General features: G+C 39.2%; 8 protein-coding genes across 11 annotated transcripts; 5 read left to right on the top strand and 3 right to left on the bottom strand.

Annotated features, from left to right (window-relative positions):
• The first annotated feature begins 50,665 nt into the window (after window positions 1–50,665).
• MAN2B2 (mannosidase alpha class 2B member 2) lies at window positions 50,666–79,844 on the top strand. Of its 2 annotated transcripts, none has more exons than XM_084285966.1 (19): window positions 50,666–50,982; window positions 53,594–53,740; window positions 57,607–57,712; window positions 60,103–60,275; window positions 61,139–61,254; window positions 62,250–62,427; window positions 65,131–65,329; window positions 68,194–68,384; window positions 69,266–69,452; window positions 70,354–70,487; window positions 72,604–72,860; window positions 74,658–74,849; window positions 75,795–76,047; window positions 76,154–76,264; window positions 76,364–76,556; window positions 77,208–77,360; window positions 77,714–77,820; window positions 78,703–78,820; window positions 79,651–79,844. In XM_084285966.1, exons 1-19 carry the CDS (start codon window positions 50,755–50,757, stop codon window positions 79,743–79,745), a joined length of 3,138 nt encoding a protein of 1,045 aa, XP_084142092.1. In that variant the 5' UTR covers window positions 50,666–50,754; the 3' UTR covers window positions 79,746–79,844. The 2 variants fall into 2 exon arrangements, with proteins under 2 accessions (XP_084142092.1, XP_084142093.1); XM_084285967.1 differs by having other exon boundaries at window positions 77,211–77,360.
• Window positions 79,845–143,338: 63,494 nt separating this feature from the next.
• Window positions 143,339–210,960, top strand: KIAA0232. The gene is made up of 9 exons (XM_084286232.1): window positions 143,339–143,468; window positions 160,178–160,681; window positions 175,188–175,325; window positions 188,054–188,120; window positions 189,424–189,505; window positions 190,837–194,134; window positions 205,223–205,304; window positions 207,236–207,333; window positions 208,321–210,960. Exons 2-9 carry the CDS (start codon window positions 160,451–160,453, stop codon window positions 208,498–208,500), a joined length of 4,176 nt encoding a protein of 1,391 aa, XP_084142358.1. The 5' UTR covers window positions 143,339–143,468; window positions 160,178–160,450; the 3' UTR covers window positions 208,501–210,960.
• A 7,494-nt stretch (window positions 210,961–218,454) lies between these two features.
• On the top strand, window positions 218,455–283,070 carry TBC1D14 (TBC1 domain family member 14). Of its 2 annotated transcripts, XM_084285885.1 has the most exons (14): window positions 218,455–218,680; window positions 223,667–224,402; window positions 239,337–239,457; window positions 254,968–255,086; window positions 257,103–257,185; window positions 258,882–258,999; window positions 260,572–260,678; window positions 261,602–261,682; window positions 262,948–263,042; window positions 264,066–264,137; window positions 265,521–265,649; window positions 268,671–268,780; window positions 276,648–276,906; window positions 279,830–283,070. In XM_084285885.1, exons 1-14 carry the CDS (start codon window positions 218,638–218,640, stop codon window positions 279,893–279,895), a joined length of 2,139 nt encoding a protein of 712 aa, XP_084142011.1. In that variant the 5' UTR covers window positions 218,455–218,637; the 3' UTR covers window positions 279,896–283,070. The 2 variants fall into 2 exon arrangements, with proteins under 2 accessions (XP_084142011.1, XP_084142012.1); XM_084285886.1 differs by lacking the exons at window positions 218,455–218,680; window positions 223,667–224,402; window positions 239,337–239,457 and adding an exon at window positions 251,264–251,335.
• A 3,103-nt stretch (window positions 283,071–286,173) lies between these two features.
• On the bottom strand, window positions 286,174–287,727 carry CFAP184 (cilia and flagella associated protein 184; the record flags this gene model as incomplete). The annotated part of the gene is made up of 2 exons (XM_084286539.1): window positions 286,174–286,719; window positions 286,957–287,727. 2 exons carry the CDS (start codon window positions 287,725–287,727, stop codon window positions 286,174–286,176), a joined length of 1,317 nt encoding a protein of 438 aa, XP_084142665.1.
• A 359-nt stretch (window positions 287,728–288,086) lies between these two features.
• On the top strand, window positions 288,087–290,654 carry TADA2B (transcriptional adaptor 2B). The gene is made up of 2 exons (XM_084286471.1): window positions 288,087–288,365; window positions 289,183–290,654. The coding sequence occupies exons 1-2, from the start codon at window positions 288,096–288,098 to the stop codon at window positions 290,173–290,175; spliced, it is 1,263 nt and encodes a 420-aa protein (XP_084142597.1). The 5' UTR covers window positions 288,087–288,095; the 3' UTR covers window positions 290,176–290,654.
• Window positions 290,655–295,660: 5,006 nt separating this feature from the next.
• Window positions 295,661–301,052, bottom strand: GRPEL1 (GrpE like 1, mitochondrial). Its single transcript, XM_084286472.1, has 4 exons — window positions 300,921–301,052; window positions 300,363–300,531; window positions 298,721–298,802; window positions 295,661–296,439 (listed from the first exon to the last, which is right to left on the bottom strand). Exons 1-4 carry the CDS (start codon window positions 300,983–300,985, stop codon window positions 296,093–296,095), a joined length of 663 nt encoding a protein of 220 aa, XP_084142598.1. The 5' UTR covers window positions 300,986–301,052; the 3' UTR covers window positions 295,661–296,092.
• A 45,925-nt stretch (window positions 301,053–346,977) lies between these two features.
• SORCS2 (sortilin related VPS10 domain containing receptor 2) lies at window positions 346,978–890,470 on the top strand (the record flags this gene model as incomplete). Its single annotated transcript, XM_084286795.1, has 28 exons — window positions 346,978–347,334; window positions 522,676–522,743; window positions 658,835–658,934; window positions 784,246–784,410; window positions 789,282–789,355; window positions 798,840–798,904; window positions 801,121–801,239; window positions 805,288–805,377; window positions 816,660–816,839; window positions 822,481–822,627; window positions 823,528–823,630; window positions 834,937–835,013; window positions 842,285–842,376; window positions 843,459–843,566; window positions 854,449–854,569; window positions 856,043–856,176; window positions 856,768–856,896; window positions 858,991–859,162; window positions 862,739–862,925; window positions 867,832–867,965; window positions 869,330–869,453; window positions 871,391–871,503; window positions 873,113–873,238; window positions 878,133–878,232; window positions 879,766–879,868; window positions 887,670–887,827; window positions 890,036–890,115; window positions 890,447–890,470. The coding sequence occupies 28 exons, from the start codon at window positions 346,978–346,980 to the stop codon at window positions 890,468–890,470; spliced, it is 3,450 nt and encodes a 1,149-aa protein (XP_084142921.1).
• An 18,433-nt stretch (window positions 890,471–908,903) lies between these two features.
• On the bottom strand, window positions 908,904–971,046 carry AFAP1 (actin filament associated protein 1; the record flags this gene model as incomplete). Of its 2 annotated transcripts, XM_084286174.1 has the most annotated exons (17): window positions 908,904–909,633; window positions 914,194–914,355; window positions 915,053–915,243; window positions 915,839–916,003; window positions 917,810–917,924; window positions 919,423–919,680; window positions 921,226–921,343; window positions 924,959–925,104; window positions 926,907–927,118; window positions 930,391–930,540; window positions 933,416–933,500; window positions 934,469–934,561; window positions 946,610–946,789; window positions 949,706–949,917; window positions 953,827–953,935; window positions 966,075–966,172; window positions 970,920–971,046. In XM_084286174.1, the coding sequence occupies 17 exons, from the start codon at window positions 971,044–971,046 to the stop codon at window positions 909,607–909,609; spliced, it is 2,448 nt and encodes an 815-aa protein (XP_084142300.1). In that variant the 3' UTR covers window positions 908,904–909,606. The 2 variants fall into 2 exon arrangements, with proteins under 2 accessions (XP_084142300.1, XP_084142301.1); XM_084286175.1 differs by lacking the exon at window positions 919,423–919,680.
• Between the last annotated feature and the right edge of the window lie 38,850 nt (window positions 971,047–1,009,896).

Genomic DNA, 1,009,896 nt, shown 5'->3' on the forward strand with positions numbered 1-1,009,896 from the left:
TACTTTCTTTGTCTAACAAAACTTCATATACAGATCATTCTGTAGTTCATTTCCTAAAACACGATGACTTTAAATCAAATGGAACTGAATTTTGAATTAGCATTGAACTTCAAACTAATGGTTTTTGAAGAACAAGAGATTCAAAGTACTGTGAGGTTAAAAATCCTTAGAAGTTACAGATTGTAACAAAAGCAGGCTATCTTCTTACTTTAATGTTTGTGTAGTCACCTGAGTCTTTTGACATAATTTGCTTCTAACCATATCCTAACATCTGCAAATTGTATGAATCAGTACCAACTTTCTTTTCTTGTCTGGAAATGGAACAGGATAACATACACGATCAGTCAGCTACAGAAAAATACAATAAAATACTTAGCTAACCCTTTAAGTTTATATTTCATTGCAATTGAATTTGTTCACCAACAGAGGATGTTTATGAGCCAGATGCTCTCTTCCCTGTACGCATATCTAGTTTATGTACCGAGATATAAAAAGCTCAGCTACTGACCTCTCCAATTAGGCCATTGGCATATTAGCTTGGCTTTTTATATATTTATTTTTAATGCCCAGGAAAATAAGATTATATAGTGCAGTCATAGTCCTGTTCAGAAATACTGGAGCTCATTGTCTCCCACTCATCTGAAGGAGAAAACAAGGAATTATCCTGTGATAGAAAGCTCCTCCCCTGGTCTTCCTCCAGCCTTGCTCAGCACAGCAGAGGGACTCAGAGCTCTCAGCCAGGGAAAAGCATTTTGTGGGATAGCAAATACACTCAATCTGGGTTTGAGTAGTTTTACTTCTCACTGTTTGAGAATAATAACTTTAAAATGGTGTTTTTCTCTGCTGTCTAATTCTCCTTTAGTACTTCCATCCAGAATGGACATTCACTCCAGATCATACCCTTCCCTACGTGAGACAAGACCTACCCTGCAAGTAGCAGTGGGAATACCCAGGCTCACTTTGAACAAGTTAGACCTTAGAAACCCTCTAGCCCTGACAGCACAGACCTCTGCACGAGCTGTACGCCTTGGATGGAAGTTACCCCAACGTGATTAAAGTAGCAATGGTACAAACATATTTCCACCTTCCCTCATTTCAAAGACGTTTGAGTACATCTCATTACACGATGCCCAATCAGCAAAGAAATTAATCTAATTGCTTTGGTAGAGCAATGAGTGTACCATAAATGATCCTGATAAGAGTTTGCATTAAAAATAAAAATCTGTACGCCCATATATTTCCGAATAGCCCTCTTTATATTTCTTGTCTAACAAAGACAAATATAAGACACAGAACTATTATATGATTTCAATCTTAATTCTTTGACAGCTTAAACAAAAACAAATAGTTACTGCCAAAAGTTAACATATAAAAAGTAATAAAAGAAAAATTGTATCAATCATAACCCTCAAGTAAAAAGTAAATCATCGTCTTACGCTAGCAGCTCTGTAGTAACTGTTCAGAATCTTTAAATTTATAGCCTTTCATTTACATTTCAGTATACACTCTTTGGTTACTGTATGTTGAATTGAATATTTAATATTGAAAATGATGAAGTAGCCCAACAATTTTGGAAAACCTAACAGCTACTATCACAACTGGAAACTACCCTATTATTCACAAAGGGGCAGCTTCTTTAACATGCTACCTTTTGCCGTGTTAAACCTGAAAATAACACCACCCCAGAAGAAATCATTTATTTTTAGCCAATATACTCTAAACACAGAATAAAACTGATGACTCCCAGCAGCTGGCAATTTTAGAAAGCAAGTAATTAAAAATTACCACCAAGCAATTTAAATAACAGAGCCAGTCTTCCCTGAACATCCTTCACCCTGCCTGTTCCTGTGAAGGTGGTGTCAGGATCACCATTTTAAGGCGTGCAGAGAGGCAGAGCACAGGGTGATCCCAATCCACCCCACGCAGATGGTTTTCCACACAGCAGTCAGCAGTTTTGCTCTTCTCTTTTGCAGGGGGCGGTGGTGATGGCAGAACTAACCAGCACTTGCCTGATTTAACGATCTTTTCCACAGCCGAGAGAATGCAGCCAGGCTATTTGTGTGTAGTGGTTCCTGCAAGGAGTGCCCTTGAGGCTGAGCCAGGATGGGTGCCCTTCACTGTGACATCTCTGTGCCCCCAGGATGCGGTCCCCTGTGACACCAGCTTCCCTCTAGGGCCTATGTCTCAGGTCAGTGGGGAAGGGGTAGGTTCTCCCATCCTGTCCCAGCAGCCACACACACCACATCCCTCTCCAAGCTCCGTAATGTCACATTAATCCAGTCTGGCAACCCTGCACTGGGCACTGCATGCAGGGGTTTCCCTCAGTGAAACGAAGAAAATGGAAAACTGAACAGTTTCTTGTCTACTGGCTTAAGGCTGCTGTTGCTGCAAGCCAACAGTGGAAGAGCAGGAGCTACCAAGCAAAAATCACAGTAATGTCTGGCAAGGGGGAAATGTGCCCAGAATCCCAAATCTGGTGAGCTCACAGCCATGGACAGCACCAAAATACTGTATTAGAGACAACAGCCATATCTCTGCACCAGTCTTCTGTGGTTTAAAATCACATCTAAGCCAAATCCTGCAGTTTATCAGCCGAGGAGTGCCAGGAACAGGTCAACAAGGGCACAGAGAAATTACCGTCAACACTACTGGAGTGAGCTGTGCGTACTCTAGGGGCAAAGTTTTCATTTGGCAGATTTCAGAATACCATAACAGTCTCCAGCAGGGTCTAGGTTTCACTGGAGAGATGAAAAGCAAAGATGCAAAATTACAGAGGAAGGGAAAGTAGAAAGAACTGGCAATATGCCAAACAGAGAAGCTGGACATTCTCCCAAAACTTACTAATTTGGAGATGAAGCCTATTAAGTGACCAGAGCAGGAACGGGAAGAGTGGTCCAAGGGAAAGAGCACAGGACTGGGAATCAGAGACCAAGATTTTCAACAGTGGTTACTGTGCCCCCAAAAGCATCTCAAATGGAAACACAAATATATACATACATATAAATAAATATATCTTCCATAAGAGAAGCAATATATTGGGGTTGATATGAAGCATATTATACATTTTGAAATTTGAGTTTAATTTTATAAATACCTTATACCAACATTCATTGATTTATGTACTTAGAGCATCACTTGCCTGCTGCCTCATGAGGCAGCATGCACCCTGCTGCACTGCCCGGTGTGTATTGGACACTTCCTTTCTAAAGTGATGCCTGTGACAGCATCTTCTCTCCAAATTACCCTACAACAGCAATTCACTGCCATGTTCTGCTGTTGTGAAGGGGAGAAAAATTGCTGAGAAGTATGCTTCTCCATGCAATCCTACGTATTCGCGATATATGCATTTTATTCAAGCTACCATTGTTTTTTTCATGCTTTTATCCACACAGAAAGCAGGAAATCTGACCACACCACTTACAACTGATTAACCTGCAAAGCAGGAGTAAGTCCTAAGAAAGACAGGTCCTGCTGGAAGGGGCTAGAAATCATGAAGGGAAGAAGTTTCAGCAACTGCTCATGATCACAAGGACAGATGACAGGCAGCGCAGCACAGCGTTGGAGGTTGCTGACGGGTGCTGTCACAGTGGTGGAGCCTCAGGAGCTGAAGTGCACATGCCTCCACAGTGCTTCACACAGCACACGGCCAGAAGGGCTCCAAGGGGAGACCTTCCACTCCACAGCCAGCCAGGCCAGCAATTACAAAACCAACTTCATACTCTAAGATCTACATACAGAATAACTTCAAAACTGCCAGGCTCTGGACTAGGGCGTGAAAAGAGGCAAACGGAGAACCTGTAAATATGCACATGGTGTGAATATATATGAAATTGCCACTCAGAGGCTGAAGAGATGGTCCTGAAAAACACAGAACAGAAAGTGGCGTGAAAAAGGATTTTACAGCAGAAGAACCAGTACTGACAGAACTAAGACACTGTGTGCATATTTGTGTGAGAAAAAAATGGGAGGAGAGGGAGGAAGTGTGGTAAGAGCAGGATGCAAACCCACACTGCTGGTCACGTTCGTGCTTCCTGACTGGCAATGGATTCCCAAAACATTGGGAAAGGAAAGCAGTCTCTAAAAGAGCTTCCCAAAGCAGCACTCTGAAAGGATTCAGAGTTCAGAGGAGGGCTATGAACATGATTAGGGGACTGGAGCACCTGTTGTACGAGGACAGGCAGAGAGAGCTGGGCCTGTTTAGCCTGGAAAAGAGAAGACTGAGGGGAGACCTCATCAATGTGTATAAACATCTGAGGAGAGGGTGCTGAGAAGATGGAGCTGGTCTCTTTTCAGTTGTGCCCAGCGACAGGACAAGAGGCAACGAGCACAAACTGAAGCACAGGAGGTTCAGTCTCAATATGACGGGACATCACTGTGAGGGTGACAGAGCACTGGGATGGGTTGCCCAGAGAGGTTGTGGGGTCTCCTTCTCTGGAGATATTCAAACCCCACCTGGATGCCATCCTGTGCAACGTGCTCTGGGTGATCCCGCTCACCAGGGGGGTTAAACCAGATGATCTTCAGAGGTCCTTTCCAACCTCAGCTATCCTATGATTCAGCTGGTAAAATACAGAAATCCTGGACAGATGGAGCTTGAACAATTTCAACAGCAAAAATTAAGAGACATTAAAACAGACATAACGAGACAAACTTTTTACACAAGATCAGGAGAGGAAACAGAAGAAATTCTTTTAAATATTATGACCTGTCAAAAAATACCAGAAGTTGCCTGAGAGTTTGTAAAAATATCAAAACTATTTTAGAGACTTAAGCAAATAATTAAGAATCAAATCAACATATTGTGTTGGCTTTCACATTAAAAAGCAAACCACAGCCACTCTTAACATTTTGCTAATTCAAAACTGGAAATATTTCTGGAAATAATAATTCAGGAACACTTCCAGCACATGACAAGTCTATTAAACAAGATCAGCATTGAGGATCATTTATTACTGTCTTTGCATTCTACACACAATCACACTAAGATGACAACTTTGAAGGGAGCTTAGCCCAAAAGACTGTGCTCTTCACAGGGCTGGAGAGAAATGACATGACATGTGACACGACATTCCCCCTGCCTCCTCCTTTTCACCTATGGCTTTAATTAATTCATATAGCAAAAGCGCAAAGAGCTTTTCCTCCAGAATTTCTTCATACCACAAAGAGTAGTTACCTGTTTCTCTGTTCTGCAACTGAGGAGCACAGGAATCTGGCCATTTTGGGGTGCCTGCATACCCCAGCCATGCTTGGCCTGTGAGAAGGAGCTGCTGTAGAACAAGAAGGCTCTTCTACAAAGCAATACAGCACTATATTTTTTTCTGATATACTTGTTTTCAGGTAAAATTTACTGTAATACTGTTGGTACAGCCTGAAGAGAGATGCAATCTCTCAAATTTAAAAAACAACAACAAATTGCATCAATATAAGCAATGATTTTGTTATTAGACTCTCTTCCAGATCATCCAAATATTTAAGCTACATTAGCATCGGAAGCACCTGCTGCAGGAGCTGCAGTCTCTGAAATAATATTCACCTGGTAAAACAACAGCTAAAAATAAATTTAAGCTATTAAATGCACAACAAAAACAAATAAAATACAACTATCAGATATTTAAAAAAATTACATAAGCATTCCATGCACTAATAAAAAAATAAAATTAAAAAAAAAAAAAACCACTTTTGTAGGCATAAATGTAAAAATAAAGCTAGCACTGAATGGAATTAGAAGTTTGTGAGGCATGCTTAAACTGGAATTTTGAGGGCATTTCACATAATGAAACTCTAAACTACAATGCAGTAAGCAACAAATGCACCTATATGTCATGTTTCACTTCTGGCCATCCTTATACCCACAGCAGGAATCAAATTCAGAAAAAGAACAAATCACAGAGGTGATTTGGCATTGGAAATTGATAATTACAAGCTAAAGGATGGCTGCAGACAGCTCCTTATAGGAGTAAGTTGGAAGGAATGTAAGCACAACTGTCCAAAGGAATTATTTGTATTGCACACAGTGAGTGCAAATTAAATAAAGGAAACTACCCATTGCTTATTTTGAACAATACTTGAAAGGGTGGGTATAGCTGGAAAGCTATTAATTGATTTTGCAACCTAATAGAAGGACTAAGCACCTGCAAATTAAGTGTTGCAATGAAAACTGAAGAGATGCCTGGCCCCAAGGAGGATCTGGAAATGCCAGCGAAGTGCTTTGCCTACCCAGCATGAAAACTGCCAGCTGAGGAAGGGGCTCACTGGGATCAGCCGGCTGAAAACACTGAACACAAAGATGTTCCTTTCCAGAGCTTCAAGGTCTCAGATAAGGTCACAAAGGACACATGCTTGTTGATGTAAGATCTTGGTGCCACCAAATATTCCCTAAAAAACTGGGAGACAGTCTCACCTTAGCATACAATAGCACGGTAACAACTTGTATGGGAAATGCAATATCATTTCATTTCATTTGAGAGAATTACATTCTAGGTATATTCTGCAACTTCACCTCCTGCTGAAGTTGAATCAAGTGTCAACAACAACAAAAAGTTGTATTTGTGGAACTGGAAATAATCCCAACTAAAAAGAACAAAAATCTGTGTTTTAGTGATTGAGATGCTCCCCTTGTGCAAGGGAAATTTTGGGCTTTACAGTGCTTTATAAGAGAAGGAAAGAACAAGAGCCCTCACCAGTCTAAAGGCCTTTGGGAGGTCAGCTAAGCTGACACAAGTCCTACCGTTTCACAGAATCATAGAATCATTAAGGTTGGAAAAGATCTTCAAGATCATCTGGTCCAACCATACCCATATGTCACCAGCCACTCCAAAAAAAAAGGAGAGGAGTGGTGGCTCCTTAACCATACAATTTTTGCTGATCTCTACAAAACTGTTTTTAAGGTTACTTACAGCCAGATAGGGACTAACCCAGTCACTGTGCAAGCAGAACTGCTAGACCTTAAAATATCCTCAGACTGTGACAGAATGAACTAATTTTAACTAAAGAATTGCTGAGCCAGAACATGGCTCAAAGAACAGAACATGGGCAAAGTAATGCAATAACGGTATGGTTATGACAATTATAAATCAAAGGAAAGAGAATGATGTCTCCATGTTTCAAGGAACAGCTCCCTGTGGAGGGTCAAGGAAGACCATCTGCAAGACAGAGACACCATGCCCAAGGGCACAGTGACCAGCGATCTGATCGCATTGTGACCTACCTCTGTGCCTGCCTGCTGCCCTTCCTTGCTCTGATTATCCCACTGCTGCAGACCACCAAGTCTTAGCTGTGCTGCTGATTGTCCAGAAATTCTGCCAACCAGTACAAGCTGTTAAAAACCATATCTACCTCCTCATATAACCAAACTCCGTTCTTGCCAAATAACACTGTCACACAGCCACTCCACAGAAGTTAACCCATATTAAACAGGTGTTAAAAACAAAACAAAAAGAAAATACCATTGCATTTTCTGTTGGGCTAATGGTATGCATGCAAGAAATGCTCTAAGCCTGGGCTGAGCTTCCAGGAAAACTCACTGCTTAGTTTCAGAAACTGTGTGGTGCTTTTGTACAGCCTCACCATCTAGCAGCTCAGGCCATGCTGTTCCAGGCTTCTGCCCACCAAAAATGCTAAGTGTTTAGCAATTTCTCAGATCTCAATGGGAGCAATCCAGTAAATTCAGCCATTTCAGCAAGTATGCAGGCAACAAACTGGATGCCGTATATTTGTATTTAAACGCATACCTAAGTCCTATTCAGGACTTTATATCCAACTATAAATCTCATTCTCACACCAGTTAAGCACTTGTAAAAAAGTTTAAATAGAAGAAATTAGATTATAGAAGAGCCTTTAGAATAAGATGTGACACACAGCTCTGGTAGTATGTATATTGCACAGTTCTATTTAAAGAAGCTTAATCTAAAAATTTTCTTGGTAACACACTTAGTAGTTTAACTTCTATGACTCCTTTAGGCAGTAATTAAGAGTGGCTTCTTGATTATTCAACTTATCTATAATAAAGCAGGAAGATTTATCTTCGATTCGTGCCAATGTGACCAACGGAAACAAGCATTCTACATTCAACAGAAAACACATGAATAAAACAGTAATTTAACACAGTATTATTTCAGAAGCACAGTAAAGTATCTATCTATACATATTGGTAAGTACAAAAAGCCATTTAATCTGAAAGTTTAATTGAAGATCTTTAGGAACACTGTAGCCAAGAGAACCCCTTTCTACAGGCATGCCATTCACCAGCTACCTGCGTATGGTGATGGAGAGGCTGAGACACAGAGGTTCAATCCCTGCTTACTACTTCTGAAACAACACTTCAGAACTGCCATCTTACTCATCTCCATTAGCTGAACTGGGGTTTCACCTTAGAGCTTGTGGGGCGAAATACCCCGAACAGGATGAAGCAATGGTTGTAGCCCCACAGCTCAAGGATCTGAGGGTGCCTCACCAGCACCTTGCCCAGCTGCACCCCCTCGGGCACAGGAACCCCACTCAGTCCCTGCATTGTGCTCAAACAGTTTTAAATGTTGAGATTTCAACATTTCCTCCATGTTGTCTTTTCCTTGTAGCACAATACCAAAATCACTCACTTGCTAAAGGCCCAATACTTGCTAAAGGCCTGATAAAAGTCCCAGACCTACTACCAGCAGGCACTGGGAGCTCTCTGAGCTCAACTCCTTCACCCTCCCTTTGGCAGCACAACTCTGACCACCAGACACTCTCTGTAACAGGGATTTATTAACTAACACCTCACTTTACTGCAAGTCATTTCCTCTAGCCAAGCCTCCTAAGTGTCATATTTTTGAAAGCCTACCAATTTTTTTGGACCTTTTACATGAAGCAAGGTTCTCTAAAACAACTCTGTATTCTGAGAAGAAAAAAAAAAAAAAAAACCTTTTCAATTCACCATTTTGAAATTCAGTTCTGACGGCATGCAAATCAGAGTGAAACACACAAGCTGTAATGTAGTATTTCCATATTTCACCATGTTATGCTAATTTTACAAAAGGGAAATAATCCAGAATCAACAGGGAAGGCAGGTTTAAACACGATTAAAATATCAATTGTGCTTCAGAGTGTGGAAAGTTTTATAAAATGGCAACTCACCTTTGAGGTGACAGCAATTAGAAAGAGAAAGAAGCAAGTAAAGAAACCCAAACCCGCTGTAAGCAATCAAAGCTGTGAGTTTGTCCATTCACAGCTTCCAACACCGGGAATGACGAAATGAGTACAACCAAAAAGCACAGACTGATAGTACAGTGCCTGATTAGAGACAAAATCAACCCAGCCCTTGGCAATAACTGCTGTTACCACTGTAAATATATCAGAAAGAAGCAATACAGGCAAAGAACTGTTAATGGGAGATTTTGTATCTGATGCTATGAAAGTCCTCAATAGTGTTCTTTAACTTTTCTGCAGCATAGCCAGACTTCTATGCAATTGCTGAGAAAAATGCAATCAGGACTAGTATCTACCTTACATTTCACAGATACCTCATTAAGATTTTACATTTACACTTGAAAGTCTTATTTCTGAGATCTGACTATACCAGCCATTGCTCCTGCTTAAAATACTGCAAGTCTATGAGGTCTTTAAGGCTTTACAATGGCGTCATTAATACTGTGATCTGAATTCATGAAATGGTGATGACATTCAGTTGTAACCATAACCAAATGAAGGGAAGAGTTTATAATACTAAATAAGAAAAGAGTTCCGAGAAGCAGTGTTTGTCCTTGAAATAAAACAGAGAGCAGAAGTGGAGAAAAAATGGTATTTTCAAGTCATGGGATGATGATCCGTGATTTCTTCTGCTCTTAGAAATGTGCCTTACCTTCCAGCATCACCATTCCCCAAAGCCAAAACTTTGTAGCTGTGGGAGAAGGTGCATGGCCCAGCCCCCAGTTACTCACTGTAATAACTGGAATTTGTCTGATAACTCTAAGAACACCTTCTTACAGGCAAAGTTCAAGAAGAAAAGAACGAGTAAACATATGATGGCAGTATTTGACATAGTAACAAAAGGATGAAAGGGGAACAAAAGAAACACAATTCTATATTTCATTTAACAATCAGATTCCCCCAGAGTCACTTCACCACCACATACAACTTGTGAAGATGGCAAATTTGTCCCAACCTCTTCTCTGCAACTGGGCTGTCCTAAAGCTTGTGCAGACAAGCAAGCATCAGCTGCATCCTCTAAGAAAGCTCTGGCCAGCATAGGTGGCAGGGCTTATTCAGGGCTTTGGGACCAGCTGGCCCCTCCCTGGCTTTGAGGACAGCCGGGCGTGTTACACGAGCTACCAGAGGATGCACACTGTCCTCCCTTCTCTTCCCTGGCTTTGGGGGCTCTCCCCTCCTCCCCACCTTTTCTTACCTGCCATTTCTGTTGCTCCTGAATTAGCACATTCCTTCCACTTCAAGATCTGCTGGCTTGTTTCTCTCTCTCCTTCACACACACGCACATTAATATGAAAACTCTTGAAAACCTTTGAAGTCACATATCATGAGAAATAGTTGTTCTAACATAGATTCTGCTAAATTAGGTTGCTGCCACCACAGCAGAGTCTCAGCCATTCAGGAGTCTCACTCGCTCCCACTTCTTTCTATGGTGAAGAGCTGTTACTAGTGTATTTACTGCACAGAACCTGTTTGGGAATAAAAATAATAATCCAATTAGAGATGGATTTGCAACAAGCTAGAGTTTGACCCTTAGTTTTGACTTTGCCTGTCTTTTGTTTGTTTGTGAGGCCCTGTAATTGTTTATATTCAATATAAATTGAATCTGCAGCATGCAAAACCTGGACTCTGCAGACTCTGTAGGTAACCTAGGGTTAGAGGTTAAAAAACATTGACATCATGACAAATTGCTGTAATTTGAAGAATAATCTGAAATCCTGCTGGGACACAATTGAGTCTGTGAGCCTAGTTGTTAATGATAATAAAAACTGACATAGTAAAAATGATAAAATTAAAGAGAACACCCAGTAATATAAGTGCCTCCAGCATATGACATTGACGATCCAGTTAAGAGGGCTGGTAAACGTCTCGCTGGCAAGTATCTTACTGCTCCACTTCCAGTTTCAGAAAGCTCCACTTGTTTGGGGAAACACAACGACTGGGGGCTTTTGTCTTTTCTTGCTTACATGCTATCTGTTTGTCATCACTTTCAAAACATGCAGTTTACATAAGGACTTCAGTAATGCAAGGTCGTAATTCTACTTTCTGATTAGTTTATATCTATGTAGCAATAGATAAAACCTGTATTTGTAATGTATTACACCCATGATACCTTTCTCCGTGTCTTTGACATATCATAAACCAGCTGGCAACATAAAATATAAATTGGCTAGCAATAAGAACAGATGAATCATTAATTACTCTGTACCAAAATGAGAAAGATCAGTTTTACAGTATTAAATGGCACGTGTAGCTGGTAATTAAAAAATATATTTAAATAAAAATCTCAATATGCATTACTTAGAACACTATTACATATTTTTACTTTAAAATATTAATATTTCTCAGGCAGAATTTTAAAATCTGAGCTACTGAAACTTGCTCTGGCTTTGCTTCTTTATTTCTTACTCTCGACCAATAGCTAGATATTATGGATTACTGCATATCTTTTTAATAAAAATCTTACATTGTTTATAATTTCACACTGAATTGTATTTTTCACAGGCTTCACACTTCAGCTTATTATTCTCAGCTTTGCAGGATCGGGGGTAATGTCTTTTGACAAAGACAATTTAGAAGACAAGTAAACCATATGCTGCTAATGGTAAAAACAAAACAAAAATAAAGCTTCCCAAACTGAAGCAAAGAGAACTCTGACATCTCTTCTTCTGATGGTATGGTCAAATGGGGTGGGAGGCTGTCACATGAAGAATTGCCTGTACAATTGGAAAATGAATACAAGAGAATAGATAGATCAGCTAAACCCAAGAAACCACTTAGATTTGCTTCAGAAGTGCAGGAAGACTCAGATCCATCCTTTGGACCGGATGCTGTGATGAAGTCTACAGCAGTAACACCACCAACACTGGCTTGCTTCCAAACCTTTTCCAGCTTAATCCCTAAAATAAGCACTCAAAATTGAAGATTGCAAGGTTAAAAAATGCTATGTCTTTATTCATAATTAGCAGCCAACTGCTACTGCTACCCTATCTTATCGTATAGAAAATGAATGCAATTGATCTCTGCCTTTGAATGGTAAATCACATTTGCAATTATTTCCAGGGTGTTTTTTTTTTTTTTTTTTTTTTAAACATGAATGAAAGCTGTGCATGGGGATCAAAAGCTGCACACTCAGCCTGTTATCTTCATCCAGAGGATTCTGAAGGCACTGACTGGTACACAAAAATCCAGTATCCTTTGACACACTTCTACGTTGCACAACATGTAGGTGTCATTTTTGAATACTATTCAATCAAAGAAGATCTTGTATTTCTCCTTATTCTCTTATACATTTAGCTTATTCTCATCTTCTAGGTAGCTTGTTCTCATCAGCTAATTTCTCCTAAGATCTTTTCTTCCCTCTCCTCTTTCCACATCCAGCAGCTTCTTACTGACACCTGCCAAAGTAAGCATCCAGGCTGAGCCGATCGATTTTCTTCTTGTGAAAGTAGGATTTTTTATTTGTTTTTTCTTTAGATGAAGTAGGAGCCAAAAAGGAAATGGCTTCCAACTGTCCATCTCCTGAACAAAGACGGGAAATGCTGTCCAAACCAAAATATTTGAAAATCACGTTTTCCTTCAGGGCACACAATCCAACCATATCACAGCAGCTATGGAAAAGCAGCAGGAAGCCCTTCACTGGTGTGAGGCACGTTGAAGAAACAGTTCAAAGGCAACTTCATGAAAGCCACGAGTCCCCAGGATAAGCTGAATGCTCATTTCTTCACCCAAAGTGCTATCATTGATCATGGGGCTGCCCAATTGGTGTCTTTGAAGTGCTGCAGACTCTTCACAGAGATATTAAATTTCCTCCACTCAAAATGTTTCAGAGTTCCAGGTTCAAATTTAAAAGTAATGTTTCAAGAGGACTATTTCCAATCTAGAAATTGGAAAAAATGTCAGAAAAATGTATGCAGTCATGTGTTGTGAGTTGTATTCAAGCACACAATTAGTTACAAGGAATACTGCTCCCACTCTGAACACCATAGGATATGGGAAGCAGACCTAGTTATTTGGTTTGTCAAGAGAAGGTGAATCACATTACTCGATTTTAATTTTCACTAACAATGAAGTATTCTAAATGCAAACTTATTTTATACCACAATATAGCAATCCTAATTATACAACGTTCATATGTGCTTTGTCCTACCTTGTACATCAGATTTTTGCAACAACCAGATTTTAACTGGTTTTCTGTCACTAAAAAGCAGCACTATGCAAACAAATAAACTGAGGCTCCACACTGATCCCAGTCCTTATTTCCCATGGACTGTCACAGACTTCACAAAGGAGTCCCTCGTAAAGCAGGCTGATTTTGTAGGAACTTTTGCACAGATCAGATTATGCAAGGCTGGGGCCCTGCTTGCTTTGTTCTTGTACGAATGAGCATCTGCTTTGGCACACTTGGCACTAAGCCCGCATTTCTAAAATAAAAGTGTTTTTCTGGGCACATCCCCAGGCCCTTGAAGAAAAACAAAGATGGAAAAACTGTAGAAGAGTGACATAGTTTCTTACTTCATTGGTATCACTGCTTTTTGAAAAATATCATAGGTTCTTAGATAAAATGTAAAATTTATAGATTTACTCCTCCCAAACCCATCAAAAACCACAACCAACTCTGAAACACAAATTATGCTCAATTCATTAAAGGAGAATATCCAGCACATAAATGAAAAAAATTTTACAAAGACATTTTAAGAACCAAATCATAATGTCTGATGAAAGATAGAAAATAAATTCTAGCAAGTTGTATTGTATTTCCACAGAAACTAGGTACAAGTCTAAAAAATGGAGCTAAAAACAGACGCCGCAAACAGAAAACATGAGGTCTCGTGAGTATTTTTGCAGACTTGGCATTAAGACATTAGGGCATCTAAGGAAGCAGCTAATCTTTACTACACCAGGAGATTCCCTCTAATCTTGCCTTTCTGACTTTCATATCTTGTTCTACATACTAGCAATTAGAGAAAGATATATATTGAAGAAAATATGTAATTACACTAATGTAAGTATATAATAATATAAAATATATTAATAAAGAAAAAATAGATTTAATTTTTAATGATTTTTGAAAAGTTGAACAAGAAATAGCTGAATATGTCTGATATTTTCCAAAGAAGATTCAGAAAAAATGAGCCATAGAAGCATTACTCTTGCTTAATAAGAGTGCTTAGGTATTCCAGCATTCATTGCAAATCCATAAAACACACAATAAATTTAGATTTTCTAACCATCTCAATGACACACATGTACCTGGATTTACAGTTCCCACTGGGAACTTAAAGAATGGAAAAAAAAAAAAAAAAAAAAGCCAAAGCAAACCATGACATTGCTTTTTCATGACACGCCAGCACATCTATGAAATATTAAACAGCTCAACAAAACAACTCAAAAGTTATTTTCCATTCTCAATGCAAACACCACAGTTTTAGAAAGTGGCTGCCTCCAGGTTTCAAAGTGCACCTGACAACTTACAGCCTGGGGGTCAGGCTCGGCTTTTATTAATCCAAGGAATGCCTCTTACTCCAAATCAGCTGCACTTTCAGAAGGTTAAGGAGAAATCTTTTGAGCAACACCACGGATATTTAACACCATATGGAATTTTATCTTCATATTAAAACTGGGCATATAAAACTGCACACGGGAGGTAAATGGGCATTATTTCATATTGTAGAATAATCTGAGATCTTTGCTACATGCATACACTTGGAAGTTAGCTTTTATAGTTTCTAAATTAAACAGTGGCTTGTAAAATGACTGGAAAATGCAGAAGCTTTGGGATAAATTGGGAAGGAACAGCTCTCAACTGTCATGACTAAAAATAGATTTCAACAATTTGTGAACAGAAAACGTGGCTGTAGGTGGATTTATCAATTTCATATCATATTAGCGAGGCTTTCATCTCTCATTTTTAAAAATATGCTGAACTTCAAGTAAACTTTAGTCAGGATTTCAGGACATGACCCATTTTTAGGATGCACCTGACTTTATACCGAAGACGTGCATTATCTAACACAACACAAATGGGTCAGTGCTTCTGTTCTAGTTCTTTTTGTTATAACTAAAATCAGCACAGACTAAAATTAATACACAGAGCAGATAAAGAAAATAGAAGTTATTACCATAGCAATACTCAAGAGAGACAACCAGGTCACACAAACTGGAAAAAAAGCACAAGAGTCACTTAGAGATATGATCCGTTTAGTGACTGCAAAAACAACCATGCATTGAGCAAATAACCACTATGTAATGAAGGGAAAAGATGTTTAGCAAACATGTTCAAAAATACAAATTCAGTAACACATGCTACCACAGTACTACTAAAGCATATTGCAATGTACCTGAAAGCCTCTGATTGACCTTATCCATGATCTGATCATTGTAAGCAAAAAATTAATAACTTATTCATAAAACTTCATTAACAGAAAGGTAAGGGACTGCCAGTATCAATTTAAGTCTACAAACCAAAGCTGTTCATGTTTAAGCCCACAAATGTAAGTCAAATGCCATTTTCTTCTAAAATTACAATATGCTTAGTAAGGCATGAAGAACTGAAGTGGTTTTCATCATATATATGATGTAGCTCAAGTTAAGGAATGAAGTTTAGCCACGATTCTCAATTTTCTTGTAATCATAGCTGATGGTCAAAGACAAAAAAAATAAAAATGTGAAACTGATTTGTGTTGCAACTACAAGCTTATGAATGTTGCTGTTAGTGGCAGCATGTGGATGGTGATACCAACAAGATGCCCTTTACGTTCTTGATGGAAACAGCTTATGGAATTCCTGCGGCAGCTTCTTCTGCCTTCCCTCTCCCACTTCCTTCATAGTTTTCTCCCTTCTCTTATAATGGCCAATTTACCAAGTTATAAATTAAAATTATAAAAACTCTAGATTCGTTTAAAAATAAAAATAAAAAAAGAGGCCTACACCACTACTTCTATATATCCAAACTGTGCCAGCTCTTTAATATGCTTCTTGTCCAGTATGCTACATTCTCATTCCCCAGTCACCTTCTGTTTGTATCTTTCAAAAGATCAGCCCTAAGGGATACAGATACAACATCTGCATGCTTTGCGGTAACATTCATGCACCATCATTCTCTTACATAATACTGCTGTGGTATGACAAAGTTTCTAGCTCTGTAAAGTACAATGTCAACAAAAAGCACATGAGGAATTTACTCTTCATGAGGAATTTACTCTTCATGTGCAACAGTTTCTTTTTTAAACAGCTCTTATTCCCTTCACTAAAATGGGACTGAATATGGTTGAGCATGAAGAAGATAAAAAGTCCAACACTTACAACAGCAGGTATTATTGGGATCTGTGAATAAGAACAAGCAAATTAATGCCTCACACAGAAACATGATGCGACCACCCATATACAGGATTCACATCCATGGAGCAGACACAGGCAGCCTTGTCCCCTGCTCTAGCAAGAGCCGTTTGTGTCCGCGTGGCTGTGGCCTTTCTGATCGGCTGGGTTCATGCTCGCGCTGTGAAGCTCTTGGCTCCTCGGGGCTACATGAGGTGGCCTTGTGACACAGTGTTTAGTCTTTTCAGGTCAAAGCACTTGAAAAGCTGTGGAAGTTGTGCTGCACCACACCAGAGCATGATGCAAAAGGCATGGGCGCAGCGGTAGGTCAGGCTGGGGCACGCAAAAATGACAGGGACAGCACTGAAGCACTGCCAAGAAGAAGAGAAGCAAACTTGCCACGGTCCGTGGGTTTGCTCTGCCCTGCTCACTGCGCCCAAGTTTCCTCCTGAAGGGAAGAACTAAATTGCCACATCAAGGGAGCAAAGCACGGAGTCAAGCCAAACCAGCACTGTGGATGCACAGCAGCTTTGTCCACCACGCTAACCACAGAGCAAGAGCGTGAGGCTGGATGATGCACAGCACTTGGGTGCTGCTAAGCTGTTAGCACTATTCCTGCCATGGTTTTTGTCTTGGACAGCAGGTGTGCTCCTACAAAACATCCAGAAATGGTGCAGGGGCAGCATAGGCCCTCAGGGACCGTTCCCAGTGGGCAGTCTAGATGTGCCATTCAGCTTTGCTCAGAAGGGTAGAAGAATTTATGTACACTTCTTTCTATGTCCCTTGGCTGTAGAAGCAAAGGAGAAATCCTGGTCCTTTTTATTTACTTTTTACATTGCTTCTTTTTATAGGAAGAATCCTATAAAATGCTGTTTTCCCTCACTCTAAACTCCTAATAACAAAAGACTGCATCTCTCAAACTCAGAACACATCTTATTGTACATAAAATAGGCAATGAGTAAAAAAAGGTTATCAAATACTGAAAGGGCAACAGACTGAGGCACGTAAACTGTACAGACCTCACATAGTCCAGATTGAAAAGATTTAAGGGGAATCATACTGGAGATGCATTCACCCAGCTCACTTTTCCCAGTTTAGTTATTTCTGTTCATTTCTCCCATCCGTGTTATTCCATATTTCTTCACGCAACAACAATTTGTATTGCAGTGCAGTGTTCACTTTTATGCTTGCAGTTTTCTTGTTGCACCATCAGATGGTGACTCAAGCTGATTATCAAACAACATGCTTGTTAAACCTTGTCATTAATCCCTACAATGAAATTCTTGAATTACTATCAGACAATGTGAGACCCACTGTTGAGAATCATGACCATTAGAGCTCATAAAGCAAATGGGATGACAAGCATGCCTCCAGAGCCACTTTGGAGCTGGCTAGGTAGCTTCACAGAGCTCTTTGCTGAAATCTGTTGCAATTTACAAAAGGATTCTCCACAAAGGCTTTGTGTTGCCATTCTCATGTCTTCTGATTTTCAGGGTACATTGGGGTAAGGCATTTTCCAGAATTATTTTCCCCACTGTAGCCTATAGGCTGAGGGATTAGAAAAGCAACTGATAGCTGTGATGATCTGCAAAAACCCATTCAACATAGAAAGATCTTGGTCAAAACAGCAGTGAACAAGCCAGAAGAATATGTGCTACGGTTCTTTAACAAGATGAAAATCCCCTCTGCTAGTACAGAAATGGAACAAAATCAATAGCTATACAAGAAGTCCCCAGAGCTGTCTTGCTTTGCAGCTTATGTGAGACGAGAGACTACTACCTTTGCCGTAAGTACTTTTTCATGACAACTACAAAACTTACAGCATTGTACTGCAGTTGTTTTACACATACAGATACATTTGGTGATGTTTTAATTTCAACCATTTAAAAAAAGCAGAGATCATTAACAAATACTTTCCTGAAAATTTTCCTTTTTCTGTACCAGGTATTGTGAAGATGGACTTAACCAGATATCCACTGTGTAATTTTTTAAACTATTGCATGGTCTCGTGAACTGGAAGGGCTGTGGGGAGTTGCTAGAGGAAGAAAGGCAGGCTTAATGTTAAGAAAAGAGATGAAGACATAAAGGTCCTGAAAAAGCAGAAAAATTGTCATAAAAGCTCATACAGATAAACAAAGATTTATATGCATTTGACCAAAAGCAAATGCTACATCTTGGTTCCACAAGTACACAAATGTCACAGGTGGAATGAAATGAATCACTTCAGCTTCCTGGAGTCAAATTAAAAGGTTAAGTACATGTACTTAAAAAGGAAAAAAAAAAAAAAAAAAAAAAGGGGGGGGGGGGGGAGGACAGGGGCTAATATTTAAAAATTTGGAAAACTCTATTTCCTCTAATGCTCCCTGTCTGTGTCCACTACAAAGAGCAAGAACATGCCAAATATGCATGCCTGTTGTCTCAGTTTGTCTGCAGGGGCTGGTAAAAACGACGTGGCAAGAAATTGTTTTGGTCCTCTTCAGCCTGGACTCACCATTAGGCATTGATGTTTCCGTGCCCAGGCTGCATAATCAACATTTATTTCCAATCAGGATTCTCAGCTCTTCAGGTTCAGGCTTGTCTTTGGCAATCTCACTGTTCACCTCCTCTCCCACCAGCACTACTCATTATGGCTGATAGCATAATTTGCTATGCTAATGCCTACTGTAAAAGCAGTAAACATGGCTTTGTTCCAAAAGACAAGAAGGAAGATTATAAAGTCATAATTCCTGATCTTCTCATAAAATAGCTGTCCAGGCACTCTGTTCTCCATCTGCTCTGTGGTTATCAATCTGTGATGCACCACCTCATAGCAAGGGCTCAAGCTGTGAAGGAGGTGCCATGTCAGATGAAAACAGAAACACAGAATTCCTACCTGTTCAGTTTTATAAGGCTGGAACAGTGTTGATCATGGCTTTGTAAACCTCTTCAAACAGGGACAATTATATTTAAGTAAGGACACAAATTATTAAGCAATTTCAGTTACCTAAAATAACTTCAGAATATTTAAGTTGGAGCTGTATTCCTTACAAGCTTAACCTAAATTATGGTAGACTACTTAATTTTTCTGATTAAATCTCCACTCAACAGTATAGTTGAAACCAGATCCTATCACATTAGCTCTCACTGTTTTACATTGCTCCCAGCTTCCAACATGGTGAATACCAACATTTTTCTTTTAAAAAGACTTTTTTTCTGTGACTCAGTACATCTCATGTTGCCTTGGTTAAATGGCAATGCTTCTGTTTCAGCTGACACAGTAAATACATAGCTGCTGTTTGTTCCATTAAACAGGCTGAAGCCTCGCAGTCTGGGCTTTTGTTTTGTAATCACTCAGACAGGAGAATGAGAGGACAGATTTCATTATAAATATTAGGAAAATACTTTAATTCACGCTTTCAAAGTTAAATAGGCCATAAAAAATAAAGACCCCAGTTATTCCCCATTCCCTCTCTAGAACCTTCTAATTAATTTTCCATAATAAAAGGAAGGTTAAAGATAGGGTAATTGGCAAAAAACTTTACTGCTGAAAGACAGAGTGGTCTATTATGCCCCCAGAAAACACACCTTGCATGACCTCTTTTCAAGCAAGAAAGATGTATGAACTCCTGATTCCATTTTAATTGATGCTCTCTATGCAGTACTGCCCTGCTCATCTTACTTTTGTGTTCGTAAGCTTCTGCACATAGCAAGCTTTCTCATAAGCAATACCAGTCAGCATTTCTCTGAGCTCTAAAAGTCAGTATTCACAGCCAGTCATTGCAGCTCATTCACTGAGACATTCATGGTGATGCTAATTTCTTTTTTTTTTCCCCCCAGAGATTCAAAACTAAACTCTCAGATAAAGTCTAAATAACAGCTTTAAGAATATATATAAAAAAATAAAATCAGAAAATCTTGAACAAATGGATTCCAGAAACTAACTGGACTTGACGTTTCCAGTATCTGTTACCTGTATACACATGTGGAATGCATCCACTTCCAGGGCTCCCAAAAAAGCTGTGAGACAGTGGGAATCATGGCTATTTCTTATCCATTTAGTGGTGTTACTACTTAGCGCAGTTATTCTTTTGATTCTATGAAGATCAATAGAAGATTCAGACTGATGGGTTTCAGTGATACCAAGATTCATAAGCAAGCCCCAGGGTGACTTGGCCTGACCTTCTGAACACACTGTGCAATTTTTAGCAAAGTAAACTAGATTGGGCAGGGCAGTAGGCTAACGCATCCGTTCAGCTTCCAGTGCCTTCGCATTACTCTGGGTAGCTCTACCTCTCACATTCGTTCTTGCTAACATGCTGATTTTTCATCAGTCACTTACCTGAAGAGACACACCATCCATCATCCACTTACCGGTTACAAAATAACATTTTTTTGTTTGGCCATTAAAACTGTTATAGATCAGCTATGGTTTTGTATTCGGTTTACGTGACAAGGGTTTGATAGCGGGGGGCTGCAGGGGTGGCCTCTGTGAGCAGAGCCCAGCAGCTGCCCCATGTCAGAGCAGAGCCAGCTCCAGCTGCTCCAAAGGGACTTGCTGCTGGCCAGAGCCAAGCCAGTGAGCGATGCTGGTTGGGCCTAAGAAAGAGCAGATTGTAGAAAGCGGGAAAAAAAATAAATGCTGTGCAACAGCACTGGGAGAGGGAGGAGCAAGGGAACTTGAGAGAACCAGCCCTGCAGCCTCAAGGACAGTGTAGCAGGAGGTGCTCCAGGCATGCAGCACAAGTTCCCCTGCAGCCTGGTGGAGCAGGTGGAGCAGGCTGTCCCCCTGCAGCCCATGGGTCCCACATGGAGCAGATCTCCACGCTGCAGCCTGTGGAGGAGCCCCCAGTGGAGCAGGTGGATGTGGCCTGGAGAAGGCTGTGGCCCATGGAGAGCCCCTGCAGAAGCAGGCCCCAGGCCGGAGCTGCAGCCCGTGGACAGGAGCCGGGGGTCTGGGGGGACCCGCTGCCCATGGGGGACCCGTGCTGGAGCAGTTTGCTCCTGGAGGACGCACCCCGTGGTATGGAGCCGTGTGGGAGCAGTTCTTGAAGAGCTGCTGCCTGTGGGCAGCCCCCGCAAGATCAGTTTGGGAAGGGGCAGAGAGTGACTGAGAAGGAGCAGTGGAGACAACATGCTATGGACACACCACAGCCCCCATCCCCTGTTCCCCTGCACCACTCGGGGGAAGGAGGTAGAAGAAGGTGTATGGGGGGGAAGGTGTCTTTAGTTTGTTTTTAGTTCTCACCACTCCAGTTTGTTACTAATTGGCAATAAATTACATTAATCTTCCCTATGCCTAATTTGTTTTGCCAATGACAGGAATTGGTGAACAATTGGTGAGCCTGACTTTATCTCAACCCATGAGCTTTTTGCCCCATCAAGTTTTTCTCCTTTTGTTCTGTTGAGGTAGGGGAATGAGAGAAGAGCTGTGTGATGCTTAGTTGCACATTGGTGTTAAACCACAACTTTTTGACCCATTTCCATCATCTCTGTGTCAGCATATTCACACAGTTCTACTTCAGCTACTCAAGAGGGATTTTATTATTATTGTCTCTATGATTACATTTAGCTCCTTTTTTCAAAACTAACACATTTCATCAACAACACTAATTTCAAGATTTTTTCTTTCTTTGCTTTTTTCTTTTTAAAGGAACTGTGGCTGATTCTATCATATTTAATCATTCCACTTCTTCAAGCTAAAATTTCCATCTGCTAAAATTTATCCTCAAAATTAACTGTTTTAATTCCAGAAATTATGAAAATTATTTTCAGATAAACATTTTTTTTTAAATTATTGAAAAATATGATTGTGCTACCTTCATTTTCAAGGTCACAAGTTAAGTGGCAGTTCTGTTACTACCTTGAGTTATTTTATTGCCTTGCAAGTAGTCTCAAAAAGTCCTTCATACACAGAATAATAAGATTATGCAAGCTGTCTTCAACAGAATTGAAGAATTCATGATATTGTCCCACCTGTGTGGGAAAACGGCTTAAAGAAGGTAGGGATAAATCTGGTTACATCTTCTTATTGGCACAGGCTTTCTAGTTTTCTTTAAAGTGCAGGCGGAGGCTGCATGCTGCCATGGAATCAGATGAAGCTCACCAAATTCTGTGTTGCTATAACATATTTAAAGAAGCTGCCAGGATGAACTTCCGATTTATAAAGAGCAAAACATCATTAGATCTGAATGCAAAATGCCATCCCTGAATTCTAAAGTCAGCACTCTCCTACTACGCAAAGGTAGTTCTGAACATCTACAAGAGGCCTCCAGGGCACTGCTGAGCGTAACAGTGAAAAAAGTGAAAGCTGAAGCACCTGAAATCTGTACTGTGCAATGGTGGCTTTTAGCATTTGTACTTTACTGGTGCCTAGATTCCTGTGACAGACCAGAGCCCTTCACAACATTAGGCACCACACAGAAAAAAAAAAGAAAAAAAAAAAAAAAACTGTAAATCGTCTAGGAATTACATCTCAAACTCATTAGAACAATATTTCAGTGCAGTCACTATTGCCACTTAAAGCTTAAAATGTAAATAGGGTTTTCCACTCTGACAAATAAATATGCAGATTCTGCGTGCTACTACCTGTCAGCAGACCCAAAAGAAAACTAGTAATTTCACAGAAGACATAGCCAGAAGATAACTGGAAAAGAGACAGTAAGAGCTTAGGATCAGTTCCACAGGACAAATTCAAAAAAGGAAACCAGAAGGAAGATGTATACAGATAACGAATCAGTCTCCATTATGCAGAAGATCAGATTAGGGCATATTTCACCCACATTACAATGCTCTGCAGAGACAAACTAGCTTAGATGCCGCAAGCAGGACAGAGCAGTGTTCAACCTGTTCTAACAAGCACAACTGTGGAAAAGGAAAACAAACCCAAAAGAGTGCAGCAGGCTAAAATGACTCTTCATTTATGGGATTATAGCTTGGATCTCCCTGCAGATCACAGTTCTGCACCATGGAGCCAAATCCATGATGTCCCCCCAAGCTGCCTTACATGCTTTGAATTCTTATCAGACAAAGGGCCCAAGTAGGAGCAAATACATCTGCAGACCGTCACCAGACTGCAGAGTTGGTGTTGCCAGCAAGGATTTGGCTTCCTCAACCACAGCATCTTGTCTGCAGCAAAGAACAAGAACCACTGCTGGCGAGAGACAGAACCAATTGACCAGGAAGAACGTCTCTGTAAGCAGGCTCACTACCCAGATGAGGTGGCTTTAAACAATTTTTTTTTCCAGGGAACAGGGACCAAGGCCCTGAGGCATGAGCAGAAGAGTTCTACTGTTGTGGGCAGGGGTCTGTTGCAGGTTTCCTGATGAAGCAGAGGGCTTCTAACCACCTGCATATCTGCTGAGACACCACAGCACTGCACTGGCAGGCCAAGTTCTTGCCCTCCACTGGTGACAATTTCCTCATACAAATGCTTCAGCTGCTTGCTAGCAGTAACACTGCATAAATTGATGCTCACATAGAAGAGAGAACTGGCAAAGGAACCTTGTCCAGCAGCTTGGGCCACATGGACCTCAAGAGGAGTGAGTTGAGGATGTAGAAAAACACTGCAAAGGTGGGCAGAAAATCAGGAAGGATTTCAGAAGAGCTCATTTTAAATTGTTCAAGGGAGCTGTAGGATAAAATCCCAGGAGAGCTCCCTGTTTTTTAAAGAAACTTCATTGAGTTCAGGAAGGAATGAAGCCCTTGTGCTGGAAAACCAGGAGTGTTGGCACAATGCCCTCTTAGCTTAAAAAGAAGCTTTTTGATTAACTAAAAAAGATGAAAACATGGACAGGCAAAAAAGAAAGAGTATGAAAACAGTGCTCAAGAGCCCAGGGTCAAAACTGGGGAGCCTGGAGCTCACCTGATGACAGAGCTAAGGAGGAGAACTTCAGGTAGCACACGGGGAAGCCATGGGCCTTCTAGCTGCAAAAGAGAATTCAGAGAATGTGTGGGTGACAACCAGGGGAGAGACCCTAGTGACAGACATTGAGAGAAAGATGCAATGTCTCTTTTGTCTTGATCTTTACAAGAAAAGTGTCTGTAGATACTGAAGCATGCTTCACGTGGAAGGCTGGTCTAAGTAACAAGCAAGTCTTTTCAAACCAACACTTCTGGGACTAAACCAGCAAGCCAAGTAATGAAATCTTTCAATAACATAACTGAAGCACAGTAAAGGACTTCTTTTGTAATCACTGTGTACTCCCTAGTTTTTCTTTTACTGACTCTCCATACTCAAAGCTAGACACATCCTTTAAAGTAATATTCTTGGGTGATTTGACGTATAATTTACTTGCTCCAATTACAGTTGTGCATCAGCATGAGCAAGCCATTTTGAAATAAAGTTCTGAGTCTGTTATGCTCTGCAAATTACAATCAGAGATACAGACTGTCTCATCAATCAAGGCAAGTCTGAAGAACTATGTTGACAGTAGACTTTAACTGCTCATAAGCAATGATAATTTTACCCTGTTGCATTGCTTAGCTCCCTGTAACACCACTGTAAAGGACAAGCAAGCTAGAGCTCCAGCCAGAAGAGATGGGGGAAGCAGGAGAAAAGCACTGCTCCTGTAATGTAAAGAGGTCTTTTACTACTCTCTCCATCAGGGCATGTGAAATGCTTCCCTTCAGAACCTTTCTAGAGCCTCTGTCATGCCAGGTGATGCTTGCTCTCCTTTGCTTTTCCCCTGGGTATGCAATGGTACAGGAGAAGGTGGTTTTGATTTTAGCACTTATGCAGTTGTCTGTAGCTGGAAAACATAAAATGCATTCTTTATGCAAGGAAAACCAAGCAATGCTGCTTTTACTGTGTTTAGAGGGAATGTTTTTGCCTTTTTCTTTTCGCTCTGAGAACTCACAAAACATACTCATGCTACAGAAAGAGCAAAACACGAGATGATTGCCTAAAACTATCTTTTTAACTTCTTACACTTGCCAAGATCTAATTATATTGTTGAAATCGCTGATTTTAAGATAATTTAATTTTAAAATATCACGTGTAAGAACTTACCTACAAAATACTTACTTGTCTCTGTTCTCACCTAACCTGAACTCTAGAGGAAGCCCCATCCCTTCCCCCAGAGCAGTCCAGCAACAGTTGTTTCACACCATCTTGAACAGAATGGCAAGCACCACAGCTGATAGCACTGTTCCTTTAGCTTAACAGTTACTTTCTAAAATTAACCTTTCCTATTTAGTTACTTAATCTTCCTACAGTTCAATTATGAAGGCATTTCTTATTGAGCACAGTATTAACTTATAAATATTAATGAAATCATAAGCCTTGTCTATTGAGCATGATATTGACCTGCTATTCTCCTGATTATCATTTAAATCTATGTAAAGAAAATTAAATTTCTCAATTAAACAGACAAAATACTGGAAAAAAAAATACCTATTTTATAAATTAGAGAACATAATTAAGAAAAATAAGTAATATTGAGTTATAATCTTTTTTCTTTTTTTTTTTTTTTTTTTTTTTTTAACTTTCAAGGAAAGATATATCTGCAATAGCTTAGAATCAAATTCTGTGAAGAAAGAATCATTCTGGAGACAAAACCTATTTTTCACTTGGATTTAGACTTCGATTTGGTATTATCCACTTAGAAACTACTTTGTATTTTTCTAAATGACTGAACTGGATCAATTTTTTGACACTGTAATAGTTATTGATACATTTTGAGTTTCTTAAAGGAATATTTATGTTTTAAAAGTCACATTGGATTGAATCAATAAAAGCAAATTAATATCATTTCTTCTGTGAGGCAATCAAACACGGACAGTAGTAAAAACATCTGCTTCCAAATATTCATACTAACTTAATACTCAAAAGAAAGATGAGATTTCTGCTTCTATCAACGGTATATGAACTCCAAGGCAGCTGTCAATAACACCCCCACAGAAACGTACATAAAAATCTGTTTATCAACAGACCTTTTCCCCCCAAAGGTGGGAGGAAAAAAAAAAAATGAACCAACCCTCTATCCTCTATGATACACAAACCGAGTTTTAATGGAATAGTTCATGCTAGTGAACCTCAGCTTTCATCAGGCAGACAGATCCTGAAGATACAAGGAGTTCCCCTGGACTTAAACACCATAAACTGCCAAACACGTGTTGTAAAATAATGAAAATCATATCCTAAAAATCACACCAAAATAACATACTAATATGAACTTCTGATATCTTAGTACTAAGGGTTATAATTCTTAAAGGTTTTTTTTACGAAAAAAAAAAAAAAATACTGAGATTGTTAGGTCGTTCAGGTGCTTCAAAATAACCCATCTCATTAGACTTGAATTCCCAATGAAATCACAAAGATAGCTTTTAGGAACTCAAGCATGACTGCAGCAAAAGAGAGTTTGGATCAGAGCACAGACATAGATCATAGACGAGAGAAGGTCAGAGGAGTCTCCTACTCTGAGAGCCCATCCCAAAGCATCTCACCACTGTGGTGGAGCAGCTTTAGAGACCTAGGTAACAGTTCCAAGCTTTGACTCACTTGACAGCAGCGAGAGCCGACGCAGAAACCCTTGATGCTGCACCTCAATTTAGATTCCCCTGGTGGAAGAAGGCTTCATAACCCCAAAGATCTGATCAAAGACGGTTCAGATCCAGGGAGAAGCCACTGTGGCACATTTTCCTCAAGCTTCATCTCTCTCATCCGTTGAATTATCCTTCACTTGCACTGATGCTTAACAACCGTAAGGCTTTTAGTGCAGTGAAACAGAAGGGGCGGCCAAACAGAGTGGCCAGGCAGGAGGCAGACAAGGGCTCCACGGTCACCGAAGGGAACAAAACCAGCCACCACTCTGATGACTGGAAGCACAGCTACACCAAGCTGTGCAAAACGATAGCATTTTGTCAGAGCAAATTAGAAAATATCCAGCACCTTCAGCTGTGTGCATTGTGTCCTTAATACACACCCACAAAGGGACGGAGACAAAGCGTCTTTGCTGTGTGTGCAGTTTGGGACAGAAGGGAATGGGGAAGATCACTCAGATCACCGCCTCATGGACAGGGCAGCATCAGCTTCCCCCAGCCCAGGGGAAATGGGAGGAGCACTTACCTTACAGTGCCTAGCCACAAGAGTCCCAGACAAATTCATCAGCAGCAAAGTTCCTGGGGCCATCAACTCCCAGACCCAGCATAAAAATATCTTCTAAAGGTATCCAGAGTGCAATACCAACCCTCTGAAATCAATTACGGTGCCTCCCTCCACAAAGAGCAATTCAAGTTCTTACCTAATTGGGTTTAAAGTGTACCTTGTTAGGGCATCACTCATCAACAAATTGTTTGTGCTATTTCTTTGATTGCTAGAAGCCACTGGAAAAGTTATGGCTTTCTCCTCCTTCCTAGCTCTAAATCCTCGTTCTTTCAAAAGCAATCGTGATAATATTTCATTTTGATTACATTAAGAGTTCCTACACACTGAAGAATTACTGATTATATTTAAATGATGTATACAGCTGAACAGAAGAGTACCAAATAACCTAATTAAAAAGCATATTTGAATTTACTTCAGTAGCATGTTAGCAAGTAAATCAAATTTTATTTATAGCCTCCAGCCTTTGAGAATTAACAGAATTGTAACCCTAATACTATCAGCTGCCAAACTAAAATAGAAACCTCCCTGGTATCACAACCTGCCAGGCCACAATATGGCATCTTCCAAATACTGAATAGTCCCTTTTCTTTTACTTGAGGAAAAAATAAATTAATGAGTTTGCCATGATTGTTTCTAAGCCTGTTCTTTTTTGTTCAAGCCCATGAGCACAGTATCTCTACCACAAGGAGTTCCCAATAGGTCCTCTAAAAGCTTTAAATGCACTACCAAAAAATGCAGAATCTGTCAAGCAGACATAGCCAGAAAGTGAGGTTGCATGTCATCTACAGCAAGTTTCACTTATGAAAAGTTATTAAACAAAATTAATAACAATATTTTATACATGAATCATCTGAATAAACCAGTAATTAGTTACCATATGTGGTGCATATAGATTATCTCATTTTCGTTCATAAATAGCTCTTAGGGAAATCAATTTGCAGGGTCACCATCTAAGTCCTGAAACAATAAAACACAGGCAAAATGCCAAAATGCTTGCTCCTTACATGAAAGAAATGACCAACACAACCATCTCCTAATGTGAAACAAGCACACTACCTCTCTAATATCACTTTTACCAGTGAGTAATTGGAACTTTCCTGAGTCTCCATGAAGTGAGTGCTGTACCACACACACATTTTGGCTTTGGACAATGATCTTGAGAATTCGGTGATACTGTGGCCCTGGACTGGAGATCTGCATGTGAGCCTGAGTTTAATGTTTTTGTATAATAGTTATTCTGAGGGAGTATCTCACAGTTTCAGCTTGATAATTGAGCTAGGCACTGCAGAAACATACCTGAAGACATAAACCTTCTCCAAAGGGATCATGGTACAAGTTAATTTTAAACTTACCTAAAAGCTAGTGTCAGGTATAAAATTAGAGGTTCAGAAAAAAGCAAAGATGCTTAAAGTATTGTATCAATGCACTTACCAGGAGTCTAAATCCTGCTCTGTATTTAAATAGCATTTGAATACTTAGCTAAATGGAAAGCACTCAAATTATGAGCTACAGCTGTAAAAATAACAGCTGTTCTACTTATTCTTCCTTGAGGATCTGGCTAGATCAACACACATGTAACTCTTATGATTTATTCATTGGTTTCTGAGTAGAAACATAAAGTAGTTAGACTGAACTATAAAAAACAGGTTAGTATAATTTCTCCTTTTAACACACTTAAGAAATAGCAATGTGCTCCCTCTCAGCTTGTACAGGGCTTTTCTTCTCATTTTAGAAAAACTATTTTATTTTACATGATTCAGTTTTCATCACACCAGTGACAGATTAGGACAGGAAAATACGGTCTGCAGCATTTTAAGAATGTCTTGATTCTCAGCTCCTAAATTCAAGTACTGTAAAATCCAAATACAAACTGAAGAAGTTATACCATCATCTGGACAGAAAGCTTTGGGCTTCCCTAAGCATGCATTCTTTTAAGTTGTTAATTTAAAAATTAATAATGAAATTATTCAGGAGTCTATTGATGCACTGAAGTGGTTACCGTAAGGAACTAGAAGTGCAGTTCTTCCTTAATGCCCTCTTGGCCCATATGGATAAGCCTGAAAGCATCACATGCCTTTAATATCAGCTAGACTAGCAAGACTTTGATAAACACTGACAGACATTGCATTTATGTGACATTTCTCAGTTTTTTTACACTCATGCTTACAATTGGAAGCAGAGGTTCTGGGCTTCTTTAGCAGAGATGAGACTGAAAAAGATGTTTTCCATGAAAAAAGTACCCGTCCTTCTAAGCTGCTTTAAGGCAGGTGCAAACGGCTTCAGTGTGCAGCAATTAAATCTCTCTTTCATTTGATTTCTGAAGTTCATTTGGCAACAAAAAAGTAAAATCAGCATTTCTCGAAGAGCTCTGATCCATTCTCTTGTCAGGTTGTGGGCAAGAGTTCTATGATCTCCCTGGCAAAGGCATGATGATTTTGGCTGATACTCAGAGGTATCTGGCAAAGGCACCAAGGTTATTTCGTTTTTTTCTTGGAAGAAAATGATTTGCAGCTCCTCATTCTATTGTTTGAGTTCATACAGGATCTCCAAATAAATATGTACTATCTACGAACTGGATTATTTACAGATTGGCCTCTAACAAATTCTAAAATCACATGCAATTTTCCCACAGTCTTTTACATGAAGCTGCATGTGTTCCCAATTTCAAAACAATCCCTATGGAAGTAAACATTTTTTATTAGGTTTTCCTAGAACAACATTTCAAATAAATCTCAAGTTCACACCACAGTTGTTTGAGTTAACCATGTACCTTTCTAAACACTTTTGAGGGCTTTTCTTTTTTTTTAATTGGAAAAAGACAACTAGGTAATCATAATGCAAGTTAGGCTGTGTCTACAAAGAGGTGATGTGCAAGATGTAAAACAGACTGCAGGATATGGGGGACTGCCCATCACCGGTTATGCTATCAGCTGGCATTACAGGAGAAGAAAGTTTTAAGAATGGATTTTAAAATACTGGGAGGAAGCACAGAACTGCATTATGGATGAAAACTGTTCATTCAGGGGACCACTCAGTGTGAGCAGTGGTTGTTGAATCAGCCCCAATTAAGCATGAGAATGTACAATTATAGTGAACAGGTGTACATGGAATAAATTAAAATATAATATTTTAAAAAAAAAAAAAGAGAAATACCACAAAGCATCATAATACACTAAAAATGATGTGTATACATGTAGGTCTTTAAAGTAAAGAGCCAAATCCTTCCAGTTTTCCCTGAAACAAATTCCCAGTAAAGCCAAGGACAGCTTGCTCGTTCAGGCCCTTTGTTCTATACCTTGCAGCTTCCAGGACTGCTGCTCCCCACAAGGACTGCCCATAAAGCCAAGATCTCTCATACTGAAAGCAGCATGAATATTCCATATGTATACAGGTTGTCTTTATGGAAGCAATTATTCCCTCACCCTGTCACAAATTACTATTTTAACACTCCATCACTGTGCCAGGGAACAGGATGGCCAACCCTGTTGAAGTCACCTCCCTTTCCTCAGCCACAATCCGAAAGCTTGCTAGTAGGATATCAAAGCAACAGGTGACAGCTTTCCCCAGCAGGAGCTTTAATAATGCAATTGCACTGAGCACAATGTTTCCTACACTTTAATTTTGTAAGCAACTCCCCTAGATAATAACAATGCTTTTCTAACTTTTATAGATGAAATTACACTAAAGCACAACTGCAAGCTCTCTATCTAGTCTGTTCATCCTCTACATTTGATCTACAACTGAAAAGCTTTTTAGAATAGAACAGAACAGATCAGTTCAGCTGGCAGGGACCCACAAAGATCCCCCAGACCAACTGCCTGACCACTTCAGGGCTAACCAAAAGTCTGTATGACTATATTATATAAAAGGACTGAAAAAAAGAGAATCAAAAAAAGAGTTTTACAGATTAACGTAAAATTTCAATAACAGGTAGAATTATAAGAACTGCTATAAAGACTGTTCCTGAGTGGAGCTTGTTTGTTTTTTATGTGAAAACAAGTGTACAGCTCCCCAAAGGGCTGCTTTTTATTGCAAACACCTTCACCTGCCTGATCTCTGATGCTGGACATTTTGGTACCAAGGATCAAGTGCTGTGGTACCCCAGTGGCTGTGCCAAATAAGCAGGCATAAATGGCTCTGAGTTAGACATGGCTAGAATTTTCTGTAAAGAATAAACACTTTGCATTCTTACAATAATGTTACCTACATTTGTTATATAGGGCTTTATTTATCTGCCTGTAAAAAAAATATATATATATATATGTCTTCAAGAAATGTTTAAATATTTTATAGTCAGTTAAAATGTGCAATAGTTGTGGCCTTAGGTCTGCAGTTTACATTTTCTGCACGTATCACAAATATAAGTCTGCAGTAGCCTACACCATCAAAATTGTGCTTTCACAGGACTAACAATAATGAAAAGGAAGCACGCTGACTGTTACGTAGAAGTATCACTGTGATGGACTCATGAAAAGATAACATCCCTTACATGCCACCAGGGAAAAATGAAGGGGCTACCTGAAATAACAGACACAGTTCTAATAGCAAATAAAAAATGAAAAAGACTGAAGAACAGGGAAGAATAGGGAATATTCTAAACATTTATTTATGTAATTCAGAAGAAAAAAAAATGACTCAAGGAAAACAAACATCTAACAATAGATAAGAACAAAGAGAAAATGCAGTATCAAAAGATCTTTGTAGATCAAGCTTAGTTTATTACAATTCTTTCTTTGAGTGTCTTACTCAAGACAGTGTTAAAAATAAGAGTTTATTAATCTATGTGTACTTAAAGCACTAGAATGATAACCAGCTTAAATCCTGCACATCTGTTGCTTTATTTTCCCAGTCTCTGAAGGACACTGAGCTTAAACTTTGCCATCCATTCACCTCCCGCCAGCCAGATTCTCCTTCTATAGGTGATGGACTGTTACTTTGTCAAAAGCCAGGGCATTGCACCTGACCTAGGAAAATTGGAGAGGAAAACCTCCCATCAGCTGCCCCAGCACAGCCTGGCAAAGGGCCGCAGAGATAAAAGCAAGCCCGTCCCAAACAGCACATGGCTGTCATCCCAGCTCCTTCTATCAGCGCCCCTAATAATTAAATACGCAACATGCCTGTCACGTTGTAAGTCATCTGAGCTGTAGCAATCACAATTCCTGTTTGAAAAACGTAAATCATGGTAATGCAACCTCGGGCCCCGCTGTACAGTCAGCAGCACAAACAGTCACTCCGCTGCACTCCAATGGTGACCTCCGAGACTTCAGGCAGAGCTGACTGCCCACTGACAAGTCTGGAAATATGGCATGACAGAGTCGACCATAAAAACACAACAAATAGCTCTCCTGCTTTTATTATGTGTCATCTACTACCCGTATAAAAAATACCTGAAGCAATTCTCCTCTGGGAGGATTTGAAGAGCCGTGATTTAACAGACATTTCCTTGCTTTCAGAAAAGCAACTGTCTAGGCTCTGTGTCCCCAAATCCCACCCCAAAGAGGGGAACAAAGACAGCAGCTACCACTTCATGGTTTCAAGCAATACTTTATAACTGTTCCCTACAGAAATACAGCTATCACCTCATCAGCAAGAATTGATAAGAAAAGCCAGGTTTCTGCTCCTAATGAAGTCCATGAAAGTTTTACTATAGCATTCAGTAGGTTCTAAATTGACTCCCATTGGGATAGAAGTCATTTTTGAAGGATCTGTTCCTTTAAAAAAAAAGAAAAAAAAAAAAAAAAGAAAAAAAAAAGAAAAAGGAAAGGAAATAAAAAAGTGAAATAAGTATGCATTTCTGAAATATTAATTATCAGCCACCTTCAAGTACAACAGAACCTTGCTACTTCATAATAATGACAGATACACCCATGGAGTAATACAGAATTTTGCAAATTAGCAATTGAGTGAGAAAAATAAAAATAAAAATAAGAAAGCAACACTAATTTAATAATTTAGTTTAAATTATGCTACTAACACAATGTATCAGTGGATGTGCTATGTTGTATCTCAGTAATAGCAAGTCTTCAGAACCATCACCCACATTCCTGTATTATCTATTACCTATTCTCCATTGCCGAATGGAGGGAGAGCTGTAAAGGACAGCAGACCATCCTCCCAAACCCAATTATAAGATTTTATTTCTTACCTAAGTCCAAAGACTCATATTTATCTTGCATTCAACTAGAAATGAGCCCAAAGCCTTAAGGCTGGAACAGAAGCTTGATTTTCACAAATGGAGACTGAGTTCAGATTTCCTATATTTTAGACATTATTAGTCTGCTCCAAACCATGATACAAGAATTTGCATTTCTCATGGTTATCACCACCAGTTCAATACCACATAAAATTATGACATAACATCATTACAGCTAAATAGATCTGTGAAAATTCTCTCTCTTTAATTTTTGTCTTTTATCACAATTTGTAAGTATTTTGTCAAGACCTCCTGTACTTTTCATTTTACTTCTGCACACAACTGTTTTTCTGTATTTGTACAGAACTTCCAAGTTGCCTAAGCCAACTGGAGGGAAGGAAAAAAAAAAAAAAAGTGAAGATGAAAGAATCCAAACTTGTTTTAGTTAGCAAGACACTACATGGGAAGATGACTATTTCAACTTATTTCTTTAATATATCCCTTTTAAGGCTAAATATTTTTCAAAAGCCAAGCCATTCATCAAAAATACACTGAATTTTGATGGACTTAATTATGTAAAGTGCCTCTCTTCCTTCCTTATACACACAATTCTTAAGAAGTCATTTACCATTTCAAGTGCAAACAGCCAGAAATTAAGAAATGCCAAAATACGCATACCTCTGTCATCGGTACATACACTGTACCATCTGAAACTTTTTACCTTAATTTATTCAACATTTGAGATGGACCTAGCTCACTTAATGCCATACCTGCAGCTGTCTTCTCCACATTATTCAGCATGTGGCCCAATCCCTTAAGGTTATTACATTGTTTATACCCTTCTGTAAGGATAGATTTCCACTGACTTTAGTAGTAAGACAACTTACTCAGCAATTCAGCATCTCCATCTAGTCAAAACGTGTGATTACAGGCAACACATTTAAAAACGTACTGACTCCTACCTTACATAGAAACCTCACTACAAGAGCAGTGATGAATTCCAGGTCTCAAAATGGTGATCAACATCTTTACTGACAACATGTTCTCCAAGTTCTGCAGAAGAGCCTGCTTCATTTCACTGCTCTGATTCATCTGCTCAACGGGGTGAAAACTAAAACTGCACTCATCAGATAATTATTATACTACAATGCATACACACAGGGCATTTAAATTAGGCTGCACAGGCAATTGCATGCTTGATGTGGCAATTCTGAAGTTTTGCTTAAAAGGTTTACAAAGGTATACAATTTTTAAGTTCTTTAAAAAGGAAACACAATTCCAATTAGTTATTATTAGCCTGAATGGTTAGGAGGTGGTCAAATTTGAAAACTGAAATATTACCCTGCAAAAGAAAGTACCTGCTTCAATAACAGAGCACACTGCAGACTCCTCTATAAAACTCATATCAGTTAAAAAGTGTAATTCAAACATCTTCCTGGCTGACAGCATAAATGATTACAGATAGATGTAAAATACTCGAAATTCTCAAAATTTAAACTGAAAACTTGCAAAAACTTTTCATTCTTTTTTCCCCAGCTAATGGTAATTGACAAAAATATGTATTTTCAAGAGAAGAGAAATGACAAAAATCCCTAACAGATGGGACACGGTATACTCTGTACGAGCAACAACCAGAAAGCCCTCCCTGCCATTTACTAATGGCTACTAACAAGTGAAAGTCAAATCGTATCTCACACCTAACAGCCCATGACGCAAGCAGATGGTTTTAGTCCCACTGCGGAAGATTTTCTTCTCCGCTGAGAACACCGAGGTGACACGGCCATCCACTCTCATCAAAGTCCTCCGTTCCATTAGGAAATCCGCATCTCTGGGGCCGCACGTGTGCACTGGAAGATACATGCTTGAGGAAAAACACATGCATTAGGAGAGTTGCACTGACAAGATCTGTCTAAGGAAAATGAGGTTCTGAGTTCCCTGGTGCTCCCGGGCAGTATCAACAGAGCATTTCACTTCCTTGGGCTTAAAGGCAGAGCAACCTTGCATAAAGTAACAATTCATCACTGCCCCCAGTTGTCCAGCAGCACTGTTATTATCCACTTGTAATGAAACTAATGCAAACTTGGTGTTTCCTAGCCCCTCTCCCTATGTATATGTCACCATTTCCTAGGAATAGCTCGGTGTCAGGTGGATGCCTTGCTGTTTGCTATTACCACTAATCGTCCCAGGACATTTCTTAGCTTCCACTGAAGTTTGCTCTTATTTTAGTTCAGATATAATCCCCACAGTTACTAGGGGTAAGACAATAACCAGAAAAAAAATAAAGCCATCCTTGCAACTCTTCACACTTTACAAATGCCCAAAACCATTACACTGGAGCAAGAAATGTCAGGATGTTGGTGCAAGCTTATGACCCCACCTCTTGACCACATGGTAGCCAGAATGTACATAATTTTTCTGCATGTATCTATCAACAATTTGTTGAGCCATTGGGAACATTTTGCTTATAATTTTCAGATGGAGTTCAAACTTCAGTACATAAGCTCTCACACAAGCAAACCTGCATCTCCTATCAACGAATAATTTTATTTTAAACAAGCCTGTGTACAAAAATACCCCTGCTGTTCATAACCAGCTTTTGAGCAGAAAAATAAAAGCTTTGGGAAGGTTGTGGAGTGCAGAGTGAATTCCCCTACCCCTGCCTTTGAGGTAGACTGTGACGGTCCCCGTAGGACCCTGCCTAGCAGAGATAACAGACGCTGTCAAAACAGGTTTCCTGGAGCAGATTGCCTAACTATCCGGGCAGGGCAGATCCAAGGATTTCCCAAGGAGAGCATTTTCACATCCAATCAGCCTTTCAGCTCTGTCCAGACCATCCATAAAAGGGCTCATGTTGGAGGCGAAGATGTGTCGGAGGGCTGAGAAAAATCAGTTTGGTAAAACTAGATGGTGTCCAAAATCATTATTTTGTACCCTACTGAAGAAAAAATCTTACTATTAATCTCTTTTATCCTATGTCACTTCCTATGTGTTGCTTTTTGTTTTTTGTTTTTTAATGATCAGTGGGATGCAGTTACATTGTGATGGATTTTATAAATAAATTAGAAGCTATTAGCACATGCCTTAGTCAAAGGGGATGTGGTTGATTAAAAATGATAATAATAATAATAATAATAATAATAATAATAATAATAATAATAATAATAATAATAATAATAATAATAATAATAATAATAAAAGTTCAGCCCAACCTACAGACAACGAGAATGGGACTTAATACACCAAATTCAAACATCACAGTCTGTCTCTACTGGCCAGATCCTAAAGGTTCAAGTAAAGTCTATCATGGTTATATTTCAGCCAAACAACTTCTGGAAACACTGGACTTACTTTTTATAAAATACTTTCAGTGCCAAGTATCTACAATACTTGAAATATTTACATACTTCTAATTTCAAAACAAGGACATGTCCACCTCTTCACTAACTGCTAATATATGTCCAACACGACCAAATCAAGAAACTGGCAGACCTAGCTGAGAAACAAAGTCCGAATAAACGTTGAAAAGAAACACATTCCATATGCCTTGAGATATTTTACAATGGAGCTTTATACCATGGATGTGGTTGAATAACAGGATGCAGGACTACATGTGGACAAATATCTGGCTTCTATTATCCTTGGTAGGTAAATGAATATACCTCATTAGCTGCCATTCAGGAATAGGGCTAAATGAAGAGGAAAAAATAGGATCAGATAAGGAAGCAGGCCAGAGTATATGTCACGTTCAATATTACTTACTTTGAAATAAAGGAAAACTCTACAAAAAGGCAGAGACAGGAATATAATCAATGCATTATTATGCATTGCAAAAAAGATACAATAATGCAACTGGCCTCTTTTCCTCAGTTTTTCATTACCGCACCGTTTCCATAAAATACAAATAATTATAGATACAAACTGTGAATCCAAAAAACCTCTGGAAATTAAAATTTATGGCTCTCCTAGCAACTGTATCTCACACACTTGCACACATGCAGTATTCTGTATGGTATTTGGTGTGGGCTTTTGTGCTTTCACAGCAATGAGGTTGAATTATGGTTGCTGTGGGAACTATATCTTTGAATTTCTTGACTCGCGCTACCATCTCAACTAAATGTTACATTAACATAGGTAAGCATGTGTTTTGTTTTGTTTTGTTTTGTTTTTTCCAGAAAAAAAGGAACCTATATGGATGGTTACATATTTAACTGTTCTTCCCCAAGAAACAACACACGGCTGTGTCTGTCAAAGTACAGAGCTCTAATTGTGCTCACACTGCATACACAAGAAGTAAAACAGAGCCACATAAAACCTGTGAGTCAAATGTGGCAGAAAATAGCAGAAAAGTGATAATGTCACTAAAGCTTGTTTTTGCAATCTTCCTAAATTTGTTCGACTTTTTAATTTCAGAGTTTGGGTACATGCTTTCTTCCAGGGCTCTAGCAGAAGATATATATACCTTTGTCATCTTCCTCACAAGTGAGCACGAGTGTGACAGGGCTGTCACAGCCAGCATTGCCGGCCCCAGTCAGCACAGGCATTGCTCTGGGTACTCTGAACATACAGGAAAAGGCAGTGATTTCTGCCATAAGAGTATTGAGGACTGACATTTGATGTGCAATATAGGTCACAAGCTGCTGCAGCGGCGCACATCAGCATAGGAGGAGAGACAGCCTCTCGCTGCCACTGGAGATGTTCTTTAGCAGAGGTGATCTGTCCCGTGGCAGGACCAAGAAACTCAAACTTCAAAGCCAGTTTCTTTGATCCAAAATGTTCTTGTTGCTATTTCCCAACCAGTACATTTTGTCTTTTGACACCACCAGGAAAAAGGGAGCGAGTCTGACACACCTCTTCTTATTTTGGAATTGTCACTCAACAATAATGCCTCTAAAATCATCAGATTAGACATCACATATACAAGTTATTACTACAGCATTTTAAAATTGGAGTAAATTTTATTTCACAGTTGCTACTTCCAGAAAAGTCAACGTCGGTATTACTCTTAACTATGATTTTTATTTACCTTGGAGGAGCCTGGGGAGAGGGGGGAAATCAAGAAGGAAAACAACGTCACAAAGCTGCAGAGACACAGTGGCACTCTTCTGAAGAGCACACAGCAATGCTCAACTGCTCTGCCAAGAAACTCAACAGACCAGCAAGGTCTCAGGAGATTCCACTTACAAGAGGAAAGGTGAATGTCCCACTAGGGCATGTGGGAGCAAAATATCAAAGAAATCCAGGGAAAACAGTAAAACACAGCTGGGATCTCCTGGTTTGGAATAGAGGTGACAGTGCACTTGAAAGTAACATCCTAGGAAACTTAAGAAAGTATCTGTTCACGTGGAAAATTTCAAGTTAAAAAATAAAATCACAATTTTGCATATTTTAAGTGCATGAAAAATAAGAATTTAGCTTAAAATGTGAGTTCACAATTATCTTAAACTGCCTTTGCATGGCATTATAAAGGACTCCGAGTGAGGGCTTCTTTCAAATAAAATCTGAAGCACTGGGTATTTCCAGAGTAAATATTCAATTTCCAAGCAGTTTATAATGTTAATGCAAGAGATTATCAGAGAACCTTCAAAAATAAGAGTGATCTGATCAATAAAAACACAGCCTTGATATTAAAACTTTCAAAGATCTAGAAGATTACTCAATATGACAGGCCTAACAAGAAACTATTAAGTGTCACAAGAATAACACTTCTACTAGTAGACTTGCACCTTTAAAGATGCAGCTATTTAAGTCTAGTCATAACACCAGAAATTAGTCTGGCTACAAAGAGAAAGAAGATTACTATACTTTGCGTCTGCCAGCGAAATTGTGGATAATTTTAGTTTCAGGGTTCTAAGACGACTATTAAATACAGTAATTAAGGTAGTTGGGTGAAATGGAAAGGCACGTCACTAACAATACAACTGTGTTAGATAGTTTTACAAGTCACTTTTGAATGACACGTGCCCTCTCTAAGTACAAAAGGCAAGGCACTGGCCCCTCTTAGCATCAAGACTTAATTGTCTCTGAACCGAACACATTGTCTTCAACTGCAATACCAAAATGGTTTCAACTGAAATAATGGAGCTGTCTCTTGCATCATACTTTTGAATATTTTCTGAAAATTACTTAATGCAATGGATGGAGAAAGATTTATGAGGTTAACATTTTACATATTCCTGCAATCATCCCAACTGTCAATGCTGTTCACTGTGACATGAGCCTCTATAAAACGGGCTTGTAAATAAACATAGCCAGAACACCTGGGAATGTATGTTTCTGGAAAGAGACTGTATGTTATGAAAGACTTAAAAACATATAAATAGGTCATCAGTATTAAGAACATTAAAAACAGGTCAATTTTTTCCATATTGCTAAATCCTTTTTATTTGAACCATTACAAACATACATACTGTGTAAAACACTATGTGTGTCAAATAAATAGTATTTATTCTAAAAATTCCTGGAGGAGGAAAAAGTCAAACACATATACATTGATCTAATTTAACTTTCTTTGATTTTTATATAAATCTCACATGAAGATAAGAAAGTATGCATGTACATGCATTTGTGCGGCTATTAAAAAAAAATTCTCAAAGTATTTTACAATATAATGAAAAATAAGCCACAGAGTTCTTCATTTTGGTACATTTATGTTTTGGAATACTGTACACAACTTCTTAATGTAACGTCTAAATACTCTGGCAGTGCAGCTTGCATACTTAACCTGAAGGGCACATGACGATACCACAGAAAGGTATGAAAGGAATCCAGCAGTACTCTCCTGAAAGCAGCCGTATTTCAACACTTACTAAAAGGAAACATGAGGCCAGCCAACAGCAGGACACTACCACATCCAGGAGTAGTCAATGCTGCTAACAAGAGAAATACTTCATTCTCACTCTCCAGTGGCACTGCAAGGACATTTACCAGCTTGTATTTCTCTCCAGGAAACAAAGGCTCCAATGGCACCTCAAAACTTCCATGAAATTTATCAAGGTGATTGCCCACAAGAAGCACAGTGCTGTATTTACTCTTCTTGATGAAGATCAAAGATGAATTTCATACTACTGAGAGCATCTCCCATAGCTCTTAAGGACAAAACAGAGAACTCAGGTGGAAGGAGACTCACCTGTTTCCCAGAACTCTACGCATAAAATGCAGAAATGAAGTGCCACCACTGCATCAGTTCTTAATGGAAAATGCCCATCAATGAACCTGGAGGCATGACAACTTTGACAAGATACGTTGTCATTATCACTTGTAGCAATCTAGAGCTCCACCAACCAATGACTACCAAGACTGAGGGACAGCATACATGAGTTTTGCTATTTTATTTACATATTGCCATTTTCAAATTCTTTCTGCATCTGCTTACTGGAACAAACCAAAGAAACAGCCCTTAAACAGAAAACAAAGCCCAAACCTAAGTACAATGCCCCATAAGCCTCCAACATCTCAAGCAGAGTTGTACAGAGGAAGTCCAGCCACCACAAAGTTCTCCCTGCATGCTACAGAAAACACCTGTAAACATCCACAGCATACTAGGCAGAAAATTGATGTTTAGAAAGGACTCAGCACATTAAATAGAAGGAACCACAGTCATTATATCAACTAAAGGTTTTATGGCTTTATATTAATGCAGTATTTAAAGACAAACACAGAACTGATACTTGAAAACTGAAAGAAACCAAAGAGCTAAGCCTATATGAAAATCCTTAGAAATAAGCAAGCGATGAACTGAGTGACAAAATAAGGTGTCACATGAGATCTTTGGATTTTGTCTTCCAAAAATAATAATCCATGACTTTGTTCAAAAAGGATGGAACATTATGAAGTAGCTCCCTCTTCTGGTTTACCAAACAACAGCAATCCAACGTTAATGTCAAGAAGCAGAATTCAGCCTGTAAACAATACATTTCACTGTTTTTTGGCTTCGGTCCTATATCATCAAGTGATCACACAGAGGATTAGGAAAATGTGAGCTGCTGCCCATTATTTTGAATAAGGAGTTTGTAGTAGAGGACAGAAAGGCTCTGCTTAAACATGCTGAGACAGGAAGGTCCAACCTTCACACACAGTACAACTGAAAGCTGGTTGAATCCCCCGAATAGCTTGGTATCTTTGCATTTTTTTTATCAGACAGCAGAAATACATAGAAGAAAAGAAATTCATTTCTGTTTTAAAACTCTCAGCATATTAGTGAAAAAAAAATGCATTTCACTGCATTTTGCAAAAAAAGAACAGATAAATAACAATATTAAGAACAGTTCACTTTCCTACCTATATGGTCTACAATATGACTTCTGGATTCATATTTTCACAAATTCATTTGCAGCTTCTGGGTTGCGATTTTTGAAACGGAACAATTTTATTTATTAATCGGAATTTCTTTCTGCTGTGACATCTTCATACAGATCAACACAAACTGCCCAGTGGTTTCTGACTTGACTTACAGTGCTAGAGGAAGCTTGATGAAGAGCTGGTGATTTTTCAGCATCCCAGCTGGAGCCACAGGCAATCCTATACCCTTCAAACTGTTCATCACTATGGAAGCTGAATGTTTGACTAAATACGAAAACTAGTGTAAATGGCAAAGATGTGGCACCACTGAAATCAGTTTCCTTCATCAGTGTTGTTATTTATAACAAAATCATGGCATAAATTAAATTATTGTGTATTTCATACAAAAGAGGGAGCATAAAAGATGTCCCTGTTGAATTCTGTACTAGATAACTTGAAAGCTTCATGTTTGACTTGCTAATACCTGCATAATCAGGCACACAACAGTGTGATTTCATCTTTCATGATATGTATACCAAGTGCATCTTAGAGGATGCAGCCAACTGAAACACCCAAGGAAATTCTGATCATTCAACCACAGATAAAACCAAAATTGCCAGGAGTTATTTGGATGGAATTGAAAGGATCATATAAAATGGTAGGCCTTGGAGACCTGGAAATAGTGAGAGACAGAGGGAAAAGAGCTAAGATTTGCTCTGCGGGCACCTGCTGCAAATGGCAGACTTCCAGTGACACAGAGGGGAGACCCCTCTGCCAGACTCTGCAACAGTCAATGGGCTGAGACCCCCCACAACCCTCTTGGCAGAGAGAAGAGTTAAAGGGACAAAGAGAAAGTGAAACAAAAGCTGAGGAAAATGACAGAAACTAGAAAATGTGACCGAGTAAGTGGAAATATTAAAATGGGGCAGACTGTAAGGCAAGTTTGTTACTAAGAGTTCTTAACTCTTAGTAGAAAACATACTCTAGCACCCATATCAAGTTCCAATAGAAACACTGTGAGAACAGAGATTTTATAAATCAGTTCAATTCAATCTTCTTCATGTATTAAATTAATTTATTACATAAAAATTAAACCAATTCTTATTTAAAATGCAAAATTAGGAAACAGCAAATGAGAAGTGTAAATAAGCCATCCACCTTTTTCTTTTTTATAACGAGTGTATACACAAATATATTTTAGTATTTTATTGTCATTCAAGAAGTATTTTGTGTAGTAATCTACAGAATATTTGAATGAAAGACTATTACAAAACCCATGTCACATAAACAAAGACTTCAAAAACAATGAATGAAAATATCACGAAATGGACTGTTGTTGTAGATAAGTATCTTTATTAGCAAAGCTATCATATGAATAAACAGAGCCTCAATGTACCTCAAGCCTTTAGTCTATAAAGAGGAACTTTGCATATTGAAGCTAAGCATCTGATTCTGCAGCAACAAATAAATACCCACTTTTTCTTGTAAAGAACTATTTGCTGGGTCTGGTCTTACACAGCCACTTAGGACATCATAACAAGAGCAAATGATGGTAGCACTTTTCAGAAAGTGTGCAAACTGACAGTATCCTAACCATAATTTGGGGTGAGACAACGGGTGTCCCTCCCAGAACTGTGGGGCACAGAAGAGGCATGGTTCAGATATGTGCAAAGAAATGTTGGCTAACTGTTAAGAACTGCTACCGTGCCTTTTTATAAGAAACAAATGAAAATCGGTTGTTTGGTTCAGCCAAAAGAGGACTGAAAGGCCAAAGCATCTACAGATGGAGACTTCCTATTTAATTGCACCTGAGTAATGAAGACGTGACTTGCAAGGACATTACTTCAGTTGCAAGCTGGAGCAATTACATTGTCTTACATGGAATTCACATAATACTGGAAAAGACAATATTGAACCAAACCCAGACTTATTGGCTATGACTGAAAACTACAGGAAGCAATAAATTATCACATGTAAACCCAACAATGATTAAATTCAAATTCATCACTTCCCAAGGCTTTGAGCTCCTTCAAATAGTACATTATTCAAATGTATTCTTACAATAAAAATACTGTTTTATCCATGTTATCTACTCAATGCTTCTCTCCAAATTACTCAGGAAAAAAAGAACAGTAGAACAGTCTAAGGCAAGTAACAGGAAAGTTTGTATCACATGATTCATAAGGCACTAATGTTGTGGCCTTCAGTCACTCAAGAGCATGAACTTACGAAACAGATTAAAAGAAAATTTACACTGCAAATCAGTTTCAACTTACCAATCTCTGATGTGTTATCTTTAAGACTGAAAACTAAAAATATGAATTTTGACTTAATCTTTTCATGAACCATATAGTCATTAGTAAATATAATGCTATCTATAACTTGTATAAGAACTGACAGTTTGGACTTCACCTCTCAGAATATCTAAAACACTCTTTAACTTACACAAAGTTCTCAAGAAGTTGGTATGAATCGTAATTCAAAACAAAGGGTCTGGAATAAGCGATCCTGCCATCAGTCCACTAGACAGTATGGACAAACAGCACAAGATCTGGCTTTTCAGAATTTCAAAGTACTAACTGCTCAATAGTGGAAGTTTAGCTCCTACCAAATAAATCACATCCTTAATTCAATATTTCATTTTGCTAGCCTGTAGGTGGATACTCTAATACTGTTCCTCATGTAGCTTTTGTGAGGCTGCACTTAATGTGAGCAAAGTGCTTTGAGATCTTTAGCATGAATAAAATATATTTTGCATTTAGATGTTAATTATAGAAGTAGCAATATTTGAAATAGGGTTTTGTTTCAAAGCAGCAAGACTAAATCAAACATGAATATCTTGGCTTTGATTGTTATGTTTTACTTACTATGCTCTATTTTTCCTTGCATTTGAAATATGCAATTTTGCATTTCTCTTATGTAAATGAATGTTTTTCATCTAACATCTATTTTTGGAAAAAGAATCATTTTCTTCCCTAGTCTAAGACAGAAGTGTTGCTGAGCACAATTCTGGAGACTAACTGACAGAGTCCTGCAAGGCCATTGCATGCATTCAGTAACAAAAGCAGCAAGAGGTGCCCAGAGGACCCACTTGGACTATTAATATATATGTGGTTATCTATTCAGATATATATCTCATTAAACACATAATTATATTTAATATAGATTAATTGGTCCATCTATCCATTGGTTAGGTGGCCCGAACCAATGCAGCTGCAGTCACAGTTCTTGTGGCCTTTCTGTACAGTAAAAGGAAGTAGGATAAGCACTGAAGAACAATCTGCATTGAAAGTCCTAAGAACAATCAATTATAAGCTAAAGGTTCCTTTTGCCTCTGTGTAATTTAAGCTATTTTAGAGGCAAACTTCAAGAAAATACAAGGCCTAGACTTTATCCAAAATTATCATGCAAGAGGTCAAGCCACCTATCGTGGTACTTCCTTTTATATGTTAAATGTGTTGTTTTTCACTTCTGCAAAGTGTGCCAATTATATTGCTGTACGTGTCCCTAGATATCAGTGGCACTTAGTAGATAATGTATCCTGGAAAATGGAAAAGAAGTACAAAATGCATGCCATATATAAGCCTATTAACATAAATGGGGTTTACTACCTGCAGAGGATTTTGATTCTGTGGTTTGTGTGACCAAATTATGGTGTTTCTGCCTGTTGCTTGTTCTCTGAAATTCATGTATTTCCTGGCTGAGTAATGAAGAGAAAGCATTTAAGATTTTCATTCAAGTCATGGAGTAAATTTGGGCATCCATAAATTGCCAGTGTTAAAGAAAACTGAAGTTAGGGTTAGCAAACCAATTTAAAAAATTGTGGTTGATTCTGTCATGTGGCAAAAGGCAGCCCAATAAATCAAAGGAATACAACACCTGTTTAGAAGCAAACATTATACTCTCAAAGCAGTGCTGAAACACTGATATTTACCCAGACGAGTAAGGTTAAGAAGCATATCCCACTCACTCAAATCTTTAAATAAAATTAAATGCCAACCTAAAGCTTGTTTTCAACATTCTATGATGCCTGAGAAATGCTGTCACTCACTTATTACACTCCCTCACATGGATGTAATTTCCACCCCCACCTACTGTCATCACATCTGGTTTGGCATGCAGTTTCAGACAAAAAAAAAAATATAACCTAGGCACCAAATCACAACATATTTTGAGAAATATTTCAGTATACGTGTGCGTAATTATAGACAGCATTAAGTACATCTTCAAATATAAACCATCATCAAATCTTTTTGGGAAAAAAAATAGCCTAAAGCCCTAATAGAACTGTAGCTTATTAGTAGTACATTTATTAGTAGTTCACTAAATAGCAAAACACAAGACAACCCAAAACTTTGCATCCCACAGAATCACAGATAGCATGGCTGAAGATGACCTCAAACCATTAGTCTATCTACCAGCCCCACAGCAAGAGCTGCAGCTTTATCACCTCAACCAATGTTTGTGAAATAGACTTTAAATATCTGAAGTGAGTGAGATTTTGCTGTCTACCCACCCCACCTATTCCAGTGTTTCATCACTGGAAAGTTTTTCCTAACCTGACCCCAATCTATTACAGCCTTTCACTTTCCTCCCTACTAAAAAGCTTTTTAGTCTAGCTTGAACTTGTAATGCTCATCTACGCCCTTTCAAGCCGTAAGGCACTCCCCTCAGAAGCACATGGTAACAACAAACAAAAAAACTTTGAGACAAGGTCCTGGCTCCACTTAACTCACTGGAAACAAAACCAGCAGAGACACTGAAATATGCTCTCTGGCATTTGCAACACTACATATAGGACATACTAGAAACTACAGGTTGACACTTAAGTTTGAAGCACACTGGATATTCAAAACCACACATGGTTCAGTCCCAGAAGGGAAGGGTTTTTGCCCTGGCACTCAAAGGCTGCTCCTTCTGTTTTCACAGAATATTCAAAAAGAAAACTTTCCAGGTTACCTCTTCAAAGTCAAGAAAACAAAAAGAAGGCAAGAAAACTTTCCACGTGTACTACACAGCCTCCCTCGCACCAGCAGCTGCCATCATCAAGGCAAAGAAGCCTGATGCCACCTAGGCCATGAGCGACAAACCTGAGCATCTCCCAGCAGAAGACAACCAGCATGGACACTTTACACGAGGCTGGGGCACACAAACCTCCAGCGGCCCCACTGCAATCCCCTCCTGCTCTGACAGCATCTCCACCACCCAAAGCCATCCCTGCTGGCTGCAATGTTGTGCCATAGCCAGCCTCAAGCCTGCCAGCCACCCACAGGTGACGGGACATGATGGTGGCCACGGGGTTGAACCGCAGCACCCCGCACTCACCTTCTGAGACCTCAAACTCGGCTGCTCCATTGAGCTGGTAGAGGCACCAGTCAACCGCGCTGTTGTCGCCTGGGGGGCCGCCAACTGTAAGAGAAGGAAGAGGATCAAAGGCATGGTCAGGCTGGGGCACCCAGCACCCACAAGGAAGAGAGAATGGGGCCATGGGGAGAAGGTTGAGGAAGGGACAAGGGGCAGTGGGGTGGAGGAGAGAGGACAAGCCGCAGCAGTGGGGTGGAGGGCAAGGAGAGATGGAGAGGGCAGAGAAGGGAACAGAGGGATGAGAGGGGGCTACAGCGAGGCGGGAGGAGGGGGAACGTTAACGAAATACCCTGCTTTTGGGACATGTGTACCGCCCTGCGGAAGGTGCCCAGTGCTCTGAACTGTTATTTTGCTTTGCTCCCAGCGCCGGTAGCTAGCTCGGGGCGCCTCCTCCTCCTCCTCCTCCCAGCGGAGCGGGCGGCGCAGGCAGCCGGCGCTGCCTCGGGGCGCTGAGGGAGCCGGGGGAGGGAGGACGGGCGGCGGGGAAGGCTCCGCCCGGAGCTCCGGGGGAAGGCGGCGCAGCCTCGCCAGGACCCGCCGCGGCCCCAACAGGTGCCAGAGGGCCCGGCTGGCCTGTGGGGAGCCCCCCTCAGCACGGCCGGCTGCTGTGCTGCCGCCCGCCCGCCTTCCTTCATCCCTCCTCTGCGCTCCCCTTTCAGCCTCAGTCCCCGAGTTCCCCTTCAGGGCGTCCCGCCGTGCCACGCTTCACTTCACTTCACTTCGCTTCTTACCTGCCTTGGGCTGTGCAGCCTGTCAGGGATGGAGGCTGCACATGCCAGCTGATTTCTCAGGTTTTACGCACGCTAAAATCACTGCGAGGCTAGAGAGCGTTTCTCATCTTCGGGACCAAGGATCCGCAGGCTGTCTTCACAGCATGCATGAAAGGTAACTAAGAAAGCAAACCTTTCATCAAGTAAAGCGAAGTGCTCTGTGGAGTGACGCTTGCCTCGGCTGGAAATTTGTTAGGGGAGCAGAAAATTTTAAAGTGCTGAAACAGTCAGTTATAGCAAGCATACTTTATAAACGTCTTTATTCTCGCAGACATCCACCCTAAAAACACCACAGGAGGGAAATCTAAAGGTATGTTAATTGTTCTGTACACCAGGTGGCTTTCTTGGCATTTTGTTTAACACAAAGATTGTGACTTTTTAGCTTACAGCTGGCAGCACTGTGCCTAGATCTGTCTTTTTGAGGCGACAATGTCAGAGGCCCACATATACCATAGCTCATGTCAAAAAAAAAAGCAAGCACACTTTGTACGGGCAAATGAGAAAAGCTTAAGAAACAGTACAGGAAGGCCATAATCAAGCCATGGTAAGAGATTAGGAGCACTAGAGAAGAAAACATCAATATAGGCAGCTCTCATGGCCCAATTACACTGGATCCTCCATTATTTTTGCCATAAATTCAATGTGATATGCCAACCTTCATTCTGTTTTGTAGCACATGAAGACCCTCCTGATGCCTTTAGATTTGTGTGTGCTTTCATAAGCTGTAGGTAGTTTGATCTGATTTTTACTAATGTAAGTATTCTGTTCAAACAGGTATGTTCTTCTCTACTCTGTACAAGACAGGGTAATACTGTAACCTGTGTGAAAGAGTGAGGACAATTACATGTTCTGATGGAAATAGGTTTAAAATGGGAGTAACAGTCTGCAAACATTCTCAGCTACTTTAGCAGCAGAGCAAAATGCCAACGCTTAAGCTTTCCTGGGAACTTCACCTAAATTACAAGACCATAATGCCTTCTGAGGTAAAAGAACATCACTTCATTTAGACTGTGTATATATATTTATCTCTAAGCCATATGTTTGCTGGATGTGTGCTCGCTTTCTTGGAACTGAAAAGATTTAAGCTGATGATTTGGGGAAAAACAGATATCACAGAGCTGTATTAAAGCTTCATCCAGCTGCTTAAAGATACTAACTCTCTCATTAAAGTACCTACAGACCTTGATTGCTCTCCACGAAGTATTAAGTAAAACTAACCTTAACATCCCAGTACAAGCCTCTTCTTTTTGGAGAAAATTATAGTTTCCCATATTAATAAGCAAACAAGGGCCCAGCTGTAGGAGAATTCATTCATATTAGCCATATTTTTATAAAACATAGTGATTTTATGCTCTTCAGCATTACTGAATTACATACTGTTTTTCGTTATGGACTTTCATTATGGACTTCATTATGGACTTCAAAAATTTACTCACTTTGTATGTTAAAAAAAATCAGCTTGGCATGTAAGGCAGTATGTTATATATTTCTGTTTCTTTCTAAAATGGTAGGATAGATACAGATCTTACTTAGAGTGTGATCTGTTTCTATATGTACCTTAAATATTGAGATGGGTTAACGTGCACTCAAGGGATAGGAAGTTCAGCATGAATTTGTCTTTTATCAGTGCAAGTCTGTAGAGGGATACTGTAAAACTATTTGTGATGGTTTTATCACAAATAGCGATGTGACTGCTTGAACTAAATCTAGTTAACCTATGAATTCTAAATCAACAGACAAACTTGAAGGTACGAGCAGATACTACTTTCAGCCGGCTTCCTTTATTTTTGAATTGTTGGAAATGAGTTTGGTGTGATACTTTTTATCATTTCAGGATTGTAACATTGTTAAAAGCACATAATTTACTCAAACTTGAATTTAAGCTGGGTAGCCAGAAGTATACTACCGTGTACTTCAAAGAGTGAATCAACAAAAGAACTATTTGGGCTTTTAATATAGTATTATATTGGACAGAAACAGAAACTGCAGACCAAATTTCTGGGGAGACTGGGCTGCCTTACCTATATAACATTTTTTAAATTATGGACGTTGTCCCTTTTCACAAGGGTTATCAGCAGACCTAGGAGTATGACTGTTTTAGTTTCAGCACAGCAGCCAGCGCTCACTAACGGTAAGAAAGCAAGTGAGAAAACCAATTTAAATGGGATCAGAAGGTCAACCCCATAAAATAAAATTTAATCTTGCTACAACTTCAAAACACAAAGACAATAATCTGTATTGCAGTACCAGGCCCAGAAGTAAAGAATTCCATTCCAAATAGAATTTCCACCAAAAGAAATCACTGGGATTTCTAGTCGGCCAGGATGAAGAACTGAACACCTCCCTGAGCAATATGGTTTTATAGAAAGAAAAAATAAATAAATAAATAAAACAGCTCCAGGAGCAGCACTAACAGCTACCTCCCGGGGGTCCGTGGTTTTCACGGGGTCCTGCACCCTGCTGCAAGGACCCCACGTACCAGCAGCACCTCGGGGCTGCCAGCCACCCCCTGGGGCCAATTCCCCTCCTCATATCCTCCGATTTAACCAAAAAGTGCTTTAAAGGGAAAAAAAAAGAAAAAAAAAGCAGCGCCTTCTGGCGAGCAGGCCCGCGGCTCCCGCTCCCTCAAGATGGTGGAGGCCCGGCCGGGAGGCGGCGCCGGAGCGGGGGGCGGCCGGGGGCGGGACGCGGCGAGGAAAACCCCGGCTTCGGCCCCGGCCCTGGCCGGCTGTGGAGCAGCCATGGGGCCCCTGCTGCTCCTCTTCAGCCTCATCCTGCCGGCTGCTGGCCGCGAGCAGCTGCGGGCCTTCGTGGTCGCCCACAGCCACATGGACGTCGGCTGGGTTTACACGGTGCAGGTGGGGCCCGCTGAGGAGGGAGGGAGGCAGGCAGGCAGGCAGGCCGGGGAGGGGGGGCGGCGGGGCTGAGCCTCCCTGCTTTTCCTCGGCCCGGTGCTGCGTTAAAAAATAAGAAAAAATAAGGCGTAAATCGCTGAGAGGAGAGCCCCCCGGTCTGTCCCGCAGTGCGGCTGGTCGCCCGGTTTTGTGGGATCACCTTGACGGGGGAAGGCAGGGCTGGCTTAGGGGCTGCGGGCGTCGCTTGGGGTTTCCTGCTGCCAGCGTTCAGTGGGATGCTCGCGGTGGGTTTTGGTGCTGTTTTTAAAAAGGAAAACTTTCCAGCTGTCAAAGGGTGCTTTAGCTGCTTGGCAGGCTTTGTTGGGCTTTCAGAGTATCCTCTTACTAATGCAAAAACTGAAGGAAATTCTCAGTCCTCAGAGACACCCTACTGGCCAAGCCATAGTCGGTGCCTAGGGCCATGGAAGTGTGGCAGCAAAATGTCTGCTCAGTGAGTGAGTTGCAGAGCAAAAATAAATCAGGTGGGGTATTCATGCCCTTTGTATTTGTTAGTCTAAATCCTGCATCCTTTTTTTTTCATTACAATGAATTTCTTTAGATGATGCGGAAGATGCTGCAGATACTCTATTTGCTAGAGCGATACAACATCGCGTGCTTAAGAATAACTATAATAAAAAAGATAATGTCTTACCAAGAAAAAAATTACTGTTGCTTGCAAGTAGCCTGGCTTGTAAGAACAACAATTTTCAATTCCAACCCAGACCATTGGGCTTTATAAACTTTGCAGGAGTTCTGGTGTAGCTGAAGTTTGTGTCATGATGTGGACTGGCTCGCTTTAATCTCCAAAATACATCAAGAAAATATTTTCAATAGGTTACCACACAGAATAAGTTAGTAGTGTATCATGTTTGAGGAGTCCTTGATCAACTCTTAAAATATATTGTACTCCACTACACTATTCAGAATTAAAATTGAGCACGATGTTGTAATCCTTGTAAATATACTTGGATTTTAGGTTATATTGTTTGCAGCCAATTGTGAGACAAATGAAAGCTTAGCAGGCATTTGAGCATGTCACTATTGAGTAATAGTAAAATTTGAAGGCTATTCCCTTAGTTAAAATTTCACTTTGTGTAACAATAAGTGTCTAATCATAATCTTGATTATAAAAAGTCCTTTAGAAATGATTGATAAGTAATTGAACAAGCAATTATTTAGATAAGCTCTGAAGTATTTTAAGCCATTCCTCCTACACTGAAAATTTTTTGCTTTTCTAGTGGCAGTTAGCAAAGATAGCTGGATTTCAGTTGTGGAAAGCAAGGGGATAGGAAAAGTTAGTTTCTGATTTGGCTCACATCATCCTGTTCTTATTTCAGAGTGTGCTTTTCTTTCTTACAGAAAAATTGCCCAAATGGATTCATATGTTATGTATCATGCCCAGTAGTTGTAGTTGGATGAGGGATCTGTTGATCAGTTTCAGGTGCATGTTTGTGTTGTGGTGCTTATTTTCAAGCATGTATCATTAGCTTCAAGTAGAAAAGCAATGTTGTTGATGTTAAAATAACTATGCTATTAGATACACACAGAAACTGTTTCAAGAAAGCACAGGCACTGCAGGAAATTCTGGGATCTCCGCTGTTGCCTTTAGGTGTTGTATATCACTTTGATGTTAAGTAAGGGGTGAAACACTGCATATGGCCAAGCAGAAGTTTTTCTGGCAAGGAAAAGTGTACCCAAGATATCATCATTTGCACAACTTTAAATGAATATGATGTTGTTTGTTTGATACCATATGATAGGATATAACTGCATGATGGGTCTCAGAATTACAGAATTGGAGGGGTTGGAAGGGACCTCAAGAACCCCCTTATTTGATGAATATAGCTCCTATATTTGCATTCCAATAAAATCCATAGGCCTTCTGGAATCGAAGGTGCTTTAGGAGCAGGAGACACAGGGAGTAGATGCTCTGATTCTCACGCTGGATGATTCTATGTCAACAGTCAGATTTGTTCTGAGTCCTTTGCCTCTGTACTAAATCATCAAGCAGAGTGGATTTATTTTTCATGACTAAAACTTCTAGGGTCATAGTAGAATAATTTACAGTTTAAGTATAACTGTATTATACCAGTAACACACACCCACAGCACAGTCATACTCACTCTACAAAAACAATTCTGATAATTCAGGATGCCAGCAGTAGAGCAGAAATGGAAGGGTAAAGCAGACGTGTGGATTTCTTTCCGACTACATTGGTGGAAAGGCTTACCATGCCTGGTACTGATGGTGGGTGGAAGGAAGCAGTGAGGGATAGGGTGAGCTGTTCCCAGTAGATCAAAAAGAAAACTTTTATTGATGTCTGCTGATCTTGTGGGAAGCTACAGCATGATCTGGTCAGGTCCTCAATCAGAGAATGGTTTTTGGAACCAAAGGCACACAGGGTGTATACAACCAGAGAGACCTCAGCCTTTCTGAGAGTACAAAAGAAGTTTGCAACAAACTTGACATTTTCATCTCTTTCATATTGAGCCCCATGAGTGTTCAAAACAGCCCCTTCAATGTAGGCCAAGCACCACTTTCCAAAATGCAGTTTCTTTTCTGTGTTATTTTGCAGGAGAGTATGCATGCTTATGCAGCAAACGTCTACACATCTGTTGTAGAAGAGCTAATGAAAGGAAAGCAACGCAAATTTATTGCTGTGGAGCAGGAATTCTTTCGACTCTGGTGGGATGCAGTAGCCACGGATAAACACAAGCAGCAGGTAAGTTGTACTAGAGCCAAATGTACTGCTAACAAGGAATCCATGCTTTTTTCGGAGGGCAAGGAGGGGGCAAAGTATTTCAGCATTTGCTTTTTACCCATATCTTCTGCAATCTGTCTGGGAATCTAGCACTTCTTATGAAAGGACTTTACCTCTAAAGGTAGTTTCAAGAGGTTAGAACCCCAGATATAGATCAGAGCGGTAGGAGGTAGTAACCTTTGCACTAAGACTCTTTACACTTTGCAATTCTTGTTTCATCAGTGACTTTTTTTATTTGGGGGCATGCTAGTATAAGATCTGGGTGATTCTGAAAGAGGTTGCACCAATATCTGTCAAACATCTGAAGCTTACAAACTGGTAATGCTGCTCACAGGAAGGAACTTCTTTCTTTCCAGTTAAGTGTTGCTCAAAAAAAAAGGTTTCTAAACAAGGCTAGTGCAGCAAAAAGAAAAATGTAGGATTCAACAACAATAGCTGTTTCTTGGGTTTGTTTATTTATGAACTGTGATCCTTTTCAGTCTTAAGAGTTTTAACTCAAGGATTTATTTTTTTTTCCTAGTAAGGACATATTGAAGTTATTTTTATTATTTCTTTTTTATGCCAGAGGAAAGAAGCATGCTGAAATCAAAGACTGGGCTGGTAGCCCACTGCAATGCGTGACGTTTAAACTTCAGACCCTAACACTAGTGGATACGCAGGTGCAGCTCCCCATAGGTACTTCTGCTGAACTCCAGGCAATGACAACATATTACTTGCAGTACACTAAATTTACACGTGGAGTACATTAAATTTCATCAAACATGTGGTTTGATTTTTGGCTGGTCCTGTGAAGAGCCAGGAGTTGGACTCGATGATCCTTGTGGGTCCCTTCAAACTCAGGATAGTCAGTGGTTCTATAAAAGTGCTAGATGCGTAAAGCGTCATATGAAAAAGTCACCTCCGGTCTGTTTTTTGTTTAAACCTAGTCCTTCACTAAATTCTGAATTGTCTGTAATGTTTCATATTTAAATAATAGGTTGCTACCTGTGTGTGGCTGACCTTTGTAAATAGGTTTTGCTGTGGTGGCAGTGCTTTGCCCGTACCTGCCCCTTGCAGCACAGATCTCTTCTCTATTCTTAATTAGAAAATTGCATTGCAAATCCAGGGTGGAGAAATTAAAGAAAATAGCATAGGAACTGCTTTGTGTAGGACAGGAGAGTACTCTTTCTAATGGACGTTGTTCTTATTTGAAGGATGTTGTGTGGCAGTAAGCCAAGCTGTAAGGAAAAGGCCTATAATTCCCTGTAGTTCCCTTTCTGTGATATCTAAAAGAGTAAATGTTTAGCATGTTTGACCTCAGCAGCACAAAACTAGTACTTAGGATTCAGCCCTTAATTTTCTTGTCTAGATTCTTGTGGCTTTTCTGCATTTTAGTCAGTTCTGTATTAACTTTTCAAGAAACTATTATAAAAGTAAAATGATTAAAAGCAAATTTCTGTGAAACCTGTTTGTCAAACATTGAATCTCTAGAAGCTACGAAGCTTGTTGATAAGTGATGTGTTTTTCACATTAGCAAGTTGCAAATATTGGGCCTTGAAATTAGGTCTCTGTGGTTATTGTCCTGCTTTTTCCGCTTGACCTCTAGCATTAACTGTTTTCTGTGGTACAGCCCACAGGTTTTAATTTAGTATTTTGCTTGAAATACAGGATTTAATTCTAGTTTCTTTTGGAAAATCTGCTTTGGATTAGTAGTATCAGCATTAAAAATGAGTAAAAACCACAGCCTGAGCACTGAGGCTGGTTTTACAGTTCAGACAAGAGCTGAATAGGAGTGAATAGGAGCATAGGAGTGAAGTGGGCTGCAGCAGTACGCAGCCAGATGTGAACCTCTTAGTTCTCTGTGCAGGTTGTTCCCACGTGATGTCTGGGTGTTTTAACTAGGGGAAAGAAAAGATATGTAGCCACTTGTAGCTGGGATGTACGAATGGGTTGACGTAAGGGTAGTACGAGTTGTCCCAAGGTCTATGGATATGTCCTACTGCTGTAACAGCCTGCTGCTTGTAGAACTGTTGTCTCTTTCCTAGGTTCCTATTGCCTTTTTCTAATTCAGGTCAGTGCAAGGGCATGTCCTTACAGATTTCTCTGGTTTCTGGGGTTGGATATCATTTAAATTACTTGAATTGTTGTTATTTTCAGTATTTTCAACCTCACTATGATTCCATGAAACTTAAAATAAAGTTTCCATGGCCTAAAGTCTGGTTCAAAGGTATCCTTTTTGGACATCCATCCACATGGGGAATAATAGCTACAGATGCTTTTCATGTAGGTCAGGACCAGTTCTGTGCTGACACCAGATATCAGTTATCTGGTCTCCCAGCATGCTAATCAGTCACCACAGTCAGCTGGAACTAATTTATGAATGCTGAGCCCTGAAGCATTTTCACAACATTGTGAATGAGAGAAATGATTATAATCAAAATTGACAATCTGGCATCGTATCTGAGCAGACACAGGGGCATTCACTGAAGGTTCCTGGGGAAATAAGCATAATAGGTCTGGAACTAGCATCCTGCATGACAGATTTAAAAAGAAAAAAATAATTAAAAAAAACTGGTGAGGAATAAAATATGTATTTAGAATTTCTGCTGGAAGTTTGAGGCATGTGTCTTTGAAGTTTGAGGTAGCAAAGTAACTATGATAAAAGCAGAAGCCTCTAAGACTTTTAGAAAGGGTCACAGATTATTACCCCTTTCCTACACACCCACATCCAGCAAGTTTGCTAACAGTTGCATTTAGTGGCATGCTTGCTGTTTCTGGGGGTTGAAGTTAAATAAAATCTTGTACAGGTCATAATATGTTGTCAGGTTTTAAACTAGGAAAAAGAATAGTAAAGAAGGTCAGCAGCATGTTTAATCATATGGGCAAACCCACTACATGTGAAATATCTATTTATTGATAAAACATAGGAAGAGAAGCTTTCTCAAGAAAAAAAAAATCTGGAAACTTTCCCTTTATTTTATTCTAGGAAGAGTTGCTATCCTTCAGGGTTTTTTTGTTGGTTTCTTTTTTTCAATTGGCTGTTGTTTTTTTTTGTTTGTTTTGTTTTCTGGGGGGGACACACTTCTTATTTGTTTTTTGTTTGTTTGAAACTAGTGTTTGTAGTTCAGAGTTATTTGAAATAACCTTGATTGTACTCCTATGTCCAACCTCTGAAGGCAAGGTCGATGCTTACAGTATTGAAGAGATGTGAGCATAGCCACAGCACTCTGTCTTCTTCCTGGATCCCACCAGGTTTGGTCTCCAATCTGTTACTGAGGTCAGGGACTAGAGGAAGCCCCAGGAGCCTGGCCATCGCTGCTTGCATGGAGTTGCACGTTGGTTGCTCATCTGGCTTCCTAATGCTGTTTCAAAGCCAGGATGCAGCAGGAGGAAGACTTTGAGAGAAGCAAGAGCATCTTTTTTCTTAATCCTCCAGCTCTAGCTGCCTTGAGGCAGGATTCTAGGCTGATGCAAGTGTGTAGGGACAGGAGTGATGCTTAGATAGTATCAAATCATAATGAGGAATACTTAATCATGATCAAAATCTCTACTGATGAGTACCAGGTCAGTGTGGAGGTACATCTTCCATGCCTATTACCTGGTTTCAGGGTAAGCTGGGTGAATTGGTACACTGTGCAGCGTATTTGTTTGCTTCCCCTCCCATCACCCTGCCCTTCTCTTTTTGGTAGCACTCAATACAGACAGCATGTTATCCCACTTTTGTCATGGATGCCTTCTTGACAAGTGTTGTGTCTGGGTAATAAGCTGTGATCTGAAATGAATTTGCAGCCTTTTTGGATAAGACTGAGATGAAATTTATGTCCCATGTCTTAATTTCTATATCATAGGTCCATCAGTTGCTTCAGGAGGGACAACTGGAATTTGTCATTGGAGGGCAAGTGATGCACGATGAAGCTGTGACACTAATTGATGATCAGATTTTACAGCTGTCAGGTATGTGTATTTGCATTTAGCTTTTGTTTATCATTGTGATGGCCTTGGGGGTGGTTGCTTTTTCATTTCTCCACCCCAATTTTGCTATTATTTTTTTTTCTATTCTTTAGGAACTGATTAAAATATTTCTTTTTATTTGCTGATGGGTCATCTGTATAAAAAAATCCTTGCATTTAGAAGAAAAAAGAACTACTGGCTTGTAGTTAAGTCTATGTCAACTATAAACTCTTTTGAAACAGAGGCCTTTTTAGTTTGTGAAACTGAGGGTTTGAGAAACTCTGGAAGAAAATACCTGATAACGATTCAGACTGTGAGGGGGTTGTATTGCTTAGGCAAAGTCTTCTGCAGAACATGGACCACAGAATATCAACAAGGTCATCTTAACTTAGCTGAAAATCTTGCTTGATGAAGAAATCCCTCATTATAATCATTAACTAAAGACTCTGCTAGAAATTGACATGTATTTCCAAGAGATGCACTATCTCCCATTTAGATTTTCTAGCATCTGTTTCCAGCTATTTGTATGTTATGTCTCTCCATCAGATAGTATAAAGGGTCTTTTAGTATTTTGGCTTATCTCCGTTTGGTTAAAGAAAAAAATTAAAAGGAAACTTTATGCCACCATCATGCTGTAGATGTCTACAATATGTCATGAGGGAATGGTGTGGTTTTGGAGGGTAAAATGATATATTAGCACCAGCTGTCCATCGTGGCTGATACAAACCCTGCCTGTTTCAGGGCTATACTCTGGACAGCTTTTTACAGGAGAGTAATGCAGTTCAGACAGCAGCATTTCCATTTGCTGAACCTGACTGCACACTAACACTGGCAGTGTTCCCTGCTTGTCAGTGTTTATCAGGAGCACAAGGAGAGCAGCTGAGTTGCTTCTCAGTGAGTCACTGCGTCGCACTCTGGCCACAAGGAGGAGGGAGAATGAATATCTATTTTCAGCTGACTTCTGTATTTATAGGTGGTTCTGAAGGCTTTGTACATCCAAGCCAGGATTTTTCCAAAGATAATACTTATATTGACTGTTGAGTCCATTTCTTAAACACTAATATAGCTTCTTATTTCATTGGAGTCTGTTGCACAAATCATTATTTCTAATCCAAAATTCCATTCTGTGTGTAAACCTAAATTTTGTTTAAAAGAAGATTAAAATTTACAAGTTAATTTAGCAAGAACAGAAATATTAATATATTTTAATATACCCATTAGTTTTTCCTGAAAACTCTCAGCTCAGTTTACACTGTTAGGAGGACCTGCTAGCATGGTCTGAACTTTTGGTTAGACCTGTGCGGTGTCAAGAGTTGGACTTGATGATCCTTAAGGGTCCCTTCCAACTCAGGATAATCTATGATTCTAGCAAAAGGTGTATCCTTGCACTGTGTGATGAGTACACCTTGAAAAGAGAAAGCCAGTGCAGATATTTGGGGTCTACTTCTCCTATCTTCTCCTAGCTGTGTTTAGGAAGGGTCTAGCAAACTGTGTCGAAAGTGTGCTTCAGTGAGAAGAATTGAAATAAACTCAATCTTTGAGAAAGTTTTCACTAAAAAAGATATCAGTTGTGGAAAAGATGAAGTGAAAGGAGAATGCCTTGCAACCTCAGCTATTTGAGTGTGGTCTTTGGAATGGAAGTAATACAAAATGAGAAGTGGTTTTATGTTCAAGTAGTTATGTGCACAATTCCAGAAGTATAAAATTAACATCTGCTTTTCTCTCTCTTTTTTTTTTTTTTTTTTTTGACTATAAGAATCCTAGTGCAATATACTAAAGTTTATTCCTAAAAGCAACTGCTTATCTGGTTGGTATACTTCTATTTAAATGGTTTGTCTGAGTTGATCCTGTTGGTTGATCTTTCTGTTTTTTGTGGTTGTGTTTATTAATTGAAACTCAATTTAATACTATATTAATAACATTAGTTGTAAATAACATCTAACAAGATTGCTGTTAACCTTTTGATTTTTTCTATTTTTTATGATCTTCAGTCACATTCATGTTAGTTTTGTTCACTTGTTCGTTTGCCATTCACGCGAGACTGAAATTTCCTGAGACTTGTCTGATTTTTAGCAAACACAAACTCGGACTTCAACCCATTAGCCTTAACGTAATCTTTCTCTAAGTAGTTTCCCAGGCCTGTATCTAATCATAATTCCTGTTTGTCGTTCATCTTTTATGATGTTAATAAGTTATACTTGGCAGAGTAAAATAAATATTGCCAATGTGGAAGTTTCTGCTGTGAATCATTAAATTCCTGAAACTTTAGATGCTTTGGAAAACATCAACGAAGAGCTATCCTTTAAGTGCTTATCTGTAATACTACATGCATATTACATTGATAAGATGAACTTGTAGGAGTATTCCTAATGTAAACAAATTTTGCTTTGCAGAGGGCCATGGGTTTTTATATGAAACTTTTGGGATCAGGCCTCAGTTTTCTTGGCACGTTGATCCTTTTGGAGCTTCAGCTACAACACCAACTGTTTTTGCTCTGGCTGGTTTTAATGCTCATCTTATCTCTCGAATTGACTATGATCTGAAGGCTGACATGCAGAAAAACAAGGTAAAAAATACCCAAGGACTGAAATTCATGTCCTTATAATAATGTAAACTATTGCAATAAGAAAGGCATACCAGATTTGTGCAAGAAAATGTAGGTATTTTTCTAAAAGTAACATGCCAATTGCATGTTGGTAATATTAAAATACATTGTGTCTGTCAGTAATGTCTTTGGCTTCTGGTCAAGAACTAAATGTAGTCTAGACTGAAAAAGACACAAAATATGGGCAGGTGGGCAAAGAATAAGCGGGCCTGGAATCAGGACTGTTAGAATTGGAGGCTTTTAGAATGGGTTTCAATTCTGCCTCAGAAAACCTTAGATATCTTGTTTTTATGAACAGCTTTAAAGTACAGTGTGTGTTTGGGGCTGGTGGCTGTCATGTTTGGAACGTTTATTTGTGACTGTATAAGTGATAATAGTCAGATGCAGCTAAACATTATTTTGCTGCATTTGATTTCTATTTCAAGTTCTGCCTTCTCTAGCGTAAAGTTTATTTGCAGATGCAGTAAAGATTTTTATTTTCATAACACAATGTTGGATCCTGGTTTGTCAATTGTATGCCTTAAATTATGTGCTAATAAAGGGATTTCACTGGTATGAGTTGGGCATTAGGCAAAAATTTTATGAATGTTGCATGAAACTCAAGCGTCCCTGAAGAAAACAGGATTCCTGTTGAATCCAATGAAGCCAGGACCTACCACCCTAAGCTCGCAGTGTATCGTGATTCTTCCTTTCTACTTCTATGAGCTTCTGATAATCTTTTCCCATCTAAATGTTTTCAGGTAGCTGACGGTCTGGAGGCTTCCAAAATAGTACTTTTGTGCTTGTCATTGGGGTAATGGTTTCTTATTCTTCTTGTTTTCCAGAGACTTCAGTTCGTATGGCAGGGCTCTCCTTCTTTATCTGAAAGTCAGCAGATCTTCACCCATGTCATGGATCAGTACAGCTACTGTACCCCATCACAACTACCTTTTTCAAACAGGTCTGAAGATTTCTGAAATAGGCAGAAATATTGATTGCTTCTGAGAGTTTCTATGGTCAGAGCTTAAGCGCTTTCTTTGCCTGTTTTCTTTCAATAGTATTCTTCTGCGTTGCTTCACAGATGTGCGGTAGGTCAAGGAGGTGTCTAGACTCTGTAGATCTGAGTCAGGGTTATTAAGCACCCTTCCACTACCTACTGTAATACGTAAAGTTTGTTCATTACCTAACAATTGAATCCTCAGAAGTAACACTTTCTACTGACAGGCATTAGAAATGCTTCAAAATATTCTCAGACTTTAATATTTTCTACCACCAGGAGGCTTAGAACATGGGTATAACTTTCATCTACATATATATTGTGTCAGTTCCTATCAAAAAATGAATAAAAATGTGAAACAAATCAGTTACTATAAACAGAAAATATCCAAAGCAGAACTGGGATTTTTGTTTCTCTGCCTGAAAAGTTGAGATTTAAAAACTCCAGGAAGCTCAGCAGGGACTTGGCTATTGCTAATTGATTGTCTATGGGAGATTTTCAGCATTATATTGGGCTGAGATTGTGTACATCATCAGTGTATAAACTGAAGAGGCTCAGATTTTCCATTTACTATGTGCAAAAACTCTGAGAGCTGTGAACTAAAAACTTTATTTCTTTCTCTGTCTTATCCAGTAATCCACACCATGTAAACAAAGTCTACTTGGGGTGGCATCTTCATTGTTACAGAGCTTGCTGGTTTCTTCTGTGATTTCTTTGTTCTGTGCCAGTAAGCAGCAGGGACTTAGGAAGATGAATGGTGCAAAAATAAAATGGACAGCCTTCCCCCTACCAGACTGCCAAATGAACACTAAAACATGAACATTGGCAATGAATAGAAACTGAATTTCTTCCTTTTATTTCCTGTGTGTCTGCATTTTATCCCAGCACCTTTCAATGTGTTTCTCCCAGTTAGTTGAATAAATCCTGTTTATAGCCTATTGCTTTCTTTTTCTACTTAGATCAGGGTTTTATTGGAATGGATTTGCAGTATTCCCAGATCCACCAAAAGACGGTGTTTATCCAAACATGAGTCTCCCTGTTACAGATACCAACATCCACCCTTATGCACAGGCCATGGTGGCAAACATTAAGGAGAGAGCAGCCTGGTTCCGAACAAGTGATGTTTTGTGGCCATGGGTAAGTGTATCATCATCCGTGTTTGCTCAAGAAATGCCAAGTACACCTGCAGAATGACCAGTAGGTAGTTGCTTCTTTGCTACACTGCCCAAATGCAAGTTTAAACCACATGACTGTAAAGTATTTTTCTAATAAGTGGGGCCTAGATGTCTGACTAGTGAATATTTTTTGAAAACTGGAGCTTTCTCGTACAGTCTGCCAATTGTCTAGCAAGTCTTCCACCCTATATATAGAAAGAGATGTAACAGAATTGTAAAGATATCCTCTTGCCAAGCTACATAATACAATACTGCATCCTCTTTCCCTACCTTGTATTGTCAATTTCAATGATATGTTTACATTACTGCTTAGCACAACATAATTCTGTGTTAACAAATATGTTTGTGTGACTGGAAAACGTACTAAGTATTAGGTAGACAAAGTATCTTTGAAACGATATGTTGGTTTTTTTTGTTTTGTTTTTTTGTTTTTTTTTTTTTGTGTGTGTTTTTTTTTTTTTTTCATACAATCTTTGTATTTTAGTTAAAAACAGAAGCATTTGGATGACCCAGCTGGGTCATCCAAATGTTTTTTTCAGCAATCTGCTATGTTAATTACATTCTCCATGTACAAACCACACTGGCATGTTTTAAGCTAGCTTTAAGTCGTTAGAAAAGAAAAACTTTGCCCAAACTGAATATACAGCCTGTTTTTGAATTTTGTTAGATGCTCTAGGTCTCATAATTACAATTAAAATGCATGTTCTCAAGGCAGCTATTTTACCAGAATATCTGTTGTCACAAAGAGCAAACGTTTTCTGATGAATGTGGTTTTCTGAGTCATTGTTGTTTCTCTCCTGTATCTGTGACACTGTTACTTGTATTGTGCTGGATTTTTGTTATTTTCTGGTTTCGTTGTTGTAGGTTGGGGGTGTGGGAGGGGAAGAGAAGTGGGCTATAACACTCTGGAGCAGTGGTGCAGGGACAGTTATGCTAGAATGGGAAGGAGGGAGTCTGGAATGGTGCATTTAAATTCCAGTTGTCCTAGTCCAAACCTGCAGTTTTGCAATAATGTAAGAAAATTTCAGTCTCTGATTTCCTGACTTGCATTGCTTTGTGATTATTACTCTGTTTAAAGCTTATTAAAGTTTGCTACCCATTCAGAGCGATTTGTGAGAAAGTGTAAAGAAATAGACATTTGGATACCTCTGTAGCTAAGCTTATTTTTTTTCATACTTACAGTTTGAAGTACTTGGATGTGGATTTTTTGTTTGTTTTTTTCCTCCAGTTAAGAATTAGAGGCACCTTCCCATTTCAGGTCAGACCTCACATCTAGACTATTGGCAGTTTTGTGATGATGATATGGACAAACAAGTGTGTGTTTGTGATCTGAAGAGCATGTTTGTGCAGGAGGTGCCACTGGGCTGTGGTGCAGTGTAAACTTTCAAACCTGCCTCTCTAGAGACTATAGAAAGATGTAGGTGGGGGGGAAGGAGTTGTCTTAAGGACTGGAACTGATTCTTGAGATCCCATTTGGCCCTTGTGTTTAAACTAGTAGTACAGTAATGCATAGCATTCCTATGTAAAGCCTTGCTCACGTAATGAGTGGATGCGATGACCAAATGCAGCAGGTTCTCCTGGATTTCCTTGTTCTGCAAGGCTGTTCCATTAAGCAAAATTCATTAATGAGTTAAGTCACCAGGTTAAAGTTACTGAGCTTGTTTAGGTAAAAGTTTGGGGTAAAAGATGGGATTGCAGGGAAAATAGAGACTCCTTGGACATCTTCTTTCAAACAGCTTCTCATTTTTGAAGACAAATCACTGAGAGCATCTTTATTTTGAAAATGAGATCAGATTGTTTTGTAGCACAAAGAGTTGACCTCTTGTGCAACATTTCTGTCTGAAACACAGAGACATGAAGATGAGGATGCATGAAGCTGATGTCAGTTAAGCTCCTGTTAAGCCCTTTTTTGGAGGGGAGAGGAGGGTTTCTTAATGTGTCACTGTGCTTCAGATAGATGCCTTTACTGGAACACGGATATTCAAGAACATCCATGCCATGGCTGAGTAACTCATTTTCCTGTTCAGGTGTACATGCAGATCTATGTATTGAGATTCCTTCTATAGAAGGCAGAGGTTGCGCAAGCATACTCACAAATGAGGCTTTACTACATACACAGTATATTACATCACATAAAAATAGGATGAACATCAGAGGCACTGTAGTTAATCGCTGAGACAGGGGATCAGCAACACAGCGTGATGTTTGTACTGCAAGGTTCACTTTCCACAGAGTTTTGTTTTACATTATCTCCATACCACTTCCTAAAGCTTATTTTCGACTTTTAAGAACGCTAATAGAACTTCCTTGTTTTCTGGTGTTAGAAATGTAGTGTAAAAAGAAGCAAAGGCCTCTTTTCTATGCATATATGCATGCATTTCCCAATTGCTGCCACAAAATTTTACGTTCTTGCACAATGTGGTGCATCAACACACTTCTCCCTATCTGGAGGGAGCTGGTCAGCTGGTTATCAGCTGATCTGTGCAAGTGACCCTACCCCTGCGTGATGTTTTTGTAACAAAAAAAAAAATAAAATAAACTTCTATATGGGCAGTAAAGATAGAAGAAATACCACTTCAGCATATACTGTTTAAAAAAAAAAAAAAAAATCCTTCCAGATTACATGACCTGAAGTTATTTTACTGTTCTGTTTTCTGAATTTCAGGGCTGTGACAAACAGTTCTTTAATGCATCTGTTCAGTACTCCAACATGGACCTGTTGCTGGATTACATTAACAAGCATTCTGACGAGTTTGGAGTGACCGTCCAGTATGCCACTGTCAGTGATTACTTCCAAGCAGTTCATAGCAAAAATCTCACATGGGAAATCAGGGATTCTCAAGATTTTCTTCCATATTCAACAGGTAATTAAGTTATAAACTACGTAATACCTGTCCCAAGTGTATATAATTAATAAAGGGCAATTGAAAAAATGAGAGCGAGAAGAGCAAAAATACATTCTTATACTTATTTACACTATCAGATCCAATAAAATTGATCCAAACAATTGATCCAAAAATTGATCCAATGTTAGTGGTACAAGAAAGATGGTAGGGCACTGGTTGGAATATTTCTTTGGGATAGCTAGAAGAAATGGCTGGAGGAAGAGAATTTTTTTGAAGAGATTTTTTTTTTGAGTAATTTGGCTAATGTTTAGACGTAAAACTTGGAAATAAAACTTGTTTTCTCTTCTTCCCACACATCAGCATGCACAAATACCTGTAGTCTCCTAGGCATTCTGCAGTATTAAATGTGTGTTAGACCTCTCCGCCTCTTTCCCTGAGGTGATCTGTGATAGCACACAGAGGTGTTTCAGGATCCAGGGAACTGAAAGGAAACCAATAAACCAAAAGATACCTTGAAACAGTTGGCTGCGTGACCAAACAGAGCAATGGCCTATTATTACTGTTTTAAAAAACTGGTTTGTGCACAAATTAGAGCAGAGATCAGAGCAGTGACACAGAGTAATCTGTGAATGTCTGAAGGAGAAGTGAGTCGGGTAAGGAAGGGAGAAGCAAGGTAATCTGAACCAGGAAATCTGAAATTCCTGGTTCCTTCTGTGTTTGTGTAGTGTAATATGGGTGGATCAAAGTGAAACAGTTGATGCGGAGGACTCCATGCATTTCCAGGAAAACTATATGGAATCTGGTCACATGGACTAAGTGTCTATTAATGCTTGGCACATACCTTTGGGTTTATTATAACATGAAAGGAATACAGTCTTTGAGCTCAAAAAAATTTTTTTATTATTATTTTTGATATCAAGTAAAGCATAATAGGTTAGAGTGACCAGTGGATTCATCTAAAAGCATGTTACTGGACAAAGCAAAACACTATGGTAGATGTCGTCCCGTCCCCCGTCCCCCCGTCCCCCCCCCAAGTTGTCTTATCTCTAAGAGAAAGTCTTTTTCATTAAAGAAAACTGATTTAAGTTCTGGAAGAAAATGCATTTTAAGTGAAGCCTCAAAAAGGAAAAATATACACTGTGTTTCTGAAGTCCACTAGTACAATGCAGCTTATTCATTGAAGTTTCTTGTTGCTTGCTTGTTGCTTACTGCACTGTATCAGCTCTTCAGACAGAGCTGGGAGTATATGAAGGCAGGCATGCCATACCCAACATCCCTTCAATCGCTTTCTCCGTAAACTTACCCTTGAATCTTTTTTGGTTTAGACCTCACATATCAAAGTATGCAGAGAGAAGACAACAGCAGCTTCTCAGTTTTGAAACTCATTAGTTTGTTTCATTGCAGGGATAAAGTTATCATTAAAATACCTTTTTATATAACCGTAGCTAGCACTGTTTTATCACATTCTTGACACTGGATGTATATCTTGGACTATTATGACCTAAATTTAGCGTATATATCCAATATTCTGTAGGAAGTCTAACTTTTAGGTGAATAAAAATAACCATTGCTTCCTATGAATCACTGCATGGACTGATCCCTGACTCACTCGCCTCCCCCCAGGGATCATGTCATGTCTAACAATTTGCCGATAAATGCGTTGCCAGCTCTAACTGCTAATATCCTTTCACGTCTGGGCTCTTACCTGTATCTTTTGGCATAACATAGAGGCAGTAGTCACTTGTCGCTAGCTTGCATAACAGCAGCACCCATCATGTTCCAGGTGGGTGCCCACACATAGATGCAATCTCTTCCCCAAACATTTTACTGTGTCTTGCAATTGCAGGATAGATTTGAGTGCACTTTCTCCCACATACTGTTTTGCTTCTTGATGATTAATCCTCTCTCATTCTTTCTATGCCATTTATTATGAGTCACTTATTGGGCTCAGTGTCACTTCTGAAATATTCCTTGGAAACTCAAGTTTTAAGTCCCAGAGAAGTGTTTCCTTTTTATACTCTTCATTGTACCATGCTGCTGCGCATGTGCAACACTTGCTTGTAACCTTGAAAACTCCTTCAATTCCTTACATTTTTTCAGGCCCAAAAGAATGTCCTACAGTTTTTGACCAAAAGGTCCTATTTTCTAATTGTTGCTTTTAATTATGGGGTGATGGCAGACTGTTAGTTGTATGTATTCACTTTAGAAAGCACTGTCTGCAACTTCTTTCTGGAAAAACAATTCAGCAGTGGTTTATCCATTAAAAAAATGACTAAGATTTGGAGGGTTTAAAAACGTATATCTTGTTTTTCTAGTTTACTCTATGGGATACTGGAACACGTTAGCAGAAATGAACCACTGAAATACTTCCCACTGACCACTTGAGGGCATATTTTGGTGTAGTTTGAAGCACTGTAGTAGTAGGCGGTCATACTGTCACATCACTGCATCGCTGTTTCTAGTCCATTTTGAGGATGTTAAATTTAAGATCAGCCCTTTCATCTGACTAAAGTTGGGAGTATAGAGGATTTATTTCAAGCAATAACCAAAGATTATAATCTACTTTCTTTATTAACTAATAACATAAAGTGCTTCAGTGAAACTTAAAAGGTGTTTTGTGCAGGTCCACGAAGAAGAAAATTTCTGCAGAAAGTTAATGTAGTTATGTAATGAGGTTATGAGGATAATGGCTTTGTATCAACAGTCATGTTGCTAGGCCTGTAGGAAAGGCTGTACTCTTCCAAAGGGGGAAGACTATTCCCTTTGGTGGCTGATGTGTATAATTCACAGCAGTTTTTAAGTAAGAAGCTGTATGGTACTAGTCTAACAAGCAATAACTGAAATGCTTTTTTTGGCATGTATTGGGTCTCTTCAACTCTTAGAGCCATTTCAAGCATGGACTGGGTTTTATACTTCTCGAAGCACGTTAAAAGGAGTTGCAAGGAGAGCAAGTTCACTACTTTATGCTGGAGAGTCCTTTTTCACACAGTATGTCCGGCAACACCCAGAAAGTTCTATTTGCAAATGTGGAGCCCTAAAGCAACTTCAGAGTCTGAGATGGGCAGTTTCAGAGGTAAAGTTTGATTATTTTTTTATATTTTTAATAAAAACTATTTTTTTGTCTAAAGGCAAAACTTTTCTTTTGCATTCCAGTTGGAGTCTCTCCATGTTGCTTTTATATTTTTAGCAATAATTTTCCTTTGTAGCAATTTGTGATTTAGCAAACAACTATGATGAAATGAGACTTCAGCCCCTTAGCCACAAATTCAAGATACAGTTGCTGGCAAATGTTTTCTTCTACTGGGGGAAGGGTACATGATTCCGAACTTTAAGCATATGAGAGTCCTTTTCTCAGTTCTATTGTTTAAAAAGTGGTTACAATAAAAACCTGAACCCACTCAAAGTTGCTAATAATCTCTGTTTGTGCAAATTAGAAGAGAAAAGACAGATTTATTCCTTCAAGTTAAGCAGTTAAGTGATCAGCCTCATGCCATTAAGCATTTACAGACCATAGTCATTTTGCTGGTAATAAATATTTTGTCAGTTAACTTATTGACCAGATATTAGTAGCAAATGAAAAACCTGTCTTTCTATGGTATTTATGCTGTATAGTTGGTTTTTATTTTTTAATTTGCATTTTTTCCTCTAAATACGTAGCTTAGAAATTTATAAATATTAAAAAACAAGCATGTGTAGATGGAAATCTGTGTGTCTTGTCTTTGGCCATCTAAGGCCATTTAATTCTGATAGCAATATATTGCAAATAGCAATTTGGAATAGGCAAAAAGTGAATGGGTGAATATGGCTGCAATACCTTTTTTTAAATGAAATGACTGTTACTGGATTGTGCTTTTTTTTTTTTTTTTTTTTTTTTTTTTAATAAAAATATAAGGAAGGTTGGGGGGGAGGCAACCCAGTCGCATTGTAACCTTTGAAACTACTCTTAAATGTAAGGTCCAGCACCATGATGGCATAACAGGCACAGAGTCTCCCAAGGTGAAGAACATGTACATGGATAATTTAATGTACGGAATGTTCAATGTAAAGAAGCTAATGGCTTCCCTAATCTTTGACATGAACAACGCTAAGAAAAATGGAGACGTCTATTCTTCTGTTTACAGTAAAGACTCAGGAAAACCAGGTACTTTTAACCCAGCTTTTCCAGTTTCCAGGGTACCTTATGAAAGTTAACGTGCTCTCCTTGGAGAGAGTCAACATGCTGTTCACCACTGAACCAGTGCTGGAAAATCCTGCTTGCCTTATGAGAACTGCTGGGCCTGAGGAAACTCACGTGAATTTTTGAGCTCTCAGATCTCAAGTAACTGAAAACAGGACCTTTTAGCTGTTTGGCACTGGGTCTGAGCTCTGCGTATATCAAACCTGGCTCCTAGATTCAGACCTCAGCCATATAACAGAGGGGTGAAAGAGGGGCTGATCAGTCTGATTATTAAACAAAGCTTATTGCACAGCATAATCCTATGCAGTAAAAATCAATCACAGCTAAAGGTTCTTGCTATGGCATGCTGTCAGCAAGTGTAAAAATGTAGAAGAATTTTCAGGAGTCTTCTAAAGACTGTATTGCTTCTTTTTTTTCCCTGATTTCAGAATTTTTTTAAATTGTCAAATGTGAACAGTGCTATAGGCTGCACAGCAGACTAATTTGTTTTTTTGCAGGGTTGTTTTTAGATTACACTTCTCATTTGATCTTCTGTATAACTCATAAAGTTAATACTGCATGACATTGAGTTGTGGTAAGCCACTTGTTTTCACTAAATGCTTTTACATTCAACTCAAGTGTCATTGGCTGAACACAGGGTATCTTTTATTGGGTAAATAATAGGGAGGAAAAAAGCAGAAGTTTTTTTATGAAGTACTGTAAGATGTATTACTACTTTCAATCATAAAGTTTTACTGCAGGGTTTTACACTAAAATGTTGTAAGATGGTTGTAGTTAGATCTCTTAACTATATATTTCTAAAATGTGATGTTGAAAAGTAGCTGTAGTGACTGATAGCTCTTCTTGTTCCTTTGTGTACCCAAAGGTACTACGGATATTGACCAGTATATTATTGTCTATAATCCACTGGCATGGAACATCACCACCTTTGTCACTGTCTCTGTCAGCCACTCATCAATGAATGTATATGATGAACTGGGAAACTTTGTACCAGCACAGGTACTTCACAATTTTTTTTCTTTCTGTTGCTTTTCTCTCACTTGCCAGTTCTCACTGACTTGATGCTATATGGTAACATATAATATTACAGTGAAAACAAGGATTACTTCCAGTTGGGATTTCCTAGGCATCCTTTAAATGTTGTTTTTTTTCTTGCCTGCGCTCTCAACTAGAGTTCTTTTACCCTTAACGTCCAACAGGGCTTCCTGCTATTCTTGTCAGTTTGGTTTGTCCTTTGCATGTTTACTGTCTACCACGCTGCACTTCTCTTTGCTTTTTATTTAAAAAAAAAAAAAAAAAAAAAAAAAGATTCCAATAAAGCCCTTTTGGTGTAAGCCCCGACCCTGCCCTCCAATTGACAGGTGTGTTTATACAACTAGCCTGGGGAAGGAGGAAAGATTTTAAAAGTGTAAGTCTTAGAAGCCAAAAAGGAACGGGACGATTAGCTGCCAAGGAGACCCACCTCAGTCTATATCAAAGTCAAGCTCCAAGACAAGGCCAGTTGTTCCCCAGGAGGGAAGAAGATGACCTCAAAGTGAAAGCTAGCACTAGGCTTTCTCAGGAGTATCTCTTTGGAGAGCACGTCACCATCAATGGCTTGATAAACCTGTAGGAATGCCTCCTGCACATAAAGGCCTGAAGAGGCTGCACACACTTCTAGATGCTCCCCTGTGTCCCCAAGATGCCTGGTAGCTCAGCAACTTCTGCTGGCTGGACAGAGTTGACAGAGTTGCGAATATTAATGCCATGGCTTATTACTACCCACATTCGCCAAGGCACGCTGTCATCAGGTGGTGATACACAACAGCTGTCTGGTGTTTCTGCATATGCACATAGTGATGGTATAAGACATCAGCCTCTTGGGTTAGTGCATGGTCATGCTTACCTTTCAGCCACTTAACCTCCTGGAATTCCTGTCATCTTAATTATTTTAGCCTTGTAACATACAAGTGGGAGACAGAAATGTATTTTAAAGCATTTATTTCAGGATTTAGGATGCCCTGAAGTCAAGCTGCCATTTTTATTTGAAAGTTTTCTGTTCCAGAGTTGGTCTATGTTCTTTTTTTGCTAGAAGTTACATATATGTGCACATGGATGGTCACTTAAGGCTAAATGAAATCTATTTACCAGTAAAGAGAAGGGGGTTTGGGATCTTTTTCTTCTAGTATGTGCTGCTCACGTGTTCACTGACATCACATATTCCTTTCCCTTGGGAGAGAAATCTTTAGCTTAGAACCTTGATACAAGTATAGATTGAGGGAAACGAGGCTTGGCAAATACTCTGCCCCTTCTGTACCACACACAGGAGCTGTGTAGGGAAGGCAGAGAATAGGAGGTAGGCCCTCTTGGTACTAAGGACAGGAGGTCTGCGGTATGAGTAAGTGGCCATAGGCCAATCTGCAGTGTGAAGATAAAGACAACTTTAATTTCTGGTTAGTGGTAACTAACCCAGGTGTCTATGTAATCTGTACAGTATTTATGGAGTTCACTTTCTTTCACCAAATAGATAGTAACAAATTATATAATATTAATGGGAAGGATATGTGTAATTTAAAAAGTGATTTTATTAAATTGTATAAGGTATTCTGATATTCAATAGCACTGGTGTTCTCTTTACACGAAAGTATGGCACGTGCTTCCACCTCCCTCTCTTTACGTCTTGCTTAAGGTGAGGGTGTGCCTGGTTGCTTTGTTCTCTTGCCACCAATTTTCTCGCATTCACAAGTGTCACTTCCTTTATGTTTCAGTCTATTATGTCACTTAACTGATTAGATTTACTTGTGGTTATTTCTGCTTCTATATGCATTTTGCAATGGGATCTTAAATCAAGATCTGTGACCCCATGTTCCCATTAAAATAAGATCCAACTTGGACTTCGCTTAGCAACCCTCTTCCCTTCAGTACTATGGCAAAGCTTAATCTGAGGTCACTTAACTCCTAATTAAAAGAAGCATGGATCTGCATTGTAATTAGGAAGTGTAAGACTGACATGTTTAGAAATGTATTTTTCTAGCACTAGTTAATTTTCATAATTTAGGGCTTACAACATGTGGGGTCAGTTGCCTTGCTAATTAATTTTCTGTAATGGAGCATTGTTGTGTTTGTTAACTTCCAGATTCAAAGTTCAGCAGAGTCCCATTCTACCTATAACCTGTATATTCTAGTTGAAATAAGTGGTTTGAGCTACAAAAAATATATTGTTAAGCCCTCAAATGGCAAACGATCTGTATTTATTGGAAAATCGGTTAAATACCAGCGGAAAGATTCAACACGTGGGGTTCAACAAAGCCCAGATCTGCTTCCTGTGGTTAACGACTGCTACCAGATCATGTTTGACCGAAGCAATAATCTAATGCATAGCATTACAGACAGGTGAGATTGCCTGCTTTTTTAATAACATTTCAGATTCTGTAAAACCTTTTTGTAAAAAAAGAAGTCGAAGTACTCTATCATGTGCATTAATTCTGAGACTTCACTAACAAAGGGTTCGTTATAATTATTTTTTTTCTCTGCAGTTCACATTTTCTGTAGAAAGGAGGACACTATCGTGGACATGATTCCATACTGTTTTTTGTGATGTTGTTGCCCTGTTTAACCATGCAGTCAGCATGAGATAGTGTGATAGATCACACTTAACTAGTAGATCAGAAGAATCTCATTTACTTTTAAACTAAAGAGAGGTATGACTGAATAATAAAGATAAGTAATCACATACACACCACTTGCCCAATGAGCAGATGAGTGATAGAGCAAGAGCTTACTACTCATTAGTGTCTTGCAAGCCCTGTATCACCGTTTCTATGACAGGAAGCTACAAAAATTTTTTGAAAGGAAGTATTTTGGCAAATTCTACTTAATTAGGCAAATAATATGGAAGAGCAATCAAGATGGAGGTGAGATATGCATTTTGCAGCTTGTCTTTCTTAGCTAATGTGAATTGACTCATTTCTTGAGCTTCAGTGGGGCTCTGCTGCTTTTTGCCTCCTCAGGATTCAGATTCTCAGCTATGTAGTGCTGGAAGATCTGACCTCTTGACTGCAAGACCTCTTTCACCTTTGTGGTATTGTTAGTAACTCTGCCTCCTGTGAGTGAGAAATCGTTGTCTAGTATAGTTAGAAATCAGCTCTAAAAAACATAGATGGGCATGAGCCAAGAGCCCTGAAGTATTTTCTATATCTGTCTCCAGATCTCTTGAGGAATCCTTAAGGAATATAATAAAGGCGAACAAAAATCTGAATTCAAATTCCATTTTTCTTCACCCTGTTCTGGCAGGCAGCAAGAGCTGGAATTCAGCATGTAGGAGAAATGGGGTATTCATTTTCATTATACAGCTTCAGGCAAGCCCAGAATGTTTGGGTTTCAGCGAGTTTGTTTTGGAGTAGTAGAAAAGAGTGGAGCATTAGAGCTGGAAGTGCCCCCAGGAGTAATAGGAAAACTTGGATGTGTTTTGATCCTCAATTATTACAGTTCATAGGTTGCTATATTAACACTAGCTAAAACTGTTGGCAGTTTACATTTGTATGCCAGACCAAGTGATTTTTTTCTGTTTTGCCAGCAAGGCTCCAATAGAGGAGCAAAGCTGATGGCAGTAGCATCTTAAATTACCTACATGTGACTTTTCAAAGAGTGTTAAATGAGGTCCTAAATAATTTAACTGTAGGCTTCGGGGGAGAAAAATGAGACAAAGTATGTACCAAGTGTGTGACTTTTACCCTGTTGCCTGTGTGTTCTTGTTACCATTGCTAAATACTGAAATCATTGTTAAATATGGTTCTGTATAGCTACAAAATCAGACAAAATAATCTCATTATTCATTATTATGTCATGCTGTACATTATTGTTATAGAATGGGTCATTTTTGATCTTGTAGCAACTCTCCTTTGTACTTCAAAATATGAGGTAATGTAAGCATTGTTTCTCTTTTAACATGCTTCTGTTTTACAGAAGTATAAAATGGATGAAGCTCATTTTATTTACACACTGACAGCTGTCTTAGCAGGGAGCACTTTAGTTCTCTGCTGTTCTCATTTCGTAAGTTTTGTCAAATCTGTTACTTTGAGGAAACAGATTTTTATCTTTTTACATTCCAAACCTCATTCCAGCTTTGCATCTGTTATGTACAAAATGTGCTTATAGGTAATACAACTTTTTTCCTCTGTGGATTCGCAGGGAGACTAACCAGACTGTCCAGCTGACCCAGGAGTTCCTTGAGTACCACGTGAATGGAGATGTGATGAAAGGACCCATTTCAGATAACTACTTATTTGCCCCAAATTCTTCTGCTGTTCCAGTATCAAAAGCAGTGGAAATGGAAATAGTTTTTGGCAACTTAGTGACAGAGATACGGCAATATTTCTACAGGTGCAGCACCATTACAGATTCATTTTGCTTGAATGTTTAATCATCTGTAGGTGCATGTGAGAGTAGCTCTGTGTAATTCCTCCTGAACAGTGGAGTCTGTGTTCTGTGAAAGCTTTAGGTAACAGAGCTATGCTTAGCAGATACATGCTAATGCTGAGAAAGTGCTTCCTTTAGATAAATCATATTACTGGGGGGAGGAAGGGGAAGATTGCTCAGTTACGTTTGCAGTTTGTTTCATAATGTAGTTCCTGCTGGAATCCTGTTTTCATTCAGTGCAATGAAATTCGCAGCTTATGTCTTCTATAAGAGTGGAATTTGGACATAATGGTTCATTTTCCTACCTGTAGAAATCTTTTTTATAAGGAAATTTAAGACAAAGAGAGTCCTACACAAGGACACTCAGGCTCCTTAATGAGCTAGTGACTTTTCTGTGTTAAAGTCATACCCATCTATAACGTCCTCACCTTCTTTTAAATCTGGTTATTTGATTAAAGCCTTTTGCTTTAAGTTACATTGTACAAGGAATGTAGCTGAGAAACACTGCTTGAAAACAGGATTTTTTCCATCAAAATGAATGTTGTGGGATTGAAAAAAAATACATAGGTAGAACTATGAGTATTCTTGTAGTATGTGTGTTGCTTAGGGAGTCAATTGTTTCTAAACTTAATTGTTCATGTTGAAGAAATACAGAGCTTTTCTAGTCAAATTAACAGTTCTTTTTATACTTGCAACACTAAAGAAAATTGTCAAGTAATCATTTATTTCAGCTGAATATCTGTATATTTGAAAACTAAACTGAAAATAATTTCAATAATTACATAGGTTGAAGACAGGCAACAAAGTTGTTCTGTGTGTGAGATAACATCATGAAAGATTTGTAAGTCTTGACACTGGTCTAGTGCTCCACTTGATAAACTGTGCATATCCTTTTTCTCCTTCTTACAGTAACATTACTGCCCAGTATTATATATATGCCATGTATACCAGGCTGTATTTGGTACCAGAAGGCTATGATGGGAAGCTGCTTTGCCATAGGATAGAGCAAGAATACAGTGTTGGGCCTTTGGAAGTAAATCGTGAGGCAATTCTAAGAACCAGCACAAATTTGAGCACTGGACAGCTACTCTACACTGATGACAATGGATATCAGATTCAGAAAAGACCATTCAAGACATATGTGAATAACACAGCAGCTCGGGTAAGTGACAAGGCATAATCCAAACTCAATCCAGTTTTTATCTTCATTCTCCATTACTTTTACCTAGGTTAATATCAACACTGTGTGACTTGCTATGTGTTTTCAGAACTATTATCCTATGGTCCAGACTGCCTACATCGAAGACAATGCTACAAGGCTGACTCTGCTTGCAGAACGAGCTCATGGTGTCTCAAGTCAAGGGAATGGACAAATGGAGGTAACAAATAGGCATGTGTGTTGGTTGGTGTTTTTTTTTTTTTCTCCCAAGGAGAAAAAATGGCTGGTAACTGTTGTGATACTTACCTTATCAATACAGGTGATGCTTCACAGGAGATTGTGGAACAACCTTCAGTGGGACCTGAATTTCAACCTCACTTTGAATGACTCTTCAGTGGTTCATCCTGTGTTTTGGCTTATTTTAGGAACCAAATCTGCCACTACTGTTTTGTATCGGACAAGCCAGCAGGCTTTAGAACACAGGCCAATTGTAATGTTTGGACAATTTTCAGGTAACTCCTTCCATCCTCTGTGCTATCTTTAGCCTCTGAATGACTTACTTGTTTTGCTTTGATTTGTGCTGTTAAGTTTGTAAATGCAGACTTCAAGCCTCCTGTGTGATGAAGTTAGTATACAGTGAGTTAGAAGGCAGATTGAGAGACTGTTAATTACATTGCATTAATTTCAAATATGGATGTTGTCCAAATCTATGAAATGTTTCTCATTATGTAATTATCTCTTACTCCTGGAGGAGAATAAATTTTAAAGCATCTAATGAGAACAAAACGTCCACACAGGGAATTAGTGCAAAATAGGTAGTAGATCATACATCAGCTTCCTGAATGCTGAGTCTTTAATGACCTTTTTCAAGTCATTCTTTTAAAAATATTTGTTTGACTTGTTAACTAAAACTAAAGCCTGGTAGTGGAATAGCAACTTCAGGGTGCAGTGAAATCTGCTTTGTTGGAAGCTTCCCCAGCAGTTAAAATCATTCTGCTTTCTGCTTTGTATCTCAGAAGGCCTCAGAGGAGAAAGTCTAGCATCTGCTTTGGATCTGCCTTGGCAGAAAAAGCAAAAATCTCTTTACCCTTGCACAGTACTGTAGCCAGCCGTGTGTGTGTGATGGATGTTTGACGTCCTTTTTTGTTTCTTTTTGCATGGAGGAGATAAACCAGAGCTACCCAGACAACTTCAGCAGAAATCAGTCCACAGTTCTCCTGTAACTGTCCCACCCAATCTTCATGTCCAGACCCTGAGCATTCCAGGGTGGAGATACAGCTCTAATCATGCAGAGCAGGTCCGCAGCATTCGCATGGGTAGGTCCAAAATAGTAGCTGGATGTTATATTTCAAAAAGCTGGCTTTCTGTTTTTCTGTCTTCTGTGAATAATATATTTATTTATTCAAAGTGTTAAAATCCTTTATCAAGACAGTTAATTATGCCCTATGATTGCTCTACTCAATTACGAAAATACGTCTCCTGTATGAGTTAGTGTTATGTTCTGTTAACGATGGGAATGAACTGAGTACTTCTTGTTGTTAATGCTCTAGCTAATCTTTCAAAATGTGAATTAAGTTCAACCCCTGAGAGTGTAAAACTCAAAAAATGCTTGAAAACTGTTTTTATTTTTCAATATAAGAAAATGCTTGTATTTTGTTTTCTCTTAAAGGTAAACAAGATGATGCAGACTTCAGTCGTGTCCTGCTAAGAATTAGGCACCTGTATGAAGTTGGAGAGGATCCTGTGCTGTCTCAACCTGTAACAGTGAATTTGAAGGTAAATCTAATCCTTCTGGGTTGAACAACACTGAAGGTGGTTTTGTTCCAGAGAGAACAGGTTGTACCATGAAATGTCCTGGGTGCTACAGACACCATGAAAGGTGGATATGATACTGTATGATCTGTATGAAAGGTTGAGATGATACAGTTACTACTGTAAATGTAGCCTCAGAGGAAAGCAGGTCTTATTTTTAATCAGCTTTGCACCATAGAAGCTCTTACTTCATATGAAATTGCCATAGGTACAGTATGATCTGCATAAATGTCTGTAGGACTGGTTCCATTGAGCTCTTGGCTGTATAACACTTCCTTAGCAGAGGGTGAGTCTATTTGGCTGTTTCTTTGGTTATGGCAAGTTGTACTTACAGTTAAATAAATGTGGACAGAATTAAAGAAAGCAAATATTTTTCCTCTATATTTTATTTCTGCGGGTTAATGAAACTTTCATCACTTCTGTCATACTGTGTATTTTGAGTTTCTTGTTTGTCCAGTCTTTCATGTAGAGGTAGATTGGTTTATAATACATGGCAGGTGTATGTTTTAAAACATGAAATTGATTTTGATGACAATAACAGGTGGAACAAGGTGTAGTGTTCTCCATTTTGTTTTTAAAAGTTCAGTAAGAATTTCAGTTCTTGAGCGTTTAGTAAACTCGGAACTCTGCTACAACGCAGAGGAGGTTCTCAGCATCTCAGCTTCTTAGTTGCAGCCTGGTGAGTCTGTAGTTGCCTTTGTGTTGTGGGACCTAGCAGACTTTTGAAGTCTCTACTGCTCTCCTTGGCAGATTAGTGCTATAGATGAAGTTCTGCTCTGGACTAACTGTGTACTAGACCATTGGGTGTTAAGCTAGTCTCAGCAAATTGTGTTTCTTTACTCGCAGTCTTTGCTGAAGGGATTAGGATCAGTGAAGTCAGTGGAAGAGCGATCACTCACTGGCACCTGGGACATAAACACTTTGAAGCGGTGGAAGTGGAAGACTGCACAAAATCCAAGCAAAGGTAGGTGAAGCAAGGTGGTTGGTGTCTGTATTACTGTTGAAGCTTGATAAGTTGTCTGATTGAAAATATTTCTGTATTTGCAAGATTAAAGATCTCTTCATCTGTATGACAAAGTGCCTGCAAGCAGTAGCATTTAGCAAAGACTCCCTGCAATCACTGATGGCTTGTTTTGCCTGGAAATGTCAACTCCAGAAAATTTCAGGCTTTTATCTGTCCAGATACAAGTGGCTACTCTGTGAAATCATATTTGTGACACCTTGACTTTGTTAGATGCTGATGAGTTGTGTTAACTTAAGTTTAAGCCTATGCTCTGGAAAAACAGACAGCTGGAATTAAAAACCCACCGGTGTAATCAGCTTGAAGGACTGTGTGTGGATAGGATTCAAGTTAGGGCTGACACTCCGGTTAAGTTCTGTGAGTGACTTCATTTCTCATTCCAGTTAGTTGCTTGGACATTCTCCTTACTATCGCTTACCACCATATATGTGCCTTGTAAAAAGCTTGCAGACATTTTGGCCTGGGCTAGCTGGAAGTTCAGAGCTCTACTTGACTTGCAGCTAGGAACTTGCTTGCTATTTAATCACGATGAAGAAAAATGCATGACTGTGGAGTTGCTTGCATGGTATAAGTCAATATGCAAAAAGCAAATGTATATTTTAATAATATGCATAAGTGCATCTTAGGTCCCATGCTACTTATGCCTTAAGAAGAACCTGCTCAGACACTAGCTTTTATGTGACAGATGAGTTAAAACTTTTAAGATAGAGTAATATGTACATTTGAGTAAAGCTGCTGCTTGAATAAATTACCACCTTTTCTGTGTCTTACAGGATTCTCCAACAGTAGAAACATATCACGAGAATACATAGTGACTGTTCACCCAAAGGAAATAAGAACTTTCTTTGTATACTTTCAAGATCAATAAAGTTTGATGTTATATTTCAGGACTGAATATGTAATAGCTTCCAGCTTCTGTTTAAAGACATGCGTGATGGTCTTGGAAAACATTCTACTGCTGTTAATGAAAGGAATAGCCATTTTGGAATAAACTCTAAATTTAATTAAACTGTTGGCCTGTGTTGTGGGTATTTTTGTTGGTTAATCACTTACAACGCGTGTTTTCTGAAATGTATTCAATTTGAAAATACAAAAATGACCTTAATGTTTCAGTGCAAGCATTCTTGAACACTTTCATATTTGCTGTGGGCAGTTTAAAAGTGACTGTTTCTATCATGTTTCATTGTGGATACTGTCAAAATTGTATTAGTCCACTAGTCTGGAGTTTTCTTTCTTACTGTGGGAGTTTCAAGAGTCTTTTCTCAGGGTTTTTATTGTTAGAGGAGATGACTTCCAAGTCACAAAGCAGACATTTGCCGAATGTCAGTCTGTTCTATATGACTGTCATGTTTTTGAGCTACTTTGTCTTTCGGGCAACAACTACAAAGCTTCTGCTTCCCTGTAAACTGGAGTTGAATATTCCTCTGCACTAAGGTCATTAAAATTGACTAGGTTTGCTTCATGCTCTCCCATCAGTCTTGTGTTCTGGGTAAACTGGAACTAGTCTGGGGACAGAAGATGAATTGCCACATGGCTCCTAACTAATTCATTACGTACCCTGCAGCAGGAGCACTGTTTTTATGGCACTGTGAACTTTCATACTTCTCAGGATCAAAGAACATGCACAGTAGTAACAGGAAATGTTACACTAGCATCAAGTTCTAGTTAGTTATGAAGGGCTGTGTTTAGAGAGAAACTGGCAGGAACTGTAAATTCTGAGCAGGTCTGACCGAGCAGCAGCTAAAGGAAACACAGACAGTGGCTGGCTTTCCTAATAGCTGTTATGGTTTCGGGTTCAAAAGAAAAGTTGCATTTTTCTTAGCTCTAAACGACGTGAAGCTGTAGAGTCTGATTCTGTTCACGTGCCACTGGGTATCTCCACTTATTTTACTTGTTCACTATGAAAATGCATGTGGCTGAGGTGAGAATCAAGTCGGTGACTTTACTGAAGTGATAGAGATGAATTATCCTTGGTACGTATAATGCTGAACAAAACTAGTTCTGACCAGCAGACGTGAAACTAGACGTGAAACTGAAAGAGAAAATACAGAGGATATAAAGGGGAAAAAAAAAAGGTGCCTTTTAGTCAATTAATAATTCCAGATCTAGAATCATGTAAAAATTATGTTCTGCTCTGGTAATTCTGATGTAACTCAGCTGTTCAGCAATAATTTCCTCCATGTGGAGACACAGCTCAAGAACAAAGGAGACTGTAAAGTACAGCTGTTGTGAAATAGCTCTGCTGGAAGAGCTGCACTGGTGGTCAGCTTTTCCACAGAGACAGCCTGTTTATGCTAACTGATGGCATCTCATTAAAACCACCACAAAAACTGCCACTTTTCAGTTCCTGGGTGAAGAGAGGCTTTGTCATATTTTCTATTGGTTATTCTTCACACCTGGCTATAAATATTTTGTGATACACCAGTTTAACCTGCCCTGCTGCAGGGAAAGGCATTTTTCTGCAACATTAAGCCCCTAGGGCAGGTACACTATAACTAGGATGCAGTAAAGCATGATGGCAGCTATTTTCATTTTGTTTTGTATATGTACCTGGAAAATGAAATATGTTTGGCTGAGTCACTTTGCTTGGTAATCTTTTCTCGATCCCTACGTTGAGTAACTGTGTATTACAATGGGTGTACTGTGTAGGTCACACAGCAGTATGATTTCATATTTTTGTGGCTGGAATGGTGTTGACTAATGCACGTGCTGGTAACAGCAACCCGTGCAGGTAGATTATAAAAATTGAGCTGTTTCTTCCATGGACAAGGGAAATCCTGCCCAAAAAGTACCTGCTCTGCAAGAAGTATAGGATGCTACAACTGCTAGCTCTGGGCACTGCTTTCCCAGGTTTTTATATTTCTAGGAGGCTCTGTTAAAACAAATCCTGCAAAAACTTTAAAAAGAATACCTCATCACCAGCTAATTTATCGGTTTTGTTTGTTTGTTAACTTCAATTTGTACCGACTATCTGGTTTAATGGGGGGAGGAGGCAGGCATGGGACAACATTGGAATATTTTATCTGGAGTTATTTGAGTGCAATTAGCCATCAGGGAATAATTTGCCAGAGTAGAATCCTGTATTCCACTGGAGACATCCAGGAAGGTGGTCTGTTAAAAGCATGGCGTTCCTCCAGAAGATGTTGCTGCATATTTGATACATTCTTCTTCATAAGAAATCTCAGCTCGAATGGAAGCCTGCAGCCATTCAAATCTCTGTAGAGGGACCATAAACCAAATGATCCAACTATTCATCCTTTTTCTTTCCTCACATGCATCAGGACAGGGAGGGGAGATATCGCAGTGCTACATCAAAACTAAGTAGAAATCAAAGCATTCAGTGCTCACCTAGCACTTCAAACCATAGATAGGAAGGAAAAGAGGGTGAATATAATATCACAAGCAGAGGAAAAAGTGCATGCAAGCAGCATGTTTGTGCTGTGGTAAGTAATCTTTGTTTTAATTCCAGGTGGAGTTAGGGAAGTAGCAGTCACAGAGTGGAAGAGTTCAGAGGGCATAGCAAGGTACCTGGATGTTGAGAAAGGAGAACACGTGAAGAATGAGACTCATATGACAAGTCTGAAGTCTAGCATCTTCTGAAAACACATTGTCTTGGTCGCAGCTCCTGGCTGCAAAGTCTGCAGGATGCTTCTGTTCTGGATCTTGTGAGAGACCAGTTTATTCAGTCTGGGAAGGCAACTGTATTTGTTCCATCATTTTGTGCAATTTTGAGGGGTAGGAGCCTGAACGTGCTTCTGAGGTGCTACAGTTCTACTTTGGGAATAAAGAGTGACCCTCAGTAAACCCTGTTTTAGCCCCTCTCCCAGTGCATGAGGCTGCCTTTTCATGTCTCCAGGCTTTAGCATTGCTCAGCATCCGATATGGCTCAGGCAGCAAAAACACAACTGTCACATAGAAGTAGAAGAAAACTACTTCCAAATGTCAAAGATGTCGGGTTTTGCCTGTTTGCCAGCACGTGATCAAGTTTGTTAAATTGTGTTTTTCTTCCCATTGCCCTGTTCTATCTCAAATAATTGCAGTTACATCCACTAAAGTACATACTGGTTACGTGGGCTCACAAGAGAAATGCCTCTTTGTTAGTTTTTTATTTCCTAGGAAAAGTCCATTTATAGACCTTACTTTACATTAAGCCAGACGCAAACCTAAATTAAAGCTAAATGAAATGGTTCCTCTTTCAAGATAGCATTTACATTGCTTGAGAAGGTATTCTTCATGAATGTGTTGATACCACTACCCTGAGCAATTTTTTGTTGTGTAAGAATTATACTCTTTTAAGGGAAATGATTGCAGATCACTTCTCTAATCATGAGGTCAGGCAAAAGAATGACTTTCACTCTAAAATTTATTTGAAAATTAATTGTGGTATGCACGATTGGCATATTTGTTTTGTTGGTCTGTGTGTGCTGTGGAGCCGTTTTTCTACTCAGATGTAATTTATTAGTCTTTGTTGAAAAACAGACTGGGTGGGCTTTATTTCTATGCTAATAAATGCTTAAAGAAAAACCCTAGAGATTATATCAAATTAAGTTTGATTTTTTCTTTTGTTTGGGTCATAGCTGGACAAAATTAATATTGTGGATGTATCGTATAAAGCTCTGCTGACTGTCATGAGAAGGTATGAGGTCTGTTTTGCTGAAGTTGGGTACTGAATAAAAAGACCAAGTGCTTTGCATGGTGTGCTTGAGTTAGAGGAGGAATCATGAGTTAGGAATAATAAAAGACACTTTACCATTTTCAGAACTTTCTTTTGGCACATCTGCAACTTTCAAAAGCATTATGATTTGAAGAAGAGGCTGAAAGGGCAAATGTGAATTTGAACATTTTTTTAAACGTTTTTAATGAAGCATGTTTAACTTAGTACCTCATAGCTTTGTTTCAAGTATCAAAATTTCAAGTTAAGTTTCCATAACAAATGAATGTGAATGGGTTTTGCTCCATCTTCTTTTTCTACTGCAGCAGGCCTACAGACCTTGAGTTTCACACACAATCTCCTCGAAGCTGCTGCAGTTTAATAAAGTTTCCTAGCGATACCTGAAAGTGCTGCTGACATCAATACTCATTGCAAGATTTCTAACAAATGAGATGTGTAAGTAAGGGAGAGGGGGCTTAGATCCTCCTTAGATTCAGACAGTTTAAATGTCTTTTCATTATGCTTCCACTGGTGTTCTCTGAACACCGTGGGTTAAAGTTTTGGGGAGATGGATTTGCACAAAGTATGAGGAAGAGACCGGCTGTAACTGTCCCTGCCTCCCCGAGAATGCAGTGTCTCTGTGCTGAGCAAACATTCCCAGCACACCAGGAAGCTACACATTTACAGAGTCCAAATGTGTGGATGCATTTTCAAAGGTTTAGCAAGTTTCAGATGAAGAAAGCAAGCTGCAAATAATCTTTCTATAGTAGATATCTTCCTGACCCACACAATCATTTGATGCAATGCACTTCCCTGGCAGCCCAGCTGGCTTAAGAAATTTTCTCACCATATTTTGCTACCCACTCAGTAGTACCACAATAAGAGTTTTTGCAGTTGTGTTGTAAACTGGTACAGTGAACTAACCCGGGCTAAAAATAAACTTGTTTCCCAATCCCTTTTTCTGTGTGCTAGTTCATTTCATCTCTGACAGTAGATGCTTTAGATTAGAACTAGAGCATCTTTCAGAGTAAATATAAACCGCTATCAGTGCTGCTAGGAAAGTTTCACCTGGTCTCTAGACAAAGTATTCTGCCTGCTAGAGCTGCCAAGCTCTGTACCTCAACACTAAATGGAGAAATGTACATATTTATATACAATAAAAGCTAACTTCTCCTGTGGGTTTACGTGTGTACTTGACTTAGTCTATGCTAAAGATAATGTGAATGTCAATACTAATACAGATAATGGAATTAAATAATGTCTTTAAGTACAATTTATTTAATATATCCTTTAAATCACTTCAATTTAAAGATACTTATTTTGCCCTCACTAGGGTAGCCAGCTGGATAGCATCAGATGGGGATAGCCTACAGCAAAGTCCTAAAATTCACTGTCTTTGTGGCATGTTTATCTTTGCTGTTATCTTGGGGGTGGTTTTGTGTTTAACCTGGCAATGTACATGACACTGGAAACTACTTCAGTAAGGCAGATGCTGGGAAGCAGGCAGACATGCATCATGTTTTGTTGCTGACAAATGAGAACAGTGCTTCAGGCTTTAAATGTGGCTGTGTCTTCATTACAAATTGGAGTTCTGCTGTTCTGGACACGTGCCTGCTGCTGCTAAAGCCAGATGTTAGCACTAGAACTTTTCGTGGGTAAGACAGGTTTGTGTCAAGTCCTTAATTTAACCAATTCATGTTCTATTTTAGTCATCTTTTTTTAAAACTTCTGTCACTGCAATTTTGATGTAATACAACTGAACATGTTTGTGGAACAATTTTGTGTGGCCTGCTATTTATGCATTTGCAACATCTTCTGTCAAGGGAATAAGACTGGATATGTTTTGCCTTCCCCATTTCTAGCCAGACTGTATAAATGATTCTGAATTGGAGACAAAAATCAGTGCTGGAAAACATTAAGCACCATACAGGTATCTGTATTTAAAGATTTTATTTTTAATAATTGGAGGGAGATGAGTTTCATCAGCATGGTCGTTAACTTAATGACATAACTGTACCTTATTTTATATAACCAATCTTCCCCAGCCAGGCCTTAGGTAATATACATGACACTGATAATGCATTAAGGCAGCAGCACCGCAGTGCTAATAGTAGGGCATGTGGCATGCAGAGTGTAGAGTCCTACATCATCTCCTGCTGGTGGTGTGTGGTGTTGGGCCCATTGCGAGCGCGGTATCTGAAGTCAGCCTTCTTCCAATGCTCCCCACAATGGGGCTATGCTGCTGTAAAGATAACAGGAAGGAAAAATAGGCAAGATTTCAGCAACATGACAACAAAACATGTAATAAAGAAATACAGGAGTAATACTTGGTATCAATGTAACGTATGTATAAACATGGTTTCTTTGGCTTTGGATAAAATTACTCTATTTGGATGGAAGAGGCTAACAAGCATGGGAACAGAGTACCTAAAGAAGCTTAATCTTCATAAAATGAAGGGTTGCAGAAGTGCCATGCTAAACTGAAATGGAATTGCTCAGGTATTGAAAATCAGCTCTGCGTGTCATACAATAAAGAAATAAATAAATGAGAGAGAGAGAGAGAGAGACTGCCCGTGAGGAAAGGTAACCAGTTATGGCATGAGGGGATCTTCTAGAAGAAATGTTCTGATTTCAGATGGGATAACTGGGCTGTGAAGCAGAGGCAGCTATGACTGCAATCTCAAGAAAGAGTGTAGGGAAAAACTGGGTTGTGTGTAGGTCTCTGTCGTCACCATGGGAGGGAAGAGGAAGCTGGGTTACAAATCTGACACGCTTTCATTTGTTGTTTTGCTGATCTTCGACAAAGACAACCTGATGCAAGTACTAATAATCCTGCGTGATGATCATAATTTCACTGAAACTTCTTTTGACAATGTGTTTTGGCTCCTTAGGTAAGTGCTGTATATTGTTTTCCTTTTTTTATAGTTAATCACTTGTAATACTTGAGCTAGATTTAGAAAAAGGAGAAGAAAAATGTTCTCAAAGTATATAAGCCTCAGACTTGTGTGTGTGTGTATGAGGCAAGGAAAATGTAACGTATATTATCATAATGTAGAAATCAAAGTGTGGGGGTAATCAAAAAGCATTTTTACCAAGAAATTGTTGTGGAAAAAGTGTAGAGGAACAAATCTTAAACACCCAAAATGATGCTAGGTTAATGCAAGCGCTGTTTTTGTTAGACCTTTGCACTTGAATAGTTACCGTAGCAAACACCAATTGTAGAATTTTAAAATGTTGAGGCTTTCTTCTAGAACATGCAGGTACCAAAATCTGAAGCAGGTCAGGTTTCATTTTTCTTCAATACAAATTGCATTGGATAATGCTGAATGCTTGTAGTATAACCTTAAAAAAATAAGAGGGAAAGAAACAGAGAAAATAAGAAGTGAAACAACAACAAAAAGATATTTTTAGTGGTGAGGTTTTTATAAAGACATTAAAGCAACAAGACCAATGTAACAAAGCCTGTAACACAACTGTGTTTTAAATGAAAAAACAAGTGAGCAGAAGAACTGAAATTAATGATCAGTTCTTTGAACAGCTTCTAAGTTGTTGTTTATACACTACAATTCTTTCCCTAATTTTTCTGCTGTTTATTACGCCTATACTGCCCATGTTGTTCTCTGCTTTTAATTTATGCAGACTGTTTTAGTCTACATTTTAATGCAAAGTAGTGCTGTTATCCACAAACTGACAACAATAAATATACTGCCTTCTTATTTGGAAGGAGCCTACACGGCAAGTGAAAAAAGGTTGGCTTTTAACATGAAGTACTCATAGCTCATGATAGAAATTCAAACTGCTTTTGTAAGCCTCTGCTCCTGTTGTTTGTTTGTTTTTTTCCATCTATGTCCAACACGAGTTTTTTAAGTGATCTCTGTGTGAGGTGGTCAGGGTTCTTCATAGTGCAGCTGGGGGCATTGGGGTGGTTGAAATGGAGCTGTTGTTGAGCACTGCGCAGTGGAAAAAATAGAGGTGCTGAAATTCATTAGGTATGATGAATATTTGCCTTCTTCTAAGAGCAAAGGAAAAACATAATTTGTGTAATTCTGATAAAACTTGACATTTTAGGACTAGATAAGGGCCAAATCATTGCATTCCTTATATATTGTTGTAAAGTGAATCTCAATTACAGGATAAAAACTGGAAGAAAATCATGCAGGTTATGCTCACTATGTTCCTTACTTCATAGTAAGGAACTTCATAGTTTTTCTAGCACGTACACATGCGAGAAGAAAAACAATTCTTCATGCAGCATAATAATCATAAAAATCATAGAAATTAATGGTCTCAGCAGTCTGAGAATACTTTTTTTTATAGCACTGGCATATTTGTTATGAGCATCAGTGTCATTAGAATTGAGGGGGGGGGGGAAGTTATCTGATAACCATGGAGTAATCTCACATCAGAAGAACATTTTGTATATTGTTGCACTGTACTTCATGTAGATAATCTTGCATCTTGGTGGCAGGTAATGAAGAGATTCAAAGCAAGAAAGGTTTGCTTTCCGCTGACACTGTGCGAGTCACACTGAGCTAAAAGTTTTGCCACAGACCTGATGAAATTATTGTGGTCTGAGTGGAATACTAAACCACTTCTGCAGCAGCAGCTTAAAATGAAAGACATTTAAAAAAAAAAGTACAGAACTCAAAACAAAAATGCTGTAATTCTTGTCACTAATTAGAAGCAGGGCAGGACAAGGACTCCCACATCGTGACAAAAAATTGTAGTGGGTTTTTCATTCATTTTGATAAGTATTTCATTATTGATGAATCATTCTGGATGATTCCTTTTGGTCATTCTTTATCTGGCAGACAAAAACAGAGTGGTTTAAAAAGTTTCAAACTCAACTCTTACAAAGCTTTTTATTTAGAAGAAAAAAAATGCTTATCAGCAAGTACAAAGAAAAACTTCGTGTTACGCACAAACAATGATGGAGGGATTTAATGCACTGACTAAAATTTCCTTTAGCTGTAATGTAATTGCCAGTATTTAAGACAGAAGTGCATAGTAACTAATCTTTAAAAATTAATGTCATAATTATTTTATAGTGTTAGCATTTATAGTATTAGCATTATTTTAAATACTATGATTGTAGATGTTACAGGTGTTATGTCATCTTCTTGCCTCTTTCATTTTAAATGTATGTGTATTTCTCCCACTAGCTACAGGTCCCAATAATTTAACAGTCATCCAAACACCAACAAAAATACATCTGTCAATTGGAGACTCCACTGAAATTGCCTGTATTTGGGAAAAATCAATTATAAGATATAGAATAAGCTGGTATCTTGTTACTAAAGAGAATGTAACAAAAACTATATCATCAAGCCTTCTCTATTTACCCAACGTCACCCATGACAACAAGGATGTGCTAGTGCTAAAAACTGTCAATGTAAATGACACTGGATTTTACTACTGTGAGATAATTATTGAAATACCTTTCTGTAAAAAACTCTGTGGAAGTGGAACAACTTTGATCGTTGAAGAGAAAGGTAAGCTAGCATGAGCATGTGCATGCCTCTTAGATTGTCATCGTAGTCTTCAGTCTGAACTGCTACATATTTCCTCTCTCTCCCACATACTTCTTTCAACACTAAACATCTCAAAATGAGTGATATGAACAGAGGGAGGACTTGACTGACTCCTTATGACAATCACTTTATGGTCTCTGCCTTAACATCCCCAGTGTGAGACATTTGTTTTATTCTCTAAGGGTTTTTTTTTTTAAAGTAGAATTAGTACTGTTAGGGTTCACAAAGTCTGTGTATCAGCAGCATATTTCATAAAATCCCTTCTTTAGAGGTATCCAGTAAGGTGTAGACATGAGACGATGAATTTATCTGTTGTGTGTTGTGGATCTGCTGAAATAATCACATGGTCACTCTGTCCAGTAATATGCACTTTATCTTTTTTTTTTTTTTTTTTTTTTTTTTTAACATGTTCTTAATAATAAAAAATGGGGAGGAATGAAACCAATATGGGAGATGTATAATGTCTATGAGAATTTTTGTCCATTAAGTTCTGACAAATTCTTTTCTTGTGGTGGTTGTCTTTAAAGGTTAGTATGTGACATTAACAGAGGGGAACAATTTAAGGTCCCAGTTCTGAATTAAGCATTGAGAACCATTAATACAATGCGTATTCATTCACAATTAAACTTTTAGACAGTGAGGATGAGATATGCTTTACCTAACATTAGAGCGTGTGTCATACCTGGAAATCACTTTATCTGATTTCTGTTACACACCTGTCTCAAAATACTATGCATCACTTCTTGAAAATGCTGATCTTTCTTTTTCAACCTCTCAGTTATAGAGAAAGACTAGGTGATTAGTTCTGAACAGACCTTTAACATTATCACGTATCTGATATTAGCTGCTTGAGTCATGGGAATTGACCTTTCTGCTCATTCAGCACAGCCCAGTTTTGGATACTAATTTACACTTCTGACCAACTGATTGTCCAAATGGAGGCAGAAAACTGACAAAAAATTTAGGGAAAAAAAAAAAAAAGTGAATGAAAGTGTTTTCCTTAAGAGAATTAAATGATACCATCTATCATTTGGTCAAGTATTAGTAGGTTTAGAGCGGAGCAGAAAAGATTCATATTCACTTAGTGGGGGGGAGAATGATTTTCATTACTGTAGGAATAGTGAGCTATAGGAGGGATTGATGTTAATGATCATCATGTAGGCATCCATCAGGAATGAAGAAGTATGAATGACCTTGCACATGGGTAGGGAGGATAGACTAATTAGATCCCAAAGTTCTTTCAGTTCTTTTGTTTTATTTCATTGTGATGCTTTTCTGCGATTGTGTCTTTGAGTTGTGTATAACTTTACCTTAAAAATGTAATTGCAGCAGCTCAGTCATCGGAGAAGAAAGTTTTGGCAGTTTGGGCCATCATTCCTTTCTTAGTGGCAGTGGGAAGCTTGTATTGCTGCTACAAAAAGAAACGGAACTCAAACCTTTCTGGTGAGTGGCAATATTTCCATTAACACATAGTTTCTAAGCCAAATGCTTATTTTGAGGTGGCTGAACAGGTGCACTTGAGGCATCACTGAGAAGAATTTCAAAGTATAACTTTTGCTCACCTACTCTTGACCTTCAACAGGCGCCCCGAGCTGAGCAACTTGAGAGGAGGGATCAGAAGGCACTGCTCACTGAATGTTCACTGTTCAAGTGAGCATTCTTGCAGCCTCTTGCCTCTGTTATTTCTCTTTACAGAAAGAGTGATTACTTAAAAAGCAACCTCCAGAATAACCAGATCTCCATCGCATAAGGTGTGCTGAGAAACCTGGAGGTAGCTGATTTCATCTGCAAGCTGAATAGTGCTCTAGCACCTGTCATTGACTAGTCATACACGAGCTCTTCACTCTTCATTTCAGTGCTCTATACATCTCTTTACATTTACTCTGGTAAACAGAATCACAGAATCACAGAATTTCTAGGTTGGAAGAGACCTCAAGGTCACTGAGTCCAACCTCTGACCTAAACTTACCAGTGTGAATCTGGAAATGGACAATAAGCAAGAAGTGACCATAACTTTCCTTTTGCTAAGGTTCTGCCCCACTTCCTATGCCAGAAGGAGGGCGTCAGGAGGAGCAGACCCTTGAGGCAGCAGAACTTTGTGGGAGAAATGAATCTACCAGTGAAGAAGCTGAATGGGTAAGTGGTTTATAAAAAGACTTTCTCTTGGTTTAAAAAAAAAAAAAAAAGAAAAAAAAAAAAAATCTTATAAACGCCAATGCTCTGAAATAAGGAAAAAGATGCTACATACTAGGAAAGTATTGGACAATGCTTTTATGTTTATATTTAATGACTCTCTTGAGTCTGAAAAGGAAGGCAGCAAAAAGTGAACATCAACAACATAAAGACAATGTGGAAGAAATGTTGAAGTCAAAAATGGCAATAATGTCACTTGTGTGTGTCTCTCTCTCAGGAGATTCATCCCATGTTTATTGAGCTGAGATGCTCAGGGAGTTTCCCCAGTGGTTCTGCCAGTTGCAAGGGAATCTGTCCCTTGAGGAAATTCTTGAAGCAGCTGATGATTTTTTCCACTGCTAAATTTTTCAGGTTCCAGCTTAAATCTAAAGTTTGCTGTAGCTTTAATGCAAACTCCAAATCCCATGGAAGCACACAAAACCCACTCTCCTGAGGGCCTCTGACTGTGCAAAAATGAGTGGAAGCATGGTCCGCATGAGTTACCCGTGCTTCCTCTTTGATATTCAGTCAGCAGGTCTCTCTTGGTGATCTGAACATATGTTATTAAAGCAAAAGCAGTAAACCTCCATAATGAAGCGATGGCTTTTTGTCTTCATGCTTTTACAACATCCACCTTTTCACTGTTTTACAGTCAGGGTTTTTTTTTATTTTTTTTGACACGTCTGTGAGCACAGACCTGTGTGCACATTTCAAAGAGATCACTATTTTTCAGGTTTTGCTAAAGAACTTACCTGAAGATCCAGAATTCTACATGTGCTTAGAAAATGAAAATAGGGTGATTTTTGCACAGTCCAGGATCTGAAGTTGTACTTGGATACTACGGCAGAATTTGCCTTTACAGACCTTACCTTTCAGTGTTAGTAATGAGTCACTCTTTCCCTTTGAAATTATATATCCATGGTTCTGTGACGTGTCTTGAGTATAAGTTCCTTTAAATAGACTTTACTGGAAAAAGTTTTGACTGAAGTTTTCCTTGCTTTTTAAGGCTGTGTCTACACTTTATGAATCACTTGATTCTTTTTACAATGAATCAAAATAAAAGATGACAAATCCACCGTCACTACTGTATCCAGTGCAAGAGATGAGCAAATCCCACAACAAGGGCAGCTGCAAAGTGTAGAACAAGAGCGAGGTGAGGATCTGCCATCTACTTTGACATTCAAAACTAAAGAACCATGTAATAAATACAATATGGTTAAACATTTTATGAAACTGAAAACATTATAACAATATGCTGCTGAAAAATGGATTACATGAGTTTCCTGCGAGAAGTATGCAAGAGGGACGATATACAAGAAAAAAGGTTGGTTTGAAAGAATTTTGAATGTTTTGTCACTAACTTTATTGTAAGGAGTCTGAATTTTGAGAGTATGTAAGTTTAGAAGACTGTCTTCAACTCTTTCCCCCCGTATCCAGAGTGCAGGAATAATAAAGGATGTATTATAGTTTGAAAAATCTTCTGGACTGAACAACTTTTTCCAACAAAAGCTTTTATTTAGCAGAAGGTAATGAAAGACTGCACATCATGGTCATCGCTTGAATAAACAGACAATACTACAAATAGGATGAAGTCCAGTCTCTGAGAAGATCATCCATGCTGACCACAGCATAGCAAAAGTGGTGTGCCAGGAGGCTTTATGTTGCTGTGGAAGCGTACATCTTCTATTCATTCACAGTGCTGTGAGAAGTATTCCAGAGAAGGTAGTCTCTTATATACAAAGAAATACTTGGTTTAAATTAAGTTGTATATAACATAGTTATGTATAATTATTGACTGCTCAAGGGAATTTGCCTGGAACAGATGTAAATGTTAACGCTTTTTCCCCTTTTGCCAGCTCTAAAACTTCATAAAATCACTGAAGAACTAAATCAAAACTGAAAATGTAAGTAAAACCTGGCTTCCAGGGTCTGATTAGAGGTGAAAAGCGTTGAGAGCAGAGCAACTGGCAGTTGTCCAAGGACTGCCAACTACAAAGAACAGATATTGGAAATGTGAATGTATTTATGTGACAGGTTTGTTTTGTCCTCTGAAGGATTTTCAGAGCTTAGCTGGAGGTGAGACCATCTTGCCGATGATGTAGGGAGAAACATCTCCACTGCTCTTCCAGAAGTTTGTTACAACCTGGGCAATGCAGTAGGCACAGACCAGCTTCCCCAGAGGCCCTGAAAGCAGTTGGCACTATCTAAATGTGTGACTGCCTTGCTGTTCAGCATCCTGCAATGAAATCTTTGGGACTGTACAGCACAGCTTGTGCTCTGTTTCTTCCTGTGCTATAGTGACTACAGTTTGCAAAGCTAGTTCTTGAAGCGCTGTAGCTCAGTTCTGGCTCCCTGCTTGGTGTGTGTCCTGGAATGTCCTGTAACCTGCCCTGAGGCATTCTGGAGAGTGTGCTGTTGTTCAAAATACTCTAATCGCTGCTTTGTGAACATATGCCGTATGAGAGAAACAGTTTCTTATACTGCGTCTTATACTACAATTTATGTATAAATTAAATAAAGCAAGAGGATTTTCTTTTCCTCCTTCCGAACTTCAGTCATTTTAAAATCTTATTAATTTTTGTCCTGAAACTCATTACAGATGTTTCCTATACTGCATGGTGAATCACTACCCTGTGCCATATTCTTTTGAGCTTCACAAACATGACTCTGCTATATTTCTGCAAGTCCTGTAACTTTGTCCCCTACACAAGAAAGTCAAAATTGGTAAAAGGGCTGATGACCTTCATACCAGGTCAAGAAAGTTATGCATCAGAGCTGTGAGTGAGTGTGGTAAATTTTGGTCACTCCATATATGTTACTGGTTATTTCTATATTTAAGCACTGTCAGAAAATGTATGATATTCGGAGAATTTTTCAAGGAAAACTACTAGATGTGGGTTGGTGGCAATCTCTTAGTCTGTAAATCATATTTTCATTAAAACACCAGAAACAAAATGTTGATTAAATGTGGTTCCTACCAGCAGAGTGTCACCTTTCTAACAGCTGCTCCTGTTTTGTATGTTAACATGGTAATTTCCAACATTTGGCATTTGAAGATTACCCCCAATTTATCATAACCTATGAGCCAGAAGGCTGTTTTCAGAGCTCCAGCTGGTGGCCCAACTCAGTCAAAAGGACTTTGACACCTGTGCATCATGTGTATCACCTTTCTCTGCTTCTGCACCACTTGTAAGTGACAAACCCTGCCCCAGGCAGGCAGACTTGTCAGGCAGAGTTTACCTTCTTCATTGTTATTTTGCTAGATTTAAAAGAAAAAGAGCTCTTGAAGAGAATCCTGGGCATTTATTTTTTGCCAGTTTTGGTGGTCATCATCTCTTGGACAGGCTGGTGCAAAGTGGTGTGTCCAACAGTTTGAGATTTAAAGTCTTACTTTAAGCACAGGCCAAAACACACTGACTTAAGAGCAAGACTGCCACAACATATTCTAAAGCCTTGTATGTCTTCTGCTGTGCTTTCAATGTCTCAGCAAAGTACTGGGCTTAGACACAGGCCCACAGCTGAGGCTCCCTCTCTGTTTTCGTCACACTCAGGGCACTGGTTTAGAGCACTGGACTTCTCAGTCTCTTCTATTCAACTTGAGACTGCTGCCCTCAGCTCTTTCTCTTCCTGCTCCATTGCACAAATTCAAGCTTGATTAATCTACCTGGCTCTTGGGCAGCCAGTCTTAGCAGCTGGTACTGGTTGTCTCAGTCAAACCATGCTTACTTTCCAAAGTAGTCCTTCATAGCATCTGTAGAAGAGGAGTCTGGAGCAGCATTTCTCCCTGCATAATGTCAGGCACCCTTGGTAGCAGGCAGGATGAGGCAGAGCCCCAACCACCATTCTGGCAAAATCGTTGTGTTTGTGTATGTGATGCTATGACTAATGTTTTTGTGTCTGATAATGGTGCTTTCAGAACGGCAGTGACATTAACTTGGTTGACTAAAATTCATTTGAAACCTGGTTTTATCTAAAGTGATTTCTCTGTACTGCTGACATCAAGAACTATTGCAAAGCTGCCAGCGTTCACAAAAACACAACACCTACAGCCTGGGCTTAAATTGACTTAAGGAAGCCTGTGTGCATTAGTTAAGAACACTCTCAGTTAAAAAACACTCCTCCGTTAGGCAGCTGTACCTCTGGATCCAGGCTACGTATATGGAGAAAAGCCAATCTACGCAAACAGGAAGGGTCTTATTTGAATGGTAATTCTTGCCTAGTTCTTAGCGTTGCTTAGGAAATAAAAATTGAAATCAATACTTTGAGATAAGACGTTTTGCTTGGTTTTCTATTAAAGACTATGACCCTCAACTACATCACCAATTTAAGGAAAAATACTGCTCTTACAAGAAGCACCTAAGGAGGAACTGGTGTATGTCATGGGGTCCATATGGTCTGTGTTTCCACTGACCTAAGGGCTTCTTATCTTATTTTTATTCTAGGTCTTCAAACATAAAGGCAATAGTGTGTGCTGCATTTATTTCAGTCAGACTCCAAACCAATGTCTATTGCCACATCCTCTGTAAATAACAGCAGAAACAAACCAGAGTAAATCTATGATATGATCAGAATTTATTTTTGCTACTATGCTTGTATTGGGTGGTTACTCTGAGGACAGCCATAAGCACTTTTATATTTTTTTAATGTCATCTTGTATCACTCTTTTTGGAACAGGAAACAGAAAATACAACTGAAAATTAGATATGAAGATCAAAAGAACATCAACCAATGTCTTTGAACATGAGAAAGGGCAGATGATAATATATTAACACTTCTCATTTTCTGTGTAGTATAATGGAAATTTTGTGATAAAGCAGCACTTTCTAATAACAGGGCTTTGGTTGTGTTGGGCTCATGCTGTGGGCTGGTAGGCTTTGGCCACTGAGAAGGGACACCAGTTCAATTCCTCATCCTTGTTCCTCTGGCCAGAGCAGAGCCAGGTGGCGGGACTCAGCAAAGCCCTGCAGTCATGTTAAATGGAGAGCATCAGTCATAGCTGGGGGACCTGGTGCCTGAGTGGGAGCTGAGACCATGGCCTGCATGGGTTGCTGGTGTTGTTCTGAGGGTGGATAGGGGGTGGACACCATCAGAGAGACCGGGCAGAAACATCGTACATGGCTAGAGCTGCTCTTATTGAAGTTACTTGAGAACTCTATCTCGGTAAAGTATCAGATTTACAAGGGTAGAGAAATATAGAAAGGATAGGGCAGAGACAGCAAGTGCAGCACCTGTGTTCAGCATTGTTACTGCAGTACAGACAGAAGATAGAGAAGTTACGCAAGGTAAGGGTTCAAGATACTAATGAAAAATTGGGTCTGCCGCCTACATCTGCCCTGAAATGCTCCATGCTCTGTTATCTGCTCATGTGCTTGTCTTGTCCTAAATGTCAGGCTCCTTGATCTGGGGTGAGCTATCTGCACACTGCCTGCCGCAGCGGGATTGCAGTCCATGGTTAGGGCTTCTGAAACTGTGTGAAAATAAATCATGAAAGGAAGTGATAGGTATTGTGCTCTGTTACTTTATAGCCTTTAACTCTGTAAAGAAAAAGAAAAAAAAAAAAGTATCTCTAATGAACACAGCAGAAAGGTATGTGGTGGTAAGGGGACAGACACAACAAAAATAGCCCAGGCCTGACTGGGTTTGCTCAGGCAGAGTGGCTCTCCTTTCTCGTGTTAGCAGCTGTATGATATTAAATACAGTTGGTCCTTTTAAGTTTGCTTTTTACATGCGACCTGACCTTAACCTAAACAGTCTAGAGCTAAACTACATTGGGCATGCTATTGAGCAAGAAAGGAAATGGAAAAAGCAGCTCCCATGTCATTGAAGCCCTGCGCGGGGGGAAAGTGAGCCGAGAGGCTGGTGGCTGGTTTCATGGCTCGCCCTCACGCTGCAGCATGGTGGGCACTGGGCCTGGGCTGAGCGCAGGCACCACAGATGGGCCGAGGATGTCTCCAGGGGGCCATAACCTCCCTTCTGGCCTCAGTTGGTGTTACTCTGCACCAGCATAGCCAAGAGCAGTGTGTTTGTCGCTCATTGTTTCTGCTCTGAAGCCATGTAATATTTTAACAGAGAACCGTCGTGCTTCATTTTGGTGGTGTTTCACCTCTGCTGTGGTGTCAATGCTGGAAGTTCACCTCATGACCTATGTTAAAACGACTCCCATTGAGCGTCCCCAACCCAGGGATGTTTCACTATCGAGCTTTAGTTAACTGGCAGAGGGTAGGCCCAACAGGGTGCTAAGGGGACCAGGGCTTAGGGCAGGTCTGGAAAGCAGTGGGGACCAGTCTCCTGCAATGAGGTCCATCACAGCCAGGCAGCTCCCAGTCCCATGGGCAGGAGAAGGAAGGAGGGCAAAGCAACATGCCGGCAGGGCATGAATCCAGGGAGGCGACAGCAGAGAGCGTGGAGATCGTGGTACCCAAGACAAGGGATGGATGGGAATGGAGCAGGACACAGGTTACAACAGCAACTGGAAACTAATGTTCATTTTGGTGTCTGCTTCAGTGACCGAGGCTGAGTGGTGCACACCTGGCACAGCTCTGTGCAAGCTGAAGTGAGCCCTTGAAACCGAATGTGCTTTGAGTTGCAAGTAACTGCCAGCCCATAGCACAGGCCTCCTCCTCTCCTTTTGAGGCATTTTTGAGCTTGTGAGATTTTAAACAGAGATGTCAGGTGTGTCCTACTGGAAGGTGGCTCATTCAACTTAAGAATACACAGGAACATACAGCTCTTGGTGCTCGTGTATTTATCCTGTTTAGAAATGAATGCAAAGTAAAACCTAGGATTTTATAAGCATTAAGGTACGGCAACTCACGATTGAACTGCCTGTGTGAGAGTAGCTAAGGAATCATGGTTCATAGAAATCATGACTGAAGCACTTGAGTGGACAGCTTCAGTTACCTCAGGGAGCGACCTCTCCTTCTGTCATTACAATAGGAACACAAAGATAGTCATGGAAGCCTTAATACGAACCTTAAACCTGAATATAGAAATCCTGTAAAGAGCATCCAGGAAATTATTCAATCATGGACTGAAAACTAGACAGAAGTATTTACACTGTAAATATTAATTTACTGGCTGTAGTATATTCATTGATTTTACAATCAAATATGGGTAAATCTAGTGCACTAGTAAATGTGTTTAAGACGAGTCAATATACAATGGTAAAATACGTTTCCCATGCTTCAGCTTTGCCTGATGGCAGTAATCTAACTCTCAATTCAGAAATTCACAGCCAATTAATTGACCTTGGTCTTCATGATTTTACCTGTCTTTAAACTTCATTTAAATAGTATGGGACTTTAATAATTGGATTTGTGAAATAAATGTTAAGGGTATTTTGAGAAGTAAATGATAATAAAATGGTAAAGACCAACGCATTTGGAAGAACCCTCAAAATAGCTAACAGAACTGATTCATCGTGTCACCAAGCACCACATGTGCTGGTAAGACCTTCTTCCTGTTTACACATTGCCATTGCCTGTTTAGTTTAATCACTTTGTGTTTTGTAGAATGATGTAGTAGCTGCATCATTTAGACATACGTAAATTTGCCGTGCATTGTGGAAACAGAATGACCTTTAAAAATCATTACCTAGACTTACAGCAAGTTTTCACAATCAGTGCAAAGGAAAACCCCACTCTTCAGTAAATAAAGTGTGTTGGTAAGCTAAATTCAACAGAATATCCAGGACACTGGAAAATATACTTTTTTAAAAATAATTTTGTCTTAGTGTGGAATATGCAATGCTTGTTTTTGAGTAAAATGCTACCCCCACACCAAGAGAAAAATAAAGTGCTTTTTAGTACTGCTGCTGAGATGGAACATATGAAAAACAGTAGATTCGTCATTTAAATTGTGCTTTCTTCCCCCTGTGCTTCTTATGTACTAATACATAACAGATTTGTGAAAATTGTCAAAAGGTTGTTCTCCTGTAACTTCCTGAACCTTTTGGAATAAATGTTAAGGGATGATAAGCTCTAATAGAAGTTTAACTTTTCAGCTGTCCCAGCAGTGACTGTGACACAAATGGTTCTTCAGAGCTGGTAAATGCATTTATTCAGACTTTTCCAAAACAGAAGCTGCTGCGAAAAGTATAAGATAAAATTTATTCTCAAAGAGAAAATCATCACAAAATCACATAAATCTCATGTAAGCCTGAATGTCTGGCCAAGTACCATGAAATTTACGCATCTGGATGTTTTTTGGAACTGACTTGACTCTGCACATTAGTATCTTATAAATAATTTAAATTTTTGGCCCAAGTCAGGGACAGCAAGACCTAATTCTGGATAAACCCTCAGTAACACCTCACCCAAGCTGTTGTCTATACCATTTCTTGAAGAAAGAAACCTGAGAGAAGCAACCAATGGCAATTATTTACATTAAAATAATAATATAAAATTTAACCAAACCCACAGGAAATGGATTATCTCACAGGGTAGCTGGACAGGCATCAAAACACTTCTTTCTCTCCCACAAATACCTCCTATTTGTACTCTGCTTTGTTTCTGTGTTTTGTTCCTATTTTGCAAACAGTTGTAATAGTCTGTTCCATGCCGTGTGCTCCAAGCTGCTATTTTTAATGAAAAACAAATTAGAAGAAAATATTTAACTAATGCAAAAAGTGTGAATTGAAAAGTCTGAGCAGCACTGATGTGTGTGCATGCACATGAATACAAATATGCCATGTTAAAAAGAAAAAAAGATAAAAAAAACAGATGTTATGAGAATGGTGACCTTTCCATTTGTAGAAATTCAAGTCCTGTGGTTTATTTTGTGTTTTTGCACTTTCAGAGGCACCGCCTCAAAAACTGCGTCACCTTTGTTTGCACAGAAAAGTGGGTCAAGAATGAGGAGATCTTTTCTGCCAGGTTATGTGATAAAGGTGTGGCCATAAAGACCAATATCCTATTGACTGAAGCTAATGTTCTCCCCCTCTCCGTCTTTTTAGGTGTTTTTTTTTTTTTTTTTTCTCTTCCTCTGCGTTACTAGCATGAATGAAAATGATTCAAAGTCGTGAGAATTAGTGAAGTAGACACCTTATTTTGCTGGGATTTCTTCCAGAGGGAGGAACTGATTTCTCTCCAATGGCCATGTTTAACGATGTTACGGATGTGTGTCAAACAACAACAAGTTCACGGCCCTCAAAGCATCAGTGACTGGCACTGTGTGCATGCAAACACCAGACCATGCTCATTGCTGGCAAGGCCTCATTGTTTGCTTTCTTCTTCTTCTGAGGAAAACCACAGGTTTCAACAGGCACTTTAATGTAAAAACCTTCAAACTTTACCGAAAACCATTACCCATTTAATGCAAATCAATTGCAACTATGTCATAAGGCTGAAGCCATGGGAACAAACAGCTTTTGCAAACTGTTTGAATGAAGCATGCAGCTTGAGACATTGCAGTGGCTTTCCAGGAGATACCAAATCAGTTACTGGGGAATGTAAGAAGGAAAATCATGCTGTTGTTTCTTTCAAGGAGGTACTAGATTTACGTATACTTGTGATGTATTGTCTTGCTCTGAGGCATCATAAATGTCACGGGACACATTTTGTCTTACGAACAAGTGGCTACGGCTGTCTGTCAGTAGAGTTAATTTTTAAAATTCTTCTCACTTCAAAACAAATTTTGGCTAACTATTTTGTAGCATGACACAGCTGGAAACTTACCTTCACGTAGTCAGAGGTACGCCCAAAGACATCCAAACTCAGCCTTAATTTTGGGAAGCTGTAATCAGGGTCTTCTACAGAGAATGTTTCACCATAGGATGCATCATGCTCTTCATGCAGAGTGCTCTAGTTTTGAGAGGTTCCCCCAAATCATTTTCTCACACTTGCTCCTAGAATAGATGTAAGGCACCTTAAATGAGCTCCTGCATGTTTAGTGTAGCTGCCTGGCATTCAACAGAGTGACTCTGCTGCTTGGACAGAAGTTTTAACCTGTTCCCTGTTGAGTGTAGCTATAGCTGGTCACCTTCTGCCACCTGAGCTGCCACTTCCATGAAATGTCTTCTGCTGTGTGTAGGCAGCAGCTGGAGATTGAGCAATGTGGGTTCAGTGCATTTTGTGCCAGCCACACGGCACGATAACGCTGGAGCTGTGAATAGCTGTCAGTACTGAGGTGTGCAGTACCCCAAGCGGCACTCGGTATGGGTATTTGCTGACTGATAAGTGTCCCTCTGCTGAGCAACCACTGGGTGGGACAGGAGCATAAAGCACCTCCAATAAGGCCCACCTCCACCCTTCAAAAGAGACCCGAGGCTGTTCCCGCTGAGGAGAAAGCCAGACCCCAGCAGTGGTGTGTCCCAGATGGAAACCATTGCTATCTTTGACAAGTATGCAAAGACAGCAGACAACACACAAACCCTCACCAAAGCAGAACTAAAGTCCGTCCCGGAAAAAGAGCTTCCAAACTTTCTCTCAAAAACAGCACGGCTTAATTTCTGTATTATGGCAAGGGCCGCAGGCTCTATACATTACAGGGGAAGTTGCATCCAGAAACATGCAGTGGTTTGTAGAAACTTTTCTAAGTACACCACTTGAATAAAACTGGAGTAAATGTAAAACTGATTCTGATAGTCAGAGGTATTCTCCATTTACCAAGTTCATCACTCAATTTGTCAGGACCACAGCTTTGAAATAGGTTGGTTTTTGTCTTCAGAATTAATCTACTTTTTATTCCCAGATTTATAATTTTATGTGATGTCACCGCTGCTGGGAAGGTCTTGACTAGAGATGCAGAACCTCTCTACATATTTCTACACTTACTTTCCCTAGGTATTTATATCTACATACTTAGTATGCACATCAAAAGGATGCATAAACACAAAGAGCAACAGATGAATGCAGATCAAACTGTTTAGCACCTGCCTTTAATAGTAAAAGAAATGCCTGAAAAAGGTTTGCATGTATGCCTCATGTACATTTAAATAGTTTATATATGTATATTTACACATATAAATAAAATATCTCTACGTAGGTATTCAAAATTCTTAATACATTATAGCAAAAGCTTTAGTTGCCTGGGAAACCAAATGCTTTTGCTTTTCAATTGTTTTTTATTTGCTTCTCTTTGCTAAAAAATCTATAAAATGCTTTTTAAAATCTTGCTCTTTGCACAGAGTACTAACATTTATTTGTACATCCAATTATTCTTCTTAAATGCAAAAATCTAGGATGAAATGTTCCAAATGTGGCTACCATTTTTTGTATCCTGTATAATTCAATTTTTTAACAACTACTTCAGGGCACTGCAGACGGTACTTGACATGAGTTAGTCTCTTTACAAGCAAGCTTCATGAAATCATGGTATGAAATCCATGCCCGCTGGATTTATGACTCACAAATTAAATACAGATGCAACATTAAGAATAAAAATCTGGATGGCTCTGCAAGAATAGAAGAAAATGTCTCTGAAATTATTTTAGATCAGTGGTTGTGACCCAAAAGAGTCATAGTAAGCTGTTCATGGTCATGGACTTGTATTTAGTCAAAGTGTCTCCACATGAAGAAAATCAAAAACAAAACACAACAAACAAGCAACAACAACAAAACATAATTATAAAGGGGTACGAAATCCCCCCAAAACATGATATTTGACGTTTGGCCTATGAAGAGCTGAGGAGCCCCAATGACAGCTGAATGTGATGATGCTCAGGGCCAGCCCTGGATATGTTTGCTGGCAGGGCACCAGCTGCTTCAGTTGTATGCAACTGCTCCTCCAGTCCTAACTACTTCCTGCCTGAAATCACTGGAAATAGACCAGCATTTTCCAGGAGGGTAATTAGCTAAATGTGCTGTCATCTTCTAGTCTCCATACCCATTTCCCATCTTTACTTATTCTAGAGAAAAAGGAAAAAAAAAAAAAAAAGAGAGAGAGAGAGAGAAGAGAGAGAGAGAAGAGAAAGAAAAGGAAAAAGAGAAAGAGAAAGAGAAAGAGAAAGAGAAAGAAAAAGAAAAAGAAAAAGAAAAAGAAAAAGAAAAAGAAAAAGAAAAAGAAAAAGAAAAAGAAAAAGAAAAAGAAAAAGAAAAAAAGGAATGGGAAGGGAAGGGGAAAGGGAAAGGGGAAAGAAATAAAAAGGGAAAGGAAAAGAAAAAGGAAAAGAAAAAAGAAAAGGAAAAAAAAAAGTATGCCAGTATTAGAAAAAAATACTTTTTTTTTTTAAGAAATTTGAAACAACGATGCCTTGTTTTGCAAACTAATAACTGCAAGAAAGCAATGGAGAATATAAATCTGATTTTAGGGGAAAAAAAAAAAAAAGTTACTGTTTTACCTGCATTTTACTAACTTTTTATTATTTTTTTTTTTTCAAGAATGTTCTGAGAAATAGGGTCCTTTAAATACACCTGGTTTATATCAATATTTCTGGTTTTAGGACTAGTTACAGCTAGCAGAGCTCACAACTGCCTGGAAAGATCTTGAGTCAATCAGAAGCAAAAGTAAATCCATGTCATAAGACTGAAAGGTTGGACTAGGTTATAAAGAGTTTGAAAAATAAATAATTCCCACATCAGAAGTAAAATTCAGAAGTAAAAACCAGTTCATGTGCTTCACTAAATAGTTTTAAATATGCATTTATATATTTAAAATTGATGATTGAAAAGAAATAGAATTTTCCAGACACATTCATCAATCAATTCTGGGCAATTGTTTCAACTTTTAGGGATCTCAAGGTGCACATTTTTTAAAGTGAAACATGAAATTACAGAATGAAATATTTAACCAGACCGTGATCAAGCAGCGCCTCCAGGCACTTCCTTGAACATTTCCAAAAGTTTTTTTATTTTCTTTCGATTATAATAGCAGATTTTGGGTTGTTTAGCTTCAACAAAAGTCCCGCGGTAGTTTCCTGTGTTCCATGGGTCTCTACTGCCATCCCCTGTTTATTTTTCAAACTGCGTTTTTCCTAAAATTGGAGTTGATCAGTGCCGGGACTCAAGCCAAAATAGACCTCCTGTGAGTTTTCTAGAAAATTTATTTATTTATTTGTCAAAATGTATCCATATATACATATATATCTTTTTATTTGGCCATTGTCTTGCTTACTACCATCCTCACGATGGACTGGACTGGTGAAGCAGGCGGAAAGATGCCAAGTTGGAAAGAATAAAGTTTATTTTCTAACACTTTTGCCTGTGGTACCTGCAGCCCGGGCCCAGGGAGCACCCTGGTACTGCTTAGGCTGTTCACATCCTTGCCGGGATGGCAGTGCTTGAAGCTTACATCCAACATTTACCCCAAGGAAAACATCATTTTGGCTTTTTCTGGGCTGCAAAGCACATGAGCTCAGGCAGAGCCCTTCAGGGGAGGGTTTGGGGAATGCACGGGGTTGAACTCAGCTGTGTAATGTCCTTGGGGCTGTGGACGACACAGCTTTAACCATGTTTTAAATGTGGTTTAAACGGCTGTTTTAAAGGTAGAAAACATGCCTCTCCGTGCTGCTGCACGACCACGGCTCCCAGGTGCAATAAAGCCAGGAGCATGCCTTTAGCGGGAGGCAATGCGCTTACTGCTGCCTTTAGCACCCTCCCCATGGGGATGCCAGCAGCACACACACAAACTTGTCCCCAGTGCCACCTGAAGCCCCTGACCTCTGTGTGCTCCCTGTGATACTTCTGGGCTTTGTGCAGCCCCCCCACTGCAGCCCACTCCTTTACTTTTGCAGACGGGGAAGAACAAGGATGCTACTGATGAAATCTTCAGGAATCTGAATGAAAATGGTGATTCCCAAGTGGACTTCAAAGAATTTGTCATCTTTGTGGCAGCTCTGACTTGCTGCTGTCATAAATATTTTGAGCAGAAAGCAGCCAAATAGTTGTCGAAATGCTCGCAAGACACTGTCTTTGCCTGTGCTCCATATGTTAATGCTATGGATCCTGTCATCCCTTCCATGTACTGCACTGCAGTTTACAAGCAAGCTGGGCTGTAAAAATAAATCCTCTTGTGCTTACATCCCTGTCTGGAATGCTAAAATCTACTCCTTTGTGGAAGGGCCTGGGCTTAATGGGTCCCACTAACAAGTACGGAGCAGTTTCTCTCTTTCTCTGCTTTTTGAAATGTTGTTCTTAGCCAAAAGGCTCAATATCGTCCCCAGGGCAGGGCAGTAATATTCCTCTCCAAGCTCGTACGGATTTATTTCCTATTACAAGATAAGGCCCTATGAACCAGTACAGTGATATTGCCGTGCAGTTGCAAGGTAGATGGGGTTGCACACTGCAACCATAGAATCACAGAAGGGTTTGGGTTGGAAAGGACCTTAAAGACAACCTAATTAAACCCCCTGCCATGGGCAGGGACACCTCCCACCAGACCAGGCTGCCCAAAGCCCCATCCAACCATGAAATAATGCTGAGTAAGGCTGAAGCTAAGCCACAGGTTCGACCCATTCATAACCACGTGGAGGTGGGCATATGTTGAAGTGTATTCATCCTTTTGGGAACCCGCTGAGAAAAATTTGGGCCTATTGGATTACTTTGTGCTGTTTTAGGCTGTCCTTTTGCCTAGCCACCTTTCATGCCTCAGTTGGCTCTACAAACTAAACAGTGCAAGCACCACCTAAAACTTCATTCCTAACACCTCAGGCATAGGATCCCAATGCATATTACTGGATGTGACAGCCAGCTGCTTCAGGAAAGGGGCTGCCCTTCTCTTCCCCATCACTGTGTGGGATGAAGTAACCACCTTCCAAGGGCCGGGATTCCCCTTGGTCCCCACCAGCTGCTGGCAGGACCCCGAGCCCCTTGCCCCCCTCATACCCTTTGCCACATGCGTCTGGTGTTCACCCCAGCACCACACCAGGCACAGCGGACACCCGCAGTGGGTGCAGGGGTGGTCCTCAAGTGCCCATCCCCTGCCCCAGGGACCACAAGAATGTGTCTCCACTCCAGCACTGCTACGGACAGAGCTCACGCAACACAACATTTAGAGCAAGGGCCCGACGCCTGTCCCCACATCATTTTGGTCATGCTGGATGACACTCAGGGAGGTGCTGAGGTCCCAGAGACAAGTACATCACCCACTCTACACCTACAGGAGTACCATTGCTTGCTTTGTTGGCAGTGGTCATTTCTCTACACTACCCAAGCAAGACAACTACTAAATATGAAAAGGCACAAAATTCTCGCCAAGCCAGGGATTCCAAATCAGCCTTTTCTCCTTATCTTTTCATTTGTTTGAGGCATCTTCACAGCTCTAATCCAGTATGACCACACCTGATGACTGCTGTGCAGCTCAGCCCTTGCCAGGCTGGCAGAGCCTGGGATCCCCTCACTCACTGGTTCGTCAGGGCTCACCTGAGAAAAACACTTTCCTCCTTGTGAAGGCAGCTGATTATCATTTATGAATTATACAAATGTTACATATTCAGAGGTATTTACAGAGGAAAATTTCATGCATAGCATGGCTGGGTAGCTAGCTATATAAACCATCCTCAGCTGAGGAAATTCAGTTGTCACCGACTGATTGGTGTTCGTTACCTTATTTTAAAAAATGTATTTATCCTTTTATTATTTAGCATTAGTATCTAAAAGGTTTCCTCTGCATTGCTTCACATCCATCCTCACAGAAATTATGATTTTTTACCACTGTGTGGCACTACATGCAGCCTTTTCAGTGCCTGCTGAGTCCAAAACTCTACATCATAACTGAGGCAGAATTTGAACTGGTGGTAAAACTCAAAAAAAACCACAGGTGTGCTTTGCACCGTGGCAATCTCCTCTCTGAATCATCGCTGTATGTCCCATGGAGAGCAGGACAATTTGCCCACAGTGGGCATTTCACCGAGCCCTGTGGAGACTGCATCTCCTGGGCATCGCTGTACCCTGCAGCCACCCAAGGAGTGCTGCCCCTTGCTTGCCAGTCTCAGGTCTCTGGGGAAATCACCGCAGCACAGTTCAAAACACCACTGTGATCCCCTTTCAAATGCATCTTTTAAAGAGCACACAGGTGAAAAGCTGTCCTGTCAGCCAAGAGATTCACCTTATTACTCCATTTTATCTCTAATTTCAAAGAACGCACTGTTCGGTGGTGAAAGCTGTATCCCATTATGAGCAGTACTGTAATTTATCCCAAATTGCACTCTTATTTCCTACACTCCCTGCTTCTGGTGTCTGCTAGCCTCACAACTGCACTCACTCTCTAATTCCATTTTGCCCCTTTTCCTGATTTTGTGAGGTTTTACCTGTGCTTGTAAGACATTTGAAGGCCTGCTTTACTCCACTTGGCCACAGTACAAAGCTAAACCCTTTCTGACCCGTCACACCCACAGACTCCGAAACACCCTAAATGCTAGCACTGTGCTGAGCTAAAGCATGCTGCCTTTTGTGGGGGAGTACCTGAGCTTTCTCTCTTGCCACCAACTTAAGCATGCTAGGAAGAGAGTGGGATATCATTTTTTTCATTGTTCCTGCAGCCCACAATCCTGTAAACCCTTTGTGTTTAACTCCCATCAGGTCCCAAGGTCCCACCAGCGGTACCTGTGGGGATACCTGGAGAGCTACAGGAGCACCCCTGGGATTGCAGAGCCCTGCTCGCTCCAGGGCCATGGGCTGATTGGAGAACAAGAGGGAGCCTCCCATGTTCACTGCTGCAGAGAGGGGGACAAAAAGGATTTATGTGGGTTTTTTTGGTGTTTTGTTGTGTGTATTTTTTTTTGTTGTTTGTTTTTTGTTTGTTTTTTTTTGTTTGTTTGTTTTTGTTTTTCCCTGCAGATCTTTCAAAAGCTCTAACTCTGTGATGAATATTCATTTCAATGTAGCACTGAAAATTCAACTGATGACACCTCAAAGAGAAAATGATCCAGGAATAAAAGAAATTAACATATAGCTCCCACCTTAGCCTAGAACAAAAGTGACTTTTCAGAATATATTATTCAGCCTAAAAGCATTTCAGTAGAGATACTTTAATATCTTTCAATCCACTGATTTTCTTCCCCAGTACTATTAATTTCCTCCAAATCTACCCAGAATGTGCCATGCATTTCCTTCCCTGGATAAACTTTTATAATTCAGAGTTTGAGTTGCAGAGATGCTAGACCTGTTTTTGTGCCTACAGGTTAATCTTAGCTCTTAGGCCCGAGTATTATGCGGGACGAGATCATTTAAGAAACAGTATAAGGCAGCTTCAAGGGAAAGAAAATGACAAGATAAATAGCAGCTCAGCAAATATGAGCTAACAGTTGCTGGCAGCAAACATTTGATTTAGTTTTGTTAACAGAGAATAAAAGATTTGGGAGAAAAATTATTACAAACAAAGATTTGGGAAATCATCCATGGTGAGTTTCAAATTAGGCAAGGCTTATAAAGGCAAGACTACCAAATAGGTAGTTTTATTACCTTCCACAGAACAATATACATTTACATTAACAGAAGATACCTTCAAGAGATTAAGATACTCCGGTATAGATAGTTGCTGTTTTGACATTTGGTGGGGTTCTGTTAAGCCTTTTCAGTTTTACAAATGAGTGTATATACAGAAGATACACAATCGGCATAATGCCACCTAACCCTGAAGACACTTACCTTGTGGTTTTGCCTGTGAAGATTCCTCATTATTTTACCATCAAAATAATCATGGAGAAAAATAAGGATTCATGGAAAAAAAAAAAAAAAAAAGCATCACCCAGGCAAGCACTGTGTCTTCCCAGTAAGCCCAGTTTGGGACTGGAAAACAGATACTTCTTTCCCCCTGCATATCTACAAATGCCACACTGGCAATATGGACCTTCAACACCTGACCCAGATTGCCAAGATCAAGCCCTTTACAAAATGCACTTTAGCTCCCTGTTTCCATATAAAAACTGAGTAGAGAAGGAGGAGGGGGCGGAGGAGGAGGAGATGTTACCTGTCTTTTATGCAATAGTCTCATGGTAAAACACTCTTGTAAGAGCTGGGAAATTGCATTCAAGTCTTTCCTCAAGTGAAACCCACACGTGTCAGCTGAGTGCACTACATTGCAGGATCAGGGCTAGCATCGGGGTACCTGCCACCTGCTCCCCCCATTGCACAAGAGACAGGTAATGCCTGAACTAGGGCAGGCGAGAGGCAGCACGTCTCTGTAGCCTGGCAGATCGAGTATTTTGCCAGCAGTGCATGGGTCTGCATAGTTTGTAGGGTCAGACTTTATATTTTAATTGATACCTACTTAAAACAAACATCTGGCATAATTAAAAGTTCTTGTCAGGTGAGTTCTCAAGCCACTGATGGGCTGAGCTATACACCAGCTCCATCCCTCTCTCTAGATCCCATGCAGCAGGCTGGAAGGGTCTCAGCAGAGCAGGAGACACCTTCTCCTCCTCCTCCTCCTCCTCCTCCTTCAGCTCAGAGTAGATGGCCACCCCTGTAAGGTGGTGTAATGTGGTGGGTGATGCTTGACTCAGCAAAGTCCTGCCAGCACATCTCCATCCCTGGGTGTGTGCAGTGCTCCAGGAAGCTCTTAAATACTGTGTGTAAATACAGTGCTCCAGGAAGCTGACTCCTGCTCAGATAGCTGGAAGGAAGGATCAAGATCTCTCTTTTACTGAAGAAGTTTCATGTTTTCAGTGTCCTCTGAGACCTTACCCACCATCTGGTGCTGCCTGCATGGTCCCTGATGGACATACTCATGCCTGGGGGCCCATTTCTGGGACACCTTTCCACTGTGCTGGGAGCAGAGCCTTGGTGCTTAGCACAGGTTTCTGCAGCCTGCTCTCCGAGCCACCCACCTGGAAATTAGTCATTACAGCACCTAATTGACTGTGCTTTTATACGGCTTTTTCAGGCCATTTTCTTCCCTAGACTCATTCCTTTTTTTTTCCCCTAGTCAACATTTTTATTTTCATTCCTGTACCTGAAAACCTCTGAAAACCTGGAGAAAGAAAACTTGTTTTTATGGGTGCAGCTCTTCTGCTCTCCAGCAGGTGATAAATAGTTGCATACATCACATAATGCTTCAGGACGAGGCAAGAGAATAGACTATAAATAGGCTTAATTTTGCCTAGTAAACATTTCCATTACATCCAAATAAATGCATAGAACTTTTTTCCTCGTGATTTTATAGCTTCCCACTTTGACACAATTGCCAATAACAATTTCTTTTGTTTTATGACAGGCAGAAGTAGGTCTCCAAAGCATTAGGTAGCTATTGACTGTTGCGGGGAGGAGAAATAAAAGGTTCCTGAAAAGAATTGAGTAAGAGAGCTGAGCAGAGATGTCCTGGGAGCACCAGAAGCCTCCTCCCCAGGATGTAAGTGCCAGCATAGAGCGGCTGCAGCCTGCAGCTCACTGCACTGCTTTAGCCTTGCTACCTAAAGGTGTTTAAGTCTGATGAAGGCTGGAAATCCTAGGATTGTGGGTTTGCTTTGGAAACATTTTCATGTTTAAAAAATTGTTGTCTCTTAATGCCTCTAAATCATGATTACAGTGATTATAGTTCCCTTTTTTCTCCTCATTTCCAAACCCTGGTCTGTAATTCAAGTCTGCTCTGCTTTGACCAAGTAGTTTCACCTCTAGATCTTTTGGAAGCATCACAGAAGTTATTTTTATGTTTCTGAATTAATATCCTCACCTGTACTGACCTCAGCTGGTTCAGTCTCCCCATACACTCCACGGGATCTTGTATCTGTCAGTATAAGTTAACAGGTTTAAAAAGCTGAGCAGTAAAACCCATAGAAGAGGTAAAAGGCCAGAGACCCTGTGCCCTCAGCTCCTCTTCCTGGAGGGACTAAGAAGGCCAGGCTGAAATGCATATTTGGTCTCCCATGACAGAAACAGCTTCTTCTTCCCCATCACCTACTTCCCAAATGAAACAGCTAGAGAAAGAGAAAGCCCAGGCCTGCAGCTGGAGGGGAGGTGGAGAGAATCTGACGTAAATCCTAAATCCCATGTAAACCAGGAGTGATGTCAGGTTTGTCCCCTGAGGGATCTGTAGTCGGGGGAAAGACAGATGCCTTGCCTGGGGTCGGGGCTGGGAGCAAGGGAAGGTGCAGAACTGGTCTGGTCCCTCTCCTGCTGAGTGCTCGGTTAAACGTGGAGCTGGGTCCCCACCAATGCCACCTCCTGCTCCCACATCAAAGGCATTGGGGCTGAAAGCTGTGCACTGGTACCATTCCCAGCTGTAATGTCAACAGCAGAAGGATTATAGCCTGTTTTTTTGGCAGGGATGAGCCCCAGCATACGAGGGACTGCTGCTTGGTGGTTTGTGTTGTAAATAACAAACTGAAGCATTTCTCTCCTGCTAAGCCCCCCAAAACCAAGCAAAAGAGCTGTCCTCCTCCTGATATAGCAGGCTGCAATTTAGACTTGCAGTTCAGCAGTATGATTTGTCAGCTCCATCTTCCAGTCCTCAGAGAAGGAGCACGTTAGTAGCTGAATATAAGCAACATTTGCTTCCAATTTGCTCAAGCTATGCCCAATTACTTTATTAATGGACCGGTTTGCATCATGGTTCAGATAAAGCTGTGCTTTAGGATTGCTTTTGCAAGTCCTCCCAGTTTTACAGCAATAAAGATGAAGCAATGTTAACTTTCATTCTGTGGGATATCTTCTACAGAAATATAAGCAAAAGATCTCTCTGCAGGCAGCCTCTGTTCTGCAGAGCTCAACGTTAATGAAAGCAGGACAAACCATCCTATTTTCCTGATATGTTTGATTAGGGAAGGATGGCTCTTCAAGAGTCAATTCAATAGCTTTAATGATCTATTTAAGTTATCTGTTTAATATTTTTAATAATTAATGTAATAATCCATTTAATAATTATCTGGGGATAATGAGTGTGGTGCTGCCCTCCACCAAGCCAGTCCATGATCCTTTTGGGTCTCCACCTACAATCCCACTTCAGGGCTGCGATTCTCCTCCCCAGGAGTTTCAGGTCTCCAAAAAGTTGCTTTGAACTGGCCCCAAGCTGGGACAGAGACCCGGCTGTGCTGTGTGCTCCCCACCCCCAGACCTAAGGAGGTCACCTTTAAACCAAAGGTTTTAGTGGTTGCTACCAGCGGCTGGGATGTGTAACCTGGGCTATGACCTCTGCCACTTTTTAAAATCTCTCTGTTCTTTGAAAGGATAATCTTTAAATAAATAAGATTCAAATCATACTTAGGATATTTACTGTTCTGTAGTGCCTATCACTGTATTTCTTTTATTTTTTAAAGGTTTGGGCTTCATGTAGCATTGAAAAAAATAAATCAGAAATTAGATGTTTTACAATAAATATATACCTCCTTTTGATTTTTTTCTTTTAATCTTTGTCAAAGTACTTTGTACTGAAACACTCCTAGAAAAGAATATAAGAAGGAAAGGAGAAAGTACAGATCTGGCAAGTGTCCCGCTTTGTAACCCCACGGCCTCTTCTCTCAGCACCAAATGTCAGCTCTAACTGGGGATCAGAGGTGCTGGCCCTCCTTCTCACAGCCTGCAGGAAAGCTGGTGTATCATCATCAAGCAAGGCACAGGCCTTGACAGAAAGATGTGGGGATTAAGATTCTTGCTGGGAAAAAGCTCTGAAAGCAATTTGGAAAAAGTGCTGGGTCCCCAGTCCCAACTGATAGCAAAGAGCAGTAGATTTTGCAACTTGTCAACACTGTGGGATGATGGAAGAGAGTCGCAATAACAAACAAAAGAGCTATAGAGGCTTTGTTATAGGATATCATTTGTTCTCGATTTACATATTGTCTTTGTTTCAAAGTACAAATGAAGGATAACATCAGTGAAACGGGAAGCAGTAACTGACAATGAAAGCAAACAAGCCATCAGCTCAGGATCTCAAGTGAGAACAATGCATTGGGATTACAAAGGAAAAGACAAGATCAAGACAGTGGGAGAAGAATAAAAGAAATAAGATAGGTTCCTATGGTTTTATTTAGAGTTAAGATTGTGAATGCTAAGGAAGTACTTTTTTGCTGCATCATCGTGAGGAAATAGGCAGAGACCATGAATAGACCCTTCCTCATGTGCTCCCTTGAAGGTGATGGAGCCTCAGCGAAATAACCTATTGCTAAGGCTGATGCAAGTTTTAAATCACCCACAGAATATGCCTACATTGCACTGATGCCTCTGACCTTCTCAGAAGCACTACAGGACTATCAGCAAAGCCAGTTTAGCTTTGCTTTTGCCTCTCAAACATCTGAATCACCCACGCCTCATCCCCAAAGAGGTTTTGCCTTAGCTTTGTCATCATCTACCAGGCACTCTGTCTGCACTCAGGAGGGGTCTGGGACAGACTCTTGAACAGAGACAGCGGGTATAATTTCTGTCTAGGATCAAATCCTTTTATTGTTGTCCAGATACAAAAAGCGTATTCATTTTCACAGGCCATAGGCAAAGAAGTGCTACGAAGAGCCAGCAGCTGAAGGACAGAGGTGGTGTCCTTGGTGTCCTGCAGTCAACTCTACCCTGACGCATGGGGCAAGACAGGACTTTGTCTTCCTGGTCCTCCCTGGAAAATTCTGAAAAGAGATGCTTCAGGACATGCAAAGTAGGACAAGGCCCCAAAATAAGTGAGAAACTCTGCCCAAGACGAGCAGTTTTAGAAGACATTGACTACAGCCTTCTAAAAGCCCAGGAATTACAATTATAATTAACAGCTGTGCCAACAGGTTTGGGCTCCACTTAACAAAACCCCTCCAACAAAGTATCTGAGCCTTCATTTTCTTTCCAGACCAGCTTCAGCTGCAAGATCAAGGGCTATTTTCTCCACCAGGCTGGCCACTGACCTACATAAAGCAGCAAAGCTAAATGAAATAAAGGGCAAAGCTGAACTTTCTTTTTAAAAATACTCTAAGTTTAGAAACAATTTAGATGCCGGTAGAGCCATGTGACTGCAGAAGCTGCAGAACCTAAAGCTGGTGGGTATCTGGCTCTTGGCAAACCACAAGCTGCTGCTGATTTTGCACCTAAAAGTCACTGTTCAGGGTGTTATTAATTCTAATTGGCAGAGTCATAGAGGCAGGCACAAGGAATACATATTTCTTAATATGTATCAGTCTCTAAACATAATATTTTGTATTAATTTAAAGAAGTCCGCCCTAGTTTATGCATAATGCCTAGCCCCAAGGAGGTTTAGATTCCTAACTTAAGGCTCCAGGCTTTATGGCATGATAAGTAAAGAATGTTAATAGTATCGTTATGTGTCTCTAGATGCGTATGTGTCCTTTAACACTTCTCATGGCTGGGATTTTGAGAACTACTCCATGCTGGTCTAACTCTGACCTTATTGCTCCCAGTGGCTGAAGTATTTATTCAAAATAGATCCCAATATGAATATATCATTTAGGACACAGAAGTAATTATTTTTTTTCTAAACTTATGGAGTTATATTTTATTTCCTTGTTAGATTACATTAACTCAATCTTATGCCAGCCCTGAAATAATTTGCCCTGGTAGATCCCATATTCATCTTGCTGTTATTGAAAGTGGTTTACGTTTGACGATCCAAGCACATAGTCAATCTTCTAAGTTCTTAATTTGTATCAAGAGATTTTCAAAGTTCAACTTATGTCATATCTAAGCAAAAACCCATTACATGTGAGAAATTACTGGCCGTCCATTTTGTGATCGAACGCATACAGCAAGATTAGTGATCATCTGTAGCTCAGCTGTTATTTTTACTGGGTTATCAAAGCCCTGGGGAGGATTTTGTAAAGCTATTTAGCCTGAAGGAAGGGATTAAAGAGGTTTCTCCCCATGAAACATCTGTTGCAAATGTACTTTCTAATATTCAGAGCAGAATGTTAAAATTAATCAAAAAGGGGAAGACTTTCTTTACTGTTCAGCAGCCACCCCATGATTCAAACCACTGCTTTTTTCCTTCCATCAAACAGAAACTGTCCCCCCCGTGACATTGAAAGAAGTCCTCTTCTTTCAAACAAAAAAGTCCTCTTCTTTAAATGTCACGTCCCTCAAAACTTTGATGGGATACTTCAAGTTTTTCCTTCAGTTCCCTTCCCTTTTGTCAACTAATGGGAAACCAGGACTTGAAGTGACTGTTATGGTCAGAAAGGCCAACCATCCGTGATTTCCTTCCCTTCTTTCCCTAATTCCCAGACTCTACATGTGCTCATGCTTTTGTGGTATATGCATGTGAACAGACATTTTTTTCAGTCAGGTACCTAAAGGAATAGTGCATAATCATGCCTACTTTGAGCAATGGAATCTGGTTATTTTCCCAAACAGAGCCCATTATCTACAATCCTCTTATTTGTGTGATTTTAAAAAAATGCTCACATGAAAGGAAAAGAAAGGAAAAGAAAAGAAGAATGGAGCATTAAACGAACTTGGGTACTGGCAGTTGTAATACTGATATGGCCCAAGATTTTTCCTGTACCCTTTCCCTTCCTTCTCAGTGCTCTCTCAAGCCCACATATCCCAATCCCAATATAAAGCTAGGGGCAAAGATAACCTCTTTTCCATGGGTCTGTGTTGCACTATGCTTTCACTGCTTACAGTATTGCTTTCTATAATATTTGAGGGAAGAGATACCCAATAATAATGAGCACATTCGCTACAGAGCAATATACACTGTGCAAACTTAAGTGCTAAAAGAAGTTGGATGAAAACAAACTCTCGGTTTATTCCCCTGGTTCATGCACAGGAGATTTGCAGAGAAGTTGAGGAAAGCAGACTTGATGTGCTCTCTTACTCTCTGTGCTCTTTCTTCTTCTTTTTTTTTTTTTTTTCTGAGACAGATTTTTTTTTTTTTTATGCAAAAGGAAATGTAATTTAATTCTTTTCCTCTATATAAGAGGAGGAAGAATTACAGGCACATGTTTATGCACGTTAGGCTCAGTGAACTGAAGCTTCAGAAGGGTGAGAGAACAGCTTCCTGGTAGCATCCCTAAGTTTCATCAATTATACTGCATTACTGTGTTCAGTTCTGCCATGGACAGGTGACTGAATGTCTTTTTAAAACATATTATTATTGCTGATGATGATATTCTGTCAAACACAAGAAGAGGGACAGCATGACCGGGGGCTGCTGAAGGCTTAGCAGAACATACTTACCCTTGTTGTGCCATGCTCAGAGGGACTGAAGCATCCCGTTCCCCCTGTGCCATGTTTCCCTGCCCCAGGTGAGCTGCAGCCAGCAGGTGTGAATGCAGAAGATGCTGGTGAGGCAATGATGCTATGCATGTGTTATGGAATAAAGAAGCAAGGATACTAAGGGGAGAAACTCCTAAAGAAGGATACTTGGGAAGCTCCTGGGGGAGCCTGGCATTTGCACCCTGTGGTCATCCAGGAATAGGGGACCCTTCTTCTTGCAAAGCCAGATTGTAGTAACAGAAAGTAGAACAAAAAATTTTGTAAAGACTGTTTCAGGCTGACATACGGAAGAGTTAGAGATGCAATTTCTAGTGCTGAGTATGAGGATAAGGATCATAAATAAGAAGGCAGACAATAAAACAACAGCAACTGCCTGCACCGACTGGAATAAATTGCATCTCAAAGATTAACTGGTATGGTTATACAACTCAAGCTTTTCTACTTTGGCATGGGCTTTAAAAAGTCCTTAGGCACTTCACCTGGTTGAGGTTGCACCAGAAGCCCTGGCAATATGGCCTGAAACATGAAAATGGATATGGTGGCCAAACAACCAGGACTGCCGGGCAGTGAGGAAGGGGATGTCAGGTTTATCCCATCACCAGCAACATGGGCTATGCTGTGGTAATTCAGGAGTCTGCTTTTGGTACATTTTCAGAGTATCTGAGTGAGAATAACAAAATGGTGAAACGCATGAGTTCTTGTCCACCAGAAATCAAAATATATCCAGAGTAAATATATCCAGAGTCACATCAGGGGGGTCATAAAACAACCTGTAAGTAACTGTTGAAAACCTGTGCTATATTAAAACTGGTGATATGTGATTAAAAAACAGCTGTCACTGCCCTCAGCCACTGCCCACACCCAGGTGACACGCTGTCCCCTCCTCAGGGATGGCTGGGAAGCAGCAGTTGACTTGGCAACTGCTGCGGTAATAAGATATTTTTCCTCAGAAAGTATTAAAAACATACTGACAAAATGCACCCTGCATTTTTCTCATGTAATAAATCTGCTTTTATATTTAAAGACCATACTTCTTCCCATGGCAGGGATACAATGTGCCAGCCCAGTCTCTGGAGGGCCTGTAAAGGGGTGATGCAGGAGTGCAAAAGAGGAGCTTTGTGCAGGTTGTTGTGGTGGAGGCATGGGAGATGTTCAAGGGACGTCTGTGGGCTTTGCCAGAGATACTGCAGGGAGCAAACCATGATACAGCTCTCAGCCTCAGCTGGTTAATGCAGGACGGAGGTCTGCCAAACCCCTCCCTACCGTGTGGAAAGGAATGCCACTCAGTCATGGCAAAAATGTCCTGCATTCCCCATAGTGCAAAGGATCCCACTCCAACTTGCTCCTGAGCACGGCCCAAGGCAGGTCAGAGCATTTACTCACACTGTAAGACCCATACGGAGTCTGTACAGGCCATTGTGATCTATTTTGACGAGAGCTGTTCAGGTTGTGTCTCCTGCTGAGGGGTGGATGTATGAGAAGGAAGCTCAGACAGCCCCCAGGTAGGGTACAGCCTGCCTTCAGGGGCTGCTGCCTGGCTGTAGAGGGCACGGGGCTGTACCCTTGAAGGGGTAGCTAAAAATATCTGCGGCCTTACGTGACATCTGCGGCCATCCCAAACAGATGACAAATATCTTGCCTTGAATATAATCTTGGCTATTCTGTTTGAAAAGGGTACATATAAAGTAAGTGGTGCACAGCGGTTATAGTGCACTCCCAAGCACAGCAGAACCAGGACTTGTAGTGTGAGCGGTAGCTGCTGCTTTTTCTTACATTTTTGCAGAATAACTCTGGGGAGACACGCAGAGAAGCAAAGCCTCTGAAATGCATTTAATTAGATAAGCTGAATCTGCAATGTAGCATTTGGAAACCATCCAGGTTCAGGATGGGTAATTCAGTAATCTGGCTGGGCAATAGCAGATTCTGCTGATTTATGTGTGAGCCGACTGCTGCTCTTCTGGGTTTCCTTCCCCTCTCCAGACCAGCAGTTCATTCGGCCACTCCTTCTCCCAGCTAAAGCTGCTGTGGTTTTTCACGTCACAACCTCTCTGCCCTGCAGCCCACATGGACTCACTTTTTGAGGACCGGTTTTGCAGGGGTGGAGGCACAGAGGTGGACAGATGAGAGGGACCATTGCACTCAGGGGGTGCTGGAGCCCTGGGGGAATGTGGCTTCTCCGGGTCCTTGCTCCTGCAGGATTGCTGCTATATCCTTTTCTTAATCAACAAGCTCCCACTGCAAGGGGAGAAAATAAGGCTCTCTGTGTCTCCTGCTGCAGGCCTCACTGATTTTTATCTCCCTGGAAGCAGCCTGTAGAAATAGTGAAACCAAAGGGACGAGACTACGACTTGCACGAGGACTGAGGAGCTTCCTGAAGTAACTCCAGGGCCAATTACAGTTGCTGAGCTGTCATGAATTAGCAGCACCGTGTGGGTGTTGAAGGACACCCAGATGAAGAAACATGGATTATCCTTCACATTGACGAAGTAATATCTGGGACAAGCTTGCACAACATTATAATCTAGAACTCAAGGTGTCCATGGCCAGGTATCTGCACCTAGACCAGTGACTACTCACTGCTTGAGGTTTGTTCACCAGAGCTGCAGCCACGACCTTTTAATTTTGTCTGAAAAGTGCTGTAACCATCACATTGCCTGCATGCTCATACCTGGGGTCAGATCCAAGACCCGAGCTGCTCTGTCAGAGCTGGGCCAGCAGGGCAGGCAGAGCTTGCAGTGGGCAACATGGGCTCCCCCTCTACTCTGCCCTGGTCAGGCCTCACCTGGAGTACTGTGTCCACGTCTGGGCTCCCCGGTACAAAAGAGACAGGGATCTCCTGGGAAGAGTCCAGCAGAGGGCCACAAAGACGATACAGGGCCTGGAGCATCTGCCCTGTGAGGAAAGGCTGAGAGACCTGGGTCTGTTTGGCCTGAGAAGAGAAGACTGAGAGATCTTACAAAAGTGTACAAAAACCTTAAGTGTGGGAGACAGGGATTTGGCCAACCACTTTTCAGTGGTTTGTGGAAACAGGACAAGGGACAATGGCCACAAAATGAAGCCCAGAAAGTTCAGCACCAACATGCAAAGGAACTTCTTCACAGTGAGGGTGATGGAGCACTGGAACAGGCTGCCTACGGAGGTTGTGGAGTCTCCTCTGGGGACTTCAAGATTATTCAAGGCCTGTCTGGATGCCCACCTGGGCAGCCTGCTCTGAGGAACCTGTATGGCAGGGCGGTTGGACCCGGTGACCTCTTGAGGTCCCTCCCAACCCCTACAATTCTGTGATTATTATTTTGTTTGTAAAAAGAGGCAGGCACAGGCTAAAGCACTTCCTGCAGCCCTCCCTTCCCTCATGTAAGCTCTCCGGTTCTTGGTCATGTATTTAGTGTCCTAGTGTCTTCTGTCTTTCCATGACGGGTGCTCATTTCTTCTGTCCTCCCACCTAAGTTTGGCAAACCTGTGAAAACAGACCATGTTTGAGATTTCTAACATTCAATTCATTTTGGTTGAAAAGTTTGGTTTTTGCTTGGGGAAAACAGTTGTGGTGCAACTCCATTGGAGGAGGACACGTAGAAAAACTGATGTCTGATGTCAATCCAATTCATCACACTTGCCAAAATATTTATTAAATATGCCAGAGCTCAACAAAAGTGCAAGTCACACACATGGAATATATATTACCCAGTCAACTCTAATATCATTCGAGCTTTATGAAATTCCTTTGCTGGTACCTGGGCCCATCAGCTCAAAAAGTTCTGCATAAATCTAGTCTCCTCAAGTCAGAGCTGAGTCCATTTTTTGTGACAGAGTGGGGAAGGGAGGCTGCATTTCACTATTTTTAACAAAAGAACAAGAAGCAGACTTTGCTGTTCTCAAGACTCTCCAGTGGGTATTTTTCACAAGTAATATATTTTCTTATTTCACCATAAATATGTTGCTCTCTTGTTGGTTGAAACACGAAGACAAGAGATCTATATTAATCTCATCACTTTAAGCTGAAAAAAAAAGCACCTGTACTCTAAGAAGCTAACAAGAACAGATAGCTGACCAGCATCGAGTTTTCTACCGTGGTTTGACACATTGCATGCCTGCTGTCCAGACATTTCTTTGAATACAAAGGCTAGAGCAAAAATGTTGCCTTTTATACTGTATACATGTATATCAGCTCAAGCAAATTTAGCCACAGACATATCTTGACTCCGTTTCTCCTAACAAACTTCTCACTGCCCCTCTCACCAACGCATACTAGCACCTTTCATACAGAACAGTGACTACTGCTGCTGCTTTTGCAAGTGATATATACATGTGTGCACCCCAGAAGCTGCAAGATAAACCAAATGGTGCAAACCCCAGGTATCATATGAATATAGCGAGACTGGAACAAAGTAATTCACAGTTAACAACCCAATTTTCCATGGGAGCAAGAGGCCTGGCCACAGCCACACTAGAAACTTTTATCCTTTCTAAGAAATTCATTGCCACCTGAGTCATGCAATTACTAGAGCTATTGTCCCACAAGCTGCAGAGACAATCAAGTCTGGTTCATATAGATTCGGTTATATAGTCTGGTTCATATCGATTTTGGTAGTTTGGTTTCATATAGATTTGTGCCCTACATCTTTACATGTCTTTCCCTCTTTTCCCCTCTATCAGACCTCCTCATGTCTTCTCTGAGATCCCTCACATCACCTAGCCTTACTCTGTGGTGCACACACCTTCATCCCATGTGTGGTAACTCCCAGCTTGAGCAAGAGGCGGTATAGCCGTGTCTGGTTCTGAAATATATGTATTTAAATATACATCTGGTTTGTGTACACGTACTGGGTTGGCTGCCCACAGCACATGTAACAATTTGCTAGCAGCAGATCAGATACTGCTGAGCACACAGTCAAAGCTTTCTCCTAGTGGATGCCCTTCTCCCACAAGCCTTACAGGAATTTGTTGTGAGACTTTCACCTACCTGGCTAATTTCAATCAAATCTGATAAACAGGTCCAGAAAATTACTGGTGTGAGTGACAAGAGAGGTGAACAAGCAGACAGAAGGATTCTTACAAAACCAGAACAAAAATAAATGTATCCAGGGACTGTTCGGCTTAAAAAACATATACCCACTCATACACAAATTTGGAAAATGAAATTTTCAAAAAAGTGCAGGGACATCAGATGCCTGAGGCTTGACTCTGGACACTTCACTGCTTTGAGATCCCCATGAAAATGCCTGATTGTACTGGAGGACAGTCAGAGAAAACTGCATGGGATGTGCTACAGATGGTTTTTATGGCTCACTTAGAGAGTGTGAATTATATAAAGAAAACAGTTATTCTGTTTACTAATTGTAAAAGGGGAGCATTAAAGACAAACAAAATACTGAGAATCAAGTAGTATTATTATATTGAACAGTCTTTTACAGTGCCTAAATCTGTCCTACACTCTCTTTTGCATCAAGACCAGTCTAGCAGTGTAAGGCCCAAAATGCATTTCCCATGAAGTCCAGAGGAAAATCCTTATGTCACACCTAATGCAAATGTGAACACTGGGGTAATGTGTTGTGCTAGATATTTTCAGGCACAATGTCTCATTTACTCTAAGTTACCACTTCATGTCTCGAGGCTGAACCATGAGTAGTGGCATATCCACTGGAGTTGATTTAGTATAATTTTCTAAAGTATGATATAAATTTTACCCTGATATCATGAATAAAAGGCTATTAATAAGTTCAAAAGTTCCCTATTAAGAACTACAAAGTTCTCATAGTTCCCAATCTACTACATGTTAATAGTATTTGGATGGTTCCTATGTGCTTCTACAAGATAAAATGATGTAGAAAACTTTCCAGCACTATTCATTGATGTATTAGAATGTTTTTAGATGGAATAATTTGTTATAAAAAGCATACCATGGAGAGACAAGGCTGCAAGGAAAGGTGTCAGAAAGCCCTGTGTGACACTTTCTTTGGGTACCCCACCAGCATCACCTTGAGATTACAGCCTTTCTTCCCAGATTAAAGATGGACTGATGGGCTGTCAGATTAGCCCTCCCCCTGAGCAGATTTGCCTTTCCCTTTTATCTCCCAGCTTTCACTGCCTGCTGCCCTTCTCCACCTGTTTACATGAACTATCAAAGCATACTTCTGGGATGAGCAGAGAACCCCATCCCAGTGCAGCAGGGATGGATTTGCAGAACCTAATCTTGGTTTTGGTCAGCCTTTTGATGAACCAAGGAGACAAAGCCTATTAGTGCATGCAGCAAGTCCAGCAGCTCTGCTGGGTGTCTCCTGCAGCCAGGGCTGGAGCCAAGCCAAGCAACCTCGGTGGAGTTTACCAGCTTGGGATCTGCTAGCGACAGGTCCTGGCCCCCACCTCTGCTGCGCGAGGCATTGCAGAACCTCAATGTCACCCAAAGGCACCAGGGACCTGCAGCACAGTTCCCTTCTGCTGCACACCACCGCGACAGGAGCCTCCAAACAAATTACTATGTCTACATATCACCACAATCAAAAATAGTAGCTTCAGTCTGGAAGCTGGTATGAGCATGGTGCTGCACCCAGATTAATGACCGCATGCACTCTTGGCAGGGTCAGTCAGCTGGGGCAGGCTGCTAGGTCAATTCAGTTCCAGAGCCGTCCTGTTTCCTAGTTCCAGAGCAACCTTGTTTGCCTCTCACTGGGGTCTCTTCACATGTTGCCACACTGCATCTTGAGACCTCACAGCATCTGTGCCGCTTCTGAAATGCAACGTAGCCATTTCATTCCCATAAGCCCTGTCAGGCTCAGCAGAGCTGTACATAAATCTGTTTTAGGTATCTGAGCGCTAGTGGGCTTCTCAAGTGGATCGGGAACCCTGCCTACGCAGCACTTCAATGCCAACTTGAGAGTGGCTGATTGCTATTTATTTCACGCAAAACCTGGCCTGATGCATTATTTGATATATTCATCACAAAAGTAAATCAAATTGCAATATATAACACAGAAGTTAAATGAAAATACTAGTGATCTCCCATTCTACTGTTTTGCAGGAATAAGAGACAAGCAGGATGGATACCTAAACATCTGGAAATCCACTGGAAAATATAAATTCAGTGGCAAGCCTTGAGAACGGCTTGCATTTATTTAAAGAAAAAAAAAATAGCCAGGAGAAAACACACCTTACCCATTACCCACTGTACCTGCAACAATCTGAATTATTGTACCATAGCCATACTTCAGTATTACCCAGTCATCAAGGTTGAAATACCCTGTTATTGCTATAATTCTCCAAGAAGCAATTGTACTACTGCAGATATTATGAAAAAAAAGAGGACATTTTCTGATTAGTATGAATGATGCAGCAGGGCAAAGCTTATATCATTTTATTCAGTATCTTTGAGGAACAGACAGAACCAAATTTCTGAAAAATAGCCTATTTCATCCCTCAGAAAATTGAGCCTGTAATTATATTTTAGATCTTGATACAGACAGTATTTATATCATTGCTATGCACTTGTTCTTTATAGGTATGTTAACATGCTATTTTTTAAGTTTACCTAATTTTTATGTATAGATGATTCATTTTTTAGCAGAAGTAAAGGAACTTTGAAAACTTTAATCTTTTTTCCACACATTTTTTTGCAAAAATCCAGGCACAGCTTCCCATAGAGGAGCTCATAATGGAGCATTTGCAGCCTCTATATTTACAGAAGGCCATCTGACATGATACAAAGCAGCCAGAGAAAGCTGAATTCTTCCTCAGGGGAGCAAAGGGGTGAGGAAATACTAAAAACACAATCCCATGAGGGATAACCTCGCCAGGCTGCACATGCAGCAGCTCCCGGCGGTGCGAGCAGGGCTTGGTAGGGCGCATGGGGGAGGCAGGCAGGTGGGGAGCTGCGATTAGCTGGGGCCTCAGCGGGGACGGACGGGGTTATCGGCAGTGGGATGCCTGCCAGGTCACGTGCAGATATTTCTCTGAAGCGGACGATTGGCAGGAGTTTAGCAATAATAAAATGGGATAAAGCGTGTTTGCGTAAACACGGAGAGGAGGCAGGCTCACGCCGTGAAAACAGCTGCAAAAACTGATGGTGTTTTGGGGTCGGCTGCTTTCAGGTTTAACTGTAAAGATATTTAATTCTTTGTAGAGTATTTAAACTAGAAACAGTGTTTGTAAATAGAAATTAAAAGTGAGGAAACAAACAAACAAAAAAAAAAAAGGTATTTTCAAGGGCATACAGTGTTTGGGGATTTGCTTTTACAAAGTAAAGTAAAAACAGGGAATTGGGGAGGGGGAGAAGGAAGTGATCTTTTTTTATCTGCCTGCCTTGTTTTCCCACAGAGTGATCGGTGAGACCAAAAGTTGTACAAATCTCCGGTTTAGGGAAGTACGTGAATATCACAGTGGAAGTTTCAGAATTAAAAGCTGGTCTCTTTCAGCCCCAGCTGCTGCACAGAGAAGCCAGAACAGAAATCTTGAGCTGGGCTGGCAGCTCCAAGATTGTCTCCGTAGCTGCAGAGCCCCGCTCACCTTACACTCATCGTGGGGTGGTTATTTTCCTCCGCAGCTGTAATGCTGCTGCATGGCGATAACTCAGGATGAAAGTGCGTGGGGCTCCTCTGGGTGCTTTCATCTCCACTCCCATGCTGGGCTGATCTTTCAGACCGAGCCACACCAGCTGCACTGCTGGGGCTCTGGTATATGGGGCTCTCTCCCCATGCTATATGGCATGTATTTTATTTATTTATTTTTTTTTAGAAACAAGAGTTTTCTCTCTGTCTGCATTACAATATCTCTCTATTTCACGCTATGTTGATGCCTTCTTTTTTGCTTATAAAAAGGTTTCCCTTTTTAATGCCTTAATTCCTGTTTGAGTTGTAGGGATTTGCCAAAAGATATTAAAAAAAAAAGTGCGTAGGCATCTAAATGTTCAACATAACTCCGTGTCTATTATGAGATGCCTTCGGCCTCCCTCATGTACCCTTGCAGGGATCAGGGATCAGGAAGCTCGTACTCACAGATCCCTCACAGGACTAGGACCACACATCATGAGCTAAGAGCAGCTCTCCACGCTCAGCCGTCTTTGGCTTTGGCATGTTGCATATGACAAGGCCAGCTGTACTTGTAGGGCTCTGGACGTCTAATCGACTAGAAAGAGCAAGCAGCTATCTCTGGTGTCCTCCCCCGTCCCCCAGCAGAGCACATTTTTCTAGGGTCACTGATACCCTCGCAGCCAGCAGCTGATTTATGACCGGTGCCTTTCGGAGCCACTGCGCTGCACATCATTAATGTGGTAGCAACAGCAGCACGGGCTGAGAACATTTGCAGGGGATCTTTCTGCAAATGCCATCGGACAAAAAGTTGAGTTCCTAATTTACACCTGTTCAAGTACATTAAGCAATTAGCAGCACTGTCTTGGGAATTAACTTCTGTATACCCTGCTGGAGGGGTCGGTGTCCTCACTTTGCTAGAGGTGCTCACTGCCGAGCTGCTGCAGGGGCTGAACCTGCAGACCCCTGCCATTTGCTGCAAAACGGTCTGCACGCAGCAGCAGGGTCTCTCCTAGTAATGGAAATATTTGCAGATGAGTGTTTTTAAGCTCTGGACACGATTTGTTTGATGCAAGGCAATATACCAAGGGGAAATGCCAGCGTGCAGGGCCATCCCCGTGACCACAGCGCCGTGCCCCGCAGCAGCACGCAGTGGCCGCGTGGGCTTTTTGTGCCCAGGATTAGCGGGGATTGGGAATGATGCAGAAGCAGCGTGCTGAGTCCAGAAGGGGAAATTGCTTTGCAGGGCAATTTCTCTGGGAAGATTCAAAACTGGTGATGATTTCCAAGTAGAAACAAACATGTTAATATCCTATATTCACAATTTGTTTAATCTGCTGCTTATTTTTTTTACTGCAAGTGGTGCAACTCAGAGTTTGTAGTTCTGATGAGTTGGCTGCTGCATTTCGTGTCAGAAAGGTTTGCCTCCAAGTGACACAACGATCAGAAATGTTGCGAGAAGTGAATGCAAAGAAGTTTGTTAAACTTTGACAGCAAATGAGAAAAAAAAAAGAGAACTTGTTTTCAGTCAGAGACATCTGTGTCATGCCCTGCTTCCCGTATCAGGAAAGGCAATGAAGCGTTTCTGCTTATGCCAAACTTACTCTTGTAGCTGTGGACATAATTAGTTTCAAATATGCATTATCTTTAAAAATCTTTACCTCCTAACTCCATACTGAACTGTGATTAAAAAAAAAAAAAAAAAAAAAAGATTCTCTGGGTCCATGCTCAGTTAGATGTTCCTCTATGTTTATTCACACTTATTTTTTTTCTCCCCTAATGTTTGTTGGAGCCTTTTTAAGGATACTGTGCCAAGGAAAGTGAAACTTTTTTTTTTTTTTTTTTTTTTTTTTTGCAAATGCTTTCCCATGTGAAAGCAGCATGCTTCTTTTCCTAATCATCTTTGATCCTCTGTCCCTTCAGTCCATTTCTTCTCCATAGTCTTCATGCATCATAAAAGCCAAGCTCTCTTTTCCATAGGTTTCTAATAATTACCTCTTGTTTCTACAGCCTTGTTCCTATTCCCTTTAAGAAAATTGCCAGCCCCCTACAAACTGCATAATGAATAATAATGAATTATTTTATTGCACACTTAGCTGTAAGCACACTTGTTAATTATCCACGTTGCATTGTGAATGAAGATTTACACTTAACCTTGCTCCAGAAATGTAGGTGCATTAAGAATATTTGTAATATCTGTGGCAGACAGAAATGTCTCCAAGTTTCTGTAACAACGGAGACAATCATGTCTTTATTTGCTTTTCAGCAGTCTCAATAATATGTCTGTGGAATAAAAGTATTTTTTCTCTTAGCTGAAAGACAGAGCTACATAGGTCACTGTGGCAAGCTAATATATTTATGGTCCAAAGGGCTCTCCTCACCCCCAGACTTGAGGCTTACAGAGGAATCCAAGGTATGTAATGATGATGTGAACACGATACGCTTTACTGTAACCTGTGCTGCAGGCAGCTGTTAATGCCAGTCTAACTTCTGCAGTATGCAGCCAAAGGAAAGCTGTCTGCAGCATATGTATAGCTTCAGTCTGCAGCATACTTACTGTGAAGTCAATGGCATGCTGAAGTGGATGCCGCAGAAGCAGAGAGACATTTGCTAAAATTCAAGTCTCAGATGTTAATATATATTTGGGATAATTTCTCTGCCTGTGAAAGAAATTCATTTCCTCCCTGCTAAATTACTACTGCAGTAGCTTCTACGGTGTCGTACAAGGATCCAGAGACGCATTGTGCTAAACGCTGGGGAAACACAGTGAAAGATCGGCAGGCTCCAAAGAGATAAAAGTCAAAGGTGGCAAAAAGGTCAAAATACATAAAGGAGAAAACAAGAAGTACAGTGGGAAGGGAAAGAGAGAGAAACACTGACCTTAACACTACTGCTGAGTGGGTCAATAACAGAAGGATTTGCATTCAGTCTCTTGGCTCCTTGTCTAATCTCCTATTGTACGCTGCTGCCTCTGACAATCTTGGCCAGGAGAGAGATGCCTCGTTACTTCAGCATTGCCCCAATATAATCTCTTTCTAAGTTGCTCTTGCTATGGAGACCCTTAAATTTTCAGCCCCAGTTTATGCAAGGTCCGTGCTGCTTTGTGAACAGGGCAGTCATTGTATTTTTCACAAAGTGTAAATACTTTCGGTGGCATGTAAGTCAGTAATATCTCACTCTCTGCTTACTTTATGACATCCAACACTTACACATATCATCTAGATCCAAAAATGTGCACAGTAAATTTCTCTGCAACATCTCAGTTTGTGGTTCTGGTCCTGATGATCAAGGGAAGGCAATGAGTCCCGTTGCTCTTCCTCGGATTCTTGGTCTCATTGAACTACAAAACCAGACACAATTAATTTTTAAGTTCAGACCTCTAACATGGTGAGTAGTGTGGAAGGATTGTTTGGTTTTACTTAAATGAAACACTCATCTAAATACCACCTCATAGGATATTTGCTTTTGTGCAGCAATATGTTGTTGACTCATCTGTGCCTTTTTTCTTCTATAATCTTCAAATACTTTTTTACCAAAGTGCTGCTAGTAAGCAGTTCCCATTTTTAAATTATTAATGTTACTTTATTAACATTAAATGATGTTTATTGGTAGTATATCTCAGCAGTGAAAACACCAAGTACTAACCTCATCATATATACATACAGTTTCTCCCTGTACTCTTATTTATGTGCATACATTAGTGAGAGCAAAGGCAACATGTATTGATTGTACTGTGGATTTAGATTTTCATTATTACAGTTTGTAAATAAAGACATAATTAGGTTCATGTAATTTACAGGTGCTGTAGGATAACTCTACCTTCTTCACAACATTTTCTAGAAAGCTGTGACTCTGTTTTTAATCACACTGCCAAAATGTAAAATTGTGTTCAGAACCCAGGTGCTACACACCAAGTACATCTTCAGCGTGGAGGTCTCAGCATGTTTTTGGAGTGCATGGGCATCACCCATGCTTACGGAGAGGTGGAGCTCAGGTATGGGCCCAGCTATCACATGTGTCTGAATATCTCACCTACACAGCCAGCCATCAGGTGCCTGACTGAATTTACAGGTGCACACTGAGAGACAGGCTTAGTGGATGACAGAAGGTAAGAAGGAGATGCAAGATTTGCAGCAGATCAATTTGGACAGCACAGACATACCACTTGTCTTCCTGGAGCTCCTTGGAAAGGGCTTGAGATACCTTCAAGGGCTCTCCCTCTTACAAGGAGGAAGCTGAGCACCTTTGTGGCTAAATTTTGTAGTGATCTATTACAGTTTAAGCATTAGGGGGAAACATCAAGAGCCAAAGTCCTGACACTGATTTTTGGCAGAGGGGAGCACTCAACAAACCACACAGATTTTGTAGTAACAGGCAAAACTGAATCTTCGGATTTAGCACTGTACAGATGTGTTAAAAGGGTATAGAGACAGGAAAAAATGACAGCAAGACAACAGGGCAAAAACAGAGTAGGAACAGGCCACATGTTAAGAGGAGAGGAGTAAAACAGTCAAAAAAAAATATTTGTGTCAATTTTCTTTCCATAAAACCCTTATTTTCTACTTATTTTTTTTTCCATTTTACCTTAGCATTTGACGTCAGTGAATGGTATCTGTTCATTCTAGCAATCAATCCAACCTCCAGTTTCCAGATCCCACTATTCAACAAGATTTTGGAACAATGTCATTTATTATTTGCACTTTTATATCTGATTATTTGCACATTCCTATTGACGCATTTGCCTGTGCGATATACTGACTACTATATCCATCACAAAACACCGTGATACACCTTGGAGTAAGTGCAACAGTGGGTTTTGCTTGCCTGAGCTTTTTAAAAATTGAAATGCAATGCACTTCCAAAAGAGGAGCTAACCTGCATGTGGAGAATCATGAGACTAGCTTAGCATCCTGCAAACATGTTTGGAGAGGACAAAATTAAACATTTAAGCATGCTGATTAAGGCATTGATTCTGCAAATACTTACTACCAGGCATAATCCCTTTGAAATCAGGGGGACTATTCATGGTCATAAAAGCTGTGCCTGTGAGTAAACATTTGCCTGGTTGAGCCCTTGAAAGCAATTGCAGACAATACATTTCTTCTAGATGGACAGTGCTTACTTGCCGGCAGCCCATAGCTCTGAAATTACGTATATTGTAATTGTGGCTGTGTGGTGAGGCGAGGAGTGCCTCATCACCCTGCGAGAGGCCTACAGGAAATGCCTAGATGGGCTGTTGTAATTAGACACATATCATTATTATTTATTAAAACACAACTAGTTACACTGGTTGTGCATATTCTGTAGGCAGACCTTTTGAAAAAGTGAGCAATCTAGCCTTGGCTGTGCAATATAGGCCTTGTTTACGATAGAAAGTCGTGCTGACCTGACTATTTCTACAGCTAAAGCTGTACTTCTCCAGTTTAGGTGGCACTGTGTCATTACGTATTCTCCTATGAAGAAAGGTTGAGAGAGTTGGGGCTATTCACCCTGAGGAAGAGAAGGCTCTGGGGTGACCTTATTGCAGCTTTTCAGTACTTAAAGAGGGCTTATAAAAAAAGATGGAGAGCAACTTTTTGCTCAGACAGACAGTGACAGGACAAGGGGGAATGGTTTTAAACTAAGGGGGGAGATTTAGATTAGAATTTAGGAGGAAATTCTTCACTCAGAGGGTGGTGAGACACTGTAACATGTTGCCCAGAGAAGCTGCAGATGCCCCGTCCCGGGAGGTATTCAAGGCCAGGCTGGATGGGGACCTGGGCAACCTGGTCTGGTGGGAGGTGTCCCTGCCCATGGCAGGGGGTTGGAGCTGGGTGGTCTTTAATGTCCTTTCCAACCCGAGCTGTTCTATGGTTCTATGATTCCATGACTGTAGCTCATATTTTCCTTAGCAGAAGGAAAAACAGTGACAGTGTAAAACACCTTCATACCAGTATAACCACACATCAATTTAAACAGTACAATTAAATGTGTTGTAAAAGCTTACTCAGCTCAGATAGTTAAATTGCTGCATGACTTATGAAGAGATCAGATTCCCTGTTCCACAAATAAATGATAATAAGTGAATCTTACCCCTCTCACACACAGGAAGGAGGAGGAGAAAAGAGAAGCGAACATGTCCCTTGTTTAAGATACAGCTTTTCATGTCTGAGCATCTTGTGACTTAACCAGCATTTGCAGCTCAGTGAAATGCAATGTATTCGTCTGGCTGCTGCCTGTGAAAGTGCTTGAATCAGTCTCAACTGATTCTTTGAACAGGCACAAAGAGGGAATCACAAAGACTGCAGGGAAAGAAGCTGCTCATTTAAAGAAAACAGGGAAAGGTCACAGAGGGATAAACGTTCCTGCCAGCACTAATTTTACTACAATGCTCCAGTTTCTCATCTTGAAAATTGAAGGGATTTTTTTTTTTCCTTGTTCTTCCAGTCTGAGAAAGCAAGGGAATACACATGTATACGAAGGAGAAACACACTGCGTGACAGCGGTAGGTGATGCACACTGTCTAGAGAAGGATTTTATCTGCTTATGGTGACCAGCAAGCACCAGGGTACCAGCAGACCAGGCCACAGGACTAGGCTGAGAAAGCATGGGTACTGCCTCCAGCCTGCTCCGAGGCCTCCAGGAAACCACCTTATCTCTCTGCGCCTCTTTCTTCCTCCATAAAACGAGAGAAGGCCAATTTGTAGAGCACTCTGGGGAGTAACATGACAAACAAGTGTTACATATTAGCTGGGGAATTGCTATTAGCTCCAATACCTTTTTCTTTGCTTGTGCAATAGCCACCATTAAAGGAAGAAGTTGCAGCTCTGATTGTTAGGTAATTTCCTAATTTTGGCTCCAAATCAGAATCCAGAATTCTGATGAAATTCAAAGCTCCAAATTCTTGAATGCAATTTTTCAGTTTGAGGTATTAATTTCTGTTAAAATTTCCTGTTAAAGAAAACACAAATTTTCATACAGATTACCTCAATAAAACAATTTTTTTTTTTCTTTTCTTTTCTTTTTTTTTACTCTCTCAAATACCCAAATGGACACAACTGATCTGCTCGGCAGAATTACCTCTTTTTGAAGTTTCCCCTCATTATGTATTTATAGAGAGATGGCTGCGAGTAACTCCATTACCAGTTGCGACCAGTAATTCTATTAGGCTGAATCACCGAGTAACCTTGTTTCTGACACTGTAACCAGGTGTGTCCTGTGAAGCAGTGAACTGAATGCATCACGCACTGACTGGCAGCTGGGATGGACATACAGCACATTTGGAAATGAGAAAACAGTACACAGATGTGGGATCTAACAAACTGAGCCAGGATTTGGAGCCCATTGTTCCTTGCTGTCCTGTAATAATAATTTTAATACAATTAAACTGGGGGGGGGAAAAAAAAAAAAAAGTTTTTATTTGGATAATTATCTGGCATGTGGCACATCTTTTATGTAAATTCTCAAATACAGAAAAAAAAAAAAATCATATGGGAAAATATTTTCAGGATTGGAATTGTCAAGTGTTCCCATATGTAAGTTCCAGGCAGCCTGTTGTGCCACTGCAAGGTCACATTTTGCCTCAGTTGTACTGCTTTTGTTCTGTAAGGGATCAAATGTAAGCAGCGCTAAAGTGGAATAAAGGAAACGAAAGCTAGTCCTAGATTTTTGCATGGTATTTGTGGGCGACTAGCTACACTTGCTTACTTGAAATTGCTTCTATTTCTCTTTTACAATTGCTTCTGTTTTATATATACTGGCTAAAGTTGCACATATTAGTAATACTCTTCAAATATTTGAAATGTTTATATACTATTTTTATTGGAATAGCCCAGAAAAGAATCTAAAGGATGCATGTGTTTTTGTTTTCAAGTTTTTTAAAGTGTTTCATAATGGACTGCTCCTTTCCCTGTTTGTATTTTCCATACTCTTGGTATATGTAAGAAATTCTCTTAAATGGCACCGAATCTTTGAATTGTAATAACACATTATTTTCTATAAAATAGAAACTTACTTAGGTATGGAAAATGTTCATTCTGCAAGTCCAGGTAAATCCTTCCAATATTTAAGGTATAGTCTTGAATACTGATAACCATGCTCCATTGGCTTTATCGGTGTCAATTCTACTAAGCTGTTTGCCAGGATGCATGTCATTAAATACATGAATAGCTTTTGTTTTATTAATTGGCTTTTGGATATCATTCCAGCATCTTCTGGCCATTCCAAATCATGTTTGCTGTAGAGATAGGTTTGAATTAATTCTCCAAATTCAATGACTTCTAAGTTCAGATGCAGGCTCTGATGTACTCCTTTCTCTCTTTTACAGATTTCTTGCCTGTATCCCTTAATCATGTCCTGTGCTATTATCTGAAAACCCTATGCAAATTATGAACTCCTTTTAAACTGCTCTAATTTTGTCCAGATTTACATGAAAACTATATTTTCAACATGTATATATGGATGACAAGAGCAGCCTAAGACCTTAACTGTCTCTGTTCCTCCTTCTCAATTAGTTATAAATTGTTTATTTTTTCCAGCCCGTATTCAAGAAACTGCTTTAACCTGTGATTAAGTCCCAGAGAAATCAAGGACACCTCAGCACATATTTAAGTCTCAGTATACACTTCAGTTTTCAAAAGAGCAGCTTAACAACATGTACTCCTGAAGCAGTATTTATCATTGTAAACCAGCATTTCACTATGACTGGGGCACAGTCTTCAGACATTGTAAACCGGTATTTCACTATGACTGGGCACAGTCTTCAGACAATCCACCAAAAGAGATCTAAGAGATCATGAGATGCTGAAAAATGTATTAAATGACACAGAGACAACTTAAATATTCAACTGCTGTGAGGTCTGACATATTAAATTTAGTAGCTCCACCCTTTTCATACCCTGCAGGTGACTCTCTGCATTATCTTAGTGCTCCACAACCCGCACTCCCTTATCATTCACCTTCAAGAATTCAGTCAATCTCTTGAAACACGCATGGAAATGATGTACGTGTATACTGAGAAATGCCCAGACATACCATTCAACATATCTGAAAATACCAGCATAATTTCTAGACATGTATGTATACTAACATATTAATGTACATTTATGTATATATGCTTTTATTTTTATGGACTTTGCAACAAACTTTGCAACCAGTATTTTCTTCTTCCCAGGGGAGTAAGAGATTTTTTTTTTTTTATTAACCATAGATTCACCTCATTATAACTTCATCTCTAACATTTTGCTGCATTGAAAATGTGGCTGTATCACTGTTATTCTGTGCTTTCTAGAAGCCCACAACCTAAATGGCAGAATTGTGGAGGTGGGAAACATATATATACTATAGGCTCAGAAAGAGCTCGTATGGTCCTTCCCTCAGAGCCCTTCCAGGCATTGAGACTTACAGTGTATGTTCTCTTCTGCAAAACTAAATGCAGACCATATTTTTCACTTATCTTCAGAGCAGGTTTTTCAGTGCAAGTTTTTCAATACAATATAAGCATTCTGTTATGATTTCTTGTGGACTCCCTCACATTGTAGCATACACATTGTTTTTTTCATTATATGTTGGAAAAAAGGACTGAAAGCAAAACAACCCTTAGGCAGGAAGAAAACAGCATTTATAGCAGTATGTGGTAAAACTTTCCCAACGAGATAACTTAAATTATGAAGCTTACTTCTTTTGTTGGCGTTATGTTCATCTCTTCCTGAGACATTTAGCCACTGAAAACAGTAACTGATACTGTCTGCAAATATGATACACTACCGTGGGTGTTGTGCAAGCCAAATACAGCCCACAGGACAATTCCTCTCGTACCATCATTACCATCTTGTACAAGCTTGGAGTGGAGATGAAAGGAAATGACTAATTCAGAAGGTGCATGAATCTTAGCAGAAGTTGCTGCTTCCACATGAAGGAGTGGTTTGCCATCACTTGGCAAGCAGAGACTGGTGTATGTATTTGTCCTCCAGCATTAAAAAAGTGGAGAATGCAGGTGCATGAACCTCCGATGAACCCTCCCAGCTCCTTCTGAGGACAGGTTGCTGCTGCAATAGTATTAGCACAAGAGCTTGTCTGTAGAGAGTTCTGCTTCTGTCGTGAGTGCAGAAACTTGTTGGTACAGCCCTCTCTATTCAGCCCTGAGGAACTGAGAGCCTGGTGAGACCGTCGGAGACACAGAGCCTCCCTCTACTTAGTGGAGCAGTCCCATACTGCCCACTGTGCCTATGACGAAGCACACTTGGCAGGTGATGAATCACGGTAACCTCCCTAGCTGCCGTAATGTTTCCATTGCAGTTGTATCTACATCTCTATTTATTGTGATGTTTTATCTTGCAGATTTTAAATATGATGTATTAAAACACAGTGCCGTGTAATCCAAATGCAATGAGGCAAGTAACTGTAAAAGCCAAAATTAGGATACAGAGAACAATGTATTTCAAATTAAGTGGGAACAAGATTACTTGTTAGCTGAAAATAATGAGCACCTTCAGTGCCTTATGTGCATGCAAATGATAGGTGTGCCAAAGGAATATAATATCAGCTGACATTACAAAACCTACCACCACAGAAAATAAGAGAAGTGCATTGGAGAACATAATCATTACAGAATTAAAACGAAATTCCTCCAAAATCAACATGACAAGCAAAGAAGTACACTGATTTAACCTGCCACTGCATGAACTGAAAACCCGGCTACCCTCTATGAGACGTGTGTCAAGTGAACACCTGAAATGGGATGGTGAGCCAGAAAAAAGTGTGCAGATAAAATGTTCTCTGCATCTATGGGTAAAAATATAAATAAATAAAATAAATGTAACAAATCGTGGAGGTTTGTTATCATCTCATGTAACAAGAGCAAGTAGAACAGTTGACAAAAAATCATGCACTCAAAATTTGAGAACAATCTAAGCACTGATCTTGACTTTGGATGAGACTGCTAACGCCAGTGAAATCAGGTACTTGTTAAATTTCAGCTTAGCTATTGCTAATTTAATTAGCTATATATATTAGGTTTTCTTTGTAAAACAAATGGGACAGTTCATTCTGTCACTAGCTCATGTAAGTTTTCAAAACTCCCTTGTCACAAGTAATGACAAGCAGTGACTGTCTAGAAAAGTCAGTTAATGAGTATGCTGAAAAGAAATCAGAGCTGAATGTCTTATTTTCACTGCACATGACATTATTAGTGCTAAATCTAACAAACAAGGAACATGAAGCCTACTATACTATATATGGTTAACCTCATTCACAGAAGAAATAGTGCGTGTAGGCACAGCAAATCTATCAAATATCTTAAAAGATGTGAATCCGAACTATAGGAATTTACCCCCTCACTCAAACAGTTGAGTAACAGTGTTGCCTTCCACACTTTCCCAAATGTGCATGTCTTTATAAAGAGAGGGCAAATAACATGTTTCATTTATAAAATCCTATCTCTGCTCAGTGGTCTTCCTAATAGCTCTTTCCTACTAGCTCTGGTCTGCATGGTGCCTAAATCCAAGAGAGCTAGTCAGGTCACCTATTACCCAAGGAAGAGCTTGAAACTTACTAGAATTTCCACATTGGACTAGAAAATCTACAGCGACTCTCACACTTAGATACTTACATGTATCCCAAAATGAACTCTTAAAGATGTAATTGGGAAAGAAGTGTCTAAACTCATCCCCGGAGAGCCCATTCCCATGAATAGCACTGAATTTAGCTCAAAATCCATTTAGTGCTCCCACTTGACATTAGTAGTCTTATCCTGCCTGTGGAGAGAGCTCTTCCAGAAGACTGCTCTAACCAGCAGCTGCGAGAACAGCTTAGGATGAAGTCCACATCTGCCCTCCTGGTAACTCACAGTAACTTCTGAGATAGGGATAATATTTACATTTTCCATTATGGAGTTGAATAAACTGCATATATATAACTGGCAATAGAGTTTGCTTTCCAAAATGTCTCATTTCAAAGGAGTATTTTCAGCAGCATGAGATAGGGAGTTTGGGCCTGTTTTGATATTCTTTGACATTCTACTTACTCCTAAAAACTTCTTAGTGGTCAAAGACACTCCTGGCAAGGCCAAATCTGCTGACTCTTCAGATGATTTCAGTGCCATTTTCCATTGATGAGCTCCAAGTTGATCTTCACTTTAGCATAGGAGACTCCTGAATCAGCTGGTGGTCCAACGCACTTGGGGCAGAGATGCCAGTGCCTCATACAGGTGCACTGAATTCCTTTTTACAAGGGCCTACAGTTTTTCATTGAGTGTGAAAGAAATCTTTTCATAGTATTTTTGGCACTGCGGTGTTTCATGACCAGATACAGAAATAACTTTAATGCACAACAGTGATGCATGGGCTTTTCAGCTTGTTTCTTAAGGAAGGATTTCATTTCCTCCCTGAAAAAAACATTGCGGTGAAATGCCATTCACTGTGCAGAAGTACATGCCTCTGTGAAAGTATGCTCCCAGGAAGAAAAATCTCAAAAATCAAAGTATTGCAACAAGCCAAACAGTACTCTTGACTGCCAATTCATATTCACCCCTCTGAATATTGACATTGACATTTAGGGAGAAAATACTTGTTATAAGAAAGAAGCCGTTTTCTTACTTAATGATACTGTGTTCCCTATACCCCTTTGATAAATAAAATCTAAGCAATCATTCTTGTAGGAGTATATTCCTATCTGTGATTTGTAGTTCTGGCCCAAATCAGGCATCTAATATTCTCCTCTGGTACACCTCCACTGTGTTAGCTTAGACTATAGTGCCTCCTCCTTGTGCTACCTGATCAGTCAGCCTCAAAGGAAAAATTAAAAATAAAACGTTCCTATGTTAGGTGAAAAGACTGCCATCTTCCCTATGCCTGGGGAGGCTGGCTGGGTCTAGACATTTAACCATTCCTTTATTTCACAACCTCTTCAACTGCCAAAATGTGTGTTGTTGTTTTTTTTTTCACATCAAGACAGAATTTTCAATCAGCCAGTTAAAGCTATTCCTGTTTTTTCTCCCTCGAGAGTGGATATTAAAATAGTATCAAACTCAAAAGACACACCAATTTCAACATCAAATCCAGAAAACAGCAGTTTTTGTCTCAACAGAGAGAGCTTTCTTGGGAGAAAACACTTTTATAATGTAAATACCAAATCCAAAATAGCCTTGGAAAGTCAGATAGTTTTGCTCCTTTTGACAAGTGCCATCAACTAAACCTTCAAATGAGCCTCTAAATATAATTCAGTTAGAATTACAAAGCAAATTATCACAAAAGAAATTTTAGAGGGGTATCAATATAGTTGAAAAGCATCAAAATATGTTACTTCTTGACAGAAAAACATCCTTTCCTTCTCTCCTGCTGCTCAGTTCTTTCTGTTTCAGCCTGACAGCCCTGCAGTCAATCACATGAGCTAGAAAACTCCCCTTGGTGTAGTTACAGTATTGGAAATTCAGGTATTACATCTCAGCATGTATTTTGAAATGTTTTTTTTTCCAAGATTAAAATAGTAAATGATTTTTGGTTGGGATTCACTACCCCTTTTTAAAACACTGCTTTTGTCAAAGTTGACTTTTTTTTTCCCCTGTTCTATATGAAATCTTTATAATGGTTGCTGGCATCGATCAGCCACTCTTAATGCTTCTCCAACATATGTGAAATTAGTTATTTTAATGGCAGCACTTTTCAGATTATCAGTCAAATCTATGACCATTCTCCCTCCTGCTTCTGCACCGATAAAACAGTTAGCTCAAACAAAGAAATACACAGAATAAGTTTATTACAGCCTATAAATCATGCATACAGATTCACTTACCTGCCACAGATTTCAAAATATGGATTTCATTTTTGCAAGTATCTGAAAACAAGCAGTATTTTTGTTTTGCAGTTTTTTACCATAGAATAAGAAAGCTTTTTTTGATCAGCTGAAACATAATGTCAAAGTACCACAAGAATAAGCCTTTAACAAAGGATCTTTGCTTTTACCAGGGTATGTGACAGAATACCATGTTAAAAAAATACCAATGTTTTGTATACAAATAATATCTTCAGTGCTTTAAGAACTTGATATATTTTCATGTGTTTATTTCACTTTTCATTTTATGTAAATCATTAATAGAGACTGAATAACTCTCTTAGTATAGTCCTCTTTTTAAAGTCTTCATTTGAAAATGTATGGCCAGATCGGCAACTAGTATCATGCAACCAACTCTGTTCTCAGCATTTTCTCTGGCTGAAAATATGGCCAATATCTGAAAAAAATGCTCGGTGAAATTACTGTGGAACAATAATTATATTTCTGACGAGTAAAGCAAGGATTGGATGCTGATGCTGCAGGCTACTCAAGGATGGTTAATTGTATTCATGAACTATTTGTAAGACAGCAAGCTGCCAAAACCTCAGACATTTCCAACATGGTAATTCTGGAATGCTGTAGTAAATAGGAAAAAACAGATGTCATAATGTGTTTCATCTAGTTTAAAACTTAACATGTAATTAACTTAATGGCTTGACAATAGCTGATGTAGCAACAAATATAATGCAATTGAATTAGTACCTCATTACGACTTCAAGTTTTTCTACATATGCATTACAGAAAAAAGATCAGATTTTGAGACATTGGTTTATTTTATAGTGAATGTCCTTGAATTGCAATCACATGTAATACTTGCTTTGTATTTCACCACTCGTGGAAATTGTTTCACTTTTATAACACTGTACTTTCTGTACCATGTTCATTACATCACTAGCAAAAGCTGATCCTTGCTTTAATTGTTTCAAATACTTATACCTAGGCACTTGGACTTTTACCCTCATTATGTGGTATAAAGGTTTCATTTTCTTTATCTTTTGTACTGCTTGGCTGTTTGTCCAAAGTGTAGGCGATTATCACAGTGCTTTCACATCTGTTCTTATGGTAGACTTCAGGTGGTCTGTTTTAGACGCAAAGCAGCATGTTGTGACAGAGGCCTGTGCATGTATTATTTTGGACTTCCCAAAGGCTTCTCAAGGTATTATTAGGGTTTCCCACCTGCTAGTGCTGCAGGATGAAAAACGGCAAGAGTACACCAAAGCAGGATGTTTAAAAAATAAAGAAAGAAAGAAAGAAATACCAACACCAAACCCAGGCTTTCTTTTTCATTACAGAACCCAACCTAATTGCCTACCCTGCAATTCCTGAGGCAGTTTCCTACGGGCAGTTTTTGTTCAGAAAAAGTAAAAGTACATTTTGAGGTTAGAGCAATGTAGTCGAATTAAATAGGAAAAAAAATATCAACTTTGAATTAGGAAACTGATTTTTCAAGTGACTCACCTGAAACCTGTTACAGCAAAGTGTAGAAGGAAAAAGGCCTAACTGGCCTAACGCAGATCCTACTGAAATTTAGCACTACTTTCCATTCATGTGTATGAGCTCCTTAATGCTAGCAAGAAAGCGAGCTTGGTTCCAGTGGCCCTCTGCTGCTGCAGGTATCTACAGCTTGCTTTTCCACCGTGCAGTGAAAGAGGGATCAGTAAAAAGGAATCTGAAACCTGATCTAGTGCCGAGGAATGCCTTTTGAATGTGTCATTTGTACCTAGTAATTACTTCTGGGAGGTGTGAACGTTTTGCATGAGTCTTCACTCAAAACCTGAAACTGACCGTGAAGAGTAGTAAAAAAGTTATGCAAGCCTTCATGCAATTAAGCAAAGTAATTTCAAAAAGATAATTATATACTTCTTAAGCTGTGTATCATGATATCCAATAAAACGCCTCGCGTATCTGTTGGCCAATCCTTGGACCTTACATTAAGGTTTGTCCATTTTCCGGATTTTAAAGTTATCTACACATTTCTGTATATATTTGGATTTAGATCTTGCAAACTTGGGTGATCTTTTTTGTTCTTGGACTACATTTATTCCCTTATGGATGTTGCTCTGTCTTCATTTCTAAAATGCTGAATGGGCAGACTGTTTCTATCAAGCATTTTACGAAAAGTTTATGAAGTGTGAACAATAGGGTACTGATTGGTTTTCATGAATTTCAAAGTTAACAGATACAGAACCCCTGCTCAGGGAAAATCAGCTTTTTATTGCACCTAGCAGGAAATTTTAGAGAATATTATAAACTGACCAATTTCAAGGAAGTAAGATCTGATGGTAAAACGCGTACAAGCCACGATTATTGTAATGCTGAATTGATGTGAACTCCTCCTTTAGTACACTCCTGAATATGAAAAAAATACTTCATGGTGAACCTTATATACATTTAAAAATATATATAAAATTCATTGGAGACCCTTTCCAGCAGGGGTCAGAATGAAAAGGGGAAACAGTGGCACTTGCTGAGGCTGACGACTAAAGGCAAAAATCTGTCAGTCATTCAGCCTGTTCAACATTCTTTTCAACACAAATCATTTCGTCTTGATTTTCCAAACAAATGTTGTTACCTACAGTACACACCCAACTAGTTAGTGTAGATTGTCACAGAGGGGCAACACAAAACGTTCCCTTAGAGAACTTCCACCTTTGATAGCAGTTCTGAACGGAAAGGCCACCGACTGGAGTTAGCATACTCTATCCTTACAGCTTTTCAGAGAAAAAGTTCATTAGCTGCTTCACATGCCAAGGGACCAGCTGTCCTTGGAGCAGGTCTGATTGACCAGGAGGACAAGTGGGAAATAAGCTCACAGCAGTGCCAGCATGGCATATGGTCATGTACCAGCTGTTTCTGAAATGCTTGCCAAAGGGAGACCAGAATCTGGTTGGCTGTTAGGAAAATAAAAACCCACAAAACCCAACAAGCAAACAAACAAACAAACAAAAAATCCACTATCAGTATTCCTTAGATCTGACCACAAAGCCAGGACTTGATTTGAAATGTCACACGGCAACTACGTGAATATTCAGAATAACCTGTCATGTGTTTGCATGCGCTGACTTCCCCCATTAGGAGGACCCTGATATTCGGAGCATCTGGCCCTTCCACAGAGTTTTTGGCAGAAGAAAACTACAGAAATTGTTAAATAAGGGAAGTGGATTTGTACTGGTGATATACATCACTAATACACTGACAATACATCCAGGAGACCACATGGAAATTGATTTAAACTGGAGCCAATTTTTACTATAGACAAATCCCAGGTGTCCCACATTTTACTATTTTATTTCTACCTTCAAAAGGGGAATTCAGATTCTCAGCTCACAAACAAAAGCTTTGATTTGGATTGGCGCGAGTCGTATTACATTGTTGGTGAAATGCTTTTGATAAACCAGTGGAGTGACTCAGCAGAAAACACCCAGCAGGATTTTTCCCCCAAGCTTTTCCGTTTTCAGTTTCAGCTTTTCTTAACAAGAAAATAACTTAAACAGTAACTAAATAGCTCAGAGAATGACTCTGCCCTTCTAGCACGGGGTTTAAAGTACTGCTTTCTCTTTTGAGCTTTCCCTGAATACTCGCACAAGGTTCGGAGGGAACTGCGCTGATCAGCTCCACGTTCATATGACATCAATTACTGCCTCGGCAGCCCTTAGGAGAACGTCAGTAGCTGATGTAGCCACATAATCCTGCCTATTTAACTTTAAAAAACTTAGGCTAGCCAAATTTACAACTAAATTAGGTGCTTGGTAAGGGACGTTTATAAAAAGATGAAGCCTAGCTTAAAAAAAAAAAAAAAAAAAAAAAAAAAAAAAGGAAAACTACTAAGAGTAATGCTGCTCTTGTGTCACGAACAGAGGCTGGGAGGCAGTGGCTACTACCTTGGCTTGCATGCATGGTTAATGAGACATAGTTTTATGTACAGGCTTAACCCATTGAAAGGCCTGCATCCGGGGCGCGGGCACCAATCTTCCAAAGTGAGCTTGGCTCCAGCGGCTGAAGGAAGGCTCTGCTCGCACAAAAGGCGCGGTGTTGGCCAGTTTCGATGACATACCTCGCTGGGGATCTCTGAGAACCACACGTTCAGCCGCGAATAAAAGGAAAGCAAGCCCCGGGATTACGCACGGACAGAGGCCTTACTTTGACATCTTACGTAATGTTGACTTTCCTCTGACCTGGACGTGCTCATACACCCCAGAAACGCACAGACCTACCGCACACCCTAAAAGGGCGTTATTATTTTCCTAACTAACCCGCGTTAACTAGCACTCGGGTGCGCCTTTTGTCGTATTTTCGGTCCTACGGTGGCCCACTTCTGCCACCATACCATACTAAAACCCTCCTCACTCCCCGGCGGCGCCTACAGCCCCGACCCGGGCGGCATTTTATCGCAGAGAACCAAAGTTTCACGGCTCCCTCACGAAACCCAGCCCACAGCAGCACCCTCCCTCCCCGGGCGGGCTTCCCTTCAGCCCCACCCTCCCCCGCCAACCCCTCCCAGCAAGCCGTGTCACGACAAACTATCGCAATCCCCCGATTCCCTCCGTGCCCCCACACAGCACACCCCCTCTCCCTTTCCCCTCCATCCCTCCTCTACACCAGCCCGCCGGCGGCGGGATCCGCACCGCCCCGCGGGCGGAAGGATACAGGGAGGAGCCCGCGGCGCGGTCCGCCGGGGCGCTGCGGCTTGTTGCCTAGCGACGGAGCGGCCGCCCCCCCTCCCCCCCCCTCCCCGCCCGTACCGCCTCACGGGGCAGGGCCCGGCCCCGGCCCGCCCGCCTCGCTCGGGGACGGCAGCAGCGGGACGGAGCCCGCCGCCGCCTCCTCCTCCTCCCTCTCCTCCTCCTCCTTCTTCTCCGCCTGCCACAGGCCCCGGGGCCCCGCTCTGCGCCGCCACGGCAGGTAACGAGCCGCTGAGGAGGGCAGGAGGGAGCGCCGGGGCCCGGCCCCGGTGTGGGGAGGGGGGGGGGGGAGGAGGAGCTGTGGGGCCGGGGAGGGGAACGGGGGGGGGGAAAGAGGGGGGAAAGGGGAGCAAAAAAGGGGCCGGGGAGCGGCGGCGAGGCGGGGCCGGGGGTGCCCCGCTGCGAGCGGAGCCCTGAGGGCGGCCGGCGGCAGGGGCAGGTGAGCGTGGGCCGGGAGCGGGAGGAGGAGGAGGATGAGGAGGGTGAGGATGAGGAGAGGCAGAGGAAGGCGGCTCCGGAGCCCGCCGGGGGGACACGGGGGTGGCCGGGTTTGGGGGGGAGCCCCGCGGCCGTGCCCTGCCCGGGGGCCGCTCCCCGCCGGGTGACCGCTCCCCCCCTGGCCCCCCCCTCCCCTCACCCGGTCCCTTTCCCACCCCCCCCAGCATTGTCCTTTAGGGGCCTACGGAAGGCAAAAGGCGGCCAGAAAGGCTCGGGCTGCCTCCGGAGGAGGAGGAGGAGGAGGAGGAGCCGCGCTGACGGGCGACTGATGGCAGCCGCATCCTATGGCCGCGCCGAGCTGCGCAGCCGGGGCGGGCCCGGCGGGGCCGCAGCCGCTCAGCGGCAGCGGGCGGGGCGGGGGGGGCCAAGGTTTGGCGAAGGTTACAGCTCCTCGCAGGGCTGCCACGGCCCCGAGACCCCTGCCCGCAGCCCCCCGGCCGCCTCCTCCTCCTGGGGATGGCTATTAAAGGGGTGGCGGACGGCCCGGGCGTCCTCGGAAAGTTTGGGAGAAGTGGGAGCCCGCCGCCGCTCTGCCTTTGTGTTAATTGCGCGCTGCAGTACCCGGGGCTCAGCTGAAGGGTGACAGCGGTACGGGTTGCTTGTCCTTTTAGGAGAAGACATTGCCGTGGTTCCAGTGTTTTCTGTCCGGGCGTAATTTCGGGTGTAGCTAGGAGGTCCAGGACCTGAGGACACTGTGTCACGGGCGGTTGATTTTTTTCCCCGTGTAAACCATCTAAACGTTTTGCTTTCTGCCCTTCCGTCGCACGCCGTCTATTACTTCTCTGTCCCTGCGATGAAGTGGAGATTGCCGATCAAATTTGGTGTCTTGGCTGTCAAAAGTGAGCTCGCGATGATTCAGTAGAGAATTGTGTAAAACAAACTACTCCACTGCAGTGTTTAACACCCAAGTATTGCAGGCTGCTCGCAATCCGTGGCGGTCTGAAACGGCCTTCTTAAAAAATTTATTGTTCGGGACCAAAATATTCCCTATAAAAGTAAATGACATGTAACTTGATTGTTACTTGACATGTAACTCTACAGATTTTATTTTGTACTAATCCTCCATCTGCTGTTTCTTGTCAGTATGGATATGCTAAAATGGTAGCGTGCAACCCCTCCCTTCCAATCAATACAGCACATTGTGCGTGTATCAGAACCCTCAGTCCCCAACACCGAGACGTAAGAGGGCACGTAGGTAACAGATAAGATGAGTAGCACGGTGGCTGTTTGTAGTGCTCTCTGTTCAAAGGCTAAGGATTTTAGGGGACATCCTGATTTGTACGCTCCATTGAAAGCATCTGCAGTTTACGTCCCCACCATGTTCTGCCTAGCAGGTATTCCCGTACACTCCTGGAACTTTATCTCGGATCATTTGTTTTGTGCTCCATTGGCAGCAGTGATCATTTCAGACCACAGATTCTGCACCTTTGCATTAGGTACCTGACCCTGTAGCCCTTCTGCTTATCAGCAGGTGAATCAGAAGGAGGGGAAGGGGCAAACAGATTTATATGTGACCCAAGAGGAAAAATAGGAGGCCTTGAACATCTGCTACCTTAATTTGCTGATTTCACAGCCTGCACTTCCCATTGCTTTCCTTCTTGTTGCTATTCATTATTCTTCCAAGTAAGAGAAATTCCATAGGGGTAAAATGATGTCAGCATTTTGCTTTGCTAGCTTGCTGGGCGTTCTAGCAGGAACAGGGACAGAGGAAGATCTAGATACTGCTCATAACTTCGCATCAACTCCATTTGTCCTTCTTGAGCATCTCGTTTCTAGGTGAATAGGGGCAACGAAGGAAGCCAAGAGGTTGGTTTTATAATTAGCACGGGTGAATTTTCTGTGGAATTTTCCTAGTTCTTAGGAATAGTGCTATGGAGTCAGAGTGGACTTTTTCTATCTATTTAGCTAATTCCCAGCAAAATCATATGTTGGTTTAGACTCTGCTTAAAGAAGCATACAAAATGCATAGTGGTGGATGTTGAAAGTGGTACGTGCTAAATATTTCCTTAAAATCCATCTAAATGTTAATATATTCAAAGAATGTATGTATAGATGTATTTAAATCCAGGGGTATCTGCGGATTGTGAGAGAAAAAGACCCTTATTTCCTGCTATCCTTTTCTCTCCCTTAAGACATGCATTGATAGTGTATGTTTCATACATGTCCGATGGAATGATTGTGTGGAGCCCCTAAAATTGGCTAATGGTAATGACAACTAATGGCTAGTAACTGCAGGTAATAACTTCCTACCGTAAGATGATGAGTAACAACGTCTGGTGAGGCAGAATGTGATGAGGGCAGCAAGACCTGGGATTCCTGTAGGCTAAGAGAAGTAGCAGGGGCTGTTCTAGTTATCTGTGCTGCTCGTGGAGCCTGGAATGCAGATCTTCTTCTGGAAGCTCTTTAACGTGCCCTGTTTCTTGGGGTGCTTTGTATTGGGGGACAGAGGTTGGAGTTCTTCGCTTCAGTCCAAGACCAACGACAGGCTGCGCAGGTCATTTGGAAATGTGATTACTGAAATGAGTTGTCTTCTGTTTGCCTTGCTCTGTGTGTTTGTTTTTTTTTTTTTTTTCCCAAGAAATTTTCTCAGTAAAGTTAATTTCGTGATGCAAAATAAAAATGTTCAAATGAATATTTGAATGCTCGGTTGCATTTGAGTACATAGATAAAACGAAAATTGGCTGTTATGAGGGAAAAGCATGTTTTCTTTTTAATTTGGAAACCATTTACCAGATTTTTCTAGGCAGAAATATCAGCTAACTGCAGGACTTCTCAAATGCTTTAGTAGAAAGAGATCTATACCAGCCAGTTACAACATTTTTACTGTAAGGGATCTTGGACTTTCCCCAGCAGCTGCTTGGGTGCATTTATAATGGTTGTTGAGGGATCCAATGTGCATTTTGTTGGCCATGACGGTTTTTTGTTCTTTGAACATTCAGTAAAAAAGATTCTCCTTTCACAAGCTTCTTACTAAAAGTTCTTTCTCTAGCTATAGTGGAAGCTACTGAGAATTTTGAATTTTTAATGTGCTATTTCCTTTTTAATTTCACATGCAAGTATCTGGATTTACCCCCATCAAACTATTCCTTGGTTATTTAGATTCTGCTTATAACCTAGTATCTGTATTTCCACTTGGGCACCCGTCCTTCCAAGAGCTTTATTTCCAAGGAAGCAGCGTGGACGCTCAATTATAGATTTAATTTTTAACTTTTTTTTTTGTTGAGTGTAAATTAATTTAAATTCATTTTACTGTTGTGATATTATATACAGTAGATTTAATTATATCCTGCTGAGTTTATGCATAGTCTGTATGCAGGCTTGCTGTAAAAATTTTCATTTTTAATGTAATTTGGGAATGTTTAAATTTCTCATTTCAGTGATTTAGTGCATCAAGGAGGAGGTTTCAAACATACAGTCAACGCGAGCTTTACTCATGGCTGTAACTTTCTAGGTCTTATTCGAGAAAGGATTGCAGGTGAAAACTTATTCTCTGTGCCAAAGGAGGAAAAAAAAAAAAAACACATTTAGAAATAAAATTAAATTGTAGTAGGGATAAAATCTGAACATTGTTTTTTGTACTTCCTGTAACTTAAAGAAAAATCTTCCCCATGCTGTTATTAAGTTAATGTAAGAGTACCGAGGCAACAAGGCGTGCTCGGTGGGCTGGGCTGGGCTGGGCTGGACGAGACTGGCATTTTCCTATCAGCTGTGTGACGGAGTGAATCGAAGCACGTTGTTGCATCTTAACGTGCCCGTGGTTGAGATGCTGGATGGAAAGGAGGAGCTGTTCAGCCATTCATATGTTATTAAATCGGGTGTGGGTTGGGTTTTCACTGCTGTTTTGGAGACTCTGTTAGATGAGCTAGCCGGGTTTAGGAGAGCTGTGTAGTCGTGCTGCAGGAGGGGCTTTGCGTCCTGTTAAAGAAAGTGCAGAGATAAGAGAGTAAGAGATTAGGGGCTAGCTGAAGGCCGGAGAAAATAAAGCCGTTTTCGTAAGATTGTGTAGTTTTCCCATCAGAACAGCGGGGCTGAGTTGCAAGGTATGCTCTGCAAGGTTATCCCAGGTAATGTTAGCTTAGTCAAGATTTGGATTGAGATAATCTTTAACAGTAAAGTGGCAAAACACGCTCAAACATACACAGAGTGATTAAAGAAATTATTTTGGTCATTTAGGATGTGTCATATATGCTTTTTAAGAAAATCCAGTGTTTTATTAGCCTAAAGGAAAAAGGCTGCTCGAAGCATCGCTAATGAAGAAATCAGGAATGCATATTGCTGCCACTGAATGAGTAATTAATTCTCACTAAATCCTTGTGACACCGTAATCTGTTATTACAAACTTGAAACAAATTTGAAGACTGTGGCTGAGTGGGAGTGCAACCTTAAAACAGGACAGGGAATTTGGGGTGCTGGAGCGTCCTGAAAGGAACAGAGCTGGCTTCCAGCGGTTTGTCGGAGCGGTGACTTTCCTTAGGAAGTTGAAGAAATAGCTTCTGCTTTTTCATGGTGGTTTAATTCAGCTGGCTGAAGGTTTTGAGCTAATGATTGTTGCTAATTAGCTAAAGGTTGCTGTTGAGTGACTTTCATTCTGGTGCTGTCTTCTGGGGTAGAAGTTCACTCTGCTGCTTCCCTGGCCGCTGCACTCAGCGAGGGCACAGAACAACCCAGGGGGCTTCTTGCCTTAAGTCTCCTATTGAAGTCTTTGGAACTGCTTTGCTGGAGGTCACGTTGAGTTGTGTGGGGTGACATGAGTTATAAAATGATTCTGGAGGCCCAGCTGTTAGTTTAATTTTCACATTTATGTAGATGTGCTTTTTTTCACCAGCTACTCTGAACAGGATATCTCATCGGCTTGAGAAAAACCTCAGAGTTCCAGTTTTTAGTAACTTTGAACTTGAGTTGTGAAAGAAATACCTTGGTTAACAGCACAGTAACTTCCTTGAAGAGAAGTAATATAATGCTGAGCCGGTGTTTTTGTAAGAGATTTTCTGCGGTGATGGTTAAATATTCTGTGTTTCAGTAAAAATACATTTTCCAGCTGTCCTTTGAAGTAGCAAATGCTTAGTTTTGTTTTAAAAGCAACGCTAACCTGTCCTACCTGCTTAGTCTGTAAACTTTTTTTGAATAATCAGTAATATTTTTAAGGAATGTATCTAATCATATAGGTGAGATAGAATATGACAACAAATGGCAGCACCATTTTTAAGGAAGAAGAAGAATTTTTTTTCCCCCAAGGGTGTGACAGTATAAACTGAACAAAATACATATTAACATGCAGTTGAATGCCAAAATATATATTAATTCTTTCCTTAATTGTTACTCTGTTGAAAATTGTTGAGTCTCCTGCTTCTATGCTCAATTTGATAAATATATGGCATTTTATTTACTAATACTTCAGATTAAAAATCAGAGGTGATAAGGGTGCAGGGGAAAAGCCAGTGCGACAATTTCCTTTGTAGCTCTGCCATATTTTCTTCACTGCAAAGTCAATATCTTCTCTGTTGGTTAATTCATAGAGCTCGGAAATTCAGCTTTTCAGAGCTCTTCATTAGCATCGAGCTTCTTGTGCCTGAGATATTAGACATTTTTGCACAACTATTAATGAAAACCTTCTCTATATGTAGCTCCCAACTGAATTTGTGATACCATTTTTTAATGGAAAGAGATACTGAAAATATTCAGGCAAGAATATTTGTTTTTAAAACCCTTCGTGGGGCTCTTTTTAAGCTTTTCAAAAAGACAGTAACGAGTGCTTTGAATCACAGACCAAGTACAGAAAGCCTCAACCAAATATAGAGGACTTCAATAGTAAGCATTCAGAGAAGAACCACATGCAAGTTAATGAAATAAAGTAAAACGTATAGCGTGGTCATTGCTGGGTACGGCTGGGTTATTGACTCTGAAGGTATAAATAGCTGGAGAAATACCTCTGCCTTTAAATGGACAGGAGCTATTGCATGTCTGGAATTCATAATTCATTCTCCTTTTCCCTCCCCAGCTGAAAGATGCAAAGTATGCCTCAGACTAAATTTCATTTTAACTGAATTAAATGCTATATAGTTGCATGAAAAGGGTGGCTATGGGGCAGTGAAGAGCACCCGATGCTTTATTGGGGTGGCACCACTGCCACTGGGGGGTGATGCCCCATGAGTCAGTGTAGGGCAGCCGGGTAGGGCACACGGGTGGCTGTGTCCATGCTTGGAGAGGCTCTGAAGCTGGAGGCAGGTCTGCTGCAATGGACGCCTGCAGGTGTTTGTTCTTCAGGCCATTACTGCCTGCCTGGGAATGGGGTTCAGGCTCCAGCAGAGAGCTGCTCACAGGAGGTGGCTCGAACCGCTCCAGGAGTTGGACAAGGCATCAAGAAGGCAGGAAGCAGAGGGGTCAAAACAGTAGAGAGCATTTGTCTGATCTTTCCATGATACGGCTGCATCCTTCTCGGTGGCGTTGGAAAGCCCCCATGTGTTGTACGTGGCAGAAAAATTAGTAGGTCTATTGAGATGGGAATGGTAGGAAGCTTACAGGTTTTACGTGCCAAAAGTCCTGAAGATAAGTGTCTCGGTGGGTTTAAAACGTGCCTCCTTGGTGATCTTAGTTATATATTTGGATTTGTTTTTTATTAGCTCTGTTTCTTTTCTTAAACCTGAGAGAATTATCAAAGAGTGATGATAGTAATCAGTAATGTGCAGTCTGCTGCTTTTGTACATGCACGTAGGAAAAGATAGAGCTTTTGATAAATATGTCCTTGTAAAAAATTCTCAGGGGTCTGAACAAAAAAGACTAGCTGTCTCCTCCTTGAAGTTACAGCTAGACAGGGACTTCTCTCCGGCCCTGCAGCAGTCCATCCAAGCCTTCCCTGGGTGTTACAGACGTGAGGTGTGCTGCTGAGACCTGCAGTTTGAAATTGAAATGCTTAAATCATGCTGATACCCTTCACTGGGAAAAAGAAACACAGCAGAACTGTCGGAAAGCTGGTGTTGGCGTGGCACTTCGGAGGTGCGTGTATGCCTTCCTCTGAACCAGCACCCAGTGTTCCTCTTGCATTCTCCACACCTTGGTGATCTGCAATATTGCAGGCTAGCTGCAGTGCTAGAGTTAACCTCTCTGTCACCAGAACCTGCAGCAGCAGTACTGTGACATCTCCAGCTGCTGTTGCAGAGGGATTCTGCTTGTTTGAAGGCTGAATCTGCTGAGTTACACAAAGGCGGCAGTGCCACTTCCTCTCTTACACCTGATGGAGAAATTCTGTGGCAACAAGAGTTGACCGCTTACTTCTGCTTGCCACCTGCCCACCAGAAATGATTTTTCTCCCATGTACAACAAACCGCTCTCAATTCATCCGTGCAGCCACGCAGTGGATAGGTTTTGTACAGGGCCAAACTGCTGAGAATCTCCTTTCCCGTTCCTTCCAGGCAAATGCTGGGACATCCTCTCACGGTAGCAGTGCACAGCTGAGGTGCCGTTTACCCTGCCTGGCTTTTGTGTCAGCAGGTTTCCCCATGAAGGTGCTGCTGCTGGTGTCGTTCTTCTCTTGAAAGTGTGTTACCGCTAGGATAAAAGCCCTCGCTTCTAGTTTTCACAAACTGGCACTGGTGCTGGTAGTAATAGTAATTGCTTCCAACTTTGTCAGTTACCTGTAGTTTCCTAAGTTCACTTTTAAAGTAGAAAATGCTTAAATTCCTTGTCTATAGATTCCAATTTGTATTTTTAAGCTTATTAAAAATTCGTATTTCTAAATTAGGGGATGTGAGTACATGTTGCTTTTTACAGATAGGATTTTAAAAAGGCTGTAGTCTTGTTTAAACAAGTAAAACTTAGTTCAAGCACCACTTCTAAATTTAGTTCAAAAGCTTCAACTTTAGTTCAAAATTCAGTTTAGGACAGTAACAAACTAAACTGGAAAAAAGGCTTTCTCATGGCAGTATACCTACATTTTTTTTTTTTTGCGAAGAGAATTATTAGGATTGTATTGATAGATGGCTAACCTCGTTTGGACAAATTCTAATTGAAATGATGGAAATGGTGCCAATGTTAATGACAGCTGGCCAGTGAGGCAGTATTTCACTCCTGTAGTTTCATACATCTACAAACATCTTTTAGTTTATTAAAGCTGATCAATATTTGAAGGTGTTCTTAATAGTCAAAAGGCATTTTTATAACAAATACAGAAACTTTTGGAGATGTGGTAGTTTTGGCAGGGACGAGGGGAGCAGTTTACAAGTTCGCTGCCCTTAAACTTGTCTGGTACGGCCACACAACGGATGTGTGGTACCAGAAATTGCTTCATTTATCAGCTGTGTGAGCTCTGTCAGAACTGCTCCAGACTCCCTGAAGTTAATGGGAATGGATGTACTGGTTATGTGCTGTAAAATGAAGTTACTGCTTTTGGATTTTTTTTTAATACATCTTTGATAGTGAGCCTTGATCTCCTGAAAGTTTCCTGAGCGATGCTCTGAGACCACCATACTCTGTCTTGAAGATAGAATTTGCTCAGTAAAATATTAAGACACTGTTAAAAGAGGTTCTGCAAAACTTGCCGACTGATAGGGCTCATGAGTTGCATCCCTACGTCCTGTTAGTGGAGAGCCACTTCCTATGTATTCACCATGTAAAGGCGCTTCTAAGAAGTGTGCTGTACATAATAGGAACCCTTTCAAAAGAGTCAGCCTGTGAAGCCACTTCCAGATCTTGTCATTCTGGAAAGTAAAGAAGTTTTGATATGCGATGGACATAGTGTGCTGTGACTGTTTGCAGCGTCCGTAGGTTTTGCTGCTCGGTTGTGCTTTTCCCTCTATCTTGCCTCTTTTAAACTAACAAATTGTACATCTCCCAGTTTATTTTACACATTTTAAGGAAGCAGACTACATCCAGCTCACCAAGAATATCGGCATCTCAGCTGTGCAGCTGAACCTTGTGCAGGCGCCTCACCGGCTGACTCGGCAGGCCTCCGTGACTGTTCCCCCCAGCTCCGTTAGCGCTCTGCTCTCCGGCAGGATTGATGTTCTGACATCTTGTCACAAAGTTCGTGTGTGTTAATGTGCAGCTCTGCGAGTGGATCAGCTAATTGAACTCCTCCAGCTCCTTTTCTTTGGAGTGGTGTTCTTGTATTATGGTGAACATGAATGTTTTATGAGAACAACTGTACTGGTGCAGACAAAGGCTTTGTCAAATCCCGTACTTGTCTGCAGCAGCATCTGTAAGTGAGGTGTTGCAGAAGAAAAATGAACAGGGGGAATATTTGGGATACCTCTCCCGAACAGTACCTCTGCCCCGCACTGTTCTCAGTCTTAAAGGGATTTCCTGAGCCCGATGTGGTTTGCCTAGTTGGAAACTTTTGAGGGACCTCTCCTCAATTTTGTTTGGAGCTCATCTAAATATGTATGTTTTGTGTCCTCAGAATCTGACAAGGAATTCTTCATAGTTCTTGTGTGAAGTTTTGTATGTAGTTCTTGCAGTCAGTCCCTATCCAGGGAGGGCAAGGCTGTTTTGCTATCACAGGACCGAGGCTCTGTGAGCTGCTGTGGGTTAGCTGACACCGCACAGCCACTTGCTCGCTTTTTCCCAGCAGGATGGGGAAGAGGATCAGAAGGGTAAAAGGGAGAGAACTTGTGGGCTGAGATAAGGCAATTCAATGGGTAAAGCAAAAGAAAGAATGAACTCGCTGCTTCCCCCTGAAGGCAGATGTTTTGCCATTGCCAGGAAAGCAGGGTTCCTTCATGCGTAATGGGTACGTGGGAGCACAGATGCCCCAACTCCCAACATCTTTGTGTTGTTCCCCCATCACCACGTCTTTTCCCCAGTTTTTACTGCTGAGTGCAACACCACACGGCATGGGACATCCCTTCGGCCACCCGGGTCGGCTGTCAAGGGTCTGCCCCCTCCCAGCCCAGCCTCCTTGCTGGCCGTGCAGCCTGAGAGCCAGAGAAGGCCTTGACACTGTGTGAGCGCCACCCTGAATAGCTCCAGCACCCCAGTTATCAAGGCTGGTTTGGTCACAAAGCCAAAACATAGCAGGATATGAGCTGCCGTAAAGAAAATTAATTCTAGCCCAGGCCAAGCCAGTGCAATCTCTACCCCATGCTCCTCACTGTTCATGTATGTGTGTGTTAAGCACGGGTTGGGATAATTTAAAGGTGCATCCATCGCAGCAGTGTACAGTGAGTGGGCAAAACGTGAATGTGGTGCCAGAGATGGCTTTGGTTTTGTAATGTGGTTTGGTCTTTCGACTGCTGCTGGCTCCTCGTTTCTGGTTTCATGAAGTTTCCAACATACTACTTAGGAGCTTGTTTCTGCGGTGAGCAGTGAGCTCAAAGCTCACTGTTTTGTATAAGGAGCTTATTAGTAGTAGCACGAGGGTTTTATTCCTGCCTGGTCTCCCTTCAAGTTTATCTACATGGAATTTTGTTTGATTTTTATTGCCGAGTTGCTCAGTTTCATAAAGTCCTGCAGTTTTTCAGTTGCTCTGTGCTCACAGTCCCTGCTAGCTTGCTGTAACTTGCTAAATTCTTCTCTATGTCACTTACCCCATCTTCCAGGTCATTTATGAATTTATTAACCAACACAGGTCCCAGTGCAAAATCCTACAGAACTGTGCTCATGCCTTCCTTTGTGTCATCTTGGTTATATCTGTGTTCTTTCTCTTCGCTAAGAAAATGAGGCTTATGTGGTAACTCATGAATTCTTTGAGTAATTCCATTAAGCATTTACACAGGATTAGTAGCTTCAGATTTTCATTTGGATAAGCGTTATGAAAATAGGTGAGCAGATTATTCAAGGAAAAAAAATCCTGCAGTGACAGCCACTCACTGGTTTCTGTCCCGTGTGTGCTTCTCTGATTTGACTGAGGTACTCTAGAACCTATATCCGTTGTGAAAACAAAATTGTACCACGCTTGCATTTCTCAGTAATACTTTATTTATTTATTTATTTATTAAAAAAAAAAAAAAAGGAATTCAGTGTATATATAAAAGTTAATCCTAAATATCTAAAAGAGCTGTGTGTATGTCTGCGACTACTTTAGCACTCCTTGCTTTGATTCCACTTGGGTGTTTTAATCTGTGCTTGTTTTGACACAAGGCTACTGAAGCTTTGTGGCAGAAATTGTCTGAAATGGGATGGAGGGAGAGATTAGTTTCCAGCACAAGCATTATCAATTTTTTTGGTTTACGATAGTGTTTCAGAGCCTTAGTCATGAATCGAGTCCCTGCTCTATTTGTTGTACAATAACATCAACCGTCGCCAACACACAAAAAGGCTGTCCTTGCTCTGAAGACAACACAGCCAAATTTCTTAGATTCACAAAGAATGTGATTAAAAAATAACAGCTTCTTCTGGATTCACATGTCTTTTAAATGCCATGTGAAATTCATTAAGGACACAGATTCCATTGTTCACTGGATTTTTAAATAGGCTTTGTTTCTGGGCTTTGACAGTGCTTTCCCCTGTGTGTGACTGTTTGGTTTGCATATTAAGGATTTGTTGAGATTTTTCACTGAAAGAAACAAAACAAATGATGGTAAAATTGATGATTCCTCCATAATGCATCAGAGAAAATGTGGACTTCTGTTACCATCATATGATGGGACGGTACTTTTGATTATCAGTCTTTTAGAGGGGGACTGAAAGTTACTTAGGTGAATTCATAACTTTTAATGTGTTACTGACCACACATGATAAAATTTTCACTTTTGATTTATAGTAATTAGGATTTGCAGATTTACCCATGTGTAGTTGTCGGGGAGAGGAAGGATTGTTTGCTGGCTTTTAATAAAACTATTCTGGGGAAAAGTACTGCTAAAATTTATGTTCAAGTTAACAAGAGTGGACTTTGATATTCACATTTAAAGAAAGAACTCTGCAATAGCTTTTTCGTTCCTTGAAAAATTATCATACGTTGTCAGAGATGGAAGCAAAGAAAACCCAACTTTCAAAAACGAGAGCTTTTAATTGTAAACTATGTCATGTGCTGGCACATTTCACCAATTATTAGAGGAAATTTTGTGTAAACAACGCTTAGGACAACTACTGTGTGACAAGGTTTAGTCTAATTGTGAACATCGAGAATGAAGCTCTGGAGGCCCAGGTGTGATGGTTATCCCTCCTGGGAATGGAGGGAGGGAGGAAGGTGGCATCTGTAGCTTTATCTAAGAGGCTGACTTCTCTGTAGAAGGTGCACAGCAGTGTGTAAGAAAGCTTTGTTGCCTGAGAGTCTTTATTTGCAGATTATGCAAAGAAATAGATCCTATTGTAGATCCTATTATTTTTTTCCAGTTGGGTATGGACCCTGGTATTGTGAACTTAACTCTGCAAATGGTTTGCCTCATTTTAAGTTATATTTTTATGATCTACAAGAAGCAGTCTTGTACTTTAGTTTACTGAAAGGACAGTAATAAGGCACTTTTTTTTTTTTTCTTTTCCAATATTTTCTGCTCCTTTAAGTCTTGATATTAGGTATATCTTTAGGAAAGCTTGTTAAAGCATGAAGTCTATTTACTTTTTTCATTTAAAGGTGTTTGTTCAGAACCTTGCCATATAAATGAAATTTTCAGGGGCCTCTTGGTGCTGATAAAATACAGATGAGGCAACCTTAGATTAATTCAGTGGGTTTTGTGGTTTGGCTTTGTTCACTGTTTTCCAAGATTAGAAACGATTGGGGGGGGAAAAAGAACCAACTTTCCCTCTTAAGTTCTGTAAAATAACTGCTTTTTGTACAAAAGGGAATGATGGAGAAAAAAGTTGGTGAAGGTGTGGAAATGTCTCACCTGGCGTGATTTTGTAGAGTTTGCTCTTTCTGTTGGGATGCTAGCACTTTCTGGGTGGGCCTGCGTCAGTTTAAATGAAAAGTGATTTAATTACATCTTTATTTTATTGTACTCTTTAGTAATCTTAGTGTAATTTTGCAGAATAAAACTTATATGTAGACACAACTGTCACAAAGGTATTTTTGTGGCTCAAGATGCTCTGAATTATTTTTATGAATTTGTCACAACAATAGCTACATCCCATTTTGCTTACAAGGAAGACTAAGATTTTATCTTCAAAAAAGACTATTTACCATAAAAGACAGCATCATAGGGACTGGCGTGGAGCGTTCAGCTTCAATTTCCATACCATTGGTCCTCCTCCTGTGTTTTTTTTTTTCCTACAGAACACTTAGAGCTGTTGCCTTTGCTGTAACTACGTGTAAGCATACTAAAACTGAGTGACTGTCTACAGCTGTTTGTTTTTTGGGTTCAAGGAACGTTTAGTGGTTATCACACTGAGTCTAGTTTTGAGGAAGAGAATCTATTCTAAAGTAGTCGAAGTGGTGAAGTCAGTGTTTATTTACACAATATTGCAGTCTCTTTCCTGCACAGGACACTATAGGCTGGCTGTCAGTGACCTTGTGAAGGTCATTGATTGGTGTTACAAAAACTGAAGGCTACTTAAAAGGAGGATGTGCTAGTTAGTGGGGTAAGGGGAAACTCTTTCGAAATAATTTCATCGTGTATTTTTGACTTTGGCATTTGTAAGTAATCAATACAGTTTTCACAAACAATTGGTAGATATGTGTAGATTTTTATTTAGTAATTGTCATTACAAGGCATGCCCCTCCATCATATTTTACAGCTGGAAACAGGGAATTCTTTCCAAGTTGGTAGTTAATGTAACAAGCTCTGCACTAGTTCCTAAAGCTGCATTGTCATGTCTGTGTTCAGGTTAGCTGTGACCATCGTGAGGATGGAGGCTGTATTAACGAGACAGTGTGAAAGAGATCAGAAAGGGATGCTGACTTATTTCTCAGATAATGTTACCTGTGAAGTTGAGCTTCGCATCTGTTAGCAGAAATGTTTGCTATTTGATAGACAAGTGTTGATTTGATATGAAAAACCTCTGTCTAGTGCTGGGTTGGGAAAATGTTTCCCAGTTTGCACAGAATTTTGTTCTGAAACATAATGGGAATAGGTGCTTAGCACTTCTTGTAAAGCAAAGTACTCGAGACAGTTGTAACACGAGAACTCTCAAAGACTATTTCAATTTTTTTTCAATTTCCAGTTTTTATATTTGTTTTTTTTTTTTTTTAAACATAATAAAATAATGTTAAAAAGAGGACTTGAAATGTGATATTCAAAAAAGCTTGACCAGTACTTGAACGTCATAGAAATTTTATTGTCTGTTTCTCAACTCCAGCGATGATCTCTGGCTCTCTTGCTGCCTCTCCCCACCCATCTAAGAAAGCCAGGCGTACTGCAGCTGGTCAGCCAAAGCGATGCTTTATCACAATAGATCTCAGCAGCTGAAGTCCTCAAATGCCTCGTGTAAATACATGTCAAGATAGGAAAGAGAGGCTGTGTTTTCACCTTATTCAGGGAAAAGCTGAAGCATGAACTGAGTCCTTACAAGATGCTAAATATGTAGCCATGTGTCTGAGTAACTCTGGGTTGAAACGACTCATTTTCCAGAAGCCCTTTGCTATGCTGTGTGTCAGGTAGTCAAAGCATTCAGTGGAAAATGTCACCACCTTAAGCAAGCCCTCCCCATGTTCTCCCCTGGACTCGTTTTGATGGTGTCTTTGCAAACCACTGACAGCTTCAGATGTGTCTTCTGCCCCCCATCCACTCTCTGCGTGCTGTAAGAGAAAAGATGAGAGGTAGATGAGAGACCTACAGGATTAGAAGCAACACGTTTCTTGGTTACTATCTCCCCCTTGCCTTTTTTTTTTTTCCTGTTTGTTTCCCTCTTTTCATAATTGCACTCCCCATTGGAACTTTCTACCAGCTCTGCCCAAACAGTGCTGATTTCCTGAACGTTCAGCTAGTGCTGCTCCCTGCCCCAAAAAAGACAGCGCAGGAGGGCAGTTTCCCCAGATCTTTAAAATGTAATGTCTGGGGAGCATTGAGCATGGCAGTGTTCATCGCATGAAGAGATCCACATCTCTTCTTGTGCCAGTGGGAAAAGGAAAGAAAAAAAAAAAAAACAAACAACTTTGCAAGGTGTTTCACTGTACTGTTATTTATGCTTGCCTGTGAGAGTCTGACCAATACAGAGATGTTACTGACACAGCCTGAATACTGTTGTGTTACCTCCTTACTCAAACAGAGATCTCCATCGGAGCCATAAGGTGGCTTTAATTGTAGGGTAGGCTTTTGTCAGCTCTGTAGCAACTGATCATAGAGCTTTTTTTGCCTTTTTTTTTTTTTTTTTTTTTTCCCTGGTGCTGTCACAGTTGATTCAGTAAAGCTCTGGAATATGCAGCTGTACTGGGGCAGTGATGCAAAGAAAAACCTGTAACTCCTAAAAACTGTGATCTTTTGTTTTGTAGACATAGGTGTCAGCTGTAAAGGCACCTTTTAGTTTTTGTTTGGCCCCCAAACGTGTGCTACCTGCACCCTATTGTTCAGTTGCCTTAGGTGATGGCTGTTGTGAGCAAGTTGCTCCCAGCATCTTGCAGGGGGTTGAAGCAAAGCAGGAGGTACTGCTTAGATGCTTCAGGCTTCTTGTTTCCTTTCCTTCAGGCTTTGTTTCCTGCAGGACCTGCCTTCCTCAGGGTTAGAGGAGAGAACGCCTCCACATGTGGGGCTTGCACGTTCTGCCCCTCACTTGGCCAGAATTGATTTGGGGTTACAGGTGTTCTCACTCTTAGGCTGGATTTTCTATCTTAAAATATGGGTTAGAGTGTAAGTGTGCTAAGGCAAGGCTGGGGTATTCAGTTACATATTGAAGGTTGAATGTTAATTCTTACATGTATCAATTCTGCTCAAATTTTTTGAAGTTATTTCAGAAATTCATATATTTATGTGGACAGGTTTTGCATGATGAAATGCTCTGTTGGCCTGAGGCAAAGAAAATACTGAAACTTTAAAAAAAAAAAAAAAGAAAGAAAAAAAAAAAAAAAGAAAAACCCCAAACCCAACGATAGCAACTATTTAGTGATAGGGTGTGAGAAACAGTTCTGTTGGTCTGATGAAACTCCTGGCCAGATGAATTTCATAATTTCAGTGTTTTATAAGCATGATGCTTGTTTTTTGTTTGTTTCATAAACGGTTATCACATCAAAACAGTAGGATTATATTGTTTTGTAGTGATGCAAAAGATGTAGTTTGATATCAACTGAAGTGAATTTCTTTGTTCAAAGCGTCTCTTTTCAGCTGATAAAGTAGTAAAACCTCAACTTGCTTGTAAAGCTGGGCCAAACATATTTCAATCAATGCATTAGTTGTGAAGCGTTTGATGAAGGAGCCTGTCTTTCTGCATTAGAAAGTGCCTTTTCTGAAGTCACCTTTAAACTTGGAATAATGCCTGTTACTCTTGGAAAGGATGCTGAGCAGCTGTACTGCATAGGTGGAGTCAGCAGTATCTAAATGACTACTTTTGACTTTGTTTATTTTTCTCTGTTTAATATTATTCGTGTATGGATATCTAATATCACAACTTCTCATTTTTTCCTCTTTATAGGTCCTGCTGGGGACTTGCATCTGGCCTCAATGTGAAATTAAGGTAGAAAAACACATCTACATATGTGTTTGCTATTAGGATTTAGTTTATTCACTGGTCATGCCTGAAGAGTGATGTTCGTCTCTAGACGGCTAACTGCCAGGAAATATAAATGATTGTCCTAGAAGTCAAGCCTCTCTCCTATTTACTGGAGTGAAAATCACCTCCAGATACCGACGGAATATCAACTACAGAAAATGCTTCACGTTATAAGGATGCCAACCACCTAGATTCATGCGCCCTATCTGTACAGTTGTTGTGGATGGTTTGCCATCTGAAAGCTCCTCAAGCTCTTATCCAGGCCCTGTATCTGTTTCTGAAATGTCTCTGCTACATGCTTTGGGTCCAGTGCAGACCTGGCTGGGACAAGAGCTAGAGAAGTGTGGCATTGATGCCATGATTTATACTCGGTATGTCCTCAGTCTTCTGCTGCATGATAGCTATGACTACGACCTGCAGGAACAGGTATTTACATATTTTAGATGTTGTCCAGTGAAAGTGAGTTTTTGTATCAGTTCTGTTTTGTGTATTGTACTTGGGCATGGCTCCCGTGGTGGGGGGTGGTTGTCTTTCAGTGTGTGGGTGGAAGGGGGGTATAAACCCACGGGGATCAAATTCAGTGGGTGAGCTGAGGTTGGTGTAGTGAGTTTGCTTTATCAGCAATCACACTGAACAAAATTTCAGCATTACTGCAATCAATAGTAGAGTTATTAATACTGGAATGTCATGTGTCATAAACATAGACCTTCAGTACTCATGCCTTTAAGACATATTTAATATTGGAACATGAGTAAACTTGTGTAATTTTTGTAAGCTGTGTGTCAAACTAGGCTGCTTCACAGTAGCCTGTAGACTTCCCATCACTTCTCCTTACAGATTTAATTTCATGCAATTTTCAGTAAAGAATAAAAAGGAATACGTATTTTACTATCCAAGGATCTAAAATATTTTATTGCAAATAGAGTGTTTATCTTCTAAAAGAATGTTAATGCTGAGTTCTGACAAAAGGCATGCAAAAGAGTTGTGGAACAGCGAGTTGCGATACATGGCCCTGGTTCAAAACGGGTTGGGGAGCAAAAGTGAAGCCATACAACAAACAACTCAGTTACAGTTCCCATGTGCCTTTATTGCTAAAGATTTTGTGTGTCCCAAGAATATTCTCTTTGCTCCTAATTTCATCTCCTTTTTTATTATTTTTAGGTGTGTATGTGTTTGTTTTTTTCTTCATTTCTCTGTATCATGAATCTATATTAAAATACTGTTAATAGAGGATTTTTTTTTTTTTTTTGGATGGAGAACTTGAAGTTCCAGCATTTTCAAGAAGTGAGGGTGCTGCCTGGACTTCTTTATAAGGTGGTTGCAATTAATGTGAAAGGGGGAAGGAAGGAAAGTGTATACCACTTATTTGGTGGCTTCATTATTAGTTCTTTTTTCTTGCTGTTGTTTTGGTGATACTTTGAATATTGCAACCTAAGTCCTTCAGATTTATTTTTGTCTACCTTTTTAAAAATTGAGTAAGAGCAATGCAGGATATTGTGGAACAGATGTGAAAATAGCTGAAACGAGGAAAAAAAGTCATATACTGCTAGTTTCTGAACTCTTAGCAACTGTTACTGTGCATGAAAGCCCTCCATGTTTCTGTTGTGCAAAACAGAAAACTTCATGTGCAAAAGTAATTTATGTGCGAAAGGTCATCTGACAACAGTGGAAGCCACCAGGAACAACCTCATGATTTATAATAATAATAAAGATAAAACAAAAAACAAAAATGCTGTAAGCACTATTCAGAAGATCTCTAAACAGTGAACTTATTTAGGTCTTGGTCAGATGTGAATGACTGCTTTTTGGAAAGTGGAGAGAATAAAGTTCTACAACCCATTAGAAAGGAGGGCTTAGGGGGAGGAGAGAAAAACGAATCAAGTGAAACCCACCAGAATTTTAGAAGGTTTAAAAATAACCCTGTGGCTAGACTTCTCAGTCCATTTTGGAGCATAGTCGTAACTGTAAATCACTACTGTGATAAACTAATTTTGGCACTTCAGTCATTTTAAATTTCTTTTTATCACGCTTTGCAAGAAGCCGAATAACTGCATTACGAAAACCTCATTCATTTTATTTCTCATCTCAACGTCTTAGCTGGGTGCTTTGTGTAGTGATAGCAGAGCTTTAAGGAATGTTCCTGTTCTTTTTCCAAGTTGATTATCTGAACTTAACGAGCCAAAGAGAAGAGTAGCACATGCTGACAGCATAGCCCAAATGTGTGTTGCTGCACTGGTGCTGTAAGACATATAGAGAATGTCTTTCGAATGGCATTTAGATATTAAGCTTGAAAGTTTTTCTACCTCCTCCAATTTGATCCTTGCTTATAACACACTTATCATATTTGTTCACGTTATTCCAATAACCATTCTCGAAGGTTTGAGGTCTAGTATCAATTGTATCAATTTGGTTTTGTGATGGCACTCTGTAAAAGTGATTGGATGCATATGTTACCAAACGTGCTATCTAATTTCTTTTTTTGAACAGCTTAAGTCTTTGAAAACTGAAAATATATAGGAAGAACTGAGGAAATTTAAAACATGCTCCTCTGTATTTTTTTTTTTATTATGACCTTGCATTTTAAAAAGAATTTTGGTTTAGTTAAGTCATTCAGAAACAAGAGTCTAGTTCTGAAAAACAAGTTTGCATTGAAGCAGTTTCAGTTCAATTTTGATGATAGGTACAATATTAAGACAGACAGAGGAAGAGCAAATACCAGCACTGTTTACAGGTAGGCATCAGGGAAAAGTGCAGCAATTAAATATCTAAAGGAGAGAAATATTTTACGAGTAAAATATTGAGAGATGCTGAGCTTCTGATTAATTCCAGGGGAAGAATTGGTTCTTGGCATCTCAGGAATTTTTCCCCCATGCAATTCTTTTGATTCTTGAGAAATAAGACAATTTCCAGGGGAAGAAATATCCTCAATAGTGGATTTATTTAAATTATTTTTCTTTTCTTTCTGTGGGGGCATGATTAGCCATCATTTCTTTCCAAAAACACAGCAGTGATGTCTATTTTGAACAGGTTAAAGGGAATCTCTAAGCACTGCACAGAATAACAAATAATACTGGAATCCATTCTGATGCTTGGGGTAGGAGAGTGCCGCAGGGGACAAACTATTTAGGAAATACTAATCTTAAGGATAGTGTATAATCATCTTCATTAGAGATGTTGTAAACTGTAGTTTAGATAGTCATTAAGATCTTTCCTCCTCAGGATGTTGATGACATCATTAGCACTGTTTTAATTGCTTTAGGAAGCCTCCTTCCTTGCTTTTTTTATGGTGTTTTGGTGTCATCAACTGCAGCAGGGAAAATTGATGCATGAAGTCGTGGACTGAGTTTTCATCAGGTAAGTACAGAAAGATTTAAAATTAAAAAATGAAGCAAAAAGCATCCACAACCTTACTGTGTGAACCCAGCTATTTAAGATGTCAATGTTACTGTGTTAGCAGTTGCTTCTGTTTACAGTGACAAAATAACTATTTCAGGAGGATATGGGAGTCTTAATTGACTAGCTCTTCAGGGTTTAGTGTTGAGAATAAGCAAGATGTTCCCTTCTGTTTTGTTAGTAATACATGATACGTGGTTCCCATTCTTGATTATGCTGCTGACTTCTATGCCTCTTATCACTTGATCACTTTTCCTCCAATATTACCCAGTTCTGTACAATGAGGTAGTTTGATATATGGATAGAAGATATAATGTGGTTAAGGGTTTGGGATGTGTGTTTTTTTGGTTGGTTGGTTGCTTTTTCTTATTTTTTGTTTTGTTTTCACTGTTCATTCCATGGCTTGCCCAATTAGAGTGGTTTCTGTTGGGTGTAGTTACATTTTAGCAGGTTTAATATTGCTGAATGCTAGATAAGTAAGCAGTGAGTTCTTAGAGACTTAATATTGCCTTTTTTCAAGGCTTGTGTGTAGAAGACATAGTGTTTTCTGTACAGAAATGGTAGATGAAAGTGAAACCCTAATACGCTGCAACCAAGTTTTGCTGGAATGTTTGCATTTTTTGTTCTGACTCACTGGCTTGAATCTAAAAATATTGGGAAAATGGATAAGAAGGTATGTTTTGCCCAGCTGTATTCCCAAATCCTAGAGAGCCTTTAAGGAGGGGATCTCATTCATGCTGAATTGCACAGTGCCCCCAGAGCTGTTAGACATTGCATGCTGCAGTTATGCGTGTATTAGACATAGCTATCAAGTATTTCTGTAACACCTTCTAAACATACGCACTGTAAATGTTATAAAGAAAAATAAATACTGAAGTTAACTTGATTATCATTGATACTTATAACATAATTTTTATTCAAGCCAGTTGTATCTGTGAACACTTGCTGCCTTTAGAAATCCAAAAACTTGAGATTTGAAAGATCTTAAGCAGTCCTTAATTCCTAGTGCTTTTGGTCTGTAAAGGAAAACCTTAGAAAAATTGGTATGGATTTAAGCAATAGACTATGATGGAAACTTAAATGCAGAATGTTTATTTTAAGTGTATAAGCTTTACCATTTGTATTTTATTTTTGTTTGTTTAGAAATAAATGATAAATAAAAGTTAAAACCCCATGGAATTGCTGAGGAATCTTTAAGTTTGGGGGACCCAAGAAATGCTGCTGGGGGATAGCTGAAAATTCAGAGGCACCCTTTTGACTGCAAATTAGACTGCCTCAAACCAGAATGCCTTGATCTTAATGTTTCCTGATATTCAACTAACTAGGTGCTTTTAAGATTTCTGACTGTAGTTTAAATGCTAATTAAAAGTATATTTATAGATACATGTGCTCTCAAACCAGTTTGTGATACAGAAATACTGCACTAAGATAGCATAGTTTGTGCAGCACTAAGCATTGCCCTAAAATATATTGTGTGAAATTGTATTTCACTGGTCTTCATTTGCTCTGTATTAGAGTCAGTGTTCTCTGCTATCTTTTATATCCTAGTTGTAAGCACAGCTCTTTCAGAATATAACAGGTTCATCTTTTTTTTTTTTTTTGCCTGCGGACAGTTCTTCCTTTGGAAGGAAACAAAACAAACAAACCAACACCCCAACACAGAAGCAAACTAACCCCCAACAGCTAGACACTGCGAGATAAAGGCTTTGTTTGTAAGCCTCTGGTCATGCAGCAGGAAGGCCTAAATGCATTTGTTATGCATCCTTTCCATATCAAGTGCTGTCTGTTTTTTTTTTTTTATCTCCTTCTTTTCACTTTTTTTTTTTTTTGAAGTTGACCTTTTTTCTGACCCTCAAAAGTAAAAATCCTAGAGAATTTTTTTTAGAAAGATAACGCTTTCCGAAATCTTGGAATTAAGTAGCTGTTGTACTGCAAACCGTGCTCTTCTGTGACTGCCATGAGATTACCTCTTGATTTTGAAGTTTGGGGGAGATGGCAGGAGGCCTTTCTTGAAGATTTATTATTTACAGACTCATTTGAAATAGTTTTGTTCAGGTGATCTTTTACATATGGGGATAGAAACAGTCTTCAGAGTAACAGCTACACTTCTGCTGGATCTGATCATAGCTTCTAGTCTTACTTTTCATCATTAGCATATACTCAGAGCCCCAAAATGCAATTTCCTCCTTTATATAAAGGGAAGAACAGGGTGGTGGAAAAGAGGCCTCAGCCCACACATGATAAACTTTAGCTCCGTGCCCTGTGGCTGGATCTCCACAGCTGCTTTTGGCCTAGCTTTGTGCAATGGGCTGGGGATGCTGCCGCCAGCCGCCCTGCACTTGGTGATGTGCTGGTGACAAGAGACACTTCTTGCTGGCAGCACTGGGCCACCAGCCCAGGTTATAGGATCCAGCCCAACGTGTGGCATTGCTCTGCCAGCCATCCCATGGGAACCCAGCAGAGGGACCCGATGAGTGGATTCGTGTCAGAGTAATGGCCATTTAGGGGTTAAGGATTTATTTTAGGGAGATAGAGGTTGTGTTTTGCTGTGGTTGTTTTGTTTTGAAGTGACAACCACATCTGCAACGTAAAGGTGTAAGGGGAAAGGAGGGTTTGGTCCTCTCTACTAACTTAAGCCTGTATTAAACATTAACTGGCTAGTGTGCCTTTCTAGCAGAACACGACAATGAGGATTGCAATTGCTCTTTTGTCATCCCTAAGAAACAACTGGGTCATTGAGAAATGATTTGTTAATGAATTAAAATATGCAGAGTACAGTTCCGTTACCGTAGGGCAGCGCCTGTGACTGTTATGTGTAAGTGTTATTAAGTTTCAGAGTTCACCAGCAATTTATAAATTTGAGGTCCTTAGAGTAATCCCGTGTGTGTGTTTGCAAGATTGGAAATAAAGCTTTTTCTCATACATAAACATAGAAAGTGAAGAAAGAGCAAATCCATCGGGTATGGCAAACAGTCCTCAAGTTAATATGCCAGTATGGCTTATTTATTAATAGGAAATCATTTAACTTTTATAAACTATCACATAAGTAATTTTAAGAGTTTGTAGAGGAAAACTTAGCTGTGCATTTTGTTCAAGGGAGACTAGCTGAGGACTATCAAAGTGTCAGTCTTACTTAATCTTTTGAAAATAAGTCCTTTGTATGTACAGAACTTGGTGAGAAGCTGCTGGCAGTTTGAGCACTGCAGCTCAGGTTCTTACGGGTGCAGTGCCTCTAAGGGACTCAGCCCCCCCTCCCATTACTTGACACTTGTCCTGTTAATTCAGACATGATTGCTTTGTCCCATATTTCTGTCTTGGTGACTGCTAGACAAGGGCTAGAGCTGGTGCACCGTGGATGGTGCATTTGTGTTCTTACTGTTTTAAGGGCAGGAATTGTGATGGCAGGGACTGGAGCTCACCAGCAGGCTCCTCAGGTCAGTGTCTTGTGCAGACAAGGTGTCGGGGTGGTCTGCTTCAGCTGATACCTTAGTGCAAAAGGCTGTGGGAGCTACTGGAAAGCATTTGTTCTCAGCAAGTGCGGTTACCAGGTATTTTTTATTCATGTAGTCTCTTGTCTTTGTACTCGTGTGTGCAATCAAGTTTAAGTACTGATGCCTTTGCAAGTATGTCTGTTCCATGGTGCGAAACATCATTTCAGGACATCAGAGTTACCTGGGCTCTTTGGTGCCTCTTGGGTGTGCTAGCCTGCTGGAGTAGGTGCATCTGTCATCTAGTTAATGATATCATCAGCTTCTCTTCTGAGTAATCAAAGCAATCTTGGAAACATGTACCATGTTACCTTTTTGTGACTTTCTAAATAGCATCTAATGCTTAGTTATCCTGTATCTCTCACTCAGTCACCTAAGAATAATGGAATCACTTCTGTGTTGTTACCACTGCTGATCTTTTCTTACAAAGGCTTACAGAATGTAGAGCAGAGGTACAAAATCAACTGCCAGGCTGGTTATTCTTCCTGCGGGTCAGGATTTATTAGCAGCCATCTCTGCACTGATATGTGTCCTGGTTCTGACTGTGGGGTTGGCTGAGATACCTCGTTAGTGCTCTTCATACTGCAGACCAGTGTATAGCAGTACACTCACCATGTCTCCAAGCACAGGTGTGCACTACCTAAATTCTGTGAAATCAGATGATTACAGTAGTCTATGATGCTTGCCACACAATTTAATTCCTAAGTTCAAGAGAGCAACGATAACATGCTGTGAAATAACTTCCCAAGTCATAACATGTCCCTGTCAGACATCTGGACCATGTAGCAGCAGTTTCTGTTGAATTTCTGTCTTTATCTGCCATGCAGGTAAGGCATGTAAGCAACGTGATTTCTTAGTAGCCCTGGCTATAGCCTTACTACGTTTTCTTTTCTACGTTTACTTTAATTGGAAAACTCAAGGCAGCCTGCTCTTCAAACAGGATTTCAACAGATGCAGCATTTGCATGTTCTCTAGCTCTTGGGAGTGGGTGTGATCAAATTTCTTTTGCTTGGTTTCAGCCGAGAGTGAACAACACGTAGACTGCTCTTTCAAGTTTGTAGGATTATAAGCAAGAGTTTGTAATTGACACACACTCAATTTACAGTATTTTATACCCAGTTTGATTGGCTTTGATATGTCCAGTTCTTCCCTGCCTGCAAATTGTGGACTCATTGGTTCTGAATGCCTTGAGGACCTTGAAGTCATAGCAGCGCATGCTGTGGTCTCATGTACTGTCAGTGCTTCTCTTACAATTCAGCCACGTAGGATTGTCGTGCTCCGCTTGGAGCAGCTGGGAACGAGGTGACTGCAGTGGCTTTGCAGGTACTTTGCTATACCCAGAGCTTATCATGTGGTTCTCTGCTTCTTCACAAAAAGTCCAAGGTGAATTCTTCCACTGGTAAGAATTAGATTTGGAATAATGATCTAACAATAAAGAATGCTTTTTGGTCTCCTCCATTCTTTGGCCAGCATGGCTTCCGGCACGGAGAAAGCTTGTGCTGCTCTTGCTGAGTGTCTTTTGGAGAATGTAAGCTGAGCTGGTGCCCCTGTTTTCATGTATGTATTCTGAATTCTAGCATATGCATTAACTCATTATCTTTGTTGCAGTCTGAGGCAAGGCTCAGTCGGGAATGTCAGAGCCAGTCCCCATCCATTAGACCTTTAACTTTCATTGTAATGAGATGCAGTTCTCTTAAGCTTGTCACAAAAGCCATGATGAATAGATAGATATCTAAGCAAATTCTGAAAGTTTTGTCCTCACTCTGTTTAGGGGAAGTATTTTATTTTTTTTCCAGGAAAGATCACTTAAGCTGTTCATGCAGTCTGCTTCTTGAATAATTTTAAAGATGCAGTTTTCCCTTTACTCTGCGCTATGAGATCCTCCTACAGGTAGTAAAGACCTAATCCATTTTTTATATCATTCGTGGCTATTTTCTTCCATTCCTTTGCCTATCCCAACATCTCGGAGTTGACTTAGAGTTTTTTGATGAAATTTTTGGAAAAGCTTTCTTGCAGTGCACAGTAGTTCATACCCAAATATCTGAATATTGTATTTGATTATTAACTGTGAAATTAACTTAACTTTGCTGCCAGAAGAAGCCAGGATGCTGTACCCCCTAGATTTTCATTAGGTCAGATTGCATAGCCTGGGCTTTTTTATGTTTATTCTTCCCTTACAAGTCTTGATAGCTGACACTGCCTTAAAATAAACTGTTGATAGACTTAAGCAGAGAAGTTTTTATGGACAACATGTTAATAATCAAATTATTTTGGGTGTGTTTGCAGAGAAGAAACATGAGTGCCTTTGGAGAACACTGCTGCCTTGAGTTTAGGCTATTCCATCTCATAGGCAGAGTAAAGATTTGCAAATTTGGGGTTTGTAATGCCATATACAATTCATGACCTCAATGTTGCAGTTGTTTTGGGTGCTCTGTCTTTTCCTGCTTTTGGGTTTCTTTCTAAGGAAGCAAGGCTCATGCATTCATCATTCTCCATATGAGCATCTACTGTAATTTTTTTCCCTTTGGCGTCTCCAGTAAATTGATAATGTATTTTGTTTGCATTTGGACGTTTCAAGTTTTGTAAGAGAGGTTTCTTCTGCAGCTTCGTAGAGGCTAATGCCCTGCTTTGGAACAAGCAGACAAACCTTAGTTGTTCTATATGGCACTTGATAGGAACTGGCCCTTCATTCATTCAGCAGGCATACAACTCCAAACTATTTATGGCAGAAATATCTGTCAGCTGTCCTATTGAATCTTCGGCAAATGTTTGTCCCTCATTAAAACTGTGTGGTTATTTATTTTCCTTTAGTTGTCTCTCAATGTGTTTTCTGAGAGTTACAAGAAGGGAAAATTGTTCATAGGTGTTTTATGTAGTCTTGCAGGACTCTGCCTACCTTAAACGTCATGGGCATTTTTTTTCACATTAAAAATTAGATAAGCGACTTTGATATTCTTTGAGTTGGAATCTTAAAGGGAGAGACTCTATATTTATTTCATATATGAGAAATTATAGAATCATAGAATCTTTTAGGTTGGAAAAGACCTCTAAGATCATCACATCGAACCATTACCCGAGCACTGCCAGCTCTACCACTGAACCATGTCCCTGTGCGCCATACTTACATGGCTTTTGAAGCCATGAACCACGCCATGCCCATTAGCCAAAGAGCCACAAGGGATTGAATCCTTCTTATTTTTTGTATGAACTTATTACCTGAGCTTGCCTGTTGAAGCAATGCTATTTGGCTGGCCAGCAGTGACATTTAGGAGAGCAAAAAAAATGCTAAACCCATAATATGCTCAAATCACAAGTGGTTGGTACTGAAATTAAAATGCTGCAAAAAGAGGAGTGTTTCAGAGTTCCCTGTGTCAGCATGTTTTAACTCGGTACATTCTTCTGTCCTCTAAGACAATTATGTTTATAGCCTTAAAATCTCTTTATTCATAATTCAAAATAGGAATGTTGACCAAGTAGGTAATTGCAGTTATTCAATTCATTATGTAAAAAGCAGAAAAAGTTTGCATTTGATCATCATCTTACAGTGTGTCTAATTTAATCTGTAGTATATGCAGAGAGAATCTTAGGGAACTGGGTTCTCTGAACTTCCTTTAAGAAGAAAATTCTGATTTCTTAAACGTGGTTTTCTGCTGATTTGATTTCCCCATTTTGGGAGTATGTCGATCAGCTTACTTGCTTGTGTGTTCTGCTGATAAGGCAAAATTGAAGCTTGTTTGCTTACCTGAGTATAAACTCAAGGTCCCAGTGTTTCTGCATCCCTGATCTTGACTCCAGCTTTTATGGGTAGTTTCAGCAGGATTCTTGAGATAAGTTTTAACACTGTTTTTCCCTGTTATGCAGACCATGACTTTCAAAACAATTTTCATTCAGACTAATCACAAGGTGTCACCTTTGTTCTCTTACTGGTAGTAGTATTTCTCTACTGTCTTCAAACCAAATGAGACCAAGTAGAATCACTGCTGAAGTTGCTTTTCTTTTGCTTCCCCAAATTTTTGGTGAGTATGGAGAGAAGTGGGGGAACCGCTGCAGTTGCATAGTTGAGCAGGAGAAACAATTTAGAAAGCTATTTCTAAAATTTGCATCTGTATATTAATTTAGTATTGAGTTAAGCACCAGATTTCTTGTGGCAGCATTAGCAGAAAGAGTACAGGTACTTCACTAGGACTCCTTTAGCCATCTTTATGATTCTTAAATTATTCTCAAAGTAAGATTTTGCACGTATTATGTCTTTGCAAATTAAAAATCTCTACTGTGAACTCACCTAGTTATGTGGTAGGTAAAGTAGGACTCTAAAGAATGGATAATTAAATAGCAGTTTTGATATTTTTCCAATATCCAGATGGCTTTCTACTTCTGTTGATATATATTTAATATTGGGCAGCTTAGCAATATTGGGCAGTTTGTTTTAAATGTTAGGATTTTATAAGCCAGACTTCTGTTTGGTTGTAGGTTTTTTGTTTTGTTTTGTTTTTTCTTTTGTGTGCACACACTTTTTGAACCCATCAGATCGGAGTGGAGTTGCTTTTATGAAATGTTCAGAAACCACTGAACAGAATTGTGAAAATGCAAAGTTACTGTAAAGTTCTTGCACTAAAATGAGCCTTATAATGAGACCTCTAGCTCTGTTAGGAAGCAAAGGTAACTGAAGGCATCCAGCTGCTGAAGAGAACAGAAGTCCCTAGTGATTCTTTCCACGTGAAGTAACTCGTTTATTCTGCTTCGTGCATACAGCATGTTTTGTTGAGCTGCTTTCTTTACCGTTTGTCACAGAGTTAACATTTCCCAGTCTAAAGAGTAAACCTACTAACAGGCTTCTTGCAATGGAAACTTGAAAAAAAAAATGGAAAAGGTTAATTTAAAATATTTGAAACTTTTGGATTGCCTTTTTATCAGTTTGGTCAGCATGACAGCAGAATACCACTTACTTTGCGTGGCACCTCGAGTTCTAAAACGTCACTGTAAGAGTACGTGATGTTTTCTAGTTCTTTTTCCTTTTCCTCCTCCTTCCTTTTAAATTATTTCGGAGAGGTTCCAGGGCATTATAAGACAAGAACGACATGTAAGGAATTTATTTCCTGCACTGTTTGGTAGTGTTTTATGGGTATTTGAATTCTGTGCAGTAAGTGTAAGGTACTTGATAAATACTGGCTGCATCTGCTGATAAATGGTGTAACTTATCTGAGGATTTGAAACTGTAATTTATGGTGTTTTGCTAATTTTGTAAAATGTGAGGCTTAAAAAAAGGGGGGAAAAATGACAGAAAAAAAAAGTCAAAACCTCAGGTTTTCAGTATTTTTTTTCCTATAAAAATTAAAAGGCTGATGTGGAGCACTGAGAACCCTGTGTTCAGAAACAAAGTTTTCTGTGCATTGCCTAGAGAGGTAGAAAGGAGAGAAGATTCTGCCAGAGCGCTGTCCGCAGTTGCTGCACCCTACAGGATGGGTCATGTTGGTCCCAGAGTGCCCGAACGAAGTGCTTGCTCCAAAAGGAAGGATGAGGTGGTGCAAGTCCAGCTCAGGGCTGGATGCTTAAGAGAAAATTCCACTCAGCCCCCCTCTCCCCATTAGAAAGGGATATTTTTATTGCTAAGAGTAAATATTTAAAATAGCAAAATAACAGAAGTAGTACAGACTTGTCAGGTGCCTTTCAAAATTACCCATGTGGAGAACTGAATTGAATGCTTTATGGCAATTCTTAAGCCCTGCTGACAGACCCCTAGCACGTGCGGTGAGTAACACGGCCCTTCACAGAATTGTAGGGGTTGGGAGGGACCTCAAGATGTCATTGGGTCCAATCCCCCTGCCAAAGCAGGTTCCCTATAGCAGGCTGCCCAGTTAGGCATCTAGACGGGCCTTGAATATCTCCAGAGAAGGAGACTCTACAACCTTCCTTGGCAGCCTGTTCCAGTGCTCCATCACCCTCATCATGAAGAAGTTCTTTCACATGTTGGTGCGGATCTTCCTCTGTTCCATCTTGTGGCCATTGCCCCTTGTCCTGTCCCCACAAACCACTGAAAAGAGGTTGGCCAAATCCCTCTGTCTCCCACACTTAGGGTACTTATAAACATTAATAAGATCCTCTTTGTCTTATTTTCTCCAGGCTGACCAGACCCAGGTCTCTCAGCCTTTCCCCACAGGGGAGATGCTCCAAGCCCCATATCAGGCTCTTGCTGAGACCAGCGGGGCTGCGCTTGGACAAAGCTAAGCTGCAGTATAGATAGAGCAAAGCATGCTCGTGTAAGACATTGTCTTAATCACCTTTCCACCTAAAAGCAGAATAAATGAAGTCACCTAATGCACATTTGCTTGCATGCCTGGATTTTCATTTTAAAGAACCTTTTGCAAGTGGATATATGATTTTTTTTAGTAATTGTGCCTGCATGTGGATGAGCAGGACAGGCTTTGGAATCTGGTGGGGGTAATTGGGTCTCCCCAGTGTGCGTGCTTCCATGTGAACGTTGAGTTAGTTAACCTCCTCATCGTGGATGAAGAGACATATCAATGCAATTCTGGAAAACATTTATTTATTTATTTTTAAGTTGAAGTGTAGAGATGCATAGTCTATTGAACCTATTTTGTGATATTTTAAGTGAGGGTAGGCTTTAGGCCGGGTTTCATTAGGAGCAGATGAGAGGTATGTTGAGAAGCATTGGGTTTTTGTGAATCCCTCTGAAGATGGTGATTTTGACCAGCATGCATTGAAAGGCATAAAGATGATCTTCCTGGTAGTCAAAGTATTTCTTTGATCAGATGAACACGGGAAATCATATGTATAGATCTGAACGGACAGCGAGGAATAAGCAAGTCTAATATATTTCAGGAACGAGATGAGTGTTTGCCTGAATGTGGACGAGAGAGTAGGGGAGACAGGCAGAAGGGTTGGAAGTGGACTGTGATTGCTGCTGGTATGATTTGGCTTTTGAAAAGTGATGTAAAACAGATGCTACGTATCTTGAGATGATTACATATGATACAACAGCATTTTTCTTTATTTTTCTTAATGCAAATTCTCCCTACCCACAAGTGCCTGATTTTCTTTAAAATTAGTTTAGGTTTAATGGAAGATAGACACTATTATCTTTAGTCAAGACTCAGTTGAAGGCTTTCAGATCTAACATTGCAATTTCTTCTTTTGGCTTATTTCACTTAAGTTTGATCCTAATGCTGAACATCTTGCTTTTCATCCTTATTTCAGAGATCAGTGCAACTCTAGCACATTTTGTGTAAATTAAATGCAGTGATGCATTCAACTGTAAGCTGGCCCTAAAATGATCCTTATGGTTATCATAGAATCATAGAAAGACTTGGGTTGGTAGGGACCTTAAAGATCATCCCATTCCATCCCCCTTGCCTTAGGTAGGGACACCTCCTACCAGTCCAGGCTGCCAAAAGCCCCATCCAACCTGATCTTGAACACCTCCAGGCATGGGGCATCCACAGCTTCTCTGGGCAACCTGTTCCAGTGCCTCACCACTCTCATAGTAAAGAATTTCATCCTAATATCTAATCAAAATCTCCCCTCTTTTAGTTTAAAACCATTTCCCTGTGTCCAGGTCCCTCTGGATGGCAGCCCTTCCTTCTGGTCTATCGACTGCACCACTCAGCTTGGAGTCACCTGCAGACTTGCTGAGGGTGCACTCGATCCCATTGGCTATGTCATTCATAAAGATATTAAACAGCACCAGTCCCAAGAACCATTGTGGGACACCACTCATCACTGGCCTCCACCTGGACACAGAGCCATTGACTGTAGCTCTCTGGCTGCCTTGCAATTGGAAAACAGCGGCATTAAAGTGTGAGTAGCCTCCATGTCCAGAGAGAGTACATGCACTTTTCCAAGTAGTAAGTGTCTTGTAAATACTAGGGTCTTCTGTAGCCATTGGTTTTAATCAAACTACGTTTTAATTTGTCAAACAGCAGTTTTTAGTGGATAGGGTGAGTTTGTTTTTCTTTTGAACACTATGTTGTTTGTAGCCTTGTGGTCTGTTTACATATCTTAAATAATGTAATTTTCTTTATTTTGATTTTTAGGAGAATGACATCTTCCTGGGCTGGGAAAAGGGAGCTTACAAAAAATGGGGAAAGAGTAAGAAAAAGTGCTCCGATCTAACACTAGAGGAAATGAAAAAACAGGCTGCTGTCCAGTGTCTTCGCTCTGCTTCTGATGAAGTAAGTTGGGATTCTTTAACGGATTCTTAAGACTTTATGCCATTCTTTGAGTTAGATATATTTAACTTGTGATGGTTGATCATCTAGTCTGTGGCTTCTTAAAATACAGTATCCCCAAGAGATCTCTCAAGTGTTCTTGTTTCTCTTTAGGAAATTATGAAACCTTTATGTGGCAGCAGGATTTCACAAAAGATTCTGTACCATGTAGTGTCATGCCTTCCTTTCTGCAAGCCCTCACCTATTATTGTTGAGGACAGTTGCAATGCACCAGTTTGTGCTGAAATTACCACAAAGCTTTGCATAAGGGTAGTTGTTAAAACTCTGGATTTACTTTGTGTTGAACTCTGAGCAGCAAGGAGTAGAGTATTTGGGCGGAAAGTCATCTTGCTTTGTGCATGGTGTATGTGCAATCCAGAATTGCTAAATAAGATGCAGTATAAGTACCAAACATTAATTTTCTACATTGCGTCATTAAGTGGGAGTGGAGTTGAAGCATGCTGACTGGAGAAGGTAAGGAGAGGTGAAGGCAGCAATGGGAAAGTGGTGAAAGGGAGGCTGTAGAAGGAATTGTTTTTAAAAAAAGTCTGTGGCATAGCTCAATGAAAGCTCTTCAGAGAGATTTTTCAGACAACAGAAATCAGAAAGTCTCTATCTTTTAGTTACAAAACTACAAATACTTTTATCTGTCACCACTGAGGTGAAACTCTGCTCCCGTCTATGCAGCTTGGTTGCGTTATTGCTCCATACAACTTCCTGGTCACGTCTGTGATTGCACAAGCATTTGTGTGGTTGTGTGGAGAGCAGGATTGGGAAAGAGAATCAGTATCCTGAGATTAACCTGGTTGGGGCGGAGGAAATGTTAACCTAGAGAAGTTTCCCGGTCAGATTTGTATAGAGACTTGCCCCAGCAAGAAAGAGGAAGGTATGCAACTAAGAATAGTGGAGGATGTTGTATTGATTTATGTGGTTATTTCCTGCACCACCATCTTCAACAGCATTCCTATCATATATTGGCTTATTTTTATGAAGCTACTTGGGCAGAGTTACTAAAGTGTTAACTGACTAATTGGGGAGTTTTCTGAACTCCCTTTTTCCCTTTACTTACAATCTGAGCAAAGTGATGCAAAATGTAATTTTGTTGGGAATTTACTGTGCTCTTGTAGTTGCAGAGTGTTGAGGTCAGCACTCTGACTACTGTAAAACTAAAAGTAAATATGAAGCAAGTATGAAGAAATAATTGCAAGAGGTAATGCCTTTCTGATGGTATGACTGTCTTTGTGTACTTGTTTTATAAACAGCAAAACAGTAGTCTCATACATAGACTACAGGAATATTGATTGATTTTTAGCTTTAGGAATGATGCATCATCACATAAATGACAATGAAGGAGCATCACTCAGAGCTAAATTTATGTTTAGAAAAACAGTTGAAAAGAAAAAAGGAAAGAGATTGATTTATTACCAATCCCTGCTCTGCTTCCCCTTGAATGTTTGTTTAATCTAAAACAGAGTAAGAAGGGAGGAAGCCCTTCAAGTAGGCTTTTAAAAGAATGAAAAGATGCATGATCTGAAACTCTGAACAAGTAACTTCCTCTGACTCCTGCCACATTGTCAGATTTTATTGTTCAATGGGAAACTATAATCTGTAACCTGTAGACTCCTGTTGTTATATCGGGCTATTTTGACATCTGCTACGTGCCCAGATACTTAAGCTTGCACATTTGGTGTCTTTAACGAAACTGTAGGTTATGTTCTTTTTTTCTCCCATTTTCAAACACAGAGTGGAACCTTTAAACCTCTGTCAGGGTTTGAACATTGTTGCTTAATGCTTTTTTGTAGGTAATTTAATGTGTATTGTAGAAGAGACAAGCATTTGCTAAACTCTAGAGTTGAGGGAGGGAGGTGATCCTGCTTTGATATGAGAGATACCTTAAAATAACTTTTAGGGAATCTTTTCTTCCTGCTTTTCAAACACACTTCCTATGTTGGCTCGTGTCTGTATGTATTTTTGTGTGCTGATTCAACAGGAGTACTTGGTTGTTCTTGTACTTCGAAACAGTATTGTAATGCCATTCAGGCTGCTCTATGCAGTGTTCATGACTTAATTGCAAGATAAAAATACTCCAAGTGGTGTGTGACAAGTGTTCTTATAAACTGCTAAAATACAAATAAACAACTCTTTCCAATACCACTTGAAATTTTAACTGTTTCCTGAATCGTCTGAGAATGTTTACCTTTTTGTCAAAGCAAAAGAAAAAGTATCTAATAGGAAGAAGTTGCATGTGTTTGTTACATCTTCATAAATACACTAAGTAGCAGCTTCTAAAATTTGGTCTTGGACTACTAGGCTTACTCCTCGCAATTAGGTAGGATGACAGTGTAAATCACCCTCCCTGTACGTGCTAGTTTTCCTGTTTCTTTTAATTTCAGTTATGAGTCTTACTGTAATCTGAAAGAGTACTGAAAAATACTTTTTTTGTTTTTTCTTTCTCTGTGGTCCCTTTCCAAAGTAAGTGGATAGAGAAATCAGCATCCTCACCCATACATGTAACTCTTCCAGCGTAACCTCTTCTTACAACCTTAGCACTGGAGCAGAGCAACCAAGGTTGGGGTAGTTCTGTTATTCAGAACAATATAAAGAAGTTTAAGTGCACTTAAACTGAAGTGTATTTAATTACTATTGTATTTAAGTGAAAATGCCTAGATTTGATCTGTGTGTGTCTGTAGAGAAAGTATACAGACGTGTACATGCAACCAAAGTTTTGTTTTGTTTTAAAAAAAGAAGACAAATGAAAACATGAGGATTCTGAAACTTGATTTTTTTTTTTAGGGGTGCAAAAGCATGCAGAGAATGAAAGCATGTTGAGGGTTACTAATAACTTTTCTAACTCTTATAAGCAATGCAAGAGATCCAAATACCATGCTTTTGATCTTCATACTATGTTATTTAAACTAATAATGCATTGAGAAATTGCCGAGTATTTGCCTCCTCCCATTCAACAGTAATCAAAAGCCTGAAAGTTGAGTGATTGCTACAAGAAGATCTTGTCTGATGTGTGGTAGGGAGAGGAAATCATAAAATAGATGAAAATTCCCTTGATAAGAGTAAATGCTGTTTTGTCAGTCTTTCGTGTAAAGGCTGAAATAAATGTTCTGAAAATTTCTGTGGATTTTCATTCTTAGGGAGCGTTTTGTTTGGTAGCTTATTTGTGTTCCTTTTAAAATTCAGTACTGTGTCTCGTTAAAAAAAAATGAGACACAGTAACAACTAATGCTGTAAAACATTAGAGACAGAAATCCAAGATTCTGGTTATAAATTTTTTATTAAATTTATAGTGCAGAAAACAAGCATTTGACTTCAAAAAGCCTAAGTTTCTTTCTGAACCATTTCCTAAGTTATGCAGTATAACAAGCTAGGGAGGCTGACCACTTAGCATCACTTATGTCTCACCGTGGCTGAGTATGTTGTGCACTAAGTACTTTTGTGAGAGAAGACCTGGTTTTGACGAGTACTCTCTGGGACACATAAGAATGTAAACAGTTTACATATGCATATTTTGAGGACAGTATTTTTTGTGTGACAAGCATTTTGATGTCTCAAGGTGTTGATTTTTCAAGTGCTGCAGACACTCTTGATGCAGTTAGAAGCAGAAAAGATGCAAATACGTTGCAACTTACCCAAAAATGAAGACAGAAGGACGATGAGAAGAACCTTCAAGACAAGTACTTCTGTGCGGTACTTGCAAACCAGTTGCTATTTTTACTGCCAGTTCTATTTTTTTTCCAAAACACTTGAATGGAATATAAAGAACACTTCAAAGAGATGTGCTGAAGAATTGTTCAAATTCTAAAATGCCCATTAATTATTGACTTTGCTTAGAAATCTTATTCTCTTATCCTTCTGAAATATAGAAGTAATTTAAAAATGATGGTTTGTAATTAACTGGCAGAGTAAGGGTATCCATTCTAATGGAATGCTGGGTTGAAAAAACAACTGCTTAGGACTGAGGAATATTTATGTAAAATTCCTTATTTTTGTCAAAGGACTTTTATCATTAAAGTACTGCCTCAAAAATTGAGTAAAAACAGCAGTTGCTGTCATTAAATGACTTTCTGTTGTTGTTCTGTCTGGTACACCTGAAACTGAGAAGGTCAGTTTGTTCATGTATAGTTTCTGAGATGCTTTTACTTTTTAAGCCTCTTAATTCTGAAAGTCAGTAAATTGCTTTGGATTTGAATAATGAAACTTCTTAGCAAGAGGACAGAACGCAGGATCTCTGGTACCCTGAAGTTTAGCAAGGTGGGTACTGTCTGAGCAAGGCTGGAATTCTAGGTTACTTTTTGGAAACTGATACGTGTAAGGCTTTTCAGTAGGTGCATTTCCTACTCATAATGTTGAAAACTACTTACATGTATGTTACATGTCCCTTGGTCACAAATCCAGGCCTGATTGCCTTTTAACTGACTGCTCAATAGAGTGAGCAGGTTAGTTATTGAAGTTCCTGTGTACTTCACTCACTGAACATGTGTACTGTGACATGTGAAAGTCTACCCCAAGATGGTGCTAGAGCTTTAATTAAAGTAATCAGTGTATCGTTATTCTGCTGAACTGTGTGAGGACATCTTAAGGTGTGGGCATGCTGCAGTTTGGAGCGTTGGCTTTGCTTGCTCTCAACTATGAGCGAGGATCACCCTTCTGATGGCTGTTATCGTATGGGAGTGCTTAGGGGACCAAGTCCTTTCCTGGACAAGTTATACCTGGATTGCTGTTTCTTGATGTATCCCCTGGTTTGAATTTCTTAACTCTCAGTTTTCTTTGGTTTTACATGCCGACATGCAAAATGTTTGTCCTTCTTCCTGCTGTATTCTAAATGGTTAAGTAGTAAACATTTCTGTGTGTCTGACAAGGATGATTGCTGGAATCTTTTTCCAGGAAATTCATAAACACTTCACAACATCAGAGCATGTAATCTTCCTTCTGGGTCATGTAGTTGGCCTTCTGGAAAGGCATATGCTATCTGTCTTTAGAACATGTAGCATTATTTAGGAAAGGATTTTAAAATTAGTCAAGGTGCTAAGAAGGATTTTTAATGAGATGTATGTTTTGAAATTTAAAACTGAGCTAGAACTGGTATCACTTTTTTTTTTTCCCCTGTGAGAAAGTGCCATAGGGTTTTATTATATCCAACCAGTCATTGTTTCTGTACACTAATTTCGTTTGTATTGGTTTAAGAGAATTTGCATTGGCTCTGTATTAACCAAATCTGTTGGCTTACAAAATTTATCTAATCTGTGTTGTACTGAATTTGACAAACTGTTAAACTGTATTTTATAACTTCGGGTACTATATAGAAAACTGAAGTGAATTTGTCTTGACAAGGTAATCATCACAGAAAAAAATAGTTGCAATAAATCAATTCCTTTCTCCTTATCACTTTTGCTGTCCAGTAACATTCATGGTAACGTGTATCTGCTTTGTCAGGTTACTGAAACTGCTACCCTGAGAATAATAGTAATTTTCAATGAAGTTGACAAAGTTTTAATTATTCCAATGTTTATACCAGTTTTCTTGATACAGAATAAGTATATATTGAACTGGAAAAGTTCTTCGCAGGAGCTAAGTCTATATGGAAGTTATATTTAAAAGTTACTTCATTTCACGTGTGCTCCCAACAATAACGGGAGCACAGGGGGGCAAGGGGATTCTTTTGCCAGCATCTTCTCTGAGAAATCTGGGACAGAAAGAAGTTTGTATATCCATGTGAGGAGAGAAGATGGTACGCTGTTTCAGACACACAGCCATGGCTGTGAGAATGGTAGAGAGGTCAGTTATGGAATATGAACTTGGGTTTCATCATAAAATCTACTAGACTAATTTTCCTTAGTGTAGGAAACCACCATTTTCCATAAATCCATAATTGGAGCCCATTATGAATTCTTATCTTAAGAAGAAGCAGACTTCAGTGTACCTAACAGGGAATTTCCAGGTGTCCCTTCTTTAGTTTGCCCTATGCAAAAAATCACTTTTGCATGACTGTTGAAAAGCTTTTAAGAGTTTCTCCCATTTCATTGGGATACATACAGGTAAGAATAGTTCAGCATCTTAGAGCTGAAGTAGTGTGATTAAACAGTAAGCACTGCTTACAAGGATACTAAATCTGTTCTGGCTTCGAAGTCAGCATGTTTCTTAACAAACGATTAATAATATTCAAGAGTATTTTTTATTTATTTTTTTTCAGAGAGAAATTATCCTTTCTTTAAGAAAGAACTTGAATCTCAATGTAGCTCACTTTAGGATTAGGAATCTATAGCGGCTAGAATGAAGTCACTGTAGAATTAAGTTATTTAACTCCTGTTTAACAGTTCAGCTGGTTTGGTAACCCACATTTAGGGATAGTGTGTTCATGTTAAGTCAGTTTGAGTTTAGAACATGGTGTGTAAAGTGGAGAGTAAAATCTCTGGAACCTGAGCCTGATTCTAGATACGTGATTTACCTTTCCTAATGCTGTCTTAGTAAAGAAGACGGGACTAAGAGAGTTGCAAGGAAGTAGTTTTATCCTCTTGTTGGAGAGCTGTTGCTTAAATATTGCTTGAAGTTGGATGTTTTTTTACACTGTCTGTTTGTCTGCTAAAAGAAATCAGACATTCCAAGATCGTACATCTGTTGAAGATTATTCAGAAATAATCACTTACTCATAGCCCCAATAGAGAAGTTAATAATTGTATTTTTTTTTTTCTGATTGTACCAATATCTTTGGTGTAAATCATTGTGTATTCAAGTAAAAAGATAAAGATTTGCATTCTTGCTACTGAAGGGACCAACAGTGTTGTTCAAATACGTTCTCTGTCATCTATCTTACTATATTGGAAGAAAATAGCAAAATGCAAACTGGAGCATTCTTTTATTCCTTAGAGCTCTACATGGATTGAGCCCTCCAGGAGGGATGTTGTTTTGGTGGATTTATTTATATATTTAGTGGTGATCTTGGGGGTGTGGATTTCTTTAGTCCTTTCTATCTCTTGAGTACCTCTTTTGAGACTATTGGCAGAGATTCTTGGATTTGATTAGAAATTAGATACCTTTTCCAACAAGATTAAGTATAACAGTTACCATTTTCTATGCAACTTCAAATAATAAATTTCCTGCTGAGCCTTAAAACCAGGTCCAGGTAACAGTGACAAGGCTGGCCAGCGATCAGCTTGCTTTTGCAAGACAGCACTAAATTGACCTGATCATCTAATCTTGATATTTATGAACATAAAGATAATGCTTTTTGCTTGTTTTTCACTTGTTTTGGTTTCAGACTTTGCAAAACTACTCACCACACTATATAGAACTCAGCTTAATTTGGGTGCCTGTATTTACAGGACTGTCCTGCTTCCCCACACAGGTGTGTTGTTCTGAAGATCGATAAAAGCTGATGCAGGACATTAAGCACAAACAAAAGGAATACATGGCTGAATTTACCTGGGAATTGTTTCTTGAGCAATAGATTTACAGATACAGCTTAAAGTGGAAATAAATGGAGCATTCCTCATATAGATGAATAGCAGATCCAGGAATTTTAACTGGAAATTCCTCCATGCTGTTAGCAAGGGAAACAGTAAGTTATTTGTCATGTATGCTTAATAAAATTTGTAACCTCAAGAAAACTTACGTACTATGGCAGTAACTGCAGGAAACTGAAGAAAATTTCAGGAGTTTGGGAAGCAGTGAAGATGGTTGTTTTTTGTTAGCTTGTGTGCTCCTGCCCCCTTGACCATTGATTGGCAAGTTACAGTCTGCTCTCATCCTGGAAGCAGTCTGAGGTGCTTATTGCAGATTCTTAAATTGATGTTCAATAAAAAGTAAGATGACCTTGTGACTCTTCTTTTAGACTTCTACAGAAAATAAAATTGTGGTACTTATACCTATAACTAGATACACTGTACTGCATCAGAATTTTAGAAAATGAAACTTAGACTTCTATCTAGCTCTCTTTATCCTACAAAATATAGAAATAGATGTGTGGTTGCAATGAATCATGTCTTGTCTTATTCAGTTCACGTGGCTAAACAGCTGATTCATATGGAATAGCTACCTAATCCTTCACTTGGTGACAGGCTGCATGCCAAGAAAACAGTCCTGATGCACTACAATCAAAGTACATCTTGGTCTGGAGAGCCTGATGACCTGTTAAAAGAATGATTTGAAACTATGGATATATTGATTAACCTTAATTTCTAGATCGTTTCAACTCTTTCTGTGAAAGAAGCATCAGAATTCTGCTCCAGATGACCCTGCATGAGCAGGGTTTTGGACCAGATGAACTCCGCAGGTACTTTCAAACCTACACAATCCAGTGAGTCTGTGAAATGTGATGAAAACAGGAAAGTGAAGTGAGGACTTACTTCTAGCTTATACTTTTGAAACAACTTTTTTTTTTTTTTTTTTAAAAGGGAAAGAAAAAAAGAAAGAAAACTTTTTTTTGTTGTTATACTGAAGCATAATGCTTCTCTTCAAAAAGCTTAAAAAGGAACAAGGAACTTCCCTCATAACTTACAGACCTCAAGTAACAGGCCATGTTTAGTAAATAATCCAGGGTACACAGTTCAAAGCTTCTGAAGGAAGGTATTAATTTAGGTTAAGCTAGAAGGGGGGGGGGAACAATGCCACAACCTTTGCCTCATGAGTTGTGTAACCTGATGGAATTTTTCTGTTTCTGCAGATAAGTTCTGGTACATCAGATTTGGAAAGCTCATTCAAAATGAACTCTTTTTTTTTTTTTTTTTTTTTTTTTCCCCTTGCCATGTTTTCTCCTTTTTTGTCCAGAATTTTTGGCTATTCCTTGTTTACAAATCTGCAGAACAATGTATGTACATGTATTTGCCCAGCATTTTTTGGATGGAAGTGTGCAAGCCATAACTAGATGACATTACTTGGGCTGCAGAGCCAGTGGAAGAGCAAAATTCTGTTATGTATGCTATCCTCAGTTCTGTAGAATGACTACATGAAATAATAGTGGTGTTCGAACATTTCTGATCAAATTCGGGGGAAAATAAAGGCATTAAATCTTTTGGACAGTGACCGTGTGGTGCTTGTTTGCAGCCTTCAGAAGTAATCTGCTAGCGGAGATAAAGGTCAGCAAGAATTAAAGTGGTAGGGCCTAATGTTTGACTGCTTCATCCTAAAAACTCTCAGAGCATTAGAAGCCAGTGGCCACTGCTACGTAGGCAACAGTTTTTAGTGGACTCTCATATTGTGCACATAATTATAGTTTGTTTCCATGGTTCACAATTAATTAAATTGATTACTTTAAATTTATAAAAGGATTTCTGCAATAAATTTACAGATCTAGTAGTACCTTCTGGGAATGTTTTCTGCAGTTTTACAGGGGTGCAAACATGTTCAAAAGCAATTTAGTTGCTGGAAGCTTGTGGTCTCTGACTGCTCCACTTGAAAAGCAGAGCATGTTAAAAAGATCTTGAAGTTTTGTCATTCCCTCTGCATACTTTTGGATGCGTGTGTCTATACATATGTTTGTATGCAATACTGTATTGCAGTGTTACATGCAGTATGTCTAAATACTTTTATATTTACTTCTAAACAGTGAGCTTTGCTTTTTTTTTTTTTTTTTTTCCACTGCTCTCATTCCTCATTATGCAGAACTACATTAATTTGCCTCTGAATGTTAGTCTGTAAGCAAGACTATTAGAGAGCGTCCTATAACTGTAGCAGTCAGATTGACTGTTCTTTTCATGCTGGGTGAGTTCAGAAGCTTAATTTATCTATTAGCACAGTCGTTCCTGTGCCAGTAATATAACACCTCTCCTTTATGTAAGCCTTCCCTTGCCTCAGCCAGCTGATGAAAAGCCAAAAAGCACAGCTTTTGGTGGAACTGGATGTAAGTTAAAGCAGAGGAAAGAAATAGGATGTTTGAAAAAGTAGAATAGAATAAAAATGTGTGGAGGAGGATTTGAGCAAAATGTAAGTATGAATTAAAAAAAAAAAAAAAAAGACGCTGCCTTCTGTAGCTGGAATGAGAGCAAAGGGTTAGTGGAAATCTGGGTCAATAGTTTAAATAATCTCACAGGTGATCAGGAGATTTAAGCTTTTCATGTTGGAATTACAAATGCAATCCTAATTAAGTGCTAAGACTTCCACATTGAAAAGTACTTTCAAGATACTCTAGTATTTGTCCTGTTTGGGGACTGTCTTTTAATTTAAACCTAAGCAAAGCACTCTAGGCAGATCACCTAATTTTGTGAAGGCAGCGCCTGAAATATCCTGCTTTCTGGCACTGGGGTTGCTGCAACTACAATGCATTAACTTAAACAACGAAAAATTACATTTAATAAATCACATATTCAGCCAAGAACATGGTCATATATAGAATAGTTGCTGTGGCATTTGCTTCATTGTCTGCAGCCTGTTTTACATACTGCAGCAAGAGGTTGAGTAAGTGGTCTCCAGAGACTTGGCATTCTGCACAGTGCCTTCTTTTTTTTTTTTTCCCTTTTAACCTAGCACTAGCTACATAGGAGTGCTATGCAGGACAGCATGCAGCGTGTCAGCTGACTCAAGTATTAGTTTCATGGTACGGGAGGAAATGAAGTGTTTGATTTGAAAAGTTTTCCCTTCTTCAGTGTAATGGTGAGCATATCGTTGCTGTTTTGGGTGGATTTCTTGATTTGACATGATGGTGTAGATGCGATTCCTTAACTTATTTATATTGCTTAGGTTTTGAGCATTTGCTACAAGTGTCTGCTCAGTTAGAGGCTTCTGAGAGCTAGGCGAAAACAAGGCCAGCTCCTCCTCTGCTGCCCTTTTGCGGGGAGGAAGGGGGAGTCAGAAGCGATAAAGGTATAAACTGACAATTATTACAGCTACATAGGCTTGTCCATTTTACTGTGCTGCTTAGCTCTTTCTGAATAATATGATTTCTGCTAGTAAATTTACTGATCTAGAAGATACCTTCTAATGCTTAATATTGCTAAGTCATCCTCAGTTAAGTACGTGGCATAAAGTTTTATATTTAAGGCTTCAGTGCAGCAATGCTGATGCAAAAAGAAAATTGCTTTCTCACTTGACTGCAAATAATTAAAATTTAGAGGTTAGCATTAAGTCAATGATTCAGTATATGATTTTTCAAGTGTGTGTTTCTGACAGATTTAAACAAGCTGGTTTCACTGTATAATTTAGTATTCCCTTTTCTATAAAATTTACTTGTGCTTTAAAGTCATATTTTCACATTTCTTAGCAATTTCTAGCCAGTGGGCTGGAGAAAGAAGGAACTCTGAGATCTTGGAAAAACAAATCTGCCACAACAGTGACACAGCAAATCTCAAACTTCTTTTTATGCATTTCTTTACCTTTACATGTTATTCATGTTACTTTTGGAGAGTGTGCAAATTCCCTGACTATGTGCACACAAGATCGTGCTAAATTCAAGTGAGGTAGTTCTGTAGGAGGGTTTGTAGCAGTCTCAGTCTCCAGGTGGGATGGGGACAAGATACTGGAGCTGTTATTTGGAAAAACTGTGTATAAGGTACAAGAAGCTGCCCAAGTCTCTGTAGTTAGCGCTCCCAGCTGTGAGGTAAGTGAAGGGGGCTTCCCACATCCTCTTCACCTGTTTCAGATTGCCTTTTTGCTGTGATTCCAGCCTTCTGTTTACACTGCACTTTGCCAACTGCAATCTCCAAATGTGGCCCCTGCATATTGAAATAATAGCACAGTACTCACCTCACCTGGTTTTCCTTCCGAGAGGAATTAACATTCCAGGCTGTAGGTTGGTATTCAGTGTTTCGCTGACTGGCATGTAAGTTTAATTCTATTAGAATAGCGTGGTGTTTTCTCCAGTGGGACAGTTGGCAGCCCACTGTCCTGCTTTATGCAACCGCTTATCTTTCAGTGTTTTGCTGCTCTGGTACTGCTGCTTTATCTAGAACTGCTCACAAGTCTAGGCAGATGGTAAAAGCAGAAAAATGCATGTGCAAATAGCATTGAAATTGGATTTAAAAGGAAACTTGAGGGTAAAGGCTTATGTGTGGGAATAAAGGAGGAAAACAGAAGCTGATAAGGGAAGATGAATAAGCTATTTTTCCCTCTGTTCTCCTAAGCAAACAACACTATGTTTTAAAATAAGAAAAATTAAAAAATTGGGCATTGCAAACTGACAGAGCAACGGGATATGTTTTGCATGAAGATGCTTCGGGAACTTTTCCTCTCCGTCCTTGCTAAATACCTTTTCATAGTGTTCTACTTTTCACCTTCACTCCTGATTTTGTGTCCTTTTTAACAGTCCCTTTCTCGCAGGTATAAATTGTGCAGCAAAAAGGGTCAGGCTTAGCTTTTTGAAATGTGTCTCAGTGATGAGCTGATTCTGGGACTTTTATCCTGAGGCACTCAGCTAAACCAAGTGATACAGGGCAGTAAATGTGACTATCTAGTTTGTAAAACCTTGGATATACGGTAATTTGTGACTTGCAGTTTGAATGTATTCAGTTCTTTTGTGGAATCATTTTTATCTCTGATTAATGTATTTACAGGAATGGATTTATATTTAGGAATATTTTTTCTTGCTTTTTAATGCATAATTACCATGCAAAAATACACTGCTGCCAAGATAGGTTTACTTTATCGATGTCTTTGTATAAAATGAATATTCTTTTATTTTTGGTAAGCTATATTTTCTGTTTTTTCTTTTTTTTTTTTTTTTTTTCGTGGTTTTGTTTTTTGTTATTGTGCAGAGCTCTGGGATTGAAACTTTAGTGGAGGAGCTTTGCTCCAGACTGAAAGACCTTCAGAGTAAGCAAGGTAAGGAATAAATCTTGAAACTTTTGAGGCTGTATATTGTATTTACTAACCCTTCTGATATTTGGGAGAAGAGGGGATGGGCTGTTATTTCAGTAGCTCTTCCTTTTAGGCCATGCAATTTAAAAATATGCTTGAATAATTTAATTCAAATAGTTCAAACAATTGTATGCTAGTATGCTTTATTTACCTAAGAAATAGCCATTCGCAAATGGAATTCTTGTGAAAAGAAGTAACTGCCCAGCCAGGCATGCTTTTTTAGTAAATATTCCATATTCAGCATTGTCTCTTCCTGCCAAAAGAAATTAAAATGCAGTGGGCTTGATTCTTTTCCTTTTGTATATCGATATTTACAAAAAATAGCTATTCTTGTGAAAATCATCTGAGTAGCTGTCACAGAGGTGTGCTTAAAATCCCTGGTCTTTAGGGAAGTGGTAATTGAGGATATTATGTTCCCAAGTGTATGGCAGGGAGCATAATATAAAATTACGTCTCCAATGGAAGTTCATTGCACTTAAATGTTTGTTCAGGCACAAAGCAGCAGCCTTTGACACCTTACAGTAAACATAATATGGGTCCGGCGTAGTATAAATAGCAATGAAGGGTAAGTATTTGCCTGCTCAAAGCATAATTTTAACTGTTTCAATTCCCTTCTTCTGTTTTTAAGCAGTAATCACTAGTCTCTCACTATTTCATAGTGCTGTGATACTTTCTTATTGAGCTGAGGTGATGCAGACCATTTATTTAGAAAAAAGTGGAATTTGTCTGCATCTTGCAGCATTTTTTATTTTTGTACTTTCACATTTTAATAGAAAGAATTAAAAATCAGTAGAGTCACCTCTCGCATAGGAAAGATGCTTTTATATCCACACAAAACACAGCAATTACTGCCAGGGTACTTTCTTTTGGTGAAATATTTAAGAAATTAGGTGTAACTATCCATAAAAATGCTTAGTTAAAGATTTTTTTTCTTTGTTATATGTAGCAATGTAAGGAGGGGATAAGGATTTAAAAACCTCCATAGGAAGTCTCCTAGTGGGGGCATTGTTAACCACAAAAAGGCCTGCTGCTGCTTGCCTGACATGTTTGGTGAAATTTGTGGGGTTTAGCAATACAACTGTGGGAAACTTGAATCTTTGTTGATTTCTTGAGACTTCTGTATGCATAATATTCAGGCCATGCTTTGTTCTGTTTATAGTGTTTTATGAAAAATAGCTGCACATCCTGGTGGTTTTTGTTAAAGACTGTTATAAAATGAATTGGATTTTTGAATTTGTTAAGCATTTGGAATTTTCTTCCAAAACAGAGGAGAAGATTCACAAAAAGTTAGAAGGCTCTTTGTCTCCTGAGACTGATTTATCTCCCACAGCAAAGGATCAAGTAGAAATGTATGTTGTTGTTGTTATTATCTTAGACCTTTCTCTCTTCTCTCCTTTTACACCCATATTTTAAAACAGTGAAGTTAACTTAGTGGTAAATCTGGAGCTTTTTGGATATTAGGCAATATTTTTTTTCCTGCCATCTTCTTTTGTTCATCTTACATATTTAAACACAAGCATTTAATGCCATGGGCTAGCTTAATTTCTGGCAAGTCCTGACTACATTTTGCTGCATTCTTTTTGGCTATATGCAGAACTCAAACCAGATTGTATTTTGGTTTGCTTGAGACCAAGTCAGCTAGACAAATTAAAAACCCTTGAAATGGTATTAATTGAGATGTTTCAGGGGGAGAATCAGTTTTCTGTCTTCAGAACTCTGTCTTCTGTTGCAGAAATGGGAAACTGCAACTCTTTATAACCAAAGTGGTCTCCTGGTTACCAAGGACCTGAAAATGGTGTTCTCGTACCCAGGAGCTTTCTTGTTGTCTTTTCTTGGAGATACGACTCTGCCTGTATCTTTTACTAATGACTATTGCTAGCAACAGTCTAGTCCAAGTGTTGCTACATGGATGCTACTTCTTCAGGGAGCTGATTGTGCTGGTACTTAACTTGACTGATTTCTTGTTTTTAAAAACAACATTGAAACACATGAGAATTGGTACAAATCTCTTTATTGTTAAATACATGCTGCTTTCATGTGGCAGAAAAACACTTTTAAGTCTTCTTCCTGTTGGACAAAGCTGTGATGCATCTTAAACTACTGTATACCTATACTTTTTTGCAATAACTAAGACTTTTTAAAAATTGGAGCTTACTGTTTGTCTATGCAAAACCATGATTGATTTCTGCAGTAACTTTAATAACTGGAAGAACAAGCTATGTAGAAGCTAACAGTTCTTGTTTTACAAAGGAGAATTAACTAGCCGCTGAAATTCAGAACTGAATTGACTGAGAATCAGAACTTCCTCATTTACACTTTAAACCAAACACACGTAAGACTGGTATAGTAAATTGCTACATTATCTAATAAATTTGGAGTCAGGCCTTCACTGTTTTAAGCATTCACAATTTCTGTCTACAGTGAAATTTAATACTTCCTAGAACTGGGATTGTTTTACTTTGCTGTGTGTTTTTTAATAATTTATAAGTACTTTTAAAGCTATCTTAATCTCCCCTTTGTTGTCATTCAAATAAACAGTGCTAAGAGTGGAATGTGTGTAAGTAGAACAAACTAGATTTTTTGACAATCGGATTGGTAGTGATTTGATGTTTTACTTTCTGGTTTTAATGCCTGTCTGAAGTTCAAAGATACGAATGTCACCTTTTTGTATTGCTTTCAGGTACTATGAAGCGTTTCCTCCTCTTTCTGAAAAGCCAGTTTGCCTGCAGGAAATTATGACTGTATGGAATAAATCCAAAGTATGCTCTTACTCTAGCTCCTCATCTTCATCCACTGCTCCACCAACTAGCACAGATACATCTTCTCCAAAGGACTGCAATAGTGAAAGTGAAGTAACTAAAGATAAAAGTAATAAAGTACCTGCCACTGTACAAGAAAGAACCCAGCAGAAGAAAAGTAAAAACGAGAAAGAAAACAAGTTTAGTAACAATGCTGTTGAAGATAAGCCTGTTTTGTACAAAAAACAAGTCCGACATAAGGCTGAGGGAAAGATGCGTCCTCGCTCCTGGTCTTCTGGGTCCAGTGAGGCTGGCTCAAGTTCTAGTGGTAATCAAGGTGAATACAAGGCATCGATGAAATGTATAAAAGTAAGACATAAAACAAGAGAGGTTCGAAACAAAAAGGGGCGTAACGGGCAAAGCAGGCTTGCAGTGAAATCTGGTGAAAAGGCTGATAGAAAAGTCCACAGCGGAAGCAGTAGCAGCAGTAGCAGCGGGTCCATCAAACAGCTGTGCAAAAGAGGTAAAAGGCCATTAAAAGAAATTGGAAGAAAAGAAGCTGGCGGTAACGATGGAAAAGATTTGTATTTAGACAGCAGAAATGAAAAGGAATATAAAGAAGAACCCTTGTGGTATACTGAGCCGATCACAGAGTACTTTGTTCCTCTTAGCAGAAAAAGCAAGCTGGAGACTACGTACCGCAACCGAGAAGATATATGTGGCGTAACATCAGAGGCTGTAGAAGAGTTGTCTGAATCAGTGCATGGTCTTTGTATTAGCAACAATAATATTCATAAAACATACCTCGCAGCAGGTACTTTCATCGATGGTCACTTTGTAGAAATGCCTGCAGTTCTAAATGAGGATATTGACCTCGCTGGGACCTCAATTTGTTCTCAACCGGAGGACGACAAATATTTAGATGATGTTCATCTATCAGAACTAACGCACTTCTATGAAGTGGATATTGATCAATCCATGTTGGATCCTGGTGCCTCAGATACGATGCAAGGGGAGAGTCGGATTTTAAATATGATTCGACAAAAGAGTAAAGAAAAAACTGATTTTGAGGCAGAATGTTGCATAGTGTTAGATGGAATGGAGTTGCAAGGGGAAAGTGCAATATGGACAGATTCGACCAGCTCTGTTGGTGCTGAAGGGTGGTTCTTGCAAGACCTTAGTAATTTAGCTCAATTTTGGGAGTGCTGTTCATCTTCTAGTTCTGGTGATGCGGATGGGGAAAGTTTCGGAGGAGATTCTCCTATCAGATTCTCCCCCATCTTAGACAGCACAATGCTTAATTCACACATGCTTGCTGGCAATCAAGAGCTCTTTTCAGATATTAATGAAGGGTCTGGTATAAACTCTTGTTTTTCAGTGTTTGAAGTGCAATGCAGTAACTCTGTTTTACCATTTTCTTTTGAAACACTCAACTTGGGAAATGAAAATGCAGATTCTAGTAGCACTGCTAATATTCTTGGGAAAACACAGTCTAGATTGCTAATATGGACCAAAAATAGTGCCTTTGATGAAAATGAACACTGTTCCAATCTTTCAACAAGAACTTGTAGTCCATGGTCACACTCTGAAGAAACACGTTCAGACAATGAGACTTTAAATATTCCGTATGAAGAATCCACGCAATTTAATGCAGAAGATATTAATTATGTAGTTCCTAGAGTGTCTTCAAGTTATGTAGATGAAGAAATTCTAGACTTTTTGCCAGAAGAAACCTGCCAGCAACAAGCTAGAACTTTAGGAGAAATGCCCACTTTGATTTTCAAAAAAAAATCTAAGCTAGAATCTGTCTGTGGTATTCAGCTAGAACAAAAAGCAGAAAGTAAAGACTATGAAACTACACAAGGGTGTAGTGAAAGCAGTCCACATGGAGATGGCTACAGCTCAGGGGTTATTAAAGATATTTGGACAAATATGACAGACAGAAATTCTGCAGCAATGGTAGAAATAGAAGGAATAGAAGATGAATTGTTTTCAACTGATGTAAATAACTATTGCTGCTGTTTGGATACAGAAGCAAAAGTTGAAACCCTCCAGGAGCCCAATAAAGCAGTGCAGAGATCAGAGTATCACCTTTGGGAAGGTCAAAAAGAGAATTTAGAGAAGAGAGCCTTTGTCTCGAATGATTTATCAAAAGTAGATGGTGGTGACTATACTACACCATCGAAACCTTGGGATGTTAATCAAGATAAAGAAAACTCGTTTATACTTGGCGGTGTGTACGGGGAGCTGAAAACATTTAACAGTGATGGAGAATGGGCGGTGGTGCCACCTAGTCACTCAAAAGGGAGCTTATTACAATGTGCAGCTTCTGATGTGGTGACAATAGCTGGTACAGATGTTTTTATGACTCCAGGTAACAGCTTTGCTCCTGGTCATAGGCAATTATGGAGGCCATTTGTATCATTTGAACAGAATGAGCAATCGAAGAGTGGAGATAATGGATTAAATAAGGGTTTCTCTTTTATCTTCCATGAAGACTTATTGGGAGCTTGTGGTAACTTTCAAGTTGATGAACCAGGGCTTGAGTACTCGTTCTCTTCCTTTGACCTGAACAATCCATTTTCTCAAGTTCTTCATGTAGAGTGTTCGTTTGAGCCAGAAGGAATTGCATCTTTCAGCCCTAGTTTTAAACCTAAGTCAATTCTGTGCTCTGATTCAGACAGTGAGGTTTTACACCCCAGGATATGTGGTGTTGATCGAACGCAGTACAGGGCTATACGGATTTCTCCGAGGACTCACTTTCGCCCAATTTCTGCATCTGAACTTTCTCCAGGTGGTGGAAGTGAGTCAGAATTTGAGTCAGAAAAAGATGAGGGAAGTATTGCTGTCCCTTCTCAAGTAGATGTGTTTGAGGATCCACAAGCCGATCTCAAACCTCTGGAAGAAGATGCAGAAAAGGAAGGGCATTATTATGGAAAATCAGAGCTTGAATCTGGAAAATTCCTTCCCAGATTAAAAAAGTCTGGAATGGAGAAGAGTGCACAAACATCATTGGATTCCCAAGAAGAATCGGCTGGGATGTTGCCAGTAGGAAACCAAGATCCGTGTTTAGAATGCAGTATGAAAGAATCCCTAGATGGGAGGGCGATGGAGAGCTCTAAAGTAAACTGCAGAATAGTGGAGCCACGTGAGGAGACTAGCAGGTTTTGCAGTTGTAAAGCAGGGTGCCATTTCCCCACATACGAGGATAATCCTGTTTCTTCAGGAGAGCTTGAAGAGGTATGTGGATGTGTAAAATTATGGAATTTGCAGCTAACAGCTGATAACCAGCAGTTCACCATGTGACAGTTCAATTTAAATGATTGTCATTATATAGCTCTCTAGAAAAATGTAGTTCTATAGAAACACGGGAGGTTCTGCCTGAACATCAGGAAACACTTTTTTGCCGTGAGGGTGACCAAGCAATGGCACGGGTTGCCCAGAGAGGTGGTGGAGTCACCCTCCTCGGAGGTACTCGGAAGCCGTCTGGACATGGTCCTGGTCAACCTCCTCTTGGTGGCCCTGCTTCAGCAGGGGGGTTGGACACGATGGCCTCCAGAGGTCCCTTTGAACCTTGGTCATTCTGTGGTTCTGTGAAAAAAATTAAGCATCTTCAGGCGTTACAGTGTCATCTTGCATAGCTTTAGAAATATATGCATGTGTACACTCGTGTGACTTTACAATCTGTTTACCTGAAGTTTTTAGTTTTTTTCTGATTTACATATGTTGAAATGTACATAAATTTTGAATAGTGAGATATTACTGAATTTGATTCAAGCCTATTTTAAAACACTGAAGAGGAAAATATGAAGTCAGTCTTTTCAATATGAATTTCAACATGAATTGTGATTACTTCCAAGTAGAAGACTATGGAGTTGAATTACTGCATGTAAACTTAAGCAAAGGAGGGTTTCTAGAAAGCTTTAATTAATCTGAAAAATAGTGTTCTCCTGTTGATGTTAGACACAAAAATAAATAAAACGTGGATGCAAAATGTACATTGCTACTGCAGCACTGTAAGGAGGCCTCAGTCTAAGACTTAAGCCCAGAATTTTGTTTCAGGTCATAGTAGTCATAGGTTAAGTAATAATCAAGAGCAAAAACTCTTCCAGACATAAATAAATAGCCAAGTCTGTCTTGCTGATCGTTCCCTTTGCTCTTGAGAGGGGAAAAAAAAAATAAAAAAAATTGACCTGCAAAATCATTTCATTGAGTGGCCAGCGCAGAGAAATTGTCTGGCTAGTTAGCAGTTGGATCTTACATTCTCTTTTTCCTCTTCAGTCTCTTCTTACGCATACTTGGCAGTTGTAGCACCTCCATTGGGAAGGCATTCTTCATGCTTTTAACTGGAGAGTTGTGCCTTGTGTTGTGCTGACTGTATGCTCCTCAATTGCAAGTTCAAATTGCTAATTCATATATGGGAAAGCTAACCATTTTCTCGCTAAAACTAAAGCTAACCTTTCAGTTGAATGAAAATTGAGTTCCTTATTTTGCTTCTTGCCCATTTGTTTCTCCTCTCATTCACCTTTAAATTGATTACTATTCCTGCTTCTCTTACCAGTGTCAGTAAGTTGTTTTCTGCTGCTTGTACAAGAAAATCAAATAATTGTGGTTCCTGTTTCCCTGGAGTTCGGGGATTTTGTTTGTTTGTGCCAGGCCTTGCAATAAAAGTCACCAAAAAAACATGAGCAAACTTAGGCTGTAAGTCAGAAGAGATTCTGGAAATTACCTTTTACCAGGCAAACAGAATCTAGCTTTATCGTACAGCAGGAGGTAATAAATGAATAAATGGTATAATGCACTTATCTGTGATAGTGAGAGACTGAAGTTCCTTCCAGCCTCTTTACAGATCTCCTTTCTGGTTGCTTAGTGATCCACAAGGACGCTCATTCTTGTCTTTTTTTCAACTACTTACCAATACAAGAAAGTAGTACGTTTCTGGTATAGGATAAGAAGTTTACAGTGGTTACAGAGTTTATAGTAGTTATGAGGCTTGAAAAAAACTTACTTACTGAGTACTGAATTTCCAGTATTCTGTGTTCCTTAAGCTCCGTACAACAAGAAGCAAGCCAACTGCTTCCCGTGTTCAGGTCAAGTAATTTTATAGAAATTTTCATAGCTTCAAAACTAAAAGCTACTATTAAGTGCAAAGGGCCAACAACTATCTTGGCAGTTTGTACTCCAGTTTGGTTTGAAATTAAGCTCTTCCTAGGGGGCTTGAGGAGCTTCATTACAACTGAAACTCAGAAAGACTGGGTTAACCAGACATCCTATATCTAGTGTGTCTCAAGAGGATGCATACGTACGCTGAGCTTTTCCAAGAGCCATTAGTGTGCATCTGAAGTTAATTGGCTTTTTGGCTTGAGAACGGAGTTACATCTATTTGTAAAAGAGAAATTTTATAAGCATTAAAACAATACATTCTAGTGTGTTGGTTATAAAGTAAACTTTAGTCAGTAAAGATTATGGTTATTTTGTGCCCAGGAATGGGTGTCACACAATTAGATCTTCTACATGTGAACTTTGTGTAAAAGTGGCAGTATTTTCCTGGGCGTTGAATTCAATATAAAATATGTAGAATCAGAACAGTTTAGGAGGGGCATTCCTCCTTGACACCCCATACGTATATGCACGGGAAAAAGAGTTTTACCTTGATCAGATGCTTGAAGAGAATTGACTGATTAGTAGAGATGAATATTTGTAAAGTATTTTTAAATGAGGCTTTCATGCTTTGTTCTATTGACTTCTGATAACATCTAAATGTGTTGTTTTAACTCGCTGTTACCCAACAAAAGTTTGAGTCGTGTTCTGAGATACAGGTTTCTCCAACGTTTTGCATAAGTAATGGACTTGAAAATACTAATGTAGACCATGGTGTAATAGTGGATTGAATATGTTTTGTGTCACACTAACTTGAATTCTATACATGCTGTGCAAATACACATCCTGGAATACCTTCCATTTATAAGAATGTACGAGAATCTTATTGAGTTGCCTCCCTCATACCTTCTTTAGTAGAGTACTTCTTCAGGATTATAGCATGTTTTGCTGCAGGAATTTGGTGATAGATCCTGAAGAAGTTATTCAAAATCAAATTATATTTCTATACCTAGCCCTAAGATTAAACTTTTTTTTTTTAAAAAAAAAGGGGGGGGGGGAGAGTGTTGGGGGACGCTGAGGTACAATCCTTTTTCTTCCAAGTAAATGCTCTTACCACTTAGCTCTGGAGCAGTGGGTAAGTATGCACTGTGGTCCGGTTGATGGCCTGTAACTAATAACGCTGAAACTCTTACCAATAAATGTTGTATGGACTCTGATCTAGTAGGTGTGCCTAAGAATGCTTATATGCTTATACTGCTGAGTCCTTGACATAGATAAAGGAAATTGTGGGTTCTGTTGGGATCGTTAACAAATTTCTGAGGTCTGAATATGCCAACAGTGCCTGTGGGGCTAGGAAATTTGATTGGCAAAGGCACGTAAGTGTTTATGGATCTTGTGACTAAATTGGCGTGTTAGATTTGGTGAGGTGCTGTGTTTGACTGGAGTAATGCAATGCCAGTATCTAACTTCTGTAGGAAGGACCGGTGGCAGAGGAAGGGAGGAGGGGTGCCTTGCATGTATTGGTTCTGAGAATAGTGTATGGGGTAACCTGCTCTAAGCCACTAGGGAGGTTCGCAGGAGAATCAGGTGGAAAAGCGCAGAGTCGTGCATATACAAAGCAGAGTACTCCTTTGTAAAAGGGATAGTAATTATGGGGCTACCTCAGAAAGGATTGGTCCGGATAGTTCTGATATGTGCAGATCATGGCAGATGATGAAAACAGCTACAGAGACTCCAGGCTCTAACTTTCTGATTAATAAGACCGAATTTGTTGAGATTTTGAAAGATGGAAGCCTCTTATAGGAGAGGGACCTTAAAAAGACGGAGTTCACCGTGTTGGTATAAAAGTCATGATAAAATAATAAGTATGAAGTAAGCCAAAAAGGTAAAGATTGGGTCTGCCTCTAAGTCCTAGAAGTAAATCAGGTGCAGAAAATTTCTGAAGAAGGATTTTTTTTTGAGACACACAGTGCACGAGCTTGGAAAACTATGAAATGGTAATGACAAAAGGGTGCTGTTTCATGCTTTTTCTGGTCCTTGTTTGAATTCTTGATGAAAAGACAGTTGACCAAGCAAAAGAGAAATACAGGTTATAAATTCCACTGGTTTTGCCAGTCATAGGAATATTCAGCTAAGTATCCCAAGGAGCAGCAACTGATACGAAAACAGTCTAGAAGAATACTTGTCTGAGAACACACAGAAGGTAGAAGATGCAGAAAAAGCAAGCACATTTCTATCTCTTGAAAAAAAGGAAAATGGAACAAGGGTATTGCCAATGACTCTTAAGTTACCTGAATAAATGTTTTAACCAGCAAATGGCCTGGATGTGCCATTAAGTGTAGAAGTTTTTAAGTATTGGCTTGACAAAAAGAGATTGTGCACTCAAAGTAACTGTCGCTGGCTTACTGTTATTCTGAAAGTATTTCTAGTGGACAAGGGAGATCATTAATTTTGTGGTTTGGGGAGTAAAAAACATGTTTATGAAGATCCCTGATGATATCAAACTTGGAAAGCCTACAGTTATCCTGGAAGACAGGATTAGAATCAAAAGGCTGTTAAAATGGAGAAATGATCTGAAAAATAAAATGCAATCCAGCATGGGCACATGTGAACTTCTGAAGAAAAAATAATCCCTTTCACAAACACAGCATGAGGAGTGACAGGCAAGGAAATGATGCCAAACAGAAAAGCACCTTCAAGTGTATCATGAGCTGAGCGTAAATCAGCAGCGACACACTTTGCAGAAGACAGCAGCAACATTGTGATCTATAAATAGGGATGCCCTTCTGTAAGAGGGGAAGTAATTGCTGCTCTGTAGCTGGAACTAGCAAGCCCTCTGCTGGAGTCCCGTGCTCGGTTTTGATTATCTTCTTTCAAGAAAGATATCCTGAAGAGAGCAGCACAAAGATCACTGCTGCTGGAAACAGGGTGAAGGAGCCGAGGTGGTTGTATCTCAAAGAAGAGAAACTTGAAAGAGTACCCAGGAGTCTTGCAGAAGCCATTCTCACAGTCACAGAAGACAAGGCAAAAGCTGTGCTTGTCCTGTAAGCGCTGGCAGACACGGAGGAGGTGGATGGGATGGCCTTAAAGCACAGCAAGGGAGACTGCAGGACAAGAATTGTAACAAGAAAATGAGCTCCCTGTAAGGCTTAGTTGTTTTTAGGGAAGCAGTGGTAATGCTGTCTTGAAGAGACTTAGAGTGTAGGCAGGTATCTGCTGGGCATAGTGCATTGCAGTTGATTCTGGCTTTGTGCAAGAGTGGGTGGCCTCCTGGCTTCCCTTGCAGATGTGTTTTTAGTGAAATTCCAAAACAAGGTGACTGCCAGATAGGCTTTAAGGATATGAAGTTTAGATCCTTTGACTGGCTTCTAGAGCCAGATGTGTATTCCCTATCTGCTGCACTAAAATTCGGATCTGATCTTTGGAGTAGCACTCAGTAGGTTCACTGCTGCTGTGACTTCTAAATTATGCGTTTGTGTTCCCCCCAGTTGTAATGGCAAGCAGAGCAGCGTCAAGGAGATTTGCACTTAAGGATTTTTTCTGTACAGTTACTTACAGACTTTAATTTTTCTGTTGTTGGTTATGAAACTGACAGTCATAACACCTCCAATAACGCTCAAATAATAATGAGGTTTCAGCATTTTGTTCTGTTCAGATTCTGCACCACTCTTGTCACTGCCTTGATCCTTGTCAGCTTGCCTTCTGAAACGGCAGAAACGTGTCATGCTGGTGTTGTCAAATCAGTATCTAAAGAAAGTGCTATCAGTCTTGAGGTGTTTAGATGAGAGTTGGAAAGAAAGGGATTTTAAATTTGGGTAGCAAAGTTTTGCCAAAAGACAAAGATTAGTGGAAAAGCTTAAGCCTTTTTTTTTTTTTTTTTTTTAATCCTCTGTGTATTGATTTTGTTGTCCCAATTATTGAAGCAACTTAAATAATCTCAATTGTCCTATTTTGGCACTGTGTAAACGAGGGTCTGTGTTCAGGGTCTGCTATTTCAGAGTTTAGTCTAGTGATAAAGTATCAGTTCTGTGTACAAATTGAAAACATTTTGTGTATAGTGAGCTGTATAATGTTGATTAAAGCTACTGAAAAGATAATTTTCTTTAATGCACTGTTTTCATGTTTGGCATCTGTGCTTGTAAAATAATGCAAGCATCACAAATGGTGGCAGCTTAGATTCTTCTAAAAAAAATAAAAAATGCCATCGATATCTTGCAGAACTCTGCAGAAATAGTCAGCTAACTTGTTTCAGAGTCTACCCTTTAACATGCTGTATATGTTCATATAACTTAGTATACATATTTACATATATGAAAGTCTTAAACAGGACAATTCATGAGCTTGGATTTCACAGTTGCTCAAATCTTCATTGCGTAGAAGTCTTAAAGAAAGAGGGTGGAAAATAGAATCAATGTAGAGGGTTGTGCTTTTGCATTGATAAATACAAACATTTGTTTACTTTGTGAAGTAGATGAGTAAAACTGCAGGGAGGGATGCAAAAATAGAGCTCAAAGGCACACAATGTTTATGTTCAGATTTGTAACAGCGGGGTGAATTATGTTTACTTACATATTTGTAGAAAAGTAAAAATCTAGCTAAGGAAATCTTAGCTACCTGAACCTTTCCCTCTTCTTTTACATTGGTTTTACAAAAAGAACTTGAGTTCCTTTGCAGCAATGTTTCTGTACTTGAGCAAAACATTTTATTTGCATGCAGCCAAACACTGAGATTTGGGGTTAGAATTGTTTTACTAACTGCAATTACAGCCTTTAACCAGCAATATGGAAACAGAATTAAATGTATACGGTGCTTGGAAAGGGCAAAGTCACACAAAAATCAAGTGTGTTCTGTCTCACCTTAGTCTCAGTCTTCCTATTTGATTTGGGAAGGCACTATATGTGCTGTTTCCTCCATTCGTAAATGGAAGAGATGGAGGAAGCAACTTTATGTGGAGAGTTGGCACTGCAGGAGAGAAATATCTCTTGAGGTAAAGGAGTGAGAGTTTTGACAGTTGTTTAAGGCTGCCAGAAACAAAGATAGAAGGGACTGAAAAATGTATCTTGTATAGAGGAAAAAAAAATAAAAAAAATAGATGGACGAAACGATCTAGCAAAGCTTCTCTTTTTAAAAGCCGTGAAGCTTAAAGTGCCATTGAAGAGTAAGACAAGGCAGCTTGCCTTTGTTTCAAGGGCTTGAGCCAGATGGTCCTTTAAACTGCAAACCCCAGCTCTGAGATCAGGTTTTGATGTACAAAAAAAGGAAGGAAAAAAAAAAAAAAGCCCGGAAGAGTGGAACAGCAAAAGATTGATGGAAAGGCAGGTGTGGGTGGGCAGAGGGATTATTTGATGCTTTGCATAAATTTCACTCAAAGACTAAAGTTCTGTCCGTGCAGCTTCTCTAGCTAGCAGCTGACTAATCTGCCACGTGGACTTGCCAGGGAGCTTTGCCCCTAACTATAGGGAAGAGCTTGTGATGGAAGCAAGAAAATCCACACAAATTATTGCTACTTCTCGTACAAAATGAAGTGTTCAATATTTTTTTTTTCTGTTTCTTAACTAACATTTCCCCTCCTACAGGCTGTTGGTAAGGTTTAAGTTGTTAAGCAAATCCTCAGCCAGTCCTTGGTGGAGAATGAAATGTTTCACACTCATAAATGCTAAGAAACTGGAGAAGTTGCAAAACAAAACATTTTGTATCTGTTCCTTATTCCTGGCAGAAGAATAACAAAGTAAATTCCTAATGAGCTGCTTGCATGAGCAATCAAGCTCTTACCTGAGGAGAAATATTTTGGGAAATAAAAAAGAAAAGGTGTGGGGGGGATGTATTTGGGGCTTGGTGGTTGTCTTTTAAATTTGCAACACGAACTTTTTTTGTACTTGTATGTATAAAGAGGGGGGGGAAATCCCCAACCCACGTGCCCTGGGGTTTCTCCTACACTTTGCTCCTCACCCTTTCCATCTGTACGTTTATTGTTCGTGTAGTCAGACCTCATACAGCAGGTGTGATGGAACCAGGTTTGTGGATGGACTGTCGTAGGAATGGGTCAGCTTCCTTGAATTCTGCTTTCATACTTTTACACCTAGGCTTTCTCAGCTTTGGTAGTCACTGTAGTGACACTGTAGGGAGTCATACACCTAAGTGCCCCTGTCAGAGGTATCCTAAAAAGGTGGGTGTAGTGTCCTGTAGGGAGAAGAGTTTGATGCCATCAGTGTCAGCATGCCAACAACACCACTCGAACGTGCTGCTTATCAGGCTGCCTGGCAGTCACTGCTTGAAAAATTCAGCGTTGGATAATGCAGTTGCTTCCTGTAATGGATATAGAACAAACTATACAAGCAAAACAAGTAGCATAAGAAAATGCTTCTCCTGGGATTTGTTCTGGTAGGCTCAGCTTGGCCAACAGAAGTGGTAACGGTACCAGAGTGGCTTGGCCTTCTCGCCAGGTGGATGTAAGGTGGTGTGTGGCTGTGTGCTCGCAGGGCAGCTTCATCCCCTGAGGAACTGGTTACTGCTCCCCGTGGCAGTCCTGCAAAGAAAGCAGCAGCACACTAAAGCTGTGCAGAATCTTCCTCAGCTGCCTTATTTCAAGCACATATGTGAGTGGGAGAGGTGAGGAAAAACCGCATCTGCTATAGGAAACGCCACTGATGGGGCAGGAAACAATCATTTCTCTGCCTGTTTTCCCCTTTATTCACTTGTATCCGTAGCAGAACATTCAATTGCTATTCCATCACAATGCTAATGATCAAATAACCTGCTTAAAACAGTCATCATCCACTAAAATTAATAAAATCTCTCTTTCATGTTAGCAGCTTTAGGCTGGCTAGGTTAGAGTTGCTTCACTGTAATCAGGTCTTTGAACAGCACTGGCATTCTTAGCTGAAAAAAAATAAAATAAAATAAAACTGATTCGTGCCTTTATTGCTTTAGAAAGTAAATGTTGGATGTTTGCAATAAATAATACTTTTTTGTATACAGGAGATTTCATTTGAAATCTTAGCTGAAAGACCTTAGTGGATAGCCCTGCTGTTGTATGAAGTTCTTAGGAAGATTTATTTGAGACAGATGCAAAATGATATTGGGAGGAACAAACGTGAGCTGGTAGCTAATGAAAGGCGTGTAAATACTGGTTAAAGTTTTGAGGGCATTTTACTTGTCTTGCAAATTCTTGTATAAATGATAGCAAATATTAAAATGATTTTGTTCTGCTGATGGTTTAACTGTGTGTGGAGAAGGGGACAGAAACAAATACAGGCAATGAAAGAAAAGGATTGAAGTTTGAGTTTCCATGTGTAACTGCAATTCTGACCTCATTACTGAAAATCAATAGTAAATGTGGCCAAAATTAACCAGAATTCAGAGGCAAGAGAAGCTTGCGTAACTATAACAGAGGGTAGTTTGGGCAATTCTGAAGTCCTCAAGTGATTTTACATGTCCTTAACCAGAGGCTCTAAGCAAAGCCTCAGCCCATGTCCAGCTGTAACCCACGGGTAACCCACCCGTCAGCCTTCTCTCAGACCTACAGCAAGACCGGGAGTGAGACGGTCGTTGCAGTTGGTTTGGCCTTGTTGTCTTTGAGCTCTGGGTAAGAGAAAAGTAAAATAAGTATGAACAGTTGTAGAGAGGAAAGAGTGCAACTTGCAGTTGGTAATACTGGTAAAATTTGAGAACAGCTGTTTAGATGGGTAGCTGGAAAACTTAAAACGTTTCATAAAACACTGGAGGTGTATGTGTGAGAGGAAGGAGGCATACGTTGAAAATGCAGTTTTAACAGAGAACGCCAAATTGGTATTTCGTACTTACTAGTTAAGGGTGCTTCAGATCACAGAAATGTTGGTGATGACAGCTGAGCAATTGTAGTAAACATCTCAGCAGCAGTAGGGAAAAATGGTGTTCTTCAGTGATCATATAGAGTAGACGGCAGCTCCTGCCCCCTGTCCCCTCCCAAACAAAAAGGGTTTGGTATTGGCTTTCTTTTTGTCTATGGTTTAATTTCCTGGGAAATTTTTCTCTCTGGAGCTAGGGTTTGAGCTTTTGGATGGTGGTTCCAAACGGAGAGTATCACGGTAGGAAACCAGCATGGCGATATTCCTTATAGAAGAATTTCATGGGGAAAAAAGCTACATCTGGCAGGTATTTCTGAATACAGCACTCTGGAGTTGCTCGTTTGGTTTGAGAGGGACATCTGTCTGTTAAAAATGTGTAAGCTCAGGTTCTGTAGGTTCATAGTTCTGCGGTAGCTTAAAGGGGAGCAAAAGGAGGCTCCTCGGTTTCCCGTGCTTAAATGTCCATGGTTTTACAGAGGAGGAAGCTGGGTAGAGAGAGACTGTGTTGAAACTCCTTTGTCAACACTTCAGAGTAGCTAGTAGCAGTGTAGTTTGTATGAATTGTTCCACCTAGCATCTGTAGGGGATGCCACAAGCTGGCATAATCTTTTGAAGGTCAATGGGGTTACCCCAGATGCAGTCAGAAAACCAGGGACGTGTCTATTGCAACGAGACCAGTATTTTAGCTATGTCCATTAATTTCACAAGGAAAAGGATCTGGTAAACTTAAATTAGCATTAAAATACAGCATGGGGAGACTACTTAGGCATAAAAATATAGATTAAAATAGATAAAAATGTGAGATGAAAATGTAAATAATTGTAAATAAAAGTGTGAGCAGATTGAGACAATGTTTTAGTATAAATACAGATCATCAACTAGTTTTTCCTCATGTTGCCATATTAATTCTCTAGACGAAACTTTTCTTATTGCTTATGGTGATGGTACGGCTAATTCACCCTTCCAGAATGTAAGCTTTAAGTTTTGCTGCTTTCTGTTTACTTCCTTCCCTGTGTTGTTTTACACTGAACTATTTCTCATGTTGGCTAATGCTGTTTCATTATGTCACTGTAATTTTCACCTCTTGGTACCTGTGTGTTCTCACTAAGATTATAAAGCGTAGTGCTGGAAATCACGTTTTTGTTCTGGGTTTGTACAACCCTGTATCGGGACAGTACGAGCCCTTGAGTGGGATTCATACTGGCAGTAATAGTTCAGGTAATGGCTGTAGCCTGACAGTCCTTTCCCATTAGTGTTAGAAATTGAACAGTGTGACCTATGCTACCTAGCAAATTGGTTGTAACACCAGAGTTCCCTCCTTTACGTGTAAGTATATTATTTATGGCATAATGAAGCATGATTATTGTCTAAACCGTTTCCTATATTGAATACTGATCTGCAGAGAATGAGTGGCAGCCAGGAAAAGCAATGCTGGTGGGAAAAGGCGCTCTATTCTCCCCTTTTTCCTGCATCGCAGTGTGAAGGTAAGAAGCTGTGCATGTTCAAACTAACTTGCTCTTGCAACCATGCTAGAATTTGTTAGTGGTCTTTGTTATGGGTTCGAATTGTTGCAGATGAATTAGAACTGTCATTTGTATTAATAAATAAATAAATAAATTTTAATAGTAATCTGAGAGAGAGCTGGGATGCTTAATTTGCATTTGTCATCTCTAACATGCTTTAAATAGTTCTTGAATGAACGTGCTTTTAAAATGGCCTTACCATTTTTGCAAATTCACTCAATTCCAGAGCTTGGCTTTGGGCAGGACATTAACCTCTGACTCTGAAAATACTTCATTGCATTTTTGAGTATCTTTCAACCTGTGTAACATTTTTTAGGCAGCTAATTTTACCAGAATGTGGAAATATGATAACTGTGTTTCCTGGGTTCGCATGAACACCATGCCAGCTATTCAGTGAATGCGTGGAATTTCTCTCAAGCCGGGAAGCAGGGGGATCTGCCTCGTGGCCACTCCTTTCCAGTGACAGTCTGGGAGCCTTTCTGTCCTGTCTTGGTAGGCAGGCTGCTTGTAAGCAAAAGCAGGTGTGCTTCCAGCACTCTCTGTTGCCTCCCAAGAATTTGTAGCATCTGACAGTTGGCCCAAGGCCAGTTTTTTCTGTGGACACAGGCAAGAATCCAGCGCTTTTTTTTTTTTTTTTCCTCTGGGTTTTGCTGCATAACAATTTGTCTGTTCGGGGGAGAAGGCAAGAAGATAAACAAAAGCGTTCTGCATGCTGAATTGATGGATATCTGGTGGCTACTGTTTGGCAGAGGCTCAGTGCAAGAAGCTTTTGATCAGAGACCTGGTTCTGTAATAATTTGGAAGCAGATTAGCAAGCAGCTACTGCTGAATTATTTTTAAAGTGCAGCCAGCTTTGTGAGTGCCCTCACTTTGGTGTTCAGGGCAGTGTAGGTTACTTTCAAGACCATCTTTGTTTACTGAGCTCCCAGCCATAGAGATGTTTGCTCTGTGAAAGGGATCATGCCTACACGACTTTGATTTGCCTCCTGGCCTCCCATATTAGAAAAATACTTGGTAACTTGGAGTAAAATTATTTGGTGTCCTCTGAAAGCTTGTTTTCCACGTCGGTAATTGCAGAGATGCCATTGGTGTAATAGCAAATGCAGTGACTCGCAACCTTGAGTATGCATTTTATGCAGAGTAATCCTTTAATTTCTGTCAGTGACTTGTGTCATCTTTTTGCTGACATCTACTGGTGAATTTGCAAACTATCTAGTGTTTCCCCACCTTACTTCAGCAGGGGAAAACAATATATATAGTGAAGTCCAGAACTTGTTTAATATGGTCACAGAATTCCTGTGAAGCTGAGGAATTCCAGGATTTCATCTTTTAGACAAAGTTGACCAAAGCTAATGTTGTTCTTCCATAAATTTTTAGTTTTCTGTTTGGACAGTTTTATATATGGGCATTGCATGTGACCCATATATATTGATACAATACGTGCCGTTATGCATGGAAGTTTACTCTGGTAAATAGAAACTACAGCCATTTACACCAAATGTTTGTTTGGTTTTGAGTTTTTTTGGTATCAGGCTGCACTATACTTTGTGTGGGTATAGAAATGTGATCTAAAACACCATGCAGTATCAGAACTGAAAAATGTACGGAACCATTTATGATAAATTCATCTTTGTTCGTTATTATTTAAAGTATTTTCTTTAAATAGCTTGTTCTGTTTTTATTTGCTTACTCAGGTAAGGCTTGATGAAGTCTCAGTAAGTTATTCTGCTTAGCTCCTTAAGGAATTCCAGCTAGAATCCCCCCACAAGCACAGAGTTTAAATGACAGTGTAAATTTAAAGCGTACTTCTGTAGGTGCATTTATTTTGGCTAAATGTAAATAAGTGTTCCTCAAATCTGTTTTTTCTTCCTCTTTTCCTCACGCACTGTAAGAATGTTATACAAATGCCAAGGGAGAGAATGGTGTAGGAGAATTTGCAGATGTAAAGGAAATATCCAATGATGATGAACATCTTTTAGATTTTAATATGGTAAGTTTGCCATTGGTTTGGGGGACGTATATTTGATTTTATAAGGATGTGCCACTGTGTCTTTCTGTTCAGAGTTCTCAGTCTGATCTCAAGTGAAATTCCTACAAAAACTTTCAAAAGCTTTTCTACCCTTACTTTGTTTTTTAATCTCTTCTGTGTCTTAAGCTTTCTTCTGAAAACTCTACAGAGTGCTGAGCATTGTACTTCTAATAATTCAGCATATTCAGTTTTCTTTGGGAACACTTGGCTTCTGTGATCTCTGTGTGCTAAACGTACGAGTCTTTTTCCTCAACTTCAAATTTCACCAACCATGGGCTGGCTGATATGTGCTATGAAGCCAGAAGGGACCAGTAATTAAAGGAGTAAGCATGATGTATGCTGAATTCTGTCCTCCTTAAAAGCAAAAACTGATGCACTTTAGTCATTTTTGCTGTAGGGAAAAATCTTCATGTACACATGCGCTTACTGATGTACTTTCCAACTGATGTGCTTTCAAACTTGATAGTGATGATAGCAGTTAAATTTAATACTGTGACATGCTTGCTGTAACTTCACTGATTCAGATGAAAATATACTGCCTTTGCTTGAAATACAGTTGGATTTATGCTGTTTTTGTGATACTTGATACTTAGTACCAAAATTTGGAGACAGCACTTACAGCAATTTTCTGTTTTAAAAAAAAAAGTGTCAATGACACACTGAGTTCACTTTTGATTCTCTTGCTGTTCTGTGCAAGTCCTAAAGCTAAAGGGCCCTAAAATACTAAGGCCCTACAATTAAAAAATAAAAATCTCACCTTTTTTTCCTGCTGCTCTGTAATCCTTTGTACATAATGGACAAGAGGACGTACATAATAGAAAGAGGATAATTTGCCCATGATTATGCGTTTTTTCTTGACCATGTATAGAACAATACAACTGACCAGCCTAGAAAAAAGCAAGCATGTTTTTATTGTTCCCCATCAACACTGTCAGTTTAAATCCTTAGGTTTCTTCTGTTTATGAAGCAAGATGTGCAGATGATATAGATGCTGAGGCAAAACCAAATGGCTTCAGGAAGAAGATCTACTCCAGTGATAGCTCCAGCTCTGAAGACACCGCTTCAGAAGGTGGAAGTGAATGGGCAGATCCGTGTGAGGAGGAGCTTTTTTCTCGAACTCAACTCTAAAAACTGCAGAGTAGAACAGATGGTTTAAAAGTAACATGAGATGGAAAACTATCCTTCCTGAGGGTCTGTAGCTCTAAAACAACAACTTGAGTTTCCTCTTCAGTTAATGGATTCAGATGTGTATTTATCTTTCTCTTCTTGCTTATTTTATAGATGGGGACACAGCTGTCCTGTTGAAGATTTTTTTTTCACCCCCAAACTGTTAAATTCTTGGCTATTTGAACTAGACTAGATTGTGTTGTCAAATCAAGAATGGATGTGCATGTGCTTGTCTTAGTAGTACCACTGCTTCTTTGCATCTTAATTGCAGTTATTTTCATTCGTAACTGTAGCCCTACCACTATGACTATCTTCTTAGCATCGCAGTGTCTACAACTACTTCTGCTATTCAGAGACTTTAGCTTTTGGCACATTAGGCTTTGTTCTTTAAGAACTGGGAGATAAATACTTAACACTGTAATCTATCAGTGCCTTTCTGAATGCAGGAGAAAAGCATGAATGACTTGTCCAGTCTTCATTCAGTAAATCTCATAACTTTGAAGTAGGAACAACAGGGTTGTGCTTTAGAGACTTACAGAAACTGTGTTTTCTATCCTATGATTCCCCCTCTCTCCCCTTCCCGCAAACCAACACTGAGGATACCATGGTTTGTATTTTTGCTAACTGGAGAAGCCAAGGATTTTTTGTAGGTATGGAGGCAATGTGGATTTTTTTTTCTTTTTTTCTTTTTTTTTGTCCTTTTTAGCAACTTGCCAACGTAGGGCAAGACTTGAAAGAGAAGTAACACCAAAAATAATAAACCACTGGGGTGATGTGTGGATTGTTGTGAATTCTGTAACAAGTAATGAGAATGTTGTCTTGTTGCAAATGATGGCATTCGTGTAAGCTGCAGAAGCATCCGTTACTGAATTTGAGCCTGAATGACTGAAATTATCTAAAATGCTCAGAGTGTTCGATGTTTTAAATGCGAAGGGTCAGTGCTTCACTTGAAAGAAATCCTGTGGCTGCTGCAGTTAGCTGCTGTTGTGGCTGTAATTTAGTAAATCTCGTAGTTCATTTTGTGTTTCTGAGAGAATGTGTGGGGCAAGCTATGTGTGTGGTGGGTGGGGGTCGGGAAAGTGATGACTTCAAACATACATGTGTGATTGCAGTAGTGATTGTTGCTTTATGTGACTTGCTTTTAAATTTTATTTTGTTAACTTAGAAAGTCAATACATTGTCAAGTTGCATCTGTACAAGACTATCAACTCCTTGTGCTTTTAACACATTATGCAAAACGTATAAGCCAGGAGGAGCAATATTTGCAAAACTAAACGTTCTAAGTTTTTACCAACTCATAGTTTAAAGAACAACAAACAACTAATTATACAGTAGCAGCATGTCTATAACATCAGGAAGTGCAGAAAGTCCAATACTGACTTGAAAAGCTTAACCATTAATTTTGACAGGCAATAAACCTCATGAGAACTAGAGCTGTTTGAAATGTGAGCTGAACTGGCTTTGAAATATGTTCTGTGCGAGAAGGGTTTTTTGAATAACTGGGTTTGGTTGCCTTTATTCAAATGATAGTTTAAGAATTGAAAGATGTGGTTAGAGAACCATGCCATTCTTTGTGCAACATCTTTGTTGAGATCTTTACCTAAAATTGGCTTGGTTTGTCCTTACCCAGGGACTTTCTTTTGGTCCTCCTATTGAACTATGCTTTAGGGTTTGTATTCATACAACGAGTCTTTTGACACTTTACAGTTTCTTTTCTTAATTTATTTGCAGACTTTGGGTAGATTTTTATATATTTTACTTTCTTCTGGAGCTTCCTTGAGAGGTTGTTTAGCACCTGCACTGAGAACTAGTTAACTGTAACATGAAAGTAAAAAAGAACTTTATACATAAATTCTTCAAATCACTACATTGAAGAACGGAAAAAGAACTTCATTCAAGAACAAGAAATGACCAAATGGACATATTTCAAACACAAACTTCAGCTCAGTTAATTTTGGCTAGAGCTGCTTTTTTGGTAAGAAAGGGCTCAAAAAGAACAAAGGTGTTGCTTATAGTTACATTGGGGCATGTAATAATTCCAGCACCTTTGGGGAAAATAAAATCGTATTTTGAGCTTGGGCAATAACAAATTGTCTTTATTTGTTTTCATAGTTTAATGGCTAAAGCTCTAAAGCTTTCAGTGAGAGTTGAAGTGTGGTTTTTAGTTTTTCTGTATGGATAGAAACACAAACGAAACAACAACAAAAGCATTAAAGGTTGGCATACGCTGAACCGCACTGTGGTATGAAGCGCATTGCATATCCATAGCACTGAAGTATCAGTTTTCCATTCCTGGGCTGAAATTTGTTTCTACTTTTTGCTTCAAGTGGTTGTATTGTTCTGATTTCACGTACACCAGAGTAACTGATTTTGTTTTCTTGTGGAGTTACTTAACACCAAATAAAAAATATAAAAGGACAATTGGATGGTGTGTGCGTGTCTTCATTTTCTTTGGCTGCTGTATATAACTTAGATACAACATGCCACTTAGGAATTAAATGTTCTGAAGAGAGAGCTTGAGGTATCTAATCTGGGAGTCCTTCTCACTGCAGTATTTTTTCCTGTTTTGTATTGGAAAAAGCATTAAAAAAATACTGTATGTGTATTTTTAAACAAAAGAACACATAAGACAGCCAAAGCGAATCTAACAAGTTTAGCCCCCCCTTTTATTTCTGTAGAAAATGTCATGATCTCAGTCCAGAAATCAATTTGTAATGACAACTTCGTGTTTGGACCGTTATAAGACCGGGTTTTATATAGCATGTACTAGGAGACGTGGACTAGCAGACTTCCTGCTTTGAACTTGTGCTCAGCCATCAACTGGTCTGTGGCTGACTTCTGCTTTTAGAAAAACTGTTTGTGGCACGCAGCTCCGTAGCTGGACATATGTGAGAGCAATACAAACATACGTATTTGAGAAAATAGGGGGAAATAGTTGCTCTGAAAGGAACTTGGGTGAATACTTTCATTCACATGTGTGTGCCAAGCTTTGCCTTCTTTAAACTTCACAATTGGAATATTCAAACTCATCTTGATAACAAATTATTTTGAATTCTTTTAAGTAGTACAGCGAAAGGAGTTTCATTGTGTTCATTGATGATTGATGAAAGAGTTAAATATGATCAACGAGGCCTATAAGTTTTTGTATCTAACTTAGCATTAACTCTGCCTATCTTAACGAATTTGTTTCCAATATAAATAATGCTTCTATCATGCCAACAACACTGAATATTGTAGGCAGCAGTTGCTGCTGTCCATGGCAGGGCAGGCTTTAAATGCATGAGCTGTGCCTGCAGAGGAGCGCAGGTGCTGTCCGCAGTGCAGATGGAAAGGTCCCGTGCCTCCCAGAGAGCCGGTCTTGCCAGGATTCCTCATCAGTAACTCACTCTTTTCCTGCTAGCAGCTGCATATTTAAATATCACCAATGAATTCATCATCATGTTTAGCATCTCCATTTTTCTCATGACCCATGAAACCAGCAGCAACAAAATGGTAAGGTTTTGGGTAAATTAAACTTACCTGATAGCTGCAGCTTCATACAAAAAGATCCCCTTTCCAGCGTTCAAATTGCTCTCAATACGTATGTTAATATGCAAGTGCTAATAAACTTTTAAGCTACCTATAGGCTCAATACGATTGTAATAGGACTTAAAGGAAAGATAAAGCTGTCAGAGTTGGCTGTGGAGATAAAGTGAGTGGCAAAACTTTGGTTTCCCTGCCCTACTTCATCATTCCCTCCCTATAGCATCACCTGCAAAGAACGCGCTGTGGACGTGGACTGAGAGCAGAGACTTCCATGCACGCTGCCTTTTCCTACCTGACAGCTTTCTTGCAGAAGTGTTTCTGGAAGACCTCTACCTCTTGCTGTCATTTCTTTGCTACTGTAGAACCCGGTCAATCCTAGACCATGAGGAGGTGTGAAAGCTGTAGAAAGCCTCTTTAATTGTCACCAGGCAGCAGGGTCACTTTTATTAACATTAGCAATGTCTGTGTAATATTGCAACGATTCATATTCACATAAAGGTTTTAGGAATCATCATAGTTGTTAATGAAGAAGGCTTCTCTGCCCATCATTTCTGCGTAGACATTTTTCCCACTACAAGAAAGCAGAGACACAGCGACATGTAGCTGCTTCCCTTACTGCACAGAACTGAGTATTCTCCAAATCCTATTTTTCTGAAATCCTATTTTTCTGCTTTCTTCTATACTCGATCTAAACAATTAAGCATGCTAAAAAGTAGAGGTGATAATGTTTTCATTTCATCTCAGTGCTTTTCTTTATTGTAGACAAGGAAACACTCTGGCAAATGGCACTACAGTGTAGTCAGGGTACTGAGAGCAAGTACATAAGCACTGGAATAGACTGCCTAAAAAATTAGCACTACCTCCCCCATTAGAGACTTTTAGGAACAGGTTAGACAAATGTGTCAGAAATTTTGCAGGTATGTATGCATACATCTTGCCTTAGGGGAAAAAGGAGGAACAAAATGAGCTCTAGAGCTCTGTGAATCCTCTTTCCATAGACACAGCTTATATCCAGAGGAGCTTTTAAATTGACTCATAAAGAAACAAACAAACAAACAAACCCACACATTAGATTGTCTGTGGGACATTAAATCTTGTGCAGTTTTTCCTTTATTCATCCCAGTAGCTTGCATTTGAAAAAAGTACAACTTGTGTTTAAAACCCAACTTCCAAGGAATAACTTGCCTCATAATCCCTACTATGGTAGGCTACCCTGATCCCTTCTACATGCAGGACAGAAATAAGTGAACATCTGAACATCTCCTTTATTGGTATTGCATGTTTCTTTTTCACTCCTAGTGCTCATCAGTAGGATTTTACTCTTTCTCTCTTACACTTTTTTTTTCTGTTCTGTAACTTCCGATTTCTGTACTGATGTTTGGCTTATAACTGTCTTCACTTTGAGATGGGATTTTAGCCCTTACTCTATTGATTCTGGAACCTTTATCTATTTGACAACAAAGTCATCTTCTCATTCATGCTGTTAAAATATTTTTCTTCCCTTTTCCCTACAATCCTATTCAAGACAGAAATATCAAGTCTTTTGAAGCACTACAGTTCCATAGAGGATATTAATTGGATCTATCTGCCTAAATTGAGTATTACTTTATTGCATTCAACATTACTAACCCTAGACAACAACTGATTTTTGTTCAGTACTCGCTTCTTTCCTAGCAAGTTCCAATAGAAAGTTACCATACGCTGGGTGCAATGCCTTTTGTGTTACAGAATTAATCTATTTGCTTTTAGAAACACAATTTAAATTGTGCTGAGAAACTTAATACAAGAAGCAGCATTTTTAGTATGTATAGTCTTCTTCCTTCACACCTTTTTACTCATTTTGTCTTTCCTAAATAGCTTGTTGACAACATGCTATTCATATTCATCACGTACACATGATTTCAGTAATATCAATCCAAAAGTGCTGCAAAGTCTCACAGTACCTTCTCCTAGTTTTCTTTTTCTTGTTGTCTCATGGATGGGAGCTTTAAACCATAAAAGTCTGTTTTTACCCAGTGGTAACAAAAGGATGAACGTTAATGGCAGTTACAGACCTGGTTTCACTTTCCTCATCCTTTTGCATTTATCAGAGTTAAATTCCTATAGAAGGAGTCATCCTTTGGGGAGAATAACACGGCAGCTTCTCAAGCTGTTCCCAACTCATCCCAAACCTATTGAACTGTTTTGGTGGACAGACTTGCCTCTGCTAGTAGGAAAGCCCATACAGGTGGTGGCTGTGCTGGAAATGGACTGCTGCCAAGCACAGATGTACAAAAACCAGGCAAATATTAGTTTGGTGAGAGCAAAATTAATTTGTGATGACTTTGAAGAACAGCATAATTATTCTCCATTTGTCAAAAACATCACCATTTGCTTGTCAGGTGATAATTTTTGATCAAATCATCTTAGCTACAAGTCAGTGTAGGAAACGTGAATTCACTGTTCCCTTTTCCTGTGCCACAAAACAGGCATTAGTTACTTACCCATACGTACAAGCAATTCTGTAAAGCAAGGAGGAAAAAGATCAATGTCTCATTTTCCGTTCTGACACTCACCTTCAAGAGTGACCTTCTCTGTCTCTGTGCCCGATGGACCGTATGTATCAGAGATTATCCATCTCTTGTTATACTCAGCACGCTTGCTCTCTTGCTTGCATGAGCTAAAAAAAAACTACGTTAAATGACAGTGATGGGAAATCCAGGCAGGGGTTGCTGATCAGCTGGTACACAATGCTGTGTGAATGCTGGATCTTCACAACATGTAAACCTTTGGTTAACTGGAGAAGAAATATTATGGTGAGATTTCTACTAGTTTATGACAGAGAATTGCTGACCTCATGCTCATGACCATGAAGCTCAGTTTAGCTGTCTGAAACCCGCTTGCATCATACTTGGCTTGCAATGAATGAAAATACAATCTTGACAGTTCCCCCTACTTCTTTAAAAGTTTTCTCAATTGCAAAATTGTTGAAGCTTCAAAACAGAACTGAAAGAGTAAGCAGAGAATGATTTCCCACCATCTATAGGCTAAAGAAGCACGAGGGGAGCTTGCACTTCCGTTCCTTAACTCTAAAAAAACAAGGTAAGGACTGTTACTTTGCATACTTTTTCCATAGCCATGTATATTTTGGAGAAATTGTTGAGACAGAACAGAGCACACGAAACCCTTCCTGCTTTCTTGCAGAGTAACCATAAAACTGGTGCATCTAACTGATGGTCTGGATATGGCAGGGCTTTTGAAACACGTTTTCTAGAAATTAAATTCTAAATTCTAGCACTAAGCTATTATTAGACCACTTCGATGTTTTTTGCCTGCTAGGTGAACATCAGTTACCAGTCCCAGGCTGCTCTGTCCAGTGCTTCATTTCTACCCAGCAGCTGCAGGCAAAACACTCTTGAACTTTAAAACATTTTGTCCCAGAATTTTTACAAACCTAAATATTTATTTTACAGGCTTACCTGACTCTAAGTCAATGCCAGAGCACTGATGATAACCATCGTGACTGGTCAGTGTGAATGCTTCTCAGGGATTTTTTATTTTTGCCCTTCTCAGTGTGCCAGGCCACTCAAAATTATGGTGAAGGCTGAACATATTTGTACTTGGGTTTATGTTTCAGTTCACATTTCACTGTTTTAAGAAGTATTTAGTAGGTTCCAAATAATTCAGGAAGGATACAGCTCATCTAGTACCAAAAAACCTCAAGCTACTGCAAACATTTTTCCTGTATCCTCTGTGGTCATGTCACTTTATGCAAATTTCTGTTTTTCAAACTACTTAAGCAGTCGAGCAGGTTTAGACACAAAAAACACTAACAAGCACATGACATGTTAGCAAAAAATACAGCACCAAAGCTGACTTTTTTATCATGCTTTTGGGGGTTTACTTACAGTCCAACTAAAAAAATGAACAGGCCATTTCTCAGCCTGCCCTTCAAGATGAAGTCCTTTAAATGTTGCACAGCAGAAAAACAAAGGTTGCTAAAGCACTCCTTTGATCTTAGTTATGCATTTATGCTTCCTGTACCTGGTAGTACCTGTTCAGCTTCCTTTTAGCAATTAGGACACCCCACACTTCCATGAAGGCTAACAAAGCTGTATTTAGTCACATAATTTCAGCCCTTCATCCATACAGAATAATAATACACAATACTTGCAGAGAGAAACTACATTACCTCTGATGGGGGCAGCCTTAACAGAACTAATGCTAACTGTTGCTGGAAAAAGTAGACTTTTGCTAGTAGCTCACAACAACCAAAATGCTGCTACTCATTTCAACTCAGTATATGGTCATTCACAAGTACTAAAGAGTATATATTTTACACTGACTAGGCTGTGGTTTTCTGCAAGCATTTTAAGGCTGACCCTGGTATTTTTATGCTGCCTAGCAGAGTGGGATCCTGGTTGTTCTAACACGTGTCTTCAGTGCAGAGAACAATATGATTTTTGTTGTGAGTAGGTGTCAAGAAGTACACCAGCTGAACAGGAGGAGTCATCAGTGGGTTGGAAATGGAAAAATTCACTAAAATAAATCAGTTTAAAATGGGCATTTCAAGGCAAGATTTCAAGGCATTATGACTGTTAGGGCACAACTCTGCTCTTAAGTACTGACACTGAAAGACTTTACGTACCTTGGTTACTTTCAGCTACTGCTGAAAGATTTCTTATGGCAGACTTTTTTAAAGTTTCTTCATCCTAAATAAAATTGCAAAGATAGGAGTGTAAGTAATTAGTGCCTTTGGAGACACTTCACAGATACAGAATTCATGACTACGTACTCTCATTCTGTTATTTACTGTAGGACCTAACAACTTTGACCAAAGATAGATGATACCATGGTGACGGTACGATCTTCTAGCTGCTACAAAAAGAGAGATTGATTTCCATTCTCAAAAACAAAAGGAAAATATTAATACTGAAAAAGGAATTGGTTTATCTTCCAACATAGTATCTCTTGCATAAACTATATACATATAACGTTATACTATAACTCTATATTATAGTGTTTCAAAGGAGTTTTTCTTTTATTTACTCTGTTATAAAGGTAATACAAAAGCTGTCTTACAGAGGTTGGTATGATTTTCTAAGATAAGGAAAAATGTGACATTTTAATTGTTTCATATTCTTTCTGATATTCATCTTACAAATCCAGCAGAACAGAGCCTCAAATTTATCTCTCTCTGAACCATGCAGAAGTATAATTTTTGGTTGTTGATGATAAGTGCCTTCTTCTCATCTTGATAATGTGCTAATTCTCATCTTGATACCATGGGATTGCTGTCAATGGGGTCACAGTGGCAAGTACTTCAGTACAAGTTCACCTCAGACTGACAATTTATTCAGGTGTAACTTGCCCACATCAAAGCTCAAATAATTGTGGCTTTGCTCTTCTTGTTATTTAACTAATTACATTAATACAAGTTCAGATATTCCTGCGTTTGCTCCATTCAAACTTCCAGCTTTATGGTAGACTCAACACGTGTGAGTGAGATTATGAGAAGTTCGTATTTACATACGCTCTTAAGGTGGATGACTGCTTTGCTACCTTAATGTATCTTAACATAATCTATAGACATGATCACCTAGAACCTTTTTTTCTGGGGAAAAAAAAAAAAAAAAGGATGCATTTCAAACATGAGAAGGAAACATGAGCTCTACTCCTGTGAGGTACTGAGTGCTTCTGACCCCTTTGATTCAGTGTGTGGGTGCACTGAGAGTCGTGTTGGTGATGCAAACATCTGAGCACTTTGAGATGGGTTAAAGAAGGCAAATAAAGCTAAGAGAATGGAAACATAAATATACACATGCTGGAATACCATCCATCATCCTAGAGCCTCAACTTCTGGCATTATGGCCCGGTTCCACAGAAATACGGATGCACTCCCAGACCGACACTTCCCACAGTACCAAACTAGTGTAAAACACCAAATTTTGTTTCCCTCTGAAATCCAGCCCGCTGGCATCTTCTCCCCGGGGGCCATCCCACCACCACCTCACAGCCCCCTGCCTCGGGGAAGCCTTCGGTACAAGAGAACCCTCCCAGGGGAACCCTCTCCAGGGGAACCCCTCCTCGTTGCCCCCTCAGGTCGACCCCACAACCCGGCGCGGCCGGGGCTGCGCCTGAGGCGAGCCCCCGCCATGCCTCCCCGGGTCCCCCCCTTCCCCATGGCTGGAGGCGCCTCAAAATGGCGGCCAGCGGCCGCCTCCCCCGGGTGCCAGCCCGCCTCCCACCGCGCAGGCGTTCCCTCGGCCGGCGGGCGGTGCTGGGGCTGGAGGAGGAGGAGGAGGAGGAGGAGGAGGAGGAGGAGGAAGAAGCGAAGGAGGAGGAGGAGGAGGCAGGGAGAGCGGGGAGTCCCGTCAGGAGCTCGGCACCTGTCCCGCCGGCGCAGCCAGGTGCCGTGCCCGCCGCGGGGGCGGGCGCCATGGGAGGCTCGGCGCTGCCCGCGGAGGGGACCCGGCGGGCGAGGGCTGCGCCGCTTCCCCTCCGCTGAAGCCGCCGCTCCTCCTCGGGGGCCGGCGAGGGGCGATGGAGCAGCCGCCGGCCGCCTCCTAGTGCCGCAGCGGGGAAGGGGCGGGCATGGCCCAGCAGGAGCAGAGCGACGGAGGGCAGCGCCGCACCGGTGAGGCGTCCAAGTTTCTGCGCGGCTCTGCCCGGGGCTGGCGTGAGGCAGGGCACGGAGCGGGGACGGCTGCGGGGACGAGGGGACGTGGGGGGGGTCCCAATGGGGGACGGGGTCCCTGTGGCACCTGGCCCCGGGTGACCGGGCCGGGGTCTCCGGGGCGGCTTCTCGGGCCCTTAAAAAGTTGGAGGAGCTGCACAGCCCTGTGGGGTGGGCTGGAGGCCTTAGGGGAAAGGCGGAGGTTGGTTGGCTGGTGCTGTGTTTTTTTTTTTTTTCTTACCTTTTTTTTTTTTTTCATTATTATTATTTCATCAAGGCCACCGGCTAGGAGCCGTTCGCAGCGCCGAGGCAGACCTAAGGCTTGTGGAAAGGGAACAACTTTCATCTCTCCAACCCAAGCCTCTTAGGCGATTCCCGGAGACCAAACACTGAGGGACCTCGCAGCGGGGCTTGAAGTTCTTGCTGCCAACTTAACGCTGGCCTCGCATTTTTGACTAATACTGGGGGTGTTAAAAAAAAAAAAAAAAGGCCCTGTAAACTGCTTCTGGAGCGGAGGCTTCAGTAAAACACTGTGACTCAGTTGTGCTGCCTGCCTGCTGCAGCAGCAAGGTGGGAAAGCCCTCAGCAGTTTGCCTCTGAGGTGCTCTGCTCAGCAGCACAGCTCGCCCTTCCTGAGGGGAGCCGGCTGGGAGAGGGATAAACACCCGCTCAGTGCAAAACCCCAAGTCGTTTCTTGTCTTTTTGCCGTCACGGTCTTGGCAGCGATCGCGTGTGTAGCTGTAATCGCTGTCTGTCCTGGCGGTGTGGGAAGCCGAGCTGTTTTGTAGCCTCAGGAGTGCTTCGCTGCTGGCAGCGCTGGGGCTGCTAACGTGTGAGCACAGCCTGAGCCGGGGAGAGCTCCAGCAAGCACGGCTGGGGCTGGTGCTCCCCAGCCCTTGGTAGCAGTCATGTACAGCCTGTTTCTTTTTGATACATCAAGAAATGCTGCATGAAGAGTTTAAACCTTTCACTTAAAAAAAAAAAATCATTTTAAGAAGAAAAAAGCAGTTGTGAGTTTCTGCAATTGAGGAAGTTCCTCACCCTAAAAATTAAAAAAAAAAAAAAAAAAAAACTGGCAGAGAGATGTGCTGAGGAGACGAGGTGATAAAAATGTTAACCCTTTTATAACTGAGCGGTATACGTAAACCATTCTTCTTCTTCCTGCGAGGCAAGGAGATACAAAGGCAGGTTCTTGGGCTGCTGTCATACCGTACCTTCTAAACAAGTTCTTTGTCGAAGGCACGTTGCAAGTCCCTGCAAGTTTAAAAGAACTTGACTTGTGTTGGCTTCTTTCTGAGCTTTGCATTATTCTAACAGTTTGATGGTGTTAACATTTTTATTAAGAATTTACAATAAAACAGGTCAAAAAAACTATGGTATGTGTTTTAGAAGTTACAATCAATTGTGACTTCCTCCTGCAGCATGGCTGGGTGACGTGGAAAGTCACAATCCGTTGCAGAGCTCTGCTGTTGTCAGGACATGCTTTCTTACGTGCCTTGAGCAGAATCTCAGTGACGTAGGGCCATATGGACAGCCTTACAGGCTTGGACCAAAACCCACCTACCAGACAGAAAAAGTTACCTGTGAGAGAAGCCAGTAAGCAGGGCTAATGTTTAATGATGTTTTCCTGAGGCCCTGACACTTGCAGTTCAAGGATTTCCTGAGCTTCTTTGCATGTAGGAATCTTTAGTGATTTTTTTTTTCTTTTGTGAACTTACATGTAAACTCCTAGGATCAGACAGGGTGCTGTGGCAAGGAGTTGTGCAGCTCACGTACCCATTGCAAGAATCCTGATCTTAATTCTGGGCTTGGCTACAACTCTGACTTTCTTTGGTGCCCCATAGCTCTTAATGCAGGAGAAGTTAATGTGTAAACGACCCCTACCTACTTTGTCCTTGCTACTTGTGGCCTCTGTTGTGTTCTTTTATCTCCCTTTCTCTCATTATCTGCCTTCTGGGAGGTTAACACTAATGAGATCATGGCTCCTGTAAGATACAGGATGTTAAGGAAGACTTTACATACATTAATTTTATGCAGATATATTACCACCTAAATAAGTCATGGGGATTGTGGATGTTGTGCAGATGAAATGGCTTATTGTTTTTCAGTAATTTATTATACTAATAATACTTCATGACCGTGTTTATCATGGTAATAATGTTACAATAATGTGACAGTACAAGATGATTCACGGCAAGAAGTTAGTACTGGAGCACGCAACACTCCGAATGTTTGGCATCAGTTGTCAATTTTCGCGCTTGCCAGCGGAGCAGCTAAAATAAGGAATATAAATACCGCTACATCCTTAAAAGCGATCCTACAACAGCCTAGTGCAAAATGAATCAGGGAGTCCTCATGTATGTCTCTGCCAGCTGATCGCATCTCAAGTTTTCAGTCAGAGCCCTTGATGAGTACTTCAAAGCTTCTCACGGTTTCGCTGAACAGTGTAAAATCTTTGTAGCTTGTTGCATAATTTGCTCCAGCGAGCTACGGCTGTTATGTACTTCTGCATTTGCTGTTTGCCTGTTTAAAGAATCTCTTCCTGTTAAATTTCCTCCTTAAAAAATTATCAAGCCAAGTCAAAACAGCTTCAGCACCCCGCATGGGAGTTTATTTTCACTTCCCTTTGAACTCTCGTTTCCAGAGTTGTTCTGCCTCTTGAGCTGCTGCATGTCCCAGCTCTTGCCAAGGCTGCTGGAATGCTTACGGTTTGTAAGCTTAGTCAAGAAGAGCCGTGCAAATAAACGAAGGACTGGCGCCTGCTTATGCAAGTTACTGAGCAGAAGTGAAGGCAGTCAGTGGAGGAATTTGTTATGGGAACGTGTTTGTACCATTTACCCAAACGTCGTCAGTGTTGTTCCTGGCTCATTGCATTCCTTAACTTTATTTTCTGGATGTGTTAATGAGTTGTGGGAAAGCAAACGTCTGCATCCCTGCTTGTCAAATTCTGTCTGTGTGTGCAGAAGTGCCGGGCTGGGTGAGCTCTTGGTTTAAAGAGCCGTGTAATGTCTCTGAAGGGATGGGTGAGCACGGGGAAGAGAAAACAGTCAAGTGAACTTTAGAAAAATAAGTGAACCCAAGCAGGAAGGTCTAAGAGCAGAAGATTCAAGTGTATGCAATAGTAATTGTATCTAATTTATGTCATATTTGTATGCTTTCAATACCACAGTTGACTTCAAGAGAGAGAATGGTTGGCCTGCTGTATTCAGGAATTGTTATTTAAGGTTTTTGTTTGCTGACCCTTGCAATTTTAACTTACTGACCAGAGAGGTTCATAATGTATGCATCTTTATGCTAGCTAGCTGAAGGCATTACTTCTTAAAATTGCAGAGGATGTAAACTTCTCCAACTGTGGAAATGTGAAAAAATAAAAGTTGCTATAGCAACTCTATCAGCAAAGTGTACATCTGCCCAAGCTTTTCAGTCAAAACAGTAAGTTTGAAACCTTGCTTATCCAAAAGCTTAGATGATTGCTGCAGTAATTGATTTGCATGGATGGTACGTAGTTGGCTGTTAGAAAGTTCTGGAAATGCCCAAAAGATGGGATAACCAGAGGGGTTTTTACTTGGCTTCTTCCTTAATTTTAGGAGTGAATGGAGTGATGGATCCTGTGGTGAACAGTGTCTGGAGCTCAGTTAAGGAGTTGGTATAACCTGAGAGTTAGGTTTGGATTCACAAACTTTTAATGTGGCTAAGTGCTGAGGGGAAAATCTTTACAGTTTGTAGAAATGGAATATGTTTGAGAAGTGATCCTGCTCACTGCCTGCCTGCAGCACAACTCCAGAGTGCCTCGCTGGGCTCAGATCTAAGGCCAAACGATGCCTCAGACCCTGGCGTTTGGCAGGGCTGAGGGGCTGCGAGCCAAAGGTTGGGAACTGCTCGGAGGAAGCAGTTTTCCTGAATGAGTTATTTGTTGAACGGGGGGAACCTCCTAGAGGACAACTGGCACCTTTAATTAAGTGCTGTGCTTCGGAGAGAACAGAGACCTGCAGCAGGAGGCCCGGCTTCAGGAGCTGGAGAAAAATCTGCTTAGAAAGAGCCGTTTGCAGGATGGGAGGGAGGAGTGTTCACTGCTTCACACCTCGCACAGAAAGTGTTTCGGAGGGAAGAAACTGCAGCAATATGTGCACACTTCTTCTGCCAGCTGATGTAATTACCTTGCAAACTTCGGCAGTGCTGGACATAGTTTAGCTGTTTGTACAGAACCACGTGTGTGATGCCATTGTCACAACCACCTGGTGTGTTAAAGGGTCAGTAGTGGTGCAGATGGGGAGTGCAGCGGTCCCTGTGTGCAGTAAATACAATAGATGTACAAGTGTCAGTTCGACTGTACGTGCACTGATGAAGTGCATCATGTGCGTTGTCAAAACGTTGCCTGCATGAATAACTTCATAGCTGTTCAGGTTCTGCATCTTTTGCTTAGTGCAGAGCTTGTATAGTATGGGTTCTGTTTGAGTGACAAATCTATTGGAAGTTTTATGGTTTCCAGAAGAAAGCTGAGAAATTCTGTTTAAATGCACACTTTGTAATTTTAGTCTAAGTTGTAAAGTGTGTGAAAAAAATGTTTATAGGTCCTACACATCAGTAAATATGCATTTCTGACTATGTAAAAACCAATCTCCAATTTCTGAATTAATATTGACGTGGAACATTCAAGTACTGCAATTTTCGTAGCGTGTAATTTCACTCTCAGGAGATGGATGTGGAGCGATCACTGGCACACAACTGTTGAAGAAAAGCTTTTCATGCTTGACATTTTCTAGGAGCCTAAATTAAGTTGCCATTGTCCTGCTTGTTCAGGCAGGGGGAAGGGACATTAATTATCTGCAGCAGATGAATAACTTTTAATTACAGAGCCTAATCTATGACAGGACTGAGTGTAATTAAAAAAAAAAAAAAAATCTCCCTGCAAACTCATAATCTTGTCTTTTCTTCCTTTTTAACCAGTTACAACTTGGCCCAAGACAAGTGACGTAAATTTATCCAACTCCTTAAATGGTTTGAGCTTGATGGGAATTCTGGACGCAAAAGTTGGCAGCGGTATCCAGGGTCTTCAAAGCTTGAATTCAAGGGCCCCAAGATCTCTCTCGTTGCCTGAGTACGGACCTGGTCAGCCCTCCAGTGCTTTAGAAGATTGCCATAGCCTTAAATCCGTGGATTCCGGCATTCCAACTCTAGAAATCGGAAATCCAGAGCCCGTTCACTGCAGTGTGTTAAATGTGAAGAGAAAGCAGTCAGAACCTGAGATTGTGCCTGACAGAGCTTTTCAGAGCGCGTGCACGCTGCCGTCTTATGTGCCTCCACCTTCTCTGACTGCTGAACATGATCACGCTGTGCGAAAATCCTCTACTTTTCCAAGAACTGGGTATGACACCGTCAAACTTTACAGCCCAACTTCAAAAACTCTGAATCGAAGCGATGATATCTCTGTCTGCAGCGTTTCCAGTCTTAGCACAGAACTGTCAACGACTTTATCTGTTAGCAACGAAGACATTTTGGACTTCGTGGTCACAAGCAGTTCAAGTGCGATTGTGACTCTTGAGACTGACGAGGCGCACTTCTCGGATGTTACCCTGAGCTCCACGAAGGAGAGCAACGATCAGAGTCAGCAGGAGTGCTGCCAAGAGACAGACGGGGACAGTAAGCGAAAAATACTGGGCCCTTTCACTAACTTCTTCGCCAGGTAATGCTTCTGTAAAATACATTTCTCTGAACAATGAGAGTAAACGAGACCATAGGAGGAATGTCTGGGATATTTTACTCTGTCAGAGAAAACAGCTTGCTATTTTACTGTAAAATGGCATTATGAACATAATCGGTATGGTCTGAATAAGTAGGCCAATATTGCTTACTAAGGCTTTGAATCCTGCTCAGTATTACCTTTAGGATATACAGAGGCATTTTAAATCTTCCTAAAAGATTCCTTCTGTGTTACAGGAAAAGGAGATCTCAAAAAGGGTTTTCTTCCAGGCTTCTCCAGTGATGCCTTCAGAGTTTTGGCCAAGGTCCTTAACCTCATGTTCCATAAATAGATAAATATAGGTAGGATACATACCTGTATGGAAGAGCTCTGACATCTGGGGATTTATAGGTGGTCTGGTCGTGGTGGAGCGTTTTACTGACCGGTGCATGAAGTTTAAAACACAAATGCTCGTCAAACATCCTGACTGCTGTGATTCTTCCCAACCTCAGTGGCAGTTTTGTTAATACCTTGTTTCCTTTGGTCTGGTGTGGAGTGGGAACACCTGATGGGGAATTCTGGCACTCAGTTGTTGAAATGAGATCACTGACCGCTCAAAGCAGGTACGTGACCTGCTAAACATGGCTTTAGTATGAATGATAGCGTGTTAAATGCAGATGCTCCTTAGGTAAGTCAAAATGGTGATTGAGGAAAAGGACTGTTCTGCTTTTGTTTGTTTGTTTAAGGCCTTGCAAATGCCTCTTATTTTTAGGACATAACATCTGAAGTATGTTATATTTCAGAGGAATGATTCCAGAAGTAAACCGAAGACATTAAGCAGTGTTGACTGTGTCTAACCTGTTTTGAACACATTTTCCTCAGTTAATCTCTTTTTCCTCAAACTTGTGTTTTGCATGAGACGAAGAGGCGATAAAATGCTTACAGAATTGGCAAACGTCACTCTTTGAAAGGCTGCCTTAATTGCAAAGCTCAAGAGAAGCAGTTCCTGTAGATTCACTAAAACTGGCTGAAGCTGTCATTGATTTTCGTGCTTAGGTTGAAGTTACAGTAGAAAACCCTGCAGCAAGCTCCACTTATCAGTCCTGTTTGAGGTGTTAAAGCTCTTGCGGACCTCTGTCTGTGTGTTGCCATGGGACCAGACTCAATTCTGAAGCAAGAGGTTTCTTGGCACTTCAAAGTGTGAACTTTTGTTACCCGTTCTGGTAGCACAGCTGCTAACTCTAACAAATGCTGTCCTTCAGCCTGGAGGGAGCGCCATGGAACAGCAACACTTAGGCCCTGCATGAAGGAGGGCATTTAACCGCTCCCCAACTCTTCCCATCCAAGAAACTAAAACCATCTGTCCAAATTCTGTTCTGCTGTGCTCTCCAGTGGTGTTACAGAAGCAGTGGCACTCAACTAGACAGCTTTTTAACCTGAATGTTTTCAGGTGCATTGAATTCCAGAGAACAAAGGACATCCTTATTACCTTATAAATGGGGGACAGGTCATCTTGGCCACCAGGTGATGTCAGCAGGAGAATATGAGGCTTAAATTCAAACTAGGTTATCAGCTTTGAAGTTCCAGCTGCTCTCTGTGTAACCTGACCTTTAATATCCATCCCTTTAACACCTGCTTTCTGCTCTGTTTTCAAAACAGGGCTGCTCGCTGTCTGTACTTGTACTCTGCATACCTGGATACTGTGCATCTGTTATCTTAGGTGATGCAAACTGGTGGTGTTTCACAGGTGTTGAACACACAGGGGACTCCTGAGTGTCCTCCTGCCCCACAGGGAATACTAAATACAGCTTATGTTGCCTACATAGTTAAGGACTAAAGCGTGCTGTTGCTAGTTTTTCTGGTATTTGCAACCTGCCGTCCCCGTGGTTCTACTTGCACCCTCTAATGATCTTTGCAGGATTTGGAGTGGTGTCTGGAACGAGTGCTTTGCTGAGAAAGGAGCTGCTTGGAGTAGTTCGTTAAAATAAATAAATAAATAAAATAAAATAAATGCTGAGGTGACCAGTATAAACCAAGTCCCTGAGAGGAGCATGGTTTCAGCACCTGGCTTTGTGCTGAAAGGACAAAGTGAGTGTTAAACATCTAAGCCTTCCCTTTCAGAAACCAAGGATGAACTTATGGCAGGAGAAAGCCAGACTTTTGGCCTTGCTCAGTGCACACTTGTGTGCAGGGTGGATGAACGGGCACCAGGGGCTCAGATGCAGCCTTTCCACCTTCCAGCAGCCTGATGGCAGGGCACAAGGGAGGCATTTTTAGCCTTCCTTGGGTCTCTGGAGGTTTTCCTGCACGATGGGATGTGGATTTCAACTGCTGTGGGCTGCGATGAGTCAGCTGAGGTTTTGCCCAAGTTGTTGACATTTGGTAAAAGGAGCAACCTCGCTTCTTGAAGCAGCAGCTGTGCTTGTGTTGAGCCCTGTCTGTCAGCGGAGCACGTGTTAGGTTCTCCGAACTTGTCGAGACTGAAGTTGTGCTGGATATGTCAGTTAAGATTTGCTGCTGCCAGTAGACATAATAGTGACAAAAAAGAGAGTCCTCCAGTGCTTGGTCACATGTATGGAAGGAGCTTAGATATCACTGAAGGTAAATCTTCCACAGGGTCAAGAAAATGCATAGGGGAGCATCTGCTTTAGGATGTAATGTTCTCTCTTAGCACTCCGTAGATCTGTTTTTCCCTGTATATGTGTGTTTGCACATGCAGTGCATGTGAGGTGGTGTGCTCCCTGTCAGCTGGGGCAGTATGGGTCCTGTTAGCAAGCTGAGGCAGTGATAGGAACTAAGTTAGAGTGGAGATGGAGGCCAGGAGAGCCCCGCTGGCTGCCCATCAGTCCTGGCACTGGGGATGGAGCTCACCTGCCCTACCTTAAGCACTGCGATGGAGAAAGTTTCCTGGACTTCTGATCCTCAATGCTGTCTCTTCAGCAGCTGGAGACTTTGACAGGTCTGGCGGTTTCCTCGGGTTGTTACATGCCTCCTTGGGTGGGGCAGGGAGGTGCAATGAAAGAGAGGCCGCGTTCCTGCGTGTCCACACACAGCCCTCCCGAGAGAGCCTACGGCATCCCAGGTACCAGCTGGGCGCGCTGGTAGCGGCTGTCATTAGGCTCCAGGTTAGTACGTGAGGAAGCATTACAGCAGCTTTCCGAAGCAATAATCCTGCCTGCTGACAGAGAAACCTGACGTCTTGGTGGTTTTCAGGTCATGGGTGCTTGGATCAGCCCTGTAAGGCCAGGGGTCCTTTGCATAAAGCATGAGTTTGAATTCATTTCCTACCTACATTCAAATTAAGGAACCTGGTTTGAGAAACAGCGTTAAGAAATAATTGGCTGGGGGACTGAGGAGTCAGTGCCTTGTCTGTGCCTTTGCCCAGGTGACCCCCGGGAGCACGGGTTAATGAATTCCACCTTTGGACTTGGCTGCGGTACAGTACTGCTGAAACGGGCTTTTAAGAGGCTCGCTTTTAAAGCAGCTTTGAGTCAGGACCATTGTGATTGTACTGCACAAGCTGTGTGTTTCATTCCTCATTTTGGACAGCGAGGGTGAGGCTCTTTATAGTTACACACGGAGTTTTTCTAGGACTCTGGTTAACTGACAAGCCATGCAGCTCCTTTTTAACAGAATACAGGAATCCTAAACACTGTGCTTAGTCCGCTGCTGTGAATATTCTCTGTGATTCCTGGAACCTGGATCCTCTTTCAGGCTGCTCCTAGAAGTTTTTGATCCAAACATTCCAAGAAGCAAGATCTCAGGAAACTTTTTGCAGAGAACAGGGGCTATACAAAATAGAAAGCTTTGAGGAATATTATGTTTTACTGTTTTCAAAGAATTTCTGTGAGAGAATTTCTGAAGCAGTATTGGCATTATATCCCATACACAGAAGCATAAACTTGTGGCCTTACTTGTAGTCTGCGATGAAAAAGGGCTTAAGTTTCAAAAGAGTAAGTACTGGTTTCAGCATTAAGTCTAAAGTCATGTGAATTTTATACATCTCATACGCACACGTGTTTTGAGGTGGCTGGTCATGTAATTGGGAGCTCTAAACCTGAGGAACTGGGTCTGTCAATACCAGTCCCTTGTGTTAATGAGTAGGACCCTTTCGTAATGCCTTTTAATGAGAGCACAGCATATGGTACAGCTCTAATTTCAATGTTAAAAGGAAGGTAGAACAACAAGGACCATCATAGTGGTGGTTACCCGCTTTCATCTTTCCAAAAAAAAAAATTCACTGACCACAGAAGGTAAGAGAAAGTATGAAAATGATTCTGATTGAGTAATCTGAACTTGTAAACTTTATATGTGGTGTTGTCTCCTCTTCTGGACATGTTTTGTGTTAAATGAAGACTATTAGACTAGAGGCTGCTCAGGAGGAGACCATCTGAGGAGCAGGACTGAAGTGCGTAGGAGGAGGAACAGAAGGAGCTGGCGGGGAAGGGTGTGTGTACACAGCTTTTAAATACAAATGCACAGAAAATCGCTGAGCTGCAGGTAGAGCTGTCCAGAAGTTGCAAGGAAAAGCTGCAGAAACCTGGCTCGGGATGGAGGGAGCCTGCGTGGGCAGGCTGGGGCTCACTGGTGCTGAGATCTGCCTGGCCCTGGGGGCTTGCCCTTCTGCTGGAGGCAGCAGAGGACTTTGGTGGCAGTTCTGTCCCTCCCCACTGCTTTATCTGGGTGCCTTCTGAGCTAACTGGTGTCAGCAATGGGCATCTGAAAAGGTTGAGTTGTGATTGTCCGGGGAGAGGTGTCAGCCTTCACAATTGGTGTTGGGTGCCCTTACTTGGAAGCTGCTTTGTCTGCATGACACAAAATGATAGTGGTCGACCCCTAGCCTGCATTTACTGTTGTATCTCTGTAGGACAAGCAAGTTACAGAATTGTCCTGAAATAAACACCCTTAAAGTGAATCTTTTGTAGGTGCGAAGTTGGAGTTCTGCAACAGTGACCTTTATTTCTGATAAAGAAAGATGAATGTTGTTAAAAACTGTGGTATAGTTTTCAGAGCTCCTGTCCTCTAATGCAGTGCATGCAGTAAGGAGCTTTGTCATGTGGCCTGTTTTCCACAAGGCGTTGAACTGTCCACATTAATTTTAATCCCTTTTTTCCCTCTTTATGCATGCAATAACGTAACTTCCATTTAGACTTGCTGTTCTGTTACTCCTCCTTTAAACTTTGCATTAAACCTGACCTGAGGGGCTGTTCTTCAGAATAAATGCAAGTTGCTTTTGGAGATAACATCTTCTTTATTTGAACTCCTGGTTGTGGGAAAGAGTTTTCAGATACTCAGCAGCAAAGCTAAGAGGCTTGCTGGTGCTCTTTGTTCATTATGGAAGTTAAATGAAAATTTGCACAGCGGTCCTTTGGGTTGTTGTTCGTATTTCTCACTAATGGCACAATAAGCGAGGACTTAATGCGATCCAATTATTATTTAAGATAAAGTCAAATGTAGATATTTCTTTTTTAGTGACTGGTGGGAAGAATTGCACAAATCTCACACAGGCTAGCGATTTGTAGCACGTGGGAGTGTTTCATGTCGCTTGTAGTGTTCAGCTATAATGTTTTTTACTCCTTATCCTCTGTGTAAGGCTGCCTTTCTGAACGCTTCCAGTTGTACAACTCTACACGTTTGTTTTTGAACAGAAAGAGTGAGAATTAAGTTGATTTTGATAGGTGTATACAAGACCTCAGGAACATACTCAGATGGATGGAATAAGCCTGCTTTCATTTTGATTCTTTGTCTATGGGAATGGTTTGTGAATTAGTGGGTTGGGCAGACTTTGTATCCTCAAGCTGCTCTGCATGAGCTTTCGTCATGTTTCGCGGTGTTAAAGGAGCTGCAAGGACTGGAAGTGACGCTTCGGGGAAGAAGGAGACTATCAGCACAGTCACTGCCATGTGACGCTCCCAGCTATCTAATCAAAACAACGTTTAATGTTCAGCTGACTTTTTGTTTCCTCACTTCCTTATCGGTAATGTCAACTGTTGTAAGTTACCACAAATTTAGAAATCATTAAAGAAAAAACAAACAGCAACATTACCCTGAACTTAAGGAGTACTTAATTTAGGGACAACATTGCAAGGGAATGTTACAAGTATGCTCAGGGATTCTGAAAAATGCGGTAAGTGAGGTAAAATTAGATGGAATAGGTGTCTGCTGAGAACTTTCCTCTCAAAATAGTTAAGGAGGGATAATTGAGTAACTAGTTTTTGAATACAGTTTCCCTTCCATTACCAGGGCTATATATTCTGTGGGAAACTTGGAGTTGGCATTTGCTTTTAAACATCTCAAAGTTCAAACAAGAAATGGTCTTTTAACAAAATTCTGTGGATGGATGGAGGCTTTTTTTTGACAGAAATAGTATATGGAGACTGTGGGCTTTCTGGAGCAGGGGTAGGTGGTGTTATGGCTCGCTCTGGGTAGTCTGAGTTCTGTTAAATACTGAGTTTGCTGACATGGCAAGCCAAGAAAAAAAAATAAATTCTTATTTGTGAACTGTCGTTCTCAATTCAGGCATTATTACATTGATGCTTTATGGAGGTATCTGTACTAAGCATCTTTCCATTGTTATTAAGGAAAGTACCTCAAAAGTTTTCAAGCCATGCTGTAAGAATACTATTTAAAAAATACAGTAGATAAATTGTAATTCACACCTTGCCCTGACAGCTGGCAGGATAAATGCAAGACCTGGTACCAACTGTGAGGTAAGACAGTGTATTTACATAGTGCTCAGACTTCCCTTCCTGAGCTGTAGCATTTCCAAAACAATCACAGAGCAGTTTAGGTCCGAAGGGACTTCTGGAGCCCTCTGGTGTAACCTCCTGCTCAGCACAGGGCTGACTTCTGCAGCAGCTCGTGCTGCTCAGAGCCTTGTCCTGTCAGCTCTGAGTACATTCAACCCTCAAGTTACCACAGCCTGTTGGAATATGTGGGCCAGGATTTAGCCACTACAGCGGTGCTTTTTCCTTCCTTTTATCCAGATGGAGTTGACCTTGCAGTGTCTTGCTACGTTGCCTGTGTGCATCTCAGAGAAGGGTCATCCAGGCTGAACCTCTCAGCATCCCTGTAGCCTTCATCACTCAGCCACCAAAGTGGTCATCTGCTAGACTTTCTCCAGATATTGATCTGTATTTTAGTCCAGGCCCCCAAACTGGATGCGAATAACAAGCAGAGCTTTTAAATCATTTTTCTTCTTGATCTGCTAGCAGAACCTGGTCTGTGCTCAGTCTTTGCTGCTGAGAGGTCTTACTGCTGACTCAGGTTCAGTTCTTGCTCAGGGTGGCATTTCATGCATTCACTCAGGTTTTGATTTGTGTGCTAATAGTACTTCAGCTCAGTGATGCAATCTGCTTTCAGTCTCAGGGAATAGAAGTTTGGGTTGTTCTGATAACACTGGAATACCTGGGAATTTTGCCAACTAGAAAAGAACCATTATGCAGAGTTGATTGAATCGAATGGTTTGAACTTGGACCCAAATGTTGCTTCTGTATGGCAGTCCCAACTTGCAGGAGCTCCTGTTTCTGAAAAGTCCCCAGAATTTGCCTGGTAAACCAGAGCTGCACATCATCCACGTGCAAAATAGTTCTTGGTTTGCTCCAGCCGGTCTTTACTGCTAAACACTCAGGATTGGCCTCACCTATCTTTTCTTGTCTTCGACGCTTGAGTACGGGCAGCTCTGCTGTGTGTTCTTCTGAACTGAGGGTACCCTCTAAGATAAAAAGATAAACGTAGGGCATTGTAGTCCTCTAGATAAATAGTTTAAACCCTGCTTTTTCTTTTTCCCCTGGAAATCTAATGAGAGATTTCCAAATTACCCCGTTGCAAGCTTTCAGCTCTCCTGTAGTGCAAACTTGAATTGTATTAGTGTCTCCCTCAATTTTTTTTTCAGACCTGCAGGTATCTGTTGCCTTATGAAAGGTGAAGTGCTGTTATTCTTGGTTCTTACAGAACAGACCAAGTGTGCTAGAGGGTTGATGGTTGGAAAATTTCATTTATAAAACTTGATAGGGATTTATAAAAACATTTGTCAGGGAGGCCTACTTCTAGACTGCTTGGCTCTACTTCTGTTGGGTTGGTTTTATCCATAAACCAAGCATTGTTCTTCCTTCACCTTGACCTTTGGTATCTCTGAGGTAAATTTCTTCAAATCTGGCTTTTTTTATGTGATTTTGGAATCTTACACAAGGCCTGACTTTTAACTTGTCAGAGATTCTTTGCTGTAGCCAAAATACTGGGATATTTTGGGATGATGCTTTATTTTTTGAATAGTTCAGGTTTGCAAAACCTACCATGATGGAGAGGCGATCTGTGGTGGGGAAGGTTGAATGTGAGAGCCAACAGTGACTGCCTCGAGTGAAGTATTTCCAGAAACCAGTGTTACCTGGTCATGGGTACCAGCTGTTGACATACATGCTCCTAAGAAAATAGATTTAGGGTCACTTAGGGCCTTTTGAGTAGTTTCTTTATAAGATCTTTTTCTCCTGTCCTTCAGTTCCCTAATCGTCATGAGCTATGTGTGTAAGAGTCTTGTTCCTTGCTGACCAGGTAACCAAAATTGTGATTACAATGTGTTGCTGATTTTTCAGAGTAGTTTTTTTATTTTCTCTGCCTCTGGAAGCTATTGAAGTGGCTAGAATGCGAACTTCTAGAGGTGAGAATCTTTTTTTCTCCAATTAATTGAGGGTGAATTACGTAGGATATAAGTGCAAGAATACAAAAGTTTACTGAGAGATGAGAAGAAAACAAATATTAATCCTATTGCCTGAATTCCGTAATGGTGTGAGTGTTTCCCAAACAGCATTAATTGAGTTTGTGCCGTGCCTGGAAAGATGGCTGAGCACTTTTCCTCACTCTGCAACAAATAGTTAAAATTTCTGTTAATATACTTTTTGCTTCATAGGTGCTGTGCATTACTTAAAATGCCCTGTTTCAATGTAGGTTTCTGGATGCCTTGCGGAATAACCTCTCTGGAGACATCTCTTTTTACACTGTGCTTATGTGCTCAACATGTGGGTTTACCTAGCTCTCAGGACCTGTATCTCCTTACTGCCCAGCTCTTTAGAAAGCCCGTTACGCGCTCCGGTTTGACTGCCTTTGCATAGACCGAGGGGCTCAAGTTATCAGGAAATTTCAGGATCTTCCTCCAAAATAAGCTGAAGGAACTCTGGTTTGCCTCTGTTTCTTTCCTGCCTCTTAAGAATCCGTGCAAGCCCGATACTGATTTGAAATTGTTTTTGAAGATAATTTTGTCCTACAAAGTCTGAACCTTCTGAACTGTCTTCACTGCCCTTATCTCTCATCTGCTCTCCTGGAGAGGCTGGTAAGTTCTTCCAGTTGTTCATTCACATGGCTACTCTAATTGCTTTGTCTTCTGAAAATAACCTTCTTAATGGGAAGACTAATTGACATCTGAATGCGAGCATGTTTTGTGAGAGCAGGAAATGCTGTATGCTTTTTTAACACTCATAACAAGAAGTTACTTGCTATTACAATCATTTTGGGTAAAAGCTGGTAATAAATAGCATCGGGGTGTGCGTGGGTTGGGACAGTGTCTGCCTCTAGGTGATTCTCAGGCTGGTTTCTTTGCAGCATCAGTCTTATTAAGAGTAAGCAACCCATTAAAACACAAGTATACATGCAAAAGTAACTGCTGTCCTAGGTCAGTGTTCAAGAAATCTGCCACGGAGCAGCACATGCCATCTTCCTTTCCTTTTGCTCCTATCGTTCTGTGCTGTGTGCCAGTGCTTCACCTAGTGTGGTCTTTAAAAGTTTGTCTGAGGAGCCATGTGAAAATATCACCAGCAAAACAGTTAAAAATGATCAATGCTAGATTTCCTGGAGACCCCAAATACTCTAATCAGGAAACTCCTAAGCCCTAAGTTCCTCTACCCTTTTATTTCAGGCAACTGGTGTGTCTTGGAGATCTGGGGAAAACACCTGTGTGTGTGCCTGGCAGGTGGCAGTGGGTTTCTGTGCCCACCTTGCTGGCTGCCCTCTGACTGCTGCCGTGCGGGAGCCCAGCCCTTTCTCCTGTTGTTTCAGTGATCAGAGAATCACTAAGGTTGGAAAATACCTCCAAGGTCATTGGGTCCAGCCATCCCCCTCCCACCAGTATCACCCACTGAACCATTTCCCTAAGCACCACATCCAACAGTTCCTTGACTCTGGCAGCACTGAACCTCAGAGGTATTTCAGGGGGCCCAGTGCAGAGTTTGCCTGGCTAGAGAGGACTTCATGGAGGAGGCTTACAGCAGAGTCTGAGATCTGGACCAGATCAGGAGCACAAACCATGACAGCACTGTCTGTGCTCCTCTTGGTGGATAAATTCAGGGGGAGAGGTGGGGAGGGATGAATTTTTGGGAGGAGACTTGATATACATGTAAGTTACTTCTGACTTTGAGAGGGACGAACCACGGCTGAAACGGAGAAAATGGAAGACCTGAAGGCTTGTGAAACAGTGCTATGGACTCTTCGTGAGGCAGTAGCTGCTGGCAGGTATATGTGCAGACCTTGCAGACCTCCTGTCTTTTTAGAAAGAATTGGACAGAAATAGATAAACTTTGTGCTTTGGTAGTGATGTTTAGAAACATAAACTTTAAAAAGCCTTAATAGGCCATTAAGTAACTTTATTTCAACGGTGCTTATAGAACCCAAGTGAAGTGGTTCTCAGGTTTTACTCAAAAGTAAGGTTTTTGTGACACTGCTGAACGCAGCTATAAGTATCGCCTTCCACCCTTCCCCATGAAAGAAGCAGCTGGGCAGGTCAGTCAGTACACAGCAGCGGTGCAGTCTGGTCACAGGGAAGAATTTTCTGTCTCTCTTGTATCACAGGATGCTCCTTGTAGGTATATAAACACTTACTCAGAAGTTAGAATTAAAATCTCCCGTCATCTCAGCAGAGCTCAATTAAAACAAGGTTAAACACTTATTTGGTGCCAAATGGTGCTTTTAAGGGAATGGTGCAAAAGTAATTTTGTATTTGAAACGTGACCTGTGCTTGGCTTTCCTAAAGTAAGCAGCTGCAGACACTTAGTGTAAAATAGTTCACACGTTGAATGGGAATGCAAATGAAACCCATGGCTCCACGCTAACCATGCGGCAGATGTGATGCATCCTGTCAGATATTCCTGTTAATGTCCCAGCTGTAAATCAGGACGGGGTGCTCTAGTGGTTGTGAAGAAGACAGCGAGGCTGAGATAATCATCAGCATGTGATATTCTTTCCAGGCATGTCAACCCTTTGTACATTTAAGATAGCTAAGTAATTTGTGTCTTAGAACAATTGCAATTAGTTTTTGAGATGTAAGAACACTGGGATTTCTGATTTTTTTTTTTTTTTCTTTGGAGTGAAAATGGGGTTTCTATTTTTACTAATAAAGCATTTTTGTGACTTTGTCAATCTGCATTTTCCATTAGCTAGAATCTCATTACACATATTACCTTTGGAGCTGAAGTTTTTGGTGAGTTATATTTGTTCAGGGTTGAGGCTGCTTGGGACTTCAAAATCTTAGGAAGCTAAGCACAGGAGGAAAAAAAATCCTTTTTGTGTTACAGTAGCAGACAAATGAAAGTTTTTGCTGTGAAATATTTGTGCCAATATGTATGGCAAAAATCCCTTCCTTGCACTCAGGGTCGTGATAAAACCACTGCTTATGGTGGTGTTCTGCATACACTGGACTAAAGAACATTTTACATTATTTCTTTTTTCTCTAAGTCTTCTAAAATGATCTGCAAACGGGGCAGCATCCCTTCTGCTCCTCTCACCCCAGCTCAGACGCATTGTGGCTTACCTTTACCTTGTTCTTGTTTGGGACAGATCAGGGTTTACCAATGCTGGGTGTGCTCCGTCAAAAGAAGAACGGGTTGTAGGTTACAGTTCTACATCTGATTGGGACAGTTTGCTGCTCCTGATAATGCTCTGTTTTTTGGAAGTTTGGGTGCTGCTTGGAGCGTGTGGAGAGTGCATGAAGAGCATGGACACCAGCAAAACATCAGGACTTAGGTGTAGGCAGACAGAAGGAAAAGACAAAAAGGTGGAGTAAAGTGTGAGTTGCTCTGTTCAGAGTGGGGAATGTCTGTTGACCGTGCACGGTCCTTTAATTTCAATTTTTAAAAATTAAAACAACAACTGGAAATCACTGATGGTGCAAAGAGAGGAGGAGATGCCTGGTGCCCTGGAAATCATGCAGACAGAGGGAACAGTGAGCTGAACAAGCACCGTGCCATCTGCTAGATAAGCAGGAGAAGAGATTACTTAGTAAGATGCTCCCTCTAAAGGGAAGAGAGATTGTATTAATGAATTGATTCAAAGCAAGGATGTGAGATCAACTCAGGCTTAGAGCAGCACTTCCAGCTGAGGGTATTGTATTGTGGCTTGCTGCCCTTCTTAAAATCCTTCAAAGGAGAATGGGAGGATTGGTGCCTGCATAGACATTTGCTAGAAACCTCTAGTGTGAGTAGATAGGGAAAGAAAGTTGCCTCCTAGTCTTCTAATTGTCTTCTTTTTGCACTTCTAATGAGCTGTGCTGAAAGCCTTTTCCTTGCAAAAGGGCATTTAAATGTGCACAGAGCTGGCACACAGGTGTGGCTCTCAGCTGTGCCCGGTGCTGGAAGTTCGAGTTCTCTCTGCAGATGGGTTGTAGGGTTGTAGTCCTGCATTTAGTTTGTTTGCTTTGTAAGTAGTGACAACCTCTCAGCAAGAGCAACCAACCTGTCTTGTGTTGCCTATCATTTCTTGCCTGCAGTGGTTTTGGTGATGTTATTTGTCATGTTTTCCTTCAAAACCTTTTAAATTTCAGATATATTTTAGAACTTGCTTGAAATTTCTTCATTTGAAGTTAAAAGAAACAAAAAATATGCACAACCTTGTATCTGTCTCTTCTTACACTTTATTTCTGTGGCAGCTGTCTCAAACGATCCTGTAAGGTCATCATCTCAGGCTGTCACATATGAACTTGGGGTGGGATGAGGAGAGAGCTTTCTTTCAAGCTGTTGTTATGCCAGTCTCTTTTTCCCAGCACTGACACTTGTAGCAGTAGCAGTGTAGCTGAATTTGCTGATTAACGCTTTAATTAGCTTATAAATCCTTAAGTAGCATTAGAACTTCAGCAATGAACTGGAGAGCTTCATAACTGTATTGGAGTGAGTGAGTTGTGGAGACAAAGCAAATCTTTGGTGTTGATCCAGTAATTTACCCCACAGAATTATGATTTCTTGCTTTGGGGAAAAAAAAAAAAAAAAAAGAGGGTGGGATGTCAGTAGGTTTGTGTTTCCCTTCCTGTTTCCCCTACATCTTTATCTGATTTTATTTTATGTCACAGGGTGGGGGAAGATACATTGGGTTTGTAGAAGTGTAGTTACTCTTACTCCTTAGCTTTGACATCAGCTGTTACTGCATTGTGTGATTTCTGTACCTAAACACCTTGGTCTTATCTTTTAATATGATAATCTGTTCCTGCTGTGGGTTTCAAGGTAACCGTACCCTTGTGATATTGAAGCACGTGATAACTTGTGTAAATACAGGCGTACTGAAGGATGGCAGCGCACCCTACCAGCTTTATAAAATACATTCCAGTACACTCTTGATGCTTGTGCCTCGATTGCTTTCCTCCTATTAAACATTTCTCCTGTATTCCCAACTACATTATATCTGGTGGGGTATTTATGATACTGTTCATGTTAGCTGATCCAAGGTGGCCAAGAAAAATAACTTTTTGTGTCTGTATCTTTCCTATTGCAGACTTGTGTTCAGCCCATTTACAACATGATGTTCAATACAGTTTTATTTCCCAAACTGCCACACTTTATGAATAAGAAACAATCTGTACTCGCAGGGGTCAGCCCATTGGGCATCAAGGTGGTAATTGGAAGCGAGGAGAAACAACAGTGCTAGACTGGAAGCATCTGTGCTAGGAAGGTGCTGTAGCTGCGTGCGGATGGGGAAAAAAAAAGAAAGCTTTTGTCTCATCAGAATAGTTTTATTTTCTGTTTAAATGGAGGAATGAAAGCCTACACAGATTGTCCGGGGGAAAAAAAACCTCCCACACCTTCTGGTACTAAACTTAACTAGCCTGGACATCACTGAATATTCACTGGACTAGCTGGTGGGACAAAAGGGAATGCTTTTAATAACCCCGTGGGTGTGCAGTGCCTGCTGTGCTCCTGGGGGAGCCAGGAGGGCTGCTCCCCACCAGCTGCCCTGTTTTGGAAGAATATAGCCACAGTGAGGAGACACCAGTTTGGCACATCGACATCGCTTTGTGATTTAAGAACTAACAGCCTTAATAAAAACAAGTTAACTTGCAGTGGCTTCTCGTTTTGTTTCATCTAAAACCTAGCCAATTTCCCTTTGCTCATTTGCGTCAGCAGTTCGTGCTGTCTGGCTTTAAGACGGTACGTACGGTGCAGAAGAGCTCTCAGACATTTCAGAGAGACTTCAGAATTAATGTGTTTTGATAGCTGCTTTTAATTTTATTCAGGAAAAACAATGTGAGCAGTCTTTTATAAGAGCAGATCAAATACAGTAACAGGCTGCTATGTTTGCAACCTTTTTTGTGATTTTTGGGTAATAATCTGTTGTAACAGGTGGGTAGAGAATGTTTACACAGCAAGAGATTTAGCTGCTTAGTCTTACTTTAAAACACTGAGGTTGAATGATGTAGAGGGAGGCTAAACAAGAAGACTGCTTTCAGAAAGTTACAAATAAACTTATTTATCTACTAAAAATTCTTATTTAACCAAGTCGGTTGCCATATGGTGGCAATGCTTTATAATGTATCCCTTGGGGATAAGAATCATTCCCTGCCACCACTAACACAAGAGGAGCTTGTGTGGTTGGGATAAATGAGGTTGGCAAATCATATGTCCTTCTGTTTGTTGTAATTAATCAAACCTTTTTCTTAATCAAACTTTTTTTTTTTTTTTTTTTTTGTAGGAATTTGTTTACCAGAAAGCAAAGTGCAAGACTTGAAAAACAAAATGATGTGGGATGGAAGTTGTTTGGAAAAGTACCCATCAGAGAAACCTCACAGAAAGATCCCAAAAAAATGCAAAAGGTATTTGTTTCACTCTATGTTAGGATTAGCAGTGAATGTAGAATCCAGCTAAGTTCATGGTGTGTGTATGACTGTGAAGCCTGTTTGCTCAAGGAGTTGCACCTAATTTATAGTAATCTGACAATATAAAAGATGGATTTTGTTAGATTTTTTAAAAATTTCCATGGTAACACAGAGTGCCATTCAAGAGAATATGTTCTGCATAGTTTAAAAATTCATTACCCCGTGTAAATCATGCTATTTTGGTATAAAACATTTCATGTGAAGATTATAATCAAACTTGGTAGGTATTTTGAATATCTTTTGGTTTTCCTTACCTTGTTCAAGTTTTCACTGGTTTGTAGCCTTTGTGTCATACACCTGTCTATATATAACACGGTGTTTGGAGAGAAATTGTGTTTTGTTGATAAGCCTTGGCTTATTTGTGCTTAAAATCTAATTAAAATTCATGAACTCAGGGTAGTGTCATTGTGGTTGAGTGCCAGAAAAGTCCCGTTGGAATGCTAGTTTCACCCATTGCTTTCTGGAGTGTTTGCTATTTACAGTTGAAACTTTGTATGTATGGGCTTTACTGAAAACCCAGTTACTGACTTAAAATGCTGCAGTTCAGGAGAAATGAGTGGAATAAAACTTTCTTTCCTAGCACAGTATAGTTCAGAAGAACACGTGTATTGAAATTGTTTATTGAAGTGATTCCTTGGAGAGAGAAGTCTTTAAAAGCTTCAGAAACCCCCAAAAATTCATTTTTTTTGTTATCTTCGTTGCTGCTTAACTAGTTGTAGCATTGATTTGTATGTGTACGTGAAGCTTGTGTTTGCCAGCAGTAAGTTTTTAGATCAATCTTTTGTCTAATTTTAGACAGATGTGGGTGGAGTCGAGAGATTAAAAAAATAATAATCTTTTCAGGTCATCCTTAGCGAATGAAAAATAGTGAAAGCCCTTTTCTCCTTCTTGGCATATTCCTTTTAAGCTACAGTAATGTTTTTGAAAATATAACAACGCATAAGAGGATTGGTTTGACTGCAGATAATGCAGGCACATAGAAAATCAACCAACCTGCCTTCCCTGTGGGGAAGGATCTGATGAAATCCAGCAGTGTGGCCCATAGTTCATGAGCTGCTCCTTCTGTAAGAAGAAAATAACCTCCTTTTATCTTTCTTGCTTCATCTGGGATTTTCAGAGTGCATGTAGGTTAATATTGTATGTGCTTGGGTGTTTTTTTTTTTTTTTTTTTTTTTTTTATTTCATAGGTATTGGAAGCTTCCTGTTCTCACTTGTTCAGACCACTGAGGCAATGAGGAGGTTTACACAGAGACCGTGTAGCTAGAACTTCAAAACCAGCTGCTGTGTATGAAAAGAGAGTGCTTATTTCAATGACTGTGCTGCTTAATTTAGGATGAAGTGCTCTGGAAATCTGGAAGTCTCATGTGACTGTTGTTAGCTGTGTTTAGGCTTTTAGTTGAAGTGAAACAATAGCATGTTTTTGAAGGTTTCACTGTGATCAACCATTCTGACCTTGTCTACAGACTGTCCTGATGCAATTAGCAGTTCCAGAGCATTCACCAGAGGTTTTTGATGACACCTATAAGAGCTGTACTCCGACAGTAACTGCAGTACTCTAACACTGAGGTGTCCTCAAGTTTGGGAAGGGTGCCATGTGCCTTTTTCTCCTTCCTGTTCCAGTTCTCACCTCTGTTGGACATTAACAGGGTACTTGAAATACTCGTTTATTGAGTAAAAGCCTTCTGTTCTTTGGCCGCTCCGACTTGACTTACTGATTTGTTTAAGGAAAAAAAAGTAAATATTAATTTTTACTTTTTCATCTTTACTTGAAGACTCATATGAGTCTTCCTGCATGTTGTTTGCTCAGTGATGTTACTGTCTAGGTGGTGAAATACTTGTTAACCCACAGATTTGGGGCTCAATCTGTGCAGCTATGGAGGCTATTGACTAGAGTTCCTATTAGCAAAATCTTGGTCTAAGGGAATTCTGAAAGGCAACATAAAGGAAAAGTGATATGTTCTTCATTCTTCACTGTGATTTTCCCATCTCAAAACAAAAAACCAAACCCTCAAGTTGTATGTAACCCTAAACTATTGAAAGTCCTTTGATTATTTAAGATGCCACAAAATTGCCTGACTGTAGTAGTAACTAGCTATCAATGTACAGTTACCGGTCCTCAAATGTAACGTATCTAGGGAAATCAATCTGATCACACTTGCTTGGTATGAAGCTCTTTGTGCACAGGACCCAAGGTGACTGAGTCATCGAGCAGCAGTTTCTCAAGTCAGCTTCTTCTGCTTCTGGACAGGCATCAAAGAAACCCTTTGTGCCAGGTCAGCTGGTCAGAGCCCTGTGACTTCGCTGCTATGGTTGTGGTTCCATCCTTTCATACCTTTACTATATGGATGAAATGTGATTTTTTTTTTTCTCCCAGAGTGAGATGACTGAAGTTAACTGCAAAGGTAATCTTCTGAAAAATAGCATGGTCCATTTATGTGTACATTTTTTGAACTTACACATGAAGGGAGCAAGCTCTAAAAACACTCGTACATTTTTTTCCTGATATTTTCCCCATAATCTCACCTGGGAGTGAAAGAAACTTGCAAGGATTTCCATGAAGCACTTAAACATTGTTGATAGAATTACCAGGTCTCATTGCCTTCTATTTGCAAAATAATTGGTGACAACTCCAGACCCTCAAACTTGCAGTTCCCAAGTTGGATGTTGTTATCCTACAACTACAGGAGGCTGTACGCCTATGGCTGAGCTATGAACCACTTCTAAGAAGTAACATTCTTTCTCTGTGACCAAGAGAACGGTCAGACAGGTTTTGAGCACACAAAGCTTTTCTTCAGTCCTATAAAAACTCCTCTAACAGCACTCGCTTGTTCAACTAGTGCATGTAAGGCACAGGATCACTCTCCGTTTTGATGATAGGAGAATGAAAATCAGTCCAGCAATGTTGGTGTTTGCCCTACTTTTGACTGCAGACAACAAACACGAATGTTACTGTTTGGGTACAGAACCTTTCTGGTGGTAGGCTAAGGCTGGCTTCCTTTGCATTCTCACTGAGAAGCGTTCTACGTTTTTTACCCAGGTAAATGTTTTAAAGCTTAAAAACTGTCTGAACAAGTAGTAGCATCTGAGAAGCTGTAAATGCATTTACAGTGGAGGCTTGCATGATTAATTTTTTGTATCAATTAGCTTCAGGAATCCTGCCCGAGCAGAACTGGTTAAGCCAGTTGCATTTATAAGAGATGCGTCAAAAGGCCCGGGAAGTCAGATGACAGTACTTCACTGAGAGCAGTAACCGAAGGCAAATCATCTTCCCAGCTATACGGACCGTAAGGCTGACCTTGGCTTTGTGGCCATTGCTCGAAAGGAGCACTTCTCAGGGTTGGTGCATAAAGCAGATGTAAACACCCTGTGTTTGCAACTTTTTTTTTTTTTCATTTCTCAAGATGGTTCACTCTCAAACTCTTTTAAAAAACTTGACATAAGGAAAGATTGCATCTTCTTTAAGTATCCTTGTCTCCTCTTGTGATCAGTCTTCAGCTGGTCACTCAAAACCTTGCCTATTAAGACTAATGCACACAGAGGAGTCAGCCCCATTGTAGCTGTATCCTAAGATGCATTGCAGTTGTCTTGCCCAAGGAGGAGCCTGAATTAAATTATTTATCTCTGTTGTGTCTCATCCTTTGTCTCAAAACCCATTTTTGAATCAGTGTGTAACCTTTTTCCCCCTTTCAAATGTGCTGGGTGCATCAATGGAAACAGTTCAATTTAACTTTAACCATATCAATTCCCCTAAGAGCTCAATGGAATTTCGGCATTTTCTTTGAGTACCAATACCACTTAAATCCAGCACATAACAACATGTGAGGCCTTTCAGTTAACAATCTTCACTCACAAATGCAGCTATAAATATTTCTTGAACTCACTTGATGCCCATAAGTGTTCTGTATTCGGATTTCTAATGGTAGTTCCTTAACATTAAAAAGTAGCTATAGATATTAACCTAGGGATCATCATCTTTCCAAACTTACAAGAGTTTCTGTTCTGAAAGCTATAGTACTTCTTTTCATGGGGAGGGGAGGCTTTTTTTCCTCCCATATGTGTAAGGATTCAAATAAATGAATACTGGGGAGTGACTCTTGCTGTGACACCACCGATGATGAAAACTGTGCCTGCCTTAGACACAGTGGAAAACTACAGTGGTTCATGGATATAAATGTGCGGATAACAAGTTTGTCTGTGCAAAGCTTGAAGAGGAGATTGCAGCTGTGCTGTAGGTACAGCGGCAGCATAAGAGCTTTACAGCCAGGCCTTTCAGCACACTTCATTTGTTTTGCCCTTCCTGCTCCAACAAAGTCATTTGAGTCGGGTTCTTCAGCCATGATGATCACATCATTCCTATCGTACAGGTTGGTGTCGGCACATTTCCACCGCCTCCTACCAAAATGTGTTTTTTTTTGTTGTTTTGGTCACTTTTTTTTTTTCCTTGTGGGGGTGGGGAATAGGTCTTTTTTGGTACCAGTAATGAAATTTCCCAACTGGGGACACAACAACTTTCTTTTAAGAGTGATGTACTAAAAGAGAGCAAATTGACATGATTTACCAGCTGTGTTTGCCTTTAATTAGATTGTGACTCTAAGTGGGATCAATATTCCTGTCAATCAAAATCAGTTGTACTTAAGAGGCTCACTATGCAGTATATGATAAAGTGAAAATAATCTGGTGAAACAGCTAAATACAGTGCTTGCTGTGTAGGTGATTATATATATGTGTTGATTGGACCAATAGTTAAGCTTGTAACAGTACTGGACAAAAATCTCTTATAAACTGATTTGGGTCAGGTGTCATTTAAGTCGATTTTGTTTTGCTTTTTTTTTTTTTTTTTAAACTGATCTTAACTTTCCTGAATCATTTTTTTGGCTTTAATTTATTAGGTGGAAAAGAGTTGCAGAGCAATGGCACCTAGCAGGAATTACTGAAAGGAATTACTGCAACCTATTCTTGAGCCAGCCAGAGCTCCTGCTGAGAGTAGCATGCTTTATCCAGACAAAACAAAAGAAAGAAAGAAACAAAACAAACAAACCCACCAGAGAAGTGTGCAGAGAGCACTGACTCGTGATATGTGTGGGTTCTTGTGCAGCTCTCGTGCAGGAGCTTTCCAGATGCGTGCAGTGCCATCACGTGCCCAGCTTCCTCTTGCCCTCTGCTGATGGGTGACAGTTGTCTAAAAATACTGAACTTTTCTGAATGTTTATCTTAACTTCTTTTCCCTGTGCTCAGATGGTTTGTTTGAGGCCTTTTGAACAGGAAGTGGTTGGCTCAAGCTGGCTGCTGATTCCTGCAGGAGCTAGATCACAGCTTTGGATAGAGCATTGCCTTCGGCTCACACTGAGTTTGTCTGGGAAGGGATCACTGGAGAAATCACTGGGACTGATGCCTACAGCTGCTAGTGGTGCAGGGCTTGCATTTAGACCTGATTCACACTTTAAAGTGCTCTTTTCTACAAACTGTCTACTGCATTTTTTCCTGTTCCATGGTAGAAGTCCGGGAGTGTGAGTGAGTCACTTCCTGTGCTCTCCTCCTCTGGGCTCGTTCCTACTTGTCAGCTGTCAGAAAGGCAGGATTTAGATCTGTCACGATGTGACTGAGTTCCTTGTTTTTTTTTTTTTTTTTTTTTTTTTTTTTTTTTTTTTTTTTTTTTAGACAAGGAAACAAATGCAATTGTATTGGAAGAAGGCATAGCTCTCCTTGTTAGTCTGAAACTAACCTATGCTCCTCTTGTTGCAGTCTCTAGAAATAAAGGTGTAACCCTAATTTTCCTGCTAAAGGATTATACCCCAAAACTTGCATGCTGTCTTTAACGCAGTGCTATTTTATGTTTTTCTTTCTCATCTAGTTCAAAACATTGTTTGTATTGTAATCATATGTAAAGGGAATCTAGTTTTTGTGGAATTAAATAAAAATAAGTAAAGGGAGCCCTTGGCCATGTTGCTGTATACAGAGCGTGTTGTTGCTCTTGTCCTGACTTGAAAATTACCTGCCTCAAACAAATCTAATATTAAACAGAGTAATAGCTTCCATCCATAGTAAATGAAAGGGTAATTTAATCCTACAGAAGAATGATTGTTCCAGAGTATTTTAATAATAAAAGAATGTAACATGACCTACCCTAGCATCATAATCTAGCAAACAGTCTAGCTGCCAAAGTGCTGCTTTTGATGCTCCTGGAACCTCCTCCCTTATGTTGTGGAAACGTGAAAGGACAGAAAAATTGTTAAGATCATGAGGCTAATAGAAAATAATAGGCCTTGAGAAACAGTTGAACAGTTATGACAAGGTCCAAAGTGTTTTTTGAAAGGAAGTGAGTTTTTATTTTTTTTCCCTTTGCAGTTTTAAAACCTTTGTTTTAGTTTTATCAGTATTTAGAGTTCCTTAGAAACTGTATTGGTCAAAAGCCCAGGAAGCTTGAGAGATCCTAAATAAGTGTAACATGGTCTGTGAGGATAGATATTGGAATAAAGATACTAAATAGATAGAAATACAAGCTTTGTTGGTTATTGCAGTGGAAATGCCCACTGCTAGTCTCTACCAAAAGGTCTATTTTAACTCTAGCGTTGAGTTTTAAGGGAAATATAGTAAGCTTTAAATTGGCCTGTGAGATCATAAAATGTGTCTGTCTTAATTGAAACAGTTATTTTGTAGCCCAAATTGATGCTTAGCAGTAGATGGAATAAATTCACATGGCACAAGATTATTTTTAAATATAAGAAGCATTTCGTGGAAAAATGTCTGCGTTTTGAAGACGAAGTACGTAGCTCTTCGTACCTTCCAGAAAGTCTGTTACATAGGTGGAAGTTCATTCTCCTTTGTTACTAAATAAGAATCCAACATGTAGCTGGCATCTGTGAGTCTGATAGAGCTTAAACACATGTAACCACTAAGGTTTTTTTCAGCATAGTAACCCTGGAACAAAAGCAGAGTTATGTAAAGGAAGAGCCTGGAAATACTGGCACGTTTTTGAACATTGCATCAGAGATGCATTTGGCAAGACATGACTGTGAAGCAAAGTTGGAGATAAATCCTTAAAAGCAGGTGTGTTAGCCTCTCAATATTGTGGGAAAACTGTCTGTCCTAACAGGAGACTGGAACTTGCATTGCTAAAATGTAAAATTAATTGGGAAAGCTTTAGTAGACTTCAATATGTTTTTTCTCTGTTAAACAGAAGCAAGCTCCCAAGAAACCTAATCCAAAGGCTTTCTTTGTTTCTGTTCCCATTTACACACTTAAAGCTTCATCTAAAATTAAAGAATGGGGGTGGGGAGAGATGAAGGTTTTGAAAAGTTTAAGTCTTTCCATGCTCACTAGCAAAAACAAATAAAGCTGATGTTCTCTGGCTGTGCAAAGTGAATGGAGATACTGTATGGATGTTACTGGAAACCTGGAAGGTACACGTCAGGATTTAAAAACAAAACAACAAAAAAGTACTTTTTCCTTAATTGTCTTTCTGAAGGAAGGTTGGGAGAATATTTCCTCAAATTTTACATTCTTATTCCCCCTCTCTCTCTGAGGACACTTACCTAATTTTATTTTTATCTATCTGATTCTATTTTTTTCTATGTGGTTCCTTTACATGTATTTTGTACCTCTTAGTAACTTCCACATCAGATTTTTTTTTTTTTTTCTGTATTGTGAAGCTCTCTTTAGCATGACAAGGTTCAGTGGAAATAGTCATGAATACTGAAGACTGCAAATAGCCAATGATTTAAGATAGGTTAGAAAGTATGTTGCCTTCCTTCATGTACCTTATTTATACTAGGGGTATACTCTTAAAAATCTCTTCTCATCAAAACTAAACCTTAAGTTATAAACAAACAACAAAGAGGAAAATTTACATGTTAATATTTTCTGTAGAGTTAAATGAAGAAGGTGTAGTAGTCTTCCAATCCAAATGGATGATGAAAGATATTATGAAGCATGCAATCAATGTGAGTGCAAAAGAAGTTTTTATTAAGCATGTAAGAAATTGGCACCAGGAACTGCTTCCAGGGTAGTTTCAGGGATTAGATAGCAAGGATGTACAAAAACCACCTGAAGTGGCTTTAGTGCCTTCCTTTTCTGCCCTTTCTTAAGGACAGGCAAGTATAAAACTCAAAAAGATCAGAGATCCCTTTAGAGATGCACAAATCCTGATGAGGAAGCAGAATAGAAATTAGTGAGAGGATTTGAAAAGAGGGGCAGGGGGCGGAGTATGGTTAAAAGTATAAAGTGAAGTGCCATTTTTCACACTAATTTGGTGTATATACTAAAGTCATACACTGAACTAGGACCTGCACATACTCAGCTGCATAGACAGCTGGCTGTGAGGATAAATAGTAATTGCATGCTGATGTGGATATTAGAACAGCATAGCAATGTGAGTTGCTGTGCATCACGAAGTAGATTGCATTCTTGGGTCACTTTTATGCTGCCTTGAAAACTGCAAGTATTTGAGGCCATATTAAAGAACTTGAAAAATGTCATGCTCCTCTGTCTCCTTTCCTGCATTCTAGAGTTAACCTGGTGCTTTGGCCATTTCAGAATTGTCAGCATAACAATGACACAGGTTGAAGAATACCTCTTTTTTTTTTCCCTGTTTTGTTCAGATAGTTCCTAAATAGTCACTCTGAAGAGCGTGTAATTTGAAACGAGATAGGAAAGATAAATTTTCTTCTGCAACACCAGCACATCAGCACTAATGTGAAATGTCAGAGGAAAAAGTTGCTGACGGATGACTGGCAAGGGCATGGTGCTGAGGCTATACAGAAAATTGAGCTGGAGAGATTAGTGAGCAGATACAGTTTATGTAAAATTATGGTTTTACATAAATTCCATATTCAGTGTAATCCCAATCCCTAGAAGTGAAATTTAAGGGATATACTAAAAAGATGTTGGTAGGGTTTTATTTTGGCAGCTGTTCATCCAGGGAAAAAAAAACTAACCCAAAAACACTTAGCTTGTGTGCTCTTGCTCAAGCATTTATCAGATGCTTGCACTGCTGGAAGACCTTCTAGGAGATGTTTCCACTTGTTTAGTACTGTAGGGTATCAGATGGTATCAGTATGCAGGGAAACTGTGCACGTTTGTATATGCAAATTGAATTACATCCTTTTCGATGTTCTAAGTACTAGGGGTTTTTTGGTTACTGTGACTCATAGGAGTCGCTTGTAAGAGTGTGCCTCACAATCTGATTACAGATACCACATTTGACAACAAGGAGCTGTTGTTAAACCACATGGTTTGTCAGTATGCTTTGTCTCTTCTAGATAGTCCTTCACATATAGGTAACTGTTCTAGATTCCTTCCCCATTTTTTATTACAAGGCATGTGACTCTGTATGATCAAAAAAGTACTTATTCACATTTAGCACAAATGAAATGTGAACCCTGAGGGTGAAAACCATCTGATACGTATAGCGTGTTGCATGATTAGAGGTGACAGACTCCAAAACAGTGAACTGTTATTCTTTCTTGGAAGACCTAAATTGGCCTGTCTAGACTTAAATGTTCTTTAACCCAACGCGTCTGTTGCTCAAAATATGATACTATAAAAATACATATACATAAAAATTGTAGAAGTGGTCCAGTGGATGGAGCATGGGACTGCAGTGTGGGGCACATAGCTTCTAGTAGAGTGAAACTCTCTTTACTGTTAACCTGTTGGAAGATGTGTGCGTTACTTCATTCATTTTACTTCAGTGTGATTTTTGTGGGACTAAAGCTGCAAGCCCAAATTCCCTATCATCTGTAGTAAGTAGAGAGAAGCTTTTCCAGGGGATAAGGGGGTAATTTCAGAGCACTTAAAATGATGCCTAAAAATAGGTAGTGTGAGTGTCTCCTCATGTAAACTGGCTGTAGTCTCTTACCCTTACTTCACTTAAGCATTCCTAATGTGTTAAGTATAGAAGAGGAAAATACTGTGGTACTGAAGATGAGAAGGATACCCTGGTAGAAAATCAATGCTTTTTCAGTTAAGCTCCATCATATTGTTATCTTCTGCTCCGGTATTCTTTCTATAACTTAAGAGAATTAAAAATGTGTACAGATAGGTAAAGCAAGTAGACCTGATGGCGCTTGAACCATTAATGAATTGTTCAACTTGCCAGATCACTTTGGTAAAATCTAATAAACTGATTGCATTTCAAACCAGTTCTGTACTCTTTTGGAGTTATATAATAATCTCTGAGATTATATATATATATATATATATATATATATATAATTATATAACATATTATATATATATTATATCCTTTAAATATTAAACTTTCAAATAATTCCTTGATCTCAACAATCTGTATTCCTTCTCTTGAATTCTGAAGGATATTCTCAATCAGATCTTTGCCTGAGGTGTTGGTGTCCTTAAGATCCCTTTGATTCCTGGAGTTGTATTACCTACATAGGGGCCTCCATTAAAATAGACGTTTTATGGTTTAGTATCATGTCAAGAATCTAATCTTAGTTTCCGGCCCCAAGATTGTCGCAGGTTTCATGATCTGCTACTTTCAGCTGATCTTCTGAAAGAGGTCCTGTTGCTCGCTCCTCTTCCTGGACAAGGTTTCTGTTTGTGCCAGTACGCACAGTCACGTTGCCCCGCAGCAACAAAGACCCAGAATTTACCAGAGTAGCCAAACTAATCCAGCAAAAGATGAGTTTTTAGCAGTGTAATTTCCCTAAGTTAATTTAGTGTGCAGTCACACATCTGCCTACAGTGACACAAAGAGATGGTGAGAGAGGCCAGAAGGGCAGGGAGGGCAGTTATGTGCTGTGCGTGTACCATCTTAGATCGATCTGGTAAACCACGCTGTAAGTAACAGGCAAGAGATTGCAGATGGACCTGCAGTAGAAAGCTGTGAAGCAACAGATGGGGAGCGCTGAAGTGGTATTTTGGTACCAATCAGACTTGAAAGCCAGGAAAAAACAATTTTCTGTTTGCTTGTGCAATCCTGGTCTGGTTCCTATCATGTCAACTGAAAGAGGCAGAAATTCCAGTGGAAAACACATGTAATTAAAGCTTGTGCATAAGTTGTCTGAGTAGCCTCAGGGACTCTTTTAATGGTGGCACCCTAAAAATAAAGACTGCTCCCGAACATCAGTGTCATCTGTGGTAACTGATTGGAGTTACGGTGTACTTTGTTTTCCACCATACAGAAGTGCCTTCCAATCTCACCAGGCTTCACTTTCTCCCTATATATATTTTTTATTTTATTTTATTTTAATTTTTTTTTTTGGAAGCAGAGCTGTTGGAGCTCCTGTTTGTGGACTGACAGATGGCTCTTCCCTTGGTCTAGGAGATGTGTGGTATTGATCCATTTTCAGCATGTGCGAAGAGAAGGATTTACCACAGGAATAGTGTTGGTAGTACGTTACGGTACTTCTCACGGTCTGAAGTTGTTTCTCGTTTAATAGTTTTAACTTTACACAAATGCCTTCTGATAGGGGTGACGAGCTAGCTTGGGACAAAAAGCATGAGGATTGGGGCTGTGGTGCTTGGTGCTCCGCCACCCTTGTGGCACTGACGCAAATGCCTGGGGCAGGAACGAAGCCGAGGTTCCTCGCTCGGGCGGGGCGTTCCTGGGGCAGCATTAGGGCATCATTCCTGCTGAATAACACCCTAATGAATTAGAGGACGAGGCTTCTCCCCGTCCCCGCGCCGCAGGCCTGGCCGGGCGAGGCGGAGCGAAGCGCCGGGGCTCGGGGCGGAGCGGGGCGGCCCACGGGGCCGTGCGGGCCCGGGCGGCGCCGCGGCGGGGAGCCAGGGCCCGCCGAGCTCCCCGGGCATGGGGCTGCGGCGGCGCTGCCGGTGAAGGAGGGCGGCTTTCATGGTGAGCGGGGCCGGGGGGCTGCGGTCGGGCAACGCGCGGCTGCCGGCGCCGGGGAACCGCCTGGTGGAGGCGGCGAGCCCCGGAGCCGGGCTGCGCCCCTCCGGCCTCGGCTTCCCCGCTCGCCCCCTGCCCCGCGGCCAAAAGGCGGCCACGGAACCGGGGGGACCCGCGGCCGAACAGGCCCAGCGCGGCCCGGCGGGGGCCGCCCGGGGACCCGCGGCGGGCAGCGAAATGGCGGGGCCGACGTCCCGGCTGCTCGGGGCCGAGCCGCGGGGGCGGTCGCTGGGTTTGTGCTCGTAGCGGGGCTTCTGCCCGCCGGGAGAGCCCCCGGAGCCCGGCTGGGGAGGAGCAGGCCTGGCAGGCAAGCCCCGGTGAGCCCGGAGGTAAGGATGTGCTCCGCATCGGAGGTGTGAGCGCTGCTTCCTGAAGGGAGCCTGAAGTTAATGTAGGTAAGCGAGCCCTAGCTGTAGTTTAGGATGTAAATATCTGCTGTGTTATTTATCATCGTAGGGGATTCGAGTCTGGTTTAAAGACAAAAAGCTTCAAATGAGCTATTGTGTGCCCATTGCGGTATGCTGAGCCGTGCAAATAGTTCTGTGTGCTCCATCAGCAGATACTTGCGAGTTTGGGGAGGCTTCAGTCCCTTTCAGAGCTGTAGCACACAATGCGATGCTCAAATTGGCATTCCCTTCCTACCGAAATAAGATCATTTTGAAGTGCTTTTGTTCCCTCTGAGTCTTTTCTTTTTTTTTTTCCCCTTCCTAATTCATACACAGCCTTGTCACCGATCTGTCACCAAAGGACATTTTTATTACGTTTAGCTACTACTGAAAATACTACAAAGGACTCATATGGCTAATCTGATCGAAGTGCCACTCCCATTTTGTGTGCCGGTCTGGCTGCTTTGCTGTAGGGTGATGCTGAGTAAAGCGCATCAGTGAATGCTTGCTGAAACGTGGGATTGGCTTCTGCTACTTTAAGAGCTCTGAATAACTGCACTAATACCTCACTGTTGTAACTGGCCGCCCATGCTCTGAAATATTCTAAAATAAAACATTCTTTGGTCAAGAAATTCCTGAAGGGATGATATTCGTAGTGCTGGGCTGGAAAAGTTTGTGCCTAGGCGAATGAGATTTCCAAATTCTACTGAATGAAATGAAATCCCCATTGCAGTTTTTTTGCACCTTCCAAAAGCAGTTCTGCTCTGTAGTTGGCTTTCAGCGAAATAGGACCCTGAAAATAATTTTCTTAAGCAAAAATCAAGCAGCTTTTGTGGAACTTCTGTAATAAGCGTTGGGTGCTTGCGCTTTAATGTCAAGCTCTGTGATGCTCTGTGGTGATCAATATGGGATGATTTCTGCGTAGTTGCAGTTTCTTGTGGATGTCAGCTGGTTTTTCTGTCACTAGTAGCGTCTCAAAGGAGTAAAACCATTAGATTTGAGAACAAGGTTCACCTCGTGTCGGGAAGCAGTAATGTAGGTTAATATTTGACTAGGTTAATTCGTGAAAAATAGCTACATCCTAATAGAAACTAGGAGAAAAATAGGCATTTGCTTCATTGCCCTAAGTGCAGTGGATGTGCTCTGTGGTTCGTGGGGCAGCAGAGGCACGTAATGAGGGTACACTCATGAGCTGGTCACCATCAGCTGCCTTCAAGGAGCTATTAAAGCAGGGACAGTGCCTTAGCGTTCGGAATATGCTGTCACAAAACCTTTTCTGCTATATCTCTTCGCTTATTTTCTCAATAGATTTTTTAATAGCTTCATCAGTATGAGCTCTCTCCCTTTAATGGTCAAAGCTAAGCGCTATTCGGTAGTTTAAATACATTTTTCTTGGTTCTTTTCCTGGTTTTCAAGCTGATGTCATGCATTACCTGGTATTAACGAGCGAGGCATTCCAAATTCATGACAGTGTTTCCCGTCACAGCAATGCAGGCATCACGGGATTGATTGCTGGGACAGAACCCTGGTAGCAAACAAGGGAAAAGTGTTTCTGTGTCCCAGGAGCTTCACACAACTGCTCCTTTGAATCCCTCAGAACTAGCTAGATCAGGAATTGAATGGGGCGGCATTACCATGGAATAACTTGAGTGGCTCTGTGTTCATGTGTGTGTTTTTTGTGTGTCCTTTAAGGAGGAGAAGGCCTTTATGTTAGTGGTAGGCATCCTGTTTTGGTTTGAGTAATCCAGGCTGTTCTGGTTTTTGTTAGCGGGTTGGATCTTTTGCCCAAAGATTTTTTTAAATTATTTTTTACATCTTTGGTAGGCTAGGTTGACAAAGAAATCAGTACTGTTTGAGGAACTGTTTGCGCTAACAGGAAAAAGGGGAGGAAGAGACCGTGTTCGGGACACTGTGCATAGTGCTCAGTTGCAGTGCTGAGTTTTCAGAGTATTGTGCATGTGTTTTCTTTTTTATGTAATATGGTATAAACAAGCTGTACAGCAAAGCAGGCATTTTTTGGAAGTGACAGAACTAATGATAAAGTTTAAAGTATCTATGATACACATTTTATTTTTCTGTAGGACTCTTTGGCCATCTTTGTTCCTGTACTTAGTGCTTGCTGTAGTGTTTCACACTTTGGGATAGAAGGGAGCTGTGTAAAGGTTGTTTCATTCCATTAGATCGTGGGTTTTCTGCATTTTCTTCCAAAACGGTGTTTGCAGGAAAAAATTGTATGGTATGTGTTCCCCTAGTCCTCAAATGTTGATTGCAGTGACATTGATTCAGGGTGGAGGGACCTCTTGGAGGTCTGAGGCCCCTCTCAGACCAGAGCCTGCTTAGATCAGGACCCCAGGGCCCTCATCCACCTGAATCTTGAATGCCTTCTAGGTTGGAGGTTCTACCTCATTTCTGGGAACTTGTAGCAGTTGTCTTCATGTTGTAAATCCAAACACCTCAGAGACCTTGTAACATCTTTACCACCCTGCTGTTTCTGCCTGGAAATCCCTGTGAAGAAGGGATTTCCAGGCAGAAACTCTGAAGGCTGCACAAGACCAGTTCCTTCAGCTTCAATTCAGGTGTTGTCCTAGCATCAGGGTGCCTCTTTGCTGGACTTGCTGTGGTGTGCCAGTGTCTGTATTATAAACACAAGTTAGTGTTATGCTCTGTTATGATTTAGGGTTGTCATACTTCAGGGCATTATAAGAGGGCTCTTTTTGACCATAATTTTAACCCTTTTTTGCTGTCACCGACCTTTTGCATCTGAAAATAGCGTGGGTAGGAGAAATCTTACAATGAGACTTTAAAACTCCGGCAGTTTTGGCTTCAATTTCAAAACCATGTAAATAAAAATATTTTAGATAGGTCTTATTTTATACCTCAGATGGTTCGTGCTATTTCAAAAGCTCATACTTAGTAGTATTTTATTAGTGCAGGCTTCCAGCCAGAGGAATGTGAGATGCTTGTATGAGTAGAAGTAATGAAAGAAAACATGGAAACTCATTCCTGCACTTAAATTTTACCATTGTTTTTAGTTCTGAGGTGATGCTAGCTGAAAAGCTTAAAAGGGACTGCAGTTGGGCAGAAATTTGAAAGCAATATCTTGATGACTCTTACAGACCCTGTGTAAAATCTCCTGTGCCTCACTGTGGTGTCCTCCACTCTTGTAACTTGTCTCCTCTTTTGCTTCTATAGGAATATGAAGAAAAAACTGGTCGAGCTCACAGACCACTCTCTCCTAAGCAGAATGTGAGGAAGAATCTTGATTTTGAACCACTCTCCACTACAGCACTTATTTTAGAGGACAGACCAGCGTAAGTTTTGGGAAGCACCTCAGTGAGGGTCCCTTTAAAATGAGGCTAGCAAAGCTTTTCTTACTGTATTTGATCACTTTAATTCACACAAGTGATTTTAATTTTAAAAACATTTTTTTTCAGGCTAGTGTATGTGCAAGTGGAGTAATTATGAGGAAAATTATTCAAACAAAAGTAGTGTTATTTTGTAGTAAAAGCTGTGCCATTTAGTGGAAGATGATAATTAGGAGAGCAGAGCTTTAGTTTTGAGTAATTCTAGCTTCCGAACATGAGTAAGGGATTTTTCTTTTCCCTGAGAGAACATAAAGATAAAAATGAAGCTGGTATATGCTAAAGAAATTTAGAAGGAAGGATATGGTGTCCTGTTTGCACAGAGAAAGACCAAACCCGCATAAATAATGAAAGAATATAATGATTGTTCTGCAGTGGGATCAGCATCATGTTATAAAGGTTGTCAAGTACCTGAGAAGTTGTTTGCTGCTGTTACTGCAAAGAGATTCTTGTCTTTGCAGACCAAACCCCAGAAGATTAGTTTACCATGGTTTACTAAATTTCACAAGTTCAGTCATATTTAGACAATTCATGAACGATACACATTTTTCCAGACATGTTGTCTGCATTTTTAACATTGCTGTGCATTGTTAGAAAGAACTGTGCTATGCCAGTTTTTTGTACCAATTTTTGCTTTCATCAACAAATGTGTATGAAGAATGCTCATATCAAACTAGTTTAGTGTAGGGTCATTTAAGACCTTTTTTGGCTGGTAGGCTACATGCCAAGACTTCTTGGAACATCTAGAACAACCTAAGTGATTATTTGTTATAGCAGGTTTTCTTGTGTACAGCTGGAAACAATATGTACTAGCTTACTTGTTTTATTTAAAACCTGTCTCTTAAAATCATTCTCTATGTGCGATGCTTTGAGACATACAGCGTTCAGCTAGACTGAATTAATGCTACGTGACAGGACAGCATTCAGATTCTGTGTTTTTTCCCTAGTGTTGTTAAGCTGAGGAGCTTCTAGCAAAAAAGTTTTAAAAGATTCTAGACAGTTGAATCATCGTTCTTTTGTCTAGTGGGGGAAACTGTTCTGAGCAACAGTCATGTCCTCTAATGAATCTGTCTAAAAAAAAAAATAATAAATTATCTTTCTGAATTGTTTGCTTAGTTTATGTTTTTTTTTATTATTTTTTTCAAACCTGTTAGGATTAAGTAATTTATTGTTGATCTTCTGCAACAAAAGAAAACTTAAGATTTCCAAAAGAAATGCAGCAAGATATTTTGCAAAATAGCTGCTCCTGGTTTCCTACTCACCTGTAGGGTTTAGGTAAAACTTCCAGGGAAAAAATCGGTTAATATTATATGGTCTCTCTAGCTTTAACTGGAAAAGGTTGCATCTTAACGGAATCTTAACAGATACATCATCTCACATATATGACAATGTCATTAAGAAATGGAGATTATATGGAATGACTCCAGCTCCGCTTACTGCTGTACAAGTGAGGGCGAGGAGCTAAACCTTCCGGAAAAAAAATGGGGTCTCTGAGATCAGGGAGGAAAAGGAAGCTGGTGTGGCAATTGATTACTGCATGAGTAAAGAAAATTATGGATGTAGTTCTTAAGCGAGGTACACAGTGAGTGAATAAAGTTTTCTGCTTTTATCTGTAGAGATCAATTTAAAAATAAAACCACCAGCTTGATACGACTGTTTTCCCTTTATTTATGAAGATTAGTCTGTGGGCTCAGTTGGTTTAATAATAAAAATGCTGAAATTACCAAACAAAAGGAAATTAGTCAGCATATTTTGTGTATAAAAGGAGTCAGTCATAGCTGGTCAGTGTTCTTTCCTTTTCTTCTGCTGACTCTGGCAAAAAAGATATTTCCAAGAATCTGTTGGACTACTTTTTGATCAAATATTTTGACATGAGGCAGCATTATGCCTTTCTATTAGAAGTGTCTAGAATTATCTTTAGACAGGCATGCCAACTTTAAATGCTGTTTTTTTTATTAATTTAAGGAACCTCCCAGCAAAACCAGCAGAAGAAGCTCAGAAACACAGACAACAGTACGAAGAAATGGTGGTTCAAGCAAAAAAAAGAGGTGATGGAATTTCTTGTCTTCAGAGGAGAACAATGAAGTTGAGGGGTTTTTCTAAACCTGAAATACACTTGTGTCATTCAGTTTTTCTGTAACATGAGAGAAAATCAATCCAGGGAAGAGGGAAGGATAAAAGTAGTTTCATCAAAAAGCCCCTCCTTCATCTGAAAAACATTCCAAGAACCTACCAGGAAAGAATTATTTTTTTTAAGAATTTCTAACTGAAATAATTGCGTAGCATCTGTCTTTAGGTTTAAAAAAATACTAATATATTGAATTAGCCTATCAGTCAAATTAAGAGTAGATTTTTTTAGAGAACTAAAAATCTTTGATAGTTTCGTGTCAGGAACAGTTTGTTGAGGCTGTAGTATGTAATTACATACATTTTGCAGATAGGAAATGTCTTTATTTTATTTGATATTCTGTCTCCCACTTCAGATTTACAACCTTCCTAAGGTTCTTATCTGTCATTGTTTACAGAAGTGTCTAAGTAACATTGTACTGTGCACATCAGGTGGAGCTGACAGTAGTGGTTTCCTGCAGGTATTTTTGACCATCTGAGTTTTCTAATAAAACCAAGCATTGCAATAATGGGAAATTGGAACTCCTGGAAGTTGTGTGTCCAGGGAGAGCTTCTGGAAATATTTTTTTTGCAGCCGGCCAAACCCCTGAGCCATATGAAACGGAGGGAAGATGATAGGAACTTAAAACTTCCTTGCTTTCTGCAGTTGACATTTTAATAAAAATAGGCCATTTGAACATCATAGATCTACCAGGGAAATTCATCCTCTTCTGTTGTGTGACTCCCATGTCAGTATATCCATATAATGGTTAGTAGCCCAAAGGAGATTATCTGTTCTTTTGTTGCATATATGATAGATGATTTGGAAAAAAAAATGGAGTAATGCTCAGGTTAGGCATTGGGCCAAGCCTCTGTGCTGTCTTTACTGGATGGGAGTACGTCATTCTGCCCATATAAATACCCAGTAAAACATTTTCCCTATGGCCACTCCTCAGATGAACAACTTGGCAGAGTGATGTGTTGTGTAGAGGTCAGCAAATCAAAGTGTGGAAGCGTTGTTCTCATACAGAGAAAAATGCAAGCCCCCATTTAGACAGACTTAAAAAGAGCTGGTATCAAAGCTGAACGTACTGGGAGACGGTTAGCGTGGTCCAGGCACAGCTTCTGTTGGGCTTTAAAGTGGACCCATCGGGTTGTATGTGTTTTTTCTAAAGACCTTGGTACATGGTGTTCTTCCGTTAGTTTTCCTTGCCACGTCAGTACTTTCCCATATTGTTGATGGTGTGTGCACGTGCACACATTCTGTATTTCCACTGTGATGCTATAAAGAGCGCCTGCCTGCATTTGTTAAATTGCTTGTCTAACAAATTTGCTTGTGGGAAAAAAACAGTAACTGATGATTCAGGAAGAAATACTGAATGGGAATAGAAAAATATAAAATGCATTTAAACTGAACATGAAAAATGTACGGTCTTATTCTGAAAGTTTCCAGTATGTAGATCTGTGATGTAGGACACCAAGATAAACCATATGTTAAAGTTTTAGAATCAGAACAGTCTGCTGTAAATTTGCGTGTATATCAGGTGATTGTACATGGCAATGTAGTCCCGTGTAGCTAACTCTGAATTATTTGTTTCCTGGCTTTATTAAATTGAAAAGGAAATTGTTTTCCCGCAGAGCTTAAAGAAGCCCAGAAGAGAAAGAAACAACTGGAGGAGCGCTGTAAGCTGGAGGACAGCATAGGCAATGCTGTTTTAACTTGGAACAATGAAATCTTGCCCAACTGGGAAACTATGTAAGACAGTATGTTATACTGAGTTTTAATTAAAGCTGTCAAGTCTGTGTCGTGGAAAGAAGTTGTATAATTGTAAATAGAGTCGGAAGCTTTTGTTTGAAAGTCACCTTTGGGCAACTACAAAGAAAATGAACAACATCAGCTGCCTTATTTTGATAAGGTGGCTAAAAGCAATGCAGTTCTAATTAATTGCAATTACTTGTCTTTAATGGAGGTTGAGAGTATTCAGAAACTGACACACTGAGAAGTGGTCTGTGGTAGAAAATGTAAGAGCAGAAAGTGTAATGCTTAAACGCCATGGGTTTATCAGAAATGAGCTTTCCTTGACTACTTGAGCTTGATGTTTCAGTATCAGATGTGGATTGAAGTATGTGTACGGTACTATTAAGCCTCTAATTAGTGGCATACCTACAGAGATAATCAAGTGATGGAAAAGAAGAGTAGTGAAAAAGTTACTGAAAAAAATTGATTACTGAAAGATTTTCTACTAAGACACAGCACATGCAATTGGAAAGTTACCTTCACTCCCCAGGTTTTTCATGGATTTTGCTATTTTGCTAGTCATTTCAAAAAAAAAAAAAAAAAAAAAGAAAAGACAAAAGCAACAACAACCCCCCCCCATCCCACGTGAGAAAAACCAGCCTAACAACTGAAAACTCCGTGTCTTTTATAACTGCAGTTTGCTTGATCGTGGGATTCAGTTGTCCTGAGAACGTGTTAAAAGTATTGATGGAAATCATTGGAAAATTCAATCGAACTGAAACAGTAGATTCCCTGTAAGGAAACTGTAGATTAAAAGCCCATCTATTTGCTGTTTGAAGATGCTTGTTTTTATTGTAAAACTAAGCACACCTTTTCCTGTTACCAGTTTACAAATACAGAAATTTCCCAGTGTATTCCACACTTTACCTTTTAATTCAGAGTCTGCATTTAGGTAAAAGGGTTACTGTGTTCTTTGTCACTCCCAGAAACTTTAATTGGTACTTCAGTGATAACCTTTTCCTCCTTTGACCTTCTCAGATTGGAAAATGTCAGCCCTAGCCTGTGTTCTGCTAAAATGCCTCTCATGCTCCCTCCTACTGTTGCATCTTGTTATGTTTTGCTGGCGGGTTAAAGCTGCACAGCCAGATAGAAAACTGCATGTCTCATTTGCACAAGGGTGTGATGAGTGAGGGGAGAGGATAGACCTCTGTAACTTGTTTCTGTATTTACCTTTACATGGAGCTTTAGGCCTCTCCAGACTTAAGGCTATGCAGTGGCAGAGGTGTGGATACCTTTTTCGCTCATTTCTGTCCCTTCTGATTCTGGCTTGATCGTGTTGGTGGCAGATTGCAGTTACTGTGGCTGTAGTGCTCCTGTCAAAATAAGTCATTGACTTGGAAGGAATGAAGCTTTCCTTTACAGTTCAAAGCAAAATAGTCCTAAAGAATCGATACACGAGGATCTTGTTTGACTTTTTGGCCCACTGATGTTCATTTTGGTCTGTATCCCTTCAGCCATGCTAGGAGGGCGCATTGATGATTCATCTGACAATGAAATATTTCTTAGAAGTATATGTTTTCTTTTAAACAGGTGTTGTTCCCGTAAAGTTCGAGAGTTGTGGTGGCAGGGCATTCCACCGAGCGTGAGAGGCAAAGTCTGGAGCTTGGCAATTGGCAACGAGTTAAACATCACCCATGGTGAGACTGTTGTTTTGACCACTTTGTGCTGTCAAGGGAAATAACAAGGGGATAGTCTTGTATTTACTATGAGGTATCAGAACGTGATTTCTGAGCATGAGGTATTAGTTAATTAGGTTTTATTGGTGGTGCTTTTACATGGTTTGTTCAAAAATACTGTATCTTTTAATCTCCTAGTTGTCATAGGGCTGCTGCTGTGAATTGCTTATGATCATTACCATCTCTGTGTTTTGCTTTGATGTTAGGTGGAGATGGTTGGAATTAATGACTCAAGATTTTTTTTTCCTAATTTAGGATTGCTGTTCATTTTGTAATGGCTATGACTATGCATTCTCTTGAATTAGATCAAGATGTTAGGCTTGTGTGAGATTAAAAAACCTCTGGGAAAATCTGTGCTTTTGTTCATGTGTATGTTTGTGAAAACAAATAGCGTGCTGCTTTGGACTACAGGAAAACAGGTCTGAAAGAGCAATTAATTCCATTTGCTTCCAATTAATTATAATATGGAAATGCTGTGGACTGCCTGTCCTCTTGCTGTATTGTGCTGCTTTTCTGTGTTTGTTTTAGTTACCGTAGCTTTAGTTCCTGCATTGAATTTGCTAGGCTTATCCTAGTTATCCATTCAGACTGTAACTTTGAATGTCAGAGCTCTGTAAGTGCTTGAACACAGAACGTAATTGGTGCCTAGATTGCCTTTACTTTCCTCTAGCTCGTAAATTACAGGTCAGTGGAACAAGTCTTTCAGAACCATAATCTACTTAAAAATTCAATTAGTGTGTTAGAGGTACTGCTGGTTGTAATGACTGCAGCAACATTGCTCGTATGGTTACATATGGTACCACGTATGGTAAGTGGTTAGAACCCAACAGTGGGCATGCATGTATGCAAATAGCAGCTTTGGTTTTCTGGTTTTCTTTTTCCAGAACTGTATGATATTTGCCTGGCTCGTGCCAAAGAAAAATGGCGATCACTTAGCACAGGAACGGCTGAAGTAGAATGTGAAGGTATGTTTTTCGTTTTAATAATTTAATAATTTATGCTGTGTTACAAAATACAAGACTTGGTAAAATTGTTCCGTAAATAACAGATTTTAAACAACAAAAAAATTCATCTATAAAGATGAGTCTGGAAAAAAAAAAATAAAAGAAAGCTTTTTGTGGAAGCAAAATGAGCTGTATTCTTAATACATCAAACTTGTTCATTTTTCTTTAAAAACTATCTCCAGATACAGTTCTGGTATTACAGATATTAATTTGTAGGAAAACTAGGAAGGTTTGGGGGCTTATAAATTGGATTGCAACACTAAAATATTTTGCTGCATCTGCAGTTTTGGAATTGAAACTCAAATAGCAGTGGAAAGTTACAGTTTGGTCCCATAGTGCATCTTGGAGTCTGTCTCTGGGGCATGTTTCAGAGAGCAGCAATTTATTTTTGCACATGAAGTGGTTTGAGATTTACTAATTGATTAAAAGAGTTGTATTTTTTGAGTGAGTGTTAAACTGTATATGTAGATGCTTGAAATTTGCCTTTGGTGAGTAATTACACTCTGAGCAGAAAAAGGAGAACTGGTATTTATCAACAGAAAAAAAATGTTTTTAATTGGAACCCCCCTGCTTTGTTCTCTTGAGATTTGGTTTCCTGCATCTTAAGTGCAACAACATCTAGTACATTTCCAGCTTTATCTTGCACTTTATTTTCTGGGATGTATATCCTCATTGTTATCCTGATTGTTATATGCTAATACTATTTGCAAGTAACAATTGTTTGTTTTTTTGATTCTTCATTGTGTAGCAGTAGGTAGCTCCTTAACATATTTAACCAGGACAGCCAAAGTAGAAATGAAACTTTTGGATCTCTAATGCTTTAGAAATTTACTTTGTGTGAGATCCATTTCAGTTAGAGTGTATTGTGGTGACATTAACTTTAACAACACATACGAAGAGTAAATAAACGTGATTTTGGAAAGAGAGCTGATAGTAATAAAGATAGCTGACATCCATCCTATAGATCCCTGTAGATCTTCTGCCCATCATGACCTACCCACAGAGGCATCTACTTCAGGAAGCATTAGGAAGCCTCTTTGAAGGCTAAGGGTCGTAGGTCAACAGGCTTGCATATGTCTTTTGATATGTCAAAGGATACAAGTGACATCCCTGGCATGTATTGCCTTGTCTCTTTCTCTTTTCCCTCCTTGCTTTATAATATGGTGTGGGGGGAGAATAGCGTGCAGTGACCTATGTAATAAATGCTGTAATTTTGGCTTTTGTAGATGCTGGATTTTCTGCAGCTGACAGAGAAGCAAGTTTGGAGTTAATAAAACTGGATATCTCAAGAACGTTTCCTAATCTCTGTATATTCCAGCAGGTAAGTAATGTTAACTTTTATCATGAATACTCAGAGAAATTAAGTTTACAAAATCTTGTTCATCCCTGGGTTGAAACAGCCCACTGTGATCAAATCTGAAGGAACAGACCTCTTGAGAGAACAAGTTCCTAGAGCTTTTGGAAGTTTAGAAGAGACTAACTCTAAGGTACTCATTGGGAGGAAGGAAAAAGCAATCTGCTGGCTTATCATTATGTCTTGATTCATCTAATTAAGTTCACACTGGTTTCTGTCTAGGTGATACAGGTTAGTATTTCCTAGTCAGTGAACCAACACTGTTAGGTTGCAAATAAATGGTAAGCGAGAGAGAACACAGCTCAAGCAAGCAAAATTTGGTCACCCTTTTTTTGCTGTTGTTCCATGAAAGGCCAATGTAATTTGTGTGTTTTTGGTGTGCTTTAATTACGCATTTTAAGCAAATATTTTGTCTTTCTATACACAAATTTCAGCATGCTTATTAAAAAGTTTAGATTTTGATGAATCAGCATTTTTGGGTTGAAAACTTCTCCCTTTGGAAATTCTCAGCCAGTTATCATACTTCGTGTAAGATATGGCAGCTGTTAATAGTCTACAACATAAAATTATTTCTGGCTATAGATGTCATGCTGGATACAATCTGTGTGTGTATGTTAGAGCATATTGTTGTTTTCACCATTCTCTTCATGATTGCATTCTGCCTCTAGTCTAATAGACAATGAAGTAGTTCTCATTAGTGCTCTGCCTTCTTGGCACAATTGTCAAAAAGCTACTAAGCTATACTGAGTCTCTTAGGCTTACATGCCTCTTGTAGAAGAATATAATGCGTAACTGATGGATTGAATGAACTGTATGCATCTGTAACGTAAAGCTAAAGATTTTTTTTGAAGGAGATGGGGGTGTTCAGAGCTCTAGAGGGAAACAGCGCATCTTTAATTGAAAGTAATAGATACTGTCTGTAGCACTGAAGGGTTTTGAACATGTTTGTTACATACTTAGACATATTGTCTTGTTTTTGTTTAATTACAGGGGGGTCCTTACCATGACACGTTGCACAGTATTTTAGGAGCCTATACTTGTTACAGACCTGATGTAGGCTATGTAAGTGAATCATTTTTTCATGTGGGGTGAGGAGGGAGAACAAGGAGGAGGGAAGAGTGTGTTAATCAGCTGTAGACCAGCATTAAATTATTCTGTGAATAATTATGGGGTTTCTGTGTGCTTATATGCCAATACATGCTTGGGAGGTGTGTGTCATATATAATGGTTCTGCTGCTAAATTTAAACTTTTTAATAGGTTAAGTCATTGGAAAGCTCAAAAGTACATATCTTTAGTGCTTGAAAATTGGTGTTGAAAGAGAAGATGTAGTTAAATTGGTCCTTTGAAGTACACACTGTTCTTAATGGCAGTGTTACTGAGGCTGTTCTGTTGAATTGTGTTTCTTACTCCTCTTGATACGCATTTCTGTGCCTTAGGGTTATGAGCTTCTGGAACTGTCTGTAAAGCAGCATCCATCACAGCCACACGAGCTTCCTCAAAGTATTCAAAGTAGTGATTATGAAAGGACCAAGTGGATTTCAGATACTTTATTTAGTCTGGGGGAGAAAAAAACAAAACAACAACAACAGAAAACTACAGAGCAGGGATGTGTTTAAGAGCTCGTTTATTTGGGAGCTATTGTTTTATAGAAGGCAAATGTAGAAAAATACCATTCCTGTTCTGTGAGTAGCACTGGCTACTTGGCAACATCTGAACGTGACTGCCTGGAAACTAGAAGAAGAGCAGATGAGGTGGTGTGCTTCATTTGGCGTGGAACCTGTTGTTGTGTTAGGAAGGAGCTCGTTCCTCAGGTTTGCAGGAAGGACTGTCACACCTCGGTCCATGTGACCCGGTGATGGCAGCACTACACCCTTAGGGTGGGTGAGTTTTGCCTCGGTTCTGTGCCAATTCCATAATAAGCTTGTGGAAAAATGTAACAATATCATGAGTTTATGGTAAATGAAACACACACTTAATTTAAAATGCTGCTGGTTGTCAAATGAGCCATTGCAGCTCTCCAAATCTACCAGGTTACTGATTGAAAAAGAAACATGGGTAGTCTCTAGTGTCCTAGTACAGCTTTTCAGAGATCAAGACATATATGCCCCATTCCTATGAGAAGAGGGACCAGAAAAAAAAATCTTCATTCAGATCTTCAGAAAGGGCTTCATTCTGCATAGTTGAGAGTGATGTCATCCTGGCCTTTTTTAGGAATTTTACTTGGAGTCTCTGAAAGGAGGCAACGCGGGGATCGTTAGCTTCAGTGCTCTCAGCATTCAATACCAAGTGGTTATGCAGGTTAAAAATTCCTCCCTTTCTGAAAGTTTTGAAAATTCAATAGCTCAGTGAGTGTGTTAAACAGTAGTGATTGCAACGACAAAATGGGGCAGTGTTCTTGAAAGAATACAGTTCTTGTTGAATTGTGATGCTTTTTCTTTCTTCAGGTACAGGGCATGTCATTCATAGCAGCAGTATTGATCTTGAACTTGGATACTGCAGATGCCTTCATTGCTTTTTCTAACCTTTTAAATAAACCCTGTCAGATGGCATTTTTCCGTGTGGACCATGGCCTTGTAAGTATGCAATAAAACTGTAGTCTACATACTGTGGATATGTTGAAAAACAAAACAAAACAAAACATGAGCTCAGTAGCCTGGAAAATGTCTGAATTTATTTTAAGGCAACATGCTTGATCATTTTTTGTTTTTTAAATAGCAGAGGCACACATATACCCCCTCCTCAACAAACAAACAAACCAAACTGGAATTAAAAACTCCCCACCAAGCTTTTGAACAGGCAGGTGAATGAAGTTGTTCAGCTGCTGAGTATTTTATGATGCTCAGAGAATAGTCATGAGAATATTGTTGTAGGTGTTCTTGAATTTGAGCACTGTAGATGAAAGCCGAAAACAGCTTAATAGTTTTAACAGTGGTTTGAAGGTGCTTTTTATCCCAAACTAACACATTGCTTAAATAGGCTCCCAAAAGAGCTGGATTTTCCATCTCTTTACTCTGTAGCAGTTATGTTTTCTAGATGGCATGGGGGAAATCAGATGAGCAGACAGCCCTGTCCTCCCCAGTTTTTAGTGAAAGTTGGGTGCCTCATTCACACTCTGTTGTCTGAAATTCTTTGTTAGCATGCATACTGGGCTACTTGTGTACCACAGCAAAGTAAGACTCATCTCCTGAAATACATTTTTAATTTATTTTTGAAGTGTTTTTCAAAAAAATTATGCCATTCTGTATTTCCTTTTCACTTAGTCACCCATTAATGCTATAAAAATAGGGTCAGCTTTCTCAAGGGTTTAAATGGGAGAAATAAAGCAGGAGAATGGATAACATCAACAGTGATCACTTGCATTGGTTAAACAGTGGGACACTAGAGATCCTATTGTAATTTTCTGCTGGAAAAACACGTGTAATTCCTTGTTACAGCTTCTGGGTCTCATCAGTTGTAAATGCCTGTGGGAGATGTACAACAGCTCAGACAGCACTGCTACAAGCTGTATCAATCATCTCCATAACTACTGTTTGAAAAAGGAGGACATGCTCACTCATGCAGTGTGTAAATGCAGATCTTTTGAAGCTGGTTTCAGAATTAAATTTTCTAGAATAAGATGTTTATTAGCTGTAATGGTGTTTCTAGTTTCCCCTTGGATAGTGCCCTTTGGTTTTGTTAGCTTAGGCAAGCAGAGGCTACGTGATAGAAGAATGCTTGCAGAACAGGAGAGGTGGTGCTACACGGAGGAGTATTAACATACTGTGAAATTGCAAAGCCATGATTCACACCCCAAGGAAAACTTTGTACCTAGTGGTGAGACAAAGTGAGATGTTTTTGTCTTCCTGTGGTTAATCTTCAGATCTGTTGTGTATGCTGAACTTTTTTGTCAGTTTTACAGTTTAATACTCAAATGCTAATTTGTCTTATGTTGGTTTTACTTTTTCTATTTTATTTAAGAGGTGCTTTTGGAAATCACAGAAATTTATTCTGATTTTACTTGATTTATTTTCTTGGTTAAATTTTTATTCCAACTGGATTTTTTTAATTACTACTAAGTAAATGTCTTATTGTATGTTGATTTGATCAAGATAAATACCTGAACCTTTACTGCATTTCTAATTGAGCTGCCTTCATTTCTATCAACAGATGTGATTGTGGCAGTTACGTGTAAAAATCCCTGCTTTAATGTACTTCTGATATCCTTTAGTAGGACTTCTTTTTACTGTGGTGTTGGCTTGTAAACAGAACATTTTGGAAGTAGGACTGTCTTGCATTACCTGCTTCCTTATTTATGCCTACGAATCTCACATGATGCTTGGACTTCGTGTATTTAAAAATACATATTGGGAAGTTTTCAGTTGTAGAGTTCTCTAAAGTGGATTTCTAGGTTTCTATTTTCCTGTTTACTGTGAAACTTTTTCTGGCTAACAGGTGGTTTAGAGATTTTACCTAACTTGGTACAGCTATTTCCGTAGCCTGCCCATCTCAGATTGGCTTGAGAGTCATTTTTTTATGTGCTGCTATTAACGAAGGTAGTCTAGAATTTGTCACTACATTCAGATGAAACAGGAAAACATTTCTGTAAGGCTATCAAAAAGCAGGTAAGCATCTGTCATCCTTTTAAAGGGTTTCACACAAAAGGCTTCCCTTTTACTGTCATGGTGTGTTGGGGAAAAGCATGCTGGTACAACTTGTACTTCAAAGATACCACAACCATTCTTTATTGCATTCTTTATTTACAAGAGATTGTAATTAAAAATACTGAGTCATTCAAGGACTTTGTTAAACTTTTCTTCCTGCAATAGTAAGAGGATTAGGGTGGAAAAGTTAAAAAAGACTTTTGTTTTTAATTCTTAGTTGGATAGGATAGGAAAGCTTTTTTTTTTTTTTTTTTCCATGCCCTCTTTTTATCTCTATTTTATCCAAATATTCAAATATTAAAAATAACATTCTAGTTTTCATGCTAAAACCAGTACAGTTAAGGGGATAAGGTATCAGATGGGGGTTGGAGTCTGTTTCTCTTGCATAAGTGCTTTGTCCTGATCTTCAGCTTTTCTGTGTGAACTTTCTCTGTCTCTTTACAGTAAAAATAACTATTATCTCATTTTTAAAACGTGTTATACAATTGAAGCTTTGGTATTAGAATATGATTTATGATTGGAGCCAAATGGACTCATCACTCTTGCTATGGGCTATTACATTATTTCAGTTTTGTATTTAATTTTGTAATCCATTGGGTCTTGGATGTTATTCAGTGTAACATTAGGTTACTGCCACAAACATAAAGCACCATTCTGTTATCATAATTATTTTGAGTAATCAGCAAATAACTTCTCTCCTGATGCTATTTTTCTTTCCAAAGGAAGCTGGCCAAGACCCACAACAATAATGATATTGTTTAATGTGAGAACAAAATATAGAATGGATGTTAAACTGTGTGTTTGCAGATGCTGTCTGTTGCGCAAATGTTTAGCTCTGTATTCCATCATGTAATTCACATGATTTTTCTTTTGAAGAACATGAATCCAACAACAGATAATATATTGAAGTCTATTAATTATAGAGCTAACTGTTTTTTCTCCCTGTTTTTGCAGATGTTGACTTACTTTGCTGCATTTGAGGTATTCTTTGAAGAAAATCTGCCAAAGCTATTTGCTCACTTCAAAAAAAATAACTTAACTCCAGATATCTATCTTATTGACTGGTAAGACATTGACAGTATAATTACTAATATGCATACTAGCTTATAGCTCCATGTCTTATTCTTGACATAAGCTGGCGTGGTTTGGGCTGTTGCAGTATTCTGTTGTTAAGATAAAAGCTTTAGCTTGTGTTCAGAATTTGTCAATCCACATCATTCCCACAGACTTACAGAATCATAGAATCAGAGAATGGTTTGGGTTGGAAGGGACCTTAAAGCCCACCCAATTTCATCCCCCTGCCGTGGGCAGGGACACCTCCCAGGGCTGTAAGTTGCAAAGAAAACAAGCACCTAGGCTTTTGGAAGGATCAGCAATGACTCTTGGGAAGCATTCTACTTGTATGTTCAGTGGTCTCACATCCTCTTTAGAGGGTCCCAGCACAGATTGGTTTTAATTACTACAGCTATTCCACTCAGTAGACAAGGAATTTGGTGAAATTCCTCTTCTTTTTAGCTCTATTGTAATTACAGCCTTACAGATGAAAAAGACACAGGTCTTATTTGCAGACCTGTCAAATTTCATCGTGATATTAGGTACTCCAAATTGAGTATTTGCATTTGTGCCTATCAGGCTTGGGTTTGGAGGCAGCTAAAATGTCTCTTCTCAGCAAGCAATAGTTTGTTGTCAATTTCAGGAAGATATGAAATCTTTTTTTGTGCAAACTGGCTTGCCTTTAAATTGTTGACAGCTTCTTCTGTTGTCAAGTGTTTGACTAAATACTTTCAGTAAAAGACAAAATTCCCAGTAGCAGCAGTTTTTTTTTTTTTTTCTGAGATTGATAAGTTGATATTTCAGAAAATGTTTTTGACTGTTAATCCATTTCTGTCAGAACCAAGCTCTCAATGTCCCTGTGATCTTTCAGAGCTTGTTGTTAGCACTGATCATGTTTCTGATCCATTGAACAGAAATCCCTTTGGAGTTGTTCTGTCCAGTTGCACAGCTCGAAGTTTCACTAGGTGAGCTTTCTCAGTATCGTGGAGTGCCTGAGATCACCTGGTCCGAACCCAGTGCTGAAAGCAGCGTCAGCTATAGGAGGTTACTCAGGACCTTGGCTACTAGGGTTTTGAATATATTCAAGGATGGAGACTCGGGCAACCTGTTCCAGTGTTAACCACTGTCACAGTGAAGTTTTTCTTTTCTCATGTTTAAATAGAACTTCCTTGGTCTCAATTTGTGCCTATTGGCTCTTGCCCTTTAACAGGATGTGACTGTGAAGAGTCTGTCTCAATCTTCTTTACTCCCTCCTGTTGAATATTTTTACACCTTGCAAGCCATCTCCCTTCACGGCTGAACAGACCCAGCTCTCTCAGCCTCTCCCCGTTTATCAGATGCTCCGAGCCTTTAATGACATTTGTGGCAAGCTGGACTTGTGCCAGCGTGTCTGTGTCCCTTGTGTTGAGAAGCCTTGAGCTGGCCTCACCAGTGCTGACAAGAGAGGAGAGGTCGCCTGCGTTGGCCTGCTGGCAGTGCTGTTCCTGCTGCAGCCCCGGGGGTTGGCATTGTGTGTCCCCAAGGCACGTTACCAGCTCATGCTTAACTTCTTGTCCGCCAGGATCTCCAGGTCCTTTTCTTCAAAGCTGCTTTGCAGCCTGTTGGCTTCACATGCATTTTAGTGCCTGGGCTTTTTTTTTTTTTTTTTTTCCTGCCCAGCTGCAAGATTTGGCATTTCCCTTTGTCAAACTTCACAAAACTCATTTCTCATTTCATGAGACTCAGCTCATTTCTCTCATTTCTCCAGTGTGTTCCTCTAGAGCAGTGGATTAACCACCATTCCCAGTTTTGTACCACCTGCAAACTTGCTGAGCGTGGAGTCTGACCCATCATCTATGTCTGTAATTAAATTACGTGAAAGTATTGGCTGAGTATCAAACCCCGGAGTACTGTAGCAGTGTTCTGGCTTGAAATTTTAGTTTGTGCCACTGATTAATAACTTTCTGAGCTTGGCAGTTCAGCCAATTTTGAGTCCATCTCACTCTTCATTTACCTAGTCCATACTTCATCAGTTCATCAGTCAGGATTTTATGGGAGACAGTGGTGAAAATCATGCTAGAATCGAGATGAACAGTATCCACTCCTCATCTACCAAGCCAGTCATCTCATCATAGAAGCCTGTCAGGTTTTTCAGGCAGTATTTTGCCTTCAGAAATCCATACTGACTTCTCCCAATCATCTTTTTGCCCTTGATAAGGTCGCCTAGTCCTCAGGAACCTCTCCAAGTCACCGTGATCTTTTTAAGTATCATTGAGGGCGGCCTCACAATGACACCAGACAGCTTCCTTGGCACTCACGGATTTCTCACCAGGGCCCATGTGTGTGCCCAGTTTGTTTAAGTGTTCTAAACCGAACCCCCTCTGCCCAGGGTAGAGTTTCCTTGCTCCAGACTTTCCCACTGCTCTGAAGGACCCGGGATTCCTGAAGGCAAGTCTTCTCAGTAGAGACTGAGGTGAAGGCAGCCTTCTGCATGTCCCACTTCACCAGCTTCCCTGTCCTGTTAGCAGCAGGCCCGTGTTTTCCCTAATCTTTTTTTCAGCTGATGTACCTGTATAGAGCCCTTCTAGTTGTCCTTAACAGCCACAGCCAGGTTTAACTCCAGCTGGGCTTTGGTCTTCCTAATCTCTTCTGTGCGTGCTCAGACAGTGTCTCTGTATTCCTCCGGCGACATCTTCCCCTCCTTATTCTTTTTGTATGCTTTTGTCAGGAGCTCCTTGTTCATCCATACAGGCTTCCTGCTGCCTTTGAGTTCCTTTCATGTGCACATGCCTCTTGCACAGAGCGTACTGTTGCATGGGTTTTGTTTGACTTTGCTGTTACACTGGGATTACATTTTAATGCAACGTGAGTAGGGGAGTGAGGAGGAGTGTGATGGATAGGCTCATTTCTCCCAGCATCTATAAATGCTATCAGAACGTTTTCTATGACTGAAGGCTGAGAATATAAACTGAACTGGATTTCTTTACTGCACAGCAGGAAAATGCCAGAAAAATGCTGGAATAGGATAGAAGGAAAGGAAGAGGGCAGGGGTTGGTATATCCAATGACAAGAGGAAAGATGTTGAAACAATATTAAACCTCAGGAATGAGGACTACTTAGAGTAGTCCTGTCCAGTCCTATACTAAATTTCTGCACATTTGTCTTGAGCTAGTCAGCTTGTCCAACCATGTCTTTAGTCTTGTTAGGCAGTGGGGTTGGTGTTCAGCTGTGTGAGATTTTGGTATGATATTTAAATGCATGTGTGTATGTGTATGTATGTATTTATACCTATAAATATGTCTGAATATATATACCCTATCCTTTGAAAATCCTTTGATCCCATAGGAAGCAGATTTAGATCTTTTTAATAGCTGCTGGAAATTAATGAGAATTGGAATTTATCTCTGCTGTCCCTCCATTATAGTTAGTAGGGAACTAGCCAGGAAGTAATATAGGAAAGATGTAAGGGAAAATGGGGAAAATGGTCACTGTCTTTGCAAGTGAGTAAGTATTAAAGCAAAGGACTTTTTAAAATTTTGCTTCTAATGTTGCCTGTGGCTCCTGAGTGACTGCCGGTTTGACAGGGAATTTGCTGTAATATTGATAGTACTCTGTGAAAAACAAAGCTGTTTGTGGAAAGAAAGAAATTTCAGTTATGTTTCATTCGAGGAAGAATACGGGGAAGCCTTGCTTGTGCAACTCCACGCCCAGTGAATTCTCCCAGACAGACAGACCTCCTGGTTGTGGGTAAAAATCTCAGAGAAGCAGCCTTGCCCTGACAACATCACTTTTATTTAAATGCATGTTTGCTCTGAGCTCCAGAGGGACGCCTGCGGCTATTCCGGTGGCTGGCATGGTTACTGTGCAGGCATGTGTGCAGCAAATCTCAGCTGGTGCCAGCTCTGGGGGGACTCCAGTAGCCAGCGCCGCGCAGCCCAGTTGCTGGGAAACCTCCTGCGATTGCAGTGGGATCGACTGGGCTCCTTTGTGCTCCTCCGCGTAGCCGGTGCCGCAGGGAACGGCGCTGAAATTGTTATGCCCAAATCATTTGTTGGAGGGATACGTGCCAAGGAAAAAGCAACACTACGCAAGTGATGTAATGCTGCTTTGGGCTTTCTTGGGGCTGGCAGGGGATTTAGGGAGTGCAGCTCCCCTGCCAGTTCACTGCCTTCTATGACAGCAGGACGTCAAGGGCATAAGAATTTAATTAAAAGGTACAGCAGAATGATTATCAGCGGCTACCTGCCACAAGTAAGGCATCTCTTTCAAAAAGGACCCATGTGCTTTGGGCTCAAATTCCAACTGCTGTTTCTCCTAGTCAAAATTCAAAAGCTAGACTTGCTTTTACTTTTTTTTTTGAAGAATATAAAGAGAATCGAGTATGCAAGGGCTGTAAAGAGCAACGTGCAGTCAGGTTCACACAAAACAGAGAGGAAATAGTGTGTGAATAGCCCGGTTTTGGCCACTCAGCTGATAGACCACAGGCTCTTCTGAGCAGAGCAGAATGTGGCTTTACAAAGGACACACATGGTCTATTTATGGCTTGCTGCTAATATACAAATACCTCTTCATTCCCACTCAGAAAAATGATTTGGGCAATAATTACAGCCCAGGGCTTTGTTTGTACCGCTGGCTAACCCAGTGGTTCTTTAATATTGCATTGACTGTGATTGTGCTCTGCGAACACGAACTTTCTGTTGACACCCTGTACTTGCTATGATAAAGGTCCCAGCCGTTTTGTTTGTGTGGATGTTTGTAGTGAGCACGTCCAGTGAAATATTTATAGGCTTGCTGTCTGTCACAACAGGAAAAACGTAATCTGTGTCATGCCAGTAACAGCTCACCCCCAAAAAGTAAAGCTCAAGATTACAGTTTAAGTGCATGCTTCCTTTTCAAAGAAAAAATGGATCAGAAGCCTTGAAAATTCTGTCCAAAGGTTTCTCGTGACCTCCTAATTTCTTGATTTGGGGTTGTTACAGACTCCAAAAAATTAGTCTTCAGCAGAATTTACAGTGCGCTGATCCTCATGTCATCACTGCGGGTTAGAGTGAAGTCAGGTGAAGCTCTGCATTGCCGTGTAGCACACCTAGGCAAGAGAACAGGGCTTTTTGGGTGCTTCTGACTTGGTGAAATTGCCCAGAAACTAGCACAGTATTTGTACTGATGCATTTTAGAATGGAATCAAATTTATGAAGTTGCTCTGTTGCAGTCAGTTCAGCATGGTACGTAATGGTGACCTTTTCCTTACCCCTAAAAGGGGCAAAGTAAATGCTTCTGATTTCTTCAACTTCAGTAATTTTAAAATTGTACTAAATCAACTTAACACTCTTACTCCAGTAACTCTAAAGATGCTAACGAGAACGGTTCTCGTTATATAATAGTAGATGTCTATAATGCCACTGTGCAACGAAGGAAAGCACCAACTCTTAGGAAGCTGTAGTCTTTGTCTAGCAGATGTAGGGGAAATAGATAAAAAGGTAACAGGTAAAAAGTGGTGTGCCAGGATAAAGCAGAGAGGATCCAAGAGTAAATTTAAAAGCTGAATTAGTTTGGCAGTTTCCACAAATGGACTCAGAAGTTGAAGAAGTATTTTTGTGCTGTTGAAGATGAGCACAGCAATGTGCAGGATGAGAATATATTGGATCTGGTTTTCACTGGTGGTGTTGTGCCTGATTTGTCAATCCAAAATCTGGCACACCTGCCTTCAGCACTCTTGCTAACAGTATCTCATGAAGACTTTTTAATTTAAAAAAAAAAAGGGGGGAGAGGGGCTTAAAATAGAGCCTATGATGATCATGGTAACAATGCTTTCTTGGTAAGATGATGGTCATGTGCTTTCCCTGCGAGCAGCACACTAGCCAGGATTTCATGTGTCTACCTCAAAGTATGCATTCATCATAAGCAAGGCCGGGAGCAGCAGGAGCATCTATTCAGTACTCATTTTTTCCCTCTTCCATACAGATAGCAGCCAGAACCCTGCGTTTATGTTTCTTTGACACTGGCCATCTCCGTGCTTGTTAACTGCGTTGTCTGCATCTTGGACTTCAGCGAGTTGAAAGAGAGCAGCAGGCAGAAAATCACCCTGCAGTCCGTGCAGGCGCATCATGTGCAAGCGGTGTGCTAGCGCTGCTGAGAGCTGCTGCAGCTGCTTTATTGCTGCAATAAATTTCAGCTGGCTTTCAGAGCGGTAGCTCGGATGTCTAATAAAAATGTCTTTCTGGAGGAAATGTTTTAAGGGAGCAAATCCTGGATCCGTTCTTAGCAGGAATGATTCCTGCTGTTGTGTCGTTGCTTATTCTAGGGGGCCCAATCTCCATCCGCAGGGCTTGCTGCATTTAATTCCACGATGGTATTAATGAAAGTTAATTGCTTTATGAATTTCTTGCAAATTGCACTTCCGTGCAAATTATGAAGAGATCAGCGTCAAACACCTTATTTGACATGACAGCTTTTTTATGTGGGTAAATCTTTTCCTACAAAAAGCGGTGTTCTAATAAATAGATGTGACTATTTCTTCTGACAGTTAATTTTCTGCATAGTTGCGGATTTAATACACATGGGTTATTCAGGTTAGGTGTGAATCATGACAGAATAATAGCTTTTGTGAATAAAAACGGAGCAAAAATAGAGGCATTGTTGGCTTATGTTGAGGCAGAGCTAGCTGCTAGCTGAGTGTTTGCCTACCACTTGGTGACCAGGAAAGTATTCAGCTGAATTGCTTCCTATTGCACTGGTCTTTTTAAATGGAAAACCTATTGCTGTTTCCTGTGCGCCTGGGTGTATAGACGAAAAGTTGTTATTCTGCTGTGCAAGTATTCTGCAGCGAGACATTTTTATATGGGTTGTGACTGTACAAAGATGCTGAAAGTATAGACAAAGTCTGTAAGTCAGCATGTGCTCAGCCAATAACCCAGAGAAGCTGTTACCGTGCTATTCTTCTACATTCAAATGTTTGTATGTGTGTATATATACATGTTCATATATATATGTGTGCGTGTGTGTATATATATGAGTAATTGGTGGTTGTGGTTTTTTTCAGTCTAGACTCTACCACTTTCTTAATTCAGCTTTTTTGGAGAACAGAATTTTCACGATTTCCATTTGATATAAAAAAATATTGCTATGAAATGTAAAAACAGAATGAAGTGAAACAGTGCAGGATGCTAAACCTTCAATGTACCTGTCACCTGAATTTGTGCAAATGGCTTACTCTCTTATTGCTGCTTGTAAAATACAAAATTTTTCTATTTTCCTAAAGTGTGCCGATTCAGAGAAGCGTTATACTTGATGGGACATCATTCAAATAATCTGACGTAGTAAAAAGCAAATATTGCAGAAAACCTTTGATGATTAGAATTTGCTCGGAAAATTAATTGATTTATATTGTGTGTGTGTGTGTGCGTGTGAGTCTTACATCTCCATTCCATTGTATTTTTTATTTAAACCAGAATTTCTTAAATAAAAAAGGAGAGGATGGGTACGTGTATGTGAAATCTTAAGCACAAGAGAAGTACTGTTAGATTGAGCGTACCTGAAAATAAATTTTGTGTTAAAAGGTAAGGGAAGGTTGTATTTATAGCTGAGGTTTTGCTGACCTCTGCTGGAGAAGGAATTATTTGCAGTTTTAGAGAGTGCAGCAAAATGTTCTGCAGTGCATATGTGGAGAAAAATGCGGCCTGGAAACCCAGGTGATGGTGATATGCTGTAACTGTTGTGTAGTGCAATTTTGTATTGTTTCATGTGTTGCTATGCAGCAACTAATAGAAGTAATTCTGAAATACAAAGGGGATATTCATGTTTGAGAAGCGTCAAACTTGCTAGTGAGCAGTCTGTACTTTTCTGAGCATCTGAGACGTTTTTCTTGTCCAGTAACTGTGAAAATTTTGCTCTGTTTTTCAGGATATTCACGTTGTACAGCAAATCTTTGCCACTAGACTTGGCTTGTCGTGTCTGGGACGTGTTCTGCCGCGATGGAGAAGAGTTCTTATTTCGTACAGCCCTGGGAATATTAAAACTTTTTGAAGATATTTTGACCAAAATGGACTTCATTCATATAGCTCAGTTTTTAACAAAGCTACCAGAGGACTTACCTTCAGAAGAATTCTTTACATCTATTGCTGCCATTCAGATGCAAAGTAGAAACAAAAAGTGGGCTCAGGTAAAGAGGATGTTGTCTTGGATTGTCAGATGAATGTATGGTGCTCATGAAGAACATTTTACACCTAGTGTTTGATTTTGTGGGTAGGTGGGACTGCATAGCTTGCTCTGTGTGTTTAGTGTGTGTTCAGGTGAGTGGATTGCCTGAGGTTTTTGTTCCTGGTTCAGATGGTTCATTTTCTTTGAACATGTCCTGTGTGGATGACCATCACATACCAAATAAATTCTCAGCCTACTGCTGCTTCAGATCTTTGCAGAGATGGGGAGATAGGAGTCTTATTCTGCCAAATACCCCCAGGTAACCAGCTTTCAGCTGTTTTCTGCCAGTGCTTTTCAGTCTGTGATAACTAAAGGTTTAGTGGTGATCATCACAACAGGACAAAGACTTCAGAAATAATTTAGCCCTAGCAAGCCCTCAGTCTTCTTATCAGCTTCATTCTGACTACACTGGAATTTACCAGATTGTTTTTGCTTGCTGTGGCAAACTGAAGAAAAACTGCTGCTGAACTGTGGAGCAAATAGATGTCAAAGTGAACTGGCTCACTGTAGGGTCGGTATTGGCTGACATCTTACCTACCTTGTTGACTCCTGCACCAGCTGCCTTTCTTCACCAGCTAATTCCATTAATGAGCAATTTTCTATCAGGAAAGCCTCTTCACTCTCTAGCCATCGTTTTCCAAGCCAGAAGTGGGTAGGAGCTGACTGGGATGGCCTTTTACCTTTTTTCGGTCTTAAGAGTTCACCCGGATGAGTTTGGACTCAGAAGCCTGAACTTTGCTTTTCTAGGACAGGCTTTTGGTAGGGTGTGACTTGGCTGCAGAGGTGGACTCGGAGCAGTAGTGTGGGGCAGTGCTGGGGCCTGTGGCAACACACACCCACCCGGGGTGTTGGAGAGGTGAGGCTGCAGTTGCTGTGCTCCCTGGTTAGGTAATTATTTTTGATTACACGTATTTTGGTAGAAGTTAAATACTTTGCTGTAGTACCCATTTGTGGTTTCTGTTTTTTTGTTTTGTTTTGTTTTGTTGTTTTTTTAGGGAAATAACTTTTCAAATTAGCAAAACGAATGTCGAATGTGATGGATGTTGTACTTCAGGGTTAAACTCTAGGCAGACTGACTGACCAGGGGCACTAGTTTGCAGAGGATGCCAAATGTTCTTTGAGCTTAAAAAAGTGGGGTTGCCCCATCTCAGCATCATCTCGTTTGGTTACAGTAACTGTCCTGCATAAACAAGCAGCGTAACTTGAGCTGCTGCTGCTTTGTTAGGAGTGTATTTGAGTGTGTAGAGCTAGGAAGTCAAATTCAGACTCAGGTCTCAGCAGTAGGTATACTTGAACCTCAAAAAAGCACTGAACCATGCACCTTGCTGTACTCCGGTTATTCTGGTGTTGGTATCCTGCGTGTCACGTTCTGGGATGATGCTGTCCAGAGATTACATTTGTAGGACCTCATCTGAAATGTTTCAGGCTGCTTATTAATCCTGCTTCCCTTGTCAGACAGGCTGGTGGTGTTTTCCATCTCACTCCATTTTCTTTTGGTCATTCTAACAGCGTGATCAGGAAACTAAAGACTGAAGGAGACCGGCTGAATGATGACCAGGGCATGTCTGGTAACAAGGAGTGTGGGTGTTAACAGGAAGCCTGCAAGTTCTGGTTTTCTTCTGGAGTTGCAACAAGGATCTCCAGGTTCTTGTGCCAGTACAGCCTTAGTCTGAACTGTGAGCAGCAGTCATACTCGTGGCTTTGGCATCAGGTGTGGAGAAACAGCTTAGGCTATTGGCTTAGTGTTTCTGGAATTTGTGCTTTGATTTTAGCTCCATCAAGTTTTCCAAATAACTAAGGAATCCGAGCTTTCTGTCAGCTGGCTTAAGGTCTATGTAAAATGCTTTTCTGGATCAGTATTTTGGTTTCACTCTCAGACTCCTTAAAAAGTTTTGTTTTTTTTTCCATGAAGAACATTGTTCCTATGGCACTTCGAAGTCTCAGTAAGCTCATTTGATGGAGTAGCTGTTGATTTATTCAGAATATCTTTGAGCAGGACCTTGCTGAAATCTCTCCAGTTCTGGAAGCTGTCAAACAGCCCGCCAGCAGCAGCTCCGTTCGTGCCTCTGTTGAACACCTGTTGCAGCAGCTCGGATGCTTTTGCTTTGAAATGCAGGCAGTGTTATGGAATTGCTCTGAGTGATTTACACCTACTTGCTGTTAATTCTGACGATGCAGAAGTTTGTTTGAAATTGGTCAGAGTTGCTTGCCTGTAGCTGCAGTTCTTTGAGAGGAAATGTCCTGAAGTACATCGGTTCCCGGGCAGATCCTGGGGCTGCCGCTGTGCTGCAGGGGGGAGTAACCAGAGGGCAGGGAGCTCATGCTGCTTGAGCAGCACGAGGAACTGGTGGCAGTGTGCTGTTTGCAAGTCATGAGGGCTAACAAAATTGTGCATCGGCTAATAGGAAATAAAAGTTTTCGATCTGAATGCAAATGGTGATTTTTTGCTTCAGAAAATCACAGAAGCAGACGTGGGGACAGCAACGTGCTCTAGGCGAGCACCAGTCAGTGCTATGGGAATTCCAAACAGGCTGCCCAGTTGCTGTGGTTTCAGACAGTTCATTTATCCTGAGAATTTATAAATTCCCCTCAGGCAGCTTCTTTTGGTAGTGGTACACTTGTGTAGTCTGGGTAAAAATCCCACATCCAGGCTTCAAGAGTGTGTGTGTGTGTTGGGGAGAGATTGAACCATCATTAAATCCATTCATATTTCCCATGGCACAAGGATGGTCTTCAGCAGAGAGGTTCTCAGCTTTGAGAACCTGTAACTAGATTTAACAGCTAAAATAGTATTGCTCAGGGGTAATGAAATCAGAAAGTCTTTGGACAGGGATTTATTTGTAAACCTAATACATTTTTTCTCTCTCATTCCCTGAAATGTCTAGATACTGGCTGCTCTGCAGAAGGATAACCGGGAAATGGAAAAAGGAAGCCCTTCACTCAAACGTTAACTCCGGCTGCCTCCAGGAACTCAGAGGAAAAGATGGAAAGTGGCAAAAGTATTGCATAGTGTTTTGACACGTGTGAGCCTGCAAATCAAAGTGTTACTTCAGTTCTTTTTCAGTAGTAGGATAGCCTTAAAGGGGAGAGAGGAAGAGAGGAGAGAAAAAAAAAAGGAGGTGGGAGGTTAAAACCTTTGTAAGTGAAACCTAGGCTTAGCCTTAAACTTTTAGCAGAGTGAGCGTTTGCAGTGGACAGCGATACACATCAGGTGTCTGATGAGGGCAGTAAAACTAAGCACCATTAAGGTTTCTTTCCTTTTTTTCACTGATATTTTAAAATACCGGGCATTCAGCACTGTCGGTTGCTTTGAAAGCTGTTCCCTAGTTTTGTTGTTAGGCAGGATGTTTCCCATACCCCTCACAGGAGCTGGATCTGGGTTTTAAATAACTGGTGCTGGAATTTATACTTAAACGATGTAAGGACCATTTCTTTAGAAATGCTTCTGTTTTTATAGGCTGTAGGTCCCATTTACCAAAGAGATCGTGTAGACATAGAACTACATTCCATTCTTTAAGGAAAAACGTTAAGTTAACTTGGAAAAGAAGTCATGCTAGCAGTGTAAAACCAATTATTCTTCAAGATGCCTTGGAAATCCGTGTTCCAATCTGGATGCACATGGAAAACGTTCCATTTTTCCAGCTAGATCCCAAACTCACCAGGTGTGGGTCTAGCATGGAGCTGGCATTATTTCCCAATTGTACTGTCTTGCCTCTGTTGAAACATGAGGGCACATACTAGTAACTGTATGCTTCCATGTCTCCCTCCTCTGGGCAGTGCTGCTCCAGGGTGTTCCTGCCTACCAGCTACTTACTCCTGTGCCATTTGGCCAACTGATAAAACCGTGGGCTGGGCAGATGAGAGGTAGTTGAAAGGAATTTTTATGGGTACTTGAAACCCAGCTCTGCTCGCTGGCAAAACCGAAAAGGAAGGGCACAGGGGAGGAGTTCGATAAGCCAACACTGCTGCTGAAAAGAAAAGCTTACAGGGAATCTCTTGAGGTTGCTGCTGCCGTAGTGGAAAAGCGTAAATGGAGCTGAACTTGATGTGGTAATGAGTAGAAATTTATTGGGGAACGTGTCAGACAAATGCTGTTGGGACAGGTACAGGCTGTCATTTCCTAGCGTTGAAGCCAGCCTCGAGTAGAAGTGAGCAAGTCACAGAGAGCCAACAGCAGATGCTCAGTTGTTACTCCGCTTGGGTTCCCTCTGCATTTAGATGAATGTTGAACTGTAAATCATGAGTGCCTCTGATTTACAAGAATGTTTATAGTGTAAAATCTGTTTTATAAATAATGGCTACTATTGAAAAGGGAAACTAACCGAAGCAATATTTGTGTTAACTGTCACCGGGAATTACTAGCTCCTCCAGCTACGTGGCCATAGGCTTCCCAGTGCTTTTCAGTCTGTTTTATGCCGAGCATTTTGGCATTGTCTGAATAAAAACATGAGAATAATAGTTGCACACTGCTCAAATCAACCTAGACTGTAAGGGATGCAATCAAAAGACTCTCCTTTAGTACAACATTCTTTCTGTGAGTGGTACTTTGACTGTAACGTTAAAAAAGAGCGAAAGCAAGGTTTCTTGGTTAACTGTTTGAAGACTCCTATCACTTTGGAATACATGTAATGCAAGTGCAGCTTGCAAGTCTGTTACCTCATTGGCCTTTTTTCCTGTCCACTTCGTGTACCTGGTGTAATAGACGTGTGTATTTTTTGTTGGCCATCTGAATTTCTCCAAAAGGCTTCTTCTGGGCCATCGCTTACTGAAAACCGACATCAGGATGTTGATATGAAAGCCCGTTAATTCTCCCACAATTTGTGTAGCTCTGATCCTTTAATGAGCGGTACTTGTATGGTACATTGCTTTGACGTGCAATAGAAAGCTGGAAGGTCAGTAAGTGGTTTTATTGCTACTTTTACTACAACAAATACACCTTTTCACAAAGGGTATGAGAGGCCTAACATCCCCAACATTTGCACTATGCTTTTAAATGATTTATTAAACACAGAGACAACTCTTTCCGCAGCATACGTTTTTTAGGTGGTACTGTAACTGGCTTTGTGATTTAAGTCCTCCCTGTAACTAGGTGTGTATTTCCGTTTAAACCAAGTCTCGAAGGATGGCTCGCTTGTCTGATTAGAATATATTCTGGAGCCAGTAGGTCTGTTTTAGCCATCTGCAGCCTGTTCTCGTTTTTTTCTTCTCAGTAACATGTTGAATGTAAGAGTGGAAATGGGCATAGTTGTGGGAAAAGGCCTGCTGCAACACCTGTGCACTGTTTGTTACTTGCAAACGTAATTATTTTGTTCAGTGATTTGATCTTTCTGTTTTTAGAAGATGTATATATTTTCTAAATGATTTCTTTGTGTATATAAGGTATGTTCTTTAATGAAGAAAAGCAATGCAATAAGGAGCTTTGCACAGTTTGTTTTCAAACAAAATGCATTTGAAAAAAAAAAACCACCTGCCTGAAGATGCAATTGTTTCAACTTGTCAGTACCTTGATTTGAAAATAATGCTTGAATTTTGATAAAAACAGAGTTGAGTTGTAATGGCTTAGAATTACTTGCCACTGAGCTTTTTAAATTTCTTGCAGCATACCAAATCTCTTGATTATTAAGGAGGGTTTCTGTAATAAATTCAGGGATTGCATAAAAGATTTTGACAACTTAATTTTATTGTTTGGATGCCTGAGGGCATCTGTAACGTGATGCATGAGATTTTCTCCCATTGAACAGGTGTCCCCATCAAAGCAAACTGTTTTATGTTCTTCATGGGTTTAAGGAAAAATAAAAATGCTGCAATACATCAGAAGGCTGCAACTGTCACTGCACATGCAGCAGGTGAGAGAAAACAAACAAAACTTCAACCAGGTTAGGAATTCTGTACAACCTGCACTTTATTGTAAAGCCGTTCCACAACTCCAATCCGCAATCAATCCATTAACGTATTTCGTTCAGTACAGACTTTTATTTGGAGAGGTACCTTATAACAGCTTCTTTTGAATGTTTCAAAAACTAGAGTGACATGTAGAGAACTGTTGATACATCCCCTGTACATCATGTTCAGATTGTTTTTATGTAGTTACATGTTTTGTTTAGATACGTGTATCAAACTGGAACTTTTTCAACTGTAAATATATGGTTTTATTAAATAAAGTCATGTAAAGTTATCTTAAATCACCTGTTGTCAGCGTAATTCAGAAATTAAAACTTTCTTTGTTTTAAAAGAAGAAAACATGGTTTATTTTGTTCCATAATCACTGGGTGTCTTTGTGCTCAACTTACGGCGGTTTTGCTTTAATTCTTGCGTAAACCTAACTTCAGATATTTGAGTGGAGAAGCTTCCCATCCCTTAATTATCTGGAAAGGGGTTAAAACACCAGATAAAAATAGAACTTAGACACGAGCTGGGGAGAAACTACCTGTGCAACAAGACTGCAGGGGAACATAGTCAAAGACTTGGCTGCCACTGTTAGAGTTTCCTCTGGGAAACGCCTCTTGCTGCCTCGTACTGAAGTATCTTCCCGTTGGATTTGCTGGATTAGAACATGACATCAAAATTGCCTTATGTGAGCCTATACCAACTTGAAACTGGTAGACATTTATATTAGATACATTACAGGAACTGCATAAAATTGTTTAAAGCTAGATTTTCTTACTTGTTTTCCCAGTGCTAATTCCAATCTGCCTGAAGACAGGTAATACTGGGATTAGTAGATAAAATCTACTAATTATCTTGGCTACTTCCTCAACAGATTGTCTTCCTATGTTTTCAGGAGGAAAATGGAGAAATCTTTGATCCTTATACCTTTGGGGTGCTTTGGAAGGCCAGCATAGCAGCAGGTTATCTCTGCAGCGCAGGACTAAGAAAAAACCCTGGAGGCAGTGTGAGGATCAATGTCTTAATAGTATGTTTCAGTAGAAACCCCATCTCAGGGACATGGAATATGCTGCCAACTTCATTCGCACCTTAAATTCTTGTCTTTTCCAGATCTCAAACGTGCAGCAATGAAAAGCACCCGAGATGTACTTTCCTGCTCCTCACTCCCTTTACCTGTGTATGCTTGTTGCTTAATCTTTAGGAAGTTAAGAGAAGGTTTCCTTCCATCTCTTAAGCCAAAAGCAGGAAGAAGTTCAAGAATTTCCCTGGCAGGAATTTGTAAGTAATAAGATAAGAGTTACTTCTCTTAGAGACATGACTGCTAATCATCCACTAGTATTTATGGAAGCTGTTTCACGGAACATTAAGAGGCGACTCAACCTGGGCAATAACCAGTCTTTTCAGCAGGAGAAAAGTCCCATTACCAAACATGAGGTTATGGTGAGGGGTCATGATTTCTAATGTCTTTTTTTTCTTGATAAATGGCTGGCAGTTGCACTTGTGTCCTTTTACTATCCAGCAACAGATAGATACGCTGGCATTTTGTGAAAAGTTCCTAGTTGTGTATAGTCTGTCTTCATAAACAGGTTGTGAGCTACTAAGTTAGAGAGTACTTGACTTCTCTCTGTTTATGGAATAGTTCAGCAAAACTGTTAGGACTGTAGAAGAATATAACCAGATTGCTCGGCGTGACTGCACAAAGTAAGAAACCACTGATCTCTTTGAAGACTGCCATTTCTCTATGACAAAAAAAAGAACAAAAAAAAAGTAAGTTTCAATAGCGTAATAACCAATTATGTTCTGGCCTTTAACTAACTAGAAAGTTCAGAAAACCTAGTTCATTTAAAAGAGAAAGGAATAAGTTGTTGGGAATGTCTTCACGTGCTTATCTACTTTTATCCCCTTGCAAGTGTATTCAGTGCCCTGTGTGCTTTGTGTAAACACGTACGCAACTTCAGGACTGGGACCCGCAGCTCAAGTACAGTTTAGCAATGCTGGTCCCACAGGGTGTGATGCCAGCCTGTGGTGGGAGACCAAAAGACTCCGCTCCTCCTCTTTCCCACTGGGATGTAGCTGCTTTGCTGCAGAATTCACAGCCTTTGAAGACTTGTGTCTGGGCCTTCCATACCTAATTCTGACTAAAAAGATCTGGTCTGTCTAAGCAACGTAGAAATGGATGGAAATGAGCAATTCGCTAGGTTCAAGAATCAGGCAATAATTGGGCTGCCCATCGGCTGGTTGGTTGCAGCTCTTTCAGGAAGGAGAACGTACTCATCGCAACCCTTATATTTTACTGGCCCAAGATGTTTCTGTATTCTCTACATCATCCCCTGCCTTAGTGAAAAACGATGCTGCCCTCGCAGCAGCAAGAGCTGCAGGATGTAGCTAAGTCTTGTAGATGCTGTTTTTCATGTGTCTTGTGGGAATTTTAGGAATACGCCATTTTGAAAACAGAAGCTGCTTCCTGGAACTACAGCTGTGTGAGCTGTATACACATACATGCGTGAACATTTCTCTTCCCCTCTTTTTTCTTCAGTCTTCTGGAATTCTGACACTACAGTTGAACAGTGGAGAGGGGACAAAAATGGTGGTGGGTTCATGCTGCTCCGTATCTTGTCCCACACCATGACATGTCACACACAAGGCTGAGGGTCCATAAAAGCTGAAAGACCAAGTAAAACAAATAATAATAAAAAAAAAACACCAGAACTCTAGTTCTGAATAAGATTGATGTATATTTTTAAAGTAGTAAAAATTTCTTCTTGTACACCACCAAGACAAACTTTGCAGCCAACTGTATTTACAGAATGGGTGAGGGATTTGGTGCTTCTGCAGTGTGTTGGCTGTATGCGAGGCATGCTGGGTTTCCACAGTATGCTTCTCTGTTCAGTGCGTGGCCACATCTATGAAAAGGAACCCTTATAATTAATTATTTTTAATCCAGGACCTGCCTAGAAGGCAGGTAGGTTTAGCTTACAGATGAAGTTCATACTAAAGTGTAAGAACCATAGTGGGGGGTGGTAGAAGCAAGGTTTGAATCAGAGTGCGGTGAGTGCTCTGCTTAAACAATATTGCCATGGCCTTACAGGACCAAGCACAGGTGATTTCCCAGAAGTGTAGGCTTTGGACTGGTTTTCTTTTTAAAAAATAAGTGAATCGGTATATGGTTTCATTCAGAAATGAGTACTATAATCACTTACTACCAAGTATTGATGTCGTTCAGAAAAGTCTTTTTCAGGAGTACGTGTGTAATATCTTCCCTAGGATTTACCAAAAAGAAGTATGTTAAAAATGAGAACTACAGAGAACTCCTTGGCGTATATCTTTGCCATGCTTTCTTTGCCTAAAAAGGTAGAACTGAATTGGCTTCCCTGACTTTTTTCCTAATTTCCCTACGTGTAAGGATCAGGCCAGTGTGGTGACATTTCAGGGTTTCCAGCTGCTGACGTAACAACTCCAGGGTGTCCACCTTCTCCTCAAAGTCCCGAAGCAGCACCTCATTTCCAACCAGCCCACGTTTCTGCTGCAGTTTCAGGGTGTTTGCCCGCAGCCTGTCCCTGGCCTGTTTCTTTCTGGTGAGGAAGTCTCTCTTCTGTGACAAGAGGATGTCAATGTCCATCAGTTCAGCTTCTCTGACCTGGTTCTCAGCCTCCACAAACCGTAGTTTCTCCCTGTAATGGCTGAGAATGTGCACTGCCGTGGATACCTGTGCTTTGAGCTTCAGAATTTCACCACAGAGGTCATCAAACTTTTCAACGAGCTTCTGATTCTCTTTCTTCATGTATGCCAAGTCTGCGAAACTCTGGCCTTTTAACAGCTCTCCTTGGGCTTTCAAGACCGCTTCAAGGCTTTGGATTTCAAGCTTCACCTTGACGTTTTCCACGCGGACCTGGAGGGGCAGAAATGAAAGAATGATTTAATTTAATCCTTGTCTTGCTTGTGGTAGAAGTGCTTGGGGTTAAAGTCGGTAGTGACAAGAGGAAAGCTTCAAGGCAAGATTTTATGATTCTGTGGTGCCAATGGAAGTCAGCGCCCTAGGCGGAAGAGGACAACCCCGTCCTTTTCGGAAACTTGAGCAACCCAGGGGTGCCCAGAGGTACCCAAACTCTGGGTAAACTCTCCTCACCTCCCTCACGGCTCTCTCCTTGACCTGCTCCTTGACCAGCACGCCATCCACCACCTGCACGGCCGCCGCCCGGCCGCCCAGCCTGTTGCCGAGGGCTCGGAGGGCCAGGGCCTTTTTGCGGTGCTGGAAAGCCTCCCACTGCTCCTCGGCCCGGGCCTCGCTCTGCCGGCACGTCCCGCTGCGGGCTCTCACCCGCTGCTCGCAGGCGGCCTGGGCCCGCTGCCGCTCCTCCCGCAGCTCCCTCAGCTCCCGCAGCCTCTCCCCGTAGGCCGGCGCCTGCCGCCCGCCTCCCCCCGCCGCCGCCGGCCTCTCTCCCTTCCTGAGCCTCAGCAGCTCTCCCAGCCGCAGCTGCAGCAGGGCGCCCGCCGGCCGCAGCCGCTCCCGCTCGCTCGCCAGCCCGCGGTGCTCCTCCAGCAGCGCCGCCCGCTCCCGCTGCTCCTCCGCCGGGTCGCCGCCTTCCTCCTCCTCCTCCTCCTCCTCCGAGGGTCCCGGTGCGGCCCCGCTGGCTCCGGGGGCGGGCGGCTCTGCGGCCGCAGCGGGACCTGAGGGCTCCGCCGGCACCTCGGGGGTGCCGGGGGCGGGCTCCGGGACCGGCCCCGGCGGCTCCTCGGGTCCCGGCTCCGGCGGCTCCGTGGGTCCTGGCTCTTCGGGTCCCGGCCCCTTTAGCCCCGGCCCCGGTGATTCCTCCGGCCCCGGCTCCTCGGGCACCGGCTCCTCCGCTCCCGGCCCCTCCACCCCCGGCGTGTCCCCGTGCCCCATCCCCGCCGCCATGCCGGCCTCCCCCTGGCTTCCCCCGTCGCTATGGCAACGCCTCAGAGCCCCTCCCTTCACCCCTTACCCCCCGAAGCCCCGCCCCTTTCCTTTACCAACCACTCAGCAGTGGGGTCGCTCGGCGCCCCCTCTCCGATTGGCCTCCGCGCGGGCGGTCGCCTTCCCCTCCGCCAATCGGCGCCTGCCTCTCTCCTTACCCCCGCGGCCCTTAGCGGTGGGAGAGCTCCTCCGCGATTGGCTGCGGCGCGGCGGGGAGGGGGGGGGGGAGGAAGGCGGGCGGGGCGAGGCGCGCGCGCGGCTGGGCGGGGGGAAGAGGAGGAGGAGGAGGAGGAGGAGGAGGAGGAAGGCGGGGGGGAGGGGGGGGTAAGATGGCGGAGCTGGGCAAGAAGTACTGCGTGTACTGCCTGGCCGAGGTGAGCTCCCTGCGCTTCCGCTGCACCGAGTGCGCCGACATCGAGCTGTGCCCCGAGTGCTTCGCCGCCGGCGCCGAGATCGGGCCGCACCGGCGATGGCACGGCTACCAGCTGGTGGACGGCGGCCGCTTCACGCTGTGGGGCGCCGAGGCGGAGGGCGGCTGGAGCAGCCGCGAGGAGCAGCTGCTGCTGGACGCCATCGAGCAGTTCGGCTTCGGCAACTGGGTAAGGGCACGGCCGGCCCCGGGCAGGCCGCGCTCGGCCCCGCGCCCGCCTCAGGGGGTGGCTGGGGGCGGGTAACGGGCAGAGGGGGCGGCCTCGGGGGGAGCGGGTGGGCGCTGGGTGGGTTGTGCGGGGGGTGGGGGGGCACCGGCCCGGGGGGTGTTCGGGGAGGGGTTGGATGTGGTGCCTGGGGACACGGTGGTGCTGGGGGTGGACCAGGTGGTCCTGGAGGGTGTTTGCAACCTTCACCATTCCATAACTTCGTGATTCTGTGACGCTTTTTGAAACTCCTAAGGGCTATGATAACTGGCTCATGTAATAACAAACTAACTAGAAAAATGCCATGTTTCTTATTTCTATATTGCTTTGAAAGTACTCTGGGCGCGCTATAAACGAACAGCCCCCAACGAGGCAGTGGGCTCAGCACTCACTGGTACCTTGCAGGCACTGCACGGTGGCAGCAAGGCGACTTCCCAGGAGAGCAGCGGATGCCCAGCAGTTACCACACGGATCCAGTGCCCGGGCAGTGCTCCTCTAACCAGAGGCAGACCCGAGGCAGCTTCCCGTGCTGATGTTCGTTGTGGCCTCGCACATTCCTGATGCTTGTGTCATGGCTTGCATCCCTTGTGCACTTGTAAATGCTTTCCTGGACCTAAAGTACTCACCTGGACCTAAACACGTGGCAGCGTGTCTCATTTCAGTACTGCCACAACAGTCAGGGTATTGAGGGTTGGTTTTTGAGGGAGGGGGAAGAAGGAGTGCGTGTTATACCTGGGGTGTAACAGGTATCACATCACTGCTCCTCCTCGTCTCCCTGCAGGAGGACATGGCTGCGCACGTGGGAGCCTCCCGCACGCCGCAGGAGGTGATGGAACACTACGTCAGCATGTACATCCACGGCAACCTGGGCAAGGCCTGCATCCCCGACACCATCCCCAACCGAGTGACAGACCACACGTGCCCGAGCGGCGGCCCGCTTTCTCCGAGCTTGACCACGCCGCTCCCGCCGCTGGATATTTCGGTGGCCGAGCAGCAGCAGCTGGGCTACATGCCGCTTCGGGACGACTACGAGATCGAGTACGATCAGGATGCCGAGACTCTGATCAGCGGCCTCTCGGTGAACTATGACGACGACGACGTGGAAATAGAGCTCAAACGAGCCCACGTAGACATGTACGTGAGGAAACTCAAGGAGAGGCAGCGGCGGAAGAACATTGCACGAGACTATAACTTGGTGCCCGCCTTCCTGGGGAAGGATAAAAAGGACAAGGAGAAAACGCCCAAACGAAAGATCACAAAAGAAGAGAAGGAGCTGAGGCTGAAGCTGAGGCCCCTGTACCAGTTTATGTCCTGTAAGGAGTTTGAGGACTTCTTTGAGAACATGCACAAGGAGAGAATACTTCGAGCGAAGATTCGGGAACTGCAGCGGTATCGCCGCAATGGAATCACCAAAATGGAGGAGTCGGCAGAGTACGAGGCAGCCAGGCACAAACGGGAAAAGAGGAAGGAGAACAAAAACATAGCCAGTTCCAAGAGGGGGAAGGAAGACGGTAAAGAAGGTGAATTTGCTGCCATTGAAAACCTGCCTGGCTTTGAACTCTTATCGGACAGGGAAAAAGTGCTCTGCAGCTCTCTAAACTTGAGTCCTGCGCGTTACGTGACTGTGAAAACCATCATCATTAAAGACCATCTTCAAAAAAGACAAGGAATCCCTTCAAAGAGCCGCCTTCCCAGTTACTTAGATAAGGTACTGAAGAAAAGGATTTTAAACTTTCTAACAGAAAGCGGGTGGATATCCCGAGATGCTTCATGAAACTCTTCCGAGAAATCGCGTCAGAGGCCCCGTTGCAGCCTCAAGGACTCCGTTATTTTTTTCCTGCCCTCCCCAAAGATACAGAAATTTTCTCATTCAAAACAGGCAAAAAAAAAAAAAAAAAAAAAAGGCAAAAAAATCCATAATGTTCATGGTCCATTGTTGAAGTAGACTTTTGCTTTGGATCATGAGAAATGCTTACTCGTGACACTTCTCAGTTAGATTTCGTTACTCGTTAGAGTGCTTTGCTTTGGGTACATCGTTAGAACAGATCTCTTCCATGGGAGCTCACTCAAGTCCGATGGTCCCAGGGTAGACCTGTTACTGTTGGACAAACGAGTGTCAGTGTAGTCCTTGCTTTTTTATTTTTTTTGAAGGTGGGAGATGGTTTCCAGCAAATGAAATTGTTTTCTCCACATTGTTTTTGGCATAATGCTGGCAAAGCGGAACTTAGGAAAGTCCTAGGCTCTCAGGCACGGTGAGCAGGGATCTGTGTGACTGCTGTGAAGCTGTCAGAGCGTTCTCCTTAGTAACTACACTGGGGTGGTGGGACGGGGGGCGAGAGGCTCTGCAGGGAATAGGGCAGGGATGAGCCATGCTGGGGGGCGGGAAGGAAGGACGGCGGTAGGTGAGGTGCCTTCGGGTGCTTGTGCTGTGGGAAGGGTTGCGGGAGAGCTGCCTTTGCGCCCAGCTGCTCTGGCTGTAGGTTTGGCGTGAATTGTTGCCGAAACACCCCACGGAAAGCTTCAGTGCTACGTGGCAAAGCTGCAGGAGTGCGAGGCAGCTGTGGTGGTGCTCTGCTCTGGGGTCAGCACCGCTGCAAAGTGTTGGGTTCTGGCCAGAAAGGTGGTGCAGGTGAGCATGCAGGTAACTGGCTCACAGCTTTTGGGATCCTCGGGCAGCAAAAATCACTGTTAGCTCCTGCTGGGGGAGCCTCCTCCTTTGGTGCCTGGGGTTTCTGAGCACAGGTGGGCTGAGGATGCGTAGCTGCCTCCTGGGTTTGGTCAGGAGCTACCTTCTCAAGCTCCTAGTGACCCCCAAGATTGGTTTTTAGAAACAAAACTAAGTGATTTAGATCAAAACACACAGCTGCTGTGCTCCTGAAGCACAGAAGTGTAACTCGAGCCATTCCAGGCCTCTCATTGCACACACTGTGAAATGCACTGGGCTAAACGTGCTGAGGTTAAAAGCGTCGATGTGCGGCTGGCAGAGCGGTGGTGTCAGCGTGCCGCAGAGGTAGCGGTGCGCTCGGCAGGGCGCTGTGAGCTGTCAGAGGGCTGCAGAGCGAGCCGGGTGCCGGCAGCAGGCGCGAACTTGCAGCGTAGCAGAGCGCAGGGCGGCACCGCCTGAGCCGCAGCAGTATATCAGCAATATGTGCCGAGTAAAGGAGCGGTGTTGAAGGACGACTAGGAAAGGATTCTTAGCCTCACTTCATTCTTAAGGTCCTGTGCTGGCATTTACCCAAATGAATAATTAAAAAAAAAAAAAAACACACAAGTTGATGCTGTCCAGAGCAGGAAGCGGTGACGGAGAGGCCAGCTGGGCAGCTCTTCTGGAGTGCGATGTGCCAAAAAATGGAACCTGACAGAGTTCAGAACAAATGCACACACTGGAAATGCAATCTTGTGTGGCTACCTTGGGCTGTAGTCAGTGAGGATATCGTGAAACCTTAGAACCGGTATTAATGCTGCACCTTGCCAGAGGCGCGCTGACCAGAAGGGGTCTTCAGTTAGCAGAGCCAGCAGCGTGAAGGCAGCGTTAGCAGGCGGTTCAGAACAGAGGGTACAGATACAAAGCCAGCATTTCCAAGGAGAAACACAAAACCAAACTCTAGTGCCTTTTTCTTTTGAGCTTGTGATATTCTGTCCCTTGGAAAAGGAAAGGGCTATGTCCTCTCTGATGTCACTTCTTGTTTGGCTCACCTGTGGGCTCCCTGAGGCAGACCCGTGGCAGGGGTGTAACTGCCCGCGCGTGCCGAGCAGCTTCACCAACACGCGCGTACAAAGAGCACACAAGCCAAGTTCAGAAGGTGTAAACCAGGATTTCCTCTGGCCTACTCCCGTGGAAAGGAAGGAATCCTTTCTAGGACTGTAGTTATGCAATGTGGTTCTTCCCGCACCCCGTTTCCCAGCTGGTGGTGGTCGGGAGCCTCAGCTCTGTGTGGCTGGGAGCTTAAAAGAATTGTGGGTCTTCTGATTTTTTTTTCTCAAATATAACTTTTATATTTCTATAGTGCTTCGGCACACCTAAGTCTAACTGAAGCAATAGCCTGATGCCAATCTGAACAATAACTTAAAAAACAAAAAACCTAGGCACCAATGAGTCATTTAAATGCTGTAGAAATTAATTCTGTGCTTACACTTTGCTTAATTCCTCAGCCCCTCCAAAATGTTTCTTTGGTGCTAGACGTAACTTATTGAACATCAAAATGAATGTAAAATAAAAGTATTTTTAATGTATGAAATATGGATATCAATATTTATTTTATACTTGCAAGCAAATTCAAGGTGGTAAATGTTTGCTTTAGCAAATGCTGCTCCCTTGGAAAGGGCTTCCCTAGAAGCAATGTCTCAGTGTCAGCTGTGCTTTTAATTTTAAAGGTGACTTGCACTAGAGGATGCTGCTGTTCCATATTTTCACGTGGAACCGATTTAGCCTAAGCATTCCTTCGTTATGAGCTGCTGTTTTGTTTTCTTCAGTTGAGATGCAGTTATCTTAATCCAGCAATTGACTCGAGCTCTGCTGCTTCTCTTGTGTGGTGAAGGGGCTGAGAACAACCACGGCAAACGCTCTTCAGCTTGTCTCTTGTGTTTATCAGGAAGCCTTTCCTGTAGTGTACAAATACTCCAGGCTTCATGTGGCTAATGAAAAGGTGTTTGATATGCTTACCTCTTGACTATTTTCCTGACTAAAAAATTTCCTAATGCTAGTACCTGCCTAACAGCATCGATGTAAGGCTATGAAGAAGTGCCAGTCCATCAGCTGTTCAGAACAGCAGTCCTCTGCTACTGGTCGAGGCAGCAGTAATTGTTTGGCTGCTGGTCACTTACTTCCATCAGTCCAGTGATGCTTTACAGCACTATTTGCTCACTAATAAAGGAGCAGTAACCTCTGTGCTCTGTGTGCGACCCAGCCCAAAGGGCTCGTTAGGCAGCGTGCTGGATGCAGACCTCCTGCCCTATGTCCTGCCCGGTCCCAGCAAGCACTAAGAACTCCACAAGTGGGTTTGCACCAGTCTTGGACCACAAACAGCCTCGTTAATCACACAACCTAAGCACTCTGCCATTATTCTCTTGTGTGGTGGCTGCATCAAATTTCTTTGCGACTGTAACTGACTTCCTTAGCCTTTTGGTTTCCTATCCTTTCTTGCAAAATGTTTTTTGCATGTGCCCCGGTTGCTCTTAAGCGATGATGAATTAAAATACTGTGAAGGAAGGCACCTGGTGAGCACTTTAAGTTCATCAGCTGCTTCCTTAAAGGGAATGTTGCACTCATTTGAGTGGTGTACTGGTGTCGCTGTGCCAGACACACAAATGCCTGTGCTGAAATCATGTAAAACCTAACTGATGTTGTGCGCACTCAGCATTTTACTAGGTTTTTGCATTGTATATTGGTAAATAAACTTGTATTAAAATTTCTTTCCATCATTGATTTCATCGCAATGTAGCTTGTATTGCAATGATGAAAATCACTAAAACTCCCAGTTGTAAATAGCGACGCTTTTAGCTAAATGGTGGTGGGCAGAGAAATGATCTTGCTCAGTCAGCTGAGCCAAAGGCACTGGCAGCTTTGTGAACTGCTCTTATGCTTAAGCTTCAGAGCCACCTGGGCTTTGGTTCCTTCCGTGCCTCCAACCTGTACACTGCTGTACAGCGGTGGTCTCTCTTGCTAAAGGTTCTCCTTATTGACAGCCTCTCGGAAGGGGCAGGCTGAGGGAAAGGAACAAGTCAGCTCAGCTGCTATTAAAGATACGAGTTTGAGTCTTGTGCTCAACCTTTACCAGTAAGTTGTGTTCAACTATACCTTGAATTAAGTAACGTAGGCAAAAAAAGACACTATGAGGTGCTGGAGCTCATTGACAAGATCTTGATTTGCTGGGGAAGAACCTGGTCCTCTGCCTTAGTTGTCCTGCTGGAAGAATCTGCACTGATGAAGTTAAATTTAGTTTAGGTAAGAGTGGGTTTTGTTTGCTTTTAAAAAGGTACAGAAGTTAATGCTGGTCCCTTAAGGGCATGTCACAGCTGAACACAGGTTCCAGCCTCCATCCCACTTCACACAGCCACAGCTGGGAGGAAGTTACTACCAAATTCACTTCAGCTGTATGGAATCCCTTTCTCCTGTAGTTTTATACTCAATCCTTGCCTTTTCATCTCTGTTCTTGATTAGTTTAAGAAGTTAACACTCAAGCTGTCTTCACAGTCACCAAAAATTATTCTCCCTCCCCTATCCAGTCAAAGCATTGATTTTGTTAGTTGAGAAAGGCTAAATGAATCCCCAAGTGTGATTAACCCCAAAACAGCCATATGCACTTTGGCTGTTCCTAGTTGCCTGTCTGGTTCTCACGAGGCAAACCAGCATTGGAAAAAATCTTAAATAATCACTTCTCACTATGAATAGGTGTAGTGTTCAGTCAACTGTTGGCAACTCTGCACCTGAATTTAAAAAAATAAAAATACTAGAGCCTTAAACTAAGAAGCTCCTTAATCCGAGACAGCCAGAAGTGAAGGTGAAAAATTCAGAAGTACTTACTGTTTGTTTACCAGGTCCTAAATAAGGCGCATAACTTTGATGTTTGTCTTGTGTGTTAAACACCTGGGCTTTGAAGCTCTAAGAGGATGGACACTTTGTCAGCTCTGTGATTTGCCAAGTCCCATCCACTCCGATCCAGGTGAGCAGACAGATGCAGAACAAAGCGCTCTGTTAATCACTGTATTGTATTTTAGGCTGATTCTGCACAACTGGGAGCAGCAGGTGGAATTAAATGTGACAAGAGCTGCATGTGGGCAAAGTTCTGTTGCAGCCTAAGACCCAAGATGAATAAATGAAAGAAATGGAGATGAAACCATTCACATTTGTGTTTGAGCCACTTACATGCAATTATTTATGTAATTCTAAAATATAGTAGGTACCAAACTCTTGGCTATTCACTTCTATAGGTATTCTATATAGGTATATTTCAGCAGGGTTTTACCTACAGTTTGCATAACAAACTGATTGTAGAGCTTGGAAGTTACAGGACTATCAAAATTGTTTAAACCAATTTATACAATATTAAATTAAAAATCCAGAGATAGGATAAGTTCCATTGGTTCTTCAATGCCATACAAGTATTAGATGGTTTTCGTGAGTCAACTTTACTGGAGAACTAATAGGGTGGAACAGTTACAAAGCATGTCTGCTCTCCACTGCCTTTTATTTACAGGACAGAAGTCACAAAGGTTTCAGTTTCAGATGTTGAGACTATTTCTGAATAGGCATACTTAAAAAAAACAAAAAAACATATCCATCAGCATGCAAAAGCTGATGGATACTTGCAGAGAACTGGTCTTCTGTTTTACCTCACCTGCTTCTGCAATGTTAGGTTCTAAAAACCAAAAGGAACTCTTTGAACCATTGTGTGGACTTTCAATCTATGCGGTGATAAAAAGGTTCTTGTGAGCATTTGCTTCCTTTCAGTGTAATGCACTGTCAGAAGCCACGGCTGTAGTAAATATTATTCAAAGAGAGCTTAAAGAACACCCATGTTGAAGGCCACTAAGCAACAGAAATTCATTGTTTGCTTCACTTTGACTGGGAGACCTCAACGGATTCATTGAAACCTCTTGTGGGACAGGGGAATAAGGAAAGCATGATGTAAGAGAAAAACCATCCAGCTGTTTAATAATTGTATGGCATTGTCAATTCTCTGATTAAGCAGCTAAGCGTCTTTCACAACACCCACCAAGGCCGGCCGCAGCGTACGCCCGTGCAGCTTATAGCCAATCTTGGATACTAGTGCGATAGTGCCCGGCTCCTTCCCCTCCATGGGAGCGTGGAACAGCGCCTCGTGTTCGTAGGGATCGAACTTGGCTCCGACAGGATTCAGTCTGAGCAGGCCGTGTTTTTTGAACACTTTCTGAATCTGTACTTCTGTCATGACAAGACCCTCATACAAGCTCTTCAGGTGAGGATTTTCATCCTTAATTTCTTCTTTTGGAACACTTTCTGTTGCTTTCTCCAAAATGTCTGCAACTTCTAGTAAGTCCTTACAGAAGCTCTGAATCCCTAAAAAGAAACAGAAGGGGCAGAAATGGGATTAGTCTGGTGAGGGAAGCAAGCATTAGAAAACCAAACAACAAAACCAAGTAAGCACAAACCAAACACTACGCACTAACCTGTAACCTTTTAGGTTTTTGAGAAGGCGTAACATAGTAAACATTTGGGATTAAGAAGTCCTTCCTGGTTTTGCCTGATGACACAGAACTATTACAGATGCAATAAAATTCACACCCCACTTCTAGTTATAAGTAGAAAGTATCTCAACTCATACTTCGAAAAGCTGAAGCTGGTGAGCTGACTTTAACAGTTAGCTGTTAATTAATATTAACAGAAGTTACCAAAACCTTCAGATGGCTTCGAGGCATCCCTCGTGTTAAGGAACGTATCTTTTGTCTCTTCCATTGTGGGATTCACCTCAAGTCCAAAGCATTACATTGCCCTACTCCTCCCCTTTAATCTGATGCACTAAAAATATCTGCAGAAGAAAAAGCTTGTAGTCAGACTGATGAGGGCTCTGAAGAGTTGAACAGGCATTCTTCAATAAAGGAACTCCCATCTCTTCCCTCCCACTACAAGCCACTTTTACGGCGAGTCAGAAGCTGAGCTTCACAAGGAGTAATTCCTCAACTAACAGCAGCCCATGTCCTGAAGCTGATATCTGGCTCACTCTAGAGGAATCCGGATTAATCTCCCTTCAGGTAAATTGTCTCAAGCAATCACAAAAGACCAACACAACTTAATTGAATAACATTTCTATACAGAGGTAAGACAATGACAAAGTACACTGCATTCTGGTAGCCTTGATCATTTAGTGTTTTTATCACTCAGCCTTTTTTATTCTTCCTCCCCACCCCTTACCAAGAAGGAATTGCAGCATTACCAGAGAACAAGTCTTTGGTTTAAACAAAACGAACTACAGAAGCACCTTGCAAGATCTACAGGGATCAACTAGTTCTCAGGAAAAAGTCACTTTAATAACTGCACAACTCTTTAGAGAGCTGTAACTACAAGCATCCAATTAGTTCCAAAAATATTAACACATGAATCAAAACTTTAAATTTAGCCTGAAACTATGGTTAGGGCTTAAGTGTCTAAAGCACCTATTAACAAGTTGCCTAGTGATCTGGATCAAACCTAACCAGACTCTTCAAGAAGTTTCTTGTTTTGTTGTTTGTTTAAATGATCTCTCTAGGTATCTGTGACTGCATCTCTGTGGATTTACGCAAGTCTCAGGAGTTTCTCTTCCCTAACAGAAAGAGCAATCCTGTATGAATGATGAAACTTATAATCACGCAGATTATCTTTAATTTACTTTTCATGAGTTGTATTTGAATATTATTTCTATGATAGCATCTCTGGGCTCAGCTATGACTCAACGCCCTTCTGCAATACACAGCTCATCAGTGAAACAGTGCTTACTGAAAAAGAATTTCAGGATGAAGCATTCAAACATCCATAAAAATTGTACAATGCCATGCAACTGAGTGATTTTTTTTTTAAACATGCACATTAACTAAAAATCCTGTATGCAGAAATTGAAACTTTTGCATTCAGAGTAAAACTATACAGCTGGCAAAGGAGGGTAACTAATTTTTCAAGTTGGAGTGACAGTCAAACACTGAGATGATATAGCACTCTTCTACAGCTTTCACACAGCTCTGTAAAACAGAAATTGTTTTGGAATGTCAAAAAGCTCTCTCAGATGTCAGCAGCTCTCGAAGAAAGGTGCATTTCTAGCACGCCTAAAAAACAGCGATTGGAGATTCCTAGCAGTGTACTACTTCTACCTGAAAGCTGTGGCCTTCAACAGAACAGGAATGTTATTCATATATAAAAGGTAAAATAAATAAACAAGAACAACGATAACAACAAAACAAGGGAAAAGATAAAAGCAAGCTAGTATTCCATGCTCTTGGTTGTTTTTTTGCACTCTGTTTTGAGACCAAGCATGTGAAAAAGGCAAACGTCAGGCTGCAAACCTTACTAAAGAAAAATGTGCCAATGCAATACGGGTAGGAAATCACGTCAAATTTAAAGAAAAATTCAAATTGTTGACTACAGCTTGCTCAGTCCTGCCCTTGTCTAGAGTAAGATGATTACAATTCTGATACAAAACAAGGAACCATTTAAACCTCTGTCCCTCTAATACATCTTTTTTAAACCCAGTGTCCAGAATAACTGGAAAGTAGAACTTGTCAAAACTTCTGGACAGTCAACTCAATTATTCAGGCTTTGCACTTTATCTTGTTATTCCTGTGTCTTATACACAAAAAGAGCCTCCACTGACCGTATAACTTCGCCTCTTCTACTAGTTTCTGGCTTCTTTGCCTCACATTTTCTGCATCTGCCAAGGCGCGCTTGTACTTGTCCTGAAGAAGAAAAACAAGTTAGAGAAGAGGTTTCATTCCAAGCGGTCGAGTAGTTGTCAATGATTCAAAACTGCAAAGTCAGTATAAAACAACTGTTTTTTTTAAAAAACAGTTACATTGCCTGAATCCTCTGTCTAAAGAGTCATCTGAAGACAATATGGCAATTATCACAGCATCCCTCTTACAAAGGTAAATGTTTGCTTCACATCAGTACAGACAGAAGTGAGGGAGAGAAAGTAAGACTTCCAGACTCAGTGTCTGTTAACAGCTTAGCTGGAAAAACAAACAAACAAACAAAAACGCTATGAAGTATTAAGACATGAAATTTTCTGAATTGAAGACTTCTGGTTTTTTTTGGTAAGCGTTCACAGAAAGCCTTCATAAGCCATAAGGTATTCTGACACTGTAGCAAACAAGATTCAACCCAAGCATTACTTTCAAACCATCTCTTCGCTCTATATACGTACCACAGGGTGTCCTCCAAGTTTTTGAAACCTTACCAACTACAAACCCTAACTCTGCTTATCAGGTTAAGCTTAGGTGTGTTCCTAGCAAGATGTCCATGCAGTAAATGTATTTATAACTAAATTCTATTTGAGGTGGGGTGCTCCATGATCTAAACCAGAACTCCACACTGGGCTTTCACACTCAGGAAGCTTGACTTTCACATGCATGTGAAGAATTACAAAACTGATTAAAAACAGTCAACAAGTTGACTGAAGAGACACCTTAGGTAGCCAATAGCAAATACTGTCAACAGAAGCATTAAAGGATGTCTCTGTCCTTCAGTGCTTTGGTAAGGGCAGCAGAAAGGAATCTCAGTCCACTTATGATGTATAGGCACTGCTTCCACAGAAGCTTCTGGACTACCTCTTTAAGTCCCACATGCTCTAGAAAGCCATTTTACACAAAGCACTCATCCAGAAAAGCAATGCCTTTATTTAACCCACATCTGCCACCTCTCAGGGCATTCTTCACTCTCTGCTAAGTCATGCACGAGCTCGAATGCAAGATGCTTTAGGCCAGAGAGAAGGAACATGACACGCTAGTCTTGTGTTTAACGATATCTCTAGAAGAGATGGGTTGAAACTCTCACTTCAAAAGCATGTAATAAGTACAGTATTGTAGAAAAACTAAGAATCATTAACTTTAACCTTTGGAAAAGTCAGCAGCTGTTTTCAGAAAGGCTAGCAGAATACACACCTCAAAAGCATTCTAGCCCTTAAATGAACTTCCAAAAATTATTTTTCCACCGAGCAAAAATCTCAGTGTAATGAAATCAGTGAAACCCAGTAACAAATTTCCAGCCTAGCGAAGGTCCAGTTATATCCAGAAATCAGCATGAAACTGCCCACAGTCATTTTGGACCAGAAGGGCTGCACATAAGGTCTCGCAGCGTATCTAAGCTTACATTTAAGGAACTCACTGAATTACAGCTTCATTACATCAGCTGCACCGCAGTCACGTTACCGCGAGCAGACTGAGCACTGAGAACCTGCCACCAAGATGTGAGGTGTGCAGTTTGGGAGGGCGGCAAAGCGACCACCACAGGGCACTCACGGTGACTTCTTTCAGCTGCTCCTCCAGCCTGGCCTTCTCCTCGCCCAACATCTTCTCGGCGGGGCTGGCTTCGGCCTTCTGCTCGCCGGGGCTCTGGCTCTGCTCCTCCTCCACATTCTGCCCGGGGTTTTTCTGCTGCGTCGCCACACAGAGCAGTCGCGGAGACGTCCTGGGGTAGAGAAAGAGGAGAATAACGTCAATGGGGTGCCTTTTTTTATAAGAGATCAGCGCTTTTTGGACATTTCACCTCACCAGCGGGGCATTTCTCCTCACAAACCGACCCCCCCGTGGCCCTCACGTTATGGCCCGCACCCACACGCCGATTCCCGGCCTGTGGCGTTCCCCTGCGGCCCGTTCCGCCGCCGCCCCGCTCCCCACAGGCTTTGGGATTTTTCCCCTCCCCACCGCATCCCACACGCCAGGCCGGCCCCGGGGCGCTGGCTCAGGGCTCGCTGTCGCTTCCCAGCCTCGTTTAACCCGGCCCGGGGCTGGGGGAGCCCGGCCTGGCCCCGCCGTCCCGGCTCGGCCCCGATCGCGGCCCCGGCCCCGCTCCCTCACCTCAGCGCCCAGCCCAGCAGCGGGGAGCGCGAGCGCAACGCGCCCCGGGCCGCCACCGCCGCCATGGCTCCTGCCTTGCCCGGCCGCCGCCAATCAGCGAGCTGAGGGGACGTGAGGGACGCGGCCAACAGCCAATCCGCGGGGGGGATGAGGGCGTCAGGCCATAAGGAGCGGGAGGGAAGGAGGGCAGGGGGCGGGACTTGCAGCTCTTCCGGGCAGCCTGTGGTGGGAGGCGGGGGGCGGCGGCCATTTTGTGTGGGGAGGGAGGCGGGGGCGGACAGGAGGGGGCGGCTCTGCGGCGGGCGGGCAGGGCTCTCCTCACCCCGCTGCGGGGCTGTAAGTGACAGGAGAGACAGCTGGCCGAGGTCAGGAAGGGGTCTCCTGTCAGAGCTGGTTAGGCTGAGAACGAGGAGATTGGGTAGCCGCAGGTGGTGCGGTCTGTGTACCTGAGCCTGCCCTGTGGGAGCTGGGACTGACAGGGGGCTGAGGCTCAGCTTCTGGAACTGCCCTCGTTACGAGTAATAAATACCTGCTTGGGGCGCTGGGCTGTGGGAAAAGCCCTTTTTCCTTACTGCAGCTGGCTGTGGTTGGTTTTCAAACTTCCACTTGGAGCTTGTCATCATATACATGTATACACATCCACTGTAACTGGTCTGTAACATGCTGTTTGGACAACAAACACCATCTAAAATTTGATTTTTTTGGTCAAAAAGGGTAATGTTGTTAACACTGTTAAACACGGCTGCCTGCTTGTGCTGCTCATTTCTACCAGTGCCCTGTGTAACTGGAGGCCACAGAAATCCACCTTGGTGATACCCCAATGGCTTCTTAACCTCATCAGTCCTGTCAGTTGTTTTGTGATCATCATTTTGAAGAGGAAAAAAGCCACACACAAGTATTGCATGGTCCTAAAGTGAGAGCTAGATGACTCACAGGTGCCTGAACACCAGCTGTTCACCTGATTTCTGCAGGCATTTCTGCACTTTCCAAAATCAGTCTGAAGGATAACGAAGATGCAGATACCATAATGCAAGTTCGTAAATGATACATTCAAGAGTATGATTAAAGTATTATTAAAAAGAAGCTGCAGAAGAAATTCTAGCTTGCTACATGAGAATCCTGCAAAATCTAGCACCTTGCTAAGTTAAAATGTGGCAGACTGCACTAAGTTTTCAGCACAGCCTTTATTTGGGACGGTTTGCTCATCTATGACGTGCCACGTCATGGCCTCTGCAGAAAGGAGGATAAATGATGTAATGGGGCCAGTGGCCTTTTATCACTGTAATTGTTATATTCCAGAGACTTGTCACTTACAGTTACCTTGTGGTGCATTTCTGCTCCTGAGGGACAGTTTGGAAGAGCCAGAAGCACACCATTAACACTCCTGGGTGACAACAGGCAGCATCTCTGAGAGCAGAATTAAACAAATAGTTTAATTCTGATGGTCAGTAGTCTGATGGTCATTGTTGTGAGATGTGACACTGATGCAGCCGAACAGCTTGCCTATACAGGACAAAGCAGAGGAAGAGCATGTATGCCATGGGCTGGTGTGGCTTTAGAATCGTCATAGAAGCATTACGGTTGGAAAAGACCTCCACGATCATCTGGTCCAACCATTAGTGCCGGACCAATCTTAAGTGCTGTTGGTGTCTGCTTCCTGCTGTCTGGCAAGTAGATATGCAACAAATCCCAAGCTTCATCCTCATAATAAAGATGCAGTTGAGGAAATCTGTTGAAGATGCCGATAATGCTGTGCAGTAGATTTGAGAGAGCAAGCTGAAAGATGGGAATAACCATAAAGAAGGTTACCCACAGAAAGCTGTGAAGAAACGAGACAGAAAAGGTAAGTGGGCCTTTAGGTCTGAAGTTTCTAAAACTGTTTCCTGGAAAGATTACTGGTTCCTTACAATGCCTAGAGAACTAGTCTGCCTGTCTTATCTTCATTTTCTGTTGGATTTTCCTGAAACCCTTAGCATGTGGCTTCCTGTGCCAGCCTTTCTCTGTTCTCAGCTGCCTACCATCTCTGGGAGTTGTGCTTGATCAGTAAATGGCAGAATTGATAAAAGAAGGGTGGAAAGAGCCCATTGTCTGTATGTCTTATTAATAGTTGAGTAAAATATATTGGGTTCAAGACTTCTGAAATGAGTTAATTCCTGTATTAGGAGCCATTTACCCAAAATGATAGTTCATAGGCCTTTTGTAAACGAATTTTCAAGATAATCTACAGTGAAAGTGAATTTTGGGTCAAGACTGAGGAGCATGAGCAGTACAAAACAAGAGCGTGCATGATCACCCAGAGCTTGTTTGCATCATGACTGATGGTGGCTGTAAGTACCGTCCCACTTTGGAAGACTCTTTGACCAAAAAACAAAACAACAAACAAACAAGCAAACAAAAAAAACCCACAAACAAACAAACAAAAAAGACTTTCCCCTGCTTTGTTCTGATTTACACCGTTGTAGTCTGTTTTGTTTTAATTGTAGTGCCACCTAGTGGGTTGTGTTGTTTTTTTTTTATATTTTTTTTATTTTTTTTTAATACTCTACTAATTAGTATTCAGCATCTGTTGCTTGACGTGGTTGGCAGTCCTAGATGTTGGATAACAAGCATCGTTTTGTTCCAGAGTAGTCATCTCTATATCACACGGTCCTTTACTCTTTCCATAAATGCTGGTTTTGAGTATTATCTGATGATAAGTAATGCTTATCCTGAATTTTAAAACATTAAGATTAGGCAGTTGTTGCTTTCGGCTTGGTGGGGCTAGAAGTGACTCCTACCCCTGATTTGTGTGAACCAGGTAGTCTGGAGGTAATTCCTGGTTCTTCTAGTGATTCACTTTGTAGCCTTGTGCAGTTACTTAACCTAATTTCCACACGACTACAAATCAAGGGCAGTAAACTTTCAATACCTTGCAAGAAAGTTGGTCAGACTGCACAAGGGAATTTCTGTGATATTTTGGAAATGCAAAATGTCAAAGGAATGCTAAGGCTCTTTTTCTGTAATCAACTTTACCCGTGTAGGAAAGAGACTTGTAGTCTTTTGAGATGAAAAATGCCATCAATGCAAGATTTGTGCTCAAAAAATTAAATGAAAAACTAAGGCATTTCTATTTCTATGAAAACAAGTACCAGTCCTGTCTCCTAATGCTAAGGCATTATCTACTGATATGCAACCCGTAAACAGAATGTCATTACCCTTGTATTGCAAATATGAATTTCATTATTAATGTTTTGAGGCTAACGCAAAAGGGTATCATATCCTCCCCGATCTGATATGTTATATGTCAGCCTAATCAGAGCCAAATATTGAACAACGGTGGGAGCAAGTGGAATGAAAAAAATCTCTTTGTAAATATTCTAGCAGTGACCTTTCAAGCCGGTTATCAGGAAATAGCGAAATCAAATTTAAAAATGTTAATTTAGCTGTTAGACGGTTACTGAACTATTCAGTGGCGAAAACAAACTTGTTATTCATACCTGTGCCCTTTAGAAAAGATCTCAGAAAAGAACACTTACCTGTAGTATCCTATAGGCTGTCCCAGGAAGATCTCTGGTGTAAAGTTAAGGACAGATTCTTGCGTGCAGAATAGTAATAAAAAATAAATAATCTCCGTGAAGATCAGCTATGCCCTGGAAACATTTCAGACAGGACAATGAAGATTAAATCATGACTCGAATCCAGAAACTCTAAGTCCCATGTAGACACGGGTGGGGTGGGGAGGGTGTAGCTGTCCTTCCTTTTAATGAGAGCACTATGAAAATAATTAATCTGTATGTTCAAAATTCATAAGTTTTAGTGCAGACATTTAAAGAAATCTCTCCCAAGAGAGCATGTGTATTACCCACTTTCTGCCGAGTTTCTCCGTAGGCTGAAAATACAGAATCATCCATCTCATTCTGGTTACAGAGTACCCTCCGAGTTCACAGAGCTTTTTGCTAACTAATTTGAAAGGTACATTTTGTAACTATCTTGTTGCCTGGAGAAGGCTGTCGCTGTGTTGGAAATCTAATAGCTATAGCCACGGGGCTCTGAGGAGAGCTAATTAGAGCAATTTAGAATAACAAAAATTCTGTTCCTAGGAGGACGCAGAAGAGATCCTACCCCAAAGCAGCGTGCAACAATTTCACAGGAAATTTATTGTAATATTCGAGCGTAAGTCATCTGGTATCCCAAGGATTTGCAAATGGCTATCTATTACGGGTTGTTCTTTTAGCCCTCGTTATCAGGGACACTCGTATATGTCTTGTAACATTCCTGGCAATATAGAAATGGAAAAGCTCTGTCAATCAAGCTTTGTCTGTCTGTCTTCTTCAGTAAGCAACTAGTTACCAGCCAGAAGCAAGCTGTTCACGTGTACTGAAACAATCTTTTATCACCCTGATGTGACTTTATGCCTTGAGACAAAATTACTGGGCTTTGGGAAGAGGGTTTTCAAATCAATCGTGATTCTCATAGACTCTTCGTGTGGTGCCATTGATTTTCTTAATATTTTTCTTCAAAATAAATTGTTCTCTTTCAGCTTCTCAGAACACGTTGACAGAAGAAGAGGTCAGCTGTGTTAGCCTGTGCTCTCCCCTCTCCTGTTACATTCAGGTTTTGCCAGGAAGGCAGAAGTCGGTGTCTGTTTCTGCACGGAGGCAGAAATGCTCTTATTGGAATGGTATTTGGACATGCAGATCTACATTTTTCTTTCTTAATTTTTCTGTAAGATTTGATGAATTAGCTGCTGTGGGCTCATTCCTGCTGCCCTTGTGTGCAAGTGATTTGTATTAGTCAAAGGGAACGCTGCATGGTGAAGGACTGCCAAGCCAGGTGCTAGGCAAATAGGCTGCCAGTAGTGCTGTAAGAGCCCGAGGCCTGGCTATTTATTGCTCAAGTGTGACTTGTGCAAATGTTTCTCTCTTGCTTTTTACATTTATTTTTTTTTTCTGATGACTGACAAGAGGTTGAACTGCATGCTTGGTTGGGCCAGTGCACGGGGCTCTGTTTGGGCACGGTGTTTCAGCGCTCTAATTCACAGCTCATGCCACGGGCAGGCTGCTCCTCCTGCATCGGGCCACCTAACAAAGGAGAAATGCTCCTGCTGCTGCTCTGCAAGTCTGTTGAGGAGCTATGAAGACATGAAGCACAAAGCAAAAATTGAAAAAGGTTATTGTCTGCTTTTATCCTGCTCCTCTAGGAAGCTTTTAATTGTGTTTCTGTGCATGGTTAATGAGGGGGTGAACGCTCTGGGGTGACCATGGGTATTCTGCCTTCAGCCCTGATCTAGCTAGGTGCGTCTTGCCAGAAAAGGGACAAAAAGTTCAGCTAAAAATAGCTGGAGTTGGGAGGGAATAAAATTTTATTTGTGATTTCCACAGAAATAAAATCTACCAGATGCCCTTTTGGTGCTTTTTGCAGAGGCCACAATTTCCAAAGCTGCATTTAAACCTGTCTCCAAATGAGGGCTCACACGTTGTTTCCTTTCCACTAGCATAGGTGAACACACAACTTCAAACCTGTTGTAAGAGCTCATATCAACATTAGACTGGTGAAATTTAAGGTGTGGTGGTGGTAGATTTTCTTTGAAATCTCTTGAGTTCTGTCACGTGTATTTGTGATATAACTCTCTGTATTTGTTATCTGTAGTATATTGGAATTTACTTGAGTGTAAAACCTGTGCCAGGCAGGTACAGACAGGAGTGAGTGAAAACCCTTGTTTGACACCCCCAGGACTTGCAGCTTGTTCAGAAAGCAGCCGTGTGGCTGCTTTAAGCTTTGCAAGAGTCGTCCCCCAAAGTATTTCCACTGCTGCTCTAAAGGTCACCTCAGATTTATGAATCACCTCAGGTTAATGTGTTATTAATCAATCAGAAACCAGAAAATTAATGGTTCAGCACCACGAATGCTGTTGTGATAGATGTTTATAAAATAAAATACCAGGAAAGGAATCTGTACGTCTGTGCGTTAAGTGGAATTCTGCTGCTGCAGCTTCAAGCACGTCGTCTTCCCCTCGGCACCCACGACCAGCTCCCACTGCCTGTCTCTGCACTGACCTGTCTGGAGAAGCTGCTGCTCGTTCCCTATAAAACCCATCGCTGGTCCTTTGATTTTGGCTTTTCTGGTCTTTCTCCTTCTTCCTCTCTTACCTCCTTCTCTGCACTTTCTATTGCCATGTCTGCTTTCTTTGGAGTGGAAAAACCTCTTTACCATGCAGCTTCCCTCTCTGCTCACTCACTCATTCTTGGGTTGTGCTCAGGCTGTCCTTACTGAAGATCTTATTGTTATCTGTGGTCAAGAACACCACCTTTGTGATTTAACATCTTGCTTCAACTGCACCATGTTCATTTCTGAAGCATTAAGGTGGAGAACCACTATTTCATCTTTAGTACTGAACAAAGCAGCCTCATCTATTTCAAAGAGCTTAACCCTTTTTAAAAATTATTTTCTTTCCTGACTAGTGCTGTCCTGTAGTTTTCTGCTTTCTTAATTAGTATTTTAAGTCTATTTTTAAAATGATATTTCTATCGTGTCTTTTAAAATATGTGTTTATTACTGTTCTACGGCTTCCCAAGTGCCTTGGCTGGCAAAGTCTTAACGAATAAAATTACTGTTGGGTTACAGCTATAAAAATCCACTCCTTCCTTGGAATGAGGCATGCAAGTTTGAAAGAGCTGAGGCAAATGAGAAATGCAGTTATCCTGCAGTTATTTTAAGTAAAATGGGACAAATACGTAGGAAAAATATTTGTAAGAATCTGTTGCAATTACGAACTGTTAATGCGTTAATCTTCCTAATTTGGTGTAATGCACAGAAACCAAAGGGTCTGTCTGTACTGTTACTACAGTGATGCGTGCTCTGTAGGACAGAGCCACTTAGGCCAGCTTTGTGGGAGTCACACAAAGCCTGGAAGTAGCAAAGGATTCTGTCTTTGCCACAAACCCCTGCACAGTAAGTCACGCTGATTAGCCCTGAGCGGGCTGCACTTCTGTAAGGCAACTGGTGTCTGAGGCAGCTTGTGTCAGACAGCTCCAAACTGTTCTGCAGACACATCACTGACTGTCTACACGTAGATTCAACAGCTTTTCTGTTATTTTGAACAGAGGGAGATGTTTCGGACTGTTGCTTCTTGTCTTTCAATAACACTTGTTAATACCAGTTGAATTAAAAGATGAACTAACAAGAATTTGAGCCTTTAGAGATAGAGAGTTGTAAATGTACTCCCTGTACTTCTCTGCATTGCGAGTGCTTGTTTCAGAGCCAGCATTTCAGTAAACTCCAGCTCTACCATGGAGATCATCGGCCAGCACACCGACAGGCAAGGTCAGGCAAGAGCATAGCACAGGAAAGAGTTGGGCATTAAAGGCAGTATCCTTATTGCTGCTCCTGCTTTGGGATGAATACATTGCCAGGTGGGAGCAAATTCACCCAGCTCTTTGCTTCTCAGATTTTGCCTGCCTTTATTAAGGGCTCTGCAGATCCCTAAGTAAGTGGAAAGTGCTGATGGAAGGTAGATGATGGCTTAAGGCAGCGTCACCCTTCAGGCAGAGCCTCTAAATGGGAGAGACAGCACACATTTATCTTGCTCTGTTTGCACAACGTGATGGGTTGACCCTAGCCAGCAACTAAGCGCCAACCAGCTGCTTGCTTGCTTTCCCCTGCAGCAGGACGGGGAGAGAATGAGAAGGGCAAAACCAAGAAAAACTCCTGGGCTGAGATAAACACAACTTAGGAAGTGAAGGAAAGACCAAAACCACAAGTGATGGAAAGGCAATCACCGCCTCCCAGCAGACTGATGCCCAGTCTGTCTCTGCGAAGAGACTCCCTTGGAAAGACACCCCCAGGTTTATTGCTGCTCGTGGTGTTTGGCGTGTCAGCCTGGGCTAGCAGTCCCAGCCGTGTCCTTTCCCTAGCTGCTGGGGGGCAGGATGAAAAATGGGGAAGGCCTTGCTGCTGCTCAGTGACAGCTAAAACATCGGCGTGTTAACAGCACTGCGTTAGTTACAAAGGTAAAACAGCCCCATGCAGGCTGCTGGGAAAAAAGAGCTCCATCCCAGGCAGACACTTACACCCCAAACAGATAGGGCTGGCCCCAGAGGGGTAAATGCTACACAAGCTGTAAATTCACTCTGACTCTATTTGCATCTTCCCCTATTTTCTTTAGTTAATATTAATGACGTGTACCAAGCTGACATAGAGAAATGCCAGTATTTTAACCTCCAAATAAATTTTATGAAAGCTATGAGCAAAAAAGAAAAATTAAAATGCACCGGCTGAAATCCTGCATCTAATCTCTGTGTGTGCACATAAATATTTTGGTCTTCACATATGTTCTCCTCTTGCAGCTCCAGAAAATTTGTGGCAGTCTGATCACTCTCAGCCTGCATACACCAGGAGTTGGATATTCATCGTGTTATGATGTATTTTCCTTGTATGTTTTGGTGAATTTTTAGTTTAGAGAAGTCTGTATATATAAATATAAATCTGTGGTTTAGAGAAACTCATTCCCGTAGAATCAATTGTGTTTCCTTCTAGAAAATTCAGTGCTCTACGGTGAGATCTCAGTCCGTTTAGGGACTTTCTGGACCATCGTTTGCAGCATTCCCCCATTGCCATGTAAGTGCCCTTTATTTGAACTCCTGCATTTACGTGAAATACAGCTCACTGCTTTCTGGAAGAAAAGATCATTTGGAGCAGAGGAGCCGAGCTGACAAGCAATGTATTAGTCTGGAAGCAGTGACATGTTATTAAAACCAAGCAGAGTTTTGACTTCCAAAGTGTCAAGGCATAACCTGAGTGTCAGGCTTTGTTTTGTTCTACCAGCACTGCTGCTGTGGAGCTTTTGTATCCATTGGTAGGGCTGGCAGCAGATTTCTGTTTTTTTCCACCACACAAGTCACAAAATGAGCAGTTCAGGTGCCAAGAGTGTGTAGCCCCTCTGTAGACACCCCACATATCCCACCTGGCCTCTGGTGGCTGCTCCAGAAAGGGCACAAGTCTTGGGAAGTCCTGTGTTGTTTCCACCAACCCCATGCTGATGTCTCATTTAAAATGTTTCGAGATACCTGCCTTTAGGCACCTGAATCGCTTTTCTTATGTCGGTTGTAGCAAATATATTTTGAAAGCTCAGGGTTCTCCTTAAAAGCCTCCTTCTGCAGCTTCTTTGAATAATTAGTTAAATGAATAAGGAGGAAAATTGAATGCTTGGGATGAGTGAAAAAGATTTCTGTCCTTAGGAAGAACTTTATAATTGTTTGCAAAATCTGAGTTGGCTATGTCCATCTTGGTTCTTCTTCAGCAACATTTGTGACGTGCCACAGTACTCACTGCTTATCCTTGATGTTTCTTGTTCTCTCTAACTCTGTTGGTGCCAGGGCTCATGTCCTAGTTTTTCTCTCTTTTCAGTCACGTCAAAGTTGGTGTGTTTGTTCCTACTCATTAAAAAAGGATAAGGTTGATTTATCTGATTTAATCATAAATGTTTACCCAGTGCTTGGGCCATATTGAAAATAAAACCCATCGTGTTTATAATGAAATGCTGCTGCCTCATATGGCACACAGAAGTGCTGGCCGGCATAAAGCAGTTAGAAAGATCTTAAATTACTTTTCTGAAGTTCTGAGGTAAAAGGAACATACCCGTGAAAACATTTCAGTAATATTTTCTTCTTATACGTTAGCTTGTGTTCTGGAAGTGCCTCTGAAAATCAATAAAATCAAATTTTCTCTCACTCATTGTGTTTGCGAGGACAGCAAGCCTTTTCCTCAAATTTATTCATATTTGGAAAAAAGTCATTGCAGGTAAAAATCCTCTATTGAAAACGGCAATTTGTGGTGTTTTAATATCTTTTCTTTCCTTTAGCTAAGGAGGAGTAGGAGGTGTAGGAGTAATTGTTTTTTACTGCTATGAAAGTATTCTGTTTTTTGACACTGACTGGCATCAAGAATAAAAACAAATAAATGTAAGTCATACCGAGAATGCATCCCCTGATGTTTTTCTGCTGCTCAGAGAGGGTGCAGACAATTTTTCAGCTGCAGTACAGTTCTCATCTTCATTAAGCAGCGCTAAATTTATCCTCACTGTTAGTTTTCTGATATCAGCGGCGCTCCCCTGCTAGGCACGGGACTGACCTGCTCCTGTTGTGCTGCTCTTTAGGACAGACGATGCTTGGGTGGGTTTTTTCCCCTCTGCTGAATACACCCATGCGGGCAAATTGTGTTTACCTCTGCGACTGCTTGTATGAGGGTAGGCAGCACAGATAGAAGGGCACAGTAACTCAAATCTGTGCCTTTCAGGTGGATTAGAGAAGCCTGTGTTGCCTCAGAGAAAGGATGCTGGTTCATGTCCTGTAGCTTAGCCTGCAAGTCTCCCCCACACACCTGATGAGGCAGAAGCCCTCCGTAGAAACAAATGAGGGTCGGTGCCTGTGAGCTGTTCGGGTTTGATATTGCCTACAGAGTATCCGGAAACCACAGTGGGGGAGAGGCTTTGATTTTTTAGATAATTATAATATCACAATCTGTTGTGGTTATAAAAAGAAAAAAAAAAAGGAGTAATATAAAAGCAAATAGGATGATGGGAGTTTTTCCAAAGCTTCTGTTTTAATGAAACAAGCGTGTCAGAAAGAAATAGTGGGGAATAAGATTTGCACAGAAGTAGGTCTAAACTGAGATTTACCATCTAGTCCTTATTTTGAAATTATCAGATGTCTCCCTGTTAGGCTGCACAGCCCCCAGTTGAGCAATTTCTCTGTAAACAGAAGATTCATATTTCACCCCCAGCATTTAATGTTCTGGTCTCCCTTGTATTGACATGAAAATCTGAATTTTTAGTAGAGCTGCTTCATTTTTTTCTCCTTCCTTGGAAATATCATGTGTCTAGAAATGTTTATCGTTCCTTTTTTTCTGCCTGCTGATTTTTATTTATTTTTAATGAATTCTTTTACTCTCATCATTAGCATGCGAATAATACAGATTGCCGTAGTAAGTATGAATTTTTTATGAATATTGTAAATATTAATTTAAAAAATGAGAGGCTGATAACTGAAATGTTAACTCTGCTTTGGAAATCTGCCTGCTCCTGAGGTGACACAAATTATAGACGGGGTTAAGGTTGGGAAAGCAACGTGTCTTGGGAAAGATGTGCTGCAGTGATAATACAGCAGCCCAAGAACATGGGAATGTGGGATGTTTAGGTTGCGAAGCGAAGATGGTAAAAGGCACAAGCTGTCACCTTCAGGACTGGGAGGGGCACAGGGCCGGTCCCCACAAGTTTCCTTTATTGCTTTACTCCTCACGTGCCATGCTAAGCAAATCAGTGTCGGTAGATTTTTAAAACTCCCACGTACACAGCTTTCACGGAGCTTCTTGAGAGTTCCCTGCCGGGAAGTCCTTGAAAATTCACCTTTTTAGCCTTAGCATCTCTCTGCAACGCGTGTCCTTCAGCCTCGGCTGGGTTATTTGTGAAATAAGACTGGTGCCTCTTCCTCGGAGATGAAGAATCCTAGAATCTTTTAGGATGGAAAAGACCTTCGCAGAAGTATTTCTGGGGAGGTTTGAAGCTGAAAGAGCTTTTAGTTTTGTCCAATGGAAAAATTGTCTCTGCATTACTTGCAAGTCCTGATGAATTTCTATTCATCCGTGAAGTCCCTGGCCATGGCAGAGCATTAATTGCCGCTGTGGACTCACTTTTGAAGCAGAAAGTTATGAGGCTGTTTGTAGTTTTGCCCCAGGACTTTGATTCTTATTTGGCGCTGTCACTGAAGAATGATTTTAGAAGCAGCTACGCGATGAGAGGTACTATCTTTCAGCTGATATGTTAAATTGAGGTCGCTTCTGCCAATAGCCCTCTTAAAAATCCCCTCCGTGTCTTGTCAAACATTTCATTTCCCAGTGAAATTAATTCTGAAAATCAAGGACTGTGTATGAGATATTACCGAGCCCATAATGGTGGCTCTGTTTGCCCTGTGTTCATTGCACGAGTGGTATTTCACGTACAGTTTTTGTCAGCACTTACATTATAAAACTCAATTTTACTCCGTTCTATATCACGAAGCAGCAGATGTCACGCTAACTCCGCTGAGGAGGGTGAGATTACTACGTGAAATCTCCTATCAGCTGGTGATATATACACACCCCAGCTTACTCAGAGAATAACTTGTCACCACTGCAGACACTTCATGGTTGCAGGAAAAACCACTCCATGCTGAAGGTCACATGGACACGTACGCTGATTTAACAGCTCTATTCAGCCTCTGCTAGAGCAGGGCTGCTAGAAGGATGGCGGGGGACTACGAAAGCTTCATATGTTCAAGGCAAGCTTTCTGAGCCCTTTGCTTTAAAGAACTGCAGTTCCCTGTTTTAAAATGGAGTAAAACTCTGTAACTGTGCTGTTGTGTGGAAATAAAAGCACTCTCAACTCCTTTTGACCTCAAACTCTATTAGGACTCCCCAAGGGTCACAAATGGATGGCAGCGCGAGTTTTGACACTTTCAGGTTGTTGATTCCTTGGTTTAAATCCTGTTAAGGATATCTTTTTTCCTTCATTTTTTTGAGCACAGATTCACAGTTCATGTAGTTCAATGTCTCTGGGTCTTTCAGCTGAGATTTTAGAAAGCATAAATTCTCCGTCTTGACTGCAGCATTATAATACATTCACAAGAACAGGAGTCGGAAAGCTGGGCTGGGTGCGTATCACTCCTCTGTACTCCTGTTGCTTTTCTCCTTGGTGCATTTCAGTAGCGATTTGGAAAGCAAGGAGGCTTCCTTCCTGCTGCTCCCATGAAAATCTCCTCAGATTTCGTTGGTTGGGAATCTATGGAAATATCACCTTTACTGTTAGTGTCCTGGTAGAGGCGGCTCCTGGAAGCCCATGTCTTTATGTTGGTTCTGTGCCTTTCCACCCGAGATCGTTAATGTTGCAGACTCACCTTTTATGCCTTCTGACTCGCTGCATATCCCGAATTAAAGTTTGCTTTGGTTATGTGATGCTGATTGATTTCTTGTCTGAAAATGTCTCACAAAACCAGTGAGTTTCTTTTATTTCTGTGGGGTGTATTTGGTAAGAAACCACAGCACTCTGCTCTTCTTTTGTCAGTATGCAAAATTTATGTCCTGAGTGGGCTAGCTTTTAGCAGAGCCACATTCCCTGTTTCACAAGGGTCTGATCTGGCTGTGTTAATTGATCCCTGTAATGGTTCCAGTGATATCTTGCCGTAGAAGAATGTCGGATGCAACCCAGTTGTGTTGTGCTGTTTGGAGTTCACAAATCAATAAGTGCGCTAAAAAAAATAAACTCTAACAACATTAATTATAGATAATGGCAAAGATCAAATCTGGCTCTGTCAAATTTCTCTCCCTATCCTATTTCTAAAGATTTTTCTTAAATAACAAACCAAACCAAACCAGCATGCAGTTTATGAAGTCTACTGGTAATGTTTATTTTTGTATATAAATGCGACCCCAGAGCTCCATTTGAAAATAAAACGGAAAAAAATCCAGCGAGCAGAGTTCCTTACCCACTTAATAAAATTGGCAGTCTCTCCTAGTGGAGACAAACAGACAAACAAAATCCAGAAACGCTGCTGTGCATGATGTTAGGATCGACTCAAGCCATTACTTCTTGATTGGAAAATGCCTGCAGAGTCTATTAGCGCTTTCACGGTAACCAAGCCGGAGCCTCTATTTGTATTCTACCAGTTTCATTTAAATTCGAGCAATTATATAAAATAAATAGATGGACACCTTTTGATAGTTTTGCAGGCAGTGAATGTTGAATTAAAATGTGGAGCTTCCTAATTAAGTCACATGCTGTCATGAAGAGTTCACTTGAAAGCAATTCAGGCATTGCAGGGAAGGGTTTGACTTAGTAAGCTTATTATTTCTTTCACTGTTAACTTGAGTTCTAACGTGAAATTGCTTTAATAGCGTTGTTGCTGTTTTAAATGTTTTACAGGCTTTTCTTCTCCACACAAATTTTAATCACCAAGTTTAATTTAGGAATCTTTGCTTAATGAGAAGCTCAGCTTTGTACAGATGCTTTTGAACCTTTGTCCCGGCAAAGAGACTGCCAGCTTTGCACAGAAGGAAAGGAGAGGCATTTACTTGTTTCCTCTCCCAACAAAGGTTTGGAGATGAGGGATGGTGACAGCCACTGTAAATTAATAATACCTATGCTAGCACACTTTCTTGCAACATGAATGTGAATCGTGGCCTGAACTTATCCTTGAGTCTAATTTTGGAATAGAAGACCGACTTCTAGCATTATGAATATGCTCATTTTTTTCTGTATCTTTGAGATTGGGGTTGTGGTGCTGGTTGCATGTGAATACAAAAGACTTCTGTTATGAGTTACTAACAGTGAACACTTCAGCCTTGTTTTAAATTGCTGGATTGCAGAGCTATGGGTCTTTGGGATCTTTCCCAATAGTTAAAGGGATTTTGCTATCCGTATGATAACTACCACGTGAAACCTAATGGTTTTATGGTGTGTACGCAGGCAGATTTTCTGTAGTAGACATCCTTTGATTTGTTCTTAAGGTAGCATTTACCAGCAATTAGCACAATGCTTTCTGAGGTGTTAGCCTCTGCAGAAAACAGCCCTGCCTGCTTTGTCAGTTTGGATTCACAGCTGACCCAGTGCCTTTAAATCAGGCCGTGTAGACACTGAGATGTGGACAGACATGCTGCATAGAAGGTGGCCAAAGCGACAAACCCGTTGTTCAGCTGGGGGCTAGCACACCAGCTGCAGGGAGTCAGGCTGGGCATGGTGCAGTGCAGTGCAAAATCAGCCAGCGTAGCGCCAGCCACCACCGGCATGCTTCAAGGCTTTGACCTTGCCCTGGAGCAAATGAGGAGGCCTCCCACATTCTGGCTTGTTGGCTTTGACGCAAGAGGAGCATCTTCCTTCCTCCCAACCTCCAGCCAGGAGATGGCAACAAGCAGCTTTTAGGGCAGTAACACCTTAAGCTGCTCCAGACAGCTGCTGAAAATCAAGTTGTGTTTGCTGGTCTGTGTCGGTTTTGTACCACAACAATGTTGGTATAAAGTCTCATAAATCAAAGAAGCAGATGCAAACTGCACAGGTCTAAGCCAGATTAGATGTAAGGCAAGAATGTCATAATCATGCCTAATACTTCAAAATATCATTCACTAAGCCCATGCAAGGCACAGAGAGATTTGGAGGGGAAGAAACTGTACTACATTACAAAAATTACTAAGTTCCACTTTCTAAATCAACTGAGGTATTAGGAAGAATAAATGTCATGGAAAGTCAATAAGAGTTGGCTCCTGGGTAACCCGTGTTGTTTTAAATGTCATGCTCTGGACTAAATATTGACTGATTTTATACATGTTACTGAATCTTCCTGGGAAATTATCTAGATTAAGCTAACGCCTGTGAAAGGAGCAGTCACTCCCAGGCCATCCATTTCTGATTTTCTTTTATTTCTTCTTCTTTAAATATTGATACCTTAGAAAGGCGTCTAAGAGAGAAAACGGCTGCTAAACTAGAGGTGACCAGAACGCCTAGGAAAGATCTATGGCAAAGAAAGTAAGGGTGTCAAACGCTGTATGAGCTCTGAGAAGGGAATGTTACCTACACAGACAGACACTCCTCCAGCTCTTAAGCATAGTTCAACTCATATGTACTTACAAATTTTCCAAGAAATATTCCACTGAAGTTGTATTAATGCTAAAATGAACACCTTGTTTGATTTATTGAGTTGAATGCTGTAGTGTCTTCCAGTTTTTCTCTCTGCAGACTCTGTCTGAGTGTTCTCAGAGTAATACAGATGGGTTTGGTTGTAAATATATACCTATTAACTTTACATTTCATAATGTTTTCTAGAGGAAAGTTGTTTTTATTGTTCTATCAGAACCAGCAACACCAGATTGTAATGCTAATTTTATACTCACCGGTCTTGACTCTTTCGTGTTGGTTGTGCACTCAGCTAACAGACTGAAAGCAGGAGGAGACACTATTAGCTAACAGGAGCTGGACTTCTCAAAGGAAAAGAAAATTGTCATGAGATGAGAATCTGGCATTCAGTTTCCTTTCTACATTTAAGTATCTTTCCTGATTTTCTTTGCAAACCTCAGGTTTTACAGAGAAGTATCTTCCAGTCTACAGCAGGAGTGGAAGGAGCAGAAATATTTCCTTGTTTCAGTTCTATCCAGATACCTGCTTGGTTGTAGTGTTCTGTGTGACACCACAGGAAAGATCTGGCAGTTAATAACTCTGTTTCCAATGCTGTGTACTTTGGCTGTTAATAGCATTCCAGGTGGAAAATTGGCACGGCAGGTGTCAGCTCAGGATACTCTTTCTCCCCCGCTACCAAATAAAGCAAAGGAAACACTGTAAGGACTTTGTGGTTTCATGTTCCACTGGGCTGCTTCTTGTTCTCATTACTCAAATTTTCCTTCCCATCCAGCCTCCCACAAGTTTCTTAAATGAATGAGGGTCTACAGAAACGCAAGGAGGAGGACTCTCTGGCTGCTCTTGGCTTGGACTGGCGCACGCTTCGCTGGGTTAGAAACTGGCTGGATAGCCGGGCCCAAAGAGTCGTGGTGAATGGAGCCAAGTCCAGTTGGAGGCCAGTCACTAGTGGCGTCCCCCAGGGCTCGGTGCTGGGGCCGGTCCTCTTTAATATCTTCATCGATGATCTGGACGAGGGCATCGAGTGCACCCTCAGTAAGTTCGCAGATGACACCAAGTTAGGTGCGTGTGTCGATCTGCTCGAGGGTAGGAAAGCTCTGCAGGAGGATCTGGATAGGCTGCACCGATGGGCTGAGGTCAACTGCATGAAGTTCAACAAGGCCAAGTGCCGGGTCCTGCACCTGGGGCGCAATAACCCCAAGCAGAGCTACAGACTGGGAGAGGAATGGTTGGAGAGCTGCCAGGCAGAGAAGGACCTGGGAGTGATGGTGGATAGTCAGCTGAATATGAGCCAGCAGTGTGCTCAGGTGGCCAAGAAGGCCAACGGCATCCTGGCTTGTATCAGGAACAGCGTGACCAGCAGGGCGAGGGAGGTGATCATCCCCCTGTACTCAGCTCTGGTGAGGCCGCACCTCGAGTACTGTGTTCAGTTTTGGGCCCCTCGCTACAAGAAGGACATCGAGGTGCTTGAGCGGGTGCAGAGAAGGGCGACGAAGCTGGTGAGGGGCCTGGAGAACAAGTCCTACGAGGAGCGGCTGAGGGAGCTGGGCTTGTTCAGCCTGGAGAAGAGGAGGCTCAGGGGTGACCTTATCGCTCTTTTTAGGTACCTCAAGGGAGGCTGTAGCGAGGTGGGGGTTGGCCTGTTCTCCCATGTGCCTGGTGACAGGACGAGAGGGAATGGGCTTAAGTTGAGCCAGGGGAGTTTTAGGTTAGATGTTAGGAAGAACTTCTTCACTGAAAGGGTTGTGAGGCACTGGAACAGGCTGCCCAGGGAAGTGGTGGAGTCACCATCCCTGGAAGTCTTCAAAAGACGTTTAGATGTAGAGCTTAGGGATATGGTTTAGTGGAGGGCTGTTAGCGTTAGGTTGGAGGTTGGACTCGATGACCTTGAGGTCTCTTCCAACCTAGAAATTCTGTGACTCCATGAACTGCAGGCTGGGCGGCATCACCTCAGTCCCTGAAGAGCTTATGGAGCACGTCATGTTGGAAGCGACTTCCCAGGCATCCAAAGAGCAAGAAGATAATTGAGAACGGCACAAACTGAGCAGGACAAGTGATTCCTGACCAATTCATTATCTCCTAGAATTAAGTGACATCTCTGTGGATGAAGCAATAGCAGTGGGTGTTGTTTACGGTGCCAAGGCTTCTGACATGATCTCCAAAGCAATCTTTGTCCAAAGCTAAACTGTGGGGATGTGTATGGGATAGCGGATGGAAGACTGGACTGTTGACTCAAGGAATGATGATGAATGGTTTGATGAATGGTTTGGAGTCAAACTGGCAGGCAGCTTCAGTCAATCAGCACTGGGGCTGATTCTGTTGAACATCTTCATCAGGATGAAGGGGCAACATGTCCCCTCAGCAAGTTCATGGATGAAACCGAATTGTGGGGTGAGGAGCAGTTGCTGCTTGGATTGGAGCAGATCTTCACTTCAGAAGAACATCAATGAGGTTCACAAGGCAAAGGCACTGTTTTGCCAACATGAATTAGTACAGGCTGGGGGCCAACTGGCTAAAAGCATAAGGAAAAGTTGAGAGAGCCATGCTTGTTTACCCAGGACAACTGACGGCTAAAAGAGGATCCACTTGCAGTCTTCCACTACCTCAAGGAGGGATATAGAGAGAGGGATGAAACCTGAAAACAGGACAAGGTGCAATGGGTACAATGTGAGGTAATTTTATTTCACAGTGAAGATGCCTAAAACTGGAGTGGGTTGCCCAGAGAGGCTGTGAAGTCTCTGTCCTTGCAGGTACTGTAACTTGGTCAGTCCCTGAGCAAACTGATTTCACTTTGGGATGTGCCCTGTTTTGAGGAGGAGCTCGAGCTTGGTGATCACTTCCAACCTAAATTATTCTGTAATTAACCTATTCCATAATATACCTCAATCTGTGGATGTGGCATCCTTCTGAGGTGTAGGAGAGATGGAGGAGATGGGAAAGAAGCTTGAGATTTGGAAGTCATTACATGGGCTTTTGTGGGAGATTCTTGGTTAGCCCTTGCATCAGCTCTCCTGATCTACATGGGTGCACTGATCCTTCAGAGGTATCGCAGAGCTCTGCTGATGCCTCAGTAACAGCATACAGGACATAAGACTGACACTCTCAGCTGCATTCTGGACTTGACCATGCTGCTGATCTGCTAATCCACAAGTCCCTGGTGTTTGTTTCACCCTCCCATTCCTTCCCTATTTAGACTGCAAACTTTTAGGATCATGAAGTATCTTCTCACTAGTTGTTCTGCATACAGCACGCCCTGGCCTCATACTGGGTATGGCTGTAAGTGCTGTTTTTTTGTAAAATGCCATCTGAGATGAACAGTGCTGTTAAAACGTGAAGTAAACAGCTGGAATTTCACTCAGACTCCATTAGTCATGTAAGACAGAGAGAAAATTAAAGTCCTCGATGCTGTACTGCTCCCACTAAGAGGCTTAAATGAACTTGTACTGGGTATCAAAATGTTGGCAGCTGTGGCTGGAGACTGGCATTGAATTAGAGTAATCTGGGAGGAGAGAGGCTGAAGAGCCTTGTTGCAGTTAATGGAACAAGATGAAGCAGAAGATCTGCATTTGCTCATAAAATTCCGCTTGTCCCAAAATAAAAACAAAGTTTTGAGGCTTTTTGTGGGGCTGAAATGCTTATGCATCGTGGTGGAAGGCTTTGTGCTGATCCGGTAGCGTTAATTCCTGCGGGGTACTGTGAACCCCTGACTTCCAATTAATGTTGATGTAAAGTGCTTACAGGATTTATGAGCTGGAATTAAGAAAAATAACCAATGTGGACTGCTGCCACAGGCTCTGGAGATTCTCTTTTAGCCAACTTTGCTGCCATTAGAATTGCTTCTGGCAAAGTCCTGCGGCTTGCTTTCTTTCCTTTTCCAAAATGGAAGGAAATGCCAGATCGATCACTCTGTAGGCATGTGCTTCTGGCAGCTCCTTACAGAGGCAACCGGGGCAGCTTGAAGAGTTCAGAGACCCAGCAAAGTGTTCTCATTGCATTGCCACCTCTGAGGCAATGGGTGAGCAGCCCTAAAGCCTGGTCCGTGGCCGGGGCACTTTAGCTCACTGATGGAAGAGACTGTCCAGGTGCTCCACAGGTGATGGAGTAGCCCTGTGTCATTCCCTGCTCCTGGGCTGTGTGACTGGGGGTATGACTGGGGTGTGATACGGGTGCCTCAGCCCCCCGAGGGGGTTTGCTCCCACACGCAGCAGCCACCAGGCTGATTTCTGGGGATCAGACAAGGGAACCCTGAGCTGTGCTCGCTGCTTTCTTTACCCTTCACAAACTGTACGAAGCCTAGATCCGATGGTGATGTGGCTTTTCAAAATATATTCATTTGGCTCAGGAATTTTTGTTCAGAATTCCCCAAGGATTCTCACCTACTGAGGGTATAAAGCTGTGATTGAAATTATTCTGGGAATGGTAGGTATCAAATAGATGCTAGTCTTAGGTTTGTATTAACTTGTCCTTTGCTCAGCTTTGCTCAGATAGGGCTACTGTGAACATACTGCGGGTGACTCAGGTGGCTTTGAATTTCATTTTGCTACCTCTTGTCTGATTATTCCTTACGGGAGGTGTTTGTAAAGTGCTTCAAAATCTACGTATGAATGGTGTCATAAAAGTGAAAGTCTGCTCCTTGGCAATGCCAGGAAAAGCAGGCATTGCTGTGAATGGGGCCTGTGGAGTCATCCTCGGCAGCTCCCTTAGCATTACTTGGCTTTATGAAAAAATAAATAAAACAATGGGGTATGACTGGGCTCATTAAAAACCTATTTCGTTATTAAGCATCCTATAAAGAACAGACTGTAATATCAATTACTGGCTTCAGCAGTCTGGGGAGATAGGAGTGCCAAAGTACATGAAAGCCAATATGCACCGATGGTATCATCATTGATTTTCATAGGACAACGGGAGGCAAGGATGGGAATTGATATTGCAGCGATGTCCTGGGTAATTGGCCGTTTCAGTGATTCGGTAGTAGTCCTGTAGGTGAGGGGAGAGGTGCCCCTCTTTGTGCCTCTTCCATACTAATGAGTTTAGTCCTTTGTCTTTTCTGCTTGTTTCTTTTGTAGGAAAGCTCTAAGTACCTGGTCTTGGCTCGAGAGCACTTGGCATCTCGCAGGATCAGGAGCTGTGCCTGCTGAAGCTTGCTGCGTTTAATTTAATTGTATCACTTTATTCACTGTTACTGACTCCATATATCCCAAGGGGAACGCGGTGAAAGGAAAAGGGGGGAGCACCAGTAAACTGGAATAGCAGGAAGAAGGAACTAATTGTAAACTGCTTTGAAACGTGCCTTCTGTAAGCAAAGCTGTCCTCCCAGGTGGCCAAGAGCTTAACTATTGGAAAGCCCTGCAGTAAACTTCGGTTTTCTTTCGGTGGCATAACCGAGTGTATTGATAATGCTTAATTACAAGCACTGACTACAATGGGTTTTCTAATCAGGGAAGATTGTCAAGTGGATAGGACCGAAACCCAGGAATCGTTGTGATTGGAATTTATAGTGAGGGTCATACAGAGGGTTAATAAAAGACTTAATAGATATTTGAGTAAAAGGCAAATCAGCAATTACAGTCCAATAGGTTGCTTCTAATCATTGCCTTTAACTGTCCATTAAACCTTCTAATGATACCGTCAGCTCCAACACGTAAATCTTACAACTACACCATCTTTCTAGCACGTTATAGTCATTTAACCTTTATAAAATATTTATCAGTGGAACCTTTTTGTAACTGGAGCCCATATTTTGTGTCTGTGGTTTCCCCTCTGCATGCTGCTTATCGTGCAGATCAATAGTGTCTCACTGCTTCCTTGCACACCCCCATCTGCCTGCGTGTAAGAAAGGAGAATTTTCTTAAGATCAGCACCCCCGTGCTACTGTGGAGTTCTGCATTTAATTACATGCACGAATATTTTGAATGGCTTCCAAAAGATTTGTTCAGGAAATGCCAGAATGAACGTCCCAAAAGAGGCAGGTGCAACGCAGATACCAAGGGCTCCCACCTCACAGCACGTGAAACTGGGAGGTTGGACTCCGTGTGGTGCTGTAATTAAAGCCGTGTTCCTCCTCTTCCTCTCCATGCCCTGTGGCAGGACCCACACGCTGGTGCAGGTGGGAGGAAGGCCCAGTGATGTGTCATTTGGTGGATTCGCTGACAGCCCGTTGTGAAGCAGGAGGGTGTTTCTGAAGCAGATCTCCCAGCTGGCATCACTTACTGCACATTTATTTGCATCACAGAGCAGCTGTGAATTAGATGAACTAGATTGCTTTCAGAGGAAACTAAACCAGATCATCTGCTGTAGGTATCTACCAAATGTGCCCCAGTCCCTAGTACTGGGGACTACTGAAGCTATGAATTGCCCTCAGTACCATGAAGTTCCCAAGCATGAAGCAGACACACGCCAAGAAAGGGCTCGTGAATTTTTGGGAGCTTGTGCAGCACTCTGAATGTGCTTCCAGGGCTATACAAAAGCCCACGTGGCAGGTATGCATTGATGTTTGCTGTTGTTGACCACCCCTCAGCTCTTTCAAATTTGCTCCTTTTTTGTTTTCTGGGACAGCTCTTACCTTAATATTCTTTTCTTTCTTTATCAGCCCTGTTTTGTGGTACAGTCCCTGTTTGCTGAGCCTAGTTCTGAGCAGAGCCCTGCTTTCTTCCCCTGTCTCTCTGTTTCCCCCCCTCTTATTATTTCACGCACACCTCACTGCTCTCTTTCCAGATGGACTGTCTGCTGCTTCTGCCTCCCAGAGGATCCAACAAGGTACATGCTGCAGCCCCAGGAATCTAGTTGTGTTTATTATCTTGTACTGTGAGAAAGCTGAAAACTTCTCCGGGGGCAGAAGAACCAGTGGCTGTACCAAGAGCTTGCTAACAACAGGATAGCTTCGAGGTGCAAGGGGCTGGCAGGCAGTGTTGTACAAAGCACAGCAGGATGAAGCTTCTCTTGATAACAACTGCACTTTGGCAGGGGAGGCGCAGTGAATGCATAATCTGCGAAGTAGATTTGAACTTCTGTTCAGGTGGGAGCACGCCTCTCGGGCTGCCATCTGCCTGCATGCTTGCACCCTGGGTCCTGGGATCCTCGTGCAGTTAGGCATGGAACTGAACTCATTGATGCCACCCCAGGGAAAGCTGAATCCCACAGATGACTCCAGAGAAAAGTCGTCAACATCAAGGGACGTTTCTTTTGTGTTAGTGTTTCCATTCTGGGTAAGCGTTTGTCTGCACAGCAACACTAAGGAGCCCACCTCCACCCCACAAAAGCAACAAGGACAAGTGCAAGCTGGGCTTGTTTCAGAAATCAAGCCAAGGGTTTAACTTGTTCTGCTGATACTTTTGAAAACTACAAAGTTTTCTGTCTCCGTTAATGTTCTACCCTTAATTTCATTGTCAATCTGATAAAAGCAAACCATGAGAACAATACTGACTAGCCAAAATTAAGACTTTTAAAAATATTTGTTTCTTCCTCCCTCTTTCTTGGCCTGTATGATAATGAACAATAATTCAGATGATATGCTTATTAAACTTAATGGTAAGCAGAATAAAAAGCAGGTGATTCAAAATTATTTTAAAAATTGCAATTAAACATTTTCTTTTGAAAATGCATATTAAAAAAAATCCTTAAAATACGAGTGTACACTAAACCCTTAGCTCAGTGAAAAAAAATACTTTTAGTTCTTTTAAACACTGAGTTTATTAATCTGCTGTCAATATCTTCAAGACTGAAACCACTGACGTCACTGTGTGTTTGAAATCATAGGTCACTGAGGCTCTAATCTAGGATTAGTGTTTTTCTGCAAGCACACACACAAAAAATCCCTTATTTTGGCCTTTTCAAACAGTTCAATTCAGTAATATTTAAGTCTAAGCTGAGAAACTGACCTGTACTGAAAAAGCAGAAAATCTTGCTTTTCTCTCCCAGATTTGATTAGGAGGATCAGACTAATTAAAAACTTGGAGACAGCAGCTGAAAGAGACAGTCGGGTTGGTTTGCTGCTTTTAGATGAGAACAGTTCTTTATCAACTAGACGTTTTTGAACAGAGAATTGGAGTTGACAAAAATTTCTCTTCAGGTATACAGCAGGTTGAAAATTTTTCTTTAACTTGTAAAATAACTTCAAATGCTGTGTTGTGCATTTGGGGTGAATTAGGATTTTTGATCTAATTCCATTTGAGAGAAATTACACATGCACATCTGGTAAACACGAAAAATGCTCTTCACAGGAGTCCAGCTCCAAGAACCTGAAGACTCAAAATCATCGTATACTACTCAAATAAAGGCTTAATTAGTGTATTTGGATAACAAAGAGAAAATAAGGGTGTATACCACCAACAAAAATATACTAATTAATGAAATTACAAAATAAGAGTAACAAGTATTTAAAGTTTTCTACTTGGTAATTCAAATAATCGGTAAAATCTGTGACTACCGGCATAGCTCCAGAACCTGAGAATGGCTTATCAGGAATTCAAAGCTGGTGGCTTAACTTTCTTTACCCTTCAGACAATCTCAATATTCAAGATAGAAACTTCTGCGGCAAGACAGGCAATAGAAGAAAGGTTCTGGAGGAGACTGGTGATTGTGGTTGCAGTAATTCCTCTGTGGTACAACGCTTATTCGGCAGTCGAAGCTGAGTTGAAATGGTCTTACGTTTACTGAAATACTGACTTACTCCACAGGAGCTCGCATTTATTTCAATGTCTTGTGCAGTGATATGGTGTTTAGGTAGTCTAAGACTACTAATGGTCTTGTGCAGTTTTAGTTTCTTCATTCTTATGCCTGGAAACACTTTTCTCTGTACTTGTAGCTATGAGTAAATAAAAATAAAATGACCACCATAAGGGAATTGAGCCAGCGAAAGCAGTTTGCCTTCGGATATGGATTTAAAGTGGAAACAGCAACAACAAAAACTCTCAGAAGCCCATTAATTGGGAAAGGCTGAGCTCTATATTTAATTGTGACACTTTTAAATAAGTCTGTGTTGTTTCTTCAGGTTGTTTCTCAATGGATTTCAATAGTTTGTGATGAATAAAATATTGATTGGTGGTTTTGGATGACAGGTGCTTCTAAATCTGAACAAACATAACTAATATGAAATTCAAATTCTGATCAAACAAAAAATTAATATGAATTTCATATTTTGTTGCTTTTAATAAGCACAGCTGTCTTGCCAGTGGCTTAGACTCTGTCAAGCATCACTGCATCATTTTTTTTTTTTCTGGGCTCAGATTTAAAGGTGTGGAGTTCCTTCTGTATTTGTGCTTTGCATGCAGAATCAAAGTGGTTGATATTCAGGCATAGCTGATGTGGATTTTCTTGAATGGTGATCATGGTTCTGATGTAGAAATCTAAACACTCTTTCCTCTTCCAGTACCACATGTGGTTAGTAATTCAGGACCAGAAGGGTCCTAGCTCACCAGTGAATCGTGTCCCATCTTCTTGTAGGCAACTTAATCACATAATCCCTGTAACAGACTTACGCAGCTCTGTACCTCCTCCTACTTACCAGTGGGTAAGAAAGATAAAATTGCTGATACTGTGTTAACTTCTACCATGTTACTGAAGATAGATAATGCCCTAGCCAAAATGAACTAGCACTAGTGTCTAGTCCAGTATCCTAGGTTAGGCAATGTGTTGTACCAGAGCAAGGTTTAAGCAGCTCTTTTCTGAATCATCACATGGTAACATTTCTCTGGGGGGAGGCATTTTTGCAATGGCTGTCAGTGGGTAGCTCACCCGAGTATGAAGTTTAGTGTTCCCCCTGAAGGAAATGTGGTGGTGTTGTTGTTTATTTCTTCTGTGGAACTTGGGTGTTCTTCCTGTTCATAGAAACATTTAAGTTTTGCTCTTAATGCCTTCTAGTGATGAGCTTCAGAGGATAACCTGACGGTTTTATTACTTTAAATATTTCTGCCTTTTACCTTTTCTACTTCACTGAACGAAGGTATACCAGACCCTTGGCTGACTGTGGCTATACCACTGATTATTTTCTGTATCTTCATCATATGTCTTCATGTTGGCATCTTGCTGAAGCACTTAGTTTCTTCCATTATCTTTGAAAATAAGATGCCCAGAGCTAAATGCACTATTTCATCTGAAGGCATACTAATGACTATAATAAAAAGGCATGCTAGCATTATTTTTATTCTTTTCTGTATCATTTCACTACAGAAAATAAGGCTGAGAGTCTCAAGAAATCATCTTTTCCCCTCCTTCTCCCATAATCCTAACATTATTTGCCTCTTTATTTGCAGTTGTGTGTTGATCTGAAGCTTTTGTATTTGATCTGTTTACAGCAGAGCTCTTGTCTCCTTCCTAAAAGGTTCTAATTAATTTAGACTTCAGCACTGTAAGCAATTCAAACCGGATTAATGTATAGCGAGCTCTGAATTAAAATCCTTGTGTCTAGGGCTGCTGAGGGGGCTGGTGAAAGCACGCAATGCCTTTCAGTTCCAGGGCACTTATTTGATACAGTAGGGACCCTGAGTTGTCACTGATGTGAATGGAGTTTGTGGTGGTATCATCTTGGCTCTTACTAGAAAAAAGCCACTTCTGTCATGACTGGTATGTTTGTAGGCAATCTTCACCAGGAGGTGTCTCTGGTGGCAGAGTGACAACGCTGACATTGCTGCTTGCTCTGTGTTATTCATTCAAAAATAAGCCCTGGGGAAGTATTTTTGGTTTATGTCAGTGCATCTTAAGTGATATTTCTCCCTTTTCCAAAGTGGTTTTCTGAGCTGCACAACCATGTTATTACCATGCCTTTAATATCCTAACCAACCTCACTCTAAAGGTGTGGTGCCTGTGGCATGGCCAAAGTATCCTACAGTAATAATACATTAACAGTAATTAGCATCAATATGCAACAAGCTGGAATATGCCCAAGAGTGCAGGATGAGAAAATTCTGAAGAAAGTTACCATTTACATCCCATCACCTCAAAATATTTAAAATGAACGATATCTACATGTCTGTACAGCAGCAACACAGTGTACAGCCTAGTATAGAGATGTATATACTGATATGGAAAATAACACACTGATGGAAATCTCACTTCATGGCAAGAATGTAGACAGTATTCAAGGAGCGAAGCAGACACAACCCACTGAATACATGAAATAACAATGTATGAGAAGTGACCTAGAATTTTAAACTGTGCTGATAGACTTGTGGTAGATTGATATGTCTAATGTTTCTGTGTATATTTTAGACGCCAGAACAGCAACAAAAAGTCTTTGCCTAGAATATATCTGAAATCTTATTAATTGCACAAACTTTGTCTTGACAGCACTATGTCTGATGAAATACGAATTTATTCCTCTAGAAATTTCAAGTGCAAAATGGTGAAAAATCTGTGCGTTTATGGCATATTTTCTATGTTTATAAAAGAATAGCATGAGCCAGCCTCTCATGGCATTCTGTACTACATTGTCCAATATTACTTAAAAGTTAGCATTTATCCTTACAGTCCATGCAAGACTCATGCTAGACAGATGACATTAGATAGACATTGTTCTGTCTCGGTCCTGAAGTTGTTCAGAACTCTGTCCCTGATTGCCATTACTAACAATATCTGCCTCTTTTGGAGCACCTGAAGAAGACCAGGACTGTTCTGTGTTTAATGCTGAATCAGACAGGTAGGAAATGTGTCTGAAGGCTGAAGTTGCCAAGGAAGAAGTGCAGAAGCATTTAAGTACTCAAAACAAACAGCCATTATATGTGTAGAATATCCACATGTATGTACCAGGGCACGTTTTAGCAAGCGTGAGAGTAGAAACCCACCATTTAATTAAATGTTAGCTCTATTCTTCTAGGTATCATGGCACAGGTAAGGATTAAAAAAAAAAAGGGATAATCAATTTGCTACTGCTCTGACCTGGAAAGAATTTAATTCTCTGTGGCTGACTGATTCTGGAAGAGTAAAAAACTTACACTGAAGCAGACCTCCAGAAGTGATCGGTTTCATTCCCTTGCCCCAGTCTTCTCTTGGTTTGAATCCACGGAGCGGCCTGGTTATATTGGCAGTCATCACACAGGCTGAGACTCCTTCTTTTATTTTTCTTAACTTCACATACTCTGTCCATCCTAATTATACAAAGCATAAGTGCCCGAACGGGTGGTTTTTCTTGATGCTGAAAACCTGATTTAGCATACTGGGTAGCAAAATGTAGCACTCATTCAGCATTCCTCCTATTCCTTGCATGGTTCATGTAGCTTGCGTGATATCAACCAGCTATTACAGTTTTGTTTGTCTTGGCTTTTATGAGTTCATCTTTAGATTGGCTCACTGTGCTGCAAATGCCATAGCCACAGTTTCTAGTGATATATTTAAAAATTCTAATTCCGTCGTGTTGCTGCTCGGTGTGTCTGCATCCTGTCAAACTGATCACAGCGTTCTCAGTGCTCAGCGATCTCTGCGTAAGGCCAACATCTTGCAGCACTCGAGCAGCTTTCATCTCTTCCAACTACTTGCTCCTGCTTATAAACATTCTGCATGGAACTCAGGATTTATCAGTATTTTAAAGAAGAAAATAAAATCTCAAGAGAAATTTGTTTTTATTTATGTTTATTAAGTCTTCTGCTCTGACTGTGAAATATAGAATCTCCTATTCCTTAAATTAAGCAACTGGTATTTTTTAAAATAATGTTCATCTCAAGTTTATAGAAGAGCCTTTGGATTTTTCCATTTTAAATGCATTTTGCGTTTTCCTGTGGGATATGAGTTATTTATTGCCTTTCTCTCTTCTTTATCATGGGATGTGAGGCAAAGATTATCCTTCTGTTCTCAAGGTATTATAGAGCTGTATTTCTACTTCCTTTTTTTCCTACACAGACCTAGTGTACCTCTAATAATGTTGCTTTTGATTTTAGTAGGTATCATTTAGAGAAGAATCATCTTTCTGATTTTAAAACTGCTTAAAGCTATTTGCCTTTATTCTGTGATTTGAAAGGACAAGAGAATGCTACAGACATAAAGTCAGCTCCAGGTGCAACCAATATGGAAGAAGTGATGTTGTTGCATGACTCCTTCATATCTTCTGAGCACTGTCATGTGTGAGACTGAGTGGCTTCACTGCTTTCCCCATACCCACAGGAATGGATTTGCTGTTGTGAAGCCGTGTCCTGACCATCCTCTACAACCAGCCTCCCAATGACAAGAAGCTCCTTCCTTTAGGGTCAGATGCTGAGCCACCAGGAACACCACTTTCACCCCTCTTTCTGCAGCTATGTCTATTCTGTTTATCTAGAGGGTGATGTGTTTTGGCAGGAGCATGTACCACTCGTACTTCAAGCTTCCTTTGCCCTCAGGGCAGCATTAAGAAATTTGTTAGAGTTGTTTTGTGACAATAAATAATAACATCTTGCTTTCTTAGGGAAATGACAGAGCCATGTCTGGTTTTGTACAACAGACGTGTTTAAATCACCTGAGTTTGAAAGGGAGTAGAGGTATCAGAAGTATTACATGCCTGTGAGCTCTGTGAGAAGGGGTTGGTTAGTGAAGGCTTAGCCTTTTACATTTGCGTTAATGTCAATCCATAGTGAGTAGGAGGTTTACTTAATTCTAGTAATTGTAGAAGCACTTGATTTTAAGCAGGGGGGCTCTCTAGATGGCCGTTCACCATTGGAAGGCTGTGTCTGGGGTTAAGTGGCTTTTCTGTCCCTTTTTCTTTAGTTTCCTCTTTCTAAATTGGATAGCTTTTGAATACAGCTTCTATATATGGCACAAGAACTAATTGCTGCAATTGTAAAGGACCCGTTTTTCAGAAAACAGGTATATCATGGTGCTTTCAGAATGTAAATATTTAATGCAGACTTCTTCCAGGAGATGGAACCACATCGATCCTGTCTTCCTAATCTTTACAACTTTATGGTTTGTCTGGCTGCAATTGGAAAGCTTTCCTTTGTGGGCTTTGGAGTGTTCTTTCTATGTATGCTGAATGACCTTACTACTAACTGTAACTTACTAATCAGTCTTTCACCAGGTAAACTAAGGGTATAGGCATGAAGGAAGGGAAAAATTTGGAACTTTGTACACAGGAGTTATAATTCAAGCAACAAAGCCAATATTTTTCAGAACATTTATTAGTCGTTAAACAGAGTAAAATCAAAGCCTCCAACACTTTTTTTTTGTGTTGAGGTTTTGAGTTAAGATAACAAAATCTTCAGTAAAGAGGATCAATTAAATGAAGTCATATGCAGGCCGTAAGTAATAGCACATTCACCACTGCAATGGAAGTACACTTGATTTTAGTAGAATGTGCTTTCTTTCTATGAAATGAATTATACATGTTTTTCAGGTTTTTGATCTCTGATTTTTAATGAGTACAACTACATCTTCTATTCAGGTGGGTATTCATTATTTGGCAGAGACTATAATTTCTGATATTATCAGTTGGTGACTAGACTGCCCAAATCTGTCTGGAGCAGACTTTGCACCTCATTATAAAGCAGAGGAGGAGGTAGGGGCCGTGTGATGCTTTGGAGCAGTATGTGCTATAAAGAAGATGGGTGCATAGCAAAAACTCCGAGCTGTCACCCTCTGAGGGGCCCGAAGTGATCGTTCAGAAAGTTAATGGTTTGCAGGTCCCTCTCCTTGGTGAGGGTTACTAGAAGTTTACCATCACCATGCACTGGGGTTGATTCATTTGAACCCAAATTGTTGCTGAAAATATCCCGTAGCGAACGGTAATCTATCCAGCAGATACAGCCTCCCGTTCAGCAGTCCTGTTTATGCCATTATGTCTGTAATCCTATTTGTCCAGAACACATACTCCAGTCCACCCTCGCAATTTCTGAGGCACTGAATCATTTCATTTCCCTAAATCCCTCTGTGACTAGATGATGGATTCTTTCAACTCAGTAATCTTGCACCATCGCTGACATAACATAGTAACGGGGAGCCTTAAACTAAGCTCAGTGCTTTTACACCAAATCTGGGGGACCCTTATGTTTCTGTGGCTGCCTTGCTGAATGTCTTCAAAAGTAAATCCCGTTTCATGAAATGAATGGGACGAGAGCACAGTTCTGGTAGTGGTCTGGCTAGTTTGATAATGCCATCTGGAAGTAGTGCAAAATGGCATGTAAGTAATTGAATTTCACATGCCTGTGTTGTTATTTTGTTAATACTGCTCCATATCTGAATGTAGCTTCATAGAGATAGAGAAGTGTGCTTGCTACTGCTCTCTCCTTTTCTAGTTAAACATCTTTGTATTTAAAAAGTGTAAATGGTGGTACAGGCACAGCAAGGAGGTATAAATAGAGTACTGTCTCACAATCTCCAGTAACAGATGTTTAGGGGAAAATAAAAGAAACAGGGCAAATGCAGAATAATCTTTCCCCGGTGCTATCCAACCTTTCTATAAATGGCAACTTGGGGCCTTTCAGACCTGGATGTTTCATTTATACCATGATGCTCAAAAGCCTTGATGCGCCATTACCTCTCTCTAGTGTCTCTTTACACTTCTGGCTTCCACAGCATCTCCTGTGGAATTTAATTATGTTAAGAAGTGTTTCATTTTCTGTTTTAGACCTGCTCCATGCTGAATTCATGAGCTACTTTGTCCCTATCAATTATTTCCAAGAACTATACTCTTCAGTTATCCCTCTTCCAAGCCCAAGGGTCTGACAAGCCTTTTCTCATGCAGATGTCGCTCGTGCTTCAATCATCGTTGCCCGTTCTTTCTTCTGGTTCCGTTGCATCCTTTCTGAGGGGAGGATCAGCACTCCATGCACTATTTAAAGTGTACGCACACCATAGTTTTGTGCAATGACGAAAACTGCCTTTGCATCTGTTTTCAATTTATTTTCTGTAAATGTTAGAGAATGTCTGAGTGCCTTCTCATGCCATTTACAAGGTCAAAAGCCGTGCTTCAGTGGCTTTAATCAGTTGTGCAATTCATCCAGGAAGACGAGACCTTACCCCTTTGATGTCTTTTAATACACCCTCTCTTGATCTTTAAGAGTTTCAGTGCTCCCAAAGGGCCACGTTCTCTCCAGTGGGTGCCTGGCCCTGGAGCAGGTAACTTCTTTCACCAGTACTTCTTTTAGTGCTTTCCCTTCATTGCCTCACAAGCAGCTACTGCTGTTTGCTTGCTTGCTGTAACTGCTACTCCCCGGGTTCTGTATGCAAAGGTGCTTCCCAGCTGTCACATGCCAGTCGGCTCTCCTCTGCTGTGTTTAGCCAGCTCCTCTGACTGCTTTCACATTCCTGGAGCACCATGTTCTTCCTTCAGTCCCTGTTCCCCTGTCAGGGTCTTCCACTTCTGCATTACTTTGCTTTTTTTTTCTCCATTTTTTTTTTTTTTTTTTTAAATCAACGGTAGTGTTTAAGCGATGGGAGATTGGAGGTCTGCGACTCATTTCATCAAGCAGCATACAAATGTGTCAGAAAAGGTAATCCTCATTCCTAAGAGCTTACCAGATAACTTAAAGGTAATGGGCAGCTCTGACAAGGGAAATGGAGCAGAGCAGTGAATCGTGAAAACCGGAGGCGGTCACAATGGCACCGAGAGCAGACAGATCTGAGGCTGAACCTGAGACCTGTAGTATGGAAACACGGTACGGAAGGCATGGGCCTTGTGTTTAGGTCAGGCAGAATCAAAAGTTTGATGTGGACACCACTGAGCACTATGGCGAGAGAGTGTTAAAAATTGAGATGTTTTCCTTGTGCCTCAGCCCCATGTTTAAGTGAAGACTTTAAAAAAAAAAAAAAATCTCTGATTGCAGCTACGGTAATAAAAATACCAAATAAAAACACTAAATACACTGTAAGGCTAATAACAAGCACACCTTGTCATAGTGATGTGTTCATGGTTTTATCCAGAGGAAGTCGTACATACCTATAACATGATAAAAAGTTGTTATGGATAGAAGAATCATTTGCTTAAAAAAAAACCAAACAAACACAAACCTACAAGATATTCCACTACTAACAAACATTTATCTGAGCTCCACTTTTATTCTAGTACTTTTTTATAGCATCTTAACATAAGGTGTTATCTTAGACCTGTAAGTACAATACATAAGGGCTTGGGAGAAGAATAAATGAAAGTTGCTGTAGAAATAATACAGGAGTGCTTAAGAATGACTTTTAAATGGTTCGGTGAAGTAGATACGGCAACAGCAATCTAAATTCTATCAGACAAGGTAATGGAGGGTAAAGGAGCTGGCAAGCAGAGTGACTGGAAATCTAAGTGATAACATAAGCCTAAACCATAGAAGAGCTTTGAAAAAATCTGTGCAAATTAGCCAGGAACTAATGTATGCATAATGGTTTGTAACTTGAAAGGAGGAAAAGGAAAATCTGACTGAAAAGGGTCAAGGAAGAGCTGTGAGCCCCAGGTTTTACATGGGTTTTTGCTCTGGGTGGATGGAAGCTATACTGCTGAGGGCTAAATTCCCATTTGTGGTGTTGTGACATGAAATAGGACCGTACAAAATAAGTCTGGTAATGGTTATGTGGAGAACCTCTTGGCTCCAAACCAGAATCAGCCGTACCTAAACCTTCCTTGGCAAAGCCTTGTTCTGCTGGTCCTTAAAAACTTGCCTGGGGACCTGCAGTCACCAGGGGCATTCCCTTCCAAATGCCAGCACTTCAGCTTAGGGAACTTGTCCTGGTAGCTCACCTTTGTATTTCTTCCCATACTTTTGACCCTTTACTTCCATCCACATCCTCAGCTAATGAGGATGAGACCTTGCTGCCGTACTAGCTTGAATGTCAAGGTTTCTTTCCCTGCTTCCACAATCATCCCTAATATCAGCAGTTATCCCTAATATCAGAGCCCTTGGGCTCTGGTCTGGAGTGAGCTGCTCACCTCTGTGGACAGGGAGCTTGGGTCAGTGGCAAAATGGTGCAGGTGCCATATTTCTGTCTAGTTTTTTTAATTTATTTTATTTTACACAACAATGTTTGCACACCAGCCTGATAGCTACTAGTAGCTACTATTTTGGCTGATACCCTGATATCTAGGAGCCATTCACAACTGTCCGACTCTCCATATTAAGCCTGGAAGAAAATCCTGGCTTGAGAAAGAGAAATGAGTGGGAATACAACTTGGTGCAGGGGGGAACGTTTGTAGCTGGTGAACTCCAGACTGAAAGTGTTGAGTCTGAAGTGTCCTGACAGCGGAGTTCTTACTGACAGTTATTTAAGAAATACATCATAAAATAGAGGAGAGGCAATTTCGGTCCTCATGGAACAATCAGTGAGAGCTGTTCTCAGAGCTTTTCAAGAAGTAGGTGAGTGCTCACAGGTTCCTTAATAAAAAGTGCTTTAAAAAGAAAGCTTAGCACAGCGATCCTGCTGTCCGACAGCATCCTGAGCGAGTCGGCATGTCACGGGTACCACAAGGGAATCCCAGGGGGGTGACAGATTTTGGGCGTGTGGATGGTCTGGCTGCCAGTGGACACAATCAAACAGCAGATGCTGTGTTGAAATTTTGATTGAGGAGAAGACTGTTTTTAAGTACATCATCCAGCATGGTTCCTTGAGGATTTAGAAGGAAGGATGTTCAGACAACGCAGCAGATAAATGCCTCGTCTGTCCTGGTCAGTGCTGGAGCTCTGCTTGGTCTATCACCAAAGCCTGAGCTTCCCAGCACATGTGGTATTTGGAGAACTAACTGCTGACTTCATAAGGGATACGAATTTGATGTAACGGGCTATATTTTTAGCCACTTGGATGGTGCCACGCGTTATTCAGTTTTGATTAGCTCAGTCAGTGCACAGGGCTAGTAAATGTTAAACATTAATATTAATCACGCCGCGGTGCCTCTCTCAGCATTCTGGTCCTCAGCCAGCAGTGCAGGTGTGCAAATGAGGAATGTGTGGGTATTAAGAGCCAAACTTCCCTGCCTCTCACACCTGCACATGTTTGGGAAATAAATACATCCAACAAAAGCTCTTCTAAACCATTATTGTCCAAGTATTCCCTACCCAAACACTCATGAGGTATGCACACGTATATAAAAGAAGCAGATTTTATTCTGAGAAGCGTAGAGCAAATGTATTACACAGACGTTGATGTGATCTTGTGCTTATCAGGACAGCAGCTTGTAGGAGGTATTTGATTACCTGCAAAGTTTGGCCTTGTCTCAGTAGACCGCTATATGATTATCTACAAAGCCTCATTGTGCTCACGCTAAAGTCAATGACAATGTTCTCGTCTCCTTGTCTTTAATGGGCTGTGTCCCAGCAATATTTCATTAGATTGCTGTTCACGAACATGAACTTGCAGTTATATTTGCAAATATCTCCTTGTTTGGTTGTCTGTTTAAGGAAGGCATTTAAATATTTTCACTTGCCTCTTTTCTGCGTTGTTTTTGTTATCTTACTGTAGGGTCATAATTTTTTTTTTTTTTAACACTCAAAAATGCAGGGTCAAAATAACTACAGGAGTAAGTGGTATGTTACTCTACAGATTTCAGTGATGTTACAGACATTTAATTTTTAATCCATAGGACTTTGTTTCTTCAAATGCAAAATCTGGCATTAATGATGTTTGTTTGTTTTTTTTTTGTAAGAAAACCTACTTTGAACACTGTTTGCTGCACTGTATTTTTGAAGATACTAGTCCAGAATAAAATAGGAATTTGGTAAAGTGTTCTTGCAAAAAGAATCAATCGCACAGGGGATAACATTTCCTGAAAGTTGCACAGACCCTGCTGAAAGCTCAGCTGCCAAGAAGCAAGGTCTTTTTGTAGCACAGGATATACAGACACCTAATATGTGACTTCCAGGGGTCAAGGAGGAGATAAGAAGATCACAAGTGGTCCACAGCATCTATAACCCATAAGCCTTTGACCAAGCAGAGTCCCATCCTGACTTGCCCTACCCAGGGAGCTCCCTAAGGAAAATGTAAGTGCTGGTGAATCCCTTCCTGACATCCTGTGAGACGAGGGATTTAGGAAGGATCTAACGTGGTTACTGTTAGAGCTTCAGCTGCCTAAGCAAGCATGCTTGCAGCATGGTGGTGGCACAGCTGGACTGCTTCAGAGCTGCTTTGATTTTCCCTTTTAGCAGCAGAGGTGAATCTGGTTTAATGGGTAAGCCCTGGTGAACCCACGCTTACAAGATGATGATGGGGAGCATCAGCAGATATTTGAGGTGAATAAACAGCACGAATGAAACTATTCAGAGACTGAAAGGATATCTAACTGTCTGGAAAAAATGTAACTGAGACACAGAAAAACGGTTAGGAAAAGCATCTTATTTGCATTGTGGCGCTAGTGGAGCCACATTTGCTTACGCTAGAGCTCATTTAAGTCATACATCCACCTAAAAAGATCACTGCAGGCTTGGTTTGTCTGCATGGCAGTAAATGTATTGAAGGTTCAGAAACAACCATTTGTAGCAGGAGAAGGACCAAGTGAATGGCAGTAGCTGTTAAGACATGATTAAATGTGATGTATGTCAGCAGCGGTTAACTTCTGAATGGCTGGAGGCTACTTCTATTCCCCGGTAGCTGTTTGGTGACCAGAAGCAGCAGCTTTCTTTCTGTGGCATTGCGTGACCTGTCCTTGATTAGCGCCCTCTGTAACCCTCCCCTTTCAGCTCTGCCCTTTAATTTGGTGGGCCTGTTGACCTGATGACAGTCCTAGAATCCAGGTGCCTCTAAGATTTCAGCAAGACCTACAACCCACAGAGCTTCAGCCCTCAGATTGCGAACTGGCCACTCCTTTTAACTGTGGCTTTCCAACCTAGGTTAGGGGTCAGAGCATGGCTGAGTCTTTAGGGCAAGCTGGAAATAAAACGTCCAAATGACAAATCCAACAGCCTGCATGGGCACATCATTAGTACGGGAAATACGGGAGGAGTCAGCTCTCCTCCCTGGAAATGCTAATGCGTAGTGAATGCTCTGGACAGGAAGTCAGGAGGTTTTCCACATTTATCTCTTTCAAAAAATTCACAAAAATATTTTGTTTTGAGGGATGCGAAGGAAGATTCCTAGTGAAGTCTGTGGCTCCGCTTGCATGATTTAAGTGAAACGGCCGCGTAAGGTCTCTGCTGATTTGTGGGCCTTGGCTGAGAACCTTCCTTTATTGCTCTTCTTTGTCACTGCAGAGTCAGTAATGTATTCAACATATTTTCCATAATTTATAACCCTACAGAGACGGGCAGTGTATCAAGTGCTGCTGTAGGAACCAGTGACTGATCGAACTAATGAAGTCCAGGGCCCACGTGCCGTGTTGCAGAGATTCACAGAGTTAGCCCGTGTTCTTGGAGATGGGGGAGACTCAGTTAACCAATATTAAAAAATAAAAAAGGTGAAATACGCATCTGATACACGGTAACACTCGTATCCCTAGGAATAGCTGCTAATACAGCTAGAATGGAGAACCTAGAAAATGAAGGTGCTTTGAAGATAGACCTGTAGAAATAAATTAAGGATCAGACAAATTCTGCATCAAGCTAGCTACAATGGAGCATCTTCGCTAATATTTTTTTTCTGCTGACAACAGAGACCCCATGAGAAGTCTTTTATTTTTTTTCTTCCCAAAACAGAAGATTTGTGTCCTGCGATGCAGTTCTGCACAGGCTAAAGCTACAAGAGAGCTGCTGGAAAATTGCAGGAACAATGATTTATTCCTGGGCTGAGAGCTGAACAAGGGGAAACACATAAACACTGCACTATAGGCACAAAAGGTGATTATTTTTGCCACATGAAACTGCTTTAAAATTCATGGGGAAAAGTAATTTTTGATAGTACGGTGTAGGTGTTTTAGTCCTTATAAAAATAGCTACGGAAGGAATGTTTGTTTGTCAGAGACTCAATCTTTGCTTTACCACTCAGGTATTTTTAATGACTTTCCTTGAATAAGACTGAGCGTGGTTATGTTTATTGATGGATGAATTTGGATGATTACAGCAGACTAAAATTGCAGAATCATTATGATAGCAAAAACAAATCTGTGGCTTTACTGTATTTTTCCTGAGCAAGTTTTCTTGGGAGAAAAGCTGTGATCATTCTATTTGATTGGATTTTTTTCTGGTTATATGTAAATATTTTGGTGGATAAATGTACTGCTTTTCTGGGTGCTAGACTCTGAATCATACATGAAATTAGAGTAAAGTAGGAGTAGTTTTGCCACTAAAATGTATATAAAAGTAATTGTCTGTTTCTTTGTCAATGTTTACAATTTATATAATTCAGATTTGGTATGATCTTCATGACCCCTAAGCAGAATTGTTTTGCCAGATGTTTGTTTTTAATTCTCCATATACCCCAAACTTCTGGTCCAATCTTCTGTAGATCAGGGTACAGTATTATTAATGAAAGATTAAAAAAAAAAAATAATAATAAAAATCCCAGTTAAAGTATCTTTTCATTTTTTCTTAAAAATTATTTCCACAATATCATTTCAAAACCAGAAGAAATGAGCTCAGATCCTGTATGCAGTAACCACCAGAAGCTTTTTTGAGTTTAGTCAGACAGGAGAAGGAAGATGTTGAGAAAACCACGCCAAACCTCTTAGCCTTAGCACTGCCAGAGAAAACCTGTAAGGTTGAAAAATCATGAGATTGTCTTAAGGACTGTAACATTCAAGTGAAATCCTCAACTCCACCTTCTTTGGCTTCTGATTCCCTGCTTCTAGAGGATTTATTTGCTCCGTGTCTTCTATCTTTGAAAACACGAAAGCTTGCGAACTCTTAGATGCCAACACTGAGATTTTTATGCAGTCTCCTGATTCCAGCAGCTGGAGCTCTAAGAAAAGTCTTGCAAGTCTGTCAGCTGCTGTATAAGCAGAAAGCTGTATGTATTGTTTCCTAGAGATACACATTTGCTCTTATTTACCTCTCACACAATGCTTATTTGCGGTTTTCAGGTGAATCATATAGCAGGCATGTGGAAAAACATACACGTTTCCCAGGCTTCCCTGCTTTTTGATAATTCCAGCACAAATTGCAACAGCCACTTGTGCCAGATTTCAAAAGGCAAATTCATTTTCTAAAGCATTTGAGCTCTTAGCTCCCCATTGATCTTTGTGCAAGGTAGGAGCCAAGTGCATTGCAAATGCCTACCTGCATCTTCACAGATTTAGGCTATTGCAAAACTGCATCAAAGGGACCTTCAGGCGAGGCTGCGGTTCTTTGGGATTGGAGAGAAACTACTGCGCTGGGAAGAAAAAAGGAAAGGGAAATACTTTCTTTTGTGTATTTTTTCGTTATGTGTGATTAGAGGTACTGACAGTAATTTGTATAGGACTGTTCAAAACATCATGGTATTTATGCACTTGTTTGTTTTTATCGAGGTAGGTTATCCTCTATTCATAGGACAGCGCTGCCTATTCTCTGGAAGAACTGGTATGCTGTCTTGGTGTATGTACTCTTGCTTGATGCATAAAACAAGATTTTAAGATGTTGTGAAGTATATATACATGTTCTGCTTTACAAGCTCAAAAGCAGAACAAGAGTGATTTAAAGGAAAGCAACGTTTAAATATAGAAATCGATTTGATAAGGGGAGCCTTGGAAAATGTGAAGTTCTTTGTATTTCTCCAGCTCATGATTCCAAAGCCCCCCAGCCTTTTGCTTATGCAAAACATCTGCCTTCAGCTGTTCCATTTTTCAGGAAAAATAGCTTGTAGGAGAGGCGCCAGTTGTCTTTTATGTTTCTATTACTTTAATTTTTACTCTTACCCATATGGCTTTTTTGGAAAATGGTCTTCTCCATAACGTGTGATAGTCAGGGTGTCTGGCATCTAACAATACACATTTCTGCAGTGCTACGTTGCTTCCAGTTACTTGTTTTTTCATTGGGAAAATAAAAGATCCATCTTTATCCATTTCCCTAGACCACACAAATGGAGAACACAAACAAATGAGGAAAAAAAAAAAACAAACACATAGAAAAGAATAATCGATCTCAGAAAAAAGTACCACCTAAACAAAATGAGCGTACTTCTGTGGTCATTATTTAAACCAGCTGCTCCTGAAGGTTGTTACTGCTATAAGTGAATCTATCTCATGGATTGAAGGTAGTGTGGACTTCTGTGATATTCTAGCTGAAAACGTCTTACACAAAAACCCCTTCTTGCTGGTTTGGCCTTGAACCAGCCACTGCTAGCATCTGGAGACCTCAGACACGAGACGAAAATTAGCAACCTGCCTGGAAAACTTGGAGCGAAAGCCTTCCCTGCATCCAGCAGGCACGTGGTCAGCACCCAGTCCCACACCAACTGAAGCCTGCTTGCTGACAACATTTGGGATTTGCTCTGGGGGTCCAAGCCTCTTACCCATGGGTTGGAGCCTGCTCCCATTTCCACGAAGACCCTGAGAGGATTGTGCTAGGCCAGGACATGGAACAGGTAAGGGCTGGGAAGATCTCCTGTTAGAACAGTGGTGTCTTCGGGGTCTTTTGCCAAAGACCATAAGACTGACTCAGAACGGATTGGTTTTGATTGGGTTTAATGTTTATTCCTTTTTCTGATATCATTTACTCAGAAATGCAGCCATATCAGCAGTTGACACAGGTAAAAATCCTGTAGATTTGAAGAGCATGTAAGTGGTTGGTAAGGCGCTAACAGTACTTTCAAGACAAAAGGAATTGTGTATCTGTATGTACATGAAGCTGAACGTAAACCTGAGTGTTACCTCCTTCACAACACAGTTTTCTTACCTAACTACTCCATTTTTTTTTCCAGCTTTCCATGTTTTCTCAAATTAGCTTCATGAAATCTTGGGAATGAAAGAGCACAATGATTGCGGAGCTATTCCATGAGAAAATTCCCACACATGAAAGAAAAAGCTCTGCTTGTTCTGTTGTGAACTCTTAAGGTATAGACAATGAATCCGACCCTCTCATGTTTTGAGACCTCTCCTCGTTAATTGTCAGTGAGAAATTACAAAGGCTGCAGACAGATAATCTTACAACAGGTACCACAGGGCATTTTTCACCGTGTTTTCAGTTCAGACTAAACCACTACTTCAGGGTCTGTGGCATAACAAATTGATGCAGGTTAGGTTGGTTGCTTTGAAAAAAAAAAAAAAAAAAAAGATTTTTAGGGGCTCAAGGCAGCTTGTGTTCATTCTTAGTCTGTTTTGTAAGTGATGGAAATTTGACAACTTCAGTTTATGAGCTAGAGACAATTACAGTGTGCGTTTTTTACCTACTTGTTAGGGAAAATCCTGCAAGGTGCTGAGCTGTTCATACTAAATACCAGTTACTTTAATTGAACTAGATGAGAGCTGAAGATGCTCAAAGAATTAGGTTCCTCTTCTGCCTCACTGACTTCTTGTTGACGGGCTACCAGCCCTTATAAAGGCGGCTGGTTGTGTCCGTTTTTCGGCATGCACACTGCCTGGCAGTTTAATGCTGCTAAAATGAAAAGCTAGTTAGCTTTCCCCCAAATCCCATGCAGCTCTTCCAAGTTTTTTCTCATGTGCATATGTCAGCACGCTCAGACTTGAACACAGCACTCAGTAATACTCACAGATAACACATTATACTGAAATTTTCTCTGGTTTATATCATTCAAATGTGAATAGGATAATTGGGAGTGTACTTTATAGCTTAGTCAGATCCTCACAGAACAAATGCAGCCACTCACATTATTTTTTATTTTTTAACTTCAGAACTGCCCACAGAAGTAAAGTTTTTTTGTTTTTTTTTTTTTTTTTTTTTTTTTTTTTTCTTGTGATGAGTATTTCTTGCTATTAATTAGGTTTTCTTCTGTGGGCATCCGAGCTAGCAGCTGAGGGCAACACAGCAATGAGTGGATGCGAACAAATCAGCCTGACAGCAGCTTGGGTTTTTCACTCTGCCAAATGGAGCCATTGTTGGGAAAAGTGCTAGGAAAGACACCTAGATTTTTTTGAATCTAGAAAGAGCACTATTCTATTCTATTTATTTATTTATTTTCGTAATTGTAACAATACAAACAGAAATTATTTTGGATCCTGAGAGGCCATGCTAAATGAAAACTGCTGTTTGGCATTAGGGCAATTAGGGTACGGCAATATGCGTAGTAATTTACATATAATAGAGAAGGAAGCATTTGTTTTTTGTTAATTGGGTTACAAGGCAGTAAAGCTTTGCCATTTATTAATTTGTTGGCTGGCAAGGTGGTGGGAGCAAGCAGGCTGCTTTGACACAACCCGTGTGAGATGATGGCGCTCTCACGCGTGAGCAGTTTGTCGGAAACCCTGCAGGTCACTGGGTGCTGAACGATGGCGTTAACATAAACACGATGTAAATGGCAATCATTTTGTATCTCATCTATATAATAAAAGTGTCCTAAGCGTATCTTGATACATTAATTTAAATCGACCTTTAATTAGGTAAACGATCCATAAAGAGCATGCTTGCATGGGTGATTCTCTTGTGACTTTCTACAGCATTGTGCCTCTGTGGTCATCTTGCTCTACTGTGCTAAGAAGCCTGTGAGCTTGAAATATAGAACAAATTTATCGATATTTTTATTTGCAAGAGTTCTTCTTGCAGCCGATAACAGGAGGAGTATTAGTGTTGCGTCTTGGTTTCGGCCCAAGCAGACTGGCGACTTTCTGTAATGCTTCTCCGTGTCTGATCAGAAATGAACCTGCTAAAAATCAAGCGGTTAACTGAAGCCTTCTTAATCTTAATCTGATCTGACAGTCAATAAAAATGTGAGCAGACTTTATTAGTATAGCAGTAATAATTCTGCCATTAACAGGAAGAAACTTGTCTTGGATTTACAAGGCACTAACTCTTTTTCAAGCTTTTTCTATTTCCATTCTGGGACTAGAGGAGCTCAGAGGTGTCTGATACTAGGTTATTTTTCTTCTTGTGTGTCTGAGTGTATTTGCTGGGCCAGAGTTTATGGGAGAGATAAAAGGTGGCAGAAATTTAGGAAAGCCTTTTTGTTTTAGGAATCCTTAAACATGGACTGAAAGAATAAATGGTGAGAGGTGATTTAGTTACAGGACTTTGAAAGAAATTCATGGGAGAAACTTCTTTTTCAGTTTTGCTGCAAGCTCTTAGACTTCTCTCCCATTCTGGTAGATACTTGTATTTTGAGCCATACTCATATTTTGTGCACACAGCAGTGATATAGGGCAACCGGTATTGTTGCTGCCGTATCCCTAGCCTAGAGTTACAGCACTGTGTTATTGTGAATTACGGATATATTAAATGTGCATTATTTATTAGATTGGAAGGTTCTGTGAGTGTGCATTAATCTGGCTGCTGTAAAAATGGCTTTAAAGCCATTGAAGTGGACGGGTAAAAGCCTTTTACCTAGTGGCTGAAGTTTTTTCTGTACTTATCCTGAGAACGTGCTGCATAGACACAGATGGTGCAGGTATCTTCATAATATGTTCTGTGTTGTCAGGGAGCAGTCAGACGATCACTTTCTCTCCATCCACCTCGGTCAGCATCTTCTCAACCCTTCTCGATTCCAACTAAATTGGCAAAAGGGGGAGGTCACGGAAATAAACGGCAAGTGCTATGAAGGGAAAATTTCGGGGCAGACAGGGAGGACTTCACTGGTGGATTCGTTATGATCCTCTGAGATTTATGTGAAAGACAGTCTGATGGGGGAAAACGTCTGCAGACCTTGCAGTTACCCACGATGCACAAAGCTGGAGGAAACCAGGAGTCATTAGTTCTAGAGCAACTGATTGTTTTTAGGTTTTGCTTTTCAGTTTCATTTTGGAAACGTTGGTTCCTGCCAGGTGTAAGGAGCTGGCCCCTTGGGAACTTGGGTGTTATCTTCTCCTCTCTTCCCTGCTGCTCACTGGGAGCCCTGTCTGTCCAACACTGAGGTGAATGCAAAATGGGCAAGCACAGCCCAACTTCAGCTGAATGTGGCATTCAGCTGAAGCACTGGTTCTTGTCTGCAAGTTTAAATCTGCAGGGGCTCAGGCCTTTCCTTCTACTCAGTGTATTTTTAGGTTATTATACAAATGTTGAGCAATCTTCACAATTTCATAGGAGACATCTGGGAGTGCTGGATGGCTGTCATGCCAGGATGAAAATTACTCAATAATTGAGAAATCACCCTTTGTATTGGTTAATATGACTGCGGTTGGGCAGTGTTTCCTTATTTTTTTTTTTCCCTTTAGAGGTTGAAGTGCAAGATGGAAGGTGATATGGTCGATACACAAGCAGTGCCCAGCAGGAATGACTTCCCACTGTCACTTGTGTGTTTTCTGGGAGCTTCTGGATCACTGCCTAATTGCTGCACCCTTAAACAACACGTCCACACAGTAAAAATTCAAACAAGTGTTTTACCACCTCCTGTCACTGATGCCAGTTTGCAAGAGCCAAGGGGTTTTGCCTGGAAAGCTGACTTTCTGTCCACTGAGGCCAGGTGCTTCTCCTCTTACAAAGGTTGGTGGTTTAGAGGAATAAGGTAACATGAGGAAACTGCATGCAAGGGTCGTTCTTGTCTCACACTTGTCTTTAACTTCATTACATGGCTTCCTACAGCCACAGAGGCCTTTTAAGGATGTTATCATCTCCTCTCTTCCCTGCTGCTCCAATGTTGTCTCCAGAAATCAAGATTTTTATTATTTTTTTTCTTAACGATCAGTCTGCTTTATATACAAGACACAAAGTGTTTGAGGAATGAATTTAATATGCAGCCTCCTAAAGGGCCCCAGAGGCAGCTTCTGGTGACGTGGGCCTGCCTGTGGCCTGGTGACAGGGTCAGCAGCGCTGCTGCTGGGGTCCCCGAGTGCAGGCTCCTTATTCCCTTAACTCAGAATCGGTGGAGGAGCGAGGAGGAGGAGGAGGGCTGCTTTGAGGCTGGGGGGCTGTGCTTGGGACTATGAGTTGTATTTTTACAGGGATGAGCAGGGTACTCTAGGTCACTGTGGTAGAAATCCCAGCCCTGTAAGTGGTATGGTTATACCAGTGGATACTATTTTTTCTACTCATCCTCCAAGAAATGCCTTTGTAATCTGAATTCTGTAGGCCATTAGGGTAAGGGAAGATTACAACCAAAACTGTTTGACTGACTCCCCTCACCTTGGTTTTGCCCAGCCCTGACCTCTGCTGTTATGTGTCACCTAACGCGCCGACCGGTAGCTGCCATCCTTACTTCCCTTGCTGGCCTTTCAGACATTGGCTGGGACATTGGGGCTGAGCAATCCCACCTTACCCTAAAGCTGGATCCAGCATCAGGGCTGGTGCTGGGCTGCATGGCAGGTCAGACCCTCCAGAGGTCCCTGCCAGCCTGAATTTGCTGCTAATTCCACCTTGTCCCTTGTCACAGCACCAGAAAGCTTCCCCAGCATGAATTTGTTCACAGTTACACCTCATGCCTGTAAATCCCAGGTCCCTGAAGCAGGCAGTGCTGGATGAGCGAGCGTCCCTGGGAAATGCTGGTGATGAGCCTGCTGCCTGCTAGGAGCTGTGGGGCAGAAGAAGGGATGCGTTCCTGCTCTCCGCCAAAGTGTTCCTTATCTTAATTGCAAAAATTGCAATTTTGCAACTGCTTCATTCATTCCTCTGCTTCCAGCTTCTGACAGAGCCCTTCTGGCTTTTCCGCTGCACCTCTCCGGGCCTCACGGCCAAACCCCGTGCTGCGAGAGGCCAGGCTTGCCCGCTCCACAGTCAGCAGGTAGCACGTCCACACCGAGGGGCTGCGTGAGGGTGGCTGGGGGCGCTCTGGCTCTGTCTTTCCCTGCAGCGCCACGGGACAGCCCGCAGGCAGCCGGTGCTGCAGCGGGGCTGCAGGAGCACGGTCAGAACCAGCAGCCCAAAGTGTGTCCCCATTGGGGTACGGGCGGCTGGGAGCATGTGGCTGCGGCCCCCTGGGTGACCTGGTTGCTGTCCCCGAGTGTGACCTGGTCGGTGACCCAGAGTGTGACCCAGGGTGTGACCCAATGTGTAGTCCTGTGGGTGACCCGGAGTGTGACCTGGTGGGTGACCTGGTGGGTGACCAGGTAGGTGACCTAGTGTGCAGCACCGTGGGTGACCCAGAGCATGACCCGGTGGTTGACTTGCTGGGTGGTCCCATGGGTAACCTGCTGGGTGGCCCTGGGGGTGACCCGATGTGTGGCCACGGAGGTGACCAGCGTGTAGCACTGCGGGTGACCTCGAGGATGACCCCATGAGTGACCCGCTGGGTGACCTGGTCGCTGTCCCTAAGTGTGACCCGGTGGGTGACCTGGCTGGTGACCCAGTGGGCGACCCGCTGGGTGACCCTCTCCCTGACCCTCTGCCCCCACCCTGTGCGCGCCCCCACGCGTGCCCCGCGGAGCATCCACCCCTGGGGGCTCCCCGTGCGCCCCCTCCCGCGCCTCCCCCGGTCCCGGCGGGGCCGCCCCGGGCTCTCCCCCGGTGCCGGCGTTTCGCTGCGGGCCAGCAGATGGCGGCGCCGCCCCGGCCGGGCGCTCAGCCCCGCTCCGGCTCCGGCTCCGACCCTCCCCAGCCCCCGCCCTCCGCGGCGGTGTCTCCCTCGCCGCCACCTCCCCGCCTGTCACTGCCACTCCGGAGAGCCACCATGGCGCACGGCGGGCCACGCGTGTCCCTCGCAGCCACCGCCACCGCCGTGGCCTCCCGCCTGCCTCCTCCTCCGCTGCTGCTGCTGCTGCTTCTGCTGCTGGGCTCCGCCGCCGCTCTGCGCTGCGCCGAGCCCTGCGGCCCCCCCGGTCCCGCAGCGGCCGCCCGGGGGGCGCGGAGCACGGCCGGGGGGCGGCGGAGCACGGCCGGGGAGGCGGCGGGGGGCGGCCGCTCCGGGAGAGCATCTCCCCCGGCTGGCGGCCGGGAGCGGGTGGCCCTGCTCAGCACCTCCTTCGTGCTCAAAGGGGACGCGGCTCACAACCAGGCGATGGTGCACTGGACGGGAGAGAACAGCAGCGTGAGTACCGGGGGGGAAAAACCAAAAGGGAGCCTGGGAGGGGGGCTCCGTGCCGGCCGCCGGGGGTGCCGGCGCTCCGCCGGGCTCGTCTCGCCCCGTGCCCGGTGGCCCGTGGGATCCCCGCGGGCGAGCAGCGCCCCGACGGGCGGCGAGGTGCCGCTTCCCGAAAGTTTGGAAAGTTTGGAAAGCGGAGGGGCAGGGTGCCGCGGGGAGGAGGGTGGCTGACGGCGAGGAAGAGGAGGATGAGGAGGAGGAAGGCTCGGTCCCGGAGCGGCGAGGCGCGCACCCCCGGCTGAAGGAGAGGCGCTGCCCTCCGCGGGGAGGGGACCCCTGCAGGGATCTCCTTCTCTAAGGTCTGCACGGTTACCTCGCGGCGCCCCCTCGGCTCCTTCATCCCCTCGGGACACCCACGGGATGCTGCCTGCCGCTCCCCGGGGGCTTCTCCCCGACCAGCTCCCCCCTCCTCGCCCCCCGGCACCCTCCCGGTTGTGTCCCAGTCCCGGCGATGCCCGAGACCCCAGCGCCCGGAGCGGGGCTCGCCCCGCAGCACCAGCGCTCCCAGCGTCCCGCTGCTCTTCACCCGGAGCGCTTCGAGCCCCGAAGTTTCGTGGCGAGCCCGGTTTCGTTTGCCTCCAGCCCTCCCCTCTTCGTGTGCCGACCCCGATGGCTGCGTGTTTGCACGGGCGGTCTCAGGGCTTGGCTTTGCTGCCCGTGGCTTCTCCCGCACGCAGGCGGCAGCTCGTCCCCGTGCGCGTCCCAGGCAGGCGATCCCCGGCACCTTGCGCTGCCCGCACAACTTCCCAGGCAGGGAAATGGTAGGAAGGCTCGAGATCAACTTTCCCCTAGAGGATTTTAGCGTTTCGGGAAACCCCTCGGGTGTTTTTACTGCGGTTCAGTCGAGCTCCTCCCCTGCTTGAACTTTGTGAGTTTAGCATAAAGTTTACTTAAACTTGGCTCGGTTCAGAGCGCTGCTGTTGTGGTGCTCGCAAATCCGCGAGCTGTCATCCTTCCCGTGGGGGGCCGGGTCCTGTTTTCCACCTGTCTGGTTGGGGATCCACCCGGGATGTGTGGCGGCCGCGGCTCGGCGGGTGGGGAAGCAGCGGTTCCCCGGAGCACGCCGGCTGCTCTTGTGGCATCACGCGTTTTCGTGTGCCAGAGGTGGAGGCAACACCGCAAAGCTTGGCGCTTTCAGAGCCGGTTTCTCGTTTGCTCGGGAAGGAAGGGTGAGAGGATGGAGGATGGCCATTTTCTGTTCACAGAACGCGTTGCAAACCAGCGGCACCAGCTCTTGTGACTCTGCCCTTCCTCCCCGGTAGGCTGCTGCCGTTCCCTGCCTGGGGACGGTGCTTGCAGGCTGCTAGGGTTGCCTCCTTGAAGAATTCAGTAACCAAAAGTTGGCAGAAGTTCGTTTTTTGACATAAAAGGCAAGATACCGCCTTCATGCAAAGCGCTCGGCACTCTGAAATGAATACAGCAGAGCCTCGCTAATCCACCTTTCTGGCTGGTGGTCTCTCCTCACCTCCATGCAAAGATTTAATACCAGATGCTGCAGCGAAGGCTTGTGTTGCTAAAACGTTATGAGTTTTTCACAGTGTGCTACAGTTCACTTGCTAGCGTAGTATGAAGTAGGCTGCTTGAGAGCAAAGATAAATGGCAACTGTCAGAAGAAATGAAAGAAGTGTGGTCTTTGATGCAACTTGTTAGCTCTTTTTTGTTTGCTTGTTTGCTATCTACTAATTCAGCACTGCCGGGCGGCACTCTCGTCCTGAATGCCTGCAGATATTCTCGGCGGTATTTACACGTTCAATAAGAAATGCTTTTTGCAGAGTTACTTAAAAAGTGTGCTGCTTGCCGTGCCTGCCATCAGGTGATTACTGCCAAGCAAGACTGGGTTTGAAGGAGTGACCTGGGAATGAAAAGCTTTGCTGTCCTAGCCCAGGCAGAGCAGGCAGACTTTTTGCACTGGGTGTTTTAAAGGCTGGCTGTCAGCAATTCTTTTTGTGCCTTCTGTTCTTGTTAGCTTTGTTTTATTGCACGTTTCCAGTAGAAGAGCTGATTTTAACAAAGGCTTCCTGAGAAAAATGATTTGTAAAGAGATTGTTTTTTTTTTTTTCCTCCTTGGAAAGAAAACAGAAGAAGCGAATGAAGCCCAATGGAAGCAGGATGGGCTTATGGGGTTCGGAAGGAATCCTGCTGCCTCTGTGTATGTGAGATTAACACGTTTGAAACTAAATACCCAATCCAAAACGTATTTAAGGTAATAGTGAATGTTTGTTTGTTTATTTTGCCCTGGGTTGGGTGTTTGGAAGTAGCAATGCTAATATCCATCTCTTCTTGAGCCTGGCACCTTATCTTGTAAGTCTCAAGCCTAGGAGAGCTCCCCTTGCCGTGGAGGTACAGGCTTGAAAAGTGAAGTGCTGTTCCGTCCCAGGCGTGCTGCTGTCGATGGAAGGACCGTCGTTCATAACCAAGGGCTGGATCAGGCCCCGTGAACCTCGTGCGGCACTAAGCAATCTTCAAGTGTCACCACAGACATTTGGCACCTCGTTGGAGGTACTCAGCACTTTGTAAACCATGGAGCTAAATTAGTTCCTTTCCCCTTTACAGCTGCGTGGCTGAAAATTTGACAGTGATGAGCTCCAGATGACCGTATATCCTTTTAAACACCTCACCTAGTGAAATAAATGAAGAAGAAATACGCAGTGGGATTATTCCTTTGAGCTCCGTGATGGGGAGACAAATAACCGTAAAAGCTGAGGGGGCAGCTGCTTCTCTGGGGAATGATCACCTGCACAAATAGTGCATCGGGAGCACCTCAAGTGTGGATCGAGGGCAAATAAATAACTTTGAGGGGGGCAGAGGTTAGGCTGATGTGCACATGGAGCTTTTAAAAAATATATGTACGTCTTGTAAGTCCTCCTGCGCTTCCATAACAGGAGCATGTGATTTTGGGTTGCATGTGATGCCTTGAAAGAAACAAGGGAGGCTATACATTAAATTGTTCCTCTCTCCTCCCCCTTCTTTTCTGTAGCGTAGAAGCCTGATGTCCTCTCATAACGCCACTCATTTTGTGAATTAGGGAAATTGCTGGGTTTGATAGCACAGCAGAGTACATGGTTGAGCTGATGGCAAAGTGAGCTTGAGTAACTGGGAAGATCGCGGTGTGCTCCCTGGCTTTGTCACCAGAGAGCTGCGTGGGGAGCTATGCTAATTGCTTCCTGTTTTCTGTCCACATTGCTTTTATTTTGCAGTCTGATAATAAATTATTTATGGATTCCGTACAGGGTAAGCCTCTCCCTGACCTTTCTTGACAGTGGGCTGCATAACTAAAACTGCCACTAGTGATGCACGCCTTGCAGACCCAGTCCTTTAACACCAAGGGTGTATCTTGGTGAGTTCCTACAATTAGCGCTGCTGTTCTCTGTCCCTACGTCCACAGGAATCTGTTGTGCGCTGTTACTTTCAAGCAAAGGTTCACACAAGTGGAACTGATTCCCTTTCTCGTCGTCAATAATCATAAGCTGAAGATAGACGTGGCAGGTGGGTGGTGTGGCACACGCTCAGGTCAGGGCTCGTGACTGATGTTTGTGAACTGGTGAGGAACGGGGAGCTGTGCACGCTTACAGAGCAGCCTCTTACTGCGTTAAATCGAGTATGTGTGCTCCTGGCTTTACTCAAAGTACACTGCCCACTTGGATTTAGGGAAGACAGGCACTTGATAGACGAAACTTTTAGCATTTTCTTTAGGAAACCTTACAGTCATCCCAGAAGCTTTTTTTTGTTTGTTTTTGTGCTGGGTGAACAACTTGCTTTGCAAAACTGTGTTTTTTTTGACCCTCCTGGAGAACTCCCATTGTGCATTAATACCAATTGATTAAAAAAAATAATCAAAGCCAGAACAGAAATAGGGGAAGAACGAGACTCGTATTCACAGTAGATTTTGGTTCCTAGGATGCTCTGCATGCTCTGTTCAGGCTGCTAAAGTGCCGTGAACAGGATGTCGGCCAATTAGTTCTGAGGCTGCAGCTTCACGGTGCCAGTATTCCCTCGTTTTGTTTGCTGTCGCAATATAAAGTCCCATGCAGGCACTTATTTGTCCAGCAAGTTGATGTCATGATCTCTCCTAAATGAGTAGCTCTTTGTTGTGGGAAATAAACATACAAATGCACACAACCTTTTCAAGACTCAATATTTAGCAGCAGCTTACCAGAGGGGAAGATTTATTGCACATCCACAGAAATTGTTACATGCAAACTTCAGCTGGTCCAGACTTCTTTGTATTTGATGCCCAGACATCAAATATTTCTTTAATTTAAAAAATATTATTCTTTGTAATACAGTTTCACTGTATATCATTGGTAGGGTTGAGTGATCACTAAATGTATTCTTCTGCAAGATATTTTATTTAATTGGTTTTCTGTTTTGTTCAGTTTGCAATAAATTGAGCTGAGGGTATCTATAAAAACCATTGACTTCAATATTACCATTGCACTATCTGTAACGGTAAATGTAATTATCTACCCAAACTGGGCAAAAGCCCATTTGTGGCAAGGTTTTGGTGCTGTTCCTCAAGAGTAGCGAGGCTACTTTTAAGGAACTAAAAGGAGCACGGGGTCAAAAATCCCGATGGCTCAGACCTTTGATAAATGGCAGATATATCATCAAGTGGAAGGCAGATTTTCCACAGGGAGGATTTTTTTTTTTTTTAATTCCTTGAGATGATGGCATGATAAAAAGCACAGAAACCAAACCCAGTAATCATATTTGAATGGCAGAGCGGAATCCCTCACTGGAAGCCAACTGATTTTAAGCTGACTGAAGGAAATGAGGAGTTTAACATCATATATATATTTCATCATGGTGTGAATTTTGTGGCTAGCTTCATTTATTTGTTTCTCTCAGCCTCCGTTTTCCCCCTCTTGCAGCCCTACAGCCTGCTGCTCGTGTCGCTGCCTGCTGAGCTCTCTCACATTTCAGCAAATTCCACCTGATGAAAAGAGGGAGCACCTCTTGTCCCCTGGGTAGACACGGAGAATTGATACATAATTTAATTACAAACCTCCTGTTTTAAACATGCCTCAGAGTCCTCCTCTGGGAGCACCCCTCCACACCTGCAGTCTTAGCTGGTTTTAGCTGGTTTTGCTGGTTTAACTGGTGTTACCCGCTTTGCCTAGGAGCAAGCTACAAGCAGCCTTAGCGTGAGCAGGCACTGCTGTGCAGATGTTGGGGGGTGCTCCCAGAGTTTGGATCCGGGAGGGAAATTTAGCAGTAAACACCACGGGCACACACAAGATTGAAACCATATTTCTGATGCTGATGATATATTACAAGTGCACGATGAGCCAAATCTGGCTTAATAACAACCATTAAATACGTGTTTGCTTTTGGTAGCAGGGTCACGTATCACAGGGGGAACTTCATGTTGCAGGTGTGTACAGATTTATGAATTAAAAGCATGAAACTGCCCAGATTGTGGAGTTGTTTCATGCCAAGCCCTTTGTATGCCCAAATAAAACATTCCGTGGTTGTGTCCGTTAAGACCAAGGGGTGCTGGCACAAGGTGCAGCACAACACAGGTGGGATCCCTCTCGTTCCTGGAAGCAGAAATCCAAGTATACAAAAGCTGAAAGTATAGATTGGAAGTAGTCTGCAATACATGGCTGCTTGCAGTAGCTCAGGACAAAACTTGATGACCTGCAACATTCCTTCGGCATTTTTATTCTCGTAGCCTCACATTCTTTACCAACCATTCCCATCCCCAGCCCCTTGCCCCAGCAATAATAACTTAAAGCCCTGATGAATCGCCGATGACAAAAATGCTTGAAAGAAGTAATGGATGAGATCCTTTGTCATGCCCAACCTCAGCCTGCACATCTAAGCTTGGGCTTCTGCAGTGGGAAGGAGGCAGAGATGGTCCTTGGGCTGATCTTGTTGATGATAATTGTAATGTACATGCCTGAGGAAGATGGGGTGAGTTGTCCCAGGAGAATGTGCACCTATCTCTCTCTGCTTATTTTAGAGGGGTCTGGGTGACTGACTTAGGTGAAACACAGGATTTGGTTAAAGTTATCCCTAACCTGAATAACTGATGGTTGTGGCTGCTGCAGTTCCTTCTGCACGGCTGGTAGAGTTTGAGTTACGGACTCAGGCTCTGGTGTGGCAGGCATTGCTCAACCCCAGTGCGAAAATGCAGTCACAGCTTTGAAGAGTCTGTGCTTGCAGTTTTACCTACGTCCATCCTTGAGAAACAGAACTGTGTGCTTAAAGGATGTTCATTGACAGAGATCACACAAAGGTCTGTTTTAGTCCAAGGGCTGCTCCTGCAGCTAGGTATTTTTTTCTAACGACGTGGAATACTCATACATAAGCAGTGTTTGGAGCAAGGCCTGATATTTCCCTCCAAGAAGCTGCGTTTCAAAGGGAGTTGTTCCATGCACCATATCCCGTGTTGTGCGTGTGCAGCACCGCTTCTGTTGGACTCGCTGGCTTGGGTAAGCGGAGAAGCGCCACGTTTATGGATCCTACTGGATTTTGTCAGCCCTGGGTGAAGCTGGTGTGCAAAGAAGAGAGATGCTCTGACGCTGCTCTTCTTGCAACCTGCGGTGATGCTTGGTGAGCCCCACTGCCCTGATACAGAGATAGGTCAGGGGAAGTGTGAGGCTGGGCTGGAGGTAGAACACGAGGTGCCCAGTGAACAACTTTTGGGTTAAATTGCAGCTGGACAGGAGTATTGAGGAACTTTACTCTTCACCAGTTTCCTCTGAAATACCGTTTGTGGCACATAGGTCATTTTGTGCCTCAGTTTCCTACCTGTGATGTGACAATGGTGGTACTTCCCTAGGATCGAGGATTGCTGTCCTTCTTGATAAACCAGGCACTTTGATATGAAAGTACTGTTTACCACCCAAACACCTAAAAGAGGCAGGATGATAGAAGATGATGTGTGGTTTCTTGGCTGCTTTGGCCACTTCGCAGTACAGGCTGGAGAAGAAAAGGCACTCCTTGTCGGTCCTGCTTGTTCCGGTGTTCATTTTCATCAGGATTTGATCAGGATTTGATTTAATGTGTAGCCCAGTTTAATTTAAATGCCTAGACTTTGGTACTTCAGTGGTCAGACCATTGAATAGACTTCAGAGTGTCTGACTGCAAACATTTCCAGTGCAATTTAACCTGTATTTAACTGGTTCCCTCCCCTCATTTACCGGTATACTGAAATAACTCTGCTTCTTGCTCACTGTTTGTACCTTTCTGCTTTTGCAGACTAGTTATTATTTCTCTGAATAACTTCTATTTTAGCCTTTTAAATTTTCTTTCTTCCCAACTCACTTCTGCTAGCTCTTTAATCGCGCCATCCGAATAGGACAGTATCTCTATGGAGCTGTATTCACCTGCCGCGTGTTTGACGGGCATGTTCTTACCAATGTACATGCACCCAGGGATGGTTGTTCATTTCTGGGTTCCCTCTAGTCTCTCCAATGTCCCTGTGATAATCTGTGTGCTCTAAAAAGAACATTGTAGGACAGCAAGTAGGGTTTTGTTTGTTTTTAAGCGGTAAGTCATAAAACCACTCAAACAATGTGGTCATTAGGCAACATCTAATTGCTGTGGTTTCTCTGCAGTAACACTGTTAAAAGTTTGTACTAGTAGATGGAGTAGTTGCAATTAATGTTTAGCCTTTCCCCGTTTGCTTCATGAAATTTCTCTCTTCCACGGTGCCTGGAAGCTCATCAGGGAGCGGTGTGGCAGCAGCGGATTTGCAAGCCCCAGCTACCAGGATGCGTCCTCGTTCCTTCTGAGCAGTGAGCCCCTGTTTACTGGCCAGCACGTTCACTTTTAGCAGATGGCAAGCTGCAGTCTGTGAAAACACATTTTTTATTACTGTTGCTGTCTCTTCTCTGCTCCCAGACTGTCAGTGCCCCAAGGGAAAGAGCAGTCTTCCCCCAGCACACGCACGAGCGAGCTGTGCTGCACCGGGGCTCTGCTCCGAGTCGGTAGCATTTAGGTGCCTCTGTGATACCAGCAAATAATGCCAGTGCTGGCTGAGGATTGAGCTCTGCCACCTGGAAATTGTAGCAGTGCCTCACTGAGCCTCCCAAACTGAGCCAGGCTGGAGAAAAGTTGCTTTTCTTGGGTACTGAAGAACAACCTATTTATGGTTAATGTATTTCCACGCCTGCCTCCAAGAGCAGCTGTCACTGCAAGGCAGATGCCCAAGGGGCTGGAGCTGGGAGGTTACAGGAGCGTGTTGGAATCCCTCTTTGAGCTTTGGGCAGTGTTTCACAATGTTAAATGTGACTGAATCTGAAGAAATAGTTGTTTCTTCATTGGAAACACAATTGTATCAAGGGATGGTAGGTTGCCATGAAATCCTCCTGGGTCTAAGTTCAATAAGATATTTTCCCTGTGTTTGCTACTGGAAAATACCTTGTAACTTGCTCTTTTCAGAGGATTGAAACTGCCTGTGAGTGCAAGGCATCTAAATCTGCAGCAGTACTTGTTAAATCTAACATTTATGGAAAACTGAATATTTTGTTCTTGGTTTTTCCTTTTGTGCTCTTAGGTATTGTGTTGAGGGTTCAGCATAAGTAGGGATCAGCACTAGCATAGGTGGAGGTAAGAAAATAATTCCCTGGGGGAACTCCTGAACCCCTTTTGTCCAGGCAGCTCTTTTTCTTGGTGGGCTCCATGAATGAGGCACCAAACTAGAAATAAAACAAACTAAACCAAAGAGATGCCAGGGACAGGTTGATTCCTTGGTGCAGAGATACCATCACACATCAGTTATGTTCAAGGGTCATCGGGGACCCATCGGGACACAGTGCACACATACCCTGTGCCTCATACATCGAGCCTAACCTCGATGGGTCTTAACTGAACCCCAGCATCCCAGGCCACAGCAGGTTGGTGTTGATGTATCCAAGTTCTCATCTGTTTTTTAGGGTGATCCCACTCTTCTTTCTCAGCACTTTATGGGGCACCGTTGAGGTTAGTAGGGTTAAAATTAGATTTGGCTGCCACATCTTGATTCGTGGATACGCTACATGAGCATCATTCCTTCTGACCGCTCTCATTTTAGTCCTGTAAACCACACAAGTGTAATTGGTATGCATGGGACTCTGGAGCCGTGGGTATTGTCGTATTCATGTGGTTAGAGCAAAGAAGCAAGCAGGCACACGAACTAAAAAGCTTTCCCCTCCCATGGGCACTAGGATTTCATCAGAGTCGCAGGTTTTGATTTAGAGGGAAATTTCTTATTTTGTTAGTTTGTCTTTTAATCAGTGGTTTCCCATGTTTTCCTGCCCGTTATCCAACCACATAATGGAGAGCATATTCAGAGATCTCAGCTGTCTTGAAAGGGGTCTTAAAACATGTTCTTTGCCCTAAGAAGTGAAAAATGAACAGAAAACTTCGATGTCAGGAGTACAGTGGCTTCGGAGTGAGAGCTGTGTCCTGCACAGCAGTGATGGACCACTGGGGAGTGGCACTGAACTCCTTCTTGTTCTTGGCTGGGTTGGTGCAGGGGGTAGAGAATTGGGAAGCTGTTCCTGCTGACGGTTCCGAGCTTTGCTTCCCCAAAGCAAAGGCAGGGAGACCAGTATTGACAAAGCCAGCTGAGACCTGGTCCTCTTCTTTTTGAGGTTTCCCAGCCTGGTAGGAAAAGCAAACATGAGAGAATCCAGAGTGATTTTTCCCTCTCTTGTATGTGACAGCCACTGAGGTGCTGCTGAGCACATGCAGCAGGGAGGGTGATGTGTAGATGGGGCAAAAGTGCCCAGTGTTTTTGAGCAAGTGGCCCATTATCAATGGTTTAAGTTTCTCTTGGGTCTCAGCTATTGTTATTAATCTCTAAAACAACTGTAAAGAAGAGAAGCAAGAAAGCGAGTTGCACATCAGCTGTACAGCATTTTTGTAGCTCTGTGAAGCCCAGCTGGGATTCACTGCCCAGACTGCTGGCACTCACCAGCTCCTGCCAAGGAAGACATAGAAGGAATGCATTCCCCTGCAGTTTGGCTGAATCGGACGCCTCAGCTTACAAATGGCAAGGTGCAGCTCAGCAAACACATTTTCAGTTCCTAATGAAATACCTGTGGTCTCCTTCATGCAGCATCTCTCAAGGGCTACTGTGCAGAGCACTGAGGGCCACAAGATCTTCTTTTCCTTCCTTCCTTCCTTCCTTCCTTCCTTCCTTCCTTCCTTCCTTCCTTCCTTCCTTCCTTCCTTCCTTCCTTCCTTCCTTCCTTCCTTCCTTCCTTCCTTCCTTCCTTCCTTCCATTGATCCTGGAGAACTGTAAGAGACAGCATTTTTTGAATTCACCCCTTGTGCCCCGTGTTCTGTTGGTTTATTTAAAAGCTCTAGAGAGGAGCAGGGAAAGGCCTTACCCACCGTGGGAGATTGATATCAGGCCACTGCACATAATCAGTGCAAGAGCTGGGTTGTTAGCTGCTAAATTATCAATACAAAAGTGTGTTTTAGCTTAGTTTAGCTTACTTCACATAACTGCTCCTTAAACATGCACAAACTGGCACAACGTAAGACCTGAATGAAAGCCAAGCTTCTTCATCTGCTGGTGGCCTTGGTTCGGCTTGGTCGGTCTGCTGGTGCCCAGGAATGTTTGAGCTGCTTTTGTGTGTGCTGGGGAGGCCGGAGATGTTTTACCAGCACCAGAGCTGCACAGGAAGAAGTTTGAATTGACATCTATATTGTTGTGAGCCATTACATCTTGTCTCTAACGTTGGTGACTCCAAAGAGACTGTTCCCGAAGATGGGAAGGTAGAGTTAGAGAAGGAAATCACCTTGTTAGCAGAAGCTGCCAGCAGGCCTGCTCACTGTCTTGCTGAATTTGGCGAAGTATGTCGAGGCTCCCGAAGGGAGCAGGACTCAGCCCAGGGTGATGTTTCGCAGGGGTCGGTAGCTCAGAAGTCAAGCCCGTTGAGATAAGAGCACTGAAATTCCCATTTAGACGTAGATTGTGCGCCAGGAAATAATATCAAGAGTTCCTAGTCTTTGATCCACAGCCTGTTGTGCGTGGAGGGTTCACACAAAATATGCAAGCTTTTTATTTTTGTGCTGCAGCTAAATAGACTTGTATTTATTAACTGAGCCCGACTGTCACAATCGCTGTCACTCAGCGAGAAACCCGTCTCCCCTTTAGGCAACTTTTACATCTGTCCTTTGTTTCCCTTACTTTTCTGTCTGCTTGTTTGTACGGCTCTCATTCCTCCCCCCTCCTTTCTCTGTCTCTGAGTCTCCTTTGTTATTCTGCCTTCATTTCTTCCCTGCATTAAATCACCTTTCTCACCCCTGAGGCTTAAATAGCATCATCTTCCCCATTCCATCTGCAAAAAAGGATCTTCAAAGACGTAGTCAGTAATGACACCGACGTGGCATCAGTGCAGGAGCTGCTATCCCGGCGAGCAGAGATGTTCACACTCGGTCACACGTTGTCTGCGGGCTTGGGCAGACACAGGGGCATTGCTTCAGGAAAGCTTGTGTTCATGGCACTATCTGTAGCTCTGGAAGACAGCAATAAGACATGTTTAAAAAAAAAAGTCCCCAGAATATCATCTAAATTGCCAGTGGCCCAGGAGCAGTGTGTTTCACCTCGTGCCCCTAGCCTAAAGCTGCGGAGTGATCTCTTAAACTCATCGAGGGAAGACTGGGGAGAGCAAGTGAAATACACTGCTGCTGTGTCAAGCTTCTGGGTGAGTTGAAATGATCATAATTAGAAATGAAAGACTCAAAATCCCATTTCCAGTCATCCAGTTCTATAATCTGCACATACCATCTAATAAGAATTTGTATATTGCCCATCACTGGAATTACTCTGCTGCTCATCTAAGTTTAATTGAAAAATAATCATAATCTATTCAGTGTTAGATTTAATGCATAAATGAGGGATTGTGAGCAAAACACAACTTCTGAAATGTCTATTACCGTGGGCTTTATTATGCAGGCTTAGTTCAGATATTAGTGCTTGTCATTCTGGTATTTGGGTGATGTCACTGATGTGGGACTTTGCCAAGCACGCCTCATTATTCCTTTTTGCAACCTACAGGCAGCGAATTCTTTTTGCCTTAAAAGAAATGAAATATTTACAAGCAGTCACTTATTGCAAGAATTTAAATGAATGAAGCATCTTCTGAAAACAAATGCAAGCTGAGGGAACCAGAGACAGCATGAACACGAAGCTGTCATGAAAGGGAAGCTGTGCAGTTCATACAGGCAAGCTCGGCGGCTTTGGCTGAGCCTTGAAAACACAGGAGTCAAGAGCAGGGAGTGCTAGGTCTTGGTTTCTGGCATAGCCCCTTGCCCTGATGTAAGTGCACTTGCTGAGCAGTCATGGACTCGAAGGTGAACAGCCTTAGACTGCTTTTATCTAACATGAAATTGATACTCTGCTATGGGAGTGACTCAGGAGAAGAACACAAGAAGGTCTGTGCAGGGCTAGATCTGAGGATGTCTACCGGAGAGCACCAGGCTCAGCTGACTGGTTTGGGATCCTTCACCAGACAGCTTTTCTGGCCAGCAGCGCTTTGTGGCTCGGGGGTTACAGGAAAGCTTTTCAGGTGCAAGAAACACACCTTTTTATAAACATGAAAACGAGAGGGAAGATGAGCTTACATACTTCAATGCAGCAGTTAGCCAAAATTGCTGGGGCTGAATCTCTGTTGACCACCATCCTTTCTCCAAATCTAAATGAGTCTGTTTTCTGGGTTTGATCTCTGAGTAACCTAAATTGTGTGTTCTGTAGCTACATTGTAGAATTTCAAAGCAGTTTCTAAGTGTATCAATTTAAATAATATTTAAATTCCAGAAAATTACAGAAGATAAGGAGTAGACCTATCAGTGCATAATTGACAGAGTACTTTTTTTTTACTGTGAGTTTCTCATCGGTTTGGAAAATCTAAAGGATCCTATTTCACTGAAGTGAATGCCATTTCTGCAAAGAAGGATGCATGGCAAAAGTAGTTTTTAGGTGGCTTTTTGTTTTCATACAATTTATTGAAGCATCTTTCCAGGAGTGTTGGATGATGGCACTATCAGCTGAAAAAAGTTTGAAGTATGCTGAATGTTTTCTTTCATTATTTAGAGTGGAATTAATGTTCCTTTAATGGACGACCTCATCTGAGCCAGGTTTAATTTTGTTTCCAAGCAATTATTCTCTTGGTATTTAACCAATACAGTATATGTTCTTATCAACAATTGAGTCTAATTTTTAATTTATGAAAGTTTACCTCAGAGTATTGAAATGTTTCACCCTCTGTAAGTACGAAAAACATGCCTTTGATGTCTTAGTGTTTGACTTTAAACAGCTGATTTGTGTGAGGAAGTTGTTTTGATATTTACAAGATTTGCTCCTTGTTCGATGCAAGTTTGCATGGCAAAAATAAGCTTTTTTTTTTTTTTATGCAAAAATGGATGATCCTGTTAAAGCAAAAATAAGTCCTTTTCTCTTAAGTTACTCTAAGGCCAGTTATTAAAACATCACGGTCCTGATTCTTAGATTTTAAGAAGTGCTGAAGGTGAATTTTGAGAATTTTCTTGCTCATTTAAAAATATGTCATGATTTTTAAAGACTTCTAGTGCTCTCTTAATTTTTACTATTGGATTGGAGGTTATCAGAAAAAACATTCAATTATAGTGGGCTGTCTGCAGGCTCCATGGGAACCCAAGCATTGGTTAGGTTTCTCACAAGTATACAGTGGCACTATTCCTCTGACTTAAATTTCTCCCCTTATGGAAGGATTCGTAGCTTTCATTTGTCTCACAGTTACTGGAGTCTACACAGTAATAGAAAAGAAGAGGTTCAGAAGCCTACAAAATGGGGAAAAGTAAACAGAAACCAGGTAATACCTCAAGAATTATATTTCAGATGTTGAATTCCACATTGTTCTGTTTTTACTCTTTTTCCTCTTTATGATTTTCTCCTTAAACATTGATATGTTATTGAATTTACCTAGAGAAAGCAAGCTTCTTAACTCCAGCAGAGGTCTGTATTTTGTTGTCCTTGTCTTCTCCCTCTCTCTCAGTCCTCTCCCTTACTTTCTATGGTTGGGTTAATTTAAGCCTTCTAGCTGCTGCCTTGGCTTGTTGGGCATCACCAGGGGCAGCATGGTACAGATGGAAGGCACGTCAGCTGAAGGGAACTAATATCCTGACCAACTTACCATCCCTGCAGATAGTGGGAAGCCAGCTGGGGTGGGCGAATTGATTTTTGCATCAATCTCCATGCACAGGCAATCAGTTTAACGGAGAGAAACAGAGTGGAAGCCTCATCGCTGCCCTGCTGTAGAAGGCTCCCTAAACTGGAGTCTCGTTCTTCATCACTTAGCAATGCTACTTAGTGCTTTTAAAATCAAACCACCCGATATTCCTGAACCCAAAGCCCCTAAATAGCAGCAGCAGGCTTCACTGTGTTTTGGATCAGGTCCTTGAGCTAATAATTCAACATTTTGGCTGCCTAGTCAGCCACCATACTAGTCACCATGCTAGTTAAGAGGTATTTAAGCGACAAAAACATTAGAAGGAATCTGTCATAGCTAACAGCATGAGGCTCATCTTGATGACAAAGCAGGGCCAATTCTATTCATAATTTTTAGTATATCCAGCTGCTTTTTGTAGTTTCTGTACCGCATGCACACTAATAATTATGAGGAATGACATACTGTTTTAGTAGGCATCATTATTATATTCAGCGTGAGGCAAAAACATGGTGGTTTTGCTGCTCTCTCACTTTTTTTGGTGAAGGAACAGGAGTGCAGAAAAGCAGATCTGTTCTTTAATGAAAATTTTCAGGTCGCTGCGCTGTGTAACTCAGGTAATGGCTTAAATAGCCAAAGAGAAAGCAATTAGAAGGCTAATTTGGATTCACCTTTCCCCGTTAGTACTTAAAGGTGTTGAACATTGACTTCTGTTACTGCTCCATGTGTGTCAGACTGCTCTCGTCCAGGTGTGAGGTGGGGTTTTTGTGTCGCTGGCTCGCAGCACGTAGCACTTGAGGCTTTTCTGATACCACAGATTTAGAAGCAAATAAGCCGACACACCAGCTTACGGACTTGCTCCGTGTTGGTCCCAAAGGTGTCATTGATTCTCTTTATATTACATGGTCAAATATTTGTATGTGGTATCACTGAGGCTAACAAAAGGTTGGCATAGGGCAGCAGTTATGTCACGAGTTGTGACATTTTCCTGTTGATGGGTAGTGTAATGTCAGCGCGCTGTGGTGCAAATGTCATCATTTTGTAACGTGACAAATTGTCCCTAGGGACAGCCCTTTTAAAAGACCTTAACTGACGTTGGGAAAATGAATTGGTTTTGACTGATTTTATTTGTGTCATATTTAGGAACAATCAGAAGTTTAGAAAGCAAAGCTTGCAGCAATTTGTCTCACTTTTCATTCTTGAAGGGTCTTTGCTAATGTCACAAACTCTAGCCATTATATACATGACACTGTTAGCAGACAAATCCGTTGACTCATCATGCTTAAGGGCAGCTCCAGAGTAGGCAATTCTTCAGTAGCTAACGTGTTTAATTGGACTGATCTCCATTTGTAACACGCCGGATTTTCCTGTTTTAACCACAAAACAGTAAGGTAATTTGGCATGCTTCCAGTTTTTCAAAATGCAAATGAGGTGGGAAATAAGATAACTGTGTTTCTGTTTGCTCTGTCCTTCATTCACCACTTCGCAGAGGCAGCTGCGGAGCGCACTGAGCAGTGCTGCTCGAGCCGGACCTGCAGGGCTAATTCTGCAGGGAACCTGGCTGAACCCAGCCAGAAGTGCATTTGGTATTACAATGTCTTCCTGGGAAGTTCCACATACCCGCCTGACACACGCTCTAATGAGTAGAAGTAGAAGGTGCTCAGTAGTTTCCAGACGACATTTTTAATAAACTTCAGACGTGTAACTTGCAGTAAAATCAGTCCCTTGGAGAATGCTGATCAGGCTTCTTAAACCATAAAGGAGATAGGATCACAGAATAGAACCACAGAATCATTTTGGTTGGCAAAGACTCTTAAGATCATCGAGTCCCACCATCATATAACACTACCAAGACCACCACTAGGCTGTGTCCCTAGGTGCCACATCCACACATCTCTTCAACGCCTCTGGTGCTGGTGACTCCACCACTTCCCTGGGCATCTGAGAGAGCTGAAGGCTGCAGAAATAGAGAAAGATTTCTCTTTCTGTTCAAATAGACATGATGGAAAATGTGTTTGTCCAATCACAGAATAATTAAATCATAGATTTGCTCCTCAGGTAAGGTGGTTTGGGATTTAATGGTGATGTTTGGTCTCAGACTGGCCCAGTTTTCTCCCAGAGGGTGGCTGCATGCAGGTTTATTTTGCCCAGCGCCGGTCAGAAGAGCAGCATGGAACAGCATTAGCCAGCAGGGTCCTGGCCCCTGTTCCTGAAGCTCCATGTGTTTGGTGTAAGCTGAACACCATTAGCAATTCTGCACGGAGCTACTTTTCAGTAGGTCTGGGAAAAATCTGGATGAAGTTTATGCTTTCCAAGTCTGTATTCTCTCAACGTTGTGTTTGCACAGAAGGTATTGCACGTTTTGTGTATGTGCTGCAGATGAAATTATATATGCAAATGTTCAGCGCTTTTTCTATGTAGTTTGTAGATTTAATGCTGATTTGAAGTGCTGTTCTTTGAAAAGACAAAGAGCAGAAGTTGTAATCTTAATACAGCGTGTTCTCTTGTAAGGTTTGCTAAACGTGGCTGGGTTGGGTAGTCCTGGATCAGCCCCCCAAGGAGCTGGTATCTGGGCATTGGTATTTTTTTTTTTTTCAAACTGTTTGGTCTGTAATTGATCCAAAGCCTTCTTCTGAGTGAATTCCTGCTATATGATGTTTTGGCTCAGATTGCCAACAGCATAAACCTCCATTTCTGTGATTTCCATGTCAGTTCAAAGGCCGACTCCGGGTGAGCTGTGCTTCCTCTGCAGAGGACTCGCCAGTGGTGGCAACATGATGGCAGCTCCTGCAGAAACACCAGACAGAGGGTCTAGTTGTTTTTGCATTAATTTGGGCTTCAGAAAAAAAACACTTTGGGTTCATTGGGCTGCCAGAGGCTTTCTGCTCAACCTCAAGCTGGTAACTTGAAGCTTTTTGTATCTGAATTCAACACACACATGTCTTGTTCTGCCTCTCTGGTTATAAGGGCAACATCAAAGATCATGAAGTGTTTGGATACTTTGGAAATTTGTGTGATCGTGTTACCCTGGGTAAACAGAAGGGTAAAGAGAGGCAAGCTACACAGGAAAGTGATTTTTCTTAAGTTAATCTGATATAAGGGAATCTCATTTTACAGTTTCTTATCCAAAGCTTTCATGTGGCTTTACATCATACATGGTATTGCTTTTCAAATACCGTCCTGCAAAAACAGGAGAAAAGTATGAATGATTTTTCATTTATGTACATTTTTAATGCCTGACGCTTGCGTTGGTGAGCTGGTCTTCTTACCAAGCCACTTTTTATTTTGAAGTATTTGATTTTCTTTCATAATAACATCTACTTCAAAAATCATTAGGAAATTTTACCTTCCAAGAAAGATTGGGATTTTTTCGTTCTTTTAGTCAACTATATGCTGTTTAAATTTTAATTTGGTAAGAGTTGTAAATTTCTTAGAAGACTCATTGCATACACAATAATTTGAAATGTGTCTGGCATTAGTTCTGCAAAAACAATCTGGATGTTCTCTGATCTGGATCTACAGAGCCATAAAACATATATGGCACTGTATTAAGTTTTATAATGCTCATTACTTCAGCGTTGTACCTGTTGGGTAGAAAATCACTGAAGCGAATGAAGAGTATTGCTCTTTGAGCAGCAAAATTATTAGAAGTGCTTTCACATGGCCCCTTCTAGATACGAGTTTCACTGCAGGGTTCAGCAAAGAAATAATTAGTATTTAAACTGTTTGCTAAGGAATATGACTATTCCTCCAGAGCAGAAGAATTACAAATCACTGAAGTGCTGCAGAATTTTTCTTTGGGCTAAACTAATTGCCGTATGAGGTCTTGAAGATGTAATGAGGGATATCTGTGGTTTAGTAAAACAAGCTTAAAACTTGATATAGGGGGACCCTTTTTTAATTCCCGAATCTTTCACAGAACCATCGCTGTAATTTTGGGCAATGCTCTCTGTTCCCGTTCTGGCTGTTAGAGCTGTATTAGCAGCTTAATCTGTGTGCCTTTAAAATTAACCGTGCCTTTATATTTAGTTACTTTCGGGGTCAATTCCTAAGCTACTTAGGCAACAAATTTAATCTACCTACTTTGTAATCACTGTAATCAGTACTCAGGAAGGCCTGGGACCAACATGTGTGTTGGACAACATAGATCATTTGAGTGCTGCAGTAAGCTCTGAAGGGTTAAATATTTAGATAGCTTAGTATTAGGTAACTTTCTGTTTAACACTGTAGCCCTAATAAATGTTGATATTCATCTTGATATCTTTCAATTGTTGAAAGGGATTTTTTTATGATCTGTAGAAAATGCGTTTATTTAATAGGTGTTGCATTAGCGTTGCTAATAGTTGTGATGCCTTACGTTTCAAAGGGTATCGTGAAATTCCCTGCAGCATGGTGGAAGTGCCACCATTCACTTGGGAGCGTCTAGGAGAAAGTCATGCAGATGTTTTAGGTTTAGGATATTTCATCTTACCACTCAATTGCCATCACCAAAGCGCTGTTTATTCAGTCTCAGTAGCAGCGTACAGGATACGAGGTATTTTCTCTGAAACAGTCCTGTAAGTATCATGGTACAAATCCATAAGAAAGATTAGAAGTTTTTGCTGGTTAAATAACCCCCAGCTCTGTTTCACGTGGAGAGAATTTCTTGTCCATTTTTTGGATGTACACAACTCCTGAGTGCAAAAAGCAGTATGCATACCCAATTTGTGGGAGCGACTCAGGTTCACCTGTCTGTTGCGTGGCTTTGAGGCTTTGTGGTGTGCTGATTTTGCATTCTCCCAGCTTATGGCTCCTTGAAACAAGCCCTCCAAAAGCAGAGTTATGCTGAAGTTGGCTCATTTCACTGTCCTGGCATACTGTGCCACAGCACTGGCACAACTGAAAGGGCATCGGGCGCTGACAAAGGGCTGAGAACAAGGGCCCAGAGCGGCTGAGAAATGGGAACTGTGGAAAGTACACTGCTGAATCAGCGTGTTGTGTGCTAGGTTCCTTAAAACATAGCCGGCTGCTCTCTCTGGGTAGCAGTGCTGTCTTAAGCAACTACAGAATATTTCCAGGCCTGTGCAGACCCTCTCAGCTGGTGTTAGTGCAGTTGTTGATGGAGCTGGGTGCGGAGCTGAACTGGAGAATTGATCCTGGAAGATGACTGGGTTAGATTGTTTTCTTTAACGTCTGATTTAAGCCTGCTTTGCTTCAATTTACTTCTTTCCCTATCCACTATGAGTGTGGAGAAAAGTTTATTCCCCGTCTCTTTTCATCACACTTTAATATATCTGAAAGCCTTTATTATGCTTCTCCTATGTCTTATATTCTTCAGATTTAATAGCCTCAACTTCTTCATCCTTCCCTTCTCGCTCACTAGGCTTTTCTAGACCTCTCGTCATTTTTATTGCATTCTTCCAGGCTCTCTCCAATTACTCCACGTTAGTCCTGCGGTGCTGTGGCTTGAACGCTCTTCCACCTGAGGGCTTCAGGCCAGAGTGGAAGTTTTCTTTGGGTCTCACCATCTGCATGTGTCTTGCAGCCTCTCTGCCCATTACCTGATGATGCCACGCTGCTACGAAAAAGACAGACATTATTGTCTCATGATTCATTAACATTCAGAGCTCTTCCGCTGAGTGTACTTTGCTCTTGCCTATTCTGATTATATGCACTTTAGTATTTAATGCTCATTGAGTGTCATCATTCTTGCTGAACGGCACCCAGTCATTTTTGATCATTTTGCCAATTTGTGAAGATCACTTTGAATTCTAATCGTGTCCCTCCAGTACATCTTTCAGCTTGGTGTCATACGCTGATTTAATAAGCGTAGCTGCTTCACGCAGATGTCAAATAATACCAGGCTAAGGACGTGATCATTTGTTTGCCTTTCTGTTAGCCCTAAGGCCTGTTACTCTATGAAAGGAGGGAATTAGATCATTTTGATAGTATTTGCTTTTGAGAATTTCAAATTGGATGCCACTCATTGCTTGCACACAGATTATTTGGTGCTAGTTTCTAGAATTGTTCAGGGAGTTGAGAGCACCCTGACTAGTTGGTAACTTCCAGACTCCTTCTGACCCTTCTCTTTTTATAAAAATAGGTTCAATATCTGTTCTTTTCTGGTCAACTGGTAGGCACCCCATTTTATGTGAACTCTTTAAGGAGTGAAACAACCTCAAAACTTCTAACAGTTCAAGAATCTGAGGATGATGTTCATCTCCACCTTATCTATGCCGCTCTTGCTTTGTTCTTTATGAAAATACTTCCAAAGTCCTTCTTTCGTCCTTCTCTATCTCCAGCCACTGGTTACTTTCCAATTTCCCTGAGCTTTGGCACCACTACTCTTCATGCAGCCTTGTGGTGAAGCACATCAGGGAACTGCTTTGATAAAATGACTAAACAATTTTCCAGTTTCTTCAACTAGTATGAACTTCAAAAAACATTTATGGATTATAGACATTTGTAGGTAAGTTCTATATGACTAAAATGAGCAACTAGGAAAAATAATTTCTACTGAAGTCTGTGAAGGACCAGAAACTCTGTGTGCATGTATACCTATACCTATACCTATACATGTACATATTTATATCTCACTTGAAATACTTCGTAGGTTAACCTCTCATTTCTCTTCCAAGAAGATCACTGAAATGTTAACAAATGATGACCTCAGTTGCCTTGGTTCTATGTTTAATTTTATGTCTCCGTCCATGTGGCCAATGTGAAATCTATACTGCTCAAACAGTAGCTTACCTGTCACTTCGTATGGCTTGGATTTTGGTCTTAGAGCAGGGCATAGAGGTGCTATGGTAAAGCAGGTAATAATAGCCAACAGATGATAATGCGTTAAACAGAGCAGAAGTTCAGGGGCAGGCTTCTCACTTTTACTATTATTGTGACACAGCTTTTAAGCGTCCCTTTGTCTTCCTAGACAGATATCTGGAGTTTATCGAGTGGAGTAGATTCCTTCTGGGTGTTTACAGGAAGATGTGACAAATGTGAGTTGATAACATTGACAGCTACACAACCCCCTTCCTGCTGTGAATCTCAAACAGCTTTTGTGAGCAATATGAAATTAAGTTATGGCCAAGCCCAGCCACCGTGAGTTACAGTAAAACCAAGCTTTTGATTAAAGCCACGGAGCTGAGGAATTTCTTAACAGAAACATTCAGACAATGGCGGGAGAAAATCAGAATGTTGATGAGCTTCATGTCTGAAACAATTAAGCTGATTTTTTAGATAAGCAGAAGCACATCGCTTGCTGAGCACAATGAAGGAGAAGCCTTGCTGGTGCTCATACCAAGCCATCACTACAGCCAGCTGGATTCTGCCCTGCTACAATCCAAAGACTTCTCCAGGTGTTGTGGGCTGTGCGAGGCCAGTGGTCTCTAAGAAAGTGCTGAAGGGAGGCCTAGCATGCCAGAAGAGAGAGGGTCTGGGTCTTCAGAAGAAATCCTGAAATAATTGGCTGTAGGTATTTTCACTGAATATTAAAGAGGGCTCTGAATTTCACGTTGTTACTGCTTGAATTGTTTTTTAATATGGTCATTGAGTTGTTGGAGCTCATGCTGTTCTTGCTGGAGGAAGAAACAAAGGTGAAATACGTCACTACATAGCAAAGGCTACCAAAATAATTTGGGAGACTTTTGGAAACAAAGAACAGAGGAGACTGTGCCAATGGGAGTTACCATTGTGATTGTAAATCTCCCTCCTCTCTGAGACCAGAGGAGCTGAGCTCTGAAATGTGGGTCCAGCATTAGTCGTGCTGGAAATGTGAACGTGTTTGGAGAGGTGGGGAGTTTTGTGATGGGAAAAGTGATGGTGTGTCATGGGCCATAAGGCTCAGTTTTTTGCTTTGGCTTTATTAGAGCTAGATTTGATTTTTGAAGAAGTCATGTAATCAATCTCTTTCTTGACCTTGATAATCTAGCTTTTATTTTATTTTTATTTATTTATTTATTTATTTATTTTTATCTATTTAGATAAAACCTCAGGGAAAAGGCTCACTCTTACCATGCATTTGTGTAGCACAAAGCAGAGAGAAAGCCCACATTTAAGCATCATTTTGATGTTCTACAGCGCAGAGAGTTCACCAAAAGTAGAGTTGGTGCAAATTATTTTGCCTACTGAGCTGCAGCAGAGCTGAAGAAAAAGTTTGCAGAGAGAGCGTTGGCTCCCCTTTTCTAATAATCTGTGCTTCAGCAGTTTGTGATTCTGCACATGTTCTGCTTCAGGCTGGATAATTAATGTTGCTCGTGGTTATCACTTCCAGTGTAATAACTCCTATCTGTCCTCGACTAGAGGATGATAAGCTTTTGTTCCATCTAAGGGCTGCTGTGCATCCTCATTGTGCCATGTATATACTGCTGTTAATGAGTAATAATCACTTTCTGAACTTCCTTGCTCGGGCTGCTCTGTGGCAGCGAGCATTTTTCAGGGTTTGACAGAGGGGGCGAGCGGGCGATACCCTTCACTGGGGAGCGAGGGCTGTTAAGGGAAGGCCATGTAACATCATGCTGCGGTATTTCTTGGTCTTTAACTCAAGCAGGCAGGAATTCCTGTCATTTAGGGAGCATATTTTAAACTTCTAGGTGGGAAAACATGCCTGTGCCTTCACTTGCTGAGTTAGAGTGGGGGATGGAGCACGTAGAGCTTAACAGGACTACATAGCTGTTGCTCCGTATCAGCACCCAGGACATCAGCCTGTAGGGTTTTGGGTGCTTGCAGAAGACTTCCCTTAAGCTGGTGCACTCTGCACCGGGGTGACAGCAGTGGCTCGCAGTGGGCACAGATGGCTCCATGCTCCCAGTTCTCTTGGGAGAAAGATTTATTGTCACAGCATCCCATTGTGACTAACCGAGGAGCTGAGGGTAAAAGTGGGACGGAGGAGGCATTCGTCATAACTGCTAATTGTAAATACTCCTTCAGCTTGTCTTTGCTTTATTCTGATTCTGAGTCACTGGGGAATAAGCATGACAAATAAGCAGAAGTTATGAGTAAGACGTACAGAGTAACCGAGCCCCAAAATGTTTATAAGATCACACTTTGATTTTTAAACAATTGCTTAAACAAATAGATTGTTGATAGAAGGACATTTCTTTGAGTTGGAATGTGATGTATGATTTGTACAGTAATTGAAGTGGCAGTTGCTTCATCACACTTAAGTTTATTGATTCCATTTGTACACTGACCTCCTTTCTGCTGAACCACCAGTCTGGATGTCCGTGCTGTGTGGGATAAATTACAAGGAAAAGATGCCATTTTCCTAACTACGCAGGATCCAGTTTTCTGCAATAAACAAAGAAATGAAAGCAAACAAAGTGGTGGACAAAAAATCCCAGGAGAAATGATGCTTTGAATATCTTTAGATTTGATGGATTTTTCAAAGAAGCTGTGAAACCAGAGAATGCCTTTTCTGCAGGTCAGTGATGGATATGGAGATTGCTTGCTTAGCTAAAGTGGCTGGCATCCATATTCCAGCAGTTCAAGTAAGCAGAAATCCAGAAGAATATGAAAATTATCATACGAATGGGAGAACAAGGCCAGCTGGAAAGTCAGTTTGTATATTCTACATATTAAATAATAGTTTCCACATTTTTATTTCCCCCCAGAAAGATGGCTCATAGTTGGGCAATGTTCAAAGCTGCAAAATAAAAACGTGGAGCATTGGCACGTGAACTCGGTGGGAGCTGGGAGCCGCTGCCTTGCAGAAAGGCAGAAGCATCTCTGCTCATGTATTCTGCAGGGCAGCAGCTCCCTTCTCTAGCTGCTTTGGAGCAAGCTGCCTCCTGCTGCAGGCTTGCTCAGCCTTATCTCCCCTTTGGGAAGGAAGACGGACTTCTGCACCAAACAGCACCTGTACGAGCAGGGGCTGGGAGCAAGCAGTCCTCAGTCTCTGGCTGCTCTCTGCACTCCTGGCATCCCTCTGCCTGCAGCAAAACCCCGGGACAGGGTGTTGTAAAAGCTGGTGGTCTGCCATGACACGGGGTGAGTGCTCTTCCAGCCTGAGCACGGCACTGAGGGATGAATATTTTGGCTTTGCTGCCTATCCCTCAGATTTGATAGGTTTTCTGCTTCCTCCCCTTATTCACTGATGAAAGTCAGCCAGCCTGAAAGGACGTGTTTTGCTCTTTGTAGCTGGGAAACAGAACAAAACAAAGTGAAGAGTTGGCCCTTGGGATAGCTGAAGTGAGAATAGCCCATCTTTCTGTGTCTGGTAGAAGGATAGTTGGTATTTTGAGCGTTAATGCTATCTGCTGGGCTAATGGATGTAAAGCCCCCAAAGTAGGTATTCTGACCATTTTACCATCAAATTCTGAGAAAGCTATTGACATAAAGGACTTTGGTTACAACCAAGGCTCAATATAACTCTATGGAGCAAACATTCAAGGTCTCTCAGCAGTACTTAGATGCTGGTAGAAGAGGTGTTTAGTAAAGTCATCCTGGGAGCACCATATTTTTAACAGCAAGATTTGTGCCTGGATTACCACTAAGTGAGTTTTGACGCGGTTCCAAGAGCACCTTTTCATGGGACTTGGCCCAGGCATGCTGTGCTTTCACTGAAGTGAGCCTGGGCCAGCTGAATGGGACAAATAGAGATCAGGAATGGTCATGCTTTTTCCGAAAGGTTTTTCAAACAGATTTGTTTTCTTCCTATTGCAAGATGGAAACTTTTGGATGCAGAGCCTGATTCAGAGACCAAAGGGATAGAATAGTCCTGCATTTATTAAATTGCACCGCGAGTTGGGCCATATGGCACGGAAGAGAACAGGGATATTGTGAAGGTTTTTCTCCAGGGATCCAGCTCTCTTTCTGTGACTTCACTGGAGCTATTACCATTTTATTGTGCAGACATGCTCAGATGCTCTATTTAGAAGTGCCATATAGTAATCGGAACTGAACAGAGTTCATTGCGCTCTTCTACATGACAACAAATTCTCTGGCCACATTACGAGGTTGGCCTCCTCATCTTTTTTTGATTGTGTTGCTCTAAATTTGGACCATCTGCATGGGGTTATATTAGTGTTGTTGCTCAGAAGTTTACAAGCTTTCTGACAGCCAAGTGGAAAGGGCATTTCTCGTTATTGTACCAATGGCTGAGACACTGAGTGCTTGCCATTATGTTCACAAATGAGTGTGTGTTTTTTTGGCAAAAATGAAGAAGTCAGATTTGCTCATGCAGATTAAGGTCTTATTACAGTATGTCCAGGGGAGCCATACACACCCAGGTCGAACCACTGGGTCTTTCATGAGAAACAAGGGGCAGGTTTTAGATAAATGATAGAATTGGCATAATGTTTTATCAGCACCTTTCTATTATTTTTTTCATTGACCTGATTAGAGAAGAAAACAGGATCTAATTTAATTTCCTTTCCTCCTCCCTGTAAAAATCTGTTTTACTGGCAAATTAGAGTGATGAGAATTTCTGAAAATTTTATCAAGCAAATACTTTCCATCTGACAAGGCTGAAACTCCAAAGTTGCCAGGAAACCAGAAAGCTAGTGTGATGTTAATTAGAGGAGATGGTCTGGCTCTTGCCATCTAACTCCATTTTGCTATCCTTGCATCGTTTCACAGAGAAATTCCAATAACTATTCTAGGTTGAATAGCCAGCTGATTGTCTTGTCTTTTATATTGCATAACATGAATAAAAAAGAGTTTATTCGCACAAGCACCATGAAATCTTTGCCTGTGCTATCTATGAAAATACAGTAAACTTTTCAGACTTTATGGGGCCTAAGATTAAAGGGGAAGAAGAGGTATGGGGACCAAAAATGTAGCCGAGTTCATAAAAGCTGCAAGAAATACCTTCTACAAGCTCTCTGTTATTGTTTTATTTAAATGATGATTAGGAACCAGTGTGAATACTTGGAATAGAGAAGAAGGTTATGCTTCCCACCTCCTGATTTAAGGAGATGCATAGGGATTAAATTAAAATAAATATACCTGTAATTTACTGTATTGAGTGCATTCAGCATACTCACTCTTTGACAAGTACCCAGCTCCTTTCTGTGCCAGCTACTCCCTGATCAACAGTAGGTGAGACTGGAAGGGGTCTGCTCAGCATCCCCTGGTTGAGTTTTTGCTGCTGGGTAAAAAGGAGCAGAAGGCTTAATGGGGCCGGATGCAGGACAAGCAGGAGGAGGCAGGATGCTATGGGAACACATCTGCTTGCTGTACAGTTTGTTTATACCTTTTCCTTAAAGAATCATTGGCTAAAGTGTGTAAGTGGTCATTAAAGCAGTGTCTTTAGCTGTGGTATCAATAATTGTCTCAAATGAAGCAATCACTGACTCCCTGATTAAGGACTGTAGCACAGAATTTTTAGAAGTGGTTATTTCGAGTGCATCCATGTTGGCTGTGTTGCCAGCCTGAATATAAATTACTTTTTTGGTCATTTAGCTGTCATTGATGTGGACTCCAGCCTTGGGTGGTTATGAACACCTGCTGTCAAATAAACAAATGGGTCCAACATTAAGAAGTAGGTTTGAATTTAAGCTCAAGCTTATGTTTAGTCTTGGGATCACAGGCAGGGACTACATTCATTGATCCACAGTGTGTGGTATCCACTTGGTTTTGGAATATAGATCTGGATAGGTGTATTAGGACTGCATCTTCTCCATGGAGAATTAAATGAAGTGCTGGGGCTGAGTCTAACCATACTGTAGAACCTGTGCAGAAACATCTAAGTTTAGACAGAGGCATAAGTAGCATGTATCCATTTTTTTTGTACATAGAATTTCTTGAGAATTTAGTTAGAAGCTTGGCTTACAGAGTCCTTTCAGTTGTAGCAACAGTAATCCTTTGAGTTTGAAGGTGGCTATCATGGTTTTAGATCAACATAAGCCAAATGGAGCTGGCTGGTCTCTGGGATCTTGACCTTCTGCTCTGAATCTATACAATGGAAATAACGATAGCTCCTTACATTCATATTGTTATCCTGAGAATTAATTCATCAAAATTAAATCATGAAAATAGGTTGTGATATTTTTGAGAATTTCTAGAGTTTGGTGCTGTGGGCTACACAGAGCTATGGTCAGAAGTGGAACTGAAGTTCTTGTTTTAATTCAAGGCTATCATTTGGCGTGCCTCTTCCTTTGCAACCCGAGAATTTGTCCTTTTTACTCTAATATAAAACAAAAGGGAAGTAATTTCTTTCATTGTTTCCCAGCAGGCATTGACCATGCATTGGACATGTGCCTGTGCCTTGATTACATTTTAAAAAGCCCATGATGGCAATAGCTCTGCTTTGTGTTAAAGAGCTTGGTCCTGCAGTGTGCTGGGCACTCTTGCCAGTTCTCAGTGCCCTTGCCATGGATCAGATGCTGAATGCATCCCACAGGACTCTGTATCCATGCTGAAATATATCACAGTGCTCAGAATTTAAGTTTCATTATATGTTCTTTTCTTTCCCTCTCTCTTTTTTCTTTTAACTGTTCTCTCCATATGGCTTTGAGCTCAGGCCTGTAACTGATTCGAGGTTGTTAGCGAAGTTTTCCACTACCTGTCTACTGTTCCCTAATGAGAACCGTTCTCTGTAAGAGTAGAAACTTTCAATCTGTGAAGATTTGGTTGGCCAACAAGACTTTTTGCAGCCAAATATTTTTTAATGGCACATTGATTTGGTTTCTTGTAGCCTCTATGCCTAACCCTTGTCCCATCCCTAATGCCTTTCCCTTTAGCATCCACTCTTTATGCATTCATTTATTTAGATTTATTTATTTAGATTTATTTATTTAGATTTATTTATTTAGATTTATTTATTTATTTAGATTTAGGACCAGATGCAGACATTGCTGGTGTGCCATTGCGCTGCCCTTCTACCTGCTGACCTGCTCCAAAGCAGAGGCAGTTTGAAGAAAGAGCCATACCTGTCCTAACTTTTAAATTTAGTGTGGAATAAAATAAACTGGGACATGGGTTCTGTGTTTCAAGCAGGTTTACAGGACACAGGGATTGCAGGATTTGGGATCCTGGTGCTGGCCGTCCTGCTGAGCTACTGATGTCATCTCCTGGTTGTGTTGCTGCACCATCTATGCACTGTGGTAGGGAGCTGAACCTCCTTGCTCCAAGTGCTGTGTACACATCACAACACAGAGGTTGGGGAGCACTTTGCAAACTTTTATCAATAAAGTTAATTTTCTAAAATTGATACTCAAGAATTTAAACGCACTTGGCTGCTTTTTCTCAGAAGTGCTGGGCTGCTCTTTACCCTTACAAAGACCAAGGGCCTAGCTCTTGTGGAAATGAGCTAAGGTATCAAAGCAAAGAATTTTAAAAGCAATTAATTATTAAATGTATTTATAGCTGTTGAATTATGTAAGGTTTTTGGAAACCCATTTTGAGCTTTTTCTTTTTAAAAAGGGTCATTTGAGAGGGCCAAGAACACAGAACTTTCTGAAAATTAGGTCTAGTTAAGGTTGCCGAAAATGGAGATGAGCATGGGGCAGCTCACTAGTCACTTTTGAAAATCTGTGCCTGTCTGATGTTGAGGACCCCGATTTGAGGTCCTTGTTTAGAAACCCTGATACTTTTTTATTTTCCTACCTTCATTTAATCTCTCTGTAGAGGGGACTGAAAGAGATAGACCTCATCATGCTGCTGTCAGAGTTAATATTTTGAAAGACTGAGTGCTTTACAAATTGTACCCCTAAAGTATTAATTTATTTATTATTGTGGCCGCAGGTGGAAACATACTTTGCCTTTCTATGTCTGTATCTCTCTAAAATGAGCACAGTAGCATTATTTGGTATTAATCTAGATTTTCCCTGTTGAGGATTGGAAACCAGTTAATGGAGGTAGGAAAATCCGGCACTTCTACAACCCTTTCCTGGTTTTGTAGCTTAAGAGTTCCCTCTGTCACGTTGCTGTCCCATTAATCTGAAATTTGAAGCTGTTTCCATCTCCTGTTTGGATGCCTGCTTTGTAGAGTATTTCTCTTGACATCACATTTGTGTTCCGCATCGTATCTGGTGCTGCCGCGTAGCTGAGAGGTGCAGGCATTCCAACCCCGAGCGAGTCTGGGGCTTGTATTCATATTCAAATTTTGGTATCATCTATCTATGAAATTATTCATCAGATTCATGTGTGAATGCTTTTAATGGTTTAATGTGTTCAGCTGATAACAAAGTGCATGCTCAAACGTAGCATTGCTCTTTTTAGCCTTGATTAGACTCTCTCCTTGATTGTGATTTAATGGCTGTTCACAAGCTTGTTCGCTCTTGCTGTTGCATATTAAGTACCGAAGTATCCAGCCAGGTCTGCCAAAGTCTTTCAAGGGACCATGGGTTCTCAAGGGAGATGAAAAGCCCTAAGTAGGCTAGCGGTTTGATTCAGGACTCGGATTGTGTTTGATTGTTCTTGATCATCAAAGATTTTGTCCGTAAATCCCTCTGGAAATGTTTAAGTGCTCAAAGACCTGTCTCAGTGCTGGATTTTACTCTCCTAAAATGCTATTTAAACAGTCAAACAAAATCCTTTTTAAAGCAATTAGCACAAGCAATAGCAGTCAAAACAGTTCCACATATAAGTTTTATTCACATTTTCCTTTTCATTTCTCAAATGCTTATCTGAGCCACTGTGCCAGAAAAAGCAACGTCTGATTAGAAGTCAGCTATTTTCCACATACTTTGTGTACCATCTCTAACATGGGCACTTACATGGCCCCAATTACCCTAATCTCTGCTCTTTAGCATACAGTATTTTTCAGTGTGCCCTTACAGAAGTACTGATGACCTGACCTCACAAACAGGAGGATATGGGTGAGGTTAATGGGGCTGCTGGGGATTTCCACAAGAAGTCTATGGAGCAAGGGCTTGATCTGAAGTCTTAGGCTAATGCCATTGCCAAAGAGTCACTTTTTCCATAACTATCCTGCCTTCTCTGTTTAAACTATGAGAGGATTAATGAATTTTGATAGAGATACACTAATTAGGAGACTGTTTAAGCTAAACTTGACATTATGCCATAGGCTTGAACGTCATGGTAATGAATGAAATGTCCTCAGTAGTCTTCTGGACAAGGACTCAGATGAGGGAGGACACACTGCTGAGAATACCCCACCAGGAATGGCACAGTGAAGTTTTGTATCAGCGCTGATTTCCACAGCTTGCCATGATTGTCGCTTTTCTAAAGCTTTTTGCCAGTGCCTCCATCTTTTCCTTCCTCATGTCTGGCCGTGGTTAAATAATGTGCCATAAGGTTGCTGCAACTTTCATTTTAGCTGCAATATGAATATCACCTGATGCTTCTGAACTGCATTTTATTCACTTATTAAAATAAAATACGTTGATTAGGAGAAGGGAGAAGAGAAGAGAAGAGAAGAGAAGAGAAGAGAAGAGAAGAGAAGAGAAGAGAAGAGAAGAGAAGAGAAGAGAAGAGAAGAGAAGAGAAGAGAAGAGAAGAGAAGAGAAGAGAAGAGAAGAGAAGAGAAGAGAAGAGAAGAGAAGAGAAGAGAAGAGAAGAGAAGAGAAGCAACTTATCACCTGTGCTTAGGAAAAATACCCAACTCCCTAGCCTTTTATTAGCACCAAGTGCAGAAAGCTGTAAATGAAGGCATGGTTTTGCTGCGATAAGTAGCCTGGTAAATGCCAGCTATCAGGGAAAAGCCCTAAAAGAGATGCAATTTCGACTCCTGGTGAGGAGGTGCAATTGGCTTGTTTTGAAAGCAGTCCTACACGCCGACAGGTTCTTGTACCTTGCTTTAACACACACCTCCACGGGCCTGGGCCAGGCCAAGTGGAACCCCATGCCTTCATCCCTGCCAGCTAAAAGTCCTTCATTTTTCCATGGGGAAATAATCACCTGCTCAAGTGGATCAAGAAATACCTCTATGTGGATCATTCTCAGCAACAAGTTTAATTATAACCGAAGTGGCAAATATTCCCCTTGTGACACATCCTCCCTTTATTGGCATCAGAAGAAACATTTAGCAGTGGAGGAACTCTGAACTTCCCGGAGAATATTCTGCTGTTTTACTGCTCTGGCCAGGTGACTCTTACGTTAGCCCAGCTGCCCCTTTCATCTTCCTTTCAGGAGAGGAAGAATATATATCTTGTGATTTAATGCATACCCAGCACAAGGGCTTTCTTTTAAAATCTGCAAAATATTCAGCAAGCTTAAGTTGCATGATAATATTTTATTAAGGCAGCAACTCTGGATTTTGTTAAGATTTAATGTAGACATTTTTATTACTTATTAATCAAATACCAGATACGTCAGGAGCATGATTTAATTTCTACTTAATAATCCCCTAAATGCAAATATTGGAACTTCTTAAAACAAGCTAAACATTTTTTTCACTTGAGCTTGATGAAGCTGATTAAGAATTACCTGCAATAAGGGGTTTTAGCTACAATGTAGACTGTCTGTTTAAGAAAATAAATCACCACCTCATGGGAGTGTGAAGAGAAACACCGAACACACCAAGAGTGAGATTTCCAGAAGCACTTCTCAGTGCCTCAGCTCTGCTCCTTGTGACTTTTCCTCTTCACTGCAAATGGATCAAGGTGAGGGAAACACCCAGTGTCCATCTGGGATAAATTCTGCATGGAGAATGCAGAAATATTTTTTCATTATGTTCTCTCCAAAATGTTTGTGCAGCATTGCTGTGAAATCCTAGTCATCTTGCTAAAATCAAGTCTTACAAAAACCAACAAGGACAGGTTAAACTAAGTGAGCTGAAAACCAGCTGTTAGATTCACTGGCAGGACTTTATTGTCTGTGTCTTGTTAGCTTTTTGTTGGATTTGGCTCTGTTCCTTGAGAAACAATCCCATCTCCTGAAGAAATAAACCTCATGTTACCACCTTAACATAATATGAAAAGTCCTCGGTTCCTCTTGCTACATTCCTCCCACTTTCTTCTCTCATTGAGCTGCGTTTGGCCACTTTTCTGTCGGACCCTTTCTGTACTGAACCCAATACCTGCAGTATTTCTCATTGCTTTATCCCTTAAAAGCTCAAGTGTATCGCAATGTTTGCCAGGAGTCATTCAAGCAAAACATCACTAGTTTATGAAATATCTTTAATCAATATGCATCTACTTCTAAGAAATAGGAGATGTTAAAGATTGTTAAGCCAAACTAAGCATTGTGCCCTTGTTTTTATCCCCAAATCTCCCCTCTTTTGTTTGCCTGGATCTCTGTGAAATCACAAAGGGAAGCTATGAGTCCTTCGGAGGGGTAGATCTGCTTTGCCAGGGACCCCCCCTACTTTCTGGAGCCTGGGAAGTGATCAACATGCAGGTGAAGCAATGTGGAGCCAACTGGAAGTCAGAGAAGCGAGGTCGTTGTGTGGCACATCAGAAGTACGTGGCTTTTCACCCGCTGTCTCACGCCTGGCTCTTGCCAATGTCCCTGAAAGCACAGAGATCAAATACAACCTGCAACACGTCCGACCTCAGCTAAGCAACATGGTGCGGGGGCAGGCATGATTCTAGCAATAAATCTGAATTTTCCGCAGTTTTGTCGTAGTCAGAACATAACTCGGTGTTGATGTAGAGACACAAGTGCATGGTATGTGCAATGGGAGGGAAGGCACCAGGGCTTTCTCCATGTCCCACGTGGCTCCAGCAGCCACCCAGAGACCAGGGCAGGGCTGTGGGCAGTGGCACATGCAAGCTCATGCTACAGGGGCTCTTCTTGGCCCAGAGCAGCCAGAACCCAGCTCACAGAATGATTTGTTATTACTTGTCCTTCTGGATGCTGATAAAATAGAGTGAGGAACAGACAGTAACTTGTTTCTTTTTCTTTTTTTTTTTTTTTTGGGTGCTGGAGTTGAGTGCATCTCCTAATGGAAGTTGCAAGTTGCGGCAGCTCAGAGTGAGTGGTGTCCTCTGGAAATTCATTGCTAGAGAGACTGAATGCAATTCCTTGGGGAAGAGGGCATATTCGTTTCCGGACCTTGTGTATTAAGCCCCTTTAGGGAAGGAAAGAGAGTTTTCCATGCATAGTGCCTTTCATGTAGATCGGAAACCTCTTCCACAGCTGTCTCTCTTTTCTCTTAGCTTTGTGCAAGGGTCACAGACATGCAGTGCAAGCCGTGCATGTGCCTGCTGGGAGGGCTCTGATTAGGCAGAGGCACCATAGGGGAGCTCTTCTGGCTTCATGTCCTGTCCTTAACCCCAAGTGTCTTTGCAGCCCTAAATAAGTTACTTAGGCCAACATTCCTCAACGTGGATGTCTGCAGTTAGACATCCAAATCTGCAGTTAAGCAACTAAGTAGGGCTGCTCTGATTTTTATAGGCACCGACTCCCACGGCGTCTTTATGTGCTATGTTGTGTGGGGGTTTGCAGCATTGCTGACAACTAAATGCGAACTTAAGAGCAGAACGTAGGACATCCGAGTTTGGGAATGTCAGCCTTGACCTACACACCTTTCATTTTTTGCCCCTCTGTAAAGCCAGCGTGGTGCTGCTTGCCTGCCTGAAGGGGATGCCAGCAGGACCGATGGGCTGTGAGTTTTCTTACTACAGCAGTGTTCTGATCAAGCAGTAGCTGCTATGTTCCAGTTTCTGAATAAAGACACTTATTGTTGCTACATAAAGGAGGAGATTTCTTCAGACCCGTTGCCCATGGTGCAGCTGACATGTGCGAATGGAGCTGGCCAATAGATTTCTAAATGTCAAGATCGGGCTGTTAAACACAGCCTGGTTTGATCCACCCTCCACCAAACGGATGAATCGCAGTTTCTCAACAAGAGGTTAGATGGCTTCTCCGAGACATGTGCAGCATCAGGCTGAGGAGATAAGGGCTCCTTTGTGGTGCTCCGCAGTCATAAATATGCTGGCTGCACGGGCTGGGGCAGCCTGTTGGAGCATTTTATTAAAAAGTAAATAATCCACTCTTTTGGTAAAGTTTTGGGGGCACATTTTGATCTCATTTTTCATCCCATATCTCTGGTATGGGGAACAGAGGAGCTTAGAACTGCACTGGAAGGAAACTCAACTTCCTTTTCATCGAGTGGGGACCAAAATACAGCATTCTCCATTTAAAATTCCTCTTGTCTCCATGTAAAATTCCTCTTGTTCTGGTTTACAGTGGCAAGGGTACTTTATTACTACTTCATAACAGGGAGTGGGTTCAGTGGCATACTTTGAAGGCCTAGATGTGACGGTAGGAAGCAGTCGCAGCTTTCAGCTCGCTGCAGGATTAAGCCCCAGAGGCTCCCGGTCGATGTCATTCTGCTCGCAGGCGGAGGCGCCTCGACTCCAGGATCCCTCTGTCCCCCGGCTGGTGGCTGCTGTGCCAGCCCTGCCCCTCCTGGGGACAGACCAAAGTCTGCCACAGCTTTATACAGAGCACGTATCAAAGCCTACTTTTGTCTTGATGAATTCAATGGGAATTTTGTCTTTAAATGGAGCGGCAGCCCCGCTGGATTCCTTCCCTTAGAATTTCTTCTTTCAGGAGTTTGTGTCCAGAAGTGCTGCCTGCCTCTTGCCTCCCGTGACTCAAACATCAGCCGGCTGCTCCCAGCTCACCCTGGACGATGGGGTTCCTCACTGCAGAAGGTTCCAGCTTAGACAGACAGTCATAATTGTTCAGAAGCAATTTTTCCCTTGGCTCCTGATGAGCCTGTCTGAAGTCAGGTTTGGTTTTCGTGCTCTGATACGGAGGTGTGACAGTGCTTTTCACGTAATTGGGTTACCACTGCAAGCGTTGTCTATTTTCATTAACACGTTGCAGGTTTTCTTTAACAGGTAGGGAAGTGGTACAGGCACAGAATCCTTCTGACTACCAGGAAAATGTTCTTCAAGCAAATGGGTTTATTGCATACTTGATCAATCTTTCAAAACCCAGCTGTTGAACAGAATCAACTTAATCAATTGTGCTCTCTGCATTAGTAAATAATGTATCAGAAAGGATCCCGGCTTTTAAGAAATGTACTGCCTGTGTTGTTTTCTCGCTCCAGAGCCTTGAAGCTGCTTTGCTCCAGTTTGGATTCAGGAGCCTTATGCAGCACAGCGCCGTGTGCGGTACACAACTGCTGGAATTGTTTCTTTTTTTAACGAAGAGATTGGCAGCCACTTGGATGAGTCACAATCATGAGCCTAATTTTAGCTGGTATGTATGTACTGGGAGAATTTACCAGAGCAAGTTGCATCTCAGGGGTTCAGAGAGGTGAAGTGAATTTATTTTTTGGCATCTTAGAAACTACCTTTTGGGTCTGAATTCTGTTTCTTCTCCCGTGGGTTTGTACAGCCTGACCAGAAATGCAGCGTTACGGCCTTGCTGTCAGAATTAACCAAACTCCTTCACCTTCAAAGAGATTATCAGAAGGAGACAATCTAGATTGACAACATCAATACTATGATTAATGCTTGCTCGCTATGTGTCTGACTTGCCTTTGCCTGTGTTTTGAACATAATGAAGTCCAGAGCTGAAGCTGTCTGTAGTGTCCCGGTGCATCTTTTAATTCACCCACACACAGCCTCTGCTAGCGTCCTCTAGCTGCCATGGGAAATAGCATGGTGTGGTAGGGTGCCACTTAAGAGTTTAATTCCTACAGTCAGAGCCCTCCAGTCATAATAGGCTACATAATTTGGTTACCAGCATGCATGCTACTGTTTTTTTTTAAGCCAGTAGGGATATTCAGTTGAATACTCCATTTTGCTGTGTTGGCCTACCTGTATCAAAGCAACACATCCTCTGGCACGAGCCAGCTCCTATTTCCGGCAGCCTGTTAAGAAGGCAAATGTGGGACAGTGGTGCTTGGGTTTTGAGTGCTGTGTACACAAGAAGGAAAAGACATGCTTTTTATGGCATCTTGCGGTTCCCTCATGCATTATTCCTGTCTCCTGTGAGGCGGAGGTGTCAGACTGGATTGCTGAGGGAGGTGGAGGTGAGCTGTCATTTGGTGCTGGTGCTCAGCAAGAGGCTGTTAGGAGGACCCAAATCCCTCCCCTGCTTTGTGCTGTGATGCTCCTGCTCAGCCTCTTGCATGCACCTCGGTAGTAAACTACCATATGCTGTTTATAGAGGCTGCAAAGGCAGTGTATCATTTTCCACTTAATCAGGATGTTCCTAATTGGGGAAATTGCCCAGAGAACTAATTAAAGCCAAATGTAGTCAATAACTACTGTTTAAGAGACACTTTAATTCGGCTTAGCAGGAACATCCCCAGGTGATTTACAGGTACCCGGGCCACGTCCCATTTTTAAGCTGAACGTGGCCTGGTTTCTCCCGGGAGAGCTCTTCCTTCTGTCTGCGTTACGGTGCAGGGAACGTCTGTGCAAGCGACTTTGTCACTGTCTGATCTGTTCTGAAGCTGTATCCTTATCTTTATGAGACCAGACAGGCGGAGAGCCCTCCCAGTCCCTGCTGGGGCAGGGTAGCGAGCTCTGCTCCCGCTGCACCCCGAGCTGCTTTTCCTGTTGCTCCAAGGAGTGGCAGGCTGGGTGCTGGTGCCGGTGACAGTGCTGCTCACGCTCAGCACAAACACCTCCTGGGCCCGGACACGTGGGCCTGATTTGGGCTGCCTCTCATGCTGTCCTGGCAAAGCGTTTGTTCAGCTGGGCAGCTGTATCAGGATACCGGTCTAGCTGAAAAATAACCCAGAGAAAGGGGAAGAAATAAGAAAAAGAAGAGGGCTGTCTCACCGAGATGGGTTTTCTAGCCTGGTTGGCCGTGCGGCTGTGCAACCAGCTGTACAAGCACAGAGGAGGGAGTGGTGGGAAGCGCTGGGTGAGGTCAGGGAGAAGGGAGGCTAAGCCAGCGCTGCTGCCAAAATGTTCCTTGCCAGATTACTTCTCAGCTTCTCTGCTTTCTTGAACATTTCCTCACATCTGCTCTGTCACACTGAACTCTTCTGGATGCTAGCACTCCTGCATAATAACATCTGTGCCGGGGCAGACAAAGCCTTATCTCACCCAATATCCTGTCTCCAGTGGTGGCCATAATGAGCAGTCCCAGGGGGTAAGAACGGGACAAGCATGTACGAGACTGCCACAGCTGTTCTCTCAGCCTCAAACCACTTTTTAGCTCAGGGGATTTCTTGAACCCGCTGTGATTCATTTATACAGTAACTCTCAGTGGGTCTCTCGAGTCCTTCTTGAAGCTGAATGCTCCCCGGCAGGCCAGGTAAGATCCTGGTGTTCATAACGTGTTTTGGCAGAGTCCCACGGTTTTTCTTGGGGTAATCAAGAAGCCCACAGCCAGGACAGACACACGCTACCATCCTGGGACCATGTGCCATGGAGGGGGACATCTGTGGGAGCCTGCCACCCACCCCTAACCTGCTACACCTCACCTTCAAACCATGGTAGCCCCACCTGCTGCTCCTGCTGGCCATGGTCCCTGACCCCGTGGCTCTTGGGCCATATCTGGTGGCTGAGCCCTGGCACAGGCGATTGGGAGCGGGGCCACTCCACAGCTGGCAGCACAGATGGGAGAGCTCTGGTGCTCGGGGCTGGTCCCTGGCACTGTTGTGTTTTTGGAAGGAGTTACAGCTGTGATGCCTACAGCATGTCAGGACTGAGGTCATCGGGGTATTCCTAGATCAGCATTTTTAACCTCTGAGGATTTCAGGAAGGTGGTGATTTCCTAGAGGAGATGATAATGCTTATTGATAGTGCTTATTTAGTATGCTTAAACTGATAATTCCCTTGAGTCAGGTTTAATACCCAGTCCAGTCACCTGTGACCTACTGTCATGATTTTTATGAATGCATAACTTTACATAATGTTGGCTTGCTTGTGCAATGCATAAAAATATTGGGGAAAAGGCTTTCTTAAAGAACTGGAAGTATCATGAAGCTGGTAACACCCGCTAGCTACTGCTCAGCGGAGACAAAATGTTTTGCTGTCTCAGTCCAGTACCTGAAAGAAGGATGCCAAAGGACAGTGTCCAGTGAGCGAAACTGGAGTACTTGGCTAAAAAGTCCAGGGAGGTGCAGTTGGGATGCACAGTATGTGTTCTTCTCGAAGGCAGACAGGTTTCGTGTCTGAAAGCACGCCAGCCAGTGGAAAAGCTTGCAGGCTCTATCAGTTCTGTGCACAAAGGAAGTTTCTTTCCTAGTGCTTGTCTAATTTCACCAGGATTCATGCCAGACCGTAAACTGGATAACTCGGGATAGCACCATTCCCTGTGCACAGCTGTGCTCTGATCGAGTCGGTGGGTTGCAGAGCTGTTCAAGAAAAGTGAACCTGATGAGGTGAGGCTGCGTTAACAAACCAGGGCAAAATTAAAATGTTCCTTTAGTGGTGTGTTAGAGGCAGAGTAGGATTGTTGCTAGAATATGCATACCTTGTGTGCTGTGATGAGAGGGAGAACTCCATCTCTTTTCACCTGATGCTCATCGTGTTTCCCATGGTAATGTAGAGGCTGGTGAGGCAGCCCTGCCCAGCGTGACTGCCTGAGCTACTGGAGGGGCCTTAGCAGTGAGGAGCACATGGGTAGCCTCATGGCAGAGAACAAAATTGCCCGGTATTTGCACATCACAAGCTTTTTATGAGTAGGTTGTGCACTGCTTTTGCCCACCCTCTTGGCATGTGGATCCCCCTTTGTAAGATATTCTCACTTCATGTAAATGATTGTGATTGCCCAAACTAATCAAACCAAGGACGAAAGCAATCACAGGCTCTCATCTAGCATCCAGTTTCCCGACTCCACTTCAGCCCCCACATTAGTGTCTCCTTCATTAAAATATATATGACCCAATTCAAGAGCTAATTTGGGTGAAACCATTAGGCTTCTGTCCTCATCGCTGGTGGAAGTTTGAAGTTCATTTTCACACACGAGCGAGCAGTTGCGGCTTTAAGATGCATGAAGGTTATTGCTGTGTGCGCGCGTGTGAGAGAGAGGGAGAGGGAAGGTGGCAGACACTGATCTGGTAGGACGTGCTCTTATTTCTACAACAGCATCATTTTATAAGGTCTTATTTGTGCTCTGCCTAGGGAATGCGGGGCAGGAGGTGAAAATGTTTGGATCAGTGAAGCACACGAAGGGCAAGTTGAGCCTCTGAGAGCAGAGTGGCAGGATGCTTGTGCAGCCTTGTAACTGCTGGTGGCTAATCCAGCGGCTGGTGCGGGGCTCAGCAGAGGCCCTAGTGGAAGATGTCTGGTTGGATCTCCAAAGGTGTTGGGGCCAAGCTCAGAGAACATCTACAAAGTCTGAAAAGTTGCTTGTTTGCTTGTTTTTCCCTGTTGGATAGCTGTTTAAAATCCCTTAACTTCAAAAAATTCTCTTACCAGGCAGAGTTTGCAAAAATAAGCAGAAGATGCCCAGATTGAGGATCTCAAGGTATGTTTTAATCCAGCAAACCCGAGTAGTTTATCCCAGTAACTTCCCAATGACGGGCAGGATGCTGCGACTAAATCGTGTCAATAATATCTCCCGGCATGCGTGGCTGGCGGGGGTTTCTTCCCTGGAGCTTCCACGTGGGGTATGAAGTTATCTGCGGCCTGATGGATGAGCGGCTGGGATCTCTGGTTTGTTTGCGCGGTGTATCAGCGATCATCAGGCAGCCGTCAGCGTGATTGACTAACTCAGCGCCAAGTGTCAGGCAGAGGTAACTGGAGTGAAGGAACGCAAGTGACAGCTGAAGAATAAGCAACAATCTGTCTTTTCAAATGAGTTGTTCTGCTGGCAATTTGACAAATGGCGCGGTGTAACTCAACGTTGGAGTTAATGCGCTGCGTTGCTTTATTTCCAAATATTCTATTATGAATCGCTTGCATTTAAATTCCGCGAGATAGAGTGCTTAATGAGAGCGGCACAAATACAATAAAATTGACATAAAAATGCTGAGACAGTACAAGTCGTCCAAGATTTATTCCTAAATATACTTGCAAAGTCCTGTTTCAGCATTTTTAAAAATAATTTGACGTTTTTGTTTTGTACAAAATAGAATGTAATAGGGGAGTTCTCGATATAAATGGACAAGAAGGAGAAATGGTGGGATTGGAAACAATTTGTTTGCCTGTAGAAAATGTCCTGTAAACTTCCACTCAGCAGATTTATTTGGGTGCCATACCAACTGATTGATCTAATTTGCCTGCCTTACATTGGTAACTCAAGCTTTTCCCATCCTAAGAAAACTTGACTTGATGTTTGAGTTTGATCAAAATGACTCTGGGTCCACGATATTAGGGTGAGTATTTGCTGGGAGATGTAAAGAAGGAGTATCTCCATAAGCGCCCATTTTGTGCACAGAGGTATGCCAGGAATGTGGGAAGACCTTTCCTCCAAACTTTTGTTTTTCTTGGCTGGTTAATGCCTTTGGGGAGCTCACAGCTCTTGTAATCAAAAGTATTTCCCCATGTTTTTTATAAAATTACCGTCAGTCTGTAAGAAAATGTGAATCACGGTTTCTTGAGGAATGGCTATACTAATTTATTGTAACTGTATTTCAAGGTGTTATAATTTGTTTCTCACAATCTGGGCACTCAGTGGCTTGTACATGGCAAGCTAATGATACAGCCTGTAAGAAGCTCTACTGGAAAAATTAAAGTGTGATATTAAACAGTTGCAGTTTTACTGGTGTACCTCCCTGGGGGGATATCCTTAGTTTGCAATAAGCAACTTTTTCCTTTTTTTTTTTTCCTGAACTGACAAATCAAATTTGTAACTAAATTGAAATATTCTGCTGTGATTCCAGAGGAAGCGTACCCAGATGAAGAGCTATTTGCAAGCAATCAAATGGCCCCATTTAAAAGACTTGCTGTGAAGGTGAAGTGTCCTTGTTTCATATCGTGCCGCATGGACTAGGAGGATACGTTGTACCGTGCGGGTGCCAAGTCAATCCCATGTTCATTAAAAACATACTCCGGCCATTAAATTGCTAACACTGCACCTTCAGCTAAGATTGCTCGGATGATTGCAGCAGCTTTTGGTATCTGGGTGCTCTAGGTCTCCTGGCACGCTTGTTAGTGTGAAGGAACTCTCTTTATGTTGGCAGGTAGGGATGGTACATTAAGCACTGCTTCCACAGCAGCACTTCTGTTTGTCTTCAGCACTGCCATGGTGCAGATTTGTCCATGAGTCTCCACGAGGTCAAGAACAGACATCAGGAACAAATTTTCAGTTATCCCTTCTTTTAGGAGACCTTGCAAATGGAAAAGTTTAAGCGCCACTGGCATCAAGACATGCCACTCTTCTGCTGTAGCTGATGGGACTGAGTTTGGTTCTCTGAAAGGGCTGAAACTGGAGCTCAGACAGGGGCTAGGTGGTTGCAGCTTACCGCAGATGGGAAGGAGGAGAGGTCATTTAAATAGATTGCCAGCAAGTCGCGGCAGAGAATGTAACTTCTGCTTGCCCTGAAGATATTTACCTGTACTTTAACAGCTGAATTTGCAATGACATCTTAGTGCCTGTGGCAAGTAGCACCGTAAGAACTTTTTCTTTCAGATGCAGGCTTTGTGTCTAAGCCTTTAAAAGGCTGCAGGACCTGCAGCAGGTATTGTATGCATGACAGAACCAGCGAGACAGAGCAATGCTGAGCAGACCCTACGGCAGCTGCATTCCCTCACCTGCACTACCTGCTCTGCCGTGGGGCAGGCAGTTTTGGAGGCCTTGAACTCCTCTCTCCTCTATCCTCCAGTTAGCCCATTCCTGTGTGGGGTCCTCCATCGATGAGAAGCTGGTGGATGCATGCAGGCTGCAGTTGTTCCAGAAGGCACTTGACATGGCAGCGCTTTGGACGTTAGGGGTGGAGAGCTGTGGGTGGAATTGCTTACCAAGACCTTAGAAAGGAGAAAAAGGTGATTGCAATAACCCCGTTTCTCCTCCCCACAGACTCTCAGAAGGTTGAGGTTGGAAGGGACCTCTGGAGGTCACCTGGTCCAACCCCCCTATAAAACAGCTTGGATGTTGGCATCTTTTCTTCTGTTTTCAGACAGATGAGCACTAGTCCAGAGGTGTGGATGATAACAGTTGATGGGTTTACTTCTGTTATGGAGTGAGTGATGTATTATCCTTTTATTCTGTGATTTATGGTTAAAAATAAAACTTCCGACAGTTCTGAGAATGCAGAAGAGACATTTCAAACACGCATATTGAAATAAAAAAATAATTAGATGGAAAAATTTACATTCCTTATCAGTAAGTGTGTTTATTTCAGGTTATTTTTTGTAAGGCAGATACGAAAATTTCGTTATCTAAGTTCATATAATTATGTTTACAATATTTTCTTACTTTGTTGGCTACTCCCTTCTTTACTCTATATCCCCAGACTTTTGAAGCACAGAGATCAGCTACTTAAAGAATCCCATTGTGGGCTTAGATTGCAAATTAGCTCCTTGAAATATCAGCTGTACTTACTTTGCATTTAATAAATTAATTTATTAAGGAAGCAAGAAATTGATTATTCAATTACTGTGGATCAGGCACCAGCCATCCTAGTATGTTAGATGAAGCATGAAGCTGATCAATAAAAACACATTTCATCAGGATTTCTTAGCAGTGAACTAGCAGCTCAGAAAGGAACAGAAGTGCACACATGCAAACCCCTCTCTGCTGTAAGTGTTTTCAGATGATGTGAAATGTCCTGTGCAATGAATTTGTGTATGTCAGGAAATTTGTATTGTGTTTGAAATGCAATTTGCATTTCATTCCTTCAAACCAGTTCTACATGTTTGTTTATATTGTGTATGTTTGAATGAGGTATAGGGATCCCGTGAATCAGAGATGTTATAAAATCCATACACAGAAAAAAAATGTTGGGTTGTAACTTTAAAGCTGTGCTGAACACTGGCAACCATGGGGAATCAAAACTGCTGTGGTCTGTATGTGTCTCCCTGTTTTCTTCTTAAAGATCCTTTAAATCTGTGCCTGGGAGCAGCCTGTCCCAGACAGTTTACTGAGGGTGCTGCCAAGTTCTTCTCATAGCGGACATCTTACAGGGCAGGCAAAGCAAAACAAGTGTTTTCACTGGGAATTTATGTGCGGAGTGGTTGTTGAACACTTTGCCTATTTACTTTTTTTCAGGTCTCAAAAATGTTCCTGTTGTAGCTGCTGGAATAGGTGATGACTTCCTGTGTTTTGCATAAGAATAGCAGCATAGATCAGTTCTGGGACGTGGGCAATAGAATATCGTGACCCTTAATAACATTCACTGTTTTAATGTTGCCGTGTTTGGATTCTAAGTCTGCAAGCATCAAACTGTTGCTTGCCATTGTAACTGCCTACAAAACACTGATTGTGCTGGGCAGTAGCGTAAGTACTGCATTACTTCTGATCCCGTATTTGTTTAAGAATCTCAGATTTGGATTCTGCAGGCCAGACAGTTCTGCACTCTTTGAGATAAGTCTAAAACCTTTGATCTCTGACAAACACTGAAAGTTGTTTGCATACTCATTTGAGATTAAGGAGATGACAATGCCTTTACTCAAGAGGCTTCAGTGGAGTTCTTTTCCACTTACACCTGAATAACTGAGATCAGAGTCAGGTCATTGCTTTTGGAGCCCTGTTTTTCTTCTTTCTTTACTAGAATCCCTCTAATGATATTCAGCTGCCCGAAGAATGTCAAGAGATCCAAAGTAAGCATTGCCGGGTGGTTCAGGAGGCTGTTCTGCATTTGAACAGTTTTGTTTTGAAAATAAAATTGTACAAGCTAATTTTAGCGCATTTTGCAAGACTCGGGTTGTGATCTATGGTTTGTGTTACCGGTACATTCTTGTTCAGCCTCACAACTCCCGGCCAGTCCTGGGAGATGTCGTAGCAGAAGAAAAATCTTTATCCCTCTGTCTATAAACCCATAAAGCTGCTACCACAAATCTACACAGATGAAAGAAGCAAAACAAGTTAAACTCCAGGTAGATTTATGGCTGTCACCAGCCAAGCAAGCACTTCAGCATGCAGTCAACTATGGACATGGGTTGAATCCACTTTTAGTCAACAGGTTACTGAAGTGCATGACTAAGTCCCACTGCATTACCAGAAGTGGGTGTGGGTTTACATGCCTTGCTGACTTGGAGCCTGTTCCCCATGAAGGCGCGAGAGTCTCCTCGTGTCGTGTGTGTGACGTTTGTGCCACGGCAGCTGAGTACAAAGCTGCGGACTGACGGTGAGTCATCGACATCACCACAGCAACGCATTTCTTCTTAATTCTCAAAACCTTTGTCTCTGGTGAGACAAACCTCTCTTGCTATACCTCCTTCGTAGAGTGGTACGAGGATTATTAAATGTTGGAATGAACGAGCAGGAGGCTTGCACACATTGAAGATCAACCATCGGCCCTGCTTTGCATTGCCCAAGGGATCTTACTTTGGACTTTTTGCCCTGTGCTTGCCTCTTGGATGCTGCCATGGTGCTCTCATACACCTGGAAAGGCTGTGGCCGTCCCTGGGCAGGTACACATGAGAGGAGATGGGCACCGAGTGCTCTGCTGCTTCCTGGCACCTGTCTGCAACCCAGGGAGGAGCAGATCTTATTAAACCCACAAATGTTTGTGTATCAGCAGCAGCTACATCCAACTGCATCATGTAGGGCCATCCATGAAATTAAATTATTTGATATACCAGATTCTCAATTGGTGAAATTCAGAACCTGAATTAATTACAACGATATAAAGCAGCCAAGGGGAGGACCCGTTGTCTTCTGTGTGTTTTCTGAGAGTTTGCTCACTGAAGCAGACATCTGAAGTACTTTTTTTGTACGGTAACATAAGATGATTATTTTGAGAGAATGCAAATGTTCAGAATGAGCCATTTTTTAACCTATTTTGAGATTTGAATTACTCTTCCAGAGACAGCTGGTATCTCTTCAATTCTCCAGCAGGGCAGGGAACTTTCCAGGATGAATTTTGTGTTGTCCTGTTCTCTTCATTAGCACAGGTACAGATGTTTCTGTGAGGACTTCAAAACGAAAAGATGTGTTCTGAGTCTTTGAATAGTGATTTCCAGTCAGATTGAGACTCCTTATGGGATACCGTTCATCAAACACCTGTCAGTCACTTAATGTTCTCTGCTTTGTTGAATTCTCAAAAAAGGCATAGACGTCTGTTTTCAGCTTGATTCTTTAAAATAATTTAATAACCATGTGAAGTCAATTTTTTTTAAGATGCTTTTTGGCTTGTGTATGCTTTTCTTGATATGGATGAAGGCACTTGAAGCTGAAGCCAGACCAAGGGTCAGAAGAGAGGTTACACTGAGACAACCATCATGGGAGTCCTTTTCTCCCAACTAGAATTATTTTTGATAATGGAGCTGTTGATGATGGCAGAAAAGAGATTTGGGGACCCCTGTGGGCAGGAAGGCCTCGCAGACACAGCGGGGTCGGGTGCCTGTATGGAACAGTTAGCCGATATTCCTGCAATTGGTAGGATAATTACACTTTGAGGTTTTTTCTGTATCTGAGAATCAGCAGGAGAAAGGTAAACTCAGCATTATACACTGCACTAAGACACCACAATGATTGTACCTCAGCTGCTGCCTCTTACAACTGCGTGCCTCATTGTGTTTTGCCCCAAAAGGTTTGTTCTGAGGAATTAGAAATGTTTCTAAATTTAAAAAAAAATACTGCAAGATTTTGTTGTTGAACTGGGGCAGAGAGAAGACAAATGTCCAGGGAGCTGACTTTGCTTAATGACACTCTTTGTCCTGGCAGTTATCTTGTGGATCTGACTGGGCTCATTTCCCAAAATTTATATCCATCTGTAATCGGAAGTTAATGCCGTAGAGTAATTCCAGTTTGGAGCCTGTGCTCACTCTCTTAATTAAATTACTTAAGACAGTTTAGGGTGAATAGAGGCAGGACTATGCAAAAGTTGTAGCCTCCCTTCCATCTTGCAGAAGTCAGTGCTGTTTCGTGGGTGTCACCAACAAGAATAAGAAGCTTCCTTTCCACGTGAATGCCATTCACTTTAATGGTTTATTTTTACATCAATTTAGAACATGCAGATGTGTTAAACTTACTCTGAGAGTATGTGCCAGAAGAATAGCAGGTAATATTGAGAAGCCTTACCCAAATGCTTTGCCTAACTTTTCCAGACATCGTTTTTAATAAAATATATAAGAATTTACTGATTGAACAGGCTCAGCTGGCTTTGACCAATTGGTAAGTGGTAAGCACATATCAACTCTAGTTCCTAGAAAGACGTTCTCTCCAACTTGCAAATTCTTAGTATTTGCCTACTGACTATATTTAAAGCTGATATTTTGAAATTTTTAAGTCCTTGGTGTGCTATGTAATGTGTTTGCCCTTCATAGCTAAATATTTGTAAAACTTGCTATCTGTCATAGCTATTTTTTGAATCAGTTGAAATAAAAAAGAGCACTTTCATTCCTGAGGACATTCCTCTGTGTTAATGGATGTGAAATAAAGAGAGGGAAAATCTGTATTGTACAAATCTGGTAAAACAAAAGCACAGGAGAATTAGAGAACATACACGAGGACATTTTCCCCAGGTAATATGGCCTATAGCTTGCTATTCTGCAAAGCAGACGATGTGTTAACCATTCAGCTCAAGAGAAGCACTCCATTTAGAGTTTTTTATCGTTTGAACCAGTCAAGACCCTTGTGACTGCTGGATCTTGGAGAAATATGTGACTTTTTTTGTCTTGAATTAGCCATTACATTTGTAGTTCTGCAATATTTAAATACTGCATAAACTCTCTCTGTAATTCCACTTTTGATGTACACATTAGAATCATTTTTTGAAAGAGGTTACAACACAGGGGTTGCTGAACAGTTCCTGTTTTACTCCTGAAATTTACATGCCCAGGTATACTCCTGGAGCTGAAGCAAGTGCAATAGAACAGTATGATTTTCTTTTCAGTCCACATGATTAATTTTTTCTCATGATATGGATACAGCCTAAGATTTATCAGTTTCAATTTATCAGGTCAATAATGGCCTTCTCTCCAGATGTAATATATTGAGTTCAACAGACAGCAGCCTTTTAACATTTCTGTCTTCTAAATTGCTATTTACGGGGAGAAGACGAGTCAGTGGAATCAGCTGGATTCAGATTTTCCCAGCTCTTCAGAATGGGAGACACTAGAGTAAAATAAACTTCTAAGTGCCTTCTGGGTCTAACCAGCTGAGGTGGGTTATTCTCTGTCTACTCTAATACATCATAAGATATTCTTTGCTGTCCAGAAGCTAATAAATTGTACTGTGTGCTATCAAGGAAGTATAAAATATGACCTAAGAATTTGATATCCTTTTATATTGAGGGCTAGATAAGACATGGCTTCTTTATTTACTGTGAGGATTCAGAAGTAGTTTCATACTTAATGGCAGCTATTGATTTACTAGTTTTCTTATTACATGCTGCGGGGGTTGAAAGAGGAGTGCTTCTGTTCATGCATAAAGTAGCAGCAAACAAAATTTTTGAATCCAGGCTAAATCTGAAGGTACATCAGCGTAATCACATTGGTAGTCCTGGGCTATTTCTACTGCATCCTCCCTCCCCCCCCTTTTTTTTTCTCTCTGATTTATATTGGTGATAAGCACCTGCAGACCCTGATGACTCCTGAGTTTCATGGTGTTCATCATTTGGAAACAAGATACTTAGAGAAATGTGGATTTAATTTTCCAGCTTTAGGATGAAACATTCAGAATCTTAGCCTTTATTTCAGTGACTTGTCGTAGACATCATTGCAGTTTTCTGGAATAGTTTTATGGATGTATAATCTCTTTAGCCACTATTATCTTCTCTCCCTCCTCCCTTCCATCTCATCTATGATCTCCTGAGCAACCACAGCTGCTGATCTTGCACTCTTCTGAGTTACCATGTTGAATATTGCAGAATGAAGACCTAGCTATGATTCTCCCCAGCCTCGATGCTTGTTATCTAGAAGCTGCCTTGGAGAGCAGGGCTGAACATCAGCATGTAGGTGAGGTTGGCAGCATGCATCCTTGTCTTCTGGACTTGCAGCAGCTCCGTGCTGTTGTGCATCTGCCCCTGTTTAGAGGCATTGTCCTTTATGTTTGTGTAGTGGCAATTCTTAAGTTTCAGAATCCAGTGATCTCTTGGCTGTATGCTTTTGCTCCTTACCATGCGTGTGACTTGCATTAATAATGGTCCTTTTGGTACTGTGGGGAGTTTGGTTTGTGAGGACAACTCTTTCCATAGACAATCTAGACGGTCTTTTAAGGACCAAAAGTTACGCTTTTAAGCATAAGTTTTTTGTATATAAATTTCCTAATGCAACACATTTGTTGTACAAGTGATAGCACAGGACTGGCCTTACTCAGAGAAGTAAAAGATTTCTCATGTTCTTTCTATGTACTGATGCTGAATGGGGCTTGCTTCCATACCTAGTCATAGGTAACTCTTTCCTAAATGATTGTATGATCTGACTTTGTCTGTGTTATGATTACCAGGAAAAAAAAAAAAAAAAGAATAGCAAAAATATGTTTATCAAATTGTATAGGAACATCACAAAACAAATGGTTGAATTTTTTCCACTGAATGTTGATGGTTTTCTCCATCCTCACTTAACTTGTTGAAGGGATCTGCCTTGGAAGGTACCTGAACTCTGCAAGCCTCACTGGGAACATGGTCCATTGATGGGCGACACTTTTAATGCATTAGGCAGCCTGGTGATTTCTTAAAAAGAGAACTTAACTTCAGTATGCCTGTGAAAGATTTGATATGCATTGAGTTAGTAAGTGACTTGTGTACTGCAGAAGAATAGGAACTGATTTATCTTGTGAACAATTGCCTATACAAAAAGTTGTAGTATATTAACAAGACTGGGATATAGCTGCTAGCACATATTGAAGGAAAGCCCAGCTCTGTTCCTGTGTGGCTTCAATTCTGGTAAGTAATTATTGATTATTTCAATGAAATTATTTGGTTTATGTAATTCCATAGTGCCTTGATAGTGCAGAAACTTGTGGTGCACAACTGCATTGTCAAATTCCTGTGATAGTTACTGTTTGGGAGGAAGATAAAAAATAATAGAATAAAAAAATCATAGAAGATAAATTTGCCTGTTTCCAGTGGTTACACTAGGAGTTTTACAGTGTGCTTCTTCTCTAATACATGCCTGCATTTGAAATATCACCACCCCCGAATAAACACATTAACATTTTGGATGAATAAATGATCCATTTCTACCAAAAGAGCTTTCCGGGATATCTCATGTTGCTTGATCTCATAACGAGAGGGTTGGCTGCGCTTGAGACAAGCCCGCAGCTGTTCCCCACACCGTTTCAGGTCTGTGGTTTGTGGCATTTGGGATCTGGTACCATCCAAATGCAAAGGCACGTGGCCCAGGAGGAAGACAGAGTTATAAGATACCAATTTCAGAGCATGAGCCATTGTTATCTCTTCTTTTTCTTTAGTAACATTGAGGTCTTTCTGTGCTGCCTGTTCTTTGAAAATAACCTTTTCTTCTTCAAGGAGGAGAATTATGCAGTTGCCATAATGCTCCTGCTGGGCTTGCTAACAGGGCACTGCCGTATCTGTAATTACGGGTTGCAGTTGGAAATGCTTCTTCTCTGTCTTAGGCAGAGAAGGAAGAAATTAGTCTTTTTGGTGGAGATAACTGCATAGCAGGTCAAAACATTATTTTTAAGGGGGGAATTTTCTAGTGAAACAGATTTTAATGTGGGTACCAATTTATTTTTTTTCCTGTCTCTCTCTACTAATTTTCTGATAGGGCACCAACCAGCCAGAAGGCTAGGCTGTTGCTTTCTAAGAGACTTTCATTGTTGAAGTCTAGAGATAAAGCTTCACTCCGTAGGGTGATCAGTTTTCTACATGTGAGGGGAGCGTGGTGTATGTAAGCATCACTGGAGCTTGTTGAAGCCATTAGAAAAATGACGGCATCAGCCTTTTTATTACAGCAGTTGGGTTAGGGCTTCGGCTTGCGATGTTATCTCAGAGGCAGCAGATGAAGCAGCTGTTGGGGAAGCTTTGCGTGTTCCCATTTACAAGGAGCTCGCAGCTGTACTTGTTTGTTTTTCAGGGGGTGGGGAAGAGGCTGAGGGAGCAAAGCCATGAAGTGGCCAGAAACGATACCAATCCATTGCGGTTTTCATGGTTCATATTTTTTTACTGTGCTGTGAATGGTTACTCTGAGCCACCCATGGAAACACACATAAAACATGTGCCTCCTGTGCTGTAGTGGATCGTGCCGTTTGTCTTCATCTTTCCTGGGTGATGTATTGATCCTGAGCCCATCGCTTTCCCTCATACCAACAGGACTTCCCTGTGTGCAGCCCTGCCTCAACAGGAGCCATTCTGGAAGGCCGGTTTTGTGTGAGGATGAACGTGCAGAACTGGGCTGTGATTTCTCTTTTATCTTCCAAGGTGCAAGGATTTCTGCTGCTTATTGATCACAGGCAGGAGAAATTAAATATACGCGTGTCCGGATTAAAACATGCAACCACCAAGCAGCTCTTCCTTTCTTCAGGCATATATGATTTGAAGGGTAGATTTTCAAGTTTGTTTGGTTTTGGTTTTCTTCATTATTATTATTAGTTTTTTAAACTTACCTTCCTAAATCCTCTCTGGGCCTTGGAAGATAGGGAGTTTCATTTTCAAAGGCACTGAATAGTGATCCCATGACATCAGACACTTAGTACTTTCAATGATTTATAGACAGAGATTTAGAAATCCAATTTATTTTCCAACAAGGTATGAAACTCAAGATGTTTGTTAAGCTTTATTTAAAAAAAAAGAATACCAATATGTATTCCCATCAAGATCTATCTTTGTTTGCATTTACAAGCATATGACTGAAAAGTTCCTTTTCCAACTTGTGATGATTTTTATTGAAGCTTCACCTAGAAAAAGTTTTCCCCAAAACTTAGCTTGTGTTTGGAGTTAAGCAGAAGGCTTCGTCAAATTTCTTTTGACAAGAATTTTCGTATTTGGCACCCAGCCATTGAAAATACACAGTCCTTGCTGCTTCTCTCAAAGCTGCATTGTTCCTCGCGAGGAGAGCTATCTTGCAGGATCACAGAAAATGAGAGGATTGTAGAGACAGCTTGGTTAAAGGCTTTGTGAATTTAAGATAAGGCTTCAAAATATTTTTGAAATTAAAAAGAAGCACTCATGCTGACGAGATGTGTTTGTGCAGACTCTTGCTGTGCATGTCTTCATAGTCAGGGACCTCACGCTAGACAGATAGGGCTGCAGCAGATCGGTACGGGAACAATAGTCCACTGTCAAATTTGCTTGAACAGAAATGCCCAGTGTCTGGCATCATTAATTAAAACTAGGAGGTTGCTTTTAACGGTTCTGGGACTTTGAGGAAGAAGGGTAATCTTAAAAATAGCTTAGACCTAACTAATCCATATAAAGAATTTCATAGCTCAGCGTCTACATCTTGAACTGTCCTGGGGTTAACAGAAAACAGGTCTCAGAAATTATTAGGACATGTTCCTTATGGATAGCTGCTTTCTCCTTTTGCCTGCAACTCCATGTACAGCTGCTCCATGTAAAAGTCAATTCAGTAATCCAGTCTGCAGGTCCTAAGGTGTAGCAACCGTGGAAATTATGCTTTGACAATAGACTTCTAAAGTGTGTGCTGTGGCTTCAATACGGTGAATACCTTAAAATATGCTGCCAGTTCTCTGAGGCTCAGGCGATCTGGGCTGAGCTAGAGCAGAGATTGTAAATCAAGGCAGCAGCTCCCTCTGAGCAGCCCAAGCAAGTGGGGCTCAGCACAGCAGCCAGTGCGGTGATGAAAATGTTGCACCTATGGCTCTGTGTAGCACAGCTCTGGATACCACAAAGGTTGCTTTCAGACCAGACAGTGGATTAGGATTAGTTTAAGGGGGGCAGAGCAGATGGTAACAGCAAATTAGCTGCTCTGTATTTCAGGGAACAGGAAGGGTTTCGGATTAATTTGTGCTGCCTTTGTTGCAACGTGTGGCCACCAATAAAGAAAATTGTGTTTTGTATGGACGAGGCGTCTAGCTTGCACGTGTATCTGAGATGCAGAAGATATTTAAGCCATTAAAGAGATGAAAACATAATGGTAGAAATAAACCCTTACAGATATGGTGTTATTGTATTTGGTCTTTTGCCAGGCGCAGCCCTCAGAGCTACGGTATTTTGCTGTCTTTATTACTGAGATGTGGCCGCCGCGACAGTCGGTCAGGGTTGGAAGTTACTTAAATCAGAATGCAATATTGCCTGCTGAGACTTGCAGTCTGACGGGACTTCAGCTTCATCGAGCAGATGAAGATGGATGGCTCTGAAAGTGGATCTCCGGCCTTGCTGAGCTGCACACGAGTGCGAGGGGTCCGGGCAGAGGATTTACGCTCTGGTTCAGCCATCCTGCTGCAACTTGGCCCCAGGGCTGCTACCGCCATCCCAGAGGGCTTTCTTTTGGCCAAAACCTTGCTGCTTCACCCTTAAAGAATTTAAGATAAAGGAATGCATGTTCTAGTCTGAAAATAATAATAATAAAAATTTTTCTAGCTGTCAGTATTATTTGTATAGCAAGCCTTTTCTGCTATAAGTTAGCTTCAGATTCGTGTGGCGATTGCAAAAGGTCAGTCTCTTGCAAAGTAACCGACAAGAAGGCGCTTGGTCGCTCAGCCAGCCCTCTTTCTCTCAAGTGTAATCCGTCAATCATTTCCCAGCTCCTCTCTCTGCTGTCATGAGATGATAGCAAATTAATTGTAGGTCTGTACATCAAACGTTTAAGCGCGTGTGTGTACTTCTCTGCAAAAACAGGTTTCAAATGGCTTGGAAATAACAATCCTGGTGAACACCCTCCCTCACCCATAACACTCTGCGACTTCATAAAGTCATGAATAAGAATTAAACGTGGGTTTAAAAACTAATAGCTGTTAGCAGAGATGGTTGCCTACACAAAATGCAGAACCCCAAACTGTCCATGCTGACCTCTTCATGCCTGCGTTTCTCTACCAAGCTCTTCTTATTGAAGGGAAGAAAGTCTCCGTGGAACTGATGCACTCAGTGATGAGCAGGGCATCCAGAGCAAGCCAAAATGCTGTTTCTTGCTATTTCTGAACAGCCAAAAGGCTTCTGTGATGCTGTGTATCTTGGTGTAGCTCTTGCTGCAGCAAGTGGGGATCTTGGCTGCCCACTGCAGGTGCTGTCGGATTGACCTGCAGAGCCCCATAAATGTGCAGGGTTGTAGTTTCCCAGCAAAGAGAGCCTTAAAAATCCCATTCTTTATGGCTCAAACTGATTCAAAGACCAGCACCTTTAGTAGAGCTTTCTGTTAATCTGGTTCTGTAAAGAAAAGTATCTAGGTCAGAAGCTAGAGCTGGTGTCACTTGCTTTTTTTTTTTTTTTTTTTTTTTTTTTAGCTGTAGTATGATTGGAAAGTCTTTGATAAAGTTGGATTGCCATAAGGTATCCAGTTGATTTGTGAAGCACTCGCTGAATTTAACCTGTCAAACTTGACTGCAGGTTAACTGAGGCTTGGCAGCCGGTGGTTGCTCTTCATTTCAGACTGACGTGAATATTTTGAGAAAAAAGCATGGAAAAAAAAAATCTGTGTTCTCTTTCTCCTATTCGCATGCCTTTGGAGCTCTTCTCACTTGTTTTCCTTCCTTCCTTGTGCTGCAAAGCAGAGCCTTACTGTCTGTCATTCAGTAGTGCAGGGTGCCTGGCCTCATCCTGCTGCCATCGAGGGCAGTGGCTGCGGTGCTGAGGAGGCTGTGGCTGCTGGGGCACTGCCTGCCTTCTGCTTCACCACTGTGTCCTGCAGAGCTGGAGCCTCCGGTAGCAAGACAGGGAGCCCAAGGGGCACGGTCAGAAGTGAGGCTATCCTTGTGGAGCATAACCCTCTTGGGGTCATGCAGAAACGAGACTCAGAATGGACCCTGGTTAGAGCACAAACCCTGCCCCCCCTAGGAGAGGCACCATGAGTGGAAGGACTAGTTCTAGTTCTCATTGAAATGTTTTTTCTCTGACTTCAAAATAAAATAAAAAAAAAAAAAAAAAGAAAGCTTTTAAAGGGTGTGTAAGCAATTAAAAATTCAGTTAGAGGCCTTGTGAAACTTTAAAGAAGAACCTGTCCTTAGCCTGCAGTTACTACAAGTACCTAAATGCCTTTAAAATCTTCCCTGTGGCTTCTCTACTTTAGATTTTCCTTCGGTGAAATGAAAAAAAAATAACCACAATTAATTCTCTAATGCAAAAATGTATGGCAGTTGGGCAATGTCCTGAGGACAAAAAGTATTTTCCATTCTGAATCCAAGAAGCACAAAATTCTCATAATGCCTTCAGAAGACCAATATGAACTCCGTTGGTCTGGCATGGTGGAGGTGGCAACGAACAAGTGGTGTTCCCACTGCCACCAAAGAAACAACATCCCCCAGACTGCCAGAACTCTGGGGTCCTTCTTGGCAGAAAGCAGACTGACAGCATTTGTAGGTTAAATGAAACGAATTAGCAAACAAGTAATTATATTTGCATGTAACCTTGTTAAGATAATATCCTGTCCATCTTAAACCTGTCACGTTAGACATATTTAATCTTTGTGACGCATGGAACAGTATATTATGTTTGACAGCTTCTAAAGGAAGAAGGACGAGGGGCTGTAATTGGAATGCTGGCATTGGATAATAATGATGAGCACTTCTCATCTTCAAAGCATTTTCAGGCTCACTAGCTAATCCACACGTCCGCTGAGTGGGGAAGGTAAGTTTTATCCCTCTTTTACTGCTGGGGTAACTGAGAGGGAAGAACCATCTCTGGATTAGAACTAGAAGTGCCTAGATGCCAATTTTGCAGTGTGAAAACAAAATTAATGTAATTTTCTCATTCTAAACAAAGTAACTGCATGGTTTAGAGTCAGATTACGTACATCTCATCAATCATCCCGGTATCTGACCCTTCAAACATAAAGTCAGTCTCGTGTATTACCGATGTAACAAGCGTTCTCTAGTAATCGCCTTACTGTTGTGTTCAATACTCTTGGAAAGTAAAATGTGAAGAGTTTCTCAGTGTTCACTCTCAGAAGGGATGATCTGATCCTGAAAGCCTTCAGAAGCCATCCCCTCCTTTTTATTAGAAGTGATTTGTTTTGGGTGTTAGACATACTAAAGGTGTTTAAAAATAACATTTTCATTTGATTTTCATTTATTGTAAGTCTGTGAAATTATCAAGTTGGAAAATGATTTAAAAAATCAGCTTACTCAAATCTTACTGTACTTTTTTACTGTGCTGACCCACACTGGTGGGTCAACTACTACACGGTGCTTGTCCCTTTGTATGATTCTGTTGTCCTAAGGCTGGTGAGTTGCAAATATGCATTAGAGATTTTCACAAAAAGTCTGTTTTTCATGAATAAATAAATACTATATTATTTTCCCCTCATCTTAAATTTGGGAAAGCTTCCCCATTGTCACCAAATTTTAATGTACAGAGGCATAAACTGAGCTATTCTGTAATCCCCCTGTGGAACTCAGTGGAACCCAGAACATTTTGCAGCTGGTGAGCAGACAGAAAAATACACTGACTGGTGACACGTATAATTACTCTCTGGAGAATGCTTCATATATGCAAAAAAAAAAAAAAAAAAATCGACATTTAAAAACCTTAATAGTAATAATAAAGAAATATTCCCTTTTCCTTTTCACTGGTTTTCTGCTCCCTTCACTTATTTTTACGTTCCAGACTGCCCAGTAATTTTGAGGGGAGACATCCCTTTTGTTTTATTTCCCCTTTTTTTTTGGGGGGGTGGAAATTCCTACATGCATTTGTCAGTTCCCCGATAAAAGAAAACATTTTCGCTTTGTCTTTACCTGACTTCTATTGGCTGAAATGACAATGCCATTAAAAATCAATGTGCAGAAAGCCAGATCATTACCGAGGTTCTCCGTTGAACAGTTCATATAGACAGCGCGCTCAGGAAAACAGCCTGGGTAAACTGAATCGTGATTGATTTCAGGTACATCTGATGGGGCATAATTGTCTACCCATTTGTTTCTTTCCATTCTCTTCTCTGCATGCTTCTTCTTTTGGGATCAAATAATCAGCAGCAATAATCACAAGCAGCAAGAATAATAAGAAAAAAAGAAGATACCTATAAATGATCCCCCCTCAGTTTTGGTTTCCAAAGCAAGTAGCAGTAACTTTATATTTCATACTGGTGAATTCTGATACCCCACTATAATACCAGCAGAATCTTTGGGAAAGCCCTGACTGCACTTGATGCTAACTTAATAAAAAATATACACTTTAGTTTATATTGATTGCTTTACTGTTAGTGGCATTGAAACTGAATTTTCATGTGTCTCAACATCATCGCCAATATCTTCTTCCACTTAACATCCTTTAAAATGTGGCAAGAGAATCAATACTGTGAGATATTAGTATTCAAATGGTTCTGGGTTTTTTAATTGATGTTTATAGCACTCAAAATGGAGACCCTCTGCAGATTAGAAATACAACTCTAAATGGCCTTTTGGGAGACAGAGCATTAATTGGGGAATGGGGGCTGATATCTTACTTGACATAAATTCAGACTACTTAATTTATATTAATAAACTTCATTGAATAAGGATCCTAATTAAAAGAAATCCAGATTTTGTTCATATTCCTTACCTTATAAACTTACATCAGAACAAATTCTGCTGCAATAGTTTGCAACTATATGAGAATAAATTGTTCTTCCATATCTGCCACAGGCCATAAGTCTGTTTTATAAAATTATTCACTGCTTAAGATATTATTCTAAAAATTACTTAAGAAATTAGTATTTTGGGTATCAGGCACAAACTTGTATCTTAACACTGCCTAAGCAAATGGTTTGAAATGATTAAAAATGTGTATAATAACACTTTTGTCTTACCTGTGTCTAGCAATGACATGCTGTGTATTGTTCTTATTGCACTGAAAGAAACTGTTGTCATGAATGAGGACTTTTTTTGTTTTGTTTTATTGACATGCTCTATGCTCTAAACTACTTTTATACCATTGATGATGTCATCAGAGCACTGTGATTTTGGGTGAATGCTGGCTCTAACATAATGGGTTTTGTTTAGTTATAAATTCAGATCTCAAATAATATTTGTCAACACATCCTGGCATTCCATACCTATAACTTCTCAGTGTTTTAAGTATCAAAAGTACTGGTGAATACCTTTTGCCTTTTTTTTTTTTTTTTTTTTCCCTGCAAACCCATAAACTCAGTTTGAAATGTGAGAATGAAGCTCTGTGTCATTCATTGACTGTCATCAGAAAAAAATGATCCACTTGTTCAGATGATGCTTTTAGTGACTTCACCCACTGAAGGTAGTGGGACCGTGCAGCGAGAACAAGGCTATGAGGAACGAAAACAGTAATATTTCATTTTCTTCAGATATGTCTCTGCAAAGAGCAGATGCCATGGAAAGAATGTGTCACTTCATGTAGAAGCTCTTCAGAACAGAACAATACTCTTGCATATCTGATAAGTCATGTCTGCTGTCATTTATATAGGAAGATCATTAGACAAAGCTTAGCTATTCAAACTCATTCTCCTTTTCCTCTCAAGTTTAGGTGTACTAAATTCTTTCCTTCTTTCCCTTCTACTTTTCACACAGTTAATCAACAACTGCATTTTCCTTCTTTCCTTCATTTCAACCCTCAACCTTTCTTTTTCATTTCACTGTAGGCAAGTCATTCCAGCCCTGGTCATTTTTTTTTTTGTTACCCCCTGCAAACACTGTCCAGTTGATATACACCTCTCAAATAATGATATGCATTGAAGTGTTGGTTTGCCAACTGCATCTGTGCTAATACGGCCAAGAAAAGTGATTTAAATGTTTTCAGTTGTGTTAATATGTTAATACAAGTAAATATGATTAACAGTATATTGGCAAATACAGTTCAGTATTACATGGACTTTCAAATATGCTTTTCCTATTTCAGCTTTGTCTTCAAGGAGTGCTATTTACTTCTGCCATTCTAGATGAATTTATGGTTGAGAAGGCCCTATCTTGCATCTTCTAAATCATTAGAAACCTTGCTATTGTCTCAAATGGAATAAGATAGCACGAAAGACATGATTTCTGTGTCAGGCACTACACAGAAATATGTGTCGCTCAATCATTTTTAATGAACAGCAAAGTGGATATAAGATGAACTGTCAATCACTTCTTAAGAAGTGTTGTTGACAAAAATACTGTTTTGTTTTTTTTTTTTTTAAATAGTAGTATCACTTTAAAATGAGAGTTACCTGAGACAGATTATTATTATTATTTTTTTTCCTGAAACAACTGATTTGAATGAAGTGAATGGGAGAGTCAGATAAAGATGTACAGTGTCAACATCAAGACCTTTGCAGATACTGAAGTTTTATGGGAAACAACCATGAATTAACTTCTGATGAGAATTATATTGCATTAATTTATTACTTTTTTTTTTTTTTTTTAATACAAATTAATACTGTGATACTGTGGTCTTTTAATTGCCTTAAAACACATTTTCATTAATTAAGCAAGATAGTGTGTGACATAACTCGTATCTGATTTAAAATAAAAGAAAACATTTGAGTTTGATGTGTGGACCTGAGAGCAATGTCTACATCCTCCTTGTAGTCCTTCTGTTCTTGTATATCAGGGAAGTTCAGCTGTTTGGTATAGTCCAAGAAACTGTAAAGCAAGGAAAAACTGTGGAATTTGACTCTGAATCCAAGATAAAGTTCCAGATGCAATTCTATCCCTATACTTAAATCCACACTCGTACTTGCGGCTTATTTTTTCTTATATTTTTACTATTAATTAAAATGTTTCTACAAATAAGTCTTCTGAGATTTACTCTTCACTCCTCCTTTCCCCCCCCCCCCCTTTTTTTCCCCTGACATTGGAGAATCTCAGGATTTTAAGCCATGATAAAACCTTTTTAGTTATTATCCATAATCAAATATCCAGTTAAATTCCCGGGAGAAAGACTCTGACAATGCAGCATCAGCTGTTACATGTACAGTGTGTGACTAACTCACAGGTCGGTTCCAATTGTGCGTTAAGGCACAGGAGGACGTATTTGTGATTTCATCTGCTTCCAAGCACAAAATTACATGTTGTTCCTCATTAATAATGTTCTTTTAAAGATGGTGCAGGGATGAAGAGGAAATCTGGCCAACCTCGCATAATGATACCCTGGAGCATTAGAGACACTATGAGCTTCTGATCTTGGTGTGAAAATAGTGAGCAAATGGAAAATGTCTGCGTACCAAAAAGGCAGTGAGGCCTTCCTCAACACTCTTGTGCACATTCCTTTGTTTTGGTAGGTTTGGGGCTATCCCGCTGTGTTTTTATGACAACCTATCATACATTAGTTTCTAATTACACTACTCTTCAAGCTGGTGTAGATCTCCAGGCTGTTTTCAGAGGTGATAGCTTCACCTATCACCTCTAAACACAGATATCAACACAGAATATCAATCACAGTAGTTGTTTGTTGCTGCACATACAGAATCTGTGCTGTTCATAGGAATTCCTTTCTACCTGATGTCTAAGAAACTTGAGGGAGTGAGACTCAGTTTTCTACAGGTTTTCTGTGCCACCATAGGCAAATTTTTTAGGGTCATAAGAGAATTTTGGTCCTAGCACTTTTTGTGCTGTTTATTTTCCTCTCCCCTATCCTTTACTTTTTTTTTTTTTTTTTTTTTTTTAATTGTAAAATACCCAAATAGTCCCTTACATTTGCACTAAAAGTGTTGGAGAAATTGTATAGTCCACTGTTACTAATGACCTGGTGGTTAGAGGACCTTCTACAAAATCAAGAGATGCAGGTTTGACTATAGGACCAGTATTTACAGGATAAATGTTTTCTCCTTTGTATTACACAGTATTGGGAGTAATTAAGAGGAATGAATGACATTAAAAAAGTTGAGAATAATGAATGTAAGTGTATAACTGAATTCAGAATTAACAACTCTGCCAGGAAGCCTTTCATTTTCCTTGTTGCTTTCAGATATTTGAATTCACCAAATGAAACTTGCTCTGTACACTACTAGTGAAAACAGGAAGAGAAACTGGTTTGAATCTGAGCCTTTGCCATTGACATGAAGTGCTCTCCTTAGAGTCCTTGGGAAAATTCTTTAGGGAAATCTACTTATTGATAGAGCCAGAAAGAAACCATAGAGGGGTCATAATGACAGCAGTAATGCTAGAAGCAAACAGAAAGACATTTTTGGAAGGTAATGCAGGAAGTGTCAGATGCTCAGGCAACCTGTCAGCAGAATTGTTCTCTTGCTGCCATGCTAGTCGTACATAGTAGACTAAAGGGCTAAAAGTGATGGATCTGCGATGAAGACACAAAAGCCTAAATCAGGCAGAGCCAGATTTATAGTTCATAGTTGGTATTTCTAAATTTGGATGTGAAGGCAATGTCATAGCAATGTAAGGTGGGAGGAGGCTCGGTATGTGTGGCAATCGGCCACTGTGCTGCTTTGCAGTGACAGAGCAGAGATGTCTCCGGGAAACATTCCTGCTCCCAATCCACCAGGTTGTGCCTACAGCCAGCCTTTGTCAATCGAAGCGGGGTCCTCAGACAGTAGGTTAATTCCCAGCTGCAGTCGAGGAGCAGCTGGGAGCAGCTTTCCCTGTTCGCAGGTGTGTTTGTGCACCTGAGCCTCCTGGGCTTGTCAGCTGCAAATAGCGCGGAGCTGTCAGAGGGGGAACTAGTAGGACGACAGATCTTTGTAGAGGAAATCTGTGTGCTTTTTGTGCTTGGAGAACTACTGCATGAAAACCGCCTTCAAAAAAAGAGACAGCCCTACTACAAAGCTACAATTGTCACCTGTTTTAAAAGCTCCAGTCATAACTCCCAAATTTCCTCTTCAGTTGCCTTTGAGGTGCTTTGACATTTCGCCCTTCAGTGCCAAGGTTGTTTTGTTGCTGTACACGGCTTGTAGGCGATTTAGTCTCACTAAGGGGCCTGTGCTGAAAAAGGCCCAATAATGGGAGATGCTCTGTTCTTGTTACTGCAGTTGACATCTGTGGGGAGAGAATTCTGCATGGGTAGCTCAGGGTGTGAATTGAAAAAAATGGGGAGGTGATGAATAAGTCGAAAATGCTGTGAACGTGAGCAGAGAAACTGGATTGTTGAATGTTTCTTGTCCTGCAGCATAAAATAATTACTGATGAAAGTTTTAGTCTGCAGAAATTCTGTTTTGAATTTGGTGTACATGAGCTTTTCTGTTTGGCATGCAGATTTAAATGATGAGAATTGCAGTCTCTTTTAGGATGCAGCCACTGATGGTGATGGCATTAACCTGGAATCTGTTTCTGTTTCCTGTGAGTTTGGCAGGACAGCCTAGGAAAGCACTGAGCATCCTTTACAGTTCTCATGATGAAGAGGACTCATCTTCTGCACTGTGCTTTGGATTCCTCAGACTCCACAGAATAGATTATCCGGTGCTTTTTTCAGGAAGAAGTTACAATAATTGTATTGATTGTCTTTCATTTGACTCTTGACTGAGAGGAATAAAAAGCTTCAGGATTATTGATTTAGTTCTGCAGTCAAGTATTTTACTTTTGTTTTTACTTCCCTTAGGACCTAATCCCAAGGCCATTTAGGCAGTTTTGTAAGGCCTTAATGCAGTAGAGATAATGCAGTGCTGCTCGTCAGGAGCCTGAATCTGCAGAGAGCCCGTGTGTCTATCTCCCTGCTGTCATCTGGGAATAATCCTGAAATGAATTAAGAGAAGTTTAAACAAATGGATGTTTATTCTGCCTTCTGAGGAACTATTCTGCACCAGATACAGTGTACCCAGCAGGACCAGGGAAGTAACTGTCCCCTTGTATGTGGCACTGGTGAAACTGCACCTCAGATGTGCAGGCTGTTGGGCTCCTCGTTATAAGAAAGATTACGAGTTAGTTAAGCATGTGCAGAAAAGAGCAACGAAGATGGTAAAGAGTCTAAAAAACAAGACTCATGAGGAGTAACTGAGGGAATTGGGGTTGTTTAGTCTGGAGAAACGGAGTCTGAGGTGAGACCTTATTATTCTCTACAGCTACCTGAAAGGAGGCTGCAATGAGGGTGGTGTTGGTTTCTTTTCTCAGATGACAAATGATATAGGACATGAGGAAACAGTCTCAAGATGCACCGAGGAGGTTTAGATTGGACATGAAGAAGAATTTCTTCATGGAGAAGGGTGGTCAAGCATTGAAACAGGCTGCCCAGGGAGGTGGGGGAGTCCCCATCTCTGGTGGTATTGCAGAAGTGTGGATGTGGCACTGAGGGACATGGTTTAGTGATGGAACTTGGTAGGTCAGCTTGATGGTTGGACTCGATGATCTTGGAGGTCTTTTCCAACCTAAACGATTCTAGGATTTTATGATTCTATTCTTTTCTCTCATGCACCCAAATGACTTCTAGGTAGACCTTGCTGTATCTATCCCTGTCAGTGACCTTGGGGGAAGCGAGAGAGGCCATTCTCAGCTTAAACTTGAACTAAAGGGATAGAGATTTAGGGCTACAGATCTTCTGAAGTTTCAAGCATATCCTGATCCTCTTGCTACTGAAATGTCATAGTAGAAATGCTCAGTGTGCTGTGCTTTGGAACACCCGTGAGTAGGCGTAAGGCCATGTGTTCGTAGTCAGCGCTTACTTACACTGTAGCATTTAAATTTGATTATCTTTTCCTCACACCCTGTTCTTCCCCACACAAACTGGAGTAGCAATAATACAGATCCAAGCACTTCTAGAGGAAGGCCCATTGAAATCCCATGCTAACTGCAGAAGGGATGCCCACCCAGCTCAGTGACTGGAATTGAGAGTCCTTTTCTTCAGCCTCTCTGTGCTTCAGACAATGTGAAAAACAGTCTCTGTTAAATGTGCTGGATTTTATGTTTAATACTGACTTCTCCAATTCCTTTACTTAATAAATAAATGAATAAGCCCCAGATATAAACAAAGGTCAGGTGGGCAGAAACGCTTAGGCATAAATACAGGAAAGCAAACTTACTACAAGGTAGACACAGAAATATGCCATTAAATACAAGAGAAAATTATTTCATGGATTAGGGTCTGTTGTCTGTAAAGATCTTGTGGTTCAAAGACCCCAAATGGGCTCAACAAAACTTCTCTCTCCAGCAGTGTATGCACAATGCCTGTTTATGTAGTGCTAGTGTGTACAGGGGGAAAGGAGCAGGACATGTGAATTGATCATTTTTATAACACAATTACAAATTCCAGTTCCTTTGTTTTGTGTACCATTGTGAAAATCACACGATGCTGCAATAATGTAAGTTCATCTTAGAGTTCATGGCCACAGTTCTTTCATCACTTTCAGATATTTTCTACACCCCTCCATCACCTTGTTTTCTTGATGTAAAGTGTATTAAAACCTAGGAAATTCTTTGGAACAGACGTGCATTTAAAATTATTTTACTATATTAAATTCATTTTTCACTCCCCTCTAAAATAGTGATTTATGCATGGCAGGGTAGGAAGAAATTTAGGAAGGCAATTAAATACCTTTAAATTAAAAATCCGGGTCAAGTTTGTTCTCTTAGACAAAGGTGTTTTTTTTTTTTTTTTTTTTTTTTTTTTTTTTTTTTTTTTCCTGTTAGGATGGTTAATCATAGAAAATCCTGAGTTGGAAGGGTCCCATGAGGATCATCGAGTCCGACTCCTGGCTCTGCACAAGACCACCCAAAAATCAGACCATGTGGCCAAGAGCGTTGTCCAAACACTTCTTGAGCTCCATCAGGCTCGGTGCCACGTCCCTGGGGAGCCTGTCCGAGTGCCCGACCTCCCTTTGGGTACAGAACCTTTCCCTAACCCCCAGCCTGACCCTCCCCTGTCCCAGCTCCATGCCGTTCCCTCGGGTCCGATCGTTGTCCCCAGAGAGCAGAGCTCAGCGCCTGCCCCTCCGCTCCCCTCGTGAGGGAGCTGCAGGCCGCCATGAGGCCTCCCCTTGGCCTGTTCTGCTCTGGGCTGAGCAAACCAAGGGACCTCAGCTGCTCCTCATACATCATCCCCTCTAGCCCCTTCCCCATCTTTGTAGCCCTCCTTTGGACACTCTAATAATTTTATGTCCTTCTGATGCTGTGATGCCCCAAACTGCACACAGTACTCGAGGTGAGGTAGCACCAGCACAGAGCAGAGCAGGCCAATCCCTCCCCTCAGCTAGCCGTGCTGGGCCTGATGCCCCCAGGGTTCAGCCGGCCCTCCTGGCTGCCAGGGCACACTGCTGGCTCACGTTCAACTTGCTGTCAACCAAACCCTTCAGATCCCTTTCTGTGGGGCTGCTCTCCAGCCTCTCATCCCCCAGTCTGTATGTACAACATCACGGGTGCAGAATCTGGCACTTGTTAAACTTCATGCAGTTGGTAGCTAACCCAAGTCTGGTGCTCTAGTAGTGATGGCTTTGACTTACCAGATGACCTTGACAAATCTTTTCTGTTGCTTGTTGTCCTCATTTGTAAGATACAGATAAGGAGGCAGAGATCCATTGCACAATACTGTGACATTGCCTGATGAAAAATGCCGTGACATTTCCACGTATTTGTTATCATCCAAGAAGTGCATTTATTAGCGTACTGTTTCCTTGAGCGCATTAAGCACTTCTCTAACCTCTTCCTTTTCTTCTCCAAAAATGTATGTGTTTACCTAACATCGAGGAACCTACTCGCACTTCATAAAGATCAGGGGATAATGCTATCTCTATTTTACAGATGTAGCAACTGAGAATCTGTACTAAGATCCTTCCTGAAGGTTATACATCTTGCTCAGTGGTCAGGTTCCCATCTCCCAGCAGCTTTCATCACTAGACAACTTTGCTACCCTTTGTAACAGAGAGGCTGATGAAAAAGCCATCTGCTGCTGTGGCTGCCAGGGAGTCACATGCTGCCCTCAGGTTAGGCTGATCCACTTTCTCTCCCATTTATGTGTTAGTAACACTGCTTTACCAATGTTGACTTTGCTTTTTCTTTTTTTCCCCTCTCCCTCCCTGCAGTATGGCGACTGGACAATTCAAGGTGGACTGCATGGATTTCAGTGCGTAACCTCTTCATAGGTACATGCAGGAAGGGAGAGTAAGTGTAGGTTTAGGAAGCATTGCTCTGCTACTTGTTTGTTCTCTGAGGCTTCCAACATGAATAAGAAAACTGCTTTTAGTGAAGAACGCACACACCCGAGACATGGGCAGAATACTGAGGTTGCTATAAAACTGTTCATCGTGGCTCTGTGGGGAGTTTCCAACTGTATTAGCATTTTTAGGTCCTCTTATCAGCTCTTCAAAGATAAAGTGGAGCAAGATGAACACTTCCCCCTTAGTGTGCCAGGTCTTACATACACCGTGCACCCAAAATAGGCAGGGAAGTCTAAAAGGGGATTTGCAAGCATTTTAAAAACATGGTGAATGATTTTTCCTACAGTTTTTAATTATGATTTGTCAGATGGCTTCTCTTAGGAACATAATCACATAGCAGATAATCAGTGATGGTTTCGTTAAAGAGAAAAGGAGAGAAGCCAGGGTAGGGTTTTTGCAAGGTGCTGCTTGTGGGGGCTCTGTGTCTCTGTCGCGTTTCTCTCTCAGCTCCCTGTCGTCATGGAAGCTTGGAGCCAACTGGGAGACCTTGCTCTGCACGGGACTGGATTACTGACCCTAATGCATGGAAAATTGAATGTATTAAGCAGCAGCTGCATTTTCAACCCTAAGGACTTCACAAGGAATTTGAAACAAAAGGCCAGAGCCCTCTGAGGAGATTTTCATCACGGGGGGGAGTCTCATTTTTAAAAAAACAAATTAGCATCACCATAGAGAAGCAACTTCCACTGACCAAAAATTAGATTACAAAATGAAAGATTTTTCGTTCTTCTTGGTGCTGCTTTCCATCTCTTTTTTTTTTTTTTTTTTTTCCCCAGTCAGAGGAGTGCTCTTGTCTTAGATATAGCTGAGGTGAGCTAAGCTCTGACCTCAATGCAGTCGGTTGCACTCACATTGGAAGTGGGAAAACCAGAGACATCTGAATGTCATGCCAGTCTGTGGGTGAAAGATAAAAGAGTCTCATTCTTTTATAGAGGGTTAACAACAGCGGTCTCTTGATTTATATGTATATAAATTCTGTAAAGAAGGAATCTACAGGAGTTAATCTAGCAGGGACAGATAAGTTTTTTTTTTCTTTTCTTTTTTTTTTTTTTCCTGATGTCAAATAAGGTATTTTGCAGACTTCTAATAAAAGATAGTCAAAACTCCAAAAAGATCAGCAAAAGAAACCAAAGAAACTTCATGTGCTATAAAAACCTGGCTTCCATGTACACGCATGTGGAAAATGTGCATGCAGTGTCCCTCAGCTGACACCCAGGAGCTGCAGGGAGAAGGGCTGAAAGCTTTGTGTTTGGAAACGTGATGGATGGAATTATGAGAGGTGAGAGCACGGCCCACCTCCGTGTCTCTGCTGAACTCTGGTTTGCTGCCTCATCTTGCAGATGTGGCCCAGCAGCTGGGTGTTGATGAGTTTCAGGGTGAGGTTAATAACAGCCGTGTGCCTGGGCAGGAGGGAGGCAGGGCACAGGCTGATCTCAGTAGGCTCAGTGTGCCTACAGCCAGGATGCAGCAGAACCACATGCTAACCATGCCCCCGGGGCAGTCACAGAATAGCTGCGTGCTCCAGCTCCTGCCAGGGAAGTCTGGGGGGGACTGGATGCTGAATAAATGCACGGTGAGTTTCACCCACCTTTCCCGACAATGGATCCTGTCTTCTGAGTTCAGCATGTTGTTTGAACTCCCTGTTTAAGCCTTGTAGCAAACAGTTTTATAAGCTAACAAGCTTATATTGATGAGTGTTTTCTCCTTAAGCCTGGCTATCCAAATGCAATAATACACTACAGATTTTCCCCTCAAGGGTGCCTGCGTAGCCTGTCACTTTGGAGGATATGCACTACGACTGAAACAACACTTCATTATAAAGAATAAGCAGATTTTAACGATAGCTGTTGTCGTAGGAGATTTTGCAAGTGAAGCATGCATTTTTGATGCAAGCAAACCAAGGGCAGACCCAACAATGCTCCCGTTGCTTTTTGGCTTTGTATGTAGAAAGATCCATATTTTTGTCTGCAAAACACTTTGTAATTATTAAATAACCACTCATCACAAAATACATACTCAAACCCAAACGTGTCCCAAGGTCTCTCTTTGCCCATCAGATTATTTCTTAATTTCACTCATCCTGAGTTGATTAAGAAATAATTTCATGCACTGCTCCATGTTGATTTGTTTGTGATGGTAAAGTACCTTAAGAATTTGTAGCATAAGAATGAAATAGGTACCTACGTATTTTATTTTAAAAGATTCAAAGTATGTGCCTATATAATTAACAAGACTGACACAGCAGTTTCACCATGTACAGCTCTATGGCTTTGGACTCGCTGTACACAGAACATAGCAGGGATCTTTCATTGTAAAGGTGGTGGCAAAATAACCTCTTTGTGCTGTCCACTGAGCATTTAAAGGTCACGCTTGTCGGTAACTGTGACTTTATTTTTGCAGCACAAGCGAGGTGTTTTGTCCTGGTTTATGCATTTTACTCTAAGGTGCGAGCTGTGGTGCTTGCGATGTGACTTCACACCATTTCAAATGGGCGAACGCTGCGTGACATATACCATAGGAAACAGGATCAGGCAGAGAGGAACAAAACATCTTGGCGTGATTTTGTTCAACAAAGATGCTGAATCACTGTCTGTCCTGAAGACATCTCCAGCAACATAGTAAAATTAAAAGACAGTAACTTTTCAGCTATTTAAGTGTCTCCTAACTTAGGCATACGTTTCTGGTGAAAATGGGGATATCTGAAAGACTGCATCCAGTTAGATAACAGTGGTAAATCATGACAGGAGGGAGAACAAAAGAGAGCTTTTCTCCAGTGCCAAAGTTATAAGGGAGCAAGGGAAAATAAATAAATAATGAACACCCCACATCGCCAAGCAGTGAAGGGAATGCCGTGATTACCCTGGCAGAGAAGCAGAGATGCTGGCACTGCCGTACATGAGTCAGGAGAAGGCAGCAATGACAAATGGACGCGCAACAGCCCGCCAGCCATTCGCAGCTGATTAGAAGTGCCACAGACAAGCAGCTGTCACACCAATGAAATATTATGGAATTGAAATGAACTTACAGCTGGTTGGGGTGCCACCCCTCGTGCTTCACTTTTATCACTGCTACTCCAGGCTCCTGCTTTTTACCTAGTCACCGAGTCCCTATCTCCCCGCATGCATCCCATTTAATTAGCTTCGCTTCAAATCAAAACAGGCTGCTGCTCCTGCAAGCCTCTGTTTTATAGGGTGGTGAGGTATGGGGCAGGCTCAAAGGGTTCTCCCCAAGCACAGCCAATACTGGGTTGGTTATCAATGGTACAGCTGAGATCCTGAACAGCTGCAAAAGTTAGGAGATCAGGTCCTTTCCAAAAAATCTCTCTGTTTTCTGCTCTTCACTTGTCTCACTCTTTTTCTCTGTTCTTTTTTCCTCTAGTCCTCTATAGAAAACTTGTTAGCATTTTGTTCAGCTACTGGCTAGGAGAAGAAATTTGCAAGTAAGGGAGCTGCTTTTCCTGAAGTAGCAATATACTTAAATTATATACCTGTACGCTTAAAATGCTGCACCTTAGTATAACACATGTAAAGTATATTTGCAGGTTATTTGGCTCCAGCCACGGTGTGAAAGGTAATTCTAGTTGACTGCTGGGAAATAGGAAATGTAGCCTCTCATTTTCTGCTTTCAGTGCTGAGCTATTCATGGAATCTGCAACTTTTTTTTTTAGGTCTCTATTATTTTCCATTATTCTCTAGATTTAGCTGCTTTTAAATCCACAGCAATACTCTGGATTTAAAATATTGCCTCCAGGAGCTAAAAGTCCGTTTTCCTTTAGGATGGATGTTTTGCTCTTGAGTCTATTAATTATGGCCTTTTCTTTCAACGGGAATAATTGTGTTATTAATAGTCTTTTCATGAACAGAAGAAAGGCCTCTTTGGAAGGAGAATGCTCTTGCTTCACAAAAGGTTTCTGATAGCCTTAAGGTGGATTTATCTGGTGGAGCCTTGGCTAACCTTCATATTAAACAGACAGAAGCAGTTTAGGGAATTTGGGGATGTGAAGCAAATTAGAAAATAAATTAAAAGCATTATAGCTCAATAGTATAAATTAATGCAGCTGCCGTAAGCTTCATCCTGAGAGAGTTGTCAATATCTGCAAAGCTCCTGCTATGGGGAAGAAAATTAATGTGTACTCCAACATTTGTGTTTTGCCCCACAAGAAGCAATTTGAAAGAGTCCCCTGTAGCTTTGATGGCTTTTCCTTATCTTAACTCCTTCCACACCACTGCCCTGGGTGTTCCCTGGGGACTGCAGAGCGCAAGAGCTAAAACCCATCCCCAGCAAAGCACATGGCGAGCAAAAGCTGTGCAAAGCAGATGCTGATGACAACGGCGATGCCCAGACTTCCCTCTGCAGCTGCTTCTCGCTGCTACTGGCTGTGTGCGTTACGGCAGGCTTTGTCCAGCGATTTCTCCGTCTTGCAGATGGGGATGGCTTGGATGGGAGAGAGGCATCAGCTGAGCCTGTGCCTGCAGAACAAAAGTCTTCTCTGTTCTGCTAGGGGTTTTGTTAGTGTTGGCGGGAGAAGAGTACTAACCTCCCTCCGCCTCCAGGATCCCAGCCCTGCTGGGATAGCCAATTCGCTCTGCTGCGGCTATTTGTCTGCTCTTGTCAGCTAAGATTTTAGCATTGTCTCTCCCCTCCCTGACACCAAGACATCAGAGAAGGCAGTGGCATGTCGCTTTTTTGCTTATGGAACAAGCAGAGGAGTGGTGATCATCCTAAACAGACATGTAAGGCAAACCTCCTGAAGCAGAAAAGGCTAAGATAACAAGAGCTCTGTCTTTAGCATGGACTGAGTCACTCAGAGTGGTTACATGGGAATCTAGGATAATAGAAAAAATATGTTCAGTTGCTGATTAAAAAGAAGACTCCATGGCATTTATGCTTCTCTAATATAAACAGGAATTGGGAACTGTTGTTGCTGTTGTGTTTATATTCTAGTTGCACTGAGCATTTGTGGTCCATGGTGTTCTGAGAGCTGTGCAAACACACAACGAATGAGAAGTTATGTCCCTGTGAGTTTGTGATCTTGATTGAAATAAGATGTTTTAAAGTATATGAAGGAATGCAAAGGAATTCAAAGAGGGTAAATGACTATTGGAGGTTGCCATTACTGGACCATACTGGAGTGAGACAAGTAGTGAAAGCATAGGGTGTGCTAATGTTGCTGCAGGGGACAAGGCACATATCCTTGAGTGAGAGCTAATAGGTGTTATCAGTAAGAATGGTGTGCCAGGGCACAGGTCCTTGTGGAGATGAGTTGGGTGCTACAAAAATGACAAAATACACACTGGGTAGTACCATGAAGAGGATGCAACGTGTGGCAGAACATAGCAGCAGAAGACCCGGAGAAAATTTAACTGGTTTGCTGTCATCTATGAGGAAATAGCCTAGAGGTGTTATTCCATGGTTCTAGATGAGCTGCGAGATACTTTGCTAAATTTCAGCTTGCTAGCTGGTTTTAAAGGTTTTTATCTGTCGTAATTTTTAATAAAAAGAATTACTTGCTTTCTTTAACACTGCTTTTTAAACATGAATTCTAATCCTATCGCTGTGTAATAGGTTATGGCATGCTTCTCACAGAGCATGATTTGCCTCTAGAACAAACAAGGGAATTTATAATCTTGAAAATTTGACCTTTGCTTAATTTATTCTTGTTCTTAGTATTCTTGTTCTTGTTCCTATAGACTCTTCTTTATTTAAATCATGAGAGAACAGGAACGCTACATTCATCTAAAGAAGGTCTTTCCGCCTTCTTTAAGGTGCTCAGCGTACTTTGGGTGTCGTACAATTCGCTGCATAAGGGCAAAGAGATGGGAGGGAAGGATGAGGAGTTAAGGGACGTGGAGAAAGATGGAACAGAGCAGCTAGATAGAGGTTGGAGGGAAAAATTCTGATCAAATGATAGCTTGCACAATGCTGCATCTGGCAGGTAACCTAAACTCCTTGCAGCCTCTGCCAGAAGACTAGAAACATATTGTCTAGGCAATGTGTCTGAGCCCCAGTCATTACAAATGGAGTAAGGAGGCCTAACGTGTGCCAGTGGGTGCTAATATCTCTATTCAGCTGCACCTGAGACCCTGACATTTCACTTCTAGTGCTGCTGAAAATGCAGGTCAATTAATAGGAGCAGAGTTCTCATTTTTGATCCTGTATTTAATTCCCTGAAGCTATTATCGCCTTGAGGGAGTGGGGGAAAACTGAAGAAGATAATTAGACTTGACCTTGTGCTATGGACTTGTGCAAACTGTTGGATTAGCAATGAACACTGTCAAAGCTTGGTTAGCAAGCAGGGCGGGGGGCAGGGAGCATTGTAAAGCACATTGCTGAATATGCAAGAGAATAAAAATTGAAATGGGAAGCTGAAAACAAATACTGAAGCCAACTCTGCAAGTGTGATGCTGTCAGGAGTTAATATGTCTTTTTCTTTTTTGTTGTCAGAACATCAGCGATAATCAGGCAAAATGGTACTTACTGCAGAGAAACAATTAAGTTGGGCCTTCACAGACTGCATGATTAAAAAAGAGGAAAAATGGAATTACACTAAGGGTATGTGTTATAATGAAACTTGTGATGGCTAAGAGGCAGCCGTACATCAAATAGATGGAGCAGAGCAACTGATTCTGATCAGCTTTGTTTTTCTTCCCCATTTCTCTCCCTGAATGCTATCTCACACTATCCTACTATTAGCATTACTGGCTTCCATTTTGGTGTGGATTACAATGGCTTGAATAACTCTTTTTTTGGAAACCATCTGGCCTTAGACATCAAAGAACAGCTGTAGATAGAGCTGGCTTTTAATGTAGCTGAAGTTCACATCTCTGTGTAAAATAAAATGGAGCGGTGCACGCATTGATGCTGACATGGTGACACCGAGCCTTGGGGAATTCAATTTCTCATTTTCAGTTTCTTTGCCTTTGGTCTCTGCCCCCATCGGGGATTCTGGGCCAAATTCTGTTCACCTGACCCATGAGAAAAGAGTTTTTAATGTCTCTTCTTCTCTAGCACCTTCAAAACACGCAGCCTATGTTCTAAATATAGGTGTTGTTCAGCAAGTCGGGCTGAAAAGGAGAGAAGGAGATATGAAACCCAAGATAGTAAGAAATTTTGTCACGATTTAAATTTTGATAAAGGCCATTTCTGTTTGTCTGAGTCCTTGGGGCACTGGAAATCCAAACTGAAAAGCACTTCAGCAAAAAGAAACAGCAGAAAAACATAAAAAGGTGAAACCATAGGGCTGGATTCTGCTCTCATTTCCACCGGTGTAAATCTAGAGCGATGTGGACAGCTTCCAGATGTACATAGCTGTCACAAACAACTGCATTGAACCTAGAAAATGAAACTGCTCATTGTTTTCATGACCAGGCTGTGTGCAGGAGGGAGAACTTGAAAACTTGACATGATTTATGCAAACATATTAATTTTCTGAATTCCTATGACTTAGCGGTAACATTACGGCTCAGCTGGAGCTGTAACGTGGAGTTACAAAATTTCAGAGGCAGCATTAACAGACAGACCGATTCCAAAAAGCAGCGTGGGGTTGTTGCATGGTGACCTGTACGCGGGTCTGTGTAAAGGGGAGCAATGCAATGATCCCCTTCCCTCCCCTTCTCTCCCTCCCTTTCCCTTCTCTCTTCTGGCTTTTGAGGATCCCGATAGAAGCTGGGTAACCTGGCTCACTGATCCTCCTTTTCTGTTTCAATTTCTGTAAATAAAACTACCTGCGGCCCCTGTGTCCGGTGAAGCAAAGAGGAGTGTGTGTGTTAGTAACATGCTGCCCTGTCAAAACAGAGCAAACAGGGAGTGAGCAATGAGAGGGGAAACTAATCCCCTGTTTATACCAAATCATCTTGCATAGCTGTCTCTGACAGGAACAAAGAGAAAAGCGAAGGCAAAGGAAGAGGCTGCTGCAAAAACATGTTTCAATTACTTTATGAAGAAGTAACTGTAAATGTACCTCTTTAAAATTTGCTAAGCTTCATTGATTTAACATTGCACTCAACATGGGAATTTTCCTCCTGAGCTGCTAGGTTGTATTACACCTGACCTCTTCCCAGCTCCTTCTTTTATTTTTCAAGAGTGACTTTTTAATAATGGTTGGCAAAACAAAATTAGATTTGCTTTTATAAGCTCTCTCTCTACTTTCCTGTACTTTTTGGCCATTGGAAGTAATTGCTTGGAGACAAATACGCTAATGCTGTGAAAAAAAAAATCTATAAATACAGTGTATCCCAATGCCTTATTCTGAGCAGATTTAGTTTTAAGATAAAGTGCCCTTGCATACAGTCTCATGTTTAACAAAATGCTGTGACCCGTAAATATTTCAGTGAATATTAAATGAAAGAGGTATTGGGCTGGATGAGTTCTCCTATTTTGTACTTCCTCCGTAGAGTCTCAGAAAGTTAATCCAAAGCCTGCTTCCCTTGGGCTGCCAAAGAGATAGGGAGTGGAAAAAAAAAAAAAAAAAAAGAAGAAAAAAGTTGCCCTGAAGTTTGCTGTGGAATGGATGATTACAGGAGGGAACAGAATACCAGACAGATAGGTTAAAATCACTGCCCAGCTGTACTGGAGGTTTATACTGGGATTATATAATGAAAGCTCAAGGAGAGGAGTATATGTGAAATACATATATATATACATGTATATATATATATATATATTTAGTCTTTTCTGTTTGAATTGTTCTGATGTGTTTGAAGCAGGGGCTGCCTGAAGGGGTGGCTTTCCCTGGGCTCCTGCCTGTGAGTGACACTGGTACCATGACGTCTCTGCGTTTCGCTGTCAGTGGCCCTGTGTTTAGATAGCAGTCATCGGTATTAAAGGAGAATTCATGAGCTAACTCAGTCCCGAGGGGCTGGATTTTATAGTTGTCCACCTCTTTCAGGAAGAAATAGGCTCAGATTATGAACTGCCTTCTGGAGGCTTCACCGTCTGCAGATGCGTGGCGTTGGCAGGCCCCCCTAGGCTGCGGTGTGCTTTGTGGGGGTCTCCAAGGAGCCCTGCCTCTGAAGGCGAGGGAAGGATTCAAGGCCCTTCTGCTGATATTTAACTGATACCTTTCCAGATTTGGGCTTTCTGGGAACTGTCTTATTTTTCCTTGCACCGTAGTCCTTCGGTGTAGTCAGCACTCAAACTCACCATAGGTATTGTTGCTTCACCAGTTACTGTAAATCAGCCATGCTCTGGTAACTTTCTGTGAGTGCTTGATCATGAGCCTCAGCCCTTAAGTGGGTCCTAATTGCTTCACAGAGATCTTGAGTCCGATCTCCGTGATTTAACTGACTGCACAAGCTGGCTGTCTGCGCTCTTTGTTTTTCAATGATGCATTAGTTACTCCAAAGTCAGAGATATGCTTGAAGTTTTAAATCAGTTGCCAGTCCCAGAGAAAGCTTATTTTTTGTTCATCTGAAGATTCAGTTTACTTTTTTTTTTTTTTTTTGAACTTGTTTTTTTAAATCCAAATGTATATTACTCGATAATTTGATCAGCACTGCAGCAACAAAGGGCAGCCAGTGCCTCATTGCCTGTTGTACCCTTTGGTTTGAATAGTAACTGCACATTTTCATGCTGAGTTTAGATGAATTGGCTCCTGCCTGTGTGTGCCGGGTAATGTCCTTTCATATTCTTGGCATTGGGAATGAATAGGATTTTGAACACAGCTTGCAGATGTTAAGGCTTATTGTAGGAAAAACCCTCACAAAAACTTTAAGCTTCTAATATGTGCCTAAAAGCCAAAGAGGGTATCGGAATTACAGCACTATTTCAGTTGCTATTGGGTGCTTGCTGAATCTCTAATTGCCTGTGCTGCACGCACTTAAATGCATTTGGTGATAGGTGACTTAAATCTATAGTTCCCAGACTTTTTTCCTGTGTTCTTTTGTAATGCCGTAAGACAACTTTGGCAACCTGATTGCTCGTAGACCTATGTTCAGCTACAAAATCCCAAATACCTTATTTGACATGAGTGGTGCCCTTGCATCTCAATTAAGATAAAAGTTTGACTTTTTTTTCCCCCCTAAAGTAGCAAAATAGCTCTGTTATGATATCATAAGCTACTATAGGTAGGAATTAAAGAAAAAAAAATGAGAAAAAAGATCCCAAACTCAACTAAAATGTCTGTTGTCTGAAGAAAATTAGTGTATTTGCCACCTTGTGATTTATTACTTGCTTGCAAAACCAGAAACTGAGAAAACCTTTGCAGTGTCAAAGCTGTCAACTTCTTACTCTGACAGGATGTTTTTCTGAATAGTAACACAAAGCATAAACAACTAACAAATCTCCTTTTTTTTTTTTTTTTTTTTTTTAAGGAATTACTGTGATTTGCTGATCCTATTTGATTTTACAGCAGAGGGTAATGCTATTGAAAAGCCGGATTTAACACAGATAGTTAAGAGGGATTCTGTTTTTTTTTTATATTATTTTATTTTTTCGTTTTGTGAGACGGATGTTTATTTCAGCTGTGGATTTAATCCTTTCTTCAAAGAGAACTGGGGGATAAAGTGAATGCTAGAGCGGTGCTGCGGGTCTCTACTGTACTTTTGCTTTTTGTTGCTGCAGTGTTGTCCAAGGTTCTGTTAATGTGGTTGTGCAGGTGAAAATGCTGGGACTTCATTAACAGGCCTGGTGATGATGTGTGAACCAGAAAAAAGTCCCATTCCTCCTCTGTTAGCTGTTAGATTTGCAAGACTAACAGAAGTAGAAAGTAGCATGCCCTGCTTGTGTTATTCCACTGAGCTGATTTCACTCAGGCTCTACATGGGCAGTAGAGTGAAAAGAAAAATAGCAGTAAAAATGTGAAATCTTTATGCAGTCACATTGCTGAGCAAAACCAAACATCTGAAACCTTCAAAGTGAGGCTTCACAGGCAAACTACAATGGGTCATCTGTGCTATAGCCAAAACCTACGGAGAAAAAACAACCTGAGAATGACACATTAACAAGGAAAAAGTAAGGAAATGAACACATCATTTTACTGTGCAGCCCATGAAATTCGGCACAGTGTTGGAGACTGGAGGCAGACTCCTACACGGTCGCGTGTGGCTGTACTGGTGCCTCGGTTACCACCTCCCTAGCTCCAGCATGAATAAGATCGATGGTTGTGTGCCCAAAGACCTAGTCTAGGTCTTATGAGTAAATCTGAATGAATAATGATTTTTCCAATTCTAGGCTAAAGTGAATTAAAACAAAACAAAACACACACACACATCAAAAAAAAAAAAAGTGGAAAAATGAAATGTTTTAAACCAGGTTAGAGCCACTTGTTTTTTCTGCCCCTTGGTCCCTACTCTCATGTGAGAGTAAACTCAGTGATGCTTGGGTACTGTCACAGTGGAGTTGTGTGAACAGACAGGATAGTCCGTTTGATTAAAAAGTATCCAGCCCACTTAATAATTTCTTTATTGCTAAAGAAGAAGCTGTTTTTGTTCTGCCTTTTATAAACTCTGTTAGATCTCTTTTCTAAGCTGTGTTTTTTTGCATAAAATAATTTAACTTATACTGAAAAGAGTGCTTCAACATGTGTTTTAAGAGAGATGAACAAACAAAGCCTTTTGCAGCAGCAGGAAGTACATCCAACACTTCATTCTTCTTAAGCATTGCAAAGCACAAGAAAATAAAAAATAGAATAAAAAAACACTCAGGTGAAGGTGGTAACAACAGAAGAGTTCTTTAAAAGCCAGTGTATCTTGTCTCTCGGTAAAGCAATCAATATGTTCTCTAAAAGCTTTAAGGCAGTATGAATTTCTCTAAATAGTGATGTAGTTTTGAAATTCCCTTTCATACCTAGGTAGAGCAACATTAAAACAAGAGATAGCATCATCAGACTTGCTTTGACTGATGAAAGGAAAGGGGTGGTTGTCTGAGCAGTCTTTCTGTTCAAGATATCTTGCTAGATGCAAATCACTCTAGACCAAAATCACATTTTGGTCTCATGTTACGTTCCTAGAGAAATCTTTGCAGACACTGAGCAGCAGTTTCCCTAGCAGTCACCAAAGTCATTATTTTTTTTTACTCAGTCTTATATACTGGATATTTTACTTATTTCCCAGGGCACTTCACAGACATGAAGCATAAAACACAGGTCACGGGCACCTGTGGTAATTAAAGCCCCATGGTATGTATGTTCTAGGCTGTTAACTTGGGTATCTTGGCAAAGTTCCAGCGTGGGTAATTATGTGCTGTCTACCTGAATTCTGTCTGCAGCTTCTGCTGGATAAGGTATTGCACTCGAGTCTTATCCTACATTAGTACATAATTTTAGTTGCTTGGTCTCCTGGGCCTGAGATCCTAGGAGCTGTTCACTGATTTATCTTTTGGAAAATCACTAATGATTTTGGATATCTATCTTGTTGCCCCATAAAAAGCTGCAGTTCTGAGGGAGCATATCCTCAACACTTTGTGAAAGTCAAGTCCTTTCAATATTTCTTGTTACGTTAGGCATGTGAAATCACCAGCTATTTTGGAAAATTTAAGCTTTCAGCAGAAATTCAGCAGTTCCAGGGTGGGTATTGTTCACTGGTAAATGCCTAGTGGAAAAATAATTCTCAACTGGAGCTGCAATGCATTTACAAATAGAAATGACTCCCTTTCAGACAGAACAAAACAACCCCTCCCACCCCACATACACCCCTAATAATCCCAAATTTGCCTGAGAATATGTATATCTTTCTGTCAGAGACGAATCAAGGCAGAACAGATAACTAAGAGGACTGCAGTTCATGCTGAATCTTTACCGGAAAGGAATCGATTAGCAGGAGAGAATTCTCGTTGCTATTATCTTAATGTATTCATATATTCATAAATATTGACACTGTTCCACTGTTTTGTCTGAGAGTTAGTCAAAATCTTTTGAATATGTAAGTCATTAATACTGTAACGTCTTGTAGGTCAAAGAAAATGATGCTATACTTTCTATACCGTCAGCCACTTTGTGAGAACTGGTTTTGGCCATATGCGTGCTCTGTTGTGTGGTACTGCTCAGCACCAAATTCCCGAAGACATCGGAGGTATGGTTCTGACAGTGCCTGAAGCTGCTCAGTTAGAACAGAGGACTAAATTTAACTCCGGTCATTTTTGTTTTAAAAATGGAGATTTATAGTAAGAAGACACTCCAGTAAAGTATCCCAGGGGACTACCGTGATGAAGTTAATATAGCAGAGATTGTATGTCTTACAACATCACCTGCAGCAAACTGTGTAGTCACAAAAACCATCCTGCCTGTGTGGAAATAACCTCCTCAGGCACAATGTCTGCGGTGTCTCGAATAACAGGAGTGGTACCTCAGGATGGAAATTACCCAAACCATAAATGTACGTAGGATAGATATTAATGGGGTTAAATGTACATATCGTGCCTCTGAGAAGGAGATACTTAAGGGCTGCTTCGCCATCTGTAATTCTGATGCTGGTGTTATTGACTGCTTGCACAGACTTTGCTTCCTGGTGTTGGGAAGAATCACAGCAATTAACGTCATAGATTCTGAAATGCCAAACAAGCAGTTTTCTTTCTCTTTTCCAGCTGCATTTTTTCATTTTTTTTTTTTTTTTCTGTCAAAGAGGAAAAAAAGAGCAGAGAATACAGAATGTCATTAGGCCTCAGGAAGCCTGTCTGGGTGGGAATAGCAGTGGTTCAGGGACATTCTTAATCCTTTTTGCTGCTAACAAGAGGATAAAAATGCTGTATAAGGTCATGTCAATGCTTTGTCTAGTACAGTGGTTTGTCCCAGGCAGTGGCAACAGGAGACACTAGTCAGCACTAGCCACATTCCTTCACCCTTGTTCATGTACTCCAACATCTACGATGATTAAGTGAAGGGTGCTAGAGGATGGATCCCCATCTATTCCTCTTAATACTTGATTATGGACCTGCTGATGCCAAATTTTATAATCCCTTTTTGAACTTCCCGATTCTGTCTCCACAACCTAACTGCTGTATAAAGAAATACTTCCTGATGTAAAACCTGATGTAATACTTCCTGATTTTAAACCCATCTTCTACTCGTTTCCTTGGGTGCACCTCTCAGAAGTAGCCAGAGTTGAGGAGCAGCGTTACCCTGTCCATTACTTTTGCATTGAGAAACACATCCCCTTTTGGCCTTCTCTCCAAATTTTTAGCCTTTCCAGGTATGGCAGGAGTGATCTTTTCCAACAATATTTGAAAGGTGTGCTGGGTCAGCCTCTTGGACTTCACCTAGACACAAGTTGAAACGAGGGCAAATCCCATTAGATATTAGGAAAAACTTTTTCAACCATGAGAACCATCGGTGGTTAAGCAATAGAACGGGTGCCCAGATGAGTTGTGGAATCCCCACCCTTGGAGATATTCAACCTTTGGCTGGCTACAACCATCAGCAGCCAGCTTCACCCTGGAAGTTGACACATCTTTGAGCAAGGTACTGGACCAGATGACCTCCAGAGATCTTTTCTGCTTTATTCCATGATTCTGAATGCACATCCAGATATTTGGAGATGAATTTATCACTTGTGTTATTCCACCAGAACTGTCCTCATGCTATTCAAGCAGGTGGAGTTGTTCATTTTGACTTCAGTTGGAATTAGGACAACTTCTTAGTGTCTGTAGTCCTGTTCCAGTGCCCGTTAAATCAGACATTTCATGACTGCAATTTATTTCTCTAATTTCTCTAATCCATTTATACGTGTGACATCTCTAACCGTGTGTGGGAGTCAGTTCTTCAGTATCATTGTATGAAAAAACATTCTTCTGTAGCCTAAAAGTTTATCTACTTTTTTATTTGCATTCTTCCCCATTGCCTTCCCTCTCTGGTTTGGTATGAGTTTGTCAGACCATTTATAGGAAGCAGATTAGTGGGGGGAAACAGTAAAAAAAAATCTTGAATAAAAGAGCTTAATACGTAACACTGAATTGGGAACTGTCAACCATGACAGAAGATGAAAGTGTTGAAATTCAAATAAGCACACTGGGCAGCGTATTTCTACCTCACCCTCAACATTAATATGCCTTGGTAGTGATAGCAGGGCATTGTGCATGCAGAAGTTGAAGGCTGCTCTAAGAGGAGGACTGGGGTGAGATGGATTATTTCTCCAAAATTGCTGACTAGCAGCAAGTCCTCAGCTGGTTTAGGAAAACCCTTTTACCCCAGCTGAGCATCCTGCCTGATGGTGTCATTGCTCCTGCGAGGAGCTGGAGCTGGGCCAGTGACCCGGAGGTGAAAAGCTCTGTATCCCATTAGCCAGTCTCTGGGGATATTTGGGCTTTCCAATTTTAACTGTTTGAGATTCACGTGCTTTCTGTGGCGGCTGCATTTGGCAGAGGCAGACCGCTGATAAGCAACACGCTCAGGCCATTCCCCTGAGGTTTCCTCCGTCACCCTCTCCATTTGTAACTTGACAGTTTGCATAGCAAAGAAATCAGTTATTTACTAACATTTTCCAGTCATTGAGCAGAAAAATGTCACAACATCTCTGTAATACCATCTTTAGCTCCAAATCACGCTTTGAAATGGGTAGAAATATGCATGACTCTGCAGCAAGCAGAAGAATTGTAGCCGATAACTTTGCAACCAAATCGAGATGACACAGATGTGCTGTGTATGAATATCCCCTGCTGTTTGCACCTCTTCTGTCTGAGACCAGATTCTTGTAGGTTTTATAGCATGGGGAAGAAAATCTGGCCACTTCTCTTTATCCTTTGCAGTTCTCAGTGTTTTACAGCCTCTGGTTCTGGAGCCCTTTTGATTACCCCAAGGTGCTGCTGCCGAGTTTGTTAGCACAGAGTTCAGAGGCACTAACTTCTGAATGGGCTGTAACAGCTCGAAATCTGATCAATTATAAGGAGTGCGGTAATTCTCCTTATCTTAGTGCCTTCTCCTCTGAGATGGTGCTTGGTTGTGTTATCAGTGCATTGCTAAAGGCTTCCTGGGAGCTGCCTTTAAACCCAACGGTGTGGGCAGTACCAGCAGTGAGCTGGCATGTGGAAGCCTGGGTCTTCTCTGAGTACATCTTCAAGAGCCTTTGGTTTGCCAGCCACTTCCCACACTGCTCTTCTGAGCCACACGTGTCTGACATAGGGTCTCCCCAGGAGATGGGAGAGTGCAGCATCTCATCAGTCCACGCAAGAGACTCTTTGTTTCAATAAACATAATGCTGGCTGTAATAAGCAGGTGGTGGACTTCCCCGTGAAGCTCTCTCTTTTTCCCAGAGGCGGTACAGTATAAAAAATTACTTTTATTCCATCCATTTCTGCCTTGAATGATGAGTGAGAACGGGCGATTCTCCTTAAAAGAGCATGAGACAAAAAGTGATCAGTGATATTAATATATATATTTTTTTATTTTTAACAAACCAGCAGAATTAATTCCCTTCAGGTGGCCACATTCAGCAGCCTGTTAGAAGGAAACCAAGCAAGATATCTCTTCCTATGTATGCAAAATCGATTTGAACTGATAGGCTGGGATGTGGGAGCCTGTCACTCCGGCCGCGATGCCACCAGTGGAGCCTGATGGCATTCCTTGCGGAGCCCGACAGGACGCCTCCGTGCGCGATTGCTGTGCCAGCTGTCTCTCTTCCATGGAGTGTAGCAAAGTCCATTTAGATTCAATTTTGTTTTTATTCTTTGATGAGTGTTTAATAACCATTTCCAAATCTCTGCACAGTTGGAAAGTGACATTGTCAAGAACAGGTGCAGCCAGCTGAAATTATATGGTAATGCCCGTTGTAACAGCACTGGGAAGAAGCAAAGCGGAAAAGTTTTATTGCCTTGAGGGCAGAGTTGGCTAAATGGAGTTGAGATATCCTGGGATAAAATAATTACCCTCTTGTTTTTGGTTCACTTTCCATTGTGAGAGAAACAAAATGGCATTTGGGGCTTGGAATAAAAAGCCACGTATTCCAATCCCAGCCTTGATATCAACTTGCTGGATGACATCTGAAAAATCACATGGAGAAAATATTAAATTTACTTGTTCTGCAACTAGCTGCTTACGTAAGCCACCTAGTTTCTTGAGGTAACCCACAGCTTTGTTATTCCTGCTGGACACCCAGCACTGCCAGCACTTGCTGTTTGGGTAATTAGCTGTTTATTGATACAGGCACTTGGGACTGAATGTTTCAGCTTTATTTTTGCTGTAGGAACTCTCCGGGTTGCAAGGAAAATTAGTGGAACCTGGAGGCTCACAGCATCTTCTGAAATTACTTCTTCTGTTTCTTAGTTTCTTCCTGGCTAAATTGGAGGGAGTAATTCATAGCTCATCAAGTTGTTTGGAGGGTTTTAATCAATCGGAGGCTGGTACTGCAAGGTATTGAACATGGTGAGCTCTGATGGATATTAATAGATGGACATGCAGAACACGTGGTGGAAGCAAGGATATTAATGTTTGTGATTGCTTTGGGATCTTTGCTTTGAGGTGCTGTTGAAGTGCTAAGGATTATTAAGTGCTGTCTTAATGGCAGCAACCCCATGCACCGTCAGTGGGAACGAGCTGTTTGTGGCAATGCTCATTTACTCATGATGTTGTGCTGCTTTTTCTCTGGTATTTTCTACTGACTGCTTCATATGAATGTTTTAATGATCTCTGTGAGTGCCCCAAAGCCTCCCCTTTTCTTGCAGATCTCTACCACCCTCTCCTCTGATTTATTTTTCTGATATTTTGCCTTTTCCCTTTCATTCCTCAGTGTAGCAAAATAGCAGACACAGCAGTCTCTGTCCTTCAGAGCAAAAGGATTTACAGGGGTTAGATGGTGTGAAAGTGTACATTGGATGAATAATTCCCATTAGAAAATCTGTTTGTGGACTGTGGGAAAGAAGCTAGGGAGGGAGGGAAGAGAAGAAAATGACTTACTTAAAATTGTTCTCATGGGTCCCTGTTGAATCCTTGTTAGCATGGATAGCTGATATCAATGGAAACTCTCTAACCTCCTTTCCTTAACCATTAACTTCCTCTTCATTGTTTTAGCTCCTTTTTTTTTTTTTGCTAATAGAGGGGTTAACTCAGTAGATGGCAGTCTCTTTCCTCCGAGTCAATGCAGAGGCAGAGCCGGAGCTGCGCGGTGGTTCTGCAGGTGCCCTCTTTTGGAGAAGATACAAAGCCCATGCCCTGATCCACTGGCATCAGCCGGGATCGCTGCAGATTTCGTGGCAGTGGATGTCTTCCACCTGAGTGGGCCATAACTCTCATGATTGCATTTCATCTTTCCTAGTTAACAGTTTCTATTTTTATTATACCGCAAAGTTTGCAGGAAACAATGCTGCCGTGAGGTCCAAGGCTTGTCGCACTAAAGCTGGCTGCACAGGGCTGTTGAGCAGAGAAGCTGCTGCTTCTCATTTGTGTGTGGATGGGGAATCTATCCTGACATCTAATGTTTAGCATGGTATTTGTTCAAAAACATGAGAAAGGGACCATGAAGATAAGTAGTATGCGTAAAACCTTAATGGTGAATAAAATGAGTAGGTTGGCTGCTCCTCACATGGAGATTGAGTGCCTCATGGAAGAGAAGTTAATTTTTTTTTTTTTCACTTACATAGTCATTGTTGCAGCAAGAACCTGTAATATTCACTATAATACTAAATTTACTTTGTATTTTGTTGCTAACTAGTATTTAATTAATTGTTTAATATTTTATTAAAATTTTAGGAAGAAATTAAATTTATGTCCTACTAGATTCCTTGTTACAATATTGAAAAAAATCAGTCTTAAATCCACGAATCAGGCTTAAAAATCAAAATCAAGCATGAAACTTAAAGAGGAACCAAAATGTATATAGAAGTTTATTATTATTATTATTATTATTATTGATTCCTGTGTGAGGTTCTGCATGATTTGACTAACTCCAAGGGAAACCAGCAGCACTTATAAGCACTGCTTTGGGTTGTCTGCATGTTGACTTGAGGAGGAATCAACTTCCAGCCCCAGACAACATCCCATGGTTGCAGAAACTCACTAGTGTGGTTTCCAGCTGAGGGCAACTGCCAAATAGTTGGGTAATTTGAAGATCAGAACTTTGCTTTTTTTCTAACCTTTTTTTTAATTTATTTTTTGACTGTTTTCTCATCAGCCAGTACAGTGAGCAGAGCGGTGATGAAGACCATGCATTTTCTACTAATTGGACAGCAGCTGCCTGTTACTCCAGCTGGAGTTGGTTTAGACCTCCAGCTTTCAGTCCCACGTAGTCAGGCTTGGAGGTCATGTATGTGGATGACCCCGTCTCTCTCCCATTAGCAAGGAAGAACATCCAGCCCTGGATGGATTAGTTGTAGGATTCACTCCAAAATGCCCTTGCCTGTTCTTATTTTTGCCCCCTCCAAAACAAAAAGGATTCAGTTATTAACACCTCTAAGGCTGGAGACTCTGAATGAATTTTTAAGTGTTTTGCACCCTGCATTTTGACGTCCTGTACACAGTATTACTTCAACACCTGCTTTGAATTCTTCTCTCTCCTACCTGTCAGTGCATCATTTCATGCTCCACTAAGTGGTGTGAATAGCAAAACCATCTGTTCATTACTCATGTAGCCATTGTGTGAAATATGAATGAAACATCTCATGGCTGAAAGAGTCGTTGTCAACTGAATCCAGCTGGTAGGGCTGTGGTGTGCCCAGAGCCAGAGTCCAGTTGCTTCCTTCAGTTGCTGTGCTTAGTCTCGGTGCAGTACTCGTTCAAGCAAATGTTTAATATATGATTCAAAATCTTCTGTTTACACACTTGTTCTCCCCCTTTAAGCATACTTTAGGGCTGAGATCCTTGCTAGGGTATTAAAAGTGGCAAGAGGCCATTCTTTGGCTTTCTTTGTAGGCACAGATAAGTGAATAATGTATGCAAGTATACCGACAACTGAGGGAAAGAGATTAATCTGTTATGTATGACAGGAAGGTAATGAATGTTTTAGAGAACTCATTTTTTTTTTTTTCCCCACACTGCCTTTGCTGAAATAACTTCCATCAAAAGTTTTCTCCAGCAGGTCTAGAGTTCCACCTCCATCAGAGCTATTTGTACGATTCTTTCTCTTGGCAGAAAGAATTGTTCCTTTGGAAGCCATCATTGTCAGTGCTGCACAGATCAGATGGCAATGGCTTCTAAAATAGCAGGTTAATATCCCTGTCTGACAGGATTAAATGCTTAACAGTGATTCTTGCTTTTACAGCTATCAGGGTAAGTGATGCCATATGCAATGATAAAGATGTGACATTGTTCAGCATGCCTTTTGGAGAATGATTAAATGACATGCTTAAATCCTTTGTGGCCTCACAAATTTGATGGTACTGAATGGTGCAGTGGAGCAGAACAGCTATACCTTAAGTGAGGAACAATGGCTAAGTCACATTTCTGAAATTTAGTTTATACCTACAAGTTGCAGGCAGGAGGAACAGCAGGTACTTCTTTCATCTGTAACTAACAAATAGATATATTTTAAAATCTGTCTCTGGTGTAAGCTCTGCCACATTCCTAATAAAGGAGGAATTATCCCTTTGGAGTGGAAAAGACAGGATGACAGAAACATTCAGCAAAACCTGCGCCTCCATCATCTCTTTAGAATTTGGGGTAAGATTCTGTTTGTGAATTTAAATATCTAAGTAGAGCTGTCTACATGTGAAGCAGGAGTCTAAGCTTGTGCAGTCGATGAAGATCTCATTGTAGGAGTGTAAAGCCATCCAGGTTCTGAAGCAAGGCAGACTAGAGCTGTTCAACTAACCAAATCGAAGTGCCTGCTTTAGGATGAGCTGAGCAGCTGACTTGGACTCCGTTGAGCGCTCAGGTGAGTTATTTACATGTGAACATCTGTGTGCGACACCTATATTTAGGTATCCATCTGTAAGCTGAATCCAAGCCCCCCTTTTTACAGTTTACAGCAAGATGAATATGGCATCACAGAATGAACTGGACCATTGCAGCACAGCAGGTGAGAAGGGTCTGGCTTGTTGCGATGGACCTGTGAGCATCTCAGCAACCCAGGGCCAAAGCTGCCTTGTTTTCTGTGTACTGACTTGTGCATCTGTGCACCTGTGGGACTGAAGGAGCAGCTGAGCTGTAGGATTTGAGGCTATCTTAGAGCCTTGATGATAAATGTAGGTAGTGAAGCAGAGGTTGGTGTCTGAATATAGACAGTTTGGGCCTTGGCATTGTGCAATGGTTGCTGACATAGCTAAAACCAGCATTTGGAGATGCACTTTAGTCCATTTCCATGTTTTTTATTGCTAAGCATCTGATTTAATAGTTGTGTTGTACAATATTAATCATCGATACCAGGATACTGCAGAAGACAGTGCTGGGAGAGCTCTCAAGTGCCTAAATGGGCATCCTGTCCCCAAAGTCAGGATGAGGAGTGGCAATATATTTGGAGAAGTCCTGAAAGGGTGGAGCCTGACTGGTAGGTGCTTGGGGATCTCACTCGCTGGTAACACTGACAGCCCCACCGATCTGAGTCCTGCTACAGGTGTTGTAGGAGCTTCTCTTCATGCACAAGTTTCCCTCCAGCATGGAGGTAGGAAAAGAGTGCTTACTTCATTGTTTTCAGTCTTTTTTTCTTCTGTTGAGAATGATGTAGTATTTCACACACAGAAATGACTTCATTAGCCAACATAAGAATTGTTTGACTAGACATTAATATCAGACCACATATTTCTTTTAAAATGAGAATTTGTAGCTGTCTGGCATAAACCTTTTACCATCAAGAGCAAAAAAACTGTTTCATTGCTCTGTGTTTCTAGCTCTAAGAGATCCCTGTAAAGGAAAATTAACCCTTCTATAATCAGGTGCCTAACATTTTACAGTAGGATAAAATACAACCGGTAGGTTTGCATTATGTGTGGTTTCCAGGCTCTTAGGATGTGAGCAGGTTTGGGTCAACCCTAATGCTACAAAATGACTCAAAGTTCAAAAATCTGGAAAGCTGATGGTGTTTGCTTTGCTTAATAAAGCAAACTGTAAGTCAAACATTTAATCACAGCATTCTGGTAACAGGGGGCCTGTTTTAATACAGCTCTTTTATTGGCCTCTTTGTAGTGCAGCAATAATAAAGGTGATCCTGGTGGATAAGGTGTTTTCAATGCAAGCCTCCTGTGGAACCTTTATTTTCAGACGCAGGCCTTGTATAACAATATGAATCACCAACACGAGAGCTGTGCTGATCTATGGTGGATTTTCCAGTAGGGAAATAACCTGCTGAGTTTATTAATGTTTGTCTAATTTACATCATTAGGGTCATTTTTTAAATAGCCTTGTCTGTTTGCTTTATTGCTGGAGTGAGTGTTGGGAGGAGGGACGCCAGAGCGGGCTGGAAAGCCGAGCTGGGCATCCTCACAGGCACTCCCTGAGCAGGAGAGAAAAGCTCTGAGGCTTCAGGCTCTCAGGGCCTGTGCTTGCATACGCAGGTGTACATTTTTTAGTGGTTTTTATTTTATTTTACTTTTTTGTGGCTCTTCAGAAGAGCATTGTGACAGCAGGAGGGCAGGGAGCTGGCAGAGAGTGTAATGCACCTTTTTGGGATATTAAAGAGGAGTCGGTTCCAATCCCTGTTCTTATGGGTCTGGTACATCTCCTTTGCTGAAGGGGATTTTTGCAGCTCTTTGTCTGCGTGTTGACCATTTGGCAGTGCTGGCAGAATTTGGTGGGACCATCTTTGTGTTGTTTCTTACTGGGAGAAAACATAGCAGTGGCAGTGGGGACTGCTGCAGGCTGTTGTCACAAAATGATTCGTGTGGCGTATTTCTGAAAGACTTGTTCATCTCCTCTGAAGCAGCCCCTCCTCCAAGGGGTTCAAGATTTTTATTTAGATCAGACTGAAATTCATTTTTTTTCCATTCTCAAAGGGAAATAAATGAAAGAACAAGATAATATTACAATTTATATCCAGCAGACCAAGTTTTGATCTTTGTCATCCAGTGAAAATCTGCAATATCTCTTTGGTTTGCTCTTTACTTTGGGTTTATATTATTATTTACATTAGAATCTGATCGAGCTGCTATTTTTTTTTTTTTTGGTGAACTGTATATAATTGATATCTATCTATCTACACATATATAGGTGATATGAGGACAGTTGCCTGTAAATTACGTGGACTAAAATTGCACTTCATTGTTGTGGTGGCAGAGCTAATTTGGTTCCATAGTTTCCACAATTAAGGCCTTTTTACTTGAGTGAGGACACTTGAAGGAGTTGCCCAGTCTGAGCCATTGTGCCTGTTGAGTTTGCCAGCATGAAGAATTGAGGTACTCTTTCCCATGGTGCATCCAGCCAGGCAGGTAAAGCACATATATTATTTTCTTCTCAATATATAGCAGAATTTAAGTTTTTGAGGTGATTTGGGTTTTGGATAAAAAAAGTGCTCTGAAAGAGCTGTTCGCTGTGGCACACTGACTGTGGTTCTGTATTAAACTGTAAGGAAGCAGTTACAGGCAATGTATTCTTTCTTTTTCCTGGGCAGGGATTTTTTTTATGCTCTTTGTGTGGACAGCTGCTCAGCTTCAGGTAAAAAAAAATGTTATAGTTTATGGGACTGCCAGCTGGAGCCAATTAAAATCTAATGGACCAGAGTTAGCACTAAAATATCATTTTCTGCCCTAGCAAAGTTGAGATTTTGTTCTGCTGCTTATACATGTTTTAAGAGGTTTACAGTGTTGTTAAGAAACAAATTTACTTACCATTCTGCAAACCAAGACGTGTTTGAATTTAAAACCTTGCACGGAAAGATTACAGCTTGGGTCCTTTAATGAAGTTATTGTTCCACTGAGCATGAAGAGTTGTGGTGCAGGGATGTTACCTGCCTGATGATGTTCTGCCCTAAGTACATGAGACAGCAGCAGAGAGCTAAATGACTTGCTTTGGTCACACCAAGGCCCTCCTGTATCCCTAGGAGAAAAATACAAGCCCTAAGACAGGCGATCTGTCTTTTTGTTCTGCCTGCCTCAAGCGAAAGAAACCGAGGACAAGACGAGGAGCCTGAGTTACAGCATTTGTGGAGTGAAAATCGTTATTATTGAGAGTAACATGGGCAGAGGGAGACTTGGCTGAGGTGTGCTAGATGGATAGAACAGAGCAAAAGCTCAGCAAAAAGAATTGATTTTCTGAAGAAGAATTCGGTTCATTTGAACTGGAATGAGATGTTTGTTCTTGAGAGAGAGAAATCAGGCTAGTCTTCTGTGCAAACTCAAAGGCTTAAAAGACATTTTTGGCATTTCCAAAATGAAGTATTTTCAAACATCCAATTGAGACTTTTTGACTTAGTTATGAAGTCAAGATGATCTTTATTTTTATTTTCTTTTTTTTTCAAAATGCAAATTTCACCAACACTGTATGACACAGGGTTGGTATAGGCAATATTTCTTCTAGGAAACCTTTCTATTTCTTTACTTTGTGGTAGTTTAAATGCATTTTGCTTCATGTTTTCAGTGAGAACACTTGATTAGTCAGTGACCAGGGTTTGTCTGATAAACAGGAACTCAATTGCTTTGTGCTTGTTTCTCTGCATTCTTGAAGATGGCTCAGGGCATAAAAGATACCCTGATGGCAGGTACAAAAGTAATTCTAGAGATACATGAAAAAGGAAAGAGATGATTCTTAAGGCATAAACCTGAAGCATATTGTCCTGTGGTTTCCCCAAACAAGTAGGCCATGCACTTGTAAGAATTAGAAATGGCTATGTTGTGATTAACAGGCATTCAATGCATGACAAATTTAGGCCCAATTTCTCTATTTTGCTATTCTTGAGGCAGATCTAATCTGCTTTCAAGCATTCTGTCATTGATTCAAAGATTCATGCATTCAAAGATTGGCCAACATGGCAGATATTAGTCCCGAACTGACCAGTTGCGACCCAGAGATGGGTTATTCCATGTTCATGACTTTGAAGGGTGGTCAGGTTGCCCTAGAAAGCAGGAAGAAAAGAGGATTGGAAAGACAATAAAAGAGTGTAAGAAGTAATTGAGTTTAGAGTTACTCATATGGAGAAGGTCATGCTGAACCCGAGAAACTTGTTTATTTTGTGAGGTGCTTCAGAAACAAAACCTGGGGTGCATCTAATACAATGGTAACTGCAAACAGTTAACGTGTGTCCTGGTTTGACTTGGCACAGTGCTTCTCTGGTTCCTGAATGACTTTCTTCCCACTGCTGTTGGGCTGTCTGCATTCACGTGCTGTTTTGTCTGAATGCCAGCCCCAGATCTGCCTGTGTTGAGCAGCATTTACTATTAGGTTATTCCAAGGTGAAGATGCAGAGCTCAGAAGACTGTCCTCAGGGGAATGAGAAGAAGAGCCTGGTCCCTTAAAATTGATTCAGCCCTAATATTATTTTTGTTCATGCTTTTCTTTTTCTAAGCCTTTGTGACCCATTTCTATCTGGTTTTGTGACAATAAATTAATGAAATTACCTGTAGTTTCAGAGTTGAAACTACGTAGTTCTCCTTATGGTATATTCAGCTCCCCTCAACGCTGAAACCAAGATTCAAACAGAAGTGGAGATCATACAGCCTCAGGGTGCTCCTCAGGCACACGACTGAGCTGGGCTCTCAGGAAACCCTTGGAAATGCTGCGTAGGTGTTGCTGTGCCTGTATCACAGCCAGAGGACTTCCTCCTCTGAACTTGTCAACGTGTCACTTCTAATAGGCATTAAATTTAATATCTGGAGAGGCACACAGCTTCATAACATTAATAACAGCTTCCTAATGTTAAAGACAAAGATATAACCTAATTGGAGAATGAATGTGGACTTCTTTGGCTACTGTTCAGAAAGGAGATTTGTTAGAAGCCCTGTAGTGCTCTAATTCCTAATCCATCTCCTTTCCCCCAGTTTACAATAAGTTACTCCATTTGCCGTTCTTTATATAGACTACCCCTGAAATGGCTTTTTATTCATTTATTTGTTTATTTTTAAAGTTCCTGTGTTTTAGAGAACATCATGGAGGAAAAGGAAAAAGAAGCCAGTCCAAAACTGAATACGGATGATTCATAGTGAGAACTGTTGAGGTTGTAAAAAACACTGGTAGGGATTCTGACGAGTTGGCACATCTCCTTCCACATCTATAAATTTGTCGCTGGTGAAAGTATTTATTCCTTCACAGTGTTATGATTTATATTGGACCATTGATACTGCGTATGTGGACCTCTAGCTCATCCTCAAATGGTAGAAGATGAACTCTGACTAATAGATTTCAGTGCCTATCCTGCAATTCTTGCAGGATTAGTATTTTTTAAAGGGTAGTGTGCATGATTTAAGTAAGGTTTGAGTACATAGCCATGGTTTGTCCTTTGCTGTCAGCAAAGCCATCCTAAGTTCATTTCTTTAAAGAAGCTCCAGGCCAAATGTCAGGAAAAATTAAATCAAGCAGTGATGTAGTCCCGTAGGGAAAATGTATTTCAATTGTGAGGTATTCATGGATATAATATGTCATCCTGTAGTCTGTGGCTGTTGGGTGCACTTACAAGCAACGTGGCTTAGTAATTGCTACTTGTTAAGAAATTTGGCTATAATAAAAAATGACCTGCCAGGGAGAGAGTCAGTTTTGTTAATTTTATTTATGAGACTTTCATCTAAGTTGGAAGGATGTGTGTACGTGGCAGCAAATCCTCCATGACACAGCATCTTTAGAAGGACATTGCTTTTGTCTTCCAGCAAGGAGGTACCACAATCTTTTAGAGCTTTGGCTTCTGGACGCTGAGGAACAAGTTGGACACAAGAGCCTTATTTTTGCTCAGCCACCAATATTTTGCTGCCTTCCTGATGCCAGGTGCAAGCAAATTTTCTGTCTGTCCACCAGCTGTGGGACAAGGTTAAGCTTGTTAGATCTGCCTGGATCCAAAGCTGGCAAGAATTAACTCCACCTTCTGTAAGTGTTTTTTCATGATGAGTTTCTTTTTCTGGTGTGGTCTAAATAAATCAGCCCAGAGCCTTACAGGGCAGAATATTCTTTAGTCTGGCTGCCTGACCCAGGAGGAGAAGGTGGACATCCTAGCCAGAGGCCTGGCAAACCTAGATGGAGCCACAGACTGCCTTTCCATGAGATACCTCCCCCTGCATTTTGTTCCTGTTTGTTTTTATTCTCCATGCTTTCCTGAGGCCATCGGGTCTTGCAGTGTTTGTTGTTGTAGTTATTAATAGTTTTTAATTACAGATGTGTTAGCTTTGGGATATCCACAACCATCAGCATCAGCAGCATTCGGGCTGCCATGTCGTTCTCTGCCCTCTTATTTGATTATTGTGAAACACTACATGGTGAGCACACATTTAATTTAGAAAGGGTATCTCTTCAGATCCAAATAGATGTTTTAATCCTCGTAAGAAGTCGATGCACATTTGATAGCAACATCCTTCCAGAATGAACAGATTTATCACCTATTGAATCATTACGGAACAAGAGACCTGCTCCCTCAGCTGGTCAAAATCATTGTAGTGCTTTGGACTCCAGTGACCCTGTGACATTAATGATCTAACCCGATATTGTTCCTGTATCTGAGGAAGAGAGTAATGAAGCCACATCTCAGGGATTTATTTTAAGCTTATGGGAAATGGAAAGGGCCAGATTCTGCTTCAGCTTGTACCATGCTAAGTCCAGAAGAGATGAATTAAAAACCTTGAGTAATTTTGGTGGACTTGATGATCGATTTTGGTTTGAGTTGGTGAGCCTTGTGGGTCCCTTCTGCTTTTTTAAGCAGAGCATTTATATTTTTCCATAGTAACATTTCCCTAGCCAAAGCTTAAAACGAAAAACAGAAAACAATTAAATCTTAAAAATTTCTGAGTAGTGTCACTGTGTGCTAGCACAATGCATGAGATGTTCTGTGTAAGGAAATGGGTTGCACAGGCTTTTAAATAGGCAAAGCCCTCATACAGTTGACCCTTTAGACTCTGCAGATATAGGGCAGTGTTACAGCAGCCCCAGGCAGGAAAACCAAGGATGAGCTGTCACCAGACAGGGGCATCTTGCATGCCTGACAAGCCAGTCATTTCAGGGAGGGTTTTATTGTTACTGGTCCATCTGCAAAATGCTTTTTTTTTTCTTTTTTTTCCCCACATCAGATTCAGCTTTGTTTGTCACTTTTTGTGTGCAGATATGTTGAATTAAAAGACCACTTTTAAGGAAGACAAAGTTTTTGTTGTATCCTTTAGTATTCATTCTTTCATGTCTTATAAGAATCATGAATTACTTTGGGTCTGTTGGGACTAATGTGTTCTGGGAGACTCTTAAACAATGCCTCTTCATTGGAACAGAGGTTGGGTGACAGATCAAAGTGCGTCTTTCCCATAATACCAAACACAAGGTTTTTGTGTTAAGCAAAGCGAAGAGCATTCTGCAAACATTACACGGGGCAATCTTCACCGAAGAAGATTGCAGACAGGGAGGTTTTTGGCAGTTGTGGTTCCTGTCCACTCTTTGGCAAAGCAATTCCTGTAGATGTTACCCAATAGCCCTCTCCCAGAGGTGAACTAGCCTTGTGGAGTCACGGAGCTCCTTGTAAGGAGGCATCTCCTCCTGGCCTGGGTTTGCAGGTGGGAGCCTGGGTCAAGGAGACCTGGTTGGCCATGGCTGCAACTTCCAGCTCCTTTGCATTTATCCCGTGAGAGGTACAATTTAAATTTTCAGACTTGTTAATGTGGTTTGGTGCATAATGATAAATTAGGAGCAAATACACTTTTGTACAGCAGCCATTTGGAGCACAGTGGTAACGTTGCACTTTTATTTCTAAAGACCTGGGGGATTCTTTCCGGGCCATATGACTCACAACTTTGAAGTCACTGAGCAAAGGGTCAAGCCCTTCTTCACTCAATAGATGCTTTCAGCTCCACGTGCTACTGGTACATTCAGGGCTAGAATCTTGGCTATTGAAACAGCTGTAGCTTCAAAATGTCGTGACGCTGCATTAACGCTTCATTTCCTGCACTGAATCATTTTGCTTGTGAAAGTATAAGAGCAAGGGACATTTGGAAAAAAAAAGGGAGAGAGAAATAGAAAGAAATAAACCTTCTGTCCTCTGGAATGGGTCTTTTTCTTTTTTTTTTCTTGTCTTTTTTTTTTTTTTTCCTGTTGGATAACTTTTTCCCATCTCAGCAGTAAAAGGCAATGATATGGAATAATTATGTGTTCCTAAGCCTTTCCAGTTGATACACTGTTGTGAAAATATATTCAGTAAATTCACCTGAGTGACTTTGGAGATTGAAACACAAGGACGTTATGAATAAAAGAAACTGATACTCGACAGATACAATGGCGTGTTGTGACCACATTGACATCATTGTCAACCTCTATTCTGGATTAGGGTAGGTCTGTTGTCAGAAAAATGGGCGTGTGGTTAGGAAGGTGACTGTGAAAATGACTTGAGGGAGCTTTGTATTTATTCCCTCCCTCTACTTTCAGGTCTTAAAAATGTAATTCTGCATTGGAAAATCAAGGTTTTTTTTTTTGTTGTTGTTTGTTTGTTTTTTTGTCTGTTTTTTTCTTCTTGCTATTGTTAGTAGAAAGGTGACTTATTTATTTATTTGTTTATTTTCCCTGAGGGAAACCAAATGGCAGTTTTGCTGGGTGAGTAAACAGGAAAAAAATAAAGCCTAGCTGTCTTGATTGGCTTTCTGGTATGACCCATATTAAATATATAATTTTTAATATGAAAAAAAATTGAAAATTGAGTGCATTCAGATTTAAGGGAGTAGATACTTGGGCAAAGAAGGTGCCATTATTACTGATTTTCTTCTATCAGTAGGTGCATTTTGAAACAACACTCTTCTTCCCCAGGCTGTATTAGCATTGTGAACAATGAAAACAGAAAAATGCAATGTCATAGATAAAAAACATACCCATTATCATTCCCCTATTTTCCTGCAAGTATTCATCTTCTGCATTTGTCAGCCATGCTTTAAAATATGAAGTAAAAATTGTTTAAATGTTTGTCAGATGGGGATGTAGGAGTTAGGAAATCCCGTGATGAGAAGTTATTTCAATACATGAGATAATATATATTCTATCTAATGTACATGGTTTGATGTTATGAAGACATTATTGCGGAATTAACAGATTTCAAAAAGCCACTATGTACCAGCCAACTAATGTGACATATTGCAAATAAGGTCATCTCGTTGTACAGCTAGAAGTAATAAATTTATATGGCTCGTGATTGTGATTCTATATACATTTATCCTTCCGTGGCATTTGAATATTTTTTCTTTGTGTCTCACAACAACAAAAGAACTTATTGTAAAGGCTCATAAACAAAAATAGAAGGAAAAAAATCTAAGAAAAGGCAGAAGAGTCCAAGAGCATTGCAGAGGATGGTTAGCAGCTGAGAAAAACCCTTCAGAAATGTATTTTTAATTCAAGAATGTAATTTTAATGGGAGACCAAGATACAAAGTTGCCTAAACCTTAGAATGATTACAAAAAGGAAATTATTTTGTCAAAGGTTGTTAAAAAAACATCTCCAAACCTCTCTTCTGATATATTTTTTTTTTCATATTTTTATTTATGAAGTGTTTTTTTTTTGTCTACAAACTTCTACTTAAAATAAATAGACTACTTCTATTTTTTAAATGATTATGGTAGAACTGAGAACATGTAGCATGTTCCTGAATGGCGTGACAACTATAATTACCCACACAGGGAATAATTTTTGAGAGAAGAGGTCTTCAATCCAGGTGTCGGAGACAGAGCAAGATCAAGTGGCAGGAATCTGAAGCCAGACAAATTCAAAGAGAAAGGAAAAGCACACATTTTTAACCAGGTGCAGGGGGCTGTTATTCATAGGAACGTCTCTGCGGGGAATGCTGCTCTATCTCCATCGCTTGATGTCTCACCTTGGTGGGATGGCTTTCTGAAAGATGTACTGGAAGGGACTGAACAATTTCAGGGATTTATGTGCTTCATTCTGTCAGAGGAGAAGTCAGATGAGATATCACAGCAGTCCTTCTGGTCTTAAAGTCAGAAGCTAAAACATTTTTGGTAAGCTTTGTGAGTCTCGTCTATGGCTGTGGGATTCATCCTACATGCTGAGCCTGAGGAGCCAGTAAGAGAGTGGCTTATCTGCCCGCTTCAAGGGGATGGTTCAGAAGACCCGCATAATCCAGTACAGCATGTGGCACAGCCAGGGCTGCCATATCATCTTTTGTGCCCCCTCGACAGCTGTGTGTGTTGGCTTGTACATGCGTATGACTGGGGCAGCCTCAGCACATCTCTGCATGCACTTCTCTTTCCTATTCCAACCCCCACCTGCTCCCCAGCCACCGAGTGAATGCACAGCAGCGAGTTGATGTCCCACCGGCACTTGAAGGACATGCTGCTGCAGCCCACTTCTTGAAGAAACCTTCATTTAGGAAAAGAAATTTTTGCTCTCCAACCTCTCTCTTGTTGCTTTTTACAAGGATGCTGGTTGTCAAGCCAGGGAGAGGAGGAGGAGGGTCATGGTTGCAGGTGGGCAGCTCTTTGCTGATGAGTAAAGGGTGTCCTGCTGAGAGCCGAGGTCAGGCGCAGGAGGAGGGATGTTTTTCATCTGGTTTTAATGTTGCAGGGAGTTAAATGTGGTGTTGCTAGCACTTCCGTCCCCACTGAACTGTGCTACATGGGACACATCCTGTAATTTCAGGCAGAGGATAGGTGAAACATTCAGACAGGAGGCTGCCCCCATTAGTTACTCAGTGGTTAGCACCATGAAAATACAGATAGTGCAGAGGCTAAACAGCACCTGAGGGAAAGAGGCTATTGTGTGTGAGCAGAAAGGTTTTACTTTATTCATACAAAGATTTGAAATTACAACTGAAATATAGCTGAGCTTTTCTCAGGCTGTCATTTGGCTGAGAGAGGAGCCTGTCTTATTTACGGGCCAGCTACAGGTTGCTGTGGCTCCTGGTCTGCCTGAACATGTGCCTGGGTGGTGGAACAGCCCGATGACATGCAGTCTGGCAGGGTGCAGGTCTTCCCAAGGGAGAAGTCTGAGACATGGCTTTGTGGCTCAAGGCTCCCCCGTGAGCCAGGAAACCTTTTAGTGGCTGATTTTTTGTTATCCCAGTGGACAGAGAAAGGAGCATCATGCTAAATTCCATGCTTAGAAATGATTCCATAATTAAATCTCGATATACCAGAGGGTTTGTGTGGGATTAATCAGCATTAATACTGGGCCATTAGGAGTTAAATCATTCTCCCAGAGTCTTCAAAAGGAGCAGAATCAGAGCCAAGATTTGGAGCCAGAATTTGAAGCCAGGTCCTGTGGTTGGACAATGAGGCTCGGCTCTTTTTTCATGGGGTACAGAGCAGCTGGAGAGAAATGTCTGTTATTTGCAATATACGTATTCAGAATATCTGCACAATTAAATTGCAGTCTTGATCCTTCAGCAGTTGCATTTGAAACCTCTGTTGACTGGAGGATGCAAACCTTAGTGGATTTAATGTTTCCTAAATTGATTTTGTAATTATGTTTTCGATATTTCCATTTTTTCCCCCTGAAATACAGGCACTTGATATACTTTCTCCATCTGTCTCTGTCCAAATTCAAATGGTTTGTGAGGTAAATTTAATCTCTCCATTGCATCGTTAGATTCAACAGCTTGTCAGTATTTCCATTCCGAGCTGTGTTATGGAGGCCTTTGTAACTCATCTCGATCCTAGTGAAATTTGGGCTTAAATGACTAAGATGTGAGTGGTTCCCCCCTGTTGCTTATGGGTAATTAAAATAAATTGGTACGGAATGCATTTTTAAGTTTGAGGAAGAGCTAATGTTTAGACAGGGAATAGTTTAGGAGGTGGTTTGTTGTCGCTTGCACTTGGAGAAAGCCTGCATCATTAGTACAGTTTGCAGTTACTGTTAATTGGTCCATGCAAACAAAACAGACAAATTGTTTGCCTAATTCTCTTCTAAATCTCACCTTTTTTAAAGTGGTGCTCTTCCAGCATTGCTGATAGAATGACTGTAGATTTACACCTAATGACTAGCGTGACGTTGTGCACAGTGCTCTCCAACACAGACGTGTTCCTTGCTTGGTAAAATCTGACCTCTGCCATCTTCAGGTACATTGAGTGGTGTCTGCAGTCAAAAAATGGGACAGCTCATTGCCTGAGAGTACATTGGGCACCTCTGTTTTTTTTCCAGGTATTTACTGCTGGAAGCACTGTAAGCCCAGAGGGTCCAGATTTACATAGATGGGCCCTCTTCCATGCACTTAATTTAAAATATTAGCTGCATATTAGCTGAGTGTTGACTCAGGGAAGCAAAGCCTTGACCCAAGGCTCAGGGCAGGAAGAGGTTTGAACTTGGCACTTGCACCTGACTCAAGACATCCTAATTTAGAATAATTTTCAGGTTTTGTTATGATTGACCGTATTTGTGCCATCTCATTCCTCTTCTGAAAATTTAAAATGCGCAGTGTGCATGTTAAGGCAATTAAATCAGCAGTGCAGGCCACAATTTACAAACCCTGCCTTATGTGTGTAGGTCCATGCATATCCAAAGAACCAGCTACGTGGTTAATTGGCATGAGATTAATTCCCCAGGAATGAGTAGGGCCCACGTAAAGGTTCTGAGGATAGACAAGTGAATATAGTCACTCAACATATTTTAAAATTAATTTCTATGTGCACTAAGTATGTCCCAGAGAGATCTGTGATGTACTGAGATGGGCAGAGCCTTGTTGTCTTGATACCTTGCTCTGGGGTTGCTTTAGTTATTAGGTGTTGGAAGATGAAGGCTAATAAGGGACCTCAGGAGGCTGATTTTCGGTGATCACATTATGAAAATGAATTTCATTACATGCTTTGTGGTGTTCCTTCCTTATGTTTGCTTACAGAATGAATCTTGCATATTCAGTGTCAAGTAGGTGAATACTCATCTGAAATGATGAGAGTCAGCATTTCACTGCAGATCTTTCTGGTACTCGTGCTTTCTTCTGCTCCGGAGAGGATTGGTGACAGTTCCCAGTCTCTGTATGGGACCTCAAGATGATTTCGCCCTTTCCACTCCAGTTCCATGGTACATTTAATCAAGAATAATTTTAATCTTGTCTTAAATGTTTACTGCATAGTGTTTGTCTTACTGAAGCATAAATAATGCTTTGTTTTCAGTTGTCAGGGTCAGCTGCATGCACATAGAGCAATCGAGTATTCAGAAGAGTAGGAAACCTCTCCAAAGCTTTTGGCTTTTCAAGAATTGTAAGCTTTGAAAGTTAACTACAGTTTTGGCAAAAGTCTAGTATGAAGGGTCTTAATAGAATATAACAATTTCTGCATGTGTGCTATCATTGTTTTTGTGTTTGTTCATTGTTAGTTTGGCAGTAAGTAATGTGCTGGGATTATTTTTTTTGTTAATGTTTATTTTATTACATTGTGGTACACAGAACAATTGCAAAAGTACACTTGTTTGTTTTAATTGTCAGTGGAGAGATTCTTGCTTTATTGGTAAGATGGGATACATGTCAAAATAAGGAACTACAGATGTGAATAGGCTGCGGCCATGAGCCCAGTCCTTATCACAGCACTCAAAGCACTGGATCAGCAGCTTTCCACTAGGGTCCAAAGCTGGTGTGTTGTTGCAGAAAAAGGGCTTCTAATGCTCTTCTAATCTGTTCTGCTTCATTTATTAGCATCATGTTACATTTATTTTGGATTTGATATGATCGAGGAACCATTTTCAGCATTTTAAAAGACATTGTTCAGCTTTCTGTAGGCATCTTATATATACTGTATGTCCTGTATAGTATCTAGAAGGTACTAAATGTATATTTCCTTTCCATGACAAACACTGAGAGTTGACAGCCTAAAGGGAGTTCTGTAAAGACAAGAGTTTGCCCTTAGCATGGAGAAAGGATCAATAATACCTTTGATAATTCCATTTTTATAAATGGTTCAACACAGATGAAGCAGATGAAGGTGACTGAAGCATGCTAAAGCCATGTGGTCACTGCGCACGGAAGATCAGTATAGAAATGCAAGACAGACAAGAAAGGCCATGAATAACCTTGTTGCTTCAATACTTTTTTTTTTTCTTTTTTTTCCAAATAGGTGGCTTTTAGGGATTGATGGATGAACGTAATTTTAGTGGCCTCATGTGGGAGCTTAAACTCAAGCAATAAAATGCTATCTAATCATTTTTCTCTAGTGAAGGTCCAGCAAGGTTAGCTGTCCTAGCAAGTAGCAGCTGTGGTCTCACCAAGGCTGCTATACTCCTAGCTCCTCGGTGGTGGGAAGATAGGAGCGTAGATTGAATTCACCATTTTCAGTTCTTTTTGACCCTCCCTATTAGATTTCTTTTGTGCTTAGTGGTCTGTGAACACCCTCCTTGCCATTTATTCACTGTGCATATGTGGTTGAGTGATGCTGAGAGATGAAAATGAACTGTACCATCCTCCCACCCACACCTTCTTCTCTCTCTCTCTCCTTTCTTTCTCATCTATTTTACTTTAATTAATTAATCTATTTCAATGTTAGTTCTGCTTTCATTGTTACACATGACACCAGTACATTGAAGGGTTTGGGGATTTTGGATTAAGAGATAGAGTCTGACGTAGTGAATGTGCAGGCAGAAAACGTGTGTGTGGCAGACGATCTTTTCATTTGCTGGTGAGCCGGCTCATGAACTTTGTGTGTATCTGAAACCCAAACTCAGATCTAACTTGGCAAAGCGCCCCTAACTCTGGAGTAGTCTGACTTAAAACCTCTGGGCACTTTGAAATGGAAATGAGTTAGTATTGATTTGTGTGTGTCTGAACGTGCACATACCTACGTCCTTCCCTTCCCCACCACCCACGCATTTTAGAATCCTCTTTTTTTGTAATTTTCCTTTTCTCCTATTTCATCCAAGGCCTTTTTGCCATTTCCAACATACGTAGGATACTATGAAATGCAAGTCCACACGGAGGTATGCACGTTAAACCAGCAGTCTGTTCTTCAGACAGACAGAGGGACATTTTGAAGGCACTCTACTTTGAGGAGAAAGCCAGCTTCAGTGTAAAAACAGTGTTTGAGAAATGAAAGTCATGCTCTTAAGGGCTAGGGCAGAGGTTGGATGCCATTAAAATTTTACTTAAGCTTATTATTTGTGAAATTTCCAAATTTTAGGTCAAAACCATGTTTCTTCCAGAACTCCAGCTATTTCAAAGTCATTTTGTCTGTGAAACTTTCACAGCTTGGGCTGAAGTTACTGATATGATGCAAAGCACTGTGAGCTTTGAGATCTCGTGGGGTGTTCTACCAAAAAGGCTCTCCTTTGGTAAAAATCGAAGTGAAGAGTTAAAAGCAAGCCGTGGAAAAGAGTGTGTAATGATTTTTAAAAGCCTAAGCATTTCATGCTCCCTAAATTTTTAAAATTAGGGCTTTTTTTTTTTTTTTTTTTTTTTTTTTTTTTTTTTTTTTTCCAGTGTTCAAAAATGCCATGCAGCATTCAGAAGAACCTATTTTACTATTTGTGTCCATAGTTATTTTTATGGTGGTGGCATCTACCTGTTCTGCCAGAAATTAGTACCTTGTTCTGTTCCAGAAAACCACTGAGAAGCTGTTGTGATTGAATAGGTTTGCAGCCTAAATACACAAGCATTAAAAGTTGGTGAAGAATATATTAGTATCTCCCTTTTCAAATGGGCGATATAAGCATGGAGGAATTCAGTGCTTTGGACTTGTTTGTTCTGTGCCTGCTCATGGCAGGAACAGAGCCCACATTTTGTGAAATCTCTGAAAATATGAATAGTTTTTATCTGACTGTGTCTTCTGGTGAACAGGTCAGAATTATTTAAAAATAATGCAGAAGGTATTATTAAAATAATGCAGAAGAATTATTGAAATAATGCAGAAGCATCTCCCCGTATACCTGCGATGTGATATGTATTCTAACCTACGTTTTAGTGAAGGATAGCTGACACAGAAGTGAATCAAGCTTTTTATGTCATTCCCAAACCAGACATCCCAGAGAGGGATTATAAGGCTAACATAGGAATTCTCTTGCTTTTGCAGTAATTCCCTTCTCAGCTTTCACCACAGAGATGCGATCAGAATCACTGTCTACCGCATCAGATACAGCTGCTTAGTTCGAAGGCAGGTTTATGAAACTCTGCAAGCTGCTCTGTAGTTACACATAATCAGAGCAGCTATGAAATTCCATCACTATCCTGAATAAACCAAGAAGTTTTATATGTTTTTGTGGAGTTTGTCCAGGTTCCACTGAAAAACAGTGGAGTTTGGGTCCTACATGGCCTTCAAACTAAAGCACATAGTATGGTAGTCTGATAAATTTTATTATATTTTTAATTATACTTTCTCTTTTTGTTTAGTTCTGTTTGTATTTATTCATATCTATACCCAAGAATCAGTGTTTTATATACCATTGGCTTAATTAATACTTTAATTAATCTCAAAGTCAGATTTTAATACAATAGCTTCTGCTCCTTAATATTTCACTGAGTTGGTTTTAAGGTGCATGAAATACACCTGTTTGAAAGCAATTTCCATTTTTAGTTAATCGTCTTTGAATGTATACCGGGAATCATCTGAATGTTGCTTCTTGCACTAAACTTTTATTTTATTTCTTTCCTTGTAATAAACCACTTTCTGTAACAGTATTGCCATTTATTTTGATGGTACAAAAATATTCAGTATCATTATCAAAGTAACCAGCTGGAGTGCTGTAAGTAATGCATACACATGGAACAAAACTCTGCTTTTTATTACGGATTTCTGAATGCAGTGTAGCCGTGTACCAATTTAAAATAATTGTTGACTTCAGTAGAGTTGCTCAAGATTTATACTTGTGTAATTGAGAGCAAAATGTAGCTTCATGTATACATCTTCTAATAATGCAGCAATATTGCATGAGCAGTAAATCTGAACTTTATTGCTGTCTAATACATTATCTGGTAAGCACTGTAATTAAACTACAAACCAGTTCATTAGATGCTAAGCAGTAGTCCTAGATTGAATCTAATATAAACTAGGTAGTTGCAGAGTGAGAGTGGCTGATTGTGAATATTATTGCTGTGACAGCAACAATTAATTCAAATAACGATGGAACTTTAATAGATGAGATTATGTGACAGAATTAGCAAAAGCAGAATTGCTGAATAATTGATTCTTTCGTGGTACAGTAAGTCATTGATTTCTATTCTCTTCCTTCTCCTCTCACGGTTGTAATCATCAATCTGATCATATGTGTGTAACGCCCTGAGACTTTAACTGGAGCCGTAGCAAAATCCAGTGCCTGTCAGAAGAGAGCGAGATTGGCAGATGAAACACCACACCAAGTACATCACCGAGCCAGGCGTGCAGTCCGGAGGTACAGGCTGTGAAACAGGGAGAGGAAATGCATTCATCTGGGGGTAACAACCAGCTGCCCCCAAGTCCGAGAGCTTGGACAACCCCAGGGTTATGCCATAACTCTGCTGAGCTGCTCTGCCTGCTCCTATTTTATTTTATTTTTTTCCCCAAACGAAGTTTTTGCCTAATGCAGTGCTTTCGAAGTGTAAATAACTGTGTTTATACTGCAGGTTTTATGTAGTTGTTCTTTTCTTCACTCACTTTTCCTTGACCTGATCTGTTAGAAAATGACCAGTCGAGCTGCTTCGCTTGCGGATCAGACAGTTTCATGCTGTCCTTTGCTCTCACAGCGTGAAGAGTAGTGCATTTTTATACCTGAGCCACTGCAAAGTGTGTGCATGCATATGAGCTCATGAATGGATATGTCTGTGGGAACACACATAAATCTTTTGCTACTCTGTTTTGGAAGCTATAACACCAGAGGTTGTCGGCAAATGCGTTCAGGGTGTGTAGCCTGCTCGAGTACACAAGCCAGTGCAATGTTTTGTTTTAATAGCACCAGGCTGTGGATTGTGCTGCCAGTTTCAAATTGATGGTAGCTGTTGTAAAACCATTCTGAGGAGAAGTGAAAGACGTGAACGCTGGAGACAACTGGTTAAAATGTGGCTCAATAGGCGAGTGTCCAAGGATCACTTGTAGCTCCAGACTCTGCATTAGGATAAATCAATTTTCTTACACAGTAACATTTCTCAGAAAGTTTGGAGTTGGAGCTACATTTAGTACCCCGGGGGCCCTGCTTTGATTTTATTTTTGCATACTGAAAGCCTTGATTGGACCCGCATGTCAACTTGCCATCGCTTCAAGGAAGTGTTACATAGATTCATCAATACTCATTTTCCTGTGCCATGACTGCCTGGCTTGTTCTGCAGCAGATGAGGTGAGTAACAGCTCCCCGCTGTTCCAGCCACTGCAGGCTCTGCACTTCTCTCACATACAGCTTCTGGTCTTTAATGCCATGTAACCGCATTTAGGAGTGCAGTAATTTGGGACATGTTTCTTTTTGCAAACTCTCACAGTGCTGAAACAAGACTCCAGAATAATTCTTAAAAATAACATTTTTCCTAGGTTTCCACACACTGAGGGGAAAGACTGTGCAGGTATAGAGAAAACTTGTTTTTCTACATGCTCTGCATCATGTCCTTGCAGTTATTATATTGTATGGATTCATGCATGATTTAACCCAGATTCCAGAATTCCTCTGATTTTGAGTTAACCTTTTTGGATTCTAATTTCCTAGAATAATGAAGTATGAACCAAATCATGAACTTAAATGACCACAGAGTTCAGGGAGAGATGGAAACGATTCAGATAATATACATATATTTTTCATTCCTCCTTTACTAGCATGAAGTTGTTTACTGGATTGTGGAGAAAGTCAGGCTTTTTCAGCTGCAGACTCTAGGATTCTTGCAAATAGTTTTATATTCCAAGAGCTCCGGACTGATCTTCTGCCAAAATTCAGGAGACATTTGCCTGCTTTTTCTGATAAAGTAGGCAGTCTTTGCTTGGTATCACATCAACCAGAATCTAGACTAGCATAATGAAATATGTGCTGCTCTCTTATAATCTTTAGTGATTTAGTAATTTTCAGTGATAAGCTCGATTGCAGTTCAACATTTTTGTCTTTGTGTTATAGGCAGACACGATTAGGTACAACAGATTAACAGCTCAAAACCTTATTTAAATACTATAAAATCTGATTATTTTATAAATCTGCTTTGATTCTGAAAAGAATTTGGTATATATTCTGTTTTGTGCAGTCCTCTATCATTCTTCTTTCCCAATTGAGGAAGTTAGTCAAATCCAACCGGAGTGAATGTTTTAAAGTGATAATGATGTGTTGTTTTGTAATAGTTTCTAGTATACTACTACAGTCTGATATTTATCCTTGGATGCCAGTAGATAAATTCAACTTTGACTGTGGACATTTTTCTTGCTAGATAATCAATTGTTGTTTACATGGGTGCTAAATAAATAGCAAATATTTCCTTTCCAGCTTCTCCCTTACAGAACTTCCCTTACCAGACTTGACTGCAACATAAAATGGACAAATGCTGCCATACTGTGCCACTGGCACAGTATTTTGATAGTTTATGTGAAAATGTTCGTGTTCTTGGTTCCAAATTCTCTTCAGTTCTGCAGCTGAGAAGAGCAGTTCTAGTAAAGTGTAGATCTTCAATTTTCTTGTGAAAATCACAGATTTGGCTATGTTTTCTCTAGTTTTAAGCTTTTCATTCTGGAATGATAACAATTATAAATTTAGAAAAGTAGGTCTGGCACCAGTCATTTTCTACTGTATTGTCAGTATTTGTGGACAGGAAGTATAGAGACTCTCAAAACGAATATGTAGTTTTCCTGGTTTATTTGCAGGTACACTAATTTAAAATTGTAGATTTGCTGCTTTACTATTGAAATAGTAGAACAGTGTGTTATATACAAACCTTACAGTAAGTCACTAACAGACAGTTCCTAAAGGATTTTTAAATTTAATTCAACTTTTCCTTAATGGATTAGCTTTCAAAGATGTTAATACAATGAGGGTTCCCCTATAAAGTTTTATATAAATTCATATGATTTAAAGAATAATGTGGATAATTGTTCTTTTACTCTTTGATAATTATTATGGTTGTTAATCCTTAACGATCCAAGTAGATATATGAAATTAATTGGGTATTTTTTGAGCTCTGCTATGCTTATCTACCAATTTAAATACTTATAAATTTAGTTTGAAGTCTATTTTTATTTAAGAATGGATAAAAAGAAGCTGATTGGATTCACATTCTTCCATGCACAACTATATATTGTTTTAAAAATAGTTACATTGATTTAATTTGCATTTGAATATTTACTTACGGAAATTAAATGAGTCAGTTTTGCTTTTTAAGGGCAACCCTATAGGGTTTGATAACGCAGTTTGAAATTATATTGTTTTTGTTATGGACACAACTAAGTATGGAATGACTCAGTGCAAGGTAAAGCAAATCAATTTAAGCCGCCTGTGGTGAGGCTCAATATAAGCTCCCACACAGCACAGCTGGGAAGTGGTAACTTCTTAAGTGCTTGTAGCTCTGTGACTTCTGAAGAAGTGCTCATATCTTTGGGACAAATCTAGGGCTCAGGCTTGTAATCAGTTTAGTAAAGCTTAATCAGTTACTCTGCACCATCTGAGGTGCAGTAACAAATGCTCAACGACATAATCTACCTTAAATCTCAGTGTAAGAGGTTTGAGTTTATGTGGTTTATTTATTTATTTAGAAGTTTGAATTACATACCTTGGTATCTTTCAGAAGAGTTGAATTTTCTGGGGCTTTACCCATTTCACTCAAATCATTGGAAGTTGCTAATTGTTGAGCACTTCTCAAAAACAAGCCACATGTTTGTGCTCTTAATACAATGTGAGGCTAGTTTTAGCATCTTCAGGGCATGGTCCAAAGTATATTACATTCATAATATGCCTTCCAGTTATCTTAAAGATAGTAACTTAATCTGTAATTGATTCTTAGCTATTAATACATATTTTAAGATATCTTTTCTTAAAATACCTCATACTGCAATAGAAGAGCTTTGGAACAGGTATTCACGTACAGTGATCACCTCTGTGTACTTGTACAAAGCAAAACACTGACACAGGTTAGAAAGAATTGTTCAGGGACTGAAGTCTGTACAATACGGGTCAGGAGGTGGCAATTCAAACCCTCTGTAATTGGTGGTGTTTCTGTTACTTACCGATGTAATGTCTCCTCTGAATTCTTCAAGGAGATTGAAATGTTGAAAACCAATATTCTGACTTGGGCTTTGTGAGGTGAAATGGTGCTCCCAGCTCACGTTCTAGTTTACAGCACTGTCTCAAAAAGTTGCACATAGTATGTGCCCATAGTGCTTAATTGGAAAGAGAAATCTGGAAGCCAGGACTACAGCCATTCCCCGCTGACTTGCACCCGGTCATCTCAGTTAGACACAGCTCAGTTGCTGTAAGTATTGTTATTTTTTCCCAGTTGCTTGGATTGTATGAAGTAGGTTTTAAGATCTTTGTCTGTTTCTTCCTGCACACACTATAAATATTACCTTCCAAAGCCATGACAATCTGATGGTGCTGCCTGCAGGAGTCAAACCAAACTGTGTCCTGCTGGAGCACAAACACCCTTTGGGTGAGCTCTGAGTCTGTGTCTCCAACAGAGCACACCAGAGTCACGCCGCTGATAACCTGAGGATGGCAGACTTCATGCTGTCACTCCATCCTATCTTTCCATCTGGTTCTTTGTTTTCCAGCTTGCCAGTGTGTAGGGGGAAGCAAGTCCGTAGAAATCTAGAGTATGCTTCTGAGACTTCAACAGTGTAGAGCAATGCCCAGGTTTCCTATTTCAGTGATTAAACTTCTTTTCAAATTCAAGTGTTCGGTGTTTAAAATTAAGATGTATAAAATCAAGATGAAGAAATAAGCTGTAATAATATTTTTTTTTTAGGAAATTAACCAAGATAGGATCCTTAATATTGTGTAGCAGAATTTTTTTTTATTAATGCATTCAAATAGTCAAACTAAGATATGATCATACAATTAATGAGGTTAATGAGGTTACATTTGATGAAAATTTCAACTCTTTATTACTGTCATTGTGTTCATAGACTCCATAATAATGTCTGTGTATGAAACTTACTCAAAAGAACAGCTCTGCTGGGGAATGCATTAAACAAGCATGTGGCATGAGGAAGTATCTGGAAATGAGTCAGAATTGTGTATTTAATACTGAAAGATTTCTGTGGTACTGTAGTGATCAGTAAATCTTAAGACTGAAACAGTAGCTAATTAAGGCAATTCTCTCGGTCTTATGAACAATAGTTTAGATAACACAGCTGGATTCCCTTTTGTCTGCATCCTCTTTCTTTCCGGATTACATTTATTTCCACTAATTCTTGAGCAGAAATACCGGACTGACCAAGCTTCATAATAAGTTTTTTAAGAGGTGGAATTTCATCTTAGGAAAAAACAAACAAACAAACAAAAAACAACCATGAACTATGTAACACTTTTTTATTTTTTATTTTGTGTATTGTGAGATTAATAAGGAAGAGATATGGGACTTGATGATCATAGAGGCCTTTTCCAACCTAAATGATTTTATGATTAAAGAACTAACAATTTCTAACCAATCCTTTACATAAGTTTTCTCTTACAAAAATAAGTTAAACTTGAGGAGCCTCTGTATGCATTCCCATGTCAGATCTTCTCTGGCCACAGACAGAACTGTGCATGCATTTTCTTTTTGACATCATCTGTTTTCCTCTTCTTCCCAGGGCTACTTTTTGTATTAGCATTGCAATCTATAGGAGAAAGGGTCCAAGACCTGAAAGCACAATTTTGAGAATGTGCTGCAATTGCCATTATGTGGTTCTGTTTAGTGGATGGTCTCTGTGATCTTCCCAAAAGGCATTTTGATATTATTTGAAACCAAATTAAAGGAAAGAGAATGGTTGTAGAGAGGGAAGCACTTGAGGACTAGAACTGAAAATGTAGAGGAGCACTTTCAGGCTGGCTTCTGTGAATAATGGTGTCAGAAAAGTAAAAGTAAATAGGAATAGGACTGCACCTGACTTGTTTCCTTTCACCATTTCTGCCCCACTTTCTCAGCAGCAAGCTTGAGGCTGGAAGCCTCTCTGTGGCACAGTATTGTGCTGCTGCTCTCCTGGCAGGTCTGTTCCAAAGCTATCTGGGATAAAAAGCCTTTGACACCTTTCATAGACGTGGATGACAGTGACTTTTTCTGGTCATTCTTTTCCATGTTTTCCTATTCAGAAAGGGTGACAACTGCCCCTTTCCTAGAATCTGAGATCTGAAATTGAGTACCTTTAGTAGCTGTCTTTCATCATCCTGCTAGGAGGATGAGGTCAGGCCACTTATAGATGATGAAGACCGATGTGTCACAGACAGGGTCAGAAACAGAATTTGCTTCATTCTCATAGAATTGTGTTAACTCTTGAAGAGCTGAGTTTCACTTTGGATTCTGCTCAGTAGGCAGTATTTTCAGCTGACTGTTCTGTTCACAGAAAGTGTCTACTGTCAAGCAGAATACATCACCTTAATCACTGATTACATAAATCTGTTTTTCCCGCTTATCATCACTTCATGAACAACTATCTTATGTTGCCCTTCTTCAGAGATTTAGTTTTCTCTTCAGGTCATTTTAGTTACTGAATTGCATAAAAGACTTTCTACCAGCCAAAGGAGGAATTATCTTAAAATTCCAGTGCACAAACTTTCCTACGGTCCCTCACTTGTCTGTTGATTTCAGCAACTTCAGCTGTGTGTGGACTATGGCATGGGGTCTGTTCTGAAAGCTTTGTAGTCAGGTTTGTCAAGAGCCCCTTCTCATGCAAATCCATAGTAGTGAGAGCAGTTCGGTAGATCAAGTTGTAATAGTGACCATGGACCAAATGCTTGGCTGAACACAGTATGCCAGGAATTGTCAAAGCTTCAAAAGGTGGCTGCCAACCTATAACTGAGCAGTGACGTATCCTATCACCTAGTGTTTGCATGTCAAGTCTTTTAAGACAGTGACTTGGAAAGGTGTGTCCTGTAATGTTCATATGCAAGCCAAGGCTGAGACATCGCTGCTCTGGTGTAGAAAGATTCACATTGCTACAGCCCTTTCTGTACCAATTCCACCATTGGAATTGTTATTGTTTCCAGAATGTTGAAGCACTATTGGACTTTAATGCCTTTAATGTGCCATGTTTAATGAAAGAAACTACTTCTGTTCCGGTTTAATACCTTGACCCAGATATGACAATCGCTCTGAATCGTCTCTCATTCAGGACATCTCCTCCTGTTGGCTGGTTCTGCACCTTTGTTCCAGATGGACTCACTCTTTCCTCTGATGTAAATGTACAGCCACTTCCCTGATAATATCTCTATCCTATAAAAAAGATTTATTAGTTCTAGCAGTCCCTTTCCAGATTTAATTAGTGACTCTTCTTACCTATTTGTACTGGCAGTATTTTTCTTATCCATTTCATCCTAAAAAGGCTCATAAACTAAGAGCATAATTGACAGTGAATGCATAGAAAGATGAGTCGATGCTGTTCCATGGCAGTTGAAGGTCTTAATAGTGGTCCTTAGTTATAAAGGCTTTGTTGCTCTTGAAATTCAGTAAATCACACTGGATCTTTCAAACTAAATGAGGCTTCTACCTAGAACAGTTTAATCCTTTGCTTTCTATCACATGATAGGGAAATAATACAGAAAGCTAACATTTTTCATGTTCATATTCCGTGGTTCAGAGTGAAGCATTGTGCGGCAAATTTTGAGATTCCATTTGAGGTGGGAATTTTTATGACTTCAGGTCATGTTTGTATTAGAGATTCTGTTTTCAGCATAAGGAAATTATTTGCTGTTAATCTCTATATATGTAAGATGGAATTTTCAAAAATGTAGAGTACTGTCTGCTTTCATTGGGGCATCAAAGGTAATTTTCCTTCTGACTTCAGTAGGAATTGAATTGCATGCCAACTCTGCATGCTTCTTAACAATCCAGTTCCCTAATTATTTTAAATTTGGATACGCTTATTCCTGGCAAAGGTGCTTTGCTTAATAAAGTTCCTTCTAGACTTGGTTCTTGACCATATCCCATGACCAATATAACCTTACTAATCAGGAATTATAATCTTGTGATTTCATCTGACCTAACTTTCCATGGCAGTGCCTTTCTACTCTCACTATTACGCTTTGATAACATCTTTTCCTTACTTGAGTAAAGACTCTTAAATCATTTCAAGTCTTACAGGAAACTCAGCTTTAAGAGATTTGGAAAAAGTTTCTTCTTGCACACTCCATTGATGAAAGAATGCATAGAGGGAGCAGTAATGGTAACGTGAGGCTTCACATAAGGGTAATCGAAGGAAGACAGTATTTTAATTGCAAGATTTATGCTATATCAAAGACTTCACTGAGTATCATCTAGGTGAGATCACCATTTAGGCAGTCACAGAAATGACTGGACATATCTGTCTCTCTCCTTGTTATTCTCTCCTTCGTTCCCTTTCTTTTCCTCTAGGTCTTCCTATTTAAATTCACTGCAGAACAGCTGCCCTAGGCCAGCTCCTGCTGAGCCAGAATGATGTGAGTGCAGGTTTTTGTTGCTTTTCTGTAGTATGTTGTGGGTGGATGTTGGACATAATGAACTCAAACAAAAAAAATAATAAAAAAAAAAGTACTAAAAACAAAACAGAGGCTGAACGCTTTGGGGAGGGTGGGATGGTGTTCTGGGAAAATGCATTTGCTGTGTATTCCATCTGTGCTGAGATCCGAGAGGAGCGGTTATTAGAGCAGGACCCAGCGCATCACACCTGCAGTCCAGTCTCTGTGGGATTAGTAATTACGTGTTAATTAACAAGTCTGGAATGAGTGAGAGTTTGCATGTCAGCAGATAATCTGTATGGTGACTAATAAGCTGCAGAATGTTTTCAATTAGCAGGCTTGAAAAGGAAATCCCAGTGAGTGTTTTGCTTGGTTGGGAAAGGACTGAGTGAATGTGCTCTGTTGTTAGGACTCTCAAAATAGGAAAGTGGCAAATGTAAAAACTATGTTGTAAAGGTTAAGATCCGTGAAACACCTACACATAAGTTACTTGCTACTGCTGTGCATTGATGAAATCATACAGAATAAACATCAGTGAAATTAAATTTTTCACTTGATTAAATAAGAGCAAACATGGAAAAGTTCCACTCTTGCACAGATTCATTAAGCCATTTTAGTAGTCTAAAATGTATTTTTATTACGAGTTTTTTTACTGGACTGAAGTAGGGACAACTCAAGAATTTGTTGACTCAGAGCTCTTTCTTTGACACAGCTTCTGGGAATCGTTGGCTATACTCAACCCCTGTTAAGCTTTTCACTGTGATCTCCACATGTTAGATTCTCTCCACTATGTTTACTTAGTAATGTAAGGAGAATGGTTATTTCCCCGTAACCTGGCTTGCCTAGTTTGACTTAGCTTTATTTCTTTTCTGTCCACCTCTGCACTCAGGGGCGACATTTGGAGATGTAATTTCCAGAAGCATTTGTGCAATTTCATCATTTGTTTTTTCTAGGCTGGTATTAAAAGGGCAATCAGTTTGGGACCCCGTTTTTTTTAACTGCTACAAACAAGGAGGACTTATACAAGGGAAGAATGATTAAAATTGTTTGGGATGTTGCACCATATAAAAGTGGGCTATAAAACTTTTCCATTAGACTGGACAATTTAAGAGCTTTGAGATATATAGTGCAGAATTTTGAACGTCTTTCAAGCACTGCAGATGGATCAAAACTGGCCAAATTAACATATGGGCATGGTTTTCAAGTTAATTCTTATTAAGTAAGCTATTTGAAAAGTTACATTCAGACAGAGGATACATGCTGTGATGGCCTCGGTGTACTGAGAATTGTCGTTATGGAGAACCACTCAAAATACAAGTGAGTTTTCAGTGAGTTTTGTAACTGTCTGGAACTATCTGGCTCTCTTTGCATGTTGTGCAGCTGCTCTTATTGTTTCCTCATGGTGAAGATGCTTTTTTTGGGAAGGAAAAGCTGATCCAGACCTAGTTTGTCCATCCTTCAACCTGCCATGACTCATCTTCAGTTCCTTCCAAACATCTTCTATCTCTGGTAATTAACATTTTACAGCGAGTTTTTATTATGATCTTGTTCCAAGTGCAGCTTAGATATGATTAATAGCATCAGTTGTGACTTTTCTTAATAACTGTTGGTCTTCAGGTTGGCAGTGAGCTATTGGCATGTCTAAAGTGCAGAACACAGATTTCTTCCTTTTCATTCAGGTAGGTACATCTTACCCACTGCACTACATTTATACTGGTCAGGGCTTGAGTAGACCTTCTGTGAGCTTCCGAGGTGCTGATATATATCATACATCAATCATATATATATATATATATATATATGTCCTCCTGTCCCTTATATTGTTGTGGGAATGTTTAGGGAAGCAAGGAGAAGGCACCTGAGGAGGTGCTAGGTCAGGACCACATGGTGAGATGTAGCAGAAGGGGACTGCTCACTTTAAAGCTCCAGATGCTGTAAAAAGCCATTCCCAATTTCTCTTCTGTGTTTTCCTGCATGTCCTTTCTTGGCTGCTCCACTGACTGGCATTAGGTCTAAGAGATATCGGTACTATTTATTGGTACTAATTACTACTTGGTACTAATTATCTCGTAATTAATTTGCAAGTTTCTCAGTGGTACCCGTTAGGAAACTGAATTGGATGTACAGATTTGGCCAAGATCCTTCTAGAGCAGGCAGGCATTCTGCCATTGCAGATAAACTGTGCAGATAAACTGCTTGACTTCAAACCTTTCTAATTCTCATGGAGCTTGTTATTGCTCACCTCCATCAATTGCATACTGGCAGATTATTTTTAATTACATTAATCTTGTTCAAGATATTCCTCTTCTCCACCAGTTTCTGAAGGAAACGTGAGCTTGTATCTTGCTTGGATCAGCTTGCAGGTGTTTCAGCCTTCTCTTGTCACGTTAAAAACAGGATTGGTTGAAGCCTAGCAAAGAGCATGCATTTTTCACTCTGAAGACTACACGCATCTAGAATTGTGTCCTCAGGTAACCAAAGTTGTGGCTGTTGTACTAGCCACCTCTTTTCACTCTGTCAGGGAAGGGAGGCACCATGGAAGACCACTGGCTTCTCAAGCCAATAGTCAGTGCTTCTGACACATGTAGACCATTATCTGTGTAAATATGAAGTGTTGGAAACGTGTTAGAGCAATTGTACATTGGTTGACAGCAGAGGTTTCTTTGGATAGCAAATACCATTATGGCCATATCTCCTGTTAATCCTTCTGCTTTTCCATCAGCCTGACAGCTTATTGTTGAGAATGTTTGTAAAGTGATGACAATTCGTATTATTCCTCCCTTACGTGTCTTGTTCCAGATTTAATTAATCTAATACAATTATTTTTAAAGTAATTTTCCCTCCTACTTTTGGGTACATGTAGAAATCATTTAATTACTTGCAATTCTTCTTCTAAAGTGCTGCATACGTTTCTGCCTCCCCTGCAATTTGACAGGTTATGCTATACAAAATGTGAAGATAAAAATGCCAGTGAAACAATAGCAGCAGTTCCCAGCACATTGTGCCTGACACTGCTGCACCACAGAACGAGCCGTACAGAACTTTTAAATTACTATAAAATAAAAACACATGGAAGTGAAGTGTAAAGGACTTGATCTAGACTTTCAGATGTTCAACCGACCTCATGGAAGCCATTTCACTTATCTGTAACTGTTGCTATTTGACATCACCTGCATGATTTACAGTTTCTAGAAATTTCTCTCACAAATGTCTCTTAAATACTGTGACACACCTGGATGCCAGAGTACGATAATTATAAGCAAATTCTCTTCCAGTTCTTAGAGCAGTCATATTGCTGTCTGAAACGGGGTGATAGCTATAGATGTAAAACCAGGGTCTCATACTCTGGGATCTCAAAAAGTTCTCATAGTTCTTAAAAAGCTAACGCTCTTCCACATGTTTATAAAAGCAGGTAATCCCAAATAAAAGCTGAAGTCCTTAATTCATTTTACAGTAATTTCTGCAGTATCAATGCCTCTGTCCTGGAGGTGCAGCTTGGCAATGAATTCACATGGTTGAAGTGGTGTATCGATTACTGAGTTGAAGTGGTTGGACAAAATCTCATCCTGCTCTCTGTATTTTGTGAGTGAATTATCCCAGGAAGGGTGGTGTGGCACGCTAAACCTGGTGTTTTTTAACTAGGTATGGAGTCAGACACTTACTGTTGATCATAGAGTTTGGGCTATTTAATTATTTATTAGCCATAAGAATCTGAGGATTCATGAACCAGCTCTTTTGAGGAATGCAATGATTTCCTCAGATAAATGTTTAAAGCAGAGCTGAGATAGTAGCCAACCATAGTAGAAAAATATTTTTTCCTTTGAGATAACCTCTTAAATATATACATATTTAAAACCATTTTATCTTCCCTGTCTAATTCTAAGCACCCCTTCTGTCAGCATCAGACAGAATTAAAAAGAAATAACCTTCAGTGGATGCCTTTATTTTTTTTTCCTGAAATGTGTCAGATAAGCAAAATGTAACTGGGTATTTATTCTACTTTTCATGTGCCCTGCAAACTGTGGAAGGCAGCAAGAGATAGATAGAGCAGCAACAGTCTGATAAGCATGGCTGTTCCTTTTTGCCTGCTTTCTGTTTATCCAGCCTTTGAGCGAATATTGGGCTGGGGACCAAATGTCTTTACTCATCTGGGAAATTTCAGAGCTCCTGGGAATAAACTGGAGCAGAAAGCATCTCCTTGATTACAAGATCTGTAGGTAAATGTTACCCTTCCAGTACTCAATGTTTTCTCTTCCATCTTCACCACAGTACATTTTGTAACATCCTAACAATGCCTAACAACAATAATAGCAAAAATAAGGAGTATATTTTACACTGGTTATTTGCTCTCTCCTTGCTGAAAAGGACACATAATGGAATGAATCTGGCTTCCCGTCTGTTGCTAGGTGCAATTCAAAGTGGCAGTTTTGACCTATAAAGATTTGACTGGTTTGCGTCACACTTACCCTAGAGACAGCCTCTCCCCTTTAATTTCTCTGTGTCTCCATTTTCCATCTGTGAAAAATCAGGATAACACTACTTTTCTACTTCATAGGGATATTACAAGGACACATTTATTAACAGGGACAAAGTATAGGCTCTGTGTTAGACATCACATGAATATCTATGTCTAAAAACTCGCTGCCACCCTCAGTCCCACAAAACCCAAGTTGGTTGACCTTCATTATGGGATAGAAGGTGATTCACTGTCCTAGGTTGTATTATGGACTGCCAGACCCTAATCTTGCAATTTTTAAACACATGCATAAAGCGATCCTTGCAAGTCATCCAGCTGAATTTTGCATTTCATGTTAAATTGATTGGGACAGCCCATGAGTATAAAGTTAGAAGTGTATTTCCACATCTCAGTTTTGGGTCCCAAATAAAATCAGAGGCTGTGGGGACCACAAGCTGTTTTATGCTGTTTGGGTTGGAGAAGGTGTATGTAAAGTACTTGTTTACTTGAGAATGGTTTCTCCAGAGCACATGTTTCTAGAGTTATGGTTGTCTAGAATATTAGAAGTATAATAGTCCTTCAGTTAGCTTCACCAATCAGTAGTTCCCACGTGTATTTTTGCAGTCATGTGAGGTTCATGTTTATGAAGGTCAAGAGAAAAAAAGATCTGGGCACATTAGCAGATAAGGCAATATTTTAGAATTGTACTAGACTATGGACTCAGTCCTGCAAGAGTCCAGAGGGCATGGAAAGGAACCTTGACTTTACAGCAGCCCTTCAGTCCGAACTTAGGGCATTTCATATCTGTCCTTCATTACTGTTGGAATCACAGAGCTCAATGGTAGGAGCTCTGCAACTGAACAGTGGACAGGGCAGCTGCATTTCTTGTGAATTATTTCAAGGTATGGTTCATCAAGCCAGATGGATCAACTTTCTCACTGAGGTGGGTCTCATCTTGGAAAGGGTGGGGTCCATCCCTACTTGACCTTTACAATCGCTGGTAAAATCTCAGTCTTCATTCCTTGCTGTGCTAAGAATGGTCATAGCGTGTACATACTGCCATGATGCTAGTGGGGATCCCTTAGTGGGGATTTTGATGGTGATTCACAAGCTCACAGAGACTGGCAAGAGTCTGTGCCAAGATAGCATGCAGGGAAAATGCTACGAGTTTTTTTAAAAGGTCATTGGCATGTTTTATGTTTTCCAGCATATTAAAACCAATTATTCTATTTCCCCCCCCCACAATACTATTTTCATAAGAGTAATGAATATTGATCTTGTATTGTATGATAATGTTCTCTTACATCTTTATTGTGTTACGTGTGTGTATACATATGCATACTCCTTCCTCAAAATCTTCCACAGAGATCTCTACCAGCTTAAAAATAAATAAATAAATCAAGAGCTGCAGCTCTTCCTAGCTGAATAAATGCTCTAAACTCTGTTCTTTGTGTGTTTAGTAAGTTTAGGGATTTGCCCTTTCCAGGTCCAGTTACCCTCCAAGAATCTTGTTGAAAGAATTAAAGAATGAAATAAAGTTCAGCAGGCTTTTTTTTTTTTTTTTTTTTTTTTTTTTTTTCCTCCAACCTTTGCTTAGGAACATGTTAACAAAATGCAAATAAGTAGCAAATTAAAATTTATCTTACTGTGTATTAATTTTAGTTAACTAAACAAAATCCACAGCCCCCTTCATTTGAACATAAATGATGTGGTAGCTGCAGTTCAGAGGTTTGGCAGGAAAGCAGCCAGCCTTTGAGAACTGGAAATAAGAGTACCGGGGGAAGATAAGAGACAGGGCCTCATCCTGCGAGGTTTTACACATCTGAATAGCTCTTCTTATTTTCCTACGGTATATTTGCCTGTAGCACCACATTCCAGTGGAACATCTCTTAATTTTGCTCCAAATGCACCAGAGTCAAAGAGATTACAGGGGGTCAGAAGGAGGTCATTTCTCCCGATGCACGCCTGAGCGCATCCCGGGGCAGGTTGGGCTGCCCTGCACCTCCTGCTCATCCCCAGCAGCAGTGCTTCGGGCTGGCCGTGGGAGCTGTCTCTGGACACCTCATTAGCATAGGATGATGGCTTTATTGGGGAGCGAGTCATAAAAAAGCTTCCTTTGGTTAAAAACGAGCAGTTTAATTTTAGCGTGCTGACAGCCCGATACCGAGGATTACATTTGCATTGCTGTTAGTTGTGTGTCTGCGTGCAGGCAGGAGGAGAGGACCACGGACATACACACATAGAAGGCAGCCTCTGTGGGGGCAGGGGGATCAAAAGAAAGAAAACCTGATGTGGCATGTGTGTGTGTGTTTAACTTCTCAGGTTTTCAATCGATATGCACTCCTTTCAGCTCAATGTGCATCTGTTTCAGTAGCAAAACCCTTGCTCAGAATTCCTGCCCCTGAAGCTTTTCTTTAGTTAAAAGCAGTGATTGTTTGCAACTATGGATTAGTAAAGAACCAAGGAAGAAGGTATAAGTTTTTTTTAATTATTTTTTATTTTTTTCCTGCTAAACATAAAGCAAACATCAAATTAATGTATTGAACAGTCCTGTCATCATGGAAACACTGTCTATAAAAGTTTCTATCTCACCTGTTCTAGTGAAAAAAATAATGTGGGAAAACATTAAAAAAAAGAAAAAAAAAAACAAAAAAACAAACAACAGAATACAACAAACAAAAACTAAAATGAAACAGAAACAACAGCAAAAAATAAAACAACCCTAATGGAACACCAGTATTTAAAAATCTAGGTTCACCTTTCACATGAACACCCCAGAGTGCTTTTCAGATAGGAGAACTGGAACACAGGTTAATAACGTGATATTTTTGGCTACCTATTACAATATACCTACTTCCTCTTTCTTTTGTATCATCACCTAGGAAAGCCAAGCTTGTTTTCTGTTATGGCTCGTACCGTAGTAGTGCCCAGCCCAGAGGTCTCTGGATGCTACAGCAGTGTAAGGAATGCACAGCAGCCGATCACCTGGTGAGATAGCGGCAGGGGGAACAGAAACCAGGCTCCAGGGCATATTTTCCTGGCCACTAGACCGTACTGCCTCTCTATTGCTGGTTTTCATCATTGATGTTGTATTGATTTCCAACAAAAATGCCATGATGCAGACATGCGTTTGCTGAAACACAGGGACAGCCTATAATAATGTTAGGTCTAGAAGAACAGTGCATGCGTATCACCCCCAAAAACCCATGGTTATCTGTGGTCAATCATGGGCTAATATATCTGCCACCAGTTAACCACAGATATGTGTCATGAATAGTGTCTAAATTATTCAATACTAAAATCGAATTGACAGCCTTCTGCCCGACAAGTCACATAAAATAATAAGCATGAGGAGAGGTCTGACGCAACCTTTTTATTAATTGTTTTTTAGTTTTTGTGATAACAGCCAGTAGAGGGCACTGGTACATATCTGTATAGTACGGAGCTGTGCATTCAAATTCCGTAAGAGCCCAAATAAACCCACAGACTTGGTGTGACTTGTTGCCAGGAATACGTTGCGTTTGTCTCCAAAGTGCTTTATTCACCAACAGTATAAGCCTGCTTGAACTACCGGCAAGTGGATTTAGTTCTTCAGCACGTATTGTGGACCTATTGCTTTAGGTCAGGAGGTCTTAATCTAGCTCGGTTGACAGCCAGATGATAGTTCTTGTGATAGAGGACTTCCTGCTGAAACAGCAGGTAATATTTTCAGACAGTGCACTGAGATCGCCGTGCATTTATAATTGGAATGTCTATACGGGATATCCATATTTAGAGATTAGGTGGAGATGGGGAAAAAGTATTACACATTTTACATAGTTTAGCCACCTTAATTGGAAGTGGACGTAACTGGAGATAATAGACTTCTCTCCTCACTGATGAAGTTTTCTAGGTGCAGCTGTGACATCCCCACTTGCCTGCACAGTGTCATGTACATCTAACATGCAGACACACTACTTGCAAAGGACGAGGTAACTTAAAGGAGGTATTTGGTGTTTTGGGCAGGTCAGGCCCTGACCCATTCTCTGCTATCTGTGTATTTCATACATTTTTGTGTGATGGCTCCATTTCTGTCCTAGTATTTGTAAAAATAACCAGCACAGAGGTACTCAGGTTCTACTCGGAGCCACTAGGCATTATCATGTTATCCACCTTTAAAGCCCGTAACAACCTCCTCATGTTCTTCTGTGACATACCTGCCTTTTAAATGGTGGTCATCATTACTCTTCCTGAGGAAAGGAGGAGGAACATTGAGTTGCCACTAAGAATATAGAAGCTTAGAGCAAACAGATTGGTTATGGCAATTTTGGGTGTTTTGGAGCCTTTATATTCTTCAGGTGAAAGTGCTGTTTATTCCTAGTGCTGTTGACCTGCTTTTAATCCTAGCTAATGCCTTACAGCCATTGAATGGAATATATTGAGTAGAAAAATAAATTCAGCCTTACAGAATGATGCTATAAGAGCGGTTTAAAAAGGTCAAAGATGGAATTTATTTTCTCTGTGTTACTGGAACTTCTATGTTTGAGTGTTTAGAAATTTGATATGCCTTTATAGCAGTTCCTGAACACTTCACTGAGTAGCTTCTCCTTGGAGGTAAATCAGTGCGAGGTAAAAGGTGTTGAATGTCTTCAGCCATCTGAGGACGTAGAACAGATCGGAACAGAGTGGAATAGAATCCATCCATGAAATAAGTCAACACAAATGGTTTTCAGTCAATGCACAGTTTTTGCACATACTAGAATAATAAAGAATGAGGGTGGCCATATCAGAGGTCATAAGAAAAAACTGAACTGTGTTAAATGTTCGCATCTGTCAATCTTGGTCTTTTTGGAGTAAATGGAAAATAGCTGTAGAAATCATGATGTGTGTCCCAAGTGACTCTATGCATGATCTGGGAAGTCTGCAGGGATGGTATTTGATTCTGAATACGCACTATTTTTTCTTGTCAGTCATCAAATTGGCATTGCACACTGTTATTAAGCAATTACCCAGCTTTTGTAAAATGCACAGAATCATCGCAACAAGATAAAGCCCTAAGTGAAAGCCACAGTGGCTTGCAACATATGTGTGCTGAACAAAGCAAAGTTCATACTGCTGTCTTCATACTACTGATGATCATGGTCAGGGGCATGTCCATTTAATACACTAATGTATCAGCAGCCTGTCATCAAAGCGTGAGTAATAGAGAGTCTAAAGACATGAAAGGGTATTATGAAACCTACTAATGAAAGTGAGGATTTTGTTCACTGAACCAGTAAGATTTGTCGGCCACTTCCATGTGATTCTTTTAAATTGATCAGCACATCTGGAGCACAGCAGAAGGGAAGTGGCTTCCTAGTTGATGTAATACAGTTTGTTAAAAGGATAATTGGTGATTATATTCTTTTTTTTTTTTTTTTTTTTTTTTTTGACAAATGCTTTCCAAAGCACCAATTCACTTCTGGATTTAAACAAAATGATGATGACTGATAAGTACTGTATTGTTTCAGGGACCTTGAGGACTGTAGATTTACCATAATTTGACTATTCCTTCTATTGACTTTGGTAGGTTGGGCCCAGAAAATGTTTCCCTATTTTAGGGGGAAAATATTTTTCTTTTTCTCTGGTGCTTATAGTATTTATTACTAAAAATACTTTTGCTTTTCACTTTTTAAATGTGTATTGTTTGTCTTATGCTGTTTTTCCCTCAAACCAAATGGACTTTCAGTTTTATCCACTGCACTCTCAGTTCCTTTTTCTCAGGGAAGTGCTTTGTTTTGAATATGGTATTTTGCACAGAATCTTCAAGAAGTATTCAAAATAGCTAGTTTACTTATTTTGTTTAGAAAATATTTGTTCTTTATTTCTTAAATGCTACATGCACATTTCAGATTTATAGCACCCATTACTTTTGAAAATGGGAAATGTAGACAAGGAAGACAGAGAGATTCCAAATATTCCAAGTATTCATTTAGTTTCTACATTGAAAGATGTAAAAGACTTTTTTTTTGGCATTCAATTTTCTGCAGATGGATGAGAGCATATATTAAACTATGGTAGGGGCATGTGTACATAAACATAATCAACCTTATAATCTGTACAGTGTTAAAAGAAAGACCAAATTCTCTTCCTTGTTATTCAACAGAAAAGACTTGTTTGTAACAGGAGAGCAGCAATCCTAGAAGAACTTTACCAGATGTTTAGTAATTCCTTTGTTTTGTTTGGGAAGGTGACTGTTTTAAAATGACTTTTCTAATTCAGGATATTTTGATATTCAATAAATGATTTGAAAGAGTCTGGATTAGGATGAATGCCTTTAATAAATGTATTTTAAATTAAATAGGATTGAAATATTCATTTTTTTTCCCTCCAAGTTGCCCATCAAGTAATATATTTTTTTTGCTAGCTCCAAATTCTTCCCTAGTGTAAAGTCACCAGGGTTATTGGAGTTAATCCATGCAAATGCTTTTGCGCAATGTCATTTTTGGTAACTTAATTTATGCTTAATTGTTCATTTCAATCACAAAGAGTACTTCAGTGTTAGTTTATGAGAAATAGTCTCAATGAACCATTGCTAACACCATGGTTCCCTAAATGAAATGTTCCATCACAGTCTGCTAGTTCTAGCAGCAGTTTTTTTGGTAAGTAAATAAGAGATGACATGAATAGATTCAGTGCTGAGCTCAACCTACAAAAACAAATAATTTTCCCCCATACCAACTTGAGCTTTTTTGCTCCTTATATCATTGCCCTATACCAAGTCTAATGGTGCTTTGTATAAGCCATCTGCACAGTAGGAAGACTGCTTAGTGAAATAAGCTATTAGTTGTTTCCTCCTGTTGAGCGTCCTTGGACTGTGGATGGACTGGAAAAATGAGACAGCACTGGCCACTTATGTTAAAGACAGCAGGCTCTCCATAAAGTTCAACTCTTGGACCTTGCAGGGCTCTTCCAACTCAACATATTCTATGATTCAATGTAATTAAAGGTTGTATTTTTCTAGTGTGTGTGTTGCATCATACAGCTTCCCCTTGCGTCTTGCACAACCAGCATGTATTACAAAAGACTGAGCTTACTTAAATTCATGTTGCAGCTCAAAATACTAAGGAGAATGACACCAGCAGATGTGGAGCTTTATAAAGTGACCTTCATGCTATTGTTAAAAATAACAAAACAAAATATAAACCTGACACTGAATCCTAATGAATGAGATCTTTGCAGTAATTCAGAGACTGTAATAGGATTTGGTAGGCCTTCTCAGGTGCCTAGAGTAAGGTTCTACTGCAGCTGTGAAAGGAAGCGTACAATTATGGGTATAATAATCCTTTCCTCAAATACTGAATATGCAGTCAGTTCCTTGATCAATGTCATTGTAGCTCCGTTGCCATGCAGAGTAAAAGGTATGAAAAAAACACTAAAAATACTGGTATGTAAATAACATAATAGCATATATTAATATCAAAATAACTGGAATTGTTCAGACCTGCTCTGTAGCTTATTGGGAGATACAACTGTCTATTGAGATGCAAACCTGCAGTAGATTTGTATTCTCTTGTCTTCAGACGGTAACGATATTTTCATTTATTTCTCTGTATTGCACACAGACTTTTGAGCTTCCTATCAAGCTATTTCACAAAATATTTGATCTACTTAATCTTGTGTAAATACTAGCAATCTAGGGTAGGATTCTCATCTATTTTCATTTGCCAAAGTCTAGAGTAACTGTGCTCAGCTGAATTAGCTAGCCTTGTGTTGTAAAGGAGGTTATGGTCTGGTCCATAACAGCAAACGTGAATTGCAAGTCTCGCTTTTGATTCATGTGCATTGTTCTCATTATCCTTAATGGATGTTGCACACATATATTAGAAGAATAGACCCTATTAGGAACTGTCTAAGAAGTGAAATGAAAATGATAATCACTTTGTCTTGGATGAGGTATTGTATTTATTCTATGGGATTTTAAAGGATATTCTAGTGTTTAAATTATCTGGTGCATTAGAGAATGGTTTAGATAGGCTTTGGTTGATTGACAGCAGTGGGTATATTTTAGAAAATTATTATACTCACTGGGACTTTAATTTTGCTGTGAATTATATACATATATTTTTGGAGATGTAAATTGCTGTCTCTCCCCGGAGACAGAAATAGCATGCTGCTTATTTGATTTTAGCAATAATTAAAATGTGTTGAATCAAGCTCAGGTAGTGTCATGAAGCAGGGCCCTTCTACTTGTGTGGCTGAGCACAGAGACCTTGATGAAGCTGGGCATTTGTGTAGTAAAATAAACCAGGTACCCCTTCCTTCTTATCCTAGGAGCCCCCATTCCCCATTTGTAGAGTGCTGATACCTGTACGAAGGCCAAGTGGCCTGGCAGGGAGACAAAGCAGCAGAGCCTTTCACTGAGATTAAGGGTGGGTGCTCTCCAAATGAGAATTACGCTAATTGAAGAACAGATGAGTGGACTCAAGCTATTGCCCTGCATTACACTTAGCTGACACTGAAGACTGTAATTTGGAGTGCTGTCGATCCTTTAATTTTAATCCATTGCCGTTCAAATCAGGTAAGGCTGTGACTGAAGTAGTAAGTGCATGAGGGCTTCAAGGGAGAATTTTCCATCAGCTGAATAATGTCGAGATCTGCAGGTTATGTCTCACTTCTCAGATCACCAGGCTTTGTGAAAGGGCTACGGGAGGGAATAAGGTTAAAGGAAAGATCATTGGGTCTCTCTGTTGTTTGGACTTTGTGGCTTCCTACCAGCAGTCCCAATTTAGTTCGGGTTGTTATTTTCTCCCCTAGAGAAGAGAAATCACGGGAAAAGTAAAGTGACGTTTGTTACAGCTGGTGGGAAGCAAATTGAGTGCAGTGGAGTAGCTGATCTTTATTGAGGACTGGGTGGCGATGTCACACATCACCCTGTGCACGGAACCCGGCAAGTGTAAAGATCCTCTTGCCTCTTTTCCTTCCCCATAGCAGGCGAAGGCTGTCATGCTGGATGGATGGCGTGAATGTGAGAGGACTTGGGGATTTCTTATGCCTGTAATTGAGGAGAATCAGAGAAAACCTGTTAATCTCCAAGGGACAGCAAAGAAAGTTCTGTCAGCCAGTCAGTCAGTCGGTTGACAGCTTGGTTCAGAGAAAGAAAAAGACTTCAGTGCAGGTACTCTCAGATCAGAGTAAGTTCTTTCTAAACAGGGGTGGGTGTGCCTGTACGTGCACATCCTTAAGTGCTTAAAGCACAAAATATTTGTCTGAAGCACAGGAGAGGGATTTGGAATAGCGTTCAAATCCTTTTTATAAATTGTAGCAAAGATGAATATAAATTTACCATAGCAAGGAACTACAAAATTAAGACACAGTTTGTTTCTGTTGCACTACATTGCGTGCAGTGTCTCCTTTGTATGTTGTAAAAAATGGAAGTGCTTTGCAATTTAATCATGTTACTTCCTACTGAGGTCATCCAGTACTTTGAGAACACTTAGCATGCAAGCACTGGAAGGAGCATCAAGACTGGATTCCTACCACTGATTTTGAATTCCTTTTTGTTTTTGTTGTGGGCATTACAGGTATGATCTTAACTCAAGAGACTTGTATTTAACTTTAGTTACAAATTGGGTATTTATTTATTTAATCCTGTAGGTGACAACGCATAATCTTGATGCTGGAATTCAACAGTCATAGGAAACTAGAGTCTGTGGGGCCTCCAATTATAACTTATTTGGAACATGGGCTCTTATTATGATATGTTTTCACCTACATATGTAGGGAACAGCAGGGAACTGAGTTGAATTGAATTGGCTCCCAAAGGTTTCCATAGTATCAAGAAATGATATCAGAATAGGTACTTGCAGAGTTATATATTAACCATAAACCTCAGTGCTTTAGGTGTGTATACAAAAGTTAGCAATGAGGTAATCAAATTCTGTGCAATTAGAGACCACTCTCCTAGGCATCTATATAGGCAAAACTCTGAATACAACTGGAAGCCAAACATGGACACGTGAAAAACCTGCAATGCTGCATCAAAACAACTGTGTGATTACTATAGCTCCTATTGTCAGCCAGTACTCGAATTTTCCGAAGGCAGGGATATAACATGGCCAGTAATGGGTGACTGCCACATAAACACGAATTTCGACATTACTGAGAATTATCGTATGCAAAATGAGAAAAGCAGAATAGTCTTCTCTCTAAAATGTTATTTATAACAGTAGCTGGTGTATTGATCAGATATGCTCTGAACCAGTGTTTTTATTGACTTTGTGTTCTTAGCTGTTCATCATAGTATTTATTCCTTTTCTTTTTTTAGATTTTGAGGCAAAAATATCACTTCATCTCAATAACGATAGGACTTAATGATTTTCACATTCATTAAAAAAAAAAAAAAAAAAAAAAAAAAAAGCCTGCAAGGTTCCCCAAATCCTCCACATTCTTGATTTGTATTTCTCTTTATCACTTTCCCCAGTATCTTCTGCTTGCATCCTGATGATCACTTCCTTGTCAAATCAGAAACTCTTCCTGGTCTCAGAGAAGTTCCTCATCTCTAGCTTCTGTTATTTTGAATAAATTATTTGTGTATCTCCATCTTATCAGCTCACCTTAGTGACTGTCCAGTGTACTTCACATTTTGTCTAATAATCTATCTTTCTACTTTGTCTCCATTTCTTTGTCATTCTGCTCTGTCTTGATATTATTATCACTAACTATGTAACTTCAAACTGAAAAACAATCGGGGCACAATGTATCTGAAAAGCTCAATATGATATGAAATTGTCTAATATTTCTTTTATTCTGTTAATTCCTCAGGATGCTTCCCTCCCTGCAAAAACAAGGCTCAGTTTCTGGAAATGTTCCATATCAACTCCCAGCTCTGTTGTGCGCTACTGCATCTTGAGGTTGGCTTGTCTTTGTTGGTTACATGCATGGTTATGAGAAACAGAAAGTGAGCAGGCTTAGTTTTCCATTATTTCTCCAAAACCAAATGAGAATCACTCCCTATCAAAAATGTAAGCAAGTCTGATGCTGCCACCCACACTTTGTAAAGAAAAGCCATCACAGAAAAAGATCTTGATAAGGAAATATTGATAGTATTTTTCTGGAGGTGAAAATTTAATATGGCTTGTTACTGATGTCTCTTGCACCAAAATAGTGCTGTTGACTCCAGTTTCACTTCAGTTCCTCTGAAGTCTTCAGAAATACTTCCAGCATGGAATGTAAGCAGAATGGATTTTGGTGTTTCCTGGGATCATTCTCTGTTTTCACAGTAAAAAATAATTATGTATGTGAACTGTGAGCGTGATCAGGTGGATGGGACACTTACACCCGCTGTGGACAGCTGTTGGTGACCACTGTCAGTGCCTACTCAGGCAGGGTCTGCACAACAAAGTGCTGCTGGGCAGAGGTGAGATTCGCAGGTCAGGTTGCTGTGCCAGTGACAATCAGGATGAAGAGCTCATGGCAAAGGGTGCTTTTGCCAAAAGAGCCGACATAAAGCTGAGGGAACACTTGAGCTGGAATAGCTCCTGATGACAAAAATCACCAGTTTGTCCCCATGAACCACATCTTCACAGTGAGCGATTTTTTTGCTGTAATATAGTAGTATAGCTGTAGGGGTGAAACTTGCCTTACACAGAAGTGGCTGAAGAGGTCAGGGTCTGTCGCAACCCTCCATAAGCTCGCTAGCATCTCTCTCACCTAGTTGTTCTGTAAACAAGAGCATTACTTTTCTGTCACTTGAAATGGGCTCGTGTTAAGGAATTGTGCTGTCGTGTGGGCAGGCTGCCTTTCAGACAGCGTCTTGGCACTGAGAAGCTGTCTGGTCTTGGAGAGTGATGTTTTCCTCTGCTTTTGAGTGTATCATATGTTTTTCGCAAATGAATTCCTTAGTCTGAATGCGATGCTGTGGTGCGTGGATCAATACTGTTCCTCTGTGGCAAGGTGCACAGAATGCCAAATGCATTCGGCAGTCTGTTATTATAAGGCTACTTAGCAGAGCCAAGAAGCCTGCAACCACCACTTTCATTAACAATAATTATCCTTGAGCAGCTGTGATAGGAGCAGGAGCCTGAATGGTAATTAGCCCCAATTGTTAGGAGATGCATTTGCAGGTTCCTATACCATTTTTCTGTCTGTTTAAAGAACAGACTGAGGGAAGTGTGATAAATCGCGAGTCCTTGCTGTTGGAGAGGAGCTAGCTGCCTGCTGATCAGTTCAAATTAGGATGTTCTTAGCATGTCCGTGTTCTCTTGCTGCAGTCAGAAATCATTCTGCATTTACACGGTTTGGGTCTTTGCAGCAACATTAACATTTTCCTATCTGTCTTCTGAACAGATGCATTGCTTTATTGTTGAGTTTTATGTTGTAATAAATTCAAGTGACAACTAATGCAGACCTGTTTCAATTCAGTTTTGTTATATAGGTAGAGAGGTGGATGTCTGTCACCAATGAGCAGAATTACAAGGCTGGTGGAAGTACCAAAGATACAATGTCAGTCATAGATGAAATTGATGTTTCTATCCATCAACGATATATATTGTCAGTGGAAGTTTGGTGTAAGATTTAAATGGAAAAATAACTTTATTTTTTAAACTTTTTTTTTTTTTTCCCCAGAACCTTCCTTGCCATTATGTTTCTGTAACAGTAAATAGCATTTGGTGAGCTTGAAAAGTATTATGTCCTTGCCCCAACATCTTTTCATGAAACAAGACTGAGCCCAAAAGAATTCGTAAAGCTCTTACTGTGCAGCACAAAGCTGCTAGATACTTGTTCGTCCTTGGAACATAACAGCTATCCTTATCTAGTAATGTTCATCTTCAAAACTTTTACAAGCATTAGTTAATGAATTCTTGGAACACTGCTTAACCTTTGAAAAAGGGTGCATGAGTAAAGATGTTATGTAGCACATACTTTTCTGTATTACATTTCTGTGTAGGAAACACTTGTTTTGGGGGAAAGAGTGAATGTTGAAGACTTGCTCCTGTGCTTTGGTAAGGAACCTTAAGGAATTATGTCAGAACCAAAGTCATTCAGTATTTCTGTGCTAGATGCTGGACCCCCTGGTGGGATTTATCTTGGATGTCTCTTCAGGTTGCTAAGTTGTTTTCTATGACTGGAATTTATAGTGTACTATATAGAATAGTTATTGACTTCTTTTCAAATTGCATGTGAAAGTGTATGATAAAAATCTCTGTAAAGCAGGAGTAAATTTCATAGTATTACAGATTTGACTGTAAATATCAGTATTTCCTTAAAGTGCCTTTTCTTTCCCTGCTACTTCAGATTTTATTTTATTTTTTATTTTTTTCCTCCTAGTTAAGGTTTTTCTGCTTTCTGTTGGAGGTCTAAAACAATGGTTTCCCTCGTCTAGTTCTAGCAGAATTTCATGGATGCTATTTGGTGTTAATAAATAGCATTTGATAAGCTTGATAGTCATTGCCACAGCATCTTTTCACAAAATGAGACTGAGCCCAAAAGAATTAGTAAAGCTCCTACCATGCAGCAAAAATCTGCTAGGTCAGTGCTGAGAAACACTGAGGCATTGCATAGATGGGAGTGGAGAGGACTCCAGGCACAGGGCTGATTTATGACCATGTGCTAGCTGGATGCCTTGGGGTGAGTTTTTCAGCTTTCCAGCAGTCTTCTTGGAAGTCTCCACCAATCTCTGGAGCTAAGGCTGTGCTGATGTAACTCTTAAAAGCAGAAGTTTTCAATATTTACATTTTTGACACCTTTCCTCTGCATAACTCAAAGTCCAGGGGTTTATGTTCTGTTGTAAGGGTGCTTTGTTGATGCTAGTATTGTTTTGTCTGCCTGCTTCTCTGTATAGAAAAGAAGGCCATATGAAGGCATGCTTATAGCAAAGTCTAACAGAGAAGAGCTCAGCAGCTGAACCAGACATGTCATGAGCTTAAAATAATTGTCCATATATAAGTTACAGCATCTATCCAAATATTCCTTTGCAGTACCTCTTGTCCCTAACTTCTTCTCTCGCTCTCTCTCCTTTTTTTTTTTTTTTTGGCTGATCTTCCTGTTCAGCAGCTATTTGCTTATAGGTTGTGTTAAGTTACAACTTAATTGAAATTTCCCCATTTGTTGGCTACGTGTAGGCCCCCTGGTGCCTTGTTAAGTGCTCTGTTACCAGTGAATGTTCTTAATTATGTTCTGGAAGACGTTGTTCAAGTCACAAGTCATTTACTCAAGGTTTGGGCCCAGCAGGTAAACATTTTCAAATTAATTTAGGTTGCTAAACAGAAATTGCTTAGATTGCGTGAATGCTGATAACTTGCACTTCTTACCGAATTCAGGGGGAGAGGAGATTATTTACTGCAGTTTGAAATCAGTCTGATTGCTGTCTAAATGACAGAATAGGAGGGTTACTATTCTCCTAGTTTGAAATATATTGACTGTAATTCTCCAACTGTACATGCTTAATTATAATCCTGAATCATCACAGCATCTTCTCATACTGGGCAACTAAAGGGTAATGATGTGGATGTACAGAGTGCTGTCTACAAAGTGTCTAACTTGAACATTTAGATGGGACATCGCGTGTGTGCTGATGAAAACTGTCGCTTCTAAATTGCTGGTAACAACATCTGACTGCAGATGGCTAAACATGAAGATTCATTGTTCTGCATCTTAGCAGTTTCATATAAAGTAAAACAAGAAAGCTGGCTAAAAATCGCTTATTCCTTTGTGCGTACAGTTATGTATTATAGCAAATGCTCTAAATATTTTAGATATTGAAGGTGTGTCTATAGGGAAATGATCTGTTATTCGCTTATTAAGGACATATCTTTTGTTTTGTGGGTCTTCACTTTATTTTTTTTAACCTTTCATTGAAAGCCATATATAGAATCTTTCTAATTTCTTAGCTGTCATTATCATCATCATCATCTTTGTCCCAGTGCCCTTACTAATGAATGACAGCCATTTAAAAATCCACCATCAGCAAAACTAACACAGGACAGTATCCAACATGAAGGGCAGAGCACTGAGGGCTGCACTGCTGATGGACACAGACTTTTACAACTGCAAACATATCTTGACTGAAACCAGACAAATTATGGGGAAAGTGTTTCCTCCCCTCTGTATCCAGTTGTAAATCAACCAATAAATAAAGCTAGCAAAAAAAGCAAACTAAAAATCTCTGAACACATATAAATCTCCTTGAGCTTAACTTAAACAGTTCCACTAAATTTTGTTGAGAAGAGTGTGCCTATTCCTGCTGAGCAATAAAGAAATAGAAATTTGTGAGTCTGACATAAACACAGCCTCAGTTTCTGATGCAAACCCTCTTACGATGATAACTGTAGTTCCAGAAAATTAACTTCAGCAGGGTCTATTGGCATGGACAAGAGTAGCACAAGAGTGGTCATGGTGGTTTATGCAGCAAACTTTAACGCGGGCATGTATTTGTGCAGCTGGAAATGGGGACTGCTGCTGTTGTAACTTGAAGTGCATACAGTTTTGCTTTGTATTCCCTCCTACTGTTGATAACCTGTCTACCTCTGGAAAACTATGTTAGCTGTTTTAATCTGAGGTAACAGTACTGAATATCAATACTTTTTAGTGCAATACTTTGGTTAGCATCTGTGATTTTGTTAGTATAGAACTTCTGACTTCAACATAGCAGTCTTAATCATAAAAAACATTGAGCTTGTGGAAAAACTGTCAACACCAGAATTCAATTTTATAAATAGCTATAATGCTATACTTGTTAAGACTTCCTTGTGAAAACATCACTCCAACACACTTGCTCCCACCAAAAAAAAAAGTAAAAAAAGACTTAGCTAGGTAAAGCCAAAAAAGTTACTGTCACATGTCATGCAGGTTGTTCTGTCAGGGTTTATGAATTAAAATCTCTCTCTGTGTAGTTGAATTTACAATAAAAATCCAGATTTTCATCAATCAATCTTGTTCAAAATGTTATATGTGTAGGGGAGGGACTGGATGCATCAGGTACCATGGAAGTATACAAGAAATATGACCCATGACTGTCATCTTCTGCAAGTAGGTGACTCTCTGAGGCAACTGATAGTAAATCTGGATGTGGATGGAGTTCTTACAGTCACCAGGAAAGTGGATTTGTGAGACTGTTTGTTACAATTGAGATCATACAGGTTGTACGGATACTTAACAACTGGGTGTTAGCAGAATCCGAGCAGTTCCCATTAGAAAAAGATGTAAATAATGGGGATTTGGGCTACTTTGGATAGGAAAACAGGTGAGTGCTTAGGAAAAATGGTACTGGGTTCTTAATGGGAGTGTGGTACAACTGGATTTGGAAGAACTGAGAGTGAGACTGCTAAGTTGGCACAGAAGACCCTCAACCTGATGGTGGTGCTTCCACGCCCTTGTGGCCTTTGCCAGCAGCCATTAGGCAGCTGGAGGGGTGGTTCCCAACTGCTCTTTCTGCAGTGGTGACAAGGACTTCAAGTTTAGATGTCACACTTGATGCTTTACTGACACTTCTTTTCATGCATGGTGGCAACTAGTGCTCAGTTATACTTCGAGATATTGGTCAGAACTGGTCTGGGGTGAGAAGTGGTGAAGAACCTCTGTTCTGGCAAGTGAACAGCACACCAGGCCTCTCCAGTTGGTAGGCCATAAAAGCATGGGCCTGGTTAAGTACCAGGAAGAATGTGGATACGTGGTGAATGTGGAAAAATTATCAGTAGAAGCTGGCAAGAAAGACAAAAGCTGCAGACATTGTGGTTGGTTGAAACAGTCAGCAAAGTGGAAGCTGGTTGTTCTGTTCCCCGGAAGCCCTGTTTACTTCTGAATGGCCGTGATGCAACGCCTCCCCTGTGTGCCAGATGACTTCCTCAGTTCCTTCCAGGCCCCCGAACAAATTCCACTCTTTCCCCTTATGTGCTTGAGAGGTAAGGATGTGCCTCTACATTTCCTGAGCAACCTAGATCAAAAGGGACTGAGTTGGCAAGAGCTGGGATGGCTTCCTGTTCAGCCTATTCATCATACTTGACTGCTGATCTCCACATGCTTTCCGTTCTGGTATTATAATACAAACCTCTTTTGCCACTCATTTTAGTCATTTCGATGGGAATGTTTCCTGTAATATTCACATGTCGATATCAAAGAGCTTATTGGAATTCAAGAAGTAGCAATTGTTGATATGTATCAGCAGTAATTAACATTCTTCAAATTCTTGATCCTTGTCCATAACAATATAGCACCAAAGACCCGAAGGTAAAGGGGTAGCACTATCTAATGGTGCAGAGACTGCTTTCACCAGGTCGTATATCTGTTTTAATAAAAATCTGAAAGCAAACCTAGAAGTTTTTTCCTCGTAGGAATCCAAATACTTTAGTCTTTCACGTATATAGGAGGGGAATATACCTGCCCACAAGTATCAGAAAGAGCAAAGAGACCATAGTTAGGCAGTAAAAAAGCTTTTTGAAGACTTCAGTGAGTTGAGGGTCTGGGTTTATTCTGCCACTTCTTCAAAACTAATTACCCACTGCTGTGTATTGAAGCATGCTGGGGTGTTGCCATACTTTCTTCCTTACATCCCTGAGGAATAGTTCATCTTCCACTTCCTTTCAGAGAATCCAGAGTTATGTTCTGATGTATGAACTAGGGACAGAACTATGTGAAAGCCTTAGCCACCCTGCATAACCCTCCCCCCCCCAAAAAAGAAGGGAAGGGAAGGGAAGGGAAGGGAAGGGAAGGGAAGGGAAGGGAAGGGAAGGGAAGGGAAGGGAAGGGAAGGGAAGGGAAGGGAAGGGAAGGGAAGGGAAGGGAAGGGAAGGGAAGGGAAGGGAAGGGAAGGGAAGGGAAGGGAAGGGAAGGGAAGAAATATATTCCACTTTTTTCCCCCTGGTTCCTTTTTCAGTCGCAGGGCCTCTTCCGTAGTAAGGCATGCATATTCTTTTTTATTTATTTATTTGCTTAAAAATTTTTATCTAACATCCCTAGTTTTTTGTGTTCAGAAGTGCTGTCCCTAAACCACAAGGCACTGTTACATTATTCACCTGTGAGCAGGAAGGCACTTTTCCACCCATGTTGTCTGAATAGTTTAATCACAGTGGAATTTATATTTAGAGAGGACAAAAATATTCAGAGGAAAAGGGGCAGGTTGTTCTGTACTGGCTGGTGCCTGGAAGAGATGGACAAAGCCCCCATGGTCACATCTTGTTGATATCATTCAAAACAATGCCTGGAATAAATAGTTTATTGCTTCCTATCCCAAACTAGTGTACAGAGGGCAGTTCTACTCCCAATGCTGGTTATTTAATAGAATAGTTCAGCTTGAAGGGACCTACAAAGTCCAAGTCCAACTGCCTGTCCACTTCAGGGCTAATGAAAAGAGAAGGCATATTAATGAGGGCATTCTCAAAGGCCTTTTGAACACTGCCAGGCATGGAGCATGCACCACCTCCTTAGGAAGCCTGTTCCAGTGTTTGACCACCCTCACAGTAAAGAAATGTTTTTTACTCTCCACTCCAGACCTCCCCTGGCTCAGCTTGTTGCTGTTGCCTCCTGTTCTGTCATAAGGTGCCAGGGGGCAGAGACTGGCACCTCCCTTCCTAGGAAGTTGTGGAGAGCAGTGGGGTCTCCTCCAAGCCGCCTTTTCTCCAGACCAGACAACCCAAGCATCCTCCCTTCCCACCCTTTTGCCAGCTTTGTTGCCCTCCTCTGGATGCTTTCATGGACCTCAACATCCTTTTTGCATTGTGGAGCCCAGAGCTGCACACAATAGTCAAGGTGAGACTTCACCAGCAGTGGAAGAACAGCCACACCTCTTAAATGAGTTCAAATTCCTCTGCATTTATTTTATGAAGCCTAGTGGGCTACTCTGAAGTATTATATGATTCATTGCTGTATCTGTAATTGCTTCTGCGCCTTTATTTTTATGCAGATGTTCAATTGCATACTCGGAGAAGATAGCAGGCTTTCAAACCAGCTTGTCTGAGCTAATAGAACCTCAGAAAAGGTGTTTTTCTTAAAGAAACACAGCTAAATAGCTGTGAATACTAAGATTTACACTGAATATCTCCCCCCCAAAAAAACAACAACAACAATAACAACAACAAAAACTGCACACACACATACAAATACCTGTTGTGTTATGGAAGCTTCCCAGTACTGTTTTAAGTGACCTTACTGAGAGCACCATCCAAAAAACCTGCACACAGAAGCAAATTGTTAACTAGATCAGTAGACTGAATTGCTTATGTACTACTCCACTCTCAGCAGTCATGGATTCCTCTGGTAGATATATCGATGACCAACACTAATTCCTCAAGCTGTTTATGCTTCATGTTGTCAGAAGACCAATCTAATGCTTTTTCTCTCCTTTCAGCAGGCTGAGAGAATACTAAACTACATTTCTCTTTCCAGGCTAGTAGTGTACTGAAAAACATGTATTCAGGTAGTTTCAGGTACTGTCCTAGGGTGTGGACTCACCCCCAGCAGTACCTAGTGATGACTTGCACAAGTCTTCTTCAGCCAGTCTTTATCTATGTCCACCTGGCATCAAGAATTGGTAGAAACAGCAGTCTCAGATGGAGATTTTTAGTTGAAAAACCCCTCTTCCAGCATTGTTGCAACAATATCCTTAGGAACATGACTTGATTACACTAGTAATATTATAATCTACTATTACGTAGCGTAATCTAAACTACCAATGAGCAATTGATCACTTGGTAAGAATACTAAAATGTCTGAGAAGCAAAGAGGACCGCTTTGGTGGGGGTTTCCTTGTATTCAGATTTGGTGAGAACACCTTAACCATTTTCCAGTAGCAAATTTGTTCTGTTAATATGCTAGGAATTCTTATGATGGATGATCTTATTTTGGTACAGCAAAAATTTATTTTTAAAAATCGTTATACGTACAGCAAGCAGAAACTTCTTATTCTGCTGGAACCAAGTTTTTCCTCTCCATTGCAGGGGCCGGTGATGAGTGGTCACTATTCTTTAACTCTTGGAAAAAGTAAAGGAAGAAAAATCTCCATTCATTGCTAGTTGAGGAGGTTTTACATATGTATACTTCAGGGCTTTTTTATTTTTATTGCCCTTGATGTCTCCCTGTCTAGTAACAGTTTTTTTGGGGCAACTTTTCCTGGAGGCTGCTCTATTAGTTGTGGCTGGTTACCCTTTGCACCAGCCACTTCGTGCCTTGATGCTGCAGCTCGGTCTCCGTGTCCTGACTTCACATTCTCTCTAAATGTCAGCTAGTTGGGGACTTGCCTTGTAAGTGATCTTTCTCATCTGGTCCTCAGGATACCACTGAATAGCTTGCACGTGGACCTCTTCCAGCGTGTTTATCCACATCCCTAGCAGTTAGTCCTTAACTTGTTACAGCTGCTGTGAAGTAGTTGCCCTGAGGCAGAGAGTGAGAGCTGGTATCTTTAAGAAAAGCCTGGTTTCTGCTTCTGCTTTATGACTCTGCATACAGCTTGGCCTGTAGCTTTGTGCAGTGGGTTTGCACTGTCCACCAGTGCACTGGGGCTCCCTTGCTGATTGCTTGCAAGCTGACTTTTCACAGATGATCTCTTATGTCGTGCATCTGGGCACGGAGCTCTGTCTGGGCTGCCCTTGCTAGAGCTGGCACAGCTGGCTTCATTTCCCTTGAGCTCTCTCTTAAGACAACTGGCACGAGCAGGAGGAAAACTGCATGGAAGTGTTTGCAGTGCATATAAATAGGCATCCAGAATACTCCTCCTGCCTGCCTGCTGGCTTGCCATGCTTTTCAGTGTTTCTGAAAGATGGTCTTGCCTGAATCCTGCCCTGCTTGGAAGTGCTGTAAGTCTGAATCACCATCTCTAAGATCCTCCCTGGGAAACCACTTGCAATTGCTGATAATTCTGATAGGTGCAATGCAGCTTTCCCTTTACTCCTTTTGTATCCAGAAAATAACAAGTCTAAAATTCAAATACAGAGATGCTTGGTTTAAGCAGCATGATTGGTAAACTTCATCTCAAGTGGAAATGCTTTTTTTTTTTTTTTTTTTTTTTTTTAATCATCTGAAACTGCTGCCAGCACTTGTAATCATTATTTTCAAAGACCACTGTTTTGGAGCATAAGAAAATTGTAGTTTCAACATACAGAGGTAGGATGCAACTACTTTTTTGCCATTCTTGTTATCCAGCTTCAATGCTAAGATATAGACCCACTTTTTTTTTGTTTGTTTTTGTTTTTGTTTTTGTTTTGGCCTTGGGTAGGTATGTGTTTTTTTTGGGGGGACAAATGCAGCCAGCTTGCTCTTTCACTTCACCCAAAAGTGACATAGCAAATTGCACTGACAAACAGGCAATATGATATGCAAAAAGTGAAGCATTTCAGGTTGTAAAAAGAGTAAAAAGGAAGAAGACTGACTTCTAAGGAATGTTGCTGTTTACTTGAAAATGTTGTTTGTGCTTTGTGTTGCTAAGGTCAAAAGGAAAAGGGCCAAATCAGCTTGGGGCTCTTATTAGTATAGCTCTGTGGCAGAGCATCAATATTTACCCCTTAAATGAAGTAATCACAACCAAGTTGCATCCTTATTATGTTAGACACATATAACTGTACAGCCTTGGAAACTTGCTCTTTAGAAAACCGGATTTAGCAGATGAGTGAAATAACAAGCCAGGAAAGGTGAGGACAAATCAGGGTGGTGGTGGTAATTGCATCATTAGCAGTAATTGCAATTGCCCAGGCATTAGGAAAACATCCTTGTGGCAGGCAGTTGAGATGCATAAAGCGGTTTTGTAATGACAGAGAGCACCTTTTGCACTCCTAAAAATGAGCTAGCCAAGATGTAGCAGTCTGGGAAAATGGCACCATATGCTTGTGGGTTGTACTGAACTCCGCTATGGAAAACCTGAAAGCCGGACAGGTTTCTAAGCCTCTTCAAAGGCAGAGTAGGTGTCTGAAGGTAACACCATCACTGTAATGTTCTGCCAGGCACCATCCTACCGTGGCTGGGAGCCAAGCCTGAGTAAGCTCCTGGCCCTATATCCCTGCCCATAGCTGTGTTCCCTGCTGCTTAAGGACCCAGCTTGCCTGCAGATCCTGCCAGCAACTCCTCTCTGCTACGGGGGCAGAGGCTTCCCCTCATGCTGGAGAGGAGCAGGGGGCTGCAGCCAGCCTCATCACTGCTGTTGTCTTGGCAAGCAGCATATTCTGGGATGGGAAGGCAGTGCAGGTGCTGGGGGAGGCTGTGGGTAAAGGCAGGCATCGACAGTCAGAGAGCCTGGGGGGTTCCTCTGCCAGTATGGCAAAACTCCATTTAGCCTGTGCCTCTGAGAAGCTGAAATGTAACCCAGCTCCTCTGCAGCAGCTTAGCTGGGAAAGGCTCTGCGTCCTGTCCCCATCGCTCAGCTTCAGAGAGCAGGAGGTGGTCTGGGATATGCTGCTGGCACAGGTGGCCTTGGACTTAGTTCCTCTGTTGGAGAGAGAGATGCTGTGTAGGGCTTATAATATACAGTAGTGAAAATCAGACACAAATAGGCACATGCTTTCACCACTGGACATCTCAGTGACTTTCCTCTTCTAAGCTTTAGAAATTAGCTTCTTTGTAGGATGGGCAGCAGGAACTGGTCAAGCCCCATAGCTGTCACACAAACCAAACTCCTCCAACTTAGGTATGAAAAGTTCTCTCTTTGACAGAACTAATATTTGAGTGGGTTTTAGTGCATGCAGAGGCTGGTGACTTGAGTCTGTCATGAAGTATAGGAGCACAGGGCTGTGTTCTGAAGACCCTGATCATTTACAGATTGAAAGGTGCTGTTTAGTGTTGTTTTTGTTTTTTTTCTTGTTTTTTTTTTTTTTTTTTTTCCCCTTATCGCATGTTATAAGCTCTAATTTTATTTTTATTCATTTAAAAAACACACATTTCTTAATATTGTATTGCCTGAAGCTGTTAGGTAGTATTATGGAACAATTGGGTAGTTAAAACACTGCTTAAGAGTGTGTAGAAATTGAAAGAATTAGTATTATTTGTTAGGCTTTATTATTTTATATACCACTGAAAGAAAAAGAAAAAGCAAAACAAAACATGACAGAGAAAGAAATTCCACTAAGGAACATAAGCTAACATGTAAGAAATAGTGAAGTGTCTGGCTTAATCTTTTAAAAAAAAAAAAAAAAAAAAAAGGCAAAAAAAGAAAAGTTAAGGCTGAAAAGTCTTGTTGACAATCTGCCCTGTTGTTTATTTAGATAGTAAGAAGAGTGGAGGCTGAATGTGTTGTCAACCTGGATTTTCAGCTGTAGCTCAAAATCTAATTCAGATACTCTATTGTTTAAGAATAAATTCAGGTTCTTATAAATTACCTTTCCTTTTAATAATGTATTGTACTTTCTATAGAGAGAAAGGAGAAGGTCTTAAAGTCATTCTTGCAAGTCAGCTCCAGCCTGACATGCTAAAATGCAGGCATAAGTGTGTCTTTCAACAGCAGTTCACATGGAGTACAACGGGATCAGCCTGTTGGTAGAGAAGTGGTGTGAAAGCAGAGAGGTGGTAGTATTCTGCAAACTGCAGGTGATCAAAAATGAGGAATTCAGATCATTTAGAACTTGGCAAGCATCTTACTGAGTGCTTAATATATATGAGTGTATATATTATACTGATAACATATCAAATATATAGTTAGTGTAACTATAAACATATAGCGTATATGATATCTCTATCAGTGCTTACTTGCTGGCCTTTGAATGGCTCGAGTAGGCATGCCTACTTTTTTAAACTTTTCTTTCAGCTGAATTGCTATGACAGAAGCAGTTAGAATTTAAAACATAATCAAGAAAAGATAAGCAGTTGTTCCAGAAAATGGTTTAATTGCAATAAAATCCTGAAAGTTAAAAATGCTAGTTAAAAATCATTGATGCCGAATTCCTTTTGATTTTGAAAGGTCACTTAAAACTTCTCTCTGATTTGCATTTTATTGATGTGGACCTGTAATACTCACAAGATCTTAGATGAAATGGGAGGCAGAGAAAACTCACTTTTTTTTTTTTTTTTTTTTTTGGAAGTCTAAAGAGAACTCGCTGTTCTGTCTTGCTGTTTGGCTGAACAGTGTTTCCTGCAGATGCAGTGAAACCTCCTCCTACTGTTTCATTTCATTGTAGGCATTGAGTGTACTCAGCGTCTACGCAGCGGATGAAAATCTCTAACCCTTTGAATGAAAAGTGCTCAAAATCATCGCTGTACAAAACAGCCAGCACACATCGATCACTCATCTCGTCCCAAGTGGCCGTGATCAAACCCCTTTCCCCAGGAGGGACAGCATTTCCTATAGTGCTCTAGGGCTTTCCGTGTAAGCTGTGAAAGAAGATGCTGTGATAGGAAATCTTTAACTCGAGTTCCTCTCTAGTCCTCATTGACTGGAGTCAAGGTTATTGGCATCCACTGTCTTTGAGATGGAAAATAGATCTCATGATCTAGAACTCAAAGAAAATGTTCCTTCAAATTCCCTAGAGAGCACTAGTCTCTATTTTTAATTGGGAGACAAAGTTTAAAAATGGATTTTATTAGGCCTCCTGTTACATGCAGTAAAAGAGGAATTTGCACAGCAGCAGCATTGTGTTCTGGTAGCATTGAAATAAATGCTCGAAATGGGCTTGAAGTTGGAGATGCATTTTATGTGCTTTAAACGTCTCTTAAGAAAATGTTGCTGACATGATCTGAGTTTTTTTTTTTTTTTTTTTTTTTTTTTTTTTTGTCTTAATGTACACATCCCTCTAAAGAAAGAACAGGCTATTAAAAAGAAATAAAAGTCTACTAGATAAATCACTGTGAGGGCTATTACCTGTTGCTTGTTTCTTCTAATTTTTATTTAAAGCCATAGAGCTTCCCTATTCTGAGTGTGTCTTGGGAAATTGCCATGCAGTTCAGAGTAATTTCAGGATGTGTGGAGTTTAAATTCACTCTCTGCTCAAGCATATCTTCTGACAAACAATGCTAATATGTTTCATTGGTAGAGAAACGTCAGAAATGTCGCCTTTTCTATTGAACTTGGCGTCCCTGTGTGATGCTATAAACAGTGATATCCACAATTCTCTTGTGGCACTAAGTTGTCTCAAATCAGGTCTGTCTCAACCCCACTTGCAACTTATGCTTTATAGCCCTGGAGATCTGCACAGCTGGCGTGAGCTGGGTTCAGGCAGGCTGTGCGGCGACCACAGCCCTGCTCTGATTTATTTTTATGTAGAAGACACATGCCTCTTTAGGGTTTTTGTGGGGAAGGAAGTTCAGCTGCTGGAAAATGCAGGATAGTCGTGTCAGGGACAAACCGAAGTAGGTTTGTCATCCTGCAGCTTTTATTTGCAGAGGAAAGTACTGTGTTGTGGTTTTGGTTAGTCTGGGTCTGGGCTGGAAGTTTGGCTTGAACTTTTCAGAGCCCCTGTTGTGAATCCTGCTAAGACTTGCTTTTTTTCCCCTCTAATTTTCCATTTAAATTCATTCTCAGTGAATTCTTAAGCTTGGAGCTTGCAGTGCTTCTGGCAGACTTGTTACATGGGTGGTGAACTTTCAGCTGTGAAATTCTGAATGAAGGGTGTAGCAGGGACACAACAAACTGAGCTAATTTCCCCTTATTTTTCTCCTCCTCCTGGAGAAAAAAAAAAGCATGAAAGGCTTTTCTTTCAGCATCTCCACTGGCAGTTGTTTGGATTCTCCATTGCCCTCTGCACCCCGCGACACAGACTGAGCATTCAGGACTGATTTTACATTAACAGGAAATATCTGTGTTTCAGAGGGGAGGAGAATCCCAAATTTCCTTAAATTCCTTAGCAGCTCCGAGTAATCTGAGCCATCATTCATCCCATGTAGATCTGATAGCTGAGCCACGTATCAGAGAAACACAGTTAAATGTAATAAAGGGTGGGTTTGAATCATGGTTTGGCCTGAACGTAACCCTGAATTAAATGTCTTATATTAATATTTACAATTGATATTAATCATTGCAATTAGTAATAGCACTAATCAGAAGCAAAATAGTAACCTTATTAAAATTCTCATTTCAGTAATGTAACATGACTCAGATGTTTGAAGTGAAATGGGATGCAAATTCCTTACATATGAAAAATGATTTTTAGGACTTTTTTTTAAACCTGCTTATAGCTTGATTTCTAACCAAGGTTTACAGCTACTACTTCTAGTGGAAATGCAGAATCCAGTTAAATGGAGATCAGAGGAATGGAAAATCTAGTCTTGTGGCAGACTCCTGCTGGAGCAGGCTTGGTTATCATTTATCTCTGGGGTTATGTGTCTTGCAATTTAAATATCATGTTGCATAAACTGGAATCATTAGGGATTAAGGATATTTATGGTAACCATAAAATGTGTGATGATACTATCAGGTGTAATATTCATAGCGTCGCATGTGGTAAATATATAGTGATCAAAATACTGAATTTTCAGGTACTTCCCCCTACTTTTCTAATCAAAACAGTGCTATAAAATAGAAGCACTTAATTTCCTACTGCTGATATGATCTTTCTGCTAACTCCACCAGTAAAAGAGTACAAATACTTCTCACCGCATCTTAGCCAAGAAACACACATTTAAAAGCAGGTTCTGAGCAGTTTCTATAACATTCTGTATTCTCCTGCCAGAAATTTTCTGTTCTGCTCCTGATTATGTTCAAGTTGCAATCATGTAAACCATAATGATAATGAAAGATATTCGGTATTCTAGGAAAACATTATAAGCAGGAGAGTAGAAAATAGTTCCAGTGCTTTCTTGGGCTTTGTAAGACTAACAACATGACCCGTCTCATGACTGAAATATTTGCAAAAACACTTTGTCTCAAAAAGCCTTTCCCAGCTTTTCATCTTAGGAGAGTCTCTCCATCTTCTTTTTTCTCTCCATTTCAGGCTGCCTTAATTGCTACAAGTCCTAGCACAAAAGTCTCATCTGAATGCATCATGCGCAATCTTCCTGGCTGTAGCAGAAACGTCTGCCTGTTTTTTTTTCTTTTCCATTCTTGTTTTCTGTTTGTTTTAAAGCCCTATTGCAGTCAAAGAAACTACACAGCTTCTGTCTGTTAGCTGTAAACCTGTCTTTTCAAAACATAAAACCATATTTTTTTGTGGCTGAGAATACTGCAGTTGCCTTATCCTGTAAACTGCATTTGGTGAGTGTGGAAAAGTACAACCACAAAATTCTAGGTAAACTGCCAATTTTGCCATTGGTTCTTTGCTGTTAGAAATCTCCATTACCACTTGGTTTTGGAGAAATTTCCCATCCAGCTCCCTGTCTTGGTGTTTACAGTTTTTTGGTGTCCTCAGTTTTATAGGACTGTTAGTATTATTTATTTATTTATCCCCCCCCCCCCAGAAGTGATGCACTCGCTTTGGCTATTCAAAGCCTACTGAACACTGTTTTTCCATCTCAGCACTAGGCACAACCTTGATGTTACTCTTTCAAAGGTGTGCTTCATTTTGCTCCAGCAGTTAACAAACAGACATAATTCCTCATGGAATGAGGAGATATGTTCTCAGTCTTTGGGGGTGTGCAGCTTCTGACTTATTTTTTCCAGCCAGATCTGTATAGGTAGAGGCATTTTCCTCCAAGAACATGAATGATGTCCCTCATCCTCCATGTGGATTTACAGATTCATGTGCTTCTCTGGGCCCATGGAGACCACTGATATGAGCTGCTTTTCCATGGGTACCTATTTCATGGTCTTTATGGAAAGGTTGACTTGGCTTTTCAGCTGGAAAGGTTGCTGTGTCTGGAAGCACATCTTTTGACTAAGCAAGGACTGAGCAATTCAATTATTTCCATCCATCCAATTTTGGGTAGACCTGTGCAGTGCCAGGAATTGAACTTGATGATCCTTACAGGTCCCTTCCAACTTGGGATATTCTATGATTCTATGATTCATGTGAAATGAATTTCCTCTTCCCTTGTCTCCATGTCTCCTCAGCTCATGGGACAGGCAGAAGGGCTTTATGGCCCTGCATATTGTTAGATATGCTGCGTGTATGTTACATATAGGTTATCTGGACTTGTAAGTTCTTTGGGGCCTGCAACTTTGGCTGGGTCTGTGTTCATTTACTGTGTAGTGCAGTGGGGCATGACCTTTAAATGGAGACCGAATGTAGGGCATAATCATGAAAGCCAATGGTTTGTCAAAATTCAGGGACAACTTAAAAACAAACATACACAGAAAAAACAACCAAACCAAACCAAACCAGGTCTCTCTTCACCTATCTTTAGAAGGTTCACTGTCTTCTCATAAAATCTTTGTATTTAAATAGCTCCAGATAAATCAAAAGATCAATTACAGAGGAGACTCGTGGCTCCATAGTACTCCCCAGACTAACCATCTTGACTGTCCTCCCTGCCATTCCCATTTGTTTTCACATGCTTTCGCACTACTTTCATCTTTCCCCATCAATTTGAAAATCAGTTATTTCTTTCCCCTTCAGAACACTTCTAAACTCCCAACCCATTGTCATGGGCACATCATTGTTTTCTTGGCTTCAGAACAATTTTTCCTTACCCTTGATTGGACTTTCATCACTAACAGGAAATTTGATTGACAGGGGAAATTGTAATCATTTTCTTGCCTCTCTTGCCAGTCGTTTGGAAGAGAAATTTCCAACCCATTGGGCAAGGCTGCTATCTGTGGGAACCTCATAGTGTGCTTCCATACAAATTTAGTCTCATTACTGCAAGCTTTCATTTCCCGATAGCTCCTGCAAGTCGTTCCTTCACAGAAGATGTTTTGGTACCTTAAATTTTATTTACATCTGGATATTGTGCCTGCAGACTTACCGAAGAAAGATGCTGACTGATTAAAGTAGTCTTTTTGTATTCCAACTGAAAAATTCACCATCTGGGATCTGTAATTAGAATTCTCACTAATTAGATATAATAAATCAGCATAATGCCAACAGTTTGAGGAAAATTTATTAAAAATATGATGTAATATATGGCTGATTATTTTTTTTATTGCTTAACTGCAAGTAAAATGTTCCTCTCATGTCCTGAGCATCCACGGTTTCCTACCCCATAGGTTAAAATTCTTTTCAGTCATTCATGACAGTACTTTGGTTGCTATAGTGATATCAATTTCCTGTCTCAAATTATTGTACTTCAGAGGTACATGAGGCCTTTTAATCTTTTTTTTTTTTTTTTTTTTTTTTCTTTCCAATTCAGTCTTTGATTTTACAGAGGCTCTTACTCAAGGACTGGAATTCCTATATTGCCAGTTTATTTGTTCCATTATCTGATGGAAAACAGAATAAATATATACCTTTCCCCACAGGATTAATGAAGATTCCTGCTGTTTTACTGTTACCCTTCCTGAACATTGCTTCATATCAAAGCCTTACAAAAGTTGTTTGATTTTGTTACGTGTCACTTTGCTAGAGAAGCACAGCCTGATCACCTCGGCCAGATCAAGAGCAGCTGCACCCAACCAAGTGGAATAAACATACCTATGAAGAGCAGCTTGTCAGTCACAACAGATGTTAGGTTGGGTGAGATGCTATTCAAATCCAGTACCAGAAGTCCAGTTGGGTCACACCTCTATAACACAACTGAATGAGGATTCAGCCGGGCTGAGACAGTTGGCTGTTTCTGTGATGTATGCAATAGGCAGAGATCACAGCACAGTATTCCTTTTGTTTTTCTGTGCATCACAAAGTTCGTGTGGTATTTGAATTTGCTGTGTGTATCAGGATCTTCTTGTGGGGTTGTCACCGTGCTGGGCTTCATGAGGTTCATAAGAAAGATGTAGAGGGACTTTTTACCAGGGCCTGTGATGACAGGACAATGATTTTAATCTAAGAGTAAATTTAGATTAAACATTAGGAAGCAGTTGTTTACTCAGAGGGTGGTGAGGCACTGGAACAGGTTGCCCAGAGAAGCTGTGGATGCCCCATCCCTGGAGGTGTTCAAGGCCAGGTTGGATGGGGCTCTGGGCAACCTGATCTGGCAGGTGGCATCCCTGCCTATGGCAGAGGAGCTGGAACTAGATGATATTTAAGGTGCCTTCTAACCTAAACCATTCTGTGATACTTTGAGGGCAGCTCTGATCAGTGATATGCCTGTTAGTCTTCTGAAGGAATACCGCAGTTGATTTATGCCTTCTAATTCACTCTTTATTTTGTTCTCCTTCATGTTGGTGCTCTATGTTATTGGCACTTTAACTTTGATCATCAGAATATGTGGAGCCTCGTATATGTTTTGTGACATGTGCAGATATAAGCTGAACTAGCCTGAGTTCAAAGGTCCCTGTTGCTAAATGCTTTTCTGTTCAGGATGCATTCATACAGGTAAATGATACTGTTTCTCATACACATCACACCCTGAAAACTCTGTGGATTCAGATAGACTGATGGAGTTTCTACACAGTAAAAAAAAAAATAATAATAAGATAAGGTTACTGAATAAAGTAAAAACAAAACCTAATAAGGTAAAAAGAGAATAATTATAAGTGGGATTACTGAATTCTCAAATGGGCAAAAACTACGCGAGGGAAGGGGCATATAGAAAACATTCAAGGAAGTCAGGAAAAGAAAGGGATCTGCGTGGCTGGAAAAAGCAATGAGTTTGTATTCTAGCATGTGATGCATGCTAAAACTAAAGGAGAATGGGAACTGAAAAAGACAGATTTATATGGAAGCCGAGATAAATTCGTATCCTGTGGAATGATACCAGAATTAAGCACAGTGGCAATAGTGTTTGTGTAACTCTGAAGGAACATACAATATGTTTTTCTTTATTAATGTCTGTCTCATCTATATTATATCTTACCCAATTTTCTTTCTAATTTAGGCTGTCTTTTGATTTTTTTTTCCCCATCTCTTGAGTGGGGTCTAGCATGGTGGATTTTATGTTGTTTGTTCAGCAACATTCTTGCTTTTCTGAATTCTGTCCCACATGTGTTTAGCATCATTTTCCTTTCCACTTTCACTTGTTGGCTGGTTGTTTAGCTTTCCCTCCCAGGCCACCAGGCTGTATTTTGTTGCGGGGAAAAAATTCTTTCTGTGATATGAGTAATTAAGTCTCCCATGCTAAAATCATATTCTCCAGGGTACTTTGGATTTGATCTAGGCTCATTCCCATTAAATCCATATGTATTGCCACGGATTGTCGATAGGAAAAAAAAAAAGTCTTTTTATGCTCCTGTTCCAGACAATGAAAGTTGCTAGGGATGAAGTGGTTGGCAGCAGTTGGGTCCCATAGCAGTACCTGCAGCACACCATCAGCAGCTACGTGCTTTGCCTGCCAGAATCTTACCCTATGGTGTTGTCCTCTTTATTTATACTACTGTTCTCAGGTAGCAGATCCTTGCTTCACTCTGTTTTTAGCTGACTGCATGTGGGCATGAAACCCGTGCAAGGATTGCTCTGCTGTGGTTGTAATAGCAGAAAATATATGTATTTTCATCTCTCACTTGATTCTTCAGATCTTTTCAAACAGAAGTGAACTGCGATTGTGCAGGGTGAAAAGGGTCTTGTGCTTTTTAACTTCTATATGATGACACAAGGGACAACTGCATTTCTTTCTTCTTTTTCTGTTCTTTTTATTGAACCTGGGAATTTAAGGCTTGTCTAGCTCAGGGGAATCCACAGGATTTATCTTGTTTTCTTTCTATTTTACTTGACTTCATAGCAATGATTGGTTTAGAAGTATTTTTTTTTTTTTTTATCCCTTTAACATTTGTTGAATTCCGGTGCTTTGTCTCCATCTCAGCTGCCAGTAAATGCTTCAACCACATCTCAGAACCCTGAAGAGTATTGCAGAGTAAGCTAGGAAGAACTGGTAAACCAGTGTCTGAATATTTTAAAACTTTGGCTTGCTTGCTTTTTAACTTTTATGTGGATATAACAAACCTAGTTTAAAAATAATGCAAAATGAAGGATTTCCTAGCTGCAGGCAAGGTAACAAGTCAGGTCCAAGGTCAGCCCAGGAGATCCAAGCAACAGTTCAGGAACATCAGAGATGAGGAATGGGAACAAGAAGACCTGTGACTCAGGCTAGGAGCATGTGCCTGAGCTGAAATTGAGGTCCTGGTGTTATGGACTGAGTGTGTAGGCTGGGTACAAGGTGAGGCTGCCCAGGGAAGATAAAACTTACTGGTGCTCTCAGGACTCTGAAAAATTCCCCTTTCTAAAAGTTTTTACTGGGAAGATCTTATGGCCAAAGTGATTGTGACAAGTTAGAAGTGAAGGGTAGAGCTAAAGGGTAAGTGATGCTGACTGTGGTAAGAATGAGCATGAAGAACATGGGGTAAGTGAATGCTGGTGTTCAGACTGAGCAATTAGCAGGAAAATGTTGAGGAGATGATATCATTCCAACAGTGGGCTGGATGAAGAAATGGATAATGACCTATGATTCAAATTCATGCCCTCTTTGTACACTAGAGGAGACTGGTAAGGGAGAGAGGAAAGAATATGTCTCAGAACAGCTAATAAAAGATGGTTAATTGTAACTGAATTATTCCAAAAATAATCAATAGACTTACATCACACTTGCCTAGAAAGCCTGGCATTCCAAAATCTGGTCCTTTACTTTGTGCTTTTGATCTGTTAAAGTAACTGCAGGTGATATTCAGTTCATATTCATGTCAAAATACCCATTTTCTGTCACAGATCAAGTACTTAAAATAATAACTGATTGCACCTGTATGTTTTACGGAAATGACAATAGCAGGAAAAGGAGACGACAATGAAGAACCAAGGTCAAAAATCAGGTTCTTAGACTATCTGACTAATAATAAAAATATTTCGTTTCCTGAGTCATTTGTTTTCCAAGTAGAATACTCTTTTGGTAGGGTTATTTTTTACACAATGCAATTGGCCTTCTGCCAACAGATGAGAGCTCCAGATTGATACTAATGAAAGAAATATTAATGCACCGTAGCATGTCAATTATCTTGAAAAGGTCTCCAGCAACCATTTATCACTTAAATTTCACGTCTTATAGCCAAGGACCAAATTGTGTTACATGTTAGAATAGTTCTGCCAAATTTGATCCATCATTAACTTTCATTTGTTGATAATTTGAACGTGAATTTTTATTTAAGTTGTGCGTCTTTGTCAACTTGATGGAAAGGTCCTGGACTGTTGTATTGTCATAAATGAGTGATGCTGCTTCCTTGTTGAGACACAACTGTGTTCTGAAAAGCCTTAAAGGATATGTTCCCCAGGAAAAATGTGAGACCAGGGACTTTGTTTCATTTAAAGAAAAAACAAAACACCAAAAAAAAAAAAAAACCACACAACAAACACCACCAACAAAAAAAGGTCTTTTGTGACCCAAATTTGATTCTGTATTGCCAAATGATGCATTAAAAACTACTTACTTGGTTTTTGTTTGTTAGTTTTTCCACCTCATTGGTATGATGGTTTTCACTGGTAGGGCAACCATGCTTCCAAGAAAAACAGAGATGGTTATAAAGAGGAAAGGTTACAGTAAATTGTATTTATATGCTAGACAGACGGGTTTTTGTGGGTTAGATGACATATGTCAGGTGCAAGAAGGCAAAAAAATCCCTTGTAGAGAATGTGATGCAGTCACAAGTCTCAACACTAAGAATCACAGAATCACAGAATTTTCTAGGTTGGAAGAGACCTCAAGGTCATCGAGTCCAACCTCTGACCTAACGCTAACAGTCCCCACTAAACCATTTCCCTAAGCTCTACATCTAAACGTCTTTTGAAGACTTCCAGGGATAAGGAATATTAATGATCATTACTTCAGATTTCAGATAAAGGCAACCCCCCAGAGAGGTTGGACCATGGAGGATCAACTCAGAAGCAAACCCAATCACGAGACTGGTGAAATCTTTTGGCTAAAGGAGTTGGTTGGACTTTGGAGTGTGGAATGTGATGGCTGCTCCTACTGACTAGTAAGGGGTAACACATGTAGGCTGTGGAAGTACATATATTTCTAGGTAAAGCTGGACCACCACAAAGCTCCTCAACTTCTTTTCCCTGTGCAAGGCATACATTTTTTCTTGCCTTTAAAAACAAACAAACAAAAAAACCCACAGCAGCTTATACAGGCATTATCTTTTAAAATTCTAAAATAAAATCCCTTGTGGCATGCAGAATTTTGGCCTGAAAAGGCTGTAGGAAGGCTCATACCTAGCAGGCTTCAATCACAGTGTCATATACTTCTGCAGTGTGCTCAGGTAATGTCTTCAGGACTGCGGTATGAGAAGCCAGTGTTGAATAAACAGAATAGGAATAAAATGAAATGTACTTAAGCAGCCAGCAGATAATTTAGGTAGCTCAGGTGACACCCTCAGTTAATATTAATTAAAACCAGCGCAGAGGAGATGACAAAGGGTAGACACTGCTTGTAGCTGTATGAAGTGCCTTGGAAATGGAAGTGAAGCCTTGGTTTTGGGAAGACCCGCATTTGTTTTCTTTTGGATTATTTTAAGCTATGTCTGGTCAGCATTCTCACCCATGCTTAAATGGACAGTGCAAATGAATTTGTCATGCAAAGCTCAGAATTGCTGTGTACATTGTATTTCTTCCTGTATTTGATTTAGTTTATTATTCCAAAGACCCGTAGCACTATGAAAAGCCCCATATGGCCTTACGTATCCTTTCTCATCTTTGGGTAGAGAAATTAGACCTTTGCATTATAAGTTAAGAGATCATGGTCGTAGTCATTTCTCCATTATCCAGGGCGTTAGGCGGTTGGCACAGGCTTTTGGTAACGCACCTAATACAGGAGGTGCTTGGAGTGCAATTCACTTGGAGTGCTGAGCTCCCCAGGTTCCTGGAAAGGCTAATTAGCTCCGGTTGTGAACATAAAACACCTCTGCTCCGCTTCTAGATAAAACCTGGGCAAGAAGCGGCAAAAAATGAGTTGTTTCTGCAACCTGAGCTCATAAACCTTAGTGTGCTCAGCAAAGAGCTATATCCATAACCCTGTGCGATTAGTTGGCAGCTTGAATAATTGGACCACAGCGTTGCCAGCATTTTGCTCCACTGTTTTACTCTCCCTGCCTTGTGATGGCCAGTAGTTGTCGCTGTCTTTCTGAATTGTGCTCACCCTTCTGCAATGGCTCTTGTGCTTAGGGTTTTCTCTTGCCACTGTGTTTCCAGTTGTGGTGTCTGGCTAAGGCCCTCCTTGCTCTGGGTGCCAAGTGGAGAGTTGTGTTTCTCAAGGACCGCACTAATCTAAAACCTGTGTGTTTGTGTGGTTTTGTGATGGTACCTCTTCTGTCACACACAGTACTTCAGGAGGGGAGTTCTTTTAAAAGAGCACCATTGCTTTTAAAACAGGGGGGCAGAGATATTATGGAAAGCTGCTTTTAGAGAGAGTGCTGCTGAGATGGAGACTCAGTTATGGTGCTGTCACAAATGCGAAATGTCAAGTCGCCCACGCTACCTGGTATAAACATCCGTGGATACTTAATGCATCTGTTCCTAATTTTATGTAGCTTTAAAAGCACCGTGATTCATTAGTGGTACATGAAGAAAACCACAGCAAGTAATATCTCAATTTGCTTGTTTTGCTGCAAGTAATATCTCAATTTGCTTGTTTTGCAGCAAGTTGAGTAATGCTCTCTGACAATGGACATGTGAGCATCTCTTTTATATCTAATGGGAGTATAAAGACTGCTGATATGTGCTTCTTAATTAAAAAAAAAAAGCAAAACCTTTCAAGTTTTCCAAATACTTCTTAAATTATTATTTTCTGGGCTGTATCTAAATGATTCTAGATCTTACTGTTTTTATTTGTTTTATACATGTTTTGTGCATCATTTTGTATCTTTTGATATTTAAAGTCTGTATTACTTTTTAATTTTACTATCTCATCTTCTTAATCACCGCTAGAATTTACATACATGCTTCATGTTTGTCAGATAAACAAACGTGGGTCATTTTAAAGAAGTTAAAAATCTTTTCTGTCACCTTTTTGCAAGAATTAAAAAAATGTAAACATCAGACATTGTGTGTGGCAGGGCCCTGTAATAGTGTACGGCTCATGGCACTCTTTTTGTATGGTATAGAGAATGGAAATGCTCATTTAGCTCAGTATGGCTTTGAAACGGGGAATTTGAGTCTAGCAGTTGCTGCTTAAGGGAGAATTTTATGATTTTTTTTTTTTTTTCTAATGATGATGTATGTGTTTCATTTAGAGTAACTTTGGAAGGTTTTGGTGAAGCTTGCTTACTTATTAGCAAAAACTACATGATGCTAATATGAAAAATTCAATAGTAGAGTAAGATAATATTAATATACTGATTATCCTTCCACCAGTTTGACTGACACGACTCAGTTGCCTTCATTCTTGCTGTACCATGAAAACTAGCTGGGTACAGAAACTTCTGGTTTTGGAGGACTCTTCATGCTCAGTCCCCTTAGCTGTGAGGCTTAGGGAAAATAAATTTTGCAATGGAAGTTGGTCTTGGGGAAAGTAAGAGTTATAACAAACATCATTGCACTGAATGTGTTTGTGCCGATGTACGCTGCCCTGGCTTTGTGGTGCTGTTAGGATAAATTCAACATAAGCAGAACTGTCCTAGCAATCAACCTGTGAGCTGGCAGAAACAGCGACCATTGCCTTCTGTCTGCCCTGTTGGGGTTGTGCTCCATCTCCTTACACGTACTCGTGGTCCACAAAAGTTTGTTATCTACTCATGGAGTATTGCCATTTCTGTCTTGGGAGCTTTTTGGGAGAAAGGAAATTTAAATTCCAAGGATCTTTATCATCAGCTCATAACATCATTAAATTGCATCCAGTAACGGGGTCTTGGACTGACAGCATGCTTCAACTCTTTCCACCACATAATCTGGGTGGCATCTGCAAAGTATCCAGGCAAACGGCCTGGATAGCATCTGCAATACTTGGCTGGATTTTTCTGACACCACATGATCCAGCCTGTGGTCTGCTCAAAACTACATCTCTGTGACTCTTCTCAATGGATGATGACTGGAGAGCAAACTCGCTTGTGTGCCTGGCCCAGCAGCACTGGTGGATTGTGGCTGGAAGGCCGTGCCAGTGCTGGGTCAGAGAAATGTGACTGCTGGAGCTGAACGGTGCTGAAGTGGCCTCTGACCGCCTTCCCATATCTGTGCATGGGGTCACCTCCCTCCACAGGCCCAAGGGAAGGCTCTTCAGTGCGGGCTCAGGCCACAGCCCCTTCTCTCCTTCATCCTGCGGCTTTTCCTGTGGGTAAGGAGCGTTTTGGCCAGCACGCTGCTGCTCTGTCCGCTTGCAAGCCTGTTGCTTCTCCCCGCTTGGTGCAAATTAGCAATGAGAGTCCGGCTGCTGGATCATTAATCCCAGACCAGGCGCCACTTCATCATCCAGCAGCCCAAGTGTGATGCGGAGCAGCGCTGTCAAATTAGCCAGGCAGCGCGGTGTGAAATCCCCGCTGGCTCCGTGCCTGCTGCCGGGAGACAGATGTTACCTGAGCCACGAGAGCCATCGGAGCGACGCGGACGGGTGAAACCTGAAGCAACACGCAGCTCAACAGTACGAAATTAACTTCTCAGGGTTTGTTCCTCAGATTCAAACTGTCAGGGGGAGGTGATGCTGAAGCGGTCCACTGGTGGTTTTAGGAGCCCCAGGGGTAGCTGTGCTGTGGTATCAACCCACAGCCTAACTCGGCTTCAGCAGCTGTTTATGTAAAGCTAGTGGTGGAACCCTGCAAGAAAACGAGTGCTTAAATCTCCTTGACTGCTTTAGCAACCTCACTCGCTGTGAGAGATTTGCACTCGGTGAGCTCTGTAGCTCTTCCCAGCCAGCAGCTGGGCTCAGCCCGTGGAGTTAAAGCAAGCAGTAGGGGCCTGCCTAATGAGGTGCCACCCAGATGCAGCTCCATCAGATGAAACCAACTGGAAAGGAAGCACTACCAGGCACACTATTGAATGCCTTATTTTTTTCTTTCTCAGCTTTAAATTGCTTAGGAAATGTTGCTGTTACCATTTTGAGCTTGCTCCTTTTTTTCCCTTTATCCATAATGGGAAGAGACTTATCACAATGAGGTTCTCCTTCATGTTATCAACAACATTTTAAGGGCAACATTCATAATTTTCCAGTGGGTTAGCTGTGCTCGTGAAAGAGTGCTTGGAAGTATGGTTTTCTGAGGAAAAAAAAAAAAGAATAGCAGAAGAGTGCATCATACTGACTTTTGTGAGAAAATCTAGTTGAAAATTGGTGTGAAGTACATACAATTTACGTAATTTTGTGGTATTTTACAGTTAGCTAATACTTCGCAGCTGATCAGGATTTGAAAGTGACAATGTTTGACCAGATTATTGTTTTGCAGACTGCTGAAGAGGTTGCTAGAAAATCATCTCTGCAGGGTAGATATCCATAGCAGGATCTCACTGTTGCAAATGTTTTGTAAATTTTAAGACTTATTCTTTACAAAAGTAGTTTATTTTTCTAGGCTGAAACTACAATGATGCTCAGACCATTGTCTTAAGGATATGAACTCCCTTTCATGGTGCAATGCTATTGCAAAATTAGAAGCATTATGGGGAGACTTCTTCCTTTAAAATGTCCTTTTGGAAACTGACTATCTTTAGCTTTTTCTAGTGTGACTTTAAGGACTTTGCAGTAACCAGATGTTAGAATAGTAGAATATATAAAGTAATTGGAAATTCTTTTAAAACATAATCTACATGTATGCTGCCTGGCTTGCAGACAGATGACATTTTAAATAGTATTTTTTTCAAGCCACCAATGCTTTCTTTAAAAATTAAATTATCTGGTTTAGAAAAGGAGAAGCAGCTTTAACAAGATACAGTGACCTTTTTTTTTTTTTTTAAATATACTTGTAGGATCTAATGGTACTTGTTCTGATGCCTCACAATGGACTATGTAGGTGATCACATTCATGTAGCTGGAGATAGTCACATAACACTGAGTCTATAGAGAGGGAAAGAAAAAAGAATCAGCTCAGCCAATTTTGGTTTTGTGGGAAGAATTTTATCCTAACTACATCTCCTAGTCTACTTCTTTCACAGTGAAACTTTTTAAAAGCAGAAAAAGTGATGAACTTACAGTCATCATCGTGGGGGTGAGAAATAGATTCTGAAATAAAACACCTTTTTTAAAAAAAACAAACAGCAAAAAGACTTGCCCGTGACACCTCTGATATTTACAGAAGCATGACAGAAACAACCTCAAAGCTTACCCAGTTATATTTTAATACCATAAATAGATTTGAACTATTGGGTACTTCCAAGGAGCTGGAGGTATGTAGGAAATCATTCACAAAATGCTTGTGTGTATTACAATACAAATCTTGGTTGAGCATCAATTCAATGGCACTCTTCTTACTGCAGTAAAAATCTGTCCTGTTTGAAGCATTGCCTCTTGCAGTAGCAATATCAGAGATAAGAAATGAACTAATAAAAAGACACTTTTGCGGTGCATTTTTTGTTTAATTTTAAATTGCAGCTGATGAATGACATTTGGTAGCCTGTGATATGGATGATATAAAAGTTGGTTTGGAGCTATTTGCTGCTGTATAGCTTAGCAACTCAGTTGTCCTCTAGACAGTGAGCTTTAGGACTTGAGCTTTTAGGCCCTAATTCAATAAATACTTTGCATGTGGCTAAGTGCTTTGCTGAATCATGGTTTCTGTGGAAGTACAGGGCTGATTCCTGCCAGTTCCTCCCTGTTGGGCTGTTATGGAGCGTTGGCTGGAGGGGATTTAGATTCTGGCAATCCGGAATGCTTGGACTGAGCTTTTTTGTTGAGAGATGTGTTGTGCAGTGGGGGAACTGTGTGAACTTGACTGTCCCTTCTGTGGCACAACTAATACATTAGACTGCTTTTGTGAAAAAGAAGCCTGTGTTTCCGTGCTTCCCAAAGGTCATGATTTTGTCCCCCTCTGAGCACCCTGCACAGGGTGGTGCGGAAGAGTCATTTTAAGTTTATGATGAGCATTGGAGAAAGTCACCATTCAACCTCGGAACATGTTGCTCTCACAGATGAACAAGTCCATGTTTGTTGCAGTGAGCTGGGGCTACTTGCTGCAGCTGTGTTGCTTTTCCTTTTTTTTTTTTTTTTTCTTCCCCCCCACCCTTAAGCTGTTGGTCCCCTTTTGCTCTGAAATATTCTGGTGTCTTCTCTGTGTGTTTTTGTTCACTTTAACAATAAAAATACTTTCAGTGGCCTTTTTTTTTTTTTTTTTTTTTTAATTTTCTGATTAGCAATGTTGATTAGGACAGTGATTCATGAAAATCTGAGCCATCAGTCTGCATTGTGCTTTTCACAATAAACCATTATTTCCTTCCTTCTTCATGGAGGGCTACTAGCCCAGACTCCTAGCACATCCACTGCAGTAGCAGGATTGATTTAACTCAGATCTCCTTCTTGGCTCGAAAATAAGTGACTCATCTCCCCTTGCTCATCCACTCAGATGTACATCCTAATAAAAATGTTTGCTTCATCATTTTGTTGCAGACAGATCTAAGTTGCATTAAGTGAGTGTAGGGTATAGATTCAGGCGTGTCGTTGCAGCATGATATATTTTCATGCAAGCTCATGCACAGAGGCCAGAAGGGCTCAGCACTCCCTTGCCCTGTCCTGGTGGCTCGGCAGCCGGCTCTGGCTGCTCCACCTCACACGGCAGGAGATGGGAAAGGCATTGCTTGCAGCTCTAGCCCCTGGTCACTCGGGGAAACCAGGCACCCTATCTAAAAATATTCTCTTCTAAGTTAGCAGCTCTGCTTGTGGATGCATGGGAGAAGCCGATTGGGATAACGAGAGATTCCTGTGGCAGACAGGGAAACTGGGCTATCTGGGAGGAGACAGGCAAAAGGTGCTGATGACAGAGATGTCATGTCTTTCATTCTAGCACTACTGCTCTGTGGAGTGCTTGATGTGGCATCCTTTAAGTTTGCTTACAACTTTGTATTGCCTTAAGGTCTCAGTCAAGGTCAGAATTTCATCCCACTAAATGCTTTATACGCATATGTGAGAAAGCATTTGTCTGAAAGACCCTAAAGTTTTAGCAGGCCATGTGAGGGAAGACAAAGGATTACTGTATCCTTGCTCTGCTCATGGGGAGGTAAGGTGAAGGAGGCTTCCTTAAGAGGCTGAAAATTTACAATTGGAGGAACTCGATCCCAATTCTCTGAGCTCAGGATGTGACCTGCAGACCAGTTCCTCTCTTCTCCATACCCCCTGTGACCTGGCTTCTTCTCTGTCCCTCTGCAAAGCTCTCTGTAATCCTCCTGCTTTTCATTTGTGCAACTGAACCGAACTAATCCTGCTACCAAGGGGAATGCCTCGGCTGGGGGGTGATGCTCTGCTCCAAAGTGTTTGATTTTTCTGGTGGAGCTGGCAGCTAAGGGAGACTTTCAGCAAGATCATCCATGTTGCAAGGAGGGAAATAAAGATGGGGTTGGGAAATGCGATAGATAAAGGCTTAAGTGGTCAGAATTTAAATCTTAAATTGCCAATTGCATGGCGGGCGAGAAAAAGGAAATGTGGGAAGAAAAAGGAGGCAGTAAACATGATGATTAAGTGGATCTTACTCAGAGTAAATTATAGCATTCCTGAATGAAAGTCTTCTCTTTAACTGAGAAATCATTAAATGTTAAACTCACACTATTATTTGCGTTTCATTGGGTAGACTTGCATGCGCAGAAATATCCATTTTAATTAGTGTTGAAAAGAAGTCTCGTGTACAGAGCAGTGCCTGGTAGGTATTTTTATATTCTCTCTCAGTGAACTCATTTTATATGACGATGATTTCTTCTAATTTTTAATTAACATGTCTAAGTTAGAGTTGGGAAAAATGATCAGTGATTCATTAACTGCCTCGCACTTGGAGATCTATGCAAACCTAATTGATATGGTTGCTACAGGGTACTTTGTTAAAATGAACACTCCTGCCACTACCTAGCTTCCCTTACTTCTTATTTATGTGTTTGAATGAAAGGCATACTGCGACAGCATATAGTTTTACCTCTAAAGTGACAGCATGTGATATGGCACTATATTTCAGTGCAGTGTTTCATCCAGAATATTTTAAAAACATTTTTATAGACTGTGTTTTGGAAGATCATTTGTTTATCACTAGTATATAGTGTGCTGTTATATATATGTGTGTGTGTGTGTGTATATATATATATATATGTGTATATATATTATCAGTAGTATATAGGGAGGAAGGAGCTACTACTCATCAGATGCAGTAGTAAATAAGTATATGCATGCTAAATGTTTTTTGAGGGGTCTAGGTTAAGCTATAGTTATTTTAGCTATAGGGTTTCTGTTGAAGTACTGTGATAATGAGCAAGGATATGAAAACAGCAAATAAAGAGAGAGAGAGATGAAACGTAGCAATATACTTGGTGCTCTGCCTACAAATTATGCCATGAAACTGAATTAGGGATTGTAAAGTCTGAGTAGAAATGCTATTCTCCAAACTTGCTTTATCTCAGGAAAAACATGGCCTTTACTGTCTGCTTATCATACTGAGGAGAGCTAACTGCAATTGCAGTAGTAGAGTTGATACGTTATAAATTATTTAAATATGTTTGTGTGAAGCCATTATGAAAAGATTAAAAAACTTTTTCTTTACAAAGTGGTGAAAACAGTTATGATGATAAAAAATATACTTGGTTTCCTCCAAAGCTTTGCACTTAGGACATGAGATTTCTTGATCAAGATTCTAAAACATGATATTAACGCACAGGAGATAAATTTAAAAGCAGTTCATGTGCCAGAATTGCTGAATAATTAAAGTGGGAAGGGACATCTGAAGATCTGGTCCAGCTGCCTGCTTAGATTAGGGCTTGTATCAAAAGTGAGATGAAGTTTTTTAAGGGCCTGGTCCAAACACATTTTGAGATCCCCAAGAATAGAGAGTCCTCAGTTTTGCTGGACAACCCATCCTATAGAATTGTTAAAGCATGAATGGTAGGTCCTCACTGCTACCTGGATGCAAGGGGACTTGGTTTATATGCCAAACTTGCCAGCTAATGTGAGAATCTGAATGCAACCTGGAAGCATGAATCGTGTAAAATTTTGTCTTTGAACCTTGTATTTCGGTTCTGAGAATAAAAGGAGTAGGAGAAACACTCAGTCTGAAATATGAGAAGAAGGCAGCAAGTGGTCACTTGTAATGGCCATAGAGGAAGGCAGCAAGTGATCAGTTATAATGGCAATATTAAGTACAAATCCTAAAGTTTCATTTTCCTGGAGAGGTAATGAAGAAGTGAGTTATAGAGAGATGAGTAAGAGCCTGTCTTTTTTGACTGGAGCAAGCACATTGCAAGCTTTCAAGTTAAGTGAAACACCAGAGCCACTTTAGAGTTACAAATGATTTAATACTATGAACACTTTATTTAACCATTTCCAGTTCTGCAATTAGGAATGTAACCCATTGCTTTATGAAAATAAAATTTATTTTTCCTGGTAGGAAAAATAAGCGTTGGGTAAATATGACAGTTGCAGTACATGTTGTTTCCTTAAAAACTGTGAGTTCAAATTTCAATTTTAGGTTGGATATTAGAAAGAACTTCTTTACTGAAAGGGTTGTTGGAATTGGGGAACACGACACAGGGAAGTGGTTGAGTTGCCATTCCTGGAGGTCTTTAAAAGACGTTTAGATGTAGAGCTTAGTGATATGGTTAAGTGGATTACTTGTTAGTTTTAGGTCAGAGGTTGGACTAGGTGATCTTGGAGGTCTCTTCCAACCTAGATGATTCTGTGGAATGATTACATTGTGTTGAAAAAAACATCTTAGGTGTTTACAATCCAAGGCAGGTCTGAAGTAGGGTAATGCTTTCCACCCACTCATATAGTCTGGGGTAAGTGCCAGGAAAAAACAACAAATATCTCACAAGTACATAATTCACAATTTTGAGAAAACTCATTACCTTAGTTTCTAGGCTTTAGTTCTGGATCCAATGCTAGTCAGTAATTCTGTATTTTTAATCACTGATAAGGATACTGACATGAATTTTTCTGTTAAGTTTGTAAATGGCATGAAGATTTCTAAAATAATGATGGCTGTTGAAAGGATAATCTGTAATGGCTGATTAGACGATGAAGTTACAGCAAAATTCATTTTGATACAGCCAGATGCAGAGCAGTGCATCAAGACTTAAGAAAAATGGACCTATGACTCTTAGGGTAGAATGCTGATTTGGAAGAACTGGATAATTCAGAAGTCATTGTAAATTAATTGGGGATAACTTGTTCAACATGTCCTTTATCTGAATTGGTATGGCAAAGAGAGCTCATGAAGCTTGTTTTTCATGCCAAAAATTCTATCTGTATTCGTGAATGGAATTTGGAAGACTGTTCTATTTCCTTTTTCCATTTTTTTTTCTTGTCTTGTCTCTGACTCTCTGACTGCAGACTTTTTCTTGACAAACTTGTTCTTTCTTCTGCAGAAAGTCTGTTGGATTCTACTGGCAATTAGCCCAGGGAAGCAGAGGCTAGTTACAATAATTATTACTGCAGGCGTAGACGGAGATCTATAAAGCCTAAGGCTAAACAAGAGGAGTCTGATTAGAAACAGCTCTTTGGAGTCTGAGAGATGAATTACGTCTGAGTTTGGAATGTTCTTGGATTCTTGGGGAGAACCTGGTGGTGTGGATGAAAAACTGTTGATTATTTTTGTATGTATCTGCACTGGTTCAATCCCCAATCTGCATGCACTAATTTTGTAAGGCGTGCTTGCCAAGTGGTCATTCCATTTTAGGGAGAGAAGAACAAAATGTTTTATGCAGCGCTCCAAAGGAAGCAGTGTGCTGGATTATCCCAGAATCCCTAATCATGGAAACCTGCAATGAGGCTCCTCTAAGCTGTTTGTGGGCTGTCTGTAAATGGTACAGTACAAGTTAGAAAATGAACTTGTATCTGCCTCTGACTTTGGTGCCCTCACCTTACTCTGAAGACCACTCAGAAGATCTGGTGGCCTCAATTCACTTCTAGAGAACACGCTCTGAAGATAAAGGGTGCAGAGAGGACCCACAAAAGATGCTGGAAAATAAGCTTTATGAAATGAGCTATAGGGAGGTCAGTCATTAACCTTATCAAAGAGAAAAGATCAAAAGATGATATGATTGCTATATGTAATTACTTATGTGTGGAGAATATATTCATCAGTAAGGGCCTTCTAGTCTTGTATAAAAGGACACAGCAAGATCTCATATCTAAAGCTTTAAGTTGGACAAATTTAGTCTAGAAAAAATGATATAGGGAGTAAAATGAAATGATCTGATGGCATTTTCTTGCTAAAAGTCAGTGTACACACATCCCTCCCCAGTAAAAGTAGAATATGAAATTAAACACAGAATAAATCAAAATATCATTTCTATTTCTGATGCCTAAATTTCAGGAACAATCATAGGATCCCACACAAAACATAAATAATGTTACGATAAGTCATACTACAGATATGTCTTAAGAATTCAAACCTGCATTTTAGTGATTCTAAAGGCTAAACTACAAAACGCCTTACAAGCTGTCTGAGATGCCTACATACAGAAATCATTCACTTCACACCAAAATGGAACCACTGCTGGGAAGCAAAATATTATATTTCTATAATAACGTATTACTGTTCCTTTCCCTTTTCCTTCCTTTCCCTTCAATTTCTTTTTACCAAGAATTACATTTTCTACCGGCCTAGTAAGCATTTACCTCACAGTCTTTATCCACTTGGGTTTATTATGAATTTAGGCAGAAAACATTTAGCTGTTGTGATCATTATCTGCCATTACCTGCTATGTGGATTTTTATACTTTACTACATTGAACATTACTGGAATTAAGGTTTTAGTTGCAATTCTTTCAAGAAATATCTATTTCCATGGATTTTCAGCTCAGTTCTAAGCATTCAGAATAGGAAGCATTTAGCTACAGGCAGTTATTTAATTTTTATTTATGTCTTTTTCCTTTGGTGTTGAAAATAAAATTTTAAACAGTATCATCTTCTGAAACTATCAAATTAACAGCTTGTCTTGGAGGCTTACTGATTTCTTCTACCTTCTTTTTTCCGTTCTCCCCATTCCCCTTGTAGCTGAAGTGAGATGGACTTTAGTCTGCCACTGTGAAATAACCACGAGAGTCACTGCAAAGCTGAATGGTAATTAATAATTAAAGGTGGAACCAGAGGAATGTATCTATAATGCATTGATTTGTGGGGGGAGGAGTGTGTGAAATTCTTTTTCTTTTTTTTTCTCCTTTTTTTTTCTTTTAATTTTTTGTAAGAAGAAGTCAGTAGCTATTCTTGATTTTAGACTGAAGTTTCCAAAATGTGTTTCTGAGCTTCTTATAAGACAGAATGCCATTTCTCAATGTAATGAATCAGGTATTCAGTTTGCAGATCTCACAGTTCTTGGTCATATTAGCCAGTCAGGCACAGCCACAAACTGTTAGCATTCTTTGCTCTGAGATTTTTTTTTTTTTTTTTCCTTTTGAAGGAACGATAACCCTAGGTACCAGGATACTAAACACAAACAAACAAAAGAGTTTTTGAAACAGTGATCACAGACCCTATGCTATTTCCCTAAGCTATTTCTCTTAAGCCTCTGAGGAGTGAATATTTCATAGGGACTGACTGTTCTTCAAATACCTTACTTAGTCCCTTGAGAAATCCACTACTTGAATGGAACAGGAACCAGAGAACTCAGTTTTGGAGTATGTCCCCCTCCTGCTTGATGTGTTTCACTTGTAACAGACTTACTGCCTTTCTTATTTTATTCATAGGAAATACATGTTCTTTCCAGGTATTTTCCTGATTTTTTTTTTGTAGTTCTCCAATCTCCTTTATATCCATGCTGTGCTTGTGCTGTGATTTGGGAAAGAGAAGGAGAGGCTACAAAAATACCACGTTAGATAAATTGCTACTTGTTGTCACAGAGATTAAAGGATGCTTTCACCTTCTGTGGAGCAGGAAATATGGAGGGGACTTGATTTCTTTTTGGTCTGATAGGGAATCAGCATCCCTGAAATTACACAGATTTCTGTCAATGTCTCTGAACTAGGTAGTTTGTGAAAATAGATAAGAACTATTGGGTTACCATCCACATGTTTGGCTGTCAGATTTTGGCTGAAATAAACTTTAACATTTTTTTTATTTATTTAAATGCCGCTCTTGAAGAAATGTCATTCTTCTCTCATTGGAAGAGAGTTCATTGAAGAATTGTCAGGAAAGTAGGAACAATAACACTGTAACACAATACGAAGTAGGAAAGTAGGAACAATAACACAATATCAACAACAACAAGTTCATTAGCTTTTGACATGCTTCTGTCTTCAGGAGGTGGCAGAACAGTCTTGAATAGAAATTTTTTTCATTGTATTATGTCCACAAAATAAACTTTTGCAAGCTAGTTCATGGGCTGCATTGAAAGCATCTTGTCCCTTCTCTTTGCTGTTGAAAATCATAGGTGTGCTGCTCTATTTAAGATAATGAAATTAGGAGAGGTTGGAATATTATTTCTGTGCTGAGGAAATATTATTTTGGGGGAATAAAAAAAAAAATAAATAATCTCAAACTGTGGGGAAAAAATTACCAGGAGTGAGGAAATTAAAGGAGTCAAATGTTGGTTTTAGATGTATGGGATACTTTTCCTGTGGCCTTTTTAGTTGTATGGGATATTTTTCATTTGGTCTGTAATCTTGCAAAATACAATTGTATTTTCAGTAGTTATTTCAAGTAGTCTACCTCTGCTCACTTTCTCTCACACGTTGCAAATGCACTTGAAGAAATGTTTATTTAAGAAAGAGCTTCTGACATGTTAGTTTCCACTACAGGATGAAAAAAATTAAAATAAATAAATAAAAATTGCATTATTAACTGTAACCCTAGCTGTCCTACTTGGGTAATGTCATGTCCCTTATAATTTGACATTTAAAGCCATAACTTTCTGAACCTACATTCATTTTGTGGAAAATATGGCACATATTTTCATTGTTTTTCCTGTGTATAGAATGTATGAGACTTCTAGAAATACTGGTTTTATCAAAATTGAATCCTTCCCTTCGTGAAAGAAAATTCAAGATCAGATTTTATTTTAATCTGTTTAGAATGGGCTTAATCCAGATTCCCATTGATTTAAGTAGATTTTGGATTGGACTCAAAAGTAAATGCATGGGTATGTAAGGGTGAGGAAGGAGGAAGAAAAACATCCAGTTGGTAACAAGATCAAGCTGAAAAGTTGCCATTGGGTTTGGGCTATATCCTGTGTGCTCTGAGTATTAATGCCTTTCTGTCACGGCATTAAATCCCAGACTCCAAACTAAAGAAAAACAATTTGCAAGAATTTGAGCGTTCAGCATTTTTTTTCTTTGTTTTAGGATAAAGTAATTTCCACAAGAAAAGGACTATTGACTTGTAAACAGAGGATGCTATGCTGCAAGTTTTGGAAATAGAATATAAATAGAGACAGGCATTTATAATACAAATATAGAACAAACTCATTAGGAAAAAAGATTGGAAAATAAATAGCAGTTGCAGAGAAACGCTTAGTATAACGAAGGACAACAGTAAATGTCATGTACACTGTATAGAATTTTTAACTGTTTAATACTATTAAGTTCTGTAATACAGTACCATGCTACAAACCACATCAGAGTTATATATGCCATTTTCAATAAATTGAATATGTTCGTGGTAGTTACAAAACGTATTCTGCACCTTCTGAAATAAAATATAATTGCATGAGTATCTTTTAACTCCTCAGATTTCCATTTTTTTTCCTTGTCAGGAAATTGAATTTTTCCAATAATGAAAATTTTGACTTCTTGGCATAGTTTATATTACACATCAGTTAGGAGATCTGTGGTACAAAAGCACATTACTGTACTTCAGGCCTCCTAGGCCTGCAAAATCTGGCATTGTTGTAAGTCACAAGTCCAAAGTTACAGTAAGCGGTCTTGAATCGGTCTTGCATGAATTGGGTCCGGGAGCACCAAGTATTACAAAAGAAAATCATTAAAGTTCATGGCACACATAATTTGTTGTCTGCTTCTCAGTTTGTTCCCTTTTTACATGTTGTTTTCAGCTCAGTGTAGACTTCTTCCACAACTCACTTAAGCGTGGATTCATCCAGTTTTACTGAGAGCCTCAAGCTAAAAGTATAGGTTCTTGGGATCAGTAGTCAATAGGAAACAAACACTTCCAAAGGGCTGTTCAGATCCAGATGGGCAAAACTGGTCTCCAGAGGTCTCTGTCTGCCTGTAGATGCTGGTTCATATTAAAGTTAGGTGGGATAGATATATCTGTGCCTCCATTTCCCAACTGTAAAATAGATAGTGTTACTACCTTAAGTTAAGGGGATGTTAAAAGCCTTTAATTGGTGCGTTTCTAGAGAAAAGAGTCATGAGAGGATATAAGTGTTAGAGATAATTGTTCAGAAGTGTTCTAGGAATGAATTAAAAATATTTTCCTTCCAAGTCTTCTGCGGCTAAACTTGTGCATCTATCTGTGAAGATTGAAAAGAGTAGATCTCATAACACAGACAAAAAGTTATTAACATTTTAAAAACAATCTAGGAACACAGAGGGAGAGACCAAGCATGAAAAATATCAGTCTCTGAGGGGAAAATCTCCCTTTAAGTGTTTGTTACTGAAACTTTTTTGCAGCTCTAACTGTAGCCAGATAAATGCTGACATACAAAAACTGTCTCCAAAGAATCTGTTGAATGCCCACTTCTTTGCTAGAGTAAAATAAAGAAATATAGATCTCATTTATCAGGGCCTACAATCTTTTCCTGCTTGTATCTACTTGATCTGAGGGTCATTTAAAATATATTAGAGGTTTAAGATTGGAATGCGAAGCTAATTTGAAACCTGGCTCTGAGATGACCGATTGTGTTAATATTCGTGCTGGTTAAAAGTGCTGTGTCTGTGACAGGACAAAATTAGCTAGGGATCAAAAATGACATGGCACTGCCTGGTGAAATAGTCATTTCTTTTCACAGATAATTCTGCATAATTCCACTTAGTTTTGATGGCCCCATGGCGCCTAAAGTAATGAACACACAGGACAAAGCTGGGTGAGGAGTCGTCTGAGGAAACACAGAAAGCTGGCAAAAACTCTGTGCTCACAGCTTGGAAACCTTCTGGTTTTGGCTTTGGACCGAATGTAGAGAACTCTCCAGCGCTCCCCCAGCCCCTTCCAATGTTTTCTCTGACATATTTGGCCTTTGACCAATTTTCCTAACAGCTCCCAAGCCCTTTCTAATAGTCTCCTAACCCAGTTGGATGTTCCTGCTGGTCCTTCACGCCCTTTCCATTGGCACACATACGAATTTCTGCTGCTTCACAAATAATGTCTAAGATAAATGTACTTTCATGCTCCTTCGTCTCAAAGGGGACCATTCCCATTATTTTGCAGTAGGCGAATTCTATTAATATCATTTGAGGTGGTATTAATTTATTTTGAATTTAACCACAGGGAGTAGACAGCTTTGGAAGTTGAGTAGTAAGGGGTTCCCTTCCGTGCCGTATTGGGGACAGCATGGCAGTACTTCTGCTAAAATTATTATTAGTATTATTATTAACAAGGAAAGTAGGAAAGAAACAGTTAATAGGAAAGACAGACACAGAGAGACAAACTCACTCAGTAAAAGAACAAGGAGGGGTAGCGTTGGGCCTGGTCTGTCCCTGTGTGAAGCTGTAGAGCAAACAGTCCTTGATGTGAGAGGCATCTGGGCCTACCCCATGTGTAGGGTGATAGCACTGGGGTACTGGAGGATGTATTTTAGACAGCACTTGAAGTAACAGCCCAAGATGTGTTTATTATTATTCCTGTTTTACTAGGCAACCCCGTTTGTTTTCCACTCTGGTTCTGTGTCATTGTCTAGGCATGATTTTATCTTTGGACTATGGAGTGTTGAAGCACCCCTGAGTATGCTGATGATTTCCAAAGCAACACATACATTCCACGTCACAAAAAAAAAATCAAATGGAGCTTTACATTTGCTTTTCCTGTGTCTCCAGTCTTGTCCTGGTTTCAGTTAGCACAGAATTAATTTTCTTCCTAGTAGCTGGTGGAATGCTGTGTTTTGGCTTAGAATGAGAAGAGTGCTGATAACACCCCGATGCTTTAATTGTTGCAGAGCAGTGCTTATACTAAGCCAAGGACATCTCAGCCTTTGCTCTGTCCTGCCAACGGGCAGGCTGGGGGGTGCAGTAAGAGCTGGGAGGGGACAGACCCAGGACAGGTGACCCAAACTAGCCAAAGGGGTATTCCATACCATCTGACGTCATGCTAAACAATATATAGGGGTGGCTAGCCGGGGGGAGGGGGCCGGACTGCTCGGGGTTAGGCTGGGCATCGGTCAGCGGGTGGTGAGCAATTGCATTGTGCATCACTTGTTTGTACATACTATTATTACTTTCGTATTATCCCCATTGTATCATCATTATTATTATTGTTATTATTATTTTTGTTATTTTTTTTTCCTGTCTTATTAAACTGTCTTTATCTCAACTCACGGGCTTCACTTTCCATTTCTCTCCCCCGTCCCAGAGAGGGAGGGGGGAGGGTGAGCGAACGGCTGCGTGGTGTTTAGCTGCCGGTCGGGTTAAACCACGACAAGTCTTCTGGATAAAATTTTAATCAGCATAACCCTATCACCATAATATAACCACCATATTCTTTAGCATATTTGTCCTTGCAGTATGCCTTTCAGGTAGGAGTGTGTTGTTGGTCCCCTTCTGTACATCATATGACCATCTTTAACTTTCTAATTTATAATGAACAAATTCAGGTATATACAACATCCAGGAAATATCAAGTCCAGTCCTCATTCATGATAAGAAGGATATTAAACATTGTGACTCCCTGGCTCATCTTGTTGCAGCATCAAAGACCTTGTTCCCATATGCAGTCTTATAAAGCCCCTTTATGATAGGCAGTTAGGTCTTACTTGAACACCATAAGTCATTCTCAGAGATAATTAATTGTAATATTGAGGTCAATGTAGGTTGATACAACCTCTGGTACATAAGATGTTATCTGGTACAATGATATTTAATCCTGTGGTTCTGGTGAAGACAGAGCAGCAGTGAGGGAGAGTAACCAATACGAACAGATCTGCCAACATCCCTGCGTCAAATGAACAGCCTTCCTAGCTTGTGGTATCCTCTACAGATGTTTCCATATGTCTTGCATAATAAATTCTTTTTTTGAAATAAAGAGCTTAATTACTTTTATATGGTAATGTAAGAAAATAGCTTTGGCTTTGGAAAATGATTTAGCTAAGTGGATTGGAAGTTCACTTTCAATTTTTATATTTTATTCTTAGGCAATAACATTGCATGACAGCCTGGAAATATTTCCCAAACAGCATTTAAAATTTGATCTTTCTTCTCTGGTGGTGAATAGTTACATAACACTGATGACCAAGGTGAATTGTTTACCCATAATACTGGATTCCTGAAATATCCAGAGGACAGCAAAAATGTTTCACATATGTCTTCTGTGGGTGTCAGCTCTGCTTCCTCTTGAATTTTCATAGGAATGAAAAAGAATATTCAGACAATAGGTTTGCTTCTGCAGGATTGTTAATTCAATTTAGAATACATTATTAGAGGAGATATGTAAAACTAGTCTATAATTCAAGATTTTTTACAATTAGGAGTCAAGCCAGACTGTTAAAAACTGGGAAAAAATATTCTTGCTTCATTCTTTGGAAATTTTTTCTTTTGGCATGTTCATGGATATGGTTTTAAGAGCTTACAAAATGCAATGTCAAATATTTAAACCTTAAAAAAAATGCAATGCTAGAAAAAGGCAACGGCAAAGAACTGGAGATTTTTGTGTCAGAGGTGACTTTGTTTTGGGCTCTTTGAAAACAGTTGGGAAGTGCAGTGAAACAACTAGTCAAAACATTAGGCATTGTTTTCTAAATTTCATGTGTAATCTGCATTTTTGGTTCCTGTTACTATGTGGCCTTTAAGTTGAGTTCCCATTTGCTTGAGTGAGTAGCAGACCGACTGCCTGAGTTGCAGTTATTATTTGCCTTCTTTTCCACAAGGACACTTTGCTTGCTCATCTTCTACTTGGTGTCCACCAGGACCCCCAGGTCCTTTTCTGCCATGTTGCTTTCCTACTGGGCACCTCCTGGCTGGAAAGGCTCCCCACCCAGTGCTGAGAAAGGATTCACAGAGAGTCACTTCGCTTCATGTTCAAAGATGGGCTATGAAACTGGTGAAGGGTCTAGAGAATAAGTCTTATGAGGAGTGGCTAACGGAGGTGGGATTGTTCAGCTTGGAGAAAAGAGCCAAGTGATAAGACGAGGGAAAGGGCCTCAAGTTGCACCAGGGGAAATTTAGGTTGGATATTAGGAGAAATTTATTTACTGTAAGAGTGGTGTGGCATTGGAATAGGCTGCCCAGAGAAGCAGTTGAGTCACCATCCCTGGAGGTCTTCAAGAAACGTGTAGATATAGAATTTTATAGCATGATTTAGTGGTGGACTTGTCAGTACTACATTAGAAGTTGGACCAGATAATCTTAGAGTTTTTTTCCAACCTAAGTGATTCTATGATTCATTGTTCTTTTCAATACTTCCTTAAGATTTTCCTTTGTAATGACACCTCTAACCAATTAGTTCTTTGAGTAGTACTTCTTAGGAAGCTGTTTCCTTTGCTCTTTCCTTGATTTTCAGATGGGGTACAAGCTTTGGCTGAAACACTTGCTGCATTTGAACATTCATAATTTTGTCTCATTGCAGCTTTCCCTTAGTGGTATTGTTCATTTGAACCAACAGCCAGTTCTTACAGACTTCTTTGAGCCCAGGATCTCTGTCAAATATGATTGAAATCAGTGAATTTAGAGTTATAAAGTAGAGACTGCATACACATGCAGTGCCATCATGTAAGCATAATTTTCTTAGGAGCTTGCGCTGAAAATCTGAGATAAGTTGTTGATGTGAAGACCTATTTTCTGAAATTGGATTATAGGTTCCTGATGGCAATGGGTTGTCTTTTTGTTCTATGTTTATACAGTCATTGTGAACACCATATAATATGGTTCTGTAGTAGGCTGCGTATTACATATCGTAAAGTTACGCTTTTGCATAAGTGTTTGCAGGGTCAATGTGTAAAGTACTAAATTTCACATGGTTTTTGAATCCGGAAGTAATCATAGCCACTGCTTTCAATAATATGCACTTATTCAGCTCCTGTGGTAAGAAATACCTTTTAGAGAAAAGGAATTGACCCATTATTGTGTCTTGCTTTGAATTATGAATAAATTCACTGTACAGAATTATTACTAATGCTTAAGACATAAGTGCACTGGTCCGGTCATTGACTTCATACACAGCAAGTTCTCTCTTCTCCCAATACAATTTAGTTGGAAGAACTATAAATCTAATCTCCTTAAGTCTTTCATGTTAAATCATGGGTTGCTTCTATGAACTTTATTAACAGAGAGGAGTAGAAGCTTATACAGTGAATTCTTAATAGCTTTAGTAATGGTCTAAACGTCTCCTATTTCACCTTTCATCACAATGCTGCAACAGAGTAAACCTAAATGCTCTTTTCCCACTTATAGTTCTTCCAGCATAATCAAATTATTATAAAGTTGTTAATAGTACTATGGGACCTGGACCATGTAATATACCCGTGGTAATATATTTCGTATTAATAACCTTTTGTTTTTTTACTTTTCTTGCAAGTGTCTTTTTTAATTAATAAATGTATAATCTAATGTCAGCCTTAACGTGATGAGCAAAGAACCTGCCTGCTGCAAAAGTAGAATTGGCTTCAGGGACTGGAGCTGTAGGTGGTTACCTATAATTTGTTTTGGAATTTTTTGATTATCAGCTGTCAAGAAAGTTCTGGAAGTACAGGAGGTGATGGTGATGAATTAATAGGCTGTGCCTAGAACATCTTGAACTCCCTGAAATAGTTACAATTTACGGTGAAAAAGTTATAGTTTAATAGCTAAAAAGATGAATTAAGCTATATTTGTGAACAAAATAGCAACTTACGTTCCAGTCATGCAGAGTATTAAGTGCCTCTTTAAGTGACTCTCATAAACACTTCTGCTGATTTCAGTGGGTTCATTCGCATGAATTAAATTAAGCAGATGCTAAAAAGTTTCCAGAAACTTGAGTCTGTCTGAGAAGTAATTTTCCTGGTATTTGCAGTGTGCTCTCACCTTCTAATAAACTTGGGAAAACACCAAAACTTGCAGTCATACCTGCAAGTATACATTTGAAAGTATGAGTGTTTCTCTATTAAATTTCTGAATAGATGCCAAAATTAAATAAATCTACAAAATCAAAAATTTCAGGGGTCAAATAAAGAATAACCCACAAAGATCTTCATGTAGATAGAAAAAGATAACATGGAAAGTGATTGACCTCTCTCTATATATTTTTCCTTTCTCACCATCCTAGGTGACATGGTCATGAAAAGAGAGGATTAAAATGGGCTTATTTAAAGGCAAAAATTTATTAGGAACTGATTAAAGCATATTGTAATCTCTTAAAGGGAAGGTTTACTCATTTTGGTCCACCATTGCTGCAATGTATTTTCAGAAGAGAACGAGAAAAAAGGAGATAATTCTAACTTTAATTATTCATGGATTATATCTGTGGAATATTCCTTTTGTTTTTGCTGTCTATCATTCACTGAAAACCCATTGCACTCATGAAGGTGGGCCTATGTCCAGAAAGGATTTTGGGGATGGAAGCTGCTACAGCACCTCTGGAGAACAGCTCTGAGCTGTAGCTACTTTAACAGTAAGAATCTATCAAGACAGATTAGGGAAGCAGGAGAATGGCGTGGGAGATCTCTGGCAATTCACAGTTCTCTCTGTTTCTAGAGTAATTTCTGAATTTCCACAGAAAACTTGCTTTGAACGCACATTGCATATAACTTCCTAAGGAATCCTAAGGAATTTATCCTCTGTACTTCAGCCCACACGGAGAAATACTGGCCAACTCTGGCTTTATGGAGGGTTAAAGGGGTAAAGTAAAGAGGGAGATAATAGAGCACTGTTTTTGTGATATAAGCTGAAGGTTTTAAATTTCCTTTTCCTCTTTTTCTGTTTTAAATCTTTACTGTGTCACATAGTTGGTGTATGCCTGTCATGCAGTATGACTTGAAAGAAAGAGGTGAAAATATTGTCTTCTGAATTCTTTGCAGGGAACCTGGCAGGAAACTGGAAATGTGATGCTTGTTTATTCTAATGTTCTCCAATGGTCTGGAACAGTGCTGTAAAGGGGGCAGAAGGAGCTAGTTTCTGAGCAAGCAGTAGAGATGTAATCAGAAACCTGTAAGGTACAGTAAGGACTGCACCTAAGAGATGGGTGCAATGCTTAAATACCGGGCCAGAAAGCTGCACCGGGCATTCATGTCTTTATCTTGGGCCAAAATATGTGTTTACTTTTATTTGTATTTACTTAACACTCCTTCCCTCCTCTACCCTCCCCCCCCCAAACCAACCAACCAAAAACAAACAAAAAGAAAACAAACAAGCAATGAAAACAAAATTCCCGTCTTAGAGCTTCATTAAAGTTTTCCTCCTTTAGGGATTTGAGGTAGAATAGCCCTGGCGTTGTTACTGGTAACAAACACTTTCTGAGGAATCTGGGAAGAAGGAATGCTGAGGGATTTCTGTTTCAGGCAATGAAAGAAGGGATACATTTCTTAGGTATTCTTGGCCAGAAGCACCATCAGCTGTGGTGACGCTAGATTCCTAGCACACAAGGGCAAATTATTGTCGCCACCTCCATTGACATGCTCTGGCAATTAACTCAAAGAAATGTGGGTGAATTTAAGATGAAATAGTTCAAATAGTCCCCGTAAAACAGGAGGTGGGATGGACTAGGAGATCTCTAGGTAACTTTATAGATCTATCTTTAAATACAGAATCTGCTGAATTTAATTCTCCTCTGTTGCCGTTCTTTTTAGCTGTCCTCGCTGATGATAGCAGGAGCTGGTTCTCAATCCCACCCTTGATCATTGCTCAGTTACTGTTGTGCTTTGAGCCTCTCTCCATTTACAGGCAATCCAAACACTTTCACTAGGGCAGCAGCGTATATGAGCTACTGGCTACCATCCAAGCTGTAAAAATGCTCTCAGTTGCAGAGTTGCACTGAAATGAAATTGGTGAAACAAGACTCTGCTCTTACAAATGATGCAGAGAATCTAGAGATCCAAAAGACCTTCACTTTTTTTTTTTTTTTTTTTTTTTTTTTTGTGAAATTATTCCTTCTGCTCTTTGGATCTGTTTATTAATTGAGGGAAAATACCAACCTGTTTAACAGTATCACTGTTTAGCCTGAAAAGATGCACACAGTCCAAATGACAGTTCTTTAAAAATCTGTAAAGCAGACGATCTGTATTTTTTTCAGATGCTGGGATAAAATCCACTGGCATAACTGAAAAAGTGATCAACCTCTGCCTCATATGCCACAGGTTGCAACAGTTTAAGAATTCAAAGACGGCTGGTTATCACTTTGTTTTTCCTTCGTTAATATTTAGGACGGATGCTGAGCAACAGAAATGGCTCATTTGGATTGTACTGTGTTGATCTTTTGGTAGAGGTTAAGTTCAAAGCACGTGGATCTATAGGGATCTTCAGTGTGTGGTAGTTATCAGCTTGCCCTGTGGTAGAGGGGCTCCAATGTACATTGTTGAAAATCATCTAAATAACAAAAGTTATGCTTACAGGATGCACAAGAATGAAAAAACATTGGCCTACTAAATCCAGGATTCAGTCTCTTGTTCTGCATGAATTTAAGGAAAAAAGAGTACTCTCATGTATCTTTTGATATATATTTTTTTTCAATACCAAATATACATTCTTGTATCTCTTAAGGGAATCTCCTAGGTCAACTCTTGTGGCCTAAGGAGAATTTCAGTTGTTCAAAAAAGCAAGGTCTGAAACTTCTTCCTTAATAATTAGAGCCAATTGATGCTCCCAGTAGTGAAGTTTCTTTCTTTTCCTCCTTAATTGCAAGCACCAGCAGAAAGCTGTAGTTAGAACGCTGACAATAGAATAAATAGCTGACCTGATGGAGCGTGCTTGGGCTGTAGCCAGGAATCTCATCAGTAGATACTCTGTCCTTTGGGAAATGTTTCTTTCTTCTGTGTTTGTAAGTCTTATAGTAATCTATTTAAAAGTAAGAGATTTTTTTTTTCTTGTTTGCTTGCTTTATTTTAAACCAAGACTCTATTTTTATAATGCCTTCTCATCAAATTCCAATAAAGTGATCTGGTAGATTTTGATTCTTTTGAGAATAGGAGAGATTAATATAATTTGTGAACTAAAGGATCGATTCTGAGTTTATTTATATCAATATATATCCAGTGATACTTTCTTTTGTTATTTGTTAGGCTTCAATCACCCTGAGCATGGCTACTATTATAGCTCAGTTTTGCAATATGTTATTTCCATGACACCACGTACATAACACCCATGGTCTGGGATTCTGCTCTCTCATAATCTCCAGCGTACAGAGACCCGAGCACTGATCTGTTGCATAAATGTAACATCAGCATATGAATTATCTGGATAATCAAAGTGGACGTCTACAGTTGCTGTTTGCTAGGGATTTCACCTGATGGTCATGAACAGAGGAAGTGCCGGTTCAATAACAGCATGCTCCAGGCTGCTGGGGACTGATGTTGACCCTGCATTAAAGAAAACTAACAGCTGTGCAAGGAACCAGAGGTTCTCCCAACTCTACCTCAGTGGGGTTGCTATGGTAACTTGGGGATAAGAAGCACTAATATGGACTGCCAGTGAGTGAGGGAGATCTGTTTTAGGTGATCTACATATAAAATATAGCTTTCAGATTGATTAGTCATGGACTAATGCTTTATGTTTCTTGACCAGTGAATTTGTCAGATGTTGAATGAATGGGATGTGATTCCTACTGGCTTTTTGGGTAAGCCGAAGATGTTTCATGGATGAAATTTGTTAATATGTATTTGGATGACTTCTGGTAATCCAGATGAATAATTTACAGAGTGGAGAGCTGTTCTTGAAGGAAGAAAAATGAGTGATACTTCTAGTAACAAAAAATCACAGACACGAATTTCTCATTTCTGATCTTGTAGAGAAGACCAAAGCTCATTTTCTGTCTGAATTTATCTGGATAATCAGGGTCAATTGACATTGTTTACCACCCTGTGTTAAAAAAAAAAATAAATAATAATAGTCATGTCATAGATGTCAAAGACAACTGCCTCCTAAATTTAAATTAGCAATCAAATCAGTTCTTCCTGCTGAGAAAGTCATTCAAATTGCTTGGGGGCTGTCATGGAGTAGGGGGATTTATGTGACTACTCCAACTCCACTGTTCATGTGAAACAGGCAATCTTTCACAAAGTCACTGGGTTTGCAGAAAACTTTGAGTGCTGAAATCACTCTCCCCAGGAAAAGGAAGAAAACCCACCCGATCAATCTAAAAATAAAACTGGTAAGAAGTGAAAAATAAAATGAAACAGTTCAGATTTTCAGCAGCCTGACCTTCACATTCACCAGAATAACTGCCCATGATCTACTTCTATTTCTTTTATCAGTGAACTTAAATATGTTTGTTTTTCATTGTCTTTTTAGGTGATCCTGATTCTTACCAAGTATTACCATACCGACATGGGAAAAGTCCTGGAGAGCTCTTTGTGGAGGTAAGTTCTTTGCTTTTCCTGTAACATTTCCCCCTTTTCTATGAGTAGATTTGTCTCTCTTCCCATTAGAAATTGCTGCTGAATTGATCTTGGTGTTAATATAGCGGTATTACCCAGAGTCTCAATAGTGCTTACTCCTTTTCTTCCTTAAATGAGCTGCAGTTCAGTAAGAAAGAGCTTGAAATGAATTTTAACAGTAGAAGCAAACAATGACAGAGTATAAGGTACCTTTCTCATGTCACTCTTCAAGATGCCATTTCTCTTCCTTTTCTTAGAAATTTTACCTCTAAGTTACCTGAAGTCTTTGAGTTGCTTCTTGTGTTGATGTCCCTGATGGGAGTTTTTGCTGTTCTTTCGTACTGTATTGTGGTTAGTGAGTAATCCTGATTTGGAAGGAGTCATGATTGTCTGGATGTGAAATATAATACTAGAGCTGGTTTTGTTGTGACTTATGATGACTGGAAAAATGTAGTAGTTCAACTAAGATTTATAAATTGATTGTCACTTCCTTAACATCTGTGAATTAAGATATCAATATGCTTATTGCCTGTGCACACACAAATTGCATCACTGGATGTTTATGAGCACAAAAACAGGGCTAGGGTAAGCCTATGCTACACTAGTTCAACATCATAGATCAAGATCAGTACTTTCCTATTCCATTGTCTTTTTTCACAAACATACCTGTTTTCAGCTTGCCAATATGAGATAAATTGCTACAATACGCTGTATTTTTTGCATGTTGAGATGATTTGTTTTTTCAAGGTAAATGGTTAACAGGCACCTAGTTTGCGGAGATGTGTGCATCTGAACGATTATAGAATAAAAAGTGTGAACCTATTTGAAGTTATTTAAGTGCATCAGTACTGAATGATAACTCCTACACCAGACACCTGAAATCTGGTTGCCTTCTGATACGTTCATTTTATTTTGCTCTGTAGGCTTTGTGTGCTCTGTGTAATTTTCTGTTTATCTCTATAAATCTTCTACCACAGATTTTCAATACCCATTATGTACACTTCAAAATTGAAAATATTTTGCAGTTATCAATAAATATAAAATGGCTCCAGTGTTTGCAATGCTAGTTTTCCTGAGTTATCTGTAGTGCTAGAAGTATTCTTGAAATACTCTGCCTGGATATCTAAATAGTTGTTAGAAATGACAGGAGACTTACTTCAGAAGTCTGTGTGAATTTCTTACGTTGCCAATAAGCATCAGGTCTAGAAACAAATGGGTGATGTAATACCTTGTGGCATAGGTACATGTAAACATCATACTTTCCCCAAAGCTATATTTTTCACAGAGCCAGTCCAAGAAAAGGAGTGGGTCACAGAATAGGGAGTGAGAGAAGTCTGTGACCAGGACATGGTGCATAGCAGTCTTGGTACTTTTTTTGAAGGAGGCTGCGTTGTTTTAATCTTGTGAGATTTCTCATGGCAGCAGCAGACCTTTGCAATACCTTGTTTTAATACTGCTGGTAGTCAAGTCTAGCCAAGTGCAGGGCTCCATGCAACACAAGGGTGTTTTCAAGTAGAAAATAACACTTGTAGTCACTGAAAAGGTGTCTGCAGGAAAGAGAGTAAGATCGAATGGAGAACGCTTAGTATTGGCTAAGAATTGACCTTTTTAGGGCTACGATGGTTCATTTGTAATTATCCTTTAAACTTACAAGATGGGAATTTAATTGCATATTTTTTTCTGTTTTATTTTTCGTCCAACATCTTGTGCAAAGACAACCAAATGGAAATTTGTATGCTATCATAGCTGCGTAAGCACACGCTGCTTTCCTGTTGCATGACCCTGACCGATGCAGCATGTACAATGTGTTTCAAGTTTTGCTATTCACGCCTCAGTACAATCTATCATGGAAGTCTTTTAAACTTATCCAGTCAGACTCTTCAAAATAAACTCTCTGCTCTTTCAAAATAAACATAAAACAGGCTTCAGATAATGTTTCTTTCTTTAGAGAACATAAACATTTTAAACAGAGTTGTTCAGCCCTTGCTGACAGCTGGTGTGAAGAAGATCTGGTGTGAACTGCATTTGAATAGCATTGATGCTAGATTGCGTTATAGGAAAATCAGGTCCTTTTCCTCACGAGGAATGGATTTGCCACATGCTTTGGTTGTTTATAAAAGTAGGATGGAAAAGCTGAAAGGAAACAAGTGCTTAAGAATAGCATTTGGGCCAGAGGGAGTAGCTGATCCATCCTGGCTGTGGTCTGCTCTGGGTTCACCTCCTGCTTCTGTCTCTGCCCGTTGGGTTGTGAGAGCTGCACACGCAGTTGTCAGGCTGGGACTTAAGAAGTGGCTGTATTTAGAAACGCACAGCCAAGGCTAGCATGCAAAAATATTGAATGTGCCTGGCTCTGTTGAGATGTAGCTCAATATATGTAGTAAACGAAATAAAAATAAATACTGAACAAAGCAGACTGTAAAGTCAGGGAAGTTCTGTATTTTTTTCCTATGTTAAGAGTTTGGGTGTAAATTGGTGAAGCTGCATGTTTCACCATGGTCTTGTACTCATGCTGGCAGTCTGCCCAGCATGCACAAAGCATATGTATTTTTTTAAGCTTTTGGGTTTGTTTCTCTTCTGCACTCCTCTCATTTGCATCAGAACAAATATACAGTAAAATGGGTGTGAAAAATGTTGTAGATTTTTTTTTGTCAGTGGATAAAATCCATTAATCTTGGTGAAGTTTCTGTGCCCCAGTAGGAATGGATGCTATTCTGTTATTTTCTGATTCAGTCCAGTGTTCTTCTTCTTCCTGTCTTGCCCAGCTACATCATACCAGGCAGTTAATATTCCCTAAGTGAACATAAACCTGGTTTATAACCCAATCAGTCCCCACCAAGTTAATTTTTTAACATTGTTTATCTCCCACTTTTATCTTGCTGATCTCTATAAATATTATCACAACTTGGCATTTATCAGTCCCTTTATTTCCTGAAAATACATCCTTATTTTCTTCCTCTAAAACATATTTCCTCTTCACCTCTCTCTCTCTTTTTTCATCCTTCACTCAAAATAATTGTTTTTCCCTGCAATCACTTTGTGGAACAGGGAGTGAGAAGGGAAGGGTGACTTGGTGGTCCAGTGCTGGTTAGTTGTTCTCAGTCACCATGGCATTGCAGGCAGACTTTCAAGTGTAATGCAAATGATGGAGGCAAAAAAGAAAACAGTTTGAGGTATGTTCTGGTGGAGGTGTGGGGAGCTGCATACAAGGAAAACAGATTTTTGGAAATGGTTCTCGGTGGCAAATTTCTGCACGTTTGCAGACCTTTGTTAATTTACACAGGTGACTTATGCCTGCCCCTATGGGTCAGGTTACATGACTGGGATGTCTAAATTTTAATTGCCTTGGAATCTTATCATTGTCTAATAAACAGTGAAAATGGTGCTGGAGAATAAAAGTCTTTTGACTAGTAGCAGTTGCTTCTGCTTACACTGGCCAGGTGAAGGCATAAATATCAGCGGAAGCGTGCTGTTAGAGAGCACCCGTGTGTGGTTCTCTGTAGTCAGCTAGTTCTGATGCTTTGTTTATTCGCTTATTAAATAATTATTAAGGTAGGGTTAAATTGAATAGTTATTTGATTCAAAATAAGGTAAGGAAATAAACTGAGATGGCATTGGTTGCCTCTTGAATATAAAGTAAGCAACTTTCTGAGAAGGAACAGAAGATTGTTTCCAGAATTATTTTAAGAGTTTCTAAACTGTAGTATATCTTGGGAACACAAGTTGGTTGTCATTTCAGGCCTCATTAACTTAATGAAAAAACTGATATTCCAGAGTAAAACTTCAAATTCAAGTACTAAAGCTATGTTCGCATATTGTGCATATAGTGTGGATATATGCATATAGTGCTATTTATATCAGAGTCTGCATGTAGCTTTAGACAGCATGCTTAGCATATGAAGGACTTGAATTCAACAGAGCGTTTAGGAAAACAGATACTTGATCATGTGTTTCCTTGTGCTTTATGGACATGTTTGTACCTAAATACATAGGGGCACATGTTTTACAGCCTCAGGTGCCTGCATGCAAAAACTGCATGCGTGCAACTTTAGGTGTATGTACTTGAATCTTAAAATGAAATATTTTAGCTTTAAATTGGTAGCCACTAAGAAACTAATACTAATAATTATCTGCAGATCTTAGTTAATTAATTATGGTGATATCTCTTGGAAATGGACATATATTATTATCTCCATTCTATAAATGGGGCAACTGAGATGTTACCTGAGATGTAACCTGCAGGTTATCCAGTGACTCAGCACCGAGTGGCCATGAGGTTGACTTCCAGCCCTGTGCTCAGACTGTCTCTGACTCCTGTTTCTGATATGTATGCAGCCTTTCCTTCTTAACTTGTTCTACGCAATGAATAATAGATGCTGATGATGATTGCTAATAAAGTTTTGATTGCATATTATCAAGCGTAATGATAGGGTAGCGCTAACTCGACTTGCTGTGTAATTGCCATTGTTCCCAATGGCATCCCCGTGTTGTTATTGTTTCACCACAGCAAAACAAGCTGCATTGTTGGGTATTAGCTGCACTGTTACCTCCCAGTACTCCACCCTGAACCCTGATTAGGCCGGTTGACAAGATGTTTGTTGGGATATTTTGCCCAATGTTGTCAATAATGAACTGAATGAAGCAACAGACCTCTCAGCCCACATAGACGTGGCCAAACGTACTGGGACTCCCTGCTCCAAAGGCAGCTTGAAGAGGGAGTGAGGTTGCAGTTCTGGGAGCAAAGCTGTGAGGGTCCAGGTCAGCAGCTGGGCATGAGAGCAAATATCTGAGCCTCACAGACAGCATGACACTTGGCAAAACTCAGGGAGTCAGAAAAATCCTTCTCTTTGATGGCACAAATGTTTTATCTGCACCCGCAGGTAAAAGCCATGTGTTCTGGGAAGACCCAGTCATGCAATTCCACTGTACATCATTAATGCTCAATGCACAGTGACCACACAGTGCTTTGGGCATTTACACAAAGGTGTATGTCTACACCAAGGTTAAAATCCAGACTACAAAGAGCAGGAGAGTCTTTTAAGGTAGATGCAGTGAACAAAATACCACTCAGAAAAGTACAATTTCTGGACTCTGTGTGGCTCACGGGGTGTGAGAATGAGTATAGGCAGTTGTCTCCAAGCTCTTCGCACTTGTAGGTGAAATTAATTTAAAAAGAAAACCAAAACAGAACGGACAACAATATAGGATCTGATGCCCCAGTCAAATTTGGTTTTGGTGTGAAATGCTGCTTACTATGTGAGCAACCATATTCTGCAGCAGTGTGCCTTTCCAGATGGTCTTATATTGTGGTTCTGCTTTGAAAAGTGACTTTGTAGAAATGGCCCCAAGGGACTGAGTTATTGAGCCTGTGATTTCCATATCAAATTTGCTCTTTTTCCAAGTAAAAACAAAAAAAGAAATGGCTTTCTAATTATTAGCCCAGCAAACTCAGCTTGGGATCTAATGTCTAGCTGTGCTTACTCTGGCTAATGCATCATCCTGAGTAATGCAGATTCTGCAATCAAACTAGATTGCCCTCAATTATTCTGCAACTCTTTTTGCCCTCCTATTATATCCTTGTTTACACTTCTTCCACCATGAAAAGGTTTTGGGCAATATGGTTGAAAAGGCAGCCCTACAATTAGAATTCTGTTTTCATTATTGAACAACAGATTTCTATACTCTCTTTGATCATATTTCCATATTTGCCTAATACCATTACTAAGACTTCCATTATCTTTGCTGCAATTTCTGTCTTGCTAATACTCTGCAGTGTGTCATTATGAGTTGAATTGTGCAGGCGAGTTTCTATTTTAAATTTATTTTGGGCATTTAATACAGGCTGTAAAACCAGAGTTAGAAACTGAATGTAGTAGATTTCAGTCTATGAGCAATGTTTTAATATGGTCGTCAGGTAAGGAAAATACATAAAAGACAAAGTGAAAGGAATCCATCTCGACAGCCTTTGAACATGCAGGATGTTGAAGAGATGATTATTGATGTTTGTAACAGGCAGTTGTATTGATTTAGATACTTAGAGGATGCCAATGTTGAAATGTGCTTTTGTGATGTGTACTCCAGCGGACACATGGCCTACTGTATTTGTTCCTATGACAGAGACCCAGCATGCTGGCAATAACCTTGATGTCACCTTGATGCTGCACTCATCCTGACATATGTTTTAGCCATAGCTTTTGGCCATTTATTAAAGGAATGAACTTTGGTTGCAGATGTTGCAAAACACTATGTGAGACGATCATGATCCAATATTCTGTAGACACCTCTGAATGCGATGTCTTTAAATAGGCACTGGACGTAAGGAAGTCCTTCTGTGTCCTCTGTTACTGCAATGGCAGCTTTTGTATATTTTGATGTCTAGGATCTTTGAAAGTCTGAACTGTTAAAAATAAATCCCTCAAGTAAATTAAAGCTACCAGAGATCTCTATCCAGAATTCTTTACTAAAGATCTGTTGTTCACAGATGACAGTGCTGTGTCATAACTATTTTTTCAAGCCTTCAACTTGGAGTGATGATGATGATTTCAAATGTTTATATGTTTCTAAACTAGTTTGTGAATACACAAAGAATATATGACATATGGATTAAGATCCACTTGGAAAGCTGTGATTTATGTAGTTAGGAAAAGGCTTTTGCTTGCAGGGTGCTTGCGTCTCTTCAAGCTGGTTGCAGCACGGCTGCTGAGCATGTTCAATTTATCTTGGAGGATGGGGATGTTTCTACTTTACAGGCTGGTTTTGATCTCTCTCTTTTTTTCAGATTGTTCTCTCTTATTTATTTTATTTATTTTTTTAATCTACTCTAACTTCTGGAAAAGGAGTGTGAGATTTATCTCAATGAGTGAGTCAATTTATTCAGAAAGAATAATCATTTACCTAAAATGGTGTATGAATCCTTTACCATTGTTTAGTAACTTGATCCTATGTGATAGAATTTCTGATTGCTATGAGTGGAACTGGAACAGTCTTAAAACCTGGTATTTTATGGGTGCAGGCTGTGTGCGAATTGTCCCATAAAATACGTGTTTGTGCCTTAAGTGAGTTGCATTTAGCTGGGGTTGATGTTAATGGAATAAGCAAAATAAGCATTTTTTCTACTCCAAATCCATCCAACTCAGTAGTAGTAGTAAGTTCAGAAAGGCCACTTCACTGGCTTCTGCTCAGATCTGTCATAGTATCTATTGCACAAGCCTCCATTAAAAAAATTATGGTCTTTCTTGCTAGCTTCAGCAGGCAGGTCTAAGATAAGGAGAGGAGAAACAATGCCCTTCTGTGCATTAGCCATCTGTGGGGTTTCTAATTTTTTTTTTTTTGTGTGTGTGTTGCTGTCATCCTCCCTGCCAGCGTGCTCAGAATAAAGAAGGAAGCTTGCATTGGCGCTGCCCACGGTCTACTTGTATGTGATCAAACTGAGAACTGCAGTCTCAGAGCTTTTATTGTGACATGATTCCTCTGTACTAAATTCATATAAATAGTTGAGCCATCATTTTTTTTAGCTAATCAGAAGTACTTTGCTGCATTGTCATCCATTAACTCCCACTGTCAGCAGGCCAGCGCAGCGGGGAGGTGTGGAGCCCATAACCTAGGGGCAGATGGAATGACACCATATATATATTAAGCAATGTTTCCTTTGCCACTCCGCAAAATGGAATAAATAAGAAACCACAATGAAAGCAGCCGTTTCCATTGCTCATCACATTTTTATGATGATGAATGAGGTATAAAAACCTGAAGAGGATAAGTTTTTAAGAAATAAAAAAGGACAAAGTCACGGCTTAGAGGAGCATATGGGAAAGTAGATATGGCAATGCACTCAAACTAGTCATGCTACTGGTTCCACCTTCAGCCTACTGTGTGACCTTGTTTGAAGAACTGACTGTACCTGTGTTTTCCTCCTCTTGGTCTTTGCCTGATTTGTTTCTTTGGAGTAGAAATAATTTGGAGAACTGCTTGTACAAGCACAGTCAGTGTTGGGGCTGTAATGCTGTGTTAATACAAATAATGTGAAGGAGCTGTAAAACTTAAGGACATTTTGTGTTCCATCTCCCCAGAGTTTTGGGGTTGAGCCTGAGAAAGATGGGGGGCCATCATAGAGCACTGATGTACAATGAGAGCCACCTGAAAACACTTATCTGTAGTCTCACAACAAGGCAGCTAATGGCTGCACAAGCAGCAACAGTTGTTTTTTTCTTTTCTTTTTCTTTTATTTTTTTCTTCTCTCTCGGCCCCTATTTTGAAAATAGGGGTTTTGCAAACCCCCATCGCTTCTCTTGGTGTTGGGTACCTTGTGTTACTGATGTGGGATGTGGCATGTGAGCAGCCTTACTTACTTCTCTAGGATGTGCAGTCTGCTCTAGTGCATCCCCTGCTAACTGATTGCAAATTAATTTGGTTGTTGGGGCTGAATGAATGAACGGCTGCATAGTTAATTATGCAGAATGGTATAGAAAAATGTAGTGTTAATGTTTTATACTCTCATTATCCCTGCAGTACGGGATATATTTTTCAACGTGAGAATAACTCAGGTGGTATTTCCCGCATAACGTATTTATTAGGAACTTTGTAATGTTAGGCAGCTTCCTCTGTTATACTTCAGTAGGGATAGGGAAAATTAAAAATTCCATACAAACTAGGTTTTAAAATGTAAGTATAATCCTGTGTGCTGAGGAATTTGGGGGGGTGGGTAGTTTACAAAATGAAATTAATCTTACAGCAAGGTTTAAATGTCTTGATTCTTTTTGATTTTCTGAGTTATGGAAGGTGAGAGGAGGGTTGTTCCTTTCTATCCCTGCCACGTCTTACTGTTCAGATGATTGATAATTAATCAAACATTTGACGCTCTGTTCCATCTTTTTTTTCCTTCTCTCTCTTTTTTCCCCCCACGTAGTGTTTGGTTTTCTCCCTTCCATTTTACCTCCTGTTCCCTCTCTTCCCACTTCAGCATCATTTCCTCCTATTGCATATAGAGGGGGTTAGTAACTTACTAACTGTAACTTCAACATATAGCAATTTTTGAGCTAAACTTTAGGAAATGTATGTTGCTTTCTCACCTAGTTCTTCCTTGCTAGTTATTGTCCTCCCTCTTTCATTGGGCTGGATTTCTGTCTCTTTCAGGCCTGACTTTTCCAGTCCAGACTGGAGAAACTGCTTTTTGGATGGGGTGCTAAGTGCCTACAAGAAGTTTTTGCATTTTTGCCTAACATGTCAGCTCCAGTGCTGCCTTTTGAAGATGTTCCAAAGCTGATGTTCTTCTGATGGCAGTGCTTTTCCCCTTTAGTTGCTTTGGCAGATTGTAGATTTTTCCATGACCTGTGAGCACATTTGATCCAAGTTTTCTATCACAGGATCTGAAATTGTGATTTCAATCTGAGGGGGGAGAAAAACCCCCGTTATCACCTATTTGTTGAAAAGCACCTGTCAGCATGAGTTTATTTATTTATTTTGATTCTGGTATGTACTTCCTTTGCCAAATGGATATCATTTTTCTTCAAGAGGGTGCATGGAGTTCGAATTATGCCCCTTGATAAAAAGACATTTCATTATCAGTGAAATACAGCCACCTCTGGGCAAAAGCCAAGGGAACATGTAAAGCAGTCATGCAACAAAGTGTGCTTTCTTAATATCAAAAGGACTAACAGTTCAGTCAGTCTCAAAAGAATCTCCATAGTTCAACCTTTTGATATCCAGTCTTTCAAGCTTTCCTTTCTGGCAGGAAGAGGAAGTTTGCTCGTGCTTTCTGTACAATTCAGATAGTTTTCTGTAACGCTGAGCTGTCCGTAGGATTGTGGCTGTGCTGAATACTTCAACTTAAAATGTTAACACATGGGAGAGAAAATGATTTTAAAAATTTACTCTCTTCCAAGAATTTGAAGACTTATCACTGTTTTATCTTAATTGTTACCATGTGCTGTCCATTCCTTAATTTTGTAATGTCTCTTTGGGATATGGTGTATATGGAAAAATGTGATTGAAAAGTACAGTTTTATTGTTCTGAAGTACAGTCTCAATTTTGAGATTTCTCTCCCTCTCACCTACCCCTAGGCAGTGTCTGTGCCAAACCGTGGTCTCTCATGTTTCACAAATTTGCTTTTTCTTTAGCCTGATGCTGAAAAATAGAGAAAAAAAAATAGTATTTTACTTTTTATCCTCATTTTTAAACAATCAGAAGCAAAAATATATAGAGAGGTGTTACACACCTGAACTCATCACATATGTAACACTTGAATTCTTGGTGCTATTTTGGTACAATTTGCATCTTGGTTCAGACCACAGCTTGCTGTCTGTTCTGCTCTGTGCTAGTGGGAGGTACACGCTGGTAAAAAATACTCTTCTGCACTATGAGAGTGCAGTGCTTTCTGGCAGGCGTAGGAGCTCAGGGTGAAAAATCTCATGCCTTGGCTTCCCATGTGGCCTCTGGTGAGTCTATGAAGTTGTCCGTGTTCCAGAATGGAAAGCATCCAAGGAGCAAATTTAAATAAAATTAAAGAAGGTAAGAAAGTTAATTATTTAAAGATCAGAAAAGTATGTTGCAAGTGTGGTGTATAAAACACCCTTCCTTTGTTCCTATCACAGTGTTATCTTAATAGGTCAAAATTAGAGGAGACCTTGACTCCTTGCTTTAATATTTTTCTGATACTACATCTCTGTGTACTGATACATGACTTTTAGAGTTGGGTCCCCCAAAACTTTACAGTGTTAACTGGACTTAGCTTCTCAAAAGGCACGTTAACATTTGTGAAGTACTTTAATAAGTAAGTGTAAGTAACCAGTTTTCTCCTCACTCCCATGTTAACTGCAGTCTTGGTCTTGGTACTTCCAAATACTTAAGTTTTTATGAGAATTTGTTGAGATTTCGTCTTGGGAATGGATAAACATTGATGTTGTTATAAAAAACATTTTCTGTTTTTCTTGAGCACATTGTGTAGGGCTGGGAATAGGATGTGAGTTTTCTGATTTGCAGCAATCACTGCTGTGACTGCCTTACTGAGATGTTTCCTCTGTATTGCAATGGTTCTGGTTGCAAGAGGGCTCTGGTGGTCACCTCATACAGCTTGCTGCTCTAAGCAGGGCTCACTGCAGCAGTCAATCAGGACACTCAGTGCCTTGTCCTGTCTGGTTCTGAAAACATCCCAGGACAAAGATCCCACAGCTTTGCTAGGCAAGCTCTGTCTGTGCTTTGTTGCTCTCATGAAGGGTTATGTCAACTGGAACTTCCCATCTTGTGCCTGCCATCTGTCATCTCCTCACTGTGTACCCTGGTCCTCTCTTATTTCTAACCTCCCTTCAGATATGGGAAGATTGGGATCAGATCCCCTGTTAGCGTCTCTTCCCTGACTAAACAAAACCCAGCTCCCTCAGGCTTTCCTTGCATGCTGTGTGCTCCAGCTCCCTTGCCATGTTAGTGACTCTCCACTGGACTTGCTCCAGGCTGCTGAGCTCCCAATTTTATGAAGCAACACGAAACTAAACACAGGTATTTTATTCTATTTGTAGAAGTGGGACAATCTGCCCTCCAGAGGTCCCTCTGTTTCTATCTCCACACAAATAGGCTATGCTTGGGTGAATAGTTTAGAATAGTTATCTGATTATGAAAATAAGTGAGAAAAATCTCTAAATCTCAAAATCATTAAAAATGTAAATTCAACTCTTTAGAAACTGTTTGGATACCCAAGTCACTTCATTACCTCTTGAAAAAAAGATAACGTTGGTCTTGTTGCACTGAACCTCCAAGTGTGGAAGATTGGGATGCCAGCATTAACTTTGTGTCCTCACTTTCGTTGTGCAGTGTGAATTCTTGATGGGTTTTGATTTACTTGCTGGTACATTATTTATGACGTCTCTTGGCTGCAGCTGCTGTAATCCACTAACCAACACAAAGCCTATTGTTTCTAGTCATAGAATTGTAGTTCGCTATGGAGCCACTCCCAGGTAATTAGGCAGTATATGCTGTAATCTGTTTTAACACGGTCTCTTCTAAATAAAACATTAATCAGACTGTTTGACAGGTTAAAGTTTTTTTTTTTTTTTTTTTTTTTTTTCTTGAAGATGTCTGCCACAGGTAAGCATTATTGTGTCTACAAACATTAGAAAGCTTAATTTTGCCATGAAAAGAAGGAGAATTACATGATTTTTTATGGTCCTTCAACTAGAAGAGAGTTTTTCTAAGTTGGAATATTGAAACATCCAAAGCAGAGTTTTTGAAGGCAAGAATTCACATACTAATTCCAGGATGTGGCTAAGGCTGAAGTCTTATTTGGGGAGGGGGCTTCATACATCAGTCTTCACTGCTATTGGATTTACAAAGTTTTGAACAATTTGGGGTCATCTTTAGCTTGGTCTTTACTTTTGTACATATGTAGTCTTGATTGATGACGTTTCAAGGGCCATATGTAGACACCAGAAATTGCTGGAGTAGAAACTGCTGATTGCTTTAATATGTGATTATGAGCTAAGCATAAATTATAAGAGACACAGCACTCATTGGTAAATTTCTTGTGTCTTGACATCTTCAAATCACAGATGAATTCTTTTGCAGAGTGTGTGGTAGGTACAAGTTAACCTGGAAACAGCACGAAAGAAGTAGGATGATATATAGCATTAGCCCTGAAAATCAGAATATACAGTAGCCACCCCAAAGCTAATGGATTTGCTTCTGTTCTCACTGTAAGTTACAAAAACATTTTAGCCACAAGAATGTTCAGGACTGGGTGTGGGAAACAAAAATGAGTAAAATCACGTTTGTTCCATTCAAGGTTGTTCCCTTAAAGGTGTTATTTTTTCCATAATGTTTTATTAAGGGAAAAATAAAGAATGAAGCACCAAATTTTTTATCCTTTATGACTGTCCAGCTTTAAATCAGTATATTCATATTGGCTAATTGGAAATGGGGTTTGTGGAGAGGCTCCAGTCTACTCTCTCAAAGTGAATTACTATGTGTTGCACACCCCAGAGCAGGTGTTTGGATGACAGTAAGTCAGAGCCTGGACCAGATGGGGATTCTTCCATTTTTCATTTTGCTCTACTGAGTGCTGCATAGTCAATATTTAATTTTCCTTTGCACCTTCTCTGTGAAGTTCACATGAAAAGTACTGTATGTTGTCACTGTCTTGCTCCCAGTGAGGTAGATTTTCCTGTCTGCAAGTCACAAAGATGTTTAACTGGGAGAAAATAGTCCCTCCAGAGGAACTCAACTGGCTGTTGTGACCCTTGGGGAAATGCAAACCTACATGGCCCTCTCCTCGGAAATAAACTATATTTTAGGGCACAAATATATGTGGTACTGGGGAGGGGAAAACAAATTGGCTGTGTTGCTGTAAATAGTGCTAGTTCTTTTGGAGATAGCAGGGCTGCAATGATTTGCAGAGGTTACAAGTCAGGTCCAATAGTTAGCAATAGCCTTCAACTACCGTTCATACCCTTTGTGGATTTTTCAGAAGAAACATTTGTGGAGTACAATGCTATTTGTTATGGAAGTTGGAAGTGATGGTCATCTATTTGCATTCTTTTTTTCACTCTGCTTGGTAGTCTCAAAGGAGGCATTTCTTTCATTACTGGAGTGTCTGTCCAACAGATGAAGTCTTCCAATAGAAAAGGGGTTAAATCTGAGCCCATCAGGAATTTTCTCATCTTGAGAGTTTGCATTTTTTTTTTTTTTTTTTTAACACAAAGCATCTTAATCTAGGCAGAAATTGCGTGATCTTAAATGGGATGGGAGGAAGGGGAGGTTAGTTGTGTACAGGTTTGATTATTATGATTAAAAATTGTTGCTTGAAAGCCTTGGGCATTCCGCCATGCATCTTATAATGATTGTGTTTAGACATCATTGTGGAGAGAATTGATGTGTCAGGACTAAGACTCCTCATACATTCATTCTCAGCTTTCTGACCTATTCTTTGCTTTGTCTCAAGCAAAGATCTTTGGACTCATTCCTTACCATTCATTTTGTCACTTAGTGTGAAGGGCAGAAGATTTCAAGGAGGCACACTGGAGGCAAAGTGGCTCTGGAGTATATGCTTGGCTCTTGATTTCCTTCTGCATCTGATAGCAAATGGCAGGAATCCCAGTGCTGAACCAAGTCCTTCTCCCCCAGCCAGGCTTAACTCAGTCCTGGCCACGCAGCAAGACTGCTGGTTGCATAAAGGCAATCACTTTGTCACAGTTTGCTTGCAACACCTGGCTTAGCTCCATCCTGAAAACAAACAAATGGATCAATCTCTCCTTTGTTTAAATATATGAATATTAAAATGTAAGTGTAAGAGATCAGATTGCCTTCAGCCTTGGGGACACTGCTCAGAATTTGATCAGTGGTAGGGTGCACACTTGGCATGGCATCTGGTTGTCTCATGTTTTATTTTAAAATCAGTGCATGACTCACCCAGGCTAAGCAATTGTTGAAATTAGACCATGGTGTAAGGCTCACTGAAGCCATTATCTGTGCACCCTTTGATATAAATGTGCCGTAACCTGGTCAGTGTACTTGTTCACGTACTAAATAAATTAACCCAATATTTCCATAAATGACAAGTAATTACAGATAACCAACTCAATTTCAGAGGTTGGATGTTCAGTACTTTGTAGTTACCACGAATGCCTTAAAGCTCTTCCAGCTGAATACTCAGAATGGGAGTTACCCAAAAGTATGATCTTTGAAATTAAATGGGGAGATGTCCATGAAAAAGCACAGTTGATAAACAGTGAGAATTTACTGTTCACCAAGTTTGTGCTTTACTATCAACTGTTCTGTTTATGCAATTAAATAAGAAGTATCAAGGAAATAAAAGCTGATCTGGTTTGCTTGATTTCCACTATGTTTTTCCACACCTTTGCTAAAACTCTCCCTAAGCTTTTTTCTTTCAAAATTAGACTGGGAGTTTTTGAATTTAAATATTCCCACTGATTCTTTCCTGTATCATGTTCTGAGTTTACTGCCTTTTAAAACTGAAACTTCCTGATATTCACTCTCTATTTGGAAAACCAATCAGCCACCACCACCAATAAAACACTGAACAGCCCTGTGCAATGTCAGTAAGTCAGGGGTAAATATATTAAGAACTGGTTAATTCACAGAACTTAAAAATAAATAAATTAATATTGAGTGAGTAATCCCAACTGTCTGGAGTTAGTAAAGATCAGTATCAGCCTTGCTTCTAGTGAATATGTTAACCACTTGTTTGGCAGTAAATAGAAATTATTACAGTTATAGGTGACAAAAAGTAATTAACAGTTATGAGGACTGGACTGGCAGAAAAGCTTTAAGTTGGCACGTTAAATCTGAGTTCAGCTTAATGGAATGCTATTTATCTGGGAACAAGAAATGTGGGATATGATGTACAAAATGTGTTGGCAAATGGTAGGAAATTGTGACTGTAAAAAGGCTCAGGGGATCAGAGTGTGGTTGTGGTTGTGTTATGGGTAAATGGCCCCTTAGGAACTTCTTGTAAATTGCAGTCCTGAACAGGGCGAAGAGCACTAACTTGCTTTCTGACCGTGCCATTGCAAAAGTGATGGTGAATTACCTGCCTAGGCCTCCTGCCCATACATTCAAAAGCATATAGAAAAACTGAAAACAGTCACAAGGAACGTTTGAAATCTGGTGTAAATGGCCTGCTGTGAGAGATGTGCAGAGTTCAGTCTTTTTGCTTAATGGAAACGAGCTCTTTAATTTAATGGTTACACTTATAGTAGGACTTGACTTTTGCTCTGCCTGGTCCTAGGTGACTGCTGTAGCCAGTAGGCTGCTGGGAAATTAGGGCTGTTTCTATACATTTTTGTTATTGTTTCTTGTTTGTTTATTTATTTATTTATTTCTGTTAATCCCCATTTTATCTGTTTTGACCAAAAATACATTTCTGCCTCTTTGGTCCCTAGCCCAACAGGCTTATTTGTGAACTACTTTTTAGTAATTTTCCTTAAAAAGAAAGGTGGGGAGTATTTGTGAAATATGCTCTCCTCCTTGGATGTGGACAACTCAGCCCAGAGATTTGGTCCTTAGCAGGATGCTTGCTTCTCTTCTCGTCTGTGCTTATCTTCTTTTGTCTGCTTAGTTTCATCAACAGTGCATTTTGAAACTGTGAAACCTCATTAGCTGATTCTTTTAAGACTATGTGAAGTAAGAAAGTCTCATCACCTCTGTGCAACAAAGAGACAGCAAAGAATCCAGACTCAAGCAAGGGTGATAGAGATTTGCTTACTGGGAACATGTACAGCACATTTCTCTCTGCCTTAAGGATGCCTAGTAAACTCAGAGACTTTGGGATTTGATTCTGAGAGCAGAGGCAAAGATGATATTCCTATTTTGCTTGCTTCTTATCCACATACTCTGTCCCTTCAATGTTTTCTCAAGAGAGTCTTAATTAAAAGGAAACCAGATATTTTAAATGGAAAGGATATCAGCAAATGCTGTTTAAATGAAAACGATAAAGGAATGAATCTCCCTCCTGTGCCTCCTGTGTCACTGCTGTTTATAGAAAGAATCGCAATATAGAGATAAAACATGCAATGGCTTAGGTTTGTATCATTTAACAATTTGAAATACTCTAATTTCAGTAACTTACTAGGTACTTTTTAGGAAGTAAGTATTAGGATAAGGGGTTGGTATTTGAAAGGAGAACAAATGACTTATGTGATTCAGAAACACTATACTAAACACTAGTAAATATGCGTTTTTTGTTTAGGTTGAAATAGAGACTTTACAAAATGATGTTGGACAGCTTGTAGGTGTAGCATTTACCTGAGCGGAGATTGTTTGGTAGATTTCGATGGTCAATTTGAGTAGCATCTATGCTGGGGATGCAGTTCATGTTTTACTTCTCTATTATTCATTATTAGTTTTCTATTATTCTATTATTAGTTTTGAATAATTATTCAAGGTTTGTTCAGTTTTAAAATAAACGGGCTGGAAGAAGAAAAATAAATCAAGATTAATTCTCTTTTGGAGGATATGATTTTGAAAACCCTTACTATAAATACCCTTCAAAACACCTTGAATATGCAGAGACAACTTTTGGGGAGATTACTTTTCTTGGAAAATTTTCTTTTCGATTTTTCCCTTTTTATTTATTTATTTTTCCTACCAGATGAGGAGTGAGGAAAGGTGAGAATAAATGCATTGAGTATGGTGAGAGTCAGAGTACAAAGTAATATGAGAGTCCTTCTCAGGTGTGCATTCATTATTTTCAATCCTGTATTCTCTGAGTTGGGATTAGAAGCGATTGGGTCTTTATGAGCCAGCTCTGAACAGCTTCTTCTCTAGAAAGAAGATAAAAAAGAAAAATAGATTCTTCAAGTAACATAAACTCCATTTAAATCCTGGAGAAGTTTCATGAAAAGGAGAATCACTCCCTGGAAAGCTTTTGCAATGTGAGAATTGAATTTAAGAGGCTAAGTGTTCCGTGATAATAATTGCATAGCTAAGGATGATGCAAATTTAATGGCTTTAATCAGATGAGGTGAAAGAAAGCAAACATTAGGTTTATGCTTTAATTTGTGATTTGCTCTACAGTTGATTCTTCTGTGCAGGAAGAAAGGTGGATTGTGTGGTGTTCTTTTTCTTTTTCCCCCTTTTCTTTTTCTTTTTTTTTTTTTTTTTTCTTTTTTGAACCTAGAAAGCTTTGAAAATATTAATCAAAGTGAGAAAGTAATCTGCATTAAGATAATCTGATTCCAGCTAAAAATATGCATTTTACTGAATTTAAAGTAAAATAGTTTACTGTAAGTTATCCTATAGAAAACAAAAATGACCATAGAAGATCCCAATGAAGGACTACCCAGCTCAGTATTCTGTCTCTGACAGTGAGTGATATGAAATAATTCTGAACACTATGAAAAGTGAATAAGTCTGTAGTAGAGTGAGTTGTCCAACCCTTGTTCAGCTTCACGAGATTCCTATTTGCCTGCTTCTCGATCCTGTTGAGGTCCCTCTGAGTGGCAAAACAACCACCCAATGTATCAGTCAATCCTCTGTTTTGTATCACCTGCAAAATTGCTGAGGTTAGTCTGTGCCGTCATCTGGATCATTAATGAAGATGTTAAACAGTATTGGCCCCAGTACCAATCCATGGGGTGCACTGCTAGTTCCTCATCTCCAGAAGGAGTTACTGATGATGGTCACAACCTGCTGACATGCTGAGCCCAGGAGTTCAACCAGTTTTCAGCTCATCTCACTATCCGTTTATCTACCCCCATATTTAATCAGTTTGTCAGTTAGGATGTTAGAGTTAGGAAAGAGTGTCAAAGGCCTTGTTAAAGTCCAGACGAACAATGCCTACTGCTCTCCCTTCGTCCTCTAAGGTAGTTATCATAGAATGTTATCAGGTTGGCCAAGCATGGTTTTTCCCTTCATAAATCTATGCTGACTTCTCCCAAACCTTCTTCCTTTATGTTAAAGTAGTTTGAGGATTATTTTCTCCATCATTCCCAGGGATGAAGGTGAGGTGGACATGCCTGTAATTTTTTTTTTTTTATGGACACTGCATTTTTTGGTTCTTGAAGAGATGTCATTTCATACCTTACCATCGTCTGTTCTCTATGTGTTTCTTGTGCTTCATTTCTGTCCTGGTTGAGGTAAGTAGAGCAGTATTGAACAGTGTTAAGGTAAGGGAACAATGAAAGGGCTAATACAGTGTGATCTTGATATTTTCTATTATGTTCTGAATTACCTTCCCCAATAAATCAGAATTGATTTATGTTTTGAATTGCTGTTGAACAGCAAATTGATGTTTTCATGGAACTGTGTATCATACCACTCTGGTGCCTTTACTGCATGATAGTAGTTTGTGCAGAACCCCTCATTTTGTATTTCATAGTAGAATTGTTCCCTGTGAATATCTCTTTACATTTATCTACTATGAATTTCTTTTGCCATTTTAATCACCAGTCTCTCAGTGTCTCAGTGTCACAATGTTCTTCTGCAGATTTGCTCATTCAGCCTTTTTTTTTCTTTCTTCCCTGCTTGAGTACTGTAATGTTATCAGCAGACTTTTGTCACTGTCTTCCCCTATTTCTTTAATTATGAATACTTTAAATAGCATTGCCCATATTCCTTCTCTGGACTCCCTTCCTGACTTTTCGTGGTAACCAAAAATGAATCAAACCTTACGTTTCCCATTTTTACAATAGTTACTCTTCCAAATGAAGACCTGTCCTCTTATCCTCTTATTCTCTTGTGATTTAGTTTCTTGAGCACATTTTGTGGGAGATCTTTCTAAAAGATTTTTAGCGTAGGCTATTCAGTTGAATGTTCCTTTTCACATATTCATATATTCTGTCAAAAAACCCTAGGAAGTTAATGAGTCATGCATTCCCTCTCCAAAGTCATGTAGATTGTTGTTCAGTACATTTTCTTTCTATGTGTGTCAAATTACAGAATTGGAATAATTTTTACTAATTTTCCTAGTGCTGTCATCAAACTTTACTGCCCTGCACCTCTCTAAATTGCTCTCAGCGACCTTTAAAAATTGGAATCTGTATTTGCAATATCCATTTCTCTAATACAAACGTTATTTTAAATGAGAAGACAATCTTTGCAATTAATGGCTTAGTAATTTCATCCTTGAGTTCCTTCAGAACATTTGGATGACTACCATCTGGTTTGGGCAGATGAGTAGTGTTGATTTGTGTTAAATGTCTTTCACTGACACTTTAATATGAGACATATCTTAATGCAGCCACAGCAAAGAAGAGCTCTGACGTGGGAACCTTTCAGAGCAGCTCCAGAGTGAATGACACAAAACATTAGCTTGGCTTCTCTGCTGTGGCCTCATCTCTGGATGCTCTTTTCTCACCCTGCTCGTGCATTGGCTCTACAGGTTTCTGTGTCTGGCTCCTCGACTTTTGGTAGATTGACAGAAGATTCATTATTACAATGTAAACTTTTACAAGTTGTTTTTCAAAGGTTTTTGTTTTGGCTTATTTCATTCTAGCTTTATCCTTCTAAGGATTTTTTTTTCCCCTGTTACCTTCAGCTGGACAAAAATTCATCTTGTTAAAGTTTTGTTTTTCTTCAAGTAGCCATTTTTTTTAGTGATGCTCTTTTATTGCCTATGTTTGATCCATTCCATGTAATTATGCATTTGCTCTGAACTTCAGTATCTTGTCTTTAAAAAGACATTTCAGATGTTTTACTTGAACCAGGGCTTCTTTTTGCTTTTCGTTTTTAAACAAGTTTCCTCACTTTTGGGCAAGAATCCTGTTGAATCCACTCCCGCTGTGGATATTTTGGCTTCCTTGCTTATGCACAGCTGTTGCATCTACGTCGGCAATGATCGCTATTATGGAGTGACTCACTGACAGCCCTGCCGAGACACAGTGAAGAGTTGCTTCCCCTCGAAGTTTCCTGGCTAGCTGCTTGTGAAGCAGTGCCTGAAAATTTACTCTTGGCACCATGCCCCAATATAACATTTAACCCATCTGCGTAGGGTCATTGAAATCTCCCGTTGCCGGTATGTTTCCTCATCTTTCAGCCTTGAAGTTCACAAAGGGAATCCTAGTCACTGCTCCCATCCAAGCCAGCCCATCGGTGGCGTGCTAAATACTAAATGCTGCACTTCCAGCCCTGAGTGGGACTGAAGTCCTAATCCACAGGGATTGTGTGCTACTTCATACAGTTAGCATATTTATCTGATTTAACTTTTAGCTCTTCCTGATGGATAGCACCCTTGATAGCTACTCTGTTTTTTTTTTTCCTCCCTTCCTCCCTTCCTCCCTTCCTCCCTTCCTCCCTTCCTCCCTTCCTCCCCTCCTCCCTTCCTCCCTTTTTTTTTCCCCTGGTACTTGAACAATCTGCTCATTTCTTAGAAATTTAGCATTTATATAGAAGGGCATTTGTTCACTTTATCTTCTGGTCTTATTTTTATTATTTCCTGCTTGCTTATGTGACTTCTTTTAATCATCTGCCATTTCAGAATTGCCAACGCCTCTTCTGTTCTTTGCCTAAACATGGTGTTTGACTCCTTTCCTAACAAGATGTATTGTCCTGCATGTCCTTCTGCACCTTTCAGCATTCTTTATTATACATTTTCTTAACTTGTTTTCTCATGATGTGACTATCAAAATTATTGACTTCAAACCTACTAGTAAGAAGAATGCTGACAGCAAGAAATCGGCATTATTTTTCCTCTGTGGAAAAGAAAAAAAAAAGCCAGTGATGCTAAATATTATAACATACTAAAATATCTTACTATATTCTGGGGATTTCTTTTCTTTTATTTTCTGTTTTTCCTATGATTGCGAGTTTGCACAATGGAAGCGTAAAGAATGGGGCAGCAAAATCTTTCTAGGGAGGAGGGTCCTCAGCTCAAAAGCATTCCTGCCTTTCTCCCTCAGTCCAGCAGCTTCCCTGGGAAAATTCTTGCTAAGAGCAAGAAAGCCTTTATAAAATCCTTTGCCATGTGTTTTCTGTATATTTGTCATCTAGTCTTCTTTCTTTTTGTTCTTTTTTTTTTTTTTTTTTTTTTTTTAAATTTAAATTTTCTATTTTTCTTTAAGTTACACATATTTGCTATAAAAGCAAGTTAAAACTAAGCAGAATTTGGAGTCTTTGACTTCTGGTGAAAAGCAAAGATAGTGCACATGAATAAAACAGACTTTGCATGTCTGCAGCAGCTTCCCACATTCGTTCCATGTAGCAGCCAACACTTTCAGTTGGCGTTTCAATTAAAGCTGCATGCATAGGCATGAATTTGCATCATTTAAAACCAAACTGCTGTTTAGTGCCTCACACACATTAACTCCAGAATATTATTATTCGTTCATTTTTATACCTAGAAACAGCTTAGTCATCTGGATTGTAGTTTATCTTACTGCTATTTGTGCTTGTAGTAGATTCTCTGTCATCTTCCTTTCTATACATTTGTCTGTATTTGATTTGTGAAGCAGTGTCTGGTGGTCCTTTCCTCCCCACCTGTACCTCTGCTGCTCCTGGCTCCTCCTTTTTAGAAAGACATCTCTTATGTTCCTTCACCTGAGAGGAGGCTTCTCCATCTTGTCTTTCCTCAGGGTGTTTCAGAATATAAGTAGAAATATTAATAACAGGAGATCATTATTTCTAAGAATAAATACAATTCATGGTTGTTTCCAGGAGGGAAATCGTGGATGAAATTTCCTGGAAATTTCTTAAAGTTTCCATGTATTTCCAAATATGATTTCATATTATTTTTTAAAGAATATTGCTTTTATTTGTTTGTTTTTGCAGTAGTTAAACTCTGCCCATGACTTTCCTGTAAGAAGAGACTGAAGCACTTTCTTGCTTAAGGAGTCCAGTGCAAGGACAGAGCTTTGTATCAGACCTGTCAGGGGAAGAAAGAAAAAAAAAAAATGCATTTCCCACACCCCTGCATATTCTGTATCTGGGGTGAGAGAAGAGGATGATAGAAGTGAAAACTGTTGAGAAAAGATAAGTGGGAGAAATTCCTAAGAGACTATTTCACAGCTTTTATCTGCAGAAAATGCAAATGTACAATATAGAAATACTGTTTGCCAGCTAAACCACATATTAAAGTTTATGTAGTCATTAGATTGTTAGCTTGTGTATGTCAACTCAACTGTGTGTATTGAGGGGTATATGGTTGCAGTAGAGGGCTACTTGAATGTGAATGTGGAGTGCTTTGTAAGCAAGGACTGATTGTCCTTCCTTTGGGATTTTGCACTATTCCTCGTAATCAGGACCAAAACGAGATCTAAGCACCAAGGAGTGCCTTTAAATTGGCTTTTACAACCAATGTCAGCAGTTTAGGATGTGCCAGGTATGTACAGAAATGAACTTGTCTGCTGTGAGCTGGAAATCCGTTCTGTCATTCAGCTGTGGAGCTGTAATCACTTCAAGCTGTGATCTTGTCAGATCCCATAACCTAGTGAGCAGGGTAAGGCAGCCTTCTCCACTTCTGTTTCAAACTTGGAGCTAAGTGCTGAGCGTAGTGTGGAGGAGAGGTGGCCACTGTGCCACTGACGCTCCTCTGAGTGACCAGTGCTGTCTCTTTGATAACATGCAAATGAAATAATTATCTTTAGTTATTGGCAACCCAGTTTTTATGAAAGGAGGATACATTTAACTGCTAGATGCACATTTTTCAGTTCTTGCAGAGGTGTTTATCTCAGGTAATAATGATGTTATGCTCTCTGTGCTTGCCTGTACACATTCATTTTTTTATTCACTAATATAAATCATTTGGAAGAGATTCATTGTACCCTCAAAGAGAGGAAATACTGCGTACTGAGAAGGCCTAGACTCCAATAGAAAAAGGCACGAAAAGAAGCAATGGCTAGGAACTGAAGCAAGACAACATTAAATTAGAAATCAGGTACACATTTTTATAATGCATAATTATGTGCTGAAACAAACCAACTAAAGACAGTGACAGATTCCTCTAGTCAAGGCTAGGCAGCTTCTGGAAAGACAGGCACTGCTCAGATGAGTTGGTGTGCTCTTACTGAGCTGCACTTGGGTGAAATGCTCTGGCTGGTTCTGTGCAGCAGGCTAGATGAGCTAATGATTCCTTCCAAATTAAAATTAAGTGAATCTGAATGCTAGCAGCATTGCTATTTGACAGATGTTTCTCAAACTGGAAAACAGCAACCTTGTTAAAATGTAAAGGGGCAAGTGTTAGTCTGTGTGAGTTTAAATCTCTGGTCTAAAACTCGCCATTTTTTGTGCTGTTTATTTTTGTTTGTTTGTTTTTTTTTTTTTTTCATGGCATTTATTTTAACCTGTGTTGGCAATAAATAAATAAATAAATACAAGAATCAATGTACAACAGCTGTACAAGGGGGGATCCAAGTGTATTTCTTAATGTACGTTTATAATTTGTTGGATTAAGGGGAACTATGATGCTGTCATTTTCCACATAGGAGTAGGGAGCAACAATTTCAAATAGAATTTCTGTTCCTTTTTGGTTTTGGCTCATTTGGTCCTTTTTACATGTGCCTCCATGAATATTTTTCTCAGTGTTGGTTTTTTTTTTTTTTTTTGACTGTGTTGTGGGGGTTGTATCCTTCTGTTTGTCATTAGATTGTGTCTCCTTTTACTATCCAATGGAGTAGAATAGAAAATTGGACAATGCATAAGAGAAATTTCCAGTGGTCCTACACTGGAGGAGGCAGGTTATCCATCTCCTACTCTGGCTGCTCTGTCAGCCTTATGTCAGAACAAAGAAGCAGCGTGTCAGCAAAGTTGAGATGGGGAATGCTGGAAAAGCTCAACTGTGCTGGCCTTAGAACAGTCTTGTTAAGACTGTTCTTGTATGCTAGCAAACTCTGACACAGTGAGAATTAGTATCTCTAGTGCTGGTTGGGTCTCTTCAGGGATGGAAGGAAATCAAGCTTTGAACAGGCATTTTGAACATTTTTTTCTGTTCCTTCTTGTATAATACTCGCTATTCTGCCTGACAGTACATTGGCATCCAGGGACTACTGGCATCCCCTGGATGGGGAGGAGGAATCATCCCTGGAGATTACATGGACGCAATCAACTTCCAGCAGTTGTAGGATTTCAGCCACCCAAAGCCGCTACTGCCATCCATCATATTTATTTCAATAATTTGCTTTTGAATACATTTTCTTAAAGCTACAGCAAAATATCACATTGGTGTTAGTACAAAAATGTGGAAGACTTTATATACACGGTACTCTGGGAGACCATGCAATGTACCGGATCTCTGTTTGTGTGTGTTTCTCTCTCTTTCTCTCTCTGGCAGTAGACAAATTACACAGGAAATAGAAATCTCTTTCCAGCTGTTTTCCTAAATTTTATATAGATTTGGAAGCTTCCTATGAAGTCATCAGTCACCTAGTTACTGCACATAAATGTGTTCCTAAATGAAACAGGTTTCAGATTTCTGGGTAAATTCCTCTTTGCCTGTGTCAGAAAAGCCCCACAAACTGCAGACAGCTGGAGCTAAACAGAAGAAATCATTCTGTGGAAGCGCCTTTACTGTGCATGGCAAATGAACCACAGTTACTCAACTGCTTTTTAGCTTGCTCTGTTTGTGTATTTTCCTGAAGACTGTACATAATACTAAGGATGTTATAAATTTTAAATTGTCGCTTTTGCTACTTTTCTTACCGTCAAAGAGTAATTTGGACTTGGGGAACTTATTAATAAGGCCTTGAATCCATTTGTTCTGCCTAGCAGAAACTGTTTAAAATATTTAGAAGTGCTACTAGAGGAAAGCAAGGAAAATAAAGATACTTAATGCTTAATGAACAAAATTGTAATTAACTCAATTTCCCTATTCCGCTCTCCATATAGTTTTTATTCTTTGAAGGAAGACTCTCCTCTAAATGAACCAAATGACTGTGAGCCCCAGACATTCCTATTAACTTAAATGCCTAAATTAGACATGTAGTTGCTTGAGGTCACATGTATTGCTACTAGAAATGAGTAGAGGTCTCCAGAGGATGATTCGGGAGTGCTGAGCTGACCATTGCAGTTGCCTTTCTGTGCCCACTAATTCCCACAAGGATAATGTTAAGAGGGATGGATCTGGATCCTAAGAGTCCCAATGGGAGAGGAGAAAGGAGGAATCAGTAGATACCAGCTCTCCAGTTCTGTTGTTTTGGAGTCAGAGCTGAGGATCTGAGATAAATTTAAAAGGAGGAGGAAAACCAACCAAACAATATAGAACAACTTAGGTTGGATATTAGGAGAAATTTCTTTCAACTGAAGGGGTTGTGCAGCACTGGAATAGGCTGCCCAAGGAAGTGGTTGAGTCACCATCCCTGCCGGTCTTTGAGAAATGTATAGCTGTAGAAGCTAGTAGCTTGGTTTAGTGGTGGACTTTAGTACTAGGTTAAAGGTTGGACTAGATGATCTTAAAAGTCTCTCCCAACCTGAATTATTCTGTGATTCTATGAACTCTAGGGAAATCTGCTTGAGGGTAGGAAAGCTCTGCAGGAGGATCTGGATAGGCTGCACCGATGGGCTGAGGTCAACTGCATGAAGTTCAACAAGGCCAAGTGCCGGGTCCTGCACCTGGGGCGCAATAACCCCAAGCAGAGCTACAGGTTGGGAGAGGAATGGTTGGAGAGCTGCCAGGCAGAGAAGGACCTGGGAGTGATGGTGGATAGTCGGCTGAATATGAGCCAGCAGTGTGCTCAGGTAGCCAAGAAGGCCAACGGCATCCTGGCTTGTATCAGGAACAGCGTGACCAGCAGGGCTAGGGAGGTGATCGTCCCCTTGTACTCAGCTCTGGTGAGGCCGCACCTCGAGTACTGTGTTCAGTTTTGGGCCCCTCGCTACAAGAAGGACATCGAGGTGCTTGAGCGGGTGCAGAGAAGGGCGACGAAGCTGGTGAGGGGCCTGGAGAACAAGTCCTACAAGGAGCGGCTGAGGGAGCTGGGCTTGTTCAGCCTGGAGAAGAGGAGGCTCAGGGGTGACCTTATCGCTCTTTTTAGGTACCTCAAGGGAGGCTGTAGCGAGGTGGGGGTTGGCCTGTTCTCCCACGTGCCTGGTGACAGGACGAGGGGGAATGGGCTTAAGTTGAGCCAGGGGAGTTTTAGGTTAGATGTTAGGAAGAACTTCTTCACTGAAAGGGTTGTGAGGCACTGGAACAGGCTGCCCAGGGAAGTGGTGGAGTCACCATCCCTGGAAGTCTTCAAAAGACGTTTAGATGTAGAGCTTAGGGATATGGTTTAGTGGGGACTGTTAGCGTTAGGTTGGAGGTTGGACTCGATGACCTTGAGGTCTCTTCCAACCTAGAAAATTCTGTGATTCTGTGAAATGGGATGGGTGATGTTCATCTTAGGGCCTGCTGGGCAAGGTGTAAAGAAGGTGGGAGATGTGATAGGAGAATGACACAGAGTGAGAAAAACAGTAGCAGACCAAATTAATCTTGTCAAAATACCTTTTGGATGATGTTCATGTCTGGTTTACTCCTATCTTCCAGTGCATGTAGAATGTTTCTGGAGCAGGGAAAGATTTGCTAATTGTATATTGTGTCCTCAGAGGTTTTGCTATGTAGGTTATAGTAACCATGACCGTAGTGCTTTTTGATGCAACAGGGATGTTATTGCCATCCCTTCCTGCCTTGTTCAGTGAGTTGTTAGATTTCCCCTTCAAAGAAGTATCCAACAGAAAAGGATACTGCAATTCCTCCTAACAAATTTCTCATTGTCTGGGTAGGGACAATTCTTGTTCTTAAGGAAAGAAACAGCTTGGTGTGCCACCTCCATCTGCTGGTTGAGCAGATTGGCAACACAAATATTTTAGGAGAGATTATTAATGCATAGGGAAAGATGGGTAGGAAAGTAGAAAGCATGATACACGCTTCAACCCTTGCTGGGAAATGGCATGTAATCAACAAAAAATAAAAAATTGTGTCCTTCCCCTGGATAACTTAACCCTGTCATGAAAATGTAGAAGAATACTTATAATTGCATATTGTAAGATTAATTGCATATGATATTACTGTGGAATATAACTTTACTGATATAGGTATACCAGTATGCCTAATAGCGTATTGAAAATGTGCTAAAAAGATTTTTACTTTTTTTTTTTTTTTTTTTCTTGGAGAAGGTATCATGGTTTGTTTTCAAAATTCAACTATGTATACATTCAATAAATTGTGTACTTCACAGACTGTTTTTGTTTCTGACAATGTACTTGGTAATTTCATTGTTATTCTTAGGGTGTAAAATTGCTTAATTGCTAATGAAAATGTTCAGCCCACCTGAAAAATGTATTACCTAAGTGCTCATATCAAGTGTTTTCTCTACTGTATGGAACAAAGGAAGTTCTCGTTTTCTAACTGGTTGTCACTGAAGTATTCACTTATTGTTGCTATGCTTCATGATTTGAAATCTATTTAGAGGAGGAACCTAGGAAATGTATTTTCCTTTTCAGATTGTAGTACATAAAATAGTCTGAGTGGCATGCTGATAACCTTTGGGGTGAAGGGATTTCTTCTGTGCCTGAATAATGGAGATGTACATTCAAGGCTTTCCTGAAGCAAATTTTAGAAATTTTAAAAAGGGTAGAGGTGAGCTCTACCAGCTGGCAAGTTTGCTTGGCAGGTTGAGTTTGCTAAAATAGTACACTAGGTAAGTTGTGACCTGTAATTTTGTAGTTCAGTCAGATAAAATTGTGTATTTACATATTTTTAAATTTGTGTGTGTGTATTTATATGGGTGTGTGTATTGCAAGTGTGTTCCTGAAGTTTAGCAAACTAAGCTTACCAATGTGTTTTCCCTGCTGTTTGAATTTATATTCAAAGCAAAGAATGGTAAAAATTCTGTAAGCCCTACCCTTTCCTAATTTCTAGAAGATACTATTTCCTTGGTATTGACCTATTCTGTTATTTATTTATTTAAATATATATAGATTTATCTGCATAGAGAGGTAGAGAGAGAAGCATTAGTTTCTCAGCTGCATATTTCAATGAATACAAAACCAAAGTGATGCAAGAGTGATTACTGTCATCTTCTGGCTTAGGGTCAAGGGTTTGCATCTGAGTATCATAGTGACTTTTTGATGAAAAACTGTGTGGTTTCATCTTTACTTAATCCATTTATTTGAAAACTGAAAGAGTCCATCAGGTTCCAAGAACAGGCAACATATACAGACAGCACAATTGAGGACAGAATTAATGTAATTATTTTATTTTTTTGACTAGAAGATTAAAAAGAAAAAAATCAAACCAGAACAGAGTAAGTAGTTTAGTATTTTGGAAGGGGTTGGAGGTATGGGCCAACTAGTTATTGATTGTAGTATGGAGCAAAATAAAAAGTTACTGTGATAGTTATACATTGACAATAGACCCGGTGCTTTGCTTTGCATTTCTCCTCTCCTGGAGTAGCAGCACTTACAGTTTGGTATAACTAGAATTCAAAAACTTCATGCAGTAAGGAAATGTTAAGTATCTCGACTTGAAATCACTGATGCTTAGTTCTTGGTATACTATCTCTTAGTAATTATACTATCTCTTAGTAATTCTTCCAAAAGCAGCAGGATATGGGAGGGACCTGGTGTAAACCTGATCTGCTGTTTATTCCTTAAGAGTTAGTTGGCATTAGGTAAAATTCATCTGTCCAATCTTTGCCAGTTTGTAAAGTGTGATTGGCAAGAATATATATCTAGTTTCAAAAATAATTGCACTATTCATGAAGTCTATTGTCTGATGTACATTCTTATATCCCATGTGAGTTTTCCTTCCATGAAAGAAGAACAGGTTTGTCTTCATGACAAATATTATTTTCTTTTAGTAAGCACACCTTTGATTAAGAGATGATTTCCATCTTAGAAAAATTCACCCCAAATAGGGTTTGAATAACCACCAGCAGCTGAACAATAGTTCCATTTCATCCTATTAGAATATGCAGTGTGTACTCTAGTACTGCAAGCAGAGAACAGAATACGTAAATACACTTTGAAGAGTAGTAAGAGTCAACCCTTTCACATAATAGTTGATTGTGTATTCCCTGATAACGTATCACTACTAAGAATGTCAGAGCCTGTTATTTGTTGCTGCCTGAATTGGTGGAAAACTTTTAATAATGATAAAGCCTGTGAATGTTACTTTGAGGCTAGGTCAATGGGACTATTAGTGGGGCTTTGTGCTAGCTCCCACTTCAGAGGCATTCACTGAGATTCCTTCTTCAACCTTGCCTACGGGAAACTTGATTAAAAAAAATGAGAACTTGTTTTATTCCTCCAAGATTTCAAATCCAAAGAGGAGAAAATATACTCAAAGGGATCAGAGAGGATATGCTGTTATGTCTGCCACAGACATGTCTGATTTTGATGTCTTCCCTGGAAAACAAAATTTGTTCCTGTGCTACCCCTCAGGCTTCTGAACTCTTAAGCCATTTTTCAGTTGTAGATTATTTGAACAAATGACCCGTATCTTGCTAGCGGGTCCTTCCTGCAAGGTTGATAGCACCGCAGAATTTCCTTCCCCCACTTTTTCTTGGGATTATTTCAAGTGAGGATGTAGAGTTCTGGTGATGTCTAAAGGAGACTAACCATTTCATACACCAAAGAAGGGGACCTTTCTTATGAGCTCTGAAGGGGATAGTCTTATGTATGAGACTGTACCCCAAATCAGGATCACAGCTGGAGTTACCCAGTTGTGCAATGTCTGGTCAAGTCTTGGAGGAACTAGTTAAAGGCAGGATTCCCACCTTTGGAAATGGACGCTAGAGGGAAACTTCATCTCTGTTAATGAGAAATCACCACAGGATAACTGTGTCACATAGCTGAACTGTGGAGTTGACATAAATAGAGGGGTGGCAGGGAAGAAAAGGGGTAAACCCAAGTGTCCTGCTTGCTGCTGATTTTCTGTCTTCATTCAGTGCCAGAACAAAGTGCAAAAAGCTCAGGTTTCTCTTTTCATTGCTCTTTCCTTGGAAGTGGTATGTTTGAAATTGCTGCCATTATTTCTTTACCCTGGGGTTGTCGGGAACCTGGACCTCCTAGCAGGTGAGAGAGACTTCTGTGTTCCCATGCCACAGAGTGCAACAAAGGCAGCAAGTGTCCGGATGAATCCAGGCTAAAAGCATTTCCAAGGATGTCTCCAAATTTCCTGTGGTCCAGAGATGGTGGTTTAAGGAGAGATGGCACAGAGATCATTCAGGAAGTCTCTTGATGGAAGAACACAAGCTCCCTTTGTTTGTGTGTGGTCTAGTCTCTGAGACTTTATTAATTATGGTTTAAACTCACAGGAAGGGGTAAGTGAGCTGTAAAAGCAAGATCACAGAATCACAGGCATGTTGGCTGGAAGTGACTTATGGAGGTTATGTAGTGCAGCCTCCTGAGATCTGTGCATTGGGTAATTTCACCGTCAGCAGCTGTTCAACAGAGGTGAACCATTATTACTGTTGTATCTGTGAGGCTGGATATTGAGGTTATTCATATGCCTATGTTTTAGTGTTTTCTTATTTTCATACAATTTCTTTTCCTTGCAATAAAAGTACCTTTTTAACCAGGCTTGTGAAAAGGATTGAGCTACTGAGGCGTAATCAGATACATAAGATCCCTTGGATGTCTGCATCCTTCCACTTCTGTCATTTACAACATTATTCCGACCAGGATTTGGGTAGGTTTGTTTGTTTGTTCTGGAAGGGACAATGGCAATATTTGACCAGCATGTGTTAGGTGAAGACAGACTGGTTTTAGTAACAAAAGGAAAGAAGAAAAAAAGGAAGTGCACATATGAAGTTATATGGGATACTGTATGGAGGTGGAAAACAAGCTTCTATACTTGGAGGACACTCCAGGTTTTATAATGTATTATGTATTTATCCTTTAATGTTACTTTGAAGGCGGACGGTGTCTGGGAACTCCCTCTTGCACTGTTTCCTAAATACCTTAAATATTTTCCTTCAGATACTGTAAGAAAAACCCAAGTGGTTTTGAAATATGAGAGAATCATAGTGTTGGGAAGTGAAAACCTCTTTCTTTTATGTGCAGATCCAGTTCAGCAAAGGTCATGATAGGAACCGTTTCCCAGCTTGACCCTGTCCAGTGGCACCACCTCTAGCAGAGGGAGGGTGTGGGCTCTGTTGCTGTTGCCTGTTGAACCGTTGACATCTTGCCTGTGAGATTGCCAACAAGGCTGTCAATTAGTACTAATTGTGGTGGTAGATTTTGTGAGTCTAATTGCTTTTTCAAGTCATTCACATTGCTTTCTTTGGCCTTGCTAGTTGACTTAATGTTACTCGTAGTCTGGGAGAAAATATTTATGCTTATGTTGCATCGTTGCCAAATTAGATGGTTTAATGCGGATAACTAGTTGCAAACTGATGCATGTAGCCTAGGAGCACATGGAGGGAAATAAACACTAACAGCATCTAGGAATGATTTTTTTTTCTCATTTTGATTTGTGGGCTCTTGCACAGACAATGCTTGCAGGTGTTAATAAACTCATCTGCTCTCCCAGTTGTTTGCCCACCAACTCAAGTAAGTAAATAGCGTAATAAGCAACTGGAGATAGATGATGAGCTGTATGTTTGAAGGTGTAAGTGAGCTTGGCTTCATTAATTGTGATGAGCTTTACTTTAATTTCCATTATTTAAGGATATGTCTGTGAGGGACCCTATTTCTGTACATACTGAAGTAATGACTAGGGCTGAGAATTTTCAGGATATAAAGTGAGATCTTGGGATGGGGGGAAAACCTAGTCTCCTTCTTAATATAATACAAGGTATTGGAAGAATTACCACTTTGACAGGAGTGCTTACCTGAGTGCACTGGCATACTGCCATTCACTAACCTTCATTTGAGTCTAATCTGTGAAGTAATACTAATTCTTCAGATAATTTTTTTTTAAAGCTCCAGGATGTTCCCACAAATTTTGAAAGAAAACCCACGTGATCAACTGTTTTCATCTCCATCCTGCTGCAGGAGGGGAGATTATTTCTAACTCCTTCTTTCAAAAAATATGCATATTTTCAACAGTACCTGTTGTCCCAACCCACACAGTAACCTTAGCTACAAAACATAGGAACTGCTCATGGCATTTCATAAGCAGAACAAAATGTTTCCTACACTTTATGTGACCATACAATGATGGATGGAAAGAAAAACGTGATATTGATTTAGGAAGTGGTGAACCTTTATGCTCCATAGACTAACTTGCTGTGTATTCAGAACTTGATATATTCTTTCTCTCTGTACTTTATAGAACTTTGTATGGAAGGAGAATTTGATACTAAGTTACCATCATTTTTATAGTAAGAGGCAAAAAGCCTGTTAAGTTGATCTTTGAGGAGAAGTATTGTAGAAATATAAATACTTGTCTAAGCTTTACTTACGCACAATTTAAAAATGAATAGAGGAGCTAGAAAGCATATGAAGTTTCTTGCTTGAACATGTTCTCTAGATGAACTAGAAGTTCCTGTTACAGTTATTCTAACCTGTGATAAAAAGTTTAGCCCTGGATCTAAATGCGGATTGTGAGCATCCCTTCTTATTGCTGAAAGCCAGGGGTTTGGTATTGAGTCGATACTAGTAGTGTTTCAGGACTGAGGGGACATTCACAATGGGGGCTCGAGTTCAGAGACCTGTCTCCTCTATTATCAGATTTAAAAACGCTTAAAAATTCTGGGTTTTTGCCTTGGTCTCAGCAGCTTATCTTGGGTTTATTTTGTAAAAATGAGTCAACTGGGGAAAATTTTCCTTTTTTTTTTCCTTTTTTTTTTTTTTTTTTTTCTATTTATGATTACTCCTGCTGTCAGGGCACAAGAGAGTTTCTTTAAGGAAATTTATTGCTGAAATAAAGGAAGAAAATGAAATTCTGCTGGCTGCTGCTTAAGACTTATGGACAAAAGAACACACAGACAAAAATTACTTTTACTGGAAAATATAAAAGCTTTTGCTATTAGCTAAACTGCCTTTAAAGAAGGCATGTGCATGGCCGGCACAATTACTTTGTGTGTGTCCCTGTGTAATTCTCTGGAGGTTTTTCAGTTCGTGTCTACGTTCACAAAGCTGTTCATTTCTTTCCTCTTTTTGAAGAACTTCTAATGCCTGTTTGGACACAGAGAATGCACACTGTAATACAGAGTTCTACTGCAAAATTTGTTTATTTGTTTATAGTGTTTAATTATAATACTGCATGGAGGTCTTTGATAACTACGTAAGTATGTGGGCATCTGACTTGCACTTGGAGCCTGTGTCTTAATATAATTAGTTCTTACTTTGCAATGAATTTTCTGGTAAATTGCAGTTCATCTGCTCTTTTTGGGTATAATATTTCCCAGAGATGAAATTTAAGGAAGGAAATGGGGAAAAGCTAGACTCAGGCTTTGCTTTCTGGATAGCTCCTCTCTGGAGGATCAGAACAAATCCCTGAATTTAATGATGCACTTGAAAGTAATGAAAATTTGGATATTAATCATCAGTAGGAACTCATGTTCTGTCCTCATTAAATAGCAAATTTTGTTGAGTGCTCCCCATTCCCTTACGAGAGAGTGTTGTTCCTCCAGAACAGCAGGAAAGCACCTAGCAACGTCAGGTTACAATGAAATTTTTTTGTTGAGGCAGAATAGTGCATATTGCATTACTTTTCATTGAAACCTCAGATTCTGCTTATCCTGATGCAGCTTTAATATAATAAATATGCAGAATGGCTTTATTATATGCAATATCAGATTCCCATCAGTTCTCTTAGTGAATGCCTGGACTATTTAGAAAGACCAGTTGTTTTAATCTACATATGAATTAAATTGAAAAAGAGATTTCAACTGAGATGAATAATAATTCAAGTCACTTTAGAAATACATGACTCCTCAAATATTTCCTGGCTTCCTAGGGAAGTATATCTTCATGAATTAATTATATTTGTATACAGGGATGCCACATAACCTTAATCTTTGGGGTCATACAAGACTCTCAGCAGCATTCTCAGTCCCGTGCATTCAGAAGTCAGAAACAAGCTTAGCTTAATCAATTATGAATTATTGTTGCTTGTCCTCTGGCATTTTTGCCTTTAGGATCTGATTTTCTCTTACAGTGATTTTAAACTTAAAAAAAGAGGGAAAAAGCTTATGATTTCCATGTGATTGTGTGTCTCACTGAAAGGAAAGAGGTCATTTGAAGAAGAAAAAAAAAAAGTAATTTAAAATCTGAAGTCATGGGATGATGCTCAGATTTGTTGTGAGATTTCACATTGTGTGAAGCAGATGATTCCCATGGGTGGATGTGGCTGGCCTGTTCACAGGACAGTGTTCCTTTTTCTCTCCATAACCTCCCACAACTGCTGCAGCCAAGGTATGTTTTGCTGTGATAAAGGTATTTCCTATTCTGATGGGGTTGGTGAGACTCAGGAGACAGGACTGTGGCAAGTGAGTAATGGCATTTGGAGTCTAGCTCTGGGTCTCTTGCCGAGATGCCTTCCTCCCTGCTGACCCCAGCCAGCTCTTACTTTGTGGTGTATCCTGGCACAGGGCTGTCACTCTCAAGGGGACAGTAAATATGCAGGTATTTAAGCAGCAAGGGATGTGTGCTGATTGTCACTGCCCATTTCCACTGAAGTGCAGTTAAATGCATATGCGTCCACTGTGCAAGGAAGTCTAGCTTTTTATATACTCTGTGGACATGTGGAGATGCCTCTTAGTTGTTTGGTTCACACTGTAGGAAGCAGCTGAAGAACCATTCAGGATCCATGTGTTTCATCAGAAGGAGAAAACCTAGGGTTCCTTTTGTGTAATCAGTACATGAGCACCACTTAGGAGCAGAGCAAATACGACAGCAAGTTTAAATTGTCTCTTTTCAAACTGCTTTTAACTTGGAACAGCAATATCTAGGCTAATCTTTGGGAATGCAGCTGAAGGTGTGTAACTTCTGAATTTGCAAATGCAAACATTTTTAAACATGAAGAAAACTAGACTGGGAACAAGCAAACTAGACTGGGAGCAAGCAATTGGACTCATGCTGTTGGTTTCCTTTGTTAAGTAAACTTGGCTAAGCATTATATGGCTAGACTGTATTAGAAAATCATGTATTAATACATTGTATGTTAGATAATAAAAATGAGGCCTCTGAAGAAGATTTTAACTTCTCCTGGCTTGTTGTTGATCTTAAGCAATGATATTTGAATATCCTTGCTTCTGCAAGCTGGCTGGGAAGTGGTGTTAATTCACCAACAGCACTTTCTAGTTGGTTGTATTTTTTGGATCTTCAGATTCAAAGGAGTAATACTTGCTCTGGAAGTATTATCTATTTTTTTCCTATTTGTAGTGGATGCTAAGCAGCTCTTCTTTCAAGACTAGACTAAGCTTGCAAAACTATAAACTCTTGTACTAATGTGTTTAATACTAGATTTATACAGTCTGCTTTACAAAACCCAAATTGGAATGGACTGTTGACAATATTCTTCTAAACCCTCTTCTCTTGTGCAGTTTCATAATGATCTATGTAATTTATAGGAAACAAGTATCTGCAATTACTTTCTGAGTTCGCATTCCTTCCTAAATGCCATCTTCTTGTCTTGCTTTGTACGCAGGAGAGGATCTGGGGAGACAGTGGCCTTATTTATTCTAATATCATAATCATACATTTTAGTTTACTTGTGTACATCAGCAAATGTGTGTTCCATTCCCATAAAAGGAAAAAATAAAACCTCTTTTTCTAGCATTTGCCATGACTTGGTTCAGTTGAGTCTAGGTTTTAAGAGCCAAGATTTGCCCATTTGTCCATAATTCGCTAACTAGTAAAGCCTGCTATTTGCTTGTCCTCCCCATACCATGCCGACTGACTGGTTTGAATTTCATGACTAAATGAATTTTTGAGCAATAGTTTGTTCCATTCTGGCTTAAAGGCTTAATGAGAATGTAATGTATCCAGGCTGAGGTTTCTGTTTGATCTTGTAATAGTAGGAAACAGACAAGTAGATTGCTCTAATCATTAACAATTGCTAATACATTTGTTTCCCCCTTATTCTGACAGAATGACTGTCTAATGCATGGGTTAGCATCAGGCACATGGTAAAACCAGAAGGGTTATATTATCTCACTTATGTAATGTCACGGACAAAAAAATACATAGCTGGTTAGAGAAGGCTGGCTGTACTTCAAATCTCCCTCTGTAGGAGTTGAAGATGGAAGGGTCAGCACTGTTTGGAAGAGCAGATGCTTGTATGGGGAACATCCTCCTCCTCTGAAAGCATGGCAGAGCCAGTTCCAGTGAAGGAAGTGGGATACTGTCAGTCATGCCCTGTGTGAATTGATAATCCAGAGCATTGTGTTTGAACTGGTGGCATTTTCTCCCAGTGGATCATCCCCTAAAAGTAAGGGATCAGCTTTAATGTAGTGACTCTGTCTTTTGGTGTTTTTTTGGATTCACTCTTAAAACTCACTCCTTTTGTTCTCTTGTAGGTGTTGGAGTGAATTATCTGCCCTGCCAGAGTAGTCTGAAATGAATATGCTTCCTTTAGGAAAACTGCAAAATTAAATTAAACTTTAAAGAAACCACAGAATCCCTCTTGAATATTTAACTTAAACCTTAACTTTTTTTCCCCCTTTCTCCTGGCCCGACATCGGACAGAATCAAAATTGGAGAATGGAAATGAGGGGTAGTATGGCAGCTGTGAGCTAGAAGTTGTTTTTTTGGATTGTGGCCAACCATGGGAGAAAGCCAAACTAGAAAACTTGCAGAGGTGTTACAGGCTCAGGCTCCGAGTCCACAGATCTAAGCTAGAAAAGGCTGTTGATTTGAAAAGGTAATGTGAAATGTATTTTGAAACATCAAGATGATGACATAATATATGTAGTGAAAGGGAAGCAGTCTTGGACTTCTCAAAAACATCTGGATGTTCTAGGGTGATTTTTGTTGTTGTTTTTCTTTCTTTCTTTTCTTTTTATTTTTTTATTTTTTTTAAAGTTAAATAGGACTTAAAAAATCTGCAGCATATGGGAGCTGCAAATTCCCACCATGTGTTGCTGCTAAGTGTAAGGGTGTATGGTTTGTGCAGCAACTTTTATTGTTTTTAAAATGTGATTTATCTGCTTGCTTTGATTTTGCTTTCCTTCCCTCCAAACCAGCGAGTGAAGGCTGTCAGCTTGCAGAGGGAGAGATCGCTGGAGCCATTGCAGATGAAGTCACGGGGATCTGGAGATGGAAGTGGGTCCCTGAAGGAACTGACACTGGGAGCCTAAAGCTTCACCTTGTAACTTCCACACTCAGCTTACTTTCCATAGACCTTGTCAGTGACGCTTAACTGCGGTGGTGATAAGTGCTATAAAGTGTTAGGGGTGTTGTCTAGAGCCAAATCCTGATGGTGTTGTATTAGTTTAATCATGTGCATATGCATTCTCTTAAAAACAGTTCTGATACCGAAAATAATCGTTCGTGCACCACCATTTGGCTAGAAGATACATAGATCTCAGTAACAACACAGACGGCTTTATTTGCTTTTGGAAGGTTTTGCTGTCTGGGTTCATGCTCCTTCCCTGTCTTTCTCCACCCTGATTTTTTTCTAAAGTAGAACTAGGTCAAGGGACAGTGGGTTTTGCAAGAAACCTAATGCTTTTTGGTATCTCAGTGACAAAATGGATAAGGAAGTCAAGTGACTTTTCCTGGCATACAAACATTTACTGACTGGAAGAAACAGTATGTTGGGAGTATCCAAACATTTACAGAAAGAAGGATGGCTGTGGCAGCTGTGCTATATTTTATAACTGTGCCAAAGATAAAATCGTTCTTGTTCTTCTTTGAACCCAAGGAAATGATTTAGTTAAGAAGAAAAGTCATTTTCTAGAGTGTGTGAAGAAACCCACATGCACACTAAACTATTAATGTAATTGAAAAAGTATTTGAATGTAATAATTTCAGCAAGTTTAAGAGCTGGGATTGGCCTTGTGTTATGACATTTCTTGGGGACACGTAGAGCAGACCCTTGTGGCCTCTCGAAGGAATAACATGTGCTGTGTGATCTGTGTGATCCTTAAGCCTTATGATGTTATTACCCCTATTTTCTCTTCCTATTTCCATGTGCACTCTTTTAATGTAATGCTTTTAAGGGAGTATAAGGCAATCTGATCTCCAGGTGGGGATACATAGCCATAGGCCAGCTCCTTTCTTTGAAACCTTAGCAATGTCTGAAACACTGGGGTAACTTCACAGCTTGAAGTGGCCCATCTTGGTGGCTTGGTTAAAATATTGAAAGGTGCCAGATGGATGATATGGTGTTGTTGTCAGATCACAGGGGCTATGACTAAGGTTTGTGGAAATCCAGCCATGATGAAGACCGCTAATAACAGATGATGTATAATTTTCTAGCGCAAATGCGAGAAAGAGTAACTCAGAGGTCTAACATCCTGTTACCTAGGCAGATGATTCTGGAAATCCCCAGATGAAGGCATGACCCACCTGTTGTATGTGCTGGTAACGATGCTTTGTTAGTCTTAGAAACAAAGCATGCATTTCCTCTTTTTTATTTCTTTTGAAAGCCTTCTTTGTATGCAATGACTAATGTTTTCTTTGCTTGGAGCATTCACTGAGCATTTTTTAAAAACTGCTTTTAAAGATACTAAAGGTTACTAAATAGTCTGCAAAAACAATCTGCTAAGTTAAGAGATGCATTACAGGATTGTGCCTAGCCCTGAATAATGAAGACTAATCAGAGGGGAACAAAATGCAGTCTATTTTTACATCTATTCTGGGAGATAGAATAGACGGGTAATCTTTTGGTTCAGGCATAAGTCATGGGTTTGGCTCTGCTGTAAAGTTCACGCATGGTGCTCTCAGAGACTATTCAAAGAGCTTTCTCAAAGCATCTACAGAGCATCTCAATGACCAGTTTTGTACATTTAGGAAGCACAAGGTTTCAAGGTCAGTCATGGTTCTGGGAAAGTGATTTCCTGGACTGTGTACGCAGCTCTCATCGCTTACAGCTTAAGCAGTACACAAATGCTGCATTTCTCAAATCCCATGCAAAGTGCTCACTTTTGGGCAATCCTATCTTTCTGGGCACTCTCGTTCTCTGATTATAATTGTTACTGTCTAAGTGCAATTATAGTCTTCAGTAGGGCAATTGAAAGCATATTACCTATGTTTCATGTGAAGCGTTCGACATGCTGAGATTTGATACAAAAACCTGGTAAGCATCAGTTGTGCTAGGGAGACATAAACTGTACTTCCCATGATTCAGGCCAACAGGAAACACTAGATGATGCAATTCTTATTTTTGTTAGAGAAATTCATAGAAAGAAGTCATTTTTGTTATACCCGAATATTCCTGTGTTCAGACTAAAGAATTTTTGTCTTCTGAAGAGATGGGCCTGAGAACAGGAGAGATCAAGAAACTTCCAATGCTTGGTACCCTTGGAATGATGGAGAATTTATTAGATATAATTACATTGTTCATTGAAACAAAAAGTTAACTTCTGCTTAATCTCTGATGCTGTAGATGTTGTTAAATACAGTCCTTTCCTTTTCTGCCTTTGGAATGAGTCTAGATAGCTGCACAGGAGGGAGAGCTGTTGTTTCTGACCTCAGTGCATGATTTTGGAAGCCCTAAAATATGAGACTTCAGTAAAATGATTTTCTTAAAGAACAGAAATAATTCTGACTTTCTTGGGGGAGAGAAAATAAATGCCATTTTTTCCTGTGACTTTTGGAGGAAAAGAGATGATTAGGCAGAGGGTTTGGAGTTTGTTTACTTTGTAGTCTTTTCTGGCCCTGAAAGTCAAAACACTATCTTTCCTGTCCAGTCCACCAAAGCTCATTAACTGCAGAAAATTTCTCTAAGAATCTACAGGGGGAAAAAAATGAAACAGAAGAAAAGATCTATATTCTAGAAGAATAGCATAATTTTCTTTCAGACTTCAAGCAATGCGGAGTCCCATGGTAAAACATTTCAATTTGATTTTCCCAGCTGCGAAAGTAATCAAAAGCTTCTTTCAAGGTTTAACTTGCTAATGAGCTCCAGTGACTGAAAGTTAGTTATGCCATTGTCTGCACAATTAACTATTTCCATTCTGGTATTACATAGCTTTTATGTGTGAAAATACCTGTGCGTGGTGATGAAGTCATCCTTTAATCTTCCCTTTGATGATCTGAATATGTTGCATTTCTTGAAGCCTCACCTTGTAAATCATGGTTTCTAGGCTTGAGTCATTTTTGTGGCCCTTTTTTGAATGATTTCCAGTATTTCCACATGTTTCTTAAATTGTGAACACTACACCAGTAGTCTGTCAGAGGTCTCACAAATGATGCAAAAAAAAAAAAAAAATTTGGTTTGCCTTCTACTTGAGTTTTTTTGTCTCCACTTAGAAAATCTTTCGGGACTTCTCCATTCAGTTGAAGTTCTTCTCTGAGTTCCTGAAGTGAGTGGCTGGGAGGGCAGTGAGGAAATGATAGTGATGAAATGATGGCCTTCAGGCACCCAGTTCTGGAATTATCTTTCTCTTTTTTTTTCCATAATTAAGTAGGAAACTTAGGTTCTTATTTTAAAAACTTTGACGAGCTTCTAAACTAAATTTCTTAAGAAGACAAGTCAAGTACCATCCTAAATCTCCCATTAGGTGCATAAAACCTCCATTCTTAATTCCCTTTGTGTTACCTTTAATTTGGTTCTGTTGAATGAATGCCATTAGATTCTCCTTGTAGCCAGCAGCTCATATCACTTCTCAGACACTACATTTTCTTCACTAATCTTTGAGATGCTATCTCACCTAATCATGTATTTTTTGATAAAAATAACTTCAGATGAAGAATTAATCCCTCATTGCTCCTCTAAATGAGTTGTTGTCAGTATCAAGAACGTTCCAAGACCTGTGAGTACGCTACAGCTTAATCCAACTGAAGTAGACTCTGCTAATTCCACATCATCATTTTTTAATTGAGATGTCATGTAATACTAAGTCAAATGCCATGGAGAAATCAACTACAGTATAGCATACAATTGCCTTTGTCAACCAGATCTGTTATCTCTTCACAAAAAGACAATAGGTTTGTTTTACAAGACCAACCTTCCATTACACTAACTGATTGACATTAATTAGATTTTTAGCTTCTAATTCTTTGTTGATGAAATTCCAAATTAATCACTCCTGTTACTGAATGTAAAATAACTATCCTAGAGGTCTGTGGCCCATCTCTTTTATCCTTATTTAAATATTGGATGTCCTTTGGCAGTCCTTTATTTCTCTGGAATTTCCCCAGTTTTCAATGGTTTGTTTAAAAATTGATATTAGCAATTCAGGGAAGCTCCTCAGCATGTCCTTTTAACACTCAGGGGTATATGTTAGCCAGGCTGCTGATTTGAATGTTGTTTAATTTTAGCAGATGCTGCCTAACATCCTTCTTTATCGCATATGGCAAACTTTGTGTTCCATCCGCAACTTTGCATGAGATAAATGCATCCTCCGGCTTTATTCTGAATATAGATCACAAAAACCCATGTGAGCATTTCTGTGTACTTTACATTATCCTTTGCACTTTTACTGCTCAGCCCCTGCAGAACTTCTGCGTCTTTTCTTCCCACTGCTATCTTCCGTACAGTGTCATTCACTTATGTTTCCTTGTCCTTAGACATCCATACGCTCTGTCTCTTTTCCCGTGTGCATTTTATTTGTTCTAATTTCTTTTCTGTTTGTGTTGCTAACTCCATGTCTTATTTTAGAAAGATATCTCCTCGTCCTTTTTGTGTGCATCTGGGTAATGATGTCTTTTTGCAAATTTAGGATACTTGTAAAGGCACAAACGTACATTGTTAAAACTTTCAACTTAAATTTAATTTGTTGGTTTTTAGTCTTTATGCCCACGGTTGCTTTACTTTTGAAAAAGCTATCCTCCAAAATTTTCAAATTTCCTGCAAAGTGAGTGTTTGTGGTTTTAGATAGAATTATGATGTGCTTTTTTTTTTTTTTTTTTTTTTTTTTTTTTTTTTTTTGGCATAGAACTGTTTTGCACAAGGTAAGCGTGGTGAAGTCACAATCAGGAGTACCCTGGTCTGACATTGAGCATTGTTTTTAAAGCAGTGTTTCACATTTGATATCTGAAATAGCTCATGGCTGATGAACCTGGAGTTTTGGGGGTTCTGACATGTTGATCTTTGCAATGGATGAAACGCGTTATTTGTCTCTGCTAGAATTTACTTGTTTTTTCTCAGCGGAGCTATGCGCATCAGCTGGTGCAGGGCCTGTGGAGAGCTGTGCTGTGCTGCCAGCATGGGGGCTCTGCGCCATCAGTGAATTACAGCAGCTGGTGTCTGCAAATACAACATCCCTTTAATGATACTTGCTGGTATTTACACAATATTATGGTCAAAAGAATTCATTCGGGCCCTCTTGTGTGTGTGCTGTTAATGCAACATGCTAGATCTCCTGCTTGCTGTCCCTCCTATGGTACAACTGCAGACAACAGGATTAATATTACTTCCCACTGTCCCAGTGTTCAGGGAGGTGTAATGTGGGGTCTGATTAAGCTGTACTGATGTCTTCGTGTGCTACCCTGTCTACTTCGGATGCAGAATCGCTGTGGTTAGGAGTCCCTCCCCTCAGTGTTCAGTCTGTTGGGCAGCAAACAGGTCTGTAGCCCCTCACGTTTAGATTTACATTTAAGAAATGCCACAGAGGGAAGGCAAATACCCTGTCATGGTTGAGGTGAACCCAAGACATCCTGTGGCAGGGTCTGCTCATGATCACTCATGGTCCTATCTCCTCCACTGAGCCCACGTAGGCTCAGGATGCTGCCATGGTGAGTAGGGGCTGTGTGCAGGGAGGTTTGTGGGGCTACTTGGGAAGTCTGCTCCTCAGAGAAAGGATGTGTGTGGAGATTTTGTAAGAAGCAGGTGGGACCAGGGAAAGGGAAGCTGAGAGCTGAGGTTGGTGAGCACGTCTGAGCAAGGGGAGTACACTTTCATGCAGCAGCTTGATCTCACAAACCTTCCTGTAACTCTGGACGGCTTCCAGTAGCTGAGCTGTGGGTACTGATGTGTGGTACCTGCTCCATGTAGGAGTGGCTCAGCTGCCTGTATGCTGTTCCTAGCCCCAAGAGAATGGTTGGGTTTGTGTCCTGGAATTTGAAGAATATATTAACTGCAAATTAAGAGAGACTTAAGACACTGCAGACTTGATGTTCTAAGGGTAATTGCCTCCTTGAAAATCTGACATGTTTCCCAAAATATTTTCTGTATGTCCCACCCACCTCTTCAGATTTCAGCTCCAAGTCCTGTGCTTTCTTCCCTCTCTCATTAGTATTCCTGCAGATCCCAGTACATCCTCTGCTGCTCTGAGTGTTGTGGTAAAGATGACTTTATTATGAATACAATTACAAATACTCTTTATGGTTTGTTTGACCCTTTTTAATCACTTCCCTTCCCCGAGTCGTTGGCTGCTGACAGACGGACTTTGTTTTCTGGCTGTCACCGAGTGTGTGGAGATTGAATAACCTTGGACTTCAACTGCATGTTCAATGCTTACTTCCCTAATAGAAAATTGATTGATTAGCTAATTGATAAAATCAGGCTAGGAACTTACTAAAGTGCTTGTGGGCACCAAAGAGATGAGGGGGAAAAAATGGAAAACCTCTTTATTCTAATTAACTCAGAAAAAATAGTTTAGGAAACAATGCCTGCCTCTGTGGTGTGGAAGCCTACAGATACATGCAAAACAGCTTCATATATTATTCCCCGTTTTATTAGGAGGGAGTTTCTGGTTTGTCAGAGGGGCTCACTTTGCAGTATTTTTGCTATACAAGTCTCTGTTCTTTGCTCTTGCAATGTTTCCCACTACAGCTAAAAAAAATCAGAACAAATAAAATAGAAGAAGAAAATTTAAAATAGAGTACTGGCAGCTTGAATGTAAAGTGTGCTCACCACAGTGATCTTTATTCTTTTTGCATCCTCAAGCAAAGAAAAATCTCCCTTGCTGTTTTATTTCTTGCCTCAATACATATATTTGCAGTAAGGCAGAGTCAAAGTCAGTGGTAAAATTCAGGGCATGAGACATTGGAGTGAAATGGAAAGGAGCTGCAAGAAATCAGACACATGATTCTAAAACTCATTGATTTTATCTGCTTCTTCCTGGGCTGGAGTTGGGAAGAAGCTTTTGACCTTACATCCCGCTGCCTCACCAGGAGTGACAGAAAGGTTGCTTTGACCTGTAAGTGTTCAGGAGTCTGAGTGTACGTGCGTGCATGGATAGTTGAACTTTCTACAACTTTCTGTGCAGTTGATTCCTTGGAAAAAAATGAATGCCGTAGCAAAACATTTATTTAAAAAACAAAGTAGATTAAACCCACAAAAAAAACCCATAAGCTCATCTTTCTTCAGTATATGTTCCCACTTATTAGAAGAATAAACTGACAAATCTTTACTTATCTGATTTTAAGGCTTGATTGTAAGAATAGCCTTTAAAGGGTGCAAGCATTTATTTCATTGGGATGTCAACCTTTGAAAAAAATCAAGTGGTACCAGTGTGAATAGCATCTCTTTCATGCCCAGTTTAGGCAATGAAATAATTAACTAAGTAATATGCTTGTTTTCCCAACTCAGATGGCTTCCTCAGGTATCAAAATCTTCTAGTATTTCCTCTCTATCTATCAAAATTTCTGCTTTCCTGGTAGCTTTCCTAATGGGTATTTATAATGTCCTTGTGCGTTTTCAGCACAAAAGTTTCTCTGTTTCACTGTTTAAATCTTCAAAGCCAAAGTCATTCAAATGTAGAATAAAATTAAATATAGCAGTAAATGCTGACCTGATTATTTAATACACGGTTCACTTTGTTTTTAAGTGTGCTGCAAATGCACATTTCCTTACGTTGCAGTAAATGCTAGATTCTTCCATTGAGTTTCAGTATTTCTCTCATTGGTCCTTGAGCTTGTGTTCAGCAAAGTCATTCCCCACGTGCAAGGCTGTGTGGGACAGCAGGGGAAGCCACTGACTCGATCTGCGATTCACATCTAGCCCTAGCAGGGTCAGCGTTACCTCACTTCTCTATCTGTGGTAGACGTAATTCTTAGATCTGATATAAAAGGCGTACCTTTGTGGGGACAGGACATTTTCTTCCTGAAATCTTTGATTCCTCCTCCCCTTTATGAATAGCACAGAGCTACTGCTGTTACTGTTCGCAGATTGGCAAAGAAACTCATACAATGCAGCTGCTTTCCTTCAAAAATGACTTCAGTGAGCCCCCCGGCTGCTTTGGGTACATCTTGCTACTGTAAATCCAGGAAAGCAATGTGGTACTGCTTTGACAAACCTTAATTTATAAAAGAAGGAAAACTTTGTTTTAAATTAAGAAAGAATATTTTTTCTACCAAAGTGTCTTGGTTTTTCTAGAAGCAGCATTTCTATATTTTATAGCTATGTTACAAATGTGACATGAAATTATTTTTAATATGGGAAGAATATGATCTCTTCAAAGAGTTTGTCTCCTGTTTCTGTGTACCACCAGCTATATATTGCTGGTAAGTACGTTGTGTCAAGTAAGTTACAAGTTTGGTTCAGGATGACTTAACTCAAATTGCCTCAAACTAAAGATCTTATAAGCTCCTAAAGTCTGAATGTCCTAGCTCAAGGTATTTATATCTTCTGCTTGCCAAGGCCAGGCTAGTTTGTTTCTTCTGCAAGAAGAGCAGCCTGAGACTTCTGTTCCTTTTTTTTTGTTTGTTTTGTTTTTCTTTGTTTATTTCTTAACTTGTTTATTTGTTTGCTTTTCCTTGTCTCTGGGTTTTTCTCACTTCTGAGCACTCCTGATACTGCTAAAAAAGCAAGTCACACACTCATGGCTTGTGTTAAGTAAGGGCGAAAAAGAACATACACAAACATCAAGACGCTGAAACTAAAACTTGAGTATCCAACTCTAATTCACCCCAAGTTGTATTTATAATTAGATAATGTGTAATTTTGTAGCATTGACTATTTATCATACAGTAAAATCAATCATGCTATAAAAAGTTGAAACTGTCACATCCATCATATACAATCCATCACAGGCATTGAGGGCAATGCAGAATTCCATTTACAGACAGGAAAAAAGGGTCTGTTCAAGAATGTAAAAAAAAAATAAATATTTACGTTTAAATGCTGCAGACAGGCCCTTTAAAATAGCATTAATTTCTTACAATTAAAACCCAAGCTGATATGAATATTTAATACAGGAAATTATATTTAGTGTATGGAATGCATTAGCAGTTACTGATTGCTTTGCTAAGAATATTTGAGGCAATGTTCAGGTTAACCTTGGAGAGCTGGCGTGATGAGACAGTCAGCTGAAAGCCTGCGTTCAGGAGATGTGAGAGCTCCGTGAGGCTGCACACCCTGAGGCTGCAGACAGGCTGTGCTGGGCTCTCTGGGCACCATGGGTCCTCCGCAGTCCCCACAGAAGCCCTGAGGTATGGCACCCAGAATGTGAATCCCCTGCACCCTGGCAGGGGAGCCAGAACCTAGGGCTAACGCTGGGCAGGCTGCCAGTTCCTCTTACTGCCTTTATCAGTCTGCTGGTGTGAATGGGTGAAACCGCTAAAATGTGCCTTGACTCACTGCAGCTATGTGCAGAGACCAAGCAAGCAGGAGAAAATGAGTTTGCCGGGCACCGATGGGAAAGCAGAGGGACAAGGGGAGGAAGCGTGGCTGCTGGGCACACTAATGTAAGGGTGGCTCAGACAGAGCCTTAGTCAGAAACCTGTTCCTAAAACATTCTGTTTGCCTAGTGTGTAGGTAGGGCTCCTGCCTATCTGTGATTTCCTGGAAAAATCTGCCTTTTCTGTTTCTAATTTCAGCCTTGTTGGTGTCTGCTACTTTGGTTCATGTCTGAGATTCCTGCTTGACTGATGGTGCAGGCACGAGCCCCTGCCTTGCTTTCAGAGCATTTGCAGCTCAGAGGAGGGGCTGCTCTGTGCAATTCCACCTCTAACTCCTGCTGCAGAAACCAGTGGCCAAACACAGCACCCAAAATATGATGTTTCTGTAGGAACTTTATCTGGCTTTGCATTAGTGAGACAAGGAAAACAGTATATTTTATGTACTTAGTTATTTTCAAAAGCTGTCTCTGTGTGTGGCAGGGACCTGACTTCTTTTGTCCTTCACTTTAATATTAATTAATATTTTCAGTAAGTGGTTAGCTTTTCCATTACAGATTTTTGCCAGTAAAGATATTGAGCTGAACATCCCCTCCTCACATCCATTGGCTACTTTTGCTGTCAAAGGGTCTGATGTTGATTTATTTTCCAAATAGTACATTGTTGGTAACTAGCTTTAAACAGGTAATGTACCTCCAAAAACTGGAATTTTGTTCATCAGCTTACATGCATAACACAGCATGAATGGTGAAAAAGGGAACTGGTCTTCAACATGTATGCTTATTCCCTAAACAAATCCTTGTTATAATTATGTCTTCTACAACTTATTTTTTTCCCCTTACTTATTTGGGCAATGTTATATAACTTCACTTACATATATTTATGTGAATAAGTTTATTAATTAAAGTTGATATTTTCTCTCATGTTAGTTTTCTGATACTGCCTTTTCCCTTTTTATAAATAAAAGGGAAGTGAAAATAAAAAGACAGAAGTTGAGTTTTGTCTTTTGATATCCTACAAACAGGAGGTATATATCTGGAAAATTGTTGCCTTCTAAGTCCTCCCTCTGATTCAACTAATCTTTTTAAATTGGTGCTCACTTCTGCTCAAATCTAGAAATAAAATGTGTTGTAACAGTGACCTATGAGCTGCTTCTGGTTTCCAATCTTTTTTTCTCTGCCTCCTCCCCTTCACATAATGCCTGCTGGTAATAGGAAAAAATGGTCAACCTGTTGTACACATCTAATTTTAAAATATATATATATAGCTATGTGAAAATGAATTCACTTTGAGCAAACTTATTAAGTTCCTGTATTTCTCTGTTAATTCCGTGCCAACAACTTATGTGCAAGCCCCCTATCTAGCTGAGGGTCATCCATTAAATTTTTTTTTTTTTGATCTTAGGTTTGTGGGTTGGAAAGGTACATGAAAGATCTAGTACAGACACATGTAGTCTGCCTACACATATGTGAAATGGACACAGATTGTTACTGATTTGACAAATTTGTTCTTTACTGTATCTGAAATAGGCACAATTCTGAAGTGCACCCAAGTGTGCAAACATGGATCCTAAACTTTGTTTCCCATTAATTTTTATTTCTTTGAAGTCTCGTTGCATGGTTTTGGAATACTTTAGGTGACAAAATTAGTTGCTGCGTAATTCAGTTAATGAAGGGATTAGCCTTATTCTTTCAGTAAGCGCCGTATTACTGGTAAAGAGACTATAAAAGGACTAAAAATACCCTCCAGTGCATCCTACAGTCTGCATGAGTGGTGCTGAAGAATCCCCTTTTACTGGATTAAGTCTAACCAAACTAATAATGAAATAAGTCAAACAGGGAATGGAATGCTCTCTTAGATGCTCTCATCTAAGAGAGCATCTCTTAGATGCTCTCGCATCTAAGAGATGTTTGAGTTGTTTTGTTTCAGTGGTAGCCACGTACAGATGTAATCTCTGCTGCACTGTGTGCTCTCTGGGAAGGCAGGGTACTGATACAATCGGCTGGAAAATTTAGCCAGATATTAAGGAGTCAGATGACAATCCTGAACATGGATTGTAGATGGAGAGGTGGAGTTCTTGGCCTGTTATTTAGTGTCTTCATTTGAACACAGAGCACTTAACATCATAACATTTTCATCTCTCAGTGGTTTAGATGCTGCAGTCTTTATGCAGATAATGATACCCACGGAGCAAATAGTTTCTGCATTCCAGCAATCACTGTTGCATTACAAGATAACCTTTTCCCAGGGAAAAAAAAAAAGGCAACCACACATTCATAATCAGGAGAAACTCACTCTCAGAGTGAGTTAGCTATGTGTCTAGTGCTACTCTTGTAGAAGGTAATATTGTATACCTGTAGATGTGATTACAGCCCTGTCACTTTTCTTAAAAGGTGTTTTAGGTTCTTCTCAGTGATTTTTCTTGATCAAACTGTTGTTCCACGTAACAGAACCATTACCCTCGTAACACTGTCCCTCAATGGTATTGATACCTAACAGCAGAAATTGAGCTGAGGACACTTCAGTGCCAACAGTGTGCAAGATAATTGCAGTCTTTGCATCATGCCCAATTTCACAGGAAGTTCATTTTTACCAAACTAATTAAATGCACTTTCAAGTGATTGAAGAAACCCTGTAAAAACTGGAAAATGTTTGGAACAAGGGTTTTTGAAGCCCAGTGTTCTTTCACAAGCAGTGCCCAACGGCAGATGTTTAGGAAACTGTGAAATAAGCATAGGTTATACATTCAGAGAGATCCTGCCTCTGCTGATAGACAATATTTTAGACTTTCTGAACCACAGACTGCATGAGGATTACTGCAGCCATTCCTGAATCCTCCTCTAGTGATACGATACAAAGGAATATCTATAAGAGAACCAGTAAGGTTGAAGTCTGTCCTGTATACTTCCGTGTACTTCACCATAGGCATAGGAATCTGCTGCTTCTTCTATGACCACATCTTTTGGAAAGCTGTCCACCTTTTTCTGTAAACTACTTTGTTATCAACCTTCTGGTATACCATATGCAACGGTATAATGGTATACCATATGCAAATGGTATAACATATGAAGGTTTTCTATGCTACCTCTGAGAAACCTAATTTTGTAAATCATATATTTTTTAAGAGGATATATCTTTTCTTTAAAGATAAAGGTTTGACTTGTTCAGCATTTATCCCAAGTGCTTCCTTCCCAGCTCTGCCAGTGACTCACTTTGGTTTTGGACAAGGCTGTTAATCCACTTGTGGAAGCAGAGGTAATATTACTTTCTGATTGAGGAGATGTGTTTAAAGTTTTTTAATATTTAAAGATACTAGGCCCACATTAAATCATAGTATTTTATTCATGAATTGGACAGTGTGTAAAGCTTACAGTAATCATGAGATATTGTTTGGGAGCCAGCTTAAATTTACCTAGTGGTGAAAATTCGGTATATAGCTAAATAGCTTTGGCATATCAGAAATATGCATCTGAAATAAACTGAGCTTTTTCCTTAAACACCATGTCATGTTGGATTTTGTTTTTATAATAGCAGAATTCATTTCAGCTATTTAGGTCCTATCTGTACTTACAAAGCACTTGACTCCTATGGAATAATGCTTAATGTGCTCTAAAATTTATTGTGTGGTGTTAAACCCCTTTTCTTTCAGGCTTTGCTCTCATTTTTTAAATGTAAAAAGCCCTTTGGTCCCACAAATTTGAACTGTCCATATTTAGCTGCATACCCAGCCTGACCTGCTGAAGTCAGTTTGCTGATTCTAGCTCTTCTAGAAACAGTTGAAAGAGCCAGGCTGTATCTTTGCTTTGTAATGTGTCAGACATAGTGGTTTATTGCATTTGTTTCCAGCTTGAAGTATGGTGCAAGAACCTGAATCTCATCATGCTTTCTTCTGGTCTAAAGCACATGCTAAAATGGGTATGAGATTGCTATGAACAGGGAAAATTATTGCCATTAACTGGTATAAGTGGCTAGTTGCAAGTGGGCAATGCTGAGCAAATGTGCCTAAAATTAACTACTGAAATGTAATAAGAAAAACCTCTATGGCACTATGGATTCCTACAGGAATTTTATTCTCCCTGAAGTGAGATGCGGAAAGGATATTTCCTTACAGACTCTGCTGCATTCACCTCCTGCATCACTGGGTGTTCCTTCTTTATGATGGGGACATTTTTAGAAGTTTGGGAAAATGTACATTGCATCAGAGTGAAAGATCACTCCATTCTCTCACTATTTTCATATGGATATTTTTCTTATGTAGTGGTTTAAATTAACTGAAAAACAACTGTACAAATATATATGTACTGTTTTGGTAAATGAGTCAAAACTGTACCCTTTTTTTTTTGGCAGTATTCTAAATGACGCATCCTATCCTATCCTATCCTATCCTAGTTTCTAAAATGATACTACCTTCCTTAAATGATAACTGAGTTTAATTGCAGCAAACACTAAAGTAAGGAATTGCACAAAGATGCTGCTGTGCCAGTTTCCCTGTGCCAGCTCACAACTGAACTACGCTGAACTGAACAGCCTCTGTTGTAAAGTTCTCTATGTACAAAACTGAGGAATGTTTTAATTGTTGACCTCCAGAGTGAAAAAGCTGGTGCATTAACTTATGATGTCTTCTACTATGCTGTTCTTATTGATTCTAGGAGTCAGAAGTGTTGCATCTTAACAACAATTTATTATAATAACAAGTAATAATTGTTTGATGGCACCTCCTCTCCTCTTGTTCATTCCCTCCTGCAATATTGTCTTATGCTATGTCTTTGCTTCCTCTCCCTTAAACTGTTGGTTTATCTGACCTATTTACTAGTGTATGTAATTAGTGCATGGATTTTTAATTCTTCATCAGATATCCAAAGAATCTTGTATTCACTAGGAAAAAACACGGTTGTTCACAGTAAGTTTTGTAGCTCTTCTCTTGGTTCAGCTCAACAGGAAAAAAGAATGTTTACTGGAGACCTCGTTCTATAAATTGTTTTGTGTCTTCAAGGAAGTACAAATACTGTTTTGCTAAGAATTGAATAAAAGAGATGTTTCAGACCAAATTGTATTTGTGCTAAACTGCATGGCTAGAACTGAGCTAAAAACCAGCCGTGTGCCAGAAGTCACAGCTAGGGTTTCTGGAGATACTCTTTTAGAAAGGATGCAAAACTCTTAAAGCCACTGTCAGCAGTCTGCCTCTGTCCTGTTGTGATGAAACTTTCCAGCCATGCAGAAAAGTGATTTTCTACAGCTGTGCAGTTTATCTTTTGCTTGATCTCTTTCTTTCCTCAATCCCATAAAGAATATGGCATCTCTGTGAGGAGGGGCTGGTTCTGTTATTGACCTGACCACTGACCAACACTGCTCCTCATAAAGGACAAGAGGAAAAGTCCGATGTCCCAGCAGTTGGTCATTGAGATGCCAATGGGTGTTTTGGTCACTGATGTTAAAATTTAAAACTGGGAGTAAGTGTAGACTCTCTTACCATATTGAAAGATCTCAGTTTAAAGAATTGTTGTACAAATCCAAACAGCTTTTTTTATTATTGCATTTTTTAACATCAGAAAATCAATTAAATGATTAAGATTGATGAAAGTTTTATTCCTTTCAAGTACATTATTGTAATCTCCTTTTCAGCTGCCTAGGCTACTCTCTTTTTCCTTTGTCTTTCTTTTTGTGCATCTTTGCTCCTGATTTTGGTCTTGGCAGGTTGAGAGCTCTGCAGGGAAAACTCTGTAAATGCTTTACAAATCTTTAGTAAATTAGGCTGTAAGTTACATCAAAGTAACATTTGATCTCATTAGCTAGAAAAAGAATGGCTTGCTGAAGAATTTAATGGTGATTGAAGTGGCTGATTTTCTTATTTTTATTTCTTGTTTTGTTTTTATACTGGCTACTATAATCTCTGATGGATGTAGCTGGATAAGCCATTGTCCAAGAGGACATGTGTCTTATGGAGAAGTACAGTAGTAAATAGTTCAAACTAGAACTGAAGATGTTAAAAAAAAAAAAAAAAAGAAAAAGAAAAAAAAAGCTATTGTTCCATGAATACTCATTCAAGAAAATACTCATTTTTGATCATTCTCACAACACACATTGTATTAAACCAATCAGACAGGTTTTATTTTGTAGATATGGTGTTTAAAGAGAAGAATAAATTATACATTTAAGTACGAATGGCCTGAATTCTCATCAATAGGAACCACGAATTCTTGTGTCTGTTAGGAGCTTAACCCTTGAATACACAGACTGGCAGGTAGTGACTGCAGCTGCTGTTGGTGACTAAGGCACAGTACGGAGCTACTGTAATTGTTTATTTTTGTCAGTTCTGTAAATTTTTGAGTTTTTCCAACTAACGATCAACCTAAGTTTTATGGGTATTTTTTTTTCCAGCGTGGACAAACATTTCCTTGTTTGCATTTGAAGTCAAGGCAGTCAGTCCTCCTTACCAATAGATTAAAAAAGAAAAAGCAAATTCCTTCATTCCTAGTCCTCTGTAGAAAAGATAATGAAGAAAAACTTCCAAAGATGTGATTGATAGACTTTTAAAATAATTTAAAAGGGTGGTGAAATCCATGACATTCCAGAAAACATGGCTTTCTGCATGTGTGACCTTTAGGCAAATTTTTACATATGAGATTTTGGACGTCAGACTATAAATGATAGGTTCAAGCAGAATTTAATCCTGATACTAAGGACAGCATTAGGTTGTGAATTAACAAACTGCTGATTGTTCTTATTCCAGTATTACAAAGAAGGATTCTCTGAAGCTCTGCAATGAAGAGAACGAAGGCAGAATGTCTTGTTAAAGTATGACCACTGGTGACTTCTGGTGCATATGGCTGAGGTCAGAGAGGAACCTTTAATGACAATTGTGTGTCAGGAGAGATTGGTAATAAAGGTCTTGGTAGGTGAAATATTTTCCATTAACTGCAAGGACCCTACTGAAAGCTCACTGGCAGTATATGGATCATGCTTTTAGTGCTGTGTAGTGTGGGTATGAATTGATTTGTCACGGGCCTGCATCACTTGTACTCCATGTACAGAGGTAGTCTGATGTGGCATCTGGATCAGTTATTTTGCAGTTGTGTTTTTGGCTTTTGAGCTGTGCAATGCATTGGCTTCAGAAGATCTTAGTTTGTCATACATTACTGAAAGAGAAGGTAATATTTTAGTGCAACTGCACTACCTACTAAATCCCTCGATGCAAGATGTAAAATAGTTATGCCTAGGGCATAGGCAAAAGTTCTAATGATGGTTGCGGAGCATTTATATTCTGATTCCTCCTTTCCAAGACTTATCTACAAAGGCTCTAATTGTCCATGCTTTGTCTCTGCCTAGGAGCAAAAGTTTTGTTTGTGTGGGGGTTAGGGGGTGGAATGGGTCTTTTTCTGTTTTTAAACTCAAGCCAAAATGGTTTAGTCATTATACAGAGACATGAGAATACTAAATAGAGCAATTGTCCCTGCTTTTTACAGACTGAGGAAAAAAATGAAAAGTCTAAATAAGAAATGAGAGAAGGATAAAATTTATGACTGAAAAATCCTTGCCTCAGAACATAGTGGGGTGTTTTGATTAGGTTGAGCAGACAGAAAATATTCATTTTTATCTTGATTAATACAGTTCTTTTTTGCCTCTTAGTGAAATCTGGCTGAAGTGCACATGCTTGACTATCATTCTCTGCAAGTCTTGAACCTTGCATATTTTGTGATGTACTTAACCCTAAACATTTTATTTGTTAGACATCGAGAAGGTCTTCTCTTTGACCAGGAAAAAAAAATAAAATGAGTCCTCTGCTTGGCTCTTTGCCTGAGTACAGAACAATCTATCCATTGTTCTGTTCTCTGTCCATGTATTCTGCTCAGGACCCAGGTGTGTTTCTACTTTGTTTTTCCTTAGAAATATTTTTCGATGCTGCCCCATGGCAGCAGCACCCTCTCAGTGCAAGGAGCTGGGAAGATGAGAAGATGAGCCCTGGAACATTTTCTTTCCTGGGAACCTTTCAGAAGGGTCTGGCCATAGATATTCAAACAGACTCTCTAGGATAGGAACATATTAGGACTGAAGACTGTGATTCTGCAATGGCAGGTTTCCTAGAAATTTATCTTGAGATTTACAAAATTTCCTTTTTTTTTTTTTTTTTTTTTTTTTAATGGTTCACTAAAGGCAATTCCCTTCCTTAAAGAGGATCAAAACATAAGCAAGCTTTGCCTGCTTTGTGTTTTCCTAATACAGAGCTTTGATTTTTGGCATGGATGGGGTGGCAGGCAGGGGCAGGCATGTTTTTGCTTTTGATAACTGTTGTTTGAACTTGGTTTGAGAACAATCTAAATTCTTGACTAATAGTTTGAGACAATTTAGTCTTAAAGCAACCTAAGAAGCCAAGTGATCATAAACAATAATTGCCTAGTTTCTTATATAAATCTATTCACATAGCTCTTTTAAAGATGTAATTTAAGTCTTCATGATATTATGCTTGTTAGCTCTCAAAATAATTTTAATTTACATTTATAATTCAAGTGAGTAATTCTTACACTATAGCATTATGCTCTGGATAGTATTTATTCAATGTTTTTAAATGGGGAAATTTAAAGCATTTCACAAAGCATTAATAATCCTTGCAATTGCCTTCTTAAAGGAAGTATTAATAGCCCCCGTTTACTTATAAAAGAAGACAAAGACATTGAGTCATTTGTCCTAGGTTATAGAACAAATCAGGGCGGAGTGAAAATATAACCTATAGGTCCTGATCTCTGAAAAGTAAAATAAATCTAACAGGAAGAGATTTTACACTGCATGGGATTTCCTTTATATGAACAGGGGGAATAGGGAATAGGATAGACTAGTAGGTTTAATGAGTAAGTGCTTGTGGAATTATGTACTAATTTTCTTGAACTCTTTTCCATACCTCTTTGAGAATTTTTATATATATGTATATACACATGTATGTATATACATATGGTTTTTTTTGAAAAGATAGGCTATAAGTAAAATTTACTGATAAGACTATATAAAAGACTAAATAAGAATGGTTATCGTCTGTATCTTCTTTTTTTTCACTGTGGTATTACTAAAATAAACATTATAAGCAGTGTTTTTGTAAACATTTGAATTGTAGATTAGCATTTAACTGTTCAATGGCAATGACATGAAGCAGTAACAATCAGGGTTGACACGAGCAGTATGGAAATACACAACAACGCAATTTTTGCATCTCTGAAGAGAATCGTTACTGTATGTAGAAAAGTATATTTGAACAGATATCAGCCATATGAGAATAGATGCTTTTAATTGGGTCAATCTAAGTCCTTGAATATAAAAATGCTTTGTTTACATAGCCATACACTACTATAGCATTTTTTTTTCTGTATTTGAGTTTTTTTTCTGTATTTAGAGCTACATAATGTGAATGTTCAAATTAGTGATAAATTAGTTTAATAATAATTAAAATTCTGCTGTAAATCAAATGTATAGCTCTGTTTTTATATCAGTTTCACAAGAAATATAAAACTTAAAAATTAAACTTAATATCACAAAAACCAATGTTATATTGAAAAGAAATAACACTTGCATGAAAAGATTATGTATTGAAATCAAGTTTTCTTTTTTCATCTAGCACAGAGCATTTAATCTAATTTTCAGTGATGAATGAATCACTTGAGTTGAATATACCTGATCTGGTGACCACTGATCTTTATAAGCATCTGGTTTGGAGACTGAGTTCTCTGCTGCTGGCTCATGTCTGAAAAACATCTGTTCTTCCATAGTCAAAAGACCAAAATCATCAACAACAAAAAATCCCTTTTTGTGAGATAACCATAGAAATCAAGTACTTAAGAGTAACAAATACAGGATTGGAGCTAGGTATAAAGAAAAAAAAGGTAAAAGGAGAAAGGGAATATTTTGTAACAGTACAATTACACTTTCAAGTAACCTGCCTAATTACTTTCTCTTGCTGATACAAGAAAATGTTGATCTTTGAGCATCTCGTGGTTTCTAGGTGACCGATGACCAGCTTGTCCAGTAAATAACATCTGAGTACCAAATGCTCAAGAAAAAATTCATAATCTGTTAGAGGTCTCTTTTGGTATTTAAACTCTCTGAGACCCTGAAGAATTGGCTTCAGTAAGGTTTCCAAAATGTGCTGCAAGACTTGACAGCAACTCTAGAAATCATTATTTCTCTAAATACCATGCCATGATCTGAATAACATTCTTATGCATTCTTGGTATTTCCCTGCTTGATTTCTCTATGTGACAGTAAAATCCATGGATTCATTGCTAGAGAAAGATTGCTTTGCTTTGCTTTATCAAGTTTGATTTGATAGATTATTTAATCGAGTATACCTTTGTCACTGTGCTACATTAAAAAAGTGTCAGATCAGCCCTCTGTAGCCTGTGATTTTGCTATACAGTATGCTTATCATCTTCCCTCTAATGTTATCTTTGTAAAATAAACTATTTCAGGCTCTTAAATCACTCCTTGTGAGGGAGTGAGTGCTGCTATCACTCTATAATTAATCTTATAACCCCCCCCCCCCCCCATAAAGCCCCATTCAGCTCTTTAATTAATGGATTTAGCAATTTGGATTAAGCATAAGGCAGACTCATTCTGCAACTAGAAATGGATTTAAATTTGTACTTTAATGTTTTGCTGAACCCTGGCCTAAATGAATATGTTGGTTAAATTATAAGTGTTTCTTAATTAGTAGGCAGACATTGGTGAATGAATGTTATTAATTTCTTATTAGCTATTTTGGGATCAAGTTAATAAAATTACTGAGCATATCATAAATAAATATTTTTAATATTTTCCTATTGTGCACTCCCGCCTTCATATGTGATTTTTTTTTTTCAGTTCTTAAGTTTTCTTTTGCTCCCTAATGGATCAACACCACATTTTAGAAGCAAACTTACCATTACTATATGGCTTAAATGATAAAGTGCTAAATTTTGGCATACAAATAATATGAGAAAGTAAATCTTCCACTTATCAAAGGTTATAAGAGAAACCTGGGCTGACCTTTAGCTATAATGTCATAATGGTGACTATATAGCATAAAACACCATATTGGATTTCAGGTGAAATAACTTAATTTATTTTAAAACAGTTTAGGACATTGGAACAAATCTGTTCCCTTTGGTTCTAACAAGCCTTATGGTGTAGTAGCCTTGTTAATCTTCCAATATATGTAAACCACACCACAGTTTAAATCTTTGCAAGGGATAGGTACACATACACAAACAATAAAATGATTGTATGAATTACGTGAAAAAACATTTTATAATGTGGATTTGTTAGGATTACCTTCTTTCAAGGTCTGAACTGTTTGTGAAGTGGGAGCGCACTGGGAAATGTAATACGGTTTGGCTGCTGGTTCGCAGTCTCTCCCCCTCTCCCTCCCCTTTTTTCTTCAGTTCCCAGTCCGAAACCTGAAGCTTTCCCAAATCCACTTCCAATCCACAGGGATAAGTTGCTGGTAGTGGTTAGCCTTCCAGTGAAAAGTGTCTGTTCTGGGGTGCTGACATCTGTGGCCGTGACCTTCCTGTGAACTCCCTAACAACTCTATTGCATTTCTTCTGCATTTCATTCAATATACGTGGCAAAGATTCACTAATTGCATTTGTTATGCTATGCTACCCTTAAAACATGGCTTTTATAATGTCTTTTCTCCTTATCCACTGTTTTGTTGTTGTTGTTGTTTTATTTCCTCCTTCTCTTCTGCAGTATCTGGAGAATATCAAGCTGATAGTTGCCAACTGAGTAGGAGCTTTTGAAGTCCAGACATTTGGAATATTGCTCAGCTTTAATGGTGAAAATGTTATTGAGAGATATTAAAGAGTTCTAATGACGTCAGGCCTGAAAAAATGATTATTCTATCAGTAGAACATTTAATTTCCAAAAATTAAATTATGCATCATTTCCAGATTTGTAATAAAATAATTAGTGTCTGCACTTTCTCATTATCAACCAGTTTGCTCCAATTTCTTTATATGAAAGGGGCTTTGTCGGTTAGTGAGGAGTCATATTATAGTAAAGTTTTACACGTTTTATTGTCTCAAATTCAGCTCCAAGAATTACATGTCTACTTGGGAAATGAATTCACAGTACCACAGTGTCTGGCAAGCATCCAGCTTTTAATTGCTTACCAGCGAGGTTCAGGGCAGACTGTTCTTCCTAGGGTGGGAAAACGAAAAAGAAACAAACCTCAGTTGTGCTAAATAAAATGAAAACCACCTTTTTGAAAAGAGTGTTCACTGATACATGGAACAAAGGACTGCATCATATTTATCGTTGCATAGGGGGCCCTGAGGCTGAATTAACAATGTTGGGAAACTATAAGCAAGGTAGAAGCTGGCGTGGTATCTAGCCAAGTCTTCTGGCTTTTTGTAACAAACTTTTCTGATGCAGGCTGAAGTAGATGATGGGGAAAAAAAAGGGAGTTAAGATCAGAATACATGGGAAAAGTTGAGAGGAAGGATGGGCTAAAAAGCTCTGTAGTAGCAAAACAGAGAAGTAGCCCAGAACATGTCAACTGCAATTTAAAGACACCACACGAGGAGGTCAAGTGATGAGATCCTGCTACGAGCAGCCAAGAAATGTGGATTTCTGTCTCTGGCTCCACAAGTGACTCCTCTCAGGGCCTGTCTTGCTGTGTTTTGGGTATTCTCTATCTGCAAATAGGGCAAGCTTTTCCACCTTTTGCCTGAAGATACCTTGCTCTCTCTTTTAAACCATTATTTCCACTGTGTAACTTCAGATCATTGCTTTCAAGTCTCCAACTTGCAGCGCGCAGCCATCATGATACAGAAAAAGTAGTGAGAATAACAGAGTTAAGGACTGGTGAAGGGTAAATGTCTGAAGTGGAATAGCAACTGTAGGTGTAGGAACTTCTGTGCAATTTATTGCCGTCATCCAGGCTATTTATTTACTGCAGCTTTCAAAGGGGATCATAGGTGCTTTGAGAAGGAGAACGAGGTTGTGTTTCACCCACTGAAGCTACTGCAGCAAGTGCATAAAATGACAAAAAGGAAACAAGGGACAGAGGACAATGTTGAACAGGATCAATTCTAGGCTCTTTCTGAAAAAGTCATACCACAGAGTTAAGTAGTTAATAGGAATTAAAAAAGTGAATTTTGTTTGCTATAAGAGTGGGTAGAGAACCAGTGGAGCTCTACTAGGAAGGGTATATATTGCACTTTCCATGAATAGATGAAAAATGACGTGCTTAGATTTGGATATGAGCAGCTTGGGATATTGTGGAGGAGATCAACAGCTGTAGGCAAGCCTGGCAGCTGGAAGGGTGGCTGGGTTGGTGCAGGGGGGTGGAGGGGTCTCTGTTCCAGGACTTGTTTACTTGGAGCATGGACAGCTTGACATCTGGTTGTCTTCCAGTGAAACTCAGATTCGCAGCTTCACTGCCTCTCCTGAGCTTTCCTTTCATACCTGTTAACCAGCTTGTACTAACATTTGAGCAACCCCCATATTTTTCATTCTTCTTTTCATTGCCAGTCTGGTAAATGACAAGAAAGAGATCAGCGCTGTTTAGCCAAGGGAAAAATATTTTCGTGCAGTGCAATGTGGATGCTAAAATATATCCACGGAACAAGAGAAAACATACTGCTTACATGAGTTAAGATCGCTTTACCTGTCAACAATTATGTGCTTCGATAGGTACTGTTTAATCTCAAGGTACTTAATAATACACATGCTAAAAAGAGCTCTAGTTAGATTTGTCAGATCCCAAACTTTATAGGCCCCGCTATTCACTCACTAATGTTCACACTCACCGATGTTCATGCTCATTAAATGTAATATTCATTAATAATATATAATCTGTATTAATCATTTCAGTTATCCATCACTAAATCAGGTTAATAGATCACTGTACAATTTTACATTCTTTTTACAACCTCATGGAAATGGTACATTATTCAAATCCTGAGCATTGCCCCTGTGCACATTTCAACTGTGGGAAAAAAAAAATCACCCATTGCTGAGTGACAAAAAGAGCGACGCTGACAAATGTATTAGGAAATCTTCAAGATGTTGTTGCTAAGACCCCTTACAGGGCTTGGTCAGCCTTCTGAGTCATTACTCTGTGCTTCTGGCTTCTTCTGCATCCCCAGATGGGGTAATCCTGTTTTGGCAATGCCTCTGAAGGATATGATCTCTGTGGTTGGATTAATGGTTTTTCTTATTATATCTGATGACTTTTCATATTTCCCATTTGAATCCATCTTTTAAAAAAGGTCTCATGTGCTGGTAGCCTTGTTCCCACGAGAGGAGGTCTGTTTTGATCAAAACATTTTATTAAAGGGATATTTTGAAGTAAATATCTCATTCTTTTTGCTGGTGTTGCCATGTAAATACCACGTAACATTGTATTGTATTTTAAAATTATGTGTATCTGAGATAGGCAGGACAAGTTTCTATTCAAGTTAACGGTTTCCGAGCACACTAAGGGGGTGAAAGACAATGTGAAATCATAGCTAACTTTATTAATCAAAACAATAAATGACTGCAAGCATATCTCTCTTTGATTTGTTTCATCTGGTTTTAGCTGAAGCAAAACCTGCACTCCGAAAGATTTCTCCCTCAGGATTTCCCTGCCTGTCTCACCTACTCATTCTGACTGTTTGTCCTGAGCAACATCTCCAGAGAAGATGGCTACTGAAAACCAGTGTTTAGCAGTCGGTCCTTAAAGGACAGTCTGTTCCCTGCCTCCATCCCAAAGATGCGTCACCATGAGGCTTGGGAATAGGTTCTGAAGCCTAAAAGTTTGGGCAGCCACAGGTGATGCGAAATGATGCAATTATGGGAGAATCTGTTGGCAATCTATTCTTGTGTTTAGAGTCGGTGGTGAAGTAGCAGATATAGTGTGTGTGTGTGTGTGTGTTTGGCCAAACTGTGCATGTAATATCTTGTAAAAATATCATTTAGTTAGTCCAGCATTTTCCCTTTTATTCTTTTGTCCTCCTTTACCCTTAATTGCCCCCACACTTCATTCTCTTTATCCATACCAGGGATCTGCTTGTCAAGGCTAATGGCGGCAGGGATGCCAGGCAGGTGCCATGCTGCGGGTGCAGCAGGGACATCCTTTGATTCTGGCATTTCCTCACAACCTGATTCCGACTGTGCTGACAGTCTCAAATGGCTGTGTACCGAGCGAGGTCATCGCTTTTTGAACCTGCTCTTTTCCTCCTGTTTGTTTTTCTCCTTGTTTTTACCTTGTTTCCTGTGCCTGCCCTCTGCCTTCCCTCCCAAGAGCTGCTGTGGAGGGGAGCGGGTGCAGGCCGGACTCGCTGGCTGTGAGAGGTTTCCACAGAGGGGCCTTGTGGGAGGTGGAGAGGTGAGAATTGTTTTCTTTTTCCTCAGTAAACACTTAAAAAAGCAGCCTTCACAATGAAATAAACCTTCAGAAATGGTACTAGAAGTAAAAGTGTAAATTTTTCACAGCATGGAAAACGTATCAGGCAAAGCATATTTTAATTACAGGTACAGAAAAGCACATAAAGAAACTTGTGAAGTCCCCAGTTTTTAGATTCGATAATAGTAGCTTTGTGAATTGCTCAGAGAGAAGTGTTGCCATGCTGGGAAATCATCAGATTCCCCCATGCTTGCCCTGTATCTGTAAAGCAAAACCAACTCCACTTTATGTATTTATCTGAAGCTTACTCTCTCCGCTCCTGTAAGCTTCTCACAAACCGAGAGTGGAGCTGAGTTATTGATCACTCCAAAGTAAGGCACTTCAATAACAGAAAAAAGAAAAACAGCACTAGATACTGTATCAGTATTTTAAACATTCAGCAAACGTATTTCACGGACTATCTGGCAGTCCTTTCCTAGTCATGCATTTGGCAGTAGATTTTTTCTGTGCAGCTCCAGTGATGCAGTGAGTTGGGTTTTTTTATATGTTGTGCAACCACACGTGACTTCACCTAAATGTTTCTAACTTGAGAGACAGTGATGAGGTAACCTGTACAACAGGATGTGAGCTCTGTCCTATAGCTAAAGCATGATGAGCCAATTTGTATTGACCTTTGGAAGTGTTTGGACAAGCTCTTACACTATGAACATTTTGTTTTAACATTCAGCGGTTTGCTGAGATTGCTATTTGCATTTCCCATTCTCTATGCCTTCCCACTCCCTGCCTGCTCTGCCTTCACACTTCCTTCCCAAATACAGTATCTTTTTTTCCTCTATTTTCTTGTGTCTTTTTTCTGTGCCTTTTTTCCCCCAGTCCTTTTCTAGTCTGAATTCCTTTGTTCACTTTCAGCATCAAAAAACCTCACCCGTATCCTTACCCTGACTCTATAAAGCTTTTCAGAAGCAATCCTCCTCTGAGAATCCCTAATGTCAGAAATGAAACAAAACAACAGAAGAGGGAGGCCAAATTAATGATAAATGCGTCTTTCTGAGTTTCAATATTTAGCCTGCATTGTTTTTGTTGGGGCTATGTTCTGTACTAAGCCCTTTGTTTATGTGGTAGAGATGCTTCCCTGGAGAACTTACAAGCTGAAAAGCACCACTGGAGAAAGCAATCAGTTGAAGAGGTTACCACATACCAGCACAGTATTTGGACAAACAAACAAACAAACAAAAAAAAGCCCCCTACTAGAAAGGGCTTTTTTTATTTTATTTTATAATTTAAATGGCACTAGTGTGTCTTTAGGAAGGATGTGAGCAATGAGAAACCTGTAGAGAAATCATTTGCTTAAGAGAGTTTCTCATGTGTGAGGGGCATGGGAAGGAGGGGAAGGAATTTGCATTGTTGGTGGAGGAAGGAGGCAAGGGAGTAATTTTACAAGAGATCAAGACAGTTTCCTGGACTTACTGCTCCGAGTTCAATGGAGCCTCAAAGTGGAACAAAGAATTTTGGATGACAGTCTGGCCTTTTCAAAAGATGAAGGCATTTGTATCCTCCTTAAATATTTAAAGAACACAGTGAGCACTCTGAAAAGACTAAAGCATCAGACTAGGCAATTAAGAGAGAAGATTCTGCTGAAACTTTGTTTTTGAAGATGTACTGGAGAGGTTAAAAAGAAAAAAAAAAAAAAGAAAAAAAAAAAAAAGGCAGGCTGGTCTAAATGCTTAGTGCACTGAACATACCAGACAGTAATTGCTTAAGCAAATGTGTGTCATAAAAAAAAAAGTGAACTATGCAAAAAAGGTCGGTATTCCTAATTTGCTGTCGAGAACCTGAGTAGTGTTGCACTCAGTTTGCATTAGAAATCTGTGCATGTAGTACCCCCCCTGTACTAATGAAATGATGAGCTTTCCTCCATAGTTCTGCTTGGACAAAATTATTGCAGCTTCTGCCCATCCTGTCACTGAGAACTGATGGGAAACCCAAGATTTATTGTGCTCTGTAAGCTTTTGAATGCTCACATTTTTTTCATGGCTGATGATCTATCCAAAGGAGTTAATCATACGATTTATCAATCACCAAAAATGTCCACCCCCAAACCCTGGTAATGTGAGGATTTCTGTCCTGAATTAGGAGATCTTTGATATAGGTAGTAGTAGTACCTGTAATGTGCTAACAGAGATGCATAAGTGGAGAAGGCATAGGTCATTCAGTAGTAGATATTCACAATTGAGAGAAGTCTACAAAAATAATTGGCCTCAGAAGACTTTTGATTTGTAATTAATTATTCACAGCACAATTTCTCTAGCCCATCTTGGTCTTACAGTTTAATCTCTTCAATTTGTCTGGCCTTCATTGGTTTTATTTGTAAGTTCATTAAAATTAATCTTTCTGAAAAAGAAGTCTGACTTTGAATATAATCTAGCTTGTGCGATGAATGTGGACATTTTGCTTTGTTACGTGCATATATATATCGGGGGGAGCCGCATATAAAAGCGTAGTCATGTGGATTAGATGAATGTGCAATCAGCTATCTCTGGATGTAATATGTTGCACAGCTCCCTTGTACAAGATAATGGAGCATCTGTGTGGACACATTCCCCGCAGCAGCGCTGCCTTCCTATAACTGTAAACTGGTTGAAGAAGATAAAAGCACTGCTATGAATGGCTTTGAATTATTTCTAAATGGGAATGCAAGTGCAAAGCCGGGCTGTGCTTTAGGTGCTGTGTTTGGTTTCCTACTGCTCAATACATTCCATGTGGTTTCTGCTGGCTTTGGTATGGGGTTGTGGCATCATTTTAATGATGAAAAGTCCCTGTGGCACATAAAGAGGGAAACTTATGTCTCCCTCCTTCCCCAGTTACAAATCACATGTACCTGGTGCTGGTGCTTGCGTTGGTGCAGCTGTGTGGTGGGCAGGGCAGAGCGTGGCTCTGGCTGACAGCTTTGGGAAGGGGATCAGCCCTCAGCCCGATGGGTTTCTTGCTCTTGCTCACTTGTCTCACCACAGGTTTTGGTACAAAGGAGGGAGCAGTGGCATGTGGCAGAAAAGCATGGCTCCAAGCAGGCTGTGTTTCTGCTTCAGAAAGCATCGGCAATCAGTGCTTTATGTATAGGTGCAGGTTAGCATTGAGGTAAACCAAAAGTAGCTCAAAGGATAGGTAAGAAAGGATGTTTAGGACAGCAGTATTGGTGCTAATGAATTTAGGTACTAATCAAGGCTGATGCATGGTTTCCTATAGCGCCATTTTAAAATACTGGTTGACATAAAGAAGTGAAATACTATTTTTTTGCAACTTTAATATTCTGGTTCCTGCACCCCATCTGCTGTATTTCACTGGGAGGTGGTGTAGGTTCCCTCTGATTTGGGATTTGCTAGGTATTCTGGTATGTAGCCATTTGCTTGAGTTTCATGCACCTTCTTTTGATCTCTTCAGAAATATTTCTGTACCCATCTGCAGATACATTCTTGATTAGGCATCAGTGTTTCATCTGAGCCTTTTTCAATATTATAATGATGCTCTGCTAGTTCATATTCCAGGAGGAATACATTTTACCTTGCTTTAGTTCTTATGAAATCATTACTTTGTTTTCTGCCTCTATAGATTTTAAATGTGTTTTATGATTCAGCTAAATATAGTTAAATTTACTTTTTTTTTTTTGAACAAAATAATAAACCTGAATTAATATTTCATAATTAGCATATCCTAGTGTTTGCTGATAAAAGTCAATTTGAAAATGAATCCAACCAAGATTACCATAGTGCTAGAAGTAATCATTAGGTTTTTCTGTACATAATACTGTTCCAGATGTTCCCCTAGGTTTTTGTGCTAATATTAGGATGGCTGGCAGCAGATGGGGGAAGAGTTTGGGGCTTAAGTCCTCAAAACAGTAGCAGATCCGTAATTTTGCATTGCCCAGTATGGAGCAGAAGCAAGAGAAAATAGGATGGAAATGTGCAACCAGTATGAAGAGAGATTATATCACGCTGGTAGTCATGCTGTCATTTAGGCACGCTATTCACAGCCAACTCAGCCAAGGATCAGTTTGCTTTATTCTTATGTTTCTAAACCTGTTGTGAGGGAAGAAGGGAAAGCATAATACTTCCAGGGTCTCGTGATAATGCTTTAATCCATCACATGTCTTAGTGGAGCTTTTCAGAATTGCACAAATGCTGTCTTTTAGTCTCAGGTCTTAAAATGGGAAAGGATGAGTCAAAGCCTTACCACAGATGTGATGAAATGGCCCATGGAGGTAAGGGAATGTCTTGCAAATGAAAGAGAGAAGTTGGAATTATTTGAGAGCTTCCAGTGATAGGCTGTAACTGAATGAGGGATGGGTGAGGCATCACAAAGTGATTTCAGCGATATGAGGTACTCATTAAATTTTGCTGTTAAATAACATTTGGAGCTTTACATAGAATTGAGCAAGTTGTTACATACATACCTTTCTCTTCTTTCCAATATTTAATAACAAATTTTGTAGCACTGAGGGGGGAGTAAAAAAACAAACAAACAAAAAACTACCTTAAACCCACATAAATTAGCCCAGTATCTATCTCAATATTAGTTTCTTGGGAATTACAGATATCTCCACAATTGTATGGGACCATTCATTAATCCTTAACATGTTTTTAATTTTGGAATTTATTTTAATATGAGGTAGTACCCAGTGATTGCATAAATACCAATACTTAGATGGCTGTCTCTCTTAGCAAGCTGTTTTAACATGGGTTTTAGAAATGGAACATCAAATGCACTTCCTTAAGCTTGATCAGAGTCAATGTGATTTGGTATGTTTTATTCCCACATTGTAGGTTTTGAAACTCAAAGTTTTCACAGCTTGACTAAATGGAATGAAAAAATCTGCTGCTTAGTTTAGATGTGATTCATTGGGAATTCATTTTATTCTCAGCTGAATATTCACTCATAGGTATTCAGATGGAACTTGCTTTTCAGGTGAATTTTCCAGATGGTATAGCCTACACATACAAAAATAAACTAGCAGAGACTACTGTTGTAGAACAGCATTTTCACTGTAGATAAAGTCAAGAACTGCTTTTAGTTTGAAGGCTCACCATCCAAAGTTCTCTAAAATGTGTATGCTTACTCATTTATGTATTTTGGGTTATGTGCGTGGATATGGCATTAACATGACTGATTAGGGATCTCTCAAGGAATGCAGTTCTGGAACATACACCTTACCTAGATGCTAGAGCTGTTTATTTCCCTCAGTTCTTAAACAAAGCATATTGAAAAAGTAAATTTTGGTTTGGTAGGGCCTTCAGTGCTCTGAATGACATAGTATTTCCAACCAAGCTGATAGAAACTGTGTGGAATTATAAGTGATCTTTAGTATCAAAGTTGAGTGATCTGAGTATGTGTGATTATGGGTCTTAAAAACCAAATGATTCACGCTATTCATGGCCAAATAATTTACGTTATTTAACTTAAGTTGTTCAAATACATCTAGCTTGTTAGTTTTCATGTAGATGTAAGCTAAGTCATCACTGAACCTTTCCTAAAACCCCTGTCCTCTGGTATTATACCAATCATAATGAAATTAGAAATAAAAGCAAACAATTCTTGTAGTGTGCCTTTGTCAAAACATTTTTGTTCCTTTGTGAAAGGTGAATACAGTAGAAAATTCAGAAAATGCTTGTTCCTCTGGTGACCCCAGGGGTCAGTGTAATGGATTTCCTTAAGCACTGAACTGATCTTAGATTGCTCCCTGTTTTCAGTACTGCACTACCAACCTGCGCTAGCTGATCCTAATGCACTGAATGTATCTGGAATGCTGCAGATTATTCCTTATGTTCAGCTTTATTAGGAATTGTAGAATTTAAATTTTCAGAGGTTTGCCTTAAGTTTTTAGTTTCCAAAAACTTTGCTAAACTTGAGATTCAGAAAGAAGACATGCTATTATCAAGCAATGACTTGTTACGCAGTACCGTCTTCAGCTCAGACATTTACACATTACCAATGTAAAGTTAAGCAAATGCTTAACTTCAACTTGCATTGACTTAGTGTACAAAATTTTCAGCTGGTGTGTTTAGAATTTCACAAATTCAAAGACTTACTGATGATTGAAGGAGTTTTTAATTTTTATGTTGCTTGCATGAATGAATTTCAGGGATAGGTTACTGCTAACCTCATAGGCAGGGTCTAGAGAGTTAAATCTTCTTTGTGTGTATGAATATGTTAGCAAAATTTTCTTATAATATGGCATATTTGGAAACAAAACAAAACAAAACAAACAAACAAAAAACAGAAAATTGGAAATAGCCATACATTAGTATTCCTCACAGAAACTTGGGTACTTTGGCCTTCAAGTAGTGTGTGGTGGAAGGATGGTCATTGTTTCTGTTGTGGTCTTTTGCTCCACCTATATTCACTGAGTTTCTCTTACCGCAAACTCACTGCATGTGAATTTCTACTGACCATTTGTCCCAACTGATCCAGCCAATATTGTCTCCTTTTACCAAATGGAATGAAATTGGGCAGTCAGATGGAAACTCCTATTCACACTCTGAGATGAAAAAACTAATGAAATGCTCCATTAATCATTTAGTTTAACCTTCATTCTGACTATAATGAAGAATGAGAGGCAACATTAGGCCACCTGAAAGGTTTAAGCATTTGGGATTGATCTTGAATGGGATAATGATGTGATATGATACAGGATTACTGAAGGCTGAAATAAACAACTCATGTCTTATTGTTGTGTTAACATAATAATCTGCAATATGTAGTTACTTCTAGGTACTGTATTTAAATTTCATCATTGACATATCTCTCACTGCTGGGTGTTTTGTCCATTTGCTGAGAAACTTGTGAAGGATGTTGTTTTGGCTATCCAGTATTTAACTGCACTCTTTATAATGCTGTGTTAGCAATGCTAACTGATGTAAGAATTATTTTTAACATCTGTAAAGTAAAAATACTGCTGCTTTGTGAGATTTTGTTAGTTGATATCAGCAGCATTCTTCCCTTAGTGTGATGTGATCTGACATACAAATCCCAGTTGGAGACACGGACATCTATCAATTGTCTCAACATCTTGACATGGTGTCTAGTGCTTAAGTGAGAAGTTGAGCCATATTCAGGCTTGAAGTGTGAATTCTGACATTACAGGCATGCTTTATGAAAAATGTAGAAGAATTTAGGATGCAATGTAATTCACATTTTTCTTCTGTAATGATAGCTTTCCAATCTTTATAATTAGGACAGAGCCTCTATGGAAACAAGCATTGGTATTCAAGGGGATTTCCATTATAAGCGTCTCCATTAAGTAAATAGATGTAGGAGTCATAGCAAAGCAATTTGTTGTTTAGTTGTATAAAACAGCAGTGATTTGTGCTTATTGAATTTTAAAATAATGCAGAAAAAGTTAGAGCAAAATTTAGGAAATCGCTATGCAGTTCTTGTTCACTGTTACAAAAAGTTGAGCGATGCATACAAATAGCACTAATTAATTTTTCAGGAAGAAACCAACACTTCATGCATACTGATTCTTCCAACACCGGCATGAAATTGGTTACACTAGTTTTGTATTGGGAGCAAAAGGCATTACTGAAGAGAATTATAATGTGTGTAGATAGATGTTAAGTCATCAGTACTTCTTGGATCTACAGTCTCATTGGCCTAAAGTATTAAAATGGAGAAATGTAGCATTCTGTTTTTACTTGTTTTACTTACTTGGAAAGCATATGAAGTTTGAAATACAATTTTCTTATTTTTGCTTTAAGTAAATCAAACAATGCTCAGTGTGTAACAAATGGAAGGAGTACTGTGATGTTTGGGTCAGGGTAGACAGCAAGCTATGGGCAATGACACTCATTATTAAAAGAACTGAACTTGTGACTTGTCAAACAATATTTGTTTATAGAGCAAGTTTAATACTGGATTTTTAAAAACAGCAAGACTTCTATAGATTGCTATTTAAAGAACTGTAGTGTTCCTTTCTTCCTAATAATGAAAGAAGAATGAGATTTTAATTTATTTTATCAGACTGAAGTATATTAAAATCATTAAGTAGTAGTTAAGAACTGCAGCTGGTAATGCCACTTCTTTGCATCTACCGTTTTTTTTGAAATGCAATAGAAAGCAGAAAAGTGTGATAAATTTCTGTATTGTGGGGAGCAGAATTTCATCGTTCTGACAATATGGAGAGTAAATTTTCTGTAATGTTTTTACAGCAGAAAAATGTGTTATAATAACAAATGAGTCATGATAACTAAAACTTCAGGTCATTGAAGCAATGCCTTTTCACATCCACTAAGGAATTAGCCCATTAAATATTTCACACCTTTGGATGACAAAGTGGAAAAGCACCCTTACTTGTAGAGGATAGAATGGACTAGGTGATCTTGAAAGTCTCTTTCAACCTAGATGATTCTGTGATTCTGTGAATATAAAAAAAATCGGTACAGGAGTTCTCACAGCCACTGTTACTTTCCACTTCCCACTTGATTTGGCTGCGCATACTTTTTGTGGAATAAAAGTATACAGTGTACAAAAGTAGCAGTTGATGAGGTTTCCATCTTTCACCAAATAAAGTCTTTCTGTAGCTTGTGTTAAAATAACATGGAACTAATTCAGAGTCGGCGTGTTTGTGATTTTATGAGTTGAAAAAAATGTGTTTATGTCTCTGCAAAATGTCTAAATTATGGTCCAGGCCTTGGCTGCAGCATCTGGGATGATTGTCCAGTCTCAGAACAATTAGAAAGTCTTTCATATTCCCTTGCCTGTGTCAAAGTACTCACTCTGTAAGCTGCTATGGGAATCTCCTGTTGTTTCCTGAGAATGGGGTGCCTGGCTATTGATATGTATGACAGCAGACATTTGGCTCAAAGGCGTGATGATGCTGAATAGCCTGACCTCAGAACGTAACAACAGAAGTGTAACATTTAAGGTGTTAGTGGAAAAAATTACTATTGATTTAATTGGATGCAAGATCACATGTTAGATAGATAGAGCATGATACAAATTTCAGTGTTAACATTACTAGTGTGCTCTAAGAAAACAGTAATTTTTCACTCATTCACAGGCTTTTCTTTATGCTTTTCTTTATGCTTCCCTTAGAAAATTCTCCTATAGGTTAATTGACTGATAGGGAATGATTTGGAATATTTCTGAAATTTCTTTTGTAATTCTCTGTGACATTTGCAATTCATCCCGCCAGGCAAAGGACTTGAACACTTTTCACCAAGCTGATGTATCAGGACCATTCTCAAGTACCAGCAAACATGGTTGCTGTGTCAAACTGTGGGAATTTCGTGTCACAGCTCTGGTGCTGTAATGCATAGCCATAGTCTTTTTAGTAGGCCAGTCCTTTCCCCAGCTGGAAAATTTGAGCCAAACTGAGAATTAGCTAAGTGTTTCTGATGATTTTCAGGCCTATGTTCTTTGTAACAAAATACCCAGCTGAACAGTCCTACTATATAATATTACCTTTCTTGATCTGTACTATCAAATTGGGGGTGCGTTAAGTGACTAAATGAGTCATTTGATATATGTACTGCTCAGAATGCATGCTACTTGCTGATGGTAGTACAGAATTTCTCCTCATGTAAATTAGTTTAGTGTGGAGAGCAAGATTTAAATCCAGTTCTTTGAAGAGATAATAGAAGTTGTGCTTGTGGACTGTATAAATATTAGAATGGTAGCAGCTCAGAGTAGAACAATTTCTGTGTGAAACAGGAAAGGGAAAGCCCACCAGCGAAGCCAAACAAAATTTATAGCCAGATGGTAAGGGTGGGGTAAGGTAAAACTGCTGAAAGTGGTATCTTTATGGTAATGCTACAGCATTAATAGAGGCATAGAACTTGCTCTAAAACATCATCTAAGAATTCAGACCTGTTTATGAATTCAATTTAATTTGCATTCAAATGCTTTTGATGGTATCCACTATTATAGTCAAGTACAATCTGTGACACAGAGGAAGGTTTTGTCACCTTCTTTGTTCACTAGATCCTGTACGTATTAGAAAAGTTCATGGAAGAAAAGACCTTTTATGGAAGAAGTACATCTAGAGCCTTGAAAAGTTTTCTCCCCTCCCTGGCCCTCCCTTATTCAGCTATATTCCTGGTTTTATGCTACAGTATTTTTTTCTAATGCTATATTTTACACCCCTGTATGAGATCCTATAGCTGCCTGACAGTTTCTTCTATATGTTGTATGGACAAGACTTTGCTTAGAATGAATCCCTGCAATTTCTTTTGTGGAGAGTTTATTCGCTCCATGAGAAATGGAGACAACGTCTCCTTTAGTTTTGAGTATGACACTGATTCAAACTGCCTGATTCCCTCTTAGACTTGTCTCTTAGATTTTTCTCCTCAATTTATTGTAATAGGTGATTATGAATGTTATTATTATTATTATTTAAATCTAATCTAGGCTTTTTAGCTTGCATATTTCTGTAGACTATGTAGAATAGTTGAAATATTAATCTGCCCATATCTCTGTATTCCCAAGTCATTAACAATATTATTACTGCTTCCCTTTCTATTAACTGTAGGTTTAAATTATCAATATTTTTAACCTGTTTACTTATTTGTGAGTCTTTGATCAGTTTTAATTAAAGACCATTTTTAGATTCAAGCTATTACTCACTCATTCTAATTCTCTCTTCTACCATTGTAACTAATCCCTTACCAAAAAGTATTATTCTTAAAAGGTGTACTCTCACCTTTCCCTCAAGGTATAAATGAAACATTCTCATTCCCTCTCCTCTGGGCTTTATCTTTACAGCCCTTTCATTGTTTTGCTTGCCTCCTTTAGATTCTCTCTAATTTATTAATGTCCTTTTTGTAATAAGTGCCCAAAGTGGCATGCGGTACTTTAAAGCACAGGTGCTAAATAATTTATTTTCTATGAATAATTCAGTCCATATGCTGTTAATGAACTGATCCAGCCTCCACAGAAGCATCCAGTGTTCTTAAGTGTGTGCCAAATAGTTTGTGCAAACAAATTTTCAGGTCATGTGGTCTTGAATAGTTCAACTGTTTTTTACTTTTTTTTTTTTTTTTTTTTTTTTTTTTTGTGGTATATGACATAAGGTCTTGTCTTATGACAATTTTCCTTAGTTATGTTGGTGCAGAGGGCTTAAGCTTTAAGAGAACTTTGACATGCTATTGATTTTTAGAAGTTCTGCTCATCAGCTCATTTTCATCAATTTTATCCATGCTCTTAGTCCATCACAAATATGACATGAGGTGGGATTTTGCCTGTCTTTGAGATAAAGAGGTTTAATCTAAACCCTGATACTACTGCTCATGAGTTTTCAGCATTTATATTTGTATTCTTTTTCACGTCTAAGCTTAACTTACCCTAAATGTTTCTCAAGCAACTTCATCTAAGTTGAAACAAATATGGTTGAAATGGTGTAAGCTGAAATGAGAGCACATACAAACACCTTTCAGAATGTCAATGCGACTCCAATCCATTTCTGTCCATGTGCCAGGATTGCAGGAGTGAAATTTGTCAGTAAAAACAGAGGGATTACAGAGAGACATTTGGTGAAAACAAACAAAGGAAGGCCTGCTAAACAGGTAGATATGGCAGTTATTACCTGAATCCTATTCCATATCTATTCCATCCTATTCCACATCTAACAACATGAGCATAGTCAAAGCACAGTCTTTCAGGGATGAAATGTCAAGAGTAAGGTCTGGAGTGGTTTCATTCATGATTTTATTGCTTCTAAAAAGCAAGATTTAAAAAAGCTTTTAGCTGGGGCCACACATTTGCCTGTTAGTCAATGAAAGATAACACTGCTTTACTTTTCCTGCTATTAATTGGCTTTCCACAATTTGTGGGATTAGTGACATTGAATTTTGACAGAGACATTGAATTTTGTAACAAGCTATTACAATAATATACTATAGAAAACATCACTTAAATTTATTTAACAAGCAATTTGCTCTTTTGACTTCACATTCAATTTCTTAATAACCTGGTCTGTAAGACATTGCATCAAGACCCTCTTCTTCTGTGCTTTGCTGTCTGTCTCAAACTGGGTGATACAGATAATGGAGTAATACAGATAACTTGGTCCTAGTGGAGTTCTGTGTTAGTTTAGTCCTGTAGATTGTCTGCATTTTTTTATTCAGTTGCTGTAAATAAAGAAAATTCAAAATATCAAACTATAGATTTAAAACAGTCCTATAGCATGTGATACATCAGAATTTAGAGATCAAATATCTCTGACATTATATTTTGAAGGAAAACTTCAGCAGACTTTGGTCCTGAATGTTCTCATCTAGGCAAAACAATTGTAATTCCTCTTTCCTGTCTGTTATTTATCTGCAAAGTGAAAAGTCATTCTGGTCTTGGTTACTACCTCTGATTTTAGGATTTCTCAATTAGGGAAGCCATTTTATAATGCATTTCGAAAGTAGTATAGAAGCTCTATCCCATCTCTCATGAATGGTTATAGAAGATGGTATTTCTTTGACTGATGGGCTGGTTTTGACTTCTAGTAAAAAAATGAATTGCAGCCATAACTATGAAAGCTCTATTTCCAATTCCCATAAGTGCTCTTCTATTGTATATTAAGGAACTGAGATCTGAAAGAAGATTTAGGAAGGAGTCCTATAATTCAGAATTAATAGAATATCTGGAGTTATATCAAGGTATTTGGTTGGCTAGTGTACAACTTATTACTTCTTCTTTAGAGTTCATTTAAAACACATTGCTTCAAAATAGCCTTATGTCTATCACATTTAATTATTTTTTTATAACAGCAGTAAAATAACTACTAGTCATTTCTGTGGAATCAATTGTCAACAAAGGTTAAAAGTCCCAAGAAATATGTTGCTTCTCAATCACTTTTCTAACCTTAATGATTCTATGACTCTATGATTCACTGCAACTGAAAGAGGTGTGGATAGTTTAAAAACTTGAAAAAGTGCTGGCAAGTACACAGAAAAGTCTGTTCTAAAGCATAAAGATGAGAAACCATATCAAAAGTAAGATGTGTGAAGGAGTATAAAGAGGTATTTGCATTTGGACCAAGAGGAATTTAAATAACTGAGAGCTATTCTACAAATAGTTTCCTGAGAAACTTCAGTTCAGTGCAGCAAAAATCAAGCATGTCACATGGAATTTTAGTATAAAAGTCTAGCTTGGCTTTATTATGATTTGACAAATAGAGAAAAGCAAAGAAAATTGCAGAAGAAAAAAGGTGGAACTTTAAAGTATTCAGAAATGGCAGAAGTAAAATAGAGAACAACTTCTGAATCATTTTATAGTTATATGAGAATTTTAAAACACTTCAAAGATTTGCTTAAAGCATATCCATGGTAGCATGCAGCTCCCAGCACACTAGAACTCATATTTTTTTTAAAATCCTTTGTGTTTGAAGATAAAAAAATATTTGCTGTTAATGCATAGATTTGTGAAAGAGATTATACAGCAAACTGGTATAAGTAGGTGGCAGAAAATTGGCTAATGTACTTGTGGCAAAACCATTTTCCACTTTTTGTCCACTGGTCCTAATTTTGTAGTCCCTGTAGAGCATTATGGATTCAGTGCCATTTGGAGACTCTTTTAATAACGGTTAAGCAGCAAATTTCAAATGTGGAATGACACTAATGCAAGACTTTTCCCCTGACTACCAATAATATTTAGTTAATACCCCATGATTATCTTTTAAAGACACCTGATATTATGTGGATTATTTTCACAGTCTTTAAAATTTTGTAGTGATTATGTTATCTAATCTTGAATTAAGCATAAAATAGTAGGATATTTGGCAGAAAAACACATATATACTTTTTCTATTTCTAAAATAAAATAATATATTCTAAAAGCAAAACAAATCCACTAGATTAGAGGGCAGTGCTGTTGAAATTGTGAAGACCTCCATTCAGGAAAGCATTCAGGACAGTTTAAGCATAATCTCCTCTGTTTGCAGTGTTTCAAAAAACAAAGTCAAAAAGACAACAAAAAACATTCAATCCTTCTAGAATCCTCAGGGCCCTGCTGAAGGCACTGATGGGCCTTAATGACCTTGAACAACCTCTCTCATCCCCTGATTGTGGTCCCAGGAGCTTGGGTTCAGTTCAGCCTTGGACATCCAGCCCCTGCTTGAGTGATGCCATACCATAGCTGTACCTGCCTCCAGCTTTGGCACTGTGTGCCCCTTCCTGGCCATGGGCAGTGATGATCTGGACCCCAACATGCAGGTTGACTTGGCTTGAACTCAAACCTGCCTCTACATGTGATGTTGTCCTATGATCTGGACTCATAGTTGGACCTGGCCATCATCCCTGGGGCTGTTCAACTCACTTCACTTGGTGCAGTGGGACGTGGCCGCGGTTGGTGAGGTCCTCACCCTGTTCACCTTGGCCCTCAGGGAGCAGTCATCCCTTGTTGCTTCCTGACAAATTAAGGATAATTCCATGTATTTATAGCAGTTAGACTTACTTTTGAATGAATTTGAACACTGCAATCTCTGCAAAAGTCTGCACTGCAGTCCTGTATCTCCCCCAGTATTTCAATAGTTGCTTTAGGTTCATTTTATTATAAATCTCAGTAAGGGAGGAAAGTAGGCAAAATACACAAACTGCATGCTCTGTTGCCTGCTTCTGCAAAACTGTCTAAAGGGAATGTTCCATCTGAAAATGGAAGTCTGAAAGACTACTTTTCCTTTTCGTGGTAATTAACCTCCTGCCGGGAAATGTGCCACATGTCGGCCTAGAGTCTGGAACACAGACCGGAGAACGACGAAAGATCAACCCATCCTGTGAGAGAGAATATATTGCGTTGATTGAGAAGATCATAGGCAAAGACTTGTTTTCAGATATTGAAACTGTGGTAACTACAAAATTGCATCTGTTAACGTAAATACACTGCTAGGGGTGGCTGAACTTCTTTCTATACAGGGTATCTTGCCTCTATAATTTTCTGCTATTTTGTTATGTGACTCAAACCCATTGGGATGTTGCCTTTGATCTTTTTTCTGGGAAGGGAAAAAAAAAGTTGCTTTTGTTATGAAAGAAGAGCAAATGATTAACATGTTTTTGCAAGGAAAGCATGCTTATCAACAGTGACAATTTAGGCTGGTTTGCAGCAGAAGATGCAGCATACTTTCTAATTTAGGTAAACGCAGATAAATTCATAGTCAAATACATGGAGATTTTGAAAGGTTAATATGTAAAGGCCAATATAATGAGCTGCAGACATCCTTCGTGTGTTATTTGTTTTAACTCTTTATTCTTATTACTCCTCTTAAAACAAGAATGGAAAATGCTGCATCTTGGACACTGACATACAACCTTCAGGCTTTTCAGGAATACGTGGCAACTCTTCTTCATTGGTTGTTGCTGCTGAAGAGCTTTCTGGTAGCAGCATGATTTAATCAGTTCCCTCTCTGGGCTGTCTCTCAGTGCTGCCTTGGCCCCGGTAATAACAATCACTGTTATTTTTCTAATGGAGTTGTTTTACAGCTTGACCACTTTCCCCATTCTATGCATCAGTCACACAAACACCTGCTGGAGCACAGTGTTGTGGCCACGCAAGAGCAGGAGTAAGTGGCTGGGACTGAGGATGTGATTACTTAAGCTGCTATAAGCAGTGCTGCTGGTGAATGTGTAATTGCAGCCTAACTCCCATTGACTTTCAGCCTCTGTCACTTGTGCTTATGGAAATCTGAATCATTGTTTATGACCCAGCAATATTTCCTGTTGTAGACTTCAAGCATATTTAATCTGACTACTTGGTGTTTTCAGACTGAAATACCTGACCTTTTTTTGGTTTATCTGTCTTTATATGACCCCCTGAGTAGACAGTGACTTATTTGCCCTACAATACTGAGACTTAGCTGTAATTACGGGCTCATTCAACCATTCTGGAGGATCTGATCTGCCGTAAACAATTGCATTAGGTGAGCAGTCCCCTGCTAGTGAAACCACTTGCAGTCACTTATCACAGCCTGCTCTCATTCCTCTACCTTGGAAGAACTGAGTTTTTGCAGATTGCTGCTGCTTAGCAATTCTCCAACTTCTTTCAGCTCTTTTGCCCCCCTTCCAGAGGGGCCATGATCTATGGTGTAAGGATGCATTCATATTCATAAAGTGAACGAATGAAATGTGTAACGTGAAGTGAAATTGAAAAGAGGGACGTGGATTTTGGAAGAAGGGAAAAAAAAAGCCTTTCAGAACCACTTAATCTCTTTTTGAGCTTCATCGTAATAAAAATATACCTAGCAGAATCTGTCTTTTATTAACTTGAAGACCATATTGCTTGCATCATATATTAAGTCATCCTGCTGCTTTCATTGGGGCTATTTAGGAGTGTAAGACGTGAATCAGCATAGCATTTGAGTGCGGCTGTAAGCAGTGCTTGAAATTATACTTTCAAGTGTTTCCTTTTTAATCTTGGGCTGCCTTATGAACACTTTTTTTTTTTTTTTTTTTTTTTAAAGCTATTTATTTTATTTATTTATCTATTTTTACAATGGAAATCATCATTTAATATAGCTTCCTGAACCAGCTGTGTAAGCTTGCCAGGGATCCATAAGTAGGCTGGAGACTGCATTCTGAGAGCCCAGGATAAATCTAATGATACGTAAGAGTTTGAGAAGTTTTCGTGGTATCTTCTGAAAGTCTAAGTGGGTAAAAATAACAATATTCTTGTCCTCTGATTTGTTTTATGATCTGAGACCACCAAGAAGCAGTATTTCAGTGTTCTGAGACAAAGATTAATGATGTTTAATTCAGAGTTTGTGTTTGTTAGTGTACAGACTGCCTCACTTTCTCTCAGCCCAATGTGCTGTTAAGCTCATATCAGACACTAACAATTAGCTCTTGGCTTCTACTAGTCCAATGTATATGCATTTGAAGGTGTATAATGCTCTAGTTCTCTCTCCAGTCTATTTTAAATTGTAAAAATCAGATGGGATACACTTAGTTTAGAGATGTCTTGAGCTTGAGGGATCTAGCAAGTTTTTAATGTGCTCTTTCATTACTCTGTATGCCACTGAAATACATCACCTGTCAAACCTTTCTTTTCATCTTCTTTTCTTTTAAATCTAAAGTTACACTCCTTAATATAGCATGGAGAGTTTCTTATGAGTCTGATCAATCTGTGATGGCTCCCTTTTGGCTGGTGCAGGAGATGGTGATAAAAATCTTCATGCTTTTGTCTTGAGCTTAAGCCAGGGTCTTCAGCCATAGCAGCTGTGAACTAGGCCAATGCGCACTGACCAGTGGGTTAAACGAGGACCATAAAACTAGATGAGAATCTTTCCAAAACTTCAGTAAGGTTTGGTCTTGATCCTGAATAAAAATTAAACGTTTTGAAAGGGACATAGTCACATGATGTGTGTTATATTTATGAGCTGTAAATTTTCACATGTACCAGGAATAGGTTTTGATGAATGAAATGGCAGCAGTTCAGCTGGTGCTGCTAAGAAGTACATTGATTGCATGTAAGCAAATAGAGACTTGACTAATGCGTGTTTTAGCAGCCACATAGTGTCATTCCAGGCTTACATAAGTTATTGATAATGAAATGTTTCATGCCTCCAGTATATTTTTGCCCTTCAATTGGAAGCATATTTATTGTACTCGTGATCTGGAAATTAGCTCTACTGAAGTTGGCACATATATTTTGCTATTTTGAGGGGACATAATAAAAGCAAACATCATATTACAGTGTAGTAGAGAGGTAGATGAGTTTAATTTCTAAAATATTTTATGGGACTTGCAGCTGAAATCCAGTCTCAATCTACCGTGCAGTGATTGTTGTTCTATAATAAACTTATGGTGCTGTCATAGGATGAAATATATAGATGTAGACACACAGTTGTGTTATAAATATTTGATTCTATGTTTTTACAAAGACTCACAGCTTGAATCATGTGCTTTTGTTGATTTGGAGGACCGGGACGGTGGGGATGACAAACTCCCAACTGACCCTGAACGTGTGCGGGATTTGCTACTCCACCTGGATCCCTACAAGTCCATGGGTCCGGATGGGATTCATCCCCGGGTGCTGAAAGAGCTGGCGGATGTCATCGCGGAACCTCTTTCAATTATTTTTCAACGATCCTGGGAATTTGGAGAGGTCCCGGTAGACTGGAAGCTGGCAAATGTTGTGCCAATTTTCAAGAAGGGTCAGAAAGAAGACCCTAGCAATTACAGGCCTGTCAGTCTCACGTCAGTGCCTGGTAAAATCATGGAGAAGTTGGTTCTCGGACTTATTGAGGCGCACCTGGGGGACAGAGCAGTCATTGGTCCCAGCCAGCATGGGTTTGTGAAGGGTAGGTCCTGCCTAACTAACCTGATTTCCTTTTATGATAAGATCACCCGTATGGTGGACCAAGGGAAACCAGCTGATGTGATTTTTTTGGACTTCAGCAAGGCTTTTGACACGGTTTCCCATAGGATCCTACTGGACAAAATGTCCACCATACAGCTAAATAAAAACATCATACGATGGGTGAGCAATTGGCTAACGGGCAGGGCCCAAAGGGTTATGGTAAATGGGGCTGCGTCAGGCTGGCGGGCGGTCACCAGTGGGGTCCCTCAAGGCTCCATTTTAGGGCCGGTACTTTTCGATATTTTTATAAACGATCTGGATGTAGGAATAGAGGGTATTTTGAGCAAGTTTGCTGATGACACCAAACTTGGAGGAGTTGTGGACTCAAATGAGGGCGTAAAGGCCTTACAGAGGGATCTGGACAGGTTGGAGAGCTGGGCGATCACCAACCGCATGAAGTTCAATAAGAGCAAGTGCCGGGTCCTGCACCTGGGACGGGGAAACCCTGGCTGCATGTACAGACTGGGCGATGAGACGCTGGAGAGCAGCCTGGAAGAGAGGGATCTGGGGGTTGTGGTAGACAGCAAGTTGAATATGAGCCAGCAGTGTGCCCTGGCAGCCAGGAGGGCCAACCGTGTCCTGGGGTGCATCAAGCACGGCATCGCTAGTAGGTCAAGGGAGGTGATTGTCCCGCTCTACTCTGCGCTGGTGCGGCCTCACCTCGAGTACTGTGTGCAGTTCTGGGCACCACAGTATAAAAAGGACATGAAACTGTTGGAAAGTGTCCAGAGGAGGGCTACGAAGATGGTGAAAGGCCTGGAGGGGAAGACGTACGAGGAACGGCTGAGGTCACTGGGCCTGTTCAGCCTGGAGAAGAGGAGACTGAGGGGAGACCTCATCACAGTCTACAACTTCCTCGTAAGGGGGTGTCGAGAGGCAGGAGACCTTTTCTCCATTAACACTAGTGACAGGACCCGCGGGAACGGGGTTAAGCTGAGGCAGGGGAAATTTAGGCTGGACGTCAGGAGGGGGTTCTTCACAGAGAGGGTGGTTGCACACTGGAACAGGCTCCCCAGGGAAGTGGTCACTGCACCGAGCCTGGCTGAATTTAAGAAGAGATTGGACTGTTCACTTAGTCACATGGTCTGAACTTTTGGGTAGACCTGTGCGGTGTCAAGAGTTGGACTTGATGATCCTTAAGGGTCCCTTCCAACTCAGGATATTCTATGATTCTATGATTCTATGATTCTATGATTTGCTTTATAGATCACGTAAGGGTAAGTTGATTCCTCATTGTACAAAAAATACCTTTGGAGGGAAAAAGAGAGATATTGAATATCAAGCACAAGAAGGTTTAATAAAAAAAAAAACAAAAACAAAAACAAAACAAAACAAAAAACAGTAAAAGGAAGACAAGCAGAAAAAAGGAGAAATTAAGATACAGAGCTTGTGAGAGTTACTCCATCAAGCAGTGAAACAGACTTGTTCTTCTTCAATATGCCATGCTTAGTCTATATTGTTTCAGGCTGCTGAATCCTGTAGTCTGTCATTTTTCCCAGTTCTTTGGCTTGTCTGTTCATTTTTTGTTGTTGTTCACAGCAAAGAAGTCTTCTCCAGAGGACTGCAGTGATAAATGCACAGAATGCAGGACATCCATCTTAGTTATAATTATGACCTTGCAACTTTTAAGGAGTATTGGAGGGATTTCTTGCACAAAAACTCCCTAGAAATTGCTCATTCATAATAACAGCATTTCAAATGAAACTGGCAATGAACTGTTCATAACACAAGGTCAGTGAATCATCAATGGTAGTTACTCGTGGAAAAAGGTGTACTCTAATTTAGATGATGTTAGTGTCAGAGTGGTTTGTAACTGTAAACATGGCATTGAATGCTAGTGTTCTCTGTGAATTATTATTTAGCTTAGATACATGGAGAAAACAAAACAAACAAACACAACAACAACAAAAATCAGAAAACACAACAAACCAACTGAAAAAACAAACCTTACATCTAATGGCATGTGTCTTTATGTTAGTCACAGTTAACACTTAGTCAGCCTACATGGAGTCCGAGTAAACTGTGCAATATTTAAAGACAGTGCATTCTTTAATAGTGCCTGGGGTTGCAAAAATTTTTTCTTTAGAAGTATATGATACCACTTCTACAACAGGGAGCATTTGTACATGCAGGTTGCATCCTTCCTGAACAGCCTCCAGGCCAGACTGGAGGCTAAATTCATTACCTGTATATTTAAGTTTGTTAAGTGCCTTCAGGGTTGCTTCTGCAGTGACCCAGCAGTGTTTCTGGGACCTCCTAGGTTTCAGCACACACTCAAGCATTCATAAATTTGTATACAGCCTGGTATTCTCATATGGCACTGGCACACATGTAACAGACATTTATGCAGTACTACTTACATGTTCACCACATCTATATGCCAAAAAGGTAGACAGATTTCTGTAGGTAGCAGGATTTCAGGCTGTGCACAAAGAAAATGTGGAAAGATGATACAAGCCTAAGCAAGTGTAGGCATGGCCAGAGCACCTCTAGTGGGACCAGAATCTTTGATGAAATAGAAACAACAATAATAAAGAAGGAATCTGTGGTGTGTGCTGTCCAGGTCTCAGAGTATAGAGGAAATACAAAAAGGTTCAAGCTAGGCTATTGCTTCTTATTCCTCATCTTTCATTTTTTCATTTTCAATATGATGTCTCCTGTGGATTTCCACATCCACCTTCACTCTGCCTTTGTAGAGCCTCCCCAGGTGTATTGTCTCCAATAGTTTTGCTCTCTGTTCTTTTCTGTAGTTTTTCTTGCTGCTTCTATTCTTTGAACTACTTTTGGCCAAATATATTGGTCCAGATAAGGGAATTACTTCATGCCTCAAACCCTAAAATAATAATAAAAAAGGAGTACTGGAGAGGGAAATCAATTTTTCCCCTTAATCATATCTTTTAACTTTTCTCCAAACCATCTTTTGTTTGCAGGCACAGCTCTACATTGGAGTCCTGCTGCCAGCAGGAAAAAAAGGGTCCCCAAAATTAATAAAACAAAACACAGCACTTTATAGATACCTCCAAATATATGGTGTGTGCCTGCCTAAATGTGGCACAATATAAACAGTAGCAGAAGGAGTAAGAAAGCAAAATGTTTCAGTAGCAGTATCTTTCACCGCAGCAACCAGGAGTCCCATTACATTCCCTGTGGTCATCACCATAGCAGAAGGACTGACTTTGTTAGTCAGGCAGCTATCCCTAAGTATGAGAAATGAGATATGGGAACAGAGGAAAACTGTGTGTGAAGAAAACACATTTCTTAATTGAGCTGGGACTGAAAGTGAAGGAGTCTTTATAAGAACACCTTTTATTATCTCTCTCTGCATCAGGTACAAGAAGTGACCTGGAGCACTTTGTTAGAAATATTTTCCCCTGTTAGGGTAAGCACAGCAAACAATGTAGCCCAGCAGTAAAACTAACAATATAGCACAGCACAAATGTGCATTGGCAATTTATGCAAATGTTCCAAAAAGAAAATTTCATTTATTTATATACACAATGTTATCAACACAGTCAGAATTGAAAATAATAAGGTCTGAATTGTTTAGCTGTTTTCTAGATAAAGTGTCAAATGTAGGAACCAAATAGTATTTGCATTAGTTTTTTAGATGGGATCATTTAAAAATTGTTTTTATATATCATTGTGTCCTGGAAGGTGCTTTAGAGCTGAAGAGACTTATTCAGATCTATGAAGAATTGCCATGCTAAATGAGGCTCTATTTATTGAGGTGTTATCACATTTCTGCTTGAAAATGGGACGTTCCTTTTCTAGCTACTTAGAAGTTTATTCTCTAAGGAAGGGTGCCCATTACTCAGGCTAGTTGTCGCAATTCCAGCACCGTTTTCTTAATTCAAGAACAAGTCTTGAATTTGCAGGACATACAAAAAAAAAAAAGGAAGAGGATTGATGTAGCTCAAGCTAGACAAGAAGAAATTAAAGCTTGACTGCTTTGAAAGATGGATGCCTCCCAGCAGGAGCTCAGAGAAGAACTGCATGTAAGAATAGAAAGTGGGGACAGGTTGCTGGGAAACAGATTAATGAGCTGGAAGATAAATTGAGAGGAAAAATTAAACAGCAGATAGACCCTGCCTTTAGTGTCACAAAGACTGATGTCCATTTCCCAGTAAGTGAAGAAGCTGTGAGTAAAACTTCCATTTTAAATCCTCGTGCTCCTGGTTTTCAGACCAAAATATGTTCTGTAATCACATCTGGTGGCAGGGGAGGTTGGTGGGCTTTGCACAATGCTTGTGTTCTCCTGCCTACTCATGGTGGTATCAAAACATGCTGTAGTGCCAGCATTAATGATGCTCTGATAGCATTATAGGGAAGAAAGGAAGAACTGTACCATAAACTAAGCAGAAGAACGTCTAATAATATGGTGTGGTAAGTCATATTTGGATGCATTTACCTTAGTTGCATTAAGCAGATGGGAAACAGTAATGTTTTCTGACATGTTTTAAGGGGAAAATTGCTTTCTTAATTCATTTAAAAGTTAATCTTTAAAAATGACTGGAATACTTAAGAATTTTATTTAGGAAACAAACTATTAAGATGCTATGTATGATGTACATTCATTGGTACAGTATCAATCTGTTGTCATTTTACAATCTACACATTTGGGATTAAGGTTAAGTTGATCTCATATCCCTAGAGGATATCCCCTGACTCACAAACTTTAGTTTGTCTGAATAATGGTGCTAGTACGTCACAATGAGTGAGACAGTGATGAAACTTGTAAACATGAAGATTTTGGATACGCATGGGAGATCTACAGATTCTCAGACAAAAGGAGAACATGTCCCATTTGGAGAGACAGCAGTGGAAAAAGCAGATTATGGAAATGGGTCATGCTCTGCAATGCCTGAGAGAGTGACCAAGAAGTGCCTAAGAGCTGGAAATGTAATGACATGGTTATGGATGGAGCAACTCTGCTCCATCCCTTCTGTTACATCCCTTTTGAAGAGCAAGAGAAGACAGGTTCAACAAGAACCGAAGGGAATCAACAGTTACATACTGAGTAAATGTTTCCTGTACTAAGGCCTTGGTATCGAGGCCTTTTGTACACGTTTCCCAAAATAGAAGGCTTTTTTTTTGTAGGCCTTTTTTTTTTTTTTTTTTTTTTTTTCTCCCCAGTAAAATCTTTCGTACCTTAATTATGGTTTCATTTAGCCTGGTGTAAATTTAAGGTCAGTCCATTTACTTCACTATTTGCTATTACTTTATTTACTTTACTATTTGCTGTTTCTACTAAGGCAACTGCAAGCAACATCTGACACCTATGGATGTTATAAATTTGAATGCTGAAGAGAACAGTTGTGTGAAATTATGATCTTGTCAGAGCATGAGATCAAGAATGTTAACAGGAAGGAGGTCACCCTTCTAAATTTATAAAATTACATTAAGTTTTCTGAACTTGTGGCCTTTAATCCAAGCAAAGGCAAGCATGGGGCAGAATCTCATAGGATGGGTAAAATGAGAAAATGAAGAAAGGAGTCCAGCAGAAAAACAGGCTGAGATGACAGGGTAGAGAATTGTATCATTTACAGTTTTCTGATCTATGTCTGATCCTGTTGTTCTCACTGGTTTAGGCAACAGCAGGCAAGGAATGGAAATATTATGTGAAGGTTGGGAAAAAGCTAAGTGGTAGACTACTTAGAATTGAAACTAATAAGGCGATATGGATCTACTAACCAAATAAAACCAAAAGAAAGGAAGGGAAGGAACACCCGAAATATAGTATGTTTAGACAACCCTGAATTTTTTATTGCTGTTTACTTCTCTTCCAGGCAGGGAGAGGGAAAACATGGGGAGTTTGTTTTGTTTAATTATGCTACATACAAAGGTAGCTTGAGTAATTTTATTTTTTGTGCCATTTTGCCACTTGTCAAAATATGCAGACATGCCCTCTTTGTCCTGATAATTGATGTACTGCACAAATTGCAGTCAGAGCTGGATGATGCTAAAAAAGGTTGGCTTTGAAAATACAAATATCTTCTTTGCTATATTAGCTCCCCAGCCTCTGTCCAGCAAAAGAATGAAGACAGTGTCAGCTTTTACAGGATACTCTTTCTCTTTTTCTTATTGTCTGCTAAGTTATGAACAGTCATATGCCTGGTGAAGCAGCTGGCTAATCTTTAATTCTGTAGTGAATAAGTTCTCCTGCCTTCAGCACTGATGTGAAATAATGGGCCTGACCTTTAATTTCAGACCCTAGTCTTGGGGGATAAAGTGAAGCATAATGCTTTTTTGGAGCTCCAGGAGATTCCCTGTTTAATATTGGCAAACGTACAATAAGAGCTTGTGTCTCATTATCACTGGGAAGTTTTAGGGATTTTATTCAAAGTATTTAGGAAAATAACAAGAGATGCCCTTTGTAGAAGCTTATGTATAGCAAGTATCCTGATGAAGCATTTCAGCAGGGCCATCCCATGAAGCATATCAAGGTCTATTATCAGGAAGACACATCTCTAGTGAAATAATCATACCCTTATTCTATCATATATCAAAATCCTAAGAACTGCTTCTGTCCTTCAACTGTTATTTTCCCCCCAGTATAGTCCTATGATTAATAAAATATTCACCTTGAAACATATGTAAAAAAGAAATTAAGATGAAGATAAATTTCCAGGCATATTTCAGAGTTCCAAATTCTCTGATTGCTGATTATGAAAATAAAATTCCTCTAGTGCAGACATTGGAAATGTGTAATGTTAAAAATAACTTGTATTGTTAGGCAGAAATGTTCCAGTCCTACTAATCTGTACAGATTTATTTTCTGATTTTCTCTTCACACTGATTTGTTTATGCATCACATTTCTGTTAGTTTATTACCTGTTTAAAAATGCAGTCATTTTCAGTAATGCTGATACTGGTATAGTAAATCTCAACAGTGTAAACTAATATAGAGATGATGAAGCATCTTAATCTCTGTGTCTCTGCTGTTAAGAAATCACACAATAATTATGCCACTACTTAATAATATTTTTGAAGGTTTCTTTTGCTTTGTGAAATGCAATGCTAGGCATCAAATTAAGTAACAAATGACAATGCCCAACCATGACAGCTCTGCACACAATATTCAAATACAGTAGCTATGGGAGAAGACCAGTTTCTTTGATTCATACTTTTAAGCATAACTTATTTTTATGTCGTGCATAAAATATACCCTTCAACTAGTTTTAATTTCACTTCTTGTTGTCAAATATATTTTACGTAGGCATATATCAGCTCTGTTGGTTTTAGGGCCAAGATTTCACATGCTTGTAAAAGCTATTGAAACTAACAGAGACAGTTATCATAAACTAATTGTTTTATTTTCTTCTGATTTAAATTGCTGATAAATATAATTTTCTAGAGGATGGAAATTTGAATAGAAAACAAAACAGTGGAAGCTTCTCTTCCCTGCAAACTAGTACTCTTCCCTGCAAACTAGACCTATAGTCTATCAGTGGGGATAGAGAAGTGTATGGCCTCTTTCGTAATCCCCCAAATGTTATGTTTAATGTTGGAAAAATTGTTGAGCTTATCAGGACATGGCTGTTATAATTTAGTAAGAAACATTGATATTTCTCATTAATTTGACTGGAATTTCAAGAGACAATAAGTTTCCATCAGTTCGTATATTGAAGAGACTTTGATATTTGATTAATTTGTTTCCAATTAGAGTTCTCACTTATGGATGTTTCCATTTGTTTGACTGCCAAAACTCTAGTGAGATGCAATTTGTTCCTAAAATGCCTCAAAATCTATAACATGTTTGTCATCTAAAGATGTCAGAAACCAGTGGAGAGAGTCTTCATTAATTTCAATAAGATTTGGGTTGATAAAAAAAAAATAAAAAATTACTTTACTTTTAGACTTATTTCTACTTTCTCTTTACCAGCACATATTGTGGGTTACGCATTTTTTCCATACCTCTCTCTTATTAAAAAACATGTTATTTGTAGAGAGAAACTTATAAGCATCGTGTGGTTGGAAGACAAGCATTCTGCTTTTCATTTTTAGTTAAGTTTTGTTTTGTGAGGAGACTCATTTTTCACCTATGAAGGTATTTCAACTTTGTCATGATCAACAGTTGTAATTAACATTGTTCATTCTATTTATTATTTCTTTTCAAATAAGAATAGATAACCATTTCCTAAAATTATGAGAAAGCAAAGAACTGGGAAGACAGATGGATAGTCTTAGGGAAGGGTTGAGGGGGAGTTAGAATGTTCAGTCTTTTCTAAGATCTATAAACAGATTACTGACTTCTACGTGCATAGTTTCTCAATGGAAAAAACAATCTTCCTCTACAGGAGTTGGCTTGTTGTAATCTAATCTGTTCAAGAGTTTAGAGGCATAACACTCAAGTTTAAAATGAATCCATAAATTGAAAAAAAAATCTCTCTCCTCTAAACAATGGAAGTATAAACTACAGTCTTTCTGTCTTGGAGAGAAGGGAGAATTCTGTGAAATGTGGGTGGTCCATAGTCTGTGCAACAGACAAACTCAAATTTACACAGGGCTCATGATTTTAGGGGATAAATGTTTATAATCCCAGATGGAAAAAAGTATTAGGAAATACCTTTACAGTCATGGGGTTGCTACTCAGAGAAGAATTAACTTCTGGATGTAGCTTCAGTTAAATATGTGTATGTACACCAATAATAATTTAACACCTTCCTTCTTTTGTGCCTAACTAAGCTGGAGAAGGGTTTTAATTCTTCAGCAAACCTTTGTCTCTGTTTTCCTCTTCCATTGATTTTTCCATATATCTGTAATAGATGCCATGAAATGATAAAAACGATTAATGTTTTAAGCTATCTGGTGATGTAAGACTTCCTAGCATTAAAAATCTTAATTACTCAGCATTACCCACATTTTCAAGGCTACCTTTATTTAATTTTCAGTACCTTCCTTGTAGGGTGTCTTAAAGCATAGATCTACTTTTTTGCCCATATTCAAGTACAAATATTCAATACCTTGATTATTTGCCTGCCTTCTGTTAGTATTTTAACTTACTGAAATATCCTTGCAAATACTGGAATATTCCTCCTATATTTTTGTTTCTTTATTTTAGTTGTGAAGCATATGTATTTATGTTTATTATATGTTCTGGGTTCGTTTACAGCTTTTTATGTAATCTGCTTTTTACTGAAAAAAAAAATAAATCTAATGTCCCAATGTTTTAATTGCATCCTTTTGAGGATCTGGGCAAGGTCTGTAGAGTTCATGCAATACACTGTGATGGAAATTAAATGAAGAATTAAGCTTCTTACTCTAGTACTTCATGTAGTTGCTTTAATAAGCAAAAGGCTCTCAGTATAAATGAAGCAAGCACCTCACCAACGGCTGAGAATTGTAACTGTAAAATTATCCGGTCCTTTGGAGTGGAGAGGATCTTCTTTGCAAGTACTTCAAAGAAAAAAAACATCTACGGATTGACTCTGGAGACTTTATGAATGTGTACCATGTTTCTAGGGCTGCACTGAAAACACCAAGACAACTGCTCTTATCCTATTTACAGGAGGGAATGATATCCCCTGGGTTGTAGTAATGCAGGAAAACACTGAAGTCACAGAAATTTTCTGAACATAAAATATTAAAAATTATTCAAGGCCATGTTTTGGTGTTTTATCCCAACTAAGGAATTTAAACAAGTAACAATAAATTAGCAATATTTGGGAAGAAAAAAAAAGATATTGGCATCAGATACTGAGTGACCTAATTTAAATGTCACTGATGTCCATGTTTGTTGTCTAGATTTTGGTTTAGACAAATTTGCATAAACTTAATCTGTAAATTTATATGTCCTATTAACTTAATCCTAAAACAGCTTTCAGAACAGAACCTTGGTATGCCCATTCCTCTTTGCTGGTGATGAAGCAAGACCACATGACTGATTCAGATGTTGGCACTTACACTGTAGAGGTGTAACATTTGGCAAGATGAGTTCCTCCATTGGCATTGCAAAGTTAGAAAACCCTAAATCTTACTTGATTGTTGATTTTAGTATGCAAGCTCTCTTCTCAGTTGACAAGGCTATGAAAAGGCCATGCAGAATACAAATTGAGAAGTAATTTATTTCAGTGCCATGTTGTGTTTGTGTTGAAATGGGCTGCACCTCAGAACATGTTTTACAGAAGAATAACTTTGAGTTCAGTCAGTTAAGGCTCTAAGCAGTAAGAAACCACTTCTACACAAGAACTCATCAAAGCAGCTAGGGATGCGAGAACCACTGACCACAGTGCTGCATGAGTGAAAGCTGCTTAGATCCATATCCATAAGGAACATTACCATCAGCAAATCAATGAAAGTTGTCAAAACTCTAAGTAACGGAAAGACTCCAACACTTAGTTTCCTTTCTGAAGTGCTAATCATATGCTTTCATAACTGAAATGGGATTTGACTGCATGAAATTTTACCTGTAGCTGAAATTTCCAAAATGAAGAACAATGTTGTGGGTAAAACCCAGATATTGATGTGGTTCTAGCTGACCTTTATAAAACAAATTACTGACAGATGTTCCTTGTTTTACAACAACCTGGTAAACGTGTAATATCAATTGTTGTATTCTATACTTAGAATGCATCTTACTTTTTCTTAAAACTGATAAAGTCCTACCCTGAGGCATCTGAAGTCAGTCAAAGTAAATTTTCATCCCCCCTTTTAAAAGTCAGTGGAAACTATCCTGTCAGGTACATGAAAATCTTTCCACCATTATTAATGAACATCAACCAGGTTTTGTTTTGGGAAAACTGACTTTTTTCATCTAAGTTGGCTGTTCAATATCTTTTCCTACCCTTAGGATTTTAATCAAAAGGCTGCATTCTCATTTTAGGCTTTAGGATACCATTCATTCATAATGACACAGAATATCTCTTTGCTATATTTAGGAAAACAGAGCTTTGGGCTTGGATTTATATTCAACCCCCAGGTGACTGTCAAAACCAATCCATAGACATTTTGTAATCTCTATCCTTTGGGAGAGGAAAATTGTTTAAAACACCCTTTTACACCTCTTCTCTTCATCACTTCAGTAGTTTCTCTAGTTGTAAGACTTAACAGTAATCCCAAAAAGGAAGGGATAGCTCTGGCATAGGACATGCTAATCATTTGAATTTGCTTTAGCACAGAGACATCAGAAAACATGTTTTAGAAAACTATACTGCAAATATGAATGACATATTTATTTATTTTTTTAATTTTTAACTTGTATGATTTTGTAGCCTATATAGTTTATTTTCTCAAACTCTATTTTATGGCCAGAGAATTTGTGTGCACAGTAAACCAGGATAGGGCTCTGTATCTGTTTCTCTTGGACTGAGGTTTGCTTTTCTTTGACATGCCTCTACTTTTTGATGATCTATAAAATTGCTTACACTATTCAGTATAATTGCAAGATGGCTGCAAGGGCATTGTCCAGTTCATCCTTTCCCTTCCACTAAATCTGAAGTTTAACAACCTTTATGTGGCATTCTCTCCAGAATGCCTTATCTTTTTATGTTCAGAACGTCCTATTTTTGCTCAGGAAAGAACATAAGAACTGTGACTCTGGTCAGGTCACAGGTCTTGCCAGCCCAGTTTTCTTTCCCCATGAAAGACCAGTATGAGGTGCTTAGTGGGCAATAATAAAAATAGGGCTTCAAAAAGAAGCTTTAAAATATACTGAAAAGTCCTTTTGTTGAATTTATTTCAGCCATTGATCCAAACAATACACATTTCAATATACATACATGAAGGAGTTAAATCCACCTGGCGGCTGGTCTCCAGGGGTCAGTGTTGGGGCACATCCTCTTTAATATCTTTATTGATGATTTAGATAAGGGGATTGAGTGCACCCTCAGTAAGTTTGCAGATGACACCAAGTTCAGGGGAAGTGTCAATCTGCTGGAGGGTAGGATGGCTCTGCAGAGGGACCTGGACAGGATAGGTTGATGGGTAGAGGCCAGTGGGATGAGGTTCAACATGAGTAAGTGCCAGGTTGGCAATAACCCCGGTTGCAATAACCCCGTGCAACACTACAGGCTTGGGGGAGAGTGTCTGGAGTTGTGCAGAGGAAAAGGATCTGGGGGTGCTGACTGACACTCACCAGAACATGAGCCAGCAGTGTGCCAAGGTGGCCAAAAAGACCAAAGGCATCCTGGATTGTATCAGGAATAGTGTAGCCAGCAGGACCAAGGAGGTGATCATCCATCCCCTTTTACTCATTTCTGGTGAGGCCGCACCTCGAGTACTGTGTTCAGTTTTGGGTCCCTCAGTAGAAGAGGGACATTGAGGCCCTGGAAAATGCCCAGAAATGGGCTACAAAGCTGGGGAAGGGCCTGGAACACAAGTCCTGTGAGGAGCAGCTGAGGGAACTGGGGTTGTTTAGTCTGGAGAAGAGGAGGCTCAGGGGAGCCTTATTGCTTGCTACAACTACCTGAAAGGAAGGTGTGGGGAGCTTGGGGCTGGCCTCTTCTCACAGATAACTAGTGATAGGACTAGAGGGAAATGGACTCAAGCTGCACTGGGGAGGTTGAGGTTGGAAATTAGGAGAAATTTCTTCTCAGAAAGAGCAGTCAAGCATTGGAAATGTTGCCCACGGAGGTGGTGGAGTCACCATCCCTGTGAGTGTTTAAGGAAAGGTTGGATGTGGTACTTGAAGACATGGTTTAATGAGTGATATTGGTGGTAGGGTGATGATTGGACCATATGATCTTAAAGGTCTTTTCCAACCTTAGTAATTCCGTAATTCTATGATTTCCCTTAGCAATAGTGCACTCATACAAAATAGTCTATGAAAACTTCTTTCATAGTTTTAGCAGCCTTACATCATCTTTAGTTTTGTTTTATACCAAAGTATAATCAGTGCTTACTATTTTTCTTTCTAGACTCATATAAATTGCTGTATGAAATATAAAATTTTAATAAAAATGGAGATATAACACCTACAATCATCTGTAGAAAGTTTTTAACATATAAGGTACAATAAATACAATAAATCTTGATCTGCTCTTGTTTGCTACATACAGAACTGTTCTTCAGATATGAAAACAGGCATAAATAATGCTGGAGAAAGCAGAAGCTGAGATAGATTAAGTGACCTTTCTAATAAAACGAACAACAATTGTAAATTAAAGTTTCAATTACCCAGCATAACAATGGATCAATATCTTCAGATGAGTCTTCTGTTGTGGCCATAAATACTAATGGAAAGATCCTATATTCAAGAATAGCTTGTTTTTAAGCTCTCTTCCTTGAATCTCTGGAATTTTTGTTTTTATTTTTATTGCATTTTTTTCTACTGTAATTTCTTGAGAGGGTATTATGTTTGTCCCCAAACCTAGAACTTCTTATCTTCATTTCTGTTGACTTTGCCTTGGCCTCTTTACTTACCCTCACAACTGCTCACTTTCTTTTTCCCTGGATCTCTCTACCAGGCTTGCCCTTTGCTAGCAAAACTAATATAAATAATCCATTTATATTCTGCTCTCCACTTCTGTTTACATTTCTGGTTTTCTCACTTTCTGCTTCTGTGGCATACTCTTCATATAAAATTTTCTCCATTTTATTTTTCCACTCTGAACTTTGATTTCTTATTTACACCTGGAATTTTTTCCCCATTCAGTGGGGAAATAAGCTCTCTTCATTCATATCCATTTGAAGAACTCATCTCCTGTGTATATTTGATACCAACATGCCAACAAAATTATTTTAGTTATTCTTAAAATGATTTATAGTTTAAGATAAAGTCGTCTTCAGATCTGTAATGTCTTATTTTTCTGTCTTGTATGGCTTACCTTTTCTGACTATAGCATTCTTGGGACAGAGTTCCTATCTTCATTTCTTTTTGTATGCAGAATTGAGCATGATACCATCACTAAAGAAATCATGTTACTGTTGGCTAATATATGCGATTTTTTACTTATCTGTTTTCTTAATTTGAACTTGTGTGAAAGGTGATTCCTATTTTTAACTACTTAAAATGTATCATACAGTTACTCTCAACCTAATGGAAGTAAACAAGGTATTTTATTGGCAAAAGTATTTTAGGTAAAATCATTGGGATGGCTCCTGAATCATGTTTTAGAAGATTTTAGAACAGACATTAGAATGATTTTTAAATGAAATACACTGAATGATATGCTGTCCTCACTTCAGGGAATGACTGACAGGCAATCTAGGATTTCTTCACAGTTGTATAGTTACTACTTTTGATTTTAAAGTGAAATTCAAGCCACCACTATCAATTTGATTAATGGGGTAATACAACTTGTGACATGAAAAAAAGTTAAATGCTGATAAAGATAGCATTTGCCTAGAAAGCTGAAAATATATTGCAAATATTGCTGAAGAGTTATGAAGCCTGGTTTGTTGAAAATGTTAGCATGATTCTTAATGTTACAACTTTAAATAATACTTGTCATCTGAATATTTGTGCAATTTTCCATTCTGGAAGACTTAACTGTGAAATCTTAATCTCTGCAAGGGCAAAGAACTTTGTTACATAAACTAATTGGTTGTGAAGAAAGGAAAAGGGCATAAAATTGACAAAAGAATAAGCAGTAATGCCACTCTTTGAAATCCACTGATTAGAATAGTTCTGAAAAAAAATACATCTGTAATGTGGATATGCAAGAAAGCATGCTGGCCTTTTTAATTTCAACATTTCATTTTCTTTTTTCTGTGCAATACGTGGTATTTTTATTATATTTAACTATTGCAGTAGTACAAAATATCATTCGGTTTAAGGAAATACACAATTTTCTGTATGGGTAAAGCAAAAGAATGCCATTACAGACAGAGACAGCAGTAGTCGGTACAAAATGTAGTTTAACATGCAATCTGTTCCAAGAAGTGACGCTCTTTCAACTGTGCAGTTGAAACAGGGAAGAGGAAATAAGATTTAGCAGGAGATTGGAGTGTAAGGGTAGATGAAAGTAGGGTATTTAACAGGACTGGAAGAACTGAACCCTTCAATATCTGTCTAAGTCCATTTTTCTAGAGACAGTGCTAATAGCACCAATGAAGAGACCCTGCTCAGTGGGTCTTTCTGTAACATCCTTGTAAGCATTCCACCAGTGTTCTTTTAAAACACAGCCTATCTTCCTTCCAAGAAAGATTATTCTGCCCATTATTACACAGTAGTCATTCAAAATAGTGTATTTTCACAGGTGAGACAAAGCATTATGGGCAGAAGAGATCACCAAACTATGCACTCATTCCAAGAGGAAAAAATGTGTAATTATACACATAATTAATTTAGTATTCTATTGATTTCACAATAGAGCATAGAAAAATAGTTTTATTTGCTGTGAAAAGTGTTGATTCTTATAGGCTGTACTGCACATTAGTTAGCATTTCTTAGCATGTATGAAGTATTTCTTAGCATGTAGCTGGGTGGTTTCCTGAGGAAGAGAGAGTCCTTTATGCCATAGGGTGTAGGTATGTGCAAGTGTGTGATACAGTTGGTATCTGAAAGACCTCACATTGTAATCAGGCAAGAGGAGCTGTGTGTGATTGGAAAACAAACAAACAAACAAAAACCTTATAATATTATCCTAATTTACAGCCACAAAACTGAAGAACAGAGAAATTACGTAATTTGACTGAGGCCATGGTACAAATCTCTTGTGACAGCACTGAGCTTTCAAAGCCCAGTCAGATCTTTCCAGAACTTCCCTCAATAGCAGGAATGTTTGCTACCACTACTTCAGCTCTCCGTTTGCAGAATTATAAGCCTTGGATTGATCTTGTCCATAAGGTATGCTTCAGGGCTTGTAAGATTCATGTCATGAATACTTCAACTTTTCAGAAACTACATCATTCTCAATGTCATCATCTCACCTCCCATCTCTTCAGTTCCTTGATTAATGTAAATGTGTCTTTAATGAAAGACTGGTGCTCCTTACAGATTTTGTTTATAATTACCATTGGTTTAGGGAAGATTGGCTTGTTGTTACAGTGCTCACGTAAATTCTTCATGGACAAAAAGAGCCTTGAATGGCATTAAATGCATGTTTTAACATCAGTTTTCTCGAAATAAATTGACAGTTTTGGAGATTTAAATACATATAGTCCCACTCTCTGTTGAGACTATAAGCAAGCCCAACTGGATTCATAACTGAAAAATAAGAAATTGCATAGTGAATGAAAATAGCAAATGCCAGTCCCCTGCTATTAATAAAATGATGCAGTGGAAACATACAAAGTTATGTCTAGGGGAAGAAAAGAAAAGGCTTTAAAAGGAAAATAGAATATAGACAACTATGAATAAAGATTTAAAAGGATGATGAAGATTACCTGAAAGCAGAGTAGATTTAAGAAACACCTTGCAGAATGAAAATTACATCTCTTCTCCCCACTGATATTTTGTTCATAAGATTTTAAAAAACAGCACTGACAAGTTAATGCTTTACACCAATTAACATTTTCTCTATGATAGACTTTGAAGTTTCTGCATTCTTGGTGAAATCTAAATTGCATGGTAAAATACTAAAATTGTGTTGTTTAAATTCTGTCATCTTCTTATGCTTGTGACAGATGAGAACCTATTTGCCTTTATTTTCACTCATTTCATTCAGTGGTTGCTACAACATTGACTTTAGGTTCCTATGCTTGGTAGGCTTAGAGGACTTTTGTGTGATGTCTGAATGTGTAATGGTGCTATCAGGCCCTAAATCCAAAACATTTTCCAAGGCTGAAGCACAGATGTTGCATTCATTTCACTGAATGTTTGTTTCCTCTGTAGAAATCTAATTCAAACTCCCATGGGGCGGGTTTCCATCTTCTTGGTTCTGTATAAGAACTTCTCTTAGACTGTTGAATCTAGTATCTGTCTCCAAACAAAATCTATTCTTCATAAAAGCTGTCAATGTGCTGGCACTGAATTGACTGATGCCATCTGTATGTTGATTTCCACATTCTCTATGCACTTATGGCCTGAAATATGAAAGTTTTCTTTATTATACAGATAAAATCAGAAGCAGAAATATGTGGAATTATATTGGTTTTCTTGGTGTATGGTATTGAGGAGTAATGAGTCCTTATTTTTGGCTTTTTAATCACTAGATACTGATATGGTGAATTCAAAAATTAGGTTGAGCACCAATATGTTTTAATGTAGCTGTGCATCAGGTTTTATTATTGTATCTTTATATCCAAATGATTTCTTCTTCCTATTTCTGTCCACGGTGTTCTACATTTTTATGTCTAGATGAAGCAGTTTTATGGTTGAGAAGTTTTTTTCTAAAGCAAATGATGAATGTAACTTTACATATGAAATTGAATGCAACAGATGCATTCACTTATAATAGAACCTCAAAGATGCCTTGAGAGCAAAATGAAAATACATTAGTTTGTTATTAAAGGAATTTTGACTTTGTTACTAACTTAGATGAATGTAACAAAGTACATTTTTGACATCTCATTAGTTAAGTTGATTTCAGTGGAGTTGTACAATGGTAAATATTATAAAACATGACATTAGACCCTTGACTACAAGAGATGACTGGAAAATACAGTACATAACAATTTGGAATTGATTTGTGAATTATTTTCTGAACCCACTTTTTGCATATGATCAACATGTTTTTATGTTAATCTTACATCAATCTTACATAGGTATTACAAAAATATGAATTTTGCCCTGTTCATTTATTTATTTTTTCTTTTAAGTGCAAATACAACTATATGATTGAGATACAAAACTACTTTATAGTTAGGAAAGAGGTTGGTACATACACTTTCAACTTGCCCATACCACTGGGGATGGTACAATCTTCTGAAGAGCTGGTGGGCTGTTTAATGATTGGTGTTACCTCTTAGGAACTGGCTTTGTGCAGGGATAGCTGAGAGCAAGCAAAGTTTAGGATTCAGGAGCACAGCGCACAAATGCATCTGTACACTTCTTTAGGGGAGTCCTGTTCAGTCTGTCACCAGCTTGGGTCAAAGATCGATTGCAGACTCCAGCTTAATCTTGATCACATGGACTAGATGGAGCCCTTGCCTCTGCCCCACACCTCCACAAAGGCTATCAGGGGGGCTTTGGTTGCACGTTATCTTGCAGTTCATAAGTTCTCCCTTTGGGATTTGTCAGCCAAACATCATGAAGCTGATATTTAACCAGGTCTTGCTAGGATGTCTTTGAGTACATTCCCATACTCCTGTTTCTAGAAGGATGTATTCCATGTATCACACTCATTTAATTTGCTGACTGACACTACAATTATGGTAATGTAGTGCAAACATCTCAGCCAAGCTGTAGAACCCAAGGTACTACAGACAGCTGTATTTAGTACAGGAACAAGTTAAGCCTCTTCTGATTATCTGGGGTTTTGCCCTTCTTCGGAGTGTGCCAGTCTCCTTCCTTGCCTTAGATGATAATAGCCTCTTTTTTGAGGATCTACTAAAATGACAGTCTAGGGACTCTTTTGAAGGTGATAAAATTTAAATGATTATCAGTGCTGGTAGTTATTCATATTTTCCTTTACAACCTTAAGAAATGTGGAACAGGACCTAGGAAGGATTTTGTTGAGTGTACGTTTAGAGTCATCTTATTTTCACCTTCATTAGAAATACATGAGGGACAAAACATGGTATTGAGACATTATTTGACAATATTCGGTCTTTCCAATGCAGACAAGATGGAGTGGTGCTTCAAGTATGTTGTTGAATCTTTGCAATATGTCATAATGTATAGCCTGTCTCATTCCTTACGTAAAGTCAGAAAATGTACAGAATTACTGAAAAGTTCATTGCTGAAATGTAGAACAAGGTTCAGGAGCATGAATAAAGCACAGATTAATCTAAACCACACAGAAATAACAGATTTGTTATTACTCTTGTGTTTTGATCCCACAGTATAGTTAATGATAAGTTAATGATAAGAGCTTGGATGTAACTTCCTATAATATGATTTAATGATTGTATAGCATGGCTTCATCATTTCTATATTTATCTGTTTCTAGAAATAAGCAGGAAAAAAAATCAAGAAATTCAAAATGGCTCAGTCAACACATAGGCTAAAAGAAAGGAATAAATTGAGCAAGATAGAGAAACACAGCATTTTCACAATACTGCTAAAAGGCAGGGTGAACATCATTACAGGAGTGACCAGTTTATGGAAAGAGAGGCACTGTAATGATAAGGAGGGAAAGAGTATGTATAAAAAGAATGATGCAAAAAGAAAGTATGCTGGTTGGTGAGAGAGAAATTATATGATGATCTATGAAATGAGAGAGGAAAGAAGGATATGATGAAATGAAATTGCATTTAATGAGGTAGAAGAAAGGTGATTAGGGACAGAAGAAAAATAGAATTTAGTGATGAGAAAATCCTATTAAATTATCCAATAAATCTTCTTGCCACTTAAGGATTTCCCTTCTTTATTCTCCTTCTCCTGAGGATATTTTCCAGGGTATTGTCTCAATATTCAACCATATGAGAATGCCATTTTCCTTAGGAAGGACTTCCACATACAAGACTAGGAAAGCAATACAAGTGTACTCCTGACACTTAGTCATAGCCTTCAGGCTTGCAGTTTACATAGTGTGTAGTGCTTTGTCAAGACAGTGTTTAGGATACTGGCATAACTTTATGTCCTTATCTAAGGGCTCTTCTTGTTGGCGGTGTTGGGTTTTGTGTGTATTTGTTTTTACAGGGGGAAGGGTAGGTTATAAGGTTATATTTGTTATTTATATCTACTACATATGAAATAGCTATCCTTCCAATTTTCCAGTAATCTCCATTGCATAAGTTAAATCTCTGGATTTTTTGCCATTCGCTTGCTTTTAACATTGTTCAGTTCCATATTACAGCTTTTAAAAATCCAAACAAAGTAGATAGAAGCAGTGATAGAATGCATGTAGCAGATGGCATTCCATTAGGAAATGATCAGTTTAGCCTACTGTAGTCTTGTCTGAATCATACTCAAAAGGTAAAGTGCACAGTATTTGTGCAGACTGTCTCTTTGCTTTCTCTTTTTGATGGATAAACAGGAAAATTCAACACTTCATACCATAGAAACCATAATACCATAAGACAATCTATCAAAACAACAATTACAATACAGCTGCTACTGCATTCTCAGTATGTGACCTTTCTGCCTTGATGTCATGTCATTGAGACCTAATTTGGCAAAAGCTTGCCTATTAGTTAAAATTTGATATGTTTGGACAGTAGGATAGAAATGCCAGCAAAATTACATATGGGAACCCATTCTGATTTTACACAAAAAGTGTTTTAACAAAACAAGTCTGAAGAGACTTAAAGGACAATTCTTGTTTTGGTCTGAGACAGGGCTCTCTTAAGGTCAATGAGATAATAGCAGTGGAGGAGTGTGGTGGAGGGTTGTCCTGAAAAACTAGCACAGCTACACAAAGTTTTAATTTAATTTGCATATAGAAAGCTTTCCTATGGTGTTACAGTAGATCCGATGCATCAACTAAAGCATCAGTACTAAACTGGTATATGTTTTATACAGCTAATTGACCTGGAGATCTCCTGATCCTAATGAGTAGTCACTGCTTGTTAATGTTTTCTTTTTTTCCTTTTGCAATAGTTTAGTACTTTTACAATGCTTTTTAGAAGACTATTTTGCAGTAACAAAGAAACCCAGGTTAATGTCATTAAAGAAATGTGTTGGTTTGTTCAAATCTTAATACTTACTGGAATATATTGTTATCCTTATCCTATAAACTGGGAGCAGAAATAAATGTGTGTTAAACATATCTACCACCTCTGTGTCCTTCATGGGAAAACATTTTGAGGGTTACAGTTGCTCAAGTCTGTTTATTCAGCTTGAAGCGTGTTTCAGAACTGTTCTGGTCAATTACATAAGACTGATGTTGGTCAGCAAAGTTCTTGATTTTGAGTGCCATAAAGTTGCAAGGAAGTTCCCGTAAGCAGTCATCCCCATCACATAGAAGTTGCTGAAATCAAAAATGAACAAGCTGCTTTCCTCTCCTGTAGTCTCAGGCTAATAACACTGTCTCCATGTATTGAAGTTAAGCCACCCCTTGTCTTACTGAAGATGCAATTGGCAGCATCGTAGAGAAATAAAATTCTTCAATTATTTTAACAAGAGAACCAATATCTAAATACAGCCTGTATACCGAGATTTTGGATTTCTCCACACCGTGTGTGTGAGTGGAGAAAGCATTTATCATGACTGTGAAAAAGAGAAAAATGCTGAAGTAATGGCACAGTTTAAAAAGAGAAAGAAATATATGCTTTTAGCTCTGTGCTGTATGTGTTTCTTAAATATGTGGCATTAACAGCAAGGACTCTGCATTAGTCCTAAAACCTCTCTTTACTGAGAAGATGATGTACACAGCCTGGTATGCCAGCTGTTTTTCCAGCCAATGAGCATGGTCTGTGTTTTTTAGTTATTCATCAAATGCCCATTCTTTTAGTGGTGATTCGTGCATCATGTTCTGGGCAGGTTTCAGCTGCATGTTTGCACTGAAGAGTCAAATTATATGTGAAGTAAAATTTGAAAATAAGACACCAAGAAAGATTTTTTTGAAGGAATATAAAATAAAACGTGATAGCAGTAGAAAGCTAAAGGAAGCTTGAATTGGCAAGAAGAGACAGGAAGTATTTTAAATTTATAATGAAAATTAATTATGCATTCACTACATTTGAAGAGGTCAGACATGATGAATTTAAATAGTACATGAGAATGAAGGCCATCTTTTATATTAAAGGCATTACAACAGGGCAATGTGAGGAGAGGCAGAGAAATAAAGGAAGCAAAGGGGGAAAATTGCAACATTGAGGCAATGAGTAACAAGAACATTAAATCGAACAGATCTGCTTTGTGACTAAATTGCTTCACAATTTTCAAGCAATTCAAAATAATGATAATTTATTAGCCATAAAATTAGACTGGAAAAATGTTTAAAGCTTCTGAGGAAGTTAATAAAGGAAGGAATTTCATAGTGGATTCTCACCAGCTCGCAGCAACCTTTAGAAGTTCTGTACAATAGGGTAATTCTTTGTTCAAATTTTTTTCCTTTCTTCAATGTAGTTGCTATGTATGCTCGTTGATGTGAAGTGGAAAATACTTTTATTTTTTCCCCTTTTCCCCGCTATCTCCTGTCAAATCTGTCTTGTTTTCACTAGTCCATTTCATTTGTGAGTACAGTATATGAACAAAGTAATTAAAAACAAGTTTGTGGAAATGCCGTATGATATAAGTAGCTGTAGGGCTAAAACAGAATATTTTGAGCAACCTGGCCTAGTGGGAGGTGTCCCTGCCCATGGCAGGAGGGTTGGAATTAGATGATCTTTAAGGTCCCTTCCAACCCAAACCATTCTATGATTTTGCCCCACTTTCTGGAATACTGGAGTGCAGTTTTTGTTTGTAGGGACAGACCATACTGAATAACATCAGTAGAAGTACAGCACAGCCTCTCCGCCTAACACAGTTTTAGCATTTATTCTGGGATGTTCTGAATGCATATATTCTGGAATATTCTGAATTGTGGTATTCTGAAGATACCTCATCACTCTGCAACCTTTCTGTTCAGAAACTCAGATACTTTGGAGCTGGGGACTCTACATCCTCTTGCGGAGCCGGGCAATACCTACTGTGATGTCTATGTGTTGCTGTCAGACCCAATAGTTTATTTTGACTCAAGGTATTGCTATGGAGCCTGAGGAGACACAAGGAGTGTGTGCACAGTAGCATGGTTAGGAAGTCAGAAACTCACACTTTCTTAGTGAAAGGTGTACATTTAGTTACAGAAACTCCAGGTGAAGGGAGTCCTTCAAGAATTACATTTCTGTGGCCCTGAGCTAAGGATTGTTAACAGAAAGTTAAATCTGAGAGGCTTAGTGGTTAAGAAGGGCAAAAAAAAAGCTAGAACAGCAAATAGTAAATTGTCACCTAAGGCTTTTACAAAACAGCACATAAGAGAAATCGAGACTTTTTTTTTTTCCCCTCCCTCAAGGGTGGTTTCATGTACCAAGTTGTCCATGGGGTGCAAGGTTACCAGAACAGGATACTGTACCAGATAATTCCCCTATGACAGCTTTTATGATTCATTGGTTTTAATATTATCCTCGAGTTCACTTGAGGGAATTCTCAAGGCAAGCTTCTAAAGCATAACATGTAACCTAATAGCATTATTGTTTTTATTTTTTTTTATTATACGCATGTTCTTCATTTACTTACAATCAATCTCTATGCTGAAAATGGCACCATAATGCCTATAGCCACAATTAGATAACCACGGTTAGGTTGAATCAATACCCATTCTTCTGAAGAATATTATAGTGAAATTGTGGAGTATGGCTCTCATCTTTCTCCTGACAAATGCAATTATCACTAGAACCAAGTGGATCCAAGGCCCACTTAATTCATGTAATATGTTATTTACCAATTAAACAAGCCATCATTAAAGGATAAGTAAGCATTTAACATATTTATGCAGTCCTCGTATTTTAGAATGTTAAGTGTTCAGTGTGGTTTTATACTGATGAGTAGTTACTGTACAATGTTTGATGAAAAGTCTAACAAGTTTAACAGCTGACAAGGGGATTGCTAGGCATCTAGCATATGGGAGTTTTGATACCTTTTAAGAAGTGAGGGCTTTTCACATTATATTTCCTTTTCTCTTTTGTTTCTCATTCTTCACCCTAGAGATGAGGGTAATTGTTTTTGTGAGGGTAGAAAACTTGTATGATATGCCTCCTTACCCCCAAAGCACTCGATGTTAATTCCCTCTCAAGTCTTCCACTGCATTCTGAACTGACAAATGGCTGGGCTAATGCAGTTCTACTAAAATCATCAACAGTGAAAGCTATCTTATTAACCTGTCATTTTTTTTCTTTGAGGACTTCACAATTCCCTCCCCTCAGACTGAAAATCAAGTCTAGCATTACAGGTACTGATTTACAGAGATTTGCCATTAGGTTGGCATGCTGGAAGGCACTTCTGTACAACTGCATGTTAGCCTTCTAGCACTCATCCATGTTCCTAATTTGCCTTATTTTGCTATAACTGTACCAAAGATTGGCTTACCTATTGTCAAATGCACAAGTCAAGTTCAAGCACAATGTTACAAAACACAAAATCACTTTCTGATTCAGTTACATTAGTGATTTTGCAGTATCAGTCGGGTCTTTTCATTTGCCCCATGAACAAGGCTCTGTGTACTGGATAACAAAATGGAGTTAATAATACACTCCCTTCTCCTTCAAACTCATAGATAGGTAAAGCTTTGTCTGTGTGGAGATGACAATGTGTGTATTCCCCAGTTGCGGCTTCTCTTTGCTCAGTTGTGCCAGATGCAAGTTTAGTTAGCTTTTCAGCTACATCTAGTATGGAATATGGGGTGTGCAGAGACACTGCTGCAGCTTGGCAGTTGCTGATCTTGTGGTAGGAAGTGAGGGGGCAGGAGGCAAAGGAGCAAGTTGCAGGCAGAAGGATAGATACTAGATTGTTCTGGGCAAAGAACTTATAAATTTCCATGAGAGTGAAATACTAACCATAGTATGGCAGGGAATCAGCAGAGCATATCAGACATCAGTTTGCATTTTAGAGAGTCAATGTATAAAATGGGACAATCATCTCTTGGTTTCAACTTCAGTTGAAATTCAGTTCCAGTCATGACTCTTTTTCAACTTTGTGGGATTTAAAAATGTTTCTACATATTTACTGTTTTTATTTTATTACTCTGTCCTGAAACAGAAGTAGATTTTTTCTCTTAAAAAAAGGAAAATAGGGAAAAAACCTTCCCTACTAGAAACCAGTCAAATTTTCCTCACCAGTTAGGCTGACAGTAGGTTTAGCACATTCATTAATTATGAGCATGATTTGTTAGAACAAACAAGATTCTAAACTTTTAAGAGGCCTGGAATGATTATAAATAATAAAGAACCTTTAAAAATGCTTCAAGACAAGAACTCTGTAAAGAAAAAGAAGGGAATATACTTCGACACTATGCCACTAAAGGGGTGAGTACTTTTCTCTTCCCCTTTTGAAGACTTATGAAGGGTATGATAACAAGACATAAATGGTCTACAAGTATAGACATTTTTGTTTGTTTGTTTGTTTGCTAGAGATTCATCAGAACAAAAATGTTATGAACTTGTGTAAATCTCTTTGTGAGTATCTTTCACCTTCAGGACTGGAGGTATTTCTGCCCTCTATCTTATGTGTCTGAGCATACTTCCAGCTTTGGGGCATCTGTCTATGCCACTCACTAGATAAAATTCTACAACAGCATTGATTAAATGGAGAAGTTGGCACTGTCAAGTGATTTTCTTCTTTTTGCTCTTCAGGCCCTTACAAGGATCTGTGGTCATCTCTCCAGTCAAAATCCCTACGCAAAAATGGGCAACCACCTTTTTCAGAATTATCATCTCACAATAATTGTCCAAAAGGGGAAGGTTCATTTTCATGTTGCTTTTGTTACCTTTGGTTCTGACTGACCAGAACCAAAATATTAATGCTACGGAAATCAGTTGTCATAAATCACTACAGAGCTGCTTTTTGTATGCCTATTGGCACAGTCAACTACTGGATTTAGGGACCCAAATATTCTGCGTTACAGGCAGACAGTGTGGTGATTTAGTAGGACAGTGCAAAGCTTATTGATTTCAGATCTTGAGAGACTTGTTATTGTATTGTGTTATTGTATATATATATTGCATATATATATGTATATATATACAAGCACTACAACATATTACGATATATTGTAAAGGCCAGTATTCATTTATTGTTTTTATGAACAGACGTCTATACTGAAACAATGAAAGTGGAGTGTGCAGTGGTGTGAATAAACCTCATGGCAATGTTTTCAGATGAAGTAAATACCTATTTGTAACAGGTACAATAGTATTTGTCCTGATCTGCCCTGTGTTTCCATATTTATGATTATCTCTTTACAAATATAAATTTCCATTTTTATATACCTCACCTTGTGAGTATGTGCTTTCTAGTGCTGTAGCTACTCATTTCTGTGATAGATCACCAGTATGAACAGTAGTGTCTTGTCTTACTGTCCCAGGATTAGTATGTGTCTGTATTTTCTGCAGGGGATTTGCATCCACCAGTTGCTGCACTTCTATCTCACTGCTATAGGCTTGACCATGAGAATCGGAAAAAAAAAAAAAAGTAATAAAAAACAAATAATCGGCTCATCACTAACAGTAGAACTTCAGAAACATTTTTTTTTCCTTATCTAACCTTAAGAACTCCTTTTTCAAGGAAATACAAAAGTGCATATGCAGAGATCTGCATTCACCTCTTTGTTACACTGACGTTAAAAAGGGCTTTGTGGCTGCATTTCTGAGGCAGTTAAAGGAGATACTTCAGCTGAATTTGACTTATTAACATGTTTTTCTTAACATGTAAGATTTGATTTTGTGAATGTACTAATCTAGTCCGTTGCTTTTCTAACTACATCAGTTTATTGGAAGCTACATCTAAGATAAAATGGTGTACAGTCAAGGTAGGACAGACCCACAGGACTTTGTCAGTCAAGAAGAGAATATTGTGGACCGTGAGAGTGTCTGTGACCCAGAAAGTAGCACGGAAATGCATTTGCTCTGGGTGCCGATGACATACTCACTTTGCTTTTTGAAGGACTTGGTCACTCATTTTCGCACTCTATTATGTTTATTGGACAAGTTCCACGTAGCTCATTATCAGCAGAAAACTGAGGTCATACCATTAAAATTTTTGGCGTTCACAGTTAGGCACATTTTTCCCCTTGTAACAGAACACAACTTTGAAATACATACATTTTAAAACTCTAAAGCCAATCGTAGTACCTTGTATTACGCAGGTATGTTAATGACTAGATTTTTCAAAAAATGCTGGTGCCGACAACTTGAATCAGCAGTTGCTCAGCTTTTCTGAAGCTCAAGGTATCTACTTAGGTACATAAGTGTAATATCTCTTTCTGACTTAAGAGTTCTACATTACCTTTTTTCCATGATCTCTTTGTGGCTTGGACGGTGGTCTTCCTATTTTTCACTTGACACACAATTAATGACCAACAGAAAGCAGGCTTGGATCAAAGTGACTATAAACCAACAGAGAAGCGAAAGAACTGGTGTCAGAGTCTCAGATTTTAGATGTTTAATATCTGAACAGTTCATCCTTGTATGTGTAGTTGCGGCATTGACCTGAAGGTCTATGCTATCAGTTGGAAGGCAAGTATTTGTGTCCTAGTTTTGAAAAAGCTCTGAAAGATGAGTTTTTAATTCTCTGGTACTCAGAGAGATGTTGTCCTATTGCATTAGGTATTATAGAGAATGCATATATTATATTGCATAATGTGCTTATATCTAATATTCTTACAAAGATAATTGTATTATAATTAAAATGGCCAAGATAAGGAAAGAGATGTCTGAGGAACTTCAAGATTAATTCAATATTGAGAAGGTTGGTTCTTCATCTGAAAACTTTGTGCTCTGCCTGGCGTTTGTCCTGTGAAGTACTCTTCTGTTTCGGTCCTTTTTGTTCCTGTCATTATCCTTGGTGACTCTGCACTGCCCGGGATTTCTTCTGTGGCCTCTTTTTGCTCTCCCTATCATTGGGAAGGAGACTATCATGCATTTGGGAAATTACAGCTTTCATCCAAGGTATGCAGACCAGATGTGATACTTCTCATTTGCAGGTTATTTTTCCCTCTTTCCCCCAATGCCACCCACTCCACATGTGGTTTGTGCTGCAGGGTGACTGCTCAGTTTGTACCAGGAGGTGGTATTGTTCATTGCCTATGTAGCTCTCCTTTTGCCTTGAAGCCAGAAAGGTACAATTTCAGCTGCTACCTGTGGTTCAGGCAATACAGAACCAGGAAGGTTTCACAGAACTCATCTGTGGACAGCTATGTTTCATGATGCTCTTCTGTGGATTTTGGAAGATTCTGTATTTAAAATGACCAAAATTCAGTTTTAACAAATGCTTTTGTGAACATTTCATAGCTGTGCCCAAGCTGCTCTCCACATTTTGTGCAGAGAAGGCAAGACAATTTCAAAGGAAACATTCTGTGCCTTTCTGGATAGCATCCTGCTGCTTTGCAACCTTTTTTTTTGTTGTTCGTCTTTTATTTTTTTTCTCTCCATCATATATTAATTCTGTCTCTTCTTCCTTCTGAGACAGATGGTGAGCTGGTGATACTAATGAGCTCCCTGCTGCCCAGGGAAGGCAGAGTGAAATGGTTTCTGTTCTGAGAGTTAACAGGCTGAGCACCCTCACTAAGGATGTTACACGCACGTGATGGAGGGTTTGATGCACCACATACTGTAGCAGACTTTCTTCACATCAACCTATGAGTTGTGTTTCCCCAAGAGAACAAATTCCCCAAACAGCCTACCTAATAGTCCAAACCTTACTGTGTTTATGGGGGCATTGTTGTGAACAGTGCAATAATCTCCTGCTTATCGAGATGGAGAGAGCATTAGGTTGTGGACACATGGCAATTGAATGCCCTGCTTCTCTGGCATTAGCACATTGAGAAATAAAAACAAAGAGCACCTGCTGTTTCTCAAAATGGTTCTTTGAACATTATAAACACTTTCTTGGCAGAAGGCCATTCTTTTCTGGGCTAACTTAAAAAAAAAAAAAAAAAAGCAATTAATTATAGGCAGTGCAGACCTCTAAGGTAACAAACTGCAATTATCCAGGGATTCATGATGGATTCATTTATATCTTGTTTAAAATATGTCAAAAAGTGACAATAAGTCAAAACTGACTTGTACTAAGTATGCAATTAAAGATAAGTCCAGTTGGCCTGCAAATCTAACAGTTGCAATCTTGTGGCTAGTTCAAGGCTAACTACAAAGTTCCCAAATGGTGGTAGTTATGTGAATTCAGCATGATAATGAGCAATTTTTCAAAACCTAATGTATTGGTTACGATGCTGAGAACTTTCTTAATGGATTCATTAAATGTTCTCTCTCCAGCAGAGATCACAAAGAGAGATGTATCCATTTCTCTACAGTCAGCAGAAAAACTGCAGTGACACAAGATGTCTAATTGAGTGAATGCAAACCATTCACTTTTTATGTTTAAAAACAAATAAATACTAGTATCAGAATATGTGTCTCAATGTGAGATCTTTTGATCAAGAATACAGCATTTTGGCACTGGAATGGAGAACGTTTAAAAACTCAGATGTTTGCTTGCAAATACCACACAGAGAGATATCACGTAAGTTTAAGGGATAGATGATAGTTAATTTAACCTGATTAACTATTATAGCTGATAAAGAGGTGTTGGTCTCTTATCAAAGCAGGTACTTTGATGTCTGCTGATACAGAATAGTACCCAGTCCACATTTAAGTTAATTACTGAACACTAGCAAGTAACAGATGTGCTGCAGATGGCTAGGGTGATTAAAATAAAAAAGATCACAAATAAAGATTTTACAGCTTTGGAAGCTAACAATAAATAAACAGGTTAAAAAGCACTATATTAAAAAACTTAAATATTTTAGTAATTAAACCGAAAATGTGTTTGATTCCTTATTATCAGCCTGTTGCGGTACATAGGTTTAAAACAAAGTAATGAGTTACAGACTTAAATAGAGATGGTTTTCACATCTGAACTTACTAGTACTACATCAGCAGTTACTTTGGGAAAGTGTGTGTATACTCTGTTCTTGGGTCTGTGCTTTCACCAGCTTTCAGTAAGAACATAAAATAAGGGTTTTTTTGTTTTGTTTTTTTGAATGTACATTTACATTTACTGAAATGAAAGCTTTTTTACAGAAATGAACAGGTTTCGCAAAAAATGCTTTTACAAGTATTTGTGCTTTATGACTGGAAATCCTACCCTGAAAAGAGAGGGAGCCATGTATAGATATACAAACACCTATCTTGGAAGAAGTAAGTTGGTCATGTAAGTAGTATAGCATCAGGAAGCTGAACCAAAAATTCCACAGGAGTGGTGGGTATCTCCACTACAGAGCAGTTCTCTCTCTTTTTTTTTTTTTTTTAACTTTAATTTTATTTTTTATATATTTTTTTATTCTTTCCTGGTGGGGGGCTGATTGAGAAAAAGCCTTGGCAGGTCTAATTTCATCCTTATTTTCATCCTAATTCAAACCATGGCAATTTATGGAGTCTCAAAACTTTCATGTGACAAGAAAATGGTTTCCTGCCCAGCTATAAGAGGCATCATTGTAAGATGAGAAAGATTACGAAATGTTAGTAAAGGAAATGATACAATCCCAGTAATTTAATCATGTATTCGCAGGTTGACCCAATTTCCAAATTAATAATAAAAATGTAAACCACCTTGCCGTGAGATGTGACCTCTTAAATAGATAAGTGGTGTGACATTGAATTAGCCTAAAGGGGCTTAGCTTATTTGGTATACTACACTAGGTAACCTGTGCAGAAGACCCGCCATACCATAGTACTCTGGGCTGAATGCAAAGAAGAATAAATACATAAATATTAGCTCATAATGACATTTTTTTCTTTTCTTTCTTCTTTTACTTTTTTTTTTTTTTTTTTTTTTTTCCTGGTGGAATTAAAAAATCAATGAGAATATGTATGAAAATGTATGACCTTTGGTTTAAGAAGGTATTTTTATTATTAGGGGAAATAACTTCTTTTAAAAAGACATTACCAAATGTAGGTGGACTGTTTTTTTTGTTTGTTTGTTTGTTTTTCAGGATTATCTTGTAGGTATTTTTGCAACCAATTGTTAAAGGGGAGATTTTCAATAACAAGCTCAGCTCCTACTGTTTGTTATAACAGACTGCACTGTAGGAGTGGGACACTTGATAATCCCAGTAAGTGTATAGAAAGGCCATAAAAATTTCTCCCTATATGTTAAGACATTGTGCTTTTTGTTCTAGTAAACTTCAGTACTGTACAAGTCATTCACAACTTACTCTTGTGGAAGGAGCTCTGGTGGTAGAATCACAGAACACCCTGCTTGTGGGATTTTCTTCCCTCCACTGTAGCAACAAACTTCCTTGCTGTGCTCCCCTGACCTCTCTCTTTGACTCCTGCAACACTGTTTGACTCTCTAGTTGTCACCATGTACTTTTCGGAAGGGGAAGACTTTCACAGGGCTTTCTGTGGCTGGTAACAAGTGACATGATGCAGCAAGCCAGCTGGCTGCTGAACGCCAGGCCCCATAATGGCCTCCTCCATTTGTCTTTCCCTCAGCAGAGATGCTAATTGGGTCTGTATCCTTTATCCAGCTATTACTATTCAAGAAACTTGCAGGAGTTTGGGATTTTGGGGGTCTCTCATCCTCTGAAATCTGGGCCCAAAAGCTACTTTGGAGGAAAGAAGGAAATGAAAGAGAAAACAAATGATCATGTAAGTCTTATTTCCTTAGGAAGCCAGGCTAAAAATGTGTATCTAAGACTTGTCTCACACATTGTATATCAAGCAGAAGGCATTCTCTAGTGTATAGGCAGAGTGGGGAAATTTAATTACAGGGGTGACCAAGAATTTAAAACTGACTAAAGGGTGTTGCCATGTCACAGCTCTGGGGTTTATTAGTTCAAAAATGGAGTTGCCATTTGTTAAGTCTGTAACATCACTGATTTTACAGCATTATGCTTTTCTTTCATGTATGTTATAGGTAGTTATTATCTATTTCCAGCTGTTTCCTCTCAGGTAATAGACAGCAATGGCATGATTACATGCATGAAATAAATATTTTTATATATTATATATGTGATATACATGTATATTCTGTTTGCCAAAATGTGTTGTATTTTTTAGTGGTCTGTCTTGTGAGAAAGTACACACTAGATGCACTGCAGAAATTTCCTTGAACTGTTGCCTCATTTTTAAAATTTGGTTTCTATTAATGCTTTCTGTTAGTTCTAATTTCTGGATGTGGTGGAACATTATGAAATATAATGTAATTGGATTCTTTCTTCAGAGTAGTTTTAAGTATGCATTGTATCAGACACTGCCGTAAAGAATTAAATGAGAAGGAAAAAGAGGAATGTTGACTTTCCCTGAACTTGGATCACAAAGCGCATTCTTAGAAATTGTTTCAAATTTCCCTCATGTCATACAAAAAAAGTCCTTCCTTTCCCTTTAGTTGTGAGACAAATATCCCCCTAACCCCAGAGGCACAGAATGATGGAGGCTGAAGGAGTATTTTGAAATTTTTAAGCTTTTCAGTTGGAACATGTGCTGGTGTTACTGTGGAAACCTGGGAAATACTTTCCCAGTAAAAACGAAGTGAGAGAAAATGCCTTTTCAATGCTGAATAAACCGCCTCTGCGTTAAATATGGAGAAGCTTTGGTATTTTGGATTTAACAAGGCCTAAATATGTCAACATTGAAGGCTGTTTGCTTCTGTTAAATAGTTGGCATGCTGTACTAGCTGGCATTGTTGTATTTGGTCTGTCAAAATCCTACTGAACTCATCGTTTTCTGAACTGTATGGATTTAGCTCTTTTGCCTGACTTTATATTAGGTTGATCTTTCTAGTTCTAGGACGAACCACATCTGCTCTTTATTTCATTTTTGTCCAAATGTCTTGCTATTTCTTCTCTTATGCATTAATATGCATAATACAAATTAATATGAATAATTCTTTTGAATAATGCCAACCCAAGAAAATGTTGCATCAAGTGATGAATTTGAATTGTGAACTGAGGAAGTGTAGCTTGTCAGGACTCTCTAAAGCAGCCCATTTGTGTTTCAAATTGCTTTTTGACCCTCTTAGCCAGGGATACAATACTCAAAAGTAGAGAGTGGGTAGGTGTGCAGAGCCGTATCTGAAATCTCCTGAGCTCCCGAAGGAATTATACATGTTATAAGTGACCAGTCTATAATCTACTATCAGATTCTCCACCAAAAATAGTTCTAGTCACAAAGTCTACTTATGTTAGTGTCTAGAAGACATTTTTCCTTCACTGCTATGTTTTTTTTTCTCTTCTTTTTCTTCTTCTTCTTTTCTTTTTTTTCTCTTCCTCGTGTAAAATGACGACAATAAATTATTTCCTTTGTTGTAGCACATATCTCTTGTGAGTACAGTGCTAGAATTATAACGTAAATTGTTAATATCCAATTCTGAGCTCTGAAGTCAATGGAAACTTGGCACATAGGATGATGAGATTATCAATTGAAATTCAGCAAAAGGCATGTAAATGCTATTGCTTTACTCGGTCATTTTGCATGATGTAGTTTAAGAATATCAAGTTCTTTATTTTTCTCCAAAGATTTTGATGGCCTGCTTAAAAAAAAAAAAAAAAAAAAAAAAAAAGTTAAAAAAATCTAAGGGGTCATAAAAGAAACTCCTACAGAGTAGATGCAGAACTGGTTTGAGAACTTTCTTAGCACGAGTCATTGCTGCTTCACTGAGAAAATAGAGAAGTGAAATGAAGCGATTCTCTAGAGATCTGCTTGTGTTCAGGGTCAATCAATTTTTATTAGTGACCTGGCTGATGGAATAGGCATCATATATATGTCAAGGAGTCTGAAGGGCTTGTAAATATCTTGAAAGACAAAATTAGAATTCAAAATGATCTTGTCAAACTGAGGAAATGACCTAGGTAAAGAGAGGGGACTAATTAGTGGGTATAAGTGTAAACTATTGCATTTCAACAGGAATTGCCAACTTCACAGGTACTAATTTTGTGGACAATTTGCAGGAATAGAAATTGGATATTACAGTGAATCACAAATTGAACCATTTTGGTGCATCCTAGTGATGCACAAAAGCCAAAACTCATGCTGGAAATATACATAACTGAGTTTAAATACAAAAGAAGTGAAGATGTCCTTCTGGTCAGTTCAGCTTCAAATTTCACCGAGTGAGTCTGGAGAAGAGCATTGGGAATGAAGGAGGATCTAAAATGTGTTCTGTGACAAAGACCAGAAAAATGGGACTTACTTGTTTTAAAGAAGAGTAGTAAATGGGAGAATTGGTAACAGTCCTCAAATATGTAAAATAAAATAAAATAAAAAGCTCAGAAAAAAGAATACAGTCTCCGTGTGCATAGTGCTAGATGATGCAATTTAGAAATTAGGGAAGACTTTACAGAATAATATGCTGTTTAGATTATTATTTGCCTGAGGAGGTTATAAAATCCTCATTACGGGAGATTAATAAATATATAAACCAACATCTGTTAGGGATGACAGAGATAAGATTCACCAGCCTTGGCTGCAGAGGAAGTGGAGTAGTCTTGTTTTGGAGGAACTTGCAACTCTGTTTTTTGGTTTTCTAAGAGGTTTTGTTTGTTTGTTTTGTGATTATAAGGACAAACTGCTTTTATCTGATTTTATCTGCTCTGATATCTTGATGGTAAATAAAATATAATGTTAGTATTATGGCTCTTTTTTAAGTGTCAGATTTATTTTGATTACTACTGTGACCTCCTGAAAGTAATAATTTGGAAAACACAAAACTGTTAATGGGCTGCAAAGGCACATTAGTATGTTTGGGATTAGACTTTATTTCTAACTTCAGCAGAAGTTCTTACAATAAAGCAGAATTTGGCTATTTGTCTTTGGTCTCATTCATACAGATGCAGTGTTACAAGTGGCATAAAACTTACATGGAAAGCAGCATAAAATAAGGTTGGAAAGTAGCACAACATCACAGGGAGGAATAACTTCAGTAGCATCTGATGAGGATTCTGTTTCTTTTGTTCTCTGTCTTTCCCATCCGGAGATTGGCATAGCACAACAGGCAGGGCTCCATGTGTTATTTAATGTAGAACACCTGAGTTAATCCTTTGTAGGGGTGAGCAGTCACCAGAAGTCCCACAGACTTCTGCTTTCTCCCAGTACCCTTCATTCTATGATTTTAGAAAAACAAATAAACAAACAAGCAAACAAACAAACAAACCAAAAAAATTCAATCAACTAACCAACAAGTAATTTCAAGCTGGGGTGAGTATACATAGAACAGAATCAGCTCAGGGATCTGGACCCACCCAAAGCGTGATGTTGCATTGCTAAGAATAAATTCCAGAGCTCTGTAAGACCATCCTTCAGCATGGACTGTGCCCCAGTTAAGTGTGTTCAAACCAAGCTCTGCATGCAAGTACCTTAGTAAGGACACCATAAAATGCTTATTTGCTAGAGAAAGCAAGTTTTTGATCCTCAGAGGTATGGATCACATCATTGTGGATTACAGGTGTGCTGGAAACTGGTGTTTTAGTCCATAAAATAGATCCATAATTAAGTAATGGATCAAGACCTAAAATGTTTTTACTGAGAAACAAACAAACAAAAAAAGATAATTTCCCACTAGTTGTATACAACAGTGAAATATTTATAGGCACTGTGACAGAAAATTGGAATCCTAACAGCAAACTGCAACTTATACTTGAATCAAGAAGCTTCTTTTTTATTTTTTATGCTTTGCATGTGTTCACATTTCTGTCCAAATGTATTTTCAATGCCTTTTGTTACCTTAAATATCATCCATCTTTTAGATTTTGAAGAACAGACACAAGGCTCTTTTGTTCCGAATTGCAACGTTACTTCATGATTTTATCCTGTCACATAGCAGCAAACACTTAGCTGCGTTAGCTGGCTTAGAACATCATGCAAAGTTCTACATGAATTTGATATTGTACACAGATGTCAGCTCCACTGTAAAGGTACAGCACTGAAATCTGATCCTGTTATAACTGAACTCAATCTCAATGCTTGCTATCATTAAAAAAATCTTAAAATAAAATAAAATAAAATAAAATAAAATAAAATAAAATAAAATAAAATAAAATAAAATAAAATCTCTCAATGACTGTAGTAATAACAGCAGCCGACTGCAGATTGTCAAGGTTGTGAGCATTGTCTTGTGAGCATTGCCGGATGAGAGTTGGAATTTGGTTTATATGACTGTTGTGTTGTATGATGATTACCACTTGAAAACACTTTCATATATGAACACTCTCCATATGTATGTGAAGAAGAGGAGCCAAGATGTGTTTGTGGTACTGACTGATGACATTGGTAATTTTCTGTAGTGAAATCAATTTTTTATGAAAGCTGGAGCATTCCAAACTACATTAGAACATAAAATTCCAAGGTTAAGACTGAATTCAGGATGTTTCCGAGTGGTGAAACATTGCCAAAAAGGCACAAGTGTACACCAGATGAAGAAACTCTTGTTCTGGAGGCCTTGAACTGCTCTGCTTGCACTCTTCTGCTGACTCGAGTTTCTGGGGAGAAGAAATACATGCGCTTCAATTATAATAACTTTTAGTTTGACATGGAATAGCTTCTCAGTTAAATGCTTCTTAACAACTTGGATAAGCAGAGTTTAGGATGAAAGTTATTTTTTATGAATGCTCTGCGTATTGAATACAATAGGAAAATAACAGTTATAGGATACGTTTTTTTGAAGTGCTCTTTAGAGCATCAATTGTTAGTTATAAAGTACGTCATTCCCTGTCAGCATGGTTAGTGGTAGCTAGTAGACAAATAGGACAACACTGGAATATCTGCTTGGCTCTGGAGGAGCAAGCATCTTTCCTCTGGAGCACAAAGTGGCTCTGGCTCCTGTGATAACCCAAGAAGGGCTGCTGTCAGTAGGTCTTGTCTGCTGCAAGTTCTTCCAAGCGCCTACATGCACTTAGTGGGGCATTTAACAGAATCAGTGCTGCTAGTAGTTGTTACTACAGAGTTTATGGCATGTAATGCAAGTTCTGTTTTTTGTGTTGCTGGTTTTTGAAACCAATTCCTGGCAATGTTCCCTGCAATGCAGAACCTGTTAGCAAAACCAAGGGCAGGAATGGTAGCATTCCTCTCATACTGAGGTTTAAATGAAAAGCCAAATAATACCATTGTGGAATCAGAGGAGTTTCTACATCCATTAATTTTATCTTGGAAGTCTCCTCTATATTTCAGTGTTTGAAGTTGTGATTGAATTTGGTTTCAAACAGGAAGCATATGGCAGTGGGCTGGGGAACTGGGACATTGCTGAGATACAGAACATGCAAAAGAAGCCACACAAGTAATTGAATCACTTGTTATGGTTGAGTAGAGCAGCAGAAAATTGCAAGTTTTCTGTGAATATTAGCTCACATTTGAAAATTATTTCATTTCAATCCTGTCTAGACCTATCTTGTGTTCATTTTCTACAAATGGACTTCAGCAAATGGCAGGATTTGCCAAATCAATACATTAAAGTATGCATTACAGAATACTCCAGGATGGTAATTGGAGTTTATAATCATAAATGCTCAGAAGAGAAGCCTGATTCTGTAAGTCATGGCTGATCAGGCAAAAACTAACTCAACTTGTTACTTTATGGCCTATCAAAGCTCATGTATCTTCATCAAACATAGCTAGGAAGCTACAGATCAACAATTCCTTTACAAATAATGACACATATTGTTGATTTCTTACATAATTTACAAACAAAAAATACATTTGTTTGGATAAATACTATAATGCAACATTCAGTAATATTCTCATGCATCACGAAGTATTTAGTGCTCAATTCCAAGCGTTTTACTTAGGTGCCTTTTTATTACAGCTTTGAAGGGTGGATTGTCTTCTACCACTCAGCACCTCTTCCCTTCTTGTGTACATCTTTGTAGAATATTTACTATATTCAGAAAATGCAATTTGCCTGACTGTTCTCAGAGCTTTTCCTTTTCTTTGTTATAACAGAAACTAGGGTGGTGAGGGTGGTAAATGAATTTGGAGAGGGTAGGCTAAATCCTGAGTAAGTAAACACAGTAAAATAAGCAGACTACTGTAGATTTAAATGAACAATTTTCCAGCCATCTGTCATGTTTTTCTCTGCAGAATGGATGGCAGGGTACCAAAACTGTAGAGTGGTTAGCGATAGCTGTTAGAGGTATCTGTACATTACCTATATATATAGTGATTCACAACTAGTGAGTATAGATCACTGATGATCTTCAAGTTTATAGGCAATGCGTCACAGCTAATCTGTGGAAATACATTGCATGCATGCTATTTTCAATTGGAAATTTAAAGCATGGTGGTATTTGAAATATTCTGACAGAGATGCACTTATCCAAAGTTTTTGGAACCACTTGCCAAAAGACAAATGGACTTAAGGCACTTTTCTTGTCTTTCCTGAGATGGGACAGTAAATTGAAACCAAGCACTGATATGCTAAAATAGCACATGATAGAAAATTCCAAAGCAAATACAAATAGGTCTTCTCATCCATGTGCCAAGGATGCCTGACTTTGCTATCAATACTGTCAGTGATGCTCTACCTGCAATTTAGATGAAATCTGTGCTTAGCATGCCCAACTTTCAAAATAAGGAATAATGCATTTCTCTTCCCTCGCTGAAGCTATACGGAGTCTTGTGTAATCACAGTGAAAAGATAAGAATAAAATGGGGAAAAAATAAAAATAAAAATAAAAAAGAACAGTAGCAAAAAAACAATGCTGTTCTGATGGGGAAAAGGCAAAGAAAAGATAGGTATAAAAGGAAGATTGTATGTGTAATTGGTGCTGTGATATTAATTTGAAAAGCAATTACTAAAGGCCAGCTATCTCCAAAGGCAAACTTTGCTCTACTGCTTATGGACTTGTAGGATGCGGAGAGAGCAGGGGGACCAAAAGCAGGAGGCTTACAGGAAGTTACAAGTAGGAATGGGGTGGGAAGCAGAAGGTAGCTGATAATATTTTTCCCCTAGAGAGACATTAGATTTTCTAATAATGAAATCTAGTTATCGTATACCTAACAGTATGGTTTATTTACTACATCTTCAAGGCACAGAATGCTCCATTCCTGTTTTGTTATACCTCTGCCTTTGTGTAACCACTGTGCTTGCAATGGAGGAACAGTGGAACTAATTCCATCCCACATTATTCTATGGCATTTGGTGCATTTACTAACAAGACAACATCTTTCCTCCTCCTCCCCCCACCCCCCCAAGTTCTATACCTAAAAACTTGAAGAGGCAATTGTAAAGCATAAAATTGAAGCCCGAATGTCTACATTCAGTATGCGTAACTCGAGCTGTATTTTGTTTCAGATACTGCATTAAAATATGACATAAATATTCTTCTTTTGTTTCCTTTTTCACTTGACAGAATGTGCATTTAAATCTGAGAGTCTGAATGTGGTATTATTTATTATTGTAGTTGTTGTTATTTAGTAAAGCCACAGAAATGAAATTGTGAGTAAACAAAGCATCACAATAGGCACGACTCATGGTTTGCTCATAAAGTATTTGTTGCATTAGCTCAACTCTATTGTGTAGTTTTAAATTAATTACATTTTGAATACCAGTGTGAATAACTTACTGGTTTGGAATCACTTGAAATTTCTTATCGATACATTAGCTAATATCCCTTACTTATAATTTGCATTCTTAACAGAATCAGAGACTCAATGCAACTTCTTATTCAACCTTCTAATTATAATCTACAGCTTCCTATGATTATATGGTAGTTACCTTCACTTTTATGTCCTTCAGTGTCTTAGAGGCAACAGGTATCAATATGGTTCTGTTTTTTATTCTTTATTGTGGCAAAAGGAGAAGCTTCTTTGATCTCTTACAAAGTTTGAAGACTTCTGAGGAATCTGAAGCTCAGTTGTGTTAAATGTACATCTCTTTATCTATGTAAATATGTGAAGTGTTAGAAGAACCTGTGGTAGATACAAAAACTAAACCCAGAAAAAAAAAAAAAAAAAGGAATCTGTAAGTGCTAATCAAAATGCTGTCCACACATAGCTGCTGAATAGGCCATATGTGGCCAATGCAAATACAGGTGTGACGTGACTGTTCATTGTTCCACCAGATTAGTCAGTTCCTGAAGACAAAGCATTAATGTTTGAGGACAATTTCTCTGGGATTTCATGGGTCACCTGATTATCATATTTTATATTATTCTTACTAATCTCATGCTGTACAGTAGATGAAATTGTGAGAAAGTAAACAGGAGGAGTGCAACTCTATTGGAAAGAGTTGGAAGTAAAGAACACTTTTCCTCCTGAGATACTTATGCAGCAAAGTAAAGGGTCTTTAGCAAATACAAGAAAAAGATATTGCTTTGTGTGTGTGTGTGTGTGTGTGTGTGTGTGTGTGTAATATTGCTAAGTAAAATATTACCTATGAGAAAGATTTCCTTCCTCCCTCCTTAAACCTGTCTGTCTCATTTTCATGCATCTGAACTACAGGAATAGAGTGTCCATGTTAGTGACAGAGGAACAAATAGCCCCTTTTTTATGCATTGGACATAATGATGAAAGAATAAATCAGCACATAGGCTGCTTCTCAATATTTCCCAAAACTTGCTCAAAAAGAAGTGACTCAGCTTTTTGGATTCTGTAGCTGTTTCTGGAAAGGGTTTTGTATTTCTTAAGTCCTCTGTCAGTATAGCTTTTTTCTTGTCACATAGTGTGGTCTGTGTTTGGCCTGAAAAAATAATGTTCTTCAATAACAAAAAGAAAACCCACAAAGAATAAAAAGTGGCTTAAGAATTGCTGTACTTGTCCTTAATCGTAAAGTGGAATAATGAAGTTTGTCTTGCTTAAAGTACATTACAGATGACCCTACTGTCCAAACTCATTTACTATTATTAGATCTTTTCAAACCTGAAAAGTGCTGACATCTTGTCATTAATACTCTTGTAAATTCTGAAGTAAACAGATTTCAAAGACACTCAACTGTTAGTGTGAAGACAAGGTCAAAGAGTTGAATGACAAGTCCTCCTGGTACAATAAGACTACCCATCAATCAGTTTTACTAGCAACTTCTTAATAAAGAAAAGAGAAGTGAACGTGATGAAATAATATCTCGAAAAATGTATGTGCATGATGTCCATTTTGGTATCCTTGGACTAGAAGTTAATGAAGAACTAATGTCAACCATTACATATGATCTAGAAATATGGTAGTCTCTGGTAGAAGAACCTCTTCTGCAGTTTAAAACTCTTCAAAGGGATCTTGTCTTAAAGTGAAATTCATAAATAGAAAAAATGTATTGTGTCAAATCTTTCTTTTCTATTGTATTGCTACTAGAAGATATATTAAAATAACTGAAATAAGTAAGAGGGGTAGATTTTATCTAAGAATTATCAAATTTTAGTAGTGGTCACTCAAGGATGGTAATTTACTGCCTTAAAAATAATTTGATTTCAATTATTAAATATGCTTTTCTATGAGCATGCAAGCTATGCTATCAAGGCATTTGGCAAATACATAGCTCAGAAGTTAGGTCATTTTCCAGTAACTTTCTGCTGAAAGTTTTTAGAACTTTTTAGCTTGCTCAGTGGTGCAACTGTGTTTCCTTTCCTTATATTTTCAATGGCATTGATTCTGTAGGATTAGATATTGCAGATAGGGATAATTGATAATGTTAACTACAGCCAATCTACAAGTTTAACAGTAGGACACTATCTAATTTTAGACAGATGATCCTAGAAGAAGGAATTCCCCTTTTCAGTAAGTAAATGCATAGGAACAACAAAATTATGATTCAGGTCTCTCATTTTTATTAGCATAGGTTATTAAAAATTAGACAAAATACAAAGTGCCTGCATGTGCAATGACTCCACAAGCATTCAACAGTGAAGGTATTATGTCTTTAAGATATATTGCAATGCTTTTTCAGCTGATCATTATCTCAGTGGTGATGAAGAGTTTGTCTCAATAAAAAGAAAACAATAGGAAGTTCATATCTGGAGATTCAGTCTGATTCAGGAGAAGAGAAAAAAAAACAACACTTGGTCTTAGAAATTAAACAATGGAAGAGATCTTTGGTAAACACCGTGCAATTCTGTGGGTCTGCTGCAGATTTCCTGCATGACATTAAGCTTTTTCCTCTTATGCTAACCCCTCTGGTTCCCCAAAGGCTTAACAGTATTTATCTTTCATTAGATTACTTGGTGAGCTTTTCAAGATATAGTGTAGTCTTTCCCACATGGCCTTCCAAGTGAGAACCCATCTCCGAATTGGAGGCTCTTCTTCTTCAATAAATGAAGAAGTAATGAATAGTAAGTGAAAGTTACTGGGAATCCTAAGTGATTCCTTTTATTAAAATGAAAATGAAGTACTTTGCCTGCTCAGTGGAAAGAATGGATATATAACACTTCTGCAGACATACAGATCTTCCCATTTCATTTTTGTATTCTGTAACCATATAATTTTGGTTCTGGCGTACATGTAGACCAATGTTGAACATCCTCGTTGCCCTCCTTTCTTGTCTTATAATTAACTGCAAGGCTCGACGGTTGTTGTCTGCTTTTAATTAGCTCAAGATCTGCTGTTATAGTTAGTGCTTGGAAAATACCATGAAGACTGGAAGTGGTCATGTGAAAAGACTAATTACAGGAATTAAAATGTCCCTCAGGCATGTTTCCTGACATAAATGACTGAGCAAAGTAATTGTCACTTGCAGTTTTGGTAAACATTTGGGGCAGCTGTGAAGCCATTGTAGTTTTTTTGTTTGTTTGTTTTAAAGTATTGAAGAGTTTGATTGTGAAAGATGCCTCTTGTTTTAACTGTTGAAGTTTTCATACTGATAATCTGGATCAGTATGGCCAATGTGTTTTAATAGTATTTAACAAGATTGCAAGTTAACAAGTAGAACTACAAATGCTTTCAGTGGATAATGCTCATAACGTCACTTCTCAAAAAGAGTAAAATGCAGTTATGTGGTCCAGAGGGAATTCTCACATAAGGATCTGTTTTATTTCCTATAAGATCTCAGTAACATTCACTACAAGTATTATATGGGTTCACAAAATGTCAGAGGTGTGGCTAGAGTATTTTTTGATTTCCTTCTGATCAGCATTACTTCAGTGAAAATCCAAGACTTTTCAGGAAGGTTTTTATTATTATTATTATTATTATTATTATTATTATTATTATGACACTGTATTTATAAATATTACTTGTAAAATAGAATACTGATTTATTGATTTGGTGTTGGTGCTCACTCATATTGTGGCAACATTTGAGCTACCATTTCTGTTGGAAATGCAAATACACAGTTTTTGCCCCAGGTCTGGAGGTAGATGCTCAGGTTAGAAGAGGAACCCAGAAAGCTGAACGGGTCACCATGCAGAGCAAAAGACATTTACTTTATTTACATTATTTCAACAGATGATGAATTTATATGGAAAATTCACTTGACATTATAAAGCTAAGTGAAGGTCAGCAGACTTGTCTGCTGTGTTCCATGGGAACAGAAATGTGGGGCAGTTGGCATAATGTTGTGTAACAGCCCTCCTGTTGCTTTCTCCAAGAAGAGAGCTGGAATCTTGATTTCTTTGAAAAAGATTGCCTTGAAGTGGATGTGATTTGGAAGTAAGAACAGCAAGTGTATCTTACTCTCCCCAAACGTTTGCACATTGGATTTCATTTTTATTGCTTTCCAAGTGATGTATAAAAAGTACTTAATAAAATATGCCTGGTGGGACTAGTGGCTAGCATTTGTGATCTGTACATACATTTGTAGATGAGTAGCATTATGCTGAACTTTCACTGCTTGACCGCATTAAAAGAAAAAAATAAAATAAAAAAAAAAGCTTTCATTGGGCAAAACCACTTTTTTTTTTATTATTTATTTTTTTTTTTCCTTGTATGTCTGACTGCTTTGGGCAGAATAAGGGTTACCTGAATGCAAGAAGAAATGTAGGTAAAATGCCACCTTTTGAACTGCAAATGTGTAGTTTGGGATAGCACTGTCATTTCAGACTTAAGATCCAAAGATTTTACAGGCCCAATGTTTTAGGTACATTGCATATTAATAATAAACATTAGTATATCTTTTGTTGGCTTAACCAACCTTGCCACACAATGTTCAACACAAGCAAACTCCAGGCAGAGTTCTGATTCTACTGAACTTACAGACTAAGCAAAATGATGAAGCATTTGCTGTTTGTATGGTCAAGACTGTGTAAAGTTGTGGATTTCCTAGAAAATACTCAAATAAGTTTCTTTTGTGAGTTGGTAATGCTGTGTTTTTTGTTTGTTTGTTTGTTTGTTTGTTTTTAATCTACCGTTGCACAGTATCTTCAACAAAGACAAATCATGTAAATCATGTTATTTAATTTCATGTAATTGCCAAATCACAGAACCAATGAGGTTGGTTTTCAGATAAGATCATAGCCCTACAACTGCATACAGACTTCACATTTTTCCTCTTCATTTCTTAAGCTGCACATATTAGTGTACAGTCACTTCTGATGGGCACCTAGTTGTGCTGATTTCCCAGGCAAAGGGTGAAAGCTTCCACTACAGGACCCCTTGTCCTGTGGTGTCTTCCTTATCTAAGTGTACACAGTTGGCTGGACCCCCTTCTGCCCATCACTGTTGATTACAAGGTCTCTCATGTCCATGTGACCTTGCACCCTTTGCTCACCAACCTGGTCTGCCACTTCCTTACTTCATTGTGGATACTCATCTCCCTCTCTTGTCATTTGTAGTTTAAAGCTCTTCTTACCAGGCAGACAGCCTGTAGGAAAAGATATTTTTGTCTCTTTTTGTCAGGTGGTTCCCATCTCACTCTAGTAGTCCTTGATCACTGGAGAGGATCAAGATTTTATTTGGTCCATGAGAAAGAAGAGCAGGGAGTAATAAGGAGAAAACAACAACAACAATAAACCACTACCAACACCAAAAAACACCTTAGCATCTGCCACATCCCAGATCCAAGCCCCTGACAAGCAGTAAATCCCCCTAGGCAGCAGCTCAGGTAAGCAGATAGGGGCCCCCACCCACTGCAGTGGGGAGTCTTCAACTACCTTCACCTGCCACTTCCTCCTGGAGCTGCTGCATGCTGAGGCACAGCCAGCAAAATGTATTGATGGATGCTGCTCCCAGCCCTTCATGTGCTTCCAGGGCACTGAAGGTGTTCTGTGGTCATAGACCTGCACATGGAGACAAAGCTGTCCTCCACGTCGTGCCAGGACTCACCAGCTTCCAACCTTCATCATCATGGGAGGAGGATTCAGGCTCATGTAGCTGCAGTGTCTCAGGATCCCATGGATTTCTTTCCCATCATTGTACGTGCTGTGAAGGCTGCTGACCTTCATCTGGAGCTCTTCATTTGGTGACCCAGAACCTTTATCAGCACAGAGTTCCTGCAGGGAAGGAGGCCATCTTCTGTTGTCCTCAGCCTCAGTGAGAGACCCCGGACACCCCTGCAGCCCTAGACCAGCAGAGCTGCATCACCTCCTGGCAGCTTCATCTGACCTTGAGTGGTAGATGCTAGGGGAAACAGGGCAACATGTAATAATCCTCATTCCTTCAGAAAGAACTTGTTTTTACATGCAGGGTCACTTTTTTTTTTTTCTTTTCTTGATCTTCCTGAATGTCAGACGAGTGTGATTGAAGTTTTCAGCTCCATGAGTGCTTTGTGTTATTTTAAAGGTAGAGAGTTAATCTTATTCTGTGGGGGTTGTTTTCACTTGCATTTGAAATTACATGGCAACAATTTATAGTGGACCGAGCTTCTGTTAAGAGCAGTTAGTCATCATCAAGTGAACAAATGTATTAACGTGTCACCCTGGCATATATCAACCTACTCTCCTGTAAAGCACAATGTCAGCTGTGAATGCACTCTTAGCGCGACTTTCTTTTTACAAAATAGATCCAACATGGCATGTATGCAGAACGCAACCTCTGCCAAGGATCGTCTCCTTTCTGTTTTATTTTTAGAATGTTAATTATCATGGTATGGAAGCACAGTAGATTCATCTGAAAGTGTTAATGGCCGTAAAATCGCCTGCTTCCTGTACTTGTTGCTATGAAGTGTAATCTTCTCAGTTTGGAAACTTCTATGTAAATGCGTGTATTTGTCTTTGGGTTCTGTTTCCTAGCAAACTGTGATGCAGTGCAAAATGTGCTGCATTTGCTGTGGCTAGCCCTTGTAATCTGTCTGCATAATTTATGGGAACACTTCACTGCACCTTCTGCTGCTAATGGTCTCTCGGAGTCCTGCAGAAAAGGTTGGTTCTGCCTTCTAATTTTAAGAGCCATGATGGTGGCACTGTTTGTCTCTTTTCTGGATCTATTTTGGATTTATGTCTGGCCAAGGGTTTGGAAGAGCTGCTATAAAAGCAGAAACATCTGCTGGGGTTTTATGTGCTGCTGGCTTGCCAAGTTCAACAGCAGGCCAAACTACAGCTGATGGGCCCAGCCCTCCCCAGGTGTCACTGCAGATACAGGAGAATGACTGCAGGGGAAATTTGGCTGCTGAAAAACTCTACACAAAATAAATATAGAAAGGCTTCGGCAATTGTAGAAAGCTATTAGGAGATTATGACTGGGCTCATTAGCAAGTAAAAGAAACAAATCCTACTGAAATGGTGGTGAGCATCCGAATTCCCCCAGTTTCCCTGGTGAGTGACCGTGGCCTCCCAAGGTGTGCTCCTCTGTCGGTAACTGCATGTGTAAGCACTATGCTCAGCAAAGCAGTTCAGGTGGCACAGACACACTGTGATTTCAATGGCTGTTAAGAGAACTTGGTCTTGCTTAACCGTCTGGACATTTTTGTGATTTCGTATACATCACCGCAACCATTGGGTGAGGCAGGCAGTGCTTTTAACTCAAGCAGTGAACTCCTGTGGTAGGATAAGGATTCAAAATGTTGCCTTAAAATTCCTTGTAGAGGTTTTGTTCCTGCAGCAATTGTAATAGCTTACAATAATCCTTTAACAATGGAGACATAGGAACTGATATCCTACATGAACTTGTGCTCCATCTGGACACTGTCCAGCCTCGATTCATGATGTGTGCAAGCAGATTTGAAGCAGCATGCCAGATAAACCCACAAGAGATGACTGTATGGGACTTGGTAAGTCTTTAATACATTTATCATAAGGCTTGACACCTTACAGTGTCTATTGATCCGTATTTACTGACTGGTTGGGTGATATTTTCATTCTGTTTATAAATATGCCCAGTTGCTCCCTGTGTTCTGCCAGACATTTGGCTTCAGCGGCAGAGTAACAGTCAAATCCCTGACAAAACATTGACTTATTTACCTTTTTATAAAGTGCTACAACCTGTTTGTGTAAAGTGCTCACTGCTCCCCTCACTGAGAGCAATCATAAAGCTGAGGTCAGCACGTTAGCAGGAAAAGTCAAAACTTCTATAAATTGAGTCAAAACTTCTATAAATTGAGTCAAAGAAGGAGTTCCACATACAGAAGAGTCAGTAGCCAACTGTTATAGTTGGCAGAGCCCATTAGTAGAGGAATACGTAATCACATGCAAATATGCACATACAATTATTAAAAGATTATCAGTTCTTTTTTAATTTCCTAAGTGTTCTTGTTGCAGCTGGATCTCTCCAGTGATTACAAGAAATTTTGTATTCTGGTCTGAAAGCACAAAGCCAAATTCTCTCGTCTCATACATCCCAACATCCTTAATGCCTTCCAAGGAGCTGCCTCGCCTGACTCATATTAGGAGAATAAAGTTGTTTCAGAAATATTTCAGCTGTGTGTACTGGTTTAAATAAAAGTCCTGGACTGAGGAAAATACCTAGTATTTTTCCATGATGGAGAACTGTAATGTTTCTTGCAAACCTCCAGAAAATGTTCTTAAACCAACCTAAGTTTGCCCAAAGAACATAAGTATGTCAGATGAGAAAATTTCCTTGGTAATTACTTTTTTTTTTTTTTCTTTTTTTTTTTCCCCAATCACAGCACTCATAAAAGAGGAATTGTATTGAAAATGATATAAGGATGTTTCTGCTTTTGGCAATCTTGGTAGTAAACATAATTTTCAAAAATTGTGCTTTAGCACCAATGGTTTTTATTTCTTTTTTCTTTTCTCTAAATTGTCAACAAACTTTTTTTTTTTTTTTCAAAATCAGTGGAAGAAATTTAATAATATATAGGAAGTGATATATTCATTTCTTTTTTAGATAGTAATGTAATAGTTAAGTGAAGCCACTTTTTTCAATACAGTACTCTCAGAAATAATAAATTGAGGTTGTAAAGGAAAGCCTTTTTATTAAAAAATATACACCTTATAGTAAAATTCTTACTGTGTTCTAATCCAGGCAGTATTTTTATGATATGAAACAAAATAAATTAATATTAATAATTTTTGTATTGCTGTATTGAGTTATCAGTTCTGAGTTCAGAGTTTATTTATGTTTCTAATATGCCAGAGCTGTTTTTCAGCAGCAACCCCCTCAAACCCTCTCTTAAGTACTCCACTCCTTGCTGAGACATGCTAATGCAATGCTGGATTTGCAGCTACTGAAACTAAATCTACACAGGACTGTTTCTTAGAATAAATACTTGTTCACTAACAGTTAGTTACATGATATGCTGAATTCAGTGAAGAAGGTGTGGTAAGAAAGCTTTCTGTATTTTCCACCATTTCATTCTCATTTTCTACTCACATGTTTAGGCAACTAGAAGTATTTGAGGGAGTGAGTTGTTAACAGGATTATTGAAATGAATGAGGTTAATAAGAAACCTTCAAAAACTATAATTTGGATGTGGATCATTTCCATTGCTTTTTTTTTTTTTTTTTTTTTAATTTATTTCAATTGCTTCTAGCAGGACAAAATGGCTGGAGATAGATTGGTGGGGATTTTTAAGGTGCCCCCCAGAGATGTCTGCATTCTCCAGGGACTGCATCCCAAGGGCTGTGTGTGCTTCTGCTGGCCACAGCCCAGCCTGGATTGCAAAGGTAGAAAGGAAGAAGTAATAAGGAGATTTTACTTTTGTGATTCGTATCCCTGTTTTCCTGGATGTGTTTTGTCTTTTTTGTCACTGCAACACTACATGTTATGTGGTTGAGTGGATTCATCACAAATATGATGTATGGTGAGTGTGGCTACAGACTATGTCCCCTAATATGTGCCCATCAATGGCTTCTGTGCCTTGGTGATTGAATTGATACACCAAGGCAGTAGTTCCAAAATAGATGTCCTACTTAAACTAACAATTTCAGGGAGAAAAGGTGGTGATTGCAGCTAATAGAAGCTAATGCAGTGTTGTGGAGGCCAATAAAATATGAAGTCTAATTATTGGAGCTGTGTGGCAAAGTAATGAGGAGCTTAGAAATGTAACTGATAAGGAGCTCGATTATAGGCTAATGAGCAGGATGTTTGTGGTATATTGAAGGACTAATGAAGGGCTACAAAAGATAACTATGGTGGTGTACAATGAGCGTATGCAGAGCAGGAATATTTAAATACAATCCTAAAAGATACGTAGTATATATGGAAGCCACAGTTCTGCTTACCACTGGAGTTTAAGTGTGTGCATGTGTTTACATTTTACAGAGTAAGTAGTTTGGTTGTAACTAATAATCAAATAAAAATATGTGGATAAATGCAATGACTGAGGATACCAGTAAGAGAAAGCCTGTTGCAATATGTAAACAAACAAGAATCAGTGCTTAAATTTCTGTGCTAGATTTCACTGCCAACTAACACCACATGCATGCAGGGTTTACTTGCGACCTTCCATGTTCCCTCATAAGAATCTGTCAGTGATTCTTGTACTGTGGTAAGCTTTGTGTCTGAGTAACTGAGACAGAATAGTTCCTGGAAAGGGTGGCCTTGGAAATACTTTCTGCAGATGTAGGTATTGCAGCATCAGGGTAGAAAGTTGTAGCCTGGCATGCCAGTATGGGTAAGTCAGACCAGGTCTGCATTGTGGAGCACACTGTCAGCCCCTTAGGGATGAAGCCAATGTGTCACATTGTTTAGAGTTTGTCTTTGATTTTTAAGTGCATTGCAAAACAAGGCAGCATCCTATTCCTCATTTTGAAGTTAGTAACCATAGACACTGGGGAAGGACATGTCTTGCTAAAGCCACCCAGCGGGCTAATCCTTACTTTTATTACTGGCTAAAAAGGACTGTTTTTCCCTCTCAGAGCAGATGGTTGAGTGAGGTGTTTTTTAAACATTTAGTAAAAGTCGAGTTCTAGAAGTCATGACTGTTTGATCCTCCTCGAGTTCTCATTGGATATGAACACAGTTCAGTGCTTTGTTTTATTCTGTGGCTTTTTTGGAGGCAGTGTTTTACAGTCAAATTTGAATATATATTTACAGATTGATGAAAAGCCTCTGCAAATAGCTGCTTGTCTTTTATTGTGCTTGCATGTAGTGACTGGGACTGTAGGACTGTTCTTGAGCATGTAATATTTGTATTAATGGGAGGGAATCTCTGTAAGTATATAAACACTGGGTTGCACCATCTTCTCATCAGAGCGCTACAGAGGAGTTCACTTTAGCCAAAAGCCTGTTGTGATAAAACACATTTCTTTAAAATCTGGCTACTGTTATCAATAATGGACTGATAAATAAAACCAGGATAAGTTCATCTTCACAGTGAAAAAAAAAAAAAAAAAGAGAGTAAACTATATATTGCCTAAATTTGAACTGGTAAACAGGTGAACTGTTTATCTGTTAGCTCTTGACTGCACTGTTGATTTTTTAGTGTAAAACTGGATTAAGTCAAAGAAACATTTCTAAAACTTCTCTATTTCTGAGAGGAAAAATATCATGTAACTTCAAAAAGGCTCAACTTTTCTAGAAAGCCTCAGAGTGGAATACTTATGCAGAGCTGGTAGCTGATGAGTAATCTGCTAATTGGATTGCTAGCATTCATACTCTTGCATAGCTGTTGAAGAAACTTTCATCTGCATGAATTCCTAAATATGTGAGTCAGGTATTGGAACTCAACCATTACAATGTGTTTCTACTGTGACGAAAGGTTTTTTTTGGTGTGTGTGTGTGTGAATGATGTAAATACTGGATCATTCTTGTGACCAAAGCAAGGGGAAGGAAAGAAGATGTGCAATACAATCTGGAAAAGATTTAGGTGGGAAGAAGTCTAGTGAGTGTTATGAACAGATCCACTCATACTTGATACTGCAATGTGTATCTCAACTGAATCTTTTTTTTTCTTTTTTTTTTTTTTCATTCCAAAAATTTATCAAGAACCTACAGCAGCAGATCTTTCCTACGCTTTTTTTATTATTATTTTATTTTTTATTTTTTTTCCAAATGCTTTCTTTTTATTTGGCTAGTTAACTAATTCACAAATTGTTTGAAACTTCTTCATTGTTGTCTTCCAGGATTTTCAAATAATAGAGATTGTACAGAATATCTCGTTTGGCTAAAATAGTTCTCGAGTTAATCTTCAAGGAGGAAAGGTAGAGAAAATCTGATCCACATGTGTGCTAGCTCTTCCAGCCACTGTCTTTCCAGTCCCTCTCTTCAATTCATTAATAGGGGAAGAGGAGGACAGGACTAGGAAAGGAAAGGAAATAGCATTTTCAGTTGGCATTTTCTTTGACTATTAAATTTTACTTGGAATTTTGCAGTTTTGACCTCTTTTTTTTTTTTTTTTTTTTTCTTAACATCTATCTACATTTTAATATATCTATTTTTTTTACTATATACTTGTAAATATCATCTGGAAAAACAGTAATACTGAATCGTAGGTGTGAATCATCAGTGGAGAGCTGTATAATGATAGTGAGGTTTAGACAGGCAAACATTTGGTTTGTGTCTCTTTTGGTATCTGTTAAATTTCTTCTTCTTTCTCAATACTTCTGTTAAAAGATGTCAAGACTCAGAGTTTAGGTACAGTTCCAAATTATATTAGGCATAGATTTATTTCAGCTCAAGTATAAAAAAGATAGTTTTTAAAGACAAGATCCAATTTTCACAGTTTAGGCAGTTTTGAGTGTGTGCCCCCCCCCCCCCCCCCCCCCCATCATTTCTGTACCAGTTGGAAGGTTTCCCAACTATAGTCTGAACTCACAGCATTAAAACATGGTAAAGACATCATTCTGTCTGTGCTGTAATATCATTGTTTGATTTTGATCATTGCTATTTCAACACACAGTTATTAGAGTGGGAAGCGACTTCTTAAAAAATAAAAATAAATAAATAAATAAATAAAAGGAAGAAGAAGAACGGCACGTACATGTATTTCAGCAGAGGCATACTTTCAAAGAAGCTGTTACCTAGCAGTAGGGCCTGTCAGGCTGTGTGATGTCTGCATCTCTACATGAATAATCACATAGTTTCAGCACCTGATGGTTCTGCCTGTCAGGAATGGCCCATCACCAAAGTTCAGAAAGATGTTTTTCATACAAGTCCTCCACTTTACTGAGTTTTGCTATACTAAGAAGCATCCACACAATCTGTAGCACTTAGTGTCCACACGGATGAGGAAGAAGCACGTGTGGATTGCCTGCTGTATATGCTGGAATGTCTCACAGAAGTGAAAATAGTCACTATCTGGATCCAGATCACTCAGAGCTGCAGTCAGGCCCATGTTTAAGAACTCAACCTTTATGCTTCTTGTTCAGGTTTATGGAGTTCTGCTGTTGTGCTTCCAATGCAAATAAACCATGCTATGGAAAGATTTTCTTTTTACTCTTCTTATCAGTTGCATGTGTATCCTCTTTGTATTTTACCTTGAAAATATCTTTTCAAAAATTTTCGTGAAGGAAGGGGAATACTTTTCCCTCCCCCTTCCCCCCCCTCCCCCCCCCCAATAAACAGAGATTTGTGTTTTGCTTGTTTTTTTTTTTTTTTTTTCACACTCCCAAAAAAAAGTCGTTCTATGACTGGAAGAGAGTAAAGGGCTCTTCCTCTCCTGAATTTGGTACAAAACTCATTTTGTGCTGCTACATAATACATTTCCAAAGCAGGCAAACTCTGAGGTCCTGGAATTTATCCTCCCCAACCCTATAGCTGAGTTATTACAAGGACTTTGTTAATAAAAATGTTAACTCTTTATATATGCTCAGTCAGGAACTTGGAACTTATATCTCAAATAGAAAAAGAAGTTGTGACCTGTTTTCTCTGGATTAACACAAATTTGGAAGGCCAGGTGATTTTTTTGGACAGAGCTTCCCTTGAACGAGGTCCTTGAGCTATGTCCTCTTGAACGTAGATGTCTCAAGGAGTAGCTGGCATTCCTGGTCTCCCTCAAGGCAAGGTTGTAGTAAAAAAACAACAGTCTGAATAAATTTCTCTATAGATCCACAGATCTGTCAATCTGAATCTTCCTGCTTGGGCATGGTGCACCTGTATGGATATGCATTAGCTTGTTTTATCATGTTTTTTTTTTTTTTTTTTTTTTTTTTTTTTCCCCTTTTTCCCCTTGAGATAGCTAATTTGTATGAGAAAATAATTTTGTCTAGAGTTGTTCTACCTTTGAAAATACTTTTGTTAATTTAGTGTACTCTTTTTGTCATGACTTTATTATTTCTTCGTAGTAACTTTTATAAGTCATAATAGTTAGAACAGGAAGTTTTAGACTGGATTTTTTAATCTTTGAAATGGCTTATCCTCTTCCTGCCTGTACTGCTCTCATACCTTGATACAGTTGCCGTCACCATCACTCCTGTGGTGTCACTCTCCAGTGGTCCCATTGTATTAATCCTGGAATTGCCTCTTCAAAGTAAATTGGATCATCTCTAAAGTTCAGAGAATTATTTCAGGATTTTATTACTGGGCAAGCTGCTGACCTGATATTCTTGCCTCAAAGAGAATATACCAGGCTCTGTTTCCAGCATAGATACTTGTTCTGTGTGATTTCAGTACATCTGGCTGAAGTCAGTATTTTAGTTTTTCCTTTAATTTCTTTTCTGTCAAACACCTCTGGCAAAATCAGCTTAGCACCATCCATCCTATTCCCCTGAGAATTTTAATTAGCTCTGTGCTGAATGCCCACTGCAGTGCAATTGTGTGCACTTGATTTCTACATAATTATTTGTCAAAACTGAATTGCTATGATTATGTTAACTTCTGCATTGTTGTGTATCTGCAGCCCAAACAACATTATGGGGAAAAAAAAAAAAAAAAAAAAAGGAAAAAAAAATTGAATCCATTCAGACATCACTATAAAAGAGATATGATCTCAACCTTGGGCTGTGGGTATGGTCTGTGTGTCACAGTCATTTTTTGACTGGTAGAGAGGAAAGAAAAATAAGGTAAATATGAACTGTTCTTTACTTGGTGTGCCTTTGGGACTGATCCAGATATACCATTCTGTGTCTCATATGTTTGGTGATGCCAGAGACATAAAAACTACTCCAAGACAGTTACAAGCTCTTGCAACATGCAGGCAGCTGGATGAGTGATAGAAAAATAGCCATCTCTGGCTTCATATCATGTATACTCTGACTTAAGTAACATTCTTGGTGGGATGGAGACACAGGGAGATGGAGGCCAGGTGCACTCCTGCAGGCAGGTGGACCCTTGGGGACCATTCTGCTTTATGTAGCTTGAAGGAGATCTTCGGCTCTGAGCCACCTGTCAAGGACATGGTTAGCCAAGGATTTGTTATCTCCCTTTTCACTCTTGCTGTATGAAGTCATGCCTTTGAATTTCAGCAATAACTCACCTGGGCAGGGGGGATGCAACAACAGAGCCTGCTGAGGAGCAATGAAAATGTGAGAATGGTGCCGTGGCGCAGAAATCAGTTATAGGCAGTCCTCAGTGTCATGCTGGAAGGGACCGAGGTTTCATTGTGATTCCCTTGGATAGGCTGGATAAGAGAGTTGTTGAATGTTCTCACTTGTTGGCATAACCCAGGGGCACCTTGGCATAACCTGACAGGGCACCTTCAGTCCTGGCTTTTGACAGAGTGTTATTCCACTGAAGAAAAGGGAACATGGAGTGGGAGTCCACCCAGCAACTCTCTGTCCTAGGGAAGGCTTCTTGGTAGAGAAAGGGACAGGTGCCTTAGATGAGTCTCCTTCCAAATGAGAAGGGAAAATATGGAGAGACCATATGGTGCAATTTAATCCTGTACAGAACAAATGAAGGTTCATCCACAGCGAGTTAATTTTGGATGTGACTTGCTTTGAGTTTTGCTTATTAACGTTTTGCTAAACTAATGTTGTTTTTATACTAGACTTTGGAGGTGCAGGTACCTAAAACAGATGCCATTTCTTGCTGTCAGTTTTTCAGGAATACAAGGCAATTTCTGCTTGTGCTTACATTTGTTATATTCATAGCTTTGTGTGCAAGACATATTGATGGTCAAGAACTTGCTTTGTTTTTATTTAGTCAGAACTATAATGATCCTCTGAAAAAGAGCTTGAGGAGTGGATACCTTTGTCAAGTCTAATGCCTTCCAGATCTTAGGCCCAATTGTTTTTTTATGCAACACCAGGCACTGAAATTAGCTTTTCTTTTTCCACATAGCTGAGCAGGTGCCATTAGTACTCGCATACAAGCCTTTGCTCTGCCTAGCTCTTTTTTTTGCAACTTGTGGGTGGTGATGGAAAGGTATATATTTTGTGCTTCTCTCATTGTACAGGGTAGTGTCAGGATGAAAGCTAGCACTGCACAGACCTGTGAAATACAGACAAGACTAGCAATGTTTTTTCAGACCTCGAAAAATATTCTTATATTGGCAGGTTTCTTTTAGTCGCTAATGAGCAATGAAAAGAACAAATGGATGGCAGAGAAGCATTGAAAATGGATAGTTAGTACTACAAAGTGTGCATGTATGTTTTTTTTGTGTTTGTTCCTCCCCACCCCCCAAAGAGTTTCCATGCTGAAGCCCTTAGAGGAAAACACTTACAGATGTTTGATTTCTTTCAGGTCCTCAGATTTTGGGACGTTATACACAAAGTTGAATCTGCAGCCTGGGATTGCCACTGTTATTGACAATTTCTACATTTGTCCCACCAACAAGAAAAAGGTATGTGGCAAAAAAATGACATTTTATAGTGCAATGGAGACTCTATGACTATGTGAAGTGTGTTTTATTGGCTTGTAAAAAATAGTGGAAAGTTTTTCACAAAGTTGCTAGTCTCTTTAGGTGCATTTGTGACATATGCAAGCAGGATATTTATTCTTGCTGTATAGTATGGAAGGGGAAAATGCCTTGAAGTATGAAAAGTATGAAAACTTTTGAGGCCGTTGACTTCTGGAAATGGAGTTTCCATGGAGTTTTTCCCAGAAAGAGAAAAGCAACTTGTGTAGGTTTTCACACATCCACACAAAATTTGGGACTAGCATTTAGTCTTCATCTTTTATACACAATTTAAGTCCATTTGGATGTTTCTGAGTACAAAGTATAGTTATTGGACAGGCTGTAATTGAGAATGATGTTTATCCTGTGCAAAACCTTAATTAAAAAAACAAAACCCACTGATTCTTGGAACTCTTTTTTTTTTTAAAAAACAAAACAAAACAACAAAAACAAACAAACAAACAAAAAACAACAACAACACGTTTCTACATCATTACTGAACCAAAAAGCTTTTCATGGCACCTAGGAAGATTAAGTGAATTTCATATGTGAGAGTGAAATCGACCCACTGAGTGTATTTACGATGGATGTTATATTAGAAGAGGCAAGAAGAGTGATTATGAGAAAAAAAAAAAACAACAATAACAAGCCTTCTAAGTCTGCAAAATGCTTGTGATTTAAAATGCAGGAATTGTGAAATACGTTATGAATAGCACAAACACAGTAGGTCTTTCATGAAATAAGAACTTTCTCTTGATAGGTGCCTTTTAACTACAGTGTAATATGGAAGAATTGACTTCATGTGGAGGCCACTGATTGGAAGGACAATTTTAGTTGTGTTTATCTGTCTGTTCTGTTTAATTAAAATCAGTAGAATTTGTTGAGACTGCCTGGATGATTAAGTACATATTTTATTTCTCTTGCAATTGTGACTGGAGTTTTTGTGACCAAGCTATGCTATTCCTTGGTAACATATTTTTAATCTCCTATGAAGTCAGAAATGTTTTGTTTGTTTGTTTGTTTCTTGGAGTGGATCTACCACCAAGCACAAAGTTTCTGTGCACTGTCTGTCTTGGAGCTAAAATTTACTGATGATTTCAAGTCCAAAAAGAATCAATAAAGCTTTATCCATTTTGGTTTCCGGATTGGAAGCTGAAAGTTTGAGAAAGATGACAGCTCTGTGGAGAATTTTTCCCAGTATAAAAGCGTACAGACGCATGTCAGTGCCTGTGTGATTGTGCCAGTTGTCTGGCAAAATGGTAAGATCATTGCTGAATTTCAAGCCTGAAGATGGATGTTCACAAAAAGTCTCATGTTAACCCAGTCTTAAAAAAAAAACACACAACAACACTATTTTCTGCTCAAGGCAACTTGAAGTCCTTAGAGATACATATCTGGCTTAGTAAATTGATATTGTATTGCAGTCCACTGATTATAGAGAGTGCTTTTGTTGTTAGTCATTAAATACACTATTTTTATGCTGTTTTGTTTTTCCGAAGATGATGTTCAATAGTATATGAACAACAAAACAGAAGAACAGAAGGACTGTAAGGAGACATATGTATATGTGCAGTTGTACACACATACATGGTACAAAAAAATGGTGAAAGCATTGGAGTCAAATGGTGTAGCCCACAGCTTCAAACTTGGCTTGGAGGTGGTGTGGTCACACATATCAAGTAAGCAGGAAGTCTCCATGTCATGAGAACTTTGTCAGTTGAAATGGCTGCTTTTCTGGTGTTGGACATATGATTAGGATACAATGACTAACGTCTGATTTCACAAAAGTCATTTGGGAAGATGGAAGAAAATTTCTCCCTACCGTCCATTTCCGGACAAATGCACTAGGGTGTAAGAAAACATTTACAGCTCTGACTTCCTTTTCTGACCTGAGCAAAAGTTTCAAGTTTTGACTTTTTATTGATATTACTAGACTTCAGATCACTGTGGTGTGGGTTTTCTTCATCCAGTTCACATCTTTTGAAATGTGCTGAATATGGGAGCTGTGCTGGAGTGCTGGCTGTGCTTACTGGCGTTGAGCGTGCATTTAAATTTAAGGCGTAAGTAGTCCCATGCTGCCAGTTAGCATTTAGGGACAGGGAATATGCATGAAAGCAAAGATAAAAGACATCGATGGTGATTTTTTTAATATTTTGCATATTGAGCACTATTCTGTGCTTTAATTTTGTTTACCTACTGTAGACCTCATCTGTGGAAGAACTAATACTGCATATATAATGCTAATCTTTTACACCTCAGTGTCATCAGTGCTTTAATCTCACCTGAGTTTAGGTGTTCTGTCAAGTCTCCTCTCTCTGTAGTGAATGGAAAAGCTTGGATACCTCCAGGCAATTCATCCTGTTAAAGTCATAGATTATTATACATATGAGAGTAAGACTGAATGGTCTTGCACAGGTTGCTGTAAAAGATTTTGTGACTCTAGTGGGTCTGCAGTGAGTCTCACTTCAGCTTCCTACAAAGAGAAATGAAGAGATGGAAAATAGTTTTTGGATTGGAATGCTATTAAATGAAATATTTGTAAGAAGGCTCCAGTCTAGTTCTTGGATTGACATTATTTCTTCAGTTTACCTCTGCCTATATACCAGCTCCTGGAAGACCTTACAATTTCACTCAGTGTGCTTGCAGTCTGTGAGGTGTAATTATACCATAAAGACCAATGGACTTGTAAGTGAGCTTTATACAGAAAATGTGAAATTATACTGGAAATTTTTGGATCCTGTGAATTGCTCATTTTTACTTTCTTAAGATGAAAGAAACCTTAAATCTTATCTTCCCAACACCATTAAGAAGTTTAAGAAGTTAAAATTCCACAGAATCATCATGCTGTTTATGATGAAGTGCATTTGCAAGTGCAGAGGTGAGAACCACATCCTTTTCATGCAGTGCTCCATGGAAAGGCAATTATATTTCTAAATAATAATATAATAATTTTACAAGGTAAGCTATAGGAATGCTGGGGACTTTCAAGTAGTTGGTGGAAGGAAGGAGGTCAATTTACAAACCCCACTGAATACATCCAAAGAAGTGACATGTTCCTTTTCTATGTTACTCTTCTGTGAGTGGATTGTGATGAGTAATGTTCATAGGTCTGCAAGAAGAATCAGTACAGAATTGTATCAAGGTTATGTCTACACAGTCTTTTGTAGGTGGTTCTTGTTCTGCCTGAATGCAGCAGAACTCTGATGCAAAAAATGTGTTGCTGTGCTTATCACAGGACTCAACCTATGAAACCCACTTTTGATGAGAAACGATGGCAAATATCTGAGGGTAGAGCTTTAGGGTGTTTTGCATTACTCTGAATGAACCTTTCTGATGAAATCATGGCATCGAGGTTTGAGCTGTGACTGTTCTGGTTGTGAATCAGAGCTGACTGCAGTCAGCCAGCAGCACAAGAAGACATTCCCATCTACATGCAGAAGGTTTTGTAGGCTCACCCTAAATTGCTGTGAAACAATGGAGTAATAGGAGAGGTAACACTAATTAAAAGTTCACACTTCCTGAGGATGCATTATTTGCTTTGTATTCTGGCTGCTTTTAGCATAGTAGAAATCTGCAACAAAAGACAGGGAAACAATTAATCACATTTTTCTGCCATGGTTTTGGAAAGTTATAAGGTAATGTGGGTGAGATCTCTTACGCAGTCTCTCTGATAGTAACTTCTGCATATGAACTAATTTTTCATTGATCTGTGACATAAAATACCCCTAGTTTTTGCCAGCCTTGAAGTGCTGTGCCTTGATAAGGGATGTTCTTGCACTTGAATCAACAGAAACAACTTTGCAGTAATTACTCTATGCTGATAGCATCAAACATTGCAGGCTTTCTAGAATGTACCACGTAGAGAAAACAATTTGATCTGTATCCTCTGATTTTTTATTTTTATTTTTTAAACAAACAAGCATGATAATTATGCTTATGAAATGATGCACACAGTTCATGGAATACAGAATTATGTTTTCCATAGTGTCATTCTGGAGTCAGGTAAACAAAGTATTATTATTTTTTTTCTATAGAAGACAAAAACTAGCAGAAGTCACATTCACTGAGATAAATTAACAACAGAACATATAATATTTTTATAGGTCATACATGTTTTGAGGTATAGAAGTTATATATTCATTTTAAATCTGTTTTTATAATATTGCTGGACAGGAGTTGAATGAAAATGCTGATCTTTTCCCACATTGGGCACATATTTTAATTTTCATTGATGCACAGGAGTGTGACGCATCCATCCTCTGTTTACACACTTCTGGAAAAGAAGCAGCTAAGCAGTTTATATTCAGGATTTTCATGTTAATAGAAAATAAATGTCGATTGTGTCTATACTGACTTAATAGTTAAATGGGCTGAACACTTACGTTCTCCAGCTGTCACAATAACCAACAGCTGCATGCTTTTCCAAGCTAAAAGGCAAGATGACAGACACGTATTCTTGCCTGACAAACTTTGCAGAACATGTAAAATAGTAGTAAGGATATAGGCTATCCTCTACAATATTTTAACTCCTGATACCTTAAAAAATAGTATAATTTACACATGATAGCAAAATGGTATTTGCCACAGCTATAAAAGCATTTCCCAAGATGCAACTGGGTTGAGCAATGTTTGTAATCACTAACAGGTAAATGCAGTCCTACACCATTTTGACATTCGTCTTTCAGAGCAAAACAATTGGTAGTGGAAGTTGTCAAAATGCAGCACGGCTACACTTACTTGTAAGGAATAATTCTGCTTGAGTTTCAATTTCCTTAGAGACCATACCAGAATGTCTTGAAACATACCGAGCAGAATTATCTTACACTTTTATTAGTAGTTGTTGTCAAATAAGAAATATTTCTTTCAATAACCCGAGTAGTTTCTTCAGGAAGGTTTCACTCTGAAATTGCAGAATATGATCTGTATCTTGTGATGCATCATCATGATGCATTCTTTCCTTATAAATAGTGTCAACATTCAGTTTTATTCTAGTAATGCACCATCAAAATAGATGTAGCCTGACTGCATCACTTTGCTTCAAAGCTCTGTCCAGCACTGTTCAGTTCATCCTCAGATATTCCAATATTCCAGATCCTCCCAGAAGTATGCCCAGTAATTAAAAATTGATTCCACCCATAGCTTGCTACTAAGTGGATTGCTGTGAGAATCAGTCCTATGCAGAAATTCCAGATTTATTCAGACACAACTGATGAGTAGTTGCATCAGTTGATGACCTGCCTGGAAAGCTGTTATATGGAACTAAATAGGTTAAAACTGTCAGAGCTCTCCCTGAGTGGTTTATTAGGGGTCACCATCCACAACGGAGGTTCATGTAACACCACTGAGACATAGCCATTTGGGGACAAGATTTGATGGATGCTATTTGACATACATAGATGTGGAAAAAAAGTAATAAAGGTTTGAAAAGCTGAGAGAGAAGCAGCTGAAAATTAAGAACATATATGCAAAAATTACTAGGAATATGGCTATTAGAAAAGTATTGAGCTAAGTACTGGCTGAATGAAGGCTAGGAACTCCAACTTCTTCTGTCTGACCAATTCCAGCTATGTTTGAGAAACCAGGGATTTTTCAGACTTCATATGTAAACAGGACTGCATCAGAAATGCATAACTCTAGTAAGATTTTTGCATTCTAACTCTTCAGAACACCTCCAATAAGTCAAATATAACAGCAGTATTACAGTATTTAAATAGGTCATGTATTTTAAATAGATTTTGAATACTTTTTTTTTTTTTTTTTTCTATATAGTGTGATGGAGAAAGGTTTGGTTTGGTTTCTATAACAAGATTTTCAGACACTTTCTATGCGTTTTTTCATCCTGGTCTTCTACATGTGGAGCTTGAAAGGAATCCTGTCTCTTGTTGACAAAGATGAATTGTTGTCTGCATCCTTTCCTACTAGAACACTGAACCATGCTGTCTGAAGCTGCCTTTAAACTTCTTTATTTCACTTTTGCTGTCTTTGACCTCCAAATGTTTTATAGTCAAGCGCATGAAGTAGACCATGGTCAAAGGCTGCAGCTCATAAAAAAACAAAATGGAACAAAACAAACCTGGCAAACAGTACAAGTCTAGTCATGAGTAGTCTGTAGGTCTGCCATAGCATGTAGAACAATTACTCATTAAGGTAGAGGGTATGTGGGCTAAATGGGTGAACACTTGAACAGACATTCTGTATTATTATTGTATCCTATAATTTATTTGATGTTTAATGTGGAGATCTCAATTGAAGTTTTTGAAAATGACCTGCAGCTGTGATTTTATGTCCTAATGTGTAACTTTTGCATTCTTTTGTGCTCAGGCATACAATTATTCTAAGGAAAAATACTCTTGTCTTTACCACATGCTTATTATAGATTCTTTTGTTCTGTTTTTATGAATTTCCTGACTAAAACTCATTAATCACAAGTGCAGACCAACAACTACAAAAAGCCCTAATGTTAAATTGTGTTTACTGTAGTGAAGCCCAAAATCCAAAAATAAAAAAGACCAGTTTGTGGGAGTACAAAAACAACAACAAAAAAAAAAAAAAAAGAAAAAGATTTGTGTGAAAATGGAAAAGACCTATGAGCAAGTGTTAAGAGACCATTATACATGTGATTCTGCATGTGAAAGACATCTATTTCCCTTCCAGTAATTCTGGGAAGAGAAGGAATCAAAGCGTCATGTTTTCAGCAAGGTTTGATTTCCTGTTATGATGAGCAGGTCATTGCCTGGAGATATAGAAGTAGTCAGTCAAGAGCATATAGTATGTATGCTATGAAACGTATGTATGTAGAAATCTATGTATGTAGAAAGTATATCTGAAGCTACCTTCTGCAACTATGGCACTGGGTGCTACTGAAGGGGTGTCTAAACTGAAAAGCTTAATGGTCCACACAAGAGAGATTTTAAGATCTGGGATTTTTGATTTGGTATGTTTTTTTAAAAAGTGAATTTTGCAGAATTTAGACCATTTCAAAGCTCTTTATCTTAAAATGTTGATTCTTGTATTTAGTCCCAAATCTAAATCTGCGTCATATCACAGAATCACAGAATGGCTGAGGTTGGAAGGGACCTCTGAGGATCCTCCTGTTCTTCAGTTTGTGCCTGTTGCCTCTCGTCCTGTTGCTGGGCACAACTGAAAAGAGACCGACTCTATCCTCTTGACACTTTCCTGTCAGATACTTACACACATTGATGAAGTTTCCCCTTAGTCTTCTCTTTTCCAGGCCACTCAGCTTGTCCTTGTACAATAGGTGCTCCAGTCCTCTTTTGATCATCTTCATAGCCCTCCTCTGGACTCTCTCCAGTAGTTCTTTGTCCCTCTTGTATGCCAGAGTAAAATCTAAGATGTGTTGATAGATACACTGGGCAGGTGATGTGTTTCTTTGGTCTGTCCATGAACTCATTGGCTTGAAAGGACTTCTTAATTCCTCTTTTGCTTCAGAAGAGAACTGAAGAGGAAACCAAAATCAACTCACCAACCAAAGTTGTCCATGAGGGAGACCTCAGCTTTCCTCTGGCACACAGGCAGCAACTTTTTGCATCCTAGCTAGAGCTAAAACTGCAGTCTTTTGGTCAATAGCTATGAGGATCACACAGTTTTTGAATGCTGTGTGTTCCTATGAGAACATAATCCTGGTAGATTTTCTCATGCAATATGGAGCTCACAGGTTTAAATATAATGAAGAGGTAAATGGTAATATATTGAGTCCAAAAGAGAAGGTATCCATATGAAATGTGCTATGGATAAATGAACCAGAATAGAATAGGCTATTATATCAGCAGTGATAAAGCTTTGTGAAAGGATAGAGGAGAAAAAAGAGAGAAGGTAATTGTGAAGAGGGAGTGGTTAAGGGGTAGTAGCAGGCATCCTACAGTACCTAATAAGTAACTGGCTGCCCTGTGTGCTAGAATGAAATGGATGCAGTTGTGCCCATAGAACAGATTTCTGCTAAAACCAGTGTGCAACAAGGCCTTTCTGTGATGAATTCTATTTTTATCCATTGCATTTACTCTGAGACGTGTTGAGATAACTTCTGTGCAATTGTTTGAGCACCACAACGTGCCTTGGGGTTCCTCTGTTGCAGAAGGGATCAAATTGGGAACTCTTTCATCTCGACTCAGTCTAACCACGGCAGTAACTAAGCACCAAGACAATCTTTAGGACATAACATGAAAACTTCTAAATGCTATTTGAAGAAAGATGAGTAACACTGTTCAGCAGATCTGCAAGGACAATGTACAGTGGGCAGATTCCCCAGACAGCCTGGAAATAATGGTGTAGCGAGTTTGAAACATATTCATCATGCTTGCTGATGAATCTTCTGCATCTCCTGGGGACCTGTGCATTTCCTCCTCATTTCCCCAATGATGGAACAGCAGCGCGAGTCCCAGCTTCCACGCTTCATGCTCTGTTAGCATTTTCCAATCTACTGATGTGTCAGATTCTGCTTCTCTTCGCTGCAGCTGCTCGAGTTCCCCCCACTCGTGCTGACCACAGAAACTTCTCTTGCTCGCTCAGGAGCAGAGATGAAGGAGGATTTTTTTTCCCTGGGGTTGGCATGGAAGCACAGTGGAAATGAGCAGGGTTTAAACTGCTTGCAGCATGCTCACTCCATGTTGCAGGGCTGGTGGTGTGCTTACCCCAGTGAGAATCCCTGGGGTTGCTCCCCCCCATCCTTGCTGGGAACAAACCTGCTGCTTCCACTGGTCAGCTGCTGCAATCTCACTACTGTGGCACAAATATTTATAAAATAGAAAAGACTCCTAAACTACTGGAATCTCACAGTTATATTCCAGCGATTTTTGTATATTCCAATCTTTAAAACAGTGCATTGTGGCGTTTACTTAGAAGGAATGAATGTAGCTGTTTTCTTACTTGTGTCTATTTCTGGAATTAGTACTGATTCTTGGTAGCCTCAGCACTCTGCAGCAGCAAACTTCTATTGAAAAGGCAGGGCCAGTGTGACAAATACATTTTAATCATGTCTTTCTCGCGCAGCCTGTACCATTTATTTGAATATAGTCATCAAAAATTCATGCAAACATAGAAAAAGATTTTTTTTTTCATTTCACACTATGCACTTCTGTCAGGCAGGGAAAGATTCTTACTCATGGAAACTACGATCTCATATGTTTAACTAAGCCAGCTCTGAAGCCTTCTTGACAGTCGCCTCTTTCACACTCTCACTCTAGAGACAGATTTTTTCCATTTGTGAGTAATGCACCAGGCTGCTCTAGTCCCTTTATACCAGAAGATTACTGTCAGGTGAATAGTGGATTCTTCATAATTCCTGATTATTTTATTTTATTTTATCTTATTTTATTTTAGTTTAGTTTAGTTTAGTTTAGTTTTATTTTTATCCATCTATCTATTCATTTATTTTTGTGGTAGAATCTTCTCCAAGCTTGTTATGTGCTGTGTATTTTTCCCTCACCATTTTTTTCCATAAGGATTTTTCACAACATTTCGTTACCTCTTTCAGTCCATCCAACACTTAATCTCTTCTAATTCTTTCTTGTATTCCTGCTTTCCTTTCTTCCATTGCTGAGCATTACTCCTTTTTGTACCTTTCATGTAGTTTCAGGACTGAACTAAACCTTTTTATTTCACAGTTACAATCATTGAAGAAAGATATTACTGTGAAAAATATAACTAATAGTCTACATTTCTATTGAAAATCATACATTTGTTGGGAAAATAGTAAAAAATGCTGACAAATCACTAACCATAATTCATAAAATGAACCTTTTCAACAGCAATAGCAGGCTGATTCGATCAGGGAGCTGTTAGCCAGGAGACCTGACTTCAGTCTCTATGACCTTGAGCAGTCCTGAACTGCTCTGAAGCCTGACTTCCCATTGCCTCACACCTCACAATATCATTTGCCTTGTGCTAAAACATTATGCCATGCCATTGTTTGACAGTCTACCTTGAGGTCAGATTACAAGGTTTTACAAAAATATAGAAAAAGTCTGGGTTCATTTCCTTATGTATAAACTTAAGAAAATAATACTGAAATGCAGCGCACCTGTGATCCTTAAATAAATGCTGAGTATTTTTATGATTCCATTTTGAGAAGAATGCATATTTATAAGGTATTTTTTATGTCATATTCCTGCATTACTGAACAGCATTTTAAGATTTGCAACATGCTGAAAATAATCGTTATAAATAAGTTCCTATGTTTCTCAGTATTGCTTAGCATTTATCAGGCATGGCTGTTTCAGGACATAGGTAATAATTTGAATATGATGGTAGCATTTCTGCTCTCACATAAATGAGGAAATTAAACTGCTTGCCCCAAACAGAACAGGATTAATTTCTGCTATCATTGCTGGAACTACAATTTATGGATTTACAATCCTGTTCTCAGTCCTCTAAACAATATTACCACTCTGGGCATTGAAAGGACATTTAGATTTGACTTTAAAATGCTCTTATTCTTTTCCAGAAGACTCTAAGCCTATGCAAGGAGATCTTGTGGAAAGGTCTGGCAGGAGAAGTGCCTCAGGTAGCACTGAGGGATTGTGGAGTGTTTATCTTGTGAAGCTTGGTGCCAAAAACCGGCGACTGCTAGTTGCGTAAAAAGCTCTGCTTTCAGGGTAACTATGACTACAGGAATTGGACCAGCATCACTGGGAATAAGCAAACATCTTGTGTCCACTTAAGATATTAAATGCACTGGAGTTGGTCATCTTTAATATGCTAGTATACGTTCTGTTTATTTAATTCAATCATAACTGAGAAGTAATTTTTTTCCACATTGCATCACTTCATAGGATTTTCTGTGTTTAAGTGCTTTTACAGTTTGTTTGTGATGCAGTGCAGGCAAACATAAATGAGGGTGTTTTTGGCTAAATGTTTGAGCCTCTCTGTGAAAATAATACCATGCAGCAACTTGTGCTTTCTGTGGGCTCCAACAAAGACAACAGCTCTGTTACGTGCTGCAGCAGAAGGTTGGAGAAATGCTTTTATTAATTAATTAATTAATTAATTTATTTATTTATTTATTATGCTGTAGCTCAGGAACAGAAGATCTGGGCCTCCACTGCCAGGCAGAGCCCTGGAGTACAGGGTTTCTGCCGTGCTTTGGGATTGCAAAGCAGAAAGGCTCCTCGGGAACTCGCCCACAATGTATATTATTGCAAAGGCCAGCCATAACTTTTCACTTGACTTAGGCAGACAAACTCTATAAAGCTGTCCTTTCTGGGATAAAATGCTGTTCTGAAGGTACTAATGTTCCATTCTAATATTGTTTGGTATATTGTAAGACCATATTAAATCCACTTGTGAGTTGTACTCTGCCATAAGATCTCAGAATTTTATATGCTTGTAGATGATTTTGTGTCTCCTGTTAATAGCTTTGGGAATTCTGAGGAGGTTATATGATTTCCATTTTACAGACGTGGAAACAGAAAGATGTAAATGACTTGCCTGGGAAATAAATGAAAGAAATTTAATAATATGCTGTGAGTCTAAGCCAACCTCTCAGCTTCAAGCACAAAGCAACCTTTCTGCCCCTCAAGAAAATAATAGATTGTTTAAATCAAATGCATTTCTACCAGTTGAAAGGAGAGTGTGGGTTTGTAGATGATCTATTGATACTGTAAATATTATCAGCAGTCAAATATATGAAAGCTTATCTTTGAAAAAACAAAACAGAATAGATAATATTTGTAGAATAAAGGGCTGATTTTTGTGTGTGTGTGTGTTATGATTTCACAAGATTAAGTAGACTAATACAGTGAATTTGATAAAACGTTCAGAAAAACCTCTTTTAAGATTAAAGTTGTGACTTTTGAGCTAAATTTCTCTAAGAAAGAAAGTTAACTTGTGAAAATAACAAAAAAAGTTTAAAATCTGTTAGAGACAATTTGAGCTGCATCTTTAAAAATTTATATTCAAAAACAAAGGACATAAATTCACATCCAGAACTGTAATTTTAGGTACTTTATTGGGAAACACTGGTCCTCTTTCTGCACAATTTTTAAAATTCACTTTATTTTAACATTCCTGTACTATAACTCAGTTACCATGTAAAACATGTCTAGATTATGATAAGGTCAGAAATGATTTTCAATCCTTTGAGAAGTTCTGAAAAAAAATGTATCTGGACTTACAGATGAAAATAAAAAACTTGGAAAAGAGTCAATGTATCTGAAATAAGAAAAAATAGATGTGATTAACTGAGATATTTTTGTTTAAATTGTGACTCTCTTAAATGTAGTGTTTTAAAAGTATCTTGACGTTTACTTATAAAAATCATAAATACTCAAAATTAATATTTGAACTGGGAAAATTGTCAAAATCAAAACATGCACTGGAAAACATTGACATTTCAGCATTTTCTGACCAAAAATTATTTTTTCAGAAAGTGCCTTGGCATCTTTAATAGCTAGCAAAGTGCCAGGATCTTATACATTTTTTTCCTCTGATATCTGGTACATTTTTGACTAGCATAATATTAATGACTCTGACCTTATCTCAAAGCATTAATGTATTCTGTTTTGCTTATATGTTTTTCTTCCCATGGGATTCTTTGATTCATGAGGAGGCAAATTCATCAGACTGATACTCATAGACTGCATGTAACACTGCTATATTTTATTTTTTTTTTGTCTTTTTTTTTTTCCCCCTGTACTCAGTAGTCCATGATATAAGTAATTATCAGTCATTTATCTCTGAATATTTTGATAGCACGTTTCTCTTATTTCTCTTTTTTCTTTCTCTTTTTTTCTCTTTTCTTTTTTCTTTCATTTTTTTTCTTTTTAAATTCTTTTTTCTTCTTCTTTTTTTTTTTTTTTAAATTTCTTATTTCTTCCTTTTTTATTTTTTATGCCTTTTTATTTTTATTTTTTTTTTAATTTTTATTTTTCTCTTCTCTCTCATCAGCCCTCTCTATCTGGAGAAGCTAATGCACCTTGTCAGTGGCTGAGGTTGGACACTTCTTTGTTCCTTAATATTACTGTGTCACCTGCCACTACATTTAAGCCATGTTAACAAATGTAAGTTAAATATTGCCCAGTTAAAACCCAGAGAGAGGCAAAATCTCTAAATGCTCATGACAGCAAATAAGTTTATTTAAAAGTCACAGTGTGAGTCCCCACTTTCTGCCTTCCTTGGAGGTTAGTTTATAAGCTTCAGCTCAGAAAATTACCCACAGAGAACATTGTGATTGTAAACTGTCGTTGTAAACTGTCATACTGTGGCAGGGGGCTGTAGGCTGTTACCCAAAATCTCAAAACCAGCTGTATTCCTACAGCTGTGGTTATTTTTATCAGATCTTAGAAAGGTGAAAGTATGACATAAGAATGCACAATAATTTGTCAGCCCACTTTTTAATCCAGTAAATATTTGTGGTGGCTGGGCAGTAAGATATTATTGTGCTTTTGCCCTGAAGGATTTGAGTTTGCAACTTATTTTTATACTTAAGGATCTGCAAGAATCAGGAGGAAACCGCCCATTTAGGCTTGCCCATCTCTCTTGCACTATATTATATGGTAATCAAGCATACTTCAGATTGATGACCTTTCATCTAGGGCTGTTGTTTAACAGCATACAGTGCTGCAATCTGGGCTTTCGTGTGTTTTGAGTATTGATTTTCCAGATAGAGCGAACTGCAATAATAACCTGGGGAGGTCTGGCAGCACTGTGACCTGGTTTGCTTTTATTCTTTATGGCTCTAGGCAAAACAGTCAGTTCCCAGGAGCTGCAGGCTGTAACCATCTCTCCCTCCAGCTTTCTTTTCCGGCTTCTTTCCATTCCATTTCTCTTCTCTTCCCAACCTGCCTGTTGCAGATCTGCCCACTGGGATCTTTCCCAGCACCCCAGGAGCAGCAGTGTTCAACTCAGCCTGCATTGCTAAGCAGCCTTGCCCTGGTGCTACTAATGGCAGAGCGTCAGAACCGGAGTTGCATATCAGGTGCACAATTGCATATCCAATTCAATTTTGGTCAAGAATCACTTCAAAATGGTCCGGTGCATTGATAACGTTGTCTCTTTCCTTTGGATAAAGAAATGTCCTGGCTCTGTCTGGTTCAAAATTCTGTGTAAGTTTCCTTCTTCCCTGCATAAAGCTCAAGGGTATGAATCCCATTCACGCTGGGGTACCATGGTGATAGGTGGCTTACAAATACCAAAGCCAGAAAGTGTGATGGTTGCCGTGGTATGCTTAATCCCCTTGTGATCCTCTTTGTAGAAGACTAATTCTGTATGAGGCACCCATGATCCAAACTAAATGCTCTCCATGTCAATTAGATGAGAATATGAGGAGCAGTGGTGTCTCGTGGGATTGAGCTGGTGACTGATGTCAGTACTCTGTGTTTCTAAAGCTGTGGCACCAGATGCCTTTGTAATCTTTCATACATTTACTTGATCTAAAGGACTCTGGAAATGGGGTTCTCTTACCTGATTGAGGTTACTTACCGCTATTTCAGAATACAATATGCTGTCAATATTTGTTCATCAAATGTAATGGTGAGTATGCAACATTTATAGGGTCTTTCCCTTAGGATTACCACTGGGAATAGCAGAGTCACAGCCAATTGCCACAGCTGCTACTTACGAGAGCTAGCTCAGTTACCATAGCTTGGTTGGAGTAATGTAGCCATGCATCATAAGTGTATTACCCAGAAAATGCAATGCAGTTGATACCTCTTTGAAGAGATTCACTCATTTCAAAAATCTCAGGAGACAAAATAAGTTATCCGTGTGGCTGAATCACTGAACAAAAGAGAAGCCATTTGTTATCTGAAGAAACAGGACAGCATATGTTTCACTGCGGTGTGGCTGGCAGCCTAGAGCCTTGAAAAATATGTTCTTGTCTTCAGGGGAGCACAGACATCAACTTTGTGCATCTCAAGAGGTGTTAAAACAACATCTGATGAATCAAGTTGCAGTCAAATTAGCCTTGCTAGGGAAGAGCAAGCAACATATTCAAAATTTTGGCAACTGCCTTTTTACCTTTGCCTTTTTTAAGCACAGAAAATCCACTGTCGTTTCTCACAAGTTTTCTTGATTCTTGAGCTTTACAATAAAGAAAGATGCCCTGAGCAATTATGTCTCTCACCCAACCATCTTGAAATTTTAACTTTAGAAGTGAAAATTAAAAGTTAAAAACCAGGCAGTATTCTTGCTTCTGTTCTTTCACCTATTAAAAATTACTGAGTTTGTCACCCAAGATTTACTGAGTTAGTTAGTAAATCAGAAGGGAGACCCATGGAGCTTGTTTCTAAACTGGAAAAAGTAAATTGTCAATTTTTATTTTTATAATTTCAAATAACACTTTGACTGCCAAACAATACCCCAAGGAGTCAATTCTGCAGATGTACATAGTCCTAAATTTGTCATGTATGTGTTCAGATATCCACGCCATCTGTCTTCATGATTTTTAAAAGAACTATTACTTGTGACCCTTCAGGTTTGTATTTTGCAGTAGAACACGTCAATGATTCCCACACTTTCAGCACCCTCACACTGGTAAAGAAAAGATGGTAATGACTAGAGACTTTTTATGCCTGGCAGCTTGAAAACACTATGGAGAGCAGACAGTCCTTGCACAAGATAAACATGAAAGGTGTGTGAAATTTTTAAAGTCCATATGGTTTCTACAAGGCTGAGTAATTTCATGAGGGACTTCATTTGTTGCTGGTGAAAGTGGCTTGGTCAAAAGAGGTAACATACATAAAAGTATGTTGAGGGGTTATTTGCTTTGGTTAGATCTGTAATTCCATTATTCTGTCTGAGTAAAAGGTGCATGGAAAAGAAGTTTAACAGCAGAGCCCGAACCACAGATTCTCTGGAAGGAGAGGATTAGGCAGAGAAACCATCTTCTGCCTAGGCTGAGCTGGCTGAGGGTGGAAGCAGAAGCTGATTTCACAACAGCTAACTGTGGCTGATTTAGTGGAAGTGCTTCAGCTGGGGCTATGACACATTCATTAATGGAAAATACATAACTATGTTAGTATCAAAAGCTCAGACTTTTCCAGTCTTCTGAAGTAATTAACAGCTTCATTGCTTGAACATGTCTACTAGTACTATTGCAAACCAATCATTAGCATGTAGTAATGCAGTACTCTTGCCAAATCCACTTAGAAGCAATTGCAACAACCTGTAAAAAGGTAGATAACGTAGAGACCTGAAGCTGTTTATGTTTTGCTTCACCTGAATCAAAACTGCTGTGCTTAGTTTCTTAACCCATCCTTCTAGTACAACGTGCTGAACAAGGTGTAGGCAAATGAGAAGAGATGCCTTAGGTGTGAGGCTTTTCATTTGTGATATATATATTTTTTAAACCTCAGAATACCTTTTTACCTCACAGAAACCATGTTTATAATGGAAATTAAGGATTACAGAAAACCCCATCATCTTCCTGTGGAAGGTAATTAGTATGGGAAAGTAGAAAAAATGACCTGTTCTATATACAGAAATAATAAAGAAAAATGAAATCAATCAATATAGAATATCTCAATATATGTTGGATAAAACTGCTTAGTTGTGCCTGATTCATCATGAAGAAATTTTTATATTAGGATGACTAATAATTGCCTGAATGAATGACCTCCGATTTCATCAGCATACCTCTGCGGTTCCATGTTAATTAAAATGATCAAGGTAATAGAGTGGTTTGTACATGTGAGATGGCAGTCTGTTGACATCGTCCTATCAATACTTGGTCACAGGATGAGTGGTTCAAGTGGCTTGTGGGTGGCAGTGATCAGTAGGTGAGACAGCAGGTAGACAACGCTCTTAAACATTATTACTTTTTTTCACTTTTGGCTTTTCCATGGCAGTGAACAACATAGAAGAACATAACAGGTGCATATATGTATATATACATTAAAGTAAATTAGGTGGATTTACTTTTTCACATCTAAGCAAAGGGACAGTTAGGGAAAAGTTGTACAAAACTACGTATGCTATGTTTATTTGCCTATAATTTCATTTACACATCATCACAAGCCTAAACCTTTCATTTGTTGCTAGGACTTGAGTGTTGAAAATAGTTCCTTAATTATTTTGGGCACCGTGAACATTTCTTACAATCAGATTATTTCCTCCCAGCATAGAATATAGCTAGACATGTATAATATGTAATATAAATATGATAAGCAGTGTCACTAGAGCTCATCTTTGATTAAGAATTTATTTTACTCTCCTCTTAACAAGGATTGACTGGATCACAGGCCATTTCATTTAGGAGGCTGTATGTGAGAGCTTTGTTGATTTTTAATTTTCCTCCATTGATTTTCTGCATCCAGAGAGCACTTGTTCTCTAATGGCTCTCTGTGTTGGTGTTTGCTTGCAAATTGAAGTAAAAGATAAATGGCTTTCAGGGTAATACCTCTCCAAGGGCTTCCACTTGAGGGTTGGTGGCTGTTAGTAGAGCTGCAGTGTGTTCAGAAAAGTTCTGTGCTCAGAGAAAGACATTCCTGAGTTGCAACATGGTAAAATTAGCTTATTCCTTGCCCTGGTGTGACAACAGTTATCAAGGTGACTGATAATTCTTTAAAAAGGAATAAGCATTTTTGTATGAAAGTGAAATGCTCTGCACTTTTCTCAGTAGGCATTTAAATGTTTTCTTTATACATGCTTCCTCAACAACAACAACAAAAAGATTTTTCAGTAAAAGAAAGGAAGAAGAGGTGCTGGTATTTGGTTAGTTACGGACAAGTATTTGAACTGAAATGCGGTAAAGTTATGCTTCTGCTAAGATTGAAAGATTTGGCCTCTCTATTGGAAAAACAATATTTGGAAAAGACTATAAATTTAATTTTCAAAATCTTTCCCAGCTTATGAATCTTAAGCTCATATTAAGTGTGAATTTACTTACATTTCGATATTTCAGACCTGCTTAAATGCTGCTGCTGTAACACCTTATTGCATTGTGTCACTGTGCATTGTGTCTTGAAGCTGCTGCTAAAGGAAGGGTCCTGTTTCATGCTCCTTATTCATTACCAAGTCAGGCCAGGTTTCACTGTTTGGAAAAGGCATATGCTCTCCCTAATTCTGGAGTATAAAACCACGGAAAAGGGCATGTCAGTCTTGTGGAGCTCCAGGGAGATGATGCTGTGGATAGTGAGCCTCATCTCCAGGTGCTGGGTATCTCTTCCCATGGGCTCTTCTGGGAATGATTGCTGCTCATTGCTTCAGTTGTATTTGCATGTCAAGTAGCTTTATACAGTGCATATGCAGTATGCATTTTCATACATTTACATGTTAAAGTTAGGTGAACACATTTTTAAAAGTGTTCAGTTATTAAAGATAAACTGCTTGTCCATGTATCTTGTTTCTTTGTTAGGTTTTCAACTTTTCAAGAGTGTCCTGTAAAAATCAGTAAGAAATTGGCCTAAGGAGCCTCTGATACATTTCTGGTACTCTTTGTTTCTTATGGCACGTGCATTGGGCTTAATTCAAGCAGCTTCCACAAAGGTCTGGAACGAGATATAAATTCACATGTACTGAAGCAGCTTAACAAATGACTCTATTACCAAGCAGGTCTAAGAAACTAAAGACTTAGTCTGGAATGAAGAGGAGCTGCAGATCCTGGGATCCTTTCTCAGTTCTTTGCTCAGTCACTCTGTCTCCCAGATGGATGTTAAGGACAGTATTTCTTATAGTCCCCTAGCCATGCAGTGCCTGGCATCAGTAGGAATTCAAAAGCTGGAAGAATGGAGATCTGAATTTCAGGTTGGTTTCTACATTCTGGCTTGGTAAAAAGTTTAAGCTGTTCATGTTTGGCATTAAGTGCGTGCATGATGCCATTGACTTCAGTTCAGCGCATAAGGTTAAGCATTTGCACAATTGCATTTGGGAACTGGGGAATAAAATGGAATGCACAAAAAATTACCAGAAGAGCGGGAGAGCAACCTCTCCATGTCTTAATTTATAAATGAGAAGAGTAGATATTTTCCAAGCAAATGAAGTCACAGTTTTACAGCAAAATGCAGTTTATCTAAAGCCTTCCATTAGCTTTTTTTTTTTTTTTTTTTTTTTTTTTTAAGCCATAAATTGCTGATGGCTGTATGTGCCACAGGGCACACAGAAATCTTTTGCAGAAGACTTTGTTTCAAGGTTTTGGGGCTTTTCCTTCTAAATAGCTAGGCTTATTACATCATGTTCTTCTGTTTTGTTTCCTCAGTGCAGCTTTCAGGGTGACCTCTGCTGAGATGAAAGGACTAAAACTGCTGTGAATTTTCCTGTTCCTGGAGCAACATCTTCAGCAATGATGGGCAGGCAATTCAATGCTCTGAAAGCAATTGCACACTCCTGAAAATAATCCAAAATAGTCCTGACCAGGCCTGGCAGAGTTCTTAGTTTTCTCTGCCCTTCCTGTATTGCTTATGAATCAGAGCATCAATGTTAAATTGTAAAATGCAGGAATATATGTAATGACCATATTAGTTTTACAGCCTGAGAAAAGGTGTCTTATTTTTTTCTTGAGGAATTAAAGGAGTACTGTAGTGTATTTACATTCCTGGTTGTCTGTTCAGTGGGGGCTCTTCCAGAAGAGCTTGAATTTGGGGCTCTGTTTCTTCACTGCCTTGCTTAGTGTCATTTAAACATGCAAAGTAGTTTAAAGTGCTGCCAATAGTGAGGGCTGGATTTAAGCTTCTGTTACGAGAAGCAATAGGAGAAGGTTGTAAGCAAAATTAGGCAGTTTCACAATCCATAGGTTAATCCAAGTGCTTTGAAATGAGTGTGCTGTGTGTGTCTGTTTATCAGCAAGAGATTCTGTAGGAGTTTTCATGGAAATGAGCAAGGGTACTATTAGGGAATGGTCCTGGAATAAGAAACAGGTTGATAAAATAATGAATGTTTTCCATAATAGTTCTTTTTAATAAGATGCCTAACAAGGGAGTTGAGGGAGGGCATTGGAGTGGTCTGAAACTGAAAATCAAGCATTTTTATGGAAATAGCCTCATTAAAGCTGCCTGTTAAAGAAGTGCAACTGTTTTTCTATGAACAGGATATTCATTCAATGATTGAAATATGGTTCTTAAAAAATACATCCTGTCAGATTTTTTTTTTTTTTTTGGTCTAAGTGTTTCATGAATGCTATTTATAAGCAGTCTAGAAATATTGGCCCAGAAAGCCTGGAGCACATCTACCTGCTTTATAGTAGTCAGGTAATACAATACAGCCTACAAAATAAAGGTTTAATTTATTACCTTTAGGTATATTACTAATACAAATCAGTAAATAGATAAGTGGTTCTACACTGCAGCATGTATTGTCTAATGGTGATGAACCAGACACAAGCTGGTTTAAGTTCTTTGCATTATTCATAAGAAGTTAAATGAACTAATGACTTATTTTACAATATATTTTACAATTTATTTTTAAAGAGCAGTTCTAATCAGATCACTCTGCCCTCAGCTTCGTCTGCTTGAGCAGGAACCTGGGCTGGAGACCTCCCGAGGTCTGCTGGGCTCTTGGGGTTAGTGAATGACACACACGTTCAGAATTTAGTTCCATGGTTCTTTCAGTCAGAGGTTATGATTTACTTAAAGTGTTTTTATTTTATATGTCCATTTGTTTATCTGGAATTCAAGACTGCTTATGAGTTGAGTTTTTTTTTTCAGGTAAGTCGAGAAATATGAATTGCACCATTTATGTTTACAATCTGGTTATATATTGTAGAGTTAAAAACACCACGAGAAAGGAAAATGCTATGAAGCATGCAGTATAGATCCTTGAAACAGATCCTCTGAGTCTTAAAGTCACCAATTTCTTACTGCTCGTGGTATGAAAAAACATTGGTTCGATTCTCCAGTTGGTCACAGGTCCCATTTTAATCATTTATTTCTCGTTTCCTTGATATCCATTCCCCCTTGTAAGTATCTGAACTAGACTTTTTGCAAAACTGTAGCATTTCCTTCCTCCCCTTCCCCTGATGGGGCAAAGAATTGGTGCCTTGTTAGACTGAGAGCATCCTGATTTCTGAAGGGATGGAAAACTATGCTGCTGTAAGCAAGATGACCCAAGTTCACTCGGTTTTGTTGTGTTATGTATATTGATATTGGTTCTTTTGTCGCTTGGCTGACTTGTCACTTAACAACCTCCCTGATTTGAAGTCTAAGTGGCACGCTGGAGACCAGTTGAACCAGAGAGGCACTGGTGATCTATTGTGTGGGAGTTAAAGATGTATGAAGCTGTGGTTTGCAATTCAGTGAATGCTGCACAGTTCTTGTGGCAGATGCCATTAGTTATGGTTTCCCTTCAAGCAAAAGGTTTGCAAGTGACTTTGTGCTGAGTTCATTGGTAAAACAGAAAGCTGTAGTACACAAATAGGGTATTCACTCCATTACCGAGCAATGCCCTCACCTGCATATTTTTTTTTATTTTGCATAACATTACATACTTTGCTATCTATTGACAGGGTTTCCCTCCCTCCCTCCAGGTTGTTCAAACAAAGACATCAAAACATGCCAAAGATTTGTATCCAACCCCTGGCAAAAGTGAAGGTCAGGTGCTGGAACACAATTTTTCATGGAAAAGGAGACACAGTGAGAGGTAGAGGGAATTGAGGCAAGTCACACACCATGTGTGACTGAATCATGGATGGCTTGCAGAGTGCTGATTGCATTCCAGTTAATAGTTCTGGTTCACAACCTTTGGTTTCTGAGTTACTTAGGCATATATTCTCACTGTGCAGTGCATGAACTGCTGGGTCTTTTGCTGTTGACACAGAGTATTGAAGGTAGACTTGTACAGAATCTTTCTTCCTTCCTTCCTTTCTTTTTTTTTTTTTTTTTTTTTTGAAGTCTTTTTTAGTGGAGGCAAGCTGTGAGAATCTCCAAATCTCCAATGTGCCTACAGGTGAAGTGCATTCTGTACAGCATATTTGGTGACCCCTTTCAGCTCTTCCAGTAAACAGTGGAGCACGTATTGATGGGCTTTGTGTTGGCATTTTCATCAGGTTTCTGAAGAGGCAACATTGCTGTCTAGATCAATAAAACTCAGTTAGATTTACTGATTACACTATTCCCTTTTCCCGAGACAAACAGCAAGTTAGTAATTGCACAGCGTATTATATTTTCTACCAGCTATACCCAGCCACACCTGTAAGTTTGCATATATTGTAAGGCAGGGTTTGAAGCACTTCAGATCTCTTTCTTCTCAGCTGTGAGCTGATGGACTTCCTTTAGTGGAAAAGGAGAAACATGCTTTTCATAATCAGAGTCCACCACTGCAGTCTTCAGAGCAGTGACCGTAACATGAAACAAATCTGAGATTTTAAGAGGTTAGGTTGTGACGGCTGAGTGTGCTATCTTAAAAAAAGAGGTGAACTATTTCAGTATAGCATACTAATGCATACTAATTTATAGTTACAAATTAAGATACTGTAGTATGTTCAACGGATCTACACTATCACTGTTTTTATTTATTTATTTATTTATTTTCTGGAATGCAAATTAACTTTTTGTTATTGCCAAGACTTTGGTAGGAATGTTAGATGCATATCTCATATCTACTATTTTCCTGTATATTATCAGGCATGTAAGTTTGTGAAATAGTAGGTTTCCAGCACGCATAAAAGCTCTGGACTTAGTATTAAGTGTAAGGGTCTCTTGAGCAAACTAAATGCCAGTCAAGAAAACCTGATGTTAAAGTCTACAAGTAATTAATTCATTTAATCAAGCCTATCTGTATATCTGCAAACCACTGTGCTACATGTTAATGGGCAAGTCTCTTCAACTGTCTTTTTTTCTCACTAGGTTTGGTAAAGCAGGTACATCTCCTCTTTGAAAATTCAGGTCATGTACAACTCCTGAGGAAAATACATGCTAAATAACGCAAAATAGGTAGATGAGAACTTCCATTCCCATAATCACATTTTCTCCAGAATTGCTGTTGCTTTTTAGTAATCTGTTTACTACTATAAGAGTGCTGCAATTACTGGACTAAAGTGTACTTACTGAAGGACTTCCTAACTATCTCTGAGATATGTCCTCCTTTAATTTGACTACCTACTAGGGAGTTAGAGATACTCCCTCACAGCTTCCTTACTTCTGGAGCATAGATTTTCAGTTGACACAAGCAGATAACGTTTCACTGATAACACTACAGATTTTGAGCCCTGTCTTTGCCATGCCCTCTCCTGCACTTCTGTTGCTGCTGCTGGAAGAGGATCTTCTCATCAGCCCTCAAAATTTCTTTTGTTAAACGTAACTGCTTTACCCTCCCTGTTGCGGGGCGTGCAAATATCATATACCTGGAGAATCTGTGGGAAAAGCAGGGAAGGATTCAGTGATGCTGAATTGCCCCCTTTTGGGAGGTTGTGTCTCTTCAAAAAAAGTAATGTTGATAGTCTTGGGGCATGATTCTCCACTGTCCTCAAACCTGTTTAATGACTTCTAAAACTGAGAGGTAAAGCTCCAAATTCCCTCTTACTCTTTTAACTCAGTAACAATGCAAAATGAAGGCACCAGAGAAACAGGCCTGTTTTTATGCTGCAGAAAGCAATGATTTGAGGGCCCTAATACTAGGCTTAATAAACGTTCTCAAGGGTACAAGCAGCCTGAATTTCCCAATGAGTATTTTATTAAATTTCAGGCAACCATTTCTCCAAAATTATCATCTTTGTTTTCTTTGAAACAGAATGACCTGCAGCTGAACTGTGCTAAGACACAGGTTTAACAGAATTATCCCAGCTGCTAATAGAGAGTTAGAAAAAAAAACAGGTGCTAGATTCATTGCTGATATAAATTGATGCAATTAGATGGCATTGAGGGGAGTGCTGCTCGTTATAGGAACCTGAAGATCTGGTGGTTGGGGCTTTTCTGAGACTGATGAGTAGCCTGTAGCTGCTATTTTCACATGTGCTTTGTTGTTTTGCTTATGGTGAGATAGTGCAAATACTTGTTTTTAGTCTTAGAGATTATTTTCTTGGAGTTTGAAGAGTCTCCTGAATTTGACCTATTACAACCACTAATGCTTACTAGCTCTTGAAGAGCACGATGTGCTGTCTGCCTGGCTGGTTATGAGCCAGCCTCTCAGAGATACTGAACCTCCCTAAGGTAGGCATCAATACATGGGATTTCTTTTTTCACTTAACAGTATAGATGTGCTTAAAAGGAAGTTCTATTTTCAAGGAAAACCGTGCTGTCTCTTTGAAGATATTTACATGTGAGCAGTATCTGTGTATCTGCATCATGGTCTTAGCCAGTGGTTTGCAGGTAATTAATATTAAATAAGGGAAAGAAATTGGCAGCTTCATGTTTTCCAGGTTGTCTACTGCTTAGGGAGACTATACCTGTGGCTTTCTTCATTAGATGAATCCATCTTCTGTAGAAATTATTATTTTTAATATTAGAAGTCATCAATGAAAAGCTTAATCTCATTATTTTCATGTGGTTTCCTCGTAGTGCTCTTAAATTATAAAATCTACGGGAGATGGCTGCAATAGAAGAGAGTCACTATCTAAGTCCAGAGGGATCTTCAGAGAGAAATGCTAGGCTGCTTTTGTCCAAAGTTGTGTTTTTCAGTATTTATCTATGATAGTGTAATTTCTGTGATGAGTTGAGACTTCCTTCTTTGTTTTTTGAAACTGAAGCAGTAATTTTATGTTAAAGGTGTTACTTCAGTAATCTGTGCTTACTCCTGTATGTAGAACTAAAAGCCTTCAAACGAAATAAAGGAAACTATGCTGAAGATATTTTCAACATCTTTACTGTTTTGGATATCTGAACTAACATATTCTCAGGTGATTATTGCCTGCTGTTTTCTAAAGTAGGGACTGTCTTCAAGTGTGTATACGAGATTGAGATATCAAATCCTTTATTTGTGACTGCCTTTTAGGTAGCATATTGAACCTAGAGGGAAGGGCTAAAAATGTTAAATGATGTGTCCTGGGACGCAGATATGAATTTTAGAGGCAGCATTAGGATTTGGAAAAACTAGCACCCTTCTTGGATTTACACATTTTGGTGAAAAAAATCTTGGACTCTTTAAATTTTCTTGCAATAGTTTTAGATTTTTTTTCTTTAAAGACTTGTATGTGCATATACTTTTTTGAAATTGAAATTTATGTTTGTCTAAATTACTTCCTTCCTCCAATATATACTATTCCTTATAACCAAGGGGACAAACCATTTATTTGTAAGGTAGGACCGTATGTATTTCTAGCCTGTTTTGGTCGGGTTTAGCAGGTGGAAAGGGGAACTTATTCCTGCCAGGTGCGCACACTCTGCAGCACCAGCAGGTGAACTGCTGGCCTCTAGTGGTAAACAGGGAGCAATCTGGGAGGTGGAATGTGTCTTGCCCAGAGACATTTTGTGTTATTATTTCATGTAAGATACACCAAAATTTGAAGCATGAGTGAGACTATGGCTGTTATTTATTTTGTTACATGAGTTATGTTCGGTGTGGTTCAGATAATCTTGAAATGAAATGCTCTTCATTTTTACGGGTGTAAATAAAGCTCAAGCTGTGTGTGATCACTGGAAGAAAGCAATTCTTGTAGTGAGAGCAGAGGGAATATGCAGTCAGTATCTTGTTTCTGTAATGAGGAAATGATGCTGTCAGTCTGATTTTGGTGGAGAAATAATGTCATTATAAAATATGTAATCCTGTGAATATATTTATTTATTTTATTTTTAAGTGGTTTTATAAAGAGATAGGGCTCTCCCTGGGCTGTTTGGGTACTTCTCTTGTTTTACAGTTAATAAGGAAAATAGTATAAAGGCTGCTTTGTTGGCCTACAGGTACATGCTGTGTGACAGGGCTGATGGCAGATGCTGCTGATATGACGAGCTGCTGCGTTCCCCTTATTAGCACATCACTGAGCTGCTGTTCAGTCCGTCAAGTTTTGTAGTGGTGCTCGTGTGAACTCTCCTGATTAAAATCTAGTTGTTGTCACCTGAAAATTATACCCAAAGCATGCTCGATCTGTCCAGCAGCCTCTAGGACAGATGATCATTATAGCAATACTGTAGAGGAATTCAAAGAAGGGAGGAAAAAGCAAACATTTCAGGACAGTTAAGAAGAAGAAAAACCCTTCATTAGCCCGAGATGCAATTAGCATGGAAGCAAGACATTTACTAATTTGTGTATCTTCAGATGTTTTTGCATTGCTTTAACTTACTATGATAAGTATGAATTAAAACTTTTCCATTGCCCAACTTGTACTAATACTCAATGTAGTTACTTTCAGCTCAGTTCAGTCCTTTTTAAAGGGCAGAAATAATCTGAGCCCTGCTCATTGAAAATAATGCAATTCAAAGGTAGAATCAAAGGATTTGTGCTAAGGCAAAACCAGAATGGAATCAGATTAACTTGCTTTGAGTTGAGTTTGACTGACTCTGAGGTTGCTCTAGCATTTTCGGGTTAGCTCAGATTAGCTGCCATTCCTACAAGAAGGATATTCCCTTCTGTAAGCCCTCCTTCATCCTCTTTTTGCTCCCTCTCCTCAGTCACTGGAGTGACAGAAAGGATCTGCTTACGCTTACATGGACCTCAATAACAGTATTTGCCAAACATTCTTTGGCAGGACATTTTGTGGTGACTGGAAGTTTCTCTTTTTGTATCCATTTACTCCCTTGTTTGCCTATTTGGGGGCATCTGAGGCATCTTCTGAGTTTCTGGACGCATTTTATCCAGCAGAGAAAGGCATAACAGACTGGGAAATTCTAGAAATATAATATACTTCTCTCCATCAAAGATGGTTTTCAGCACAGGCTGCTCAGCAACAGACCAATGGCTAAATTGTGCAGAGCCTAGCTTTTCCCACTGTGGGGTGACTGCATGCATAGGATGTGACGGAAGGAAATGGCAAAAGCAAATTAAAACATCAAAACCTGCAAGAAGCTTTAATGGCTAGGTGTTTACCTTGTGTTCTTTCTTTGAGTCTTTTTCTGTAGAAGTTGTAAGTGTTGCCTCTGAAAACTTCTGTATTTCAGCAGCTCTAAAGCCTCTTGGTGCTTTCCCCCAGTGTCCGCACCTTTGAAGAATGTGTGGCTGTACTGTAGCTGCTGGAAATCAGTCTTTGTGTTTGTTTCTTAGTGCTGTTCTCCTCATTCACAGGGAGCAGTGGCTTGGAAGAAAAGACTGATGCCCCTCCTGGCATTCATAATAGGATTTCCTTCCATTTACAGGCCCTTAACATTACTTACTCAGCTGTGCAGGGGTTGATGTCAGTGAATAGCTGGCTGAGTCATTTTTGAGTTATTTAATGTGTTGAGAATAAGCCTGCAGCTGTCAGACAAGTAACATCGACATAGGCTTTTTCTAGTTGCAGCCATTCTTAATTTCTACGCTATATTAAAGCTAAGCTAATAATAGTACTTTGGGTGATGCTTTGATGGGAAGCCTTTGTAATGTGTTTATGAGGACTAAAGAGGCCTCAGTAGTGTCATTGCACCTCTAATGTTTCTGTTAAACTGGAGACTGAATGAATAGATGGTGCAGCTTGTTGTTTTGCTGGAGATACAGTATCTGTGTATAGGTCTTTGCAGTGAATTAGCTGTTGAATAGGCACCATAGCTGTGTTGTCATAGCTGAATTCGCTTCTTTTCTTTCTCTTTGACCATGGTTGCTTAGTGTTTCAAGTAGAAACTGGATTGTTAAAAGTGGGACAAATTTAAAGACATAGGGTACAGATGCTGAGTTCCTTGTAACACATTAGAACTCATCATTAGCACTCATTCCCATCATGGTGTTGTGTGGTTTTTTCTTCCCCAGACATAACCTAGCATTTAGCCAAAGCTAATCAGAAAGGAGGAGAGTGGTACGACTATTTTTGCTGCTTTTAGACAATGTACAAATGGCACCTATTCCTAGACTACCATGCAGCAAAATAAATAGAGCCACCTCTGAACTATTTGGTGACTTGAGAATGTTAAGAAGAGTGACAGCAATGAGCTGCATCTGAGAAGAGCAGGCAGTCATGGTAGTGGAGAGATTGATAAGGCCACCATTGTAGCAGAGCTATCTGTCAAATATACCTGTGCCTAGAGAACCAAATCCCTTATTGCTTGCTGTGACAGAATCAGGGAAGCTATGGTGACTTGGAACATGTGAGAATTTATTTCAAATGGTATGTCGTCTTATTAACATCTTTTGTTTAATGGTATAGAATGGCTGATGTCTAACCTGTGTGAAGAACCCATACTGTCATGGTCAAGAAATAAGAATAGAAAGTTAACAGTAAATACAATAGTTATTATAAGGCTGTAACCCTTTAGATGTCATACTGATTTTTGTCTTAAAATTATGTTCCATTAGATATTAACTGAACATCAGACCTTTCTTTGAATAGTTCTGTATTTATTATCAATAAACTAATAAATACTGAATAATGTGTTGATTTCTGTGGATATCTTTTTTTTTTTTTTTTTTTTTTTTTTTATGTGCAGGTGGAGTTGCAGTGTGAGAACTAAATGTGTTAGAAAGTATTTTGTCAGGGATTATGTTGTTTGCTTTCTTGCTTTTCCTTGCCCCTTGGGGTCTCTCTGTGGAGCAACTTTTCTGTATTAGGTAAATTCTATTTCTTGTATAGATGAGCTTGAAAACCGTTTTGAAAGAAAATGCTCTGTGGATTGGGTTTTATTTCCTTTGTTCATACTGAATAAGGCCATAGTGGAAGAATTACATTATATGGCATTGTTTAGTATCGATAATTGTGGCAAAAAACACTTCATGTACTTGAGAAATTTATTTGTCCAAGTCTGTGAAAACATCAAGGGCACCACAAAGAAACAGGCCAGGGTAGCTTGAAAATGCTCTGAAATGACTGGAATGCTTTGGTCTACTGAAAAAGATTATGAGAAACTTAAATATATAGCAGTGCAAAGAAACGAAGCTTGAGGTAGCCTCTTGTTGCCTTTACGTAAATCTCCATGGTTAAGGGTGTAAGCTAGCATTTGAAGTCCCCTGGCAGGAGACTCAATGCATGTTTATTTGTTATTGACCCCCTGTCAGTTTCTCTGTAGCACTTTCCATCCAAGCATTTACCCCAAGAGTTAAACAAGTTAATCTGGTGTCTGTGTTTTAAATATAGTGAAGCTGTAGCCCAGGCAGGTTAAGAGACAGGTCTGGGGCTGCCCAGTGGCAGGAGGCAGATGCAGAATGCAGCTGGTGCAAGACTCGCTTCTGTCTTTGCCATGCTGAGGTATGCAGGACATACAGTGGTGGCAATCACCACACCTTCTTCCTTTGGGTTTTTGTTGTCTTCTGATTACAGAATATCTCTCAGTGTAGGACAAAACATGTCCTTCATGTTACTTCTTCACAAGGAACATTGTGGAGACCATGAGTGAATGTTATCCTGTGGAAAATATTGTCTGTAATCTCTATATATATAAAGGGTACCTAGCAGTGGCAATTCTCTGTCCACATCTGCTCCTCCTTTTGAAGGGAGAAAGGCAATGGGGCCAATGCTTTGTATTCCTTGTGACCCTATTTGTCCACAGTGTTATGTAAGGAGATAAGCTCCTCTCTCATATTCTCTTTCCAATTTTCTTGCATGTTTTGCTTCTTTTTTCCCCTCTTTGTTTATTGTCCGGTTGATAAACCTTGAAAGCAATGTGTAAGAATAAACAGATTGTCCACTCTCTGTATCCCTTACAGACAATAGACTTTGATTTTATTTTTTTTTTTCTTGCTGCTAGAAATGTCAAAATAGTCAGTGACTGGAAAGCTACTGCTCCATGTAACTGGAAAATGTTGACACAATTTTTACTAGCATCAAGACTCTTAATGAGCAACTGTTAAGGGACAGAAGACCAAAACAAATAATTGTATTGTTCATTGCGCTTACCCTGTCAGCTACAGTCCTCTTCTGAAAAGTAGAACAATATCTTTATGATAATTAGAGATGTAAGATCTGAGAGTCTCTTCTTACACTTGAAATTTGTAATTACCAATCATTCCGAAAACCTGAATAGGTATTTTGGCCACAGAGTGTTGAGAGCAAACTTGGCTCAGAGCCATTAATGAGTCACTGGTAGATCGGTGTCCTAACCTTGTCTTGGCCTCCATGCCATTCACAGTTAGTGTGAATACCTTTGGATGATATAACTGAATAGGATGCCCCTTCTGGAGATTTCTAATGCTGGAATAGCTGCAGCCCTTTGTCTAGTACAATGATATTTGCAGTGGCAGTGAAACAGACACATTTTTAGTAGTTAAAACAGTGAATAATGGAAGCTGAGGGAAATAGTCTCACTTCTCTTTGTGGGATTTAAGTGTGCAAAGTCTATTAATGCAAATGGTGGTAATTAGTTTAGACTCTGCTAGTACTCACATGTAAGAAATATGCAAAATCAGATAAAATACGTACCTTTTTTTTCACCAGGATTGTCTGAAAATTAGCAAACTGCTGTTCTAGATTTTACTAAAGTGGGTTTTGTTTTTAATGAAAAAAATAGAGCTATCACAAGCTTTATTAAAAGGACACCCTGGTTTATGTACTGTACAGCTGTGGTGCTTTCTGCTTTCTCTGCTGATTGCACTGTCATTATCCCAGGTATAAAGGCTGTTCATGTGTTCAATGTGTTCTCTACACATTTTTTTTTTTTTTTTTTAAATACATGGACCTTTAAAGATAGCTCTATGCAAGAATTAATTATTGGGATGGAGTCAGAAGGGAATGCTGGAGTCCAAATTCAGGTTCTCCAAACATTTGGTTGATGAAAGAACTTCAAGAGGTCCTTGTTTCAATGAGAAAAATATTTTTTATATGTTTCTCTCTCATTACTTGTTCTATTTGCTAAATGGTACTTCCTGCTTGATTTCTTGATGATGTGATGATTTAGAAGAACTGCCGACTTGAAAAAGGCTTGGAAATTGAATTTGCCTATACACATGCAGAATATTTATTTTTTTTCTCTTGGATTTATTTTGTGACTATTATTGCTAAGGGCTTAATTCTAACAGCTACCAAGGGCCTGATTCTAACAGCTACCACCTCTATTGGTCTTATATTTTTATTACAGCTTTACCTGTAGAAATTAGATTAGAGTCAAGCCTTGTAGTAACAAGGACTGACTTGTTTGCTCCTGAATTCTTCAGTTGTACGTCCTCATCTCTCAAAAGGTCACATGTTCTGTCTGTCCCTCAGGTTTTTAACAAAGTGAGAACCTTTAGATGCATTTTGTGTATCAGCCTAACAAATAATATTTGGTTATGTACTTAATGAAAAAGATTGCTTGTGGATGCTCTCGCTTTACTTTCAGTTATCTGTGCTCATCGATCCATGAGAGCAGTTTAATTGGACTAAAAATGAATGTCTATGGATGTAGAAAAAATAAGTCTTTAAACTCGTTTATAGCACTGACACAACTGACTTCATAGAGTAATTTAGGAAAGGTTAAAATGGAGATACAATGTTCCATGTGGCTGCTTCCTTCAAAACTCACATTTAACCTGCCACTATTTTTAAAATCAAGAGCTGTGACAATGAGTTGATTTGTTGATGAGAGTTCTGGAGGCTTCTGGTAATCTGTCTCTGTGTACATACATTGCTTTGATTTACTGTGAATTTATTTCAGCCACGCTTATGACAGCAAGAACTGGCCATGAAAGGATAAGAAATGGCCTTAACTCTTACCCAAAAACCAGAGAGAGTTATTGACAGAGCTTATCTCTGTCTCTTAAATAGCTAAGTGGGAAAAGTAGACTTTGTTCTGTTTTGTTACAAGGAAGTGGTTTCTTTTTTTTTTTAATCTTGAATATAATGTATTGCTGAACAATCAGAATCACCAGCTGTGTTTTCCAAATTGTGGAATTCAAGACATCTATTTGTATGCATGTAGGGCAGAAGGGTAATTGATGTTTAGGTCAGTACCTTTAATGGTCTCTCAAAATAACATAGTAGTAGTGTGATCTGATTGTTGCTAATCTCATTTCCTGGTTTAAAAAGTGTTTGAGATTTTTGGCTGCATTTTCTGGCAGTCTGCTGAATTGCTGGGTGAAAATACAGTAATTTAGAACAACTCACACTTCTTTAACTCAATTTGTAAGTGAATTTCTCAAAAGGCTTGATAAAGCCTTTAATTACAGGGTAGCTCAAAAAAACTATCCACAGGACAATGCAGATACCATTTCAGTCTCAGCTATATTACCTTTATGGCAATCACTCTTAATGTCAGCTAATGAGTATAGTGTTGAGGAGAGAGCAGGTATTGGCAGTATAACACAGCTGTTGCTGCAACTATAAAAGGTCATTGGATTTTTAAGCTTTCAGTTAGCAAACAGCTACTTAAATGGAACTGGGAGTGATGTTTCAGCCATCCAAACCAACAACAAAGCCTTCTTTAAACAGTAACCAAATCACATTTAGGATTTTTTTTTTTTTTTTTTTTTTGGCCCTTCTCTAAGTGTGTTATGGTGCTTACTTTTGAAGCTGAGACCGAAACAATCACTCTGAAGTCAGACATGATTTCCAACTCTTCAACCCAGCTCCTAACTTGGGTCTCCTGGTGCTGTTTTGACATCTTGTCTGTTGGCTTGTGCTTTCCGCATTAGTGGCACATGTCCAGTGTTTTTAGCTTGCTCCTGTATTATAGTCAAAGTAACGAGTATTGCTCATCTCGCTTCCTGCTAGACCATGCATTATATTAAAATCAGTTTTTCTATGTTACCCTTAACTTGAACTTGAGGGTTGTCATTATAGTTCAGTGTTTGTGGCTTATTTAACATTGTATTTTTAAACACAGTTATTTGTATTCCTCTGTTCTTTGTTTGCAATCACTGAAAGGAGACAGTAGCCCTGTCTGACCAAGTGCATTGGGAAGGAGGAAACGCTGCTTGTTAAACAGGACCTTTAGTTTCCTATCATTTAGGAACAAGATAAATTATTCAGCTAAGCTTGTTTGTTATTTAAAGAATGTAATGTCCTGATATAATTCTTTGATTCAATGATGTGTAAAAATGAAAACTTAAAATGTTTGCTACTGTAGTTTTGTGATCTTGTAAATAGTAGGCCAGATCCAGAAAGCAAATATTAAGATTAATTACGCGCTACTTATCTAGGAGAGAAATTCACTTCTAAATAATAATGTGAATTTCTCTCTTCAGCTTTAGCCATCCAGAAAGTTAGGCATTTAGCATACATTAATTGTCAAAATTAATTGACAGGACAATAGCATCTCAACATGATGCATTGTAAAACTGGAATGAGAGACAGCTGGAATGTATCATTGAATGCGGAAAGAGCTGAGATGACCAGCTTTGTCTAGAGACTGGGAATATTATCACTGAGAGACAGGTTTTTAGAAATAACAAGTGGAGAAGATTTTAGAAACTGGCCTTTCATTGTCATTATTGACTTCTGCTTTGTGTGTGATCACTGTTAAAACCTTAAGCATCTAATCCTGTGTTAAGTTTGCATTTCTAAATCAATACTACCAGAGGAGAATTTTGCTTGCAGAGTTTATTCCATGTTTGACAAACGAAAACTATTAATGAGGAATTCCTAATTTCCATCTACATTTCTGTTATGCATTTAGCTTAAATGATAGATTTATGCTACTGTGCTTCGTCATTCATCTTCCTTTCTTCTAACAGAAATTATCGTTATTGTTTTTACTTACAATATGTTAAGTGGACATTTTTTGTCACTGTTATCAATTGATATTTCTTGGTGCACCAACAGGCATGTTGAACACCTCGCAAAGCAGTAGAATATGACTTCTGAACCTGGGGAATTGTGATGAAAATTGGTGTAATGAGGGTGTAGCAGTGACGATAGTAAAACTAGAAGTGTTCCTATATTCAGCAAGATTATAGCATACCTGGAGGTAAACAAAGTGAACTGGGGATATTTGTTTTACTTTTCTTAGTTGCTGGTCTCCTTGCAATGCAGATCTTTTGTCTTTGGAAAAGCTATGTCCTTTCTCAATTGAGTATGTGTTCAGCAATAAATTACTTGAAAATAAAAATCATAATTGTGTACGCGCCAATGAAAAATGAGTCTTGAACTCTATCTCTACTTAAGTGTCTTCCCTCCTAAAAGTAACTTGTTACTGCTTTTTGAAAATGTAATAGAAAATGTGCAGCAAGATGATGTGACACCATTTTAAATAGTCTTTATTGTCCATGGCCATTTCCTGTTGATTTAGAAGGATATACATGTTTGCTGCATATTCCTCTCAGAAGGGCTCCATCTCTCTTTCAGGACTGTGGTGATATTAATGTTAAGAAGGTATTCCTGCAGACAAGACAAATAGAAGACAATAACAGTTCTGTCTAAGGTTAATCAAACAAAGATCCTAAAAATATGGTGGCCTCTTGATAAAGGTAATTCTGTATTTGTAGATCAAGACGATCTGCAGATCATTTTGAGCATGTAAGGATTTGCAGTAGGCATTGTCATTGTTTTAATAGGGTATAGCAGTACATTGTCTGTAGATCAACAAGGTATGACTGAAGTAATTCCTCTAGAATTAACACTCAATAAAAAAATCCCAGTAGGATTAATGAAGAAGGGAGATCAGTTATAAAGGATATCTATTTATACTTTTAACACTTCTGAAAAACTGAAAAATACTTTGATATATTTGTAGAGCTTGAGGGTCTTCCTCAGTTGCATAACAGCACATGGCTTCTGAAGTACACAATAGATGGACTACATTAGTGTGGTACACACCAGATTGGCAGCAGGCATGAGTGATGCTCATCTCCTTTCTGAAGCAACTTGTCAGTCATTCAATTTAGCAAATATGTGTTTTCCACTGAGAGTGGAAATACCAATGTGGTACCGGGTTGATGTTGAATACCAGATACCATGGCTCTTTCAGCAAAGGTAGTTTTTTGTTTTTGTTTTTTTTTTTTTTTTAATTTCACTGTCACTAAGATTGTAACCTGCTGAATGTGCCTAACAATTACAGACTTCTTTAGCTGTCAGCTGTCACTGTATTGCAGAAGCTGGAGATTTTCATTGGCACTGTACATGACTTTGAAATCTTCTGGGGTGAGCAGAACTGCTGTGTTAAAGTATTGCTAATAAAAATGTAAATACCAAAAGATACATTATCCAGGGAAATTCAGATCTGCAGAATGTGCAGATCTGTGCTGCAAACCTTTGTGAGGGAGAGCAGCAATAGAGATTTGGGTATTGAGATGAGCAGCACTGGCTTTTGACTCTTCAAAGTGTCACAGATGGCAGGGAGGCAAATTAACAATTCTTTGAGAAAACAGTTGTGTGTGTTACCAGGCTTCTGACAGATGGGTTTCTGCAATAAGGCCTGCAAGCTATAGTTTCCACTGCTGCTGTTGACTTACGAATTCAGGGGAGTTAGTGCTGGATCAATAGGGATTTCAGAAGGCTTCAAGGCTTATACTCGGAGGTGAGTAAGTGATATCCTTGGGCATTCAAGAGGTTACTCAGTAATAAATCAGGCAAATAAATGAATTTATGCCACAGTAGTGATATTACAGAATGAACTAGCTTGGAAGGTACTGTTTTTTTCCTGTCTTTAGCAAATGCACGTATGACCAAGATTTGGTTAATTCAGTTTGGTAACTGGATCAGCAGTTTCTGTGGCAAAAGCCTGACTACCGGTAGTGCTGATGACAGAAGTGCAGATCTGTTACCCTTCTGAAGAGCTGAGAGGCTAACCCTTCCTGTCCTGTTTTCTGAGGTGCCATCGCTGATGGTCCTCTGGCTTGGTGGGAACAGCATCTTGTGGTTCTGCCACACCTGTCCTGTGGTGCATGCATTGAACCACTCTTGTTCCTGGAACGGAGTGGAAGAAAAGACTTTCAGGAAATGACAGTACTCCAAACTGCTACTCTTTGATTAAGAAAGAAATAGGAGGAAATCTAAATCCTTTCTCTGCAGACTTTTTTAAAAAAAGAGACCAGCAAAGGGTCTCTGCTGTACACATGGATGCATATGAGATCCTCTTACAGGAAGAGGAGAAGGCAAGTGCATGCTGATGTTCTAATTTCTTTCTCTCAAGTTTCTTTTTTTTCTGGATGCATTCAGTTATATGATAAAGAAAAAAAGCTCGGATTAAACTAACCTCAGATCTGTTACAGAATGTCATATCAAATGCAGAGAGAGAATACCTCTTAAGAGAATTGTGAGTTGTTATCTGAATGGTTATAGGAATTCCTGTCATATTAAAAAAAAAAAAAAAAAAAAGCAATATGCAGAAATGCAGAATTAGGAAGCAATGGAAATGTGTAATGTAAATAAGAGTACTAGGATTTATTGGTGTCAGTAAAAGGTTTGCCTCATTTCAAGAGGCATGGAGAGGGTTGCATGTAGGGGTATTTATAATGGACATAGAATTAAAGAATGGTTTGGGTTGGAAGGGACATTGATGATCATCTTATTCCAACCCCCCTGCCATCGGCAGGGACACCTGCCCCTAGGCCAGGTTGCCCCAGGCCCCATTCAGCCTGGCCGTGAACAACTCTGGGGTGGAGCATCCACAGCTTCTCTGGGCAACTTGTGTAAGTGCCTCACCACCCTCATAAAATTTGCATCTCATTTGGGATTCAAAATCAGAGTACAGTATTCAAAATACTGAGCATCAGATTCAAAATCAGTACAATTTAACCTACTGAAATTTCCACCTGCAGAACAAAAATCCTCTTGCAGAGGCAAGGGTAACAAATAGGGGCACATCAGATATTGTATCACCCTTGGTATACCTTTTCCCATGATTTGGGTCAAGTAAGCCCCTATGTGCCTTTCCTAGACCACCTGCTAATGGTTAGAACATCTCACTACTTGAACAAATAACCCAGTGTTGCCCTTGAGGAAGTCATCCTTAGATCCTCAGGAGCACAAGTTAGGAATGGAAATCTATGGGAAAACTGTTTTTGCACATCAGTGAATGAACCTTTTAGATTCCATGGTCCCCAACATCAAATTTTGACTAAATGCCTAGCAGAGGGGAACCCTGATTGCACCTGGACCACTATGCACCAAAATACAGATGTATTAATTAAAAGTGTAGTAAAAGCAGTAACTACATATGGCATTAACCTATTTAGGAAAAAAAAATACTGTCGATGAACGTTGTTATTCTCAAATTACTGAACTTTTAAGTAATTCACTTTCCAAACATTTGTAATTCTTATTGTGCTGTATCAGTCAGCAGTATACCTAGTACCAGGGAGGGAATGTTTCATACTGACAGGGTAAAGGAGAAAAGGGAATGTTATTTTTTTATTTTTTTCTTCAGAGATAGAAGCAATGCAATTCATTGATGATGGTGTCTTAGGAAATGTTAGGGACAGCCTGTCAGGTTCACTGGTGAGAACATCTTCTGGGTAGACTGATAGACAAGAATAATAAAGCTAGGTCTTAAGAACATGAAAGAGCAAGCTCTTGGCAGGAAGCCATAGGCAAAAAGTTCATCTCTGTTTTTAGAAATGAGTAAAATTCCAACAGAAAGGAGGTGGAAATAAGCAAAGCTAGGTGGGTAGAAGGGTAACCAGAGCACTGATGCTATTTGCAAAGGAAACACAGAGCTGCATATTGCATGGGGACTCATCACAGATTCATCCCTATTTCAGTGTCTGAGAATAGAAAAGGGGCAAATGAAATCATGCAAAATTCAGACTTCCCGTTAAATTTTTAGTATTGTACTGAGAGCAAGACATCTGCCCAAACCCCTTCTACCCCAAAGCACCCCCTGCTGCATGCAAACACAAAGCTGAGGCATGACCAATGCCTGAAGCCTCAGCAGTGGCAGAAGGCAGTGAATGTGCTCAGCACAGGCTAGGAGAAATTAGCTGAACAGCTTGCTGTCAGTATGGCCTAGGGTATGACACCTTCCCAGTCCTAAAACTAACATGAACATAAAGGAGATGAAACCATGAACTTAAACAATATTTGTAAAGTCATATATTTGTATTTCTGCTTTCATATATGATATTCTAACATGCATATGTAGTAAAAATAAATAAATAAATAAATTAAAAAAAATTATAAAACTCCATTATAAAACTGACTTTTAGTCACTTTGAGCACTTCATTTTTATTTTTTACAGTTCCAACAACATCATCACACTTTATATGCTCCCTGCTTTATACTCTATCTGTATTATTTATTTATTTTTTGTCACCTACAAATGGTAACAAGAAGAAATCTGTATGGTCGATGGTGATGTCTGGTTGGGGAGGGAGGGAAAAAACAACCCTGAACACTGCTGAACTGTGTATGCTGCAACTGGGGTAGCTGAATATTTCTTGAACTTGTCACAATATATGTAACTGCAATTGTGATGTTGGCCTAGATCTGTTCCTGCTGGAGACCATAGTAAACTTCTTTTTCTATCCAGCGGGAGCTAAGTTAGTCAGGCAATGAGAGCTTTAGAAAATCCCACCCTACAATTACAACCAAAAATAATTTTATAGCAAATGGTTGTCTCTGGTTTCTTTCTTTAAAGCTAAGCCACCCACTGGGAGTTTGATTCTATAGGACTGTGAAGATGATTTGAGGGAGGGGAATATCAACCTAAAAATAACTTGTTGAGGCATAAAAGAACTTCTCTAAAGTCATGGTTGTAGGCTTGTTATTTCTGGACCTCTAGGGCTGAGAAATAAGTGGTGGATGCTTTGGAAAGAGAATATGTGTGTGTGCATGTGCCTGTGTGCTTTGAATGTATACACAGAATTTTTTTTTTTTGAATTTTTGCTATCCTTGGAATGAATTAGAATCACTTATTTAAGACCCTTGATTACTCCCTTCTTCAACGTTCTCATTACATTTGTTATAGTTACTGCAGTTCTTAAGAGTCTTAATTATTAGAAAAGTTGTTGAAAATCGTTTAGTTATGGTTTATAAAAGGTGAGGCTGTTGATATAGGCAAGTGAATCACTGTCAGCAGAACTGCATAAAAAGCTAAAGCTTTTTTTTTTTTTCTTTAGCAAGAATCTGAGAAGCTTCTTTGTAAGTATAACGATAGGCAGGGAGCCTTTTTTTTGTGCAGAATTCTCACCAGAGTCGATCCAGATTTGGTAACTTCAACAAATCTGTGATAACTTCCTAGTGTGTTCACATGAGAACAGAATATGCCCTGTGGTGTTCTGCTGCTTGCTGTACCCTAGAGCTAATTAACAAGGTTCTCTGCTCTGGCTGTTGCCAATTTGGGACTAGCACTACTGCATCTCCCCTTTGCTGCACGCCTGGCTGTAGCATCATTGGAGGCTGAGATGTTGCTTGGGAATGAGGTGGCTAATTCCTGTGAATAAAAGGCACCTACTTTTTTTGCTCCTAGGAGACCAAAGCGTGTAATGTGTTGGTTGTGTTCAGTTATCAGAGTATTTGCCAGGTGTGCAGACTTTTTTTTCTCTTGTTTGAGTTGACTGACTTGGGAATACAGTCTTACTGCTTTTCAGAGTGGATGTCATTGGTCTTGCAGTGTAAATGCATAAGGCTATCTGCAATTCTCTGCTGCATTTCTGCTGGCAGAGCTGGCTGTATGATGTAAGGTGAAGCTAAAGCCAGAAATGGAACAAATCTTGCTTGAGTTCTGTAGCTCTTCCACGAAGAGTTAATGTTCATGTGTTTGTTTTAAAGCACGTTTTTGTGCATTTATTTTTTCTTTGAGCCTTCAATAACACACATCAGCCTAATATATGAAGGATTTGCAGTCAGATGCTACTTGGGAAGAAGCAAGGATGTAAACATTGCTGCTTGCTTCATAAAGAAGCATATTAATCTCACTCTACCAGGCCTTTGTAAATGTTTGCAGTGGATAAATGATATTACAGTTCTTCAAGCATGTAGAGAAGGGAAAGCTGGTTCCTTCACTTGTGCTGTCAGCTATCATTGGCAACATAAAGTCTGTGTTCCTACAGCTGCTGACAGTTTGTAGAAATCATGAATAAAAATATGCATTTTTAGTCAAATTGTGCTGTCTAACCCCAGTATGCTGTTAGCATGATATCCTATTTCTAGGAGGAATATAATAATTTGATTGAATAATTCTGTTTTGAATTAGTATTTCATTTTTATGCCTGTATTCTCAAGGCTATAAATATATTCATGTGATCATTCTGACGTATAATAAAGAGCTATGATAATTCCTGAATAACATAAAATAATTCATCTGCAATTTAGTTCAAATGTTATATATATGTATACACACATCTCAATGATTATGCAACATTTTATTTTTGTCACCATTTTACAAAAACTTATAATTGCACTTTTTAAGACTATAATTTCAAGAAAAATTCCATGTAGTAATTGAAGTGTTGATTGGTGCTAGAAAAGGTAGATTACAGAAAGGATTCCAGTCTGTCTTCCAGAGGTCATAAATAGAATTGCACATACCACAGTAATATGAATTTTAATTTATATTTCTGTTCAGTTATAGAAAACATTTGTGGTTATTTGTCCTCTGTAATTTGCCGACTGTTTTGTGTAAATGCCAGATGTACCATTTTTCTATATATTTTCCATTTCTTAGCTGAACAAAAATGTCATTTCCCAGTAGACGAAGTCCTCTGTAAATAAAGTAAAAACACAAATGTAAAATGTCAGCAACTGTTTTCTTTTAAAGAAGGCCTTTTTTGTTTGTTTGTTTGTTTGCATGCAGTGGGTAGGGAAAAGGAGTTGCATTTTTTCCCATTATTGCCAATAAGCGTGGTATTTCAAGCAGCATCTTTAATTCTTCTCTAGGGGCTGGCTGGTATAAAATGATGATAATGAATTATTAACAGTTTTTAACAGAGATGCTGTTAGTTCAGTGTGTCTGTAATCCATAGTCAGGTCCTGTCCTACTCAGGGGAATAGCACTTTGTTCTGTGAAATCAGTGGGATTTCAGCTGTGGTCAGATGATCTTTGATGAAACAGCTCTAGTGGCCTGAGGTGTTACCATCCCTGAACTGCTCAACTTTGTGTTGTAGTTTGGGCTGGAGGACAGTTCTGCTAGTGGACAAGTTGTGCTCATCAGCAGCTTTGATATCAAATCAACTGTTGCTGTTTAATAAGGTCTCACTTGAAGTGATGCCAGCTGACTCTGTGCTGAAGAGGAGGAATGTTCATATGATCAGCTCCTCAATGGACAGTGAAAGGAGTTGTCTCCAGCTGAGGAGTGAGCAGATGGCTTATACAAGTGAAAGGCTTACACCATATAGAAACAGGTAGCTCTGGGAAATACCAGCCTTTAGGTTTTCTTAGCTTATTTGAAACATGGGGAACAAAGTTGTGGATCATGTGTGGATCACACAGAATCACAGAGATCTGCACATTAGAGCCCAGATTCGTTCCAAGAACTGAGTAGATGGCAGGTTAGGAAGGTAAATTGTAGTCTTCATTTGAAGAGAGAGAGGAATTTTGAGGTTATGTTTCCTTCCATCTAGGTTTTAAGTAGTTTCAAGTGCTTGACCTTCTAATTTTTCTGTAGAAGGACCACATGCCATTTTATACACATACATTAAGTATTATCCTTTGCTTATCTTACACATCCCTAGGTAAGATGAATGTGGTGTTAACAGGTCAAACTCACAGTCACTGTGCTAACAAATTGCTTCTGATGAAGTTGTGCAAGTTATCTTGCGTATCTCTCACTATGTGTTAAGTTGTAGTGCATTAACTTGCAGTTAATGTCTAAAACTGTGCACAGTGATGGCTGCCAGGGTTAAGCTGATATTTTGTAGGTGAATAAACCATAGTAACTGGTTTTGGAGTCTAAGCCCAAGCTGAATGTGCATATAAGGAGTATTGACATGACTTAGCTTCTTTAGTAGTGCAGCTGTGTACTCAGAAACCAGGAATTACAGTAATAGGTTCAGCCTAAGGTAGGTAAATGTGATCAGTTTAGTTTAGTACCCTACATCTAGCAGAAATTTGTTCAAGGAAAAGTCAATAACTTAGAACAAAAAGTGAAAGGGAAATATTTTTTTTTTATTTTGTTTTGTTTTCCTTATTTTTTTTAATAAATATACCACTACTCGATTTCATTGAATGACCTACACTCTTCTGTCAGGAGACAGAGAACTAAAGCTCTCTCAATATATCATTATTTTAGCTACATTAATTGTGCATTTTCTTATTTCCCTTCTGGGATAAGCATTATCAATGTTTTCAAATCCTACTTCAAAGGAAGAAGTTCTGTTTACAAAGAATTTCTGAAAATATGGTTAATCTTAGAAGTGTGTTCCAGATAAACTTTATCTAATAAATGTAACATTACTGTTACAACACATTACCTATTTCCATTATTGTGGAAAACATGGAGTCAGAAAATAATGTCCTATCTGTTCATTCACCTTGTGCTGGTACCTTTAGACTGAGCCTGAGAGCTAGCACGAGATAATCTGTCTGGTTATGTTTGAGGATAAAGAAAGAACAATATATTTCTCATAAAATCAGCTACTAGCGAGTCAGGGTTTTTAATGGAGTTTCTGGATTGCCCAACTCCCCAGCAGTGTGTTAGAATGGCTTAACAAAGAGTAGCACAAACCAGACAGCACAGTCACCAGAGAAACAAAGATAATCTACATATTTATGAGAATAAATAAAGACAACATTTGTACTACTTCTTCTTGCTGTCTCAGTTGCTTCTTCCAATTATAGCATCCTTTCTTTAATCTTTCTTCATCTTTTTCTTAATACTGGTAAACTCATCTTTAGCTATGTTGTCTAGACATCTTTTTCTTGCTTAAATATTTATATTTTTAATTTGTTTTAATTTATGATCACAACATACTCTGAATGAGATAATATGAATACCCCTAGTTGTGTTTACCCTAGGCTACTTTTGTGGTGTATTTGTGACATTTAAGGTGGAGTTAGAGAGAGAGAGCCTGTCTTTAACATAACCAGTGGCGAGAGGTATGACACCGTGCGGGTAGATGTGGATGTATATGTTGGGAATTTGAACAGATATGTGCCTCTTTTTTTTTTTTTTTTTTTTTGAAGAGCATACTAACATGCATTCTAATGCTCTCTCATCTGTAATAAACTTAGCACCAGTGCCTAGGTTGTTAAAAACAACAACAAAAAAAAAAACACAACACCATACTCATCTAAAAGATGGCCATTGCAATAAGACTTCTAAATGAAATGTCATAGTATTAAGACGCGAAAGTATTGTTTTTTTAATTAAAAAAAAAAAAAAAAAAAAACAAAACAAACAAAAAAAAAACACAACAACAACAACAAACTTGCTGAGCCCCTGCAGAATTGTGATCTAGTAATTACTATAGCCAATGGTCAAATTCTGTGTAATGAAGTCTTAGTGTAAAAATAAATAAATAAATAGATAAAGTTGGTAACTGTTGTGAAAAGATTGACCAGTCCTGAGATTACCTTTCTTGACCTAAGTGTTTTTGGTACATCCACCCGTACCATGCTTTTTAGCATTTGAGAAGAACACTAAAGGGGAAGAAGCTACAAGGGGAATATATCTTATAACTAGTGTCTGTGCTGGCTAACCATGACAGTGCATAGCAGGAACTACGCATACCTTGTTTAAGTGTAGTCTTTAGGTAGTAAAGAAGAGAGCTAAGAAGGATTTAATCCTTACTGAATGCTTTAGAGTATGCATTCCCACCACAATCCTGAACAGACTGCTGCTGCTGTAGACCAACAATAGAGAAGCTCAAATTTTGCACTAAATCAGGAAATCAGGGTGATTCAGACAAAATCAGGGTAATTCATATAAAATGGATCTGAATCAGAAGGTATTCCAATTTGTGTTATATAAATGTTAGTGTTATATAAACAGTGTTTTAACATGCACTTATGTAGACTTTTTATCATGGTTGTGTTTATTTGGTATTGTTTTGCTGCAAGAAAATAATTCTTGAAGTATAACTAAGATTAATATTTTTCTCTTCTGTTAGTAAAAATAAAAATACAAAGTTAATCTGGGAAAATAAAAACCAGGTGTCTACTCTATTTTATGCATAAATGCTAGATAAATGCCAATCTTATGTATTTTTTTAATTAAGTTTAGTAAAGGTTCCTTGACTAACTCTTGCACTTCTTTTGGTCATTGATATTATATTAGGTGAAATACCTTTATTCAGTCCACATATAATTGTACAGATAAATTAAACCATAATAACAGTGAAGCTGTTTCTTATTTGGGAAAGAAATCATGGTGGTCAGCTCCAATACTGATACATGTATTTGGGCCCAGGACTTAGGATGATGTCTGTCTACTACATAAATTGAATAATCACTGTTCAGTTTCTGCTATGTAAACTTTAAATGCTGTAAAGGTCCCAGGGATGATACTGGTGCTTCTCATGGGTAGTATCTCCTTTTATTGTTGGAGAAATCATTGTGAATTCAAATGTTTCCCAAGGTAGTCTGATATGTTGAACAGTTCTAACAATTAGTTACTTAATGATTTTTAAAAGTACTGAAGATATATGGACATATTCAAGGAATTACATAATCTATTCAGTGTAAGTGTTAAATGTAATGTATTTGATATAATTAGGAAAAACAGTAATTGAGATCTAAGAAAGGAATTCTCTTTTTTTCTTCTTTGTTTTAAACTTCTCTACTGTTAGCCTACTAGTAGCTAGAAGATTTGAAACTTTTTGACGATCTAAATTATCTTTGGATTTCTTATATATAGAGAAAATAAAGAAAATAAGTTTTTAAAAAAGGATAAAGGCAACGGCAATTAATGAAGTTGGAGAACTTTTCTCCATGGCTGGATGATTTCTTGTTGTCTGAATGAGTTTCTCTTAGCAGTGGCCAGTACAGGAGAGACTAATCACAGTTCATATAATATGAGTAGCAAAGGCCTAAACTCGGAGTTCAAAGTCAACAGTTCTTCCTAACCACAACAAATTGCTCCTGTGTGTTACTCTACTAATGTATTTCATGTTTACATAAAGTATTTTTGTGTATGTGTGTTTGTCAAAATTCTCCGTTATAAGAACAAATACACTTAATTCATGTTGATAACATTCTGCGAGCTCCTTTTCCCTTTTTTCTGTGATTGCTTTTGGTTGCATTTTTGAATTTTTCTGCTGGTCTAGCTGATACATTTGAAGACTCCTGTGCTGCTGAACAACAAGCTATTTGTGATTGCAACAGATGTTTGTGGCATTTTGCTGAGCATATTTTGCTATTTGTTCTACTCCAGGAGTAAATGAAGGCATGGTTCCCTGAAATCAACATTTGGCAACGAGGGCTAATTGTGGGAAAAATCTGTTTCCAGAAGAAGTCCTTGAACCATCTCTTCTGTGATGGTCGATTCAGACTTTTGAGGCAGAGAAGAATTGTATCTGTTGTGCAAGTACTTGACTGAAGGCAGCCTTTCAGAACTGGAAACTTGAATGGGTGGTGTGCTTGCCTGGTGCTTTCAGTTATCACGAACTATAAATCTGACTAAGGACAGCACCATCATGATTGTTGTATATCATCATATAACTGCATCTGGAAAACTGTTTGTCTGCCATTAAACAAACATTTCAATGCTTTAAGACAGCAGCACACATACAACAATTTCAGGTCATTCATCTGTCCAGCTTTTGATCCACTGTGAAACGAAATGACAAAGTTTATGTACTTGGTCACACTGCTGACAGATTCCTCAAGATGCTTTGAAGAAATCTGGCAGCTCCAATTTCAGTTTACTAATGTGAGAAAGTGCTTTTTAAAGGGAATAAACATTTTATGTGGTGAGTTGCAGTCTTGTCAGGGAAAGTGTTTAGCTTTACAAAAACATAAAGCAAACTCTCCTCCATAAATATGATAGGGCTTTTCAGTAATACTGTTAGACAAAACTATATCGTTAATGCTGCAGAAAGTTTGCTGGGAAAAAAAAAAAAAAGATTCCATAGACCACTGTATTTCTAGGGGAAAAAAAAAAAAGGAAACTGAGAAATATCCTGACAAAGTTAAACTGCATGATTAAAAAAAAAAAAAAAAAAAAAAAAAAAAGAAACAAAAAATCCTTCATTGTTTTGAATTTTTTTATTTATTTATTTATTTTTTTAATTCTAAATTTAACATGAAATATTGGCCCAAATATGATTCTTTAGGGAAATACCTTTACAAATGATAAATCCAGATGTTCAATATTTTTAGATAATTCTTGTTTATGGACTAACCTGAAACTTTGTATTTAACCTCTCAAAGCTGCTGATGTATCCAAATCAAATTCTTTGGTTTGGGACTGTCTCAAGTTTTACAACAGAGTAACTGGTTGAAGGCATTTCTTCAGTGATTTTGTACATCTGGAAGGAGATTGAGAGTACAGTAAGGGTAATTGTTTTATCCAAACACACAGAGCAAGAAGTAGTTCAGGAGAGAAAGCTGCCACAACACAAGTTTGGGCACTGCAGTGTCTGCTATGCAAAGAGACTTTGCTCCTGAGAGCAAAGAATAAGAAAACTGATCTCTCCCTTCCTATTCAAATTGGATCGATTTCCTTAGTGCTTTTTAAAACAGTATAAATGAAATAGAGCTTGTAGAAGAACTTAATTGCTGTTCAAGACAATTACTTGTTTTCTGCTGTACTGTAATATATAATGCCCTCCTCCCCTCAAGATAGCATGTTTCATCTTAGGTTGAAAACACTTAATAGTAATTATTCTGCCTTTAAGGTACGTACACCCATGGGAAGGTAAATATTATGTTATTCCAGATGTGAAAGGAACATAAGGATGAAAAAATGGGCCTTTTAACCTGTTGCTGATATCTGATGTGTCACCAGAGGGCTAGAAGGTCTCAAATACACCTCAAAATTGAGGGAGGTGGGAGTGATCTGTAGAACTACTCAGTAAGCCCAATACCCATAAAAAATGTTTTTAAAAAATAAAAGTTAAAGAACAAAAATAAAAGATAAATTTGAAATAAATAATATTGAAAGGATTCTATATGAAACTGAATGTCTCAAACCTGTTGGAGCTTTTTGGAGGAACTTACCAAATGTATAAACAGGTGTGATTTGGTTGTTTTAGTCTACCTGGATTTTTCAACAAAACACCGGAGCAAATCCTTTCAAACAGTTCAACTGCTGTAGCTTGAGAAGTCCTACTTTCCTATGTCTTCCACTGCTTTGAGCGTTTTTATTGGCATAGGGTTCTGTAGATGCTAAAAATTTGCATTGGTTTAAAAAGGGATTAAGAAATTCATGGAAGAAAAGTACATCTAGACTATTAAGCACAAAGCTTTCATTCTTGGCTTAGAAGCTACTGAACCATGAGTTGTGGGAAGATGGCAGTGTAGAAAAAACGTAGGGCAAAAAGCACGGGGCAAAGATTTACTTTCCTATTATGATTTGCCTCAGAAATCTGTTTCTTTCTGATCTGGGAGAAAAGACATTGATATGCAGCCTCTGTCTACTCTAATGTGGCTAATCTTATAAATATTTGAAGAGTATAAAACTGCAAAAGCCCCTACATAGCATCTGCACCTTGCACTGGCCAGTGCTCTCTGTAGCTATATTTTTATGTGAGGTAATAAAAGTACTCAAAAATAATTTCTTAAATTAAATATTATGGTGGTTCTCTGAATCAATTATAATTGAATGATTACCCTCGTACAGCTAAAAATACTTGATTTAACACCATTCAAGTACAATTGTGCAGTATATGATTCTCTTCAGGAGGATGTACCAAAATACACCTGGATACACCTGAAATGACTCCACATGTTCTTGCTCAACGTTCTGAATGGAATTCCCTTATAACTTATTATATGATATTTTCTATATGTTACCTTTAAGTGTTGGATTCACTGAATGAACATGTTATAGGGTGCTGAACTTTCTCGTAGCTTTCTAAATCTTCTAATTTCTTTCAGGAGATAGATATGTACGCAGTCTTCTGTGTAAATATAACACATCTACATACTTACTACTTCTTTTTTGATTCTTATAGCACACACATCTCTTAAGACTAGATCAACATTTAGCATCTAAATATGTTTAGTTGGAATTAAAGTGCAATGTCACTGGGCAAGTCAGAATCCCTGGAAGTTTTTCTATTAGTGGAGTGCCTAGGATTTTACTGCCAAGCAAGCGTAGGGCTGAGTCTGTCTGTCTTGGCACCTGTCTTGTGCCTGAGGCAGTCAGTGTGTGTGATTATCAAAGCAGGCATCTCAGTGCTTGATCCCTCAAGCCAACAATATAGTAGATATATTTAGCACATGTCTAGCTGACAACGTGTTGCAAAGGTATGGCTATTGCAATTGCTACAAGTGGTTGTTATACCTACAGACCTGTAAATAATTCATAAGGGTATCTATCCAGGGAGTGGAAAATCAGGATCTTAGGACTTTGGATAAAGTCAATTAAACCAGAGCTTTCACTTTTCAGAGGTGTATCCTAAATATCAGTTTGTTTTACAATAAATAATCAGTGTATATATAAAATACATGTCTGTAAGCAAAGGCCAAATCCTGGACATTGCCTTCCCAGATGATTCCCAGAGGAGTTAGACAGGATTCTGCTGCTCCTTTGCCCTTCGTGCCTCCCTAAATCTCTTGCTGATGCGATGGCCAAGCATTAGTGTGTGAGTTGGATTGTGACCTTGTTCAGTTTGGCTGAAAGCTGGTTGGTGGCATAATCTTTAACCTTGTGAGTAGGTTACCAAAGATAGTAAATAACAATTATTATACCCCTTTGACTTAATAATGAAAAACGTACATCAGTTTTGTACATAAATATTAAGCATTTAGTCAGAGGGAGAGGATTTCAAGCTGATAATGCCATCTTCTGTAAGTATCTAACTCAAGTCTTTTGCTCAGTGTGAAATCTCTAGAAAAAGGTGGTATTTTTCATAATTTTATCTTGCTTTAGGTATACCCTCAATTCTCTGCACTTCTCAGTGTAGTGACTAGGTATATCCCGCTTGCTGCCTCAGTATCAGTCTACATTTTTTTTTCTTTTCATTGTATTTAAAAAAAAAAAAACAAAAACAAAAACAAACAAACAAAAAAACTAAACACAACTAATGCAGACCTGAGGGAAGCCTCAAAGGCATGGCACAATATGCATGCATTTTCTTTCCTTTTTTTTTTTTTTTTTTTTTTTTTCTCTTTCTAGGATCAATACATCTGTTTTTGTATAGAATCATGGAATGGTTTGGGTTGGAAGGGACCTTAAAGATCATCTAGCTTCAGCCAACTTCTATGCACAGGGACACCTCCTGTTGCTCAAAGCTCCATCCCACCTGGCCTTCAGCCCTTCCAGGAAGGGGACAACTTCTTCCTGTATGATGGATGTGTGAGCTCAAGGGTCTCTGCATCACACTCTTGCTTACAGGACTGGCTCAGGAAACCCTGTTGGGGAACTTGGTTAGACAAACTTTCTTGCCCCTTAAGCAGGCTTGGTAATTTGGCTTTGGTAGGTGGATGTCTTCCCTTCTGGACATGACCAATGGATTGTGTGGATACGTATGCTGTAATTCAGCATATGTTTTCATACTCTTCTGCATTTTTAAAATATGCCTATATCTCTTCCATAAGCACAGTAACTTAAGCTGTGGAAGTTTTATAACTAAATGCATTGAAATTGCCATATAGTATGAAGAAAATTTGAAGACATGGTTCAATATTTTGTTTTAAATGGATTTGTAATTACATATGGGGATTCTTTGCTTCCGCAGTCCTGAATGGGACAGAAGGAGAAGAATGACAGTATGTGTGGGAGTATTGATTTTATATAACCAGACTATTAAATGATAGCAAAAAATGCATCACTCAGTAGATACCGCTAGGGACGATATCACATTCATCTGTCACTGTGGAATGAAAAGAACTTTTAGACTAATACCTCAGCTTTTTATATAGATTTTTATGGATTTTTTTCTTTTATAATTGGATTAGAATTGTTGCACTTGTAACCTTTTTAGTAACTAGTCATTCCAGTATTGACATAGGTATGTTTTATTAGTATCAACCTTATTATGCAAGGGCTTATGCTACAAACAAGTGGATATCTGGTTCTCTAGAAATGTCTCTGAATGACCACAAATTCAAAAAAAAAAAAAATATAATAATATTGATTTTCGTTTTTTTCCCCTTTACTTCAATTTAGCAACATTTTTCAGGTTGATAGTGCTGACTATTAAAAACCTCTGTTCAGGTTCACGTTAAACTCTTCTCCCTGCACAACAGTTAAATCATGTCAGCCATTCTGAAAGGTGTTTTATGACTGTTTAATAGAGTTGGGAGGTGTTTTGTTGTTTATAATAGTTGTATCCAGTGAAAGATACAGAACTTTGGTTAATAAAACTATTTTTAAGTTTTTGTTGATGTAATAGCATTATTAATCAAAAAAGTGGAGGGGGGGGGGAAAAAAGGTTGTGATATTGCAAGAGAGACATTTTTATTAAGATGATTTTCATTTTTAAGTTGTTCTAACTTAAAAATAAAATGTATTAAGATAGGTGATTAGGCTGTGCAGTAGTTTTTAATCCCTTTCTCACTTTCAGTATCTAGAAATAAAGGAAGTGCTAGAACCATTTTTTTCATAGCAATTTTGAAATCTCTAGAAATTTAGAAACTCGCGACCAGGAATTAGGAATTAATAGCATCACATAGATACAAAAAACATTGAACTGGAGAGTAGGCATCATATTTCATGCAAACATGTAACAGATACTTTCATACTATTTTCATGTAGACAGTATGTATTTCAGCTGGTGAAGTCTCAAAAGCAAATGAACGCATTTAATTCAAAATGAATTACTGCTAACAGTGTAATGTTGATACAAAGGAGGCTTTTTTGATTTTAGAGTAATTTATTTTTAATATATGCACAAGATGTAATATTTTGAAATTTTGTTGCTGTGCTCAAGATGGTATAGCTGTCTTGCATTATAGCATCCTGAGGTGCATTTTAGTTTTGGTAACACTTGTGGGAGATTCATGTGAGAAGGTCATTTAACACCTTCCTAATGCGGAGAAATAGTGGAGAATCCACACTAATGGTGGTTTCAGGATACAGACTATTAGGGCCTAATCCTGTACCTGACTTGTGAGGTGTGTCTCAAGTATGAATATTTGCATAGGAAAGGATAGCAACATTTCCAATTCACTCTTTCCCCGTCAGGAGTTAGATGACGCTCAATGCTATTAGTATGAAAGTGCTCACTTAAAGTTTGTTTTTAATCTTATTTTCAGTAAAATGTTTTGTATTCTTACAAACCATTTTTTTTCCTGTACATTTGTCTATAAATACATGAGTTTAGCTGAGGAAAATCATACCCATGTAAACAGTCCTATTAATGTCAAAGTTTGTGACTAATCATCCTACACTGTACAACGGCATAGGCTTATGTTCTTGTGGGAGCTCTTTAAAGACAGGAAGTTCTCTCTGATTTTTTTTTCTTCCCCTCCATAATCTACCTAGTTCTTTTATTTTGTCTGCTTGTTTCTTTTTGTCACTCTTAAAGAAAAGAGATTCAGAGCTTATATACTGACTTCACACATGAGTAATTTTTTTTGGAATTTGTAGAGTCATAGAATCATTTCGGTTGGAAGGGACCGTAAAGATCAACTAATTTCACCCCCCCTGCCATGGACAGGGACACCTCCCACTAGACCAGGTTGCCCAAAGCACCATTTAGCCTGACCTTGAGCACTTCCAGGAATGGGGTATCCACAGTTTGTCTGGGCAATCTGGTCCAGTGCCTCATGACCCTCACAGTAAAGAATTTATTCTTTATATCTAATCTAAGTTGACCCTGGTTTAGTTTAAAACAATTACCCCTTGTCCTATCACTACTCCCCATGACAAAGAGTTTGTCCCCAGCTTTTCTGTAGGCCCCCTTTAGGTACTGGAAGGCTGCCCTAAGGTCTTCCCAGAGCCGCCTTTTCTCTAGGCTGAACAGCACCAGTTCAGTGGGAACTACCTGACCACCTGTGATATTAGACTGCATATCACCTTTATACCTTGGAGCTGGGATTACTTCTCATCCAATACAGTGCAATGCACATTATCTACACTGTAAACAAACCAGTCCTATCTATATATAAAATACCAGGCTTAGATTTATCAGTGTTTAGGAAAGTACAAGAATAGCGGTTTTGGTGGTGGTCTTCATTCTTTTCTTTCCCCTGCTTCCTCTTGTAAATTTATTGTGCATAAATAACTCAAAACTGGCAAAATGATCTTGTATTAACCTTTCTGAAGTATTTTCTTTTGGAATTGAGAACAGGCAAGAGCAATATCATCCCAGATGCATGCATTTTTTAGGAGCCTTACATGACAGAAAAGGCCCAGTTAGAAGTGAAAAATGCTATCTCAACTTGACCTTGAATGTCCATCAGCAAGTGATGCTCTATGAATAGTTCTAGTGAGGCTCACTGCAGTCTGGATCGTTATCCTCAATATCTGATTGATGCATTTCTGATAATACAGGCTTCGGATAGGAATATGCTAACAGAAGTTATATTGGTGATGCTAAAAATCTCTGTGGTGGTGAGAACCAGGTTGTGGTGGTTTAGTGGGGAAAGTTGTTGGCTTTCAACTGAGAAAAGAGGCTGAAGAGGCTGAAAAGAGGCCATAGCCTTGGTGATTTTTTTTTTTTGTCCCCCCCCCCCCCCCCCCCCCCAATGTAGTACATTGCAAGCATCTTTCTATTTGCATTTCTAAGATGTGCATCTTTTCCCTATGACTCTATATGTGCTGCAAACAAAACAGAAATGACCTTTTACTGAATCAAAGGCAGACTATCTCTGGAACAATCACAATTTTTACAATCTAAAAATGTGTTTTTAATCAGGTCAGGTAGGCAAGGAACAGTTATTTTCTGGATCACTGTTATCTTCCTTGTTCTCCCCTCCTTGATGCACTGTGCACAATCAGGAATAAGTTAATGTTGTGAACTCACAGCTCCTGCTTTGGGACCTTACTACGTAAGCTTGCTTGTATTTCATACAGGTGATGGAGTGGGAGCAAGCAGCATCAGGATGATCCAACCTTTCCTTCCTGGTGGCATTTCTAAATTGCACATTTCTAGGTTCAGTAGCATTGTCTGAAGCAGCTCAGGCTAATAACTGAGGTCACTTCAGTGTTTTTTAATTTTTTTCTGGTAAATTCATTTTCAAAGTACAGAAGGTTGCTTCAGGAGGCAAATGCAGAGTCCAGTGAGAAGAGCAGCAGATGCTGCCTACTACAAAAGGGGGTTGAAAGGGATTTTGAGGACATGAAATGAGGATAAAGATAAAAGTGAGCTGCATATATGTTTTGAAAGCTTTTGAAGCCATAATCCATTTCTATCATAGGATTTGGGGGATATTTAGAATCCCATGTAAGGGCAGCTTTTTCAGGGTTGGATACTTGTGTTGGCATAAGGTTAAATTAAAAAGAAAAAATAGTGACAAGTTGTAACTACAATATCAGAAAAAAAAAAAGTGAAGTCACAGGGGTGAAAAACAGCTGACATATCAAAGTGTAAAGTATGTTTTATCTTGGTTCTCAGTCCTTTTGTAAGATATTAATGGTTTATTTGAAATGCAAATGAGAAAGTACTAAATTTTATTGCAAAACCATATTCCACATCAAACTTTGATGTTTGATTATACAGCAAGAACTTCTAATTTTTTTCTGTAGTTTTAAAATCAGCTCAACATATTCTTAAAGGGCCTGAATTTGTCTAAGATAAAAGACTCAGTAAGCAAACAGCAGTTGCTGTTTTAAGTGCAATTTCCTATTCTCCAATGCATCAAGCAGCAGAATCATTAACTCTCCTTTGTTTAACTCAAGTGGGAAGAGGGGGCAGGAGGTGAGTAAAGACATTGTTTTTTTCCACAGAGACTGTTTTATATAGCCTGTCTGTACCACCTGACTGTGGATCAATACTACTTTATTGGAAAACAAACAAGCAAAATGAGAACTCCAGAAAGTACATGAACATATCTGCCTGCGTTGCCATTGGGAAATTAAAATTTTCTTCAGCTTTCAGCATTTGCACTAAAGGGCAGCAATGCTGTTGTTTGTTTGTTTGTGTTTTTTTTTTTTTTTTCTTTTCTTACATTACATCATTACATTAGACTTTTTGACTTTTTTCTACAAATATCATATTCTAATATATTTTTTGTGTGCGTGTAATATGAACCATGTATTCTCTTATGTGCTCTCTCTCTCACTTTTTAACCACATTGAGCTCTATTTTCTTACTTCTTTCCCTCTTTTCTTTTTCTCCTCCCAAACCCCATCCCGACTTTCAGTTCTATACAACGGAGTAAATGGCAAACAAATTGCAGGGAAGTGGATAAGTATTTTCAAATGACACAGAAACTCTTGGTCTCTGGTTTGCACTGTGGACATCTTATCTGTGTGCCTTCCTGTACTGAGGAAGTGCTATCACCTGAACAAGGTAAAAGAGAAGTCAATTCTAATTCAAGCTGAAAAAACTGAACTGGAAGCTTGTTTCCAAAGTGAAAGAAAAAAATTGTTTAAACAGTTCATCAGAAAAATGTGGCAAGTCTGTGATAATTTGTGAATGGAATGAGATTCACTTGTAAAAGTTGGCATTAAAATAAAGACTACTGACCCAAGTTATGGATTGTAGCCTTGAAGGAAAGTCTCTTAAAATTATCATTGTTTTTGTCTTCTCTTCTCTTCTCTTCTCTTCTCTTCTCTTCTCTTCTCTTCTCTTCTCTTCTCTTCTCTTCTCTTCTCTTCTCTTCTCTTCTCTTCTCTTCTCTTCTCTTCTCTTCTCTTCTCTTCTCTTCTCTTCTCTTCTCTTCTCTTCTCTTCTCTTCTCTTCTCTTCTCTTCTCTTCTCTTCTCTTCTCTTCTCTTCTCCTTCTGTTCTCCTTCTTTTGTCTTTCTTCGCTTCTCCTTTTGTCTTTCTTCGCTTCTCTTCTCCTTCTCTTCTCCTTCTCTTCAATGGTTTTGTAAAAATTAATGATGGTTAACTTTGGGGGAAGAATTCCTTTTCCTTGGACCTAAGGAGATGTCAGCATCTCGTTTTAAAGTGGGTGGAAGGAACTGCACTTTTAGGATGCAATTCAGTTCATAGAATGTACAGTCTTAACTTGTACAACAAATCGCTTATTTCTCTTTGTCTAGAGAAGCTTGGGCAACTAACTTAGTTCTAGGTATTTATGTAGATGTCTAAATTTAGAAATTAATTTTATGCTCTAACTTGGTGACGTTCAGTTACAAATAGACTTTGGCATAAGTGTATGTAGCTGAATTCAGGCTTCTATTTATTATGAAACAGCTGTCAAAAATAAACAAATAGTTAAAGGAATGGGAGGAGGAAAACACTACTGCTACTATTTTATTAAATTAAAAAAAAAAAGTCAGTGCTATGCCGTCACCTGGAATATTGCATTTTGATTGCTGCATCAGAAAGATACATTGGAAAAACAGAGTACTTGAGAGAGGGAAGATGAGAATGATAGGGGTATGGAGAAAATGTTCTCATGTGACAAGAAGTTGAAAAGACTAGGACTATTTAGAGAGAGGTAAGTAAGAGAGAAACAATGAAGCTACCCAAAGTAATGATTACTGTAAAGAAAAATAGGATGGGAACTTGTCCTTCTATTCGTGCTTTAGAAATGTAGTACAAGGAAACACTGATTGAATCTGGAAGGGCGAAGTTGAAAACTGATGTAAGGAAAGCTCTTATTCACACATTTAATAACTAACCGATGGCATTCATTTCCCTAACATGGCATTGATGGTAGTGTTTTAGCAGGATTTGGAAAAGGGACTGGAAATAAATATGGGAAAAAGCAAAACATCTACAGCAATGGTAATATGCAGCAGCCCCACTCAAAACCAAGAGAAATGTTCTGAGTCTTTTCAAAGTATTTTCAGTGCTCCTAGAGCAGTTTGATTTTGGGGATAATTTCAGATTTCGCTGCTTCTGAACCAAGAAGAAAGTAAATGGTTTTGAGGAATTTTTTTTTAAGAGGTAATTTGTTTATGCAAAATAAATGTACTATTTGAAACCATCAGATTTGATATTGCTTAGTTATCATCTGTTCTCATTTATTCAACTTTATGCAAAATCCATTGTGGGCCTCTATCAGAATGAAGGCATGTTTTTGTTCGTGATATATTAAGGGCAAAATAGCAGCAATATTTCAAAAAGAGTAGGCTAAATCAGTTTCAGTACATTGTCTGGCTGGGAGATGAGCTCAAAGGAATCTCAAAGCAATTCAAGGAGGTTGCAGCCTTTAAATGCTAATTGGGTTTGTCTGCAATGTTATTGACAGAGCCTCTGAGGAAGAGAATAAGAATTCATTATCTTTTATATGAATAACCAAAGGAAGAGGAAGTGAATTAAAGGCAGATGTGCTTTTTCTTCCTAAAGTCTAGATTTATCAAACTGAATTCACTCATTTGAATCTTGTTTGGTGGTCAAGGTAATGTTTTAGATTTTCTTCTGTTTGAAGGTCGCTAAATATCTGCTGCAAATATCAGTGCATTTTGACTTAAGCAGCTAGAAAGAATGTGATCTCTAATTAATTGCTCCAGCTGGGGTTAAACATAGCAGTGCAACATTTCTATGTCTGCTTTGGTCTATTCCATAAGGAATATATAAAGTCCTGTTTCTCTGAGTTAAGAAGAATTAAGAATATACAGTTTTCTTAAAGCCTAAAGATTGGTGGCAGGTCCTGGTTTAAACAACCCTTAAATATTCTTAAATGCCTTTTTTTTTTTTTTTTTTTTTCCTCCTTGGAAATATGGAGTTTTTCTTGTCTCAGCACACGTTTCTTGCTGTGGCATTGGATTATGCAGTTTTCAAAGATGTATAGGCCCAGCTGATTCAGGGCTGGTGCAAGAAGGCACACAGCAGCTTCCTGAAATTAATTTGTGCTCCATGGAAAAAGGTACAGGGACATGACTTCCAGAAATGTAAGATAAAAGTTTGTGAGGTAGCACGTTGATTAGAGGTAGTGTAAAGCAGCAAAAATTGAGCTGCTTGGAAGTAAACTTTTTTTTTAAATGTTGTTGGTTTTTGTTTTTGTTTGTTGGTTTTCTTTCACTAATCTGGAGTCATATTCTGGTTGTGTGCAATTCTCTCCCTTTTCTCAGTATAGTTTTCTGTGGTCTAACCCTTAATATGAACCCCAGATTTCCACTAAGCTGCAGCGGTGAGTATAGAATTGGGTTAGAATGTGACTAAGAATGAGCATGAACAGAGTAAGGAGTTTAGTACTGGGAGCAATGGGTTCACTAGTGTTCACCAACTATTCACTAGTGTTTACCAACTGTTCCGTCTTGATATGAAGGGTATGAAAACAATCAAATCAGGAGATTAAACTAAATGTATGGCTGCCTTATGTTACTTTCAAAGCAGTTGCCCTTCTGTACTGGTGTACAGAATTGTAATTTTGAGACTGTTTTGAAAAAGGAAGGCCCTTCATATTTTAGATTTATTTTGTTAAACTGAAGGAAAATTGATGTCGTTGAGAAGACTTATTTTTCACAGACTTGAAGTAAAAACTAGAGAGCACCTGTAAAGATGCTGGATACTGTATGAGCATACTGCAGATAGACACGCCCCAAATATCTTAAGAACCATTTGCTGAAATGATTTTTTTTTCCTATTTCAGTGACGTTCTTTCAACTCATTTCTTTTTTTTTTTTTTTTTATTGATGTATAAAACAGATTTTAAACAAAGTTTGCAAGCTCTGATTTTCACTGATGAAGTGTGTTTTTTTTTTTAATTCTTTTGTTGTTGTTGTGGCATTGAAATGTTATAATTATGCTCTCTCCTAAACCAACCCAAAAAGCATTTCTTTGTGGCTGGGCACAAGTTTGTGTGCCCTACTCCACACGTTGTGGACTCATGTATTTCTTGGCATTCTCTCTTAATCATAAAATTTAAACCAGAACAACAATAAAAGTTGTAGTAGTACAGAATTTTGCCTGAATTTTTCTTTTTTTCTTCTGTAATACCTCTTCCCAGTTGCTTTTATATGGTATTCCCAGCCATTCTCACTATATATCTTTCTCACTTGTCTTTGTAATGTTGATATAGATATAATGAGAACTGTCTGAGTAAAATGATCCAGCACAATAGCTCTTTATCTGTCTTGTGGCCTTATGGGGGAGGGAAGAGGGCAGGAGAGGAGGAAGAAGAGGCAGGGCATAGTAAGTGACACCTGGATTTGCAAGGTTCCTGAAGAGGTCTTGTTTTGTATGACATCCATGGGATGTAATGTTCATTGTCTCTTCTGAAAATCAGTCCCTGTCTTCCCAGGCCTTAATGTAATGTTGGACTTAGTGGGACCATCTGCATGAAGTTTTTTAACTTTACTACCAGATGTGTCATTGCAGAAGTAACATTTTCCTCTGAACTACTTGGTTCTCACAGCAATATATACTTTATGCACTTCTGTATATCGCTCCATTATTAACTACTATGTAATTATTAAGAGAGGAGTGATAATGTAAGTAAACATAATGCAAAAAAATATATTTTCTCCTATGTTCAGACCCTAAATGATGGAGATTTAAATATTAACATTGTATAAGATGATATATTTACTTGGTAGCTGCCAAATTAAAGAAGAATGGAAGCGTGTTTAAATTGAACTTGTTTTGAATTCCCAAGCACCAAATATAAACAGCTAGTCACTGCAGCTCTTTGTGTTATAGCTCTTGAGGAGAAAAAGTGTGTAAATGAAGGAGGGGGAGAGAGTTTGTAGGATTCTAACTGTGAAACCCAAACTCTAAAACCAATGAGGATAATTGGCAAAGTTATTCCAGTTATATTTTAATACGAATTAATTATAGTAAATCTGTTCTGCCCAAGAGGCAACTAAAAGCTGTCTGTCATCATTGTGTGAGTGTATATGGTGTATGGAAAAAAAAAAGGCTTTACATCTGTAGCAGAAAGAAATGTTTCAGAGGGAAGATTTAGAATGCATAAATTTGTAAAATAGAGTCAAGTTAGAGAGAAATAAAAGAATGAACCTATGTAATAACTGTCTTAGGTCACAGACAGAGAGAACATGTTATGGCCGGTATTAAGTATTAGCAGATGATGAGTAGAATTGTTATCTTAAGTCATTATTGTTACTTCCCCATTTCACAATGACAGGCAGGCCACGGAGCATTTCCAGTTGGTCTGCTGAGCAAGGGAAGCATCAGATGCTTTTTGCTAATGGCTGTCGAATTGATCCTTAGCATTAGAGTTTTTCTGATTTTTTTTTTTAATTTTTTTTTTGTACTACTTAACTAATAGTAGTACAAATATTGAAACTTATACGTTTCGATACGTATATGAAACTTAAACTTATATGTATATTATACATACGTGTATGCTTACTTCATGATCGTATTTGTTAAGTATCCTTTCGGTGCTGGTTCAATACCCAGAAAGTGATCACAACCAGTGCAGAGAAAAACAGGAAAAAAATGTCAGTGTGAAGTGAGAAGTGAAAGTGCAATCGATAACTAGTGCAAATTAAGGCCAAGTTTGATTTTCAAACTGTTGCATGGAGAGCGCTGTATTAGATTTAAATTTTTTTATGAGCATTGTAAAATGTGAATGATATTGGTGTAAAACAGATGAGGAATTAGAATAACGGTTTCTATTTTCCTAGTGCCTTTTATGCTCCGATGATGCAAACAGAATGGAAGTATTGGTTAGAGTGAGTTTAAAATAAGATGAATCCTGTTCCTCTGTTGTGTATACCAGTGAGGTTTTAAAAAAAAAAAAAAAAAAAAAAAAAAAGGAGGACAGAGGATGGAGAGGGAGAGAGGACTTGGGAAATAAAGCATTGTCTGTAAATTTGCTTCCTTAAATTAGTAGTCTTGAAAATCAGCACAGCAGTCATTGGTATGTTTTGTTTTTCTCCATTATATTGGTATTGCTAACAAGAACATTTCAAAATTATTTACCTTCTTTGAAATGGTGACCAAAGCTTTTCTACAAGTCATTTGCCTTGGCTTGCAGTGTAATTTTTTTCTTTGATTTCCAAGGGGAGGCACCACAAACTGGCAACATGAGCAGAAAGGTTCATTAAATGAGAATATGATGGTGTTTCAAGGCATTCCATATTAGCTGCACATGCTATCTGCTCTCCATTATGAACCATATAAGACAATTAATTGGACTACCATTGAGAATTTTTACAGCCATCTGGTTATATACAGAAATGGTGGTAGAGGCTTTCTTTTTTTTTTTTTTTTTTTTTTTTTTTTTTTTTTTTTTTTAAAAAAAAAAGTGCTAATCTCACATAAAGGCTTTAACATCTGTTAGTAGAACTAATAGTCCATAACCATCAGAATTTTGAGCATCAAATATTAAAGGCTCAAACATATCTGACTTAGCAGTATAAAAACTGCACATTTAGCTTGAGTTGATTTTCCAGTGTCTCTGTCTTGTCAATGGACAGAGCTATCTTGGAGGATCACTTGTTCTGTCCTAAAGTCTAAGATGAGTATCAGGAACTGCCATTTCAAGCTGCTTACCTCTATGGTATGACCTTACAGAGAAATTAGGCCTTTATCTGTATATTGCTAGGGTGGTCAGATTAATTCCACTCAAGATACAAAACTGCAGCTTATTAACGAATAAAAATATATATATATATATACACACACATCAAGAAGTGCGAGGTGATGATGGCTATCATATAGCAGGTATAAGTCAAAGGGCATATTAGGAATCTTCTAAATCAACCTGGCTTTGGAAGTAGTGATATGTAGGGATGGGACAGGATAAAAGATTGTTTGGAATTTAATAAGACATGACATTATATAAGGAACACAATACTCTTACGTTTGTTTTCACTTGGTCAACTTAGGTCTGAACCCCAAACAGATCTGTGCAGTAGGTACTTGTCTTAGCTGTTTAAGTATGACTACTTTTTAAGCTGTGAGTTTTTTTTTTTTTTTTTTTTTTTTTACAGTTATTCAAGCATAGATGCTGATGATTCTGTGCTATAAGGGAAATTACCATTTTCTCACCTTAATAGAACTTTTTCTAAGGAAATTAGAGCATTCCTATCTCCATGCCTCTTTCTCCATGATTTAGCAAATCCCTAGTGTATTTGAATTGTTCATTAACCAGATGCTACCTACATTAGAAAGAAAAAGGTAATCTACCATGCAACATGACCCAATACTTGCTTAAAAACGAACTAAATTCATTCCAAGCCATAGAAAATAACATGGGCTTGTCTCCTGGGCTTTCCAATGAAAATTTTATTCACAGTATAAATGTTATGCCTGTGTTCATATGCAGTTTGTACACGTTCCATTTTTGTATAGTGAGATGTCAGTTTTGGACAGAGTTGGAATAATCTTGGAATAATTTAAACAATCAAATAGTTCTACAGAGGTTCTGGAATTAGATCTGGTGCCCTTCTACATAAATCTGTTGATTTATTTAGGATTTCATGACATTTTAAGGTCATGTGAACAGACTCTAGTTAAGGTTAAAGGGTGGACCTGGTGCTTAGAGACATGGTTTAGTGGGTGACAAAACTAGCTGCATGTCACCTGATTTTCCAGTGATTGAATACCTACTCCACTGGCTACTGTTTGAAACTGGTGGGTTTTGTATAAAAATCAGAAGAGAGGACAAACCACAAATTAAAAGGTACACTTTAAAAGTGTGCAGTAGAGCTGGAGGCAACAAGAAAATGGAGCATATTGAAAAAAAGCAATTTTATGATAGGTTTTGTATGATGACAATGGTAATAGTAACATAGTAGTAAAGTAACGTAAACTCAAGATACCCATTTGTCATCTACTTGCTATTAAAAAAAAAGTCAACTTTTGTGCTTGTTTTGGTGTTCAATGCCAATATTCTAGCTAGGTTTAACTTAATTTTGGTTCTTTTATGTTATTGCTCATTGTTACTCTTATTATTTTAGATACTTCCTTTCTTCTTACCTCCTCTGTGAGAGAGAGGAAGAAAGTGCTGTGATGTTTAAGATCAAACCATCATGATGGAGTTCAAATTTGGTGAAATGACTTCAATCAGTTTAGATACTGATATAAAATATACTGGTAGTTAATATTTTTTTAAAAGTTATATATATTGGGCTGAATTACTCCATGATCTTATGAATCTTCAGTATTATAAAGCAATGCATTTCTTCTGGTGAAGTTCTAATCTCAACATGCTGTAATGCAATTGTCGCGTTAAGGGGTGTAGCCATTAACCGTTACGGGTCCGGTCGGATTCAGGGTACTGAACTATCACAATCACAGATTCACCTCTGAGAAATTCTGAGTGCATGCTCAGTGAGGGGTGGTTGCACCTTGGAAGTGGGTAGCTTTTGGGATGGAGGTGTGTTTTGATATTATAATGAGCAAAAGTACACTAGGGTACAGCATTTGTCAAAACATGACAGGTTCTTAGCTCAGGGTAGCAAAAAGTGCAGCTTATCGGTCTCGGTATGCACAAGAACAATTGGGTCCCCACCTCATCGCAGAGCCTAGCCGTGGTGTCTCCACTCCACTCTACACTCTGTACTGTTCCTTAGAGCTAGCACACCAGGTTTCCCCAGCATGATAGCATCTAAGGTTGGAAGCCACTTAGGTAATGCAGCTACACCCTATCCTGAAAGCCTCTTCAATGCTGTACATTTTCTTTAAAATGTGAATGTTAGTTTTATTTTCCTAGTTACTTTAAGCAATTGCACCACATCAATAAGTGCATTTTTTTTCTTTTCCTGTAGAAAGCCTAACAGACTGTATTTCAATTGTTTTATTCACAAAGGTGTTAAATTATTTATATGCTACTTTGTATTCACTTCTACAATTCCTCAATGAGCAAATTAAAGCTTAAGAAGTCTGTTGGGTGTGTGGAACAGTATTGTGTTCCGCATCTCAAATCTTTTATCTTAATCCTCTCTTCTACTTCCATTTATCCTTACCAGTGCTTCTTGTGTGTGTTGCCCGTATATTTCTGACCCTCTGCTTCTGTTTTCCCATATTTGTCATATCTTCTATCTACAGAATTTCCATTTCTGCAAAAACACCCACACTTCCACAACCTACTCAAAAGTTGCACTTCCTATTTAGTTAATTCTGTAAGTTACAGAAAAGTATCAAATTTTAACCCATTGCAATGGAGGGGGGTGGTGAAATTAAAATTTCTGTTCACTTATTGACAGATATTCCGCCTTGAGACAGTGCTGAGTAGCTGGAATATCAGCCTTGTATTCTCTGTGCTGCTTGGAGCCTTAACCAAAACTTCTTCACCCAATTTTCATGAATGTAAAATATGAAATACTTCCATTAGAATCAAAAAGACAAACAATTAGCTTATTTATATAAAATTAATATTATCTATTTTCTGTTGCGTAACTTGACTAAATGACTCATAAGTTCACGATGAAGAAATTAAGTGTCTTACAAGGCTCTAAGTCAGCTCTTTGCTGACTCCAAAATTAATGATGTAAAGACTGGAGGTAATCACTTGTCAGTTAATAATCTAATTAGCATGATATATATGTAGGTTTTGAGGACAGCAAGAAAATCTGAAAGGCATCTAGAAAAATTCAACTCTAGTAATTTCCTTCGTGAACAGGGTTAGTAGGGTACTTTGATGCTAGGAGAAAACATTCATGAGAACGCAATGGGTGTCACTGCAGACCAAAAACTACAGTCTTTTGCAAGGAAGGAGAGGAACTCATTCTGTTGCAGGCAATATTTCACTGCATTAAAGTGTTAATAAAAATAACTTACAGTTAAGCTGTGAAAATCAGGAAGGTTACATTCATGGATAATTTCATGCGAAAATGTATGCGCTCAATGGTAATCTCCTTGTAAATGTGTTAAACATGCATGAGACACTCAACTATATCTCAGAGCAGTTAGAGATAACTTCAATAAGGTGACATTGATATTCTCTCAGGTTTTACTAGTAATCAATAAGAAAAGGTTGACAGCAATGTTGCTTATTAGCACATACATGTAGTTGTTTTTTTAGCACCACTTTCCATTTATTGAGAAAAGAAAATTAGAATTTTGATCTAAAATCCTGAAATTGTTGACATGTCCTGAATATTTTTATGACTTACAGTAAATTGGTAAAACTAAGACTTGCCAGACCAGCGTTACCAGTCAAAATCGTCTTCATGCATGGCGGTTTGGTTGTGTTTTTTTTTTTTTGTTTTTTGTTTTTTTTCAAAGACACAAGAGAAGATAAGCTATTTGGAATTAAGTGCAGACATCTCAGCAGTCATTGAATGGTCAAAGTTGAGTTAGAGGTAGTTTAAAAACTGAAAAATGAAGCCAAGAATGCTGTAGTTCATAGGTATGGGGGGGGGGGGGGGGGGGGGGAAGGAGCCAGAGGAGGAAAGAATAGAATAGGAGAGAATAAGAGAACAACAACAGAATAAAAAAGTTGCTTGAATAAGTGTCAGTGGGATAAGGCTGCATTTGCAAAGGCCAGGAAATACTAATCTGCAGGAACAGTTTGACAATGTAATATGTTGAACAAGACCAAATAATATGGTAGGAAATTTGTATTTTAGATTTGGCAGAGTGCCTGCTAAATGTAGATGCATGGTAAAAAGGCATGTGAAATGGAAAGTTCCTCAGTCAGGATAAATCATCACCATCTCCTAATCCAGAAGCTCTTAAATTACTGACTATTTTTCTTTAATAAAATATATGTTTTACCAAATAAGCCTAACTGTTATTTAAGAATGTTTAGTTGATTTAAGCTTGTATACAGTTCAGATTTATAACAAATTAATGAGATCAATTTAAAATTGATTTGAGTTAAACAAGTTCAATTTCTCATGAAGATTAAATTACAGATAGGTCAACTACTGGAACAAGAGATTAGGGCAAAGTTTTCTTCGACAAGGAGAATTTCTAGATATTGGACAGTTAAAAAATTCAAAGTTCTTATTGAGTGGCTAAATCAAATGTGGGAACTTAACTCTGCTCTCTTTTCTTCTCTTGGCCTTAGTGACTTGCCCAGGGTCACCATGTAAGTCAATGGCAGAGCTGGAAATAAAACCAAAGAATTATTACTCCCAGTCACAGGCACTAACCACAAGACAATCTTTCTTCTCATTCTTCTCATTTCCCTTTTAATGGACAACACTTGCATTTAGCATTCCACACCAGTCAACAGGGTAAAATTATTGGCTACAGTTAGACAACTGTACTAAAGAGTACCTCAGTTTATGGATGAAAACAGCTATAAAAATGCTCAGTTTTATTATTATTATTTATTGTTTGCAAACATGGAAATTCAATAAAAGTTTACTGATAAAGGAGGCCCAGCATAGGACTTAAATTTCCCATTATTTCTTTTCTGTTCCAAAAGCAATATGGATTACTTAAAATATTTAGCTGAAAGACTTTGTTGCCAACTTTTTTTCTGGTATTTATTCTTGGAAAAGTATATAAAAATATGGAAGAACTCATTATTACAAATTATTTTAAATGATCTTTTTCCAGTTCTTTTCTTGTCGTCTTCACCTAGTAATAACTAATGCAGTTCTCTGCTAGTAATAAAAAATAGTACCTATTACTGATATTAAGAGTGCCTATAGTTCTGAGTAATCTATGAAAGGTTTCATTGCCAGATCATTCTCACTAGTCTGAATGCCAGCTCAGTTTTCCACACTAAGGTCAATTCCATTTTTTTTTTAATTGATTTGTCTTCCTGTCTTTGCCTATCAATATGAATGAATGGTGGGCATGAGTTGTATTATCAAGTACCATTCAACAAGTATAGCCCATAAAAATTAATGTCTCTCTTTTTCTTTTGGGGATGCCATTATTTAAATGTGAACCACATTTGACAGCAATCATTTGCACCATGGATTGAAGTAACTGGGAATTGAGATGAAAAGCTAAGTTTGGCAAGCTATGGATCTTCAGACAGTTCTGCACAAAATTGGCAAGGGCAACACAGCATCTCCAGTCATGAGATGAAGGCTCTGTCTTCTTGAAGATCTCATAGTCATGAAACAAAGCAAAAAGATCTGTGAATCTGGCAGAACCTGGCTGTAATGCTTCACCAAAAGCATCAGCAAGCTATGCAGGCAGCAAGCAGTGTTGGTTTTGAATATTAACTATCGCTCTTGGGAGCGAGATACAGAGATATGCCATGCAACTCACCATGGAGAGCAGAGAACCTTCAGGTTATTCATGTGCAGTTGTGAGGCTTGAGGGCAGCACTTCATCATGTTTAAGAATTTCAAATTACTTCTGTAACCAGAAGACCTATCCCCATGCATTCAGTGTGCTACAGGCGTACTACGTATTTGCAGAAGAGGCAATGGGGTAATATACTGATGCTTCTAAGGACTCTAAGCCCCTGCAATAAATGGCTATGTATTTTTGAATTCATAATAATTTATTCCATAGCTTATGGGCATGGCATGAGCATCTGTGAATGAAATCAGAGTGGTGAAATGTGGGATTGGTGCTGATAATAGATAATATGCTGGTCCTGCTATAAAAGGGTGAATACATTAGCATTAGCGAGTAGTCCAGTAGTGCTGCTGCAGAAATGAGATGGGGAGATGGGTGGTTTTGTATGACATGCTTGGGCAAGTAAAGTCATATACAGAAGCAAAAAAAAAATATATATATATATATATATATATATTTGCTGATATGTCTGCTATTGCTATCTATTGTTATCTATGCTAAACTTGAATAATAAGCCAAAAATCAGTTTCATGCGGGATTACAGATAAATACATGTACATTGATGTAGCTAGTACAAAGTGGTGCTTTTTGTTGTTCGTCATGTCCACCCCACGCTTTTTTTGTTCAATTTCAGTGTCTTAAAGGACCTTCAGTCTTCTCATTCTGTTTTTTGATTACCAAAGGATTGAGAGTGTAATCAACTTCAGTTGGCCAAGAAACAGCAATTTTAAAGCTTCCTGCTCCTTGGCTGTTTGTGTGACTCATATACTTAAGTTTTTCTCATTCACTGATGCTAAATCCTAGCAGAGTGAGTGAAGGAAAAACAGAAAGGAAGCCTCAGAACCTGACACAAACTACAGTCAACAAGTAGCAGAATCCAATAGCAAATTTCAAGCTTCCCTTGACTACAAATTAATTCTGCATTCTAACTTTTCTCTTTGGGTCATTAACATTCCAGTTTCTTTTGTGTTTTCTGAGCACCGTGTTTAACTGTAGCACACCCCAGTTTACTTCTGCATAATAGCATTCCAGTAGCAGGCAGCCAGCTCTGAGAAATACTTTTTTTTTTTTTTTTTTTTTTTTTTTTTGAAACCTCCCCTCCAATATTTTTCTCATCAAAGTCGTTTTGCCATCAGTTTCCATAAGGCAAGATTTTACGAAAGATTGAGAATAAAATAAGCAAGTAAGTGTGAGTACATCAGTACAATTTATTATTCTTAACTTTAAGCCATTTGGATCTTTACAAATGATCTTAAAGTCATTAATAACATTTTGGTACCCTTTGGTCTCATTAAAGAGACTTAGTCTGTTAAATAGACTCAAGAAGGTACGTATGTGTGTGGGGAGAAACTTCCGTGTTTGAAACAATACCAAATTCTTCTGGCCCTCCCCACACCTCTAAGATATAATTTTTAACTAGTAATCTGAAAATATTGTGAAGAAGTGGTTATAATGCAGAAGTGAGTACAGTAAAATTTAGTGAATGTGAAATCATCATGCACTTGCTTTAAGATAAACTACAAATGATGTGAATTGTCAAGCTTTGGATTTGCAAGCTGATCAACTGGAGCAAAAGAATCTCCTAATCTCCAGGTGCATGAGGTTTTATGCATTCCTCTAAAGCATTAGACCACAGCTGGAAACAGATGAGGATGATCTGTGGCATTTAGTGTAACAATTCCCAGAAAAATATGCATTTAGCATTTGCAGCCATGAAACAAGTACATTTATTTCATGGATTTATGTTGTTATTCCTTGGACAAACGGTATTCCAAAAATGAAATGTTTGGCAGACTGCATTACAGCGTGAGAGACAATTTTTTTCATTATCCTCTAGTAAGAGGCTAACAATATGATGTAACTGTTTCACTCTGTTCTTCTTAGTGCACTTCAGTCACGAACACTAAATGTAAGTGTGCTGTGACTCATGTCTCTTGCACAAGCCGCTCCATGTTGAGGGATTCACATCTGAGTTTGGAGCCCTGCTCCTGGATTTATTTTTATTTTTTTCAGATGGTGGCTGTTTAACATGCAATGTATAAACTAACAGAAGATATAACCCAGATTCTCCCTCTTCCCACTGAGTACCTTGAGGCCACAGAAGCTGTTCTCTCTGTAAATGAACGCCTTCATGCTGCACATGCTGGGGGTGAGATGCTCCTTCCACTACATTCTTCTGTAGCCTGGTGGACAGGCACTTTGGCTTGTATTTGTCTCCCTAAATTTTAGGCACTTAATTGAAATGTTAAGAGGAGATCAGTATCTTACCTCAATAATGAACAGAAAGAATGTTCAGTGTTCTCAGTTGAACATATTTACAGTGAAATTGCTCATGGGAGGTACATCTTTCTCTCTTGAACATAAAGACACCTGATAAATGTTCTCTAAGTTTAGGAAAACACCTAGATTGATGTGGCATTGTCATGCCTCTCTGAGATGCATGGCAGATGCTTTTGAGTTTCTTCTACCCAAGGGAAGACACAGAATTCCTGTCATCCATTCATTGTTGGATATGTTAATCTATATGGCACTTTGCAAGTGATTATTGTCACCCACCATTGGATGACGTTTATAGATATGAGTCTGAACTGCAGCTGTGGAACTTGTATCTCAAGGGACTTCCTTAGGTGCCTTCATTCCAGAGCACGGCAGGAATTTGGAGGCAGCCTTGTTGTCTAGTTGTAGGTTTCTCCTTGCTAATTTTGGGGCTTCCTATGTTGGAAGTTCCTGCTGCAGCTCTGCTGTTTTATATTTATCTGTTGATGTTGTTGTTTAAAGAGGGTACAGAGTACTCAATTCAATGCAAAACAAGAGCACATGTGTTTTACCACTTGTCTCTGTGAACTGGCTTATTTAGCAACCCCATTCACAGTCACTAGTGTAGCCAGGCTTGGCAGGTTTCAGGCAGTTCCCAACCAAACAGGTCTTTAGCTCTGCGCTATCTCTGGTCAGCAGGATAAGGGGTAATATTCGTTTCCCTCCTTCCTTGTTGTTTTGGATGAAGAGAACATGAGTAAGGCTGACTCCAACCACAAAACATTACTAATAATTTCTGGCAGCCTGGTATTAATATACCCATCACATTATCAAACCCTGGTGCTGTGAGAAGGAATACACATCTTCTTAAAACTCTTAGCCTGGAAGATACAATTTAGTTATGAATAGGGATGCATCTATTGAAAACAAAATCTTTCCCCAGTTTTGTTCTGAAGACAGTTACCTGACTGTTTGTGGTTATATGTGGTTATATACATGTATTTGTAGTAAACAGTATGACAAGCATATTACGTATCAATGCAATGTGTAAGTAATGGTCAGCTGAAAATGAAAATGCAGCTCAGGTGAACTGAAAGATTGTGGTTGCAGTCTTTTCTCCTCTCACTGAAAGCACTGAAGAGTAAGTGAAATGTCCCTTGTTTATATGTAGTTATGTAATTTTGATATAGTTAAAACTTGATATTTTGGGTGGGGAAAAAAAAATCTAACTGGTACAGGTTCTCCTGAGTTCTGCTGATTTTTTTTTTTATTTTTTTTCTCCTCTTCATTCTGAGAAGTGATGATCTAGTAATATCAGAAGGTGTAACAGTAACATTTTGGCCAATACAGTATGAAGTGCCTTGCTTTAAATTAAAGTACATCATATTTTTGACTTGCATTTTAAATTAAACTTAACTTCTCAGTCAAGCATACAGTGAGATGGCTTGCTTAAAAAGGAAGTCCTAACGAAGGAAAGGAAAAACTATTCTTCTTCCAATAGAACTGTTTTTGTTTGTTTGTTGCTTAATAATAAGGAAGAAGTGATTTGGCTTCACTGTGCTTTTTAATAACACACTTCTGCTAACATCTTCTTAGCACAGCTCCTTCTATAGATTGTATAAATAGGGCAAGGTGAGCGTTGCCTCTCTTATGAATGATAAGGGATTACAGCTGATGGGCAATGTATATGAATTCCTGTTTAAAGACACATTAAGAGTTCTTTGGTCTGCTGTAGGGCAGAAAATACACATATAATATGGCATTTATTTAGTACTAGTGCTTTCAAAGACTGTTTTGAGTTTTACAAAAATCATAATTAAGAACTCAATAAAATCAATCCATTAAAAAGTTCAACAAATAATTAAAGTACAGTGAAATGTCACTTTTTTATTTATTAAGTAGGTTTTTGAGTTACACTTTTATTATGCTTAAATAAGTAAAGTATTTGAATAAGGTCATTTTCTCCAACTCTTAAAATGTCACAATTGTATTTCTAAGGGGAAAAAAAAAAAAGAAAAAAAAATTGGCATTGAGTATCCTACTTTTTTTTTTTTTTTTTTTTTTTTTTTTAGATTGCATGCAAATTGAATCAACTAAGCATTTGAAAATGCTCTTTGCTTTAAATTAATAGCTGTTATTTCCATTCTACATGGGACTTAAGCAATTCAGTGGGTTTTATAATCTACTTGACTTCATTTCCTGGAAAAGTACCGGAAGTCACTAAAAGTATCTGTAAGCACACAGAAAAATAAAAGAGATGAGAAATGGTAAACATACATTTGCCAAGAACAAAATTTGTCAAACCAATTTATTTTTTTTATCTATTAGAGAATAATAGGCCTTTTGGGTAAAGGACAGGCAGTAGATGTCTTATATTTTGACTTCAGCGGAAGAAATTATTGTAGGTGGATAGAAAACTGTTCAAAAACTATAATAGTGTTATTCATATGTCACTGCCAAAAGGAAGCATGCATCAAGAATGTGCTTATTAAATTTGGATAACACTAACCTGTGAAGTACTGTAAGCACTTGGAAAATAGTGAAGAAAAACATCAGGAAAAAAAAAAACACTAAAATGTAATTACATAAGGAGAGGTACATGGAAAATGTAATGATGTTGCAGTAATGTAGGGATGCTTTAGTTTTGCAGAAGTTTAATATAAACTGAGGCTGAATAAAAAGCAAAGCAGATCACTACATTTGCTATTTTTCTTGACTGCGTTTGAAAAAGATCTGATATGATACTTCTATCTAATGATTTGTGTGAAAAAGGTTGTATAAATGGCAAAGGGCATAGTATGTTTGAGAAAAGTACATATCTTCTATATAAAAATTTACAACTATTTTACGTCACAACTGGCTAAAACTTAAATTTCAACATTGGAGTGGATACCTCCATTCTATTCAGCCATAAGCTTTTCTTGTATTTACTGATTTTTTATCATTTAAGTAGGCAAAATATGCTTTACTTAATAATTTAAAAATATAAGAAATTATGTATCGAAGCAATTTTTATCTCTGTATAACAATGAGAAGGCAAATATTCTGTGGTAAAAGCAGCATAGCATCATATTTGAATATTGTCATTTAAATGATGTTATCCACTTTGCTACTTATTTTTGATACTATATATTGCTTCTGATAGAAGTATATTAACATCTTAATATTAATATACCATCTACATATGTATATATGCATGTTAATGTAATGCATGCATATATGCATGTTAATAATACCTGAGAGACTCACAGTTTTCAAAAGACTATTCTTAAACCCTCCTTTAGGAAGTTACTATTATTTTAATAAAATTATTTACTTTCATAAAAGAAATATGGAGGAATGGAATTCAAATCCTAATTTCCCTAATAGCATTGTGTTAAACTCATTAAAGAAATTCTATGAAGTGTAGGAGCACTGTGGGTTAAGTAAAGGATTGCTGAACAGTTTCTTTTCATCCCATCAAAATTATTGGGTTTAAGTGATCAAGTCCCAGCAAAATAAAGGCTTCCAAAATTTGTTTCATTTCAAAATACGTATGGGAAGTAACTTTTTTGGGGAGGTATAAATCTGCTCTTCAGTTACCCTGTTAACATGTAATTTGTTGTTTCTAGTCAATGTGTTTTTAATATTAATCCCATTAGTATGTTTTTACTATCTTTTTTTTAGTAAGATTGTTTTATCTTCACTGAAATCATTATATTTTCTTTAATAAGATGAACATTTACTGTGCTCTTGGCATGAATTAATTTTTAATAAACCATTAATAAGTCAGATCTCTGTGGATTTCTTTCCCCTAAAAATCAGTTTTTGATAGATCTCAACACTTGAATTTATTGTAACATTTTCAACATTATTCATACTAAGAAGAAAGGGAAAATTTTGTTTTGTCATAGAGTAGATGATTTTTCCCCTTTTGATACATTTTTGAGATGGTGTAAAATTTGTACAGCTAGAGAAGCTGATTACTTTAAGCTGTGGTGAAGCCTGGGTTATTATACCTTCTGTATTATTTTCCTAGCAGCAATTGGCAAATTTGCAAATTATTCCTATTTATCTACCTGTCAGAACGTCTGTGTACTACTAAATTTGTATTTAAATTTTTTTTTTTACAAGCACCAATTCACTATTCAGTTGGTTGATGAGCCACCATGATAGTTCCTGAACTGATGCTTTGAAGAGCTGAGTTACAGAAGTGACATGGTCTGAGTACAGAAACAGCTATTCTACTTAGAACTGGAAAACCTAGTGTGGTAAACTGCAAATATCTCCTTTTATCTGTTCTGTTCATGACTTACAAAGCAGATAGTATTGGCGGTTGATTTTTTTAATGATCAGTCTTTAACTGATAAATTAAATGTGACTGAGTTTGCATATGAACTCCATGAAAAACTCACGGGGGGAAGGGGAATGTAAATGCTGGGTTAATTTTTGTTGCACTGCCTGTAGGGTTGGGAAAAAGTGGAAAACATTTTGGGCTTTCCAGTTCATAAGAGAAGCAGCAAACTTCCAAGTGAACAGGTTGTCAGAGTTTAGTTATGTTGATATCAGGTAAACCATTTGGGAACAGGTGTTGTGTTACCTGTAGATAAGAGTGGAAGAGGCTGAGTTGTGTGTGCTCTCCAAGGAAGAGATCAAGACTAATTTACAATTTTTCCTATCCATTTAAAAGAAATGTAATTCAATGCTAATTGCTCTATGCAAGTTTAGGAAATTTGGCTTTTTTCTGCTCACAGATATTCAACATTTATAGCAGAGAGATTTTGTTGAGGGTTACTGCATTTAACTGAAGTAAATGGTTTTTCCCATTTAGTGTAAAATGGAGGTAGAGCCTTATAACCTCTTGTGCATGGCCTGTGGTTCCATATACATTTCTGTTAGCCGAGAACAAAAGGTTGTATAGTGGAAGGCTTCTCTGGGGTCTTGTTGTGCATCTGGAGTTATTTCAATATAAAGTCCAATGGATGTTTGCTTAAAAATTACAGAAAACATAGAGTGCTCTGAATTCCAGATTCTGTTTTATTACAGACTGCAAGGAGAGAGTTGGGTACAAAACCATTTGTTCAGGACATACCCAGAAGGAAGACCTACCCTTGATCCTACTTATACTGAACTTTAATGATGTTTTGGGTGTCTGTGGCCTGGCTCCAGGATAGCACCTAATCATCAGCTGAATTTCAACTGTATTAGTAGTTCCCTTGAATTAAATGGGGCTCCTTCCGTTCTTCCAGCTGGAGTACAGCGGGTGCTGCGCAGGATCAGGCCATGCATAAACAGTGCTTCAGCGACTTTGCTATTCAATGATGAGCCCAAGGCATTTTTTAAAGAACAATGTGTTATTAGTGAAATGGTGGTGAGCCTAGGATAACTTCATCATTTTAAAGAAGCTGCAGCAAAGCAGAGAAACACATGCAATATAGGTATTCCTGTGTTCTGCAAAACAGTTGTGGTAGTTCCTTCCTCCATTTCACTATGGAGACAATATTTTCCTCAGGTTTGAACCCTTTTCTCTCTGCCCAGAAGTGCTGCTGTTATTGTGGAATTCAAAGAAAAGGAAAATGTTCCTGTGCTCAGTATGATTGTGTGTTGAAGATGTTTTTGGTCTGAACCATTGGTTTAAGAGGAAGCCATTTATTTTGTTTAAATTGGAGTGAAATGTTTTTAGTATAGACTTCAAAGATAAATGGATAAAACAGTCTGAATAACTTGTAACTGGTCTGGATTTAGGAACTATGTAGTTTATATATCTTGCGGTTACTTCCAAGAAACTCATCAGCTTCTTGCTTCAAAGATGCTGACAGTTTCTACTGTGGTGCAGTCTGAATAAGCATGCAGACATGCAAATTAATAACGTTTTACTAATACTAACAGACAGTTGATCAAGTTGAGTGACAGAGGAGGCCATGAAGGGCTAAAGCCAAAGCCTGAAGAGGATTCTCCTTGCTTCCTTTGTATTCATTTTCATTGATTCTAAATCACTCAGGTACATGAAGGGGAACACCCATGGACATTTCACTGTGTAGATGGTCACAGAACATCTAGAACATGCCTTTTGCAAGCATCTTTTTTAACCAGTTACTGATACTTTGTACGTCACAGCATAGCCATTTTTATTATTGTCTAACTTAGTTATGGTACATCCCGATGCTTTTGTTACCTGCTCTTCTTGCTCTGCCTGTACTAATTCTGTCCACCCCGAAACAAGGAATCTTGTATAGTTTCAACGTACTTCTGATTTGATAGGTGAAATCCTCTGTGGTTTTTTTTTTTAAGATTTGAAGCTGTCCAATGTAGAGGATGACTATTATGTTCAGAAAATGCTTAAGTGCTGTGTGGTTTGCTTTATTATTTGTTTTTGTTTGCTGTTATGAAACAAATTAGTGAAATTAGAAATACAAAATATAAATGCCTTAGAATAACTAGACAAATACGATTAGAAAGTGTTTTTGTTGGAATTGTACTTTTTGGTCATCTAACTACTTTTCAGACAATACTTGTTGAATATGATCGGTGCTTTGTGTGTATGGGTGCCTTATCAAGCTACCATACACTGTATAAGCTACTGTATAGTGCAGTATTTGCATGCATTGAATTTGGCCAGTACAATAACCAGATGGCTGAGGGACTTTTTTTTTTTTTTTTTTTTTTTTTCCTGAAATAACACTACTATAGTTACTGAAGTAGCTTTCTGAATGGTAATGAGCATTAAGGCTGCATGATTTAGAAAGTCTGCACAGCCTTGGGTGTTCATCTCCGGGACATAGCTGTCAAGCTCTGGTGCAGAAGACATACTGTTAGGCGCATCATAAAGAGGCTAAAGGAATAAGAGCTAAGTGTCCCAAAATAAATACTGAGCATGTTGGGCAGGAAAAGCTGTTGAGGTTCATTTGCCATCTCCGTTGGTCAGTCTAATAAGAAAACAGGAAAACAAGCCCTAAATCAAACTGGTCTTCTAAATGTAGTTTAGAGGAATCTTCTGAAGATACTTGTGTCTCATGTTGTTAGTGCAGTATTTGCTTTGGAGATGAGAGAGACAGATTCAGCACCGCTGTCAGCATGACAGCGCTGTGTCTCTGCTCCTGATGAAAATTGTCATTGTGGACAGTGTAGGAAGAAAAAGAGAGGAGGGAAATAAAATACAGGAAAGAAAATACAGGAGTGGTCTGAATTCTTGTGACTCTGCTTCTGTATTAAGCAACAACTGTTTAATATAAAAGATTTGAGTGGTCTTGTAAGCAATGATGCAAGGCTTCACAATCCCTGTTTCTCTGCAGTCCATCCTCCCCATAGGTGGTCTCATAGTTACAGCCCCTGACATGGATTTGAACCCTTTTAGGTAGAGGAAGATGTTGGATTTCACTTTCCTGTTCTGCAGGAATTGTGTTTTGTGCAGATTTTTGTACTTTTTGTATCAGTGGTAAATGTTAACAATACCTCGAGAACATCTACCAGACTGAGGCTCCAAAGGCATATAGACAAATAATGTCTCTCTCTTTTTTTTTTTTTTTTTTTTTTTTTTTAAGTCTAGCTGGTCTTTCTTGCCATGATACTTATTTAGCAAAACCTTGGTGAGAAGCAAGCATAATGTCATTTGTAGAACAAGGGAAGGAGGCATATTCTTGGCGTTATGAGGTTATCTGCTTTACACTGGAAGGTATTAAAAAAAAATTATTTGTAAGGAACTAAAAGATGATAAGGAACCAAATAACTGATCAATAAATCAAGAATAATCAATAATAATAATAAAAAAAAGCTAGTGTCATATGAGTTTAATTCTCAGTTCTTACAACTTAACAGTTCTGGCAGATAGAAGCCAGAATATGTCTCTATACGTACTCATTAGAAAATTTCTCAGAGTGGACAGATGTATCAAATGGGACTTTTCAGGAGCCTGACTTCAGTCCAATTTCTATTCCCATATTTTCTTTACTTTGGATGAAGGATAGAGACTGCTTATTCAATCTTCAGATGAAAACGTCATGGGAAAATGCACAAGGATGTTTGGGAGGCATGGTTTGAATTCTATGAATACAAAAACATTTGAGTCGTTCTATTCTCGAAACACTATGGGGAAAATAAAATAAGCATAACTGGGTTGCTATGTAGAAAGGACAGATTTAAACTGCTATATTTAGATAGGAATAATTAACTGTACAAGCACAGGATGGGTAATGACTCCTTAGGCATCAGCAATACAAGAAAAAATGTGGACTAATAGTCAATCTCAACTTGAAAGTAGGTAAACAATATCTTGTCAATCATGTTAAACACCATCTGGGGTGTAAGGCACATTGTGTTAAATAGCAGAAGAAATTCTTTAGCTCTCCTTGAACCTACTAAGGTCAAAAAGGATATGGACCAATTTAGGAGAGTTCAAAGAAAAATAATGAGAATCTTCAGAGGTCTGTTTAAGAGAAAAAAAAAAAAAAAAAGACTAATAATAAAAGGTTGAAGGAGCTGGATTTTTTTTGAATACAGAGAATGTAGGACTAAAGTGTCATGATACAGCTTTCAAATACATAAAAGGCTGTTGCAAAGAGGTAGAGAATACATGCATGGTCTTTCACAGGAAGATCAGTGAGATACAGACTTGAATTACAGCAAGGAAGATTTAGGTTATACATCAGAGAAAAACAAAAAAAAAAAAACAAAAAACAAAAAACTTCTAACGGTTAGGATGGTGAAGCTTTGGAACAGGTAGCCTAGGGAAAATGTGAGGTTTCCATTATTTGAGGTTTCAAGAACAAGTACTCAGTATTTGGGGGAATAGGGCAGGAGCTTGAGGAACTCTGACTAAGGGTAGTGATGCATACAAATCTGATGCATGGAGTAAAGCAATTTATTGTCTTTGAATTCTTGGAGATGTGCTTGTAATTGCATGCTTGTTGCATGATACTGATATCTGAAAATACTAAGATGTAACCTACCAAAATATGCATTGAACCTGAGAAGAGAAACGTGTTCCTTTGCACTCTCATTCTTCTGAGCAAAGGGATTTCTATCTGTCAGTCTTTCAGAGGTGAAGCAGAGAACAAACCTGAACTGCTTTTCTTACAGATTGTTCCACCTTGAAATGCTGGTTCAGCACTAGTGTTTCTCAGCAGCTCAGAGCGCAACCCTTCCACTGGAGAGCTGTAGTTCTGTCCTAGCCCCATTCTAACAGCACCGCTGGGCCCAGTGCTTCTCGGCCAGTGCTTGTTATTCACTGATTTTGGAGAATGTGACAGATAAGGTCCTGCAAACTCCAATCTTGCTATATTTTTATTTCTGTGTTTCATAACCTCTTTAGGCGAGCGCTAAGGAAAGCTTCAAAATGCCTCTCTCTGCAACTCTCCCCTCCTCACCCTCCCCCCCCTTTGTCCAACCCTGGTTGGAATTGTTTCAAATGGTGTTCGTAAGCATCAGATCCACAGCAACCGCTCTGCTTAGGCCCCTGCTTTTGTTGAGAAAATAGATCTCTTTTAGTCTTGTTTTTAAACAGCAAAGGGCTTCACTTCAGGTCATACTATTTATCTGAAAGGCACTTCAGAGATAAAAAGAAGAAAGCTGTATTTATCTTGCAGTAACAGCAACATCCAGTGAATAATGCAGCTTTCTCCCTTGGCTCCTATGTCTGAGATGCAGACAAACCAGCTATAGAAGGCAGTTCATGTTGCTATAGACTCTCAATTTAAGCACTGCATATTAAAGGACATGTACATGGCCTATTTTTTTTCCTTGCTTTACTCCCTCAGGAGGAAAACACACCTAGCTGTTTTTCAGTCACAAAGGTTCTCAGTCCCAGCAGACGGAATAGTCATCACCTCTTTTCTCCTTAAGTGGGGAAAAAGGACATTTGTCAGCTTTTAGAAGTGGATGCAAAAAATCAATAGCTCCTGTGTTGTTAAAGCAGTTCACATCAACATATTTGTAAAATAGCTTTATGTAGCAAATAAAAACAAAGGATCACAATAGGAAAACCTCACTAATTTAGCCAGAATATTTGCTATTAGCTCACTCAAATATTAGTATAGTTCCAAAATACAATTGTTTTTTCTTCTAATCTAACACAGACTTGGTTTTTAAACCCAAAGTGAATTTCTTATATTTCTTGTCTTCTAAAGACTTATGTACCTTAAAATTTAACGTGCACTAGCTTAGCTAGTACTGTATGCATTGTAAGATGTGACTGGTAAGAATTGTTCGTACAACCTTGTCTGTGCAGAAGTGACTCAAAGGCACAAAGCAAGTAGATGGGGGTTGCTTCACTGAGTTTTGTTTTGAACTGGTCTGCAGTATGTAGCTGAGCCACTACTGCAATATCCTCTGGTGGTGACATTTCAAGGTACTGGAATTTGTCTAGGATGAATGCATCGAGTCTCCTGGTGAGTATAAACTTTCTTTGTTCTGGAAAGTTAAGTGCGAGTGGGAAATCATTTTTCTGTAATTAACAGCAGCTCTTTCACTTATCTTGACCTGTGATGGTGTTTTTTTCCACCCCTCTGGAATACATGACACAGTTTGATTCCTTGATGACACTGTTCATTTGAGACCTCATGGCCATCTGCAACTCACTTTATTTTTTCTAAGTTTGAAACTAAAATCTGTATTTAAAGACACTTAGGACTTTTTATCCTTATGTAAAAATCTGTTTTATCTCAGATTTAAGAGCTTGATAAGGAGAGCTGGAATTAGGTTGTTCTGGCTTTGTTATGTCAATAAGCTTTAACAAATATATTTCTCATTTCATTTATGTTTTAGCAGATGTTAATATAAAAAAAAAAAAAAAAAAGCTTGATTGAATGTAACATGTGAGAGACTGAAATCCAAGTTCTTTGTCTGCAGGCGGAACTAAGATACAAATCTCTAGTTCCCATATCACAGATAAGTGCCCCAATCTCTGTGTATTGGGTGTTCTGCCTTGTTGAGGTTTTGGAAAGGCCACTTGGGAAGGTATCGAGTAGTTGAATTTGTAATGAAAAATTTCATGCCTGACACTAGCTCATGGTCATAGTTATTCTTGCTAGTGATGAACATCCCTTTTATACTGTATGTTATTAATGTTACATATTACTGTCTTCATAAAAACTCAATAATGTTTGTTTATATGCCAATCAGATTGTTTACAGACCATTTATGAAAATTCATTGAAAGCGGTTGGTTTGAAATGCCAGTTAAGTCACGATTGGGTACTTTGTTATTGCTGTAGATTGCTTTGAATGAGTATAATCTTAATTTATCACATGAAGCAGTATTTCTAGTATTGACAATCTTCTGAGTAGTTCAGCTTGACTTTGCACATTGATATTTTTTAGTGGTAAGAAAAGTAAATAGCTGTGAAAATCTTGGAAGGAGTATGTCTTGAAACTGTGAAATTTTGCAGTCATTTATGCAATGCAAATTACACTAAATGCCTTTATTTCAGGATAAGCAGGAATGGTTTTTCCTTGTTCAGACAGATTTAGCCTACATTACAGGGAAATCTTTATCTTATCACAGGTTTTCTTCTGTTGTAACAAGGTATTATCAATCACATTACTGTGACATCAGATCTTGTTTTCTTCTGGAGAACAAATGTGTTTGCAGTAGTAGATTTCATTCAGTGTATTGTTTTCAAGGTGAAGACTTGAGATATCCTTCTCCTAATGAGAAAACCTTGAGTTCTTAGATGTCATCGTTGCTTAGGTTTAGAGGAAGTTGTGTTAAATTTCAATTGTGTTAGTAAAGATGGTCAATTGGTTAAAGAATTCATTCTTTTATCTGTATAACATCTCTAAAATTGCACTTTTTGGTTCTGACTTTAAAGATTAAAGGTGACTGAGGGGGTTGTTAGGGGTGGATTTCACTGAACGCTTTGAAGAAAATCCTGGTCCACTATTCAAAGAAGATACAAAGCTGTAATTCTTTCTTTGATGAAGTCCACCACTGCGTGATTTGACACTTGAGTCCCCATTGTATTCTGTACACGTATGATGGATTTTTGATAAAAGTATCTGCTGCTCTCTCATCTGGCTTTGTGTGTGTTTGTGTGGTTATTTTAGAAGATATATAACATCTCTATCCATTTTTGTTGTCAGTGTTCTCAGGGTAGTTAACAGAAGATCTTTTAAAAGTTTTATTGTATAAATTAAATTGTAGATGAAGAGGAATGTAGTGGCTCATCACTACAAAGAAGAAATACAATTACTTTTTTAATTGGCAGTTGCATTGCAAAACACGTATGCATAGTCTTCTGAGAATTTTGTTGTGCTCAATGTATCGTTTCCAGTCTTTAACACTTTTTTAAGAAAGATGCCAAATTCAGTTTTGAGTACTTTTATGTGGCAGTTAAACATAAAAATTAACTAAAAGTAGTTTGGTCACATTCTTGATAAGAACATTAAGGAAAATTATCTGATTAGTGTTTTATCGTGACTTTGCCCTACATAAGCAATATCACCTGTGGGAAGATATAATCTCTTCAACCTGAAAACTTTCTATTGAGATTTGTGCTTCTCATTCCATTCAAAAATAAGAAAGTAAAATAGGCAGAGTTCTGAAACGAGCATCTCTGAAATGATCCTTTGTGACATGTACTCAACAAAAATACCACAGTTTAGTCTTATGCTTACGGCTTGTCTTCGTTTTCTTCTTTCAGACATTGGCAGGTATTTTATTTTTTCTCCTCTATTAACAACTCTGTACTACTGGCCTAAGGTACAGCTTCAGTTAAAAGAAGCATGTTTGAGTGAAATCAAAGGAACAACAATTCCTCTTGGGCATGACAATATCAACACTTGAATGACATCACACCGGCAGAATAGATGTAAGGATTTGTATGCTGTGTGATTTTTTTGGGGGTCCTAGGCATATGATGACAGGCTATTAACCCTTAGGTCCTCAGCTGGCTCTGAAGCACATCATCCTGAACATTGACCATCTTTACAGCTGGGTTAGAAGAATGGAAAAAATAAGTATTACAGCTGGATGGATATTTTTTGGACTTGGTGGCAGGTGGATTTTCTATTGGGCATTTGGTAAGGTGGAATTGCAGACAGGTAAGGGAGATGGAGGAGGGGCTTAGAACCTGAGCATAGCCAAATCATTTGTCAGAGAAATACAAGTGGATTAGGCAACTGGGCAGTGGGTCTGTAACAGCTGCATGGTCTGAGATTTTAGCAGCTGCAGAGAGGAGGAAAGGTGCTAGAGATGCACTGCATGTATGCTTTGAATGCTCAACAACAGTTGAGAATGCAGCAGAGGATGCAGCACTTCTTTAGTCCTGGCAGGTTTACAATAAATCTTTCCAGTGTATTTTCCAAGTGGTTTTTGTGTGTTGTTAGCAGGCCCACCGAGTGTCTACCCTCATCCAGGGTCTCTCTCACAGCTACAGTTATTTTGATCCTGGTTATGTCTTCTCAGGCTTTTAAGTAATACCAGCATATTAAAACCTTGTCAGCATTTAATGTCAGCAATTAAATAAAAGGCAGTACCCCGATATTTCCTCCTCTAAAGTAACTCAATTAATTAATTAATTTTAATTTGGAGTCAGGGAAGAATTTGCATATGTTTGCTTTATTTGGCTTAGATAGTAGGATAAGAGGGGCACATAGACTGAATGCCTGTAGGTTGTTTTTTTCTTGTTTTGTTTTGTTTTTTAACCTGCACAGGTAATGTTCTCGAACGAAAAAAAATCACTAGGAACTCCATTATTATTCCATGGACTTGGGAATTAGATGAGAGATTTCAATCACCTGTGGTTTACCTTACAGCTCTTGCATTCATGCAGAGCTGGAATCTTTTGCAGCATGATAAAAAAAGAAGTCCAGATTTTCACAGATTTAGGTGAGTGTTTTGCTGCTAGAACACTGCATATTTTGAGGGATTTTTTTAAACAGTTTTCAAACAGTGCAATCTCATTAGTTTATCAAAAGAAATATTGAGATATGACTTGACTATGATTTATGAGTAGTGTAATTAGAGATTTCAATAAACAGTAAGCCAGAGAGTTTAAAATTCGTAGTGCATGCAAATTTTAATGGGTTGTGACTTTTTACCTCTTGAGGTTCCTGGCTTGAAACTGGTGCCCTGTTGTATAATATAAAATACACTGTAGGCAAATACTAGTTGAACTTGAGAATAATAAGCTCCATTCCATGGCCATTACTGCACTGATTTCAGGCTATGAGTCCTGATGACTCCTTACTTTAGAAATTGGTAAATCAATGATTGCCAAGTACTAAAAAAAGCTTCTGACAAATCTAAGCTAAAGTAGACCTCTGCATTTCTTATTCAAAATTAATCAGTCAAGTTAGACCAAAAAATGGAACTAAGTTTCATTTGTAGAATGAAAACCTTTCTTTGGTAGAACTGAAAAAATATGGGAATTGTAAATCATTAACTTTTCATGAGATCTTGGCAGTTACATCTGGCTTGTTTTACACTCCTGTATCCCAAGCAGAATAAGCAGTTGGCACATAATCTTTGTTACAGTAAGTGCAGCAATCAGTGTTAATACTAATGAATTTATTCCAAACTTCATGTCCATTTTTTTTCTGGTTTTAAATATTCTAAATAAGCCTAATGATGAGCTCTCTCTTACTCTTCATTTGTTTCATATCAGACTTGACCAATTCTGATTGAAATGGATGGCTGCAAACTTCTGAAAATTGTCTGCTTTAGAAACTCTGTTCTGAATCTTTTCTGAGCTAATGATAATGTTGAGACTTGATCCTGTAATAGCATAGCTGTCACTGTCACCACTAAATGTTGGAGGTGTTCTGTTCCTCAGGAAACTTTTTTTTTTCCCTTCTTATTTATGCAAGAAAGTTACCAGCTTTATGGGAGAAATACTGTTTGAATTGCAGCTGCTAAAGCAGGCCTGTTCCATCAACTTTTGGTCACTCTCTGCCAGTTCTGGTGTTTCATAGCATTGATCATCCTAAACAGAGAGATTTCTCCTACAAACCATTTTGTTGTAATGGTGTTGTGATTCGTTAGTGGCCTGCTGATTTGTGAATGAACAAAAAGTCTTTCCTATCATCCACATCTACTGCTCTTCACATGATTAGCAGAATTATTTGCTTTTGTGAGAGTTAGGGAAGTGACATTAAATGACTAACGTGACTAAATTATTAAGAGCAGACTATCCATGAAATAACAGGCATAAAGAAAAGTTCTTAAGAAATTGCTTGTCTAACAAGGAGATGGTTATTCAATAAAGGCACCAAGAGAACAAGAGGAGAGCTCTCCATCATCCTTATGCCGTGTATTAAAAAAGCTAGGGAAATGTGTCAGAGCTATCCCGATGTGAGATATAAGCAGTTTGTACCAAACCATTGCACCTGTATTTTCAAAATTAAAAGCATGTAGGTAGCCTTTCTTATTTTCAAATACTTTTCCTTGCTTTCGGTCTAGATTTGGTGTATTCTTGGCATGGCCAGAAATGTGCCCTTAGGGCAACACGTTGGTGGGGACAGGACACAGCCAAAGCCCTGTTACCTTCTTCTTTATGCCGGAGCCATTCTTTGGTGGCTGCTTGCCAGGAGGGTTCAGGATGTGTGCGGCAGCTCCAGTCACCCCCAGCTTGCCACCAGCCACAAAACGGAAGTACAATTTGCAAAGGTCCATTTCCCATTTTTCCATTTGTTTTCTCTTCCATTTTCAGAGGAAAATTATTTTTGACCACTAGAATTCATAATGTTACCAAACTCAGACCGTTTCAGGGTGGAGGGAGTGATTTATGATAGACGAAGAATATGAATGAGACCTGAAACAGTCTGTGATGAAGAAATAACTGCTGCTGTTGGGTTGTTTTTTGAAGGAAATTCATAAATCTGAAGCCCAGAGATCCATTGAATATGTTCTGTGTATAACAGATCAGACCATCACCTGTGTGATGAGCGGTATATCTTGACTGGAATCTGTAGGCAAAGCAGATTGTTTCTGAGATGTCTTAATTATTATTAAAATACTGGATTATTAAATCAGAAGAATATTACTATTTTTTTGAGGTGTATAATACCTAGGATGCAGAAATATCTTGTTAATATGCATACAGAGTAACAAATGTTTGCTATAGTGTGAGACAATAATGGCTGCTCTTCAGTAAGCCGTTTCTTGTTCATTGCAGGCATTTGTGTAAGCTTTAAAAGAATTTATTTTTATATTTAAATATAATTTTATTACATAAGTTCCTGTAACTGTATAACTTCAACAGAAAAAAATAGGAAATTTCTAAACAAAGAGTTCTCATAAAATGATTTCCTAGTAGTGCCAGGCTGTTGTATCTGGAAGTTGTCTCTTTTGAGACAACTCCAGTACCAAGCTATGCATCTGTACAAAGACATGTTCTTTTGTGTTTTGTTTGTTTGCTTTTTAAAAAATTCATGCTGAATCAATGCTGCTCACTCAGTCCCTGACATCTTGTTTTTTTTTTTCCTTCCCTCATCCTTTGTAGAGCCAACACCAACTCCCTTTTAACAAAGGGATGCAGTCTGTGATTTTATCAGTATGCTTTCTTTCCAACTGCTCGTTGTTCTCAACAAGGCTGAGGAGTCTGTTGCTAGCTAACTTCAGTTGTTTTTGGAAATGAGCTCCATCATTTTTACACTGCAGTACAACCCAGACTTTCTTTGTCATGAATTTTCTTGATAAATTAAGGCAAACAGATGAACTGTGAAGGTGTATTGCTCTGTACTTGTCAGTGAGGTATCCTAAAATACAATACAGAAATACTCCCTTTGCAACTCTGTTGTGCATCAATGGGGAAATATTTGTGCAGGAAATGCTGTAAATCAGTTTGCTGAAGTATGTCATCCATGATTCCTAAATTCCTAGTTCTCAGCTGGGAGCAGGGTTTTATTAATCATGACTCAGTTGGGAGTTTTATAATAATCTGTCATCGCCTCTCCTTCTTCCCAACCTGTCCTGTCTGACCCTTTTCTCCTGCTAATCAGTGACAGAGATGTTTTTATTTCCTTGAATTTTGTCATCTTGGTGACCCCTCTGGAGGTAGCGCTGAGCTCAGATAATCCATTTCAACTTAAAGCTCTAGACAAGTGCAGAGGAAGACAGCAGGGAGTGATAGAAAATGGTATTTGGAGGAATAGAGGGTAAGCAATAAATTTTTAAAACATAAGCGATGAAGAGGTGGGGACACAGGGAAAGAAATAGCAGCAAAAATGTTTTCATGAATAGGACATCTTTTCAAGTCATTGTTTGGAAATAATGGGTCATGTTATGTAGTCCTGAATCCTTGCTTGGAAATTCTAAAGAAACGTTGTACATATGGCATCAAAAATGGCACTATGATGTTAACTGGCTAAGTTCTTTATTAGAGTGGTTTCTCTGATGGACATCTGCTTCCATTACTACCATTTTGTTTGTGTTCTACTTCTAAGTTCATTAATTTGTTACATCAAGATAACAAACTAGAAAGATTTTTGGTTATCAGCTTTTTGGTGCACCATAGTTTTCACTGACTGAAATTCTTACAGTGATTTTGATATTCAGAATATACATCTGAAGAAACATTGTGATTTATCAAATTGGCACTTCTCAGGGTTACACCTGCATCTTCTTGCAGTTCACAGCACATAATTTACAAAATCAAAATCCTGGTTATGTGCTTAGCCCCACAATAGGATGGTGCTCAAAGGTAAGCACAGCTGAGATGCCAACACCAATTTTCTGCAAGACCTGAGATTTTTTTTTTTTTTTTTTTTTTTTACACTTTCTTTTCAAATGAATTTGATGAATCACAAGGAAACGTTGTCTGAGGTCACACAATTAAGATCATGGTTCAATGCCTATTTTTCCTTAGGCATTTTATCCTTTCACTTAAGTACCTGATGGCGCGGTCTCATTAAAAATGAACTGGAAGCAAGAATATACAAGGATCCTATCAAATCCTGACAATTACTGCAATATGGAAATATATGCCACTCAAATGGTATGCTTTCAGATTAAGCAGAGTTAGAATGGCTTTCCAACACCTTTGTTTCAGGAGGACATAACTGATAATCAAAAAATGAGCCAGTGTTCAAAGGGAAAACTGCATGATGTAGCTAAGTGCTTTCCAAGCGGTGATGTAGTGGAGGGCAGGTGAAATAAATTAACTCTGCTTCCCATTTTTGATTACCATTGCAACTCTGCCTTGAAGGAAGCAAAAATTTATAATCATGTTTTGATCTTAAACTGAAGCTACTTAGCGGTAGAGTACATTAGCTATCTCTAATTTATAAATATCCACTGTGTTTATATATCCTTTTGACTATGAAAAACTCAGCTATGAAGGTCATTGGTTGTATTTGCACTGAAGTCATAAAGAAAGCGTGAAAATATTTAAATGTGAAAGATATCTTTTAGTAATAGATGTGGTAGGACTGCTTTGATATCTTCTCTGTAGTAACTGTTCTTATGCATGAGCGGTGTCTGTGCTGGACAACGCAAAAACCTCTCTTCAAAGCTGTCAGTCTGAAACAGGCAGCCTTTGAGCAAAGCAGGCTTCAAAAAGCCTAGAGAGGGCTTAGTTGTTGCTGACTTGCTTTTGGTCAATAATACAGGTTATCAGACTGAATTCTGTTAACATGCACATGAAACATTTTTATTAATTTATTTTTTTTCAAATGTCGGAACAATCCCATGTCGTGCAGTGTTTCATATGTTTGTGAAGTAATTAAAGCAATATAAGTAAGTTTTATTTTGGCACAGAAAGCAACTATAACTCTCTCTTGAGATTGTTATTCTTCTGCAAGGGATGAGCATAAGGAAGAAAAGACCTCATCCTACCACCGTTGAGGTCAATAGTAAATAGCTTCCTCAAAGAATCTTGTCACTACAGGTCTTCCTATTGATCTCAGTATTTTGGGGCCAGCCTCAAGAGAAAGGGAGAAGGTCCCTAGCAGAGGAAATGCAAAAAGAGCAGAAAATGAATTTTCACCTTGACTTTAATCTATTTTGAAGGGCCTTGAAGTTTTGAATCCCCTGAAGGTGAGCCATCCTCACCTTCGTTCCCTGGAAGTGTCTCATATCTCCCAGCAGGCCTGCAGATGACCCAGGAAAGGACTTATTGCTGCAGATCATCTCAGTTGTCTTTTAAATATCCAGCTGCAGAAATGGAGCCCACAAGTCCATCATCCAGCACCTGTTCTTTATAAAGTGCAGGGAGAGACTCAGATGTCCAAGCACATGAACTGTGCAGGAATGTCTAAGCCAGCTCAGAGCTGTAGCCAGTTGCCTGGGGCTGCTGAGGGTAATGCAAACTGGTCTCAGCAGCAGCTGCAGGCTGACAGCTGTATCATGAAGAATGGGGAATGAACGAGATCCCAGAAGAAGATGTGAGAGGAAAGAGTGAGATCCCAGAAGAGAGCAGGGAGGAGAAGAAGAGAGACATGTGCAGCTTGAAGAGCTGTGATTCCTGGTCCTTCAAACCAAGTCCATGCAAATGTGCAGATCCCAGTACTCTTACTGCATCTTCTCATCAACCTTTCCCATGTGACTCTCTAGCCATTGAAATCCTGACGGCTGCTTCTGGCACTTTTGCAGTTCTTAACCCACTGCATTGCCACTGCAAGACTGAATTTTGTTAATGATGTTAAACCTGAGGTCACCTGTGAGACATTCAACAGGAAAAGTAAAAAACAGACAAACTTGTCTGGGACTGTTAAGTATGGAGGGTTTTGTATATCTCACCCTTGGACCCTGCCTAAAATCTGGTTGAGTTGCATTTTGGATGTCTGAGTATTTTTTGGACCACTTCCTAACTATGGACAGATAAATATGTCTTGGGTAAAATTGAGGCACACTTAACTTGTATATGTATATTGCTAAGGAACGTTTTATGTTAGAAATTAATTTTCAGAATTATGGATGGATTTTTTTTATGATCTTCCTTTTCTTTAATTATGTATTGGAATCTGCTAGGAGCTAATGATCTAAAGGTATAATAGGCACTGGATTTTACAAGTTAGATAATACATTCATTTTTTTTCAAGGAAGGAGAGATAATGCGACTCAAAGCGTATTTTATTAAATTATTTGACAAACATAGATTAATACTGAATTAAAGGCTTCCCATAATGCTAATAAATATTATTTGATAAATTTCAGCAAAGCTTGAGATTCTTACTGTAATGCACAGTAAATTGCAAATCTCATTATGTCAGTCTTTAGAAATCCTTTCTGAGAACGTGGTAGGTGGTGATTATAATGCAAATTGTGGATTGCAAACTAAATATTACCTAGTAAGGTGCTATTCTATTTAGATTTTATGATTCTTATTTTCTCAGATAAAGCTACTACATTTGTTTTCAAAAACAATAATGTTATTGAATTTGTGCCTATTATGCCCTAATTTTATTTTATTTTTTTTTTTTTAATTTGTGGGTGTTTAATCTGATCCAGTTTGTACATGAAGATAAAGAAAAGTGCTCCCCTTCACTCCTTCCTCCTGCTCTGGAACTTTTTACTTTCTGCAGTGACTGCTTACTTGGCAGTAGTAGAAGGAAAGGTGATTTGAACTGGTGTGACATGGCTTTCTGGCTTTCCTGGCAGTTCTTCTGGCCTTAATTTCTCTAGATTTGTCATGACTTCCCAATGAACTGTCATTCTGGCTCTCCCCAAAGTGATGATTCCCACTAATGCATTGACACCCTTTCATGACAATGTGCTTATCAGAAGTGTAACTGTTCCTCAGCATATGCGGTATATAATGAAACTGTCTTTATGTCCAGGGTGGGTTCCCATGGCAACAGCAGTGTGTTTGCTGAAAGGTTAATTACAGTCATGTTGGTAAATGAAGTGCTCCAGAAAGCTGGTGCTGAGTGGTAACTAATCTTGTCTACCTGTGCCAGCCACAGTGGTGATGTTTGGTGTGGGAGAGCATATCATTCACGTTTTGAAATTACACAGTCCATAAAGCAATTCCTTCTACAAAGATCAGGGCAGAACAAATTTGACCAGTATTATTTTGGTTAGATTTGGGCTAAGGACACAGCCTGGTAGGTCCACTATTGAGGTCACCTCCACTGACCTCTGCTATTCAGGTCAGGTTCCACAGAGCTGGAGGCAGTTGGTGCCTCTGAAGCACCTTATGGGGTATTTCTCTTGCCACAGTCTGGCACATACTGGACAGCTTTGTAACTTGACAGCAGATATTTTTAACTTTTCACTGCATATTTTAAAAATTATTTGAGAAAAATAAGTTTTTCTGTGAGAACAATCAGTCATGGGAACAACCTCCCAGGGGTGTGCTGGAGCATTTTAAAACGTGATTAGATGGGGTGCTAGGTAGTCTCATCTAGGCTCCCTTTCCCAGAAAAAGTTAGACCAGATGATCTTTTGAGGTTTCTTCTAACTTGGGACATTCTATGATTTTGTTTTCTGGGTTTCTTACTGCGGAAATGTAATGTCAAATTTCAGCAGAAATCATTTTGGAAAACACGATAAGGGAAGCAGCAGCCAGAACGTTATCTATTCCTTCTTGTTTAACCCCACCACCAAGAGTCTGTTTTTAACTGTTACACAGAGAGAAAAGTTCCAGAACAGATCCTTATAGACTTTCTAGAATCCATTTTGTTGTTATCTGACAAAAGATATGAGAAAGTGTAATATCAGAATTAGCCCTACAAAGGTATCAATGCATCAGCAATATATTGAGAGAAAAATCCTCTGAAAGACAGTGGAGGGAAAGCTACAGCTCTTGTCCTTAAGATGTGACTAAACTTTTCAAAGACAACAGAATGAATCCTGAAAAAATGCATCTTTTATTTCAGATAGTTACTTTTTCCAGTTTCATTTGTTTATTAGCCTCTCTGTTAAGCCGGTCATCTTGATTTTTTTTTTTTTTTTCATTTTCATTTTGAAAGCAAATACTGATTCAGCGATTTTACTTTCATAATATAAAGTGCAAGTAAAATCCTTAGGAATATAACACAGACTGGGAATGTCTTCGTGTGAGACACCAAGATGTTATTCTACCACTTAGTCCAAGATTGTATGCAGTGAGAAGGGTATATTGCAGGATTTGTATACATTGCTGTCTTCCTTTTATCAAGCAATGACTAAGAAATGTGTGCAGAGGAAGGAACAGCAGATACAGTTTAGCAAACAAAATGTGTACTGAGCTTAGCCATGCTTTTATCTCTTCTTTTTCTTCCTTTGCCTAGTTTGATTTTATGCCCTTCAGAATAGTATCTGTCTATAAGAAGTACATCACTGTTCCTTTTTGATAGGATGCAAATAAAAGTTAACAGAACTTTACCTGACCTACAGTGAGAAGCCAGGGAGACTTGGTCAGAGAAATTTCCTTAGCTAAGCAGAAGAAAATCACCATATAAGACGATTGGAATTTCAGACTGTGGAAGATTGCAAACACAATTTGTAAAAAGTGTTTGTTGTGTGGGAATAGTTGAGATTTACAGAATATACAGAGCGTTTGCACTGGATGCACAGAAATGTTTTTTTTGTTTGTTTGTTTGTTTGTTTTTGGTACAAGTAAATCTGTTTTGTAGAGATCAGAGTCTTTTAAATAAATCTACTATGAAATGAGATGGCTTATTGCTTATTTCTTAGTCCAAGCTTAGATCATTCCAGTGATGGATGCAGGACAGTTAGATATCCTGTTTCTAGTGTGATTGAAGCCTCGAGAGACCTGATAGCTGCTCATCAGCAGAGATAGCTGGCAATATGTTTGAAGGACATGGTGGAGGTCACTTTTTAAAAAAAAATCTATCTAAATTCTGTCAACAGTTTTGTGGAACCACTTACAATTCTGCAACATTTGTGTCTATTTAGTCTCAAAATAAATAAAGAGAGCTAGTAGGAAGTAGGTGCAGGGTTTTGTTTGCTTGTTTTTGATATTTTTCACCCCAACTGTCTGTCCCTTTGGACAGACAGAGTAATCCAACTAGAAATCACAGAAATATGCAGGAACTAGATGGGCAGTTCCCACTATCATTAACTTTCTGAAATAATCTAAGATAATCTTAGCACAGTATTTTCATCCCTTGAAAACTAAGTCAATCAGATATTTGTGGGGACAGGGAGGTGCAAAGTAATAAATATGGTATCTGCGTGTGAAAAAGTGTGTGAATGAGATAAGGCTGTTCCCCGGTTTTAGTAGAGAACTTGAGGGTGAGGTATCTGGAAAACAAATGTAAAATCTGTATTAAAACAAAGAGGGAAGGCATGCCATGGTTTACTGCTTTGTGTGGATAATATGGATGCAGTGTTGAAGTAATGCTTTTGGACAGCTAAACCAGTACGTAAAAAATGGAGTATGGTCTGTCTAACATTAATTTTATTTCCCAAAGCCTTCAGATTTTCCTTGAGGGGACAGCATACATCCAGCAGGGAAAAATAAAAATAAAAAATCGGTGTAGATATGTGCTGTTAAAATGATAGGGATTGACTTCAAAGGCAGGGTTCCTAGTCAAGTCGGTTTTGACCCAAAGCTCTATTTGCCCTTAGTAAGGTTTATTCTCTGGAGTTGTATGTAAAGGGTAGAAAAGTACATATGTTTACACAAAATACATGAATGTTGGCTGTTAAATAAGTGGCTGGATTACTGCCATCTTTGGGTAATCTTCTACAATAGCATATGTTGGCAAGAAAATATGTTTATGTAAATGACCAATTTGTAGACAAGGAATGCTAAGTGAGATTTGACTCGTCTGAGCATGCCCAACATTAGAAGACGGAAGATTAGCCTTGTCAATTGTAATCACTCTCTCTTCCTCCAGCCCTTGCAGGGGAAGAATGATACCCCATGCACTTCACTCCTCAGTACCTACTGCCATATGATAATTATTTTGACTCAATCAAGCAAATTGAAATGTTATTTGTAATTTTTCTGTAAAGAAATATTTGCTTGCATTTCTTAATGGGAGGTCAAATTGGTTATCCTAATAAATTAAAACTATCAAAAAATAACTAAAATTTACCTTGGTGTTTGTTTTTGCGTTACTGTGGAAGTGTTTAGAAGGTTTCATCCTGATGATTTCTATATGCAGAGCTAACAGGCAAAAAAAAAAAAAAAAAAAGTTAATTTGTAGAGTGATTTTCCTCTTTAGCTTTCATCTTCACATTAAAGTCTAACATTCTGATTGCTTCCACATCTGAGACAGATCTCTGTGGGAGGAGATTTGTTATAGTACGTCTAGCAGATAGGGTGGGGAATCTCTTTTCTGTCATAAGTACTTTATGTAAGAACAGGCATAAATTTAGTCTCCTTATTGCTGTGTACAGGAAGGCCAGTTTTCTCATTCTCTTTCCACCAAGAATTAGTGTAAAAAGTTGCTTCATACTCCAGCATCCTTTTGTGATCTCTTTTTCATTGCTGACATAACTAACATACACTTTACACTTCAATGGTGCATTATCAGAGTGTTGTGCAGATCATTAACAATCCTTGTCATTCCCCTTTCATTTTGTGATGATAGGTATTATCATTGACATTTTTATGGAGAAGTTTAACAGGGAAGAGAAGAGTCTTCTCCATCATGGTTCATTAGCAGAGTTAGACCCAGAAAGTGAAAATAGCAGTGGTAGAGTGGCTGGTCACCAGGGTGCAATTCTAAGCAGCGTACCGTGCTGTCTTGTTGGGAGGAGAGTTAAGACAGGATTTCATGTGAGACAGACTGAGAGAGCTGGGGATGTTCAGCTTGGAGAAGAGAAGACTCTGGTAAACCTCGTTGCAGCCTTTCAATACTTAGAGGGGTCTTATTAAAAGGTTGGAGAAGGACTCTTTACTTGGGTAGATAATGATAGGACAAAGGGGGATGGTCTTAAACTAAAAGAGGATAGATTTAGATTAGACATTAGGAGGAAATTCTTCACTGTAAGTGTAGCAAGGATCTGCTACACAACTGGATCAATCCGTGAAGGTGCTCAAGGAGAGGCTGGATGGGGCACTGGCCAACCTCAACTAGTGGGTGGCATCCCTGCCAATGGCAGGGGGGATTGGAGTTGCATTTATGATCTTTAAGGTCCCTTCCAACCCAATCGATTAGGAAAGGAGACAATATTTATCAAAAGATTCATATTGCTGTTGTGTTTTCTTACCAGGGAAGTGAGAGCATAAATATTCAGCCAGATTTCTAAGTATTCTTAGCCAGTCAGAGGGAATATGTAATCTGTGTGTTCAGAGTTACATTTCTGTGAATACAGCATCAGTTTTTAGTTGCAGGACAGTTTTAACTCTCATATTGTATCATCTTATTTGGCATATACTCAAGCATAGTCATCAGATATCTGTAATTCCTGTCCTGTTTTCTTTCTCTGAATGTACACAGTAAGTGACCAGTTTACAGGTAGACTTCTTGGAAGTCATTTTGTTTCAGCTGTAGTGGGACTCACTTTTTGCATAAGAAATCTGTTTACCCACCGGACGTATTTATGCAGTGATTCCAGTGAAGGCTTCCTTGAGGAGATTTCTTAAGTAAATGAAGAAATTTTCTCTTTCTTTCTCTCATTTGTGTTTTGGGTATGGAAATTTTGTTTGTTTTTGTTTTTCTGTTCATGTATATGTTAGGCGGTAGGTAAAAGGATAGAAATAATGCAGTTGTGGAATTTGGACTATGAAAATATGAAATTCCTTTATTGAAGACATGGGTCATGACATGGGCTATTTTTCCTTTACAGTCTCCAGATCTCCTTGTATTTAAATTTTTGTTATCCTTGTCCTAAAGAATTTCTTACCTCATCTTAGCTATAGAAATAAGTATTTTTTTTTTCCCCACTGATTTAAAACAACCAATTCTATCTGAAATTCTTCATCTATTCCATCTTCTGCTTTGCTCTTTCGATGACTATAGCCTTAGTATCTCGTATTCATTCACTATCTTGTCTGTTCTCAGTTTTAAACCTATCTATACAGTTTACATTAATTTTATTATCTAAATTACTTAGCATTTGAAATGTGAAACACATATATCATGCCTTGGACTCAACCACTGTAACTTGTGTTTCTTTGTGATTTTGTTTTTTCAGCGGGAACTGAGAAGGGAGAAACTCACTCATGTGAGCAGAAGTAGTAGTCCTAGCAAAAAAAACAAACAAACAAAAAAACCCTACCTAGTAGTAGTCAAAGCAAAAATGGAATCTAGAGCTGATGTCCTGTTTGTAGACTAAGTAAAAATCTAGCCCAGGCTGATGAAAAAATTGAATATTCCCAAAGGATTTTTTTTGCATTTTCAGTCATTTTGACAAAACCATCAGAAATAATAATAGTGAGTCAGAAATTGGTAATCTTTAATATTTTTATTTTCCTTAGGAAATCAAGTTGTTTTACCATTAATATGGTATCTGATTTTGTATAAGCTATGCTACTTAAAGATGAGCTATATTCTCTGTAATGACAGCTTAGCATAAATGCTTCCAATTTAGCCTGTTACTTTGACCCCATATTATTAGTGTCTGACATATTTATGTCTCATCATAATTTGGCCAAGATGACATTAAAGTATTAGCAAATTTCTTGAAGCTACATAATGTAACTTTCTGTAACAGATAAACCTCTCAAGTCAGTAACGTATTTAAAACTAATTAAAAAAAAAAAAAAGCTGAAGGGTAAGAGAAAAGTTGTCTACAGTGTTTTTGGAATCCTGTAGATGAAAATCCTAAAGACTTCATACTTCATATAGTAAGCATTTATTATAAAAATAAAAGGATGAAATTATTTCCAATCCCCATATAGTATCTATCTTGTTGTCAAATAATATGACATCCAACTAGTTCAGTCCTTGAAAAGCTTGAACGTGTGTGAAAAGTCAAGCAATTAAATAAAGTAGGTGATAAACCCGAAGAGGTTATATTGTATGAGGTCAAAACAGAGTGGCCTGAAATTGTCACCGTAGGTTTGTCTCAGGATAGCATCTCATGCCATTGGTCAAGGTCATCCAATCTGTCCAGTTCCTGTTATAGATTATGGATAAGTTGTTTGACAGGTTGTAAGAATAAGGTTTTAACCCAGGATCTGTGGGGATGGGGAGGCACCAATACGTTTATTCAAATACTTACTGTATTGGTTTCACTAGATGCTCGATGTTGGAACTTATGTTTATCTGTTTGTGATAGTGTTTAACTTGCAGATGACATATAGAAGTTTTTCAATATGAGTAACTCCTCTTTTATTATATATAATAAATATATGAGATATATATAATCATCCCTGTGTTGTTGTTCTAATATGCATGTTCTTTTTCCATAAATAAGAAATGTAGATCCTCCAACAGAAGGGTTTTTACAGGCAGTTTTCCTGCCTGAGCAACTTATCTATTGTACAACTGTCTACTGAAAAAAAGTTCAAAATTCCCAGAAATAATCATCACTGAAAGAGAACGGAATGAAAATTTTTGTAGTAACAGATAATGGTGGAAAGAATGTGTGAGTGAAGATGAAACCTTTTGTGAAGATGACACCTTCTTGCAAAGGTGTTTTATTTTCCTCCAAATCTTTGTTTCCTTTTCAAACCTGGCCTCTGATTGAAAGTTTGTTCTACATAATTGATTTTGTGGTAAATAAACCCTAGATGACTTGTATAATATATACTGCAGGCATCTGTTCTTCTCTGATACAAACTTCTGCTAGAACAAGCCTTTCAACTACCAGATGGCTATATGTGTTTTAAAGAGAGCTTTTTCATTTTGAACCTAGGCTCAGGTTATCTTAGTCTATCCAGTTTGCTTTGTGGATTCTGAACACAGTGTTGGAAAAATAAATGAGTGCAGTGCTACTCAGTTTAATAATACGTACTCATCAAAGTTTTTCTGTTTTTATGCACTAAAGTTTAAAGGAAAGAGAATCACAGTAGTCCATGATGGTTTGGTTTCTTTTGTATAACATGATTTGGGCGAAGAATGTGGCAGTTCTTTGGGCATTTAAGAAATGAATGTTGAATTTTCATATTGAAGCTGAAGAATTTCAAGTATGTATGGTACAAAGTGAAATATTGAAGCTGGAGGATTTCAAGTATGTAAGGCACAAAATGAAATGCTTAAGAAGCAGAATCAACATGTCTTTTTGAGTCTTTTAAGACACAGACATGGTTTGATTGAGTTTTAAATTTAGTGAAATGCTTTTTTTTTTTTTTTTTTTTTTTTTTAAAAAAAAGCTTGTGTGTGAGAAAAGACCCATATATTAAGACTTGATTACTTTAAATAATAGGTTCCTTATCAGTTTTAAAAACTTTAAGTAGTCACAGTAGAGATAGCACTGAGTCACCTTGTTTATTTTTTTGTATTGCTCATTTTAATTAACTGCATCAAGGAGAATTTATTAAAGTGACTAAATGACTTACAGTAACATGTGGCAGTGAAAGTAGCGTGTTCAGATTTTTTTTTAAAAAAAGATCTATGCTTACTGTAACCTGTGATGATGAATTTTACAAATAGGGCAAAAAAGTACTTCAATAAAGTGAAGCGCTCTCATGCACTTATCAATGATTTTGATTAAAACCTTCATTTTCAGTGCATAAGCATTGTTTTAAAACATTAAAAATAAAATGGCTTGATGAAGCCATAAGTAGCCTTGAACTTTTTGTCCTTTCTACAAGATTTGATATAACACTCTGTGTCATTCCTAAGCAAAACCAGAAGTAACAGGAATGTTTTAAACAACCAGAGGATTTGGAGCATCCGTGAATAATTGAGAGAATGGAATTGACCTTGACTGAAGGTTGGCTTGCTTATATGGTCTTAAGTTTAATAGAATATTACATTTTGCTTTACTTGCCTGTTATGTGAGAGCCTGATTCCAAGCTGAATCTTCTCATATCCTCCACTGGGTTTTGAATAGATTTCATAATGCAAAAGCTGAGTCACCCATGGTTATTATAAATGTTAACAAGTTAATGTTTGCAATGCATAGAAAATGTAAGGTAATCCCCTACCCAGTGAATATCTTGAATTTAGAAGCAGCTATAGTCCTGGTATGGATTGAGAGAAGGGGTGTGAAAGGTTGAAGCAAGCTACATGTCTTTGTTGTCTGCAGCTAGGCTAACATGTAATGCTAGGATGTGGATTTTGTATTACTAATCTCTACCCTAGACAAGCAGAATTTGTTTGCCCAAAGACCAGCAGTGTATGAATGGGATACTTTTAGATTTGCTCTCATGAAAGACAGTTTATTGCAAAAGTTAAATAAATACAGTTCCATTGTGTATGTGTTCCTAGTCATGATATGCCTTTTTGAATCTGAAGGATTCCCTTGAGGGAAGAAGCCAGAAATAATATTAAGACAGGAGAGGGCTGGACTTTGAGACCATTCAAAGGGAACCTGCACTTTTTATATGGCTATGTCATGTCTAGAATAGTGAAACCAATTAGCAGTACTCTGGGCTTGTAGAGCAGTCCCTATGGGCACGTTAAAGGAAAAAAGTGACACTCGGTAGTAAGTGGAAATTAATGTACCTTTAAAGATGTTTGGCTCCCTGCTCTATTTCACCCTCCAGTGTAGAGTTTAGCTTAAGAGACTGTAGGTTTAGGAAGATTCATTGTTTAAACAATATTTTAATATGCTTTTGCTTGGAAGTAGGTACTGGTAAACTTTGCACTGAGCCATGAAGTCTTTCCTTTTTATTGTAGTTTTTTTAAAACAGAAAATTGTTGCCAAAGGGATGTTACCTTGCTTTATTGGCTGACATTTCTTTGCCTCACTTTTTCAGTAAAGTGCAATTGAGATCAAGGAGGATAGTGAACTTTTGAGGTAAAAATCAGGGACAGCTGCAAGGTATGTTTTACAGCCAAAGAGGATCACTTATTATCTCTGTTACTAAGAGCCATGGGGTACCTTCTGTCTCCATAAACATCTTTGTAGAAAAACTTAAAGATAACCAAAGATGCTGAGAAACATTGGTTTAATCCTGCCTCTTGCATCAGAAAGGAGTGAAAATTGAACAGAAAAGCCTAGAGAACACATGGAAGTGCTATAATAAACAAACATATTTGGCTGTGGATGAAGATAACTGGACACATCTCCCTCTAGAGATGTATAATGCAGTCTTGTGTGGCAGCCAGAGGGGCCAGTTAAGAGTGATCTGAGCTGCTAGCAGCCCCCAGGAGATATTAACAATTGGATTTAATGCTTATGTAGCACTTTTCCAGTGTTTAACTGGATTACTGGAGACTTGTAACTTAAGGCTTCTGGTGACTTCTGGTGACTTAAAACAGAAAAATATCTGAAACCCATTTAAAACATAAAATGCCCCCCCCCCCCCCAGGAAAAACAAACAAACAAACAAAATTTTTTTTTTTTTTAATTTATTTAAATAAATAAAAAAAGAGGACTTGAGTACTCTCAAACTTTAACTTCACCAAATGTATCTTGTTGCATTCAGACTTGGCACCAAAATATCTAGCAAGACAAAAAATTGCAATCTTTCTTATTTATTTTTTCCTTTAACTTTCAGCAGATTCTTTTACAGCAGGAATTTTACAGTAGGAATATGATAGAATATGGAGGGAATAAATACTGAGGTAGTATATCAAGATTTGGCTTCTCTTAGTAAGGGGAAAAAAGGAGATATTCTGATGCTAATAGCTCAGCACACTACAAATATAGCAATGCAGAAGCCATGCGAGCAGTTATGAGCATGGTTGACCAAACAAATATAATTGTGCTCAGTCAACCTAGTGTGATGGTGACACATGATGTGTTCCTTTCCAGCAAGACAGGATGTGCAGTTTCATCATGACATGTTGCATGGACCAGTAGTCCACCTAGAAATGCTTTTGGTAGAAAAGATCAAGTAAGTTCATCTGTTGTAAGTACTGAGGAAAATACATTTTATCTGTGTTTATTCTTGAGGTTTATACACCCATTTTTCTGGATGTCAAATGAAATGTTTCATTCAAAAAAAATGAAACAATCTGGTGCATTGCCATTTAATCTTAATCTCTGAGTTTCCTATCATGTGTTTCAAATTTTTGTTTTTATTATGTTGTTGTTTTTTTTTTCTCACAAATGTATACGCAACCAGAAGACTATATTTTGTTTTCAATAATACACTAATTTTTAGAACAAATAAATAATAAAGGAGTATAAAACTCAGGTTAGAGCTTTGTCCTCACTGTGTTCATCGTGGTGATGAAAATTCAGTCGCTTTTCCTCTAAACATCCAGTTACACGTCTGCATCTACTTGTATGCATAATTATACAAGCAGCTTTTTAAAAAAATTAGGTCATTTATAATTTTGCTTACTCTGCCCCTGACAAAATGGTCAGTCATCTTACTATTCCAAGAGCATGCTTGATTGTATGTCTGTTTGTATAATGTAGTTAGCTAGTTTATGATTACAGAAACACTTCAGTTCTCAGTTGATTGGGAAAGCTGATTAATTGTGAACAGTGCAGGCAGACTTCAAAGCTCGTTTCACAGCTCCTTAATTGTAGACAGTTGTTGTGCTTCCTTGGGAAGCCAGGGAGGCTGTGCTTTGGAATTGCAGGTACTTAAATCCTTCTGCAATGAACAAAAATGTTGGAAGCATGTCTATCCTATGGAGAACCATTCTTTGGAGAATCATGATGCATTGGTGGTATTCTAATACAGTGTTAGAGTTAATAAAGTGCTCAGTGGATTGGTGGTTTATTACAGGCCCTATGCTTACCTTCTATCCAACGGTGATTTTTTTTTTTGTTTGGGGGAGGGTGGGAGATGTAAAGGTTTTATATCTAGTCCAAAAACATTTCAGCCAAACTTCCATATTTCTCTTACATATTCCTTTTATGACTATCTGCAGAGATGTGATTTTAATTTTTCCAGTATTTTTTTTTTTTTCTTGCAACACTGATTAAAATTGAGAAATGGCAAGGAATTCTTCTTTCAGAATGTATCTGCACAATGTTTGGTAGTAATCATGTAATGTCTGATTACATAGGCTGATTACAAAAGCAGGTGTTCAAATTGATTACATAAAACAGCTTCCCTATTGCAAATAACTGTCATTAAGGGATGGATTGTGCTCTCATGCTAGCATAATTCTAAAGTCACTTCATTTAAAATTAATGGAAAGTCTCTGGATTTCAACCAAGATATTGTGTTTAGTGAACAATTCAGGTGGCAAGCTGACAGCCATACGTATCTGGCCTATTACCATATAAATCTGTTTCTCAGGTGTTCTCTTAAAGCCAGAGAGAATGCTTTGGGATGATTGTCTAGAGGTCATTATCTGAAATACAGATTAAAGAAAGGAGCTATGTAAAGTAGATTTCTTTTAAGTTTGTTTGTCGTAAAGAGTGGGAAGTTCAGGTTTGAATGATATAAATCAAGTATATCATTTTGTTGGTGTCTTAAATGGCACTAAGAAATAGGCCCCAGGCAGAAAAATATAGTTTTCTTCAGGAGCATCATTTATTTGCCTTGGATACCTCTGCAATTCCTAATGTAGGTAATGCTCTTCCTTGACAGCTGTAGACCATTCTGCAGTTGAAATATGGTTCCATTAATGTAGAGATGCATTGAGGTTACTTGGATACTAATGGCGTCCCAATATTTCCTGATAAGACCCAAACTATTGCTGTGTTCCCTCATAGGGGATTCGTTTGCTATGATATTAAATATGGTGGTGTTAGCATAACTCTCAATAGTGCCTCCTGGTCTTTGGATCTTTCTGCTAATGAGATGGACTAAAATTTTACAAAAACAGCAAAACACATTCACTGATTTAGGAAATAAGCTGGCATCTTTTTGAGTTTTACTCTACATGATAGTGTTTGTTTGTTTGTTTGTGTAAAAAAGTAAAGGCAGCATAGTATTAAATAAATAATTAATAAAGATCTGTGGAAATTCTGGCAAGCCAGCACAATTATGCAAGTGCAAAAGTGACATTAGAAATCAACATGCTGTTCCAGCAGTGTTACACTCATAAAGCAGTCTGTGTTTGTGGCCCCTTCTAGCCTTAAAAGGTATGAATCTGTGAGATTTTTATAGTTATTGAAAATATTGAAATTGCTGTGTATTTTTATCCTAAACGAGTACTTTTAAAAATTGCTTGATGTCAATACATGTAACTGAGTAAGTTGTATATATATCTGGGTTGCAATCTGCCTTTAAGATCAATACCTCCAACAAATGGAAGCGTCATAATAAATGTCTTTAAGCACTGTATGGTGCTCAATGTTAATAATATGGCACAGCAAAGCGTTTTATGATTTCTTACTGGGCTTTATTGTCTTTGATGTATCACAGAAGGAGAGATAAAGGACTATCTTCACTTACTGAACTTTCTCAAGCATGCCCTGAATTTAAACAGGAACATTGCTTAATATCATCATATTACAATTCAAATTCATTGCAATGAAGCCAACATTGTCATGATTTGAGCACTTCTGAGTTGATTCTGTTGTTTAATCTATAAATTCACAAGCTGCTGTACAAGCGATAGCTTATCAAAACTTTATTAAGAGGTAGAAACTGAGTAGGCAGGATAGGAATCTCAAATGCTATACCTTTTGAACTCTCACTTTAAAACCCTGACGACAAATAGCTGATAGCAGTACGTTGCTATTGCAAAGGCTAAGAGAGTACTGGTAAAGGGCAGTGGTGCACATCCATGTCAGCTGTGTATCAGCAGTGATATCTGCCTCTCAATTACACTTATCTCTGAAGTTTTATGACATACCACTGTCATAAAACATACTAAAAAAAATATATAAATCTAATGCATAGAGCCCAGTAAAAAGTTGTCTGTCTTCTACAGATGCTGAACTGGAAAGTTACTGAAGGAGGATCTGTAAAAGAGTGATGAAATTCAGAAGAGAAAAACACTTTAATAAATCCTAACTCTTGACTCTAATGAATGTTGATTGACTGTGTAACTTTTAGGTAGGTTTGAGCTGGAATAAATGTCAAATATAATTCAGTTAACACAGCAGTGTGAAAAGAACTGTTACTTCCCTCGGAGAAAACCTGACAGCCCAACTTTCTTAAAGGGCTTTTCTGTCTTTCTCGTTCGTTATCTCTTTGTAATGAAGCCTTTCACAATTGACATTTCCCTAACAAAAGGTAACACAGGTCATTCTATTAAACAGAATATTCTTCCATCAGTGACATTGCAGCTATAATCTGAGATCAGAAACTATTATTTCCTTTTCATCTAATGGAAATTTGAATTGTTACTTATAAGAATAACGTGGTTTTTCAGAGCGGTATCTCCATACCTCAGGTGACTGGTATTGATGGCATATGTTGAGAACTGGTAGCAGGTATTTATTTGCCATAAATATATTAAAAACTAAAATGAACAACAACAAAAACCACTCTATATATGAAACTAAAAAATGCGTGGTATTAAGTTCTTGAGTGAAACTGAAAACATTAATTCCCAGCTCTACGATAGACTTCACATCTACAGAATCCTTTTGGGAGTAGATTTGGGAGATGGTGGGGGAGGAGAGAAGGGATCAAAATTGCTTACTGCTTATCATTAAGATCAGAATTTCAAGAGCTTATAGTACTGATTTCTGACATAATTGGAAAATGTCTTCATGGGGTTGCAATAACAGTTGCTCTATGCATACCATTTTTGAAGACTAGGTCTTCATTTAGAAAAAAGAATCATTGAATCATTAAGGTTGGAAAAGACCTCCAAGATCATCTACTCCAATACTCCTCCTCCTCCCCCCCCCCAATATCACCCGCTAAACTGTGTCCCTAAGCACTAAGTCCAAACTTTCCTTAAACACCCTCAGGGATGGTGACTTCACCACCTCCCTGAGCAACCTGTTCCAATGACTAACCACTCTTTTTCTGTAATTTCTCATGATTTTTTTTTTTGGGGGGGTGTTTGGTATTTTCTGTTTTCCTTCCTTCCTTCCTTTCTTCCTGGAGAGCGATGATATTTTTCCCCTGTCCTTACTTTGTTCTGTTATTTACATTATAAAAGAAGCTTAGGATATCTCTTTCCTTCTCTGTGCTCACAGTTTTGTTCTGCTGTGGTTGGTACAGAGTCAAATATGTATTCAGAAATCCTTCATACCCATCTGTTATATTTTAATATTTTGGGGTGTGATCGTACTGCTTTTCATTATTGGAGATAACTGAGAGGAAGGCCAATGCATATGCCAGGCAAGTTACGAGGAGCAGAAGTGTTTTATTTTCTCCTAACAGGGAAGGATAAATTGAGTTGAAAAAAGGAAAAAATTCCCTTCAGTTGAAATCAGGAGTGGTGCAGGAGCAGGGAGAGAAAGGAAAAGCAGGAGCAGAAAGCTGTGGGTGCTAGAGATTGCTTTTGACAAGTGATTCAGAAAGCAACTGTCATGTCAATGATTCAGCTAAGTCGAACCGAAACACCTACAGTGCTGCTGCTTGTTGGAAGTTGAGATATGCGTTAATTCAGCATGTTAGTGAAAATAAATAAATAACTGTGTCTGACTGGCAGGGAGCTGGGTTGAGCCACTAATGAAATAGAAAAAGGATTGCCCCTGTAAAATGGAAAGAGTTCTGTAATTAAATAAAGCAGATAGTAGGGAAATATGAAGGAGGAAAAAATATGCATTCTCAGGTAAGATTGTGATTCTGCTTGTATCTGTATTTGTTACTGGGGAAAAAAAAAATACAGAAGAACAGAAGATAAAGATCCTGTTTGAAAATCATTATCCCATTTCCTTGTGAGGAAATGAGTTTTGAGAGATCCTTGTGCTTAGAAAAGGAAGGATGATTCCTCCATCCATCCATCTATCCACTCCACATGGGGAGCCTGTCTTTGCTCAGTCCTTGGCAGGTTTAGAGCTTCATTTACTGACTTTTTTTGGGAAAAGGGGTGGGCAAAGAAAGAGGTAGTGGATGTTTGTTAATGTTAATTTTTTGCTCAGTAGTGAATTACTACTTACACCTTTTGACTTGATGGGAGTTAGCTTTTGCACAGTGGAATTATTTATGTAACGAGTAGTAATTGTGAAGAAAAATCTTTTCTATTACTGGCAGGTTTTATTATTATTATTACTATTTTATATTTGTCTTGATTAAGAAAATCATTTTGGTAGTCCAGTCTGAAGATAAATTTTGACTTTCCAATCATTCTGTAAGTACAGTTGTTTATGACTTGGGAGAAGCTGGCTATGTGGAGTGGATAATGATGATATCCCTAGTGATTACTTCAAAGGCAGCAGGAGTGGTACAGTTTTCTGGGATTTTCATCTAGATGAATTGTACAAAAACCACTCAGGGATATAATATTTCTCAAACGACCAAATACTGTTCTTTGAAGGTTCTCAGAATTACTCTGGTAAATGTATTTTCTATGTAGGTAAAAGCTAAATAACTTACATCTTAGAATGATTTGCAGTGCTGTATTTCTCTGCCATATTTTGCTGCCATGCCATATATTCCCCCCTGAGTAAGAACACATTAATACTGCTTTGAAGTAAGAATCATATTTGATTTCCCTCATTTTAGCCATTTATCTTTTTATAAGATGACCATTTCAAGGTGGGAAGGCTGAGGTACACACTTAATGCTTTCCAATTGCTCAATTCTGAATTGAGTTTCAGTTCAGACCTAAGGAAAAGTGCACTGGCTCTTAGAATAGTCCACCGTGGTTGCCTCCTGGGTGCTTCATGAGAGAAGTATCCCAGATTCAGGCACATGTGACCATTTGCTTCAATAGGACCTGCTCTGGCTTAACCTCTCTGTTCAGCCTACTTCACAATCTCAGAAGCTGTTAAGTAGCCTTGTTGGCTAATTATTTAGTAGGTAGATTAGTCTGAGGTTATTGTGATTTTAATGCATGTTTCAGTACTATGCGGTAGATTTATTTCATTTTGTTTCTTAGCTCATGCAAGAAGCCCACTTTGCTCTGTGAAATATAGTGATGGGATCCACTGGGATTCCAGAGATCCATCAAGCCATGTCACTTAACTGAACTGTGGGAAAAGTAGATGTATGTTTTGAAGGAATCCACAGGGCACAATGATGATACATCAGGAAGAAAATCAGGGATTGAGGTAGACAAAGTAAATATTCTGATAATTCAGCAGAGTGTACAAAATCACATATTTATTTGCTATTGAAATCTGTAGATACTGAAGTTCTGTGTTATTGTGTTACTCACTAGCCTAATGGATAAAGCTTGTGTATGCAGAATACAAAACTTTCTTGGAATTTCGTCTGGAGGAAGGTTTAAGATTTGTCCACAAACTGTGACTTCTACAAGGGGCACTCTTGATCTTGTATTCTTCAGAGTGCAGAAATACGTATATTGGTGAGTGGGTCATCTTTCAGTAAAACTTCTGATAGATAGAGGCTGTGCACAAGTGCCTTGTTGAAAAGTATTTTTAAGGTTTTCTTTGTGATCAGAATATATTGATGCATTTATTCAAATCAGCTGTTTCAGAACTTAGCATCCAGAAACACTGCTAAGTTGCAGTGCTAATGACATGATGTTTTTTTCTTCTGAGGCAAATTATTATTTATATTGACTTGTATGGAGCATGATTTGACATGAAATGACTTATGATTCCTTTTTACTGAGTAATTTAAGTACAGTCCATTCAGAATTCGCAGCATAATTGTGATTCTGCTTTTTCCTCAGATCTAAAAACAGACAGCTAGCTAACCTCAGATGAGAATTGGGAAAAAACTACTAGTACAAGTGTTAACTTGTTACATTGAATTCACCACCTCTTGATAATATGAAAGACGCAGAAATGAAGCTAAGGATAATCTTGCGAATACTGGTGTTCTTTAGAGGATAATATACCTCTACAGACTGAACTCTTACACCTCTGAAAACTAAGACACTTATCACAAATTGTTTTACTTTAGCAGGTGGCCATGGAACATGATTGCACAGCCTCCTATTACAAAAGAAAGGTTTACCTATTTCAGTAAAATAAGTTAAAATGGAGAAAGACTATATAGACTTCTACCTCCAATATCTTAACTGTTTTTTTGAAAGGACACAATAGATATTGTCTTCATAGATCTAGCCACAATTCTTATATTGGTAGATGTGACAGAAGTAGATTTTATGTCAAGGGATTTTATTATGTAGAATAGGGATTCATATCTGTTTGAATTTCAGCAAATTTATGGTTGGCTATGTCATTTCCAGAGGGAACTATGAGGTTGGATGAGTGGAGGTGACAACTGGAAAAACTGCTCTTGAGACTTCATCATGACATTACAAAAGATGTTTGTTTTTCTTCATGGTAGTGTTGGTTTTCTTGTTCAGTGGCTATTTTTGACCTACATTATGCACATTACAATGATAATTTTACATTAAATGGTTAAAATGCCAACATGAAAAACACAATTATCAGGGTGAAACCTGTGTGCTTTTATGGAGAAGTGTAATCTAGAGTATTCTGAAGTACTTGGAACAGAGGACAGTTTCAGTCATATTTTAATGCCATCATCTTTGTTCTACAGAGCACATAGGTATTATCTCCATTAAGTTGATTTGCATCCAAAAGCACAGAGAGGTAAAGTAAACACTTAGTTTTATAGTCTTATAGCAAGTTGCTGAGAAAATCTCAAATACAGCATGGGATCCTGACTCCCAAGTACCTGTTGTGACTGTGTTGTGCAGGCAGTCAAGTCCTTGTTGGGATCCAAGAGTTACCTTCTGGTCAATCATATGACTGTCCTCCGTATTGATGATTTAAACAATATACCAGTCTGTGACTGGGGCAGGCATTTTGCCATCCCTTTTCCAGAGGGTAACCTTCAGCAAAGAGGTTGTACACAACCAATCTCAAAATGCATCACAGTTGGCATAGATTTAGTATCTTGTGTTGAGGGCGAAGGCTTTATAAGCATGTAATTTAATTACAAATCTCCTGTTGGAAAAAAAAAAAAAAAAAAAAAAAAAAAAGGCTGTGTGCTTTTTGCAGCCGTGATCTACATTTGTGTAGTGCAATGTGCTTTGGGAAACAGTTACTGTACCTTGTCAGCTCGCATTATGTTACAGTATTCACAGAAAATTGTTTTGCTACCATCACTCTGGTGGGGAAAAAACAAAAACAACCTCTCCAATGAATTAAACCCATTGAAAGCATTTTTCTTCCTTACATTTAACAAAGTGAGTATATATTAATAAAGGTCACAGCTGATTATTTTGCCTAAAAATACAGTAGCTGGATTTGCAGAATAGTTACAAACATTACAGTGCATTCCCCAGGTCTCAGGACAAGCATAGACAAAATATTGACAAAACCAAGCCATTCTTCATTATATGATAATTCAGAGTATCGCATGATCACCCATTGCTATTGTGCTACATAATGGAAACTACAGAACACCAAATGCTTTCCTGTGGAGCCCAGATCTGATAGAGATACAGGTCAGCATATAAATCACTGTAACTGCAGCTTTTGATGAAGACACTTATATGAGCGTTTCTTGTTCAAATCGCCTATAACCTGCACTGCTCATTCTCCTTTCCCTTCAGTGATTGGTGGTCAACTTGTAGTTTCACTTAGAAATGAATAATGGGGAGAAATCAAAAGATGGACTGGGGGTTGAAGGAACAAAAGACATAAATTCCCAGCCTGAGCATGGAAAATTTTGGATACTAATGACAATACAAACTTGAAATGCATACTGTAATGTGATCTGTATCCCATGAATGTTTCCAATGCCTTGCAGACATGTAAAAACAGAAATGGTCTCTGATTCATAGGTTATTATATGGACATGTTGGTAGGCTGTAAAATTTAGCTGATTGTCTTCTGTCTTTCCGAGAAACATCTCAATATAAGGCATACTTTATTTATTTATTTATTTATTTTCAGTGAGATTAAGTAATTATATGACTGTAGAATTAGTTCTAGCTGGAAACCAGAGCTGCACTATATTGAGCTATGTGGCCTCAGTTCACTTAAAAGTGAATGGATATGGATACCGTATTCCATAAGAAATTGTGTGGCCTAAATGTAAGTTCACAAATTACCCTCCCCCAAACAGAGACAAAATAAACATATTCATTAAGTGTAAATATGAATGTGGATAAGAAAAAAAAGTCAGCAATTATTTTGTTTTAGAAAAATCTTGGCATAGTATTACAGGTGCCCTTACTGGTGGGATTTTTGGAAATGACCTGTGCTGATGACCTGTGTCCAGTTCAGCAGAGGAACCTGAGCCCCTGATATCATGGAGAGAGTGTGCAATGGGAACCAGATGAGTGGGACTTACTTAAGTCTTGACAGATTGAGTCTGTTCGTTTTGGGAGTTCGCAGGGATTTGCCATTCTCCAGAAATTATATGCCCCATGCAAAAAATAAATAAATAAATAAATAAATCCTTGTTTCATCCTGTTTAAACTAGCTGTTGGCAATCTGACATTTCTTAGAGCTTGTATTCCAGGTACAGCTTCTCACTGGCTTGCAGCGGTTACAGTCAGTTAGCATGGTGTCATGACAGGTTGTTCAGGCATGAACCTGCATCGTTCTGTTTTACTCTCTTCCTTGCTGGTTGCAGCAATTTTAACAGCCTGAATGACATCAAGCCTTTCATTAATACCCACTGCTCCCTACAAAACTTGTCTGTGATTGTTTACAAAGTCACATTCGTAGCTCCAGGATACTGAAAACTCTTCCCAGTGATAAACCTTGAAAAAGATGCTCAGAATATGAAGCTTAGCAGACTCAGGCTGCTCTGTAGGCATAGATTTAACATCTCTGAAAGTTGTGGAAAGCATGAAACATGATGATACAATTGGGAATTTCTGGTGCTTAGCATTTTGCAAATCACACCTCTAGTATATGAGCAGTAGTACGACGAATGAGATTAATGGAGTTGCTTTCTGTTTATGGTGGTGGAAATGAGAGCAGTGTATAGCTCATTTGAATTAATTTGCCATATATATTTGATGTCTCTCTAAAAATCACTAAGTTCTCATCTAGGGGTTAAAAACAGAAAAAAGAATTGAGTTCTAAAAATGCTCAGCAGCTCTCAGCACTTGGAGTGACCAGTCTGTTTTTTGCAGCTGTATTTATTTACTTTTATCCTGGTTGTACCTACAGGCAACGGTATGATTGAGCTTGGCACTGTCCAGATGTGAAAGAGAGAGACAGTCTTGCCCTGGGCAACTTGTAATCAAGCTGACAGAGGAGCATAGATGTGCTGTAGCTTTTTGAAAACTTAGCTAGGACTGTAGGCATGCTGACAGTGTTTTAGATGGTGGAATCCTATTGCTCCTTTGTTTATGAACTTTAACTTGTGTTATTTCTGCATCCCCAAACACCACCTTGATTTATGCAGCTGCAACTGACAGAAATGTTAGTTATTACTTTCTGAAACATTTTGATTTAGGATCCTTTGGTTCCGTATAAACATGCAATATTGTTTAGCAATCAAAAGAAATTATTTCACAGACCAGAAAGGTCTGTTTGGAGGCAATTTGGGAAGACTAGCCATCCACCTGGGCAATCTTTCTTCTTGAATGAGACTGAGACTTCTTTTTTCTCTTGGGATTGAGCTTTTTTGGTCAATGTAGCATCTTTGATGTCTTTTATGTCTCATAGGCCCTTTTGTTTTCAGTAACAGTAAATGAGTTATAGCCTATTCCTCTACTTTTTTCTTTCCTGCTTATTAATTCTCTCAAAGAAATGCCTAGGAGCAAGCTGATGAAGTGAGGTAGATTTGAACATGAGACACTGTCAAGGAAGAGAGTAAATAACTGTCTCTGTTTTTTTTTTTTTTTTTTTTTTTCCAGCCTGTCACTGAACTGTTTAACTTGCAATAAATTATCAAGAACTGTTAGTAAATTAGTATGCCACCTGGGACAGGCTGTTGATTGTGTGATTTTTTTTTGTTTGTTTGTTTACTACTCTGGAATGGGCTGCAGTCTCAGATGAGTGCTTCTTTCAGGAAACTCACTCATATAAATGACAAAAGGCCATTTTTCCTGGATATAGATTATACTAAGAGTTTTTAATTAACTTTTAATTATGTGAAAGAAGCTCTTCATAACTTCTAATGTTTCTTGTTTTATGGCTGATCCTTTCTGGCTAACTCACACCATCTAGCCTCTACCCAGTAAGGTGTGTTATATTACACAGAGTTTGATGGTGCTTACAACTTTTTAGGACCATTACTTCAAATGCAATTGATATAAAAGACCCTAAATCTTCTGGTGCTTTTAATCAGTGGCTACCTGTAGTCCAGGGCAGCAGTGGATTAAAACATAGGAGATGAAGGACAAGGTGTCCCAAAAAGATATATTGGAAAGATTTATAAGCTTAAGAAAACACAAGAACAAAAAGCAAATTTTGAAACAAATCTCAGGACCAGAAAATATTATTTGAATGCATTCTAGAATATAGTTGAGCAAATAAATGTTCTGTGGTGGTTTTACCCTGCTGGGCAGCTAAACCACCACAACTGCCCTCTCACTCCCCCTCCTCAAAAGAACAGGGAGGGGAGAAGAAAGTATGCTGAAAAGAAGAAGGCGGCTCACAGCTTGAGATAGAAAGAATTTAATTAAAGGAAAAAGGAGGAGAGAGAGAGAGAGAGAAAGAAAAAGAAAATAAAAACAAAAAACACATTTAAAGGCCATGCAGAGGCACAGAGAAAAGAAAAAAAATAATTTCTAATTCCCATCAATGAACGATGTTTGGCAACGTCCTAGGAAACAGAGTCTCAATACACGTATCAGTTGCTTGGGAAGACAGACGTCTTCACAAGGAGAGCCCCCCCTCTACTTCCCCTTTCCCACCTTTTATTGCTGAGTGTGATACCATACAGTATGGAATATCCCTTTAGTTGGTTTAGGTCAGCTGCCCTGGTGATGTCCCCTCCCCACTTCTGGCTTTGCGGGCTTGGAGGGAGTCTTGGTGCTGTGCCAGCACTGCTCAGCAGTAGACAAAACATTGGTGTGATACCATTGCTCTTCTAGCTGCAAGTGCAGAGCACAGCACTGTATGGGTTGCTGTAGGGAAAGTTACCTCCATCCCAACCAGACCCGGTACACATTTCTAATTATTATAACTGACACTAGAAGACCAAGGGTGGAAAGTCATCGTTCTAATCTAGGGATTTTGACAGAGATCCTGCCTCATCATGTGTTGAGTCTTGGCCTAAGGGGCAATTGACCTCACTTTACCTGGGAATCTAGCTTTCACCAACAAGATAAATAGCAATTGTTAGGTGGCTCAATCTACTCACATTTTTTTCAGGATGGCACTTTCAGAGCCACCCACTGTGGAGGGGAAAAAAAAATAATCCTATATATGGGATGTAATAACTCCAGCAATTGTACAAACAGGGGACTGACTGGCTAGAAAGCAGCTTTGCTGAAAAGATCTGGTGGGTCCTCATTGAACTGCCAAGGGCAGAGCAGTGTGCCTTTTCAGCAAAGAAAGCCAACTACATATTCTGGAAAGAATGTAGCGAGCAGGTCCAGGGAAGTAATCCTTCCCCTCTACTTGGCAGTTTTCGAGACTGCATCTGGAACAGCTCATCCCGTTTTAGGCTCCCCAGGACAAGAGAGGCATTGATGTAGCAGGAGCTCAGTGGAGGACATGCTGAGCTTGCTCAGCATGAAGAAAACTCAGGGGAGATCTTATAGGTGTCTAAAACCAGGTGTATCTGAAGCTGGAGACTTCTCTTAGAGACATGGACTGGAAGGAGAGGCAGCAAGACAAACTGGAACATGGGAAACTCCAATGGCTTACAGGGAAAAGCATTTGTATGATTAGGACAAATACTGAAACAGGCTGTCCAGATTGTGGGATCTCCATCCTTAGAGATACTCAGGACATGAGGGAATATAGTCTTGAAATATCTACTCTACCTGGCCTTTCCTGGAGGAGGAGGTTGAGCTAGATGACTTCTGGAAGTCCCTTCCTACCTACATGTTTCTGTTATTCACTGTTCTTTGAACATTCTAGGATTTATCCACACAGCCTGTCCATTAGCACAACAGGGGATTCAAGGAGCACAGGCAAAGGAGAGGGGGAAAAAAAGAGAGCTGAACTTCTAACCCAGAAATAAGAGTGCGTTCATTTGAAAGGAAAGAAAGAAAAAGATTGTAAAAACAGGGAAGTTCCAAGTCAAAGAACTATATTCTTATGCAACACCTGGGCAGTATCCATCAGTGTATCTGCCAGAACAAGAGCTAATTACCAACTGAGATTAATTGTTTTCATCTTTTCTGTTTAACCCAGGTTATTTAAGACTGTCTGTTCAGTTCCAAAGGCACCCAGGTCTGTGTTTTGTTTGCTGTGTTTGTACATGCCAGCTGACCTGCAGATTTAATCAAAAGCACGCACATCTGCACGGCTGAGATTAGAAATCAGTTCTGGAGCAGTGAGGTGTTCTTCCCTCATGAAAGTTAACTCTAAGATACCAAGGCCACTGAAAACATCAGTATGGTGTGGTGTTAATGTACAGTAAATGGGTGAAATTTATTATTCGGTCATTGAAAAAGGTTATTTAAACTAAATTTTTGAAATTTTTAAAATAGCTAACTTTTCTACAAGTCAGAACAACTCCTATTACTAATATGAACTTTTTGTGATTAATGTTTATTTCATTTAAAACATGGGGGTGGGGGGTTGCTTTTTTTTTTTTTTTTTTTACTCCTATAATTCTTTTTGGGTTTGGATGGCTGCTTCCAGTAGCCCCACATATATTTCCAATATGCCCAAAACAGTAAAATGACTCATATGGTATCGGGTACTTGCTGCTAATGAAATCAAAATATGAACAACATGGAGATTTTGAGGAGAATGGCAGAAATGTTTTCTGTCCTTTGTTGAATTGTCAATGCATCCTCTTCAGTGTTTTGTTCTCCTATTCTTGAATTTCACTCTTTCTGGGATTCTTCCATTTCCCTTTGAATACTAACTGTATGCATGTACATAATTTTATTCCCATCCTGTTGGTATTGATGTAAAAGTTAGAGAAACTGTGCTTCCAACCTAGAAATTCTGTGATTCTCTGTAACATGGGTTTATGAAAGGCAGGTCCTGCTTGATGAACCTGATCTCTTTCTATGACAAAGTGACACACTTAGTGGATAAGGGATGTGGAAGTGGTCTACCTTGACTTCAGTAAGGCGTTTGACACTTTGCCACAACATTCTCCTCAAGAAACTGTCTGCTCGTGGCTTGGACTGGCGTACACTTCGTTGGGTTAAAAACTGGCTAGATAGCCGGGCCCAAAGAGTTGTGGTGAATGGAGTCAAATCCAGTTGGAGGCCGGTCACTAGTGGCATTCCCCAGGGCTCGGTATAGGGGCCAGTCCTCTTTAATATCTTTATCGATGATCTGGATGAGGACACCCTCAGTAAGTTCGCAGATGACACCAAGTTAGGTGTGTGTGTCGATCTGCTCGAGGGTGGGAAGGCTCTGCAGGAGGATCTGGATAGGCTGCACAGATGGGCTGAGGTCAACTGTATGAAGTTCAACAAGGGCAAGTGCCGGGTCCTGCACCTGGGGCAAAAAAACCCCAAGCAGAGCTACAGGCTGGGAGATGAGTGGTTGGAAAGCTGCCTGGTGGAGAAGGACCTGGGACTATTGGTTGATAGTCGGCTGAATATGAGCCAGCAGCATGCTCAGTTGTCCAAGAAGGCCAACAGCATCCTGGCTTGTATCAGAAACAGTGTGGCCAGCAGGGCTAGGGAGGTGATCATCCCCCTGTACTCAGCTCTGGTGAGGCCGCACCTCGAGTACTGTGTTCAGTTCATAGAATCATAGAATATCCTGAGTTGGAAGGGACCCTTAAGGATCATTAAGTTCAACTCTTGACACCGCACAGGTCTACCCAAAAGTTCAGACCATGTGACTAAGTGCACAGTCCAATCTCTTCTTAAATTCAGACAGGCTCGGTGCAGTGACCACTTCCCTGGGGAGCCTGTTCCAGTGTGCAACCACCCTCTCTGTGAAGAACCCCCTCCTGATGTCAAGCCTAAATTTCCCGTGCCTCAGCTTAACCCCGTTCCCGCGGGTCCTGTCACTGGTGTTAATGGAGAAAAGGTCTCCTGCCTCTCGACACCCCCTTACGAGGAAGTTGTAGACTGTGATGAGGTCTCCCCTCAGCCTCCTCTTCTCCAGGCTGAACAGGCCCAGTGACCTCAGCCGTTCTTCGTACGTCTTCCCCTCCAGGCCTTTCACCATCTTCGTAGCCCTCCTCTGGACACTCTCCAACAGTTTCATGTCCTTCTTATACTGTGGTGCCCAGAACTGCACACAGTACTCGAGGTGAGGCCGCACCAGCGCAGAGTAGAGCGGGACAATCACCTCCCTTGACCTACTAGCGATGCCGTGCTTGATGCACCCCAGGACACGGCTGGCCCTCCTGGCTGTCAGGGCACACTGCTGGCTCATGTTCAACTTGCTGTCTACCACGACCCCCATATCCCTCTCTTCTAGGCTGCTCTCCAGCGTCTCATCGCCCAGTCTGTACGTGCAGCCAGGGTTTCCCCGTCCCAGGTGCAGGACCCGGCACTTGCTCTTATTGAACTTCATGCGGTTGGTGATCGCCCAGCTCTCCAACCTATCCAGATCCCTCTGCAAGGCCTTTCCACCCTCATTCGAGTCCACAACTCCTCCAAGTTTGGTGTCATCAGCAAACTTGCTCAAAATACTTTCTATTCCTACATCCAGATCGTTTATAAAAATATTGAAAAGTACCGGCCCTAAAATGGAGCCTTGAGGGACCCCACTGGTGACCGCCCGCCAGCCCGACGCAGCCCCATTTACCATAACCCTTTGGGCCCTGCCCGTTAGCCAATTGCTCACCCATCGTATGATGTTTTTATTTAGCTGTATGGTGGACATTTTGTCCAGTAGGATCCTATGGGAAACCATGTCAAAAGCCTTGCTGAAGTCCAAAAAAATCACATCAGCTGGTTTCCCTTGGTCCACCATACGGGTAGTCTTATCATAAAAGGAAATCAGGTTAGTTGTGGGCCTCTTGCTGCAAGGACATCAAGGTGCTCGAGCAAGGCCAGAGAAGGGCGACGAAGCTGGTGAGGGGTCTGGAGAACAAGTCCTACAAGGAGCGGCTGAGGGAGCTGGGTTTGTTCAGCCTGGAGAAGAGGAGGCTCAGGGGTGACCTTATCGCTCTCTATAAGTACATTAAAGGAGGCTGTAGCAAGGTGGGGGTTGGTCTATTCTCCCACGTGCCTCGTGACAGGATGAGGGGGAATGGGCTAAAGTTGCGCCAGGGGTGTTTTAGGTTGGATATTAGGAAGAACTTTACCGAAAGGGTTGTTAGGCGTTGAATGGGGTTGAATGGGCTGCCCAGGGAAGTGGTGGAGTCACCATCCCTGGAGGTCTTTTAAAAGACATTTAGATGTTGAACTTAGTGATATGGTTTATTGGAGGACTTGTTAGTGTTAGGTCAGAGGTTGGACTCGATGATCTTGAGGTCTCTTCCAACCTAGACAATTTTGTGATTCTGTGATTCTGTATGTAAAGCTTCATACGAAATTCGCATTATAGCCTGAAATACTAAAACCAAATCTTCCTAAGTGCTAGACTCGTGGCTTTTGGATTCTACTTTAGATGGTTTCAATGCTGGGGTCTGCATTATGGACAGTTTGTGAAGTTCCTGCTGACTCTGAGAACAGAATTGGTACCCCCAAGGTTAACCTCAGCCTGAGATTTTTAGAGCTCTGTGTAGCTTTTATATTTAGACAAAAAATATTAATTGTATCACTTCAGTTTTCTTTTTCAGTAGCAGCTATAATTTATATCTGAATCTCTTTAGCAGTATTCTTGCCAAAGACAGGAAGCTCCTGAAATCTTCCTACCTGCCTTCTGTGTATGTAAACTTACTGCCAGGGTCCATGCTCTCCAATTTCAGAATTGCTCTAAAGTAAGATTATGCTTCCCCCCCCCCACACCCTGTAAATAAATAAATAAAAATGAAGCAGCCCAGGATAAATTACAAACATTTCATGAGAATTAAATGTTAGTATAAGTGGGAGAAGGAGGATTAGTAGAAATGCTTTATACTTGTGCATTCATTTTGTTTACTTTCCTACTTCTGAACTTCTCATTAAAATGTTCTAATAAGAGCCAAAATAAAGTACTTGGGAACAAACATAGAAACTATATACCTTGGAACCAAAGTTTACAAATCTAGCTCATGAGCGAAAGAACATTTCTTGTATTTCTGTCTTGGTTCTGCTGATGTGCGACCTCTTCTCTCTAATACGTATGAGAATACATAGAGAATTGCCTATGCCTCATGAATCACAACATTTGACTGGGAAGATACTAAGAGTCATGTTTCTTCAATGACACATGAGTGCTCTAACAACTGATGCACAAAGTCAGTGTCTCTGTCCCAGCAAATATTTTCTATTTATGTAAGGTGGAACAGACCCAGAAAAAATATCCCCTGAATCATGCTGGTAAATTTGTTGTTGTAAGTTTTCAGCAAAACCCGTCAGTTTTGACAAAATGATGCTTTTCAATGAAAATAAATAAAATAATCTTTTAAAAGCTCCAATCAACACCTACCCTAAGTACATCAGGAGAAAACTAGCACAGTGAGTGCCAGATATGTGCTTTTTCTAAAAAAGTTTTTTCTAAAACTCAATATAAAATGGGTATTTTACAAAAATCTAAACCCTGATGGAGAGAGGTTTATTATCTACAGTGCTGCTAGAATCAGGCACAGCAGTACTGTACGCTTCTGAATATAAAAGCTCCATTCTTCAGTGAAGTCCTTTTTCTATTAATGAGATTCACCCTAATGGGACCAAAAATTACTGTAAAAGACATTTCCTTTCTGCTTTTCAAGGGCTTTTTTTCCAGTCCATTTGGGCTGGATATCAAAGATAAGGAGAAATATTTCAATAGCAAGAGATTTTATAATTAAGCTTTGTAGTCCACATAATGGAGATATAGCCAAATTCAAGTGAAAAATAATTACTGTTTTTGCAGTGCTTGCTTCTGCTGCTCTGCCTCCCTTTCTTCTTCCCTTTCCGTTTTCCTCTTCAAAACTACATAATCAGCTGTGGCTTATGTACAAAAGACTTGCTCGATGCAGCTCTTTCCCCAAGGTTTCCTATTTTCCCCGTAGTTTACAAGAGAAGAACTACTCAATTTTTAACTATGCCCAGACCTCCATTAAGGAGAGCACCTTCAGTTCTTTAAAGGAAGCAGGTGCTTCTTTAAGGGTAAGGACTTTAATAACTCGCTTTGTAGTGCCAGATATCCCTTTAGATATTGGAACAGTTGAGTTCAAAATATGGTGTGAGACTTTGTAGATGATGTTAGGATGGGCACTGTGTTTCTCTTTTCACAATCTTCAGGAACCTCTCCCAATCGCTAGAACCCTTCCGAGCTCTCAGTGATTTCAGCCAGCTGCTTGAACAAGTTTGGATGTATCCCATCTGTTTGCATGAACCTTTGCATGGGTAGAAAAGTATATACAGATACATAGTTTTGGAATATGCTGCGTATACTTTACAAATTCTAATACAGTTAGTGAATACATTGATCTCCATAAAAGCTGCTTTATAGCATCAGGAGAGAAAGGAATGGAGGTGCTTTAAGTTGATTCCTCTGTTGGAGTTGAGGATATCTTGGGAACATTATTACATGGCATTTGCAAGAACACCAGGAATCTGTTGAGACTTTAGGACCGAAGGGGACAATCTTGGCACACCTGATTTTTAGTGTGAAGGAATAGTTTGACCTTTATTCAATATGATGGGTTTTGATCAATGCCATACAATTGATATTTTTACCACCATAACTGCTTTCCTTCATGTTTTTTTTTTTTTTTTTTTTTTCCCCCTCTATTTTCTAATTACTATCCATGTAATTTCTCTTCAAAGTTAATGCAGTTTTAATCCGAACAAATTAATGGTTGGAGGGTGGGAACTGTTTGACCTGTCTCTTCATTAAATTAGATCAACGCATATATGCAGTCATTTTTTGTGCATCCAATATACTGTTTGAGAAGCATTGCTTTATATTTATGCTTTGTGGTGTCTTCAGGCAGAATATATTTACAGGTTTATTGGAGGTCTGAAAAATACGTCTTGAATTAGATTAGTTAATGAATGCCCAAACTAAAAAAGATCAGTGTGTGTCTGTTCTGTCTGGAAATAACGTTTGTGGAGATGTTGGTGAGGAAGAACAAAACTTGCCCATATTTGTTGTGCTATCTAACTCCCCTCTCTCCCCCCCCCCTTTTTTTTTCCCTCCAAGTCACACAAAATGCCCTCATTTTATCAGCAGTATAAAACCTGGTTAGAGAACATTCTCCTGCTGTGACAAGAACTGGCTGTATGCCTCCCCAAGTGCTATTTTCCACTCAAACTGCTGATTTAGAACATACTGAAAGACCGATTTTGTTCCTGGTGTACTAGAGTACATTATTTTAAATGAAACCATATGAATATGTGAACATATCAATATGATAATCATTTCTCAAAATATTTTAAGACAAGATTTTGTAATTTTAGATATAGAAAGTTATAAGTGGTACATTAAATGATCACCTTTGCTTGAGAATTAGCAATAGCGAGGTTAACATTGGACCTTGCAGGAAGATTAAAAGGCTCTTCAGTTTTCACTTTAATCCCAATTGTACAATACAGAAATGCACAGTGAAATATGCAGAGACAAAACAAAAAAATACGGTGCAATGATATCAAAACAATATCAAGATTTGTTATTAAAAAAAAAAAAGAAAGACATTGACTACTCTCTCTCCCTGTACTGTAGCCTTTGACATATTCACCTCTCTGTCTCAGTATACTGCAGGAATGCCAACCTTGGTTAATCCGAATTTGCTTAATATTTGCTCATTACTGTAGAATCTTTGGTATGTTTTTTTTTTTTTTTTTTTTTTTTTTTTAATTTGTGTTTATTCCAGCAATGTACAGGTGGGTGAAATTTGCTCCCACTGAGGGAGAGGTAATGTCTCAGCTTCTTTATCCTACCCAACACTTATCCTACCCATTCATTTCTCTAAATAAGAAAACTGAAGAATGGAGCTGCAGTTAGCATTCCCCAGAGATGGACTCTCAGTAGTCAGCATCTTTGAGGTGTTCAGTTATAGAGATCAAGCAGATTTAAATATATACAAATTGCCAACAAGTGCAACAGGGGAAGATTTTCAGGCTGGTCATCAACCTCAGTCAGAACTTCTGTAGCTGTTTATCTGTGCGGATTCATTAGAATGATACATAGCCTGCCTTCAACTTGCTGCCCATATAGTGAAAGCCCTAGAGAAAAGGTAGCTCTTTCAAAACCGTTTCCTCTTACTAGCAGATTATGTCATTTCAGTCTTGCCTAGTTGCAGTTTAAGCCATTTGTTGCTAGCATCAAATGTGATAGCATCACACTGCTATAATAATACTTTTCTGTTTAGATACTGATTCTGATGCTCATTCCCTCCTCATCATGTTTCATGTGTAACCAACTACTGCAGTTTGTAGCCAGCTTGTTTTAAGATCCTAAATTCTTTATATTTGCTCCACATCCTAACATGCCTAACATGTTGTTGGTACTAGATTAATAGTTATTAGAGCTTCAGTTGTGATTCTCCAAGTGATTAATGAGCTGACCACAACATGGGGGAGATGAAACTGTACTACATGCTTTCCATTAGCCCCACCATATTGTTTCATATAACCTTTGATTGTGTCCTGAGATTATATGATCAGTGGAGCAGATATACCTCGGGAGCCTTCCTTAAAATTACTGCCTTCCATTCCCTAATCGCAATTTTCACAGAAACTAGTTGCTGTTTTGAAATGCGTATGTGCGACAGTTGGACAAGATTCTTCAGAAGAAAGAAAATACATGTATGAATTCTCAAAGTTGTTAATGTTTACCATGAAAAGTACTATTTTGGGATGCATGTATATTAATGTTAATGTACATATGAATGTGCATTTATGCAATTCAGTTGCACAAAGAAGCTGGATTTCTTGCTCTTCTCAATTTTCAATGATTCATTTGTGATTACATTCACTAATAACTATAAAATTTGTAAGGAATGATTTTAGGTGCAATTTCAAGGAAACATCTACAGGATTAACCTGCTAGCTGGAAGGAATTTTATTTTACTCTCTGCTTGGAATTACCCTGGTTCGATTCTTTAGATATTGTTTTTACCACTGTGAGAGTAACGGAACTATATTTCACTCTGTGGCTTTGCCACTCTTGAGTTATCAGGTCTTTCATACCATCCAAGATAAAAATCATAACCCTTGGCAGTCTGTATTCTGTTTTATGAATGCCGTCTGAGAAGCAACATCTCATTTACAATTGTGACCAGGAGCTAGAGTAATTTCTATACCAGCCAGGCACATCTAATAACACATAAATAATGTAAACTGTACGAGCAAGAAAAATAGATGACTTAGTTACTTAATCTCAAAAATGTTGAGGGTGTGATTGCAGTGCTGTGAAGCTATATGAATATTGCTCTGAGATAGCTTCAACATTCATGCAGATGTGCAGTTTTATGTGGTGGTATCAGTAAGATTTCAGGGTTGCCTTGTGCCCAGCAGCCTTGAGTCCTGTTCAGTTAACAGCCTTCATCTAGGCATAATATTACACGTTCTTAATGGAAGTTAATTGACCTTAGTGGGGATGGCTCATAAGTTTAAAATTAGTTCTGCCACTAAGGTTTTTGCTGGAGTGAGTCCAGCACGCACTCCTTAGGATTGAATGCCCATAGCCAAGTCCTCTATGTCTACTGGAGGGCCTGGAGAGGTGTAGGTGCTTCCTGGGCTTGCTTAACTACTCTTGTATGGCTGCTGTGTACTCTTAAATGAAGAGTTTATGAATTTCAATAACTTACTCAGTCCAAAGTAAATTTATTTTTTCCAAGTACAACTCAGAGTGCTCAGGAATATGGAGTGCCCTGATTTTTGACCATATACGGGCTCATACATTTTTTAAAAAAAAACAACAACAGAGTGTATTATCTCTCTCACCACTTATTGCAGAACTGTCCTGGAGTGAGTCAGATGCTGCAAGTCTAGAAATTTCTTTATGATGGACATTTTGACTTTTTTCCTTTTTTTTTTTTTTTTTTTTTTAATACTAGAGAAAAGGAACGGAAATAAAAGCTAGAATTATAATTAAGATCAGTTGCTGAAGCTGAAAGAGACAGCACAATTGTAATTTGTTAGAAGATTGCCTTGTTTTAGAGAAAGTGCTGATTAAGATCAAATTTATCTTGAGTTTACATTTTGATTGGACCTAGGCTGAGGGGAGGGAGTTATATTTCAGACACAGTGCAAATGATGCATGTTAATATCCTGTGTTTATTGCCACTTGAAATTAGAGCATAGCTTTGAATTGCTGCCAAATCTACAGTTAAGACTCCCTGGTAATCACTATGATTATTTCAAGTCTTCATGGTAATAGTGGGAAGAAGAAGTATGATACCCAAGCTACTGTAGCCTTTGCTGTCAGTGTCTTTTTATCCTTTGGGCTCAGATTGTGATTCCACCCAGTAAAGGGAGCAGACAGACATATATGTTGACCAATCAATCCTGAAAGAGAGATTAAATATAAATGGCTTTAATCACATTATTTTCAGATTTATTTGGCTTCTTATATTTCTTCCTGCTTCACTATGTTTTTCTGAAACAAGAAAATGCATGGCTTTCCTTAATTGTTGGGATGCTTTAGTTTACATATTGACTTGGTTAACTATTTTTTTAATAAGAAATATTTTTTGCATTCCTCTCTGTTGATCTATAGCATCCTTTTATTCACGTGCTTGATAATCCATGGGTTATGTTCTCACCTTCAAATATTCTACTTACATTCAACTATTGGAAGTTGTAGATTTACATCTGATCTAAATATATACACATTGTGTATATATATATAAATATATACATATTGTGGTCTGTTTAACTGATGGGAAATTAAGAAGTGAGATTAGGGATGAACAGCATAATATTAAGCTCAATTTTGTTTAAAAAAAAAAAAAAAGAAAGAAAGAAAAGAAAAGAAACTTGAGAGTTTGACAGGAAAGAGAAATGTCATGTTAAAAAAAAATGTTTAAAAGAAGCTTAAGTGAGGTTTAGATGTGATTAAAATCTGTTCTGGTTTTTGGATACTAAATTATTCAAGCAAATAGCTGTTTATTCTGAGTTAAAACCCTCAGCACTTCTAGTCAGCACTCTCCAGATAGTATGTCCCAGTTGCATCACTTCATCAGTTGCTAGCAGGAAGGTTTGGGTATTTTTTGTACTTACAAAGTAAATAAAACGTTATGGAAAGCATTTAATGTGGGTACAATATTTACTCTGGAATATTTTCCTAAATAAGTAGTGCTAGCTAGCAGGCAAGTCTGAGCACCCAGTGCGTTAGCTGTGGGGAGCAATTCTGTATGCTTGGCACAAAATCATCAGTTTAAACTATGGAAATATAAATCAGAACACTGAGTGAAATTCAAAAATATTTAATTAAATGAACTGTGATACGTGTGTAGGTAAGGATATAGTAAGGGACTCTGCCATGTATGCTTAAATATCTACAATCTTTAGGCTATATTTTTTCTCACAGATTTAACTCTGAAAAATGCACAGTATTTTTTTTAAGGACACCATTATCAATTCTCACAGTGCGTTTGCATTTCATTATATCTGACGTTTTTCCTCAGACTTCAGTTTCAAGAATGATACTCTTTGAAAGTTGCTTTCTTGGTCCTCATTATGGATGAGAAACAGACATATCTATACTCAATGTTCATCAACTGTGACAGCTGCTCCCATATTTATAAAATTAATTCCTTTATTATTTTGAAACCAATCTTTGGGTATTTTTGTGATCATAAAATTTACTGGGCCAAAAAAAAAGAAAGCAGGTCAGTAACGCTGTAGTCTCTGGACTGTAGTCACTCTAAACGGTAGTCTGGTTATTATTCCCTTTAGGTGCAATTTATACCTTTTCTGGGGTGTATGCTATAGTTATTTGTCTTAGTTGTATATGTTGTTAAAGACATAAACAGGAGAAAAAAGAAGATAATGACATTTATGGAAATTATTTGGACTAGCAGACACTATACAAAGGAATTAATCTTTCTACATGGAATTAGTTCCATACTGAATCTAGTGATGCAGCATGGAAGAACTTGGACTTTCTGCAAGCTATGCATGAGTCTCAGGAGCAGTCTTGTGCACCATCCACACGTTAACAAGCTTCAGCAGGATTTGTGGAACTGTTATTGCAGCCTTCCTTGTGGAGTTTGCTCGACCCTTTTACACAGAACTGTGCGTTTTTTTTCTGTCATCTGGCCAGAAACCAATGGGATTGAGTGTTAGGTGGCTCAGGTAACATGCTGACAGTTTGAATTCTTTTATTTCCAAGAAAAATTAGATGCTTTGAACCTGAGTTACAGTTGGCAGTATAACAAGGAAAGTATACATCTCCACACTGGGCATAAGTATTTCTCTGCACTTTGTGATGCAAGCAAAGGTGCAGGGAAGCACATTATAGCCACATTCAACTTCAGTCTGGTGTCACACCTCTGCAGAAAACTGCTGAATGAACATGTTACAAGAATCTTTAAATGCAGTATACACTAATAAATTAAACAGATACTGTTTGAAGAGTTTACCAAGGATAAAGGAAGCCATTACATGCAGTAGGAATAAGAGATGGCTCTTGTGAAAATGTCATTTTTAAAGGCCTTACAATGAAAATGACACATTTTCATACTCTTGGGTAAATTTATAATTAAAAATATGGAAAATTTTGGGAAGGTTATGGGCTATTATGCTCTTCTGACTGACCTAGTCACACAGCTAATCACTGCAGTTTTGGCTTAATGAATGCATTAGCATGGGGTCTCAGAGATGGACCGTGGATCCTGAAGTATGTGTAAGTTTCTAGTTCAGCAATCTATTTCAATATGTGATGTATGAAAGCTATGCAGAAATTTGTGAAACTGCGTATGTGTTTCAAGTACAAGTGCGCATGCATCCTTAAGTATTCAGTTTTACCCCCAAGCAGTAGCAGTAAAAGCCTCAACCGTTTGCTGTATCTGTGCAATTCATTAAAAATTTCAATTTTTTGAACTTCAACTTCACCCTAAAAAGATGACTACATAAAAATTGTGCATTTTTTTCTAATGTATTTACTTCTCTATATTCACATTATTGTAATCCTATTTGCATAACTAGTTGCCATTTAGCTCTGTTAGCAAGTTGTAGGCACTGTATAGCAATGATCAGGATTCTGTGACATTTGCTGAATATTTTATACATGTTTTGATTCTAAGATTATTACTGTTTTATTGTTTTTAAAAGGGTGAGCTAAATAGAGCCCAGCTGTCCTTTTGAAAATCCATGTTTTGTTTGTTGGCTCTCAGTTAATAAGGGCACCTTTTCACTTGCAAATGGGGTACATCTGGTCTGGAGAGACGATAAAAATGGATCTCCACATTGGCATTTTTTAGAACCATGCTGTAACACACTGAGCAACTACAAAAGGTGAAGAAGTTAAAAAGAATGCAGTTTTGATTAAATTATATGAGGAGAATTTCCTTGTTTCTGAAAGCCTGACACAAATTTCACACAGGAAAACAGCTCAAGTTATTACTATGTTTGAAGTAAGGTATTATCTGAACATGCAAAGGAAATGCAAATAATTGATTGGCTTATATTTCTGCACCAAAGTGAATTTCCCTTTTATCCAAAACGTGGAGGAGAATTGTGAAGCAATGGAAATATGTTATAACGTAGTTCTTTCTTGTGGTGATTTTTATATAACTATAGCGGAGATTATGTTTAGTATTTATAAAGGTAGCCTCACTAGATAAAGTGATGTATTTATATGGGCATATTAAATCCTTACTAATATTAGATCTTTTTTGGTTAGTCTCAAGATTTTCTCTTGTAGCTTCATGAACCTTGCATGAGAATGAAGATTTAAGACAATCATTTTGAATAGAGATGAGAATTGTGATCAGTTTGGTGTGATTTGCAAGAGAAACTATAGAGCTTAAGATTCACAGATTAGGTCAGGGAAGATTAATAGGATCTTGCTGTCCCAACATCTTAAGATGCCTTTGAGTTTCTTTTCCATAGGATTTTGATAGATAAGGTGTGTACAAATTCTGACATTTAAAGAATAAAAATAAGGCTTTGTTTTCTGTTTTAGAGAAAACAATCTTCTGAGTGAATGTTTATTGTCATTTTTGTCTTTTAGATCATTCTTGTAAGCTCTTCTCATAATGACCGTGACCAAAGCCTTTTCATAAGCACGGATGAAGGAGCTACTTTCCAGAAACAACCTATTACTTTTTTTGTGGAAACTCTCCTTTTTCACCCAAAAGAAGAAGACAAGGTGCTTGCTTACACAAAGGAAGGCAAGGTAAAGTATGAAGATATCGCATTTGCTTGAAATTTAGGAACTAAATTTCAAGGAATTCACTAAGGAGTTAAGAAGATATATGAAACTGTTGTCATATGTCACTGAGCACTGGGTTTTATGAAATACCACTTGTCCAAAAGGAAACCATATTCAGTTTTTGAGAGGCTTATTTGAATATTTATTTCATTAATGTCCAAATCTTTGCTTTATGGTAATTTCAATCCTGACATTTTTGGTTGATATGGGTATCAGTAATATTTATCCACCTGGAGGGGAGTTGAGTACTACCTCTGGAACGTGCTCCTCCCTAGAAACCGAATGTAAGCAATTGTTCTTTAACTCATAATGTAGTAGAAAGTTAATAAAGCTGAAATATTGCCTTCAAAGGCTTTTCATGGGACGTAAAAGAAAGTAAAATAAACTGTTCAGTCATACAGCAGAAGAGGATTTTGGTAATCACTGAATCTGTAGAAACAGATTTCTCTCAACAGTAGATTAATTCTCTCACTCATGATAGAATATATTGAGATGCAGTCATTGTATTATGTAATTTTGACCATCCTTGAGACTTTTTTTCTGATTAACTTATAAAGTCATCTCTCTGGATGGGTTAGGCTAAACACCAAGTGAGCAGACAACCTGTAAGTGTGTCATTCATCTCTTTTTTCATAGTGCCCAAACTGCAACATTAAAGTCACTGTGATTCTGGTCCTGATAGTGGTCTTGCCTGTCTTCCATTGTTACTCCTGTTTTAAAATGAAATTAGTCAAACACTAGTCCAAAAATGGACTCTTGTAAGAGATCACAGAAGGTGAGTGTAGTCAGACAAAGTTGCTAATGCTGCAGCAAAATACTACACTGATTTCAGCTATGTTACATCAACTCATCCTTTGGGATATTTTCTGTAATACATAACTTAATAGCTGATCCCAAAACAATTTGTTTTTACAGGCATTTGCAAATAAGGATGGAAGCATAATAATAATAATAATAATAATAATAATAATAATAATAATAATAATAATAAAACATAGCAAACCAAACTCAGTCTCAAATTACATGGAGTATTTTCCTTACTAGTTTCAATTTCAAATCCTAACACAATTAACTGTTACAAATGTGGTGAATATGTTATGTGAACAAAATGCTTCAGGGGAGCCTTAAGTTATGAAAAGCCTATGTAATGATAAGTGCTGTTCTCAGTTTGACTTTTGTTTCTGATGATAGATATAATCCCCAATTTTAATATAGTTAGGAGATCAAAAGACTCAAAAAACTAAATGGCAGAGTCTTTAAGAGTCATAGTGTGCTTAAGAAGTTGACCAGCCACAGACAAGTGATTAAAAATATTTGTCAGGAAAGAGAAGGGGATAGGAGCTCAATGTGAGGTATTCCCTTTGTGTTTTGATGAATTATGCAAAAGGGAGGTTTTCAGGCATTTTATACTTCAATAATTATCCGAAATAAGTGATACCATTACTAGCTACACTTAAAGTGCAACTGGATAAAAAACTACAAAATACTCACTAAATAATAACTCTAGTAGTAGCAGGGAAAGTTAGGTAGAGTCAACCATAACTTACTGGACAATCCCTGCATCTTTACCTACGATGTTAAAGGAGGAAGAGTGTCTTTGACTATAACTGGGCAAGTAATCTGCTTCAAATTTGTTTAAGATCTGACAAAGCTGGCTTATCAGGAAGAAACGATATTGGCAAAGGAGGAGTTGAAAATCAGACTTGTGGCTTCTCATGAAAAGAAGTCACTGTACTAAACTCAAAGGTTTCCAGAGAGTCTGAATCTGAAGCCAAAATCTGTTTGGCCTAGGGAGATTGCATACTCCAGATTTTTGAGTTAATTAACTTTACTTTCACTGAAATAGCATAGTACGAAGAAGTTATATGAGCTAAAGCTCAGGAGAAGCCATTACCTCCTGTTACTCAAACGATTTCTTACAAAGGCACTTTTGAAAATACAAGGAATGCAGGATCAAGTCCTTCATAAATAGCAATCAGCAAAGCTTCTCTGTCTACTGGAGCATCACGGCCTTTCTCACAACTTCTGATTTGATTTAGTCCTTATTTTATGTTGCTAAATCTGCATTGTTCTTTCATTCAGAAGCCTAGATTTTATTTAAATACAGCTCTAGCCTCTGGCTGACACCATAAATGAATGCAAATCTAGTCAATGTAGTTGGACTAATCCATTTACTGTCTCAAATCTATACTCCCTTTTTCTGGCTACCTCAGCAATAATGAATAACAATCAGCTATTCACTGGGTCTCTATAAATGCTTTTTGATTTTTAAAACTTGACAGAGATACAGTAGATTTTAATTGTTCATTGGGAAGCTGTAAGGATGGAAAAATGGTAAAACTAAGAAATGCATTTTTAATTTCTTCTCAAAGTGATTCTCTACAATAATTATATGGGTGATAATAAACATCTATTAGATGTGTTAACTAAAGCCAGAAATTTTAGCTGTCCACTAATATAACTGTTTTCACCTCAGATGTGTACATAAGTTTGGTACAAGTTATTTTTTAAATTTCTTTCAAATAGAAAAGCCTCCTCTTCTCTTCTGGAGAAGAGGAGGCTCAGGGGTGACCTTATCGCTCTTTTTAGGTACCTCAAGGGAGGCTGTAGCGAGGTGGGGGTTGGCCTGTTCTCCCACGTGCCTGGTGACAGGACGAGGGGGAATGGGCTTAAGTTGAGCCAGGGGAGTTTTAGGTTAGATGTTAGGAAGAACTTCTTCACTGAAAGGGTTGTGAGGCACTGGAACAGGCTGCCCAGGGAAGTGGTGGAGTCACCATCCCTGGAAGTCTTCAAAAGACGTTTAGATGTAGAGCTTAGGGATATGGTTTAGTGGAGGGCTGTTAGCGTTAGGTTGGAGGTTGGACTCGATGACCTTGAGGTCTCTTCCAACCTAGAAAATTCTGTGATTCTGTGATTCTGTGATAGCGCATCAGTTAAAAATCCCTCTGTTTGAATGTTTCATTATTCCTACTTTGTTCTCCCTTGCAGTAAGATTGCAAGGGCTTCTCACTACACGAAATCAAACTGTTTGTTCATAAGTTCCTAGAATTAAAATTTAAATGTGTGTGGAAGGTTTATTTGGATTGGGAAGGGCCAGGGTGTGGTTGGGGTTTGATTTCTTTGTTGGGTGTTTTTTTTTGGCCCCCACTGCACAGACATCACTGTTCTATTGGTGAGATTCTTCTCCAATTTTCTTCTGAAATTCATCCATGACGAAAAATACATTTTTTTGTTATGTGCCACTGTTGTCTGTTATCACAAATCACTATTTTCACTCTTCCAGGAACCTCTGAATTCTTGTTTTGTTTGCAGGTTGGACACCAGAGTTAGGGCAAAGCTTTAAATGATTATCTCTTCCAGGTTTATAGTGGTTTGCTGTGACAGGTACCTAGCTGAGCAGGGCCCACCCTTTGATGACCACAGTCAAAACGGTGGTCATCTTTTCTGCCTGTGGTGACAAATGTTTGAAAAAACAGCTCAGGTTCTCTGCTCTGAATGGTCTGGCAGGTGCAAAGCCATGCTTCTCCCACTCAGGAGGATGCTCTTCATTCTGACTTTTTGATTCCTGGATTATTTCTGTCTGTGCACTGGCTGGGTCAACATTAAACTATCTGAGTCCTGATCCTCATTTCTTACCACAGCTGTACTTTACCTGCTTTAGCTGATTGTGCAGTGGAATGAAGCCCAGTAATTTTGAAGTGCATAGAAACTGTAGGAAATGCTGTTTTATTTCTAATTCAAATTTAATGAATACCTGCAGAGTTTATGTTGAGGGAAGTTACTTCAGCCCTTATCTTTACATAGTAATAATGCTGTTTTTCTCTAGTAAAACATAATTCATAGTTCTATTCATTTGCCACTGAACCTGTAATTTTAAAAGAAAAACATTTCTTACTAGTCCTCATAAGATTCTCTCCTCCATAATGGCTGGTGACTGAACAAGTGAATTATTCCCACGTCAGAGTAGGACAATTTTATTTGCATTTTTTGCATTGGAGACATTAAGAGAAATCCTATCATATGTAAATTGTATCAAACAAGAAATGCATGTAGGCAGCAGGGGGCTTTAAATCTGTCTCACAGGTATTTGCTCTTTTAACTACAGGAAACAGATTATGAAGGCAAATGCTAAAGAAGGGAGATTTTTGAAGAGCTATTTCATTCCCCAATTTATATTGGTTAAAACAGCTGTGGTCTCCTCTGTTGATATATATCTGTATCATTAGCATTTGACTTGGCAGGAATAAGCTTTTCTGAGGGAAGGTGGAACATCCTCTTCCTTCAGGCCATCATCTGCCACTCTTTTGAGTGACCATTTCTCACGGGTCTCGAATTGCTGTCCATGACGCATGCACCTGAATACATCTTTCCTCATCAAATCTCTGAAGTATTCCTATAATATCTTTTGGTCCTACTTAGCAGAGTTTTGAATCCATTGACTTCCTAGCTTAAGTATGTTTGATGGAATTAAGGCCTGAAGCATAAAGGGAGTATTTGTGCTTGTTTTGTCAATGAGGGGAAAGAAGGAGGAGAAAAGTATCCTTGTACCCTCCCTCTTATGTAGCTTTGCTGGGGTCAAAAAGAATCTGACCCAAAATGAATTATGAATTGTTTTCATGGTGGACAAGAAGACATTGTCACTGAGTTTTGTTCTTTATGGAAAGTTATCATGGAGAGTTCCTGATTTTTTTATTTTATTTTTTTTGGTGTGCAATCTGTCATTTTAATAGTGACATGGGACCTCCGTTTTAATATGTATATCATTGTTTCCTATTACCCTATTACCTATTCTCTCTCTCTCTCTTTTTTTTTTTTTTTTTTTTTTTTTTTGGTAGGTTTATGCATCTATTGACTTGGGGAAAAAATGGACTCTTCTGCAGGAGCGAGTTTCAAAAGATCACATTTTTTGGTAAGATGCCCATTATCTTCCATATAATAATATTTTTTTTTTTTAAAAAAGAGGAGCAAAAATATTTTTTTTCTAATCAAGAAAGATGTTTGCAGATGTGCTAAGGAGAGTAGGAGCTTTGGTTTCTTTTGCAGTTTGAGTATGTCAGCATTGATGCATCCACTATTGCAAATTTGTGCTCACGCTAAGTATCAGTATATAGGGGTTAATAGGTCTAGTTCTATGAAGCTGAAGATTAAGGAGAACTGTAATGTCCATTGGCATTTTTTTTTGTTTTACTGGTAAAAACTGGTCTTTAGAAAGGGAGAACAGTATTTTCACAGAGAAAAATCTATAACATTTTTAAGAAATGTTGAATCAGACCTATTAACTAGAGTCATATATAAACTTACACTGTTAGGGAAACTGGTGAAAAATATGACTTTACTGAGTACACATATATCAAATGATTTTAATTTATCTTGCCTCTCAAAACATTTAGGAAGTGATTTAAGCAGAATGACAACATTTTTGAAGGATGTCAATGTCTGTTTTGTTTTCTTTTCTGCAAATTAAGAAATTTTGTAAAATATATAATTTGCATCAAAATTAAACTTTGGTGTTTTAAATTGGTTTTGTATTTAAAAGTCTTCAATTTACACAGTTCATATTGATCTGATTTCTATTGGAAAAGTCCAGATAATTCCACCTTTCACATTTTACTTCAATGTATTAATATAGAACGTGTATAACCGTATTATTACAAATAATTAGTATTTTTTATTACAGGATTAGTCATAACATGCTAGTCACTTTAGTTCTCTAAATGACTTTTGATTTGTTTTAGTTGTAGAATTGTCCCTGCAAAAATTAAGGGAGTTTCTCATAGTTCCAAATAACCTTTGTATTAGTTTGTTTGTTTTTGTTTTCCTGTAACCTATTACTGTCCATATTAATCTATGTTTTTCCATAGGTAAACAGCCTGTGGTTTGTTTGTAGTAACACCTATGTTATTTACTCCAGTCTGTCTCAGCCTTCTCTGCTGAAATATTTGAGTCGGATACTTTCTGCCTCCTTGGTCCTGCAAAATATAGCCTTGCTGCAGAATTTACTGCCACTCAGCAGCTGGAGTTTTGCAGGCAACATGCTTTACATGTATCTCAACTATCATGCAAGTGGTATAATCACTTAAAATTACACAGTGGTGTGTCTAACAGTTAAGGAAGAACAGCAGAATCCTCTTCCTTGAAAAGTTTTTTAATGTTTTCTTTGTCTAATCCTGGGTGTATTTGGGACACTGAAATTATGAAAACTTACCACTGAAATACATGTTGGTTTTGAGCTCTGACTCAAGCTGTCAATGCTTTTTGAAGAAAACCAAGCAAGTATATGCTTAACATTATTAAATCCGTATTTTGCTGTATTTCAAAATCCTTATGCTTCTTTATATCATTCAGACACAGTCAAGGAAAATGTCCCAGAACTTTGGCAGAAATAACTGCCTTGTATTACTTCAAACATAGTTTGTTCATAAATGTCACATTCCTCTCAGAGAAAAGTAATAAATTTGTACATTTACAAACATTAGAAATAATTTCCAGGCTTCGCTTTCCCCTTTTCAGAGGAGAGACCTCTCTGATTTCTCTCATGAACTTTATCAGCCATCAACAGCAAGGATTATGGGGGCAGATATTTAGCACTACATTATGACCATATGATCCTTCTCTAATACTTAGTAAGAGTTATTAGAAGTAAAATCTTTATTTCTAAAAGAATTTTACTTCTAAAAATGTGTGATGTTGCAATAAAAAAAGAATCTGCTGTGAATGGAGGGTTGGACATCATGGCCTTCCTGTAGATGTTACTGTAGCATTATATGAAACTTTCCACCCTTCATTATGGCCTTCATCACCTGAGTTATCTGAGTGCTGAGTAGAAACTAGTATTTGTGTAGTTTTCCATGATCATACGATTTGTTGTCAGACTTTGCCTACTGGAACACTCTTCTAAGTCTAGTATTGTTTTCTTGGCAATATGTAATATCTGATATGTTAAAGATAGGTGAAATTAATTCAAAGTAATCGTGTATCTCTATAAATTAGGGAATGTGTCTTGCTGATACTGGCTGGTTGTGCTGAGAACTTTTCACTGGGCAGGTCTTTAGCAAATGGTACTTTGGTATCAATAGAGCTTTGGCACTGTATTGAAGTGTATAATATAGCCTAAGATTTTTATTTCAGCCTGGTAAATACAGATATCCATCATAATATTTTCCTGTGCTTTTTAAAAACAATTTCCTCCTGTGCCTCCAGCAGAAGCCAGATATTCACACAATTCCTGAAGAAGCTTTTTTTTTTATTATTATTGAAAATCTGAATGCAATGAATTTAATGCAGTGTCTTGTATATTTATTCTATGTGAAGGTCAGTAGGGACTGGGTAGTTTATTTATGTGCAGATCTTATACTATAGATTTCTAAGCAATATATTTAAATAATCTTCGAGGCTTTATGTGCTTTTTCAAGTGTTTTGGACTGTCCCTTAAGTGTTTTTGCAGATCTAACATATGGAACTTGGTCTTTCATGATAGTGGAACTAATGGAAAGATTATTGATATCACTGTAAAGTGTATACAATCATCTCTATTTTAGCAGTACAGAATATTTTCATCCCGTCTGTGATTTAGTGTGGCATTTTCTCCTCCTCCTTCCTCTCCCCCCAGCTGTTTTCCCAATTTGTTTCATTTATTCTTTTGGAAAGGAAAGTTGACTAATCCTTCATAGCAGTTTTTCTTCCCATAGCAGCTTAGGAGGGCTTGGGAGGCTGCAGATGTAAAGATGGTTGCAAAACTTACGTATTCTAGAAACTTCTTTGTTTTTCTATATTTGTTTTCTCATTGAAGTTGAAATGAAGAATAAAAATATAGGGGAAAATAAAACAAAAACTTTTTCAGTGAACTTCCATGTAAAAATCCTGAAAATAAATTATTTTAATTAATTTCAAAGCAAAATCATGAAATGTAGATTTGAAATTAACCTCAGAAAATCAGTGAAGTTTCAATATAATTCAAAATAAAATATTTCATTTTGTACCTGAACTTAAAAATAACTGTTTTTTATAAATACTAATTGAGAAGTTTCAATTTTTTTTGTGAAACGTTTGAATTTTGAGCAAATTCTTGTGCACTAAAATTCAGAAATTTTGGTTACCATGACCAGTTCTACTTCTGCCTATAAACTACAACCAACCATGCATTATTGTCCTGAAGTGAATATTTCTATTGAAGCGGTGTTGTAGTGCCTAATCCTTGTATGTAGTTTTTTCCAGTTCTTAGCATATTTGTTGGAGTGTATGCAAAGAGTTTGCTTTAGAAATAGAATAACCTGTCCCAGTAAAACATTAAGCACCCACACATCACAAGATATATTGGTTTTATATATCAAGCCCATTTAAAAAAAAAAAAAAAAAAAAAAAAAAAAGAGGGAAAAAAAAAGTATATTATGTGGTAATAGTCTAGAAGAAGAAAGAATTCTGCAGTTTGGGATTCCTCTACCTCTGCTGCTATTCTTTTCAGTCCCTAAGGCTTATGCACCAGTTAAGTTCCTTTTGATTTCTTAAAATAGAGCTTAGTAATTCATAAGAGAATAACAGATTGTGAATCAGCTGTCTACACCAGCACAAATATAACCCAGGACAGTAAGTCCTGAAGCAGTAATTACCAGAGAATTAGGCCCAACATACTTTCATTATGATTTTGTCTGGAGCCTTAGAAATGTTTTATCCTCAGCTTACTAGAATATGTGGATCCAATGTGAAAGGTATCTATTACTCTTATTTTTAGATATCAGTTCTCCATTTTCATGAGAGGTGAAAACATAAAAATAAAAAATGATGAGTGTATTTGGGTAGAGCGGTTGTTCTCCAGGGACCAAAGTTCTGTTCTTATCATGAAATCCCACATGAGCAATCAATCATAGCTGCAGCCATTAATGTCAAATGTAGCGAGTTCCTGCCTATTTGAGTGTCAGGTGAAAGAGTGGAGTTTAGAGGTGTTATGCCCTGAAGGAGAGAGAAATGGAAAGAAGACTTCACTGGGCTTTTAACATTGAATTTTGTGTGAAAGGCTCTTGTGTGGGAAGCCAGGGGATCTGTGTGGGCAGTCATTCTTACGTTTGACTTAAGTATTCAGGATGATATTTGTTTCTATTCCTATCTGTGTGGTGATGGGGATGACAAACCACTTTGGCCCTGCTGTTCAGATAAGGGTGGCAGGAAAAACGTTTTTATTAAAAAGTGTTTAGGAATAGGGAGGAAATGAGGAGCAACACTGGCTGTGCAAGGCATTGACTGAGTCATTGAAGGTGCATCTTTCAAAGAGATGTGAAGAAGGCAAGGCCTGAAACATAAATCAGTTGTAATCTACTGACTTTAGCTTACATAAATCAAATTGCGGTTTTGTCTTCCTGAGTAATCAGGTTGCCAGGAGTCGATTGCATTTTAAGCTACTCAGAAAAAGCATCTACATGCTTTTGACTTGCTTTCTAAGCAAGACAGTACCCTTAAACCAATGATGTGAATCACTAGAAATCAGTCAGTGTAAAGTGGGAACTTCTTACCTTTTGGGTAAAGTTCATGTTAAGGGATGATAAGAGGTGCAGATAAAAGAGACGTTTTCAGTTGGCATTTCACTGGGGACTCAGCCACATCAGCAAGCAAATTTGTTTTGATTTGGTTTTGGATTCAGATGGTATATTTGAAGATATCACTTCATCAATATGCATCCAAGTGAACTGGATTGAATATTTAACAATGAAGGGACCTGTTGGAAGGAGAGGGAGATGCATGTCCACAGCAGACTCTGCTTGTTTAGTGCCCATAGGCAACTGCTCTGCCTCAGAAGTAAAATATAAAATCATAATTACCACACAAGGGATTGATGCTTACAATTCACATTTTGAGATATGTATTACTACACATCAGTGGTAATTTTTGTTTGTGTATATTACATAAATAACAAATTCTAGGTAAGCATTGATGTTTTTCTATTATTGCATACAACTGGGATGAGAAATTACTGGGGCAGTTTATGAGGAAGAGAGCTAGCTGAATAAAAGCAAAGTTGTTATTAAAATAATGCCAAATGTCTGCTAACTTGCATTCTTAATGAAGAACTCCTAAATTTTAAATTCTTAGAATTTTAGCATTGTCATTTAAAAATATAAAATTTTAAATGTCTGTATCGTGGAGTATATATTTATACACAGACCAAGACGGATGCAGAGATCTTATTAGACCACTCCATCGCACCATTTCTATGCTGATGTAATGCTGAGCAAGTTGGTGTTGTGTATTGGTGGAGCACTAATACAGAAAAGTGAAGGTCATGCAAAAGCTAATCTTTTGAAACTTCTCTAAAGTCTCAAGCAACATATACATAAAAAAGAGCTGTAGTGCCCCTCAAGAGACCGAATTCAGCCCTACCTTGTATATGGAAACATAAGTGTCCTGTTTTTCCTTTGTTTTGCACTTTATTAGGTGCATCTTTATGAGCTTTATGACATAAATAAATCTAGACATGCACAATGGCTGCACCACAGCAACCTTGTATCAGTGCACCACCAAAAGGCACTTCTTTTCTTCTACAGGATTGGTGATCAACTACCTTCATGGTGAGGTGGCTTAAAAAACAGAAAACCAATCCCACAAATTCTCCAAATTACATTTTGCTGAATTAATTTTCCCAAGAGGCTCAGCATGGTGTCAGACAAGCACGAGTGCTAGCACAAGGGAGGTGATGGGAACTTGTGTTCACAGGAAAGGGAAAAAGCATATTGAGACTGCCTATATTCACAACACCCTACAATCAAGTCGGTCTATTTTCATTTTGAAGTGTTGTAACCACACTGTAATGCGATCTGAAGTGCTGGCATGTTGCACTTGCTTTAATCAGAACAGTGTACTTGGTGAAGAGATATTTATTTTCGTAGAGGAAAATTTGTTTGATCTAAAATTAATCTGTTTTTAGGTCCCCCCTCCCCCGCCCGTGGAAATTTTAAGTGCATGTTGTAAAAACTGAAATTGAGGAAAAAGAGTTTCGAAGCAAGTGCTCATTGCACTGAAAGCTTAAGTTTCTATTTGAAAATAGAATTTAATGTTGAAATGACAACAAAAAAGGAAGAAGCTGTTGAATTACAATGTATTACAAGTTGTTGTAATACATTGTGTAAGATGAAAGAGATCCTGTCCTAGAGCTGGCTCAGGAGCTGTGTTTGTGAATAGATGTGTGGACATAATCCTCACACTGATATGATGTATCTATGTTGTGGTAGCAATCATTTTATATATGAAAATACATTTAAAAAAAAAAAAAAAAGCTTAGATTTCTCCTTCAATATGAAAAAGCATAGCTGAGCCTTCCTTTTAAGTGGATCACTTACAGTATGTATGGTTTTTGCCTATCATTTTACGAAAGCTATATTGCATGAGCAGATGGACTGTGTTTAGCCCTGTAGTATGTTACACCTAGTATGATACACCTTTTTCCTTTGGTTCATCGTTTAAACACAGTTGAAATAACAATATTGCTGTTTAAAGTACTTTTGGCAGGGGATTTCACTGAACTGAATGGATTAGTTTATTCTTTGGGGATATTGCTTCAAGTTCTCTGCATTAGCTATACTCCATTCTGAAGATTTTTTTAGTATAGATGGGTCTTTTTTTCAATGAAGGAAAAAAGGACTGTTCCTAAGTGTTTGTAAAAATAGGCAAAAAGACTTCAGAGTTGGGAAACTTTGCTCTATAGTTGATGTTCAAAAGTAGACTTTGAGGGTTTAACATCTTCAGTGAGTAAATAGAGAGCCATCTGTACAATTGGAATAATATAAAACACAAAACCTGGCTTTGAAAAAATGAAGTTGTTTCCTTATTTTATTTACCTATTTTCTGCCTCTCAGAATGAATAAACTCTTCACTTAAAGAGTACAACTCACATGTTTGACGTATCTAAAGTGAGTTATCTATGGGTACAGCTTAATGATATCTTCTTTTGGCAGCTCTGTGGCTTCTGTCTTTGTGGGGTTACCTTTAAATTAGATAGTTCCAAGCATTGGGACCTGACTGGTTCAGTGGAACAACTGAGGTGGTGACGGAGAGGCAACACTGGGAACACAGCAGGGAGGTGGCTTAATCTGGTAGAATAACGAGTAGAAATGGTTGTCAAATTGCAACATGGAGTTGTCACCGTAAACCTTCTGTGTGTCAATGGAGGTGATCCAGCTGGTTTAGGAAGAGAGGACTTACCCTCTTGTTTAATGAGTGTTCTCCTGTTTAATGAAGCATAGTTTCAAAAGGGGGAATAGGGGAAATGTGTGAACTTCAGGGGGAAAGAGGTATTACTGGGTTTTAAAAAGCTTTTCTTGTGATTTTTTTCACACCTACTGAAATACAAATCTAAAGGAGAGATGTAGTCCAGGTTGGAAGCTTTCATGTTCTGTGTACATGTGGTGTTCATTAACACCGATCAGTTACAACCTCTTGCACTAAATGATTACACTGGAAATGAGATTAGACTGTACTTGTGCCAGCTGCCACTGTTAGGAGGAACATGATAGACATGATAGACAGATCATTCTCACTTCTGGGCTATTGAAAGAAGTGTGTAAAGGTATTGACGTATATCTCTAACTGTGCTCCTGAAATCATGTGTAATGAGTTATAGACATAGGAGATTTTTTTTCACAAGTACCCCAAAGCTGTATTATTGGTACCAATCAGCAAGTCAGGCTGAGCCTCAAAAAACTTCAACCCTAAAGTTTCTGTTAGTTTGTAGTACAGCTGCATGTGGTCTAGAACAAAAGATAAGGTATTCAACAAACATAATTCTCTTCCTTTAGAGAGCTGACTGCAAACTAAATAGAAGGTTTGATTCGGTATGTCGTGAATATCTAGAAGAAATAGATAGTATAATAGATAATGTACACTGCAAAAAGTAGTCCACAGATCTCCCCTCACACCCGCCCCATTCAGATACACTTTTATCAGACCTCAGTGAATATAATAGCTTTTCTGACTTGATGTATTTTCTCCAAAATGCTCTAATAGTTTGTGTTTCAGAGGCACAATTTCTTAGAAAATGCAGGACTTGTCCGTGCATTTATTAAAAATTCCTAGTAGAAGTTTTCTTCACATTTCATGGCTTGGCAGAGCTCATCACTCCCCCTCCCCTTCCTTATTCAGACTGATCATTTATCTTATTAGGAAAAAAACAGCAATGTGATTATTTCTGGTTGTTATGCAGCAGTGGAAATCATCCAGTCTCTTCCCCCTGGCCTGCATTCCCAAGGAGCCACCAATTACTGAGTCTGGGTTTTCGCCGCTCCTCATAAATCAATGTCATTAAAATCATTAAACAATGATGTAATTTCAATCCAAAGTATTAGCTTTATTGCATTTGATTATTAATAATTGTATCAAAATGACCCTTTTCTCTAAGTATTGTAATGAGGTTTTTTAGTGTCTGAGTCCAGCTGCATTTTGTTACTCAGTGCACGCCCTTTGAATGTCTTCAGCTCGCATCTACTGACTCAATGGACACACATTGCCATTGAAGAGCCTTGTGAAAAGTGATGTAGCTACATGGGAGTTGGGATGGATTCTACTTTGCTTTGTGACAGCATGAGTGTCAGCTCCAAGCTATCTCTGCAGAATCTTCCTGACTAATAGCAACGTAAGGGCCAGGAAAAAGCACAGCTGTGGCTGCTGTCCCTAGGTTGGGATGGGAGCCCTGAGGGTAGAAAGCTCATCTTTTGGCTAAGTATATTTAACATGGGGAATATTAGTAGAAAATCAGCCTGTATTCTGTGTGCACTTTTTCAAAGTTAAGCTGTGCTTTGATCAATTCTGACTGAATTTCCTTTTCAGGATATCGTTCTCAAAATTACTTTTTGCTTTCTTCCTTTGTCAAAGTAGAATCTACTCTCCTTTTCAATATACTTACCAATGACGTATCAATTAGTTATGGAAAGGATGTGTCAAGTTTAAGGTATTTCTAATAAGAATGGAATCCAAGTCTCCTTTAGTCCCAAATCTGCCTTGTCATCTCAAATGTCAGAGGTAATTGTAAAAAGATGCTCTGAAGCTTGCCAGTAAATATGTGTACACATGTATCTGTATATATTTATGTATAAACTTGGGATTATAAAGTTTTGTTTCCAATTTCATAACTATTTTGGTTCTTTTCTCCAGTTGATACTAGGATCCTATTTGTATGCATGTTTTAGTAAGAGGTATTTTAAAGAAATTTAAGGAGAAAAACATAATATCAAGTACAGAAAAAAAAATTGTTTTCATCTAATGTTAGTAATACGACATTATAAATGGGATTTATTTTAATTTCCCAGCTAGAAGAATGTTAAAGCTGGTTAGCATGAAATCCTCTCTTGTCCTCCATCCACATAATTACAATTCTGTAGCTGGCTCTGCATAACTTGATTATATTATGTTCTCAGGGCCGTTGCTGGAGTTGACGGAGACCCTGATTTAGTTCATATGGAAATCCAGGACCCCAGTGGAGGTATGCAAATGAAAATGTTATCATTTGATTCCCTAGGGTATAGTTATTTCTCTTTGTTTTAGAGAGTACTTTTTGGATTGATTTTTAGTCAGAAGTACGAGTCAGATTCTTGCTCAGTTTATCTGTAGTCAGTAAAGCTGTCCTTTTATATAAAACTATAGTATAATTTAAAATTTACTTGTTTTCCACTCTAAAATGAATTGACATCAAGATGCTATGCTCTGTTGAAAACTTCCATTAATAGTGCAATTTGTTCTGGCAGTTAAACATTGAACATTTTTTCCTGATTTGCGAATAAAATTGGCAATGCAGTGGTAGTGTTGGGTAAATGTCTGTTAAAGTGAATTGTTGCATATGTCAGTCCTACTGAACTAACCACTGTCTCCCAGAATTTCCTCATGTTACAGCATCTAGTATACTCTGAGACTTCAAAAGCAAAATAAATGAAAAAGCAGATCAGCAGTCAGGATGTGATGCAGTAAAGTCACCATGATTCAAAAAGTTTATGTGGTTTCTTGTTGCCAATTGTACTCCTGAAAGATGATTTAATTCCTTGAATCAGGTCATCTAAGCTCCTTTGTAGTCTTATAAATTAATTGTAAAGGATGCACTGTTTGACTTTCCTTGATCCCTGAAGGTTTTCCTTTTTTTTTTTTTTTTTTTTTTTTTCAGCCCTATATAAAAAAAAAAAGTCAAGAAACCTGGATGACAAATTCCCTAAATCTTTTATAATTTTTATGAGCCCTTCACAGCCCCATCACAGCCCTAGCTGCTTTGTGTAGAGACATTGTAAGAAGTTTGTTTAGGAGCTGGATGGATTTTTTATTAAATTAAATATATATATATATTTATTTATTTATTTATTTATTTATTTATTAAATATATATATATATTTATTATATATTAATTTAAAGGAAACAGCAGAAAATGAGAAAATATAATGAAATATTTACTGCCTGGCTGGGTTCTCAATTAACCACACTTAAGGTCAATACAAGCATTGCCATTGATTTTAGTGGAAACAGTATCTTTGTACTACCTGTCTGATAAAGCACTAAAATATATGTCCTGTGAACTATAAATAGGTGAAAGACTTTATGAGGGCCCTTTGCTATGCTTGCTCAAATATCTTTGTGATGATGATTTGGAAATAAGCAAGAGAACTTGGAATGACTCTAGCTGCCTTTTAAACAGATCCAGATTATAAAACAAATATTTGTATTTAGCACACTGGTTTGGCCTTTTCTAATAAAAAATCCATGAAGTATGGAATGCATTTCCTATCACTGCAAAAGTAACAAAGGACATGTGCGGGGGTGCACTATTTGCTCTTTCACACTGTTATCTGGAGCATGGAAAACATTAGTGATCTGAACGCGGGGTCATTCATATAACTATTTTCTCACTGCACTTGGGAATGACAGCCATAGTTTGTGTTCAAAGGCTTGTGGTGAAGGGTGAGCTTGAATCTAGGAGAAGGTTGTTGGGCTGCAGCTGGTTTAAGATATGATATTGGCTCTCCTCTCCCGGTTTCATAGGAGCAGATTGCATTAAAGATGCAGCAGTGCTCTCCTAACTACTCAGGCAGAAAAGATATTCCTTGTCCATGGCTAACTGGATAGGAAGAGAGCAGCCATAGCCTCCACTGATACAAATCAGTGCAGGCTTTTTCAACAAGGTATTAACACTTAGTACAGAAGTCCTGCCCCAACAAAGCAGTTCTAATACTGTGTTAACTTTTCTACAGGGCTTTGAATATAGCCTTTCGAATTCCATATGCTGTATATTTAACTGAGTCTGATTCTCATTTCACTCATCACAGTTTTATATTGGGGCTGATCTATCGATTTCAGTTATGTTGTGTAAGGCTGCCATTTCTACAAATGAGTGATTTGGCTATGTGCATAGGTTAAGTGAGAAAAGAGGCTTCTTCTACTATCCCCACCTATGAATGTCTCATTCATCTAACCCCTAATCTCTCTGGACCAGCAAAATTTGGAGAACAGGCTACCACCCATGAATGATCTGAACTGTAGGCACTTAATGTATTCTCAGTACATTAGAAATTGAAAAATTCTTGTATGAAGGCTTAACATAATATTACAACTAACTCAACTGGCAAAGGCAGCACTTTCCCTGCACGAATAACATTTTATACTGCTTGCTTCTTTTTCCCTTCAAAGCCCTGTCATATGTTTCTGTCTCTCTTCCCTCAGGTTATCGCTACATCACTTGCCAGATGCAGAATTGCTCTGATAAGACAATGACAGTCCAGTTTGCTGGCAGCACTGATCGGGATTCCCTGACTGTGCAGGATGACTACATATTTCTTCAGGTAAAGCCGCTTTCTGAGGAGACAATCCATTTTAAAATTCAGAAGTAAAATTTTAGACAGCACAGCAGAACTGTAATTTAGGAGCATGGAGAAACCTGTTCCAGATAATGCATGATGATTTATGAATATTTACATGGAACAACAACAACAAAAAATATCATCTTTAATTTGTGCAACTGGTTGCTTGTGTATCCAGTTGATTTTAATTCATCACTGACCTAGCTTTAATTAGACTGAAATTTTCAAATGGCTTATGTGTTTCAAAATTACTTTTTATAAATACTATTGTATGGTAGGCAGAAAACAATCCTCTGGGGTTACAACTTTTTGTGGGTTCTTTCCATATTTGTGTAGCATGAAAAGATTTCCTAAGAGCATCTAAGGAAAGCCACTAGCAGAGTAGTGGCTCAACTTCTTCGTATGGATTCTCCTGTGAAGAGGTGTTGGTGGGAAAGAAGTTACATGACAGTGCTTAGGAAGCAAAAGTGTGGAATGGCCATAGCTTGGGAGCAACTTGTGATGATCCAAATTCCATTGGGATTATTTCATTCCAAAATGAAAAAACCTGCATGCACAAGCCTGGGCGGGAGCTCTGTCAGCCTTATGGCACCAACCAAGTGCAACTTAGGCCTAGCTGAAAATGTTATTTAATGTGCCTGGGAGTCATCAGAATTTGAATCTGCCAGAGCTGCAAACTTCTCAAAGAAAGGTTATATCCTACTTGTTTTTCATGATTTTCCTGTGAGGTCATGTGTACTTTCCCCAGTGATTGGCTATATTTCCGTTATTTTGATATGATTTGCTTGTCACAATGTTTGTCTGATGATTGACTCCTGCAGAAAGACAGTTTTATGTGTGGATACTTCTCCACACCACTGTCTTGGTGTACATTAGATTGACTTTTTTTGCAGCTTTCCTTTCTTGTGGTTGTTTCTTCCAAAAGGATTTGTAAATTGATAGAGATGAAAGAAGCACTCCTCTTAGTCAACACAGCAGTTTCAAGGACCCACACAGAAACAGCAAATTGGACTTGGAAAAAAAAAAATTTGAATTTGAGTGGGCATTTTTCAGCTCAGGTTTAGAACTTGTGGCACCCATTTTATTCAAAGCTATTACTATTTGTGGCTCCCACAAGGTGTGCTTTAAAATCCATTTCCCAGTTTGTAGATGGTGAAAAGTGCATCTCACCACATATAGTTCCAGGCTGCTGCACTCAACAAAACACAGACTGCTTCCTCTTCAAACATTTGTGTATTGCCAGACATCTTGTATAATTGCACCTGGAGCTGTTGTTGTTCTGTCTTATAGCAGCCATGGACAATCAGGAAATGGAATTCCAACTTGGAAATGTACACATGAATTTAACAGACAATTGCTTTTGCAAAACTATGCCATTGGTAACATAGTCTCTGTAGATTTGAGACATATTAATGCCTAGAAGAGAGATAAACATAAAAGGGTAGTATTCTCTAGTTCCCACATAAAGGGGAAACATCTCTAGTCTTTTCCTTTCAGACTTATTACAGTAAATCACAGCATGTACAATAAATCTCTCTTGTTGCTTAACTGTTTAACAGCTAGCCAGGTCTGTATTACTGAGGGATAGAAGGTATTGCTGGGATTCTTTAGTCATATGTGAAGTGCAGCCACCTTTGGGATGTGGTGCAGGACACTGCTTTTGGCTTTTCCAGTGAAGCCACACAGCAGCTGTGCATCTGAGAAAGATCATACTTCTGAAACAAAATGAAAATTCATCTTTTATCTAGGCTGAAGTGTTGCTATGAAAGTTCTAATCAGAGCAGGGACTGCTCTTGATATCATAGCAATATCTGCCAAAAAGATGTCTCATAGTCATCTGTGCAAAAATGAGTTTGAGACAGTCGTACGGCCCCTGGCATCACTCACCCATCCTAACCTGGTGCCTATGAATCAGAGCATTGCAGTATGCAGGGCTAATCCTGTCCACACTCACAGACTTTTACCAATTTAGAGGTAATTCTCATCCTAATTTCTTTAGTATGTCTATATCCATGAATATCAGCAGTTTTCAAATGCTCATTGCTTTCCTTCAGTTTGCACTGTCAGCCAGATGGTTTCAGAGGTGATTTTAGCAGGATTAAAGTTTTCACACTGTTTGAAGCACAGACCAGCCTTTAATGTCAGTGGGGCTTGACACAACTAGCTGCTTCAACTTTGATTCTCCGCTGCCTTGCATCATCTCTAGTCATTTAAAATGAGTGACATAAAGTAAATGCATAATGAACATGAAGGCTATTGTAAGATGGGTAAGATTGATATTTAACACTAATTAAATAAATGGTGAACTTTTTGCTTTAATCCATCATTTAACAAATCACATTCCTAAAGGGCATCACATTCTTTCTACCACAAAAAATGATACTGGTTTAAAGAAAGCGTGAAAATGATTTCAGTGTTAAATACTTTGATAATTTTATAATATTCAGGCAGGTGGACCTGCTGACATGCATCAACTTCATTTTTTACCAAGAAAAGTCAAGTTTATTTGCTTCAGGATAGGCTGTTCTCCAAATCAGGTTCCTTTTATAAACACATAATATTTTATGTCATGGCCTACAGCCAAATATGCTGTTTGTTGTGGCAAACAGCATTTGATTTAAATATTAGCAATTAACTGCAAAACCTGGATTTTTTACTCTTTTTAGTATTATGAAATCAACAATGAATCTTCATTTGAGATGTATCTTCCCTGAATGAGGTTATTTTTTAAGCCTTTCTTTCATAAATTACATTGAATTTCTACCTTTCGTTTAGCCATCAGCTTACTCCATTTGTTTCCTTTTGCTCTGCTATGACTTATATAGGAGGGTGAAGTAGAAAAACTGAATGAAGACATGCTCATGTTAACCTCTAAAACTGGCATCTCCTCTATCTTTCCATCTCAGTAAAATTTCATTTGACTTCTTGAACTAGACAGGATCCGTATTTGTAGAGGAAGTGAAAAACCACAATAGGAATGTTTTTCCCCATGACAATGGCAATGGCTTTGTCAGACGAGGTTTTGGCATTACATTTCTGACAAAAAAAAAAAAAAAAAGCTGATGAATATTTTCAAGTGTTTATTTATTTAGAATCTTTCTTTGGGTCCTTTGGAACAAATTTTGCATTGATTTTTGGGGAATTACATAAAAGTCTTAAAATTGCCACTGTGTTGGGCAAAAGGGGAAATGGGTGCTAATGAATAATAGTTATACACAGGTGTTCCTTTCAATGTGCATTTGTTTGCTTGCTTTGGTGGAAATCTTCATAAAACCCCAGATATATTACATAAAACCTAATCTGTCTTCAGTTCCATGCATGAAAGCAGTTGAAATATGCTTTACCTCTCTATATAAGTGTAGAATTGTGTCTTCAGGACATGTAACTGGTTTTCAAACTGACTGACCAATGAACTGGGAATTGTATCATCTTCCATGCTGCATGTCAGCATCTTGCACTGGAAATGTTTTATCCTGTACAGAAAATCCTAGCCAAATACAGTGAACACTTGGTACAATGTTAGCGTGAGTTATTCAGTCCTTTATGAACTGCCTTGAATTGGGCTGTTGGAGAACCACTTGCCCTTGAGGTATTGGTGTTCACAGCCAGTGTGCCACCTCCCTGCCTCCTGTCTAGTGGGTCCTGCTGCCAGGGATTCCACAAAAGGACAGAAATGTGGAAGGCCAATGGGAGAACAGTGTACAGAGATATCAAAAGGACTGAGGTCAGTGAGATGCTGAAGTCTCGGGTATTACTCAAGGTAGCTGAACTGGCAAAAAGAGGGAGGTAAATCTCTTTGTTCTCCCTAAAGAAGGGGAAGAGGGGGTTGAGTCTACCTGGAGTCTGTTTTCTCACAGCTTTTATTTATCCTATTAGGAGAATACTGTGCAAATTCATCCTATGTAATGGAAGTAATAGCTATATATTTCAATTGCAGGTTTAAAAAAAAAAAAACAACTTCCAAAATATTCCTCTTTACATTTAATATAAACTATCAACTATCACAGGGTTCTGTTTTCCCTTTGTACAGACAACATCAGCAAATCGGACAAAGTATTACGTATCTTACCGTCGAAATGGCTTTGTACAGATGAAGTTGCCAAAATATGCGTTGCCAAAAGTGAGTATACATATTTTTATTTCTACTTCTGTATTTTTCTTCTTCACTTTCATAGTAAACTAGCTTTGCTTTTTTCCTTTTTAAACCTCATTAGTTTGAGATGATAATTTCTCCTTGAAATGGATTTCTAAATCCCATTTTTGGTATATTCTTCCCCTACTGTCTGCATGTTTATTCTAGGAAAGTAATAGCTTATAAACCATAGAGGACAAGAACATAGGATAGCTTATACATCGTCAGTCACCACAATAGTTTCTGAGCTTTGCTTCCATGAAGCTGTGCTACATACCCTATGGCAATATAATGATATTGAGCAAGTGTTCTTTCAAGAATCAATTACAGTTTAATTCCACATGGTGTTTTCTGGTATAAGCATGAATAGTAATATAGGAGAAATTTAGCAGTGGATGGGTCTCTATTTCATTAAAGAATCCCAATATGGACTTTAATTACTTAACAGAATGGCAGAGTTTTCTCTGAGATTCCTTCAGTCTAGCATATTTTTATAGTGACAAGGTTTCTATATTTGTGCAGTAAAGCACAGACAGATATTTACACACAGTCTGAATGATGCAATTGAAATTTTGTACAGCACACAATATGTTTCATGTTTTTATGTATAGTTAAAAAGCATCTGCAATCCTGAACTGAAATAGTTTGCAGGTTTTAAAGACTCACTGGATAAAACCCAGCTAACCTGATCTGGCCTCACAGTTCACCTTGTTTCCATCAAGAAATTGTTCTCCCAACCTCATGATGTCTCTCTCTTTTCATGTGATACTTTAGGATTCCTTCATTTTACATATTAGAAACTAGAATATATCATTGTTGCATGTATTGAAATGCATTGGTTAATTCACTGCCCAAGTAGTAAAGGACAAAGGAGTACACTGTATTTACTTGTTTTGTTATTTTTACAAAGCAAAGAATTTGTTAAATGCTGTTTTAGTGTTTGTTTTTTTTTATTATTATTTTGTTTTGTTTTTTAAACTAAGTGATGGTCTGAAGACTTCTGCTTTCAAATATACAGCATATTAACAAAACCCTCAAATCAAATCCTCAGACACTATTTAGACAAGGATCTGAAATTTGGCTATGTTCGTTCTGAGTATCATTATGCAGATGACTGTTTGTTTATTTATTTATTTTGAAAAGAAAGGGATAGGCAGGGACAGGTAAATATATCAACCATTCCACATAATTATTTCAATGTTTTAAGGCCATCAGCCTTTATGCTTTCTTGGAGGAATTTGTAATTAGAAAAACAACAGAAGAATATCCAGATGTAAATGTTAAAATGTTCCGAATGTGGACATCCTGAGAGATTACAGCCCACGAGCAACTCCTGCTGGGGCAGGGATCCCCAGATGACTGCAGCTTATGGGTGACCCACACCAGGACAGAAGAAACAAAGAGGGAAGGAGCAAGGGAGGAAAGTAAGGAATGAGCAAGGAAAGAAAAGAGGAAAAAAAAAAAAAGGCTGATGAGTCCAACAGCCCATTAACTCTCTGAAGTACCTGGGTGGGACTGAATTAACACAAAGTGGAAACAAGGAAGTTGAGGCTATGAAGAGGGTAGAAGAAGTGTTTGAATGAGCTCAGCCTGGATATGGGAGAAGAAAGGTGTTTACTTCAATGTTTAAATGTTTTTGTTTGTTTGTCTTTGTTTTTCTCTATACGCAAATCAGTAATTAATAACATGTTAATTGTCAATAAATTAAAACAAGTAAAATTATCTTAGTCTTGAATGTTTTGCCAGAATTCCTGAAGTGTCAGCACATTAGTGCAAGTGTTGACGATTCTAATTTATGTTGCAAAACAGTTATTTGTTTGGCAATGGAACAGGTTGCCCAGAGAAGCTGTGGATGCCTGGAGGTGCTCAAGGTCAGGCTGGATGGAGCTTTGAGCAACCTTGTCTAGTGCAAGGTGTCCCTGCCCATGGCAGGGCATTAGACTGGGTGATCTTTCAAGTCCCTTCTAACCCAAGCAATGCTATGATTCTATGAAATGGAAGGGTAGAAATCTTGTATGGAAGAGCTGAGCATTTCTTCCTGTGCTTCTGCATGGCCTGTTCAGGAATCATAGCATGGCTTGTGTTACAAGGGATCTTAAAGTTCATCTAGTTCCAACCCCCAAAGCTGTACCTTTCCACTGCAGTTTCATTCTGATTCCCAGTAATCTGCTGCAGCACATCTTGTGCTTCCTGTAACTGCCATCACAAAGGAGATGGACATCTAACTTAAGTCTGTGAGAGTTGCACCGTGTGCTATGATTACAGACAGAAGTTCATATTCTATGTGGATGAGTACTTTAGGCATTCAAGAAAGTGAATTATTTATAATAAGCAGGATGCAGACTTTACCTCCTTCAAGATATGTCTCTGATTTAAATATCAATATTTGTCATACACTATATTAGTAAAGGGTGTGTTATTTTGGTTCAGATCTAGCTGTCAAATACATCTTAATAAATGGGGGGAGGTTGTCATAATCCAAGAACTAAATGAATTGTTTAGTTCTTGTAGTCATCCACGCTTGCAGTAGATGAGCTTGCATCATTGTGAAGAACAGCAGCAAATGTTATTGGAGGGTTAGAAACAAACCACACAGTGGGGGACCTAGATCACAGTCCTATGGAGCTTTCTTTGGCAGCAAACCCAGTTTAAGAAGTTCCCTTCAGTCATTCGTTGCTATCACTCTTCTGCCCACTGTGATCTCTGTAGTGTTTGTGGGGCCACCCTACAAACAAGATCAGTGCAGTGAAAAATAGCCTTAAGAAAAGTATAATTTGTTTTTCAAAAAGGAAGGTCAAGAGGTAATTTGATTATAGTGAAGTCTCCTTATGGGGAGAAAATACTTAAGAGTCTTAAAGTGCTTTTGTAGAGAGAGAAACCCATAGACGGGAACTGAAGACAGTCTCATTCAAATTAGAAACTCAGCTGAGCTTCTTAATAGCATTGGTGATTAATTATTTGAAAAGGTGCCAAGGAAAGTGACAGATATTCTAGGTTTTGAAGTTTTCAAATAATAATTGAGTGCTTTTCTGGGGGATTTGCTCTAACCATACATAAGTTATTTGCTCTGCCTGTGTCTTGTTAGTTGTGCAGAAATAATAGTTGGAAATTCTCTGGTTGGAAAGACAGTAAAGAGAGAAAACTAAGCGATCTAATAATCATTTTTAGCCTTAAAATACATGTGCAAAGGATACTTAGTTTACTAGGCATATGATCTTACTGAGTACATTTCTGACATATTCAGTCAGTCATAACTCACTGGTCTTTCTGTTGTCTGTTTGAAATAGTGCTGCATCCTGGATTCTTTAATTCTTGCAAAATGTGGGTTTTGTTTATTTGTCTTTTTTTTTTTTTTTTTTTTTTTTTAAAACTTCTAAGCAGATTAACTCCAGGCTTGGCTGAATAAATAAATTAGAAGCTAATGGTTTCATTTTGGATACCGTCAATAGCTAGCTAGGAATAGGATGACTGCATCATTTGGAAAAAGGCATTTTTGTGTTGTTCCTAGTTGAGACAGTGCCCAATGAGTGGAATGAAATAAACTGTATCCTTTTAGCATTTTGATGATGCCTCCAAGAGAAGTTGCTTTGGTGTCTGCACACAGCAGAGCTGAAAATTTCACAAAGAACCCAGACATCCATTAGAACAGCAGTAGATGTGAGTGATGTTAATGCCTTATGTAAAAGATCCATTTTCTAAAAGTGATTTGCTATATTTACATTATAGCAGATTTTTTAGATACTACACAATACAAGAACACAACTCTGAAATTTTTCATCCCACTGAATTTCAGTGGGAACCATCAGACTGCAGTAGAAATGTATGTTTCAGTAATTTGAATGGAAGGAAAAGATAAATATTAGTAAATTACCAGTGAAATTTTGCAAAGAAGCAGAATATCAGCAAAGACACTGACACATCAACAGTACATCTAGAACATGGCAGTGAAGCTGCTACTTTTATGGTGGTAGGAGGTAAAGAAAATGAAATATTTTTACAAAGAAAATTTTAAAAGTTTGATTAAAAGCAATAGCTTTTCAAAGAACTGAGTTTCAGGGTTTTTCAGTATTGGATTCTGCCTAACCTGGAGATGGAGAAGAGCTAAAATAGGCTCTATCTCCTTTTTATTGAAAGAATGGAATGAGGCTTCAAAAAATCCAGATGGAGCAGTGGTTGTGTATAGGGAAGGAAAAACTGTCAGAAGATACTGCAAGAATCTGCCTGACAACATCAGGAGAGCCCCAGGCTCTAGCCTGAGGGAATAGCGCTGGGCTATTCAGATATTCCTTTTTTGCAGCACAGATGCATTTCACGGTGATTTTAAATGTGGAGATAGAATGAACACTTTCAAACTGAGTAATTAAAAATGTTGTTGATGTCTCATGTTTTCATTTTGATATGTAGATGTTGTAAATCTGTAAAAAAAATAAAATAAAATAATATATATATATATTAATTTTTATTTGCATTTGTGTTTGTCTTTGTCAAAATATAGCCTCAAAGTAAAAATACAGAAAAGGATTAAAAGGACATATCTCAAGGCCTCCTTACTTGTGAGTCAAAGGCTGATAAAAGCAGTTTCCAGCCAAGCTTTGCAAGTTCTGAGCTTCATTTTATTTGTTTTTTCTTCTAGGTTCTAGCTCCACAGTGCACTTCAGACTGACTTTTTGTAACACATCATAGCTACATGTATGTACAGAACAGAGCTGTTGGGAGCCACCTAATGAACAGAATTCAGATTATATTTCTTTAAGCTCTTTGCTGTTGAGAGATTTTCTGTAGCATGTTTGATGTTGACATATGTCAAATCACACATCTGTCTCCTGTGCTTGGCAGGAGTCGTGCTGCCAGACAGAATAGTCACAGGTTGGTGAGGTCAGCGTAAAAGGCTGCCTCTATGCTCCCCGTAACAGGACAGGAAATTTGGAGCTATCGATTTAAAACTGCAGTGGCTTTAAACTATATTCTGTTTTACCAAGATTTCTTGTTCTCTGCTGCTAAAGCTAGATCAGAAGTGAGTAATTCATAGGAAGCAAATATCAAAATCAAGCCAAGAGTAGCAGGATTGCATTTGTGTTGTTAGATGGCTGCCTATCCATGCAAACGTGTTCCAGGGGACCCAGATTTGCTAGGCATATGCAGCAATCCCTGTTGGGTTGCTTTCAGCCCAAAGCAGGGTTTCAGCAGCTACCACTGGTAGAGCAGTTCTGCTAAGGGGAACAGGGTGTAGCCCCATCTGTCATCACCCTTGTATTGCACAAAAGTTCCTGCAGCAATGATTGCCCTTGCCTGGAAGAACATGAATTTGAAGAGAATTGTGTTGGTTTCTGGTCCTTATTTGGGATGTTAAGTTATTCCCTAATGTGATTAACAGTAAAACTGGGAACTATTTCATTCTTCAGTTTAAGTGAAAAATGTCTTAAAAAATCTTGACCAAACCAAGAAATTTGCTGCAAGTCATGTTAGTTTTACTGTTGCAGTTTGGAAGAATTTAATTATTCTGAGTCCCTTTGCTAGCTCTGGTAAATAAACTCCACTGATAATGATCTCCTTTTATCAACTGATACAAGGCATTCATTGATTCTGCATTTGTTCATGCCAGCTACAAAAACTCAATAATGGAGCAACTATATTGCCTGTTGTATCCTACTGCAATTCAGAAAGTAAAATATTTAGTTCTGAAAAGATATGACGTGGAAAAAGCTTATTTCATTTATCTTGATCTCTGTATGTCTTTTCTATCTTATGAAATAAGCACTAAAATGAAATTTTTTAGGTAACCAAGATAAAAGTGAGTACACGGAACAAATAAAATAAAAAAAAAAATCCCATTACCTTAGACATAAGTGAATGTCTTTCATGTATTCATGGTAGTATGAATTTCCTATACCTGCTTTTTACCAACTCCATATTTTATTTTTATTTGATTAACACCTAGTGTTAGAAATACAGATAGTGGTGATATTTGAAGCAGTAAAGTTACTCTTTTCCTGGGAGGTGTCATGGCACCAGCAAGTGAACCTGTGCTGTAGCAGCCATCACTCTGAATGGCTCCCAAGTCACAGAAATCCTTTTAAGATGGATTCAAGGAACTCTTCTTTTCTTCACAGCATAGGTTGTTATTGATTTCTCTCCTTGCACCATTTTAGTCAGCCAGGCAAGGAAGATTAGGGAGATTATCTTTGGGATATGTGCCATCCAGTTACCTTGATTGTACTTAAGAGATTACAGGGGTATAAATGTGGTGCATCTGGAGGTCAAGGCTAAGACTACAGAGTTTTGAGTGCTTATATCTGTTGCACTTGTGATAAATTTACTCCTTATGATTCTCTGTTTAATTTTGCACTTGTTCAGGTTAAACCCACTACACATGTACCCCAACCTAAGCATTAACCATTTGCAGGGCAAGGGGTGGAACTTTGACATTGGATTAAGAATTATAAGATTTGAAAAATGAGTATTTTGAGTTTATTTTTGAACCTTCCTTGGTGACTGAAGTGCCACAGCCCCGTCTATGTAGCACTGTACAGCCTATTCTGAATCTTGCCTGCAGTGTTTCCATTTGATGACATTTCCTATGTCATCAGCACATTTTACACAAAGGAGCACTGGCTTGCTCTATGATCTTTGTCATCTTTTATATCCTTCCGTCTTCAGGGTGTAATTCTATTTATTTGTGTCACAGGTTTTCTTAGCACAGTAGTAAGTGCAGGTTTTCTTAGCAGTTAGTAACATAGTAAACTATATTGAGTGTTTATTGAATATAAAATTCTAGAAGGTATTAGTAGTTTTAAAGGCAGTTGAGTTACTAAATGTAGATGGTATGGGGATGTATACAGTGAAAACAAAGCATTTCTCTTCCCTTGCTCCTCTAAACTTCTTGCATTCCTCCTACCCTCACCTCCAGAAACCCCTGACTCTTAGCTGCTACTGCTTTTGGATAAAACAAAAAACAGACATTGTCTTTTAAAACTATGTTCCTATTTGTATGTGCAACATTTCAAGTAATCTCAGTAAGGTGTTTTTATTTTTCCCCATTTTCATACAAGTGTCAATTTACCTGTGTTCCTTGGGGTGGCTGTTTACATTACTTGAAGGATGTTTTATGTCTACTTTCCATACATCCATACATTCTACATCCATAGAGAAACAACTATGTGGACCCAATAGTAGCGGGGTGGATTTTGTATAGTATAGTAGTTGAGCAGTGGATTTTGTAGCAGTTTGTAGGCTTCTTTGGTTTCACTGTAAACCTATCCCTGGCCCTGGCCACTGTTTTGGACCTATGAGTAGTTCCACAGATTTTTAGAGATGAAGATACATCTGTGGCATTACATTATCCAGTGAAGAGAGGAGGATGAAGGGAACATTATGTCAATGGAATTCGCAGAACATACTGTACAAGAAGCACCTTAGCAAACAGAACCAAGAAGTCTCATGGTGTTTGGAATAGTACAACTAGCAGTATTGTGAGTATTCTCAGAGCAGCACAGGAGCTTACAACCTAAAAAGATGAGATAAAGCAGGAAGAAAGTTGGCTGGCTGGCTGGCCTTAGGAATTTTGTATTTGTGAAGGACAGTTTATTTCTCATACAGATTACTATTGCTGAGCTATGCAAAAGTATAAAAAGAGAAGGAGAGAAGTGAGAATGCTGAAAGCATGGGTGTTTGGGTCAGCAAGACATGGAAGATCAGAAGAGATGACAAACTGGACTGAGCAAAAGCAAAGTGGTAGGTAGTAAGGGAGAAAGGATGTCCATGGAATAATGGACATGCCATAGAAATGCTATAGCAACATGGTGCTATGACAAACCTGGAGAAAGATTCTGCCTGGGAACACCTGAAAGAGCACAGACTCTCTCATTTGAGTATGGAAATGAAAGGAAAGCCCAAGACCTCAAATATTTAACGTGTGTGTATATATATATATTTTATATATACATAAAAAAACACACATTTGGAGATAAACAAAAAGAAACGTTCGAAATCCTGAAGTGCTGTAACATTACTAAAGGTCTTTATACATTTTATAAATGAATTTGAATAAATCACGTGTGAATAGCACAATTACAGGAAAATTACATGATCAGCAGGACTTTGAATAGCCTGCAGAATCTGGAGAGAGAAACACAATGTCCAGAAAGAAGGCAATTGCAACAGTCCAAGCATGAAATCATCACAGAATGAATGCTTTCCTTATAGGATCTGCTGAGATTATAGCCTAAGGCAGTATCTGTGGCCATGAATTAGGTAGAGCAATAAAACTTGCATTCCCTGAATCAAGATATTACCTCTTTTTCAGATGTCTTTACTAGTTAACTCTTTAGTGGCAGTAACTTATGTCTAGCAATATTTGCTGACATCCCACTGTCATGTGCTTGTCCTCTGTGAGCAGTGGGTGGTTGGACTTGGCACTCCAAAGTCCTGTTGTATTTCTTAATCATTTTTTTCTTTTTTACATTCAGTTTTACAGCAATAGAAATAGTAAAAGAGAGACATAATATATAGATTTTTTTCTGGCTACATTTTAAACATCCCATGTCATTTTAAAGGATATTTAAGAATCAGACATACATCTAGAATTTGCAGATCTCCTTACTTAGTCAATTAATTTTCCCAGGGGGCATTACGTCATAACTGTGAGCAGAAAGTGCTGTGCAGGATTAGTGCAAGGTAGTAAAACTGAAGGACTGTTTTGCTTTGTGGGGAAAAAGAAATCACTGTGAAAAGAAATAGCAGCAAAACTGGAAATTTCCAGTAGAAATTTCTACCTTCCAGTACAACTAGAAATCAAAAAGTGTAAATGCTAAGTGAAAGGAGCAAATTTCAAGGAAGTGGAAAGGTGATTTCACTTGCTAAAACCAGGATCTTATAAGTTCTTGCCTAAGAAAAAAATACCATCAAACAGGCTAAGTGTATGGGCCTCTTTCTTGATAACAGTCACAGCCAAGAGAGAAGTAAATTCCATTTGTTGCAGTAAAATAGTCCAGTCTAACCATGCTTTCACCCAATCTTTCCAGTCTTTCCAAAATTAATCTTTCCATTCAGTACCACACATTTTGGCTTTTCGTGTATTGCTTCCACTGGCTCTGCAGCTCCTACAACAGCCTGAGGGATGAGAACTGCAAATGAGCCTGTCCAGTCTGCTATCCCCTCTGCCAGCAAGTGCCACCCGTGCAACTACTGCCACCCCATGTGTACCTCCATGTGTAGCTGGGGCAAGGAAGGGGCCTTTTCTGCATTTGCTTATGGGGATGTATAGATGTGTTACTTTAATTACACAATAATGTAAGTGATAATTTTGCTGCAAGCCCTGGCATCACAGAAGAGTAAGGTTTTTTTTAGAGGTTTACATGTAGAAAAAAGAAGAAAAGTACTGTATTTCTCGCTCTTTTGTTTGACTCTGCTTCACTTCTGTCTACTTTCTGGGTAATCAGGGCAACTTTTCTCACACTGTAAAAGAAAAGGTGACTTCAATATTAGATGTGGTTTAAGACAGGAGATGCAGCACTGTGTACATATAAGAAGCTTTTTAAAGAACCCACTGGGATCAGTTGAAGTGTTTTGCTGGCATTCTTGCATCGGAACAGTTAGTATTTAGTAACTTTCAGATGGAAAGAATCAAAAGTTCTGCCAAACTCCCTGCTTCTGAGTAATTTTTGAGTATAAGATAAAAAGAGATCCACTAATGGAATGTTAAACAAAAATCTACCTTAGTACTAAGTTCAACATGAAAGACTTTGAAAACAGCTCTGGGAGCTGTCATTGATAGAAAACTGCAGTTAGGTTCCTTTGTGTTGAGATGTCAGATATTTAAAAAAAATATAAAAAAAAAAATTAACTAACTACATGGTTAGTTAGTAAGTAACCATCTTTTGTTCATGTTAAAATCTTTCCAATGTACTCTTTTGTTTCGATAATGCCTTTTTTCAATCTAAGTTTCTCAATCACATCGTGCATCTTGCCTGATGTGTGACTGCCATGCTCTGCCAAGTATTCAGCGTTGCACATGCTCACATTTTCTGTAGTGTAAACTTGATTCTTACAGACTTAATTTTATTTCTCTGTAAGAAAGAGTTCTGTGAAATATTCCTATTTTTTTTTTTTAAAGTTGATTTTTTTTTCCACTCATGTTCTCTTAACAGTTTTGGTAGCTTTGTTTCCTATTCACTCCATCACTTTAATGATTTTTTTTCAGTAATAAGGTGGCCAGAACTGTATATAAAATACCAAGAAGGTTATGAAGAGTTTACAAGCTTTCTATCTCTATGACTAGAAGTCCTTTCACATGTAGCCCCAACGTCTGCCTTTTGGCTGCAATTTCCAATTAACTTACATCCTTTTTGTGTTTGTTAAGCTTAGTTCATTGATGCCACTTCCTGATTTATTTCTTCTGTTTAATGTTAGTGTTAAATTATTTTTCCCATCTGTATAGTTCTTTTTTTATGTCTAAGAAGTTTGGAGTGGAGGAGCTGGAGAAACTGAAAGAAAGCTGTTGCAATATCCATGCTTGAAATTCTTGAGAAATGAATGTATATGTAGAACGTTGACTTTCATGTTATTACTGTTGAATATTTGACTGAATCTTTCTACATTGGTCAATAGGTTAACATTACAGACTATAATATACATCAACTGTGTGTATAATACATAGTCCTCCCTCTGTGTGACTGCTGGAAACTGTATCATATTGTCTTTGTGCTATATTATGCATTGTCCTGGATGAAATAGTTCTTAATTCTTTGAGTATCTGATGATTATTTTTTTAGGTTAGATTTGCATATGGTGTTATGAATCATACAGGTTTTCTATCAACTGTCATCCAGAGCTTGCAAAAATCATTCACTTTTCTTTCTCACCCATGGACCTAAATGACATTGCTAGATTTGGAAGCTTTTTTTTTTTTTTTTTTTTTTAAATGTTGAAACCCAGTAAGTATGATTTTTATTCAATTATGTAAAAGCCAAAGAAGATTGCAGCTTTCACACAATTGTGATTTTTGGTCTTCACTAAGCTGGTTTGTACTCTCTTTGTTAGCCTCTGTCCAGAAGGCACTGCCCAACCACACTGCAGTGGTGGGATGCAGTGTGCTGATTAGTGCTAGACTGAGAGATTACTGTCACCTATCATTCAGGTGCATTTTACCACCCCCCACACTCCCTCTACTCTTTCTGGTATTCAGTATTTCTTGTAGGATTATTATTTGTGTTGTATCAATTATGAAAAAATGAGTAATTTCTCTCTCTCTATTTTTTTTTTTTTTTCTACAGGATTTACAGATAATCAGCACAGATGAAAACCAGGTATTCGTGGCTGTTCAGGAATGGTACCAGACAGACACATACAACCTGTACCAGTCTGACCCACAGGGTGTTTACTACTCCATCCTGCTGGAGAATGTCCGGAGCACAAAGCAACCAGAAGAGAATGTCCTGATAGATATTCTGGAGGTAGGCTTTTCTGTCTTCCAATGTCTGTAGTCTGGGTGGAGATTTAATTCTTTTATTTTGATTTAGGGATATTATTAATCTTGTTAGTAGATTCTCACAGTTATCTTTAATGTTAAGACTATTATTTCTTACTCATTGATAGTGCACCATTTTTATTTTTGTTCTGTTTGTTTGTTTTTCCTCCTTCCCTGCTAGTGTGCTGTGAACCCTAGAACTAGATTGGGTTGCAAGGATGTGCAAGACCAGAATTGGTTGAGGGTTCCTGTAAGATAGGAAAGCTGGCAGTGTAATTTATTGTTGAAGTAAGAATTATGTAGCTGCCTATGTATGGCTCTAATTAGGTCCTTCTTGGTGTGGGAAAATGATAGTGTTGTTGTTGTTGCCTTTATCTCCTTCATCTTTGTTTAGCTTTTACTTATCAAATGGCTGTAGTAAAACATTTACCAATTACCAGTGTAGGCACAGATTATTTTCTGTGCTGTCCATATTCAGAAATGGGTCTTAATGAGTGAATCTACACATTGTGTGTAGCCACATTCCCACAAGGTGATTTATCGAGAGCATTATTTTGCAGCTCTTTGCTCCTGGTCACTCCTGCAGGTTGCAAAGCTGAAAGGGAGTCAGGTACTCTCTCTTCTTCTTGCATAACCTGGAGCGTGTAATTTCAGATCACTTGTACGGAGATGCTATCCCTCACTCTCCTTTTGTCTACAAGAGTTATTTGAAATCCTTAGTGAAACTGAATTAATAAAGTATTACTGAAGGTATATTTGATAATGCACAAAAGGGAGATATCCCAGATTATTGTGTACACTCAATTAATTTGTAGGGTTGCATTAAAAAGAAGCTGTGCAAATGATAAAAAATAATTGAAAGACAATTCCGTGTCTTTAGAGCTGTGTTGTAGGAGGACTAATTTATTTATCTACAGTAAGAAAGCCTACAGCTTTCAGATAGCCTGCACAATAAATAAATAGTGTTCATCTTCTCTACTAAAAGTGATCATCTGATCATATCTACAAGTAATGTATGGATAATTTACACTGTATAAGTAATAAACATAAGACATGTTACAGTTCTTGGGATCAAGATATTGTTTAGTCTGATTTTTGTTTGCTTGTTTTGTTTTTGTTTGGTTGTTGTTTTTTTGTTTGTTTGTTTGTTTTTTGTTTGTTTGTTTGTTTTGTTTTTTTCTGCCTTTGGACATTTTAATGCATGTATCCCAACTTGGGGACAGGAATCTCCAATGCAACACAGATCCTTGATGGTTGATAATTTCCAAAATTCAAGTGATTAATTCTCCTTAAAATTTGCACTGTCTTCATTATCTTTTGCTGACCTCACTTCATCTTCATCTGCCATAAACTCTTTTACTTGTCTGCATTAATTTTCTCTTATACACTTTATCTTTTGTACCATATTTCATTTCTGCTCACATTGCAAATATGAATGTGAAATAGTTGTCAAATATTGGCATCATAGAACAAAAAAAAAAAAAAAAAAAGAAAAGAAAAGTATTAAGTGAGTATACAAAAGCAGCATGCCCTTGAAATTTGTATCAAGTGCTGCCACACTATGAACCAGTAAGGAATTTGACACAAGCACATTTGAAAATACTAGTTCTAGGCTGGATCCTGTTATGCCTCCTATATGAAAAAGAGCTATACAACTGGCAGCATACATTCTTCCTATTTACTTTCTTTCCTAAACAACAAATCTTAAGTATTTCAATTTTAATCATAAGCTTATGTTATACAGATGTATTTTTTGTATTTCAGTAACTGCTGATAATAAACACTCTGGGGCCATCTGAATGCCACCTCTTGGTTCCCAACTAATATAGAATATTATTCAACTGTTACTAAAAGAAAATCAAACAGTGCAGAAAATAATGTGTCACTGAATACACAGCCATAGCAGCAAAACTGCTTACAAAATAGTTCTATGAGGTACAAAGGACTTTTCTAAAATTGTTGGGGAGCCACTAACCCTTGAACTGTTTTTGAAAAATAGGTGCTTTGAGAACTAACCCAAAGATTGACATTTCTGAATTTCCTGCCTTGGGTAACTACTCTAGACAGCTACTAGTTTTGCATCTTAGGTAGCTCAGTAGTTACCTAGTAGGCTGCTCATCAAAGTAGCTGAGCACTCCCCAGTGCCTCAATGTCCTCTTTTGCATAGGACCTTATTTGCCATATGTGACTCTTCCCTTTTTCATAGAAATATACTAATCTCACAGTGTTAGACTGGGGAACTGAATTAGAAAGTGCAGAAGAATTTTGGTGCCTTGCCGTCACAATTGAAACCAGAAGGTAAATTTGACATACAGCACTTTAAATATTTACAGAGAGTCAGGTGTGAATTTACAAAGGTCACAAGACAAATACAATAGAAAATGCTATACAGGGAGAAGGGTGTTTTAAAGCTGCCATTTTTATGCACTGTAATTTTTATAGTAGGTTGTTTTGTTTTGTTTTCAATGTGCTTTTTTTAGCCTAATGCACCTCTCCAAATATCATACTTCTGAATTTTCTCTGAAGATAGATGCCTGGAATCTCTTACTTTTTAAGGCAGGGTTATGCCTTTCTTTCAAAATAGGGCTGCTGAAGTGCTGGTCAGCTTTTATCTTTTAGAGCAACAGTGAGAACAGTTAACTGGGACACTGGAATAAATTTTTTTTCATGGCCTTTTTTTGCCTGATAGGATTCAAACCTCTATCTCCCACATTCTGCAGAGGAGAGGTTACCCTAGCCACCTGGTTACGTTAGAGATGGGAGTGGGAATGGAAAGCATTTTCAGTCTGACTCTCTCTGAATGATTATATAGAATGATTGAATATTCATTAAACAAGAATGAGAGAAGAAACAAAAATATTCATGATACATTGCTGGTTTTGCCATCCACATATGAAGAGGGAAACTTCAGTTGCAGTCCCTGATCTAATTATTGTTTAAATATTTAATAGTCTTCACTGCAAAAAACTACATGCACAGAAATTGAAAGCCAAGTCTACCTTTCCCAGTACATGTTTGAACTGCTAGGCATTTCATTCATACTCATCTCTATGCTGTCTTCGGAAGGTGGAATACATAATAAATCCCTAGCAAGTTGAAATATCTTTGAAAGTAAAGAATGCACGTTCCTTATTTTCTCCTTCTCTTTCCCTTTATCACTGCCAAGTACCTTACTGTTATGTTTGACTGGGAGGTGATGCATAGCTTCTAGCATCCTGGAAAAGTCAGCCGATCGCATGTGCATGGGGTTTAAGTAAGAAAGAGTTCATCAGAGAGATGTAAAATGACAGAGTAGCAAAACATCTATAGAAAATTTGATTCTCTAGACTTAATATATTTTCAGGTTCTAGGCTATTACTGTAACTGGCAGAACTTTCTTACTCTCTGTAGAATTCAGTCAAGAAAACAAAATAGATCATATTAATGAACAATAGGTATCAAGTCTGTAGCCTGCTTGTTTAGATGCTTTCTCTTCAACCTAAATGCGTATTTTTTCTAAAACGAATGTCAAAGGGAGTTAATAAATTGTAGTTGGGGAAAAAAAAAAAAAAAGAAAAAAAGAAAAAAAAAACGAACAACAAAAACTAAAAGCCAGTAAGTGTTTCTGATAAAAAGCAAATAGTCCAAGACTGAATCATGTCAGCAAGAAACAAATATTCCTGCTCATGCTGAGACCTGGCTTTGTTGTGCCTTTAGTTGAAATGACTTCTTCAGTGTTGCTATACTGTGCCGTAAATGGTGATAAACATTTTTATGTTGATGTAAGTTGATACACATTTTCTAGAATTTTTACAAAATTCAAAAAACCTTGTAAATAAGTGTAAGGTAAACAGGGGCACTCTGAAGGAAACCTTGAAACTTAATGCAAGATCTTACCTCACACCACTGGGTGGAATATTAAAATATTAAGTAAATTTCAGAATTTGCTGTCTTGTAACTAACATAGAGACATTACCACATTAACATCAATGTCAAGTTTTCTTTGATTTTTAAAATATTTTCAACCTTTTATCAAAGGGGAAAAATATGTAATGCTCACCATGACTGATGCTCTTGCACTTTATCTATATGACTCAAAATAAAATCTATAGAAATCAGAGCATTCTTAGGCAGAATGTTCCTACCTGCATTTTTCCCAGGGAAGGTATCAGACATGTGCATGGCAAAGTTATTGTCACATAAGTGTCTTCTTGGTGAAGAAATCCCAGGCCTTGGCCAGTCATAGTTTTTTAGTTGATGCTTATTGTGGAGGTGTCAGGGTGTTGAACCAAACAGGTCCTGGGATGTTTATGTATCTTAACTGGTGGGTCTCCTTTTAAACACCTTGTACTGATCATGTAGAGTACCAAATAGCTTGAGTCTACTTCATTCTGTAATTACATAGCTATACAAATCCCTATTGCCAAACCTTAACAGGTGTAAATACATCCATTTTGCTATAATTTCACTGCCTGTGTTATATCACTTGGGTAACTTTGTGGTTGTTTTTTTTTTCACTTGTAAGCAAAGGCAAAAGCCTGATTTATAACTCAGAGTTGCAGCAGGTATGGTACAAATAAAAATATTTTTTTTTTAGCATAGATTGAACATTCTATAGTAAAAGATGTGCTACTTATTAAGGACATTATATATTGGTTTGGGTTTTACCTCCATGGTAGTATTAGCAATCATGGAAGGGAAAGGATACAGAAGCTGCCACTGGGAAGGGTGAACTCTTCGCGTGGTTGTATTATCTTCCTCAGGAGCTGAACTGGCATTAAGACTGATGTAATTCATTAGTAGGCCCAGGGTGCTTACAAAGGATAGATATTTCAGTATATCTTGTCAGCACATTGGGAGTTATGAGATTAAAGATTCATATGGCTTTTTGTTTGTTTCTTGCAGTTAATTTTTCTGTTGACTTTTTTTTTTTTTTATTAAATACAAGGAAAGTCTCTTAAGATCAGGGCTGATGCTAGGGCTAGAACTAAAAACATTAAGGTACAAATACTCCCAAGGGCACTACTAAAATATGATATGCATTACCTTTGACACTCTAAGTTGTAATAGCTTTCTAATGCAGATAATTTTGAAAGAAAACAACTAAATGTGCCCAGGAAAAGAGAGCCTGTAACCTATATTTTTTCAGAGGTTAAACCCATGGAGGGAGTTTGTGGAGTTAGACTGGGTCTGGAATCATTTCAGATGCTTGAGAAGATATTTCAGTCCTTGCTATTTCTGCCCCAGAAGATCTGTCTGCATTTATTTACTGCAATAGATAAGTGTGCTTCCTAATTCGATGTTATTTTTTAAAGGACGTTATATTTTGTTATTTTAACCATTCTGTGTAGTATTTCTGTGATGTGGGTCACATGACTACAGTGTAAAAGTCATGTTGCAGCTATAAATTGGTTCTGTAATTTGCAGAATAATGTTTTAGATATGTCCACATTAAAAATAAAAATGCAGAAATGTATTAGGGAATTTTGCCATTAACATAGAATAATGCACTAAGGTATCATTCACTTTCCTAGTGGAGAAACTACCAGAGGTAGTTCAGAGCCACAAAAGAACAGCTGATCAGCAGTAATCCTTGCTGAAAAAATGTGTATGTGCTGGTCATTAACGCTTTCTCATTTATGTTTCAGGTCAGAGGTGTAAAAGGAGTCTTTCTGGCTAACCAGAAGATTGATGGGAAAGTTACAACTCTAATAACCTACAACAAAGGCCGTGACTGGGATTTTCTAAACCCTCCAGACGTTGATATGAATGGCAAACCGACAAACTGCAAACCTGTAAGTGGTCTTATCCTCTCTCTGAAGTCCACAAGGATTATTTGTATGGGCGGGATGTAGTGCAGGCAGCCCAAGAGCTTTGTGCAGTGTTTACTAGCTAAACTAATAGACAAATCTACTTACATGACATGAGCACTGGTTTGGTACGCTGTTAGTCCAGTCATTTTGTAGAATGAGTCATGACTGTCTGTAGCACTGCAGAATATTTTAGAGCTTAGTTTGACACAAAGATGATATTTTTCTTGTGTGCCAACCACACAACTCAGTTTTGGATAATCATGACAACAGTAAGTTGTGTTTGGGCATAAGGGGCACATTGGCAATCAAACTTATCTTACCAATACCTTTTTCTGTTTTAATCTTTCATGTTTTTGTTTCATCTTAAGCCAAGATAATCTTGTCAAAGGGAACTCTTGCTTGGAAATAAACATCACAATTAATTGAATCAAAGAAATCCTTTCTTTTTGCAAGAGGATGTTATTTCCTTTTGCTTATGTGTCCCAGCTACCCATAATAATTTGTTCTTTGTTAGACTGTTGTTAACGATTGTTGCCATTGCTGCTAGTTAGTTTTTAAGCAGTTCTGCCACAAGGATTTTTTTTATACAGTAATTTCATGCTGACTTCTTTGAGTTTGCAAATCTTGTTTATTGAGGCAGTGGAAATTATCACTCTGGAAATTATCAGAGGACAGCAGAGGACTATGGACGGCATCAGAGGTTTTTGATAGTTAGTTTAGGTTAATATTTTAGTTTGGACTTTGGCTCCATGGGAAACAGACATTCTCTTTCTCTATAAAGACACACAGCTGAAGCTGCTCTCTGACTGAGCTTTCATTATCATATGAACATAATTGCTAACTTTTTTTTTAACACCTGTCAACTTCTTCTTCCTCTACAAGCCTGATTGCTACCTTCACCTCCATCTCCGCTGGGCAGATAATCCCTATGTGTCAGGAACAGTCCATACAAAGGATACTGCACCAGGACTCATCATGGGGGCAGGTAAATGTATGAAATTTTGTAACAGCTGGAATATGGCAGGAGTTTTTTGCATAGATCCAATCTTTTGGATTGTAGCATTTACAATGCTACAAATGTTAACAAAATCAGGCTTTCCCTGCAGAATATTCCTTTGTGACATCCCTTGATCAAGCAATTTAATACAAGTTAATTTAAGTTCAAGAGTTCTAGGACAGATCTCTGACAGTTGCCTCTATACATTATACTTCTCTCTGCTGCGTAGTATCTCCTTCCCCTTAAGTGCAGTGTGAAGCAGTGACAGTGGCTGAAGGACTTGTCCTGCATTCTTTTTCTCTGGAAACGAAAAGCCTTACCATCTCCTCCAGTGTGAATAATAGCCCAGCAAATTCAATAAATTAATCTAAACAGTGGCCAAGCCTTTGTTCTTGAAGCTTACATAGAGATAATTTGTCTTGTAATATTTGTTAATACCTTCCCACCTAAAGAGAGATAAAGTGACTGAGGCAAATGTGTCTTTGCCTCAAAACAACATAATCAGTGCTGAGAACAATGCTGGTTGTGTTTGCTTCATTATAACATATGTATTGTACCATGTTACTGTGAAGTGGAATTTAATACTACGGTGGAATTTCTTTTATTGACTACTCATCTCCAAAAAAAAAAAAAAAAAAATCACAAGTCTGTTTTACTTTGTACCTGTCGTGGTTCCGCTCGAGTGGGCAGCCAAGCTCCACCACAGCCGCTCTCTCACTCCCCCTCCTCAAAGAGGAATGGGGAGAAAATATGTGAAAAGGGCTCAAGGATTGAGATAAGGACGAGAAAATCACGCAATAATTATTGTAACGGGCAAAACAGACTCGGCATAAGGAGATAGTAAGATTTATTGCCTACAACTAACAAGCGAGAGAAGTGAGAAAACAAAGGAAAAAAAAAACAAAAGCACCTTCCCCCCCCATCCACCCTCTTCCACCTCCTCCCCCCGGGCGGCGCAGGGGAACGGGGAATGGGGGTTATGGTCAGTCTACAGCACTTCTTCTCTGCCGCTCCTTCTCGGTCACTCTCGTCCCCTGTGCTGTGGGGTCCCACCCACGGGATGCAGTCCTTGATGAACTGATCCGGCGTGGGCTTCCCACAGGCAGCAGCTCTTTCAGAACTGCTCCAGATATGGGTCCGTACCACGGGGTCCATCCCTCAGGAGAAAACTGCTCCAACCTGGCTCCCCTACGGGCAGCAGCTCCTGCCAGGTCACCTGCTCCTGCGTGGGCTCCTCTCCACGGGCTACAGGTCCGGCCCGGAATCTGCTCCGGCAGGGGTCTTCCACAGGCGGCAGCCTCCGTCGGTGCAGGGCCACCTGCTCCACCGTGGTCTCCTCCACGGGCTGCAGCGTGGAACCCTGCTCCACCGTGGTACTCCGTGGGCTGCAGGGGGACATCCTGCTTCACCATGGTCCTCACCACAGGCCGCAGGGGACTTCTGCTCCGGCGCCTGGAGCACCTCTCCCCCTCCTTCTACACTGACCTTGGTGCTGTGCCTCACTCCCTTGACTCTCCCGGCTGCTGTGTGGCGCAGCGTTGTTTTCGCTGTCTTAAATATGCTCTCACAGAGGCGCAAACAACATCGCTTATTGGCTCAGATCTGGAAAACAATGAGGCCCTTCCCAAACATGGGGCAGCTTCTAGATCTTTCTCACAGAAACCACCCCTATAGCCCCCTGCTACCAAAACCTTGCCACGTAAACCCACTACAGTACCCTTGTAGTTCATCTATTTATTTATTTTGATTTTCTGTTTCTTTGTTTCAAAATTCTTGAAATGCTAACTGTTAAAAGAGTTTTTTAAATCACATTATTCTTATGTTCTAGAATATGCTTAGGTGAAATTCACAAGTGTACTACTTATCTTTTCCTACAAATATATGTTTTTAATCAATAACTGTTTTTACTTTAGCTTATAATAGTGTCTTATAAAAAGGTTTCTAAACTGAAAATTTCCTAAGAATTTCAAGGCAAGCATATTTGCTGTTGAATGAGAACGACAGTTCCTATTACTTCAATATAACTGAAGATTTCAAGTGTTCTCTTAGTGTAAATGGGGTTCAAAATATTTTACTGGAGGTAGACCTACCTGGGGAAATGCTGCTATGTTTTTAGTGACAAGAATGAGACTGAGAATTTGTACAGTGCCTTTGTAGTTACATTTCTGGGAAGTATCTAAGTTGGTGTTTAATTCACATTTAATATATTCCAGTAATTCAGAAAATAACTTCCTTCTCAAGGATTTTCTTTTTACATAAAGGTACTCCTATTCTAATGTAGGTTCTTACTTCTAGCCTTATTATATTGAACCTGCACACTTTTTACTAGCATATTAAGCAATGCAGTTTGATTAATGAGTCTGTTATTTCCACTTCTTTTTTCTCTGTCCTTGCATTATAATCTGATGTAGTGAACTGATAATTTTTGAGATCTTGGTTTGTTTTCATTCGACTGGGTTTTGTGTGTATTTTTGAAGTGCACAGTCCTGAAATATCAGGGATGGCAGGTTGGAGAAGAATGCTTTGCCCTTAATTCCTTCCTAGAATGCAGTTCCTTTAAAAAAAAAAAAAAAAAAAAAAAAAAGACATATGAAGAGTGGCTGAGGGAACTGGGATTTACTTTGGAGAAAAAGGAGGCTGTGGGGAGACCTTACCAGTCTCTAAAACTACCTGAAAGACAGTTGCAGTGTGACAGTCTCTTTTCACAGGTGGTAAGTGATGGTGTGTGAGGAAATGGCCTCAATTTGCACCAGGGGAGGTTTAGATTAGATGTCATAAAGAGTTTGTTCATGGAAGGGGTAGTTAGATACTGCAACAAGCTGCAGAGGGAAGTAGTGGAGTCCCCATCTCCAGAGGTATTTAAGAGATGTGTGGATGTGCTGTTTTGGGACATGGTTTAGTGGTGGGCTTGGTAGTGTTAGGTTGATGGCTGGATTTGAGGATCTTAAAGGTCTTTTCAAACCTAAATGATTTTATGATTCCGTGAGATTATATCATTGTGACTTTGTTTTAGCATATCTGGTAGGTAAACAGCAGTTTTCCTCAATATAAGGAAATGTTCTTTCTAATGTCATCCAGATATCATTAAGAACTGGACTGATTTGTTAAATTTGACTTGTTGAGCAACCTCTAACAGAATTGAAATGGTAGAGGCACCACCACTCATAGCAGCTGGCTAAAAAGATGGGAAGAATGGTGTGAAAGTACAAAAAATATTTTCAGGAATAGGGCAGTACATCCTTTCTGTGGTAGAAGGTCATGTAGTTGTAAACAGAGCAGAAGGATGATTTAAAAATCTCAAAGAGAAGCTGCATGCCTCTTGTAAACAGATGACCTGTCTCAGCTCAAATTTTGACTTGCGTTTGTATTATTTGTATGCTCAGTGCACATCCTTTGATCTTATCTGGAAAACCTGATATTCTTGTGAACTTACCTTCTTATCAGAAATACTTTATATACAACAAGCTTGTGTTTCTTCTGGACTGATTTTCAACATTGATAATCACATGCAAATCAGCAGAAGTACTAGTTCCTTAGCACATACAGAAATCAGATTATTTGGGCCACATCACACACTTGCAATTTTACTGTTAGATTTAGTGAGAGCACATCATCTGGAAATGACAGATGATAATAAAGATCCAGGAATGTCAGTTGATCACAGTGTGACTACAAACCATCAATGTGTTGTGCTGTGGAAAAGGGGAATGTATTCTGAGGGTGAAGTAGGTAAATAATTGCCAACAGAGAGAGGGAAATATGAACACTGTCAAAGTACTGTACTAATAACAGCATGTACAACTCTGATCATCAATTTTCAGGACCAATGAGCAGGTGCTAAGGACTACTTGGCATTTGATGAAAACAGAGGTTCTATTTACATGGAGATTCTCATTAGTTGAAAAAATATGAAGGCTGATAAAGAATCTGATTTTTCTTGAAAGTGTAACCATGGGGTAGAAACAAATGGCAGTAAAGAGATGCTTATCGTATGATGTAAACAACTGGATAAGAACTGGAAATCAGAATTTCTAATCATAAGAGCAGTGAAACTACTCTTCTCAATAAGAGCAGTGTGGTTACTAATAAAAAGGCCAAGCCAAAATAACGATGATGATGATAATAATAATAATAAATTCCTTTAACATGAAATTGGTACATTATAGAAACGTTATATGACACTCTTGTGACAGTTGAAAACCTAACCCATGACTTAAGGGTAGATTTGATACTATGCTTGAAAATCACAGCACAGAGACTACTAAATAATGTTTTAACTTGAAAGAATAATTAAGTGGCAAACAGCATTAAAGCCTTGAGCATTTGGGAAAAATGCAAAAATACGATGGTAAAATTGCATCTTTTTAAACTCACATTTACAAGTAAAAATTGCACTCTATTAAAGTTGCATAAATAGTTATGAGGTGTGTATATTTGTAGCTTATAAATATATATCTAAATTGTGCAGACATAATATTAAATTTTATAGCTGCACATTAAAGTGTTCTTTCAAATAACTGACTTGTTCCCTTTAAGAAACGTAATAGGATTTCACATTTACATTTTATTTTTGTGCATTTTAATCTTGGCAGCAACTTCTCTTTTTTTCACAGCATCAGCTATGAAATGTGTGTCAATTGATGTGTAAATTTTTATTATAAACTTGTGAAAGACTTTCCTATGAAAAATGTTTAGAGAAGTGTAGATTTTTCAGGTGCTAGTTTACTATAATTCTCTGCTTAGCCTCCAATCCAGATGGCAAGTCAAGCAAGCAGTAAATTTTGCACTTCTGTGTGAATTGAGGAAGTTCACATTAAGGAATTGAGGAAAGTTCAGTTTACTTTTTGCCATGTCTGGCCCAAATACGTTGCATGCATTGTAATAAATGTATGTAGTTTTTCACCAAAGTAGCATACCAAGCTGCCACTTCAGAAAGGGTGAGATAACAGGGAGATGACGGAGCATTTCCTAGTGCTCTTCACAGTGAAGATCCTGCAGTTCCTGAAGATTTTTCTCATGTCAACATGTTCCTTAACTTTGTGTGAATCGCTCCCTCAGCTAAGCACTACTTCAGTTTGCCAAGCAAAAACAGCCTATCTGGGACATTGAAATGCAAATTGGTCACATGCTTGGTCTACACTGACTGGTAGTTTACAAACCATGAATTTTTAGCTTGTTCATTGACTACAGAGATGCTATGGATGTATTAATTAACAGGCAATGTAGGCAAGGTGCATTCCTCTTTCTGATGCAGGTATCTGTCTGTATGCTAAATTTAAGTACCTGGAAAAGATTTTCCATATTTGAAGAATTATCAAAGTGTTGCATGTGGGGATTATTTCTTCTCAGAGTAAGCATGTCTAAAATCACATAAAAAATATGGGTAAATGCAGTGATAAGTAGTGGTTAGAATACATAAATCAGTAGTAAATTTTAAATGAAGTTAATCTCTGATATTTCTGTGACCCAGTAGGAACCTGCCAAAATGCCTGAGCAATGAAAAACTCTAATTAGCTAACTCTTTTGAGGTCTGTATATGTTTTCACAACTATACCACAATTCCAGAGAGCTTAGCTGTCTACTGGCCATCATTAAAATGCATTATTTTCTTTCAGAAATCAGACCACTGCCAACTGCTAATCTGATGTGCAAAATTATGAATAGCTTAGATAAATATGTGGGACAGTAGTTGGTGACCTTGTAGCCTAGCTTTCAGGCATGCCACCCCTGCAGGGATGGAATGTGATTTTACCCATTTACCTTACCTAATCCTTTGTTCAGGAAAGGCAAATGGAAAGCATAGTCATGAAGATTTACTATCTCCCAAATCACAGTTTGAAAAGGTTTTTAAGAATGCAAATAGCAGAGATGAAAGAAGACTGTGTTTAATAATAAAAAATAAAATAAAATAAATCTGAAATTCTTACCAAAATGTTTCCTTATGTTTCCTAAATTTAGCAAACAAGTTGTCCAAACATAACAGCGGAACCATACTGGCTAACACCAAGAGTCTCTAGCACAATATCCTGGTTCTGTTGGCAGCAAAAGCTTTTGGGGAGGTTGTTAAGAATGGTGAAAGTGTGTATGGTGACCTGGCCGTGATGTGGGAGAAAGCACACACACACGAATGTTTCTGATAAATTGTATAGGAAAAAAAAAAAAAAAAAAAAGAAAACTACCACGGTTAGGTCCCTTCACCTACACAACCCACTGAAACTGTCATACTTTGGCTTTTTGCTTTCAGACACATCCATCACAACCAGGGTCGTGCCATAACACATCCTCAGTTTCATGACATGAGCACCCCATTTTCATAGCCTATAACATAAACCTCAAGTTCTTTTAGGTAATTAGAACCAAAACCAAAACAAATGATCAAAACAACAACAACCAGAAAATCCTCACACACAAAAAAAGAACATCTACCAAGGCAATAGCACCTGGTGAGACCCTGGGCTGTGTTATATAGTATGAACGTGGGCAAGTGATGCCAGTTGGCCTCAGGGCTGCAGGATGATCCCTTATTTAATGTATGTGTGTAGTTTGCAGTAATGCCACCTGGTCATTAGGGATAAAAGATGAGGCAATACATTGAAAATTGAATGAGAAATGCAGAAAGCGAAGTTGAAACACACAGTCTCAGTCATTGAAGGGTCATCTTTTCTATTTTCTCATTTAGCTGCAAAGGACAAAATAACCCAGGTTTGAGAAGGTTCTGTACCACAGGTGAAAATTTTAAGACTAGAAGGCAAAATGTGAGTCAGACTATTTTTCAGGCCATTTAGATCAGCAAAAAAAATACGTTAGAATGATACCAATCATAGCTCTGGCTAACATAGTCTAAAGTTTGTTACCTACACCAGATGCAGGAACTTTTCCAGTATGGACTTGAATTGCACTCAGGATATTATAACCTTTACTTGTTACCTCAGATTTTGAGATCTAACACAGACCCAATAAAATGATAAAAGGCTTCCATGTTGTAGTGGCACACCTGAAGAGTTACTTCAGATTTTTACAGCTATAATAAAGATTTTGGCATGATTCACCAGCTTACTGTGATGTTTGTGGATTGCGTTACTGTGTGGACATATCAGTGTGTGGTGGGTAGCAGAACGGTACTAATGAACTGCTCTTCGGGGGGTAAGACATTTGATGTCTTCAAAGTGTTGGATTCTAGTCTAAGGGCTGAGTATAATTTGGCTATTTCTCACATTCTGCATCACCTGATTGTGATGCAGAATGTGAGAAACAGAATGCTTATGTTACTGGCTGCCACACTTAACACAAATATGGTTCATAATTCCACTCAGACACAGCAAGAAAAATTTTAGAATGTTTCAGCTGTGTTTTCCGAGTGCTTGTATGACTTTGCCGTCATTTGTTTGCAATGTTGTTATGTCAGGATTTTTTCTGCATTTTGTTTGAAGTGAATTGGAGCTGTTGCAAAGGAGTTTATGGGGTGCTATTATGTATGCTTTGTCTAGTTAGCTAGTTTAATTCAGTAATGTGACACACTGTGAAGTAGCTAGAGCCTTGAAGTAAAAGTGTACACTCAAAAATAGCAATCTGCTGTATCTTTGAAGTTGCATGTTACTAGAATATAGAAAAAAAAAAAAAAAAGTTAAATCAATGTAACACTTTAAATACAGACCTCTTAGCTCTTTTGTGACATAGATTAAATAGAAAGGTTTGAAAACAAAACTGTGATGAGTCCACTAAGTTTTTTTTGTTTTTTTTTTTTTGAAGAACTTGTCTCCATTTGTGATGCAGGTTTCCTGCTTGCTATTTCTTCTGCTTTTTCCTTCCCAGTCCACTAACACTTTTTCAACAAGTACCCATTGTATAGCTACCAGATAGCAAACAGTAAATAAATTGAAAAGAGTTTTCTTACGTGCGTGCAGACTTGACTTTATAAAGTTTGCAAAAATTAATGGAATCACTTCTAAAAAAAAAAACCGGAGTTAGTGAAAATTACAGCCTTCATTAGTGCATAGAGCATTATTACATCAACAATCAGAAGTCACTGCAGGCATCACTTTTTTTTTTTTTTTTTTTTTTTACCTTTGACCTGGGGATGGACTACTTTTAAAGGTCGAAGAGCAGAGCCTTTCCCCAGAGTAGCACACCAGCCTTCATGCCAAGTTTGTCATCAGTTGTGTTTTTTGACAGAATGGCACTTCTCTGTAAGTACAACTGAGTCCAACGTCTTTTGTTCACTTACCAAGAAAAGACAATAAAGGTAAAAGCAAAGCTAGGAGAAGTCAGATCTGTCTTGTTACAGAGCTGCAATTACAAAGCTTTTGCTAATATCTTTCTCATTAGCGTATCAGCTGGATGTAAAAGGCTTTCTAATGAAGCAGAAGTTGATGATGTTTAGTTTACAGACTAATTCTCCATTAGCTAAGGCAATTTACCACTGCACTTTTTAAGGTGCAGCTCCATATCACTTCTCAATATAAAGATCTATGCATGTGAGTTCATTAAAAGGTAAAAACAGAATAATTGGCATTTATCCAAGAGCAAAACTAACAATGCAATCATTAAAAGGTATCTGTGCAAAGAAAGGTGTAGACTGAAAGCAACACATTACATCCTAGCAAGAAAATAAATCTCCAGCTATCCCAAAGAAAAAGTTCTGTAATTACAGAATCACAAGCATTTACAGGAGCATATGCCAATGAAAACTGTATAAGGAAAGTAAGAATAGTGAATAATGAAAATGAGAATAGCAAAAGAGTAAAGAAATATATATTTTGGTTAAACAGCAAGTCAAATCTGCCTTCCCTTCCTACACATCCTGAGAAGATATTTTCTCATTCACACCCCCTTCTAGTGGCCAGACTGATCTTTGCTACACAAAACTGATAGAATCTCGTCCTACTTCCCTATGAGAGCTTCAAGACTCGGGAAAATCAGATCAACCTTCCTGATCTTTGTTGACATGGGTTTTTAAGATTCAAAGTGATAATAAAGTGAAAATGGCTATAAAACAAATATTTTTAAATAAACTTAAAATTTAGGAGGAAATATAACTGAACTCAAATGTGAAGCTTTCATTTTACATCTGTCTTATTCAAGACAGTTTCTTATTCAGGAGTTTAAAATGTTTAATTGTTTTTTGCTTGCTTTGTGTTTTTTTTTTTTTTTTTTTTTTCTTAAACTGGAAGTTCTGCCTATGTGAAATGTGTTTGCAACTTACTGTTGTTTCTGTCACTGAGGTTTCATTTTGAATGCTGGTATCATGGGGCCTTTCTTAAATCCAGACAGCCTTATGTGAAAGAAATAACTTTGTTGTGAAGCCAAGTGATTGCCCTTACTAGCCCAGCTGCATGGACCAAGTTGGCAGAGAGCTGTGGGAAGGTGAGGCCCCATGGCCTTAATGCTGACGTGGTGCTGGGCCATTTTTGAAGACAGTGATTTTTTTAAGGAAGGAATAGGGGCTGTTTACTCCGCAATTACCTGCTTCTTTTTCTTTTTCCTCCTGGCTTGGTACAGCTGCTGTCATATCCAGTAGCAGCTATGAGGGTCATCTATGCACTTTGAGTCTAAATTGGTTTTGGCACATTTTTAATCTTACTGGTTTAATCATAGAACTGTAGAAGGCCTCATGTTGGAAGGGACCTTAAAGATAACCTAGTTCCAGCCCCCTGCCATAGGCAGGAATGCCACGCACTAGATCAGGTTGCCCAGGGCCTCATCTAACCCGGGCTTGAATGCCTCCAGCAATGGGGTATCCACAGCTTCTGTTCCAGTTCCTCACCACCCTCTGAGTGAAGAATTTCTTCCTAATCTCTAATCTAAATCTCCCCTCTTTTAGTTTAAATCCATTTGCCCTTGTCCTGTCATTATCTGATTGAGCAGAGTCGCTCCATCTTTTTTATAAGCCACCTTTAAGTACTGAAAAGCTGATATATATATACACACTTCATCCATACAAGCCCAGTTCTTAGATGAGTATTCAGTCTCCATCACCTTCATTCATACTATACCGACCTTATCAAATCTCCTAATGGCTTACAGGAACGGGTTTTATTTCAAATTGACACAACCAACTAAGTCTTTGTTGAACCATTCAATAAATTGAGGACATGGCGTTAGATGGGAAGAGGAAAAAGCAAGAAGCATCTTCTAAAACAGTTGATACAGTTGAAGGAAATGAACAGCATTTTATAAATTTGCTGATCCTACATAAAAAGTAGCATAATCTTATCTAGGCTGTATGCATGGTTAAATAATGTAGTTAAACTTTTAAGTAATGAAACACATGCAGTCTTGATGGTCTAAATAGAGTGTGTGTTTTGAGCAGTGAGCAGAGTCATTCCTCTCTGGAACCTTTCAGCACTAATGACTACGCTCTGCCAAGACAGATCTGTTTTGGTGGTAAAAAACAGCTATTTATATAACACAAACGAAATTTCATACTGCTAATCTAATCTCAAGTGTTTTGCTTCCTCATCTCTTCTGCTTAAGAGGATCTGGTAACTTTTGCCTTTCTTTTTACTGCAAAAACATGCAAACCATATATTTAAGTCAAAATCCCCTGGAGGACATCATTTAGAAGGAATATCATGCTATGATTTTTTCACTACAGCTGTCTGGTGATTCAGTAGTTTGCAGTTTGAAACAAAACATGTTAAAAGATGGAGATCTTGCTATTTGGGATTGCACCTTCTAAGATCTTGTTTCACAAGTTTGTTTCAATACTTCTGTTTGCTACCTGCTGCTCTTCGGTGCTATTTTTAAAAATATTCCATAGCTTCCTGGTGAATACTTAAGTAAATCAAGTAATTCTGCTTGAGACTTGCATTTACAGTGCCTTTCAGATCCCATCCCCACTTTTCAGTGTTACATATTTATCCTGAGTATTTATCCTTTTTTTCCATAAAGTCATGCAGATAAAACATTTTTTATTTTAACACTTCAGTATGAATAATTTTACATAATGTGATTAAGGTAGGGATTCTGAGTTGATGCACATTTCACACTTGCATCTTAAATATATGTTCTAGTATCAATTTTTTAAGCATGCTGGAGAAAAAATAAAATGTTGTTTTGGCCTGTGTTTTAGTACAATTAAACTTCATTGCTCCCACCTATATACACCTAGCACTGTTGAAAAAAAAAAAAAAAAAAAGGTTGCATATATGTTTTTAAGAGGCTATATCTATTGATACTAGAATAAGCATTTCCACCAATCATCTAAGTTTAATTCTTGCTCTGACTAGTGTCAGAACCGGATCCAATGTCTTGTTAATTGGGTGCCACTCTTGTTTCCTTCTCCTTTGTGACAGGTAACCTGGGGTCCCAGCTGGTTGAGTATAAAGAAGAAATGTACATCACATCTGACTGTGGGAATACGTGGCGTCAGGTAGGAAACAGAACTAGTCAAAGGCAACAGGAAATATTTTTAATTTAACTAATATGATGTATTTTATAATGATAAATTTATTTTCATACACCCACTCTTTTGAGGTAGGTGGCTATTATTATTCCCCTTTCACTTGGAAACTGAGAGATTAAAGAGGTGATTTACAAAGACTCTAATTGGTTAGGCTGTCAGGTTCCACTGAAACAAATATTTTGTTCTTTTTACAGAGCTTGCAAATACATTGCATAAGAAACATGCATTTAGTTTTTTTCATAGTTTCAGTAATCTTCCTATGCTAATGATGAAGTTGACTTGGGCTAAATCTTGCAGTACAAATATTCCAAGCTGAAAGACATGGTTTGGGTAGAAAGGGGGACATTTTTCTGCTTCACGGTTAAAACTGGTATTTAAGCTTAAACTTTTTTCTCCATTGAAGGTGAGAAAGCAAAAAGAGATTGAATAGATTAAAAAAAAAAAAAAACTTTTCATTTTTTTTAGTATGATTTAATCAGTTATAGGACTATGAACATTAAAGTATTTTTTAAATAACATCACAGTCTTGTAGTAGTTGAAATGGCATTTGATTTTTGGATGTCTTATGCTTCCAGTTCTTAGTGTTGATTTAAGCATTGTACCTTTGTTATTCATTTTATCATAAATTGCTCTGTATCAGCAACGATTAATCATAGGAATATATTCTTTTTGAGTGTAAATATCAACAACAGTAATGGTCATAAAACATGATGAAGTTCTGTGAACTACTTCTGATGTATATTCAGAAAAAGAAGGAAAAAAAAGCCCTCAAAGCACCAAAGTGCATCAAAAAGTCATTTGATTTCTGTTAAAATGGTCTTTTAGTGTTCAGATGAATTAAGATCTAGTTGTGTTATAATATAAGTACAAGTAGGTGTGCAAGCGCTCTCACTAGCACTAGTGTTATTGACCTCAGGAATTTTGAGATAAAAAGAGCAAAATACAGACATTTTCTTAGATTGCTATTTCAGGGTGCCATTAATACTCCACAGGAGGGCTTTTTAAAAGAAATATATTATTTTTGTCATGATAATGTCCTTTGAGTTTTAAAAGATGAGATTTTATGCCAAAATCTTTCTGGAATTCCAGCAGGTGATAAATAGGTGGTTAAACGCAAAAGCCTTCCAGGATTTACAGCCTGTACTGTGTTATCTAAGTCTTAACAGAGGCCTCTCTAATATTTTATCATCACAATTTTCCAGAGTTCTATAGTCTTGATGGGGTGAAAAATAAGAAGGAAAGAGAAAAAATGATCAATTTCATATTTTTGCTGCTTTTATTTGTGAGGCACTCAGGCAAATGATCTGCGATGGAACTTGACCTTAAGATGACTATTCAAGCTGTAAAACCAGCAACAAACTGTTCCTCATTATGACACCATTGCCTGCTTGATTTTAATTAAAGATGCTATGAAGCCTTTGGAAGAACTTACTCAGTATTTGTGATCAAAATAAAAATTTACATTCAAGTGAGATGATATGGGAATTATTTAGAGAGTAAACTACAGGGCTCTTGTGCTGGTAAAATGAGAGCGAAGTTCATGTTTTGTTACAATTCCTAAGGTGGTTTTAAGTCACTGGCTTAGAAACGTTGTGGCAATGGTTGGTAAGTGCCCAGAACCTTTCTCACGCTCCACACATGACATTGCAGAGCTGTCTACAAACTCTACTAGAAGAAAAGCTATCTGTGTTTGTGTAGAGTGAAAAAGCAACATAGAAAAGTAAATATAAAGAACCTAGGAGAAAGGGTAGTTCAAGGAATTAAATAAAAGCTTTCCTGAAGTCAGAGCAATATTGGCACTGAGACTTATAGGAATATAGGACAGGGAAGAAGGTCAAAGATTGTGTAATTCAACCATCTGCTCTGAAGCAACATCAAACGTACCAGAAACATCTTTAACAGAGATTTGCCAGATCTATTTGTTAATCCTTCACTGTAGGAGATTCTGCAGTCTACCTATGTGCTGTTTCACCGTTCTTCATAGATTTTTCTGAGTATTTAACATAAGCTGCTTTTTGTGCTGCTTTGCATATCCTTGCTTTTTGTGGTTGTTCTTGCAGTTTCATAAATTTTGCAAGGTAAGCTGATTTATTCCTGTCTTTGGAGAGCAGTGGTTTCCTATCAGCTTTAAATAACCTTTCAGATGTTGAAAGGCAATTATCATGTCTATCCATAGCATAGGTTATTGTTGGTTGGTTTCCTTTTTTTTTTTTCTTTTTTTTCTCCTGCCCTCTGGAAGAAAAGTCTTCTTTTCCTGATGGATCTAGTTTCTAAACTGCTTTTCCCCTTTGTTGCTCATCAGCTGGACTATCCAATACGATGGCTCTCCCTGGAGCATGGTAAAACTGGATGCAAAATTACAAATTTTATCATTACTAAACAGAATTAAATGTTTGCCATTGGTGTCTTAGCATTTCTGTCACCTTAATTCAGAAGATCTCTCTTTTTTGCACTAGCATTGCATTGTTGACTCAGATTCAGTCTGTGATTTGTAACAGGGACCAGTCCCTAAGTTACTGAATTTATAGTACATCTCTAGGTTAAAGAAAATCTATTCATTATTTTTCTTCAATTTCTTAACTGATTTTATACACTTGGAACGATTTCAACTGAACCTGTATTTCCATAACTTGTGTATTGTAATGTTACATGGGAATTCAGGATGACCTACTACGAGTACCATTCATGGCAGGATGTACAGCTAGCATTGATAGGCAGAAACAAAAATGCCCAAACAAGAGTTTTGTAAAATTAAGTAAATATTTTTGATAAACAGGAAAAAAAAGGAAAAAAAATCTTATCAGTGACAATACAAATTGAGTTGGTTCCAATTGTTCTCCTGCCTTTCTGATGCATGATGCTGGAGTTGCTTATTGACATCTTTCAAAAGCACTTTTGTGTTGAAAACACTATTGCTTTACTGTATAACATTTTATAGCAAAATGAAATTTGTAATGGTGTACAGTACAAAATGGCACTGTAAACAGCAGAGGTTTAGGAGCCAATTGACAAGTAACTTAAATGTCCATGCAGTGGCAGTGATCTGGATTGTATGCGAGAAAAGGAAATCTAGCCTTGACATTATGAACTACATGGGCTTAGATCATCTTAAGTGAACCATGAAGATGTAGCCTAAGGTGAACTCATGGAATAGATATGTCTATTTGGAAGATTTCTCCATCTATTAGACCAGGAAAACAATATCGTAAAATGTGTTAATGATAGTGAATAAGATAGATAAATAAATCTCACGTCCTGGGAGCAATGGAGCATCTTTGAACACATTTTAGAACGTAAAGGTTTTAAACATTGTTTTTCCCTGTGGGACCTGTTTTTTCAGTCCTGATTTATGAAATTTTATGATGCTCTGCTAAATGTTAAGAATGACCTTATGTATAATACAAGTATGTTTATTTTTTTTTCTAAAGAAATAGTTTATGTTCACATTATGGCTGCCACTGCTATTTCAACTGCATGTGTTAACAACACTGTGTTTGAAATAGGGCAGAGTAAGAGTGGCTTTTGGAAGAAATTGAAAAGTGAGCCCATATGGAACCTAATGAGGTTCAACAAGTCTAAGTGCAAGTCGAACTGCACCTGGGTTGAGGTAATCACAGACATGAATACAGAATGGGTGGAACTCTTCGGAAACAGCCCTGCCAAGAAGGACTTGAAGGTTCTGGTGGATGAAAAGCTCAATATGAACCATCAGTGCGTGCTTGCAGCACAGAAGGCCAACTACATTCTGGGCTGCATCAACAGAGGGGTGGCCCACAGGGGAGGGAGGGGATTGTGCCCCTCTGCTCTGCCCTTGTGATGGCCCACCTGGAGTGATGCAGCCAGGTCTGGTGTGCCCAGCACAAGAAGGATGTGGGCTGTTAGGGTGGGTCCAGAGGGCCACAAAGATGATCAGAGTGCTGGAGCACATCTCCTATGAAGAAAGGCTGAGAGAGAGCTGGGGGTGTTCAGCCTGGAAAAGAGAAGGCTCTGGGGTGATGTTATTGCCGCTTTTCAGTACTTAAAGGGGGCTTAAAGAAGAAGATGGAGAACAACTTTTTCCTTGGGCAGACAATGAGAGGACAGGGGGTAATGGTTTTAAACTAAAAGAGGGGAGATTTAGATTTGAGTTTAGGAGGAAATTCTTCACTCAGAGGGTGGTGAGGCACTGGAACAGGTTGCCCAGAGATGCTCTGAATTTTCCATCCCTGGAGGTGTTCAAGGCCAGGTTGGACAAGGCCCTGGGTAGCCTGACCTAGTGGGTGGCATCCCTGCCCATGGCAGGGGGTTGGAACTAGATGATATTTAAGGTCCCTTCCAGCCTGAGCCATTCTATGATTCTATGAAGAAATGGCTTAAATAAAAGACAAGAATAAAAAAACTTTCATGGTGGATCTGCTGCGGAAGTATCTAGTGGAACCACAATGCTCTATCAACCTACTAAGATGACAAAGAAAGTCTATTGCGTGTCTAGGAACTGAATCTATATCCCAATCTCCAGTCCACTGCTTCATAATCTTTTTGTATCAAAGTAATTTGGAATGTATTTGTTTAAGTGAGATTAGGTGTTTGTGTTTTTGGTTTGTTTGTTTGTTTTTCCTGCAGACATCTTAAAAATGAGATGAAAGTGACTTCAGGTATTTTGGATTACTTTTCAAACTTAGGCATCTCAGAGTAAAATTGTGTGCAATAAATTTTTCTTGGATCATTTAAACGTGTTTCATTTATTTAATGGAGATCTCTTAATTGCTCCCAATTGATAACCTGGCCTGAAATAGCAGCTGAAGTTGTTACAATAGACACAGGAACAAACAGAGAGAGCAGAGGGAGATAAAAGACATTGATTTTTTTGGAGAACTTTGTCATCAAGTCAGAGAAGGAAAGATGTAGAAATGGACTATAATAATCAAGTTCTGTAGTGGCTGGCTACTTGTTAGGGTCATAATAAGTATATTACCTGACTTCAGTTAGTGGAGAGGCATAGGACAGAATTAATGGCTGACTGTGAATATGCATATTACTTATTCCTGGATTTTGACTTCAGCTCTGATACCAGGACCATCTTTACATAAACCCTTTTGTCCTGGTTTTGGCTGGTATAGAGTTAATTTTCTTCCTAGCTGGTATTGTGCTGTGTATTGGATTTAGGATGGGAATAATGCTGATAACACACTTATGTTTTAGTTGTTGCTGAGCAGTGCTTACACTAACTCAAAGATGTTTCAGTTTATGCTGCCCTGCCAGCAAGGAGGCTGGGGGTATGCAAGGAGCTGGGAGGAGACAGAACCGGGACAACTGTCCCAGGCTGACCAAAGGGATGTTCCAGGCCATACGGCATTGTGCTAAACAAACAAACAGATAAAAATAAATAAATGGGGGGGGGGGCACTGCTCAGGGACAGGCTGGGCATGAGTTAGCAGGTGATGAACAATTGCATTGTGTATCACTTCCTTTGTATTTTCTTTTCTTCTTATTATTATTTATTATTTTTCCTTTCTTTCCTTTCTTATTAAACTGTCTTTATCTCAACCTATGAGTTTTTACTTTTTTACTTTTCTTTTTAGGTGTTTTAAAAAGTAGAGATAAATATTTACTTCTGTACTGATCTCCACAAGCATGAATTTATTAATACATTTTGATTTGCTGAAGATGAAAAAATTTCATACATTTTGGTTATAAAATGTTTGTAATGTGTGCAAGAAGAGCATGGTATAAACATGGTATTAATGTGTCCACTGTGCCTTGTAGTGTGCCATAGTTTATGTGGAAGTAGGGTAAAGCTGACATACTGAAATGGTTCTCTAGGAATTGCTATGGTGCTTTTCTGGGAAAATCTGATTTGGATGAAGTCATGTGGATACCAGCCTCCATTATCTTCAGTATGAAGGTGAAGCTTTTGGAGACTTGATGTTCTGGTATTGCTGTTTCTTTTTGATTTAAGCAGTAGTTCAAACAAAGTTTATAGGAGGATCAAAACTCCGCTTGCTTGTCCAACTGATCTCGTCCTCTTGAACCGTGTCTGAAATTAATGTCTGCCTTTTACTGTATTCTCTTCTAAAATATGCAGCTTTGTGGAACAAGTAGACAGGAATGTAAATGCTTCATATCAGGATGTTGCCAGTAAATTGGCAATACAGAACAGCTGATCAGTCACTTGAAGTCCTAGGATTCCCATAAAATATACTCTTACTAGATGAGAGGAAGACTGAATTCCGAATCCAAATTAAATGCTTGCTATTTTTGAAGTAATTGTGAATGACAGATAAAGACTCCCCCCACCCTCCCTTTAGTTCAATCTTGCTGATAAACTCTCTAAATACAGCATTCTATACTATCAAAAAAAAAAAAAAAAAAAAAAAGCATTTAGTGTTGTTGTCTGTATTTTCTTATTCACAAGAAAAGTAGAGCTAACCTTTATGTTTTTCACCACTGTTTGTCAAAGCGTGTAGGAGGTTGTATGTTCATCTATTAAGTGCTATGCATGTGTAGTAACTGGCATGTTAATGCCTGCTGTTACGTTAAATGAGCTTTAATAGACTAATAACACAAGTAAACCGCATCTTAAAACTGATACCGGATGTGGAAAAGGGATGATAATTACCTATTCATTCATACTGCTGGTGGCCTCTAGAAAATAAATGAAAAGAATTTAGGAGATTTTGAATACCATTAAATCAATATTGAATATATTTTGGTTCAGAACTTAGAGCAGCCTCCATGTGAGATCACACACAGTTTGAATTTAAATTAATCATTGACACTGGAAATGCAGAAAACATGCAAGCACCAATTATTTCAAGTTCTGTGGAGTCTGAAGAACATGTAAGAAAGTCACAGCAATAGTTTTCCTATTTTTCTTAGAATTAGATTACAAAGCATGTCATTCTACAAGATACAGAGAATATGGCAAATACTGAAGTGAGGTGATAGGTCACTTGGTGATATATAATAGGAAGGAATGCAGAATGCACACTGCAAGAAATACAAGCTTGGGATAAAATAACTTTCGACAGTTTAATCTGACTGTGATTTGAACCTGAACGTTGTCTGATTCACCTGCTTAACTTTCTTTTGTGTTACAGCTGGGGAAGTATGAGTTAAACTGACTTTTATGTCCTTCTCAGTTTGAAGTGTGGACGTTATAAAACATACAAGTCTTTTAACCCTGGTTTGCTCATACATTTTATTTCTGCTGTTTTGTGCATTTGCTTAGTTGGCCTTTTTTTTTATCTGACTTGTAGGTCTTTGAAGAAGAGCATCATATCTTGTACCTGGACCATGGTGGAGTTATCGTGGCTATCAAAGACACCTCCATCCCACTTAAAATACTCAAGTAATCCTACAATCAATTAGAGTAGAACTATAGTGTATTCAATGCCTCAGACAAAGTTCAGAGTTTAAGATGAACGCTTCAATGTAATCATGTATGAAATGCAAGTGGAGTCAACTTAATTTAACATTAATTAAGTTGACAGAATTCAGGTGGATGTTTTCTTAAAGATTACTTCATGGTGCTGTTGACATGACATAATGCATTAATTATAACAAGATTTTCTTGCATCAGCGTAGATCTTTTTAGTTTGCTTAAAAAGCTAGCCTGGAATTCTAAAGTACAAGCATGATTAGTACAGCCTGGAACTCTAAAGTACAACCATGTTCAGTATGATTATTGTCTGCTACTTTTTTGTACCAGCAGTGCATGGCACTGATGTTCTGCCTGTTGTGCATATGTGGCTTAGGTATCCAGTCAGAATATTACTTTCATACTGTAATAAAGCTCATTTTTCAGTAATAATCCCTACACTAATATGATCATGGCTGTACACTTAGTTTGCTGGAGTAAAAGCCATCATTAACCATCCAAGTACAAAAAAAGGAGGAAAAGTACACAAGACAAGAGAATTGGAGTCATAAGCTCTGGGTGCAGAGACTATTTGAAATGCATTTTGCTGATCATTCAGCACCTTTAAAAAAAAAATTTAAAGGATAGTTATATCTGTGAGGGGCCATCATCATGGTGCCTGGAGTTATTGAACATCCCACGTGTTTTAGCAATTGAGCTGTTTTCCCTACTTATGTTTCAATGACCTCTGCTTAACAGGTCTCCAGCCTGGGGACTACTAGAAAGAATGGAGTGTAAATTACTGACTCTTAAACCTACAAAGTAGCAAGATTGTTTGTTTGGCAGAATTTGTTTTTTATTTGCCTTAGAATTTCCACTGTTGTTACAAATTTATTATACGCTTCCTAATAATGTAAGCCACTAGCACATTAATGAGATATACTACCCATGCAAACTGTCTTCTGGTGATTGTAGATCCATGGCTTTAGAGTTTATGAGATTATTTTTTTTGAGTGTATGAATTCTGATTTATATAATACTTGTAAATGAAAACCATTTCTGCTTTTCAACAGGTTCAGCATAGATGAAGGCCAGACTTGGAGTACACATAATTTTACCAGCACTTCCGTCTTCGTAGATGGATTACTAAGTGAACCTGGAGATGAAACATTGGTCATGACGTAGGTTTCTGTTTTCACCTGTTTTTTCAGGGCTCTCTCTCAATATGCACTTGAGCAGTTTTTAAATTGTGGATGTTTGAAATAGTCCTTGAGTAACTGCTTTTGCTTCCTGCAGTCACACAGGCCTGATCATATCCAAATAGTCCTACTACGCAGCTTGTCTTTGAAGTTACCTGAGTGCAATATTTCAGATTGTAAAGATGAAGAGTTCTGTTTGTGTGAGATTTCACATAGTTGCAACCAGAAGGTGTGGAATAGTAGGATTACAGATCTAAATCTGAGAAATATAGGTAAAAATAACTATAGCTTGCATTTTTTCTGTTTTCTACAGATTCTTAGGCAGACTTTAAAAGTGTTAAATATCAATCCTTTCTTGTGAAAATTGTCTTCACAGTGTAAACAACTATATTGTTGTCTTAATAACTGCATTACTGTATGAAACCAAACACTATGCTAACAAATACATGCTTTAATTCTGTGCAGTGGCTGAGGCATATGCTGCAAATAGAGTTTAAACAACCAGATTCTGCAACTCAAGCCCACATTTGTCTGTCTTTTTTTTCCAAAGAGCTCAGGACAGCTGGATCTGAGCTGCAGGTTTTGCTCTGTCTCAGGATAAATGCTAATTGTTACAAGTGTCTGAGAGTAAAAAAACACCTGCCAATTAGAGAAAGGGACAGGCTGACTGCAGTAGTAAAGGGGAATTCAAGAAAAAAAATATTCCTGCACTCAGAGATGTGCAGGATGATATGCCTGCTCCTATCAGTTAGAACAGCTTGTGCAACACTTTATATTGGAGCTCAGTGTGCTCATGACACACTTTTTTCTCCTATGAATTAGAAACAGGACTGCCTTTAATATGCACCAGTAGCATTTTTCCCCAAGGGAGGAAAAAAAAAAGTGCTTAATGTACTTCTCAATGTACTTAAAAGTGTTGTGCCATGTTCGCAATGTTATAGTGCACAGGGGTGACTTTGGCATACTGGTAGTCCATTCTTTCTTTCTCCACTATCCCATTCATTTCTCTTCCATTTTAACTTGTATGATCTGAGAAGAACAGCATTATTCCAGCATCTTACTCTTCTCTCAAGCACAGCTTTTTATGGTATAATATATTCCACACAGAGATACTTACGACTCTGAATGAAGGATTTCTACTGCCTTCATTGGAAGTTCAGGGATCAAAAGCTTATACTAAACTGTACTTACTGGCAGATAGAAAAGAATGTGATGACTATACGCTGTTTGATATTTTTTGTTGGTGGTGTTGGTTGTGGTTGTAGTATGTTTGTTTGTTTTGTTTTTTGTTAAAAAACAGTGATTTTGTGAAAATATATTTAAATATCTGGATGAATAGCCAAAGACCTCATGTTAAAAAAACACAACACCTTTTTTGCAATCATCCATCTGAAATTAGGTTAGGGATTTCCTTCTACATTTCTAATTTGTATTAAAAAACAACAACAACATTATCTGGGAAAGGCGTAAAGGGACCCAGTAGCACTGTGTCTAAGAGATTTCCTGTTCTCCATCATGGTGACTGGGACACTGAAAGTCCCCTGCAAGACAGGTTATTAGAATTCTCTTCTGTCCTAACTTATCCAAAATGACGTGGTCATTTTGGAAAGCTTACTGAAGCAACAGGGGAATATGAACATGGTTACCTCAAGTATTCATTTCAGAAAGTTTTGTGTTTTCTCAAAAAAACAGAAAAAACAAATGTTGTTGACTTGTCAAAAGTTTTCAGAAAACTGAATTGTCATCTGCCAGTCGACATTAATCAAAATCATTCACCCACATCCCCTGCAGTATTCAAAATATGTACTGTCAAATGCCAAGGAAAATATATTTTATTCCATTGTGCTCTGCAATAGACCTAGTGAAGAGTTTTAGGAGTTTTAAGCAGTAAAGTATTCATACAGTTTAGGAAAATAATTCTGTGTAAAATCATTTTCTAAATGAAGAGCTCAAATCCACCACTTACTGCTAAACGAATAAGTAAGGTATGTTCAGATATTGTCTCAACTAATTGATATATGTTAAATTCATCAAAATAGTACACATTCTAGTAGATTTTACTTTGCTCTAAATTCTTTAAGAGTGAAATTTACTGAAACTCAATCTTACGTTTCACAACATACTATTTTTGTGGGAAAAAAAAAAGCAACATAATAACACTGGATTGAGTGATGGCCCAACTTAGTGGAAAAAGGAAGAATTGTATGTTTCTGAAATATTGTTGTTCCTCTTCAAAGGATGTAGTTCATATAATGAAAGTTTCAAATCTGTAAAAATTATTTCTTAAGCACAATTCAGCTTCTGGAAGCATTACCCAAACCAGGTTATTGAGATTGCAATGTAAATCCAGTCAGCACAATAACCATGGTACTTCAGTTTTAGTAGGAGGTTACATAAAAGGCCTTCTTTTCTTTGTGTCAGGTAGAATCAAAATCTTCCTTATGGACAATTGTTTTTTTTTTTTTTTTGTTTTTGTTTTTGTTTTTTTAGGGATTTTTTCCTAAGATCTTGTGTAGAATAACCTTTATAACCTTTTACTGTAACCCTTAAAAAGGGTGGCTAAATAGTAGATAAAACCTCAATATGTAAGAAAGTAGCTGATTTCCCAAGGTGAGTTCTAAGTTTTATTTGCAGCCATCTGATTTCTTGTCTGAGTGCAATTTGAATCAGTGTTGCTCAGATATGTTTTGCTTTTAAAATGAAGGCATTACCTCCTCCTATTTAGGTGACCATACACTATTTACTCTGGCTCAGCCAGGTGAAATCTGAATGAAGAATTTCCAATCTGTAATAAATAAAAGAGCTCTGCTTTTTAAATATGTGAGTAGAAAAAAAAAATATTAGCTAGAGAATTAATTATAAAATATAGTAAATTACACAGATTGATTTGATCTTTATCTAAGATGACACCAGAGATTTGATTGATGCAAAACTATGCTTTATAATGCCATATGTTTCTCCTTAAATTAATCTATTTTCTTCATAGTCCACCCTGTATTTACTTCTGCATAAGGCATCAGGCTAGGCATTAAATCTACATTTTTTTCCAAACGGGTTACAAGCTAAAAGATTGTTCTTGGACAGGATTTTACTGAATAGATGGAAAAAAATGTTGGAGGTAATTCACAAACATCACGAAGCCACTGAACCTTTGGATAAAATGGAAAGGCGCTCATCCTGCTCCTCCCCAGCACTTCTCAGAACCTACGCATTCATTTCCGTTCCTTTTCCCCAAAAGAGCTGAAACCAAGATGTTCTGGCATAAAAGAATGATTGGCAATTATTATTTTTGGGGGGCAGGGAACGTGAAAAAACATATTTTGGTTCAATTTCAACTAAAATTGTTTCCTCCCCTCATTTTTCACTTTGGCAGCTAAACCGGGGGAAGGGGAGGGGAAGAAAAAAAGAAAAGCTCTTCTTTTTAGTGCATTAAGTATATGCACGTGTTTGTAGTTAAAAGCACTTAAGTCATAAGTGTCTAAGCATATTTGCACATGCTATGTTGCGTACACAAGCACTGTTTATATGCAGTTGTTTTATGTAGGCAGGTGTCTACGTTTGCACATGGAAGCATTCATCACTTTTGTAGTTGCAATTTAGGAAGGCCATTGATAATGTGACCTCTGTTATGTTTTTTTGGGGAATTAGAAAAATATGCTGAATTATGATCTTGATGCATAACAGACTGCAGTTTGAATGTGACATCACTTTCATCCATTTTACTAGTATGATCCCACTCTACATTTTTTGTTGATTTTACAATGGTGTAAAGGAAGTGAAGACAACTGTTAGAAGGAAAGCATTTCTATACAAATTCATTTGTCACTTTTCAAAAACAACACTGTATACACAGTCATGGCTAACATATTCTTCTAGCCCATATCCCTGTGCAAATCTTTCATTAATAATGTCACCACTTCTGTGAGTTAAGAACACTACACATTGGCAGTGGTTACACTAGAGATAAAGTGCATCCTCCCAGTGCCAGAACCTTACTTTACTCCCTCAACTTGATCATTTCTTTAGAGATTCTGGCATGGGGTGGCCATGTGTCTTGCTTTATATTCAAAGGCACTATAGTAATACGAACTACAACAGGCAAAACAACAAAATTATTGTGACCTTTATTTTACAACATTTGTTGTTTCAGTTATGTTGTCACAATCTATTGTAAAGATCAAAATGAAGCTAAGGAGTCTCAGCTCTTTGAGCTCATCATAAGCTGACAAAAAACTTCTACCAAAGTATTGCTTTTGTGTAAGGTACAGCTGAGAAAGTCGTTGCTGTGGTAATGTAAATGGCCTCTGATATCTACTGAACCATAAAGTGGATTAAGCATTCAATCTGCAATTTCAATTGTGTTATAAAAATAATCAAGGAGATGTGACAATTAGAAAAAATACTGTAATGGTACAGTAAATTCTCTGACAACTGTTGTTCCTACTAATATGATTTGCTACTGGAAAGGAAGCCTTAGCATTAGGAACAAAATCTAAATACCACTTTTTTAGCATAACTCTGTGACTAGTTCCATTTAAATACTTTCCAAGAGATAGACTGGGAATTATTAAAATAGGTAGCTAGCACCTCTGAAAGTCCTATTTCCTTTCTTGGCTTGGTCACACACTCACTGTTCAATTTTGGGGTTAAGATCCAAAAATAATTTCTGGTACCTGCCTACATGTCAAATGCTTTGACATCTTTGCTTTGGTGCTGCCTGGAAGAAAGGTTTAAAATGCATTATCCAAGTTAGAGCCATTGACATGACCTTCTCTATAGGTGATATGGGCACTCCTGATTCAAATCCTAGCTTTTATTCTGTTGATAGTTTTATACATTTGAAGGATCTCCCAGAAAACAAGAGGTCTTCTTCCACTCCCAGCTGGCATGTGAAGCTAGCAGTGTGTATCAGCAGGGACTGCGCAGACAAATTTTGTTACCTGGCAGCGTGCTATTTCAAACATCACAGATGATGACAAAGACGTACAGAGGAATGCAAAAGCTAATGCAGCACTTGGGAGATTAAAGCAGTATGTCTAGAATGAAAGAGGCATCTGATTTCAAACAAAAGTAGTTATGCATCACATAGTTGTCATCACCAGTCTTCAATACGAGTGGAAAACTTGGACAATTTAAGTTGCCATGTTAAACATCTGAATAAATTCCACATGTGCTGTCTTCACGACCTTGGTGCTGTAGTACAGCAGGATTACTTCCTCCACTCAGAGGTCTTTGATTGTTCTCAGATATTCAGCAGTAAAGCAAAAGTGTTGCAGGTTAAGGTACGCTGCTCCAAGTATTTGGTGGGTCTATCTGACATCAGGCTGCTCAGAGCCATTTCCTTTGTCCAGACTAATAGAACAGGGTTAACAGCTCAAAGATAAACCAATGTAATGTGAAAAAAAAAGTTGCTTAAGGCATATATTAATTTATACGGCATTAGATCCATGGTATGGGACATGATAGACGAAATCCATCTGCTCTGGCAAAGAATGTGTTTTGATGCTGTGAAAACCTATGAACAAAATCTTGAAGAACACAGGAGAAAAGTAAAAGAGGAAGGCAAGGATGGTGAATATAAAGAGCTACTGTGACATTTGAGATGAACAGCATGGTGTGAAAATCTTGTTCATTTCTCCTGAATGAAGCCATGAAAGCTGAATTTTTGGAAGACTTCAGCACCAGCACCATCATAGCTTCAGTCAGGTGATTCTCTAATGACACAGACAGTGGGCAATGCAGCTATTACTGCTCCTGTAAACTAAGAACATCAATTGAATAGATGCCCTTTTCTATTGAATAGAAATATGAATTTACCGGAAGAGATTATCATTGCATATATTTTCTATTAAATTAGCTCTCCCTCATTATGAGCTTTATCAAGAACAGAAAAAAAAAAAAAGGGGGGGGGGGGGGGGAAGGAAAGAGGAAAGAAAAAGCAATCCTCCAGCAAATAGTTTAAATGAGTTAGCTTAAAAACTGCATTAAACTGTCTTAGCTATCAAATGATGCAATCAAATTTAAAAATGATGTGCTCATAAATGAACCAGGAACAAATGTAAAAAGTTGTTATGGTAACTGAAATACTGAAGTTAAAATTATGGATCCCAAATCCTTGCAAATAAAAGGAAATGAATTTCTAAGGTAATTGGAATTTCTTTCAAAAATTATGTATCACAGCATCATCTTTCATAGTTTAAGCAGAATTGATTTGATGACTTTCTAATGAAATATAATTATTCAAGAAGAATGTTTTAGTAGCTTATGAATTATTATATTCTTGATATTTGTCTTTTAATCATTGGTTACCCTTGTTGCACTGTATGAATTTTTTCCATTCATATGATTTTATTGGATATATGTTTTGCACCTGAGCTATTAGATTATGGTTGCTGTTATGTATCACTTTATTGTAACTTACATTTTTCTCCAATCCATTGCATCCTACTTTAAAAATGCTCCCTCCCTCCCCCCTCCCATTTTTTTACTTTGGAAAGACACTTTAAAAAAAAAATAAAAAAAATAAATCCTAGTGATATTTGGTAATACATTTGAGTGGGCTCTTGTGACATGTCTGCAAAACACTCAATAAGGCAACAATTTTTATGTCAGCAACAGCATTAATAATCATAAGACCATGTTTTCAAAGTGTTTGCAAAGCTGGGTGCGTGCAAATTGCTGGATTCCTTTGAAAATGTGTCCCAGGAAATTCAAAGCTGTATGCATGCAGTTTTCAAGGAGTTTGTGGTTATGATGAGACAATTCCTTGAATCTCAGGAATTTTACTTCACTGAGAGAATGGTTGAATCAGGTACTGTCTCTGTCAGAACGTGGTTTTTGGTGTATAGAATAAGAAGAAACATAATGGAAATAAGTTTTTGTTTGTTTGTTTGTTTGTTTTTTTCTGCAAGAGGCTGAGCTACAAGAAAAAGGTTATTTCTGTATTTTCATAAAAGTCTTTAGAAGAGAGACTTAGGATTTGTGTAGTGAGACAGTATAGATATAGATTGCACATAGCATCTATATTGTTCTTGTGGAATTTTCATGATTTCTGTAGTAATTTCCATGATTTTTAATTATTATTATTTTTTTAATTAAAAGATGTTGGACTGGGCAATATCTCCAAATGTTATGTTATCTCTATTGCCCATGTTTCACTAATATCTCACTTCTATGGGAGACAATAGAACCTCAGCAGCCTGTGAATAATTCTGTAGCTGTACCTTTTAAGTTATTAATTCTTGTTCTTCCTCCTTTGTGCCCTTCCTCCTTTATGCCCCTCCTCCAAGTCTTTTTGAAGACAGCTCTTCAACCTATGACTCTGAAGACATTTTGTTGTTGTTTTTCTTTTTTTTTTTTTTTCAAGAGGAAAAAAAGAATTCTTTCCATATATCTTTATTGGTTACTTTTTCTAAGCAGCTTGTGAGTCATCCTTGCCCTTCTTCAAATCCATTTTTAGTTGATGTGTAAGTATGCATATAACATCCAAAATCAGACACCATGTTCTTTCACAGGCTTCATCAGTGCCAAGTTTATCAAAATATTTACCTCCAGTTCTTCTGTTTTCCGGTTCTAAATACAGAATCACAGAGAATCACAGAATTTCTAGGTTGGAAGAGACCTCAAGGTCATCGAGTCCAACCTCCAACCTAACGCTAACAGCCCTCCACTAAACCATATCCCTAAGCTCTACATCTAAACGTCTTTTGAAGACTTCCAGGGATGGTGACTCCACCACTTCCCTGGGCAGCCTGTTCCAATGTCTAACAACCCTTTCAGTGAAGAAGTTCTTCCTAAACAACCCTTTCAGTGAAGAAGTTCTTCCTAAGAACTTCTTCCTAAGAAGAACTAAGAAGTTCTTCCTAAGAACTTCTAAAGAACTACAACCTAGAATTAGTTTTTCTTTTGCAGCAAAATTGTGTTCTTGATATAATTTACAAGTCTTTGCTTTGTTTTTTGAAAGTTATTCTCCATATCAGTTTTGTATCTTTGATTTCTCTATTTCTAGGAGTATTTTTTACACTTGGTTTTGGAGTATTTTATCATGCTGATTTTTGTGTTATCTACAGAAAAGTTTCTGTGTGTTTGTTCTTTGACCATGAAGGTGCTAATGAAAATATTAAATGTAGATCTATCATATCTTTGTAATACATATCTCAAAATGTCTTCCTCTTTGAATAACTACTTTCTGAAAATGTCTTTTTTTTTCCTTATTAGATATGCAATCCCATTCTCATTATGATTTTAACTGCACTGTTATTTACTGTTTTGTTTTTTTTAAGTTCAGACAATGTCACCTAGAACTGTGTAACTGTTTTAACAAAGGTCAAAATATGCCACATTTACTACTTTCCTTTATCTACTAAGCCAGTTACCCTGTAAAAGAAGGAAATTACATTAGTTTGACATGATTTGTTTTTGACAAATCCATGGTGGCTGTTATCATTTTAATTATCTCCAAGGCGCTTATAAGTGGATAGCTTAATAATTTGTTTGGTATCTTTGTGGGTATCAAAATGAATTCTGTAACTCCGTGGGCTCTAGTTTTTTTCACATCAATTTTGTTTTGTTTTTGTTTATTGAGGGGAGTTTAGGGGAATCTGTGTTTTTGTTTTAAATATATAGGTGAAATATTCTCCTTTTTATAGTCATCTGGAATCAACCTCATCCGCTGTAAGGTCTCAAACATACTTATTAATTGTCCAGAGATTGTGTTTCATGCTTTCAGGAGACTTTTGACTATATCCTGTTTTGAACTCAACCAGCCATCTCCTTCCTTCTCCCTTGACTCACCTACCTCAGATAGCTAACATGAATGAAGAAAATTTAATTTTCTTCAGTAGAAAATGTTTTCCTTAGGTCAGAAGTGAGGCTTTGAGAGGAATTGGATCCTTGCACTTCAATGTATATGTTGATAAATGAGTTAATAAAAGAAATGTAGCTGTTTTGTAAAGTTTTTTGGAGCCTGGAGAAGCATTCACTAAGGTAGGTAGCTGCAGAAAAACATGGTAAAGTCTGCCTTACTTTAGTACCTTGTGTGGAGAAAAAGATATTAAAAAAAAAAAAAAGAAACAGGTATTTAGCATGCAAAAGACACTTAATTTCTGTCAGCAAAGCCAGTCATATTGAACTAGGCATTGTGGAAAAAGCATGAGACCACCTAAGCAGTCAGTTTATTGCATATGTAAGTATAAGTGAATAAGAACATATGGTGACAGCAGCTCTCAGGATCCAGCTGAACCAGAAAAAGGAACCAAACCTGTAGGTCTCGATGCAAGACAGTTGTCCTGCTGAGAGAAGAGGGACCACACACCTATATTCACATACAGTCAGTGGACTGAGCCACAGTTTTTTTGGTTTTGTGTATTGTTTCTACTTCTGAACCCCAGGGCGAAAAGGAGAGAGAGTAGATGATGCAAGTCCTTTAATTTCAGAACCTTACTATGAAAAGAGCAAAACACGCAAACTAAATGCCAATGTTTCTGTTTAAATAAGCACACTTCTGTTGGTGAAGTTTCCTGTGAGTGTGGACTGTTCAATCATGGGCAGTAATCTATCAATTATACCTACACCTCTGTGCTATGTCTGAAAAGCAAAGACACTGGGGGGAGGAGAAAAAAAAAAAAAAAAAAAAAGGAAGAAATCACTGTACATCTTTAGTCTCTGCAACTTTTTTTCAACCTCTGTGGTGGACTTCAGACCTCTACATCCATCTACCATGGAAGAGGCTTAGATGTTGCCTCTGTTGCCAAGAATTCACCATTTCCTCGCTTCTGCTCTACCCTAGCTCCTCTTTGAACCTGGTATTCAGGACAAGAGAAATGAGTGTAAACAGCAGAATGCTTTTAGCAAAACTATACCATTCCTGCTCTGTCTGGACTTGGGCAAAACAGAGGACAAAACAAAAGGAATGAATTAGTTTGGAGAATGCTACTAAAGCTTGGAATATGAACTCTGTGCAGTACGAGCTGCACAGGAATTGTTGGCTTCAGAATCAACCTTAAATTCCTTGGCAAGTAAGACACGTAAGCCTAATACAAACCACAAATACATTTGACTTTTGCCCAGATAGAGTCTTTATCCTTTCTAATTTGTTGCTGAATGTCATACTTGTCCATTTTGTTTTGGAAATAAATATTCTGGCTTTGAAAACGTTGGCTGCTTTGGCAGTGAAACCATGTTTTTAAAGCTGTGAGATTTCCAGTTTTTTTCAAAGAGAAATCTACAGTTTATGACTGTTTTTTGTTTGAGATTGGACTATCTGAAATGAAGAGGAGAGTCAGAATTCTCCAGCACAATGTGTATGTTCAGTCTATTCCTTAGAAAGGAATACAATTTCATGATGCTGCTGTGAGTTTGAACCATAGTAATATTGCCATCTGAAATCTGTAAAAATTAAAAAGAAATAAAAAGTTAAGAAGTTGCACCATCATCATAAGGACTTAGTGACAGAGTTGGAACCTGAATCCAGCATTCCTAAGTTCTGATCCCTGATCAGAAAGGTCAAAATTCCAGGTCAAAATCAGAGGGTGTTTCATGTAACGAGATAATAGACAAAAATATTGGGTTCCAAATTAGAAAAGGTGGTGTATTTCCATTTAAACTCCTGGACAGTTTGCTGGCGGGGGGGGGGGGGGAATCTCTGATCCAGGAGCTATATTTTTTCTTAGTAGACTTCTGTATACAATTGACTAGTATTTTCTAACTGGACATATTGTATGTGAAGATGAGTAAAAGTAGAAGAAAAAACATAAGGGACTTTTTAGTAGGGAACCATGACCATGGAAAGCAGAAGATAAAACTGGAATCTCAGATGCAAGGTGTTTCTTACCTTCAAGATTTTACGTTTGATCTTTTTGTTTAGAGTCTTTGGACACATTAGTTACCGTTCAGATTGGGAACTTGTGAAGGTGGACTTCAGGCCATCCTTCCCCAGGGAGTGTACTGATGATGACTATGAATCCTGGGATCTCACAAATCTACAGGTATGCACTGTTAAATGCCATAACTTTTATGTATCTGAAAGATCCGTGTACTGCTGTGTGCTAGGAAAATATTTCCTAATAGAATTTGGATGACACTTCACAAGCTTTAATCTCCTTAGGCTGGTATTTTGTTGATGTTAAAATTGTTTAAAAAGGGGGAGTATTTTGTGTTCCCTTTAGTTGTGTGAACTGTATTCTGGGAAAAGTGGAAATATATGTGGTGGTCTGCCATAATAATAGGTGGTCCTAATGGATTACGAACCATTACCATAAACTAAAATCTGTATTATTGATTGAAGCAATTTCAACATGTAGTCATATGTTCTGCCAACTTCTTGACCACATGCTGTATTCATATATAAATTGCCACATGTAAAGTCCATTCCAGACATAATTTAGGATCTCAGTAGACTGATCCTGTAATAGAGTCCAGTTATTTGGGGCAATACCATTTCTGCAGAAATGCATTAAGTTTGTGCTTATCCTAGTGCTCTGGCCAATTCCATTTTGGGGAAGCTACATTCTCTATGTAATGTATTGATTAAACAGACTAATGTGAAGAGTTTTGCATTAAATAGGAATTAGTCATATTTATTCTTACTCATTCTAATTATTGTGTTTGTTTCTTCCTAAATATTTGTTCTCTTGCTCTGCATGTTTCTTTTTCTTATTTCTTGTTTCTTTTTTGTATACTGCTTTGTGTTAGTACAGTTCTCCAACTTTCACTTGTTTCTCATGCATATTTTTATTGTTCTTCTTTGAAATTGCTGTGTATTTTGAAAGGATGTAATATACGACTGAGCCTAAACAGTAACATTTTCTTGGGATATTGACATTTAAATGTCTTTCAGAAAATAAAAGCTACTAAAATGACTCTGATAGAGCACTTACAGCTGCCCTATTACGAGTAGAGTGTTAGATTCAGATGGTCTTAATTCTACCTGTGAACATGTGCCTGGTGCTTCCTGTTGACTGCCTACACGAGATATGGTCATTTAGATAGAACTTCAGCCATCTGAATCAAGACTGATTTTTTTAAATGCACTTTTGTATGCTTGTGCCTGGATTATGCACACATGAAACGTGGGTTAAACTGCACTTGAATTTTCATGCATATCTTTGTATTTGTGCCCGGAAATATGGTGTATGTTACAACCCTGTAATGTCCCAGTAATGGATGTGAAAGCTTTGTATACTTACACATTTGAATTGAATTGAATTGTGTTGTGTTTTTGTTTTGATTTTTTTTTTCCTTCTTAGAGTCTGTTATCCTACAGTCTCAAGTTCAAAATACATTGATCACATTTTTATAGTCTCCTCATAGATAATTTGCTGTAGATTGCTCTAGAAATTGATGACTTGATACCAGTGTCCAGTCTTGGCAATAAGACCAGCCTTTCTCATGACAACTTAAGATCACATCTGCATGGTGTAGGTTATTCTGTCCAGTAAGTCTGGTGCTTTGATGTCCAGGGCGATCGATGCATCATGGGTCAGCAGAGGAGCTTTCGGAAGAGGAAAATTTCATCATGGTGCATTAAAGGGAGAAGTTTCACGTCAGCTCTCACATCCAAAGTCTGTGAATGCACGAGCTCTGATTTCTTATGGTGAGTCTGCCTGTGGACCTTCAGATTTACCACTAGAGAAATGTTACATAGAGTTTGAGGGGTTTATTTTCCTCCTTTTGCACCTCCCCCTGCATAGCTGTGTGCAAACAACCAAGAAACAATGCAAAACATAGAATAACAGGGTGTTTTTGCATCTGCTTTTGTTTAAAAACGTTGCCATGCTTTAAGTATTTGTCTCATGAATCCTGATGTCTGTTGATCAAGACTTCAAAATGACGATTGGATTGATTTGTAGGGCAAGCAAACCTGTTCCATTTACAAATTAAGCAAACAACAGAAGAAATGTGTTGGTCCAAGTGGCAAGGAATACCTTTTAAAAATCTAAGCTACCAAGAGAGTTAATTTTTCAGAACTGACAAAGTAATTGCAACCAGTTTTGCCCCCATGGGTACACAACTCCTGTTATAAAACTACAATTAAAACAGAACTACCTTCATAAAGTTATGTGTCCAACTATCAGGAGATAATATTAAACAAATCTCCCTTGCTGTTAAAGTAATCACATCTATCTCAAATTAGATTAGTGAATAAAGTGGGGATAGTAATGTGTTTGGTGTTGATGTTTTTCAGTGATTATGGATTTGAGCGCTCTGCACCTCTAAAGTCACAGTCTAGCAAGTGTTTCGCTGACTTTTGGTTTAACCCAGAAGCACCTCCCGAAGACTGTGTGCTGGGGCAGGCATACACCAGCAGCACTGGGTAAGTTGATTTTGTATTTGACTGGCTTGCAAGAGTCCAGGCTTCCACAGTGGAGGAGTGGTGTTAAGGAAACGTAAATGGCACAAAATGAAAAAAAAAAATAAAAAAAATAAATAAATGCAAGTGGTAAACTGCGCTGGCTGACTTATAGCTTGTGCAGAAGCTTCCTACAGACTAATGAAAGATAAATGTTACTTTAAACATTCGCAGCAGTTCAAAAACTAATTTGAGAAGAGGGGGAGCTGTCTTGTTCCTTTTCTTTTTTTTTCCTAGTAACTGCAGGGACAGCTAATAAGCATTGCTATACTTCTGATACAAATGCCTATTCAAAGCCTTTTCTTTTAGCCCCCAGACCAATTTTCAGGCTGAATCCAATTAATTTACTCCAAGGAATAAGTAACATCTCACAGAACTTTCCACTGTCTCTCACGTCCATAGGGATAAGGAGCTGTACAGAGAACGAATTATTTTCATGACCATATGGGACACTCAGAATCAAAGAAAAGCTTTAGTAACTGTAAACAATATCACACAGAATGTACACTACAATGTATTCTGACGTCTGTGCTGAGAATAACTTGCAGCTGGCATCTATTCTGGCTTATCATAACATCATCTCTGTCGGTTGTGGAGATGAGAACCAAATGATGAAATGTCAAATCTGGCAATAGAATCATGGTCTCTGTGTATATTTGCCTTACTGAGGAAAATGATGCCTTTTGGGTTGTGGCTGACAGCTGTGATATGCAGAGTTTGAATTCAGAAGAGTGAAATCTGACTCCAGTTTTAAAGGATGTTTAAAAAATAACGTACCTGAGTGAAACTGATCTGTAAATACTTACTGTACACTTCCAAGTTTTTCTTTATTAACTCCTGAAAGGCATTAGCTTTTTACCCTTTTATATTGTTTTGTGAAATAAATGCTGCAAGTGTTCAAAGAAATGCGTAGATTTGAGAGGAGTAGATAAGCATAGATAAGAAATTACTTTGACATATGTTTAGTGGTTTAATTTCTTCCTGATCTTTGGGATTTTAACCAACCACATGTAATGCACAAGTAGAATGGGATAGGATAGAGGCTTGAGTTTGACAATAAATTTGAACAGAAAAATGCTGGAGCCAAGATCTCGAGCACTGAAGACTGATGAGAGCTAGGAAGGGGCATGGCAGAGAGGACAGGAGAATACTCTGTTGATAGCAAATCAACAGAGGCATGGCCAATAGATCGAGGGAGAGAATTGTCCCCTTCTACTCTGCCCTTGTGAGGCCCCACTTGGAGTGCTGCATCCAGATATGGGGCCCCCAGCACACAAAAAGGTGTGGACCTGTTAAAGCGGGTCCAGAGGAGGGCCCTGAAGATGATCAGAGAGCTGAAGTGCCTCGCCTATGAAGAAAGGCTGAGAGATCTGGGGATGTTCAGCCTGGAGAAGAGAAGGTTTCAGGGAGACCTCATTGCACACTTTTAGTACTTAAAGGAGGTTTATAGGAGAGATGGAGAACAACTTTTTACATGGATACATAGTGATAGGATAAAGGGGAAAGATTTTAAACTAAAAGAGGGGAGATTTAGATTATAAGTTAGGAAGAAATTCTTCACTCAGAAGGTGGTGAGACACTGGAACAGGTCGCCCTGTTGCTTCAGAGAAGCTGTGGATGCCACATCCCTGGAGGTGTTCAAGGCCAGGCTGGATGGGTGGGTCCCTGGGCAACCTCATCTAGTGGGTGGCATCCCTGCCCATGGCAGGGACTTAGAACTAGATGGTCTTTAAGGTCCCTTCCAATCTGAGCCATTCTGTGATTCTATGATCTTGGAGGGCTGATCACATATGTTTCTAAATTTGAAAGGACAGACTCTTCCATTGCATACAAATGAAATCCTGATCATGCTTCACTCTGTTTTTCCAACAGCTTTCACTCAGTAGAGCCATGTCCCCGAGAATTTTTTTTTGCATCACAAGTTGTTTTTTTTATCATCTGCAATCTTGTCTGTTTATGAACCCAAGCAATATTCATTAGCTACTGCCACATTCAGTGATTCTGATGGTGTTCTGCTCACCTCCAATTCACTGTGCTCGCTGCTTACTGTTTTTGCAGGTACAGGAAAGTTGTTTCTAATGTGTGTGAAGGTGGCATAGACCTGCAGCAGAACTTAGCACAGCATATGTGTCCACTGATTGCTCCCAAGGGACTTCAGATCAGCATCAGAGGAGAAAGCCTGGCTGTTAAGCCTGGGGAAGACATCACCTTCATTGTCAGACAAGAGCAGGTAGTAATGAACATTGGCTTTATGAAAGTTTCCTTGCTATTTTTAGGGTTTATTTCTCTCCTAGTTGCTTTACTGCTGAATGAGATTAATTTGTGCTTGAAACAAATATGAATGACTTTCTAAATATTGAAACTTCTGTTTCCAAGTGAATCAGGCAATCCTGTAAACTCAGTGAACCACAAAGTTTTGCCCAGAGAAGGGGATTTGTCTCCTCAGCAGCATGTTCAGACATTATTCCTTAAAGGCATCAGCTTCTTGGAAAATCAAAGGAACTAAATTACCAAAATCTTCTTGAACTGAAAATTTCATCTGCTATATCAGAGAAGAACAGAAATGCAGAGAACCTTTAATATTTTGGCTTAAGTGCTTTTGAGAATCTGCCTTTCAGTAAGGAATCAGGCAAAGCTGTACAGAAATCAGCAAATAGCGCAACATAAATATGTTTATTATGTATTAGTTATGTTGACAAAGGTCTGTGCCCCTCCCCCCCCCCTTTTTTTTTTTCTTTTTATTGAAAGAGACAATGCCCTGATACCCTGAGGCCCTGACTAAAGGCAAAGAGTAATTTTCAGATGTGGTGTTTGCCCTGGGTATGTTTTTTAATGCTTGTGGGTTTTTGTTTTGTTTTGTTTTTTGTTTTTTGTTTTTTGTTTTTGGTATTAGATTCTAACTGTTATGCTCAGGTTACAGGAGTATTTCCTGCCTAACCCCAACTATTTGTAAAACTTCACATATTTTGGCAAATCTGTGTGATATAAGTCAAGCACTTGGGATTTATTTCTCTCAGAGAATCAGAAGAGTTATGTGCAGGATACAGTGCTGCCTAACCCATCACAAGTTGTGGTTCCAAAAGCTTGCAGAGCAGTAACAGTTGCATGGCAAGTTGTGCTTCCTTCTCTTTTCTCTAACTTGCTTTGAAGTGTTTACTGGAAGACTAAAGCATTTGGTTGTAATTTGGAATCTAATGATTGACAATTTCACTTTCCCCCCCCCAACCCCCCCCCAATGAAACGTTCTGAAGCTTTCATGAATCTCTGCTGGCAATAGGTAAAAATTAACACAACTGTTCAAAAGTCTTCCAAAGTCAGAGATCTTGAAGGGAATCCCGTGCTGTGTTTCCTCAAGCCTTTGCTCAGTACACAGAACGGGAATGGAGATTTAGAAGAAATGTAACAGTTTGCTGCCCCCTATGGTTAACAATATTTACACTCAAAAGTCCTGAGCATTGCTTAGGATTTAATACATACAATAAAGTCTAATGAGAATTCTTAACAATTGGTGAGTTTAAAAAAGAAACTACAGTAAGATAAACCAAAACATACCGCTTTCTCGCCCTGCTGAACAACATTAATTTACTGTTTTATGTGAAGGCATGCTACTAGATGTGGGAATGCCAGGCATCAGGGAGTAAAGAAAGCAGGACGTGTATGTTTGGGCAGCTTGCAAGTGACCTTAGAAATAATAATTTACTTTTATATTACATTTTATTTTATATTATATATAAAATTTTTATACTATCAATTATTTCTTCCAAATTCTGTTGGCTATTTGTATGAATAATTAATGCATCAATCGAAACCCATCAGTTTTGTGTGGAAACGAAATTCCTAATTCTGGTATTAGGGGAACTAGGCTGAATTTTCTCTATGTGATTATATTTTTTTGCCTGTCCACTGCTCTGTCTTTCCTGGTCAGGGAAGCAGAAATGCCCTGGTATTTTGGAGACAGCACTCCCACCTTTATACTAGATATTAGATACTAAGATATTAGATACTAGATACTAAGATATTAGAATAACACATTGAGAAAAACTTATATCCACTGGCTTTTAACATTGGTTTCTGTTTCACCTGGAGAAAATATGCATGTATACTTGTTAGCATAAGAAAGAGCTAACAAGAACTCTTTGCAAGTTAATGTCATCTAAATGGATTCCACTTACTGGCACATTACTGGCAAGAAGACATGTCTTTTTGCTTTAAACTTTAATAATACGTTATCTCCACTGCTAAATTCTACCCATCTGTTGTCAAAATAAAGATGCTATTTGGGAAAAAAAAAAATAATTCACAGTGAAGAAGCTTTCAAGGTCCTTTGTATGTGTTGAAATATGGTGTTAGGTGTTTGATAACCCTACAGGTTCCTTATTATGAGTATTCTTTTACATGATAAGCAATGCTCTTTCATCTGATAAAACATGGAAGAAAATCAACCAAACTGCAAAATAATAAAAGGAGAAAGAATAGTCTGTTTTCCTTCCCTTTGTAATGCAAGCATTTGAAAGTTTTAGACTTTGTTGCCTCCTTTGATTTTACATTACTGTTGCTATTTGGTATTAGATTTTGATGTAAAACTATTTCAGAAAATGGCTTATGGGGAAGTGAAGTGTTTTTTGAATACTTCAGAAGATGTTGATCCTTCTCTGGTCTAATTGCCGTTCAGGTCACATTACTAGTGTATGTATTCCTTTCCTGGAGGCATTGATGATTTTTAAACCAACACTGTGTTTTTACAATATGAAGGATTTTCTATGAAGCCTGGTCCAACAACCTGTTTTAACTGCATGACTGTGATGGCAGTGTGCTGTGAGATGCAGGAAGGAGCATGTTGCTGAAGATAGAGGAGAAAAGGCAACTCATTAAGACACTGCTGCCAGTAGCATTAAGACAGTGTTGCTGCTCACAGCTAAAATGAATTTTCCTTTGATTCCATCCATATGGCCAGTCCACGTAGCACAGGCCTGACTTCTCTCATGAGCAGCCACACCATGACAACATGAGTGATGGGCATATATTTGTCCTTTGACAACAGTATCAGTCATTGCAGTATTTTAGGCCTAAGTTTAGGAAGACCGTGTCGTTTAAAGGAGCACTTAACGGAAGTGCAATGAATTGTAAATTATGTGAGATGCTTAACATGACAGAAGTATTTGGCTGGTCTTTTAAAGTCTTTACCAAACTCAGCTCAATGCTCTGCTTCATTAAACATGCATCTAATTTTTCAGTAGAGCATGCTAGTTCTAGACAAGCCGGGAGCTCTGTGTAATGCAGTACAACTCTGAAGAAGGTATCAGCTTGAATTCTGGAGGCCATAAAGTTGACACTTGGAGAGTATGGTTAGAAGGTGCTGTGAAAATGGTCTAGCCCACTTAATTTTGCTTTATTATTGCATATGCTAGAAGTTTACGGTCAATCAGTTACTATGAGCCACTGGATAAGCTGTAATTTGCAAACAAGAAGAGCATAACACAAGAATTTAGGGTTGTCTTGCACCATTATATTAATTAATGTCCAGATACACTAAGATAGGATTGATGGTTTCTGTGTCATACAACTGGGCCGAGTGGTCTGGAGTGTTTTGTTTTAAGGTAGTGCCTTACTGCAGAAAGTTAGCATACAGCATTTATTGCTCTAAAATCTTTGCAATGAGTTCAGTGGTTTTACTGTAGCTGCTGCAATTGAGTCAAAACATCTGGCTGGGGCTGGAAATACTGTGATTCAGGAAATGGTTAAAATAATGCATCTTGTCTATTTAGGTTCTGATCATTTTAAATATTTTTATATATTCTCCTTTTAGGGTGACATATTGAATACCAAGTACCAGGTAGATCTTGGTGATGGCTTTAAGGCAATATATGTGAACCTCACAATGACTGGAGAACCCATTCGTCACCGCTACGAGAATCCTGGGATTTACCGTGTCTTGGTGAAGGCTGAAAATGTTGCTGGGCACGATGAGGCTGTGGTGTTCATCCAAGTGAACCGTAAGTTACATTTTTATTTTTACTTTTACTCTTCTGCATACAAACCTTGTGACAACTATGAAGTAGTTAAGAATTACTAGTCACAATTAGGAAAAAATACATATTTTTTCAATAACCTCATGCAATCTTCCACTGCTGTATGTTATTACTGTAGAGGCTTGTAAACATAATGTATAATGAGGTCAGAGTTAGTTTTGTTTAGATTTAGAAGAAGGATGGTGTATTAATATTTTAAATAGCAAGCATTCCGCAGTTCAAATCTCAGGTTTGAACCCTCTTCCTAACTCAAGACCCTATTGTCAGTCTTAGCAGCTAAAATTTAGCACTTCAAGCTATGTCTTTTTAGGAGATTTTAGGTGCTGTATGAAGCAAGTGAACAGACATATTGAGAAAAGTATGATCTCTTGTACAGTTTTAACAAAGTACAAGTTGATGGAAGGATCAAAATCTTAACATTTCTAAAAGTCAGGTTGCTTATTAAAGTCCTTGAATCTAGTTTTAGATCATTAATTTTCACAAAGTTTTAAAGTGTTACTTGAATTTAATTTCATATTGGCAGGCAGTATTACTTGACTTAAATCTGTCTCCCTCTCTTCTTAATTAAGATCTAAAAAAAAGCATTTAATAGATTCAGAAGAAAAGACTAGCATGGCACAGGGAGTATCATGCACCATCACAGGCTTAATGTACCTCAGCCACCTCATAATTGAAATGAAGAAGGAAACTCATAACTGGAACTGAATTTTCCTCTTACTTCAAGATTCAAGACAGCCATTGCTTTGTCTGTTTTCAGATGTGTCAAAACTTCAGAAACAAGTAACATCAAAGGAAAAGATATATTCATTTTGTATTCTCCAGGTGTCTGTTTCCACTGGTGGGAACAGTGTCTTCCATCCTAATCCCAAAGCAACAGAAAGCAATGGAACCACATACAAGGCTGTGCACAAATCCTTGTGTTTTATGTCGGTCTTTCTGGTGGGATGCTGCTATATCTGCATTTTGCTCTTCAGAATCTGAGTCCAGCATTTCCAGTTGTGCTTTAATTAACAGATGGAGCCCAATCCATTAATGCTAATGTCCAATCTCCTATTAAGATCAAATGGAAATGGTCAAAATCTAATTCTCCATCTCTGTTTCATTATCTGTTTATTCATTGTTTGTTTTTTTTTAAAACATTTGACAACTCCAGAGAGCTCAGATAAATTTCTTAGTTTTACCTTTATTTTTTAGGAGTTTATGCATGTTGAGAAGTAGATTAAATACAGAAGTCTGTAAGTAGAAGCACAGTTGGTAGATCTTTAAAAGCAATGAACACCAAAAACTATGTGTAACATCTTCTCTCCCCGGAGAATATCTTCTAATTGTTCAGAAGATGACAAATGGTAACAAGCCCTGATGGAAAGCTGAACAATTGCTTTCTCAAAATGTGGTTCTGATTTGACCTACATCTGGATAAACAGTAAAAATAAAAGATGTCAATTGTGTTTTATGCAGTGGTTTTACAAATTGCAGTAGCCTGAGGTATTTTCTCAAGAATAAAATGGCAGGGTCTTTAAGAGGAATTTGGTACTGAAGTACAGAGTCAGTGGAGTACTAAAAGCAGACTTGGTTATTTCTGAACTCATCTTGAGCTTCTCTGTGGATGTTACAAATGATCCAGAAGATACATGGACGCATGTTACCCAGCATGCTTGAGTAAACACTTCACATGGGATTTACAGTGTTTATTTTTTAAAGTAAATTATGAGATTAGAGGAAACTAGTTGGAAAAAAATAATATGATATTTCTAAATTTTAGAGAAACAATAACAGCTGCTCAGGGCCAGTTTTTGTTGTGGAATATCAAGAAAGCAGAAATGTCCAGAGTCCTTCTTTCACTCTATTTCCATCTGATGTATTCACAGAGAAATTTTATGAGGGGCAAATGAAATATTTTTAAATCCCATGAAGTTCTGTTGGTATGAAATGCCATGGGGCATAATAATATAGGGCAAATATATAAAATTTAGCTTGTGATTTGTGTTTTCTGATCCTGATGACAAAATCTACAACTTGTTAATAAACTGTAAGATAAATTAGAACAAGTCTGATAGTATACATGTCAATAGATAATGCAGAATAAAAAGAACTCAGGAAGAAGTAGACATGCATTTTCTTCTTCATGACATGAAACCAGAGTCACTATAGTGTGTGATAAGCTTGGTGATATATATATTTTGCGGGGGAGGGGAGGGGTGGTAGTGGTAGTGGTAGAAAATGACATGGAAATGATATGACAGCCTGGAAAAGTGCACTGAAATTATAGTTCGGTTAAATGGTTAAACAGAAATAATATAAGTCAACTTCATTCCTAATTACGAACATTAGAAAGTGCTATGAAGCTTGTTCAAATGCATTACAGAATGATATGACTGAGAAGAACAGGACTTGCAGTAATTATTAGCTCTTTCCTGTATAGAAATGGCAAACTCATGATTCAAGTGCCAAACAACTTCCCCTATAAACAAAATTTTGAAAAAGACAGTAATCTTCTTCAGGACCAAAGCCATATTTCAAAAAGATCAGTTTCCTCTGTAAGAATGGAAATATATGGCAAAATCAAACAGTGATGCAGATTCTCTCCAGAATGTATTTTGCATCATCAGAAAGAAAACCTGTTTTCTAGGAGGAGAAGATTTAATTGGAATTCCTACAGTTTCTGAATTTTCCTCAAGACACCAGCAACAGAATGAGCATCTTAATTCAGCTTTGGTAAAAAAAACTACTGAAGAAACCTTTTGTTTAAACATCCAGAATGAATTGAACTTGAATTCAGGTAGATAGTTAAAGAGTCCTCAGTGAAAATTCAGAATGAAAGTAGAGCCTTAAGTTTGGATGAAGCAGCACAAATTCAGGTTGAAGTGAGGTGGAAAAGGAGAATGTGCACAGTCTAAACAACTTGCTCTCTCAGAGAAATTCAATGCACTGACTGAATTGATTGAAAGTGAATGGGAAGTGACTTCAGTTAATGAAAGAGAGTAGGAGAAAGGCCTTAAACCAATGTTAATTACCTTTGAGTTTGAAATGATGAGATGAAAGACCTTGTGTGAATGAAAAGATACTTAAAGTAGAACAAAAATGGATGTATTAGTATTCACTCTGGGTAATTAATGCATTTTTTTTTTACTACACAGCGTTTTTGTATCCTGAACAGATTGTGCAGCTTAAGGTAGTTTAAGCATTGGTTGCAGGAAGAACGGCTGAAAACACGACAGACACTAGTATGGTCAGATCATGCTCTCCTTTATTACCCGAATAGCCTGACTTTTATAGCAAACTTAACAGGGGCGGATAGTGTCTCACACAAGATTATTGGTCAAAAGCACTCGGACAAATAACTGCAAGAAAAATACCCCACCTGCAAGAAAACAACCCCCTTGTGATTAGCAGTCACATAGATCCTTGAAGCCAGCTGCTGGCAACAATATTTTTCTAAATTCCTCAATTGGGCAATGTGGGAACACTGTCATGGGAACTTCTCATAGTCATCCTGGTAGCTTGGTTTACTCAGCTGCAGCAAGTCATAGCCTCCTTGCTGTTTCAAAAATCCCTCAACAAGCATTTCTTAAGTTAAGAAATTATAGTTGTAACATTATAATGTATATACATAGAAATTATAACCAGATATTCTGAAAAATATACACTCAGAGACAAAGATATAATTTCAAAATTTCAATTGTACTTCAAAGGAAAATATGCCATTAAGATGGATTTATCTGATTTTATCTTAATGATGTGTTTCTTATATAGAAACACAGAATGGTTTGGGTTGGAAGGGAACTTAAAGATCACCCAGTTCCAACCACCCTGCCATGGGCAGGGACACCTTCCACCAGACCAGACTGCCCAAAGCCCCATCCAGCCTTGAACACCTCCAGGGATGGGGGCATCCACAGCTTCTCTGGGCAACCTGTTCCAGTGCCTCACAACCCTCTGAGTGAAAAATTTCCTCCTAACATCTAAACCAAATCTCCCCTCTTTTAGTTTGAAATGGTTCACCTTGTCCTGTCATTATCTGCCTGAGCAAAAAGTTGTTCTCCATCTTTTTTATAAGCCCCCTTTAAGTATTGAAAAGCTGCAGTGAGGTCTCCCTGGAACATTCTCTCCTTCAGGCTGAACATCCCCAGATATCTCAACCTTTCTTCATAGGAGAGGTGTTCCATCTCTCTTTATATACCTTCTATATAAATAATAATGCATACAGAATTTGTAGAAAAAATAATCTGAAAGGGACAAACATTCAAAAAGCACACTTAGTGCACAGAGGTTATCTGTCTTGATTTGCAAATAAATGCTCCCCTGGTGTACCCACTATTTTAAAGCAGGCATTAATGAGAGCTTATGTGTGGTGAGCCTAACAGCTGATATTTTATAATACAAATGAATACTCAGCAACATTTTTATTCAGTTTTCTGCTTTTCACTTTGCAGTTCGAAAGATTTGTTAGATTTCTATTTATTTGATCCCTTATTACTTAAAATAAAGCTGAGATTGCCTTTTTCATTTTTTATCTGGAATGTATGCGTATGGTCTCTAAAATTGAACAGGCACCAAAAAAAGTACGACAAAAAGTACACCAAAAAAAGTGCAGCATAGAGGTGCATCTTTATGATCCATCACATTGCTCAACAATTTTGTTTTTCTCTATGTTTTTAAATTATTTTATTTTTGGTTGAAATCATCCAATTATGCCCATAGCTTTCAACACAGGCAGGAGAGAGAGAGAAAAATAATTTCAGGACCTTATGTTGTACAGGTAATAAGCCTTTGGGGAAAAAAAAAAAAAAAAAAAAAAAGGCATTAATAAATTGATGGATTCAATTGTATTTCAGTGATGGTTCAATGATGTTTTGGGAACTTTGTTCAGCTCCACTGCAGGCTTTAAATTTAGAAGTGGTTCCAGTCATTGGCAGAAACCAGGAGGTGAATCTGACAGCCATCATATTGCCCAAGAATCCTAATTTGACAGTCTTCTACTGGTGGATAGGAAACAATCTTCAGGTACATGAATTGTTTTGGCTGAGATTATTTTCAATCTCTTTCCAGTAAAGATTGAGTGACACTTTATTTTAATGGAAATACTACCACGTTACATGACTTCTTTCAGACCATCTTTCATTCCAAATAGACACCTATATCCTGTGCAAGGAGTATCTAACATCCCTTGCTTTATCACATACTTTTAAGGTGTTCATTTCCCTTTATTCCTATTTATGTGGAAATGGAAATTTCTCTTCTAAAACTTGTTTAAATTTCCAAACCATATTCATTTTGAAGGAAAAACAATTGTGTTTAATTACTTAATGGGGGGCAGGGGAAAACAACAACAACTTGTGGAAAGGTGCATTTGTGATCACAGCACTGGTGAATGATAAAACTTGGATTTATGCACTTCCATGTTGATTGTGTGAAATTCTGAAAATCTAAATACTGCACAGAAATGTATATATATTCATTTTATACCTAAGTACTTTCTGGGAGCCTAAAACAGGGAGTCTAAACTAAACGGTGATATCAAAACTAGAGAGGATATCAAAAAAAGGGTATCAAAACAGTCAGAGCACTTAAACAATATAGTGGTATTTATTTGGGAGTACAAAGTCTAGATACGCATAGCCTAGAGCAATAAATAACCAAGTATTGCCATTGGGAATACTTGTCTAGCTGGGTTAATTTTTTTAAGGCAGTTTTTTCAATAACAGATACATAAAATATTTTCTTTATGAGGGAGACAAAGTATGACACAAGAATGATTTCAGATAAGTGCAGTGAACTTTTGTCTTGCATATGTGTGGTCTAACATAATCCTTGTCTGTATCTGTTCATTGTAACTGAGTTTACCATTGCCAGAATAGGCACTGCAGATTGATTTAGTCTTTTGGAGGGTTTCGTAATTCATACAGATGTGGTCAGGGAGCAGATTAACTCAGCTCCACCTTGGAAGTTACAATAGACTGGTGCACTTCCATGGGTTGTGCTCTCAGCTGACTAAAGTAATCCATTTGACCTTGGCTATAACCCACATTTTTTGAGGCAAATGACTTGCTGAATGTGATCTTGTAAAGATCTGTGAGCCTGACTCAAAATCTATTTATTTCAGTGGGATCTGTATGAAAACCTAATACTCTACCAATTATTCTAACAGAAATATTTGCCCAGTCTGGCAGTTTTCTGCTTATAAAAGATCCATCTGGGGAAAGAAACAGTCTTTGAAAATTATAATCAAGTAATTTGATAAAATGTTGATCATCAGTCTAAAAAGTAATTGGTCTGAAACCTTCTCTGCTGATATTTTTAGTGGCTCTCTGTTCAGATGCTATTATGGTTGTTGAAATTCTATTTTCAACTTTTCTTTGTTTTTAAAGCCACTTCTTACATTGGACAATTTTCTGGTAACGAAGTTTGCTGTAACAGGTGATGTCAGAGTGACAGTGCAAGCTTCCTGTGGGAACTCCATGCTTCAGGATTCAAAAGTTGTCCATGTTTTTGGTAAGACTTTACTCATTTATTTATTTATTTATTTATTTATTTATTTATTTATTTTCACATGTACGTGTTTTTATATAACTTTTAAACCAGTCCTGGCAGAACTGAACCTGTTGAATAATCATATGTAATGCCACATTTAATTCCTAAAGTTAGAGGGTTAAAGTGTCACTTGGTAACTTCATGAAGTTGAGTAGTGTGATTGTATGGAAGGGTTTCATTTGAAACCTTGTCTTTCCTTTGCTTATTGTAAAAGTTGCTGTGGTTTCCAAATGCTGTATGTGGCAATAACATTTAAATAGTATTTTGGCCTGTGACTAAAGAGTTAGTTAGAATTTCTAAATGCAACAGTTTAAATATCTCTGGAAAAAAAATAGCTCTCAGTATTAATAACAATATGAAATATTTGATTTCTATGACGATATACCACCATTCCTTTGATGTTTATCTGAAATATTTAATCAAGTGTTGCTTTGTTGTAAATATTGAACTCTTTGATAGAAGAAGCTGAACCTCAGCTCATGTTTCACATTGTGGCCTGGTGTGTTTTCTGTGTTGTATAATATGGTGACAAGGCATACTATACTGTGAAAAATGTAGTGCTGACAAATTATTTACATTTGAATTTGTGCTGTCACATGTGAGAATTGTGATATGCAAAAAAAAATCTCTTTAATACAGAACTAAAAGCTTTCAGATATCATGAAATACACAAAATGAGACATATCTCTTATCTGAACAGTGAAAGAAGGTTGTTTTGCTTTTAGTATACTTTTTTAAGTAATGATGAAAACCACACTCATGCTAAACAGAGCTTTTATAAACCTTCTCCTTTCCTGAGATAAATGGATTTAATATTTATGCTACCAATTAAAAGTGCATCCACTTTTTTAGAAAGAATATGCCCTCTTAGTGAGACAAAATCAATGTCTTTGGCTTTCTAACATTGCTTCTGCTGTTCACGTTGGCAAATTCTGATCCAAAGAGCAAGAAAGTACTGATGGAAAATACATAAACGAAAGTACATGATGGAAATAAAGAAAGCCTTGGAAAAGAAAAACATAATTATAATAAAACACAATACAACTCTGTCCAAACTGTTTGTGAGGGGCACGTTTGAGTCATGCCTGCATTCCAAATGATCTCTTTCTCTGCTTTGCATTAACTTCCCCAGGTGTTCTTCCAAGGAGCCTGTAAGGAGAAAGAGTAGATTTTAGAGACTCCTTACTGAGAAATAGCCCATTTCTAGTATTTCAGATATTTTGGACAATATCCAAATAAATGTTGTTGGAGTATTTTTTTTTAATTTTTTTTTTTTCATAGAGGACAGTAGTTAGCATTTGGCATATCATTTTTGTTCTTATTTTTGCAGCTAGTTTATGGAATATGCAAGGTATCCATTTTGCATGACGAACAGGAACATGTAATAGGCAAAAAAACATATGTTTATGATTCAGCGACAATAGAATCCATTGGCAAATTCCCATTAAAAATAAAAGAAACCAACAATGTTTGTGTGGTGCATTGTCTTTTAAAAAATTTATTGGGAATGTTATGACCCCAGAAAATGAATGTAAATCTGCTTGCTTTATTTTTTTCTTACTGCCTTTTTTTTTTTTTTTTTTTTAATCTTTAGGCACAAATTTGATGATGTTGATGAAAATACAGAAAGAAATTGAGTGCTTGACAGGAGTGTACTTTTGCTCCATGCTGCTGTAGACTGTAGGCTCCTTGGGGAAGGGTTTGTCACATACTGCAGCACTGCATAGAAAATAGACGTTCTTTTTCATATACATACACACACACACACGCACACACACATATACATATAGATGTATAAATATGTATATATATGAATACATAAATATAAAAATATATACAAAATGTTTTTTGAAATCTTTTTTTTAATGGTTTGAAAACATTCCTTTTTGTCTTTCTAGATCATTTCCATGTTCTTCCTCTGAAGTTTACTAAGCACCTGGACATGTACAACCCCGACATACCAGAGTGGAGGGAAGACATAGGGCGGGTAGTAACACGACTTCTTGCAAAGGTGCTCTTTCAGATTGCTCGTAAATGTTCCCTCTCCAGTCATAAACCTTGAAGGTTAAGTTAATGCCTTCTCATTTAGAAAAAAAAGGACACAGAGCAAAATAATAAAATGAACCTCACGAGCCACATTTCAAACAAGTTTGAGCCTAATGTCACTTCTATGGGCAAGCTGTGGATAGTGATATTGTAACATACAAAAGTTTAGTTCTAACACAGCCTAATTGGCAATTAATGCTAAATATTGCTCTATGGGATTAGGAGTAGATATCATGGCAAATACTGCTGACTCCAAAACAGCAAGAGTAGTTTAAATATGATATATGTAGCATAAAGCAAAGGGTACTGTGTAATTTAAAGACATAGTCTTTGTGTAGAAAAAAAAGCAGAGAGACTTCACAGTGTCAGTTGTATAGTCAAAAATTAGATAGAATGAACAGGCAAGCAGTTGTTACAGCTGTGGATTTTTTTAGATCATATTTGCAAAAGAAATGTGGACTGGGAGCAGTTGAATCCTGTAGATTAAATCAAGTACAAAGCTGTGCAACAGTTCTGTGTGATAAACGAAGATGACCACATAAAATCTGTGAGGTTTAGAGCTATACTCTTCAGATATACACGCTGCCAAAGTAGAGCATGCACATACAGACTTTTTGTGAGAACAATATCACTGAGTTGCAGGTTTATGATTTTTTTTTTAAGTAGTTGTGTTTGAAATTGCTGGACTTTTCCTTGATTTGCAGTAGTGTACATCAAATTTTTGAATTTTGATTTTATACAATTTCCTGCTTTTTTTTTTTTAAGCTTCACATCAAATGTCAAATTAAATTCCCATTTACACACTTCCAATAACCAGTTTCAGTCTAACAAATATTTTACCACCTTATGAAATTGCCCTTGCATTTTAGTTACTAAATCATTTGCAAAAGAATATGGACAATTTAATGCAATTTCAGTATCTGTTCCGAGAAAGGCAATGGGAAATGCCCTGAGTGTTGTCATTTCAAATTTTGTGACTGTTACATAACACATGGAGGAATTTGGGTCAGAAAACAAAATTTTCACAAACGACTTTAATAAGGGATGGATTTGACTTTCAGTGTGGGGTGCACATATTCATACCAATCTGAGCCTAGGTGCTTTTAATCTCACCCTGAGAGATTGTTCTCTGTCCCTTAAACGCAGAAGGAAAAGTAGCCTCCTTAAGCTGACGTTGGCTATAATGTATATTCTAAGTCTGCTAGGTGTCTGAACAGCTGACAAAAGATCCTAAATCGCTTAGGAATTATTTTTAAAGTTACCCTAAAAATTCAAAGCCATTGCAGAGTTTTGCTAAAACTGCATACCACTTCATTTTGCTTCTTTCCATGATGCCACTAAATCTTTTTCAATATGATAACAATGTGTAGTTCTTCTAATCTTCAAAGAGCAGCTCACATTTCAGTTAATTAATGTTTGGCTTTGTTCATGTTTTAGCTTCTGGTGGAATCCACTCTAAATGCTAGGGATCTGAAGACTAAAGAATGAAAGACCCATGAGGAATTGCTTGTGTATTTTATATAAAATACAAAGCACCCTGTTCTATAATTTGCCATATATCTTTGTCTTCACAGGAAACCAATATACCCGAAGAAACACTTATGACAGTAGTGAAACCTGGTCTTCCTACAACTGCTGACTTGCATGTGCTGCTACCAGCAAACCAGCCTAAAAGGAAGAGAAGTGTAACTAGTGATAAGGTAATCAGAGCAATGTATGTCTGGTTAAGCTAATTTTTATCGTATTTTTAAATTACTGGCTGTACTTTCATTGTCTTTATGTGGAATTAAAAGTTTCTCCCTGACTGTGTAAAGATTTCACTCCCACCTGACAAGAGACATGTAAAAGCTGGCAACAAGTATGACTTCTGTGTACGGCAGTGTTTAGACCACCTTCCTATATTAAGGAATAAGTCCTACCACGTGAGAAGATGGAGGAGAATAAATTATTATTATTCAACTAAATGCTAACCCACAATAACCGTTCTTCCCTCTTAATGCTTTTTCAGACATACAGCATTTTCACAGTAGGCCATGTTCTTCTCCACAGCATAATCTAGTGATATTTCTGTATTTCTCAAGAATAAATAATATTGATCTGTTTTTTAAACAGAAACAACAGCAATAGCATGACAGTCTGTGAAGATCAAGTAGAACAAAGAGTGTGTTCAGAACACTGATGTTTCTAAAGAGGAAGAAACTTTTTTCACTTCTTCAAAAGCAAATTAGATTTCAGGCCCAACAGAAACAGAACCTTAACAATAGACCTGTAATAGTTGACCTAAAGAGCATCAAACAGGTAGTTTCTGTCTTTTCTTTATGAGATCCTTTTCAATTGCCAAGAAACAAATGAAAATCAGAAATTAGTCCGTTGTCGTCGTTCCCCCCTCCACTCCCCCCCCGCCCCCTTCTAAACCATATCCCTTCCATAATACATGTAAAAAGTATATGCCAGTAGAAAATAAGAATACTGTGCGGTCATTTTTTCTAAATTACTATTTATGATACTTGTCCTTTTGCTGTGATAGAAAAGGAACAGATCCCAACTCTGTGCCAGTATCTTGCAGCTCAAGTCCTGGCAGCTATGAAGAATCACAGTGTAAAGATTGTTAATTTTGAAGGGTATTTTACTACTCTTTGAGGCAAGGTCACAGTATTCAAAGAGCTGGAGAAGTAGATAAGACAAAGCTCATCATATTAACACAATAGCAATAGAGTGTTTATGGTACTGATGGGGTACACTTTGGAAGATCCAAAGGGGTAAACTGACATTGTCCAAGTACTTGAACAGGTGTTTTGCACAGAGAGTGGTGTGAAATATGCAGAGAGCAGTATGAATAAACAGAATATTCCCCCTGTGGTAACCCTAAATTCTTACTGTTCTCACTCTGTAATCATAGTGGGAATTCCTGGGAGTCTAAAATCCTGATTATATTGCAGGAAACAGTTAATTCTAATAGGTTGTTTCCTTAGTAATGAGCTATTCATGAACTATGGCTTTTGGCCAGGTGAGTATTACCTCTTCAAAATTACTTGCGTCTTTCTACTTCTTTAGGAGGAAAGGTGCAGCTTCTAAAGGAAATTATTTCTCTTTATTCCAAATGTATATAGAATGGATCCCTCTAATAATTTAAACAAACTATGGTGATTGATTCTTGGGTTCTGCAAACATTTTACATCAGTGAAAAATGTTATGTATTTTAGTTCCCTTTAAATCTCTACTGTTATATTAGCACTGTTCTTCAAGGCACCTTAAAGAATATTATCAATTATAATCAATGCTGCATTTTTATTTATTTATTTTTTTATCTTCTATGTGAAATACCCTGAGTTGCTCTATAGCATAAAAAAGAACAATCATATGTTGCAAGTTATTTGTGAAAACTTCTGTTGTTTAGGTGGGCTATGGAGATATTACACTAGTTTAGGACAACATACTTCCTGTAATAAGTATTATCCCAGATAGACCCTGCAAAGGTTTTCTGAAACTAGAGTGGAAAGGTGGAAAGGTGAAAGAAAGTGTAAAACCTGGAGAAGAATGGTACATTTCTGACACTTAGGTTAGACCGGGTCACACAAATGGTGCCTGGGAATTACTTGTATGACAATACCAAATATGGTTCAACCTGCATTTGGTTGGAGCAGGAACAAAGAAAGACAGGAGCAATTACAGTCACCTATGCTATCCAGTGATAAAAAATCAGCTACGCTAGTATTACATCTCAACTCTTTGGCTGTTTTATAGAGTACAAAGCTTTAGAGTCAATCATCTAGTGCCAGGTGCATAGGGACATTCCTTTAGCTGTGGATATGTGTATATAAATTTGTTGATTTAGAATTGAATGTCATCATTTTTGGGGAATATGTATTGTGTCTGTGGCGAATCATGAAAAATCCTGAAAATATATACCCTATGTAAACTTAGAAGGCTGAACTATTTAAATCAACAGTTAAAGACTCATGGTGTTACATGCTTAAATATGAAATAAGAGAATTTTGAGGGTCTTCATCATATTCCTTTTCTCATGTTTTACTGAAAGGATGTGCTCTGTCACGCTGCTAGTGACAGTTTTAAAACTCAGTCCTGTGGTGTTCCTGTCAGAATTCATCAACTCAGAATGTTTCCTGCATGTTTGATGGGAGTGCCCCCGAAATCCTTATTTTAGACATAGTTATGAAGTTTCTTCCCTTAAAGATAAGCTATTTGTTCCTGGTAGACAACCTTTTAGAGTTGGGATACTACGTGTAATTTCAGAAGGATTGTTAAAGACAACTTCTAGATCAGGCAGAAAGCAAATATTTGCTGGAGCTTGTGGTGGCCTTTTACAAGGCATGTTGTGATGTGATGTTATTTATTAAGTTTATTAGAAATCTAGATAAGATGTTAGTACTTACAAACGTAGCCGGTGATATAAAGATTGTAAATAAGTTGGCAGGACAGTAGCAGGAGCCCCTTGGATAATTCTGTCATTTGGTTCCATTTAGGCAAAAGACTTTTTTCAAATTTATGCATGTAGAAATAACAGCTGAGGGTGTGAGGGTGATTTTGCCTGGTTTTAAGAACACAACAATTTCAGAAGTGCTTCATTTGTATCATTGACTTTAGAGAAAGATTTGGTTGTTTAATTTATGCACATCTATTACACGTCTAATGGTGGTATAAATCCAGTTGAGTCAACTAAAGCCTGGGAAGCAGTGACTCTGAGGAAAATTTAGGATTGTATCTAGACAAACTACTGTATGAAAATTCCCACTGAGTTGTTTTGACAAAACAGGTGACTCAGATCCCCAGGTGTGTAACCAAATGAGTGAGTTTGAATAGTGAAGTTATTTCTGCATTCTTATATAGGATCCTTTGTTTTCAAATTTTATGATTGGAAAGGATGTAGGAAAAGAAGATAAAAAATCAAATGCCATTGTAAGAACTTTAAGAGCTCTAAACACTGGGTTATTTTTTTTAAAAAAAGTTAAAGTTGCATCATTGTGCTCAAAACATACCACAGGGAATCAATCAAACCAAAACCATCAGGGCTGAAACAAACATCAATCTAACAGTAAAATACATATGCCAGAATCTTTGGATGGATTCACGTGGAGTTCAGATCTTTGACCTGTGGAAGTGTAGTTTACATAGACCTAGGTGGAAATGTAGGGGTGGGGTGAGAAATAATAAACAAGTTTTAATTGCTTGAGAAAAAAAAAAAAAAAAAAAAAAAAAAAAAAAAAGAGCAAATATTGGATTCTTCAAATACCTGCCAGGAAAATATGACATTTTCAAAGGTAAATTACAGGGCTTAGTAACTGCGTTTACTGGATGAAAATTAGATTAGCCTAAAGCAGTGTTCCCTCTCACCTTATATCCCATGAATGTGATTGAGCCTGAACTGACTAAGTAACTATTTCAGTTGTGTCAGTATCACTTTAAAGTCTGCTAATCAATATAGTTTTCATATTCATTCTCTTTTCAGACACTGGGTAAAAAGATAAATACTTAAGAGCTATCTGGAGTAATTTTCCTGTAAAATAACTGAGGCCATGCTCACATCATCCTTAGGTTAAGTCATTCCTTCACCAAAAAAAAAAATCAAAAAAAATCTAATAAAGTCAATGGAATGACTTCGGAAGTTAGATATTCCTCAATAAGAGCAAGAATATATGGATCTGAACTTTTGTGAAGTCTCTCCATAATATGAGAAAGACTGCAGGGATTTTTGTGTGTTGTGCTGCAAAGGCTTGTCAAAGATGAGCACCGTAATTGATAATGTCATAAAAGGAGGTTCTTGTGAAGGTTTTGTGAATATAAAGCATATTTCTAATTTGGCATACTGTGGGAAATCATACCTTAAATTATAAGGCATAGAGTATTAAACTAGCTTTGATCTTTTAGATGATTGCCTGTGTTGAAGACAGAGGGAAGTAGAAGGGAAAATTCAGCCAGTTTTTCATCTGGAGTTAGGATATGATGGTATATTTAATGGTTCTGCTCCATAAAAACGTAAGTGACCATATATTAGTATACTCTGTCCAATGGAGAAAAATAGAAGGAATCCTTATTTTTTCCACATGGATGGGTGTATATATTTCTATAGAATATTGTTAAAAATTAGATACAAATGGAATCCATCCAATTGTAGCAAAAGAGATGAGTTAAATTACAACACGCAGTTCATTATCAAATAACAGTTACATTTCATAGTAAAAAAATCTAAAGTGACGTTGCAGATTGCCTTCTGACAGGGTTAGGAAAATGGATAGAGTTTTTAATATGGCTTATGCATAGTCTGAGTTATGACTGAGATAAACCCAACAGTGCATGCAAATATAACATGTTGTCTGTCACATACTTAGTAAACCTAAAGGGTTTAGTAAGCAGAAAGATTTGGCTATAAGGATTTGACATTTTCAGCATTTACAGCTTGTGGAGTTTTACATGATTTTTAACTATGGAATTTCTTTAAGATTTCAGCTCATCGATGACAAGTGCTTTCTGAGTTTCTCACTAAAATGAACCAGGGGCTGTCCTATTCAGAGCATTGTCTCTCAAAGTAGAACTGAGTAAAACATGTCTGAGACATTCTCTCTATTGTGTTTTCAGAGAATAGCAACTATAAAGCAGGCCTTGAATGCACACAACATCAGTTTCTTTCTGAGGGGAGGATATTGGGTCTTGGTGACCTTAGCGGACTCCGATTCAGGTAAATACATATCAACAAAGCTCCTGACTGACCAGCCTCTGGATGCTTATTAGAGCTCTGATAGGTGAAGGAGAAAGTTTCTGTAACAGTATATGTATGTGTACATTTATATACATACACAAGTACATATATTTACTTGGGATGTATAGCTACACACACACGTTTATATACATATATAAATATATATTTATATATATACATACACATGTATGCGTGTATATATTTTTTTACTTGGTACTTGTGAATAACCATCACCACCAAATACATGCTTTTTACATAATTCTATTTTGTCATATATCATGATTTGTATCACAAAATGTTCTTTTTCACTCTTTTCTGTGTTGCCATGACATTAATACCTATACTGTACAAAACAGTGCCATGAAGGAAGGCTTCAAAAAAAAACACTTGTTGAACTAGAGGCACTTTGAACTAGCTACTGAGAAAGCAGATCTTCTGAAGCCATTAACTCTCCTAAAATAACTCCATGCATCTGTGACATGGCTTTGTGTCACACAGATGGATCCACAGATCTGAAGCTTGCTGTAGGGTCTCTGCAGAGAGACCCTGCTAATCCTATACTGAAACAAATAATCTATGTTTTCTCTGTTTAAAATAAATTGAAACTTTTTTTTGGAATATATTTTCTCCATCTCTAGATTACCTTTGTAGATAGGACCTGGTGAAGAGAGCGTGTGTGTATATGTGTGTGTATATTTTGAACAGAGATGTGTTAAAATGATATTTTAACCAGAAAGTTCAAATTTCCTAAACTTCATATTAGAATGTCTCATAGATTTGGTGTATCATCTCCAGTAACATATTCTTGTCTCTTACTTGAATGTGCTATGGAACAAAAGCTTAGCTGACCACAATCAATTTATGCTAATACTGATGTAAATGATACTATGTCAGCTCTCTGTAGAAGATAAAGTTTTTGTTACTTAGTCTCTTTAAAGTAGAATCATGCTGCAATTTCACTGTGGTACCATGTCTGATCTCATTAGAAAACATTCACTTAAAGGAATAACATCTATTTACCAGCTTAAAAGGCTAGAGTTGAAAGTGTTTTCCATACATTCCAGTGTTTACCACTATATGATCTTGATGAGCTTCTTTGTTGTTCAGAGCCTTAGTTTCTCCATCTGTGAAATTAGTACAGTCTTGCTTTTGCATGATATTTACTTAGGGTATGTGGTATTTCCTATGATAACTTTAGATTCACAGAAAACAAAACAAGCAAACAAACAAACAAAAATAAACCCTGCTCAGTGTGCAAATAATTGCAAATAATTCAGGGTGCTTTTTTTTTTTTTTTTTTTTTTTTCCAAATTGGTTCTTTGTCCTTCAGTGGAAAGTCACCAATTAATTTTGTGTTGTTGCCTTTTTGAAGAGGCTACAGATGGATTGGAGAGGTTACACAAGTAGGAACAAATGTTTTGACCTACCAATTAAATAGAAGAGAAACCCCAAGACTACGACTGATCTAAAAGAGGTCATGCTAAGCTGTTGTGCTGTTTTTTTTTATTTCAGACTCTCAGAGGATTGGAGGAGGCAGTGGCTACTGGGCTATTGTGGTTCTCTTTGTTATCTGTCTAGTTGCAGTGGGGGCTTTCATCCTCTACAAGTTCAAAAGGCAAGTAAAACCTTAATCAACGACATATACATTTTGAGGTTTAGACTTATCTGCAGATCAGAAAAAAAAAAAAAAAAAAAAAAAAGTTTATTGTTTCAAAAGGAGACTGCAAGAAGTCCAGTGCTTTGAAAATCATATTTGAAGCTCATCCGTGCTTCATTCTGAACTAACTTCAAGGAAATAGTAGCAATATGGGAACTGTGGAGAGTGTTCGCCTTGTCTAAATAATATCATCAAGAAAGAAAGAAGAACTAAAATATTATTCCTATCTCATTACTCTTATCAGTTATGAATGAACTCCAGTTATCACAAGCATCTGCAATGCACTTTGCTAAAAATATATATACATATGTAATTTTATCAAAATTTACAACTCTGAGGAGTTTCTCTTTGCAAGCATAACATTTTAAGTGCTGGGACAATGCCACATAGAATAAATGATGGTAACAGATGAGCATTAATTTGACACTAGGATGTGTTAAGGGAAGAAATAATTATAGAGGTGGCCTTTATGTGAGACATATCCTCAAAATTGACAATGGTTACTGTTCCAGTCTTTGGTAGTCTTACAGGTCTTTAGTCTACAACGGGTTTCAATCATAACTATTTGGATGCTGTGCAATTTAAAGAAGAATTTTGTTCTTTTTCATGAGTTTGTGTTATCACTGGCTATATTCTTAGCATTTTAATAACTTTGGAGCATCTAGAAGCTGTTGGGTTTGATAATATTGGAAAGAAGCCTTCATTATCATCAAATCTTTACTCAGGATTTCTATCAATTTGTCATATTATTCAGGGTTGATTTTTATTTGAAATGAGCATAAGTTTATAGAGGTAAATGTGGCGCCAAGTTTATAAGGACAATAAGCATAGAAAACATTTAAGTGAGAGTTTGTTTAGATGAGTGTTTTTAAGTCAATAGAGAAACCTTCTTTGCCAAGAATCTCTTCATTTTTTCCCTGCAGGACATAAGTTTCTTAGAGCCCATAGTGACTGATTACTCTAAAGGACAAAGCACATAATGTTGTATTAGACTGTCTATAACTGAATAAAAATCCATTTCCCTATTTTAGGTGCCTGCAGCAAGAAAAGGCATAAAAATGGTTGATGTGATGTAATTATAGTATTTCAGTAGCAATACATGGAGGATTTGTTGGTTGTAGCATGGAATCATAAAACTTGCGGGCAATATGTTTCGAAAGCAGTATGACTTATATCTTTTATTAGCTCTTAAATGAGAGCAATTAAATAACAGACACAATTACTGTGTGGCAAAAGAAGTATAAAATATTCAAGAAAGGAAGAAAAAAATTATTTTCCTTAAATCCTTTCTAAAATGCCCAATGAACCATTGCTTTATAAATAGAGCTTTTATTAAGGAGGAAACTACAGTACCATTTGCAAATTGTGAGCTTTAATGTCTCGCACACTTCCATACATAATTTGTGAAAATCATTTGCATTTGAATTTTATGGGCGTTTAATTTTAGTGCAAGTGAGGAGAAATGTGAGATATATTCAGATGCTTCTCAGTAGCCTGAAAACTGCTGTTGGCATTGATGAATGACAATGCAGTAATATTCAGTTTGGATCTGTACCATATCTCTTTCTGAGATATTTGACAGAATTATTTTTAAATATTCCTGCTAAGCCTTTCCAAGATGCTTTTTTCTTTTTTTTTTTTAGTTGCATCTTTTTCATACAGTTTGGTTTTCAAAGCATATTAAGTGCCTAATCAGTGCTCGGTCTGAAGAATCACTTTTTCTCTTTGTGCTTCCTGTGAACTCCTCTCCCACCCAAATATCTAATCCCATTTAAAAAAAAAAAAAAATCTTAAAAAAGAAATCTTCCCTGTGTCTATGTGGACTTACAATAAATTTCTGTATCCCCATGGAGTACTTTCTTGCAAGTGCAGTCCCTTTAAAGTCAGATCAGTGAGTGTATAAGTTTACAAACTGGCCCCTAGGGACTGAGGTTATGAAACTGAGGTGTCCTTCATTAGTTATAAACCAACCTGAAATGCATGAAGGCTTGTCAATGTTAAGAATTCACTGAAAGAATGCCACATGCAACAAAAAATCTTCAAATTTATGAGATTACTTCAGCAGAATAACACTTTCTAAACCCTATGGTACCTCAGACAACACATGCAAATGTAAATATGAATTATTTCCACTTAGAAATTATAGGCATGTGTAAGGTGTTGAAGTGTTAATACTGTCCATGATTTTTGTATAATTCAGAAAATTATACAGGAGGACATGGAAGAGATTTAGTGTGGTGGTGCTTCCCTTTCGTTTGTGTAAGCTGATAGGCAAATACTTCCTTCAGAAAAGCATTAAAATTCCATTTATCTTCAGCCAGAGAAAGGTTTATTAATCTTAGTTTTGTCAATACAATACTTGGGTCTACAGGGCTTGCAATTGGCATTGGGGCACAGGCAAAGAAGAACATGACTTGGATTATTCTCTTTCTTTGCCAGCACAAAAAATAGTTCCTAATATTAAATTTGGTATCTGGAAAGATTTACCTGGCAAAAGAGAAGTAAGTTTTAAATGATTAATGTTGATGGCTTCTAAAAAATAACCCTAGTCTGATTCCATGACTGAACAAAACTGGTTTTACATGGTTTGGGTGGAGGAAACGTTCAGTATAGTGGTAAGGAAAGAAAAGTAATACTCAGGCCTCTAAATCTCACTGTGGCTGTGACATGAGACAGTGCAGACAACAAGCGTGGATATTGGACAAGCCAATAATTTTCCTTTATTTTACATTCTGGGTATGGAAATCACCAGTCTGATGCCTCAAGCAAACAATGTATTACAGTACTCACTAGGACACTTCAGTTGTTTAACTATCCAGGTAAAAATGGACTACAGCTGCTTCTTTAGACCAGAACAATGTGAAGCAGCTGGAAAATATTTTTGAGAAATCAGGTCAATTTTTTTAATACAGATCTGAGGCCTGCATATATATTTTTTTTTTCTGTATCATCCTATCTTTACTAAATTTGGTTCAGTAAAGAAAGACATTTTCCAATCCCTTTGAAACAGTGTTTTTTTGTTTTGTTTTGTTTTGTTTTGTTTTGTTTTTGTGGGTTTCAACTCACAATCCAGAAAGGATTTCTTCATCCTTTCAGAGAAAACTTCCCCAGTGGGGGGTTGTGGGCAACATTATAAGCAAACAGCACTGTCTGCAGTAAGCAAAGCAGAGGAAAAGAAAATTATATTTTAGCCACATCAAAGCTGCCATATAATCATTATGTTACTAGTAGAAGATGTGAAGTCATCCTTTTCTTACTTTTTCACTTCTGTATAAAAACAAGGTATTAGATTAACACCAAACCAGAGCAGATAAGAATTTTTCTGTTTAAGTGCCTTACTTGGTTAACAGTAAAAAAAAAAAAAAAAAAAAAAAAAAAAAATTCTCAAAAATAGTATGAAAATCTTCATCTTTTAATTTGTATGCAAACTACTGTCTGTATCCTAAAGCTGAATACTGTGTTTTCAGAAATGTCTCTGAGTCTACTTCAATCAAATTTGTATAATTTCATGCATAATTCTTTTTTTTTTTTTCTTGGGATAGTCAAGTGCCACTTTTGGTAAATGAACCCCCTCCTGGGCCATTTCCACAATGTGGAGCAGAACTCTGTTATCTTTCTGCCTCATTGACTTACTATCTCGTTTTCAGTCTCTGAAGAAAAGCTCTTTTTTTCCCTACCTTGCTTATACTGCTTTTATGTTCCATGAGAGCAAGTTTAGTCCCAATTCATGCCACTTAGTTATATACATATATATAAAGGCACTAATTTAATGATCTGTAATATTTCATAAAAACTTCCTCTGAAATCAAAGTAATAGCATGTATAAAAGATTTCCAAAATGAAAAAGGGAAGTAAATCAGAAGCATCTCAAAGCACAAAGAAGCCATTCATCTGAACATTAATCCAAACATAATAAAACCAACACCACAATAAAATATTCTGTTTAATGGATTATTGTTGTTGTTAGTTTTATTTAAGTTCCAAGAGCATGATGCATTATTCCATATCCTTTGCCATATGAATATGTTCCTACTTTATATACTAAACAGAATCTTAATTGAGCCTCTGGAAAATGAGTGAAGCTGTGTAAAGGCCAATGAATATTGGCTCCACAAGGCGGGAATTGAAAGCCAAATAAACTAGAGAGTTTAAAGGAGTGGGAATCAATATCTCGTCCCCCTCCTGCTGTTTCATACTGCTGAAAATTTTTAAGTACAAACAGTTCCTGGTATGGACTGATTAGAATTTGTGAATGTAGAAAAACAATTATTTCCTAGAATATCTTCTAAAAGGTTTGGGACCTGGAGAGCTCAGTCAAAGCCATGTGCTGGGATTCTCATTAATAGTTCTGTGCAGAATTAAGTCTCCTATTCATGTTTTTATGGTCCTCAAAGCAGGCATGAATATTTCTTCCTCCTCGTGGTTGAAATAAAATGCTACAGAGAAAACAATAGGAACTAAAAATGTAAACTATGGAGTGCTGTACAGCAGAGGTAATTGTCTCCAGTGATGGATGCAAAGCACATACATTTTGCAGCTGAAGAATAAACCCCCAAAAGAAACCATTGCATAATCTTTTTCTCTGTTCTGATAAACGTGCTTTCAATTTTTGTATTGCTGATATAAATCTCTTGGGTCAAATTTCATGTCTTGTCATGTTTTCACAGTAGTCTTTTATGTAGACCCAAGCATTTCAGCTCTGCCTACTTCAAACACTTACAATGGACTCAACATAAATTGCTTCCTTAAGAAGAGCAAAACACATCAGGGTACGCACTTTTTTTTTTTTTACGGAATAATTAGGGATAGCAGCTTCCTTCCTACATGTTAGAGCAGTGTGGAGCAACTGGAAAATTGCCAGAATTATGCCCGTCTTTTGCAAGGATTCAGTATCCACATCCTGTTTCATTCTGCAGTGTGGTTGTCCCACGTAAACAGAACATCTGGCACATGTTAAAAAATGCTTCTTGAAAAGACTTGGACTGTCATTTTCTTGAGATTGGATAAATCTCTTCCTTGTAAAATTGAAGCAATATGAAACACATAGAAATCTCTATAATGTATCAGGTCAGATGGCCTTCACAAGACTTGTAATATTCCCCCTCCTCCCATCCATGCTCCATGATACAATCTAAGATACTACACTGAGTACCTCAACTTTATACCTTCCCTTAAGGATCTGTGCTTAACAGGACCAGGTTCATGAGGTTTGAGCGAGAAATATCAGCTTATGTATTTTCTCCTTTTATCCATAACCCATAAAGGAGTGCTCTTAACGTCAAGAAGTTTAATGGTTGTAAACTTGCAAGGTTTCTTCATTCAGGCATGTTTAATAGTGTGTATTGGGATTATGGTGATCTAAGTAAGATTTATTGGATACAACAGTTGAAACCTCAGGATTTATACTAAAGGATGCACCCTGTTAACATGGTTTCAGGCAGGTCCTTTGGCCTGTGAAAACAGACAGACAACAAGTAGGTTAGCAGCTCTCACTAAAGATCTGGAGTGCCATATGGGTTTGAGGTGGATAACGTCATTATTATGCCAAAAATATTTTGGTAATGCTATTGATGCTTCCAAATCTGTCAGAACTACATCTTTGAGAAGATTCCCCAATTTCTGTAGAAAGGTATGTGCTGCAAAGCTTTTCTTTTGGGTTTTGTTTCCCATAGACATTTGATGATGGACTGAAAGGAAAGCAATTTGACAGGTTTGGTGCAGGTCTGATTGAGACAGATATTGTTTTACACATGACTAGTTTCATTAGCAGACACATTATAAACTGTCTGAAGTTACTGGCCCTAGAGAAAAAAATCACAATTAATTACCTAATGCATTTGTTTTCGCAATGAGGAAGGAGTGTCCCTCTCCATTTTAATGTGGCTTTTTTACTCCAGTTAATGGGAGGACAATGATGCAGGGCTTGGCAAAGTATGTTAGTGTTGGAGGAACCTTTGGACCTCTTGAAGCAGTCATACCAGCATAACATTGTGCTACCAGACCCTTTTCCCATCCTTGGGATTAGTTAGTGCCTGTGCTTTATTTACTCTATGCTCAGTGGGGTACAGAAAATAGTAAAACCAAACGCATTTCTTTCTCTGTGCTGCTCGTAAATAATGGAATAAAATGCCTGATTTATAAATATACATGTACGTGTGCATGTGTGTATACACACACAGCTATACAGATGTGTGTCTACATATTTAGATATATAGGATGCATTTCATCAATAGGGAGGAGATCCCTTTCACTCATGTTTCATTGTTTAACAATATTTTTTTTTCCTGTAATCACTTGTGATGCAAAGAAAGCTGCTGTTCAAAATAGGATGCTGCAGTAACTTTTATCTGAAACTGATGCCACATGGAACAGAACCTTTCTTCTGACATAACATTTAAACACAGGTCATCTCTGAAAGCCAAAAGAAAGCAGAGCAACTCATGTATTTATCCGGTTGTCATACTGCTGCCAGAATATGGAGCAGAAGTTGGCCATTTTTAAAGGGATACCTAAAAATTGCTGTCAGTTTTTCTGTCTTTGCCTTGTAGATAAAGGAGCAAAGCAGAAACCTCATCTTAACCTCAGCAGTTCAACCCCATTTTCCCTTTTTTCTTATTGTCTGCCCATTGCAACCATTTCTTTTGAGCACAGACTTCAACAGCCATGATCTGCTGTCATGCTGATCAAGCTGTCAAGCTGCTGCTTGCTATGTGGGACAAGGAGCTCACAATCTGCAGCTCCCTAATCAGAAGTGTCTGCCTGGCGAGTAGGAATGGATGCTGTTGTGTGCCCAGGCTGATTTCAAATGAACACAGCTGCAACAGAGGATATGACTCTCTAGAAATGTTTAAACCATGAGTTCTGCTACAAAAGTTAGAAACCCCTGATTTATCCCCTTTGATTTTACAAAGTCTAATTTAAGTAAATCTAGGTAAGAAATCTTTACCATACTTACTTTAAAGCTTCCCAAGTTCAGCTATGGTGCTAATTGTCTGTTAGAGCTGATAAAGCTGTTTAATAACATGCTTTTTCTTTTTCTAGATTCATATCAGAACGAATAAGTTAAATGCTGTTTTCCATGGAAAATTTGTTTAAATTGGCACTTCCCAGTAGTGCTTTAGTGCTGCCTGCTTATCTCTACCGAACTAACCCTGCATAGAAGCACAACTTTCTTAGTTTCCCTTACCAATGCTGGGTTGCTTCCTTACTCTACAGCCCTTTCTCCTGGACTCCTGGTGCATCACTCTCTTCTCCCTTCCCATTCCCTGTCTCCTGGATTTCTCCTGCTTCTTTCTCCTCAACTCTAATACATTATGAGAGTGCCATTGAATGCTACCACTGACCTTCAGCGTCAGCCCACCTGACCAGGGAGATGGGCTTGACTGATTGTGACCCAGCTTTAATCTGATGTCTGGTACCAGAAAAGAATTTCTGTTGGGCCTTATTATTGCTTTATTTCACAAAAATAACTTTTTGTGTGGTTTTATTTATTAATTTATTTATATTTCTTATTTTATTTTTAATATAGTTTATTGTGTATCAGACTTAGTCAAGAAATCATCAATGCAGAATTCTTGAGCAGTTAAGGCAGTTAAATAAAACTCTCTTAGATTATGAACACAAAATCAGGGATGGATATGATTGGTTCTATGACGTGATTCTGGTACTGTGTCACTCTGCTGGAGCTCTGCTCTGGTGCCAGCATGTGTGTGGCACAAAGGATTTCCACCACAAGACTTTTTCTCCTTGTCCAATTTAGGAAACTGCCAGGCAGGAATGTCTATGCCCAGATGCACAATGAAAAAGAACAGGAGATGACAAGCCCTGTCAATCATAGTGAGGACACCCAGAACATCATCCAGGGTGAGGAGTTTATTGATGATGATCTGGACTCTCAAACGCTAGGTAACGCAAGAGGTAACTTCATTTTTAGTCTATAAATTTTCGTAAGTAATTGATTTTTTACTTGATATTCATTTTAGGTTATTGTTTTGTTTTCTTTTTTCATTTTCTGCTCAGACTTGGGATGAAGCAAATAGTACACTACTGACAAAGGATTATCTCAATTATCTTCTTTTTGCTTGCTTGTAATGAAGGCGAATGTATGAATGACATGCTATGTAGAACATAGGTACAGAGACAATAGATTTTAATGTCAGGAGACTTAGATAATTTTTATAATTAGAGAAATTATATTTTGTAGAACAGGATATACTTGGTAGCCTCTGAATTAATTCAAGAATCCCCTGAATTAGTGGAAAATCAAGAAGGCCAGAAAGATTTTTACAGTCAATATTTCCAAGATTTCAGATGAATTGTAACTATATGCATTGCTGTATTGGTGATTATATTCCAGTGGCATTTAAAGTTTTCATTATTAGCAACATTAAATTTATTCCTGTGTAAAAAATGTTATGAGTCTTCCCTATTTTAACTGTTAATTATTATATTATTATTATTCATGGGGTGGTCATAAGGAACGTATAAGGGAAACTTCCTGTGAAACTCTGAGTAATTATTTCAGTGTCAGGTAGAAGTGTATATCCTGGCCCCCAGTGGTTATTTTTAATGTAGCATAGAGTACTGAGCCGTAAAGTTCCTGTGAAATTTACCCTTGTGTTCAGAGTTCATTGAAATCAAAGTCTGAAAAGTGTGGGACAATGGGAAAAGCTCATTCACTTCATTCATACAAATTTTTTGAAAATAAATCAGATAATCCAAAGCTTTTGGAATTTGTGGCAGTCCCTTCATGCTGTAACAGGCAACTATAATGTCTTCATGTACCCACAGAAAGGAATCTATTTCAGTTGTGACAAAACCTGAGGTAGGACAGAATTTTGGCAGAGGACAGATTTATTTCTCCCGGGTTTCATCTTTACCTTCTGTTGCAGATGTCTTCATTTTCATCTGCTGAACCATGTGCTGTTTCTATGTTCTTGAAGATGTTAGCTTTAAAACACAAGGGGAGCTTCCATCCTCCAGCTTTGCATTGTGTATCTTTGTGTATTTCTATATTTTGTTTGACAAACTTTGTATATGCATACCACTGTGTTTCTATTCAGATTTTGCAAGAAGACCTTGATCGCACTCCTGACTGTTGGAATTAATTCCAAAAACAAGCCTGGAAAAACAAATTTTGTGTTAAAATTGTTTGATCAGCTTATCTCTAGGTTCTATTAGAGGAGAAAGCTGATTGCTAACAAACTCCATGTAGACATGCCTATTAATGTGGAACATTCAAACACCTCTAGTAATGTGCAAAAATATAACTTTTAATGGTAGAAAATCCCTCTTGGTCTATTTATATAGTGCAGCTGGTGATGGTGTAATAAAGAAATGCTACCCTGATTTGTGACACATTCAGAAATAATCTCTACTTGCTCATAGCTGGCTACATAAGCCTGATCCTGCACACATTACACAGAGAAAAAAAAATAAATCTTGTATCTGGGTGGAGTATTGTTATGGTTAAAGGGTGCAAGATCATGATGTTTTGATGTGAAACTTAAGACAGTGAGCAAAGGCAGATCCTGAGGTGATTTGTGCTTCTGCCAGGTTGTCAACACCAGAAGCATTTCAAGCAGAGCGTAGAGTTCACTTCTGTGGATCATAATCATCTATATTCATCAGCTACTGTACAGCTTTTAGACACAAGACTTTATTTAAGATGTAAAACTATACTTCAGCTCTCTGTGCTGTTTTGTTACTTGCAATGCTTTCCACTAGCTCCGGTATCACTCACTACTGCCAAAAAAATATTCCTGTTAATGATACTCTTCTATTTTATCTGGCTAGAGTATGAAACATGTTAAAATCCCTGCTCTATATTAAATTCCATTTTACAACACTGTTTGCAGAAGGTTCCTATGCTATGGAGATCCCCTCTAATTCTGGTGAGCTTTCTCCCTCCCTGTTGGGAGAGGTCTGTAACAGCCCCCGCTCCATGCACAGCAGGGTTTTGCAGGCCTAGGGTTCTGTTTGTTCTCTCTCTTCTCATAACTTTTGAATTTCCACAGTACAGTATTTCCAGACTCACCCATCCACTTTTTTTTTTTCTATATATTTTATGTTGCCTACTTTATCGCAACCCCCACCTTGGGACTCCTCAACACCATTACCTTGCAGTGACTCCTTCTGGGAGAAGTGGCAACTTGAACAGCTACAGAGTTCCCCTATTGCTGATGCCGGTCAGTGTCCAGTCCCAGGTCAGTGGCATGTTGAATGGACACCTCAGGTGCCATTCTCCCACCTCACCTGCACCCCTCGAGACAACTACACCTTTTTAAGCTGCAAAGAGAACCACCTTATGCTGTCACTAGGATAGAAACCCTAGGAATTCACCACAAACTCACCACCATGAGCAAAAGCTTTAAGTGAAAGTATCCTGTAGGTACACGGAGCTGTTGCACCAGCCTTCACCTGTTTGATAAAGCCAGTCTCTTTGTGTGATTGACTTGTCCCTGCGATAAAAGGGGGATTTCTTGTGGAGTACCTGAAATACACTAATGCTGGTCTTTTGTTTCTGTATTTTCATAGGCAATCACTCAGGCGTGGTTTTGAGCATCAACTCCAGAGAGATGCACAGTTACCTGGTTAGCTGATATTTACAGCTGAACACAAAAACCGAAAGACTCTTCTCTGTATTGTTTTATTTTTCCCTGGTGATGTCACAAAATTGTGAATATGGCTGTAAATGCTGGTGGAGAGAAGGTTCCCTAACAGTCCCGTGGAAAAAAAGCGTTCATCATCAGTTACCAGGGGAGAAGGATAATACGTCTTGTGTTCACTCTATGGCCTGGGAACTCTTTACAATTCAAATTCAAACTATGGTAGCAAACTTGTAGCCCTAGGCACATTCAATGCCACCTTCTTTTCTTCTGTTCCTGTATATGCTCTAGTTCTCTGTGTTTATTTTTAGGACGATTGACTGTAACTTTTTAATTAGGTTTTTAACTGACGTATTCAGTGGAAGGCTGGGACTCTTCAGCCTGAAAAGGTGATTTCTAAACAAGTGACTAGACCCGAATAGACGGTTGGTTTTCACGATGACGTTGTGTCAGAAGGCCATAACTCAGAGTGGTTCTGTACTGGGAGAGGACTGAGCAAGAAGTCCTATGCACTCCTAGGCCATACAAGCTCTTAACTTAAAACTGTGTGAGACAATCTAATGAATTTAGGCTTATGCCCTTCTGTGGATTACAGGAAGTGAAGTGTTAATTAGGATATCTCATAATTATAGGATAATTCTCCTTTAAGTGTAGCAAGTCCTGACAAACCATCAGCATAGGTATGTACCCTGATCCCACCCCATGTGAAAGAGAAACACCAGCGTGAAGCTTTTCCCAGACCAGGTGCCTTCACTTGCAGACAGTCATTTCAGTTGCTCTCTTCTTGTCTTCTGAGCGAGCACCTCTAGGACGATGGCAGCTGCCAGATTAGTTATCATTTAAAAAAAAAAAAAAAAAAAAAAAAAAAGGTGCTCATGGCCTGCTTCTTTTTAAATTTCCAGAGAGTGTAAATACCTCTTTCAGGTGTCTTTCTTTGTATGTGTTTTTTGTTTTTGTTTTGATAATTGGAGCAGAGATGCCAGGAAGGTCCGAGCTCTCCTCCAGGTAGGACACCGCAGTCCCCTTCCCACTCGTGTCACCCCTGGGGCTTCCCCTGCCTCTTGGCCCTTGGAGGCAGGGGTGGGCAAACCCTAACCTGCACTCTGCTTGGGTTGCTCTGACAATCTGTAGGGCCCTGGGGAGGACCGGTTGTGGTTTCAGAGTTGGTATTTCCTTTCTCTCACCACAGGGTGTCACTCGGTCCCTAGCACAGCACCGGACCTTATTCCTGCAGGTTGGGCAGTGGGGCTTCTGAAGGAGCCTCCTGCAGAAGGTCTCGGGGGTCAGCCTGGAGGTTCTCAAGCCCAATTTTATGACCAGCTCAGAGTTCCCAAATCTCAACTTCTGTACCCCCAGGCAGAGGCAGTGTGGTGAATCTGCAGCTTGCTGCTGGTTTCCCTGTGGTTGATGGAGCCATGTAGGAAATGGACTGTGGTGTGATGAGTTCAAACATCTGGCATCCTTTGTGTCACAGCTGCCTGGAATTAGAACACTCGTCTCAGAAACCTATATAATCTCTTCACTTTTGCCTTCAATAGAGAATAAATAGCTCTTTACTCAGTGAATGTCATACTGATGCTAATGGCAAGCTCCCACACCACCTTGCTTAAGGAGGATGCAGATAGCTAACTACATCATTCTGAATAAATAAACAGTAAATAACGAGCGCTGGCAAGACAGAAAATACCTATCTTTAAATTACCCCATGCATTGGAGTCATTCTTCCATGTAGCTGTTGATATTGATGAGCATATGGTTGTCAAATGCAACAGACTGTGATGTAATAATTCAGTGCAGCACTGTAGGCTCTTGCAAACCCTACAGGATGTATGTGTAAAGCACAAGAAATTCTAGTTTAGAAGAAACTTAATGTATGGACCTGGGAAAAGTTAAAGATTCTGAAAGTGTTTGCAAACTGCTCAGGAAAATAATTTCAAAAATCTTTCAAAAAAAAAAAAAAAAAAAAAAGCCTATGTAGTGGTAGAGTGCTGTGCAAATTGATCCAGAGAGGAGCAGTGCTCTAGCTGACATGTATGCAGGAAGGACCATGCTTAAATCCAAGGTGTTACATGTGTCTGAGTCTGCATTTCTTGAAGAGTACAAATACAAAATGTGCTGTGCATTGGAAACTCTCAGGATTCTTGCACCAGAGGCTTCCCCTTCTCACCAGCCCTTTCAGCTCTTTCTAGGGGGAATGAGCTGGGAAAGAGTAAAATAGTATTGCAAACAGCTTGCTTATACTTGTGAAATAAATCTGTAGTAGGTGTGGGGCAGGTGAGTAGGGGATTTGCCTCATGAACAAGGCGTAGGATGGAAATCCTAGTTTGGGATCTTTCTTCCACAGATTATCTGATCAGTGAAGGACACTGTTGGAACTAGGTCACACATCTAATTTATGCTTTAACAACTACTTTTGTGTATGTAATACAGGGTGATTTGTGTCTCTGACAACAGGAGTCTTTTGGAAAACCGTAGAATATTTAACTGCTTGATACTCTAATTAACGCAGCACAATATAGTGCCTGTAATAATGTTTTTCAAAGCTAATTAATCTGATTCATGCAGCACTTGTGTGAGGTTGGTTTGTCATGTCTTAAAAGCACTGTTTTCTAAAGAGATGTCAGTATCACCGTAACTGTATTAGCAATACCCAGCATATAATAAAGGAAACCTTTGATTCCTTGGCAAGAATAACTTTAAAATGAGTTATTAAAAATTGAGAAAAATACCATGCCCGTTTTCCCATTCATGGTTTATCTTTAAATGAAAATTCTCACAGCATTAGGTTTTGAATCTCTTGAACTGCATGCAGGACATCTTAGCATCTTAAAGGCTATGTAAATATATATACATCCTTGATAGGTATCTAAAATCCTTTTACATTCATAAAAAGAACAGAGAGTTCTTTCTATGCACAATTGCTAGGCACACATGTATGCATTTGTACATGCAGTATTCGTATGTACTCCAGTTAAACTTGTTAGTGAGCAAGGGTGAATTGATGGATAAGAAATGGAAGATGGGTGTCAGGTACCTAGATTCTGTACCCAGACTTTGGGCAAGCTACTTAACCTGTATGTGCCTCAGTTTCCCCACCTGTAAAATGGGGCTGATAGTAATTATTAGTAATCCTTACAGAAGCGTTGTGAGGCTAAATTAATTACTGTTTCTCCGGGACCTTTAGAGTGAAAGAATTATGTGAGTATATATAATATTAATAGTCTCACTTTTTATTTCCTTTTTTTTTTTTTTTTTTTTTTTTTTTTTTTTTTACTTACTATTGCTGTAATTTAAGGTAGTATACTGAAACAAACCACAATTATATGTAAATGTAAAACATCCATAAACGAAACAGGTACATAACTGTTAAAAAGAATAAAAGGAAAAAAAAAAAGGTAATTTCGGTTGAAAGCTGTTATTGGACCGTATGCAGAGTAGCATTGCAACATGGGCTGTGATCTTGCTAATTTGCATCCTAGTATCTTAAACTTGCTTTCTGCAGTGTTATTTGTCAAAAGTCTTATCCATTGGATATAATGATACCTATCAGCATTGACAACAAAATATACTAAAACCAGAAACAACAAAACTGGTATTGTATTGGTAACATTTAGAACTTGTGGCCTTCTTAAACTCACACGTATTTGCAAGTTCAAAAACACCTGGTACTTCTAAGAATGCTCCAAGGAGTTCTGATGTGAAGCCATCAAGATTTACAGTTGTTAACTGTGGTTTCCCTTTTGACACTGGATGTTTGAGACAGCTTTAGGATGGTCTACTCATATAATGTGCTCAGAAATGCTCAGAATAAATTTACAGACAACCACACACCCCCAGTGTAAATTAATTTCTTAAAAATAAAAGCAATATAAACCAATGTATATTTTTATACCCTTTAAAAGATGGTGGTGGAAGCAACTGTGAAGAAATAGAAGATGCCAGCCTGAGGCAAGATGTTGTTATAGCTCCAATTGATATCCAATTTCTTTGAACATTTTGAGGATATTCTCATTGAATTATATTATTCTTGAGTTTTCTGCTTTCACTGACCAGTGAGAGCAGCATTCATTCACGTAAAGTAGATGATTTGTTAAATTACTGTCCTCTAGACAGACAGAGACAAATCAATGTTTTGTGATTACTAGCTCATAGTACAAAGCAGATTTCAGCTGACGTTATTATGTTGGTTATCTGTTTTTAGTCTGCTGAAAAATCCCTTTAGTGGGAATACTCTATTATGGCATGTCGCTTCTTTAATAGAGAGTAGCAGAATGTGACTGCATTGGTTTCTATCCTCCTTACATAAATACTTGCTCAAAGATATATGTATATATATTTCATTTTTAAGAAATTAAATTTACTGCCTTTGTAGTAGCTTTTTGATGACAAAGCAATGATTCTGATAAGTTTTGAATTTTAACGTTATTTAAATTTGAATACAATGTTGCTAAATCAGTAGCATTGATGACAATGTCAGTTGAAGGTTTTTCCTTTGTTTCTTCTAAAACTATGATGTGGCTGTTTGTTTTAATGTGGCTTTGGGGAAAAGAGGACAAGAATTTTTATTTCATTATCGAATTATTTACAGTTGGAGTTGCTTTTGTATGTCGATTGATATTGCTGTGTTTTTTCCATCTTCATTTTAATTTCAGAGTTTTAGAAGAAAGTGCAAATTTCTCTCAAAATACCGGCTTACCACCAGAAATAAATTTATTAGCATTTACCTTTATAAATATTAGGTTTTGAGATGCAAAACTTTGATGGATATTCTAGACCATCCTAGCTTCCTACCATATTTTCTCTATTCTAGCCCCAATTGCTTATTTATTCTACAACTTTCTTTGAGACTGGCATATAGCTTAATCTTACTACTCTGTGAAAGTCTTTCTAAAACTTCCATTAGAAGAACATTTAAGTGTCTAGAAGTAGTTACAGTGTCTGCTTAGAGCATTTTTATAACACTGTCGATATTTTAATATTCTTTATTTCCTTTCAGTATTTCAGTATTTGCCCTCTGACTGCCATTTAAATGTTTATTCCTTTCGTGGTTACATATATAATGTTTTTCACTTACTTTCAGACTACAGTCATCAAAGTGACAAGTTTTGATGTATCTCAGACACCCAGTTAGCTTTTGCAATTAGAAGCTGAGCCCTGCAGTCTTTGGAAAATGTCAAGCTGTGCACTCTTTAATTTTTTAATCTTCTTTCATAAGTCAGCCCTCCTACCTGGCTGACCGCCTCTGCAGCTTTTCTTCCCTTTCTTTTTGCTACCTCCAGCTGGTGGGAGTGCAGAAGGGTTTCACAATGCCTAGATGGCCTACAAGTCGATTCCCAAATTTGAACAGGAACTGTTTAATGGACTAATTTTTTTTCCTTTCATTTCAAATATTTTGCATAGAGTACAGAGGGCTATATATACTGTCAGGGAAATAAAGACTAGTAATCTGCACAAATTGTTCTTCATAATGGTATGAAGACTAAAGAATGTATTTTCAGATTTTTTTTTTCCTGAAATTGATACCTATAGTAAGTTAGTTTCACGGTTTTTAATATGCCAGGTATTATTTCTTTAAGTCTTCAGAACTTCATTTTTTTTTCTCCTGTTAAATGGAGTAACAAAGTATGTAAAATGTGAATTGTGAAGCAATGTATGACCAACTGGAAGATTTTCGTTCTTTTCATCTCTCCCTCTCTCTCTTTTTTTTTTTTTTTTTTTTTTTTTTTTTTTCCCTTGTTTTAGGCTTATCAGAATTACTATTTTCAGCTAGTTTACATGACAGTAGCTGTGGTGATCTTCTGGAGACAGTATTTAAGATGAGAAATACTGGAAGGCTTAGAAATACATATTCTGTATGTACAATATAGCCCTGTAGGCAGTGCTAGGCTATGAATATGCTGGACAAAATAACATTCTTATCAAAGAGCTGTTATGGTTTGTATTCAAATATTGTCTTTTAATATATATAGATATAAAATATCTCTTCAAATACGTATACTTAATTGCATATTCTTGTCCCTCTTTTAGGTTAGTTTTCTTTTTAGGAATGACATTTTGTAGTCCTGAAAAAAGTAGATTTTTTCCTTCACACAAGTAATTTAGTTTAAAATTATTTCCTTGCAACACACTGAAGGCATTAGGTAAACTTGAGCTTAATTAATCAGACTTGATTTCTGAGTTTCTGTAGAATTTGCATCTTTATAACAATTTGTTGCAATGCAGTGGACATAAAGCCTTGTTGCGCAGCAATAATACATGCAGCAGTAGTTGCCTTTGATGCACATACTTTTAAGGGTGTAATGAGTTTATTGATCACCGGTAAATTCAGGCTTTCCAAGTAAATTTCTTAGCATGTCTTATATTTCTATGTAATTTGTTGCTAATTTTAGCCAGCTTTTGGTACTTACATTCATTTCTGTCTGACACTGTCTGCTCTTGCAGATCAAAGGGCAAGAATTGGCATATTCTCGTTAAATGTATATATATATTAATTCACGCCATTTGCTTGTTAAGTTAAAAGAGTTTAGAAAATAAATCTATCTGAAATGGTGAAAGCAATGCTTTTTAATGAGGACAGCTCATACAGAAAAAAACAGCAGACTTGTATCCACATGTTTTTTGAGACAGACAATCTTGTTATGTGTTACGAATGGGCAGGACTACACAGAATTTGTACATCTCAAAGAGCAGTAACATGCACGTAGGCAATTCACAACTGATAAAACTAGAGAACTTTTCAATACACAATTTGTATGTACCAGATACACATAAGGATATTTAAATGGTTACAGTTACAGAGTATCATCACAAACATCGTAAAATGCCCAATTTACTATCTCTGCTTGCTGGTAAAGCTGGTAAAGGCACTTTTTTTTTTTTACTTTTTTTTTTTTTTTTTTTTGGTTTATCTTTTGAGATGCTGGTCTTCAGAGAGGTGACCTGCATTGTTTAATGCTTGGAACTCTTTGATAAGTAATTGGTGACACTACATAGGAAAATTTATATGAATTTCTATTCTCTTTTGTTTTCCCTTGTTTTCGCTCCATACTCTTTTTTCTCCTGCTGTTCTGTTTCATTATTGCTGCTATCTGTTGCTCTGCCTTGCCTGCCTCCTCCTCCTGATAACAGTTCTCTACAGTCCACTTTTCTTTCTTCCATGCATTTGTTTTGCTTTGTGTTCTGTTTCTATCTGTGTCTTGAATGCTAACAAGAGGAATCACCATCTCTTCCCCATCCCTCTCTTTTCTCTCAGCTCTGGTGTATTATCTTAGCTGATGTACGTCCCTATGTTTTGTCTCTCTGCATTTTCTTCTTGTTTCTTTCCCACTTTCACTTCTTTTGATATTTTCATGTTAAATTTTGGCTCTCATTTTCTATAAATCTTTCTGGAACTCTTCCCTTTTGCCATTCCTGCCCTTCTCTCATCTCTTTGACCCAGAGAGCAGATACTTCGTCCTGAAATTGGGATCAGTGTTGTCCTCCCTGGAGGAGTGGTAAGCTATAACCAGCATTTTCTCTCCTGATCTCACTGTCTCTCTTCATTGGAAGAAATACATTTAATTGGCAGACAACTAAACCCATGATTTCCCAAATACCCCCTTTTGCCTAACTTCAGGTTATGAGGAGGAGATATGGTGTTGGCATGAGCCTCCTGGAGCACAGCAAGGGCTGGCTTTCTTTGTCTGCCCTTCAAACTGGCAAATAAAGGACAGCAGCAAAGTTGGGCAGAGACATCCTGACAGCCATTGGGCTGCATATGTATTTCAGTTTGGGTTGCTGAGGACCAAGATACTACATAGCCTTTTAGATAAAATGGTACAACCTGAAGATGAAGAATAGGCGAGATAGAGTCCACTGCTATGGGGAAAAGCAGGACCAGGGATCAGTTGTCTTGGGAATGGTTTGTCATGTTTGTATGCAACCTTTCCTGGATGCAGAGGCAAATAACTCTCTCTTAAGCTCATTAATATGCAAGTTTAAGCTGTAACCATATGGGTTTGGCAGAATCTTCTTGTCGGGGAGCTTGCAGAAGATGATGGGGACGAAGTAATTGAAAAACTCAGAGCTATTTTTGTAGGATAGAACCTAGGCTAGAGAGGAAGTGTATGTAAGAGAGATGCAGGAGGGAGAGGAGCACAGGATTATACAGGACAGGGAAATGCAGGGAGAAAGGCAATATAATCAGTGTGTATGATTTTGCCACAAGTTTTTGATGTTATATTTTTCTTAAGCTTTGGAGCTTCTTTTAATTTGTAATGACACATATATTATATTAAGTTTTGTTGGTTGCATACAGAGGCTTTCAACCATGAATCTAAATTGCTGCGGCACCAGGAACATGACAATGCTAAATTATCAGCATTAATTTCTACTTATAATTTAGAGAGCACACAGCAATATCATACTTGATGGAAAAGCATTTGCTTCCCAGCAGCCAGGATGCATGTATGTGTGCTTCACAGGTAGCTCTAATGTAGCCTTACCTCGGATGATTGCAGGCCGTTTCTTTATGGTGCTCCTCCTTAGAATGGCACTGAGTTAGGAGGCAAGGGAGAAGAGTTATTTTATGGATTAGCTATGTGTCTTGGATTTATAGTGATTAAATGTAATTTGCTAGAATCCCTCTATGACATGTAATTTTATAAAATTTAGAGAGGACAGATGAAGTTGGTGAGTAGGCATAGTATTCCTAAAGATAAACACTAGACACTGGACTTTCTCAAAAAGTGTCTAGAAATTTTAGTTTTAGGAACTCAGAGTTCTTATATTTTCTATACACACCAGGCATTTGAGTACAGCTTCTTTCTTTATTTGTCACTGACATGTTATGAATCATTTCCTCACGGGTGTATGGCATGAGATGAACTTGCTGCAGGGCAGAGGACTCTGGAGAGAAAACCTAATCACATGGAGAAGTACACTTGAATTCTCCCCTCTTGATCCCAGTCTCTTCTGAGTTACTTTTCTCCGATTGTGGTTCTGCCAGCCAGCTGGTTTGAAGTCAAAAGAAGATTAACTCATTTTTATCTTCTTTTGTATGAGTGAGAAAAATACAAGGAAAACATTGCAAAGGAATAGCAGCATGAAAGAGGTAGGGAACTTGATCAGCTGGTAGGGTGCTTTGGGAAGCTTACACCTTTTGTGCTTTACTTACCACTTAAATTCACAATTGTGTACAGCTACTGTGATTTCTCCTTCCATTAATCATAGGTGTGTTTTTTTGCAAAAGGGAAGGTGGTTCTAAAGAATATCACACCAGTATATTGCAAATGTGGTGTTAGAAGGCATCAGCTATCACCCTTTTTCACTTAAATGAAAGTATCATAGTACCATAACTTTGCGCTTATGAATCTACACTAGGAATATCAATTCACCCTGGATTCGGTATTGGAGAAAGATTTGAGAGACAGTGAGAGTTGGAATGGAGAGTTTTCCATTTGAAGAGTAAAGGATTTATGTGGTCTTATTTACACTGCATCTGTGGCTGTTCCAACACATGTGGGTCCAAAATCCCTCATTCGGACAAATCCCTGGCTTGGACAAATCATATACATTTGCTGGCATTGCCTGTGGGAATAAAGGGGAAAAAAAGACTAAACCAAGCTCAAATAATATCTTCAGGCTAATTAGAGCTTCAGGTCTTGGTAAAGAAAGAAAAGCCAATAAAGTAAGAACTAGGCTTGACATGCTAGTTGTGAAGATTCACAAAGTGGTCTTCACTGCCCTGTTGTTCCATGTGGAGAATTACTTATTAGGCCTTGCAGGGCCAAATTCTGCCCAAATTTATGGCCATGCAGGTTCACAGAATTTGTCAGGTAAACCTTTTGTTCCAGAAGAAAGCTGTTCATCCACAGGGAGTTTGAAATGTACCTGCAGGCTAAAATCAGTTGTCGTCTTGCTGTATCCATATGCACACAGGTGAGTGACTAATTTTCACATGTAATTCCTACTCCCATGGTTCACATGCATGTATTTTGTATGCACATAAGCTAATTACAATGAAGGCAGCGCTTAGTTTTTGAACTAATCACAACTGCTTTTTTAGAGTATGGTCAACAAATGCTTAACACTGTGTTTCTAAATGGATTTCTGATACAGAGGCTCTTCCAGTCCAGGTACAGGCTCTTAGTAGTAATCAGTATGCTGTAGTCCATACCTTTAACAGACGCAAGTGTGCTGTTCTCTCCTTTTGCCTTTGCACATTTTAATATATGTGAAATCCATACTAGATTTTTCCTATTTTACTTTTTTTTTTTTTCTTTCGGGAAACCTTGACTTTGGCTGGGTTTCTTTGTATACGGTATCAGGACTTAAGGGAAGAACAAGATTAATCCATAACTGGTGCATTGTCATAAATGGGGAAAAGTGTTATTTGTATATTTTTGTAAATATGTAACATTTAATGGCAGTTTTGTAGTGACGTGCTGTTTTTGAGAAGAAAAAATCAAATAAATATATGTTTGAATATGCTTGATGTAACACTTAACTGTGATTCAATTGCACAATTAATAGCTTAATCAAAAGTCTTTGCAATATGTAGTGCACACACATAACCAAGTATCTGTTAGTGGTCCACAACCAAGTTTTTGGCAACTTTTAATGATGATGATGAACTGTGCAGAACAGTTGATCACAGTCTCTTTCAGCTTCCAAACATGTAGCAGGCAAACTACTGTATACATACCTGTGTACTCCACTGCATCCAAAGGTATGCATTTGTCCCAAGAACCTGCACTACAGGTTTTTCTTTAATAAAATTTGGTTCTAAACTATTTGTTGTTGTTTTGTTTTCTTGTGAAGCAGCTTATGGGTTTTGTGGAGGGGAAACGGCTTAAGCAGTCCTCAGAGTCTGTGGGCATTTTGGTTTGTAAGTCATTAGCAGCAAACTTGTACGGTAAGGCTGCAGCAAAGCCTCATCTCCTCCTCCTGCACATCATTACAGGACGTCGCCTTTTTGCCTCTTCCCCTAGTGGAGTTGAGCTGCGGTATAACTGGTGTGAGGGTGACACTCTGTGGTGAGAGGGAAGCCATGCAATTACAGCCAAAGAAAAGTAAATGTTCTCCCAGAATGCTGCTGAATCAAAGGCCGAAAATTTCTGTCTAGCTTAAGAATGAAAGAATTCAGCAGGTTTTAACCTTGATCTCCCTGCAATAAACAGCCATAAATAGAACAAAGCTGTGTGTTCTTCTGACCTTCCTGTGTCTTTGTTCAGATCTTTTCTGTTTTCTTTGGCATTTTCACACACTACTTACTCCTTATTTACTCATTTTTTCTTTATTACCTGTATTGGCTTTTCTTTATCCCACTCACTTCCTGCCTGTACTATGTAGGAGCTGCATCCTCCTTACAAAATTGAAGGGTCTGCAAATCCAAACCTGTCCTTGAGCCAGCTGTCTGCAAGGATTTTGCCCCAGCTCTCAAAGTGCTCTTTTGTGACTGATCCTAGCAAAAACTGTCTTTCTTTGCTAAAGTCACTGTACTTTTAAGGCCAGAATATTCTGCGCAGCCATGCAATATGGAAATTCCTTCCTGGTTTAAAATTTGGACAGACTGCTCAGACTTAGCTCAGATTTACTGCTGTAATACAGTTTTGGTTTTGCTGATAGGTGGTTGCTGCTGTGCAGATTGGCTGTTCTAGTGAAATCCTGAAGCTGGGAAAGGGAAAAAAAAAATCCAAAATATAAATTCAAACTTAATATTCTTAGTGTGAATGTTCTGCCCTAGTTTAACACTTTCAGATGGTCATGGCCAAAAGACAAAGCAGTTAGAGGAGCCATGCAGGATGGGGAATGGGATCCTACCCCATGGCACATCCTGCTAAATGTAAGGCTGGGTTCAGAAATGAGCTTGAGGCTTTCCCTTCTTGAGTGCCTCAGCTTGAAGACATTTTAATGATTGTCATTTCAATTTCTCTAATCCTGTATTGTGGCTAGCTGAGACTTTAAACTGCAATCTGTCACTAAAAAAATGTGGCCTGTTGAATCTCAAGTGACTGTTTCATTTTCCAAATTTCATGCTCTGATATAAATAAAAACAAAACCAAAAGAAACCCTAAACCCTCTTATTTTTAATGATGTTCCACAAGCTCTTTCAGAGGAAAGCTTCTGCTTTGGAAGGACAGAAGTGAGAACAGGGAGACAAGATGCTCCTGGAAATAACCCACCTCAGGAAACTTGCCAACATTTAACCTAAAGGGCTACTTTACCTTACAAACCAATTTCCATGGAAAATAAGGATAAGATAATTGCTTCATTTCTGTTTTCTTTGCTGTCCTCCTCAAAGCCATATTAATTGCTATGTTATTTTGAAGTCTAGTTGGTTTCAGCATCATCATGAATTATGTCTCTGTAATAAAACTTCTGAGTCATAAACATCAGCCAATATTTTTTCCTGTTTTCCATTAAGAGACTTTTTTTTTTTTTTTAATTTTTGTGATTTATGCCTTAAAAGATACTTTGCTTTTATATGATTCCAGCTGCTGTGGTGAAAATGTTACTGTACTCTGACCTTCATGGTTTTCAAAAGATGATGCAAAATGCTGCAAATGCTGCTCAGTATATTTTTAACATGATAAAAGGGTCCTTTCTCAGCATTTCATCATTACAGCATCATACCATAAGCTGACCTAAAAAAAAAAATAAAAAATAGTAGTATGTGCTAAAAAAAAAAAAGTTAAAAAAGTAGTAATTCCAATCAATAATTCAGTGACAGCAGTTATTAGTCTCTTGAAAAATTAATGAAACCAAGAATGAAGCTTTTCATTTATGTTTAACTTGAGACTGTGTGAAGCAAAATCTAATAGGAAAATTATTTCCCCGTCATCAGGAGAGCTCATTGAAGAGGAATATCTTTCCTCTAATTATTTCAATTATCTAATATATTCTGAAGCAATAATGTTGCATTGTCTTGATCTTGAGACAGATGTTTGCATTAAAAATCAAATTGAAAAGAATATGATACATTATTTTATAGGAAAGAATGTTTTTGTAACTAGTGGTTGGAAAAATTAAATAAGTCATTTCTGAGAGAAACCAGCTTCATTTATCAATACGAGTATGTCAGGGGAAGAGGAGGAAGCATACAATACTTACCCAGTGCGTGCTTCCAGCTTCCATTTACTGTGGAGCTGGACCTCTCTGCAGCAGAGCTGGTAGCTTTGTGGTAGCTTTGTGTCAAATAGCCTTAAGTAATTCTTCTCTGCCATGAATTTTCTTTATAGTTATGGGCCTGTATAAGCTTTTAGCATCCATAACATTGTGGCAATGAGTTCCACAGCTGAATCACACAGTGAGGGAAAGTACCTCTGTGTTGTTTTGAACCTGCCCCATTAATTTTGGTACCCTGAGAGTTTGTACTATTAGTGACACAGACTATTTCATTCCCTAGTCACATTCTCTTTCTGGTAGTGATTTTTTTTTTTTAACTTTCTAACATATTCCTCGCCCTCCTTCAGATTTCTTTCTTCAGAAGAAACCCTTATCTTTTTCCCCCTTTGGATTTCATTTTAATATCAATATTTTTCCCTGTATGGAGGGGTCTCTCTTGCTTTTGTACCATCACCAGCCTATCTATTTATGCCATTCAATGTCCAGACTTTGGATGAAGTTTTATGGGTCCTAAAGAAGTCAGTGGAGCTATCAGAGTATTTACCACTTTGCACAAGTTCTGGTGCACAGCAGTTGTTTGAGTGTTATCTTCATCTTTGTCATGGGGACGTGTGGTGCCTGGATGACATATTGCTACAGCTGAAGATGTTTTGCTGCTGACAGCATGTGTTGTGATATTACGTATGTCTCAACCAGGCAGGGTCTGGAACTTTGTGCTGTGTTTTAAACCACAGGGTATTTGCTGGTTGTTTTGTTATCGTTATTATCATTGTTACTATGCAATACATGGATATTTTCTTTGACCTAACTATGATCCATGATCATCTTTGAGTGTAGTCAGAGCTATGTCAGCACTCATAATTACATCTGGATTATTTTGCGGAATTGTTTCTCTTTTCTTATCTTTGGCAGTTCTTTCTACATTTATTGACATTGTATTTCTTCTGACATTTTAATCACTGGTGAAGTTTCTGCAAATCCTTGTAGTTGGATTTTAGTGTTAATATCCTGAAACAGTAACAGACTTTTTTTCATCTCACTTCTGTTTTTTTTCAGTTAGTTCTGAATATTCTGATATGCACAAGCCCCAGACCCCAGCCCTGTGGTATCCTAAGGCTCAGGGCCACTGGAAAAAAAGAATTTGTGATTTTTTTGTTCTTTCTTTCCTTTTTCTTTTTTTTTTTTTTTTTTTTTTTAGCAACCAGTTATTTATCCTACTAAGCTTTTTCCTTTTATCCAGTAGCTATTTAAGATTCCTTTGTGATGGACCTTGTCAAAAGTGTACTGAAAAATTCAAGCAGAATATGTTATTTTCCTAGAAGCCTCACAGACCTCTTAGCACTTCATGACTAATGACATCCCAGTGTAAAAGGGATGCCTGGTGATTCTCAACTTTCAGACAACTTTTTTTTGTTTTTGTTTTTTTTTTTTTTAGAAAAGGTCACAGGGGTGATAAAGAATCTAGCATTAAAGCACTGCAATAGTTATAATTTTGGTGCCTCAATGGAGTAAGCTAAGGTGTTGGTGAGGTCTTTCACATCATTGGATGCCTTTGGTATGCAGACACAATATTAAATTTAGTTTAAATAAAAACACCATTAAGTTCATTTATAAGGCATTTTTAGGCCATGAGTCTAAGTAAATTAAGATATTCATTTTCTAATTTTTGCTTATATATTATTATACTGTAATAACAGTATATATTACAACTATTCTAAATAAATATATTTTATATAAAATATGTATATACAATTGTATACAATTTTTATATAATTGATTTGTATAATTAATTATATTGTTATATATATATTGTTATATAATATAATTATTATATTATATATAATATATGTGTTATATATAATTGTATATATGTAGTGTATATATATTTCCTACAAACATTCTTACTTTCTCTAGAGAAATATTAATAGTTTGCTTTGCTTTTGAGGTGGAAGACTTTTTAATTGCATGAAGAGTAGTGAAATATTACAAGCCTTGATTAAGTAGACAAAAAGCTGTGTCTACTTGTGACACAATTCTTATTAGTTATATCACAATGACATGTTTTACATACGCTGGCCATCTTTTTCTCCTAAGATCAAGGAGGTTGTGAGTACAGAAAGGAAACCAATTAGGCTGCTTCCATGAATTTAGTAAGATGAAATGTATTTTCTACTTAAACTTGACATTCAGTAATAACTTTAGTGTGGTGGTGGTGGTGAGAGCTAAATCTAGGGAAAGCAACAAGGAATACTTATGGCACATCATTATGCAATCTCTTCTTTCAGTCATCTATAAGGAATTGCTATAATCACAGTTATCTTGCCTGATAATTAGTGCAGTCTGATTTTGATCTACTTTAATTTCTCTGGGGTAATTTTTATCACTGTACATAAAAATGTACACTATGTTATTTATTAATTGGTTTGACATCTAAGCAAATAGTGACAATAGATAAGCAGTGCCTTCTGCTTTGAGTGCTAAATGCACTGAACTGCTGTTTTCCATTGCTGGGCTCTCTTTTAGATATAGTGTATTCAAGTTGAAGAAAAAATGTACATTTTAATGTGATACAAAAAAAAGTGACATAAAGAAATATATATACTTTATATACTATATACACTTTTATATACTTTTTTTTTTTTTTTTTAATAACAGGAAACAACAATGCAAATACTTCTTTTATTTATGACAGGTAACTTTATTAATAATGGTCTTGTATCTGTCGCACCTACCAGGTGCCAGTCTTTTTTCACACTCTGCAAGACTTCCTGAAGAATAAACTAGAAAGGCATGAAGTTAGTTGAAGCTACTAAGACACACATTTATAGGTGGGTCTGTTTTGGACTTTTTTTTTTTTAACAGAAGTTTCCATGAATGTGTGCCAAAAATATTAAATACATTGAGAAATACAGTAGAAAGAATATATTTACAGTCAATTATAATGGGCAATCCAATAACAAAAATAAAACAAAAACTTTTTTCATGTTTCTTTCATGCTTTTTTCACAGAAATTTTTAAATATGATTTTGTTTTTTAAAAAATACAATAAGGAAATAATTACATTCTTAATATGAGAACATTATCTTACAACATACAGCATGGGCCAATTAGTTTGAAAGTGTCATAAATGAAAAAAATAAGATACTAAATTAAGTATTCTCCATTTCAAAATTCAAATTGCCACAATCATCTCATTAAAAAAAAAAAATTTGATCCCCTAAGATTATGATCTGTTTTTTAAAAAAGCATCACCCATTAAAAAAAATAAAAAAGCACCTGGTATAGTAACAGGAGTTTGTTGAGGAAGCAGAAGTGTAACATTTTCTCAAAAGACATAGAAATGCAATGGTTTAAAATACAATAAATTTCATTTTAAAAAAGTCATACTGTTCTATTACTGATTGCCTGGTGACCCTGAAATCCTGAAAACATTGAAAATACAAGCTCTGTTGCTTTTTATAAAAATTGCACAGCAACAGTACTATTAAAAAAGAAAAAGGAACATTTCACAGCACTGAATGTGGTCCATTGAGAGATTATTTCTAGTGGGTTTTTATTTATTTGTTTCCTCCTTTGAAAACATTGGCCATTACAAAGAATAGACATGTCACTAAGGCTAATTGCAATGTTACCATTAGAGACACGCAATTATACAGTATAGGGTGGGGAAGTGGCTATAAGGAGCCTCTGCAGGAGGATGGGCAAAAGGGGATGGAAGATACAATATTAATATTAGGTAAATAAGTCTCACTCAAAGGAATTTGGCTTTCGATTACTCTGCATTACTTTATGCGGGACCACTTCTTAATGGCAACTGTTACATCCTTGCAAATGTTTACTAGAAGCCTAATTTGCATCATAAATATGTACAGATATAAATTAAATATTTATTGAAATATACAAATAAATAACTTAATTTGAAATAAAAAGCCTAAATGAACTTACTTTTGCTTCAAATTTGTTTCTGCTGTTGTTTATGGGAACTTGGTAATGTTTAGTCCATAGTCATACAGCATAGAAAGTGCCCTCCACTTACAGTAATAAGTAAGCAGATGACTGAAAATAATATAAAAAAAAAAATCCTGTTTTCGATGAAAAACACACTGACACTTGCTTCCCTATAGTATTTGCATTCCTGTGGCACTTTGTACAATGCACAGTCCCAGGAAGCAAAGAGCCTTTTCCAATCTAGGACCCCATTTCTCCTCTGCTAAGGGTCAATGTGATGCCTGGCACATTTGGGAACAGGATTTAGCACTTCTGTGTGCACCATTATGGACACGCTTTTCAAAACCACTTGGCATACACCTGATTTGTGGGAGCTGCTAAGTGCTGGGTCTTTCTGCTAGCTCTGTGCTGGGGCTCTGGGCTTGCCAATCCTAACAGTTCCTTCAGGAAGTCCTTTGGTGTCCTTAACGGGACCTCTGGACAGTAACAGGATTTGATCCCTGATAACTACTGTGTTGCCAGCTTCTGTGATTCTACTTGCAAGTCTTAAGTACAGATTCCAGCACTAACATCTCTGATTATCTTAAAATATGAGTAGTATTTTAATTTTTTTAATTAATTTTCTAATCCTCATAGTTGAGGAGAAAAATCATGAGAATGTGATTGAAAGCTCTCCAAAGGCTTTAAAAAAAAAAAAAAAAAGAAAAGAATAAATTAAAAGAACCCAACTTATTATATATTTTTTTCTCTCTCCTGATTTTTTTAAGCCAATCTTGAGATTTTGAAGGACTTCAGCTGGCATTTTACTGCACATAACTTTGTAGGAGTGACATAGAGACAAAGAAGAACAGGTATCTACAATTTTACAGACTAAAATGCAAGACACAATTTCCTAGTAAACAGAAATGGACTCCTGTCTGAAAAAATCCCCAATTCCTTGTAAAAAGATTTATAAAAAGAGCCTTAAAATTATCATCCTTTCAGTCTCATCTTCCTCAAAAATAATAGCTGAGGTCTGAAAAGACGAAGGAAACTAAGTACAGCAGTGTTCTATAACTCAAGTTTAACAATACTATATTATTTAAAAAACAAAACAAAACTGACCACATAAGCTATTCTGAGTTGCCATTATCTGTTGATTAATTTCAATCATTTTTCTTTTTCAAAAAGTATAGAAAAGAAGTAATATCTAAAAATACCTGTTTGCCATTTTAAAAAGTCAGGAACAAATCATTGCTTGACAACATGACCTTTGAAAATGACTGGTGCTTCAGAATAAAGAGAATGTACTAAAATGCTTTTTTTTTTTTTTTTCTTCAAAGCATGGCAGCTTTTTATCTCCCAATGACAAAAGTGACTGTCTTAAAAAGTATCAGAGAACTCTTCACAGCTAAGTTGTGTCATTCCACTGTTTCGCACTGCCACTGAGGCCAGTGGTAATGAAGAGCTCCTGACTTCTCGGTTCAAGAAGCTCATGAATGACCCTGTGAACACATTTCTTCAGTTTTCTTTTGCCACATGGACAGCAGTGTGACTGCTAATGAGCAAACCTTGGCTCAGCAACTTCTGTGGCAAGCAGAGTTCTTCAAGGCAGTATTACCTGCAAGAGCACATACCTGAAATGATTTCACATCATTCTTAAAGAACGCACTTATCTTCAGAGCTGTTCAGGTCATCTGATGCAATGTAATTAACATTGCTGCTCTATACTGTTTCAGCAAAGTAAACTTTCAATTGCAACTATATGCCTCTTTTTACGTACTATGGTTGGTTTGCTTTTTGATTTTCATTTTTGTTACCAATGAAGGTGGAAATGAAGAGTTACATGTAATAAAAAGGGGCACACATAGTTACATAGCAATACAGTAGAGGGAATACAGGCAAATTAGCGCCAAGCTACCATTAACTTAACAGAATTATAAAAACCTCTTATGGTGTATCACTTGATACCACTTTTTAGATGAGTCTTTTGCAGCCTATGTCTTGGTCCATAATAGGTAAGGCCTTTATGGAAAGTGAGTGGTTTTGCTATACTTATGTTCCATTTTTCATCTCCCATTCCTGGAAGGGGGAAAGAAAGATATGGAAAATGTTAGAGAAATCAAAATATTTCACTGATGTCATCAGATCTGCTAAGCCAAAACCAGCTGAGGTCAGTAACAGTATTTCCACTGACTACTGGATCCAGCCATCTGCCCACAGATTAGTTAGAGAATGTTAACAAGTATGTCCTGATACGGTCTGTGCACAGCCTCCACCCCTCTGCGACTACCTATGGCAACTTTTTTCTAGTACTTTCTAGGGCTTTCTAAGTTACGTATGTGAGAGAGAAGTAAGCACTCAATATCTCATAGCTGACACCAAGTCATTTTAGTCTTACGTACTCTTCCATTTTTTACTGTAAAATTCTTGGTAAGCACACATTATGGCTAAAAAGAGATGCTTACAGGCAGCGTAAAGTTAGGTAACACTGTCTTCATTTCCCATATACAGAATCCAAGTTGACCTATTGCTCATTAAATTTAAGAAATCCCTTTTCTTTTCCATCCCTCAGTTTCTCTGCCTGTTAACTGCAGATAATGACACCTACCATCCACAGCAACGCATGTGATCTATAATGCTTTCACCCATGTATTTCAGATAAAGGTATCATGATTGCCATTTCTTCTGCCACGGAAGTGAAAAGTCGCAATGAGTTTGCTATAGCTAAACACCTCATCTAAGGAAACTTGTTGCTATTGACTTGGGTGATATCTACAGTACTTCCTAATATTACATCAGAAGAGAAGATGTGAAGAAGGATGGGCCAAGCCTAGGACATGCATGATGTACCAGCTCCCTTAAACACATCCGTACAGAGATCAGGAAATAATGAAGTGCCAAAGGAGCTGGCCTCTTGCTGAAGTAATCTCTGTGGAGCAATTCCACAGCTGTTCCTAGCCAGGAACCGGGGTCTACAAATTCCTCTCCCACCCATCGACTCTGCAGAGATACTCTGCAGGAAGCCTGTTAAGTTGGCTCCCAAGCTGAATTCCTGAGTTTAACACTCATTTCATGCTATTTAAGAGCTCTAGCTGAAAACTGTTACTTATGTATGTAAATATCAGTTTCTGCTGCTGAAAGCAGTAAAAGCATTAGTTTGGCTGAACAGCTGCATGACCATGACACCTCTTCAACTATAGTAAAGCACCACTAAAATCACAGTCATTGGTTCTAGCAACATAAGAGGAAAAAAAATAATAATAAAGCAGGTATAGAATAGGTTAATATTTTTTAAATTTGGGTTTTTTTTTTTCTTTCCATTTATTAAGATATAACGCATTTTCCCTTTTCAGTTAACACTTTAAATTAAATTAAACCTAAACTTAAAACACAGGATTGGTGAACTCTAGATTACTTTGAAAAAGGATGCTAAATATATATTCCCTAAGTCTATGCTGCCAAGCCTCTAAAGGAAGTCCTTGTCTGAGCAACAGGGAAGATATTTATTTTTTTTTAAATATGTGTTAAATAAGCCTTGAAAGCAGCAGTTTATTCTGCAGGTGCCGAAGGAACATCTCCTTTGTTTCCATTGCTCCAGCATGGTTCAAGTCAATGAAAGAATGTTTAAGTCAACACTGACAAACTGAGTGAGAGCTGGGAAACCAGGAGTGCTCATTTTCTTCTCCAAGCCCCAAACATGAGCAAAATGTAAGCTGCTGACCTTCACCAATACAACAGTTTGAAAACAAATTAGAAGCAATCACTGCAGTCTCCTTGCTACACATAAAAATTTGATTTTAGAAAGTCACTTGACCTATGAAACACACTTAAATAATCACTTTATTCTTGCACAGCAATGATATTGGGAGTATTTTACTTTACTCACAATGCTAATGCAAATTGTGACTTTCTACATTTTAGTTAGAGTCCCCATTGCCAGCACAGTAGATTACCGAAATTGGTTAAAAAATCATTCTGACTGCTGAAAAATATACATTCTTAAAACAAAAACAACAACAACCAAAAAACTGATGAGGAAATGAGGAAAATTAAAAAAAAATCCAGATAACTGTATGCATACATATGTACAGTGTTTGTCTAAGTACTCAACCACCTTGTTGCTGCTTTCAGATTTATCCCTAGATCTGTCTTCTTACTTCCCTCTGCATTTCTCTCTCATGGTGATGCATCTGGAGAGATTTCTGCTGGAGTAGAACACCCCCCTGGGGGCAGCACTCTGCCACACAGCTCTAACACAGCAGGCTGGACAGTGCACACATTCTGCAGCAGCAGCTGCCCCAGCAGAGAAGAGCGCAGTGCTCTGGGCTGCTGAGCACAACAGTGCCAAGAGGGTGGCTGCAAACAAAAGGGTGGCTGGTGACAAGCTCAGCGTCCTGGGTGCAAGGGCGGAGTGAGAAGGGAGGCATTCGGTGCATTGAAATGCATAGTGGAGAGGAAAAGGAGGAAAAAAAAGGCATTTTGAATGCTTATACAACCATAACAGTGGGCGATTTGCCAGTTGCTGAATACACAAGCATTAGCACGGACATGAAATCCGCTTCACTCCCACACATTGCACTGACATTCATGCACCAAGAGCCAAGTAAGTTCTGCTCTGGGATACTCACGTGTGACTCCCTTTGTTTAGCCACATCTATAAGGCCTGGGCTCACTCATAACTGCAAAAGGCCAAAAGAATTGAGAGCCAAATTCCACCCTCGCATATGCACATTTAACTCCCACTGAAGGGCGGGTGTGCTGCAGATGCATACCTGATGGCAGGATTTGGCTGCTGCTCCTTGCGAATGGGCTGAGCACAGCTTGGGTTGCACCGTCTAATTCAGCAAAATTTCACCGTTAATATTTAGTGCATGAAGTTTTTAGGAAAAAGCTGTTAAAGCTGAATTGGATACTTTAAGTTATTTTTCCCAGGGTAGGAAATGCACTTATTAGCTCCATAGCCTTTCAGATTAGCCTGATTTTATATGCAAGATTCCTCTACAAAAGGACTTGACCAAAATATCGTGCCATCCAAAGTGTAGCGATATCAAACAGCACAGCAGGATGCACCATTCTCTATGGTGCAAGTTGCACACAAAAATTAACTACATCTGGAAGGTATTCTTTACATCAAAATTTTTCAGATTTTTATAGTGCCCAGGTTTCTTCAGCTCTAACGATTAAATGTGCCTGTCTAGTCTGTAGCACGTCTGAAACAAATCCATGCTCCCTTTTGTCAAGACTGTGCTCTAACTGCTAGACCATATTTTATCAGTAATGCTGAGCTAACATGCAAATCTAAGACAAAATGTGATAATACCTGTCTGGGACAAATTATAGTATAATTGGTGTACTTCAGAGTACCTGAATCCTTCTTCAGGTTTGAAACAGAAACATCAAACTTCAAAGTTAAATAGAACTGAAACTAATTACTCCCAGTTTAATTATTGTTATCTGACTTAAATGACAGAAAAGGCCATTGATGCCCATGAAAAAGAGGGAGAAAGGTGGGTGGGAAAGTGCTCACTTAAGGTACAGCATGAGAATTAATTCATGGCTTGGGCAATGTAGGGAGCTTAACGGGGACTGGGAGAGACACAGGGAGAAACTGGGATGTGTCATAAAATCAAATCATTTGGTGAGTTATGATGTTTTATAATCTAGTACATTTAGGTGCCAGGCTTATGCCTGACACATTTATTACTGTAAATGTGTGTTATCAATGAAGACTGTAAATGCTTTTAAGGAAAGTTACTTAAAAAATCCCTATTTTGCGGAGTATTTTATTATTTTGAGAACAGAAAGGGTCTACTAAGAAGACAGATGTCTAAGATTATTATTGTTTATAATTACAATTAGCAGTGAATTACTAAATCAACAACAGCTCGGGGCAGTGCTATTACTGTCACCCTTGGTTATATGCTGCCCACGTGCTTATGTTGCTGGCAAATTCAGCCCACTAGAACGGTCATGCAAATCTCATTGAACGTAAAGCACAAAAATGGAAAAAAACTTGTAACAATACAACACGAATGCAAATTTCAGCTTGTCTTGTGAGATTACATTAAATTAATTTCTACTTGAAATGTACATTAAGAGTAGTTAAATTGCGTAATGCACTTTCAATAACTGTAATGCAGAACCATTCTGTTCTGTGTCAGCTGGCAAATACCAAACCTGAAAATGTGTTGCATCAGAACACTTACTATAACTTTTCAGCCACTTTTCAGCTATACTGGTTAGTATAACTTACTGGATTTTGGATGGACTGTTTACACCACAGACCACTTACCTTGCAAATTAAATTTATAAAGGAGCAGAGAAAAACAGGGAAAGAGAGGGAAGTAGAACTAAATCTGTCTGTCAAAGTACTTATCAATTCTTCCACAAACAATTCCGTGAAACCAACCCTGACTGGAGGGCAAGCATGCAGTATTTATAAAGTAATACAGATAATCTAGATATTGTACAGTCTCTTCTTAAACATAAATTTTACCAACAGAAGCAGAAGGAACCTATCTTTCCCTCTCTCTACCTCGGTCCCTCTACATGCAAATAAGACCTTTTTTTTCTTTAAAAAAAAAAAAAAAAAGAAAAGTAAGAAGAAGGACAGAGAAAGAAAGCTACACATCTTCTCACCTTTGCTTTTCGAAGTACATGACCTCGACATGGAGAATTATTTGATGAAGGAGGTCGCTTCAGAGCTGCTGCACTGTTCACAGGTATTGAGCACTCGGTATCACTGGTATCACAACTGGAGATTGGAGAGTTTTCCAAAGTTCGATGCTTGAAAATTGGAGACTAATAAAGAGTGAAAACCCTACCTTGAGTTCCCTCCAAATAATCACAGAGGCAGTATTATTCATCTAGACTTAGAAATACAGAAACTATTTTTAAAGAAATCATACTCATGATAACGTTGAATAAATGAAAATGGGGCTAGAACATGCTAGAACAATATTAGAAATAAAAAAAATACAAATTCTGTGTTCTGTGATGAAAATTAAAGTTCATTTTCTGTCATAAAATAACAATGGGTCATAGGGAGGAACTGACATCTCTCTTAGATATCTCTAATACAGCTACCCAGCTGCTTCTGGCACAGCTCCATAGCATGAGCAAGGTTGCCACGCTCCATCAAGAACGTGTGAGATGCAGCCATTGCAAAGGGTGACAGTGGGACCAAAACAAGCAGGTCTCAGCCACTGCATGATGATTTGGTGTATTTAAAACTTTCCTTGGGATGGAGCAATGTCTCAGTTTATGCTCTTGCAAACTATTGAGGACAATGAGGCATCAATTTTTGTGCCTTATCGTAACACAAATAATAGCTACACACATACTACATACATACTACCTGTGATTCCCATGTTTTCCTGCTCCCATTGCTCTAGAAAGTACACTTCTCTCTACACGAAAACTCTCATTTCACATCCATTTTACTGGAGCCGTTCTAAGCCATGGTACTGGGGTTTGCATATCCAGTGGATTAGCATACCTGTGGGCTTGATGTTCCTGACTTGGGCTCAATAGCTAAGCCCAGTGTGATGCCACCAGCCAAGGCTTTCTTAAGGCTCTCCTTCACCTCAGTGAGTTCTAGCTCCAGGTTTACACGCTCAGCCTCCTTTGCTTTACATTCCTCTTCCAGCTTCTTTAACTTGTCTTCAAGAATTACTTGGGTCTTCCTGCCTGTCATCCACAGAAATGTTATGTCAACAATGAGCTTAAACTGACACTTTCAAAAATTATTTTCTTTTTAACAAAGTAAAGAACAAGAGTTCAAAAAATCAATGACTTCACAAAAATGTTGCATATTTTGCAAAAAGCATTTTTCCATGTAAAAATCTAGTAACAGAAACCAAATGTTTTCTTTCAGGTTGCTTCCCAAGATTTCTAATCTAGTTGCAAATCAGTATTTGTTTTGTTATTCTCCCATGTCATGAAAGTATAATTAGCTAGTCACAATAAAATTATTCCTCTGTTCTGCTTAAGTCCCCATCACTGTTAGCTCACAGGTATACATATATATGTATATATATATACACATCAATTCATATAAATGCACACATATATTCATACATTATGTACGTATATATGTATAAAAAGCAAATATAGATATTACAGAGTATAGTTTAACATCAAAGTCAAACAAATATAGACATTATAGAGTATAGTTTAACATCAAGGCCAAACCTCATGTACTGCCACACCTTCATCACACAATGCAAGGCTGGGAAATTAAACATACTGTGGGCAGGATTCAGCACAATAAGGCACCTCATACCAGCATTGACTTCAATGGCAGCGCGTAGATCTTTTCTTTCTTTTCGGAGCTGGGCCAGCCTATTCCGCAGCGCTTCCTTCTTCTTTAGTAGTTCCTCCTCTTTGCTCTGTAACCTTTTTGCATCTGCCTCCACACGATTCTTGCCATATTTGTACTGCTCTGCATCTGTACATATTAAATGGCAGTGATTTATTTGATCCAGTTGGTTCCTGCCTGCTCCCGTTCAAATTTTGATCACGGTTTAAAATGGGACACACAAAAAAACCTTAGTTTTCTCAATTTAACTTTGGGTTAATCAGGCTTTTGTACCATAGATGTTTTTGTACAGATGCTTCCTTAGCTGTTCAGGCAGTCCACTGCCTCAGTGACTTGCTTAAATTAACAGTAAAACCCCAAACTGTGCCCTAGGTCTGAACATCACAAGAAGCACTTCATGAAACTGGTTTAATGCCACTCTTCCACTGGCTTTTTCTGAAGGTCTGTGATTCCTAATGAGCTCTGAAGCACAGCTACAGAAATGCTATGGGACACATAGTTAGTTCTCTAGGTTTCTACGTGAAAGATGAGAAATACCACATCATTTTTTTTGTTGTTTTTTTTTTAATGGCCTTGCCGTTCTCTGTAGTTCAGAGAAAGAAAAGGAGGCTTCTCTTTATCTCTGAAGCCTTGATTTTTAATTGAAAGTGGTCAGAGGAAAAACTTCTTGGTTGCCATTTTTACCTATTTTCCATTTCTATTTCAAGTACCTACAACACACACCTTTTCTCATCTGACTGAACAGAACACAATGTTACTTTAGAGCTTTCTTTCTTCTTTATTTTATTTGATTTTATAATTTTCCACACAAATGCTTTCTTTTCCTGGCTCACATATATGTGTTCTAATTTATTTCACAGCCACTTCTATACCTGTGCTCCAGCTGTAGACTCAAAGGAAATAGGTCACCACACAGATCAGTTAGTCTGCATATTTGAAGGCAGTCAAATTCACCTAACCCATTCCTGACCAACAGTTGTCTAGCCAGTTTTAATTGGTCTTTAGCATCTGAGATGCCTTTACTACAACAACCTATTCCAGTACAAATTGACCTGTGCAGTTAGAATGACACTTTTTTTTTTTCTTTTTCCTAAAGTCTAACCCAACTTTCCCATGTTCCAGTCAAATCCACGACTTCTTAAAAAGTTACCATGGGCTGAAAAAGCCATGTTCATTCCTTCATTAGCAGAAGCCAAATTTTGGAATCTATACCTTAAAAATTATAACTCTTTTCTTGTCTCTTCTTCTTTAAGGAAAACTATCCTTGTTAGGCTTGTTTTTAATTGCTAAAAATTATAGTATTGGAAATTAGACAAGTTTCTCCTCATAAATTCCTTTCTTTCTACAAAATTCCTTTACTGAGCATCTCAGGAAGCATATTTTCATATTACCTACAGGCAATCTACCTGCCCAGAAGAATCCACATTCTGAATTTGCTGTTTATGGATTGAAATCTCATCTAAGGAAGCTTTTGAGCTTTATAGTTATCTTCATTATTTTGTTGTACCTTTTTCTTTTTCATTAAAGATACGAGTAAATCTGCTTATGAACAATATAATGTTCTAACGCATTTCCTAGCTTCTCATTCCGCTCTTAAACAGAAATACAGAATTACCCTCTGCCTCAAATGAAGAATCATTACTGATTATTTTTTTCCTTCTGCTCTCATGACTTTTGGCAGCCACAGGGCCACATTTCATATTTATCATTCTGCACATCACAACCCTTTATCTCAAGGCATGGCTGGAGTAACATTGAGTCACCAATGTACATGCTATCTCCTATTCAAAACCTTGGTAGACATCTCCTGCCTAGTCTCTCAGACTGAAAAAAAAAAACCACCATAGTGGTTCTTTATCATTTGCCAAGAAGACAGCTGCCTTGGGTATCCTCAAAACTGCATTCACGGTGGCACCAGTGAGGAGATATACTTACTGGACGCTGTGCGCTTCACACAGGACACTGACTCAGGTTTCTTCGGTTGGTTGTTTAATGTTCTCACTTTTCCCGTGATCCCGTTGGCAGTCGCAGGAGGTTTCTTGCCTTTAAACTGTTTGAAAACAAAAGTACAAATGGGCTCTGGCTATTCCTGTGCCACTAGCATTGCAGTTAACCTTTCATCAAGGGCAAACCTTGACAAAAAAAAAATAAAAAAGTTGCTTGCTCAAAGAACCTTAATAGACTACATTGATCCAGCTGGAGACGGCGCATCCTTCAGGAATTTTGTCTCTGAAAGCTGCCTGCTCAGCAGGATACCAGAAGTGAAAACACTGGGAATCACAGGATAATGAGTGGATGAACACCCCATCTCTAGTGATATCCTGGTTTCCAAATTATTCAAAACTCTAGCATTTACTGTACTAAGCCATTGTGAGGCAGAAGAGTTTTACATCATAATTTCACACAGTAAAGTTTCATGAAACACAGGTTATTCAAAGTTATTCGCATACAGAAAGACCCAACATGGTTTGCCACACAGAAATTTGACACTTTCTTATTTACTATATGGTCTTTCCATCACTGCGGTACATGGATTTATTATTTTTCCAATGATACCATTATTGCACATTTTAAAATATTAGGAGTTAATGCATCAACCTTTAGCTGCTAGTTAAAAGTTTTCTTTCTTTAAAAAAGACAAACCCTCATAATGGCCAGACAGGTCCAGACCATCTTGGAGGTCTTTTTCAACCTTAATGATTCTATGATTCTATAAGATTACCAGGAAAAGTATGTTTTACATCCAAGGGGAGCAGTATGGACTGAAACCTGGGAGAAGAAATGCTGTCCTGCTTACTCCTGGTGTTTCCATCTGGAATGTGTTAGACAGGCATGAGGCACACCTGTGCCACGGTATTTTCACTTGCTTCTAAAAGCTTTTGAGGACTGAACTAAGAGTGCAATGAGAAGCCTGCTGCAGCAGAGTAGGATCAGCGGAATTTATTGCAGAAGCCCCTTCTTTGATTATGCAGCTTCGCTGAATGCTAATATTTGAATATGAGGTTTTTGTAGGGTTTAAGTTAACACATAATGCAAGAGGTACCTTTCGCAAGGGAAGTAACTCTTATCTAACTGTTCTGTTTCAGACTAGATTGAAAGTCACACAGCTCTGTGATACTTTGACAGGCTTATGACCAACTTTTGGAGACTGTCACAACCAAGCCCTATATCACTTTTTTTTTCTTTCCTAGTCATTATTCCTTGCCTAAGGAGATAGAAAGAGGCTTGATATGAATTCAGGTTAAGTTTAGAAGAAAAAAAATGTTTTTTGGTTTTTTTTTTTTTGTATTATCTGCAATCTGTAAATTGTCAAGAGCTTGTGAGGAAGGCCTTCCCCATGTGCCACAAGGAGACAATACTTCCACAGCAGAATTTACAACTTAGCAAAACTGTTTTATGGGCAGTAACTTATGACTAAACCTCAAGCACTTCAGTGCTCAGATTGGGTGAAGTATTCCAACATCCTTAAGAAAACAATCAGATAAACAGAGCAGAAAAAAAAAAAAAAAAAAAAAAAACATTTTGTCAAGTATTAAATAGTACAGTACCTGCGAGACCGATCCCCTCCCCACAGCAGAGGTATTAGTGACAGACTGAGCAGAAGACAGATTGGATGAGACAGGGTGTTTGTAATGGTTAGAGGAGAGTTTGTCAGTAGATAACCTATTGGTTTTTCTGTCAGCTGGCGGATAGCGTGCAAAGATTTTTGGAGACGGCAAGTTATCGTACAGGCCTGCATTATCATAAAGCATTTCTTCTCCAATGTTCCTGCTACGGGAAGAAGGAAAGCCATCTTCTGGTTCCCACTGCAACACACACACTTTGGCAGTTAGTAAACAATACACCATGCAGAACCTAAATGAAATTAAAACATTAGTAAGATTTTTGACCATAGTAAGCCCTCTGCATTTAGCAAGCATATGCTTATTGCTCACACTTGAAGCTAACTACTTAGTAAGGTGGGAGAAGGCACAGTGTGGAAAGGAAGCAGTGCATTACATGGTTTATAGCCTTTGCATTCCAAATAGAATGAGCAAGCCAGTGCTATCCTATTACTTTCCCTGTTCACAGATTGTACCATCAGTGTTTAGCTCTAACACTGAGAGGGCGCAAGGAGAATGTGTTAACAAGGGATATCCACGGGCTGTGCAGATGAAGTTGTGGGATTACATCTGGTACATAAAGTGTTAAAAGTAATAATGCCTATAATGCCTAACAGCTAGCTGAAACTGAGTTTTGTTTGTTTGTTTGTTTGTGTTTGTTTGTTTGTGTTTGTTGTTGTTGTTGTTGTTGTTTTTCCTTCTTCAGGCTATATGTCTTTCCAGTGAATACCAGCTGCTGGAATGTTAGTATTACATTTTCTTTGCTGGAGGATTATTATTCTGAGCTAACTATCTAAAATAGCTACAGGCCATTTCCTTTTTTTATTTTTTCTTCAGAAAAATGGAAAGCTCAACAACAATACTCCAGTGATTCATTCAATCAATCTTAAAAGAAACCAAAGGACTGGTTGCCAAATATCCTTCCTTAATCCATCCTGGCTGTGGCAGTATGCTACTCATACAAAGGCTTAAGCACATCCAAGAGCTACACACAGAGGCTACTCACCCCCCATGCTGTTGCGTGCAGTTCCCAACAGGTTTTTTTTTCTTACTTTCTGACATTACTAAGACATGATGGAGGCCTGTACTTGCAGTCCACTTAGCACTTTGAAGCAATGAATTCTTCTGAGCGTAGCCTTAGTGGGGGCCCTTATGAAGAGCCCAACTTAAGGGCTTCCATATCTCGCCTGTAAATTTTCTTGAGAACCACGTATTACTTTGGGTTAATATCCATTACGTGTTAAATGCTATTACACAGCTGCCTATGATTAGCTCTGCAAGTTAGGAGGATGGAAGTGAGCCCTGTGACTCTCCTTTGGGATCTGCAGTACCTGCTCTCATGAGGAACGAAGCCCCAGGGATGGAAAAGTGTTGTTTTTTGTTTGTTTGTTTGTTTGTTTTTCAATTGAGACCAACAAGTGCCCAGTGTAACAGAGTACTCAATTTTGCCAGGTCTAGTGTGATTGAAAAATACCGCCTTAAGACAGTATCATATTCAAGGACTTGGCAACAAGTCGTCAACAGGCAACTGCTTTCTAAATGCACGTTGGCTCACATGCAGGTTAATGTAAGCAATATGTCCCACGCCCCTAATACCCTATAGGTGTGAGGGAAGTTTGCAGTCCCCAGTCAAAAAAATAGGACTTAATTTGGAAACTGCCCAGTGGGCCTTTTTAGATAATATAATTTTCAGATGTCCATGCATTCAACACATGCAAACCATTTGTTCTGTGTAAATTCAATTCTTACCGATCCATTTATGCAAGGAACATCATCATAATGAAGTGCCATTCCACTTGGACATGCGTAGCCATTGGCAGTGCTTCCCCGGTACGGATTTGTGGATATAACTCGCCTGTTCATAAAACTGAAAAAGGCAAAATAAAAATAATAAAAAACAGCACTTGAACCGAGCCTAAATGATGATTCAGTGGTATGTTCCCTGTATCTGATTTTGTAGTCTGGAAGCTCATATCTTCTCTCCTTCTGCAGGAAAGCTGAGGACAGTTTTCCCTTTGCTACTCACATGTTACTGCTAGCAGCCAATATTACACCATATGTTTCTGTATTGTATTCTTACAGCAGGGATAAGGCTGTGTGAAAGCCAGGATGGCAACAGCTGTAACTGCTCAGTGGCATGTTTACATGGGAACCTGCTGATATATGTTATAAACCAGCTTGCCAGTGTCACATAAATGTTCCCTTGTTGTCTGCATGGGGGATAAGCAGGTGTTTCTGAGTGCACGCATGTCTGGGGGGATGAGAACTTGGAATCTGGAGAAACAATAATTACATCCAGCAAAAAAATTGAAAAAAGAAGTGGAATTTGGATAAAATTTGAGTCAACACATCCATCAAAATTTGCAGGATAATTTATTCCCCAAATTCTGGGGATTTTTCATGTCCACGTCAGAACTTCTGGCTAGGTAGAGTTTGCACAATGGCACTATGCTTCCCAGCTCTCTGTCTGGGTAACTGTGCACGCAAATACTCCATATTCTCGTTATTGCTATGTTTCACACAGTGGATGTGAACCCTCTGAATGCTTCAAAAGGCATATATATTTTTCATTTAGTTTTCTCTTCCCAAAATCTATCTTGTAGCTTGTGTTACTGGAATTCTGAAGAATATCACAGCCTACAGCGGGCTTTGTGTTGGGAGCAAAGATCTAACAACACACAGACTGACAGAATCAGACCCAATAGCAATAACGACCTCAAGAGGTAGCTTTCCTTTCTAGCAACCTCTGAAATTGAATGAGGTATCAAATGAGATCCCAAATAATTCCTACAGATTCGGGTATATGTGAACAGGAAAACAAAGCTTTCCATCTCAAACAATGGGACTATTCAGGCTCTGTGGTGATATTCATAAAATATGACAAAAGCCCTACTAAACCTGAGAGGGTCTTCTGTAGTGCTGGCTGGAGCTCAAAAGTTCTGTGGTTTCAACATTTGCTTTCTTTTGGCTTTGGAATAACATCTAGTTCACTGAATTTGTTATTCAGAGGGAGACAGACCTCATCCAGCTATGGCTCACCTGAGCCATGGGAGAGCCAGGTTCACTGGAGGGATGAACCTGTCTGGTTGAGTGTGAGCCTTTTAGGTCTGCCACAGCCCCAGTGAACGCACAGCACAGGCAGTGCATGGGTGGAATAATCATTAGCTAGAAGATTTTCTTGTTAAAACAAACAAACAGTAAAGAGCCTAAGATAAATGCCATGATAAAAATGTTTATCATAGCTCATACTTCATTAGACATTATTAAAGGGCTGCATTTGTTTATTGCTCCTCTTAATGAAGAACATTACTCAAGTGTTTCTGGTTAGTCTGAAGGACTGCATTTGGAGCTGTTATTGTAGCTTTATTTATTTATTTATTTAAGTAGCTTCATTGAGAGTAATGCATAATAGCCAAGTCTGAAAACTGGGATATTCATTAATAACATCTGATGCACCTGCAGTAACTGTTTCCACCACCACAGTAAGCTAACATTTATATAAGTATCTGCAAATACTTCATAAGCATTATTTCACTAAGCCTCTCCAAACCAGTTTACAGAGGGATCCATGTAAAATAATTGTATTCTGAAACTGCTAGATGGGAAAGCCAATGGAAAAAAGTAATTGGAAACAACTTTTATTCAGCCTTTCCTAGATGCCTAATGATTTACATACAGGAAATTGATGGGATTATTAATGCAGAGCCAATCACTTGGCACAGTAACAGTCTCAGGAAAAGAATAACTAATAAATCGAAGTGGCTGAATGATAACCAATGCTGTAATGATAACTGTTGTTAATTTGGAATATTGATATTTGTCCTATAAAGGGCGGCAATAATATTTTGTTTACACAAGCATCATTGTCATTTCTCTTTATTTTCTAGTAGTTGAAAATCAGCAGATGGCTACCCTACTTGCTTATTGATAAGCTTACAGTCTTTTTAAGACACCCAATGAATTTTAACTAATTCTTAATAGGGGAATTCTGCTATTTTGCAAGTTGTTTGACATTCCTTTCTAACATGTGGTCTAGTTGCATATGTTTTTTCACTTGGCTCCAATTAATATCACATTTGTTCAGAAAAGGAAAGCCAAGCAGTATTCAAGGGGAAAAGGTTTCCATTCTGTTTCTTTCTTAAATGTGGTTATTGTGAGATGCTGACTGAAGCAAAAATACATGTCAACATAGGGTAAACTTTTTGAACCCTATTAACTTCAAATATGTAATATAAGTCTATAAGTGAAGTGCATTTTGATTCTATCAAAATTATCTTGGTTTTTTGTTTGTTTGTTTGTTTTGTTTTGTTTTTTTTCAAAACTGTGATTGTGATAACATTGAGTCATTTCCTATCAAAAGAAGTTCAAGCTAGATCCTGAATGAAACTGTGCATTTTCCCTTTCTAAAAGCTCTTTTAACACATAGCTAATGGAAGAAGAGCCTTCTTTAGGAAAGCTCTGAAGCTTTTGCCTTTTTTTTTTTCATATTCATTCTGTTTAAAGTTATGACAGGCAGATGGGGTGTGATTCTCTAACGTATTGTCATGCGAATTCCATATTTGTGGAATTTGAAGGAAGTCTCATTTGGCAGAGATGAGGGATGACGTCTCTGCAAACTGTCTTGCCAGGCAACCCCTCCTGTGACCCCTGAAAACTGCGGAGTACATCTGTAGCAGGAGATGTTGTGTGTCCCAATTGTTCCTTCATTCCCATTTCTGAACAATCTTATCTAGCCAAGGAAAAATGACAGTCTCATCTCACCAGAGATTGCTTTAATGCCAGAATTAATTAATTAATTTACTTTGAACATGTAAATCACTCTATATGCTAAGTATGCATTACTTTTTTCAACACAGGATTGGTGATGGGGAATTCATTGGACTGGTTTGCATTTTAAACATAATTTCTGTGCTGTACCCAAGACTCCTACCCAATTTCCACCTCCTAAATTAAAAACTAGAAATAAATTGAACTGGAGCTTGATTAAGTTTTTAATTAATGAGAAAAGAACTTAAGAAGGAAACATGGAGAAGGTGACTACTCAAGATGTAAATTTGCTGCACATTTTTAGTGGTTCTGTTCAGATACAAATATTAATATAGCCAAGAAGTAAATAATTTTAAACTGCACGGATGCATAGTTATTTACTTTTCAGCATTTATCCTCTTCTAGTGATAGCTCCAGGACTTCAACCAAAATAAAATATTAAAATATAGCATTTAGTAAGGAGACTTACTGGAAAAAAAAATGAGTCAAGATTTGAGTAAAGTTGGATTGTGTCCGCCTTTTTACAGAACTTTAGCAGGATGCCAACAAGATAATCTTAAACACATCTATCATGCTGTGATGCTGAGACACTTAAGGATTTCAAAATCTGGTAAAGGGCTGGGGGGATTTGATAAGCTCTGTTGGCACCAGAGTTAATGTGCAGATATAAATTCTCACAGTACTGAAAACACGCGGGCAGCTGAATGCCTCTCACCAGAAGGTCTGTTTTGCAGCCTGGATGACGCTTGCCGTCATTTCCACATCGATGTAGTCATAGTGCAGAGCTCCAGGGTCTGTTGAAGATCCTGTTTCTGCCAGCAACATCCCTATCCATCTGCCCATGTCTTCAGAGGAAGATGCCTGCAAGGAGAGGGCAGAAGCATACATAAGGTCTTTAGTCAGCCACTAAATTGAGGTTGTCACAGAATTATTTCAAAATGTTGCATTCTTCTTGGCTGACAAATTGCTACCATATTATATGAGAAGCTCTGGCTTTCTTCTGCTGAATTTAGGAAACCCAGGATTTCTCACTAAATCTGCTTTGCTAGAAGTGTACTTTAAGTAAGCCATGTGCTCATCAGTTATGATGTAATATGAAGTGGGCAATCTCCATAAATGAAGAAAAAATAATCACTTATGGCTAGTTGATTTAAATTCAAGTCATGCTTATATTAGACCTCAGAAAATTGAAAACTGTAACAGAACTATTTTCCTAGGAAAGGCCAAGGGGTTTTAGTTAGGATGAATCCTGAGAATAAAGTATTATTGCCAAGTAGAAACAAGGAAAGAAAATAATGTTTGTTTTTTGAAAAATTCCACTTGCATTTGTCTAGCTGATGGCATTTATTTTCCTAGTGACACAAATAAAAACAAATACTGTTAAAATATGTTTTTTAAAAATCATATTTTACTTCAAGTCACTAATTGCAAACTTAAACAGCAGCAAAATAAACAATTGAAAAAAAGGTGGGAAAAAAGAAAGAGTGCGGTTTCTAAATTTTTATTTATTTATTTATTTTAACATTTCATGGCCTTTCATAGCTCTTTCAGCCGCTTTCTAGTTTTTCAAATTCTCTGAACTGCTCACATGCAATAGGACTTTTTGCAAGGACATGAGAATAGTATGACCTACAGTGGGAAAACCAAAGTGGTCTAAGTGCCTGTTCTGCCACTGAAAACAAAAGGTTGCCTCCTGCTAAATCTTCACTCTGCTTGACTTTAAGTGGCTTTGCATTTCAGCTTTCAAAATACAATGAATACAGCCCCCTGCAAAAATCACATTTCAAAGTCCAGTTTTGACAAGATCTGAAAACAAGGTCTGACATAATTGTTTAACTTCATTTTGGCTTTTCAATCACATCTTGCACTTGAATTTGTGGCAGAGATGTTAAATGCTCTAAATAAGACTAGACATAGCCACTGAAGGCAATTTTGTAGATCAGATGGGTTTCCTCTACCAGTTTGCCAGTCATCAGCAGTTGCCTACTGTTTTAGAACTGGGATCCCATCAGCCTGGATCCTTCCCCAGGTCAGATCAGCAGTTGTCCAGGCTGCAAGGACTACCACTGTGCAGCTCCCATTCATCCAGGCACACTGTTACTGTGCAGGTAACACAGGTGAAGGTATGACTTCTGTGGTGCTAGGAGTATGTCACTGAATACACATGCAGTGTATAATGAGACTCACAAAGTTGCTGGCATAATGTCTTTTCCTACTGTAGAACTACATTAACTGAAATTCAGGCTGAACAATAGTTCATGTAAGTAGCAGACAAATGAGGGTTAAGATCTTGAGAGTTTCCATCAACAGTGGTCCATTATTTAATTATTGAGAAGTTATTTATCCAAAGTGATTATAATTCTGATACAAAAGTGTGCCTAGAGAAGAATCACAGAGATTTTAGTACCAATTCAATGGAACACCAATGCAGGGAAAAAAATCTTACAGAGATTTCTGAACTGCATTATACAACTTGGCCCTAAATCTCCATTCCTTCTTTGCCTATAATTCTTTTTTTTTTTTTTTCCCCTCCAGTATTTATTATCCATCTCAGAAATAATATTATTCCAAAGATTTTTGAAATGGCCCGTTAGTATGGAAGTGCTTCTCTAATTTAGCTTGTGGTAGTCCCTAAAAGTCATAGCCATTAGCAGCCACAGCACCTCAAGCACAGCAACCTCCTGCCCATTCCGAAGCAGCCGGAAGGTCAGGGGATGCTTTGAATCCAGTCCTGGGATGACTTCACAGCCACGGAGAGGGATAGAAACAATATGTGTCTTCAGATCTGTCCTGTCCTTGTGGAAAATGAGTTTATTATCTTTCACTCGGCACCAGCGCTCACGCCAACGGTTATTTGAGAGCACATTGAGATATCCTGCAACAAAATGAAACATAGGATGTTTTACTCCTGACTTTTTTTGGAAAAAAATACAACTTACTTTTCAGTGTAATGCTAGAATTTAAACAACTTATTGCTCTTACAATAGAAAGTCCAGATGGGTTTTATGAAGACAAGTAAATGACCCTGCCCCACAAAAAGCATATAAAGATGTGATCCTGCTCACCTGCAAGTGGCTTTCTGTATCAGTCACTGCAGTGGCTGGGTGAGCAGGAGCTCACCAAACCCCAAGACTTTAGTAAGAAGGGAAGAGGGAGAGTAGTAACAAGTAGATACACAGCTGATGTGCTCACACAACTTTTTCATAAAAGAACCACTTTCATGGTAATAATGGTTTTGATAACTGTGACTGCCCAAATTTTCTGGGAAAATCACAGTTCCCATTATATAATTAGGTCATGAGCTGGCTTCTGTAACATCCACAGTCAGAGTCCCGAAGACCTACTAAGCTCCTTCCACTCCATGACAGTTCATTCTGCTTTGCCAGGAGGAACAATTAGCACAGTTAACTGTACACAATGATGTTACTGGTTCTGATTTCATTTAGAAAGAAGAATGCAATACTTCTAAAGAAGAATTTTAAGGGTCACTACTGATGCCAACAGAAATAAAATTAATATTGGCTTAAAAATTAAGAAATAAATACATATAAAATGTAACTACAGTTTACACAAGCCTTTTTTTTCCTCTTTTTTTTTTTTTTCACTGAGAATACTACAATACCCTTAGAACAAATCAACATTACATGACTAAATTACATTTTAAATAAACTCAGCTTTTCATATCATGTTCTATAACAGATGCAGACAATATCTAGGCATATGGAGTCAGAAAATGAGGAGCGTCTTTCCTTCTCTGTCCCACAGCGACAATCATTCCAGACTCAGCTGTAAAAATCAGGACAACGAACATCCAATTTTGCTGTCTTGTTTCACTTGTAAATGGAGAAAAAAAAAAAAAAAGCAAACAAAAACCCCTCCAACACATATATTTTGCTTCCACATTACAGCTAAATGCATACAGCATGTTTCCAAACATACTATGAAGAAAGAGACAAATAATACCTTGCACAGGCCAGAATTTTTATATATATATATATATATAAAATCTTCTACCTCAGGTCTGATTTTCATTTAAGCACTTAATCATGTTGGATAGCTATCTCTTTGGTTTTCATTAAAACTATGACTTATCATTGTTTTCTCTGGATTTCCCTTCCAACATTGTGATTCCAATGTCAAAGCTTGATCCAACAGGATATAGCAGATCAGAATTGCGCACATCTTGGAAGGTGCCATAAAAAAAGAGGATGTGCACAATCCTGTTATTTTGGCTCCTTGTGATGATCACACTCCAACTCTCCTTCCTCCTCCTGTAACAAAAACCTGTATAGCTGTGCATTATAATAGAATCCCTAGAAATGGAAAACCCTTCATGTGTGAGCCAGCTGGCTTGTTTTGGAAAGAGTCCTTTTTTCAGACAGTACTTTTCCCCCTCCCAATGCAGCTCTAAAAAAAACACTCTTCCAAACTCTCATACTTCACTTAAATAATCAGGACTGCATACTTGTCCTCCACAATACCCCTACTTAAAGCTTCAGAGCTTGACATGACCAAAATGCCTTGAGCATGTTTCTAGTTGGGGCATTATCACTTCATCTCAGTCCAGGTGGCTGAAGACCAGTGATGCTGTAGGGAAGAACTTTGCCATGACTCTGAGTGCAGGCAGTTTTCCATTTCCACTCTGTGTGTCCTCTGCAGCCCCACTGCGCTTTTCGCTTTGTTCATGGTAGGCAGAGCCTTCTAAAGTGTAAAAGCCTTCAACTATGGAGAAACCTCCCAGAGGGTATTGCACTCAGCCAAATTTCTAGTGGTGAGAAACTCCTTTTGCAAAGACTTCCTGCAATGACCAAAGCCTAGACACTTAGAATATATTTTTCTATAAAATTTGCAAGTGGTGTAGAGTAGAGCCAAATGCAGACAACAGTAATGGCTATATTTATGTCCATTTCTGAAATAATGATAGAAGTACTAGGAATTATGTTGCACAGCTGTGGTTAACATATCACATAATATGAAATAATCAACAGACTGTGAGACCCAGGAAGTTAGAGGCTTTATGGAAGCCAGATGCTTCGGACAATGCATCTGGCTGGACACAGCTTTTACCAGCTGTTCTTTTGCTTGATAAATCACATCTGTACTTAGATGATGTATGGACATATATGCACACACTTATTTAATCACAGATTGCTTATGGGAATGATTCCCAAAGTGTGGCTTGGGAGCCACCTGCCATCTATGAAGTTCTTGCTGGTGGTCTACTGATCTGTTTCTTTCACACTTGGTAAGCATCCATCACACTTTGTGCTGCCTAATCACAGATTTCTGTGTTTCCCAGAGATTTCCTAATCAATTAAAGGGGAACAGGCAAATCCAAATTAAAAATCCAATGCAACTGATTTACATCTGTCTTGCTATGGAACTTTTTTGAGAAGGTTGGAAGAAGAGTGCAAATTTATTCAAATAAATAGGTATTACTTAACATTGGAACACCAAAAGGAGAACAGAAGAATGTAAATATATTGCATTGTTTGAAAATAGCAGAGCTGTGATGACATCAGCTAAATGCATTATACAAAGTCCTAATTGGTAAGCAAGCATTAACAGCTCAGATACATAACACAGGCATTTTCTACATGTTTTTTTCATATACTTTATTTGTGTTGCCAAGCAGTACAGCTGTTAGTAGGAAAAATCAACATCATCAGTTAAAATAGCTTACTATAAATTTGTTACTTCATTCAAGTTTTGCCCCATATGTACCACTTTGGAAACCACAACTACAGTCAAATCACTTTAGCTGAGGCCAGTTGACTGCTGTCATGACTGCCATTGCATATAACCTCATCATAAAACGACCTGGTGCCTTCCCAAGAACCTTATTCTAAATCCTAGTGTAAATTTATTTTATAATCTAGCCTATATTCATTTTATACCCGTTTGAAAACAGCTCTTGTTTCCTTCAGAGCCTGTGCTACTGTTTTATTAAAAAAGTAAAGCACTTTTAGTCTCTTTTCAAGTGATACGCTCTTGATTACTCTCTTCCTCTTTCATCAGGTGCATCCTTCTGATGTGGGGATAAGAATTACATCAGTAAAAGTAAACTTATAGGAATTTCTAGCTTAGAATTTGTTTAAAATTTTAATCACATGCTACATTTCAGACTTAAAAAGAAAAATCACTTACCACATGTTGGTACATCTTCTTCAGCTGATGAGGTCTGTTCATCTGTTGATGGCTTTTTCTTTCCTAAACCTATGATCTTTGTTATCTTTTTCCCTGTTACTTTTGTCACAGTGCCCTTGGCTTCTGATTTTGAACTTTTTTTCCTCTTTACTGTGAAGAAAGCAAAAGTGTGTATTTTAGTGGGTTTAAATTATCCAATCAACAGAGGGAACCTCAGTAAAACTAATAGTTCAGGTATCCAGAAAAACAAAAATCAAGCTTCTAATTCATTTTAATTTAATCAAGCTTAAAGTCTCTTTCCAAAGCAGTCATCATCTAACTTATCAATATGAATGAACTACTTACCTTATATACACAAGAATAAAAATCCAGCCAGATGATCAGTCACGATTCTAAACATTTACCTCAAAATATTTCAACAGTTAAATATTTAACAAAGACAGAATATGCTTGCCTAGCAAAAGTGGCCCTGCCGTCAAGGAATATAAACAGAATGGGCCTTTTAGAAAGACAAGACTTATAAATTAGCAATTAACAATTAGATGAGTGGGATCAGTATAAGCATTCAATGATTAAAGTTCGCACTTTTTGCTATCTTACAAGCTTACATGAAAAAGCTTGCTGAAAGGAGGGATTTTGTCAATTGCCAGTCTATGCTTCCATTAATGTGTTACTAGTAAAATTACAGCTGTATGCATTGAACCATGGTGAACTACTGAAAGTAACATGGCAAAGACAACGGATCTCATTTTAAGAAGTACCTATCTGACTAAAACCCTAACTAACTAGTTGAAAAATATGGAAAAAGGTTTCTAAAGCCAAAAAGAATTAAAAAAAAAATACTTTGCAAAACAGACTCCACCCCCCAAGAAAAAAAAATCATCTTCATTTCAGAAATGATGTTCAGTGGATTTGAATTCCATCAACAGAGCAAAAGTTACTCTGATAACTGTCAGGGTAGCAAATTTACCCATGAACTTGCACTGATTTATGATTTTGATGAAAAATACATTTAAAATAGTTACTGATTGAGCTGCTGTAAGTTTATCCCTGACCTACCAACTCCCTTTTCTACTTCCCCAAAACAGAACATTTAGTGGTTATGGACTTGTGTAAACTGAAGAGAAATAGGACAAAATGTTCACATGAAAAATAATTATGAACTGATGAACTGGGAAGAAGAATGCACGGAAAACAGAGTAGCAGTTTGGGACTCACAATGGCATAATTTATCATGTTTAGTTTAATTGTTAGCAAACATGGAAAATGATTTAGAAATTTTATCTATAGGCAAGACTGTACAAATAAATCTGCCACCTGCTACATGTGGTGCTGAGGGGGAAAAGGTGTTTTTGGGGAGTGGATAGCTTTTGCTCCAGCAAACATCAATGCAGTGTGTGCAAGCAAAGGTCCAATACTCGCTTCCTGAGGAAAGGCTGTTTACAACTTATCCAGAGCTTTCCAAACATGAAACAAACTCCCATGGTTGAGGGAGCTATTTTATTCTGCTGTAGAACAGAGAGGCAACAGAAACAAGGCCTTCATGACTTTATGTTTCAGACTCTCAGAAATATACTGATTGCATGACTGCAAGTGATTTTTGTCACAAAAACCTTTCCTTCTCTTTTCCTTCCCACAGCAAAACAAGAAGCTGGTTGAGTGGCAGAAAGGCTGGTCCATGGGTGATGTACAGCAAAGCAAGCTCCCTTAAGCATTTCCTTCCCATTGTTTAAAACCAATTAAAAATATTGCAACTTCACCCAGAACCACATAAAATAATGCCGAAAATATTTTAATCTCTTTGTAGTCATTAATGTCTGTTAATATTATTACTACACAGTTGAAGGTCATAATTTTCAAAGCAACTGGTATTTTTAACTTCCCTTCTTGAGAAATCTGAGGTGTGCTGGCTTTCTAGCAGAGCATGCTCCATCAGCATGCTTCCTGCAGGGCACCTGAGGTACCAGCCACTTTTGGACATCTTGGAGAACACCCATTCAGCTTGTGTACCACTGAGGTACTCAGCAGGCTCCAGAGGTTAAAACAGTACTGAGCTTTTTGAAAGCTAAGTGGAAGACTTCGTGCTGTGGAATCTGACCATGTGCTGCAACTTCTACAAACCACCATAGCTGGCAGTGTGCTGTACTGTTGGGTATGTAAGAAATCTTTATGGTCAGGAAACGTTGGAAAATAACACAGGAAGAAGACAGTGAGAGAGTCAAAAGGCAAGACAGGGCTGGCACCAAAGCCAGTATTGACACATTGTGTTCTCAGCGGCTCACATTACCCTCGTCTTCACAGCTGTAGAAAAATGTCAGTTTTGTGTATCTAAATGATACCATTGCTACACATCAAGCTAAGGAAGTCACAGAGGTTTCTTTGTTTTGGGGAGGATGGTGAGATGTGGGGATGGAAGTATAGGGGTTGAGTTTTTTACATATAACTCAGACAAAATTCCCTCTGGGTTTGGGATGTGCCTCTGTCAGATTATAAGGAATATAAAATATGCACAGCTCCAAAGTAGCATGTGTAAAATTATATGATTATATAAACCCATTGATATTACATGATTAGGTACATTTTAATATGTTAATATATATAATCATACATAATACTCATTTTTACATGTGTGTATAAATACATGTGTATAGACTGACATATATGTCTATATATACATATATATACATAATATGCACTCTTTGTAGCATTCAATTATAGGGCTTTTTTTTGCTTAAAATCTACATTCACTGCATTCATGTTGCTGCTGTACACAATTACCACAAGCAACTGTTAGATGCTTATAGTGGTTGCACTTATCCTGAAGAAAATGTACTTTTGAATACACAAAAAGTCCAAGCTGAAATTTCTGTATTCTATTTACTTGTACTAATTATATTGATATTACCGACACAATAACAATTCAAAAGCATTACTACCTATTTAAAAAAAAAAATCTATACCTATTTTACTACTCTCTGTATTTGCGGACACTCTTTACAAAAAGCATCCAACGTTTGAGACTTACCTTGTTCTTTTCCATTGCACACTGTAGCAATGCCATTTTCCACAGCACCCTCCCCATCTGAACTTGGCCTCTCAGATGACAACTTCTGCAAGGACAAAGAAAGCTGCCATATAATGTCACCTTCATCAAATTAAGTGTCATGAGTCAAAGTATGCTTACTATGAAGTAAAACACTTTCTAAGTACCGATCCACCTGAAGACAAACTTAAGTTAGTAAAAAGGTTTTTTGTTGTTGTTAATACTACCATATAGGCTTTAGAATAGCACATAAACTACAAATTAACTCCATATTTGAAAGTACAGTAAAAAGATTTTCCTTCCCAGGAAATTGGTGATAAAGCCTTTGTCAGTAGGACTTTTAAGTAGGGTCTACAGAGGCGTTTGCTCATGTGGATGCCTCAACGCAGCAGGGGCTTAATCAGTGCTGGTAAAGTACTGACTATTCACTGCAGAGTTGTTCTCCTTTCGGATTCTTGCTCAAATATCTTGCTGAGTAAAGGAAGCAGAGACAACTGCTTGTGGTAGCTTCTTACAAGTTTTTGTGTTAAGGCACAAATGCTTGAAAGGGTCTACTGAAACTGACAGCATGCCCAGGGAGATCTTTAAGAACTAAATTCTCAAAGAGAAAAGACTTCCCCTCAAGACTTCTCTATCATCTTCAGCTATTCTTCCCTGAACGTTACAGCCTTGCTTGCACTTTGCACTATATGGAGTGTCTCTGCAATGCAGCTCACATAGCACAGCTACTTGGTCTGCACCATTTAGCAGCTCAAGAGAAGCTGCTGTTGGATACAAGACAGTCTGTTGGTTGTTCATGACCAAATGAATATACAAAGCAGAATTTTTAACTCTGTAGGATATATACACACATATCCAAATAAATTAAGAGAATGAAGGGGGTGGTATTTTAAAACAGCAACACAAATCAGCAAAGATTTATTTAAAACCTCCCTAGAATATGGTATAACAAGAAGAAGTTAGTGCATTAAATCCAGAAACTAAATCTAATTTCAGCTTTTGTGGAAGTGAGCATTATTGGTTTGATAACTTTACCTTTTCGAGTTCTGTCTTGTGTACTGGAGAACTAGACAATGGCCCATCGGAGTCTACAGTGCCTGTACAGTTGCTGCACACATCTTTTATAACCTTAGGAGACAAAAAAAAATAAATTAATTAGCTACCAAATACAAATCAGAGAAATTATGCATGAATGTTAAGGGGAAATAGGAAGGAGAATCACAAAGCCTCTTAGTAGGCTGTCAGGTTAGCAAAGCATCAATGTGAAAATCTCCCTGTCCACAGCAATGTGTTAGGCAGGCTGCCACTGTATGAAGCTCTCCACACTGCCTCCCTAAGTCATTTCATGTGTGACCTCAAGGAGACATAATGTCTAGAGGTGGAAGGTTTCAGTTTCTAGACAAGTTAAGCTCCGAGGCTCTCCTGAGTAAAGAAACCAACAGTGCTAGTGATTTCTATGTGCCAGTTTTGCAATACGAACTCAGCTGACACCACCAAATTACTTGCACTATGATGATAAGGATAACAGTTTTGCATAGCATATTACCCAGCTGTTTTTGTTGTTGTTGTCGTTGTTTTTTGGTTTTGTTTTGTTTTTGCTACTGAAGATCTAAGGAAGTGCCAGTGAATACCTTGGAGTGGCATTTTGTGATATTTTCATTTTATACTTTCATACAGACATAAAGGTATAGGTCAATGTAATAGTAAATGTGTTTTCAGAAATGGGCATTAAGTCTGTTTTTAAAATGTTAAATAAAATTCCAGAACCTAGAAATCAATGAGATTTCGATAGAAACTGAAGTTCAAAACCTGAAACTAAATAAATGTAAAAATACGCAATGAGCAAAGACATCTGTTGTTTCCCTATGGACATCACTACTTTTTTTTGTTGTTTTCCCCCTCTAGTAAGGTTCCCACCTGACCATTATCGGTCTGATGAGGACAGATCTTGAAACTTCATGTCGATTAATGTGGAGAATGATTACACTTTTTATGTCACACATGGTACTCGTTACTCTTTTTTTTGTCAGCTTACCTTGTGACTGTGATAACATACAAGCTTAAGGTCTACATGAGCAGTCAGAAAAAGTGGGCTAGGGAAAGCAGCAATAAACACTACTATCATTTTTAAAGCTTTTCAGACATACATTAAATAAAAATTTTAAGTAGATATTTGGAAAGATAAATTAGAAAGCAGCAGACAGAGAAATTAGAACACACCCTTTGTGGGGAGAGCTCTTCAGTGTTCAGCATATCAAAACAGTATTTACCACATCTTGTCATTACTAAGCAGGTCTTGATTGCTTAACCTGATCTCCTTCTATGATAAGATGACCTGCTGAATGCATGAGGGATAGGCTGTGGATGTTGTTTACTTAGACTTTAGCAAAACATTTGAAGTTGTTTCCCACAGCCCTCCTCTGGAGAAACTGGCTGCTCATGGCTTGGCCGGACATTCTGTCAGCTGGTTTAAAACCTGTCTGGGTGGCCAAGCCCAAAGGGTCACAGTGAATGGAGTCAAATCCAATTGGCAGCCAGTCACAAGTGGTGCTCCCCAGGGCTCTGTACTGGGGGCAGTTTTGTTTAACATTTTTAACAACAAACTTGATGAGAGGATTGAGTGCACCCTCAGTAAGTCTGCAGACAACACCAAGTTGGGTGGGAATGTTGATCTGCTTGAGGGTTGGAAGGCTCGGCAGAAGAATCTGGATAGGCTGGATCAATGGGCTGTTTCCAGTTGTATGGCATTCAATAAGTCTTGAGTGGTACATTTCAGTCATAATAATGCCATGCAGTGCTATAGGCTTAGGGAAGAGTGCCTGGAAAGTTGCCTGGCAGAAAAAGACTTGAGGGTGTTGTGCTGGTTGGCAGCCAAATGAACATGAGCCAGCAGTGTGCCCGGGTGGCCAAGAAAGCCAATGCCATCCTGGCCTGCATTAGAAATCAAGTGGTCAGCAGGCCTAAGGAAGTGATTGTCCCTCAGTACTTTCCACTAGTGAGACTACACCTTGAGTACTGTGTTTAGTTTTGAGCCCCATGCTACAAGAAGGACATTGAGTTGTGAAATGTGTTCAGAGAAGAGCAACAAAGCTGCTGAAAGGACTAGAAAATAAGACATATGAGGGGTGACTCAGGGAACTGGGCCTGTAGTCTAGGGAAAAGGAGGCCGAGGGGAGACCTGATCAATCTCTACAACTATAGAACCGCAGAACCATAAAATGTCCTGAGTTGGAAGGGACCCATAAGGATCATTGAGTCCAACTTCTGGCTGCAAACATAACCACACAAAAATTCAGACCGTATGACTGAGAGCACAGTCCACACGCTTCTTAAACTCCAACAGGCTTGGTGTCATGACTATGTCCCTGGGGAGCCTGTTCCAGTGCGCTACCACCCTCTTGGTGAAGAACCTCTTCCTGATGTCCAGCCTGGACCTCCCCTGTTGCAGCTTGACACCATTCTTGCGGGTCCTATTGCCGGTCACTAAAGAGAATAGATTGGCGCCTGTCCCTCCACTCCTCCTCATGAGGAAGCTGTAGACCGTGATGAGGTCTCCCCTCAGCCTCTTCTTTTCCAGGCTGAATAGGCCAAGTGACCTCAGCCACTCCTCATATGTCTACCCCTCTAGGCCCTTCACCATCTTTGTAGCCTTTCTCTGGACACTCTCCAGCAGTTTCACATCCTTTTTGTACAGTGGTGCCCAGAACTGCACACAGTACTCGAGGTGAGGCTGCACCAGTGCAGAGCAGAGCAGGACAATCCCTTGTCTTGCCTTGATCGACTAGAGGGATGATATGATCATAAAAGGAAGTCAGATTTGTTAAACAGGACCTACCCCTCGTGTACCCATGTTGGCTGTGACCTATGACTGCTTTGTCCCCCAGATGTGCTTCAATAACTCCTAGGATAATTTTCTCATCATTTAACCAGGAACTTATGTGAGACTGACAGGCCTGTAGTTACCAGGGCCTTTTCTTTCTTTCCCTTCTTAAAAATTGGCACAACATTTGCCAGCTTCCAGTTTACCGGCACCTCTCCTGATTACCAAGAATGTTGAAAAATAATTGCGAGAGGTCCCACGAATAGGGAATACAAGGTTGTGATAGACTTTCACTGGGCACTCTTGCATGCAGGATGCTCAACATTGCCATCGCAAATAAAATAGCTTCACAGAATATCCTGTCTGAAAAAATTTATTAAGATTTTTCCTCACAGGCAGGGATGGGAGGAAAGAGCATCCCGCAGAGCCGGGCACCTCCCCTCCCATACAGCCTCACCCATGTTCAGAAATGTCTCCTCCGAAGCACCCTGCTGGCACAGCAGGCACATGGATCTGGCCAGGGAGAGGCCCCATCCCACCACTTGCAAGGCCACCAGCGCTACCAGGGAGGCACTAAGGCCAACACCAAGGAAGCCGACCTGTCTCACCGGGCGGCACATTAGGAGCACAGCATCCATGGGCTCCATCACCCAAATTTCTTTCCACAGACAGCCCTGGGGGCTCCCACAGGCCATGCAAAAGGAGCTCAAGGTGCTACAGCACTCAGGCAATGCCAGGACCTGTGTGGGGACTGAGGGCAGGGCCGGGGGCCCTGTGGCGGGGCGGGGGTGCAGGTGACACCACAGAGGACATGTCACAATACAGGGGCTGCTTTTAGGGCAGCAGCGCTGCTGCAGTTTGGCCTGAGCCATTGGCAAGGTAAGTGAAGAGGGAAGGCTGGGCTGGGCCATGGCCAGGGCACAAACACCAGCCCCTCAAGGGGTAGCTAAGCCTGCAGCGAGGGCCCAGCTGCTCAGGGCAGGGCTTATGGCTGTCACCACCGGCTCTGGCTGCAGTTCCTGCTGCCTCCCACCTCCCTCACTCTGTCTCCTACCTGACCCCGAGGGCCTGCAGCTCCTGCCCAAGCTCCCTCAGCCACCAGCCAGCTCCCACCCAGTCCCACTGACTTGCTTCTCTCTCAACTCTTTCAGACCATGGTTTCGGCAATTTTCTTCGCCCTGACCTTCCTGGGTTTAATACATAGCCCACAGAAAGTCAGCAATGAATTAGATGCAGCTACAAATGAGCGCATGCAGCAGCGTGCAGAGGAGCTGCAAGATCGCATGATGCAGCTGCTGCTAGAAATGGAGCAGAGGGACCAGGAGCACAGCTGGGCGCATGTGGGAGCCCTGCTCCTATCTATGCTGCAGCACTGGCAGTTCTAGGCCCTGACTGGAGAGCTTGTCTTGTTCTTCGTACTTTGCCACATGCTCATGAAATTGCGTCGTGAGCTGGGCAGCAGAAACAATAATGGCATCTCTGAAAGCAAGGGGGACAATGACATTGATGAAGACTCCACTGACATTTTGGATGCACGCAGATTTGTCAGTGGGTACCTGCAGTGGCCAGTAAGGAACCCGGAAGAAACATGCAAGCTCGTGAAGGAAGTGGTGGATAAGCTTCTCTGCATCTGCCAGACCATTCCCAGGAATAAGTTCATGCCATGACTGCAGCCACCCATTGGGGTGAGCAGCACCTTCGGTCCCACTGAGAACGATACAACTCGTGTACATCATGAATTAAAGGCACTATATCCCATAAAGACAGGAAGAAAACCAACCCTGTTTTACAGATGAAGAACTTGGGAATGAAAGAAAGATTAAATCACTCACTCAATGTCACATAAAAAATCTAAGCAGACGAGGGAAATGAACCTACATTTTTATTTCTAAGCAAGTATATTAAAATGTTTCAGTGTTCTTTCTTGGATGTTTGAATTTCTCCGTATCTTTTCTCAGAAATGTAAGCACAGTACTATCAAATTCATGGCACTTGGCATGCTTTGTAACAGAAAATTTAGATGTGTCTGTTCCAGAATATTTGCATCTTGGAGTTAAACTTAGCCCTAAGTTCCTCCCAAAATACATTAGAAACTGTTTCTGTATATTGCTTTCCTTTCAATTGCTGGTCTTCAGTTTGGTGTAAAATTGCTGTTTTCCTCGAGAAATGTGACCATACAGTTTCTGAGAACATTCATTTCTGTCTCCTGCATGACCCTGATTCAATGGTTCATGTTTTCAGCATCTGCTCACACCACACAGTTAGTTAATTTTGGCAGAGGCAGATAGTAATGGGAGTTACAGACAGAACAGAGGGGAATGATTTGGCAGCACTAACTGAATAGTATGTGCAAAGTCATGCACTCAAGTAAATACGGTTCTTATCATACCTCACATATTTAAGGAGACGATAAAGTGTGTAATTGGGTTGTAATTAAATTTTGATTAAAAAAAATGACACACTCTCAAATGGAAGTTCACATCAAGATATGAAGAAAATGCACATTTAAGGATCCCACACTTCATTTCGGCTCAAGGGGTTCACTGGCAAAGGCTTGCTCATCATCTTCTGTATGCTGTATAATTGTATTTGATGCACAGCATAAAACTCATACTTACAGAGCTCACCAGGATGAAATGCCTTTAATATATAATGGTTGACTGGATGCACTCTATAATTACGTTTGCAGACAGCTGCCATTATAAATGCGGTTTTCACATGCTTATAGCTTTAACTCAAAATTTTAAGGATAAAACATTCCACCAGTGCTGCCAACTTGCATAATTTCAATCACAAGACTCAGAGTCCTTGACAATTTTTTCTATGATGTTCCATCTCCTGGAGTCATATGAAAACAAAAGAACGCTATTTTCATTAAAAAATACTTGTGAGCAGGAGGGGGGAGAGGAGGTCAGAAAATTTTTATCTGCTGCAATGAAATGTATGAATATTTGAGCAAATATCTCAATGGTTCCAAAACTAGAAAGCAAATAAAAGGAACCCCCAAATGAGTGATTTTTAACAAAATGGCACAAACTGGAAGGCTGTTCTGAGAATACTTTGTAATGGAGCATGCTCCATTAATAGTTTAAATTTTCCCACACATAAGAAAAGGGAAATCATTCTCTTTCTTACCACAAATGCTTGTATTTTACGTACACACACATGCATGCACAGAATCTGCCAGGAAAACACACTATGTATTAAAATATTTAAAATATATGAGAAAATATAATCAGAAAAAAGAAGACCTTTCATTTCTTTGTATATCTTCAAAACTAAATACATCTAAAATAATATCCTGTTATTCCATCACAAGAATTTCAAATACGACAATTGCCATTACAATAGTACAGTCAGTAGACTTCAGAACTGCCTCTCTCAAATGCAGATATGGAAAAAGCTTGTGCAGCTTGAACTGTATTGCAATTACTTATTTATCTTATAGGAAGGTCTTGAATCCCCCACTGATTTAGGATATAGAAGTGTATTGTTTGACTTCGGTGACATGAGGAACAGAAGGGAAATATTTGCAGGTACACAGCTGGAAAGATTGCCTGCCCGAGTCAGCTGACAATGAAGGGTGAAGTCAGTGGAATTTTTGCCATGTGGTTTGTCTGGAATACTTCTTTGTTTTAAAATACCTTACTATAAAAGCAGTAGAGTTTACTATAAAACCTTCATACCAGTGTTCACCTACAAATTTATATAATTATTGTTTTTTATTTTAAATGACACTGTGACTGCATGCAAAATAACTTACCCTACTTTTATTCTTTTTACTTGCAAAGTCAGATGAATCAAATTTGATTTTTTGAGCTACCTTCAAACATGATGTCATCATTAAAAAAAATATGAGCTATGAAGTAAAATCAAAAAGTCAACTGCTTGCTAACCATACACTCCCACAAAGGAGACCAGCAAATTCTGAGTAAAAGTACTAAGTTTGCAGCTGGGTTGTTGTGGTTAATCTCTCTGGTACCTGATAAGGAATAAGACTGAAAGCCCCCCTTGTGTCTGAGGAGCTTGTGAACCTCTGTCTTGGTAGATACCATTGAATGAGTTCAGGCACAAACTGTGCTTACCACAGGGATGTGATCATATAGCAACTCTTGTACACCCAGTACCTGTTTTCATTAAACTCACAGGAATTTAATGACTGCCACTGTGTCCCACGCCAGGCAGAGAAAGGAATAACATCACAAGTGAGTAAGTTCAGAAGTAATTAGGGATAAAACTGATAGTTTTGCATCATTTCTTGAAGTACATTTGCTTAATTTCATTACTCACTACGTATGTTAGTGTCAATCTTAACCTCTTTAACAGAGCACCAAAGCTTTAATAGCACTTTACTGAGAAGTAGAAGAGATACCCCATGGAGTTTACCATGAAATTTATAATTTAGAAATTACAGAAATTAGAGGAAAAGCATAAATTATTCACCTTTACAATGCTATAAATCCTGAAAAGAAACATACTTTACCCTGTGTACTGGAAAACATCCTCAAGCCTGAAAAGATTTACCTTTCTGTCTTATTGCCATTTGAGTAAACTGGGGATGAGATTCCAGCAAACTAGTAGTCAGCAAGCCTTTAGTGCCTAAAAATATCCCCTTAAAAATACTTTTCTGACATATTTGAACAAAACGAACCCCGTACCCTTTCTCCTGCATCACTACCACAAAGACTTTGGTCCTATATAGACAGGGCAGGTCCTATATAGACAGGGCAGGAGGCACAGGGTGGCTGGAGGCATCGCTACTGCATGGGGAGCATTGCCCCTGCAAGGTGGCATGGAAATGCAGGCTGCATTTCAGGCCATAAATCTGAGCTGGGTATGGTATAAATAATTTGCCATCCCAAGATCAAAGTTGGAGAGATAAGGAATACTGTCTAGTGGTGAAAGCAGGGGACCAAGTCACAGCCCTCACAGATTCTGCTGCGAGATCTGCAACAGCTTAACAGCCTGTATTTGAGATCTTAGCCAGGAATGTAAAGAAAATTTATCTCTGAAAAAAAAAAAAAAAAAAAAAAAAAAAAAAAAAAAACAAGCAAATATGATGTTTGTAGTTCCTTTTTTTTTCTTTTTTTTTTTTTTTTTTAAGTATTACGTACTGTATCTGCCTTTTTTTTAAAGTAACATTCTTTTCACTGGTGCCAGTCATACAAATACAGTGGTTCAAGGGGACACTGGCCGCCCCGCAGCCAAACCAGGGTATTCCTGTTTTCCAAGTGCGTGAGAAGAAATCCTACCAGTAAGTCTGGCCACAGCTCTGACATGCAGCTCAGCCCTCTGAACCTCCAGGTGATGCCTCCATTGCTGGCAGTGATGTGTGGTGCAGAATCAACCCAGCCTGACTGCCCTGGGACACCATGAGTTCCTGAAGTTACCAGTAAACCAACAAGCACTATATGGAAATCAGTTGTACTGGGCATACATCCCCTAACACTTTATCAGTCATTCTAAAGGCACTTAACTTCACTCAGCTACACCATACAGATAATAATCTCTTTAGGGAATATTACTTAAGCCAAGAAAGTAATGTTTGAAGTCTTTTGAGATCTTCGGCTGGAAATTCCCATAGAAACTAAAAACAAGCACACAATGTTTACAGTCACAAGCCCATATGACCGATTTAAACTGTGGTTTAAACTTATACTGATTTAAACTGGTAAACAAAGAGCTGTGACAGTAGTTTATTCTTCAGTAAAACTCAGTCCACATTAAGACTGGAGCACAGAAGTTACTTGGCTCCTTCACTAAGCTCAGTGTAGTGCAAAAGGAGATTTTTTTCAAAGACTTTTACTGGAGATGACATGCAATTATCTGAGATGGAAGTTGAGTAGGTCAACCTGAGTAACGCTCCTGAGGAGTGTTGCAGGGTCTTTGAATGATACAATCTTGATTTTTTTCTTTCTTATAAGCCCTAAAATGAAGAGATGATGCAAAATGGCTGCATACCATAAACAAAAACAGTTAACCAAGGGTGCATAATGTTAGGAAAAACAAAGAAAATCAAGGGCAGGATTCCAAATGGTAAATTACCTCTGATGCACAATAGATAAATGATGAATGATAGATCAGAAATACATTTTTGCAGGAGGCATTGCTAGGAGGAAGGGAAGGCCTTAGGGCTGGACACCATGACCACATCCTTCTTCCACTGGTCTTCTACAAGAAGCTGCTTCAGAACTTAATTTCTTTGGCATCCATGTATTTTTAATACTAGGAGCAATTTTCTGTGGCCTTGTCTGAAGGTTCTGCACACAGAACACATTCATCTATATGAATGAAGCCACTAAACAAGCATCTTCTTGTAATCTTCTTAGTAGTCCTTTTATTTTTAATGTAGCATGTCCCAGGGATCCTGACAAATAAGTGTGTAGTTTCTGTGGGTCTGTTGGATGTGCTGAGACAAACAGGAAGATTTAAGACCTCACTTGACCACAAATGCACAAAAGTGCACACAGATGCCCATATACTCAAGCGCACATGGAAAAAGCTTATGTTTGGGTCAGAGTGTGTAACTGCATACATTTTTTCATGTACATTTTTGTGGGAACATTTTAGGACTCAAGTTTGGAAAATTCCACCACTTAATGTTGCACACTGTATTACTGATATGATCTCAGCTCTAGGCTGGATTTTATACTAGTTGCACTCGATGCTCTGAAATCTTGACAGGCTCTTTGGTGACATCAGCTATCCTTTTTTTTTTTTTTTTTCATCACACATTTGTTAACTGGTAAACCTGAAACTCCCTTTGTGGTTTCCAGTCTAGACTTCAATTTGCAGTAGCTTTATCAGCTGTTTTCTTGGTGTCATCTTCACAAAAAAGGTCTAAAATACTCTGCATTTACTTCAGTTCGACTTCTAATATGTCTTGTCTTCCAAAAGATATTTTAAAATTATTTGCTCAAGTAAATGTATTTTATACTGATTACATATGACTTAAAAAGATCTTCTGTTTTAGCTTTCACGGGAAATTCTAGCCTCCAAATCCATTCTGAGCTTTTCAGGCTCAAGAGTAAAGCTTTAATTTGATACTTACATACAAATTTCCTCATGAGAACCTGTCGTTCCCAAGTGATAACCTGGCTCTGCTGGCATGTATTGGCACAGTATCTTTGGCAGAGGAGGTGTGTTAGGATTAGAAAGTATGGATGCAGAGACCCTTCTCATCATTAGTGCCTGAATCAGATATAAATTTATATTTTAGAATATAAATATTCTAAAAATAGAATTTATTACCTACAGAAACCATGCATAGATGATAGAGAGCTGCGGGGACAGAGTTCATGCCCCACTGGCAGAAGAAGCTCATACCACTTCTTCAAAGACAAAACAGTGATCTCTTCTTCAGTATAAGAAATTCCTACATAAATCTACACATGAGTTTCAGAAGCTCATTTTAAGTAAGGGATGCATGAAGAAAAAAATATATTTTTTTGCAATTAAAAAAAAAAATCTTACATTTTTAAAAACACAGAACGAATGCTTCTTGTTTTCTGAAGAGCCACATTTCTTGAAAACCCTGGAGCTGTTGCAAGAGCTGCACAAACTATTTTTGGTTAGCTGCTGCACTGCTAATTTGTACTGTACAGGACGGAGAGTGATGCAGCAGCACTGAGGACTTGGTTGAGCGTACGGTAGCATTGCCATGTAGTTGAGAGAGGCTTATTAATAGAGAGCTTTGCAGCATGAAGAAACTACATAAAGTATTGTCAGACTGTCTCCACGTGCTTTGCAGATAGCATACTTTCCAGCCGTTCACTCCTGGCACACACAATTGTGCTAACATGCAATGTGCAAAACTTCTTTTTTTTTTTTTTAAATAGCAAGAGTGCATCTGGGATATAGAAAAACCTAGCACTGCTCTGCCTGTGTGAAGAATGCTTTAAAGACAAATTAAAACAAAACAAAACAGAAACCCAACAATTTTTATGAAAGTCTGATAAATGCCAATGTATTCAGCTTTACTAAGCCCAAGTTTAGAACAAGACAGGAAATAATGGTGGAGTTACTATGATCTAACTGAAGTGGAATTCCCTTGGAAAAGAATATGACTGATGATTTTTTTTTCATTTCAATCAGTATTTTTGAAACTCTAGGTGAATTAATAGGACCCTTGGATGCTACTATGTTTTAAAAATTGAAACAAGATACTGGTGTTAGAAGAAGCCTAACAAATACAGATTACTTTCCACTAAAATGACAACACAAAGTGCATTTTTAAGATAAGACACAAACTCCCAGTCAAAACCAAAAGCAGACATACTGCAAACCCCCCAAAGGTATATTCAAATATTGCAAAATAGGAAATTACAGATTAATTTTCCACTTGGTCAATTAGCCCACAGCAGAAAGTCATACCTCCTAAGCTGCATTTTATGTCTTCCGCTTCTGATGACAGAAAAAAACTGTCATCAGGAAATTCCTACGTGTTTAATTCAATTGTGTTTGGAAAAATACAATTTATTCTTAGCACATAAGTACCATATAAGGTTAGATCAGAGCACAGCATGGAGAATGCCTGATGAGTCTTATGCATTCAGATTTTTAATATGCATTCAAAAGGCTGGATTTAAAGGTCTTAAAACAAGCCACTAAAAATGTAGTGATAGTTTCCCACACTACTTAATTCACTGACCTCCATATCTGAAACTGGCAAAGTCCAGTATAAATACTACTAATCTGGCTGGGATCTAAAACTGCAGCCCTTGCACCAGGATTTTCGACATTTTCAGACACTGAACAGAAAAGGGTTGAAGATGACAAAATCTTATTTCTCAGAATTCTGCCTTCCCAGAACAAACCGTAACAGATGATATGTTGCTCAATGAGAGTCAGCCAACTTTAATTGACTTCTAGAAGCTGAATAATTTTTCTCCCTCTAGAACAATTCAAACAGGTATCTCCTCAAGGTTAGCTTGTTTAAAAAATGGTATCTGTGACGGTGGTATGTTGAATTTTTGCAAGACAAGCCTTGTCGGCTATGCTTATGCACCACTCCAAAAAGCAAGCTGGGTGCCAGCTCCCTTCATGTTAGGGAATCTGAGTCACCAAAGCTTTCCAGATAATGAGCTGGAGATGTAAGTGGAAGGGAATTGCCACCTCCCTTCTTGCTGCCAGACTATTGTGCAATTAGCAGTGAAAAACATACGCACCCACAGCAGCTGTGTAGTGCTGAGATTATGGTTGCCCAAAGAGCTGCTTCAAGGCCCGAGCATTAAGTCTGGATTTCTGCAGTCCCAGACTGGATGGGATTTAAGTGGTCTAGATTGCCTGAAAGCTATGAACAGGCAATGGAAGTGCTTTGGTGGTGAGAAAGCTCCTGGTCAGGAGTCACCTCTTACCTTTAGCCACTGTTCCGCCTGCTCTTTGCTCTGTACTGCCAGAACCAGTGCATCTGCTCCTTGGTGCGAGATTTTCAGCTCGTGCTTCTTCTTTTTGCTGTCTTTGGGGATGTACGTGATGCTGCAGTCATTCAGGAACAGCTCCATCTGGGGCTGCTGGTCCTTGGAACTTTTGTAACACTGCAAAATGCAGAGGTCAAAAGTTAAATCTCACCTTTGTGACCTTTAGGGGAAAGCTGTTATTATATAGAAATGCTATTTTTAATATTTTCAACACAACTCTTTACCACATACCCCAGAGTTCAGCCAATGCTAACTTTGCATTTCTTTTCATCCTCTTTGTAAACCAAAATTGCTTCCAGACAGACATTAATAGAGATCTTTTATTGCAGGTACAACATATGGAGGGCATTTAAGCTTCTTCTGTGTTATCTTTATGACTCAACCTTGAACTCCATCAGGTAGGAAGAGGGTGCTTTTGGATATCTGTTCACATGTACCAGCAGTATACACTTGTACAGTTAACAACTTTCAAACCCAGATGCTTACCCTGGCCTCCAGCAACATCTCAGCGTATCAAGGCAAACCTAGACCAGTGCTCACATGCTGCCTTCGCAAAAGAGAAGGCAGATGCCTTATTCAGCTGTCCTTGTTGAGATAAGTAACAAAATTTGTTGCAGTCTGGACAGGGGGAAAAACCACAGGACTGTAGTTTTTCAACTAATTTGGTTTAATCAGTTACTGCATAAAATCACATAAATGTTGGTTTACCCTTTAAGGTCCTGCCTAAAACTGTGTGAATTATCCAGTGATTTTTCCCCAAGTAGAAAGTTCTGTCAGTGAACAGCCATTTTGTGCTGTATCAAAGATGACTCACTCTATTTTTGAACTGGTGATTTGAAGATGCAGGGTTTCACATTGCATCATTTGTCCTGTTGACCTAGTCCCATCCTCTAACACATCAGTATAGCTCATTTTTTTAAAGCTGTCACAGACTGCCAGACTACAGAGCAAGGTTTAACTGTGAGTATGAATGTCCAGTAATTTTATATACTAATGTAAATTGGGCTTTTACTGATACAAATAAGCATGAAGGTTAAAGCAGTATCTGATATTAAACATGGACTAGTATATGCATACATAGAATAGTTGAGTATAAATGTGAACGGAGGAAGAACATAAAGACTTTTACATGTCTGAGGCAGTGTTCATGGCATGATGCAACTGTCAGGAGCACAGTAACTATTAGAGGTTATAAACACTTCAACTTAGGCTGAACAAATAGAGCCACTCTCTGCAAAACATTCATGATCTTCCTTTCCTCTCCAAGGGCAATTAACTCAAAATTTCTTGGTCATAGATTTAAAGTTTGCAACATTAAAAAACTTAAGTTTTCAAGCATTAGTCACTTCAAGAAGCAATCAATAGCATATGTTTTCATTTACATTTAATTAGAAATTTTATTTATAATTACACATTACTAAAAGTTAAGTATTTATGTATAAGTGACTTTACATGAAAAACAATTCCCTACTAAGTGTTATTCTTAATGTCTAATTCAAATTAAAATATTTTATGATGACAGCCGCATTATTATGCAGGCAACTTCTAATCCCTAAGAACATTTATTTGTTTTACTTGCATATCTCATATCTCCTTCAAACAATAAACAAATATTGTGTAATTTAGTCATTAGACTCCTACTGGGATTTTTATTTTCTTAATCCCCGTTATAGAATTACTGAAAGACACTCTGCATAAAGAGAAAAAAGCTTTTCAGAGCACACGTGGCTAAAGGAAATGAAAAGAGAAAAAAATAACAGATTTCTATATAGAACAACAAACATCATTCTAGAAGAAATACTGTGTGACTTCTGAGAAAATCTGTTTCTTTCCCTTTTTCTTTTCTTCTTTTTTCTCTTCAAGCTGTTATCTGATGGTCCTGAAATCTGACACAATTCTGGTATATGCTGATAAAAATGTGGGCTAAGGATAATGGCATTACAACAATATAATACAAAACAAATCATATTCAACATTCCTTTTATCACTTAAATAGAGCTGGATGCAAAAATTAAATCCTCTGTAACCATGGGAAACTAGAAATGAATTTCAACTATATTTTCAGAAACTTCTTACCCAGATATTGCTATCTCATACCCTGTTATTTCCTACACAGCCATAAGCATGAATGTACTTGTAAACAAACACACCTAAGCTGTCTTTTACTAGTATGGAATTATGAGGTTCTACAGAAAATGTTCTATCATCTGTTAACCAGCTTTTAATACTTGGGATATTACAGTAAATACTAGTTACATAAACAGCTATAACTGTTGCAAACACCAGATAGGAAGACAGGGAGTGTCTAAGACTCCAAACGATTTATTATGGTAAGCCTTAGGTTGCTTTTAATGTCACAGAAATGAATGTCTCCATTAATTAGACTCTTTTCAATAAACAAAAAGACTTCTATGAGCAGATAATTTCCTAACTTTCAGAATCTTTTACTTGTGCCTGCAATTAGAAAGAAACATAACAGATTTGCTTAAGAGAATACATCCACTTGTTTCTTTCTATAATGCAGCTGTGCATCATGTGAATACTGCATCTGTAATTACTGCAGAACAGATGGTGTAGGTTTAGTTTAAAGTGTATACATTACAACAGCATATGCTGCCAAGTGAGTTCTCAGTCTAACAAGGGACTTTTCTCTCCAGCAGTCTGATCCAACAGTTCATACACAAAGCTCCCTATGAGATTTTTGGTCCACAGGGAATGAAAGATTGGATTTACAGTTTCAGCTTTTTTTTTTTTCAAATTAAATACAGTAGAAGCTAATAGGGTAGACTTTCTTTCCTATATCAGGGTACTGACCGGGTTTAAGTGCAATAAAAATCTGAGTAGCTACATGATACACTTATAATTACAGTGGTTCTCTGATTCTTGGGTAAATCATAACCGAAATCTTTGGTAAGGTTACTGTACACTTGGCCACTGTTTGCAGAACATATTCCAAAGCCTAAATTCCTATAAAAATAAATACATCATCTAAAAGGTAGAAAGAAAATATAGTCAGATAAAAATAAAAATTACCAGTAGTTTGTTTTCTTTGATAACACACAGTAGTTTGGTCCATTGCCCAAATCGTTTCTTTCTAAGCAGGAAGGCACAGATTTTGGCATCCTTCACCAGATCCATAGAGGCCTCCTCAGAAGGCCACTGATGTCTCATTTTCTTCCCCTTTCCATCCTCTTCCTCTTCATCATAGGATTCGTAAGAGCTGCTCATGGCATCCGAGTCATAATCTTTAAGAAAAGGATTTTTACTCATAAAAGTGTCAAGTTAAAACATTTAGCCATGAAGTATAGTGAAAGAATTGAAAAACTCAATGGGGTTCCTTTTGAGTTAAGGCCTTTGTATGTCAGCCATCAATAAACTACTGTTTCAGTGCTTAGTAATATCACTACATTAAGTTAATTGAATAAAAGATGCAGTTCCATTATGAAATTTTACAGAAGACCTGTGCTGATGCCTTGGGAATTTTAACTGAAAGAATGAGCTTGGAATAAATAGCTACAATTTTAGGTGGTGCTTCTCCATTCTCATGGAGAAGAAACAATTGGAATATTTTCAATAGCTGAAATTTCATCCAAATATTTCAAGGAAGAAAATCTCTTATTTGCTTTAGCTAGATATTTAGGACACAATTTGGGACACAAGGGAAACCTGCAGCAACTAGGAAGGGAACAAGAGATCAAATGGCTGGAGAGCTCATTCTGAAACAGTCCCTACCTACGTGCAGAGTCACAATGGGTTATACCCAGATATCTGCAACTCCAAATCAAGCTTAAATATTCTGATACAATTTGTGGTTTCACAAAGCTTATATAGAATACTTTATCTTCATTTCAAAGAGTATATATATATTTCAAGCTCATGAAACTTTTTTTGAAAATGAATTGTTGTCTTCTGGTCAATTCTACTATGGAGGATTTGGCTTGGGGCAGCTCCATGTGGGGAAGTGGTAAATGCCACAGATGATTATCAATAGGAAAATACAACATTTTTTTCACCTATTTTAGAAAAATCAAGAGACAGATGGAAAAATGTAGATTAGATGTTTAAACTGACAGATTTTAAAACATTTATTCCAGAGCATTTTTTTTTTCATATTTGTTTAAAAGAACGCGTAAGATTTGGTAGAAGTCACCAGACTCTTCTAACTTTCTACCCAAAAAGCAGAAAAAACAAACAAACAAAACGAAAACAAAACAACAACAAAAAAAAGAAACACCAAAACAAGAACCAAACCAAAATGTTCTCCCTCTGACCTCCTTTTGGAGTGGCTATCCACAAACATGCATACAGAAACATCAGGAAGTGTTTGGCAGTTCATCGGCCAAACTCAAACACAGAGTAGAATGCCAACCTGTTTGGACTAGAGGAAGAATTCTTCATGTGGTGTTACCAAATATGAAGATGTAAGATCTAGTCACTCATCATCTTTGGGAAGGCCCTCTTTCAAAGGCATGAATGGGCTAACAGACAAACCTAGAGTTGCTCTCCCTCTGGGAACTGGTAGTGTTTCACATAAAGCATTTCATCTTTAACCTCACCCTCTCCCTTTCCAAGAAAAATAATACATAAGTGTCCAAACATAACTTCCTCATCTCTTTTTTAGATTTAGTAGTGAACTTTTGTTGCAGCTACACCACTGTCATAATGTTAATTTAATGTTTTCTCCCTTTCCACAACCATTGTTTACCTCACTTGTGATATTGTTCCACTTTTGGCAATAAGATCGTACTGAAACTTCAAAATTTGTAAGGGCTGACAAGAAGCAGAACAAGTTACTACTTGTATACAGAGATATGTTAATACTGTTCAGATAGTACTCTGCCAATATTATATACTACCAATTAAATGAAAAAATGCCACCAGAGTAGTGTTACCATATCTCACTACCTAAGATACTGTCTCTGCACGTGATATTATTGTGTATATGTTCAAGTAAACACACTCTTTGGGTCTTGTGGTGGTAGTGGTGAGAAAGGAGAGACTTTGTAGGAAAAAAATGAAAAGGGTCTGTCCAAAATGAAGCAGTTTTGCCTAATCAATAAGGTCTGATTGACTTTAACCATTTATAGGTATTCTATTATGGTATGGAAGCCTCCTTGTTACTAATGATATTACAAAAAGACTCTGGGAATATTTACCGAAGTTAATTACATCTATGCCAACAGTTATTTAACAATTTATTATTGCAGTTCTTATATTTTTAACATTTCTTTGGAATGGTCTTTATATCAATCAGTCTATAGGTTAATATAGTTATAATCTTAGGTTAATATAGTGCATTGTTGGGTTATTTTAATTACCACACACACTAGATTCAGTGGAAGTTTTGCTTGAACTGAGATAAATTGCTAATGGAATATTGAATTTAAAAATAACTTCATTATGGATAAAGAAGAATGGGTAACTTTTAATGTAAATTTTAAGAGGTGATGAATTCAGGACATAAGAATATACATCAAAATCACAGCAGGGCAGATGATAAGTTACAATAGAAAAAAGCATTAGATATCTGGGTATATATATATATACATTTATATTGCAGAATTACTAATGAACTTTTAAGACTGATATCCTAAATATTTTTATGGGTTTTGATTGTTAAGTACAATAAGACAGCAGTTTCATACTGTGCCATATTTTTTCCTAGGCAATCCTTTAGCAGTGCTATTAATATTTGTGCTACTAATGTTTTTCTGCCTGAGCATGGCTCATGTTTAATGACAAAACACAAGTCAGCGGTTCACAGGATATAGCAGGACCACCCATCATGTCCACCCACCAAGGGAGGACATGAGGAGAGGAGTGATTCTGCTGCCCTGCTAAATTCCTGTAATTACTTTGCATTATATAAAATTCTTTCTTACCTTCAATTTCCTAGGTAAATTAAGAGCTGCCAACTACCCTGGTTTGTTTTTTCATGTTTAGAACTAATGCACAATGACAAATTTCCCTGCCACACAGTGTACAAATGAATAATTAATGTTCCAAGGTGACTTCTATGCATGTGTTTTAAGGACAGAGATATTATTTTGTTCATTTGCTCTGGTTCAAATAATAAAAACAGCTATAAAATGGGGGCTGATATCCCTTTAATACAAAAAACTAACTGTTAGTGATAAATCAGCCACACACAAGTAATAAATGACCCTATCTAATAAAAAAAGAGCAGCAAAAGGAAAATCTTTTCAATTTGTTAGTACATAGTGACAGTTAACTGGGTTGACTGACCCTGTGTACATTCTCACAGCAGTCATTTCATCGTTTCATCAGTGTTCTCATCGTATCTCCTCTTAAGTGCAATCAGTCTTCGGATAAGTAGTGGAATTTGGTAAAGAGTGTTTGTGTTACAGAAGGAAGTTCTGGCGTTTAGCTGGGAGACAACCCTATGGTTTTTGCACTAAACAGTCATAGAATCATAGAATCATTCAGGCTGGAAAAGACCTCTAAGATCATCTACTCCAACTTTTAACCTAGTACTGGCAAGTCCACCACTAAATCATGCCTCTAAGTTCTATATTTAGTCACTGTAATAGTGACATGTTCATCAGGCATGGCTTATGGGAGCCAGTATGAATGATTTATCCCTATCCACAATACATCATCAGAAATGCTGCAGATCACATCCTGTCAATAATTACTCACTTTAGAAAAGTTTTTTTTTGTTTTTTCTTTGTGTACTTTGGCAAGTAATTCAGTGCAATAGGAACATACCAGGAGATCTGCAGACCAACACCAAGTTCTAAGGCATCTACATTTACACTATTGGTAGGTTAGAGGGTTTTACTCCGGACAATACTTAACTCTGGATCCCTGGTAAGAACGTCCCCATCATATTCATGCTTCAAATATGTCCAAAGGATTAATGGCTAAATCGGACTCTCTGTCTCCAATAGCAGTCAAAACACATGTGCACCTAACTTGGAGCTCCAGGTTTAGTTTCCTCTAAAAGGAGCCTTGTTTGTGCACACCAAAACAGCTGTGCACACTAAAACAACCTATGGCAGTGAGGACAATTAAACCACACATATGACACACTACAATGGCACTAAAAGAGATGTAGCTGTTGAACGCTAAAAAAAGCTGAAGGACACTAGAATTAGCATTTGTTCTGAAACTGATCTGCATACACTACTCACTGGAAGTGATGTACTCAGGAGCCTTCCCAGGACTAAGTGGCACTGCCTCTTCGTAATAGCCTTCAGGAAGGGAAGATGTTGGTAATGGTGGAGGCCCATTATCTGGTGGCTAAAGGAAGAAAACAGGACAAAAAAAAAATCAGAAAACAATTAAAGGTGTTAAAATAAACATCATTGAAACATCTGCTCATTATCAGTTTACAAGTAACACATATATACATATAGTCAGGACTAGCTGCTGGGTTTATATATATAACTATGTAACTATATCTTACTTTAACTATCTCTAAAGCCAAGGCTCTGGAGGAGTGAATTAGATGTTGACCTTTGAGTAAGACATGAAGGGTAGCAGCATTTAGAAGGAAAAAAAAAAAAAAAGCCTAAATCTCAAGCTCCTTTTATGACCTAAATCTCAAGCTCCTTTTATGATGCTATCATTAAACAGTAATAAGTAGAGGTTGAGATTTGAAGATGTGAAGTGACTTATTTATGCTTCAAAACATAATGATACACTTCACAACCTATCATTATTGCCAATCCCTTTACCTCTGTTCATGGAAAGGAAGCAGAACCTTCTTGCATGTACTTCAACTGATGTCCTTCAGTGATATAAATACTATACAATCTAACATGTTGAAAAGATATAGTTCTCTCTATTTAAGGACTACAAATGTAAAGGATCTATGTACCAAAGTGATTTACATACATAGGACATTTTATAGTGTTGAGGCTTATTTATTAGTATTCTACATCTAAAATAATTCATATTACAGTAGCAAGCATCACTTTGGTTGTACAGTTTAGAAAAGTTAAATAGCCTGATCTGGCAGAGATCAAGGACAGATAACCTAGACCATGTTTTAATGATGCATTCTGTTTTTCAATGGCAAACCAATTCTTAATATAGACATTAATTTTTAAAATGTACCTCTACTTGGTGAAAACTGAGCTATACAAATGATGAATAGCTTGGAACATCAAGAAACTATTATATGATAAAATAAATATTTCAAATACCAGGTCAAATTCTGAAATGCTTCTTTTCTAAATATAAGCCTGTTTTAAATTTAAAACTGACCAACTACTGGTATGTTGATATAGTAAAAAAGTAAATTTAGTACTCAGACTTCTTCCATATGACTTTACTGTTCTATTTCTTTAGCAAGGACCAAAACAACTGCATTTTATAGAACACGTTCATATTTGCCGTAAGTTTTTAGATCCATATATTCATATTGGAGGAAATACTTCAGTCTTTTTCCAATACCAGTGGTTTATTGCATTATTACAAAAATGTAACTTGTAAGCAGAGTCTCATTTCTGCAGTAACAGTTTTTGAATACATCTTTGTCATGTAATGAAATAGATGTAACGGCGTTTGTCTTCATTGGACCGATCCACTCAACATCAGGAAAACAGAGATATCTAAGTAAGAAATTAGTCACGTGGGCTTTACTTATGGACAAACGTTTCTAGAGCACAGTTCAGATCTCAGGTGGGCTGAATAGTCTAGGAGAGGCAGAAATCCTTTTTTCATGGAACATAGGTGAAGGCACAGTGACTATGTTCCTCTTTGGCTATAGGCCTATAATTACCTGAGAGGGACGTGACCATTAATAACATGTGACATTGACTGTTTTGAAATTAGGTCCTTGGCACTTTCAGGGGTGGATTCGTCTTTCCACATTTCATAGCCAGACACCTCGACACCGACTAAACTGTGCCAGACACCTAATTCTCAACTACTCAGCAAGATGAGTAGTACCAGTCTTAGAGCGCTCTGTAGTTACATTTATATGCAGTAGGTTATTCTGCCTCACGGGTACATGCTTATGAATTCCCAGTTGGCACAAAGGCAAGGAATAAATCTGTACTTCAGAAGATTGAGCACCAACTTGCCATTGAACACTAAGCTGCCCAGTAAAATCAAGAATTTCCATATGACTAATGAACTGATTTGTGCCTAAACACAAACATTCTTGGCTGGATTGACATTTACACTAATATTATTTCTATATCAAATGATGTAGCAAACTTAGTATGTCACAGTCAATTACAGTTAAGAGACAGCAATTACTGTTATCTGCAGTGTGAACCAAATGAGTTTTCATCACAGACCAGTTTTGCTAGAGAAATTATCTGTCAAATAAGCAAAATGATGAAAAAATACAACTTTTACTGTAGATTCCTTGTGATTCTGCTAAAAAACACAAATTGCAAATCTGCACATCATCACAAAATAAATGAGCCTTTCAAGGTTACCTGCTGCTGTGCAACAGGCATAAGGGACATTACATAATATTACATGTTAGTTAATATTGGAAAATTGACAGCACGTTGTGAATTTTACCCTACACACCTACACACACAGTCAGGTCTGTGTGCCCTGAATTGTTGGGTACAATAGGGAGAACTTCCTCAAAAGAGTATGCATTTTCCTCTTTCAGGCAGGTGGGCAGAGCCTTGCTCAAGCGAGTCAGGGTCAAGGCTTATTCCTGGGGCAATGCAGATTCATACCACCCCTTTCATAGGACAGATATATTAATATCTTTGTCTAGCCTTAAACTATTTTCCCTGCCAGGTGTGTAGATGATATATGAAATTCCTATCATTATTAAACCTAATTCACCCAGGAAATACCCATCCTGAGAGTCATTCCAATTTTGACTTGACATAGTAACAAGGTTTCAAAGCTATCTTTTACCAGAAATAAATAAGAGGTTCCAATAAAGATCAGGAAAAAAAATACTTGTTTTTAGACAAAATGTTATTCAGAAAGAAAGAAAAAAGGAAATGAAACACAAATGGTGCTTGTCTGAATTCGACCCTGCTGGAGCACCAGTTACTTCACGCAGCTGGGGCGGGCTGGGCTGTGCAGCCAATGTCAACACAGATGGAATCCATTGCTGAATTAACCGGCCCTTGGTTTTGAAATGCATTTTGCAGTGCTTGCTATAACAAAGTTGAAAACAATTATAAAAAGATTTCATTTTCACCGAAAATAAATAAATAAATAATATATATATATATAAGAAGAAACAGAAATATCCAACATTGAATACTTTCTGATTAAAGCAGGCTGCTTTAATATTGAAAGAAAATCCAACAGATTAAATACAAAATAAAAATAACTCATTCAAATCTGTATGATAAACAGCTACATCTTCGGGGAGCTATGGAACACGTATATCTTTGAGCATCCAGAAATATAAAAAATACATATGAGCATTTTGATATTACTTAATATTTACAGTGCTTTACTTATTTTACTATTGATAGTTGTATTGCCTAATGTTTTTAACCTGGCAGTTTTTCAGTGGAAGACCTGTGGTTAAGTTATGAATTATGAACTGGAATAATTCTTGATTGCATAATTTTTCATTAGTTTATCTGAAAATAAAAAGTCCATAAAAACACTAAACTATTTACATATCATATAAAAGGATTAAGTCTCAAAACAAACAAACAAACAAAAAAAAAAACAACAACCATAGAACATGTGTAGTTTGAGTGGTATCAGGAGGAAAGACCTGGCAACCTGCAAAGAAAGCATTAGCAAAAATTTCTGCTTTTATTTTTTTACAACAGACCACAGGGAAGAAAATGAGAGAATTCTGCCTTTCAAGAACAAATAATCTTGTTCAATAACAGGAATAAGAACTGAGTTAGAAAAAAAAAAAACAAAAAACATTATTTTTTATATCACTGAAGGAAAAGGGACAAAAATGAGTGGGATATTGTTGCCCAGAATAACACCAGTGACACTGAAAAAACAGATAAAGATGCTTGACAGGAGCTGGGTCTGAGACAAAATGAGAGATGGTTTATTTGAAATGAAGACTCATAAGGGGTGATAATTATATTACAGAACTGAGATCTCTGAAGACACTAAAGATTGGGTTGTCCATGGGATGCCCAAAAACAATTTACAGGAGAGATTGCTCAGAGAAAGAAAAAAAGTATCTCCAAATAAGCAATACTTACCTGGACATTAAAACTCACTATTCTACTGGATACTATGACACAGACTTAGTGGAAACATTAATTTTATGGTCTATTATGGTCTACCTCTCCACCTGCCCTTCTGTGTTGCACGGACCACAAATGAACTATTTCTTTCTTTATCCTAGGGTAGAAAATACTTCATTTCCCTCTTTTCCCTCTTCTGTCCAGGGGTTACCAAGGTAGGTAATAACTTTTTTTTTTTTTTTTTTTTTTTTAGGGATAGTCTATCTGATACCTGCTGAGGGTACGCTAGCATATAATGTGAGAAGTTGTATAAAAGGCAGAGGAAAAGAAATGTCATCCTCCACAGTTTGAGGTTATAAAAGCACTTTACACCCCAATGAAGCCTTACACTATATAGGAAATAGAAAGAAACACCTCTGTTCATGCAATGATTTAAGATGTGAAAGTTTACTGTGAAAAGCAGTGACTTTAACAGAGGAAAAGACTGTCGGTACACCCATGCTGGAGCCAAGGGCTGCCAGCAATTCCACAGCCATGCTCACACATGTGTTATTAGATCAGCCACCAGTTCAGATCCAGCTGGACTGTAGAGCCAGCTGCTACGTTACCCCTCAATGCTGCAAAGCAGCAACATGACACTGGAAGAGTGGTCACACACTGGTGATGCATAATAAAGAAGGCAGCAGGCAAATGTGGGCTTTCAAGCAAAGTCTTTGACACATGCACGTGCCATTTGTGCCAGAGCAAGCTTCGAGCTGACCTCCGTACAGCCCTGTGGCATCCTCAGCCTGGGGGGGGAAGAGGGCTCATGCAATTATGATCCCGCTCCCCAGATGTAAAAAAAGTGAATGTCCAGATGGCAAAACAAATTGAGAAATTGAGCACCAATACAATTGGCAAAATTGCTAACGGTACATGTCAACGAGGCTTCATCACACCGCAGTAAAGGCTGGAAATTGGGCATGAGTACTCACCACACACTTGGACTTGGTATGAAAGTCTTTAGAAAAACTCAGAATCACTAAGGCACTAAAAATAAACTGCTGTTTATTGCCAGCACTTGAGGACGTGGATGGACCATGGATTTTTCAGGTCAAAAATGCTGACTACGTGGGATATTAAGAGCATGTTGAGCTGTGCAGAAGTGAAATATTAGCCTGAGTGCAAAGATGCAGAAGACAAGGAGAATTCTTCATGTGACCACAGCCTTGTATTCCAAGGTTTCGGTTTTCAAGGTTGACAATTTTTCAGGTTGTCATCTAGACCCTAAGAAACTGGGAGCCAAATAACATGAAAAAAAGTCTAACAATTCAACTTTTCAGACTCTGAGCACATCTGACAAAGGACAGCAAACCAGCCAGCCACATAACAAACAAGTGTGGCTCATAGGACTGGTAAGGAGTAGTAAGAGGCTCTTGTAGTTGTCTCCAAGATGAAATAAGGCTTTTACTACTGCAAAATTATCAGCCAATGGCATTTGGTAGTCTGGTGTTTACAGATACAGAAGAGATGAATGTGCTCAGAGAAGCAATCAGGTGCAGGATTGCGTACTAGTGGAAGTGACCACCAGGCAGAGGATGAACATAAGCACAAGCAAAGCTTGTGTTCAGGATGATTCTGAACAGCGGAAGATTTGAGACGAATAGCAAGGTACAGGCTTTGCACATTGCTCCTGAGAGTGGAAATATGTCTGAGACTGCCTAGGAGTGCGCCTGCTGACGCAGGAGTGAATATCTAATTAAAGGTATCTCTGGAAAAGTGATTAGTATTTACAGTGACTACAGATTCCAGCCTCAAAAACCACAACCTGATGATGGGAAAAGGATCTGAACAGACTTAGTCACAGTTAAAGAATGACTCAAGGCGTCCTGTGGCTCCACAATTTGATCTGAATACTGTCTGGAGGACAGTATTACACAGGAATCACACCAGGACCAGAGTTACTTAATTAATTTGCATTTAATTCATTGATATTTAAGATATTAAATAAAACAGAGAAAACTGCAGCACAGGATGAACCATAGAAAGAGTTTCACCCCAAATCTATGGAAGGCAGAAGTGAAAATAAACAGCAGACCCCATGTAAGTAACAGAAGATTTAAAGAAATAAAAAGAAAATGCAAAAAAGAATGAGGCAGAAACACAAACAGGGTATTTCTGTTTCATTCAGATTCTGTAATAAAAGATTATTACACAACTATTTGGAACTGTCACTCAGACTAAACAAAAATTGTCTCATATCGAGCAAAGGGTCTGGGTATAGCAAGAAATGGTCTTTAATTAATTCTGAGAAACATTTTCATGTGTATTACATGAGAAAGAAGAAACTGAATTTAAGCAGCACAGAGCCCTCAGTCAGAGGTGGTTATTCTAGCTCAAAGAAGTACCTTAATCCCCAGTCACCTTCCTACTCCACTTTATAAGCTCATCCAGGTGCTTGTGCAGACAAGACAAGCAGCACTGTGAATAATGAAACACCATTTCCTCTGGAGCAATATTCTCTAAGGGCCTAAACTGTATCAAACAAAAACGAGAGACTTTGGTACTTACTGGCCTAATTTCATAACTTCCTTTTACAAAGGTCAAAGACCATGAGCATCTAGTATAGACAGAGAAGCTATAGACATATAGCTTCACAATGATCATAGGAAGAATCTGGTGTAAAAAAGTTCCATCCTACTCTAAGCCCAAAGAACTCATCCAGTTTAAATGCAAATTCTAGGTAAAGGTTGTTGGGAACAGTCATTTTGTCAGATTAGACATCAAGAAAGCTTTGAAATATTGTGATGGTCACTGTTAAAAAGGCACTGTTATAAAGGGAATTGTTGTAACTAAAACTTTTCTGTGATACCATTTGCAAATGTGATATAAATAATCAACAATAATACACCAACCCTACCCAGAGAAAATGGATATGGCAAATGTGGTGTCCTGCAAGAGAAGATCAACACATGCACAAAAACAACCAACCAAAATAAACAAAAAAAAAAAAGACCAAAAAAAGACCAAACAAACAAACAAAAAAAACACAATGGCTTATTCCTTATTCAATCACATATATAAACACTGGAAATATTCCACAATGAAATCATGCCCTGAGGACAGCTCTTCTGGTCACTTCTGGTCAAACTAGAATATGAAACTAGAGCATAGGAGAAATACAGATAATGGAAACTAGTTCAGCAGGATCAAACTATACTTCAAAACAGAAACTAACAGAGCCTGTCTTACATGAAATGTATAGAAATGAAACCTGAGAAGAATATGACTGTGATTTCAAATGACAAAGGATTTACCAAAGTGAGGAAAAAAAAAAAATACTTAGACATAAGGACAATGGCTGACAATGAACATGGTGGAACAGCCTTTTGAATTGAAATAGTGGTTTAAAGAAACCTAAAATGGTAAGAAATAGATTTTAAGTTTCTGAAAGAGCTTATGTGTTAATAACCCGCAGTAAGAGCAACTGGACTCAATAATCAAAAAGGACCTTCTAGTTGTTCCTTCATTACTGAAGGTCTTGTTCATTCAGATTGAAGCTACTGGCCAGCTCTGAAAGAAACAATTGAGTTTCTTGTTGAATTGTTTATTTTTGCTTCTAAAATTTTTTTATGAGGAAAAAAAGCTCCAAAGCCAACACTATTTTAAGATTATTTTTTAAAGTACTGAGAATAACAACTGATTTCCAGTATCAGAAGAAAAAAAAAACAAGACGAAACAAAGATTCCTAAGTACCCACCTGGTACACAAGCCTCTTGCTTTTGCTGTCACAAGCCTAACTGCGCATTTGAGAAAATCTTGAAGACTGGCACTTTTTGTTTGTTTGTTTGAAGAATGATTAATACAATTGATGATATATCACCTTAAAAATCCTTTTGATTTCAGGATGATTTTTTCTTCTCCAAGGACGCTATTTCCTTTCAGCATTTTCTAATAAATATCTGAGAGTATACCTGACAGGCAGCCAGATAAAGGGGGGCTGTCATATCACTTCTCCTCAATAGGAAGCCCATTTATATGAAACACTCCTACAGTGTGACTGTGTATGTTGCAAGAAAGGGTTGGAGAAAGATGACCTATGCTTTTGATTTATATCTACAGGGGTTCTGGCATCTTGCTGGACACTTGTTGCGGTTAAATAATTATTAAATTGACAATATTCCAGGAAAAACAAAACATATATCCAATTTTACTGTGAAAATCATGCAAAAGAGCTAAGGGTGCTGTTCGTATTTGATTTTCTTGGACTGCACAATGTGCTGAAATCACTGAATGTCAGATGTACTACGACAACCAAATGCTTGGAGGCTAGAAGTATTCTGTCACTGTCATGCTGTGGATAATTTATGCCAGTATTCCTCCGGCACGTCAGAGCAGCAGGACATAGCGGATATTATTCTGTTGCCTCAGTGTAAAATGGACTTCAAGGCAACTTGGTGATAGCGCAGTGATGGGATCCTAGTTATTAAACCCTGGCAGCACTGTGAGGGCTACACACAGAGTATTAACTTTCTTATTGCTCCAAATCCCCCACTGCTGCCTGTCCTTTCACTGCAGGGATATATCATAAAAGTGAGTGCTGATTTGGAGAGGGAGAAAGCAGGCTAAAAGAATGGAGAAGCATCTCAACTTTATTTCAAAAGATGATCTTCTCTCTCATATCCAAGTAAGAGTTGAGTTCTGCAGCAGACTCAGACATGCCTCTCATGGTCATGTTTTTTATCTGAAGCTTTTACTTTGCTGGCCATCTGAAGGAGCTGTCTGCATGGGCTAAAGCATGGGAGGATTTGTGCTTTCTAAGCCTGACAGAAAGTCTGCTAGACCAGATGTGGGCAAGGGAATGTATACAGACAAAGAATTTCTAAGAGAGCATGTGATTTATTCAAGTACATGTAAGGTCCAATTTTGTCCCTGGATTTTAAGACCTGGTCCAAAGCCCACTGAGTCCAGGAAAATTCTCTGGGCTTTAACACATTTTAATAACTGGAGACGTCACTTTAAATATTAACAACATGTCTCTAAATAAAATGAATTTTATGATCTTTGTTCATAGGCTGATGAATAATAACAAAACTGATATAAGATTTGGCCTGAGCAAATATGCAGGTCTATTTACAGATCTGAAAAGGAAACCTCGCACAGCACCTGCCCACACATAATTCTGGCTCCTGGCACTACTTTAAGGAGGATTGAATTCCTTCCCACCCACACATCTTTACATAAGTAAAAGCTTAAACATCAATTCAGACTAAACATTTTTGAATGCGCAATCCCTTGAGTGCCATAAAAAGAAACAGTGGTGTAAATGAAACTTTAATTTTCCAGCATGCTCAATAACTGATGTGCTAAAAACTTAGATTTTAAACAGTGCATAGCTTATTTAAAGTTATTGATTTCCACTTCCAGTAAATTGCTGTGTTCCAGCAGCATATTGTGTTTCTACCGGAGGCTGAGACCAACTGGAAGAACCTGGTCTCTGTGCTGAATGGTCGACAAAAGGAGGTGACATGTAATATGACTTCTAACTTGCAATGTGAAGAAGGGCACCTTGGAGCAGAATTTCTCAGGTGAGCCCAATGGTTTCCTTTCTCCAGGCTTTCTTCTTCTGTGAAAAGTCTTTATGAAAGGCAGGACATCGGTGTCACTGAGCAATGTAATTATGTACAATTTCTATAGAGATTGACAGCATCATCTACCCATTTTTAGGAGCCTGTTGATTAAGAGATTAAAAATCACTATGCAGGAGCTTTAATGGAAGGGAAAAATAGATCTTAGCCACTATCACGGATGTCCAGCCTGGTGTACAAAGAAAGATGATGCAACAGTCTCTGGTCATATCTAATTATAATGAGGGTCTACCAAAGAAGCCTCTAGCAGTGAAAGGTTTAAAAAAAAAAAATCAATTCCATTGTCTCAACATAACTTCAGGATAATTTTTTAACAGTCAAATTGGGGTTTGAGCTTGCACCAGTGTTCAAAAGTCAAAAAGCTGATAGTTTTGCCCTTCCCTTCTGGCTCCACCTGATCTTTTGCAGGACAACAGCAGTCTGTCATCTCTTTCACAAATTATGATCTCATAGTGTCTTAAAATAACACCACTCGTAACCTATATTTGGATAACAGAAGACAAAAAGAAGCCTGGAACATTTTCCAGCTGATCTCAAAGTGGTACCAACACCAGAAATGGAGGCACGGACCACCATTGCCTGACAGCACCAATAGGATTACAGGAAAAGTGGCCAAAATGAGCTTCCACCACTACAGAAAAAAAAAAAAAAAAAAAAAAAAAACAGCTCAGCTTCATAACTTCACCAAGATGCCGAGATGGAAGGACCTGCAGTGTTACTCTCAGGTCAGAGGGAAGGGCCATGTCCCAACTCCACTTTGTCAGACTCAGCATAGCAAGAACATGCCCCAGATCAACCATCTCTAATTCTGTCAATTTCCACATTAATTAATCACTGTATCTCAGAGAACTATTTTTGTTACTTTGAAATCCAAACTGAATATAACTCCTGCAAAACAGCAGTGACCTACTGGACCAAATTCATACCTCACAACATTTCGTTCAGTGAAGCAGCACCAACTTTAAGGGAATTTTCATGTCAGTATATGAGAAAGGAAATGTAGGTCAGTTGTCTTTAGAACAACAATTTGACTCTTCAGAGGCAATTTATTAAACTGAACCTACACAAATATGAAAGAATTAGGAACTCAATTGGCTTGAGTTTATGAAGCTTGAACCTACAGTCTACATTTCAAAGTCATGTGTATTTTGCATAATTTTCCTCCTCATCAACAACTTGCCTTGTAATTTATGCTACATGCATCTTGAATTAAAGAAAAAAAAATCATTTTCAGGCACTGTTAACCATGAAATGGATTCTCAAGGTTTCCCTGCATATTAATAAGACCACTTTTGCATCCACTCAAATCTGTGCATAATGATTTTCTAACATTCATTTTACTTGAATTCTGATACAATATGTATGGCTCTCAAAATGGATGTTTCTAGCACAAACATTCCCTTTCTATAATGATTTAAGAATACTTCTTTACACTACATAGAATTGAAATTTAAAAAAGAAAGAAATCTTGTTCCAGGTCACAAATCAGCAGCTGGCAGCACTTAGAAACAAACTATGGTTAAGATATTTTATACAATATCCCTTTTTATTTTTAATTTGTTCAGCAGTATCTAGTATTATTCACTTTCAAAAGGATGGCCAAGAGTTTGATCTGATAAGTTAGTACTTATCTTCACAAGTTGTTATTGGCTTATGAAACAGGGAAGCTGCTTAAACATCTGGGCAGAGATGCAAAAACAGAGTAACACATTAAAATGAAGAAGAATGCTTTCAGTTTTTTGGAGTCTTCTGCCTCCATAATGAGAAGACAGACTGCTAATCTGTAAACTGCACATGTACTTCATGCCTCAGACGAATGAAGGCCTCCTCAGTACAGCTTTAGACTGTCCTTATCAATACATACACTTTTCCACAAATTAATAAAAAGATGGATAATTCATCAGTATTAAGGCTAAGACTATGTTAACCTTTCAACAGGATAGACCATTATTTGCATATGCTTCTCTGAAAAAAAAAAAATAAAAAAATATGTTGCAAATGTTTTCTTCAAATCTAAAATAGTAACAGAGCGGTAACAGAGGAGAATTAAAACTTGTTCATAGTTTACTGTTTAATAAGACAGCTGCTCCCAACTGCAGGAATTGAATTTGCAGCCAGTAAACATATAAACATCACTAAGAACTTAAACTGCTGATTGTTCTGCAGGGAATTTCTTACCAAGAGACCAAGCACAGAAGGGCACCAAGGACTTTATGAAAAAAAGAAGCATTCTTTCTGGACTTTAAAACTCTACATTTCTTAATTCATGAATGTTCTCATAAGACTTGATCCAGGAAAAGCTGGTCCTTAAAATCATAAGAAACTGGCTAGGACCCATGATCTCCACAAGACAGGCCAATCTCTGAATACAGCATTAAGTTGCTTGGGCTTTTGCTGCTCTAATTCTGAAAACTGCCAAGGACTGCAGTTCCACAGCTCTTGCAGGTGACCTGTTCTTTGGTTTATTTCACCACAGGGGATTTTTTGCCTTCTCTTCGGCAAGTTGATCCAAATTTCCTCAACCAGAGTGGAGCTGAGAGGAATAATCATTTCCTTGGACACACAGGCTCCTTCCCTTTGTAAGCATTTCTGCTAGTGCTTACCACTAAAATATTCTCTCATATATATTTATGTACTTAAATTAACACTCACCAGCCACTGCTGAGGTATTTCTGGCAGAGGCATTTGAGGAGGTGCTGGCAAACTGTTGGCAACTTCCGTTTTCTGCACATGTTCTTTTATTTCAAAACCTGTGGAAGAGCAAAACATGTCACTTAATGCTTAGGTGGATACAAATGAGACATTTTTTTCTACATGAGGATACTACCATCACACACTGGAATCTGACATGTAGTCCTGCTCACAACCTACCTCCTAAACCAGTTTACTGAGGAAGAACTGGAAGAATGGTAGGAATTCAGGAATTTAATCAAGCAGAACAAACACATACTTACTATATACGATAATGACATAAATGATATTTAGATTAACAAATACCAGACAGAGAAAAAATTTACAGGAAATCGTGCTGAACTGCCTATCCATCTGGAACTGAAAGACATAAAATTCAAACAATTTGCCTGGCATCTATTACAGAGATAAAACCATTGATGAGGGGAAGATAGCATTCTTGTGAATGTCTGAATGGCAACATGGAGCAAATTAAACAGGGTCCCCGCCCTCCCTGGGGAAAGAGGAGTGACTACTTCCACGTTTTCTTGGCATAGTCATTTAAATCCCAGTCGAACACACTTCACGATATTGTTTATTTTTCTAAAAATCAAAAGCAAGATTAGGGTGCATCTCAATGCTCTGACAAAAAAATCAGTCAATAGGATGGATGTACCCTGTGCACACCTATACTGAATTTAGCTCCTCATGTTTAGATAAGTTGGTCAAGATCACATAATTTTCAAAAATATAATCAATGATGAAATGTTTCTAGTCATAATAACCCAGTCCACTGGCTGTGAAGTCCTGGATTGAAAATCAACACTGATAAAATAAACTGCCTCTAAGGGCCATAGAATCTTCTTTCTTCCTACAAAAGAAGAGGTGATTAGTCTTGAGAAACATTCCTTTTTTTTTTTCTTTTTTTTTGATATAACTTTCATTTGTTATTCTTTATGTAGGATCAATTCATTCTATGACTGCTATCCATATCCAAGTCCCCCATACCATCAAAAGTCAAATATGAAGTACATTTTACTGGGGAAAAAAAAAAATGTTTTCTAAGTGGGTTCTACTACTTCTGTAAATCTAGTTTCTCCCCAAAACTATGTTTGGTGAAGCACGAACCTGCTCTTCTAATATTTGTATTCTTCTACCAAACTACACAACAAAGTCAGCATTATAGATTTATAACAGCAAGACCCTTTAAGGAAAACAGGCAACAGTGATGGTCATATTAAATGACTGAATCTATTAACAGTTCTTACTCCAAAATAAACTGTTTGTGTCTTTGCCTTTTAGAAGTCTGAGTTTCAGAAGGAAAAGCCAAGTGTTTTCTCCAGGCCTACAGTACATTGGGCATACCAAGATTCAGGAAGAAAAACAAAGTTTATAGTTTTGCCAGCTCATCAGAGTAACCACTGATTTGGACATGGTGCAGGCTAAGGCCCAGCAACCTGAAGAATATATCTGACTGGCCCAGTACGCTCTGGTTGGTGGACATGAAGTGAAGATAATGGTGTGCATTTAGGACATACATAACACAAGGCAAAAGATTTCTGAAGAATTCCACAAGTAAGAACTTACTGAAAAGAAAGCTACAGTTTAAAGTGTTTTACCAAAATCCAACTTTATAATAATTTCCACACCTTTACAAAGAAAAACTTAATTGTTAACTTCCAGATGTTAGAAAGAATCCAGGCAGTTCCCAGCTGCACTGATCCTTCATTGCCTTTCCCTGTTGTTCTTAAATGGTTTGCTTCAGCAATCGAAATACACTGTTGGATTCAGGCAGTTGATTTCTGCAAATGCCTATAAAGAGTCTGAACTCAGCACAGACCTCAGGCCTGTGAAACCATGCCAGCGATCTGAGAGCTCTCATGGAGTTATGTGGGTGGAGTAAAGCAACATCTTGAAAAACAGACTCGGAATGACAGTTCAGCTCAGTTACAGAGTACTGAGGGTTTATGTGCCTTTTACTGCTTTTAATTTTAATGAAGAGATGAATAGTTTCAAAGGAATGGGAGTACTGAATGTTACAGCTGATAAAAAAAGCAGCAGGGTCATCTCCCTTAATGTGCATGACTCCCTCTGTAGTTTCACACACACTTTAAGCTGGAATGAATGGCTGAGCTCCCAAGGAGGCAGCACCGCTCCTTCCTTGCCTTGTTCCCGTCCCTGCACCAACCTCTCCTTTGTGCCAGCGTAAGCATGTGTGTGGCCTCAGGTTGAACCAGAGCAGTGAACTGACACTGGTTAGGAATAAACCAGAAAAAAAAAAAAAAAGCAAATAATGCTTGTGCTAGCAGAAAGGAAGCTGCAGTACACGATGAGCAAGAATGAGTAGCCTGGGGAGAGAAATAAGATGCTGTTTTTAGAGGCCATGCTGGCTTAAACTCTATTTAAATTGTAGCTCCATAAACTAGAGTTTATAGACATATGAAGTACAGTCCTATGACCTCTTGCTTAACTGAGCTATAGGACTTCCTTGAATTAATTCTTGTTTGAACTAGAGCATATCTTTTAGCAAAATATTCCATCTTGATAAAATGCCAACAATGGCATGCAGACACTAAGTTCTTCCATTAGTTCATATCGTCAATGCTCAAAACATGTGCTTTATTTCCACTTTGAAATAAACATCCAGCAACTGCACACTGCTTTTTTGTTGTGTAAGTCTAAGAGCTCAATCTCAGCCGTCACTTTTCTACATCAAGATTAATTATGATACCTCCTTTAAGGATAATTTGAACACATATTTCTGGACCTTCTATCACTTTTATGACTTCCGTTTGACATGTCTAAATTGTATCTCCTTGAATACACGCAGTGGAAGTGGGTATAAAGTTCCAGTAACTGAACCAAGCTCTTCCACTTAATATATGGATCTTGTTAATGGATTGTTCCCATATTATAACATGCAATGGATCTTGTTACAGATCCTGAAATAGGCTCTAAAACCTAAGATATAGGTGCTGAAAGGTGGAAAACTATGGGCCTTGGTTCTTTTTATCATCACCCACATCTATAGTCATAAATTAAACGTGTCTGGGAAGATGCTCTAATACAGAGAAAGCCATATCCATAAGTTTAACATCTCTCACCCTCAAAGCCAGGGTGGAGGACAATTTTGGACAATTTTGAACTGGATGGACAATTTTGAACTGTTTGCTAGGCATAGATCTTTGCCTGTGATAACTCCCAAATCACACCTAAGAACTGATAATGGAAGAACTGAATGGAAAACGAGTCAGTAAAGGCCAAACTCATGCCAAGTACCACTCCATAATTTCACAGTGTCAATGCTTGAGTTGCAGGGTCCAAAAATGTACCCAGCACTGTTTAATTTCCTATAACAGCTATAGTTTTATGTCCTGAAAAACCATCCACAATCCAGAAAAGATATAAAAATCTTTCTTTTCTGTGTTTGCACATTCACATTCTGCGAATGCTGACTTTTTGAGAAAGTCATTTTTTTTTTAAATAAATCTAGTTGTAAAGATTAAAAGAAAAACATACACTGTCAGGTCAGAATTGTTGAAGTTATTTTGAACTGTAAAACGTATCAAATTGCAAGTTCTTACCTACAGTTTTTTGTTTTAAGAAGTGCAGGGTATTTTGATCAGCTTTTGGAGCACAAAGCGTCCTTCCACAACATGTGAAATTGTTACCTGCTTCCTTCTGCTATTAGTAAAGTAAAAAATAATGATGGGTCCTTAAGAATGTGAAAACAGAAGGAAGGACAATCATCATTTTACAGCTCTTAGACAGTTGCTCTTAGAATCATTATGGTTGAAAAAGACCTCCAAGATCACCTGGTCCAACTGTTTCCCTATCACCAAATATTACTCACAAAACCATCTTCCTAAGTGTCACATCTAAGCTGATCTCCTTGAACTTGAATCCTGTAGCAAGTGCAATTTTTTTTACATTTCTTCACTGCATCAAAAAAAAAACACCATATCTTTTTTAGCACGGCAGAAGAAAGCTAAGAAATGCAGCCATTTGCAAAGTGGAATTTTTCTTCAAAACACTCTAGTATTTTTTAAAATCTAAACAACGGGGGTTTACAGCTACAGCATTTCTGTCAAATGCTGGAGAGACAGAGAGGTCTCATAGTTCTGATGCCTCCTTATACAAAATGAAATATTGTAAGGAAATATACAAGTACTGTTAGGAAAAATAGTGAGGAACATTCTTTGTAAAAGCACCGTTGAAAGGCTGATGTAAATAGTCAATCATTCATGCTGCATTCAGTTCCATAATCTTGATGGAGATAAAAGCGATTGTGCAATCAAAATGGTTTTAGGAAGACAAAGGGTAAGTGAATATTACTCTACTTGCAAAATGCAAACCAAACATGTTGACAGCCATTTCCTAGTTCTGCCTTGGCACTCCTGTATCAGTCATGCACTGGAGTCCACTTCAAAATCAAGCTCTTTGTTGGATTTGGGTCATATGGCAGAGATGTAGCATGCAGCACCATGCGCATGTGGCTGGCACTCCTTTACTTTTGCATCAAAACTAACAAATAGAATTGCTGCCACAAATAAAATGAAGTAACTTCAACGGAGATGAAAACATTCATCTATCATGTTATTTTGTGGCTGGATTCACCCATGTGCAATGAAATTACTTCCTTTATGTCTTTTGCTATATTTTACTGTTGACTGTGAAGGAAAGCATTCAGGAAAATTCCATTTTGGATTCACCCTGTCTTTCTGTTTTGCTTCAATTTAGGGCTTGTCTTTACCCCTTAAAACAATTTCACTGAGCACAGACTTATTCTGTGCATTCTGCAAGCAAGAAAACACACCCGACACTGACCTTTTGATGACTGTATCCTCAGGAGAATGTTAGTTATTACTGCTTTCTTCTCCCTGACAGTCGAAGTTAGATATTCATGGTCCAGAAGTTCAAGAAACAGGCGCAGCTCAACTATTAACTCTTCCATGGCTGAAAGACAGTAATAAAATTACTTTTTGTGAGAAATCCCATTAGAAAAAAAAAAAAAAAAAAAAAAAAAAAAAGGAGTTAATTGTCATTTATTCATATTCATAGTTATTTTCTAGCAATTCTTGTAAGTGAACACTCTTCCCTGCTGGAAATAGACTGCATTAACTGGCAAAACCAACAGACTAATTCATTAGTGAGCACTACTGGTGTATCTAGCAGTTACCTCAAAATTAATGAAGAGAAGACACTATTCTTTCACATACCACGTCATCAAGCCAGTCCTGCACAAAAGTGCAGGAGTGGCAGCAATAAGTTTTTCTAGCAGTGCCCCTCTGGTTCCTCTCTTTTAACAAACAATTTCTAACTGTGCAACAAAATTTAAGCTTGATAAAACTTCCAGACACATTGGTATTTTCCAAAATCTGTAGTGAGAGTCTCTACTTCCCTCACCTTATTTCTTCTGTTTGCAGTGGGGAAAAAAAAAAAAAAAAAGTCATTTTTTACAGTGACTCATATTCCTACCATTTTTCAAAGTCAAGCTCCCAACCTGTCACATAAGTTCTTATTACTCCCTAGATTCACTGAAAATATGCACTTCTTATTTCACCCTACTTCTGCTATTCCAGATCTCAAGGCTTTCCAATTCTTTGTACAAAAAAAATCACATTCCTTCTCCATATTCACAATTTTTCTCATTTTTGTTATCAACAAACTTTATAAGTGAATTTTCACTTCCTTCCTTTAAAATTACCCCTGATGACTTGCATTGTCTTGATAGCTGTAGCAGCTCAGACCATACAACTAAACACATTTTTTATGGCTTAATCATATGATACCTATTCAGCAGATTTATGAGAAGTCTATAGTATTTGGGCCCTAACATACAGTATTATAGTAAGTGCATATTGGAACCACATTTTCATGCTTCAGCTCACTCATAACTCTGAGATTCCTTGGTCCCTTCACTTAAGTGGATTGTCTATTTTTATTTATGGTTTCATCTTGGATGGAATAGTTCACATTTCCATACTTCTTGTATCTGAGGATATTATCCTCATTAAAAGATGAGGGGAAACATTCATTTCATTTCAGGGCCGCACCTAGGATTAATCTCAGTTCTAACCTCATTCCAAAATGCCTCTACTTAAGTTTTTCTCTGCTTACTCACTTTTGTTTTTATAGTCTTTTCAGGGCCTAACAGGGCAACTGCTGGTAAGTCTCTTCAGACTTCTAAAAAGCACATTCTTTGCTGCTTACTCCCTTACCAGCTCTTCCCTACTCTTAAAGCCTTCTCTGATATGGTTGTTTACCCAAGTGAACCTGGAATCTGTTTCTTCAATTTCTGACAACATTTGGACTTTTAAATGGTCCTTGGTCTTGATTTTATCTGATTCTTGAGAGTAGGACTGCGCAGGAAAACCTGCAGATGTCTACTATACCCCTGCAAGAGGCTGTTGCTTCTTCTTGTCACCCATGAATGCAGATGACACTTTTTATTTACAGATGATTGTACCTCAGCATACACTGGCAAAATCAACATACTCCTAGAAGGCAACAGAAGACATGGCAGTTGGCAATACTAAGGTGTGATAATGTTTTAACAACAACAACCAGAAAATCACTTAACAAGAAGTACACTTGAGCAAATCTTTTCTGAAACACACTGTTAGTTCACACATACATATCCATCCTGATCAAGTTTTCTCTTGGTGAATATGTTCTTCTACAAAACAGACTACTGTCATTGCTATTATCTATTATATAAATAGCATACATTTACATGAAAAACATTTCTGAATGATTTTTACAAAGTCTTTTACATAGAGACCAAAAAAGCATATCCAAAATGATGGCATTAAACCTGTTTACATCACTTGACAATGTAGCTCGTGAAAAACATCCAGCAGCTATAGGTTTTTTATTTTTTATTTTTTTAACCATCATACTTGAAGCTGACTAGGGCTCTATCAGAAATCCAAAAGTATTTCAGGAGAACTACAATACTTCTAGCTGTTCACATTACAGAGGAACATACAGCTTTTGAAGCTAAAAGGAAGAGATTCAGAGCGATGATTTAAATCTGCTTTGCAGACCAGTACGCAAGATCATAGACTCAAGAAAAACAAAGAAACAGGATCTACAACTTCAAAAAATAAAAAATAAATAAATAAATAAATAAATAAATAAAAACAACCAACCACCACCACCAAACACAAGTTATCAACTCTGTGTTGTGGTTTTCTTTCTTTTATTATTATTTTAGAAATAAGATGTATATTCTATTACTGGTAAATGAGTCTGGTTATGGTTGTCTTTTGCTTTTAGGTCTACTTTGATTATAAGATTTACTGCTATTATTGTTAGAAGCATTACTTTAAATTATCATGGAATATATGAATCTTTTAATATTTACTGATGTGATATTAATTTCAAAAGTAATCATTACCACAGAACCTAGGCAATCATTGTGAAATCTAATCAGTATACAGTACTAGAACTGTACTTTTTCAACTACTTTTATAGCCATATCAATTACATGTACATAGTACATACCAGAATACATGTTCTTTAAAAAGGCATCTGTTCTTTTAAAAGGCATCTATGTTCTTTAAAAAGGCATCAACAACAGAAAATAGGGCAGTTTCAATTGCACATATTCAATAAAATTTACTTGAACTGGCATCTTTTCTGGATCCTTTAAGGCAAAAGACTGTAAATAACCTGAAAGAGAGCTCTCCTTTTTCCTCTTCCCCAGTGAATGTAATGTACAAGAGGAATACTATTTCTTTGCCTAGAACCTTGGCTTCTGGAAAGGAGGAATGAACAAGAGCAAATGCCAGTGTGCAGTGTGTGTAACTTTCTTCAGTTATTAAAAATTATCAGATCCTTGTAGTTGAGAGCTTATTATGTTATAGATAGCAAAATGAGAAACAAAAACAGACCAAGATGGTGTTACAAGGCAAAGACAAAAAGAAGCAAAAGAAGAGGAAAGAGGAAACTGCTGCTGGAGAGACAACTAGGAGCTGGTAGCTTAATAGAATAGGCATAGAATTGGCATAAAATAGAAATACTATCATGAAGTACATTTAGTGCATTTAAAATAAGGAGAATCTGCAAATTCGTCTTTTAAGATAGGCAAAAAAAAGAAGTATGTAGTTGGGAAAAACATGTTTGTCTGTTTTCAACCCTTGGCTTGTTTTCTGTATTAAAGAATCTTCTCTTCTTCTTCCTAGAAATGTAATGATGTGCTCACAAAAAGTAATAGAACTGAATAATAGAAAATCCACATAATACATATTTTCAGTAAGCAATCATTACTTCTGAAATGGAGACTAAAAATGAGAGGGTGATGCAAGTCCCAAAGAAAAACATACTCCTCTAGTGAGAGATTACCCTTGGAAATCTGACATCACCACAAAATAAGAATAATATTCAGAAGGTTCTCCAAAAGGGGCAAATTTATTTGACAGTTCTGGCTGAATTCTCATTGTCAAAGGAATTACTTGTAAATGGCAGGTGGTGAAAGGCGGGGTGGAGCCCAGGGACGGTAATCACAACAGTAAGCAGATTTTATCTCAACTGAGGAACAAAATCACATTCCATATCAAATGATGAGAAGTCCATTCTATGCTCAATAGGACTAATAGGCCCCCAATGTGCTGATATAATTGGCATGTACAAATAAAAAGCAATGATACATCCAGAAGGGTTTCCAGGTCTGGCTCTCAAGAGTTTTAAAGATTTTCAAATGACAGCACATAAAAACTATACACACAAGCCAGCAGAAGAATACACCAAGGTAAAAATAATCATAGAGAGGCAATTACATCACGCTGCAATTTTTGTTCCAAACCAAAACGAAAACCAACTGGAATTGAAACAACATAATGATGCAATTCCAAAATCTGCATTAAAGGGCACTAGTTTAAATCTTTTTTTTTTTTTTTTTTTTTTTAAGAATATAAAATATTTTACTCAACTGATTAAAACATCTTTAGGAACAGTACAGTACAAACCTGAAACAAAGTAAATTCATTTTCATGCTCACATCTATTGTAAATGCAAGTATAGTTTTATTTACTGATAAATTTATATAACAGAAATATGAATTAAAATTGAACTTAATTTTTATAGAAAATGTTCTTGATCACTTCCTTGCACATTGCTGAATAAAAGTTCTTTGGGTCTAAATCTTTCATTCTCCATTTAGTTTGTGATTTACAGATGCTTAAGACCAGAACAGACCATCTAATTAAGATCTTCTAGAAGAAATCATCTAATCTGATCTTCTACACAAGACAGGCTAGAGAATTTCATCTAGCTAATCCTCTATTAGCATAGAAACTTATATTTAAAAACACATCTTCCAGAAAAGCCAAAAAACATGTGCCACCCTTTTGCCCTCTGCTGGGGGGTGTGGAGTGGGAGATCCCATTTAACTTCCTGAAAAAAAAAAAGTTTGATTGGATTTATGGATCATCTTGAGGCCAACCTTTAAGCTACATACAAAAATCAGTTACAGAGAATAGGTGTGCTTCAACCCAAATACAACTCCATACAATCGTGCACATACATACATACACACTACGTTGGGTAATCATTAAGAGGTTTTCAAAATGGATGTCCCAGCCTGGAGGAGAAGCAGAGCAGCAGTCAGTGGTTTGCCCATGAAGCCGGGGGCCACCTACATTAGCAAGAAAAAAGCCAGTAGATGGAGGGGAGTGATCATTCCCCTCTAAACAGCATCAGAGAGACCACACATGGAGTAGTCTGCCCAATTCTGGCCTTCCCGCTGCAAAAGAGCACCAAAAGCTGACAAAGCTGAGTGAAGGCTACTGAGATGACTAAAGCCTATGACAAATGACAAGAAGCTGAATCCCTGATATCTTACACATGAAAAACAAAGGCACAGAGACTGCATGACTACATAACATTAGCCCAAGATCACATAAGAAGGCTGGATGGGATAGAAAGTGCATCCCTGAGGCATGTTATATCTTTACCATAAGACAATGTTTCCTGTAGAGGAAAGGGTAATTATAGACAGATAGCAGGCACACCATTTATAGGCAGTGAGTACAGTACTTGTGAAAAGTGAATTTTTGTTCCTTATACTCTGTATTCACTGTAAAATCTGCAGAGTGATATAGTAGGAGAGAAAGGTTTAGTGGACCCGAATTCTTCTTTGCATTACTATCAAAGAGAAAAAGAGAGCAAATAGAATCAACTGGCATGGTCTTAAACCTTAGGATAAACAACACTACAGTGCCTGGTCTGCCTGGAGACAGTTTCTCTTGCTACTGAGGGCATCCTTTCATTGCATCCCAGCCCTCAGTTCCTGCTCCTCATAGTTGACTTCTTTGTTCAATACCCAGTCTCTCTTAAAGGGATCTGTGATATAGAAAAGAGGGGGGGGGAGGAAGAGTGAGAAGATGAGACTTTTCACTAGGACAGTTTTCTCACACAGTCCCTTCTGTGCTGCTCTCTTGACTATAGTATGTGAGGTGTGATGCACCCTGTTAAGTATACTAAAAACCTGCTCTATAAACTAGAGATCATCTTGGGTGTGCATGGTATTTTTAGAAAGAATGGCAAAGGGGTGAACCCTAAATAGCAGATGAAGCCCTAAAAATTAAGAATTAGCAAGGAGCAAGTAAAACATATACAAGGATTGTCATCGGGGTGTTTTAACATACAAATAATTGTATTTGAGCCTCTCTAAAAACTCATAACAATGATCTTTTGTTTAAAATTTGGAGCTCTCCAGACTGTCACAGACTCTCTTTCCAGACAGCTTGGGGCAAGAGAAGCAACACAGCTACTAAAAACTCCTCCTGTCTCATGCATATTTATGATCAACCTCAACGAGTGTCAAGGGATCATTTCAGCCACAACCCACATGTATTCCTCTTTCTCTTTCTTCCTTCTGCTTCAGTTTCCAAGGAATTGGCTTTTACAAAATTAGCTTTCCAAAAAAGCTATCAGAGCTCCAAATACTGCTGTTGCAGTGCTTAGGTGATAAAACATGAGGTAGAAAAGCATTAAGGAATGTTTGGACAAGAAACAAGCTGCCAAAAATCCTACTCAATCAGTGAAAGCCATGCAATGAGCGACAGCAATGTAGGAGTGTAATCCATTAGGATGAGGTAGATGGATAAAGAGTTTATTTTTTGAAGTCCAGACCAGTGTTTAAGCACTGCCACAGACCTCAGAGAGGAATGCCTCCTTTTAAGCAAGTTCATAGACTCACAAGAAGAAGAAAAAATAAAAATTAAAAAAAAAAAAAAAAGAATTTAGTATTACAGGCATTTGTTCCTATTTAAGGATTAATTATCTACATTGAACTCAAGATGTTAGCCAGAAAAAGAAAATACCGATAACTAACTACAGAAACTTACAGTCGTTTTTTTTCAAGTTGCTGAAGACTTTCTCTAAAAGTATATTTTCCACATCAGATTCCTTTTGTTCCCAAAATAAACTTTGTAAAGCGAAAGAACATGGATTTCACTCCTTCTGCATGCTCAGCAGCACAGGAAAGTCTCACCCTCCTGCATCTGTGCTCAAAGAGAGCATTCGGTTTCAGTTTCCTTTTCAGACCCTCATTATCCTACTAGGGCAGAAAATGGAGATTTTTTATTTTTTTTTCCCATTTAATCATCTCCAAATGTATCAGGTGACATCATCTTGTCAGGAAAAGGCATCCCAGGTTTTGCTTGCCGGCTCCAGCATTAATTCAACTGCTCCATTACTCCAAACCACAAAAGATAGGCAGCCACGACAGACAGTATTAATAAACAGACTCCAATTCCAAACAAACAACAGTCTCCTCATAATGCAAAAAAAGAGACAGAAAATCTGTGTCAGGAGGTGAAAGTCTGCTCCAAACTCCAGGTCCCAAGTGCAGATCAGGCTCAGCTAAGGCTGAGACACACAGAAATAGATAACTCAAGTTAGTAAAAAGAAAGCAAAGCATTGCAGGATATCTTTTAAGTCCTCTTCCACAGAGATCCTCAGCTGTGCACAGATCTGTTTGTAGGTTAGAATTTCTTTCAAAGTTATGGATAACATACCTGGATTCTGCTGGATTACATAGCCAGCAGAAATGTAAAAGAGTAAACTGTGTAAGTTAATGGAATGCAAAAAACAGAGTAGTGAAACAATGACAAAGAAATACAAATATGGCAATTGTAGGTGGTAACTGCACAGCTGCATTTGGTATTCCTTTTATTCATCAATACAGTTTTTATTATACATATTGAATACCAAACTTTAAAATGGTTCAAAAAGTCTTGAGTATGACTGTGGATCTGGTGTTAAAGACTTCCAGTTTGCAGCTAATTTAAAGCCAGAAATGAGATAATATTGTATTTTATAAAAACAGATCCAGAAGTCCTCACAATTTAATGGGAAGATGAAAAAAACACATATATATATGTATTCTGTAACACTCAGTTCTCACTGCAGGGTCCATTATGCAATGAGTAACTTCTATCATACATAGCTTATTGTATGGAGAGAAGCATGTTCTACTTTTTCTGTTAGGGTTTTTAAAAAAAATCTTTAAATAGATGTACACACTGATACAGACTTTTGTTAAGAAATAAGATCAAAGAAACATTCTTTACACAAATAGAGAATAGAATGGTGTGAACTGTGATACCCCTTCATGTGGAAAATTCCCAGCTTTCCAGCAGTGTCCTAAGAAATTTGACTCAATTACTGCCACCTTTTATTCTTATTTTTTGGGAATTTCATTATGTGACAGATTACTGTCAACAGAAAAAAAAAGAAAAGAAAAAAAAAATAGAGCTTGAGGTAGCTTTGAAACTCAAGATCCATAGGTGAAGAATCATGGGAGATTTTTTTTTTTTTTTTGAAAAAAATCTTTAGAGAAGGTGCACAAGCAATGTTGTTGTACTACTTGCACTCTGTATTAATACTAGTCTCAGCATGTATTGCTGCACTTTAGAAGACAATCACATGGCTTATATACAGAATGATAAGCAAATTAAATGCCAGGGAAAAGCAAAACCGAAAATCTGGCATACTAAAAGTCTTTTCCAGTTTCCAGTTTCCTATCCAATTTCCAGTTTCCTATCTTCTCCTACACTTCATGAACACTACATTATCAGAGTTATCAGATTGCAGCAGGAATCCCCAACAGAACCCATGCTGACGTACCTAGTAATGCTCCATGAGGTTCCAGCAAACCCTTCATAGCAAAAACTGCTTGAACATTTAGAATATCAAAGATATAAAAGTCATTTACATGGGTAGATAATGACAGAACAAGGTGGTGGGGTGTGTGTGTGTCATAAACTAAAAGAGGATAGGTTTAGACTAGACATTGGGAGGAAATTCTTCACTGTAAGGGTACTGAGGCACTGGAACAGGTTGCCCAGAGAAGCTGTGGGTGTCCCATCATCCCTGGAGGTGTTCAAGACCAGGCTGGATGGGGTCTTGGCCAACCTGATCTAATGAGGGTTGGAACTAGATGTTCTTTAAGGTCCCTTCCAACCCAAGCCATTCCGTAATGTGATTCTCTGATTGTTCCCTCTCTTTCTTATCCAAGAGTATCTCTGGTTCTTAGGGACCTCATACTCTCTTAGGTGTTACTTGGAATGCAGAAATATTAGTTTTCTTCTGACCTCTTCTATGGTATTCACCCTTATCCAACTGATTTGCAAATTAAGTTTGCTACAAAGCACAATTTCACAAGAAATATTTTCTCATTTTAGAGAAGGAACTAGGTTAAGGAAAGAGTGAAACACGAAAGAGAGAAAAGAAACTGGTGATTCTGGATCCTGTTTGAAATAACCGATTTTTCAAACTACTTGGAACCATGCAGAACTTGTCTGATTCCTGCACACCTCTCCTAATCGCTCGATTAGGACTGCTCTGCACTTCTATCAGGTAGGTCATAGGACTTTGACTTCCATGTGGGCAGAATGCCAAAAACCTGGTCTTTGGCAGCCTTCTGGGAAGTCAGGTCTAAAATACTTGGCTTCTCATACAACTCTGGAGACACAGAGGATCCAGACAGTGGATCCATTCCATTGCTCTAAGGCAATGTTAGACTGCCAGAAAAATTAGTTATCCTTTTTCCGCTGCAATTCTTTGCCTCCTTTGAAAATTTGTAGGACATATAAACAAGTGCCCTAAAGTCAATACCTTCTCTTACTACACAAGTTGACTCACCTTAGATCTCTGATCTATGAAACACATTTCATAAAATCCCATTATCATGATAAATATCACCAAAGCTTCCTAGTTAATTAGTCTGTACCCTAACCTATTTTTTCGAAGCCAGAAAGAAAGTGAGCTTTGCTACATCATCAACATAGACGTTCAGAGACCAAAGTGCAAAGTGTTCCAAATGTAAAGGACCTTAAGGAGGAATACCTAACAGAAAGCATCGTCTTACATAACAGTGGGCCTCCCTCTCAAGCACCTATCTAAACTATATTTTTAACAGCTTTTCCCAGTCAGGCTTTCAAAGAGGAACAATTTGTGGGTTTATGGAGATATGAAAATCATCATGTTGCAAACATCTCACAAACCAAGACCCAGTCAAGATGACAACAGTAAATGAAGAAGAACACATAATGTAATAATGATGATAATGATGGTGATGATGATGATTATAATATATGGCTCAGCATGTAGCCCCTCGCACTGGAATTGTGTAGTAACCATGGAGAATATTTTTGGTATCAAAGCTGACACCAGTCTGCAGTGGAAGATAAGAGGCAGGATCTGCAGCACCAGCTAGGTAATGAAAGCAAGAACCTACTATTTGGTGACATATAGGAGGGGTTGGTGGCAGACCCTGTATGCTAAGAAAATTCATCAATGGGTGGCATGGAACAGCTCTCCTCCTAAGCTTTTTTCAAAGCTTTTTTTCCAGTGCACATACACATACATCACTTTGCTACAGTTCACTTGGACCTCTGATATACCCGATTCATAAATGTAACCATGAAGCATATTGCCAACTGAAAAAATAATAAATGCATTTCAACAGTGGATTCAGCTAGCTCTGATAAAATAGAAGAGTTTTGATGATCTAACAGGAAATTTCAATTCCCCTTGTTCCCTGTAGCCCTTGAGTTAATTCACTGGAATGTACTAATGTCTCCCTGGTTTTGCCTTCTCTCTGGTTTTCCTTCATGATTATTACACAGACAGTGAAAGCAAATCAACTTTCAATTATATAGTTTCTTTAAAAAAATAAAAATAAAAATTATATGTGTATATATATATATCCACATATATATATATACAAAATCATGCTTAGCTACCCAGAGCCAAATTACTCCTCTCAGTTCCTTCCTTCAGTGCATGCTATACAGCATGCCCAACAAGACCGACCAAACATTCCTGATGTAACCCATCAGTGCCGACTGCACAGTGAGTGCCGGTAGCCTGGATTTGGTCCAGCTGCCTTGGGCTTGGGCAGACACTGCTCAAAGGAGAGCCACAGCAAATGCATTAACTAGACATGATGGATGAGCCAAAAGTGGAATTCACACTTGCTAATGGAGCTCCACCGACCAAACTTCAAGGCCCCTTTTTTTCCAGTTCCATAAATGTGTTTATAAGTGAAGGATACTCTTTCACTATAAAAGAAGGTAAGTTTAGCAAGTACAGTTAAAAAAAAAAAAAACAACAACAACAACAAAAACAAACAAACAAACAACTATGAAACTTTGGGTACAAGAATCTAAATTAAGATATACTTCCTTAGAAAGAAGAAAAATGGAAGTCAAAAAAGTGCATTTTTTCATATTGACTAGAAAAGAGGTGCTAAAAATGTACCACTGATAAGCTGGCTCAGTAAGTCAACAGAAATTTTGCCAGTTGAGCTAAGGATTGTGTGAGAATTCAAAATGCTATTATATCACCAAAACTCATACTGCCAACTTTAAAAATATGCCGGAACACTTCCTCAATTAGATAGTCTAAGACAACACTTGGAGATGCATATGATAGTTTTAAAGAAAAGCAGCTGTATGTATGTGAAGTTCACTTCCTTGGCAAAACACTGTCAGACAATTATTATCATGAGAGGGCCTGAGACTAATATGTGTGAGCATATTTCAAAGAAAGGATCACAAACACTCCAGGACAATTTTCGTGAATAGCTTTAGACCCTGCAACTCTGATGTGAGAAGTTGTGACACTACTGTGTTACCAACAACGAGCCACAGCACATAAATTAATTGTAAAGCTATATACTGTCAATAGTCTGAGTACTGATACATGTTGTATTTTATCTCCAGCACTGATCAGGCAGAAAACAAAATATCAGAACATTAGATTTCAAAAGACTTTGGCAGGTCATGACATAAAATTAAAACCATGACTCCTTTTTAAAAGTCCTGAAGTTTTATGTTGTTTTAATCACTGACCTTATAGTGTGGATCTCTGTGAGGTGGTTCAAATGACTGAAATTGGTGAAGTTATTTCTTCATGGTAGACTTCAGTGTGCACAAGCAGATCCCTGAAACATTAAACCCTGGATGCTACATTGTCCTTTAAAGGAAATTTCATCTTTCTCATACTAACTTCAGTTACTCTGAAGACTTGTGATGAGCTGTATGAGCAGAAAGATGAGGTGCTACGTCAGGCACCGAAGTGATCTACAGCACTCTTAGTTCTGTTTGCTGTGATTTTTCTTTAGAGAATGATAATCTAGCAGCAATTTTTGCTTGAAAAAATGCAGATTCTTACAAATTTATTTAGCTACTGTTAGGTTTATATGTGATATGCCTGTATACAAAACTTGGGCTTAAAACTGAACTTCCCTCACCAGACTAAATAAACATTAATCTATATTTATATTCTAAGGTTACCTAGTAAAATAAGATGAGATAATTTCCACTTAAAAAAAAAAAGGGGGGGGGGGGGGAGTCAGGGAGAAGAAAAATACACGATTAAAAACTTTGGGTCCTTAGCTGGTGTAGTTCTCTTAGTTTCTGTGATGCACTAATTCATTGCAGCCTAGGACATATATCTAATACTTGTGTATTGTGGAGATTTCATTTTAATGACAGATGTGTTTTGAATTTATTGTGAAAACAGAAAACGAATGTTTAACAAACACTATTAAACTGCTGCCTTTCTTGGGCTGCTGTAGACACCTTTCCTCTTCAGTCTGATCATGATCCTCATGCCCCTTGCCCCTCTTTGTGATATGGGCTTTGTAAAACAGCTTACTACAGGTCTTAGGCAAAATTTACCCCTGTGGTTTTCACTCTCCTTGGCCACTTTCTGCTTTCTGCACGTTATCCATTTCTTCTGCATCTGGTTACACTGCCCCATATGTCTGGATCAGTCTCCCTTCTCCCTGCCAAGCAGCCTCCTCACTCCCATGAAATCCCTCTTTCTTTCAGCAGTCCCTTCAACAATAATCCTCACATTCTCCCTCACCGAGCGGTTGGGCCATGTCTCGTCATGCATCTGGTTTCTTTATCTACCTTTAGGCCAGACCTTGCACACACTTTCCCATGGCAAAAAAAAAAGTCCCCATTCTTCTGATCGGTTCCACTAACCTCAACAAGATGAGTTGCAGAGAAAAAAAAAACATGTCTGTGTTTTAGTTATTAACAGCTAAAAAGCAGTAATTTCACTTCTGTGCAACAGGAGCAAAGTACACAAACAGTTGGATGCCTGTTCACCTTGCCAAAAGCGAGAGGATGTTGTAATGAGCAGGAGAGAACAGATCGGCGGCAGGGAAGCACTGCCCTTGGTAGTGATACCCAGCCGCTTCATCCTCCCGCACAGAGCTGGTCCCTAATGTCAGGGAGGGCACATAAAAAGATGTATTGTTCTCCCATGGTACAGAGGCATTGCAAAGATCTACGGGTGTATGTCCAAAACGCTAGCATTAGCAGGGGTGTATGGTAGCACTCTAAGCGATGGCTGTGGCTGAAGAAGACAAGGCAACAAAGTCCAGGGCAAAAAATCGTTCCAGGAGAACTGTAACAGATGTCAGTCCCAACTCTTGCTCACTATGAGGCTGGGGGCATTTTTTAAGGTTAATGAGCTAATCTACCATTTGTAAAATATGCTGCCACCAAACCGAGCGACATGAGCAACACCAGCTTCTCACTGTTACAGCACCCAGAAACTTCATTTTTGGCCACATTATACATATCCTCAGCATATTTTCCTCATGACTGCCTGCTTCTATCAGCTGATGTATACCATGAAGATAAAAACGGACCATTGAATCCAGAGCAAAACCCTCCATTCAAATTATGCAACTACTTCTGACCAGACTTCAGTGGTATAACTCAGGCAGGGAAGCCACATTTTGTGATTAGGAGGTTCATTGTGGCTCCACTTCCCATCAGACTTCTGTCATGGCTGAGGGAACATCCTGATCAATATGAGCTTCTCCAAGAGCTCGGTAAGCCATCCAACACATGCCTTATGTTCCTGGATATGTTCCCAAACGGCTTGTTTAACAATATTTGTCAAAAGGTGCTTCCTGGTTCTTCCTGTATTCCTAAGTAACAAAGAAGATGCACTGCCAAATATCCTCCCACTGAGATCTCAAAAGCAAAAAAACAGCACCCTCCCCCAAGGAAAAAAAAAAAAAAAAAAAAAAAAAAAAAAAAAAAAAAAAAAAAAAAAAAAAAAAGCAGGATTTCAGTTTATAGCAAGTTTGCATATTTTCTTGGGTTTATGCACATTGCTTTTCACAGACTCATAACCTAACTAGGAAACCGCAGACTGCTGCATCTGTTGGTCTCAGTATTATCAAAAATGTGCTGACACTATACAAAAGTTATCCCATTGCATCAGAGCACAAACACCATGTGTCGTGCCTGCCACCATACACACACACCAGTGTGCAGCAGCCCCCTGCAGCCAGGCTGGGCAGGGAGCAGCTGGTGCGACCGGGACACCCATCAGCCCGGCTTCAGCCACATCCACGACACAAAGGTAAAAGCTATCGATGGCCAGCATTTGAATACTTCCCTCATCTCACCATCTGCTTCTGCTGCTGCTCACTTGAAAATTAATATGGGTGTTGCTTGAACCAGGAGTTAATGCTACATCTGTCTTCCTTAGCATTATAGATAATTATTAGACTATGCATACAACCCTTTTTGCAACTCAAATGGGGAGGCAATGGCTTCTGATTTGACAGGCTCCTTCCTTTATAAGGAGAGACCAAAATGCTTCATTTGCATTTGTAGACCCTGAAACAAATTGGAGTGAATCTTCCTCCTACTACTCTTTGCTCCCTTTTTCCCCTTCTTTTTCTTCTTCCCCTATGTACTTTGGTCAGAGTTAAATAGTAAATGAATAAAGTGTAAATCTCTTTCAAAGAACACAGAAAGGTCTTTCATAAGCAAATGTATGGAAAATTCAGGGCTGGTCTTGCTTGTATAAATAACATCTCCCAGCCCAATTTCTAGGGGCTGTTTGCCAGTCTTGGACAGTAAGAAAACAATTGAAATTTCACTTTATCCTCTTGTTCATTTATTCCTAATAGTTTTCTATTTGCATCTGATTTGCAATGCAAAAGGAAAAATGTAAGAAGAATTGAATGTATATTGTCATAAAAGTCCTTGAGCTTAGCATACTCATACGAATCCCAATTCTATAGCCTTTAATCTGAAGAAAGTCTCAAAGAGTTATTCCCTAGATATAAATTACAACATCCTGGTTTTACATAATGACTAATTTCACAAGATTCAGGGGAAAAACTCTGAGATAGAAATCTTTTACCTTTGTTCCCACATAAGCCACACTGGAAAATGCTTATAGGAACATTAGCAAACTACATATTTTTAACAGCCTCTTAGTAAGAACATTTTAACCCTATAACATGAATTTTTCATCATTCACACAGCCTCTTCTTATGAGTTAGAAATCATTTACAATAAGAAAGAAAGCAGCCAAATCCACTTTCTTAGATTTTAGAGGAATTTCAGAAAAATGTATATATAAACAAAACAGCACTACCTCCTGTTGGAAATAGTTATAAAATGCAGTGAAGAAACCATCTAAGAATAAAGTTGCCAGTATTTTTTTTAAACTATACTTTGAGCACCATGGTTATAGTGGATAAGGTGCTAAAACCAAGAAAATTGTAAGAAAGGATAAAACGCTCCATTGTGTCCTAGTCCTCTCCAGTTCTGTCGCCCTGTTTGCACAGGCTCATGACGTGCATACACATTAGCAGAAAAATAATGTGAGATGATCTCCATTACCCCCCCACTAGCAAACCAATGACAGACAGCTGGCAAAAGGCAGAAAAGGCCAGTGGGAAAATGGAAACTATTTAAATAAGCCTTTGTTTTAGACCATTTGAGAATGGCAGAAAGGTGCTTCAAAAAGGCCAGGTGGTCCCATGGTAAGAGAAGAAAAGGAAGAAAGAGATGGGACAACCAGCATCCATGAACCTTAACAGTATTCCTTCAAGAAAAGCAAAAAGGTTTATCTCAGTACAATGCTTTGTTTATAGGAATGTTACAAACATGCATTTGTGCTAAGCACGTTTTCTCTTCTGTGCTGCTTTAATCTCTTTTATTGAGATTTTAATTCTCCTCCCCCCAAATTTTTCTTAAAAGTCATACTACCAACAAAATAAATAAATAAATAAATAAGGCAGCATCTTATCTTTTTTTTTTTTTTTCTTCATTCCAAATGGCAAACTGGTGAAAAGCCAAATCAAGAAACAAATTAGCATGTATTCTAAAAAAAGCCTTTGAAAATTTTCAAGTGAGAGGAGGAGAGCAAATGTTCATCACTTAACTTTTAGAAAGCAATTTATGCTCTTAAGGTACCGTAGACACATTAAGTATCTTATTTTCTTGCCACTCTTTTTGGCTGCAGAGTACCACTCTCTAGTTTACAGCTGGGAAACTGGCAGGCTCAGTGCAACCAAGAGGAGCAGCCACATGTGCCACTCACATGCTGTCCTTCCCACCTCTTCTTTGTGCTGGCACACCTGTTTCTGAAGCTGTATGATGGCTGGAGCACGGCAAGGATGCTGGTTTTAAGTGCAATGCCTAGCTGTGCTAGAATAACTTTATGGTGGAACAGCAGCATACAGACTACATCTACCTGTACCTACATTAATGCTCTGTGGAACTTCATGGGAATGCAGTCCCAAATTCAGGCTGCTTAGAAATTCCTTTTATTCTGGTATCAGGCAACAGCAGGAAATTTGTGTCTGTAAGAATCAGGGGGTTTCTCTGTCTGGGGATGGACAGGACACACATGCAGCCAGTGTCCCTCACTGCTCGCCGGGCCAGTTTTGTGCGTGTCCTAAAGCAGGAGAACCTGATGTTCCCCCCTGGGAACACCAGCAATGAAGGGGTAAAATGCATCTTCTGCAGCTCTCCAAATGTATAGACTTGGTGACAACACCACTGCTGCGCTATAGTTCCCAATGAGCCCTACAGACCAAATGTATCCATCTTGAGTGTGTACTATCGTCTGTTTGAGACAAAATTTCAGAGCCGCTCAGCATTTGCCTAACTATTCCCATTAAAGGCAAAGTTCTCCCAGTGCCAACGGCTGCTGAGATAATCTCCAGCCCTCAGCACATCTGAAAATCCAACTCACGCTGTGGCCCTCCCCAACTATCTGACTAACTCTATCCATTTTTGACAATGTTGGCTATTTCTGTCTCTGGCTTTTGTAACTAAAATGTGGATCTGAGTCACGTGACCTAGATGTGGTGGGAAGGCCTTAAGGATTTTTTTTTAAAAAGCCATAAACTTTCCCTGAACCTGAAAACTAACAAACAAAACAAACTATACAGTTTACAAAATGGTTAGGTGTTTGCATTAGAGAATCAGATAAAAGTATTTAAAATGCACAAAACTTCCTATTACGCTATTAATATATTTAATAGCACTTAATTTCATTAATAAGCATCTCTACCACTTGGCAGGTTTCCCTGGTGCTGCAGGGCTCTCCCAGGACCACAGCCCTGTGGATCAGGGCAGACCCGGCCAGTAGAACCTGCCTCCGTGCATGCTGCAGCACGGCTTGACCAGATGTGCAGCTGCCTAATAAATAATAGTAATGATGATGCTGATGGCAGAACCATGTAAGCATTCACGATTTTCTCCTTTCCAGCCTCTCCCCGCTCTCCAGCGCCAAGCTGCCTCACGCCGCTGGCGAGAAGTCAGATGCTGACAGCCGTCCTGGCAGCACTTGCGGCCCCCGGGGCCCCTCATCAAATTATCCTGACATGGAGCAGGAGGCTGCAGTGCCGTGGGCTTGGGGAGACACCCAGTTTCACCACACGATGACCACACTGACTCCAAGAAGGCCAGCCTGGCAGGACCGTCGTGGCCACGTTCGGCCCCTAGAACTACCTTCCTGGCTTGCACTAGCCTGCAGACAAATTGCTCACCTACATCCAGGAGTACTGAGGAAGAGGATAAGGTTTCAAGCCAAGCCAGTCATCATTTGCAGCATGGATTAATTAAAATTACTTGGATTTCACTTTTTGCCCTCTCTCACTGAGAAAGAATAAATGTTTTGGAATAAAAATGCTAAGCCATGCCAATACATCTTCCCTCTTCCACCCCCCAGCTGCTTGCTGCACGTGCCAGCATGCAGCCTGCACACATGGGGGTGGCATAATTCTCAGCAATGATGACACTTAGAAAATTGTTTCAGTATACAGTGAAGCTGTATCCCACTCCTATCAGTTCAGCCTACAAGTATGAAACAAGAACATGAAGGAGTAAAACAAGAGATGAAAAATATCACCATAAACAAGCAAACCACATGCACAACTCCAAAATGTTCATTATAAAATTCCAAGGCATGCCTTCAGCTCTGTGGCACAGACAGAATTAATTTTGAAATAATGAATGAAGAAGGATGGAAGGGGGCTTGAAATAAAAGCCAGCAGGTGTGATTACTATTTGGAAAATTTTTATGCACTTATTCTTCAGAGTACTGCATGAATATTCATTAAGCCTCCCAGCTTAGGAGGTTTCAGATTGTAGTGTTGATACCTTCGCTTTACAGAAGGAGAAAGCAAGGCATAAAAATTCAGCTTCAGACAGCTAAGTGGAACTTGAGGATTGCAGTTACTCCAAAGCCTCATCAGTTCTTTTTACCAATTATCATCTTTCTTTAAGGAAAAAAGAGCAACAGCTAAGTGACTGTGGAGAAAAGCAACTGCCTAAGACCACTACAAAAATAAATGGCAAAGCCAGAAATGAATGCAGATCACTGAAAACTCACTCCAGTACCCTGGTCCTTTGGGAGCACTACTTAACCATAGCAAATCATGAGCTAATGTCGCTCCGTTGAGCTCTGGTAGCAGTTTCCCAAAGCATGCTCTGTAAGGCCACAGTGCAATGATCCATGTAGCTGATCAATGAAGCAGTGCTGTCAACAGAGCTTCAAATTAAAAAGGAAGAGAACAGGGTTCACTGAGATCCTGTCATAAATTTTAGGTTCAGCAACAATACCCTAAAAACGTTCTCTGGCACTCATTACAATCAGATGGCATTTTTTTCAGAAAATATCTCAAGTTTGGAAAACAGTATTTTGTCAGGGAGTGTCATGCAAGCCCCGTATATACTGATTTTTAGCTGAGGACAAACACCTCCCCAGGTGTGACTGCTTTCTTTAAGCATAAGTTAGAGAATCCATCCAAACACTGGGGCAATCAGTTTTGCTTCAAAAACTCAAATACCTGTTCTGAGAAGAAAAAATCCTGGCTGTAGTCTATGTGGAAAGCCTACGAAGTAATCAAATGATGTGCTGTGCTCCAACACCTTAGCTCCCCTGAAATGAGAGGACTAAAAGGAAGATACCGGAGGACTCAGTAGACCAGCTGCTACTTCTTCATGTGAAATGCACTGAAGAGAGTGGTATCTCCTCTCTACCCTCTAGGTCCCCCATCACTGGAAATAATCATTTTAATCCCTTTTGTTATCAGCCTTGATAACTAAAGACACCACATTAGAGTTAGACACCATTATATTGTGTTTTTTATTTTTTTAAACCATACATATGAAAACAACATAATCATTCTTGCATATGCAAATTTACAGTTTAATGACGTCCCAACCATACAAATATGAAATTATGGCAATAAAAAGAAAGTGCTGCAAACATGGATGACCAGAGTATGATCCCAAAGTTCTGCCAGCAAGCAACCAAACGTATGTTACTCCCTTGGTCCTTTCTAACTTTCTCTGGATTAGAAGAAAAAGGTTCTATTTAAACCCACTTGCAATATATTCCTTTGAGTACATGACACAGAAGAGGTCATAGGTACCCTGAGAGGATTTAAACTTCTAGGTGGTCTAAGCAATGGTGAGGTCTCTCAAAATGAACAAATAAATACATATCTTCAAGCCTTTTCCACTTGAAAGTAAACAATATGAAGCTAAGTAACCTAAGAACTTTAAGTAGAGTAAAAACAAATCAACGAGAAAGGACTGTGAGGCAATGCAGATGGTAGAAAACTTAAAAATTCTGTCTGTGAAGGGTAAAATTGGAAGGAAGTATATAAAAAAGAAGCATGTAAAAGCTGTTTTTTACATGCAGGGTGTCTTAGCTGTGGGTTTGTCTGATGCTGCTGGGAAAGTTTGTTCACGTTCACCCATGAGCAACCACAAAATGCCCATTCTGACAAGACCTTCTGGGCTGAGGGCTCCTGCCTTGTTCCCTCCTGCTCTTCCTTATCATGTCACTAAGTGGAGAAGCCAGGAGGAGAGTGAGCTATGGCAAAGCCATACACTCCTCAGTGACACCCCAGCACCTCTGGACATGCCCTGCAGCATCTCCCCAGCCTCTAACCTTTCTGTCCTTGTCACCTCAAGTCATAGAATCACAGAATATCCTGAGATGGAAGGGACTCACATGGATCATCAAGTCCAACTCCTGGCTCCACATAGAACCACCCAAAAAAGCAGACCCTATGTCTGAGAGTGTTGTCCAAATACTTCTTGAACTCCAGCAGGCTTGGTGCCATGACCACTGCCATGGGAAGCCTGTCCCAGTGCCTGACCACCCTCTGGGTGCAGAACCTTTTTCCTAACACTCAGCCTGACTTTCCCCTGTCCCAGCTCCATGCCACTTCCTGAGGCCCATGCTCCATCCCAAGAGAAAAAAGGGAAAATTCAGTGAACATATCTACTTCACATACCACATCCAGCAACAGAACAGGGAACATTAACAATGGAACAGAAAAAAAAAACAACTGAATTTTATAATGCTACATGCTGCTCACAGCACCCACATATAGAAGATTAAAATGCTCAAAAGACAAGGTAAACTTGCTTCAGAGAAAATATCAAAAGCATAAGCTGTTTGTTTTAAGAAAGGCAAAAGTATTATGATAATGATGTAAAACACGACATTGGTATGCTCCTTTTTACTCATCTGAATAACTGAAGAGAAAGGAGATAATAAAACTGAAAGACAACAGACAAAAGGAATTTTTGTTTAGGACTACAGCAAATTTTCAGGTGAAATTTATGAATATTAAAAATCAGCAAAGATGCATAGAATATACATTTTGCTAGTAATTCTTAATCACTGGGTAGGACAAAGACCAAATAGGGCTCCATGTTTCTCAGTAGGTGAAGAAGAAACTTTCTGAAGGGGGAGTTATGATGAGATCACCACAAATGGGTTGAGGCATGCTTTTTTGTCCATTTTGTTAGACGACGTGGATCTCTGGCAACAATGCCCTCAGACAAGGGCAGATATGAGGAGAGCTTTGCATTTGCTTTGGCATTGTGTTGATGGTATTTGATTCCTACTGTCCCTATTTCTGCCTTCATTTTCTTGGACTCCTACACTGGGAGCATGTCTTGGTGCCAGGGAATCAGCAGAAAAGACAGCGGAGATGACAAGGGAGAAAGCTGACTGCAATTAATTGTCTGGGCCATAGCTTATTTATTTATTTTTTTAATCTTTTGCCGAATTCTATGAAATTCTGTGCATGTTTTCTAAGAGCACTGTATTTTTGTGTCTTATTGTGAATTCTGCACTTATTTATGAGACTTGTTGCTGCCTTTGGGTTTTGGACAGGCTGCACCCTTATCTCTCTTTGCAAAGAGTTATTTATCCTCTTTGCAAAACCTTATTTATTGCTGGACACTGATAGTGAGATCACCCTTCTCGAGCACAAGTGTGGATATAGTCCAAACCCCTGTAGAGTTTACAATCCAAACATCCACTCAGCAGAAAAATCTTCGTTAGCTCTGTTTCATCCCTCTTTCCTACCCTTTATTTATTTTGGCATTGGGAAAGAATATGCTCTGCTCATGAAAACAGAAGTCTCCTCTATGGTAAGACCTCAGTACATTACAGCAGGTAAACTGTAATTTTGACAGGTATTTAGGTAGTAGCCTGGTGTGAGTGCACATGTTCAGCTACACCCTTTGCTTGAAAGATACTCTGAATTGCATACGATAGCCACCAACTTCTCCCAGGCAGCAAATGGGATGAATGAAAGGAACCAGATCCAGCAGTACAAGGTTTCCCAGTTTGTAACATCATATTCCTGTCAACTGCGCAGTTGTGAGACCCTCCAGGGTAAGACATTTGTATATAAACACATACGCATATCACAGCAAAGGGTCTTTAAGAGCTTCTGACTCATTTGAATTCAGCCTCACAGCCTCTGGTGTGATCATCTGGAGGGTTAGATAATCATTTCCTCGGCAGGACTTGAATGCCATGATGAGGAGCAGGTTATCTGCTCTGCTTCCTAGCCAATCCTTCCACACCAAGATTACAACATTCCAAACATAGCAGGATCACACAAAGTGGTGAGAGGCCACCAACACCATGTCAGATGCATAGTTTGTATGGACAGAAAGATGGAAAGCACCCGGCATGGACAGCAGGCACCTGGGGCTGCCCACTGCGTGCCACCAGCCTGGGGACAGGTTTGCTCAGCTCCTGCAGGTGTGGGAGGTGGATAGGGCACATCTCCTTGCTCCCATTTCCTCCATTCCAGGTCAGTACACTAAAAAAAGAATTTTCATTAAACATTTTGAGAACTGAAGACTAATTCAAGTCTTTTATCAAGCCAAAACATAAGACTCCACCAACCTGAGCTACCAAGACAGAGTCAGAAGGTTTCCTCATTTACAATCTCTGTTCCAGAGCTATTTCTTCATGCCTTCAAGGCACAAGAACACTTTATGTCACCTCAGAATGATACAGTATTGAATATTAGAAAAAGATGCTCTGGAAACCTCCCGTGTATTTTACTAGCAAATATCTGCTTCTTGCCAGCTTCTTGTATTTGAAGAAGTCTTTTATTTAGTTTTTAAAAATAAAAGATTTTTTCATTAAATAAACACACACATTATTACTCATATCCAGAAGGAAGTGTGACTTTTCAGGAACTTTCTGCCCAGGCAGTCTCCAGTAAGACTCCAGAAGAATGAGTATGCTACGAGTCAGATTCATTAAAAGTATATTAAAATCATCTGCCATAAGATAAACTTCATTTTTCCTCCTCTAAACTTTTGTTCTGAAGCAGAAATTAATTTCAACTGTATCTCAAAATAAAGCACATAAAGGTTTTTTCAACTTGCACTATCTTCCTAACTGCCTAACTGTTTTACTAAACACAGTATAAACTGTGTTTATACTGAAGTTATTTATTTATGGAGGGAAAAAAAAGGAAAAAAAAAAAACTTTGGGTATTATTTTTGGCTGGTTTGTACCTTCTTAACAACGATGTTTTTTGTTGTTGTTGTTTTGTTTTGTTTGTTTGTTTAATGACTATTAATTTTTTGGTATTACAACGCCTTTGGATAATTTGGGAAATACAAAGATACAATGAAGTCTGTATCTTTACATCAGTATTTACATGTTTTTTTTTTGTTTTTTTTTAATGAATCACATTGATTTGTTTTGAAATTCCCTGGATGATCAAAGTTCTCAGCACTTTTGAGAATTGGCCCTTATTATCAGTTAAAATATCTGATATATTATTAGTATGTTTGGAAACCAGAGCCTATCCACTTAATCATAAACACTATGCCTAAAGTCTGACCCAAGTAATCTGCCAAATGCTGTGCAGGACCTGGTGCCAGTTAGGAAGATAATCTAATTCCCTCTGTTCCCAGAGCTGGGCTGCATCCAGGGGACAGTTTTTTCTTTGGGTTATATTTCTTATAAGCTAATTTGGAGCATTTTGCCTTTGGCTTGGAACATTTTTAAAATAAAATAAAAATATTAATTTGGACATAGTCTTAGAGCCAATACCACAATGTACTCCTTTTATATGGTTTAACATTAAAAAAAATTCCCCATTAAATGAGAGAGACAATTCTAGTAAAACAAAGAGTCCTAAAAAGACTTCTCTTTCTTTCAGACATGGGAAATGTTGCTCTGAACAGATCTGTAGAACCTGTAGCGAACTCCAAAGTTAACCTGAATTGTCCTCCTATGACACATTTACCTAAAAATGCAATTTCATGTTGCTCCTCCTGCAATGTAGTTGTGGGCTTCTGGGAAAGAGTGGAACTGCCCTGATCCCACTTTCTACTCTCAATTTCTGCCTTTTCCCCTATATAAAGACCTAGACTGAACAGTTGCAGAGTGCCTCAATTCAGTGCAAATGGAAGGATTCATTTTCGTTGAATAAGGACTCACCATACAGCTGCACAATTGTTATATCTGGTGCATCCATCACAAATCCAACAAAGTCACTGGGAAAGCAATTCAGTCAGATGCTGAAATCTTCAGTACTTCTGACTTTAATTTTACAGTGACTCTGCAGCTACTAAATTTCCAACTTCTTTTTGTTCTGCTTGCTAATGTCTTACTCTGAAATCAAGAATTCAGTCTCTTGACAATCAGGTTTAATCACAAAACCCATGTATATTTAAAAAGTGCATTCTTCTGATATTTGTTCAATTGTACCATCCTGAATTTCTTTTAATAAATTACAAGAGGGTAGGGTTAAATTCTGTATGACAAGCAGTTCAGCAGGTCATCGTTATTTTAAGAGAATGTTTTATTAAGACAGAGATAGAGAAAATTATGATCTGTCTTCATGGAACAGATTCTTAAGCTTTTATTAAACACTTCCTGCTAGCTATTGAGTCACTGTCTGTTGGAAACTACAGCTTTGATCCTGGTCAAGTTGCATCTCATGAGGCACTGAACAACTTCTGCTGGGGGCTGAGAATCTGTCCTACAGATCTTCACTTGCTTTCTTTTGTTTGTTTTTGTTTTGTTTTTCAACCTATCACTCATGCTCCAGAAAAAGGGAGCATCTTTCTCCACTGTCCCAGCACTGCTCCTGCTCAGTCAAGACAAAGAGGCAGTGCTCTCCCTGTCTCTTCTTAGTCTTACCGGTTGAAAACTACTGCAAGACTATTTCATGTGGTTCAGTCCTCCCATTCAATGCCAAAGACTGTCTTCAGGATAAAAATGTGTCTGTAAGTTTACTGAGGGACATGTCTAATTTGCAAATATTTTTTTTCCATCTACTATCTATGGCTGTAAAAGATCACATCCCATTAACCAGTCTAAAGTTCAATACGTTTAGTTCTACAATTTTGCAACTACAGTGATATATGTATATATTTCAATTTAATCTGTTTCAATTCATTTATCTGAATGTCAATGCCTGGACTGTGAAGTACACAGAGAGATCTTTCTGCAGAAGTCTCATGCCATCAGAACAAGTCTTTCGATGAACAGCCACAATGCTCAGTAGCATTTGCTGACAGTTATAGCACATTGACAATACTTACATTATTTTCATTGTGATAATTCCCCCAAAATTACAAAATGGGCTGAAATGAAGCGAGGTTATTTTATCGCTAAGAATACATTACCACCACTTGAAAGACTGGATGCTTAAGTTGTTTTTTTCTGTATATTATCATGTTTGCCTTCCATACTTATTTTAGTGTAGGAAGAATCAGTTCTTACATCCTTTCCATTCTGAATCAAAGTTATATTCATCTCAAGGTTTCATTCAAGCATGGAGACAGTAATTATAGTGAGGTTAGTCTACTATGTCTAAAATGTACCTTTGTCTTAAAAACTGACAACTTCTTTTTAGAAGCCCAACAGGAATATGTTAACGTAATGGAAAACTTCAGAGGATGATGCAGTAACAGACCTCAAATGTGATTTGGAGAAAAAAAAAAATCCAGATTAAAAAAAAAAAAAAAATCACATTCTAGGAAGTTGCATTATTTTGTTATTCATTAATTACACCAACTAGATATACATTTTCTAGACCAGTTGCACCATAACTACTGTAGATGCCTATTAATAGCTGGATGAGACTTCCAGCTCATTTCGCAGTAGCTACTAACAGCCTCAACCATGTTAATAGCTTTGAAGCTGGCTGGATTTCAACTAATAACCCAAATATGAACAATACAGTGTATCCTATTACTAATAGCGTCCCTTCAAATGGGCATTAAATGGATATTCATCTTGATATTCAGAAAGAAAATGGGAAAAAATCTTAGTTGAGCTGCAGAAACTGTTTATTTCAAAACTGAACTTCGTAATAGACTTATTGGTTTAAAGAATTATTAAAAATAATAATAATAGTAATAAAAAAGAATTGCCACGAAGTCAAATCCACATAAAATTCTAATCTTATTCCAAATTTTGACTATAATCTTTCTAATGATATGCCTGACTCAAGTTTCAGGTCCTAATAGTTCAGGGAAGGTTTGGTGACTGATCAAAAGATATCCAATAAGAGCAAGTTACAATTCAAAATAATAATCAGAACAGCTCCTGAGGATGACTGTGTGGTCCAGCTTTCTTATCTCAATCTTTCATTCTAATGAAACTACACACAATTTCACATTCTGTTTTGATATAAATAAATAATTTTATGAATAAACCAAAGCTATGTGAACAAAATGAGTATTTGGTAAATATAAATTGCAAGAACAGAAAACCTGTAGAGACTGTTTATGATGTGAGTGCTAGTTAAAATTACTTCAGATTATATGTCACCAAAAAGAGAGTAATCAAAACTAAAAATATAACAGAAACAAAGAAGGAACTGTATGATGATCTACTATTATATATTTTAAATGACAGGCTTTGAGGTAAATACAGCTTTCTTTAAACACTAAAGGTTAGTCTAAGCCTGCTCTTTCTTCTGCTTTCCCTAACTTATTTGTTTCTAATTTCTGAAAGTCTGTTGCTGTTATTGGACCTAATCCCTTCTTAATGCTCCAGCACTAATATGCTTCATATCCTGAAAATAAACATGCTCACAGAATCTAGCAGCTGATAAAGAAAAAAAAAAGAGGGTAAAAAAAGTGATAAATTAACCACCTAGAATAACAACTATAATAAAGGACTTACCAATTTCGGACAAAATACTAATATGCTGAACAAACATTAGTTTTCCCTTAAGTGCTGTTAATTCAAAAAAATATGAAGGACAAAGCACTCTTCCATTCTGAATAGTTGCATTTATGCATATTGGTTGCTTATGAAACACAATGCCCAGGCAACCTGGAAGTCTGATCTGCACACCAGATCACAAGCATATTTTAGTCCTGATAGTATAAAGAAAGGAAAGGATACGAAACCCAGAAGAGAGCTGGCATGTGTCTCAGTGGCATACATGTCAGACAGATACCAGATAATGAGGAGGTCAAAACCTCAAGGCTACTCACAGATTATTGTTAAGTCACAAGGTCTATAAGAACAATAAAATGGATAGTTTCACTACTAGCCAAGAAGTAACCTTTTGGGTTGGGTACAAGAGAAGTTCAGTATAACTCCAGCTCTACTAAAGCTGATATAAAAATGGAATAATGCTGCTTGTGCTCCTGTTTGTTTTCAAGAGTTATTCCTCTATAAATCAGAAACCATTGGTTTCAATGATCATGTAGGGGAGGCTGGAGATTTAGATTGCAGCATTTTAGTCTCAGGTTCCTCATGGTCTTTCAGTACAGCAGATGTTTATACTATGAGATGTTTAACATCTCTTAAAACATTAATACAGTGCCATCTTATTTTCACAAGTGCTACAATGAGTTGAAGTCCTCTGATTAAAGAGTCAGAAGTGCTCATGCTGCCAACATGCCTCTTCAAGCCATCACATCAAAGTCTTCATCTTTTCAAATATAGACACTAAATACATTGGATAATATAAATACTACAGGTATGAATACAAAGTAAATAGGTTGTAATGTGTCAAATTAGCTAATATCATGGTAAACTAACACTTTTTACACAGCAACTTCAAACCACATACAATTCTGCTAACACTGATGGATTTACTTCCTGCTCTACTCTCATCTAAGGAAGATCCAGCTGTGTTCCTAAAATCTTAAGCACAATACAGTGGCAGTGAGAAATCAGTTCCTTGTCCTCTTCCATTTGTGTTGCTTCATTTTGCATCTCTGTACTTCTGGAAAAGTTCACAATCAGTGACTGATTCTGCTTGTTGGGAATCATTAATACTTATAGCCAAAAAAACACACATACCCGAAAAAAGCAAAGGAGCAAATTTAATAGAAAAAATATCCTGTTATTTATGCAAACATGTCAGCAACATTAAATGTTTGGCCATGGTTGTTCACATTTACTTTTATATATTGAAGGAAGAGTGGTGAGACTTTTTTGATATTATAACAATCCCACCATTTCCAGAGAGGTCAGAAACAGCACTATGCACTTTCTTGACCCTTATATTAACCATACAATCTCTATCCTATACTCTCTTGCAGTTACACCCCAGAAAAACTCAGTTCAAGATTAAAAAAACAGTGTACACTTATCATTATTTTTTTCTAATTTTTATGAGTAAGGAGGCCAAAAATTTTTGAGATTTTTTCTAAACAAGCTTTTCTAAACAAAGACACTAAGAAAACAGTCCAAATCAAATCATCCATCTCAATTTAAGTGTCAAAAAAAGGTAAGAAATCTTCCATGGACTCCTGAAATATTTTATGTACAGAGTGTCTATCATTTTAAAGGGAATTAAAAAAAAAAAAGACAGGAATATTCTAGAGTGAATAGTCTCTAAGTACTCAAAAATTAAAAAGAACCCTATTTTTGCAACACATAAAAGCTTGTTACTGTTACCTCATTATTACTAAGACATTAGAAGAGATTTTGCAAAACAGTCCAGTGGCCTTCCAACCTGCAAAACATGCCAAATTCTTTGACTCAGTTGCCATAAAACTCCTTTAAATTGCTGGAACCAGATCCAAATTTTGTTTTATGAAAGTATAAAAAGGATATGAGTAAAACCGTGGGTTGATTCACTATGAATGCAACATATGTTAAAGGGTTTCCGGGTCCTGTTACTCATTATGAGAGAATAGCAATCCAGATACGCAGATATATTATGGTGGCTCCACAGATTTAGACTCATCCTATTGTTTTTGGTAGTTTTCCCTTTCATTTAATCGTCTGCATCTGGATTTTCCCTAAGCAAACCCATGTCTTCCAAAACCAAGCAAACTAAAGTAGTACCATCAATAAAAAGTGTGTACTTTCTCTAGTAATAAGAACCACACATGTTCCTCTTCATCAACAGAGCAAATTGGATCACAGGGAAAACAAAACAACCCTCTGGAATACTCAAATATTGAACTATACTGCTATGAAATTTGGAGTATTTTTATCCATTAAGAAAATAATATTGCAACTTACAATTGAATTGATACCCAGATTGTAAAAACAGCTAGAAAGGATCCTGAAGTATTATTCAGTTCTTGCTCAGAATGTTTCAGTGAAATTTGCTATGAGCTTTACAGTTTATACAAATTCTTAGAGGCTGTTCAGTAGTTAATGCCTTTCTTATAATCAACCAAGACATGATCTTCACGGAACTCTGACTTAAATATGCTAAAACATATCTTCTGCCCTAAGAATATCTGATCTACTGCTAGATGGACTAACCTGTTTCAGGTGTGGAATATGCCTGCCTACCAGGTATAAGATGCCCTTTGCCTTTCTGGGTGGGCTTTGCAGGGATACTGGGAGTGTGTCTCTATAGGCACAGCATGTTCTTTCAGGCAAATATAGGAAATTATGGGAATGCAGAAGAAAAGTAACTACTCTTCCCCATCACAGTCACGCAACAGTGTCAATCAACTTATCAGCTCAATTTATCTGTTCATACCAACCAGCTTGCTTGTACTAAAAGCAGCACCAAATTGAGGTCAGAACTTTTCAAGTGTGCTTGGGAAGTGCATTAGACAAGTTCGTACCCAGGTAACTGTTGGAGAGATGCCTTCAGTAAAAGCAGAACCTAAAGAGCTTGTCCTTCTTGGAGTCCGAGTACCTGAGTACCCTCAGAACTACAGCTAAATGGGAGGTAACACAATGCTTAATATTACTGTTTGGCATAGTAGGTATTTTTCTTTTTTTTTTTTTTTTTTGTCTAAACGGAAGGCTGGAATTACAAAGACAAATACAAAGCAAGTTAAATTCTTGTTACAGCTTGTGATGTTCATGTAATATGCAACTGGGCTTTCTGAATTTCAGGAAACATTTTTTAGAGAGTTCAAGTTTGGGCAATGCCGGGGGAGTGATGAAGCTGTTTTGACCTCAGTTGTAAGAAAAAACACTTCCATGCTTTTAGTGTCAGTTTTCAAAGAGCAGAGATTTATTTCTGTGTGTTTGTTTTGTTTTGTTTTCCTTCTTTGGAGTAATTTTTTAACTTTCAAACAAGCTCTAAAATGACCCAGTACTTTAGAGGATTGTGTGGGAGGTGCTTTACCTAACATCTGAAGATCCTTTTTAAAAATAAAAACTGTAATCTTTTCTGTCTCACTGCTAAAACCTTTTTCTTTTTCTTTTTCTTTTTTTTTTCCCAGCACACTGATTTTTTTTTACTTTTTTTTTTTTCTTATTTCACTCATACCATAGAATAAACATTTACAGACAAACATCAAAATAAAGCAAAAGTACTCTTTGGATGGTTTTGCTGATTGTGTCCCTTCCACATTTTTAGTGTTTTATGCCACTATCAAGCCACTTCTAGGCAGCAGCTCAAGGAAAGCCAGGATTTCAATTAATATTCAATATTCCTTTCCCTATGTGGTGTCATATTTCAGGTTTTGCTTTATATTTCCTGTTGTCATGTGTCTCTGTGTGTTTAAGATGTGATTTCGGCAGACTCTGTTTCTGTGGATTTTAGAGTAGAAAAAATGTGCTTTAGCAGAAAGAAAGCAGATGACAATAGGGAAAGATGTAAGAGGTGAAAAACTTAATGAGGAAAATACTTGTGAGCAGGGTGTGACTGCCACTCCAAACCATTGTTTTCAGCCCAAAATGTTTATAAAAAAGTGGAATCTTAATCTTCATCATTATATCTGTTTTCTGTTTTTGTAGCTAAGTGATTATATTTAACACAGCTTGAAGCCAGTCCTGTTTATACAAGTGTAGGGGTCTAATGTAGAGAATCAATGTCTGCCAAAAGTAACTGAATCATAAATGTCAATGAAAATTTTCAAGTTATACCAGAGTGGGAAAAACACAGATATCACTGCTATACTGTAACAAGATAACTGGATGTGCACAAGGAAGAGAAAGCTAGGTATTCATAGAATCATGGAATGGTTTAGGTTGGAAGGGACATTAAAGAACATTGTCATAGGAAGGGACACCTCCCACTAAACCAGGTTGCTCAAAGCCCCATCCAGCCTGATCTTTAGCACTTCCAGGGATGGGGCATCCACAACCTCTCTCAGCAAAATTTGTTGACCATGTTTTCTTAGAAATGGTATCTTCACAATACTTCTACTAAAGCTGCTTCTAAAGCAAGAGCAATCAGAAAAAGCAGGAAGAGACAACAGATGCAGGGGGAAGCAAGGACACCCCAAAGCACTAGAAGGAGATATGCCCTCAGTCAGATCTTCTTCAACATTCACTCCTTTAAAAGCTCAATTAAGATATTTTCCTCCAAAAAGTCAAGTTTTAATAATATCAATTACTCTGTGGGGACTGTCTTTTGCAAATAACAGCTATCATTGGTTGCATCTCATAGGGATGAGCATAGTAGTGGGTTGACCCCAATGAGCTGCTTTCATCAGGGAATGAGAAATGCCATCCCCTAAAAACTGGAAGAAGTCAACAGTATGCATGCCCCGGTAGGCCACTGGCCTTGTCTTTGAACTGACACCAGCTCCATTTCAGACACAAACAGGGGAGAGAGCAAAGAAAGTGCTGCTGGACAGAAGAGGTCACAAAGCAACTAGTCCTACAGCTGTTATCAAAGTTAAAAATAATAATAATAATAAAAAAATGTCAGTTCTACTAAAAATTGCAGAATTCAATTTCAACACAAAAAAAAAAAGGAAAAAAGAAAAGTATTTCCAAATATAAAGTTATATGGAAAAGCTTTGTGTGAATATGAAACTGATCAGAGAAGACAGAACTAAAGAAATGAAAGTGAAGCTATAGTATTTGGCAGTTAACGCTTCCTCCAATGAGGCAAAATCATTTTGCATTGGTTACTGTATTAGCATCATATTCTACTTAAGATGGAGAAACAGAAGCTGTCAGGTCATTGTCTAAAGAGAGCAGCAAGGAAGTCCAAGCTAGCCTCGTGAAAAATGTTCTTTATGATGTTTACTTTTTCAAGACTAAGTATTAGTCTGAGGAAAGCCATAGTAAAAGACAGAGGAAAAAAAACAATCATTTGGGTGGGAGAGGGTTAGAAAAATATGAGAACACACACACACAGCATAAATAATTCTTGCTCAATCCAAGGATATGGCTAAAAGAAACACTGAGGGAGTGATGTTCATCATTCTCATCCAAGGTGAGCTCAGCTTTACCCACCTCGCTGCTGATAGATGTCTGTCCATCGTTTGACCTCTGCTGGCAATCTAGCCCAAACATCAACCATTGTTAACATAAGAAAAGTGGTTCTTACGTGTAATATCAATCTCTTTTGCCGTGGTTTAAGCTCCATTTTTTCTGGTCCTATCCACAAGAGATATGGGGAACATACTCCCTTTCTCTTTGTAGAGGTCTTAACGCATTTGGAGACTGCTGTCATGCCTCTCCTCAGTTTTCTCTTAGCTAAACAATCCAAGTCCCATCACCAATCTCTCACAGGCTGCATTTTCCAGCCCTCTGATAATTTCTGTTACTTTTTCCTGAAACATTTCCAACAGTCCGCACTATTGCTATTCTTGATAAACAACACCCTATATTATATGCTGCTCTTGTTGAGACCTCCTCTAGGTTGTTTGGAGCAGGGAGACAATTTCACATCTCTTCCAGATGACACTCCCTGTAAAATGTTTGTGTGTTTTTTCTGGCAACTGTATTACAACAGTCCATCAGACTTGGCTGATATCTGGCCGTCACAACTACAGATCTCACAGAGCATACAGCTGTTTTATTTTTACTGTAGGTAATGCAACAAAATGAAAGGTAAAATTGATTTTTACTTTTGTTACTTAAAAAAAAAAAACAGAGAAAGGAGGCACAGTGTATACATTTTATAATGATACTGGCCTCCAGCCCCTGTATAAGCATCACCGAAAATGTCTTCAGGGTTTCATCACCAAATTCACCATTCCAAAGAGGAAACATGAGTGGGGAAAACTCATCCTGACTCCCTGGACCAATAAACATTCTTGTCATCTGGGCATGAGACAAGATAACAAAAGAGCTGTAAAGTCCCCAGCTGACAACTGGGAACCAAATTTCCTAACCTGGCTTTACTCTGGGTTGAGAGACCCCTTCCCACATGCCCAGAATTTGGAGAAGACTCCTTCACAGTGTTAGTCAGTTTTATGAAAAGCATAATGATGAAAAGAGGTGGGACTGCATGGTACAATAGATAATACAGGTACTTAGGAGTCCAAGAACAGCCTTCATCCTGGACTTGTATTGAGGATCCTTGCTATTTTTCTGCTTATGGAATGTTTGAAGAGTAATAAGGTCAGCACTCGGGGAAATAATAATATATAATCTATCACCTCCTGGTATTGTTTTAATCATTTTAATCAGAGGAGAAGCCTGCATCTGTCTGAAGTATTAACAGTAGTAATACATACATAACGCAACTGACCTTATCTGTTCATCATAAAAAAAAAAAAAAAAGAAAAAAGGCTATGATGAGGAAATACTGATGTGCTATTCTAACAGATTAATAGGTTGCAAATAAGTGGACACAGGACAAAGCCTTATTATAACATAGAGATAATAGGTTATAGGCTCCTTTCAGTCTGTCCAGAATTGTTCCAAAAGTTCAAGCAAGAGGGTAAAGTGCAAAATATTTACAGGATGTAATCCTATACATGCCATTCAAAATCAGCTCAGCTCAAAAGAATGACACGGATCTCTCAGGGCTTGAACATACCTTGGTACAGTTGCCAGGAATACTGTTGTCCCTCTTCCCCATACTTGGAAGCTCTACCAGGTCTTATTTCAGCTGATGAGCCTTTGCAGCTGAAAAAGTCATATTAATGTAAAAGGTCCCCACTTTTGGTCAGAATTTAAATGCCACAGCATTTCAGGTAGTTAAGCCACACACAAGTAGTACTAAATTCAGTTGGCCTTGAAAGGTACACTATAGCTCTTCATCAAGTACGATTTGAAAGGTTCACTGGTAAGGAAGTCTGTGCAGAACTTCAAGTAACTGATCTTTGCCTAAGACCCTCTTCTTTGCTTCTAGCTTTATGACATGATATCATTTTCACAGAAAATAAGTGTTTCTCATTAATTATTTAGATTTTTTTTATGCAGAGTGCTGTGTAAGTAGGAAGAAATCAAGTTCTTAAGAAATCAATCTGATACTTGTAAATGGGATAACAGTTATTTAGACATTAGTTGTAACATATTATCCAAATAACACAGCCAGAAAAGTCAGAAAAAGGTTAATTTAGACATTGCTAACAGTTTAAATATAAAAGGTATTAATCCGCTTGTCTTTAGATTGACATCAAATAAACAACATAACTCTGTGAGAAAATGATGTATAATTGTACATAAATAATAAAACAACCCTCCCATTGATGTTCTCTTCTCTTCTCCCCTTCCAAGATTCTTATGGGTACTTTCAGCTTAATTATTTCCTAGTAAGAGAACTTGCAATCCTTAGTTCAGACCAGATTTTCTGCATAAAACCAGTTATCAGTGTTTTTTTGTTTTGTTTTTATTTGTTTGTCTTCCCCACTGTGAAAATAGAGTCACCTTCTGAGATACTGAGAGTCACTTTCTTAGATATTGAGATGACTTTCAACTCAGTCTGTATGAATCAAAGAAGCACGTACAAGTGTGCAAATATGTTTGTATTTCAGATGAGATGGTTATTTCTGCCTTTTTTTTTCTTTTTTTTTTTTTTTTTTTTTTTTTCCCCTGCCTTCCCAGCAAGCTGTGGTTTTACAAAAACTTTAAGTTACCCTATGTCTGGGCTGCTGCTGAGAGGGGCTGATCTCCTCTCTTATCCCTCATTTCCAGGGCACAGACCCAGCTTACCACATGTCCACAGGATCACTAGTACCCACACAGGTCAAAAGCAAGCAGCAAAGAACAGGGGGCAAGAGTTGATCGACTCTTTTAATGGCAGCCTATATTTAGATTTAAAGCTGCTGTGAAACCACCATCTCTAGCATAGATATCACACAATGGTTAATGTTGGAAGGGACTTCTGCAGATGGTCTAGTCCTAAACGCATGTGTATACATACGCTAATATTTGTATATACGTGACTTTCTTCATGTTGCTGTGGATGGACACACAACTATCAGGATGTGAGTAGAGGGAGAAAACATCTCCATCTTGCACTCTGGGGCATGGCAGGAAGGCTGCATTTCACCCCAAGGTCCTCAGAGAATCACTTCTCATGCACAGTTCTTATTCCTGTGGGGTTTTATTTGTTTACATGTCGGACTCAGTAGCTATGTGGAAGCAAGAATAAGAATGGTTTTATTATGCAGTAAAGGACTACTGAAGCAAGTATACTCAGCTTCTTGAAGTGACTTGGACACAGAAATTTTGGGCTGGATAGACCATACTGTAACAAAACACCTGAAGGTAAAAGATGTTACTTATTAAAGACATATGCCAAATATTTGTGTGTATCCTTATATGTGACATACACTTAGGCACTATAAACTGCTGAAAATACTGGAAGCAATGTCACCAATAGCCTAAAAGTTGTAATTATTTTCAAATGAAAGCAATAGCTGCAAGTAGGCTCACATTTAACTTTCTCCTCCCTGAGGCAGTGCATTCCAAACACGAGTGTTATCCTGCATCTCTGTGGAAAGCATTAGCTGCTGTGATAACAATGCAGCTCTGTGCTTTTAAGGACTACAAAGCAACCATGCAAAGAATAGTAAAGTTCATTCTGAACATCTCTATGAGAATTAAACAGTCTAGTAGTATTTCTTGTTTTATATTAGGGAGATTGTTTGTTTTCCCTTCTGAAATTCGTATTACAGTCAACAAATACAACATCAGTAGAGATTTATACACACACACACACATATATGTATAAAATAATGAAGCATTGGGTTACCACACCCACCATTTCCATTTTACCTCTTTTATTTTGTGGTTCTCACTGATAATTAAACAGAAGAGACTGAAACTGAATAAGCAAATGTTATTATAGGGCAATGTACACAGTTATTCAAATCTTTCATTTCAAGGAGACTTGTGTAATTTTTGATGTATTTTAACTCTCAGAATGTTATTCTCCAGATGAAATTGAATACAGTACAGTTCCTTCTACATTATTCTTTTCCTAGAAGTATGATTCAACAATATTATTCAACCCTTACAGAAACAGTAATATCAATATGGAATAAACACACATTTCTACACCATAAGAGGAATTTAATAAAGCTATTTATTGGAAAAAAAAAAAAAAAAACAAACTGACATACACTTTGATTTGTGCTGACATGTAACAACAAGGAGAAGTCAGCAATTCTTAAAGTACCTCCTGGCAAGGTTTTGAAATCTACAAGCGTACCATGGAAAATGAATGCAGTACATGAGGGAAAAAATAAAATTAAAAAAATAAAAGATAAGCAAACAAAAAGAAACCCTTGAGTGTACCAGGAGTAAAGCTTTGGTGTTTCCAATAGATGAGAAAATGGAAACATCTGAAATGATAGGAAGAATTTGCTCATCATAATTCCACTGCAACAGGTTAGGATATTGTATTTCTAGTAGCTTATGTATGGATGTCTGTTACACAGCATACATGCACACAGACTACATGCAAGAGACTACACATACATTAATTTATATATAAGACCAGCTGTTCGTAACACAAGTAACTGTGTCTTTCCTCTGACGTAAGGTACAAAAATTAATAAACTGGAAATACTATCTGTATTTCCTTAGTGCTCTTGTTTCTACAGGAAAATCCCGCATCTCCACCATGGACTCATGAAAAAGAGGCAGGTTTGCCTAAGTGAAGAAGAATCTCAATGCCAAGGATGAAGCAGAACATTGTGAGGGCAGACATAGATTTGAGTGTCATTCAACAGCATGCCTTCTCAGCCATCCTCCATTGACCCATGAGGAGCTCCTGGGGTACAGTGGTTCTTCAGTAAAGGCACAAGACTGTAGCAACAACACATACAACAGTCACCAATCCCTGCTGCAGACCTCCACAGTGCAAGAAATGAGTGAATGAAAAGGAGTGTTACATTTTACATAGCAAAGAGGACCAGCTGTCAGTAGGCTGGATATGCTTGACCAAATCAACAATGATATCCAAGGAAACAACCCATGATGATGCTTCCCTCCTCTCTCCTCACAAAAGGGGTGCTGTCACTATGTATTAAGTTTGCATACATTTATATATACTTACATATTTATATATGCACACAGTCTGTAAGATATTGATAGTGGCATAGCAACATAGGAGAAGAAGTGATGGGCACCAGCTAGTCATCTGATAAGAAGCTGGCACCAATTCTCCACAAACATTTCTGTGGTCAACAAATGAGGCTGCTTGAAGAAAAATAATTTAGATGCTTCTGCCTTTTGGAAACTGAAAGCCTGTGCTGTTGGTGCTGTCTTGATTTAGGTTTATTGAATAATATAGGATTTTATTTCAGATTTACACTTTTTGCAGCACACTTTGCAGTGTACTTTTTGCAGTACCCTTTACCAGATTTATGAGGTCAAACTTCATTACCCTCTCTGGGAGATGACTATATGACTAGTTTTCAGCCAAGAAATCCTATCCAAGTTAGTATTTATTAACATCTTAATGAGCTAAAAAGGTATAAACAGCTATACACTGTATGGTTGTAGTTACAAACCACTTCCTTCCAAATCAAGGCCAGTAGTAAAAGCTAGGCATCTCCAGAAGATTGTTCCTTGCACTTAAACTCTTAATCCCTGCTCAGTCCTTTAAGTCTGCTGCATCTTGATCTTTAACAGATATCAGCAGTTCTCTGGACAACAGGGCAAGGAGGGTGGTGTGAATATCTTCAATAGATCTCTTTCTACCAAAGCTAGTAGCAACTTGTGGTGTTTTGCTAAGGATCTGGATACAGTTTTGGAGAAAGACTACAAACATCTACTAAGACTTGATGCCCTCACTTAGCTCTATCTTGTCTTTGTGGTTAATACATAACGTTAACATGAACTCCAGCTGCTCAGTGTATCATAAGCCTTTGTAAAGAATGTATAAATGCATGCTCGCCTAAACTAAACAGCAACCATGTGGTGGTCTACACTTGAGTGAATGTGATGTGTTTATGAATAGCACTTTCTAACAAATGCTTTACCTCTCCAGCTCCTAACAATATTTAACTTATCTTTTTCCTTGAACAAAAATGATTTAGTTAAAACAGTACAGCAATTGTCATGTTTTGAACAATAACGGGATGTCACCCACAGAAGGTAACATAAGCAAGATGTAGCTAGATAGCAATTATTCAGCCTGAAATAATGATGAAGACTACATTCTTTACAAAGATAATTTAAACTATTTTTAAGTCTTTGAACTATTTTTAACACTTCAGCAACAACAGAAAGGCAGACAAGGACTGATACAAGTAAACAAATGTCAACAGGAAAAGAAACAGTGAACATAGGATTGTGTACACTGTCTGACTTAAGGGTGAAGTTCACCCCAGTACGAAGGAGCTTCACAAGGCCCTCTGCATCTTTCTGTTTTATTTGACCTTCTGGCACATAAACAGCCTCTGAATTTTCTCATTGGCTTAAATGAAAACACTCACACTTGTAAAGGATGTTGTTGGATTGGTTCTTGGACGCAAAACCCTATCTTCATAGGTGTTCATCTCCTGTTGGAGTCATTTGAGTACTACTGCATGTTTACAGGTGGGGTACAGAAACAGCACTTCCAGACAGACACTTCCACAGAAATCTCCTTGCTAAATTCTATGAAAATTATTGCTCTACTAAATTTCCTGAGAAAAATATATTATACATAAATATTTTCAAAATATGAAATACATAATATGTAATATATTAGACATACAATTGAAAACCAAACAAATAAAAGTTTGATTAATTCAGCCTTTATGGAGATCAGCTTGCAATATAATACTTCATATGTGAATTTCTGTTAAAGAAAGCCATTCACTGTATTTATGCCTGTATTTCTATATCCAGATCTGAAGTATGCTAATACAACACAGGCTCTGACAATAAATTCAACCACTGGTTCTCCTTGGACTTCCTTGCAAAATCCTGAATCCCTGACATTACTCAGATGTAGGGTTCATGTTTAAATTGATTAACATGTTGTTCCCTAAAGCAATATGTTTTCTTGAAATCATTGCCTATGATGTGCACTTTTTCTAAATACACAAGCAACAAAATTTTCCCAAATTCTAGCTATAGTTTCCCATGTACTTTCAAGTGATTGCTACCAAGGCACAATACAATTAGCTTCTTTCTC

The sequence above is a fragment of the Netta rufina genome (genome assembly GCF_964035555.1).
Source record: "Netta rufina genome assembly, chromosome: 4".
NCBI classification, from domain to species: Eukaryota; Metazoa; Chordata; class Aves; order Anseriformes; family Anatidae; genus Netta; species Netta rufina.

Excerpts from the sequence above, each read along its gene's own strand:
- MAN2B2 (XM_084285966.1), top strand. The coding sequence starts at position 50,755 with ATGGTGGAGGCCCGGCCGGGAGGCGGCGCCGGAGCGGGGGGCGGCCGG. Across the intron at positions 68,385-69,265 it reads TGAGATGGGCAGTTTCAGAG|GTCCAGCACCATGATGGCAT; the intron begins GTAAAGTTTGAT and ends CTTAAATGTAAG. Across the intron at positions 76,265-76,363 it reads AAGGGAATGGACAAATGGAG|GTGATGCTTCACAGGAGATT; the intron begins GTAACAAATAGG and ends TTATCAATACAG.
- KIAA0232 (XM_084286232.1), top strand. The coding sequence starts at position 160,451 with ATGCGCCCTATCTGTACAGTTGTTGTGGATGGTTTGCCATCTGAAAGC. Across the intron at positions 160,682-175,187 it reads ACTACGACCTGCAGGAACAG|GAGAATGACATCTTCCTGGG; the intron begins GTATTTACATAT and ends TTTGATTTTTAG. Across the intron at positions 188,121-189,423 it reads AGACCTTCAGAGTAAGCAAG|AGGAGAAGATTCACAAAAAG; the intron begins GTAAGGAATAAA and ends CTTCCAAAACAG.
- TBC1D14 (XM_084285885.1), top strand. The coding sequence starts at position 218,638 with ATGGCCCAGCAGGAGCAGAGCGACGGAGGGCAGCGCCGCACCG. Across the intron at positions 239,458-254,967 it reads ATCCCAAAAAAATGCAAAAG|GAATATGAAGAAAAAACTGG; the intron begins GTATTTGTTTCA and ends TTGCTTCTATAG. Across the intron at positions 276,907-279,829 it reads GAAACAAAAAGTGGGCTCAG|ATACTGGCTGCTCTGCAGAA; the intron begins GTAAAGAGGATG and ends TGAAATGTCTAG.
- TADA2B (XM_084286471.1), top strand. The coding sequence starts at position 288,096 with ATGGCGGAGCTGGGCAAGAAGTACTGCGTGTACTGCCTGGCCGAGGTG. Across the intron at positions 288,366-289,182 it reads AGTTCGGCTTCGGCAACTGG|GAGGACATGGCTGCGCACGT; the intron begins GTAAGGGCACGG and ends GTCTCCCTGCAG.
- GRPEL1 (XM_084286472.1), bottom strand. The coding sequence starts at position 300,985 with ATGGCGGCGGTGGCGGCCCGGGGCGCGTTGCGCTCGCGCTCCCCGCTG. Across the intron at positions 298,803-300,362 it reads AGCAGCTGAAAGAAGTCACC|GACAAGTACAAGCGCGCCTT; the intron begins GTGAGTGCCCTG and ends TTTCTTCTTCAG. Across the intron at positions 296,440-298,720 it reads AGAAGAGGCGAAGTTATACG|GGATTCAGAGCTTCTGTAAG; the intron begins GTCAGTGGAGGC and ends GTTTCTTTTTAG.